The sequence below is a fragment of the Microcebus murinus genome, chromosome 1 (assembly GCF_040939455.1).
Source record: "Microcebus murinus isolate Inina chromosome 1, M.murinus_Inina_mat1.0, whole genome shotgun sequence".
Lineage (NCBI taxonomy): Eukaryota > Metazoa > Chordata > Mammalia > Primates > Cheirogaleidae > Microcebus > Microcebus murinus.
The window spans coordinates 57,429,277-58,582,709 of NC_134104.1; the positions used below are offsets into that span (position 1 = coordinate 57,429,277).

Below are 1,153,433 nucleotides of genomic sequence, written 5' to 3' on the forward strand. Positions count from 1 at the left end.
TTTTAGTTTTTGATTTAAAGTGAGAGATGTGTGACTCTTCCTTTCACTTGAACATTTAGAGGCCATTGTAGCGTTATTAATTGGCCTAATTTCAATATTGTTGTGTATCAGGGAACAGGGAAGCCTAAGGAGAGGGAGAGAGATGGGAGAATGGCGGGTTGGTGGAGCACTCAGAACACACACAACATTTATTGATTAAGTTTGCTGTTTTACATGGGCACAGTTTGTGGTACCCCAAAACAATTACAATAATAAATCAAAGAACAGGGATCACAGGTAACTATAACAGGTAAAATAGTAATGAAAAAGATTGAAATATTGTGAAGATTACAAAAACACGATATACAGATAGGAAGCGAGCACATCCTGTTGGAAAAATGGCACCAATTGACTTGCTTGATGCAGAGTTGTCATAAACCTTCAATTTGCAAAAACCACAATATCTATAAAGTGCAATAAAGTAAAGAGAAATAAAATGAGATATGCCTGTATGTATATTCTTTAAAATCATGGCTTTGTAATGACATTTCACATTTAAATTTAACATTACAAAGTTTTTCTTAATTATTTGAATTTATGCTTCTAAATATCTATTTTCTCTGAAGTTGAAAGTCTTAGTTTCTAACATTAATGTAATTATTTTTTACAAAAATAATTATTATTTCAAAATAATAATATTGTTATTTCAAAATAACAATACAATTGGATGAATAGAATATATATAATTTTTGTCCTGAATTACATCCCACAAAGGAAATGCAATATGCTAAGTGTTAAACTCAATTGAAGAACTAAAACAAAACAAAGATGCCCACTGTCACCACTTCTATTTGACACAGCACTGGAAATCCTGACTGGAGCAATCAGGCAAGAGAAAGAATAAAGGACACACAAATCAGGAAAGAGGAGGTCAAATTATCCCTGTTTGTCAATGACACATTTTATACCTAGAAAATCCTAAAAACTCCACCGAAAGACTCCTCAAATTGATAGATTCAGTAAAAGTTCCAGATTGTGAAATTAATGTACACAAATCAGTAGCATTTCTATATACTAATAATAGTTAAGCTGAGCATCAAATCAAGAACTCAATACTATATACAATAGCTACGAATAAAATAAAATAAAATACTTAGAAATATACTTAACCAAGGAGATAAAAGATCTCTACAAGGAGAACTACAAAAAACTGATCAAATAAATCACAGATGACACAAACAAATGAAAAAACATTCTATGCTTATAGATTGATGCTCACCTGCTACCTAAAGACAACCAATTTTTTAAATTAGTTTCTGGTTAATTTTATAGTGATTCTTTTTTCAAATATAGGCAAATATGTACTCATAATCTTATTCCCCTGCACCCCTTCCCACAAAGGTAGCATACTTAGCGCTATGCTTTCTCACTTAACAGTATCTTTTAGGAATCACTCCATACAAATACATTGAAATCACCTTCATTCTTTTTATGGTTGCCTAGTTCTCCATGCTGTGGAGGTACCATGATTTATTCAACCATTTCACTATTGTTGGACAAATTTGAGTTTTTCTTTCTTCTTTTTTTTTAGTAGTACATATAATGCCTCAATGAATAACTTTGTGCACATGTTATTTCATATTTGAGCAGTTTTGTCCTTTGATTTCTAGAAGTGGAATTTCTAGTCTAAAGCTGTAAGCTTGATAGATATTGACAAATCCCTTTCCAAAGGAGTTGTATTATTTTGCGTTCCTAACAACAACGTATGATAGCATTTGTTTCCCCACAGCCCTACCAATAGATATATTGTCAAAATTTTTATATTTGCCAATTGGTGGGAGGGGAGCAATGATATTATAACATAGTTTTGACGTTCATCTCTCTCTTTATGACTGAGGTTGAGGAACTTCCCATATGTTTAATGAACGTTTGTGTTTTTTTTTCTATGAACTGTCAGTTCAGGTGTTTTGATATGTCAGTGTTGTTGGTATTTCTCTTCTTGATTTCTAAGAAATTTTTACATTAAGGTGATTATTATATTAATCCAAATATTCTTTCCTAATTTGTCATTTGACCTTTGTAATATTATATTAATGCAAAAGGCTCTTTAAAAATCTTAATATAATCAAATTTGTCACCAAATTTTATTTATTGATTTTGGATTTTGAGTCACAGTTAAAATGACTCTCCATTTGTGGGTTTTAAAAGAATTTATCCATGTTTTCTTTTAGTATTTACAAGATTTCATTGTACAATATATTTGGATAGCTGATTCATTAAAGTTTTCTTCATTGGGCTTTTACACATTTCTTATTAAATTTATTCCCTAGTATTTTCTCTTTTTTGCTGCTGCTGTAAATGGGTGTTCTCTTCCAAAATACTTTATAAGCAGTTAATGATTGCATATTGGAGGACTATTTGTTAATTTATACTAATTTTACATCCTGCTAATTTATAGAATTCTTTTATTATTTATGGTATTTTCCATTGATCTTTTTGGATTTTCTACATATGTAATCATCTATATCTAGAGATAGTTTTATCTCCTTGTTTTTAATTCTTACACTTCCAAATGTTTCTCTTAATTAAACTGGGTAATACTTCCAGTAGGTTGTTAACTAGTCATAGTAATAGTGAGTATCTTTGTCTCCTTCCTGACTTTAGTAGGAATATTGTAGTGTTTCTCCATCAAAACAGATGTTAGCTTTGGGGCTAATTTTGTGTGTGTGTTTGTGTGTGTGTAATTCTGTGAAGAAATAATTTATTGATTTTTTTCTTTTATTGAGTTTTTAAAAAGATCCATCATGGGTATTGATTTTGTCAGATTACTTATCTGAATCAAAGGAAATGACCATATATTTTTTAAAATATAGATCTAATATTTAATATTAATGAATTTCCCAGTATTGAATCATTCTTGTAATCTTGGAAGAAACCCTACCTGGTAATAATATATTTTGTTTAATATATTATTGGAGTCTGTATAAAAAATTTTATTTATAATTTTTTTTCTCAATATTTGGAAGCAAGATTGGGATTAGGTTTTCTTTCATTGGGTACAATCAATCATTTTTATATCAATTTTAAATTAACTTCATAAAACTAGGAAATTTTCCTTTATATTCTATGTCTACGTGTTTTAAGTAACATTGAAATTATCTTCTTTTTAAAGGTTTGTTATAGTCCCTTGAAATCATCTAGGCATGAAATTCTTTTCATTGGGGGGAAGGAGAGCTCTTTATACTTGAAGGGTTCTTTTAATGACTGGCTCACTTGTACTGCTATCTATCCCATTCTTCCACCTAGCCAGGGACATCTAGTTGTTCTGGAAGGCTGGGGGCTTTAGGTAGTAGGAAGTAGGAAGTAAGCTGAAAGGTAGAAGATACCTTTCCCAAGGCAGATGGGGCTAGGAGGTGGCTTGATAGTATAAAGGATTGATAGTGACATAGAGTCTTTGCTTGACCACACTTTACTCAGGCTCCTGCACCTTCTCCTAGACCCATCTGTGCAGTTCCTTGTAAGATCTAGTTTTAGCCAAGAATCCTGCGAAGTCAGTGTAGCAAGAACCCCCTACCTTCCATGTCTGATCACCCTAGACATCTTATGTAAAAAGAAAACAAAAATCTCAAGGCCACCGTCAACTCCTTATGCAAAAGGAAAAATAAAGGCCTCAGGCACCTGTGAAGAACTGGCCCCACAGATCACTTATTAAGGACATTTCTTGCTCACCTCCTATAAGAGAGGGCATGCAAATTGTAACTTAGGGTTCGCAGGCTATGTCTAGCTCCTAAAACTAAAGTCTGTTCGATTCCAAATGAATCATGAACTACAACTTTATCTTTGCAGGCAGCAGAACAGAGACAAGACAGGATCAGACCTACTTCCACCTCCCCAGGGACATCTGCGTAGTTGATTCTTCCTTCACTCCCTTTTTCTCTTCTAACATTCACCTTACCTTATGTAAAACATAGATTTTCGTGGGTCTCACAATCAGGTAGCCATTTTGTCTCACTATCTCACCCCCCTTCTTTGTGCCTTTAAATGCTAAAACCTCCAAATTTCCTTTTAGAATAATAGCCACAGTTTTGTCTGTGGTTTCATGTTTTTCCTGGGCGCGTTTTCAACTTTGGCTTAATAAACCTCCATGGATTGAGATTTTTTTGCCTGTCACTTGTTTGGGGTCAACACTGATCAAGTTCTCTATCCTCTACCATTTCTCAGGTAATGTCTGATCTGCCCTGGCCTGTCTTCAGCAAGACTCCTGCTAAGTCAGGTCAGCCAGAATCCACCTTCTCCTGATCTTTCCTCTTACTACTTACCCCCGTCCTGCCCCTTGGCTGTAAATTCCCACTTGCCTGTGCTGTAGTCAGAGTTGAGCCCAATCTCTCTCCCCACCACAAAATCCCATTCATTGCCTTGGTCCCTATACCTCTCACGACGTCCTGAATGAAACCTGCCTTGCTGTGTTTTAACAAGCAGCAGGGACTACTTTTCCCAATTACACAATAGCACAACCCCATCTAGGATGGAGGAAGAGGAGGGAGGCGATGCTGGTGGGTGGGAAGGCTGTCAAGTGGGGCTGCAGCTGAGGCTGGAGCCGAGAAGAGAGAACTGGCTGGTTCTTCCCAAAGATTTTTCTTCTGACTTTGCATTCCATCCTAACCTGGGGGGGTCTCTGTCCTATTTTTACAGCTGGGAAGGCAGAGGAAATCTGTCATCCACTGAACTTCTTGGCAGCCTTTAGGGGTAGCGGGGATCCTCAGCGTCTCCTCACCCGAGGGAGATTAGACAAACAAAAGTCAGCAATCCCACCCCCAACTTTCCTCATGTGTATTTGCATAAAGCCAGTTTCAGCCAACAAGCCCCATGGCTCTTGGACTTATTAATAAGCCTCAGATCATAGACATTCCTTCCATGATGAGTGTTTGAATTTTCTGAGGCAGCTTTCTCCACGGTGGCTTTGGAACCACCATCCCATTGCTCAGTTATCTCCACTGCAAGGTGGCTTTGCTATGGCTGTGAGGCAGATGGGACTGAGGGGACACAGGGCAGGCTCTTCCTGGCCCATCTGCTTCCTACCTCCCAGGTTCCCTTAACCCTCTGTAGGGGGCAGAGAGGGGCAGGGGCTTCTTGCCCCTCTGCCATAGTGCAGCTTGCCACCTGGAGGCACTGCTACACAGGGCAGAGACTGGGGTGCTTAGACGAGAAAGCCACCACCCCCTGCCGCTGCAGCATGTTGCAGGAGAGAGAAGACAGGTGTGCGAGTCCTGGAGCTCCCCCACCTGCTTCTGAGTGAGGGAAGACTTTGGAGAGGCTGAAGACCAGAGACACTATGGGGAGATCGTTCTGTGGCCCGAGAGGACACTTGGTTGTGTTTCCTGTGTACAAGTCATGGGCCTTGCACCAAGTGACCACTCTAAACCCCCTAAGGGCTCAGATCCTTGCAGGCCACAGGTTTTTAGGACTGTGTGGTGGGTAGAGCTGGCTCTGGGCTCACCGTGGGGCCCTCCCAAGGCAAGGAGAAGGCTGGGCTGTGAAAGGACGCAAGTGGCTTACGTTCTAGGCCAGCACTTCCTCCCGCCTTAAAGGCAAATGTGCAGTCCCTTCCCCAGCACCTACACCCACCCACCTGCGTCAGAGTTGACCAGACCTGTTTAGCCCACAACCACAAAAGTCAGGGGTTCATTTAAGAACTTTTATTTATTTACTGAGACAGGGTGTCACTCTGCTAGAGTGCAGCAGCATTATCATATCTCACTGCAACTTCAAACTCCTGGGCTCAAGAGATCCTCCTGCATCAGCCTCCCAAGTAGCTAAAACTATAGGTGTGCACCTCTGTGTCCAGCTAATTTTTCTATTTTTTTTGTAGAGACGGGGGTCTCACTCTTGCTCAGGCTGGTCTCAAACTCCTGACCTCAAGCAATCCTCTTGCCTCAGCCTCCCAAAGTGCTAGGATTACACGTGAGAGCCACTGTTCCTGCTACCAAGAACTTTTAAGTAGAAATGTGAGTCAGCATCTGACTGACGTTAGAGGTTCACACTATGTCGCAGGGGCTGTGGACTGGCCCCCAAAGCTCAGGGTGGCCCTGGGAGCTCTCACACCAGGCCTGCTGCTCACAGGTGTGTGGCTCAGCTCTGGCTGCGGCTGAGTGGGCAGCTGCACCAGCGATGTTTCCCTGGGAGTCTCTGTAAGAGGCTCACAGAGGGACTTGGGGAAGGGTCCCTGGGGAAACTCTTCTGTCCTTTGCCTTCCTCCAAGGCAGCCTCAGGGTCTGGCTGGCACAGTGACCACTTTCCTGCAGAAACACTGTATCCTCATATTCTCGTATCAGACACAGAGCACAGAATGAGGTGGTCAGGTTGAACCTCGGCCTTGGAGTCCAGAGACCAGGGTTTTACTCTTGGCAAAATGTTATATAGATGGAGAGGGATATTCTCCTCCAATTTTCCTTTCATTTCTTAATATTGTTATCGATACTGTAACTGATGCATTGATTCCTCTTATGTACCAGGCACTGTGCTAAGCACCTACCACATTAGTTTATTGAATTCTCACAGTCCTATGAGGGAGGTATGCTTATTCCTAAACACAGATAATTAGAGAGGCTGAGTGAGTTTCCCAAGGTCATTGAACCAGGATGACTTTGGACCCAGGTATTATTCCACAGTCTGTTAGTCAACCACCCTCAAGTGTCTCTGAAAAGCAACATTGATCAGCATGGACTTGAGCATGTTCTTCTTTTGGACTAGCTGCTTATAAACAAACAGGAAAATTATTCAACCATTTTTTTCAAACCAAATTTAAGTTTCTTTGGGTTTATCATCATATAAGGTATGTCCCACCTCTTGGGCTCCCACCCATCCCTATAGCAGAAACTCCAGTGTCCACCCCTTTCTGTGTTCTATTCCCATGAGCTGCTCTTGGCTCTCCCACCCCTGGCTGCTCTGTCTTAGCAATGAGTTTTTGAAATGCTCCTCCAGTTCAGCCTCAGCATCCTCCCTTGGACACAGGTTAGGTATTATCGCTCCTTCAGCTGAAAGCATTGCAGCTGTTGAAAGGTGGTGGAGGTGTCTCTTGATGTGAGCCTTGAAGGACAGGTTGAATTTGGGTAGGCAGAGAGAAATCAGTGAGGTATATGTTGTCTAAGGCTTTGAAGGTAGGGTATAAGAGGTATCTAGGTCATGATATAGATTTGGGAATGGGTAGAAGCCAGGGAGGGTAGGAAAATGGTCTGAGATAGAACATCCTGCAAGGGAGAAAGAGGACAGGAGCCTGGACGGTGTGACATGCTCAGGGTGCTTGGCTGGGATGGAGGGGGCAGGGCATTAAGCTTTGGAGGGAGATGCATATTTTTAGGATATGTACCATAGAACATGTCCAAGGGAGCTGTGGTGAGAGCCCAGGAGGCTGGTGCATGTGGACCCGCCACCTTCCCTCCCTGGTGGCTTCACCAGAAGCAAGCTTTGTAAACTCTTTGAGGGCAGGGGCTATGGTCATTCACCCTCCTTGTCTTCAGAGCTTGGTGTTTGGTCTGGTGCTTTGTAGGCACTCAGGGGCTTTCAGATGAATGAAGGGAGGGAGGATGGGTCAGTAGTAGGACCTGGTGATGAGCAAGGAGCTCCAGACAAGTGCCAACCAATCCCTTTCCAGGGGTTCACCTTCTCTGCATTCCCGACTCTCATGGGTCACTGTGCACAAAAAAGCTAGCTCACTCTTCTGGTCTCCTCTGCTTCTACTGGGCCATGAAAACTAAGCCAGAATTCAACAAAGTCTCAGTCCAGATAAACAAGATAAAACAAATAAAATTAGAGGAGAAGACCTCATTCAATGGAAAGTTGCTCTGTTTGTCCAAGACCTTTGTCCTATCCGTGTATCATCCTCAAAGTAAATGCTTCTCATTCACTCGCTCATTAGATTTCAAGTGAAGTAAGTTCCTGGTCTGTAAGTTCCCACGCTTGTAAGTTTCTCTTACTGTTGCACATTCTTCAGCAGGATGAAGTCAGAGGACCCCAGAACAGTTCTTCATCGGTAATAAGTTCTGCAGAGTCTTGGGTGTTACACAGATGCCCTTTTTGGATAAAGGCTAAAAGGCTGATTTTAAAAATGTACATTGAGACAAAACTTAAAAACAATAGACGGACTAATTGTAATCAAAAGACAAGTGTACTTCTAACCACATTTTTGTTTATTTTAAAATGTATTTCCTTCATGGTCTTTCTTGTGGTTCAGCCTATGTAGTTTGTGTACTTGTTGGAACCTTATGTGTTTTTGACATGGTTTTTGCTGAACTTGATTTTTCCGAGACCCTCTTTCCCCATGTGCTCAGCCTTTCCTTCCCATCTGCAGCCGACCAGTTTCGGTGGCAGAAGAGGCCACATCTGCTTCCTGTAGGCCCCTGGCAGAGAAGCATGCAGTGGTGTCTCCTGCTGCTCTGGGCCCAGGGGCTGAGGCAGGCTGCCCTCACCTCAGGTAAGGCCTGAAATCTGGCAGAGCAGGGACCGGGAGACAGCAAGGTTGAGCTTGGCGGGAAGACCAGGGTGCCTGTGTAGGGAAGGTTCCGAGTGCACGTCACATCTGTTTTAAGGAAGGAAGTGTAATTTTCAGAGTCTTGTGTACCCTCATGTGAGAAAGGCAATCTCTGAGAAGGAGCTAAAAGTTCTGTTTTGGGTGGCAGATGAAGGACTTTGTAGACCCTTGGGGTTGGGGGTGCCTTGCTGGCTGGCACAGTCAAAGAAAAAAGAAGGCATCAGGAAGGAGGAATTATCGGCTTGCTTTTAGAAACTCACTCCTGCTCCATCTTCTTTTCTTTTGTCCTGAGGAACCTTCCGGAAAAGCATTGTAAGTAGTTCTCTGTGGACCAAAAATACCTTCTTCACAGATGACAGAGATTCTACCATTACAGACTGAATATTTGTTAAATTTATTTCTTCTATATCAAAAATCTTACACAAATATTTCTGAGGGAGAAGGACATAGTGCTTCAAATCACAGTATATATTAGTTTTTATGTTGCTCTGTGAACCTTCTGAGGGTGAGGAGATGCCCAAGGCTGCTGAGGGCAGGTGAGTTTTGAAGGGGGTGGTTTTGTCTGGGAGAAGCTGTTTCTTGCTGAGCCTCCTTTCCTTTGGGTTTCTTGGCTTTCTTGAAGGCTTTTCCAGGTACCCCAAATGACAAGCAACCAAACAGCCAGGTTGTATTTCAAAGGATAATGCATGCAGCACGGAATTAGGCTGCTGGAAGGTACGAAGAAACAGAAGAGGTGATGTCAGCTGACAAGGGCTTGTATTCCAAGTGGGGAGACAAGATAAGCCCATGAGAATAATCAACCGGCTATCTGTGAAGCTCTAGGACACAGTGCAGGCGTAGAGTGGGAACGGAGAAGGGAGCCCGGGCAGGGCTGAGGGCCTAGAAGAGGTGACTGGCCTTCACGGGCAGGCGAGCAAGGAGCAGATGGGTGGCTGGAGCAGAGGTGCATGGACAACAGGTGGGACTGGGACGCTTGAATACAAACATGGGGAGGAGTTTCCCTTGAAATGGGGGAAACAGAAAGCAATTATAGTCTATGTGGGGGAGCGACAGAGTGGACTGGAGAAACTATCATTCCAACAACCAATTCTGGCCTCAATGCCACTTAGAATTTCTATAGGACAGTTGAAGGCTGGCTGTTGACCTGGGACTCATGTGTGCATTTTCTTCTTTCCTAGGAGCTATGACAGGCATGGTAGTAACAACAGGGAACATCTCTGTAGAGGAAGGTGGCTCTGTCATCTTACAATGCCACCTCTCCTCCACCAGGGCTGAAGTGACCCAGATCAACTGGGAGCAGCAGGACCAGCTTCTGGCCATTTGTCATGCTGACCTTGGGTGGCACATCCCCCCAGCCTTTAGAGACCGAGTGGCCCCAGGCCCCAGACTGGGCCTCACCCTCCGGTGGCTGACCACAAATGACACAGGAGAATATTTCTGCATCTACCATACCTACCCTGATGGGATTTACAAGGGAAGAATCTTTTTGGAGGTCCTCAGAAGCTCAGGTATTCCTGGACAAGCTGGCTGATGAAACACTTCCTCTAGCATAGACAATGCCATCCTGAAACACCATGTGGAACAGGGCTTCTCAGTTCTGGATGGCATTTGAATCACCTGGGAACTCTTAAATACTACTGATGCTGGGGCCCACACCCAGACCAATTAAATCAGAATCTCTAGGGGAAGAGCTAGGATGAGATGTTCTAAAAGCATCCCAGTTAATTATAGTGGGTGGCCAGGACTGAGAACCACTGTTCTTGCATAAGAAGCACATTTTATCTTGCTAGGAAGACCTGTCGCTTAGGTGCTGAGATTGTGTGCAAATTGTTCTCATTCATTGGTTTATCAATCATTCAAAGTAGAATTCACTGCTAAGTTTATAAAGATTAGAACTGGCTAAAAACAAAGCATAGCATGTGCCAAGTGTAAATGTACAGTACTTTACATCTGTGTGCTACTTCAAAGTTTTCAAAATGCCCTTATATTCATTATCCAGCTGGACATTTAAACCAATTCCCCAGAAGTTGGGAAAGGATTAGTGTCGTAGCTGAGGGACAGTATAGCCCTGTGGTTAAGAGCTCAGGCTGGCAGACAACCTGGGTCCAAAACCTGGCTCTGCTGCTCACTTCAGACAGGATTGCTCGGCTTCTCTGTGCCTCAGTTTTCCCATCTGTGAAAAGAGGATGGATGTAAGGCCTTATGAGGGGCTAACAGAGGATGGAATTACCAACTACAAGAAAGTGTCCTTAGAACAGTGCCTGGACCGTGGTAAGTGCTATGTCAGTGATGGAGGCCGAAGCTGGGGCTTGGAGTTGCTCAGCGTGGTAGAGTTGATTTTAACCCAGGTGTTCTGATTCCACTAAACTCTACCCTCAGAACTTCTATTACTGCCATAAATTGTGTTGGAGATGAAGTTTTAGGAGTTTACAAAATATGGGCAAACTGAGAAGACACAAAGTTACCTTAAAGTTTCCTTTCAAGTGTTACTTCTTGGCTGGTTCCCACATAGACCAAATGAAACACACAGTTAAGAGCACAGGTGCTGGAATCACACCGCCCAAGGTCTACTATTGCCATCAATCCCGGTAATCTGGGTAAATTATGTAACTTTTCCTCATTTTCTCATCTATAAAATGTGATGAATAATCTCACGAGTTGATATAAGTAAGGCCTTAGAACAGTGCTAGGCACATAAGCTTAATTTCACACATGCTAGTTATTATGCTATTTCTTGCCTCAGGTTAGAGGGCGCCTGGAACAATGAACAGGGCAGGGGACCTGGATTCCAGCAAGAGTAACTAAATGATTGTCTTGACCCTTTGGGCTCTTTCTCCGAGCGTCACATGCCCAAGGGCCCACCATCAGCCTGCGGGAAATGGAGTGAGTTCAGGTGGAAGCCCCTTGTGGGATAGAGGGCGCGGAACTGTCTGCGCATGTCCAGGCCAGGACATTCAGGGACTGATGATCCTGACAAGTGTGCTTCTCCCCGAGGCCACAGTGGTACAGCTATTCCCCAGCGAGAAAATGCATAAATGAAGGTGCAAATTTCTTCCCTGTGTCTCAGGGACCACCTGGGGAGAGAGATCAGAAGTTGTCCTCTTGGATGCCTGTTCAGCTTCCCCTCAAAGCCTGTGTGTCTCCAACCTTTTTGTCATTGCAGCTCCAGAGAGCATCACTGGTCACTTGCATCTCTCTTCTTGTTTCTCAGGTGGCCAGTTGCTTACCCAGGACACCAGCTCTCCTTTAATCACTTGCATTAACTCCAACCTTGACTTCTTTGTAGCTCTAACCTCAGACCTTAGTCCACGTTCCTGTCCTAACACTAACTATAATATTTAAGCTATTTCTAACCTTAACGCTAAAATTGAAATTAACCCTAAAGCTAACCTGGCTCATAGACACAGGTTTAAGTAGTCCTTATGCGGAGTCTGCCCCTTCCCGCCCTGCACGCAGTGATGTTGCTGCACTTCCCCAGGGCTGCTTCTGTTTCAAAGACCTCGAAGTCTTTGTTCTGTGAATGTAACCATGAATGGAGGAATTGGTGCTTTAATTTCAAACCAAAAATTCCTAATGAAGTTGATATTCCTAATATCCCCAATTTCCCTCCTGTCTTAATTGTGTCTCTGAATTATCCTTAAACCTAATCAAACTCATTATCATAATCTTCCCTAAACTTTGTCATGTTTTAAACCCCATCTATCTTCATTTATCCCCAACCTGTAAGAGCACCTCACCCTCACCCTGACCCCCCGCCCTGACCTGTGGCCCACTCTGACCACATGCCCTTCTCTGGTCCTATGGCCAGCCCTCTGCAGCTCCTTTGATCCCCTGCAGTGTGTTCTCCATGACCAACTTGCCTCCCGCCTGCCCTCTTTCCTCCTGAGCTAACATCATGGCTGTGGTCCTCCAGGGGCTGTCTTGGTCTATGGTGACCTCACAGCAGGAGGAACATGTTCTGGGGAATTTGGATTCTGCAGCCATTGCCCTTGTCTTAGGGAATTTGAGTCCTTAGCCACTTTCCCAGCAATCTTAGAGGGACTTCTGCTACACCTTCTCCTTTCAAGACTCTTCCCTAGACACCTGGGTCTTTCCCTGAGCTCCTGGGGAGGAGGTAGGAATGGGATTGGGATGAAGCAGCCTGAACCCTTCTTCCTACAGCTCAGGACACATTGGGCCAATTGTGTCATTTTTCTTATACTCTCCTTGGATTAAATATGACTCATCTCTTTAGAACTCCCCTCCTGCCTCTCTCTTACTCCCTACATTTACATTTTATGTCAGTGAAATTTACTTGTTTATGCTTTCATTCATGCCACAAATATTTATTGAGCTTGTACTATGCATCAGGTGCTGAGAAAACAGCAAAGGATAAGGCAGCAGAGCTTAGCTGGAAATAAGTGTTACAGGCTTAAGGTGAAAGGTTATTTGTAATTTTAATTATTAATTAAACATATTTTATTGGTATGATTATATATATGAAGTTTAGTAAAAGAAAATGTTCACTCTCTGGGTTTCTTCCTGGATGGTATTATTTGTTTCATTTCTGATTACCTGTTTCATTTGTTTTCATTTCTGAATTGATTTGTTTCAATTCTGATTACCAGAAATGATTTTGTGGTATAGAGGTAAGGAGTGTTAAAAATGATCCATTTTGGTGTCAAATACATGACATATGCCACTGCTTAAGAGCTCAGTTATAGATTTCATGATGGGCCAGGTGTGTGCTCTGCTGTCCGAAGAGTTGGGCTTACAGATTCCAGTCCTGTGGTTAGAAAAAGGACCTGGCCAAGTCCCACCTCTGTGCCATGGTGTTGAGGCTTCTTCCCTGGGGAAGGCAGCTCTGTGTCTGGCCTCTGCCACTCACCTCTGTTTTGTCCTCCCTCTAGTGGCTGAGCACAGCGCCGGGATCCAGATGCCATTGCTTGGAGCCGTTGCCACAGTGCTGGTGGCCACCTGCACAGCAGTCGTCGGGGTGGTCGTGTTGGCTAGAAAGGTAATGGCTCTGGCTGCACATCTCAGTCCCGGCTACCCCCGCCCCTGCCACCCTGGTCCTTTCAGGTTCTCTTTCTGTTGCGAGAGAGCCCCACATGTGATCTCCCCCATCGCTCCTCTGTGCGGGATAAGAAATGAACACTCCAAAAATTTAGAGGTAAAGGCTGCATGACACAGTCAACAGGTTATAAATCCTCTGTTACTTGAGCTTAAGAGGTTGTGTGGCTGAAAGAGTAATGGATGGGGAATTGAAAGATTGAGTTTCTAGTTTTGGCACTGAGTGTATGATTTTTAGGGAAGATACTTAATCTTTCCAGGTCTCCATTGTTTTCCATATATAAAATAAGGATTTGTCTTAATCCCTTTTCTGCTGCTGTAACAGAATACCACAGACTGGGAAATTTATAAAGAAAAGAAGTTTATTTGGCTCACAGTTCTGGAGGCTGGGAAGTCCAAGAGCATAGTGCACCTGGAAAAGGGCATCCCATGGTGGAAGGCATCACATCATGAGTGAGTGTGTGTATGAGACACAGAGACAAATGGGGCCAAGATTATCCCTTTTATTAGGAGCCCACTCCAGAGATAACTAACTCCCAAGATAACTGTATTAGTCCCATTATAGGGGCAGAGCCTTCATGGCCTAGTCATCTTTTTAAAGTCTCACCTCTTAGTACTATTATAATGGTAATTAAGTTTCCAACACATGGACTTTGCGGGACACATTCAAACCATTGCAGGATTATAATTCTACTTGCTGTATATCACACAGTTGAGATGAACAGGAAGCATATTTCATGTGAAAGCTTTATAAATAATGAAGAGATGTATTAATACCCTATTGTATCATAAACTGATAGCTATTGATTGAGATGAGTGAAAGAATGTCCACTCTTAGTTTTGTGTGCTTTCTTGGGTATTTTAAGTTATCCCAGGTTGGCTTAATTCAAGTCACCACACAAGCATTTTGGGTGACTCAACAATCTTGTGATTCACAACACTATCTTCCACCTTTACCCTGGATCCTCCTCCATAGACCCTGACCCACTTTCCCTCCAACTCTGATTCCATTCAATTAACAACTCAGTTCTGCAGCCCAATACAGTCATGTGTCCCTTAATGATGGAGGCATGTTCTGAGAAATGCATCATTAAGCACCACATAAGAGTCCACTGACACAAACCTAGATGGCATAGTCCACTACACACCCAGGCTATAGGCTACAAGCCTGTACAGCACGCTACTGTACTGAATCGTGTAGACAATTGTAACACAATGGGAAGAATTCATATATCTAAACATAGAAAAGGTACAGCAAAAACATAATATAAAAAATAAAAAATGGTATAACTGTATAGGACGGTTACCAGGAATGGAGCTTGCAGGATTGGAAGTTGTGCTGGGTGAGTCAGTGAGTGAGTGGTGAGTGAATGTGAAGGCCTAGGACATTACTGTACACTACTGTAGACTTTATAAACACTGAACACTGAGATTACACTAAATTTATAAAAACATATTTTCTTTCTTTAATAATAAATTAATCTTAGCTCACTGTAACTCTTTTACTTTATAAACTTCTACATTTTTAAACATTTTGACTCTTTTGAAATAACACTTAGCTTAAAACGCAAACATACTATACAGCTGTACAAAAATATTTTCCTTCTTTATATCTTTATTCTATAAACTTCTTTCTATTTAAAAAATATTTATTTTTTACTTTTTAAACTTTAAACTAAAAACTTTTAAACTTTTTACTTTTTAAACCTTTAAACTTTTAAACTTTAAACTAAAAACTAAGGCAAACACACACATGAGCCTAGACCCTTTACCCTGGACTCTCCTCCCTAGACCCTGGGAGGGGTCAGGATCATCAATATCACTGTCTTCCGCCTCTACATCTTGTCCCTCTTGCTCCCATCTTCAGGAGCAATAACATGCATGAAGCTCTCACCTCCTATGACAACAATGCCTTCTTCTGGAACACCCCCTGAAGGACTTGCCTGAGGCTGTTTGACAGCTAGCTGCTTCTTCTTTTTTTTTTTTTTACATATAGGTAGAAGGAGTATACCTAAAATGACAATAAAAGCATAGTATAGTAAATACATAAACCAGTAACATAGTCATTTGTTATTATTATCAAGTATTATGTTCTGTACATAATTGCATACATTTATAGGACTGGAAGTGCAGTAGATTTGCAGTATCACCACAACACACGGGAGTAATGCATTATGCTACAATGTTAGGATGGCTAGGGTGTCACCAGGGAATAGGAGTTTTTCAGTTCTTTTATAATCTTATGGAACCACTATCATTTATGTGGTCTGTTGTTTATCAAAACAATGTTATGCTGCACATTGCTGCATTACCCTCTCTGGACTATGGTGCTATTACTCATATATATAGATTTATAGCTACCATATTATTTTTCTCATAATCTCCCCCCTATTCTCTCTTGCTCTCTTTTGAATTAAGATTATATTTATTATTAAAAAGATCTGTTTGCTAGTTATGCATTCCTTTGTTATTCTTTTAGTAGTTACATTAAATATACCCCCGATTTATTGAAGTTTAATATAAATGAGTACTTTTATCATCTTTTAGATCAGGCATCCTCAAACTATGGCTCGTGGGCCACATGCGGCCCGCCAAGGACATTTATCTGGGCCCGCTGGGTGTTTTTGCCGCTGCTGCCTGTCCTGCTTAGCAGCGGACTTGTCCAGGGCCCGCAGTGCGCATGTGTGGAATGTGAGCCGCACTCTCCAACGGCCCTCTGAGGGGCTGAGGGACAGTGAAAAGGCTCCCTGTTTAAAAAGTTTGAGGACCCCAGTTTCAGATTATGTAAGAACCTTATAGCACATTAACTTTTTGTCTTTGCCCCCAACTTATTGCTAATATTATCATACATTTTAGTTCTCTCCAAATTTTAAATACCCCAAATTATTATTACAGTTTTCTAAGTCATTATTCATCCAGATTTACCCTTTCTGTAGCTCTTCACTCTTTCCTGCATGCATTGTCTTGCAACTGGGATCATTTTCCTTTCACCTGAAGAATACCCCGTAATATTTCCTTTTGTGCAGGTCTGCTCGTGATGAATTATTTTGGTTTTTGTTTGCTTAAAAATGTCTTTATTTTTCCTGAATTTAAAAATGGTATATTTGTTTTGCTGAGTGTAGAATTCTCTATTGGCAGCTATTGCCTTTTAGTACATGGAAGATATTCTGGCTTCCTACATTTCTGTTGAGAAAACAGGTTTTATGTTTGCTCCTTTGAAGATATTTTTCTTTCTTCTGGTTCTTTTAAAATTTTCTTGTCATTGGATTTTAGCAATTGTACAATGATATAATTAGGTCTAATTATCTTTTAATTTATTCTGTTTGGCATTTGAAATACTTTTTGAATCTGTGGCTTGATGTCTTTTGTCAGTTTTGGGTCATTCCTGGCCATTATCTCTTTATATATTGCTTCTCCATTCTTGTTTTCTTCGTCTTCTGGAGCTCTAATTACAGATATTTTAGACATTTTCACTTTTTCCTCACATGTCTCTTATTCTCTTTTTGTATTTTCCTTCCATCTGTCTTGTCATATTTTAGAGTGGATGGTTTCTTTTGACATATCTTCCAGGTTACCAAATATCTTCTTTGATGTATCTAATCTTTGTTTAAATAGTTTACAGTCTGCCAAAATTCTTGATATGGTCTTTTAATTCCTTGATACTATTAATCAACTATTATTAATTGGACCCTCTGGGTTCTTTTCCCATTGTCTATTTTTACTTGATTTTTGTTCGTATCTTCTTGACTATTTGGTACTTTTCATTGAGTGCTATGCATTTTACATGAAAAAAAAATGTGACAATGATTTGAAGTTCTTGATAATATCATCCTCCTCCAGAGAGGATTCCCTTCCACTTCTGGCAGGTGGCTAGTCTGGAAGCACTGGTAATTTCAGGTCACCTTGATTAAATCAGTGTTCGGAGGATTTAAAGCTGTACTTCAGTTTCTGTTACTCCCTTACTCCTAGGGTGTGGTCTTTTGGGATCCCAATTAAAAGCCTGGGGTGTTCTCCCCTCTTTAGTGGTTTCTGAACTCCAAATTTTGCCCCTCCAGCCAGAAGCTTATCTGCCTCTCAGCCAACTTTTAGTCAATTGCCTCCAGGAGAAAATGTCCCCAAATGCTCCTCTCATCTCTCTGGGTTTTACTCTTCTTGTGGATCTTGCTCCCAGTCTACAGATTCCTCACAGATTTGGAAGAACCCTAATTTCTTCAAACAGATGTTTCTAATATTTTGTTTGATGTTTCTAGCTGTTTTCAGGGAAGGATTGGTTCAAAGCAACATATTCAACCACAGTTCCACCAGGAACAGACTCCTTTGATGCTGTATTTCATATCTGCATTCAAAGCACAACGGGTTTATAGCTGGCCCACCTACTCTGAACCTTGGGCTCTTTGGGTTAGGACTCCTGCCTGAGTTCTAGCCCCTCGCTATCCAATGTCTGACCAGCCACTTGGCCTCCATCTGACTGGGTCACTTGCCAGGCCCAGAAATGGAGGGATTTGGGCAGTTTTGTATTCTTAGGCCCTGGTTCCATCTTGCTTGCTTTTTGTGAGTTTTAACCTTCTTTTTCTCTTTCTTCCTCTCCCAGAGAAGGACCAACCTTTGATTTTCTTTTCTTTTTAGTTTAACTTCTACTTGACTTTTTTACTCTCATTTCTCAAAACCATAGAGACCTGATTCCTTCTTCAGACCTCAGAGTTGGATCTTGCTAATTTGGTTCAGAAGAAACTAAAGAGAGTCTCCAAATTATAGGAAGAGATCTCATAATTGGTGATTCCCTATGAAAGATATACAAGGCATTATACCAACAGATGATAGCCTGGTCTTCCAGTTTGCCTGTAAAAATCTCTGTTGTCTTATGATCTAAACCCTCACTTCCTAGTTTTAAGAAAACCTACCTGGTTCATAGAGATGTGGCTACTTATTCTTTATTATTCAACAGACCTGGCTGAACAAGTTGCTGGGACCCAGCAGTGGCTGAGATGTGGCAGGTGCTATCAAGGAAGCCAATGATATATAGTTATTTTCATTTATGTCTTGCCTATCACAATAGACATAATTAGAAAATAAAACCTCTAGGGGAAGATGAGGACAAGAAAAGTGATTGGCTAGAGGGGAGAGGTGAAGAAAATGACGCTTGATCTCTGAGCTGGGAAGGGAGTGCTCTGGTGGTTGGTGAACAGATTCCTCTGCTGTTGCCAGTGTTCTGCTACTGTGGAATGGATCAAGAGTTCTTTAGAAGAACACATTTTCCTGCTCAGGATTCAAGTCTGGTTAATTTTCATGCCAGGCATCTGGACTAACTTTAGTCACCTGGGGAGTAGAGAAAGAGGAAGAGGTGAAAAGAGAGTCCAGAGGTGGTCAGGCCCTGCTGCTCCCCTTCCTGGCCATCTCTGATGTTTACACTGCTTCCTGTCTAGTTCAGGTCCTCTCTGTGTCTTTCCTGTACTTTGGCTGTAGCCTCCAGTCTCGTCTCTGTCCTTGCTCAAAGCATTTTATATTTGCATTAGTCAATGTCCCAGCAGAGAACACATGGTACTCCCAAATTGGGCTGTTTGAGGACAGTTTAATAAGGGGATTTACAAAGATCTAGGCAGGATGTAACGAAACCTCCAGGAGGAATGTAGCCCTGTGTTGAAATCACCTCTAGTTCTTTAGGGGAGAGGGTGATTACTGGAACCTGAAGGAGAGAGGTATGTGGAGGGAGCAACCTTAAGAAGTGCTGAAATCTTTGATTGAGGGTCACAACCAGTCCAAAGCCACCCTGCAGAGAGAATGCAGGGGGATACACACCCTCACCTTGCCCTCCTTCCTTCCATTCCCCTGCTGTTGCTCTGCATTGACTGAACCCGAACTGAAGCTGGAGGAAGAGGAATCTATGGATGTAGTACATGTAGTACAGTCTTCGTGGGGACAGAATAGGGTGGAGAAGGTTGGGGAGTGGGGCTGAGGGGTAAACAGATGGTATCCATATCAGCACTGTTCATAGGCCTGGAAACTGGGCAAAGAATCTTGACTTTCCATGGGGTTGGCTGGCCTCAGCCTTCTGTCAGATATTCTTGATCTATTTTGATGATATATATATAAGCAATATCCTTGTTGGTTGCAAATCTGTGTTTCCCCTGGGAATACTGTGCTCTGGCAGCCACCTTGGTGTCCCCATGGGTCAGGCTTCCTTGGCTCCTTGCAGTAATTACCTCCACTTTGTTTCTTAAGTGCTGCCATCTGCCCTGATCCTATTTTAGGATCCCCTCATCCCCACTGCTACAGGGATCCAGTTCTGTAAAAGCATCTCCTACTTCAGCCCCAGCCTGTAGAGGAGCAATAGCACTGGACCCCTCAGTGACACTGGCACTGTCCTCATCAGCATGTTCCTCCCATCTTAGGAAAAGGGGTGTTCTCTGGATCTTCCCTAGGAGATCGATCCAACATAATCAGCTGTTGGATTTTTGAAATTAATTAGTGCAGGAATTGGCAAAGTTTCTCTGTAAAGGGCCAGATAAGAAGTCTTTTAGGCTTTGTGGGCCATATGGTCTCTGTTGCGACAATTAAACTCTGCCATTGTAGTGTGAAAGTGCTATAGACAATATGTAAATGGATGAGTATGGCTCCATTCCAATAAACCTTTATTTATAAACATTGAAATTTTAATTTCATATAATTTTTATGAGCCATGAAATAATACTGTTTTTTTAAAGGTTTTTTCCCCAACCACTTGAAAATGTAAAACTACATTTAGTTCATGGGCTTTACAAAACCCATGGTCTCAGTGTGCCAATCCCTGATTTAGTAGGTTCATTCCAGCATTCTCACTTCTCTGAGCATTTTGTTTCCTTCTTCTGTAGTTTGCTGAAAGACTGTTGGCATCTCTATTGACATCACTACATTAGACTTCTCTCCAGGGGCCCTTGTGAGGATGTTCAAACTTGAGTCATGGGATGTCCCAATATTGACATGTTCTCCCTCCTCCAGTCTTAAATTCTACCCTCCCACCCTGATCCATCACCTTCAGAGTTCACTCCCAGGCATCCTCTCCCAGTTCTTGCTGGCACATGTTAGCCCTGTCCTTTAGCATTAATATATAACCTTTTTCTTACTTTAGCAGACCCAGCACTTCCTCAGTTTGTGGCTGAGATTTTACCCAATTTATTGGTCTGGTGACCGGTAGGGGAGGTGGAGGCGGGTTTTGGGCAAGGCTTATCTTCCATCAAGAGGAAGTGGGCCACTTCTGCAGCTGCAGATGGCACAAGAAGCAGGTGGCTCATGGTTCTCAAGCACATCTACCCAGAGATCCTCCTTCCAAACTGAGGACCGCCCCCTTTCCTATCAAGACACTCGTCTGCCCTTGGACAATAGGACCCCAGGCTCTCTGGCCTTGAAACTCCAGGAATTATACCACTGCTCAACCCCTTGGGTTCTCAGGCCTTTGATTTTGGCATAGGAGACTTGCTGAGGCTTAGAATCCAGCCTTCTTTGAAGTTCTGTCCCTCTTATACCTAGCTCCTGTACCTGGTCTTCACCTGCTGGAGATGAGCGTCTCTTAAATGCTGCCAGGGAGGAGCTGTAACTTTCACACCTTAAGTTGCTGATAATCTGAGCCTGTCATTTTCTCTCTTTAGTGCATCAGGGGAATTTAGTAAAAGCCAAGGCTGAGTCCTAATAGTTACTATTTACCTTATACGTCTCAAATGCCAGAGTCATTGCACCAGCTCATAATCCCCTTCCATCTGTGCCCCATTCCATATTACCACCAGCCATGGGGGTCCGTACCACCATCCAGCTGGTGAAGGATCCCACTCCCTAGTCGTATCCTTAAAGGCTGCCTTCTGGGACCAATCCCAGAGCAACTGTTTTAGAGCAGGTCCCCAGAAATAGAGCCTGACATACAAATTCTGGTAAGAGTGATTTATTGGGATGGACTCTCAGGTAAAGGATGCAGTACAGGGCTAAGAAAGCTCATTGTAGACATGATCTCAGCTGTAGACTTGGTTGAAGCAATATTGCACGGAGTTGGTTGCACCTGGAGGCATGGAGCTGGCTTTTTGAAATTCCACCTTGATCAGTCATTGACTATGGGCTGCTCACCAGGGAGGACCCCAGAGCTCCCCAGAGAAGGGACTGCTGTGAGCCTATAGCCCATACTCCCAGCATCTGGGAAATAGGAGTTCTGGTCAGGTGGATCTGAGCTGTATTAGTCAGGGCTCTCCAGATAGACAGAACCAATAGATTGATAGATGAGAGGGGATTTATTAGGGGAATTGGTTCATGTGACTGTAGAGGCTGACAAGCCTCACAACAGGCCATCTGCAAGCTGGAGACCCTGGGATGCCAATAGTGTGGCTCAGTTAAAGTCCAAAAGCCTGAGAACCAGGGAAGCTGATGGTGTAATTCTCAGTCCAAGGCCTAAGGCCTGAGAACCCAAGGGGTTGGGCAGTGGTGTAAGTCCTGGAGTCTCAAGGCCAGAGAGCCTGGGGTCCTAATGTCCAAGGGCAGGAGAAGAGTATGTCCCAGCTCCAGAACAAAGAGAGACCAATTCACCTTTCCTCTCTTTTTGCTCCATCTGGGCTGCCAGCCCAGATGGTACTTAGTCACATTGAGGGTGGATCTTCCATATTCAGTCCACTCACTCACATGACAATCTCTGGAAACACATCGCAGACACACCCAAAATTTATGTTCTACCAAATCTCTGGGTATCTCTTGGTATCCCTTAATCCAGTTAAGTTGGCTCCTAAAATTAACCATCACAGGCACCAACAGCATTCTCTACAGACCCTGAGAGCCAGTAGATTGCATTATTGAGGAGAATGATCTTTGGAATCAGACAGACCAAATTTGAGTCCTGGCTCTACCATTTGAGTAGCCATATCACTTAACTTTGCGGAGCCTCAGTTTCTTCATCTGTAAGATGGGGATAATTATGGTTGTGCCCTCATACGGTTGTGGGTAAACTTAAGTCCAATAATTCATGTAAGGCATTTGGCATTTTTTCTGGAGTGTATTAATAACGATTATTTATTAAGTTCTTATAATTATTATAAATTTTATTTACTATAGTATCCCATAATACCTGGTACTCAATAAATGGTTATATTGCATACATTTATTATGAACAATGAATAAATATTATTTGCTAAGCAGCTATGCAGAAAGTGCCCCTATGGTATGTTCTATGTGGGAAAGGAGTGACACATGTATCCAGCTCTTGGACAATGACTCTGCCAACCCCACTGTCCATTTTCCTTACGTTACTCTGAGAGGACAATGTTTGTCCTGGGAGGACCCAGCTACCATCTCTGTGGCTCCTTTTTGTCCTTTAGGACAACATCAGTACATTAATTCCAGACTTATTTTTATGCTAATTACAATTACAGAGTCCCCCACGCAGGATGGAATGAAAATAGAACAGCTGAGGGGCCCAACTCAGGAGTCTGTGAATTTCCCAGAGGACTTCTGGAGGTCAAAACAGTCTTTAGATCAAAAGGCACAGTGGCCAGTCTCACCAAGAATGGGAACAAGAACACATGAGCACAAGAGGTCACAAGCAGTTGAGAAAGGATTGAGTATTCGCATTTAAAAAATGGATTGGATTGCATCAAGGCATGTAGTAGTTCTTTTAAGCACAGCATCAGCATGAGCTCTGATGACCCCCTTTTTCTTTATACTTAGGTTAAGGTTCAGCCAGTTCTACTTAAAAAGGAATGAATGATACTGTACTTGGGGAAAGGCCGCTGGCTCATGCATGTGCTTCTGAGACTATGGTCTCTCCTTAGGCCCAGCTCCTGAGGTCTGCAGTGATGCTCCATCCCTAACTTTTGATATTTGTTCACAGTGCATATCCACAGGGCCCTGGTCACCCTCCTTCTCAGCTCCTTCCTCATGTTTGTGCACCGCTGGGCTTGACACTAGCTGGTGCTGGTGCTGGTGCTGGTGCTGGTGTTTCCTATCTTTGAAGCAGAGGGGAGTGGGCAGAATGAGATTTGGTGTGTATTTGTTGCTGTTATTTTCTAAGCCTATGGCTCTTTGTGATTCTGTCACTTGGACTTGTGCGTTAGAGGAGTCCCCAGTAAGGCTGAGAGGGTGTCGACTTTGCACTGGGATGCCAGTTAGCATTTCTTCTGCAATCCTACTTGTGCCTGCTGTCCTTTGATTTCTCTGTCTTAGCACCAGCCTCACCTATAATGCTGTGATATTGCTGTGATAGCTGACTTCCCACCCTTGATTTTACTCAACAGACTTCATTCTTCTGTCCTGTGGCCCCATAAGTGCAATTTTCTGGCCATGAGTCCCTACTTTGATTTGGAAAATCAGATTCTTTTAGGTATAGGACTGTAGAATAATATGTGTGTGTGTGTGTGTGCGCGTGCGCATTTCAGTCCTAAGATATACTCTGAGCATCAGTTATGGGCTCTGAGTCTACAGAGAGGAATATAGCACAGATGAATGTAACTCCCTATAAGAGGACAGGGAAGGCTTCTTGGATAGTATGCTGTGAAGCTGAGTCTGGAAGAATGAGTAGACTACTTTTCAAGGAACTGCAGGGAATGGATAATGGGTACAGCATATATAAAACTGGGGAGGGAGCCAAGAAACAGTGCATGGCATTCGAGAAGCTGTAGGATGACAGGCAGTTTGGCTGAGGAGAAAGAGCACAGCCTACTAGAGTCATACTAACCTGAGCCAGAATTGGATTTGCTCCTGGGTGAGTGACTACACCTGTCTGTGACTGTTAGCTCATTCAAAAGTAGAAACTTCAATAGAGTTGTGCTGAGATTTCATAAAGAAACCAGCCCAGACCCTGCTCACAGCAGATTCTTAATAAATGGTAGCTCTCTGGCATTCTAGGGTACTTCTGTACCCCAGAAGTTGGGGTACATTGGGTGAGAAGCATGGCAGGTGATGAAGCTGGAAAGGTGAATGGGACCAAGTCACAAAGGATATTTTTGGGGAGCATCACAGTCTCTGTCAGGAAATGGAGCGAAATTATGGATTTGCTTCCCAGAGGAATGTCCTATTGTACAAAAAAATTTTATACAATTTAAGGAGATTTGCAAATCCCCCGAAGTCCACCTGTGCATCCCATGTACTCTTGCTATACACAGTGGGGGCCACTGAAGGGTTTGAGGCAGAAGTATGGATTGATCCAATTTTAATTTATGAAAATTCATTCTTCTGGTGGCTGTGTGGAGTTGTACTAGCAGTTAGAGGGGGCTCAGAGGCAGCAAGGATGAAGTCGGGGTGAGAGAGAAGACATGGATGTAGGGTCAGAAAAGAGGAAGTAGATTTCAGAGCCCCTTGGGAGTAAAACTGGATGGGGTTTTATGGGTGAATAGAGTTTAACATTAGCTCCAGGTTCTGATCAGCTGGTGCCGTAAGGCACGATAGAAAATGTAGGGCAAGAGCAATTTTGGGGGAGGGAATATGGTGGTTTCACTTGAGACAAGTTGGGTCTGAGCTCGCTGTGAGTCAGCAGGCAGTGTCCAGTGGGCACTTGGGTCTGGAGCCGGGGTAGAAGCCTGGGATAGTTTGGGTAGAGATTTGGGAATATTCAGAGGATGGGTGGTCGTTGGAGGTGTACGGATGGAGATAAATGGGTGAAGTAACTTGGAGGGGGCGTTGAATGTGAGAAAGCAGAGAGCAGGACCCTGGGGAACCCCATGGTGTGGGGAGCTGATGTGAAAAGAGAAAAGGGGCAGGCCCGGCTGAAGATGCAGGTGGGGTTCAAAGGAGGAGGAGGAGGAAGGGGAAGAGGGGAAGGAACAGGAGGAGGAGAAGCAGGAGAAAGTGACGCCCCAGGAGTCAGGGAAGGAGAACATTTTGAAAAGGAAGAGATCAGCAGTGTCAAGTGCAGCAAAGGGCAAGAGACAACAGAGGATGAAAGGTCCTCACGAGGCTCCGTGCATCGGAGGAAATGGGGTGTGCAGCACGGCGTGTGCATAGCAAGCGTGGTTCAGTGGGTGGTTAGTGTTGAAATCCAGCTGTAAAAGGTCGAGAAACTACGGGCTAGGGAATGGGTGTTGGTGAGAACACAAATTTGTGTGTGAGTGTGGAAGAAAAGGAGAGAGAGACGTTATAACTCTCAGTCTGTGTCATATCGGGGAGCAAATTCTGACTCACGTCCTCACATACTCACTTTGCAGTTGGTTTGTTTTTAGAAATCTCTCAGAATCCGTTCTGTGGAAAGTGACCTCAGGAGGACACCAGCTGAACGGGAGCAACGGAGTCCCCGAGTCCCCGCGTCCCCTGGGAGCTGCGTCCAGGCAGAAGCCGGCCCTGCTGGCCCCTGCGGAGAGCAGAGGAGAGACGACTACGCTGAGCCGCACGACTACTTTAACGTCCTGAGTTACAGAAGCCTGGGGAGCTTCAGCTTCCTATCAGAGACTGGTTAGGGCCAGAGAGGCGTCTTCTGGGAGGCCTTTGCTGTTAGCGGCGGCCGTACAAGCTGCTGTATCCTCCATCAGTGTGTGTGTGTGTACTCAGGGGAGTAAATGAACGTCATTCTCTTCCCACCTTCATTTCCTCTCCCCTTTCTTTCGTCCCAGGATGGCAGACCTGGGGTAAGTAGTGTGTATCTTGATCGTGAATGTTAAAAAAAACTTGACCTGGTTTTGAATCTGGCAGTTTGAGCAGAACCCATGGCTCTGAGAAACACATTCCTCTTAATGGCACTGGGCAGGGTTTGGGGCTACCGGGTTTTGTGGCGGGTGACGAGGATGGGATGACTGCAGAGCCACCCTCGTCTCATTTTCACTGTCATTTTCATTAACATTCACTTATTCGAGGCATGTAGTGAACAAGGCATGTTATGAATAAGGCATGATATCAGGCTTTATGGGGAGATTCCAGGATGACTCAACCTCGGTCTCTGCTCTTAGGAACTTACAGTTAAGTGGGGAGATAACATTCACATTAAAAGGTAATATGCAGTTAAGGGTACACGATGCAGGCCTTCGGGAAGAGATGTCGGTTTGGGGCGAGGTGGCCAGGGTAGGCTGATCTGTGGGGAAGTGTTGGGGAGCACAGAGGGAACCCTGAGGCTGGCCTGGTGGGAGCGGGAGCTTTGTCTGGGGACCTTGTGGGAACTAAGGCCGGCGCAGCTGTACGTGCCACAGGGAAGGCCTTGGCACCAAGGGCGCCAGCGCGCTTCAGATTTTACTCTCCGGGCAGGCATTTCAGGCCTCCCTTTGCTGTGGTGAACTCAAGCGTGTGAGCGACCGCCCGACTCACAGGACCCAGGCCCGGCCAGCTGTGCGTGGGAGGCCCACAGGAAATGGCACAGTTGCGCCACAGTTACCCCGGCCCCAGTACGAAGAGGTCAGAGAGTGAATAAAAGTGTTCAAAGAAGCTAGTTTGAGGGTGTATATTTTCTAAACCCTCTATCAGCCCCTCCTTTTTTCCCCCCTAGGAAAAGTCCCTATTTTAAAAATCCAGATTTTACTTTTGGTGGGAAAGAGATTCTTTTTTCAAATGCTCAGCGATGCACTCACCCAGATAAGGCTAACTGAGGCTCAAATGCCAAGACGTGGCTGCCTCCATGGACACATGCCATTTCCTGTGGTCTTCCCCCGAGCGGGCGGCTGGACGAGCCTGGGGCCTGTGAGTCAGGCCGTGGCTAATGCATTCTGAGTCCACTGCAACAAAAGCAGACTTGAAATGCTGGCCTAGAGAGTAAAACCTGAGGTTCACGGGCTCCGGTGGTGGCAAGGACCTCCTTCCCTATGGGACGCTCAGCTCCCTAGCCTCAGTTCCCACAAGTCAAGGTGCCTGCTCCCACCAGACCCGCCTCATGGTTCCTTTTGTGCTCATTTCTGCTTAACTAACATTCAGGCTGAATCTTGAAGACTTTTATCCTTCCACCACCTCTCTTCGAGGGATGAGCAGGGAGGCCGGATTTACCGTGACTGATTGTCTATCATGGGCACAGGCACCGAGACAGGAAGTGAAGCAAGGCCGTGTCTTGCCGATGGTTAAAATGAAGTGTGGCCCTGCTCCCTAAGAATTAGGCCAAGAAGACACTTCAACTCCTACTCCTCCTTGGATTTCTATTTGTATTTCCCTCAATTTTTCTACCAACGGGTATGTAGTTAGGAGCAATGAACTGAATTCTGTCCAGAGCTCCAAGTCCTTTAGAAGAAGGATAAATGCATGTAAAAAATGTTGCTTGCTGTGGCAATTCACAGTGCTTTTCTTGCAAAACTAGTACCAGTTGGTTGGGAGTAAAACAGAATTCACAAATTGAAAATGAACCAAAGGGTAATGACAAAAAGGGAGTGGTATTTTGATTTGGGGGAGAGTTATATTGGGCCTAGGTTGGACTGAGAGTTGGGTGTTATTTAACATAATTATGGTAATTGGGAAACATTTATAAATACCATTGGGACGGTGATAAAATACAAAAGGGCCTATAGATGTTAGAAATGGGTCAGGTTACTAAAATGAGATTCAGTCTGACAGAAAATAAACTTTAAAGCAGAATTCACCCAACTAGGTTCTCCTCTGAGAACCAGAGAAGACAATCCACTAAAAGCCAGATTCTCAGAGGCATGCATAAGCCTGCATGGTAGCCACTTTTCACACGTAGCTATTGACCACTTGAGATGGGATTAGTCCACATCGAGATGTCCTGTGCTATAAGTATAAAGTACACATTAGATTTCTGAAACAAATGTGAATAATAAGAATGTAAACTATCTCATAAGTAATTTAAGAATATGGATCACATGTCAAAATAGTACTATTTTGGACATATTGGGTTAAATAAAATATATTAAAATTAATTTCAACTAGTTCTTTTTACTTCTTTAATGTGGCCACTATGGCTCTCAGTATATTTTTAGTGGACCGTGCAGCTCTGGTCTCCAAATCCAAGCTAACTTGGTTCCTAGGGAGGGTGTCTATCTATGAATGTCGGTCTCTGTCTCTGTTTGATTCAAAATTGTGTTTGAGGAAGATTTTCCCTCTTATTACGTCTTGTGAGAAATATATAGGAGAAGATCACAGGGAAGACTGAGGAAGGAGACCACTAAGTGCTGACAGGAAGAGATCCCAAGCTCTTCTGGAGCCTCTCTTAGATTCTCTGATTGGAGGAGAGGAGAATAAATGAATCAATGAATGAGCACTCAAGGAAGAGTGCATTTACTGATTCACCACCCACATTCTGAGCCTGGGCTTCTAAGTCTACTCTATAAGCCAGAGAATTATACTGAACAAATGTGAGAAACTTTGAGTCATGGAGCTTTGCGATGGATGGTCTTCATGAGTGGAGAGAACCTTAGTGTGCAATTTTATTTTCTGACCTGTCCTTTCTCACCCTGTGAGCCTCAGAAATGAATCACCACACACTCAGGGTCATGCAGATTCCATCAGTGCTGAGCTGGACAGGCTTGGGGGGGTGTCCGTGTGGTCCTCCAGTGGCAGCGTTCTGGTTGGCGCACCACACCCCACAGAGAGGGGTGAATGGGCAGTGTGGTGACTGTGGCGGCCAGCTTGAGAGTGGGAGTTTTGTTCAATATTTTGATTTTTTCCCTGCTTAACTAGCAATCCCTCACCTTCATTCCAAAACATACCTGTTAAGTGGCCTGTAGAGCCCTATGTGTGGCAAGAGCCTGAGCTTTCTGGAAGTCAGAACTATATACTTTATGTTTGAGAGAATTTATTTGCATATAGTAGTGTAGGACAATGCTGTCCAATAGAACTTTCTGCAATGATAGAAATGCTCTATGTCAATGTCATCCAATACAGTAGTCACTACCACATGCAGCTATTGGACACTTGAAACTTGGCTGATGTGACGAAGAAATTGGATTTTATTTTATTTTTTAAATTTCAGCATATTATGGGAGTACAAACGTTTAGGTTACATATATTGCCTTTGCCCTGCCCGAGTCAGAGCTTCAAGTGTGTCCATCTCCCAGACTGTGTGGGCCGCACCCATTAGGTGTGACTATACCCATTCCCTCCACCCCACCTGCCTGACACCCAGTGAATGTGAGTTACTATTATATGTGCACTTAAGTGTTGATCAGTTAATACCAATTTAATGGTGAGTACATGTGGTGATTGTTTTTCCATTCTTGTGATATCTCAGTAGAATGGGTTCCAGCTCTATCCAGGAAAATACAAGAGGTGCTATATCACCGTTGTTTCTTATAGCTGAATAGAACTCCATGGTATACATATACCACATTTTATTAATCCACTCATGTATTGATGGACACTTGGGTTGTTTCCACATCTTTGCAATTGTGAATTGTGTTGCTATAAACATGTGAGTGCAGGTGTCGTTTTTATAGAATGTCTTTTTTTCCTTTGGGTAGATGCCCAGTAGTGGGACTGCTGGATCAAATGCTAATTCTGCTTGTAGCTCTTTGAGGTACCTCCAGATTACTTTCCACAGGGGTTGTACTAATTTGCAGTCCCAGCATCAGTGTATGAATGTTTCTATCTCTCCTGCAGACTTCTCAACTGAGGAACTCAATTTTAAATTTTATTTAATTTTAATTAAGTTTAAATGTAAATAGAGACAAGTGACCAGTGGTTAGTATATTAGACATCACAATTCGAGTAATTGCCTCACATATGGAGAAAACATAGACAAGAGCTGTGTTTATAGGACAGCCTTTTTCTAACAAGTATCTGAGGTAGCTAAGTGGTTCCGTTCATGTAAATAAGGCCAGGGCTGTCAAGAAGTTCACAACTCAGGGGTGTTATGCAGGAATGGACTTTCAGGACTTACCCTGGACCACAGTCATTCTGACTCACGTAGGTTGTAAAGAGCACCAATTCCAGGACTAAAATGCGAATGGTTTTCACAGAGATCAGAATAGAAGTAACCATGGAGTGTAGTGGAGTGGGAATTGGGATACTTGGTCCAAGTACTGAGCTCTGCAATTAGCTTCATAACTTTGGATAAGTCACTTAATTTCTCAGAGCCTCATTACAAATACTTCCTTATTTGTAGAATGGCAATGTTAATATCTTTTTAAGGTTCTTAGGAGCATGAGGTAAGAATGTGGTCTACTGCTTTAAAAGTAGCAAAATGCTGAATTAGTATTCATACCAAGGCTCATGAGCATGTGCACCAGGCAATGCTTATGATGCCACAGAGGCCTCCTGGGGGCAAGAAAACTTGTTGGGAGCAACTGAGGTATCTGAAATTATCAGTGATCTTAAAATATGGGATTTAAGGAAAGCTGAGTTACAGATATAGTCTTGGGGTCCACAAGTTTTCTGGAAGCATTTAAAAATTTTGTGTTTTAAATGAGATGATCCTCTTTTAAAAAGTTTAAAACACCTTGGATATTGATGATCTTCTCATAGCAGGATGCTGACATTGTTTTTGATCTCCATGTTTGTGTTTGCAATTGATTTTAAGGAACAGAAGCTCAATTTATAAATAATTCATTTGCCTCACATGGGTGGAGCTGTGGAAGATTTTGTGGTAGTTGAAATACAAGAAAAGTGGTGGGAGAACTGTCTTCACTTTGCACACGGCAGTGCAGGGATGCTGAATTTGGAAGGATGTGTGCCAAAACGGTCCGTACACTTCACGTGGCGAGCCGTGGCTTGGATTTAGCAAAGCATCATCCCATACATTAACATTGTTATTGTAGACATTAATTTTATAGTTTTACTTGTATTTAATTTGTCACTTTATTTTAGTTTAATAATTCTGTAAGAGCAATGAGCATAAGTTGAAAGTGTATGTGGGAGCATATTTAAGAATGTTTATAATAAAATAATGATGCATATTATTAATTTATTACTAAATGTTATAATAAAAATAACCATAGACTCCCTCCTATAGGGGAGGTCTGTGAGGAGTATTTTTTTCCTTTATTTGGGTATATACATTACTCAAGTTTGAGAAATACTGATGTGGTACAAATATCATTGGATTTCAGAAAACCTGACTTCAAGCACTAGTTTATTGTTTTGTACTGGAAAACCACATATTTTTGGACTTCTGTCTCTCTATAAATTCGTGTGATAATAGTGACCTCACAGTGTTCACAGCATAATTGTGAAGATGGATAAAGTATATGAAGGAGAAACTTTTCAAACTGTGAAGTGCTATATGAGTAGTGTATGGGCCATTTGTAATTATTACAAGCCTGCACATAAACCACACCATAACATTTTCAACAGTTCTGAAGAAGCCTCAAGGGTATGTGGATGGTGCAGAGTGATCAAAGACTCTGGGTGAAGTTGGCTGGCATCATTAAGATGTTGGGTCACAGAAATCATATGCAGACAAATTATGCATCATGAAAATGTTTTCTTCCTCTTTGTTTTCTACTTCCTAGAATATCAGGTTAACTTAGAATTTCAGTGATTGCATGGCAACAAGTCAATATTTAAATTTGTAGGGTCCTCATGAAGTCTCAGGAGTTCACTGACATCAGTCAGGTCTCCTTATGGCCCTCCCCATCCCAAGCTCATGCCTGGTGGAAATGTCTGTCCATACTCATCTGCTCCAACTCCAAGCCTGATGTTCTTGTGGGTCCCCAAACTATATTGCTTATTCCTTGGACCATTTTGTGACTACCTTAGCCATTATCATCTCTCTGTTGGTTTATAAATACCCATGGCACTGACAGTCTGAATAGTACAATCTAGCCCTTGATTTTATATGAGACTCTACTTACTTTTCAATGTCAGATTTTAAGGCTTTCCGGGGCTGAAATAAGTTCTTTCATTTTATTCATGCACTGCACAGTGATGAGTGAAATATAGATGCTTAGTGAAGACTTTGTGAATTTAATTCAGTAGGGTTGACTTCAAAGGACAAACAAACTGTAAGTTTTTTTCCTCACATGAGTGCTTTCTGTAAGAATGAGGAGGTGAGAGAGCTCTTACAGGCAAGGTCACATATAAGAAGAGGTCTGTGGATCAAATTGGAGCCCTTAAGGGGTCTCCAAAGTCATCAAATGGGGACATATTTTGTGCTACGAACTTTCCTTTTTTGCATATAGATCTGAGAGACCCAAGAGATAAAAAGGAGACTCGGACATAGATTCATGGGTAATAGAGACATGGGGACACAAGGACAGGTGGGCATAGTGTCATATGAGGTTGGTATTTCCATAGGAGGCAGATAGATCCTAATCTACACTTGGGGAAGGAAAAAATATGAATCAATTTTTATAGCAGCAAATAAGCCATGTCATCATTTTTGAGGTTTGGACAGGTGTAAGATAATGTACACGTTTGTCTTGCATTTCCCCAAAGTGATCTCACCATCCTACTTCTTGTATCATGAAGACTGATACATTGAGAATTTTTCTGGTTTTCTAGGCATAGTCCTCAGTTTGGATAATCTCAGACTAGATCTAGACAACAATGTGTGAAATAATGTGGAGAGCTGCCTACAACAGAAACCACAGTATAAAGAAGACACAATAGGAAACCAAGAGAAGAGTTTTTTTTTTAATTATTCCTTCATATTCAAACTTCACAAACAGTGTGAACTTGTACAATACCTCGGAAAGTGAAACTTACAAAAAAAGTGCTGGTAACATTTAAAAAAAAACAACAAAAACCCCAAAAAACAAACATCATTCTTAGCAACATCAATTACTCTTCCACACAAAACAGAAACCTTGTAAAATTTATTTTCGTATTTTTAAGGCGTAATACTTCCGTATAAAGTATATGCAAGAGATAAAACTTCACAGTATTCCAAAATGTCACAATAATAATAATAATATAATAGTATAATGAAGCGCTACAGTTAATTTTTCTTTTTTTGAATGTTTTTTTCCTGTTTAAATAACAAATACAAGTCACAGGTAAATATACGTGAGAAAAATACGAGGCTAATATTAAATGGCAGGTAAGGATACTGTCACTGTAAGAAAAGACTGGCAGGATGTGTGTATTTAGTCTATATTTTAAAGCACTTGATAGAAAAGGCGTATGCAAGGTTTTTCAAAACAATTTTTCTGTTTGTTTGATAACTGACAACAATTTAAGAGTATAATGAGAAAAAAAAAAAAGGAACAAACTCCCTCTCAAAACTATTGACCTGCTCATCCCAAACCATGTATATGTTGATGGATGGATGTGTGTGTTCATGTACACATGGATTTGTACGCACACAAGTGATACAAGCAGTGTTCCATGCCCACCTGCAAAGATTGGAGGATATTGTCTCTGTAGTCATTCAGCCCAGTTTCCTCTTGGAAAATTAATCTTTCAATTTAAAGCTCTCTCTTTTCCTTGCCTCTCCCTTTTTCCAAACTCTTCCCCAATTCCCAGGTCTTTGGTCTGAAAAGACAGTCTGGTCAGAAAAATTGCCCTCCATTCAAAATTCACTGGGAAATGGAAATAAAACAGTGACACCTACATAGACATTGGAAATACCACTTGGACAAATGAGTATGTTTGTGTGTACATGTGCCTGTGTGTTTGCGTGTATGTGTATTTTAGGTCTAAATATACAGTGTGTGTACATGTGTTTTTGTGTGTGTATGTATACACAGTAGCAATTGCAAAAAAGGGACCATATTCCTTTCCATACTAAGATACAATGTGATAAGAAACATTTCTGTGCAGGGAAAGGGGCTTCTACGAATCTTATCACAACACCGTGGCAGGAAAATCAGGAATTGGTTCACCTTTCAGCAGTCACCACAGTAAACTTCATTGAGAACACACATGCCAGATGTCTGGTCTGCGCACATGTGTGTGTTAACAGCTAGCCATTCAGCCAACAGGTAACAGAAAGACAGCAGATAGAAAAACATGTCAATAAGGTGCTCAAAGAAAAAAGTGGCACCCACTTCTCAAATGGATGGCCACATTAAGGTGCTTCAAAAAAGTTTTTTTTTTTTTCAGTTTTTATTTCAAACATTAAGAGAGTACTGATTTACACATGGTAGTTCTGAGGCAGGCCAAGGGTTTTGAGATTTCTGACATCTTCCACTGAAAAGGGCTTTCACTGTAGTCATTTTGTTCAGTTTGTTGTGGGTCACTTGAGTTTAAAAATGTTTTTAATAGCCAAAAACTGAAATCAAATTAACATGACTAAAAGAAATAACTGATGAAATGGTATAGAACATTACTGCATTCCCATTGGATCAAGATGGTTTCGCCCATTTTTCCTCTTTCACTAACACCGTTCCTTTTTTCTTTGTTAAATCCATTCCTTATGAACATACAGAAATGACCAAAGTCACTGCAAGTGGCTGTTTTTATTTTTTGTGATCTGTTGCAAGAGTCCAACCTTGTTTCCTCTGCTGCTGTTTGTGTAGCATCTGGTTTTGTATCAGCATCTGGATTTGTAATGAGCATCTGGATTTGTAATGAGCATTTGATTCTGTTATGTGCATGTGTGTATATATGCACATATACACACCTATACATGTATAATATATACACTATATATATGTGGATATATATATAGGAAATGTGTATACATTTATACATCATATAGTGTATATTGTTTCAACTGGAGATAAACTGAACTGGGTTCAGACACTAGCACATGTTTATCTTTCCCCTGCTCCCTCTGTATATTTTAAACAGTCTGGAGCTTTTAGTTATTTTTTAAAGTGCATTTTCAATGCAGAATAACTGTAATCCACTGATTCCTTGGAAAACATTTTTGATGAGAAAAATCTGACGGTTCTCAGCCCCAAGCAAGAGAAACCCGGGGTTTGGTCGTGCCGGGGGCTGACGTGGCAGTGCCAGGCTTGTGCCTGAGTGATTAGTGAGCATTCTGGACTCCGGGCACCTTAGCAGCGGCAGCAGCACCTTTATGAGAAGGTGGAGATAGAAGAGGAAGAAGGAAGGAAAGTTCAGATGAGGAAGAATGAGTTTGTTGTGTGTTTACATATCAGAATTGCTAACTTTGACTGTCATGGGTTTGTGCAGTCCCTGCTTGGCTTCAGTTAAGAGATGCCACCCAGTCCCTCCCCCACCAACTGACACCAACCTCCCATGGCCCCTGCACGCTCAAACATGACCTATACGTCCCCATTCCGAGGCTGACTTGTGTGTCAGTTTCCTGTGGGTATGTGAGTGCCAGCATTGAGTAGGAATAAGGCACCAGAGAAATCAAAATGTTACAAAAAGATGCAAAACCCCATTTCAAAGAGCCTCTCCCATTGCTCCATTAAAATATTGCATGTGATACCATTCGTTTGTGTGTACTTAAAGTGTGTCAAATACAGTCTCTGAAAGGAACTTGAGGCCCTTCAGCACCAGAGATCTTTAGGAATGCACCCTTTGTCTAAACACACCCACACCCCGGACCCCCATGCCCCGCCCCACACCACAAGCAAAAGCACCAGATCAGGAGAACAAGGCTGTTGCCATTGCTCACCTCGTTTTTGATAAAATCAAAAAGTCTATTAAATAGAATGTTCAGAAGCTGCTCTGAAATCTAATGGATTCGGGCTGTCATGTATCTTGTTACTTGATGCTTTAAATGTCCAAAGAGTGTTGTGAGGGGTTGAAATGTTGTGTTTAATGTTTAGGGGGAATGTGCTAAACAAAAGTTATTTCTCAAATGATGCCCAAGTCTTCCACTAACAATTCAACCTCCTCCATCTTTTTTTTTTTTTAAACATTGTAAAAAGGAAGAGGTTCATCTAACTATAAAAGGAAAAAATGAAGGCACATGATTTTATTCCGTCCCACAATCCTTAGGAAAAACGATATTTTGTAAGTCTGCGTGTGTGTGTGTGTGCACGCGCTCACGCATGGGAGTCCAAGGAGCCGGTGGGGCAGTAGCCCAAAGGAAGTTGGGAAAGGAGAACAAGAGAGAATTTTGAGACAGAGAGAAGAAAGGAGAAAGGAGGAAATGGAAGCCTCTCTTCGGCTTTCTTTCATTGACAGTCTCAAGATTTGGCTGCTTTGGAGTCCAGAAAGGAATTCGTTTGTCTTGGTCTAGAAAGTGCCCCAGTTAAATATCTCCAGTTAATCATGTTACAGCTTTTGGTGTTTCCCTTTTCCCTTCCCTCCAGCCAAATGATTTTTTAAAAAAATATCACAGTTTTTAAAAATTATTTTTTCAATGTTGAAAAAATATGGAAAAGCTATTGAACAGCCTTAGGGCACTCTGCCTCTCCATCTTCACAGTGAGCAGAAGGATGGATACTCCGCAGAATGACAGACGAGGCGGGCAAGATTCCGTGTGCTCAGTGGGCCCTTGCCCTGCCTTCCCTAGGGTGGGGGAGTGCCTTCTCCCCACCCACGCCACTTCTTTCATTTGGATCCCTGCCTTCCGCCCCCACTCCCATCCATGGAATGCAGGCTGCTGAGAAAGGCAGAGCCATTTTAGAGAACGATGACAGTGACAGGAGGTCTCGGAAGCAGAAGGTGGAGGAGATGGGAGGCTCGCTCTCCTCGGGCAGTGTTAGCAGTGTGCTCTCTCGGCAGCCTCGTGTCTGGGATGGGAAGGCGTGGTTGCCGGCTGAGAGGCTGAAGTCCCACTCACATTTTACTTCATGAGACCTCAACTCTCAGGCTCACCACACTTATGCCTCTCTTTGTATCAGAGTTGGCCCCCAGTCTCTAAGAAGGCAATGATCCAAGATAGAGAGGCAGAGCCTGGCTGTGTCATACAAAAAAGGGCTACGGACAGCAGGATTTCAGAAACAAATTTAACTTTGGTTTTCCTACTTTTTTAAACCATAAAAATTAAAGCAGGGCTTCGGTGGCTTCGATCATCTGACAGCTGTTATATTTTTCTCATTTGGCAAGGCTAAGGCGGGTTGGGGGGGGAAGAGAAAAGGGGCTTCCCATAATCGGTTGAAGACACAGGGTGGTAAAATGCTTCCACACTTAAACTCACAGTCCAGTGTTTTTGACATTTCATAAATAGCTTTTTTTTTTCTCTAAAAAAAAGAATAAAACAAGAACAATCCCTTTACTTACTCATCTGAAACAAAATAAACAGCAGTGGGTACAAACTTCTTCTTGTAACAATTACAAAAAACAACAATATAATCCCAACTTTTAACACGCATCTTGAATCAGTTATTTTTTTTAACCTCAAAACTGCAGCATATCCTTAAGGGCAAACTTTTCGATTAGTTTTTTTCTTTTTTTTTTTTTAAATAATGTCTTCACCAAAAAAACAGTCTTGTACCAATAAAATGCATTCAAAAATAGAAAATATTACACAACAAAAATATGTATCCTTCCTTTCCAAAAAAGATTCTTCACAAAAAAATGTAGAAAAAATTCCAACAATTTTTTTCCTCTCCTAAACATTAACTTTCAGTCTAGGGCACAATTATTTATTGATTTAAATGTCTGTTTTTGCATAAAACATGGAAGATGCAAAACATTTACTGTATTAGGATTGTGAAGTTACATCCACTCCCACCCCTAATCTAAAACAAAACAAAACCAGAAAAACCCAGCAAACATTAAACAAATGGTATAGCCAGTTGGCTAGGAAAAATATCTCTGCTATTCTTTTACTGTGCATTTATATGAGTTAATTGGCCCTGTTGGAATTGGGGAATGCTGAAGAAGGAGATCAGGCTGGATTCAAGAGCTTCTTTAGCATGTGCCAATGCCAATGAGTCATTTCTAGTCCCCAAGTTGTGGGACTGTCCATTTCAAATCCTCACAAGAAGAGAAGCACGTGAGGTAGCACATGGGCAGTCAGAGGGTTGGTGTGCATCTGTGCGTGTGCTGGACTCACACATCTTTAAAAACCACTTTCTCAAGCACAGTACAAATGTATGTCTGTATCTTTTATTTTTAATCTTTTTCTCCAAATGGAGCTCAAGCATGGGATAAAAGGTAATGGAGAGCTCCAGCGGGATAAAGAAGGTTGGGGCTAGTTCCTCCAGAGTCTCTTCCACATTCACCCTGTTTGGGCATTAGTTGGAATAATGACAAGATCGCCAATCTCAAAGGAATGCCCTATTGTGTCCACCCACATTGAACCCAGAGGCCTTTTATATTTTCAGCATTGTAGCTTAAACTATATATTTTTCCTACTTGATGATAGTTATCTCTCATGTGGGATATAGTCTGTGTGTGTATTTGTTTTCTTCATAGCTTTTTCGCACTGTTGCTTATTTGCTTGCTGGTTTTTTCTTCACGGTTTTTGTTTTGTTTTGTTTCTGATTTTTTAAACAGTGAAATATGTCCAATTTTATTTCCAGTGCATTAAACAAATTTTAAATTAAAAGAAGAAATAAAATTCTTCCCCCATCCTTCTAAAGGAAATGACTGATAAAAGTACAATATAATAAAATCAGGCATTGCCAAAAATAGCATAATGTGCAACCTCAATTACATCAAAGAAAACAAACAGACAAACAAGAATTATAGAACATAAGCATGAAGGAGCCAAGATTATATAATCCCAACTATGGTATGATTGGCAAGCACTGGTTAAAAATAGGTAAGGCTACTCTTAGATTTCTAACTCAACATAGTGAACCACTGCTCTTCTGTCTTTTCCTTCAACTCTTAATCTTTTACTCACTAGTTCTTTATATCTTTAAAATGAACAAATTTGTTTTTATATTTTTGGTCTACAGTAGAATTACATATTAATAATATAATAAAAAGATATTTCATTAACAGGTTGGTACTGCATCCATGTGGGGACAATAGAAAAAAAGTACTCAAATAGACATAGCAAATGGACTCTATTCTTATAAAAATAACCACAAATATAATAGAAATTATAATCAGAGTAACAGATTAAAATGAAAACAGGTGTAGAAAGATATAGTTTGGATAGTATAAACTCCTGACAAGCTATGCCCTAGAATTGCAGCCTTCAAACCTTTCCCATGATTTCCACCTTTTCATAGCCTCACTTAAAATTCAAAATAAAATGGAAACAAAATGAAAATAAAGAAGACAGGTGGTTTAGCCAGCCAAAGCTTCCAAGTTATCTTAGTTGATCAGTCAAGACCAGTTGGACAGCATTTGAGAAACTGGCTGGACACAGTGGGGCTGTTAATGGTATTTGTTTTTAATTTTGGAAGAGTTCCCAGCCCCACTGATAAAGAGAGAAACCAAGGAACCAAATAATTTTTCTGGTAACATAAAATGTGTGAGATGAAATATTCTGATAGAGAGGACGTGGTGGTGAGGTGGGAAAGAAGAGAAAGGAGAAATAGGCAAACTCTGGGCACCACCTCCCTTTGCTTTCTTCAACACATTGGTTTTCTCCTCTTTTGGAGCATCCCTTAGGATTAGATACAGGCCCAGTGTCATCTGGGTAGATACATGTCAGCTCAGCTCTTGACATTCTTGATATGATATCCAAGCTTATTGGCCTCTCAAAGGGCTGGGTAGCTGGGGGAGGGGGCCCCCAGCCCCTGCTGCCCACTGCCCCCAGCCCTTGATGAAGTGTGCAAAGCTGTCATGGTAGGGGCTCTTTATGTTGACTATTCCTTACTGATGTCCACTCACACTGATGGTCCAACGTGGGGGAAAAAAATGAAGGAAAAGAATTAGTAAGAGTTGAGCTTGGTAACCAACAAGTGTGAAGTTTTAGTCCAGAAAAAACAACAACAACAACAAAAAAAACGAAGAAGAAGAAAAATAAATGGCATCAGTCAGAAAATACTGCTTTTGGTTTCTCTTAACTTCGAGCTGTCCTTGGTTTGTCCTTGGTTTTTCTCTCATTTAGTTGCTCCAGTTTAAAGGAGAGTTTAGAATCTAGTGCAAATATCATCAAATCACAGCATTCCAGGAGCAATATCCTATCCCTTCATCCTAAGTGGATACTATCCCTTCAGACCTCCTCAGAAGACTGGGGGCAATGGTCCAGAAAAGCATAACTGAATAAATTATTAATCTAGTACTCACTACAACAAGAAAGGCACTATCACAACAGATCAGCCTCCAAGCATTTTCCTTGCCATGGGCACGGGCATTTCAACCACTCCAACAATCACAACAAAATCCAGACTGTGGCTTTTTCAATACTTAAGTTCATTGGCCAGTTGTCTGACTCCCCCACTAGCCACTGCTCTTGGCTCTGGCCACGCAGAACCATGATCTGCACTTGTGTACATGCTGCCCTATGTTTCACCAGTGACCCTTGTTTGGTTCTAAATGATTTAGCTCACTCTCTTCCATGGAAGTTTCTTTCTCTCCATCAGTCTCCAGGTCGTGACTCTAATAAAGATAGTGTACAGTGTCAAGTACTATTACTTATTTTTTCCTAGTTTTTAAACCTCTGATCAAACCCTAAGTCATAAAGACAGTTCAGTACCTCCTCTATAACAAGGTCTCCTGTAAATACCACTGTGAACAGAAGGAAAACCAAAGTGTCATCCCTTGACTACCGAAGCATATCCCTAGAGCCTGTTGTAGTATTTTTGTCTGGAAGAGATTGGTTTCTGAAGATTAAAATCTTTGGTGACAGAACTGGAGTGGGCATGCAAGTTTCAAGGAAGAAGTTTCCCAAAGCCTCAATATCCTAGGACAGTTAATGTGACAGTAATATTTTAACGGTCAATTATTTCTTTCTACAGCTTTGGTTTGGTGCAATGTCCTCTCAGTGCTTACCCAATACTACACATTTCTAGGTACCTGTTAAGAGCTCTGAATTTAGAGTTTCTTATTAAAAACAAAGATAATGCTTTGAGCTTTATAAGGGATTGTATATGTTAGTTTTGAAAGCTCTTTTTTTTTTAAGAACTTGGAATAGTAGACTTGGACGGATACTAAGGAAGAGAGAGAAAGAGACAGGTATCAATTTTGTAATCTTAGGAAAGAGGCCTCAATTGAGAGTTTTCCAAATTGATGCCCCCACATGTGATAGTGTTCAGAGAAATATAACATTAGCTGTTTCTATGGGTTGTGATCTTTCTTAATGAACCAGAATCGTCAAAGCTGTCACTTTCAATTCTGGAAGAGTCCTTCTATATCTTAACTTTTGTGTTATTGTTACCCATACAATCTATTGCTTTTCCTGCGATGCAAGATTCTTTTATTAACAGTTACTGAAGAGCTGTCAAACTCTGATTATTTCTAAGATTAAAAAAGGCAATAAAAATAAACTTAACAAAGAAAAGTTAGGGAAAAAAACAACTTCAAAACTAAACTTTTAGGCACTATTAAGGTCTTCTGCTTAATAAGGATAGTGTACGATGGAGCAGCTAGTAGGTTCTGATCAATTCTCCAATCCTTGCTCCAGTTTCAAAGTTGGCCTAGCTTGTTTCAAAATAAACTTTTCACCTCACTGGTTTTCTGTGTTTATTGCACTGTTCCCTCACTGTCATCTTAAAGGACTTTACCACATGCATGGCCTTCCTCTTTGGTTAGCCTGATCTAGGTTTCACCCAGGGATGGAAAAGCATGCTCAAGCTGAAAGGATATCTCTAATATGGACAAGGTTATGGTTTTTGAAAGGAGCATATACCAATGCCCTCTGCCACACTGAAATGGCACCAGCAAGGGGGTCTGTGGTGTAGGCCAAGGAAAAGACTCCCACCTTCTATCAGTCAGCTTCCTCAATCTTGCAGCTTTTACTGAAAGACTAGTTGGAAACCACATTAGGTAAAACTTCTTCTTAAATGTCCTCAATTTACCATACTAACTCAGCTTCTTTACAATAAGAAAACAGGTCCTATCAGAATGGCAGTTGCTAGGCCTGATTAAGAGTTGGCGGATTTCACAGATTCTCACCGACCCTGCTAAGACCAAGCATGATGGAAACAACTCTCCATTTTTGTGATGCTCCTAGTTTCATAACTTGCCTCTTTCTTTCCCATACCTAATATACTCTCTCCCAGCACAAGTAAATACATTTCAGTAGTGCAATGCAGTGCAGTCATATTTAGTGCAAAAAAAAAAAAAAAAAAAAAAGCCCCATTATAGACCCAAAGCTCAACCCTAAACAGCTCTTTCTAAGGTTACCAGTGCTACAAAAGTGGGAAATTCAGTTTCCACCTCACACTTCTGTGAGTCATCTCTTTTGTTGCCCCTGTTTGTTTCAGCTCAAAGGAGAGAAACTAGTATGCACCTATGTATTATTCTGTAAAACATTAAGCCAATAGGCAGAAAACAAAGGGAAGTAGTCGAGTTAAAAATCAGGGGTATTATTTAGAAGAGGAAAATAGCTATTTAAAGAAAAGGTCAGTAGTGGTTTTTATTTAATGGTTTTCATCATATCAAATGGCTCCAATACTAAGGGGAATGGGTACAGAAAAAGATAAAGCTTTCCTGTTTCCCAAAACACAGTCCTAAATTTAACAGTGCTGGGCTCTTATTTTTGAATAGTGCAATCAGCTATTCCTCGAGGGCTACAAGGCAGCAGCCACCTTACATAACACAAATAGGTACACTAGGACCACTCACTTTTCTACATTGACCACTTTTCCCCTCACTTAATTTCTCTCCTATTCACTTTTTTTCTGACTACACATAAATACAAATATACATACACATACACAGAAATTCTCAAGGCCCCTCTCAGAATGATAGATTGAAAACTGGTACAAACAGCTCAATGACACACTCACACAAAAAGTACAATTATTATATATAAAACTGAATTATTATACCAATATTAAGAGTCTGTATTGTACCTCTTCTTGTGTTATTCTGTAAGAAAAAAAACATTCATAATAGGATTTCTTACGGAGCTTACTTCTTTCTTAAGATTAATCTAGAATTAGTTTGGGAGGTGGCAATATTGAGTGATTCTGGAGAAATAATTTGCATTCAACAATGCTCGAGAATCTGTCTCTTCAGTTTGGTTCTTCACTTTCCAAATGTAAATCTGCTTGTCTGCTCATACCTACACACACATATGTTGAAAGCCTTAAGAGAATCAATACGTAGTTTAGAATAGATTACAGGAACAAAGAAGGTTGGCAATAGTGGGATCAGCACACTCAAATTACTTTAAAACATAAAGTTATCATAGATTTTTCTCTATCATGTCAACTTCACATCTTATTTTGCCATGATGAGGATAACTAAGAGATCTCATTTTTATTCTACTCTGAAAACCATAATTCTTTCAACAATATTGCAAAAAATGATTTTAATTAGACACATGCAAATTACCTTTAATTTATATCTCAATAGGCCCCTCAGGAAAACTGAGGGTTAAGTCCGTGTAACTAAGGAAGAAGTTTAACTGCTGAAAATACCCTTGAGAATTTTCTTCTACAAATCTACAGCTGGTTCCAATTCAAGGTTTGTTCCAAAGAGAGCAAGAATGGAGTAACTAGCCTTGTTTTTCAAAGATTCCCCTAGTTGTGAACATACGCAAAGCACCTTAGACTACAATGAAATCTTATCTCAAATTTGAGCTATTATTTTTTTTTCAGTTATCCCCCTGCACACTCCTCATGTACCCCAGAGAGCAGATTAGGTACAGTAGCCATCAAAGGTTTCTACCATTTTCTCTATATGGGTTTGATAGCATTAAGAGAAGTCTTTAATCACAAAGAAGTATAGTTATCTTATTAATTCTGAGAATTATAATAATGAGAGATAGGCAAGAATGACAAGGGACGAGTGGTGCTAACTTTCTCTGGTAACCTTGACAATTGGCTTTAGGAATCCAGAACTATATCAAATTTAGTCTCATCTCATTGTCCTATTAGCTCTCTTTGCTTTTCCTCTGTTCACGTAATTGAAATTCCAATTATTTTAAAGATTGAGCCAAGATTGTCAATTACAGCACAAAAGACAGGTTATAAAAAGGTTGTCAGGGTATCTGTAAATTGAGTTGAGTCGAAAACAGTATGCTTTCAAATGAAATACAATTTCCTTTTTTTATTTTTTTAAGTTTCAAATTTGTTTTTTTGTTTTTCCCTTCTTTTGTGGTGGAGGGGATATGGATGGGTGAAGTGCTAGTAATGTGGTAGCAATCTCCCTCTGTTATTGTCACCTCTAGTGTGTGTGTGTGTGGGGGGGGTTTCTGGGGGTTGAGGAGAAGTGACGTGGAAGCAGATGTTTCTCTATTTGAGACTCATGAACACATACAGTCTGAAAATGAATAGAAAAGAATTACCTACAATTATAAAAGTCTCTAGATTGATTTTTGGCATTTTAGCAGCACCCTTCTTTTTTTATTCTGGGTATTCTGCACTAGATATTAATAAGAAACACCCAAAGAGGAATTTAACTAAAATAATTTGTACTCAGCCTTATTTCAAAAAGGATTTGAGGAGGCAATAAGGATTTGTAGTATAAAATGCATGACCTTCACCTGCAATCAATTTCCATTCTTTGGCCCCAGACCTGTTAGGTTAGGTAATAGGGTTTCTTTCTCAAGGAACAGTCTTTATTTTAACTATTCTATCCTCAAAGTGCAGAGAGAATTTCTCTCTTCAAAGTTCTCAAGTGCTATAAGAAGAGGAAGATAAGATTTTCATAGAGAAAAGATTCCTTAATGGTAGGATGGAAGGCTTTTCTTTCTGAGAGGGAAATGAATATAGTTAGGCCATAGACAAAATCAAATTAAAGTTTAAAAATCTTTTCCTATCTTGAGAAGAAACAGATAAAGGGAAACAAATAAATCAACATACAAACTTTACTAAAATACACATTCCTCCAGTTTCAGATTTCTAAAAAGTAGTAATTATGCTTAAATCAAGGTTTATAGATAGCAAACAACTGTTTTAATGTGTAAAAGTATTATCCCTTTCCTTTGCCATGTTTCACTTTCTTTGAAGGAATTGCATCTATGCACACTTGTCCTAAAGTCCAGTGCAGAAAATAAACTCGTTTGCTACCAGCTTCAATCTCAGAACATTTCCTAAACTATATTTGCAAATTCTATGACTACTTATCTGTAAAATGAGATGCAAACTTTCTGAAATGCGTTGTTCAGGGTGGGGAGATTGGAGAAAGCAAGCTTTTTATGGGGAAAAGAAGAATAAAAATCCCTTCCTATCCTCCCAAATCTATACTATAGTGTTTCTGACTATTATTTTGCTGCATTAGTTACCATTAGGGCTATTGGTGCTCCTGACAGCTGTCAGCTTGGAAAAACAGGAGGCTCATAAGCAATAAGAAATTCACACCCTGGAGTCTCTGGAATATAAAACAGGATTTACACATTAATCTGAGACTAACACAGAGGTCGTGGTGAGAAATCTTAGGTCTCAGGGTTGGAACTCTTCTTGGGGAAGTAGAAGGAACAGTGTCAAAAAAGGCATCTTGGATTAACTGAACCAAATGGGATCTAGCAGAACAAGAGCCACTCTTACTCCACATTACACTTTAATTATAGTATCTTAGGATTTAAAAGTGAGTCTTTTATTTTTTTTAGAAGCCAATGCCTGAGGAGAAGAATACTTTAGATAAACAGTATTTTATAAAAAGATACCTGGAATCAGAATGGACAAAGGAAGAGAAGGAGACAGGATTGATTGGGAGGACATTGCAACTGAAGATCATAGTCATAAACAATGTAAATACTGGCTTTTAGAAACCTTGGTTTCCTACTAGATGTACGTCTCAGGAAGGCTTCTGAAAATTCTATTTGTTTCATCGTTCTCTATGGTGTGAGTTGATATTACAAATTGGTTTGATTAAGATAAAAGCTGGCTCAAGCGTCAAGTCAAATAAGAATACATTTCTGATATTAAATGCTGATACTTGTCAAAGGGTAAAGCAAGAGCTGAAAGCATACCTCCTGTGCACCCAAAACCAGGTAATACTCTAAATGTCACAGAATTTGTCTTCCTAAGAGCCGAGAGGCAATGTGGCATCACGGCAAGAGCACTAGAAGTCAAGAAAGACTGTTACAAGGTTGTTGTGAAAATGACATTATAATTATCCTGAAAGGGATATACCCAGAATGGTATCAATATTTTGAATAATGCTCTGGTGACCAGATAGTTGTAATTCACTGCAATGAGATCTAGCATGATGACTAAATTATATGGTGAGCATTTAGGTTACCAGGGAGTGCACTGCATGACCCTTTAAGAATCCATTCAGCCTTATTACTATCTTATTTAAGCATGTTAAGTTTATGTTTAAGGAATCTCTGGTTGAAAAACAGATACTTTAAAAACTTTATAGATATTTTCAGCCATTAGTAATTTACTGCTCAAGGTTCTAAGCCAATCAATAATTGTTTTTTCAATAAAGAAATTCTTCCTAATTTCTCCTAAAATGTGTTTAAGTGTAAGTGACTTTACTTGTTTGACAAGAAAGCATTAAGATTTGAGCCATTATCAAAATTATTTTGAAATGTTACTCCTTTCTTTAGATTCCTGTAAATCTAGTATCTGATAAACATGTATTTTGGTTAAGTATTAGCAGGAGTTTTCGTCAACACTAATGATTTTTCTTTCACCCTCAGAAATGATCGACTCATATCAAGAATTTTAACACTGTGGTATTTAAAAAAATGCAGAAAATATTTTTCTCTTATCTTTGGCCAAATGCGAAGGTGAGAGGAATTAATGACCTCAGCTAGTACAGTTGACATTTAAAACTGTGACTCAGGTCCTCCCACTCTCAAAAGAATATTGATAACTTTTAAAATCTGAAGCCAAAATGAAGACATGCTTCACTCTGCCTACGAGTCTCAAGTTTATGAACTCACTCATTTCTGTGCTCTTTAACGAAAAAAAAAGTCTTAAAGGAGGAGCTTCAGAATGCAGTAGAGGGAAGGAAGAGAAATGAACAGTTGGGGGTCATAATTATTAGAGTTTTGAGAAGAATAGGTAATTTAAAGTAGTCTTGAAGAGAAACAAGAAGTAAAGGGAAAATAATGAAGTTGATACAATTTGGGTATTATGTGATTATTGGAGAAGGAACAGCTTCACTAACACTCAATTGCCAATTCTGTTTGTCTAGCAGAAATGCATTTAGTTGAAAAAGTTGGAGATCAGATTCGTAATTTTTCTATTAAGACTCAACATATTAGCCCCTTCAAAGTAGACTAATAGTAGGTAGCTCCTTAATGAATAGCAGGTGTCAGGACTGGAGGGTGCTGAGGGAGCCGGGATGACGGGCGAGGGGGAGGGAGGGGCACAGGGCTTGCTGGGGGGCACAGCAGCATGGGCTAGGGTTAGAAAATAACAAGTTATTAGGAAAGATGAAAGGAAGGAATTCCTAAATATTCACACTGAGAAGCCTTACTATTGGTCCAGTGTGGAAAGGTCTTTATGTTGAGTTTTGTGAAGAGCTGTTTTCATTTTGTCCTGAATGTAGAACTGAGGGAAGGAGACTAGTTTCAGGTACCCAGGATGGACAAGGAGTTTATCCAACCATGATGTTTTCCGGGCATTGGGTTGAACAGCTGAGGGATGCTAAAGAAGCTCTTGATCTGAAAGTTCTATCTGCAAATGTTTCTTGTAGGAAGACAAGATGCCTGATTTCTGAAGGTTCCTACTTAGCCTAAAGGGGAAAGGCAACAAATCCCTGCTTTCACAGGCAAATAGAGATATTGAGGGTCACGAACCCAAGAGCCACCATTTTATGGATTCTTGAGACTGTAAAAATGTCTCAAATAGATATTTCTGAGTACTATTGCTATTAGCCTCTGTCAATAAAAGATTCTTCGAACTCTGGTTTTAGTTTTTTTAAAAAAAAAACTCCTAGGAAAATGAACACTATATTGCCAAGTTGCCTTCAGGGAAATGTTGAAGACTAGTTAAAATAATTGTAAGCATATTGAAAACAGAAAGTAGTCAGTAAAGAACCAGTATTAAAACATATGTTTGAAAATACAGTTGAGACAAGTAGGCATTTCACTGTCTTATGCTTCTCAGAAGAGTGGCCCTTTGAAATGCAGCCCGTAATTGTTGGTCAGATCTTGTGGAGGTTAAGCAGCTCCTTGGTCATATTTTTAAAAGCAAATATAGACAGTGACAGTCTTAGAGGGGAAAATCACAGATACATTCATATGCACTTCTTTTGTTCTTCAGATATTGAGAGGGTCAGCTAAACAAGATCACTTCGAATATGAACCTCTTTGTACTAGCCACACCAAAAAAAAGTTTAAAAAAAAGTTTTCACTTTCCTACATTTGCTAAGTCTGAGCTTAAAAAATTCTAAAGTTGTCTAATGACAATACTGAAGCTGATAATATAAAAAGCAAACTAGAGCAGTAATAATATTATTAAATGCACCAGATTAACTGCAGCAGGTTGGTGATGGGTGATATATGCAAAGAAATAATATTTCAATCAACTCATGATCATAGGCAGATTCAAAAGTTAAAATGAATATAATGTAATATATATTTCAATATAGAGCTATTATATATAATGTGTATGTTCTAGGTTTCAGAAATACTGCAATGTAGTGTACTGTACTTAAGTAAGCATACCTAAATAGTAACTCATTCTTTCACAAAGTCACTAGTACTATTAATTAAAAAAAAAAACAAAAACAAACTAATTTTTTTTCCAGTAGAAAGAAATATCTATGGTTACAGTCAGAGACTTCTTTTGGATATAGAAAGACAATATACATTAAAAAAATAACAATAACAAAAAAAGTTGCAACTGTAAGTAGCCTTACTTAAGAGGGGAGAGGGAAAAGTCACCAAAATAGAAGAGGAAAGAAAATGTCCTCTGAATTCTGTAAAGCAGAAATAATCTACATGTCATAAAAAATAATGAACCATCTAGTAAAAGAAGGGCATGGGAGTGAGAAAACTGAATCCAACTTTTTCCAGGCCACCAAGACTTCAGAGTCAGGTACGAGAGCCAGGTTCACTCATTAAGTACGTTACACTAGAGTGGCATTCTGCTTGAATGTCTGAGATGGGCAAGAGCCATCAGTTCTTAGAGACCACCAAAAAAATACTCCCCCTATAGTCTATTGGTTTGCTAGACATAGTAAACAACCCACTCCTGGAAAGACTTCGGCAAAGGCCACATTGGTTTCAGGAGACACAGTTTGTGAATGATAGACCATATCCTGCAGATGCAGGCAGAATTAGGAAGCTTTCGTTTGGGAATCAAATTTACATGTGGGTTCGTGTGTGTGTGCACGCACGTGTGTATACACTGGGTTGCATAGAGGAAAGAATGGAGGCCTTTTAGCCATGGGATGGTTCAGGCTAAAGTCTGTATGGGCCTTGTCAGCCTGGCATCGGTGCCCGCTCCTCCTCCAGGAGACCTGGTGAGGTAGCCCAGACTGCTGCTCCCTCTTGTCTGCTTGCCAGTTGAGTACTTCTGTTCTACCTTCTTCTGGAGGAAAACAGCCTGTCCCTGTGGGTTTGCTGTGGATCCAACAAGCTGCCTTTGTTTCTCCCAACTCTGAAATGCTACAAAAAGCAACAGAGTGGGCAGGTGACTGCTTCCTGGGAAGGGAGCCACAAGCCTTGAGCACAATGGTGGGAAGAGGCAACTGTATCTGTGCACCAGGACCTCTGCCTGTGTGTGCTTCATTTGAGAGGCACACATACTCCCAGAGACAATAAATACACACATACACACACACACACACACACACACACACACACACAAATATATATCCAATAGAACTGCAGAGTTTGTTAAATGTACTCCACTCCACACAAGCATATTCAAGTTTCTCATGAAAGGGATACATAGAAATTACTGATGGTTGGGCTCCTTCAGAATGCCCTAAAGCCTCATCACAGATACTGATGCACCTGACTAAGACAATAGAGCAGAAGCAGATATGTCAGACTTTTGACTCCTAGCGAGAAATTCCCAAATCAGTCTTGTTGTCACCGGGTGATACGAATGTGGAACAGTTTTGTGCTGAGAGCACCTCACACTGTGTGTGCACATGCATAATGTGCAGTCATTTACAGAGATTTTGGACAGCAGCTGTGACATACTGGATGGGTTAAGACCCTTTCATTACTAGAATCTACATATAAATTGCAATGATTTTGCTGGGCAATAACAACTCTTGCAACAGTAGTAGAAACAGATGTCTCCTATGGGGTTAAAAAACTCTTTTCTCTGTCTTGGGTGTATCAAAATGTCATTTAGGCGCTCTGAACCAAGGAAACCTCTGAATTTGAAAGAGGGCTAGTAGGGACTTTTACACCCTCATTAGGTATCCCAGAAACCTCGATTCTCATGAGTGTTGCCAGATTTTGCCTACGATACACTATACAGGGAAAGAAAGTTGTTTTGTTGGGATTGTTGTCCCTGCTAAGAAAATGTTTACAATTGGCATCCCAGCTACCCTTGATTATGTTTTATAGGATTCACTATTTAGTAAGATGATGTCTATTTTCATTTAGCATTGACCTTCATCACTCAGATAGAATAGATAGGAATAGCAGCCACTTCTTGAGAATAGCCAGTTCCAGACAAGGTTGCTACCTCCCCAAGAAGTCACTGTTTCCATAGTCCTCAATCATGAATAGAGATTAGTTTTGCGATAACACTACTATTAAGAAGCAAGAAATGCCCATTTCTCAGAGCCTTCCAATTTCCCCATTTTGTTCTTTTCCCCAGGCTTTCTGATTTAAGGCAATAATTCTATCCTATAAGTAGCTTCTTGTGAAAATACCTTAACTGAGGTCACTTCAGATTTGACTGCAATATGAAAATTTTCAGTTTATAGAGCAACAGGCAGGGTCTAAAGAAACCACTGGAATGGCAGGTGTTTTAATCTTTCAGTCAGTGGTGTGGAAAGATGGTGTTTCTTGTTTCAAAACAGGGCAAATCTCCCCCTCATTCAGTAAGGAGGAAATATATATTCTGAAAAAGAACTCATGCTATGCAGCCCTCATTTCCTACCTCTTCCCCCTACAAAGAATGGAAACAAGCCCTACTATTTCACGACCATGCCCTGGGTTCTGCTAATGTACACTGCTGACTGCCACAGATTCAGTGTTCAAGAAGAAAAAAAAAATCTTCAGAGACTTAGAAGAATCCTGGGGTATTTTGGTCGAACTGATCATCTCGATATCCAGTGCTAGAGATGATACTTTGGATTAGTAATTTCCACATTCTGTGTTTACAGGAACATGAGTCACCACCACAGCCTTTCTTCTCGTGAAGGTTTAAGTGGTGTCAGAAATAGCAACTCTACACAGAAAACCCTTGGGAATATGAAAATACTCTCTCAAGAGCAAGAGCTCTTCTGTGCCCCCTTTCTGCCTCCATGAGCAGCCTGAGCACCAGAGCAGAGATTGCTTTTGAAAGTCTGCCCCATGTAATCTATTTCCTAGGTACCTCAGAGAACAGCCATTTTCTTCATGAAAACACAAAGAGGAGAAAGAGGCTGCTGCTGTTCCAGTTGGAAAGTTATGTCTAGCCTCAGAAAGCCCGGTGGCTGGGTCAGCTCAAGCACTCTCTCTTCATGCACTGCAGGCTTGAGAGGCATTGGGTTGCTTTGCTTTTGCTGTGGCATTAGGGAGCCTATTGAAATTCTAGTGCACCCTTCCTTTTATTTGTCACCAAGTCACATGGTTCTGTCTTTAGTGTCTTATTTTTCTTTTTTTTAATTTCTTTTTCTGGGGGACAAAATTGGGCATTTAAATAAAGTTCTTTTCTAGCGAGTAAAGAGGTTTCTCAGAGCCAGAAAGCACTCAAAAGAAAGTCTGTCAACCCTACTCATGGAAAAGCCCAGAGATTTCTCTAAATACCTCTTGCCAAACTTCCTAGTTTTGCCATTGGATATTTCTTGGTTTAGCATTGTTTGGTGCTTAATACATTTTGCAATTCTTTTGTTCTTTCCTTCAGAGCTTCCATTACTCCTGACTTCCACTCATTACTCAATTAAAGAATTCTTTTAGAAGATTTCTTTTGAGAGTCAGGTCATAACAGAAAGGGCACCCTCCTATTCTCCTAAATCCCAAGGGCGTCTCAGGTTAGGTCTGCTCTTACATTGCACCTTCCTTTTGTTCCCTTTTGCTGCAGCAGCACACTGGCTCTAGCAGAGGCAGACCTGATTTGATTATCTGACACCTTTTCTGCAGAATCATATATCTCCTGTCCCCAGCCCCAACTAATCAAATAAAATCTTCTAGAAGAACAGAGGAAGGCTCCAGAAGGGGCATATCTAGTGTGAATCCCAGCCAGATCTGTCTCACTGCGTCCTCTCCTAAAGGCAATAGGTGTTGGGAGCATTGTGGAGGAGTCCCCCCAAAAGGAAGCAACATGAGCCTTTATTGTGTTTTTCTGGGGATCTGAGGGGTTTTACTAGGGACATATCTAATTTTTCACTTCTGTATGAAGAAAAAACACTGAGTTTTGGGCATGGGCAGGGCACATACTGCTGGGATGCTTGTGTGATGGAAATACACACAGGTCAAGGCATCAAGGACTGAATGTGAAACAAACACAGTCAGAGGAAAACTTTTCTCTTTTCATTACCAGAATGCACACTGTTCATGAATTGGAAAGGGTTTTCTTGGAGAATATTGTATGATACAAAATAAAATCCTTATGACTTTTAAACAAAGCAAACCCAAGTCTTTTCAAGGCCAAGAGCTACTGCAACCTTTAAGATGGCCAGGAATGGACTGTGGCTGGAACATAGGAGGAAATTATCAGCTATGCTTAATCATGGCACAAATAGATTCAACGTGTTAGGACTCTGGGAAGTGAAAAGTCTATAAAACTGTTCTTAAGAGCTAAAGTTTACAATTCAATTAAAATATATAGTAAAAAAAATCTGATACAGAGACTCTCATTTCAGACTTTTTCTTTTGTTGCCTTGTTTGTTCCTCAACCTTTCTCCATGTGTAGATCTGTATCAGATCCATGTGTTCTAATTCCTTTCTTTTTTGGGATTATATTTTACACATTTGGGGGCTCTTATGTTGGCATTTAATAGGGAAAAATTGCCTACTTTGCTGAGATACTACTAACATTTCTAGTGCTAGGAAATTTTATTTTTTATAAACTATATCTAAATATATTGAGATACACATTCCCCTTTGACTTTTTTCCTTTCCTTTGTTTAGAAAATTCTGTTTTTATATCACAAATTGCTAAAAGAAAAAAAAAGGTTTTTTTCCATACCAGTTCTTGTTCCCTGTATTCACCCTAAAAGGTCTTAAATCTGCAATATTTGCTTTCATTTCATCTATCTCTTTCCTGGATACTAAAAGGAAAAAAATTTTTAGCACTGATATCATCCTAGCATGAGGTCTACATGTAAGAAGATTGTAAGATTTGAAATCAAAAAATGAAAAAGATCCCCATTCATTCTCTGATCTTGAAGCAAAATATGTTTTCCTATTTCCTAAGATGTTTGTGATTGTTCAATTTAAAAGTGAGGACTGGCAATCTAAAAGCATCTCTATCTTTTCCAAATAGGTACAGACTGGTTTCTTTTCTAAAATGTGGGTCAGTTTGGAAAGCAGCCCTTTGAGAGGCTAGGCAGATAGCAATGGCCCCATGGCAACTTCTTGTTCCTATTCCAATCTAGTTTCTTCATCTCTGCACAAAACAATTTGTCAAAATTTTAGGCTGTGAGATGTTTGGGAGGTATAGACAAACAGTAGGAATAAGTCTACTGCTATGCAAATCTGGACAGTCTGTTTTGTCATGGACGGTAATAATTATATCACCTCACCAAGAATTCTTTAGGAAACCACCCAATTTTTTTTAAAGATGACTTCCTTTACAGGGAAAGGATAATCAACAGGGTTTCAAATCACCTGTGGCTTTCTTCTCTACATATTCAGAAAATAAAAAAAGGTGGATTTTAACCCAATTGCTTAGCTTTTTACATGGCAAATCTGCATTAAGGCAAATGGGTCTCCCTCAGATTTGAGCAGCAGATAGCTAAATGTGGCCCATAATGGCACTCAAGATCAACTTTTCTGGAAGTATTACGAAAATTTTTCTTATTTTGCTAAGGTTTAAATAAAGACACTGTTTTAAATCTACTACTGTCAAATAGTTAGAAATATTTTAAAGTGGCTTTTGGCCTTGTTTCACATGTAACATGTTGAATGATTTCATGTCAACCTCCTCTAGATTAAAATTTTTTTTCTTAATGTCAATTTTTAAATTTTATTTTATGGGTGGAATGACTTGTTTTTCAAACTATCAAAACAATTCCATGACACGGTCAATTAACTAATGCTCCCTCTATTGGTGGTAAGTGGAAATATTAGAGTTACTGATATTTTAAAAAGCAAAATTAGCAATAGAAAAATGAATGTTTCTTATTTCTGAAGCTGTTTCTCACTAACTTTTACAACAGGTCAGTTTTGGACACACAGTTCTTGGTAGGACTCCTTTAGAAAGCATGATGGGTAGTACTCAATAGTCAATCAACCATCAGGTCTACATAAAAACGTCTAGCAAAATATCCACTGAATTAAGCACCATAGGACCAAATCAAACTCACAAACACTCCAGTTGCACTAACCCTATTAAATATCACAAAGAACTTATGAAAAAGATCCAAGTTAACCAAATGTCTAAAATATATGAATAAAACCAATTTAGTCATTACAGAATTGCTTGCCTTGGAAGATTTTCCCTCATTTGCTGCATAGTTTTTGTAAATAAATTGCTGACAGGAAAATTAGAAGGAAAATTAAATTAAAATGAAAAGTAATTTTGAAACTAAAATACGCTCTCTTTTCTTCTTTCTAAAATTGCAGTTTGGTGTTTCTGCTTTGTTTAAGGATTTACTTTTCCCTTCGAGTTAAAATATGCCCAGCAATTAAATCACTTTTGGATTTTTAGTTAGGTTTAAGAATTCCTACATTTTAGTTGGAATCCCTTCAGGACACTGTCTATAATGGAAAAATCTCTATTATAATACCTTGATCAGGACCGAGGAGAGAAATCCCAACTAGGAAGAGAGAGTGGCATCTGGTATGATGCAATAGATTGGTGGCCTTTTTGGTTGGTGGATGTTGGCATCTGGAAATGTTGTTAATTTCCCTAAAATCTTTCCACAATACAAAGGTTAATAAATCATCTAAAGAATTATCATCTTATTTAGCCCTCTTAACCCTGGGGAAAATAGAAGGTGACATTTCAAAGGAAAAAAGTAATTTTGGCATCAACGTATCTTGATCTGTAACAGGCTCCTCCTAATGATGCTCTTTGTAGTTGTGAAGGGTGAGGAGGGTACTGCAGAGTTTTGTGAACTCCTCCTCCTAGCTGACCACAAAAGAAAAGAACCCATTTGTCAAGACCTCTAGACTACTAGTGTTTTCATCATAAGGAAAAAAAAAAAAAAAAGGAAAGTCAATAGAAATTCTAGAATCATAAGATCTCAATGAAATTTTGGAGAAGAAAGCTGTTTCTGAAAGATAAAGTCCCTCCCATGAAAAAGAACAGAATTCTAGACGGATCAGTTGAAAAAAATATTCAGTGGAGCAACTTAAGCTTGCTAAAAGTCAAAGAACTACATATCAAAATACAAAGCAGCAATTCAAATTACAGCAGGGATGGGCTGGCCACAGAGGCCCTCATCAACCCAGGCAATACTTAAAATAATAAAAATTAAGAAAAATTAAAAAAAATATGAAGAAAATATCCTTCCTCTCTTTCAAATATAACTTTAGTTGCCTTTTATTCTTTCTATCTGGAAGCAGTATCGCTAACCTTAACAGTCTTGACTTACCAAAAAATATATATATGTGTGTGAAATAAAATAAAAGAGAAGGGATTGGTGGCAGTGTATGCATAACCAAAATGAAAAAAAAAAATTACTTTTAACAATTTCACTTTTTTTTTTGTTTTTTTTTTACACAAATACTGTTGTAAATATATTTAAAAAATCAGCATTCTATCTGGTAAACGTCACTTTTGCCCCTCTATAAAATTTTGAATTAGAAAAGCCTCAAGAACTTTTTATTGTTCCCCCCACCCTCCATTTCTCTTTCTTTTTCTCTTCCACAAGAATATATCCTGACACTTTGTTTTGCAAAGATTGTTGGAAATAATCCTTCTCTTGTACCTAGAAACATAGGTGCAAATTTCTGATATCTTTGTTTTTTTCTGCATTCCTGCCTTTCATGAAAGTCCCTCTTGATTGTGCTGAGGCTGTGGCTCAGCGAAGACACTGAATAAATACGATAGCGATAGCCACTGTTGCTTGTTGCTTGTCCAAGTCTTCCTGGCTTCTGCTGAAAGGGGGGAATAGGAGGAGGTGGGCCGGGGTGTGGGCCCGGGCAGAATCTGGGGGAGAAGCCTGCCATTTGCCTTTCTTTCCCACACCACCAAACCCACTGCCCCTTCCCGCCCCCACAGCCCTTTTGTGAAATCAGACAATGTGGTAGGTGGAAAACAGCAGGGCCTTTCCTCTGGGTTTTCAACCAGAAGTGATATTCCACAGTTTTAACTGGTTACTGTGAAGTCCGAGCGGCCAGAATTGTGAAAATGTCCACTGAAACACTGCAAGCGGTGTACTTAAAGACAGTAGGCCTTTTAGATTTTGTTATATATTTTTGTAGTGCTCTTCACAAGTGAAAAAAAATTTTTTTTTTTTTTACTTTTTTTAAAAGATTTTTTTGTAAATAAGGGTTGTATTTAGAGGCCAGTAGCTAGAGATCCAACCAGTGGAGCTCTTGAAGCACTACCAGGCCTTAAGGCCACCATCCGAGGGAGACTGGGAAAACTATTATTCACCCAAGCCTCCAGAAATGTAATGTACCAGCAGGCAAAAAACAGTTCTTCATGTAGTACAAAATGAAATGAAACAAAAACAAAAACAGAAAGTAAAAATGAAACCAAAACATTTCTTAAATTCTAGTGCCATAGCTTTTTTTGTTGTTTCTTTTTTTGTTGTTGTTTTGTTCGTAAGAAAGAGAGAAAGATACTACTTATCCGTCAGACACATGCATCCTCATGTGGTCGTTGAACTGCTCGATTTGGTCAAACTTTGCTGGACAGACGGAGCAGACGTAAGTGGTCCCCTCCGTGCAGGCCACCACGCCTTGGGGGCCGGCCCGGGCACCTGGGGGTGTGCCCGCAGGAGGGGTCCCGTTGCTGGCGCTGTGCAGGGCCACGTGTCGCTCCAGGAGGGTCTTGTGAGAGAACTTCTTTTTGCAGATGTAGCACTCGTAGGACTTCTCCCCCCGGTGGAGGCGCATGTGCACGTTGAGGGAGCTCTTCTGGGTGAAGCGCTTGTTGCAGATGCTACACTGGTACGCCCTCACGCCTGTGTGTGTCACCATGTGCTTGATAAGGTAATCCTTTAAGGAGAAGGAGCGCCAACAGATGCTGCATTGGTGGGGCTTCTCACCTGTTGATACGGGAAGAGACAGCAAGCAGGACAGAGCGAGACATAGCAAGGGAGGGAGAATGAGAGACAGAAAAACAAGACAACAAAAAGAAAAACAAAAAAATTAAAAAAAATAAAATCTGATTGCTTAATGGATCATCCTTGACTGGAAAAATTCCAGGCCTTCCTGGCCTCTCTCGTGCAGAGAAACCTTGCTTTATGGTGATGTAGAACACTTTAGAGTTTTCCACTTCCCATGTCAGAAAATGGCTCTCTTGGAAAGCTACCAGATAGTCTCCAACTAAAAGTCTTCAAAGGTCATTCTGTGGAGAAAAGGGAGGGCTGCCTTTTAAGGGAGTCATTCTCAGTGTCATCATTAGGGGATATAACTAGGGGATTTTGTGTTTCCCATTAACGTTATCAAACAATTATAAGAAACAGGAGAGGAGAAAGATCTTTGGAGACGTGGGGTTCTCTAAAATCATAGAGATCTAAGAATATTGGTCATAGAGCTTCGTTCTTTAGGGACATCCCCATTTCTTTCTAGTCAACTTGCCTATATACATTGATTGTTAAGTCTGGAAAATATTTGCCAAAATAGAAATAAGTTGTTAGAAAGAGCTACCCTTTTGATTTTATCTATTTTAGACAGAAATCTTCCTAAAATGTAACTTGAAAGTCAACTGGCTGTTCTGTATTGACTGCACTGAGCTACAGACTGGCCTCAGCAGGTGTGGCTGTTGAGCAGATGAGGGACAACACAGTGATCTCAGGGGTAAATGGTCCTTTTCAAATCTTGGCACCAACACACCACATGCCACTCTGACAAATCACCAAATGCCTCTGAGGTACACAGTCCTACTTACCTCTCGGTGCTGGTGTTGACATAAAATACATGTGAAATCATTTTGCAGACCACCAAGAATGGTGTGGGAACACATGCATGGCATTCTTATTACAAGGCTATACCCTCCGCCCCTCGCCCCCCATTAAATGGTTCCATATGCCTTTTGAACTCTTGGGTCACTTTTTAAAATAGTTTTTCTGTCTCCTTCTTTGCTTTCAGCCTGTTGGCAGAACCTTTCTTTCTCCTCCGTTTACCGCTATGCTTTGTTGTTGGCTTAGGAACCAAATGATTAAGTTTGTTAGAAACAAGAAGGTAAGTAAGAATACTCAGTCACTGAATGACCACAGGAGATATTCCTCTCTAAGTCAAGGCCATGAGCCTGTGACATGTCTGTGGATAATTCCTTAAAGACTTGTCGTTGTTTGTGCTGTTTGTCCTCAGCTCTGCTCTTGACAGGTGAGATGAACCCTGTTCAGGTGTCCGGCCCATCTCCATGGCCTCATTACTGATTCCCCATGTAGGCACCCACCTCAGAGAAGAAAGTCCTTCCCGGTGCTCTTCCACAACCTGGCCTCAAACCCAAAGCCTCTGAAACTTCCTAGGGTAATATTGCAACATTGGAACTATGCATCCAGGCAAGAAATTTACAAATTTGAGTTAATTTTCATTTAAAATATGTGCCTTGACTGTGTTTCCATTGTTTCCCATTATGAAACAGGAGAGGTTTGAGGTGTCGTGGTGATAGCAGCAATGAAAACAGTCGCCAAGTACTGAGGGCTTCCTATGTGTGCCAGGCTCTGTGGTAAGTGTGTTAGGTTCATGATCCATTTTATACAACTTTCTTACCTCAGAAAGTTTTTTGTTGTTGTGTTTTCAAACAAAAAAGAATATGTTTTGAAGCACACTGACGGGACAATATGATATATAGGATCCCAGGATTAGAAGAGAAGGATTTCACTTTTAGACTGAAATGGGAAAAGTTGGGAAAGCCTCATTGCTAGTAATCTCAGTTTGCTGAAGAGTTCATTCTATGCCTACTGTTTACATTGGTAGTTTTTTGAAATGAGAGATTCCCTAAGGGAGACAGTCATGCGTATTATTTTTAGTTGAAACATTTCTGTCAGCTGTAAACATGCTTGGAACTCAGTTGGTCTTTGCCATCCTTGTGCTTTCAGTACAATTTATAGAGGCTATGATAGGCTGGCCAACTATCTTTTAAAACATGTCCACCTGTCACCTTTAGTGGGAAGTGTGCCTTAAATTCCAGATGGTATTTTGGCTGCTAGGATGTTGAAACTTTGTATATGTTAAAACCCTCTTGCTGTTTCAAACTTTCACCTTCTAACTGTGTGTTTTTGCTCTGGGCAAGGTCACTGATAAGACTTTTTTTACTTTCATACCCTTCTGATCTGTCTACAAGATCAATCTGTTGATTGTTCACAGTTGTTACTTTTTCCTCCATGGGATTAATATATGTGTGTATGTTGTCTGTAGGGTGTAGTATTGGTTCTGTTATTAATTTCCCGTGTGACCTGGGCTTTTTAAAGTGTTTTCATCTCTCTGGGTTTGTTTTGCCTTCTGTAAATGAGGAGCTGGACCAAGCACTTGCCACTCGGCTCTTTGCAGATTTAGTGGTCCTCAGCTGATGGTAGCCCACCATCTCTGAGGACCCTAGTCCTGGCCTTGTCAGTGAATGACCTGAGGGCAACCTGCTTAGTCACTCAATGCATTAGCAGTCCCACATTTAAAATAGGACAAAGTATCCTGTTTCCCTGCCCTGCCATAGAAAAATGGTATGCTAGTTAATGAGGAAAAATGTTTGCAAAGCACTTGGGAGCTCCTTAAAGGAAGGTTCTCTCTATAATTATTAAGGTGCTGTGATGGTGGAGTGTAGGCATTTCAGAAACTGTCTTATTAAATGGGGTGGATTTTCAGATTAGTCAGGTGCCCACAACTTTCATTTCTATATGCATGAATTTGAAATAATATCATTCAGCAGGAATGCCAATATTTTTATTTCTCATTATTTTCTTGCATATTACTTATAGCAATACCCAAAGGCTTTCAGACATTATACATGAAATGGATGTGGTCTGTTGATTGTTGCTCTCCAAGTAAAGAAATGAAAAAATGAAGATAAATGGTGGTAGATGGCTTTCTGGGTTTTTGCCTATGGTCAGGAATGGCAAGTCTCATTTGTTAGAAAGGGACACAAAGTACAAAGTGGATACTTAAATTATAACATGAAGGGGAAGCTTATATAAGTCCCTTCACTTTAAAATGATCCATTTGGGAACTATACAGATGGGGGAGTCAGATATGAATTCCATTTCCTTGGCTGAGTGACTCGGGCATATTATTTAACCTCTCTAAGCCTCAGTTTCCTTATCTATAGCTTGAGAATAATATAGTAAGTACCTGTCTTGTGAAGGTGCTTAGAAAATTAAGGAGATAAAGCATTTAGTATAGAGCATGTGGTCATTTTAAGCAAAATTAAACTGTTCCATTCAGCACAAAGGAACTGAGGTTAAATGAAACCAACTGAGAAATGACTCACATGGAGTAGGGAAGCCAATCCAGAATTTAAAAAAAAAAAAACTGTTTCAGATAATCAATAAAGCAAGCGATTATATTGCAACTATGTAATTCAGAGTTAAGGGTATAGTCTATTCTCAATTACACATGCTAATGGAAGGAAGTAGTGCCATGAATAAGATGTCAGCACATAGCATAGACAGGATTTCCTAGCAAGCAGCAACTGAGCACTGGGGGCACAGAAACCAGACAGCTAGGGGAAGAAACCGAGGGGGAGGCAGTGACCTTTACTGCCTTGCCAAGGGTGAAGGGAGTGGTGGAATATATCTTTTCCTCCAGTTTTCAATGCCTTCTCTTCAACTGCTCCTCATGGACCAGCTCTGACATTTACTCTACCATGACTGACAAAGGAACAAAAAAAGAAAGAGGAAGAAAGACACTGCTTAGGTTAGTAGATTCAGAGGTGTTTTGCCCAAAGCCTACAAGGTTCAAGTAAAGCTGTCCTAATGGGCCAAGACACCCCAATTTTGAATAGTGACCTCTGTACCAGGTGCTCAGCAAGAACTCACTTCTTCTACTGATTCTTTCTCATTCTAACCAGGCTTCTCCTGGGCTGCAGAAAGGATAATGAATGCTATTATTAGGACGTTTTCCAGAATCACTGCTCCTTCTCGCCTCTCCCATTGTTTGTGCCTCTCTATTATTGGCCCTAGCACGATGCTCTTCTCTTTGGGCGGGTACAGTGAGGGGTCAAAAAACCAAGGCACAATGCTTGGTGGGACAGCAGGCAGCAAGGAAGGAAGAGGAGGAGAAGAGTATGGACAGGGGAAGGTGGCCACTGGTGCAGAGAGCAGAAACGGGGCTTGAAAGTGCAGGTCCTCTGAATGGGGATAAGCAAGATTGGACCAGAAAACAACACTGGAAGTGTGCTCGGATAGAATAAGATGGAGCTTTCACTGGCTGCTGAGTTCAGACTCTGCCCAGAGAAGTCTGGTTAAAGGAGGGCCCACACACCTGAGATACAGCTAGTGCGAATGCCTGCGAACCTTTCCATGCAGTTTCTGGGGTGTGCCATCTTGGACTGTGAACCTATAGAGAAGGGACTGCCTACTGGGGACACACTGCATTCACAAAACATGCACCCCATTTAGTAAGACAGTTTCTGACATGTCTACACTCCACCATCACAGCACGTTCATAATTACAGAGCGCACCTTCCTTTAAGGAGCTCCCAAGTGTTTCAGTGACACCTAAAATATTTTGGTGTTAAGCAGAATTTTGAAGAATTTCATACATATTACTTGACTTTTCTTACAACTTTATAAATGGGATAGATATTAACATCCCCAGAAGACGGTATCTCCAATTCGAGAATTGTACTAACATCCTGAAGATCGCCTAAGTCAGTAACAGCTGACAGTATGATACTGGCCCAACCAGATCATCCCCGCTCCTCTGTTAACAATTCCTTGCTTTCTGGATTATTCTGCAAAATGTATGCTGTTGCTATAACATATAGCATATATGTTATACAGCATATATGTTCCTAACATATATATATATATATATACTACATACAGTATATATGTTCCTAAATGGCTTTGATAATTTTACAGCATTTATAGTCAAGTGCTCTCACACAAATTAGGTTATTTAATTCATAGAGCAATCATATAAAGTACTACAGATCTGAAAAAAACAGAGGCTTAGGTTGGTTATATGACTTTCCTAAAGTTACTCAGTCAGAAAATGGTAACATCAAGGCTTTTTTTACTCCAAAACTTATACTTGTTCCTTTACTCCCACTGGCTTGATATAATTAATAGTCCTAGCTCCATATGAGGATTATCACATCATCATCTTGATATTGCTATTATTGCCCTATTGGCAACAGTGTTATATTACTATTATCACTATATCTATTTACATTGAATTCATGGCTGAAATAGCTGAGCTTCTCAAATTAATAAGCAAAATTATCATATGTACAGAGGATACAAATGGGCCAAAGTCACCAATGATAGACTGTTGATAATATGATTCAAAAAAGGCCAAAACACCTATCTTTTGTTGGTAGAAAAAAACATAAGTATGAAATATTTGTACACATACTTTGTTTATGTGTACAAACTATTCTCTAGCAAATTAAAAAGAAAAAAGAAAAGAAGAAAATCTAGAAGTTTTGCTGAGAAAAGAATTAAATTTTCCTGGAAAGAATGTTAGCTTTGAACATTCATTTACTTACTCAATAAACATTTGTTAAGCAACTACATATGCTAGCCTGTATTCATCTATAGATTTTTAAAGCAAAAAGTCCTAAGATTGGCTATTAAAAGAAAGTTCCACCTGGATAGGGTTGCCAAATAAAATACATGACATCCTGTTAAATTTGAATTTCAGATAAGCAATGAATAGTTTTTTAGTATAAGTATGTCACAAATATTGCATGGGACATAGCTACACTAAAAATATACTTGTTGTTTATCTGAAAATAAAATGTAACTGGTTGTCCTGTATTTTTGTTTGCTAAATCTGTTTACCCTACACCTGGAGGTAAAGAAATAGCCCTAGATGCCATCCTAGTCATTCTGAATATTATGTGTCCTATTTTGTTACTTAGAGCAAGGTAAGAACAAACAGAACATGATATCTAAAAGATGTTTCTAGAACCTTGGACAGAGTCCTTAACATATAAATATGCAATGTATTTTTTGCACTAGTTCTGTGGAGCTGTATCATAAAATAAATAAAACTACGGAAATAGACCACTCATCCTTTTGGAAGTGGTCAGACATCATTAGAGAAGGATTTGATTCATTCATTGACTGAGTATTTATTGAATGTTTATTATGTGTAAAGTACTATTGAACTATGAGATATATATGTGTGAAGTATATTTGTGTGTGTCTTTCTGCCCTCACAGAGTTTATGTTCCAGTGTTCCAGTATGTAAAGACAATACATACTGATGGTACCAGTCACCATTGCTAAGTGTCAGAAGGGGTTTACTTGCTACTGTACATGTGTGGTTTGGAAGACTCTCGTATGGGAGATATTAGCTTCTGTAATATAATGTATGCACTACAAAATCAAGCTTTATCTGTAACTCTGATTTTATTTTTCTAAACACACAGATTCTTCTTAGTGGTATTTTAAAGAATAATGTTATTTAACAAAAGCAACCTGATGCCATCTTCCTCCTTACTGCCTAGGCTCAGCTCTCTAGGAGAGGTGTTCTCAACTTTAGCATGAATCAGGGCTTGTTGGAATATAGATTGATGGGCTCCATCACCAGAGTTTCTGATTCAGGATTCCTGGGGGGGCCGGGAGGGGGGGGGCAGAATTTGCATGCTGCTGGCACACTCTGAGCTTTTCTTGAGTTTTCCCTATTTCTTGCCTTCCATACCCATGTTGACACCAAGGCTTATTTTTCTTATATTCTGTCTTTCCTTTTCGTTGCCATTTTTTAATTGGACTTCTGTATTTTCTCTTGGTGGAAGGAGGTATACGGGAACCCTGCTTTGTGGATGGTTTGTGTTATCTTTGTTTTTTCTCTAATTCTCTTGCTTTCAAACATATCCTTAACTCTTGGTTTCCTTTCTCACACTTTTATGAGGCTGCAGTAAGTGAATCTGAGAAACCCCTAGAGGTAAGGAAGTCCTACTGTGGTTTGCTGGGTAGTGGATAGAGAGTGCTAGGTGAGGGATTTTCTTTTATTCTCATTAAACTTAATAAGGAATAAAAAAAAGTTCTTGTTATGAAGGAAGATCAAGAGAAACCCAAGCAGTATCACATGGTTTCAGCATTTGAATTCCACGGAGGAAGGATACACATCGAAAGTGTATTATTTAGAGATGAGAGACAGAGCAAAGAAAATAACGATAATGATTTTTTAAAAAATTAAGTAATACTTCGCCTTTTATAAAAAGTTCTCACATGCATCATGCCTTTATGCTACTAAAAAGGCAGGAAAATTATTATTTGTATTTTAAACTCAGAAACTGAGGGTTATGAAATCAAGTGACTTGTTTAAGGCCACAGAGCCAGTTAGAGGAAACAAAACTGGATTGAAGTCATCAAATTCTACTATGATCATCTTGTACTTATGCCTCTACTCTAAATTTTACTGTTATAATCATTATAAAACATGCTTTACAAACAGGGCTTCCTTGGTTCTCTAAGGTAGAACTTAGCCCCAAATTCAGTATGATGGACTATAGATTTGTCTCATACACTTTGCTTCATGAATATGTGAGTCATTAACATAGAGCTATACAGAATTTTAATTGGAATCAGATCTCAGAGTTGAGTCTGCAGTGTTGAGAGTAAGTACTATCTACATTAAACCTTGGTGTTACTGAAGTGCAAAGCCACAAATACTGGTCTATTTGTTTGCATAGTGGCTGTGATGGAAAGAACCCAAGTTTCTTTCCTTTCAGTTCTGTCAAGCTATTCTTTATTTTTAGGACTCTTTTTGTTTAGACTATAGGTAAGTCCACCTGCACTCTTCCAAGTATCCCCAGTACTTTCTAGAATCTTTTTATACCAACATTTGGACTTTTTGCTCTGGATTTTTATCACTTCCACTGGGCTCCTGTTAAGTCGTGAGGCCCTACTTTTTTGATATTTTCTCAAGAAATTGGAAAGAACTTTGTTTGAGCCACAGCGAATCCAGGTCTTGAATTACTTCCACATGTTCAGGCTGTCTTGCCTTTTGAAAATCTAGACTAATAGTTCTCAAACTTTGTTAGGTTAGGGACTCCTTCAGTTAGACAAAAGTCTTGAAAGGCAGATGGCCTTACCAAACTGCCACTGCCAAATAATTCTGGAGTGAAAGGGAAGAGCACTGCTTTTTAAAAATGAAGTGCTTGATTTACATATATACATTGTTTTCAGATGTGGCTACATTATACACACCAGTACAAAAACCTTCATAATGTACTGAGGCACTTCATTATTTACTAGAGATCTGAAGATCCATTTGAGTATAACTCAGATTTATAAAATGATTTCACTTGTAGCTTTTGCATATGATCTCTAGGTATGCAAACCCATTGCTGAAATTTTCTCACGGGCAAACCTAGTTATTTGGGTTAACCACAGAATCCTTTGCTGAATCCATTGGAGAAATGTATTTATACATCAAAAAGACAATCTTCGGTAGTATGCCGGAAATTTTATGTTGCAAATTTAAAGCCCATTTCAATATGTGAGCTAATAGAATATATGAATTTTATATCTGCTAGGTCTATTAGAAGAGATGCATAGAAGGGAAGAGTAGATATGTTTGTGCGTTCAAGACCAGCAGAGTCAACTTTTACAAAGGAGACACATTCAGTCCTTTTTTCTCCCTAATCCTTAATTTGATGGCTTATAAATTGGCTATTCAGAGGAAGGACATAAATTATGCAAGAACACTCTGTAAACCATAAGTTGCTACATAAATAAAAACATTACTATTTGATTAATTCTCCTAATAATGGCAGCACTGATACCAGATGGAAAATTTCCCTTGATTGATCTCAGATTATTAGCACATTCACATTTACCCCAAGTAAACATAGTGACTTACCACTACCCAATTTTCTTCCTAAATTCAGTAGTGAGTCACTATGTTTATTTGGAGGTGTGAAAACTGCAGTCTTTAAGAACAACTGATTCCCATAAAGATGCATACATTAATTTACATAATGTCCTGACTTAAACTGCAAGAAGGCAAATTTCATCTTAAGTAATGTTCTATTTCAGTGTTCACTTCCATGTTGGATACCTCATCTCCATGTCTGTTGTTTTCCTTTCCTCCTAGTCTCCAATTTAAACTTATCTGTTTTATGTCCTATCTCTTAGATTCTTTCTAGCTGATCTGAGAAACAAGGTTTGTTTTGAGAAACTAATTTGTTTCCATGTATCAGAATTCAAGTATTTAACTCTTCCCTGGCAAATTATGTGTCATTTAACAGGGGTATTCTGGAACCAGAGGTTTACCAGAAGAGCAATTCTTACAAGAATTTCAAATACGATAATCATCATCATTGTGGTAGGTATTCTTAGATACAGGAGGATCTATGTGAAATCACAATCATATAGGTGGTCACTTATATGGAGGCACATCCATGGAGTACCCAATATGTCTGTCCCATTATGGAGCTAAGAAGGAGCACTGGCAGAGAGACCAGGAGATCTTAGCTCTGGAGTCACAGAATCCAGGTCTGAACCACCATCTTCCCCATCTTAAGGACTGAATCCCCTCAACAACATCCCTATAAAATGATCATCCATTCTCTCCTTGAATATCTTTAATTACAGGAACTCACTCCCTTTGAGTGAGTTCCCACCCAAGTCTATCCCACCTTAGAGCAGCTCTGTTGTCAAACTTGTTATTTTATTTAATGGGAAGAATCTCCCAATAGCTTCCAGTCATTGCTCTAGTTCTACCTTTTGGAGCCAAACAAAACAAACTGTCTCCGCCTCCCAACCATTTTAGTAATGCTAATAATAGTTACCATTTATAGCGCACTTATTACATGTTAAGACCTACTCTAAAAATTTCACATGTATTAATAAATTTAATTCTTAAAACAGCACTATAAGGAGAGTGTACTACTACCATTCTCATTTTATAGAGAAGGAAACTGAATTAAAGAAAAGTTAAGTGATTTTTCTAAGGTGACAAGGTTTGGTAGTGGCTGAGCTTGAATTCAAATGCAAGCAATCTGGCTCTAACACTGAAGCTCTTCAGTACTACATTAAGCTACCTCTGAAACTCAGATACTTGAATATGGCTTATACGATGCCCTGAGTCTTGTCTTCTACAGGCTGGACATCTCTAGAACACCCCTTCTCCATAAAGGGTTTCTGGGATTTTGTTTTTCAGTGGCAGGGTGCTTTGTTCCTAGGATGGGGACACAGCTGGGCCTTCTAGAAGAGGCTTGCAGTGGGATCTCTTTAAAATCTGAAAAAATGTTTCCAAACCTTCCCTTCTACCTGCTCTCCTACCTTCCCTTCCCACGGTCCCCTCAGCCCCCTGCTGCCCGGCCTCCAAGGGGGCCAGCACTCACCTGTGTGTACGAACATGTGCTTGACGTAGTTCTGTTTGGCGGTGAAAGTCTTGTTGCAGAGAGTGCACTCATAAGGCTTTTTTTCGCCTTGCCCACTGGCTGTGCTGTGGCCTGCGGATGAGGCCAGGGGCTGTGGCGCTGGCAGCTGTGCAGTAAAGGTCGACAGGCCGGGCTGGGACACTGTCACAAACTGGGTCTGCTGGCCTGCCAGGGGCTGTGGCAGGCTGAAGAGGAAAGGCTTGGGACCGCTGCCCGCGGGCTGGGTAGTGAAGAGGGCCGGCAGGTAGGTGTTGCCAGCTGTGCCAATGACCTGTGTGTTGCTGGTCAAGGTCAGAGGCATCCTCAGGTTGCTGGTGAGGGTTTCTGTCTGGCGTAGGTAGAGCTGGGTACTTGGCAATGGCTGCCCGATGGACGTGTTGACCGAAGGCTGCTGCAGGACGCTCTTGTCGGAGCTGTTGCTGACAGTGATGACCGTGCTGTCCATCTCCACCTCGTTGCTTCTCTCCGGAGAGGAGGCACCTGTTTCTAGCTGGTTCGGCTGGGGGGCACCCTCGGCAGGGGCTTCCGCAGCCTGCTCGGGTTGGGCGGGTTCGGCCTGGCCATCCCGTGCCGCCCCGGCCCCAAACTGCTGCTCCACGGAGTCGGGCTCGGTGCCTATGGAGGAGCTGACGCCCGAGTCGAAGCTTTCACCTTTGGGCTCACTCTCGGTGCCCTCAGCCTGGTCAGTGTCTTCTGTGCACTCCTCAGACTCGTTGCGCTCCAGGATCTGCACCCTTTGCTGCCCATAGTAGTCGTAATCGTCCTCCATCTCCTGCTTGATGTGGATGTTGCCCACTAGCGTCTGGATGCGCACAGGCCGGGGCTGCTTGCGGCAGTGCGTGGTCTCCGGGGTGGTGGACAGGTAGCGCTCCATCTGTTGCGAGCGCTCATGGATGCGTGTGATCCAACTGGGGTCTTCCATGTGGTGGTCTCGAGGCAGGCCAAGCGCAGTCTCGTGGTGGCTGACCACCGCACCGCTGTAAAAGGAGCGCTCGCCGCTGCCATTCTGCATGGAGCACGCGTAGAGTGCCGAGTAGATCCTGTCCACGCTGTGCTGCGGGTGGCTCTGCAGGTAGCCTGACTCCGTGTCGCTGCTCTGGCCTGATGTTCCTGACTCGGGAGTCCCCCGCGGCGTGTCCTGGCCTGAGTCCTGGATCCCCGGGAACACATCGCCCACGTTCTGCGACACGATGCGCGTGCACTCATCGATGACTGTTTTGATCTGCAGGATGCTGGCGGCCGTGAGGATCTGCAGAGCTTCTGACTGTGAGACGCGCAGCACGCCGCTGTACATGAAGTCAATGAGCTTTTGCACTGACTGCACTGACACCACCGACGGGATCTCGATGTCGCTGTAGCCAAGCAGCAGTTTGTCCTGGAAGAAGGGGCTGCCGGCTGCCAGCACGCAGCGGTGTGCGCGCAGCATGCTCCCGTGGATGCGCACCGTCACGTCACAGAAGTGGCCACGGTTGCGCTGCTCGTTGAGGGTTTCGAGCACGGAATTGCTGAAGTTGTGAAGGTTGATGCTGTGAATGCGCTCGGTCATCCCCTTGCAACTGATGTCACCTGCGGCATATCAGGGCAGACACAAAACAGGGCATGGGTCAGATCTAGCTGGCTGCGTTTCTAACACCTGGGTCTCAGGCGAGTAATGCTCACGGCTCCTAGAAGCACCTTCCTTGCAGACACAAGCGGAGAGATGGACAGGCTGCTGCATACAGGCCATAGGTATGATGGCCTCAGGGAATAAGGCCTTGAATTTTGCCCCATTTCCAGCCTTAGTGGCCCAGCAGTTTGGGATACTGAATCCATATTAGTCCCCCAGAGCTTCAGCTGAGGTTGACAGTTGAAGTTGAATGGCTTAATAAACCAGAAGGGTCGATTTGCCTGCTATTCCCACAGCTTCAACAAAGAATAACTGAAAGGCAAAGGGAAGACTTGTTCCCAGGGCACACTCTCTACCTCCGAGTTAGGCCTAAGTCCAGGTCCTCTGGGAAAGTTTACATTTCTCCCAATTTATTGAAGCTCCTCATTTTATTCATAGACAGTGACAAATAAGTTAACAAATAAGTCCCCTTCCTATTAATATATATGGCATATTACCAAAACCCATACCATGTATGCAAAAATTCTTGGAATATTCCACCTAGTAGACTAATGTCTACCAAAGAGCTGCCACCATGTTTTCCAGATGAGGGTGGGCGATATGCTAGCGAGAGGGGCACTCTCCAGCTGCTTTCTGTATCTACTCATTTTTCTTGTCCTCTCTGCCGACCTGTTTGAACTATTTTTATGGTGGTTGTATGTGACATGTGTGGTTTTCTGAATTTTCTGAGCCTTAATGAGGAAGGAATGCTAAAAAGGTCAGAAGTGGCAGTTCTGACCTGGGTGACTACAGCACACTAGGTGATCCTATCTATTGTTCAAACTGAGCACTTTTAGAATGAAAGGGAACACTGTCAATAATTAGGCCAGGATAGCAGGAGTAAACCAGAAGTGCGATATATGATCACCTTAGGTAATAGGGAGCTCTAGGCACTTGCAGGAAGAAGTATTACGCAGCTCCCAGGAGGAAGGCAATAGTCAGCTATGTGGAGGCTGTGAAGAGCCTGACCCACTGCTACCCCTATACCTCAGGCTATTCAGACAAAGGATAATGTTGATAACATTTGGATTCAGACTCAGAAAGACAACAGACGGCCATAGCACCAGGTTTTAAGGCTTAAGCTATATTCTAGCTCACCTCTCAGATGGCTCTAGAGAATCCCTCCCCAGATTATTCTTAATCAGATTCCCCATTCTTGTCTTCACAACTGACCAATCAGCTTGAGACAGGCCAAGTAAGTGGGCCTTCCAAACCAAGTGGCCCAAGTACTAATTGTTGGCCTGTGACCCAAATCCCTATGTCTTGTGAGAAGCAACCCCAGAAGGTAATGGCCTGCAGACAGGAGGAATGCCTACCTCCTCAGGTCCTTTCTACACTGCCTTAGGATAGAAGGCCTACTCAGGAAAGTCTGAGCACAACTAATTTTTCTACCTTGCTTCACTTGATCACCCTCAAGCTGTCTGAGCTTAACTTAATGAATGCCTTCAAGCTCTATATGCTCAGTGATACAATTTACACTAATTTATGTAAAAGAATTCTTTCTTGTTCCTGACCTCCATCAGGTCTGTTATGTGCCTAAAGTATTGCATTAGGCTACAGCTTCTATCCCTTTAATTTATGTAAAACAAGTTCTATTTGCCAGATTAAAGAATCATGGTGAATCCCCTATAACTGTGCTAACATAAAATATAGCCCCACAAGAAGACACCAATAACCCAGGAAGGGATTGTTCAGGAACTCAGTCAGCAGACTAAATTCCCAGTTCTGAATTCCAAGAACTGAATTCCAAGTTCTGGCTGAATTTCCTATTACCATGATAATAGTAACAGCAGCAATCATTTTTTTAAAGCTTACTGTTCTAACTATTTTATGTATATGATTTCATGAAATCCTCCAGCAGCTGTAGGAAGTGGGTAGTATTATTGTTCCTATTTTACAGACGAGAAAACAGGCGAGAGAAATTAAGAAACTTGCTTAAGACCACAGAGGCAATTGGTGATAGAGCTGGAATTTGAACCCAGGCAGTCTGGCTCTAGAGTTTATCCTCTTAACTACTTTACTATATCTCTTGCTTTGTCTCTCAATGAGGTCTTGCCCTTAGGTATTCATGGGTCTATTGTAAAACTGTGAGAAAAGATTTTCCCAGTATTTCTTCTAGCTACAGTTCTATACCTATCCATGACTTAGCATGGCTTTCCTGTTTCTAGGCCTTGAGGCTTCAAAATAGCCTCATTCATTTAACTTAAAGAACATATTTTTTAGATAAAACAATGCAAGAAATAAAACAACTTGTTCTGGCACTAAGATGTAAAGTTTTCTATATACAATTTTACTATTACCAAGGTCTCTTTCATTTAAGTAAAACTGGTTGTGTCTATGATAAAATAACCATCTCTGTGTAGGATGGATTTATTAAAATAATTTTTGTACATAGGTGAAAAATACTCTTTAAACATACCTTTGCTTTGCTCATAGCATCAGTCACAACAAAAACACTAGAGATGTCATATATGACAAAGTTGTCTTCTTTCAGATAATAATGGGAAGCAGCTCTATCATCAGTATCATAGTAATTAATATCCATGTAGTGCTTTACAGTATACAAAACTCTTTCATATGTAACATCTCATTTATTCCTTATAATAATCTATGTTTTCAGGATTTAGTATAAGAGAAAGTCAAGGCTCTCAAAGTGCCTAAATGCCTTGCCCAGAGTTGTACACAACTAGTAAGTGACAGGGCTGGGATTAGAACCTGTGCCTTCTGATGCTCTTTCCACTGCATAGCACTGGCTCACTCAGGAATGAAACTCAAATTGCCCAAGATCTACAGTCATCTTAATTCTCAGTGGAAAAAACTAAAGACACCGAAAGTGATGATGGAGGTTGCTTTAGAGATCAGAAATTGTCACACACAATCACACACACAAGAACACTTATGCAATTTCACAAGAAAATCCAAACTGCTTATTTGACCAAACTGGATTGCAAAATTTGTCTATCTAAAGTCATTTAGCTGGTTATCTGCTAAATAATCTGAGTTATGATTATTACAGTAATGCTGTCACCAACTTCATGAAAAACCACAGAGACAGACTTAAACCTGCACATACATATAACTTAACCTGAGAAGCCTGGTTGGATTTTTATAGACACAATTCTTAAACATACCCCTGAGTACACTGGCCCCACACTGCAGTGAGCAGTCATGAAAGGCTGAATGGATTTTTGCTGATATGAGTACAGATGCGAAGGGGGACCCTGCCTCTCCATTCAAGCGCGCCTCATTCCTCCAGCACACAATGCTGAGGCAATTCCTTTCCCAGGCTTTCTTTTATTTTTAACACTAATACAGTGGGAAAAAAGTTTCTGCCACAGCAAGGCGAAGTCCAGGCTTTTGTGAACATGTCCTTTTCATCCAATGGGCATTAATGTATAGATTCCAATGGAATAAATCTGAAATACTCTACTGTAGAAGATTTGTCCGCCATTGAAAACAAATCTTGATTAGATGGTTATTCAGGGACTGTATAGGAAGGATGGTGTGAAAATGCTAACTCCATTCTTTCTTAGATTGGCACTGAATAGGCATTTGGGCTATTCAAAAAAAAAAAAAAAAAAAAACCAAACTCCAACCCTCTTAACTCTACAAAACCATGCAACTTTACATAGATTTATGTGTATTTGGGGATGCCTCCCCACCTGAAAAAAAATCCACAATAGTACAAACATAGAACTAGTGGCAAAATGAAAAAGTGATAAAAAAAATTTAGTTTTCTATGTGTTTTAAAATAATAACTACCTCCTTTTCACCAGAGTAAAAATATAGAGTTAGCGTGTGATGGCATTAACTAGAAACATGCAAGGAATTGTGCAACTGAAGCGATCATGTATTCTCAGTGACTGTTCTGTGAGCGAGCACAACACAGATGGAGCTGAAGCGGGGTGAGCACTGAAGGAAAATCTGCCTGTGGTGAAATAGGGGATAGAGGGCTTGACTCTGTTTTTGTAGGAACCTGGCTCTGGCCTGTCCCTTAAACTGCGGGGGTCCAGGGATAGGACTTAGCATGAGAATAAAAAGCTGCCTGCACACAAGAGAAAATGAGCAAGAAAGGAAACAGCAGGCAATACGATCTCTTTTAATTAGATGTGAAATCCAGTCCTTTCTCAATCAGGAGAGCAAAAGGATATATAAAATGAGACTAGTGCAAGGGTAAGGTGCTAAGGGCCGGGGAGGCATGGGAATTTGAAGTCTCTATGATTTGGGAGAAAACACCAGCTCTCAAATTAAAACCAATCTGGTATACGAGGTTCAGAAAAGGGCATGAAACAGAGGTAGGGTAGCCAGGCCTCCATAACCCAGCCTCATATACCATATGCTTTTCCACATTGTATCTTGATACCTTTAGTGTGTGGAGATTGATCTTTCATGTATCAGGAGATTAATGATGATCTCACGCTATGACATATTGGTGGTGCTCGCCATGTTGGTCACACTAGGGAAGAGCCAGTTGTCACTGGAGAAAGGAGGAATGCATTTTGGTAATTCAGCCCCCTTAGTTTCCAAATGCCCTGGCAGGTGTAAGACCTCGGTTATATCTCCTTCACCTACTCGAATATGCCAAGGGGGCTTGCTGAGACCCTGTGCTATAGGAGGTATAGATGTTTTTTGCTCACAGGTTCCATCCAGAGCAAATGGCCCTGTGTCTCCCTACACTTTCACTGGCATCTTCACAATATTTAGAGGGTGACTGGGTACACTGGGGAAATCATATATGCAAGTGGAAGGCAGCAGGCAGAACAAGACCTCTTTTTCCTACCTTGGCTCCAGACATCTAGCATATCCCAGCTGTCATTACCTCTGTAGTGGGACCACAGGAGGGCCATCAGCCTATGGAAAGGGTCGCTGACAGTTTCACTTACCCATTCTTGGGTGAAAAGGGGGACGCTTTGGGCCATCTCCTAATGAAGGTTCTCCTCTATCTTCCAGATTGTCTAAGCCCAGTGTGGAAGAACCGTCAAGGATTTCAGCATGTTTTTTAGCCACTGGTAACAAAATTATTCTCATAAAACATAAATTAATTGCTGAACTTTCAGAAATGTGACTTTGAAACATATTTTCAGGAAGGAACTATCTATGAAAGCTGGTGACTGCCTGAATGCTTTTGTAGTTACTGATTATTATTTTAGCTGGATAAAGATATTAAAATTACTAACTGGTTTAAAGTACCTGCAACATCATTCTATTTATGATCTCAATACTGTAGTTGAGGTCCTTGATTTTATGTTTGGGCTTTAACAGATATCTACAGTTTTCCTGAATGGACATGTTTATATTTTCATATGGATAAAGTCAGTGGCTTTCATTAGAATCTCAAAGAGTTCTGTGTTTCCTTCAAATTAAGACTATGAATTCAGATTCAAGCATTCCTCTTTAAACTTCTCTTAACTACTTTCAATAATCAAAGCCTCTAAAGCTGACACAGCCTTCACGATTACTATCAGGTCTGTTGAGCATCAGGTCTGTTGAGCTGATGTTTTTCATTAAGTTAAGCTGATAGTATTTTGTATAATAAAGTAACCTATCTCAGCCAAACTTACAAAAGTTACTTTGCAGAAGAGAATGATTGAAAAAAAAGGATTGAAAGGGAAGAGAGAAATGTAGATAATAAACTCCCAACGCTAGCTGAAATCTAGAGGATTGTGACAGTTTACAACTGTTGAAGCTAATATTATTCAGAAAGATTTGGTTTGAATCAGGTTTGTATCAGAGTGGATCCCTTTGATAGTTAACAGAAATTCACAGAAGAATTAAGAAACCTCCTTTAACATTTTTAAATGATTAAATGTTAGATTTATAATTTGAATAAAAAGTAAATACAAACTCAATACATACTTTTAATGCAGCCAATAGAGTTCACTCAAAAGTTCTGTTGTATTTCTGATGGATAGGCTGCCTTTCTCTCTTTTCTCCTCCATCCCTCCCTTTCTTTTTGCTATTTTGCTGCTAAGTTTTACTAAGCTTCAGGTATGGGGAGCAAGGAAGCAAAATTTATGAACTAGGAAAACATCTCTCCCATGATTCTCAGGCCCATCCCCAAATCTTGACTCATCCTCCATCTCTGACTTCCTTTTCCTCTCTTTACGCCATTAAAAAGTAAGAGCTTTATATTTCATCTGAAGGCTGAGAATAGATTTACATTACTGGTGAGATTTTCAGGTCCAAAGGAAAAAGTAATTCTGGAAATCCTTTTCACTTGGCCTTGGAGGCTCTCACAGTTTCCCTTAACCCAGATCTTTCTTTGGCTTGCCTGATTTTAAGTTATGTCTGCTGTTATCCCTAAGAAAGGACAAAGGACATGCTTGACCATATGTCTAATGAAATTGCTCTTGGGGCCAGTTGAATTTTCACCAATTCATTAACGAAACATTTACTGTGAATATTCCAGTGCAAATGGACCCATAAGGATACAGATGATATGAAATCTAAAACAATGGAAGAAATTCATCCTTAAAGACCTTTGATATCTGAAACATACATTAATCAATCAACTTTTCTCAGACCTCAGTGCTCAGGAAAAGCTGCAACCTGCTTTTATGTTTTTGGACCCTGTAAATATCATAACTAATCATGTTTCTCTCTTGACTTTTTTTTACCAGGGAACTCAGAATTAAAACTTAGCCTATGCTTTAGCAACTAGGACTTCATGGTATGCTTTTCTATGTAAAATGTTCGCCAGCCTCATTCTATTATCAATTCCTTATTTTACTTCTACTCTTATATATATATTTCCTACATATTTACCAGTAACTGAATATTCTTTTAACCCAACTTAAATCCCTTCAGTTATGAGGTGCATCAATTTCATGAAACCAATTCTAACCAGTTAAAACTTCCATTTTGAGTATTATCAAGATACATACTTCATGAATTTCTATAGCTTGAGCATCTAAATGCACTGAAATAAAATATTGAAACTCTTAGAGTATACCTTGCGAAAGCTAAATTTTAACTGTGTGAACAAAGGCATTGGATAGATAATTCCAGACAACATCTGAAAGACACTTATGCCCTCATTCCAAAGTTGAAATGAAATGACTTCTTGAGGAGAGAAGACCTGCTGGGACTAAGGAGAAAAGTCAATGAAATCTGAGGGTGATGCCTTTAAATCCTCTTATATTGTAAACCTTTTGAGGCACCTTTTAGGAGTTTCATTTTTTTTTTCCCTCTAAAGCGCTTTCCTTACAAATTTAGCTGCTGCCCTATTGTAACCTTTTCCTTTGTTCACTAAATCTGGGGAACAAAAATACAGAGATGCTACATCCGTGGGTGGGATACAAAAATGAACAAAAGGATCTATTTAAATTCACAACGTTGTACAGTTTGAACTTGGCTTTAGATAGACCTTAAAGAAGGATCTATGTATTCAAGTGTATAGTTAAAAAGTAAGGTCCCTTATTTTGCTTGAGAAAAAATTATAAATTTAAAAAGTGGCTGTATATAAATCAGTATCTTCTTAGTTGATAATCTACTCTTCTTTTGGTCCCTACATCACCATATACTGATTTTATAGGAAAAACAAACTTTTAACTTCAATGAGCTCAAAGATCTTATATCTAACTTCCAGGAATGGCATTCCTTTGGAAAAATCTCATCAACGGGTGATGAATTATAGTTATGTGAGAAATTAAGTTTTTGACTTTGGGAAAACTTTTATCTGGACTTCAATGAGTGAGAAAACAGAACCTCATAGTGTCATTTTAAAAAAAACTTTCTGACTAAAAGTATCAGAGTTCCTAATTCGTATAACTTCCTTTAGTCCTCTGTTGCTGTGCTGTTCTGAAACTGCTTTTGAAGCAGGTCTTCAGATTCATGCTCAAATCTTCTCTTTGCTTGGGTCTTCCCGAAAAAAATGAGTTGCTTCCAATGTGACAACTGATTTTCAAGAGTAGCTCTGTTTGTTGGCAGGAGGGGCTACAGGATTTCGCTATGAAAAATGTAGATTTGAGCCATGATAGATTGTTTTACTAAGGAGTGAAGGTGAAGGCCTTGTATCCGAAAGCAACAAAGAAAAGCCAAGCAAAAAGGTAAATGTGTTTTGCTGGATTACTGGTTAAAATGGGAGCACAGAAGTGATTTGTGTGGGCCAGTTTAAGAGAGTAGCTGAAACTCATCTGCCCATCTAGGTTAATCCATGATGAACTAGCACAGGAAATCCTTAAAAAAAGAATAAGATGTAAATTCTTTTGGCTTATGCTGAGATGAAGAATATCCTAAATAAGTGTTGTCAGATAGAATTCAGAACCTTGGGAGGCATTGGTAAATAAGTGATGTAGAAGGCATACTTTATAATTATTCTAATGAAAAATAAGTTATTTTAATTTTATTTTTACTGAATTCTTTACATATTTTTATATAATATTTGTATCGTCTACATATTATTGAGAAAAGATACTGACCTATAAGAGTCTTCTATAGTTACAGCTAACATTCTAATGGTCTAATTTCACTTCAGCGTTTTGGTTGGATTTGATTTTCTCAGTTTTCTCCAAAATAAATCTGCACTAATCCAAGAGGTTGGTCCTTTTGCCTTCCTGTGCACAAGTACATTCATCCTTACGTCTCTTCGTCTGAACTTTCCCCCAGTTCTAAAATTATTGTGCTTTCTCCACTTACCAAATCTTATATAGTTTTATGAACCCAATTCAATGTATTCAAAGCTCTTCTTTCTCTGTGAAATCTTCTATGATTACTGGAATCCATCCTGCATTCTCTCTTTTCCTAGTTCCACTGGTTGGTGAGGTAATAAACTCAGACATTAATTTCTGGTTTGCTTTTACTGAATTACAAAACTTTCATAATAAGATAATCTCCCCCTTGTCCACCTGTAGGTAAGAAAGGCCAAGTCTTTGTATAAATTTACAGGTTCCTTTGCCCCAAGAAGTTGTGGTCTCAAAGCCAAGTAAGCCAAAAAGACAAAGCCCTAAAATAATTTTCTTTCTTAATCTAGGTCCTCTAGAAGGAATTGTTAATCTGGGCTCTGTCTGGTGTGGGGAGGAAAAGGCCGGTCCTTTGGAGTTATGTTAGGGTAGCATTACAGATAGAAAAATAATCAATTTGCCCTCAAATGGGGAAGGTGCCATGGTCTCTACTTACACACGACTCTAGTTGGGGTACTTGCTTGGCAAGCTTCTGAAGACTGGACATAAAGAGGCACTGTTTTGAGAGGAATAGTGATCATCTTGGAGCTGGGCTGATGGTCAGTAGCAAGGACCACTGTAAAGGGCATCTATAAATCCAACTGAGGCAGCAGTACCTGGCATCAGAAGGACAAGACTCAGTGGCATCTTTGTGGGGTGTCGAGCAATGCCAGTTATGAAGACCACCATGGATTAAGGATCTGACCCCTCCCTAGATTTCAAGAGTCTTGTAACATTCTAGGGAGGGAACAGGAGCCCTGAGACTTGGCTGTATTTTTGCCAATGTGGCGACAGGGGCTTTGGGTTTAATTTTCTTTAGAAGAGCAGTGGATTGTTTCTTGTACCTGAATGTTGAAGAGTAAATCTGAACTTCCAATACATATAACACATGACTTAGTTCTTAACAATATATGATTGTCTCTTTTCTTTTCATTTTTCATTTGTGCCTGTCTTATCTCTAAAAGAAGACTTCGGGCTGGCCGAAGGCTAGCGCCTTGCCTTGTTATAACTACAAGTACAAACATATATATCACTGGATTCCTCACAATGCCCAGCACATCTGTTTATATGAGTAGGTTCTAACTGAGTACTTGTTGGGTCAGCTCTGCATTGCACTTCACGAACTTGCTGGTATAAGGAAACCTCAGGGTGTACATTTCTCTGAGATGTGTCTACATGTTATAGTCCCAAGAGGTCTTTCCAGGCCCTGAAGTTCTGTGCGATGCTCTTCTTCTTGTCCTTTATTTCCCTGCCTAGCCACAGTTGTATTTTCAATATGAATTTAAGGTCTAAGGCAATTGTTTTTTTTGTGAGTTCACTGAGTTTCCCACAGACTCTGCTCATTCATTTATGATTTCTGACACATTCCATACTGTCCCCATCTCCCTGAGCCCATTTCCCCCAAAAGAGAGCTCACTGGATCCTCCTGTCAGCTGAGGATTCAGTGGAACACAAAGCGGAGCCACACTTTGTTACCAAAAATGAGAAGGGATGACCAGTCTGCGACACATTATAAAAACGATCAGGCCAAACTCCCATCGCTCTTGCCTAACTTAGGCAAGCTAAACTGCTTGCTAACAGATGTTACAGAAAAATCTATCAATCGGCATTGATAACGGGTATTTATATTTGCGTTAACAGAGAGATTGTTTAGAATATTTTCTCTTGGTGGCCACTGGGTGTCCTCATTTACAAAGTAAATATGCAATATTTAGGGAAGGTCACCAGAGAGACTAAAAACACTAGTTTTCTCTTTGGCCTTTCACATACTGGGTAGAAATTTATTGCTGAACTCACAATCAGGTTATATATTAGTACTGTTTAAAAACCTTCAGGTCAAACTGTTAAAGTTTTTAACCAAAAGTAACTTATTCAGGGTGCAGACATGAAATTAAAAGGCTGTTTCCTCAACAGAGGGGACTGTGATCCAGCTATTAGAATGAGCCCTTATTCATTTGAAAATTGGCATGGGATTTTGACTATCTGCCGAGAGAGCCAGCAGAGAGGAGCAGAGAAGGTCTTAATTTATTCTTGAAAGAAAAGAGAACACCAAATATCTCCATGGGATATTTGTTAGATTCTGTTTTTATCTCAACTTTTCTGAAAACTAATTAAAAATAATAATGAGAAAGATAAAATATGTCCTTTGCCTGGGAAACCTAAAATAATGTGAAAAATGGTACAATGAGCTGGGTTAGTATAATGATTATCAATCATTTCACATTTAAAGACAAAGAATTAAATTATTCCTTTGTGGATCAGTTATCCCACCTGTAAAATGAAGATGCGTATGCTTCACGGGGATGTTTTAGGGACAAATAAAGTAGAATAGGGAGGCCCACAGGGTTGCTAGGAAGACAAACTATACGCGAGATAGATTTAATGCATTACTAATATTCTAATTGTGGTTGAGTCACAGTTGTGTGTGACTTGTCCCTGCTGGTAGACAGGAGTCAAGGCCAGAGCTCACACAGCCAGCAAATATGCACTGATTTGTTGCTCCAAGGCACTGAGTGTGACACACTGCTCAGCAATCACTCTGTGCTCCCTAAAGTGATTTTTTTTTTTTTACATTTCTAGGATTGTCATCATCTCTAAATTTATACTTACATACATCTATGATGATATTCTTTCCTCTCACAGCACAACGGACTTCTGCTTCCCCACCTTGCAATTCAAACTCAAGATACAGAACTACTATTGAATATATAACAGCACTTGCCCTCAAATGTCATACTTAGCCAACTAGCTAATATTTTTTGAAAGTAAACTTTGCTGTAATAATTTTTTTTTTCACTAGCACACATCGCCAGCTTAATTATTATTCTCTGGCATGTCATTTCAGTATATAAATTATCAATATGATTCTGTGTCATAACCAACAATTTACACAGACAATATTGAGGAAACAAGGAAGCTCTGTGAGCTATTCACTGCCTTTCAAAGATATTCTACAGTCTTACTGGCTTTGCTGAACAGGCTTTTCTGTTTTTAAAGTACTACCCACCCATGCCCCTAGTACAGCCATCTCTAACTCTTAACAGTTAAATCTGCAACAACACACAATAGCCAGGTTAATTTCACCCTGAGATTGTACTAAACGATCACAATGGACTCAGAGTGTATGGAAACGTGTTTCATTTTTTCTAAAGATCATTAAATTCCTTGGATTTATAGTATTTTCCAACTCTTTAATTAATAGATTCATTTTTGAAGTACTATAACCCTGAAGATACATATCTGCAGATCCCTCCTGATTGGATTTTACCCTAGGCTTTTTCTCATTTTGGTTTCCGCATTTTGCTTCTTTAATTTCACGTTTAGAACTTCTTGAGGCTCAGTGGCTGAACACCACACAGCACAGGCCTTATCTGATGTGCCGGCGCCTGGTGTGGTCTAAGACACACTGGTGTTTTGTTCTTGAAGTACAGGACTGATGTTCTGAAACCTAGACTCCAACACAAAGGAGATCATTAGCTCATTTCAAGTGTCTCTTTTCTTCCCCTCCGCCCCCCTGGCCTCCTCCTACCCACCCCAATACTTCCTTAGTCCTATGCACTGGCAGCAGATGGCAACCATATTCCAAAGCTGAGTATATACAAAATCGTGCCACGGAGAACAGAGTGGCTTCAAAGTTAGCCTTTCTATTCAAGTGGGATGGCGGAGACTTCTGGAGGAGTGAACTCATCTCTCATTTATTTAATCCGCTATTCATTCAGCCAGGAATTTGTTTTCCTACACATCTTTCTACTGTCCAGCCAGTTCAAGGAGGGTGGGCATGAAGCAACTCTCTTGAGGGCCCTTCTAGCAGGAGGGCATTAGGATTTCTATGCCAAGCTCTTGTTTCCCTGGGCCAGCTCTGCCTGCTGCTGATCCAATCATCCCATTCCCATGAGAGGAGCTTGGGAGCATTGTGTGTGGGGGGTGGATTTCTCAAGAACTGTCTCCTTGCTAGACTGACAGTCACATGTTGTATTCCCTTGATAGAGATTAGACCCACGATGAGGATGAAATGTGGAGGAGGGGGTGGGGTTGCAGAAAACTGTGCAGGATGTTACAGTAATGGGAGGTGGGAGTGGGAAAACCTTTCCTTTTTGTTGTTTCAAGGTTTGCTAGAGCTTTCGCCTAATCATCTGTTTGAACATCTTGAAAAGAAGTATCTATTTCCATGATATCTATCAAAAACAGGCACCAGATTATATTACAAAGTTGACCTGCCATATTGCTATTAGAATCAAAATATGTAGCAGCCTACATCCAACAGCAAGCTTTTCTGTTTCCCCGGCCTAAAAACCAGAGGGTATCTGTGATACGCTTTGTTTTGTAGGTCTGTTTGAGTAATAATAAACAACAACAAAAAATCAGGTAAAAAATTAGTACCTGCACTATTAGAAATGGGCAAAATGCTCACAAATGCAATACACCCTTATTTTTGCTCAGTTCTTTCAAAACATTCATTCATTCATTCATTCAACAAACATTTGCTGAGCACCTACTGTGGCCAAGCCCTTTGCAAGTGCTAGGGATTTAGCAGTGGACAAGACATGCAGGACTTCTTCTACCTGAGCAAAATAAACACTTAATAATTAAACTGCTAGGATGTTATTTGAGGAACAGGAATAATTCATCTTACCTAGTATTTCTTCTGAATCTTCCTTGAACATATTTCTTGAAGGTCCAGACTCCTTTAACCAAGAAGTTCTGTTTTAAATCTCTCTTTCTACTGTTATATTCATTCCTTTCTTGGCTACAATGTTGAGAGTTCAGATTGTAACTGCTACCATATTTTTTTTTAGTTGGGGGGTGGGACTGTAACCCTGAGAATCGTTACTTTTCAAGCTACACATATATTTTCTCTGTAAATATTGTACCATCTAATTTGCGTCTTTGGATTCTGCTGATTAGCCATCAACATGTGATTTAAGGAATACTGCATATGAGATGCAGAAATCATGACTCAGTAAGTTATTATTTTAAAGCTCTGATTTGGGATTTATACAGACTTTTACACAATCTAGTGTGGCTTTTGATCTGATCTGCAACTATGACTAGGAGACGTGTAGATCAAGTTCCTACCCTTGTGTCTCTGGAATTCTATACGCAGCAGCAAAAGCAATTAGGAGTTAAGGGAAGCAAATGTCTGAAATTATCTCCATGCATTATCAAAAACTATTTGGGTACCATGGGACAGGGAAAGCTCACCAGGTACAACGAGCCAACAAGTCTTACTTAATTTCTTATGATTACAATTTTCCCTACTACTGCAAACTACTTCAGAATGGAAGAAAGTAAGTGAACAGGGTGATTAAGAGTAATCCTCCTGTGCAGTGAAACTCATTTATCCTTCTAAGTTTACTGCAATGTTGAATTATTTCAAACTACTCTCAAGCCATCAAGCCAACTGTCTTCCAAAAATATAAAAGATATTTCTTTACTTGTAAGTATTTCTCTTTGGAAAGGGCTCTCTGATACAGTAGCACAGCAGTCTGACCATTCTAAGCACCTGATGTTTTGCGCTCTTCAGGATTTGGGCTGGGAGGCGCTAGGGTGAAAGGATACCTAAGGGTGCACGTAGGGGCATGTGCAGATTCTACAATGTATTCTAAGGTAAGATAGCATGCAAATCCATTCCCTATAATTTAAAAATCTCTTATTAATTATAATGTACTTGAGGACAAGAAATAACTTAATAGGTTAATACTATAGCATAATACTATACTATTAATAATACTCTAAACCTTTGCCATATCAAACAGAAAACATTCTGATTGGTTTTTAAACTTCTCTGAGCCCTAGTTTTCTTATCTGTAAAATGGGGTGTGCTTTATAAAAATGACATAGATAATGTATTTGATGCAGATGCATGCCTACTAAATATTAGTCCTCTTCCATTTTTAGAAAAAAAAACACCCCAAGACAAATGGGGGAATAAAACAAGACAAAAAGTTAATGGTGACACTTAGTCTTCTCAGGCCTGAATTCAAGAGGGACAAAAAGAGAGGCACTGGCCTTTTCTTAAAGTGAAGAGGGTAACTGTTCTATATATACTCTCATCCTATTTATCTAGGGCTTTTGAGCCTCAGTCATTGTCAGAGGGAAGGATGGGGCACCTGTTACAACTGCCTTTTGTGTTGCATCAGTTCTAGTCCATATTTACTTAATAATTTAAAAACACTTAAACTGTAGCTAATGCTCAAATTCGCTGAGTGCTGGCTGTTTTTCCGGTACTGTTTTAGGTCTTTACATATAGTGTTCTATCTAATCCTTATAATAACCCTATGAGATAGATACTATTTTTATTCTCATTATGCATATGAGGCAATGGAAGCACAGGGAGGTTAATTAAAGGCATGCAAAATGCATTTATGGGCTGAAGTTCACATTAAAGAAAGCAAATAACTAGACCATGGGGGAGAGAAAACATTTTCTGAATAACACATGGTTCAAATTGTACTCCCTTATCACCATGTTGAAGAAATGGCTAAAGCAGTCTGTTATCATACCTGCCCCGGCCCTGAAGGCATAATGGAGGGACCTGAAAGGACGTCAGGAGTTATTCTGTATTGAGATGTTCACATGGACCTCTCCTGCTTGCTTTTCCACTCAGGTTTGAGGATATAGATTCTGATTAGGATATGTCCTGAGGAAGTAGCTCTTTCTCTTTTAGTTCTCTGTTCCCAATCTAATAACAGCTCTAAACCTGTGTCCCAAAGCGACATACATATAGGAATGAATATGTGTATACGTATCTTCTCAGGAGGTCCATAGACTCTAAGAGGGAGGCCCAGTCATGGTACCAGTGGAGTCTAAGTCCTCTAGGTCAAGAACTCCTGTTCTGGGATGGGGCTAGGAGTGAGTGGGGTACGGGGACCCTCTGCCTGTATTACTGTGCAGGGAAACCAGCCCTGCTTGGGAGTGTCTCCCAGCATGTTAACCCAGGATTGCTCAGGCCACTCCAGGAGTCCTGGGATCCAGTCATCCTTCTGGGACCTTTAGTTCAGGAATAAAATAGAATAAGCTAGATTTCTACAGGTTTCCTAAAAATTGAAAAAAGCCATCCAGGTCTACATGCAAAGGCCTATGGTATTTCCGTGAGGAAAGGGAAGGCATTTTCCCCTAGGGTTATCTTCTAAGGGTTTAAGTTCAGAATTTGCATATGTCTTTTCCATGAGACACAGAGTTATACTTTGTAGCTCAAATTTATATGTACCTTTCTTCTATTATCTCCTTATATTCACATACCTGGTTAGGATATGAGGCAAAGAGAAAAAAAATGATTTTATAGGAAAGTGATTATAGCAAAAAATTGAATGACAAAGTTCATCTAATTATTGCTTCTTAAAATTATTCCTGCAGTATACTGCTTGCAACACCAAGCTTTCTTAAAATTTCTGTACTCCTTGTTTTAATATCTTTGTATAAAACTGATAACATGAACCAAGCTAAAATTAGTGAGGGTAAATAAGTAGGAGGAAACTCTTTTTTAGAATTGAAGAGGAAAGGAAAAACTCCTCAAGGTCAATTTTGACATCAACCATGAATTCATTCTGCCTTGTGAAATCATAAAGACTCATTTTCAAAATTTCAAAATTCCTTCATGTGGCTGTTTATATAATTTCTAGTAGTGATAAAATAATTTCTTCATTTAGTTTTACAGGTAATTTAATAGCAGATTTAGTTGATTCTAGCTCACCATCCTGAAGTAGAAGTTCTATCAGATACTTTATGCCCAGGCACAGTGATTTTGGAATGCCTTCAACCACCACAGATAACAGCACAGTCTATGTAAACAAGTGAAAGGCCCCTCCCCAAATAATGAACCTAATGATGTGATATCTCATGACAATGAAGGAGGACATGAGAGCAACACATAGGTTTGTTATTAGTAACTACAAAGCTGCTAGAATGGGGCCTATCATGCAAAAAGTTCACAAAAGGTGGCTTTTTAAAAAGGATTATGCTTTGAGATACCTCGTTTTAAAAATTGTTAAATAATTTAAATGCTTAAAATATATGATATCTGTCCTCCACTTAATGTTCAGAGATTACTGAGGGTAAGGGACTGAGTATTTGTGAAATAAAAATTCTTGCAAAACACTTTTTACGAGCTAAAAAGAAGAGACAGCAATGTTGGGAAGGAGTAAAGAAAGAACTAATATAATAGAATTACTGATTCATTGGGCTAGTTCATTGAAGGTAATGCCTTCAAATTTCTTTTACATATATTTACCATTCCAACTGTCCTGTGAAATGGAAGATCTAATTCCCTCTTACCTTGCCTATTTAATTGCAGAGTCAATCTCTTAACACTGGTTCTTATTTCTCAATCTATAAATAAGCCTGGGATTCCTTCATCACAAAAATACTCATTACCCCACTTTTGAGTTACCCACTCATTACTTCTTTTTAAACCATGAAACTTCTTTAAAAAGTACTTTGTAATTGTTGCCTTCCCATCTTCCCATCTATTCTCTTTATGATTTTTTTTTTTTTTTGAGATAGAGTTTTGCTTTGTTGCCGAGGGTGGAATGCAGTGGGGTCATCACAGCTCACAGCAACCTCAAACTCCTGGCTCAAGGGATCCTCTTGCCTCAGCCTCCAGAGTCGCTGAGACTATAGGTGTAAGCCACTGCACCCAGTTAACTTTTTCTATTTTTAGTAGAGACAGGGTTTCGCTCTTGCTCAGTCAGGCTGGTCTCAAACTCCTGAGTTCGAGGGATCCTCTCACCTTGGCCTCCCAGAATGCTAGGATTACAGGCATGAGCCACTGTGCCTGGCCTGATTTGTGTGCGTGTGTGTGTGTGTGAGTGTGTGTGTGTGTGAGTGTGTGTGTGTGTGTGTGTGTGTGTGAGACACATCTGATTCTGCTTTCTTGACAGCCACCAGGAAGCTAACAATCCCCAAACCCAAGATAATCTTTTCCCAGTTCTTTTCCTCCTTGGTGTCTGTAGCACCCGATCCTGCGACCCTTCCCCTCTCTGATGGTCTGTCTGTGCTATGCTGTTTTTTCTCCCATCTCTCCAACCCTCTTCTCTTTTCCTCTTTACAAGGTTCTTTGTTCTCTTTCTTATTACTCAGTGTAAATGCTTTCCAAGGTTCTATTTTCCTTTTTTCTTCTTTGAAGTTTATTGCCACATTTATGGCTTAAAGCGTAGCCTCTTGGCCAAAGCGTTTGCTAGTCTTAATTTCAAATATTCCTGCTGTACTCCAGTACCCTCTTTGTAACTCAGTGTTGCTGTCTGCTCTGAGACCACCCCTGGTGTCTCACAGCCAGCACTATATGAAATGGAACTCTATTCTATGCCTCTAAACACTTCCTTTTCATCTTGTCTTTTTGATACTTTGGAGCTATCTTTGAGAATTGCCCTTCTTTTACCTACCACTCAGTTCCCAGAGCTATTACCCTCATCCACAAAATCTGCTGACCTGGCTGCTCCTCATTCCCCTATCACCAGCTCCTCCATAATGTGAACTATCGAAAATGTGCCCTGAGCTCTCTCCCTTCCATGTCTGTGCATTCTCCACACCCTTGCTGCTGAATTAGATCTTCCAAAAGCAAAGTCATGATCATGGCAGCCCCTACCTAAAACCCTTTCATCGCTCTGCACTGGTGTGCAAACCCTTCATTCCTTACCCTCATGCCTCGCCTCCAGTGAAATTCTATTCCTCTTTCAAAAGGGCTTCTCTGATAAACGGAACCTCCTCTGATAAACTTAACTAGATGTTACTGTTAACTGGACTAAAATGTATTTTATAAACTTTCTAAATTGTGTCTATGATAATGGTAACTTGAGGACATGCACTATGTTTTAAGATTCTTGGTGGTGGGGTCTGTTTGCCTACAACTTTGTGCCCTCATGGAACTCACTGTGGTGGCAGGCACATGAGATCTACTCTGTACAAACTTGCCAAGTGAGTGAATCAATGCTCTGGTGGGTATAGGAACAGGGATGTATCTTCAACCACCTGGCAGGGTAGCTGTTTGTGCATGATCTGACCTTTTCTGTAAAACTCTACTGTCTCTGAGCACAAGGCTCTAGTTTATAAAACTGCATCCTTCATGATACGTGGCTAGTGGTCCTCCACATTGAAAGCATCTAGTAAATTGGTGGATAAATAGTCCTAACTCCTTTCTGTTCAGAAAACACACAATTCTCTCAGAGGCAGAGTCAGTAACCGGCAGCATATATGGTTGGAGAAAGAGCAGGGTCTGTCTCTGGCTCTGTCACTGACTATGCTGGGAACCTTTTGTCATGACGCTTGCCTTCTTTGAGCTTCCATTTCCTCATTTGTACAATAATGAGTTTGGGCCAGGTAACCTTTAATCTCTTTCAGTGCGGATAAAAAGTTCAAACTGGTACACATTCTTCAGAGAGAACAAAGGATGTAGAGGCAGAAGAAAAACAAAAAAGAAAGTAAAAATCGATCATTCTGCTGATGAAGTAATAAGGGATTTGACTATGGTACCTACTGCGAGGTGACTGATAGAAGGACCTGACTTGAAATTTCCTTAAAGCAAGGATGTTCTTAAAGAATCCTCATGCATGTTTGCAAGCAATCCTAAATGAGTGAACTACAAGGGCATTAGTGCATGCGTGTGTTTTTTTAAGGCAGGATGTGAGAAACCTTGACAGATATGGGGAAGCACTCATTTTAAATAATGAAATTCACCATGAGCAGAGGAAGCACATATGAAACTGTCACTAGCAGCTGCAGATAAGAATGAAAGATGTACTCCAGCAAGAGATGAGATGGCAAGGTGAAGATGAGAGCCCTGAAAATCAGCAGTTGGTCCTAACAATTACGTGTGGACAATTATAAGTACATCCATGTAGTATTTGGGAAAGCAATAAGGCATGGTGTGACTTGAGGCAATGGGCAATGAGACCAGACTTGCCAAGTGACCTGGGATGATTTCATAAGAGACAGATTGCTAGAATCTGGGGAGACCACCAGTCAATGACTAAGTTCCAGCATGACATCTACAGGTGACTCTGTGGCTCTAGGATGAACCTCTAAGGGTTATTTTGAGATTTGCTGATCAATAAATCATCTCTGTTTCCCTCAGAATACTTTCCTAATTCTACTGACTACATGGAAGGAAGGGTACTTTTGCCTATCAGAAAATAAGTGGATGCCTTGCTTTATTAGCTATTTGGGAAGCAAATATCTCTAATAGAGACATATAATTCAGACCAACTAACTTATAATGACAGGTGATGTTACCCAAATACAAATTGTCCTGTGATTAAAATGGAGGCAAAAATGTAAGAAGGCCTCAGTATCATAACTGAACGGCTCTGTTTTGTGAAAACACCATGCTCTTCTTGTGCCTCTGTGGCTTTGCTTCTGTTCTTTCTTCCTGGAATGCCATTCCCTCCCTCCTTTTTCTACTTGACACACGCCACCCTTTCATGATCCATTTTCAGGTCATCTTTGCTGTGGTGCCCTTCCCACTGCCACGGGCTCCTTCCTCAGGGGCCCTGCAGCATTTTTTGCACAAACACTTAATTCTGCATCTGTATTTACCCCTTTACACATTTAGTAAAGTGGTTAGTATTTAGGAACACTGTGAGTTCCTAACGTGAGGGAATGGGATCTTGTTCATATCTTCCCCCTAATCCTAGCCGAGGATTTGGTGCAGAAGCAGGGCTTTGATAACATTTTATCAATGACTAAATTAATGACTAAATGAATGAAGTAAGAGTGGCTGCCAAAAATTACTGCATTCCATGACCAGGGAAGACAACCGACTAAACCAGCATTGTAGGGAAAGGTCATGTTTTATAAGAAGAGCACTAATTTTATAAACAGAGGTAGACTGAAGACACAAAAACTTCAAAAAAATGCTTTTAAAAGATAAACGTGCTCCCCAAATATACTAAATAGAAAATCTAGAAAATTAGAGCAAATAAAAAAATTTAACTGGTCTTCTAATGTATAAGCACTAAATCTCTAAATAAGAAGTATAAAAGGTAATAAAAATAATTCCAAAGAGATTATATATCAATTAACTCAGAGGCAGAAAGGTGACTTTTTAAAAATGGAAAGACTATCTTTAAAGACATGAAATCCACACTGAACAAGTTAGGAGGTTTACTTGGTTAATGAAATGACAGAAAAATATCTTTTGAATTAAAAGATAAATATATAACTCCTTATAGGATGTAGAATAAAGAGGAATGCAGACATTTAGAGGCAATGAGAGCACTTAGTTGCACCAAAGATGCTCTATTTACTGCTTAACTGATAGAGAATTTATTAGAAAATTAATAGCAAGCCATCAGATACTAACTGTCTGTGGTTGTTATTCCGTCCCATTTTGGCTATATTTCCTCTGCAAATTAGTGTGACCCCAAAATGTTTTCAGGATTGTCCAACTTGTCCTAAATTCCATAAATAAACTCTTTCAGAGGATGCTGTTTTTTGCCATGTCTCTATTACAGTTCTTCACAGATGGACCATTTTTGTCCTTCCAAAGTCTAAGAATAACTCTTTCAGTTATCAAGACATACCAAAATCCAGTTCAGCTGCTCCTGTGGGATTCCAGTTAGTTTAGACACATCTGCTGAGATACATGCATTTGAATCCAAATGAAGCTTTTGTTTGATTATACATTTTGAACATTTATGGAGGTTTTTTGGGGCCAAAATGTTTTTCATTTTTTGGCACACCAAACAGAGATCTTCAGTTATAAACACTGCCTTCTGAGCACCTCCAACAGAAATCCAATCTTTTCATGTGAACAGGTGCCTCAGGAAGTTTTTGGAAGGTTTTATACTGAATCAGCTTTCCGATTGGAAACTTTCTGAACACGCAGTCAAATTTGCCAGAGACCTTCAAACTTGCTTGAGCAGTTTTCACTCATACAGACATACATTCACACATAGAGACAGCCCAAGTAAAAGCAAATCAGAGCCTTGTAAAACTGAAGTATCTTTCTTAAAGGTTAAATACCATATGCAACCAAACTGAACAAAAAGGAATACATAACAGGAGAGAGAGAGAATTGAACAAATAGCGAGAGGTTCTTCATTGAACATGTCTCCTTAAAGCCTTACCTAAGCGTTTAAGCTATACATCCTTTCAGTAAAATCTGTATCTCATCCGGTTTCAAAAATACACTCAAGCACTTGCATTTTTAAATACTGTACCGTAGAGTATTGCTACTAATTCCTTTCACTCCCAAACCTGTTCAGTTATTTTGAAACACTTCCTTCTCTTACACAAAATGGGTCACCAGATTCGAATGCAAAGGAAGAAAAAACATTACTCCCTAAGTCGGGGTTCTTTGGCAAAGCCCACAACTTACCTCATTTCCTACAACTTTTACTTTCTAGTTTGAATATTGTATACACTAAAAAGTTGTTACAGAGTAAAATAACTTTTTAAGCCTTAAGCCTAAAAAGTTTTACAGAGTAGAATCACTCCCCCAGTGGGCATACCCAGAATTCATGAGGAAATCTGCTTTCAAGTTGTTCTGATGGCCCTGAACCAGATGCTCTAAGGTGGCCAGAAACCTTTGTCTACACCCACTTAGCAGATTTCTGGCTCTTTATCAGGGACTAAGAGGTTTATTTGCAGAAATGAATCATTTCCTTCAAAATATCCCTTCCCCTATTTACATGCTTGCATATTCCTTCCATTTTGTTTTCCCCCTACAGCTTTACTAAGGGAATTAATTATCTGGAAGAACAGGAACATACAGTAAGTACATCTGAGATACAGGATGAGACACAGTATGTCATCTATTAGGCCTGGCTAAGACCAGCAGCTGATGCTAAATGGGAAGGAACATGCACCAAATGTTTTTTAATCACAAAGTTAGTAATTAATTGCTCTTTAAAATACATTTTATGCTTCTTTCTGTCTGTGTACATGAAATGCACATTTATTACATGCCAAAAATTACAACATTATGGTTTAAATGTGACTGGCACGGAAGTCCGGAAATCAGAGTTAATGTTCCCACAGCAACTTTAATTCTGTCCGTGTGCACATGTAGAGCTATAATAGTCTTCCATTCCAGGATAATACATATAGATGGTTTTGGGAGGGAAGCTAAAGACCCATATCCTCAACTGTAGTTACAGGAAAGAAACAAAGGATAAAAGCCGTGCTCCTTTCCACATACGTGGGTAAAAACAATGTCCCCATGCCCGGTGTTGTGTAATCAGGGAATGAAAGAATCTGCTGTGATGCCGGCACTCAAGGGGACAGTTTCTGTTGCTGTGAGAACTGAACTTTGCATTTCCTGACTTTGGGGTAATTAAAATGTCAGCCTTAATGTGGCATTAATGGAGTTTGCCATAAAAATCCTCTTTGTTTTGTTCTTTAAAAAAATGCTTAAAAGTTCAAAATGAGCCAAGTGTACTAAAAATGTTAATCACAGGGACTTGGATGGGCGAAGCAAACGGTTGGGAGGGGGAAGGCCGAGGAAGGTGGATGACAAGAGGTAGAAGAGGAAGAGCCCGCCAGGCTCTTCGACAGCGTTCAGCCCCAGCAGAGTCATGCTACCTTCAGAGCTAAAGTTAAACCCACCCACACAACAGCTTGGTAATGTGTAAAGGTTAAATTAAAAATAAATAAAAACTGTTAATGCGTAAGTGCATCTTGGCAAGGACACAACAAATGAGACAGTCCGATGAGGCCAGTGCAAAACACGGGAAGGTAAGTAACCACGGATATCAGCTTCTAACAAAAGAAAAGACATCAGAACAGGTGGATCTACAACCAGAGGTAGGGAGGACCACCAAAGGGAGGAGAATCACTTCTCCCTTCAATGGGAGACTTATCTGGGGGAAAAGAAAATGGAAGAAATATGCAAGCAAAAGTTCTGGTAGCGTCTATCACATGTATATGACTGTGATGTGGTACAGCTTGATAGCTGTCAAGAAAGGTTTTTCATATGGAGAGCTTCGTCTGCTCTACTGACTTGGTTTAGTCCCGTTTCAGCATTTAAAGGGAGAGCTTGGCTCAGCTCGTACTCAGACTGTTCAGTGGGTAACTGCTCTGTCAAACACCTAGGGATTTTCTACCCTTTGCATCCCCAAACTCATCTTAATGCCTTCCATTATCATCATCTGAATTTGTTTACCACTAGATTTTTGGAAATGGTGAAGGGGTGACAGCTAGGAGGTAATGGGGAAATATTGCTAAAAGGAAGCTGCGCTAGTGGGTGCATCGAAAAGCAGCACACATTTCGGCAGCAGCATTAACCTCGTCATCTCACAAAGAGAAGCATCTCTCTACTATATTCCTTCTTGTTTTGAATACCACTGGGATATTTTGCCAAATTTGAAGTGGCTCGCCAGGTTCATAGCCAACAGAGAATTTAAGGGGTCAGACCTGTCATCTTTGCTCTAAAGCATAACCTGTGTCCTCCATATGCAAAGACACAGTGGCTCGCCCACCCTTACCAGTTCATAGGCAGAGCTGACTTTTCTTTTGTGAGGGTGTTTTAACAGTCATGTTTTATAACCCAGTCACCAATATGAGTAGTAGCACATTTTCAATGTGCCTGTTTGAAGCCAGGAATGCCATTTTTGGGGTTGGAGCAGAGAATTCCCATGAGAAATGCTCTCACAATAAGAACAAAATCCATAAACAACCCTCAGTACCAAATGAGTTTACCACGAGCAAGTCATTCATCTATTTGTGTATCAATTTTCTCAGTTTTCTCATCTGTAAATTGGGAATAATCATACTGACTGACAGGAAATAGGCATTAAGGCATGACTAAGAATAATTTTGCTAAACACACGACAAATAAAAAGGTGCTATAAAAATTCAGGCACTTGTGAAAGCTTGGAACACCACATACTGGTGGAATGTTTTTGAAGTTAAAGAGACTAACAAGTCAAGGGCACTATTTTTAAATGCCCCAAATCTGTTAGTTCTAAATAGGAACTGAATATTTTACCTTAAAGAAATTAGGCTTTTAAATTAATCTATGGTAAGAATGACATTTGAAAGTAAAAAAAAAAAAATCCTCTTGAATGCAAGAAGAGCATCCAAAAATTTTAACAGCTTAAAATAAAACCTTTTTCCTGTCTTCTCTCAAGCAATCTCCAAATGGACAGATTTCTGTGAATCTTTCCTAAAAACAATTTTCCTCTAAGTGTAGGCTCAAGTCAGGATAAACTACAATCCAAATATATTTGGGGAAAAGTATAATCAATTTAAACAACAGGTTAGAGCAGAGAAGACTTACACATCTTAATGGCAAAATCAAAATGACTTTCTAAACAGCTGGAGATTAGATTTCTCCTCCCAATTTGTTCTCCTTCCAACTGCATTCAGACACCCTACTGAGCTCAAATTCACTGGCTTCCTTGGGGTCACCAAGGAGCTATATGGCAACATCATACTATTCCTTAAACATATTTCATGTTAATGCCTGATAAAGTACAATAAATGAAGCCCACTGCTTTTTCTATTCTGTGAAATTTTCATTTTGCTGTAACAGATTTCTGGGCTAAGGCCATTCTGTGCAATCCACACCCATAAGGTGTGGCAGAAAGCCAGGCAATGAAGGTCTGCACGCAGAAGCTCCAGGCCCTTCACCACGGGAACGGGCTACCTTCCTGGTAAGTGTGCACATGTCTATGGGCACTGTGCCACACTATCTTACAATTCTTTCTGTAATTACTATTAGGATGGAGACTGCCAGGCAAGAAGGTCCAAGGATATGGCTATTACAATGGTCCACAGAACACAGTCCTTTCTTCTGACTTCTAGGTTTCCCTATGGAAGCTGTAACTTTGACTGTACAAACACATGGGCCATAGAGATTTGGATCACATTACTTCTCTTTTCATTTTCTAGTGACAGCTGGAGTGTGGTCTCAGCCCAACCATAAGTAGAACAAGCTCTCTACACCCCAATCCTGCCCCTGACTCTTTTCTCTTTATCTAGAGACTATTATGATGAAGCAAGTAGGGAATGGAATCTCCCAGACCCATTCACCTCCTGCCCTCTTTGCAGAATTTTACATTTGTTCTGTCAGAAAAATAACAATAGGATAGTTAGAATCTCATTTTCTAATTAATAATATTTATCTTTGTGGACAGAATTTTATCATTGAAATAAAACTTTCTTGGTTTTACATTACTCATTTTAAAGAAGAATATGCCAGTTCTTTGCTTGTTACCAGACATCCTTTATGGAGATCAGTTCAGAAGAGTTGTTGGGTATCTTAAGACTAAAAGGAATATTCTTTTGGATTCTACCCCAAAGTTATTTCATTCTTTTCCATTGTCAACACACATGTTTCTTTCTCTCAAGTAATGGGTTACATTTCAGAAAGAGAAAAAAAATCCCTAAACGTGATTTATCAACTTTCTTAAAATAGAATTTGAAGAAGTGACTCCCAGATTAGTGGGAAGATGGCAAAAATAAACAGCAAAGAAGTGATTTCAATAGTGACGATCTCATTAAGCTGCCCATTTCCAAATTTAGCCCTTAGGCAGTTTTTTTAATTAAAAAATATTTTTAACCTGGATTCTTATTGGCTATGTGAAGTCTGGGTGGCTTCTGAATTCTTGGAAGCCATTCTCTTTTCTTCTGTAAATTTATGCTATCCTTTAACCACTTCAAAATAAAATTATAAACTGGAAAGACAGAAATTCAGCCAAGCTACATGAGACTCCAATAACTAATGCAAATCTGACTTGTGTTATGTAATTTCAAAATGGATGTTTCCTAGTGTCTAACTGGCCTTCTGAGGTCCATATTTGGATGTTCAATTTAGTAATGGTGGAAATGCCATTACTAAAACCAAGAATAATTAGAAAGCAGCAACTCAACTTCTTTTTTCTGAGTTAATGCTATGAAAGAAGATGTGGTCCATATAATTAATCAGCTTTTTGAGGCCAAATGGCTGGTCACCTGGCTTTTTGAATACTGTAGCTTTGAAAATACACAGATGTTGGCCGAATCAAAATGGTGGCACGTTACTTTTGGTTACTTTAGCAGACCAAATGCAAGGGCTTGCTCTAAATGCAAAACAGCCAGAACCCGGGGGAGAAGCACCACTCCAAGCATTGCGGAGACACCATCACCTTAGTGGTGTACTCACAATCAGATGACCCGGTGTGAGCGTGAGAGTTTGTCAGTGAATGTGTTGAGTGGATGAGGGCTGGGTCTGGAGACAAAACAGCTTCAAAGTTCAGGCAGGGAAGGCCCGGCTTGGCGCTGGATCCACCCGGCTGAGTAATCTCATTCTCCTCAGATGCCTTCTGGTTTTCAGCTGTCTTGGGTTTCTTCCTGAAAATAAACAAAGGGCCCTTTGAAGGAACTGACTGCATATTTGGGAAAAGGCATTTTTAGAATCTGTTAAAGATAACTTGATTTTTTTTTTCCTGAGGGGGGATGGGAGGGAGTCCAGTATGTCCCTTGTTTTAAAACAAGCTGATTCTTGTTTTTTTCCCTCCAGTAATGGCCTAACTGGGAACACATGAAAGCATATGGGCCAAGCAAACAGCACCACATTTGGACTCTGTTGGCTGCATAAAAAGACCCTGTCCCAGAACTTTAGACAGCTTGAGCTACGTATGGCTGACATTATCCAAGAAAGCATCCTCCCCCAACCCCCCTTAGGAGTTTTAACATGGTCTGGAAAAATACTAGTGGAGGTTTACCGTTCTAGCATTTGTCAGGAAGCTTAGAGACAGGACCCGTGGAGTAATGGGAGGAGCACTGGACTGGGAGTCAGGAGACTTGAGCTACGGTACTAGCTGTGCCTCTAACTTGCTGTGTGGCCTTGGGCACCTCACTTCACCTCTCTGGGCTTCAGTTTCCTCATCTGTAAAATAAAGGGCTTGGATTAGAGGGCCCTAAAGGTTCCTTCCAGCTTTAAGTTTCTATTTATGGAACGCATTATGGAACATTCAACTTTCTTGCTGTTACTAGATTTTATTTTAAATCAATACATAAGTTTTAAATAATAATCTAAATGTGCAGGCCATACAGATGAGGAGGTAATGATGAAAGTTTTTCTTAGAGTAGCAAGTGAAAAGTGAGAAGCGCATAGGTTCTAGTAAGTAAAGAGGAAAGTTGTCACATAAAGACCCTCTACGCCAACTCGTTTCTCATCCTTTGCTTAAGATTTCCTTTGACTTTTGATTTAGGGCATGATCCTGGGCTTCAGGAGTGTGATTGTGTGTTTTGGATGTGAGGAAGAGGTGGATGAAGGGAATTTGAAAGTAATTGTTACTAATTGTTATTTGGAGTCAAGAACAGGAAGTAAAACAGCTCAGCTATCAGTCAGCTCAGGTCTCCTCTCCCCAGGACAATGCAACTGATATTAAATTTATAAACACTTATACTGTATGTACCCTAGACCTCAGCCAAACTGAATTATTAGTCTCTGTACATTTTTCCAATTTCTTGGGCTTTGGGCCTTTTCTATCATTATGTGGACAGTGATCAGAAAAAGTATTTTATTTTTTGGTAGAAGATTATGTGTGGTACAGAATTTGTTGTAAGTCGATTTGTTTCCATGTTTCCCTTGTTTTCATGAGCATGGCAATGGACTTGTTATACAGACTATTTTGTAGTGAAATTTGCTGCACTGGGTAGTTAATCTGCCCTTGCAGAATATGGTGTTATGATTAGTATGCTGCGTTTTTGGTCTAATAGGTTGTGAAATCAAATCTGTTTCTTCAGAGGGCAGGAGGCAGAAATGGCATGGTAAGATTAGAATAGAGGGGAAGCTTCCCGACATCTTTTCCAGTATGGAGGAAGCCGATATAAGAGAAACAACACATTGCAATGCCTTTTCAATTGTTTGTTGAACGGTGACTATGGCACCGATCCTCAAATCTTGAGCATATATACGGACCCTGTGGAGCTGGTGTTCTGGTTTTCAGTCTGAGGAAGTATCCAAGATCAAAATCTCCAAAACCCAACTCTCCTCTTTTCTGTGAAAACCAATGCCTCCTCTCAGGTCCCTATTTCTATCACTGTTGTCTGCCATCAGGTTGGAAATCTCAGTGTCGTTATAAACCTTCCTCTGACTTCAAGCCAATTCATCAACAAGTTCTGATAATTCTGCTTCCTTTACATTTTTTCACATCTGTGTTTCCTTTCTAATATCACTGCAATCACCTTACCACTTTTTGTCTAATCTAGATAGTGATCTGTTGTTTACTAATTGGCTCCATCCTCCTTGACTCCTCTAGTCCTGATTCTTTGTGTGCACTAAATTTGAGATGACTACATTAGCCTGACACTCAAGTCCGTTCCACACTTGCCCTAGCTTTACTCATGTGTCCTATATATTGGCCATATTAGACTCTCAAATTTCTTGAATTTTCCCAGGACATCCTGAGAATTGACATTCTTAGTTCTACATCTTTGCTCAAATTACTTCTCTTGCTTTGAACATCCCCTTTTTCATTTCTGCCTATTAAAATCACATTTATGATTCATACTTATTAAATGTTATTTCCATCTTGTAACTGTACTGATTTCTCTCTACCTGATAGGACTTCTTTCCCACCCCTGAATTCCTCCCTACTCCTTTCTCTGAAATCCCTAAGCCCTTTTTTACTAATCTTATTTTACTTACTAAGTTTTATTTCAACACCTATAGTCAGGACTCAAGCATTACAAAAGTGATCCACATAACCTAAGACATTTGTAGCCCCTTAATATTTTGAATGAAACAAAAAAAGAAACTACAAGCTCTCTGAGGGTAAGGAAATCTCTTGGTTATTTTTGTATTCCCTGTGTTCACCTATTCTTTCCTTCCATCATTCATTTATTCACATATTCATTTTACAAATACTTATTATGTGCCTGTGATGGGCTGGCATGGGGTAGAGGCTAAAACAGGCCTGGTCCCTGCCCTCCCAGAGCTTACTGTTTAGTCTATGCTATTGAACACAGCAACCTAAACAAAGCTGTCATTCAATAACCGTTCACTGGTAGAATGAAATGGAGCTGAAATGAGAGTGCGTTTTGAGAATAGTCATAGTCTGAATACCAATTAAGTTTCCTATTCTTTATGTACCAGTGAAATCTACCTTGAATGGCTGTTTTTCCTTTGGATCCATGAAGGGTATTTAATAAGAGTAGGGCCGTTTTGCTCAGCAAGGTTATGTTGGCCCTCATGATTCATTAAAAATGAATTAGGGACAACACACTGACGACATATATCACTTAGCAGAAAAAAAATGTTTATTTCTGATGGCTACAGACAAGGACTTGGCTAGTTACAGGTATGCTTCAGAAAATTAAGGAAGCTTTCTTTTAAACCTGAGTATATGGCCAAATCACCAACATTACTCTTATTTCTAGTTGTTAACAATCGTGTTGTTCTTCATATCAATGCCTTTGCTTCCTTCCCTAGGTTTGATCCTGCTTCCTACCTGACTTCCTACCACGCCCTCCTGTTTGTTGTCTCAAGGATCACTTTGGGAGAACATTCATAGCATAGAAGCACTAGAGCTACCTCTACACACAGGAAATATTAAAAACTCAAACTTTTGCCTCACTCTCTCATTTGCCCAATATCACTTTGCCTACCCTTATGGCACAGATAACGGAGAACCACTCAGTGTTCTTAGAGGCAATTCGTTTCCTATTTTACCTTTACTAATAGTTCTTTTGGACTTGGTTTTCTGGATCTGAGAAACACTAAAACACTAAAACAAAAACCAGTCTATGTCTAGACATGCACAGGTGCTGTTATTTGACCTCATTTTTGCAGCTCATAGTTTATTAAGGAGGAAAGAGTAAGCACTGTCATAATTAATTGAAAATACATTCTTTGGTTGTATAAAGAGAATTATATAAACAAGGCACATCTGAGGGCAAGTCTTTCCAAGCCTCTGTGGCTCTGCATTATTCCCTGGAGCCTTTAGAGGGCAGCAGCACACTGGCTGACTCCAGGCAGATTTTGAAGAGGGGAACTCGGACCAGAACCTTCCTCCTGGTCACCATGCCAAAGGTTGATTTGCCAAGCTCTGGCCTCTCAGGCTCTTTCTTTCTTTTTAGTTCTCTCTCTCTCTCTCTCTCTCTCTCTCTCTCTCTCTCTCTCTCTCTCTCTCTCTCTCTCTCTCTCTCTCTCCTCTCTTTCTCTCTCTCTGTTAAAATTATACACTCTGATGAAGTCGCCCCTCAACCGGAAAATGAAAGCTCCAATGAAAAAGTTAGACAAGCCAACAACAACAGAGAAAGAAACCAGGGAAAAGGGGAAAAGGGGCTGGTGAGGGGGAAGGACTTAAGAACAAGAAAAGGGCAGATGTTTCGTAAATATATGCAAAGCAAAACTGGGTGTACCCTGAACACTTCCACAGAGAAACAGACCAATCATTGTGTACTTCCTCCCGCCACACTGGTGGAGCTCTGCATTCAAAAAGAAAAAAAAAGTGTGGCTGCAGGCACCCACCTTTCAACGGTCAGTCCCGACATTCTGACTGAACATCTCCCAATTGTCCAAAGAGAACAAAAACATTTTCATCTCCCCACTGCAAACATTTCTGTTACGAGAAAAAGGCTGCTTCAAGAACTGGGAGGGCGTTTTAAGGTGACTGGCGGCCGAGTTAGCCAGCAGAACCTTCTGGTTTTTAACTCTCTTTGTGCTGGCCCTGGCAACAAGTTTTGGGCTGAAACATAGCAGTGAGTAAGACTGTGGAGGATGTTGGCTCCTTCTTAACTAGACCATATTGTATGTGGAAAGAAATATGCATTAAAACATATTGATGAGATGGTAGGTATTAAGCATGTTAAATGCATGGAAATTAACCAGATCGGCGGCATTTGATGTATATATTTCACACTCCTTTGCACATATTGCACACATACAGTGATGGCAATGCTTTCTGCAACATATGGAAAAATAAATATTTTATCTGTGTGAGCTCTTAGCAGTCTCCAGGGTCTGTTGAAAGAAGAGTGTTCTCTTCTAACTCCCTCTCCCAATTTTCTCCCTTCACTGGGCTCCCACCCTCCCCTGCACGTTAACATGCTTTCCACTTATCAGCCTGGTTGGACAGGAATCAGTTGAACCTCCTTTTGATAAATAATTACTCAGCCATTGGCTCATGATAATTTAGACTAGTCATGCTGCCTCCAATCTATTTGGAGTGGTAACCACTACCCTATTCCTCACCAGCCCTCCCACCCCACACACCTGCAAATAACACATGGAAAAGGCTTAGTAGAGTATCTGGGCAGGGGATAAAGGGAAGGTGGTAACAAACCACCCGGATAATGGGTGGCAGCAGTACTGAGCTCTACTACCTAGTAGCTGTATGCCCTACCTAGGTAGGCAGATTATTATGCATCTCTGGGCCTCATTTTCCTCATCTATAAAGTGGGAATAATGATACCTACTTCTTAAGGTTGTTGTGAGGAATAAATGAGATAAGCCATGTAAAGTGATTAGCATAGTGCTGGCACATAGTAAAGGGCTTAATAATGGTAGCTCCTTTCATTGAAAGCGTTAGTTCTGTGGCTCTCATCATATTAGCTATAAGAAGACATTTCCTTCATTTTAGTAATCTTTTTTAATGTCCAAATTTGGGGCAGGGATTATTATTGTAGCAAAGGCAGAAAGAGTGTTAGGATAAGCAATCTCTTCTTCAACACTTAGATCTCTCTGTATTGCTCTCCTGACACCTTCTTTCTGTTCACATTTGTCATTGCGGTGTCTATACCAAGAGCTCCTTGAAGATAAGGATCAAGCCAGCTGCACCTGGCCTATAGAAGCCCATCAAGCCTGAGCACTATGGTCTACACTGAAACCAACACATGGCACTCTTGCTTATTATTCTTTTTTTTTACATGATTTATCCTTTCACTACTAGATACAGTGCTAGCACATCAATTTAAGATGTTTTTATGATTAAAGCATTTTATCCTCTCAATTTTTTTTTATCTCAAAATATTATAGGGGTACAAATGTTTTTGGTTACTTTTGTTATGCTCAAGTCAGGGTTGTAAGTGTATCCATCTCCCAAATAGTGTTCATTGTACTTTTATGTAGGTTTTCACCTATCTCCTCCTCTCCCCTACCTCCTGCTTGATTTTGACTGAGTTTTACTTTTTTCCATGCTCATCGGTTAGTTCCAACTTAATAGTGAGTATATGTGGTGTTTGTTTTCCCATTCTTTAGATACTTCAATTAGGAAAATGGTCTCCAGTTCCATCCAAATTGTTGCAAAAGTCCTTAATTCATCCTCTTTATGGCTGAGTAGTACTCCATAGTATACATATACCACATTTTGTTAATCCAGTCATGAAGTGATGGACACTTGGGTTGATTTCATATCTTTGCAATTGTGAATTGTGCTGCAATAAACATTTGTGTGCAGGGGTCTTTTTGATAAAATGACTTCTTTTCCTTTGGGTAAATACCCAGTGGTGGGATTGCTGGATTAAATGGTAGGTCTACTTTTAGTTCTTTGAGGAATCTCTATACTATTTTCTATAGAAATTGTACTAATTTGCAGTCCCACCAGCAGTGTATAAGCATTCCTTTCTCTCTCCATCTGCACCAGTGTCCATTGTGTTTGGACTTTTTAATAAAAAACATTCTAACTGGAGCAAGGTGATATTTCATTGTGGTTTTAATTTGCATTTCCCTGATCATTAGTGATGTTGATCATTAATTCTTATGTTTATTGGCCATTAGTCTATCTTCTTTTAAAAAGCTTCTGTTCATGTCTTTTGCCTACTTTTTAACGGGGTTGTTTTTTTCTTGCTGATTTGCTTGAGTTCTTTGTAGACTCTGGTTATTAGCCCTTTATTGGATGTATAGCTTGTGAGTATTTTCTCCTATTTTGTAGGTTGTCTATTTGCTCTGTTGATTATTTTCTCAGCTGTTCAGAAGCATTTTAATTTAATCAAGTCCCATTTGTTTATTTTTGTTGTTGCTGTGATTGCCACTGGGGTCTTCTTCATAAATTTTTTGCTTAGGCTGATATCTAGAAGAGTTTATGCAAGATTTTCTTCTAGCATTCTTATGGTTTCATGCCTTGCATTTAAGTCTGTTATCCATCTTGAATTAATTTTTTGTGAGTGGTGAGACATATGGATCCTGTTTCATTCTTCTGCATTTGGCTATCCAATTCTCTTAGCACCTTTTATTGAATAGGGCTTTTTTCCCCAGTGTATGTTGTTATCTGGTTTGTCAAAGATCAGTGGGCTGTATGTGGATGGTTTTATATCTGGGTTCTCTGTTCTGTTCCAGAGGCCTATGTCTCTATTTTTAGGCCAATACCATGCTGTTTTGGTTATTATAGCCTTGTAGTACAGTTTGAAGTTTGGTAATGTGATGCCTCCAGATTTGTTCTTTTTGATTAAGATTGCTTTGGCTATTCAGGCTCTTCTTGGTTCCAAATGAAATGCAAAATTATTTTTTCTAGACCTGTGAAATATGACGTTGGTATTTTGATGGGGATTGCATTGAATCTGTAAATCACTTTGGATAGTATGGACATTTAAAAATTTTTGATTATACCAATCCATAAGCATGATATATTTTCCCATTTGTTTGTGTCATCTGCGATTTCTTTCCTCAGTGTTTCATAGTTCCCTTTGTAGAGATCTTTCACCTCCTTGGTTAAGTATATTCATAGGTATTTTATGTTCTTTGTGGCTATTGTTAATGGTATTGAGTCTTTGATTTGATTCTCAGATTGACTGTTATTGGTATAAAAGAATGATACTGATTTGTATACATTGATTTGGTAACCTGAGACTTTGCTAAATTTATTTATCAATTTCAGGAGTCTCTTGCTGGAGTCTCTGGGGTTTTCTAGATTTAAGATCATCTTCGGCCAAAAGCAATAGTTTGACTTCATCTTATCTGATTTGGATACCCTTTATTTCCTTCTCTTCCCTGATTGCTCTGGCAAGGACTTCCAGCACTATGTTGAATAGCCATAGTGACAGTGGACACCCTTGTCTTATTCCAGTTCTTAGTGGGAATGCTTTCAACTTTTCCTTATTCAGTATGATGTTGGCTGTGGGTTTGTTATATATGGCTTTTATAATTTTGAGATATGTTCCTTCTATGCCTAGTTTGTTGAGTGTTTTTATAAAAAGTGCTAAATTTTGTCAAATGCTTTTTCTACATCTATTGAGATGATCATATAACTTTTGTTTTTGCTTCTGTGTATGTAGTGGATCACATTTATTGATTTCTGTATGTTGAACCATCCTTGCATCCCTGGGATGAAGCCCACTTGGTCATGGCGGGTTATTTTTTATGTGCTGTTGAATTTGGTTTGCTAATATTTATGTGCTGTTGAATTGTGTTTATTGAGTATTTTTGCATCATTATTCATAAGAGATACTGGTTTGTAGTTTTCTTTTTTTGTTGTTTTTGTGTTCTTTCCTGGCTTTTGTATCAATTTTTTGTTTTTAACTTTCTCGGCAAGTCTGATTTACAATGTGTTTTCCAGTGTATTTCTCCTTCACTGTATCAGTCAAGATCCTTGCAAAAAAAATAGATGGCACATGCAAAGATTTTAACTGAAGAGAGTTTAATGAAAGGACTGTATGCTGAGGTGCAGATGAGGTTAAGTGACCCCGAAAGGATAGTAAAGCCCAGATACTAGCAGTAGTAGAAAGCTTTCAGTCTCAGCATTAAACCATTTAAATTGAAGGGTCAAGGATTTCTAAGTCTACTCAGAACTGGAGCTGGGAAGGAGGACTGATCTAATATATACCCTGACCCCTCTCTCCTTTCACTCTCCAATCTCTTGTTGACGTTTCCTTTTGGCCAAATTCAAAGGAAAGGTAGAAGACAAGAGAAGTCAATCTCCTGGGTCACATGTCAGGGCAAAGAATGGTTCTGGAGTTTTGTTGAGCGTATAGTGAGATGACAAGACTAATCAGCATATCTATTCTTTCCCTTTCCCTTTTACTTTCAATTATACATTCCGGAAGGAAGGACAGAGCAATATAAAATCAGTTCTCTCTTAGCTTCCAAATACCAATTTTGTGTATTTGCTGGTCATAGAGCAAGAAAACTGAATGTAAGTAAGCTCATGAGGGCAGGAATTTTTGTTTCACTTACTGCCATTTGCTCAGTGCCTAGGACAGTGCTTGGAACATAATAAATGCTTAGAAAATTTTAGTTGAGTAAATATATTCATCTCTATTGTGCCAGATACTACATATACATTATCTCATTTAATTATTACAATAATCTGTGTAAGTAGGCAAGGCTGCTAAGCATGGTTATACAGGTAACATGGGGTTGGGTAGGTGTAATAAATAATCTAACAGTCACCATCCCCATCCACCCCAAGCCTTAAGACCAGGCCCAGAGCATTGTCAACCTACTGGAAGGGATACACTTCTGCAAATAGGTCATATTTTTTAGACTTTATCCACCTTATTGATTTTTGTACCTAACAAATCTCTGTAAGTTTTGTTATTACTTCTCCTTTATATATGAGGAAGCTGAGTTTCCGAATAGCAGAGACTGCAAAGATTATAATCCAATCTCCCCATTCTCTAAGGTCCATGAGAAGTGAAAATAGGCACTGGTATTCTGCACAGATGAAGTACTTCCTATGGCAGAAACAGATGTTCACTTGTGGACTTCTCTGTAATTTTCAGGAAATATCAGGCCCTCATTCTGGGGTCTGGATCTGGGTTCTCTGCAGCACAGGAAGGTAGGAGTGGTAAAGACCCTTTTCCCTTTTAAAGGATTCAGAAACTTTGAAACCAGTGTGCATCCTAGTCAGGGGTATGCTACTTGCACCAGCATAGTTACCTTGGGATGAAGAAAACTCAGAAAACTATCCAGATGTGGGAATTTCTAAGGTACTCCTTACACTTGAACTTAAGGATGAATGAAGGTATTATACAAGTAAGTTCCTTATGTGTGGATGGACTAAAGAAACTCTATTTTTGATGCTCCGAAATGTCTTTAATCCACAATGCCTCAATCCTATTAGTACTGCAGAACACTCTGATGGTTCCCATGCCCATCCTGACCAGGTAGGCCTGTCTATCACCTATACCTCAGCTACCATCAATTATGATTCAGGTGACTGAAAGCATGACAGGTAAAAAGCAACAGAAAATAAAGCAAAACTCTGGCTTCATCCCTTTGAGTTCGATTTATGCCAGAATAGCTAAAGACATGACATAGAAAATATGAATGTGAAAATCCTACCTGAAGCCTAAGAGGGATGTTAGTCTCCCAGGTTTAGCGTTTTCCAGTAACATAGAAGTCTGTAAAACACCATCCCATTACCTGCCTCATAACATATAGGAAAACTGGTGAATACAACTTGAATGAATTTTCATTTTAAAATGTATAATTAAGTTACTTTGCATGCATAGCCTCTAAATCATTCAAATTTCTGGTCTAGTGGGGAAAAAGCATATATTCATCTGTTATTTTTAGCAATGATTAACGAATACTCAATATCAATGTTTCAACAGTGTTTTCCTGTAGGTATCTGCTATCCTAAGTTACTTCTGCACCTTTCCTTGCTAGGGCTGTACTTCTCTAACATAAATGTCCCACATGGAGGGAACTAAATCAACTACATAAACCCGTGCATTCAGAGAACAGAGTTGAGCTGGATACAGTGGCTTGGAGATGTGGTGGAAGGAGCCCAGAGACCCAGGGGAAGTGCCTTGGCTCCCTAGAATTGCAAGGAGGAAACAGCATGGGGCTGTAGCTCAGACAACAGGCGAACACAGGCAAGCAAAGCTGGCTTATAAATTTGATTAAGGTGGCATGAGATGACAAGCCACTGTGAGACTCAACAGAATGGCACAGGAGGGCGACGAGAAGCAAACAGAGCAGGAAGATCTGCACCATGTCAGGCAGAGGCACAGATGCCCAAGCAGAACAGCAGCAGTCCCTGCAAGGTGTGCTCAGATCCAGCTCGGCACGGCCACCTGTGAGGAGGGGATGATGCTGCCCAGGGCACACACTGCGGGCAGGAAGCTGAGAACCACTGTGGACACTCAAGACTGAGTCTGACTACCTTGCTGCTTCTAAGAGATGAAGCCATTTAGAATTTCATCTATTTTTACAATAGCCTGTGTGTGTGTGTGTGTGTGTGTGCGCGCGTGTGTGTATGTGTTTATTCAAACAAGTGAATTAAGAAGCCTTTCATTGGATGTGTAATGTACTCACAGTAGTTTCCAAATAAATGGTGTCACTCTTCAGGTAAATCACTCCGAGGTTTGGGCCTAGTGCAGATGTTCATTGGGGCAGGGAACAGAGAGCGGCTGCATCTAGATCAGACAAAAAACAAACAAAAATCAGGTTGTTAAATAAATAGGTGACAGTGATCATTTATTTTGATATAGAACTTTGGGGCTTAGTTGAGAGGGTGTTTCTGCATCTTTGCACCAGAGAATGGCAAGTCAGGGATGGGAGAACAGAGAGGGCGTTGTTCAGGCTCCATTTTCAGTGTTTTTACGCGAGTGCTGATGCGGCCTGAGACATCAATAGCACCTTATCAGCACAGATGGAGCTGACGTGGAAGCGAAGTTGAGGGCGAGGGCAGGGGAGATGGCGACAGTGTCCTTCAATCTTGCCACAGCCAATTCTTTTCCTGGTGTCCTTATTTTTTCATTCATTATACTCATTCATTCATCTTTGATAAAAATATATTTGTGATATAAACATGATGTTTTGAGATATGTATACATTGTCGAAGGGCTATATCAAGCTAATTAAAAATATGCATTATCTCACATATTTTTTTTTTTGGTGAGAACACATAAAATCTACTCTTAGCAATTTTCAAGCATACACTATATTGTTATTAACTATAGTCACCATGATGTACAATAGATCTCTAGACTTATTCCTCATAACTGAAATTTTCTATCTTTTGACCAACATCTCCCCAGCCTTTGGTAACTGCCATTCTACTCTCTGCTTCTCTGAGTTCAACTTCTTCAGATTCTACATATAAGTGAGACCACATGGTATTTGTCTTTCTGCACCTGACATTATGTCCTCCAGGTTCATCCATGTTGTTGCAAATAACAAGATTTCCTTTTTTTTTTTTTTAAAGCTGAATAATGTTCCATTAAGTACTTTTTACCACATTTCTGGTATTCTTGACTCCACTTCAGTCTCTTCCTCTATTGCTCAGTTCTCACCTATTCAACCAGGCCCACTGAGCTGGCCAGTTCTGAGCTTCTCTTGCCTTCTCTTTGCCCTTCACTGCAAAGTCTCCATTTCCTTCCATATCTTCTAATCCTGGGTAGTTCAGCCTCGGGGGCTACAGAATGGATATTGTCTGTCTCAGAGCCACAAACACAGTGGTCTTTTTCCAGACCCTGCCCCTTTGGCCAAATTGGGCTTCAATGACCACTTTATTCCTGTAACTCTCCTCCCTCTGCATCAGGACACTGAATTATCCTGATTTTCCTTTTACCTCTCAGTTCACTCTTCTGCCTGCTTCACTGGCTTGTTTTCTTTCTCCTCTTCTTTAAATGTAGATATTTCCTCTCCTCAGGCTTCGTCTACACCTACCCTCCATGACCTCAATAATCACTTCTCCATAGAGAGCATCCATATTGCTATCTCTAGTTATTGCTTTTCTGGAGAGCTCCAGACACACTTTCTCACTAACAGCTGGTTATTGGTTCATTCATTTACTTATTCATTCGTTATTTATATGGCATCTATTAGGAACCTGGATGAATAAGATAAAATCTCTAAATAAGAGAGAATCTCTAATTTTGGAGAAGCTCACATCTCCATCAAATACTGTATGGGCTCTTCTAATTCACAAAGTTTAAAATAGAACTCATTGCCTTTCCCTCAAAATCTGTTCCTTCTCCAGACTTCCCATTTCCTGCCATAGGATTATCTCCATCAAGTTACTTGAGCCCACATTGAGGAATCATCTTTAATTCTTCCTTTTTTTCTTTTCTTCCCACATCCAACCCCCTGCCAAATCCTGTGGTTTTTACACTGGCCAGGACTTCTTTACTTTTTCCAGTTCTCTTTACTTCTAGCCATCCTTCACACCAATGTTTCATTAATTTTTCTAAAGTACTATTCTAAACACATCACTCTTTTGCTCAAAATCCTCTTTGCTTATTGGATTAAAGTTAAACTTCTTGATTTGGCATTCAAGGCTGCTATAATGTGGCCCCAATCTGATTGCCCACTTTTATCTCTCCACTCCATTCTCCAATCCAGTAACGCCCTACTCTTTCCTACCCTGTTCATGGTATTTTCTCCCCTTTTCCAATATCTACATATAACTTCTTTAAGGGCCATCCAAATGCCACCTTGTTTATAAAGCATTTCCCAAAGGAAAGTACCCTTTTTGAATCAAACACTTTTACACACTACTTTCTTTGTACATTCTACCAACTCTAATAATTATTTGAGTAATTTGTCTTTAGCTTCATAAGCTCCTTGAAAGCAGAAACAATTTTACTCTTTGTACCTTCTAGCAGGCAATGCCTTGCACATAAGTTTGTGCTAAGCATGTATCTGCTGAACTGAATTTAAAAGGAATAAAGAATTTTGCTCAGAGTCATGGAAACTGAGACTGGAAAGACCTTAAAGTTCATCTATTCCAACCCCCTCATTTTTCAGATGAAGAGATTAAGGGAACAGACTTGCTCAAGGTCACATCTTTGGTAGTGGCTGGGCAAGGGTAACTGACATAAAAGGTCACAAATCTCTGTGTATCTATCAGTGCTTACTTGGCACCAACAGGCACAGCAGACCATCAACAGTGACCAGACCAGACAGTGAGGCTGGGGTAGCCTGCAAAAATATACTGTGTTCCAAAAAATAATGAACTTGTGTCACATATTTGCTTCAACAAACTGAACTAAAATGTATTTTTTATAGTTAAATAATGGCTAAAATATGAGGGTGGATTTAAAAAACAAGGAGGCAAACTTTGGTAACATTACCAGCAGAAATTATTATAATAATATGATAAATACCATTGAGGTGATAAACTCAGGCTGAAATCAGAATGAAGAAATTTCACACACTTTGGCTTTAGCTAGAGATCTTGGTGAGAACATGCTGCAGTAATTCTAGGTTAAATTCATAGAAACATAGACTATTGGCAATCTGCTATTGTGCCTGATTAACACTTCTTTTCCTATCTACCACTGTCCAATATTCATCCTCTAGGTTTGTTTACATTCGTCCTTATTTTCCTTTCCTTATGTTACTAATTTACTTGTAGAAATGCATAGATGACTGCCCGCAAGCCTGTTCCAATTTCCTTGCCTTGTTCTTCTCTTGTGGTAGAAGAAACATTAATTGTTTAATTTGCTCTCCATCCTTATCCTCAAACAGAATCGTTTTCTCTCACCCAAAGATGAAAAGCCTAACAAAACATGCTGTGGGGAAAATAGTGTTTACCTAGGTGAGGAAAACAGACTTTTCCAGGGAATCTCAGTAGTTTTTACTTGGCCAGAGAAGCTCAGCTCTAAATGTTAGCTACACTATTATTTCATCTTCCTCTGCCAAGTGAGTGCTTGACTCACTGTTACTCACTGGAGGAAAAACTTGGTAGAATTAATCAAACTTTTTTTGGTCAGTGTGGGGGAGCCATGCTATGCACAGAGCCATCCGTTTGCTAGTGACACCCCGGCAGCCACACAAACAGCAAACTGGGCTCAAGAGCTCTTCATTGTTTTTCCTCACCCATCATATGGCTGGACAGATTATCAACACTTCACTAGACAGAACCTCCTCCTCTTTTTTCCTGTGGCAACTACATTAAAATGATAAAGGAAATCACCGATCAATAGTATTAATACATTGCAGGGAAAAATTATCTGGCAACATACAAATCCTTCCTGTAATTAGATAAGTGTACATTTTAAATATACCTAATGTTTGGTTTATATTGTGCATTTTATAAGTTAGTAGAGTTATAATCTTCTTGTCCTTTCATGTCCTTTCATGAAACCCTTCTTTCTCAGCCCCACATCCTGCTGTTATGATCTTACTTTCATTCTTTGGCAAACTGTCACCCATCTCCATCTTCTTATTTCCCCTCTTGCCTTAGTGCACACCTGAGGGCCTATTAATCAGAACCACTGCGTGGTGTGTCATGTTTTATCGCTTGCAGTATGGATACACTCTAAAAAAGTCTCAGTGAAAGTGACTTCATGGGGTTTCATGTTTATTCTCTTTTAATGACTTCCATATCCAGTATACTCAGTTTTTAAGTCAAAAGATAATTTTGAGGGGCTGCTGGTGCCACCAATTCTCCCTGGAATGTGGAAATGCAACTGTTTTCTTTGCCTCTTACATTATCACTGTAATAAAGAAATCTGCTTTTGGAACCCCACTGGCAAGTTTCTTGATGGTGTCAGAGGCAGGACAGACAGTGGGGTCACTTCTCTTCAGCCTGTTTTGTTGTTGATATCTCTGCAGATCTGTCTTGGAAGCCCCTAGAGAGCAGAGCTGTTATGTAATACACTGCCACATATTACTGTAAGGAAATTTCTGCGAAGGCCTTCTTTCAGTATAACCTGTCCCATTCTTAGGAAAGCACACCAAGCCATTCTAAAATTATAGAGGGGGACTTCCTGATTAAAATTTACAAAAAGATAATAATAACAATAGCTACCATTTATTGGCTGTCTAAATTTTATCAGAGAGTGCACCAGGCATTTTTGGATATAAATACATTCTCATTTAATCCTCATAGCAATGCCATGCTGTAGGTTTTAGTATATTCATTTTACAGATGAGGAAAGTGAGACTCGGTAAGCTCATATAATCGGTCCATGATGAGAAAGCTAGCAGATAGTGAAGCCAGAATCCAAACTCAGATTTCTCTGACTTTAAATCTGTGCTCTTTTCACTATGCAATTGTCCCAACACGGCATGGACACATTTCTAGTTCCCTCTGTGATTTTTGCACAAGGCTGATGCTTACGTTATTTCCATGATGGTTCAGAGCCACTGGAAAGATCTGGGAGCACAGACCTCAGGTGAAGGAACTATTTCAGAAACTATCAATAAGTATAGTTCCTTGCTACCTCCTTTTTAATTGAAGATTAGAATGTTTTATATCAGTCTTCTCAGACTTAAATGAACAAATGAATCACCCAGCATTTCTGAGTCAGCATATCTGCTATTCTGAATTTCTAACAAGCTCCCAGCTGCTGCTGCTGCTGCTGGACTGGGTACCATAGGTCTTATGTCTGACACTCTCCTTCCTACTGAGGGTTGTTCCTGAAGGAGCTGCTCAAGCCGAATAACTTGGGTAACGGCTCACATGGCATGACTGGCTTCTGATTCTGGGCCAGTTTGTCGGGTCATCAGGCATTACACAGAATTCAAGGAGTTTCTGGCATAGAGCACATTGTAAAAAAATCATTTTTAGATCCCCCAGGGCTTCCCTCCCCTTTGGAAATTCAAAATGATTATGTCTCTAACATGTAAAGTTCCTATTTTTTACATTATTGTTAATTTTAACAATAATTATCTGGTAATAATTCAAATAACACCTTTCCTCTGAGAAATTCAATGAGCTTTACTAACCTTAATTGTCTAACAGCAATTCCCAGGTGTAGATAAAGCTGTCTCAAAGATCACAGTAAATTTAAAATTGTTCCACTTCCCTCGTTTCTTTGCCCCAAATGTAGTGGTGAGTTAGTGGTGAGGGGTTACTAATTGGCAAAGACCCACTATCTCATAATTTGAGGCATAGGAAATTTCATAAAGCAAGGGCAAATCTAAGAAATAATTAGCAGAGAGGTGATTATGGGGAATACAATGTTAGAGAAAAAAAGGAGGAAGAGTTAAAAAGAGTAAGACTAAGAAAAGAGAAAGTAAAATCACAGAACTAGCTGATGACCTTAGATGAGTCATTTAACTTCTAGGTAGCTCAGCTTTTCCATCTGTAAGAAGAGGAGGTTGGTTTTATTATTTTTAATGTCCTTTCAAACTCTAATAGTCCCCTGAGAAGAAAGATGTGGGAATTAAGTAGCTCATCAACCTGTTAAACTATTCAACCTGTTAAAGAAACCTATTCGACTTTCAACTTTTTAACTAATTACCTGAAACAAATTTCCAAGTCTATATCACTAATCCCCCCTCTCTGGAAACTGCTGAGAAAACTATTTAATGAATAAGGCACCAAAGCCAAGACATCATGGCCAGACAAACTGATAAGGAACCTCATCTTCAGCTTTTTGATGCCATAAGCGCTGTTTAATTTTTGAAATTTTAGTTCCTTAATTAACCACTAGTTAATGCCCATGTCCAGAAGAAATACCTCTGATGGCCTGAAGACCCCAGGGATGGCCCTGCCAACAGAAGGTGGAATCACAATCCCACTGTTTGTCACGTTAAATCTATGTTAATTTTCTCCATAGAGACCTCTTGATTTCTCTTTGACAATTCACAAACTTTGTTAATAAGAGTTGTACATCCTGTGAGCCTTAGCAATATCAGGTATAGTTGATTCTCACTTTTAATAAGAGAATTTTTGGCTCAGGGTTATATATATACATATACATATATGTAAATGTGATGATTTTCTGTTTTTAATAAACACCAAGTCTGGTCCTAGAAACTCCTTCTCTAAGTCATTTGACACTGAAATCTTGCTGTCCAGAACGCCTGCCACAGGTGATGGTTATGAGGTTATTTAAAACCCCATAATAAGGATTCTAACATGAGCATGATTTATGGTACAGAATGTTCATTTGGCAATATCAGAGTTTTCTATACCTTGCCCCTTGTACCGAGTGTATTTTCTGGACTAACCATTACAGTTTGTGGCTAAATGGGAAAACAGGTACTGAGAAACATCATGGTGGCATTACCCCAGAGAACACACTCTGTCACTGTCTCCACAGCGAACATCATTTCCCTTTTCCTCCTCCCATCACTTCAACAGCAATTTTTGCTACCATTAACTAAATGCCTACTGTGTGGCAGGCACTGTGCCTTTTCATATATAACTTCATTTCTTTGAAGGTGAGAATTATATTCCCATTTTATAGATGAAGAAGATGAAACTGATGCTTAGGAAAGGTACAGTTATTTGCCATAGGTCATGAAGCCAGAGGGTAGCAAAGCAGGGTTTAAGCTCAGGTTTTAGCCACAATGCTCCAGGGTGTAACCTATATCTAGCTCATAATCACGGAACCACTGATCTCCTGTCTTCCTTCCACTCCTCATTTGAGGTCCTCACCAGAGGTTTATACTAGATTCTCCATCATGACCGTCTAATGCCTTCTGGAAACTTTTTTGAAACTTCTCAAAACCTCCTACACTTGATTCATGTTTTCCTCCTCTACATTGATTAATACTTTAATACAAAAACCCATAACCACCTCTTTTCAACACACCTTACCACCCCCCTCTTCTCCAGCTACTTTTTAGCCCTCATATTCAATCCAAATTATTTTTTTTAAGGTCTCACATCTTACCTCAAATATTACAAACCCAGCTTATGAACTCACTTTCCCTGATGCCTAAGGAACCTACTGTTTTTACCTGGTCCATTAGTATGCCCTGGCTGGCTTCACCAGGTCCATTTTGACCTGACCCCATGATCAACCATTTTAACACCACCTCAATAACCCTTCAAACTTCCTATCTCCCCTGCTTTCCATGTGCAGGGCCCCTTTAACATTCCTCAACCGTGAATCCATATCCCCATCTGCCATTCACTCCTACTGTCAGCACAAAACCCTACATGTGCTCCTATCTGGACTCTCACTCCTGCCCATTGTTTCCAAGTACAACCTATGGTAGTTTTTCTTAGTTTGTTCTACTTTTATGAAGCCCCATTCTCCATTCTCTTTTTCAGTTGATGAGCTTGTCTCCTACTTTAATGAGAGGATCTACAACCTATATCATGCTGTGTGGTAAACCTGTTCACTCTCATCTTCTCCAATATCTCTGAATTTTCATCATTTTGCTTCCTCAGGGCACAGCTATATCTTTTCCCACATTTCCTTCTTATCTTGGAGGTTGTCCTCTTTAAATCTGATCTTATCCTTCCTTTTGGGATACATTCTCTGTAGCTGATGGCATATCCATTCCTAATAGTACTAGATTAATCATCACAACATTTTTTTTTTTTTTTGTCCTACCTTCAACCCCTGACCATCAAAATCCTTATGGGTGGTCTGAAAGTTTGTTTTATAGGATATTAGAACTTCAAGATTCATCTCAAAAAAAGTTCCTTGGTCAAATAAATTTAAGAAACACTGCATACTACACGTCTATTTTGCAAACTCATAAATGCACCTAGGATATAAAGGGCCTGAAGACCCCATTTTTGTCCAAGTTTATTGTATTAAAGACTCCTCTCACCTTCCTTTTTAATGGAACACTCATTAACTTTAGAATACACTCAGGGAAAAAATACACTAATGCATTTTTCCTTGGTTCCAAACTCTTTAGCCTGGTCTTGTAAATTCATTGAATCTATGTCAATAAGCCCTCTCAGATTTCCTTTCTATCAATACTCCACTTGGTCTAAACCAATTAACTTATAGGGTCATTCTAAAAAACTCTGAGGCCCAAACTGACTTCTGCCACTCATTTAGTACTTACAAAAATGGTTATAGTTTAATGCCTGTTTTCTATATCATTGGTGAGAATGTAAATCCTCTTGGGTAAGACTCTAGTTTTATGTATTGCAGAAACTCCAGCACCTAGAGTAGCTCTTTGTGCATAGTAGGATGTTATATTTGTTACTGGTTACCATAAACAGAAATGGATGACATTGAGGCATGATAGTTCAAAGCTTGATTTCTATAGTTAATGGGACAGTTTAGGATGTTAAAGGCCCAGGTAAAATGTGCCATCACCTCATTGGGTAGAAATATCACCCATCATCACTGTCATCACCCCCACAAATGATACCATGTGTGTCTAAGGTGTTGGATAAAGGCTGGATATAGAAGAAACAAAGGCAGCTGTGTTCTTAGGTGAAAGTAAGAATCTGCATCAGTTGACAGCAAATGGGGAGAGGGTAAAAATAATCTAGGAATATCAAATGACCCATGAAAGGAATCACTGAAATAAATGCCTCTGCACAAATGTAAAATTATCATTCATGATCATTGAATCATGGTAACTTGATGAAAAGGAAAAGGTTATTTTTCTACACAAGGAAGTCACGGAGTCTTGTGTGAGGTCCATTGCTTATTACTCTGCCTGGTATACAGGGTATGTAGCAATCACTCGCAGCATGTGCTGCTGCCTTCCACTCATATTCCAACCCCTCCCTCTTTGAGTCAGTCTGGAGACACATTACACTGGGGAAGCCAAGGTAGCTTGGCAACCACTAGCACAACACAAAACCCCCAAACAGTGAATTCCATCTTTTCCATAAAACTCTTTTACTGCCACAACACACAAGAGCATAGAGCAGGTTATCTCAGGCTGATGTCTAATAACTAGATATTAAGGGGCTTTGAGTTTTTCAGAGTGGATGTTATCTGAAGTTGGGACTTCATCTGTTCCCTAATAGTGAATTTGTAGTGAACCTAGGACTAGAAATTTGGTCTCCTAAAGCCTAGTCAGGGAGTTTATTATGTGACAGAAAGGAGTATAGCTTTCTTCTTTAAAACTACAGAACATATGACTTTCATATTTTAGCAGAAGAGAAAATACATTGCATTAAAGTATAGTTTGTGGAGTATTTTACTTTCTTTAGATAAAAAGAGGTATGCCAACAAAAGATGTAAGTAAAAACTACTTTTATAAATGAGAATGTTTACTTATGTTTACCTTAACATAGGCATAGATTAAAATAGGCATTATGTAACACAGGAAATAATAATGGTAAAAGTAGATAATAAAATCGATAATGGTAAAAGATTTCATAAATAGAAAATTCTATATCAGTCCTTAGTTAAAATTCAAAACAATGTATCAGAGTATTGATTATTAGTAATAACCAATAATAAGTATTTTTAATTCTGGAATTTTTATTGCAGGAGATTATTGGGTGGGTAAAGCTAAATGGCTTAGATATTTTTCTGTCATATCCATACTTTAAGAGCTGTCTTTCTGGACAATTTACACATTTACAGTGAAATCGAAGGGGGGGGTCTGCCTATCACGTATATAACAGGCCACTGGGGTAAGACTGCTGTTTTCTGAGAGCCGTGGGCAGTCTCTACAGTAAAGTATATGAGTTTCTTCTTTTCATAGTAAAAATAAATAGTTTATGTTCTGGATGAAGTCTGAGATCTCTGCATCTGTTTCCCGAATGTTAATAGAACTTAATCTAAAACCAAGGTTTTCGGCAGAAAATGCTTTTCTCCCCCAAAATGCCATGGTCGCCAACAAGCTTTGTAGCAAACCTGAGGCACAGCACTAGATGGACAATCAGAAGATCAGCCTGTCTTCCCGGATCTGATCATAACTAGCTACTAGCTATGGGACCATGGTCAAGTCACTAACTTTTCTAAGCCTTATTTTTCTTACTAATAAAATCACGGGCAGGGAATCAGTGAATGACATACTATCTTCAGACTACATAATCTCTCACCTATAAAATGGTCTTGACAATAATATGTGCTTTGGCTGTCTCATAAAGTTGTGGGGTTAAAATAAGCTGATACACGTGGAAGTACGTTAAATACTATGGAGTATTGAATCAACGTAGTCTGGAACAACCAGGAAAGGGTCTCCAGTGTGTGTGGGAACTGACAGCCAGTCTACTTCCATTCAGGTTTTGGGAGAAGCTATAATAGAGCACTGGCACCAGCTCAAAATCCCACTCCATCCTCGCCTCTCCCGGCACTCTGCAGAGCATCACTGGAGGAAAGTTACTTGAGTGGGTGAGCCAAACGTTCGCGTTCCAGCCTCTCCGAGTTGAAGCCACAGAGAATTCTGAGCCACAGCACAGGTGACAATCACTGTTCCTCTAGGTATGTCTGAAGCACTGGGGAACCTTAGGGAGGGGAGTCAGACGTCACTGTTCCCGAGGCCCAGTTTTCTCCTGTACACAGCGCCAGCCCCCATGATTTCACCTGGCAGCCCCAGGAGACAGAAAAGATCCCGAATTAGCAGGAGCCTCCTCTGTTGATAACCCAAGTGCTCTGATTGAAAGGCAGAGGGTATCAGGAGAATGGCTGTACGGAGTCGGCATTGATTTCTCCAGCCTTTGTCTGTGTCTGGTTTCTGTCTCGTTTGGAGGTGGTTACTGTACTACAAGCAGCATGAATCATGTCTCTGTTAAAAAACAGAGCTTCAATTGTCTTACATAACCCCTGGTAACTGAACATCTAATAATAGCAAGCCATTTCCAGGTAGAGAATCTGTCTACCTCCCAGACATACTCTCTCTCTCTCTCACTCTGCTCCCAATGCCTCACAGTAGAGTGAGAGAGACAGAGAGGAAACAGAGGGAGAAAAGGGACAGCACAATTGAATTTTTTGTAGTTTAAAATATATTGAATAATCATGTATCATGGAATCTGATGACCAATATGTTTAACTGAGCTAGTTTCATGAACTATAGGAAACAAGAATTCTTCTTTAAAGTATCTGAAATGCCAAATAGCCCCAAATGTATCAGATAGATACCTTCTTTAATACTATCCTGCTATAAAAAACCCCCAAACTCCAAAAACAGAGTGGGGTGGAAATTTCACTGAATTGGCTGCTAGCTTGCACTGGCTAGATTTAAATTTCAAAGGACTTTTTCTCTTCTTCTTTTTGTTTGACCAGAGAATGATGTTCCAAAGGACTGTGGCTACAGTCACTGCATAGAATTCAAGAGAGTGAAAAGCAACTGAAACATGGCTGCAGTGTCCCGCCCGGTGTCAGCCAGTGTTACCTGAGCCACTTTCCATGGGGGAAGTAACTGCATCTGAGAACTTCTATGTTTCCCATGAGCATACTCTCTGGATTGTACCATATGATGAGGTATTTTCATACATGATCCTCACTCAGCCACTCATTAAGGTGATCAGCAAAAGTCAAAATAATAGGAAAGGCTGAAAAAAATGACTTTTAAAAAATTATAAAGGTAAGTTTTTTCAAACCACTCATTTTGGTAGAGAAAAAAATATAGAGTCTGGATAGCAAGTTTACAAGTCTATAAGGAGGCAGGAGGATCACTTGAATCCAGACTCCATCTCTAAAAAATGGTTTTGAGGAAAAAGAAAATCAGTTTATAGTGGAACATATGTGGTTCCACTTCCTCACTGCCTCAGCTTGACCATCCTAAGAAAAATCACTTCAAGGCTATGTTTTTTGTGTGTGCATTCCCAGGAGCCAAGTAGCTCTAGACATCATGTAAATGGCACTTGGGGGGGGGGAGACTTTATAGAAAATTACAGATGGAGGTTACATCCTGCCACCCATTCAAGCTAGGACCACAGAAGGAAACCTTTCTCCTCTGTTTTAATTGTTCAGGACCCTGAAACAGTGGACTAGACTAGTTCAAACCAAAGAATGTCTTAGGATATACCCACTTGGAGGACCAGCACCTGGCGGGTGCTGGTTTTACATGCTCTTCAGCTGTTCAGGGATATAAAAAGGCATGATGAGATAGTTATGTGTGGTGTTGTGTGTTCCCTCAAAATAGGGTTCATGCAGCCTAATTTCTTTTCAAATGCTCTCCAAATCCATAAACAGAAGAGTATTGAACTGAAGAAGGAAACGGGAGAAAAAAACAAAAAAGGGAGGAAGGTGATGGTCTTTGCTACATGCCAAAAGGACATGGCTTTTAGAGGAAATGAGTTCTAGGTTTCTCTCACCAATCTCCAAGCAGAACAGTAGGGATCTTGACCACTAAGAGTCACCCTAAATCACAACAGAATCACAGTGGTGGAACATGGCTGTTGGGACTAGACTCTTATTGCTTATTTCACGTGCTCTGTCAATTAAATTGTTCGTAGAATTGATATGCTGATGGACTAAATGTTTTAATAAAATGGCCATGAGATACCATAATTTTCTTCACAAAAGGCTTTTCTCTCTAACTACCATACAATGCCGAATGGCTCCTACTTCTGGTAAAGCAGGAGGTTTGCCACTTCTCTTGGCCTCAGAAACCAGGCCTTCGCTATGCATCTGCGAGGTGAGTATACTTACCTGAAATTTTAGGGTACTATGTCAGCCAGTTCCTTCACAGTGGTGTGTTTGGCACCTAAGCAAGGACTTGGTGAGCCAGACACATTTAAAATGTAAAAGTGAATGATTATATTATTTTGCTTTGAAACAATAAGAGTATTTCTGGATTATCACTGACAAGTAGATCATCATAGCCATATGTGGCACAACAAACCACACGACATTGTACCAGAAGCTTGCAGTTAACATTTTCAAATGACACAGAGATTTTCTTTTTAAAACAGAGAAATGGTAGATGCTTTTTTTTCACCCCTTTCAATAACCATTTATTGAACATCTATAGTCAGTGATGGACTCTTTATTTGCAGAAGGGAGTTGGGCTATGCCAGACTCTCACCATGTTCTTTCTCCTCTAACACTGAACAAAATATCAGTAAAACTCCAGGTATACTCATTTTTGAGAGGCATTCAGTATGCAATAGCTGGCCATACTGGTATAGTCAGAACTGGTGATACTGATGACAGTGGGAATGACTCACTTACAAAGGCACAGCAGTTAAGAACTTCTCAGGGACAATTCAGAGGAGGTAAATGAGTAAATCTGGTCTCACCTATTTATATTTTTCAATAAATGTCTGGACCTTTAGAAACTTGAAAAATCTAATACAATCAAGCCATTTTTATAGGTATTAAAAGATTCATATAAAAAGGAGGTATATGTGTTGATCTAGTGGGCTTCTTTGTATATGGATACTACTTAGTATATGTCTGGGAACACATCTTTAACTTTTAGAATCGTTTATAGGAATGTGACAATTATTATAAAATAAACTCCACTCCAAAGAAATTAATTGAGAAGCCAGTTGATAATCAAGATATGCAAAGCACTGTTGGTGGAATAAGACAAAGTTCGTGTTTAGTATTCTCTAAAATGATTAGAGAGAAACTGAAGGGATTTCCAAGACACTGAAGAAATTACCAAGAAAGTGAAGAGTTCACAGAGTGGTTTGGCTAAAAAGCATCCGAAGACTGGGGTCAGAAGACTGGGGTCCCCAGCCATGTTTGTATCTGTTGCATGACCTTGGGCAAGTCATGAAACTTCTCCCGAGTTTCACTTTTCTCATGCGCAAAGTGGGAGTGTTGGATTAGACGTTTTTTAGGATTCTTTCTAGTTATTAACATTTGATGATTTAAAGTAAGAAAAGATGAAAGAGTAATTCCATCTTCCTCTTCTTTTGGTACATACTTGTTTCTCCTGATCTATGTCTATGTAGTTTGCAGTGGGTGTTAGTTTTCTGGGCTCACAAAGTCACATAGTAAATATTCAAGTTATTTTTTCTTATATACATGGAAAAATAATAGGGGATTAATTCTTCCTTTCTTTGTGTATCACTGTCTTTTCTCAAATCAGACTCATGCCTAAGATAACACCATGATCATTTTGGCACTGATAGAGATTTTTCCTCATGCTCCCCACAAGGCCCTCATCCATGCTCATGCAAGCTTGTCTGATTGGGTTATTTCTATATTTACGTCCCATCTATTTTTTCTCTTCCAACTTGTTTATGAAATCCCTGGTAAGCATAAAGCTGCAAAAACAAAAACAAACAAATAAAACAAAACAGCTCTGTTTGAATAATTTACTTCAGTTAGAGCAGTACAAGAAAACATCCTAACGCTGAGGAAAAAAACCCAGCTTTTAAAAATACCCCAGTTATCTTAGAAAAGACAAAATAAAATGTTATATCAATGATAGTTTCGTATGTTGTTATTGTTTTCATTTTCAAATGGAATGCTACATATTGGGTTTATAGTCTGGTGTACAGACGTGGCTATTTCTCCCCATAGCGCTCAGGACAAAGCATCCTCAAAGCCAAAAAGGCCCAGAGCGAGCCGAGCTACCTTTTCATAAACAAAGGAGCTACACAGAAAACCCAATACCTGGAGCTTATATCATATCCTGACTAGGCACTCTGGTTACCCATGACTCGTTCTTTTCCGTCTGTGTCCTGCTTCTTTGCTGGTTTAATTCCCTTCACCTAGAATGCCCTCTGTTTGTCTCCCTTTATTGCTTAGAATTCTCCCTGGACACAACTAGCTTCAGCCTCATTTCCAAGAAGCAACTTAGGTTGACCCAACTTGGGACCCAGTGATAATTTTATGGATAGCAAGTGATAATTAGTCCTTGTGATAACCAGAGTCAATGAGACCACATATCTAAGAAGTGCTGAGAGAATACTAGAAAAAAAAAAATTGTCGAGGGTTTGAAGGGTTCTCAAGAAGGAAAAAATGCAGGCTTTAACAACAGGCCCAATATAAAAGCTGTGGTACACAAGAGAAAAGTTGGAGCCTTGTACAGAAGGGATTGTTTTAGAGTGGTCTGACTTTTTTTTTTTTTTTTTTTCAGTAAAGGAACAGAGATCCTGTTTCTTAAAAGGAGGAGTTAAGATGTTGGATATAGCAACATACAGTATCACAAAGTTTGATTATATTAATTATGAAGCTAAAATGTCAAGATTTTAGTAGGGAGAACATGGGGCACAGTGAAAATAGGCAAATACAGAGGTATATGTATAGAATCTGAATTTCACCTCCTCCAAGTCACTCAATTGGAGTGTCCCTCTCAGTCTGATGGTTCTACCATTGGACAGTCCCACAAACTCAAATAATGCCTAGCCGGGCTTGAGTGAAGGGCTGTGATATATCCTGACAGCAAAAGATAGAAGGAAGCTCAGAATTGCTGGATGCTGTTATATATGTATACAATTTTATTTACGTGTATATTTATACATCAATATATACAAACATATATATTTGTATGATGTTTGGCAACCTCACTCATGGTATTCCTGTGAAGTAGGCATGTGGTAAACATAATTAGCCCATTAAACAGATGGTAGGGCTCTGGCATATCTCACCATATTCTAAAATGGTGGAGCTGTGAGCAGGGACTGAAGAGAGAGTGCAATTTGATATATGGCTAACTGCAAATCTCTGTGAATTGCTACTTTCCTAAAGACAATCTGGGTAGGCTGCATTTGGCTGAGAACTGGGGATAGTTTGGGAAGCTTTAAAAATATACAAGGGGACAACTTTTCACATTCATTCAGATATAGTATCTTCATTTTTACTTACTAGAGACTTTTTTTTTTAAAAAAAACAGCTTTTTATCTTAACTCATCTGTGTTCCAAGCAAACTTCCAAATTGCTGAGCAGATAAAAAAAAAAAAAAAAAACACAACAAAAAAACCCCTACATGCCAAGTAGAAACACTGGGTAAATGTTATTTTTTAAAATTGTCTTACCAAAGTGCACTCTTGGAAAGGATAAAGTTGAAAAGATGTTTGGTACCATAAACACATAGCCGTCATTGTAGCACAGTGACCAAATATGTCCAAAAGCACACGCGATGAACTTTTATCCAGTTGAATTATACGACCATGGCATTGCCACACCATGCTACAGCTCGCTTTAGCGAGCCTGTAATTAAATACTCTAGCCCATTTCTTTGTCAATTGAAACAGGATCTAGCAGAAGTGAAAGAGTTACTAAAATTAAGATTTGAATTTACAAATGTATTTGAACTGGCTTCAAGAAGACATGAAACATCAATACATCTGGAGAATAGAACTTGCAATTGACTGTTCTTTACCATCTGGTCTCAAGAACATTTTCTGCTTGGAAGTTGCATAAGCAATGAAAAAACACACAAACAACTTCCTGTACCATGTTTTTGGTCACTTATAATGACGCATTACAAAGTAAACCAGCTAAATATGAGCAACTGTGCCTTACTCCAGATGAAAACATACATTATATAACTAAGATCAATGAAAAAAATCTTTAAGAGACCTGGACCAAAAACAAATATTCAAGAAAAAAACATCCTTCCTTCTATGGTGTTTATACTGAGTAGTTGGGGTTAGATTGGTTTATGGTGTCACTACAAAACCTTCCTTCAATTATTTTCTAATTTAAAAAAGATTTAAAACAAAGCAACATTGAAGAATGAAATGGTCCATATATTTTTTAAATACATAGACTTGCCTCTTTAAGCAATAAAATATATTCTAAGCTTTTTAAAATAGAAAATATATATATATATATCCCTGTTTTCTTAAACACAGTATGCTAATACCATTTAAAATTTTTTTATGATACAGGGTCATCCCTCTGAATATTCATTGTTCCTGTTTTTCAGTAATACACTTTTATTATTTCTCTTGAGAATCAGTCTCGTTCCTTACCACTCAGCCTAAAGGCCACAGACTGAGCTGCAGCCCACTATCCATTGCCAGAGACGACTGGCATCACTGTCCAGTTTTTCAGAGCCATCCTGTCTCAACCCTCTATGCTAGATAGATGTATTTTCTCATCTGCTTTGGATTGGAAGCTCAGATAAAAGAGTGCTGTAGAGACAATATTAGTTGAAAGCAGAGTTTGGGTGGAGACTTGGAGGAAACTCATTTGGACATTTGAAGGTTCTTCATTTACTTCTTTGTTCAGGGTTGTAATTTAGAGGTCCAAACTGCCAGAAATCAGACTTTGAGGTATTATTGTGTAACACAGAGTGTGGCATTCATGTACTTTTATTGCAAGCTTCTTATTTTAAATGGAGTTGACCAAAAATCCATTCGTGATTACTTTACTTGGTAGGTCTCTGATCCATTCCATTTCACTCCCTTGATTTCCACAGGCAATGTAACTAACATAATGACATTGAGAAGTAAAGACATAGCATATTTTTTTTAGGATAAGGTGAGACACTGTAGGTAACTGACTTCATCATAGCTAAGGAAGCAAGAGTATGTAGGAAAGTTAGTAAATTTCTCTGGACTTCTAATAGGACTGTGTTCTTACTGGACACTGAGAAAAACAGAAACAATTTGTGAAGCTATTTATATTAAGTGGTCACAGATGTAACATCTGATCATCTTTTTTTTCTATTTCAAAAGGGGAGATCAGAATAATTTAAAATCTGTGATAGGATTGGGGTTGTATTGAAATTTACCTTTTTATTATCTCTGAAAATAGGACTAAGCAAACTCATAATGTTAAGATTGCTGGGGAAGGAAGATGGGAAACCATGTTTAACCTATAAGTGAGGGAAAAAAACTCTTTAAATACCTTAACATACGCACATCTGATAAGCTACTGATGATTTTTATTTATTTTGAAGTAAGTACTCAAGAAACTCTACTTGTTGACACTTTGAAATCTCAGTTCAAGCTACATAAAAATATTCCATGATTCATACTTTCAGCTAATTCAGATTCATAATTTTAGCTGACTCTAGTTGTCTCTTTCCCAGTTCTCTTTCAAACTGGTGAAGTTTTACAAAATAACATCTTTAGTTCCTAGAGTTATTATATTTTTACTTGTTTGATTTATTTATTAATTTTTATAATGTGCTTATATGATAAAAATACCATGTAAGTGCTAGGTTTACTTGTTACGAATTATTTTTGGATAAAGAGAGTTCGAAAGAAACTCAGTTTTATAGCAGCTGAGGTTACTGCCGACTGAAGCAGAAGTATAGGCATAAACTGGTCTTCTACTGGTTTTCCACAACTTTGCTATCAACAACATCTGAGGACATGGTTAATGAGTTCTGAAATTCATTCACAACATTGTTAATCTTTTAGGAATCTTAAAACCTTGCCTGACCTTCCCATAATCATGACAGAAAAACCTTGATGAAATTAGAACCAGTCCTCATGACCTCCCCTTCCTTTCTTCTAATTGTCCACTTTTTTTTTTCTTTTGTATTGGAATAATCGAAAGACTCCATGTTTTTAAATTCCACAGAAGACTAACGATTGAATAATTTTCTCACATCTCTGTTTGCACTTTCACTGTCTGGTTGCATTGATTTGTGTCTCACAAGTAGACATTTCCTTTGTTGGTCACAAATCAATGCTATAGAACAAACCTGCCAGCACATTCCAAACCCCCCCCACCGAACCCCCAACTTGTTTGCAGTTTAAAAACACAGCACAGTTTACATTTTTTTCCTTCAAAAATTAATTTCATTGGTTGATAATACACTAAAAGAAGAGAAAGTTCCAGAGCTAAATATCCCTGTGGAAAGGAGCTCCTCCCAAGCTCTGATTCTTTCACGCTGCCCAGAGCTGAGAACTGCCTAGTGGGAGAGCAGCGCTCATCGGCCATCCACTCCTGCTGTGCTCTGTTAACCCAATTAAGGTCCTCGCCTTCATACATCACACGGCTGCCCAAAGCGACACACTGTGATGTCACAGTCAGATACGATTTCATGGCAGGAAAAAACCAAAAAGGCAGAAAAGGTTGAATCTATGCTGCTTTTATTCAAATCTTCTAAGAGGGGGCAAAAGGGAAGACATATATGTATTTTTTTTTTTTTTCTGAAAGAAAAAGAGCACAAGCTTTCTTACTTGAATGTGAAAAGTCAGTTCGGAAGATACCCTGGTGCTTTTACCCCAAGTGGATAAGCATGAATAAAGCAGCACAAAGAAATGCTATCATCAATCAGAACGCTCTTGCCTACACTTAGCTACAGGTGGAAAGCAGGCAAGCACGATTTGATTTACCTATATTAAAAGAGCAATTTTCTATCTCCTTTTTTTCCTTTTAAAAATAGCCAATCGATTTTGGCCTAGCTATTGCTGACTGTACCAGGTCCATTTTAATACACCACTGATTAAACGGCACGTTCATAGCTGAAGGCACTACAGCAGGAACAAGTAGAAGCCGCTGAAGGAAGCGCGTGGGGACCACAAGCAAGAGCTCCAAAGAGCTACCGAGGCGACTACTCAGCATGTGGACTGTTGATAGCACATTTTAGGCGTGAACTAGTTAAAATATAATTTTGGGAGTCTGAAGCCTGGAATTCATTTAGCTTTTTAATTCTGACCTTAAGAATTAAAGAAAAAAAAAGTCAAAGTCCTTTGATTTTTTTTTTTAACACAAATGGGGGAAATATTGTGTCCTAAATTGCAATGACATCTGAAATGAAGATGCTTCTCAGAAAGATGCTTCTTATGAAAAGTTACATTTTCATAAGTTACAGAGTTAGAGCTATCTACCAAAAAGGAATCTAGTTGTTTAGAGATGTTGTTTGGTGAAATTGCATGTAAAAGAAACAGAAAGAATACAGGGCTTTTATATACAGGATGACTACATGTTGGGATTTATCAATCAGCTCTCAGAAAAATAAGAATATCTCTACTAGGTCTGGAAAATAACCATTTTGATTATCATGGCAAAGTACAACCTTTACTAAAGTCTGCACGGCTGGAAAAATAAACTAGGCAAGGACTTTTAGGGAGCTCAGAGAGATTCAACATCCCATAGATGTTTTCTTCAGAAAAAGCAAAAAGACAGGGTCCATCTGACAGGTGAGGCTACAGCTGAACAATGGATTACAGGTCATGAGAATTGGCTCTGAGAATTAGTGAACTTCATTTTTAAAAAAGTGATCCTACTTTTATTTTCCTTTTGCTTATTGCTTTTTCACTCCCCTCTCTGACTTTTCCTCTCTCCCATTATCATTTATTTAATTTGAATCCTAGCCTTAACAGGGAGAGAACCATATCCAGAGGTACTATTAAGATTAGAAATTTCAGAAAAAAGATTTAATGAGGGGTAGGAGTTTTGGGAGGAGGAATAGGAAATTAGAGAGAAATGAGGGAAAAACTAAGAAATTAAATATCAGAATCAGCACTGTGGCTGTAGAAGAAAAGCTTCTGAGAGAGACACAGATGGTCTGCATTCTCCAGAACAAAAACAAACAGGAAGTAACAGGGCCAGAGCCCCCTCTCCCCTTCATTCCTTTCTCCAGTGTAAATTGGAAAAAAAACTGAAATGTATTCGCATCAGAAAGTTTTCCTTCAAACACTAGTAAAGGACCAAGTAAAAGAAATAAGAAATAGCCAGTTCTAGCAGGTAAAATGCCAAAGGGTCCCCACATTGTGGGGCTGCAAGATAAATGAGGGATTACACACACACAGTTTAGAGAAAAGTCTGGCTCTATGGCTAACTGATGTTGAATGCAGCAGACAGGTGGCAGATTTGAGGTCTGGAGGAGAGAAAGGGCTTCATTTTGAACAGTTCACATTCTGGAGGAGGAGTGGGAGGTGCTGTGGGAAATGGCTACTCTTGGGGGTGCAGAGGGAGACTAGTAGCATAGTGGAGGAAAAAGAGGAAGTAAACCAGGGAGTCGTCAGAGGCACACTTAGTTAGGGTTTCAGGTTGGATGATCACAAGCTCTTAAGACAGGGCTTTGACTCTCATAAAAAATGTAGCTGGAATGGATGGCTGCTTACAGGGTTAAAAGCAAACTAAGGACTCTTCTGTTTCCAAATCCCAATGCTGAAGTGCTGCCTAGAGCAGTAAGCATGTATACACAAAGCATCAAAAATACACAGAATGGGGGTGCAGGGCCACAGAGGAGGTGCATGATGCAACAGTCACCTCCTTCCCCACACTCTGAAAGGCACAGGGCTCTGGCAGGGTAATCACCAGCAAAACCAGAGACTTACAAGCCATCCCACAGAGATAAACCATCCAGGTCCCCAAAGGCTCCAGGCAGCAGTGAGGACAGTTTTCATGTTCCAAAACTAATTGGACAGTAAGGAGTGTCTGTAAGAATAAAAGGGGGTGGGAGTGGAGGATGGAAATAAAAGGGGAAAAAAAGTGTCCTTGTTGAAAGTTTTAAATTACAGGCTCAGTAAAAAACTGGCATTCCACCACATCCGGTCTAGTTACCAAATGGAAAAATAGGGTCATTAACATGTTTATTTGAATTACATTAGTCCTTCTCTTTCATATTTAATTTATTCTGTTAGAAAAAAAACACAACGCTCTGCATGCTGGTGAAAAGCAAGGGTGTAATGGATCAGGGAACTGAAATACAATGATCTTTACCCATTATCCACCCTGCTAAGGCCTTTCAGAACTTACTAGGATCATTCAGGGATTCTTGCCCTCAGGAGGAAGGGAAAGGTACAGAAAGACATAAGGCACAGATGCCACTGAGTTTATTAAAATAATATTGAAGCACATTTGAATTAAGGAGTGGGTGGACTATTTTAACATGGAAAGGAAGTTCATAAAAAGAAGAAAAGTTTGGGATAAATGACCTCTTCTCAGACTGCATGTCCAGACACAAGGTTGGTGCTGGGCTTATTGAACATTCTTCACATAATATGGAAGTCGTAGAACACAGGGAAATCTCTGTACTATTAGTATTCTGGCTATTAGAAGGCAATGTCGGCAGGATAGTCTCATGAGCCTTGCTGTCATGCAGACGAGGTCAGAGCAACTTCAGTACAAGCCAGTATAATGCAGTACATTTAGGGAAAATGAAAGAAGGTATATTTTGAGGAAGATGTCCAGAAATGGCCTGGTTGTCCTTGTGGTGGTGACATGGAAAGGACGTAAGACTTTGTATCATAAGAACAGTCCCTGTTCTACAACTCACTAGCTGCACTTGCACAAGTAATTTAATCAGTTTTCCTCATCCATAAAATGGGTTCATGAACAGTTGCTATAGAGTTGTAAGGATCAAGTGAGATGATCTATATAAAGCTGTTCTGCGATGCACTGTACAAACGTAAGACATTTATTTTCTGAAGACGGTGGAGCCAAGTTAAGGCCAAATAGTGTGCCAAATATCCTCAGCAACAGGACTGGAAACAGAGCAGGAAATGCTCTGACAAACCTGAAGAGGACAAGGACCTCCCGACTCAGTGCTGACTGGTTGTATCACTCACTCACTACCTGAAGGGATTTCTCACTGGGATGTTGACCCCGGGTTCACTGATTGCCTCCACAGTAGGTTGCCACCCACTCACACTGAGTCATTTAAAGTTCAAATCTTACTTCCTGCTAGCAATGCTAATACAGAGGCAAGCAGTTTTGTCTTTTTAGGCACAGATTTCTGCTGCCATTGTCAGAACGACAGACCCAACCTCTCGCTGCAACACAAGCCAGCCAGCTCCACCTAGACTTGGTTCCGAGCACTTCAGTGCTCCAAGTTCTGGTTCCAGTGGAACAAATTGGCTGGGAAAACATTGCCTGTACTTCTTTCTTTAGGTTCTCTAAAACAAGTAAAAATTTTAGTCTCCAGCTTTTCCTTAAGACAAGTTTCTCACTTTGTTACAAACAGAGTCGCATTTTTTTGTTATGATTGTTCCTCTTTGGTCCAGTTTGTTGAACATTTTACCAGCTGTCTCTAAGATGAACCTTGGCTTAAATACAATTGCAGTCACATTAAGATCATTCTGTTTTGAGCCCAGAGTATACTTAGAATGTAGTTTTGACAGAGGAAGGGGAGAGTTAAATTACAACAACTCTAGTAAAAGATAATGGCAACCTATGTGTGGGACACAGTCTCTGGATTAAGTACTTCAATAAATAAATAAATATAAAAAGATGGGAGAAAGTTCAGAGTCAATTAAAATAATCATAAGATGAAAATTTCTATTTATAATGATAAAATTCAGGCAGGGATATGGTAAATGTCTATGAAGAAATGAAAGGCCTGGGAAAAGTGAATGTGGATTTCTTTATCAAAAGAAATTCTAGTATATGTGAATAGAAGTCATTTTATTAATTTTTAAAAGAAACAATTTAATATAGAGTAAAGAACTACTTTACACAGTAGACAGTAAACTTATAAAATTCATTAAAGGTCAATGACATAAATAGTATCACAAAGGTTTAACTAAATTCATGGATAATAAGTCCATAGTGGGTTATTCAGAGAAACTAGGCTATCTGGAGAAAAATAACTCTAATTCTTGAAGCTAGCAACAAGGACAATTGTGTCTTATGTAACAGTTTCCTGGTCCTGTGATCAGAAATTGAATACTGAGCTGAAAGGCCCATGAGCCTGACCCAGTGGGGCTTTCTTATAACCCAGTGCTCATAAGAAAGTGGGGGCTGACTGTACTGCTGCTATTAGGTCTCCTGGGGCAGAGGTCCACCTATTGCTGAACCTATGGTCACACATGTCATATTCCCTAAGTTATGTCATGCTACTCCTTCTTTGCAGCAACTGTTACTGTCTCCATGTTACAGATGGGAGAACTAAGGATAAGAATTCAGAGAAGAAAAGTAAATTAACAAAGGTCACACAGCTGGTAAGTGGCAGACTTGGGATTTAAATTCAGGATTATCTGCTTCCAAAGCTCTGCTACCACGTTGCTGCTGTCTTCTGTCCAGTAGCTTGATATATTAACAGTTTAAGATGACCAATTTAACCTGTTAAAACTATATGAAGTCTTGCTCTTCATTTTCCTTGGTATCTAAACTGTGTGCAGTGGCTTCTTGCTATCAAACCATGTGCACGCCTACAGCTTTACGTTAACGATGTCTCCAGCTCTCATTAAGAGGGAACATAAGAACATAATCTCAGATCATGAGAAGGTAAAAGGCTTATGTCTAGGAACACACATAGCTATGGATTGCTACAGAGTACTGCAGACTACAATGTATAGTAACAGCAACTCCTTCTTCTCTACCAGCCAATCTAAAGATTCATTTTTAGTGTTCCTAATCTAAACTCAGGTATTTCAAATGAAAACATATCATGGACTCTGTCCCCTTGCCTCAGTCATTCTTATGCTGAATGGGTTATCAAAATGGAAGATGAGAAATGTAAGAAATATCTGTGTGGGGGGAGAAGCGTGATGAGGAAAAGAAAAATCAGAGAAAAATCCAGTTTACTTTTCCAGACTCTGAGTGATTTAATACTAATTTAGCTTTGTTTCCGCATATTTTGAAGAAAGTTTAAATTCAGTTATAGGAGATTGTCTGATGCAGGAATGTTGCTAATCTGTTTTAGGTGCTTTCTATCCCTCAAAACAAAAGTATCAAGCCTTTTAAAATTATTTGTGGCCTTGAATATGTTACAAAATACCGGTATCTTAATTTCCGTCCTTGTAAAATAGAGACAGTTATTTCTAAATAGTCATAATTACTATATATAAGTGAATATGAACTATTTATGAGTATTATTAAAAGTCCAGGATAAAATAAAGTCATCTATAACCCTTTTTCCAGGGTTCTCTTCCCTTTCCTTTTGTACATTTCTCTTCCCTTTTCTTTTTTCCCAGGATTTTAGCCACAGATGTGTTAAATTTCTGTGATACTGACTGGCAACTCACAGCTTTCACAAATATTGCCTTGGAGATGGACCACCCAAATAGAGACCATCACTGGTCAATGAAAATCAATGTGGTTTGATATCATTAAGAAACGGTTGAGCCGGGCGCGGTGGCTCACGCCTGTAATCCTAGCTCTCTGGGAGGCTGAGGCGGGTGGATTGCTCGAGGTCGGGAGTTCGAAACCAGCCTGAGCAAGAGCGAGACCCCGTCTCTACTATAAATAGAAAGAAACTAATTGGCCAACTAATATATATAAAAAAAATTAGCCGGGCATGGTGGCGAATGCCTGTAGTCCCAGCTACTTGGGAGGCTGAGGCAGTAGGATCGCTTGAGCCCAGGAGTTTGAGGTTGCTGTGAGCTAGGCTGACGCCAAGGCACTCACTCTAGCCTAGGCAACAAAGCGAGACTCTGTCTCAAAAAAAAAAAAAAAAAAAAACAGAAACGGTTGAAATAATTCTCCAAGTAGGAATTCTTTTATTACATGAAAATATGCCTTACCTAAAGACTTACATTCCCTCAACACCAGTGTGACAATTTCACTGCAAACAAGGCCTGGAGAGTGTGGCATTACTGAGTCTGGCAAAGCTATGCCATTGCTTAACTGAACTAAAGAACCTATCGGTGCCACAAGGGGGAGGGGAAAGAAAGAATAAGAGAAAAATGTCAGGGATGATTGTCTAGATCAGGCATCCTCAAACTACGGCCCCTAGCACATTTATCCGGCCTTCCAGGTGTTTTTGCTGCCACTGCCTATCACGCTTAGCAGCCGACTCGTCCCTGGCCCACAGTGCGCACTCTCCAACGGTCTGAGGGACAGTGAACTGGCCCCCTGTTTGAGGACCCCTGGTCTAGATCCAGAGAGGAAACTCTCAATGAAGGGGCACATATTGGATAGAACACATCACAGAGTGATGAACAGCTGCTTTGAGCACTGGTTCTGGCTCATGATAGGGATTAAATGTTTAGAGTGGTGCAAAATGACTAAACTGTCTAGGCCTAAATACCTTCATCTGTAAAGTGAAAGACTCCTTTCAAATCTGAAGTTTTGATTTTGTGAGTCTTGTTTGGCTTGTTTACTTGGTTAAAACATGGGTTTAATGTGGTTAACACCATAGATTGGGTTCTCATACAAATCAGAAGGCTCAGTATACTGCTTTGCACATAATACTTGCTCAATAAATATTTGTTCAATGACTAAATGTCTTGGGATAGAGAAAAACTCTATTTCATAGTCGAAAATGCAAATTTAGGTAAAAATGGAGAGCTGCCAAGAGAAAACATAGGGCTTGGTACCAATGCCCTTGGACAAAATCATTTAAGACACAGGTTTTGCTCATGTTGATATGGACAGGTGTGCTACATGAATAATATTATCATCTGGTACTCCTCAAATCAGCTGAGAATGCTCTTCTCAGTACCTTCTTCCAAACAGAGATAATCAATCCTAAGAGAATTCCCTAGATTTTAAGATTACATAAATAGCTCATCAAATCCTTACAACATTCAGTTTGTGGTATGAAAATTACAGATATTTTTTCTCTCCATTTTTTCACATGGAAAAAGAGAAGTCTGTTTCCATTGCAATCACGCCAGTTCCTACAGGGGTGGGAAACGAGTTAACCACTATTACGGCTTGGGCCACTAGCTCTTTGTAAAATAGTTGAGCATAGATTTGCCCATGTGTGGGATACCCAGTGATTTAGGTGACAATTACATGCCAGAATTTTGTTTCACATAATGAGAATCATGTCAGAAAAGAGCATGTAAGGATATACTTGAGACACTTAATATCGATCACCTGATCAGTGTGGTCAGCCACACTAAAATTTGAATTTTTTAGCAATACTTTAAAAAACTAACTAAAGGGAAGGATTAGAACCCAGAAGATGAAGGATCAAACTTTAGAACAAGTAACCTCGGAACATAAATATTCCCTGGCATCTTCAATTTGCTTCCAACATAGAGGGTTTTGTTTTGTTTTTGGTTCTACGAGTGTATTGTGTCTCCCCTTTCTCCCCTTCTAGAATCTGGCCAAGTATAGATGTTGAGGGTGAAACCCAATTGCAGAGTGCTGACAGAGCTCCTCTTATGTCCTACAGAGTAGATCTACTGAGTTTCACATCTCCTGGTCGGCAGCGACAAGTAAACACTGGTTTTATTTAGTAGCTCAGTTGTAGTTCCCAGGGCAGCTGTCCTTACTACACATAATCTGTCCCTCTTTTCAGGAGGTTATAACTCAACCATCAAAATACCAAAATATGCTCTGGTTTGAAACTTGGTGTACAGAGTCCCACGCCCCAGAATAACTGTGGTTTACTTCCATATTTAAGAAAATATTGAGTTTTGTAGGTTATTTGTTTACTATTTTCAAGTATGTTTGAAGAGTTTTTAAACTCTATATGAGAACCTACTAAAAAAGACATACCATTTTAATACCTTTGGTAATTCATTCTGAATTTCAGCATATCACTGAAAGGACCAAATGGTAGGGGGAAAAAGAGTTTGTTTTATTTTCTTACCATATACAGATGTTTTGATCATTTAGGTTCTCATCAGTGTTCAAAATATTGGTGTGTTGTAACATAATAAAATAAAGGCATTAACTCCTTTGTTTTGCTCTTTTCAGTGATGTGCAGAATGGATTAATGAGTTCTTGTTTTTGGACCTCGTAAAACTCAAAAACTCATTTCAACTTAAATAAATTAAGTAAGTAATTAGTTCATAATATGGCCTAATCACCTCTGGTATTTTGAAACAAACAAAAACACAAAAATGGCTGTTGCACATTTGTACTTAATTGCTTCCATATAAAATACTCAGGTGGATTTTATTACAGGTAACATAAATTTCAAATCTAAGCTTTGTTTGGGATAGGAAGCCTGGGATATGGTATTGTGTAGACTCCCATGAAGATTCTGTACCCGTCCCTACTATTTTCCTCAAGAAAATGAACCACAGTCTGTGAAACCACAATCTTGCTCTCTTAATTGGCAAAGGAAAGTACTTTATTTCAAAAACTCTGGAGAATAGGTTACTTCCTACAGAGGCTCAAAGGCTGTTAATAAAATAAAAGTCAGTATCATTTCTAGAATTCTGCACTGTTCAATTTTTGCTCTTGGAGTCTGAACAGTCCTTGTTTGCATACACGTCTATCTGGGGGTTGCTTTTGGTGATCAGGACAGCCTTATGGAAGTCCTTCCAGATGAATATACCCAATAGAGCAAAAAATCTTGCTCTGTCTCTAATGTAAAGGAAAAAAGGACTTTTTAACAACTGTGCAATTGTGAGTTCTAGCCTTAAAGGAACTTTCTTGGCTTGGATTTCTTCCACCCTCCCCCTCAGATACTTAATAATCAAAGTATATGCCAAGAAACTAATGATGCAAACCAGAGTATTGCACATGAACTTGAATTGCATTCCCATTATGTAGTGCAAGTAGTGTGACCAAGATTGGACCCAAAAAGTCAATGACAGAAAATAGACAAGGCAACATGATCAAGGTGCACCTACCTTGGGGACACACTCAAAACCATTTCCTATCTTTCATAAATGGGGATAATAATTCCCAGTATAGGTTCTGAAGCTTCTAGGCTAATCTGACCATCATGTGCAGAAGGAAGAAGATCAACCTTCATTAGTAAACATCCAGGTCATTTATTTGGCATGAACCCACTGATGTGCTAGCTGTATACCTCACAATTCTTTAGGTGATATCTGATATTACCACGCATTTCTAATACACTTTGACTTTCAAAAGATTTCCCAAAGCTATGACAGCTTTATGGATACCACTCATTTTACAGATGAGACCAACTTTTATCCTGACATTTGACCTGGGAGAGCTTCTCCTTTACCTTTCTGAATCATGCAGATCCAGTCAAATGCACTGTTGCAACCCTTGGCAGTGTGGTTATATATTGTGATGCCTTAAACACAACAGGCGTTCTGTAAACATTTGCTTTCTAGAATAGAACTAGCCTTATTGTAAGGAAAAATGGAGTATGCAATAGACTTCTAAATGAACTTGAAGGAAGACTAATAGATCTTGAGTATATTTAAAAAAAAATCAAGCAGTGAAAACAGTTGGGTTCTGATACAGCTTCCCAAGGGAAGTAGTGTAAGTTTCATTACTCAGGGCATTTTAAACTAGAATAGACAAAACACTAGTGGGGTATGTTGAAATAAAATATGCGTAGTCCGTCTGTGAATTAGTGTTTACTTTCAATATAATTATAAGTGAAGCAACACTGTAATGGGAATTTTTCATACACACGAAAGCTATGGCTACTATGTTTCCACATCGACCATATGTTGCACATATTGGTTGGTGTGGATGTGTATCCCTACTGCCCTCTAGTGGATGAAATGTAAGACCTACCTGATTAAACATCTAACAAGCTACTACGGTTTGAGGGTATATCAATCTTTATAATCATTTAGGGTAGAAAGAAAATAGCTGTGTTGATGCATTTTCCATCAAATTATAAAATTGAAGGGCATTAAAAACAACAGAGTCAAACTCTGTAATTAAGACTGCCATTTAATGTTTGTTCGCACACGGTATTCATTTCTGTGTATCCCTGCCAAAGATCCATTGTGTAATGTTGTCCTCACATGACATTAAAAACACCAGTTCCCTGGAAAATGTAGAAAAGAAACTGTGCTGTCTTGAAATACATGGAGTTTACTTTTGGAAACAGAAAATTAATACAGATGCAGTAAGATAATTTGGAACACAAATAATGGCTATAAGAAAGTTAAAAATCAAGACTGCTCTGTAAATCGAGCAAGCATATTAGCAATCTATGGGTGGGCTGGCTGATACTCAGAAAAGGGCAGGCAAAATGGGTTTCAGAACAGGAAAGCTGATTTGAGAAAGGACTGACTAAATACATAGTAATGGGGTAGGAAAATAAGGCTAAACACACACTTGGTACTGTGGGTATATATTTAATGCTATCACATTTCCGCTGCTTTTCAGGTGTAGAATTCAGATGCTCTACTCCTGATGAAGAAAGATACGAATCTGTATAGTTCTCCAGCATTTTGTCATTAAGACACAGGATAAATCTGAAGGCAATTCTCTTTGTATAATTTTAATTATTTAAAAAGATTTAGACTTTAATCACTAAATTTTAGCCTCACACTTAGCATATAAAGTAATTCTCCTAAAATACCAAGAGGAAACAATTGCACAATCTGTGTTGCTGAAACAACTGATATATCAGTTCTATATTCTACCTGATATATCAGGTAAAATAAATGAAATCCAAATGAAAAGAAACATATCCTATGCTTGCTGAGTGCAACAGGCCAATGATTCTTACTAGGAACATGGGGGGAAAAAGCAACTAAATCTTTAAATATTATAAATTATTAAAAGTTGGGCTATGTGAGTAGATGTACACTTGAAGGGAGGGGGATCTGGGTGGGCATACCCCAGATTGCTCCCTTTGAGTTAGTGACAGATTTTACACTACATGATTTGATAAAGGAGTGATGGTTTAGCAATCAAAGGCAGATTCCAACAGACTTCTTATCAACTTAAAAAAAAAAAAACCAGACCTACCTAGATATAGATGTAAAACAACATGAAATCTCTCATTACCTGAGTGATCTAGAGGAAAATCTGACCCAATAAATATCCTGGGAGCTTTGTTTTTGTCTGAACCAGATTTACTGTACAGCAATTAGCATCTCTATGGATAGATGACTAGAAGCCCAAGAGAGTCGGGGGTAAGCAGTATGGGCCACAAAAAGGAAATATTGCCAATTTCCTACTTAGCACCACGGACAGAGCTGTCAGCAGACAGCAACATCCTTGGAGTTATCCTTGGTGTTAAAGAAACACAAAGAAATCAGTGTTGCATTTTAAAGATGCTTCCTGTCCCCATTATGACTGGCAGTTGGGTTAGAATTGTGTTCCTCTGCTTCCCCACAGGGCACCCATTGAAGCTGAACAGGGCTAGCTCTGAATAAAAAGGTGTCTTGCCCACCTGTGCATATGGAGCAAGGAAAGGTTGATACACAGGAGAATGATGTCTCCTTGACCATTCTTTGCCACTCCTCTGATTTGGGAAAAATCACAGCACTCTGAAAAATAATACCCAGCCTTTCCCATGACAAGACAAGTCCCTGTGCATTTCAGCCTCAGGGTCTCCAGTGGACAGAGATTGCTCTGGGGTACAACTAGAGAAAGAGAATAAGTAAAGACAACTTTAAAAGAAAATCAAGAACCTCTACTCCATCTCCTGTTACAACAGATCAAAAACCAGACCCTCTTCTTCCTCTTGGTTCTGGCCATTACAGAGTGAAATTCTCTATTATGTTCTATTACTAAACAACTAATTTTTCTAGAAAATTAGAGCTACCCCTCTTGCACTTGAGCAGTGAGTGGGTCTCCTTTTCTGCCCTACTAAGGTGTGAGGTAGAAAACCAGTTTCATGAAACAGTATCCTAGAACAAATCACCTGGCATTAAATCATACCATCACTTGCTAAAATCTTGCTGTCTAAACTTTTCTCCTTTGATTGTTTATAAGAAACTTATATTTCTAAAAGAACTTGATTGCCAGGGAACTTCTGGGTTTTGGTTTAAACAAAGCCTTAAAGGGCTTTTCCTATCTTTTGTTTCTTATGTCTTTATGTCCACAGGAGAGTTTAGATAGAGTATAAGATGAGTTTAAATCTAGACGTTTTGCCAGCTCACTACGCATGTTCACCAAATAGTAAAAGTCCTCACTTTAAACCCCAGCAAGACAAGATGAGCTCTGTCTGCCCAGCAGCCTTTCAGAGGCATTAAGGGTAAGAGAGAAGGTAAGTAATTCACTATGCGTCCCCATTTCTATAATGGGGAAGGACATCTTGATACATTTACAATACTCCTCTGGGGATATTTCATCAGTTATACCTAAACTCTAATGGACAATAATTGATTTGAACTTTCCACTTAGCACAGAGCTGTAAACAGCTTCACTGCAGACGGCAGCAATGAGCCGACGTTTTGTAAAGTGGAGAGAGATTCAGAAAACTTTTGTACTGGGTCATGCCGTAGCCTAACAGCTTTTGAATCCAGGGAAGAAACAGTTTGTCCTCCTGGTTTTAATAGCCAGGCTAATCGAGTTTCAAGCCTGCAGTAGGTATAGGTTATCTTTTGAAGGCATTCCATTTTAACCCCTCACTATTATGATGGGTTTATAACCCAGTCATAAAAATGTACTCTTGATTTAGACATACATCAGGACACCATTCAAAAACATAACTTTCTGAATGCTAATTTTCCAGAGAAGAGAAAAATATGACATTAAAGTTATTTTAAGACTATAGTTTTTATTTTTTTTAAAGCTCTCTGTGGTTGGTGAGCCTCTCAGAGAAAATATTCCTTCTCCCCCAGTGTCCCTCATCTGGTTGACATCACCCTGTCTCTCCCTCTCCCCCCACCTCACTTTGTTTCTGGCCATATTTTAGTGCAATCTCCCATGAAATGACATGAAGACTAATCTGCTGCAAGACATGGACCGAGCACAAGCGCAGCTCTGTCCCACAGCTTCCTTTTGCAGTTCCCTCTGCAGTCCTGCTGAACATACAAGTAGATGAAGTTTAGGGGAATCCTTACTCTGTTTAAATCAGATCTTCTGTCTCCTTCAGGCAAGACAGCAAGGTAGAATGAAGAGAAATGAAAGGCTAACTACATTTCATTTAGACCACTGTATCTTCTGCTCAGACTGTGGCTTTCCTAGCTTGTCCTATACTCCTGGGGAATTGTCACAATGGGATTCAAAGCTCACCTTGCAAGCACTCTTAGACAACTCACTCCCTTTTAGAGTTGTTGCTGCCACCTCTCTGTCTGGTGTCAAAGAGCCACAAAGTAGGACCTTAAGTAATAATCAGGAAGAGCTTTGCAAGAGCCATTTTAGTCTGCTGTGTGAGAAAAACACATCAAGAAGGTACATTTTGTGAAGATATTGCTACCTGATATTAGTCACTTAATGTGAACTTGACATGGAATATGAATTTTCTTGTAATTCAGCTAATGAGATGGTTAGAGTAAAAATATTTCATTGTTAGAAAATAGATTTACCTTTCACCCCTGATTATAAGTCCCTTTCTAGAAATTTACAGAATAAACAGGATACAATCAAACATTTTGTAAGATGTTATCCAGATTATGAAATGCATTCAAATAAAACTGAACATAACTTGTTCCACTTGGTCCTGAAAATAACACTGTGTAGATTCTAAACATCAAACCCAGTTCTGGTTTTGATTCTACCACTGATTATTTAGGTAACACTAAGCAAGATACTTAGCCTTACAGAGCCTCAGGTTTTCCATTTCTTATTTTGGAGAAAGATACCTGTATATTTTTATTCATTAATAAGATGAATGAAATTATATCATAAGCTACCGAAAAACATAATGTTATACATATTTTGGATCAGTCGCCTTCACCTTTATAGGAGCATGACCAATGACTGACAAAACAAGTGCATTTCACCCCATCCCGGGTAGACTGCCACAGGGAAATGGCGTCTTCTAGCATTTGGCTGTATGGGCCTAGCCCTGCCCATGTTCTTCTCCAGGCAAACCCTCTTCCCCTATGGTCAAAGGGCAACATTTTAATATTTAATGTTTAAATCAAATCTGGCATCCTCAAATTTGGCTTAGCCTTCAGTGGAGTCACTAAGGCCTTCTTCCAGTGTCAGGCTTCCAGGAAACACTCTTTAACCAAAGTTTTGTACAATGGCACCTAGTGACTTAAAATTATTTTCTTATTGATCAAGAATTTCATAATTATTAGTCTGTAGGGTATTTATGCTGCAAACCATCACACTGATGTATCATACTCAGCTTTCATAAACTACACTAAGCATAAAAAGTGTTTAAAAAATAAGATAATGTTAAAAATTAACAAAGAAGTTGATAACTTAAATTCACCCCATATTTTGGATCAACCTTGGGATTCAAAGTTCCAATGGAAATGAGAAAAGTTTACAGACAGTTCAGAGCAAAAGCCAGAGAACCTTCCTTCCTTCCTTGCCCAAATTATTAAGAGATAATTTGATAATGGTCATCAGTAAGATGTGTTAATAGATGTTCCTTATCTATAACTCAGATTAAACATTTTTATAAAGAGGCTTAAAAGCATGAGAGATTTAGTTTAGTTATAAAATTATGACATACTTTAGGAGATGTTAAATTCTCATGTGAAATACTGCGATGTCCCATTGTGAGTTTTATGAAATATATTTGGTCCTCATTTGTCTTTGATAAAGTGCTGCTAGAAGGCAGGACAGGAGAACCAAGTGAGTTTTAGACTTTGTTTTTTAGCCAAAGTTAAAAATGAATTGTAGAGCTTCTCTTTGTAGAAATACTCTTTCACAAAAAGCATATGTACGATACAATGACTGGTACATCCCACATACTAAGTTGACTACTGTTACAGGAAACCGATTTCATATGAACTGTCTGATCCCATTATTGACCTGTCTTTATCAACACTTGGCAGAGGTCAAGGAAGCAAATCTAACACCTATAGAACAAATAAGAGATTTCCTTGTTTACGTTTGAAAATGCCATTTACTCATTTTTTTTTCTTTATAGTAGTCAGCTGTATGCAGCCATATTATAATTGTCACATAACAACCTTAATTCAGGGACACATCTTTTAAAACAATGTATTATTCAGCAACCTTAGGTAAACATGCAATTTAGGAGTGGAAAAGATGCACACAGAGACAAGTAATCATAGATACAAAGCATGGTGAATTTCTGTGCCATGCACTTCACACCCGAACTCATCTCGCAGGGAAACTAGAGAAGGGGCAGAACCATTTCTATTATGATAATTCACAAAGGGAGGCCATATAGATATGCATGCAAAGTCTCTCCCCACCTCTCCATTTACATGCCAGGATTTCAACTCTGCGACACTGAGTCCCTTCATTTAGCCAATTAGTCCTTCCAGCTTCATGTAATGCACGCCAAGAAGAAGGAGAAATAGAAGTGCTGACGTTTACCGCTTTGAAAGTTGCTATTCTAATGCCAAAGCTGCCTCTTGAGCAATTTCCAGAATGTATTAACATGGGAGCAAAGCTCTATTCCTAAAGACAGGGATCACATTATGCAGGGGAGCCCCGTTCAACATGTCACAATTGCACAGAATCTCCTCCGTCCCCTGCAAGATCTTACAGTTGTAGTTAGCACCGGCTCAGGTTTATGGTCCTTACTTAGGCAAAATCTAGGAGGTCTTCCTGAAGAAAAGGGGCCAATTTAAAAATATTTAGCAAGCAAAGCATGGCACACTTTCTGGACCATAGCATTGGCCAAATCCTTGCATTGTTGTACTCAAGAAAGCCAGTTAAGATACAAAGCAAACCAGTCTCTCAGTTTAGGTTAGAGTGTAGGATTCTTTAGTTTCTGTCTTTTATTTTTTTTTAAATCAACTAAGTCTAGGTTCCATTTTAATTAATTTAATTCAATAGACACCCATGGAATTTTCCCTCAATATTAAAAACCATGTAGAAAACTGCAAAATTGTGTAGCTGTATGTTTCTGAGTGCCCACTCATACATATGATTCTGATATTTAGCAGGCAATAAGGAGTTGCTCTGAAATACTTAAAACCATTCATTCTTCAACTGACCATCATCCTGTCCACAGCTGAAACAGTGATAGAGATTTTAATATCACCCTTTCCCTTATTCTTAGCAATAGATTTATGCAAGCCAGTTTGTGTCAGCCTATTCCACTACAAATTCAGTCATTCTTTGCTTAAGTTGTGGCATTTGCAGGACATGATTGGACAAGGCCCCCTCTGGGGCAGGAGAGCAGAGCAGAAGCAGGACCTCTAAGAGTTAGTTCTACTTGCTTGGACAACTTCTCTCTTCTAGCCCCCACCCTCAACACACAAAATTTGGGCTTGGCTGAGATGATACTACAAGGTTCCTTCTTGCTTGTTTTTTCGTAGTTTGCTTGTCCCCTGCCCTCCATAAAAGCTCAAAATGGCTTCTTTCTCTGTCTTTAACTTCTGTAGTTTAAAATTTTGGCTCAAACTTCTCTCTTTAATTATTGCCTCAGTATTTCCTTTAGTATATCCTAACTATGCTGTTCCTCAAAGCATCATCTTAAGGCCATTATTTTTTTTTCTTCTTTTACTCATATATTTGAGGGGTTGCTGCACTCATTCATCTTTTCTCATAACCTATGTCTCTCTTACTGGGGGTTAACTAGCTTAATTAACACTTCCTCTCCAGAATATCTTTGATTTGATGTCCTGCTAGCCCCTCAAATCCCATATAATAAAAAACATTCTCTCTTTCCTTTTAAATAATTCTGCTATACAAATTCTGTATGACTACAGTTCACAGCCAATGCCCAAATCTTCTGCTAAACTTTCACATTTTAAAATATATTGCCTCTCATATGTAGCCAATTGCCAAATCTAGAAAATTTCTTATAATAATCTTAACTCAAACCTGTTTTACTGTTATCCTTGGCTGGCTTCTGATCACATTGCACCTAGAATATGAAAATTGCCTCCCTACTCCAAACACATTCTCAGTGGTTTGATTGCCACAGTTCCCTCTTTAATCCTCCAGTGGATTTCTATCCCACTTCAGATCAATTGTAAATTCTAGACTCTCATTGCTGAAAGCTCCCTGTAAGTTTGCTCGTCCAACCTGTCAGCAACTGGTGCCACTAAGGCCCACCTTAATCCACTAAGCAAGTTACTTTTGTCTTCTGGTTTCTCCAAACTCAGAGTCCTCCCTCTCCATCTCTGAACTTTTTCCATATAAGTTTGCATCTATGGAATAATTCCTTCACGCAATGCAGAACATCTTTCTTTCACTCAAATTATAACTTAAACCCCACTTAGGCAAGAGAGATTTCCAAGATGATTACCAGCCAACTGCTAACCCTCTAAAACAAGGTAAAAACAACTCCATCTGCCTTTACAAACATTTCAAAAGACTTTATTGTGTTTTAAACATTTATTGTAGTTGTTTATAAATTATATAGATGGTAGGAAAAAGATAGCAGATACTCAATGTAGTTTTATTATTGACTTGAAACTTTATCTTGATTTTAAATTAAAGAAACATCAAACACTATCCTGTTTTCTGACTTTAAGATGTATAGAGCCATTTAAGCCTCATGATTTTTGAGAACTGTCAACTACTATGCACATGGTAGGTATCAGGAAACACTTGTTGAATTGGACTGAGAAGGAACCATCTTAAACAGTTTACTCCTGGAGGAGAGAGCAATCAGAAGATGACTATTAACATAAATATTCGATAACAACATCTGAGTATAATAAGAAATAATATTGTAAAGAGAGTTTCTCAAATTTCTCTCACCTTCTTGGTTAATATTATATTGATAAAAAATATAGTTTTAAAAATAGCTTTGATTTTAAACCAATAAATTTACACACCAAGAATTAGACACTAGCAAAGCCTCCCAGTCTGATTTATTTCTCTGTAATATATCTGTCTTGAGAACATCAGCAGGAATACACCAAAGAAATATGTCCCTCACGGGATCAACTATATAAAAAGACAGAACACATCATCAGCACAAAAATCATTATCCATCTAATTTCTCCCATTCTAGATGGCTCCGGTGAGCCCCTCGATCATTACTGACTAGGGTTAAGATAGAGCTTAATGGATTAATTAAGCCAAAGCCGGACTGCATTGCAGACGAAGAGGAGAAGGTCCTGACACAGATGAGGCAACAACTCTATTCCTCTTTTATTCAAATGTGCAAGACTTGGCTACCCCCAAGTGCTATACATTTTTGCTGTAGAATAGTCTCCAAAAATAAGATTTGGTGTCTGTTGTCTGTGTTTTCCCGTTAGCACTCATCAACATCAAATACTTGGTTGTATGTCAAAATTTATCATGTAGGAAATTAAATGTTAAGACTTTCTTTTTCTTCAGGAAATGTAGAGAATAATTGGAAGGGGGTAAAGCAAGAGAGGCAGAGTGCTCATTCTGGTAACCGAGAAGTGCTAACCTGGGGAGAGGTTGCTGTTTGAATGCCAGTGTGACTCTGGGAGAGGCCAGGACACAGAACACCCACAGGGAGCTGAAAGGGAGAAGTAAGTGCCCATAGCCCTAAAGTCACCCGGGCACGCCCAAAGGCAGCTGCAGTAATAGAAACCTTGAGAATTGTCCATTTAAAGAGGATTTTGAAATTCAAGTGTAAAAGGAAGACATGATAATCCAAAGGGGACAATTTAGGGTCTTTTTCTTCTTATAAAAAGAAGAGAAAAAAGGGGAGAAAAAACCCCCAGACGTGCTGTATCATATTGTCAGTTTACTCTCTCTTTCATGAACCAAATCAGCATCCTAATGGCATGAAAACCTACTTTCGTGATGTGGACATCAGGCTCTATCAGACACAGCATTAAATATGCAGGTATTAAAAGAAAAAAAGCAAACCACCAGAAATACTGCACTCTGGAAATGGTAAGGCTAACTAAAGTTGACTGTGTCATTCATATCAAGCACACCCTGTGAGTCCAGAAAAGCATCTACGGAGCAAGACTGGGAGTGACAGGGCTCATTTCCACCAAAGAGGAAGTTCCCTGAAGGGGCCCAGAAGGGGGGAAGTGGGAAGAGTTCAGTCTCTTTTTTTTGAAAGGAGAGAAATAGGGCAGGCTACTCTGGGGGTCAGGCTGGCCCTACCACGTTGAGTCCCAGTGTCTAAATGATATGTAATTGAAATAGAAAGACATTTTATTTCAATGGCTGCCCTGAAAGAGTTTTAAAAGCAAACACAAGTCCTCAGCCCCATAGTGTATTTCATTTATGATTCTTGCATTAGGAAAAAAAAACTTGCACTAAGTTCAAACAACAGCGTACCTCTTAAAAAGACATGCCACTTCTCACTAGAGAAAACGAATAGAATTGTGGAGTTGATAGGATTTCCTGCCTTAGTGACCATTTAACCTAGTCATTTTGTAAATGAGGAAACTGAGGATTTGCCAAGCAATCACAGAGGTAATTATGGAGCTGGTGATTTTAACAGTAATGAATCCACAGATAGATTTGGGGCTATCAGGGATCCAGTGGAATTGGGTCCCTTAAGACCTTTTATTCAAACAATTATATATACATACATACAAACAAAAAAATACACAGAGAGGGAGAGATATGTAGATACAGATAAGTGCGTATAAAATATATTGCTGCACAGTAAAAATAGGACCCTGTGTCATAGCACTGTCACTATCATGGTCAAATAGCCGCTGACTAGATTCATTTGTTCATTTGACAAACATTTATTGAACTCCAACTATGTGCACGCATTAAAAAAGTAAAAAGTATATGACTAGACATAGTTTGTGCTGTTTCAAAGAGTTTACAATACAGTTGTCTTACATATGCATTACAACCCTCTAAATAATTGAGTAGCCAAACTCATGCCCATTGGATTAACACAAATCATAATCATTAATTTTGAATCATGAGAGAAGGCATAAACCCTGCTTTATATTTTAGTCAGACACTGGAAATAATCTGGGATATTCTGGTACCCCAAATCTAAAGATTGAGCCATTGATGTCAGTTGCCATATGCATTTAGGCATGTTTTTCCCTTCAAAATCTACCCCAAATTCACTGCCCTAATTCAGTAGCTCAGAAACAGAGCTCTCTTGGCCTTGCTTCTCTCCTTCTGCCCAGTCTCTGAGAGGGTATTAAGGTCAAGGATGGGGGGGAAATTGGGGATAGAGAACCTGGCTTAGTCATGCTCCAACACACTGTAGGCCGCCCCCCGTATCCACAAGTTCCCCATCTGTAGAGGGAAAATATTTGGGAAAATAACCCAATAAAAAAATAACACTACAACCATAAAAAATAATACAAAGAAAAAAGCAATACACCATAACAGTTATTTACATAGCATCTGCATTGTGTTAGGTATCATAAGAAATCTAGAGATGATTTAAAGTATATGGGAGGATGTACGTAGGCCACATGCAAATACTACACCATTTTATATAAGGGCCTTGAGCATCTGTGGATTTGGGTATCCTCAGGGGTGGGGAGGGGGTGGGGGGTGGCAGAGTGTGCTGGAATCCATCCCCTGCTGATCAGATACAGAAGGATGATTGTACTTAATCTCTAAGTCATTTCTCTTATAGTTATATTTTAGTATATGGCAAAGCACAATGATTTCCTTGAGATGGACAATAATTAAGTGGCTAAAATCTAATGAATATGATTAGTTCAAGTAACCTGGTTATGGATAAAAATCACTAATAGTAAGATTAAGACCACAGAAGTGATCAGATTACCCAAGTATTTCTCTTAAAAAAAGGGAAGACAGAAATAACACGTGAGTGCCTACCACATTTCAGGTACTATACTAAGTTCTTTACACATATTGTCATATTTAGTCCCCATGAAAACCTTCCAGAGCAGAGATTATCTATTTCTTCAGATAAAAAAAAACAAAAAAAAACAAAACGGAGGCATGGCAAGATTGCATTTTGACCAGACCCACAAAGCTAGAAAGTAATTTATGGCACTCATATTCAGATCAAAGTTTGTACTTCTACAAAACCTGTGTTCTTTGCCAAGCCTGTTAAGAGAGAAACCCAAAGATGAAACAACAATGAGAGCCATCAGTGATCTTTTCAATGACTATCTACTATATAGTGCTAAGTTATGTGCAGAAGTTAATTAAAATATAAACATACGTTTTCTGCCACCCTCACATTTAAATATACCAGCATGAACAAACTAACACTGGAACCACCAAGTAGAATATTAACATAAAAAATTCAAATGACTCATGTACAAAGGGTATTTTTTAATTTTAGAAGACAATTTAACTCACATTGCAAACTTATCGTGCCATTAATGCTTAAAAACATTTAAAAAAACCCCAAATCTTTCAACACCAGAAAAATATCATGCTCTACTCCCACAAAAATCTGGCACAGTTAATTCTCCATTAATTTTCAGTAGATAGGGATTTATCCTCAAAAATATTTAAAAGTGAGCACATAGTCTGCTTTATTTTCAATTCAGGGTTGACATTCTCACTGCTTCTTCTTACCTTGTCTTCTGTACAGTGTGGAAAGGAAAAACACTAGAGGTTTTTCCCCACACATGAAGTCCTAGATGTGGGGAAAGGTTGTTTAAATAAAAACACTAAGTTTCAGAAGGGAGATGAAATATGAAAAATTACCTGTTGAGTACACTATTCAAGTGATGGGCGCATTAAAAGCCCAGACCTTTCTACTATACAATGTATCCATATAACAAAACTGCATTTTTATACCCTAAATATATTGAAATAAAAAAAGAGCAGCAATGACCTACTAAGTTTCCTTCCTAGTGGTAGGCTGGGGCATTTGGAGATTCCCTTCCTCCTATACCTCTCCATCCATGCAAACACCCACCTTAGTTCCAGTTTTCTCACCTAGTTTCATGAGAAGTAGAGAGACAAAGGGAAGAAAAGGAAAAGGAGGAAAAAATATAGAAGAAGAAGAAAGGGGAAGGAAAGGAAGAGGGTCTTAGGAAGTAGTATAGTTGTTCAGAGTACTGTAGAAAGTGAAAAGATGAAAAGAGCTAGCTCTGAGAGCAAGGTACCTCCCAGCTCTGCATGCATGATTCTCTCCATCAGCTCCAGAGCTAAAGCCCCCAATAGTCAGGATGGCGCTAAAAGAAAGAAATTTCTGGACAGGACCTGGAGACTGACAACATAGAGCTTTCCAGCCCCTTCTATATTACATAGAGAAATAATTATTCAAGAAATACTGTAATTTTCCAGAACATATTCAAATGCAAAAGAAAGGTACATTCTAAGATTAAACATGATATGAGTTATATATTATTTATTATGTTAAAATGATTTATTATTTATAATTATTATTTGTGGCATTGTAGTTTTCCACTGACACTTGATAATCAAGAGTTGACAAAATATCATTTCAACTGCTTTGCTAAAGAAACAAAAACGAGGGATGAAAGTAGATAGGAATTGCATCCTCCAGCAATAAAGAGGACATATGAGTGATATCCCAATATGAATGACAAAAATATTGATAGTGAGGTCCTAAAACCTGAGTATTTATCTGATTTTTCCACAATCAGAACCAAAGATGAAATAACATTGATGGTTACTATAGTTTAGTCTGAGTAAAATTCGTGGCTGGGATTCCAAAGATTCACCCTGGTTGGAAACATCATTCACAGTAGCTTTCCAGGCAAGCAGTACAAAGGAGGGAAAGGGTAGAAGAGGAAATATTAGTGCCCCAAATCTCCAGTCATCTTTTACCACCTTGGCATGGGTTAGCTGAAGGCCATGGAGAATAAGCGATATGTAGTTGTCTTTTTCTTATACAGACAGTAGAGGCGGGGGTGGGGGGAACCACACACTTGTATTTTGCTAATGTAAAAGTCCCAGTGGAAACATTAGCACTCAAAGACATTAATGTGGATTTGGGACACTCCCTGAAGGATTTTGATTCCATTAGAAAAAAAAAAAAAAAGACGGTGACAGATATAATCCTGCTTTGATATGTTTAATGCCATTTAAAGAGAAACTGTACCCATTTACCTCAGGCCAGGACACCAAGAGTTCAAAAAGTGAAATATCATTTCTCAGTGCAAAGAAAAAGCTTAGAAAATATTATGTGAAAATTAATTTGGCATGCTTCTTTGAAATTTTAGATTTCTGGGATGAGCAAATGGGTACAGTTTTCTTTTAACTGTTTTTGAACACCATGTGTTGAGAAGAAAACAACAGAATGGCAATTGCTCATCCAAAATGCTAACTTGTGGCATGGCACAGTCAAGATGGCCTGCCACAGCCAAAAAGCAGGTGTGTGCTATGCCTCTCACTTCAGTAGCATGCACGCCACATGTCCCTGCATTCAGCAACCTCTTGCATTTGCTTTTGGAACCTTTCTGAGGGGGACAGTAAACATGACTCAACAGAATGTCTAACCGAGGAGGGACTGGCTCTCTCAGCTTGCTGTGAGACAGACTTTTTGGGGAAGAACCAAAGAAAGACTAGAATAATGTATTTATTTTGGAATTCTTTGCTATATCATTTCCTATGACCTAACAACAAGGTGACTGGTTTAAGATCATTTTGTGTGGATGAAATTTAGGATCCAATCAGGTTGGAGAGTAATGATGAAGCTTTTGTGTGACTGGAGAGGATCTATTAAGTCAGCTATGTTATTTGGATTGAGGACACAGTTAATGTAGCTAATATAGATCATGTGTACCTAACTTAAAAGCTTAGAGTAATAAACCCCTCACCCCTCAGGTCCACAGATAAGCTTGAGACATAGGATGTACAAAACTATTTGGTGTGCTGGGATGCCAAGCTTGCTCAATCTGACATTATATATGCGATATTATGTTTATTCTAAGAATTAAAAGATTTTTATACAGATACAGGTTCCATTCAACATGCAACAGTCCTAGGAGAAAGAAGAGGAGATAGAAAAAAAGTTTCCTTATTCCCTGTAAGAGGCTTGAAAAGGGGCCAAATTAAAAGTCATGACCACTTCTAAACTCAAGTCAGGAACCACATGGAATGAAAGCCCAGGATATCAGTATAGTAGGGACAGACAAGGTCTGAAGATAAAGAAGTAGATGAGAATTAAAATTATTATTTTAATGTAAGGAAATTGGGAAATCTCTGCTTTATTCTATGATTTCAAATAATAAACCAACAATTATTTATTTAAAACCTACCATGTACAAATGTCCAGAGTGGGGAAGAATGAAACCTATAAGTACTAAACTGAAATAAAAATCCTTAACATCTATAGGTATAATTGACTAATGTTCTCTGCTTCTGGGTAGTCATTTACGGAGTCCAGAAGAGATAATTTGTTGCCAAATACAAGCTATTGTTAATTTCATTCATTCAAATTATAACATTTATTACTGTACCTTTTATTTCTGATGACACATCCTGGGTGTTGAGGAGGATGCAACTGTGTATGAACATAGTCTCTGTATTTATGAAGTCTATTGTGCAGTGGCAGGAGGGATGAGATACGTGTAAACATACTCCAGTATAGGATACTATGCAATCAGTGCCACATGACACATACAAATAAGTGCTTTAACAGTTCAGAAGAAGCAAGTCCTCCTGGGTACAGAACCACCTGTCCACACATATACCAAAGTGGCTCAATGCACAAAAAGGAAGGGATCTAAACTAAGCTTCAAGTCAACTAGGCATCAGTGTGCACAGTGGGGCAGGGGGTTAGCTAGGCTCTGAGGGGAGAAACATGCACGCTGTATCCACACCACCTCTCACACTGAGTTGTCCCATAATTAATGTTTACCAAAAACATGCATTCATAAAAATGGAAGTCAATTAAATGATAGGCCAGATCAGTGGGTCTGCATCAGCCCTAGATATTTTAGATTGTTATAAGACCCTGTTAGAAGTTGGCATTATAATGACATTATTTTCTTCCCATATTAGTGTGAAAAGTTCAGTCTTTTACCCATTCCAGAGTGATGGGAGGTACAGTTTAGAGTTTCATCCTTCCAAATGAGGGAAACACTTTGCCTGTGTAAAGTATCCTTGATATAGGTAACAAAATGTCATTCAAAACAGCAACAGATGAATTTCCTGATAGCTCCTAACAAGCATGAGCTAGAATCCATGTTCCTTAGAAGTAAAGACAATGGAGTTGGGCAGGGGCAGATATTCTAGGATCCACACAAGAAGGGAGGTTCCCTTGGCAGTAGGAAATAGAATTTGGATGTCCTGGTTTCTAGGTATGGGTTTTTTCTATAGACTCACCTTTTTCAATTTTATTCCTTTTGGACACTCTAGCCCTTTACATCATCAACAGTAGTCTTCTGTAGTTTGCGTGTGTGTGTGTGTGTGTGTGTATCTTTCTATGAGAGAGGATGGCATTAATGATGTTCTTTTGTAAAGGATTCAAGGTTGTCTGGATCCTCAAAGAATGCAATTGAAAAAAAAAACCTGTTTCTGTGATTCAATGGTGCTTACATTTGGGCAGAGTTTGCTTTTTCCATCCTCAAATACAGTATTTGAGACAATCTGCCCACAATAAAAAGCTTTTAGAGCGTCAAAAGTGTAGGCGAACCAAATCAGAATTAATCTCTGTGAAAACGGAGACTCAGGCACATGGAAAAAGTTTAGGAAAAAAAAATCCAGGCTGGAGGCAATCCCTCCGAAAGGTGTCTGACATCTCTCCAAATTCATGTGAGGTGGAGTAAGGCAGGGAAGGAAGAGGGATGAAGAGTTCCAGGAGCTCATAGGATCCCTTGTCTCACCTAGGCCCATGTAACCTGGGACTATGTTATCAGGGGGTCCGGTCGTTTTGGTTATAATTCCCCTACAATGTCTCCTGTTATATGTATGAACCCAGGGGAGGCTAATAAAGGGAATCTCGGCTTCACCAGGGCTAAGATGAAGTGGCCAACAGCTAGCTATTCACTGAAAGAAGACTGACCAGATTAGTCTGCAGGGCATCCAGCAGTGTTTCCTTTTATTGTTATAGTAAAAGCTGTGCATTTTATTGGGAAAAAAATTAGCTGTTTTTTAAAAAGCCTTGTAAACCATGCAAGCAAAAAGGGAGGAAGATAATGATCATTTTTGAACACTTGGTACATGCTTGGCACTGTTTTTCTTTACACATGGATTTCTTTACATATGTTATCTCATTTGATCCTCATACCAACAAGAATGATTAATATTTTGCCCATTTTCTATGTGTAATCCTAAGGTCCAGAGAGGTCAGGTGAATGTCCTCTGGTCACACAGCTAGCAGGGGCTAGGCTGGAATGCAAACCCGGGCGGGAGGACACAAAGCCTGTGCTCTTCGCCATGCCTTGCCAGGCCAGACTTCGTGTGCTTTTCATGGCATGAAATCAGTGTTGGGGGAATTCTGCCCAGCGTCTCTGGTTAGCAGAGTGAATTGCTTTTATCATTTGCCAACATGTCATAGAAAAAAACAAAACAAAAAAAAAATTAAAACTCCTGGCTCTAGATTTCCTATCAACCTGAAGTTTGGCTTGGTTACATATTATTTGAATATCTGACAATCTTATAAAAAGTCTAACGAGAATAAAGAATTTTTCATTTATGCTAGCTCCTACGTTAGTTAAAAATCTCCTATTCCTACATAACAATGTGCCTGGGGAACTCTCTCACTGCCAGAAACTCATCTGAAAACGCTGAAAAGTCAGAATTTTGGGCCTAGATACTGACTAATGTTACCAGCTGTGAGTCGGCTTGAACATCAGTAATATGATATTTCCCACTACAATTTGATTTGGTTAAAATGTGTTTGAAGTTCACCCTTTTATTAACTAGAATTACCACCTCCTGTAACTGGAGGGCCCTTGAGAACAGGCTGCTAGTGCAATCCAACTTCCCACCCACCATCGGTGCATTTCCTGGCAACAAATACTATTAAATTGATAACTACAGAAATAGGTCAAAATGTCTTTTCAATAGTTGCTAATATTCCCCTAATGCTCCACAGCCTCCCTTTGATTCTCATGCTAACATTTTCTCTATGCCTGCAGGAACAACAGCTAGTATAGTGAAATGACTAGAAGAAGGGAAAGCTGGCTCGGGTGGATGGAGGTGCTCTTTGCAATTTCCCCAACTATACGTAGGATAGAAAAGCCAGAATTCCCTAAGGGCCCCAAACTCAGCTTTGCTGTTGAGTTGGGTGACATGAAAAAAAAACAAAAAAAAAAAACAACTATGTCCCATTTGAGTCTTAATACTCTCATCTGTAAAAAGAGAAGTCAATGTAACTGATTATTCAAATTTGCAAAATGCTCAGAGTTCACAGGAGGTAGGAGCCTTGACTTATCCCAAAGCATATGGGTTATAAACCTGTTTATACTACTCCTATAACCTTACCCATTAGGGCCTTGGCTATCCAAGATAGAAACTTAGTTTCATATTTAAAAAGGTAATATTATAAGAGGGCTGCTTTGTAATCATCCTGACTTTGATTATTTACTATGTAAACCTATATTCCCTCCTCCTCTCTTTCCCAGGAAGAAAGTTTACTTTTCTGAGTTCATATCACATGTGTGACCAAAGATAAAGAAAGAAGGTGGGGTGGTACAGCTGCGTTGGGAACATGGGTGGTTCTAGGCAGACTAGTTTGGTGCAGAAGAGATATCCACCTACGGTAGGCAAAAAGCATAAAACGCCCCCTTGTTAATGGGGTACATTTCAATTTCCAACACTTTTCCTGAAATGCAAACATCCCATAGAGGGGTTAAGCCATTCATGGCTTGATGTTCTAATCACTTCAACTCCAAGAGATTTACACCTCAGTGTAAATCAGTTTTGAATCAGAGCTGGGGGAAAGGAGAAGGATAATTTTGGAACAGGGGGAGTTGAAGGAGGGAATCAGATTAACACAGGACCCTAGGCTCTGCTGGCAGAGGAGAAGATGAAGGAGGTGGCCAGAACTGAAAAGAGCTCCCTGTCTCCTTTGCAGTTTTTGCCTGGGGCCTTTGACTGGAGCTGGTGAACCACTAAAAAATCCCTCGGGAGATGCCATGGTTTATCAATAATGCTTTTTGGCCCTTCTCCTGTGACATGGTTGCACTGTTGTTGGACAGGGGGGCTGCATTCATTTAGAAACTTGCAAACTTCAGCATACCTGGTTCAGGCGAGGGTAGGTTAATCTAGTCTCCTACAACTTAAATTCACAGGGACTATGCTGTATGGTATCTCTCCATGAGATTCCTCCTGGTTTCTGTCCTTTCCTAGAGGAGGGAGAAAAGATGTGGGAAAGTGAAGGTGAGGGAGGAAGAGGAGAGGGAGGTACAAGAAGCTAAACTTTCCTGAACTTCTGAGTCAGACTTTGTGCTAGGTGAGCATCTCTGTGGATCCTCTCAACAACCCTGGAGACATTCTTAGTGATAGGAAATATTTTACAGGCTCAGAGAAGCTAACTAGAGCTCAAGGTGGCTAGTCAGGCTCCTTCTCACACAGGACTTTTTCTGCAGCTCCTATATTTACTTATACATTAAATCATACACACACACACACACACACACACACACACACACACACACACACACACACATATATTGGCCTTTACTGGATCATTAAAATAGGCTTAAATGTGTGTGTATATGTGTGTGTATGTGGGGTGTGTGTGTGTGTATATATATATATATATATATTTTTTTTTTTTCCCTCTTCCTCTCAGTTATGGGTACCTGAAAACAGGTTTATGAGGCAGTCATGTAGAATTCATCTTTTAGGAATGTTGAAGACCACCTGAGTTACCAAGAGCATGCCAGACTGGGAGTCAGGAAGTGTGGATTCTTTTGGTTAGGCTTGGTCCTACAAACTATCACTGTGAACAAGTCTATGCGCCTCTGGGGGCTGTTCCAGGCCTTACAATTCTGTAATTCACTCTCATCAAGGTGATGGCAGGGATTAGTGTGTATGTACCAAACTCAGCAAGAAGTAATCTCATTAGTCGCCACATGTAGACTGAAGAGAGGAACTTTCTCCTCCTAATGCCAGTTGTGTTTTGAGCAAGAAGAAAAGACTGACATGCGCTGAAGGCAGAAGGGAAATGAGGGGAAGGGTGTGGAGCACAGAGCTAGCAGTGGCATTGATGGGAGTCGGCGAGAGGGAGAAGCGCAGGACCAGAGTGCAGAGATCAGCTTGTTTCCAGAGTACACTGATGTGTTTGCTCACATGACGATTGGGAAGTACCTAGGCTAAGATAACCTGAATGTTAGATGCTCATTTTAAAATCTCAATTTAATGACTGATGCCTATTTTAATGACCCAGTAAAGGCCAAAGACCCCACTATTATGACATAACTATTTCTCCTACGTGTTAACTTCTTGCAAAAAAAAAAAAAAAAAACTTGGCTGAGAAAACTACAGAGTTTTGGATTATAAAACAAGATCACCTTGATCATAACCATCTCAAGGTGTTTGGAGGAAGGAAGGAGAGATGAGCTCTTCTGAACTACATTATGTAGACAGAAATCTTCAAACAGTTTAACAGAAGAATAAACTTCTGAGGAACCATAAAGGAGATCATTTTCAGTAAAAGAAGACATGTGACTGATACCTCCAGTTGGCATGCCAGGGAAAGATAACTTCCAGGCAGGAATGGCTACATAATTTGTGGGGCTCAAGGCAAAGTGAAAACTGTGAGGATTCTTATTCAAAAAATTATTAAGAATTTCAAGATAGCAACAGTAGTACATTAAGCCAAGCATGGGGGGTTGCCCTTCCAAACACAGGACCCTGTGCACCAGCACAGGTGTACACCCATAAAGCTGGCCCTGGTTTTAGTTATTGTTTTTACCAAGACATTCCTGTTCCATAGTGACCAAGACCCAAATTAAAAAACACGCTTCACCACTCTCAAAATTCCCAGTTAACCCTGTCTACCTAGGGTAAGGAGGAAATGAATTCTGCAACAAGGATCGGAAAAATCTGGGCTCTGACAGTGTATCTGATAGGGCACAACTGCACTGGCTTCTGCTATGTTTGTCACAGCCATGAATCCCCGCTTCAGTCACAATCTAAGGATTCCCAGGATATCAAGGTCTGGGAATTGAAACATATTTTCTAAAAACACAAATTTCTCTAAAACAAAACAAGCAGAAGTTACTACAAAAGGAGCTGAGTTTCCTGTATATAAGTCTGCCTTAATTTCTTTCTGGCCTTACCTGGAGCAGGTCTTGGGCATGTGAACACAGGTTCAGAAGCACAGGTGAATTGCCACAATAACTCTTTCAGATTGAGAAAAAAAAATAGAGGAAACAGGAGAACCTGATCATAGCCCAGCAGAAACTCAGTCTTTTCACTAATAGTATGCTTGCTCCCTCACTCTCTCTTATTATGCTAAGTTGGAGCTATGACTTCACTCTCAGTGGAAGCTAAGTTTCTCTTTTCTGGATGCTTGGAATGGGCCCGGGGAAAAGCTATTAAAGGGTAACATCATGTCTAAAAAATCACATTTATTTATCTTCACCTGCTCTCTTTATGACATTATCATTCCACTGAGGTCTGGATGAAGAAAGGAGAGATTAAAAAGCCAGACCAACATCAAATGAATAATAGTAGTACAAAGTGAGATGAATGAATGTGGCCTCTTATGGGCTTTATATATATTGAGCCTACTTCTTGTTGGGACTGACCAGTAGCCTGGGTAGATTCCTAGGATATTTGTATAGGCTGAGCCTTATCCTGTCCTTTCGATATATCTTTGCCCCATTAAAAAAATAAGTATCTAGTATAGAGAACTAGTTCACTCTTACAGCCAGAATTACACTTTGATATAACCAATTGCTATATTCTCTATTTAGGACTTTTTAAATAAGATATCTATTGGCAAAGCTAATCTTTAACTTTGCTTAATAGGTTTGTACTGTTTTGAGTAAGGCCACTAGGGTCCATGGTAGATGGAAATGTGTTTGAATCTCTATTATCATGCTTAGATTTAAAAAGCCTTCCATTTCACAGAGGTGATATATGCTCAGTCACCATTTTCAAGAATTTTAGCAATTGGTAATTGGCAGAGAAGTTCTTAAAATTAACAAAAAAGTGACTGACCTTCACAATGGATGTACACATAAAACCCTGATTCATTTATTTTAAAATCATTCTCCCCTGCTGTAAATAGATAGCTATAATATATACATTAATATATGTGTGCACAATCAGCCTTAGCAATACTGCTGTGAAGCAGATGAGGATAGATGGTTTTCTATTTATTTGACAAATACACTATTACACAGACAGGTTAAATGATTTGTCTTGCAAGGAGGGGTGGAGCTGGGGAAAACAACAACAACAACAACGAACTGCCACATCTGCTCTTATATTATACCACTCTGGATGGAGTAGCCTTTACCGTTCTTGAGCTACCTGATCTAAATGTTGGGCAATGTAATTTTCCTGAAAAAAAATATTTTCTGATTTCTCTCGTTTCTCTTACTTTCTCTCACCTTCTCTCTCCCTCTCCTCAGAGATTATTATAAACTATTGATAAATGTGGCTGCTCTAAATTTATACTTGCTCTTCATGGGCTCTAATAGGTTTTAGCCACTAAAGAGAGCAAAGAGAGCACAGGAACAAAAGATCATTTCTGAAATGTATGATGATAAATTATGCTGGGACAGTTAGCTTGAGTTAATGTTAGCATGAAGGTGATGCCGGTACCAGTGATGCCTTGAACCATCCTCTCGTAAGAGCTAGTCCATTGGTTCTGGACTGATACGACCGGAAAGAAGGGCTTCTCTGAGGCAGAACCTACTCACTGATATCCCACTACTCTCCTGGGAACTCAGACAAAGGCCAGAGCTTTCTGTGCACCTTTCTGTTGAACTGCTTTAACTTGGAACTGTTCTCTATGTTCGGGCTGTCCCCTCTGAGTCCCTGACCTAAGATGATCTTTCTCTATTTTGGCACATATTTGCATATCACTTAGGGTGACACGGTTGATAAATAATGGGCCCCACTGTTATTTGGCCAGGGAAAGACTATTTTGGTATTATTTTAACTCCTTATTATCTCTTGTCTTGATTATTTGTGTGACTAAAAAGATTTCTTGCTTCTTGTCATGCTTCTGGTTAGTGTTTCCCAATGTTATCTGGTAAATGCTTAGGAAATACAATTTTATTTCAATAAATCCTAAACAAAACATAATTATGAAAGAAAACCAATAGAGAAGCGCATATAATGAATTTTGAAGCTAAATGTAATAAATAGCTCTGAATTTTCTGCCATTCTTGCTCACTTTTCTCACAATGTAACATTGCCAACAAATTAGTTATCCGTGCTAATTTTTTAAAAATTAGGGGGGCAAAATTATAAGTCTCTTTTCTGTTGATAGGAACTATAACCCCTGCAGCATGATAGCACTTGAGTAATGAAACTGGCTTTGGTGATTCCTCAGAAGGGAGACTGTACTATCAGTATCTTCAACAAAGCTGCTTCTGTTTAGGACCCAGACTCCGCTACGAATGTCCCTGTACCCGTCAGAACCGTGGCTGGCTGTCATCCGATCAGGTACCCTGTCTGCAGTTGCCACTCAGACATGTAAAGCGTGTGTTTGGGGACGACACACAGTGGAATGGGAAAGGATACAGAGCTCTGTTGTACCACTACATTTATTGTAAGGAACTAGTTACGCGGCAACTGCTTTGCTCTTTTATATTCTAGGCAACACACTGGTGAATATAATTCATAATGAACATATTCAACATTTTTTCCATCAGTTCAATACATTATTCATAAGTATTAGAGGTAGAAAGACCTAGTAGATTACTGAGTTCAAACCTCCTTTTTGCACCTCCCTTTCCCACAACCGTTGATGCCAGCTCAAAAACCCAAACCAAAACCAAAACAAAAACACACCACCAACAACAAAACAAAACAAACAAACAATAAACAACACACACAAGGAAATCAACAGACTCACAAGTTTTATAAGTAAAATGGAGAGCTCTAAAGCCTGTATTGGGAGGGTGAGAGAAAGCTGTTTTTATGCTGGTAGAGCTCAGAGCTCACCGAAGACGACGACGAGCACAGAGGGCTCTTTGCTACGAAGACAGGACAAGGGAGGGGAATGCCATTTCCCCCCTTGAGGTAACAATTTAAGGTAAAGCCCGAGAGGCAATACCAAGTTCTTGGCCAAGTGTTTACTATCTGTCTCTACAACCTGTTGTGCACTCAGCACTAAGGCACTCTTTTCTCCATTTAGATATTGAGATCCTAATGACAATGATAAAAAGAAAATGTATAAATGAATAGAAAGTTAAAACTACTAGAGAATGCTCCCTGGGATTATCTGTACTATCAAGATAGGAAAACTTTGCAGATGCTACTGTCTCTCTAGAGGAATAAATGCTTGCATTTTAATATTCTCAGCAGCTGGTTCCTGTTGAATGCCATCAGGATGATTCAGCCACCCACCAGGAACACCAGTAACAGCAAGTGCACACACAGAAATCTGCAAAACTTTTCTCTCTTGATGCCAACACCATTACTCTGGCACAGTCAAAACCCTTTATTGAATTACCAGTTCTACTAAATGTGACCTTGTTCCCCTCACAAATACCAGCTCACTCTCAAATTAATGGAACTTGTGGCCGATTCAAATGCAACATTCTTCCTCAGTGGAGCACACCCTACTGTCAGCCTCTCCTGTGCCATGTCCATGCACTCTACCTCTTTTTCATTTTCTTGCTATTTGCTGAAACCTTGAAGGGCCGGCATGATCCATACACACTCACAGTCGACCTTGCATGTTGTCCTGCTAACAGCTGAACCCATGCACTTAATGCTCTATTTTTGCCCTTACATGCCTCAAGTTATTTTATCATTTTCATTTTTCAGAAGTTTTCCATTTCCACAGAATGTGGTTGCATGTCTGGAAAAACAGAAATGTGCAGATGAACTACACTGACCATAGACCTCCTTAATATAGAGTTACCATGCCATACCAAGCTAGGTAGAAATTCTATACCTGCCCCCTTCTTCAAATTTAGACCAGATTAGACACTAAAGGGAAGAAAATGCCAAAGATGACAGCTAGCTATCAAAAATGTCTCACTGCCTCATTTTCACGTCTCTAAAGTAAAATCTAAGGACATTTAACACAGATTCAGGTGCTCTCAACAGCCATGAAAATATATGGTTGAAGAGGGAATCTATAAATGTAATGAATACACAATTGGCTTATAACAGATGCAACCGAAATTAAATTCGATATCTTGACCTGCTCTCCAAAGTGAAAGTTTCTAGTTCAGGCTGCAGACAGAGGTATAACAAGCTCATTAATCACATGAACCAGAAATATAAGCTGACACTTCTGGGTATGCTACAAAGAGCATCTTAAGCTTTTGGGGGTCTGAGGGGAAACTGAAAAATAATGTGGCACCACCAGTCCACAGTGAGCAACACTGATATATTTTATGGTACACAAGGGTCAAGCACTGGCCATGACCACCACTATTCTAAAGCTCCAGGACAGAATTTAAAGACCTTTATGAGGAAGTCATAGGTTTAATATGGACTTTGTAAAAAGATTCAACATATTTTTATTCAGTTCTTATTTTGTAAAAGTCATTGTGTTCATTGCATGAGGAAATATTAAACTCAATTAGGTCAATCTATGACCTCAAGAAGTATATTAATGCCAAAGAACTAGAGGAAGGGAAATATTAATAAATAATAGTAGTAGTAACAACAATAACAACAATGATACTGAGTGATGACCACATGCTAGTCATTGTGTTAAGCATCTTTTATACTACATTTCATGGAATTCTTACACTATCGCAGGAGGGCAGTCATCATTTTCCTCCTTACAGATGTGTAAAGTGAGGCCTAGTAAAATTAAGTATGTTGCCCCAAAGTACATATTCCTCCCCGCCTTGATTACAAATAGATACACGAATGGCTAATATATAAAACAGAATATGACAAGAGTTATTAAAAGATACAAAGTATTATACAAATAAAGGAGGCAGAGTTTGCTTCTGTTTGGGAATACTCAGGGAGAAGGAAAAGGGATGGGAAAATGTGGTGCATGCTTAGGAAACAAGGAGTAGTCCGGTTTGTAATGTGCATAAGCTTGTTGAATCAGCGCCCTCTGATTAGAACTCATGCTTTGATAATAAATGTACTGATCTCTACAGAAAAATTTCTAGAAGGACTTCTTTCCAAAAGCTCTTCTGAATACAATTTCTCAAAAGTTTTTTTTTAATTTTCTTTCTTTTTTTTTTTTCCTAGTGGGGGTAGAAGAAAGAAGATAAATGAGCTACAAGGCTGTCGGGGTCAGGGGAGTGCTGTTAAATTCAGAGACTCTCTAGAGAGTATACATGGATCTGGATGCATTTTCTTTCATTTCCCAGAATGACGTATCCTCACCATACCTATTTGCCCGTGTCCCACCTAACGTGAGGTTCCTGGTACAGAAATAGGAGCCCTAAGGGTCTAGTTCCTTTGGTCTCTTCTTCAATTACTTCTAGAATATCATCCACTTTTTATTCTTATAAATCTGTTTTAGTGGTCACCCTTATGGTGTAGGAGTATATACCAGAGTTAGAAAATTGGATTTCTGGTCCCAGTTTTACCTTTCTCGTCTTGAGAAAGTTTTGTCACTTCTCTGTTGTTTAAGTTTTATTATTGGCAAAACGAGTGGTTTCAGCCTAAATACCGTTTCTCAATCTGTGAGACACCTCTCCTCCTTTTGATGAAAACAAAATGTTGTTTTTCTGTAAGTTTTGTCACTCTTTCTTATTTAGAATTCCCGGTTTACAGAATTCAATGTCTAGCACCACTAGTCCAGATAAATTTGTGGAGCTTTACTTTCTCTATCTTAATAGGCTTTTCTTTTAAATTTTGTTTTCCAAATATAAGCCATTATAATATATAAAATATTTGAAGAAAAATATATGTGTAAATAAAATATATATTTAAATGTATTAATATTTATATAGTCAGATTCTACATGGTCCTGGACCAGATATTCCAATATTCCTTTCTGGTTGAAAAGGAACCCACTCATCCATATTGAGATATCTAAGGCTCCTTCCAGCTCTAAGATGCAATGACTGTGATTCTATGATGCTGACATTTGCTTTGTCGACCCTGAAAGCAGAGCTTTTCAACTTCAAACAATAGCATAACTAGTTGCTGTAACAGTTACACTTACATGCATCTTTAAGCCAATGTGCACAACAGCTCTTTACAACTACTATCACACTGGACAACCAAAGCTTATGCTATTGTTATGATTCCCTGCAACAGTGAATTCTACAACTGATTATATCCTATAGGAAAAAGTACTGTTTTTCTATCTACTTTTAGCATTGATTGACTCTTCTTTTCCACATCTGTTAATTTTGCACCCAGCTGCAAGCTTTAAACATCTCCAATAACTTTAATCATTAGCCCCCACTGTGTCATGGCTTCCGTGTCTTACCCTTCTGACCTAGCCCACCGAGTTCACTCTTACTGATGTAATCACACATGCTGCACTGTAGTTACACTCGTCACAGTGCTCATTAGAATTATCATCATTCCTACAGCACCTCAGTTCAATGAAATTAAATGTGCTTATACAATTTGTTGTCACTTTAATTTCTTCAGCTAGCATTCTTTCATCTAGATGGAAATTTTTATTTTATCTGATCAATAAATACCTACCCAATCAAATGACTCTGAAAAACTGGTAGAAAATCATTCATCAGGGCAAAATCTTAAGTCTAGAGCAATTTTTGTAAACTTGGACAGTGGCATTTCACTGACCTTGAATCCACAGGTTCAAAATTTCTTAGTGCCATCTTAGTCTTTTAAAGCAATCTATTAAAGCAATAAGTATAAAATATGTATGATTTATATTTATTTATATGTTGAATTTAATAAATTAGTCAATAGTCAATGTATTCTTAAAGAAATAGTAAATCTGTTCAACATTGAGCAATTCACTGACTTTCATATATAGGCTAAAATATTCTTCTGCTAAGTTAAACCTTTTTTTCTTTTTAAAACAAATAGACTACACAGGCTGTCAAGAGGGAATGTATTTCACTGTGACAATCTATATATTCCATAACTTTTGTTCTTTTTATGGTCATGGTATGTACAAATAAATAAATCCACAATAGTTTAAGTCCAGGAATTTTTGTTTGGCTAAACTCTAAAAACATAGCTTAAATAAGGGGTTGAAAGCTTGGCATCTCATCATTGCTGTTTATGTTATAAGGCTTACAATGCTACCTTATAAAAGATAAAGTTGTTTATTTTTATGTTCGATAAAAAGTATAGAGTTTCAGGACTGGGAATAGATTACAGATCGTTCTCTCCTGGTTATTTTTGGCTTTAAGTATATTGATCATTTTATCATTTTCTTGTTTTAAACTGCTTTAAACACAGCACAAATGTTATTCTCATCATGCCAGAAATGGGTTTGGAATTGATTTTGAGTTTCCATCAATTTTACTCTTTGCTCTCTGTGAGAAGTTTTTCACTTGCTTAAATTCAAAAGGATAGTTTTGTTCAAAAGATGTCAGAGTACAACATTTAGAGATCCTTAGCTGCCCAGGAAAGCTCAGATTTTCTACTTTACAAAAGGATAAAAATCATTGAATTTATTACCATGGACTTTATTGAAATTAGTGAAGAATCATTCATACGAATGCAGTTTCAAGGACTTCCTCCCTCTTTCTCTTCATGTAAGTGTTCGACAAAAGCATGCATCTTCTGAGAAGCCGGCCTGATTGGTCCAGGTTGGCACTGTTTCACTGTTTGGCCTACGGCGGCTGCTTAGGAATAATTTTGTCTCATCCTCTCTATTTTCCTGGACCGTATCGGACTCAGGCACGTGGTATGCAAAGGAAATCCAAGTCCTTTAAAAATGCTATTTCTTTTGGTACTAAAGCCAAGATCAGTTCTACTTTGGCCAAATGATCTTATCAAGATTTAACAAGAGATATTCAGTAATATCTCCAATCTGTGAGAAGACATTCCAGTAAGGAAGATACTTTAATATACACAGCATACATATATTTTCCCTCCTGGTACCAGGAAAGAACATGATGAAACTTATTCTACTGGTACTGAAAATAATATAACACTGGCAAGAATTTTGTGGCAATTATTCATTTCAAGTAATTTAAAAAGAAATAAACAAGTATTTCTTTCCACATTAAAATAGATACCGGAGATCTACTTTCAGTTATTGCTGAAAATATTTTGGCTTCCATTAAGGCACCTTACTAACATAGCGACTTTGCCCTCCACTGCGCTGTCACAATTCAGAATCTGTAACATTTTAGTCAGGTTCTCCAGACTAATTGGATGAAACAACTGCCTTACAGTATTAAGATTCCTTTGCAGAATCAAATGAAAGGAGATCTGCACAGTTCAGATAGCTTGGAAGACTTGCAATGAATACAGCCAAAACCCTGCATGTGCTATATATTTTTTCTACACTTACAGTAATAATTACTTCTATGATAACTGCTAGGATTTAACTTCACACTTAACAATATTAACAAACATAGGAAGACATTTAGATAGGTGAACTTCATCTCCCACCCCATCCTTGGAGCTACTCTGCATTGCTTCATGTGGCAGAGCAAATGCTGCATGTCTTTTGAAAAGTGTCAGGAAATCTCTTCTCCAGCTATGTAGGCCTCAATTTTACATGTGTAGTATGATACACCTTAATACAGAGAGCCCCACAAGAGTGGGACGTTAATTTAAATACAGACTTAGGGGGAAGAGCTCCATCTACTGAATCAGTTAGATCATAGTTTGTACCCTATAGTTATCTCATTCACTACTTTCAACCACTTAGAGGCTCTGGAGAGAATAGAAAAGTTACAGACCTGAGCAGCCACAAAAAAACAGCTTGGAGCCTGATGCCATTTTGGATATTTCCCAGATACCCTGAGACCCTGTCCTTTCCCCTTCCCAATTTTCAAAGCTTTTCATGTTTCAATATAAAATAAAAATGCATGCTTTGCTATATGAACCATCTCTTGGAAGAAGTAGAAAGTCATTGGTTACTGAAGAAAATGCCTCCGAGAGTTGAAGAGAAAGCTACAGAAAGAAAATCTCTACCTGGCAGGTTGAGCAGCCTAGATAAGGAGCAAAGAGCAGAGCAGAGTAGCCTACTTACTCCTCCTGGCTTGCATCATTGCTGGGGAAGCCTGCAGCCACCCAGGATCACTTCTTCGGGGCTCTCCCTGGCTGCACAGTGTTGTTGTGGCATTGGGAATTTGCTGTGGCTTCATAAGATTATGAGGATATGCTTCAGCAAGCCAAAAAAGTCCCAAACACAATTCAAGAGAAAAAAAAAGTACAAAAACAGCCGATCTGACTGGAGAAGCTCTTGGCATTTTCCTACATATGCCACAGTTTTCTTTGGTATTTCCTGGTTCTGTGATCAGAAAAATTATCATATCTTGTTTATTATTGTTGTTTTTTCAGGGTTGCTGGTGGTGACGGGTGGTATGGTAAAGGGCAAGCAAACGGACCAAGGAGTAGCAAGGTAAAGGTTACTTCTCCAAATGGTTTGAAAGATTTCCAAGAGATCACAGGTTAAAAAGTTTCTTCTTCAGTATATTGAAGACATATAGATGTCATAAATAGAAAAGATGGCCCTCCTCTTTCTATGGGAAAGGAAAACGCTTCTTAACACACTAACAGATACAGAACAAAGCAAATTGTTATCTGAGTAAACTTGCACATTAATATAGTTGCATAAAATTCAGGAGTGTGTAAGACTTATGAAAATATTTTGTAAATTAAGATAAATTATTAGATTATAAATAGATGTTAAGTAAATACATATATTAAATAATCCCGTGGAAGCAACAGTTAAGTGGATTTTTAAATTATAAAAAAATAATAAAATATGATAAATTAACAAAAGTTTTGCATTAACGCTAATCCTTTCTCTTTTATGTAAAAGTAGAATTAATATAAATGTAAAGTGGATTCGTGTCTTTCAGTGTCTGTGTATGTATATATACACCTGTACAAAGTATTACTCACTGACATTGAAAGGTAATATGTTCATAGAAATTAAAACTTTTTATTATTTTAAATTGGGTAATTAAAATATCAGCATTAACCTGGCAGGTTTCTTTCTTTCTTTCTTTCTTTTTACACATTTAATTTTCATGTTCTGTTTTAAAGCACGAAAAGAAAAACAAATTAGAAAAGCATTGCACGTCAATAAGTATTTTGTAAAAAAATTCATTTGCATTTATTAGAATATTCAGTTCTCAAAAAAACGGCTAATTGGATTTTCTTCAAGCCTTTTCAAGACAAGTTCAGTTCTGAGTCAAGGATAACTACGAGAAATTTCACCTCAAAAGGTAATTTGTTTGGATAGTTATAAAGGCCTGAAAAACGAGATTATCTCCACCCTAACTATAACAAAACAGCTAATGAATAAGTATATTCTGGCAAGAATCGGTCAGAATTGCAAAGCCTGAGAGGGTCATCGCAGACTTGAAAAAGGTAACCAAGTGAGGAAACATCAAATGGAGTTAATGGACATAAAACATTCTGAAAAATGGCAAGTGTTAACAATCACTGACAGGAAAGAATATTCTTCAACAGTGATGACAACAACAAAACAAAACAAAACAAAACAACCCTAAAACAACTGGAAATACATATCTCCAGAAGCAAAATATGACTATTTATTACTAAACAAGAGGAGAACCTGCTTCTTTGTCATTTCCTTTGGAAGCCTGGCTTAAAAAAAAAGGTTGCACAAAAGATACATGTGTTCCTTTTCTGGTATTATTACAGGCCCACCTAGATTTAGCTTTCGATTCCAGATGAGATCAGGCATGTTCAGACTAGCACATCTTTGCTCTGTAAGCACAGAGCTGCTATCATTTCACTGGCAAATTCTCGTATCCCCAAATTTATGCACAATAGATACCCTCAAAAAACTGCAAATTTTCTATTTCAGTCAAATACCTCATTGAGTTAAATTTTTTTCTTAATTTACTCTGCTAGTATTAAGCCAAAAAGTTAAGGCAGGCAACTCCTGTAAGAAAGGAAAGTTGAATAGTACTTACCCTAAGTATAATGTGCGAGCCTTAATAGGGCAATTTACTTTTGCTCTACGGTATTTAGATGGGTGTCCAGGTCTAAACTCAGCTCTCACCCTTTTCCCTTCTGGAAAACTGAGTAGACTCACTGAAGGTGCCTCTGAGAAAGATTATACAAATCAACAGCTTTACCTGTGGCCATTCAGAAGACTGCACTTTGGTGTGTGTTTAAAACTATGAATAAAGTCAGACACAGCGCATGCTCAGCAGGCAATTTAAAAATATTTATAACATTGTTGTTTCAAAAACAAATTTCCTCAAACAAAGCAAAACTCACATTTCTTATCCATGCCAAGTTTAACGTTCTGAGGCAAAGCTGTTTTGGAGTTTTCCGCTGAAGGAAAAAGGCTTCTAAATTTTTTTGTTGAACGAAAAATAGTTCTCTCTTCCCTTTTGGGTACCCTTAAATGGGTGGAATAAATTTTCCTCCAAGTTTTAACAAAATTCACCTCTGTCTATGGCAAGGCTTTGCAAAATTTAAGGTCTGTAAAAAATAATTTCAGAGAAAGTAACAAGAAACTAAAAACTATGGGTTTAAAGAATATAATGGTTATCTGAACCTTCACCAGGCAGTCTTGTGTGTTACTATACAAAATTATATCCTGATACAAACGGATATATTATGTTATGTATAGATGTGAATAACGTGTATACAACCATATGCATACCTAGAGAAGTTACATTTTTCTTTTGCTAACTAAAATCTGAACTCTTCAATACTGAGAAAGAATTACATCAAAAATTTAGGAGAAAACCAGTAATAATGTCAATATAATTTGTCTGTTTTTTATAGCAAGCATGGAAAGGAGGGCAATCACATATCAACTGGTTAAATTCTGAGATATACAAAATAAAAATTTGATTAAATAAGGTTTTTCAAGTACAAATTACAGCAGAAATGTCTGTGTCATTCCTGGCTGGGAATTTCTCTTTCTCCTTGAATATCCCTAAGTATTCCATTTTACCAGCTATGACCAAACCCTGAATGGCCCACAGATCTCACAGATTTTATTTAAATCTCTTCCTTTAATTCCTAAGTCTCTGAATGAATATCAGCTCCTGCTCTACTTTCCAAGGGTGCTCAGCTGGCCTCACAAAAGCTCCACAGTCACATCGTTCACCATCTCCGATGCTTTCAAGCTCAACAGAGGGTGCCAAAAAAAAAAAAAAAAAAAATTAACGATTAAAAAAAAGTTTATTAAAGTGAAACTAGGAGTGCAAATTTGAAGAAGTTGCTTCTACTTTTATTTCGCTCTCAACTCAGCACAGGTGTTTCCTAACTCACACTGCTGTGCATGCTGATGAGGGGGAGGGTTAGATTAAGGTGAGGGAGTGGGCCAGGGGCTGACCAGCAGCATTTAGGGTCTGCAGCCTCATGTGTTAATGAGCGTGCTGAAAAGTGGACCCCCCAAAAAGCCTACAATGAGGTTTCTTTTTGGCAAATGATTAAACCAGTATACTGAAATAATTAAAGCTTTGTCTTTAAATAAAGCATCAGATCAACAGAACAAAAACAAAGATAAAAATTGCACCCACATATGCATGCGCGCACACACACTCTCTGACACACACAGATACACAGAACTAGCGGGTGAGGGGAGAAGGAAATTAAATAAAAGAAAACAAACAGAGTCCTAACAGGCCATTCTCCGAAAAGGAATCTAAATAAAAAGTCATATGATATCTGATAGTGCAGGACACGTCGCCAAGAACCGGAGCGGATTGCCTACAGGAAGAAAGGGCCAGTGTATTCCAGCTCAAAGAGCTTTTCTTTCCTCCTCCTCTATTTTTTTTCCCTTTTCTCCTCCACTGTGAATGTGTTACTCTCAGGTCAGATCCACGAAGAATCCCAGAATGACAGCTATCACCTGTCACTGTACTCTTGGCGGCACAACTAGCTGATAGGAGCTGCCTGAGTTAGGGTCGAGAGGAACTGGTGCAGCTTTCAGTAACAGCCTCTTATCCTAGTCCCTCTGCCCCTTTCAGAGACCCCCTTGGTCACATCAAAAACAGACCAAAAACAAAAAGAAAAGAACAAAACGAAAACCAAAAATGCAGGCACAACAGCCCATAGCAACAAAAGAGTTCAAGGGGAAAAAAAATAAAAAACAAACCAAAAGAAAAAAAAAAAGCTCTTGCCTTCAATATAAAACTTTTTAAAGCCCGAGTTTCTTTTATTTTGACGACGTTCTTTTTAAAGGTCTTTTTCTCCTTAAGCACTATTAAAAGCATTAAACATTCTATAAAATATAGAAAAGTCTGAAGCCAATTCAAGAATTTTCCTAAAGAAAACATGCAACTGTAAGAAGTGAGTTACCCTGGAAAATTTTGGATTTGCCAAAAGTTCCCCTCATTCTAATATCTTTCAGCGAGTTCAAGTGCTAACACTGGCCACCTAGTACTTGTTTTTTCTCTGAGGGTCATTACTGAGGCAACACATACATAGTAAGGTTTTCCGAAAAGACTCCTTGTTATCAAGTTACTTCAAACATAAGGCACTCACACCTCCCAGCCAGGAGGGTTTACTGATGAGGCGTCACACTCTGCCCTAATATGTATTATACCCTTAGGAAGCAGTTACATAAATGCATTCTATAAATATGAAAAAAAGGTATATACTCATATTTTCTCCTACAGTTTCCCTCCCCAGGGATATGAATAGATTTTATTTTCAGTTAATGGGATAAAAAAGAAGAAAAGAGTTTCTGATTCTTGAAACAACTGTTGTAGTTGTTTCCACTTAGCAAAATAGTTATCTGTAGTTAGGTACTGTACATAATATATATTTAAAGATTTTTGTGAAGCTTTGAATTTTCTCCCTTGTTTAGTTTTGTGTCCACTATGTACCTTAAAAAGATATCCAAATGACAATCAAAATATAAATACATTAAAAGGAGAACTTTTATAAAGAAAACATTTTCTTGGGTTTATAATTCGAAGGAATTTGTATAAAGATATAAATGTACAGCATATATAAAAGATAAAACTGTTTACCACATTTTGCATGTACAGTTCACATCCTTATTTCTATTTTTCTTTTGTTGAAGCATTAATTGGAAAATGATAAGCATTCTAGAATGTTTGCTACAACACAAATTCATGGTAAAAATATACATGCATAGGCAAAAATTCAAATGAAGAACACAAAGCTATGTGGCAATCAGAACAGTTGAAAAATCTCCGTTTATACTATATTTTGCCTGAACTAGTATATCATAGATGGGACAAGTGATCTCTGGGGGTTTGTTATTTACGTAATTAGAAACAAAAATAAAATACAAATATCTGCTTCCTTACTACCTTTTCTTAATAACTGACAAGTGACACAAGTGTTACCTTTTAAACAGATGGATGCAAAAACTTGTGAGATCCAATGAACTGATGTACCCCTGGTATTTTGGAAACCCAAATCCCATAATTAACTTTTACCCAAGTGGCAAAAGTAGAAGATGTTCTCACCACTAAATTGATTATTTGGTGGACTCTTGTTCTTTCCTCCACAAGATTTTGGAGACCCAGAAAGGGTAAAGAGATGATAAGAGGAGATGCATCCTGAACAACTTTTATTGTGAGTAGAAAAAAATAGCATAGAGCGAACATAAGAACAGTTGGATTTAGAAAGATTAAAAGAGGAGAAAAGAGCAACATATCCAACTTAATTAGTCTTTTTCTTTTAAATTTTTTCATGTATATATATTGGGATGATGGGGAGAAAAGATAACTGGATTTCTTTTGAATGTCTTTGTGTCTTTATAGAGTGAATGTTCTGTTCCTGTCTCTTTCTTTTTAGGCGAAAAACTAATAAAAATAGAAAAACATATATCAGACATTAAGCTCACTCCCCCCCCCCCTTTTTCCCTTTGTAAAGAACTCTTTGTTCTCTAGTGAAAATGCTGAAAAATCCCCGGGCAGCTACTCCCTGAAACAAGTGCAAAACACTTAGAGGCTTTTGGGCTGGCTGGGAGCCAGAAACCCTCCCGCTGTCTGGTTAGAAGAGGAAAAAAAGAAGAGAGAGGGAGAGGGAGAGAGGGGAAGAGGGATGGGGGTGCAGAGAGAGAGAGAGAGAGGGAGAGAGAGAGAGAAGAGAGAGAGAGAAAGAGAGAGAGAGGGAGAGAGAGAGAAATTGGAGCTTCCTTTAATAGACATAGGAAGCAGCGTTTTTTTTCTTTTTTCTTTTTTTTCAAAACTGGCGGTCAAGCGTTAAGTAACTCCCGTCTAAATCCACCTGCTAGAAATGAACTTGGGTAACCCCCCAGGGGTGCACAAAGACAGGGAAGACAGTAACATACTCCATACTCTTTCCCACCCCCCGTTGTACTGCTTCCATTCTTTCTGCTCCCATACACAAATGCCCACAGCTTCTCACGCCGCCCCTCTTACCCCCCAACAACAAACACAGCAAAATACATGCTCCCTCAGTCTCCTAAAAAAAAAAAAAGGCTTTTCCATCTCGGTTGCGACACAGTGATAAGGGGTAGCGAACATCTCATACCTGGTGTGAATGCTAATCAGTCAGGAGTTCTCCTTTTCCCAAGACAGGGAACTGTTTCCTTCCAAATTTATTAGAACCTCCTCCACTGCCTCTTTGAAAAACCTTCTTTGTCACCCTCTCCCAAGTCCCGATACTTCTTTAAAAAAAAAATGGCTTCGGAGCTCCTTCTATTCTTGATATTGATTCTCTCTCTCTCCCCCCACCCCTCCTCCTCTCTCCTGTCTGTGTCTCTTCTGAGTGGTCTATTGATAAGTCCCTGGAGGCACTGGGTCAGCCTGCCCGTAGGAAACCAGACACAATGCACAAATCTCCGAGTGCCATTCTGCCATCAGCAAGCAGACCACGTTTAGGAGAGAGAGAGAGAGAGGAAAAAAAAAACAGTAGAGCAAGAGACAGAGAGAGAGAGAGAGAGAGAGAGAGAGACACCAACCGAGGGAGGGAGAGAGAGACTGAGAGAGAGGAAGAGAGAGGGGGAAGGGGGGGAGAGAGGGAGAGAGAGAGAGAAAGAGAGAGAGAGAGACACGGGGAGAGAGAGTGTGTGAGAAAAAGACTGATTGGAACAGGAGGGAGGGAGAAAGAGAAAGGGAGAGGGAGAGAGAGCGCGAGAGGGAGAGCGGCACTGCCAGTCAGGTTAATCATCCCTACTTTAATTAGCTGTTCGGCTTAGACATAAAACAATTGAATTTGAATGATCTGTCAGCAGGCTCGGCTGAACCAAAGGGGAAAAGCGAATATTACAAAAAGACTGTTGGTGTGTTCTGATAAGCAATACTGCTCGTACTGACAAATCCTCAAAGGGGGAACTATTAAAACTTACAACTAAACAAAAAGTGCAAATACAAATGGCACTAGATAGAGGTCTTTAAAAAAAGGAGTTTTCTCCCCTAGTTTTATGAACCGTAGATATTTATGTGCAGGTGCCAACATATTAGGGGTTTTCATGTAATGTGTGAAAGTTTATTGACGATGGTCTAGGAGTGTAGCAGACAGATGCTGCAGAGAACAAGACAGGTACAGTCAGATGCCGAATCTAGATCTTGGAGGGAGATGGATGCTGGAAGAAGAGGCACCGTGGCAAGAGATCAGCGCAGACAAAGTCAGTGGGCAGACAGGCAGACAGATTTTAGGCACGGCACGATCTTGTCTAAAAAGGCAAAAGTTCTGATGCAATAATAGGTGCAAAACAATCCATCCATCCTCCTCTCCCGGGGACACTCCAAGGTACAGTTAAAATGGATTAATCATTGTGACAAACAGAGCTGGCAAGGCAGACTATGGCAGACACTGAAAGCGATTTGCAGACTCAGAGAATACAGAGCTAGAAAAAGCCCCAGAGATCAATCTCTCTAACTCCCAGGTTAGCAAATGAGGAAACTGAGGCCCAGAGTCGACACTAGAACCCAGGATCCCAGAGGCCCACCAGGCCAGTGATCTTTCCATCATGCCAGCTAACCTCTAGTATTCTTTAAAGATCTGGCCCAACAGGTAGGGAAATCACCCTTGTCTCCAGAATAACAAGACTCTTCCATCTATGGAGTCAGCACACAAACCTCCAGTATTTCAAAATGTTTAAATAGCCAATATATCTCCATTTTGAAAGCTAAGGATAAAAGATTTAAGTCCTTAATTCATTTTCAGAGAAAAGCAGAAAAATATAACATTGTAAAGGCCCTGTCTCAGCAAGGTAGAGCTTGTGTCACATTTTCAAGCTAACGAAGGCTGGTGGATTGATGTACAAAGACCTCACCTAGAGTTTACAATTCACTCTATGAACATCATCTGATATATATATTACCATGTAAGAAGATGTGGTTTTCTTATAAAACTCATTTCTAAAATATAGGTACATTGTGGGTGAAAGAGATCGAAACTTTCAGCTTATAATGTAGTTTTAAATCACCGATGAGATTTTCTACCTGGAAGATTAGCTATAGACAACTTTTCCAATATATTTCAATTGAAAACGAACTACTAAAATAGAAAGGAGAAACTACATTATCTGCTCACGAATTTGATAGTATCTTTTGGGGACACATAAGATCATATTCAGCAAGGATTCCCTCTTGACCACAGATAATTGAGGGCACATTTTTGTAAGGGGGAAAGAGGTGCTTATGAAGAAAACAGTGCCATCAGATGTTACTGGAGAGATTAAGTCTCTTGTCCTAAAACAAAAATCATGGTGTATATGAAAGCAAAAAAGCCATCTCTCAGTCATGTTTCAGCAACAACGTTGCTACTTAGGGTGAAAGAATAAAACCGAAAGAAATGTCAGGCACCTGGGAACCCACTCAAAGTCAAGTAATTTGAGAGAAGTCACAGCCAGAGTAATTTAGTTTATTTACACACCAACCTCTTTAACAAGGGCTTCTGCACCATGCCTAAAACACATGGTCCACAGTTAATCAGTTTGGAGTCAATCAGTTATTTTGACATTGGCAGACCCTCTTATAAGTCCCAAAGTACCAGATAGGCAAGAGCCCAGAGGAGAGCAGTTAAGTTCTTAGTATATGTATGCTGGTGAATTGAGTAAAAAGGGTGTGAGTTTTGGAGCAAACACATCTTTAGAACATTGCATAAATTGCATCCACTCTCAGAGCCTCAGTTTTCCTATCTATAAAAGGTGATAGTTTTGGTCCTATAATGTTATAGATGACATGAGCTAACATATATAGAGTATGTGGTGAGTCATTACATGGTAGTTATTATGGAGCAAGGCATAACCTGAGGATGCAAACAAAAATGTATATTATTGAGGTGCTGAATGTGTTATATTCAAATCATACAGGTTCAAGACATGAAAGCATACAGCAAAGTGAGGATCTAATATACAGACCTCTATTAGTAGGGCTGGAGCTGGGCATGGTGGCTCACACTTATAGTCCTAGCACTGTGGGAAGCTGAGGAGTAAGGATTGCTTGAGACCAAGACCAGCCTGAGCAACACAGTGAGACCCTCTACAAAAATTTTAAAAATTAACCAGGGGTGGTGGTGGTGCTCACCTATAGTCCCAGCTACTTGGGAGGCTGAGGCAGGAGGATCTCTTGAGCCTAGGAGTTCAAGGTTGCAGTGAGTTATGATGATGCCGCTGCACTCTAGTGTAGGAGACAGTGCAAGACCCTACCTCAAAAAACAAAAACAAACAGCCCCCCAAAAGAAAACAACAAAAAAGAAAATATTGGCAATAGAGACTGTAAAGTTTAGAACCCTCAATTTCTACAATCTAAACTTCAAGGATGTTAAGTCATATGGGAATTGTATTATCTATTTATTCCCAGACTTTAGTGTATTTCCTGGCTTATAATAATAATGATGGCTAACATAATACTGAGTGCTTGATTGGTGCTAAACATTCTGCTACATGCTTTACATTTTCAAAAATCATACTTGAGTGTCACAACAACCCTATATGAATTAGCTACCACCAATATCCCCATTTCATAGAAAAGAAAACTAAGGTATAGAAAGGTTATGTAACTTGCTCAAGGTCCACATCTAGTAAATATGGAGCTGGGGATAAAATGCAGGCAATCTGATTCAAAGCCTGCATTTAATCCTCAGCCGTGGTGCTATACTAGCACCACGTAAATTTTTGTTGACTAAATGAACAAATGAATAAAACACCAGTATTTTGATTTCATTAGAGACAAATAAAAATCTATGCACAATCACTTGAGAGAACCTTGTGCTCAGATTATATAATCTGTATCTTTTCTGTAGCTCACTTCAGGTGCAGTCCTTCGTCAAGCCAGGGTGAGCCACGGCCCTGCCTGGTGTTGCAAATGGATGTGGTGAGGATTACTGACCATGACCACCCAAGGCATTTAAATATCTGACGGCATTTTCAGCACTTTGAGGGGAGTGTTAGCACATGGGTTATTAATTGGCATAATTCCAGTTCGGATAATTACATCGTGTCTCTTTAATTTTTTCCCCGACTATGCTATTCTTCACTTCCTGTCACAAATGTGCTCTTTAAAAAAGCATATGAACACATACAAACATATAGTTATATTTAAGGTCTGCATAATACTTTAGGGTGCTTTTTTCCCTATATGATCAGTGCGTATGTAGTAGCCATGTAGTAAATCAGTGAATGGGCCAAAGAATTAAAGTCACTGCAAAATAAAGACAACTAGTTGAAGCTAAGATTTTTGTTTGGCACTGAAATAAACAGATTTTTAAACCATTTCCTTGGTGACAGGATTCCAATCAGAGTTTTTTTAATGGGCAGATATTTCCAGAGCTGATGACCTGCTCATAATAAGCTGATTTCCTTATACTATGTAGTTACCAGGATTAAAACACCAATGAAAACTCTGATTTTATGCAGTAGAAAATGTGACTCGGTCCTGAATGGTATAACATACTGAACTCCTGGGTTTTAGAACAGTTATTAATCCAGCTATTAGACCCTGACTTACTTGGCAGGGTTTTTCATCTCCAAACATATTACTAGAATAATCTTCAAATTATAGAAGAAAAGGACAAAGAATCCCAATTTAATAAGCTTAGGAAAGTTTCACAGTCATAAACAGGCACAACCCCTCTCCTTTTCCCAAAGAATTCTTGACTTCTGAAATACAGGGTCTGCATGATACTAAAGAAACTCTCCCAGAGGCATACATTTTAATCATGTGCACAAATAGGTAGACGCATACATGGCAGAGCATGGTTTATTTGGCCCTTTTAGTGTATATTTGTATGAACAAGTCATCTAATATAGAAAATAAAGAAAATAAGAGTTGAAAGGGTTAACTTATTTACTATGTATGAGAGTTTTTAGACCTTTGCTTCCTCAGCTTTTAGTTCAAAATTCCATGCATACTCTGCACATAATAATAAATGCCATAATTCAATGTATACCATAATTTGATTTACTTTCAAGCACCTTTTCTGGTTTAGCTCTCAAAGCCTTCCTTCTTATAAACTTCCAAATTATTCTTTGTGGCCCTCTGTAAATCACCATTTAAAGTTGGTGTTTATAGGATGACCCTAATGCTATAGAGAGATATGTATCCAACTAGTTCTATTTCCTTTTGAGAATCAGTGGTCAAGTTCCACCTTTATCTGAGAACAAGACAAAGTAAATTTTTTTTAAAAAAGCACCCTTTCCTACCCTTTTGACTCCTAAAATAATGACAGTCGTCTCTCTGTGTCTCCCCTCTAGTTTGTTACTTATGCCTTGAGACCAAGCTTTTCAAGGACAAGGTCTTTCCACTCTGCCTGCCGTATTTAATGTATTGTTCAGATCACACCTGCCATGGTGGGAGATGATATCCCAGAAAAGCTAGAGACAGCAAATATTAATTCTCTTAGTTCACATGCAAATATAATTTTTTTCTTTCCATGCCTCAAGTTTCCAATATGTAAAAAATATATACTTATCCAAAAATTAGTAATTTGATGTTTAGATTAAAGCAGTATTTTGGGGTAGGATATTTAAGCATTAGCTAGCTAAAAGCACTCATTGGTTATTTTAATAGCTTCACCATTATTTTTATAACAAGAAGTTTTTGGATAATACATTCTAAATTCAAAATTTAAGTGAATTTTTAACTCAAAAGAAGACAAGATTTATCCTAAATATTAGAGATGCCAAGCACTTGGTTTTTAAACGCTGTTTATGAACAGCCTGACAGATTTTATAGAAGCAGAGGTATTTAGGAGATTCTCTGGTTCCCTCAGTTTACCAAGAAGAACTGAGTGGCAGAAATGCTTTGTCTGACGAGCTTAAGGTCAAACAACTTGGTAGAGGTAAAACTAGTACCAAAACACACTTTGTCTGCCCCTGGTCCCACATTCTTCCTCACTCATACTTTGCAAGATGATTTTTATACTCTTACCTTTCATAGCCGTGGTCAACACACCACAAAGAAACTATGGCAGGCTGAACAATGACCTTCCCAAAGATACCCATGTCCTAATCCCCAGAACCTGTGGATGTTACCTTATATGGCAAAGGAGTTTTACAAATATGATTAAATTAAGGCTATTAAAATGGGGAGATTATCCTGGATTTTCTAGGTAGACTCTAAATGTAATCACAAAGGTTCTTATAAGAGGCAGGCAGGGGGATCAGAGTCATTAATAGGAGATGTGATGACAGAAACAAGAGGTTGGAGTCATTTGAAGAAGGAGTCATGTGCCAAGGAGTATAGAGTACTCCAGAAGATTGAAAAGACAAGAAATGGATTCTCCCCCATAGCTTCCAAGAGCAACCAGCCCTACCAACACCTTTGCTTTAGTACAGTGAAACTGATTTGAGACTTCTGGCCTTCAGAGCTATAAGAGAGTAAGTTTGCACTGTTTTAAACCACTAAAGTTATGATAATTTGTTATAACCGCATAGGAAATTAACACAAGGACCATTAACTACCTTGATCTGGGCATTACCTTTCAACATAGCTGAAATATTTCTTAGCTCTTTTTGAAAAATTTTATTTTAACAGATATATTACCATGTTGGTTCAAACTGAGCTTGTGATATAAGAACTCTTACCAGTCTTCACGAAAATATTGACTAGCATAAGTCAAGGATGGATCTTTGCCTTTTGCCAATAAGAACTTCCCTCTATGTTGACATGAACCAATCTACCTAAAGACCTTTGATTAATTGATCAGTTGCCTGCAGATCTGTCTAACCACATTTTCTCATGTCCTGTCTCATAGCAGCTCTAGATTGGTGTTTGGTGATCATATCTCCAAATTAATCTATAATAGTAGTACTAGTTAGAATCAAACTGAAAGTTTTCAGCATCTAGTTCTTGAGTGCCAGAAGACCTGAACTCATTCAAACCCGTGAGGTGCTCTCTTGCTAGCCTCTCCAGCCAGCATTTGTCCTATACTTTACCAATGGAGGTCACAAATGGAGAAAAAAGGCAGCATCTGCAAAACAAATTTTCTTCTTATAAGACCCCTTTGCCTTAATGTGTTACTGCCATTCAGTTTCTGCATATATTCTACAGGACAGTGCTCCTAAAAGAGAGTCCTTGGACAAGTGGCATCAGCATTGCCTAGAAACTTGTTAGAAATGGACATTTTTGGACCTTACCGTAGACCTACTGAATCAGATGCTCAGAGATGAATGTGTGAGTGCTTCTATTTTAACAAGCTCTTTAGGTGACCCCAAAGCCAGATGAAAACAACTGTCATAGGGTAAATCCATGAGACTCAGCAAGGCTAATGAAAACACGTTAGACTATGAATGAGATCGGCTGCTGATCCGGGTGCAATTGTGGCTCTGTCAGTTGCCAGCTATATGGCTTTAGCCCATGTTCTTAGTCTGTTTGCCTCCTTATCTATAAGAAGGGAATAATAATGATAATAATTGCTCTGCAAAATGTTAATGTAGGATTTAATAAGATGATGAATATGAAAACATTTTATAACCTCAGGGTTACTATTAGGAAAGAAACATCAATTTGGATTGTGAGTATCCTGGGATATCCCCAAGGTGTTGGGGATATCACCTTGATATTTCATATCAACTGAGGCTCCAAGATAATAATAGTAACAAAGTTCAAGAAGCTACAGATGTCCAATTATCCAAGCCAAAATGAAGGTTGGAAGTCTGTAGATGTTTAAAGGATGTGATATTGATTGGAGGACACACTGATATTCTTATTCTTTGGAACCAAGTGCTGAATTTCTTGATTTGAAATTCTATTTTTCTATTCATCTGGCAGCAAAATTTAATGATAGCTTTGAATTCTGTATTGCCAATGAAAGTTTGTGGCTTACGTTATTCAGAACCACAATACTTAATCAATTTCTAGTGACACCCGGGTTAGTAAAGTGGCCCATGATCTCTTTCATTTCCATATCATATTTTTAAAAGAAAAAAGCTTCAGGAAGCCAGTTCAAAGACAACCAATTACGTTCACATAGTTTTCAATGAAAATGATGTAAATCCTGGTAGGTGGAAAGGATTGTTCATATCAGGATTGACCTTCTAGATACTGAAGTCCACACTCTCAGTGGGTTGAAAAGAACTCTGATATAACTGGATTATAACATAACCATGATTTTTATGGAAATCATCAGGATTTTATCTAATCTCTGAGTAATGAAAATTTACAGTATTTACCAACAGCTATGTGTAAGTGAGGAAGAAACACCTTATAGAAAATAGCTAACTATCTGTTTTCCTACTTGCATGAAATCATAACATGTATAAATTTTGCCCTGAGGGCTCTTTCATTTTCTTAAGATTAAAGTCTAACATCACATTTTTGCAACTCCTCAGTGCCTTGTAGGGCAGTTGTGGTGTGGCAAAGATTTGGGTTGCTGTTTCCTCGGAGCCAGTCACAATGTGTGCATCAGGAGAAGCAGCTGCACCTTTTGAGAGCTCTGTGTCCTTAAGCAAGTCATCTGTCCTTTTAAACGTCATAGATTTTTTCATTTGTAAAAGGTGAATACCATGTGCCTTACCAATCTTACAAGTTGTTCTGAAGATCAAAATGGATGATGTGTCCAAAATGCTTTGTAAACTAAGGGTCTCATTTGCTTGGTATTATTGATGTATCATTATTTACTCTTCAACAGGAAAAGAAAGGTATGTATATTGGGTATGGTAGCTTGCATTTTTTTTAGACATTTAAGTTGTGCATGCCTCCATGGTTTTCCCCTGAACTTACATTAATCTCTTTGTCAGGCTATAACTATAGTAGTAACTAAGGCCCTATATAATCTCCATTTTGATCATGATTAGGTATATATTAAATAAATATTGCTGCAGAATTTATTATGTTTCCATTTTGGGCACCTCAACTTTGAACATATTCCCTAAGTAAGAAAAAATTCCTGTATTACAAAATTAAAGAAAGTATAGCATCCAAAGCTGGTATTGAAGGGGTAAAAATATCCTTAATGGCTATTCTTTGATTGCTTAATACCCAAGATCTATTTAGAAAAGTCCACCAGTTCAACAAGCATTCCTGAAAGAAAATTTGTAGCAAAGCTACTGGGTGCTCAACATTTAAAAGAACAGAAACATGTATTCTGCCACAGTGCAAATTATTATTGCTTGAATTGCCCAAACTTTGTTTAAACAAAGCTATGAGTTGAATTCTGGTGAAAAGCTCCTGCATTGTTGCTATTTAGGTAGCTATAATGGTATGTGGTACTGAGTGAGTCCTCTAACTGGAAGAGACATTAACTGTGTGATATATTTTGATATAAATCACTAATGTAATTATGCAAAGAATATCTCTGATTATTTTGAACTATTATTTAAGTTTTTAATTGTGTATACAATTCCACATTTTCTGCTATGCATCTTTAACTACACTATATGCTCACTGAGGACAAGCCTTGACTTATACATCTCTGAATTTCCCATTGCCTCCAGTATAGTGGTTTACAAATAACATTTGCTTCCATCCTATCATCTGTTTAATTGCATCCATTTTTAAATGGCTTTTATTGGGGGACAATTAATGCACATAGAACGTCCATGGATAAATGCATCATTATTACTGAGGTGAAAGTTGTGATTCTTAATTTTTTTAAAAAATATGCATTGGGCCACTTATTTTTCCCATGTGACACTTCACCTGACTAATTATAGAAGTGAATAAAAAAACATGATTCTCTTTCAAAAGGCTCACTTTACATGTGACAATTTTAGGAATTCAGCTAATGTGTCAAGTAGAGTCATTCTGTACAATGACGGTGACGGTGAGTTTCTATGTACTACAGTTTTGACAGAAAATATTTTAAATTAAAGCAAGCTACTGATAACATTACATAAACATAAATATGCACTCTCCCACAAACAACATTTGCACATCCTTAAACTTAAATGAATGCAAAGAAAAGACATATTCTTTTGTTCTGGTGGACTATAAACGATGAAGACTAATAAATGAATAAATAAAACTGTAGGTAACCAAATCAATGTCTGCTCAATTCTGGTCAAGGAGGTGAAGTGAGGTTTCCCTTTGAGTCAGAGAATGTAGTGGATAAAAAGGACGTGAATAGCTGGGGGGATTTCCTGAGGCCATTGCAGACCAGCTCACACACTGTTAAGAGGCTCATTTTCATGAGACTTTTGGTTGCATTTGTAACACTTGCTCTGGGTCCCCTAGAGCATTAAGTGCCACATCACAGCACTACAAGAACAGGACTAAATGTGAGAAGGTACATTACAAGGTTCTTTTTCTTTCAGATCCCAATATTCAGGAGGATGTAGATATTTTCAAGACAGGTTTTTTTTCTCTTTGTCTTTCCTCCCCCCCCCCCTTCCCCCATGTACTACTTCAAAAATATGACTAAGTGAAACGGACTTTTTGTTTTCGGTAAAAACCTAAATTCTTGTACTTTAAAAAAACATGACCAACTATAAAACCTGTGGATTAGCACAATTAATTATTTCCATAGGTAGAAGATATTTTATTTAAAAAAAAACCTGGTCTGACTGGTAAGTTTGTTCTAGATTAAGGATTTAGCTACAGTTTGGGGAGTGTTTGTTCTCTATTAGGCTCGGTGCATATTAATTGGTACATATTTTAACATCTCACTACTGCGTTAAATTATTAATAATTTGAAATCATTAACTGGTGCTGCCACCATTTTTCTGAAACAGTTACACCTGTTTCCTCTAAGTTTGGCTCAGAACAAAAAGTCTGGAATCTAATTTGTCAAGGAAACAAATGGGAATTTCAGGAAAAGGATAGGAATCACCAAAAGAAGGAAGTGCAATGTTAGAATGATTATGGAGAATGGACACTCATTTAATCTTCAAAACAAATGTAAAACACAGGTGTTCCCCTGTTTTGCAGATGAAGAAGCTGAGGCTCTGAGAAGTTAAGTAACTTCCACAAGGTGCATAGTTAAGAGGTGGCAGAGTCGTGCTTCACCCCAGGTCTGTCTGACAAAGCCAGGTAGCTCTTCTCTTTTACATCCCTCATCCTCCATCTTCCATTCTTCCCAGATATTTAAGATCTCTGACTATCCACGAGTTTCTTGGGATCTGCCATTAGGTTCCAGGGGTAAAATAACAATTACAACAACTATTAAATATGAGTGTGTGTGTGTGTTATCTATTAAGCATACATATTTTAAATATGTGAGTGTGTGTATATATATATATATGTATTATATATTCCATGTATGTATGCCATAAATCAATCTTTAATATTAATAATAGCCAGCACCTTATTAGTACTTACAATGTGCCAGATATTATATTATTCTAAGTACTTTACATCTATTTACTTTGTCCTCATAACATCTCTCTAAAGTAGAACTTATTATTATTGCCCAGTTTTGCAGATGAAAAAAGTAAAGCATACAACTAGTAAGTGGCATAGCAGAAGCTCCTGTCCATTATCCTGTCTCTTTTATCGACCATTTCCTATTTGTTACCCCCCCTTGAGAACACACCTGGCCCCTGGCCTATTCTTTTTAAGACTCTGCTCCCTTAATGAGCAAAGGGGATAATGAGTGGATATTAGAAGGTAGTAGAAATCACATGTTGCCCAGCCAGTAGTGTACTTGTTAGGGAACAAAAACACCCAATTTGTGGAAAATCCCCTACATCTATAGAAGAGAAAAATCTCCAAAGCAAGATATTACGGCCTGGAAAATGGGGAGACACTTTGGGCAGGTGGACATTCTGGGCTTCTCAATTTATAACATATGCACAAGCATCGATACATAAACCCAATTTAATTCAATATATCTTTAATGGGCATCTTCTGTGATCAAAGGACTCTGCTAGGATCTCAGCACTAGAAAATAACTACAAGGATAAGTAAGAATCCATAGACCTAATATTTAGATATGGGAGAAAATAAATACCACATAACTAAAACATAATGTAAAATAAAAGTGAATATCATAAAGTTTTGCTAACCAAATTTTGTAGGGTTTAGTGACTTGAGGAATATCATTTGACAGCGGACACTGAAAAAAGTTACCTGAAGCAGGTAGTGTTTGAGATGGACTTTGGAATATGGGAAAAATTCCAGCAATTAGAAATGGGAGAGAAAGGAAAGGGGTACAGAATGAATTTAAGTGGGTGATAGGAAACCATACAGTGTGTTTGGGGTCAATTCGATTAGCATCTAGAATCTCTAGGAGTTTGAGATACTATGGGTAGAACACCTGGGTAGGTGGAAATGTGCAGTTAGGCACGGGAAACCCACATCTGTAGTACCAGAGTCTAAAGGCCAGGATTAGATACTTAGATCTTCAGGGAGGTGATCCACAGGTCTGGTTACAGCTATATGGGTTCCATGAAACTGCCCACAGATTTCTAGAATGCACTGAGGGGAGAAAGAAAGGCAAACTTACACTTTGTGGGCAGATGAAGGGAGAATGGATGATAGAGCAAGAAGGATTTTCAGATGAATGGGAGAGCCATGAAAACAGATGCTATGGAGCTCAAAGGTAAAGAATGCTTCAACAAGTGGAGAGAGATGGTCAAAACAGCCAAATCCTAAACAGTGAACCTAGCACTGGGAGGAAAAGGTATATTTAAGAGCTAGAGTCTTCATCACTGTACTCAACTTTATTCCGTTCTACTTTTCCCCTAAAATCATGTATGCAAACAGCCACACACATAAACAAACATTTTTTTTCTAGGAAAAAATTATGGCATTAATAATTCTGGAATGAACTATAGCTGGAAGTTTTAAGAAGTTAGTAGAATACAAACTTAATTGTTTGATTTTTATTTAAAAGACAATTATGCAAATTAATTATTCCTGGGTGGGAGTGTGAACTTATTTGTATTTTACTCAACCAGTATTTTTGAGCCTTTCCTATCAACTTGTTGAATAATGCGTAGATGGCTTTACCCGGGAGCTTTGCTTCCTATGGTTGCCATAAAGCTGATGCCTTTGTGATGATGAGTTTTAGTACTAGCCTCTAAGGGTTTTTGTGGTCATGTTATTAAGTGCATATTTATGTGCATGTTTTCTGTTCCAAGATGTTTTTAAAAGTTTTGAATAATTTTTGGTGTCAGAAAAAGGTGCTTTAGAAGAACAAATCAACTCAAAGCCAACAAAGGAACTGGTTCTCTTGCTTTACCATAGTGGTAGTCTAGCACGTGAGCAAGCAAGGATATCTTTTTCAAGTATTTGAAACAATTATGGAAGTCTTATTCTTGATTATATCCTCTAGAGAACAGAGGCAAGAAAGACAATAAGCTTTAGATAGAGAGTTAAAAAACAACTTCAGCATGTGTTCCAACTGTTGGGCCAAAATGGAGTAAGAAAGCCATGTAGAAGGGGATCCAGGAAAGCTACCCTTGGGACTGACTTACTAACTTATTTGTATGTATTTTTTTGTGCACGTATGTATTTTTTTCTGATACTTCCCTTACACATCACTTTAGCCTTTTTCCTATATGTATGAATACTTTTTCTCTTACAAAATAGGGATCTTGGTGTATATATTATTTAGTAACCTGCATTCATTTTTCCAAGACATATAGTTTTTATTCCTACATGGTATTCTACTCAATGGAAAATATCAACATATATTTAAGCACTCTCTTATTTTGGACATTTTGGATGCATGCAGATTTTTATCATTTTCAATAATGTTTTTTGAGTATCATTGCACATAGCCTTTGAAATGCTATTATTTATTGAAAATTAATTTGGGGAAACTTTATCAAGTGATATCACAGGAAAGAAAAGTAAAATGCCTCTAGGAGCCAGGATGGAAGAGTAAATGAAGGGAGTGGGTGTGGGTGTGGCATAAAGTACGCGGTGACAGGGACTTTGTCAAATTGTAGAGAACACAAGTCTTGTCTGAAGAGAGCAGCGCTACTCAGTTCCAGATATTCGTGCTGTGTGTAGATATAGATCTAATGTTGTCAGATCTCTAATTTTTCGACAGAAGCTGGAAAAATTTGAATTTTTTTGTGAAATCTCTTTATCTTGAAAGGCTGGTTCAAATTATTTTAAAATACTCTCCAGACCCAAAAATCATTTTTAAAAATTGTATCTGCTAGTTAGAAGCAGCTCATAGGCTACTGGTTTGTAAATTTCTAATTAAAGAAAGGGAAACATGCTGTTTGGGAAAATATTTCTAGGTGGTGACTTAAGAAAATAAAGTTTTGCTTCAAGTTTTCCAAGCAACAGGGTTGCGATTGTGGAGAAACTGAACCTCAATGCGAAAATCTTGCAAGACGGGTAAATACTACTCCCCACTTAACACCCATGAAGGATTAACTAGAAGAAGCTTCTGAAATGTTTTGAATTTCTCAAGGAAACATGCTTTAATTATATAAAAGTCTAACCCAGTGCACTGTATGATGACATCTAATGATAATTTCCCTTCATTTTCCATCTGAACAAACATTTCCCATTAATATCCACCTGCACTACTTCCTTTCATAAAGAGGAGGTGGTATTTGGCTATGTTCTGGTTCTGATTCATGAGAAATCAGCCCAAGCCCAACATTTCTGTTCTTAACAGATTTTGGTTTTTAAATCTGTAGAACACAATGTTTCCCTGGGCTGAGTTCTAGCATGCCAAGTTTTGGCTGGCCACAGACTTTGACATCTGAGTGAAAAATCTTTCAACAATGGCATTTAAACTGAAGAATCAACAGACCTTTAATTATAACACAGCTTATAATTCCCTCCCTCTCTTATCGTGATGTTCAAATTGCCTCAAATCACAAACTGCATGGACAGCATGTTATTTCATTTGCCATTGGAAATATCATAATTTGGAAACTTGGTGGCTTAAGATTATATATTAATTTTTAAAAAATCAGTATTACTTTATTCATCATAAATTAAAGAGGCATATGGAACGAAGGTCAAAATTACTGATTCATTAGAAATAAGAAACAAAAAACACTCAGCATATAATTTCTCAACTTATCTAAAATGCTCAAGATTTATTTAGATAAAAACAATATTTCTACTTAGAAATTAAGCATTAAATATATTGAAATACGGAGTTTCTTTTTAGTGAGGTTTCACTAAGTGCCTCCGTATTTCTCCATAAAACGTTAGGTGATCATTTCTTATGGCTTTTTTTTTTACAGCACAGCCTCAGATTACCCTATATTTCCCTTACATAATAACAAAAGATACTCCTGTGCTGTTAAAGTACATTAGGAATCCTTTGAAAGCTTCCTTTTAAGAAATCAATGTTGAAAAATTACTTAATTTATATCCAACTTGCCTACCTGAATGTTCTTATTGGACAAACTGGGGTTAAAAATATGAATGTGGAAAATATTTATTTTCATGTTCTATAGTAGTTTTCTGTTTGCTTTTACATATAGAGCTAGGTTATATGTGGAAGACAGGCATAATTTCAGTTCCTTGTTCATTCTGAAGAGAAACCTGGCTATAGGTTTCCAGGAAATATATTTATTTAGACCAAACAATATGTCAGACATTTATACATAATTTCTAATCTTCATAATATGTCTGGAAGGTGGGTATCATTAATCTGTTACTGATAAGGAAACTGAGACTTAGATAAATTAAATAATTTGACCAATGCACTTAAACCAGAGTCTTTTTGTCCATGGAATTTAAGTGGTAGAGTTTGCATGCAAACCCAGATATGATCCCAAAATCTCTGCTTTCTCCTTTAGGAGGGAAAAATACCTCCCTAAAATGTAAACAACTTTTCCTTGTATAATTTTCCTTGTATAATTTACCTTGCTTTCTTAGTACAATGGTTATCAGAGAGATCATATCCTTAATTCTATTTAGCACTACCTTGTGACTCTGAAATTCATTTTTATGTAGCATATAGAATTCACACTTAAGAGTAGGCACAGGAGCCATAACATAAGTCTCTGATTTCTTGGAGCAGGCCTGGTTTCAAATCCTACCTTTTATTATCCCCATACATATGCTTATATTTATAGAATTATGTACTAGAATTCAGAAACTATGCAGAAACTATGCAGTCTCTGACATTACCTATTTTGTGTATAAAATGTAGCTGAAAAGGTCACATTCAGAGCACAGCACTCAAGAATCAGGTTCTCTAAGGTAGAATCAGTACAGGGAATCCAAATGGACATTGATGAAGGGAGCAGAAATAATAGATACTATTAACAATAATAACTATATGTATTCAAGTCTTAATGAAATGTTCCTGATCCTATTTATATATCATTTTTAATCTTTACAATACTCATATTATACACATGAAAACATTCAGTCTTAGAGAAAATAAATACCTGGCCCAAGGTCACATGCCTAGTAGGTGACATCTGACTCCATCTGAACTTATGCTTCAACTACTTTACTAAACTATGTCCCAGAGTATGGGAACAAAATCTAAAGGGGTAAATTCAAAGAGCAGTATTAGGATTACAAATATAAGATGCAGCCAAGACTCAGGAATTGGAGTGGGAACAGATCAGGAACCAAGGTGGCGGGTCCAGCATGGCTGAAGCCAGCATGTGTCTGATACACAGGTGTCACGTTGCACTGAAACTATAGCTACAGCAAGGATGTAGAGCCTCCAAAGAGAGAGAGGGAGAGAAAATACGTAGGGCTGCTTGGCTGATTTCATGTTTATCTCTTTTACAAATGTAAATATAACTGTGTGTAGGGGGCTGGGGGCAAAGAGGATGCATCTGAGGGCCTTACTCCAAAATGTCTTTCTTCACATGTCATTAACTGAGGGGGGAATAAAAACCCAGTTGTCTAACAAGTTATTTTTTAAAATACAAATTTCTCTAAGAGGGTTAAACCTCATTCGCACGTTGGAGTAAATTACTTTAACGAGGTTACCAGACCACCTAACTGAGTGTAATTAAATCAAGAAGCCACAGTTTGAATGTGGAAAGGAAACCGCAGAGCTAAAGTGTGGGAGAGGGGCATGGGTGGTGGCACAAAGGCGGATGAGAGAAGGATTTTCCCAGGGGAATGGGAGGGCACAAAAGAGAATTCTTTGAAAAGACTGTCCAGGACTAAATAAATGTAAAGTACGAACATCATCATTATCATTAGTTCTACTCTTGCACGTACGCTTAGAATTCTGGTAGTAGCCAGTGTGCAATCAAAGTCACTACAATTGGTCACCAATTTCTGATTTAAAAGCTTAGCAGAATTCCCTACTTAGAGTAGCTTCTCTTGCTGAACAAATGGGATGTCAAAATTTGGAAGTTGGAAACTCTCAGATTTTTCCAAATTCCAACATGTTTCTATAGCCTAGGTTAATCCAGGCCAACCTGTCAAATACAGCAAACTGTGTCCTCATTGGAGGAAGGGGGAAGGAGAATATAGAAAGTGAAGACAGAACTGAGACCTCAGTCCTCTCCTTCTTCTGTCCCATGTACCCAACTGCAGCATGCCCTAGACCCTGTGGGGGCGGCGGGGGGCGCCTTCGATGCGTACGTCCTGTGAAAGCTGAGGCAATGCTCTAATAATGAGAGCTATGTGAAAGCTAAAGTATGAAGTGTATGATGGAAACCAAACCAAACAAAGAGGGCATGTTAAAGACGAGCCCATTAAAGAAGACTTCATTTGCTCCACTGGAATCTCAACAGGCTCTTTTATTCCACTCTAGACCTGTGCTGGGTCTGAAATGTTGATACGATATATACAATCTGACAGGTACAATCAGAAGCAGCACAAGCACCACAAGCCTTGAACAGCCAGAGCACTGAAACCAATTGCAGAGCACAGGCACACATGAATGTGGGTATGTGGGAGGCCCCAGGTGTGGCTGGAGAAGAGCACACTGCATGAGTGCGTTTCTCATCCACCCTGCTTTCTTCCCTGCCATTCCAAACCCTCCACATTTCTTTCCCATCTTGTAACATCACAGGCAATTTCTAAGTTATAGCGGTTTTCAAATACTTTAAATACATACAGTCCCTCCTAACCTAAAGGAGAGAGAGGAGTGTTTTGTTGATGAACTGAATTTGACAGTAAAATTTTGTTTTGAATATGTTTTCTCACTTGTAAGTTGTGAAAACAAAGGTACATTTTGTCTAAATATTGATTGAGTCTAGCATGTAAGAGCTGGAATGAACCTAAGAGGCTAGGCAGCCTCGTGTTTTCCAAATCAGGCTGTGTGTCAGAAGCACACAGGGAGATTTAAAAATACAGATTCTTCAGTCTTGACCCCTCCCTCCACCCCCACTGATCCTGATTCAATGTCAGTTTTGGCTGCTTCCAACCAGGTGTGGGTACCAGGGAACTTAATTAACCTCTTTGTTTATCTGGTGAGGAATCTGAACCCAGAGAGGTAAGAGGTACAGTGATTTCTCTAAGGCCACACAGAAATATATTATACGTGAAGATAAAGACTAAGGATAATGTGAAATTGACCCCATTAGCTATATTTCTAATTACTTCGTTATATGTGTTTGTATGTATTAATATAAAGCAATACTTCACTTATCTGCAAGCCACTTATGTGGCTTTCCAATATGGTTAAGAACAGAAAGAAAGTGAAAAAGACCTGCAAGCAGCCAAAACAAGTATCAAATAGACCACACATAAATCCCTCAAGTCTCTTTAATGAGCCCTGCCTTTTGCTTCTCTGTCCAGTGAGACAGAGATGACTCACAGATTTCATCTCCAAGGCTGAACTTTCTGCTGCACTGTAGTCTCAGGTCTCCGAAAGCCTAGTGGACCTCTCACGGAAATCCTGTCAGCATCTTCACTTACTGTGTTCAAAATTAAACTCGTGCTTCCTTCTCTCAAACCTGCTCCCACTCTGCTGCCCTCTGTTTCTGTTTATGACTCCATTCAGGTTCAAAATCATAGAGATGTCTTTGGTGCCTTCCTCTCCATGTTCCCCAAATATAATGGATTAATTCTCCTTCTACCATATCTCATAAATCAGTTCGCTGTCTCTGCTCACTCCCTCTGCCTCTGCCCTAGTTTGGGTCCTCGTTGTTTTATACTTGGGCTATTGTAATAGTCTCCCCTACCTGATCTTGTGTCCTCTGGTCTCCTCTTACTCCAATCCATTTTACTCACTGTTGCCAGATTAATCTTCCTAAGACACAGCTCTGATTATGTTACTCTCCCACTGAAAACTTTCAATAGCTCCCCAATGACTACTGAATAAAGTCCAAATTCCTTGCCCTGGTAATAAAGTCCTTTTACTTTCCAGTCCCAATCTACTTGTACTACTTTATTTCCCACTACTCAACTTCATAAACTTCATGTTCAAGTTAAACTCAACCACTTCTTTGTAGATTCTTTACCATTTGATTCTTCCATATTTTGCTCATGGTTTCAGAAATTTTCTTTCCTTTTATCTTTGTATGCTCAAATCCTTCTTGCTTTTCAAGGCCCAAATCCAGTATCACCTCTTCTGATGAAGCCCTCAGTTAGCCCTCCTCTGAACTCCAAGAATTCTTTATCTGCACTAATTTTATAGAGCGCATCACTTTTGACTATGGATTCTAGCAAAGTAGGCACATGTCTCAGCTCTGTTGCTAGATTAAAACTTCTTTGAGGGAGAGATTTGTATCTCATCTGTGTATCCTCTCTAGTGCTAAGTATAAAAGTATACTACTCACAAATATTTCTCAAGTGAATAGGTTCATACAGGAATTTATACACAATCTAAACATGGTTTTACATTTTCCTGTCTAAGGAAGATTAGAAGTAGTGCATCAGAGAAGGAATGAGGATCTTACAGGCTTGCATAACCAGGAGCAACTTGATAGCTAAAGAAGAGAAATAAAAACTATAAAAAGAAAACATGAGAACTGAAAACATTACAGCATTCTGGGGGTAAATAAGCACAGAAGCAAATAAAATCTTGTAGTATAAGGACCAAATGGTAATTCCACAGCTTGAAAACCATAAAATAATATTCAAATATACAGCATTATTTTTATACTTCCACTCCTTCATTAGTAAAAACATAACAAAATTGTAAGTTCAAGAAAAAAACCCTGAATCATTTATAAAAGTTTGAATTGTGGTAAGTATATTCTAAGAACATTGGATATACATATAAATTTAAGATGTTATACATCAAAACAATATTAACAAAATAAAAAATATTTTGATAATTAAGAAGAGAGAAAATTCTGCTATGTGGGATATTCTATTACATAAACCTTATTTCCATAATGAAGTTAGGAAAATAAGCCTCTTTTTATACCTGAATACACTGATATATTTTTCTGAGTATTAGGGAAATATTATTTTTTCTTTAATAAAATATGCTCATGATACACAGTTTAGAAAATATAGTAAAGTAGTAAGGAAAAAAATCTAAAAAATCCTAGATTTTCAAAATTCACAATCAAATATTTTTAGAAAATGGTTGTGGTTATACCATTTATGTGATTATATATGTTGCCATTTAATTTAATATGTAGTATAAATGTTCATACTATCATAGGTTCTTCATAAACGTTTTAATGGCTCAAAAATTCTATCTAATGGATATGTCATACTACACTTAACCTGCCTCCTAGAGTTGAATCTCTAGCTTATTTCAGGTTTTTATAATATAAAAATGTCTAACAAGATTTGCTGTGAGCTGATAACTGTTGAAGCAGAGTGAGGAAACTCATGAGGGTTCTTTCTATTTTGTATGTTTGGAATATCTACAACAAAAACTCAAAAAAAGTATATCTGTGTGTCTTAGTTTGTTTTGTGTTGCTATAATAGAATACCACACACTGGGTAATTTATAAAGAAAAGAAATTTATTTCTTACAGTTCTAGAGGGTGGGAGGTCCAATATCAAAGTACTCACATCTGGCAAGGGCCTTATTTCTGGGTCATCCAATGGCAGAAGGCAGAAGGGCAAAAGAATATGAGAACCAGAGAGCAAGAATAGGCCAAACTTGCTTTTATAATAAACCTACTTTCATGATAATTAACCCACACCTGCAATAATGACATTGATCCATTTGTGAGGGCATAGCCCTCACGACCTATAATCACCTATCACTGGGCCCTACTTCTCAACACTGTTGCACTGAGGAGTAAGTTTCAAACACATGAACTTATGGGGAGACATTCAAACTACAGCACTATGATAAACATCTTGTGTACAACGGTTTTTATTTACTTGCAATTATTTTCTTAGGTTAGAGTTTAGAACTAGACTGCCTGGTACAAAGTCTGACCCCATATTACATGATTATCTAACTGTGGACAAGCTGCTGATGCGTTCTCAACTTCAGTTCCCTCATTTGAAAAATAGGCATAATAATGATAACTTATAGGGCTGTTGTAAGGATTATAGAAAATGATGTGCATCAAGTCACTTTCTCAGTGCCTAAGACAATGTTAGTGGGCAATAAATGTTACCCTGAAAAACAATGTTATGGTTAAAGAAACATCACATAGAAACTGAAAAATATGCCAGAAGTAAGATACTTAAGTGTGCATCATCTTCATCTCCAGGCTAAGCACTTATTCTAAAGATACTGCCAATGCTAAAATAATTTAGATACATAATTGCTATTATGCAGCATTTTCTCTGTCTCCTATACCAGCCTAAATGTTTCACATGTATTATCTCATTTAATCATCACAAGAGTTCTCTAAGCAAGTTCTCTATTACTGTTCTTATTTTATGGCTAAAGAAATTGAGGCCTAAAGATGAACTAACTTGCCCCAAAGGACACAGGAACAGGCAGGGCATGTTTTCAAACACAAGTCTGAGCTATTGAAAATGACCTTTCTACCTTCACTCTTTTGCATAGACTTTTGTGTTTCTAATCTTTATCCGTCAGAGGCAGATTTGAAGTTTGGACAAAATTTTGGCCCAATTTTGGATGTTTAACTGGATCTCTGGCTGAAGTATATTTTTCCTTCCTTTCACTTTAATCAGCATTATTTATCTTAACATTTTCATTCTAGAAAATAATTTTAGAGAAGAAAAAGGGGTACTTTATAAAATAAGCCACCCTTTAGTAATGTGTATCACATCATCCAGTAAGATTAACATCTCAGTTTTAAACAATGATTTCCCATTGGTTTGACTATCTTATGCCCCATGTGAAACAATCTATTATCAAACATACACATACACAAACACATATACACACTCTTTAGAAAAACTTTAGAGTGGTCCATATTTACATATTTCACTTTAAATATATGATCTGTCAATGTGTATCCATGTGTGTGTGTGTGAGAGTAAGACACAAACCCTGAAAGTCTGAACGTGGAAGAATGCTGTGAAAGTCGGAAGAAGGCAGTTTTGTATAAACCATATGAAAAATTAAGTCACAGAAGATCACAATTAAAAAAAATAGTCAGATGGCTAATTAAGTCTTTTATTCTGGATTTGGGGGGGTACTTCTGTGCAACATACTTTAGACCAATGCAGTCAAGAAACACCAAAGGCGGTTCTGCAATTCTTCTGCCTCAGACGGTACATTTATGCATCTGTATTATAAAAAATGTGCCAGCTCTAGCAAGCTCACAGTACTGAGCAAAGTGCTATAGTTACAGCTGGGAATTTGTCTTTCAGGGCTGGCTCTATTTACTGTTTTTTTCCTGGTCTGTTCTTCCCTTGGGGGCCACGGTGGGGTGTTTTTTGAAGGTGGGGGGGATGAAGGAAGGAGTTTTTGTGAGTTCTATTTTGGATTTTGGTGAATAGGAAAGCAGGGAATTTGCTAGCCTGTTACTCAGTTATACTGAAACATGATGCAAACTGACTCAATTTGGAGCACAGAAGGTGCTGAAAAAATTTTCTAAGGAGGGCTTGAAATATCTAAGCCTGTCTTTAAGGAAGGACTTACAAAAAAATCACCATGTAAATAATAAAGGTATTATTGTTATCTCTTTTCCCGTCCGTGACCCCTATGTCACTGCCCAGCTATTACACTCTTAAAAGTAACAACTACGATATTTAAAAAATTACTTTGTGTATTTTGCCTCCAGTAAAGTATTAAAAGGAACAGACACACACACACACACACACACACACACACGTCTTCTTTACTAAGTTACTCCTACATATATACACTGTGAGGAGCATGGGCTGTAAATGTTTGAACAAGCTGTATTTCCATATTTGTATTGTCCAATCTCTTTTCTGATGTTCCTGAATATGTTCCTGAATATGAATATGCCTGAATATTCTTATGTTTCTTATGTTCAGTATAAACATGCAATTGCGTGGATGTGGCTACGTGTGTTTCTAATTCCATACTATCTTGAAAATAGTTTGGCTTTCTAGAAACACAGCCACATAATTTTGTTTTGATTTGAAAAACTGCTCAGCAAATGCATGCAGGTCATAATGGCAGGTAACAGACCATTTACTGAAGTGCTGAAACAAATAGAAAACGAAGTCCAGGACACCATCACAGAACAGCACTTCCCTTGTGAGATACTCTCAGCTAAGTAAGGATTGAGTAAGACAATAATAAAACAAATACCCATAGGCTTTTCAAACGGTAACAACCAGCTCGGGGTTAGCAGCGTTTCTAGACCTTGATGGTACAATGATGTTTTCAACCTTTGCTTTCAGACACTGGATCGGTGGTTAAGTAGCCTTTATCTTTCCCCCCTAATTTTTGTTGAAGATGCCCTTGAAATTATACTTGTTCCTAACAAAGCATATGTATATCATGGCATCACTCTTAAAACTAACAATTGGGTTTAGCTTTATTAAGAAAGAAAATTACAACAACCTTTCATGCTGAGTTTTCTCATGCTAGTTCTCAGCACAGAAGTGATTTTTTTTTTTAAGTTGCATCAAGCCTAGCAAGGTTTAAGTTTTCCCAGCAAGGAGAAAGTGTTTTTCAGCTGTTAAATATTTCAGATGCTGTTTTTGAATTTGGATAAAACTCAAAAACATGTTTGTTTTAAAATGTAAACCTTTTTATGTACAGAGGTTTGCATATAGAGAAATGCTATTACTATGTTTAAGATACTTGCTTTTGAAATAAGGAAGTCACAGGCATTTAAATATAACAAACTGCATGTTGCTTTATGAACATCTTATTAAGCACTAGCATAAATATGACGCTCTGGATGATCACTGATGCACACGTTTGCTGATAGGATCACTTATAACACTGCTAGTGGAAATATTTCCATATGACAGCAAAAGGTGGTCAAGTTTGAACTGAAGAACATCCTTGTAGTCAGCTAATGTGCTTTTTAAAGACCTTTCACTTCAGTTGCAAGACATTTCTTTGCCCTAAACCTGCTTCATCCCTCAGCTTGTTGACTGGGTCAAAGCTGATATAACATATATTTCAAACACAAAAATGATGAGGAAACACACGAAGGTATCAGCAGAGAAGTAGAGATGATGGTAAGTCATCAGAAGGACTGTCATTTTTTAAAACAGTTCAATGACTTGTATTCTTTCGGTAGTATAACCATTTTCCATTTTGTAAACAATGGAGAGAAGAACAATTAGTTTTATTTCTTAAATTATTAGGTTATAAAAGGCAAGATTAGAAGTATTATTTCTAGAATTTGATAAATGATGTTATTTGCAAATCAATAGTCTTATTTCTCTGTTTGAAAAATAGCAAAATACAGTATTCTGAGGAAAATCCTGACAGATCAAAGTATTCAATGATAATCTGAAATTTGTTTCATTTTCGAAGTTTGGTCAATTTGGATATAATGTACTTTATATGGCATAAGTGTATTTTTCTTGTGGGTAGCACATTCTATAAGATGGAGTGTCTTGAGATCTAAGTCTTTAGTTCAAGCCTGAAATCTAGAAATAGCCCCGTCAAATCTACAAAAGGACACATTTGAAGGAACTCATTTCCTGCAGGCAGCTGATGCTACTCATCAGAGCTGAAACTCAAGCCACACCCACCCAATCACTGTAGTGCTGTCCCACTTACTAATCCAAAGGATGATAAGCTCCAAAAGATCAGTCATGCTTTTATTAATTGATAAGGAATATATAGACTTCTCTTGAAAATCAGTGTATTGGGAGGGATATAGAAAGACAACAGAGGTGAGATCCCTCCTCTATCTGCTTGCTAAATCCCTATTCATCCCTGAAGACTCAGATCAAGTGTCACCTGTCTGTTAGGCCATCTCTGAGAAACCCTACCATGCAGGCAAGTATTGAACTTCTCCATGTGCATCTCCAGCCTGCAGTGCATCCTTTAATGTGATCTGTTTCACATGCATTACAGACATCTGTGTTATGTGTCCATCCTTTCCCAACATTCAATGGGCTCTTTTGGAGGAAGGATTGTATTTCTGCTGCCCCTATGCTGGAAGGACAATGGGAAGAGATGGTGTTATGGAAGCCCAGAGGCCATGGTCAACCAGGAAAGCTGGATTCATAGTAGGTTTGTTCAGAGGGAGTAGACCGCAAAGGAAATGCAGCTGATGAGGATGCAAAGAAAGGAGGGGGAAAACCCTGGCCTCTTCCTTCTATAGACCCTCTAATCTCTCACAAAGGCCTCACAAGCACCAAACCCAGCTTGCAGTCTAACTGACAGGGCTTTTGGAGTTGAAGGGCTTTTGGAGTTGGGGCAAGGAAGACACATCAGTGATCTACCTTGACAGGAAACTAAAGGCTACATAGGCTCTCAGACATCACAGTGAGTTTGAGCTTAGACAGAAGACAAAATTGAGAAGCCAGACACTGACCCCACCATAATGAGCTGACTACATGTAACTGCTCCCCACTCCTACTCTCACACTGCATTTGGATGACACTCCAAGGAAGGACAGGGGAGATCACCTAGCAGAATGCAGGCTAAATCTAAGTTTACTCAGAGATAAAGGGAAGACGGCCTGCCATTTTTAATGGGTCTGGTCACTGTCTTTGATTTAAAGCAAATTGTAGACATGCTGAATGGGGGAAGATATTATCTTAACATACACAACTTTTTTGTTTTTTCAAAGGGAGGGTGTTAAACATTTTTATTCATACTCACAGTAGGAAGTACGTTTTATATTGTGATCCAGTGATTGTTTACATACATATAATACATACATGTATGTATGTGTATGTGTATGGGTGTATGTGTATGTTTGTGGTTCCAGAGTCAGAAGGTAACTGATCTACCCAAATTGCAAATCTTAAGATTCTTCATAATTCTATGAGTAGTTTACTTGTTTGGAAAGTTACAGATCAAAGTCTACAAATCCAGAAGACTCCTAACTTTTAATCAAGAACTTTCCAAAATTAAGAAAAGTTCCTGATCTTCCAGTTCAGTCTTTGAAATGTCAACACAATTCATTCTTTACCTTATTCATTTATAATTTATTCATTCTCCAACACTTATTGGGAGCTTACTATATGCTTTATGTTATACCTGCAACAACACATAGCTAGGCCAATTACTTCCTAGTTGCTTTAGGATTTGTGGCAATGTTGGTCAGATGGTTCTTTAAACCACAGTGTTTCCTATCTAGCCCAAGAGCCTTGATAACATCTCTTTTAACCTCTTATTGTGGTTCTAGTATAAAACCATGCCTATTTTTATTGACTTTTCATATTTAACCTTAAGATGTTATGAGTACAGCCATGAGATTTTAATAAATTGGACTATTTGAAAATAATTTTCCCATAATGAGGTCTTCCTCACATCTTTCATGATACACAGAATAATTACACAATTTTTCTCTTACTCCAGATATGTGGAAAACTGGCTATTACCTACTTTACAGTGACTTTGAAAATAAATGAGCTAAAGGATGTGAAGTCCTAAGAAGCAGCATAAATAAAACAGCACACTAGCTCCATCAGAGATGGCCTGGCTGCTCCCCTCTTGGTGAGGACAGTATATGTACAACCAGAAGAAGACAGGTCATAAGTATCTATTACTAGATCTTCCCTAGGCGGGTGTGTCCTATTCCAGTAGAAAGTGTTATATAAGTATGTGGCTGGAACCCAATTCAATTATTTACATGGCTTTTCCAGATAATGGTTAACACTGCAGACCAGAGACATAGGAAATACAGAAGGCTGAATGGTATGTGAGTGGGTAAGAACATGAGCCTCTTTCTTTACCATGTAGGTCATGGGTCAAGGTCATAGACTTAATATTAATAGTAGGAGTTACTACTTTCTAAGAGTAGAATGTTTTGAGGCGTTTAGGAGAATTTTAAATGACTTAACCTTTTTAATTTGGGCATTGTGAGTTGGGCATTAAAAGATTACAATTGGGCATTGCTACATAAACATAATTGTAAGCCATCTTTTCAAAATACCTCTTTAGTAACTATTTGAATTGTTCTGGGTACATTTATCTGCATAAAGTTATTCCATCTTCCAAAGCTTCTTACTCTCTGCACAAATGACAAATTGGCACATACACATTGGCACAGGGAAAGAAGTAACTGCTAAGGTCACAGAAGTGGGGATGTTGCACTCTTTAAGCACTGGAGGCCAAAGGTACCAGAAACATGGGCAGACAGTTTAAAATTTTCCCTTCTTATGTTTGTGCATTGTTTCTATATGAAAAATTACATTTCTCTGAGAGTATATGTGTAAATATGCATCTGCTAGTGTTTTGGCAACTCTAAGTTACCTAAATTAGTTTTGATCAACACTGTCGGATTTTTAAACCCACCAACGTAATAAAAGCAAGTTTAAAAAAACACAAACAAACCCTACAGTACATTGTGTGCTCTTCTGTTCCAAGCCTCGGCTTCAAGACAAAAGGAGAGCGAGACTTTGTCATTCACTAGCTGTTAATAATCAAGAGAAGATCTGCCAGACAAGCTCTTCGAGGGCTCTGTCTGTCTGGACCAGGTATATACTGCAATACACAAAGGGCTTTGCAGGGGGAGAAAAATGAGTGTTCATGGACAATGATGCAGCTTTCTTAATTAAGATTTTCATTACTGATACATACATTAAGTTCTGCAACTGCAAGAGCCAAAGCACTGTCATGTGCAGGTAGATGTCCCTGATTCCATCTTCAGGCAGTAAAGCTAAAACATATTAAATGTGCACCCAGCAAATGTTGTGGGAGCCAGGAGAGCTCCAGAAATATTTCTGTTGGAATGCAGAGGCCCCATTATAGGCAGATTTGTAATGCACCTAATAGGCAGGAGAAAAGCTCATATCAGTAGACCGTGTGTGTGTGTGTGTATGTGTGTGTGTGTGTGTGTGTGTGTGTGTGTGAGTGCACACTTATGTGGGTGCACGTATGTTTGTGTATGGGATTGATTTGAGGTCCTGGACCACAGACAAAGGTAGTTGCAGCTGACGTAGTAATAATCCCCATATAATAATATGAATGGCTCAGGCCTTAAAAGAAACTTTGATCTTTTAAATTTGTCAATGCCTATTGCTGAGGAATGAAATAAAGGACTGATTTGGGGTAACTTTTGGAAGATCGTAAAGACCCTTGCATATAGCTGGCCCTGAATCTGCCCCTCCTGGGGTCACTCAGACTATTTTCCCTGGATCCACAGGCTGCTCTGCAAGTCAGTGTGGTCTGCCAAGGGGTGTACTGTTCCCATGAAATAATCCAACTGTGGTATGGAGAAATCTTTCTTCTTAGACCAAGTTATTTTTACAAAAATAATTTTACTAAGAGATGAGATGAAACTAAACCCCTACACAATCCTAGAAATATATGAATGTCTAGAGTGCATGTTTTTGATTCTATCTTAACTAAAGCCTAACTCATTTTAGGGTGGCTGGCACAGTTAAGGCACACACAGCTCTCAGTTGTTTTTCTGGCTTCTATTTGCATCCTTTCCTATTTCCAAGTCTGTATTCATTTTATGGGGTTACTCATAGAAAGCTCCTAACTCTTTTCTAAAGAACAGCTCAATCGTTATTTGGTCGTTATTTGAATAGAGGTGAGAGATGCTGAACTTAATGAAAGATTAATTTATTATAATAGTAAAAAATTACACATTCATTTATTACTGGGTACTCTGGTCTAATTGTGTTCCCCCAAATTCATATGTTGAAACTTAATTGCCAATGTGATAGTTTTAAAACATGGGTCTTTAAGTGATTAAGTCATGAGGGCAGAGCCCTCACGAATGGATTAGTGCCCTTAGAAAAAGAGCTGTAAGAGACCTGTCTCCCTCCCATTTGCCATTCTACCTCCTGCCATGTGAGGACACAGAATTCACCATCTCTTTTTGCCATGTAAGGACATACTTCTAAATCCTTCAGTCTGGCCCTTACAAGCTAGTCAAGCATACAGAAGAGAAACAATATAAGGTTTCTCTTTTATTCTTATAAAGTCATGAGATACATGTTTCTCTTACCCAAAATATATGGTTAATTTTAAATTAGAGGTGATAATTATTCTCCAAGTACCAAACAGACTAGGAATTTACAAAGAGAGACTATTGGTGAGACCAATTTTAGCCTATCAAAATGTGAGAGATAAGGTGGCCTGTTCTAGATAAATATTTGCAAATGAGTCTCTGGGATAAGGGTAAGGTAGGTGTTTCTTATCTGTATTCAATAGCTACACACACACAGACACACACACACACAAACACGCACACCCCCACACACAACTTCCTACACCCCTGCAAAACCCAGCTTTGAATAGGCTACCATGTTTGGAAAAGAAAGGGAAAGAGTAAGAAAGAACATGAAGAAGACATCATTATTGTGTCCCCATTTGGCCCCTGAGTATTATCTATGCTGCAGAAGCAGGGGTATAATATGTGATGTTTTCTAAGCGCATCATGAAGAAAGTGAGACTATTCAGCACTCTGAGCCCTAGGTACGCTGAGCCAGCCTCATGATCTCTGATGGCACTGCGGGTAGCACTAAAGCCTGGCTCAGGACCATATACTCACACCTCATGGGGCATCTGACTGTTCAGGTAGAGAACAGCCATTACTGGGCCTGGTTTCTACCATTCTCCTTCAGTTGGCCCGCAGGGACTTCCATAGAATCTTTAACATGTTTGTCTCTCTTCTGCTTCCTTTCTGGACACTGTCTAAGGATTTAAGGCACACATGACTTTCATATACATAATTTTCTGCCAAAGAGAGGGGAAAAATGCCTCGGAGCACATGCCATCCCTTATCATCTGCAAATGAACTCCTTGTGCTGCAGGAATACTCCAATTACCACTCAGAGCAGCTTTGTACAGTGACTCCTGCCCCTCTGAGAGATGTGGAGAACTCCTCCCAGCACCCAGACGACCCCTATCCCCAAACACAGGGAAGACGCCCTGTGACAGTTTTTACTATGGAGGCTGGGTGATGCTGTCAGTGTGGCATTTCTCTAGTGTCTTTCACTTTCCCTGAAGTTGCTGAAAAATATTCCATTTCATTAAGTATGTAGTAATACACATGGGAGTCAGAGAGAGGCGAAAGATGGAGGACATTGATGACATGGCCTCTAGCACTTTATTTATGAGAACATCCAGAAATCTCTATCTACATCTGGTAGAAGAATAGTGTCAATCCTGCCCTGGAGACATGGATCAGGCAATGTTGCCAGCGTGTATTTTTCCCTTCCCGATAATTTACGTATTCTGGGGTCTGACAGCAGAGCGCAAATGATCATTTTTACATTCTTGTGAGTGAAGAATTTGCCTGCCCCTCTGGGAGATGGTGATGCCAAATAAACACAAATGTATGTAACCAGGGGAGGTACTATCCCCCGCAACCCAGAAATGCCACAGGTCCTCTGACTGGTGTTTTGCTTCCCACAATACTCTCTGGGAGGATAGCAAGGGAGGATTTTACATTACAAAAATTAAAATAGCAAAAATAATCTAAATATTTATATCTAAGGCATAGTTAGGTAAATTTGGGGGATATTATGGTGTTGCCATCGGAGCGTAAGAAGCAGAGCTTGAGGTGACCTCGAAGGAGTTCAGGGAACACTGTCTTTGTAGTAAGGAATAAAACTAAGAAACGAAACACGTGTTGGACTGCTCATTTGTCCTTTCCAAATTCTTATTGTGTCATTTATCTTTTCATTGTTGATTTAAAGCTACTCTTAAAATATTAGAGATATGTCACAGATATTTTTCCCAGTTTAAAAATTATTTTCTACCATAGCAATTTTTACTTTCATGTAACAAAACGTAATATATTTTTCTTGAAATTTTAAGGCCTTGATTTTATGCCTGGAAAATGTATCCCATACCCCAATATGAAAATATTCATGGCGAAAATTACAGCTGACAATTACAGAAATAGTGAGGATGTGGAGAAATAGAAATGGGCAATCTCCTTCTTGTTGGTAGAGATATAAATTGATACAGTTTTACCGGAGGACAGTTTAGCAATGTATACATTTTACTTTGGCAGTTTTACTAATATAAATTTATCTTAAGGAAATAATCAGGTAAGTACATTTTAGAAATGGGTAATGCATTATATGTGTGCATATAAAGATAGTTACTGTAGCACTGTTAGTAAGGAAAAAAGTTCCAAATATCCCAAATGTCCATCAATATGTGATTGAGTCAATAAATTATCTATATACTGGAGTACAATGTAACTGTCAAAAACATAATGTAGATCTATATTTGTGAATATGCAAAAATGCCTATTACAATGTTAAGTGAAAAGAGCAAATTATAAAACAGCAAGTTACTTTTTATTTTATCTTGAAAAGAGAAAGACATAGAGCAAGAAATAAAAAGGAGATGGATAATAGATGTGTATGGAAAAATATTTTCCAAGTATTAATAGTAGTTATCTCCTGGCTGTAAGATTTTGAATTAATTTTACTTTGCTCTTTTTATATACCATCATTATAACAAATTCAAACAAAAATAAATGTGTACATTTTAGAATTAATAATTAGAACTTTTACTTTGGGAGAAAAAAAGAGCTTACATAAACCATGCAACAAGTGCTTATAAATTCCAGTAAGATTTTCATAGTCATTAGCAATTACTAGCTTTCTTAGTAGGGTGACATCATTGCCTGACCAATTTCTTGATGGGTGACATCACTGCCTGCTTCAAGTTTGACAATTTGAAGTGATGCACAGTAGTTATTATCTTAAAGCATTTTAAATTATAAAAGTTAAAATAGCAAAAATAACCTAAATATTTATATCTAAGGCATAGTTAGGTAATTCTGGGGATGTTATATAATAGAACATTATTCAGACATTATAGTGATATTTATAAAGAGTATGTAATTACATGAAGAAGTATTTATTATATAGAGAGAGTTAAAAAATAGGATACAATCTTATACATGCAAGGTATGCTCAGTTATGTTAAAATCCAGAGAAGAGACTAGAGGGTGATCTAAAATTTTTCAATAATAGTTGTTTCTATGTAGCGGAATTATGGATGTTTTCCCCTTACCCTATACTTTCTTAATATTTTATAAGTGCGAATTATAGAATCATGTTGAGAAGTAAATATTAAAAAAATACAGCTGCTTTGCTCAACAGCTGCCAAATTTTACCCCAGATGTATCTGCAATTTAGTTTTGAGTCAAATGGTCTTAATGTCATTTCCTAAAGGGAATCTAGCAGAATGGAATGTGCTCAAATAAAGGAAAGCCATCACTGCCCCCACCTCTTTCTAACCTACCATTTTATAAGGCTTAAAATAAATCTGAGTAAAAGAACCCACTTCTATTGAAAATTAGGAACTTCCACCTCCTTCAGATTCTCTTTGTATCTCTTCTTACATTGCCAGCAGCTGGAATTTAATTAGTGTATAGTACCCTGGTATATTTCCAGGTCTGAAAGCCATTTTTGGAGGCTGATGGCTAGATCACCATTAGGGATGGAGGATCATTTATTCATTTCAAATGGGAGTTCCCTTGAATAACAAATAAGGATGAGGCTGCTACATAAGTTCTTCTGAGGTTAATAGGCTTGCTTTCTCTTCTTTCCATCTCTACTTTCTTTCTTCCCTCTCTCTTACCTGTCCACACTTTCTTTCTCCCTGTCTTTTTAAAATAATAATCTTTCTATAGCATTAGATACCAGGTCTTAAAATTTAGAGACAATTCACACAGTACCAGTACCATATTTCAAGTAGATGATCTAATTGTTCCTAAATGATCATATTTTAGCAAAATGATAATAGGAGAAATCATACTTGTCACTCATATATGTATGATGCATATTAGAGGCTTGGCAATAAGGCAGAGAGGAGAAGTTTTTTTTGAGAAAGCAAAAAGAATGACTAGTTATTGTGAGGAGAGGGTTGAGGGAAGGAGCAGGCATAATAAAGAAAAGGAATGACATGGGTCTCCCTGTCTTTTGGCAAAGGTTATTTAATCATCTGCTCATGGCCTTCTGGACCAGATGGCAGCCTTGAAATTACTGTAGACTGTGAACTAACTATTTGATGGAAGAGATGGTACCTTGCTCTCCTTTGTATTTTCTGTACCAAATACAGTGCCTGGTACAATGTAGGTGTTCAACAGATGCTTGGAAAATGTAACAGGGCACTTTCACTGGCTTAAGCTAGAACCAAAAAAAAAAAAAAAAAAAAAAAAGCTTAAACTGGATCCTAATTCCCTTTCACAAATATTGTGTTTCCCTGAAAATAAGACAGGGTCTTATATTTATTTTTCCTCAAGAAGACACCCTAGGGTGTATTTTCAGGGGATGTGTTATTTTTTTTTTTAAGTACAGTAACAACAATCTACATTTATTCAAATATAGTTAAGTCGTCTTCGTCATCATCATAACTCTCCAAACCCCGAATTCCATCCTGAATTTCTTGCGACTCTATTTCCTTTAGAACCACTGGCCCGGATCTGAAGGGGGAGCCGACCTTTCTGGTCACCTCTGGGATAGTAGCTTTCACGATGGAGCAAATGAGAAGAGCTGCTCGTCTTCTTTACCGCTCTGCGACAAAATGCATGGGTTGTGCAGATACACTGTGTAGCCACGCCCATCACTAGGTCTTATTTTCAGGGTAGGGCTTATATTGTGCAAATGCTTAGAAATCCTGCTAGGGCTTTTTTAATGGGTAGGTCTTATTTTTGGGGAAACATGGTACTAGGTGAAACACTATCCAACTTTGAACTCAAATACAGATTTCTTTTCATTTTCTACCTTGGTCCCTGAACTGCTAGAGAAAATCACACTACAAGGCAGATAGCTATCAACATTAACCCACCAGTCTCATTTGGGCCTTCCACACTGCCAAGGAGACTCCTACTATGCTTCTCTGGTCAATTTTCTGTCCCATATGTTTCAGGAACTATTTCGAACCTCTACTTTCCTCAAACCTCCACCCTACTTATTCTTAGCAGGACCTTGTCTCTTAGGAACCATCATTTGAGAAACTTCTTAACTTGTCTGCACCAAACCTACACAGGCTTGCATCTGCCTCTGTCCTTTACTTCTACTTTCTTATAATGATAGAAGAGGTGCCACTCCTTCCATCCCTCCACTTATGCTCAGGGTTCCATCTCTCTAGTCTTATCAGCAATTTATCCTACCAATCGTCCTGTCTGCTTCTCTTTCCTGCACACTGAATCTCTCCTCGCTACTGTATTCTTCCTATAAGCATACACAGAACACCAATGTATTTTCACTTTTTTTCAAACCTTTTGACCTCACTGCCCTCCCACAAGACATTACACTAGCTCATTTTCCTTTTCTTCAAAACAAAACTTCTAAAAGTTGTCCACATTTTCTGTCTCTATTTTTCACCCCTCACTCTTTCCTCATCCTGTTACAAAGTTACTGTTTCCACCACCTCAACAAAACAGCTTTTGCTAAGGTCAACAATTGCCTCCAAGTTAATATATTCAATGTATATTTGTCAGTCCTTAACTTACTTGACCTCTAAGTAGCACTTCACACTCCTGACCACTATCTTTGAAGCATTTGTGCCTATGCTTTCTGGTTTTCCTGCTACCTTCTTACCTGCCCCTTGAGAGGGTATTTTATGGCCTCATTTTTCTCTACCAGCTGATTAAATATTAGGAGCTCTTCAAGTCTCAGTTTGAGCCTTCTTCTCAATCTAATCCTGTGCCTAGGCAATATCATCCAGCATAACAGCTTCACTTATCACTATATGCTGACTCCCCTGAACTGGTATCTCCAGGCTTCATTTTACTTCTGAATTCCAGCTGTCTGTCTGTCTATCTATCTATCTATCTATCTATCTATCTATCTATCTATCTATCTATCTATCTATCTATGCCTATTAAATATGCTCATTTACATCTATCAAAAGTACCTCACACTAAACATCTCGAAAACAGAACTTACAATCTTCCCTCTACCCCAATCCTCATTTGGTGGTTTATGTAGCTGTGAATGGCATCATCTTCCATATAGTTTTCTAAGTCAAAATCCAGGAGTCATAGTTGCCATTTCTCTCTCCGTAGTCTCCCACAATCAACCATGAGAAGGTCCTATATATTTTACTTCTAACTTATCTCTTAATTCCATTTATTTTTCCTTTATTCCCACTGTCACTACACTATCTGTTGTCTGGTCTACTATAATAGCTTTGTTACTGGTCTTCTCATAACCACCTTTTTTTAAAAATTTCAGCATATTATGGGGGTACAAATGTTAAGGTTACGTATATTGCCCCTGCCCCTCCCCTCCCCTCGAGTCAAAGCTTCAAGCGTGACCAACCCTCAGACGGTGCACATCTTACTCATTATGTCATAACCACTTTTGATCCTTCCAAATTATTTAGCACAATGAAGCTACCTTGATATATTTTTAAACTTTTAATTTCAAGATAATTATAGATTAACATGTAATGGTTGTAAGAAATAATACAGAAAGATGTTATTCCCTTTATTCAGTTTTGTCCAATTTTAACAACTTATATAACTATAGTACACAATCAAGAAATTGGTATAATCCACCTACTTTATTCATATTTTACCAGTTTTACATGCATTTGTGTGTGTGTATTTTTATGAAATTTTATTGCATGCATAGACTCGTGTGAACACTACAGAATAGTTCCATGGCAAAGATCTTTTGTGTTACTCCTAACATTGTCAGCCACAGGTATGTTTTCCATCTTTACAATATTTCATTTCAAGAGTGCCATATAAATAGAACCACGAACAGCATGTAATCTTGAGATGGGCTTTTTCACTCAGTGCAATACATACCCTTATGATTAATCCAAGTATTTGTGTATATTAATTGTTTATTCCTTTTTAGAGTTGAGAGGTATTCTATGGCATGGCCGTGCCAGTTTCCTTAACCATTCACTCACTGAAGGCAATTTGGGTTCTTTCCAGTTTGGAGCTATGATGAATAAAGCTGCTATGAACATTGGTGTACAGGTTTTTGTGTGGATATGTTTCCATCTCTCTGGGATAAATGCCCCAGAGTATAATCTTTTAAAAAGATGTTGATCATGCCACACTCTGCCTTAAGTTTGCTTTCCCATTGTCCTTAGGATGAAGATCAAAATCCTTAACATGGCCTGCCATCATCAGGCCCTCCATATATCTTCCACCACAAATTGGACTGCCTGTCTTCTCGTTCTCCATCAGCTGTATTCAGGGCCTCACCATGCTGTTCCCTCTGCTTGGAACCCTTTTCCACCATCCAACCTTCCTTCTTGTTTTTAATCTTCAGATGTTGGCCTAAGTGTCACCTCTTCAGGGAAGCTCCTTCTGAATTTCCGGACTCACTTTGATGTTTTCTCTTATTTTCCCTTAGAGTACCTGTTACTTTGACTTTGTAGTGGTGAGAACTGCCAGTTCTACCACGTTCTGATTCTGGTTATTTTGAGACTCCAAAAAAGAGTCCTCAGTTTAGATCTTGGATAACCAGTCTGAGACTACTGGTTTCAACCCCAGGTATGTCCCCTGAGGCAGATAAAAGCCTTGTCTAGCCTCTTGGGTCTGGTTCCATTTTCTTCTCATCAGTACTCCCTCTTCCCATTTTCCAGCCTGTGGATCTTAGTGTTGGTAAGAAGGCCTCTTTCCCACTCCTAGTTTCCAGATGTTTCCTAAGCATACCTTGCTTCTTGGCTCATTCCTTTTACTTCCCCATAGAGGTGAATCATCCTGTTGGTAAGACAGCTCCTGGCCCATATTTCTCAATTAAGTAGAACCAATCTGATTTATTGAAGTTTGTAAGTCTAGGAGTTTGGCCTCTTTGTCTTTCCTTTTCTACTTATATTAGTGTAGTTAGTGGCCCACAGAAGTGTTGCTCCTATGTGGATCCAAATTTCCCCTTGAGAGGGCTTATCCAAGGTTTGATTGAAGGAAAGGGGATCAGCGAGCCCATTTTTCCTATCACACTAAGCTATGCCCTTCAATCAACCTTTACAAAAAATTGTGGTTCTCCAGCTGTCAGTTCCTTATCAATGGGTCTAGAATTTGGGTGAGGAGGAGCCATGCCAAGTATGTACCCCTTGTAAGATTCTACTACTTCGATGTATGCTTTTGCTTGGAATATGATTCTCTTTCACTTCATATTTTTTACATTTTAGGCATTTTTCAGGACCCAGCTGAATCATGTTTTCTTTGAAACTTTCCAGCCTTCAAGGCTCTCTTTCATGAGTGAAATCCTATAGTACTTCCTGGACTGTATCATTCCAAAGGAACTTAGTAATTTATTGTCTTTTATGCATACAAAACACTCAACGGTATAACTTCTTTTCCTAATGGTACTGGTCCATGGCTTGTTAGGAATTGGGACTGCACAGCGGGAGGTGAGCAGTGGGCAAGTGAGGAAGCTTCATTTGTATTTACAGCCACTCCTCATCACTCACATCACTGCCTGAGCTCTGCCCCCTGTCACATGAGCGGCAACATTAGATTCCTGTAGGAGCACAAACCCTACTGTAAACTCCACATGCGAGAGATCTAGGTTGCTCACTCCTCATGAGAATCTAATGCCTGATGGTCTGAGGTAGAGCTGAGGCAGTGATGCTAGCACTGGGGAGCGGCTGCAAATACAGGTTATCATTAGCAGAGAGGCTTAACTGCACAGAGTCAATAATAAATCAATGCTTGCAGACTCATATCAAAACCCTATCAGTGAGGGGCAAGTGACAATGTAATAATAATAGAAATAAAGTGCACAACAAATGTAATGTGCTTGAATCATCCCAAACCACCTCCCCCCACTCTCTGCCACAGTCCATGGAAAAACTGTCTTCCCTGAAACCTGTGCCTGTTGCCAAAAAGGTTGGGGACTGCTGTCTTACAGAATGAATGTGGTTGAGGCTGGCTTACTGACCAGGCTTTAATTTGAAGTTTCAATTGATATGGCTTAATAGTTGGATGGTTCCTAAAGGGATTGTGGCAGTGGCCAAGGAAAGAAAAGGTTAGTATGGGCATATCCTTGAGGTATGTTATCAGTGCAAGTCTGGATGTACATATAGGTAGTAGAGCTTAATCTTATCTTATGCTGTGTTTTTACCTTAGTAATACACTCTCTCATTTTCCCTTATGAAAAATAGATGCAACTCATGGTCTGATAGGTAGAAAGGCTAAGAGAAATGTAAGCAGAGAGAAGTATTGTCCCTGGCTGTGGTAGATTGGTCTGCAGAGTGTTTTGATTCTCTAAATTAGCTGAGAGATTGAAAAAAATAGCCACTACTACCACAAGAAAAAAAATGAGGAGGAAGGGTCCTGAAAATGGTGTCTGAGCAATGAAAGACAGTGAATATATTTTAAAGATCATGGAATTTAATTTATTCAACCTAAATGCATAAAAGTACAGGTGGGGACATTATTTATGCAGGTATATGCAAATCACTTTATAAAATAGGCAAAGCCCTTCTGCTTTTTATAAGTTGCCAAGGTGGTTCCTGATATTTTAAAAGCTATGCACCTTTAATGTAATTTCCTAAGAGTTGGAATCCCTCTGTCGGAATCACAGTCATTGTCAGAGCAAGTTTATTTTTTTTTCCTTGTCCTCTGGGACAGTTACAAGGCTCTTATAACCGTCACAAAAAGAGTGGTTTCCACAGAGATGTGACTGGAAAAATCCCTTGGAAATTGCTGAGGAGCAAGTCACAGTGTTCAAAGCAGAGAACATAGGCTTTGAAAACATGAACCCATCTGACCTCATGAATTTAGTACAGTGAATTCCTGAGCTCTGAAACATGGGGCCCGGCTGTGCATGCCATATTGGTGCTATAAGACTGGCAGTAGGTTGGCTGTGGCATGGTCTATTTCAAACTCCTTCACAGTGCCCAGTGTTGCATGTTCCCAGATGACATTTGGTTGGCAGAAGCTGGGCCTCCAAAGCTGGCAGTCTGGAATGCAGCCCACTGTGTTTTGACAAACACATAATTGACCATCTGATCACCAGCCTACGTTCTGCACTCAGGTCACTGGGGGACCTGGGCTTTCAATAGGTCCCTACTCCTCATCTTGTTCATCTTCTCAAACCTTTCTCCAGAAAGCAATATAGAGAAGACTTAAATACACCCACGCATATCCTCCCATTTGCAAAAGAGAACATAGTACATGAGACATAAGCTGTTGAAAATTTCCTTTAAATTGTCCTGGCAGCCCAAAGTGAACAAGAGAAAAGCACACTTATGGTGAACTCTAATTCAGAGAGAAGGAATGAATACACTGAATTGTTTCAACACCCGGCTGTGCATAAGTTGCAATTCAGATCAATGGCTTGGAAATTTTGCTTAGAAAAAGGCAGCAATGGGAAAATGATAGGAAATTGGGGGACTGATTGACTTTAGGGGGACATTATTTAGAAACTGTTTCATTTTCAGGTGGAAGAAGAGAAAAGCAGGACACTGAGAATGTCTCCTAATCCCACATTCACTGTGGGCAGAAGGAGACACTTACCCTTGGACACCAGTAGGCAGCAGCTAGGAGTGGGGTCAGATTCAAATTGAGGTGTCTTTGGGGAAGCTCCCATAGGGATGTATTTTGTTCTGAAATTTGGCCCCATATAAGGTATCAGCCTTTCTCTTAGAAGGCAAAGATTATGCAGTGGTCCAAGATATGCTGAAATTATATACATGTTAATGTCTACATCAACACTACCAAATAGCCTCTCCTCTCCACTCCACCCCCACTGCACAGTTCAGGCCCTTGGTTTTCACCTTTGACCTAGTTTCCATATTCTCAGCCAGGCATCTCTACTATCATTAGTGTTTTTCTAAAACATAAATATGCTTACAATTCTTCATAGACTCCTTGAGCCTGCAGGATCAAGTCCAAACTCCTTTGCATGGCATGCAAGGCCCTCTGTGATCTGCCTCCTGTCTTATTTCTAGCCCAATCTCTCATACTCCTCTTTCATCCACCATGTTTCAGCCATACGGAACTACTCAGACCTCTGGAGCTGGCTGCTGCTGAATGCCTCCTGATGTTGTAAATGCTCTTGCTTTTTACCTGATTAGGATCCCCTTTTATTTCTGCTCCCCCAAATCCACCTGGTAAACTGCAATTCATTTGACTCTGAGACCCAGGTTGGGCACATGCCCACACGCAAGTGAGTACGTCTTTCTCATTCCTCTCACTACACCTGAATTCCAGTGCCTATCACATGCTATACCCTTTATTCACTTATGGAAATTACTGAGATTCTTAATGAAAGGAAGCATTTTTTATTTATCTTAGAGTTCCTGGAACCAAGCATGTGACTAGCTTTCCATAAATGTTTGTTGACTGAAAACTAAATAAAGAGCTGTGCATGATAATTAATCAAAACTAAGCCAAGCAGTAGTATTAGCTTTTATAGGCATGGTAGGAGCCCATTAGCAGTCTAATGAAGGCAGAAGATCCCAGCAGTAAGGCACTTTCAGATCATGAGGGCTGGTAACTGGCTGGGGGGACAGTAAGAGTAAGGGTTGGATGCTGCGATGGAGGAATGTCTTTTAAAAGAGAATGCCACCGAGGCTGTAAATTATCACCCTTTTCAACACTTAATTTCTAATACTAAAAGGTACTTTCCTGAGAATAAATCTGAGTCTGAATTGCAGAGGGGCCTAACTTATAAGAACTGGGTTTCCCAATAGGGCGAGTCTGTGCTACCTGCTTAAAGCATGACAGGTTATGGAGGGTCCCTCTTTGTTTCTGCTAAACAGTAATGGAATGGAAAACTCTTGGGGGAACATCTGGCAGCTATTCAGCTCCTGCTGAAATCCCAGTCAAATCCAGATTGGGACACTGGACTAAACGCAGCGCCAAGAAGAGAAGGTCGAACAGGCAGACGTCTGCGCCTGTTTAGAGGAGGCCATTGAAGAGGCACTTGGAGTAGAAGTGCTGGGGAGATACTGTTCTGATCTCTTCCCAAGCAACATTTTCCTTTTGATGGGCCTCTGGGGCACCACCCTGGGGCCATCAGCTCTGTCCATGGGGTACTTGAGGACAGCAGGACTGTCATAGGCCCTGTCACCCTGCCGACATAAGGCAGTCTCAGGATTTAGAACAATCCAAGCAAACATGCAGCCTGGCCCAGGGGTGGGACAAGGTCATGGGTATATGAATGGACTATCGGCTCACTACACGTCATTCCCCCAGCCTTATCTCTGGTTTAAAAAATAGGATCTAGAAGCTGTGCAACTGATGGTTGAAGTAGCATAGAATCAGTTTCTCATTCTCCTATGAGCCAGAGACAACCTTTCAATATTTTTTATCTCACAGGTCTGCCCCTTGATTTCTAATCAGTGACACAGGTCCTCTGTACTGCTTGTGTCTGAGGCTCGCCCTATAGCGCTGACGTCATAATAGCTGAGCTGTGCGGGCAGGAGTGCACTGTGCTGACTCATCCCGGTGATGTGAGGATTAATGCCTTGTCTAACACAGAGCTATTATGTGAACTGTTTTTACACAAAAGAACTGTAACAAAAATGATTTGCCAGTCAGAGGACTAGAAATATGCAGTGCTAGGTAACTGAGGGGAGGGATGTGGAGGCATAAAGTGGTAACCATAAGCATGCATGTTTGACATCCTCCAAAGCATTAACAGACCCACTCCATCAACACCGAGAAGAGAGAATAACAAGACCTGTCAGGGGCAGGTAGGACCCACCCTTGTTGTATAAGTGCATTACACACAGCTCCAGTCTTTGGGGAGTTTAATCAATCTCCTTTCTCTGTCAAATAAACTGTCACATTAGACTTTAGCCATAGCATACTTTGGAGGATTCTGCTCCCCTAAATATATTTGCCACTAGCTTCTAGGAATGTTACTGGAAGCCACACACAAGAAAAAGAGCCATGGGAACCTCTTTTCTGTGCAAATGATTATAGCACAGGAAATACCTCAGTGAAGCAAGATGTACTGTTGTGATTAAGGGACAGTGCTCACCAGACAGTGAGAAGCAGCCAGAGGATGCTGATACCTATTTATCACATTAGGAGACTGTCACTACCTATAGGATCTCTTGGGTGGTGTCTCTTATAGTGACTTTGATTATTTGGGTTTGTTGCCCCAGAACCTTTTACAAGTAACGTAAAGTAAAATTTAACCGAACTCATTCAGTGCAGCCTGTTTGGGCTTTAAATAATAAATGTTCTCTTTTTTTTTCACATAAAATCAACGTTTTTTTCCTCCTCCAAATGCCTTCTCATCTTTTCTAAAAAAGAATGGTGCCTTCTGACACATGTGAATCCTAAGTTTTTTTTTCCTCCTAGATTTTATAATTTTGCATAAAATTTTAGCCTATTTACTTTTCAGTATTGTACTTCTTCGTAAAAAGATATTAGAAATTTTGTCAATGAATGAAAGCTCTGATATATGAGTTAAAATGAAAAACTATTGGATCTAGGGATGGGTGTATAACTAAAAAACAAATAATTGCCCAATGATTGACAGTGGAGCAAAAGCCCAACTGTTGCTGGTATTTGGATGAGGAATGTAGGCTATAGTTTAGAAGAGCAGTGACTTTTACAAACAGCAGCTGTGGTCAAGTAAAGGCACTGCATTACAAGGACAGTGGCTGGGCCACTGGTCTTTTCAGTCCCCTCATGGATGGCAACTTACCACTACCACCAACAGCGTCAATTTCAAATATGAATACATACTAAAGAAATACTAGTAACCACAACAAAGTCAACTAGAAAATATGCCCAAAAAGACCACAATTTTCCACATCTGCCACTTTTTTTTAAAGGTTAAAAAAATCACTTTTACTTACATAAAAAGCAGGGGGCAGGCCAAGACTGATGGTCAAAGAGCTGAAAATCAAGGAAAAAAATGAGGAATTAAAAACAAATCCAATGATACAGTGGGAAGAAGGAAAGCAAATCTAGGTATAGGTGGGCCTGGCTGTTACTAAAGGAGCTCATTTTGTTACTGAAGCCCCAAAACAAAGGAGATCCAGCTTTAATAAAAAATTTCCAAAGTGTGACCCCCTGCTATGAAGACCAACGTAGTACTTTCCAGCACCAGGAATGCTGAGATCTTCGTCAATTTCATTTTGATGTCTACCATATAGAATTTTCTAGAGCTGTACTACTCTTCAATACACTAGTCACATTTGTCTGTTTAATTTTAAATTCTTTAAAGTTTAATCAAATGGTAAACATGTAGTTCCTCAGTCACACTAGCCACATTTCAAGTGCTCAGGACTCACAAGCGGCTACTAACTGCCTTATTGGACAGCACAGATACAGAACGTTTCTATCGCTGCAGAAAGTTCTTTTGGGTAGCACTGACTAGAACAGGTAAAAGCTTTACTATATGGCATATGACTAATTTTAGCTAATTTTGACAAAGGTGAGTCAAATCTTGATAAAATTTGGCTCTTTTAAGGGTAAATTTATTACATTTAATGCCCAGAATAGCCTCTGAACAAATTCAACACATCTCTGTGTCGCTAACCTTTAGTGTTGCTGAGAACTTGGCAAAGTCTGCCTTGCTGCCTTGGCTTCCCTTCTGATACTGCCTCCTCTACCCCTTGTCACCAGCCTAGAATGTTCCTTCTATGCTGGGAAATAATCAGATAATGTGATTTTAAACTAAAGCATCTATCCCACAAAACACATCTCTAATGATGAAAATTTCAGGTTTGGGGGGACTTGACATTAACAGTTTCTCCTTCTATGTTAAAAATCCAATAATTCTCCTTTTCAATCTTTAAATCACATGCCAAATAAGTTAATATAGGACTGGTCTGCCCACCATTGTTTTGATAGCTTCTCTTATAGGAGGATAAAACTGAAGTAACAGCAGATTCATAAAAAATTAATAAACCAAACAAGGACATTGAGAAAACAAAGCAGTTCCTCCACCACCACCTCTGCCTCACTAAAACATATCAAGGACTTAATATATGCTGATTGAATTCTTGTCTCTCTGACACCATGATTTTAACCACTTCACATAAGGCCTCCATAAACATGTAAAACAAACTTTATTAAAGGAGATCAAGTAGAAGGACCTGATTAATTTTACACTGAAAAAGGTTAAAGCAGAAAACTAGCAATTAAAAAGACCTCCCTTCTCAGAAAGTTTTCTGGACAAATGCACAATCGTAGAGATCACTCCAAAGAAACGATTTCCCCTTTGTGGCCAATGCGAAACTCTGCTTGTGCAGGTGCAGGTGTGAAGGATGGTGACAAGAAGAGTTAAGATGAAAATCTGCAGCCTCGCCCTTTTTGAGCTTAGTTTCTTTCCCGACTTTTGGAGAAAAGGAGGAAATAAGATTACTGACTTTCTATGAAATATGTTCAATTATCATTTTTCTGATGATTCTCAACATATTATACGTTTCAAAAATTATACTTAGTGTTTATGTTCTCACATCTAAGCATATAACTTTCTAGATTTCAAGAAGCATTTATTCATAAAATTAGTCAAAAGTAAATTTTTGATGTGATCAAAGAGATCAGTGTACCCAGAATGACTACTACCTACAATGGAATGAAAAGCCATCTTTCCTGGATGTCAAATGACACACAGGCTGGCTGTCAATGATAGGAATCCAAGATGGAGAGAAAAATCACAGTGTGTATGTTACAGTCTAAGACAAAGCCAAGTTAAATTGAAGAATTTATTGGGTATAATTGTTGTCCTTATATATGAATGTAAAACAATAATACTGATCCCAAATTTAATACTAAGGCTAAAATTTAATATCAGAATTCTTATACAATTCATAAATGTTCATGAATGTCAGAAGATCCCCTCCTTCTTGATTCAATTATATCTGCTATGCAATTCTGAGAATATGTGTTCATATACATAGATTTATATTTGTTTGATTCAAATTATTATTTTACATAAGAATTGTTATTTACATGTTCTATCCACCTAAATGACCTTTACATTATATGTCTATAAGTTTTTTTTATTTGAAATGCAAAGAATTATCTACAATAATCCCACAAAGATTAAAAATATTTGCTTTAAGCATGCTACGTTAAAAGCACAAATATCTAGCAAAGAATATAAAAATGTAAAGCTTAAATAATTCAGAATATTAAAGTGTGGTAGGGGGATGAGCAGAGAGAGGAGGAGGAGGGGGGTTACTTATGGTGAAGTCTAATCTTAGTTTTATGATTTCCAACTGAAAATTATTATATTGTGTCAATCTCCAAGGAACTAAAAGTATTATTAATTGTAATTTTAAAGATTAGTCAATTCTAATTTCAATTTACATAATTTTTTTTGAGACAGAGTCTCATTCTGTCTCTCCTGATAGAGTGCAGTGGCATCACTACAGCTCACCACAATCTCAAACTCCTGGGCTCAAATGATCTTCTTGCCTTGGCCTCCCCAGTAGCTGGGACTACAGCCACATACCACGGCATGCCACCACACCCTGCTAATTTTTTCTATTTTTGGTAGAGATGGGGTCTCGCTCTTGCTCAGGCTAGTTTCGAACTCCTGACCTCAGGTGATCCTCCCGCCTCTGCCTACCAGAGTACTAGAATTATAGGCCTGAGCCACCATGCGGGGCCAATTTACATAATGTTCTTGAGAAGTGGTTGTCAACATTTTAAGGTGATACAGATCCCTATAAGAACATGTCCTTTCAGAAAACCCCTCAAAAATATCAAGTTTCAGAGAATTCCCAGACTCTGTGAGGTCGGTAACATCTGAACTAGGCAGAGAGGGGAGAAAACCTTCTTTCAATCCTGCTGCTCATTGTTTCTAGAAAGTTTTAATAAAATACTAGAAATTGAAGCCAGGAATAAAGAAAACATATAAGAAATAGAGCTCCAAGTGGGTGAGGGTATGCAGTTAGAGACACTCAGGCTCCCTTGAAGCCCAGACTCCTGCCTTTCTAGTGCTTTATAATTTCTTTATAAAAATGTCCATAGAGCCTTAGTAACAATGGGGTAGAGAAGTGTTGAACAGAGAAATGACAATGATAACAAGAGTTACTATTACTGAGTACCTTCTGTAGTTTCAGGTATCTTGCTATGTAAATGCTTCTCAAATATGGATATGGGCATACCCAGGGATGTGGAACAGTATAACGAGGAGTACAAAAAGCCACAACATAAGTAATAAAGACATGGCTATCTTCCTGGAGAGTCAGTTTTCCTTGTGGGCAAGTAATTTAAACTTTTATTGTAGATGTATGAATTTATCCAATAACTACTTCTTGAATGTTATAGAAGAAACAAAACAAATACTGTTCTTGCCCTTGTGGAACTTCCAGTTAGTGAAAAACAAAAATATAAAGCAAAATTTGTATGTACTTTTAGGGTAAAACCTGAGACCTGGCTGAAAAGTCTTGTTTGTGGCAGACTGTTTTAGGAAAAGCTCTAGCAGGCACCCTTAGTACTGGATCATTCACTCTAACTTGAGGATCACCCAAGTGGCAGAGTTTGAAAAGCATTGTTAACCGTGTATCATTTAATCCTCACTACAAGAGAAAATACTGTTACTTTCAATTTACTGGAGAAAAAAGGGAGATTTGAGAAATTAGGAAACTTACCCCAAATCAAATAAGCTGTTGGCATCTGAATAAGTCAGTACCATTCCAAAGTCCACATATTTTTAACCACTAAATTACACTACCTCTAGGTGTTTGCCACTTAATGTTTCCCCTTGAAATCTGGGCTCATTCAGGATTATGCAGGCTAGTTTAAGCTTCTCTTTGGAAGGAGACAGGTTTGGCTTGATTTGTATTCTAAATATTTCACAGTGGTAAGGGAAAGCTATTATTATACCCATTTTATGGTGAGGAAGCCGAGCCACTTGCCAGCTGAGGTATCTGGCTGGATTATAAATGGAATCTGGGTCGTAAGACACTCATTCCTCTTGACTAACTCCAAGCCCAGGCAATATTAATGTCCACGGGCTTTTCTGAACATGGGATTCACAGTGGGTGATAAAGGGCGAGACAAACTTTGCTCAGAGAAAACAATAATAGTGCAATAAAAAATGGAAAAGAAGTAATCATAACTCATGAAAATTGGTTACTTTTAGCATTGTGAATAGAAAAGGGAGAGCTTATTCATCATAAATGAGTCAGAAAATTAGAATGTGTCACAGCATTGATGACAGAGCTGAGGAATTTGGATGAACTGAAGTTCAACACTTATCCTTCTAGTTGAAGAGGGTAAATGGTGTGACAACAGGACAGAAATGACCTCTTCGACATGCCTTTTAATCTTTCTAATCTTTTTTCTTCAACTGCTCTCTCTAGAAGTTAGGTGGGTTTATATCTTTGTTTTCTATGGGTAGAAATAATATTGCAGCATTGCTTTAATGTTCTAGAAGTATTGTGTTAATTAATTCTTATGTGGGAGTTATTCCAAATAGTAGGATGACAATTTTTACCTTATTGATTTTCCTAGTATCTTTCTGGCTTCCAGTATTTTGAAAAGTTCAAAGGATGAGGCACTACTGGATTTTTAGATTCATATGTCTCTCAGAATAAGTGCCAGCTTCACAGGTTCCTGTCAATTGATATTCCATCTTCACTCTGGATACATGATTTCCTTTATCTGGCAGATTCAAAAAATTCTATACTAGATTTAATGACATTTCATGCACCCTGAATTTAGGAGTTTTAAATTCTCTATTTTCTATCTGGCAAATGGTTTATAAGATAAAATCAGATGGAAGGGTTATTCGTATGAGCAATCTCCCAGTAGGTACCTTGCAGTCTCCTGCAGACAAGTTTCTTGAAGTATTTGTATTTCTTTTGGCTAGTCATAGAAGACAACAGATGCCATAAATGGTCATACATCTCTTGGGGTTGGCTTTTTAAGACCATATTATTTTGGATCCATCTCAAGAAGAATGATAAGGGCATGATAATGATGCTTTATTTTTCCCTAAGAAGCTATGATAACAACTCTAAAGGATGTCTACCTTCAAACATTCTGACAATAAAATAAGGTAATTTATCAATAAAGAGAGAAGATTTAAAAACTAAAGTTCAGCAATTAGGTCTGGGACTATTTCTAAGCCTGTGACATTGTCAAGATACAATTTAACACTCCACCCCATACAAGTCTTACTAATCCTTCCTGATTCTCATAAGTATAGGGTCTGAGAGACTAAAATGAAATGAAAGCAGTGGAGCTGGGAGGGTTGGCAGGGACTGAATTTGTTTAAGACATTCAGGATGCTTTCTTATAGCTCCTAATCTGGACACATTTGGCATGATGATATTCAGGGACCCTTTACAATCTGATTCCAAGCAACTTCTTCTTCCATATCTCAAAGTCCTAAAGTTGTAGCTTTATGGATTCCAAATGGATTGATATATCAGGTCCTCTGACTTATAGTAAACTCATATTCTTTAGTGGATGCTGAAAAGGTCGGGCACTATTATCATGTGGTCTGATTATTTAGAGGTACTTGGTCATGATGCTCACAGCCTACCATTAATGCCATTTGGCGCAAAAAGATTGTGCCCATTATAGGCAAATTCATCCTAACACTCCTCAGTGTATAAACACAGAAAGTAATATGTTAGTTGTACAGAGGACTTTGGAATAAATACGGGCACAGCAGGAGGGAGAAAGAAACATCCAGATCAGTGTGAACAGAAGGCTGTCATTATTCAAATGGTTAAAAACAATATAAAAGGAAAAAAAATCAAGACTCTAAATTTACATCAAAAGATGTAAATTAGGCAGGTACTTGTACCCCATGATCTGTCAGATACTAGACCATGAGGACAACATGGGTACGATCTGTGTTTTAGAGACTTGGAAAGAGCTTTCTGTAATATAGACTGAAAATGTTACTTTTGTCTTTGTCACCACCAACTATTTGCATTCAAGATCTTTCATAATCTGGCCCCAACCCACCTCTCTAGTTTTTAAATATTTTTTTCCCCACCACTGCTTCCTCATATACTGTGATAGTCTATTTGTTCCTTCCCAAACATGCCTGGGACATCTACGTCTCTCAGTCTGCTAACGGTTCACACTTGAATCTCCCAAGCCCAGCATAGTATGTTAAACACAGCATGACACTCCAATGTTTGTTGAATAAATGCTGTCCATCTATTTTAGGAGACGAAGATAATAGAAAAAAGTTGTTAAATCAGTAAATAAATAGCACCAGAGAGAGGTCAAGGAAAAGTTAATTTTAGTGCGTTTTAGGAGTGGGGGCAAGATGAGTTTTAAGATTAGGAAAACTGATGCTCTTTATTCCTGGGTCTAGCCAATGCTATGAGTCAGTTACTTTTTTGGGAACAAGTTTAAACCTCAAGGTTAAATGAACACAAATGCTCTGTCCATCAGCATATAATGAAAAAGCTGTGGCTATTTCCACATCAGCACAGTGAAATTAAAATATGCAGTGCCTTTCTCGGAGGCATCATATATGACAGAACTTTTTAAAATAGTCCCCTTTGTCACTTGGGTACAGAAAGAGCTATAAAAACAAAAGCAAATGTTTAAAAAAACTGGGACAATTTAGCTTAGGAAAGAAAGAGCTGAGGTGTGTCTTCATAGTTTTTTGACAATAAGAAGAGTTGTTACAAAGAAAATAATCCTCGGCATTTTGTCTTAGGGCAAAACCATCCAGTGAACAATTTAAGACTTAAAGATGAACATCCTAAATATATAAGAGGTAAATAATCAAATAGATTGCTAAAAGCAGTTATGAAATTTCTTTCTTCCTGGCTCTTTAAAAATAGGAAAAATCTTCATCTATTTTAGAAGGAATAAAATACAGCTCTGCTTCCAGTCAGGAGGTTGAATTCAATAACTTTTCTAGTCTTGTTTAACTTTATATATTCTACAAAATTTTATAAAATGCTGACCCTAAAATTGTCCAGAATCACAATACAGTTCAGTAAAATACATTATACAGTTTAAAGAGGATTAGATAATATAGATAGTCTATAAATTATTAAATTGAAAATAGTATATATGGCATTTACATGTTGATTCAATTTGCCAAGTGCATATAACACAAATAAATTTGAGTAAAAACGTACTTGAATCTACCATGGTTTTAACATAATGATTAGCTAGAGTAAAACATTCTAACAATTAATTCTTTCATGTCTAAAAATTTTGCTGAATATTTCATAAACCTGGTATTGAATATGCATATAAATTCAATTTCCAATTAAAGAAAAAGTTAGAAAAAAGTCCAGAAAATAAGATAAGAACTCACTATTATTACTTCCAGGACTATCTTCAAAGACATCAGGAGAACCAGTGAACAATTCCTTTAAATGACCAAAATGGGCTCCATATGATTAAGAATGTAGATCTAATAACAGACTCAGAGAGAAGCTCTAACAGGGGTGGCAAGTTAACTGGCTTTTTTGTCTATTTACCTTGCAGCTTTGGAGCTCAGCAGAAGTGTTCATTACATACAGCACACAGAGTTAGATTAACAGTTCCAATGACCTTGTCTGAACCAAATTCATTTAAAGCAGTTTGCCACATTTCTTAAATAGAAGATGAGCCCATTCTATCTATGGCCCAGATTTGGACTGGATCACTGAACTATTGCCCAACTCTTATAAGCAAAACACTAACATGTACCAATCAACAAGCAGCCCATAGCAAAGCCATCAGGAAGGTCAAAATACACACACATAAGAAATTGGCAGTACATTATAGAAGAAAGCTATTTCTAAAGATGGACTTTGGCTATTAAAGCCTTTGAGTGTTATTCAACCTTTGTTAAGGAAAAAAAATACAGAACAAACTTCAGTCCCAATGTAACTTGTAAAGAAGATCTGGTTACAAAAAGAGATTGAGAGAGAGAAATGTAGTTTTATTTTGCAACCTCTTATTTCCATAAGGACACGAATCAAAGAGACAAACTATGCCAAATTCTTCATAGCTGACTGGTTATAGGATATTGTTCTAGTCTTCACTAATGACTGCTTAAGGTTGGTTATTATTATGATCAGGAGTTGGGAGGATAGAGGTCTAAAACCTTTCAAAAGAAACATTTTGTTCAGTATCACTCCAGAAAATAAAGTCAGCATTGGGCTAACTTCGACAACCTAACTAGCATAATGGTCGGTGCATGTAACCATTGCTTACGCTGTTTCAAATGACAGGAATGAACTGAACAGCGAAGGTGTCAAGCTAACCAGCACCTTAAATTTTGAAAAGCTGTGGCACGATAAGCTGATGACATAGATTGTTAGAATTCATAAACTTGTTCCCAGCCTCCCTCCCTCGATGCCTTCTTATTTCCACATCCACATTCCTGTCATCGGGTAGAAGAAAAAGAAGCAAATGTGACTGGGGCTGCTTCTTCGGGGCCACTCTCAGTCAGTTCTCCATCCTCCCCAACCACAACTTGCTTTCAGTTTGCTAAAAATGTATTCATTTAATTGTTTTAAAACTTCCTCTTCAGGAAATTTGCATTTTCTTAACTGTCTCAACAAGATCCAAATTCAGGATTTTTTTCACAGGTAGTAAGGGAGGTATTTGGTGATATGTGTGTGTGTGTGTGAGTGTGTTGTTGGTGGTGGGTTCTGTCCTGGATTTTTCAAGTTTTCCAATTATACTGCTAAAAGGGTCTGCTTCCCCACCCACCTGAAGAAGCCAACTTTGCTTACAGTCGTACTTCAAATCAAGATATATACATATACATGCATACATCTTATACACATGTTCTTCCTCTCAAAAAACTGCAAATATTTTGTGCCTTTCTGTCCATACACTCTATGAAGTGTTGTTCTACTAACATCTGAGTATTTTAGGTAGAAGCATAAAAAACACAAGTGGTTTGCACTGAAATTTTATTAAAATATTTGTCATCAGTGTTTTCCTCATGGTTAATCTCCACTGGTTCCCGGCTCTTTGTTAGCATATGCTCGGGGAGACTTCCACAATATCCTTCTGCCCTAGAAATCATGGCCTGTGAGATTTCCTTGCTAATATCTGAATTCTCGTATTCACCTATTAATGATCTAGGAATGGAGAACGTTTCTTGTCTGCTCTTTAACCTCCCACTTCAAGGATTAGATTGTAAACAACCTAGTGGGAATCCTTCAGGCCAAACCATGGCTGAGCGGATCTCAGCAGGCGGGGAACCCACAGCAGTCTGTGAAACACCGTGAAACACAATTATGAAAATATAAAGGATTCACCCATACTTTCAGAAAGAAATGATGTTGTTTCCAAGATGGGAGCTAGAAAATAAGGCACATTAAAAGAAACTGAGCAAGACATGATTTTTCAAAGAGTCAGCAGAGGTACATTTTTAAAAGTGCCACATTTGCCAGGGCTTTCTCAAACCGTGGATTCAATTTTAGTATCTGACAGTGGCCTGCACCGGACACTTCAAGGGAAGTCCATTCGTCTCTGACCAATGAAGCCCAAAGTACTCACTTCACAAAAGGGTTCCTTTCTTGTTTCCAAAGGCAATCAATTTGTGCCCTAGAGTCTGAGGGTTCATAGCTTTCTTTTAATTCTGTAAGTCTGCACATGCATGGTTCCTCCTGCATGATTTGGTCCTGAGGAAGTGACCCACCCACAACTCCACAGAGCTAATTAACCCCATACTGAGCTTTTTTTCCCCTCATTTCACACATCCACTCAATGCTTTAAATGACCCAGCAGCAGCATGATCATGTGATTTTTTTTTCCTTGCAGTGAGGAAAGCATGGTGTTGGGAGGAGCAGGGCTATGTGTGCCCTAATTCATAACAGCAGTGTGACCCTAAAACATCATCAAACAGCATTTTATCTGAGGGTACAAAAATACTCAAAAATCCTTGAATGAAACCCTTTCATGTCATTCACTCAACTTCTTGAGGTGTCCATTTTAAATGACAAATAACACATAATATTAATAAATACTGAGGGATAGAAGTTTGATCTATATTCAGAACATTTTTTTAAAATCCCATCTTTCTGGTGTGTGTGTGTGGAACCTACTATTTCCCTCCCTATCCTGAACAGTTTCAAAAGAAGGGTCAAGGAGAATGACAGAACTCATCTTTTTTCCATTTCAAGGAATACATTTATGTATTTCCAGATTTATTTTTTGCCAAAGTGAATGCACTTCAAAACTTTAAGATGATCACTGTTTTGTACTTTTTCAAAAACGAAAAAAAAAAAGTGAACATGATGATGGTGATTCAATGGAATCGGCTTGTCAATATGATAAAACTGAAAAAGATTTTCCAGAATATGTCCACATGCTAAAATAAAACAAAACAACCTTTTAACATACTGTATATAATATAGAGTGGTTTCGTCATGACAAAAAAAGAGAGAAATATCATTAATTTAGACAGTAAGTATAAGGCTCGGCTAGAAATCTCCATGGATAAATCACAGAAACACACCCTGGCCAGACAAATGGAGCCAGACAAGTTCTAGGTCTTGTCAGAAGCTTTCAAAAGAGTCATCAGATTTTAAGTCTGTCATCTCTGTAAATGGCCAGAAAAATTCTATGCTACTTCCCTTGATTCTACTAGTATGTGGCTTCAGAATTTTAAAGATTTTGACATAAGTGGACAAGAAAATGACCTCTTCTGAATGTCTCATCTTAGACAAACTATCAGATCTCTCCCATTTTCAAAAGTATGTGTGGCAAGTTGCTTCACTTTGGTAGGACTCGGTTAGAGAGCATGCATGTCTTGTGTGAACTTTCAACCTCTCTTTTCTCTGCAAAATGATTTATGTGCACACTATTAAATGTCCAGGAATTCTAGAATTCTTAGTACAGTGGACAGTTAGTACAAGGGAAAAATCTATCTAATATTTAAAATTCTTAAAGTGGCTTAAATCCTATGCTTTGGAACTGAAGACCATATAGCAGTTCTAAAACACATTTACTATTTCTCCCTAGGCTTCTCTTAGGTATGGCTGCCAACTGGGAATAAACTGGTGGGTAAGACTAGGCCAATATGCAGAAAAGGAAGGTTCAGTGGAGCATAGTTTATTTTTATTTATACTGACCTGAAATATCATATTTGGCATATGGCCTAAATCAAGCTCTTACATCTGTGCCTTTAGACTTTGGCTGAAGTGCCTCATCTGGTCATTCTGAAACAACAGAGTTGTGACGATATCAAAGACTCCTGTCCATTACAATTTTTAAGACTCACTAATGCTTGAGATTCTAAAGCCCTTATCGTGGCCTATAAGGCCCAATATAGTATGCTCCTCACTAACACTTCCATGCAAAATTGGTCCAATGGACAATAAAATATGGTTGTTTATGGGGGTGGGCAGGAATAGGAATGTGAATGGGGATTAAAAGGAATAAATTAATTAAACTTTTTGACTTAATGCCCTTGTTAAATTTCAGCTCTCTCATAAAAGCCTAATAAAGTTTCTGAGCTTATCTTGTGCGTTGGTTTATGTAAGGGAGAACATGCAAAGTATTTCCCAGAAGGAGCCATGTATTTATTCATTATTTCAACAGATAATTTTTCAGAGCCTGTTACTGATTGCTCTGTCACCTGGATTCCACCCCTGCCCTCAGGAATCTTCCACTGTAATGTATGTTTTGGAGAGTTTTTGTCTCCAGTATCACTGATAGGTTATTAGCCCACTTTAGACAAGTTAGCATAAATATAACAACCTTTAATATTTAAAGGTTATTAAATATAATAACCTTTCTTCTTCTTCCTTATATGCTCTTTTTCAATTGCCCTGTGATATCCATTAACCCTTTGTGAATGACCTAACCCTTGGTGACTTATATTATCAACTCAGTTCATTTTTATATAGATAAGAAACCCCTTCTCCACTCCCACCTACATTTTCTTTCTCCAACAGCCAGAAAGATATTATAAAAGTTTGCTCAAACTATTTAAGTTTTTGAACTGAGTCCTTACAATCTAATCAAAGCACTATATTTTTCTTTCTTTTTTGGAACAACTAATGGGGCCTTAGCCCCTAAGAAGCATATCTCAACTTACAGGCAAATTACAAACCACTGGTCTTACAGACATAGTACTCCCTACTCTCTGTGACGGAACAATTTCAGCCTTCAACAGAGGGCCATAATCTTGCTCAAATAATCTCAATCTGAGAGAGGATTTAACAGAGTACATTTTCTAGTTCCTATGTTCCTTTATAAGGAAGTACTCTCTCCAGTATATATTATATTTTCCAAACTTAACTACCTTAGGTAATTGTTAGTGAACATGGTATAAAGAACACAAACTCATCTTCATTTGTTAAACTTGTTTTTCCTTCCTCATATGTTTATAAACAAAAATGGAAGAATTTAGTGTACATACAGAGAAGCAAATGTTCTCTCCCTGTTTCTTTTTGGACATTTTCATCTTATATAAACAGTGGAGATGAAATTATAAATACTATTATTATTCCACTTCCATGTTAACACTCGTATTATTTTGCATAAATAGAAGTGAATATGTACATGACACCAATCAATCCCTTTTTAAAAAATTCAGTGTTCATATTTCTAAACAGTGGAGGAAGAATTTAATGAATTCAACATGTAGTGTACCTGTTTATATTTTGAATGTTAATAAAGTAAAACCAAATGATTGCCTAAGTTCTTTCAGGCTTACATCAGCCCAGCCATTAACACTCCCCATGCTGGCATGGGGTGGGGGTGGGTAGAACTAATGGCAGTGAGTCCATGACCTCTGGGTCAGTAGGTTAGGGGCTTGGCAGGCTGGGGAGAATGTTTAGATGCTGGGGAAGGAGATTTCAACCTGCTGGGCAAGTAGGAGATATATGCTGGTAATGAAAGGAGTATTTTTGTAGAACAAATTGCTAGCAAGAGGTCATTTGGGGACATTAGGTAAGAGACATAGCAAAATCAAACCTACAAGCAGACTGAGGGGACTAGGGAAAAGGGAAATTACTGCTTTTTCCATCTGCTGATTGATTTCTATTCCTTCCTAGTGTACTTTCTCTTTCCATCTTCCATCATTTTATCCTTCTTTCTCTTCCATTCTTCAGGTTTTTTCTACCCCTTTATAATAAACAAGTGTTTAAGAACAATTTTAGGAGATGGTGAGGCACCCCTCCACAGCCCCTCCCAAAAAAGAATTTAGAGAAGACTTATGATAACAACTGCATATATATATAAAGAAACCTATATCTGATTGACCAAGAAGGAGAAACTGGGACTTTTGAGACTTAAAAAATTCATGGTATGTCTGGTCATATTAATCTCCAGACCAGCTGGTTTTTAGCATTGCTGGTGCTATAACAGGATCAGGGGGAGGAAAAAAAGGGAAAAAAGGGATTTTACAAGGACTTATATTTGCAAAGAAAAGAGGACTTCTTTAGAGTTGTTTACTGAAATTCCCTAAAAGGCATTTTTTGAACGTATACACAGATGACATCAAAAGAAGGAGGTTAAGAATTCTCACAGGTTTTAGGAACCACTAAATTCTGTGTATTATATTCATCACAGCCCACTCAAGCAAGTAAAGGATAACTAGAGCATGGTATCTCACAGTGAATAACACGGTTGGTTACTTTGCTAGGCTGACATATGGAGACAGGGCCCACAAGAGCAGAGCTTTCCTTATGAATACCACAGAGAGACAACTAGGTTCATCTGAATGCATAGGGCATATGGGATTAGGTATACATTATTTTCTGCAGAGTACCTAAAAGTGTTCTCTAACCATGTACCAACTTTTTAGCCTAGTCTTCTTGAGTGGGAAAAATCCAATACTAAACTTATGGGAATACTTTATTTGGTCATTGAGTAGGAGAAAGTTACTGAGACATATGACAACATTCAATGCCTAAAGATAGGAGGAAGCAAGGAGAAAGAGAAAACACAGAAAAGGAAAATGAGGGCCAAAAGAAGGGTGCCAGCTCTGAAGACTAACAATAAATTGAGATTCTTAAAATAAGAGAAGTAAAAGAGCATTCCTTGAGGGAAACATCAGTTCACTTTTGGAATCTGAGGCAAAAAGTGAAAACATTTGCCTCTTGTCAAGATTATTTCCATTGCCTCATGGGAGGTTCCCATTTCTTCTACTCTTACATGCACAGGTAACCTTCTTTTCCTATGGATTAGCATTCTGTGACAATGGTAATGATGGCTGCCTTGAATTAGTGGCAAGTTGAGGATGAAACCCTGACCACTAGGCTATGTTTCTGAAACCAGAACATGCCTTCTAATGTATTCAGTCTACTTTCTGTGTTTTCTCTGAGATCTGTGGCAAAAGGCATGTGTGATAGAGGCAGCTTCCTTACTGGGACATAGGTGGCTCCAGAAAATAAGGACTTCATAAAAGCTTCCACACAACAAATGAAACATTCAAAAAGATAAGAGATAACCCAAAGAATGGGAGAAAATATTTGCAAACTACCCCTCTGACAAGAGATTAATAGCTAGAATATATAAGAAGCTCCAACAACTCAATAGGAAAAAAACAAATAATCCAATTAAAAAATAGGCAAAGGATCTGAATAGACATTTTTCAAAAGAAGACATACAAATGGCCCACAGATATATGAAAAAATGTTTAACACCACTAGTTAAGTAGCTCCCAGGCTGCTGAGCAATGCTGGAGAAAAATCACAAAAGTGTACAGCCTGGTACTCCTTCAGAATTATGGTTTCCATCTTGAGCTGGGATTTCAGAGTTACTTTCCAATATTTTTATTTGCTCTTAGTCAGTTTCCTTGCTCATTCCCTGGTTTCATTTATCAGTCTAGTTAACTCCTTATAACCAACTCCCTACTCTTCACTCTCAGCCATTAACCTTGCCTCCTTTTACACAGAGAAAACAGAGGCCATCAAATGGCATTTCCCATCTCTGCACGTCTGTCACTGAACCCACCCTTAACATCTCAGAGACTCTTCTCTGTAGCACTGATGGTGTTCTCCAGATCTTCTTGTATCAATTACTCCTTCTTCTTTTGTATTTTCAATTTTCCTTCTGCCTGCCAATATGCTTTAGCTGTCCTCATCTACAGTAATAAACAACAATAACAACCATAACAAACCAACAAACAACAAATCATCTTCTACAGACCTGATCTTTTCCTCCTTTGTGCCACCTTCAACCTTCCAAAACTCCCATTTATTCTTCAACTCATTAAAGTCTGGTTTCTCTAGCTGTTCTTCTAATGAAACCATTTTTTGCCAAGGTTACCAAAAACTTCTGGAATTGCTAGTCCCCAAGGTCAATTCTTCAACCTCATTGTTGTATTTCCTTCTTCTTAAAGTCAGGCTCACTTAGATATAATTTACATACAATATAATTCACTCTCTTTATACTCTTTACCATTCAATAAGTTTTGACTTATAGGTTGGTTCCCTGATATTTGTAAAATAAAGCCCAAACTTCAAGCCCTTTGCTTCATATACAAATTGCTTTGGGGTCTCTCAGCAGTCCTTCCCATATAACCCATTAACTGGTCACATAAGGCTACTTAGCATTCAAGAAAATATACTATCTACATTCACGCTGCTTGGACTTTCTTCATGTTTCCCCTCTATAAACACACACATTTTGTGTAACATAGTAAATGGTATTTAATATTGCCACATCAATTTCCATATAGAATCATAAAACTGGATGTTATTTTGAGAAGCTGATGTTTTCCAAATAGAAGTCATCCATCAAAATGTTACTATCAGAAGATCTCTATTATTTTAGTATTATGGGTTTATTATGTTTCCCCAAATTCCCAGGTTGAAATTCTAGCCCCAGGTTCCTCAGAATGTGATGATGTTTGCAAAGAGGGTCATTGCAGGTGTGATTAAGATGAGGCCATACTGGAGTAGAGTAGGCCACAATCTCATATGTCCTAACGAAAATGGGAAGTTTGGACATAGGCACACAGGAAGAACACCATGTGAAGATCAAGGCTGAGACTGGAGTGATCCTTGTACAAGTCAAGGAACACCAAAGATTATCAGAAAACCACCAGAAGCTGGGTGAGAAGCATAGTACAGATTCTCTCCCACAGCCTGCAGAAGACACCAATACTGCCAACACCTTGATCTTGGATGTCTACCTTCTGGAACTGTGAGGCAAAAAACTTGCTGCTGTTTAAGCCACCCAGTTTGCAGTACTTTGTTACAGCAGCCCTAGCAAATTAATGCACTTAGTAAAAAACAAACAATCCTTGAATATATCGGAATACTAATTAGTTCTTTCACTCAGCAAATACTTATAAACTGCCTACTATGTGCTAGGCACTGTTCTAGGATGTTGGATGAAGGAATAAGAACTTCACATTATTACATTTTTGGTTCACTAATAACTAATTAATCTATCAATCAACATAGTCTTGATGGAATGCCTAACATATATTTGTTAACAAATATTTGGTGAATACCTACTATGTGTCAGACACCATTCTAGGCACAGAGGATAACACTATTGACAGATCAAGTTCTCCACCTTAAATTCTAGTAGAGGAAACTGACATTAAACCAGAAAACAAAACAAGACAAGTAAGTTACGTAATTTTACTCTGTGCTCCACACACTGACAATCATTTATCCTCTAAACTCTTTTAACTCTTGAACAGTGCTTGGTACTAGAAAGTAAACATGTTACTTCAGTCTACAAAATAATGATCAACACCATGAAGCCTCAGACCAGGGGTAGGCTAATCCGTAGGCTGTGGACAGGTTAAAAGTGTTTGGGCAGGACACCCCAAAAGCTAGGTTTCTCAGTCAGCCCATCAGTCATTCAACGTATATTTCTTAAGCACCTACTGTGTGCCAAATCCTATGCTGAAGATAGTAAAACTGTGAACAGAGCAGACATGGTACTAATCCCCACTGAGCTTACATTCTAAGGGGAAAACTGAACAACTGATCTCACAGTCTGTTCCTTAATTATCACGGTGATAAGGATGTATGAAGAGTGCTAGGAGACTACCTGGGCCATGGGACTTGCTCATGAGGGGTTTTTGAGGAGGCTTCCTTGAGTATATGATGCCTGAACACTGCTATGGGCCTGTAGTATCGGTATTTGTTTGAACAGGATCATGAAGTCTTACGTTTCTTCTTCCTCACCTCCTTTCAACCATGTGCACACATTTCAAATACTTAAAAGCATTCTTCAAATATACTAAAAACACCAAAACTAAACACAAGAGAAGGCCTCTCTGGAGGAAAGGGTCCAAAAATAGAAGGGGGGAAAAAAACCCTAATCTCACCATTTGTTTTGAAAACACCCAAAATGATTAAAACGTATTATAAACTAAAACATATGAACTAATCACTTGCCAAGTTTCATTTTTAAATCAAAACCATTTTTAAGGTTCATAAACTGAAACAAAGTCTTCAAATATGAACTTGTGTTTTTCTTTTCTTAGCCCTCCGTTGGCTTGAAGCGTTTGCTGTTAGGCTGTAGGGAAGGAAAGGGATCCCGCTGGTTAGAAAGTTTCTATGCATCTGCTAGAATTTAAGCTTCATGAGATCAGGGCTCTGTTCATAGTTGTATCCCTGATAAACAGAAGAGTGCCTGGAAGAGAGTAGGGATTCAATAAATACCTTCTGAATGACTAACTGAATGAATAATCTGGGCCTTTTCTTTTCTTACTCAAGCTATATCAAGCCTCAGTGGTTCTCAACCTGGGGCTATTTTTGCCCCCACCAGGGGATCTTTGTAATTTTGGTTGTCACAGCTGGAGAAGTTGCTTCTGGCATCTAGTGAGTAGAGGCCAGGGATGCTGCTAAACATTCCTACAATGCACAGCAGCATAGCCCTGCTCGACACGGATTTATCTGGCCCCAAATGCCAACAGGAATAAGGTTATAAAAGCCTGCTTTAGGCCCTTTGTTTCTACTGGGGTGTACCTGGGCGTGCAATCCTCTGTATATTTGGAAGGCAGTTCAGTCCTAAAGGAAGTGCACCAGAAAAGCCTCATTTCTTTATCTTTATTCCCTTCATCTCCTGCAGAATTGCCCCCACTGTAAGGCATGCTCAGAGAGAGCCAGTTTCACCTTTTGCCCTTCCTGGGTCAAAATGCAGTTGCTGGGGAAACCACCTGAAAAAGTCTGTCTCTACAATGCCAGTGAATAATTTTTACAGCATATTGGTAATTTCCCCGAGCTCACCTAAGAATACATCCTAATTCAGTAAGATTAGCTTGTTTAGGGACTAATTATGTATCTGCAAGAAAAAGGACACTCCTCCTCAAATTCAACCAATTTATCTACGTCTGGTCAGGAACAGCACACCAGTCTAGGTTTATTCATGATAAATATGATCAACTTCAAGAATTCCATCAAAACCCAATAATGTGCCTTTAGAGAGACTGGGTTTATAGTATTACCTCTGCCACCTTCCTTGCCCGGCATATTAAAATAGGAGTATCTGAATCTAGTTTCAATGGGGAAACTTCTGCGGTGCCAGAGGAGGGCATGTGCTGATTTCCCCACTATGATAGTTGCTCCAGTAATCTTGGTGTTGTGGCATGTATCCCAGTTACCATAGAGACTGCATACACTAACAGTGCAGCATTGTGATTGGTGGGGAAGACATATTTTGCAAAAGCTTTTCTGGAGAGATAAAGGTAAGACACAAGAAAAAAAGTGAGATTGCCAATAAAGAGGCACAGCAGAGAGAAGTCCCCGGTGATCACAGATTCTAGAAAATCAAGACAACAGACATTACAACGACTACTATAAAACCAACATAAACTTTCCACTCAATGGCTGCCTCTGTCAGGAAGATTTCAAGTATAAAGAGACAAAACAGACACAAGACATTCTAAAATAAAAAAGTAAATAAATAAACCTATTGAGGTATATGTGTGACAAAAGGGGTATGGCAAGAAAACATTTTTAAATAATTCAAGGCAAGAAAAAAGAGAATCTCAGAGAACAGTAAAACTGAAAGTTCCATTTCTGTAGGATGGCTGACTTACAGAAAGGCTGGCCCTTAGGGAATTATTTAAGTTCTGAATGCCTCTATTTCCTTTCTTGCAAGTGGAAAGAAAAAGAATAAAGATGACATTGCTCTCATTGTTTAACTGGGGTCTCCTTAAATATCCCAATCGTTTGACATTATAACAGATGAATATCATGCACTCTAGAAAAGAAAATCTGACAAACATACTTAGAGAATAGATACATTAGGGGGACACTGTTGATAATGCGAACAGACTCATTCTATAGTTTTTTAAAGTTATGAGAGCTTCTAGTTCACTGACTAGTGTGATCTAGTGTGATCTCATGTACATAATTTTACTCTGCATACAATTTTGAGGTATACAATTATTACAGAAATCAAGGCACATCTGCAATGTAAAGGGTCCAGGTGTTGAACTGTAGCTATTTTTAAATAGAAAGGAAGGCTGGGGATAGGATATGTGTGCTGGTGTGGAGGATGAGTGGGAGTAAATTTAAGAGAAAAAAGTCTAATACATATAAGATAAGTGATTATAAGTTCTTTGATGTCCAGGTATATATCTTACAATGTTTTATTATGCATACTTCAGACTAATATGTCCACTGCTCACTGAATATCTATATCTCCCTGTTTTAAAATACCTCTCAAATCTGTATCTTGAGCCTTTAGCTCTCTCTTGACCTCTAGCTCTCTATATTATTAATAAATGACCTACTGGACAATTACTGTTAGATATCTCAAAAGCATCCTATATTCAAAATGTGCCAAGCTGAACTCATCTTCTCCTTTCCACTTTCTCTTTCCTTCTATGTTCCCTACCGGAGCAAAGAGCATCACCCTTCACTCTTCTGCCCAAGTTCCATACTGGGGAGTCATCTGTTGCTTTTTCATCAACCCTCAAATAATCACCAGTGCATACACATTTGTAATTCTAATAACCAGAGCAGTTTTTTTGCACAGAAAGCAATATAGCAATATTTACAGTTAATTGGGTTTAAAACTAATATTAATTTATGAAACTTATAAATTTAAAAAGCCTAATTTTCTTTATACCTTTACCTTTTTTCAAATACACACATATTTCACTATTTCTTAATCTAGCAATTTATGTATAAAATAAGAAAAAATACCTTGAGGAAGGGTGAGGTTACTAGGTAGAAAATTTGAGACCTCAAATTATTTCAGCTGTCAGTCATGGGTTGGAAGAATGAGAGTTAGGGGTCTGATCTGGGAGCAGCTTCCAGATGATTTTACCAGGGTCATCAGTGGACACACTGAATATTTTTATAGACAATGTGACAATGAGGAATTTTAAGTCTGCAATTTACAAAAGAAATTTTACAACCCGTATCTTCTATGTTCCAGTTCCATTCTTATTGAATCCTTTAATAATTGTTTTCTACTTTATAGCATGATAAAAGTTGACAGTATTTTATGTCTCTACTAACCAGGTTTCTTGACTCTAGTGACCTTTCACCTCTTGATGCTTTTCACATTTCTACCTCTCTCATCCCCACTACGCCACATCAGCTCAGGACATCATTAGCTGTCACTTGTAATATGGCAAGAGTCCATTGTGCTACGTTCTCTTATGTTTCTGAGCCTTTGCACATGTCATTACCTGTGTCTAGAAAACCCATATTCCCTGATAAACATTTACCAAATGAAAAAAATTAATAAATGCTTTGGATGTTGCTGCTTTGGGTACTGAACAGAAATAGTGGCCTCTCTAATATTCTGGATAAGCCTGCATAAAGCACTCTTACTTTCAAAATTAATTTTGAAGAATCAGAAAATTTTGCCATGGAGAATCATGTGGCCTATGTTATAACATTATGTTTTGCATCTAATAAAAACACTTGAAAATTCAGGGGAAAAGCACTCATTCTTTTCTTCAATTCATCCAACAAATATTTACTGAACACCCTGTATGTGGCAGGCACTGGAGATTTCTCAGAGTACAAAGCAGACAGACAAACAATCAAAACCAAAAAACTCAATAACATAAACTCTATGTCAAGGGGAAATAAATATATAAATATAACATATTATGTCTGAAGCGATTGAGTAGTATGAAGCAAAGGCAGGAGCTATAATTTTAAATACAGTGGTTGTAAAGGCCTTAGAAGTGAAAATTGAGAAAAGACCTGAAGATGATGAGCAAACAAGACTTATCTGGGGAAAGCATTTAAGGCAGTGAGAAAAGCCACAGCAAAGGAAGTGAAATCATGCATGGTAGGTTTGAGGAAAGCAAGGAGTCAATGAGGCTTAAGAGGAGTGAGCCAGGAGTGGAGTGCTAAGTGAGGACAGAGAGGTACTAGGGGAAAGTGAATTCATAGGGTCTTGTAGACTATTGTAAAGGATCTGGCTTTTCTTCCAAGAGAGATGGGGAGCCCATTAGAGAGTTCTCAGAAGAGGAGTGACATCACTTGACTGAAGTTACATTGCATATACTGCAAAATATCACTCTGGCTACTGTTTGAGAATAGACTGTAAGTGGTGAGCACACAAGCTGGGAAGATAATTAGGAGAATATTGCAATAAATCCAGGTAAGAAATGATGCAGCTTGAATCAGGGTAGTAGTAGTGGTGAGGATGAGAAGTGGTAAGCATCTGGATGCATTTTGAAGGGAGAGTTGCAGGATTTGTTCATTAGTTGGATTTGTGAGAGAAATAAAGGGCTGGGAGAGAAATAAATTTTTGACTTGAGCAACCCTAAAGATGGAGATGTTATTTACCAAGATGGGGAAAACTACATTATTTGTTGGATAAAATAAGAAATTCCATTTCCAGTAGGTTTAGTTTGAGACGCTCATTAGACATACAGTGGAGATGTTGAGTAGGCAGTTGAATATGTGAGCCTAGAATTCTAGGTGAAGGCTGAGACTAGAGATACATGCTTGAACCATAAGCTTGGGTGCAAATATTAATGGAGGTAATGGAGATAAAGAGAAGAAGTTCAAGGAATTAGCTCTAGGACCCGCTAATGTTTACATGTTGGAAAGATGAGAACATACTAGCAAAGAAGACTAAGAAGGAATAGCCTGTGAAGTAGGAGAACACCAGGAAAGTGAGGTGGATTAAAAGCCAAGTAAAGAAAGTGTCTTAATGGAGAAAGAATAATGAGCCATGTAAAATGATGCTGAGAGATCAGGAAAGATGGAGACTGATTTGGTTAATGGATTAAGCAATGTGGATGTTATTGGTGATCTCAGCTAGAAGGATGAAGAGAGAATTAGAGAACAGGAATGAAAAGGGTCTATAGTGACTATAGAAATTTCTCGAGAAGTTCTGCTTTGATGGGAATCAAAGAAATGGGATAGTAACTGCCAGGGAATATGAGTCATAAGAGTATGTTTAGGATGAAAGAAAGGACAATGTGTTTGCATGCTAGTAGGGAAACATTTGGTAGAAAGAAGAAATTTGATAAAGAAGAAAGAAGTAAACTTTTTTAGGAGCATCATTTGTGAGTATGTCAGAAGATATGGGTTCGAATTATAATCAGGGGTGGCTGAGACATGGCACACACAGGTTACCCATAGTAGCAGGAGAGAAGGCGTAATAGGACAGAAGGCAAAGTATGTAGGCACAGATGCAAATGGGAAGCTAAGTTTGCTGAAGAGTGTTTGTGAAGCTCTTTTTTGATTGCTACTATTTTCTCAGTGAAGTAGGTAAAAAGGTTTTAAGTGAAGAGTAAAGATAAGGGAAGAGGTGTTGGAAGTCTGAGAGAGAGAAAGATAAGAATACTCTTGGAGAGATGGGAAAATGAATGGACAGGGAAACATAACACAATTGCTGGGAAGCACTAAGGGCCTCCTGAGTGATCCTGAATTTAAAGTGAGAGTCATCAGTGTGCTTGTGTGTTTTCCTCCAGCCACATTCAGTTGGCATGCAGGCATAGAATAGGGAAGAGTTGCATGTGGTCAGCATAGTTGAGATCGGTCAGAAAAGCACAGATGCGGAGGGTTAAGACTTAAGAATGTAGGCTCAGAAATGATTAAAATCATTGTCAATGGAATCCAACCTATATAATAAAGTGAGAATATGAGGGGCTATGGGTAAATTAAATTAATTAAAGGTCCTAGTGAGCTTAAGGAATTTTGTAATAGGAGTAACAATGGGATTGAACTGTGAAGACATTAGGCCATGGCTGGAAGGTAGAACACTTGAAATTGAGATTATGGAAAGTTGTAATTATCAGTATAATATTTAAAAGGTCAAAAGAGTAGCCATTGGAATGAGTAGCTATGGTAGAGTAGAAGATAGATTATGAGAGAAGTTCAAGGAATTGATAGGAGGCATTGGAAATATTATATATTTAGACTCTGAAATGACCAAGTATTGTGATGGGATAGAACTAAAAGGACCTTTAGTGAGCTAGTGGCTGAAATCTTCAAGAAATTGGGAGTGATGACCAGGGCATTAGAAGATGATACCACAAGGAGGGGTTATGAGAATACTGAGCTTTCCTAGCCCCCCTCAACTTTTCCTCCCTCTTACTTTCCATCTTTCCAGTTCATACAACTGGCATTAGCAACCTTTAACTTCCTAGAATAGATAGCTATGCACATCTGTGTCTTCCCTTTCTCCTCTCTATTCCAATTATCTCCAACTCTTAAGAATTTCCACTTTCGATTGTTTACTATCTGTTCTTCCTGTTTTGGGTCATTACTACTCCAGTCAGTCTCTTCTCTATCGCTCAGTTTAATGTATTCAAGGCGCTAATCACTATCTGAGATTATCTTGTTCATTTATTTATTTTTTGTTGGGGGGGGTTATTTTCCCTCATTAGAATATAAGTTCCATAAGGAGAAAAGCCTCGTCTGATTTTTGTATGAAACATACCCTTAATAAATATTTCTAGAATGAATGAATGAATGAATGATGCTGATGAATCCTTATTTTCTCAGGTTCACACAACAGCTTCACTTCACCATCTTGCCTGCTTCTCCCTACTTTCCCCCTCAAACCATTCATTTCACTCAGTAAAGTTGTTTCACTGCTCCTCCAAAACACCATATTAATTTCTATCCCAACAGATGTCATCATATTTCTCCCTTGTATATAATGTCTGTCTACTCCCCATACACAAGTTCTTTAAGTTCCAGCTTAGGCATTACTTTATGGATGGTGTTTCCATAATTACTGCGAGGCCTGCTGATTTCTTTCTTCTTCAAAACCCTGCTATCCCTGATAACATCAACCACCTTATAGTTTCTAAGTGTTTCAGGTGTGTTAACCTTACCTTTTCACATTGGATACAGGTTAACTTTGGCTCAGGGATGCTGACTTAACATTTATGGTACACTCAATAATAGCTAACAAAGTAAGGTAAATAATGGATGTTCAAAAAAAAATACTATGACCTCACTGGACAGCTTCCTTGACTTCTGTTTCTCTCAACAAATAATCTGACAAATTCAACTCCTTTCCTACCCTTTATTCTGCTGCTAGCTAAACATGACTACCCATCCTGTGCTATTGATACTGTCTTAAAAACTAGAACCAACCCCTCTGTTCACTACACAGAATTCAATACCCATGCGCTGCAATTTCTATCACTAAATCATGGTATTGCCATTATTGTTCCTAAAATTCTCTTGGCAATTTTAGTATACTCAGGACATAGCTACCAAGATCATCTTCCTCCTTATTTGTTTTGGTTTTTTCTTTCTTTCTTTTTTTTTTTTTTAAACTCCACATTTATTTTTCATCAAACTTTGTGAATTCTCTTGGGGTCTGTTTTTCCTTGGCTCCATCCTTAGCCTGCTTCTTCTCCACTTTCTTATGTTCAGTTAGTTGATTTGCTCTTTGTTTCATTTGAGGGAATCAGCTTTCACACCTTCTTTTAAACTACCCTGTATATTTAGAATAGTTTCTCAAATAATATAAAATTTATAATATTTATGAATAAATGACACAATGCCAAGATATCCTGTCTCTTCTTTCAAATAACATCTGAAGATGCACCTGCACTACTGAGTTCTATATTTAAGATATTGAATAAGTATCATTCACCCATCTGTTTTCATTCTGTCTTGCATTTTTTAGGACCTGCTTAAGAGTTGTATTGTGAGGTCTTTTGGACTGGTGACTGTTTGGCATAGTTCACAAACTGGCCTTTGCTCTGTATATTCATGTTCCTATGACAAATAATAAATAATAATAATAGCCCACTGTGCACTTTTACATTCCACTCATAAATCCCTAGAAAAAGAAAAACTAACAACCAGGGATTATAATAGAAACACTGAAACAAAACTAACCTCTTACCAGGTTTTGCTACATATCCTTTGCTACCATATCCTTCCATAGACCTATATTCTAACAAATAATTACCAACTTAAGTCGTTTGTAAATTGTTCCTTTGCCAACACCATGTATAATATCAAATGCCTGTGTGGTTTACAGGACAGGGAAAAACAACTAGAACATTACAGCTATGTGGGGGATCAGAGCAAAAGCAGCGAAATAAGAGGTTTACTCGGTTGGGTGCACAGTTTGTAAGAATTAGTCTCACGAGCAGAACTACTTGACAGAATACATGCTTGCTCTCCAGCGTCTCCGTCGCCCCCTCCCCTCTTCCCTCCACCACTCCAGATCTTTTTTTTTTTCAATAATGGAAGAAGACTTTCTTTTTTCAATTCCAGGTGGGAAGTGTATCATTTTGTGAGAAAAAATCTGTTTTTCTTGTGAGTGTAACAAATGGTGTGACTGAAGCTGCTTTATGAAAACGGCAGTGTGGCTAATGAAGGAGGAGGGGACTGTAGCTGAATGGGTGGAGCGCCTCCACATTTAGCCACAGACGAGCCACGTTCAAACTCCAGTTTTCAAAGACCAACAAGGAATGGGTGTCTTGTTACTGCAGTGGCCACTAGGTGGCAGGTCCAAAAACCTGATTGGAGCCTCACAGGAGGGCAAATCTTAGGAAGTAGAATGTTTCTGGCACTCAATCCAGCATTGGTTTATCAATACGCAGTTTGCTCAAACATCAGGTAGATAAGACAATATCCATGTTATTTCACAGGGCCATAGTGAGAAGGAAGTCCTTTGATAGCTGGGGTTGTAGAGCACTGTCATCACAAACTCACACATTCAGATACAGCTAGACTTTTAGACTTCTATCAACATTCTCAGAGCTGGTTTTCACAAATGTTCACTTGTATGTCATTATCTAATGGTCTTTGCAATACCTTGCCATAATCTCAGGAGTGTAAAAACTAGCAGCCTAATCTGCCTCTGTGGAACCAAATGAAGGAGACTGCCAAGTTGGCATGAGGGTATATATAGCTGTACTCTATTTAACAACATATAGTTACAAGTAATTCTAATTAGTATTATATATGTATATTTCCTATACTGAAGAATGACCATATATTCATGTTAATTGTTTGGGAAAAGAGAATGTTGACATATAAGAGGCCTATTATTATTTAATAGGATGAAATAATTAAGCCTTATGATTGAAAATGAAATGAGTAAATTTAGAACAAATTCTTTGTTGTACACAGTGAAATTTTCCTTTTCTTGCACTGTGATGGGAGACTTCTAGAAGTGGGTCTTATGAGACTATAAAAGAAGTCATTCTTGGACCAATTATTCTGAAGATAGATTGCCTCTTTCCCTTCATAATTTTTTTTTTTAGTTACTAGATTATCCTGATACAAGTGATTTAACTACATGGACACTGAGTACTTTTCTTTATCTTTTAATTAAAGAACTGACCTTATGATTTTTAAAAGTAGAGAATCACAAGCTCTGAGATAATTTATCATTCTCACTAAAGAAAACGTGTTCTAAAGTCAAATTTATTTTTGTACAAAAACTGTGACATGCATTTTGATATACATTTAACCATCCATGCCAATTAAAATATTTTAACAATGAAAGCAACACAAACTCAATTATAGCCATGCAACTCACTCATCACTCACCTTTTGTTCCCTTTTTCTTTTAAAATTTAGATAAAAGAATAACAGTAAACATGTTGATTTCATCCATCCTTGCTCTCTATATTTGGACTGTTAAATGTCTGCATGAGACTGAGGAAGAAGAGTACATATACACTGGTCTTCAGAATAAAAAACAAGATTTTTTTTCATAAGAAACATGCATGGGCTATATTGATTACTATAGAAGGAATATTAGATTGATACTAACTGATTTCCTCTAGTGTAAAGAGGTAGAATTCAAAATAAGGGCTGGGCACGGTGCCTCATGCCTGTAGTCCTAGCAATTTGCGAGGCTGATGTGGGAGGATCACTTGAGGCCAGGAGTTGGAGACCAGTCTGGGCAATAGTGAGACCCTGTCTCTACAAAAATAAAAGAATTAGCTGGGCATGACGGTGCATGCCTGTAGTTCTCAGCTTCTTGGGAGGCTGAGGCAGGAGGACTGCTTGAGCCCAGGAGTTTGAGGTTGCAGTGAGCTATGATCATGCTACTGCACTCTATCTAGCCCAGGCAACAGAGTGAGACCGTGTTTCAGTAAAATCAATCAATCAATCAATCAATCAATAAAATAAGATTATTGAAATAATGTATGATAAAATGTCATGGTTATTTCTATATAATTATGGTAAAAAAATGCTCGAACTTTTACTTTCCACATAGAAAGAGCACTGGAAGGGAAGATGAGAGGCCTGGGTTCTATTCTGCTTTGGACAGCGACTCACTGTGTGAGATCCAGAGGGCATGACCTCCCTGGGCTCCTCACTTCTGAAATGAGGGAGTTTTGAGAAGACTCTTTGATCCCTCTCTGTTTGAACATTCACCATCCATTTAAGTAATTTCTATGCATTACAGATTTTTTTCCCTCCGAAATAGGCTAATTTTCTCAGCTGATAAAACAATGTCATGAAGGAGCTTATACTGAAAGTTAACATGTCGCTATCAATAGTGTGTTCCCCACCCATGCAGGTGAAGCTGTAATTGGTTCTTCCTTCAATCTTGGTTTTCCCATTTCTTACTACTCTTCTACATACTCCCTCATTGTCTATAAATCTCAATCCTAGCTGAGAAGTCCTCTCTGGTCCCTAGGCAGTCACTTGCTAATTATTCAAAAACCTTTTTTACCTTTCCTCTTCAGCACACAGCTGAATTCCATTGCCCAGCCTTTCTGTTAGATAGCTAGGGCCTTGTGACCAAATTCTAGCCAGTGGGATGTTGGTAGAAGTGACATATGCTGCTCTGGGTCTGACCCATAACAAGTTCCTCTGCAATCGTTGTTCCTCTCTCTTTACCAGTCTTCTGGCTGGATGTCACACCCAGGATGACCTTGAAAGCTATGGACTGAAAACAGTCCATACATGAGCAAAGAGAAACTTCTATAATGTTAAACCTGTGAGATTTGGGGGCTTATATATTATTTAAACTAGTATTACCTTAACTAAGAACAGTCCTAAACCATGAGATTGTTTCTCCCTTCAAGATACCGTTTATGCCACTTTCACCTCGTTTTCTACCTTGTAATGATTTCTTTACTGATATATAAGATCTCTGAGGAGAGTACATGTGTTTCAGCCATTCCCCACAGAACTCTAGCTAGTTGAAGATATGCAGAATAGAACACAGCTAGTTTGTAAATTATAGAAGGTAGTAAAAGCCGTTTTGATTTTTTAAAAAAATCCATCTAGTTTTTTGTCTTATCCTATTTAGGTAGAAGGTAGAGATGATGAGTGTTTTTTGGTGTGGAAATGTATTGTGACAACCATAGCCTTTTAATATATTTGTGTACTGCATTCCTAATAACCATGCTCTCAAAATAAAGTGCAAATTAAATACAGCCATGTGGTGCATAATGACGTTTCAGCCAATGATGGACTGCATATACAACTGCGGTTCCATAAGGTTATAATAGAGCTGAAAAAATTCCTATTGCCTAGTGATGTCATAGCCTTCAGAACATTGCAGCACAATTACTTAATTTTTTAAATAAATTTAGTGTAGCCTAAGTGTACAGTGTGTACAAAGTCTACAGTAGTGTACGGTAATGTTCTAGACTTTCACATTCACTTAGTCACTGACTCACTGAGAGCAATTTCCAGTTTTACAAGCTCTCTTCATGGCAAGGGCCTGGTACAGGTGTATCACTTTGTATCTCTTATACTGTATTTTTACTTTACCTTTTCTATGTTTAGATACACAAATATTTACCATTGTGTTACAGCTGACTACAGTATTCAGTACAGTTGCACGCTGTAGAGGTTTGTAGCCTAGGAGCAATAGGCTGTACCGTATAGTCTAGGTGTGCAAGACTATATCATCTAGATTTGTGTATGTACACTCTATGGTGTTCACACAGGAAATCACTTAACATCACATTTCTCAGAACATACCTCTTCATTAAATGATGTATAACCATATTTTAAAAAATTAAAATAATACCAAAGGGAACGACAAATGAAGAGATAAGCTGATGAATATGAGAACTAGAAGATTTAAAAAAATGCTTGTAATGACATAGGGCTTCTAATACTACTACCACCTATGAAGTTATAGCTATAAACTACTACTGTGTGAAATAGAACACGGCACTCTTGGTACTTTACCTCAATGTCAGTATTGACCTCTTTATAGCCAAATTCCTTGACCATTTTCAGTTTTATTTTTAATTATCCTCATCACTGCCCCTCCCTCCCTTTCCTTAACTGGCCTAATTTCCTATTCTCTGTCTCTCCTGTCCTCTCTCATTTGTTCTTAGCTCCTCTTTCCTGGCCACTCTTGAAGTACTGGAATTTTCTAGTATTCTGCCCTAGGTTTTTTCCCTCACAATTTTTCCTTAAGTCATCTCACCCAGTCTTATGGCTTCATCTACCACTTCCTCACAAATAGCTCCTGACCGTTGAAATCCAGCCCAGACCTTTCTCTAGAGCTTCATATTTGTATTGCCTAGAGTCTCTTGGACAGTTTAAGAAAATCTAAATATTCTTGTGCCTTCAATCTAAGTCCCAAATTAAAAATATTGTCTACCCTTTCAAGGCAAACCTCTTCTTCCTCCTACTGTTTTCCCTCTCTTGGTAAATGACATCAACCTAGAAACATTAAACTTTCCTTTTCCTTTCCCTTATCTCAATTAGCTAATTAAACTATAAATCCTATAGTGTTTTTGAAGTCCTTTTGAGATTTTTTTAGCCTAAGTTTGAGGACTAGAGAAGTGAAGGTAGATTAAAAATAGGACTTCTTTTAACTCAATGTCAGAGACTTACTACTCTGAATTTCTTCATACAAACATATAAAAAAGGCAAGAACGACAGAATGAAAAAATATATTTTCATACCATTCTATCATACCAGGGTTCCTTTATAAGCCTGTAGAGAATCATGAGGCCTGTTCTGAGAGGGAACACTCTCACATTCTGTTTCTCTCAGTCAGGACTGCTTTGAAACAAAATGGAATCAATGGGAAGGAAGGATTTTTGGAGAGGTAAGAGAAGCTTTGCTTACTGTTGGTCCTTTGGTAACCTCTGCAAAAGAAAAGTTTTAAAAATGTCCCTAATGGCTAAGCCTACAGAAACTCCAGGCCTGTAATTTTCATTCATTCCTGGGTATAAGAGCGCACATTTATTTTAAAGGTTATATTTTTCATTGACATTCAAATGAGACTCCCCCCTCATCTAATCAGTTGCTTTGATTTCTTGGCCCGAAAATTCATTCTTCAATGTTTTCTACAATTCTTCAGCATTAGTAATAACTTTCTATAGCAACTATGGTCCTTTTTCTTTCCCTGGTGTGATATATTTATCATCTATTACACAAACCTCCTCTTTTGCTTCCTCCCTTTGCACCACCAGCTCTAACATCTTAAATTTTCATTTGACATACTGCTTACCTAAATTATTTCATGTGTGTTCCCATCCATGGAAATTCATTTTTGTGTGACATAAATCCCTACCCTATTCTATTTCACAGTAATAAAACTTTATACTGAATTGCCAAAGAGATAGGTAACCAACCACGCAGTTTAAATTAAGTGCAAGATACACATGTTTGAATATTCTGCTCTCTGTCTAAGATGTGTAGAGACAGGCCCTGTTTGTGTCTGAGCATTCTGTCATCTTATTCAAACTGTTGGAGTTAAATCACCTAAGAACAGTTTTCTCACTTTGATTCAAAAGTAACTTCTGCTATGCAAAAAAAGCACAATTATGAAATAATATGTGCATTAAAAATCTCATAAATAATGATTACAGTTGAGATCAGTCTGTGAAAGAAGCAGCGCCATGGTTTGAGCACATGCCAATGAGATTAAAACTCATCTGGGGTTGGCTTCCTCAGTGATTGTTGTCTCTCAGTACCTTCAATGGTTTCCAGTCCTTGTCCAAGTTAACCTTTGCTAGTTGTTGTAGCCATAGTAAATATCCTGTTTATTGGATTTTATTAGCATTTTAAATTTTGACATTTGGAAAAGCACAATCCTCCTTCTTTTTCATCCTGTCATTTTTAATGTATAAGTGTCCAGGCTCCTTCCAATTTTAAGTTTGTCTCTCCTAGCTCCAGAAGATTACAATTTTGGAAAGTCACAATTATTCTGCAGTTGGTGGCCAGAACATATCCATTCTGTACAACAAAGTTTTAGTCACTGGCATCATTCATACAATTTAAAGCACCAAAGTTTACTTCTTCCACAATCATTCGACATTTTTGATGAAATGAGATTTGTTCTGAATTACCCATTTAATTATGTTGATTCGCCACCGTTTTTGGTGAAACATTAGTAATAATCTTAGACATTTGTATAGCACTGTAAAATTCTCAAAGGGATTCCACATATATAACTCTTATTTGGTTCTCAGTATACTTTGCAGCATAAGCAATGAGGTATTATACCCATTTTAGAGATAAAGAAACAGGGGAACAGAGAGGACTACTTTGGATCTCACATAGTAAGCTGCAAGGCCAGACCAAACTCCTGTTCCAATGTTACTTCCACTACATCACATCATTACTCATGTTTACTTTCCATTGCGTTGTTATTGCTATTCAAATATCCAACCATTATCCCCTCCTCCACACCACTCTACCACTCTAATATTATTCATGTCACATCCTGTTTTATCTCTTTGCCAGACTATATCCACCCTTGCAGCTCCCCACAGCTCTCACCAGACTATGAGCTGCTCAAGGACAATGATTCATCTATCTTCGTATCTCCAGCCCCAAATAAGATCCTACTGTGTTTTTTCCAGAGTCACTCTTGTGCTATAAATGCACATCTTTTTAGTTGTAAACTGCTTTCAATCCATGATTTTAAAGAACATATTATAAATATTAGTATTACCTGGGAGGAAGGCATTTCATCCATAAGTAGGAGAATGGATAAATCAGGAGAGTGAGTGATTTATTTGAGAGTATCTGGTTTGTCAGTGACAGAGATATGAAACAACCCCAGAGCTCATGCTCAGGCTACATCTGCACCACCATAGTCCAATGTATTGGGATCAAACAGACTAACTAGCCCTTGTGGGAAGCTGTGTAAGCAGTATGAACAGGATTTCCTTTGCAGGCTACAGTTGTTTAAAAGAACTGTAGCAAACCGGACATTTTGTTCCATTCTAATTTATCTGCGTTCCTGTAGCCATGTCTCCACTTCTAAACACTAATCACTTCTCTAGGTGAGCTTAAGTACCTAATTATTAAGAGCCCTCCAAATTTCTAGTGTCATCTTCAATATAGTTAGTGCCCTTTCTGTCCCATTTGCCCCCTGTGCTTGGTATTGAATCAGTATAGCAAATATCCCTAATGAAGAATCATGATACGGGGTTAAATTTACAAATTAAGCAATTCCTTTAGTTTTTATGTCAATTCCTTTTATCTTTGTATCCCCACCCTCCATTTGCTTAAAATCCATCCCACTGAGAAGCTAAAAAAAAACGATGCTACTATGACAATTCAAAGAGAAATACTGAACCCTAGGACATTTTCCAGAGATTCTTGTTACCTATAAACTCATGCATATAGCAACAGATTACCTAGGCTTCCAGGGAACAGTAGGACAATACATTAGCAGATTTAATATTAATCTCTAGAATCCCAGATTTATTTCCTGTCCAGGTTGAATGCCCTTTTGATTATTTTAGCAAAAAATAATACAAAAAATCGATTACAGCCATTAATGGAGGCTTAAAATATTAACTTCCATAGCTTTAACCCAATATCTATAATTAAATGCAAAAAAGCTAAGTTAATGCAATGTTAAGGTTGAGCTTCTAATTGCACAAAAGTCATGAAATTTAAAATTAAGGTTTCTAGTGCCACTCTCTGTCGTATCTACAACATTCCTCAAATGGTTTTCTATAATATATGTTTAATTTAAATGTGTGCATTGTAGATTTCCTGCGAAAGAATATAAAGCACAATAGATTAAGATTCAACTTGTAGATGTCTGCTTAGAGTATTATATTAATATAATCAACATTATTAGAAAAGCACAGTTCTTTTTAAATTATGATGCCCTATTTGAGCAATTACCATATTCCTGTTTAGGAATTTGCTCATTTCTCCTACAAATCCTTTAACCTTCACTTCTGATTACAAACCAGTTATCCTCTGGAGAAGGAGAGAGCATTTATGTAACAAACAAAACAACCTGTGGACTATGATAGTACATATAGACCTGTTTCTTCAACATATGATAAAGAATATTAACCTGGGATTAATACTTAAAGGAGTAACTTAAAATACTGAGGTCTATGGATACATCTAGTAGAACAAGCAAGGGCTTTAGAGATGGGTGGATTGGGACTCACATCCTACTAATGGTACTGACTAGCCAAGGTGACTTTCAGCAAATTACTTAACCTCTCTGAATCTTTTTTTATCAGAGCAATAAACCCACTTTGCAGGGTTATGAAAATTAAATGAACTAATATATGTAACACACACTCTGCAAAGCTCTCATGGAGTTTCTATTAATAGTACTATTGCCATTAAAAATGAATAACCATAATTTAACTATCATTTGGCTGTCTATAGGTGTTCCTGAAACACAAAACATTGATAATTTAAAATTCATTTTACTGAAAGGTACATATGGACCTTTATTGAAAGAGTTATTTTTTTTCATCATAGTTTCCTTAAGTTAGGTATTTGTCTATAGCTTATTACTGAGTGTCCATATACATCCAATACATGATGCATTGAGCTGTATCAGCTAACTCTGAAGGCAGGTGAGTTAAATGAATTCTTGGATATTGGGCTGCCATGCCCAATATTTTCTTCAAATTTTATGAAACATTTGTGTCTAAATAGAAAATGTGCTTGAGAAATTCTAGTCCAACAGGCAATTTAGAGAGAAAGTTATAAATCATAAATATAAGGGCTTAGAGCTAAAGTGCCACCTCAACCATAACTATAATAAAAACTCCTAAGTGCATTCTGGCAGGAATAAATAAAAAATGGCAAAGCCTGTTGTGGACTGTGCAGAGCCCAGGAAGGTAACCAAGTGAGTAAACAGCTAAGGCAGGATTATCCTCATTTGGGAGGAATCCATTCCAGACAGGAATTAAAGGGGAGGGGGTGAGGAGAGAGAACGGAGGTGGGAGGAGGAAGGGTTTTTGCATCTGAAAGCAGCTAAGTTACCTCATGGAATGAAAAGGAAATTTGTTTTTCCCTGTCAACAGTAATCTCATTTGAAGTCTAGCAGACTGGTACACAAAAGATACATGTGTTCTACCTACTTGGTTTTTCTCCTCTGGCAGTGAGGTATGCAGGCAAAGTTCAGGTGGATCAGACCCACTCAGAAAAACATAGCCAATTTTCTACCTAAAGGTATAAATAGCAATTCTTTAATAGCTTTCTTCAACAGACGGATAACTTACTGCACAGTTCATGGCACATTCATAACCAGGATTTGTTCCTGGGAGGACCATACTGCAAGAAATGGGTTTAAGTGAAATTTGGAAAGATCTATACTGAAACCATGAATAACCATAGGTATCAATTACTGAAACCATATAATCTCACACACATATGATAGCCGGAAAAACATGTAGGCATCCCTCAGTATCCTAGAGGGATGAGTTCCAGGACCCCACTGTGGATACTAAGATCTGTGGATGTTCAGGTTTCTTATACAAAATGGCACAATATATGTAAATAGCCTGTTCGCATCCTCCCATACGCTTTAAATCATCTCTGGATTACTCATAATGCCTAATACAATGCAAATGCTATGTGAAGAGTTGTTATCTTGTATTTTTTATTTGTATTTTTATTGTTGTATCATTATTTTTTATTGCATTTTCCCTCCAATATTTTCAATCTGCAGTTGGTTGAATCCATGAATGAAGAACCCATGGATAATGAGGGTTGACCATATAACTAAAAATTTCTGAGTCCTATTATCTCTTCCTATGTTAATGATATAGAAGAGATTTCTCTAAACAGAGGGGAGCAGTTGAACCAATGCACTGAATTATCACATAGGTGTATCTGGACTTTACCCACTGATCCATGCCTAAGTCCCCATTTCTGACTTCCTGTGATATGGACCAAGTTGCCTAACTTCTTGGTACTGTAATTTCTTAATAACAGCTAATAAATTGACTATAATTTTAGCTCACATAAATCCTATTAGAAAATGGGCTGTTACCAGCATAAGCTAAGTATTCTAGTTTCTATACCCAAATATTTATTTCCCCCAAGCTTCTTAACAACACCAGCATATATTTATTATAATACAGTTTACACTTTTAAGACCAAGAATAACTTAAGACTTCAATGGTCATAAAAACAAACTGAAAGCATTGGCTATTTTTTGAGGAATGAGAGAATTCTCTTTTATAATAGCTAAACACAAGAACTTTTGAAATCTTTTTCTTTAAAGATTTTCACACAAAAATTACTTTTGAGAGTAAGCATGAAAAATATCAGGAAATAGGTAAATATTGTTAATTTAAAAGCCTTCATTCTCACTCCAAGAAGCATCACAAAACCAAGTGACAAATTACAGATAATTCATTCAGCAACTATTCATTGAGCACCTACTATATATCTGACACTGTGCTAGGTGGTGAACAACAGGGTCATGCTCTGTTTTAACAGTGAGAATAACACTTTTATCACCTACTACCATTAAGGAAAGACTAGCTATAGTTAGGCTAAATGGATTTGGTCACAGAGACAAATTTCAAACAGCGCTATCATTTAAGTTTCATTTTTGTTAAAGAATTTTAAAAACAAGAGTTTATTTAAATCATTTTTTGTTTATAAATCATTACTTTCTTGTTCAAATGCCAAGAATTACCAATTAGAGTCCTTTTTGAAATCATGAAGACCAATAAATAAGAAACAATGATTTGAAGAATATATCTATTTAATATAAAGGCACATGACACCTAAGGCAAATAAAATTACCTGTAGTTCTCTTAAAAATTAGGTTTTCAAATGTGTGGGGTATCTCCCAGCTATGTGAAAAACCCTAACTATGAGTCATTCACTCAGTTTGTATTTACTTAATGCCAAAACATGGAAGACAGTATCTTAAGGAAATAATTTTACTCCAACAATAAATTTAGAAGGATGACTACCTATTTCATGTGGTTATCATGAAGAAACCCTGACAGAAAACGAAAATGAAATGGCTCATGAAGTTGATGCATATATTAAATATAAGAATTCTACTCACACCTCTGCTTTCTCCTTGGGATGGCATTATCCATAAGCATCCCTGTGTATGAAGAAGGGAAAACCTGCTTTGGATATTTATGCTCCTGGCTAGGCTAGTCAGAAAGGAATATGAACTCTGATGTTTCTGGATGCTTCTACATGCCACAGAAGAATAACTTACGGACTTTTGTATACATTAATAACTAAAAGAGCTGCTAGTACCTTTAGAGTGTTCAAGATAAAAGCCATTTACTCTTTCTTCAGGGTGATCTGGAAATTGTCCTTCCAGACTTTGTCTCCCACATAAGCTCCATTTGTATACCACTTTATAATCTGCAAAACACTCTCATATGTATTGTGTCATTTAGTTAAAAGGCAACAGTAGGTGGGAATCGAGAGCACTTGTTTTGGTACCAGGGTATTTACCAAACATACTGACTAGTTGTATACCATTGTGTGAGCTACTCGGTCACTTTAAATGTTGGTATCTACCTTGCAATGGGGTAGAGAGATTAACAATAGTGCAGTTAAAGTGTTATTATCATTAACAACCCATTGTAGGGACACCAAGGGCTTCTCAATAGTCTGTTTCTCTTCATCGGGCTGGAGTTACTTAAGAGTACATAACACAAGCCTCTAGTTAAAATAATGGCCTCTTCAAATCTTAGATCTGAACCAGCTTCATAAAATGGTTCTTTAATTCATGGCCAAAAAAAGCCTTTCCATATACTCTCAGAGAGACAGTCCTTCTTTTGGAGAAAGATATAAAATTTAATTCTAGGTCTTCTTTAACCCTGAAACTATTTTCCCTGAAGCAACCCATGTGCTGCCATCAGATTTTATTAGGTGGGCTAAAATAGAGTCAGATTTCTTCACATGATAGCTGTCCCTACAGAACTTTGAGAAAGTCGGTTAAAATTTCCTAATGATGAATTTTTGAGATCCATAAGTACAAGAAAAATCTTGATGGTATCTCTCCCTTACTGATTCATTGATAATTCTCAAGCATGGCGCTGGCACAACTAGAGCAGATCAGTACATTTTGCACGGTGGAAAGTGGTGGGTGTATATGTTTTTGGAGACACTCACTCTGGCAGCTGATTGAGTCACTTGTGCTTTTTTGCCCACTTACATCTTCAGAAAGTATCTTGGGTGGGTATTCTCATCAGATGTGCTCATTTAAGGATAAACCCATTTGAATATAACAACATTTGGCAAACTTCCTCTACCAAATGGTGAACCTGGCACACTACCTCTGAAAACTATTGCTTGGTCAGGCAACACAGATCCTTTGACTTTTTTCACATGGTAGAACACATTCAAGACCTTCCAGTGAAACACCAGTATGAGTCCTGAGAGCTCTACCTGTTCCTCAAACATTCTCAAGCTCCTGGTCTGGATCAATGGGTTATGGTTGCACAGTGAGCCGATCCTTTCACAACATACAACTGTGTTTTTAAAATCATGACTGGAGAACCTAAAAGCACTGCTACTATCTAGTGATCATCTGGGTCATGAAGAAGTCAGCAAACTTCTTCAGTAATGAAGTAGTTCTACATGGAGAATTCTGTACCATACCTAGGGAGATGCTGTTCACTCCCTGAAAATATTTATAATTCTTTCTGGGAATGAGGGAAAAGCAAAACCTATACAGGCAAAACTGCTTGACACTTACAGATCAACACACAAGTGAATACATTCAGTGTATAAAGACTTTAGCATAATAAATATGGTAAAAAAAAGAATTTGCAAGAGTGTGATGGATATACATTTTAAAGTGAGAGAGAAGAGTATTATAGAGTGGAGAAATAGCATAAACAAAGGCATGGAAATGGGAAAGGGCTGGCCAAAGACTTGGCTTCCATAGAGAAAGCAGGGCAGTAAGGGGTGTAGGTAACGTGAGGGGCATGGAGCGGTGTGAAAAATCAGCTCATTTGGCTCAGTAAGACTGCCAGTGCTAAACCAGAGCCCTTGCTTACTCTACTCCAGGGGAAACAGAATGTGATGAAGACCTTGGAGTTGGGGAAGAAGAGGAGACCAACTAGGATAATTGGTAGTAGAATGGCTTTACAGCCAGATTAGGAATTTGGATTTTAATTTGTAGGTAGAAAAGCAGTATAAAATCCCAGACAAAGAAATGAGATATGGAAAATAATTGGTGGGAGCAGTTATTCTAGATGCTTAAAGAGACTGTTTTTTTGAAAATAGCCTGAAGGAAGAGTGGCTTATTTCCAGTGGTTTAGAAAGGAAATAAGAACCACAAGGCCTACTATGAGCCCCTAAAAATAAAGAGAAGAAAGAGGCCAAATGAAGAGATGTTGGGGAAGAATTGGAAGAATTTAGTGACTGACTGAATGGAAGTGAAGAGTAAGAGAAGAAAAGACTTTTAAAATGATCCTAATGCTGGGACCTGAGGAAAGAGTACCATGGACAGTAGCTGAAAAGAAAACTGAAGGCTAGTCACTGACAGGGCATGAAATTACGTGTGTGTGTGTGTGTGTGTGTGTAGTGTGTGTGTGTGTGTGTGTGTGTGAACTATAGACACACAGATTTGGGTGTAATGCCTCCTTTGCCCTAATGTCACATAACAGCTTACAATTTTCATTCAGTGACACAATTCTTTATTAAACAAGTATTTATGAAGTGTCTATTATATGTAAGGTTTACAATAAGACCATGTACAAGGTTGATAACAAAACAGAAAAAGTTCTATTACTGAATAGAAAATAGTTTAAACCTTATTGCAATATTAAAGGGTATATTTTCATTTTTTCATATTAACTTGATATTGTTTTTAATTTTTAGGCCACTGACACAGCAGGGCATTCACCAGTGATAGATGTGCCATATTGACACAGTTGAAAACCAAGTAACCTTTCTTAGTGTACTTAGATAAATTCTTTTTTCTCAAATAGCATTTATGCTTTTAGATGAAGCCAGTGAATAAGATGGCTTGGGGGTACAGTTGGTTTAAATTTCTGCTCTGATCAGTCCCTATCGAAGACCATCTGGTTCTCCGGAATGGATACATGTGCATGTGCATATTCTGAGCCTCGCTCAGATTTTGGCCTTACAGTCATGGTATCAGAACTGCAATCATTGATAGTGTGGATTCTTTCTTGCTTGTGGGTAGGAGGAGAAAGGAAAACACACATTTTGTGCAAAGCACTATGATGTACGAATCCAGTTGCTGTGGCCTCTGTTCATTCTCAATTCAGGGGCAATGGAAGCCTGCAGGGGGTCCACGTTCAGTACTGACTCACATCATCACATTTCTCTCATGCAACTTCTATCTAAGGAACTGAAGAGCCCTAAGAGATTAATTAGTCTCAGAATTAACCTCACCTACAAGTATACCAAAGGATACCAAGTTTTAAAAACACGGCTAGACTATTTCTTAAACATTAATATAAAGCAAAGGGAGCATAGACAATGGCTATAGGAATACTGTTTCTTCATAATTATTAAGAACCAAAAACCTACTTTGAAGAAAACTTGTCATGAATAAGAAAATAACTTCTTCACAGTGGTTAAAGAAAAAAGGTACCCAAAGAAATAAACAAACATATGAAAGCCTCTTAATATACTAAGGTATTGCTATATTTATTTCTGACCTCTGGCTACTAAGAAAATATGAAAGATGACAATTCTATAGCTATTCTATATAATGGCAGATGCTCCTCTTATTCAAGGAAACAAAACCCATTTATGACATTTCACTAAGTATCTTCCCAACCAAAAAGTATTTTATGTGCTCATATTTTAGTCTCATTCACCAGTTCTTATAACTTTAAATGAATCATTTTCTTAAGCAGGTCACCTTGTGTACCAGTTATGATTAAATACTTTAAGACGGATTCAGTGTTAATTTTGTAGTACATGACTTAGTAGAATGGGACAACTATGTGCAATAATTCCTCTGTTAGTCCTATATTTCTACTTCCTTTACTAAGATTTTATCAAATTAATGGCAAAACTCTATTAAATGTTCAATGTATATCTTCACTGCTAATATTTTTTCACCATAGTACTATTACTGGTACCACAATGGCTCCTCATATCTTGAATCTATGCCATGCAATCCATTCTCTACTATAGCATCATTTTCTTTTTGTAAACAGAAATTTGGCTTTCACATAGCAAGAAGTATACAAGAGCTAATGAAGCCCAGCTTAGGGTATAAACAATTTACTACCATCTTCCTTTGAGCCTTTCTCTTTTTTCATTTGTCTAATTATCACACCAAAAGTATTCTTTCCTGTAAAGCTATCGGCAGGGTTGATTCAACAATGGGTTACAAGATGACTCTTTTTGTTTGTTTGTTTTAACTGGTGCTGTTCTTAGACTTCTGGTGAACCTATAAGTTAAGAAGTATACCTTGTACCTGAGATTTGTCTTGCCTGAACAACTTCCTCCAACTACCTCATTTGTAATATTTTGTTTTTCTGTTTACTCAGTTTTCCTTACAGAAAATATTCTTTCTACATTGGGTTTAAATTTCCACTCAGATTAGTCCTGATCAAAGACCATGTGTGTCTCTGGAAGGGAGACATGTGCATGGGCATATTCTCTGCCTCACTCAGATTTTGGTCTTATGATCATGGTATCAAGAAGGGCAGTCAGTTATATTGTGGATTCTTTCTTGTTTGTGGGTGAGAGGAGGAGAAAGGAAAAGTTACACTTATTTGCACATTGTACCATGTAAGAATCCAGTTACAGTGGCCTCTGCTCCTTTTTAATTCAGGTGTGATGGAAACTTCTACATAATTATACTTCTATATAACTATAACTCCTTTAATTCTTTTTTTCTTCCCTTAACACTTTCAATCCTATTTTCTTATGCAATTAAACTATTTTTTCAGTGCATTTTGTTTCAGTGGTCAGTTGTATTTACATCACCTTTTCCATGGTTTAATGATTTGCATAGAGTGTACACACTAATCAAACTGATCCACGTTCGCTATGGACAGGTTGAAATTCAAATTGAAAGTTGATTTGTCTATAGCTTGGAGAAAGCATGATGTCAGACAAGACCGTCATTCTTCAACAATATTTCCTCCTCACTTATGGAAGAAGACGTAAAGATAGTAGTAAATGTGTTGTTTCAGCTTTCTGAGTAATGCTTTCTTGTTTGTTGTCATTAAAGACTTTCATTTGTACTTTAGGAAGAGAGTTATAATTTCTTATTTTCTGGTCCCATTCTTGATCTCTTTATTTTCAGTTTGTGGATTTGTTCTACTTCTATAAGCCCATAATTTTTGAGTTATCTTTTGAAAATACAGAACATAAGGTAAATTTTCTTTTTAAAGAGGATGCCTGAGCATCTGAAACAAAAGGGATTTGTAGAGTTGAGAGGATTAAAAATTACTTTGATTGTCTGTCTCATTTTGAATGCGATCATGTTGTTATTTATCAGTTTACTATTCTGTAAGTAGTATGGAAAATTCTGAAAAAAATTTCCTGTTCAGAATAAAAGAAATTCAATTTGAGTAACAATATTTACTGTGTATCTGCTGTGTCCTAAGACATAGTATCAAAGTTCTTTCACTTAAAAATTCACAGCTAGCAGAATTGGAAAAATTTATAGATGATGCAAATTAAGCACTAAACTTCATAAAAGAAGTACATAAAATTTTGTTGGAGGCGGGGCACTGGTCTATGGTCTATAGGAGAAATCAGTGACTTCCCTTGCATGGGAGAGGTGAAACGAAGAAAGTAAGATAAAGAAGGGCTTCATAAAGGAAACAGCATTTCAGGCCAGGCATGGCGGCTCACATCTGTAATCCTAGCACTCTGGGAGGCCGAGGCGGGAGGATCGCTCAGGTCAGGAGTTCAAAACCAGCCTGAGCAAGAGTGAGACCCCGTCTCTACTAAAAATAGAAATAAATTAATTGGCCAACTAAAAATATATAGAAAAAATTAGCCGGGCATGGTGGCGCATGCCTGTAGTCCCAGGTACTGGGGAGGCTGAGGCAGTAGGATTGCTTGAGCCCAGGAGTTTGAGGTTGCTGTGAGCTAGGCTAATGCCATGGCTCTCTAGCCAGGATAACAGAGTGAGACTCCTTCTCAAAAAAAAAAAAAAAAAAAAAAAAAAAAAAAAAAAAAAAAAAAAAAAAAAGGAAATAGCATTTGGAACGGGCCTTTCAGAACACATAACATTTGAGAGATTGAAATTGAAGATAGGGGTATATGTAAGCAACTAAATGAAGAAAAGATGGTAGATAAAAAGTGGGTGATTCAAGAAAAAAATTCTTTCATGTAGAAACCAAGGATAATATTTCAGTTTCTAGTCCTACAAATTATCTTAGGCAAAGTTGCCACTTATCATATGATACTCAATATAAAATACTCTCCTCGCTTATAAGGCACATTACCTTTGAAGCCACAAAGGATATGAGTAGATGTGAAGTTATAAGTAGATGTACCCTGATTGTGCCCCACATGTTTCTGTAATCTTCTAAATATGTTCCTCAAAGAAATAAAGTTCACAGAACTTTTATAAGGAAACTTTTCATTTTATAAATAAATGGAAACTCACCTTCAGCTAAAAACATAGAAATTCTAAATACCCAGGTTATCTATCCATGATCACACATAGCTTAATTACTTTTCTTTATTATTAATATTTTGTCTCCAGCTGAAGTTCTCTGGAAATGGTCATAAAAGGAGAAGACATCAAGGGTTAAGAAATCTAGTCCAAAAAGATCTTGAAATTAAGGACAGTGACTTTTTTTTAACTTTTTACTTGATTCCTTCTGGATTTTTACTTCCCTTAGTCATTCAGTAATCCATTCTACTTTAGAACCATTAAAATAACATCAAAGTTACAGAGATTCAGAAGTGTTCCTCTGGCCTGTGTCCAAATAGCCCCAAATTAATGGGGAAATGGTTAAAGTAAAAAAACTTTTTCTCCGACATGGATTTCTAAACAATATAATTATGGTTCATTCCATGGTTATGAGCTTTGGGAGCTCCCACAAAAAAGTCTTTGCTGCAGATGTGGCCAGTGGCTACTATACCAGGTAATTTGATACATGTTTGTTGTTTGGAAAAAAAATACACATAACTCTCTTGTGTTAGAAAATTAAGATGAGGCTAGACACAAAAGCCAGGTCTCATACATGGTCTCTTTCTATTTGCTCATTCAAGACAAGGTGGAAGCTTAGATATGGTGAGACATATGAAGACTGTGTCTACTACCTTGTGTTACAATTTTGCCCTCAGAATTATTGTTTTTGACCCCATTATTTTATATAAACACACACACAAAAGTAGGTCTAAGCTGGACTACTGATGCTGGGTAACTTTAAGAAGTATCTTCAATAAATGCCCTGAAGATACTTCTTAAAGTGACTCAGCATCAATTTATTGAAACCTTAAAATCTGTACCCCCATAATATGCTGAAATAAAAAAAAAATAAAATGTTACCTTAGTTTACATCAAAAAAAAAAAAAAGAAGTATCTTCAATATAGCTTCACAGATTTATACTCTTCTCTCCAAATCTATATTTATTTGCTAGGACAATTAAATGATGTTTTGCCAAGAGAGCAACTGTGAGCAATACCTTATGTTTAATTGGGCCTTTAGACTTGAGAAGCAATCCAATTCAAGACTTTACCATATGACTGCTGCAGCAATTGGACATTAGCCACATATTAAGGACTTTAAGGACTCTACCATTTTGATTTTATATAAATATATGATGTGGTACATAAGTTTTTTTTAAATTTCAGAATATTATGGTGGTACAAACACTTTGGTTACATACATTGCCTGTGCACCACCCACATCAGAGCTACAACAGAGGTTGTATTAATTCACAGTCCCCTCAGCAGTGTATGAATGTTCCTATTTCTCCACAACCACACCAACATTTGTTGTTTTGTAACTTTTTGATAAAAGCCAATTTCACTGGAGTTAAGTGAAATCTCATTATGGTTTTGATTTGCATTTCCCTGATGATTAGAGATGTTGAGCATTTTTTCTATGTTTGTTGTCCATTAGTCTGTCTTTTGACAAGTTTCTGGTACATAAGGTATTAATCAATAATTTATAACAGCTCAATATATATAAATTTCTGGGATTTAAATTAAGGTATTTTTAGGAAAAATATAATAAATACAAGTATAATTTAAATTCTACTTTTCCAAACACTTAGCCTCTGCTTAACCATCCTTCTTAAAGTCTTTATTTGGTCCTTAGAAAATCAGTGAAAAATCAGCATTTTGTGCTGGATCATATGTACATCTAACAGCCTATACTAGACCTTACTTTTCTTATTCTGTAGAGATGTACTATAGCTTTCCTAACTCAATCTTATTAATAGACCGATCCAGTTTGTATTAGTTAAAACGAACACCATACATTCACAGAATAACTTATTTGGCACATTCCTTCTATTTTAGTTTAAAAATGTGCTCTTCAGGACAGATATGACTCAAATATAATCAGATTTTATTTCTAGATAAGCACAGTCTACACTTCTATAGTTTTGTGACTCTATCAGCAACTAACTTTGTCCTATTGGAATTAATACAATGTTCAAATCCAGGATTGGGTACAAGAGAAGAGGAAGGAAGAATGAAACTTATTTACTCCCTTGCTAGGTTCTGCAAAATAACTTCCTTATTCTCACAATGTGACATTTATCTTCCTTATTCTAGCATATTTAAAGTTAGTAGCCCTAAAATTCTCCTGCATAGAGGTTTGTGTCTTTCCCCCTAAAAACAAACAGATGAACTTTTGATAAAGCGATGATGTCTCCTGTCAAATTATAGCATCATATAGATCAGTTACCAAGCAAAATATTGAAGAGGTGTTCATAACTTTATACTATCTTTCTATTCTTGTCAGCCTTAGATATTTGAACATGGGGGTCATAGCTTATGCCTTTATCCCTTTTGGTTAGAAAGCCTTTACAGATGAGGTCATCATTTTCATTATTCTGTTTCTTCTTCTCTCACTGGAGTGTTTTTCTAAAGGCAACCAAGGACCACTTCAGTGAAATATTGAAGGCAGGGGATGCCTGAAATGATTAAAAGAAACAAAGCTTTCCCACAGCACTTGTCCTTTTCGCTGTAAGGAGATGAGGTAATATATAATCTCCTTCCTATGTTAATATCACAAGGGCAATTTGTGGGAGGAAGAGATGGATTTCTGGGAGTGAAATCCTACTGCATAGCTAGGGCTATTTTCAGAAAGGCTTATCTTCAATATCCTCATTTCAGAATTGGTCTCTTTGCTCAGAGCAGTACCCTGGGCAACACTGAGAACTCCCATCTTCAAGGTAAGAATGAACGTTATTTTCTCATTGGTGGAATATCTGGCAAAGAAAAAGGAAAATGAAAAACAAAAACCAAAAAATTCTGCTAATCAAAGGTGAAATGTATAAATAAATGTCAAATTCGCCTGCTATTTCTCATGTGTTTTGTACACAAGACTTCTATTTGATCTCTTGCTCTGCAGTTTCCACCACTGAATGACCCACATGTGTAATCTGGACAGACAGCTAGTTTGCTTATATACAAATTAAATAGCCTCAAGTGTCAGTAGACCTCTGTATCTTTTTAATATCCCAATAACTGCTTCAAGGAGGAACAGCTACAAAGAAACTTACCATAGGACATGGAATTCACACTTGCCAAAGAAATCACTGCACGTGTAAATTAGAAACTAATCATCACTTCTTCTCTGGATACAGTGGCAGCCTTGCCTCAGAGTTTATGTTAAAATATACATTTTTATGAAATATTTCTCACTGTAGTCAGCATCAGTTTAGGAGTATCAAACACTGATTCCCAGTTCCAGCACACCAGAAAACCAGAGAGAGGAAAGAACAGAAAAGGGAACTTGACAAAGGCTTGGACATTTCTTACACTTTAGGAAGATAATTGTATTTGTAAATTCCTGGTTAAAAACCTGACAATTATCAGATTTGCCACTGCAAGGCTATTCCTGGGTTTCCTCATCATATATTTTTCCCTAAAGTCTCTCAAAGAACTAAAGGGCTTCCAGAGATGAAAATGAACTTGACAATCACGTTGCAACTCAAACTGATCTTGATTCTTTTCGTCACTTTTTAATTCATTGCAGATGGTGTAAATGGGATGTTTACTGGCTGGCAGGTAATGAATCTTGTTGTAGATAATAGTGACGGACAGAATCTCACACCTGTCGACATCCCAGCATTTCAGCAGCTATATATGGCTATCACCCATTGCTTTGCAGTACATATAATATTGTGACAGGATGCACAACATTCCCCCAATAGAAACAATGGTTGATATACCTGAATATCACTAGTTCACATATGAGTTGCCCTGATTCCATCCTCACTATCCACATGGGTAGACAGTCTAAAATGTGATCCAAAAGGAAAATGTAATCTGTTTAAACATCCAAGCACTCCTCTTCCCAGGTACCACCATTCATCATGACTGTCAGTGCTCCTGTGGAAGAGTAATGACCCTCAGGCATGGGACAGGGCTCCATAGGGGCCTTATGAATGCCACTGCCAAGCACAGAAATTGATCGGTTTTCAGTGGAGCTGATATGTGCATCATGAAAGACCTGCACTTACTCACTAAATTACAAGTGGCTGTTTACCCCATATACAATAAAGCCTAGGTTAGGGAGCCACAAACCCTGCTGACTTTAATTGTCCCAAACATGTGAGCTCTAGATTTGGACCTGCCAATGAGATGGATTTAAGCAGCTTGAAACTGGAAGTTGGATCAGAGTCATTCAAAAATACATTAGGAGATAACATAGGTATTGTTGTCTTCCACTCCTTTTTCTTTTTTATACTCAATCAATGGAAGGCAACAACATCACACCATCCAATATAAATAATTAAAAAAAACCAGAATAAGCATGTCAGTGAAAAGTTAACTATTTGTTTTCTTTCTGTGGGCTTCTCTTCAAGTATCTCCCAACAGGTCTACTTCCTCACTGACTGTTTGCTTTAAATCCTCCCTACCCTCCCAATCTCATCTGCATTTACTATAAATTTACTATAAATATGTTTGTATCTTGGTAAATGCTATACCACTATGAAAGATTCAACCAAAATATATCTCTTCCTCAGCTCTCAGACATACTTTTTATAAAGCTGGATAGTCTCATGATCTCTCTTTCAATCCTGTATCAATTAGTTCTCCCAGCAGTACTGCATCTTCAGGGATTTTAGATTCTAGAAGGGACATCATATTTTCCATATTGCTGTGACATTATTTTCTAATGCAACTTTTATTTTATTTTATTTTTTTTTTGAGACAGAGTCCCGCTTGTTGCCCAGGCTATAGTGAGTGCCATGGCGTCAGCCTAGCTCACAGCAACCTCAAACTCCTGGGCTCAAGTAATCCTTCTGCCTCAGCCTCCCAAGTAGCTGGGACTACATGCATGTGCCACCATGCCCGGCTAATTTATATATATATATATATATTAGTTGGCCAATTAATTTCTTTCTATTTATAGTAGAGACGGGGTCTCACTCGTGCTCAGGCTAGTTTCGAACTCCTGACCTCGAGCAATCCGCCCGCCTCGGCCTCCCAGAGTGCTAGGATTACAGGCGTGAGCCACCGCGCCCGGCCGCAACTTTTATTTTTATTTAGTCAAATCTTTTTTGTTAATAACTTTAGTAGCATTATACCCTCAATGACTAGAGTTTATTCTTTAGAAAGTTTAAGTTTTGGAAATTCTGTTACTTTATTTAATTATAATATTTTTATGCCTTTCTTTTCTAAGGGAGCAATAGCCAAAACTGAAGGGAAGGGACAATAAAAGATATCCTTCAGAATGTAGCATCCATACTAAGTCTCAAAACGCCAGTTGGTCTTCTTATAGAAACTGCCTTCCAATCTGTATGAGTTGAATGGCTCCACATAAATAAATGAAGAAAATCAAGTCTTATTCACAGTGATTCATTCCATTTCAAGAAAATTTACTATGTAATAAATAGCTCTTATGAAAGCATTACAGTTATTAGCACCCTTTCTACTAGGGAGTTCACTGTTCCCTTGTCAGTTCAGGGTTATGCCCAACTCAACTATACTTTTGGTGTTTATAATATTCTGAATATTAATATTGCTAATGATGAGACTCAGGTACTTTCCCAGGAAGAGAAACTTATAATTACATAAATCTTAATAATTAATGAAATATACCAATGAGATAATGAAATTAGAAGCTCTCAGTATACTGCTGGGGATGAAGAAATCTTTGTAAGAATTAGGAATGTTCTAGAAGACAATAAAAAAATCAGATAGTGAACTGAGCAAAATGACCTTTGATGTAAAGTGTCAGCTAGAAATGTCAATCCAATTCAGGACTGGATACAAAGGGACATTGTATCTCTGAGCAGAGAGGTATTAAGTTACCTGATTATCTTCTCTGGAAGAATGCATTATGGTTTAGACACTTTTATTACCTGAAAGATGTAGACAAATCAGGGAAGATTAACAACCAGTTTTATTAGGAGGTAGCAGATGAGCTGGTGTGAATTGTACTGGTTGTTAAGAGTTCTGTATTCTCTTCTCAGCTTTGATATGCTCTCATGTGGGAATAGTCATCCTTGAAATTTAGATAGGATGATTTATATTCTGTTCCCCAGAGAAAGGGCAGTTTGGGAATTAACAGGAGGGGAAGTGTTTAAAACAGCACAAGGACCGGGGGTAGCAGAAGAGTAGGAAATTCTATTATAGGATTTTTCAACTCTCATTTTTTAAAAAAACCCCAAAACCAACAACAATAACCAGTTGTTAAGCCTTCATTTAAATAAGCTTTTTATATTTAATATTTGGGATATATTTTTCATATATAGTGCCTAATTGTTTTTGGTCCACAAAATAAGGTTATTCCATGATAGTATATTATTATGGTCATGTTTCCCTGGAAATACAATTTGCAAGGTCATTCTAGGAACTCTGATTGTGAAATTCACCTTCACTTTAAGTCAGTTATCCTTAACTCTAATGCAGTTTCTCATCTCTTCATACTTACCCTAGAGCTAGAACGTATAGTCTCATAGGAATGCCCCTTGGGAAAAGGCTCCCACTTCTTGCCTCCTGAATGATTGTCTAGATATATTTTCATATATAATTGCATACTTTACCAATCTGTCTTAGTTATGAATATCATTGAGACATGATTAGCATACTTTTTTAGTTTATTAGTGAAAATAAGTTGTCCATAAGTTAACAATAAATCACTGTTTTTACACAGGCCTGTATTTATTCCTGGCTGTATTTATTATGATTTTCCATTTATTAAACTTATTTCAATTGGTTGATGAGGAATAATAGAACTAAACTTCTATTAAGCAATATTAGTGGCCCATTAAAACTCTAATATATTGCACTGACCAAGTAACCAACTAACATATCCCTCAGACTTAATCTTTTATTTCTATTGGGAAACATCTATAAACATAACAGAATAGTGATATTCTCTGTGAAGTGCTTTGAGGGGTGCATGATGGTGAAGGAACAGAACATTTAAACCTGTATTTAAGAGGGGAAGAAGAAGAATTTAGGTGACATGTGATCTTAGGCAGTTTTCAGGAAACAGAGGAGGCAGATTACTTGTGATGAACCTTAGTAAAATGGGCCCATAAATTCCCTTATCTATTGGGGTTCCTGTTTGCTAACTACTTTCTCAGTTACTTTAACAATCCTCTCCCCCCTCCCCCCACAACACCACTTCATCATTGTACTGTGCTCACATTTCCTTTTCCTCTTCCTTTCAGGAAGAACATTTTTTAGGCCCAAAGACAATCCTTTAATTGATCAAAGACATATGAGATACTACACTTCATTAATCAGTTTCTGTTTTCTTGGCTGCTCACCATAAGACATCTAAAATTCTCCACGAGGAAGTACATTAGACTGCCATGAGGCTACTTAATGTCTTCAACTTCGGATATCTTCTTAACTATCAGTTGGGATTATTTCCCTTTTGTTCCTCTACACATCATTCTCTGCAGAGTAACTATAATGATTTCTTAGTGAAATCAGGTCCTATTACATACATCTCCAAAGGCTGCCCATTGCAACTAGAATAAAATTCAAACTTCTCACCATGAAGCTTGCAATAGTCTGGCTTCTCACTCCTTTTCTGACCACATCTCCAATATACCTCTCCTCATTCACTGACCTTCTTTCATAATTCGCATGTCTAGATCATTTGAGTCTCAGGGCCTTTGCAGTTGCTATTGCTATTTTAATTTGACTGGTTTGATCTCCAGATTTTCACATGGCTGGTTTCTAACATCATTCAGGGTTCTGCCAAATGCCATTTCCTTACATGCCACATCTCTTAGATTACACTCCCATTTTCTTCATTTCACTCCTCAGTGTGTGGTAGTATGTTTACATTTCTATTAACTATCTGCCCTAATTAGAATGATCCATAAGAAAGAGATATTTTTAGGGATGTGGCGAGCATTTTGGAAGGGAAGGGCATAACTCTAACCCTTCTTAGGGAGAGGCAAAGATATACAATGTAACCAAAATGTCAAAAAAACCAAAACCCCAAACAGACAAAAAAGAAAAAAGAAACTTTTTATTGGGTGGTGTGCAGGTGGGAGGGGGGAGGAGGAAAGGGATGGAAAAAAAAAAAAAAGAAAGAGAAATTTATGAGTCCTGCTCACTACCATATTCTCAGTGCATAGAATAGTAGGGCCTCAATAAATATTTGCTGAATGAATGAATAAATGAATGACTAAACAATAAAAAAAAAAGAACAGTAAACAAGGGCAAAACCAGTACCCTTTATCCTAGTGGTTCTTTAAATGTACCTCAAAATGCTTTAAAAACAAATATATGCTTTCCTCATACATTAGCATAAAAGATACTAATCTTACTAATTAAAAGCTAGGACCACACTACATACTCATGACTGGTCCAAAATCACGTGGTAAATAAGTGCTGCACAATTCTGTTCTCAAATCCTGTCAGCCTAGTCAGTATTGCAGTGTTTTTCTTAAAACACAATTGTAATCCAGGGATAATTAATCTGGGGTTAACCAATAGGCTTGAGGGCGTCTATGAATCCTTCAAAATGGTACTGCATCCGGTAATTTGTGACTAGATTATTAAAATTTGGTATATGTTTACAATGGAATATTACTCAATTCTAAGAAATGACAGTGAGTGAGCACCACTTATATTATCCTGGATTGAGTTTAAGCCCATTATCCAAAGTGAGGTGACACAAGATTAGAAAAATGGGCTCCACATGTACTCACCATCACATTAGTACTGACCGATTATCAATATGGTGCTCAAAGCGTGGTGGTGTTCAAGGGAATTTCAGGGGATGGGGGAAAGACCCACATCTGAGGGATGTGGTGAACAGTGTGGAGGGGTAGGGCATACCTCTAACCTTTGTTAGGTAAAGGCAAAGTTATAAAATGTAACCAAAATGTTAAAAAAACAAAACAAAACATTTATCGAGTGTCAGGCAGGTGAGGGGGAAGGGGATGGGTATATATATACATTATAAGCGCAATGTGCATTGTTGGGGGGATGGACACGCTTGAAGCTCTGACTCGAGTGGGGAGAGAAGGCAATAGCAATGTATGTAACCTTAACATTTATACCCCCATATTATGCTGAAATAAAAATAAATAAATAAATAAAATGGTACTGCATCCTCTTTTGTGGAGAGTGTCCACAGCTTTCATCAGATTATCAATGGATGCCACAAACTAAGAGAGGCTAGAAATCTCTCTAAGCAATAGCATTCTAAAACCAGTTAGTCTTAATCCTCCTTGGATAGATTGAAAGGCTGCTGGCTTCAACATTTTCCACAGAGAAGGAATCCCTGTGGAAATGCTATGACTGCCTGTGTAGACATATTCTTCTGACCAGCACCAACATTGAGGCATGGTGGGTATCTTTCTAACCATGTTTTTTATTAAAGGAAAGCCCACTGTGATCTTAGTGGTGTTTGTAGTATTCTTAGCTTAATTTCAGGTATGTTATTATAGCCTTGAAGATTAGATAACAGGGAGAAAAATTATTAGGCACCAGACAGACAACATGAATAAATATATATAATTCTAAGTGAAGGTCAAGTTGTATATTTATAAGCTTTGAAATGGTGTTTTGTGGTCCATTTTACAAGTTTTTTAATGGAAAAAAACTAATACAATAGCCTTCTAATTGAGTGAATAAGATATACTGTATTCTTTTCTACACACTATCAAAGCAGAGTTAAAAGTAGACTTTACCATTGGAAATATATTGTTACAGTAAGTAAGAGGAGAAGTTTCCTAAGTTTTCTTAAACTTACTAACAATGAATAAGGCACATTTTCCTTTGTTAGGTTCCTATTGAGTCTGTTACTTTTCAGTATTGAATGATGTTGATGATGGTTGATGATAATGATGATAACAGTAACAGCAGCTAACATCACCTGCCAGGTCCCTTTCTAAGTGCTTTACATTTATTTCATTTAATTCTCCCAGCAACTATATCCATGCGGTTACTATTATTGTTATTTCTTCTTAGAGATAAGGAAAGGGAAGTACAGACATTAACTTGCTAATAAATGGTAAAACCAGCATTTACATCTAAACTGTCCAATGCCAGGTCCAAGCCTTTTACCATTACACTATCCCATCTTCCTCTGTGGTAGTACAAGCCTACTTTGGAGATATCGTGGGTTCAATACCAGCCCACCACAATAAAGTGACTATCACAATTAAGTGAGTGACATAATCTTTTGATTTCTCAATGGATATAAAAGTTATATTTACACTACTCTTGTCGTCTATCAAGTAGCTATCAATACCATTGTCTAAAAAATGTGCATATCTTAATTAAAAACACTTTGTTGCTAAAAAATGCTAACAATCATCTGAACCTTCAGTAAGTCATATTCTTTCTGATGGTGGAAGGCTTTGCCTCAAAGTAGATGGCTGCTGACTGATAGGGGATGGTTGCTGAAGCTTGGGGTGAATGTAGCAGTTTCTTAAAATAAGACAACAATGGACTATTCCTTTCACCAAATATTTCTCTGTAGCATGCCATGGTGTTTGATAGCATATTACCCAAAGTAGAACTTCTTTCAAAATTGGAATCAATCCTCTCAAATCCTGCCATCGCACTATCAACTAAGTCTATGTAATATTCTAAATCCTTTGTTGTCATCTGAACACTGTTCATAGCATTTTCACCAAGAGTAGATTTCATCTCAAGAAATCACTTTGGTTTAGTATGGTAGCTCACACTTGTAATACCAGCACTTTGGGAGGACAAGGCAAAAGGATTGCTGGAGGCCAGGAGTTTGAGACCAGCCTGGACAATAAATAGTGAGAGCTCATCTCTATAAAAAAAAAAAAAAAAAAATTAGCTACTTGGAAGGCTGAGTCAGGAGGATCACTTGAGTTCAAGAGTTGGAGGCTGCAGTGAGCTAGGGATGATGTCACTGTACTCTAGCCTGGGCAACAGAGACTCTGTCTCAAAAAAAAAAAAAAAAAAAAAAAAAAAAAAAAAAAAAAAAGAAAGAAAAGAAAAAGAAATAACTTTATTGCATCCATAGGATGCAATTCTTCATCCCTTCCAGTTTTAAGATTGCAGCAATTCAGTCACATCTTTGAGCTCCACTTCTAATTCCAGTTCTTTTGCTTTTCCACCATATCTTCAGTTACTTCCTTCACTGAAGTGTTGAACCCATCAAAGTCATCCATGAGGGTCAGAATCAACTTCTTCCAAATTCCTGTTCGTGTTGATATTTTGACCTCCTCTCATGAATCACAAATGTTCTTAATAGAATCTAGAATAGTGAATTCTTTCCAAAGGGTTTTTAATTTACTTTGCCCAAATCCATCAGAGAAATCACTTATCTGGAAGCTATAGCCTTACAAAATATATTTCTTAAATAATACAACCTGAAAGTCAAAATTACTCCTTGATCCATGGACTACAAAATGGATGTTGTGTTAGCAGGCATAAAAACAACATTAATTGCCTTGTACATCTCCATCATAGATCTTTGGTGAGTAGGTGAATTGTGAATAAGCAGTAATATTTTGAAAGGAATCTTTTCTCTGAGCAGTAGGTCTCAATGGTGAACTTACAATATTTAGTAAACCACGTTGTAAACAGACATGTTGTTGTCATCCAGGCTTTGTTATTCCATTTATAGAGCTTAGACAGAGTAGATATAGCATAATTCCTAAGAGTCCTAGGATTTTATAAATGATAAATGAACACTGGATTCAACTTAAAGTAACCAGCATCATTAGCCCCAAAGAAGACAGTCTATCCTTTGAAGCTTTGAGCTAGGTATTGACTTTTCCTCAACAGCTATGGAAGTCCTAGATGGCATCCTCTTCCAATAAAGGCTGCTTTGTCTACCTTGACAATCTGTTTCTTAGGGTATCCATCCTCATGAATTACCTATCTATTCAGATCTTCTAGATAGCATGCTACAGTTTCTACATCAGCACTTGCTGCTTCATCTTGCTCTTTTGTTATGGAGATGGTGTCTTTCTTTAAATCTCAAGAACTGACCTCTGCTAGCTTCAAACTTTTCTTCTGTACCTTCTTCACCTCTCTCATCCTTCGTAGAAATGAAGGGCGTTAGTGTCTTGCTCTAGATTAGGCTTTGGGTTGAGGGAATGTGGTGGCTAGTTGGATCTTCTATCTAGACCACTAAAATGTTTTCCATATCAGCATTAAGGCTGTTTCACTGTCTTAGCATTTATGTCTTCACTGGACTAGCACTATTAATTTCCTTCAAAAACTTGTCCTTTGCATTCACAACCTGACTAACTGGGTGCAAGAGGCCTAGCTTTCAGCTTGTCTTGGCTTTTGATGTGCATTCCTCACTAAGCTTAACCATTTCTAGCTTTCGATTTAAAGTGAAATATGTGACTCTTCCTTTCACCTAAACACTTAGAGGCCATTGTAAGATTATTAATTGGCTTAATTTCAATATTGTTGTGTCTCAGGAATAGGGATTCCAGAGGAGAGGGAGAGGGATGGGGGAATGGCCAGTTGATGGAACAGTCAGAATGCACACAACATTTATTGGTTAAGTTTGCATCTTATAATGGCATTGTTCATGGTACCTCAAAACAATCAAAATAGTTTCATCAAAGATCACTGATTACAGATCACTATAACAGATATAATAATAATGAAAAATTTTGAAACAATGCAAGAATTACCAAAATGTGAAATAGAGACAGGAAACAAACAAATCCTATTGGAAAAGTGGTGCCAGTGGACTTGTTTGATGCAGGGTTGGTGCAAATTTTCAATTCATAAAAAAATGAAATATATATAAAGCACAATAAATCAAAGTGCAATATAATAAGGTATGCCTGTATATACTCTTTTGAGTACAAAGATGCTAGGTAGTAAATTTAATAATTGTCTTTGTCTATTTGAGGTATGCTCCCTTTCCCTTGCAACTTCCCCATGTCTTTTATACATCACTTTTTGGAATAGCACCCAAGTCACAAACCTGCATCCTCAAATCTGCCAAAACTCCTTCGGCCAGTTGAGACTTAATCCCATTTTTAACTGACTATGTTGGAAATAAAGTATTTTATTAATCTAACACCTGCATAACTCTTAAAATGTATTTAGTCTTTGGTGAAATTTTAATCTTTGTCCTAGAATCCTCATGAAGTTATTAGAATGTTTAAATAAGATAAAACTGGATATATTGAACCATATGAAAATGCCATGTCTGCAAGTCAAAAATGATCAATTATTGGCAGTCGAATGGCTCAACTTATGGTCAATACTCAAATGCTAAGTGCTGTTGTTGTTATAGAAATTATCCTCACTCTGCAATCTTCCCTCCCTGTAAACATTTCTAATCGTGTGGAATATATTGCTGGTAAGTGGTGCTAAGGAGATAGGGTTGAACTTGCCCATAATTTTAATTTATAATGCATAGGCTTTTAAAATTCTTACAGCAGGTGCCTTCAAAGCATGCCACAAAGATAGCCTGGAAAATGGGCCTTAAAAGATGAAATTCATAGAGGTTTATTGTTTTTCTAATACTTAGATGCACCAGATGACTTTTAAATACATATAAAGTCCATGAAGCAGGTTCATGGGGACTATATCAGTTTCTTATTGCTGCTGTAACAAATTACCACAAACTAAACATCTTTAAAAACACAAACTAATTATAGTTCTGGAGGTAAGAAGTCCTAAAACCAAGGTGTTAGCAGGGCTATTCTTTCTGGAGCCTCTAGGGAGGAATCCTTTCCTTGATTTTTACAATTACTAAAGTTTGCCTGTGTTCCTTGGCTCATGGTCACTTCTTCTATCTTCAAATCTCTCTCTCTCTCTGACCTTTGCTTCCATTGTCATATCTCCTTCTCTGTGACCTTCCTGCCTCCCTTTTTTCCTTAAAAGACCTCTATTATTACATTAGGTTTGCTCAGATAATCCAATATTATCTTCCTATCTCAAAAATCCTTAACTTAATCACACCTGCAAAGTCTCTTTGCCATGTAAGGCAACACATTCACAGGTTCTGAGGATTAGGACCTGAACATCTTTGAAGGGCCATTATTCTATCACAGGGACCAAAATATTCTAGGTACCCAAGTCTCAAATGGCAAGTAAGATGGTATCTTATTTCTTTAAACCTTATACCATGGTAAGCTGCATAGACATTTTTACATAGGAGATAGTAACTTACAATTCTCAGCTTCTCTATTGGCACAAATGTCTGGAAATCACAGTCTTAGTTTTGGTTTGGAGAACCTCATTTTACCGCCTTTACCCAGTTTCAGTTAATCCTATTTATATTTTACCTTGTCCTTTTTGCAGAATTTAGACTGCTATCCTTAGTCAAATAATTATTAATATGGTAAGTGCTTCTAGCATCTCCTTCCACTAACTTTAGGAATAAAAGGCCCATGTTTTTAGCCAGGAACAAGCAAGGACAGAATGCCAGCACTTCTCATCACACCTTTCTTGTGCCCCTTCCTTCAGGCACTGTATACAACCTGTCTCAGTAAGTCAAGTAGCATTTGCAGGTGGCTACCACGAGAAACTCCCTCACTTGCTTGGGTAAACTTAACTCAAATGTCTTCCGTCTTCTCTTACCTAAAATATCTGCTTCCCTGACCTACATCTCCCTTGTCCATTGTTTCCAGTGAACACTAGCCCTTAAACATTTAAGCCTCATCAGCACATGCCCATCATAACAGCATAACATCCTTGTCCTGCTGGAAACTATTCAGCATCCAGAGGACCATCTTTATGCTGATAACACTAAAATATAAAATAATGCCAACAGCTGGTGCTACAAATGGCTTTTAAAAACGATGTTCATTCACTAAAATTCCTCTTGCTACTTTTGACATGAAACACGCAGTCTCTAATTATTCTGATCAAGACGGTGAAATACAAAAACAAACTTTAATTGTGTTTAACAGATATTTAATCAGGACTCACTGAACTACAGATTAAAGCTGAAATTCATAAACCATAATTACCCGATTGTCGCAATCTTTTGGTCCACATTCTCCTTCCGTCTGGGCGTCTGGCACCTTGCCCCGAATTTCTTTTACTGTCTTCTCAGCTTCGTTACTGTTCATGTTTTCCAGCAGAGATTTAGCACAGATTACAAAATATCTGTTCTTGGCAACTTTCTTCATTAGCTTTTTTTCCCCTTTGCAAAAAGTTTATTTTTTTTTCTACCAGAGTAGCTGGAATAGGCATACGTTTAGGGTGCTTTGATGACACAAACTAATTATATAGTTATCAGGAGATAATGTGGTAGTGATAACTAAAGTTACTACAGTTATCACGTAGGTATCATGCAATTTCTCCAGTATACCATGTGGTGTGTCCCAGTCACCATGTAATTACTTCATGTCACTACTCCATTGTTTTATGGAAAATGCTTATCTCACCCCAACAAAACCTTTTCTGTCACATTTGGAAAAAAAAAAAAGTGGAATTCTTGGTTCTCATTTCCAGCACTGTTCATTCCCAGTAAGATGTTGTCATGCAAATTTAAGGGAAACACCTGTCCTCTCCTGAAAATTTGCTTTTATATGAAACAAATGGAGCGATTCTGTTTTCTTTTGCTTCACTCTACCTAGGTGAGAGAAGTAATTACCAATAATACATACATTTTCCCTTTTTTTAAAAAAAGGAAACAACCCCCCCCCCAAAAAAAAACTCTCCCTATTTACTTAGGATTCATGTAGTCTAGCACTTCCCCCTACTCTTTCCTTTCAAATCTCAGTCACTCACATTTGTTTTTCCTAGAATTATGGTGTAAATCATTCTTAACAAGCTAGCTTGAAACTTCTCTCACTCAGTAGAAATACAAAATGCCACTGTAATTGAAACATGGAACTGCAAGCTTGAAACTCTTTCTATCCAGTTCTTTTGGGCCACTCTTCAGAAGGACACGCCGAGTTTCCCTCACAGTGCAGTAACCCCTGTGTCACACAGTTACGATAACATCACAGACCAAGGGAAGAGCATAAAGAGAAGGCACTGGTGAAAGAAGAGGTGGGTGGTTCCTTTATTCCCCTCAGTTGGGCAGACAATCCTATGAAGCAAGGACTGTAGTTGCTACTTATTTATCTCAAGTTGATGGCTTGAAGTCTGACCTCACCAAGACCTTTAAACATGACACACCACCTGAGAGTTCCAGCTTAAATCAGGATGTAGTGGCTTCCTTTGCAGCACAAGTTGAAAGCTATTTGCAATTCTGCTTTTATTAGTCACCTTCCAATCTGAGAGCTGCCCATTCAATTGTACACTTAACTCCAGTTGGGGTAAAAATCACCTCCAGATTTACAAGGGCTAGAAAAAATGCTATCCTATCCTAGAGCATTGTTCTTCAATCACACAGTTCCTCTAAATACAGCTGACAGCCTTTGAGATGCAAAATGCATCACTTTAATGTAGTAGAGGTCCCCTTCACTGCATTGCCAAATCTATTTAGCAGAATCTTCTTGGAATAATCTGTCCCTAGACCTGAGGATGCACAGTGATTTTAAGCATTTTAAGCTAACGATAATGGTTAGTGCTGAGAACAGATGTACCTGGCTGTGATGTGATCTATTCCAGTAGGCTTTTATGAGCTGTTCATTCCTATTGACTTAGCATTTTATGTCTGTGCTTTTGCCTAGTGTGATGGTTGCATAAGGGTGTCATGTGTGTATTTTCCTGATGTGTGATGGCTGCATAGGGGGCTGTGTGTATTTTCTCAGTGCAATGGCTACACAGGGTGTTGTGTGTGTGTTTGCCTGGAGTTATAGCTGCACATGTTATTGTGTGACTCTTTCCCCCATTTGGTGCTTGCTTGCAGGGTCCTATGTGTATCTTTTTCTTAGTGCAATGGTTGCACTCATTGCTGTGCTAATGATGGACATTCTAGCAATTATCTATCTACAGGGTCCTGGGGAAAAAATTGCAGCAAAATCAATAAACAGTGCTAGACAGGCCCTTGTAAACATGAAATGACACCCATGCATAAATGCCTTTCCTGCTATAGCATGTTAAAATCCAATTGGCGTTGGGATAAAATTTCTATGGTTTCTCCATCTCTTTAATATATTGCAATCATTTGGGGGAGTTTCAGATTACTGCTGGTTGGAGTGCTTTTACACATGAATCTATCTAATAACACTTTCCACTACATTGTTCTACACATCACCTCTTAAACTCTATCCTGACTTGCTCTGCTATAATAGTTGATATTCTGAAGTGAATATGCCTTTCATTTATTCCTGCAGTCTCACCAAGCCCTCCCCTTATGCCCCCTACATCACACATACAACACTCCCCCCTTGCCTCTCTCTAGTCTCTCTGTATCCCTCCTGTGTTCACCAAATGGAACTGACAAAGGGAAGAGCCAATGAGGTTAAAGTCTTTTAAAACCCCTGGAATACAGATGAGCTGGGAGGCATCTGGAAACAAAACCAGACACTTGAAATCAAAGAGACAAGTAAATTACTATCCTAATCTAGGAGAATAACTAAAGGTGTCAGTGGGGTTCCATTGATAGCACTTGGCTCTGGGCCAGAATGCCAAGGGTTCAAACTCCACACCAGCTTTGGGCTCAGGCCCAAGACTCGCTACTGCAGGCGCAGCAGCATGTGCAGCAGTGTTAAAGGTGTCAGCCTTCTGCAGAGAGGTTAAGTCCAAGTCCTTCTGCCTGTTTGTCATTATACCCCGGAGGAATGCAGAGATAACCCTAGCTTCCTCTCCAGTTCTTTTCTCAATAGGACAGGCTGTGGATGAACTAGTGCTCAGCAGCAGCACTTGCTAATATCACCATCACACAATTAATTAGTGCATTTCTGATGAGGCTGCTTGAAGAAGTAAAGTATATGCAAGAAAATCCAACTGTCCTTCTTCCCCCTCAAAAAAACCCTGATGTCTGTCCTAAAGATTCTTCCATCAATGCAAAGAGCTAAGTTTGGAAACCTAAAACCATGTGTCTAAAAGAAAGAAAATGTTTTCATTGGAACAGCTTACATGTCTGGTACACTTGCATAAAAACTATGGCATAGCATTTTAGAGCTAAAATTGCTATAAAATGCTTAATACAGTAAGAATAATTATGAGATTTTGCATGCACAGCTGGTATACAACTAAAGTCTCAGCCACAGATTCAATGGAGCATGGGAAAACCATTTATAAAAATTCCTGGTATGCCAGTTTAACTCACCATCAACAGCCTATCAACACTTCCTCTATTCTTCAGGTGGAAAGGGAAGATATTTACCTATCAAATACTTTATTTCTTCTCTCACAGATGTCATTAATATTTGATTTGAGGAATTTGAGTAATTACTTGACAGTAGCAATGTAAGTTGTAACAGGACATAAATGACCTGAATGAAAGCTTCTCCACTAAGCAACGGAGTTATAAAAATAGTAAATAATGAACCAAAAGACCAAATTATTAAATTTACATGCAGTGCCCTCCCTTTTCTTTTAACCTCTCCTTTCTTCTATTCTGTCACTTCTTCTTATCTCTCTTCTACTTCTCTAAGATTCAAATCCGTAGGTGACTTTCTGGGTACCCTGCCATAGTCCACCTGGCCTTGACTTCCCCTGGGTAACACCCCGAGGACAGAACTCGCCCTTCACTTTTTCCCCATTGAAATCATAAAGTTCTTTGTTCTCCATTCCCTTTATCTCTACCTAATAATCACTTGAAAAGGACATAAAGTAATTTGGATGAGTTGTTAATGGTCAATAATAATTTAATATTTATTTCTTAATGAAAAAACTGATTTTAAGAGTCAAATGAAGAATCTCTCAGGGTCTATGGAAAATGCCATAATAGGTGAGATGATTCTAATCAGAGGCATTGCTGGATGCTTTGTTGTACTGTTTTAGGTATAGGAAGAGGAGCCACTGTGGATAGATGGGAACGCCCAGGTGGACAGGCAGCTGGGACACGCAAAGACAACATGGTACAATATAAAATAAATTGGATCAGAATGAGAAAACTCAAGTTTTAGTCCCAAAAAACTATGCCACCAAGTGTTTTGCAAATCATTCAGTTTCTTCAACTGACAAATGAGGCCCTTAGATTAAAAAATCTCCATGTTTCCTTCCAGCTCTGACATTCCCTGGCTCTCTGATTGGTCAGTCAGCTCTCCTGGCTTAGCTACCTTCTCCAGCTAAGAATTAGTGACTCTCAATAGAGATGGCTGTGGTTCCACATGGAGCCAATCTAACTAAAGAGATGTTGACGCCCACAGGTAATTTTTGAGCTATCTGCCTACAACCTGCATATACTACTTTTGAGTTGGCTTCTTTATGCCATAGGAAATTTTTCTTAGCATTTTGCTTTTCCTCATTTACTTAATTCAAGAACCATTTAATGAGCACATTCTAAATATGAAACACAGAACTTGTCACTAACACTCTCTCTGGGTCCTAAGAAGCACAGATGATTATTCTTGTTCATTCTCTCTTTCTCCCCACCTTCACTTCTATGTATAAATATGTATTTATATGTATAAATACATATACTTCTAGAACTACAAAAGTAGTATAGAAAAAATAGGAGGAATTAGACTTATTTGAGCCCAGTGCAAAATCCCGTTTATCTTTAATAAAAGAATATGATAATAATTTGTATTGGCAAAGTCCGCTTATTCAATTATGCACTTCAATGGTATAAAGGGCATTTCTCAACATAAATTTTGAGGTCATTAATTTGCAATAAGGAAAACAATTTGGGAGGAGAGAAGATTACAAGGGCAAAACACTCCACTCTGTAGAATCCTGATAAAGTCCTAGGATAAAATCTGTGACTTGTGTAAATAGCCTCTGGGAAAGTAAGATCATAGAATATTTTTGTTTAGTTTTTTTTCCCTCTGAGGATTTTGGATTCTTATCCCTCCAAATTTTATTTCCTGACTTAATAATAATAACTACCACTTATTGAATATATATTAAATGCCAGGCTCTTCAAATACATTATTAGATATTATTAAAACAACTTTGAAATATAGATATTATTATCCACATAGATGTGAAAACTGAGAATCAAGGAGGAGGTAAAGTAACTTGCCTGAGATAATTCAGACAGTGTGCAGAGCTGGAATTCAGCTCTGTCTTTGTCTATGCTACATAGCTCCATACCTTTTCTTGGTTCTGCCAAATCTAACTATATTTAAAAAATAAATAATCTTGCTTGAATGCTTTGTTAGCAAGCAAGGAAAACACCCTATACTCTTTCTTCATATATATTCACTGCATTACATATATTATAATGAAAATAGGAGATGGTTAAGATTTTTCTAAGTAGATCTGGCTGCCTTTTCATATTTCTTTGGACTGAGATGAATACATTTCATCAAAGTAAAAGAATGAGCTATTTACCATCTCAGTATGTATTTGTTATTAATTGATCAGACATGGATAAGGTGTGTTATTACAACTATATTTGTGAGGTATGATTTACGTTGTTCTACTGCATATTACTCTGTGCTGTTTTTCATTTTCTTGTACTTAGGACTTTTTGTTTTGTTTTTATGAATTTAGTCACAGTTGGTTGTGTTTTGAACTTTGTAAAAATGTAATACTAAGGAAATTTAAAAAAGAAAGAAAATATTTTCAAAATGATGTCAAAATCAAATCTACCCCTCACTAATTTGATTTGTAGGAAATGGAGAACAAAGTATTATAAGCAGAATGCTTTTAAATACATCCTAATTACTTCAATGTGCAAATGCATTGACTAAATCGAAGCATGCATTTAACACTTTGCACTTCCATTGTGCTTATTCATCTAAGTTCTATAGATAGCAATTCCATAAAAAACAGGAGATAAACTTTACTATAGCCAGTCATACACAGTTATTGGGAGGAAACTGTTGTTCTAAAGCTTAAGCTTACCTCTCAGGTCAGCCCACTTTTAGACTAATGCAGATCATTAGTTCAAATAATACAAAATGACAGATAATTTATTATAGCTACTAAGGTTTTCTCAATTGACTGTGCCTTCCCTAGTCTTCTCTCCTGGCTTCATCAGGGTGGGGCAAGGGCATGGAGGCAACAGAGCTTCTGGTAGCAAAGCCACATAGCATGGAGCAGTGAGAATCCTGGGGAAGGATGCTAGAGGTGGTCTGTGACCAGAGCTAAGATGGAGTCACGATGCCAGCATTACTCAAAGCTTGGTCTGGGACCTGCTGCACCAGAGTCACTTGGTAAATATATAAAAAAGACATATTTCAGGGTTTTACTCCAGAGCAAACCAATTGAATTAGTATTTCTTGAGGAAATAATAATACTAATACTAAATACTAATACTAATACTAAATACTTGAGAAAATGGAGATCTCAAAGATCTCCATTTTAAACAAGCTTCTCAAGTAATTTCTATACTACTACAAAGCCTGAAAACACTGGCTTATGCACTTAAACTCTCTAATTCTATATCCAGTGACAGTCCTGCTAGTATACCTGTACGCTGTGTTCCAGTTGTCACGATGCATGTGCAAGTCCAGGGAGGCATTAACTCTAGCAATAGCAGCCCAGGTTTAGCTTGGCATGATGCTATTGAATATGAAGTCATCCAATTTCCACAGCAAAGGCTATGAACTAAGTATTATTTCTCTTCCCATCTTTCAGATGAGAAAAATTGAGATTCAGAGAGATTTAGTAACTTGCTCTGGGTGTCATAATTATAACTGAAAGAGCTCTTAAGAACTATACTACTGTATTTCAACTCATCCCTTGTGGTAAAATATGTTCTTGAAAGATGTTTACTCCCAAAGATGTCCATAATTTGGGGGTATTATCATTCTAAAGGAACTTGTATAGATACTGGCAAGATTTATTCTATAATAATATACAAGGTGTAAACATTTGTATCCAAAGAACATTCTCCTTAGATTATTTTATGGAGACTAAAATCATCGAATGAATACTAAGTTGTGAATCCTTCATTAGTTTGTTCAACAATCATGCACTTTGCCAGAACTTGAGGTAACAAAAATAAATAGGACAGAGTCTCTGTCTTCACTAGAACTACAGTTCTGAAAAGGAGATGAACTATAGTGGAGACCATAGGGAGAGTGAGAGTGGTTCATTCTCCTGGAAGAATGGAAAGAGAGTTAGGTCTGGAAACTTTTAGTTACTCCAACACTATGCCATTGGCTAAGGTAAGGAATTCAGATTTTAAAGATTATATTTTTACTTGTACAGTTTTGTTAGAAAAGGCACAGACTAAGTTACTTGTATATTTTGAACTGATTAAACTTTATCTGGTTCATTCTTTCTGGCGTCCAACTGGGTTTCTTTTTTGGCTAAATTTCTGGGTGCAGAGCCAAGTAAGTTGTTATGTTTATTCATTCTTACATAGAGCAGCTGAGATTCTATTCTTGAGATGGGTACCTAATAAATTTTATCAGTAGTACTTCATTTCACCCAATAAAAATGACTCTGCAATGACATATTGACTGTGTCCTTTATTTTCATTTGTTTCAATTACTCAAAATGCTATTATTAGATTGACAAATTTTTGTAAGAGAAATTTAGAAGTTAAAAATGTTTGAAAACATAAATTATCTAGATTCTTTCCCTTGTGATAAGAGATGATCTCATATACATGTATATGTGGTTTGACCATTTTAATGTCAGAACTGATTGAAGAAAATGAGATTCTAAAGAAAATGACATTCTAAAATGACAAAGTGTAGGGTAATCACCTAAGACAAAAGTACAAGGATCCAAAAAAGAAAAAGAGAAACTCTGAGAAACAATGAGCAATAATGAACAATATGATATGATTCAGATTAGGGAAACTAAAAATCTATATATCCCTATATCTCAGAAACTGGATAAATTCAAATTAGACATGTATTCTTTCCTTAAGTTGAATTATCAAATTTTGAGATTTCTTATTTAGATTATTTGCTATTAGCTTAAAATTCTTATTTTTCTAGTCATTAGAATGTTTTTAGAGCATTTAGAAAGTTGGAGAAAAAGAAGAAATAAAATATCACTTAATTCCAGCATACAGAGATAACTGTTCTTCACATTTTAATGTATTCTCTTGCATCATAACCAAAAACTTTCATTTTTAAGCTTGGGATCACATTAGGCATACAAGTTTATTTATTTCTTTTGGGCCAGATATCCTAAGTTATATTATCTCATAAACATTTCCTAATAAAAAGTTCTTTAAAATATCTTTGAGAACTATATATTATATAGATATGTAATAGTGATATATATATGGATATTCCATAATTGGCTTAATAATTTCTCTGATTTTGAAATTTAAGATTATTTGTCTCTTCTTTCTCTTTTATAAATGACATTGTGATGTACATTTTTATAGATAAATCTTTGCCTGAGATTCTATTTCCTATAGATAGATGACTTGAAGTGAAATTACTAGGACAAAAGATAACATTTCTAAAGAAAGGTTCTTGATAATATAATGCCATATTACTTTGCAGAAATTTATGTCAATGTAAATCTACTTACCATCACTTTATGAGTGCCTATTTTACTGCATACTTACCAACACTGAGAATTTTTATTTTTTATAAACCATGTCTTTGAGTGATATTGAGTTAAAATACTTTTTCATAAGTTTATTAGACATTCGTATTTCCTCTTTTATGATTTTTCTTTTTATATTCTTTTTAGCTGTTCTTTTTGAATCAATAAATATCTTAGTTATCTTTGTATCTGTTGCTTCTACTTCATATCTGCTTATATCATCATAATCTGAACTCTCCTTATCTCATTCTGAACCATGGCATCATATGATGCCATGGTTCCATATTCCAGATTTATTCCATTCTGATTCATTCTATACCCTAATGCCCAACAGTACTTTTGAAAATAATGCTTTCATCAGGTCCTGATCAAGAAACTATGATAGCTCCTGGTTATTTATTTATCATCTAAATTCAATTGCCTTGTTCAGGGTAAATTCATCCCATTCTTGGATATTTCCTATAAGTTCTGTTAATTAACTTAGGTTATTGTTATATGGAACCTATATTCAGTCACATTTTTATGTGTGGATATTTTTATATAATAGATAATGTAAAATGCTGGAACGCAAGAACTGAATGAGGCTTTCCAAAGAGAGCACGAATCCCAACTCTCCACATTTACAAATGAAGAAGTGACCCATAGAATTTAATGAATTAACTATGGTCATAGAGCCAGTTGAGTGACAGCACTGGGATTAGAAACCAAGTTTCCTGATTCTCGGTTCAGTACCTTTTAAATAAAGAATAATAAAAATCACTTTCACAATCTAAAAAATAGTAATAGCTAGGAAGACAGTTTAATTTCAATCTGTTGTTATGTATAAAAGATTGTTAAAATCATGCCACACAGAAGGCTTGAGTGTCCTTATAACACAAATAATATGTACGTCTTATAAATTTATCAAATGTGTCATTGAAATTTTCATACATTTGCACATTAGCAAATGATGCAGTTTATTTATCCTTTGTTTTTATTCTTGCTAATATATATTGTGTTAGTTAACCTTCTTTGCCACAACAGAAGCACAGTGTTTTTATTCTAGTGTGTTGCAGATCTTCACTAAGTTTCTTGGTAATATTAATGAAAAATCCAATTTTCCCAACAAATTCATATAAAGAATTTCTTTTCACAATATTTGGGTATTTTAATAACTACCCTTGAAAAAGAAAACAATAGAAACTACTTCAAAATGTCTCTCTTTGAACGGTATACATCATGAGCTATACTGGAAGAATATAGACTGTTAGTCATTTAATATGATACAAATATTGCTATTTATATTCAAGAATCTCACAATATTTGCCAAATGAAAACTTAACAGTAGTTACTGATGTGAGAATGGGACCTGTCAAATATGTTTGTTATTTGTGGGAGTGAGGCAGGGAAGAAGGGGCAAATGTGGAAATAGCCATCAATGGAGCTAACCTGGATAGAAGCTCATTGATTGCAAAGGGCTGGTTCATGAAGCATGTGTTTGCCTAACAAAAGAATTGACAGAAAGGGTATTTATTAAATCATATGGTGGTTCAAGAATTTATAAAATCTAATGTTTGAATGAGATAGTAGGTCATCCAGCAGCAAAGGGAGACTCTAAAGAGATCTCAGCTATGTTTTTTTCTCTCTGTGTACACAAAACAGGTCCAGTATTTTAACATTCAACAAATATTTATTAAACACCTACTTTGTGCTAGAAGCTCTCTACTATGCAAACTAAGCAACTCAGATTTTTGTTATTACTGTTATCCTCTCCAATACTGTGTCATAAAAACTAATAGTAATCTATATCTGACATACAATAAAATGTAAGAAATTGGGTAACAGGATAGATGAAGAAACAGCATCCTAAATGTCTCATTTTATACAGCATACTATTTAATTAATAATATTAAAGAAAATAGTTCTGAATGTTTTTAGGAAAAGTAACAGTAATCATTACTAAAAGAATAAACTATACTTTAAAACTTCCAAGTTGCTAGTTTGATAACAAACAAAATAGTCATAGATCAAAAGAGAAAGAGAAAGAATGAGAAGGTGAGGGATGGAAGACCAAAGACATATAAAGACATAGAAAATATTTAAAAAGATTTCTGAGGTAGGACCAGATATATTTTTTGCAAAAATTAATTTTAGTTAATTTAATTAACTTATTAAAAATAAATACGATAAGTTTTTCTTAAAAATTACAGAATCTAATCATAGTTTTGATAGTAGAGAAAACAGGATTCAAATGTTATATCTCTTTTTCCATTCTTGAGATTCTTTGACACTGTTCTGGTGATGGGCACACTGAAAGCCCTGACTTAAGCATTATATAAGGTATCCATGTAACCAAAACATTTGTATCCTCTTAATATTTTGAAATAAAAAAACAACCAACAAACAACTCACAAATGTTATGTCTACCATTATACTAGTTAAAACCTATTTCCTTGGGGAATTTATTTAGCCTATTTAACTTTCAACTATGTAAAATGAGCATAAGAATAACTGATTATAGAAAGGATTGAAAAAAATAACATATGTAAAGCTAGTGCCAAGCACAACTAAACATTTAATACCTGTAATTTATAATATTTGTTTTTAAATGATGTATCTAAGCAAAAGATAAAAATAAAAGGAGTGTTGTCCAAAATATGTTGTTAACTGAAGGAATTTGATAAAATGTAAAATGAGAAAACCATAGAGACAGAGTCAGACTTAAAAAGATGATCATTTATCCAAAGAAGCTAAGAGGGGCAAATGGTGCTGACGCCAAAGGCCTGCTGAAATCTGGATCCAGAAACACAAAGAGGTAGCTGGAAGTCTAGCTCTTGGGAGTAATGGAATCAAAACTGCTCCCTATGAAATGGTACACCAGAGTCTGGCTTACTACTTCAGCAGTGGCTGCAAACATTTGGTCAACTGCTGTCTGGGGCAATAGCTCATACCAGACCACAGGACTTGAGAGGTGGAGGAATAAAACATAGCCTTATAATAAAATATTCTTATAGGAATGAAGCTGAGAGGTACCGCTGTAGGAACTGGGATTGAGACTAGGAACGTGGAATCCAGAATCAACTGTAAGGCCATTATTCAGACACATGTGAACAAAGAAAAGAAAAAAAGAGAGAAAAGTAGGAGATGAGACAAAAATGCCTTATGACCAACATTAACTTCTAAAACAAAATTCTAAATCATAGCAAGAAATCTAATAGTAAGAAAAATGACCAAAAATTTGAATAATTAGAATATTTATTCCAGATAAATTCAGTCCTAAAACATTATCTGACAATGACTTCAACATGAATATATTTGAAATGCTCAGAGATAAAGTAATCAAACCTGTAAAAAATAAGAAATTATTAAACAAAAACATACAGCAATAAAATAAGAATAGGTGAATAAGATTAAAAAATCAATAAGAAATCTTAACTTAAAATATGTTCATTAATATAAAAGTATAATAAATGGGATAACTTAAGGCAACTTCAAGGGGAAAATTGGATGAATTGGAAGAAAATGTTAAAGAATTCACTCTGAAAAAAAAATCACAAGAAGTAAAATTTAAATAGCAGTTGAGATATGGTAACCTTACTAGGAAACACCAACATACATCTTGTAAGAACTCCAGAAGAAGAAAATGGAGGGAATGACAAAGAAATAATAAGAAAAAAGATAATACCTGAGAATTTTCTAGAATTGGAGTTCTGAGATTAATAAGTATCTGAGATCATGACTGATAATTCAAAATAAATCCACATAGACACATTTCAGAGAAACTACAAGAGATCAAGGACACGGAAAAACTTTAAAAATCTACCAGAAGAAAAAAACATTACTTATAAAGAGATGAAAATAGATTGATAGCAGATTTCTCTTAATTAAGAACAGTTGACAGAACAATAGTGTAAGATATGATTGAGTTATATCTTTAAAATGCTGTGAAAAAAGTACCCTGAAGAATTATTACTTGGGATATAAGGCAAAATAAAGCCATTTAAAAATATATAAAAAGATGTACTACCCAGGGTCCTCACTAAAGAATTACTAAAAATTGTAATTCAACAGTAAGAAAAATGAACCCACAAAGGAAGCCATAAGATTGAAGAAAAACAGTGAGTATAGTAATACCTCAAATATATGAGTTAATTAAATTAAGCTATGATTTTAGAAATCACTGATAACCACTTTTGTATATGGTTAACAACAAGTAAGTAAAACTAAAACTTCATTCAACAATTACAATGACAAGATGGTACTTAATAGGTAGATTAAAACATACTAGGTACCATTTTTACATTAAGGAGAATGCCAGAAATATTATAAAGTGGGTTTTGCTTTTTATATAAAAATATATAGTTAAGTACATACATAAAAATTTTAGAATGAGCACTAAAGAAACATAAGCCTTCTACAGATTTCAAGCCTAGAAGTAAAATCCATCTACTGGATAAATTCACAAAAGAATTTTCAAAAAATTTTTTCAATTAAAACCATATAAAACACATTATGTCATTATAATGCAATTAAATTCAGAATTAATAATAAAAATAGAGCAAATATATGTAGAAAGTAAAAACATACACTTCTAAACAACTCGTGGGTTAAAAATAAAACGAACATTATAAAAATTTAAAATTGAACAAAACTACATACCAAAACATGGTATGCAGCTAATGAGAAACATGGGGAAAAATGTAGAGTCTGAAATTCATTTTAAAAAAATAAAAATAATTTAAATGTGTAGTAATTCAAGAATATAGGAAAAGGAAAATGGCCTAAAACTTTAAGAAAGTAGAAGGGAAAAAATAATAGTAATGATGATAGAAGCAGAAAGCAATGACATAGAATATAAAAAAACAATAAGGTAATAAGCAAAACCAAAAGCTAGTTTTTGAAAAAAGTAAACAAAACAGAAAAACATGCAGCAACCAATAAAAGAGAAAAGACTCAAATAGATAATACTAGGTATAAAAGGGGGGGACATAATTAAAGATAAAAAATTAAAAATCATAAGACTATATAATTTTATGCAAATAAATTTGAAAGTATAGATGAACTATGAATCATGCATTTTTCTAAAATATATTTTTCTTAAAAATAAATAATTTCCCAAAATTGACTAGGGAAGAAATAGAAAACCTGAATAAACCAATAACCATGGAAGAAACTGAACTGATAATCAAAAGTCTGCCCTATACTACCTACCCACCACTGATAAAAAAATACCAAGTCCAGATGATTTTAGATACCAGTTTAACCAAATATTAAGAACAGAAAATTTCTATAATATAAAAATTGTTTCAGAAACAGAAAAAACATTTACTCCATTTATTTTATGAGTCTAGTATCATCATGACACCAAATCTCTACAATAACTGTTTTAAAAAATAAAAATTAAAGAGTAATCTCCTCTTGCAAAGATAATGCATAAAACACCAGCAAATTAAACTCAACAGTGGCTTAAAAAAATACACCAAAACCAAGCAGAATTTTTTCCAGGAATGTAAGATAGGTTTAATATCAGGAAATATATTAATATCATATAAGATATTACTGTATCAATGGGAAATTTTGTCATATTATAGATATAGAAAATGCATAGGTAAAATTTAACTAATATTCTTAGTTAAAAATGCTTAGCAAACTATAAATAGATGATAGGAATTTCCTTAATAATAATAAAATAATTTTGATTTATCAAAAGCCCACACAAATATCGTATTTCTGAAACATTTCTATTAAAGTAAGAAACAGAATAGATATTTTTAATATCACTATTTCAAACTATGTAGAGGTTTAGTAATGAAATATGACAGGAAAAAGAAATCAAACATTTAAGAATTGGAACTTAAGAGAAAAGCTGTCACTATTCACTGACAATATACATGTTGATGAAAAAAACTTATGAGAATTACCAGTTTAGCTATTAAAAAAAGAAAGTTCAGCAAAATTGCTGAATATACACCAGTAATAACCAATAAACAATGAAATGGAAAATAGGTCTGCACATATTAACACAAGAAATGTAACAAAACAGATTCTAAGAATCTAAGTTATATGAGAAGAAATTTAACAAAACAGGTTTAAAACCTTTATGGTGAAAATTATAAAACATTATTAAAGAAAATGAAGGAAGATCACACATAGAGGGATATAGTATGTAAACTGGCAGAAAGACACAACATTATAAACATGTCAATTCACTCCAGATTATCCTCTAAAGTTAACATAATTACAAATAAAATTCAGCAAGGCTTTTGCCAAACTTAACCAATAAGCCCTAAAATTTATGTTGAATAGCAAAAGGCCAAGAGGAGTTAAAAGAATTTTAAAGAGGAATAAGGTAGAGAAATTTATCTCACCAAATAATAAGAATATTATAAAGCTATGGTAATTAAGGCACTATGATGTTACCACAGGATAGAAAAATAGTCACTGATGAATTACAGATCCTAAAAACAGTGATGTAGATGAAATATAGCAGTATAAATTAGTCAGTAAAGGATGACTAATTTGTTAAATGGTGCTGGGATTATCCATATGGAAAAAGAATTTTAAAAAGTGCATGTAAGATACCATAAACCAAAATAAATTCCAGGAAAATTAGAGATCTAAATGTAAAAGGCAAAATTTAAAACTATTAGAAAAAAATATAAGGTTTCTTTTCAACCTTGGCATACAAAATGATTTCTTAAATTATATAAAAACACAAACTATGAAGGAATATATCAATAAACTTTACTGCATTAACACTAGAAGCTTTTAAAAAATAAATTCTACTAAAGATACAGTCAAAAGAAAAACTACAAATTGGGAAAAGATATTTGTAATCTCTATGTCCCGAAAAATGAAAATCCAGAATATTACAACAGCAACGACACCAAAAACAAACAAAAACTCTTCCAAAATAACAATAGCAAAACAAATAACTCAGCAGAAAGATGGGCAAAACATACAAATAGGCAATACACAAGAGAAAATCCCAACAGCTTATAAATTTTAAAAAATGTAAATGAGATATTATTTAAATCCCCATGAGACTGACAAAATTTTTTTAAAAGTCTGACCATTCCAAATGTAAAGCATGTGGAGAAACTCTCATAGATTGCTACTGAAAATATAAATCAGCACTCCCACTTTGCAGAGAAATTTTACAATATCTAGTAAGGTTCAAAATGCATGTTTTTATTTTTCGAACTCCTGACCTCGAGAGATCCGCCCGCCTCGGCCTCCCAGAGAGCTATTTATTTTTTATTTATTTTTTATTTTTTTTATTTCGGCATATTATGGGGGTACAGATTTTAAGGTTTCAATAAATGCCCTTCCCCCACCAAGTCTGAGTTTCCAGCATGACCATCCCCCAGATGGTGCACATCTCACTCATTATGTATGTATATACCCGCCCCCCTCCCCCCTCCCGCCTGCCCAATACCCTATTACTGTAGTACCTATGTGTCCACTTAGGTGCTGCTCAGTTAATACCAGTTTGCTGGTGAGTATATGTGGTGCTTGATGTTTTTTAAAGCTTAGAAATTCTACCTCTGCATACATATGTATAAAAATGTTAACTGTGGTACTATTTGTGATTGAAAATAATGTCTAACAATGATAGACTCAATCAATAAATTATGGTGATACATATAAAAGGCACATTTTATATAAACCATGTATTATATAAGATGATATAGGTCATCATATATAATAATAATATAGGTGATGATAGAGGTCATCATATAAAACATATGTGATGACAGGGGTCAGAAAAGTTTTGCTTGTTTTTAACATTTGCTTAAAACTTTGGAGAGTATCAACTGCAAGGGAACACGAAGGAGTCTTCCCAGGTATTGTAAACGTTCTGTGTCTTAGACTGGGTGTTGTCACATGGATGTATATTTAAGCTCGTCCAGCTATAGACTTAATTTGTCTAATTCACTGCGTGTAATGCATAATAAAATAAAAGATAAAAACAGGTTCAGAAACAAATATTACAAATTATTAAGTTTTGTTAAACCTGGGTTCTGAATTCTTATATTTCCTATTATTCTTTATACTTTTATATATTTGAAATATTTTACACTAAAATTTTTATGAGACAAACACTACTGTTTTTCCTAACTGGAATTAATCAAGGTAGAGGAAATTTCTAGTGTCATCTTCTCCTCATTGTCCCTGACAATAGATCCTAAGGTTCCAGGAATTAATAAGCACTTCACAGCCAAACATACTTAAAAAGTGATCATTTTGTTGAATCAAAGGCAAAACTTTTAATTAATTTCTTGACCATGTATAGAATCTCAGGATTTCTTTAAATAAATAAGTGAACAGAGGCATATATTGTTGATATAGAAAGATGCTACCAATGCATAAAGATCATCCACTTAGATTTTTCAACTGATGAGGTGGGGGATGCATTTCCAAGGACTTTTCTGATTTGAATCAACAAGTGATTTGGCATCAATATTGCTATTAACTTGTGGGTTTCACCTCTGGTTTCAGAAAAGAAAAAAAAGACAATACCTTTTCAATGCTGCATTTCAAGTCAACCATATGGAAAGCAAGGTTTTATTCCAGCCAATTCTCTTTCTCTCACAACGTGGAGGAAAAGTGCCAGCCACTGCTACTCTCACCACCAACCATGGTACAGATGTTTGGAAAATGCAAAAACAGAGAAACGAAACAAAAAGGAAACCCTCAAAAACAAGTTTTGCATAAATGAGAAATAGAGTATATAATTATCATAGCTGCAAGAAGGTAGATGCATATTTTATTTTTTTCTTGTGTTAAAATAAACAAAAACATTGATTTTTTTTTACTTAATCAGTGTTTTCTTGAAATTAACAATTACAAGGACCAAACTCAAACATGGCTAAAAGTGGGAATAAAAAACAGATTTCTTTTAATCCGATAAAATATTTTTTATCTCCAAGATTTTTAGAGTATGACCTACTTAAATGAATACTTGTTAAAGAAACAGACCGATTTAAAAAACATGTTTTCAGGTATCAAAATAGGAATGGAATAAGTGTTCCTTTGAAGTCTAGTAAAAGAAAGAAACTAATTGAAATAATAAAAGTTCCTTATACTATTCAGATAAAATATAGCTTTGAAAGAAATGTCTTCAACCTGTTCAAATGTTCATTCCTTAGTTGGCATGTGCAGTACGAAGACCTAGTTGCTGAAATAGCAAATGTCCTATTAGATTTAAGAACATCTACGTAAATTATTAAACTCAGCTTGTCTTTGTTTAAAAGAAAGCTTTAAAAAAATGTAATGCAATCTCTGAGTGAGTATTGCCTGAATTGAAAGTCAGACCTTTGTTTGGCCTAGCTCTGCCACAATCTACTTGTGCATCTTGGTTCATTTTATTAAACATCTTTGGGCCTCAACATCCACATCTCTGAAGTGTGAGTGTAATATAAAGTCATAGCCTGATCATCAAACTCCTTTCTAGCCCTAACATTCTATGAATCTAATGAAATTACTTCAGCATAAGAGGATTTTTTTCTCCCTTTCTTTCTTACTTTCTTAAAATAAACAAACAAATAAGTAAACAAATAAATATTAAAAACACATACACACATTAACCAGCTATCTCTCCGAATAGGAAAGGAGAACATTTTTTTTTTTTGCCATTATCTATTCCCTAATGTGTATTTAAAAAGAGAGTTCCCACAAAAAAAGATTTTTAGCTTTTCCTGAATCAAAAATAGCATATCATTTCTTTGCCATTTAAGTTCTATTAAGAAAGAAAACATAAAATAGTTATGGAAATCCTATTAGGAACTTTAAAAAGGAAGAAAAAGTCAGTGATACTCCATTTAAAATTCAAATTGTTCATTCACATACTTTCTTTTGCAGAAACCTTCAGTGCTGCCTCAAACTATCTTCACTTCCTTTCCAAGCACAATATCCTTAACTCTGTAAAAAATAGGACCCTCTTCTCATACCCTTCCCACCTGTCCTCTGAGGTAGTTGTTCCACAAAGCTGAGGTATAGATTACAGCATGAGATACTTGGGATGGGAATAAAACCTTTCATCTGGGAGACAATACTGTGTTAAATTTGTCAAGTCTAAAAGAAAGTTAAACCCTACCACTACTTTGGCAAGAAATTTGGTTCTCATGGCTGAACAATGATCATCATTTTTACACAAGACTATTTTAAAATGAAAGTACCTGGGGCACCAGCCAGAAAATAAGTCTGACAGTGCAAGTTTTTTATGTCAATATTTAAACCAGACAAGACACTATCCGTGTGCCCTTAACAGACCTGAAGGGTCTAGAAAGAATACAAGGCACCTAAGACCTTGGTGAATAAGAGAAGCTCAGTTTTATGGAAAGGTCAAAATCATGGGGCAAATCTTCCACTGTGTCAACTGCTGCTACACCTATGGCACCAACAAAGGCAGAATACTGGGGGTGCAACAGGCCAGGCTCCTATTACGTGCTCTGGCCAGGCTCTGTATGCTGACAAGGTAAGGCGGGGACTCACTGGACTTCACACTCTGGGGACACCCAGGCTGGGCACTGAGGGGCAGGGGATTCTTCAAACAGAAAGAGTCAGAAGTTGCACAGTGGACGAGCACTCCCTGCTGGCAGCTGAGGTTGGAGACGAGCTGATGATGTCTCACAGAGGGCTGCCTAAAGTTTCTGTGAGGAAACCAACGAAGACAAGGTGCTCTTCAGAGGACAAGAGCGTAGCTCTGATTAGGTTTAGATAGCTCCAGACATTGTGCTGAATGCGGAGGAGGTGGGGGGAGGGGGCTACCAATGGGGGGAGGGAGCTACCAATGAGAGGAACTCCAAGAACCAGCAAAAACTGTGTGAATAGCTGATGTACACAATATTCATTTAAGGCTCCCACTATGAACATTTTATAAAGCATACAAAGGCGTGTGTGCACATGTGTGTGCGGTAGAAGGGATGCAAGAAGAAATGAATTTCTGTGCAGTTCATTTTACCCCATGAGAGCATTCCTTGGAGCAGTCCAATGTGTTCATAACATTTATGTTTTACTGGGAATCCCATCTACAACTCTGATGGAACTGCCTGGTACGCCCACTGTACCACCACACCTAAGCCCTAGATAGGTGGTCTTTGAACAGGCCTGGGGCAACAATGCTAGTATTTCCCGAATGCTCTGCTCTGTTAGGGTTCTTCTATATATATAATAAAATAAAGGTCAAAATGGCAGCCTGCTAAAAGAAGCAGTATTTCAGTTGCTGGAATAACTTGCTTGTCATCAACTTGTTAATGCAATAGTCAAACGTTTCTTTGACATGTACAGTATCAGCTAATTTCAGCAGATAAAGGGTCTAGAACAGGAAGATGCTGCAGATGCTTTAGCTCAGAGGAAGGCTTAGCAGAGCCAAAACGTCAGCAGGGCCTGTTTGTTCCATACTTTCCATCGGGCTCTGTGAAAGAAATGTTAGATTACTGCAATGACAAGTTTGTGACAAGCAAGTCATTTGTGCAACTGGTGCGCTCCTGTTTTTATCTGTTTACCATTCAGACTTGTGAATGCCATTTCAAGCACTTACAGGATTTCTGGCTCCCATTAAGGGGAAATGGTTCCTCCATGTTTAGAATTTTCTGCCTCAAAGAGAATTACTAAGCAATTATTTATTCCTGTGGTCGCAGTGTCACACAAAAGCACTCTTGAGTTGTTTAGTTGGACTCTGAATCATGAAATGGAGTCCTGAGGACTGGATAGCTTGGAGCATCAAAAATTTCTCATCTAGTTTATTGGAATGACTACAAAGCAAGCCTGTGAGAGTCAATAAAATTGTGGCCAGCTTGAAATACCTTGCTCTTTTGCTCCAGGATCATATATCAAGGCCATATGCTTTCAGGCACATAAACTCACTTGTAACAAGTAGATCCTGAGAAGCTAAGGGCTGGCTATGTCACACACTGACATGTGATCTAGCAAGAGATAGTTTTGGTGACAAGGACTGTTTAAGCTGTGGAGAAAGGAATTTATACTGCCTTCTCTCTATATTCTGTGGGTAACTAGAGGGCCAATACAAATCTAGAAAACATTTTAACTGTGTGGCTCAAGTAATATCATAATACAAAATTAACACTTAGGATCATCCTCACTAGACTGCTTTTCCATAGTAAATGGACACCCTGGCAGATTTGGGAGCAAAAATTCAGGATCTTCTCATTAGATTATTCATCTGAGGTCACCAAGTGACTTTTGGCAAGTCATTTTTACCTACTAGGAGGAGGGTAGAAAATAGTAATACTTGTTTCTGGTTCACCGGCCATAAATGGTCTCCGGGTTAATGTTATAAAAGATGAAGAATGCCTTGAGAACTCAAAAACAAGAATGGTACCCTCTAAATGCTATGTATTCTTTTTATGAATTCTTGAAATTCTTTTTAAGAATTAAATTAAAAAGAATTTATGAAATTCTTTTTAAGTTTTTGTCCAATGTTGGTACTGAATTTATAAAGAAAACCTGGGTATAACATACTCTCAAGGACAGAGCAGAATGAGGTTTTTACACAGGGACACAGACATTTATAATATCTGGGAAAGCAGGTCAAAGCTGGAACAGAGGGTAGAATGGCAAGGACCAGATGGAACGTAATGACGCAAAATGAGGTAGAGCTTGGAAAGGGAGACTGGAGAAATGTTATGGAAAATGACAATAGTCCTCATAGAATAAAAATTTGTTAATAATATGTTGTCAGACACTACAAGTGTTACACAATTCACATGTATAATTTAATCTTTACAACATGTTTATAGTATATGCATTCTCAATTTTCTTTTCAGATGTGGGAACTAAAACTTAGGGATTTAAATACTTTACCATAAATATGTAAGTCACAGAGATTTGAAACTAGTTTTCTCTCACTCCAAAGTCTATGCACTCTTAACCAGGAAAGAACTAAAGTCATTTCCACTGCCTTCAGAAGACTTTTCTCTCTGGCTTACTGGAAAATATTTCAATCTGTAAATACAGAAACTCAAGAATTTGATATAAAAGAGCCAGTGAGAAGATTCTGGCTCTAGCTGTGTTGACATCCTTCTTAGGCCTCTGAGAAAACTGAGCTTCATCAAGATGTCACTTTTCCCCCCAGGGCTGACCTATGCCTACTTTAATGCACTGAGGAAGAGGTAAGTGATTCTACCTAGTCACGTATCTCTGTGCTGTGAATGGGGGTGTCTGGCGGTATCTCCTTGTGTCCATGCCAACTCCTTTCTCTCTGTTTGTGTGTACAGCTTTTAGTTCATCCTACTCTTTGCTCCCATATTACCTCCAGGGAGCCTTCTTTTGTCACTTGTCTGCTATTCTCTTTAGGTGGGGGGAAGGGGCGGACATCTTTCCTACCATGACAAGGATCACTGAAACAGTCTCAACTTCCAACTTTGCACAGAATGTATCCTTTGTTCAGTCTTCTGCTTTGTTTCTCTTTAATGATAGCTTTGCCACGGGTCCCATTCGTATGTAACTCAGAGCTATGCAAATCAAACTGGTAAGCAAGAATTTGCAGCTACTCCATCTTAAAATGAATGTGTCCAAGCAGTGGAAACCTGAGTGAGGCATGTCTCCTGAACATTACATGTCTAAGGGCTGTTTTCCCTGTATGGGTGGCAGAGAATAAGCTCAGTGAGATCTGCATTATATTCAAGTGTCTCTTTTTAGTGGGTGTTCAGAGTGGGTCACAAGAGGTTTTAATCTAGTGCACACTGTTTTTCTTTTAAATAGTATTTCTACAATTTTTACTCCCTGAAGTCTACCAAACACAGAATTCTTAAAAGCCACTAAAAAATCCCGAAGCCTGAAGAATCGTCAGATCACAGGGCAATGTGGTAAAGGACACTAAATAACCTGTGGTCTGAGTTTTGATCTGGCGCCTGAGTCTGCTCACAGTGACCGTCTGCCTCTGCTGACCACCACCAGGTGATAGGACTCTCAACCTCATAGGCAGCCCCCTCCACTTTAGTACATGTCTGTTTGTATAGAATGTTCTTACTTGGATTGAATTGTAACCTATCTTTCTAAAATTTCCCCTATTGCTTCTAATTCTTTCTTCCCCTACCTTTAGTACTAAGAGCTTCAGGGAATTATTAGTTTAATGGCTTATTTAATGACAGCTCTTGTGCATATCACATACCAACAACTGGGTTTAGATTGTCCTGCCTTGTCCCTCTCTCCTTACCCAACATAATTTAAATTCCCTCTCCACCCCTCTGACAAGCCTGGGAGAAAAGAAAGTCAGTCAAAACTGTTTCTCATTTCCATTTGGGTGTAGGTAATACATGTGGCAAAGCATTCTTAATCTCTTTGATTTTCTGTCCTATTCTGTGGAAAATCTTCCCTGACAACCTCGGGCAGATTTGATTGATATGGCTATTTATAGGGTGACCATATAATTTATTGTCCAAATAGGGACACTTTTGAAGGTGAAAGGGCCTTATGAATAATTACACCAAGACTACATGTTTGAACCAGAACTGTCCCAGGCAAACAGCATCTTGAACATACCTTTACTCCAATACCTATCTGTTCGTACAGTAATTATCTGTTTCCATATTTGTTTCTCCTACAAAGCTATGAACACTTTTTAGCAACAGTAATGTATGCCTGTATAGTTTCAGTTCCTAGAAAAGTACCTGGTAGGCAGGAAGAACTTGGTTGGTGTGTATGTGTGTGTTTGTATATATATGTATGTATGTATTTAAATTGAGGATGTCCCTTTTCCTCTAATTACTGTGGACCTCTCCCTTATTTCATAACAAATACCACCAACACATGTTGCCTTCACACTTTTGGAGATGAATCAAAAATTTGTCACTTAATGCCATAGGAAGGAAATGGTTTGGGTATAATGGTAATGGGTATGCTCTGAATACTGACAGCAACATAGAGTAAAATGTGATACATTTTCCACTAAGAGTCTATTGCACTTTTTTTTTTTTTTTAACAAAACACTGAACAATATGCTCTAATCCCTTTCTTCACAAGTCAAATTTTTCAGCAGCTGTACCCACAATTTCAAGGTTGTAGTAAATCAATTATAGGAAACACTGGTAACATAGGTTGACCTTTTATTCTTCACTACAACCTTGGTGGCACTTCTATTGCCTTCACTCTGGTCAAGCACATTTAGAAGTCCTGGTGACTTCTGGCAGTTTCTTTTCTTCTTTTTTTTTTTTTTTGGTTCAGAATAACAGTGGCTTTAAAAAATAAAGGGAAGGAAAAAACTCCTGAAAAATGTGAACCACGTAGAGAAATCATTTCTTCCCTTTTGACACATTTTGACAATTCCAGAAATATGTGAGTATATCCTGTTTAAATTAAAAAAGCATCCTAGAGGACAATCCCACAGGTTTCCTTTCAGTGTTTAGAGGCCTCATTATCAAGAATCTACCTCATCAAACCTAAAGATTCTCTCTTACAGCATATTATATTAGTACTGAGCCTCAGTGAAAAGAGAAAGTCTCATTTCTTATGTCCTATAACTTACCTAAAAGCTAGTATTAGCTCAGTACCTTAACCTTCTTTTATATAGGATTAAAAAACGTCAATAACTTTGACTTTTCCTCAAGAAACTTTTTTCTCAAAATGTTAAATTTAAATTTTGTTGGGAGGGGCTTCAGGACTTTTTCTCTCCAAGATGTTCATACCCAATTTTAGTTGAATTCAGAACAAGCATGATTAAGTTTCTAATCTGTGCTCATAGGAAATAAGAGAAATATCTATATTCTGCATGCTTCTTACATATTCCAGTATTATAGCTATTTTTAAATTTCAGTTTTACATTTTACACTCTTAATTAACTTTTTATGCTCTACTTCTAGATGCTACTTTGCCCACAGATCCATCAATGGCATTTACCAAACCTTAATGGATAATGAAAAATACAAGACTTGTAAGAAGATTCAGAAGAAACAAAGTTATATGTCTGCTCTTGCAGAGTCTTAAATTTGTGGACAATTCCACATAAAAGAAGCAAAGTGGATAAGCATGTTCATGTGTATGGTGTCAGTTTAGCAGCTATTAATAGATGAAAACTATTGCAGCTATATAACATTTTATATGTAAGTTATGAAGAAGTAGTTGATGAATTACTACTTTTGAGGTAGTTTATTTAACAACATTCTGTTTATTCCCTGTTTTACTGAGTTTTCATGTCAAATGATTGTCCTCCCTCTAACGTGGTTAGGTATAACTATCTCTCAAATTGTTATTTGGACACTGTTTGTAAAAGCACTGCATTTTGAAAGCATGCATTCCTTGTCTTCAACACCTAAAATAGTGATATACAATGATTTAGAAGTTCTGGTGTCCCATTGTTAAGGTGATTTTGCATCGCTCTTCCCTACCTATTCCTTAAAATATAATTTTAAATTAAATTTGATTTTGTTTTAAGATTTTGAAATGCCTCTACCAATACTTTGGAATATGTTGGGTTTGCCAATATTGCAAAGCATGTGTTTAGTCTAGCTCATCAAGGTAATGAAAGACAGAATCCAGACTGACCTCAGTGGCATACCAATTCTGTATTTCTCAATATTGACTCTAATCCCCTACTAATCATTTCCTGAGAATTCCAAAGTACTATATGCAAAATAAATAGGTTGGAAATTTTTTCTTTTTGGTCATTTGAGATAAAATTAAAAGCTCTGCTAGTTAAGTGGAGTTAGATCATAACTCTAGCTTTGCCTTAGTTCAGCGGAGCTCCCACCTTGCCATGAAATACAACAGCGTATTATCATGGCATCATGTCCTGGTATTGGCAAAGATTGGCAAATCAGTTTTACCAGGGCTCTCCTAGGATATTTCACTGGATGGAAGTTAGATTTCCATGTCTATAACTTCTAAGATAGAGCTATTAAAATAGTTGTATTCAGGGCAGTTTCTCAAATAGTGAGTTTCATTTTGGCAGAGAAGAAATGATGAAGATAAATGTGAAAATATTATCACCCACAAACTAGTAAGCTGAACCCCAGCATAATAGCTACCTTCCCAGGTGATCAGCCATAGAACACCATTTATGCAAGAATCTGAATTTCTATACTAACTTACTTTTAAATTTAATTGAATATAAACATAACAATGTTTTCAATAAACAGCTTATTTATTAAATTTATAGAGAATATTTCACTAAAGAGATTACTTAATCCAATATATTCCTTTGTCCTATATTTTCTCTATTTTTGTCAAGTATATTGTTTTTATAGGATTTTATTCTATAAAAATCTTTATAACTTTCTACTTGCCTTATCTATTCTTACATACGCACAATATATTCTACTCCCAGTATATAATTTGGACAGACTCACATACATAACTCAACATTCATTACTTCTGGGCACATAAATGGTCTCTGGGTCTCTGACTGCTAGTTAGGCAGCTTTCAGGCCACTCTTACATGAGCATAAACTAGCAAGTATATTTTTTATAATTATTGGGGGATCGAGGACTTTCATTATAGAGAAGTATATAGCTATTTCCAAAGCTCATTTCTGAAAAAAGAACAAAGGCAATGTCCTCCATTCTGGGATATGTTCATCAAAAATTCAACATCAACCTTTTTAAAAAAAAAAACTGGAACCGTTGAGGTGACTATTAGAAAGCATTCTTTTCATAGTGATAAGGACCTCTTACTTAGGTCCTTTTGAGTTGAAAGTTGGTAAGTGGACTTTTCGGTAAGGCAGCGTGGAATGACTATAAATCATTTATTCACAAACTAAAAACAAGAATTAGAATCTATTGGCCAAAAAATAGAGGGTCGGGGGAATATTTCTGAATTAATGTCTTCGTGTGAGTTAAAACACAGAACTGGTCACAGATAGACACTTTACCTCTAATGCGTTTTAGGGTGAGGGTGTGGATGTCTATTTTAGAGGTGCCTGGCACTAGGTATTACTCTGGCATCAACAAAGCTCATCTCCATAATAATAGATTTTACTTTGTGTTAAGGTAGACCTTTAAACAACCTCTTCAAGTGTTCTGTTGATTATTAGCCATAGAGTAAGGCAGCTATTTCTTTTCTAGCAGGAGTAGTCAAGGCTAAAGAATCAATATATACCCCTTCTTTGCTTAAGTAGGATCAGACGTATTCTTCCCTCAGCACTCTCATTTTATTAATACTCTGTGATCAGGAGACAAAATATACACTAGAGAAGAGGGAACTAAAGAAGTTGCTAGAATTTCTAAGGGAAAAGACTCCCAATCTTGCCTGCTTTAGGCAAGAGCACATTAATCAAAAGAGACGGTTAAATTGCAGCTCATAATTTCAAATGCAGTTCCAAAGAGTGTTTAAACTGATCCATAAGAAAACAAAATTCCCTCCTATTCTTTTTTTTTCTTTTTCTTTTTTAAAACTTAGAGACCATGGGACCTCCTATTCTTAACTGTATATTCTGCAGGCTAATTCTATGTTCTCATCTCATTCCTGTTTCTTCCTCTGTTGCAGAAAGGATCAGTAGCTAACATTAAACAGTATATAACAAAGAACAGATATAATACATACTTGTAAATTTCTGAATGCTGAGCAAGAAGAGGGTAGGTTCTTAGTCTACCAGATGAGCCTTATTGACAGTAATAGAGGCATGTTTCTAAGTCATCCATGGAAGGTGCTGAAAATGTTCTCTATTATATATTAGATGAAGTTTTGGTGGTATAAAAATAACTTGTGGTTAATGGTGCATATTGTGTGTTTTCTTTCTCTCCTTTCTGAGACCACAAAAACAGATCTAAGTATAGACAGAGGTAAGAGACCATGTGTATTTCTCCATTAGAAGCCATACATATTACTATATTCTACTGTATATGAAACAAAAAGAAAAATATCCAATACTTTGATATAAGGCATGTTACAAATCCATTTACACCTATACTTTCCTTTTTATTATTTTCAATCTTCATGCTTATTTTTTCTTTTTTAAACTTTAGGGCCTGCTCTTACATTTCCAGATGATTTCTGGTAGTTGGAGCCCTTGTGAAATTCCTTTGTACATCCATGCTGCCTAGTTCAACACAACATTTCCAAGGGAAACTTCTTCTACCAAAGACAATGATTGATTGGACTTAAAAAATGATGACTTCTATAAATATGACATAATATTTGGAGGCCACATTTATATCTGGTCAAATGAACCTTTAGCCCTGTAGAAGGCTCATAATTACGAGGCAATAAAGATGTAAATTTCCCTTTCTGACATAAAACTAAAGGCCCCAGAGGTCCTGAGTTTGTTTTCAGTTGTTAATAAAACTGCACTAATGCTGTTCATTAGATAATTCTTTTCTCCCAACAAGAATCACCTTAAAATCGTTTACGGTGTGTAGCATCTGAGTACCCACATGAAAAGCAAGTACCCAAAAGTTGGGGATGAAGACTGAGAAAGATCTGAACCCATTCAACTTAGGAGTTATTGCTGGTCCAATGAGTCCATGGATAAGGCTATTTAATGATCCCATCAAGGTGTATTAAGAGTTCCAGGATATTCTCAAGGATATCTGGGAACCTGGGGTATTTGATCTGAGAATGACCTAAATCTTTGTAGTCTTTCATACACAGATCTGTAAGATAAGACTGGTATCTGGTAAGCTCTCACCTTCCTCATTCCTTTTTTTAAAGTTGAGAATCCTGATGTATTCTCATGACACGATATGGTCAAGGTTACACTTGAGTTGAGAGCACACAGTAGTAGTTCAGTAACTCAGATGTTGCCCTAATATTGGCTTCCCATACAACCTTGAAAGGCCAATATGCTATCACGTTGGGCAGTTAATGGGAAAGCTGACATAATAATGCTTTAATTATTCAATTTATAAATGGAGCATTTCACTGATATTGTAGGGAAGACAACTGAGAAACTTCTGAAAATGTAAATAGTTTTTGTTTCAGAGAACAAACTTATCTCTCAAATCTACTAATATTTCTTCTATGTGTAGCCAAATATCTATCATATTAAGCTCACACACAAGCTATGGAGTGCCTAGAATGTCCCAATGGCCTTAGTAACATATATATTTCTATCAAAAAATAGCAACAACTATTTTTGTCCCCCAAATCATAATGTAAATAAATTAAAACTACCTAGAATATAATAAAAAAAAGTACTGTCCATATAACACCACATTATATATTACAAAATCCACCCAATCTAGACTGTACAATAATAATGCCATTTACCTCAGTTTTCATAATATTACCTTTTGAAGATTCCTATTTTTGTAACAAGTGGAAAGTGTGACATCATATAAATGGGACAAACAGAAAGGTGCAGAAGGCAAATGCAAGATGCCTATATAGTGTCTACCAATGTTGCCAGTTGTGAAAGGATTTGACATACTAATATCCATTCATTCAGGCTCATTACTGAGACACTAAGAGCATGATGGCTGGCAGGCTCTGCATTTAAGTGCAGTTATCGAGGCCCCCAAATATTGACAGAGTGCCAGATTCTAAGAAACTATTGATGTACACAGCCGGCCACAGCTCCAGACACCTCTCAGACAGAGTCTTTAAATGTCACAGATAAATGAATTTTCATGAAACTAGGAGAGAGAAAGGAAGAGCAAGAAGAGAGAAAGAACACAGAATGAGAGGCCGGAAAAGAAACAAGAAAGAAAATCACTTCCATAACACTGACATGAAAGCATGTGGCATTATTTCTAAAGCTCAATCATAACTCCTTACAAAGGATGTGAGATCAAGCCTTCTGAATGCATTGTGTTACCAAAGCACTCAAACACCTTTAATCATTTCATTGTGTGGTATTTTAAAAGTTAAGGGAGATACAGGTTATAGATACAGGTTACAGCTTCAACAATTTCTGAGCAAAATATGATTCAAATATAAATCTTGCCCAACTCAATCTTAAAACAAATTCAAAATGAAATAAAGTAAGGGAACCACCAGCAAAAATAAACATAGGAGTCTCCTAAGCAGTTCCCCATGCATATAAGAGCTTAAAAGTCAAAGGTGTCATGAAATCCATTTTTCACCAAGACACACATGTGTCCTCTGACACTTTTCTTTCCAGATTCCCACTGAAAGTAGTGACACCTAGTGGGTTTATCACAAGATATTAAGGGATGCCTTCCTCCTTCACCTTTCTTTTCCTGCCTCTCCACAGAAAAAACACCTGCCAGGGAAATATATGAGGTAAGTCAGTTACTTGACACATGATAACAATAATGAACCATGGCTATAACTAGAACAACCAAGTATTCCTTAGGAATCATGCTTAACTCAATATATTTTAAATGTAAATGAAGCTTTTTTACTTTGAAAGTTTTCCATCTGCTGAGGGCACCTTCTCTTGACCTTGATAAACTGTGTCATTAAAAGCAGCCACACTTTCAAGGTTAGAATATGGCTTGTTTGTGCATTTACTTTTCTGTATTACAGTTGTACAATATCCACATTTTATATAGAACAATCATGCCAATGCCCACAAACAAATTCTTCCTCCAACTCAACAGCACATGGGCAAATGTTTTTTTTGTTGTTGTTGTTGTTTTTTAACCTGCAGCAATATGGTTTCACAAAGCCCCAATTGCCTTTTTACTAGCATCACAAAAATCCTTGGTATAAATTACTTTTATGCATCTGGCTCTCTCTGTCTTGGGTACCTGGGACATTAGCAGGTATGTACTCGGAGAATAAAGTTCCATAGCTCAAATATTTAATAGAGGTTTTGTTTTTGTGTCAACATTTTAAATTTCCTAGTATTTTTCTTTTTTATGTTAAGAGATAAAATGAAAGGATTTAGATTTCCTGCCATGGGAAATATAATTATTTTCCCTGTTTTTAAAGGCTTTTATTTTGAGGACAAAATCAGTTTTAACTCAATTGGAAATTTCAGTAAAATCTCAGACACTGTAATCAGTGACTGCATTAAAACTCTCAAGAAGTATGCCAACTTCCAAGTGAGGTCACATTCAACCAGGATCATAAAGAGACATTATCCACTTTGCCAGTGGCCATACTGAAATTTTATGCTATAAAATTTTTATACTGTAAAATTAAGGTTCAAGGTAATCTCTAACGTTTTACATACATGGACATGCATACAGAGATTTTCTCCTGTGACCATATAATAAACAGAGAGGTTATGGTTTACTTTAGACTAAGGTCTAATAAATACTTGATAAAGGTTATTAAATTTTTTTTGATCATCTAAATAATAGTGTTTACCAAATATTCAGTGATTCGTTAACACAAACTGTGGTATTCCCCTTCGAAGAATACTGTAAAGTGACTAAAAAAGAATAAGGTAGATTTAAATGTGCTATATCACAAGATATGACATTATATAAGGTAAATCCTCTTGTATCAATAAAATGAGGAGATATATTATATTTTGGCATATACATAAATATTTTTTCTGGGAGGACATACAAGATGTTGTTGATGTGTTTTGATGTATTTGAGAGGAATAAGAAGAGGAATTTTACTTCTAATTATATATTTTCTATTCTTTTTGAATTTTTAACCAAATGTTTAAAAAGTCATGTCAATAGGATTTCTGAGTGGCAAGATTATGAGGAATTTTTTCTTTATTTTTCTCTATATTAGAAAATTTAATATATGATATTTTAAAAAACAAACATCTCCAAAGTAAATTATATAAAAGTAATTCATGATAATTATAAAAAAATTTGACTTTAAAAAGCATAAAGAACAACAGAAAACCTTGCAATTCTCTGATCCAACAGTAACCACTGGCAAATTTTGCTGGGTTGTGTGCAGCTTGTAAGTCTCTTCTTTCTACATTGAGAATAAGAAAGATCCTTCACATTCCCCATAGGTGGAGGGACCCAAAACAGCTCTATGTACTGTTTGTTCTGCTATATACCTTCCTAGATACCCTTCCTCACCACACTGTTTTGCACTGCCAGGAAATTGGTGGAGCAGCACAGGCTACATGTGACAATTCTCAAATTTACATAGATTCTTCTTTCATATGTTATTGTCCCTGAAAAAAACGATCTCTGTGCTATCTCATAATAGTATATGGCATCTCATGATGGAGGTCATGGAGTTGGAGGCAGAGATGGTCTCCTGCTCTCCCACAATTATAATATTTGTACCGAAATAGTTTCTGGAGAACTCAGAAATGTTCTTCCCTTCTGAACACATAAAGATGATAAAGATGATTACCTGCAAGGTACTCTGCCTTAGAACTTCTTTAAAGGCTAAGGAAGTTAACAGAAAACTACAGAAAGGTGACATACTTCGTGTTATCTTAGGCAACTGATCCAAGAATATTACAATACTTTTTAATACTTTCTTTGCTGAAGATCATTTTCCGAAGAAGGATATAAACCCCCTCTCTTCCATGCAAAACATCTCAGTGTTAGTGATATCTTTTAAGTACCTTATTCTCTATTCAGCAAATTTAAGAATTTTCCTACCTTTGTTGTTGCTGTTATTGAAAAAAATATAATAATGATAAATATCATGGTTCTAAATGATTGCTTTCTATGGATTGGGCACTTTATTTACATTGCTTTCAATTAATTTCCTAAATACTTCTATTATTATTGTTGTTATTATTATTCCCATTTTATAGGTAGGAAAACCAAGGTTTCAATATGTTAAAAAAACTTGCCCAATGTCACAAATCTATGAAGAGGCAGATGAAGACACAAATCTACACCAGGCTCATTCCAAACCTTCTCTAAGAACATTTTCCAGATCAGGTTTACATGACTCTCTATTGAGAGGTCCTATCCATGGCCAGAGTTTTCTTATCTTTCTGTTACCATCAGTGTGTGAAGGGGGCAGGGGGTAGCAAAGAGATAATGAGCATATAAGATTCTAAATAAAATGTTATAAAATTTCTATAGGACTCCATTTTCCTCACCTCTAAAATGGATAGCACCTACCTCAGAGTTTACTGTGAAGACCAAATGAGATAATATAAGTGAAAGCATTTAGTATACCTAAAATAAAACACCATTATTGCTATACAAGTTTCCCTCTTTTGCATAATGGATGTGTTCTGGAGAAAGTGATTATGAAAATGTATAGGCTTAACTTCTATTATCAAATCACAGAGCAATTACATTATAAAATCACGGAAAATGACTCCTAACAGATTGAGATGAAGACCTGATGAAAGGCGGGGATTCAGGTGGAAGCTGGGTCTATGGGGGCTTTACGGGGAGCAGCCTGTGGGTTGGTAGCGCTTTCTAGACCCTCTAGATCTCCCTCTCCTCAGCCTCTTGGGACTGGTAATTCCTGAATCTACTCCAGCAGTTTCCAGAGGTGATTTCCTTCTTTTCCTTTTGTCTGGTTGTAAGGTCTAATGGAATTTATGTGCAACAACAGTACTTCACCTGAAGGCCCTATCCCTCACCCGATATATAATAGCGAGAAAACTCCTTTCATGTGAGATTCTCAATTAAGTTAATTTATTAGTGCTCTATTTACTTTCTCCGTCTGATTACAAGTTTCAGTCATATGTATTAATAATGCTTGCATTAGCTTCACCATATTCATTACATCGAAAGGCTTCAGGCTTAGAATCCATGTCTTCTTTCCTGGAAACCCTACACTTACTAGTGAGGCCTATAAATAAAATGAAACTTTAAATAGTACTGACTTCACCTTCAACTCATAACTAAACCTGACTCTGAGCTTGAAGTGCTATTTTCTCCCACTAGTCTCATCAGATAGGAGTGTATCATGTTACTAACTGAGGCCAAGCTATATAATTCCACAATTCACTTCATTCTAACAACCTGCTACATCTTGCTGCTTGCCTTTTCTTGAGGTACTGGGACTTATTCTTAAATTAATGCCTTTTTTTTTCCTCTCAGGACATGCTTTTACTTGTGGAAAATATTCAAAAAGAATGGAATTTTAAAAATAAGCCATCTGCTGCCCAGACCTTGGGAAAAGCAACAATGTTTGAAAATACCAGATTCAACTAATCAGGGGCACAAAAGCCTTATTAAATATATTAGCTTTCTTGTCTTTAGAGCTCAGGTAGGAAACAGGATCCAACCTCAACATGCCAAGTAGTATCAAGTGAGAGGGGTGAGCATAGTCTACACTCTTAAGAGGTAGCTTGAAGATCTCATCCTAAAAGCAGTCTTCATAAATTTTAAAAGGAGACCTTCTTCCAGATTATCTCACACAGGCCAGCAGCCTGGGAAGCCACCAGACACACTCTCTAGTCCTAGAACAATTCAAATAAGGTGCATTCATAATGTATATAATATACTGGTGCAAGCAGACTATAGAAAACACTCAAAACTATCTTTATTTTACTATTTGCCCGTAGTCATATATCTGTCCTTTATTCCCATCTTATATCTTTCTTGTCTCTAAAGATAAGAAAGTTAATTTATTTATTCATCATACAATAAATATCAAGTATCTTAGGGAAGGACAGATAAATAGATGATAGATGATTAATAGATAGCTAAATTGATAGATAATAGATAATAGCTCCCTAAAATAGATATGAGTCATGGCCTTTAGAAATGGTCAAAAAAGATCCCAGATGGAGGATGCTTTACACTAGGTATTGAAGGATACTTTGGATTTCAAAGTATAGAGAGGAAGGAGAAATCATTTCAAGCAGAATAAACAGAATGAACAGAAAGGTCATCATGCATTAGGAAAAACAAATCATTTGGCTTGTGAAAGGGAGTAGTGAGAAATAAAATTGGGAAGGTAAATTGGGCTAGATCACAGGGGAACTTGAGTACCAACCAAAGAATATCACTCTGTCAATAATCTAGGCCTGAAGAAAATTCAGTCAACAACTCTCTAGCTTTCATAATTTAAGTAAAGAGTATTGTAATCCATCATAACCTCTGGTCTTTAGGCTCCACAGGGAAGATGTTACATCCGTGGTGGGGAAAAGGTCCTCATATCTAATGAGTCCTACTCCAGCTGAGATTATCATGCTTCATCTATTGAAGTTAGTCATCTCACATGATTTGAACAAGAATCTTACCAGCTCCTAATCACATCAGCATTGGTCCTTCATTCTCAGTTTTATACAGTTGCATAAAGGCTAATAGTGAGTCTAGCTGAGATGACAGAGGTGAGTATCCTAACCACATGTGAGATATCTGTAGAAAAGGTTAACATAAGCTGTCATTTGATTTTGAATATAGCCAGCATGTTCATAAATGTTGATTACCTATAAATGTCTGATTCAGGTTCTTCCTATGATACACAGTCATTTCAGCATATGTGGAACTCTGAGATCTCCTTACATATCTTTTAAGGCTCACTGTTAAATGTTTAGGATTCTTTGCTTCCAGTAATTATAGAAACACTCCTTTTCCCAACACTTCTATTCTGCTCCCTCTTTATTGCTTTCTATCACACTTACTGAATTCTGACATGCTTTCTTTACCTTTTATGAGCGTATTTGTTTATTTTCCTTCCCTCCCTCCAAACGGTAGCTTTTGAAAACAAGGAATATTTGTATGTGTCAGTTTTGCTCTCTGTTGTATCCAGCACCTAGAACAGATACTTGTTGAAAGACCGCTTTAAAAAAACGAAGGCAAAATACAGAGGAAGGTAAGCAAATATTAATTGGGGTATAGAAAAAAAAGCATTCTGCATAAAACTGCCTCCAAAAACTCCTATACTATATAATTTGAAAATATCATCAGCTAATTACTTCATAAACTAATTTTCTGTAAAACTCAAAGCACTTTTAAAAGTGTATCTATTTTTTTCTTATTATTACTGAAATAATGTTTGCATTTTTGCCATTTTATGCAGATGGAAATCATGACAGAGAGATGCAATGGAGTACAGCAGAAAATTTAGGGCTTCAGACTCCAAGGGCTATATTCTATGCACTATTTCATACAAGTTTGTACTTCACTATCAATGAGACTTGAGTTCTGAATTGCATACAGTACTAGAATTTGAACCAATAAATGACATCATTAGTTTATGCCTTTCTGCTAGTACGTGGCCCTCACACAGAAAAAGATAAATAAAGAAATAATAAGCAAAAACCCAAAAAGCGACATAGAAAGAGAAAAGGTGAACACCTTAAAGGGCTGACCGTGGTTGTTCTTAATTTTATTTTTTTAAGTCCAGATTGTTCTTTCTCAGTATAATTATATTGCATCCTACTGGAAGAAAGGAATGTGATTTAGTATACTATGCAAATGATAGTAGGTCAGCCACAGCCGATCAAGCTCTGAGAACAGTAAGGCTTCTTTTAACTCAGATCCATTTTTATCCTGAAAATATCTTCTGAATTAAAAATCGAATTAAATGGATCATATCTTTCGATATAAAAACAGAAACTATCAAAGTACTAAAAGAAAACACTGGCAAATTTTTTTATAATCTTGGCATGGGAAAGGACTTTTTACCTATGACTCAATATCTAGAAGCTACATAGAAAAGCTTGGTAAATTTGATTATATTAGAAACAAACTTCAGTATGGCAAAAACACCAAACCCATAAGTAAAGTAATAAAAAACAAAGTGGGAAAACGTTTGCAGTTCATATAGATAAAAGGATTATCACCATGATGTATGAATAGCAAGAAATCAATAAGAGAAAGACTAATAACCTAATAGAAAGAAAAGGCAAAAGGGATGAACAGATATCTTTTAGAAAAAAAATACTAATATCTATTAAACACATCAACAGATGCTTACATCATTTATAATAAGAAAACTGTAAATGAAAAGTAAATGGAGGTACCATCTTTCACTGATAGAACTGGCAAATATCCTAACGCCTAACAAAACACTATTTTGTTGAGGCTGGGGTAAAAAGGTACTTTCATATATTGATAATGGGGTTGCTAAGTGATCCAACCCCTGTTGAGATCATTTGGCAAAATTTCTCAAAATCTAAGATGCATGTAACCCTTTGACCAATAATTTTTACTTCTGAGAATTTAACCTCCAGATAAACCTGCATGTCTATGAAGTGATTTATATATAAGGTTGTTCACTAGAGTATTGTTTGAAATGACAAAAATTGTTTCTCAATAAGGACTGGTAGAATAAACTATGATACATTTACATAATGGACTGCTGTGCAACCAAAAGAAAAAGATTAAGATAGCTCTCTATATACTGATATGGAAAGACCTGCAAGACATATTGGAGAATAAAAGATTAAGACAGTGTATAAAGTGGTTTAACTTTTATGTGAGAAGGTGGAGGGATATATATTTGCTTTTTTGCATAAAAAGACCACTGGAAGATTACATATTAATAAAAAATTAATTAATTAAAGTAGCCACCTATGGGAGTGGAAGGGGAGAGATGTGGATGGGGAGAAAGAGATGGGGTTTTTCCATGAAGACTTATATAGTTTCAAATTTCGAACTCTGGAAATATACAGCCCACCTATTCAATTAAACAAATATATTTAAAAACTACTTTAAAAATAATCTCAGATAAAAATAAAAATAAAAGTAGCAAAGCAATGATAAAATGGTTCCTGAACCCCCTAATATTCTCCTAACTTTTAGCCACCAGTGCAGCCAACATCTGGGCAAACGTAGTAAAACAGTTATTTGGTGTCTTAAGACCATAAAATGCTTCAGGTTCTTCCCTGTCTAGCCTGTAGCATTCTTATGATGTTATTAAATGTTTACTTATTTCTAAACCCAATAAAGTGACCGGTAAAATGTAAAATTACATTAAAATGTTTCAAATATGAACAAATTGGGATGAATCCTCTTTAAAAGCATAGGGCAATTTCCTACATGTTCTACTTTCCATATGTTGAGTGGAGAAGGCCTGGATGCCCACTTATTGCTATATAAGAAGAAGAAAACACATTTCTTAAGGAGTTTGGATGTGTGAAATTATTAAAAATAAGTAAAAATATATTTGTGAATGAGCTAATATTTATCAATCTTCTAAAGCACTCAGGCAGGCGTCCTCAAACTACGGCCCGCGGGCCACATGTGGGTGTTTTTGCCCGTTTGTTTTTTTACTTCAAAATAAGATACGTGCAGTGTGCATAGGAATTTGTTCATAGGTTTTTTTAAACTATAGTCTGGCCCTCCAACGGTCTGAGGGACAGTGAACTGGCCCCCTGTTTAAAATGTTTGAGGACCCCTGCACTCAGGTGATATAGTCAGCATGCATAAAATTCTTAACATGAGGCAGAATATCTAGCATTAGGCTGATGATGTATATCAAGTGCTTGGAGTTTCCTAAAGGAGAAGCCTATATAGACAGTGTATTATAATTAATAATAAATGTAATAGCAGTAGCATAAGTTTTATAAAATAAGCAATACATTAATTCACTGGTCAGAAATTATTAGCATCAGTTAAGCTGTTTCCCCAAAGACTTCCATATATATATATGTACACATACATATATATGTACACACAAACATATATATATATATATATGTGTGTGTATATATATATATATTTATATCTCTTTTTTTCCCCGACAGTGTTGTCTGGAACAACCTAGAAGCCACAGAAAAGAGTAGGGGTGAGAGCCCCCAATTAAATTGCTCATTTCTTTTGTCCAGTGACTTTTTTGGTAAAAAGATAACCAGTGAATTATTCATTCTGTGTAATAATTTCTTCCTATGGGCTCTGTTATTTATTTTAGGCAATGATTTTTAAACGTGGAGGTAGGTACGTAGAGAGTACCCATTCATTCATTCATTCATTCATTCATTCATCTATATTAATTAAACACTCAATATGTTCTGTGTATTTTGCAGAGAAATACAGAGATAAAAAATATAGTTTCTGCTCCTGAGTTTTCAGTATTGTGGGGAGAAAAGAAAGTACATATCCTAGTAATTGTAACGCAGGGCAATAAGCTGCTATAATTGAGTTAAGCATAAATCGCTGTAGGAGAACAGAGCCGTGGAACTTTGACTTTTAATAAGGAGGTTCAATAGCAAGTTTTGAGGAGATGGTGCCTTAGCTGAAACTTAAGGGATAGAAGAAGTTGACCAGGCAAAGATTAGAGAGGGTGGAAAGGGATACCAGGTAGAGGTGACAGAAAAAATAAAAAAGTACAGAGAAGGCAGAGTATGGTTCATTCAGGGAACCACAGGTGGTTCTAGACAGAGCAGGGGGTGATGTTTGGGAATGTCAGGAAATAAGGTTTCAGGCCCACCAGGTAGTGATAGAGGTGCTACTTTAGATAAGGTGATCATGGAAGGCTGAGATCTATCTGAATGAAGTGAAAGAGCCAGTCATTCCGAGCTCGGCAAGAGTGTTCCCAGCAGAGAACTGCACTTATTGTACATATATGCCTATTTCAAGGAATGGTTAAAGAGCTAGGGGTGCTGATTCCTGGTTGTCAGAAATGAGCAGAACTATTCCAAATACTATTCCCCTAACTATTATCTAATCTCTTTTGTTGTCTCTGGAACCATAGCTCTTTCCCATCAATGAATTCATTCAGTCCCTGTAATCAACTCTGATTAGTGTTGTTTAACATCAATCTTTTCTACTTTTTTTCAAAGAAATATACCAATCAGTTGCTGCACACCCCTGCTTGTTAAAAGCAGCACCTCTCCTGCTGACTTACCGTTCTTTTAATCAAAAGGGCAGGAGGAAGCAGTTGGGATTCACTTTTCTTTTTTTTTCTTTCAAAGTACACAAATGTCAACTTCCTCAAGGATGTTTGGCATAGCTGAGTTCAGTCATGAAACGTACAAAGTCAGCTTGATCAAAAGGTTGCAGGCTGCCCACTGCTAAAATGGAGAAGAAAAGGAAACCATGGGCTTCCCTGAAGTGTGAATGAGTGCATAGGCCACTGCCACATGTGTATTTACATTGAAAGCATGCTGAGACAACGAGGGAGTTTAGGAAACATAACCCCACCACCACAACACTTCTCTGTCTTCACCTTTGAACCTTTGGAGCAGCACTTTTTCTCCTTCCTATTTTTTCTGCTGTACCCAACCAAGTATTAATAGTTACCATATAGCTTTATAGCAACCCAAGTCATGATCATTTTTGTGTATTTCAAAAATTATTTTTGCTACCAGTGCCCCAACATTGAACTGAAGGATATCATTTTTCTTGCCTCCATGGACTTGAAAGTGTTAGTACCTAGAATAGGCACACGATTGATTGTTCATTCATTCATTCATTCATTCATTCATTCTCTTACTCTTTTAAGAAATCCAGATCCATCATGGGGCTGTCAATATGACAAACCTTTGTCAATAATTCTCCTGGAAGATACTTCTAGCAGCCAAGAGCAGAAAATAAATTTTCCAAAAGAGTTGATTATCTTACATTAAACTGTGACTCAAGTTGGTTTTAGATGTAGGAAACAGTCTGTAAATAATACTTATGGACGTTCCTATACTTGAACATATATTCTCATCAAGCACTAAAATCATCATATATACTTACAGTTCCCCAAACAAGGTTGCAGAAGACATTTAATACTTGCAACAATGTAGAACTGGTATGATTACATCTTTTTGCAACCCCTTTATTGTTCAAATGTAAAACTGAAGTGTTGAGAAGGTATATATTCAGATAAGGTGACACAGCTCTGTGTTCCAGCCAGAACTAGAACTCAAGCTCTAAATTTTTAATCTAGAAACTTTTATTTCATGTGATGACCATTTATTAAGCACAGGTAAGGAGTGAGGGTGTGGGGAATATAACGTATTAAGGTCACTGATATGGAGGACCAAGGAGAGATATGAGATGCTTCAAAAAAATCACTGCTCTATAAAAGGCTGTTCTTTCATTCTTTGAAATGGCTCTGAATTCGTCGGAAGAGTACAGGGAGATATGTATCTATAGGATCACTTTTATATGTAATAATTTAATATATCATTTCCCTTCTTTTTGCATTCTAAAAAAATACCATTAGAACAGTATTTCCCAAACTTTCTTTATCATAACGGTTGACTAGTTTTCTTGTTTCAGATCCAAATGCCAAGGCCTCTCCATGGAAGTTTCTGATTCTCTAGGTCTGGGGTGGACTCAGGAATGTGCATTATTTCACAGGTGACCCTGGTGATTCTTAGACCAGGGATGTTTGGGAAACACTGTCCTAGAGAAACCTTTGGCACCGCAGCTAAAAAATTTCTTCATTCCTAATGAATCATCCCATTTCAGTGCTTTTGTTGTGCCTCTGAAGCAGGTACAGACTGGCATAGCAAACCATAAACTCATAACTTTAGATAGATACACTGAGTTTTAGGGTTTTCAACAACAGAAAAAAGTCAAATGAGGTTCTAAACTAGCTCATTTCCACAGAAGCATCAATCTGTAATTCCTAAGTATCTATCCTAATTTATTAAAAAATAAAAGCATATGCTCAGTCAACTTCCTTTAATTGTTACAGAGGATTTCTTTTCTTTTAATTTTTATTTCATTGCCTGCCAATCTGGTTGATCAAATTTAATTTCTACCATGTTGGAGATGATCTTCAGAAAAATCAGTCTGCTCATTTTGTATCCCAGAGATATTAACCATAATAATAATAATTTATAAAGAAAACCAAACATAAATAAACAGGAAAAGAAACCTCCACATTTGAGCTCTGTCTTTCACCTGCTTAGTGAAACATCTCTCCTTCTTGACAGGTAGAAATAAGCTCCTTAACATCATCTCATCTCTCTGATAATTCAGTCTACTTCCTTACAGATTCTATCTCAGACAAAACTCTTCTGCTCTTTGACTTACCAAGAAAACTAACCAAGAAGCAAAAATGTTCCTGTCACCTCTCTTGCAATTATTCCACAATCTTGAGGAAAATTGTATTTTAGGGAAGAGATTGGTCCATTCCCTCTTATAAGCATGAGAGGGAGGAGCAATGACTATAAAGAATGTCTGTTAATTGTGGTTGTACTGCAGTTATATTAAGAATCACACAATTAATTCTCACTATCAAATTAAACTGGTAAACAGGCCTAGATTAAAAACACAAGTTTGCTCTGCTTGCTTTGCTCTGTTATACACAAAGTAATGTAAAATTCAGTTTACTATCATTATTATGGCTTTACTTTGGGAAAAGAATCCTTTTTCTCATAAGGCACAATGCATACTGAGATTATGAAGATCGAGGTCAATGATGTAGATAGATGTAGGGGTATAACTGCTGTTAAAGTGAAGCACTTGGTTTAGTAAACTATTTCCCTTAGAAGCTTGAAGCACAATGATTTTTTCCTCCTTAGAGAGAATGAGTGTGGTAGAGCCTAAGATACAGTTAGTGGTATGGCCTGCAGCAGCAAATACACCTGACAGGGCAGAATCCACAAGGGTTAGACAGTATTAGAACAGCATTAGAAACAGTGTTTGAAGATAGCAGAGATATGTAGACTCTTGAAGCACAACTAAAGTATTATAGATGGTGGGTGAGCATGGTTTTGAGAGTCCATCTCTACTGGCCACAAGAACATTGGCAGTCAGTATTTGCAAGGTCTCTTTAATTCTGTCAGCAACCAGAACTTGCCTCCCAGATTAGGTATCAACAACAACCAACAAGCTGCCTCTACCCTCATTCAGGACTCAAATGATAAAGCCACAGCAGTTACCACAGCAGCAGCAGCAGCAGCAGCAGCAAGAGCATAGTTTTGACCTGCAGTTCTTGCCCATCAAAGAGCTGTGCCCTGTCTGCTCCCACTGACAGGCAGATAAATACAGAGATCTGTTGGCAAGTACATATTTATGTATATCTACAGCTTCCTCACACAGACCTACAGAGAATGCATAACAGCTTCTAGTGTTATAACACATGCACCCACTAATGGGGTGAGACCCATTATTCACAAATGGGTGAAAAAAAGCATCAATATGCAGGTCTTAACCCCAGTTTGTGGGCAGAAACTTGTCATTCCATTGTAGGCCGATGGATCTCCTAGTCACACAGTTCTTGTTTAATGTTCCAAACACCCTTCCTCTAAAGGGTACTACTCTGTGCTGTGCAGACAGACAGGCCTGGCAAGCAGAGCCATCAATTTCACATTCCCTATCTCAACTGCAGGGCAAAATTAGGCCTACCATATACCTGGGATTGACTGGCTGGAAAGGCAGGAGAGCTTGGCATTTAGGAGGTATTTTCCACCTTATAAACTTTGAGATCAGGATGGAAAACTCATAGAACAGTGTTCCTGTTCAAAATCCATGAAATCAGGAAAGGCTACAAATGTGTACTGCTAGTTTTACTGTTGGACACATATTTTGCTGAACCCAGAAGACAAAAAGAAAAGTAAGGCCTGGTCCTACCTAGAAGGAGCTCTGGGTAGGGAAGCAGTGAAAGGCACTCACTCAAATAACCATAATATAAAATGGGGCACATGCCTTAAGAAAGGAATAAAGAAATACATACACACAATTCTAGGTCAAAGGAAGTTGAATATAGAAGTAATATATTGGTCAAATTGTTACCCTTCAAAAAATATCAGAACTTTCTAAAGAATGGCCAACTGTATGCATGTTAGATAATGATGGGTGAACCAGGCACACAGCAATAGCAAGTTAATGAACACTGTTTTTCACAGCCAAGTCCCAGAACACTCTTGTGATCTCTGGGACTGCCTCATATGTAATAAGAGAGCTTGAGATGGTTTTGAAATCTACGCTACCATACACTCTCTCCTGAGATTTCTTTTCAGTGCTGATCTGATTGAAATGAAGAAGGAAGAGAGAAAACCTAGGAGATGAGTTCCATCACTATTTTAGGAGTCAGTCTTAACTATATTGTGAGTATAGTTACAGAACCTAGAATGAATGCCCCTCCTGAATCCCCCTGTGCAGATCAGCACTCTATGATAATGTGACAGCTCTCTCAGAGTCTCTCAGTCTCTCAGAGTCATATCAGGAACTCATAAATGGGAACCCAGAAGGGTCTGTGTGTTCCTGAGTTTATGCTCCAAATTGTCAGACTTCAGGATATTATGTTGTTCAGGAAGCCCTCACTGGTTGGAGACTTGAGTGGCCCCACCCCATGAGAAGTAATGGACTTTACTAAGGCAAATCAAAAGGCAAAAGGGATTAGACATGTAGGAGTTTACAGTTAGTTACCTAATCCTAGGTGCTACTAGGATTAGGGTTGGTGGGAAGAGACATGGAAAATGTTGTTAATGTTTCTGAAATGTTTCTTTTTTACCTCCACAGTCACGACTGTATTTGAGTCTTGATTGCTCTACCTCTGAATTCCTGTAACTGTCCCTCAGGCGGCATCTCTGACTAGTTTCAACCCTCTCAATCTACCCGGTACACCAGAGGTCCCCAAACTTTTTGGCACCAGAGACTGGTTTCAGGGAAGACAATTTTTCCAAGGATGGCAGGGCTGGGGGGCTGGGCAGGTGCCTCCGAGCTCTGAATACAGGCCATGGACTGGTACTGATGGGTAGTCAGGGGATTGAGGACCTCAGCATAGCCAGGTTAACGTCTAAAATACTGCTTGCATTATTTTTGCTTGGCCTGTAAAATGTTTCAATCATTCAGCAAACTCCTTATTGTGTTTTAACTGTGTGACAGCCATTGTTCTTAACACCCACAAAGAATAAATTCTGGACTCCATCTGCTTTTTGAAATCCATATCCTAACCTTTAAAAACATGGATGTCATTTTTAATTTTGCTACTTCCTATATACATCCATTTCTTTCCAACTGGCTGGCATTTTTCTCCATCCTCCCCACTTCCTCGTCTTCCCATATCACACCACTGGATGCCATCTTTGTTTCCCTCCAAAAAGAGCTGTTACTCCTTTATCATTCAATGTCCAGCTTTTAGATCTACAGCTAAAGTTTTCCCTCTATTATCTATCATTCTTTCACATACCACTCTAGGCCACCATGAAGCAGTTTCCGGTAGCATTTGTTGCCTTTCTTTATCACACATTTTGGTGCATAATAGATTTGTAGTGTCCATTTAGTTTTAGGATCTAATTACTAATATCTGCAATAAGACTATAAAAACTAAGCTCCTTGTGAGCAGGTTTAGTGTCTCTGATATCAGTAACATTGTTAACTATGGTGACAATTACTAATTTAGTTTAGCATCATAACTGTTTCTAAATTTAAATTGTACCTCTTTTTTAAAAAAAAAAACTTTTCTCACTTTTTTTGTAAGAATCAAAAAAAAAAAAAAAGAAAGAGAGAAAGTGGCAATAAAAGGATTAAAAGTATTAACGTGTAATGGTCAGTGGTCTTTACCAGCTTCAACAAAGTTGCACTTTACTGTTAGATCCTCTCTTTTTTATATGTGATACTATTATTAGACACACTACTACATTAATGCCAACATTTTCCAGTTAAAATGGACAGTGATTAAGTTTTGAATGTAGTTGGCGCTAGCCTAGGGATAGAGGAGGTATAGGGCAACTGAGACCAAGTTCAGGATATAAGATCTCTGAAATTCATCAAGGAGCTAAGAAGTCTTTACCACTGTGGGAGGCAAAACAATTGGTACAACATACAGTCTGCTAAGGTTAATGCTGTTTCTTGCAGATAGGGCTTGATATCCGTTTTCACTCATTAATTACATAAATGTATTTTTCTCAAAATATGATAAATAAGGAAAGGGGTATGTGAATAACATAATATGAAGATCAGAATCAAGATTAGAGCCAAGGGCATCAGATTAAAATGCAAATGGATAATGAATCACCTGTAAGATGAAAGTTCAAATTCCAATTTGAAATAAAGCATAGGCAGAGGCATGAGGAACAAAGCTCTAGGGTGGTGTTCAGAGTTCCATGAAAGAAAAGATGAAGCAAATAGGAAGGCAGGCTTGCTATATTGACTGGGTATTGGTGTTGAGGATTTCATTATCAGGTAAGAAAATAAAAATAATTAAGAGGGTTTGGACTAGAAGACTGGGAATGATAACTAGGAATAGTGAATAGGGTGGCCCAGGTGGACAACAAGGTTAGCATTTAGCCCATCAAGTAGTCAGTACTAGGACCTAAGTCAAGAGGTTGAAAATGGAAGGATATTCATCCATTCATTCTTTGAACATACATTTATGTATTGAGCTGAAACTATTGATATAATGGTGAACTGATCAATAGACCTGGACTAGACCACGCTTAATAGAATTTACAGTTTGGAGTGAAAACAGATGTGAAGGACTTAAGTAGTGAGATGAGAGCAACCAGGGTGAGTAGCTGAAAGGAGTGAGGCCCAAGAACAAAGTGATCTTGTATGAGCTACTTGAAACCAGGCTGAACTCTGTACCAAGCCTACTTCATCCATGGATTCGTTGTATCTTCCCTGCCTAGGTTAATATTAACATGTAGGTAAAGCTTAACCTCACAAATGAGGCATCCCTAGGTGGGTGGCATGTGTGTATATATGTTTTGTCTGTGCATGTAGGTTTTTTTCTAACAGACATTAACCATGATCCTATAACATAGAAATAAATGATGATGAGGAGGAGGATAATGGTAATTATGATGATAGCAGCTAGAGCATTTACTCTGCACAGTAATTTCATGATGAAATAAATTTATGATTCTCTTCCTCTTCTTCCTCCTCCTTCTCCAGCCTCCTCCTTAATTTGCAGATGAAGAAACTGAGGCACTGAGAATTAAATAGTTTTCCCAATATCATTCCCCTGTAGAACACAGCAGTCTTCACTCTTAATCATGCTTCTCTACTTCCTAGATTTAGGAGAGTTGCACTACTTCATCTTGGAGCTTATTTATGACTACCTAATATATATATATATTTTATATTCCCATACATGGAAATGATTTGAGGATATTCATATCAGAGCAGTAGCCATTATCAGAAACATCACAATGGCATATTATGTTGTTTAGGCATATAATGAAAGTATTAGTGTAACAGATTGGCTCTTAATAGACTTTAATTTTTAATTGTACTACTTAAGCAAAGAAGTATTGTGATAAAGCACTGGAACAATGGGCAGGCTAATACAAAAGGCAAAAAGTTTAGTTTCAGCCCACTAAGTGTGGTTCTCTAGCTCTTTACATCTCCTTTCACTACAGGGCAACATAAGGGTTAATAAGACAACTATAAAATAGAGTTACCTTATTAAGAGCTATAAATTCCATTATTACTGTGATTTTTGAACCATGATAATTCTGCTGGGATTTCTTATTAAAAAAGCATATAGACAGATGAATCCCAAGCACAGGAAGAACAGTGACCAAATCAAACTTCAGCAGCATAATGGCTGAAGAAAGTTAGACTACAGTGTCCAATTTTATACTGCCTACTTCTGACAAAGTTGATTGTTCATGTAGGGGCATGAACATGAAATCTTCATTATGAACCAAGGAGAAACATGATTAACTTTGAATCTCTCCTTATTGGTTTCATGGAGTCAATTCCAAACATCATTTAGTAAATACTATTTGACAATTTACAATTTTATATCAATTTATTTTCCTTAGAGTATAAGCGTTCAACACAAATATGGCTTCCTATTTTTAGTCTGAGTGTATATCAAGATAGAATGTCCTTGTTAGATATCTAGGGAATTGCCTTCATGAGACACTATACAGCCTGCACCTTACTGAATACCAAGACTACAGTACTATTATTTTCACAAATGTCGAGGCAGAGGGGAAAGTTGGGGCAAGAACTTATAGGTTGTAAACCCTGCCATACGGGAAAATGTAGAAGTCCCTCCTTCTCTAGCCTCAATATGCTGGAAAATCCTGACCTTAAACTGAGTAGAAAATGTCTTAAAGCAGAAAAACAGGAATACCTGTACTCTGAACTTGGTTGGGGAATTCTGGCCCCTATTATCATTTGACCTTCAATGAATAATATAACTACTTTTAGCCCTTAAGCCTGTACCAGCTGCAAAGGTGACAGATACCTGTCATATTTTAGGACAGCTTATCACCTCATCCCCTGGAGTGACTGAGTATTTATAGACACAAAGATAGAAACATAAAGCACATATGTATAGGCATGAGTCCCCTGGAGGTGGCGATTAGGACTAGGCAGTAATTTTAGCTTGAAGTTCCTATGACTTAAATAGCCACTTGAGCTCTGCACTTGCAGTTTACGATGTCAATAGAACCCCTAAATGAAATTACAGCCTTCTGATACGCAGCAGGATATCCTTTCTTTGCCATGCAATGTACACGGCCAGGAGAAATTGCTCTGTATATGGAGTTTCACTAAAGCAGAATTTATCATAAGTCTGCTTTGCTAAAATATCATTATGCTGTTATTCACTGGATAACACATCTAATGACTCGGGGTGCACTTGATAGCCATGTTTCAGTGAACACAGACGCACGCCCTGATGTGAACTGGGCACTCCAGTGCTTCAAAGCACTATCGATTTCAATTCTACCATAATTTACACCTGGCTTGTTTTGCCAATAGCTTGAACCCATGCTAACACTGGAACATACACACACAAGCATTAGAAAATTCAGAAATAAACTGTATAGCAAAAATGCATGCAACAAACTTTCCAGAATTCTTCCTTTGTAATAATCTTTCTTGATGTTAATTAAATATTCTGCATGACTTTCCCTGTTATGCTTGGGCATTTCCTCTGTCAGTATTATCCTATGGGTGGTGGTGATAGTAATAATAATTTCTTACATTTGTACAAGCTGTGGATACTTCTGGGTCAGGATCTGGGTGCCAGTTGTCTTGGTTCCCCCACCACCCAGCACAGTGACTGGCACATAATAATTGCTAATGATAAGCTCCTCTTTAAGCTCCTCTTCCCCTCTCCATTCTACAAATGTGCTGTACTCAAGGATCTACTCCCTTTTGCCTCCTTTCAGTATATTACTACGTTGCTTGAGACATGTCCACTCCATCACAATCCATGATGTTGATGATTCCTATGACAGCCAAACTTCTGTATCTCTGTCCCTGACCTATCTCCTGCATTCCTGACTAAATCCAACTGCCTACCAGGTATCAGTCTGGATGCTCCCCCAGCATCCCTAAATTAAACACATTCAAAAGCAAATGTATCCTCTTCCCCCAGCCTACAAAACCTGTTCCTCCTCCTCATCGCTTTTCTTGCTTAGTTGTATGAGGCAGAAACCTGGGAGCAATCCAAAATTCCTTCTCTTGACGCCCAACCCAAAGGTTATTAAATTGTGTCCATTTTGCCTCTTATCTCTTGAACATGTCTCCTCCTCTCTCTATTCCCACAGTTATTGTCCTATTTCAGGGCTTCATTGTTTCCTGTCTGAACAATTTCAGTTGCCTCCTAACTCATTTTCCTGCCTCTATTCTCCCATTCCTACAATCTACCCTCTACCCTGCTGCCAGGATGATTTTCTGTAACACAATTTGATCATTAACCTTCTCTACTTAAAACCTTCCAATGGCTCCCTGAATGCCACAAGATGCAGCTAAAACTTCTTTGCATGGCAATCAAGGTGCAACGTGATTGTTCCCTGCCTACATCTACAGCACCATTTCTCCCCATTCCCCTACTAAACATCAGTGATACTTTCCCCCCAACTCTGCCCTGCTATTTCCTATTTAAGTGCCTTTGCCCTGCTGTCTTCCTACTGAATGTTCTTCTTTCTTCTGACCATCTGGGAAAACCCTTCAAAGTCCAGCATGGATTTAGTAGCTCTTCTGTGAGGCTTTCTCTGACCCATTACTCCAAGGTACAGTCAGCTTAACACTATTTTGCGCCTGGAAAGTACTATGAGAACTATGAGTACTATGAGAGATTTCTGTTTGTTTTATTTACTGCAGGATCCCCAGCCCCTGGAATAGTGCTGGGTACATCCTATGAGCTGCTCAATAAATACTTGTTAACAAGTGAATAGATCTATAGCTTCTAGAATAATAGCTGACACAGAGTAGGGAGTCCAAAAATGCTTCTTGAATTAATACATAAATGGGTGAATGAATGAGTGAATGTTAAATCCATGTTTAATAAATATAATGAAGAAATAATGAAGAAATGGCCTTTGTAATCTGATCCTCATAGCAATACTGGTATGTAAGTAGAATGGGTACTATTACCCTCATTAGAAAAACGAAGTAGATGAGTCCCAGAAAGGGTAGGAGCCAAAAGTAAGGATGCTTGGATAGTTTAAGGTTTGCTACTCTTTTTCAATTCGCTGCTGAGCAGTTCAGAAAATACTCTGCACTCTGTTCATGATGTACCTCTAACATTTATTACACTATTTTGGTTCCCTTTGACTAGGAAGGCAATTAGCAGGAGGTGCAAGGTGCTAATACTTTTTTTTTTTATTACAATTTGTGTCTTTCCATATTTGGTGTTTTTCATAAAACATCCATTTCTTTCATTTTAAAAATTGGATTAGGCATTCATACAATTTTGCCCCCCAGAGTGGTTTGTACATGACTACCCAAGAGGACATCGTATTACAAATCCTGCCAGAATGAACTGGAAGGTGAGTGTGGCATTTATAGCTTGAAGATGAACAGGTTGTTTGGTGCCAAGTTTGTGTTAATGGAGATGTCCTCTATGTGTTAACACCCAAAGGAGAATAAATTCAACAACAAAACATTTCAGTTTTTGGCATGTCTATGGAGAGTTAACTTTCCATTGTTCAAGGGTTAATTATCCATTATGTAAATCACTTCTCTTTCTCCCTCTGGCTGCTTACATCTAGGAATTCAGTTTACTAGAGAGTAAGTAGGGAAAATAAGGAGAGATGAAAAGGAACATTCTATTTATATATATGTTTGAAGCTTTAGAAAAAAATCAGTTTAGGGGAAAGAATTAGATGTAGTTTAAGGGTTGCCAAATTGATTGACCATTGATAACAGACAAGATTAAAGTGCATTTTATACAATATTTTGGTTTTTAAAAATTATTGTTTATTAGGGTCAGTTTGAAGTATATGCAGTTATTCTCTGGATGTGATTTTTGTCAGCAGGGTACCATTTAGGGTGCTGGAATGGGACTTAGCAAATGGTACTTTAGAGGCTGGCTCAACTTGATCCCTTCTCCTTTGAAGAAGCCTTGTGTGCTGCAGCTTAATGAGTGAAGCAGCACCAAGTAACTCCACCAATTTTTCTACTCATCGATGAGAAACAATTGCACTAGGCTATTTTCAGCTATTATTTACCTCAAACAGGGCATTTAATTAGTGCTTGTTAAGACAGTGCAAATGATTTGGCTGCCTGTCCTCTTGCTCCTGCTCTTTATTGTGTTTCTGTCTACCCTCCCCTGTCTAGCTCACAGGGCATTCATAGCCAGTTCTTAAGCCTTTCCACACGTGACATCAGCCTGAGCTGCTTAGATGTTGAGTTTCAGGAAAGGAAGAACCACTGACTAACTGTAAGCAAGTATTGACAGGCTGGAGAGGTCACTGGTGGATATGATACATTATAGGCAAGTTGGTACTTTCTGACTACATGAGCTGACCAACCTGGGTATTTGGTCACTCTCATTAAGTCCTGGAAAATGAACAGAACTATTGCGAATTCAAGACCCTATGTCCCATCAGAAATTACTCAAGTATAGTGGGGACTAGAGAAGCTGCCTCAGCAAATGGCTGTAGATGCTGTCAGCTAGTTGGAAGATCCACTATAGGAGTTTAAGAGGCTCAGATGTAGAAGAATCTATTCATTTGTTTTCTGGACATATTCTTTCATTATGATAAGTATGATATATTTACTGTGAATGCACTGACATGTAGATAACCATTCATTCATTGGTTCATCACCTATTCATTGGTTCTCCACTCAGATTGAGGCAATCTGATGTTGGTTAGGAAAGAGATAAAGAAAGAAACATAAAATACAATACCTGCCCTCTAACCACTTCCAATTTCATTCAAACTTCAATTCAAAGCAATATGTAAGTGCCAAATGAAAGAGATAGATTTTAAAAATGCTACCAATGTCAGATCACTTTTAGTTTGTGTTATGGAAAGCTTCAGAGAAAAAGTGTGACTCGACAAGGATACGTGACTTGGTTAGGTATCTTGAAAAGGTATTTGGAAAATTATAGTTGCTGATGTATAAATACAGCCTCAAAATATTTAACATAACAGCTTAATACCTGAGACTAGAATAAACTGGATAATTTGTATATGTACTCGTTCTTACACAATCAAGTGAATTCATTAAATATAATCTCAATTTTAAGATAATATCAATTTAATTTCTTTCTTCTTAATTTTAAACTACTTTATACATCTAGCAATGAATATTCTGAAGTTGTGCATAATAGAATTTAGATTTGATAGGCCAGGCACGATGGCTCATGCCTGTTATCCAAGCACTCTGGGAGGCCGAAATGGGAGGATGGATAGCTTGAGGCCAGGAGTTCCAGACTAGCCTGAACAACATAGTGAAACCCTATCCCCACAAAAAATAGAAAAATTAGCTGAGTGTGGTGGCATGCACCTGCAGTCCCAGCTACTAGGGAAACTGAGGCAGGAGGACCCCTTGAGTCCAGGAGTTTGAGGTTGCTGTGAGCTTTACTGAGGCTACTGCACTCTAGCTCAGGCAAAAGAGTAAGATCCTGACTCAAAAAGAATTTAGATTGATAACCTAACATGTATATTTGACGAAGAATAATTACCAAACTTATCAGCTAACTGAATCTTTCCTTTTATAGATATTGTTCATAAGTATTTGTGTAAACTTTCTGTGTTGTCAGTGTGACAAAATGTCAATTATATTTCACTTATGGTCAATTTGTAAAACATTTAATTAAATTTGAAGGCAAATAAGCCTGGCTAGTATTTGGTCATATTTTTAGTAGTTGAACGTACGTATGTGATTTTGTGTGTGTGCGTGCGTATTTACAAGCTAACGTACATATCCAATAATATGATACAAGGAATTAACTTCTCCTTTTTAAGTTTTTATTAAATATGTATTTTTGTCTTTTTCCCCCTGTTATCTGGGACAGTTTAGTTGATGATGGTGGTCATAATTACAATTTGGAAATCAAAATTTTTTCAACATTTATTTTATCTTCTAATTATTATATTTCATTTAAACCAATGTGATTTACATGTAAAAGGAAGCAAAAAGAATCAGGTAATCTGTGATAATAAATTCTGCTAATGTAGATATTAGGATAGAGTAGCATGAACAACAAATATGTGTCTTTCTTAGGGAATCACATAAATACCAAAAAAGCATTTCTATACAAATAAGAAAGAACAATTTCTTATTGGGGCAATCACAATTCTGTTATTTAGCAATTTCACTTGTGTGTAATTGTGACTGCCTAATTAAATGAGTATAACATATAGTAAGTGCTTACATCTAAAATGCTCATGCAAGAAAATTATATACATTTTACAACATGCATCCTCATTAAATTAATGAAATTAAAATTTCCAGGTGAGCACTGAAAAATTGAGTTATTGACAATATATTGTAAAGGCTTATAATCTAGGTATTGAAAAAATTAGGTAATATTAATATAACTATTTAAGTACAAAGAAATACATCATTGTCTTGCCTTTGTATCAGAGGAATGCTAATCAAATTCTGACTTTTTATATGCTTCAATTTAGCCATGAAATTCTTCCACAGCCACATGGAACTCCAGATCTTAGCAACTATAAAGAAAATCTCTCTGGTAGATTATATTTTTAAAAATGTCATCTCTTGGGACATACTCTTAGATATTATTTGTGTTTACCTATTCTCTGTTTAAAGTGGCTTATAAAATTTTATATACAGTCATAGATTTCAATGATAAAATGTTTCCAGAGTGTTAGAGATCTACCTGGCCTTCAACATAGTCCTAATAGACATCCCTCTCAGAGACTGGGAACAATTCTCCTGGGAGTCCATACAGTTTGAGTGTTAACTGAGGAAGTCACAACCGCCTACATAAGTCTTGGTGGTAATGGCCTGAGAGCTAGTTATATTTTTTAAACTATATTTACAAAATTTTAACAACATTTCCCATTCAACTTCTTTTTTAGAAAATAAAAGAACTAATAGAAAACATCTAAGAAACATTATATATACATACCCACACACAAACAATATAGTAATAACTAACATGGGCTAACTAAAACAGGCAAATTTTACTAATTTATATATATATATATATATATATATATATATATATATATATATTTCTAATTCTATAACACTAAGCTTTTAGCATACTGGCCCTAATAAAACTATGAGACTGCTCCCTATCACAGTGACAGCTGAGGATTTGATGAGCCTCACAAACTACAGGAATTGTGACAGGAAACTGACTCTTTGCCCTAGAGGTCACTGACAAACCCTGATAAGGCCATAGCAGAGATCAGTCTCTGTAGGGAACTTGGGGTATAAGAGCATGTGTGAATTCTGTGGTTAAGAATCTGAATCACTCAGAGTACATACAAAATTCCAAAACTAAGTATCAATGTAATATGTTGAATCTCTATACCAGCTTGGACCAGAGTACACAGAACAGGCACATATAATACACATCAGGTTAAATGCAAAATCAACTATTGCTAAAGCATTTTCAACATTTAGGAGAAATCTACTGGCAATGTGTTAATAGCAAGGACAACTAAAACAATAAAATAGCATCTCTTTCCAAATATTTAAGAACATCAAGTAAGTGCCCCTTAGGCTGGGTTGTGGTTCTTAGAAGTTTTTGCCTATGAGAACCATATTGGGGACATCAAAGACTCCCCCTCTCTCCAAAAAGCAATTCACTTCAGATGCTGCCACACAGTCAAATGCTTTTATGGCCACCATGTTTTTTTGGTTTTTGCTTTTTTGTTTTTTTCCACTCTTCATATTTTGGAACATACCAGATTCTTGAAATAAGAAAGAAGATGAGAAAGGACAGTACGGTCAAGTATCTCCAGAAGAGAAACTAAGGAGGGACCGACGGTAAAGGACAAAATCACATTCCAACTGAAATTACACTTCCAGGGCATGTGTGAGCTATTAAGATGGACATATTATAGAAGGTACATTTTGGCTACACAATCTGGTCTGTGGACTCCTGGGCTAGTCTCACAACAGACAGGACGCAATCACCCCCACTCCATGCCTTTCACAACTTCCCAGAGCACTCATTCACAGTCTCTTATATCGAGGACAATACTATATTTGGGTTTAATACTGTGACGACAGTCATCTATTTGTCCTATGGCAGAATGATAAATTTCCCTGGAACAAAATAAGGATTCTCATTGCATTCTTTTGCTTAATACTACGAATGCAGAAGAATAAAGAGTAGGGTGTGACAAATAATATTTTCCAAAGGTTGGGTGGGAGGGTTTCCTAACATTTAAAAGCAATCAGTTCTTAGCAAAGCGATCTTTAGAAGAACAATATTAACAATATTCTTTTGCTCTACATCCACGATAGATACTCTTTCCTGCTGAGCTGGGTGTGTTAAGTACTGGGAACAGAACACAAATGCTCAGAACAGAGATGCATGAAAAGTTGGTAGAGGGAAACTCCAAATGAACAGTTAACCCACTTTCACTTCCTCCCTCCTACCACACTGAATACTACCTCCCTGCCCCCACCCACTCACCTATCTTCCTCCTCCCACAAGCATGTTTGCTTGGCAGGTCAAGGCTGACATCCATCCATCGGTGGCAGCACAAAACCTAAGCCCGCAGGCTCCTCCTGAGTATAGCCTCAAGGCTCTGCCATTGTCCATAGAGTGCTCTCCGTTGCACACGCTAAAAATCTTCATCATTCCATTTGATTGTTTGGTAGTTTTTTCTAATTACATTTTTTCTCTTTAAAAACACCCTTTATTTCCTGCCTGCCTCTGAGACACCAAGAATAGAATCCTTGACACATCAAATTCTGGAACCTCACCACTCACCAGGACTGTGGTTCCTGATCCAACGAGTGACGACTGAGAATCAGCACACAGTCTCTTGAGAGTGTCCAGGCCTGGCTGTTAAGCTCCCTGCTCTGATTAGTTTGTCGAGTTCACAGTGTTCCAGAGTGCTGAAGCACAGAAATTAGGGAGGGGAGGTGGAAGGAAAATCACTGGAGCCTCTTACGATCTAACTTCCACTAACTGAGAGGAAATGTCTTATAAATAAACAACAGCAAGAGAAACAAAAAAAAAAAACACCCATCCCGTCCTGCCAGAGGAATGTACATTATTGTCTCCCGACGGAAAACTTTACACCACACCAGAATGCAGCCATGTCTCCTGAAACTACCTTCCTCAAAACAGAAAGAAAAAGAGAATCAAAAAGAAAAGGAGAACAAAAAAATATATTTTTTATCCCCTTGAATTCTGTTGGGAAGTTCATGTGAGTTCCCAGTAGACAAACTAAACTAAGCAGTTTCAACAGTGTCACTGTTCCAGGATTTTGTGCGGAGGCTGCTTATTAGTAAAATTTCATTTCTGCCCAGATCATTGCTGTTCCATCCAGACATTTTCAGAAGGGAAGTTCAGGGAAGGGGGGTAGGGTGCGACTGTGGAGGAGAGGAAGAAGAGAGGACAAAGGAAAACTCCTGATGAACCCGAATGCCCTGGCCATGGCCATGATAAAGCGAGCCCCCACCCACCACCCGACTACTGCTTGTTGAAGACTTGGTGATGCGGTGTGTTTAATCTACTTACTCTTTCTGCTCGGGAGGCTGAGGTTCCTACATTTCCAGCTCATGCTGGACTGTACCGTAAGCAACAAGTGAAATGAGTTCAGTGATCTCATTCTAGTCCTTCGACTCCTGTCCACATCACTAAGCGACTGCACAGCTTGGCACAGGCCAGGATGAGTCAGCAGTCTCTGGTCATGAGAGGCCAGGCCTGGAATAGCAGGGGGGTTTAGGTCAGGAGCAAAATGAAGCAGAAAGGCAGTCTAGATGGCAGGGCTCGGTTTTGCAATATGCAGGGATACTGTAGGTCAAAATGAAAGAGCCTCATAGGCTCTGGGGTGAAGATCGTAGGATTGCAGAAAAAGAAGAGTCAAGGAAAAAACAGCTGTCTCCCAAACACAGCAAAGACAAAATAGAGTAGCACAGTCAGAAAAAAGAGGGCACTGGTAGAGCCCTGGAGGATACGAGATGCTCATTACAATTTCTGAAATACCTTTTCTTCCATGTGTTCTCCAAATGGTGGTTTCCTATATACTCTCCTGGTATTTTGGTATTGTTTTCCCCATTCAGTAAGTAGCAAAACAAGTAAAAAGCAAAGCACTGCAGTTAAATAGCAAGAGAAGCCTCATATTCCATAAAATACTACAATTGCAAGTAAGAGCCTGATATCTCAGATATTTTGTACATTTTTGTAAAAAATAGCCTTTATAGTCTGTATGAAATGGTTCAAGAGAAGCACTCCTTAAATCCAGCTTGGGTGAGGGCAGAGAATATTTAAGAACAAGTTAAAAGAAGAAACACAGGGGAACTATGACATTGTATCCATATTTCTACTCAATAAGGTCAGCATAGACCTCCACCAGGAAGTGATGCTTCCCACCAATAGGGTTTTCATGCATCTGTCCTTGTGCAGTAGTATTGTAATATAGCAAGAGGAGAGAGAAAATTAAACGGAGGGAAAAAGCAGGCTCAACAAAAACAACAACAAAAAATAACTTAGTGATAGACATTTTGTTTCTGAGAAGGCAAATCTCCCTCTATGTCAACTGATAAAGAAAAGTCTTGGTATCCAAAAAGACTTAGAGGAACCAGATCTCGACGAGGATACTGAGGAGACTGAGAATTAACAGCAAACAGTAGTGATAGCCCTGTAGTAAGGAAGACAGCATTCTCAGGGCAGATGGGGTGGAGCAGAATGGCATGGAAAACAGAGTAAGAGCAATAGATTTGGTGAACTCTAGTAAAAGGTTTCTTTAAAGTTCTTTGAAGAGGAATAATAAGGAACCACCACATATTGCTAATTGTTTTCTCTAGAGATGCACAAATGTGTATGTATAAGAACTCAAACAAATCAACAAGAAAAAGACGAGTAACTCTATTAAAAAGCGGGCAAAAAGACATTTTGCAAAAGAAGATATATAAATGACCAATAAACATATGAAAAAATGCTCAACATCACTAATCATCCAGGGAAATGCAAATTAAAACCACAAGAAGATACCACCTTACCTCTCTCAGAATGGCCTTTATTAAAAAGTTAAAAAAACAATAGATGTTGGTACATTTGCAGTGAAAAGGGAACACTTATACATTGTTGGTGGGATTGTAAATTAGCATAACTGCTATGGAAAGCAGTACAGAGATTCCTCAAAGAACTAAAAGTAGACCTACTATTTAATCTAGCAATCTCTTTACTGGGTATCTACACAAGGCAAAAAAATTATTACATCAATAAGACACCTGCACTCATATGTTTCTTGTAGTATAATTCACAATTGCAAAGATATGGAATCAACCTAAGTACCCCAAAACTGATGAGTAGATAAAGAAAATTTGGTATATATACACCTTGGAATACTACCCAGTCATAAAAAAAGAATGAAATAAAGTCTTTTGCAGCAATCTGGATGGAATGGAGGCCATTATCCTAAGTGAAGTATCTCAGGAATGAAACAACAAATATTGCATGTTTCCACTTATAAGTGGGAGCTAAACGATGGCTATATGTGGTCATACAGAGTGGTATAATAGACACTGGAGACTCAGATGGGGGGAGGGGGGGAGGTAGGTGAGGAATGAAAAATTACTTATCAGGTACAATGTATATTATTAGGGTAATGGGTACACTAAAGCCCTGACTTCACTACTATACAATTCATCCATGTAACAAAAAGCCACTTGTACCGCATTGAAATTTAAAAAAAAAGAAAAGGTAAAATAAATTTTATTTAGTTTTCATTCCAGACGGTATTAAATCATCTCAACACTTATTTATTAAATGTTTAACCTCGGGCACATGAACTTTCTAGCCTTAGTTTTCCTCTCTTTGAAATGGAAGTAATATTATCATCCTCATTGAATTACTGTAAGGACTGAATCAATGTTTATCAATCCTTATCACAGCAGCACCTATCATGAGATGAATACAATAAACTGCTATTATTGTTATTTATGACATTATCTTTATAAGTACCCAGTGAAGGAATCCCTTCCATTGTTCTTCCTTTGGGCTGAGTGGAATCAATATAAAGACTATAGTAAAATCAGTTGAGTAACAATTCTTACAATGTTACTTTTAAAAGCTTATTTCTGTCTGGGTATGTTAAACATTATACTTGAACACTGAGGATATTGGAAATCTATTATGTGAAAGCTTGATTTGGATATGTATGTTGTCAAAGCAACTTGAAGCCTAACAGTGTCTAGTAACTAGAGACCCCCCCCCCAAAAAAAGAGGAAATTTTAGAAGCTTCTCCAAAAGCAACAGGATATAAGTGCTATTGGCCTTAACCTCATGATGCTGGTTTTTTACCAAAGGGGAAAACTTAGTCCAGTTGATCATCCCAGTCTAATTGATTAATTGTGGGTCTGACCATCTGGCTGATGAATGCTGACACCCAGCAGTGATTACTGTGCAACACACATCCGGATATGCTCTCCCTAGTGCCTCCCACAATAATGGCAACTCTGAACCTAAGGTTAGTTTATTCAGGCCTCTTGGCTCAATCTCTTCATGGAACAGTGGTTGTGGCAGGGAATATTTTACTAGACCTGGTCAAGCATTATCTTCTCTTATTTCAGTTACACACTCCTTTCCAACTCCACTCCTACCCACTCTTAAGCCCTCTCTTGTATATAATCACTTTTAATGCAAAACATTCCATCTGTAGTTTTCATCATATTGTCTGATTCCCTCATTTCTGGTTGTTCTATTCTGAAAAATATTTGGCTAGTCTAAAAGACCTGTACTGCTATTTCTCAGGGCATCCTATTGGGACATATTTATTGTATCTTCTTTGCTACTAGTTTACTTCAAATTACTCTGTGCTTCCAAATAAAGAAAATTATTTCACCTAATTTATAAGCCTGATTAAAAGTTCTGTATATGGCCCAAGTTCCACAAGAGGTTAATGGAATACAAGGGTTAATAGAAGATAATGCTTACATCTTAAACCGACTTCTGATTCCCAGTTAGGAGCAGCCCATGGAGAGTTTTTACCCACTAGGATTCTGGAGCACATTTCGTGCTAGAGAAAGAAAGTCAGGCTCATGTAAATAACAAGAATCAGTAGCAATATCACCCACAAACCACCCACACTTGGAGATAACCTGTACATGGAGAATTTTCCAAGCAATTCAGACCTGGACATACATATATGAACCCTGGGGTATTACAACCAAATTACTTAATTTTACTTTGTGGAAAGGTATAGGGGACTAAACTCACAAAAAATGTCTTACACAAGCTTGACCAATGAGTCACAACAAAGAATCATCCATTTAGTCTTTCCTTTACCCAGAGTGATTTTTCTCTCTAAATCATCCTCCCCACAGATGCTGAACTCTTCTATATTCCAGGGTGAGTTAGTGTTAATTTTCAGTAGAGAATGGCAATAGCATGCTGAACTATAGAGTTCCGGACTGGGAGTTGGGAAATGTTTTTGGCCTGACTGTCAGTAAACAACTATGTGTGTCTTGGGCAAGTCAAGTCCCTTAACTCCCCATGTCTCAGTCTCTTCATTGAAAAATGATAGGGTAGGAGGCAGGAACTTCATAGTCTCTGCCAACACTAAGATTCTATAGCTCATTTCCTTTTTTTTTCCCCTCTCTGGCATTAACTGCTCAACAACTCTGCTTACAGTAATTTCTCTGCTCTCCTTTACTAATGGAAAAATATCTCCTTCATTTATTACTTGGTATTTTGTATTTGTAATCTTTCTTTTTTTATGTTAGTTTTGAGTCATAAACACTAAGATATCCAAATAGATGCTTTAAATTTGAAGGCATTTAAGGAGAATAACTTTCCCATGTAGAACATTTAAGTATAGCTGCGCATGGTGGAAGCCAGCCATCCAAAAGTGGAGCAAAGGGGCCAATTCACAAATGAGAGGAAGCCATTCATAATAAGAGTCTCCAGACTCTTCAATTTAGATAAAGCTAAAATGCTACCAACTTCCAGCTACTTCTCCAATCATTCCCAGACACCATCACAGACACTCAGGACTACAAATTGGAGGACCAGCACTGGCAGCGATGCGGTTCTTATTTCACCTCCACCATCATTGCCAAGTAGGATTTAGGATGGCATAGTAATAAGAGCCAAGAGGACAATCTGTCATTTATTTTCCTCCAAACTTTTTGAAATTTCCCATTTGGGCTCTGTTTCCCAGTTTTAATTTGGTAACTGCCATTTTTCAGCATTTCTTTTAACAGGTTACTAATAATTTCTGATACAGGATCTCATATTTCATTTTGTGCTGCTAGAACTGCTGTTAATATTTCATCTGCCTTCAATTCAGCTCTGAATAAAGGCTTCTGGTTTTTGATACACTGTTAACACTTTGGTTCTGGGGATTTGATACCAGTGTTCACTCAGTTTGTTCATATTTTGTTAAACAAAAGTAATAGGTTGGCAGTCTCGAAAATACCTCAGTGTGCGCTATGTATACTAGGGATACTACAGAGTTTCTTTCTCTGGATCTTTAATGAAAAACAATAAAAACAAGTATCCTGGATTTGTTCTCACAAGTAACTTGCCATTTGCTTCAGTGATAGTATTCTGAAAACAGAGTGTAGTGGTTAAGATTCAGGGCTCACAGGTCGATCTACCTTCAAATTTTGGCTCAGAAATTTGTGATATAGATTACCTGAGGCCAGTTCCTTAAACTTCCAGATCCTCTCTTTTTCCATTTATAAAATAAAGAGAAGAATAGTATCCATGTCTATTGCTATGAAGATTCAACAAATTAATGAACAGTGCTGAGGACTTTCTGAGTTTTCAATAAATGATGGCCATCAATATAACCCTAGCATTAATAATCTACAAATTCACAATATAGTGTTATTATTTTGTAACATCTTTTCAAGATTAACTATTTTTGAGTCCAAACTTTTGTTGTTTGCTTTATTATAGCTTACATTAAAATAACTCTCAGTGAAATCAAGTAAAATATTTTAAAATTGATCTTTAAATATATATATATATACAGCTAGAATAGTATATAGCATATTATTATGCCATTTTTCAATCTAGCAGCAAATTCTCAAAACTTTTTGTTCATCTAATAGCCAGTCCTAGCTAAGGCACATCATATCCATATGGATCTGTTATGTAAAAATATGATTTATCATATCTACTTTCTCCTACTCCCAGAGAATAGAGATCATTTTAATCATCTCTGGGTATGTGTCAGTCAGGGTCCATCAGGAGATAGAAACCATACAGCAACTTGAACAGAAAAGTTCAGTTTCAAGAATTATTAACAATAGGGGTATTATTACAATAGTAATGGGGTAGTAGCTAGTAAGAAGTAAAGAACACTCTAAATAATATAGGAATAACAAATAAAAGTAACTACCACTACTTGGAGGGTGGAGATAGCATGCCCAAGGAAGAGTCCCCACCACCTCTTAGACTGAGATGTAGACCTTGTAGGATACAAGGAAAAGTCTCTTCTATCCCTTGCCTGGGATCTGGACTGTGTTAGATAAAGCACAGCTATAACTCATTGAATGACAGAGAAGTTGCTGGGGAGCTGGGTCAGTAGAACTTGCTGGAAATCTACACTCTAAAGCAGGCGTCCTCAAACTACAGCCCTCGGGCCACATACAGCCCACCAAGGACATTTATCCGGCCCACCCAGTGTTTCTGCCACCACTGCCTATACTGCTTAGAAGCCAACTCATTCTGGGCCCACAGTGCACATGTGTGGAATGTGCCCCGCACTCTCCAACGGCCCTCCAATGGTCTGAGGGACAGTGAACTGGCCCCCTGTTTAAAAAGTTTGAGGACCCCTGCTCTAAGGTGTCAATGAAAGCTATTCAGAGGGTGGAGTCTCATCTGAAGCACTCTGCTATAAACTACCCAGTGTGTGTGTGTGCCTGTGTGTGTGCAAGTGTGCGTGTGTGGTGCATATCGGGGAAGCTGCTGGCACCGGGTAGCAGTGAGTGCTGTGGGAGCTGGATGCTGGAGAAGCTGCGCATGCTGCAGAGGCCAGGCTCTGGAGAAACCATACACTGCATGAGCCTGACAAAGGAGTTCATGGGAACCAGGAAGGAAAACCTCTTCTTTCTGCAGTCTCTCTGTACCCTCTACTCACATAGCACCCTCATAATAGCGGGCAAAGGAAAGATATTTAAGGAACCCAGATACATTTTTTTTTTTTTTTTATTTTGGCATATTATGGGGGTACAGATTTTAAGGTTTCAATAAATGCCCATTCCCCCCCCCCAAAAGTCTGAGTCTCCATCATGACCATCCCCCAGATGGTGCACATCTCACTCACTATGTATGTATATACCCGCCCCCCTCCCCCCTCCCACCTGCCCAATACCCTATTACTGTAGCACCTATGTGTCTACTTAGGTGCTACTCAGTTAATACCAGTTTGCTGGAGAATATATCTGGTGCTTGTTTTTCCATTCTTGGGATACTTCACTTAGTAGTATGGGTTCCAGCTCTAACCAGGAAAATATAAGGTGTGCTATATCACCATTGTTTCTTAGAGCTGAATAGTACTCCATGGTGTACATATACCACATTTTATTAATCCATTCTTTGATTGATGGGCACTTGGGCTGTTTCCACAGCCTTGCAATTATGAATTGTGCTGCTATAAACATTCGAGTGCAGGTGTCTTTTTTGTAGAGTGTCACTGGATCATTTGGGTAGATGCCCAGCAATGGGATTGCTGGATCAAATGGTAGATTCACTTGGATCGCTTTAAGGTATCTCCATATTGCTTTCCACAGAGGTTGAACTAGTTTGCAGTCCCACCAGCAGTGTAGGAGTGTTCCTCTCTCTCCGCAACCACGCCAGCATTTATTGTTTGGAGATTTTTTGATAAAGGCCATTCTCACTGGGGTTAAGTGATATCTCATTGTGGTTTTGATTTGCATTTCCCTGATGATTAGAGATGTTGAGCATTTCTTCATATGTTTGTTGGCCATTCTTCTGTCTTCTTTAGAAAAATTTCTGTTCAAGTCCTTTGCCCACTTTTTAATGGGGTTATTTGATTTTTTCTTCCTAATTTTCGTGAGTTCTAAGTATATTCTAGTTATCAGTCCCTTATCGGATGCATAGGATGCAAAAATTTTCTCCCATTCTGTAGGCTGTCTGTTTACTTTCATGACTATTTCTTTGGCTGTGCAGAAGCTTTGTAGTTTGATCATGTCCCATTTATTTATTTTTGTTGCTGCTGTGATTGCCTTTGGGGACTTCTTCATAAACTCTTTGCCCAGGCCGATGTCTAGGAGAGTGTTTCCAACTTTTTCCTCTAGAGTTCTAATAGTTTCATATCTTAGGTTTAAGTCTGTTATCCAGCGTGAGTTGGTTTTTGTGAGAGGTGAAAGGTGTGGGTCCTGTTTTAGCCTTCTACAGGTGGCTATCCAGTTTTCCCAGCACCATTTATTGAAGAGGGATTCTTTTCCCCAGCGTATGTTTTTGTCTGCTTTGTCAAAGATGAGATGGCTATATGAGGATGGTTTTATATCAGGATTCTCACATCTGTTCCACTGGTCAATATTCCTGTTTTTGTGCCAATACCATATTGTTTTAATTACTACAGCTTTGTAGTATAGTTTGATATCTGGCATATTAATGCCTCCCATTTTGTTTTTGTTGCCTAGAATTGCTCTTGATATTCGGGGTCTTCTTTGGTTCCATAAGAAGCGCAAAATTATTTTTTCTATATCTGTGAAGAATGCTGATGGGATTTTAATAGGTATTGCATTGAATCTGTAGATCAGTTTGGGTAGTATAGACATTTTGATGATATTGAGTCTGCCGATCCACGAGCATGGTATGGATTTCCATCTGTTTACATCCTCTGCTATTTCCTTCCTCAGTGTTTCATAGTTCTCCCTGTAGAGATCTTTTACCTCTTTGGTTAAATATATTCCTAGGTACTTTAATTTCTTTGTTGCTATTGTGAAGGGAATTGAGTCTTTGATTTGGTTCTCAATTAGATTGTTGTCGGCGTATATGAATGCCTCTGATTTCTGTGTATTAATTTTGTATCCTGAGACTTTACTAAATTCATTGATCAGTTCCAGGAGTTTCTTGGTTGAATCCTTGGGGTTTTCTAGATACAATATCATATCATCAGCAAACAGTGAAAGTTTGATCTCTTCTGCCCCTATTTGGATACCTTTGATTCCATTTTCTTGTCTGATTGCTGTAGCCAAGACTTCCAGCACTATGTTGAACAGAAGTGGAGATAGTGGGCAGCCTTGTCTGGTTCCAGTTCTAAGTGGGAATGATTTCAATCTTTCCCCATTCAGTATGATGTTGGCTATGGGTCTGTCATATATGGCTTGTATCATTTTTAGGTATGTCCCTTCTATGCCTATTTTCTTAAGTGTTCGTATCATGAAAGGGTGTTGAATTTTGTCAAAAGCTTTTTCTGCATCTATTGAAAGGATCATGTGGTCTTTGTTTTTGCTTCTGTTTATGTGGTGAATTGCATTTATAGATTTACGTATGTTGAACCATCCCTGCATCCCTGGGATGAAGCCCACTTGGTCGTGGTGGATTATTTTTTTGATAAGTGTCTGTATTCGGTTAGCTAAGATTTTGTTGAAAATTTTTGCATCTATATTCATTAGGGATATTGGTCTGTAGTTTTCTTTTTTTGTTGCATCCTTTCCTGGTTTTGGTATCAGAGTAATATTCGCTTCATAAAAGGTGTCGGGGAGGTTTCCGTTCTTCTCGATGTTGTGGAATAGTTTCTGCAAGATAGGTACTAGTTCTTCTTTGTAAGTATGGTAAAATTCAGGTGTGAAGCCATCTGGACCGGGACTTTTCTTTTTAGGGAGATTTTTAATTGCTGTTTCTATTTCAGCTGTTGAGATTGGTCTGTTCAGGGAATCTATTTCTTCCTGGTTGAGCCTAGGGAGGCTGTGTGTTTCTAGAAATTTGTCCATTTCCTCCACATTTTCCAGTTTGTGTGCATAAAGATTTTTGTAGTATTCATAAATTGTATCTTGTATCTCTTTGGGATCAGTTGTGATATCTCCTTTTTTATTCCTGATGGAGCTTATTAGAGATTTCTCTTTTCTGCTTTTCGTTAGCTTAGCCAACGGCGTGTCAATCTTGTTTATTTTTTCAAAGAACCAACTTTTTGTTTTATTAATCTCCTGAATAGCTTTCCTGTTTTCAATTTCATTTAGTTCTGATTTGATCTTGTTGATTTCACTTCTTCTGCTGGGTTTGGGGTTGGTCTGTTCTTCTTTTTCCAGCTCTTTGAGTCGTTTCATTAGATTGTCTATTTGTGATCTTCTTGCCTTTTGGTTATAGGCATTTATGGAGATAAACTTTCCTCTCAGAACTGCTTTAGCTGTGTCCCAGAGGAGTTGATAACTTGTCTCTCCATTGTCGTTTTCTTCATAGAAGTTTTTTAATTCCGTCTTGATTTCTTCATTTACGAAGTAATCATTTAGTAGGAGGTTGTTTAATTTCCACGTTTTTGTGTAGAAACGTGAGTTTCTGTTAGGGTTGATTTCTAGTTTTATTCCACTGTGATCTGAGAAGGTACATGGTATGATTTCTATTTTTTTAAATTTCTTGAGATTTTCTTTGTGTCCTAGGATATGGTCAATCTTAGAGAATGTCCCGTGAGCTGATGAGAAGAACGTATATTCAGTGGATTTTGGGTAGAATGTTCTGTAGATGTCTGTCAGACCCAATTGTTCTAGAGTTTTGTTTAAGTCCATTATTTCTTTATTAATTTTCTGTTTGGAGGATCTGTCTTGTGCCGTCAGTGGGGTGTTGAAATCCCCGGCGATTATGGAGTTGCTATTAATCCATTTGCTTAGCTCCAGTAAGGTTTGCTTTATGAATCTGGGTGCACCTAAGTTGGGTGCATATATATTTAAAATTGTTATCTCTTCTTGTTGGACTGTGCCCTTCACCATTATATAATGACCCTCTTTGTCTTTTACTACTTTTGTTGGCTTAAAAACTAAATCGTCTGAAATTAGAACTGCCACACCAGCCTTCTTTTGGCTTCTGTTTGCTTGGAATATTGATCTCCACCCTTTTATTTTTAGTCTATGTGCATCCTTGCAGGTTAAATGTGTTTCCTGAAGACAGCATATACTTGGCCTGTATTTTCTTATCCATTCAGCCAGCCTATGTCTCTTGAGTGGAGAGTTTAAGCCATTCACATTTATTGAGAGAACTGATAGGTAAGGTAGATTACTGATCATTCTGTTGGGTTGGATGTTGTTGCTATGATTTGTGTCTTGAGCCATTGTAATATCTGGCCTTTAATATCTTTGGGTTTTGGTTGTTTTTATATCCGTGGATTATTATTATGATGTTCCGTGCGTAACGCTGTTTTAAGTACTTCTTGTAGGGCTGGTCTTGTCTTGGTGAATTCTCTGAGCCTTTGCTTGTCTGCGAATGTTTTTATTTCTCCTTCATATATGAAGCTTAGTTTTGCAGGGAATAATATTCTAGGCTGGGCATTGTTTTGTTTCAAAAGAGTGAGAATGGGGCCCCAGTCTCTCCTTGCTTGTAAAGTCTCATTAGAGAAGTCTGATGTTATTCGAATTGGCTTTCCCTTGTATGTCACTTGCTTCTTTTGTCTTACAGCTCTTAGAAGGGCCTCTTTAGTTGATACTTTGGTCAGTCTGATGACTGCATGACGTGACGTCTTCCTGTTTGCATTGAATCTCCCAGGGGTCCTCTGGGCTTCTTGAACTTGTATATCGAGATTTTGAGCAAGGCCTGGGAAATTTTCCTCTATTATATCTTCAAAAAGCTTGTCCAGCCCTTGAGTGTTGTCTTCCTCCCCTTCGGCTAAACCTATGACCCTCACGTTAGGTTTTTTCACATAATCCCACAGCTCTTGTAGACTTTGGTCTTTTCTCTTGTTTCTCTGCTGTATTTCTGTGACTGATTTATTTAATTGGAAGGTGTTATCTTCAAGCTCTGAGATTCTTTCTTCTGCTTGATCTACCCTGTTCTTGAGACTTTCCACAGTATTTTGTAGTTCTCTGAGTTGATTCTTCATCTCCAGGACTTCGGTTAAAGTTTTCTTCACTGTGTCAATCTCTTTGTTGAACCTTTGTTCCATTTCTTGGAGGTTTTTTGTGTTTTCTTGGTGTTGGTTATTGAGTTGTTGTTGCAGCTGGGTGAGTGTTCTTATGATCCACATACGAAATTCCTTTTCTGTCATATTGGTTGCCTGATTTTGGTCGGTGTCCGTTTCTAGGGGGCTGGTGCTCCTCCTTGGGGGTGTGTTTTCCGTTTGGTTCTTCATATTTCCTGAGTTCTTTCGCTGATTTCTTCCCATGTCGATCAGTTGTTGTTTCTTTCCTTGGGTTATTGTTTGGGTATTCACACACCTTGTTTAGTTTCTGAGGCGTTAGGTGGTGCCTGTGGGTGAAATTGGACCACTCCCTGTATATTGAGTCAGTGGGTGCCGTGGAAAGGCTGTGCAAGATGCTGTCCCTGTCAGTAGGTGGCGTTTGCTTGGAGGAACAGGCTATGGTGTTGATTTTGAGTCCTGTTATCAGCTCTCGTTCTGGGCGGAGCTGGGTTGGGTAAGCCTGCCCTCAGGCCGTTAGCAGGGGTCAAAGTTCTGTTCTCTGCTGTCAGGGCGGGGCTGGAATGGTCCCGCTCAGCCAGAAAGTCTGGGTGTGGGGGTGGGGCTGTCTGAGACCCACAGTCTGCAGCAGGCCTCGCTTCTTTCCACCCTCCCCAACTCCGCAGCTACTCCTGAGCCTCTGCCAGCAGGCCAGACCACAAGCCACCAGGCCTCCCCGGACTGTGATGCCGGCGGGGAGGTTCCCTGCACAGGAACGCCACCTGGGTTGGGCGCACAGCCTCCTCCTGGGACGCCGTTCCGCCCGATCCGCCCCTGGAGGCACACAGACCTCAGTAGGCTGTTCACGTATAATCCTTCTGTGCCCGGGGCAATGCTAGCCCTGGGTGCAGGGGATCTGGTCTGCAGGTCCGACCTCTGGGTCCCAGAGTTCAAACTGTATTCCCACCAGGGAGAGCGTTTCCGGTCCTAATTCACCCACAGGGAGCCCAAGCTGGGTCTATGTCTCTCAGCCTCTGAGTCGGCACCGTTTTCCTGGGAACACGGTGCCAGCAGCACCTGGGAGGGCGGGCAGGGTCCCAAACGGGAAGGTCCCGTTCCCTGGAGGTGCCTCCGGCTGGTGGCTGTATTGTCTCTCTGGGCAGCCGCGGGTAGGGTCGGCGGAGGGGGGGAGGAGGCAATATGGCGCCTGCCGCGCGGCTCTCCGTGCACACGGAGGTGCCCGGAGGAAGTTGGGAACCTGGTGCCACGTCTGCTACAGGCTCACCGTTGGCAGGCGGCGGCAGTCTCTGGGCTGATGTCCGCAGGTCTCTCCACCCGCTGGGGAGCCCACCAGCAGTCCCGAATGCAGGGGAGGGGAAACAGCGGATCCACCTACCCTTGCCGCTGGTCTCCGGGCTGCTCCGGTGGTCTCAGCCTCCAGTTCTCCTCCGCAGCCTCCTCCCGTGGAGTCTCCCAGGGTCTCAGGTACCCCTCCTTCCGGCCCTTGTCCGCTGTATGCTCGTCTTCTTGCTTCTTTCCTCTAGTTTCTGCTAGAATCGGTCTTTTCTGCAGAGACCCTCTGTCTGGCGGTGTTATTCGTCCGCCATCTTGCTCCGCCCTCCCCAGATACATTTTTTGTAGAACAGGCAAGGAAATTTGGCTCTGGGAGGCAAAACATTGGTAACTGACACATCATTTGCTCAACACTTTATAAAATAACTCACTTCGAAGATTATAATCCAGTGTTCTTGACTTATGCTGTTGTTCACCTTTACTAGTAAATTAACTCTCTTTATATAGTATTATAAATACTGTCAGAATTAAGAAACATAAGAGGCTAGTAAATAAAAGCCTATAAAAGACTCTTTAAAAAGTTATAGCACTAGTATTTGTACAATAACCTTTTCCCCCAAGTACTGCTCACATGTTTTAATTAAATGTTTATAATTTACTTAAGAAAAAGATGTACAGAAATACTAAGCTACTGACCTAAATTTATGCATCAGTGATCCCAGTCCAGAATTTCAACTAAGTGGATAATCAGGAGAGTCATTAACAACAACTCAAAGCTTTGAGAGAGGTCAAAATTTCCTCAATTATCATTTTTCATATCTCTCTCCTTTTTCTTTTTAATTGACTCTGGAATCCATAACTGTTTGTGCCATGACTTTTTCTGGAGGAATGGAGGCAGCTGTTAACCATAGGTTGCTATTTTTCTGAAAAGTATATTATGTATTTAGTAGTGAATTTTTCTTATGACTCCTGTCCTATATTGTTCCATGCTCAATATGAAATAGAGAAGCATCAGTAAGTGACCAATTTGGCATATGGTGATGATTGTTAGAATTATTTTTACATGCACGCGGGGAGGTATACTCTGAAATGCCTCCCCTATTTTTGCCTAATTCCTTTAAGAAGGGGGAAGAAATTTTTATTCTATAATTAGAGGTAGGATTTAAAACCACAAAGCCCTGACATCAGACTAGCATTGTGGTCGTGAGAAGCTGAGAGCACAAAAACCAATCAGGTGAGGAGAGTTCTACGAGAGCAGACTATACTGAGTCTAAGACCACAGAACATCTGTCTCACCATTCATCCATTTTTACCTATGCCTGGTTATAGCAGTACTATCTGTTCTCACTATTATGAGGGAGATCTGCTCATTTCCTCACAGTTGTGTTTTCTGAAAACCATCTGTATTATCCAGCAAAACAAGCCTTGTTGGGTTATCTCACTATCATATTGTAGGCATCTCTGGCAGCTGCAGGTGGTTGTCCTGAGGATTTTCTTTCGTTTGTGTTATGTGTGAGTATTGAGGATAAACTTAGTGACCCTAGATTTATTCCTCCCCTCCAACACACACACTCCTCTCCCTTGCGATTCCTGAGTCCAAAAGAAGAAGATGACAAAGAAATGTTGTAAGTCCATGTGAATCAGACAGGCAAGTCCATTTTAGTTTAGTTTGCCCTTCTGTTCTGCTGGCTTTTCTGCTATGACCCACTATACTTACCCTGTCGGCTGCTCTTACTAGCAACATGCCTTTTTAATCAGCTTTCTGGGGTCTGCATTTGATTACAGCATTTGTGTTCTATTTTGATTCTTTTGTACTGTGCCCTGTGGTGTTAGCTTGAAAGGTGTTATTTATAAAATGAAATTCTATTGTATTGCCACTTGGTTTCAAAGAGGACATATAATATTAATGCAGAATGTATTTAATAATATCTTTAATCTATTAAATCAATTTCTTCATAATAATGCAGGATGGGAGGGAGGCATGTGGGTCGATAACCAGGTAATAAAATTTAAGAGTTACCTGAACTTTCCTTCACAAGCTCTCCTGAAAACTGGCACAAGACTCATTCTCTTAATGTCCGGGTTTCCAAATAGAGGAGACTACCTTTCCTCAGCCAGACTAGAGCAGTGCACACGTGTTTAAACATTCAACCGTGCAGTCCAAACATCTTCCTACGCTTCAGATACAAATTTTTGAAAAAGGAAACCATGAGATGAAACATGAATATGACTTTTTTACTATCTAGAAAGATTTAGATAAATAAACCCAATCACCTATTTCTAAGGACCTACTTTTAAGATTTGTAAAAAGAAGTACATTTGTTATCACCATGACTTTTCTCAAAAGCAGGCTCGGAAAATTCTAGTGACACCAAGAACCGATGCAGAGTTTCCAGTGTGCCAGGTTTAGAATGATGTTCTCAGGTAGCAAAAGGGAAGATTTCATTATGGTTTCTGGACCATAAGCATCAAAAGTTTCTAGATTAGGATGATGGAGAAGTTCCCAACCTTTCTTTAACTTCTAATATCAATGCAAACTAAAGATTTAAACATCATATCACTGCATCACAGCTTGCATAGCACGTCTGTTGCTGCACACATTACATTTTTACACTACAACATTTTTTTCCTGGTGATACATCTGAAATCATAAAGGGCTAACCTGTTGTTTGGGTAGGGCATAAGGAAGGATCAGGTGTGGAAGATGATTTAGGAGTCAGGCTCTGTACAACTTACTAAAAGGAAATGTAATACACAAAGGAAGTTGGATGTACAGCCTTAGATTTTCAACTATTCTCACTCATTGGTTCATTATATAACTCTAGGAAATTCAGGGTACAGCTTTCTAATCACTAAACTGGAAATGACTACATTTATCCTCTTCTATTTGTACTTGGCTACTTCATGGATGAATAAGATAATGGTTCTAGAACCTTCTAAATTCTTTACAATGAAGGTGAAATAAAAATGCATAATATTATTATATTAAAATGATAGGTTAGTCCCCATTTTTGGTTCTCCAAATTGAGAGATGAGAAACACTGACAAAGAATGAGTCTCTACTTTGAAAATTAATCATACAGCTTGACTTATAAATGACATGTCAAACATAAGGAGCTAGAATTTGTTGGGGAATACACATCTCCATCTTGAATGCATTAAATTACCAGCTATTTGCACGAAAAGATCACATTATTCATCTCTGTATCCTCTCAGATTCTACCTCATTGGTTTGCATTATGTAAGTATTCCATTCATTAGTATTTGTTGGAGTGAAAAATGAGATTATACAATTTTAGAGCTGAAAGTAATTAGAGACCCGGTTAAGTCTGGTTACCTCATTTTGCAGATGATAAAACTGAGTCCCAGATAAAATAAGCAACTTATCTAAGTTCAATATTAATAATATTACAAGTCTTTAGAAAGTCATTTTAAAGATCTGCCACTGAAAATACATAAATCAAAACAAAATACATGTTCTTTTTTTCATAATAAGAAGCACTATTGAGCTCAAATAACCCGATATACTCTAATCTAACCAAGAATGCTGAAGCCAAAAGTAACAAGTAAACTTCATTAAATGGCTATAGACCATAGGCATATTAGAAATGCCAAGTTACTGGAGTTGCACATCTTAATATTGTGCCTATTGGCCAGTGCACTGGCATATTTTTCCATATTTTTCAGGTAAAATCAAGATCTTAGAAACAAATAATAGGGGTGAAGTCAGAAAGATGGTGAAATAGGAAACTCTACCTCTCATTCCTCCATAGAAATACTAATAAGACAATATTAGAACCAAAATACCTTGAAAAGCAATTCAGAATATAGCTAAGAAGCAGAAGTACCTGAGAGGATCACAAATTGAGAGCAGGTGTATTTATATGAGTAAGAAGAGCAATTTCACTTTACTAATAGTTGTGACAGTATCTCTTCCAAACTGGCTTAGCTCAGCACTGAGAGGATTGCTTCAGCCCATGATTTCTCCTATGTGGCAGAAAGTGAGACTGGAGTATGCACCTGGCTGCCTAGCCTCCTGGCCTCTCAGGGAACCCTCTGAGGGGCTAGTTTCTAGCTCACCTCATATAGAGCACTGAACCACCTGCAGAATTTGGTCCCCTGGGACAGCTGGGAACAAAGAAATAGGGAGAGTGACTACTTAAAGCTGGTGCTGCCCTGTAAGATTTGGAATAGGGGCAGAACTGAGGTTTTTCTTCCATGAGGGAGAGAAGAAAGTGAAAGGGGTATTATTTCCAGCATTTCAGGGTGTCCTTTGTGAAGCTGGTTTCCATTTCACCTTGTACTGGACTCTGAACAAACAATACAACTCTGTCCTGTGAGATAGCTAGGAATAAATAAAAGGAGTAGGTATCCCTCTGTAGCTCGCACTGCTCTGTATGATTAGAAAACAGCAGAGAACTGAGGCTCTTCCTCCAGAAGCAAAGGAAGAAAGCAGAGAGGGCCTTGCCTCTAGCCTTAGAGTGTGCTTCCCAAGGTGTTGGTTTCTATATTGTCTCATATTGAGCACTGCTGACTAGTAAAGATCTCTCCTGGTCAAAACTAGTTCATAAAGACTGGAAGAAGTATCTGCTAGTTCAAATGCACAGATCAGAAAGGAAACACAAAGAATGAAGAAAATATGACACAAGCAAAAGAAGAAGAAAACAAATCTCCAGTAATCAATCTAAAGGAAATGGAGATATGTGAATTGATTGACAAAAAATTCAAAATAGTTATATTTTGAATTATATATATAGCCATATAAAATAGGGAAAGTATACATGAACAAAATGAGGAGTTAAATAAAGAAATAGAAACAATAAAAAGAACCAAACAGAGATACTGGAGCTGAAGAATACAAAAACTGAATAGAAAAAGTCGCTAGAAGGGTACAAAAGCAAACTTAATCAAGCAAAGAAAGAATCAGTGAACTTGAAGACAGAGTCACTTGAAATTATGCAGATAGAGTAGCAAAAAGAAAAAAGATCAGAAAAAAAGTGAAGAAAACCTCAGAGACTGATGGAACTCCACCATCAAGTGAACCAATAAACACATTATGGAGGTACCAGAAGAGGAGAGAGAGAAAGGTGTAGAAAGTCTATTTAAAGAAAAAATGGCAGAAAACTTCCAAAGTCAGGTATGGGGAAATCAACATGCAGATTCATGAAGTTCAAAGAACACCAAAGAGATTGAATATTAAGAGATCTACAGCAAGACACATTATAATCAAATTGTCAAAAGTCAAAGACAAAGAGAGATTTTTTGAAAGCAACAAGAGGAAAGCAACTCATCACATTCATGGTAATCCCTATAAGACTCTGAGTAGATTTCTCAGCAGAAACTTTGCAGGCTAAGAGAGAGTAGAGTGATATATTCAAATTGTTAAAGAGGAAAAAAAAACTACCAATCAAGAATACTATATTCTGCAAATCTGTCCTTTAGAAATGAAGGAGAGATAAAGACTTTCCCAGACGAACACAATTTGCAGTATTTGTCACCACTATACCTACCTTATATGAAAAGCTAAAGAGAATTATTTAAGCTTAAGTGAAACAATGTTAATAAGCAGCATGAAAGCATATGAGCATATGAAAATATAGTGCTCACTGGTAAAGATAGGTATATAGTCACATACTAAAGACCTCTAATGCTGTATTGGTAGGGCGTGAATCACTTTCAACTCCAGTATAAATATTAAAAGACAAAAAGCATTAAAAATAGCAATCACTAAAGTAATTTTAAAAGATACACAGTATAAAATAATGTAAATTTTCACATTAACAAGATGAAGTGTTGGGGGGCAGGGATAAGTAAAACAACAGAATTTTTATGTTATCCAATTTGTTATCAGCTTAAAATAGGCTGTTATAACTATAAGTTGTTTTATGTAAGCATCATGGTAAATACAAATAAAAAACCTGTAATAGATGCAGAAAATATAAAGAGAAACGAATCAAAGCATACCACTACACACACACACACAAAAACCCCACCAAAAAACAAAAAATATCAAATCACAAAGGAAGACAGCAAGAGAGGAACAAAGGAACTACAAAAAAACAGAAGAAAAAAAGAAAAGACAGCAATTAACAAAATGGCAATAAGTCCTCACCTATTAGTAATTATGTGTAAATGGATTAAATTCCCCAATCAAAAGACAGAGTGGCTGAATAGATTATAAAACAAGATCCAAGAATACACTGTCTAAAAGAGACTCATTTCGGGTTTAAGAATACAGATTGACTGAAAGTGAAGGGTCGAAAAAATATATTCTATGCAAAAGGTAGCAAGAGTGGCTATTCTTATATCAGACAAAATAGACAGTCAAAAACTGTAACAAGAGACAAGGAAGGTCATTATATAACGATAAAGAGATCAATTCCTTAAGAGGATATATTAATAACTAGAATCCTCTTGATTGGAATCCTTTTGACTGGAATAGAACAGAAACTGAATAAATGTAAATTACAATTATTGTAAAGTAGAAATCTCCAAGGAAATACTTTTCATTTTTCCAAAGTTCCTCCCATTTTGGAAATCCCAGGAGATAATAGAAAACAGAACGTGGAGAAAAGGGGAACAAGTGACTGCAACAGGCTTGACACTTTTAATGGCTGGATGACTTGTTGGAGACTCTGTGTGTATTACAAAAACTTTATTCCAGAAACATAATGAGGATTTCAGAGATTAAACTCAAATTATTAATTTGGTATTGTGGACTCCATTACTTGCCCCATCTTGTCTAGGCCTCCTAGGTTCCAGTACTTCCAAAAAATACTCTGTGGTGTAGCCAGACAATGTTAGAGTTATCCTGCTATTTCCAAGCAAGTCCCAATTTTAAATTTTCTGTTCTTTCACCTCTGTGATTTGCTAAATCATGTCCAGACTTCTGGATTGGAATTTTATTTTCATTCATTTACTATGATTCAATAAACATCTACTATTTATGAGACAGTAGGAAAAAAAACAGGAATAAGCCTTATTTCCTATCGTCAAAAGAACAACGGAATTCACAGCATAGTGGCCACTTACCATATATAACATGTGTTCCTGTTTTTAAGGTTTTATTCTTCCTGCAGAGAGAATGCTCTATCATTATTCTTTTGTTGATCTGAATGCTTCAGTTATAGTCCAGCTTATGTTCTATCTCCTCCATAAATTATTTTTTCTTTTTGTAGCCTACATTAATTTCCCTTCTTTTTCTATTTGACTATATTATAGCTGGAGTAGACACTCATGCCTACCCAATATCTCTCTCCCCACCAACCCCACTATTCTTCCTAGCTACAGACCCCTGTTTTGTTAGGAGTGGCAATATGCTCAGTCCTGGATGATGAATTTTGAAATTTCAAAGCCAACTGTGACAAATCTATTCCCTATTTTCCTTGCCCCACCTCCACCCCCCACCCCCCACCCCCGCCCAGAAACCAAGGGTAGCTTAGGGATGTAGTTCTAGGCAATAAGATCTATATGGAAATCTGATTGAGAGGCTAGTTTCTGAGAAAGTTTTTTCTTTTCTTATAAAAGGGAAGGTAAAAGGTAATCCTTCTGCTACACATTTCTTTCCTTTGTGAAACACAGACATGATGCTCGGAGTTGTGGTGGCTATTTTGTGTTCATGAAGTAATAAGCATGAAAAAAAGACAAAGAGAATCCCAGAGATGTTGGCACAGACTTTATCACACACCAGGAATTCCCTACCTCCCAACCTCTGGACTTCCTGTTATGTGAGAAAAACGAACTCTTATTTGTTTAAGCCACTCAAGTTAGGATTTCTGTTACCTGCTGCTGAGCACATTTCTAACCAAAATAATAATAATAATTATTATTATTGCACTTAATAAATATTCATTTGTTTCAAATCTTTATTATATATACTAGACTTTCAATATATATGATGAAATTTTCATTCAGAAAGGAAGGGGGGAAATTATATTAGGATCAGAAAAGAGGATTAAACCAGGTCAAGAAAGAAAAATTTTAGTGTACAATAAGTAGTTATATGACAATTATTTGTTGCAATCTAGTTCAGTTATTACATACAATGAAAGTGAACTTTTTTCCAAGATGAGTAGAATTTTAAGAAATGAGACAGTAGAATAAGCCTCAAAGAAAGAATGTTTTAAAGATGAGATGATATAAACAAGCTTTATATGAAATATAAAGAAGATGATGCAACACAGTTCTAGCTTTAAAACTGAGGAACTAGCCTATGTCAAATACTCCTAGCAATAAGACTTTTTCTCTGTCCCTTTAATTGTTTAACTGTGACTCACCCAAATGCTACAGACTCCTTAGCATGCTAATTAACTTTCAAAATCTTTCACCTGAAGTTTGAATCCACAAGTGAGGAAACTATTATAGCATTTGCTTTTGGAGAACAGACTACATAATTGAGACAAGTTATTTTCAAGCCTTTCAAATATTACAAGTAGTAGGGAACTGTTGAGGAGAGAAATAAGTAGTTTTGGGTCGTTTTAGGTTAGTGACCTTAAACATAAGGTGTGATTTAATCAGAAGCCAGAGTAATCATGGCAGGAGGTGGGGAAAAAGTCTCAGAGCCGCCTGGAGTTAGGGAGGACTTTAGTGGCAGCTTTCAGCTTGAGCTAAAACTGCAGGATTCTGTCAGAGGCTCCACAAACAAAGGGCTGCATTATGTAATGCATCTTGTATTTCTTTGTGAGCTATTCCACAACAAAGTTTCATTAGTTTTTTCCCCCTAGACATTTTACCATTTCTAAGCTGCAACTTGTTGTCCAGAAGGAAAACTTTCTACCTCAAATAAAAGTTTAAATTGCAAGAAAACTGACTTTTTTTTTCATTATCCACTCAAATTAATTTGAACTTTATACTGACTGGGAAAATATTTCTCAAGTTAGGTGGATGAAAAGTAATTTCATTTGAAGAATTTCCAAATAATTCAGCAATAGTAGGCAATAATTTAGCAATAGTCAGCAATAATAGTTAAATTCTCTCTCGATCTATGATTTGCTGATAGTGTTACTCTGTTAAATGTAACACTCTTGGGTCACTTTTCAATACAGCACTTTATCAGCAGAACTAGAAGACAGCATGTTACATAGATCGCACAAAGCAATACATTCTCATAAAAAGTATCTGTTTTCAAAAGAAAATGTATTTATTTTTTGCCTGTTATAAGCACATTCTAAGATTAATTACAGTCCCACACTATCAAATTTAGCTTTGATGTATAAAAATCTATTTTTAGCAGTTTAATTATTTTATCAAGTAGTAACTTAAGAGGTTTCCATTGCATAATATTATTTTGGTCAGTTGTAAAAATAATTTTAACTGCTCAACAGATTTTCCCTTTTAACATTTCAAATGTTGGTTTAAATGTTTATCACTAAGATCTCTATGAAGGTGACTAAGGTTTACCGGGGGATATTGCACAGAACATGTCTTTTGGTCTGAGAGTCTGGGTTGCACATAGTCAAAGTTTGGATGGTAGTCCCCAAAATGTCAAGTTATATAAAAGAATTGGGGGTTTGACTCTCAGCAGGTGGCAGTCTTCTTTCTGATTTCCTCTTACGTGACTGCCCCAGCATCTGGCTATCTTTTCGGCAGAGCATGAGACTAAAGCATTCAATAGTGTTTATAGTGCTTAAGAATTAACTTCAAAGAAACCAGAATCAAGGCAAGTTACAGGTAACATATATACATTTACATCATGCTGGGCTTTCTTCATCAAAATAACATCACTCAGACTCAGAAATTAGGTTTTATAAGTTGGTAACCATATCTCCCAGTTTTTCCAGGATAGTTTCAGTTCCAATGGCATAGTTACAGTTATGAATAGTGTTCACTTTCACTCTCAAAAGTATTTTAGTTTGTATGATAAATTATGGGGTTACCCTGCATAAAAGTTTTAAAAATCTTACTTATAACACCATTTACAGTGATAAACATTCTCTTTAGGGCAAATTAAAATAGACACTACTGGTCAACTTCTATAAAGGGAAAAAGACAATGTAAAACTTAATTACTTTAATCTCAGTGCTTTTATCAGAAAGATCATGGCATCTAAAAGTTTATTTTAAGGTAATAATAATTTAGGAGAAGCATATTTCTATGAATTATCCAGGATTTCTAATTTTCAAAAATTTTCAGCCCTATTTCATACAGGCAGGCATATCTGTCCTTAAAATTTGTGGTAATGAAATGAAACACAAGATCTGAAATGAAATTGTATCTTGGGTTTGAATCCTAATTCCACTATTTATTCAGTTGGCAAATTCAAATAATTTCTGTGAACATCATTATTATTAACCCATTCCAAAATACCTTGAAGAACATTTTAAAAACCAGAAGTGAAAGAGCTACATACACTGAAAAGCTGAAAGTTACTAATAGTTATTCTTACTTCTTTTTATAAATAAAGATAGCTTTTCCCTTTTTGACATCTAGGACATTTGTACAGACTGCAGAAAGATTTGGGCAAACATGTGAGAGTAGGGGTCTTTCACTATAACCTCCTTGGACACAGATCCATCACATTTTGGGGTGACACCTGTGCATGGACACTAATAGCCTGCAAAGATTTAGAGAGGAAGGATTACGGGTCATGTGCACTGAGGCCAGAAATTAAAAGACTGAAAGTACGAAGTACAAAATTCTTGTCAACAGTTTTGTTAGCAGTATCATGGTTTTCTAATATAGATAATCTTTCCTCAGAGAGAACAGGAAACTTGAGGGAAAAGGTCTGGAGTAGAAAGACTAGTTCATGGTGCAGAAAGATTTTCTATTTCCTAGCCACATTTTAGAAAGAGATTGTTGGATACCTACAGACGATTCCTTTCTTCTTGTTGATGTTTTCCTATTTCTTCTCTGAAAGCCTAAATTCTTTGGCTAAAAGAAAATCTTGGTGTTCAGACTTAATTCTCTTAGTCTACCTTATATCAAAAGTATATGAAATGTGTTTTTAGTTTTTCATCTATAGAAATGTAATAAAATGATTTCAAATTTTAAAAGTCTGACTTTTTCATTTTTAAATACTTTTTTTAGAACTTTTAGTAATTATAGGACATTTTCTTATGAATTATCCTTCATCCAAATAATTAACCAGGTAAAAAGAACTAAATTTATAATGTATGATATTTTTGACATATTAACTTGACTACTCTGAGAATTGGGCTCTAGTACCTATTTTGAGGCCTCAAGATTTTCAGGTACATATCAAGGTTCTAACTCTTTCTCAAACTGATGATTCTTTATTTTAAATACACTATACTTGCAAAGGTGGGAGGATAAAAAAAGAGGTGGCTGGCAAGAAACTATAGAGAGGAAAGGAATCCCAACAAGATGGTACTTAATATCTAAGAACTGAAAAAGAACACTAGAAATTTCCCCCATCCCTTGCAGAAAAAAAACTATCTTTCACACATTCCATCTATTAGAAGTTCATTTGTGTTTAACAAGCCCCTCTTTTAAAATGCAAATTTGCCTTGTGAACCTGTAAACCACATTCACACCTTATTGTTAATTACTTTGATGTTCTAGAATTTGATCTACACTTAACTGATATTGGCAATCTAGGAATGAACAAATAGCTCAGGGTAGAAAAGGGGAAATTTTGGTGGAGTGGGGCCAGAGGTGATAGTATAAGAATTTCATTTGTGGGGAATAGAGCATACTGATATTCTGAAATTTTGCTTAGGAAAGTGGCAGTTGCTAAGGTGGGTACAACAAAATGAGCACTTTTCCTGATTGCCAATGTCTAGCTGAGATCAGAACAAGTCTGGAAGCCTGCAAACCTCAAGTTTCAAATATTTACCCAAAACAAGTTAATCAAACTTATTCTTTTCTGGAAACCTTTCTAGCTAATTCCCTGTATTTTCAGAACTTGGTGACCTTGGATTTTAAAACATCAACCTCCCAGGTCTGAGGCTTAACTGATAAATGAATTCCAAGAAAAAAAAGTGAATATGGTCTTCAGCCTGCCTCACCAGCCATTTACTTCAGAGATTATGGAATATAATCCTAGAATATACTGTAAGCAGTTTTAGAAGAATACACAAAGATACAACATTTCTCCATGAGTTTTAGTAAGTGCCACTTGACCTGATATCGAAAGGTTGCAAACTTTGAATTAGACTTCAGTTGACTTAGGCTACACATTTTAGCTAGGCAGAAAGAAATTCAAGGAAAAATGTTTTATGACATCTTGTAACATTATTAATCACCTCTCCTTTTATATAAAAAATAAATATACTAAACTCTTCACTGTTAAGAAAAGGGGTCATCTTTCCTGCCAAAATGGCTAATTTTAGTTTTTATGTAGTTGGATACATTTGTAAACTATTACATGAAAACATATGGTTGGAACATGCTTATTCCTTTATGAGTGTTCCTCTGTCCAGGCTGCAGAATTTTCCTTAGTTGCTACATGTGCTACTTTTTTGTGCTGAAGGATTCTTGTTCTAAATAATTTTCTTCCTTTTCCATTGTTAATGAAATGAGTTCTAATATGGAAAAAAAAACACCCTCTGATGAAAATCCTTTTTATGTAGATGTAGACTGGGAACCCATGTAGGACACAGAGGGACAGCAAACATTATGTTGCACATTCTTCAATCAATCGATTGATCCCTTTGTAGTTTACTCACCTGAGTGTATTTTGACAAGTAGTGAAGCAACAGTGGGTAAGGGATTATTTGTGTGGCTAATTTTCAGTACTAGGCATGTTTTCCTTATTATTAAATACAAATCTACACATTTTTAGACCACTCATTATGTCAGCCAATCACTATTTTAAAGTATCTCACCCATAAGGAAGAGTGAAACTCTCTCCCAGAGCTATTGAAGTTTCAAAAAGCCTCTCCTTGGAGTTCTAGTATATGATTCTCAGTTGATCTTTGAGTGTGACAGTCAACTGTTAGGTTGACATGCAGTTCTTTCAAATAGAAGAGTATTTCAGAACAAATGAAAGTCCTTCCAACTCTTTAATTTGATTTCTTACTTTATATATTCCCCTTATTTATCCTTATATTACTCTTCCCTCTTTCTCTACATATTTTTATCACCATTCCTTTTCATTTCTGCTTCTTGACAGTGAGACCTTACTGATCTGGCACTTGATAGGTTCTCTACGAATATTTGTTGAGTGCACAAATGACCATCTGGACAAATACTATGAACAATAGAAAAACTTCTGTTTATACAAGTTAATAAATCTACAGCTTTGGGAAAAAAATTCATGATAGTAACAAAATGACTAATAATTCCAAAGATATTTAGGAAGGATAAAGCCTAGAAGATAGAATATGACAAGTTTTAGAATCAGGAAACAAAACCCCAAACAGCTCAACACAATTGAAAGCACATGCAGAAAGAAGCTAATATACTGTTTATAAAAAAATTTAAATGGAAAAACTGAAATTAGAATGCTAGTGGTATTATTATTTCAAGGGCAGAAAGTTATTTGTCTGTGCTCCAATTGTAGAAAGAAGAACAAATTTGCCAATGTTACCAAGAGCAGAATAAGAAAGAATGTTTGAAATTTAAGAGTTACAGTAGATAAAAAGTTAGATGTTAAAGGTAAGCTGGATTGGTTTGTGTGGTAACCAGCTACCAAGATGACCTTCAATGATCCCTGCCTCCAAGGATTCACATCCTTGTGTAGCCCTGCCTATATTTTATCAGGTTTGGTCTATGTAACCAATAGAATATGGTAAAAGTGATAGTGTGTTATTCTCTATGGTAGGTCATAGAAGGCATTATCACTTCTGCCTTAATCCTTGGATCACTCACGCAGGGGAAAGCCAGCCTCTCTGTTGTGAAGGCACTCAGGCAGCCCTATGGAAAGGTCTGTGTAGAAAAGAACTAAGACCAACAGTCGACAATTGCTTCCGTGCCATGTGAATGGAATACCTTGCAAGTAGAATCATCCAGGCTTAATCAAATCTTCGGATGAACTGTGACATCAGTCAACATCTTGACTGAATGAAAGATCCTAAACCACCCTGCTAAGCTGCACTTGAATTCCTGATCCTGCTAGATTCCTGAGAGATAATACATGCTCATTGTTTTAAATCACTAGGTTTTGAGGCAATTTTTTGTAGCAATAGATACGTAACACATTGAGTGTAGCTATTTTTTTTTATTGTTGTTGTTGGGACCTCTGGTACATAGAAATGGAATAAGCATTCCTTGGTACCTGTTGCAAACTCATTAATCAGTCTATCCTTGGCCCACTTTTATTCATATAGTTATTATTTTTTTTTTAGACGGGGTCTCGCTCTGTTACCAAGGCTGGAATGCAGTGGTATGATCATAGCTCACTGCAGCCTACTACTCCTGGGCTCAAGTGATCCACATTGCCTGCCTCAGCTGCTTAAGTAACTAGGATTATAGGTGTGCACCACCACACCTGGCTAACTTAAAAAAAGAATTTGTAGAGATGGAGTCTTGCCAGTCTACCCAGTCTGCTCTCTAAGATATACATCCTCCTAATTCTCATTTCTATCATTGTTTTCCTTTTCATGGTTTTTATCGCATCTACTAATATAAGTATTTTCATAGGTTTTCTTAAGCTTATGTGTGTATGTATAGACACACATATATGTATACATGTATATATGTATATATTGTGTACTATGCATGTATATATTTTGATTGCTTTTACAAAATATTACGCTGTATACAATGTTTGAAATTTAATTATTTTCACTTAATATTATATTGTTATGGTTCATCCATATTGTTGCCTATCACTGAAGTTCATTCACTTTGTGTCTAAAAATTATTGATGCTGCCAAGGTGGTCAGGAAGACAAAAAGATGGGACTAATCCCTTACATCACAGAATTATGTAGTTGTGGGTAGGCAGGATAAAGTGTACTTAGGATATATTTTAAAGGAATTAACTAGCTCTGGAAATGAAAGAATAAACTAATTTAAATTAGTTTAATTTTAATTTAAATTTCTAATTTAAATTAGAAAACTAATTTAAAAAGTTGAAAATTTTTCTTTCCCTAAAGATAATAGACTCAACTGCATATTGTAATAAATCATATACATTAATATAATACAGTTTATTACACACATAGATACACTATGGGCCCCACAGATGTTTGCTGAAGTAAATATTACAAAGTTCAAAGATCTCTAAAAATATAGTGTGAGCTGCCCATATAAAAATAAAATGTTAGTAGTCATTGGAAGGACCAATTATGGGAGACACCATTGATGAGTGAATATCGAAGATAATTTTTATGTAAATAATATTTATTTATAAAAATTTTCTTTATTACCAACTGTTCTCAAACATATATGCATTAACAAAGAATTCTTATATGCGATTGCTTAACATCCACCTCAAACCTTTATGAATATAAAGCATTAGTGATGAATCTGATTAATTAATGGTGAGGATCCCTCAACCTCACTTCTCACTTTCATTCCAATCCCTCAAAAACTGTATTCTTTTGTCTTGATATCATTATCCGGAAATTGGCTTTATTTGGTAATTCCAGAGATGTTTCAACTATAGCTCCAGCCAGCTGTTTCCTGATAGCTTTCTGGCTGGCATCAGTTGACAATAGATAGCATTGTTGAAAGTTACAGTTATTTTATTTTGATATTATTATTAGATTTTCTCCTCAGTGCCTCAAAGAGGGATGTTGAGTCATAGAAATTTATTTTAAGGTTGATTCCTTAAAATAAACACACTTCTAATACAAGTAGATTTTTGTCATGGAGAAGCCAAAGTAGTTTTATCCATTAAATGAGAATTTATTTACCATTTGGCCTCACCAAATAATTTCATTAGGCATAACACTTTTCTTTGACTTAACACAATTACAAAGAAGGTTAGGGAAAAACTATCTGTAAAGCAGGAAATATTTCATTCTTAGTTCTTCACTAAATAAATTTGAGGAACAGAGGAAAATGAAAGATTGATAACATAGAGACCTCAACTATGGCATAAAGTCCAAAGCATAAGAAAGTCAGAAAAGAAGAGATTTTAGCAGAATTTTTGAAAGTGATAGGAAGTACTGATAGGGTCACCTTTTTATCCTTTGTCATTTCCTGAGTCCCTTTATTTAAAAAAATTGGGCATATATATTTTAGAAATAGATTTTACTGAAATTTCTCAGTTTTCATAAAACCTCTACCCAAGAAAGAAAGATTATATGAAAAGCAATGAAGTGGGAGGAAGGTAGGAATCAATAGGTGAAAAAAGAGGCTATCACTGTAAACCCTTTCCTTGATGCCCACACTTAGTAGGATTATGGTGGATTGAAGAAGTTTGGAAAACTTTTATGTGGAGATAAAAAAGTAGAGACCCTAGTTTAAAGAGAATGCAAGACATATTTTTCTCCCTTGTAGTAGAGTTTTTATTTGGAGAAGGAAGAATCTCCATTCTTCTAATGAAAACTCCTCCTTTTTTGCAAAAACTCCAGTAGGAACATTTGCAGCAATGGGTGGGAGAGACCAGGATTAAGATTTGTTTGGGAGGTTGAATTTGTTTTGGAGGTTGATAGAATGTGGTGAAAGCAAGATACATTGTAAAATAAGCTAAAAAATAATCTCTTTCTTTCGGCCCATTGTATATTGGAGAGTTAGTTGACTTTTCTACTGTAAATGTAAAGAAAACAAAAGTTTCATTCATCCTCCTGTAATGATGCCAATCTAATTTGCTATTAAATTTCCATTCAAAAGCTCTATTTTGTTTAGTTAGAAGCGATTTGATCTCCTTAAACTTTCCCAGGCAGTTTGTATGGAAAGGCAGTTGCTAAGGGTATTCCTAAGGGAACTTGCAAAATGTTGGAAGATAAATAACCTCAGTACAATATGCAGATTAAGTAGAAGGGAAGGTTTAAGAGTTACCTTTAAAAAGAAAACATACAGATTTTCGGCTACAGTTACCAGTTAATCACTGATTTGAAGGAACTTAGTCAAAGTATTTTTATACTCCCAAGAAGGGAGGATTTTCACATTTTTTCTCTTGGGAATAAAGGTAAGCTTTATCGTGGAGAGGAAGCAGGAGAGCAGTGTTCACCATTTCCCCTTTACTTGCTTCCTTTTCTTCCTCTCTTTACCTGTAGAGTTCTTCCTCAAAGATAAAATAACTAAGAATAGAAAGCCGGAGGTGGGAGCTTGGAGGTCTCAAAAGTCCAAAGTGAGGTTAAATTTTTGGCAAAAGCTTTTGGGAATTTACTTAGGTTGGGTAAAAGAAGCAATGTGATATGCTTTTTAAAATAAGTGTGGGTTTAGGGTTAACCAGTCACTAGTTTAAAATCAAACTCCACTGCTTATTATCAGTGTGACCTTGAACAAGTTAGCTAACCCCTTTAAATCCCAGTTTAGTCATCTCTAAAGTAGTGATTGCCAGTGAAACCCGTGTTACATATACAATGTAGGTACTCAGCAAATACTCAGTACTTATCTAGTATCTCCATAACATGGATTTGACTAGTAATCATGACATTTTAAGTGTGGGAAAGAAAAGATATTTAATCCTAAGGGTACTCACTGTCTGTAACAATTCGATAATTGACCAAATGGTACATTGTTGACTTCTCTTTATCTGCTAATTGATAAAATGTTAGGAGTGGAAGAAGGGGGATTAATCTCTAATTTCGATAACTAAAGATCAAAAGCATAAGAAACAGAAAACAATTCTAAATTATTAAGGTTAACCTGTTAAAAAGTTTTCACAAGCATATACTGTGTGGTGTTCCTACATTATGAAACATGTTTTCTACTTAGACTTTGAGATAGTTGTGTATGAGAGGAGAAAAAACATGTACTTTTAAGTGTGAATTTTAACTAAATAAATTTACATTAAATACATCTTGTGCTGTGTTTTAACTAGTTGTTTTAACTGTGGTATTGAATTTGTTATGACATTCTTTCCATTATTGCCTTACCACCTGTTAATAAAAAAATTACTAATGAACCTATTAATTATTATAATTAATAGTTATTATTTATTACATAATAAGCAGTATACTAATGACACTATTAGCATTATAATCTCTTAATAGCTATACATGTCATATATAATAACAATAGATACCATCTATTGAGTGCTTATTATAAAACACATTTTGCTAAGCATTTTATATACATTTTTACAGTTAATAATTTCAAAGATTTAGTGAGCTAAGTGTCATTAGATAAGGGAGAAGACATGATAATATTTTCGTGTTAAAGAAAAATTCACCAGGTCCATAGTTTTCCAAAGCACTGATAGAACAGAATGGTAGTATCTTAAATTTAGAAAGTGTCCTTCATGAAAGTGTACTGTTAACTACTTTACTATATGTGCTATATGCAATAATGTTAGATTACACAAGACAAAAAGAGTAGTCCCTGAAAGATGGCATTTGATAAATTGTACATAATAATCCAGAAGAATAAGAGCTTAATAGAGGAATGAAATTAGATATGAAATACAGAGAGAATTAAGAAAAACAAAATACTTTAGCCTGACTGGAATTTATCCCAATGTATTTCAAAGTTCAAAATATAGTAGGGAAAGATCATTGACATTGTCAGGGGATTATCATTAAGTTTCAACCCAAAGGCAACAAACTCAAGCTATGCAGATATAGAAAGTACTGACTCTTAAAATAAAAGAAAGCAAATATGATTTATTCTAGCTCCTACTCTTTTGACTAATCAGCAGGCCCAGAAATTAAATATTAAAAGACTTAAAAATAATATAACTTTAAATAGTTGACCAATATGTTACTAACTAAAATGATCCTCATTATAATTAAAGTGTCTCACAGTTCAAAAATTTAACCTGTGCCTATCCATTTTCTATTTCCCCAAATAATACAATAATTTAATTACTCCATGGTTTAATCTGGCAGAGGAGCCAAAAAGATATACTGTTCTTTCATTGTTAACTGTACTTCAGGGAGAATAATACACTATAAACTACATGGAAAGCCTTATTTTTTGTATGTCCACCACAATGTTTTTACTACTAACTTTCTTGCTTCCTGAATACAAAACATAACCATTCAATCAGATGAGTCTCCACAAAGTTAGAAACTTCAAGTGAAACTCATAAAATAAAGAAGATAAGTAGACTCCAAAAATTCTAGTTCTTGAGAAGCTGATTACACACAAAAAGGCTATTAAAAGTGAAAGGGTCAGAAGAAAATCTTCCGGGCTCATTAATAAAAGAATGGGCAGTTCCATGGGATTCTTTTCTAAAGAAACAACTAATAATGTTGTAGATGTACAAAATCTAAAAGGGTGCATAATGGACTCAAATCTGTTTTGTGACTCATGTGTATACTTCATCAGGATGTACTTCCTCTTTTAGAGGGTCATATAGGTGAATAAGCTGCCAAAGTCTTCAGAGACAGAAATTCCACATGTGTCATAGGAATAAAACTTATTTGATGTCAAGTTCTCTCTCTGTCTCTCCCTCTCTCTTTATATATGTACAAAACTATAATAACCCTAATCCAAACCTTAATGAATTCAGTGGTGTTGGTAGTGGTTTGCCTCTAGAATGTTCCTTTTCACTAACTCAAATTACTTTAAATTTACACTAGGTAAATTATATATTTCCCAAATCTTATATAAAAGCATAGGCTAACTGAGATAACGTTAAAAGGCTGATTGAAGATTCCTTTTAAGAGCAGTAACAATAATAATAACAATAATAATATAATAACAAATAACTGAATACAAATTATGTATCAGACACTGAGTTGATATGAACTAATATTATTAATACAGCAATCAATACATTTCAGAAGCTACTTCAGACGAGGCACTATATAAAGTGTGTGACACACAGAAAAGACTGAAACAATTTTAACTATACAAAAAGCTAGAAAATAAAACAGATAATGGGGGGATTTTTTTGTAAAACTGAATAAATCCTTTTATATTTCTCTGTTTGAACCTTTCCAAATATCCTTACTGTCTACTTTTACAAAGAAAAAGCTATAATAATTTTGAAAAAATTATTCACAAAGAAAACTTCCACACTTTTACATAAAACACTCATTCTTAACTTCTTAAGATATATAATATCATTTATTATTTCTAAAAAATCATTGACTGGTAGTTATAAATACTTAAACAATAACTGAAAATAGTCTTTGTAGATCAACAGGCCAAGAAGAGTTCTTAGAACATGTATTATCCTCCACCCACAGTTTTCAATGCCATATATTTTTATCCATCAACACTTTCATTTGCTATTTTTCATATCCCTAGGTGAAGGAATATTAACATCTATTTAGAAAAAAACCCAAGAGTTATTTCCACATGTATATTCCCATGAAGACCAAGAAACAAGAGGAAAACATGAAAGAGAGTAGTATTTTGAGATCCTGTTATTCTTCTTTGTCTTTTTCTATTCACTATTAGTATCATTATAGTTATTATTTTACTATTATTTGGCCTACTGCCTATTTCCACTAGGCTCTTTATGTAGGCCTTAGACATAAATATCAATTGCTCAGTTGTTATTCTCATAGTCATTTTAATTTCAGCCATAAGTGCTTTTATTTCCCTGAATATCCTAAAGCTGTCTAAGTACAAATATTCTCCCCCATATTCCTCTATGTTAACACAATAAACTAGTTAAAGTTTCATTAAAATATATGGGAAAAATTGGTACATTATTAACATTTAAAAAATGAAAAACATACACGATAGGCATAGGATGTAAGAGGTAGTCAGGCCTTTAGAACTTCTGATGCATCATTTTAAAACATCATTTATCATTTTGATAAAGCTGAGGTCAAGTTTCTAAAAATGAAACTTGTTAAAAGCAAGAATAAATGAATGAGAGATGAGTCAGCTTGTTTGATGGAAAGAGTATAAAAAATACTTCAAAAGCATACCACATGACTTGGTAAATATTCAGTGTATCAAAATGTAGTTGCCATCTGGCGTTGATAGACTGGGCTAGAATACGTGTAAAAAAAAAAACAAGAAAGGAAATAACTCAGCCAGGTTAATGTGCTCTTGTCTTCATTTCATAATTCAGGTATTAAGTGCTTTAATAAATATTCACTATGGAAGAAAGGCTGCATAGCAGTCAGACTTGGGCAATATTTGTTGGGGGAAGGGAGATAAGAGTAAAATAAGACAAGACTGGATGGCACCTAAATAAGCTAAAAACAAAAAGTGTTTTAGGTAAAGCAGAATTTTCAATCATACGATATTATTGCCAGAACACCAGCATTACAGTTAAATGCAGGGAAGTGGGAAGCTTATACTTGGAAAGAAACTAAAATCTTGCTTATTTTCAGCTTTGAATATTTAATTATTCTTTTCTTTGGCTATGACAATTTAATAAAAGTATAGAGAAAACCAGGAAATAGAAAACATTGGTTGGATAGTAGAAAGAAGAAGGAAAAATTTAAAAGCCCTAACATTCTCTGAAGTTTCTATGCTAGAGTTTGCTATAAAGTTTATAATATTTAATCAAACAAAATAAATATGAAGGACTCCTTTTTTTCTTCCTCTTGCTCAAGAAATAAAGCATATTTAGAAAACAGTATTATTCACAAAAGAGAAAACTCAACATGAGCAATGAAAACTTGCCCAGAGTAGCAACACCTGCCTAAGGCCATATCTGGGCTTATTAATTAGATACCTGTTTCCTTACCCTGAACATTCCCTGGAATTCCAAATCTTGTCAATTTATGTTCTGCCACATCTCTTGGAATCAGAAAAATAGGCAGAAGAGAAAAGTTTTAACACAGCTTTGAAGGTTAATTAGCACAGGGCCAGGGAAACTGTTCAGGTGAGAGTTGATTAGGGTCAAACATGAATTTTTTAACAATTGAGGTGTAAGTTACATTCAACAAAATTCATGGTTTAAAGTGCACATGCAAAGAGTTTTGATAAATGTACACACTCATGTAAGCACCACCATAACAGAGACATAAAAAGTTCTTTTGTGCCCTTTTCCAGTCAATCTGACCTCTTATAAAAAAATCAATATTCTGATTATCACCTTGGAAATAGTTTTGCCTTCATATAAATGGAATCACCTATGTGTACTCTTTTGTGTCCTGGCTTCTTTTGCATACGATATTTCTGAAATGTATCTGTATAATTGTGTGTATCATATTCTGTTTTGTTTTGTTTGCTTATTAGTATTTCATTTTATGAATATAACATAATTTGTATATCCATTTTCCATATTTGGGTGTTTCCAGTTTTCGGCAATTATGAACAAAGTCAGTATAAACATTCCTGTATAAGTCTTTTGAGGGCATAGTTTTCACATATTTCTGGTAAATACGTAGGAATGTAATTACCAAGTCATAGGGTAGGTATATGTTTAACTTAATAGGATAGTGACCCAGCATTCCAAAGTATTGTACACATTCCCATTAGCAAATGTAAGAGAGTTCCAAGTATTCCACATCCTTGCTAACATTTGAATGTGTCAGTCATTTCTATTAAAATATTTTAGTCATTCTATCAACCATGAACTCTGATAATACTGTGGTTAATTTGAATTTCCCTGATGACTAACGATGCTGAAAACCTTGTATGTGTTTATTGGCCATTCTTAGATCTCCAATTGTGAAGTATCTAATCAAGTTCTTTTTTTTTGTATTTCAGGATATTATGGGGGTACAAATGTTAAGGTTACTTATATTGCCCTTGCCCCCCTCCCCCCTCGAGTCAGAGCTTTAAGTGTGACCATCCCCCAGACGGTGCGCCTCGCACTCATTATGTATGTACATACCCATCCCCTCCTCCCCCTCCCACTTGCCTGACACCAAATAAATGTTATTCGTATATGTCCACTGAGGTGTTGATCCGTTAATACCAATTTGCTGGTGAGTACGTGTGGTGCTTGTTTTTCCATTCTTGGGATATTTCACTTAGTAGAATGGGTTCCAGCTCTATCCAGGAAAATATAAGAGGTGCTCTATCACCATTGTTTTTTATAGCTGAATATAATCAAGGTTTTGACCATTTTTTAAGCAAGTTGTCTATTTGTTTTAGATTTGTAGGCATTTCTTACATATTCTGGACATGAATCTTTTGTTGATACATGGATTGAGAATATTTTTTCCCAGTCTGTGGCTTATCTTTTCATTTTTTAAGCAAAGTCTTTTAATGAGCAGAATTTTTTAATCCAGATGTAGTCAGATTTATCAATTTTACTTCTTTTATGTTTAGGATTTTCTGTGTACTCTCTAAATAATATATGCCTACCTCAGGGGCATGAAGTTTATTTCTCATGTGTCCTTCTAGAAACATTACAGTCTTAGTTATATGTAGGTGTTTCATAAATATCAAATTAATTTTAGTGTGCACTGTGAGACAGAAGTCAAGGTTCAATTATTTTCCACATTTATACAGTTGTTTCAGTACCATTTGTGGAAAAGATTTTCCTTTTTCCTAATTAAATTACCTTGGCACCTCTGTTGATATCAACTGACTATATATCTGGAGTCATTATCTGGACTCTATTTTGTTGCAATGATCTATTTGTCAGCTTATTTTCTGGGAGAGTGGAGGTGGGGGTTGGTATTGCTGGCTTTATTAATGTATATTTATAGAAAGTCTTGAAATTAGGTGGTGTGAGTCCTTCAACTTTGTTCTTTTCCTAAGTTCTTTGCAATTACATATAAATTTTAAAAGCAACTTGACAATTTCTCTTAAAATTAGGGGAAAAAAACCATTGAGATTTTGACTGGGATTATGTTGAATCCATAGATAATTTTGGGGAAAATGACACCTTAACAAATACTGAGTGTTCACCTATGAACAAAGGATATTTCCCTAAGCCCTTTTTAATTTTGAACATAGAGGCCTAACATTCTTTTGGTAAACTTATTTCTAAGTATTTTATATTTTCATGCTATTATAAATTGATTTTAAAAGAATATTTTCAAATTATTTGCCCCTACTACTACATAAAAATCCAATCAGGTTTGGTATATTTATCCTATGACTTTCCCAAATGCACTTATTAGGTCTAGTAGTTATTTTATATATCCCTTACCATTTTATAATGTAAATAATCACAGCATTTATAAGTAAAGACAGTTTTACTTCTTCCTTTCTTATCCTTATACCTTTAATTTATTTTCCTCGCTTTATTGCTCTGGCTAGGATCTTTAGAACAATGCTGAAAGAAATAGTAAGAATAGATATCTTTGCCTTGTGCTATATCTCAGGAGGAAAGCATTCAGACTTTTATCATTAAGTATGATATTAATTATAGGTTTTCATAGAAGTCCTTCATCAGATTGAGGAAGTTCCTATCTATTCAAATGTTTTGAGTTTTTATTATGAACGCCTGTCAAATTTTTTCAAATGCTTTTTCTACATCTATTGAGATATTTTTTCTCTTTTATTCTGGTAATATGGTGAATTTACATTGATTTATTTTCAAATGTTAAACTAAACTTGCATCTCTGAGAGAATTTCCACTTGATCGTGGGTTTTTTATGTGTTGCTGGACTTTATTTGCTAATATTTTGTTAAAGATTATTGTGCCTAGAACTATGATGAATACTGGCCTATCATTTTATTTTTTTGTAGTATTTGTAAGGTTTTACTATTAGGATTAGGCTGTTCTCATAAAATAAATCAGGAAGTGTTATTACCTCCAAGGCTTTCTGAAAGAATGTATATAGAATTATTGAATAATATTATTTCTTCCTTAAATGTTTTATAGAATTCTCTTGGGAAAATATCTGGACTTATGGTTATCTTTTTTAAGGCATGTTTTTGATAAGACATTTACTTTTTTACTATATACAGGGTTATTCAGATTTCCTGTGTTTACTCTGTTAGTTTTGGTAATATGTTTTTTTGTTTTGTTTTTTTTTTGGTAATGTTTTTAAAGAAATTTATCTATTTTATTAAAATAGTTGAAATTACTGACATGAAGTTTTCATAATATTCTCTTATTTTTTAATCTGTATGGTATACAGTGATATCCTCTTTCATTACTGATATTGATAATTTGTGTCTTTATTTCTTGATCATTTTGTCAGGGGTTTATCAATTTTATTAATCTTTTCAAATAAGTTTTCTTTTGTTAATCTTGTTTATAGTTGATTTTTTTTATTTGATAGTTTTCTGCCTTTGTTATTTATTTCCTTTCTTTTACTACTTTGGGGTTTAAAATGGTCATATTTTTCTACTTCCCTATAGTAGAAACCTATGTTATTGACTTTAAACCTTTCTTCTTTCTTCTAATCTGTGGGTAAAAGCTCTAAATTTCTGTTAAGCCCTGCTTTAATCTATTTTGTAAATTTAATATATTACATTTTCATTTAACCCATTCTATAAATTTCAACAGATTACAAACATTTTTCAATGTGCTTCATGACCTTCCAACCATGGGGTATTTACAAGTCTGTTACTCAATTTCCAAGTGTTCATTTCTAGATATTTTATTATTTTTCTAAAAAAATTCTAATTTAATTATATTATAATCAGGAGGTATATTTTGTAGTATCTAAATCTATTGAAAATGTCTGAAACCCATTTTATGTCCTAGGTTGTGGTCTACTTTCATAAACATTCCATGTAAGGTTGTAAAGAACGCATATTCTACAGGTGGTAGTGTTCTGTAAGTGTCAACTAGGTCAAGGTGGTTGTTGGTGTTTAATATATTTTACATTAGCAAGCAGTATAGACCTATGATAAAATGTTATAATTTATGCATTAGATAGGTAGTTTTTCTTTTTAAAAATTGAAAGAATAAAAATATATTCTTTTACATGTACATAGATATTTAAACATTTTAGTGCTCTTCATTCTGCAAAACCATGTTTCCATCTGGTGTCATTTCCCTTCCGCCTGAAGCACTGCCTTTCACATTTCTGGTAGGAATTGTGCTGATAACAGAAAATTCTTTATTTCTTCATTATTGGAAGATATCTTTGCTGTATTTAGAATTCTGGTTTAGCAGTTGTTTTTCTTTTTAATCATGTAAGAAATGGCACTACCTTTATCATGAGGAATCAGCTGATGTTTGTTTAATTGTTCCCCTATAGGCAATCTATTTCCCCCACCTCTTTGGCCGCTTTTGAGATTTTTCTCTGAATCTTTGGCTTATGGAAGTTTGCATACAATGCCTACAGTATGATTTCCCTTCTATACTTTTGTTTCTCACCAAATTTTGGATATTTTCAGCTATGATTTCTTCAAATATCATTTCTTTTTTCTTTTTCTTTTCTTTTCTTTTTTTTTTTTTTGAGACAAAGTCTCACTTTGTTGCCCAGGCTAGAGTGAGTGCTGTAGCCTCAGCCTAGCTCACAGCAACTCCTGGGCTCAAGAAATCCTACTGCCTCAGTCTCCTGAGTAACTGGGACTACAGGCATGTGCCACCATGCCCGGCTAATTTTTTCTATATATATTAGTTGGCCAATTAATTTCTTTCTATTTATAGTAGAGACGGGGTCTCGCTCTTGCTCAGGCTAGTTTCGAACTCCTGACCTGGAGCAATCCACCCGCCTTGGCCTCCCTGAGTGCTAGGATTACAGGCATGAACCACTGTGCCCGGCTCAAATATCATTTCTGTCCCATTTTCTCTTCTGCCAACTATAATCTGTTGTAAGCCTCTCTGAAAAATTATTCTTATTTCAGGTATTGTACTTTAATCTTTGGTTCCTTTTAGTAATTTCATTTTTTTCTTTGAAGACATTAAAAGTATACTAGACTACTTGGTATTGTTCTACAGATCATTCTGCACATTTTCCAACATTTTTTCTTTGTTCTTTATATTAGTAATTTATATTGATTTATATTCAAGTACTGTGTACTTGACACTTTCTTCTGCCATCACCAATCTGTTGTTAAGCCTTTTCAATGATTATTTTTTAATTTCAGATATTGTACCTTAACTTTCTTTTAAAGTAAGTTCCATTTTTCTCTTCTGTTCACTGATCATGACTATCGTTTCTTTAAGTCTTGAATATATTTATTACTTTTGCTTTAAAGTCCTTGGATCTGCTGGATCATTTAGAAATCTATTTCTATTGATTGGGTTTCTTTTTCTCATTAGAGATCACATTTTTCTGTATTCATCACCAGTAATTTTTCAATTATATTTGAACACTGTGTATGATATGTTGTACCAACTCTGGACTCTGTTACCTTTCTTTGCTAGAATAGATTTTTATTTTAGCAGATAATTAAATTACTAGTTGATCACTTTGATAATTTGGAGGACTGGTTTTATGCACTGATAGGAATTTTCAATGTTTCAGTTTTGCCCTCTTTCTAGAATTAATTTCTTAGTCCTGGGCCATCATCTATAGTCCCAAGCTGTTACTTGTCTGGGTTATAAGAAAAGCCTGAGGCATTTACCAAATCTTTCAAACTTAGTAAAACTCAAACTCCTAACTTTGTTTCCCCTTCATCTAATATATTTGCTTGGCTCTTTTAGCCTTCTACTTGTTCCTTTTCTTCAGGTCCTTATAGTCTTTCCCCAACATGCATGGTTCATAAGTCAGCCAAAACATTAGGTGAATTTATATGTAGATTTATGGGAGGCCTCCGTCTGTGGATCCATCCTTTCTAAAACTTCTTTCGTCAATTTGAGCCACTCTGCCAACACCAGCTCCATCCTCTGACACCACAAACCAGTAAGATTGTGACTTACTATTTGGATACTAATAGCTCTACACCACATAGACTGGGGAGTTCCTTGAGGGAGAAAATGTAATAAATGTGCTTTTTGCCCAGTACAGTTTACTCCAGATTCTGACTGCTTTTGGTCATTCTCCAGAGCCTTTAAGTAATTTTTTTTTTTTTAGTTTTTAATTATAGTTTAGTTTTTAAAAAAGTCTTAATCATGGTTTGCAACTGTTATCTGTGTAAATATACATCCTGGAATAGTACAAGTTACTCCTCCATTATCAAAATCAGAACTACCAAAATTATGACTTTATGTCAGATAGTACTTAGAATTTGATTTTGAAAATTACATTAGAATCAAATTCTTTATGGGTCTTCCTGCCCTAATAGACTACATTTTTAATGAGAAAATACTTTTCTAAAACTCTTTTAAAAATCACTGATAGTGCCTAAGAAAGTGCTATATGATTCTACTTGGTAAATATGGCCAATGAATATTTGTTTAATTAAATCGAACTGGATAATCTATATGAGCAAAATGAGTTAATTATAAATAAAGAAAACTACCTGAACAAATTTACTTAGGAGCTTGGTGGTATGTGATAATTTCTAATTATGACAAGAAGTTGAACATTTGATACAGTTGTACAGGGAAAATGGGTAATTCCATTGTCATCATTTTTTAAGCCATATTCCAAGACAAACATTTGCTAAGTATTTTATATATATGAACTTACAGAATGTTTTCTACAATTTTAGAAAGTAGATATTATCATACTCTCATTTTATAGATCACAAAACTACAAAGTAACCCAGGTAATCAGGTTCCAGAATTAAATTTCAACCATTCCCTCTAACTGCTTACTCAAAATTGAGATCAAACCCATCCACAATGCTCACCACTTGTTCTAATAATATGCATTACCTATTAATGGTTCTTTCCCACCTCCCACATTAGCAACTTGCTTCCTCTGTTGTGTAAAATTGCTCTCCATCTTTCCCATACAATTCTTGCTCATTTCTTGGGGCAGTAGCAGAATGGAAACCACTGATTGAAGCGGTAAGTAGCTGAGAAATACCTCTGGAATCAATGAACCTGAAACAGCCTGTCCAGTTCTGTCCATCCTTTTGTCCTTCAGAATGAAGTTTCAAATTCATCTCTTTCAGAGAGCCTCCAGTGTCTAATCTGGAATCACCTACCATGCCACCTAACCAATTACCCTGGCAAATCGATATAAGAGACCAGTGATTAATTATTTGCTTTTATGTCTCGACATTTTAGGTGCTATGAAGAAAACAAATGAAGAGTAAGGCAAGGTCCACAGCTACAAGTACATTACACTTTGACTTTGGTTAGGGAGAGTTTTACCCATCGTACAGATACCAATAGCACAATCTTCATTCAACTTATCTCACCAACCTCTACGTATGCATATATTCCAATATGTCGTTTGCTTTTCTTTCTTCTTTGTGATGATTTCACACAGGCTATTCATTTCAAGAACCTACCTAATTTCCTATCGGTATCCAACTCTTCAACCCTAAGAACTCCAGAGAGTGGAACGAAGCCCTGTTGCTCTGGGCAGTGTTCCTGACTATCAGGTCCTCCTGGTGGAACTCTGTCCTCACTGCCTTATCCAACTTTCCTCACTCGGCTTGTAATCAACTTAACTTTTAAAGTCTTTGTACACATTAGGTAATATTTGTTCTCTGAACTCCCAGGGGACTGTGGTAACTGCCCAGCTAGGAAGCCCTACCCTTCATTATTCAGCAACAGCTTGAAGAGTATTCTAATTCTAACTTTCCGCCCTCTGGCAGACCAGCTGCATCAAAGGCTGTGTTCCCTTGTTTGTTTGTTATTTTCCTGAAGCGGAATCATCATTTCAAACTAAGTCATCTATTAGAAAAGTAAAGACTTTAGGTCCAAATTTTTAAAACATATCTTTTCTGTGAACCACAGTGAGTCTAAACTGGGTTATGCCTTATGTGAGAGTCAGAACTCATGTGGTCCCTTTTTCTCTATCCTCTGGATCCCTGCATGCTGTTCAGGGGAAGTTGCTGGCTTCTGAACTAACGATTTGAAAATGAAGGCATTTTTTCTTTTAGGGAGAATAGTCCTTCAGTGATTTAAACAACAAGCCTTGTGATCAAAATAATTCATAAAGGAAAAGATTTATGAAGTGACTTCACAAGCACACAATGCATTTTTAAAACTTTGTTTTTTAAATAAATCTGTCAGTACACAAGCCAAGACAACACATCTGAATGCAATATCAGTGGACACACCCTGAATCTTCTCCTTTGCTTGTCCAAGACTGTGGTAGAAAAGGGAAATAATTCTCTTTGTCTTTTTATTTCATATTAGTCTTTTAAAATTTTTAAATGCTAGTTCCATGAAAAGACTTTTAAAAATTGTGCATACTATCATTTCCTGCATGAAAATCTGCCTTTAAGAAATGCATTTTCTATCGACCACTTGTGCTTGTTTAAGAAAATAAAAAAATAAATAAAGAAGTCCAACTTATAATGAATCCCTCTGGCATAAAGGAGCCTGTTGTAATCTCCCTTTATCAGGTTTGAGTGATAGTTCTGCTCAACGAATATTGACAGGGCCGTCCTGTTTCTCAGGCTTTCGTTTCCCTCAGTTGGAGAAGGATACGGTGCATTTTCACATTCTCAAAGTCTGCAGTTGTTTTTATATAAGAAGCAATTTGCTTGGGTCACGTCAGGTCGAATGGGATGCCTGCCCAGCTCTTGGTTTTAAAGGAAAAACATACAGAAAGACACAAAAACACAGCAGTTTCCTTCATTAAATTCCACTCTACCTGCCATGGGCTTCTAGCCACAATGGAATTTCCCACCCTGGCCTAGCCTAGCCTAACTTTTATTTTTAGGGATTTTTTTCCCCTTTAAATCTTATGAGCTTTCTTTCAAGTGAACTTTGAGGTAAGGATTATTAAATGTTAGAGTAATTGCCTAGTTTAAAAAGAATCAGACATAAAAAACAAATGACTAGTGACCTTCTCATAATATTACTAGATAACCACCCCCTGGATAACAGCTTTTCAAAAAACTGTTCGTAATCAGCACAAGATGGGTCACGCAATTCAAAATCAAAACCTGAATCATGAAATGAACACGGGACATCTTTTTAAAAGTACCTTCTTCTTACATAATTTTATTGAGTACAGAGAATTTTGTAAAAAATAAAATGAATGAAAAACAAGGAAATAGATGGGGGGGAGGGAGGGAGAGAAGAGAAAGAGATAAAGAGAGAGAGACAAGCTTTTGGACCTCTCTTTCTTAAAAGCCATTTATGCTTCTGCCCACTGCCTAGGGGCAACTGATTTAATCAGGATTGTTCAGATGGATTATCTAAACTATGAAAAGCAACATGGAGAACTTCCCAAGAAATCCAGACTGTGTCTGCAGCAAAATTCTTGGTTTGGGGCCTGGAGCTAAGTAGACTGTTCACATTGTACTCAGGGTCCTAAGAAAAATGGCTCAGTGTCTCTATAATTCTTTGTTCCTTTGATCTACCTCAACATTTGGTGTCTCTTGGCATTAGGAAAGCTCATGAAAATGACCATGCCTAGTTAACTGATTCATAGTCTGGGGACAAACAAAAAACAAAAAACAAAAAAAAAGAAGAGGAAAAGAAAAAAAAGAAAAAAGATAAGAAAGAAAAAAAGCTTTGGTAATGAGGGAGAAAAATGTACCTTCTTGCTATCTTTGCTCAGAATAAATAAAGATCAAAAGATGTGAATTGGGGGGATGTGAATCCCATTCTCCCCACATTTAGCAATAGCCTTGTCAAAGCCAAATCAAGGCCTTATGTCAACCAAGTCTCTTTAAAACATATTAAGTTGGCTCTCTCAGTCATTATTTTTAAGCTGGATTTTGCATAATCTTCCTTCAAATGAAAAAGTTTACTTTTCAGACATGTCCTTTGCTCTTAGCACTGTTATTCTCCTTCACCCATTTTGGCTTCTTATTCACAAACTCCTGATTCCTTGTTAAGGTTGATTGTTAATGCAGCCATTCCTTTAGCATCAGAGCACATTTATAAACCAAAGATTAGTTCACTCTGCCTGGCTTCCAAAACCGTTTGCTACTCATATGAATAAGTAAGAATTTGTGTATAATGTGAATTTGGAAAAAGAAACAGCAATTATATGAAACAAACTCTACAGAGGCCAAAATTATTGATTCAGGTTTCATGGAAGCAGCCCTTGTGTGGGTTATTCTACATTAATTGCATCTTAATATTAGGATTTTTGCTTCTTAAAATGGATGCCATTTTCCTCCAGTAAAATCAAGTGGCTTACTCTGATATTCAATAGTTAGTTTAGTGATTTTAGAGTTCCTTCTAACTCTAAAGTAAGTGTTCATGAGACTCATGAACTTATTTCTAGATAATTAATCTGAGCATTTTAGCAGTTCCCTGAGGCTGCATATGATCTCTCACAATCCCTTGCAAAACCTGAGTTGTTGAACTACTGTCTAGTTTGTGGTTGCCCGGGTAAGAAGTAAAGCAAAATCATTACTTATGGCAACTACCCTTCAAACATCGTAGTGAACTAAAGCACAGGAAAACCTACTATATTTGAGGCAGAACAATACGATTAATGCTGGCAACCCAAGGAACTAAGAGACTGTAAATATAACAAGCTCAAGAAGAACAGGATTAAACAATATTGGAGTTTAGGGACAAAAGTAATACCATATCAATCTGTCACTATGCAGCCAATCATTACAATAAAACTAAGCAAAGGACAGCCTCAGCACAAATGGAGGTATTCTTGTCTACAATTCTTCTTGAAGCACTACTTGAATTGGATCTGTAGGGATCATAGGTCTATTAATCATTCTTTTCCCCAATATACACTCACACATGCATATATATACATATATATACACACACACACACAGTAGTAGCCTGGGCCTAAGTCAACTGCATTAAATTTGCATATGTAGACCACTCAGCATCTGCTTTATGTATACAGTGTAAAGGGATGAAAGTGAGAAAACTGGGGTATCTGTGGTTTTTATGTAATAACACAAAGAAAAGAAAATAGGCTTGGAGTGAGTTAACGGTAAATGGACAGTGGTGTGTATAGGTAAGAAGTTAGGATTCTTTAGGAACTGGTAATAGGACTAAATGTGCTCAACACCTATACAAATAGCTTGCTCATCACAGAGTCCTGCACTATGCCCAACATACAGCAGAAGTGCAATTAATTTTTGCTGAATGAATGAATGAATAATCTGAAACAAGGAGTGTAAAATAAATTATCCAAGAATGTAAATGTAATTAAACTTTTCTGGACAGGGAAAGTTAAACTGATGTGGCACAATATTTGTCCAGTTGTACAGAATGGTGACAGTGCAAATATAGACTACCAAAATTTCAAATATAGTCATGTGCTGCATAATGATGGATTTTTTCATGAACAATGGACTATATAAACAACAGTGCTCTCATAAGATTATAATACTGTATTTTTACTTTTCTATGTTTAGATACGTTTAGATACATAAATACATACCATCCATTGTGTTACAATTGCCCTCAATATTCAGGGTAGTAACATGTTGTATAGGTTTATAGCCTAGGAGCAGCAGGCTATAGCATATAGCCTAGGTGTGTAGTAGGCTATACCATCTAGGTTTGTGTAAATACACTCTATATAATGTTTGTAAAATGACAAAATTGCCTAGGAATGCATTTTTCAGAAAGTGTCCCCATCATTAAGCAATGCATGACTGTATATGAAAAGTTTAGGTGTAAGTTCCCTAAAGGCCACTGGACTTTTTCAGGCAAAAAGGGCTTCAAAATTTTAGCCATCATTAAGGAAAGTAATGAAAATAAAATTTATACTTCCCTTATATTAAATCCTCTGCAATTATGTAAAATTATCTGTACTTAGAGTACCATGTTCTTATAACATAATATCCCAGGGTATCTTACACAGGATAGTCATTAAAAAATTCAAACTAGATTAAAATAATGTAAGTCAGTAGAGAACAAATTATTTTGTGATATCATAACAATTCACTGAACATGAGAAAATGCAAATGAACACACTTGATAATAAATGTTTAGTAGAGGTCCCATCTTTACTAAAAAATAGAAAAATTAGCCAGGCGTAGTGGTGTGTGCCTGTAGTCCCAGCTACTCGGAGGCTGAGGCAGGAAGATCATTTGAGCCCAGGAATTTGAGGTTGCAGTGAGCTATGATGACACCATGACACTCTACCCAGGGCAACAGAGCAAGACTCTGTCTCAAAAAAAAAAAAAAAAGTTACTTAACAGATGTCATAGTGACATTTTTTAGTAACTGGGTAAGCAATGGCAGCTTCCTAATAAGTCTACTTTTTCCCGGTTTTGAGCTTATAAACTAGCAATCATGTAGCTCTGGTTGTTTACATTCATTTATTCATTCAGCAAACTTTTTTGTACTGAAATGTACTGATTAAGGGGGTACAAGTGCTTCTGTTACATGGATACCTTGTATAATGCTTAAGTAAGGACTTTTGCTGTGAACATCACCTGAATAGTGTTCATTGTACCCAAAAGGTAAGTTTTTACACCACAACTACACTCCTGCTCTCCCTCCTTCTTGGTTTCTCATGTCCTTTATATTGCTTTGTGCCAATGAGTACCCATCTTTTAGTTCCCACTTATTAGTGAGAACATACGATGTATACGGTGTTTGGTTTTCCATTGCTGAGATACTTCACTTAGGATAATGGTCTCCAGTTCCATCCAAGTTGCTGCAATGACATTATTTCATTCTTTTTTATAGCTGAGTAGTGCTCCATGGTGTGTGTGTGTATATATATATATTTTTTTTCCTATCTTAATTTAATCATATATCCAAGGATCATTCAACAGCAGGTGATTTAATTTCCACATTCCATGACTTTGTGTAGATTTGAGTATTTCTCTTGGAATTGACTTCAAGTATTTCTAGTTTTATTCCACTGCGGTCTGAAAACATACATGGTATAATTTCAATTTTTTTTGAATTTGCTGAGACTTGTTTTGTGGCCTAAAATATTATCAATTTTGGAAAATGTCTCATTTGCTGCTGAGGAAAATGTATATTCAGTAGTTTGAGGGTAGAATGTTCTGTAAATATCTGTTAGGTCCATTTGTTCTAAAGTCATATTAAATCTGGTGTTTCTTTATTCATTTTATGCTTAGATGATCTGTCCAGTTCTGTCAGTGGAGTGTTGAAGTCCCCAACAATTAAGATGCTACTGTTTATTTCTTTGTTTAGATATAAAAGAATTTTTGTTTTATGAAACTGGAAGCTCCTGTGATATATATATATATATATATATATATATATATATATATATATATATTATATCTTTTTGTTGAATTTATCCCTTTACTGTTATATAAAGTTATATACTGTTATAATGGTTATCTATGTCTTTTTTTTTAACCATTGTTGATTTAAAGTCTATTTGATCTGATATGAATGGCTACACCTGCTCACTTTAGTTTCCATTTGTGTGGAATATTTTTTTTCTATCCCATTACCTTGAGTCTGTGTGAGTCCTTGTGGCTTAGATGTGTTTTCAAGACAGCAAATACTTTGGTTGTGTTAATATATCTATTCAGCCAGTTTGTCTTTTAAGTGGGGCATTCAGAAAATTCATGTCGAGTGTTAGTATTCATAGGTGGGATGTTGTTCTGTTCAACATGTTGGATAATATTTTATAGTTTTGTTTTTCCACTTGTGTTAAGAGCTGTGAGCTATAACTTTTGGGTGTTTTTATACTGGCTGGTATCTATTGTGCTGTTGTATATCTATAATGCACTTTTGAGCACTTCCAACAGGTCAGTGACAAATTGCCTTAGTGTTTGATTGTCTGAGAAAGACTATTTCTCCTTAATTTCTAAAACTTATTTTAGCAGGAGACAAAATTCTTGTCTAGCAGTTATTATATTTAGGGAGACTAAAGATAGGACCCCGTTCCTTTCTAGCTTGTAAGGTTTTTCTCAAGACTACTGTTAGTCTGATGGGTTTTCCTTTGTAAGTTACTCGATGTTTTCAACTCAAAACTCATAGAGGTTCCTCCTGCATGTTAACTTTGGCCAATTTGATGACTATATACCTTAGTGATGCCCTTTTTACAATGAATCTTCCAGGTGTTTGTGGAGCTTCTTACATCTAGATGTGTAAATCTCTAGCAAGACCAGAGACGTTTTCTCTAATCCTTCAAATAGGTTTTCCAGGCCTTTTGCTTTTTTTTTTTTAATTCACCCTCAGGGATGCCTATGATTTTTATATTTGGCTGTTTTATATAATCTCATATTTCTCATAGACTTTGTTCATTCCTCTTGATTCTTTGTTCTTTAGTTTTGACTGAGTGGGTTAATTCAAAAGAGTTTTCTTCAAGCTCTAAAATTCTTTCTTCTGCTTGGTCTAGTCTATTCTTAAAACTTTCTACTGTGTTTTATATTTACCTAAATAAATTTTTCATTTCCAGAAATTCCACTGTTTTTTTGGAAATATATCTACCTCTTTAGTAAATTTTTCATTCATTTCCTGAATTGTTTTTCTGGTTTCTTTGATTTGTTTTTCCACTTTCACTTGGTTCTCATTGAGCTTCCTTACAATCCATATTTGGAATTCTCTGTCATTTCAGTATTTTCAGTTTGGTTGGGATCCATCACTAGAGAGCTCATGTGCTCCTTTCACTCTGTTTTTTCATACTTCCTGAGTTCTTGAACTGACTGACTTCTCATCTGGAGCAGCTGTTGTTTCTTGGTTTTGGATTTTCTTTTGTTTAAATGAGACTTTTTCCCCCTGTCTCACTCATAAGGGCGTGTCTGTAGCACATTTTTTGTAAGGACCTTTGGGTTTGCTTTTAGGTACTTTGATGGGGATCTAGGTTCTGGATGGATACATTGGTTATAGATATCCTCAGTGTGGTGGTTTTCTCATTTGTTAGTTATTAATATTTGTAGGTTGTTGTGGTGTTGTACTATGTGTGTGGGCAGATTCCTAGTCTCTTGTCAACAAGGGAAGATGGAGGCTTGAAATTCTTTCTCTGCCCCCAGCCTGTGATCTTCTTGACAGTATGAATTATATTGGGATGCCCAGTTTAATCTCTGAGACAGGAGGTAGTGCTTTTGGGTAAGAGTCAACTACACCCTGTATACTTGAATCAATAAATGCTATAATGGGCTGCACAAGTTGTCCTCCCTGACAGTAGGTGGCAATAGCAGAAAAGAGCCAGGTGCAGTGGTGTTACAGTTAGCAGTGGTGTATTTTGGGACCTGTGTCCAGCTCTAGCCAATAAGGAGAAGGATTCTGAAATTCTAGGTGGTGGGCAGTACTATGGAGCTTCCAGAGAACTCCTTATTCTCCACCAGAGGTGAATGGAGGAGAGAGGCTGGGTAGGGCTGGGTTGGGCAAGCCTGCATTCAGGGTCTACAAAGGCAGGCATAAGAGCTGTCTCAGCAGGGGTTGAGGGTCCACTCCAGGCTGCTGTGGAAAACCACTAGGGATGAACCCCACTAAGCCAAAAAGTCTGCTTGTGGGGGAGGGGCTGTCTGGGATTCACAGTCTGCCTACTGGGAATAGGTTTTGGTTTTCTCCCTCCTCCCCTGCCCCACAGATCTCCTTCTGGTGTCTGGCCACAAGCACCAGCCCAAACTAGCCAAGCTCACCAGCAGTGGCTACACAGGCTGGGAGTCCCCTTGTTGTAGACTAAAAGGAAGTCTTTCCTTTTCAGGGAGGGATGTGCCAGGGGTGTACTCCAGAGTAGACCCACACTGTACTCGCTTTTCAGTTCTGCCCATGTGGGCTCTCTGGCTTCTGGATATTAGTTCACAAATCTCCCTCCTTGCCACTGAGCAACATGATTAAGTCATGGGGGTACAGGATCTGGCTTGCAGGCCTGTCCCCAGGCCCTGAAGTTAAATCCCTGACCATGACCAGGGAGAAGCATCCTGGTCTCATGTTGCCCATGGTGTGCTCAAGTAGGCTTAATGTGCCTATGCTTTCAGGTACACCATGCTCTGCTGGAACAGCTAGGCAGGCAGCACCAGGGAAAGCTGGTGGGCAGGGAGCTCATAGTCCGAGCACCCCTTGATCTGCTGCAGGTCTTTAAGAGGAAAGGCATGAGACTCACTCCCTGTGGAAACCTCTTTGTGGTGGGCACCAAGAGAGGGGAAGCAGCCACTCCTGCAAGCTCCAGCTCAATCATGTCTTCAGCTACTCATGCCAAATCATGTGGGAAACACCACTTGGCAGTAATGGACAGGGGAGAGGAAGGGGCGAAGAGACTGGATGGAGGACAGCTGGCACTCTGGTTCCCTTTGTCCCTCTCCCTGGAAGGCAACCCACCTGGAATGTCCAAGCTCTAGGATCATACAATTCCCCTGGGACTCACTAGTCCCCTGTGGCCACTGTAGTCTGTGCTATAGCTGGGAAATGTATGTGTGGGGACCAGTGACATGAAAACTGAGAAGCCGAAGCTCCCTGGGAAGGACAATGGCATACAATGGGTGGAGAAGCATATGGCACCCGCCTTGGCCTTGGCTCAGGTCTGTGGTTGTGGGAGCGACCCTGAGGGCGCAGGTTGCCCAGTCCTCTGTTTTCAGTAAGCTTTCAGTTCCAGGAGGCAGCACCTTTGGGGATCATGAGGTAGAGAAGGTCTCCAGCAGCGCAGGAGCCTGCAGTCTGCCCGGGGTATGAGAGGAAGAGAAACAAAACTCCCACCTACCCTTTCCATGGGGCCCCAAGTGTATTAGCGTGCTAAAATCTTTCTCCTTGTTCTGCTCTGCCACTTCTTCCTGTCATTCAACAAACTTTTATTGAGTGCTTCCTCGAGCTGTATCAGTCTGGTAAGATAGACTGGATCCTTTAGATACTGTCACTATCCTAAATGGCCCTCATGCTTCCTTTGTCCTTTATATTCTCTGATTTTCACTGGGGGTTATCTATCATAACTTAACATCTAAGTCTCCAATCCTATATCCTTCCCCATCCATTTGCCTTGATTTATTTCCCTTTACCTTGTATCCATTTTTGTGTGTTTGTGTGTGTGTGAAGAGCCAAGAGGCTATATAGTTCTTAGCAGTGGTCATGGTGCTATCTAGAGTAGAAGTCCAACAGTCCCAAACACATTGCCTTGTTGAAGAGAGATAATGTACTTTCCACAATCAAGAAATAATTTAATTTCTCTTGCCTCAGTAGGGATATTACAAGTTAACAGTGGTTCTTTTGTTATAAACCACAATATTTCTATCACATCATGAAAGAATTCTAAAATACCTGCTAGACTTTCTTCCTATAAGTTGCCTATTTCCTCTGAATACAGTGAATTCATCTGATGACAAAGAAGATTAGCTACTTCTTTTGTATGTAGACAGAAAGAACTGTGATCTTTCTTTGCTTATAAAAAACTTCTGGTAAGTAGTGATAGACATCGAGACACTTTTTTTATTTGGCAACCCTGGCCCAGTTATCAGGAACTCCAAGTTCATAATCTGAGATTCTGTAGTCTTGTGATTTTACACATGCTAGGGATTGGTAACATGTTGAAGACTTCTTAAATAGAAGAGAAGGCATTGTTCTTTTCATTTGCAAAGAAACAGCAGGTATATTAAAAGAGGTTTTAGAGTACCTGCCATACTTGATAAACTATTGGCTTTCTTTTAAAAACTGTCCATGAGGTTCTCTTTAGAAATATGATAGACTATGGAGAATGTGATGTATCATTTCTATGGGTGAAAATCCCATAGGATAATGCTTTGCAAAGAGACATACTACCAATACCTTTTCCTGTGAGATGCAAATACTACAAATACATATGGGCTGGGCAAGATAATTTTAAAAATAGGTATAAAGCAATAAAGGCTACTGTGATATTCTAGATTACATGAGAAATGTTTAAAACAGTAAAGTAGAAAGTTCTCTACTTTTTAAAAGCTGTATCAGAATTTCCCTCCTAAACTGTAATCATGCCTCTTAAAATGTATATCAAAAGAAACTTTGCTAGATTCATGATAAGCAGGGCACAAGTGTAGGCAATATGGTTTTTTAAAGAATGAGTCTGTACATATAGTTTTATTTCTTCTAGAAACACATTGTCATTAGACTTGAAGATAGCTAGTAGATTGAACCAAAATGTGATCTAATTATAGGCTATAATGATTTAAAACATTTGCAAGAAATGGATCCATACTATACTTCCCAAACTGCCCCACCCCTCTGCTCCTCCTCTGCTACAGATTTATGGCAGCCTAACTTCCAGCCAACAAGTTAGAGAATTAGGTGAAATATCATATTGGCTGTATTTTTAAAAATTAAGACTAATCCAAAAATGTGATACAAATATTTTAGTGGATATTATCAGGTTATGAACTAATAATCAAAGCATTTGCCTGATGGTAAATATTGACAGTTAGAAAACTATAAGTATCAAGATGCTCTTTCAAATATTGTTTTCCAGATCTAGGACTTTTTAGTGTGTATAGTACAAAATATGCTGAGGAATACATACTTTTTGAAAAAAATAATGATATCTGATTTATTTATTATTGAAGTTCTTATATTTTCTGGGAGAAAAGTATTAATGAGAGGTAGCATTATCTGACAGTTCATGGACAGTGGAAATCATTTGTTGCAGGCCAACCATGTTCATGAGCAAAATATTCTCTCAACCCTCAAATGGACATGGGGATTATGAAATACTTTGAGACTCTGTCAGTAGACTTGAGACATTCCATGAAAATTTTGTAAGTGCTATATATTTTTTAAATTGTGTATTATAATTATAACATAGCCAATTATTAAATATATAACCCTTTCTTCCAGATCATTCCTCTCTCTTAAGTCTAAAGGGTATATTATTTTCTTCCATTTATTCTTTTGGATAAATATCCTGTTTATAAGTGCTTGAAATCCAGTCTGTCAGTTTCCCTTTAAAATCTACCATATTTTAAAGGACTTTAAAAGATCCTAGACTATGGTGTACTACCTGATTTGGAACTTGCCTTCATATCTTATAGACTGTGACTTTTAGCAAGCTACTTGACTTTTCAGTTCCTCAGTTTCCTCATCTGCAATAAGTAATTAATAATAAGTACCTATCATCGGTGGTTACTATGAGAACTAATGAGTTTCATACAGTCAGAGTCTTTGGAAGTAGTTGAAAGCAGGTTAAACTTAATAGTTAAGCAGAGGTTTGGTCTCTTTGTTCAGCAAGTAATTTCCAGTTTTCATTTATGGGTTCTGACCCTATAAAATCAGCAGAGTAAAGCCCTGTTTTTGTAACTGCCATCTTCCTGACTCAGAGTCAAGATGGATTTACCTATTGGTTTTAGTTTTCACTGGGTCTCTTTTTAGCTAGGTGTTACTAAGGGTAAAATATCAACTATTAAACTATTTCAGGCAGGTAAATGTTGAAAGGAGAGTTTGGTTGTTAAGTCAATAGCAGTGTGCCAGCTTGGTCTGCATTTCAGAAAGATCACCATAGTAATAATGAGACCAATGAATAAATAAAAAGTATAAAATATACATCTATGCAGAATCTCAGAACCCCTTCTCTAACACAGAAGTCATTAAAGGAAACTGTGAGGCTTGCCTATATAATTCGACATTTAAAAGGGGACCCATCACGGTTCTGTGGGAGAAATTTTCAATTGAGAATTACTGACTTTCTTCAGATCAGATCAGATTTTTCTATACTCCACTAAAAATAACAACAAAAGCAAACAAGTGAACAATGGCAACAACAACAAACCTGAAGTTCTGGTTCATGCCACTAATGTATACTACTAATTCAGTGGTTCATAACTGGGGACAATTTTGCACACCCCCCCCCCCCAATCAGGGGAGAATTGGCAATGTCTAAAGATAATTTCAATGATTCCACCTAATGGGCTCTCTAGCAGATAGAAGCCAGGAATACTGCTAAACATTCTACAGGGCACAGAACCGCCATCTACCCCACCCCCCAATTCTAACAAAGAATTATCTGGTCTAAAAGATCAATAGTGCTACAGTTCAGAAACCCTGTACTAACCTGATGTCCTAGAATCACTGGCTTGAAACTACCAGCCACATCAACATTTAAGATACTCAGCCTGTGGACCCTAGAGGGACTCTACTTCAGATACATAATCTGACAAATTGGGATACAGTGATAAGGAAGGAACTGGAAAAACAAATATTAATAGTTTTTTGGAAGCTAATTATGTCCAATATGACAAACAGTTTTATATTACTGACCAACCAGACTAATAGTTTTCTTGAATTCCAAGGGGTATAAAAATATGAAGTCATGGACTATGCAACGATATCCTGTTATGGAGATATCTTGAAATGGTTTATAAAAAGCAGTGAACACATTAAAAAAATCTAGCCCAAATGAGTTATGAAAAGAAGTCATTTTTTCAGGACAGACTTTTTTTGTACATAGCATTTTCATATGTACCACAAACATTCATTTGTGGAGAACACAGCACCACACTTCTAACACCATTCTTCTCTGAAGATAAATCAGGCTAAAGCTAAGAGTTTCCGTACAAGAGTCATTTTCAGCTAAGGAATCACAACATAAGCTCTAAGGTAGGTGTGAAATTTATTTTTTAAATAAGCCACAATTATTTCTGCAAACAGTTAACCCAGCACCTCTCCACTGTTAAAAAATATTGATTATCTATGAAAGGAATAAAAAATATAAAGGAAATTTGAAAATCAAGAAGATCAAACTTGTGAAAATTATTATGAATGTGGCTAATTCAAATATGCACCATTTTTTTAAGGGTTTCTCTATCAAAAGCAACACACATTTTCTTGATGAAAGAGAATGCCTAAAATTGATGTTCAGGAAAGCATTTGGATACTATCAGTGTGTAATGTACAGGTTTACTAATCTCTGCAATTACCCTCTTGCTTCTGAATTTTACTTTGGTTAGTGGTACCAGGCATTACACTGTATTGAGGATCTGAGAAAAACTGGCTTTATTACTTTCCATTTAGAACCCCAAGAAGTTGCTTCCTAGGCAGACATTATGGATCCATGTCTTATTGAAGGGGAAATGAGGTGAAGTAACTGGCTTAGCCATACAGAGAATGGAAATAAGAATTTCTGAGATGCCAGTATCATTTACCCTCTTTTTCTCCCATTTAAGTTTCTAGATTTAGTTCCAAAACATTTGCTTTTTCTACCTTCAAGGAAAGTTCTAGGGTCAGAGGGATGGAGATAGAGAGGGTAGAGATAGTTTTCATAGCAATTCAATTAAAAACTGGTAAGTGCCTCTTACCAAGAGATCACTACTGAGAATTATTTCTAGAACAAGGCATTCTGAGACGCTTATAAAAGGGGAAAAATAAGAAGGAAGCACTGATGTTTTGGCACTGTGAAAGATTCAATAAAAAAAAAATCTGCTTACAATCTTGTTTTACAGAAAAAGATAAATTTGCTTAAAATAACTGAATAACAATAAGAAACGATATAATTAAGTGTAAAAATGGGTGGTCGAAGCAAAATGCTGCAGGGCAGCTATGTCTCTTATATCTTTTCTGACTCAGAAGAAAGAGCCAATGGGTCAAATGAAAGCTACTCCAGTTTCTGATATTAGTTCCATAAGACAGCTATAATCCCATTACAAAGAACTTCCACAAACTGTTGACATTTTTTGTTGCCCTGTAGTTTATTGCCTCAAGTATTGCTTGAAATACCAGGCTACATGCAGAGATGTCTGCTCTCATGGTATTTGTTGACCTGCATTATATGAGGGTTAGGCTGAATAAACTGAGAGGAACACTATGCAGAATCAGTTAGTCAGATTGTTTGTAAGTAGGTTCGCATTATTTTACAATGTTCTATTTTGAACCTAAAGACTAGACATTTAAAGTAGGGCATTATCCTCGAATAATCTTGTTATTATATGAAATGGTAATATTTATTGAGTGCCTTTGTAAAGCCCAAAATGGGGATCTGCAGAGCAGGATTTACAGTATATTTAATGGAGCTTAAAACTTTAGGACCTTCACTTGCACAGCCCCCTTCCAAGGCCCTGTACTTAACTTTGTAACTATAATTTTGTATTCTTTTTCTTTAAGAGGGTCCCCATATAGTTTTAAGCTTCTGGCAAAATTTTGACCCATCCTGGGTATCAAATAATCTTGACGGGATCAAATCTGCCAGTTCTAAAAGGCCAATTCTGAGAAGGACACAAAATATATTTTGACAAGAATAACATATCAATTATATTTTCCAAATGTATCCTTTGTGTTGTTGCTCCCTCCTCTGCCAATAAATAAATGCCAGTTTACCTTATCATTACAAGGTTATTAGACTCTTTTAAATAAAATCTGTCAGTTTAGTAACTGGAAATAACCACAATGTTTAAAAAATATGAGAAATTCAGAGGTAGAAGATAAGTTCTAAGAATGAAAAGATATGTTAGAAAGACACAAACTTTTTCACTAGGCATCAATAATTATTATCCATAGCTAAGGGATACACGCATTTGAGAAAAGGCATAGAAATTCTCTCAGTACAATTCACAGTACTACCTACTGAAAAGTGCGGTCAGTTTTTGCAGAGTGTGGGAATTTTTGCCACTAGTAACACCACGTGTCTGTTTTTCTGGTTTCTGAAAACCCCAAATAAATCCTACAAGAACCTCTAAACCCCACCATGGAATTCTCACACTTCTGAGTAAGAAGTTCAGAACAGAATAAAAACTCTGGATGTGCCATGTCTGTAGTCTTTCCTGTAATGCCTTGTCCCAGTTTTTGAAGAAAACTGAATAAAAATTAATTCAAGAAAAAAAATGAATGAAATTATTCCAAATGGAATACTAAATTGAAAAATAATAGTTAAATTGTTCATAACCATTTCTTGTTAGATTTTTTTCTCTGTCTTAGAAATGGAGCAAGAATGCTTCAAATAAAAAACGTAAAACCCATCCCATCCCATAAAGGGCCCACTCATGTAAACAGGAAGCTTATTAAAAGAGCATTTCTTGGTTTCCTGGCAAAATCCAGTTTAATTTTGGTGGCAGCACCTATTAAGGAGAGGAATCATTTTGTGGGCAGAATGAAAAATTAAACACTGCAATCCATTAGATACTTGTTGGATTTGAGTTAGTTGACTGACTTGTTGGCTACAGGGAACAAGCTAGCTTTGAAAATCAAGGAATAGGCGACCAAGGAATAGTCAAGCCCTGCCCTTCAGATGGTAGTTTTCTGTGTCCAGACATCACAAATCAAGTCAAGGTTTCAAAAGACCCAGCAGATGCCAGTCCATATTAGCGCAAAGTGTCTCATGCACATCTAACTATGCTCTCTTTTCCTTTACTTATAAATCCTGTTTTATTGGCTTCTCTGCTTTTCCTTTCCTGGTACCACTGTAGCATAATTAAAAGAGCGTGGGTTTTGGAACCTGAAAACATGTTTTCTAGTCTGGGCTTTGCTAAATACTATGACATGTTGCCTTCTTGAGCCATTATTTTCTGATATGTAGAATGGGACTAACAATTCTTCCTTAATCAGCCCAAGTTTCTCAGAGCATGGGTAAGCATCACCTGCCTCAAAAATCACCAGAGGTGGAAATACAGATTCCAAGGGCCCCTTCTTTACTTATTAAATTAGAATTTTCATGGGCGAGAATGTCTTGAAATCCAAATATTAAACTCACTCTCAAGTGATTTTTGAATACACAAAAGTTTTAGAACCACATCCTAACTTGCCTTGTGTCAGGATTAAATAAAATCTCCAAGTGAAACTAGTATCTGTAAATTGCATACCAAGGCACACTTAGTTGCTCTAATTAGTGTTATTTTCCATGTGGTTCAAAGCACCAAAGTAAAGAAACAGACCATTCTCCCAAAGATCTCTCTTCCAGCCATTCCTTGCTAGCTATGCCAACATTTCACTTTACCTTCAGGCAGGCAGGGTAGGTTCACTGGGGGCTGCAATAGAGCTGAGAGAGCTATGACATGGGCCGAACTTCTGTAGAATTTCATTTATGTGACTGTACCTGCCCCACAGGGTGATATAAGGATTAATTTCTATTTGGTAATTTACTGTGTGTAAAATGCCTTGAGCCCCTTGGAGGAAAGTGCTATATAAATGTAAAATAATTATTATAATAATAATAACCTCAACTATTTAACTGATCAGTGAATTAGCCAGAAGATTTAGGCTGCCGAGGGACAGGGCTGAAACCATTATAAGGAGAAACACTTTACATCATCATATCTCATAACTGTTATCACAAAAAGGGGAAACAAAGGGTGAAAATTAAGATAAATCCATGTTCTCAACTGATTTAAATGACAGATGATCACTAGTAATGTTTCATGAAAGCCAGGAAATGCAAAAATGACAGCTGCATTGTAATTCTAACTCAGCCACATGTCCTGAGGTTTTATACACTTTGGTCTTTTATTTGTAGGGAAAATATCTCATCAGTGCAACATCTAAAATTTAACATTATGAAAGCACTTGACTATGCTTTTGCATAGCTGAAACATGTTCATAATTTACCCCTATTTGTAGGTAATGCTTTTTCTATCTGAAAAGTATTCTTATTATTCTATGAAGTTTCAGGTAATGTTTGAATTAGTTGTTTATAATCAATTTGACTCCCCACATACACACCCTAAGAAAACTAGGCTGTATTTCTAGATCTGTACTTAGGAAATTAAAATGTAGAGGAGATAACTTTTCTTCCCAGGATGAAAATATTGTGGTATATAAACTCACATGAGCTCAACTATCCTCAGCTCTTACGTTATTTGTTTTATTTATTTATTAGATTCATCGAGATCCTTCTACCAAAAGCTCAAGGGGCTGAACCCAAAACTTTCAGATACCGAACATGATTCACTCCTTAAACCACAAAAAGCAAAAGAAAAGGCTATAGAAATCTTAATGGGCAAGCTCCAGATGCTCAAAAGCAATTGTTTAGTTACTCTACTCAGTTATGCATCATTCAAAACACTTTCTAACAATCAGACAAGAAAGGTTCTTTTGTGAAGAACAGGCTTAGGGGCCTTGGACAAGTTTTAATTCTAGTTGTTTCATAGCTCACATACAAAATAGTTTTGGTGCATATATAAAGAGGTGGTGTACTTACATGCAATAAAGTTTGCGGATAAGTATTTTGAAAGGGAAAGAACAAAGAACAAGAGGGGGAATGAGTATGTGGTACCTTGTTCCACTTTTAATTATTAACTTCTAGCCTCAAAGATTTACATTTTTAAAAATCCAATACTGAGTGAGTAAAACCAGGTGTAAACTAAGATGAATGAGTACCAGAAAATAAAATCAATCAGTATAATTCAAATTATCTTGTAAAATCTGAAATTAAGCTTTAACCTGCCTATAAGGGAGGGAGATGAATGATATGAATGAATGAAGCAAAACATCAAAGAGGAGGAGTTGTAACTGATTTTCTTTACATGAAGTAGTAAATATAAGAAATATCTTCTGATTCATAGAAAACTGACATGGGATACATGATACCCAACACCAAAATATTCCAAATGTGATGTGTGTTTAAACATATATCTGCACACACACATACACAAGTCAAAAATATGGGTATTCCAGTATAGCTTTCTGGCTTCAAAGGATCTCTCAAAGAACAGAAGAAAAGGGTATCTGATAAACTGTTTCTGCTGGGGTCACTAGTAAAGAGCAAATCCAGTCAACTGTTGCCATAATAATTTCTATTATAAGCATTTTAAAAATCCATCTTTCTTTGACAGATATTTTTTCTTCTGTATAGCTAATACCATACCCAATTCCCTGGTCTTCTGAAGCAACACTGGAATTTCTTGCCCTTGTATCACAAGCCCAGCTGTATTCACCAAAGTGGAAAAACTGACAGCATTGTCTGAAAGACACAGCTTGGTATAATTGCTCCTTGTATTTCCCCTGTCAATGAATATTATCGTATTCTACTTTTGGGGAGGGGGGGATTTCTACACACGTAGCCACTGAACACATTACTATTCCTTTAATGGAACGGACTAAATGTGACAGTGCAGGCTATGGCTTAGCATTGCCAACATTTCTGTTTTAAAGCCTCTGTGTGCATATTTTTAAAAATAATATTTCTTTACATGCCCAGAAGAATTAAAAGGACATTTTTTACTTGACATTACTGTTTCCTTAAGGAGGCTAAAAGAAATATCAATGGACAGGCACAAAGAAAAAGAAATCACATAAGGCTACCAAACATATACTCTCTTACTGAATTGACTTCACCTAAATATACAAGGGAATGCTGACGTTATAATGTATTTTCTTTTCCCATCATGTTAGGCTGAACGTAGAAAAATCATGGTTTAAGTGTTCTAATGGTCCACACCTTTGACATATTAGGTTCTCTTTAAATTTTAAATGCTAACTAATTAAGCAGGAAATAAATTCAAAGTATTTCAGTCATCAATAAACAATGGCAGGAGCAAAAGTAACAATAATATTAATATCAGCTAACATTTATTGAACTTTTAGATGCTAAAAGTTTGTAATCCCATGTATTAACTAATTAAATCATCACTACTCTACCAGGTAATACTGTTGTTACTCCCATTTTATTGATGAGGTAATGGAGGCACAGAGAGATAAGAAACTTGCCCAAGATAACACTATCAATAAGTAGAGGAGTCAGGACTCAAACCTAAGGAGCTAGACTCTGCTATAGGATGAACATTTTGGTCCCTGAAGTCTCAATCCTCCTTATTACCGCATCCTCTTCCCCAAATGATCAGTTCACAGTATTCACTTTCTCTTCTTGACACTTACATGTTCATTCGCATATAGCTTATTTTGAGTAATGGAATGAAAACTCAAGCCCTGGAATCTGATATAGTGTTTAATGCCAGATATCAGTAGAGCTTAATTCTTCTGTGCCTCACTTTCCTCTTATATAAAACAGGAAAATAATACCAATTTCATGTAGTTGTTGTGAGAGTTAAATAGGATAATGCATGTGAGAGCTCAAGGGAAGGTCAATGTTTAATAAATGTTAACTTTGTTAGTACTGATTTCTATCTCTTAAAACATAGGATCCCTTTCCCCAATTAGAATGTATTTCTTTTCAGAGAGATTAACACTATGAACCTTTGTTGTCTTGTGTAGAGCTTCCCAGATGTTTAATATGTTGTTGAATTCTTAGATGTCCTAGGTGCCACTTTAGTTAATACTTACATTTATATATAATACTATAAATAATATAATATTTATACCACTATCTGAAATTTAGTGAGCACTTACTATGTGCCAGGAACTCGGCCAAGGGCATTATGATATTATCTCATATAATCCCCCCTTTAAGCCTCTGAACTAGGGGACTTTCATAATTCCCAATTTACAAAAGAAGAAACTGAGGCTCATGGAGGCAACTCAGCTGATAAGTGTTCAAAATGTAACCACAGCCCTATATTATGTGCTAAAGAATGAATTCAAGGTAGGCATCCAATAAATACTTGGTCTTGATGATAAATCAATTGACTTCTTTATTATTTCTGTTATCAGAAAACTTGTGCTTACAACAAACAATTGTGGCCTAGTTGATATCATTTCTTCATTAGTTAACTTTTAAAAAGAGATTATTGTGGGTCAGATACATGCCAAATACTGAAAATTAAAAAAAAATAGGGATCTAAAACTTTCTCATTAAAAGCAAATAATGATTTAATGTTCTTTCACTTACTATCATTTTCTATGTCTATTCTTACAAAAATCAAACTTCTTCTTCTCCCTGCCTACTCTTTTTTATTCTTTCTTTGAAACTCAAATTTTACAGTATTAAACTTACACAGATTTTTGCCCATAAGAAGCTTATATGTCAAGGCAAGGAACCATTTTAATTATATTTACTCTTCAATTTGAGTATATTTCTTTTTCATACCTGACAAAGACTTTTGAAGTGACTAAAGAAAGGCAAAGCAACCTGATTTAAGAAAAAAAATCTTTCATGTACAATCTTTTGTCTGTAATATTCTCATAATAGCTTAGAAATTTTAAAAGAAGGTTTTAGTGGTTTTGTTCTTTTCGAATTGGCAAAATTTGATTTTTTTTCTTGGATTGGCTTTAAAAATCTACAAACAAGAAAATAAGAACATATTTCACTAAAAATACACTCTTCATTGGTGTCTTGGCATCATCCGTGAATATCAGCATCACTCTGAAAATTGTGTCCATTCCTTTTTAAAAAAGAATTTAAAAATACACACGTAGAACTAACACAAAATCAATCTTAGTATATTAAGGACAGAAAAAGTTGAAGGGCAACGGGAGACCATTGCTGTAAGCAATTCTCCAGTCAACTACAAGATCTTGTTAATATTTCCTTCACATTCACACTAAAGGTGTGGGTGCCATTTTGTCTGTGATTTTAAACAATATCTATTTTAGGGTTTGAAGTGAGTAATTCCAAAGTTAGTAGTTTTTAGGTATACTTTGCAAAATCATTACTTCTTATATATGATTTTAAGTTGTATCGAGTTGATAATTTCAAAAGGAGGGACTTTCAATAAAGAAAATTTGCCTCAAATTCTGTCATTGAATGGCTCAATTATGTGGAATTATTTAACATGTAATAACAAAGAAGAGTATTTTGTATTTATCTAAAAGGCACGAGCATAAGAATGACACTAGAAAGTTAGCATAATTTATTACTTCATTACATATTTATTTATTGTGCACCTACTATGTGCCAGACATTATAATAGACAATGAAAATACAAAGAATGATAAACTTGGTCTGAAAATAGTAAAGAGTAGGGATGATGGAGTTAGTGAGAGAGGACAGAGATGAGATAATAGAGTGATTATAATTATAACTGCCACGAGCTGAGGGCCTATCATGTATTTAGGCAATCAACGCACTAGGTGATTTACAGGAACTACTTCACATCAGTCCTGGAAGACAGGATCATAATCTTTGTTTCACAGATGAGAAAACCAAAGGGTTGAATGATAATAAAGGACTTTGCAATGGCATAGAACAAAGTTTAGATTTTATTTTGTAAATACTGAGGATGCATTTCAAGATGAGGAACGGTATGACCCAATTTTTGTTTTAGAAAGGTAACTCTGGTGTTGCATCAATTTTAGATACAGTAGCAGTTTCACCAGCTAAAAGGTCCACTCTACAAGGAGATGATTTTTGGGTAGAATTGTGCAATTCTCTAACTGATGCAGAGTTCATTAGTGATGAAGTCTGACATGAATTAAGTAATATCTGCTTCTAGAACACACAGCTTGGATCATGTTACTGTTCTCTATGTTTTTTTAAATGTACTCTTTAATGTTCCCATTAACTAACCAATAGAACTTCATACTGAGACATCCATGATTTGCTCTTGGAAACTATGCTGCCTCATCTCCCATTAATTTCTATTACGCCCTAGTGTTGAAACACACTAGACATTATCATAGCTTCATGCTTTAGTTTTCCTGATATTCCTTCAGCATGATTGCCTTATGCTATTGTTCCACTAAGTGAGAACCTCATTCACGCTTCAACACTGACTTGAATGGTCAATTCTTTCCCAAAGTTTTCCTCCTCACCTTAGAATCAGTTACTTTCTCTGATTTCACACAGTGCCTTGCCTATTCTTCTATAATAGCATCTATTTCATTCTGCTTATATTGAAGTTATTTGTTTCCATGTCTAGCTCCTTCTAGAATCCAGATGGTTAACAGCCTGAGGTACTGGCCTTAGCTCTTTTATCTAAGTTTTCCAAACAAAAACAAGAACAGTGCATTGATATATTTGGTCAAGTAATGATATCTAAATGCTACACTGTCATAACCAATGCTCAATAAGTATTAGATAAATAAGATACAGTCATTCAATCATTCTCTCCTTACTTTTTTAATATTCTCACAGAAGTAACTAAAGACTGCTTTTTAAAATGTGGGGTTTTTATTGCAAATTTTTTTTAAAAAATTCAGAATATTACAAAGGTACAAATGTTTTGGTTATATGAATTGCTTTTGTACACTTTGAGTCAAAGTTGTAAGAATGACCATCATCAGATAGTGTCCATTGTACCTGTTAGGTTTGAATTTACCCAGCCCCCTCCTCTCCCTTCCCACCTTCTTGATTTCCATTGAGTTTTACTACATGTGTGTTGATAGATTAGTTCTAATTTAATAGTGAGTATATGTGGTGTTTGTTTTTCCATTCTTGTGCTACTTCACTTAGAAGAATGGTTTTCAGTTCTATCCAGGTTGTTACAAAGGGTATCAGTTCACCTTTTTATGGCTGAGTAGTACTCCATGGTATATATATATATATATATATATATATATATATATATATATATACACACATACCACATTTTGTTAATTCATTCATGTATCGATGGGCATTTGAGTTGATTACACATCTTTCCAATCATGAATTGTGTTGTAATAAACATCTGAGTGCAAGTGCATTTTTAATAAAATTACTTTTTTCCCTTTAGGTAAATACCCAATAATGGGATTGCTGGATCAAACGGTAGCTCTACTTTTAGTCCTTTGAGGTTTCTCCATACTACTTTCCACAGAGGTTGTACTAGTTCATAGTCCCACCAACAGTGTATAAGTGTTCCTTTCTCTCCATCTGAGCATCTGTTTTGGGACTTTTTGATAAAAGCCATTCTCAATGGAGTTACATGATATCACCTTGTGGTTTTGATTTTCATTTCTCTGATGATCAGAGATGTTGAGCATTTTTTCTTATGCCTATTGGCCATTAGTCTATCTTCTTTTGAGAAGCTTTTGTTCATGTATTTTGTCTACTTTCCAGTTGGGTTGTTTGATTTTTTCCTGCTGATTTGCTTGAGTTATTTTTAGATTCTGGTTATTAGACCTTTATCGTATGTATAGCATGCAAATATTTTCTCCCATTTCCGTAGGTTGCCTATTTGCTCTTTTGATTGTTTCCTTGGCTGTGCAGAAGCTTTTTAATTTGATCAGGTCTCATTTACTTATTTTTGTTGTTGCTATGATAGCCTTTGAAGTCTTCTTCATAAATACTTTGCCTAGACCGGTATCCATGAGTGTTTTTCCAGTGTTTTCTCCTAGAATTCTTACGGTTTCATGCCTTAGGTTTAAGTCTGTTACCCATCATGATTAATTTTTGTGAGTGGTGACAAGTATGGATCCTGTTTTAGTCATCTACGTGTGGCTATCCAATTTTCCCAGCACCATTTATTGAATAGGGATTCTTTTCCCCAGTGTTATGTTTTTGTCTGCTTTGTAAGATAAAAATGTTTTCTGTTCATTTGACTAAAAACCTTTTACAAAGCAATGTGATAAGAAAGAGAAATCTATTACATGATAATGACTGTTTTGAATCAAAGAAATGTTGGGTACCTTTACAGAGTAAAGACCATGCCTGAGTCAGGAAAACTGATGATAAACTGTAAAAAGTTGAGATGATAAGTATTGAGTACTTAGCAACACTGCCTCCATATAGTCTTTAGGTATTTATTGACTGTCTGACAGTAATGTATGAGTGCCTACAGTAATGTCAAAAGTATATGAATTACCTGCCCAGAGATATTAGTTGTTAAAACAAATAAAACAATAATAGAAGTACAAAGGAGAAAAGATTAACATTTATAAAGCCTTTTATGGTCTAGGTAAGTTAGTAGACTTCTAACATATATTATCTCATTTAAATCCTCATAAAAACCCTAATATGGCTAGTGTTTACCCATTTTAAATAAAATCATAACTGAGTGAAAATTTTATAAATTATGTAGTCATAATAAATAAATTTGATAAATTATGTAGTCATAAAAGAGTGGCTACATTTTCAGAGACTATATTATTAGAGGACTGAGGAGCCAGGATTTAAAAACTTAAAATCCTTGGTATTACATTGCCTCTTCTTAGAAACTACTTTTATACCAAAGAAGCTAAAATCAAAGTGGATTTGTATTTTAATAGGAGGGTTAATAGAGTGGTGGGACTTTAGGCAGTGAAAGATAGAAAATAATAGCTAATGTTTATCAAGTCCTACTATTCTACACATTTTGCATGTATTTACTCATTTAATCCTTACAATAATCTTTTGGAGGTGAGTGCTATTATTATCATCATTACTACTTTACAGCAGAAAAACTGAGTCAAAGAGAAGATAAACTTTTTGAAAAGTCACCAAGTTCATTAGCAGCTGTGTAGTTGGACTTGACAGACTACAGCCCACAGAGTTTAACCATCATATTATATTGCTTCATTAGGTTGAAAGGTTATTAAATGAGATGACTTAGATAAAATTCTAAAAACATAGCATAGCATAGAGTAGGCCTTCATTGATGTTGGTTACTTCTCTCTCTTTCTTTAACCTCTAAAAGTCTATAATAAACATACCTTTATTTTTCAAATATATTCTGCTTTTTAAAGTCTTCATAACATCTGATTTAAATGTCATAAAAATAGGATAGTCAATGTGGGATATAATACGCCGGTACTAAAATGACATTGAAAATTATTTAAAGCATAGAATGTTACTCAAAACACAGATTTAAGTGACAAAAGTAGGATATAAAATAGTGTTCAGTGTTTTAACAACAAAAAAAAAGGTTATGTATGCACAGAAAATAAATTATTAGAAAGGTCTATCTCCTTTCCAAGTTTGAAGGTAAATTATCTCTAGAAGATTGTGGGTAACTTTAATTGTTCTCTTGTAGTTTATTATATACACAGTATTCTACAATGTCTATGTGTGCTTTCTATAATAAGAAAAAGTGAAAAAGAATTCTTGGGACAGGTAACATTCCTATTTTAGAGATGATAATATACTGATGGGGAAAAATCAGAATTGTGTGAGATTTCACCTCAATTAGCGATGGAGCTTCAGCAGAATTCAAGCTCTTAATTTTTAACCCAGTGTTTTTTTGTTTTTTTTTTTTTTGCCCCTATTTCCTATTTCATGGTTACCATGATTGATGAATTCAAAGGTAATCTATGAAGAAAACTTCTTGCAAGTGGTTAGAGAGACTGTGATTGCAAATGTGCTACCAGCCTCTACCAAAAAAATCCCTTATCCCACATCAGGCTTCTTCAGTTGTTTATTTAAGCCATTTGTTTCTGAGTCCAATACTACATGTGTTAGGCCAGATTATTTTCTCTAATTCTCCACTTCCTCACTATAATAGAACTTTACATTCATATACTCTGCCATATAATATTACTATAACTCTCAGACCATATGTTAATGTCTGTATGGGGGGGGTATATATTCCCATCTCTTGACTTTGAGTTTGGTTAAGTGACTTGCTTTAACCAATGAAATATTCTCAGCTATGACATGAACAGAGATTTGAGATACTTTTTTGGGGGGAAAGACTCTGTAATTGTGAATAGTTTATCTTCCCAAATTAAAGGTTGATAAACCTTTCTAAAAGTAGAGAAGTATTTTTTTGCACAGAGAAAAATAGCTAGCATGCAACACCATGTTCTGGGGTCAAAATAAAGTACTTGGAAAATTAAAGTGCCAGGCCGGGTGCTGTGGCTCACGCCTGTAATCCTAGCACTCTGGGAGGCTGAAGCGGGCGGATTGCTTGTCAGGAGTTCAAAACCAACCTGAGCAAGAGCAAGACCCTGTCTCTACTAAAAAGATAGAAATTAACTGGCCAACTAAAAATATATACAGAAAATTAGCTGGGCATGGTGGTGCATGCCTGTAGTCCCAGCTACTCGGGAGGCTGAGGCAGGAAGATCGATTGAGCCCAGGAGTTTGAGGTAGGCTGATGCCACAGCACTCTAGCCAGGGCAACAGAGTGACACTCTGACTCAAAAAAAAAAAAAAAAAAAAATTAAAGTGCCTTTTCCTGAGCATTTCTCATCCTTTACCTTCTTCAGTTCAGACTGGGGCATTGGTTAAAAATGAGAAGGCTTGTGATGTTCGGGTGATCATCATGATCACTGCATCCCCAAAATAACTTTTACATATCTATGTTTTAGACATTGAGATGCACAGAGTTTTGGACTTTCCATCTCATTGCCATTTGTATTCTGGAGCCTCATTAATCTCTCTCATGGAAGGTGGACTATGCCCCAGTGCTGATTATGGATACAGTGGGTCTTATATTTCTATCTAGGAAACTAGCACCAACAAGACTTCGCCATCTCTCATTGCAGGTTAGTCTCACACAATGACAAAAACAAATATCCTAAAATGAGAGTCAATTAAAAGTCTGTTGAATTCCGCCAGATACTTCAAATGGTGGCAGATACTGCCACCACTCCTACAGTATAACTCTGAAGTCCTCAATCTGTTTTCTCCACCTTGATGTACAGGAAAGATATTTAGATGATAACACATTCCCATGGATTTAACCAAGAGTTATTTGCAATATCTGGAGTACAAACTAATATATTTATTATTTTCTCTCATTTTAAAAAGCACGTTAGAAAACACAAGTTTCTAAGTGTAACTTTGTTATAGGAACAATTCTGTGTGTGTTTTAATTTAATTTTTAAAAGTGTAAATCATATACCTACACTTCAGAAATTTAGTAGTAACAAATTTGTTGTAAAACATTTCACTCTTGGCTGAAACACAACAGTATTTCTTATTACTGCCAAAAAAGTTATTGGTGTGAACAATGCATTTATTCACTCATTCAACAAACATTGAGCACCTACTATGTGCTAGGGCAGTGCTAGATTTAGGAGGACATAGGTGAATAAAACAATGTCTCTCAGTCCAAATGTTATAATCTATTGAAGTAAAGAATCGAGTTTATATCTAGCTTTGGAACTAAGCTATGAATGGGTAATAATTCAATGGGGATAATAAACAGTAGAGAAGAAGATGTTGTGAATTGATGGATGCAACAAAACCAACCTGAGTATCTGGCTCATTTTAGGTTCCCTCTAAGGAACATTCTGAGACAAGGACTTGGGAGGCAGTATTTTGGAGGGTTATCTAAAAGGCAGGAATGAGTGAGTGGGAAAACAGGGAGATAGAAAAGACAATATAATAAGGATGTGTCAATGAGGCCACCCATGTGGCAACTGAGGCTTAATTCCTACAGGATCTCTGAGATTTGTACAAAAAACCTCTAGAGGTAGCCATCAGAAAAAAATGGAGGCTGGAACATTTTTTTCCAGCTCTACTCCTCCTTTGTTGAGAGCTACCTCCAGGGCATTAAGCTCCACTCCTCTCTCCCTCCCTCGATTCAGTGTAGAGGTATTGAGTTCTCCCAGCATTGGAAAAGGTCCTGCGACAAGATGTGGAGAAATACGCTGGAGGTGGGAGTCTGGATTAGCAGAGAACAGCTTCAGGTGCAGCCGAAATCAGAGATGACAGGAGTACCAGGCATAGCTGCTATAGTAGCCTATCAAGACTTGGGGGCATAATACACCGTGCAGGCTGATCTAGCATCTTCCAAAGGATAGTCTGGGAAAGTTAGACTGCATCTTCTTTACTAGATATCTTCTACACAAGGTGTCGCTGACTCCTGCAAGACGTCAAACTTTGAGACAGTAAATCCTAACATTGTCTAGATAAGAAATAGAAAAACGGTGTTTTGTTAATAGGCTTCCTGATTCTCAGGCTATGATGTTAGGATCAGACTTTTAGCAGTTCTTATGAAAATGCTGACACTCATTCATCAATTATTATCCTCTAGATATGTATTGATTTTCCTGTGTTTCAGGGAAAATATGGTTAAACTACTATTTTACAGAGCTTTTCCAAAAATGGTGATGCATTTGTGCAGCATTTTGCCATGATTGGGCCTATTGAAATTTTTTTTTGGCATTCTGAATTCATGGCAATAAGACTTTTATTGTATTTGGCTTGTATTTATTTTTGTTTTTATTAAAGTAGAGAAGAAACTGGGAGAGGTTACGGGTTGCACCTAAATGCAAAGCTTGAAGGCTTTGAACCTAAATGAGTCAAATTTATAGAAAGTTATTTAAGACCTTTAAGCATCTATAAACATTTCATCATTGCTGACAATATCTATCTACTTTAGTTACCCCGGCCAAAGCAGCTCATATGTTGCTAAAGGATGAAGGTGAGTTTATTTTGCAACTCATCAAGCAGCAAAGGAGTTTTCTGGAGAATGTTGATTTGGGGACTCAGAGCATAAGGATAAACAATAAATACTTTTATCGTACAGGAGAAGGGTTGATAAAGCCCGCATTCCTCTATCATCATGTATTAGAGCTGTATTCCTAATATCCCAAAATGTGGTGATAGCAGTGGTGGGCAGCTGGCTTCCCTTTGACAATGAGTGGGCAAGCCTTAAAAAGAGAAAAACAGTTCTGAAAATATAAAGCATCTCAGGGACCATTTACAAGGCTGTATCAGTGAGTTCCATCCTGAGATACTGAATCCAGTTGTGCAGAAATCGAATGTCAATATTTACAAAGTTCTTCCCATCTTATATCCCACTTCCCTTTTCTTTTATGCTTTTTCTACCTCTTTTTCTTCCTCCCTGTTCCCCTGATCCTCTGCTTCACTCTTTCCCATTTGGTCTCATTTCCCAATTCTCCCCAGCCCCATTAGTTAGTCCAAAATCTGTTCATCCTGCAATAGGCTTCAGTGATGGAAAAGAAAGGGCCCCAAACAAAGCCACCATCCAGGACAAGGAACTCCAGAGGGTGGTGAATGGTGACTGGGGCAAAGCCTGTGGACTGAGAGTGTTCACTGCTCTGAAGGCTCCTCGCCCGAAAAGCGATTAGGCTTCGGCAGGCTTGATAGCTGTATCAAGCCTCATGATTTCAAAGCTTTCATGGGCTGACAAGGACTTGCTAATTTCAAACTTTCTAACCAATTACAATCACAAAGGACCCAGGACAATAAATCAGTGAGCAAAATGAAACTGCTGGAGTGAAGCAGCCCTCCGCAGGTTTTACTCTTGTAGCTCTGCCATGCAATGTGCAGCTGGGACTCTGCTTCAATAAGTAAATAAAAATACATTATAAAATACAAACATACACAATGGATCCCGCTTGCTGTCTTGTTCCCAGTAGAAGGGTATGTAGGAACCCTGTCTTGCATTCAGCCCATTAATTTCTGATGGTGTTAATTAAAAACTTTTGATGCTGGTTTGAATGGAAAATACCTCAAACAGTGTTTCCTTTATTGAAACACCAAGTTCCAAGTCTTGGATTATTAGGTTAGCTCTGTCAGTAGTGAGACCAACATAAATGCTTTTCATACCATCTGTTTTGACAAAAAAAAGAATAGTAATAATAATAATAAATAAGTGAAAAGGAGGAAGAGAAACTGTTTAGGTCGAAAACTGCCTTTTCTCAATCTGTTTTTTTAAGGAATAAATTGAAAATCCAGGTCCCTGAATGTAGAACATATGATTTTTTAAAAAATCTTTTTTTCAAATCTTTACAGAACATTCAAATCACCCAATGTTCCAGGACCTGAATTTTTTATATTTTGAAATGAAGAAAGCTGCTTAAAATAAGTGAATCAGCTGCGAAGTGATTTCTCTCTGTCTTTTCCTCTACTCTCTCTTTCAAAAGGCTGAAAAAAATGCTTAAAATGGTATAGGCAATTGATATGTGCGGCTTAAGAAGCTTAATATAATTACTGAGGACTCAGACTTTCTATTTAAAAATAAGATAGGATGGGGTAATAGAAACTCTGAGTGGTGACTATTCATCCCCCATGAGGTGTGGGAAATGTTTCCAAATGTTTAATCCACTGAGCAAGGTAAGGGGTGCAAAGCAGTTATTCACCGATGCTTCTGTCCTCCTGAAAACCTAGGGAAGCCTCCGAAATCCAGAGAGAAATGTAAGAGGATGGTGTGAGAGATGCTGTGCGGGAAATGAGCAAATGAAACATCCATCGCTGCAATCCAATGCTTTTATGAAATATTAAGCAAACCACCGAAATATTCTGATTGGTTTTTAAGACTTTATTCCAATTGTATTTTTCAATCATTCTTCCCTTTTGTATGGGGCCCTGAAGCCTTGAGCACCCATTCCAAGAGGCCCCATAAATGTCATTTCACAGATGCCCTTTTCTCTTTTGTGTTTTAATATATCTAACTTTCTCTGTTATTTTTCATTTCCCAACCTGTTTATTCACACTGTCTTCAACGTCATTTGCATCCTTGAAAGACAAGATTTTCCTTTTATTTCCCCTGAAGGTCTTCATCACTCTTATTCTTGTTTTGATCTACCTATCTCTAGTGAGAATGAAGTTCTCGGTAAAGGCTAAGCATTTTGGCAGGTCTCTCTTCCTTCCCTCCATAACTGCAGGCTGCACTGATCTCACCCTCTTGGATCAGTCTGCAGAACTGGCCTCTAAACCTAATGTGACATGATAGTGATCCTTCAACAACAGCAACAACAACAACAACTTCACCATAAAGCACGTAAGAAGTCTATGCAGAATGATAAAACTAAAACTCCATGAGGGAAATAGGCCTGAGCAAACCACAACATGAGTCTATTTGTTCACAAAATTTATGAATTTTCCCCAGAGTTAATTGATAGGTGATATTGCCTACAAAGAACTAGTAAATGTAAATAAACTAACAGATATGTAGCAAATGAATGCATTTAAAGATGATTTCCAGCTGAAATGATTTTCTTTCCTAGAGACCAAGTTTTTGTTAAACTTAATCCTTACTCTCTTCCCTTTCCAGCAGCAGAAACATCTGGTCGGTTTTAGATTCCCCTTGGATTTCCAACTTCAAAGGGAATTATAAAGAATAACAAATTCATGTACCGGCACTAAAAAAAATTAGAGCAGCAGGAGAGAATGGTAAAATTGTCCTCATTTGACTGCTAGTGACAGGCGCCACAGGCAGAAATATAAGAAAAGACAAAGGCAAGATCACCAGTTGACAACCAGAGTTCTTGCAAGGGTCTGAATCTTTTGGCTACATGCAAATATGCAAAGGGCCCTTAGCAAGCCATAAGGAGATTTCTCCTTGCTTTAAATAAATAAATAAGTAAAGAAATAAATAAAAGGAGCTGAAAGGTAAGAAAAAGAAATGGGTTCACACTTACCTGTCACATAGTTTGTTGAAATAATAATAAATAAATCAATAAAACTTTGTGAAAAGAATGACCTGGAGACAATCTTAAAGATTCACTTAGCCTCTGGGTTTTTATTCCATCTGGAGAAAACTGTGTAAATTCTTATTCTACACAGGGCTGGATAACCCCACCCCCACCAAAAGTAACACAGGCTCTTAAGAATCCACCAGGCCCATCATGTCCTAGAAAAGCCTGGATTTCCAAAGGTCTCAAAATCAGTTTCTGTTTCTTCCTTGCTTTGGATTTTTATTATCAACGGATGTAACCAGAAATAAAAGTCTTCCTGGAGTGGAAGAATGGGGTTCGAATAAACTATTGATATTTGTAATTGTGTCAAGTTGTGTTTGACATCACTTTATAGAACTGGATTTATTCTTCCCCTCTATCATTTTCTTAGCGAAACTGAAACACATTCCCTAGAGTGTAGGTCTTTATACAATCAGAAATGAAAAAATGAGAACAGAGAAAGTACAATTTTGCCATTGTAATTACCTCTTACATACAGACTTTCTTCTTTCCTGTTTTATGTGCAATGCGTACAACAATAAAAATAAACAAAGGCACGATTAACCAATCAACTTGTTTGTGGAACAAAGAGAGAAATGGTAAAAGGCTATGATGTCTTTCAATAATTAATTATAAGAGTCTTTAAACTTAGTATTCAGAGGTTACAAATCTCCACACCACAAATACATTAGGTTAATTCACAGAGTGGCCACCAAATACCCAGAAAGCAAATTAATTTGACCAAAAGGTATATATCAACAGCACATTAGGAATATTTTCATAGAGGAAGATAGAACATACAGAATCAGTTCTTTATGGATCCTAGCAAGGTTTAGGAGCAGACTCCATAAGACCGTCTCCATAGCGTATCCTTTCTATCACAGGCTCTAGGTAAGAAGGAAGTAATCTCTAGTTAAGGGGAAGAAAACGAAGATTTCTCCTCTGCATTTCCAACTTGAAAGGACTGAGCGGGCTACAGAATCACCACCTTGAATGTTTTTGCCTTGAGTGGGGTTTTCATCCTTCCCTCACCATTCCAGGTGAAGCAGAATCACCAAGGTTTTCCCAGTAAGGGAATGCCATAATCCCCATCCTTTTGGTCATTGTGCATGATTGTGTGTTACATGTCCAATAAATTTTATCCAGAAAGCATGCCACCCTCATGAAACAGGGATCTGATGATCTGAGCAAACCATTTTTTTTTTTAATTTTGTGACTATCAGCATCATTAAGTCTGAAATGAAAATCCTGGCTTGATGGGGATATTTAGAAAGAATTCCCTTCCCTATATAAACAGAATCATCCAACCACAATTCTGAACTTAACTAGGGGGAAGGAGGTAGAAGGTGTAGAATACTATTTTAAGAAATCTTTTATAGCTGGAGGATACATGATGTCACAGAGGTAACAACAATTGAATAAACAACTGGAGCCAAAGAGGCCAAGCATAAACTCCAAGCATAAGAAAAAGGGGTGTTCATACACATACCAAGAAGCAAACACTATTAATAATAATAAAAGTAAGTAGTATAACTATTATAATGATGTGGCATGCATAGTTCAATTGGGTGTAGCATATAATACACAAGCTAGAAAAAACTGTGGATAAACTTATGCTTCTCTTTAAAAGGTAGTTTATATTCTAAGTTTATATGGCATGAGGCACAGAATCCGATACCACATGTAATAAAAGATGTGAAGAAAGACTTATACTTTTATCTTAGCTGCTGTGTTGTGATATCAATGTTAAAATGACTATGAAAAGGTTAGTAGTTTTTAAATATGAGTATTATGGATTATGGTAAAACATCCTTGCAGATTTAAAATAGTAGAGTGGCTAGTTTCTACCTATCTTTCCCTGTGATACCTGCCTTAGTCAGCCATCAGATACATTTCTAACCTTTTGCAGACATTTTAATGATGGTGATGCCAGGCCAGGGTAAAGGAGAAATAGAAATGATCAGAAGGCTGAGGGGGAAAAAAAAATGGAAAAGAAAAAAAGAGTTTATATTGTTTACACCATCCAGTCTGGCAAATTTTACAGATGCTCTCTGTTTGCTTGGGATAGTTTATTGCTTATGTTATTACTTTCTTTTTTTTTTTTTTCCATGTGCTTTACTCTACCAGCTTTGGCTGAAAATATTTTGTATGTGTCCATACTGTAAACCCTCATATTTTTCTAGAGATTTAGTGTGGTGAAGAAACTTCTTTTTTTTCCTTCCCCAAGGGTTAGGCGCATCAATATTCTAGCTACTCACTTTCGAGGCCAATGGAAAATGTGCTCCTAAGATTAAATAGACCTGAGTAACACATAAATTCAGTTTATACTGATGCAGTGTGTTACATAGCTACTCACATCCTGAATTTCTGATGAGTGTAATACACCTGTTGGACAACACATTGCTACTGAACAGTCACTGACCTACAATTCAAAGACAGTGAGACAGCACAAAACCCTAAATATAGGTTCTCTACAGGGAGCCTAATTTACACAGAGCATCTACATCTGTGGAACACTTTGTGTAAAGGATCTAGTCTAGCCATGGGAAGCTGGCTCATAGACGGTGCTCGAAAATATTCTTAGAATAAACTAGAGCAATACATATAGGCACATAGAGAGCACCCTTTGTTCTATAATGTACAATCTCCTTCCCCCCAAACATATTGTTTATTAAATTATCAATTAGACTTTTACTATATACTTCCCCTATTTTCAGACTTCCTAAATGCCCTACATACTGATTAAAAATTTTCCATTTCTGCCAATAAACTTCAAAAACTATAAACTTTTAAATCCAGTGCTACATTTGGTTTCAGTAGATTTGCCATATTTATCTAGTATTGGTTGGCTGCAGCTAGACTGGAGTTGTAAGAAGTCAGAGGACTACGTTTTCCTTTCACCTCGGATAAAGAATTGTACACAACACATGCATATATCCAATAATGAGTATAATTAATGCTGCATAGAGCCTGCATGCAAATTATCATTCTAAATTTGTGTCAAGTGAAAAAAGTGCCAAAAGAAAAACAGCTCCCCAAGAAACCTAGCCAGATCTGTGAAATGTTTCTCCAGTCAACCAAATTGCCCTTTGGCTTACAGATGTGTCTAAGAATATTATGAAACTCATGGATGAGATTTTATGATCAATTTTAGAAAATATGATGTTGGGATACTAAGAAGAAAAATACTACTATATGCAATGATTAGAACTATTTACCTAAATGTTTTTAACCTTAACATGTAAAAATGTCCTGATGGGCCTGAAATATCGATGTACTAAATGCTATGATGTTTGAGGTTTGCTTCAAAATAACATGGCAGTATAGTGAGAAAATGATAGGCCATGAGTTAATCATTGTACAAGCTGGGTGATGAGTAAATGGGAGTTCATTATAGTAATCTATCTATATTCACATCTTTAAAATTTTTCATAATAAAATATTTAAAAATATATACTGATTTGAACTTTTATTCATTTATTATTTATTGACTGATTCATTTACTGTTTATGCAAAGTATTATGGAAACATAAAAAATTAAATACTAATAAAAATAATGCTCTTCTTGGAAATTTAGGTTAAATGAGCTGTTCCTCTTCAGGAATAGTACATATTTATTTTAAATGTTTATGAAGACTATGTAATTACACGTAAAATTCTTAGGTTAAATTTTGAGAGCAGGACACAAAATTATATAGAAAGTAGGATAACAGCATGTTTAAAAGGTATATCCTCAGGGGAAAATGAGAGTAAGGAAATATATCAAATGGTTATTAATGATTGGATTTAAATTATAGAAATAATTACTTTAATTTTTCTTCATTTTACTCCTATGTATTTTTCCAAATTATTTTTAATGAGCATGTATCATTTTTAAATGAAAATAAATATTTATTCATTAGTGGAAAAGATGTGCTCTCCTTTCCCAAGGAGCTTTTCATTTACTAAAACAGAGAAACTACAAACACAGCATTGCCCTGATAGTTTAAATCTTCATACCTAGAAGTGAAATACACCCACAGGAAAAGAAACGTCAATACGGATTTTATCTGATCATAGAAAATAAAGAGCTTTGTGTGTGTTGGATAGAAATAGGGGAGGAACTGGCTTCTTTGCAAGCCAGCAAGGGTGTGAAATTCGGGCCTTTTTGTGATGAGATCATTTTGTGATACATGCAAAGGGAGCAACAAATTCAAGTTACCAAATAAGCCTGTGCCTTGAGCTCCTGAGGCTTACACTAATATGAGTTTCTTTCTGGGCAGCATAACAAGTAAAGCATGGGAATAGGAATGGGGTGGGCATGGGGCGGTTATAATCCAAAAGGCTCGTGGCCTTCACTGGAGAGATGGATATGCTCAGAGACAGAGATAGATGTGCAGTAGAATTAGAAACAACAACATAGTGACAACTATGGATTATGTGCAATGGATATGGAAAATCCCTGTTAGAAAACTATCTTATTACCCCAAGAGATTATTTTCCTCCTTTTATGCACATTCATATAAAGTGAAGTCAAGAGTGTAACTTTTAAAGGTTTGGATGAATATGATGTTCATGACTAAATGGGCCTGGATTGAGCCAGGCAGAACACAGTCAGATGCCAGGCGAGTCACCCCTTCCCTTCTCCTCCCTCTCCAGTACATTTGCCAGTGCATTTCAATGCAAGCCGACCTCTAGCAAGGTCAGCTCTTTCAGACTCTGTCTGAGCTGATGATGCTCTACCCATACACCCTCAGTCCTGACTTGCACCCTTCTTCCAGCCACTGAAATATCATGAATTCTAGAAGGCCACAATACCAACTGTTTTTAAAACTTTACAGATTTTCTCTACAATACACAAAGATAAAACTTCAAACCTATGTTCACTTGTAGCCCTGGTCTTGGTCCTCTTACTTAACTGGTAAAGGAACGTGGTCTTATTTATATCTCTAGAGGGTATTTTCCCTTTCTGTTTGTGAGTGTATGCAAAGCAATCACATCTAATTTTAAGATTGATCCAAATAAAGCAAATGTATTTCACATTTACAGAATATCACAGAATACTAATGGATAATTCAAAGTGTCACAAACTGTGGCTGGAAGATTTTGTGTTTGTTTGCTTAATATAGAGACATTCTGTGTTCTGGGAAATACCAGTGCCCAACTCCACCCTATTACCCTTTATGTCCACTCAGGAGTCTCCTTTGGAAATATGTATATCTGGTGAGTCTTCCAAACAAGTCCTTTGAGTACTTCCACCTCTATGTAACAATGTCATTCTAAAGTGTTGAAATCTGTGGTAATAGGTTCTGAAGATCATGTTTCTTACCCTTCTAAATGATGGTTTTTCGAATGAACAAATAGGAAATGAAAGATCTACCCTTTACCAATATTAAATATGTTTTGTTAAAATTTAAACTCATCACAGCCTTTAGGTGTAATTTTTTTTGAGGTTTGTAGAAATATATTTGACTTCTTTGCATCTCAATATTTTGGACTGCCACTTAAAGATAAAGAAGGATACTCACCAGACAGCAATGTTGTGAGGAATATCCAGTTAGTGATCGTGAAACATTCTGAAATGAAAAGAGTACTGTTAGATGCCAGGTATTTATTTTAATAAATGTATGGCAATTATGGCGAATAACCCATTTGTTCCTTACTATGGGACACTAACTTAGTGATACTATATAAAAAGTAAAAGATGCTTGCCTTTGGGAATGAAAATACAATTTGTACACTGAGAAAACACCTTTTGTGACTGCCTGCATATTTAACTTTAAGGGCTCTAACCAGTTGCAACCAGTTATGAATGACTTGCTGCCCATTTCTGCAATTCACCAAAACTTGTATTGAGAAAGTTATGTTTTATGGTTAATTATCCGTGGTCTGTTTTAAAAAATAAATCAAACCATTGTAAACCACCAGGATTTGCAGCTCCATTTGAACTTTACTGTAATTTTGATTAAACATTTTATAAATAAAAACAAACCGGTTTCTCCCTGTTTTTGGTTGTTTGTTACTTGTGATATAGATATAAATATTGTGGCAATGGTAGGAGAACAAGCTATGGATTATTTACCCCTGGTTTCATGAGTTGTGAGTTACTGGCCTTATCCTCCTTTATGAGTATAAATAAATGTATAGTATTATATTCCAAGTCCTGTAAGACAAATGGAACCAGTGAACTGAAACCTTTTAAAACCAAAACCTTTTATGCTAAGTCATAGAACAACAAAAAAACCCTCAAATTAACATTTAAAAAGCTTCTACTAGGGAGCAACAAAGTCTCCCAAAATCATATAATCTGCATTTTAAAAACTGCTTGCCTAATAAGCAGCAGTCTATCAATAATTCCACAAGTTTTTATTTTCCATGCCTTTAAAATTTAGAAGTCACAGGTGTTTTCCCAGAGATCAGCACCCCCCAATACCACTACCACAATGAAAGCCTGAAAATGACCAGCATGATTAACTTAAGTAAAAACTGATTTAGAAAAATCAGAAATTCATGTAGCTAAAAGTAATAAAACACTATATAAAAGAAGAACTCTATAATTTTTTTCCATAGTTACCATCCTAGGACCTCTAATAAATAAAAGAAGTCCAAAAATAATTGTTCAGAGAGAATGAGAAAAGCCAAGATTCAAAGGATGCTGTGGCAGAGTGCAAGAAGAGTATATTTGAGAGCTAGAATCATTTAAGTACCTAACACATTTGCATATGAAACTTAATGAGGATCACAAAAGTAGCTTGCCAAAAATTGTTTTTTAAATGAGCCAATGCTCTGTGCAGCTCTGACCACTAAAAAGGACCTCTAGGAAAGATGTAAAATTGCCTTCTGAAATTTGCTCCTGTTATAAAGATAGAGGATAAAAAAGACTTTATCATAAAATGGAGTGATGTGTCCACTATTAGAGTCTGAAGAGCTTTGTATCTGATTTCTTCTTACTCCTTTATTACTTGCATGGGTTACTGCTTAACACCATGAAGGAATAACCACAGCAGGTCCCTCACCAGCTCATCAAAACATGAAAAATATTTATGAAACTACTACTATGTGCCAGACACAACGGGAATGATTCTGCTTCAAAAGGTAAGTCAGTGACTGAGGTTCTTTTTGCAACATTAAAAAATATCACCACTGCCAGAAGCAACGAGATGAGAAGCTAGATTGAAAGAGTTGTGGAGGAATTATGAAAAATTAGAAAATGTTAAAACTTCTCCCTAGCTTCTTGCATGGCCTGGGAATAGAAAGTTTAAGCCTCCCAGCACTTCCTAAACCTGGATTCTATATTACAAAAACATAAAAACAAAAATGAGAAGTAGCCTACGTGCTCCCAGGGCCTTAGTTATAAAAAAAGGAGGGCTGAGCAGACTAGGTTGGCACACATTGGACTTTGAAAGATCGAGCCTTAGTATGGTTCAAGAAGGGTGAAAACCTACTAAGATGAAAATGGAAGCTATTCTGGCAAAGGGAGGCAGTGAAAAAGTTCAAAGATGTTTTCCTCTACTTCTTTTATAACCAGATGGTTCCAACTATTTTTGACAACCAAGAAAATGCTAATCCTCCTACCTTTTATTGTCCTAAGTTTTCTTTTTAAATCCAGGCAACCTATTTGAAAATCAGGGTACTCAAAATGACTTACTGTATACAGAACTACACATTAAAAATAAAGGCTTGGGTGCAGATTATAATTATATTATAAATAATGCACTTCACATGATATAGAATTTTCTTTTTTTGATAATCAGGTACCTACATACAAAATTGTATATTGAAATCAAAATTCAGCTATAATACATATAGAGGAACACTTAGCAAAATATACATGTGAATATGATTTGCTGGTTAAAGACTAGAATATTCTGATGAATTTTCATTATTTTCTACAAACAGGACTATCCGAACTATAGATTCTGATAAGAAAAAAAATCTGAAAGAAAATATTTTTATAAAATACTTAAATATATATACTAGATAGTCATTATTTGTATTAAGACAACCAAAGACATCTGTCCCCATGTCATCATAAATACAGAGATATGATAATCCCAATTATTTTGATAACTCAGTTGTTACAACAGAGTCATACATTCAAACAAAAAAACCCGAAAAACCAGACAAAACTCTCCTGGCTTTGATTTTTATCTTTGTGCACCTTGTTTTTCCATACAAAGGAATTCTAAATTGCAATAGCTAAAATATAAGACAATGTTAAACAAATTATAAAATCACCTCAGTCTTCTAGAAAAAAGTTAAAGGAAAAATTCACATCATCCCTTCAGTACAATGAAACGAACCAATTTCTTATGGCTTTAAAATCCAGAAGTAAACTATGACCTAAAGAATCATGCTGATCCCAAATACAAGGAGACAAAGTGCTTCAATAGTCCCTACTCACACAGTAATGATCGTATCAATCCTCTCTCCCACCCACGTTCCATCTTTTCTAATTGCATTAAAAACAATCAGAAGTACTACCACAACATCACCTTTCACACACATGAACTTAATTTCTTGTATCCTAACAGTGCCTAGTGCTGTGCCCTCTCATTTTATAGCCATTTCATAGGTAGAAACTAAAAAGGAAGAACAAAACAAAGCTCAAAATCTCTCCAACTTCCCTTATCAGACAAATGCCTGGTTCCCAGAGGACTTCAGTTAGTTAAGTGAAACAAAATATAACAGGGAAGAAAAACTGATAAATGCATGCAAATCTCACTATGTTCCCTTTTAAACTGGGAAGAGAGTTACTCTAATGAAAAACCGGAGCATGTGGGTAAGGGGTGAAGGGTTACAAAGAGAGGGAGAGAAAAAACCCCATTTATTATACATTTGAGGCATTAAGAATGGCAGTACAATGAACCCGAAAACTCAAAGTTGTTCCAGGACATAGTTTAACAGACGGTTTCAAATGAGAATTCCAGGAGCCACAGGTTTTTAAGTAAAATGGTTGTTTAGTTGATGGATTCTATAGAGAGTTTGACTTAACTATCTCTGTTGTAAGCACCTAGATGTTTTTCCTTTCATTAATGCTTTGGGGTTTGGATGTACTTTGTCGAAAAAAAAAATTAAAACTTTATACAGCTCCCAAAGTAAAAAGCAAGAGGAGGATGGATTTATATAACTGGCTTTTTACATAAATATTACCTCAGGATACATTTCAAGTGAAAACACACACACACACACACACACACACACACACACACACACACACACACGTCTTTCTTATTCTCTTTCTATTTTAAAATTCATTTCATATTTCAAATGTTTTGGGGTTTTGTAAAATAAGTGAAAACTAAGTAAAAACACCTCAGAATAAGTGAAGTCTTCTATTACCTGAAAAATTCATTACATAACATAGGGTCACAAAGACCTATTTGAAGCCAGTTAAGGCACTGACAATTATGAGACATTTTGCTGCAGCCTAGGGCAACTAGAAATGGCCCTGGATGTTAACTAACTCCCTTCTACACAGTCTGAGAAAAGGGAAAAAAAACTGTAAGTTTCCCCATCTGTTATTTCCTTTTTTTTTTCTTGGCTGTGGAAAAGTAAAATTATGCAAGAGCTTTTGAATGTAAAGGCTGTGTGTGCTTTTTCCCTTTTTGTCTCTGTGTACCGGTTATGTGATGTTGCGTAACTGAGTACAGAGTAGGCGGTTAGCGTTTACTATTGATTTACACTATGCCATCTAATGAATTCAGAACACTAAAAAGAAAGGAGTGGGAAGGGGAGGGAGTAAAAAGAGAAAGAGAAGAACAGGGAGAGAAAAAAGGAGGAACGAAGGGGAGGGAGACAGAGCTTATTTAGAGAAACAATTCTAATGCCTGGAATAGGTTCATTTTTATTTCCTTTAGCTCTGACTTTTGGTTATTGTTCAGGTCTCAGAGAAATGGACTAGAGCTAGTGACCCCAATATTCCAATCCTATTTCTAATGAGGATTACTGTCAGGTGAATGTCTGTGAGTACTAATGTGTCAAATTACTTCAAAGCAATTCCACTGAACTCTCAGACTTCGCCATATGTACCTATTTATCATTTTCTCTATGCAATTGTGAATCTGTATCTGTGATAGTCAGTGTTATGGTCCAATTGGTTTACTGAATCATAAATACTATTTGAATACACAGGGATATCATCCAGGCAAAAAGAAATATATTCTATTTTACACATCTCCTTTAAAAATATATAAAGAACACATTTAGAAACCTTTAAACCGGTTACTGTTTTACTTTAGAAGAAGATGTGCCACAAATTATTTGGCTGAAAAAAAAAAAAAGAACAGCCCAATGTAGGATAATAAAAGAGAAATGAGGAAGGACCCTAAACTGATGAATGGTACGTATAAAGGAAATTTAAATGATGTCTTATGTCTATGGAAAGCCTTTAACTTTCGATTGGGATTATTATAGACATTCCCAGTTTTTCAAGGTTGCTCAGTGCTTCCTAATGAATTCCCAAACCTTAGGCCAGAAAGTAAGGGTGAAGCTGATTGTGCTGCTAGGTACAGGACTTTCCTGTACCTTGGTGCCCTCCTATGGCTGAGAACAACCACTGAGGTGAAATAAAGTTCTCTTTATTCGGCAACCAGCTAGAGAGCTGAGCAAGGAAGTTGTTTCCTTCCTGAATGTGTATTTGCAAATGATGACTGGGACAAATCACAGGAGGTTATTCAAAGGAAAGAACAAGAGTCTAGGCTTCATTTCTGATCATCTCATTGTCGTTCTCTTTTCACTCATTTTAGCTTAGAAAATATTAAACAGATACCTACCCCATCCACTTGTTAAAGATTTCTTAATGACCAATGGCAGTGTGCATACAGTTGTATAGCTAGCACTTAACATGGTGCTTAGCATATTCTCTATACTCAACACATATTTGTTAAAACTGTAAAATGATAGGGATAAACATTTCTGTTGGAAAATTGCACTAGAAAGGCCTGAGAAAAAAATATTCTAATGTTTTACAGGCAATCTTAGGTTGCACTACTTTTTATTTATTTATTTTTGTGTGTAAAACAGGGTCTTCTTCTGTCCTCCAGACTGGAGTGCTGTGGCATGATGACAGCTCATTGCAATCTTCAATTCCCAGGTTCAAGTGATCTTCCTGGCTCAGTCCCTAAACAGCTAGGGCTACAGATGTACACCACCACACCCAACTAATTTTTCAATGTTTTATAAAGAATGGGTTTTGCTCTGTTGCCCAGGCTGGTTTCAAACCCTTGAGCTCAAGTGATCCTCCCACCTTGGACTCCCAAAGTGCTGGGATTATAGGTGTAAGCCACTGTGTCTGGCCCTATAACCTCTATCATTTATGTGAAGATAAAATAATAATGTAAAGGAAATATCAGACCATTATTTAGAGGTCAGTTGACTTCAGTTCCATTTTATTAGGAAAGAGCTTAACAAGAATTATAATACTGATAACATCGGCAAAGTTTTCTGTTCATTTCCACCAGCCCTTTTGGACTATCTTCGTTTCTTTCTTGGGCACAGAAAAGTCCATTTTAATTTCCATGAACATATTATAAAGGAACAGACATAGGATATCAACATAATTCATCTTTTAAAAAACACTGAGAAGAATGTAGCTATTTAGTAATGGGAGAGAATATGGCTTTTTGTTAAAGGGCAAGGCAGGTTGAGTTTTGATTAGGTTATGCAAATCTAAATTAATATAAGGGCAACCAAGAATGTACTGATTTTCATTTTCTTGGTTAAACAGGAGTTTTTTTAATCCAAAATAAACTCTGAATTAGAAATTCAGAAATGCCATCTTTTAGTTAATTGGAAAATAAGACCTTTAGAAAAAAATTGAGTGCTGGGTGTGGTGGCTCATAGCAGTAATCCTAGCAGTTCTGGAGACCGAGGCAGGAGATCACTTGAGGCCAGGAGTTCAAACCAGTCTGAGCAACATAGTGAGACCATGTCTCTACAAAAAAGTAAAAAATTATCCAGGTATAATGGTACATGCTTCTAGTCCCAGCTACTGAGGAGGAGGCTGAGGCAACAAAATTGCTTGAGCCCAGGAATTTGAGGTTGCAGTGAACTATGATGATGCCACTGCATTCTGGCCTGGGTGACAGGGCAAGACCCTGGCTCCAAAATTAAATAAAAAAAGAAAACATAAATAAATAAATGAAACTACAATCTCTCAAAAATCCCAGTTGAAGATTCAACTAAAAGCATGTTCAGCAATGGTAGCCATATTGTATCTTTATAAAGATACTGTCTTGTTAATTCCCCAGGATGAAGCACACAGATTTTAGTTGTCCTCAAAAAGTTTTTTGTTTTTTTTAAATTTTAGTCATCCAATTAATGTAATCAAATTCAGTAATTTCCTCCAATGAGCATCCTGGTTATATGTCCACAAGATTATCTCATATGCCTTTCCATTTCATGGACTCAAAAGTAGATGAGAACTTCTCTGTCCCTGTCATTTTATGTATGAAGATTCTGAGGCTTATAATTAACTTTCTCAAAGGCATAGATTTTGAGACAGAGCTGTGACTAGTATCTAAAACTCATAGTTCATTTTTTCATAGCATGGACTAAATAAAAGTTGTATAAAGTGAATCTTATTTTAAATGCCATACTGAAAGATTTCTAAGGATTCTTATAAGACAAGAATCCTTATATTATGTAAAATGTTCACCTCAAAGCTACTTAATTTTTTAAAATCTTAAACATGAGTCTATTGTTCAAATTCTTGCTTCTCCTTTTCCTCTTAATTTTTAAATCTTTACATGAGTCTTCACCTCCTGTCCTCTTACTTCTGCTGTGTCTAGCCCATATATGCCCTTTCCTGACTCCAAATTCTTCCTTTCCTCTCACCTTTCATATGTTTGTCCATCTTTTTGTTTATTTCTCTTCCTCATAGAAATCATTTTTTTATTAACATTCTTTGATATCTTCAGAAATTATAAAGGAAGAAAAAAGCATAAATGTAATATATATAATACATAGTCCTTTGGTTTATACTAAAGTTAAAAAAATGCAATAAGATATTGACAAATTGAAGGCAAACTACAGCTGTAGGCTTTCCTCTAGAAAGTTACAGCTGTCTAGATCTCCGTATGATCAATACGGAAACTGGGGCCTAGTGTTGCAAAGTATCTCATCAAAGAGAGAGCAAAGGGCCTTGACCTCCAGATCAGTCATTTTTCCTCTACACCAGGTCATCTCTTTTCCCTTTTATTTCCATCCCCCAGATACAAATATTTGAGACAGCAGGGGGATAGCCAGACAAATCCCAGTGGCTTAGTGTGACTTAATACAATACTGGCCAAACTCTTTCAATTCCAAAAAAAACATCAGAAAGAGTTGCACACTCAAAGTGCAGTTACACAGAAAACGAAGTCTGAAGAGGTTAAAAGAAAAGAGTACCCAGACATTTGAAAGAGGTCTCTGGATTACAGGGACATTGTGTCCAGAATCATTGTAATTAAGATTGTGTCATTGTTTCCATTATAAACCTTACTGTTATGGGGTTTATAATTCAGCTAAAATGGTCAGCTCTAGGCTGAACTGCAGCTCCAAATATCTTAGAGTGGGAGGTCCCTTCCCCCCATTTCTTAAAAAAAGAAAACATACAGCAACTATTCAATACTTTAAATGATAGTTTTATCTTGACCCTTTCTATTTAAACAGTTGGTGCTAATCAGCAAGCTTAATCTACAGTGAGCCAACCTGAGCAACATCCACTGTGGAATCAAGGACATTACCCTGGTACATGAATGGGCAATAAAAGGATCTCCTATTATTTTAAGAGGCTTAATGTACATCAGTTCGTTCCATTTTATTTATGTGAACGGGATTTCAGCAACTCTTTTTTGAACAATCTCCCACTCTAGTTTGCTAACTCTGGTTTTGTAGAAAATATTACAATTACAAGAGACAGGAATTTCTGATGGTTTCCTTAGATTTCTTTCCTCCTAAGCCCATTCTCAGGGTGGGTATCAGATAATTAATAATTTTTAAAATCCCTTGATTCTGTTTCTCCAGCACTGTCTATAACGTTTAATGGTTATGGTACAACGCTATGCCACGGTGAGGATGGGGGAGGAAATCACAGATGTACTTTAAAATTAACAGGCCAGAGGAAACTAGTACTTTTATTGAGTACATATTATGTGCCACATATTTCATTATTTCATTTAATATAAACCTACTGTGAAGTAGCACTGGCCAATGTTTTATAGATTAGCAACATAGCTATAGAGCTGTTAGCTAACCTGCCTAAGGACACCAGAGACAATTAAAAAGTTGTGGAGTGAGATCTGAATCAAGATTTGTTTGACTTCCAGGCCCATATGCACTACAGTGCACTGCAATGCCAGGAGCAGAATATGAAGCCATCTATCCAAAAACAAAATTCTCCATGTCATGATGAGAGCCACTTCATCCTCCAAGTAAGAGGTGGGATGAGTAAATAACTCTTAAGAAGACATAGATTCTTGCTTTGCTCTTAGTTCTGATAAATCCCCATTTGTTCAAATGCAAATATCCAAATGATTATTTGCAAAATGTCTTGTCTTGGATAAGGAAATGCACAATCTTCTAAGAACTTTTAGATCAGAACAGATATTTGAATGTTTATAAAAATACTTTTAAATATTTATACTAGATAAAAGTTTTAAAAATGTAATGCATAAAAATCAGATGATTAATACATTAACATTTCAGTTTGCATGTGTGTGTGTGTATATATATATATATATATATATAGGTGTTTATATATATATATATGTATATAATTTTTTTGTCCTTTCCAAAATTTCTGGTAATTACCATGAAAGTATTTGACAAAAGCTAAACAGCAAATATGATAATCTAGGAGAAAAAGAAACAAAGAACAAGAAAAGAGGAGTGTTTATGTATATACAACTTCTCTTGGAATTTTGATCCTAAGATATTTCTTAAGCTAAATAGGTCATAGTGCTTTAGTCTAAATAGTGTGTTTATGTGTGTGTGCATGTAAAGATAAAGGAGTTTTACTATGTTAATATGGCAAATGATTATTTCTCCACTGTTGTCTTTACTGAATCATTTTATGTGGATATATTATTACTCTCTGATACTCTCTAACAAATACTTGTTCAAGATAACATTAGAGCTTGTCAGTTAAATAATAGCAGTTTTAAAAGACTACAGCCTGAAACACTGTAGAGGTTGCCAACTTTACACATGACTATGAAGTGTATAATGGAAAGTATACTCCACTTTATGCACACAATGGAGTCAGTGCTCTGGGATGAATCTTATATAACTATGTGTATATGTGTGTGTAATGTACTATGCTCCTCAAGACTACTGGACAGTTTTAAAAAGTATTTTTTAACATCCTAATTTGGAGAAGAACTTAACAGCAAAGTAAATGAAGCCAAACAGACTTGAGAGAATGAACAGTTCTTTCAGAAGCATGAATGTATTCCTCAACATTTAATGAATCCTTATTGCTCTGCCCTTCCCTCCTTTTCTTCCTCAAGTATAAACTGATTGGGAGCATGAAGGAGGAAACACTAACTCTGGATTTAGGAGAAGCACAATAGTGAGATCCAGCACATATTCCTGACCCTCTTCTCCCATCCCTATACGGAAAAGTAATGGTAGACTAAACAACAGTAAAAGCAACAACAAGTTTGACAGTTTTGTGGTATTGGGCAAAAGCAGGCTTTGTATCTGCATATTTCAAGGGATTTCTTCAAAGTTTAGCTTCTCTAGATGTTCTTACTACAAAGCTGAAGAAGAGATGAGGTATGTTAGGGAAATAGATGAGATTTAGGGGAGTAAGAGAGGAGGCACTCCTTTTTTTTTTTCAAATGGTATTTAAACACATGACCAAGACTCAAACCAGCTAAAAATAATGCACAATACCTTCCTCACAACAACAAAACAAAGCAAAAACTCACAGCCAATTATTTTTATGGGTGAAAGTAGACAGTGATATAAAAGTAACAGATGGAAGCCCAGTTTTGCTCACATAACACACTCCCTAATCATAATTGCAAGCATCCCTATGACAATAACTTAGCAATGGTGACTTTGGCCTCTTGCTTCAAAATATCTCCTTTAGGTGGGTTTCCTTGAACACTTCAGAGGGGCTGGCTTAAAATAATGTAGAATGAAACCAACCTATGTATTTATATCTAGAAACAGGAGAAAGTTGCAAATCACAGCCTGTGGACAAAAGGGAACCAGGTGTCACCTTTGCCAAATCTTCTCTCAAGACCAGAATAGATTTTCTTTTCCTAATTATTTTTGCTGTCTGGTGGTATTTTTAGGAAAGGTGACATATCTGTACTATTAAAAACACCACACTACATAGCATCTAAAAAACTTTCTTAAACCGAATAATTAAAAGTAATAAATCTTTCTGCTAATTTCTCCTCAAAGTTGAAAGAAAGGTTATTTTCTTACCTTACAGTGTGCCTTCTGATCTGACAGCGTCATTCAGTCAATAATTTCAATGTCAGTTACTGATTTTCAGCTCTTTTATTACAAAGACTTCAAGCAATAATGAAATGATGCTGATCTGCTTGCTTTCACTCTATATAATGTCTATATTTGTATGCTTATGCTTCTATTTGGATCTATATTTATCTGCTTTATCTGCCTACAGTGCATCTGTTTCTCATACACACAGACATATATTTATATATATACACATACTGTATATATATATATAGGTTATATATAAACACACATACCCTAAAAATGTATGAATGTATGCTAGTGTGCTTACTTCAACAACTATGCAGGTGCATAAATACTCAGACACATGACAAATATACAAAGAACATAAATGTACTGTAAACATAGTTGCATGGGGAAAAGAGTATCTTAACAACAGCCCTGTCTGCTGTACTTGGCTGTTGACCTTTGAGACTTAACACACTGTTGAATGGAATGTCATAGACTACTCTGAGAAGGAGAAAAATCTTCTGAAGCCAAACTATTAATATATAACTAAATAGAGATCATGCATTCTAACTCACTCATTTCAGACATGAGGAAACTAAGATACTAAGGTGAATAGCAAAGATTTTCTAGTTTTCTAAAAACAGAACTGGAACCCACGCCTCTGCCTTCTAGACAAATGCTCTTGAAATGATGAAAACAGTTTTTTCAAACTTAATATCATTAATTGCTACTCTTGCCTATTTTTCCATTTCCTTACTGCACGAAATGTAAGCAACCACAATTCATGGAGGGTATGGCACTGTTCTAATTATTCTATATGTATTATTTTATTTAATCTGCACAATATCTCTATAAAGTAGATATTATTATTCACCCGCATTTTACAGATTAAAAAACGTATGCTAAGAGGGTTAAATAACTCGCCCAAAGCTACATAGCTAGTAAGCAAAGGGGCTAAGCTCCTGTAATACTCAAGGCCATGGTTTCCCCACTAGACAATGATGCTTTCCTTAGTACACTTCTGAATGTCATGCCAAACCCTACCACAACCACAGGCTGACAGTGTTATAAATCTAATGACTGGTCTGTTTTAGAATATATAGCAAGTCTAAAGCAGAGGTTCTCTCAGACTGTGAAAAAAAAAAAAAAACAAAGTAGAGAAGGTATAAGCTACATATTCCTAGTACATAGCCTGTACCCTCTATAAGGAAACTGAAATATGCAAAATTCAGACCAAAATAAAAGAAAAAGAAAAATGAACCCAAGGGTAGTCTTATGTGCTTTAAAGTCTTAATAACTTCTAGTCTGTGAACATTTTATGTCTTTTTCATCTAAGGATTATATTAATAGCAATTAATTGATAATTGAATAATATAAAAAATATTCAATATTAATTGAATATTATCAATTAATTGATAATATTGAATAAGATGGGAAAGAAGGCAAAAAGAGAGAGTAGCAAAAGATAAAACCCACACCCACCTCTTCTTCCTCTCTTTGGACAACACTTTCAAAACAAACACCTATTAAAAAATACAAAGCCAGTATCAAAAATTGGTATTTTGCCCCCACTCAAGGGTGGAGGACAAATTCAGAAAAGAAACTAAGTCTACATATGGTAGGTAATTTTATATAAATCTCTTCAGATAGTAACCAGTTGTGAGCTGCATGAAACATAGAGGAGTTTTATACTTTGGTTGGCTAACACAGAACACAGCACTGGGAGATGCCATGTGGATTTGTGAAACTCCCTGGGGCATACTGCATCCATAAGCCAAAGAACAAAAATTACACTGATCCATACATGCAGCTCTTCATCTGTGACATATTGATAATTACTCTTCATTTGTGAATTATTAAATAAAATCCAAGTTATAAAACCAAGTTTCAGACAGTTGTCTGACAGTTTCAGACAGCGTTTACTTAACTCTTTCATAAGAGCATCTAGCCTCTGTCTATAGGAAATGGGAGGTATCATACTATAGGGCCTGGTATTGCAGAAAGATTATGGTCTTTAGAAAGACAGATGGACTTGAGTTTGAATTCCAGCTTGTCTACTTATTAACAATACAATTTTGGGCATAAACTTTGGCATAAATTTTGGCTTAAACTATTCTGAACCTCACTTTTATCAATTGTAGAGCAAAGAATAAAACAACTTCTTTTGCAGGAACATTGTGATGATTAGGAATATCCCCCTGATAAAGTGGGGGGGGGGTATTAAATATTATTATATGCTTAAGAAGGCTATTTGGCTGTGACTTTCTTTTGTGTAAGTGATACAGAACTCTTCTAGGAGTAACAGAAGATACAAGGTACTTTTTATGCTGGTTTAATAAAAGACAAAATTTTTGGTGATCAGATGTGTTCCAAGTAAAAGTAGAAATCAAAACATTTCATAGTGTAACATTTTCAATGGAAGATCTTAAAGCACTTAACCCTTGACTTCTGTGATTGCTTGTACTCTCATTTAATAGTTGTGCAAAATGATGTTCAGAGATAAATCCCCCAAATCAATAATAATAATAAAAAAAATCACTGGCAGGGGTGAGTAGAATTTCTGTTTTTAACATCTAATCCCATAGTGTCCAGCTGAGGAATAATTGTTGCAAGGTCACAGATGCAAAGGGCTATGTTTCCCCAAAGCTCTTTGAGATTATTCACTAAGGCCAAAAAACATTAGGTAATGCTGTGTACATCTGCTGAGATAACAAGGGTGAGTCAGAGGTTAAGTCAGGGTTTCAGGTTATAGGGGTGGGGTGAAGAGTGGCTTTCAGATCAAATGATAAGAGTAGTATAATTTAAGCAAAGAATAAGCTATACAGTATTTAAAATAAAAGGCAAGAAAAGGGGAGATAACCATAGCCAAGAGAAGGTGGGTGGGAACACAGACCCTGTGGGGCTCAAATGGGTAATTGTGCCTCAAAGAGGAAACCCTCCCACATTCATGCACACTGAGAAGTGAACAAAAAAGCCCAGGGTGAAGCATAAATCCTGCTATCCCAATAACACACACAGATGTTCCACCATTGTTTTCTTTTATGCACATTTTAATTAAGAGATCAGAATCAAGCATTAAAATGTTATTAAATGGCTTGTTTACATTTTCACTATATGTCATTTATAATGCATTTTCTAAATGTGAGTATATCTATTCAGAAGGACTATTTGGAATTTTTATGTCACTGCTAGAACTGTCCTGGTAACTCACACTCATTTTAGCTAACCAAATAAGTGTCAAAAAGCCCTTTCAGTCCAAGAAATGGGACTCTCACTTCTTTAATTCTCAGTCAAGCATCTTCATCTCCCATCATATCCCCTGGCAGAGTGACAAACTACACTATAGTACTACAGGACTTCAATACAACAGGAGGCCCCAGGTCCACAAGAACCTTTCTGATTTTTCACAAGAGTCACAATTTCAAATGTTCTCCCGCTGTCCTCACAAGAAAATATTCTTTATATTCATGTCATACTGTCTCCCTAGAGCAGTTTTGAAAACCTCAGGAACTCTACGCTACCATGTGGAGGCACATGACCACACACTTCCCTGGAGGGGACACCTTGGGTGATGTGGGAATGAGCACATATTTTTCTCTCCCCATCTCATGTCCTATTTCTAGTCTACAACTTAACCCTATTTACCTCTGCAGGAATCCTCTGAATTCTCTATATTATTCTAGAGTTGAAACAAGTATTCACACTTTCCCTTTTCCCAGATTCCACAGATATTAAGACTGATTCATACAACCCATCTGCATTTGTGGATCATAGGTGACCTGTAGGCTATCTGCACCATATAGTTCAAGTACTTTAACCATAGGCCATTGTCCTAGAAACCTACTATTGATATTATACCTTATGAATCATAGCACATGGGATTGTAAAGTCTCAGAAGGCAGGACTTATGTCCTTCCATGTTGAGTTCAGTGCCTAGCACACTGTGAGTGCTCAATTAGTCCAAGTAAGAGAGGTAAAGTTTTTTCCTTCTTTTTCTTTGTCTGTTTGTTATCCAGGATAAGCAGAATGCTTGTAGAGAACAGGCATAAGAAAGGAATACATTCTAATCTTACTGTCAATTTATATTCTGTAAACTGTCTCATTTGCAGTATAAATAATTACAAAAATGTTTTGGTTACTCTAAGTATACCCTTGAGGTAAGAGTTAAATTAAATCTACTACAATTGATAGACCAGATAGGACTCAGAGATGAGCAATAGGATGGCTTTGAATCAAGTCTCTTTTGGAAGAAAACATTAAGATGTCACCACAGAAAGAATAAAATTGGCACAATGTTCTGGAGAGCATTTTAGCGAGCATTTACACATCAAAAACTTAAAAAGATATGAATACTGTTGACCCAGAAATCTCACCTTTAAGAATTTATCTAAAGGAAATAATCAAAGATCTACACAATGATTTAGAAGCAAGAATGTTTATCATGGCATGATTTATATTTGAGGAAAATTGTAAAACTTATCTGACAATAATGGGTTGATTAAATAAATGATAGTACAAACATATACTATGCAGTTTTAAAAAACATATTTTGGATACTACTTAATGTCATGAAGTTTAGGGGGGTGCAAGTTGTTCAGTGAAAAGGCATATTAACCAATAATATGTATAAGAAAATCTACTGTTTAAGTAAATATTGCTAAGTTAAATATGGTTAAGTTAAATATTGTTTAAGAAATGAAAGATGTGTATACACATAACAGAAAAAGACTAGAAAACATTAAAAGTGGTTGTTTTGGGGCAAAGGAATTTTAAGCAATTTTTATTTGAACTTTTTCATAATGAAAACATATTCATTTAATAGTAAAACATTACTTAAAATATTAGTCTATAAACCTTTCCTCCCTCAAGGCCTAAAAAGTGACTTTCTATAGGTATTTTTGTCTCTAGAAATGCTACCTTTTCTGTTTTTAATGATAATATGTGTTGCCTTCTAAAATCTTAAGTGTTTGGAACTGTGTAGTTATAATAGATTCTCTACCCCTTAAACAAATAGCTCTGTGATTTTAATCTAAGGCTCCTCCTTAGAAAAAATACCAATGGACTGTGAGTTAATGATATGGAATGTTAAGAATTTGAACAGAGCTTCTGTATCTATTCCTCTATAAGTGCTAAATTTTGCTTTCAATTCAGGCTCCATAGTATCGATTAATATCATTAAGTTATATTATTTAGGCCCACACCATAATGCTTTTGCTTTTTTTGATTTTCAAACTGTTTATTTCACCAATGCAATATAAAGTTAATGATGAAATAGAGAGTAAATGATGCAGTTAGAATCAATCATGCTAACTGGAAAAACCATCACATGTTTGGTCATTTAAGGAGGATCTGAGTTCAATGCAGTCTGATTCCTTGTGCAGTATTTGATGTAATAATTATGGTACTTTTCATTCTCATAGTTTTTGGTAAGAGAAACCACCATTTCCAAGGCTCTTACTCATCCTTACACCCACACTCAACCATAAGGGATTGTGCAAGACACTATAAAGTAAAAAGAAAACAGAGGAGCTGTGATCAGGTACAGGTGATCCTGAGTTACAAAACAGAAAGAGGATATATAGTCTATTAGCCCTAAAAGAAAAATTAGAGATGTGGAGAAAAGTTGGGCTATCATACTTAAGAATGTACAGGACTAAAGATCTTCAAACTCCTGCTATGAGAAGAGACAATTCTACCTATAAATTCAGTATATGCTACCCACATAGGACTATTAATTCCAATAAATAATCATAGCTTTAGGAAGAAAGAATGTTCTGGAACAGGCTTCCTGTGGAAAATACAAACTCTAGGGCTCTTCCATGACTTAAATCAAGATTTTTAAAAGTGACATCCAGGTATTTGCATTTTAAGCTCTACAAGTGATCCTGAATTATACTAGAGGTGAGAACCAATGGACCTTCAGGGAAGTTCAAATCCTTTAGCTTTAGCAACCTTTAAAAAATTATCTCCCTTAACTTCATATAGATTCTTTTTGGTGTGATTTTTGGTTTTTAAAATTTAGGGTACTTAACTTTTTTTAGGAACGGGGGTTTCACTATGTTGCCTAGGCTGGCCTTGAACACCTGGGCTCAAGCCATCTTCCTGCCTTAGCCTCCCAAGTAGCTGGGATGACAGGCATGTGCCACCATGCCCGGCTCCCACAAACACATAAATTCTGCTCATGCTAGTCCATTTTCCTTGCCCTCCATCCTTGCTGGCCCATGAAGAGAAAGCTAGTTTGTGTCTTTGAATATTTGCTTATGACTTCTTCTTATCTAGAATGCCCTGACTGCTTCTTACAACTTTTTCAAGTTTTTCCCAACTCCAAAATTGGGTTCAAGTTTTACCTGCCTTCTACCTCACACTGATTACCTCCACAATAATAAACTTCAGATTCTGTATCTTCCCCTCTTCAGTCTTGTAACATTATGGAAACAATAATTAATGTTTGTCTTACATCTCAGTATAATTATAAATCGTATGTGTCCTCAGAAAGTGTTCATTTGGTTTTGTTGATACCTCTTTGCTCTGTACATCAGGGACTTTCAAAATATAGCAGATTGAATGAAAGCAGCACTTGTATATTCATGATCAAATAACAGGGTATGTACAATTACCTCCAAAAACTTCTCTGAGGCCATTCCTTGCATCATGTAGGCTTACATTCTAAAGAAAATACACATGCAGAAATTCAAACAAAGAATTTGAATCTCCAGCCCTAACCCCTCCTCTGAGCTCCTCTGTCATGCATCCAACTACCTATCATATCTCTTCACTTGGATAAGAATTTCAAAGTCAACATGCCCCACACTGACTCACAATGATCTCTTCCCTAAATCTGTTCATTTCTCCATATGCCCTACAGTTCCTAACTCCATGGAGTTAATGATAGTGACATGCATCCAGTGGCTGAGGTGAAACACCTGAAACTCATCACACCTAATGTCTCTCTTTCTCTTCCATACCACATCCAGTCACCCAGCAATGGCTGTCAGCACTACCTTCTAATTGTGCAGGATTGAACCACCTGTCATGCCCTCCTCACCATTGCCCATGACATAACTGGTCTTGTTGTGGCACCCTTGATCCTGTTAGACTATTCTCCACAGAGTAGCTCCAGATCTCTTTTAATCTCTAAATGAGATCATATATTCTTTTAAAGCCCTCTTATGGCTTCCTGTCAGTCTTCATCCTGGCCTGTGTGATCTGGTCCCTGCCTTATCTACATGATCATTCTGGCGTCACACCACTTGAGCCACATACTTCTTCTTGCTAGAATATTTCAAGTTGTTCCTCCTTCATAGCCTTTATAATATCCATTCCCTCTGCCTAACATGCTCTTTCTCCTAGTCATCACATACTTAGCTTGTTCTCATTATTTAAAATCTTTGTTCAAATATCTCCTGTTCAGTGAGACTTTTCCTACCTATCCTATTTCAAATAGCACTTTCTCCATTATGTACCCCTATTTTCTACTTCCTTACCCTGCATTATTTCCTCCTAGATATTATCATTATTTAAAATGATATATTTTTTGTTTACTTAATTATTGGCTGTCTCCCCTTCCTCTATAAAGTAAATTTCATAGGGAAGGAACCCTGTTTAATGTCTCACTATATTTCCAGTAATTAGAACAATGTATGAACCATTATAGGTGCTTGATAGCTATTAAATGACTGAATGAATACATGGATGAATAAAGTGTTCCAGGACTTATAAATCTCATCTCAGTCACATAAACTTTAAATAGAAAATCTTTATTCTGCAGGGTGCAGTGGCTGTTTTGGATTGTCCCAGAGGCTTCTATTCTTTCCATCTGACCGCACAGGCCAGTCTGGGCAACCACCTACATACTACAGCTCAGGTCTTATAATATAGTTCTTGGGAGGAGTAAAGTCAAGTTAGATAGTTTACTAAAAATAATGTCTCCGAGTTTATAAAGGAGAAGTTTTCCTAGCCCAGTTGGTCCTGTTGAGTTAGACTAGCATTGAATGCTGACATGGTAATCTTGTGCTTGAGGAACTTCCAATCTGGAGACGGAGTGAGGTATCCTATTATACTATTTATTTTGTGAAAGTACCAAGTATAGCTTATCTTTGTATCCACAGTGTTCAGAACATTGCTGAGCAGACAGTAGAGTTACAATGAATGTTTATTAAACAGATGAACAAACTAATCCATGAAACAAACAACAAAATTTTAAGTGCTATTCTTCTATATTTAAGCTTTGTGACAGTGTTAGCTAATTTCAGAGAAAAAAGCATTTGCCTCAATTAGATATAGGCCAATTATAATTAATTCTTGCAACTTTTCTTCATATATGAGACTGAAAAACTCATTGTGAAGAACCAAGTCTTATCCATCTTTTATTCCCAGTTCTTAGTACAGTGTCTAGAAGTAAAAGGAAGAAAAACTCCCCCCCTTTAGAGAAGGAGTAACTTCCTAATAGAAGTAACTTCCTAATAGAGAACTTAGAAGTCCTGGCAGCAGTCAGTGAATATTAAAGAATGCCAGTCTGACATGGTTATCAGATGTTAGGTGATGAAAATCATGCCAACTAACATATGGATTTCTACCCTGTTTCTGTGTAAGACTTGAGCTCTAAAATTATTTCCTGAACACAGGGGATTAAAGCTTATGGTGATTATTTACTATGATACTGCTACTTTCTAGAGTATTGCTGATCAAAGTGCTAGAAACTCAGTGCATGAAAATCTACACTTGTTTATTCAACCTCTCTCACAGCTATGTAAAATTCTTCAGCAAATGGATGTTATAAAAAAAGTTCAGTTTATTCACAAATATAAAGGGTTCAGTTTGTGCAATAAATAAAAGGATTCAGCAGTTTGTTCACTAAATATGAAAACCTTCTGAAATATAAGTAGCAATAGTAGAGATGATGAAATAAGTAATGCAACTATTAAATCAATATGCCTGTGAGTATCTTTCATGGTTATGGTAACTAACTGGCTTGGTTTGCCTAAGACTGAGGAGGTTCCTGGGACTTGGGCCTTTCAAATGTTAAAATAGGAAAAGTTCCAAGCTAGTCAGGACAAGTTGGTCACCCTAATCATGGTATAACTTGCTAATTTAATTATTAGATATTTGTATGTATCTATATATAGGATTCATAGGTATATGTAGAACATATCATAAACAACTAGGAATTACTAGGCTATAAATGTGACAGAATTAAGAAGAATTAGCTTATATTGTACCAGTATACCATATTAAATGCACATCCCTTCTTTCATTTTCCTTCCATCCACACTCCCCCATGTTGGACTTCTTATTTATGTTTTAAAATTATATACTTGTGTTGATTTTATTACATCAAAAACATTAAGTTGGGGGTATTAGGACAATTTCCTTTTCTCCAGCAGAAAGAGAAAAGTGAGAAACAGCAATGGAGACTGGTCTCAACTGATGCATGGGCTCATCTGTTTGGTGCAACTCCAAATGTGGTAATCTCCCACAGAATTAAATTTTCCTAACCCAGAAATTAAAATTTTCCTAACCAAGATTTTGTGTTTTAACACATACAGATTAAGCTCCCAAAACCAAGACAAGACATAGAAAACTATCCTGGCCTTAATTCTGCTGAGACATGTATTACAAGACAAACAGAGACAGCCCCTGTGGTCCCCTCATCCTAATAGCCCCTCACTAACATATCTGGCTTCAAGGGGGCTCCAAAATATCCTATTCTCAGTGTTTTGGGCACAGAATAGCCATCAGAATCTGGATTGCAGTATGAAAAATACTGTGTTTTCCAAAGCGTTTACAATGCTAGGCTTTGAATATTGAAGGGCAATATCTTTCTAAATAACTCTGGTCAGTCTTTACAACTAGACCTACTTTTGAGGCTCTATTTCTTTTATGTCTTTTAAACTTAATGATAAAAAAGAAATATTTAAATTTATAATACACATGAAACAGTGAAATTAGAAAAAAAATTCTATTTGATGTTTTTTTTTTAAGCTCCCATGACTAAAAAAGATCAACAGTTACCTACATTTGTAATATTTATGCCTCCCAGACTTGGTGTAATGAGTTTCATCTCTGATCGAAATTTTATAACTGACTTTCATTTACCTGTGAAATAGGTAATAGAAAGCCTTGGTAGGCTCTTGCCCTAAAGAATCAGATGCGAAAAGGTAGTTCTACTGCAAGGAATAGAGGAAAAAATTGTCACCCAAACATGCTACTATGCTACTACTGTATTCCTTTGCTTTTTGCAGGAATGGAAATCTATGGTCCTAGATATGAATACTGAAATAAGTGAAGTACAGAAGACTGACAGATCAATACCTGAATGTCATAGTTTTTAGCTCTCTCTTCCATAAAACCCTGGTGTGTCCTCTTTACTTTGGGCAAGTGCCCTGTTAAGAGAATTATTCCAGGAGATGAACATGTCTCAGGCAAACCCTTATTCTAACTGCTGTTTTTAAAAAGCCTAAGCCTACATACTGTTCAAGGCTTTGGTTACGTAGGTAAGCCAAAACAGAGAAGCCATGACTTCCTCTATTAAACTGGCTGGAACCCAGGTTACACTAATTCAGCCTAAATAGAAAACCTCTGCTTTTCAATCCCTTTGTTCTCTTGGATGTCACAGCTTCCTGTTCTATTCTCTTCCTTTTATAGTCTTCTCTCACCAAGCATTTCAGGAAAAAAAAAATAAAAAGCTAAATAAGGATCGCAGCCTGTTCCATTGTGTCCCCTTCTTCTTCATCATCTTCTTTTCCATTTGTGCAATGTTGTGGCACCTATTAACTACCAATGTTTTCAGAATGACATTATACAAGGTGCAGGCTGTACCACTGTGCCCTAAAAATATCAACAACTGCATTAGTCTCACAATAATTAATGGCAGGCATTATGCAAATGACAACTTTTTCGCTGCAAAATAATGACATTTCTTCATTTTGAGCAGAGTTATGCAAAACAATGAATTTAGGATGATAAATCACACAGGAGAATTAAGAAAGCCATAACGTTCCTGCCCAGGCAGGCAGAAAGATAGACAGACCAACAATTTAGAAGACATTGTTTGTTCTCACACCACTATAAAAAATCATAGCCAGTCGGCCATTAATGTGTGTAGGTTTTTTTCCTTTTCCCCTTTAGGCAACAATGCATAAGGGGATGCTAAATTCTAGCAATTGGATCATTACAAGTCACAAGCAAATTTTTCTTTATTAACCTTAATAAGTCATTCACTCAGAGACTATAGTCATCAGGCAAATAAAAAGTATCACATGCCATTCTGCTACACATTAACTAATTCCTTATGCAAACATCACAACATATAGCAATTACTGCCGCTCAAAAAAACAAAGTCATTTTCAATTTATTTTATTGCTTTTATACTTGGCCATTTCCTGTAGCACATTATCGTTTCTTTCCATAACAACCCGAGGTGGAATGGAGAAGAATTTCAGCAGCAATGAGCCCTTCCTCTAGCCACCTTTGTCATACCTTTTTCTCCTCCTGGGGCTGCTAATGAAGGTTAGTGGTAGGGTATGTGTGTGCCCCTTCACAGCCAATCTCCAACAAGCTCCAATAGGAATGGCACAGTCAGCCCCTATCCCTGTGGCAAAGAGAGTAGAGGGTAGGCAGAAAGACCCCAGGTCTCACTGTCTCCTGCATTTGCTACCATAACGCTGACAGCTTTCCTTGATTCAGTAAAAAAAGGTAAAAATGCAGGTTTCGATCTGCGACTAGCAGGTGAACATTAAAGTCAATATATGCAATGTTAATCTGAGAGATGCATGTTATGGTTAATGAGAATTATGAGGCTAGTTTGTCTTGCTTCACTCAGCACACAACCTGTCCCTTCCAGAATTCTAAGTGAAGAGCAACAATAAATACTGAACACCATCCCCTCACATAATATTAAATATGATCTTTGTTTTTCTTTTTTGTTTTATTCCATAGCCTCCTTTATCCAAGACTCCAAGAATGTGAAACAAACACCAAATAAACCTTACACATTGCCAGTAGATTTTTTTTAGCCCATTTTACAGACTGACAAATGGATTCTGAGTAACGAGGGGCTTTACACAAAGTTGGACAATGGCACAGATCAAATCTGACTATCTCTCCAGTGGTCTAACCTCTGAGGCCCATGGCCTTTTTCTCATAATCATGAGCATTCTTTCCTGCTGGTAAACAATTATGATGTAAACAGCCTGTACATGTCCCTTTTCACACAATAGGATGATCATCTCCTTCTGTTCTCCTAAATCCACAATTCATTCCCCCCTTTTTAAGGTAGAACATTTCCAAAACACACACGGGAAAAGCTCCCTTTTCTGTTTCTCCTCCTGAAGGTAATAACATTTTGCAGTTCTCCTTAAATAAAATCCAGCCCATGCTGGATCAATAAGAATGATGCCCATTTCCCTAATGGCAGCCGATTGCCATTTGCTATTCAAATCAGACTAGATAAATTACAGTACATGCCAGGGAACAGGCCAGTGAATTAAGACAGGCCTCCAGAGGACCAGCGATATTATTAATCTTTTAAGACACTATCATATTTCTTCTTGACAGTGTGCGTAGACTCACAGACACACTGCACCCAGATTGAAATATCAGCTGCTGAAAAAATCAATAGTGTTAGAAACACAATAATTTTTGGTCTGCAGGGCCTACACTAAGCAACACTTGTACCCTTCTGTGCCATCTCTTCACCCACTTTCCATTTCCCATTTCCTCCTCCCACCTTTTGCTCTACCCTTTCCATTCTCTGGTTTTAAATTCTGTAAGCCCAAATGACAAGATATTACAAAGGAGTTTCCACTGCTAACACTGGCCATTGTGGTTAGAGTGTTGATTTTCCATGGCTTGTTTGAAATGAAATTTCACTAGTCTGGTAAAATGTTTTGGTGTGGTATTGTTCTTACTATCCACTGAAGACAGACCCCTAACCTTTGTGTACTGCACTCTGTTTTATGAAGAAATATCGATATTTAGAGAGGTGGCCATACCTGGAAAGTTATGGGGAGAGTGGAATGGAGAGAAAGAAAAATAATAGAAACCTGGATGAGAAATAAAAAGGGGGGTTATCTAAGAGTAAGGGGAAGAAACAAAACAAAACAAAAGGCTGCAGGGAGGTGGATGGAGAGTAGTACATGGTGGGAAAAACCTTCTAATTATATTCTGAAAACTTGGGTTTGGGCTCTGCCTTTGTTGCCTGCACGCTGTGTGATTTTTACCAGTCACTTAAGCTTTCAGATCCTTGGTTTCCTTATCTGTTAAATAAAACAATATAACCACCTACCTCATAGCATTCTTGTGAGAGTTAACTAACAAGATGTGTATGTTTTCTAAATAATAAAGTGCTTTGTAAATGATGAATGATATAAATTTTATTTCTAATAGAGAGGATTTCTGAAATATGTCTGTTTTTTCCTTTCATAAAACTAGAATCTCATAAAGGAACTTTAGATGTTATCAATAAATAAGCAAACTGACAGCCACAGAAATATTATTTGGGGTCATTTTACTGGTAGCTGGCAGAACTTGAACTACACCAAGATCTGTTGAATCTGAGCCAATGTCTTTTACATTTTACCAGACAAATTTTGCCTTTTCCATATCTCTTTCTACTATAGATTTGAGGCTTTGATTCTTGTTCATCTTGCTTCTCAACTGGGGAAGCAGATAAAACAAACACTAAATACCAAACAAGGGGGAAAAAACACCATGCTTTTGTGTATCCTTACATGATACTCTCTGCATCACAAGTCTCTCCCCAGCTTTCCTCCCATTTTGATTCTTCCTTTAATAGCAAAATTTATTGAAATAATTTTCTATATTTGCTATTACCATATCTTCACTTTCTATTCTTTTCTCAACCTATTCTAAATAGGATTTTATCCATTCTGTGCCATCTCTACCATAGCTACTGTTGCCAAATCCAATGGCCACATTTTGATTCTCCTTTTACTCAACTTCTCAGCAGTAGTTTAACACAGTTAACCACTTCTTCCTTCTTGAAACACTGTGGCTATTTTCTGGGAAACTGCTCTATCTAGTTTTTTCTACTACCTAACTGGGCACTTAAAACCTATTTAAACCTCATCAAATTTGAAATCTGTTACTAGCAATTCATTCTTAAGTTATTTCTGAATCGGGATAAACATGGAAAGCTTGGCTAAACAATAAACTCTCAGAAGGTGTTTGTGAGATACACGAGTTTTGAATGCCTGGCTTTATGACTCTGAAATACAGAAAAGAGTAGAAAATATTGTTCTTGGTTTGCCTTGAAGCTGTTTTATTCCACATACCTCATGGCAAAATTTATCAACTACTTTTGAATATACATAACTGATCTAAAAATTTGTCACATGGATGGATTTATACATACGGGCAAAACACAGAGTTTTTTGCCACTCTGTCAAAACATGATGACACAGATGGCACACTGTGTCTTCAAAGACACAGAATTTCACAGAGAACTTCAAATTGAACTTGAAACTCATACATGTGCAGTACCTCATAGGTCTACTATAATAGATATACTTAATTGCTCCACACAGTTTCTTCTAACAGTTGTTCTTTGAGGTTCACATGGGAAGAAATAAAGATGAAAACCATTTCCAAGTGAACCAAAGTAATCTGAATAGGTTGTTCTCCTGACCTTTAGCAAAAGCAGGAATACTTTCAAAAACACAAGAAATACTCTAGCAGTATTCTGTCTTCTGATGTCAGATGGAGCTCATAAAGTTCATTTTCATCTCAGGAGAAGAAACAGTCCTTCCTAACTTAAATACATGAGTGGACAGCAGTACCTGAACATACTGATTTCCTGTCTCATGTCTGACTCTTAAGTTTCAACCACTTCATAACATATAAAAGGTCATTGACATGGTAAAATATCACAAGACAGCACAGGGATGATCAAAGCCAAAAACATCCAAATATACTATTGGAGAGAATCCCAAGGACTTCTTTGAATGTGATAATACTAAGAATGTGAATAAAGATAATTTTCTTAAGGCAAAAAAGGGACGTTTCTATCATTTGTCTGCCATTTGCCACTCAGGAGTAGACTCTGGCTCTCTTTTTGGCTTAAATTCTTCCATAGAATCAGCTTCTTGGGTCTTTAACCAAGGTTTTCTTTTACCTAGACTAGAACCAATATTCTATCTTGGTTCATGAGAACATATCAGCAAAATTCTCAGAGTTAATACTTTAATTATACACATATATATTTGTTATTTTGTGTGTGTGCGTGAGCTGTTCCACCAAGTTAAACTTTAACTGTATTAATCCAGGAAAAAAATCTCTGATTATCAACTAACAATTTTGTAAACAGTTATCTCACAGGTTAAATATTAACTTGAAAAATTTAACTCAAAACTCCAAACAAGCAGAAGGAGCCAAAAGGCCAGGAAGAATAGGTAAAGATTTGCTGCTTCGGGGTTATCATGTTCTTTTGGAAGAGAGGAACAGTAAGGACCAGGAGCATTTTGGTAGTAGCTGGGTGGTGTGTAGGAAGTCAAGTGTGTGTGTAAGGGGCAGATAAAAGCAAGAAAGGAGACTAGAAGACACTTGCTGCTTATCATCATCAATTCAAAACCTCATTGTAGAACAATGATGTTAGCCCCCAGGGAAAAGAAAATTCATGGGGATATGAACGCACTGGTAATGTCCACAGTAATTCGGGGATAACAGTGTGTGCTTCAAGAATATGGGCACCTTTATTTTTAAACCAACATAGCCAAGATATCCAGCATTCAGCTGGCTGGTTGACACTGCCTGCCTGCATGCGGAGCATTTTTAGGGCCACTCTCCCACCAGAAACAATGGAATGAAGGCTGGTCTGCCTGTCCTGTTTCCATTTAGCTATAACAAAACAAAGCTGCAATGGCTCCTTGCAGTGCTAGGTTATTAGGGACAGGGATTTCAAGTTCTAAGCCATCATCTAACTATCCATCAATTCACCCTCTGATTAATAGAACCATATCACGTAGGGGGAAAAATGGATCTAGTCAGTAGACCAAGTCAGAAAGGCTTTTCTGTACCTGAATTTCTTTACCATAAATATTGTCCACTGGCTAGGATTTTGACTCAAAAATGTCAAGAAAATCCACATGGCCAGAGAATTAACACAATCTTGATATTTGAAGTATAGGATAAAGTTGACTTATTTTTATGCTGTTTTAGGAATGATTAAGGAAATATTAAGATTCCTCCTGTCAAATATCAGCTCAGTCTCACTTTCTGGTTTCTAAAAAAGTAAATATATTTTTAGGAAGACTCCCATTTGCCTTGTAGATTTATAGAAAAAGTGAGGCCAAATAATTCGAGTTGCTCAAGAGAGAAGTAGGATTGGATGATAAAACAGATGTAGCATGAACAATTCTTACATAGATATGTATATCTTGTTTAGATTCAAGATATATGAAACAGCTCATCAGATCTTACTTTTGATATTTTTCTTATACATTTAATACATGAATACATGCTTATTGAAGGATATTTAGACAATATAGACTACTCCTTGTACTTGTAAAGCTGTTTACAGTTAATAAAATACTTTCACATAAAATATCATTTACTTTCCTGACAAGTCCAAAAAGTAAAAAGAGCAGGTCCTACAAGCTCTGTTCTATAGATAAGCAAGTATTACTCTACTATTGATGGAGTTGATGCAGAAGGAACTTGAACAGAGGAATAGGACCCATTTGCAGCCTCGTTATCCATATGCACATGCCAAGTGACAGAATGGCACGATGGTTGTGGAAATGAAAAGGCTTGATAAGAGTGATCAGTGGAAGGGATCAAGAAGGGAGAGGTCTCAAAATAATTCAAAAGGAACTTTAGATAAGCACTAGGCATAAATGGCAAAATTCAGAGTAATTTATGGGAAACAAAGAGTGTTTAGAGCAAAGAAGAAACTCCAAATTCAGACCACTTATTCATTTGTCATATATTAATTGTATGCCGCATATGTTTGGGTTTCTCTAATAGATGCTGTTGAATAGACAATGATGTGCAGAGACACTGACCTATGCCTAAGGTACTTAATATCTAGTTATTGAGATAATGTCCAGAAATAATTATAATACAAGGAAATTCAGATAGGGGTTTAGACAGAAAACCATTACTTATATCTAGGCTGACAATGCAAAACTTCATTACGATGGAGAAATGCAGTTGAACTTTGAAAAATATGTATGATTTGGGAAGTGATAAGAAGATTCAGGTTGTGTGAAGGACATGAGAAAAAGCATGGGAACAGAAAATTGAAAGATATATTTGGGACTAGCAAATAAGTTAGTTGGAATGTGTAATAGGAAATAATCTTGGAAAGATAGGCTGAGTCTGGAATCTGAAGGGAGTCCTAGAATAATGAGCCAAGCAATCCACTTTATTCTGGGGACAAAAGAGGTCTATTAGAGTCTTCTAAGTAGGGTGCTGGCATGATCAGAGTGATATTTTAGTATAAGTAACTGGGAATGGTGGTTGGAATCAACTGAAATGGGAAAAATCTAGAGGTAGCAAGAGAGGGATGAGAGAGAAAGAGAAAGAGAGAGAGAGAGAGAGAGAGAGAGAGAGAGGGAGAGAGAGAGAGAGAGAGAGGGAGAGAGAGAGAGAGAGAGAGAGACATGATCCATTGCAATAACCCAGGCACTATGTGATAAATATGTGACCTCAGTAGTGTCAGTAGAAATGTAAAGGAAATGACATATTCTAGATACATTGTGAGGGAAGCAATAATTAATATTTATTAAACCTCTACTATGTGCCAGCTACTGAACTATGTGCTTTATGTAGATTAACCCATTAATGTCCATGTAAACTCGATATAATAACTTTATTGTTTCCATCTTATAAATGAGGATTAAGCAACTCTCTCAAGGTTATACAGTTAGTAAGTGGTAAAGTCTGGATTCAAATCTAGGTAATCGGACTCCAGAGCCTGATCTCTAAACCCTTATGCTAACTGTTTTTCCTAGGCATGGGGATCTTGGTGGTGATTATACATGACAAGATTTGATACAATTTGATGACTGGCTATATATGAGTCACAATATCCTGAGGTTCTTGGGATTCTTGATTCTAAGATTTTTGAGTGTTGAGTAGGATGGTGATATTATGAATAAAAACAAGGAAATAAAAAAGGTCTTCTTGACTTCACATTGTACATTTGTTCTTAATGGTCTGATTGCTTTTTGGACTTCAAGTGTAAGTTTTCAATAAAACTCTCAAAAGCAATTGAAGTGCCAAACTAGAAAGTGCTTTGAAAATGGTTCTTGCTGATTTTTGTTTCTGGTTTCACTAATGTATATCTGGAGTACAATACAGTTTTTGTTATATATAGGATGCTCAACACTATGTTTAAGGAATCAATTGATGGGGTATTAATCATAAATAGGTAAAAAAAAGAAAGGTAGAGGGGAGCAGAGTCAAAAGAGTATGACCCAGAGTCAGACAAATCTTGGTTCAAATCCTGACTCAGTCACTTTCCAACTATATGACATAGGGGAAGTTATTTTAAACATTTTGTGTAAAATGGTATAATAATTCATAAGAAAGCCAGATACTTTTCTGTATTTAGTGCTTCTATGTAAAGGCAGTGTGTCTATGCAAACCTAGAAAGGAATGCTTCCAAAAGCTGTTATCTCTAACAGAAGAAAATCTACAAACCTCTTTTCTTTTAATTTACAAAACTGCATCAAGACCTAAGGAAAAAAATGTGCCAAATAATTTCCAGTTTCAAAAGAAAAAATAAATTATCTTCAGAGAAGTAAAAACTATAGAGCTTCAACTAAAGGGGAGATTTTAATTGCAGGGAAACATATCAGTTGAATGGTTTAGCTTGGACTTCTGGAATCAGTAGCAGCCAGTGGGATATATTTTAAAGAAAAAACCAAGTTTAATTAGCCTTAAGATTTTATACAGCTTGGCTCTTCCCTCCCACACCTAGTCTGATTCCATCGGGTCAACCTCCTTTTCAATCACACTCTCTCCCGTCCTTTTTTCAGTTGCTGTCATGACAAGCCAATGGAAGAATGACACAGAGATGAAAACAAGGTTTGAGTAATTACTGCACTGGCTGGTTGTTGTTTGAGCATCATTTTATTTCTTCCAATCACACAGGTCCTTGGACTTCACAGCTCCGTGGTTCAGATGGGGGTGATGCTGATTATATTATGACATTACAGCAAAGACAGGCAGATCAGACAAAGTGAATTTCACTCAGTAATTAAACTGCAGTTTCTTTCGTCTAATGTCCAGGGCAAGATTAATCGAAAGGTAGCTCTTTATCATTCCGATTAGTGCTGGGATTTGAAGAGTGAGCTCTGATTTGATAGCTAGCTGTAAGTCTGGCTGACTGGTGGCCCCACATCTGTCTAACTTGCAAAAATAATATCAGATCAAGATACATTTGCAAGGTTATGCCCTTCCCTTTTATTTTATTTTTTTTTCTGAAGGAAATGCAAATAGATTCAAATATGCTGCCATTCACATTACCCTGTTTTCTATTACAAAAATGTGTGAAAAAGAACGGGTCCTTCCAAACCCCACAGCATTATACAAATGGTTTTCCATAATTCCACTTAGCACCATGCTCTAATGGCTTCTTATTTTTTGCCTTTTCATTATCTGAGACTAAATATGAATATTTGGATGGCCCAAGCAACAGCTTTTCAAGCTCCTCAGAGGTTCTACTTTTATTTCAAAGGTCTCATTGTAAGACTTATGGAGGGATTTTGCTTCCTTCAATCACTCTTTTAATGCATATTATATCACCAGCTTCTTTATCAAATAATGAGTTGGATCACTGATTCTCAATCCTGGATGCCCCTAAAAGTATCTGTGAAGCTTGCTAAATAATCAGCCATCCAGCCCCCACTCCAGACCCAATGAATAAGAATATCTAGAATTTAGACACAAAAATTTGTATGTTCTTAAAGTCCGTAGGTGATTTGAGTGCACAGCTAGAGTTGATAACCACTGAGACAGCTACACAGCGTACCAGCTGTATTTGCAAAAGATTTATCAAAACAAGCCATTGTTGAGGGAAATGAGGTCTGATATTATTGTGAGAAATCTCTTAATAAAACGATTAAAAGGTTATTCAAGTAGCCTTTGTATAGAAAGTGTATATATACACTTACGTCTCTTAGGGCAGTAGAAGAGGAGGAAGACTGGTAAAAAAGATAGGTCTACATTGATAATGCTCCCATTGTTCTCTCTAATAACACTGCAGGTGATAGTTTACTGATTGAGCTCAACATGGTAACACTATAGCTACCAACTGTATAATTTAAGGTGACTGTTGACTAAATCATAGAATCTCAGAGTTTGGACACAAACTTGGAATTAGTTGTCATCTATTTTATCCCTTCTCTATTCAGCTATCATTTAGAAAGAGAAAAGCAGGATTGGGAAGACCTGATTTCAAATTCTCACTCAGCCCTGCTTCAGAGTTTAAGAATACACATTCTGAAGTCCAATAGAATTCAATTACTAGTTGGGTAGCCTTCAGATATTTATTTTTCTAAGACTTAATTCATACATCTGTAAAATGAGGCCAAGAATACATATCTCATAGAGCTATATGGGCTTTATGATTAACTTAGACAAAAATTCCTGACATACAAAAGTATCAGAATTTAATAAAAGTCTGTTGAAGGCAAATATATAATAATTGCTTAAGTTTGTTACTGAAACTCTTTGCCTAAAAACCATCAGTTTGGGGACTCACAGATCAGTGTTCCAGAAGATTTGATTTATCATGGAAAAAAAACACAAAGAATAAATCTGAATATGAATGGCTTTCAAATTTCATGAAGCCATAAAATAAAACACAATATATATATAGTTTATATAATAAATAAATTTTATAAAATAAAATTTAGTTTTTATTTTAAATGATTACCTGGGAGTGATGATTAAAAATATAAATTGCCGGCCACCAATCCCAGAGATTCTAATTCAGTATGTAGGGGTGGAATCCAGGAATATGCACTTTGGCAACCATCTGGGAGATTCTGACTCAGGGTCAAGGGTCCTCACTTTGATAAAGAAAGCTATAATGGAATAGAAATTAACCAAACAGTTATCCCCCAAATAATCATACAGTGTGGCCTGACCTGGAGAGACCATGTTTTCTATTTCTTAGGTCAGAATTCAGTTAGATAAATTTAAGTCATGTGCAAATATAACATGTTCACAGAGTATGATTATGCTCACAGAGTAAAAATATCTATTTTTTTTACTCAATTAAATATGGTTCCTGAACAATTATCATTTAGCCACCAATATTATCTTCAATTTTTTCATCACCACTGGCTACATGTAATAATATAGGCAAGGGTCTGACTTACTATCAACTCATCCTTTTTTCTTCTTACTAAATAATAAAGCAGTTTTATGAAAACTGGCAAATTATTTAAATAAACAAAAGAAGCTATTTCCTCCTTTAAATGCAATGAATAAAGTATTTTCAAAATGCATTAATCAAAATTGATAATAAAAATCAATATACCATTGAGAGTTAAATATTTTAAACACAATTGATAAATTAATTTGCTAAAATGAATACACTCAGCCTATAAATGGAGACCATTCTGGGTGTAAGGAGAAATTGAGACCTTTTCATTCCCAAGGTTGTCCAAAGGAAAGGAAGATGACAGAATTCTAGAAATGTGTTTAGAGTTTGTAATACAATATGCCAACAAATGTGCATTAGCTCTATACTCTAAAAGTTACTATGTAATACTTAATAAGAGAATTATGGTCTCTAATTGCAACTGAGCATATAATTGATCCGGGCAGAAAAAAAAAATTGATATGAGAAAAGTTTATTAGCATTACAGGACAATATAGCCTAATGGTCAAGTGTGAGGCCAAAGGACAATGTTCTTTTAAGTACATACTATGTGAGGTAGGGTTAGCTACTTAAGAGCTCAGAAACACAGGCATAGTAATTCTCTGAAGTGATTGTGGTGACTGACCATAGCAGGTACCGAATAAATGCAACTTATCATCTATTATAATAGGTGACAGTTTATTACAATAACACAAGATATATCACAGGTAAGACTATGTTACAGGGAAGACTTAAATTATTGGTACAGACATGGAGGCTACAGGAAACCAAAATTAAGAGAATGTTGGCATGACTGGTAAGGGTTTTGTGAAGAGGAGGTATCCGAGCTGGATAACGCAGGATAGAGACCATTTAGCTCAACAGAAGAACAAAGATCATTTCAGGCAGAGTAGGGGGCTATTGATATGGACTACAGGACAGAGTTTAAAAGTATTTAGGGACTGTTAGTTAAACAGTTTAGGATAAACCAGTAAAGGTAAATTTGAAATAAAGCAATAGAGAGTTCCAAAAATCACTTGTTTTTTTGGTAGAATTTTAAATGGTTAAAACATTTTCTCACTGGAATTCAACATTTCTTTAGAATAGTAGCTCTCAAATTTTAGTATGCATCAGAATCACCTGTAGGGCTTATCCAAACACAAATTGCTGTACTCCACCCCAAAGTTTCTCATTCAGTAGGGCAAAGTGAGTCCTGAGAATCTGCATTTCTAACATATTCCTAGAGGACTGATGTTACTGCTGGTCACTGAGAACTATTGTTTTAGAAGATGGTGAGATAGAGTTAGATGAAGATAGAGTTGCATGGGTAAGACAACTGGGTCGAGAAGATGGTAAGACAGTTAGACGGTTATTTCCTAAATAGCCTCTTTATTTCCTATAAAATTTCATTCCCACCAAGTTACAGAATAACCTACATGCAGATAACCTAGGGAACAAAATTCTTACTTTGATCTTCTAATCATTCCATTGGGTTCAGGTACTTAACTGTGGAATGAGGAGACCCATGATCAATAGGAGTCCAGGCCAACCAGCCTGGAACTAAAAGACAATTTAATCATTTTTAAAGATATTTAAGAATTGAAAACAACACAGCCAAGAGACTAAAGGAGGGTGGAGTTTTTATTCCAAAGAGCCGCTATCAATCTGCGCCAGACATTTTGTACTTGGGATACTTAACTGCCTGCCCCTTAATCCATAAACTATTCTCAACTTGCTTTGGTTTACCTTTTTCTTTTCTTCAACAGGCAGTCAGGAATGAGCAGGGCGAATAAGACCTTCCTATTTAGGTGTGGACCACTGTTTAAGCATCTCCATCTCCTGCTTCAAAATCTTTCTCTAAATTTAGGTTATGTAGTAACTATACTTAAGAAATATTTTAAAAGGTAAAAAGAGGAAATGAAATGGTCTGAGAGAGTATTTTCTCATGTATAACTCCAAGAGCAGGATCCCACACGTCAGTACTTTATTTTCAATGACAAACCAAAAACCAAAATGTGTGTTGAAGACTCGCATAGAAGTCTTTGTGATAAAAGGTCAAAAGTGGATTTAAAATGTTTGAAACTCCAAAAATCTCTCAATAACAGCAGCTTGTTAATTTCCTAGCCATTTATCTTTTCTTAAAATAAAAAGCTGCATAATTACAAAGTATAATTAATAACAATAACAACAATTACCACAACCACAACAGAAGTAATGATAGTAAGCACCATGGGCCCAGATCCCCATAGTTACAAAGGAGTAGAATTTGTCTTAGTACTTTTAAATATAGACAGCAGTCCAATAATACAGAAAAAAATTAAAAGGGAAAAAAATCTTCCTTATGCTCCCTGGAAAATATAACAGAAAAACAGACAATAAACTTTAATACCTATTGTTAAATATCTTCACTGCATAGATCAGATCACGCAATTTATATAGACAATAACATGAGGCCTCTAATGTCTCTTAGGAAACAGTTTCAATGTGAATTCCTAGGTGGCCCCAATTCCATGTCTAGTTAAGCCTTTCCGTCTACTCATGAAAAGAAAGAAATAGCATTTGTACAATGCTTTACAGTTTACAAAATATTCCCACAAACATATTATTTGATTGTCTCAGTAATCCTGTGTAGTAGGGAAAGCACTAATATTATACCCATTAGAAGGTGACAGAATTAAAGATCAGAGAAAAAGGAAATAAATTAATCTTTCCTAAATATCTACATTGGGTCACACTGTTCAAACCTGCAAAGAAGCCCAAATATAGATTTTTATATAACATGAATAGACTCAGATAATTTATTACTTGTCAATGTCAAAAATGGCAGAGCTAGGACTTGAATGCAGACAATCCAGCTCCAGATGCCATGCTCTTTCCATCAAACCACAGACTAACTTCCCAATTGTCAAGGTCTAGTTATAGTAACTGCCCTTCTCAAGAGGGGGCTTGTGCAATTGCCAAGAACAATAATTACTAATAGTGCTCAGGTTTTTTGTTTGTTTTTAGTTAGCCTGACAATAAAGGTGCATCTTCCTTGATAAGATGTACATCTTTATAACATGACTGAGGATAAGGGAGAGAATGTATTATTTCATTAGTTTAGAATACTGGCTTTTAGACTTAGTTTTAGCCAAAAGGCTGAGAAGCAACAGAATGCTGACTTTTAAAAGTCACTCCACCTACCCAGGGACACAAGAAACAATGCAGCCTCATTTTCAACAAAATACTCTTTGCAAGAAATATAAACTAAAAGACTTACCAAACTCAAAGGCTAGATTCTGTCATAGTCTCAACTTTAAGCTATTAGTTTGTAAATAAGTGGCAATACACATGCATATTAAAATGGTGAATAAAAGCAGAGGGTGTGTGAACAAAATAAATTTTCCATTAATTGTTGTGAACTCAAAAGTCTCAAAGCTATAGATTCAGACTTTGAAACCTCTTGAACAAACTGACATCTCTTTTCATTTTTACCTTTTACATGCATTTACTTTTTATATGCATTTATATGATTTACCTTTTACATGCATTTACAATGCATTTGCATGCATTTTACATGCATTTACTTGTACAATTGGTGGTGTAGTGGATTTTTTAAAATTTGTTTTTAAGATAATTATATTCTTCCTTCACTTTTATACATACAACTTCTGACTTACAGCATTTAAAGGTTTGGGAAAGCAATGTCTTTCCACAAGAGACAGAGGTTTCACCTAGAAGCCACGTTGGGAATTTGGACTGCAAAAGTTGAAGGAGGTCTAGTACATAAGTAAATATTTGTGAAATTAAATTGAATTTTTGAATATTAAAGGAAAAAGATTGCTTTATATTGAGAACAACTACCTTTCTACTAAGTACTTTCAGAGAATTGCAGAATTTTAGAGTTGATGCTATATGGTGAGTTTTATTTTTAAAATGAGAGAATATAAGTGTTAACAGAGTTCATTAAAATTATATATTGAAATCATCTAAGACTTGAATACCCTGTAAAACATCCATGTGAAGTGGTTGTCTCTGCTTAAACACCTTGATCTTAGGGGACTAAGATTTGTGGATATTAGGCACTGTTATGGACTGACTGTGTATGTCCCCCCAAATTCATATGGTGAAGCACTAAGCCACAATGTGATTATATCTGGAGATAGGACCTTTGAAGAGGCAATAATTAAGGCTAAATGAGGTCACAAGGGTGGGGTCCTAATCCAATAGGATTGTGGTCCTTATAAGAAGAGGAAGAGACATCAGAAGTGCTCTCCTTGTGCTCACAAAGAAAAGCCATGTGATGACACAGCAAGCAGAAGGCCATCTGCAAGCCAAGGAGAGGGGCCTCAGGAAAAACCAAATCTGCTGACACCTTAGTCTTGGACTTCTAGCCTCCAGAACTGTGAGAAATAAATTTCTATTGTTTAAACCACCCATCTTGTGATATTTTGTTATGGCAGCCCTATAGACTAATATAGGCACTAACATTCTCACAACAACCTGCAAGGTAGGTTTGTTTAAAACCATTCTACAGATACAGAGACAGATTATGGGATGTTCAAGAAATGTTCCAAGAGATAAAGAAACAACAAGTGGCATAACTAAGATTTAACCTAGGCTTATCCTCCAGATCAATATTATCTCTTCCTTTTTTTCTACTTTTGAACACATAAGTCTATTACAATATTAGTTTTTAAATTGACCTGAATATTTTATTCTTGTATTTTTCATCACTGGTGCATGTTCTATTTGTTAGAGCTACAAAAAATAAAATAAGTTATCATTTATATGACCGTCCTTCATATACTTGAAGATAGTGATCACTTTCTTCCTCCTGAATTTCCAAACAATCTGTTTTTATCCAAGTCATTGAAGAAAACTGGTGACCAAGTTAAGGCCAAGGATATCCCTGCAATGGGCCATATGAATCTCCTCTACTATGACATTGAGCCATTTGTTTGTACCCAATAGTGTGGTCATTAAACCAGTTACTATTCTACCTGTACTTAGATAAGTTACTAATGAATCTACACATCTAACCCAGGAGAGATCAGATCACATGTTGTAGACATCCTGTCACTGAAGTCATTCTGGTTTTTAGCAAGCACCACTTCTTTCAGGGGATCATAATCCATCGCTTTATGCTTTATTGCTTTAATAATCCATGTTAGGCTCTTGCTCAGCACTGACATCATGCTGTTTCATTCTCATAAACTGTACTTTTATACTTTTTGAAAATCAAAACATTTCATATATGTAGTTATCTAACATTTTTTTTCTCATCTCAAATAGCCAATGGTGATCTTATTGACAAGTTCTCTCACTAGTCTATGGTTCTATCCCTGTTTTCAGGCTCTTCTCTTTTTCCTTTTTCCCATTACCTTCCAAGGAAAGTCACTCATGTGTAGTCATGAACTGAAACCAGAGATGGTATGTTGGTCAGACATAGATCTACAAACCAGAGAAGTAGAGAGGACTTAAACAAGGTGTTGTCCTAAAGTCCCTGACCATGCTGACTGAGGAGAATGGGCAACGACTAAGCTAAGCGAGGCTTTGCTCTCATCTCTACAGGTGCTTTTGTCTGACTTTTGTATTTCACATGTAGCGTTGCACCTGAAGAGGATTACATCCTTTTCTTACTCACTCTAGATTATGTCCTTTGCTGAAGATTCAAGGCAGTTTTGTATTTTTCATCCTTTAACTGAGAAAGGTTGTGATATATAATGCCTTTATTTTCCCAGGAAGACTTTCTCTGAAGCAAGCACATACCACAACCTTTACCTAATCAAGAAAAGTTGTTTGGGTGGTGGGGGATGGGGAGGCAGGGTGGACTTTAAATGCACAAATCAGTCCTAATAAAAACACGGAGATTCAGGTGCCTGAGGTTAGAAATACTGAAGGGAATTCAATTATACTAATTAATATCTAAGAAGGGCTAGAGATCACATACTGAATGTGGGAAACTAGGCCAGTCAGACATGAGCATATGGGGAGGGCAAGATCAACAGATAAAAGTAACAAACAAATCATACATAAATGCTCCAACAGGAATGAAATAGAGAAGATAAAATAAATGTTCCAACAGACACTGAAGAGGAGGTAAAGTAAATGGTCTACCAGACATAAAAGTGAAATGTTCCAACACACACAAGACATTTTATTGGTTTTATGTAAACACATATATTATAAAAATGATTTTTCCAAATAAGTTAGTAGGAAATGTTATCCATTTATAAAAACAGACTTAGTTTGAGTTTTGCTTTCATTTTCTCACTGGCTCATCACATAAGAGTCTCAATAAGGCTTGACTTTCATAATAGGTAGGTTCCCTAACGGCTAAGCCTACCTGGATACTGAAAATATGACAGAAGCCTGAAAGCTGCAGAGTAGTCCTGGTTTTACACAAATTTTTCTAGTTTGGGCTCTGATGTGATTTGGTTGGTATCACAGCTTATACCCACATTCTCTCTTTGGAGCTGGTTTTTCATTTGTGGCCCATAAAAGTCAATTTTGATTTTTGGTCACTCTTTTGTAGACTTGAAAGCTAGAGAAGGTGCCAGAACTACCTAGCTTCTGTTATGTAAATCTTTCATCCCCAACTCCCAGGCCATGGACCTTATTATTCTGTGGCACAGCAGGAGGTGGGCAGCAGGTGAGCAAGGAAGTTTCATCTGTATTTACATCCACTCCCCATCACTTGCATCACCACATAAGCTCCTCCTCCAGTCAGATCAGCTGCAGCATTAGATTCTCACAGCAGTGCAAACGCTATTATAAACCGCACATGCAAAGGATCTAGGTTGTACACTCCTTATGAGAATCTACTGCCTGATGATCTGAGGTGGAGCTGAGGTGGCGATGCCAAAGCTGGGGAGCAACTGCCAATACAGATCATCATTAGCAGAGAGGTCTGACTGCACAATGAATACAATGCGCTTGAATCATCTCGAAGCCATCGTGCCCCATGCCCCAGTCTGTGAAAAAACTGTCTTCCAAGAAACCAGGCCCTGGTGCCAAAAAGGCTGGGGACTGCTGATGTAAATGGTTTTCTTCTACACTAGCATTTAACCACCCTTTTCCACCTTTACCTCTAAGCCCTCTCTCTCCCCTTCATCTGGGGAGCTTCAGAAACTGAAAGCCTAAGGAATTCACAGGATTGCTTTTAAAATATTGTGTATAGTTAGTGTACAACATGATGCATTGATATGCATTGGATTGCTTTTGCTATCGACATCATCATGTAGAGGCAGAAGTACAAGCATGGAGGGAACCAACCCTGGACAGGATGCCTTTCCATGGCATGGTGCACTTGTGCACACACCCACACTCACCCAGACTGGAACGATTTAGACACGCCAATGAACCTAATGTGCACGTCTTTGGGATATGGGAGAAAATCAAATACCCAGAGAAAATCCACACAGACTTGGGGAGAACATGCAACCCCACACAGACAGTGGCCCTGCTGGGAATTTAATTTTTTTTTCCTCATCAATGTTATAACATAAAGATGCTATTTGAGGACCTGCTGAATTTCTCATACTAAAATCCACCGAACGCTGAAGGCAATAGAATCATCCACTCCTGAGTTTCTACTCCTCTGTATATTTACCATTATATTCTTATTGGTTAACTTTATAATATTCAGTATTATAAATAATTCAATTTTATGAGTTTATTTTAATAAAATATCACTCATTTCATATGTAAAGTTTTCAGTAAGATTTAGTTTGAAAGAAGATTCTGTTTGTTTTAAAGAAATATGAATAATCTCTGGATCAAATAATGCGTATGACCCCTCTAACTCAAGGCAGTATGATACTCATACTTTTGGGTCCAGGTTTCTCAGTTTCTGTATTTATCAACTTGCTGGCTTAGACCACTGTATACAGCAGATGTGTAGATCCAAACTAGATTTCATATACAAGCTACTTTTCCACCAGGGTAAAGAGGGATGATATTTTCATACTGAGGAATAGCTTATTTATCATGAAACCATCACACATCAGAAAAGGTCACCTTGTGTTAAACTTTTCTAGTACATGAAATTTATGAGAGACCCTTAAAGTACCAGATTATAAGAATTTAAAATATTAGTTTAAAATTTAACCAGTGGTAACCAAGAAATAAGTAAATGGAAACATCTGTATCTAAGAAGCTCATATTGCTTATGTTAATTATGTAATTTATGGACACACTCATTTATTTTTCATTTACTCAAAATATATTATATCAAAAGACATCAGAGGATTTTTTCCTAACATTAATCAACCATTACCTATCATTAGGAAAAGAGTGAGCCAAAACCAACTTTCACCACTACAGAGAATAAAACAACCAAACTTGAGAAAAGATTCATTTTCCAAACCTGAACTCACTCTAGATGGTAATGTTCCAAGCATTTATAACACCTAAGTATAAGTCAAGATGAATGAATGAGGTCTTTCATGATCGTTACATAGCATAGTCAAACCAAAATTACGTATATATTTGTTTATTTTTCAAAGGCTGTCTATCATTGGAAAGCTATCATAGTGTAAAATCTAAGAATGCATCTGAGTCTCCATTCTGGCTCCATATTCCTTACTGTATGGCCTCAGTTTTCACTTCTGTGAAATGGAGGAAATAATAGTATATTTATTATCATGGATTTATAGTAAAACATAAATGAATAAATAAAATGATGAATGAATGTTGCTTAGTATGTCGCCTAGCACATAAAAAGCTGTCAATAAATGTGAACTGCAATTATTAAATTTTTTAAATATCAAAAGCCAACTGTTTTCTTTTGGTTATTTTTTTCTATGAATTGATTTTATTCATAATTTATTGACTATATATTCTTCCCTTCTGAAGTAATGCTCTATTGAGGGTTCTTTTTCTTTGATTCTAGAATCTTCTCTGGCTAATATCTTTTCACCTCTGCCTCACTCATCAGATGCGATTGCAGGGGTTCTTTTTGGTAGTTCTGCATTTGGTTTTCTGCCACTGCATGTGTTATTTTCTTGTTCCTACTCAGTGGTTTGAAAAGTAAAGCTCAAGGAAGAACTAAACATTATGAAAATTTATTGGGACTAATGGTCATCAAAATTGGACATAAAAGGATGTTATTAAAAATAAATAACAACAAAGGAGAGCAGCTGATGGCAGCAGCTGTGAAATGGCTGTACATGGCGTGAATCAGTGAACCCCAAAAAACAAACAAAAAAAAAGAATTGGAAGGCCATGAAACTTAGATGATTTGCAAATGAAGCCCAAGTTTAATGAACAGCCTCTGGAGACTACAAGAGCTGGGAAAGTCACTTCTAGACAAGTCATACTAAAAGGATTGATATTCTCTGATCAAATGGGAATTGCAAGTAATAAAATAATGAGAAATAAAATAAATGAACATTTTTACTGTATTTGATTTCTTTATTGCATAACCTGAATTGGGGGACAATATCTGTGTATACCACTATAGACAGAGTGTTTAAGAAATGCTTGGGGATGATTAAGAATAGCAAGATGATGATATATTTTTAAGAGCCAAAGTTAGAAATTCATGGCAAGATAAAGTAAAACAAGAACCCATGTTGGCAGACATAGGGCCAGGGCATTCTATATTATAATTTTTTTAAAATAGTACTCTAATAACTTAGTTGTTCGAAAAATATTCCATGTAGGTAACAATAACACAATAGTTGGTTTACTGTAAAGATAAAGGCAGATGTATAACTTTTTGCCTTTTTTTCTGGATATGGACCTACCTCACTTTCCATGAGCACTAAATTCACTTAAAAACGAAAACAAAAATACTGCCAAGGAAATTGACATGGTAATGTAACATCATGCTTGAGAGAATAAACTATCAAGACAGGATGAACAAAACTAACTGAAATGGAACAAGCAAACAACACAAGTCTAAAAAGCTTTCTATAGTGTTAAAATAAAAAATACTACTAAACAGAACCTAAATTGCTATTCATGGGACTAGCAAGTGAAGAATTTTTCTCATAATCTATGTGGATAACTTCTATGAAATTATGCAAAATGTGAGAATTTTTTTCAGAATTGCCTTTGTTTCCAAATGAAATTTTAAGACATTTCATGAAACAAATGAATCATTGTCAGATATAAAACATTTAAATTACCAAAACCAAAAGGCTAGCCTCTTTAGGAAAGGGAAACTCAAGTCAGTCACAAATGTTGGGTAATTCTATTTTAGGAAGACATAGCTGGAAATATTTTCAGTAAAGCCCTGATAGCTTTCCTTCTTGAGAAGAAATCACTCTACTGTGCTGCAAATCTTTATTTAGTTATAAAATGCTATTCAATATATATATTTATTTTAAATGTCTATGTAAAAAAATAACCCTACATTCATTCTCATTTTAAGATGAACCGTGTAAACTTCTAAAATCATCTTAAAATGATAATTAAAAAGAAAACATCACTCTTTCTGCTAATTGTTTTTGCTTTTTCCAATAGTGAGTATTTGAAAAATAACAACATGCAAGCATATGATTTTACAGTGACTATAGCTACCAGGTCAATATGATAGTTAAATGTGGGACTTTAAAATCGAGCTTTTCTTTTATGCTACTATTCTAAAAATAACTTCTTTATTTGCCACAATTAAAATATCTTTTCATCAAATTTGATACAAATGCACTAGATATATAGTAAACATTTATGGCTTAAAAAGACAACAATGCAATTGTACAATAAAGACTATATCAGTGTCCCAATTTTATTTTGATAAAATCTCTTTTTAGGTGATGTTATTTCATGTTAGGCTTTTTGTGCTGCTTAATATTATAATTAATAATTCATATTTTTGTCTTTCTCCTCTCATTCTGACAATTTTTATTTTTAATCGGTGGGCATGTGCCAAATTGGTTTGTTATTTATTTATAATGTAAAATGACAAGGGAATTGAGTATGTGGAATAAGACAGAGAGATTTTTCTTTCATATGATAAAAATTTCTTAGTAATAGGGATGTTTCTTGCTTACCTTTAGGATCTGAAGGATTTTAGAGAGGTAAGATCAGATGTCATACTCCTCATACGACAACATGTGGTAAATACATTAAATGGACTGTTCATTTTTTAAAATTCATTTCAGTTTTGTGATGACATCTGGGCACATGCACAAAAATAGGACAAAAAATGCCAAAATCTGTAGAAGATTCCCTATTCTTATGGATTCTAGCGTCAATTAAGTAAAATTCTTACCAAAGAGATCTATTTGTATTCTTATCTAAAAACACATAAATTTAGTAGGAATAAACAGAGAAAATTTCAAAGCTATGGGATTTCCATTCAAAAAATAAAATGTTCTGTCTGTAGGGTTTTACAGAACACTAAGTAATCCCTTCAGTTCTGCCCATTCCCAGAGACCACAAACCTGAATGCTAGAGGACTGAATAGCTATGGCAGAAAATTCATAGTGTGTTCTCATGGGCGTCAGCAACCAAATCACCAGGGAGCTGGTTATACAGAATAATCACAGGCCCACCCCAAAACTACCATGGAATCAGAATCTGTAGGGATATGGCCCTAGAATCGGCACTTTAAGCTAATTCCTGCGGTGCAATTCATTTTGAGAACTACAGTCTTATGGCAAAACCATTGTATCTCACCAGAGCTTCCCATTGTCAGATAGGGCATTTCAATTCAGCCTTTGTGTCAAACATTAGATAATTCAAGAGACATAATAAATTTGATGATTTTATATGCTTCCTCAAAAATTCCAGTGTCGCCTATTTTTTCTGTTAGTTTGAAAACCATAGCCCACCATTATTGGGCCCTGCTTAAGCCAGCCCTCCCCCTCTCTGGCTGTACCTTTGCTGTCGATCTGTGCAAATCTTTGAGGCTTTGACACCTGTCAGTTAATCTCCAATAAGAGAAATTTTTCCAACAATTTGGTCCCAATTCCCACTTAAAACTTGACCATTCTTAACAGACTATATTTGAATATGATACTGAATACTTCAAAATAATTTTATAACCTTAACTATTTTGATCTTTATTAAAATGTAGGAGGTTGTAAGTTGATATTGAGTCAAATGTGGGAACTGATGCACAGAGAAGTTTAATCCTTTAATTATGGTGAACTCGTCCAATGGCAGAGTCTGAACTAGAGCATAGGCATTCTGACATTATATCGCCCTACCTTTTAACTTGCTCCTTGAGCAAATCTTCCCCTGCCTTTATAGAAAATGCTCATTTTATGGGCTTTGTATCTATGAGATATTTTATCTATGCTTTATTTTTCAAAACTAGACTATGGAAAAATCCTAACTTTAAAAATGTGTTAGTGTTAAGATGTTGTAATCTGGGGTAGTTCTGTTTAAAATGGCAATAATAAGGATGCTAATGCCAGTGTTGTGAGGTTCTGTTTCTTACCTGGTAAGAGCTGTTTTTTTTTTTTAAATGCTTACTTACTGTTTTGAATTTTCACAATCCATTTTAAGGTTTGGTGCTGATATGGGCATGAGGAAGAAAATATAACTGCTGCCATGTCAAATGTCTATCAAAAAGTTACTAGTAGTCATGATTACTATTTGGTTAGCTGTATTTCACTATTTAAGTGTAACAGTAGGGAAGTGGTGTTTCTGGGATCTCATCCATAATAACTAATATATAATGAAAGAAAATAGAAACTATTATTATAGATATAATATCAATGACCTGGTAAATTTTTAATAGAGCTCTCTCTGACCAGATTATTTGAAAAAACGTTTCCTATGGATAGGGAGAACACACACACACACACACACACACACATACATGCACACACGCACGCATAAAATGTGCATATTTAAATTTTTAGTGAAGTACAATGATATACGGTAAGCACTTTCATTTAAATGACATCATAGGATCTTACAGAAATGAGAGTTGATTTATATTTCAGTATTTTTGGTCCCAAAAGGTTAGGGTAGGGGTGGTAGGAGGGAAAGTAGAGTAGATGAAGGATATACATGCATGTGTGTACATGTGCGTGACTTCAAGCACCCTGAATTTAATGAAGAAAGATGTCATTATTCTGTTTATATATTTTTGTATGAAACAAGTACTTTTTCCCCTCTCTATCACTAGAGCTTACATGGGCTCTATCATTCTCAAAGGCTCATCCTTTGAGAATACTTTTAAATCTTTTAAATACTGAAATGAATTTTCCCAAATTAATACTCTCATGATTTTGCTTTATTAACATCTGAAAAAATGTTTCCATTGATTTTTCTAGAAGAGGGAACTCAGTACTGTTTAGAGAGAAATCTTTTTCATGATATTCCTTATTATCAGAAAGAAAACCATAGAAATATTCCTTACTATTTCATATTTCCTTACTATCAAAAAGAAAGCCATAGAAATACAAAGGATTAGATATATACATAGATAAAAATAATATTGTAGAATCCCACTGGTATCTGAGAGGTGAGGACAGACTGAGATGGACTCCTTGGCTTCCTTCTGTCCAAAAATTTCCTGTTTCCCTATTTCCTATGGTTACCACCATGGAACATGTTAAAATCTCAGTAGGTACTCTGTTCAACTTTTCCTTTCAAAACACAGTGAAAAAGTTTAATGGAAAAAAATGTCCTTCCTATCTCCATGCCAGGCACAGTGTAAGATCCACAAACTTAAAAGCCAGGCAAATATTCTTTTATGTGCCCCAAAGCTCAGCAAGTGACCTAGTGCAACAAAAATTCCCAAATAGGCATGTGACCTGACTAGTGCGCACTGTGAGATGAGTCAAGGAAAATGGAACTATCTTTACTTTTATTGGGCAGACAAATAATTCCTTTCTGTCCACCCAAAAACATAATTTTCACTTGAAGAGAGATGCAAGAGGGTTTTTTCAAAAAGAACCTAAGCTTTAAAGTTGGTGATATAAAATGGTTTGAAAAGTATAACCTAGTAAACATAAGTAGAGATAAGCAAATGGGCTTATAAAACCATAATTGTCTTTTAAAAATTTAACTACTCATCTGTGTACTAAGGCTTCTTCAAAACTTACAGGAGGAAATCAGAGAAAAGAAAGGAAAATAACAAATTGCAATTATCTTCAAGAAGTAGGGTGTGAGCACTCTTCCTTCTCTAGGATGAACTCTGTCAATGATTGGAGTTTTAGAGTGGATTATGGCAGAAAAATAGCAATCAAGTCTAGGGACATGTTAGTTTTTAGACATGTTTACAAAGCTCTGCCTTTTATTTTTTAAACCTTTGTGTCAACCACCTATCATATCTCTATGATCCCATGTGAGAATTTCGGTAGATTTGTTGTAACTTGCAAGTTTTTATTCTTGGTGGGAAAAAAGAAGACAGAGTAGTAATTTTTTAAAATTATTATAACATTAGTAGGCTGAGCCTGTCAAAGATTGCACCTAACAAAATACACATATGTAGAAAGTAAGAAGGGCAAAAATGGAAGCAGGTAGGATACTGTGGACAAGGTGGCAAACAAGTATCTATAGAGAATCCCAAGATATTTGTCCTCCATTTCATAAATTAAAGTCCTCCCCTCACTTTACAGATAAGGTAACCAAGGTACATTATAATAATAACAGCAGCTAATATGTAATAGATCCATACCACACGCCAGATATGTCGAACATTTAAATGTATCATTTAATTCTTACAAATCTCTTTTAAGACAAGTGTTATTTGTATTTTACATATGAGAAAAACTAAAGTCGACAGAAATTAATTTGTCCAAGGTTACATAGTAACTAAATGGAAAAGCCAAGATATGAACTCATATCTCTGATTTCAAAACTCAGGCTCTTACGCTCTGGCCCAGGGGTTCTTAACTCTGGTTACACGTTCAAATCACCTGGAAAGCTTTTATGAACTGCTGATACTCAGAACCTCCCCCAGAATAATTAAATCAGAATTTCTTGTACATGGGCCCAGACATGAGTGTTTGTTTCAGAGCTTTCCTGGATGACTGTCACACACAGCTTGGGTAAAGAATAATTGCACCAAGCCTCCCATGAAGGTCAGCACAGACCTATGCCAAGAGATGAAGTAGCACTAGAACCTAAGAGTCCTCAGTTTCTTTGCCGTGGCTTTTCCCTTATCCCACCATGTTTACCTAGCCACATTCTTTTATTATGACTATTCTGAGATGTAAGATACATGTGGAAATGTTTCACAAAGCATTGTCACAGCAGAATATGGTCAAAAGTTCATCAAAGAGAAATCTGTTCATAACCATCTATAGATCATGATGATTGAACCCAAAGAAGACTTACATTTATTACTCTTATCCCCCAAAGTATAAGGCTGGCCTTAAAAACCATTTATAACAAAACTAATCACTAAAATTTTGAATGGTCTCCTCTTTTTTCAAAAATCCAATAAGAGTGGTTACTCAATCTAAGAGGAAAAGATCCACCTACCACTCTTTACAACGCCGTTTCACTCAGGATCTCAAGGCGACTGACAGCTATTCGGAACATAAAAGTAAAGTGAAAATTCTTCTAGTAGAGGTGATGAGAAAATAACTGTAGTAGGAAACAGCAAAATCTGTAGTCACAAGGCCTACATCTGTTTCTATACTCTGCCACTTTGCTGTCATTACTTGTGGCCACTCTGAGCCTTTATTTCCTTTTTAGTACTTAAGCTACATCTCCTTTAGGACAGTGACTCAAAAAGCGTGGTCATCATCAGCATCACCTAGGAATTTGTCAGAAATGAAATTGTCACTCCTTCCTCCAGACTCAGACTCAGAAACGTGGTGGGGGAGGGGGCAGCGATCAGTGTTTTTAGCAAGCCCTGCAAAGGATTCTGATCACCTCCAGGTGATTCTGAGGCAGCCACTTCCATAGGGTTGTTGTCTAAGGACAAAAGGAGACTGGGCATAAAATGGTTAGTTTTTATTACCATCTCCTTCAATCAGAAATCCCAAATTCTCCCACAGAAATATTTAGAGAAATAATGTTACTGCCTACATTAGTTAGATAATAACCTCATTTTCTGAATTTAACTTTGAATGTGTAGACGAGGCACAAGTCAACCAGAGGTTATGCAATTAGCTTGGAGTCAAAGAGAAAGCAAGGAGTAGAGCTGAGAAGAAAACCTCAGTATGAACTTGATTTTAATTCAAACTGTTAAGGTACCAACCACGCACTTTCATCTATAATCACAATGAACCTTTTAATAAACAAGTTTCTATCCTCTTAGCTTAAAAAATATAACAGTAGCTTTTAGGATTTTAAAATGGATTGACTTCTATAGGCCTGGGCTAAAGGCAGCTCAAGAGTCAGTAGGAATCACAGGCTTTTTACAGTGACAAGGTGCAATGGCCTACACCTCTCTACATGTGAAGTGCAGACAGTATTCCTCCTCCTTACCTCACACTTCTGATTATGGCAATGATGGAAACCATGACAAATAAAAGTGCTTACATAGTAGTTGGATTTTCACTTAAATATATAGACTTCTGTAATATTATCTGGATACTGTAAAACATAAACTGGATTTCTGAAGATGCTCTGTGATGTTTTCCACCCCACCCTCCTATCAGAAACACTCTTTTTAGTGTAATTTATCTAATATAGCTACTAAGATGCTTGATTCTTTTATATGCAATGGTGCTGAAAAACAAAGGGCAAGGGAATGGGTTGTTAATGAAATTCTCTGATTGTAAAAAGCACTTTGGAATGATCAGGTGGTAAATAATAATAAGAGGAAATAACATCAAGTGCTTAGGTGCTACAGCAATAGTTGCCAGATAAATGCAGAAGAGATCAGACATGACTAGAATCTGCATTTTATGCAGGTGCTATGTGTGTATATAGAATATACAGTAGCTAATTTTTTAATAATACTGGTAAAAAACTGATAAAAAATTGTTCAAAATCTATTCTTGCTGTCGTCTTCCTTTAAAAAGCATATAGAAAAAACCCCATCTTTCCTAGTGAAATGGTGAAAGTGTACCAAAAAAAAAGGCTAGAAAGAGAGTCTCTTGGCAAACATAAATAAATAAGCTCAAATAAAAGAGAGATGAACAAGAGGTGATAGTAGTACTATTAGAACAGTAATACAGACATGCACAAAAATTATCTTTGTAAAACTTCGGGGATAAATAACTCTACTCAGATGTGGCAGAGGAAATACAATGGAGATATCTGGTCATACACCAAAAATATAGACATATGCTCTTTCTGTTTGCTGGGCTGTTTTCTATAATGATGGTTGTTTTCTAATGGAACCAGGAAAAAGGGAGTTGGAAGTATGATTTTGCTGTTACCATTGCTGTTTAGTTAAGCTACAACAACAACTCCATACCAGACTCTTCCAACCGTTCCATGAACTCAGTGCTTACTATGAATTTGCCCTCAATTTCCTTGTTATTTTTCCCTTAATATTTGTTCATAATCTAATGTTTTTCATTAGGTATGCTAAATCCTAGTCCATGGTTACTCTACTTTTGAAAAGACAGAGGAGATGCTAAGAGCTATAGATATGCTCTTTCTCCCAGGGGAAGAGTGTGATTAGGGATCTGAGAAAGCAGAGGTCGGGATAAAAAGACCGCTCGCCAAACAACACAGAGAACTGTAAGATGGAATCAGCCAAAAGTTACAATTCTCTCTCCTCCTTTGTTCTGTCCCTCTGTCAAATAAAGGATTGTTTCTAGAATCTTTTCTGTCTCTGGTCTTTAAAAAGCAGGATTGGACTTGCACATCCAACTATATTTCACAATATCTCAAATTTCCAACTTGGAAGAAGACATAAACTTTCTCAGAGAAACTCAGAGAAAGCAACTTTGTGTATTCACAAAACTTTCACTTATTTCTAGAATAGGAAAACGGAGAGATAACTACCAACATAAGAAGGGACCAATAATAAAAATAATTATGATGATAACAATACTTTGGATTCTAGAGCACGATTTATCACAAAGATTCACCTGTATTAAGAGAGACTCCAGGACAAAGAGGTCATTAAGCTATATTTCCATCTTCAGGATTCTGCCAAAGTCAGACGCTCCGGAAAGCTGTAAATGCTCTCAGAGCAGACTTTAGTAATGAGATTGGAATGAACGCTGGGCCTATGGCATAAAAGCATCTCCCTGCCCCTTGTTCTAAAAGTTAACTATTAAACCATGTGTAGTTCATCCTGATTTGGTTTACTCAATTCTAGAAACAAGGACATGCTGATCAGATTGCCCTGGACAATTGAACACCCAGTGAAGCCTTTGTGAAGACAGTGTTCTTCCCACCAACCCTACCCAAAGGGCTTCTATTATCAGCCTATCAGTTCCGTGTTACTGGTGAAGGATGGAAAGTATCTTCTTTTGAAGAACAAGTTCTTTCCTCCCTGAGTTTTCAGGTTTTGGTATACTCAACGTTTTAAGTGTTTAATTTCCTCCCACCCCCCATTCCCTTTTTTCTACTCTAGTTTATTCTTTTAATTATTTACAGACTTGCTTGTCTGGACACTTCGTGCTAGTAGAGGTTGGCTGATTTTTTTCAACACCTTTCACTGGAATGCGATAACAGACGCATGAAGAGGGAATTGGTCTTAGCGGTATTTTTAGGTTTCATCTGTGACAGACAGAGATCTTTTCCCTTTATTGATTTTCCTCATGCACTGTCCACTCCACAGCTTGAAATGGCTACAACAGTGTTTGAAAAATTGCTTTTTAGTCACTGTTCAAAACAGCTTTTGTAAGCTTCATTTTACTTTGTTACAAGCAAGATTTTGTTTGGGTTTCTCTCTCTCTCTCTCTCTCTCTCTCTCTCTCTCTCTCTCTCTCTCTCTCTCTCTCTCTCTCTCTCTTTCTCTTGACAGGGCCTCACTCTGTCTCCAGGCTACCTAGAGTGCAAAGGCAGGCATCATCATAGCTCACTGCAAGCTCAAACTTCTGGGCTAAAGTGCTCCTCCTGCCTCAGCCTCCTGAGTAGCTGGGACTACAGGCATGTGCCGCCACTCCTGGTTAATTTTTCTATTTTTTGTAGAGACAGGGTCTCACTCTTGCTCAGTCTAGTCTTGAACTCCTGCTCTCAAGCAATCCTTCCACCTTGGCCTCCCAACATGCTAGGATTATAGGTGTGAGCCACTGGTTGGTTTCTCTTTCTTTGTGGAGTCATTGAGCAGAGAAACACAGTCCAAACCACTGCTTTTAAGGGAGCTATAATTTTGATTATAACCATATTGACCTATATTCAAAATGCATTAGGTTGAGCCATGTGCAGCTGAAAAGAAAAATAGATCAGTGTTCTTCAATATTTTCATAAATATGAACACAGATTCATGCAAATGTTAAAATTCACCAAACAAATGATTCCCACTGTTGGAAAGACATTTTCTCATGTCAACAAATCATGCAGGGGTAGGGAGAAGATGGGACATATATGTGTGAAATTTTCTTCCATATTTTTGACAATAACTATCTATGATTATATCTTAACTACCTATACGATGCTTATATTTTTAGAAAACATAGGTCAGAAAGTCAGTTTTCAATAAACATAAGAATCGTAAACTTTAACTTTTAAAATGTTAATGTTTTAGAGCTTTTAATTTTCACTTACATTTCTAGGATCCAATACTTTGAAGAGAAAAGTAAAAGTGGAAGATGTTTGGGATTAAAAGAAAGGGTGAAAATTGCCAAAGGCATTCTGATATGTAAAATATGGCAATATTTATTTGTTTAACAAAACAGGATCTGGGGTAGAGTTTTACAGGTGATTTTTGATAAATACACATAATAAAACTTTTTGCATCTTCAAAGAATGAAGGAGAAAAATATCTACATCACTTATTTAGAGTAATAAGTAATGGTGAGGACACATCAAAATTGGTGACTGCCAGAGTTCAAGAGAAGAAAACTGAACACTCAATGTGACCAGAGTATGAGTCAAAATGAGAGATACAGTCCAGCAAAAAGACTTGCGATGTGAAATCCAAAATCCTGGCATCTTATAATAAAGTTTTTATAGTTTTCTTTTCAAGGGAATATTTGAATAAAGATGGTTCTGGGGTTTTAGTTGTAGTTTCTTTCTTTACTTTTATTTAAGCTAACATTTCATTCTAAATTCCAGGGAAATTTCAGGCACTCCTTTTAGAGTTTCTGACCCAAATGAAGTAAATGTGTTGTGGCAAAGTTGCAAACTAAACTAGTTTACATGACCTCCAGTCTTTGTTCAAAGCAAAGTCTTGCAATCTGGGGTACAAACACACTGATGAACTTAATGGTCCAACTGCATAAGTGCTAAAAGGAAAACCAGGTCTGAGCATTATTCTGGAAATAAATTTTCTTAATTTGTAGATTAGTATTACCTCTGCTTCACTGTACATGGAAGCTACTGTAAAATAGAGAAATCATATATTCCTATTCTAAGTCACCCTGAAGAAAAGATAATGTGCTATTATGGGGGGGGGTGGTGGTAATATATTTTCCAAACTGTAAACTATAAAGTGCTATATAAAAGTAAAGTGGTATTAATGCCTCAAGATTATTACGATTGTTATTATTATTATATAGAATGATGCTGAATAGATTTGAAATATTTTAAGTATTCACTTTATGAAAGTACAACATTATTATAATAATAACAATTCCTCAGAAAACTTGGTGGGAAGAAGGTCCACAGGATATATTTGCTGAGATTAATCATCAGATTTTAGTTTTTGGAGAATGAGTAGGGCAAGTCACAGGAAGCTCTTGATGGGAAGCCAGAAACCCCTGGTATAGGAACCATCCATTTTGAGTTTCCATTTCTTCAAAATTAGTAATAATGTGCCCTCTGAAACCAACCAAAGGGAACAGCAAAAGAAGTTGCCTATACTTGTATGCTTTTTCCCTTCTAGAGATCTAGTGAAACCATAGCCTTGCATAGCCTTGGGTTCATATTTCTATAACATGATAACACAATAAAATCTCATCATCACTTTGTTTGCTTTCATGAAATTGGCTGTGGCCCCAATTAAATTATACTGCAAATTTCTTTTCCACTCCCAATAATGTAAATATATAACCAGGCAAAAGTATGTGGTAATGGGGAAGTATGATCTGTAGAGTCTTAGAACCTTGGGTTTATATCCTATTTCTTCCCTTTAACAAGTCATTTATCCTCTCTAGGTCAAGATTTCCTTATCTATTAAATGAAGATAATGGTACCTATCTCGCAAGATTGTTTTAAGAATTAAATGTAAAATGCTTGGCACAGAGAGGTCACTCAATAAGTGGCAGCAAAATCCAGATAAAATATTTTTAGCCAGGACTGTTGCTCTGTAAGGTAGGCCTGGTATCCATGCTACAAAATCCATTAAGCCTAAATAATTTGGTCATTTTAGCAATACTCTTTAGAGATTTTTTAATGACATTTCCCAAAGGTCAAGCTAGCTTATGGTTATGTGGAATTGCTGCATTTAAAAGGGAGCTTTAGTCAGTTCATAAAATAAGTCTTGTTCCCCAAATCCAGGATCATAAAGATCTTCTATCATAAAGGATAAGAGTGACATTAGAAAAAAAACAGGTTTTTAAAAACTATAGTAGAAAATAAATGCAAATTATTAGGAGCACAGCAAGTACCCCAAGTCAAGGCAACATGGAGAAGAAATATGCCCTAGTCTGCAGATGAAGAAGAATGGCACGACACTTGAAACACATGAAAGAAATACAAGAGTAAAGAACAATATAGAGTCCTATGAGACTATAGGTTAAAAAGTGTGCTAATTTCTGAATGCAAGGTAAGAGGTAAAGAAAGATTGAGGAATATATATCTGTGGGAAGAAAGGCAGTAAGAGCAGAATTCCTAGGAGTCAAGAAGCAATTGGGAATAAAATGCTTAAGTGGTATGTTCCAAGGTGGTGCTAGCTGCAGAAAATACAAATATTGATGGGTTAAATCAGGACTGAGGAAAATATAAAGCCAAATATGGGCAGCTCTGAGGGGAAAAAAATAGGCAGCTTGGTACTCAACTGTCATCACAATTCATTTGTGTTTCACATCCCACTGTTTGTGACATTAACAGAATTTCGAATTTAGCAATGAACTATTTTTGTCTTGTGAATTTCTGAAGCCATTTTCCATATGTAGCTACCACTGCAACTAGCAATAATAGCCTTTTGATCTTTAAAATGCTTCCAATTAATACTATTCAAATTAGGGGTCACCTAAGAGTTTTCCAAGTTAATTCTCTTTTTCTACTATTTGAAGTCAAGTGTAGTTCCTGATATTTATTTGCATTAAGCCCAAATTATTTGACCATTTCAGCAACAAATCTTTAGGTGACTTTTCCTTTCATTGTCATTTTTCAAAAGATTAATTTAGTTTTAGATTTTTGGGTTGCATTGTCATTTAACCAGAATAACTAAAGCAATCTTGTCACGAAGGCATTTAAATAAATTGAATTACACATGGTGCTCCTACTAAGTGTCAAACATTAAGCAAAGCAATTTCAAGTGTTATTATTTATAAATAAATATATAAATCACATATAATATATTAATGAGCTTATGGCCATTATACACAAGGCTTTTATGGCTTATTATTGTTGTGGTTATTTCTGTTGTTAACGGATATAATTTATCAAGTACTTAGTATGTTCCAAGACCTCTACTAGGGACTAAACACACACATCATGCAATAAGGATATTATTGCTTCATTTCTATTTGAGGACTTAGACACAAAGTAACTTGTCCATGATCTTATAGTTTATAAATTGTAGAGGTGATAACCAACAGAGTCACTCTGCAACTACAGAGTTCACCTTCTTTTCACTGTATACGGATGCTTCTCTACTTACGATGGTGTTATATCCTTATATGTTCATAGTAAATTTGAAAAGTCATAAGTTGAACCACTGTAAGTCAGGGACCATCTGTAGTTCTGCTTTTCATACTGAAGCAAGTCTACAGTTTTAAGAATTTAACATAATATGTTGTCAAGATTCCACACAACCACTTTTATTTTTGACTACATTGTTATTTCATTCATTCTTAAAATTGTTTGCACTTCCACCTAACACCCAGATTGATGTTCATGCTTTTTCTTACAAAATATAATTCAATTCAGTAAATATTCTTTAGGCATCTACTATGTGGCACCCACTAGAATAGTTATCTTTGTTCACTGTTATGCTAAATCACAGATCTGACAATTAGAATCTTCTACTTCCTGAAGATGCCCCTTTAGGTATTTCTAATCCTTCTCTATCACTGATGATATAAAGAAAAGTTGCACTATCTGAAACACATTAGGGCTTTAGATTTAAAAGTTTCTTTTAATAAAATAAACCTAGTTAAACACAAATTATTGAAACTAAATATGTAACATGAAGGGCATTTAGGCAGATTTAGACATAAAACCTAGAAACAGAAATTCAGCCTACATAATGTCATTTATCTACTGAGCTAAATCATATTATAATTTTCATCTATAAAACCCACACTCTTAATGTGTGTTGCAAAGATAATATCTCTGACCCACCCTCAGTAGGAAATATGTTTTGAGTTGTTTTGTCAGTAGTGATAATGGAGATGTACTGCAAACAATATATTTTCAGCAAGTATCCCTGTCATAAAAATAATTGTAATGGTGATAATAATAATAGTGATCACCATAATAATGATAAAGTTTATTGAATACTATATGCCAAGTACAGTGATTAGCACTTTACATTCATCATCTTATGCATTTCTCAGAATATGAATACTGTTAGTAATTCAGTTTAACAGAGAAGTACACTGAGACACAGAAGTCCAATAACTTGGCTAAGATCACACAGATAGAAAAAAGGTAAAGGCAGGATTTGAACTCAAGGAGTCCGACCCTCATATCTACTCTAGGTGGTGGTTATGACAGGTGCTACGATATTTGTTCATGGGAATACCGCATTTGTGCTGTTTTATCTACATTACTGGGGTTGTTTGGGGCCTATGTAGTCTGCAAGCCCAAATGTGAAGACAGTTAAAAATAAAGTCTGGGTTACTGCTATTCACACTGTCTGCCAATTAAAAGACTCCCTTCAGAGAAGCTGTGGCTGATTGGCATAACCCTAGAACATGATACATGCTCAAAAAAGTATCTGATGAATGTTAACAATAGTTTCTCTAAGTAGTGAGGTAACAGATGGTTTTCTTTCTTTCTTTCTTTTTTTAACCTTTTTCCTACTCTCTAAAATATTTTCACCATGGGCACCTATTACTTAAGTGATCAAGGAGAAATTCAGAACATTGCTTAAAAATTTTCACTTTGTCTTACTATTAGATTGTTAGTTAAAACATGACTCCCTCTGGGAAGCCATTCCTGTTGCTCTACTCTATGACCTTTACTAGGATAGTACTCCTTACTCTGTCCTCCACAGAACCTTATGAAGGCCATATACCACTGTAAATTACCAGCCTTCTCTACTTTATGTTAAGTCCCTTGAAAGTGATCCCATATCTTATATATTTCTTAGACCTCTAAGCATCCTGAGTGCCTCCCACTCAGTTCAGTAAACCCCCAAACATACATACACTAGAACAATCATAAAAGATGAAAAAGAATACTTTTATGGCTAACTATGTACACTTTTTGTCCTTGCAGATGCCTTGTTTCTCCTTTTATATGTGTGCAAGTCCCCACAGAAAGGAGTTTCCCACAAGGGGTGTCCTGAATTGACTGGTCTGTTTTCTGGAGGACTTTACAAAATGCATTAAGGAATGAATACACACACACACACACACACACACACACACACACACAGTGCAATAACATGAGGATAATTAGAAGTCATGAGGAACACAGGGAGCAAGGTCTCAAACATGAAACATTATTTTTATAATTATGTTAATTCATATTTTATATTTTTTTATATTTTGTAATTTTATTCCCTTCCTACCCCATTGTAGTATAAACATCATGAAAGTAGAAACTTTATTCTCTTCACCATTGTATCCCTAGTTAGTGTCATGCCTAGCAGAGGGCATAGCACTAAATTCTCAATAAGTACATGTTGAAAAGAAGGAAAAGAAAGAAAAAAGAACATATAGACGTTCCCACTATATTTCTTATATTGTTATAGAAATAGCAAAGAGGGAGAGTATCCATAAAACTTTTCTAGGAAAACATAAACCATCAATGAAATTGCAAGCTCTTATCCTGTTCGTCAGACTACCTGCCTAATTAATTCCTTAATGTGCAATGCATCCTTTCTAGCCTGTCAGTACCTAATTTCTCTATAACTTGTGGAGCAGAGTTCCAGGTGAAAGCAGCTTGGCTCCGTCATGCTGTTCCTCATCTGCCACCTAGGGAGGGTGCTCCCATTTAAGCTCCAGTATCTTTCACAGGACAGCTGAGCCACCAGAGAGGCAGGGAAAAGAGATGCAAATTCTCAGACTTTATGGTGCACTCACTCACTCACAGATTTCTCTCCTCCTCTCAGAAAGGATCCTGGTGAAAAATCACCAACTGATGATGAAAGAAATGGAATCAAGAGAAGCCCATGATACTTTCCATCCCAGCTTTGGGAGATAGAGTCTCTCACTGAGGGGAAGAGGAAGACCCTACAGGGGTTTCCTATTATATGTTCTGCTTCTTCCAAATTATGGTAGGATCCTACTATATAAAATTGTTATCAACAAATATATACTTACAGTGATATAATACATAAGATTTACTCAAAAAGGAGATTATGTGGTAATTCATAGTTATTATATATGGATAATATCCTAGTAATAACATAATTATTCTAGTTATCAGGTTTTATTTCAACAAGGGACTGACTATCCTTTATTTGTCTTCATATCTTTAGTACCCAAACCCCACATATGACTTAGCATATAGTAGTTCTTAATCAATGACAGTTTAAAATATTAAAGAATATTTTCTAAAATGGTGAGATATGGCTTAAAGGGTTCAAACAAATTCAGAGTATTTTTTTTCTAAGCTAGATCTTTCCAGACTTATTAGGAGACAATCAGCACATATTATTGAATATTAATTAATGTTTTAGTTAGCATTAATACAGTATAATAAACCCTCACCAACTGTGGTAATGAAATCCTAATTTATGTTATATACTACAAATTTTAAAGTCACAATTTTAAAGCAGTGAATTTTAAACTTTATTGTGCACAACTAACTTGGGTAGTTTCCTAAACTGCAGATCCCTACTCTCTGTTCTCAGAGCTTCTGATTCAGAAATTTTGGAATGGAGTTTAGGAAATCTCCATTTTAACAAGCACCCCGGGTAATCCTGATACAGGTAATCCCTAGGGAATCCTGATATAGGTGGTCCTTGGACTACTTATTATGGATTAGGCTACCAAAAAATATAAAGACAAACCTTTATGCTTCACCTTTTCTATATGAAGAGAAGAGTGACATATTAAATGTGACTTAACCATCAAAATTACCAGTGAAAAGACTAGGTAGTTTACTAAGGCTTTTGAAAATGCATCAAGGTGGTACACAAAGGCAAGAAATATTCAATTTCAAGTCATAAAGGATTATTTTTAAAACTTCAAAAAGAGTGACAATTTGCTTAAAGTAAAAGTGGAAGAAGAATGGCAGCAGTACAGCAAAGTTTTATAAAGAATTTAGGGAAACAATGTTGATTCAAAAGTTTTATTTGACAGTGAACATTAATGGTTATGATAAAAGTGGATGTCTTCTAATTCTTAGATTTGCCATAAATATATGTATTTATTTATAAGAAATAATTTTTAGAATTCTCCTAACTCCCTATTTCCCATAAGATTGTGGCTTGTCAATATAATTGCACTAATCATGTCTTTTTTTTTTTTTCCAGAAACTTATGCCCTAGGATTATAAAGGGATTACTCTCATCTATTTCCACATCCATGTCCCAGGGAAGGTATTGCCTCTGCTTCTGCCCTGACCTTTAGGTCTCTGCAGCCTATAATTATTTTCAATAGGAGTTGTCTTAGCACTAACTTCTCTAAAACACAGAGTCTGTCATGTTTCATAAGCTTTAGTGACAAATAATAGAAATTATTTTACTATTCTAATAGATGTTATAAGTTGCATAACATGCTGTTTGTTCTCTTCAACTTGGCTGCAAGAAAGTTTAAAGGCAAATGTATAGTATTTCACTGAACATAGTTTGTGTGCTGACCTCACTCCTAAATTATTTTTATATCCTTAGTTTTATTATTTTATTTTATCCATCTCACTTCTAATTAACGTATTTTGCTGTATTTTCTCCTTATTTTTCTATGTCAAAATTCCCTTATTGGAGCAAGGTGTCACAAATAAACAAAGCAAAAATGTGTATGTGTGTGTATGTGTATTTGGTATAGATAACACATACCCAGAATCAAACGTTAAAACTAACCTCCTAAAATAACAGAGATATTTCATATTCTTTGGGCTGATAGATCTACTTGATTATTTGTATTGCTGCAATTTAGTGAAGTATAAAATTAAACTTACATTATGAGAAGATACATATGATATTGGACACTGGTATTTTCAGCACCAGATCATTAATTCAGTCTGCCTGACATCCTTCAGTTCTAAAAGCCAAATGTAGCTGTTTTAAAATCTTTGTGTTCAATCTTTAGACTATAAACCCCCCCAAATCCTTGGTTTAATCAGCCTACTAAAGAGTGCAATTCTGAAAATATTTTTTCTTTTAAAAATTGTATATCTATACATGACACACACACAATTTTTACTTGGAATCTTCAAACCAAACACTTCAGTCCTTTGCTTCCATTATTATTTTCTTTTAATTGAATACTTCACGTTAAGCAATGAAGAGTGATAAAAGTCATTTAAACAGTGAAAACTTAAGTTCTGGCAGGGTTCAGTTTTACACTTTCTGTATTTTCCTCTGATAATGATCCAGCCAGTCTCAGTCTGATTCTAGTAAAACTCAGGTAAGGCAGAAGAACTCTAATTGAGCATTGGACATCTTAACAGTCATACTTATCTTCATTTGTCATTATATAACCACTCTGGGTGAAATATTATGTTTGGGAACTAAATACGAATTTTGTTCTTTCCTTAATTTCCGAATCTCATAGCCTTCCAGATACCAAAGGAATACAGTACTACGTGGGAATAAAGCCAATTTTCACTTTTAAAAAAATTTTTCTTGTCCCCCCTCCCCCCAGCATGGGCAACCAATAGTTGATTCATACTTTTATTACCTCACAGTTGGATAATAGAAGTGTTCTCTAGTCTGGCTTCCGCATGTCTCTTGCAACTCATTTGTAGATAGTCCAGAAACTAGCAGCTGGACTTCATTTTTGTTCCAACAGTCACCATTTTATAATGTTTCTCTAAGTCACTGCTTCATTAATGACAAGTCAAAAACTCCACAAGGTATTTAGATTTAGTGGTTTAAATCAGACAGAAAGGATTACCATTAACTTGCCATAGGTTCTTGTCACTCAACTATACTTTGCCATTCATTCCCCCATCCATCAAAAATGTGAAATGATTCTATTTTCCCACAGAAGACAAAAATACTTAGCAAACTCAGTGGTTGCAAAACATTTTTTGAAAATCAGCGTGCTGTATTTTTAAAATCTTGCATAGAACTCTGGTTCAATTTTTGAGCCTTTCCAACTTCTCATAATTCTGTGGTATTCATAATAAAGAAGGCAGATGGTTTAGTCTCTGAACATATGCTTTAAATGCCCCCTTTGCTATTTCAAAATAATGGACCAAATTTTGCCCTCAATTAGTCACAAGAACCTTTAAGGAGGTTGCCTCTTGAAATTTGAGGATAGAATGTGATCCAGTGGGAATTAAACCTTTAAAAAATACATTTTCTAAACTTTCTTATGAGCTCTATTCTACATACTAAGACAAATTATTTTTTAATAAACTAGGATATGGTAAGGAAAATTCCTAACCTGTACAATATTTCATGGTTCAAGGAATAGATTAGAAGACAAAAGTATAAGTTTTACATATTTGTATTTTAAAATTCTTATTCTCTAAAGCCTATGAGCCATCCGATTTAATTTCTGTGTGATTACCAGATTTTCCATTTTTATTATTATTCCTATTATTACTATCATATAGATGTTTTATTGCTAAAGCATTCTGCATTTATTAATTAGTTAATTTAGTCTAAATTATGATTATGCCTTTGTTTTAAATCCATGTTTTTCACAGTTACTACAACACTAAAATGCTATTGCACCAGCCACTTGTTATTTCAAAAACAGTTTGCTGTTGATGAAAGCACATTTCTCTGGTTTTCACATAATATGCAATTTATCCTCGGTAGATATATGTATTTTGATAATGCTGTTCACATAACCTAGCTGTACATATAAAAGTATCTCTGTTTCTTAATGTCTATATTTTATACATAGAATCTGCCTTCATTTTCACACTTACCATATTTCTATGTATTTACAGTTAGTTCTGAAAAAGCCTCTAAGTTAGTCTCTCCTATCTACACTGTCCACAAAACTCAGTACTCTGATCAATATACAGATAAAAAGACCACACAACTGACAATAAGGACACTTTGGTTATTATAGAAGTCTGAAGTTTAAGTATTCCACAACGATAATGACCGTTTAGGAATTCTCAACAAGAACTAGCTTGGTTCTAATGTAAAACAGGTTTTACTTTTGAAAATAAATGCAACAGTTGTACCCAAATGTATCTGGGGCACAGTTAAGACGCGTCATAATAAACAATGTTGAAAAAAAACCTAAAGATCTTTAAATCAAGTGATAATTTTATACATACATCCACAAATATCTGAGCACAATTTATAATTATTCTTGGGACAAACCATCAACATATTCTTTTGCTGATAAAGACAAACAACTTTGAGAAAACCCTCTCTCGTTCTCACGTCTCTAACTTTCACAATAAATGCAGCATTGAAACTGAATTCGCAACTTAGAAATATGCTGAGCAGTATTCCAATAAACAAGTTGATTTTTAAAAACTCACCAGACTAACAGTATGCTTTTTACTATCTTTCTCTTGCTTTCCCTTGTTCTTTCACTTTCCATGCACACACAATCACACTTACCTGCACAAGTCTGAAACATCAGTCTATGTAATTTTTTTCAAATGTACTCTGTACCGATGCATTTTTCTGTGTTTCTTTCTAACCCTCGGGAATGTTAAGAATTTAGGAAGAGAGCCACAGCTTAAGAGAGCAATTATTTGCCAGTAAATACTCAATTTGCTTGTCCTGTGATTTTTCTTCTAACTTGCATATTCAATAATCCGTCCCTGACTGCGTCACGAGCACAAAAAGTCTTTTCTCCAAAGGAGAACACTTTCGCCAATCAACCTTCAGCCATGCCAGGGCACAGCTCGTCAGGGTGATTTGTTAGCTTTAATTAATAATTCCTCACGCTGGCCATTTTCACAAATAACGCAGTGAGACTGGGACGCTAGATGGCTATGATTCAGGCCGATAAAACTACAGTGGAAAGGGGGTGGGGAGGGGTGTGGGGGGATTCAGACGCCGTTTATAAACACCTCTAATCATACTCTTTCAGTTTACAATATAGAGGACATCTCAGCTGAATTACCACGTTATGTCCACCAATTTGTATTCAGATGGAAGCCATATGCTCCTCCACTTTATCTGCTCGGGCCTCCCTGGTGCCAACGCAGTTATTGGGCAAACAACATTTACAAAAGAGGTCTCTAGCCTCTGGATTGCAAAAGTTTACTGCAGGGTGAAGTTAAGAAATCAGACATATACAGCACTTCTAGTGAGCTTGTGTAACAGTCTGGAAACACAGAAGTTTGAGTTATAAGTGTCAGGTTTTCTCTTATCCTCCTGTGTAATACTGAGCATTTCATTTAGCCTTTTTTAAAAAAAATCATACCTCATCCTCAAAACAGTCTGCAACAATGGCTGATTTGTTCATGCATTCCACAAACATTTATTGACTCCCAACTATATGCCACACACTGTATTAATGCTGAGAATCTCTTTGAAAGTAAGAATTTTCCATTTAACCAACACAATCTATGTATTTTTTAAACATACACATAATATGCTTGAACAAAGCCACCATGCAGGTAGTGTACAAACAAAAGTAAGGATTCATAGTACTTTGTATGTGGTTTAACCAAATAATTAGTAATTGACAGCACACTTGAGTTCACTGTGCAAACGTGATGCTCAGAACAAAGAACACAAACAAAACATAATTTTTTTTAACATTAGAAAATTTCTCTCAAAGTGATTAAAGCACTCAGAAACACAATAATATGTGCATAAGCAATTTTAAAAGGTTCACAAGCACTTGAGAAACATGTAAAGACATAAAAATTTATTCATGGCCCTCATCTAATATATATGTTTGTGTGTATGTGACTGGAAGCTTATTAATTTATTAGATACGTATTTATTTAGCATCGACTGTATCTCAGGAACTGAATAATATTGGGGGTAAATAAAGTACAACCTCTGTCTTTAAGAAGCTCACAATTTAGTCACCAGACTCTAAAAGAGAAAACACATATTTAAACAGAAAACTATAATACAACATAGCAAGAACCATAACACAAATAAGCACAAAAGTACGCCATGGGGCTCCTAGAAGTGCTGTGTGAACTGTTTCTAAAGATAAAGTAGTATTAAATAGTACCAGCGGTAGGAAGAACATCCTAGGGAGAGGCAAACCTTTGAACCCTTTCTAAACCTAGAATCAGATCACTGATTCTAGGAATTATTGGATTTAATGGATGATAACTTCAGATAGTAAATATTACATAATTTAAAAATAAATTTATTAAGAAAAAAATGCCCCCTAAAGTTATAATGTCTTGACATCATCAGAAAAGTATGCAGCATCTTCAGCACTGGCACAAATAGTGACATATATTATCTTTCTCACTTTCAGTGTGTTTCAGATATCACAGGCAAATAGGAAGCATGCATGACACCAGATGCCTTTTTGTGTTGTCTAGCCCATTCATCTTCTTTTACTATGTGCATACTTCTATAGCTTCTGTTTTCACTGTACTTTAAGATAAATCATATCTGCCAGACTATTAAAGAGAGGGAAAAATCTATATCCATTTAGTGGTCACACATATACGTCTAGCCAGAGAACACACGCTATACGCTACTAAAGGTGCAAGTACTAAACGAGGAAAAGAAATGATACTCCTGGTCAGGCACCATGGCTCACATGCCTGTAATCCTACCATTTAGAGAGGCTTAGGCAGGAGGACTAGTTGAGGTCAGTAGTTCGAAACCAGCCTGGGCAACATAGTGAGATCTCATCGCTACAAAAAAATAATTAGCCAGGTGTGATGGTATGCTCCTATAACCCCAGCTACTCGGGAGGCTGAGGCAGGAGGATTGCTTGAGCCCAGAAGTTTGAGGTTATAGGGAGCTATGTTCATGCCACAGCACTCCAGCTTGGGCAACAGACAACAGAATGAAACTGTCTCTAAGGAAAAAAGAAAAGAAAAGAAATGAAATGATACTCCTAAACACCCCAAAAAGTTCTTTCAGAACCAGCATATGTTCCTGGAAACTACACAGAGTTCTTAGTGATATTGAACATTTTGCTTTATTTTATATTCAACAGTGTGAGTCAGTAGGCAGAATACTCCATTTATCATAGATCAGTAATACCTAGGTATCTGAAGAATGTATATGGTTTATTAATCTATTTGTAACACTCATATAAAATAATAGTTAACAGTTTTTGAGTGCTTACTATAATATACGCTAGGGGCTGATCTAAGGACTTGACACATATTAAGTCATTTAATTCTCACAATGACATTATGAGGTAGATACTATTACCATCTCCATTTAATAGATTATGAAACTTATAAGCAGAGAAGCTAGATATATACTAAGTGGATGCATTCTAAATAATGATACCAGTGCAACCAATACCCACCAAAAATCAGATTCATTATTTTATAGTTATACAGCCACAAATAATGTTTATGTTATTATTTTTAATCTAGGAAAATTCAGGTGATTTTGAGATTAATTTGAGAATTAAGCTAAATTACTATATCTAATGACAAGTATGTCTCACAAAATAAGACTACTAAGTAGAGTTGTGTGGTGTCAACAAGCTAGTCGGCTGCACTGAGAGACAAACTGAAACTAGCTTGAGCTGGGCATGTTTTTAGGTGATAAAAACTGGCACTATAAAACCACATACCATACCAACCCTCTTCCCCCTTATTAAACCTACATAGACTCTTATAAGGTAGTTTAGAATCTTCTACATCTTTAGAAGTAGAATGAGATAGTGATTTTAAAAAAAATGGCAGGAGGACTTTGTATCAGAAGCCTTAGGTCTGAAATCTTAGCTTGGTCACTTACTAGCTGTATGCTATGGGTCAAATTATTAATAATTAGCTTCTCTGAGGTTGAATTTTCTTATTTTTAGAATGGTTTGCTGTGAAAATTAAATAAGATAATATACTTAAGGTGTACAGCTTAGAAACTAGGCCAGAATAGATATATAATATATGGTACTTGAAATATTCAAAATTAAAGCTTATCATATACACCTAAGATTTACTATTTCTGGAACCAATGACACATATATTATCTAAGCCCCTCTTAGGAAATAAATGTAAATAAGTCTAAGCTAAAGCAAATTAGACTTAGTGACCTGGTAGGTTTTCCTTTGAGGGTGTTAATCATACAGCTGAAATGATTGTGTTTAAGAAAACAGAGCTGACAAGACAAAATAGAGATAGATGACACAGGAATTTACCAGTTAGTAATAGGACAAATTCTTATTTTCCCAAGTGATTAATATAATATTGCATTTTATTTAATGGAGATAGAAAAGCTTATTTGGGCCTCAACTGGGGAAGCCACTACTCAGTACAATAATTTGCTCTCCTCAGATAACCCCATGCTGCTAACTTCACTGCTAACTACCAGTGTTTTTCCCATTCCAGGCATTCTGATGCCCTCTCCACATTGTTTCTTCTTTCGTGATATTGACTGCATCCAGCCATTTCCAGTTCTTGTTCTAAACTATGAAGCAAATATTCATGGAACACAACATTTATGGTGACAAAGCTGGTTCCAGATGACATGGGGATATTTCTTCCTGGAGGGGTAGAAGGGCTTCAAGAAGGCTCTTTTCATTTGCTTGCATATGTAAGTAAAGCTTTTCCCTTTGGGATTTCTTTTAGGATAAGAGGTTTCCTGGACCCTCTATTATTGATCCTTACTCTGTGGCCCCTGGCTGAGATCTGGTTTGTGTGGGAAACCCAGCAGATGAATTAATGACCTTATGGATTGTCTGAGCCACACAAACCTTAGCAGAATCCCCTGAGCAGCCAGAGTTTTCTAGAATTTGCTTGTTTTTCAATTGGAAATTCTAACTGGTAGAAATTAAAAGTATAAAGACTACTTCGCATACTCTTTCTCCAGGATACCTGGATTGATTACAACAAAATAGTAAAATTCTGGCCTGGTTGGGTCTGCCGTTCCTTACCAACTAACTGTCTAAGCCTCTACCTTTATATAGAGAAAACTTGTCTTCTGGTGGAAAATGATGAGAAGCAGAAGTTATCACAGAGACGTTTCAAAGTAGATGCTATTTTTATAACCCTTTCCAAAATAAATTTCATATACCTTATAATTTCTAAACTTATGTATTTTCACATGCATGCATAAATACCTAACACCTAAAAATGTTTTACTAAGTGATACCTAGATAATGAAAGAAGAAAAAGGTGATTTAATCCCAGTTTCAAATTTAGATTTCTGTCTAAACAAGAATTTTAGAAATCAAATATTCTAAAATTGTTAAGTTGTGATCAATATATTTGGTTAAGCACTAAAAACCTAAAATTGTTTCTCAGAGTTCTCTGTTGCTTGGGGCATTACTTTCTCAGTGAAAATCTTCAACCTTCACATTTTCTAAAGGAGAAAAATGTTCCTTGTCAGAAAACTAGTCATGGCTAGTTCACAGAGTGAAGAAATCCAAGCTTATATCAGCTGCCCTGTGACCTTGATATGTGATTTACTAAAAGTCATTTAATATCTTTCTACGTCTCAGTTTTCTGTCTTTTTATCTATGATACCTAAATGATATAATTAAGATAATGCGGATCAAGTATTTTGATCATCTCATAGAACATACGCTAAAGCTCTAAATCCCAGAGTATCAAAATGAAAATTTAAGTTGTCAGAATGACACTAACACTCTGTACAACCTTAAATAACATATTTAACACCTCAATATCTCTATTTCTTGAGCTACAAAATGGGTATGGTCATCTTTACACTTAATTTATTGGAATGAACAGAGAATATTGGAAAATCTACTGAAAAATTTCAACAAAATTTCATGAATGATTAATATTAGTCTGACTGAATCTTTTTCTACAGTGTGTACACAGATCAAAACATCATACCGTAACCCATTAATATATACAATTATTGTCAATTAAAAACAAATAAAAGATTTTACAATATAATCAAGCCACTGAAGTTGATTTTCAACTATAGTAGAGGAATTTATTTTAAAATATCAAAGCATAAGATGAAGTAAGTGTTTTTAAGTACATTCAGATACTTATGAAGGAAGACTATTAGAAGACAGGGAGTAGTACTGCCTTTTACTTGTGTGCCTGGCTGCATTTTATAATAGATCCAAGACCCTAGTAATGAGAAAATAGAATCAGGAGAAGTGATTTTTAGCAGACTGTTGAATGATATACAAAATAAAATGTATTCATTAATGAGTTGGCAGAAATGTTACACATGTGCTCTTAGAACCAGAGCAGTTTAAGCAGCTTTTCATATTTGGCATAGCCATGTTCCTGAAGTGTCCCCTCACAGCCCCCTCCCACCTCTCATTTTTTGTTTTATACTGCCAGGTGAGAATAATAACCAAAGGGAGGGACAAAACAAACAGAGGCACTCACCCACCCACCGTGGCAGGATTCACTTCAAGGATCAAAGAGCCGATTAGGCTATGGCTGCCAAAATCAGAACCATGGTGGGTGGCTCATCAGCATGGTGCCCTGAGAACCACATGGGCTAGCTCCCTGGTAGGTCAGTACCTGGGGGGCAGACTCCTCATCCTGCTCAGGAGGACTACCTGCTCAGAACTGACTGTCCACAGTTGCTTATCCACTCATAGCATTTGATTTCAACTCAATTCTGCTCTAGTATTATGTTTATTGGATGATGTAAGTCTGATAGAAACTGTACAAATCACACAAAAGCTCAATTACTATTTACTCCAACTTTACACTTTACAGTATCCTAAGGAAAACACTGATTTTCCAACATTAATGAGTAAAATCTTGGGCCACTAGTAGACAAGATTTAATTTCTAATATTTTTATCAGATATATTTCTTTAGTTTTCTGTCATGAGAAAATAATACATTAACACCTCAAATATCCAGTACTCTAATATTCTCTTATAACCTTATCTCAATTTAACATGGTCAAGAACACAGAAGAGAGAAAATAGAGGCCTTGGGAAACAATCAGAAATTTCATGAAGTACACATTATTACTCAAATGCATCTTTATTTATTAGGGGGACTTGAACTTGAAATCAATTTATTCTCCCTTAATTACCATTAACATAAGTAATTTGTACCCTCCATTCATATTAGATGGGAAGGCAGAACAGTTTGAGAAGAAAGCACAATATATCTGTAAGAAATGGCCACTCTGAATCTCAGAATGAAGAGGAGATGAAGGAGGTAAGAGAACAATATAGCATCCAAGGCTGAGAACTATGCACAGCCTGCAAACATGTCTGAATCCTGCAGAAAGCAATGTGGTAGAGCTCTGCACAAAAGACAGTGTTCAGAATTGTTATGGGTTGAATGTGTCCCCCATTGAATACATTTGTTGAAGCCCTACCCCCCAGTACCTAAAAATATGGCCTTATTTGGAAAGATGGTCCTTACAGATCTAATTAGTTAAGATGAGGGTAGGGTGGGCTCCCAATCCAATACGACACGTGTCCTTATAAGGAGGGGAGATTTGCAAAGACACACACACACACACACACACACACACACACACACAGAGAGAACCCCACCTAAGGACAAAGGCAGAAATTGGGGAGAGGCTTCCATAAGCCAAGGAACTCCAAAGATTGCCAGCAAACCCCCAGAAGCTAAATGAAAGGCACAGAACAGATTATCTCTCACAGCCTGCAGCAGGATCCAACTCTTCTAACACCTTGATCTCACACATCTAGCCTCCAGAACAGTGAGAAAATACATTTCTGTTGTTGAAAGTATGCAGTTTGTGGTACTTTGTTATGGCAGCCCTGGAAACTCATACAATAATGATCATCAGGGCATTTTGACATAAAGACTAAATCAAGTTTGGAGAACTTTCAGAAGGTTGAAAAATATAAGATTTGTTTTAGAAAAGGTGTAATCAATATGTTTTAATATAAATAAAACAATGTTTGGGTGGCATCCAGATGACTCATTTATGTGGAACATATAGTTTTCAATTTTTGCTAATTCAATGAGATGTTGCCACATTTCCTAAAAAAAACAAAGCGAAATACATTCTACAGACCACATCAAAGGCATACCCAAGAAGCATTCTGACTATAAAGGAAGATAAAGATGAACTTATTTTTATTTGTTTGTTCAAAATACATAAGCTAATATGCGTGGAATGATTATCAAGAGAAGTTATCGGTAGAGAAGAGGTTGCCTACTTAGAAGAGAACTACTAAGAAATGGGATTTGAATCTAGATCAAAATTAAAAGGCATTTCTCCAGATGAGAAGTTAAAGACAATTCTAAGTATGAGGAATAGTGGGGAAAAGGAAGAGGACTAAGGCATAGCCAGAGTAAGAGAAGGTGGGGTGGAAACAACAAGAGAGGGAATATGAGAAGGCTAGCTGGTATTGAGAGTGAGATCAATCTGACATGGGTACAAAAATGACAAAAAGTCCTGCAGACACATAAGAAAGACAAGACACAGTAGCATTCCTATATCTGAGCAAGAAGAAAGTTAAAAATGTCTAGTGCAAGAATTAAGCTCTCTTTAGAATTGGTGCTCTTAATGCTTTTGTGTGAAAAAGAAAGACTGTACCTTGATATTTCTTTAAAAGGATTCAATAGTAGAATGGAAACTTTTGTGTGTGTGTATAAGCTAAGCAGTTATGGCAGGTAGGTCAAGGAAGAAATACTTCATGGAACAGGAAGTCATAACTTTATACAATATGTTCCCTGGAGAAGTTAAAAAAAAAAGGCAAAATAGCTCTATAAAGTTTGTTGTGTTAAATAGCTTTACAACTCTACCCCTGCTAATTGTTCTTAACATTTTATTCAGGCAGTTATCAACTTAATCTGGGGAAAAAAATCAACTTGACTTTTTGATGGCCAAGTCAGTCCAACTGGAAAATTCAAATACTACAAGAAAATTCTGCTTAGCAACATTTTCAGCTGCCAATAGAGAGATCTACAATAACAGAGTCACCTTTTATTCCTTTCCCAAACTTATTCTCTCTAAAGAAAATTAACAATGGTACAAAGATACTCCTGAGAGAAATGAAAAAATGAAAAGAACTATTCTCTTTTTATGGTAATAGAATGTTCCTGCTCAAGATGGTCAAAGCTATGATCTGAGTTATTTTTCTTTTCTTCCTAGAAGTTGGAGATGGCCTTGTTTATGTATCTAAAATAACCAAATTATATCACTAAATAGAAGAATTACAGCTTAATTTCACCTATTTTCTACATGAAATAATTTGTTGTTTAATTATTTGTTTTATTTTATTAGTTGAAAAATTTCTGGTTTAAATGATGATGCTCAAGTAGGGAGCCCCAAATTGCTGAAAAGAAAGGTAAGGAATGCTTTTTATGTGGATATTACTTTTTCTTTCCACTGATTTCTATGCGATGTCTGCCACAGAAATGACTTTTGCAAAGCACTAGTGCTTCTGGAGAACAGAGTAGGATATCCTCAAAACTGAGTTGGTGGTAAAATGAATAAGGCTAGCATCAATGGGAAGCATAATGAGAAGCAGATGAGGAAAGGAATATGACACAGCACTAAAGAAATTTGCCCTTACATAAAAGAATCCTTGCTTAAATTTTCTCTTCTGAAGAGATATATTGAATGAAATAGAAAATGAAAAGAAGGAAAGATGAGGGGAGGAAGGACAGGGGGAGGGAAGGAAAGAAGGAAGGGAAAGGAAGGGACAGAAGGAAGGAAAAAGGAGAAAAAAGGAGCAAAAAAGCAAGAAAGCAGGAAAGAAGAAAATCCAGGGAAAGAAAGCCATTGTAGAGGTATATTCTCTACTTTCCCACTGCTGGCCCTCTAATTTTCCTGCTGCCTATCCCGGCCCAAATGTTTGGGACACAAATTGGGTAGCTGGAAAAGGGGGAGGAAAGAAAAATTTCTCCCTTCAACAGATGGTCACTACAGTACCAGTATCTCTAACTCTGCAGGTCCAAGTGTTTTTAATTTCACATTCCCCTTTGAGAATAAACAAATGTTACAAACCTCCTCTCCAACGATAGATAGAAAGAAAGAAAGAGTATTATTTGTAAATACAGATAAAGTATACATATACATAAAGTATATTTGATATATTTTCAAAGAGCTCATATAAAGTCTAAAACTCAATACTGCACCCTCCAATCATCATTAGCTTAATGTAAAATACCATTGGCTCTCAACCTTTGTGGAAAGCAATATGGTGGTATCTTAAAGTGATACAAGTAGATCTACCATTTGATCCAGCAATTCCACTACTGGGCATCTACCCAAAAGATCAAATGACACTCTACAAATGGGACACCTGCACTCGAATGTGTATAGCAGCACAGTTCACAATCACAAAGGTGTGGAAACAATCCAGGTGCCCATCAATACATGAGTGGATTAATAAAATGTGGTATATGTATACCATGGAGTACTATTCAGCTTTAAGAAACAATGGTGATATAGCACCTCTTATATGTTCCTGGATAGAGCTGGAACCCATTCTACTAAGTGATGTATCTCAAGAACAGAAAAACAAGCACCACACGTACTCACCAGCAAATTGGTATTAACAGATCAACACCTTAGTGGACATATAGGAATAACATTTATTAGGTGTTGGGCAGGTGGGAGGGGGGAGGAGGAAATGGGTATATACAAACACAATAGTGAGATGTGCAACATTTTGGGGATGGTCATGCTTGAAGTTCTGACTCGATGGGGGAGGGGGACATGGGCAATATATGTAACCTTAACACTTGTACCCTCATAATATGCTAAAATAAAAAATAAATCAATAAATCCCCAAGAATTGCTTTAGAAAAAAAATACCATTGGCTCTAGAATCTGGAACAAGACATAATAAATGGGTAGGGACAGGGATTTGGAGAAATGGAAATGAGATGTAAAACAAACCAACCAACATACAAACATAAAAAAAGGTGTTTCCTTTCTCCAATTCAGCCCTTAAGCTTCTGATTCTTTTCATTGTTTCTGGAATTTAGAACAAGGAAAACTATGACTTAACTAATGAACTACTTAATTAACAAAAATAGAGAAAATTATACAGCAAGATTTGCAATATTATAGTTATTCTGCTTATTTTTAATCATTAGTTCTACATTCCTCCCTGTTAATTGCCTTTGATAGTATGCTGATATCTAATACTGACCTGATTTTGAACATTAGTTCTCTGTATACAATAACATTGAAAACCAACACTACTTAATATTGTGAATAGCAACTCATAAAACATATAAAAAATGACAGGTAGACTGAAATAGACACAAAAAAGCAAATAAACAATAATAAACTTATAAGTTAAACTTTTTAAGTAGACTATATATATGTGAGGGTACAGAGTATACCTTTACTGTAATAATGGAAATTATTTATATTTGTTTAAAACAAAATAATGTTTTTCTAGTATTTCATAATCTTTAAATGCCTTAAAATATCTTTAGCTCATCTGATTTGGACATCAACTCTGGAAAGTAAATAGGAGCAATATCATTATCCTTTTTTTATAATGAGGAAAAAGAGGCTACAAGTGATTAAGTGACATTCTTAATATTACACATATAACATGTGACACAGCAAAGACTAGAACTCATGAATTCTAATAATCAGTAATTTTTCTGCTATCCTATACTGCACTCAAAAAATGTTCATTACACATAAGTAGTTTAGGCACCTATGTTGTATTACTTTGGAAATGAGGACAATGCTATATACTCTCAAATGAGTTTATACCCATAACATTTGTTCTTCCACAGTAAGATTTCATGCATGGTGAATAGTGTATCAAAGTTTATTAGCTATTTAAGAGGTGCAAATAGATATATTTACTGTATACTGAATATGTTACAGATACTCTCTCTATATGGGTGCATGTATTTGTATGTTTCCATGTGTGGGGACTAGTGTGTGTTTACTCATCCTGTTAGAAAAACCCATACTGTTGAGTTAAGCTTATACTTTATTATTAATCTTGCATTTAGTAGTAGCATATGTTGACAAATCATTTATAAATCAAATCAACATAAATACATGAAAAGCACAGTAGAACATATTTTGAGAAAAAATATAAACACACATATCTACCTTTCTGTTGGTTGATAAATGATTACTATAATAAAATTATAAGTATTAAATTATTATAGAAACAGACACTAACTTTTAAAACATATATGAGTATATTTTCAGGTTTTTGTTGTAATTAGAGTAAAAACATGTAGTTAGTGTTAAAGTTTCATAATCTTATTGTCCTTATATTTCTTGTTTTCACTTGGGAAATTGATCTTTTTACTGGAAATATTCCTTCCAATATTTATCTCTGAGATATGGAGACTTATTTTAAAATATATAAGATGGTAGATTGCTGGGATGAGCTCATTTCTTCCTTTGAGTAAAGGGTATACACATGTACTCACCAGCAAATTGGTTTCACTGATCAACACCTAAGTGCACATATAGGAATAGCATTTATCGGGTGTTGGGCAGGTGAGAGGGGGGAGAGGGGATGGATATATACATACATAATGAGTGCGGTGCGCACCATCTGGGGGATGGACATGCTTGAAGCGCTGACTGGGGGGCTGGGGCAAGGCAACATATGTAACTTAAAATTTGTATCCCCATAATATACTGAAATAAAAAAACAAAACAAAATAAAAGATAATATGAAAAAGCAAAGAAAAAAAAAGGGTACAATAGAAATTAAAATCTAGTGGGTTTGCTTGTGTTGTATTTCTCTCTTAATATCCAAAGCAACCCTTCTATCTCAAACATCAGAACGAACCTTGAGCAAAATTGTGAACTGTAGATGACTTTTTCCTCAGTTTTTTCCCTTTTATCCCTGTTTCCTTTTTACCTTCTTGGCTCTTCCTTCGCCCTTACCAACAGATTTATTTCTGATCTCTTTTCCCTGGGGTGTTAGAACTTCCCTCTCCAATTTCAGCTATAAACTGAGGTCCTTATTCAACTTGGATTTCTAACTACCGCATCCCTAGCCCATTCTGTCAATTCTTGAATTGAAACGTTGCCATCTATATGACCAATTTGGCAATGCCTTGTATCATGCCCTCACTTACCAGATCATACTCTCTTAGACGCCAGTGAACTATCTGAGATTGTTCTGTTTCCTGGAGAGTTATGACTGCATTTATCTCAGCCCTCCATGTGAATCACTTCCACTAATATTTTAATAATCCCATTTCTGGTTCACTTGATCTTGACTTACTTCCCTTTTCCAGCTGGGCTGCCTCTATGGTTCTAACAAGCTTTGTAAAGAATAAAATGGTATTGATAAATAAAATCTCTATGGCCAGAAAACCTCTAGTCTAGCTCAGGCCCTAATGGTCAACTTGGTTTTTCTTGTACTCTAGTTGCTTTATTTATCAAATAGGAAATAAATACTCTTCACCAAGTACCATAATATATATATATATATATATATATATATATGAAATACATATATACAAATAGGAAATATCTATACAAATAGGAAATAAATACTCTTTGATATCATGATATCATGGTATTTGGTGAAGAGTATTTATTTCCTATTTGTATAGATATTTCCTATTTGTATATATGTATTTCCTATATATATATACATGTAAATCTACTAATAGTGTTTAGGAGTAAACCTACTAATATTTGTATGAATATTCATACTGAGTCTTCTTTTCTACTTCTAGACTAAAAAAATTTTTTTTAAAAAAAGAATAGAGTATCCTAGAAATGTATAATGGAGGTGATTCATTCTTCTAGAATTTACCTGAGGTAGGCAAAACAATTGCACCCCAAAAATGTGCACTCCCCAATATCTAGAACCTCTGTTACATGGTGAAATGTTACATTACATGGAAAAGAGACTATACAGATGTAATTAAGGTTATGGATATTAAAATAAATAGAGTAGGTGGGCCCGATCTAGCTAGTCATCTTAAAAGCAAAGGTGTTTTTTTTTTTTTGTTTGTTTGTTTGTTTTGCTGGAATTTGGACAAGAGATATGGTAGAAGGAGAAGTCAGAGAGAGACCAAGTGTGACAATGATTCAAGGTACTGTTGCTGCCTCTGAGATGGAGGGGAACCCATGCAAGGAGCTAAATAAGGATGGCCCCCAGCTGACAGCAAGGAAGTGGAGATCTTAGCCTCACAGCCACAGGGTACTGGATGAGCTTGGAGGTAAATTCTTCTCATAGCTTTCAGTTAAGAGTCCAGCCATTTGGCACCTTGATTTTCATATTGTGAAGCCTGAAACAGAGAAATCGGCAGAGCCAACCCAAACTTCTGATATGTAGCACTGTGAAATAATAAATCTGAGTTGCCATAAGCTGCTAAGTTTGCGGTAATTTGTTACAACAGCAATAGAAAACTAATATATTATCCAATATACAATACCAGTTCAGACTCCAATAGATATGCTAGTTTAAAATCATGTAGCAAAAAGGAACCACTATTATGAAAACAGAACGTTCTTAATACTATAAAAGTATAAATACTTTTTTTTCTGACTTTCCTTTTTTATAGTCATACCCTTGGACTGAAGGACAAAGAGCATAAGGAGTATTTATCTACTTATGTGCAGAATGTCCTCACCAAGGAACTTCCCAAGTGTGCCTTTCCTTACAGGCAAGAATACTAAACTAAAAAATAGTGCTACATTACTTACACCAACAGAATCCACTATCTGCAAAAAGGAAAAGAAAAATCTGAAAATAGCTCGCAGTATTATAAAGGCATGATGACAATGGACACTTAAAGAAACAATGAAAAGACAAAGAAAATCCAAATAAACATATCCAAAATCCACAGATCATATGTCTACTAGGGTATGCTTTTCCTATTACACAAGTTGTCTTACAAAGTTAAAGGAAATTATCTTCAAAACCATAATTATTTATTTTTATATGGCATCACCAGAATTATTTTCCAAATATACCTTCCAAAATGAATTTTCTTCTCATTCACATTTTTTACACGGCCATATTCTGGCCTTAACAGAACAAAAGAATATTGAAAGGAAGGCAGTATTTTCCAAAGATTTTTGGCCTGGAAGGTTTATATAATTTGACCTTTGAAGATTTACTCAGGTTCACAACCTAAAACTTCTTGAGGAATAACTAACAACATGCTGAAAGCGGATACTTTTGTAATCAACTAGAAATGATTTTCACAGTAAAGGATATATTCTCAGCAGGTTGTACATATTCTACTTTATAATTATAACACAGTATGAAATAATAAAAAAGAAAATAAGGTAAAAACAAATAGAGTGATTAAAAATTCTTATAGAAATAGGATAAATGCAGTTAATTCTTTTTTTTTTTTTTTTTCTGTAGAGATAGAAAATACACCCAGGTAAAAATTACCAACATCACATTTTGCAGCTTTCCTTTTGTCTTCCAGGAGGCCACTGGCAAATAAGGACAGCTCTAATGGCCCAGTTAAGGGCACTGCAGGACGGAAAGTGCCATGTGAGAAAAAACACTCACCTTCCTTTCTTTTGATTATCACATTCTGCTTCCTACAAGCCTCTGTAAACTTATTAAAAACTTTGGCCATTTTGTAAGGAGATATCATAATTTTGAGGGGCTTTGAGGCTCATACATAGCAAATTAATCCCCATTTTAAGTCTGTCCCCATTTAGTATTTCAAGGGGGTGGATAATAAATCCCGCCAACTCTCTTTTTAAGGGCTATTCAGATACTAAATAAACCAGGAACATTTTAAAATGCAATCTCACAAAAAATCTGCTTTGCTTAACCTTATCTCCTTCTTTAAAATATAAGAAAGGCATGATGTTCTTTTTTTGTTAATTAATTCATTTTAGACAATTCCTTAAATTTTCATTTTAATAAATTTTTGTGTGGGTGCATTAATTACTTTCAAAGATGCTTTACAACTGTTACCTATTAAAAGCCTTTGTTAGTGAATAAAAAAAAAAAAAAACTTCCAGCATGCTCCCTCCCTTCTCCATTCTGAGCAGGTCCTTGCTATCAACTGCTGGAGTATGCTTGCTTTGCACCTAGAGCTATAATTATTTTGCTTTAATTTTACAAAATCTTTTGTTCCATTCCCACGAGCCCACCTGATCCTTATATTACACTCACTCTATTAAAACACTCATGCAGAACAAAGCATGGCTGTACTGATTCATAAGTAACTTTTTGAGCATTTTTCCTCCGTAAAATGCCACTGGCTAGGGTTCAGGACACAGTCCTGGGCTTTTTCCTCCTCTGCCAATTTTCATGGGATAGAGCAAAAAATACATTGTGTCAGAGTGTGATATTCTTCGCTAACATCTTTGCTTTGCTCCATTTGTTTTGTTTTGTATGTGTTTTTAAAGATATTTTGTGTTATACTTAATTTCACTCTGGGGCAATACAAGTGATAGAATGTTGAGGATGGTGGGTATATTAAAAGATTGTAATCGTGGTGAGATTTCTTTTATTCATATGGTTAAAATTTTTTAAAATCATTTTTGTTGCCCTCTTTAATTTTTGTCTCTCTTCTTTCTCCACCCCTTTTCCTTGAGATCTTGCAACACATGTGGGCTTTTGGCAGAAAAAAATTCAGTGACTCATCAAGAGAATTGTTTGTTTGCTCTGAGGAGCACCCTGAGGACCCTCTGGGCTGCACACGGAGCCCTTTGATCCTAGGAAATTTATTTCTTCCAGATGTTTTCCCCACAGCCACCTTTCTGCAATGTCCCTCTTCATTATGTAGCATAAGAATAAATACTCAAGACCCAGTGCTAAGGCATACAGTTTTCCTGAATGGAATAAGACAGTGAGTTGACATCGGATTGAGTGGTTGTTGGGTTCTTCTTGCCTTAGGTATAACGATAGAGGAAGGTTAACACTGAGGTAGACAGAATTGGGTCTCTTTAAGTAAGAGTTTTTAAGACTAAGATGGAAATTATGTGTATCAGGCCAAAAAAGATACCAAAAAATCTACAAATCTGGAGACCACTGAGCATGGACCTATTTTTATCCAACCCTGTAAAGTCTTAGTGCCTGGATCTGTCATGATATTTGCCTACTTGTTGTAGCTAAAGTACAAAGTATGGTCAGCAAAGTGAAGCCTTTGGGAGCTCTTGTTTTTTCTTGGTCTGGCTGACAGTACTAGTGGGAATGAGAAGGGAGGACAAGGCAGGAGATGGAGAGTAGATGCACAGGTAAAGACAGGGCTGTGAACTGAATAATATCCTCCCAAAAGATATCTACATCCTAATTCCTAAAATCTGTGAATGTTATTTTACATGGGGGAAAAAAAAAGACTTTGAAGATGTAATTAAATTAAGGATTTTGACATGGAGAGATTATCCTGGATTATCTAAATGACCCTTAAATACAGTTCCATATAGCCTTATAAGGAGGAGATTTCACATAGACAGAAGAGGCCAAGTGAATGTGACTACCATAACTGAAATTGTACTGACGCAGCCACAACCAAGAAATGTTGGCAGCCACCAAGAGCTGGAAAAGGTAAGGAAAATGATACTCCCTAGAATATCCAGAAGGAATACAACAATTTCAGCCCAGTGATACTGATTTTGGACTTTTGGCTTTCAGAACTGTGATAGAATAAATTTCTGATGTTTTAAGTGACCAAGTTTGTGGTGATTTGTTATAGCAGCCACAAAAAACCAATACAGATGGTAACTGTTTTAAGAACCTGTTGTTCAGAACATTTTTTTTTTTTTAAATCGACAAAGTCTCAAACTGAAAGCAGAGTGGAAAATAGGGTGCCAAGACTTTGTGGAGATGCTGTAGTTCTTACGGGCACTTGTAATCTACAGCAAGTCGAGAACCAAAATGAACAGGGCAAAGAGAGTACCCAGTGACATTTAATGGAAGATCATACAGACTATGAATGTATACTTGATAATTTTCTAATGCTAGTTTGTATATTTTATGGAGTAGGACAAATTTATCATCCCTTCAAACTAAATGTTTATATTAACATATAATGTACTATTAGCCATTTTCCCCCTAATTCAATTGTCAGTATGATTTAGTGACAACTGATTTGGCATGTATAAACTATATTTGACACATATACACTATACTGTATAAGTGAAGATCCTCTATCTGCACTTGAGGTAACTTTGCTTTAGCTGTTCAAAGGATAATATATTGATTTTTTAAGGTTTAATCCAAAGTTAATTTGGAAACTAAACCCAGGAATTCTTAAATAGAGATATTAAAACCAACATAAATAAATGAGACTTAATTAAATTAAAAAGCTTCTGTGTAGATAAGGAAATAATCAACAGAGTGAATAGACAACCTACAGAATGGGAGAAAATATTCGCAAACTACACATCCAGAGTCTATAAAGAACACAAATAAATTAGCAAGAAAAAAAACATTAAAAAGTGGACAAAAGGCATGAACAGAAGCTTTTCAAAAGAAGATAGATGAACAGCCAATAAGCATATGAAAAAATGCTCAACATTTTTTCAAATAATTTTTTCTAATGATCATCAGGGAAATGCATATTAAAACCACAATGAGATATCAGCTTAGTCCAGTTAGAATGGCTTTCATTAAAAAGTCCATAAACAATCGATGCTGGTGAGCATGCAGAGAGAAAGGAACACTTATATACTGTTGCTGGGACTACAAATTAGTACAACAGCTATGGAAAACAGTGTGGAGATTCCTTAAAGAACTAAAAGTAGACCTACTATTTGATCCAACAATCCCACTGCCAGGTATCTACCCAAAGGAAAAGAAGTCATTTTATCAAAAAGATACTTGCACTCAAATGTTCATTGCAGCGCAATTCATAATTGCAAAGATGTGTAATCAATTCGTGAGTGGATTAACAAAATGTGGTATATGTATACCACAGGGTACCACTCAACCTTTAAAAAAAGGATGAATTAATGTCTTTTGCAACAATTTGGATACTTCCTAAGTGAAGTATCTAAAGAATGTAAAAACAAGCACCACATGTACTCTCTATTAAATTGAAACCAACCGATGAACATATATGTGATCAGAGAGAAGTAAAACTCAGTGGAAATCAAGCAGGAGGGAGGGGGAAGGAGGGAATGGGTGAAAACATACCTAAAGGTACAATGAGCTATCTATCAATGATCACCCACTATATGGGGGATTGGCAGGGCATACTTATAGCCATGACTTAAGCATTACAACAGCAATCCATATAATGAAAAAAAAAAATTGTACTCCCTTAGTATTTTGAAAGAAAAAAAAGCAGGGAAAAAAAACCCCCATAACTTAAACCTAGAAAAGCCCAATACCAAAATTACTTTTATGTGACCAAACCAGTTTATCACTTTCTCTAGTTAATCATTAAAAGTCTTTGACAGCAGCATCATTATGAAAGGACTAGAAAAACACCTGAATTCCATGACTCTTTTCAGCTAATGGGCTTTTCAACAACATTTATCTTCATAATCACCATGAGGCCAATAGATCTAGACCACTGATACAGATGAAGAAATAAAGTTTTGGAGAGCTTAAAGAGATTCTAGATTAATCTGCAGATGAGAATAACAGAGCAAATGAAGTATAAATGCTGTTTGTATTCTCTAGTACCTTTGAAACTCAAGAGAGTATAGAGTCCCCCTTTTGGAGAAAATGGACCAATAACAGAACATCTAAAAGATGGTCATGGTCATTTACTTTTTGCTACTTCCATATCACTAACACAGAGTATTCATTTGACAGTAAGTTTAAAACAGAAAGAATAGAATATCCTATTTTTTCATAAAATAAATAAATGATTAACTGATGATTAATGCAACTACTGCACTGAAGGAAAGATATCTCAAGGCATTCAAAGTACCAGGAGGCTAAAGAAACTCTGACAGTTATCCCTATACGCCTTCATGTGGGGAAGCATGAATAATGAGAATCTCAGTGTGTTGCCATTTTAATTTCCTACCACTATCAGGCTGACCTGAGGCAGTTCAAGTTTTAGGACTTCAGAGGTACATTGAGTTCTACTATTTGGGGTGAAGAACAGTCCATGTAAATTCCATCTTCATCCTGCCATTATCTCATTATTTTGTTTGCTTTAACACTATGTACACCTATCTCATCTTTAGAAGGACAGAATGCATATCTTTGTGACAAATATCTATGCAGGTTTTCATAGTACTATGTAATTACAGTTACTCTTTACTTGTTTATGAACCCTTCCAACAACCCAAGAGACAATTGTTAACAATTTATAAGCATCTCACCTACTTCTGATTCCTAAAAGGTAGGGAGCATGTTTTTTCTTTAACTGTCTTCCTTTAGCTGTACCATACCTAATAAGTTAGCTGACATAGAACTCAAGGCAGGAGATAATGTGTGGCCCAGATCAATGGGGATTGATTCATTTGTGTTGGCAACTTTTGTAATAAAGTATTAAGTGATATAGAGATAAATATAAAGGAATTTAAAAAATCCAAATACAAAAGTATTTTGACCCCTTTAGCATACATTATGATCCTGAAAGCTAATACTCTGGATTGTGCCATAACAAATAGAGGAGGATGAATTTAGTATGATATAGTTTGCTGTGATGGAGAAATGGTTGAGATGACTGAGGTTTTTAAAATCAAGAGTCAAGGACATTTGGGAAGACATAAGATGTATAAATGAACAAGACAACTTGTCTCTAGCTTCTTAGTCATCGTGTTTCTGAGACATGAATTATTCAAGTCCCAGGTTATCAGTTACTTAGTATAATTTTCCAATAGACACCCCTTGATTATACACTTAGGTCTTCAAAGTGGGTAGATTTATATAGTTCCCTCTACACAGGCAAATTATATACACAAAAGTATGATTTTTTTTCTCTTTGAAGCAGTTAAGTGAATTCAAAAAAAATCCATAATAACAAAACCAGACTTTAAATCGTGGATAAAAATGTTCTACATCAATGACGATCATGATGTGTCTTGGTTACGGATTACTGTATAATTTTTGTTTTAATATAATGGTATCTACATCAAACATATAGATAAAGTCTTCCCATAGGGACCTTGAAGATCATCTAATCCAATCCCTCATTTTACAGATGAAGAAACAATATGTGATTGTTTTAATAATGCCTACTTAAGGTTTTCATTGAGACAAAATGGCTATTACATGAAGAGGAAAGGAGGAATGCAATTAACAATACAAGGTTGGTGAAGAGGGAGAAAAAGGAAAACAGAAAGGCTTTTTCATTGGAATAGAGCACTGAGCAGAGACTCATTCTCTAATATGTATCCAGGTCATTATTTGAGACTAGCTTAAATATTACAAAAGTTGGTAGCATCCATTTTTTAAAGAATTGCTTAGACTCTTAGACTATCACCATATAAACACTTCAGACTGGTTAACTCTAGGGAACCACATGACTTATCGTAAATAAACATATTCTGTATTTCTAACATGGTAATTGTCCACTCATTTATAAACACATGAGACTGTACCTCTCACTTTCCCAGCATATGCAGATTGAAGGGGAACACAGCCATTGTTAATCTATTTTAAAATAAAGATGATTCCATACAAACACAGAGGAAACATGAACACTTTGTAGAGTCACATAAGGATAAATTTTAATTTGGAGACTTGTTTCTAAGGAGTATATAAACTAATTAAAAGTACAGGCTCTGAACTTGGACTCGTGGGACTGAATCTTGACTTTGCCACATACCTGACCCCGGACAAATGTTTTCTTCTCTGTGTTTCAGTTTCCTCACCAGTAAAATTAGGATAAGAATAGCGACTATTTCAAAGAGTCGTTAACGAGGATGGCATGATACACCTTTGCATATAAATCTCTTATAACAAGAACCAGCACATAGTAACTACTCAGTAAAATGTTAGCTGTTGCTATTAATATGTACAAGCGTGTTAAACATTTGGGGAGTGGAAGTTTTCTCATTAAGGTACTTCATCTTTCAATTGGCTACCTAACCTAATCTATGCCAATATTCCAGCTCAGCATGATTAATGAAATAGTATGAAGAAAACTCTCAGTTTGGTTTGTTTAGATGTCTTTGAGACAGGTATTACCATCCTTTTAAAAGGAATAGGCTGAAAGGCTGCACCCAATTCTGGCTTAAAGCAACTGAGAATTGATTCTTAAAAGGCAAAGGAGAAAATGGGGAAGCAGGAGAGACTTAGTAGGATGCAAGTTTCTTCTGATGTGGGAAACATGAGAGAACACTTATAGGGCAAAGTGGAGGTGCTGACTCCAGCAAGCACATGCTGCACCTATAGATCCCCACAGTATCTTATGTATATTTCAGAGCATTTAACTTGCTGCCATGTAATTATTCATTTACATTTTCCCCATTATACACTGATCTATCTGAGAACAAAAAAATTCCCATTCATTTCTTCTCAATAGGTCCTCAATAAAATATTCATTGAATTAATGACTTAACTAGTTAATTAATAACAGCTACTATCATTGGGAAAGCTTGTTAGAAGTCCCCAAAGACCAGAGATATTTAAGACTCATAGGCACTTCTATCCAATGGAGGGGAGTATTGAGGTAGAAGTGACTGGCCATTATGGTACTGGTAATAGATCTCTGATCGCTGTGCTGGGAATAAATGCTCTAGGTGAGCATAAATTATTTTTTAAGTTTAACCATGTGTAAGTTTATTTCCTTAACTATGACTTTCTTTTTTCAATGCATAAGTATTTGAAAATCTACAATGTAGCACTTCACAAGGCAGAAGAACCAAGTGTGATGTGGGATCCAAATATAATTTGATATACCATTACAAAAGTCTAAAAATAAATTCCAATAGAGTCCTAGATAAAGAGAATACGCAATTAATTATAGCTGGTGGAATCAAGGTAATTTTAGTAGAGGGGATAATATTTGAACAAGGTCTTGATGAAAATGTTTAATCTAAATCTGTGAAAATAGAGCATTATATCCTTAATTTGGAAACTCGCTGATGTGCAGAGATAAGTGGAAATATCTGTGAATGGGTGACATAAACATCAAAAGTATTCCAAATATATTTGAAAAGTTGGCTATTAGTTGATGTAGATGTATGTATATGTAATTGCAATCAGTACAGTAAATAAAATAATAATTATGTCCCTTAAAAATCATTTGTTCATGAACATTCATCCATTCTTTCAACCTAATGTAAGGATCTACTGAGTATTAGATTCTGAACTACAGAGAACACTGAATATCATGGTGATCAAGACAGAATAAGCTCTCTGCCCAAGAAGTGGATTCAGATAATTAAATTAATAATTACAATGTGCTACATACTATGCTAAAGTACCGGATGTTATAGAAATACATAATTATAAGCTATTTATACTTAAACTCATTACAAAAATATGGCAGAACTGTATTTGGACAAATATAAAGTGCTAGTGGTTTTTATTGACCTTGAATTTCTTCTGATTTGGCCTGGTTTATCTACAGAGTAGATTGCCACATATGGATTTTACTTATATTGTTTGCTTTCAAAATATTGCTTTTTGAACTATCTATTTAATTATGGGTGCATCAAGCAGTAATGAATTTACATTCTTAATTTAAGATTAAACGTGGCACCATTTTTTCCTACCCCAGTGTTTCTTTTTATGTTAAGATACATCTTCTATTATAAATTTTAGCAACCTCCAGGAAGATAATGGTGATGATGAATGAAACAGAAAAAAAAATATATTATCTTTTGTGAGATTAGATCTACAGGGCCAAGAAGAATAAAATCTTGCTTGGACCAGTAAATTGAGCAAACACCACATAGGAGCCACAGAGGAAGCAATTATAGGCCATACCAATTCTTATCACTTTAATAAGTCACAGTTAGAATTGGTCCTTTTGTTGCGATTTTTCTTTAAATTCAATGTATAACCTATAGTCTATAACAAATTTTTTTCTAGAAACTGTCAACCACACAGAGGGTCTTTTTTAGAAACCAAAATTCTAGATTTTTTTAAAGCAGAAAACATGCTATCCTCTTTCATTTCACGGAGGAGTAAAACTGTCTCGTTTTTTCCTTATGTTAAAAAATATAGTTAACTATAGCTGCCACAGGCAAGAGAACTAACAAGGTAAAATACTAAATGATCCAATATATAGGGCATTTATCTCACTGGATTTCATCTAGCTCAGCATCATGGCTTTGTAGTCTAAGCAGTAGATGAAGAGAATCAATAAACTGGGCAAATAATGTTTTATGTCAATAACACAGAAAAGAATGAATAGAAATATAATACTTCACCATTGCACAAAGTAAATTAAATATAATTTTTAAAAAATCAGTAGCTGACTCGTCGCCAAATTATTAATAGAAATGTAATCAGTTCAAATAGTTTTAAATACAGTGAAAGTGCCCAATAGGATGAGAGAACAAAAGGATTTCACTTTAATCTACTAGATTCGAGGCAGGTGTACTGTGTGGCTGTCATTTAAGTACTCTGTTTAAGTTTTCACATCAATATTACAAACTATGTATGTATTTTAGAAATTCATAATTTCTTTGTATCAACTTGTAGAGCTATTTTAAGGAAGGATGAACAAACTATACTATAAAAATGAGAAAGTGAATAAATGTCAATTTTTCCTTAGGTCTGAGATGACATAATCTTACCCCTATGACAGGAAAATAAGAGACAGTAACAGATATGAACATTAATCCCTTCTCTTTAGGATACCCTATAAATTCAACATATCATCATTAATTATAATAATAGCTAATAGTTACTGGAGTACTAACCATGTGTAAGGAACTGTTGGAATTATTTCATACACATATTATCCCACTTAATGCTCACAACAATACTATATTATAAATAAGGAAACTGAGGCAAAGATAAGTTGAAAGTCACTTGCTCTACGTCAACAGGCCAGTAATAGGTGGATTCAAACCAGACACTCCAGAACACATACAATATTAGAAATAGTCTGATTCAAAAAGATAAATATACCTTGGGAACATTATTCAGCTTCTCTGGACTTTAGATCTTTCTCTAGAATAGGGGTTGGCAAACTTTTTCTATAAAGGGCCAAATTATAAATATTTTAGGCTTTGTGGGTCAAGAGGTAAACTTAGAGATGTTATGCTATGTAGATATTACATAACAATAGAGAAAACAAATTATCTGAATTTTTATTAACAAAATTTGAAATGTAATAAGTATACTTTTTTTTTAGAAATACAGGTCTACTAATGAGTAGCATAACATTCATTTTTAGAGCATAACATTTTGCTTACATGGAGTCCAAAGACAGTGTTTCTATCATGAAATAGATTGCAAATGTTCACCTGTAAAAACCATTTTTAGCTCACAGGCCGTACAAAAACAAACAGTAGATTTGGCCCGAAAGCCATAGTTTATCAACACCTGATCTACAAAATAAAATCACTGTACTGGGTGATTTCTGAGAACTCTTTCAACTTCAAGATTTTATGATACTGTCTTACTTTGCAAGCATAATAATTCTGATTTTTTAATACCTTCAGTATATTTGGATAAAAGGTAAAATCTGTAAACCTTATACTCTATCTCCATATATTCTAATAATTAAATGAATGAATGAATGTAACTGCGACATCAAATATTTATATCTGCCTTGCAGATTATTGTTTTCTTAATTTTCTTAGGACAATTTAGCTTTTATTGCATTTCCACAGGCTCCCTGAATGTCATCACAGAGGAACAAGCTTTCTGTGGAAAAGGCATTTGAGTGGTATGTCAGAGGCAGGAGGAAAATCAGCATGGCCATATAGTAAAACAAGGCAAGAGTAAACACAACATACAGATAGTTTCCCTACTGAAGGGAATATTTATTTAATTAAATTCCATTTTCTATATCAATATTTGGTATCTTAAATTAAGTCTTAATTAATACTGTACATAAATTGGTGCTGGGTTTGCAAACTGTGCTTTTGTATTGCTTTATCATTGTTGTTGTTATTGTTATTGTTAATATTATTACTATTATTGAATCTCCTATGGCTAAATATGGGAATTTCTCAGGTAACTTTTAGATTCACTGACAGTTTTCAGAGGAGGTGGTGAAAACAAATGGCTTCAAGCATATATAGAATTTTTTCAACACATACAAAAAGTAGTAGAGTTTTCTTTCCCTTACTTAGAGCAAAACTGTCAAGAATTTATCTTTATATATTCATATATATTAAATTGTTTTTTAAAAAGAACCAATGAGTCAATCTATGATATTTGATGTTGAATGTCACAGGCTTTATTAATTATATAACATATAATTGAACACTTCTGTAATAGTAAAAATAACAGAAAATATACTAATAATTCTGGATGACTTTGTAGAAACTTATAGATAAAATATGGTATGTAGCTCCTGACAGAGTTAAAAATCTATAAAATAGTGCTATTATGAAGATTCATTGATTGTACTAAAAAAGGTTGACCCTAGCAAACTATTAAATAGGAATAATTTGTCTTCAAAAAGCTTCACTTTCTCTAAATTTTATTTCATTTTTTCCCACAATACTACATTTTATTTTCCAAGTTAAGAGAAAATCAACAAATCAATTCATGCAAATATATAAATGGTTCCTAATGGTTCTTCCAAGGCAACATTTATCGTTTTAACACGGGCTTTTATAACTTTAAAAAAATTTTTGATTGAAAAATACTAAAAAGGTGCTCAACATGACTAATCACGAGGAAAATGCAAATGAAAACCACAGTGAGATATCACCTTATATGTTAGGATGGCTCTTATCAAAAAGACAAGTGATACAAGACTTGGTGAGGGTGTGAAGAAAACGAAATCCTTGTATACTTTTGGTGGGGATGTAAATTAGTATAACTATTATGGGAAAAAGTATGAAAGTTTCTCAAAAAATTAAAACTAGAACTACCGTATGATACAGTGATCCCACTACTGAGTATATATCCAAAGGAAATAAAATTAGTATGTTAAAGAGACATCTGCACTCCCATATTCATTGTAGCATTATTCACAACAGGAAAGATGTGGAAACAACCCAAGTGTCCATGGACAGACGAATAAAGGAAAATTGGAGATACACACACACACACACACACACACACACTCACACACAGTAAGTCAGTCTTCACTTAACATCATTAACAGGTTATAGGTTCTTGGACACTGTGACTTTTAAGCAAAACAATGTTTTACAAAAATGTTTTACACAAGGTCATTTCATTGTAACATTGATTAGAAAAAAATTAGTTTCATTATGCATTGTGTATGTATAGTATATATAAAGTGAAATATTATTTGGCCATAAAAAAGGAAATCCTGCCACTCACAATAACATAGGTAAACCTGGAGGACATTATGTCAGATGCAGAAAGACAAATACTGTGATTTTACTTGTAAGTGGAGTCTAAAAAAGTCAAGCTCATAGAAGCAGAGAGTAGAGCTGTGGGTAGGGGTATGGGGAAATGTTGGTCAAAAGGTACAAACTTTCAATCATAAGATGAACAAATTCCAGGAATCAAATATACAGCATGGTGGCTATAGTTAATAATACCTAATTGCAAACTTTAAATTTGCTAAGGGAGTAAGATCTTAAGTGTTTTCAGCACACATACAAAAATGGTAACTATAAGAGGTGATGGATGTGTTAATTACCTTGACTGTGTTAATTATTTCACAATGTGTATGTGTAATCAAATCATCACATTGTACATCTTAAATATATACAAGATTTATTTGTACTCTATACCTTAATAAAGCCAGAAAAAAGAAAAATAAAACCCTGCAAACTGCTCCCTTTAAACACAAGGTAAAAATAACAATATAAATCACAAACAATCTTGCCACTTAAGAAATAAATTTTAACAAGAAGCGAAGAACCTGCCTCTGTCTCTGCAATCTTCTGTCACTCCTTAAGATAGCCACTCTTCCCTGTTCTTTCAGACCATTGTATTTCACTCTGTGTCAAACCTATATTAACCTAAAACTTCCTATTTTAACTTAAAATATATTATGAGGATCTTTTCAGGGTAGTATATATGGATCTATGTTATTCTTTGTTATAGCCATATATAATCTAACATAACAATATATTAAACCATTTATCTTCTGTGGTAAATCTAGTATGCTTCAAAATTTTTGTTGTTATGTGTAAAGCTACAATGAAAAGTGTTGTCATACATATGAAATTATTTCTTATGGAAAAATGATTTCTAGAAGTGATTGCTGGATCTTGAAGCACATATTCTTTTTTTTTTCTTTTTTGGAAGGCAAATTCTTAAACATTTAAAACACTAAGTAATTTGGTTAATGAAATAATTACCATTATTGAGCACCTAGTATTCTAGGCAATGTAGTATGCCCTTTAAATACACTATTTCAATATATAGTTTATTATATATATTAATATATAATACTGATATATAATCTGATTCTGAAGGACCTTCAGTTGTCACACTGAAGAGCTGGACTGCATTCCTTGAGCAATTTGGAGTCATTCATTTAAAATGTCTGAGTATGGGAATGGCCCATCTTCCTTACCAAAATAAATCATGGCTAGGAAGGGAGATCAGAAGGAGACCTACCTTGCTGCAGGGGGCATATTAAATGGTATGTAGTGGGTTTGGGACTAGACAATGGAGGGCATTCCCTGCACAGGGATAAGATCGAAACTGCTTAACATGGAGCCCATTTCTTCTGTACCCAAAACTAAAGGGGCACCCTTAGCAAAAGATAAGCATCTCTCTCCAAGCATTATTTGTCAGACAGACAATGGTAACCTACTCAGCACAAGAGCATATTAAGGGTATGTTCCCCACACTGACTATTGTTTCCAAAAGCCTTATGATAGTCACTGCTATTGAATTTAAGTAGGTAGGCATGGGAAAAGGACAAGACCAGTTAAAAAATAAGTACAGAGCTATCAAGCTTTAAAGATAATCTAGTTGAGAATTTTTGATGTGGTTACTCACACATGGAAATGACCTGAAAAAAATGAAGCAGAAGCCAACTAAATTTTTGAAGAGACTGTATGGCCAAAGACATTTAAAAAAAAAAAAAAAAAGGCGAGAGAGCAAATAACAAGCAGGCCTCTTCCAGCAGGATGGTGCTATTCACAGAGATAAGTTGGGGATCAAGATCTCTTACTAAGTCTCAGATGCCCAGTGGACATCCAAAAAAGATAGCAAGTAAATTGTTGCATTTATAAATTTGGACTTGATGTGACAGGTTAAAGTAGGATTTGCAATAAAAATCTGAGAGTCACCAGTTATATAAATGACATTTAAAGCCATTGGGTTGGAGGAGCTCACCTAGGCAGTGTCCTGGAGCAGAAGAGGAGCTAACAAAAGAGACTGGCGGGTCAGTCAGGTAGTAGGAAATCCAGTGTGAGGTTACAGAAGCCAAGGGTGACATTTTTACAAAAAAGACAGAATATGTCACATTTTGAAATGTTTCTGAGAGGTTAAGATGAAAATAGGCCTCTATATCAGGGTACAGATAAAGTCTTATGACAAGAATGATGATAAATTTGTTAATTATGTTATGTTAAATATTTGCTAAAAATAATATGTTGCCTTTATTGTGATCATTGGGAGTTCAAAGATACATTGTAAGTTTTTAAGTTTTAAGGTGGAAGGAATCATAGAGATCATCTAGACCAACATTCTAATTTTATGGACACATAAAAAAAATGTGAAGAGGTAATTTACTTGAGTTCCAAAGCCACAGAATGACAGAAATGGGGATGTGATACAGGTCTTCTAACTCCCAGGGCAGGGTTCTTTCCTCTAAAAGAAAACATGTGTTCATTGTCTTACATTTGTTTTCGTTTTCCAAAATGTCATTTTAAATTATAGACCAAGACCCATTCAACATCTAATATGCTAATCTCAAAGAATTTTACTTCAACTATCACATTCTAATTATTTTTTGCTCCCACATTAGAAGTGCAAGGAGAATTATAATTTAATATCTTGAAGATTGTCCTTTCCTGTTGTAGTATGTATTATTCACCTAATTGGTTGAGGTATGGCAAGTGTTCAACAAACATATATTGCATGAGTATATTAATTTTCTTGCACAGGCCTGACATTTGGCATTTATGCAGGCACACACTAAGTTACATTAGAATTTAGATAATAAAGAGGTGATTCTTTTAGATCTTTAAGAAAAAAATTTAGAAAACCTGAAAAATTAAATTAATGTACTATAATAGGGAAAAACAGCAATTCTGAGAAGAGTGTCAGAAAAGTAATAGCATCAGAAATGTAATACTAGATTCCATTTTCTTCCTCTTGAAGAAAGTACATAGGAATAGAATGTACTAAAAATGTGAGTCAGGAAAGATTATGACACCAGAATCACATTCTCATTTATAGCCTCAAAAATGTAGCTAAAAGGAAAAAGTGTTTTTACTACTCACCTATTATAATCTCTAAAATAAAATTGACAGTATCAAGTGTTGAAAAGGATATAGAGCAACTAGAACTCTTATATACCGCTGGCAGGAATGGAAATTTGTACAGCCACTCCACAAAACAGTTTGGTAGTATAAAGTTTAACACATTACCTCTGAAGAAACAATCTGACCCCTGAGTATTTACTCTAGAGAAATAAAAACTTATGCTCACACAAAAAACCTATACACAAATGTTCATAGCAGTTCTATTCATATTTTTCTCAAACTGGAAAATATGCAAATGTCTTTCAATGGATGAATGGATAGTCTGTCGTATATCCATACTAAGGAATACTACTTAGCCATAAAAAGAAACAAATCATTGAAACATGCAACCATATGGACAAATCTTAAATGCATCATGCTGAGTGAAAGAAGCCAGGCTTTAAAAGTTACATATTATAAAACTCCATTTATAGGACAATTCTCAGGACTATAAAACTATAGTTACACAGAAGAGATCTATGGTTGCCAAGGGTTAGTGGTGGGAGGAGGGATAAAGAAATGTCATGTAGGAGTTCTCTGGGGCGATGGAACTGTTTTGTATCATGATAGTGGTGGTAGTGGTTGTTATATTAATCTATACATGTGTTAAAATTCATAGAACTGTATACCAAGTAATTTGTAAAAGTCAACAAAAATATTCAACATTTTCAGAGAAAAAAAGAGAGCAACTGATCACATACTGAATTATTGGAAAATATAGCCTCAAAAAAGCCCTAGTTTCTCCTACCAAGAAGATAATTTGGTAAGAGATAATATTGTTGATGAAAAAGAAAGCTGCAGTTCTGTCTCTGCCATCAGTTGACCAGAATGAGAATTCTAACATAGCTAGAAATTTAACAATAATTCCATTACCACTTGTGAATCAAGGAAAATATCAGTGTTTAAATTTTGTAAATATATAGCAAGGTAAAGACTGTTACTTAAGCTACTAAATTATATTTCATAAAGCTCTAATGGTGCTGTGAACAGACTATGCAGCTCAGTTTTGCCCCTAAACTCTGTAACTATAATATGTTTTCACTGATAATTCTTTTTTCTTTTCCTTTATTTATTTATTTTTTTTTTTGAGACAGAGTCTCACTTTGTTGCCCAGGCTAGAGTGAGTGCCGTGGCATCAGCCTAGCTTACAGCAACCTCAAACTCCTGGGCTCAATCAATCCTTCTGCCTCAGCCTCCCAAGTAGCTGGGACTACAAGCATGAGCCACCATGCCCAGCTAATTTTTTCTATATATTTTTAGTTGGCCAATTAATTTTCTTTCTATTTTTAGTAGAGACAGGGTCTTGCACTTGCTCAGGCTGGTTTTGAACTCCTGATCTTGAGTGATCGACCCACCTCGGCCTCCCAGAGTGCTAGGATTATAGGCGTGTGCCACCACGCCCAGCCTTCACTGATATTTCTTAAAAGCTTTCAAAGGTGCATTCCTTTTTTATTGTGGTAAAATATACATAATGAAATTTACCATTTTAACAATTTTTAGGTGCACAGTTCAGTGGCAATACCACCATCCATCTCCAGAACTTTTTAATCTTCCCAAGCTAAAACTCTATCACCATTAAATAATAACTATTCATTCCTCTCTGCCCCCAGCCCTTGGTAACTCTATTCTACCTTCTGTTTCTATGAATTTGACTATTCTAGTTTCCTTCTGTAAATGGAACATGTAGTATATGTCCTTTTGTGACTGGCATATTTCAATTAGTATATGTCTTTAAGTTTTATTCATGTGGTAGCACGTGTCAGAATTTCATTCCTTTTTATGGTTGTATAATATTCCATCATATGTATGTACCATATTTTGTTAATCTATTTTTCCACTGATGGACATTTAGGATGTTTCCAACTTTTGGCTAACAACTGTATATTCCTTTTGACATTGTTGTCAGCCACCATTTTTCCCACTAAGCAGACTCAACGAATTTTTTAATACCTATTAGCAATGTAGGATATTTCATTTATAATAGGCAGGGATAAAGAGAACTTTTTGGTTTGGTCATAGGTTCTAATTAGTTATTATTACACATATGAGCTAGTTAACTATGGTATTAGCAATTCTGTGTTTATCAAGTTACATGTTTAAATTTGGTTGTTAGTTAAATGTGTGTGTGTGTATGTCTGTTTGTCATATGCATGTCTGGGTGATGATACACAGAGCTATATCATACATAATGTTAAAGCTTTATTATTGTCTGATTAGGAAGGTAGTAATTATCCAGAATAAGTGTTTTCAGCATGAAACAGCATGTTAAATCTGATTTCACTGAACTGAAAATTTTGAGATGAAATAAGAGTTTGGTCCCTAAAAGGGTTGAGTATGCAGCTAGACTCTACCTCTGACCAATCTAAGCAGACTATCTAAGTGGTGCCAATGCATTGGTATTTTTTTTTTTAAACCTGATGGGTCATTTTTAAATATGTAGCCAGGATTAGGAAACTCTGAGCTACAAAGACACTGAGTTAAGGGGAGCCAAGAGTGAACAAATGAAGGTAACTGTAAAAGGCAACTCAGGCCTAGAACATGCATGCATGATGAACAGAAGAGAGATTTAGAAATGGCAGAAAAACCACTCAAGCTAGGAAAGATTAAGTGTTATTTCAGAGTTAGGTGTAGGTGTCAATTATAAGGATAATTAACATCTAGATTCTAAAGAGCTGCTGTGAGATCTAAACTAGAACAGAAGCAATGAAAACAGTCTGAGGAAGTAGAAGGTGAGAATAATATAAATAGGTAAATACTTAAATAAGCAGATTATAGGGTTCTGGAAATATGAAGTCTCTTGATTGTGTAGTTTTTGTTCCATTCAAATACTTGTACTAACTGAGGTTGATATTAATACATAAAAAGTAAAGTGATTTATCATCTAAGCAAACATTTATTTTATATAGAAAAGCATGGCTTGAGTATATACGTTGGACCACCCTGCTTCTCTTCGCTACTCACACCTGAAGTGATCAGAGCTCTGTTTACACTATCCTAATCCATCACCAGTAATAGTGAACAATCTATGCTATAACTCCCTTCCCCAATCACTCCACAAGAGCTAAAGGGCTACTTGAACATTAAACATGTCCAAAACATTGAGCCATAGTCCATAAAGAAAAAAATTCTCAGTAAGAACATCATATCACTCAAACTTGAGGAGAAATATCTTCCTTACTGGAGATGTGATCATTAAAACAATTCACTTATCAAAAACAAAAGACAAAAGGATATCTCGAGAGATCATTTTCTTTTCTCTTCCCCCCATCTCCTCTCCTCCCTTTCTTCTCTCTCTTTCTTTCTTAAGGGTACTTTAGAAAATAAAATTTAAAAAAAAGAATGGAAGAATAATTAATAGTCACCAGCCAGATATAAATAACATTAATGTTTCATTTAAGTTTTGTATCTCCCTTCTTTCACTTAACATTATATAAGCATTTTCTTATCTCATTAAAATCTCTTCATGAGCATGATTTTTTCCCTAACCACACCCCTATTGTTTGACATCTTTCTAGCTAGGGTTCCAGTTCTCACCAGACTATTGGGGCACAGTTAGGAGTCACATAACATGAACATGGACTCACACTCTTTCCTGTATACATATCCTATGCTAAAAACATAGGGCAGAGAAATAGATGTCTTTGGTTAAGCTCACCATAATCAGCTGCTGATTGACTTCTTCAGTCCCCTGGAGTTAAAAGCAACAAACATAACTATGAGCAAATTCTAAAGAGAATTTCCCACAACTGTAAATGGTTCACTCTCAGCCAGTGCTCTGTAAATGGAAGAAGGTGACAGCTGGCTGGCTGGAAGTGCCAAGTGGACCCAGCCCACCCAGGGTAGGACACATAAGGGACTAGAGAGGACTTGTGAAATGGAAGAAACAGGCTACGGTGTCAAAATACTGTCTTATTTTCTTCTTCACACTTCCTAACCTCTAATCAACCACCTTCTCTTACCCTCTCCCCTTCTTTATTTGGGGGAAGGAATGTTCTCCTTTGCTCTCTCTCTGTTCCCCCTTCTTCCATATCTCCTTATCTCCCCCACTATCTCTTCTATTTCTTAGCTTCACTCATAACTGACTATAACATGGCAAAGATATATACCTGTTTATCATTAATTGCAGTTATACTACAGCTTTCCTGTGTTTTAATTTAGCTCACTGTACCTCTGTTCTCTACCCATAAAAGTTTGAGTCATTGTCAGGACTATTCTGTGATGAATTTAGAATGAAATGACTCTGGGAAATACAGTATCTCAAACCATATGGTCTTTTCTTGCCTGATTCCAATTTGGATGGTCTGTCCATGTCTTAGGCTCAAGTCTATGCAAGTAGAGAACTTTTGATGTTTGTTTTTAACCTAAGGCTCCCGGGTTTGCCCCTTCAGTTATCTAAACTGCTATGGATCTTCTGTTGGGATATAGTCCTGAAGCCTAATTTTGCAGAGGTGTTTTGTTTTTTATTTTTTGCTTGTTCTCCATGAGTGAGATAAATAGAAGAATCCAGAAAGTCTAGTGAGATTTACAACCGAAAGAGAAGAATAAGACTGATTCAGTAAGGAGATTGGATGTGAGCAGAAAAATCAACTGACTTGGGCTGCAGAGAGTTAGAGTATGAACTCTTGAAGAGGAGGGTGAGAAAAAGGCAGGAGAAACACTGAGGATAGCTGTAATGGGGAGATAATTTGTGGATGAGAGAGATGGCAAAAAAGGAGAATTTTTAAGAAGTTTTCTTATGCATTGTGTAGGTTATGTATCCAGAGAAATGTCAAATTATCAAATTAACTTTTAATTGCTCAACTATTATTTTTTGCATATGATTTCAGATATGACCCTGAATCATGAAAGAATTCAGCTTTATATTCACAAACACACACACATACACACACACACACACACACACACACACACACATTATCTTTGTTAACAAAAACTAGTACCAGCCTGGAACCCAAAAAATATTTGTTGAATAAATTAATCAATCTATTTAGAGTAGGTACTTTATTTTGTGTTAGAAAAGTTGAGGCAATACAAATTAAACTAAAATTTCTGTGTGCTGATTATTTTTCTCAGCCTGCTTTCCCAGGAAACAAAAAGGTAGTAATTTTTTAAATAATTTTATTTATTCATTTTCAAACTTCTTTAATAATAGATGCTCATTGCAACTAGTAAAACAATAAAAAATGTTTAAAGAAAAAATTAATCATCTCCTCTGAATCCTTTTTCATTCCCAAGCCTTTCAAATGGCCAAAGTGAAGAATATAGTATGAATTTTTCTGTAGTTTTCTTCATGTTCATAAAAACACATACAACATATTTATTCATAAATACTTATGCCGAAAATTTGCTATTTTCACTTGATAAATTATAGTCATTTTTCCAGGTCAATAGCTATAGATATAATTTATTATTTTTCTAATGGCTGTATAATTTTCAAAAATATGGGTGTATCATCTGTCTACATCACATGACATGCATGTAGCCATATTAATGAAATTAGTATATATTCTTTTTTTTTTTTTTTTTTACAAATTTTAGTAAATATACTCCAAAATTTTTACACAGAATGCTCAACAAACACTGAAGACATGTCTGGTCCCAGTTTCAGTGACTGAGGGAGAAAATCAGTAAAGTACCCCTGGTTCTTTCCCTTAAGAAAGTCATTGACTAATGGGAGGTAAAAGAGTTAATTTTTTTTTTAATTTGAGAGAAATTTCTCAGAGAATTTATAGCAACTTGCTTTTAAAACAAACCTTTAAAAGAAGTGATATATCACTGGTAATTCATTCTTAGTTGTTTCCAATGTATGAACTTAGAAGTACTTAGAAGCAACACAGTACTTCCCTATACAGCCAATCAAAAACAAACTAATTTCTAACCACTAAGAGCTCAGATAAAGGGTCTTACTCTTGAGACCTCAAACTGATTTATACTTCTACAAATACTTCCACTGTAATGCATGATATTTATGAACTTTCCTTGTTCCATGGAACTCTAAATACTTCATATATATCTTTTGACTTCTTTGCATAATATGTCTGCAAGATAGGGGAAAGTGTCCCCTATAGATAAGGAAAATGATCTTAAGACAAAACTGTTTGACAATGCCTAAGTCAAGTCTCCAGACAGTCATCTCCACACTCCTTCCTTTCAATGACACTTGCTGCCTCCCTAGTGGTAACTGCAATGATAATGTAGATGGTATTATGTCATCAATCAGAGAGTCTCGTATAGCTTGATAGAGTCAGTCCTTATTTTAAAAACAAGAGCTTTGCATGCAAAGCTGTTTTTCTATCTCCTAAAAGGGCTTGTGAATATAACTTCACTGATAAGTTTTCCAGGCTAGAAGAGTCTAAATTACTGAGCAGCCAGAGTCTAGTGAGGCCCCCCGACACTTTTCAATGCTACAAGAAGAAAACGCAGATGCAGGGTTAAATGCGTAAACAGATTCATGGCTATCCCCACCAGCCCTAACTTAGAGAAGAGAATGCAACACTGCTGCAACAATGGCAATAATAACAATGCTACATATGTATTGACTTTTGATTATTCAATAAAGTCTTAACAATATTCAAGTAATTTAAGCAAAGAACGGTTCAGTAAAATCGTAGCAAAGGTTCGGAAAAATTTTTATGGTCAAGTTAGTACATTGGCAAGCAAGTAAAAGACCTTGTCAAAAATCTAAATCTTTTAATAATATTCAGAAACTCTGTTGCATAAACCAATTTATTTTCCTACATCTTTGAAGACATTTTATCATAAGAGGTTTATAACTCTGAATTTTATACTAATCAGAAGAGTAATCTTCATTCTGTATTCAATGCCTTATGACCCCCTGAAAGAATTTCAGCTCAGCATGGCCTCCTCCCTTTTCCAGTTGACACAGAGAATGGTGCTTTCAAATTGCCTTTTGGGATACATGAAGGGGTGCTTTAAGAGCCAACCTGAAGTATAACCTTCTTTATTGTTCCTGAGAAACGTGTGCCTAATTCCCTAGAAATTTACTGTTTCAAAGAGTCACAAGGCTCCTGATTGCTTCTCATCAGTCTTGAAGAGATTAGATAAGCTTCTTCCCTTTTACAAAAGCTTTTTCTTCATTCAAAATTCCTTTGAGAACAAAACATTGAACCAGAATTGGATTTTTAACAAAATATTATAAGATTGTTGAAAACATTTTTTTTTCTCCTGAGGAGACCCAGAAATTCAAAAGACATATTAATGCACTTTCTGATTTAGGGCCACTAGCAACATATTGCAAAGAGCAAGGTTGAGGCAAAGAACAAAGTCCCTTCTGCTAAGCAGGAAGGGTGTTTTTTAACCGGCTTACTTTAGAAGACTAGAATGGACTGCTAAGGGCTTTCACACAGATAAACTTGGAAGTCAAAACTCCATAAGTACAGTGGGGAGAAAGGGGCAGAAACAACTTCTCCAGAACCCTAACAGGTAGCATTGCTTTTAATTACTATTATAAAAAATTGTCATGCATTACTGATGTCCCACATCCCATTCCCAGACTCTATTCTGCAGTGACAACTGGTTTCAGAATAGTGGTTCAAGAGTGTCAATGATAGAAAGTGGTCTCCTCATAAATGGGGGTGGTTTACATGCAGTGCTGCTAAAGTTGACACGTGGAAGGAAATTCAGGATCATGTGTGCAGTGAGACCCATCATCAGTAAGTGTTTCAAGCCTCTCTCACTCGCTCTCTCACTCACTGTCTCTCTCTCTCTCTGTCCTGTATTCACTGAGGAGTTCACTTTCAATGTGCTCCTCAGTGGTTATTAAAAAACAATGCTAGCAATTTATAAGTATATTTTAATTTTCAAAGTTTTGTATTTCCATAGTAGCAGTAAGGCTGGGGCACTTTTATAGAACTTTACCTGTGATTACATTATAAGGCTTCAATTAAATTAGTCTTGAGAAGGAAAATGTAAACCAAAGCCCAATTATTAAACATTTGAATTATTCCTTCTTATTTGTGTAATAAATACAATTATTTTATTTCTCATTCACTTTTCAGAGGTGTTTTTAAGTATGATCTAGGTTAGTGGTACCATTATGTGTGATATGATGGGGGTGCTGGGCACAGACACAGAGTGAGTCAAGATGATGCAGAGATGAAAGACGAGTGCTAAAGATTTCAGCAATCTTTCCAGATCCTCATTTCTCAAAGAAGGAAACATATAGAGGACGTGATATTTATTTCTATACAAGATGATATAATTTAAATTTGAAGGCAACCTCTCAACACATTCTCTTACTTCTTGGGACGTCTACGAGAGCATGTATTATAATTCTACTTTGCCAGAGAAGGAGCTGAGGTGTGTGGACCATAGAAAATTAACCAGGAGAAGAAAAGACTGGGAGGTGGGTGGAATAATGGAAAGAATACTTGGGGTCAGATAGATCAGTCTGAATGCTGGCTTAGGCTTTTTTTTTTTTCTCTAAGATGTATGGACAATTTAATCTCACTGAGACTGTTTCCAAAACTGTAAACTGAGGATTATAACATCAATCGTGAGGCAATGCTATGAAAATTAAAGGTAAAGAGCTTTATACAGAGAGGGAAGCTGCCAAATGTAACTTCCTTTCTTATTAACACTTTCCTAACTTTTTTCAGTTTTTCAGACATTTGGGTCAAGAGAACTAATGACCTCTGTGACCACACAAGCTAAGGCAAAACAAGATGCAACAGATTAAAAACACCAAGCAGAAGATAGCAGAGTTTGAATCACTTAGATCTGGTAGTAATATTAATACAAACTCACTTACTGGGTTTGCAATCTTGGATGCTACTTAATTTTTCCAGGGCTCAGCTTTTTCATTATAAAATGGAAATGATTCCTACTTTGTTTAGCGGTTGCTTAGTGTTGTAGCAAGGATTAGAGACAACTTTTATAAAGCAACTAGTACATTAAGTAAATAGACTGTGTGTAATATATATTGTTCATATTTTTTATTAATTAAAGCTTATATGTAGATGCATTTCCTGTACTTAATATTCCTTTGTTCACCCAAGATCTTGAAAGGGTTATGGTATGGGCTTTGATCACATATTAGCTGGTTTGGGTATGATAATTTAGCTTCTGAGAACTGTGATTAAAGTCCCAGCCATGCCATTAACTATTTAGCTCTAAGACTTGGATAGGAATTCTAGGCCAGAGTTTTGTTCATCTCCAAAATGAGGAGACTAGAATAAATAATTCCTAAGGTTCTCTGTCGCTGTAATATTTTCTGGTTCCAGTGTCTTTTTACTGAATTATAACAGATAAATCCTCATATCTTTAGGGCTTAAGTTACTTCTTTATGGTTTAATTTCCACATTCCCTCTACTCTATTTCTTCTTTAATTGCAAAAGGGGATAATTTCCATCACTTTGCAAACAAACCAATATCTTTATTCTGGCTTAGTGGCATTCCAGGTTATTAATGCGTCAAACTTTAAAAGAGTGTGGATTGTTCTTCAATCCAGAAATCCAGTATTATTGTAGGTAGTAATAATGAGGATAATGATGATTTATTTTCAAGCCTTTCTATGCCTCCAGGTCTGTGGTCATTGCACATGATGCAATACAACAAAATTAAAAATGAGATTAAGGTTTAACAGTTAAAAAATACATTCTAGGAACAAAACACGTTTTTGGTATGCATTACTACATTACATAACAAGCACTTGAAAATAAATAAAAAGAAAAGATCCATTAACCAACAACAGTATTTTAATAATTATTAACTAGAAATGAAATAAAATGAAAATTATCTTAGAAGGTTGTCAGATATCTACTCAGTTTATGCAGATGGAAAATATGTTCTGAACTATTAATATTAGACATCAATTTTAGAAGTCCAAGCTCTCCTCAAAATCAGCAATAAACCTTCAGGGAGAATTCAAAATAAATGTATGGATTCTATGAGCATGTGCGCATTATTTACGTTCGACTTATTTTGATCTTGTCCTATTCTTGAGCTATCCTTAAATTAATATTTCGATGTGTATCTGCTATGTACTTTCTCAGCATATTCAGAATAAAATTCAAACTCCTTATCCTGGCAGTTCAGGGATCTCACCTCCAGTCATTCTCCCTATTTGCTTGCCTTGCTTTAGCCACTCTAGAATCCTTTTAGTTCTTTAAATATACAAAGTTTGTATTCAGTGATTTACATTTACATACAGGGCTTTGTGCATGCTGTTTCCATCTGGAGCTTTCTCCCCTCCCATGCTCCCATCACCCCAAATTCTTTATCTGGCTGAGTCTTTCTCTGAGAATTCTGTCCTGAACACTGGGTGGACAGTATATAGCTTCCTTCCACCCATTGTTATCTTGCATACATAGTTCTTTGGATGGACAATAGTTTGTAATTTTATAATTATTTGTGTACTTATTAAATGTTTGATTTCCTTAAGAGACTATAAGTTCCATGAGGGCCTAATAATATAGATCATTTCTATATTCCCAGTATAAAGCATAGTTAAATAATAAATTAATGATTCTATTGTGGTAGGTTCTGTAGGGCTTAGAAATGCTAATTAAATATGAATGCTACCCCTAAAAATTTATTTTTAGTAAGGGGATAAGGCATGCACATAAAGTGTTATAAAATATAGAAAGTAATTCATGTCTCAATAAAGTGTAGATGAGTGCTATCTTAGTTTCTTAGGGCTGCAGTGACAGATTACTGCAAAATTGTTGGCTTATAACACCAGAAATTTATTCTCTCACAGTTTTGGGGGCTAGAAGTCCAAAATCACATTGTCACTAGGGCTGCTACATGTGTGAAGTGAATTTTGTGGCTAGGAGAGAGTAGATTATTTCTTTTTTATGGAAGGAGGATTCAAAAAATTAGTAGCATTTGAAGTGGACTAGGTAGGATGGGTTGGATTTGAACATAAAGAAACAGAATGATGGACATTCTAGATATTGGAAACAGCATGAACAAATGTGGGATAGGGAATTTGGCCTGTATTGTATGGTATATAAAACTAGGTAGGTGACAATTAAGTAAAAAAATGAGCTTAGAGTTAGATTTTAGAATTCCATGAATGTAGGTTAGGAATAGTTTCATAGTCAATTATGAGTTCTGTCCAGTATCTAGCCATGTAATATGAAAAACAGACATTTATTAAAGAAGATAAAAGATACAAGTAACACTGTACATGGGACAATGACGTCTCAGTCTCCTTCAAAGTAGGCACCTTAGGACATCACACATTTCTCCCAGTGTCTCTTAACCTAACCTGTACACGTTCACCCTTCTCAAGTGTTCAGCTTGTTGCAGGCCTTCTGGATCACTTTCACCAGATTCTTGGCCATCTTTGAAGCATTCATGCCACACTTTTATTTGCACTGCACTCATTGCCTCATCCTCCAAAGCCTTCTGAATCCTCTGAATAGTTTCCGTGAAGGAATGTTCAAGCTTAATGCAAAATTTGATGCAGATTCATTACTCTATTTGCTCAGTCATTTTGAATACCATAGCCACACAGTATGCATGCTGTGTGGCTCAACAGCATCTAGCATCCCACTGATTAGTATGGTGAAGTCATCACTGTTCACGCATGCTCATTGCAATCCACTCTCCTTGGCTGCCAGGTTACATCAATGTCATGCAAACTGCTCTCATTATATTAACAATGGTTGAATACTTTCTGGACAGACTTCGTACAATTATTGATAGTGTTGTCTGAACAAAGGTGACATAATCCTAGTGCTCTTGCTTCAGGAAAGTTAATGGGGCAGCAGTGTTTAGTATGAGCTGATCTCCCAGTCCCATTTCTCCCAATCAGAAGATTTTTGCAGGCAAAAGAAGACGAAAGCCTGACTAGAACAGAAGTATCAAAGAATGAGAATTAACAAGACTTGACCACTTATTAGACATTTAGGAGGCAGATATTTTGAGTGAAGTTATCCTAGAGAATTGGAGTGAGGAAAATTAGGATAGTTGAAAGGAGGATGACTTTTAACTAGGAGAATAAATTCAGTCTTCATATACTAACACCGAGAAACTAATGTGATTTCTAGTTGAAGATTTAAATGAAGATGTTGGAAATGTAGGATAAAAGTTTTGATTAGATAACAGGACTACAGATATAAATTTGTGAGTTATCTATGGTGAAATAATTGAAGTCATGTAATTCTGGGAAGCAGTACCAAGTCATGGGAAGAGTACCAAATGTGGAGTTTGACAGACATGTTCATAACCTATGCCTACCATTTACCTATTGTATAAGCTAGGAGAATAGTGCTTAATGCTTCCACTTTCTCATATATACAAGAAGAAAAATAATATTATCCTCTAATTAGGAGCAAATGAATTGAATATTTAAAAGACCTATCATCTTTAAGCTCCTTTCATATTTTGGGGGCATAATTCTCAGTGAGAAATATATTTATTTTGCAATCCAGTATCTGAAAAATATGTGATGAGCTGTTTTATTTTCCTTTGATTCTATTTCATGTGATCCTCTAAACTGACTTCATGACCTACAAATGGGTTGCAACTCACACTTTTGAAAACTGATCCTCCCACACATTCTAGTTCTCTTCCATTTCCTTCTCTAGTCACTGGCCCCAACAAGCATCCTATGCTCAAATCACACCATTACTATTCAATGTTCTCTAAACTTCTATTTATTGTTCCATCCGTGTGGGCTTCTCACTAGTATCATATTACTCCTTGATGGATCAGAAGAAATGGTAACCATTTACTTCATCTGCTGTACCCATGTAACATTCCATCTATAGGAAAGATGTATGTTTTTATGAACCCTTAATAACAGGAAATAGGTGTTATTTATTTGTATATCCTATTAAAACATTTTTGTTCTTAGGAGGCAGAGAATAAATATTAATTTATTACTATAGAGAAAAGAGAGAAAAAGTTGAAGGAGAGAACCTTGTTGAGCACCTACATCTATGACCCTACTCTGGTACGCCTCAATTCTTCCTTTTTCTCTGTATGCCTAAGCTTCCATGTAATTTTTTAAGGACAGGACACAGTCTGTTTGTATTTAGAGCATAAAGACTTAGGTCACTAACTTTTTGTACATAGTGAAATGAGCTTCTTCATCATGGGAAGAGAAAAGGTCTGGATGGGATAAAAAAAAATTTGAAGAAGAAACTAAGATGTGTCCAGGACTTAGTTCTGGATAAAATATAGAGAGGTTCTTACACAAGCCTCTTTGGATTGGTAAGTGATAGACTCCAATGCAGGCAATGTGAAATAAATTAACAGAGCAAGTAATTCATTTTAAATTATTGAAGTTTATTTCATTTTTGTCAGACTCTGGAAAACTTTTCTCTGATGGAAATATCCCTGGCAACAGTGACACGATACCTGATACATGCTCTTGGGAAGTCTGAATTCCATGTCATAATGGCTCTGTTCAGATTATTGATTTCATCATGCCTATAAAGCCAATCAAACTACTGAAGTTTCTAATGGTCTTATGGCCACTTTGTAAATCATCATAAAAAAATATTAAGTCGGGGAGAGGAGACAAGATGGCTGACCAGAGACACCAGCTGCCCATTTGCCTAAGAAAGAAGGAAAAGTTTTAGATAAAAAAGAAAAACAACAACAAAGAAACAAATACAGATATGGTGCAATTCCAAGGGAAAAGTGCCAGAACCAACCAGAGATTCCTTGGGAAGAAGATGCAGAGCAGAACAAGAAGGAGCAAGATATTGGCAGAGATCAACCCCCAAGACACTTGAAATCCACCAAAAATGGTAGGTAGGATTTTTTTTTTCTCCCTCCCTCACATCTCTAGTAGTCAACAGGCTCCTGAGCTGCTGGAGAGCCTTTCTATCCTCACAAGCCCCAAAGCTGCTGCCACTAGTGAACTGGAAACTTCTTGAGGACAAACCACCAGGCTGCCAGTCCCCAAGGTTGCTTCCCATTAGCACAGAACCAAGCCGAGATGGCAGCCACCATATTTCTACTTTACTCATATTTGTCCTCCAAAGGAGACTTCGGCCACTCAGTTTTCATCTGACTTATTCCCACACAAACATTTCCCAACTAAAGCCAAGACTGCAGGAGCAATAGGGGTTGGTGGGTCCCCTGGGATCTGCATGAGCCCAGAACCCAGACATTCCAGGTGGGCTGCCTTCTGGAGAGAGGGCAGAGATGACCAGAGTGCTGGCTTTCCTCCATTCATACTCTTTTCCTCTCCATACTCTCCCCTGCCTGTGGCTGCCAAGAAAGACAACTGAGAAAGGGTTCTCAAGAGCAGCTGCTTCTCCTCTGTTAGTACAAATACCACACCGAGCCTTCCACAGAGAGAGGGGCTCAAACTTTTCCTCTTAAAGGCCTTCAGAAGGTTAAGGGGTGCTCAGATGGTGAGCTTCCTGCTCACTGGCCTTCCCTGGTGCTGCTTGCCCAGCTGCTCCATCAGAGCAGGGCATACCCCCAACCAGAGGGACTTCAAACCTTCTTATGCACCCCATAGGCAACTCAGGACCAGTGCACTTCTCCCTGGCTCAATCAGGAAATGATCTTTGGGCATGTGGGGAGGCAAGGGAGCTGGCGTGGGAAGAAATGAAAAGAGAGTGCAGCATGGGTTCCAGCCACAGCACATTTGTGGAGCACCACTCCCCAGGCAGGAAGGCCATGCTCCCAGCCCAGATTGGGATGCTGGACAGGGAAGCTACCAGCCCACAGCATTATCATGGGGAAGATCAGCTACTTTGAGCTCCTGCCTGCCAGCAGATGCCATAAGGAGATCGCAAAGCAGAGGAAGGGTGAGAAGAATGAACCCCCTTCCAAACAGCCAGACTGTGAGTCTCAGATGCCCACTCCCCAAAAGCCAATTTTCTGGCTGGGTGGGGCCACTTAGGCCCCTCCCTGGTGACTTTCCCTATATACCTGGGAGTAGACCTTTGACCCATGCCAAAATAGCTACCTTACCAGCTCTTGTGAAGACTGAAGGCAGGCTCACCTGACCCAGCCCCATCCATTCTCACTCCCCCACCCACCTCTGTTATGGTGAACAATAAGGACTCCAGGACAATAAGGAAGTTACAGGCCCTTGCCCACAACCTGGGGTATTTGAGTGCTTCTCCTGAGGGGATAGAGCTAATTAGAGGTCCCAAAGATAATACTGCTTGTTCCTTCCAGCAAGCACCACCTACTGATAGGGTGGCCAATTTGCACAGCCTTTTATAACATTTACTGACTCAATCATATAGGGTGTGGTTGATTCTTACGCACAAGCATCACCTACACTCTCTCAGAGATTAAGCTGGGCATGCCAATACAATTCACACTGTTAAGAAGACCACAGGTTTGGGGAAAGAGAGAGGACTTCAAAGACCTCTATCCTGCCTCTTCAACAAGAGATAGGGAACCTACTCAAATACACATCTCACCACTACTACAGCCTACAAATAACAAGAAAGTGAGAAAAAAAAAAACAAAAAACACCACACTAAGGATATTTATAATCAAAACATCCATCTAGAACCTAGGCCACTATCAAAGCACCCACAAGTAAAGCCAAAAGTTCTTACCCCAAAAATACTACAGACACACCTTTATGAGTGTGGGGGGGAAGCCCCATCTAAACAAAAGAACATCCAAAAACAGGAAGTTACAGCTGCTCCAAATGAGAAGAAATCAGCCAAAAACCTCCAGAATTACGAAAAATCAGAGCGAAAGGATATCCCCAACTGAAATAAAAATATGGAAGTGACAAAGAATTCCAAATGTGGATTATAAGGAAGCTCAATGAGATCCAAGAGAAAATGGAAAACCACTTCAAAGAAACCACAAAAACAAAAATTCACTAAAGAGACAGAAATATTAAAAAAAACAGGCCATATATCGAAAACCCACAGCCAGTATCATACTGAATGTGGAATAGGTGAAAGCATTCCCACTAAGAACTGGAATAAGATAACAGTACCCACTGTCATCATTTGTATTCAACATTGTGCTGGAAGTCCTAGCCAGCACAATCAGGCAAGAGAAGGAAATAAAGAGTATCCAAATGGGAGCAGAAGAGTTTACACTATTGCTCTTTGCTGATGATATGATCTTATATATAGAAAACCTCAAGGATTCCACCAAAGGATGCTGGGAATTGATAAATAAATTCAGCAAAGTTTCAGTTACAAAATCAATGTACAAAAATCAGTAGCATTCATATACATCAACAATAGTCAAACTGCTAACCAAATTAAAGACTCAATACCTTTCACAATAGCAACAACAAAAAAATAAAATATCTAGTAATATATTTAACTGAGGAAGTGAAAGACCTCCACAGAGAGAACTATGAAACACTGAGGAAGGAAATAGAAGAAGACATAAACAGATGGAAAATCATACCATGCTCATGGATTGGCAGAATCAACATTGTAAAAATGTCTATACTACCCAAAGCGATCTATTGATTCAATGCAATCCCTATTAAAATACCAACATCATTTTTTTGCAGATCTAGAAAAAATAACTCTACACTTCATATGGAACCAGAAAAGACCCCATATAACTAAAGCAACCTTAAGTAAACAAACAAACCACAACAACAAAAGAAAACAAATTGGGAGGCATCAGTTTATCAGACTTCAAGCTATACTACAAGGCTATAATAGTAACCAAAACAGAACAGCATTGGCACAAGAACAGAGACCTAGACCAATGGATCAGAACAGAAAACCCATACATAAAACCATCCACATACAGCCAACTGATCTTTGACAAGACAACCTAAAATATACACTTGGGAAAAGAAGACCTATTAAATAAATAATGCTAGGAAAATTGGATAGCCACATGCAGAAGAATGAAACAAGATCCATATCTCTCACCACTCACAAAAATTAATTCAAGATGTATAAACAAATGTATGGCATGAAACCATAAGAACTCTAGAAGAAAATGTAGGAAAAACCCTTCTAGATACCAGCTTATGCAAAGAATTTCTAACTAAGTCCCCAATGGCAATTACAGCAACAACAAAAATAAATAAATGACACTTGATTAAATTTAAAAAACTTCTGCACAGCTAAGGAAATAACCAACAGAGAAAATAGACAACCTACAGAATAGGAGAATATATTTGCAAACTATACATCCAATAAAGGGCTAGGAACCAGAATCTACAAAAAGCAAATTAGCAAAGCTTAACATCACTAATCATTATGGAAATGCAAATTAAAACCACAATGAGATTTAACTTCACCACAGTTAGAATGGATTTTATTAAAAAGTCCAAAAACAATAGATGCTGGTGAGGATGCAGAGAGAAGGGAACACTTATACACTGTTGGTGGGACCTTAGTTCAACCTCTATAGAATGGAGATTTCTCAAACAACTAAAAGTAGACTAACCATTTGATCCAACAATGCCTCTACCACCGTGATCCCCAAAGCCCTGGCTGTGGACTGCTACTGGTCCATGACCTGTTAGGAACGGGGCCACACAGCACGAGGTGAGTAGCGGGAATGTCATTAGATTCTCATAGGAGTGTGAACCCTACTGTAAAGTGTGCATGCAAGGAATCTAGGCTACATGCTTCTTATGAGAATCTAATGCCTGATGATCTGAGGTGAAGCTGAGGTGGTGATGCTAGTGCTGAAGAGTGGATGTGAATGCAGATTATCATTAGCAGAGAGGTTTTACTGAACAATAAATGTAAAATGTGCTTGAATCATTCTGAAACTATTCCTCTCATTCCTCCTCCCCCCCCACAACTCCCAAGCCCTGTCCATGGAAAGACTGTCTTCCATGAAACTGGTCCCTAGTTTAGAAAGATTGGAGATCGCTATACTACTTGGTATTTACCCAAAGTAAAATCAATAATTTTATCAAAAAGACACCTACACTTGAATGTTTATTATAGCACAATGCACATTTGCAAAGATGTAGAATCAACACAATTGTCCATCAATTCATGAGTGGATTAACAAAATGTGGTATTTGTACACCATGGAATAATACTGACCCATAAAAAATGATGAATTAATGCCCTTTGCAAAAATTTGGATGGAACTAGAGATGATTATCCTAAGTGAAATATCTAAAGATTGGGATAGCACACACCCACTGTACTTGCTATTAAATTGAAACTAACCGATCAGTGCACATGTGCACAGAGGGAAGTAAAACTAAGTGGATATCAAGCAGGGGGTGAGGATAAGGAGATGGTGAAAATCTACCTAACGGGCCCAATAAACACTATCTAGTTGATGGGTACACTTATAACCCTGACTCAATCATTACAAAAGTCATCCATGTAACCAAAAACATTTGTACCCCCATAATATTTTGAAATTTAAAAATAGAATGTTAAGCAAGCCAAATAAATTTTCCTTATATGAGTCACTGCACAACCAAAGTCATGATAACAATATGTACAGAAAAATTAGGGAAAAAAACTTTTTTGATAACAATCAATGTTTTCAGAACATTCCTTTACATATTTTGGACTACGATGGAGGGGACTACAGTTTGATAGGTCTCAAAAATGAAATTAAGGCAATTTGTTTCTCAGGAAACACTGCTCAGGTTCTCAGTACACAGGAACTTTTGAAACCTCAGATTCTAAATTTGGATCTATTCTCAGGTCTAGATGTCTAAGGATGATTCACATTGGTGACCAATACAGTTTGTGTAACCTGCATGCACTACCCTAGGCCTCAATTTATTTATTTGAAAATGAGGTGACTGGACTTTTATTTCTTTTTTTTTTTTTTCCTTTTTTTATTTTGGCATATTATGGGGGTACAGATTTTAAGGTTTCAATAAATTGGACTTTTATTTCTTATGTCCTTTTCAGCTATCATGTTTGATGATGCTCTGCCCTTAAATCCTTTTCACCTCAAATTTTTAATTTAGTAAATGAAAATATTTTTGTAAAGTTCTTTGATGTCCTTAAATGTTATGCCACATGATAATAGTACAATTCACAATGCTTAAATTTTATCATTTTATGTTTTGCCTCAGAGGCCAAGTTTTATGAGAGCCATAATTTGCATCACCAGAAGCTGATTTAATAAAAGCAAAGGGATCGCTTTTGGAAATAAAGTGTAAAAAGTGATGATGGGGAGGAGAGACAGAGAACTTTATGCAAAAAAAAACCCAAAAAAAACAGGAAGCTAAATTTAGAAGGTGTCAAATGGTTCTGAGTTCTAAAGAATACTGTGTGTGGTCTTTTAGTATTGACAAACTGGTCCTGACTTTTACATACCAAAAGGATACTCTGCTGATGGTGACTTCCTAAATCTCTGGCCTCTTGGTCCAATACCTATTGGACCACTTTTCCCATTTTCTTGAAGCACAACCCACTGTATGGCAATAAGACAAACTGAGGTGGCACAGCTTCATCTACCCTGGAGTCAGGCAGATTCAGCAGATTCACCTTTGGAGCCAGCTCCAGCGTATGGGATGTAAGACACACAACTTAAATGGAAAACTAATGAAGACCATTTCACAGACAAAAATAATGTGGTATGAATGGGCACCTCTCATTTTGGTTAGGAGAAAGAAGTGTTCAGTCAATGAGGTAAAGACTGGGAAACCAATGCCTAGCATGATGTGAAGAACAGAAGGCTTGTCTTTGGCAAATTTCTCCATAATTGTCTTCCCGAAAGTCAGAAACTTTATTCAGCCCCTGTTTACAATGAAAATTATCTGACAGAATGAATACTGAATTTATGACTTTTTAAAATGTTGTAATTCTACTAATAACAACTGCTAGTCTGTGATTACCTATTATTTTGCCAAGGGCTGAGGATTCAAGAACAAATAAGAAAAAGCCCCTGCTCTTAGAGACCTTATTGTCTATGGGTTTATACTGCTGTAGTTAAGACAAAAACAACAACCACCATCATTTATTCACTCATATCACCCAGGCGCTGTCCTCAGTTGGCAACACACATAAGCTGCCAAAGTTCCCTCCGTTTCACCAGATACCCTGACAGTTAGGTGACCGTACTGACCATGCATCACCTCTCAAAAAAAATGCAGTTAGCAGGAATTCAGACAATAGACAGAGACATTTAAACAACTCCAGGATTGTCTACTGCCAACACACAAGAACTATAGTCAATAATGAAAGAGTGCAGTGAACTGAAGTGAAAATGGAAGAAATTGTCTGAATCACCTTTAGTGTACTCTGTTTTGCAGGGACACTCTGAAAACCATGATGCAGTATACCCCGCATCTGGTATTTTAACAATAGAAAGTTAAGTGTTTTAAGACTCTGTAGTGAAAGACCTTGCAATACATTAAACTACAAAACTTAGGAACACATCATAAGCTTCTGGATTTCATTATCAAAATGTACATTTTGATATAAAATTAAAAATATATAATATTGACTTTCCTTGTAGTATTTCACAACCTTTGAATACAGCATAAAAATGCTTTTCTTTTTTCCTCCACCAACTATAAGCTTCTGTTTTCTTACCCTGGGCGTCTGAATCTTTTATATGCTTTGGTTCTATTCACTGCCTGTTATTCAAACGTTGAAATCCCAAATGTTAATTGTTCTTCCAAGTACATTGACAAAACAGCAGCTAAATAAGGGTAGACCAGACTGTGGTAGACTCTGACATGCATTTATGGAACAATGGGGCTCTGAGAGACAGCCTTGTAGCTCACGGGAAGACATAAGATGTGCTATTTTGACTGCTTCGTAGCAGAATGGGGAACACACGCACACAAGGGAATTATGCATTTTATTTAGTTTTGCCCAAAGTCCTCAAGGCAACAGAATCTTGTGATGTCATCATAAACTTTCTTTCTTTCCATTTCCATTGACACAAAGGCTAAAAATTTCTAATGACATCACAAAGGAAAATCAAATCTACTTTAATTCCATAAGAAATATTCTTTTACCTTCAGTGAGACTAGTGGAAAAACACAAGCATCTTTCTAGACAGGGTATATGTCATTGTGCTGGTACACAGTGGGTGACACCCTCCCTGATGAAATTCAAACCAGCCAAAAAAAAAAAAAAAAAAAGAAAAGGATTCACAATTTAGATTGGATAGAAAAGACATACTGAATGTTGAGATCAACAACTTATTTTAAAAGAAGAAAATAATTTAAACATATATTTCTTCAGGGACATTCAAATTTTTACTCATGTCTGGTTACTATGTAACCATTGTTTCTGTCCCTTTTTGGGTTGGTCACAGAAACACAGAGGAAGATACAGGAAGCTTTGACTTACAGGAATACAGTGTAGCTCAATCTTTTGTTTTTAAGGTGCAGTGATTTCAGTCTCTAAATGTAACTTCAGGCAGTCTGAAAAGAAACAGGTTAAAATCTCTTTCAGTTATAATTGGTATTTCAGATTTAATTAAAAATTAAACTTTCATAATGTTTCACCATCCAAAGCAATGCATTATCAGTCAAGCGTGGCTTTTTCTTCTTCTTCTTCTTTTTTTTTTCTGTTAAGAGGAAAAAAAAAAAAACCTCTTCCCAGAGTAGTTTTTTAATGAAAAGAAAAGGATCTAAGAAGGAAAAAAAAGCAATCCTGAAAAACAAAATATGCCTTCATGTTAAGGACTTCATAATGATATGACTAGAAGCTCAGTGTTTCAGAATTTTAGCTATATTCTATCTGATTTTTCAGAAACTCCTAAACAATGTAACAGCCTAAAGATTACATAAAATGTTAAATTCAGAGAATATAGAAGAAAGTCTATGGCTCTGAATACATGTTAAAAGAAAATTATGACTTCAAATAAAATTTTTTAAAATGCTAGATCTATGACTCCAATGACTGAATTGGTGGTGAGGTAGATGGTGAAGTAGAAGTAAATGAACATATTTAGCAACAAAAAAATGGCCATTGAAATATCCTGTATTATGAGTTTTGCATGCCCCATTTCGCATCAGATTGTACATCTTGTCACACGCAGCCACTTCTGCTTGAAGCAACACAGGAAGAACATGAGGATTTCAACCAGACCTCCCGGTTTAAATAACTCTAATCACATTTCTTATTTTTTAATATTTCAAATTAAGAGTCCAGGCATTAATATCTCCAAGTATGTCATAAACATTGGGCTTAAAACATTATACTACTTTTTTCAATTCTTTCTGTCTTCAAACAACACCATCTAAAAATAATAGTTTTTGGAAAAAAAAAACAGATAAAGTCATCCCTGTTTTCAGCTTCAAATAACTGACACAATAGGATTTAGGAAAATTTAGTGTTTTAAATGTTAACTGAGATAATACAATTATCTTTCTTTTACTTTATAGCATGGAAGTTTTAAAAATACATTTGTAGCACTAAATGTGGTATGTTTATGTCCAGCTTCCCATTAGTGCAAAGTAATATTTTAAAACTTCCATATATGAGAACATAACCATAAATCATCCCTGAAATTGCATCTATTATTAGAAAATGCATTTGGTTCTCACTTGTGAATCCTGTTTTCTTTTTCCCTTGAAATATATGGAGGAATATTTTGGGTAATGTGTGTATTTGATGTACAGAGATTTCAAATGCAAACGTGCTCAGATTCACACTAAATCCACCCATGAATGGGATTACATTTTTTAAAAAAATCATTGACATTGACTAACTAAACTTTTTCCTTGCCTCTCACATGCCTGAATTAGACTTAAAATGCACCAGCGTAAAGACAGAAATTATGAAGGTGTCACCAGGGACAACTGAATGAGAGGAGGGGAGTGCATATAATTCCTTATAAGGCAACAAAACATTCAAAAAAGTAACTGACAAAAATAACTTGTGGCATTTATTGAAACCTTAAAATCTGTACCCCCATAATATGCCAAAATAAAAAAAAATTAAAAAAAAAAAAAAATAACTTGTGTTCAGAAATTAATGGGTTATAATATATAAATAAATTGGATAACAATAACCTCTAATAAATGACTCAGAAATATAAAACTGCCCACCTTTAGATAAATCTGAGTTATCAACTGATATTATTCTACTCAACAGTCAAATACGGTTAGTGAAACTGATTCACTGTCTAGTTCAGACAAGAAAAGGTGACAGAAACTAGGCTGAATATTTACATATAAACCTTTTAAATGACAACTAGTAGTTCAGTTCAATCAGTCAGATTTCCTTTTCCTCAATTCACCAGATGTTGAGTGAATTGAACTATCAGTTCAAAACAATAAAGCCAATTCTATGAATAGATAGTACTAAGTTACATTTTCCCCCTTCCCTCATGTCATTCCTCTTTGTCCTCTCTGGCCTTTCTCTTCTAATTTTGCCTGTTTCTTCCCTACTTTCACTTTTTTTCCTTACTTCTTTCTCTCTCATTTTTTTTCCCTTGGTGAGGGTAATGAAGCTCAAAAATAACATCTTGTATCCTGTTGAGGGAAACTTGGTCACAACTATCCTTCCAGATGACAAACTCATTCTTAAATGTCTGTTTCCCAATCCAAAGAAAACAGAGCAATTGAGAAAATAGAGACACAACATCACTTACCACTACCAACACCACCACTTTTAATTCCCAGGCTGTATTCATCACAAGGAGTACTGAAATTTATTTACATTATACCTAACCTCAAATAGGACCACAAATAAGACTAATAACAGGACCATTTTGTGGCACTCAGGCAAACGGCTGGGCAAAACAGATGGATCTTACTTTGAGCCAGGACTCAAAAAATACAGTCGCCAACTCACTGTTGGCGACTACATATCTTGGCCCAAAGATGGACCTGGAAGTGGGACCAGTTGTCTTTGATATGAATACTGCTCATCTTCATATCTGCCTCATGAACAAATCATTCACTCTGTCACTACGTGGTAGGGTTAAGTACTGGGTAGGAATTGCTTGGAAAATTGGTCATCAAGGAAGCGAAATATTTGAGGGAATGTTGGGTGAGATGAAGAAGCAGAAAGTTAGGACCAGGGCCTTATTTTTGGCACTGCTGTATACTTTTCAACTTCCTGCTTTATTTTTTTTATTTCAAGTTCACTACTGTACACTGAACTCAACTTCGAAATAGTAGAGGTACAGAGTATATGTCATCCTTAGAATAACTTGCCCCTGATATTTCAGGCTTTAAAATTTAAGACACACAGATCAATCTTGGTCATTATTAATACTGACAACCAGTGTCAGACTTCTTTAGTCAGAACAAAACTACGTAGACTTTATAGATTACAGTCAATATCCAATGATGCACTGAAAAACAGCTCAGTAATCAATGCAAATTACAAAGCCCAGAAGACTGTTTTTCTCAGCAGAGACCCTTTAGCAAAAGAGTAGTCCATTCCACACTAGATAAAGATTCTGAATGGCTTTCCAGAGAAGTAGCAAATGTATTATATTACAGTAACTTATCCTGTAAGTCACAAGGCTACAAACAAAGCACCCGGTCAATTAAAAAAAAAAAAAAAACTGAAGCAGGGTGAGGAAGATTATAGATTTTAACATTGACTAGGAACAAAGGGCTGCTTCTGACCACACTCTACTTTTTAAAATCCTTACGTGGAAGGAGTTTTAGATATCACCAGGTCATAGAACTTCAAGGAAAGAATGACAAAGTGCTCCAGTTTAGGAGGTCTATTATAATTCATGCACTTCTCTTATTGCTCTCTCCCAACTATTCAGCACAGATTGTATCTTGCTCAGATCATTTTTTGAGAGTTCACTCACCTCTCTATGATTTATTTATTCAGACACTCTTCATATTTGATTTTAAAAAGAGACAGCCCTGTTGTGGTCAGCATAGAAAGATAATTATAATACTTTAATTATGTCTTTTAGTTTTTTTCTTTTCACTCACTTTTTCTTCCACCAGAAAATTTCAAAGACAATCCCAAATATAATACTATTTTATTCATGAATACTTTATTATGTATTAATAAAAGATAATGACACACATATCATCCCACATAAAAAATAATAGTAATTCTTTAATGTTATCAACTATCCTGTCCATGTCAAATGATTGACTTTTAAATGTTTTTCTTTTTATACAGCTGGTTGGTTTGAATTAGGATCTAAATGGATCTAAAAAGTACATTTCAATAATAATTCTCCTTTAATCTATAAATTCTCCATTCCATTTTTAATTTTAACTTTTTATTTTGGAACAATTTTAGATTTTTAGAAAAGTTGCAAAGATAATACAGAGTTCCCATATTTCCTTCACTAGCTTCTCCTAATATTAACATCTTACATAACCATGGTAAATTTGTCAAAACTAAGAAATTAACATTGCTACAATATTATTAACTAAAATGCAGACTTTATTCAGATGTCACCAGTTTTTCCATTAAAATCTTTTTTCTGTTCCAAGAATCCAGTCCAGGATACCATGTTGCATTTAGTTGCCATGTCTCCTTTGTCTCATCTGACCTGTGACTGTTTCTCAGTCTTTCCTTGTTTCTCATGACCTTGACAGTTTTGAATAGTAGTGGTCAGATATTTTGTGAAATATTATCACAATTTGGATTTCTCTGATATTTTCTCATAATTAGGCTGGAATTATGAGTTTTATAAATAATACAAAAGGGGTGCCTTTCTTATAATATTGGGGATACATGATATCAACATGACATCACGGGGGATGTTAACCTTGGTCACTTGGTTAAGGTAGTGTTTACAGGTTTCTCTACACTTCTTTTAATTTTAATAAGCATAATTTCATTTTTGACAGCTTGAGGTATAATTTATGTAACATATATTTCACTCTTATTAAGTATACAACTCAATGATTTTAAGTAAATTTAGTGTGGTATAACCACCACTACCACAGTCCATTTTTAGAACATTTTCATTACTTCAAAAAGATCCTTCCTGCCCTTAGGCAGCCAGTCCCCACATTTATCCCTAGTCCCAGATAACAACTAGTAAGTTTTCTGTCTCCAAAAATTTGCCTTTTTCTGGACATTTCTTATAAATACAATCACACAATATGTGGTCTCTTTCATGTGGCTTTTTTGACTTACCCTAATTCATTTTTTTGGGATTCATCTATTTTGTGGCATCAAGCAATAATCTATTTCCTTTTACTGATGAATAGCACTTCACTTTATGAATATAGCCCAACATTTGGTTTATCCACTCATCAGTTGATAGACATTTGAATTGTTTCCAGTTTTTGACTATTATATGTAATAAACAATGCTGCCTGACATATAAAGTCTCTGTCAGGCCATATGTTTTCATTTCTCTTAGGCAGATACCTAGAAGTGGAATTGCTGGGTCATAAGGATTAGTTCATTTTAACTTTTGAGAAATCTCCAAACCATTTTTCATAGCAATTGTACTATTTTACATTCCCATCAGCAATGTGGGAAGGTTCTAATTTCTCCATGTCTTCACCAACAGTTGTTATTGTCTACCTTTTTTATTATAACCACTTTAGTGGCTTTAAAGTAGTATTTTGTGGTTTTCATTTACTTTTCCCTAGGATTAATAATGTTGAGCATTTTTTTATGTGCTTATCAGCCAAGCCTATATCATCTCTGGTGAATCACTTTGGTGACTAGTCAAACATTTTGCCCAATTTTTAATTGGGTTGTTTGTCTTTTTATTATTGAAGAGATATTTATATATTATGGATAGAAATTCTATATCAGACTAAAAAGATCATAATCTTACAGATATTTTCTCCAGTCTGAGGCTTGTCATTTAATTTTTTATAGATTTTTTTGAAGTATAAACATTTTAAATTTTGTTGAAATCCAAATTATCAGGCTTTTTAAAATCAAGCTTTTTGTATGATATCTAAGAACTCTGTCTAACCCAAGGTTATGAAGATTTTCTCTTGTTTTCTTCTAGAAGTTTTATAATTTCAGCTGTTACATTTAGGTTCATGACTCATTTTGAGTTAATTTTTATGTATGGTATGAGGTAAGGTTTTCAATTTTTTCATAATCCTAGAATAAACGATGTTCATTAATATTTCAGATAATCCTAGAACCTATTAACTAGGACCATTTATTGAAAAGACTATCCCCTCCCCTGTTAAATTTCCTGTCACCTTTGTCAAAATTAATTGAGCAAAAATAAAAAGGTTAATTTTCTAAACTCTCAATTCCATTCCATTGATCTGCATGCCAGAACTACTCTCTCTTTCGTAGTGTAGTTTTCAAAACAAGGAGCTATACATTTTCAATTTTATTCTCCTTTTTCAAAATTATTTTTACTATTCTGAGTCTTCTGCATCCTCATGTAAATTTTAGGATTAGTTTACCAATTTCTTCAAAAATGCCTTTTTTGGTTATTGTGACTAGAAATGTTTTCTTAATTTCATTGTTTGTTGCTAATATATAGAAATATAATTGATTTTTATGCAATGTTGTAGCTAATTGACTTGCTAAATTCCTTCATTAGTTCACGTGTGTGTGTGTGCATGTGCATTACTTAGGATTTTCTACATATAGGATTATTATGTCTGCAAATAAAGTATTAGTTTTTGCTTTCCAATTTAGATGCCATTGGTTTCTATCTGCTCTGTCTTCCCTTCCATTTTTTTCTCCTTTCTTCTTTCTTTTCTGCTTCATTTTTCTTTCTTTCTTTCTTTTCTTTATCATCCTGAGTTGAATCTCCAGTAATGTTGAATAAAAGAGGTAAGATCTGACAACCGTGCTGTTTTTCTAATCACAGGAGTCTATCACCCAGTTTTTTTTTTTATCATAAATATGATGTCATACTTTTTTCAGATATGCTCTTTATCAGGTTATAGAAGTTCCCTTCTATCTCTAATTTGTAAAATGTTTCTATCACAAATGGATATTAGATCTTCTCAAATGTTTTTTGTGCATCTATTGAGATAGTCATATGTTTTTTTCTTTTCTTCTATTAATATGGTATATTATATTAATTGATTATTGGATATTAAGTCAACCTTGCATTCCTGGGATAAATCCTACTTGGTCCTTGGTCAGGATGTATAATACTTTTACATACTGCAGTATCTGGTTTGTGAATATTTTTTGAAGATATTGATATCTATATTCATGAGGGATACTAGTCTGAAGTTTTCTTTTATCATTATGTCTTTGTTTGGCTTTGGTCTTTGGGTAATAGTGTCCTCATAGAATGAAATGAAAAATGTTTTTTTTCCCTCTATTTTCTGGAAAGGTTTGTGAAGGATTGGCATTATTTATTCTTTAAATATTGGATAGAATTTACCAGCAAAGTCATCTGCATCTAGGGTTTTATTTTTATTATAATCTCTTTACTATTATAGGTTTATTCAGATTTTCTATTTCTTCTTAAGTCAGTTTTAGTAATACATGCATTTTTAGGACAGTCCAATTAATCTAAGTTGTCTAATGGATTGGGATATATTTGTTTGTAGTATTACCTCAAAATCCTTTTAATTTATCCTGGGCTGGTAATGATGCCCTCTTTTTCATTCCTGATTTTGGTAATCTATCATCTTCTCTCCTTTTTCCTTGGTTAGTCTAGCAAGAGATCTGTCCATTTTTTTCATCTTTTAACAAAACTAACTTTTGGTTTTATTAGTTTTCACTACTATTTTCTTTCTATTTCATTGATTTCTGCTATCATCTTTATTATTTTCTTCCATTTAAATTCAGTTTAATTATATATATTAATACTATGCCTATATTTACGTACATAATTACATTATCAGATCATTTTATGTCTTTAGGTGGATTTTAGTTACTGTTTGTTGTCATTTCCTTTTTACTTAAAGGCTATCCTTTAGTATTTCTTGTAAGACAGGTCTACTAGCAATGAATGGTCTCAGTCTTTTGTTTATCTGTGATATCTTTATTTTGTCTTCATACATGAAGAACACTTTTGCTGGATATAAGATTCTTAATTGACATTTTTTTCTTCTTTTCTCTTCAGCACTTTGAATATATTATCCCTCTGCCTTCTGGTTTTGTTTCTGATGAGAAATAAGCTGTTGTCCTCCTGTATCTAATAGTCTTTTTTCTCTTGTGTCTGTCAAGGCATTTTCTTTTTCTCTGACTTTTGAAAGTTTGACTAGAATGTGTCTATGCATAGATCTTTTATGTGTTTTCCCTACTTGGAGTTTTTGAGATTCTGGAATGTATAGATTAATGTTATTCACCACATTTGGGAAGTTTCTGGCAATTAATTCTTCACACATTTTTATTCCCTTTCTTTCTCTCTTTTACCATTACACATATGTTAGTATGCTTGATGGTGTCTCACAGGTCTCTGAAGATCTGTTCACTTTTTTCATTTCATTTTTTCTCTTCAAATTAGATAATTTTTATTGATTGAGCTTCAAACTTACCGTTTCTTTATTCTGCCATCTCAAATCTGTTATTAAGATCCTCTAGTAAATTTTTCAATTCAGTTATTATATTTTCAATTCCAGAATTTTTGTTTCTTTTTAAATAATTTTTCTTTATATCAATGTTCTCTATTTGAATTATAATTAGAGTAATATTTTAAATTATTTAACATGATTTCCTTAATTATTTGAAAATATTTATAATAGTTGATTTCAACTCTTTGTTTGCTAAATTCAACATCTGCTCTCCTCTCTTCAACCAGAGATAGTCTCTCTTAACTGCTTTTTAAATTAGGTATGCATCACATTACTGTTTCTTTACATGTCTCATAATTTTTCCTTGAAAATTGACATTTTGTATAATATAGCAACTTTGGTTTCTGATTTTTCCTCCTGGGAGTTGTTGCTGTTACTGTTCTTTGTCTACTCGTTTAGGACTTCCCTGATCTAACTCTATGGAGTTTTGTCTTGCTCAAGCTGTGTAACTGCTGATGTCTCTACCCCGTTTTTATCATTCCTATTTTTGTTTTTGAGCTAAGACTTGCTCCTGTGTCAGCACAGTTTACAAGTCAGCCAATGACTGGTCACAGGTTATATCCAAACACCTTAGGCCAATAAACTAACACCCGTAGCTGATATATATGTGTGTGGGTTGGAGAATTCATTCAGAGTTCAGGAAATTTAGAAGTGTCTTTTGACTTTACTTTCCATTGGTTCTCTCTTATTCTCTCTTTGTATGCCTAAGGCCTTATATTCAGCCAAGGATAAGTGGATATCTTGGACCCTCTCTGGTCTTACCTAGAGCATGTGTGCAGCCTTCCAGATCACTAAGCTTATCAAGGCTCAATGTGGCAGCCTCCTTTTCTAATTCTCCCTGCCGAATTTCTAGCTGATCTGCCAGTCCTGCCCCACCCTGAAAGTAATTTCAGGCTAGATATGTTTGTCCTTCCTGTCTGTTTTCCACTGAGATTGCTACTGTTTTTATTTTATTTTATTTTGGTTTGGTTTTATTTTGCTTTGTTTTTGGTAGAAAACAGCACATCAAATATTTTATTGTATTCACACATTCTATAGTTCAGGAATTCAAAAAGAGAATAGTAGGGAAGGCTTTTCTTTTCTCTACAAAATCCAGAGTCTCAGCTGAGTTGACTCAAATGGCTGAAAATGATTTAAACAACTGGGAGACTGCAACATGTAGGGCTTTATAATCCAAAGCGAGTTTATTCACTTCCCTGATTGCTACTGTTTTGACAATACCTAAGGGTATAGGGTCCTTCTAGTTCTACTCCATCAAATCACCCCTTTCAGCAGTAAAATTATGGGTTTTCATAGCCTGCCCTGCCCTGGTAGAACGACTGTGCCAGTGGAGCTGCGGAGGGGTTAGGGATGTGAGCAACCCTGGCTAAAACATCATAGGCTCCCAATTATGTTAGTTGTTCCACCATAATTTTTAATATGGCCCTTTTTACTCCCAAAAGTATCCAGTTTGGGTGATATAACTTGTGATCTCCTTCTCTATAGTGAGCATAAACAACTTATGGCATTTCTTCATCAAATGATCATTGCCTAATTCTTTCCCTTGTAATGCAGGAATCAGGGGCCTAGCTATAGGTGTGAGTGAGGTGGGGTGGAGAGTCCAACTGCATTGAATGAAAGTTTCTATCATAGTTACCTGTGTATGAGAAATACTTAACTGCCTTTCCCTCTACATCTCTAGAAAGTTTAAAAGTTCTAGGGGATTAAGAATGCCTATCAGTCTCGAAAGTCCTTAGTTAAGTTGTGCCATGAAGATTGAGAAGTGGATGGAATATAGGAATGAGGGTGCCAAACTTCTCCCATAGGAGATAAAGAGTTTACCTTACTTTACAGAGGTGAGAGGAACCATTTAAGAGAAGGGTTAGAATTACATTGGTTAAGAATAGGTTGCTAAGAAATTTGGAGCTAGACTGAGCTGGAATATACCTATTGCAAGCAATTGTGAACAACATATCATCTAAACTTAATTTCATACAAAATAATAGCTCAGAGATCTCTCTAAATAGGTCCATATACTTACTTGGCTCAGGTTAGTTTTTACCATCTTATTTTCTCAGATCTTTCTGTGCCCACCCAGTGAATGCTTCCTCAGGAACATATGAATGGAGTAAGCTCTTCTGGGAGCTTCAATAACTCTTGTACATCAGCAAGTTCCCATATAGAAATAAGGAATAATATTCACTGTAAAAATGATTTCTCTTTTACAAGATGATTTATAATAAAATTCCCTAGCAAACAGACTCTCCTAGAGCATTTAAATTATTAATATGAATAGATTTACAAAAATCACTCCTATCACATAAAAAGAGATAAATATGTAGTATCTGCTTTTAGGAATTTTAAAAACTTTTATTTTCCTTCAGAGTCTATAAAAATGGGAAAAATCAGCAAATTTTGTGAAATAGAAAAGCAGAATGTATGAAGTATTAACTATAGATATCTTACTGATATTTTTGTATCAACATTAATACTTTACATTTACAGTGTTGAAGAAATCAAAATATTCACCAAATTTCATGCCATAACAATTCACCTTTACCCTAGGAACCTATAACTAGTACTATAAGGATTACCGTTTCTATCTGAAAAACAAGGAATCTAAGCTATAAAAAAAAAAAAACCCTGAAACTTCACATAAATTTCTTAAGACACTGCTAAATCTAATGATGTGATGAAACTCTATCACCTTGCAGTATCAGGTTATCAATTAGGCAACATCCAGACTACAATGAAAAAGAAACTTTAAGCCTCCAACTCCCATTTTTCTTTGCACTAGACTGGATTCAAAATAAATATTTTAAACAGATTTTTGGTCCTATGGAATGATATTTCTCAAGCTAATCTCCCAAGTAATTGTTTTTGTTAGGCTTTTAAATTTCTATAAGAAGATTTTAACTCTATCCCAACTTAGTCAAGTTGGGATATTTCTGCTATTAATTAACAAACAATAGTTATATTCCAAATGTTTCCCAGTAATAGAACCTAGAATTCACTAACATCCAATGACAATCAAAGGCATCCTTCAGAGAAACAATATATATGGAAAGTTTCCTGAAAGATGTACCACCCTTTCATTTGGGGTTAGCATCTAGATATATTCTAAAATCCACCTTTGAATTATAACAGAGTGAATTTTTTGTCTATCTGGTCCAAATCTTATAAGGATGAGAATACTAAATTTCACATTAACATGATATTTCTACATTGAGGCCTACAAAGAAGTTTTCCTATAAAATATTCTTTGCTGCTCATGAAATTAAATATTTACTGTGGTATTCATGATATATTATAGTGATCCTTTTACATACTTAAGAGCATCTGAAAAAGATATTTTTTCCTAGTCTAAGCATCAGCAATTCACTTCTTTAAAATATATGATCAGAGTCCAATTTGTAAATGTACATAAGATCCTATATACAATGTTTCTCTTTATAGGTCCAATTCTTGCCTCCTTCTCATGTTTTTCCATTGCTTACTATTTTGTTTTTCATTTGCTTCATTTATATTATATATTTCACTTATATTTTATTTACTTTAATTTATATTAAATAAATATATTTATAACATATATCTATACATTAATATAATTTAAACCATTTTAATTTCTTTTTGGAACAAAGAGACGTCTATCTGTCTCTCTTGTATCTTTGGCTTTTTATCTACCCTTCTATATATCAATTCATCTAAATTTATTATATGATACCCCCAAATTTTAGATGCAATTTGAAAATGTCGAACTACATCTTCTAGGAATAAAACTTAATAAATTCATCTATGTCTTTGTGGGACTTTAGTTTTCTTCTGCCTTCAGTGAGTGAGGCCAAGTAACAGATTTGTATCATCAGAGCTCAAGATTAACTTAAAGTTTAACTAAGCAACTTTTCGCTAAGTCACTTAAAGATGATTCTTGGCTCTCTGTGCAGGAATAAAACAATTTGTAACTTATGGAACAACATCAGCTATTTTCAAATCATTAATAAAGTATACAACATAGGGAAGCCAAGACGGACTGTACAGGTTGTGCTCTGCACAGGGCACCCAGGCCAGGAGTGTGTGTTACTGAATAATCGATGGTCCCTAGCCAAATCTGCATCTGCTGGAGCAAGGGGTTTCTTTTAATAATTTACATAAGGTATCCAAAGAGAGCAGTTTTTTCCTAAATTGTATTAAACCTCTATATGTGCTAAGGGAGGCCTTCAATAACATGTTTCTAACTTCTTACTTCTAATAAAATATAATTCATTGCATTAGTATTAGCTGACTTTCTAGCTGTTTCATGTCACTAAATACTCAAGTAAACCTCCTGGTAATGACCTTACCTCATAAGCTTGGGTCTCCATGACTTGGACTAAAGAATGCTTTAAAAACAGAATATTAATAAGTTCTGCGACAATGAGTCATTTGTATAATAGACTACTTTTCCCTTAATTTTAGCTCCTGGCTTCCACTATCCCTGGCAGATCTTATATAGTTAACTCTCAATGAATTATCTGCAGGCGGGCTATGCATAACACATTTTCATATTAACTTTTCTTGACTATAAGATTAATACATGGCCACTGCAAAAAAAATAATGGAAAATACAGAAAAGTATAAGAAAAAAATTACAAGGATCAATAGTCTGACCATACAGAGACAATTAACCACTACTGGCACTTCAAGGTTTCATTCCATTGTGACAAATTTTAATCCCAGTTTGGCTTACCCATTTTCCCCTGAGTTTCCTCATATTTCCACTATTTGGTACCGTGATCAAGATTTCAAGAGTAATTATTTTCTATAAAATTACTTCAATAAATAATCAAGTAATATTATATTTCATAGGCCTGCTATTGATTATTATTCATTATACTTCTTATTCATTATTATGGCTTATTATCTTTATTTCATGAATTTGGTTTTATCCAATCATGCCCTAAGAAGATTTTCTATTATATATATAGTAAAATCTACTACTATGTAAATATTAGAGCATTTCTTTGAAATAATATGGAGGTTAGAAATAGCTTCGAATAGAGAACAAAATAAAATGCCAAATTTGATCCCTAAAAGCCAAAATTGTATAAAGGTAAAATATTTTAAATAACACCCCTGTTTATTTTTATTATCTTCACTACAACTAAAATATTAGTATGGAAAACTGAGAGCCAGTGATGCCCATAAAGGTAAAGTGCCATAAAAGCCCCAACGCATTATCTCTCAAGAGTCTAGTCCTACTCTGTCTGAGGAGTTATCCTCTTTCTGTGAACTCTGTCATGTAGAATTACATCATCTCCCACGGCTCAGATTATCTCCAATTCATAAAATGCTTTAACAAAAACTGTTATGAAGTGGGTTCTGTTATATATTCATATAACTTCCTCCTCACTTTGGTTTAGTACGGAAATACGCAATACATCAATATGTGTTTCATTAAGACAGTTGTTTCAATACAGTAACAAGCAGGGCAAATAGAGGAAGTGTGCTGGGTGTAATTTATTTACATTTTAATAAGACCTCAGACAAATGACACCACACAGGAAGCTCATAGTGAGGTTAGAGAGAAATGGTGGCTGAAAAATGCCTTGAAGTTTGGAAGCTGTAAGCATTACTTAATCAATAGTATTGCTTCTGAATTAAAGTAGAGTAACAGTTCCACAGGGATAGGTATTGCGGTCTGTGACAAAGATTATTAAATGCAGACATTAAAAATTTAGGGGGGATATAAATTTTCAAAAAATGATAAATGTTTAGGTTATAACTTATAATCTATAAAAATGGTAAAGTTTAATGTGGTTGGCCTCTATGAAGTAAAAACCTTATGAAAGCCCTAAGTGGGGGAATCTTCTTCCTTAGTATACCAAAGCTTACTGCTAAAATTCCTTTTTAGTAGACTCTCACTTCCTATTAGCAGTGGAGTTTCTCCTACTTTGCATGTTAATTTTTTGTGAATGAGTCTAAAATTAAGGACAAGGTCTTTAATGAAATAGGAGATTCAGAAAGCAATGATTTTCAGTCTACAATTATAGTAGCCTGCACTAGTCCTACTTCCAAACTCTGAGCAGGGTCACCTTTGTTTGAGATAAATTATCACTGGCAATATCTTACAGATTATTGTGCATGACATTTGTCTATCCAATGTGGTTCCAAATAGAATTTTAAAAACTTGCAAAAGTAAATATAATTTTTAAGAAGCAAATGAGGAAATAACTGTGAAAGCACAATAGTGATAGAAAAAGCATGAAGAGGCAAGGGTGAGGGAAACATATAAAAGGTATTTTGTAAATACTAAAACATTTGATAAAATAACAAAAATATGACTCTCTGTGTATGTGTGTATATATATAACCCTCTATAAAGAATAAATATTTCATGAGATGTTGTTTTATATTTTTTTCTTCTTTGTATCTATCTATGAACTAGAAAGTAAGTTCCTTGCAAGTACGTGACTTATGTTCTGTGCTATAATTCATAACTAGCATGATGCTGAGTAGAAAATTGATTCTCAATAAATGTTTGCTTGATTTGTGTGAAATACAAAAAATCTGGTCTCTAAGAGTGTATAGTTTTAAAATATCAGATGTTCATTCATGTATACTGGGTAAAAGAACAAAATAAAAGGATTCCAAAAAAATAAGATACATTATAAGACTATATGGGGAAGTAGGATAGATTATTCTACACTACACTGAGGAAATAAAATTAATACCAAAAAACCTTTCAATTGAAAAATAAATCTATGTAAATACATGCTGAAATCCTGCAGATTATTCAGAAGAGTCCCAGAGACATGAAAACCCACTGACAGCATCATGAAAATGATTTGTCCCAATAGCACATATCATTTCTGTCATACTATACAAGAAGTGATAAGAAATGATTAGAAATTCTAATTTCCTAATTATATAGAATGTAAACAATCTATATTACAAAGGTCTATGAATTTTCTGAGGCATTATCAAGTTTTATAGAAATTCTTGATTAGAATCTGAACATGATTCCTTTGGATGTAAAAACTCATAATTTCTCTTGTAAATCATCATTTTACATTCAGACAATTTTTTAAAATTCACATTATGACACGGTATACAATTAGGTTATAAACACTCTTCAAAATTTTCTTAATAAAATCCTAAATATAAAGTTTTTATACTTTATACAAGAACAATACAAGAACAATTTTATAATAGAATCAATTGCTCTAGGCCAGATGCGGTGGCTCACACCTGTAATCCTAGCACTCTGGGAAGCCCAGACAGACGGATTGCTCGAGGTCAGGAGTTTGAAACCAGCCTGAGTGAGACCCCCTCTCTACCAAAAATAGAACAAAATTAATTGATTGACCAACTAATATATATAATTAGCCGGACATGGTGGCGCATGCCTGTAGTCCCAGCTACTTGGGAGGCTAAGGCAAGAGGATCACTTGAGCCCAGGTGTTCAAGGCCAACCTAGGCACTCACTCTAGCCTGGGCAACAAAGTGAGACTCTGTCTCAAAAAAAAAAAATAAAAATAAAAAATAAATTGCTCTAAGTCCTTTCCTGAATTGTCACATTTCAAATTATCCTATACCATTTTTGAGGAAAAGGCTATGCATCTGAATTCCAGTGCCACTGAACAATTTCTGGCCCATCGTAAGTATTGAATAAATGTGTGATAAATTGATTTGAATAGAAAAATACATCTCAATATAAATCTATGTCCATCAAGTAGAGTTTGATATTATTTACCAGAAAAGGCCTTAATAAAATTCAATATCCATGCTTAATAATCAAATAAAGGATTATAAAATAGTATTTTAATCCACTTTACTAATATAAAAAAGAATCTGTCTTAAATTAACAACTAATAGCTGACTGAACTACGAAAAAAACTATAGGCATTACCATATAATCATGAACATTAAGTATTGACTCTGTCACAATGAATCCTTAACTGTTTTGGAAATTCTAGACAATGAAATAGGAAATTAAACAGAAATAAGAAGGAAAAAAAGACAGTTATCATTTTTAGCAAATAATTTAATGACCTTGAAAACTGAAGAGAACACATAATAAATTATTAAAACTATTAAGAGAGTTAAATAAAATAGCTAGATAATAAAGACAGATGGTTTCCAACTTACAGTTATTTGACTTGGGGTTTTTTTCACTTTAAGATAGGTTTGTAAGGATAGGATATGACTCCACATAAGTCAAGAAACACATGTATTATAAAGAAAAAGACATGAGATTTCTACCAAAATATTAGAAATGGAATGTAAGCAATTAAGGACAATAATAAGAACATAGCATGCCTACATCTAAATATAATAAGGAATTTGGGGACCTATATGAATAAAAAGATACAATTTACATATAAAACACTATATAAATGGACAACATACTATGATTCTGAATGTGAAGTCTGTATATTGCAAAGACAATAATACTAATTTATAGGTTTAATAAAATTCCAATAAAAATTTCAATGAAACATTTTTTATGAACTCAACAAAGTAAATGAATCTTAAATAATCAGTAGGGGACAAAAGCCAAAGAATTTTTTTAAAAAAAGAAAGCTAAGGAAAGGTTTGACCAAAAAGATATATAAACTTATTTTGAAGCTCTACTGAAAGCAATTTAGAATCAGTGAAAGAACTGACAAGAAAGATGGTCCAGAAATAGATTCTAATGTTGATAAAAATTAGTGTGTAATAAAGATGATATAAAAATCAGTGGGAAAATGATGCTGAGACAATTGATTAACCATTGGGAACAATAATAAGTAAGATGCTTATCATATACCTTAGGCTAAAATAAATTCTAGAAGGAACACAGAGTTAAAAATAGAACTGTGATCATAATTTTAAAAAAGGTGAGTATTCTTCAGATTTCAAGCTGTTAAAGAAGATAAAAGCAATGGACACAGTCATAAAGAAAAGAATACACTGAAATTGGCCATACAATTATTTAAAATTTTCTCACATCAAAAATAGCAAAAATAATTAAAAGACAAATGAAAATTGGGGGAAAACATTTCTCCAAAATATTTGACAAAATAGTAACTTAACATTTTAAAAATCTTACAAATCAGTAAAACAACATGAGTAAAAGGTGATTCATAAAAAGAATTTATAAATAAAATAATTTATAAAAAGCAAACAATTTATAAAAAGAAGAAAACAATGACAATTAAGCACATGAAAAACATTCCAGTTCCTATTAATCAAATCAATGCAATGAAAACAAAATAAACCAGTTTTTCTCTCGAATTTACCAAATATTTATAAAATGATACTATTCAAAGCAGATGAGAATGTAGTTAGAAAAGATCATTTACATGTAATTTGAGAGGTGTATCAAAAGAACCAAGAGAAGTTCACCTCCTCTAGCCTAGACATCAACCTTCTAAAGATGTATGTTAAAAACACAATCCAAGATGCAGATAAAAACTTATATACAAGAATGATCCTCAGAGTGGGAGAAATAATGGTGGAAAACAACCTAAATGTAAATATGGAGGAGCTAATTAAAATTTGGGTGTACATAAATAAGGTACAATATTATATAGCTATTCAAAATGAATATTTTATGACTCTGCAAATTAATAATAAAATTAATACTAAGTGAAGAAAGCAGTATATAGAATACATGATCCAAATCTTTATTTATAAGTAGATATACAAACATAACATAAACACATGTACACTTCAGAAATGCCCGTAAACTTGGAAGGACATAGGTGAAATCTTAGAATTGTTCATCCATGATTAGTGGTGATGAGTGCTTCAAATTTATTTGCCATATTTTTTATTTCCATAATTCTTTTCATAAGCATACTTTACCTTTTAATCTTAAAAAAAAACTTATTTTAAACTAAAATGAATTTATATGTGTTCAGAATCTACTCAAGGGAAAAAAATCAGATATCAATAAAATAACTCTTCCTTTATATGTGGAATTACTGTGCTCTTTCATCTGTGAATCTCCATACTTTTGTGTACAAAAATATCTATTAAGACATTGAGATATTTGACTTTCTTATTTCTATTTCTGAAATAACACAATGCTTTTCTCAAAGTATTACTAGCAAAAATGTACATAAATAAATAAATAAATAAATAAGTCACTCTTAAGTACTACATATTGATCATAACATTCACCTAGTGTTCTGATGGCCCTTCCCCTTGTCCACTTATAGGTAAAATATACCTACATTGCTAATAACTGTTTTGGTACCAACTTCACGAATATTTGTTCCATCTGAGAATGTTTATTTGGCCCATTTAGACAACACCAAGGAAATCATCCCCAAACAACTATAACCAATATGATGAACAGTACATTTGTTTTTCACACTTCTTTTGCCTGGAACGACAACCATGCCTAGTGTTCTGAGAGTAACAATGGATGAGACTTAGATTTTTCAACAGTGCATAAAAAATATCTGCCAAAGTCAAGACATCCAATAACCTTCTAAGTTAAGTTTGCTGGCTCCATATTGTGTTTGAAGGCACACCCCCTCCAAACGTCTGCACTCACCATCTGCTACTCAACTGCAGAATAATGCACTCAAGTCTGGTGTTGCTTGGCATGGGCAAAGACAGTCAATGTCCAACTCCATTCAGACATGTGCACCATATCAGGAACCTTATGACACAGTCCTCAACATCAATGCAGCACTTTCAAGCCCCAATGCACATCAATCAAGTATGTGTGACAGTCAAGCTGATAGACGAATTCTAAGCCAACCCTAAATACCTACTGTGCATGGATCTCTCCAGTTTGCCTGCAGCTCACCTTCTATTAAGATGATAGCTTTGGCCTAGTCTTCCATGCCAAAATAAGTCCATGGAGTCACTCTGGCAAGAAGAAGGGTCTATATCAATGTCAACAAACAAGTTCCTTGCTGCCGACCCTACCATCTGTCCTCCTGCTTCCCACCTACATTACTTTATGTGGACCTTGATGAATGGGATTCTAATAGTCCAAGATTCTAATTCAGCCAGCCTTTGCAGATGGGGGTCAACATGACTGCCCTCTGGCCAAATACTGAGGGTGACATAGCTGATGGGTTACCTGGAGAGTATCTTTTTTACAAATTTGATGTCAGAAATAAAGCAAATGAATGAGTTCCTACCTGTTTTTGAGGTTTATGAAAAAGAGTAGTGTGTTTAATGCTTAAGGTGAAGATTATTTTTCCTTTAAACTCTTTGAAAATCTTGTAATGCTAAAATATAGATAAATTCCATTTCAACACTGTGTGTAAGAGAAATAAAATGTATGACTAAAAATAAAACAGTTGTTATTTAAAAGTATTTACAAGGTAGGTTTGAGAGAAAGACTAAAAAAAAACCACAGAAATATGTAGAAATAAGACTTTATAGTGTAACACTAATATAAGAAATAGAATATTTCATTATACATTAGATGGAACAATATTGCACATGCTAAATGGAGAATAATAGCTTTCATACCTAGTCTTTAGAAGTTGTATAGCACTCAGACTGACTTCAAGGTAGAGCAATAGAATTTAATATAATCTTAAATATGGAATATGACTAGTTTCTGGAGAAATCAAATTTTTTATCTTAAAATGTTATTATATGAAACATTATAAATCAGTATTATCATAAAAGTAGTAAATTAAATTATTTTGTTTTCCTAAAAATGTTGATAAGCCATTTCAGTTAGATCATTAAAAATGCACTTATTATTGAGTCTAATGGCATATTAAACAAACATAAATTTCAGGAAATGTTACTGATTCCAAATCTCCTCAATTTGGTATGATGATATAATGATATGCCCTTAGTTTTCCTCAAGGAAAGTTAACTCTGTATCTAGAATGATCTCTAGATACACCAAAAATAAAACCAAACCAAAACAAACACTACTCAAAATTTAAAATATAACATCATCAGAAACTATAGGCAATTTAAGTAATAATTAGAAGTTGAATCTTCACCACACAAGTGAGAAAATGAATGTGAAAATGTTATACACTATAAAACACCACATACAGAATTATTCAAAGCATCTATCACAGTGCTTTGTACACAGTAAGCACTTACTAAATGCTTATAGAATTGACTAGCATTGAATTGAAAAGAGAGGTATAATAAGACTTCTGGAAGTAGAATTCAGATCCTTTCAAGATCATGGGAAAAAAGTTTCAATAAAATGATGTTACTGGGTATATCAGTAGTTCTTGATATTATGATTCAAGATGAGCTCCTATTGTGTCTAAAGAAAAATATTGTAGGATTTACCTCTGAGAAATCACAGTGGAATAAAAAGCATAATTATTTTTAATTTCTAAATATATCCAAATTTTCTAGCATTCTTTGGTCAAAAAAGATAATGCTATAGAAATCGTACATAAAACCTGAACTTACAATGTCCTAGCCTAATCATCTGGCTAATCTCTTTGAGCTTTCCTGAAATATGTTCACATCCCATTTTCTATGGGAATTCTCCCACTGATTAACACAGAGAATGAGAATTTGGCCTGTGCTCTATAGGCACCATTGAAATGTGGCCACCTGAGGCATGTAGGGAGGGCATCCAGCTGGCACACCACATGTTGCCCTGGAGTAGTGTACAATGACAGGGATATTTTGGCTAAAAATACCTGGACAATCTCTACAAAGGTCCTGATTATGAAAAGGACTTCAGCTTCATCCACTCATGATTGTAATATGAGCCAGGGAAACTTCTAGGTTGATATATTTTCCCCAAAAAGGACATATAAGAAAAATTAAAGGACTCTATAAAAGGGAAAAGCTGGGTATTGATACTAGATTTTGAGTGCTATCCATTTCACTGGGAGAAACTTTTCCAAGAACTCCGCATACTTTAAAACTGATGCTAAAGCATATTACAAACTTGACCAATGAAACATAATGAAATCTCTAGCACAAAGGATACAGAAACACAGCATGAAAATTTATGTCCATAATCCAGTTGTACTATATATTATAAAAATCAATTAAGTTCACATACTATTCATTTAAGAAGTATCTGTTGATTTTATTATTTTATGCAACTTGTGAGAAAGAAAATCTATGCTTTTGAACTCTAATGCCAATAAAACAATTGTGTCGATTTTGAGTCTACTTTTTCAAAACACCATACGTGATTAGAACACATAATGCACAAGTATTTTTGCCAATTTTTGTTTTTAAACCAAAGCTGTTTTTGAATTACATAAGCACAAAATCAGAATTTCAAAACCAGCAAACATATTTAGGGGTGAATTTTAAAACAAGCCCACTTGATTCTTTGTTAGACCAACTTTGAGCGCCAGGAACATTTTTGTGAAATTCCACTAGGGTAAATAGGGTAGCTAGGAAACGCTCCTCAAAGTGAAAAAGAGGCATATGCATTATTTTCAATAAGTTTTGTTTAGCGTTTTCACCCTCCTACTGAGTGGTTCTGGTGATATTTACAATGCAATATGAGCATAAATCTTAAGGGATTTATGATGTCACCAAATGCTGAGAAACCATTACAGCTGGGTTTTACATTTGTGTTTATATGTTATTTTGCATATAGACTCCAAAAACCAATGAAGAGAAACTTTGATACCAAAACACATCCTGGAACTGAAAGACAGATTCCATCTATCAATATAACCAGTTGATAGTATTTCTAAGAAAGAGTTTGACAGTGAGCGAAACAAACAAACAAACATAGTGGTTTAAATATGACATTTCACCCACTCAAGTTGTCATTCAAGAGGCTTTTTAAAATATCATTAATTCGATGACACACAAATAGGAATTCTGCCTTTTCAATAAATTTTGGTGATAGGTTATCTATCTGCACAAAGGAAACTAATACCTATATGGGAAAACTTTTACTCTGTTATCATGCATGTCTATTTGAATTTGTTTAAAATATTATAATTGTGGGCTTAATTTACATCTTTTTTTCATAAAACCTCAAGCAAATCACAATGATCACAGTGTCCTTAAGACTAATGAGTCTCAATTTATATGAGAGAAATTAGAAGCTTAGAGAGCTAAAGAGTACTGGCTGAATATTATACTGCAAGTCTAGCAATATACTCAGTGCAGTCACTTGAAATCCTAATAAAACCATAAAATTCAGCACTTTATATTTTTCATTAACTTATCTTTTTACTTAATTCAAAATATTTTGCAGAAAAGTTTTATTGCTAGCTTAAGTAACCAAATAATTTTTATTAATAGAATGAAATTTGTAATTTATGACCAATAAGATTTGGCTTAAACCTCTTCTTTTTCTTCAGGAATTTAGGTACTTCACAGATCTTAACACCCTGATGGGTATTTAAGTCCTAAAAGGTCAGGAAACACCAGATTCAAGTTAGCCCCTCTCCATCTTTATTGACAGAAATCCGGAGTGCCAAAAGCTAGCACTGCTGGTTGCTTGATCATCATATCTAAATATTGATTCTTCCAAAACTTGTAATTTGAGACTTTCTTGATTTCAGAATTACAGGTAGAAAGTCACTTCTCTTTGATATAAACGGCATGCAATAAAGAAGGAGGCAGTCCTACACAATAAATATGTAGGGAATGGTTTTCCACCTCTGCATGCTGCAGAAAATCCCACTGAGTTAAGTAGGGTTCTACCAAGGCCACTTAAACATATTAGCCTATTATGCTCCACATTTCCTTATTGTTCTCAAAAAGCTAATGAAATGTTCCACTGTAATGTTTATGCTGGAGTACTTTTAAAGGCGTTTTAGAAGTGATGTTTCTCTCATAACTCCAGAAGGGGGTTCTACTTCTAAAAACATTTAGTAGACCATGCAGAGACCATGCACTCTCATTACTCAGACTGTTTAGACTCATAGCTGGAGAAGAAAATCCTTAAAAATAATCACTTAAGAGTTTCAATGTGAGCTTTAAGATCATTGCAAAGCGACAGGAATTAAAAGGCTGGCAGGCATATATACTAGTACTGTACTACTGAATAGATAGGTTTAAAATACTGTGTACTGTCTATTAATAGATAACATTGATTTATATTCGTCAATCTATTGGTTCAGGATATCAATGCAATATTAAATAATCAATTGTTTCCCCAGAGTCAATTATTTTTAGAAAAATAAGCAAATGTGACCTATCACTGAAAGTCAGTATGTAGAATGAAACAGTTTTCTTTCTTGTTGGGGTGTGAATTCTTCATCAGTAAGATGAATGAATCAGACTTGATATCTGTGATGTCTTCTAGCTTTAATATATGTTGGTTGTGTGATTTTTAAATCCCAACACTATATGTTGAGGAATAGCAAAGTAGGCAAATAACTGGGAAGAAAACTATCCCTAAATTATTAACTTTCCAGCAAAATCAAAATTATGTAATTGTGCCTTAAATGCCATAAACAACCACCTCACCAAAATTTGGAACACCAACAATAAAATGAATGAATGAAAGGTTGAATATTAAAGTCATTGTGGTAAGACTGAGGTTACAGCCAAGACTGAAAATATAGTAATGAATTGAGAAGTGATAGAATCATACACTTTTACTGAATTATCAGGGTGTCCAAAAGTCTTCAAACAAAGGAAAAATTTCATAAAATTTTGTAATGAATATTCTGTAAATAAAGGTACATTCAGCTACAATCTCCCATTTTGTGTATGGCAACTTCTGGGACACCCTACAGTACAGTATGTTATATGTCTTGCCAAATGATTATTTCTTATACAATCATTCTTAATCGAAAACAACAAGTTGCAGAGATCTTGGAGTTTTTTGTTTTATTTTCAAAAAATCAAACTGTAACCTTAGTTACTAGAGTTCATAGGTGTGAGTGTATTGGATAATCACAAGAATGCCTTCTTCTTTTTTGAAATTAGACAATAGTCAATACAGATACTGCACTTAAATGCCAACAATGTTCCTCAGGCTTTATTTACATTCACTCATCCTTCCATGGTAAATGCTATCAAAAAATTTGAAGTAAAGAATCACAGAGGTGGCTATCAGTAATTCTATAGTATCAGTCTGACTTATGGGTCTCTCCACTTTTTTTCAGTGTACAAAGTTAACACAGTCTGGCACAGTATTTCAACAATAAACACTACTCATATAAAAGGATTCCATTATGTTGCATTCCTAACAGTAACCTCAAGAATAACTTATTCCTCCATGCACAAAACTAGAGGTAGATAAAAGCTGAAATTGAAAGTCATATACTTTCTTTACCTATAAGTATGTAGATATGTCTATAAGTTATTACAGCTACAAAAACCAATAACCAATGAGAATGAAACTGTGAAACCACGTTGCAATTTTTTAAATAAGTGGGTTCTTCTAGCATACCGAACACTAGAATGGGCACAAGCATTCAATGTTGTAACCCTGATATTACCATTATCAATTTGTGTCATCTTGAGTAAGTTATTTGACATTTAGGTGCATTGGAATGTTTTTCCCCTAAAGTGGAAGGATTTAGATCTCTAAATTTCTTTGCAACCAATAGCATTTTATAGCAATCTACCCATAAAGTCCAGTAATGATTTACATTGTTTCATTTATTATGTAACAGTTACTAATCTAAATAAATGGTATTATACTCATAGCTGTAACTAACTTACAGCTAAGACCAGGCCTGCTTTGTAGTCATCTCCCTAAAAACTCAGAAGTGCATAAATACTAGGATTTCTTCCCCCCTCCTTTAATTTTTGGCCATTATTTGAAATCACAGCCTGCTATTAATACCTTTGATTTCTAATATTGTTATGTACTAAAAAAGTTTCTGGATGTAGTGTACTTTAGCCAAGAGTAAGAGGCATGAAAAAAGAAAAGGCAGGAGTAGAAGTACTACAATTCAGTTACACATTTCTCATACTTCCCACTATTTCTTTAGTTCTATTAATTGCAGGAACGATTTTAACATATGACAATCAAAAGTAGAGGTCATATGTGGTAGGCTAGTATTGTAAGAAAAAACAAAAATTATGAGAACGATGGAATATTAAGTACTAGCGTTTAATATTTCTACTACTAGAAATACTTGACAAGCATACCACCTTCTCTGTGATCTGGAAATCATTCGATGATAACGCCAGATGCTAGAAATATTGCTTCTATATTTGGGGCAATTGAAGGTCATTTAAGAGGGAGAGCAGAGGTCAAGAGCAAGCCCCTTAGGCCTACTCCAAAAATTTCACTAGAGGGTGCTCTTGGGCTTTTATGAGTTCTCAGTTCTCTAGTAAGAAAACCAAGTATTGCTTAGAAAATACATCCTGCCTAACATAACTTGGACTCCATCATGGAACCCACATCCAACACTTCAATACAGATTTAAAGACATCTGAAGCAGGCCTTAGTCATGGTTCTTATTTCCCTTTGTAATTTCCTTGTTTCTACTGGCAGTACTCTTGTAGGTTTCACAAATGTAAGACCAATTAGAGATCTTAAGAGGTCTCTAAGACTACATCTAAATTAGACAATCAGAACTTCCTGATATGTCAAAGAGGGACTAAATGGGGTTAACTGAAGAAACTATTTTGGCAAATACATTTTTATAAAAATATTTTCATATTGTAACTGGTTTGTAATTTATATATCTATTGAAAGGATTTTCATTATTTCATAGTATCTGTAGAGTTAATCTTATTGTCAAATAGAATCAATCTCAATTATTTATATTTTATTATTCATATTTCTCATGACATTAAATATTGAGCACTGAATAAGTACTCAATAGACATTTCTTGACCTCTTATTGCATATAGAATTTTTTGTACCATGTTCTTAATAGTATGGCATATAATTAAATTTTAATCTTCAATTCATGTTAGACTTTTTGTTCTAATAAATATCATTTAACTTTTCTTAAATTTATATTTAATGAATTATTCTGGTTATTTCTAATGATAGCTACTTTATAAAAACTTCCTATTTTTGCTATATTTTTAAGAGAGAATGGAACATGAAAACTATTTTATTGTTATGTGATTAACTTTTGAAGGTTTATTTTTTATTTACTAGGAAGATTAAATAGGTTTTTCCCTACACATTAAAAAATTGACAATGGCATACATATATCAATGCTTAGCGATTTTCTTCTTAATAATAGAAATGAATGACTAAGTAAAATTCTTCTTCACCTTCAGAATGTAAAGGACTAAGGCCACTAGCCATTATGCATGGTGCTATGATGGTCTTATCACATGTACTCACAAACTTGCTGGCTTTAGCATCTTTAGTGTTGACAGTGAATTCTGAAGATGATCATGGAATGCAAAGTCTTTGTGTTTCCAGTTTGGTTAAACTTATAGTTTCATTATTCCCTAATTGAATTAAGTTTGACAGTTTCTATTAAAAATCAGCTTGAAGCTTTTGACAAAGATGAAATTCAGGGCCTGAGGAGAAAGCTTTTCACAGTATATGAATCTGTATCAAAATATGTTTTAAATTCTCATTTGATAAAAAGATAAGCCTGGTCATTTATGAATTCTGGCTCCCTTCAACATCCTACATGGTTTGCAACCATCATGAAAAGTTGGGAAGATTCAAAGTGGTCTCAGAGCTCTTCTAAAGCAGACACCTGACTATATGGCACTTCTCAAAGAGGGCCCCTTAAGTATCACACTTGATGCATGTTATTCTCCAATTCAACTTGCAGACGACAGAGTCACCAGCATATATTCAAAGTATACTTCATCCGAGTTGGTTGTAAATAAGCTTAAATCACTCTTGAAGAATTGGCCACATTCCCATGGATAATGTGAAAATGAGAATAGTGAATGAAAAGTTGTAATTTTTTAGTCTTAGATGTCATTAATTTGTGGGAGAGGTCATTTTCTCTCAATTACGTTCAAGTTTCTCAAAAGACAGGTCAACGTTTGCTGCCTGATGGGAGAAAAAAACCTATTTGGTTTGAGTTCCCACGTTCATATTCATCTTTACATCATAGCTAACTAAATTTCTTTATTTTATAAATCTTCACATCTACAGAAGAGGGTACAAGCTGAGGCAGACTGACAAGTACTGTTGATTGGGAATAAGAAACTATAAGTGTTTTCTATGATTTCTTGTTCTAATCTTTCCGGTGAGGAGAAAAACAAAATAGTTTCACCTGGTTTTATGAATCAAATAATTAAAAATTATTAGCTAGAAGTCACATGCTAGATGCAAGTATAATCTGATTATTTTATAATTAGAACAATAAGACACAGAAAGACTGTGTCTCATCCTATCCAGTGCCATTCAATTAGTAAATGGTATTTCTTATTCAGAGTTCCTAATCCAGTGTTCTTTCTGTTGCACAACTTTCCAATGTTGTTCGGTTTTTCATGTAGGATCTATGTATCAGGTTATAATTTCATGTTGACTTCCCTTGAAATTTTGGAGGAGGAAAATGAGATAGAAGGAAAATTATTCTTCAATATCTAACTCTTTAATTTAGGCAACAATCCTGTGTGCAACGATCCTTCTTCTAGTCTAAGTCAACTGATTATTTGAGTTTTCATGCTCATTAAAAATGTACGCATCACAAAGTGCAATTAATGTTCTCACTGACTTCAGGGACCTTGTATGTATCATCAGTTACCCAGCCTACTGCCATCCTGAATCCAAGAGGCACCCTGTATTTCTCTGATAGTCATCCCAGCATGAAAATATTGCCTACCTTGTAGGAATAAGAGTGCAGGTGTACTCTTTGCTTTAAGAAGACACAATAAGCCAAATTCTGAACTTACCAAACAGATAAATTAGGGGGTGATTATTCACATTATAAAAGGATTCACCGCAGGATGCTTTTAAATCATAAGCTGCTCTACTGCATTTTAAATAAGTTGATTTACAAAGCTTCCTTTACAAGCACTTTTCACAATCCAGAAATCTTGGTCTCTTATCCAAAGGCAATGAGAAATTGGTGGGCATAAAGTCCTACCACTTATTATTACCTGCTAGGCTGAACTTCCTTTTCCATGTGAGAGCATAATTAGCACTGTAGTTCATTTTTGAAAAATTGATGAGTCTCTCACTCCTGAAAAATTTAATATACTCTGAGCATTAACTGTGTGCCTGGCACAGTGCTAAGCATTTTACATAATGATCTCATTTACTTCTCCTCATCACAACTGTAGGAAATTAGTACAATTATCCCAATTATAGATGAGGATACTGGGACTCAGAGAAGTTGGGGTTAAATAACTTGACTAAATTCATGCAGCTAATAAATGATGGTGCCAGGATTCAAAGCCAGATCCATTGGGAGCTCATGCCCTTACATCCCTTACAATATGGTTTCAGATGAAATTTAATGATCCCCCTTACCTCTGACCTAACTGAGTGTAGTTGTGCTCCAAATATACGACCCCATTGCAGCAACCCTGTCTATAGCAATAGGAACCAGTCATGCAGCCTGAATACAAAAAGACGGGGAACTCACTAACAAGGCTACTCCTTCTGATTACTGCATTGCTATAGTAAGCCAGGACCTATCTCCTTGTAATTCCCACCCATTGGACCTAACTTTGCTTTATAGACATTGAGAACAATTGGAATTATATTTCCCCATAGCTGTCATATTTCTCTCATGGTTTCTTTTTTTCTAATCTATAGTTCTTTCAGCCTTTTATATAATGAGCTGTCTGCTATTCACATGTATTCTTTCCTGCAACTGTTTCTTTTGGAGCACAAATAATTTATCTATGCCATTTCTAAGCACTTATGTATAAGAATTAAAAGTTATTGACGAAGTATATAGCACAATGTATAAGGGCACTGGCTCTGGAGCCCAGACTGCCTGGGTTCAAATCTAGGTTTTACAAGTTAATGGTTCTATTCCCTTGGTGGATTTGCTTAACTTCTCTGTGCTTTGGTTTCCCCCTTCAACTATAAAATGAAGATAACAATCATACCTAGTTCATAAAGTTCTTATTTGAAAATTTGAAAGACAGGCTGTAAGTAAAGCAATTAGGGTCCTGCCTAGCAGGTTGTAAGTGCTATATGATGTTTGTCATTATTGGTGTTATAGGAGTTCATGAACATTTAACTGCCTAGAAAAAAATATGACCTATATCACTGTATGAGAGTGATTTCATTATCCAGATATACAAAAGAGAAGCTCTGCTAGAAAAGACACCTACTGGAGACCAGAGACTCACTTCTAATCCCAGGTCTTCCATGCACACCAACTGAAAGATCTTGGGCTGGTCATTTTATGTACGTCATATATTAAACAGAGGAATGGGACTACACATCTATCTCTTAAATGAAATGATTTTATTCTAGGATTCTATGATCCTATTCCCCTATGCCCTGCTGAAATTTTATTCCTAATTATGTTTGAAGACTACTATTAAAATCCTAACTTTTTATCTGAACATTTATATTTAATCTGTTGAAATTTTAAGCAGCTTATTTGCATCATTTTCATGAAAGAGAATAAGCCTCTGAGAGTCTATAGGCAGGTCTCCTGGAAAACAAAAGGTGTTAAAATTGCATAGAGAGGAATTTAATGTTACTTTTGAAGTGATGATCTAAAGTCCTACTCTGTCAGGTCAGTAGAATCCTGTCCTCTGTCTGCCACACCTGGCCAGTCCATGTCATCTTGTGCAATCTCAGTGAAGCCCTTTGGATAAACTCAAATTCCAGGTTTGAAGGAAATGCCAGGTTGATACAACAATCACTAAGTATTTTGTTCAACAAAAGTACATTCAACCTAGACTATTGCTTCTCTACCAAAATCACTTCATTCTTTGGTATATATAACATTCAGCTGATTTTATGGCTTACTTACTGTGCCCATGTTCCTCATGTACCTTACTACCCAACTCCAGATCTAAGTGAAGTCACAATGACTGGTGATACAGTTTGGCTATTTGTACCCTCCAATCTCATGTTGAAACCGATCTCCAATGTTGGAGGTGGGGCCAAGTGGGAGGTATTTGTGTCATGGGGGAGGATCCCTCATGAATGGCTTGGTGCTCTCCCAGTGGTAATGACTGAGTTCTTACTCTATGACAGCTGGTTGTTTAAAAGAATGTGGGAACCTTATCCTCTCTCTCTTGCTCTCTCTCTCCCCCATTGTGATGCCTGCTCCCCCTTTGCCTTCTGGCTTGATTAGAAGCTCCCTGAAGCCATTACTTGAAGCTGATGCTGGCACCATGCTTTCTGCATAGCCTGCAGAACTATGGGCCAAATAAACCTCTTTTCTTTATAAATTACCCAATCTCAGGTACTCCTTCATAGCAACATAAAATGGACTAAGACAACTAGTATCAATATCAAAGCAACTATCTTCAAAGAGTGTGGCAAATCCATTCTAACAAAGTAAATTCCACAAGGAGGTAATGGGACAGCCACCCCAAATTCACTGAAAAAATCTTTCACATTTGTAACTAAGCATAATGCATCATTCTATAAATAAAAATGATGTCATTGTATTCCTGAAAGCTATGTAACATCTTCTTTTCTATTTCCAAAATTTTCTATGCTCAAAGTCAGTATCTAAGTTTAATTGTTTTCATTGCATGGACAGCTATGATACTTCAAATCTTAGATAATAAATTTATGAATTAAATGAAACTTCCCTATCCCACTTAGATCTAAACATTCCTATTCCAACATAAAAACTGATGAATACTTTAGGTCAATATTCTGCATTTGATGATTGACTTATAGAAATGGTACAAGCATGTGGAAAGATGACTAGACTTATTTCAGAATATCTACAATTTCTTAACAGTAACACGCCTTTAAATAATTTTGCTTAAATGATGTTTACCTCTCATTCTATCTGTTAGCACTTGCATCCTGAAGAGATGCTTGATGCAGAAGCTAATATTTCAGTAAAAAGAATATGAGCTTTATATTCCAGGCAGAAATCTTAGAAGAATCAAAAAATTAAAATATAAATTTTGAGATTTCTGGCTTAATTTCTTATGTTTTCAGGAGGATTCTAAAGTAATACATCTCTTCTATACATGAGAAAATAGTTTGGCCCACATATACTGGTTTACTAAAAAGTAATTATGATAGAACTCAGGTTGTCTGATACTAAGATTGCTACATTAGCTTTGTTTTGGTTAATATTTGTGATCATAACTCTTGTTATGTTACAGCAAAATATTTAGAAAAAGGGTCATTTTTACACATATTACATATGATACATGTACAAAGTCATCCCCTTAAAATGCATCAATGCAATTGCAATACTTTAAATACTTTAAAATGCAAATATCTCTGAGAAACAGGATTTATATAATATTTATTAATGGGATTAACTCAACACTTTCATAGCATTGTAAGCTTCCCCCAAGAACTTTCCTATTATTTCACTGAATGGCAAGAGAATCCTATAGATAGGTATCACTAACCTCATTTTACAGATTAATAAAAAATAAGGCACCAAAAGGTTAAAATGAGTTCCACAAGGTCAACACAGATTATAGCAAGTGAAATTTAGCTAGACTTTAAACTTAGACCTCCAACATTAATATCTCAATGCTCTATTATTCCCAAAGTAACCTTGCTAATGTTTATATTAGACTGTACTAACATACTAAGGGTAAAGGAAACCCATTATCTCTCTATATGCTATTGCCTCTAGAAAATACACAAGCTACTGAAAACACCAACCCCATCAAACAGTTTGGTAACTCCTGTTGATCATTTTAAATTTCAGCTACACTGTATTTTATATCTTGAAAAGTTAAAGAATAACAGTGCCAAACTTGGGTCTTTCCAAATTTGTAACCCTTCAAAATTTAAAATGAATTTCTAATTTGTGACTTACACTGCTCAAGAAGGAAACTTATAACAAAACCGCAGACAAGCCCTTCCAATGGTGCCTATGGCGTCATGGATATACAAATCTGCCCTGTTTTACAGTACACAAAGAAGACTGGAATTCAGCTGTTATCAGAGATAATAACAAACTTCTGCGGGTGAGCCAGTCTCTTAGCCTTAGATTTACATTCCCACTGTCAGCAAGAGTTTTTAAGTTAAACATCTTTTAAAAGTAAAAATTCAATAAATAACATTTATTTTGCCAACAGAATATATTTTCATTGCTTTGGTGCTAAACTATCTGATTCTTTTAGACTTTGCTCCTTTTTTTCTTTCTTCTATCCATCTCTTAGCTCCTTTTCTCTGATCCTGTCCTCCTCCACACTCGTTTCCGCCCTGAAGCCTCAGGGAAGAGGCTGCACACTACCTAAATGTCTGGACCCTCACACTACTGCGATTAAACCCAGACCCACCCATGGCATGGGTCCCGTTCTTTGTCTCAAGCCAGTGTCTGATTGAGCCAGATATGGAGTTATTCTCACATTGAACAGCAAGCCTGGATTTTTTCACTCTTGATATTAAAAATGTGTGATATCTGTATTAAAATGTCTATCTAATAAACTCTCCCAAAGAAAACAGTCTCATTATTTTTTCACCTTATTATCTCATTCCACCCTTAAAGCTACAGTGAAAGGAAAAGGTTGTGGTCATCTAAAATATTCTTTTCCACTCCCAGTTAAGGTCTGATTTGACCAATGGTAAGCAATACTTTCTAGTTTGCATTTAAAGGCACCAGTTACTATTTACCTACAGATTTTATTTAGACTAATAGGTGGTTCTTGGAGGGATACCCAAAGCTTGCCACTTCATTGGCTTTATGTTATAGGTGTCAGGAGAGTTTCTGTAAAGCTAAGTTTTTCCCAGTATAATTTTATCCCCACAAGGAGTAAATAGATCGGGGGGGGGGGGGGCTATTTTTTCCTCAAAATAATGCTTATAGTATTGACCAGGGCATTTAAATTGTATCTTTACAATTCTCAACTTGGTCTCCTAGGAACAGCTTTTATAGATTTAGATTTTTTTTGTCATAAACTATTCTATTTATTTCCCAGCAGCTGGTGTCAAAAAAGTTGTTGTTGTGTTTTTTTAAATATTTCTTTTAAATAAATAAAATCTGTTTTCGTATTGTGTAAAATTAGTTTTGCCTGCTGTGAGTTTGTGGCATTATGATCATTTCTTCCCATGAATTATTTAAAGTGAGGATATCAAAATCTGACGGAACAACACAATGAACTATATAATATAATTTAATTTCATAATATACCAGTTCATATTAGTATCTCACAATGCACAGCAGTTGTAATACATTGGCTCAGAATTAGCAGATCAAGCCTAAGCCCCCAGGTTTCATATTTTGGTATCTGAGAGCTGATTCTAAATTTTCCAGTATGCTACAGAATCACTCATATTTGTAGAACATAAATACCTAAAGACATTTTTGTTAACTTATCATGCCAGGCACTGATGTTCAACGATTATGGATGACACATAGCTTTTTCTCTTTTAAAATTCTTTAAGATATTGAGTTTAACAGCTGCTCACCCTCTAATTACAAAAAAACTATTATTAATAGCATTTCTTCTGGAGTTTTCTGATCATTTTGTCTTATAAATCAAATGCACCTATGTAACTGTATATATTCCCACTACTTATTCTTATTCTAGAGTTTGCAAAAGAAGGGAAACAATGATTCACTCAAATGTTTCATTGCACTTATAGGACTTATAGCAAAACTCTTAAGAACTTTTAAGGTGAGGTGGCATAAAGGAATGAATGAGCTACTAATGAATAAGGAAAGGCATGATTAGAAGCTATAACAAAGTCTGAATCAAGGAAATACCAAAGGTTATCTTGTATTTGATATTTATGTTTTAATAAATTATAATCAAAATACTACACTGATTTTTTTCTTCAGTGGATGTTCTGGCATTCTATAAAAGAAATTATGTCTGATTAACTCACAATATTAAAAAGAGGGAGTCAATGCATCTTATTTAAGCATTCAAATATTCTCTGACAAAATTTTACCACAAAGATTAAAAAATAAATCTGACAAGGAAATAAGATATTATAGGTTGTTAGAGATGGTTTTCCAAAGCAAAAAACTTGCCTAAAACACAGAATAAGGGTCAAGGAACACGTTTCATGTTATGACTACATACTATAGACAAACTTATGCCTAAAACAAAACTCTGGATCCCATGGCATCCATGTTGCCACTTCCTCTTCCAATTTAACTGTTCCTCTCCCATTTCAGTGAAAGGTGCCACCATCCACACAGTTGATCAAGCCAAACGCCAAGGACTCCTTTTGTGTCACCCACCACAACTGACCCATCAATAAGTCCTGTACCCAACCCCAGTAGGACATCTCAAATCCAACCATTTCCCACTATCTCTGCTATCACCAACACAAATTACAATCATCTCTTATCTGGTTTCTTAATTGATTTCTCTGCTTTCACTGTTGCCCTTACAATAAACTATTTAAATAGAAATTAGAATGTTCTTGAAATGCAGGCAGATTATATCATTCTCTTGTGAAAATCCTAGAATGTATATATGTTGCAATAAAAATGAAATTTAAATTCAAAACTATGACAAGTCCCTCCATTATGTGTTCATGTCCATTTCTCCAATCTCATTTCCTACCACTCCTCCTTTTTTTTTTTTTGGTGCTTCTTTGCCTATTCTGTCCCTTGAACAAGCCAAGCCTATCTCTACTAGCCCTGGTCTAGCTACATCCTTTGCCCAGACTGTCCTGTTCCTAGATTTTCACATGGATGATTTCTTCTCATTACTCTGAGCTCAAATATTACCTTCACAGAGAGGTCTTTTTTTGCCTGATCCTGATATTCAAAGCACCCTCAATTCATTCTATGCTGCTTTATTTTCCTCTTAGAAATAATTACGAGTATCTTCCTCATTTACATTGTATGTGTGCACACATGTACATGTATATGTGTGTGTGTGTGTGTATATATATATATATATATAGTCTCTATTAGAGTATAAATTTCATGAAGTTTTGGATGTATTGCTATCTTATTTATCTGTTATTGTATAACAACTTACCCCCAAATTTTTAGTAGCTTATAGAAAAACACTATCTCATAGTTTCTGTGGGTCAGGAATCTGGGCATCTCTAGTCAAAGTCTCTTATAAGGTTGTGATCACACTGTCAGTGAGACTTGTGGTCTCATCTAAAGTCTCAACTAGAGTGGGAGATCCACTTCCAAATTCATCACTTGGTTGTTGGCAGCCTCAGTCTCTTGCCATGTAGATGTCTCCACAGGGCTGCTTCATGACATGGCATTTGGCTTTTCTCAAGGAGAGCAGTACAGGAAAGAGTGCAAGAGGGACCAAAGATGAAAGACACAGTCTTTTTTTTTTTTAACTTAATCTTGAGAGTGACATCCCATCACTTTTTCCTTTATTAGAAATGAGTCACTAAGACCAGCCAATGCTGAAGGAGAAGAAATGACATAAGGAGGTGGGGATACAGAATGCAGAGATCTTTGAGGGCCATCTCTGAAGCTGCCTACCACAATTGCTCACTAAGGCATTCTCAGTGCAAAGAATAATTACTGGCATTTAGTAGACAATAAAAAAATGAATCTCTCATGGATTAGTACCGTAGCCTGCCCTAATCAATATTTTGCTAATGATCAAGAAAAGAATGTAGTGAATAAAATTTCACTCAAGTAGTGACATTCAAACAAAAAGAGAGGACATGTAGGAAGATTTCATTAGGTTGTAGAGTAAGCAGAAAGTAGAGGTACAGCCTCAGTTTCTTCATCTGGAAAATACAGGCAGTAGTCATATGATGTTGGAGATTTAATGAAGCAACTCATATAAAATGTTTAATATAGGGCCTCACAAATCAAAGACTTGTATATGTATTATTTATTCTTAATAAGTACAAATGTAAGGAAAACACTTATTTGGAGAGAACAGCACAAATCAAATTTTTAAGATAATGTTATTGGATATATCAAATATAACTCAAAAATAATCTATCAACCAGTTTGAATTGTCTTCTAATGATATTAGCTAATATGAACCTACAGTCAAAAAGACTAATAAAATGTTGGGATTCATCAAGTGTACTGAAAATAAGCTAGAAAGCTTTCCTTATTTTTTATGTAAAATTTTGACATCTTTGAATGGACATAATGATGTGTTTTCATTCTCCACAATCATGAACACCTAAATGGAGAGGAATGAATATAACCTTGAAATTGGAAGATTCACAGTGTGAGTTGGGGTTAAAGTTTTTCCAAAGTTAAAGACAGACAGGGTACTGAACCTGAACTATTACATAAAGAGGTTATGAAATTGAGGCAGAGGGCAATCACAGAATTATTCATGAAATCCTTGAATAGTAATACTAGGGACCAAACTTCAAGTTTGGAAAAGTATAAATAGGGTCAGAGAATAATGTACTATTCCATACTATTCCATACTTTTTTTTATAAAGCCTGCCTTGAAAGGTAGCAAAGGTTAAGTAAAACATTGGAGAAATTTATAGAAGATAAACCAAAGTAGACTATACTGGATATATGGATTTGAGGTTAGCAAAAGGGAGGAAAACAAGGATGTCTTTAAACCTATTTATTGATATTTCCATTTACAACGAAATAGGCAGATGAATCTCAGATTTGATGAAGCCACACCAAAAGCATGAGTAGCATCCCTATAAGATGTTACCATTCCTGTTCAATTAATGACAGAGTATCACTCACTCTTTTACTGATGGTCCTGATGGAGAATCAGCATGACCCGGCCATTTGCATCTATCTATACATACTAGCAAAATTTCAGCTTTCTGTACTTTGACTATTAAGTATTCCAAAAATATTGTCCTCAATTGAGGAATTTCTCAAAATAATTCCTACGCTATCCAGCGCGGTGAATTAAATGGTGACTCTCCAAAAGAAATGTCCACACCCTAACCCCCAAATCCTGTAATTGTGACCCTAGTTGGAAAAAGGGTCTGTGCAGATGTAATTAGGTTAAGAAACTAATAAATGTGGCCCCTAAAGCCAATGACTTGTCCTTGTAAGAGACAGAAGAGGAGAAGTCATAGACATAGGGAATAAGGCCATGTGAAGACAGAGACATAGATTGGAGTTATACAGCCACAAGCCAAGGAACTTCTGAAGCCACCAGAATGTGAAAAAGCAAGGAAGGATTCTCCCCTAGAGTTTTCTGAGGGTGTGTGGCCCTGCCAATACCTTGTCTCAGACTTCTGTCTTCTAGTATTGTGAGGGAATAAATTTCTATTGTCTTAAGCCATCAAGTTTGTGACAATTTATTAAGGCAACTGGAAGAAACTCATATACCCAGAATAAGTAATTATGTTTCTTAGAGATGTAATGGAATGTAGCAGAAAGAACATTTGAGTGAGAAAGGTTTAAGTTTAGAACTGAGGTTTCTCTATACTAGTTGTGTGTCTCTGAACAAGTTATTTTATATCTCTGATCTTCAGGTTCCTCTTAGTAAAATGATAGTAAGTGCCCTTTGCAGGATCACTGTGTGACATGGCTGTGTGTAAAGTACATCAATTATTGTAGGAATTCCAACACTGTTATTCTGCTCAATAGTTAATACTTGATTAACCTGTTAATGATAAATTTAAAAATGTGCCATGCAACTATAAAAGTTAAAAACTGTTATTTTCATTGAGAATCAACAAATATTTTAGCAAGGTATTAATTAGAGCATAAGGGATTGAGTAATGTGGAAACCAGTTGTGCAATACCAAATGTTTTAACAAATCTTTTTTTCCAAATTGACTATTCATGCCATTTTAAATAATTTCCTTGGCTGTCAGTAAAACCATACTCAGTCTCTAGAGAGAGCTATCACTAGTGAAACTCTAGAAAGAGCTGTTCAAAATATATGCAAAAAAGTAAAATGAATTTTCAAGAATTTTTCTTTCTTACTTTCCTAGGGACAAACCTAAACTATTAAAAATTTGTTTGAAAAAGCAAAAAATGTAATAAATTAGCTATAATATTATTTATGCTTTTTACTATCTTGTTCTTAATATTTTCCATAGTTTCTTACAGACAGATATGGAAAATAAGGCCAGAATATTAGTAAAAGAGGTTTGCATTTAGCTTGGGCTTCAGATATCCAGGTAAAGACTGTGATACCAGAATTCTCCTAAATGTTAGTCTTAGAAAATTGACAACACTGTAGTAATCTCTAGGACAAAATAGTCAAATTCATACCCACTATGGATATCTTCAGTTATTCCTGGCATTAAAACAGAAAAACAGGCAAAAAAATAAAAATAGTTCTAACAATAATTTTTCTAAAGGAATGGTATAGGAATCATGCAGCTCATATGTTCCATATTTTAGAATAACTCCTTAATAACTAGAAAATTGAGACTCTCTTTAAAAAGGTTAAAACATTTGGTATTGCACAACCAGTTTCCACATTACTCAATTCCTTACCCTCTAATTAATACCTTGCTAAAATATTTGTTGACTTTCAAGGAAAATAACAATTTTTAACTTTTATAGTCACATGGTACATTTTTGAACTTGTCATTAACAGGTTAATCAAGTATTAGATATTGAGAGCTATTCAAAATATATACAATAAAAGTAAAATACATTTTCAAGAATTGTTCTTTTTTACTTTTCTAGGGGCAAACTGAAAGTATTACAAAAATTAAAATATAAAGTAAAAATATAATAAATTAGCTATAATATTATTTGTGGCTATTATAATTTATTTCTTTATTCATTCACTCAACAAATATTTATTAAATGCCTAGTCAATGTCATGCATTTGTTAAGCTCTATAGATACGGGCTTGAAAAAAATATTCTATTACCTACCTTAAAGGGGATTTAGGCAAAACAATAAAGCACATATTATAGGAGTACAATGTAAGGCCATTCTAATTAGGAAATCAGAGAAAGCATCCCAGAGAAAATGAGCTTTAAATTGAGATTTGATAAGTTGGTTTTATTTCAGCAAAGGTGAGCAGATGGAGGAAGAATGGAAAAACAGAGAGGGTTCCAAAGGTAAGAACATATGCAAATGCCAAAAATGAGAATGACTGTGGCGTGTGGAAGGCATGAAAAAAGTTTAATATGGCTGGAACATGGAATGCTAATGGGAAAGGGAGATGAGTTAGGCTAGAAGAAAAGATAAGTGTTGGGTTGTAAGATTAATATTAAGGAGATTGGGAGAATGTTGCGATAATTTAGGTGAGATAAAATGGCACCCTGGACTAGAATGGTAGCTTTGGTGTGGAAAGGAAATTAAAGACATACTTACGAAGAAGATCAAAAGAACTAATTGATTTATTGGGATATGGAACAGAAGAGTATATGGTGCAGGTAACGCCAGGTTTCTAATGTGGGCAATTGTGTAGAAATACTGGAGATAAGAGGCTGTTTGGAGTAAAGAGTTTAGTTTGGAAGATGTTTAGTTTGGGGTACCTATGGGTAATCCAAGAAAAGAGGTCTAGAAGGCAGTACTCAGAGATAAGTCTGAAGTGGAGAAAGATGCAATGGTCATCTATATGAAGATGCTAATTGAAGCAATGGGAGAAAATAAGATTGCCCAGAAGGACTTTCCAAAGTGAGGAGAGAGCTTAAGAGAGAGTTCTGAGAACATCAACTTTTAATACAACAAAGGATAAGTAAGACTGCCTTTATGGGACTTTGCAGCCTTCTTCATAAAAAACCCTTACTTTTCTATAGCAATATAGAACTCACACTTACATCCATTCTCTCTTTTGACTCTCAAACAAAATTATGAGATAAGCACTGTGGGCAATATAACTTCTCACAGATAAGAAAAGTCTAGGTTCTAACAGGATAGGCTTGAAGTTATAGATCTCTTTATTTCCTGATTAGTTTTCTTCCATGCCATCACTCTACTCCCAAAGATCGGCTCCTTACAGCTTCTTCATTGTTGTTAGCCTGGGCAACTGCAGAGGCTTTAAAGGGGTGAAGCTTTTTTGTGCATATTATATCAAAAATCTCTACATCTAGAGCTGCTAGAAGTACAGAAAGACTAATATGAGGCAAAACTATAAAATGAAAGAACTATTTTTTAAAGCTTTGCACCTTCTTTATCTATACCTTCTACCCTCCTCTAAAAACTTTTGTTCATTCACTCAGCAATTAGTTTTTAAGATAGATACGTTGTGGATACAGGAATTAATAAGCCACACTCAGTTTCTACCTTCATGGAGCATACACAATAGTAGGATGAAAGATATAATGACTAACTTACTAACAGTTAAGCAAGAGAGGAGTCAGGAGCTAGAGGAGCACACAACAAAGCAGACTTAACCTACCCTGAAGAGGTTAAGGAACATGTCTTGGAAAAAATAACATTTAAACTGAGACCTAAAGGATGGTTGAAATCAACTGTCTTGGTCACTATTTGTTTAAAGAGAAAAAGTGATCCAACTTCATGACATCCTTTTGTACTTTTTAAAAAAGAAATCCCAGTATTTGAGTCACTTGATCCAAAAAGACTGAATCTCTGGAAATAGTGAAATTCCTGCACTATTACTATCAAAGTATAAAAGATAAGAGCACATTACTCTCACACACCTCAGCTCATACCATGCAGGCAGGCACTTTAATCTATCTCATCCTGAGTCCAGTTGAAGGCAAAGAAATAATTTTAATTACATTGTCTTACTTAATGCCCATGCCTCCAAGTTGCATTACCTCGATTTTACAGAAGACAGAATCATCTAAAAATTGGGCAGTATGCCCAAAGTTCCAAGGCAATAAATAGAGAGCCAGTAAATACTTCAACCCAGGCGATAAATTCCAAAAGATCTATTTCTCTATCACATACTATGGCTTTTGACAAATAATTGCTACGTGATAATGGGAAACTGAATGAAGAGCTCTTTCAGTAAACAATAGGGATATTTATAAAGTATTTCTAAACAAATTAAACTGACTACCTATTTAACTTTGCTATTTACCCATTCCCCATACAATCCCCATAATTCCATCTCTTTGGCCATTAAAAAAAAAAACAAAAACAAAAAATGGCGAACAGCGAACAGCTTTGTTGAGGTATAATTGACAAACAAGAAATCACACAAACTTAAAGTATACAATTTGATATGTTTTGACACATTAACCCATAAAACCACTACCACAGTCAATATATTAAAATTATGCATCACCCCAAAAGTTTCTTTATGCAACCATTGATCAATTTTCTGTCACTATACATTACTTTACATTTCCTAAAATTTTATGTAAGTAGAATCTTATAGTATGTACTTGTTTTGTCCCTCTTCTTTCACTTAGTATATTAATTATGAGATCCATCAGTGTTGTAGCATGTATCAATAATTTACTCCTTTTTATTGTTTTGTAGTATTCAACTATATAGATATACCATAATTTATCTATCCATTCACTTCTAGATGGACAGTTAAGATGTTTGCAATTTTTAGTTAATACAAATAAAGCTGCTATGAACATCTGCATACAAGTCTTTGTAAAGACATATGCTTTTATTTCTGTTGTATAAATACATAGGAGTAAAATAGCTGGATCACATGGTAGATACATGTTTAACTTTTTAAAAACTGTCAGACTGTTTCCAATGTGGCTGTACCATTTTACTTCTCTGCCAGCAATGTATAAGGATTTCAGTTTCTCCACATCCTCAACGATATTTGGTATGGTCAGTCTTTTTAATGTCAACCATTCTAATAACTATAGAGTAGTATTTCATGGTTTTACTTTGCAATTCTCTAGTGACTGATGACATTGAGCATCTTTTAATGTACTCATATATCATCCTTATAGCATTTTTGGTGACATGCCTAATAAAATATTTGCCCATTTTAAAAAAATATTATCATTGAGTTTCAAAAGTTCTTTATATTTTACAGATACAAGTTCTTTATCAGATACATTCTTTCCAAATACTTTTTTAGAGTTAGTGACTTATCTTTTCATTCTCTTAATAATGTTTTCAAAGATAAGAAATTTTTAATTTTGATGAAATCGAATTCATCAATTTATTCTTTTATGGCTCATTCATGAATGAATTATGCACTAATCATCTCCTAACATACCATATGATTTATTTATCTCTTTCACTGATGGATCCCAAGAGTCTAAAATAGTACTGAATATACAGTAGGTATCAATAAATATCTGACGATAAATAAAAATTTCAAGTAATGAAATCAAAATTATAAAAACAATTCATTGGCAACAAAGAAAATAAATTAGACATAAGTGCAAAGGCATATTCAATTTTCATTATGTGATCTAGTATGAAGTTTGAGGGCCCAAATTTATTAAATCCTATTGGTTAAAGAATCTGATGTTCTTTCCCTAGAGACAATTCTTTCTCCCTAAAATATGAATTTGAAATTCTATGTAACTTAAATGTAAAGAGGTAAGTCTCCTATCCACCTCTGTCTCCCATCTGTTCCAGACTCAAGTCCTACATGAACCCCTGTAAATAAGTGAAGCCTGCTGAATTCTTAAAAAACTCTAATTGTGTCAATTATAAATAAGCCTCAGGATGGATTTCAACCAGCAGCTTCCCCAAAACCATTATCTGCAACTATAATCCATTATTTTTCTTTCATAATTAATTTTTCTAAGTAGGTCAGTACTATTCGTTTTAAGTGCTGTTCCAGCAATCCCAGTTCCCAACAATCAAAGTCAGCTGGAGCTATATACATATTTTCTTTTAAATACAACAAAAATAGTCTTATATTATGCAAAACACTGAATTAGTGAAAGTTTTTTCTAATAATGAATACGGTAGTGTACTTTATTGGTCCTCAATTGCACATGTCTAGACCATATAACAGTCTAATGGAAACTTACAAGCACCTTGAGGACTTACAGGTATGTGGGTACTTAAGTAGGCACTAAAAGCAAAAACAAAAAAGAGGTTACTTATTTTCATAGATTATAACATCTAAATGATTGGGAACAACTACCATTATCAGAGGTACAGACAGGTGAATCGATAAATAAACATGTAATAGACACGTATGTTATAGACATATACATCATAGAGAATATAATAATGTATACATACCTACATATACCTACATAGTGTATGTGCGTGAGTGTATGTGGTTGTGTTTGTGTGCATGTGTATGAAAACAAAATGCAATTCACTAGAACACGGAAGAAAAAATTGTCAAGTAGCTGAGAGAATTTACTACACCAATAAGCTTTACTCCTAGGAGGGCTTGCTCCTCAGCCTCTCACTCAAAGCTTATTTATTCTTCATTTAGATACGAGTCTAAAAACTTGGGATATCTCCTTTTTCATCTACAACATATTAAATGTTGAAAACTCAAGAGCATAGGTGGTTGATGCCACTTGCAAGCAGCCTAGCCTAGAGAGAAATGAGAGTTCCCCTTAACCCTTCTAGGGAGTGTCCTGGTGGAGGCAATGAGAACAGCTAGCTAGCAGGGGGTCTCACAGAAATGGGCAAAATCCTTTGCATGAAGGGTAATCAATCTGGGGCTGGTTCCTTTGGATGAAGCCTTTGAGAATTCAGTGACAAGGGGATGTGGATACAATAGGACACTAGTATAGAATATGAATTTGTTATTTTGTTATGCAATGCTAGCTACTTTTTAAATAATTGTTTCACTGTGAATTTTACTACCAGGTTTTTCTGAACCATTCTGAGTGAATTCAATACTGCCTGAATTTCTAAACCATTTCTGACACTATAAATTAACCAAATCTTTCTTAAAAGATGAGAACATGGGGCCTTACATTTTTCATAAAAAGAAAATGACTTCCAAGTTTTACTTCCCTCTATGTACATGTGTGCTTGTCAGTTAGTTCCAATTTAATAGTGAGTACACGTGGTGTTTGTTTTTAGGGGGAAGAGGAGATAGGCGAGAACCTACCTAAAGGGTACAATGGACACTTATCTGGGGGATGGGCACATTTTTAACCCTGATTCAAGCATTACAAAAGCGATACATGTAACAAAAACATGTATACTCCCATGATACTTTGAAAAAAAAAATGATACCACTATAAGTGTATCTATTACACACTGTTGAGACATAAATTCAGGGAAAATTAGGCTAAATATGGGATTACTATCCTAACTTTCTGAAACACCCCCTGGGCTGTTCTTAATTCAAAAATTCATTCTTGATCTAAAAATATCTTAGTCTAGGAAAGTGAATAATTTACTCAACAGTTAAAGCACATTTAGTGATCTGAGAAGGGAGAAGTTTCATTTCACTCAAGCAAATGGTTTCGGTATCCTAACCAATGAATAACTTCATCATGTGGGAACCATCATTATAAAGGAATGTGACTGAATTTTTTAAACAAATATGTTATAACACAGGCCTCTAATGAGGGCTAGTTCTCATATTGGTCACCTTGGAAGAAACTTATTCCAGGGATACCGTCACTACTTGAAAGGTCAGGTATTGCCTTTAGAACTAGTTCATGAGAAAAAAAAAAAATCACTCTTTTTTGCTTCGCAGTTACCCTTCCCCTAATACCACATGCTCCTGATTACCCATACATGGAATATGCCTCATTTACACCAATCGACCAACAGCCTCTTCCTGGAGATTGGTATCATGGCTTATTTATACTGGGTTTTGCTGGGAGTTGAGGGTTAGAGAGGGTTTATAGGGATTGAGAGTCTATTTTTGATCATTACATCTGTGAAACATGACATTCCTTTGGCCAAAAAAAGCAATATAAAACTGAGATTATCAAGGGCCCTCTTCCTGGGACCAGTGAAATGGGAAAAAATCTCCATGACCAAAGAGAAAAACTTTTAGGAACATATTTTTTTCTTCTGAGGTTTGAATGTGTCTGTGTTTCTGGCTTGGCTCTTAATTAAATTGCTCTTTCAAAATCTACTGCAGTCATTTTGTACCCGGAATTTGAGAGAAAACTCCAAACTCATCCCAACCCTTGTACAATAGCATAGTAAAGCACAGGAGTCAAGTTTAAGTACCTAGTTCAGGGTTCTATGTACCCTGTGGGCCTTCAGTGAATACTTATTGACTGAATGTCTGAATCACTGTGCATGTGAATAAACTATATACATCTTGCCAGTAAAACTAACAAACCCAAATACTTTCTCACTTCCTGGAAGTAAAGCATCTAATTGACAGAACAACTCTTACCCTTCCTCATCCCCGCTCCCTCCAAACCAACTCAAAGAGAGAGAAAGAATACGAAGAAGAGAAAATGAACATAAGGAAAACAATTAGCCGATGCACTCCGTAAAGCCTGTAATATTATCTAGAATGACAGCATCGCCATTGTTCGTGCTGCCAGAGCCCTGCATGTCTGCTAGCTCACTCGAGGTCCTGGGAGAATAATAAACTAAGCAGATTAGATGTAGACTGATGCCTCCATACCACCACCGACTCACACAACACACACACTGTTCTGAGTGTCTGAACACATGCGGGCAGGTAAACCCAGAAAATGGGCACTCCATGTTGGCAGGAGGGGAAGAGGCTGCCAACAAACAGGGCCTGTTTATTATTTAACAGTTGGTACTGCTAGAGGCCTGGCACTGCTATAGAGCACTCTCTGTTTCAGTGAAAGTCAGCCTGATTATGAGAGCGTGTGAGCCAAATCGTGTTTACCATAGTCTGTGAGAACCTCAGTGCCCCCAACAGACATGGAAATTCTTACAATAGCTCTCATCCAAACAGAAAACATAATTCCTGAGATGGAAGTAAAGGGCTCCATGCACTTAAATCTTGCCTGATCATCTGGCTTAGCGTCTCTACGTGTACTTGCTTTTCTCCTGCTCTGGACTAGTCATTCCTTTCTAATGATATAGCTTCTAATCCTCCGTCTTTGGTTACTTTACTTTGGGACCTGAATCAACCAAATATTAATAATATATGAATCACCCATCTACTAACATGGCTTATGCTGTCCTGAACAGTTTGCCTTTCCAACAAAATAATTTGTTGCCCAGGACGGCTACCTCCTACTTCTCCTTCGCCAGGGCTGCCTCTGCAGTAAGTCTCTTCTCTGCCAATGTGGGCCACAGGTGGATGCCTTCCTACAAATCCAATCAGCAGGATAATGTGCTACTATCACAAGAGTGGACCTTAATGACAAAGAGCCCTGCTTAGATGGTCACCCCATTAACTTTGATTTGATTATTCTGCCCCAGCAGAACACTTGGCTTCACAACCACAGATGGCAAAAGCCCAACATAAAACCTGTGAGAAAGTAGTCATGTCAGGTTCATACATTTTCAATATTAAATTTGAGTTTTAAAAATATACCTATGATAATTATTGAGATAGTCCCTGGGTCCCTGGGAAAGCACTGTGTTTAAAAAAAAATAAACTAGGATCCGAGCATATGAGACAATTGCGATAACTAGGCAACATGGATAATCCAATCATTTTCTTTGAAATTCAATGTAAATTAACATTTCTTTTAAGTGTAAGAAGCTGGCTTTTATCTTCTGTATGCAACTAAGACAGTCTTTGACACTTTATGTGACTCTATGATATGTAACTGTTTATAAATTAAAGATAAAATTGGCTCTACATAAGATAGTTCCATATTTTGAAACTTAATTGTACCTTGGATATACTTTCTCTATGACCATGAGCAAATCATTAAAAAGTTTTTTACCAACGAGGAGAAAGGCATAGCAAACTACATGTCTTACCTGAAACTGTATACATTAATTTTTGTGTTTTGTTTCCTAATTGAGAGCTTATAGTTATATGCTGAAATATTAAAATACTGTTCATTTTTATTAATTTCTCAACTTCAAATGCCACTGATAGAAAATAATATATGCTTTGTGTTGTTAAGGGAAAACATAATTTTATATTTCCCATGTTATTATGGTTTTGAAAGAAAGTAGATGTCCCTACATGTTATACACATACATAATAAACAGAACTTTGTAAAAACAGAAAAAATATTTTTGAAATTCCCTAGGTAGCATGAAGTTAATCCCTACTTTAATTTAACCACTTCCTGTACTGATCAGAGATGTTTAACAAATAGCACAAATTAAGGCAGTTAATTCTAAAATCAGGAGACCTTTCTCAAAACATCCTGCATATAACAACTCTCATACCTACTAGTTTATGGCAGAGCAATGAACTCAATCATAGGCTGATAAGGGGAAAGTTGGTATTTCAGCCATAAGCAAAAAATCATGGTGAGTAGATTAAAGATAGGTGAGGTGTGTTCCTCTCTGTGCTAAGATACTTCAACATCATTAGTAGGAGACATTAGTAACGGCTCACACTTATTAAGAGGTTACTCTGTGCTAGGTACTCTTCTCAGAGGTTTATATGCATATACTCATTTAATCTTCACAACACAACCCTATAAAGTGAGTACCATCATTTTCTTCATTTTACAGATACGGAAACTGAAGTACAGAGAGGTTTAGAAACTTGCCCAAGGTCCTGCATTAAGTAAAAGAGCTAAAATTTGAAGTAAAGTGGTCTGCCTCCAGTGTCTAACTGTAACCGCTTTGTTCAGCTTTCACAATGACGATCATTCTTTCTGAGGCTTGTGTTCAATTTAAAGGTGCATGTTTCCCGATGCTATAAAATCTTAGAGCTAAAGTAATTTAAAATGATCTAGTCCGTGGCGGCCAAAAACTGAAGATGGGAAGATGGGGAGGAGGTTTGGGAAGATTCTGTAGCCTTGAAATTCTGTAGGTACACACACTTTCCTGGGCAAAGAAAATGAACCACACATCTAGTCCAAATAGCTCAGTCGAGAGATTAAAATATAAAGTCACAGAACAATGGCTGTAAATGTTGCATAATAAAAGCAAGTAGTAGAAGAACCAAGCCTGGAAACCGAGGGCTCTTTTCATTATCCCCTCGGCCATAACTCTCTCCAGTGGCCTGCTTCAGAGGCAGAACAAACCTGAGTGAGGGATACAGAGCTTTTCTGTACCTCTGAGTGGCTCCACATAGCTCAGTAAAGCAAATCAATGAGACAAGATGTCCACTGATGAAAAAAATACAGAAACTCTAATGTAGTGTTTTCTTGACTATTCAATGCTAATGAAAAAAAGTTGGGAACACATTTAAGAGATAAGAAGAAAAAAATTGTTTCTCTACAAAGTTGACTGATTGTTTAGCAAACATAGGCACATGCATATATTTATTTATAAACACAAAATATTAATTTATTTTAGTGGTGGACCTGAAAGTTTCTAAATATCTTTCTTTTCCTCTTTTGGTAATTTATATTTACCCAGAATTTATCCATTATGTTTAAATTTTTCAAATTTATATTATGAAGTATTCATTATAATTATTTTAATTTCCTCCATTTGTCTGGTTATTTCCTGATTATATTTCTAACTTTGTCCATTTGTGGGTTTTCTCATTTAGTCATTATTGGTTTGCTTAATTTTGTTATTGTTCTCTTTGAAAAAACCAACTCTTTGATTTATTAGTCTCTCTTTTTTATTTTATAATTCATTAATTTGACTTTATCAATTCTGTTAATTTTTTATCAATTATACTTTGCAGATTTGTTTCTTGTTCTTTTAACCAACTTCATGGGATGAGTGGTAATATATTTATAATATTTTTAGTAATAGTAGTGTTTAATGATATGTATTTTCCTCAGAACACTGCTATATCTAGGTCTATATGTGCTAATTTTCTGTAAATTCTGTAATGTCTCTTAAGTAAAAAATTAATTTAAAAAGTTGTCGGTCTTCTTTTCTTTGCAGGAGCTCATATTTATCAAGTGGATAATGTTTTTGTCTGAGATATGAGCTGCCAATCATAATAATAACTTTATCACATAATTTTAAAACTATTTTAAAATTTTTGTTTTGTTTGATTTTTCTCATTCATGATTTTGATAATATTATTAGAAGTTATTCTCCTTCTTCTTCCAATTTTTTGCTTCTAATGTGGCTTTCAGTCCTATAATAGTTTTATCTTCCTCTTCCATTTCTCCCTGTTCTCTCATAGCCAATTTTATTTCTCCTTTTTTGTTTTATTCTCTATTTTATACTGTACATCTAATCTTTAACTTCTTATTTTAAAGAAATCACAATTTCTTTCATTTCTTTGCTACTGTAGAAAATATGCATTATTTTCTGGCATAATTCTTCTTGTATCTCTCTTGATCTGTTTTTCCTTATGTTATTTTTGTTTTATAATTAGCTAAGTATGGGTCCAGTGCAAGTTCCTTTCTGATTATTTCTCATTTTTCAATGAGTTAATTCTATCAGCTATTTGCTGAAAGATGTATGATACCAGAGTGAATTGAGAAACTTAGAGAGAGTTTTATTTTGGTACTGTTTTAGCTGGTATGTTTCATCTTTTCTCATCAACTTGACGGTGCACATTGCTCAAGAGCTATGCCTCTGCTCAGTGTTCTCAGTGTCCTATCTTTCCCACTTAGATTAGCAAAAGTTCAAAAGGACTTGCATAAAGTCCTTTATGTTACACATTTTTTAAAGTCATGATGTAGTGTTTCTTTATCTCTCTTCTCCGAATGTGTTCAACCATAACAAAAGCTTATATGGTTTATCATCTCTACCTTGCCATTCTCCAATCCTGATTTTGGAACATGAGGCAGGCTGGTGTCATTCCTCATTCACTGCCAGTTCCTCTGCTATCCTCTATTTTAGGATAAGTCTCAGCAACCCTTCCACAGACCACCTATAGCCTCAGACTTTTTCTTTCAGGTAATTTATTGTAGCATATGTCCCTAAGGGTCATTTTGTCTACGAAAAGTTCTGTCTACCGCATTTCTCCACATCTTCCCTTGACTTGATCTAAATTTCATAGCATTCCACGATTTGTGATTTGGGATTGTGCCTGCATTCCTTAGGTGTATCATTTTTGTTTGTTTAATTTTTTGTTGTACAGAAAAATATGGGAGAGTATATTTACTTTTTCATTTATGTCCACTTAATTGGCAAAAATAGAAATTCATGCAAAACTGGCAAACCTTTAGTCAGACTAAGAAAAAAGAGAGAAGACCCAAATAAGCAAAATCAGAGATCAAAAAGCAGACATTAAAACTGCCATTGCAGAAATTCAAAGGATCACTAGAGACTACTATGAGCAACTATATGCCAATAAATTGGAAAACCTAGAAGAAATGGATAAATTCCTACACACATGCAATCTCCCAAGATTGAACCAAGAAGAAATAGAAAACCTAAATGAATCAATAACAAGACAGAAGCAGTAATAAAAAGCCTCCCATCAAAGAAAAGCCCAGAATCTGATGGCTTCACTGATGAAGTATACAAAGTATTCAAAGAAGAACTAATACCAATCTTAATTAAACATTTCCAAAAAGTTGAGGAGGAGTGCATACTCCCAAACTCACAAGGCCTTTATTGCCCTAATTCCAAAACCAGACAAAGACACAACAAAAAAAGAAAAGTATAGGCCAATATCTCTGATGAACATAGATGCAAGAATCCTCAACAAAATACTAGCAAACCAAAAAGAAAAGAAAAGAAATACTACCAAACCAAATTCAATAACATATTAAAAAGACTATTCATCATAATCAGGTGGGATTCATTTCAGGGATGCAAGAATGGTTCAACATATGCAAATCAATCAATGTGATGTATCATATCAACAGAATGAAAAATAAAAACCATATGATCATTACAATCAAAGCTGAGAAAGCATTTGATAATATTCAACATCCCTTCATGATAAAAATTCTCAAAGAACTAGGTACAAAAAGAACATACCTCAACACAATAGAAGCCATATGTGACAGACCCACAGTCATTAGCATACTGAATGAAAGCCTTTCCTCTAAAATCTGGAACAAGACAAGGATGCCCATTTTCATCACTGTTATTCAACATAGTACTGGAAGGTCTAGCTAGGGCAATCAGACAAGAGAAAGAAATAAAGGCATCCAAATTGGAAAGAAAGAAGTCAAATTATCCTTGTTTGCAGATGATATGATCTTAAGGCTAGAGCAGGCATCTTCAAACTATGGCCCACGGGCCACATGCCGCCCGCCTAGGACATTTATCCGACCTGCTGGGTGTTTTAGCGCTGCTGCCTGTCCTGCTTAGCAGCCGATTTGTCCTGGGCCCACAGTGCGCACTCTCCAATGGTCTGAGGGACAGTGAACTGGCCCCCTGTTTAAAAAGTTTGAGGACCCCTGGGCTAGAGAAACCTAAAAGTTCCACAAGAAGACTACTAGAACTGATAAACAAATTCAGTATAGTTGCAGGATACAAAATCAACATACAAAAATAAATGGCATTTCTATATGCCAACAATAAACAATCTGAAGAAGAAACCAAGAAAGTAATCTCATTTATAATAACTATGAATAAAATACCTAGGCATAAACTTAACCAAAGCAGTGAAAGATCTCTACAGTAAAAACTATAAAACATTGATGAAAGAAATTGAAGAGAACACAAAACATGGAAAGATATTGCATGCTAATGGATTAGAAGAATCAATATTTTTTATATCAGCATATTATGGGGATACAAATGTTTAGGTTACGTGTGTTGCCTTTCCACCCTTCCCCCGGGGAGTCAGAGCTTCAAGCGTGTCCATCCCCCAGATGGTGAGCATCGCACTCATTATGTATGTATATACCCATCCCCTTCTCCCCCGTCCCATCTGCCCGATGCCCGATAAATGTATTCCTATATGTCCACTTAGGTGTTGATCAGTATTTTTAAAATGTCCATTCAACCCAAAGAAATCTACAGATTCAATGAAATCCCCATTAAAATATCAATGACATTCTTCATTGAAATAGAAAAACTAATTCTAAAACTTATACAGAACCACAAAAGATCCAGGATAGCCAATGCCATCCTGAGCAAAATGAACAAAACTGGAGGAATCATTTTACCTAATTTCAAGTTATACTACAGAGCTATAGTAACCAAAAGAGCATAGTACTGGCATGAAAACAGACACACAGACCAATGGAACAGAATAAAGAACCCAGAAATAAATCCACACATTGCTAGTGAACTTATCTTTGACAAAGTTTCCAAGAACATACAGTGGGGAAAGGACAGTCACTTCAATAAATGGTGCTGGGAAAATCTGGATGTCCATATGTAGAAGAAAGAAACTAGACCCTTATCTCTCACCATATACAAAAATCAAATAAAAATGGATTAAAGACTTACATCTAAGACCTGAATCTATGAAGCTACCAAAAGAAAACACTGGGGAAATGCTTCAGGACATTGATCTGGGCAAGGACTTCTTGAGTAATACACCCAAAGCATAGGCAAACAAAGCAAATTGGACAACTGAGATCACATCAAGCTGAAAAGCTTCTGCACAGCAAAGGAAACATTCAACAAAGTGAAGACACAACCCACAGAATGGGAGAAATATTTGCAAACTACCCATCTGACAAGGGATTAATAACTAGAATATATAAGGAATTCCAACAACTCAATAGGAAAAAATAAAATAATACAATTAAAAATGGGCAAAGGATCTGAATAGAAATTTCTTCAAAAGACATACAAATGGCCAATGGGTCTATGAAAAAACTCTCAACATTATTAGTCATCAGAGAAATGCAAATCTATACTACAATGAAATATCATCCCACTTAGTTAAAATGGCTTTTATCAAAAAGGCAATAACAAATCCTGGTGAGGATATAGAAAAAGAGGAACCCTTGTCCACTGGGAATGTAAATTAGTGCAACCAGTACAGAGAACAGTATGGAGGTTCCTCAAGAAACTAAAAATAGAACTACCATATGACATGGCTAGGTACATATCCAAAAAAAGGGAATTCAATATATCGAAAAGATATCTGCACTTCCATGTTTACTGCAGCACTATTCACAATAGCCCAGATTTGGAGTCGACTTAAGTGTCCATCAAGAAAGGAAGGGATGAAGAAATTGTGGTAAATACACGTGATGGAATATTATATAGCCCTAAGAAAGAATGAAATTCTGCCATTTGCAACAACATGGATGGAACTGGAGAATGTTATGTTAAGTGAAATAAGCCAAACATAGAAAGACAAATCTCAAATGTTATCACTAATATGTGGGAGCTAAATATTAACTGATCTCATGGAGATAGAGGATAGAATATTGTTACCAGAGGCTAGAAAAGGTAGCAGGGAGGGGGTGGGGTAAGTGGGGATGGTTAATGGGTGCAAAAATGTAGTCAGATAGTTAGATAGAATGAATAATATTTGATAGCACAACAAAGTGACTATAATCAACAGTAAGTTAGTGTATACTTTAAAATAACTAAAGGAGTGGAATTGGAATGTGTTCCTAACACAAAGTAATGATAAATGGCCGAGGTGATGGATAACCCAATTACCCTGATTTGATTACTACATATTGTATGCCTGTATCAAAACATCACATGTATCCTATAAATATATAGAAATATTATATGCCCATAATAATTAAAAATAAATTTTAAAAAAAGGAAAAAAATAAAACTTCACTTATTAGCCCTTCTCCAATTCTTTTCTCAATTAAGTGCTTGGCTGTGCCTATCCTTAAACCTGGACAAATCCAGGTGTCAAGTATTGCATTTACATTAATTGACCATTATATATGTCCCCTCATAAGTGTATTAGACCAAACCTTAGACTTCCAGATGAAGCTACAAAAAGAGCCATGACTATAGAATTGTCAAGAAATATGTTATATGTGGGAAAGAAGTTAGAGGACCCCAATCAGTAGTTGTAAAATTATCTCATATGAATAAGAAATAAAATTATGTTTGAGTTACTGTAATCTCTAGAATTAGCTATTGCATTATTGGGCATGGTGGCATGTGCCTATAGTCCCAGCTACTCAGGAGGCTGAGGCACAAAGATTGCTTAAGCCCAGGAATTCTAGGTTGTGATGAGTTATGATCACACGACTGCACTCCAGCCTGGGTGACACAGTGAGACTGTGTGTGTAAATAAACAAATAAAATAAGTAAATAAATAAATAAAATAGAATTAGCTACTGCAATGCTTTATTATTTTTTTTTCAGTACTAGGAGTGGAATAGGAGAATGAGGCATTTTACTTTGCAAGTAAATTTTCTAGTTAACTATCTGCACAATTTTATTTCAAATATTAAGGTAGAAATCTTTATAGTGCCTTCTTATTTTCTAAAACAAAGAAATGACTTGATATTGTGAAAGTACACTGGAATGAGATGTTCTGGATTATTATATTCTTTCTGCTATTTACTATTAATAAAATTTCACAAATCATTTAGCCTACCCATGCCTCAGTTCATCCACCTGCAAAATGGGAATAGCAATACCTCCTTTCTTGCCATATAGCATATAGGTTTTCTGTGAGTAGCAAATGATAAGAATACATGTCAAAATACTTTATAAACTAAAAAACAACCAGAAAGTTATGAGTATTAATAATAACACAGGATCCAAATAAAATAAGGTATTGTGATATTGTCAAAGATAATAGAGGTTCACAGGGCAGTTGCAGAATATAGAATGATTTCATGATTCTTCTGTGCATTTTTTCTAATTGTTTAGCCAAGCTCTGAAATGCTATTACAGTTCTCATTGCCTTGAGTGAATCTGCTTCTAGAAAAAACATTCTCTCTCTCTCTCCCTCTCTCTTCTCCAGTATATTTGCATAGGTCTTTGTTTGTTTGTTGTGTTTTCTATGGATTTAAATCTACTATGAAAGACTGCATAGAGCAATGAAAAGAGAAAGCAGTTTTGGAGTCAGACAGACCTGGTTTGAATCCTGCCTCTCTGTCCTTGTGCTCATCATTTCAACATCCCTGAATCTGTTTCTTCATCTCTAAACTAAATTTTATGAATGCTGTTATAAGAAAGAAAATTAGATAATATTACATAAGGTCTTGTACATAGTATGGGCTCAATAAATGGATTTGAAAATTAGAGATACCCCGCAGGGCTGTCTAATATATGAAGTTCTTGGATTTCATCAAATCACATTTGCCTTTTTAAAGGCATAATTTGCTTATTTCTATGTTCTTAATAGAAGTTTTATGACATTGATAACTGATATATTGCTGTACCTTGATTGGTGGTTATTCTATTCAATGAATCATTTCACTTTTTTCTAAATGCCACCATAGGATCCAGTTTTTCTTAAAATCTACTTTTTGTTAATTCTTTGACTAATCTTATAGTTTCTCTATTTCAATTAAACTTTTTGTCTTAACTTCTTTTCTTTTCCCTTGTAAGATAATATATCCTAATCTTAAATTTTTAGGATAGAGACCATATCTTCTCTGGTTATAATGTACCAAATATTCTGTAAAAACCAAACTACTATTAAGTAATGATTGTGAATGTTATGATTCCATAGAACTTATCTACTTTGCCTGAGTTTATTCTTAGAATATCATAGATTATTATTATATAGCATTTATATTAATAAAACCCATTATCATTTGCAAATGTTACATAATCATTTGATGGAGGTCTTCAAAATACCAGTATAGATTGATCTGGTTATTTCTATCGGGGAGAAGAGAAAACAAAGATGGAATGGTGAAAACTTGTCAGATATCATATCCCGTTCACCAAGAAAGACAGGATTAGCAGAGTCTCTTATTTTCTGCTCTGCTGATATCTGGTTGAGCTACAGTTTTCCTAGCATCAGAGGAAGAAACATATATTCATTTTCAAGTATCATCATCTGAAAAAGGCCTATTCGGTATTACAGAGATGGTTCTCTTTATTTTCAAAATAAATAAAAAGCAAATCCAGTCATGCCTGGGACTTGGGAGACATGGGAAGGAAAACTGAAGGCTAGGGCCTGAGAGCAGGAAGGAGGTAAAGGAGATAAAACTGATAGTGGCTGAGTCTTCATCCATTATTACATGAGAGAAGTATTTAGAAAGGAAGGCCACTGTCTTCCCTCATCTGAACCTTCCTCCAGAACCCTGTAGGGGAGGAAGATACACTGCTGAGTCTTCATTTGGGGAGCAGCAGGAGAAGGCAGTATCTCCTTTGCCAAATGAACCCCTTCCTGACAGCTGAGGGAATACGTGGTTGTGCCACTAGGCCCCTTAGAAAATTATCCCTAAAATGACTAATATTTAGTCAGTCAAAACAACAACAACAGCAACAGAAAAAGAAAAGGCTTCGAAGGGAAAACAATGTGGAGAGAGTAATTACAAAACTTGATAGGACCTTCCTAGAATTTTTTTTAGGGAGGCATTAGGTTATATAGAGTAAAAAATGCCTGGTGTTGGGATTTAGGAGTCTTGATTTTAATTTCAGCAGTTTCACTATCTAGCTGTGTGGTATTAGATAAGTAGCTTAACCTCTCTGGACCTCTGACCCTTCATATTTAAAATGAGGGGGTTGATTACTAAGTGATGTCTAAGAGCCCTTCTAGAGATAAAAATTTTCCAATCTATGATAATAATAATTAACATTTGATGGCCCTTTACCACCTAAATGATTTCTACATACATTATCTAATTTGATCCTCATCCCAGTTCTGGGGTAGTATTATTATGATTATGCCCATTTTTAGACAAGAGATTCAGAAACCACAAAATGGCAGACTTGGCATTGAACAGATGTTCCCAAGAGGAAAATACCACTTCAGTAAAAGAAGCAGCTGATGCTAACAAGGATAAGTAACAGCAGATAATTTAGGCTGTGAGCTCTTGTTTAGGGGTACAACAGAATTTCTGGATGCTACATTGGGGTAATGATAATCCACCATGTGAAATGTTATCTGATGATGTATTTATCAAAAAAAAAACTAATAAAAAGAAAATTAAAAAAGATACAATAATTGTTACTGCACTACACCCTAATGAATTATTGTGTTCAAGGTTCCTACAAAAAAAAAGTAATATTATACTCGGCTTATGTTTTAATTGATTTATTAATATTTTATCACAGGAATGTAATTTAAGCTCCTCATGATTTAGATCTCATAAACCTTTAGCATTTTGCAAATTCAAATTCCAATTTAAAGCCAGGGCGAGCAATTAACTTTTCTATCATCTTGTCAGGGGAGAAGGTTCGTGTTTAATTTGAGACAAAGTGACAGAAATATATATACACTGTATGTATTACTCCAATTTAATTTATGAGTCAGCACCATCCACCTTCAAAATGTAGATTTAATAGGAGGGGAGGAAGAAAAGGCCATGCTGTCATGGTGGGGCTGTGATATCTGCCCTGAATTACACACACACACACACACACACACACACACACACACACACACACATATATCTATATAAAATCTCTGGTTTGTTGAGATACCGGGCTAGACTGATTCGAGACCTATTTCCAGTTATTTTGTTTTAAATCCCATCTACGAATTCTTTTCTCATGCAGCACACAATCTCATGGATATCACAGCAAGCTTTTACCCCAACATTTTTACCTCTACTCCTACCCTATCCTCCCCTGCCCTCCTTTCTTGGTTTTATGCACAGCTGCTCCTACAGGTATATCCTAAATCTGGACAAGTGAGATACATAGTGGCAAACACTGTCTTGTGGCCGTTTCTTCCTGACCTTTCTCATTTTTCCAAAGCAATCTTTTAAGTGCTCTCTACCTAAAACAAACAACAATCCTCCTCACAACTTTATGCTTTAATTTGCAGGATATATATATGGCAAATTAAAACAGGGGTACCTTCCAGTGATCCTTTACAAATTATTTAAGGATAGGATAAGAACAAATGAGCCAAAACCACAGAAGGTAGTCAGGTCAACTGTAGGGAAGTATTTCCCCTTGGTGGTTATTAAACACTGAAACAGGGCTGCAGAGAGAGGTTAAGGAATTCTTCCTAGCTCCGTTATCCTATAATTCACCAAAGGCGCACAATGCTCTATGCTGATGAGATGAGTTACATGACATCTCTTCCCCGGTTCAATCAAAGAGAAGCAATTTACATCTCAAACCAGTTCTCTCATCAGTGGGACATAAAAACTGCAGAACAGAGACACAGCAAATGTGCTTATTTATACAGCACCAACTCAGTTGCCACTGTTCTTTATTATTTTCCTTCCCTCCCCACTTCCCTGAATGGTAGCCATTTTGAATAGAATGCTTTAAATTCTAAAGTGAGAAAAAGACAGGACTAAGAACAATTTAGGAACAAAATTAACTAAAGATCTTTCATGATTCTGACAATCACTGGCCCTTGTGGTGCTTGGCCAATCCCTTTGTTCCATTTAAAAATAAAATCGGATTCCCTTTGCAGGCCACAAGAAAAGAATCAGAGGATGGTTAATGGAAAACTCTGGAAGGTAGCCTGCCAAATGTGTGTTCACTTCACAAGGCATACAATGCTGTGCTACATAAGTGAATATAGCGTATTTGTCAAAGAAAGGCTATGTTGAATTAGTGTGAGGTCTTCATTCATAAAACAAGCTTATTTTACTAATAGTCTCTATTAATCTCAGCTTAATTATGTCAAGCATTTTGCACTTGCATATGACAGTGAAAATGGCCAAAAATGCATTTACTGCACCTGCTTAAATGCAGTCATATTCCTAAAAACTACTGCAGGGAAGGGGAACAAGCTCCAACAGACATGGCTTTTAGACAGAATATGGGATTATGGCAGAGGGGTTTAAATACAGGAGGTAAAAATGGTAATCATATTCATCAAGTACACAAAGAAGTAAAAACAAGAAGCTCTAGATAATTCTTTTTAGTGGACTCACTAAAATAACAATAACAGCTTGATGAAGAGAACATGATTGTCGAAAGCTTGTCCATTTTACATTTTCTCTTTACATAGTGCAATAAAAAGGGAGCACCTGCAGTTTCTACTTGTGTGTTTATTTTTTTGTGTGTGATGTTGAAAGAAATCATGGGACATCATATTTTCTTTAGGAGCTACTAGTCTAATTTCAAGTGGATAGTCCCTACCGCAAAGTTACATTTGAGCCCTCTAGGAATACGTGTGTAGTGCAGAGACATTTTTTTAGCATATAAAGTGCAGTCTTTGCTTCATACCTTTTTCTTTATTCAGATACATCAGCATCTTATCACTTTGGACATTCAGGTAAAACAGACTTCTTTGTCATGAACCTTTTTAGAAAAATTACACCAAAATATCTTGTACTTTGCATTACTTGGTGGCATCTACTTTACTGACAGACACCAGCCCACTGTAGTAGCATCACTATTGTGATGTCCTACTCCTCATCTAAAAAAAATACTAACTGCACATTGCAGGCATTCAAAGTGAGTAAGAAAATCATAAACCTAATTACATTGGAAGGCCGGTATGATCTCACATGAAATTTGAGCTATCGTTATTAAAAATAGAAATTGCATTTACTCAATGCTTCTTATAAACCAGTGAATTTTAAACTTTCAAGGTTCTATAATGTGGTAAAACAGTATTTTTTAAAAAATAATAAAAAAAACTCTTTAAGTATTTCATAGAAGAATTTCACATGCCATCAGGAGCATTCTCCCCTCTTCCTTTCTGCCTTCCTTCCTTCTTTCTTCTTCTTTCTCTCCCTGTCTTCATATTTTCTCTTCCCATCTCTCTTCCTTTCATTCTCTCTCCCTTTTCTCTCTCCCTTTCCCTCTCCTTCCCTCCCCTATCTTCTCCCCTTCTTTCCTTCCACACTCTTTCCCTCCTCCTTTCCCCTTCCTTCCCTTCCTTCCTTTAATTTGGAGAAGGAGGTAACAAAATTTGTGTAAGGAAACAATTAATAATATTTTTGTTTCAGAGTAAACATTTTACTACTCGACATACTGATTTGGAGGAAAATCTGAATAACTTTTTATGGCATTGTTTTCTTAGAGTCTATAAGATATCCTTCACAGATAAAGCTATTTCTAAACATTCCTATATAATGGCTTCTGATATTCCACACTACTGTTTGTAACATGTCCTAAGCAAAGGTAGTCTTTCATAAAATACTGCAATAGCTAGTGAAGAACTATTTTTTCAATTACTTTTGTAAAGGCACAGATTAAATGACATATGCTAAATAAAGAAAAGGTCCAAACTATACTTTACAACTGCAATGTCACTAATAAACATCATTCCCCCAGTGTTCTACATATCTAGATTCAAATCTCAGGCTCAAAACAATTTTTTTTATAAACAAAACCAAGTAAGGGAATAATTCCATCTTTCATGTTCAAGAAAAGGTATTGGAGAGAAATAGTGTTTCTACAGGTATTTGTCACTATGAACATTCAATATATAAAATTCTAAAATTACAGCAGAATTAGGATCTGATTACGTGTTTTACAAAATGACTTGTCATAGGCCTCCAATGAGGAAATAGCAATCAAAAGCATGTCAAAAATTGTGGTTTAATTTTTTTATCTTCATAAAACTCTTTGAGAACAGTTTGCCATAATATCAGAAGTGTCAGCATTATGAGAACAGAGATTTCCATAGGCAGAATAGCATTAAATATTATAACAAATAGCCCTCATACTCAATGCATCTGACAAGGTCAGCTAAACCAAAGTGTAGGAGGAGCTACAAGGTGACTGTGAGAGCAGGTGGTTTCTAAGTGGGGGAAGGCTGGCAGTAAAGCACCTGCAATGGTGGTTTCTAAGTGGGGGAAGGCTGGCAGTAAAGCACCTGCAATGCTGTGTTTTCATTTTTCTTTTTGCCCTCATGGTCATCCTGCATCTCTCCCTGGTGTGCTTTAATTGCTTTGTGGCATTCTCTTTCAAAAGCATCTTCAGAAAGTAAATTTCAGGTCTTATCAGAATGGACCTAGTCCTGTGCCACTTGACTGAAGGCATTTACTCCTTTTATGGTTTTACTAAAATGAAAAGCATCATAAATTTAGCATGTTTTTCTCTTTCTTTATTCTGTTCTCTACTCAAATGCCTCCACCTCAGATTTACCCTGAACATCACATCTAAAATAGCTTGCCACCTCCAGCCTACCCTACCCTAATTTGTTTTCTTCATAGTATTTGTTCTTTCCTAAAATCAGATATTTATTGTTTATTGTCTGTCTTCCTACTAAAATATAAGTTCTGCAAGCCAAAGACTTTGAAGTATTCCTCATGGTATCACTAAAGCCCAGAAATGTGCCTAATATGTGGTAGGTGGTTGCTATATATTTGTCAGATAAGTAAAACTTATGGCTCCTTTACTCTCCTTTAAATTTTATAGTTTAAACTCACTTTATCTTTTGCTAATAACAGAAGGGAGCACCTACAATGATCCTTGATTCCCTAGACAATGTATGAGTTCTACAGGGAAGAATCACTATTCCAAGAATGTGTTCAGACCTGATTTGAAATCACAGCCTGTTGCTGTGGGGCATTTTTCATCTGCCATATTAACAAAACCACTGAATGGGTGGAGTTAACCAAATAGCCAACAAGACATCCATACACACCCCACAAAAACAAACAACCCCTAGCCCTCCCACACTCTCTATATTCCTGTAATTGGAGCACATTGCCACTTTGCTCCAAGCCAAACAACAGCTAAGGAAGAGAGGCAAAAATCAGAAGAACTTTGGAAGCCATTTCACTGGAGCTGCCACCTGTCACTTACGTAAGAAGATGCAATCATCCATCTGTCCAGACTGGTGAATCATAAGGTCTTAAATGCCATTTATTTTCCCTAAAATAGTGATTCTGTAGCAATTTTTTTATGTCACCTAATAATGAAATAACATGATCTTTATTTACTTTTCCTTTAGATACACATAAAACATTTTTTTAAAATGTAGCATACAACTTTTAAAATACAAACACCAATTCACTGAGGGTTTTTTTTTTGGTAAATAAAAATGTCTATCATAAATTTAGTAGCAATAATAGTTCTGTACATTTCTCTTATCAATTTTAACCTCATATTTCTAAGTACTGTGCAAACATTAATTTGCTAAGTTCTTCTGTGTTCTCTGTGTGAATTAGATTATCATATCTTCATTATTTTTAGGTGAGAATCACATGGCCATGACTTTCCAAGGCAACACAGCAAAGAAATTTTTTTAAAAAGAGTAAGATACTTCTATTTCAAAAGTGGATGCCCAGGGAAGATTAGTGAAATAAGAAAATAATATACCTAAAATAGCATCTATTTTGTCTTACCTAGTACTTCCATTCAAAATTTGTTTGGGGAAGTTAATTAAGCTGATAGCTCAGTTCAGAAGCTAAGAGCTCTGAATAAAAATCCCTAAAAATAGTAGGGCCATTCTTTAAAAATGGCATTTAGCAATTATTGAGTATATACCATGTGCCAGGCACAGTTCTAAGAGTTCTATTTCTAAGAGGTAGAGTGTACAAATCCATGTGAACAAGGGCTTTGTGCCTTACCCATTACTGTATGCCTAGGGCCTAGAACTGGGCCTTAGCAAGTGCTGAATCAGTATTTGTTGTATTAAATGTACGCATGAGTGAAGCTTTCTTGTTCCACATAACTAAATTGTCTGATTTTTGAAACACAACTTGTTGGTAAATTGGGGATAGTCTAGTAAATATTTGCTTTTGGAAGCAGAAGAAAAAAAAAGAGATTTGATTTGAACCAGTTTAACCAACTAAATCTAGGACAATAGTGACCCTCTTTACAATAGAGTTCATTTATTTAACAGATATTTATTAAACACATATGATGTGCCAGTTATTGAAAGAGGTTCTAGAATAAAAACAAGGTCATTGTTCCAGAGCTTAAATTATTTTTATGTGTATGAGAGGAGGGTGCCTTTGTATAAATGCAATTATGAGGCAACATTTTTCTATAAAGCAGTAATTTTTGTTTGTTTTTACTATTTTCCCCTCCTAATTTACTAATGCTTCAACAACTCAGTTTCCTTCTGAGTATCCAGGAGGAAAATAGCAAAAAGTAGGTATACCAATTAATTGCAATACATAATCCATAAAGTGGAGTGGCTATCTGACAATTACCTAGACAATCTGACTAATGTCTGAGAAATTAATTTAGGCATCAGAGTTAGTCCTAAAAGGTCCAAGTTATATACATATCAGTTGTCCATATTGTCAATTCTCTACTTCTTTTATATAAATACTCAAACTTCATTTGGGCTGCCTCAAATTTGAATCTAGTTACAAGTCTTAATGGACAAGTTCTAGAATGATGTTATTAATATTTCAATGAAAAAGAAATAGAAGAACAAAGTTTTAAAAGATAAATTAGGCATTTGCAAAAGTTTTTAACTCTCTATCACATATGAGCTAATTAGAATAGTCACTGCTACAAGGGCGGATGACCTCATTTGTGGCTACCCTGTGGGACTATAACATGGGCTTCCTCTGTGCACTACACAAATTCTCTCAAAACATAACTCATTTAAGCATAGCTTGTTGAAGAGTTTGCATATCTGAATTTATTCTATTCTGATAATCCACTTGAGATGTTTAGTTATTTGAAAACCATCTCAGTTCTTTTGGCTTCACTTTTAGGACAAAAGTTGTACCTTTTATAAATATTTCTGCTTGTAAACATTCTTCAGAAATGCTATAGAAACTTTGCTCTATAAGAAGATAAGGATGCCAAGAGACCCTAAGTTTGATGTTTAACCATTGCTTAGCAGCCTGCTTACGTTTTATTACTCTTCTAAAATCAAAGTTAAGATATATATTTTAGCAGAGAGTTCAACAATGCTGGGAAAATATTCTAAATGCTTGTTGGCAAATGAAGAAAAGAAAAAATATGATATAGATATATTTGCTTTTCTAGTACATTGAAATCAAGAACTACATACAGGTGACAGATCTGCTTCCACCTGCTGCCTATGTGAGTTTATAAAACTAAAATCTGATACCTAAGATCACTATTATATTCAAAATTACTTAGCATTCTTTTTCTGTTTATACATGTTCATGACATGATACAATAGCCCCAGGCTTTCCACTACCAATCTCCATGTACATGTCCACTGACATTGTCTCTTATCAAATTCAATCCAATAAAATTAAATGAACTTAAATAAAACAGTCTGCTTGAACCTCAGTATTTCTTATTTCTTATTGTATTGTACTTCTTATCATTTCTTATTTATTTAGCCAAGGTAAAAAAAGGTTTCCAGACTGAATTACATTTTCCCTCCTGGTATCCTATTTCTTAAGTAAGTTTTCTTTTTAACAATGGTTTTCATGTCAATTGCCAAAACAAGAAGTAATTCTATGAAAATAAAAATGATATAATAGTAACTGCTATCTTATAGCATACAGGACATTTCCATCAATATTTAGCATAAAATTTTCATCTTATTTCAATAGTTTTCATATAATAATATCCACAACTATTGCCTACTTTGAGAAAATTTCAAACTGCAGGAAGCAGATGGGCCATAGGTAATTCATGGAGGAAGTTGGTAAAGAAGACAGATTTCTAGCTATGGATTTAGGAGATAAATTTTCAAAGAAATTAAGGAGTATTCAAAAGTGTTAAGTATGATATATATGCAAGTGGCTTACAATTTCTCCAATAACTTTGTGCTAAGAGGGTAACTAACTTTCTTCCCTTCATTACCACACTCCCTTCAATTTACATATGGATTTTATGCTTCCCCTTTAAGGCTGTCCTTAACATTAATTTTAACTTTATTTCATGTGTATAGAAGTTTTTTTGGAGGCAAGCATAATACATACACTATAATTTTCTCTGGAGTTCTTTTTCCATAAGCAACAGCCAGATGACAACCAACCTCTCATTAATCTCTTAAAAAAATAAGTTTCTTATGCCCTTCATACAGGACTGCTGTTTATTATAAATCGTGCTAAAAGACCCCCCACACACAGCAAACTGAAGCATGTGGCATTTAATCCATCACACAGAAGGATCAAGGATTGAGTCAACACTTCTAGGGCCTCTACCCCCTAACTATGCATTTCCATGGTGCCCATTTCCATGGTGTCTAGACCTTCAAACAAACACATTTGTCTAAAAACAAATACATATGTAGAAAAACAGTTCTCTAGGGCTCTTGCCTTTTCAGCTGTTTTTGGTTGACAGATGAGAAGTCAGATACAACATTCTGAAATTCTGAATCTTCTTGTCTTACATACAAGAGAAATAAATATTTGGTCCTAGGTGGTAGATTCTAGCTAGATTCTAGCTTCTATTAAATGTGCGAAACAGTCACAAAAAGAGGTTTTAGGGTTTTCATCCTATAATGGATTCCTCTCTGGCTTCCTTCCACCTTCTATCCATTGGTTTCAACTTCATTTTGAAGACACATAAAATTACTGTGAATGAAAACCATCATTTTAATTCTCTCCAAAATGAGTTTTAAGGGAAACTTTTTTGCAAAACAAGGCTATCTGTAACATTAAAAAAATGTTTACATATTTCAATACTTTCCTAGACTTCATAAATTTTACTTATTTATGCTAGTAACAACCAGTATAATCCAAGGGCAAATGAAAAAACCTCTCCTCTAAGCCTTCTTGTGTCTGAAATTCTATCATGGACGAAGGCAGTATCCCTAGAAATCACTTGATTCTGTTACTCTAGGAAAGGTATTATTTCATTTCTATTTTAGAGATGAAGAACCTAAGGTACAGAGAAGTTAAGTAACTTTCCTAAAGCCTCTTGGTAAATGAGAGAGCCAAGATTTGAATCCATGAAGTCTAACACCAGAATCACAACCACTGCATTATACTGTTTCTTTGTAGAGAGTAATAGAGAGGAATGGTTTAAAAGAATGATTTTGGAGGCAGACAACATAAATTCAAATTTCCTAATTTCACCATTTACTAGCTATGTGACCTTGTGCAAGAATCTTAACCACTATGAATTTTTAATTCCTTGTGCATTAAAATAATAGGTAGCCTTCACTGAGTACTAAATTGTGTTCTAGTCATCAATGGTAAGTGTTTTTCATACATTATTTCATTTAATTCTCACAATAACTTAATGATTTAGATCATCCTTAATTTAGAGGTGAGAAAACTGAGGTTGAGTAACGCGCCTATTGTTGCACAGTAAGTGGTGAAGACAGAATCCATATAAGGGCAATCTCATTCCAACAACTATACCCTTAATAATTGAATTTGGTGATAATAACCAATAGGATCTTTCTCAAGGGGTTTGGGATTGTGCTTTGGTCAGGATTAAATTAGGTAATGCATATGTGATTGCTAACTTTATGTATTACCTTGACTGGGCCAAGGGTTCCCCAGACATTTGGTCAAATATTATTCTGGTTGTGTCAGTGAGAGTGTTTCCAGGTATGATTATCATTTGAATCTGTAACTGAGTAAAGCAGATTGACTTCTCTAATGTGAGTTGACCTCATCCAACCTGTTGAAGGCCTGAATAAAACAGGCTGATTCTCCCACAAGCAAGATGGAATTTTTCCTACAAGGACTGCCTTTGAGCTGGGACATTGTTATTTTCCTGCTTTCAAACTCAAACTGACAAACTGAAATATCAGCCATTCCTAGGTCTCATGCCCACCAGTCTTCAAAATAGAACTATACCATCAGCTCTCCTGGGTTTCAGGCCTTTAGAATAAGATTAAACTATACCAGCTCTTTTGGGCCTTTAGCTTGCTGACTGTAGATCTTGGAACTCGTGAGCCAACACGAGTCAATTCCTTATAAAATATAGTATCTCTTTATACACACACACACACACACACACACACACACACACACACACACACACACACACTATTGGCTCTGTTTCTCTGGAAAACCGGGACAAAGCAGCATATAAAACGCCTAGTGCCTGACATACAGAAATAGTCAATGAATGTTTCTTAAATTTCTTTCCCAAGAAAAGCTAACAGAAAACGAATTACAGGATGGCAAAGCCTCCTTCAGTACGAGCAAGGACAGGTCCAGAAGAGAAGGGTAATATTCTTTGGGCACTGGGCTCTGAGGAGAGGAGCAGAGAGGAGGGGGAAAATTTTAAAACACAATTTGCACCTAGGTCAGATGATCAGCATGATTGTGTGAAATAAGAGATGGTAGAGAAACTACATTGATCTGGACACCAAGAATAAAAGCTACTTTCATCTTCTCTTACCCTGACCTGTAAGGGAATGTTTGTTCTTTATCATGATAGCAAGGTCACTGGGAATACAGATGTGACCTTCTCCTTTGAAAGATGAGAGGTACAGGGAAAGTGAAGGTATTAACAGAAAAGGCCAGATTTATTTATTGCCTTACTGTGCTCTATTCCAACCAATCCAACTCCTACATATGCACTTTGTCCTCACCTATAAACCATGGGGGGAATAAAAAGACTTTTCTACCTAATAGGCTAGGTCCCTGAGGTTTTCAGCTAACAACATACTAGAGATGGCAAATTGAAGTTTTCTAATATATGTCAGCTACATTATTATCATTGAAATACTGATTTAATTACCCCAGCTCATCACCCACAGGCACCCTCTCTACCAAATCTCCTTGCGAATATCTTTGTTTAGTTAGGGTTAGGGCCAATATCATGAATTCAAGAAGTTCACATAGAAAATAAAGGGGCTTTACTCTTGGTCTCAGCGAACATGTGTTCTTCCCATCATCTAAGCTAAAAACCAAGGAAGCTGCAACAGCTGGGAAAGGAAGGAAAAGCAAATTTGATTTTTAAAGGAAATAGAAAATAAAAGCAATTCGTTCAATTCCAATGTGTGGCATCTATGCTGATTTTTCTCAAGGAAAAGTGCTTATCATTGCCAAAATCCCCAAAGTAACCACAGCTGACATACTCCTCAGCATCAGAGCACTTGGCAACTGACAACAAAACCTACTGCTTTCCCAAGCAGATGAAAAGCCAGGCACTCCCCAAACAAAACCAACACAGCTTTTCTGTACTCTTATTCTGCCTTCTTGTCTCCTGAGCACAGCATTTTGTCCTGTACACGTGGAGGCTCATGGAGCAAACCAATTTTATCCAAAGCATCACAACTAATACAATAAATATTTACATTATTCTTCCAGCTATATTGACTGAAGAACCTGCCCTCACTACATACCCAAATGTCTGCTGCTGATATATACATGATAATTGTATGAAGTTCTAAGGAGTACTGTCAATAAACAGAAAAATATGTGTGCTAAAGAATGCCAAAACATGCAAAGGACTGCAAATATAAACCTTCTAACATACACAGGATTTTGTTTATATCAGTTGCACATGGTCAATGGAAGAGTATATTCAAAACACTTATTAATAAACAAATTGTCAGCTTGCATTTGCTTGTACCAATAGAATTCTTAAACGTATTTTCCAGTAATGTGTGTGTATTTGACTATTTTTCACTGTTAGGGCAACTCAAGATGAAAATATTGGGCAGGTAGAGGAGGGAACAGAGGAAAGGAGAGAAGCTGCCAATAACCAATGTAATTTCCCTAACAGTCACTATATGCAGGCAAAAAAGTACCATATGACAAGAATGTTTGTTCCCATTAAATATCTATATTATATAATGGCCTTATGAATCTTCCTTCAGTGTGAAGCTGAGCTACTGCTGAGGAGCTATTGGCACCTCACTTTTTCTAGAGAGATCCATGTTTTGTTTTCTTTTAATGGTTACTTTCATTTTTTTTTTTTTTTTTTTAGTGGACAGGAGGAAAGAAGTAGGGCTAGAGTTGCCATTGAGGAAGAAGCAGTAGTCATTCCTATTAGCCAGGAGAGGGGAGTCTTTGGTCATTTTTGCACTTATACAGTGTATATCTATGTTTTAGAAAACTCAAATGATCTCAGCTTAGGAGGTTACTGAAGACATATCTTTGTCAAAAAAAATGATAGATTTATATTTCCCCAATTTCTGCACATTGTAATGTAGCATAAATACATGAGTAATGGAAACAAAATAATTTCCTCAAAAGCTCCTTAGAAGATAGTCAAAATCTTGCTTTAAGTCTATTCAACCTTAACCAAGTTCTGCTATGTATCTCCTCAACATTTGTGGTAATTTTTCATTCATAATATTAAAATAGTCCTTTATGCAGCTTCCCTTCCATCTTATTTTTCCTTGACTACTAAATCAAGTCCAAACTTATTGCTTCTAAGTTTTTCACATCAAGAGTTTGTAACAGTGATAAATTTTGCTATTCAGAGATATTTTATTGATTTAAAATGTTCAATTGCTACCCCCATAATATGCCGAAATAAAAAGAAAAAAAAAAAAGGCAAGACAGGTCCACTATAGAATATATAAAATATATAGAATATATAAAAACTCAATGAAAGACATGTTGCAGTAATTCAAAAGCATTACTTTTGAAAAGTTTCTGTTTATGTCCTTTGCTCACTTTTTGACAGGGTTGTTTTACTTTTTTCTTGCTAATTTTCCTCAGTTTTGTATAGATTCTAGTTATCAGCCCTTTATTAGAAAAAAAAAATAAAATGTTCAATTGCTATGGGGGTTTACTCTAGTAATGCTAGATTAAGTCCTGTTAAATATAGTAGGAAAAATGCTTTGGACTTAAGGTGCTTCCTCTTAAGTGGAATAGAGAAGCCTAATTTCAAGGGCTACAATTTTAATAACAAATGCCTCTATTTATACTTTCATTAAAAAAACAAGCCTATTTCCTTATCCAAGTTCCTTGCAAATCTTTCTACTTTTCTCACCATAAACTATATTGTGAAATTTTATCAGTGTTATTAGCAATATTTATTCCTAATAGCCACAGCTTTTCTAATCTTTGTGTAGCCATATGCTTAATGTTATATAACCCACTTGGGATTCTTTTCTTCAAAACAATAATATAAATGCAAATTTATGAAGTAATTATTCTTTTTACAATGCCAAAAATAAAAACAAAAGAAAGTTTTCAAAATAGATATTTGATAATGTCTAAAATCTATACATTAAAAGTATATAATTCATAGCAGGAAATCTTCATATAGCCCTTGAAATCCCAGAGCTGGGGTGGCACCGAGTTCCCAGACTTCAATAGAAGCACATGCACATATGTCAGTGGCAGCTGATCAATCTTTCAGGAGACAGTTTCATGACTCAAAAAACTACCCTAGATGAACTTTAATTCTTGAGTAACAACACTGGATAACAGTGTTTTATTGGCTAATGTTTTATTTGTTAACATATCTTATGAGAATCTTGATTAATTGGCTATCTAATCCTCCAAAGATTATTACAGAAAATAATAATCCTTGAAACGTGGAAGTGTTTTCTCTCACCTAAGCACAAATTTGTCGTAGTTAATGTGAGATTGCTTTACCATCTTTAGAGGACTGTCCTCTAGTGTGAATCACACAAGGGTTGGCCATTCTCCCTCCAATCCCATATTTTTATGGAGTTAAATATAACATCAAGAACAAGTGATGAAAGGAGCATAAATCACAGAATTCTATTGACTCTTCATAAAGCACTGAAAATTCTGAGCCTCACTTCTTCACTGTGTTGTACTGACGATGCTGGTGGGGATGGGGAAACAAAGTGGTGGCCCACGTAATGCCTAGTTCTGATCCAAAGAAAGAGCAGCCACACAACAACACATACAGAAAAATTTCCCATTTTCATTCAGTTTCTCAAGAAAACACTAAAAAGAGTAAGAGAGAAAAATCCCTTTTCTCAGTCTTAGCCACTTTATATTCTCTCCACACAGACAGCCACTGTGCTCCAAAACTCTCTCTTTCCCTTTACTTTTACCTGGAAAACCTCTCTTCATCCATCTATCACTCACAGGTATTTTTCTTTCCTCCTTGCTCATTTTTCCTTCTATCTCTATTCTTTTCCTCTTACCCAAGCAAAATTTTGACACTCTATGATGAATCTCCTCCCCATATAGCCCTGATTCTGTTACCAAAGTCCTGACACCTAGCTGGTATGAACCAAATTCTTAGAAAAAATGGAAGGAAAGAGAACTGAGAAGAAGAATCTTCTTCTGTGATAAAAGAAAGGGAATGGCTACAAACACTCACACAAAATTATTTTTGTCCCAACTACATGCATACAGACCCCAAAGCTTTGTAAACCATTGGCAAGTGTTCTCTTATTATCTCTCCTGCCCCATCTCCCCTCTCAGTTCATTTTTGGGATAATTACCAATCATAGGAGTTAATTTTCAACACACAGGTAGACAAATCTGGGCATTTCATGGTCTCTTTTTCTCTACAGGTCCATGATATATGTTCATCCCGCAAATGCAGAGGTCTGCTAAATAAATCATTCAGTATTTCCGTCTTCTTAGATAGTTTAAGCCTTAACATTACTTTTTACTTTTTTTAAAAGGTCAACTCAAATATCATTTTGCTCCAAGAAGCCTTTCTAATACCTTTTCCATGAACCTTTCCCAACATCTCCACTTTTACAATGCTTTACCCACTAATGGCAACATATCCTGCTGCTTTAAAATTCCTGTTCCTTGGTGGAGTGTGGGATTCTTATTGGTAGAGCCCATGCTAGCTGGCTACTAGGAACGCAGGATTAAAGACTCTACTTTTGCACTCAAGAAGTTTCCAGTATAGTTAGGAAGTTAAAAATATAAACAGCTACAGTAGAGCTCTGATGGAGAGAACATATTTCTATTTAATTGACTTGGATTATAGTTGTATGCATTTTTTGTTGATATAATCAAGACTCTGCCACATATGGTGAATATAAGTAACCAAAAGTTGACTCAGAATTAGTAGGGAAGTGGTTAAGGTATTTAAGAAAAGAACAGGAAGAAATAAAACTTTAAAAGTATAATGGGAAAGAAAATACTGACTTAGTTGAAGTATTCGCTTAATGCAGAAAAAAACAGTTTGGAGAATGGAAGTTGAATTAATTCAAGACAAGGCTACAGTTGCCAGAAATGAAGCAAAGCTAGGTACCAGTGTGCCACTGGGCATTGATTTCAGTGACATCCATGGTTTATTTCAACAAATACTCATAACCACCATATGAGCTAGAAACTATGAGGAAACAGAGGGTCAAATCAGTTATGACTTGCTCAGCTAATAACTGTGAGGGCCAAAATTCAAACTGAATAATATTTCAAAGTGCACCTTTTCTACATTCAATTTTGGCCTTAATCCAAGGAGATAGTGTCCACAGAATTAGCTAGAAATTACTCCCCCAAAATCAAAGTCTAAAAGAACTTTGTATGATCTTAAAGCTCTTTACATGGTAATACAAAACTACTTCACTTTTTAGTCTAAACAACTAATAGACTAGAGCACAGTGAAGATGAGATGAAGGTGCCTTGGAAACTATCTTGTTCAACCTCTTATTTTGCGAATAATTGAAGATACTGAAGGCCAGCAGTTGAATCAAGCACATTACTAAGAAAAAATGTTCTGAGAAGAAATGAAATACAAAAGTTTTTTTTTTTTTTTTTCCTAAGGCTGAATATCATGAGAAAAATACCATCTCATTCTGGGTGGGTGAACTCTTGATGCCAAGTATCTTGTCTCTTTTTTGTTCAATTGTATCTCCAGTATCTAGGAGAGTTCATGGTACTGTTAATAGCACTTAGTATACACTTTAAAAATTCAGGTGTTCAAATAACATTGGTTTGATGAAAGAATAAGTTTGTAAATGGGAATGTGTGTGAAGTGAATGCAAGTGTGTAATTAATCAGAATACTGGTCATATGAGTTAGCTGTTACTAAATTCATTTTTATTTGCCCTTTGGATCACATCATTTTCTCCTTGAAACTTTCCAGTGACAAGCAAGGTCCTTGGCTTCAAATGTTCTCATCAGGAATCAAGAGTTTAGTATAGTATCCATGAATATAATTTACAAGATGCCCTTTGGGTAGACTCATTAAGGAAAGTTTTTAAACTTAACAAGAAATAACTCAAAAAATTTTGACAAATAAAGATAAACATTTCATCCTTATCTTAGTTTTAGGGGTAGGAAACACAGAAGCAATGTTACATTTCTAAAACCACGTTCCCATGAAGCTGAGCAGAAGGACTGCCTATAAAAGAATTTTCTAGCCAAATTCCCAAAGGGCCCCCAACAGGCATTCTCAATTTGTGGGCGCTGTCCTTCAACGATCTATTTCTTTCCAGACTCTCCTTGGAAACCAAAGATTTATGTTATTCTCTTCATATTTTAAAATGAAATTGGTCCTGGTTAAAGTTAAAATAAAAACTGAGGCCGGGCGCTGTGGCTCACGCCTGTAATCCTAGCTCTTGGGAGGCCGAGGCGGGCGGATTGCTCAAGGTCAGGAGTTCAAAACCAGCCTGAGCAAGAGCGAGACCCCGTCTCTACTATAAATAGAAAGAAATTAATTGGCCAACTGATATATATATAAAAAAAAATTAGCCGGGCATGGTGGCGCATGCCTGTAGTCCCAGCTACCCGGGAGGCTGAGGCAGAAGGATCACTTGAGCCCAGGAGTTTGAGGTTGCTGTGAGCTAGGCTGACGCCACGGCACTCACTCTAGCCTGGGCAACAAAGCGAGACTCTGTCTCAAAAAAAAAAATAAATAAAAATAAAAACTGAAAGTCTGCCTTTATCCAAGAACCAGTAGTGCCTGGACAAATGACTTATGAAGATGCCCTATGCTGGAGATGCCACCAATGACTTTGACTCTGTGGCATTCTTACCATAATTTGGACATTCCAGAAATCAAACTCACTTCAGGTATTCATGAAGATGAGTTGCATTTAGACATGGGCTTAAAAAGAAAAGGTAATTAAATACTCTGTCAGGTTATAAAGGGGGAAGCAGACCCTCCTTCTTATAAATGACTTATAAACCTTCTGCTCCAATTCCAGAGTAAAGGAAAAGTCACATGTACTGAAAACATTTTTTTAAAATTAATATTCAACTTAGTGCTTTCTGCTCTCTGAATACATTCAAACAAGTAGGTATCACAACATTTCATTGGTAGCTTATCAAACCACAGAATAGAACAGGAGGATCAAATAAAAAGGGCTTTCCTAGGGGAGCTCCCTGGTCATTGTTCTATAAAAACATATGAACATATTGCTATAAACTCATCTTCACAGGAAGTCACCCAGCTTAATAAGCACAGACCTGCAAGTTAATATTAAAATTCACTTTGATTTCAGCAGCAGCAAAGCTGATCCAACTAGGAGCTATTACATAAAACCTTTATTGTCACATTCGTCATCACCACTCTCAATGAAGCACCAAGAAGCCAGCCCTCAGTTCACCTCAGGAAATATGCTACACAGACGGCCATCCCAATAACAATGCAGTAGTGAGATGGCCCTGTTTATTTTATCAGAATGGCACTCCCTTAATTTTTCAATTCATTTTATTGATGTCCTCTTTCATGCATAGGTCTATTAGAGTCTACTTCCTTTACTGTCCTCTCAGGAATTGGTGCTTGCCAACTACAATAAGTTGTTTTGACAACGTGTCTAGCTATACAATACTGTGTTTCTTTCCCTCTGCAGTCTTTTTGGCTTCAAATGAGTGCCTTCAAAATATAGCAGAGACTATCCAACCAAACTATGCAACAGGGGAAAAAGCTTTCTACGCCTAAGCACCGTCCTGCCAAACCTACAATCTTTCATGTACTCATACTTCTTTCTCTTCTTCTTTATTTTTATGGATAAATACCCCCTTGCTATCTTGTCTACTCCTATCTTAATAAGGAATGACTGCCGTGACTACCCCCATCTAGCTATGCCATTCACCGCCAGCACCTCTGCTCTCCTCGTGTGCTTCAAGAAGAACTGATTAGCACTTTGCATAATTAACCTGATTAGCACTGTGCATAATCAAACTGATTAGCACTTTGCATAATTAAAAAGAAATAATAATAATAACAATAATAAGCACTAAGTAATATCAAAAGCTGTTAGTCCCACAGCCCTTTGGTTACCTCCAAGATTAGTTCAGTGCGGCATATTTTGCACCTTCACATGGAAACCTTTTCTTTGACTCAAAAGTCAGAAAAATAAATTAAAATGCTTATAATTCATAGACCCAGTATGGTTTTCGTATCCATACCAGTTACCAAAATAATCAGTTTCTTGCCCAGACATGTCTCCCTCAATTTTGGTCTTACATATTTTACCCATGCTAAAATGGATAGAATGGTGAAATAAAACCAAATCTATGGAAAATATTTGAAATAAAACAAGAAACCAAGATGTACGCTGCTTCTATAACTCTTTCATATGTTGCTTCTGGGTGTTAATGAAGTATGTGGGAAGAAGTGGACAACCTCTCAAGAAAACCTGGCTCTGATATTTACCAGCTGATTTAACTTCTCAGAACCTCAGTTGTCTCATCTGTAAAATGAAAATAATAATGATGGCTCTGCTATCTCAATGGTTGTTATTAAAATAAAATGATTTAGGAAGGTGCTTTGTAAACTGTAAGACACTTGAAATACATGAGTTATTCCCTTCCAGGTCCCTAAAACCTCTTATATTCCAAATTTTATTTCATACCATGGATAATATTATATATTATGAATAATAACAAAATTTTACACTTATAATGCCTGAAAACTTAAAAAGTTATAAATTCCTTTTACATACTTTACCTTATTTCCTATTTAATGGCTGAATGTGATTTAAATTTTGACTTGGAGTTATAATTTTACTTCAGTAATTATTGTATCCATCACAGCCCTCATTTGTGTTTACAAAGGTTGAAATCAAGCTGTTGCTGGAATTTCACAAGGGAGTAGAAGAAAATATAGTACATTACTATTAATTTGGGACTACAACATAGAAAATTCTGCAACTCTTGCTTTTCTCCACCCCACCATAACCAAACACCTATTCCTTACTATCTTCAAGGCTTAGTTCAATTCCACTTTCCTTCAAGAAACCCATCTTTGATACCCTTCAGTCAGAATTTCTCTCTTTCTCTGTCATGCTCCCATAATATTTTATCCATAGCTGCATTATGTACAGTGTGCTATGTATTAAATATTTGTATATCTGATTCCACAGGCAGTGGAGAGCTGGGTGGTGGGGCAGGCTAGGCACAGCTCAGGCCGTGATGCACCGCCCATTTTTAACAGGCCACAGACCAGTACTGGGCCTGGTCTGGGGGTTGGGACCATAGCTTTAGTAAACTAGAAGATCCTAGAGAGAAAATATTGTGCCTATTCATCTTTGCCCCACAAACAGCTGCCACAATGAGTGATACATATGGTGAGCACTCAACACATTTCTTACTGTTTGACTTGAGGAAATGAGACAGCAAAATGTTTTGTTTTGGTTTTTTCACTACCCATTTACCATATAAGTCCTATAAACAAACCTGAGGAATTGCTTCACTAACTATATGCTGGAGAGTACAAAGGTGTTTGACATACCCATAACAACCACTTTACCAACCATTAAAATCACTCACTCACATAGTCATTCAAAAATAAATATGAGTGCCTAATAAATGCTAGGCATCGTGCTAAATGTGGAATTCAGCATTGATCAAGTTCAAAAGAACCTGTTGGTTCCTCTCAAAGAATTTAGAGAATCTATGTATCTCTTAAGGAGCTTACATTCGCCTTCAAGAGGCTGGGGTGGAGAAGTATGGAAAGGAAACCTTAAAATAGCCAAGAAGACAAATTGCAAGATACCAACCATGGAGCCATTAGGCCTCTATGAACCTAAGGGAAAGGAACCGAAATGAGTAGTCAGTGTTCCTGGGCCACTCATCCATTTTACAATTCATTTAATTCAAGAAGGAAAATGCTGCTGTGGAGATTATTCAAGTCCAAATGTTCCTGGTGAAGGTGCTTCCAGTAATTCTGGGAAAGAAGCCAATCCCCTAGTTTTATATGTAAATATTTTTAAAACACACACATATATATAAGCACAAAGGAAAGGTCAGGAAGACGTAAGTCTTTTAAAAATCTATTTTAATAATTTTTTCTATAACTGTCCACAAAAGTTTGGGCTTTTTTGTAGCCTTACATTTTCTTTTACATAATACACCTGCTTTTTTCCCCTAAACTAAATATTTCTTCCATCTAATGACTCTCTTTATTAGACAGCATCTAATTTGCATACATTTACATACAATTTAACTGCTAGCTTGTGAGAACAAAGAAATGGCTCTGTATTGTACTGAAGGACAATACGCAGTAAAGGAAGGTATAAAAACCAACCAGTTCAGTGACTGTGTAAGCTCTTTGTTTCAGATATACTAGGCGCTTTCTCTCTCTCTCTCTCTTTTTTTAAACATAACACTTAATAGGGGCAAAAATTATTTCATCAAACAACGAAAGAAAGATACAGCCCTGCTTTCTTTAACTGTCCATTTTTCCCTCCAGCTTACTTACTAAAATTCAGGGGGCACAAGTTCTCTGAATCTACTATAATTTCCTTTATTAGATTTGACAGATTTAATCCCTTCACCTATTTTTGTTTCGTGTCTTATTCCTACAAAACCTGGGATTCCACTGTGATAAAGCTCTGTTCCAGTGCTAATTTGTGCTGCCACCCGCCTTGTTCCCAAACAGACGGGATAGAATATGGCATACTGTTCTCCGGGGAACAATGCATACCTTACCCTTACCAGGTTAATAGATTTTACTGAGACATCAGGTCTTTATCCTATGAACCAGCTCTTCAAAAAGAAATGATTTTCAGTGTCCACTGGGGAGTCCATGAAAAAGAAAAGTTGAATACAGGGAGGGAATATATGGTAAAAGAGTACTTGAGTCAACTATTTCTCCAGGACTCTTGGGGAATTAAAAAAAAAAAAAAAAGAACTGAAAACCAGGAACCCTTGATTCTCCTTTGAAAGTGAATCCACCTACTCTGTGACATAGGGTGAGTCACTATGGCTCTTCTCTCCAGAGCTCTCATCCTTGATAAATGGAGAAGAAGATTACAGAAAGCAATCTTGAAGAGTTTGTTCAGTGTTTTGTAAATATTAACTATTGAAAACACACAAAATAAGTAATAAAGCTGTGGTCACAACCAACTGAAAATAAACACTGGGGAATTCAAGTTTCTGAAAATGCCACATGTAAAATATCACACAAAATAAATATGGTATACAGCAATTTTTCAAAATTATAACAAGCTATACAAACGCAAGGCAAGACATGAGGGCAAACTGAAAATTATAAAGCCAAGTATGAATTGGCACCAGAGGCTCCACAGAAATATCATCCGTATCTGGGTGCTGAAGTGGTCATGAAGCTGTATTTCCTTGGAAATATATTTAATACCATTAATTTGTCCTGTTTTCTGCATCTGGTAATGCATATTTACAATTTTAATGACCCAAAGAGGTGTGAACTTGTCAGTGATAAGTGAAGAAATTCTACCACTCTGTGGGGCCATGGAAGGCCCACATAATTTGGAACCTTCAGCAGCCAAACAGATTGCACAATCTCCACTAGCGATCTTGAAGCATGTCTGATTTTTCCACCTGGTGAGAAGAAGCCTGAGTTATCGAAACTGTATTAGCATTGAAGTACTGGCATAGAACAACTCTGCCAACTTCTTAACCCATAAGCAGCTATGAATAATGATCAAAAATAGCACTTCAAAGAAATAATTGGACACTGTCCTTTTAAAACCCCCTATTTAGTCACTAGATTCTAGTCACTAGAATGAGGAGTCAGGAAGTTGTTGATTCTCTGAAAACCATGGGGTAGTTCTAAACACATCCTTAAATGCCAGAGAACCTAACCCTGACCCCCAAATCCCTTGCTCCATGAGAAAATGAGACCATCACCTTATGAGTGGTATAGTGTCTGTCCTTTCAGAGACTGCCAGTAAGTTTTACATAAAATTTCTGTTTCTAAGGCTCATTAGATCTCTCTCGTTAATACAAATTTGAGGCAGTACTTGTTTTCATGTCACAGAATATTATCTGTTGCTACCCAGCATCAGACCTATTTTTCACACTAACTAAACAAGAATTTAACATGTTAAATTTAACATTTTAAATATTAAACAAGAATTTAACATATTAAATTCTGCCTTGTTTGTTTCTAAAGCACCTCTTAATACTAACTCAGCCAACATCACCTGTGTTGGAGGTGGTTAAGATCCACCTCCCCAATGCATGTTACCACGGTGACAAACTAGTGACCTAATTTACACACACCTGCTGGGTTAATTGGGCCAAACAGAAAGATGATATATATGCTCAAAATCCAAAACTGATTTTTTTCCTCAAAATTAAATATTTGATTTTTTTAAATTAGCAGTTTCTAAAGCTAAGTAACATACTCCAGGTGTGCATTTGCCAGTTAATATACCCTGAATGTTTCATGACACTTGAGGAGCAAAATATACTGAGTGATGAATACAAATCTTTTATGTATTTTCTGTGTGCAATGATTGGTATGAGTAAGTGGTCTCAATCACTGAATACGCCGTGTGTTTGAAGGGCCAGGACACTACCTTAAAGTAAACAGAGGCATTTGAACTGTGCCAAGTTAGCACACAGAGTCTGAGCTGCCTTTGAAAATGCAAGTTCCCTTTGGAGAAAGCAGTTCTCCATAGCCTGCGGCAGTCTGCAACATCTCTTAGACAAAAACATCACTTACCTCTGCTTGACCTCTTCCCACCTCTTTGTACTCATTCTTGCCAGACCACTGAGAGCTTTTCTTTGAACCATATAAAGTTTTACGCCAAGAACTGATGAGGATATGAACGAACAGATACTTTGAGACACAGCTAAAGGCCTCAAAAGCCTCAAAAATGCATATACTTTTAACTCAATTATTCTACTTATAGTAATTTATCCTGAGGACATAATCAGGGATGTTCATAAAAAATGTTTTCACAATGATATTAATCATAGGTTATTTTTAATAGAGAAAATTGGAAGCAACGTACATGTCCCAAAATAAGAGACTGGCTAGGTAAATTATAATACATCAATCATATAGAATACTACATAATCAATAAAAAAAGTCAGAAAAATTACTATTAACAGAAACAAATGTTCATATAATACTAGTTGAAAAATCAGGACCCACAAGCATGCAAGGAGTATAATCCTACATTTTTGCATGCACATAGATATATACACATCAAAATACTACTAATAACTTTTTCTCTAAGTGGTAATAGTAGTGTCATGGGTGATTTTATTATCATCTTTCTGGTTTGTGTGTGTGTGTGTGTGTTTCTCAAATAGTTTTACATTGACAGTGTATTACTTTTAAAATAAAAAGATAAATATTATATTAAAAATAAAATGAAGAGTAGAAAAAAAGTTAAATGATATTTCCTGATCCCTCTCCTCCACTTAGAGTTCACATTTCACCTATACTTACTTCTCTCTGTCAACTGTAGTCATAAATATAACAGATATTAAACTGGACAATGTTCTTTTATTGTTAAATATTCTGCTTTTCTAACTGAATAGACATTTTACTTATTTACAAACCTAACAGAGATGTCAGACATCAGAACCCTTAAGAGTCTCCAAGTAGTTTTTTAAACTTCCAAAAAACATATGAAATTATTGCCTTTTAATAATGACTATTTGAAGTGAACTTTTCAAGATACAAATAAATTTATTTATCACCAGGCTATTGTGTCCCACTTAAATTATAACTTTCACATTTTGATTTCATTTGTACAGTTATAGGGTCTTACTGATAGGTAAATGCTTCTGTTAAGTAACTAAAATTAACAATACCATATAAACTAGATTTGCTGTTAAAAGTATCTCACTGGGGGTTTGATTTATTCTATGATGCTTTCACCGATTTAATCATTGCTTAAATCATCAAAATATAATTTACTCTTTTAAGTAAGAAAGTTTCTTAGGACTTTCCTATGTCACAAACAATAGACATCAGTGATTGATAAATAAAGAAAAAATACATCAACTTTGACATTTCAATTCTCAATCTAATACATTTTTTTTTGACCTTAGTGCTGATCTCTGCCTTCCTAAGAAATTCATGGGACTTCAAAATATCAAAAGTTCATGGGAATTCAAAGAATCAAAATATTGATTCTTTTATTTCAAGTGATAAATATAAATATTTATTTTCATTCTCAAAATGTGTTAATAACTTTAAACATATATATTATATAAAAATAAATTTTGGTTGAATCAAAGATGTAAATATTAAAAGACTAAATCATAAATGGACTAGAAGAAAATATAGGTAGTTTTTTTATAAAAGAGTTTTGCTAAGCCATAAAGAATATGATTGATAAATGTAAGTACATAAAAAGACTATAGCAAATGTCAAAAAGCAAATTAAAACTGAGAAATATTTTTAACATATATTACAGAAAAATTTTTACTTTTCATAATATACAAAGAGGGTATAGAAATAAATAAAATATTTTTTAAAACTCCATTTAAAAAAGTATATAACAGCCAATTCACAGAAAAATAAATGTAAATGGCCAGTGAAATTTTGAAACATTATTAACATAACTCACAAGTAAAGAAATGCAAATCAAAACAATGAGAAAAATCATTGTTACTTTCCCGATTAGAATAAATTGCTAAAACCCAGTATTGATGGACTCAGGGAAACCAGGATTTTTCATGCACAGTTGTTAGAAGTATATGATACAGCAATATTTTTGAAGGCAAATTTTTAATAACTATCAATTTTCAATTATACAAACATCTAGGAAATTATACTATGTGACTATTACAATAAATAAAAAGATTTATTTAGAAAGCTCTTTTTGTAATTTTGAAAAGCCAAGTAATTAGAAATAACCAAATGTCCATAAATCACACAGTGGTCAGATGTATTTTGTTAAATCCATAAAATGGTAATATGACGCAGCTGTTATAAAAGAGGAAAAGTATGACATGCCATAGTATAAATACTATAAAACCTATAAAACATATAAAATCTCTAAAGTTTAGTACTAAGAAAATAAAAATGCAAAAGTACTTGAACAGTATGATATCTGATAAATAGTATTGTAAATTGATTAAACATACTTTTCATTTTATATCCTTGTGTATTATTCAAAAAATATTTTTTAATTATTTATTTCAGCATATTACAGGGGTACAAATATTTAGGGTACATTGTCTTTGCCCCACCCTAGTCAGTGCTTCAAAGTGTGTCAATCTCCAGATGGTGTGCACCACATCCATTAGGTATGAATATACCCACTCCCTCTTCCCCACTCCCACCTGCCCGACACTTGATGAACGTTAAAACTATATGTGCACATAAGTATTGATCGATTAACATAATTTGATGGTAAATATATATGGTGCTTATTTTTACTTCACTTAATAGAATGGGCTCCAGCTCTATCCAGGAAAATACAAAAGGTGCTAGATCATCATCGTTTTTTGTGGCTGAATAGTACTCCATGGTATACACATACCACATTTTATTAATCCACTCATGTATTGATGGGCACTTGAGTCATTTCTCCATCTTTGCAATTATGAATTGTGCTGCCATAAACCTTCTAGTACAGATGTCTTTTTTTCCTTTGGGTAATCCCAGTAATGGGATTGCTGGATCAAATGGTAGTTCAACTTTTAGCTCTTTGAGGTGTCTCCATATTACTTTCCACAGAGGTTGTACTAGTTTGTACTAATTGTACTAGTTGTACTAGTTTGCAGTCCCACCATCAGTGTATGAGTGTTCCTATTTCTCCGCATCCACACCAACATTTATTGTTTTGGGACTTGTTAATAAAGGCCATTCTCACTGGAGTTAAGTGATACCTCATTGTGGTTTTGATTTTCATTTACCTGATGATTAGAGATGTTGATTGTTTTTTCATGTTTGTTGGCCATTAGTGTATCTTCTTTTGAAAAGCTTCTGTTCATGTCCTTTGCACACTTTTTAATGGGGTTGTCTGATTTTTTCTTGCTGATTTTCCTGAGTTCTATATAGATTCTAGTTATCAGGCCTTTATCAGATGTGTGTGAATGCATTTTAAAAATAAAAATAGCAAAAAAATTGTTCATTGAAATAGCAAATGGTGAAAGGTATATTATATGGAAGTAAAGAATCCTGCATTGTTTCGATTCCTCATTCTATATTTGTCTACATCTATAGCAAATCATTCAACTTCACTGGCTTTCCTTTTCTTTATCTGTAAAATAACCAAATTAGCTAAAGAAAAGATAATCTGTAAATTACCTTATAGTTCTAACAGTACATACTTTTATGTATTAATAATTAAATATAGAATAGTGGAAATATGTTTAAGACAAATCAATTTTGAGTATCTATACCCCACTACAGTAAACAATTCTCTATTTCGTATTTGCATGCAGCCTGTAGCCATGTATTAATAATAAAAGAAAACAATGTATATGCTGAACATTTTGACATACTGAATAAATATTATCTTAAGGACTATTCTCCTGCTCAAGTAGTGCTTTGGGGTCTCAATAGTTTAGCTCTGTCAAAATGCTGAAACAAGACTGCCAAACACGGATCTAAAATATATTTCTTATGTATTTATATATATAAATATATACTGTATATACTGTATAAATATATATACTGTATGTACAGTATACTTATATACTGCCAATCTAAAGCCAAGGCCTGAGCTAATTTCTTGAATCTGTCCTTGATATATGCTCTCATATATACAACATGAGTGGAACAAATGTCAAAATTCATTTATAATTGAGGTATATATTGCCACTCTTTAAAAGTTTGTGATATTCTACATCCAGACAGTATGTGCTCATAAACTATAAGAAGTATTCCCTATCTAGTTTTTAATTTGTGGTATGATAATGGTTTTCTTTCATTGTGACTTTAATAATCCTGTTACTTGGATATAATTTTTTAAAGCAAAATCTTTCACTTATTATTTAGATAACAAATTATATGTTCACCTAAGTTACACAGTGGAAATTGTGCACTGTGGTATTCCTGGGATACCAAGTAGTCCTTTTCTCCATTTCTGGTTTCCATCAGTGTGATAATAACAGAGCCATGGGAATTTCCTTGGTAAGATTTAATGGTATAACTGATAAGTATGGTCTGTTATTAATCACACCATAGTTTGGTTTGTAAATAGGATGTGTGTAAAGCCTACTGAATATAGCATTGAGAGATTTTTAGTTTCTCTAGTAAAATATTTAAGTCCTCTATCTAAAAACTTAACCATTTCTGAAGCTGTTCTTCTACTCTGCTTTTCAAATGCTCATCATAGACTATTTCCATGTGCATTTTTTTCATGTAGCATCAGCCTAGGTCATGGTAGGTAATACTGTTACCTGGTATAGTAACAAGCGATGGGAAAATAATATGGTAAGCGTACAATTAATAAGACACATTAAACTCAGGGAAATTAAATAAAATCTCATCAATTTTAGTGATTTTCCACCCTACATTCCTGTCAAGATATGGATAAACAATTTTATTTTAAATGAAGCTTTTGGAGAAATTTCTGTTTTAGGAGGAAAGTAGAGATGAAAAGAACAGATTTCTTGTGCTCAATTCAAATGGAAAGATAACTGTATATTCCCAAAAAGTTCTATATTAAATCATCGGCTACTTTGAGACTAATATTAAAAAAATAAATCTAAGAATATTCAGTATGGCCTTGCATTTTTACTTTCAGCCTGATGTACAGAAAAAGAGGAAAAGAGCTGATACTACTCCTTAAAGGTATGATTTACTAAAGGGAAAAACTAAGGCTGCTCTAACAATCCGTGATACCAGAGTGGGCAATGGAATTGCTAGAAAGAGCTAAGAGTAAGAATGTATCCAGGCCCTCTTTTTGTGACCAAATGTATTTCTACTTTCACATATAACAAAATTTTAGAAGATATAATTTAAAATTTAGGAGATATGATAAAATTTGAGGAAGAGATGGTTAAGCATATTTAATCCAATCCCAAATTCTTATTATTGCTGTGTTCAGAAGATAAAGGGGAGGACCAACAGGTTGCCCTCAGAGCAGAGCTCCTAATTGTAGTTGTCATCAGTCGATAGGACGTGCCTACCTTGCTACCACTCCTCTAATACACGCATTCCTTGGATACACACCCTGAGCAACCTGTAAAAATCTAGAGGTCACATTTCTTGTATTCCAGATCTCCCCTTGGCTGGCTCCTTCATATTATTCAAGTCGTAGAGTCCAAGCATTATTATTTCACAAAGACACCCACAATCCTGTCCCCTACTCCCAAACATTCTTTCTCCTCCTTTTTTTCTGTTGTACTTCATGAATAGCACCTACCACTTGCTGCATATATCTCATGTATTTATTAATTTTTTAGTGTCTCTCTCTCTCTCTCTCTCTCACACACACACACACACACACAAACACACACACACTACCACATTCACCAGCATGTCAGCTCTGTAGGGTACAGAATCTTGATCTCTGTTTCTAGTGCCTGAGACCAGGTCTGAACTCTGATAGTTTACTCAGGGTAGAAGACTGATCCACACCAGAAATAAATCTGCATTCTAGCAAAGGAATTCTTTCTTCTCCTTGGTTCTTATAGCAACAGGAACAAAATAAACTAGAATGGGTTAATTCAATTAATGTCTTTTGAGTGCAATTCATAGTTTTGTATTATCAAAATCATATTTTTTACATTTAACTATATTACTATTTCAGAAAATTATTTAATTTTCATGTCTATTTCATCCTTTCTTTGTTAGCAGGGAAGTCTAATGATTATCTCTAAATTTTTCTGTCCTATGAGCACACAATTATGTTTTATCTAGAGCAGAAGTGTACCAAAAGAGATGTAACTTAAAGGGATTTTTCAGTAGACAGAACCTGTGCTAATTCATATAATCACTCTACTAATTATCTATTTTTATTTTTAAAAATATTTTATTTTTAATTATCTATGTTTAAAACTCAAATTGTTGCTTTATTCAGTATTCTTAAAGAAACCACACCTGTAATATCTCACAATCATGAGGTAGAAAGGGTCAACAAATCCTTCCAATTATAAACCAATTCTTTTAGGAATGATTTCACTTTACTCTCTGCTCCCTCTGCCCACCTTCACCCTAATAATAGTCCACTCCTTATTTAAAGGGAAAAAAATCCACAAACATTTCCCACAACATGGTAATCAACTTGGTGGAAGTATAAAGGATACAGGTGTTTGAGTTGAGCAGAGCTGAGTTTAAATCCTTTTTGGCTACAAAAAGTTAAAAATTAATCTCTGAGCTGAGCCTTGCTCAGCCAGATTCATGGTTTTCTAATAAAGATCAGGCTGATGCTAAACAAAGAGATTAGATTACCTCATGGTCTCAACATGCAATCATCTAGCACAATACTTTTGTCCCTTTATTATACTAAATTTCAGGTGCATACTTGGCTTACAGTATCTGGAGATCAAGAAAAACATTTTTCCACATTGGATGCAGTGGCTCACACCTGTAATCCCAGGACTTTGGGAGGCCAAGGCAGGAGGATCACGTAAAACCTAGGAGTCTGAGACCAACCTGGGCAACATAGTGAGGACTTGTCTCCACAAAAAATTTGAAAAAAATTAACTGAGCATTGTGATATGCATTTGTACTCCCAGCTACTCGGGAGGCTGAGGCAGGACAATCGCTTGAGCCCAGAAGTTTGAGGTTGCTATGAGCTATGACTGTGCCACTGAACTTCAGTTTGGATGTCATCAGAGCAAGACCCTGCCTCTAAAAAAATTTTTAAAAAATGGAAACATTTTCTGTAACTCATGATTTAGGTTACAAGTAAAGTATATGAAAGTAGCACGGACTATACAAGTATATTTGCATCTTAACACACATGGATTCACAGAAAAGCTGGATGATACTAATGTCAGTTTTAAGTTTTACTACTACTATATATATGGAGTGACTATAACCCTTTTGGTTACTTATTCTTTGCCTCAAGTTTGTAATCTATAATGAAAAGAAGTTTCAGTAGGTTAAAAGGGTATGAGAGAGAATGAGTAATACAATTAATTTTCTTTAAAAAATCAAGGTACTGAGGCAGAAAGTGTTCTATAAATGGAGAACAGGATAAACTTTGTCAACTATTGACGGGAAAAAAGGATAAATGTGTTAGCCTGTTTCTTAGTCTGTTTTCTGTTGCTTAGAATAGGATACCTGAAAGTGGATAATTTATAAGAAATGAAATTTATTTCTTATAGTTCTGCAGGCTGGGAAGATGAAGGTGGAGAAGGCACAAGTCATGTGAGCCTTCTTGCTGATGGGGACTCTCCACAGAGTCCTGAGGTGGTGCAAGCATCACCTGGTGAGGGTGCTCAGCATGCTAGCTCTAAGTATCTCTTCCTCTTCCTCTCTTTAGGACACCAGTCCCATTCCCATGACAACCCATTAATCCATCAATCCATAAATGGGTTAATTCATTCATGGGCCCTCATGACCCAATTACCTCTTAAAGTCCCTACCTATGAATATTGCCACAGAAGGGCTTAAATTTCAACATGAATTTTGGAGCATACAAATATTCAAATCATGGCAGTATGTAAATAAGCCTTCCATAGATATTTACTGCAGAAAAATAATGTTACTCTCTATAGCAGGTTGAATGTTGACTAGTACCTCCAAATTTTCATGTTCATCTGGGACCTCAGAATGTAACATTACTAGAAAATAGGCTCCTTACAGATTCAGTTAATTGAAAATCATGAGAATAAATCATTCTGGATTTAAGGTGGGTCCTAAATCCAATGATTCGTATCCTTATGAGAGGAGGAGAGATCACAGAGAGACAGACACAAAGGGGAAGGTCCTATAAAGATGGAGGCAGAGTTTGCAGTGATGGTGCCAGAAGCCAAGGAACACGTGGGGCCATCAGAAGCTGAAAGAGGCAAGGAAAGAGTCTCACCCACAGCCCTCAGAGGAAGTGTGGCCATACTGTACCTTGATTTCTGGTTCCTGGACTAAAGAACAAATTTCTGTTGTTTTAAGTCACCCAGTTTACAGCAGTCCTAGGTAACTAGTACACTTTCCCTATACTCTCCAGGTCTAAAAAAGAGGAAGAGAGTTTAACAGTTTTGGAATTTTAAATGGTGACTGCAAAGCCCACAATTAATAGCAGCACAGAAGGACAAAGAGATCAGGGTGAGAAAATTCCCGTAGGAGTTGTAGTGATGGTTGCTAGAAGTAGTAAGTCAACCTCAAAAGGAATGTACCATCCTCTACTTGGAGTTGTTCTCTCTTAAATCCAATAGAGATGCCCTGCAAAAGTGATATAACCTCTTTTAATCTGATCCTTTCAAGAAAGCCAGAAACTGGTCTTAAACTGGTATTAGTAATTCTTTTAAAGAAAATTAATAGATTGATATTTTTAAAAATATTAAGTGGTATCTTGATATAAATAATTAATAGTTTATGATGGTTTAGTATCAATAGCAAAGGCATTCTTGAAATTACTTAATTGGACATAATTCAATTAGTCATCAAATGAAAAATGAGTTATGTTGCTGAAGAACCTAAATTTATTAACCTATATTTATTTATTTATAACCTATTTATAACCTATATTTATAATATATATTAACCTATATTTATTTCAGAAAGTAAATATACCTATTTTTGATCAATGGAAATTTAAATATGATGCCAAATAATAAACTTACAAGGGGTAAATCAATTTTCTTTTGACCTAGAGTATATACTACTATGATACTGGAAAAGACTCTAATAAGTATACGTTGCTTTCCTTGAGGTATCAGACCAGCATGATTAATGAGTATGTTTGAATTGTCTCCAGATATACAAAATTAACCATTTCTTAAGTAATACTAAATTCAGCTATCTGACATGCTATGTAAATTTAAGCCATTATAACAGCAATTTTTTAAGTTAATGCTATAGTTTTGATTTGGTTTGTTTGGCCCTGCCAAGTCTCATGGTGAAATTTGATCCCAAGTGCTGGAGATTGAGCCTAATGGAAGGTGTTTGGGTCATGGAGGCTCATCCCTCATGAATGGCTTGGTGCTATCCTGATGATAATGAGTGAGTTCTTACTCTATTAGTTCCTGTGAATCTTCCCCCAAGAACTGCTTGTTCAGGGAGCCTAGCTCCTTCCCCCTCTCTTGTTTCTGCTCTTTCCATGTGATCTTTGCCTACTGGCTCCCCTTCACCTTCCGCCATGAGCGGAAGCAGCACGAGGACTTTACCAGAAGCCCAGTAGATGGATGCCAGCACCATGCTTCTTTTATAATCTGCTGAACTCTGAGCCAAATAAACCTCTTTTCTTTATAAATTATACAGCCACAGGTATTCCTTTATAGCATCACAAACAGACTAAGATAGTTAATTTTCAATATGCCTATTCATTTTCTATATATACATCATGTGGCTACACTTAATTAAATATCAAATTTCAGTTGATTCTTAGTTCATTTAAATATGTTTTATCTTTAAAGTCATAACTTATAATTCTGTTTTGATGTACTTAACAAAAAATGAGAATTGTAAATACTGTGAAGAGTTCAAATACTTTAAATAAAATATACTGTGAGGGAAGAAATATCCACACATTTTGACTCTAATTATGCAAAAAAAGATATGTATTTTTTAAATTAGAAATTATAGTCATAGTTTCCCTTAACCTCAAAATTGTAAGGCTGCTTCATGTAGATATTAATTACTAAACATTACATATTCCAAAGAGGAAAGAATAAAGACATTAACTTTTTAGGAGACTACAAATATCAATTGTTTTTTTTTTTTCTTTTTGTGTTTTTTAAACTAAGAGGTGAGCAGTAATTACTATTAGTAAATAAAATTGCTTCTGTAGTTAATAAATTTTAATCAATCTTCTCTGATCGAGTCACCAAATATTATAAAGGTGGGAACAAATGGTTCTTACAACTCAGAGATGAATGTATTTATAATTTTATATTCGAATTTTTTTCTTAGACATTGGTATCCTAACACTATAAGTTCAGTAAAATGGCGATATAGATAATTAGGGCATTCATATTTAATTAGGTAGAAAGTGAATTCAGTTTTTTCAATGGCTAGAATAATTTGCATTAAATGAATCAGTGGATAAACAATAAATAAATCACAAAAGGCAATGTTTTGGATTGGTATAAAACAATTACTTTAAATATTAATATACAAGTTATTGATATTAAGCAGTAATATTACAAATGAGAGATAATTATTACTGAGGAGCAAATCACTTACCAGTAAATATTAATATTTCTTGAATTCTTGCTTCTTTGTTGATAAGTATAATGCTCTATTCAAAGCAAAGAGTAAATCTACACTAGCTAGAGCAAATAATAAATGTGGTAAAGAAAGAAGGGTCTATATGGTAGGCCATATTTTATTACATGGTTTCAGAACCGAATTATGATGATGACAAAGGATAAAAGAAAGAAGAGGGCTGTTTTTAATTTCAAAGTGCTTTGGTATGTTGTCATCTCTAATTTACAGATGAAGAAACTGAGCATAATATCACATAAAGGACTGCCTTATATCTCACAGCCCATAAGTGATGGCAGAGACACTTAAATCCAGCTCCTCTGTTTCTAAACCCCATAACCTTTTCTACTCCAATATTTTGCTTCTTTATTCCCTGAAACCAGGGATATATAGTAAAATTCTTAAATGCTATAGTTAAAATAGAAATTCCCCTAGGCCACTCTTGAGAGTGCCACAGTATTTATAAAAATAAAAATCAGATTTTAAAAAATTGTTGTTATAAACATTTACAAAGAAAAAAAAATCCTCTTTGAGTCCCCCCTCAATTCTTCACACAGAATCCTGGCAGTGAGAAGGTACTCCCCAAACTGAGGTAAACTGTATATATGAAGGAAAAGAATAAGAGCCTATGGAAACATATGGGAGACCTAATTCAGACAGAAGTAAGCGAAGGTCTCTCCAAGGAGGCATTTTATAATAAATCATACTTCACAGAGTTTACATACTAGAAGAGGAGAAAAACATTAAACTAATAATTATATAACCACTTATTTATTTACAGCTGAGGTATATTGATTATGCCATCTAATCCCAATCTTAATTCATTTGTTCACATTACTCCTCAGTTTGCCAATAATCTACTTTCGCCTTTCTAGTTCAGGGTTTTTTTTTCAAGGTCCAGCTCAAGTCTAGCCTCTTCCTGTCAGCTCACAGAGATCTCTGCCTCCACTAAACATATGTAGCACTTAATAATTTTTTCAGAAGTGGCAAATGGGTTTCATTTTACATGCAACTTCCATCAGTTGGAAATGGTTGTCTAAAGTACTGTCTTCAGGAGGATTCTGAGGTCAAGTTCTGGTTCAGTGGCAGAGAGAGCCGTAATGGACTGGTGATGTCTTTCATGAGCAGTGAAGGGGAGAAGAGGAACACTGGGTCTAGAATATTCATTTGGCAGTTAGAGTGCCTGATTTTTCTTTATTTTTATAGAATTCACTTGACACCAAATCTGGGTCTAAAGCATGCGTTTGACACTGGGAGTGGCTTATTTTATTTTATTTGTAAATCTCTGTCCCATCTCCTTAAGTATATAATAAGAGTCCTATAGTCAAGGACCACAGATACTTCTCTATGTCCACAGCACATAGTCATGCCTTGAAAAATACGCATCTGCTGATGATAATGAAATAACCTTTTTAAGAATTTACTCCTACTCCTATTATTCATAAACTCCACTTATCTCATAGCTTCTCTCAAAATACTCTCAATATTAAACACATTTAAGAGGAACTTTGTAACATAAACTATAAAATTTAAGCAAACATGTTGTTTTTATCATCACCAGGCTCAAATAAAACATTAGGATATTGATAACATTTAAGGATTAAATATATGCCTGCCAAATAATAAAATGAAAAAGAGAGAAGATAAGGCATAACAACTATTTCTGAGTGGACTTAATCTTTAAAAACATTCTAAATCTCTATCTTTTAAAATATATTTTATATATTTACTATGGCCTAGAATTTTGATCCCTTTTTAGTAGACTGCATCTCCTTGCACATAGTAAGTGTTGAAGAAATCCACGTCTATTAGTTTAGAGCTTGCATTGGAGAAATAGCTCCATTTTACATTCCCCCTGCTAAGGAAGTGTATTTATCATATTCCACAACAGCTCACAGTTTGTTATACATTAACTGCTCATTCTCTGTGCCAATAAGACTGTGCTGGAACAGTAAATGAATTTGGTGTGTTCATTTAAATGATTCTGAAAACCACAGGCTACCCAGTTGTCTAATGATAAGAGAGCCCCAAAGCCACCTGATCACCATTATATTCTCTCTCTCTCTCTCTTTTTTTTTTTTTTTTATATATTTTGGACTAACATGGCCAGTACTGTCAGCATCTGAATACTGAGAAGAATGAGAAGTAAAAGTATACCTCAGACCTAATCATGAAAAGGGTTTTATTAATTCCGGCACCAGTGACGATGTGACTAGGTTGGAAGGGGAACGGGATATAAGATCTGGAGTGCTTTATCTGCTCCAAGACCAATGCTGGTTTTGGCACTTCTCTCACTCTAGTGAGTTGCAAAAAAACAAGCAGGTGCTAGCAATCTGAGAGACCACATGCCAGCTACAGCTGCTTCAAACTGATTCAATTACATCTGCCTGAATAGTCCCAGGACATCAAACCAGTTGAAGAGATCCATAGGTTGCAAGGAGACGTAGTCTATCCTGATGTACAACTGTCTCCAAAATAACTACCTGCAAATTTCCAGGTTTGGATATAAACGATCATTCCATCGCCAGGCATAGGAGAAAAACAGGGGGGAAACGTGATTTTTATTCACTTGAAAATTAAAAATTGGTTGGAGAGAGCATAAAAGGCCCCTTTGAATTTTCATGTTTTAAATCTGACAGTAGCTGAGGCCTTAAGGATACCTTGAAACAGCCTGATTTTGTGAGAACATTTCCCAAATCATTGGGTACAGCACATTTACAGAACATGCTCTTGGGATCCGGACTTCGCTCCAAACCTTGTTTGTACAAAAAGGGGCCAAGCAGCTGGGAAATTCTGGAGTGGAGTGTGTCCTCATTAGTTCCCATCTGCCACCAGAACTCAGCTCATGGCAAGTTTGGCTAAGTCCTGGTGTACTCAGGTCCAAATGTGGGTCAGTTTTAATTACACTATACAGAATTCAGTGTGCAGTTTTTAAATCCTTATTATACAGCACAGAGGAATGGGCAGCTCTCCAGCTAATCAATTTTTTAAAAGTACATATATAAAAATTTTAAACCAGGCTAGACAGACAGTGGGTGGAAAAAAATCTTATAAATGAGTACAAGGGTTACTTAAGAGAATTATTAGTGAAATTGGGTCATGAGCAAGTTCTGCTTTAAAACTTCAAAGTGAGAAACAAACTGTTTTCATTGGTAAGATAGGAAACTTATAGAAGGTACATAATTCTACTCGCTCTTTAGAGTGAATGGATAATAATAAGGCTGGGCAGTCTATAGTACACACCCATAAGAGCACTGGTTTTCACATAAGCAGAAATATTCACTAGTTTGTCATTGTTTACACACATCCCTTTTCAATGTTTATCACTCATGGCAGGGACTGAATAAAAGAAAAAATCGCAAGCTACCCAGTAAAAGTGAAATAACAAAGATGAGGGAGAGGAGAGAGAAGGAGGAAGGGAGAGCAGAAAGCACACATGCTCAGTGGCAGACTTTGAGCATGACTGTCTCTCAATGTCATCCACACAAATGGGGTCCAGAATCAACCCATGTAGTCTATGTGCAGAATCCATGCTGTTCAAAAGCTTTTTCAGGTGCAGGAGAGCTAAAGCACTAAGCCTTCAAAGAAACTGTCAGCAAAAGATTAAGGACTGAAGACGTAGGCGATGATTGGGCATTTACACAATCACATAATGCATTGTTCTTGATAAATAAAACGTCTTTTGGCACAAGTTCCAATGACAAAAATACTCTGAAATGCTCAAAGTGTTTTGGGCTTTTGACTAAGTTGTTGTGAAGCTTATCCATTTAAAAAGCAACATGAGATGCTGGAATCAAATACTAGTATTTGATTTACTAGCTGTGTGACTTTGGACAAATTACTTATCTTCTCTGAGATTTTGCTCTCTCACCTGTAAAATGGGGAAAATATCTACCTAATAGGGTTGTTGTAATGATTATCAAAAATATAAATATAATAGATGAAATAGAAAATCACTCAATAAATGTTAACTATCATTAACTTAACTATTATGAGTTGAATTGTGCCCCCCCACCAAAAAAAAAAAACACACAACAAAAAATAAAAAACACATGTTGGAGTCCGTGCCCCCAGTATCTCAAAATGTGATCTTATTTGAAGACCAGATCTTTTCAAAGGCAATCAAGTCAAAACTGAGCTTTTTAGGGTGAGCCCTAATTCAATATGACTAGTATCCTTTTAAAAGCAGGGAAATTTAGACACAGACACTCATAAAGAAGAGACAATGTGAAGAGACCTAGGAAGGAGACAGCCATCTATGAATCAAGGAGAAAGGCCTGGAACAGACCCTTCTGCACAGCCCTCAGACAAACCAACCCTGCTGATATAACCCTTGATTTCAGACTTCCAAACTGTTAAGAAAACAAATTTCTGTTTAAGCCTCCAGGTTTATGGTAGAAAACTAAGGCCCAATTAAATGAAAACTTCATTAATCATCAATGTTTACCTTGATTAATCATGGTCAGAACTATACATTTGACATTAGGCAAGTCAACTCTATTACCTTTGGTGAGTAATGAACAATTCCACATATAATCTAGTACTTTTTCTCTTATTTTTAAAGAATCCTTTTCTGATTGCTATTCAGAAAGATACTGCTACAATATAAATAGCCTGGCAGAGAAAAATGGTTTATTATAATTAAGATCATCTAGTTTTTATTAAAGATGATTAAGGGAAAATCATACATATAAATTCACAAATCCACTTTTCTACTGTTGAGTTTACATAGAAGGGAATCGGGATATTTTACTACACTAATTTCCTTCTCAAGAAAGAAAGGAAACCTTACACAGCCATCTACACATTGACAGCTATGCTCACTAAACCTGAGGCTGCTTAGAATGTGACAACCTTGCCAACAGAACTACCTTTAGTTCACTAGAAAGCATGTGAAGGTACCTTGGCAATTATGGGTTCTTCATTGTTTGCACAGATTGCTTGTGTTTGACTTTTAAGGAGGGATGAGAACTATCTGGGGCTGTATCAACAAGAGCTTCCACTGCACGACATATTTCTATAATCAATAAACATTGAAGTAAATGTGATCATCCTCATCTTAAGTTTTTCTTCCAGCCCCAGCCTTCTACAGAAATGTAGCATGCACAGTTAGAAACTGTGAGTCTAACCAAGCTGAAATGAGATAATCAAGATACTCAACAGCTATCACCACAGCCATACCTTTGCCAAAATTGACTTTCTTAATGAAAGAAATTCACACTTCTTTCAAATTCCTATACTGTCCATCATAGCAATATTTATATTTTAAGAAAAGAAGAGAGAAAAAAATTAATATGTAGGGAATACTGGTAGATATTATGTATCAAATAAAGTATTCTGTATAGCTTATTCACTTTAATCCTCATATCCACCAATAAATAAGTAGACATAACTACCATCACATTACACAGGCTTAACTAAGCTTAGGCAACCTTGATCCAGTCACATAGCTACTGGATTGCAGAGCTAGGCTTTCAGTGCCGGTCACTTGGAATCCAAAGCTCCTAAATTCAACTTCAAGCAACAGATTTAGAATCCAGATATCTGAAGAACATCATTGGCTTCCAAGATGCTGGTTTATTTAAGGTTTTCACAGACTCCTTTAAAGCATTTGAACTCACATAAACATACATGTCTTCTTGCTAAATCTGATTTAGCTTATTCTCCTTATGAAGAAAGCAATGCCATTCACAAATACAAACTGAAAGACTTTAATCAATTTAAAATAAATTAATCTTATAATAATACATGAAAAATAGCATTACTTCATGATTTAACAATTCCACTTTTGAGTATATATATATATATATATATATATATATATATATATATATATATAAAGTGAAAGCAGGTCCTCAAGAGATATGTGTATACCCATGTTCATAGAGGAATTATTTATAATAACTATAACATGGAAGCAACCTAAGTGTCCCTATTGATGGATTAATGGATAAGAAAAACATGGTATTAATATATACATATAATGGATTATTGTTCAGCCTTAAAAAGGAAAGAAATTCTGACATGTGCTACAACATGGATAAACCCTGAACACATTATGCTAACTGAAATAAGCCATATGCAAAAAGACAAATACTGGGTGATTCCAACTAGATGACTACTTACAGTAGTCAAGATGATAGATACAGAAAATAGAATGGTGGTTGCCAAGGGCTGAGAGGAAAGAAGAAAGGGGTGTTACATATGAATGGGTATAGCATTTTAGATTTATAGGATTAAAGAATTATGGAGATGGATGGTGGTGATGGTAGTACAAGCGTTATGAATGCACTTAATACCATTGAACTGTATACCTAAAATGGTAAATTTTATATTATGTACATTTTACCACAATAAAATTTAGAAAAAAATAAAAGGTTATATGAAGGTCTTTTAGATTCAGTTTGCTGATTTATGATATTTATGATCTCATCTAAAGGAAGGACAGGTAATTTTACTTAGAACCTTTGAGTTCAATCATTATGGCAATGCTCAGACCAGGATCTCTCCCCCCAGGCAATTGTATGGTCATTCTTCAGTATCTAAGTTGTAGTAGTGATGATGGAAGTAGTAGTCGTAGTGGTAGTGGTGCCAACAGAAATAGCAATAGTATAGCTAAGATTTATTTAATACTTGCTATGTGCCAACCACTGGACTAAGAATCTTATATATCTTACATGTAGTGTGTTATCTAACTCTGAACACAACAAAATATGAGGTAGATACTATTACTTTTCCAATTTTATAAACGATGAAACAAAGCAACAGGGAGATCAGGTAACTTGACTTTGAGTCTATAGTAGTATTAGTATTAGCATTGGTAATGGTGAAGCCAGAAAGAACTCTGTTGGTATACCTTGTCTCCCACTAGCCTCTATGCTCACTGAGAACATGGATTTTGTTTTATTCATCTATCCTAGCACTATGTCTAGGAAATAGTAGATATTCATTTACCATGTGGAATAAAAGAAAGAAAGGAAATGAGAAAGGGGAAAAGGGAAGAAAGGTAAGAAAGAAAATTAGGTATGCTATGTTCTCAATAAATGTGGATTTTTCTTCTTTTATTTTTTTAACCCTGAAAATCACAGGGGAACCTACAATAATACCCAGGAATCTTAGGGCTTGGCAATATCTCCCTCATTGAGATTCCAGACTATAATTCCTGAGATTCCAAACTATAATCCTATGGCTTAGCAATTTCTCCCTCCTTAAGATTCCAGACAGGCCAATGAAGCAGCTGCTGATATCTGTAGGTTTTATTGATTAATATTCTAGCAAACACATTCTTGGCTCATCTCTTAATTTCTAATGTTGAGACTAGCAGAAGGATATTGTTTAATCTACCACACTAAGGTTCAGAGGGGGAAAAATGATGTCCTTGATATTGGCCTCATACCTACTGGTATAAACTAAGGTGGAAGAAAAGCTAAGGTACTTTCAAACCTAAAAGTACCCTCGAATGTCACACACCAGAGCTACTAAAATTTGAGAAGCCTAAACAAGATGTTTTGATGCAATAGATATTGGCTCATTATGTGACCTGTGTCATTCTTATGTGACTGCCTCATGCCACACAAAATGGAACTTTAGAAAGGTCTATCTGAAGCAGGTAATGCTCAATTCTGACTCTACTTTTGCGTGGCTTTACTTCTATTTATTTGCAGTTGGAATTTAGTGTGTAATAGAAACCATAATTCTAAATATGTATATAGTAAATATAAGGTCCATTACTTTTACTTGGCAAAATACTTAACATATTTTTAATGTTCTTATCTTACCTAACCCAAAGAAAGCCAACACATTTTATTTTTGTGTTTTTAGTGAAATTGAGAAAGGGAGGGAGAGAGAAAGCACACAAGTGAGTGCTCAGGAAAGCTAAGGCATTATCATATAACACGGAAGTATTTTTATTTATATGCTGTGAAGTATTTCCAAAGTGACAAGTAGTATGCCCATGGATGATTCAGCCTTATGCGTATGATGGGAATAATACTACTTTTCTCATAGTCAGCAAAAATGAATATAAAGCATATTGCAAATAGTGTTATTTCAATTCTTGATTATAATGAGAGAAGATCAATTCTTATATATTAATTTCTCATTTTAAGAATGAGATGTATAAGTATTCTCATCTCTATATAATTGACAGTATGAGAACTAAAGTCCATCAAGACTCATCTAAAATGTATAACAAATAATAAGTTTCTAGGACACAATCTCTCTATTTCTAATACAACTCCAGAAATGTTTTATTCATAAATGCACTCATTCAACATTTATTGACCAACTACTATGTACAGGGCATTGTATTAAAGGGCTGTCCCAATCTTCTATTTACCTTTGTACCCATGTTTCCAACGCCCAAAGAGATTAGTTAAATTCATATTATAGCAACTTTAAAATATAGATTTCAAATAAGCCAATAAATGGAAAAGATACACCACCTCTTAAGATTTGGGTTACAAAATATTGATGGAAATAACTGAAAATTTTTTAGTATGTTAAAAAGAATAATTCAAGTCATTTGAGTAAGTTTTTGATATCAGGAATTTGAAACTACTGAGTAAGTTAATGAAATACTTTTATATTGAGTTGCAGCTTTTGTATTGCATTTCTAGAACTTTACCTAACTAGTATAAAATAGTTTATAATAGCTTGTCTATATTGAAATATAGATACACTTATCAGAAAATATATAAAGTTATTAACTAAAATAAACTTAATTTCACTACCAGTAACAATTTTTAAAAAATAGCAGGTATCTAGTATTTAATTAAAGGATAATATTCCATCCTTAAAATCTGCACCTGGACTTTAGCCCCTTTTCTAGGATTATTATTTAATATTCACTCTTTTTCTCTCTTTCTCAATTCCACCCCAACTGCAACAGAGACACATGCACAAATCAAGAAATCATCTTACAATATACTCTTAAATTTTCTGAATATGCCCCATGTGTCCACTAATAGCCAAATGCTTTCAAATCTGTTCAGCTAAATGGATCAATAACTACATCCAGCCTCACAGTGGGGCTGCCAACATGGTAAAATTGAGCCAAACACAAAATGTCTCTACCAGGACAAAAATTACCATCATCCCAGTTATCTAGAGAGATCTACTCTCCTAGGTCTCCTTTACAGAAGCTAGCATAGACGTTATCAAGGGCAGTCGATAGTTATGAAAGCAAAATTGAAAACACAAAACAAAGAGGATTTGGAGAAAATATTTGGGAACTAAAACCAGTGAGTTTTATAGTAAACCAATGTAATAGTTCAAGGTCTACATCAAATAAGAATCTTTCAAACTCTGAGTACACAAAATACGTCACAGCATAAGCAAACTACTAACAAGCTTCTCTGTGCGCTCACTCATATGACACAGCTGCAAGCAACAATTGAGCAGGTGCAACCAAGCTTTTGAGAATCCCTGCCTGTTGCCCAGGAACCACGACACTGCATGGTTGAGATTTCAAACAGGTGCAAACATTTTTTTTTTTTCCCATTTGTCTTGTGCTTGAGACGGTGCAGCAGACAGTACATCTGCAACTACTCTGTACCTAAAGCAACCACCACAGAAAATAAACTAAAAAATAGCAAAAAAAAAAAAAGTTTAAAAAAAATAATGTCAACAACATACTGGTGTTGCAATAGTTTCATCTCATATCACCAATAGCTTTAATTGTACAGTTCCAAAAAATATTCTCTAATCTCTTCGCCAGATGAATGCTTTGTAATTAATAATACTCTGCCTCATCAAATCTTAGAAATGTTTATGTGATTCTTATAATGAAATGCAATATAGTATAAAATATACTTTCTTTTGAAGTTGTCAACATTTATAAGCAATCAAAACAGCATTTTCACATTATAAAATCTATAAGCAATTTAATACACAAAAATGTAGTAACTTGTCAGTTAATACATAGAATTACATAGCTATAGGTAATTCTTATACATACCTGTGCAGCTACAGAGCACAAACAGACTTGCAATTTATCAGGTACTCTGAAATGCAAAACAAATACATAAGTAAAACTTAATTTACTGAGTTGGAATCAGTATTTATGTTGAGATAATTTCTGCAGAGAAGTAGGAAAGATTGTAGTACATAAAGAGGTGAATTATTTTTTATCAATATTTTCCCCAAGTGATATTTCAGATTACCCAAAATTTATATTATATGTCTGAATATACACATACCTAGAGTCCCTTAGCAGTGTGATCAAAAACAAGTACCAGTAGGGACCAAGACTCACCATGGCCTCTGAAACGCAAATGCTTTCACTGGAGAATGAGGCAAACACTTAAAAATGATTTTTTTTTTGGTATTCTTCCAAGACTGTTGCCTTTCCTCATACAAATATGACTGCTGCTCTCCAAAATGAAACTACTCAGATTCATCCACACTCAGTTTGGACAGAATATTGGTGAAGAAGAAAGGTGCTTTTGTAGACAGTTCATGAAAAAATGCATAAATAAATAAAAGTAAACTTTGAATTGTCATTACCTTTAAGTTACAACAGCATATAGAAATGAGATTGATCACTATAAGAGGGAATGCTAATACCACATTAGATATAATGGGTAATGGCTGAACTCAACACATTTTGACAAAACTGTGAGTGAAATATGTATCAATACAGAAGATTATGTTAAGTCCAGCTTTAACAAGAGTATCCAGTTTACAATTAGACCTGAAAATATTTGAATGTAGGTGGAAACTATGTTGCAACATTCAGCTTCCAAACTACTGACCCTTAAGAATATTTCATAATTCTTTCTGAAAGCAAACTGAAGTATTTAATTTATATACTTCTTCTGAGCATAGTTGATTAAAACAACATATTAAAGTCAGTAAGTCTACTTATTACCTGCTTAAACGTGTGTAGAGGTAATAATTTTGATGATGCCTCAGTGAAATAGCATCTCCATATACCTTTCTTTGATAGGAGTATGAATTGCTAAACGGTGTCTGAAAAGCTATTGAGCAGTATGTATCAACTCAAAGTTCATTTTTTACTCAGTAATTTGGGTTATAGGAATAAGTCTTACATAACTGAAAACCAGCAGAAATTTATGGAAAAAAGATCATTTTTATGACAATGAAAAACTATAAGCAACCTAAATATCTAATAATAGAAAAACAATCAAATAAAGCATACCACATCCATATAAATAAATATTTTACAATTCACAAAGTACTTTAACAGATTTTTTAAGTTTTATTAAAAATGCAAATTTATAGTATTGCAATACTATAATGCTATATAAACATGGTTACCAATTGCATGAATAGTATATAATTATACAGATGAGAAACAAACCAAGAACATACAGAAATATTAAGAGTGACTATATACTAATAATAAGATTAGGGATTATTTTAGTTTTTTTGACTTTAACATATAGTTAATTCTCTACAATAAACTTTCCTTTTATAATAGGAAAAAATAATATTTGGCAAGGTAAAGGTAAAATAAAAAGGTATGAAGTGCCATCCAGAAATCATATATCTAACCTTCCTAAGAGAAATCAATTAATTCAATCACACATAAAATTCACTAAATGTACCTATAGTGAGAAACTCATCCCCACTGCTTCCTTACAGGGGTATAACCAGGGTCTTTTTTATCCCACTGTTTTAGAATTCAATAACACATTTTTAATCATCTTAGTAAAGCTTCTTTAATTATGCAGAGTGAAATGATGAAAGAACAAATTTAGGACTGCAACTCTGTTCAACCTAGTACAGACTAACTTATTCACTAAGTCAAAAACAATCAATGAACATCTACTATTTGCAAGGTGCTGTATTTGGCATTGTGATGTGCTAAAAGATAAATTAGGACTCATATTACCTTCATTGAGCTAACAATATAAAAGCACTAAAAAATGTACACACAGCTCACATAAAGGTGTATATACAATATATTTCAAGACATTTGTGACAGATCTGGTATACTTTAAAACAAGAAAACTTATTAGATTTACTATTTGATATTAATTGAGCAAAACTTTATATTTAGGTAACAATAAAAGTCCTATATTAGTGTGTCACTATAAAATGTACTAGTAAATTACTTCAAGTATTCAAGTTTTTTTCCTTATGTGATCTACTTTTTGTTAATGGAGAGTTATATAATAGGAGACCAAGTGTGAAGCCATATTCATCCAATTTAGAATGTTAGATGCATAAGATTTTCTTAGATTATCTAAGGCCACATAAAACACATGCATAATTATTAACAGGCTATAGTTATTTATTGGCAACCAAAGTAAATAAGTTAGTTACTTGTTAATCCTGACTAAAGACACTGTTATTACAACACCACCAGAGAAAGAAATGAAAATAGGGCAAATGACTTTTGTCATGCAGATAAAATGATGCAGCATAGAGATTCTCTCAATAGAAGTTCAGTTTCTTTGTGGCCTGTGACCATAATCAGCATTTGCCCTTTGGAAGCCAGTGCCACATGGTGATTCCAAGGTTGAGCTCAATAAGGTCAGCCTGCAAAGTGGTGACAAGCACTAAGAGAAGCTATTTGTGTGATCAATGATCCGTAGACCGAGGCTCACAGAGTTCTGAGAAGCAGCAGAATTATGAGGTAGGACGGTGGTTAGGAGCTTAGCTTTTGCTATCAGGAAAACCCTGAATCTAATTCCAGTTCCCCCTCTTTAACTGTGTGATCTTGTACAAGTTATAGTTTCTCTGTCTGTAAAATGGTGATCATGTTACCTATTCTATAAGGTTGTTTATGCAGATTATATGCTATAGGCATATAAAGGAACTAGCACTGTGCCTGTCATAAAGTACGCATTTGCTAAAAGGGAACTATTAAATATAGTTGTATGAAAAAGGGAGAGGATGTCTGCCCCTTTAAGCTAAGGGGCTAAGCTAAGCATGGATTAAGGAGATAAAGAAGACTTGCTCAAGATAACACCCTATAGTCCAGCTGCTCATCTAAGAGCCAGTCATGTGCTGGATGTTCACAAAACACTTTGGAATCAAGAAATACCATAACAATAGTAATAGCCACAATGACTCCTCTAAGCAGCATTTTTAACCATCATTTCTATTACTAAAGAGGAAGACAGTAGGGCCTAAATAATATGTGCAGAAATACTGTCCAACTTCTCTAAGTGAAAAATGAAGGATAATTTTCCATATTTAACTGAAACAATCAGGAAAAGGAAAATAAGGACAAAATGAACGTAATTACTCAATTGGAATAAGTCCAAGGTGTCTTGTGATGTCCTCAACAATCACATGTAGGCAGTATCACCTTTTTATGTATTCTAAATAGACCCTGCATATGAGCCAAGTTCACATATAAGGTTTGCATATATAAGCAAAAAACGTTGCCATCAGTTTTTTTCTCGTGGCTTGGAAGACAGAAATAGATACATACTGATGTTGATCTAGTCCTTATTTGTGTTTTGATTTGAAAGAGAGCACAGATCCTGAATTGTTAAGTTGTTAATTGTTAAGGAATCTTCAGATTCCCACACAGATACTGTAATCCCTAGAGTTATTTAGTTATTTGGTCCATATGGGGTGAAGTTACTATCAACACTATTCCAGACGCAGATATACTAGAGAGTGTTTTTTATGGGAAGGGTGTTGTTCATTTGCTTTTTGTTTTAAAGTTCTTTTTAATTCTAGGCCGGCACAGCTGTGTTCTCCAATGGGATAGGGCCAACTCTATGTTACAGAATACAGAAAAGTTCATCTTCCCTCAATACTAGTTGGGCCCTCCTGGAGATGCCTACTGAGCCACTAATAAATCTATGTGCTGATGCTTGTAGAGCAGGCGTCCTCAAACTACAGCCGGTGGGCCACAAGGGGCCCGCCGCCGAGGACATTTATCCGGCCTGCTAGGTTTTTTGCCTCCACTGCCTGTCCTGCTTAGCAGCCGACTCCTCACGGGCCCACAGTGCACATGTGTGGAATGTGCGCCCCACTCTACAATGGCCCTCCAACGGTCTGAGGGACAGTGAACTGGCCCTCTGTTTAAAAGGTTTGAGGATCCCTGATGTAGAGTATTAAAAAAAGCCTCACCTGGCTCTATAAAAGACCTCTGAACCTAAATTTAGACTAAAAATCATTTCCTCCATGACTGAGTAAACATTTTCAATTTGATCTATTTTGAGAAAAGGTACTATATATCCCAAAATAATTATATTTTATTTTATATATGTTTAGTTTTTCTAGACCCACTACAGAGCTGGGTACTCCACCATCATAAAGTACAGACTTTAATCCTTAATAAAGCTAATTTTATTTTTGAAAATCAATGTGCCCTAACTTGTGTGGTTTACCTAAACAGAAGTCATATGAAGAGTAAGAAGAATTACCATTTTGAAAGTAGACTTGGAAAACCTGTTAATTACGTTTGTTATCGTAAACTACAGTGCTAGATTTAGCCCTTCATGTTTAAAAAGCTAACTGTCTATCAGAAAAAGGAAGTATGAGAAGCAAGGGTTATCAATTTATCAATACTGTAAACTGAAAACAGAAAAAGGCCATAAGAAAGGCAGAGGAAATCATAAGATAAACACCGTTAACCCAAGGGCACAGTTGGTCTGTACTCTAGACCTTAGGTCAGACTAGCTATACTAAAGATACAAAATATACAAAAAAGTAAGCTTATTTTTTAAAGAACTGCTAAATTTGAATTTATTAGCATTAATAGCTACCACTTAAAATGAACCACTTTAATATCAGATTTTATGTATAAATGAATTTGAACTCTAGTAGAAACCTAATCTATAATACACTAAATGATAATATTAATAATACTCTTTTTCCTATAATCCGTACTTCACAGTATATTAAGGAAAGAATAGTTGTTGGGATTTTTATGTATGATTTTATTTAAACCTAACTTCTCAAATTAAAGTTTAAGAGCTAGTCAAGAGAATGAACAAAACTAAAATTTAGATAAATATTAAAATTATATTTTCAAAATACTCTCAACTTGAAGTTATAACTATTGAAATGAATTATTTATTCTAGGGAAATGTGAAAACTCCACTGCCCTGGCTATATACACCATGGTTTCTTAGTTTAGATGTTATCACCTCCAGAATCTGATGTCCTGTGCCTAATCTCGTCATAATAATCATCACACTGCATTGTAACTGTCTTTCACATAAGATTATAAACTTGAGGAGAAGTTTACATTACATATCTAGTCCTTAGCACAATACCTAATAGGTATACCTTAAATATTGGTTAGAGGAATGTTGAATGAATTGTGTTACTTTCTACTCTTGATAATTTAAAAAACTCACATTTGCATTTAAATATTAAGGAATAACATTCCTAAACAAATTCTTTCCAATCTTTCAAGGACTACCCTTCCAATCTATTTTTTTTATACTTTCCCCCACCTTCTTTTCCTCTTAATCATTACAAAATTAATGATGTGAATCTGAGTCTCAAATATTTATACCAGGTTAGAAAGCCTGGTTAGTTTGGCCCCACAATGAGCAAGAGTGTGTCATCCAAATCCCACTTGTTCACAAATACCTAGTAAGGTAGAAGCTGTGACATAATTCCTGGAAAGTTCTGCACTTTCTAAATAATTATATGGTTCTTCTACTCTTTCCAAGAGACTTCCTTTGACCATTATTGTTCTTGAGACAGATCCTTCCACTTTTTAATTTTTTGTGACATTTATGAAAGTTTAAGTTACTGTTGTGATTAGTGGTTTATGTGTTTATTATCTCTTCTGCTCCCAACTAGATTGTATACTCCATAGAGACCATGTTATTTTGTTTAGTGCTCCATATACAGGGTCTAGTTTAGGGCCTGACACACAATAAACATTCAGTAAGTATTTGTCAGTTGTATAAATGTGAGCAGGATTTTTGGAGTAGCAGCTTTCAATTAAAAGAGACTATAAAATTAGGTAGGTAACAGCTGACTCTACTGTTGTTTTCTCTTTATTTCAATTCTGTCTACCACATGGAAGCCTTGAAGATGTAGGTATTCTTTTTGTGTAAATTCCATTCAAGCAAAGGCAAGTTGAGAAAACTTTAAAAGCAATTCTAGGAAGCTTGAAGGTAGAATACCTGGAAAAAGCAATGATATCATAACAACAGCAACTACTTCTAATTGGAAGTTTTGAGTTTGAATTCCAGCTTACTAGGAATGTGTCCTACATAAACTTATATACCCACCTAATATTCACATTCGTCATTTTTAGGACAAGGGGATTGTATCTAACAAACAGGGTTTTTATAGTGATTGAATGAGATTATATGTATGAAAGAAGCTGCTCGGATAATTCACGGCATTCAGGACAAGGGGCTCACTATAAATTCGTCCCTAACATTGGCCAGCTATTGTCTTCAGCAGGGTCAAGATATAAACTGACCAAAGCCCAGGATCAGGCATTTTAGGCAGGGAAAAATGGAAGAAACAAGGGCTCAAAGACAGAAAAAAGTGAGTAGGTATTAAGGATAAGAAGTAAAAAATATGCTAGACAGAGCAGTGAGACTATCACAGCAGCTCAAAATAGAAAAAGATTTAAACGTGATGGAAAAATTGCCAAGAAATCTATTAGCTTTTCCTTTAGGTGACACATTCTTCCCCTCATATAAATAAAATAATTGCTACTATTATAGTTAAGAGAAAAATAAACTGAAATGTACATTAAACACATATTAGAGATTTAACATTCTTCATATGATTTCACATGCTAGAAACTCAGCATTTGTAAATACAGCCGTGGACTTTATTATTTATATAATAAGGTAACAGTATAACCTCCTCTGTGTCCTACTTGTAGAGGTATAAAAGGAAAATGTGCATATGTTCTTTCAATATAATTACAAGGAAACAAAATGTAGATTTAGGCCAATTGTTTGCATTCTGAGCTCATCAGATAGTTACTACCAACACTGAAAAGAAAAACTTGGTACCAAAAAACTTTATTGGAAATTTTATTAACTTACTTGCTTTCAGTCTTCTCACTAATTTAGCCAAACTTATGTCACCTCCCTCATTAATATTGTTTTCTAAATCATTACCTTTTATGTGTGTGCACGTGTGTGTGTGTGTGTGTGTGTGTGTGTGTGTGTGTGTGTATACCTTGGTCAGTTCTCGGATAAAACAAGGGGATAAGAAGTCTTAGATGCAACACATACCAAAAGTAATCACCTTACCCTCCACACTTCTTCTCAAGCAATGTCTACCTAGTACTAATAAGCTCATCAAGAGTTAATTTGGATCCATAGCCTCTGTCCACCAGAGGAGATTAACTGTTTTTTTAAACAGTCTATATTCCCTTCAAGACCATGTCCTTCATTAGGGCTGCAATCCTGTCTATTTTTTTTTCTATTGTATCATCATCACCTAGTTCAGGATAAGGCATACAATACATATCCACTGAATATTTCATTCATTTATTAAAAATGTTTTTTTGAATACTTAGTATGTGCCAGGCATTGTTCTAGATGATGACGATATAGGAGTTAACAAAATAGATAGAAATTTCTGATCTCATGCAGATGATATATTTTGTGGGTGATTGAAAATAAATATATAGGCCGGGCACAGTGGCTCACGCCTGTGATCCTAGCACTCTGGGAGGCCAAGGTGGGCGGATTGCTCAACGTCAGGAGTTTGAAACTAGCCTGAGCAAGAGCGAGACCCCGCCTCTACTATAAATAGAAAGAAATTAATTGGCCAACTAATATATATAGAAAAAATTAGCCGGGCATGGTGGCACATGCCTGTAGTCTCAGCTACTCGGGAGGCTGAGGCAGCAGGATTGCTTGAGCCCAGGAGTTTGAGGTTGCTGTGAGCTAGGCTGACACCACGGCACTCACTCTAGCCTGGGCAACAAAGCGAGACTCTGTCTCAAAAATAAAAAAGAAAGAAAAGAGAAGAAATATATAGAATTATAGACAATGTTCTGTGCTAAAGAATTACAATAAAGCAGGGAAGGGGAAAATAAATGCTAGGACTGGGGAGTTGGACTTGAAATTTTATATAGTGTAACCAGCACACCAGCAACGAAATTACTGAAAGATCACATTAAAATAAAGACCTAAAAGAAATTAGGGAGTGAGTTAGCCAGAAAAGCCTTGGAGAAAAGGCATTAAGCCCAAAGAACAGGAAGTACAAAGTTCTCCAAGCAGGAGTATGCTCTTCTCTTTCCTGTAAAATGTCAGGCTATATTCACATGGAAATGTTACTATGAAAATATAAAGGAAAAGTCCTATATTAAAATAAGAAAATGCAGAAATACACATAGACACGAAACTTCTAAAATGCTTTATCTTACAAGAAAGAAATTAAAATTCTAAGAAGATAGAGTCAGGACATTATTATAATGCTACCACAACACCTCATGGGAATTATCCAACTCAACAATAACCAAGGAACCTTAGGGGCACAAAGCAGGCTTGCAATACTGCAACCAAAGAGAATGGCAACCTAGTGTACACCTGCAGTATCTAGAAGAAACAAACCCACTTCAGCAAGACACCTTAAACAACCCAGGACATGTTGGAGTCTCACAGAAAAAGTGAATTCCAATGTAGAAGAGCTCATATATCAAAAATATCAATCACATCAGGAAATATTCTTCCATAAATGACTGAGAAGATACAAAAGTGTTTTAAATCAAACGTGAGCATTAAGTTAAAAACAGCCGACAGCTTTAAGAACTAAAGGAACAGAATATTAATCTCAGATATTAGTTGAATAAAATGTTTAAAATATGAGAAATTGTAAAAAGAAAGAGGAAAAAATAAAAATATAAAGAGATTTATAGAAACACAATTATAATCAAAATTATTATCTGAAATGAGACTTTGCATTAAATGTAGCTAAAGAATGAATTGCTGAACTGAAAGATAATTCCAAGGAATTTACCCAGCATAAAAAGAGAAAGATTGGAAACATAAAGAAGAGATTAAAGAAGAAACATAAAGAAGAGTGGTGGCTCACGCCTGTAATCCTAGCACTTTGGGAGGCGGAGGCGGGCGGATTGCTCAAGGTCAGGAGTTCGAAACCAGCCTGAGCGAGACCCTGTCTCTACCAAAAATAGAAATAAATTAATTGACCAACTAAAAATATATATACAAAAAATTAGCCGGGAATGGTGGCACATGCCTGTAGTCCCAGCTACTCGGGAGGCTGAGGCAGTAGGATCGCTGAGCCCCGGAGATTGAGGTTGCTGTGAGCCAGGCTGATGCCACGGCACTCACTCTAGCCTGGGCAACAAAGTGAGACTCTGTCTCAAAAAAAAAAAAAAAAAAAAAAAAAAAAAAAAAAAAAAAAAAGAAGAAGAGATTAAGAGATATATAGGACATAGTAAAAAGCCCTAAAACATGTCTAATAATTATTTGAGAATGAAAAATGTGGAGAGAAAGGCAGTACCTGAAGCGATGATAGACCTTCTCCAGAGTTGATGAAAGACATAAAACCTTAGATGCATAAAGCACAAGTCCCAAGAAAGATAAATCCAAACCTAAACACATTATAAGTGAAACCTGGAATACTGTAACTTTTGGGGTCCAAGCAGGGAAACATAAACCACGAAAAGTGTTTGAACAATGTAAAGTACACAGTAGAAGAGATTGATAAGTGAACCTAGAGATCAGCAACAGCAAGAGACAGAGGGGCAAAGTGGGGTGTTCTAGAGGGCAAGTTCAGCAGTAGCTGGTGCTACTGAAGGCATATAGTTGTTGTTGGACATGCCACACAAGGCCAACAAAAGAGAAATACTATTATTTCTCTTTTCCTCCCATCTTCAAATCAATCACCAATAATTTCCATTGGCTGAACCTAGCAAGAAGAAAACTAACGTTGGAGTTTAGGAAATTCAGCTTGCCATGGTCAGCCCTCCTGAAAGACAACTAAGCAGAATAAAAAAGAGAAATAAATGCAAGAGCCAAACAATCCAGAACCTGTATAAATACCAAAGACAAAAAGGAAAGACAGATGACCTACAGAGGAAACTCAACTGAAGAAATAGTTGACTTATCAACAGCAACAGAATCTATAAAAAAATGGAATAATATTTTCAAAGTGCTGAAAAAAATAAGTATTTTAAAATCATATATTCAGCTAAAGTACCATTAAAAAGTGAGAATAAAGTATATTTTCAGCTAAAGAGTTTACTCATCATTGCTCTTCACAAGTGGATTAATAAAATATAATATATGTATACCATGAAGTACTACTCAGCCATAAAAAAATGGTGAACTAATACCTCTTGTATTAACCTGGATGGAACTGGAGCCCATTTTTATAAGTGAAGTATCACAAGAAAAACAAACACCACGTGGACTCGCCATCAAATTGGTACTAATCGATCAAAACTTATGTGCACATAAGGAAATAACATTCATCGGGTGTCAGGCAGGTGGGTGGGGGGAGGAAGGGATGGGTAGATTCACACCCAGTGGGTTCAGTACATGCTCTCTGGGGAATGGGCATGCTTGCAGCTTTGACTCGGGCAAAGGCAATTTATGTAACCAAAGCATGTGTACCACCATAATATTCTGAAGTACAAAAATAAAAAAGAATTAAAAAATTATAAATTTTTAATAAGTAAATTGAACACAGAAAAAAAAAAGGATTGGATAAAACACAAAGGGGAAACAAAGAGATTGACAGGGGTGTCCTGGTAAATACTTAAAACAGGCTCCTAAATTTTAAAAAAATAATTAAAAAAACAAATTTGTAGTGTTTATTGCTTTTGATGGTACGAATATTCCTACCATCACCATCAAGCTACAAATATGTGTCACCAAAGGCAGAGTTGAAAAGGGATGCACATAATAAGCTCCTGAAGTAAACAAGAGTGGGCTCCACCACACCACTGACGATGGTGAGTTACCTAGGGAATCTTAAGTTTTTAACATAAAATATTAAATAATATCAGTTATTAAACCAGCATATAAAATAAGTTAATCTAACATATTAAATAATACTAGCATGCAAAATAGGGAAAGAGGCTAATAGAAGATATTCTAAAGTTTTTATACTGTTTAAACAGAGGATAGAGATACTAACATGGTCAAGTGGGATCATGAAATAAAAGAGGATTATTAAATATTTAAAGGTAATTGCTTTTAGATAGAAAACTAAACTAAAATGTGTAATTTTCAACCTAAAAGAGGGATGAAAAGATCTTAAGAAAAATCAAAGACTACAACAGTGGATAGCAAGGAATTTAAAAAACTAAAAAAAAAAAAAACAAAAACATAGTAAGTAGAAGGCACAAAATAAGTTTATATTAATTAAGCATATAAGTAATCACAATAAATATAAACCAATTAAATTTCAGATTAAAAGTGAACAACAGTTTGAATTTTAAAAACTTCAGTGGCATGCTGTTTGCAATAGACATAGCTAAAATAAGAGACGAATGTTGGAAAGTACAAGAACAGTAACACTCAGGTAGCTGCATTAATGTCCAACAAACTACATTCTAAGTAAAAGCATTACTAAACAATAAAATAGTCATTAAATAATGAAAGTGAAGCAACTCATCAACAAGATAATAAACTGTCTCTGCAAGTATATAACGGCACAGACATAATAATACATAAAATATAAAGAGCAAAATCCCCAATAACAATGGATACTTTTATCATATTTCTATCATTAATTGCTAGAGCAAGCAGGCAATTAAAAGAGAAATTAACAACTTAATAATCTAATTAACAAATAATGAAGCTCTAATAAAGCTTTGCACCTAATAATTATAAAATACACACGCCTTCCAGGCACACATGAAAAACTTACAAAAATTGACCCTTTATTAAGCCACAAAATCAGTGTCAACACATAAGCTATGGTTTGGATATGATTTGTCCCTGCCAAAACTCATGCTGAAATGCTATCTCCAATGTAGTAGAGTTGGGAGGTGGGGCCTAGTGGGAAGTGTTTAGGTCAAGGGGATGTATCCCTCATGAACAGATTAATGTCATCCCACAGGAGTAAATTTTTGAACTCCCTGGAATGAATGAGTTCCCTCAAGAGCAAGTTGTTAAAAAGTGTCAGGCTTCTTTTGTTTCTCACTCCTGCTTCTTCTCTCACCATCTGATCTCCTTGCACAAGCACCATCACCTTCTGTTTTCCACCATGGGCAAAAGCAACATGAAACCTTCACCAGATGTAGCTGTCCAATATTAAAATGTCCAAATAGAATAGAAGAGAAAGGACTCAAGTAAGCTCAATTAGAAATGAAAATGGGAATGTTACAACTGATACTGCAGAAATATGAAATATCATCTGTGAATACTATGACAATCTCTATGCACATAAACTCAAAAACATAGAGAAAAGGGATGACTTTCTGGAGACACACAATCTTCCAACACTCTCAGGGAGCAACAGAATTCCTGAACAGACCAATAACAAGCAACAAAACTGAAGCAGAAATTAAAAAAAAACCTTCCAACAACAACAACAAAGCCCTGGACCAGAACTCAAATTAAAAAACTTACAAGTTAAAAAGGACACATTATAACTGATAACACAGAAACACAAAGGATTATAAGAGAATACATTGAACAACTGTATGCCAATAGATTAGATAACTTAGAAGAAATGGATAAATCCCTAGAAACATACAACCTACCAAGACTGAATCATGGAGAAATAGAAAATCTGAAGAGACCAATAATAAGCAAAGAGATTGAATCAGTAATAAAACAGAAGTCTTTCATCCAAGAAAAGGCCAGGACCAGACAGCTGCAGTGATGAATTATACCAAAAATTCTACTTACAGAAGAATTCATTCCAATCCTTCTCAAACACTTCTAAAAAATTTAAGAGAAGAACTCACTTTCAAACTTACTTCAAGCCCAGCTAAATTACTCTGATACCAAAGCCAGATGACAATGCTACAAGAAAAATAGATTATAGGCCAATATCCCTAATGAACTTAGATATAAAAATCCACAACAAAGTACTACCAAACGAAAGTACTACCAAATTCAGTAGTACACTAAAAGGATTATACATCATGATCAGGTGGTATTTATTCCTGGGATGCAAGGATAGTTCAACATATGCAAATCAATAAATGTTATATACCACATTGACCAAATGAAGGATAAAAATCATATGAGCATCTCAATACATGCAGAAAAAGTTATGACAAGTCAACATTCTTTTATGATAAAAAACATTTTTATCAACAAATTAAGTAAATAAGGAATGTATCTCAACATAATAAAGATCATATAGAACCATATATGATAAGCCCAGAGCTTAAACCATACTTTATTATTATTATTATTATTTTCATTTTAGCATATTATGGGGGTACAAGTTTAAGGTTATGTATATTGCCCATGCCACCCCCTTGAGTCAGAGCTTCAAGACTGTCCATCCCCCAAACGTTGCACATCGTCCTCATTGTGTTTGTATATACCCATCCCCTCCTCCCCCCTCCCACCTGCCCGACACCCAATAAATGTTATTCCTATATGTCCACTTAGGTGTTGATCTCTTAATACCAATTTGCTGGTGAGTACATGTGGTGCTTGTTTTTCCATCCTTGAGATACTTCACTTAGTAGAATGAGTTCCAGCTCTATCAAGGAAAATACAAGAGGTGCTATATGACCATTGTTTTTTAAAGCTGAGTAGTACTCAATGGTATACATACACCACATTTTTTAATCCACTCATGAATTGATGGGCACTTGGGTTGTTTCCACAACTTTTCAATTGTGAATTGTGCTGCTATAAATATTCGAATGCAGGTGTCTTTTTCAAAAAGTGACTTTTGATCTTTTGGGTAGATGCCCAGTAGTGGGATTGCTGGATCAAATGGTAGATCCACTTGTATCACTTTGAGGTATCTCCATATTGCTTTCCACAGAGGTTGAACCAGTTTGCAGTCCCACTAGCAGTGTAGGAATGTTCCTATCTTTCCGCATCCACGCCAGCAATTATTGTTTGGGGACTTTTTGAGAAAGGCCATTCTCACTGGAGTTAAGCGATACCTCATTGCAGCTTTGAATTGCATTTTCCTGATGATTAGAGATGTTGAACATTTTTTCATATGTTTGTTGGCCATTATTCTGTCTTCTTTTGAGATGTTTCTGTTCATGTCCTTTGCCCATTTTTGATGGGGTTGTTTGATTTTTTTTCTTGTTGATTTTCCTGAGTTCTAAATAGATTCTAGTTATCAGCCCTTTATCAGATGTGTAGCTTCCAAAAATTTTTTCCCATTCTGTGGGTTGTCTGTTTGCTCTCTTGACAGTTTCTTTGGCTGTGTAGAAGCCTTTTAATTTGATCAGGTCCCGTGTGTTCATTTTTGTCTTTGGGGACTTCTTCGTAAATTATTTGCCTAGGCCAATGTCTAGAAGAGTATTTCCAACATTTTCCCTAGAGTTCTAAGAGTTTCACACCTAAGGTTCAAATCTGTTACCCAGCATGAGTTGATTTTTGTGAGAGGTGAAAGATGTGGGTCTTGTTTCAGTCTTCTACATGTGGCTATCCAGTTTTCCCAGCACCATTTATTGAATAAGGATTCTTTTCCCCAGTGTATGTTTTTGTCTGCTTTGTTGAAGATTAGTAGGCTATATGAGGATGGTTTTATATCGGGGTTCTCTGTTCTGTTCCACTGGTCAATGTCCCTGTTCTTGTGCTAGTCAAAAGCTGTTTTAATTACTATAGCCTTGCAGTATAGTTTGAAGTCTGGTAAATTGATACCTCCTATTTTGTTTTTATTGCCTAGGATTGATTTTGCTATATGGGTTCTTCACTCGTTCCATACGAAGCATAAAATTATTTTTTCTATATCTGTGAAAAATGATGATGATATTTTGATAGGGATTACACTGACTCTGTAGGTCACTTTGGTTAGTATAGACATTTTAACAATATTGATTCTGCCGACCCATGAGCATGGTATATTCTTCCATCTGTTTACGTCCTCTGCTATTTCCTTCTTCAATGTTTCATAGTTCTCCCTGTAGAGGTCTTTTACCTCCTTAGTTAAATATATTCCAAGGTACTTTATTTTCTTTGTTGCTATTTTGAAGGGAATTGAGTCTTTGATTTGGTTCTCACTTTTACTATTGTTAGCATATATGAATGCCTCTGTTTTCTGTGTATTGATTTTGTATTCTGAGACTTTACCAAATTCATTTATCAATTCAAGGAGTCTCTTGGTTGAATCCTTGAGGTTTTCTAGGTATAATATGTTATCAGCAAAGAGTAAGAGTTTGATTTCTTCTGGTCCCATTTGGATGCCCTTAATTCCACTCTCTTGTCTGATTGCTGTAGCATGGACTTCCAGCACTATGTTGAATAGAAGTGGAGATAGCGGGCAACCTTGTCTTGTTCCAGTTCTAAGTAGGAATGCTTTCAGTTTTTCCTCATTCAGTATGATATTGGCTGTGGGTTTGTCATATATGGCTTATATAATTTTTAGGTAAGCCCCATCTATGCCTATTTTGTAGAGCATTCTTATCATAAAAGGGTGTTGAATTTTGTCAAACACTTTTTCTGGGTCTATTGAGAGGATCATATGGTCTTTGTTTTCGCTTTTGTTGTTTATATGGTGAATTACATTTATAGATTTGCATATGTTGAACCATCCCTGCATCCCTGGGATGAAGCCCACTTGGTTGTGATGGATTATTTTCTTGACAAGCACCTGGATTCAATTGGATAGGATTTTGTTGAGAATTTTTGCATCTATAATCATAAGGGATATTGGTCTATAGTTTTCTTTTTTTGTTGCATCCTTTCCTGGCTTTGGTATCCAGGTTATGTTCACTTCATAAAATGTGTTGGGGAGTATTCCATCCTTCTCAATGCTGTGGAATAATTTCTGCAGGATAGGCACCAGTTCTTCCTTGTAGGTGTGGTAAAATTTGGGTGTAAAACCATCTGGTTCAAGACTTTTCTATTTAGGAAGGTGTATTTTTTTTTTTTTTTTTGCTGTTTCAATTTCAGTACTTGATATTGGTCTGTTCAGGAATTCTATTTCTTCCTGGTTGAGCCTAGCGAGGCTGTGTGTTTATAAGAAATTGTCCATTTCTTCCACATTTTCCAGTTTGTGTGCATAGAGGTTTTTGTAGTATTCATGAATTATATCTTGTATCTCTGTGGCATCTGTTGTAATTTCTCCCTTATTCTTCCTGATGGAGCTTATTACAGATTTTTCTTTTCTGCTTTTCGTTAGTCTAGCCAAAGGTGTATCAATTTTGTTTATTTTTTCAAAGAATCAAATTTTTTGTAAAACCATACTTAACAGTGAAAATTTGAAAGCCTTTTCTATAAGATCAGGAACAAGACAAGGGTATCCACTTTCACTATTTCTATTCAGCATAGTACTAGAAGTCTTACCTAGATCAATTAGGCATGAGAAAGAAATTACAAAGGATGATAAATTGTCTCTACTTGCACATGGCATGATCTTCTATATAAAAACTCTAAATATTCTACCAAATGACTATTAGAGCTTATAAAAGAATCCGATCATTTCAGGATACTGAATCAATATACAAAAATCAATTGTGGTTCTATATTATACATTAACAAAAAACTCTCTACAAAAGAAATTAGAAAACTATCCCACTTATAATAGCATCAAAAGAATCTGTTTGTAACTTCTTCAGTTTCTTTCATCAATGTCTTATAGTTTTTAATGCATAGAACCTTCACCAAATTGGTTAAATTTATTTGTAAGTATTTGTTACAAACAAATGAGAAGATAGTGAATGTTCATGGATTGGAAGAATTAATATTGTTAAAATGTCCACACTAATCAAAGCATTTTCAGATTCAGTGTAATCCTTATGAAAATTCCAATGACATTTTTTATAGAAATAGAAAAATCAATCCTAAAATTTGTTCAGGACCACAAAACACCCCAAATAGCCCTAACAGTCTTGAAAAAGAACAAAGGTAGAAACATCACAGTCCCTGATTTCAATGTGTTACCAAGGTACAGTGTTCAATATAATTTGGTACTAGCATAAGAACAGACACATAGACCTATGGATCAGAATTGATAGCCTAGAAACAAATGCATATATGGTTAACTAATCTTTGACAGGGCTGCCAAAAATACACAATAGTGAAAGGAAAGTCTCTTCAATAAATGGTCTTTGGAAATTGGATATTCAAATGCAAAGAAAAAAAAAAAGAAACTGGATTCTTGTCTTAGACACCATATGCTAAAATTAATCCAAAATAGATTAAAGACTTAAATGTAAGATCTGAAGCCATAAAACTCCTAGAAGAAAGTACAGGGGAAAACTCCCTGTCATTAGTCTTGGCAATGATATTTTGGATATGACACCAAAACATAGGCAACAAAAGCAAAAATAAACAAATGGAACTACATTCAACTAAAAACCTTCTGTACAGCAAAGGAAACAATAAACAAAATGAAAAGGCAACCTATGAAATGGGAGAAATTATTTGCAAGTTATACATCTTATAAGGGGTTGATATCCAAAATGTATAAGGAACTCATGCAGCTCCGTGGGGAAAAAAAGAAACAAAAGCTCAATTAATAAATGGGCAAAGGGCTGAACAGACATTTTCCAAAGAAGACATACAAATGGCCAAGAAGTATATGAAAAGATGTTTGACATTACTAATCATCATGGAAATGCAAATCAAAACCACAATGAGATATCACCTCAAACCTGTTAGAATAGCTATTTTCAAAAAGAAAAGAGTTTAGTGTTTGCAAGGATGTGGAAAAACAGAATGCTTGTACACTTTTGGGAATGTAAATTAGTATAGCCATTATGGAAAAGAGTATGGAGTTTCCTCAAAAAATTAAAAATGGAACTATTATATGACTTAGCAATCCCACTTCCAGTTTTATAGCCAAAGAAAATAGGATCGGCATCTTTAAGAAACATCTGTACCCCCATGCTTATTGCAGCATTATTCACAATAGCCAAGAGATGGAAACTACTTAATTGTCCAGATGATTGATCAGATGATTTCTATTGATCTGTCTTCAACATCACTGACTTTCCCTTCTATTACCTCTATTATGTTGTTAATTGTACTAGGTAATTAATGTAAATTCCCATTTGATGCATTTTATAATTTTTTTGTTTCTCTGCTGAGATTTCATATCTTTTTATTCATTCAACCATATTTTCTTTTATCTCTGTAACCATAGTTTTAATACTGGTTTTAATTTACTTGCCTAATAATTCTATCATGTGGATAACTTCAGGATTGTTATCTGTCAATTTTCTTTACCCTTGAGACCGAGGAATGTTTTATTGGGTTTTATTGTATTTGAAGTAATTTGGGGTTTTATCTTAAAAATTGTCAATGTTTATTTTAAATATTCTGGTTTCTGTTATATTGATCTAAAGAGTTCTGACAATGTTGCTTTAGCAGGGTAACAACTTGGCTAGTGTCACACTGCAAACGAACTATGTGCTGTTCAGTTTGGATTGTTTTCAGTCTTCCCTGTGCATGTGTGGTTCAGGGGCCAAAACAGAGTTTATACACTGAACCTGAGGAACACATTTCTTTCTCCTTCCTCATTCTCTGGCATTCCTGCTCTTTTCCAGTCAGAAAGCAGCAAGCTTTCTTTTGGAGTTTAGTTGCCCCATGTTGCCACTATCACTGCAGATACCTTCAGGAAAAGCCACAAAAATGTGAAACTCACTTTATCCCATGCCAACTGCTTAATTTAAATTATTAACCTCCTCTAATATTTTCCTACTCTTGTTCATTCTACAGAACTCTAACATACTTGTGTTTTGTTTTGATTTGATTTTTTGTTTTTGTCCAGAGTTTGTAATTGTTATTTGCACATGGGTTGTTTGCTTAGAAGTTTACTTCTCTTTATCAGAAGCAAACCTCTTGTATTATTATTAATTCTGGGAACAGAAGGTTCTAATGAAATAGCAAACAGAAGGCTCTAAAAAACTATCAAAACATACAAATAAAAATTGGAGTAAAAGAGCTAGAAACATGTTACCCAATTCGGGGAGAGGCCTGAGCAGTAACACTTGAAGGAACAATGAAGTGGCCCTGTAAATACATTTACAGAAATGTGTGCCAACAAATGGGCAAGAATTCAAGTAAAATTTATATATACTAAATTCTCAGAAGTTTTGTTAGTAGAAAAAAAATGTTAGTCAAATGTTTCAAGACCAATACTCTTCATCAGACTCAGCAACTAAAAAGGAAAAAAAAAGTAGAAAAATATATGTCCAAAGATGTTTGCCAAGATTTACGGTAACCCGCAACATGTCTGAAAGCTTGAAAAACTATCTCAAGAACTGGCAATAATTAAGTTTCCAACTAAATTATATTTTCTAAATTAAAAATAAGCATATTTTCAAATGTAAAATTTTTTAAAAGCTAAAGCAGCACAATTCACAATTGCAAAGATATGGAAACAACCCAAGTGCCCATCAATACATAAGTGGATTAATAAAATGTGGTATATGTCTACCATGGAGTACTATTCAGCTATAAGTAACAGTGGTGATATAGCACCTCTTATATTTTCCTGGATAGAGCTGGAACCCATTCTACTAAGTGAAGTATCCCAAGAATGGAAAAATAAGCACCACATGTACTCACCACTAAATTGGTTTCACTGATCAACACCTAACTGCACATACAGGAATAACATTCATAGAGTGTCAAGCAGATGGGAACAGGGAGGAGGAGGATGGGTATATACACATAACTAGTGCAATGCACATCGTCTGTGGGATAGACACGCTTGAAGCTCTGACTGGGAGCGGATGGAGGGCAATATACATAACCTAAACATTTGTACCCCATAATATGCTGAAATAAAAAAAAGCATATTCACTTTATAAATAAAACTAGACTCCATGCATCTCTATTACTGTAAATGTGTTTTCAGATGTGACACATTATAGGACATGGTAACCTCAATTAACAAGAAAAAAATCTTGTTTAAATTTCAGTAAAAATATAATCTCTGAAAAAGAGCTATCATTTGAAATAATTTCATGAGACTTTTTGCTCCTTTGGTATGCCTTTGGATCTAATGCTATTAGGTTATAGTGAAAAACACCCCCAATTAGCTATCACAGATATGGTTCCACCATTAAGCAACTGTGGAGACCTTAGACAAGTTCCTTCACCTATCCAGGCTTCACTTTACTCATACGAAATGTGAAGCAGAACAGGTGGTTTCTACTTTCCAACTGTAGCACTCTATAACTATATAAATAGTGTTATATCTGGATTCTTAAATGTTTGAGGCCTTACTATTTATATAAAATAGGTCTGATAAGTTCCTCAGATCTGAGGCCCAAAGACAAGATTTTGGGAGAGACATATTATCTGTTTTGCCTTTTGTGCAAGTGCAAAAAGAAAAGAAAAAGAGAAAAAATAGGCTCTCCCCCCCGCCCCCACAGTCTCAAGCAAATCATCAACTGACAAACAATCTGATGTTGTCTTACCTACAGAGATAAGAAGCTTGTTGGCATGTCGGCATCAGAACTTCAGGTGAGTGGCATAATTTTGTGAAAGGTGTCTTAAAAATAATTTTAAATTTGAGGATTAAGCAGAGATGTGTTGTGAATTTCAAGGAAAAGATGCTACAATATTATTTAAGATTCTGAGAACTTTGAATCTATCTTCTCATAAAAACTTCTCCTTAGAAACAAAAAACAGGATAAGTAATACAATGTTCTTTCCACAAACTGGAATTACATTCATTCAAATAAACTTAATAAACATTTATGAAACACCTTGTTAGTACAAAGTGTTGGTACAAGGTGTTGTGCTGTCCACTGCAAAACACATACATATAAGAAATTTGTATCTGCCTTTAGGGAGTCTATAATCTACTCAAAGTAATACATACCAAAAAGCACATATAGGCAAATAATAACAATACACAGCAGGAAAAGGTGAATGTTATAGAAGAGAAACAAAGCCCTGTGACACTAGCTTTGCTCCCTGCAGGAACTAAGCTACTTTGGATCACATTGCAGAAGTTGGCCAACCATATAGTATGCAGATAATCAAAGCTAGCAGGGAAGCAGGAGATGGTAGGATGGTCAGAGGATCCTGAAGCAACAGGGGCAGAGAGGTGGATCTAGAAAAGGTCAGTTGAAGATCCAACATGTGCCCACCTAGAAGACTGGGTCCAATTCCTGGGCAGAAGACTAGGACCCAGGGATAATTCTATGCAACTGGAGAAGCTGATAAAAGAGAGAAATGAAGTGAGTATTCTGTTATGGGAAGAAGTATATTCCAAGATAATGACATATCAAGACCAAAACCACTGAAGAAGGAATTTTGAAATTTTTCTAGTTTTCCATTTTATGAACATGTCAATATAAACAGAAATTTTCTGAAAAAATACAAATTTCTATCAGTTTACAGATTCTGGCAGGCTAAACTAAATCTAAGGATGAGGACAAAATTACACTCGAGTTCCTATTTATAACATCTATCACATAAAAGGCTACTTATATAGCTCATATGTGTGACTGAGTTGTATCCTTTCTAAATCATTTTCATTTAAGTGTGAAATGTTTGGAATTGTGTATCACTGGTTTTCATTTTGTTTTCAAAAGGCAATAAGAATGAATTAATCCATAACCACACTAATGATAAGAATAAGAACTTTAACTCCTTCCTATGAAATGAAAAAAACAAATATTTCAGCCAAGAGCTTCCAAGTTTAATTTACAATTCATAAAAATCTATAAACATAAATTATGTAATGATATTTTCCCTTATTCTTACTTGAATATAACTGTAAACATTTGAATATCAGTTTTAACAAAATGAATAAGAGTGCAACAGAGTTCAGATGAAGCTTATTTCTTGCCAAAATCCACATGAATGCCAAATACCTTCCAAGTAGATTTTTTGGGTACTTGGCACAAATGAATCCTGCCCTCCATTTAAACAAACAAACAAAAAACCCCAACAAACCCACATTTCCTCAGATTGGTCACTTACTACTATGTGACTACTAAATCACTGCTCAGTAGTGAACAAGAATAAGAAAGACAGAGTGAACTCTTTAGGCCACTAGGGTAGAAAACATGTGCTGTGCTTCTTCAGAAACAAGCTACCACAGTAGAAAAAGAAGGTATATTATACTTTGCCCATGAATTTCAGTTTACAGGATGGGAAAAGGAAGAATGAGAGAAAGGGAAATAATATTCAGTTATATCCTATTTTGTGGCACTTACTTAATGTTTTATCATTTAATCTCACTAAAATCCAATGGTGTGTTAATACCACATAAAACAAGAAAGGCGTGAAGTTCAAAAAGGCCAAGCTACTTTTGTGATATCACATAGCACCTAAACTGGTGGCATCAGGGCTTGATTCCAATCTGACTCTGAAGCTTCTCTTTGTTCCCATGCATCTTACTTTTGTTGAAGTCCTAGATTTAGAAAGGCATGCTTCCTCAAGATTACAGCTCTGGTGGGCAGGTGATTCTCCTCAAGCTGTTTCTGGGCAATCTCATTCTGCCAGGGGTTTGTACTGATTGTGGTAATGACTGCCTCCTCTCTAGAACTAGTTTCATGGATTACCTGTAACACAACAAGCTGAAGGAACGTTCGCCTATTATACGATCCACAGAATTGATTTCAAAACTGGTGAGCCTCACTACCAACGAGATAGCAGCAGCCAGTCCGCAGGCTTATCAACAAAATCTTGTCTTTGCTTCAGTGGTTTCTGCTCCTGGGAATCCAAGGTACACTCTGCCATTGCTAGACCTATGATCACCGTCTCCTTTCCTCAGGCTTCTCAGCCTACCAAAGTTGTCACTTCTAGTTCTTTGACATCACAGATACTGTCAGTCCCTAGGCCTCTACTTTGCTGCTCTTTCACTCCTTTTACATTGTCTTTCACCCAGCCCAGACCCTACAATTCATTACTTTATTATTTTGGCAATACCCTCTATTCACGTCTTGGTTTTCTTCTGTCTCATTTACCAAGCTCTCTTAGTTTAGATCCTAAGACAAGAGTTTTAAGTCTTTTTGTTAGGGGGTGGTAGTAGTTTATTTGAGAAAATACCCCAGGAAATACTGGTAAGGGAAAAAGATGTAAGGCAGAAAAGGAAATAAGACAGAATGTCTGCAAAGAGAATCATTAATACTTCCTCAGAGCCTTGTTCCGCTCTTCCCATCAAATGGCAGAGTTTGTTTCCCTCACTCTTGAATCTGGGCTGGCCTTCAACCTTTTTTGAACAATAGATTTTAGCAGAAGTGACACTATGCTAGTTCTAAGCCCAAACCTCGAAGGTGCTGGCAGCCTCCTCTTTTGCTTTCTTGGGATGCAGATACCATGGAAAGGAGCCCTGGCCATTTTAGTAAATGACAAGCAGCCATGTGGAGAGAGAAGCCTAGACAGACTCCAACCATTCCACCCATTGATCTGTAAGTAAACCCATCATAAACATTCCGGTCCCAGATAGGCTGCCAGTCAGGTGTAGCTATTACCAAGCAGAGAAGAACTGCTCAGCTAAGCCCAGCCATACCACAAAATGATAAGAAGCAACACATCCTTGTTGTTTTAAGCCTCTAAGTTTTAGAGTAGTTTCTAATATGGCCATAAATAAAACAGGGACAAAGCCAGGAAAGGTGCATTTATTAAGCAAGTTACTGCTACAGTAAATTGGAACTCAGTCCTACTGGGATGCTCTAGAAAACAGTATAGCACATGCCTCATAGTTATCCCAAGGGTTAGGGTGCTAGTGTACTTATCCCCTAACTTGCTACCAGTTATTTGCTTAAGTCTTCTTCCAGGGACAATAACTCTCTGACATTTCAAGCCTGCCCAACACGTAACCAAACTTTCTCATAAGCAATTTAAAAAGCCTTGAGGCAGAGAATCACAAGTATCATCAATAAGCAGTCTTCCCTGACAAGAGTGGGGGGAAAACCAGAAGAGTGACAACATAAAACCCAATCTTGGTGCAGTCCAGCTATCTGCCTTCTCTACTCCTAGTCTGTAGAAGCTAAAATGGGTCAAACAAGCTCACAAATTATAACCACTACCCATCCACAGCCTCGAAACTTAGCTGGGCCTTAAATATTGGTTGATAATCCTTTCATGTTTCCCTAATTCAACCTCTCTTTACTTTTGTATTTGATATCTATTTCAAATCTTCCCTCTTTTTTATTTCTTCTATTCTGCTCATGTCTCCCTGCTCGATATTACCAAAGAAATCTGCTATCTATCCCAATGAGAAAATAAAGGCCATCGGATCAGATCAACGTTTTGCTACCATACCTCAAATGACTGCATTCACACTCCTTTCTTTTCCTACTAACACCACAGAAAAGCATCAAGGTAAATTAAGCATTAATCTGGCACCTCTTACCACTGGAACATCCCACCTTAGAGGATTTGGCTGCCTATGTAATTGCCCCTCTCTGTCTCTCTTAGGTCCCTAATACATGAATCTCATCAATTTATTAAGCTGTTGAAACCTACAACTATGGGCGTTTGCACACAATGTTCCTATTACTTAAAATGTACCCATTTTTCCCTCTCCCCTCCCCCATCCCAGACTCTTCTTCAGCAAACTCTTCTTCATCCTTTACATCCTTCAGATCTCAGTTTAGCTGTTCCCTCTTCAGGAACACCTCTCTCCAACGTGGCTGCCCGCCACTCCTTGTATCTATGCTTTACCAGCACTTTGGTCTTTACTGAAATTGCTCATTCCTTTTTCTGATATCCTTTTCCTCCCGCTGAATGTAAGCTCCTCAAAATCAAGTATTTGTCTTACAAATTTTTGAACCACAGTATCTATTCCTGGAACACCGCTGCATTTAATAAATATCACCAAATATTTGAATAAATAAATGAAAGGAGAATTCTTCATTCCTTACCATTCCAGGGTAAATTTAGTGAAAGTTGCATGTAAAACTTAAGTGTACTGTGGCCCTTCCTCTTTCCATTCTTTTTTTTTCTATTTAGTCTTCTAAGAAGTATCATATAGGAAGACAAATTGAGTCTCATTTTAATTAGCATAAAGTATAGTATAAAATAACATAGCAAAATGCATTTGCTTATAAGCTCAGTAATCCATTGTTAACTTGGAACTTTTTGCTTAGTTATAATTATACAATGGCAAAACAGACTTCCACACTGGCTTTTAACATGACATTATTATTTCTCATCACCAAAATTTAGAATTTCTTAAGTTTTAAAAGGATTTTCCTAGGTAAAATACATACAGTGTTTGTATATTCACAGTGAGCTAATTTCAGAAAATATTTCTAGAAATGTAAAATAACCTCCTTTTATATAAGTTTTTATAGGTATGGTTTTTACTTTCATCAAACAATGAACCATAAAATTTAAGAGAAATTAAAAAAAATATATAGTCACTTCTAAGCCTACCTAATCCTAGTAGAGGTAGTTCTTAATGGGCCAGAATAAGGTTTTGAAACAAAGAATATATACTTGTTTACCTTCCCTCTACCATGTTCTTAGCACCTGGGGAATGTAGAACATTTTAAGTCTTTAAGATAAAATTAATCCTACTGTTTTAGAATGAATAAAATCTGCTCCAAGTGATTCCCACCTTCCCCCTTCCCTACCATGCTACCTTTTGCAAGAGGTAGCAGAGTTGTGAAAGCTAGTCTTAAGGGAAACAAGGACACTGAAATTCCACTTCTGTTATATTTTATTTCCTGCCACCTTGAATCCAAAATATATGTTACATAGTGAAGTCTTCATGTTCTTGACTTAAAATACCCTTTCAAATAAGATTTTTTTTAAAAAAAAATTCATTTAAAGCAAAAATGCAGAAAAGAAGGGTAAAATCAAATTAGCAACCATCTGAAAATCACTGCATTTTGTAAAGTTTGGTAAAATATGTGAAGAAGCATGATTCCCGGTCTGTTTTCTCAGCCTGTGGATACTTGGGACATAATTCAGTTTGCCATCCCCTGTTCCCAGATCAGCTCAGTCTTTGTTCAGCTCCATCTTCAGTCTGGCATATAATTACTTCTTCAGCTCCTGTGCTATTTGGTTTTAAGCACCTCTTACCCCCAAGGCCTCATGGCTCTAAGGGCTTGTTGAATTTAAACAAGCACATTTAAATCTTTGTCTTTAAATGAGTAAAATAAAAGTCTTAACACCTAAGACAGAGTACTCTTCTACCCACCTACACTCTAAATGTGCATGTTATAATTGTCTACCAGATCATAATGAGCATCTATCCATCCTCAAAATCAGAAAAGGGAGGACTCATTGTAGAGGTAAATTTACAATAAATGGTTTTATTCTTGATTAGCTATGTGTGTTTGGGGACACAGAGATTGGCACGTGCATAATTTAACTATCTAATAAGAATCGGATGATCAGGGACACCTTGGAAATAAAAGTGGAAAAAAGATAGTGGAGGAAAAACAAAAGAAAAAAGCAATACTATTAATGGGAATTAACATGAGACAACTAATAGAAGAAATTTTAAGCCTTACCTTTCACCCAACAAACTCTGCACACTCACACACATGCTCATATATACACAATATAATTATAGAAATGTTAACACTATCTGCCTTTCCTGGGATACAGACAGGAGACACAGATTCTACTATTGTTGCTGTTGGAAAATCATAAATAGTATCTATGATCTTGATTCAGCCAGAGTAAATGAGTAATCATTAATATTTCTTCCATATTAATGTATCCCAAATACTTGTAGATGAGTATCGATTGAGGCCCTCATTCAAATAAACTGTCAGAAATGCCACAGAAAAAGAAGTATTATAATTACAATTATTAATTATAAGTAAAGTTTCTTAGTGAAAAAAGAATAATAGATCTTAATTGGAAAATAATGCATATTCAATCTCACTAGTGATGAAGGAAATAGAAATTTAAAAGTGGGATACCATTCCTTCACCTGTCAAATTAATGAAAGTCAAAAAAAAGAAAAAAAAAAGTCCAGTATTAAAAATGGACACTGAAGTGGGCGTTTAAGTTAGTACTAGTGAACACTAAGTATCAAGAGCCTGAATAGAGATTTTGTACTGTGTCAGTTTGGGTTCTCTGGTGCCAAGATGAATGGGGTGTGAGATATTTATTAGGGGCAGAATCCACAAATGATAAAGGGGATAGGGGTGTAGGCAAGGAGAGTATCCAGACTATGATGCAATTCTTACATCTATGAAAGGAGAGAGGCAAGCAAGCATTTGGTAAGAAGAGCCTCACATGCAGAGAAGTTCTGAGAAAGACTTAGCCAGGTTGGTAGGGAGTCGTTGAGCTAAAGTTGCCTGCTAGAAGAATCCTGTGTTGGGCAGGAATGGCCCAGTCTAGTACTCCTGGCATGCTCCATCATTGGCTAGGAGTAGTCCCAAAGAAGGACGGCTTCAGTGTGAATGCTGCAGGAGATGCAAAGGTGTGGCAGTTGAAGGCTGTCAATTATCTGTGCGCTCTCCAAAGGAGGTCTGAGAAAGATGCGATGCCTGCATGACCACTGCATACCACTTTACTCTAAATTCAGAAATCTATTCCAAGGAAGTAATATAAATACCAAAATAATAATAAAAGTTTTGTGCACAAAGAGGCTCATCATAGTTATTTTTAAAAAATAACTGAAAGCTAGAAACAACTTAAATGTCCAAACATAATGACTGGTAAAGTAACTATGGTATATCTATTCAACAGAATATGTTGCAGCTATAAAAATAGAAAAATCGCTTATAATATATTTTAAGTAACACTAAAAATAAAGATACAATATAGGGTAGTTATTAAGATTAAAAGCTTTGAAAAGATACATATTTTTAAAACTGGAAGACAGTAAACCAATATAGTAATAGGAAGATTTTCTTTTTTTTTTGAGATTTTTTGAATTTTACAAATTTTCATTTATAAAATTTATGATCTTTACCTGTGAGAGTAAAATATTCACAAAGAAAGGGTAAAAAGTAAGATATTTAAAATGATTTAGACTAGAAAGTAAGTAAGGAAAACTTGAGGATATGGAAGAGAAAACAAAAGAAGACAAGAAAAATCTGAAGAATATTGTCTTTAAGGATTCTGGAAAACAGCTTCATGGATCCAACATATCATTAAATAAAGCCAAAGCTTAGAATGGAAAAAGGAATGTTTTTATTTTAATCATGGTATTGAGTCTTTTAACGGAAATTGATGTTTCATATGCTCTTCTATGACTATCCAATACAGGTGTTCTACCATCACTGTAAGGGATGTCTTCTGCATGTGTATGTGGGTGTTTTCATTAGTGCATTCATTATTCAACGTACAATTGAACAGTTTTTTGAGAGTCACCATATGCCAGACATTGTGTCAGCAAATCAAAAAGTCACAATGTAATGTCATAAAGTGTTAAAGTTTTAGCCCTCTATTCTAAAATTGTTTATAGGAAGTGTATATTTCAAGCCCATACGTACCATGTCCTAAAAATACCTGTCCAGTGAATACAGTATATGTCATTGCCTTTTCAGACTCTCTTCAATATGCATGAGTGACAGAGTCTGATTGCAATTTGATTAATTCATATAAACTAAGAAAGGAGAACATTATCCATTCATTCGTGACTTTCTTTGGGCTATAGAAAGTATCCTGATTCTTACTATATTCTGCCAAACCCTCTCAGGGTAGACCTCTATTTACTCAAAAGCACTGGTTTCATAGATTGCTGTCATGCTCTCTAATTAGACAAACATGTTTTTGAGTCTATTTGAATGACATTCTGATGTAATACAAACCTATCTTCTTAATCTTTTTATTCAGCTTATGCATACTCCCTTTTTCTTTTAAAATACACCAATAAATGATCTGTGATCTGTAAGTAATTAATTTAATGATTACATGAATCAAATAATGCATGTCCCCTTAAAGGAGTTAATATCTTCTACGTTTATGTTACAAAATTGGCCTTGAGCAAATATCATCCATTCTCTGAATTTCATAATGGTTCAAGGATAAACTGTTTTCTCTTTGTAATTCAGTAAGTTCGTTCCAAAGGAACCTATTGCTTCTCCACTCAACAATGAGTAAAATGCATTCAGAGACCTTAAGGGACCTATTCTTAATAAGACAGAATCCTGTCCCAGTTTGTTAAATTCACTGAATTTATAACTCATTGTTACAGATGAAGGAATTAATCTAAGCTTGTGACAGAATTGATCTCCTAAAATCCACAGAGTGAATTTGGTGTCATTTATAAAAACAAATAAAATAATAAAAATAAAAAGGATGCTAATAAGTTACAGACAGAAGGGCATACTTCATATTTATCATTAGGTAAACTAGAGCAAAAGTTTCAAAACTGTTTTATGCAGCTGTACGGTGTATAGTCATCTACTATCATCGACACCAATAATGATGATGGTAACAATAATAATCTCCCACATTTGCATAAAAGTTTTTACTTTGGGAAATGACTTTCACATATGTCTCTTCATTTGATTCTTGTGATGACTCTTTTAGAAACTGAGGTAGATGTTTTACAATGCCTCATTTTAGGAAAGAGAAAATTAGAGTACAAAGAAAATAGTAACTGGTCTGAGAGTAACATGCAATTGGAGCTGGATTATTGGTCCTCTGACTCCTACTTCAGGTTTTTTTAATGCTTTCAAATCAAAAGAATCCATGATTTGCAATGTTTTCCTAAATTCTGTGCAACCCACTTAGAACTATAAGTTTCTATCATAATAGTTTAAGATATAAACAATTGGTACACAGGCATGTGATAAACAATTTAAAATTCAGAAAAAAGATATGTCTCTGATTGGTAGGGAAAAAAGGAATGTAAATTGAAAGATATCTAAGAACTTGATAGATTCTGGAATAATACATTGATACTTTTCCTTATTTTTCATTCTATGTTCCAGAAATTATTTAACTTTTGAGAGTATCATTACTATAAAATGTAATGAATTATTAGTAACAATAAACAAATCTCTTATGTTGTCTAAATAGGTATGTTTATCCAGGTCCACACTGTTCAACTCCCATTAAAACTATTTCATTTTATCCAAGTTTCCAGTACTGGATCTCCTAGGACAAACACTGATATTTATCTGCTGATGCTGGTTTACTAACTGAACATTGCATTATACATGGTTCATCACATTATCCAGGGAGGTGAGCATATTTCAGAAAAAAAAATCAAAATAATTTGAAAACTATTTATAGCTCATGGATATAACTACTATTTATACCTAGCTATCCACATCTATCACCAAAAAATACATATGAATCAGCGTTTTTAAATAACATGGACATCCCCTTATAAACTCCTTTACCCATTATTATAGGAATCTGGCACTAGTTTATGACACAGTAAAACACTTATCATCATTTAGTACACAAACTGGAGAAGGATGTTATAGCCTACTAAACTATCATTATGTGAATTCTCAATGCATGTAATTACCTAAATTAGAAGAATTCCTTTGCACCAGGGACAACAAACTTTCTTTTAGAAAATAATGTTATTTTTGGTTATTTTTCAATTTCATAACAGTACTGTTTTTGCTTAGGGAGATTAATGTAACCATTCAAATGGAGATTTATCAATTTGTACAAGCCAAATAATAAACTTCAGTAATAAACTCTTTTTGTACTTTTAAATACTGAAAGAATAGTACATATATATCCAAATATATGTAAGAAATTCATACAGAGGGAAGTATAAAATACACGTGGAAGAAGCAGTATATCTTCAGAAATTACTTGGTAAAAAAAACATGATAATTAATTAGCACCCTCTCTCAAATATCATGTCAATTAAATTAGCATCATAAGAAGACCTTCGGTTCTATGACAGAAGACCTTCAGTGCTTTGATACATCATATCAAAACACCCTTCCTATTGAGAAAAACCCGACAAGCTGAATAAAATAAAATAATTTAAAAACCTGTTTAAAAGTACCAAGGACAAAACTCAATCTCCTGCAAAGAAGGTAAAAACATTGAATTAAGATCTATGTTGTTGACTACTTTTCCACATAAGGCATTTGTTAATGTAGATCATTAACAAAATAAAGATGACAGAGAAAAGAGTCAATACACTTTAAGATAGATCAATTGAAATTATCCAATGTAAACAACAAAGAAAAAGAAACTAAATGTGGCACAGGAACCTGTGGGACAGTAACAAAAAGTCTAACATTTATGTCATTAGATAATCAGAAGTAGAGAATAATGTATGCTATATTTTGAATGTGTATATCATGGTTTGTGTCCTCCAAAGCTCATGTTGAAATTTAACTGCAATTATAACAGTGTTGAGTGGAAGGAACTTTAAGAGGTGATTAAGATGGATTAATTCTGTCTTTAAGGAGTGGTTTAGTTATCATGGGAGTGAGCTGTTCATAAAAGGAATGAGATTGATCCTATTTCCTCTCTCTCATGTGCTGTCTTGCCATATCATGCCTTCCATCATGAAATAATGCTGGCCAGATGCCAGTGACATGCTCTTACTTCCTAGACTCTAGAACCATGAGGCAAATAAATTCCTATTCTTTATAAATTACCCAGTCTGTGGTAATCCATTATAGCGGCAGAAAATAGACTAAGACAGATTATAAATGCTGGGAAAATACTTGAAGAAATAATGGCTAGAAACTTCCCAAATTCTATGAAATACATAAACCCACAGATTCAAGCAGTACAGCAAATCCCAAACAGGGTAAAAACAAAAAAAAAAATCCATGTCTAGGTACATTAAAATTAAATTGCTGGAAATTGAATACAAGGAAAAATACCTTGAAGGCAGCTAGAAGAAATAACACATTATCTATAGGAAAACACAATTCCAGTGACCATAGATTTCTCTGGAATCTGGAAACCATGGAAGCCAGAAGAAAATGGCATACCTTTACCATTTTTTGAAGTGCTGAGAGAAAATAATTGTCAATGTTGAATTCTATATCCAATAAAACATATTTTTAAAGAATGAAGTGAAATAAAGACATCGTCAGATGAAGAACTAAGAAAATTTGTTGCTACAGGACCTACTCTAAATGATTTACTAAAGTTCATTCTCCAGACAGAAGGAAAACTATGCCACAAAGAAACTTTAAATATTAAAAATGAAAAAAGCAACAGAAATAATAAACATATGACTAAATGTAAGAAATTATTCTTCTCTTAAGTTCTTTAAAATATGTTTGACAAGTGAAAGCAAAATTATAACATTATCTGATGAAGTTTCTAATGTATGTAGATATGTAAGGCAACTATAATGCAAAGTTTAGAGAGTAAAATGACTCATATGGAATTGTATAGACTCAAGATTTCTATATTCTATATAAAGTTATGAAATATTGATTCTAAGAAGATTGTAAAAAGTTAAATATATATAATAAACTTTAGAGCAACCCCTAAAAAACTTAGAAAGAGATATAGTCAGCTGCACAACAGATAAATTTAAATTGAATTGTTCAAATAACTCAAAGCAGGAAATGGAAAATGAACAAATGGAAAACTAAAGAAACAAAACAAAAAATAGAATGGTAGACATTAATCCAAAGATAAAAATAATTATATGAAATGTAAATGTTCTAAACACACCAATTAAAGACAGAGATTGTCAGAATGAATTAAAAAATGCTTGACCTAACTTAACTATATGCTATTTACAAGAAACTGACTTCAAATATAATGAGATATGTAAATTAAAAGAAAAACAGATGGGGAAAAATAAAGCTGGAGTGGCTGTTTTAATATTGGACAAAATAGATTTCAAAACAAAGTAAACTACTAGGGATAGAAAAGGACGTTATATAATGATAAGGGGTTAATTAACCAGTAAGACATAACAATTCTAAATGTGTATGCCTCTAACAACAGAGCTTTAAAATACATAAAGCAAAAACTAACAGAACATAAAAGATAAATAGACAAATCTACAAGTATAGTTGGAGATATTAACATTCCTCTCTCACTAATAGACTAGTAGATAGAAATTCAGTAAGGATATAGAACTAAAAATTAGATTAATATAAAAAGTACATGATCACTAAAGAAAATTAACAGCATTTATCTTAATAGATCATGTTCTTTCCCAAAATTTTAGATCGATATGAGTATGGTTAGTGATTTTTCAATATAGGCAACTACACACAGATTTGGTAAAAGTAACAGGTTAACTGCTTAGAGATAAGACCTACATCAGAAGAAACAGAAAGCTGAGAAAGGAGGAGGTCATACCTTTCTAAGATGTAAATGGAAAATGAAGCTTTTAAAAAATAAAGTTCTGCTGATCTCACTGTGAAAGTAAAATAGTTTATCACATTTTTAAGAAACAGGTTTGCTACTTTGTTTAAACACTTGCATAATACAAATAGTTTTGATTGCAATGAAGCTGAATATTTGCTTTAAATATTTGTTTTATAACCCTACTTACCAATACTTTAGAATCTTATATTAAAATGTAGATGTTTTTTGCTTAGGAAAATAATCTAAATCAGAAAGTAGCAATTTTAATAATGTGAAAGTATTTAATAAACATAAAACCAGTATTTTCTTGCAAAATCAATAAGGTAGTAGGTAGGTCATGATAAAAATATTTTTACTACTCATTAATCCTTAAAAGAAGTCAAGTAGTTAATATGAAATAAGTTTAATGTTTCCTTTTTGTTTCTATTTTTATATACTTGTACACTCCACACACACTCATATTTACAGACAGTCATATATGCTAGAAAGGAAGTAAACATGATACTGTGATCTGGATTAATACCTTAGATAGCATTATCTGACAAGCTGCTTTGGGGAAGTATCATTTAAAAAGGGCCCAACTGGGAAGACTGAGTTTTAAAAAGTGTCAGTGCCAGCATGCTTCAATGTAGACACTGAGAATAAGATGAAAGTATGGCTTCCCACCTGCTTACATCCTCTGCTATTTCCTTCTTCAGTGTTTTGTAGTCTTCCAGTAGAGGTATTTTACCTACTTAGTTAAATATATTCCTAAGTATTCTATTTTCTTTGTTGTGAAGGGCATTGAGTCTTTGATTTGGTTCTCAGTTTGACTGTTGTTAGCATATAGAAATGCTACTAATTTCTGTACATTGATTTTGTAACCTGAGACTTTGCTAAATCTGTTTATCAATTCCAGTAGTCTCATGGCAGAATCTTTGGGGTTTTTAGATATAAGATCATATCGTCAGCAAAGAGCAATAGTTTGACCTCTTCTGCCCCCATTTAGATGCCTTTGAAATAAAAAAAAAAATTAAAAATAAATATAAATAAAAATAGCAAAAAAAAGAGAAAAAAAAAGAATAAGGGAAAATAGAATTTTTACAAGTCCCTTCCAAAGTAAAAGATGATTTGGAGCACCTCAAGTGCACTCAACAGCAAATACTATTAGAGGCCAAATACCCCATGGTGGAATTACCAGAGGAACATAAAACCTCACTAGGTCCTGGCTAATGCAACATCTTGGAAGGTAGGTAGATCCCATACTGCCCTCATTAATACCAGGGAACAAAGTAAACAAAGGTGTCTTCACTTGTAGCTGCCACTGCTACTGTCAAAGCCCCTCTACCAACAGAAGGGATAATAGTTATTTCAAATGAAACCACTTGTGTGCCAAGTAGAAGTCTGAAGTTCTGCTTCACCCCATACAACTATCTTATTCTATCCTGAGGTGAACAGCATTACTGCCACTATGGTTACCTAAAAATTGGAGATCAAGGTTTGACCCTCTCACCAGACCAGGGTAACCAGCACAATTAGCCCTTCCATGACTATGAATGAATACTGACAATTCCAGCTCCAAAGACTCCTGGACAAGAACCACAATGGCAGTAGACAGGAATAGGATATTGTGTCTTCTGTTGTCTACCCATACACTCTAGTTAAAAGTCAGACCTATCTGTCCATGTACCAAGTGGTTGAGGACCAATATAAAGAAGATAGAGGTGCCTGAGTTCTTCTGTTCAGAGATATCACCCAAAATCATCTTTCCTTTTCTCTTCACATTGTTTTTGCATCATTCCTAACCCTTGAATTGAATTTGCATGTTAGTTGCACCATTGTGCAAGTCTGTTCTTGGCTTTACTAACCTAATGACAACCACTCATTAAGGACTTTTTGACAAAAAAAAGAAAAAAAATCACCGTTTCTGTTTGCACAGTCCAACTCAAATGGGACAAGTTATCATCTCAGCTCTTGCACTCAACCCTGAAATCATCAACAGAAATATATTCCAGGCAAGGCGCTTTTCACTGTATGGGAAGGTTAGGTTACTGGTAAGTCACCCTCCTCAAAAAGAAATGATGGCTCCAAAAGAGAAAAGGTAAAGACCACTGTTACTCTATCACTTTTCTGACTTCGATTTTCTATGAAAGCTGTTTTTGGCTAAACTTGAATAAAAATCTGGGATGTATTTTATTTTGTTTTGTTTCTAAATAAACAGGCTTAATTCCATAAATAGGACAATATCAGAGGAAAATTACTGGGAGAGGGTTCTAGCAAAAGTAGATCAGGAAAACACAAATTTTGTGACATACTAGGGCTAATTATTGTTTGAATCCATTTTAAAGTTTGATACTAAATAATGTTGGTTTTACTTTACAGATAGATTTAAAACACCCATATGTAATGCTAAAGATTTAATAATAAATATGTTCTACTACTGGAAATAAGACTAAGGTTTCTGAACAACCAGAAAAGCACATGTTGTATTGAAAACTTTACATAAATGCTAATCAAACTCAGCTCATGGGTGGAGGAGCTGATTGTAATGATCTTGTCCCTGAATATAAACTTTTAATTCACTTCTCAGGGTATTCTTCCATTCAACACAACAAAAGCAGGGAACAAAGTTAAACCTTGGCCTTTTCAGTCAAACAGGCAGACAAATACTCAAAAGAGTAACACATAGATAAGGAAGATGATAGAAGAAAATTTCCCATGCTCAGTTCACCTCTTTGTGATTAAATCCTGTTCTGCAGGTCTTCTGATGACTTCAATTTTAAGAGAGCAATAGGAAATAGACAAATAATGGTCTTCCCCTATGAAGACCTACTGAAATCACTAGGGAAGCTTTTTTCAAATTAACATTTCCCTCCCTCAGCTGAGAACCAGAACTAGATTTAATTGGTATAATCACCTCAGGCTGAAGCAGGTGAATGACCTGAAGAAAATGAAGGTATAATGGTAGGCTTGCTATCAACAACTATGCCCATTAAAAACATTCTGACAAGCTAAGAATCTTGGTTAGCATTATACAACTATGATAAATTGGGCAATGCACCCACACATGCGGGCTAGATGACTCTGCATTTGCCTCAATCAACAACATGCAAGGGAGAGGCCCAATGTGTCAAGTCACCATCCCACAGCTTAGGGACAACTGACTTTGACAGAAGAGCAGAGCATTTCACTCTCATCTAGGTGAACCCCGTTCATTTTGACATATCACCACATGGTTCCTAATATGCACCACAGAGGCAGCTTTGAGCCTTTGGATCTAAATGCTGTGAGGGAGCTGGGCTAGAGTTTTCTGTTTCTCTTTCCTTGTTATCATGGCAACAGAGGGCAAAGGTGGCAGTCAGGCTTTATGCCTGGACTACTGGCATATGTGTCCATGCCTCTTCCAAAAGGAAATTTGGATCATAGTCACACATGGAAATTTTGGGCTCTGCTTAGGTTAAAAGGACACCAAGTCATATAGAAAATCTTTTCGGTTATTCTCTCTTTTAACCTGTTATTACCAGGAAATTTAAAGACTTCTAAAACAGAGTTTTTTAAACCACAGGTCACACAATTAGTGCTCTTGAAATTAAAATAGCGGGTTGTAGACTTTAAAAGGACAGAATAGGATAAGAGAGGATAGGATAGTATAGGATTGGATGGGATGGAATAGGATGAGGTAGGATGAGATAATAGAGGATAGAATGGAAAGTGCTATGTATAGGAAGAGTAAATATTGTCATATGCAATTTTGTTTTAATCCTATATGTTTGCATGTGAGTATCATGTCATGATTCAAATGCATTTCTCAGTGTAAATTATTAGGAAAATGTTTGAAAACCTCTGCCATAAAGGATTCATGTCTGATTGTCCTAATAGTATTTCTCTCCAGGAATATCATTGGCTTTGGGGCTGATCAAATCTTCTTTCTACGTAATTAGACATTCATGCAGGACTTAAAGTCATCTCTATTCCCTATCTACTAAATTCCACTTCCTGGTCACTGTGACAATGATACATTTTAAATGCTACAAAGGAGGTGGTATCACCATCAATAGAAAAATATGAATCAACAGACAAAAGATTGCTAGTTCACTTCATACATGATGAGAAGCAAGTATTTCTAAGTGTCCTTCTATATCTAGAGTTTGTCCTCCAAGCTGAAAGGGAGGTCATCTTTGTAGGCTTTTATATGAGACGTACACAGATGTAACTATTCTGCAAATTAAGTCTTCCTTTCCTAGCATCCATCAATATAATACTAAATTCATTAGCAAAATGAAATAAAAAGAACATCAACATAAATTGCTATTAATGGAGTTCCATGAATGTCATTCCCCACACAGTGTACTAAAATCAGACTTATCTCTGTTTGAGGGTCTCCACACAAATATATGTGTTCTTTAATACACAGCATTTTAGGAGTGAGATTTTTCATAAAGTTGCAAAGATATTTAATTTTTGAAGCTCCATTTTCAAGAAAAAATTTCGAGAATTTTCACTATCAATTATGTTCAGTATCTCCTCTTTTGTGTATCCACTATTCCACAGACAAGATCCAATAAGTAGAAAACATGATTTCTGGTCTAAAGAATTTATTTTGTAATACTTTTTAGAGTCTAGAAATTCCTTACTTCCTGTGACTTACTTTATTTGACAGTAATAAACAGTTCAAAATGTTTCATCTAGCATCCTCATCCCACATAACATTTTTAAAATGAAGACAAAATCAGCTGGGGGTTCTTATTGAAGCACAGTATTTACACTTGTACTTGAATGGGGGAATGTTTTTTTTTTTCTTCAGAGAAGAATAAAGTCTTTCCCTTATATATTTTTAAAATATGGTTATCTTTCCCAAATTTTGAAACAATAGATGTCTTGAAGATATCAAGAGAAACAGCCTGAATTCATAAGTTACCCAGAACCTCAGTAGGAACTGATCTCTTACTGCCCCTCTTAAGCACAATGACAATTAGAGATAGAAAAATCTTAAAGGAGTGTTGTTAAAACAAAATCACACAGGTGGCTTAACGCTCACCTTCAAACATTTTATTGAATACAATGTCAAGCAAAAAATGGACATAAAGGAAGAGAGAAGTGGGAATGGACAATATCATACCGTACATTTAAACGATAAAATGAGCAAACGAGGGAAAAGATCATTTTTTTTTAAATGAAAAGACTGCTTAAATGAGAAAAAGAAGGACATATAGTGGAAGGTCTAGTGGGAAAATCCAGGTAGATTGTGTGTTGAAAGTATTTAGTAAAAATTATCCAAAGGGAGAGAGAAAAGCCATCAGGTACTGGGTAACAGAAAGAAAGGGAAAGAAAGAAAGGAAAAAAGAAAGAAAGAAAGAGAGAGAGAGAGAGAGAGAGAGAGAGAGAGAGAGAGAGAGAGAAAGAAAGAAAGAAAGAAAGAAAGAAAGAAAGAAAGAAAGAAAGAAAGAAAGAAAGAAAGAAAGAAAGAAAGAAGAAGAAGGAGGGAAGGAAGGAAGGAAGGAAGGAAGGAAGGAAGGAAGGAAGGAAGGAAGGAAGGAAGGAAGGAAGGAAGGAAGGAAGGAAGGAAGGAAGGAAGGAAGGAAGGAAGGAAGGAAGAAAGGAAGGGAGAAAGAAAGAAAGAGAGAAAGAAAGAAAGAAAGAAAGAAAGAAAGAAAGAAAGAAAGAAAGAAAGAAAGAAAGAAAGAAAGCAATGCTATTGATTTATGTGCATTGAGAACTCAACAAATCAGCAAGAAAAAACAAACAACTCTCCATTAAAAAGTGGGCAAAAGACATGAAAAGAAGTTTTTCAAAAGAGGACAGACAAATGGACAACAAACATATGAAGAAATGCTCAACATCACTAATCATCAGGCAAATGCAATTAAAACCACAATGAGATACCACTTACCCCTGTCAATATGGCCATTACTAAAAAGATCAAAACACTAGATGCTTGCATGGATACAGAGAGAAAGTAACGCTTATACACTGTTAGTGGGATAGCAAATTAATACAACCTCTATGGAAAACATTATGGATATTCCTCAAAGAAATGTAGACTTACCATTCAACCCAGCAATTAATCCCACTACTGAGAACACACCCATAGTAAAAAAGTTATTTTATCAAAAAGACACCTGCATTCAAATGCTTCTTGCAGCAAAATTCACAACTGCAAAGATGTGGAATCAACTTAAGTGCCCATCAATTTATGAGTGGATAAAGAAATGAGATATATAATATATATATACTTTATTTATATATATGTTATACGCACACACATCATAGAGTACTACTCAGCCATACAAAGGAATAAAATAATGTCTTTTGCAGCAACTTGGATGGAACTGGAGAATCATTATCCCAATCAAAGTATTTCAGGAATGGAAAAACAAACACCACACGTACTCTCTAATAATTGGGGGCTAATTGATGGGCACACACAGGCACAAAGAGATGTAAAAGTCATTGGAAATCAAGAAGGGGGTGGTAAAAATGTACCTGTTAGGTACAATGCATACTTATGCAGTGATGGGCACACTAAAAGCCTTGACTTAAGCATCGTAAGAGGTATCCATGTAACAAAAACATTTGTACTTCTTTAATATTTGGAAATAAAAAATATATATTATTGGCAAAGAAAAATACTCAGTATCTGTAATATCCAAAGCTAAAGGGTATACACAGTTCTAAATGATGTATTCCCTGCTCCAATAGTTCATAATCTAGTAGGGGAGTCAAGACACGTGAAACACATTTTGATTTGAACAACCCCCTGGTTCTATTTGGACATAAGTGCCTTATGTAGCAAACAAGACATATGAAGTTTCCCTGTCTTAAATGAATGGTTTGGTGATACTCTTAAAATGAGAAAACTCAGAAAATCTAAGGAATCTCCTGAGTCCAGACCAGGATGGTCTCTCCAATTTTAAATAGCTTTTACGTGCTCACCTACTTAGAGGAAAGAGAATGACCACAGGTAAAATCACTTTGCCTATCTTTCTAACATCCAATTGAAAATGTACAATAGAATTCATTAGAAATTAAAAACAAACAGGCAAGCAAATAAATAATTTTTAGAAGGATCTAATTAAATTATTTCAAAGTACAAAACAGTTTTGTCTTACCTATTGCTCTGCAGGATAGATGGGTGATTAAGAAGAGTTTAATGTGTTTTCCTGGCTCATTCAGAAAAAAATAGCTGTGGCTTGAGTTTACATGTGTTTAAACCCAACCCTGGCAGTCTCTTTTTTTCCTGAGGGTGTATATGTTGTTTGGGGGTTTTGTTTGTTTGGCTTTTAGTTGAATCCCCCAAACTCAGTGTCTGTTAACATAAAACTTATGAAAATATAGTGGGGATACAGGAAAATTCTGTAATTATTAAAAGGCTCTATTGGCACTTCAAAAGAAGGCAGTTACAACCAATTGGTCAAACCGTTTTTTAGTATCATTGCCTCTTAGACAAAAATCAAGCCTAATAATTGTCAGCCTGGGGGAGGTTAATTTGAAATTAACCACAGGTGGTAATTGTGCAGTCCACTATCTCCACTCTAAGGATCACTGTTCTCCCTACTCAGGCAACTGATGTGTTACAGCTGTAATGACTCACCTACTTTCATTCTTTGGACTTAAAATTCTATCCTAAGCTTCAGACAAAACAAATACATGCTAACTAGTCAATCTTTGAAAATACAGGCCCAGTAGTTTTAAGAGGAGATTCAATATTACCCACAGTCACACCTTTTTCATCATGATTCCCAGTCAGACACGTCATAAGCCTGGGAAGATGGCCTCAAAAGGCCTTAATTAGAAGTATCCTCCTTTAACACCAAAAATAAAAGTCATCTGGTTTGCAGTAGGGTTATAGACCTTGCAAGACTTCTGCATTTTGGTTTAATCAGGCATTTTCCAGAAATCTAAAATTGATTATTCATCTTTGAAAAAAGAAGGGAACCATACAGCTAGCTAGCTCTAAACCAAGGTAAAAACAATTTTCCTAAGAAATGCCTTATGAACATTATGAGGTCATTGTTTCTCATGATGAAACAAGGAGATTGGGATAAATATGGGTGAGAGGTCTTGGATCACTTTAATTGTTCTAATTGATGAATCTTCTTCAAGGAAAAAAGTGGGCTCCATTTCTGTTTTTAAGAATCCAGAGTATCTTAATAGTGCAACTAATGACAACCTTCCTCTTGTTCTTGCTAAAGAGGAAACCCTATAATAAGAGCTTCCCCAAATGTCAAATAATACTTGTCTCATAACAGGGCTTCTTTGTTCATTCACCATGTCTCTTTTGATATGCACAGATAATAAAAGTTCATGTAAAACTAAAGGTAATATAGAGCAGAAGCCAACACTAATTCTGTATAAATATGTCTGATTAATAAGAATGCCATTGTTATGGTTATTTCATAATGTCACGATTGTTAAAAGAACAGAGGATAGAAGTACTCTTACTCTCACTGTTTTTGTTCATCCTCTGTCATCCAACCAGTTTGTGAATTTTTGTTCAATGGGGGAAATGACGGATAGATTTTTGTCCATTAATTATTTCTGTTGCATCAGTTCATCTCATAGGCTGTAGAACTAACTTTAAATTCAAGGGGAAAAATTAGGGATTTAATTTTAAAATTAAACTTGACATCCACTAAAAAAAAAAGAATACATGCCTTCTTACTTTCTAGGCTTCTTTTTCCACATGCACAACTGCTATATTACTCTTGTGCTCATGTGCACATCAAAGATAAAATTTATCATGATAGCACTAAGATCCGGGTAAGAGTCTAGTATGTTATACCTAAACCGTGGTTTAATACGTAAGCAAGATTATATGTGGGATTCAGTTCCAAATATTAAAACCCCATCCTGGTGAAATAATAAGAAAAGCCAGATGTGAGTATATGTAACTTGTTGGTAAGGAAATAAAAAACAAATAATAGATAACAGCCTACATTCACCCCAGACAGCCTGATAACTTTTGAAGAAAATTCTAAGGCTAGTAGATAAGCCTTGTATTGTCATTATTTTGCTTTTCTCTTTAAATTATTATCTCCCATATCCTGGCATCCCCCCTTGGGGCAGCAGTATAATATAAAAACTTAACAGTCGATCTTAAATTTAGCTGACACTTTTATATCCTTCACAACATACTCTTTAGATTGCACCCAAGAAAGAGATTATTAAATAGTAGCAGGAGACCAGTTACCACACCATTTTGGCTGAACAAAATAGAGCACTGTGCCTTCTTGCTGACAAACCAAACAGCATTTATAAAATCATTATAATCAGTTTCATAATAAAGGGCTATTAATGACTAAGGGGAAAAAGGAAAGAAACTCTATTTCTCTCAAGTCCCCTGCTCCTCTCTCAAACTCCATATTAGTTTAAGAAAGTATAGGAAGCTATGCGTGAAAAAGAGTGTACTCAGCTGAGCTAGGGTCTCCTGTGACGCTGGTTCTGTCAGTCAGAAGGAAAGGATACATTTCTGTGATTATTTAAGCCTTTTTTTTTTTTTTTTTAATTAGCCAGAGTTCCATTTTGCTGGGGCTGGCATCACTCACAGCTCACTTTTGTTTAAAATGTAGACTTTTCTTTCCTTTTTATAAGATGAATTTACATATTTTCAGTCTCTCAATCCCTCCTATGTTTTATTTATGACTATAGCCCTTCTTAATGGTAACTCTAATGTGAAAGAGGTAGTAATTAATGTCCCAATCTGCTAGGTTAATCCCTTTCCACACTCTCTACAGAGAAGTTTAAGGTAAGTAACAGTTTACAGTCAATATTAGGTTTAATTATGCTTAATGAGAGTTAGTGTCTCTGTTTACTAACTGCATTTAGGTGTGTGGATCCTAGATGAGTTTTCCCTTGGCCTCATTCTGATTTGTTAATGGTGCCACTGTGTACTGTATACTCAGTGTATAAATCTATAAAGTTGCTTCTGGAGAACAAAGCAAGTGAGGCACCTGTTTCAGTTGAGACACCATTAAACAAGTGAGTGTGGTTTTAACACAACTACATCTTTCTTTGGGAAGGGAGCTATTATTTTATAATGCTTTCCAAACACACACAATAATTAAGAGGCTAATTATTGCCTAAATTCCAGATCCTTGGTAAGTTTACACATATAAAAACCTGTACAATTATCAATGGTGGGTATTATAAAATTACAAAATATTAAACACTTGCAAGACTTCCCATGTTAATCTTCAATGTTATCATATCAAGTACTAAGATCTAAAACTACTTCAACAAGTTACTGATTTAGTCCTTTTGCTTTTGTTTTGGCCTAGAAAATATGTTTTTTTCTTAAAATTTTATTCAACTTTATTGCAGAGTATAGGAAAAACCTGTTGTTTCCTTACTGCAATTATAAAAATAAGCATTAAAACAAATATCCAAACCTAAAGGAAGTCAGGTAGTGAGTCAAGGGAAATTTATTAAACATATTTTTAAAGAACCACTTGTTGCTATGCTTTTGTTGTGGGTAAGTTCCTGTGAAAAATTGATAATGTAGTTTCTCTAAATCCATTCATAGACTAATCAATTCAGTAAACATTTATTGAGTACCTAGTCTGAGCTACGCACAAAAGTGAAGAAGACATATTCCCCTCAAAAAGCTATCCATTTAGAAAGGGGACAAGCATGAGTAAAAACTATGAGACAATGTAAGTCTTATACTCATGTAAGTAAATGTTACGGAGGCACTGAGAAAAGACCAGGTGATTCTGTATTAGAGAATGAACAAGTGAAACAGTATTTTTTTCTGGGCCACATGAAAACTATGTAGGCTGAATGAATAGTAAGAACAAAGGCACATAGCATGGCAGCACATAGTGTGCTCAAAAGACAGCAAACAGTGAAGTGTGGGTGGAAAGAATTGTGTGCATAGGGAAAGGAGATGAGGGATGATGGGAAGAGAGAGAGAGTTTAGAAGTAAGGGCTCAAAAAGTAGATTGGGACCAAATTAACAATTTTCAGTGTCACCCTCTATTAGCTTTGAAGTAATATGAGGAATAGGAAAAGGTAAAGAGATATCCTTCCCAAACAAGGATAAGGTCTGTATAAATCCTTCAAATTCAACTGAATTTTTCTAAGCCTATTTATCTCTGAAAACTGTTTTCAAATTCCAAAGCTTCTATAATGTATTTAGAAGCCTTTACATTTAGATCAAAAATTAGTTCGTGCCATGGGGAAAAAAATTCCTAAAATGTGTCTATCTAAAAGACTGATGATAACATATTAATGAGCTAGTAGGAAGAGAAGCTATTAGATTCACATATGGGAATTCTGGGAAGTCTGGAAATAATTAAATGTATTTGTCAAATTAAAATTTGCTTACAATTAATTTAAAAAATTTTCTGCCTTTTGGAAATTCTAATTTACTATATCCTCACATTACTTTTGCTTTTTAAATTTTAATTGACAACTAAAAATTGTTTATATTTTTGACATACGACATGATTGTTTTAACATATGCATTACCTCACGTACTACTTTTTTTGTGGTGAGAAGACTTAAAATCCACTCTTGTAGCGATTTTCAAGTATACAATATATTGTTATTAGCTATACTCACCATGATGTACAATTAATCTCTGAACTCTTGTCTAACTGAAATTTTGCATGCTTTGACCAACATATTTCCAGTCTCCCCATCTCAGCCTCTGGTAACCAGCAATTTACTCTCTGTTTCTATTTTAGAAACAGAATCGAAAAAAGTCAAACAGTACTGTTATATATATAACACACATAAATGAGATCATGCTCTATTTGTTTTTCTGTGCCTGCCTTATTTCACTTAGCATGATGTCCTCTCAGTTTATCCATGTTGTCACAATGATAGGGTTCCTTCTTTTTCAAGGCTGAATAGTATTTCATTGTGTTTACATACATTTTCTTTATCCATTTGTCCCTTAAGGGACACTTGATAATAAGCATCTAAAAAGTGTGAGGCAATATCCCATTGTGATTTTTTTTTTTTTTTTTTTTTTTTGAGACAGAGTCTCACTTTGTTGTCCAGGCTAGAGTGAGTGCCATGGCGTCAGCCTAGCTCACAGCAACCTCAAACTCCTGGGCTCGAGTGATCCTTCTGCCTCAGCCTCCCGAGTAGCTGGGACTACAGGCATGTGCCACCATGCCCGGCTCATTTTTTATATATATATATCAGTTGGCCAATTAATTTCTTTCTGTTTTTATAGTAGAGACGGGGTCTCGCTCTTGCTCAGGCTGGTTTTGAACTCCTGACCTTGAGCAATCCGCCCGCCTCGGCCTCCCAAGAGCTAGGATTACAGGCGTGAGCCACAGCGCCCGGCCTCCCATTGTGATTTTAATTTACATTTCCCTGATGATGAGTGATGCTGAGCATTTTTTCATATATTTATAGGCCATTTGTATGCCTTTTTTGAGAAATGTCTATCCAAGTCCTTTGGTCATTTTTTAATTGTGTTTTTTTTAAACTATTGACCTGTTTGAGTTCCTTGTATATTTTGGATATTAACGCCTTATCAGGTGTATGTTTTGAAAATATATTTTTTCATTATGTAAATTGCCTCTTTACTCTGTTAGTTGTTTTGTTACTGTGGCTCTCAGAAAAAAAAATAGAGGCAAATATTTTCTTGAAACCCACAAACTAATGAGTTTAAAAGAAAAAGAATGTAATCCAAACTATCAAATTAGAAAAAGACTTTCTACTGCTTAGATACTCTTTTTATACTTTTTTAGAAATGACTAAACACATGGCCTATGATATTTTCCTTTTTATGGAACATCAATTACCCCCTTGTAACAGTACCACTGATTTCCTTTTAAGGAATAAATAGTACTGGTGAGATGATAACTCCAGGTACAAAGGTAATCATGGGGAAATTAGGTAGATAAAATCAGTGAATGGAGAAAACACAAGAAGAATATGAGGTGAATGAAAAAAATGTAGTAAATGTATCAGAAAGATGAAAATCATTAAAAAGAAATGCTTTAATTTTTTTTAACTGATGAACATTGCTCAATTTGAATAATCATCAGTTATTGATCACTTTCTATGTGGTAGGCATTTAATTCAAGAATATAATAGTATTTCCAATTTCACCTATACCCCCAAGAGATAGATATTATTTTTCCCATTTTCTTTTACAGGTGGGTACACTTAGACTCAGGGAAATAAAGTAACTTGCCCCAACTCACAGTAAGTGGTTGGCCCAAGACTGAAACTCAGATATAACTCCAAATATGATGTTATTTTGAGTGTAGGAAGTACAAAGTACACAGGTTGAAGAAACAAAGGTTCATAAATCACTAAGGCGCTCCAAAATCATGTCTGTTAATAACAGAAACCACTTGAAACTCTAACCAAAGTAGAGAATTAACCAAAGTAGTAACATAATTCTGAGACTAAAGTGAAATCATTTCTATGAAGTTAAATGTTTTTCTAAAAAATATCAAAGATGTACACTCAAACATACTAGGAACATATTTTTTGTAGGGAAAAATATTAGGAGCAATATGATCCATTCTATAAGAGAAGAATCACTTTCCCTATGAGTTGTTTGCTTTCAATGCTGTTGCCTAAATTATTAACTTCTTTGTTATGAAATACATCATGTTAGTTTTGGCCTAAAGAATAATTTGAAGAAAAAAAAACAAGTTAAGCATTTCTGCAATACTTAAAATACAAAGGAGTGCTTATGTACCTTTAAGATATTTATACAGATGTTTTTAAGTATTCATCTCTCCATAATATTTTTGTGAAATAGTATTTAATTTTATGAATTTAGCAACAAAGAATACAGTATAGCACAAAATGAGAAAAACTGCTTTAGAAGTAAAGAAATTATCTAAATATTATTATATTTTTATTAAATACCTATACAAAGCTATATGTATATCTTCTTTTTATCCAATAAAAAACATACCAAATTCCTCCATTTCAAATACTGATGATATCAGTATTCATACATCTGGATGTCCTTCTACACTTACCTAAACTGATCTCTCTGGTAAGTATTTTCCATCTCAATTCCTTCAGTACATATTTGCGAAAACCACTTGAACAGTTTACATTCTCCTACACCATACTACTTCAAATGGTCTTCAAGGCTTTCAAATTACTGTCAGACACTGGGCATTTGTAGGCACCTATTTTTAAATCCTTGCTCAAGGCAAAGAAAAAGAAAAGGCCTAAATTTAAATGGTAATAAATTATCTCTCAACGTGATAAAACATACTTAAAAAGTTGATCTCATCCTGATACCAGTTATATAAAATAAGTATGATCTAAGTGTTAACTCACAGGTTATATAAACATCTCTCTATATGTATAACAGACTTAAAGTACCACTATAAATATGCATAAATACATTTGTATATAACATGCATATGTATGCCTGTTATTTATATTTGAATGTACATATTACATATAGATATGTTCTTACATTTCAACATTTGTTCCTGGATGTTAAAGGGAAAATACTTTAACTGTTTTCATAACACAAATTCTAACTGAAATAAAATGTCCTTTAAAAACTGTAATTAATGTCTGCTGTGTCAAACTGTGAACCAAAGGGTCAAACCTTATAATTTTCAGTCTGAGAGGTCATAGCTCAAATTATAACTTTAAAAAAACTGATTATTTGCAAGTAATTGAACAAATCCATCTAATATACACCGAATGCATATAAAATATTTTTGAGAGTAAAACGAATGTATGTCCAAGTGGACAGCTGATGGAGGAAATGGCCTTTTTACTAAACAAGGCTGAAGTCCAGCATAATGACTTGGAATGCCTTTGAATGAGCATGCAGGCTGGAAGGCCAAACAACACACATATCCAAAAGGGAGCATAATGAACAATCTGATCAGAAGACAAAAATATTTTACACACACATGTATTATACAATGATAGGAACAATATATATATATATATATATACATATACATATATAGATACACATTTCCATCACCTGCTTTTTCTTCACCATTACTGCAACCCAATTCACAAATAAACTCTGGGCTATTAATAAATAATCTTTAAAAGAAATGATTTTTCTATAATTTTAAAAATACTAGAAATTAGTGAGATTTAAAAATACCTATGCAAGTTATCCATAGCATATAAAGTAACCCAGGTTTATAAAACTGTTTTCTTTATAACTTACCTTGGATACAAATATTACCTCATCTATCTTCATCCCAAAGCCACCTGTCCCTTAAAACATATATAATGTTTATTTATAAATTTATTATATGGCATTAGATTATAGGCTCCACAAAGGTAAGGACTAAGACTCTTTTATTCAACAGTTTTATCTAATACCTACAAAGTTCCTGGCACAGAGCTGACATTCCATAAATATTTGCTGGAGAATAGAAAGAAGGGATGAGGGAAGACAGAAAGGAGGCCTAAAGTTAGCCAATCTCCTCTAGCATTATTTGTGTAATTAGGGAGAGAAAAATAATAAAAAGAAAAATGTATACTCCATTTAATCAGTTTACCTATCCAACAATTCATTGATTCATTACATTTATCCTTGAAACCAAAAAAGATTTAAAACTGCCTCCAGAAGTACATAGTTACGTGATAAAATAAATTACAATAGATGAAAAATGAAAAAGAAAGTTGAGTGAGAGACAGGATATTTATATATATATATAAACACACACATACACACATACAAAGACAGCTAAATCACAGGAAAGAGAACGAAATTGACTTTTAATTTCTCCAAATTAGTCATATTATAACTACTCTTATAATTCTCTTATTATCATAAAACAGTAAGCAAATATTTACTAATTCCTTGTCTAGCTATGTATTGTGGCAAATGCTATACAACCTGGTTCCTTATATCATGAGCTATCAAGCCTATTGGAGAAGGCAAATATTCAATTGTAATGAAGTGTAATAAGCATGCTGTAATAGTGAAAATATAGATTTATATGAGACAAAAGCAAGATTCTTCTCTGAGCCAGCAAAAATTCTTAGATAGATCATTTGATACACCAACGTCACACACCAAGAGACTTTTCTGAGATATGTTAACACTCCTGGTTCTTGATGCACAGGGAAATACATGCCTTCAAATGCTACTAGTACAAATGAGATCTGTACATGTAAACCACAATAGCATAAAAAAACAAATTTGAAAAACATTCATTTTCTTATAAATGAAAGCTTAACTCCGATTCCACTTAGCCTGGTAAATGTTTCTGTCATTCCGCTGGACAAGCCCACACATACTGGGCTCTTGATAGGTCCTAGGCTCGACCATCTGGCCCTTTATTTACTTAATTCTTTTTTAATACTGACAAGTGTATTAGTAACACTTCCTTGGTCACTGGTAAATATAGAGCCACCACACAACTAAGATTTTCCCCAATTCTGAAATTCACTAATTAGTTGCGGGTAGGGGTTAGGGAGTATTACAAAGATATGTTGAGCAGTACTATAATAAGTAATCCAATTCCCAGAAAGAAAGTATGTTAATTTACTTCCCAGTTCATTAGAGGAATAAAAAACATCTTGTCATCACTTTAGGATACAAAAAGAGACCTGGATATTTGGGGGAATGATAGACAAGGAGAAAGAATAAATGCATAATTTAGGCAAGAAACACAAATCACCTATATGTATCTTGGACAATGTTAATGCTTTTTCTTGATATCTTTTGATTACTTTATTTATCAGTGTGTTTCATGAGCATATTTTATTCAATTAATTAACACAGGTTTCCAAAGGAAATAAATAAGATAAATGATTCCTATTTTCAAAAACTGATCATTCTACTGGTACTTAAGTTATGTATTAGGCAACTTTGGAAGCTGCATTAATCTTTTCAAGCCAGTAAGGTCTCGATCAATTACTTGAGCTTGCAGAATAAAATACAGGCTTAAAAGAGATGATGAAGTTTCCAAAGATGCTACCAAGACATTTAGAGAGAAGATATGGTCTAATTAAAAACTGAGAATTTATATATTTAACCCCCTATAAAACATATTTATTTTTAGGCTTTTTCTTCTATTGGGTAAGAGATAGTCTAACACTGTTTAATTTTCTCTAAGATTCAAATTCTTCAAAGAACATCAGCTTATTGTTATGTGTATTAATTCAAGCATCAAGTTTAAATAATCATAATTCAACTCCCTGAAACTAAAGATTCTGTGTAAGGTTGAACCAGCCATCCTCATTTCTAGGATCAAACAATGTTAACACCACGCAAACAAAAGCCACTTAGAGATTATTTTGGATTATAATCTTTCTCCTTTATTCATTTACCTTCTGGGGCAAGGACAACATTCCCTTAAAGCACTTATCCCAAATAACTGCCATCTCCACTAAAAACGTATAAAATTGTAGATTGTGAAGTAGGTACATTACATAACGAGTGAGATGTGCACTGTCATCGTTACATAATGAGTGAGATGTGCACTGTCTGGGGGATGGTCACGCTTGAAGCTCTGACTCGAGGGGCAGGGGGACAAGGGCAATATACATAACTTTAACATTTGTAACCCCATAATATGCTGAAATAAAAAAATAAATAATTCCTTAAATCTTGTAACTAGTGAAAAACAGTTAATTAGCTCTTATTACTGAAGTAAACTGATGAAAGGGTGAAGAGTAGAATAAATAAGGGGGGAAAGTACATTGTTTAATATGTAATTTAGAAACTGTCAAGGAAGTGGGACTTGTCTTACCTAAGTGGTAGATGAGAAGAATTGATGTTTTTGCATACAAATAAATGCAGGTACAGAAATGTAATAGGAGCTTTGTGTTACAATGGAAATTAAACTCCTCTGGGCAGTGATCGGCTAAGATGGAACAGAGACAGTTACAATGCAATGATTAACTAGCTGACAAAGCTATTATTCATGGCAGGTATGTAAGCAGTCAGGGCAGAGTTGTTGGTGGCCTCTCCTCATCAAGCAGCTCTGCCAGTTACAGACTGGATGCCTGGAACCAGGCAAGACACAAAAACAATAAAAGCTAGAGCCAGCTAAGAGAAGATTCAACACCATCCATCTCCGACTTTAAATATTACTGGAAATCTACACTGAAGAATGTTTTCCCTTGGGATTGGCATATATTGTGCTTACAGGATGCCAATCAACACTTACCTGTATTTATCTTACTATGCAGAATAATATTTCTGAAATACCTATCTAGAAGTGCCCAGATATAACAGAAAAAAGTGATTCTAACATTAGTTGGCAAAAATTTCTGTTGATAGGTATGACCATCATGTTGTTACATGAACAGATGGTCAAAGTGAGTCCATTTCACTGACAGTATATTATGTGGGTCTTTTTCATTCTGAACAACCAAACAAAACAAACACAAAAGAGGTCATTGTGCCCTCCCTCATTTGGTTGGCAGCTTTATCTGTAAAATATGAAAATAAAAAACCAACATGGACTACAATCCTGGATAGTATCATTTTTGTATAACATTTAATCAAATATTTAACTATTCATATTGAAAAATCCTGATAGTTGTGAAGATGGAAAAATACATAGGGTATTTTTATCTTTCAACTCCATAATCTCTAGTAAAAGGAGAAAAATAGTCATGTTTCTCATTCTTCAGTGTTTTGAGCTAGCCAAAAAATTAATAGTTTATAAGGAAAAAAACAATTTACAACTCTTTGTTTCAAGTCTTTTAATGAAACCTCAGGAAAAATATATACCTTTTAAAAGGCAAACTCCCACATAAAAATCTCTCTCTCTTTGAAGGCTATGGTCTCTCTGTGTATATATGTTATTTTTACTAAATAATTTCAAATATAAAAGATGAAATGTTCATAAAGAAATGAATTACTAGTCTAGCAGATATCCAATCAACAATTACTAAATTTTACACCATGAGATTTCTTGAAATAGACACACAAACACATACATACGCACATATATACACATTGCTAACTGAATTCTTAGTATGGCAACTTCATTTATAACCACCCCAAAATATACTTTACCTCGATTTTGTGCAATAAATATAAGTAATATTATGGGGGAAAGGAGAGATAAAAATTAGGAATATATTTCTAACTATAATAGCTAGTAATAAAAAAACAAAAAATTGCTGAAAATTGCATTGCTAAAATATATCTGTCTACACATGTGGCTGTGAAAACTTAGGTGCAAAGAGAATTCTGTTTACCTGCCTTCAGAGAGAGCTGATGAAATATGAGGTTTAAGAGTACATCTTTAGTACTTCTGTACCTTAAAATATTGCCGAGTATTAATTTTTCATCAAGTTGTCATTTTCTCTGACATTTGGTTTTATTAATCAAGACATTTATCATTAATTTGTAGAAAATATCGTAATTAAGCCAAATAAAATAAAATCCTTAAAAGGTTAAAATTAGAAAGCAGGTGAATTAGAACTTTGACATTACCCTGTTGACATACAGGAGCTTTTTGGAAGTATGAGAGTCAAGTTTTTTCAGTGAGTTTGGTGCCTCAATCTTGGGGCTGGCTGTTTTTTTTTTTTTTAATGTTATAAAGATTTGATTTAAAGCTCTCTGACAGTTTTGACATTCAGGTGAAAGTACTGCTGCCGCATTTGGAACAATTTGCATATCCCACTGCTAAACGGAATGTTTGAGGTGTGCACTGGTGTAAAGAAATTAAAAACAAGCTATCACAAGTGCTTAAGTGTATGTATTCACAAAACTGATGGTTGGATGGTACCACCCCATCCCCCTCCAATGTAATCTGTGATTTACTCTTCTATAATAAATTACCCTACCATGTTATTCTTGCTGGAAGATCTAACCATGCATGTAAGAAGCAAAGTAATTACAGCCCCCTCTTGTCTAAGAAACCTCCTTCAATCCCTATGAGCTCTTTATACACAAAGCAGCAACACAAGTCTATTGTAAACTTGCCTGAAATTCTGGACCTCAGACCATCAGTAGCCATTAAATCTCATCTGAACAGTTTTGTTGTCCCCAACAAATGCATTTTTATTTCTCATAGTTAGTTGTAAAGCTCTTCCTGAGGAGGAATAGGTACTGACTTTTTGGCTTTGAGCCAACATGTCTATTTAAGGAAAGGACAAGATTTAAAATCAGAAGAGTTTCCAACTAATAAAAAAAGGGGAGTGGGGGATATAATACATTCACATATAGAAGGAAGGAGGGTTGTAACAACACCCAAATTTGGCTAAAATATTCTGAAATGACATAAAGTTTCTTCTTTTTTGACTTATAATTTCAGATTATTTTTAGGTATACATGGAACAGGATATTAAATGTGTTGAAGGGAAACAAAGGAAAGACCTGGGATAGTATATCCAAGGCCTTAAATATCACAAAACAATTCAAGAAAATAAAACTCATTTAAGAAAATATCATTGGGCATTACCTTCAGCCTTCAGAGTCTCAAAGGGCAATTCTTAACACTTCTTTTTATGTCTGTAAAAAACAATAATTAAAATTAGAAATCTGCCAAGAAAACAAATTGTATTTCCATTTTATCTTTATGACTAGCCATGAGAAGTAGGTATTGAATTTGTATATGCCAACCAATATGTATAATTTTAAAAAGAAAAATAATGGCTAACACCTTCAGCTGCATATATGCGGTACAAGTATTCAGTAAAATGTGGCCCAAATTTACACTCTAAACCACTGTGTGTACATTTTTGACAAGGATAGGTACTTGGTACCAAGGTATTTATCATAGTCTTATTAAAAGTTTTCTTAATTCATACTTATCAGGTATTTACATTTTTATTTTCACTAAAAAAACCTGAATCCTAAATAGGCTTTAATCCATTTATTTGCTCATACTTATTCAACAGAGACTTTGTAAAGATCGATGATGTATAATGCACAGGTAAGCACTGGTGAGTTAAGAAGTATACAAAGATAAAACACAGGCCATACCATCAAAATAGTGGGTAAGGTTGGAGATATTTGTATAAGCATAGATAAAGCCAAAGAAAATGTGTAGAAAGAAATAAGGAAGCAAAGAATAAGATGTTCAGTATACCTTGAGCTGGTCTATAGCACCTAACAAATTGACATTATTAGAACACGGCTTTATATTTCCTGTCTCAGCAGCAAGGCTAATTGTAGGCTCCCGTCCTTATTTGAAGACAGAGATGCCAATAAAAAAAAAAAAAAAAATGGATGAGTCACTTTTAAGTTCCTTTTCACCCAAATGCATTTGATAGTATAGAATCAAAGCTGGAGGCCGGGCTCGGTGGCTCACGCCTGTAATCCTAGCTCTCTGGGAGGCCGAGGAGGGCGGATTGCTCAAGGTCAGGAGTTCAAAACCAGCCTGAGCAAGAGCGAGACCCCGTCTCTACTATAAACAGAAAGAAATTAATTGGCCAACTAATATATATAGAAAAAATTAGCCGGGCATGGTGGTGCATGCCTGTAGTCCCAGCTACTCGGGAGGCTGAGGCAGGAGGATCGCTTGAGCCCAGGAGTTTGAGGTTGCTGTGAGCTAGGCTGACGCCACGGCACTCACTCTAGCCTGGGTAACAAAGTGAGATTCTGTCTCAAAAAAAAAAAAAGCTGGGACTGGGAGTTGTAGAGCAGGCAGGATGCTGAAGTACCTTTAAAGCCAATTTGCTGAGTTTGACTATAGAAAAATTTAACTAGAATCAACTTTCCTATCAAATTGAGTTTGATATTATATGTCCTTGCAAAGTGATCTCTCTAAATTTGCCATGAAATCTCAATGATGACCTTGATGTCATATTTACTAATAATCTCCACAGAGATTCAACCAGTTTCAAAGCAGTTTTACTAATGGAACTGCAATACATAAACATACGCTGAGCCTATAATACAGTATATCTACAGTAAAAGACCTATTAAAGTTTTAAATACCTGAGGATTTTAATTGTCTGAACCATTAATATGCATACACAATGTTTTTGCAAAGGGAAACAAAGAAGCAAATAACAAACCACATCAGTAAACCAAAACAAACCTGAATTTAGGCTGTGCTAATGGACAAACGGGTTTCAGAACACAACAGTCCCGTTATATTCAGGGTACATAAGCAACAGCACACTCACTCTGCAGCCATAAACATTAGCAATGGCACTAAAAATTAGAATCTGTTAGAGTGAGATCAGAACTATGAATGATATAGAAACTGAAGATGTTTAGGAATGAAAAAGAATGTTAAGATTGTAGAGATAAGGTAAGGAAGGACATCTTTGAGAAAATTAATTTGGTCATTACACGATATATTACAAGAGTACTTTTATTTATTTATTATCTGTCTCTCCCACTAGAATGGAAGTGCCATAAGTGCAGGTACTTCATCTTTTTCACTGTATCCCCATTTCTATCGATAGTGACTGCCATATACTAGGAGATCAATGAATATTTATTGAATGAAAGAACGAACAACCTGATCAAACTTATGAAACATGCACTAAATCTACATATATAAAGAAATTTAGCCTTAAAGAAGTTACATCTTATATATTATAATAAATTAAACTGTGCTCCTCTGCAACTCCAGACTCTTATAACTCATTCTTTCTTCTTCCATTCAATATTCATTCTAGCAGGGAAAACAAACAATAAGCAAATAACTCTTTAGACTTGTAACGTCATATGATTAGCAGTATGAGGCCAGACAAACAAGATAATGGATGAATTACATGACCTGATATTTTAGGTAGGTTTAGATAGGAAAACTTCTCAAAGGAGGTGGCAATTAAAAGAATCCAAAATGAAGTGAGGGAGAGAGGCAAAAAACTATCTGAAGGACTATTTGAGCTATTGTAGGATTAAATGAGATAACACATATTATCTTGCTTAGTATAATAGCTAGCATACAGCAAGCGGTGTACTCAATAACTATTACTTTACTACATTGCTATCATTTTTATAAATTGTGGATTTACCCACTACATTATAAGTTTGTCAAAGGCATTCATTTTTATTTTCCCTAAAGCTTCTTAAATAGTGCCTACCAAGAGCTCAATAAACATTTATAGGACAAAAATATAAAGAAATAATTATCAGTTAATTGATTAGAAAAAGTAAACAGACTACAGGAATATGAAAAAGTTACCACACTACATGTGCCTGAGTCAACTCACTCTGTTACATCAATGTTGCACTATAATTAATCTCTCCTAGATTTAAAAATAAAAAAGGGAAAAACATGTAAATGACTAGGGTCAGTAAGTCATGGATAAGAAAAGAATAAAGAAGTTATTGACATTTGGCCACTATCTTGATCACTTACATATTGTGTCTGACTCCATCTGATAAAGATATTTTTATAGTGCAAGGACTCTACCACACAGGTATCTGATTCATTTATGTATTCCTAAGATAAGGACAGTCTTCGTATATAACAAACATTCAAAAAGTTTCATTGAACTGAATTAAACTAAAATTATCTTTAATAGTTTTGATGCTTTAAAGCTAGCTCAAAATAACAAAAACTAGGAGGTTGAAAAACTAAAAAAATAAATTTCAACAGAAAAAATAGTAAGTTTTAGGTCTCAGTACTGTAGCAAAAGAGAAGAGAACAAGGTAGATTCTTACCAAAGATTGAAATATAAGAGAAAGTTTGATACTGGCATTGGAAGAGACAGATCAGTAGAATAGACCAGAACTCCAGTATGGGGCAAAAATTAAAGGTAGCATTTCCATGAAGAGTGATAAGATAACTCACTGATTGCATGGGGACAAATAAATTTTGTTCTCTCCCTCTTACAAGCACCAAAATATATTAATAGATCAGGTTGATTATATCTAAATATAATAAATAAAACAATCAAAGAGCTCTTAGACAATATATGTATATTTTTCTGAACACCAAGGTGGGAAGGCCTTTTTAGGTATATACAAAGTGGTATATAACATAAGCATAAAGATTTATGATTTTTACTACTTAAAATTTAAAAAATTTTAAGGCAAAAAATATGTTTTAAAAAATTAGGAGGCCAACAACAAAGATAAATATTTTTAATGTGTATGATATTCACAGGGTTATAGTCTTTATAAATAAATAAATAAATAAAATAACCTTTTTTATATAAGCAAAATACATGAACAATTGATTCACAATAGAATTGTGAATTCTTTCCTAAAATATAAAATACATTTATAAATATATTTTAATATTTATAAAATATATTTTAAATATACATGAAATAAGCTAAATAATATTGTTATAAATAACCTCAAATAATAACCTAAAATATATATGAAATAATAATAATTTGCAATAGCAATGAAAGAGTGCAAATAATTAAAAACCTAAGTATTCCATAGTAGTGAAATGGTTTACATATATGATATAGTATTAACCATTCATTAAATATGGCAAGTGAAAACATATTATAATACATCATCAAGCTTAAAAAACAGGTTGTAAAGTGGTAATAATAATAATAAAATACTAGTTTTTAATAATAAATAGTGCATAATGTTTCATCATATGTATATTAACATAGATCTGTAAATACTCTGGTATGCGTGTATATTAGAAAAAGCAAGTATGTGACTTTTAAGGACCTAGACTAGATTATTCCTTAAATTTATTTTAGGTATTAAGACTATGGCTAAGTTTTTCCTCTTAGCATTTCTTTCCAAAGTTTCTATAATAAACAAATTACTTTTTATTAACATAAAAAGGACTAAAACACAGCACCTAGTCTATGTTTTAAAAACACTGTCATATTAGGCTTTCTTAATGCTAAGAAAGCCATTTGAAAATGCCTGTCCCTATTTTTGGTGAAGATGTCCTTCAATAATTACATAGATTTAAGAAAGGAAGGAAGGAAGAAATGAAAAAAGGACAGATGGAGTGAGGAAGAAAGGAAAGAAAACAAAAAAGAAAGAAAAATTTTAAAAAAGGATTTATAAAAATATAACAGTAGCAACCACCTATAATGGTTACTTGTTAGGTTCCCAGGAGCCAAATTTTAACTGATAACATCTTTAATTAAATTTTCAAAGAAAGAGCAGCCTGGAATGTGGAAAACTTAAGATGTTTGAGGTTACATTTGTATAATAAGCACACTATTATAAGAGAAAAGAGATAAAATGTGTATCAATTTCAACCACAGGACCACTATGTAGAGACAAACAAAACATGCCATGAGAACAGCTGAAGACAATCCAAATCAGTTTTGGAAGTAGGAGTAGTACAAATTTCAAATAAGTAAAAGTTAAAAGTAAGCAAATTTTAATCAGCTACAAAATTATGCCATCAGTTCCCACATAAAAAATGTTTTTCAATCCATAGTGTTTAGCATGCCATTCAAAAGTCACCTGCAACATATGAACCATGACTCCTCTTCTAATTATTTAAACTGGCATTATTTTATTGGGAACCTTCCCAATTTAGGACAAGATGAATAGAAACTGCTAAAGGCCATTCTCCATCAATAATTTTAGAAAATAAGTCTTTGTCGTTAAATAAACATTTGAATACAAGGTTTAGTTGTAACTTATAAAGTCTGTCAAATTAAAACCAATTTATGATCCTCAAAGATCATCAGAAAGAACCTGTACATTTACATGACAAGAGGACAAGATATATTCCCTCTAAAAAATGGAAAAGGCTAATTTAGCTTTAATCCAACTATAATTGTGCTTCTTAAGGTGGAGGTATTCATGGGGGCTCTGGGTATTACTAGAGTTTTTAAAACACCAGAGAAATCTGATAAGTTCTGTGGTATACTTCATGAATCCTTCATAAAAGTATCCTGGCTAACCCCCATACTAAAGCCATCTAAAATCAAATCAAATTTCATTGAGCCAGAGCTCTAGAGCAACAAAAGATCATTCACTTCACTCAATTTTACTTGCTGTTAGGTATTTCAGTTTCCCTTCCAAATAGAGGGGGAAAGTTCAGAAAGATTATGTACTAAATACTGCTTCTAACCCTAAAATCCAATCACATTTTTCTTACTTATCTTTTAAAAGTAACCCAAGCCCTTCTCTTTATCATGTGCAACTTCACTCTATTTATTTTTATTTCCCAATAGCAGAATGCCTTAAATAAATTCTTAAAAATCAACACACCAACAAATAAATAAATTAAAACTCAATGACTATAAAAAGTACACAGTCTAACCTGCTTAATTATTAACAGGTAAACAGAATGCATTTCTGAATTATTTACTTAATCGCCTCCAACTAAAAACTTTAAGGTTTTTCAGCTTTGAATGTATACCCTTTCTAAGGAACCATAAATTATTATTTTAAAATGTTTTATCAAATCATATTATTAAAAGCAATTTTAAAACACCAAAGAGAATGTGAACTTAAACATTTGCACAAGTGCATAAGAAATAGAACACATTTTTAAAATTTTAGGTCACTAAAATTCTTTTCTTTCTAGCTTTCTCTTGTCCTCTTTCAGATGCTTTATCTCACAATACATTTGGACAGAATGAGTAGAAATATTCAAGACTACACTGTATTAAAGAGATTGATATAATGATTTTGAAGCAAGAATTTATAGACAACTCTTATTCCTAAGCATACCATAATAAATATATAATTATAAAACTATGTAAAATGTTAACAATTCTAAAATTAAGGAAGGAATAAAAAAGAAAAAAATGAATAGTATACAAAATCACCATTTTTCTCCCTATGAGCTGTTTAACATAAGTAAACAAGAATGCCCTCCGGGAAGATAATAAAAACCAAGGATCTTTTTCTCTACAAAAGTGTGCATGCTCACAAAGTTTAGTATAAAATTTTCAGGGGTCCAGAGACTCACAAAAAAACCCCTTACCTTCTAATTTTATAGAATTCTAAATACTCAGACATAGAAGGATTGTACCCTCTATATAGTGACCCAGGACATAATGAGGATATTTTGAAGTTGCTTTTTGCATACTCTCCTAAATTATGAGGTAATTTCTTATGATTGGTCTCTTTTCTTCTAAAAGAGGAGTGTAAAAATAATTCTAGTTAATTTAGTCTTGGCTAAAGGGTAAATATTAGGTTATTAATTATGAAATGTCTGATTTCCTTAACACATTGAGTGCCACACTGGAAAAATATTTTTTTTTTCTTTGGGGCACAGTGTTTTATTACAAAAATAGAATGAAAACTTCGAAAACAAAATTATCCTTTCTAATTTAATGAAAACATTTTTTTATTTTTTATTGTTTTCTGTGCATGAGTTATATGCAACTTGAAAAACAGTTCCCATGGCTCCCACAGTGAAGAGACATGTGAGTTACATATGCTTCACAAGGCCTTGGGCTCTCAACTAGCATGAGTTAAATACAACTCACATGGCAGTTAATATATTAAGTACTAAGTTTGACAGTTGATATCTGTGACATTTTACTTTGACACTTCTTGTTTTATTTTTATTGTGAAGGTACAATCTTTTAAACACATGGCTCAGCTTATGATTATCTTTCAAATTGTTCCTTTTTCAGAACAATTTTTGCAAAACCATGGGTATGTCAAAAATCTGTGTTATTTTCTAATATGAATTCCATCATGGAACCAATGCTGTGCAGACAGCTTTAAATATCAATGAAGTGTTTGGGAAGGATGTGGCTAATGAACATATAGTATGTTGATGGTTTGAGAAGTTCCATTCTGGTGATTTTAATCTTCAAAATGAGCCGTGTAGGTGACCTGAGACCAAAGTGGATAATCATGAACTGAAAACTGTAGTGGAAGCAAATCTATTTCAACCTACGTGTGAATAGGCATCAAGGTTTGAAACAAATTTGCAAGGTAAAGAAGCTGGATAGATGGGTACCACATGAATTAAATGAGCATCAGAAGAGAAATCATCTCAAAGCTTGCCTTTCTTTGCTGTCACGACATAAAGGTGAGCAATTTATACACCACATTGTTATGTGTGATGAAAAATGCATTCTTTCTGACAGTCACAAGCATTCAGTACAATGGCTGGATAAAGATGAAGTGCCGAAACACAGCCCAAAACTGAGTATTCATCAAAAAAAGCTGATGGTATCCGAGTTTGGTGGTCCAGCTCTGGTACTTCACAAAATTTGGTGAATCAATTACAATGGATGTCTAGTGCAACCAGCTGGACGAAATGATGCTTGCAATTAAGCAGGCAAGATTGGTCACTAAAGACAAGCCAATCTTCTTGCAAGACAACGTTCAACAACATGTCACACAAACAACTGTAGTTCAAACTACAGAGGCTGGACTTGGGAACTCTCTGTCATGCACAGTATTCACCAGACCTTGCACCAACTGATTACCAGTCTTCCAGGCTTTGGACTACTTCCTGCATGGAAAAATATTAAATTCTCAACAAGCTGTGGAAAACACCTTTTGCAACTGCAGTGCCACTTGCTCTCCAGACTTCTTGGCTACTGGCATAAACAGGCTACCATTAAGATGGCAAAACTGTGTTAATCGTTTAGGTACATACTTAGATTACTTGTACTACTTCTTATTTGAGATATAACAAACTAAACTTTTGATTTGAAATTGGACATTTCATATTTAATAACCTAATATGTCTCCCTTTAGGACAATTGTACTACCAGTTCTTTGAGCTTTAAAACAAAACAGTGCTGCTTTCAAATCATTCCACATTTTAGAAGTGACTATAATTTTCTTCTTATATTTTTATAGCTTTCAGATGAGGCAACATCAGAGAGAAACCTACTTAATTTTCACCTTTACTTGTAAAGATTAACAGAAAATAGCAAACATAAGCATTCCCTATATTCAGGTTCTAAGTACTTTTATGTATATTTACTTATTTAAACCTCACAAAATCTCTTGGAGGTAGGTAATATCATTATTATCATTTTGTTGATGTATAAACTGAGGCACAAAGGGATTAATCTGCCAAAGGAAGCCCCTCTATTGAGTGGCAGAACCAGAATTTCTACCCAATCTGGCTGCAGAGTCTACCCTCTGATAAGCCATGTTAAATTTCCAGCTTCCATTTTTCATGGCTCATGGGTTTTCCTTGGGTGATTTTAGATTTAACGTAAGTCCACCTCTTTACTACCATGCAAGAAACTTTCATATTGTTTTGTCCAAACAGACTCATTTGGGGAATTGTTCATAAGTTGCTGGCAAAACTGGCACTGCCTTTGTGCAGTTGGCAGTTATATACCATCATAAATTTCCTGGATTCAAAGTCCCAGATGGAAAAATAAGACACCAGTGTTAGTAAATGTGGAACTATACAATAAAAGCTGAACCCTCATTTCCTTTTTGGAAATAGTTCTGATGGGATAGAAAATTGAATGATCATATATTATAAGGGCTAACCAAGACAACAGTATAAATGGGCAATATTATCACAATAACAGTTCCCAAAGGTGGGATAATCGTCTCCTATTCCTAATTTGTCTGAAGAGAGGTACAAACCAGACTGTATAATTTTTTACTTTCTAGTCTTAAATTGTTTCTCTGAAATAAAATATTAAAGTAAAATGCATATTTAGTGAGGGCAGGAAGTTGCTTCAGTGGCCAAAACTGTAGCAATGTGAACATTTTTTTGGAATATCCTTCTGACAGATTGTTACCAGAGACAGCAGCTAATTTGTAGTGCAGGATTTGCTTCTAGTGTACCAACCTTTATATATTGAGTAGTTCCATGAAGAGCAAAGGCTAATGAAAAATAATAAATAATATAAATGAATCTCACAGAAAAGGTTTGTATAGTTTGTACAGAAAATATTTCAGTTATAAATTCATTCCATTTCATTTTATTGAATTACTCCCTATACATAAATGTAAACTAACAGGTACCAGTGAGACACAAATATAAAAAGGCAAAATAAAGCAGAATGTTCAAAGTCCTGAAATATTGTTAAAGATCAGATTAAAGGAAATAAGGCACAGCACAAGACATACAGGAATACAGATACAAGACAACATAAGGAAAAACCCTGGTAACTAAGGCATCCTTTTAACTTTACACTCAGGGAATTTTATGGAGAAATTCATTCCAATGTATCCAAGCTAGGCTGAGAATTAGGACCTGGTTAAAACAGAAAGTATGCCTGCAATACAATATCTTCCTCAGCTTCTATCTCTATATCATCCTATATGCCATAACAAAATAAGTATTTTGAAATCATCTAGTTATTACCTTATTCCTTATAATAATTCCTAGTCACATATAATATCAAGTCCTATGTGCTTGCTTTTCAAATTTCTCCATAATCTAGTTCTGTTATATATCTTCACTTCCAAGTAATGCAGAAATTGTACCCCTAATCCAATCAGATTTTAAACAAATATACATTGATTCAGCAAATGATTATTGAACCTACAATGTGTCATGCAGTGTTCATGTAGCTGAAATATTTTCACACATTTATCAGGCTTTCTTTATGCCCTCAACATGTTCTCTCTATGATGTCTTTTCTGTACAGTCCAGCATGAGGTACTCATCTACTCTGTCAATTCCTATGAAATTTAGAGTGAACAAGAACTAATTTTAACTTGGGCAATGCCAGCTGGAGAAATTAAAGTATCATATAATATATATCATAGTACTTAAGAACTGGATTTAGGAACTGGGCAACATTGGTTCTCAAAGCTGTTCTGGTTACCACATTTCAGGGACACAGTCAATGTTGAAAATGCTGATGAAAACTAATAGTAAAACTCTCAAGTCTGGACCTGAGCAAGGTACCTGATTAGCACCTAATCCAAGCAAGTTGAAAAAGGAAAGATGTTTGTATTAGGATAATTTTTGGTTTCAGACAAATATGAAAGGCTTTGTCCTTTCAATTTGGTATAGACTATCAGATATATAAAATAGATTAGCAGTTAAGTTATAGACTAGGAATTTTTACGTTTAAGCCAAAATATGGCCAACAGAATTGAAATTTTAAACAATTTGTTGAATTAAATTAATTTTCAACTATATGTTTTAGAAGCTTAGTAATTTTCTATATTTATGTTACAGGCTTCCTATTATTTTCTAATTTCAAAAATGTATGTCTCTTCTTCTAAACTCATGGTTTTCAGATTTTTCACAATTTCTTCAATTACCATTTCAGTCTTTGTCCTACTGACTCTTATATCCAAAACCAGCTGTGCTCTCTGAATTTATCTTTTTTTTTCTTATTCCAAAAGGTATATTGATGTGGTGCATACTGCTTCCACTTCCTGATATTTTGATTTGAACATGGCACCCTCCCACATCACAATCGAGTTCATCTACCTACAACCTATTTTTCTGTGAGGCTGGCATTGATCGAAACAGTGGTGTTTAAGATGTCTTTTTTTCAGTCATGGGCTTGAGTCTAGCCCATTCCCAGTCCTAATCTTTTTCTTATTAAAAATCAGTTATTTTATTTTTCCAATTTATATTCTTTTCTCAAATCTTCCCCCAGGCCTTCTTTACACAGGACACACTTTCTTTAAATGTCCCTGCTCACTAACTGTTTTCTGTATAAAAGTCTCTGTTCCATCAGGGTGCAAAACAGCTGTGCAGACCCAGGCAGTGACATTCCATATAAGATTCTCTTTAGTCTTGAAGAATCAAGTACTAATCCCCAACTTCTCCAGAAATCTCGCTATCTCAATGCTTTCTCCCTTCTCACTCTTTTCTTATTCCTGTCTAGACACCTATGCATGGCCTTCTTTTTTACTGACCAACAGTTGATTCAGATACAGTCATTTCAATCACTCTCATTTTAGCTCAGATACCTACATTTCTGTTTAGCAAATAGTGATCAGTTGAATATCTAAGAAAATATACAAGGGGCTAACCTTGTCCCCTGTTCCCTCTAACACTCTCACACAGACACAAAACACAGAGGATCCTAAATGAACATACACACAGACACACACACACACACACTCACTCACACACACCTCTACACATTAACTGTTTTACTAGAATCCAGCTACAAGTGACGTTTCTTTCCCTTCCTGTATCAGGCCACACTTGTTTGGGGCTTTCGCACTTACTCTTGTAGAGGGCTCTTCTCCCAGGTCATTTCATGATGGCAGCCCCTTCTCATCACTTGGTTCTCAACTTGACTGGTTAGCTTGTTACTCTTTATTCCACTATTCACCCTAATCTGACCCAAGTCATTCTTTATTCCACTGTCCAGATTTATTTTCTTCACAAGTTATCACTATCTGCTATTATTTTATTTATTTATAAACTCATTCACTGTCTATCTCCCTACATTAGGGATGTTATCTGTCTTGTTCACTGCCAAACCACTTGCCCCTAGCCATCATGCCTGTTGCATAGTAAGCACTCAAATATCTTAATAATGAATAACTAAATATACAAAAGTCATTAGGAACTTAACCTTCAAACCATAAATATTCTTAAGCACCTACGATGTGTAATGTAATTTTTTTTCAGTTGAATCCTAAGCTGAGGAACGCTTTGCTCCAAACATAAGTTTGAGAAAAGTCTAAGATCAAATTAGATGACTCTTACTTTAAAAGAATCCTAGACAAAACAGATTGGTGCAGAATTAGACCTAAAATGTCTTAATACATAAGAGAAACAACATTGGCTCAGCCATTGTTCCCTTCACATTTCCCCATTAAACCTTTAATATGTCATCATCTCCTTTTATGATGTCAAGACCAGTTGAATGGAAATAATCTTGAAAGCAGTGACAATGATACATATCTCATTTTGGACTATTACTGCCAAAATAGATGGTCAGTCTTTATGAGACATGGAAGATTCAGGATGAGACTAAACCTTGTTTAGTTACATATACACATTCACTCCCTCCTTCATGCAATGTACAAATATTTTCCCTATGCCTAGACTTAACAATAATTTAATGTTTCTACAGGTAAAAATTCATTCATTTAAACCAGGGCCCCTTTTATAAAAGGCCAAATAATAAACATTTTAGTCATCATAGGTCATATAGTTTCTGCCTCAACTACTCAATTCTGTCACTATAGTCTGAAAGCAGCTATAGGCAATAAATACATAAACCAGCATGCTGTATTTCAATAAAACTTTGTTTACAAAAAAGAGGCGGGACAGATTTGCGGATCTCTGATCTAAACCCATCAGTGAAGCCTCCACTATTTTTCTCTACAGGGGACTTAGCAATACAATTTGATTGAAGGGGTGCCAGAAGGACTTGTATTAGAACCTGCCTTTGTGTGATATATATGCTATTTTATATAGCATACTCATTCATACTCGTGAATTATATGAGTATGTGGGGGTTGGAGGAGATTATGGGGAACCTGAACCCCTTTGGTCACCCTTGTCACTGCCACTTAATCACACAATCAATTTGCGGATGTTCTTGGCATTACATTTCGGCTTTATGCAGATTCATCATCTTTCCATAAATATTTCATCCCTCATATTATTTGTATCATAATTTTAAAATTATTTTTGAAAAGCTACAACAAACACTTGGTTGAAGTTCAAAAAATACATTCCCTTTTCCCATTCTAATTCTGCAATCCTATTTTAAACAACTATCAATTTTGTCAGACATGATTTGTTTGTAATAAACTCATCTTGTTCATTGCTAATGATTCCTTTGTCTTCAAGATGTTTACTGATTTCTCTTACAGAGTTTTATTGAGAATATTGTCAGATACTCTATAAGGCCATTTCATGTTACATCTATTATAAGAATTGTTTCTCCCTCAAAATCTTTTAGGTACTCTATATTTCCTAGTTGGAATATACATTTATATATTCAAATTATACTGAATAACCATTTACCTATTTTCAGTCTTTAGCTATTTTCAAAAGGTATTTTTAAACTCATGGCATGCTTCACAAAATTGTACTCCAACACCAAAACAGCTACACAATTAAGCTAAAACTTGGTAAAGATTCTAAATGATAGAACATTGATTCACATTGTCATGGGATATATTATTTATTAATTAGTAACACTATCATTTTCTATTCTCCATCTTACAGTCACTGCAATAAATTTCACTGCCAATCAGCTTTCATTAAGATATCAGCCCTTCTATTCGTGATAACCAATAAATTGTACTCTACATTTCTGACATCCAATTCTGCTTTATCTGCTCTGGCTACATAAACCTCTAGAGTACATAGTGTCAAAACATTTTCTTAGCTTCAACTCGTGTTTTGCAAAACTGCTAAAACTATAACATCTAAATGCAAAGTTTGCCAGTAAGTTACATCAGCATGTCATACAACTATGATTTTTAACATAAAATGAAAAAATACAGGAAGTAAGATTTTAGATAATATTGTAAAGTCTGCTTCAATTGGATTCAGTATTCAATGAACAAAACCACTTGGAAAGTAAACCTTGAAATCGTTGAAATATCTGTTCTAAATAATGGGAACATTTAGGTAATTGTCTGTACAAAACAAGGATCAGGCTTTCTGAGGTCATGAAATGCTTGACCTTCCCAGGTATGATGAATGTAGACAGCTTACTACCAACTTACACAATAGAGGTAAGATTGTTGAATATCTGAAAAATAACATTTTCAAAAGCTCTATAAAGTAACTGATTCATTAAAGAAATAATTGGAAAGATTCTTTTTCTTTCCTGATATGAAGGAGAATCACAAAACATTGCACTATTTGCAAAAGAGGATGAAGTATTCACATCTCACTTGTGAGATTTGAATAGCTTTATTACTTATGCTCTTGCTATGAATTCAGTGTGTTGAAGAAAAGCATTTCCAAAAAACACACAGGTTTCCTAATCCTGGGTTCCTGATAACATCACATGATAAAACAGGGGCTTTCATACACAATCAAGCTGACAGTCACTTACTTTTTACTCAGAGGGACCAATTTTTCCCTGCAGACATGAGTATAGCACAAATCATAAAGTGCCAAAAATTGAGTAAGTGCAAACCGCTCAATTTCACTCAGGTATCAGCAAAAAGCACCAGTTTAGCTACATGTAAAAAGAAGTCAGGTACAACAAACTGACTAGGAAGGCAGATTAGAATTGGAATAATTTATCTGCCTATGCTATAGTTCATTTATCTCACTGAAAAGAATTAAATCGACCTTGCCAAAGATTTTTCTTGTCTAGGGATAAGCTCTTTTGTCAATGGAATTTCACCCACTCCCCGTCTTCTTTTTATATCTCTCTCTTTTAAACTATCGTTCTTTTTCATAATCTCCCTCTCCACCCAAATTTATCAGCTTCTCTTTTTCCCCTTCCCACACACACACATAAATATGCACTGCATGTTAACTGCTAACTTAAAGTATATTTTCTTTTTAAAATCTCATATGATTATTGATGTGATAGTACAGAAGTATGTCAACCACTAAAGAATAAGGGCAACAGGATGCAAATCAATTGCTAAATACATTAGTCATATACATACTGTATATCTAGTATGATATTTAGATAAAGTATTTGTAGAAAGTCTATCTAAGAAGGTGAAATTTGAGCAGAACTCTGAACAAAGTAAAGGTGTGAGTCACAAAGCAGAAGATACAACAGGAAAGAAATAAATTAGTAAAGATACAGAAATTTTAAACTATTTAATTAATACTTTTGAACTGATATATAGAAACTTTTCTCCTCCAAGATATGCATTCTGTTCAATTAATGTGTAATATTTGTGAGATTTGGCAAATACTGATCTAAAAGAGATCTCAATGAATACCAAAGAATTGGTGCTACGAAATAGGATATCTGACTACAATGCAATAAAATCAGAAATTAAGACAAAAAGATAGATTAAAAAATCTCTATATGTTTGGAAACTAACAAAACACATCCATAAATAATCCATGAGTCAAAGAAGAAATTGTAATGGCTATAATAAATATTTAAACAGAACAACAATAAAGGCACTACATATTAAAATCTGTTGGATGCAGCTAAAGTGGTACTTAGTAGAAAATTTATGTCTTTTAAATTCATACGTTAGATTTTTTAAATATGTAAAATTAATTAGTTAAACATCAACTTAGAAAGTTAAAAAATAATAGCAGAATAAAGCCAAATAAAGGATAAGGGAAGAAACAATAAGGATTAGAACAAAAATTAATGACATGAAACAAACACACAATAGAAAGAAATCAAGGAAGCCAAATTTGTTCTTTAAGATATGAATAATATATTAGGTTAAACCATATGAAATTGCCAGTATTCAACCTATTGTAAAACTTATAATGATCACAAAATTATTAATCATTAAATATTAAGCAAGAAAAGAGAGGCACTAATTAAAAACTTTAGGAATGAAGAGAATGTTATCTCTAAAAATATAGGAAAGGTTTAAAATATTGTAAAAGAATATACTAAACAATTAAATGGCAATAAATTTAACAACTTATATGAAATAGGCAATTTCCTAGAAAAGTGTAACATAGCAAAACTGATATAATAAGAAACAGAAAACCTGAATAACTTTACAGTCAATAATTGATAGTAAAAATAATCTCCCTATAAAAGTTAAATCTTACATAGTTTAACAAGTGAATTCTGCCAAGACTTTAAGGAATGGATAATAATCCCAGCCTTATATAAACTACTACAAAAAGAAAATTAAGTATCCTGAACTAAGTTTTTGAGGCTGGCAAAACCTTGATACTAAAACTAGAGAGCATGAGATGAGAAAGAAAAAACAAATGCCAATCTCACTTAAAAACACAGATGAAAAATTCTAAATAAAATCAGAGTAAAGTAAATAATGAAATGTGTTTGTGCCTATGTATATATAAACATAAAAATACATAATAACTATAGAGAATTTATTCCAGAAATGTAAGAATTATCCAATATCAGTATGTTATGTGATACACTATATTCAGAGATTAAATTAGATAAACCCTCATTCTCCCAACATAAGCAAAAAATAAAAAAACCCGCTATCAACACAGACAAAAGACATGCAATAGACTAAGAGAAGATACCTGCAACATACATAACCAAGCATTTATCTGAAGCATTTATATTCAGAATATATAACAAGCTATAATAAATAATGATAAAAAAGATAACCATTATAATTTTAAAAACTGCTGATGGAATAAAAACAAAATATATAGAGAAAATAAAACTTGATTGGCCTATAAGAATATGAAGAGTTGTTCACTACTACGTAAAACAAAGAAATAAAGCAGCAAAAAGATACACTATTACTTCAGAGGATTCAGGTTAGAAGAACAATTTTCCATTACTTTGTAATATTAAAAATGTATATTTTCTAAGCCCTGCAATTCAAATACAAAAGCTCTCCTACGTGTATACAAAACAATATTTACAAAGATGTTTACTGTAATACTAACTATAATAGAAAAAAATCAAAAAGAAAGGAAGAACAAAGGGAAGGAAGGAGAGTAGAAAGGAAACATTTAAATGTCCATCAATAGAAAATGAAAAATTGTGGCTCAGGCACACAATGAAATAGCATATAGAATCATACTTAGCAGCTAAAATGCCCAGATCTATATGTACCAACATCAATAATTTTGAATGAATGTAACATCATGAATGTAACAAAATATGTTGCAGAATGATCCAAAATTTCTCAGTTCACAGAGCCCTCAGTACCCTCTTAGGGTTTTGGTTTTTATTCCAGAGCCCTTAGTGTCTTAGTAATGTTTTCACAATAAACTTAGCCAAAAACAAAAAACCCTAACAAATTAATTAGTTAAGTAATTAGGTATAAAAAACTCAGCTCAGTGAGTATTTTTGTCCAAGTAAACTGGCCATGTAAAAGTAATTAACATAAATTGAAAGACAAAATATTATAATCTATACTGATTTTCACCCAGTACCTACTTTCTATGACAGCACCTACCACCAATTCATCTTCACAAAGACATGGCACCATCAAGAGGAATGTACTGAAATCAGATGTCAAAACTGTGACTACTTTGAGCTAGTAGCTGACCTGGTGTCTGACAGATGTTGAACAGTGCTATGTTTCTCCTGAAATATTTGTTTATTTTATATCTTGTGGCACACCTGTGAGTTCACAGTGGCAGTACAGAATAACCTTGATACATAGATTGGAAACCATGGCATTAGGCTGAGATACAATTTATATAAATTTCTAAGTACACAAAACTGCACCAAATGTTCATGGATACGTGTGTAATATACATGCATGAAATTATGTGAAAATATAAAAATAGTAAAAATATAGACTGAAAGCATATGAATTAACTTCAGAAGAGTGGTTACCCTTTGGAAAAAAAGAAATGTAAACAGGAGGAGATTTCAACTATTTCTATAATGATTAATTTCTATTAAAAATTCTCAAACAAACATGGCAAATGCTAACATTTTAAAAATATGCATGATGTGTATTTGGTATTTTTTACATTAATTCTCTGCCTTATAATATTTTTTAAATAGTTCATAAAAGAAAATAAGAAATGACAAGCATTGTGAGTTTTCAAAAGCTTTATATAGGCTGCTACTTTTAGCATGCCATTCTAAATCCCAGGACATCTGGTTACTGTTAGACCTGCTTTTCCACAGTTTCCATTTAGAATCATTAAACTCTCCACTGGGAGTAGTCTAACATTTGAAGAAAAAAAAATTCATGCAAAGACCTCTATTTCCTAAGCTCCACCCTAAGTCATGAAAGTTGCTTTTTTTTCAGTGACTTTGAAAAATTTCTCAGAAGAAATTATATACAAGAATTTTCTATCCTCTTCTTTCAAAATATACTTATTTTCTCATTTTACTTATTGAGAACAATGCCACAGTATGATAAAACAAAACGTATTTATTTAATGCTTTCACAAACTCCACAAATGTATGGTCAATTGCAAGAAATATACTATTCCCAGCCTTAGTCTTAATCTACTTATTTTATAGGATACTAGCAAAGTCAGAGTGCAAGTAATTGATGTTTGATAGTTATGTCAGGGCTACGTTAAGTTTTTGTTAGTCATACGTCCTAATTTCCTACATCATTCTTCTATGTACCTTCTCCCACCTCCAACATTATTATTATTACTCATTCAAAGCAGGAAACTACAGATGCTGTAGATGTGTTGAGAATGTTGAGGTTGTCAGAAGCTCTATGTGTTAATCAAGGTCTTATTGTCAATATATCAGCCACGATAATAAATTAAAGAAGATAGCAGTTATCCCACTTTCTCTGCACTGGTCAGATAACAGCCTGTATCTTACTCTCTAAATTCTCATTTTGATAATGACATTGTGATATCAAAAAGTCTATGGAAAAATGCAGAATGGTAAGAAACTTGAAATAGTGTGACCAGCTGAGGCAACTAGGGAGAGTTAACTTGGAAAAGAGAAGACCAAAAGAGAAACCTTCAGTATCACCATATTATGGTAGAGTATTATGTAAACAGAAGATCATGTAGTTATAAAATCACTAGAAGAAAATAGTGTAGATCTCTACAATTAACCATTTGGACCACACTGTATAATCTTTAGGGTGATGAAAATGCTCTGGAATTAAATAGTGGTGTTTGTACAACTTCATGAATATACTGAAAACAATCAAATTATATACTTGAAATAGGTAAAATTGTATGTTATATCATTATCTTAATTATATCTCAATTTTTAAAAACCATCCATTAGGTTTAGTAACATGAATATATAATCCAGAGAATAAATGAGAAGTCAGAAGAAAACAATAAAAATAGGGTAGTTTTTCAAGATACATGAAGTGTTGAAGAAGAGTTTTCTTTTTCTTTTTCCTTTTCTTTTTTTAAATAGTGAGAGGCTTGAACAAACAATGGATGCTGATAAGGAGTTTATGAAGACAAAACATGAAGACATAGAAAAGACAGAATTAATCAGTAAAATAAGGTTCTTGAAAAAGTAGAATTAGTTGGTTTCCAAAGCAATAGGTAAACAAGTACTTGTCAGTCCTTTTTTTCTCCCCACACCCATAGTGGGCTTTCTTTTTACAAAAATTCATGATGCCACAAACCTAGTCCAGCACAATTGATTCGGGATATTTACAGGTTTCACCGTGGTAAGTTAAGCATGTATTTATCTGAAGGCTTCTGTCTCTTCTCTTTTTTTACTAGAAGATACGGTAGTCTTTTGGAGAGAAGAATGAGGAAAGGTAGAAAGGGTAACTTGTTCAAGGTCAGCTAGGTAGGAAGTGAAAAATTTTATTTAAATTTTTTCTTGTATTTTTATGACATGTATTTAAGGAGTTCAACTTGATGTTTTGATATATAAACAGTGAAATGAATGCTATGGTCAAGCAAATTACTATCTTTTTATTTTGAATTAATTATAGACACACAAGAAGTTGTAAATCAGCATAGATAAGTCACATGTACCCATTACTTAGCTTCCCACATTGGTAACATCTTATAAAAGTATGTACAATGTCAAAACCAGGAAATTGGCATAGGTACAACAAAATTAACTAAACTATAGACATTGAGGCCGGGCGCGGTGGCTCACGCCTGTAATCCTAGCTCTCTGGGAGGCCGAGGCGGGTGGATTGCTCGAGGTCAGGAGTTCGAAACCAGCCTGAGCAAGAGCGAGACCCTGTCTCTACTATAAATAGAAAGAAATTAATTGGCCAACTAATATATATAGAAAAAATGAGCCGGGCATGGTGGCGCATGCCTGTAGTCCCAGCTACTTGGAGGCTGAGGCAGAAGGATTGCTTGAGCCCAGGAGTTTGAGGTTGCTGTGAGCTAGGCTAACGCCACAGCACTCACTCTAGCCTAGGCAACAAAGCGAGACTCTGTCTCAAAAAAAATAAATAAATAAATAAATAAAAAATAAAATAAATAAAAAAAATAAAAACTATAGACATTGATTGTACTTCATCAATTTTAGCATGCACCTATTTTTTATATGTCCTTGTATTACACGTATTCATATAAGCACCACCAAAATCACAATACACAACTGTTCTGTCACTATGAAGTAACTTATGCTACTTCTTTACAGTCATGTGCCTCCCCTTCTGTAACTCCTGAAAATGACCAGACTTAATCGTAATAATAGCATAGAGCTTCTGAAGAGGAGTACATGATAAGGTCACATGATCTGATTCATGTTTTGGATAATTGCCCTTCCTCCCTTTAGTTCAAATAAGAATAGAGGGGTACAAGACTGGAGAAAGAAGGGGTATCAGGATATTATTTCAATAATCAAGGTGACGCATGATGGCTTAGACTGGAGTAGTGATTCTAGAGTTGGAGAAGAGTGAATGGATCCAAAAATGTAGTTTCAAAAAGACCTGGTAATTGAATGCAGGAGTTAGGGACAGGAAGGGATCAACAAACAATGAGATTATCAGATTCAGCTATCTGGGTCGGTGGTGATATCATTTACAGAGATGGGGAACTTGAGGGAAGTGGTTTGGATGTGCAAAGTTTGGTTTTGTGTATGTTATTTTGAGTTACTCATGGGTCATTCCAATAGAGATGTCTAATGTTAAGTTTATGTATATTTCCTTTGTCCCCCCTCCCCCCTCAAGTCAGAGCTTCAAGCGTGTCCATCCCCCAGTTGGTTCTTCACACTCATTACATACATACCCATTCCCTCCCCCTCCACCTGCTCGACACCTGATAGATGCTGGAAAAAATAAATTTAAAAAAATGTGGGAATGTCTAGAAGGTAATCTGATATTGGAGTCTGAGGTTCAGAAAGAGGATCTTGCTTAATATAAAAATATGACAATTATCAATCTACGGATAGCAACTGAAACCATAGAAATGGATAGAATCAATCAGGAGAATATGGTATATCATAGAAGTCAATAGAAAAAGAGCAGAAAGGAAAGGGAAGGAAAGAAAAGAAAAGAGAGCAGGGAGGGAGAGATGAAGGGAGAGAAAAACAGAGAGGGAGAGGGTGAAGGGTCAGGGAGGGGAACAAAGGGAGGGAGGGAGAGAAGGGAGGGAGGGATGGGAGGGAGGGAGGGAGGGAGGAAGGAAGGAAGGAAGGAAGGAAGGAAGGAAGGAAGGAAGGAAGGAAGGAAGGAAGGAAGGAAGGAAGGAAGGAAGGAAGGAAGGAAGGAAGGAAGGAAGGAGGGAAGGAAGGAGTACAAACTGAGTGCACATGCATTAACTTCAAATGTTTTTAACCATTACACATCACTGGTGCTACAGAAAACTTAATGGAAACTTATCAGTTCTTCCTTTTTTAACACACTGACTGCCACACTAGAAAATTTTTTTTTCCTTGGACATGGTGTTTTATTATGAAAATAGAATAAAAACTTTGAAAAAAACCTATCCTTTCTAATTTAATAAAAAATTTGTTATTTGCTATTGTTTTCTCTGTATGAATTATATGCAACTTGAAAAATAGTTCATACAGCCCCCAAGGTGAAGAGAGGCATGAGTTACATATTCTTCACAAGGCTTGGGCTCAAAACTAGCATGAGTTAAATACAACTCACATGGCAGCTAATGTGTTAAACCTACGGTATATAATTATGTCCTTACTGTTTTTCCCACAAAACATCTATATTCTTAGAACAAATTTGCTTAACTATTTATATTCTCTCCCAATTATTTTTCCAAAATGGAACATCTCTATTTACTTTCTTGGCCCAAGAACTGTAGTAACTATGTTGATAGCTTGAAAACAGTGTTGTATCTTTGTTAGGTCAGGAAAAATATAGTTGAATGAAGTGTTCTCTTTCCTACATAGAAAGAAGGTTCCAAGCTGCATGTAAGTTTTCTTTCTTCTACAACCTGTCCAAGCATTCCTGCTATTGTTTCTTAACTGCCTCTACAATATGGTAATATATAGCCAAACATTTGGAGATATTTTCGTCAAAAGATATGCTACCAGCAACAATAAAAACAAACAAAAAATCCTCAATTATAACTGAAACTATTGTGTAATTAAAATAGAACTGAAAAAGTCAGCCAAAACCTTGAATTCACTTGCCTTTAATTTATGTTGCAATCTTATATTTATTTAAGGCATAACCCTGAGTTCATTTAATGACCTAGACTACTGTGTGTTGGACTTTCATTAAAAAAAAAAAAACTAAAATGGCATCTCATAGAGTACTAGTAACAATATAAGATCCATCTGGCAATGCCATCTATTATTTAATCTTGAATATACATTTCCGCTAAAATGCTTATAGGAGGCAAATTCTTCTGGTTTTACTTCTACGGCACAATATATTTCCAATGATTCTAGGGTAAACAGAGCTAAATGTGGGTGATTTTAAATGATAATTATAATAAATTGTCTATATTTTAAATATCTACTAATTAATTTTTTAATTTTTTGAAATTTAGCATACCATTAGTTTTATAAAATTAGGTATTTTGTACCACCCCCATAGTCCAAAAGGCTTATAACAGAAACTTTAAAGGGAAGATTATAATTTTAAAATAAAAAATTTGAAGTAAAATTTTACTGTTAGTTTTCTGGTCTGTTTTCTTTTTTCAGTAAAGTAGTGTTTTGGCTCTAGTTCACTATAACTTATCATTATCCTTTCAAATTGAACAAACCCTGAAAAAACTCAACAGATTTTTTCTTTTCTCTATAGATTAGTTAAATTCAAAAGAAAAATTGGCCTATCAGTACCTCTCAGTACTGAGGCTGTAGAGAAGACCAAAGAGAACTTTCACACTTTGAAAATAACTACTTTACCTTCTGTGTGACTCATAGCCAACCAACTCAGTGTTACTCAGGGTCATGCTGCCAAAAGGAATTTACCAGGTTCCAAATACTATATCCATGGAAGAATTGTTCTCAAAGAAAAACTAGTTAAAATTTTGTAAAGTAAAATACAGCCCCAACTATTAGGTCAACAGAAAAATTTGAGGATATAAAACAAGCCCTATGACTTCAGTCTCAAAAGCAATGGCTCATAAAATCACTATCAACTTCATGCAGTAACAAAGCTCTTCTATCAATACTAGCAGTGACATACTTATGCTTACATATAGGTGAACTAGTACAACCTTTCATCTGATATATGCCAAATTCTTGATCATTACCAGGAATAAACTTATAGCTAAAGTGGCATCTCCTACACCTGATGTCATTTTCCACAAATCAAAAATCAAAGGGAGCCTATGTTTCAAAATATTACCAATATCATAGGTTTCTGGAAAATTTTTATACTCTTTAGTGTTTTCTAGGTTTATTAAAATGAGCACTTACAAAAAGAAAAATGTATATAAGATAAATTCTTGCTCTCTAATCTTAAAAAAAATCAGACTACTCTTTTATTTACAATAGAATACATGAACCAAACTTATAATGTGGTTGCAAACACATCATACCTCATTTGATATATATTTTAGAATAAACTTTAAATAAAAAATATGAGCTATTGACCAATAGCAGTATTATAAATTTATTACTAGAGCTGCTTGTTTTCTAATCACATATAAAAAATAACAATTGGGAACCATATGGAAGCAAAGAGCAATTTAATATATTTATAGTAATTTAGGATTTTTTAAAGAGAAAGTAAGATTCAGGCATTAAAAATATACAAAATTTGATTACTTTTCTATATACTACCAATTAACTATTGAAATTTAAAATTAAAAGCACACTACCATTTACATTAGTACCAAAAAATTAACTAAACTCTTAGGTATAAATTTAACAAAATATATGTAAGATCTATACGAAGAAAGCTACAAAACTCTGATAAAACGTATTTAAAAATAACTAAATAGAGAGATATTCTACATTCATAGGCAGATTAAATATTGTCAAGATTGATAGTTATTTCCAACTTAATCTATAGATTCAACATAATCCCATTCAAAATCTCATCAAGTTATTTTGTAGGTATTGACAAACTGATTCTAAAGTTTATATGGAGAAGCAAAAGACCCAGAATATCCAACATAATATTTAAGAAAAACAAGTACTGATACTACCCAACTTCAAGACTTACTATATAGCTACATTAGTCAAGACAGTGTGGTATTGGCAAATACACAAACAGATCAATGGAACAAAATAGAAAGCCCAGAAACAGACTCACATAAGTATAGTCAACTGATCTTTGACATAGGATCAAAAGCAATACAATGGAGTAATAGTCTTTACAACAAATAGTCTAATAACTGGACATCCACATGCAAAAAATGAATCTAGATACCTTTCACAAAAATTAACTCAAATTGAGTCACAGACCTAAATGTAAAACACAAAACTATAAAACTTATAGATTATAGCATAGGAGAAAGTCTAAGTGACCTTGTGTTTGGCAGTGGGTTTTTAGATACAACACCAAAAGCCTGATCCATGAAAGAAATAATTGACAAGTTAGATTTTATTAAAATTAAAAATCTTCATTCTGTGAAAGACAAGCCACCGATTAGTTAGTAAAAAACATTTGCTAAACACATTTCTGATGATGTACTGTTATCCAAAATATACAAAGCATTCTTAAAACTCAACATTAAGAAAGACAACTCAATTAAAATATGGTCAAGACCTCTGAACAGACAGTTCACCAAAGAAGATATGCAGTTGGCAAATAAATATATGAAGATATCAACATCATACACCATTAGAGAACTGCAAATTAAAACAATGAGATACCACTAACACCTATTGGAATTACTAAAACCCAAAATGCTGGCAACAGCAAATGCTGACAAGGATGTGGAACAATAGGAACTCTCATTCATTGGTGATGGAAATGCAAAAGGGTATTTAACAATTTCTTACAAAACTAAACATATACCTACCATATGATCCAGCAATGACATTACTTGTTATTTAGCTGACAATTATGTCCCACAAAAACATGCACATTAATGTTTTTAGCATCCTCATTTATAACTGTCAAAAATTGGAAATCAACCAAGATGTCCTTCAATAGGTAAACAGGTAAACAAATTGGTACATCCATATAATGGGAAATTATTCAGCACTAAAGAGAAATGAACTATTAATCATGAAACTATATGGGGGAACCTTAAATGCATACTGCTAAATGAAAGAAACTAGTCTGAAAAGGCTACATACTGTCTGATTCTAAGTATATGACATTCTGGAAAAGGCAAAACTATAGATACAGTAAAAAGGCTGTCAGGTTTTTTGGTGGGGGGTGGTGGATGGGGAGGGATAAATGGGTAGAGCACAAAGGATTTTTAGGGAAATGAGAATATTATGTATGATACCATAATGGACACATGATGTTATACCCATAGAATGTAGAATACAGAGTGAATCCTTATGTACTCTAGTTAATAATAAGATATTAATATTGATTCATCAGTTGTAACAAAAGTACACAACCAATGCCTTACCTTAGTTATTAATAGAGAAAACTGGGGGAGGGGGAATAGGTGGGCATATGGGAACTCTATGCTCAGTTTTTCTGTAAACCTAAAACTGTTTTAATCAATAAAGTCTATTATTTATTTTTAAAATAAAACCCATGTATTTATAAAATTAAAAACAGGAAACACAAAACTACTAGGTTTAACAAATATCATATTTTCAAACTTCAAGTGAAACACATTTTTTATACTTTTCAATATTACCTTTCTAATGAAGTCAGATAAATACATAGCTGAACTTTACTTATTATGAACAATTAGGTGGTTTAAATGTCTCCTTTCAATAGTAGAAACAAATCTTTAGGAAATCAAAATGAATTTTTAAAAATCTCTGAAAAACATTAACTTACATTTACTGATAGTATTTCCTCTATTATATTGACATAGCCAAAGGATTAGGTTATTTGTAAAATTTTAAGGCCTGTGTTTCTCTCTTGGATTATAGTTATTTTTTAATTAATGTTGCTGACAGAATGAAGGCAAGGAGCTCCAATACTTTTCAAGCCACCTATTCTAGCACTTGGAATCTCTGCAGAATTTAGGTCTATATTGTCATGAGAATTTAGGGGTTGAATAGATATGTTCATGGGTTCAGTCTCTAGTTGGGCTGCAAATAAATTAACTCAGTGCTGCTGCCCAAAACTAAACCCCAAGTTAGGTCACATGCCATAAAGGCATGCACATTTTGTCCTGAAAAGAGTACAGAGGGCTATGCATTATATTGGTATTTATTATAATGGCTAAAAAATCCCTTATCTAAATAATCACTGTATATGGAAGACTGAACACTCCATTATATGGAATCATTATATGATCAAGAGTCTTATACTTGCCTTTTAAAATATTAATTTAATTTTTTTTATTAGAAGATAGCTATTTGGAAACTTAGCAAGATTTGCCACCCAGTCTTAGAAAGAAGTTTTTCTGCAGTATAATAAGCCCTAAAGTTTGTGCTTCTTTTCTATTTTCATATATATATATATATATATATATATATATATATTTCTGAACATATATATATATGAAAAGACAAAAGAAAAAAAAACATTTATATTTCCACAGACCCATTTAATTTAAAAAAAAAAAAAAAAAAACATTTATCACAGTCTCCTTCCTTGGGTGCCATTCCTTTCATTGTTCACAGATGAATATTCAATATATTCTTCCCACATAGAATAGTCAGTTTTTCTTTTGCTATATTTTAAAGGGTACAATATTTCTTGAACTGAAGGACACATGCTTATAATAAATTTTGAAGTGGGATTTTTATTTACTTATCATTTTCATGGACAGTTTCTCTAAATTTTTGGCAAGAGATATTTGGCTATAATTGGTCACATTTATCTGTCTTCATTTCAAGGATCTCCATGGTACTGAAATTTCTGTTTAAAGAATTTAAAAAATGTTCAATTACATACAGTTCATGCAACTTATTATTTATCCACCTTCTACATGTCAGCAATTTCTTTACAAATGTTAAACAAGGTTGCTAAAATCTGTGTGTGTGTGTGTGTGTGTGTGTGTGTATGTTTGTCATAGCCCGTTTGCAAGACAGAGGATGAACACAGAACACAAAACGAAAATGCAGAACACAAAGAAAAACGCAGACACACATACAAACAGTTGATTTGAGTAATAATACACCGGGTCTGTTTTATTTTTATACTTTAAAAATTTAAAGTTAGTTACTTGTACATAACCACCCAGGCATTGCAGCAATGGCCATAAATTCCGGAATACCTATAGGGAAGCAGATGTCCCCTGACTCAGAATTTCTAGGTGGTTGCTCTAGGTGACAGGCATAGATCACAGACTGAGATTAGCAAAGATGGGCAAGGCGAGCCACAGGGGGCATTTCTCATCACCAGCTTCTCTTAGGGGGACCCCCTAAGATCTTCAGCTGAACCTAGGCAGCTGTGCCTGGCTTAGGTCGCCCCTCCCTTGAGGGGTCTTACCCATCATTGACTAACCAGCTATCTTATGGGGTGTTTATGGTGTGGCCTCCAGACCCCCAATGCCATGGGGTGGGGAAGCTCTTGCTTACTTGCAACTCAGGTCCTTTGTTATGCCTCTAGGCAACAGCTTTGTTTATCACAGGGAGCCTGTCCGGAACACATTACTTTCAAACGCTCTGGGCAGAACATGTACATTGCTTACTAACTTTAATTCTTAAACTAGGAAAATATATGTCAGTCCCCTACATATGTTTATGAAGAAGCAGAGACAGAGGGAAAGGGGGAAGTCATTGTATTTGAGTCATTTCAAGGGAGAGAGATTTTATCCTGAAGAATTAGTTTTTCCAGGATGAGCTCACCAGCCGAGAAAACTTGCCCACAGCCGGCACTCATAGTCTGCCCAATAGCTTGTGCTGTGCATTGACAATGAATCCGTTTTGCTCTTGTGTGATGAGGAAAGCTTTAAAGCACTGAAAGCTTGTTTTACTTTACAGGCAGCTTTACTTGTACTGTAAATCAGAATAGGTAACATATACATACATGTTTTCATTATGTTATTTTTAAATGTTCACAATTTTATTTTGATAAATGAAAAATTAGAAAAGTCATATCACGGCTATCGGCTAATGTCGCTGTGCGCGTTCATCTGTGGCTGTCAACTACAGTCGATGCTGGTCCCGAAGTGGTTAATTCTCCAGTTTTAAGTTAGTACATTTTAAAAGGTTTAATACAATGTGGTAGAAATGAATTTAAATAGAAATTTCAACCTCTTGAATTTATGTTATAATCAATTTGGCATTGTATTAATATCTGTATAAATTTGGGGTAAATACAAATATTTCATGAATCAAAAATCTAAATGTTTTCCTTTCAGAAATTGCATACATGTTTGAAAGCCAAATAGTGGATATTTAGTTGCTATCACTATTTTAAACCTGGAGTGGACATTATTTTTAAATAAGTTATTTGTAAAGAATTGAGATTTATTGCAATCTATCTTATTCCGACTACTTTTGTCTTATGTCATATAATACTCTGAACATCTCTTTGCATGCAATTAACCTCAGTTTATGGAAGATGAAATTAAGGCCCAGAGACAATAGTTAATTTAGGACCTAACTGATAAATCTCTCTACTTCTCTCCAATTCCACTCCTCCCTTCTTAGAAGAGGTCACTATGATCCCCATCCCGGCCCATCACACTGCTAACTGGACTACTCATTAACCATCTTGTCGTTTCCAATCCAGTCTGCATCAGAAGCTAGTTTATTCTTGGATTACATCATACTTCAGTGGCTTCCCATTTCACTTAGAGTAAAATTGTATAAAGGTCTGAATCTCTAATTTTTATTAACCTCATCTCAATACATTTTCCTCTTAGCTCATAGCATTCTAGCCAAATTGATGTCTTTTCTGTTCCTAGACATTGTCAAATACTTTTCTACTTTAGAGACTTCCTACATGCTATCCTCACCCTGGCTTTCTGCATCATTAGATTCTTCTTATCTGAAGTCTCAACTAAAATACCACCTCTTAAAACTGTTACCCTCTTGCTCAAACTTTTGTTACTAATTGTCAGAGGACAATAAATTCTTAATTGGCAATCAAGTATTCTGCTTGTTTGTTTACCATCCATTTTCCCACTCCTTCCCCACAGTAGACAGAAATCTCTACAAGGACAGAAGTATTCTATTTAATTCATTGCTCTTATATAGTGTCCAACACTGTAGTCATTGAGCAAATATTTTCTGGATGAATGAATGAAGACTTTGCTTTCTTTACCATGTTTGCATATTAATTAGATATAGTCATAAAATTTATTCATTTGGCAATGTATATGTTGCTTCTTTACCATTTGGGGTATTTTTGTTGTCCTTTAGTAAGGTTTGAAATGTGTGAAATGATGGCACTTCTTTTATTTCCCTGAAACATTATTCCTCCTTGGCCAACTCAAAATATATTGTGGCATTATTTTTAGGAAAGTAGCTCAAAGAATCATAAAATAGTAGCATAACGGAGTGAAGGGCACCTTAGACTCCCACTATTCTTATCACCCGCCTGGGACCTGAGCTTCCTCTATAGCACCTCGACCAAGCGACCACTGAGACATCACCAGGCTCAAGGACCTAAGTACCACCGTTCATGGCAAAACATCTAATGTGTAATGTGTCTTGACACCCTGATATTTATGTTTAGAGTTTTCAGTATTAATGTGTTCCAAGTTTCTGCTATCTACTGAATTTTCACTATTTATTCGCTTTGATTCATATGAAATCTTTTCAGTTTAACCTGATTTTGTTGTTTGTTTTTATTTAGAAACTAGCAATACTATAAAATTGCTTTTGGGTTGTTTTTAGACTGTTAGTAAACTTAATGATAGGAGCAAGAGCATTTGGAATCTTTCTGAAAAAAATTTTTGTCTAGATTTGTTTCCAGTTTTCATTGTGTCAATTGTGTTCTTTCAGTCAGTCACTAAATATACAATACAGTCAGTAAAATGTTTTAAGTAAAATTCTGAAATCCCTTAATTTTATTCTTGATTCTTCTAAAAACCATTACAAGTATTACTGATAAAATAAAGTCTATTTTATATTTAACTGACTAATTACATTGGGCAGCATGGACATTTTAACAATGTTGATTCTACCCATCCATGAGCATGAGACATTTTTCCATTTGTTTGTGTCATCCGCAATTTCTTTCATCAGTGTTTTGTAGTTCTCCCTGTATAGATCTTTCACCTCCTTGGTTAAGTATTATATATATACCAAATTATTTTATTTTACTTTTAGGTTTGTGAATGGTATTGAGTATTTGATTTGACACTCAGCTTCACTGATACTGGTATATAGAAATGCTACTCATTTCTGTACATTGATTTTGTAATCTGAGACTTTACTGAATTTATGTTCCGTTCTAGGAGTCACTTGGTGGAGTCTTTGGGATTTTCTAGATACAAGATCACATCTTCTCTTTCATGCTTTTCTCCCACTAAGAAAAAAAAATGGTGAGCACTAACCATTTCCCTGGTGAGGAAGTGTATAAGGCTTTCTAGTATATATATTTTTAATATTGCTATTCCCATGCCTAGGTTATCACACTCCTCAGAAAGTTCTTTTTAGGATTTTGTCCAATTAGTTTCTTTAAAAACCATTTCTGGTAGCGGTAGGATTGGTAGGATCCATTGGTAGGATTCTCCCCACTGATGCACTGGGGATTAAGTTTCCAACACATGAACTTTGATAGATACATTCAAACCACAGAAAACACATAGTCCTCTGAGGAAGAAGAAACTGAAATAAAGAGTTACATAAATTTGCACACGTGTAGTCTCTAACTGCCAGCTCTAGAGTAATATTGTAATAGCAAAATCCAATTATTTTATCCGACTTATTTTCACTGCCAGAAAGGGGATGAGAAAGCATGGTGGGAAGAATAGGTGAATAGGAGAAAATAAACACCTGGTTTGATTAGCTCTGTTAAAGCAAATTTTCAGTCCTGAACAAAAGTTCAGAGTTAGGTAAGTCAAGCTGGACGCAAATGTGCTGAAAGAGTGGCAAGGAACTTTTACACAATTTTTAAGCATATACATTAAGGGCTATATAGTGACTTGTTATAATTAAGAGTTTTATTAGTTAAATCTCTTTCTCTAGCTGCCACTTTTCTAAACTTATAGAAGGAAGTTATGTCCCTCCCTTTTACCAATTATTGCTAGGAAGTTTTTTGGAGGGTAGGTGAGAAAAATTCTATCAGAAGCCATATTTTATTTCATTTAAAAAATAAAATCCATAAAAATATGTGTATTCTCATTTTTTAAGTTTTATTATGGAAAATATCAAGTTTACACAAGAGAGAATGATATAATAAATCACTATGTGTCCATCACTTCAATAATTATCAATCAATGTCCAGTAGACCATACCCATCTCCCAGTTATTTTAAAGCAAACACAAAATGCCATAAAGTTGAATTTATAAAAATGTCAGTATTTGAGATATATTTTTAGAAGTGGTTTTTGATCTTAAAAGTAGGTTTCTATAGAACTTCTCTTTGTTGACTTTCTTTAAATTAGATTACCACTCCAATTCATTTGTAGCTTGTTTTATGACTTTATCTAATCAGAAAACCCAGAAAGGTAGAGCAACAGAGAATTTGCAATGTTTCAAACTGCTTGCCTCATTTATGCCCTGATAGGCTGTATTTTTGTTATTTAAGTATGTGTGCAAATTAATTCAACTCAATAATTATTTAATGAGGTTTTTCTGTGAATCATACAGGTTTTAGGCTCCTAGAGTGCTAAGAGTTGTAACAATGAACAAAAAATGCTCTCATCTCTTTTTTGGTTTTGTCTCGTTGTTTATTGTTTTTCATTTGAGTATTTTTCTCATTAAAACATTGGCTTAAACGTCATGTCAAAGAGCAAAACAAAACAAGACAAAACAAGTTCTTTATTGTTTAGCTCACTTATAAACTTAACAAAGTTACTGTCACCCTACAAGAGCCTGAGAAAAAGGTGAAAATCTTATTGGCTTTTTAATGACATCACATCTTGTTGTTCTGTTAGGAGGAAACAAACCTTAGAAGGAGTGGGGAGACGTTTAGTTATAGCAATGCTGTGTGACAGGTCTCAGATGCCCTATACGATATTGCAGGTAGAAATCATCACTTAATATTTTAATGTAAATTTTATTGGAATGTGACTAATTTTATAAGAGAGTTATACAAAAATAATAATAATAATAATAATACTGGGATCTTCCAGATCTGCTAATTAAGATAGGCAGTACAATTTAAAAATAAGGTATGATTTGTGCATAAATAAAGAAATATACTTTTTATTACCATATGACAAATAAAGTTATTTTGAACTGAATTGTCAACAAATATTTTCAAGAAAAGTTTATGGTATAAATTAATAATTTAAGATGGCAATTTTCATTGTAGTAGTAAAGAAAAAGAATAATATGCTGTCACAGGGGGGCGTTAATTGAATGACCTATCGAGGAAGTATGGAAGTATGTTATCCATAATACTTTCCCATAATTTCTCTCATATTAAAGATTTAAAAACTTAAATTGTGTACTATTGCATTTGTTTCATAATCAATTTATAATTTCTTCATCAAATATGTGTTGACTAAAAGCCACATTTCAGACATTGTTCTGGAACTTAGAAGTAGAGTGGTGATGAAATGAAGGACTGTTCACGGATTTTACAGTCTAACTGAGATAGAAATATACATATACATACACATACACAGGTTCATTGATACATACAAACACTCATACACGTGCACATACTAAATAATCACACAAATACATGAATATTTACTTTCAGGTAATAATACTAAATTGTGGTTAATTTTGTGTTGGCAAGAAATACTCAATTTGTTGAAATTTATATTTCAATGACTTTTTCCAAATTTAATCCTGTTTATGCCTAAGGTTTTTTTTTTTTCTCTCTCCTCTCTCTTAAGGTTTCAATTACAAATTGAATTATTGCTGACTTGTATCCACGAAAACTATTGGGACTTCTTATTTTGTAAAAAGTTTATATGTGCTAATATTTTCCATTACTAAAGTAGATTGAAAGATGCCTCAGTTGCCTGGAATTTATGCCATGCAGGGAAAACAGTGATTAGTGAATTAAAAGAGGTAGATCATTAGGTTAATCATGTTCTGCCAGAGTATCACCACCATCCTTTAAATAAGAAAAAAGGTATAATTATTGATAGAAAATTTTTAACAAGTTAAAATGAACCAAGGACTATAAAGGAAAATAAATTCAGCAGGATTATTTATGCCCTCAACGTTTTAAAAAAACAAACAAACCAAAAAAGGTATATATGTGGCATCTTATTTTTACAAGATAATTCTTTCCGTCCTTTGTTCTTTGATCTCCACATGAGCAGAGACACATAAAGTGGCAATGGGGCCAAGGGTGCTAGATGTCTTGGCACTCATAACTATGGCAATTAGCACCATTTAGATTGATATATTTCCAAGATGAAAGCATGATTTGGACCAGACAAACAAAAACTGATGATGGCATTTGTGAAAAGTGGAATGACATTGACCAACAAGAAACAAAAAAGGAACAGACCTCACCTTAAAAGACTTGGAATATTTGAAAAATTGATTACATGATAAGACAGTTTCAACATAACTACAATTTTTGAAGACTTATTAATGCTTCGGTAGCATTAAAGTAAAATGAAAAGACACCAGGGCAGTCTGCTTTAATAGCTTGCTGGCTTGAACCCTGATACATAATGTTCTTGTAATAGTTTATGGGTGACTGCAGTAAATTGGTAGCGAATGTTTTCCATTTTTTTGGCTCTTCATATCAGATCTGCTCATAGAGAACATTTTGTTCTGAGAATATTATGAAGGCAATTGATCTAGTTTAGAAGTTGCTTGACAATTTTAATACAGTGTTATTCTCCCCTCCAAATTGTGTGATTTTTGTCCTTCATAGCTGAGGTCAAAATTATAATTAGTTCAGAAATCAGCAATTTACTCAGTTATACTTCACCTACCGTGACTAAATATTTTGTAAGTGCACCACAAGAAAAAACAATCTAATTTTTTTCCTATGCTTTTATTATCCCTATCTATTTAGATAGCATTTTAAATCTGTCCTTCTTGGCAGAGAAAACAATTTTAGATGAATTAATGTTGAACCTAGTTTGTTAACAAATAATATATGATCATACTCAGGGGTTATATTTGACGTAAATAGAAAATTATGATGCAACAAATAAAATTACAGTATTTTAAAATAAAATGAGATTGTTAATTCTAATACCTGGGAATTAGTGAATTAAAATTACATAATATGGAATTCCCTGAGACATTTAGTGCATTCCCTGCGTTTTAGTTCTTCAAGCAGCAAATATCCTGTACATACAATAAAAACAAGAAGTTACAGACTTAAGAGAAATTGAACCAGTCTCAATGTTAACATAAGACCCATGAAAAATTATAGGATATCTGAATACCTTATTCATTCTTTTAGTCTTTGATGTACCTGGGAACATTTTTTATATGAAAGTTATATTACAAAATTAATGGACTAAAGGCAGAAAGGGAATTTGGAGGATTGTGAAATGAGGTCTGGATATATACTACATGCACGTGGAAGATGTTTGAGAAATATTTATGGCAACAAAGTGCAGTCTTTTCCTACTAAGATACAGGTATCCAAAAATGACAGTAAGAGTCAATGTGGTTATTAAAACTGCAAAGAAACTTTTGGTGAGACTGAGAGCTCTGAAGAGGTGGCATCCTGAAGCAGTAAAAGGAAAATCTGAGCAAATTAGAAAAAAAAATAAGCAGAGAGGAGTTAGAAGTAATTAGAGAAGAAATAAAATGCCTCAACAAATATAGGAATAACAAAAATTCAGGAGATGACAATGCAGAACAGCCCAGCTGACAGAAAAGGATGTTCAAATTGTGTGTGTAAGAAGCAAACAACATGATTCAAAATGAAGTATTTACTCTTTCCTATAAGACTTGAAAGGCAAGACATTCCTGGGCAGTACAACTCTGCAGTAGGAATAGTTGCATTTTCTCAAATGTATATTGAAGCAAAAAGCTGAAACCCAAATATCTTGAGCCAACTGAAATTACCTAGGTTATTATGTAATATACTTCCTTTAGTGCTTTATTGCTTATACAAAAAAGACAAATTATAATTTAAAATTCATATGTGCCTGTGCATGGTTATGTTACACATCTATGAATTACCAAAATTAATACCAATAACAGCCAATCAACATAGTCGATTTAGCCTTAGTATTTTAAAAACACTTCAAAATGTTTTGCTAAAACCCAGGAAAGTAGTTTCAGTGACAAAGGTTTCAGATATCTGCATATGATAATGAATTCAGAGAACTATAATGGGAAACACTATAGTCAGGTCTAGACAGACTTAGATAAATTAATGACCCAACTAGTTATGGCAGCCACAGTTTTTAACTTTGAGTAAAAGAATCTTAAAAGCAATTCAGTAAAGAAATATTTTCTTTCTTTTATTTTCTTTTTAAAAACATTTAATTGTCTTTTGGAGGGATGATAAAAGATAAAATCTAGAGACTTCATTGTACTATACTCATTATATTCTCTCTCCTGCCTTGTATGTAAATCCAGTTTGCTTCCTCATGTTTATTCACCTCTTTCTTTAAATAAACATACCTGGTATATATAATATGTATACTCTACACACACACATACTTGCTCTCTTCCATTTATGGTCATTTTGTAAGTCTTTTAAACATTTATTGAAATTTGGGGGGGGGGGTGGATTCATTTTAGGTCGAATAATTTTAATACAAATGAAAGGTTTCCCTTCTATTAACCAAAACCTTCTTTTAAAACCAGAATGAGGCAGAACATTATTGCTACAGTATAAGTTTGTATGGTTGGATGCTACATTGGTTAGAACTCTTAGCTAATTTAAGTCTTTACATGCTGCTAGATGGAGTGAAGTACTGCATGCAGTAATGGACTGCAGGTCTTTCATTATTTCTTTAATTTTTACTTTATATTAATGGACACTTTTCATCTTGTGACAAAAATCAACATTACATTTTATGTGCCACTTGAGTCTTTCCTCATATTTTTGGAATGACATTTTTAATTCGAAGTATTTTTTAAGGAAAATCCTTAACTGTACTTTTTCTGTGTAATCGCTTGCATGAGTAGGAAGAAGTTGGTGTTTGAATTTTGGATATGATCCTCCTGATTTTTCAATGAAACATACAAAAATCAGCAGCCAAAACAAAAGCAACCTTACTTACTAAAAAAGTATTGTTTCATAGCAAGCTTATCATAGTAAAGATAGGCATAGTATGTATATTTCACAATATTTTATATATTTAGCATAAATGTGTACACATACACAAAACTAAGAAATATTGTAAAAACTACACATATGTAACATTAAAAATATTATTAAATGTTTCTGTGTAATGAAGCTGTTCTTTTCAATGTCCTACATTGTGAAAATTTTATTAAAAATTTTTGTATAATGAATGCAAACATGAGTCATTGTCCAAACATGAATCCTTTCTAAAATGAACATATTTGCATGTGTTATGCTATACAAACTGATAGCTGTAAAAAGGATAACTCCATTATCCTTTTTGTTCTGCCACCAGGAAATTCTACTTTAACAATTCAAACAATCTACTCTGATCCACACTAAAAAAAAAAAAAGAAAGAAAGAAACCTCTGTTACTTAAGATATTGTATTCTAACACTGGAAATGTTTGCATATTTATTAAACTAAATATTATGTTAAAATATTTTATACATTTCTGCAGAGAATGCTCTTCTTATTAAAAAAACAAGTGGAGACATTTTTAATGGGCTGGACATTCAGATAAAATAACAATTCAATTTATACACTAGTATAATAATTTTAGGAATCATTGCATTTTGAACAATTTTTCTGAAAAATAGCAGTATTATGGTTTTTGAGATACTTTGTTCAAAATTTTGAATAAAAAGTTAAGAGACATTTATTCCAAAGATTTGAATCTGCCCACATAATAATTCAAGTGACCTCCATTTTTAAAAGCCTAATTTATGAAAATTTAGAATTTGCAAAAAGAGATAAATTAAGTAATAATGGTTTACTACATGGAAAAATTATGGTTTGTAAAATATTTTAAGAGTACAGTTTCTCTTTAAAATTGGATTTATACTTACTTAATATATAAAAAGAATCAACTTTGTTCTAAAGCATATTTTTAGGCAAATAAAACTCTCTATTATGTAATGAAACTTTTATGCATCCAAATGGGTATTACTCCTTGGCGAGTAATCACCATGAGAGATATTTCTGCATTTAAACAGTAGCCATTGATCTAAATATTATACTGTCTTGAAATTGCCTTTATAGCTAACAACATATCCTTTTGAATATTTTCATTGACAATTTCTCTTTAATTTTATTAGATTTTTAAAAATAGTCAAGAGTAATTTAGAGCCAAGTTTATTCCCATAGTAAAACCTAGCTGATGCAGTTACCGAAATCTCTTATCTTCATTTCCTCACTTCCAACTCTACTATCTTCTCCAACTTTCTGTCCTTTGCCTTCTATAGTCCATTCAAACTACTCTTTTTTAAGGCTATTGCCTGTTTTGGGTGATCAAGATAGGCAATTTTTTTTAATATTATGACAACAATAAAGCCATTCATCTTGGGTGGCTGTGTGCAGTTTCTAAAGGCAGTTTCAAAAGAGATCAGTAACTTATTATTCTTTGAGAATGGTAGAATCATTGGAATAAAGGTATTACCTCCACTCTGACAAAAGGTATTTGGATCTTTAATGTTTGGATATCTTATACGTATTAATATCTTCTATTCAGTGCAGTAAATATTTATTGAGCACTGATATCATGCAAAACACTGTGCTAGGTGCTAGACAAAATGCAAAGATGAAGAAATAATGAACCCAAACTGAGTCATGGACAAAAAGTGAGGTAAGGGGATAACTTTCAATGACTCTACTGCAAGACAGATTTTAGTGTTCTCTTGGAGTTATAAAGCACTACATAAATACAAAAGAGGGAGGGATTCATTCTAACTGGGGCATGAGAGTTAGATTGAGTCTAGAAGGATATAGACTGAAACTTTAAGAGGTAGATATGGAAGAAAGAAAGTTCTAGGAAGGAAGAGAAGGTGTTTAACATAGAGGAGGATTTATGTCTTTTAAAAAATGGACATATACTTTCTATTCATAACTTGCACAGTAAAACCTGTGCTATTTTCAATTGTACCAGCATTATAGGATATCCCTAGACTAAATTCAGTTGCATCACTCTTTGCTTATTTTACATTCTTTCTGTGCATGTGCCCTGTGTGTCCTTTCTCAGTGCTCATGTCTGTGTCTTTCTCCTGTTCTGTATCACCTTCCTTTCTTCTCCATGTTTCTCACCTTTCTGTATCTCTACCATCCACTTCTCATAGTCTTATTTCCATGCTGATTATCTGTCATAAGGAATTTAAATATACTGTACTTCTCTTAGACAACCCCAAAATGATGCTAAAATAAAGCAAATGTTATTTTATATTTGAATATTAACCAGTTTCCAAGCATAACTAGTTCAATCATACAAGTTCAATTAGTATTTTAATGATGATTCCATTTATATCTCTTTATTTCTTTTCTGAGTCAAACATTAAATCACTAGTACTTTGGAGATGAATATATTTTACTATATAATTTTTTAAAGAAAAGCCTTTACATTTGATATTTATGTCCTACTTCATAACTATGCTACCTAGTCTAGTTTATAGCACAAGGAAAGTTTCTGTAGCTCACTACATCTTGTAAGACTAAATCAGAGGGCCACGGTTAGCCAGAAGGCAAAGTTGGTCAAGGCAAATAGAAATGATAAGACTTGTCTTTAGATTCTCCCTTTTTCTTCCTTATAATAAACCTAAACTCCTAGATTACGTTTTTCCTTTATTTATTCAATAAATATTTGTTAAACCTTAACTATTTGCTATGGATAAAGAGATGAATTAGGCCTCCATTGATATGAAAAACTTACAACCTAGGTGGAGAGGCAGGAAGGTAACTGCAATATAACTTGATAAGGCCCATAATGGGAGTAAGAACAGATTGCCTATCCTTGTTATGCATCTGCTATTCAGAGTTCTCCACTTTATTCTTGAGATTTCCACCTCTCTATCCTCCTCATTAAAACTTCTCTGTCACTGACTCCTATTTTCTCTTAAGGCACACCTCTTGGATAGGTGTCTTGGGCAAACCACCCCACAAATTAATCCACACTAGGTATTAAAAAAGAAAAGCACGTCCACCACATCTCTCTTACATTTTAACAAGTCACTCCATTTGAAAAAAACTGGTTGAGAGTGGTGGGAGTTTCAAGAACTATATAGTAAGCTATTAGGAAAGAAATTTTAGGAAGACTTTCATCATATACCTCAACACAACAGAGACGATTAACTATTCCACATGAAATTTTTCTTTATGTGCCTTACATTATTGTTATTATTTAACAATACAGCATGCATGCTACATACTTATTCACTAAGGAAATACAATTAAATTTAATTACTACTTTTAGTAGTTGTAATTGTAGTTACTGTTAGTAACTACTGCTATTAAAATAGAGATTATGTTGATTTAAAACTATAAAAGTTTGACTTATTTTTTGATATGATTATGAAAATTTACTTCAGATGCATAAAATAGCATGGGATTCGTTTTTCTATTTGAAAAAGCAGATTCCATAGTACTAGAAATAAAATATAATCAGAAATATTCACATATATCAAGAAAAATGATTCACAGGATGATAAAATAAAAGTTGTACCTATTGAAGAAAACATATTATTTGATATAATATTTTTAGGAAAAAAATGACTACTTATGTGCCTGAGTATTCTCCCCTCTAAAATGAAAGGTTCAAATCAAAATAAACTCTACTTTCTTGCTTCCAGGTTTAATACACGTATGAATAGTTTGCATAAATATTTCTCAATTTTCCTACTGCATGAAATTTTACAGGTTCTGCAATATCATAATTAGAGGGGCTGCACAAATAAAAGGAACTCTTTTTATGTTTCTGTCCACATTGGGATGATCACTATTTTTAAATGTAGTTTTCAGAAAATTTTAAACTGCTTGTGTGTCTCACATTGTATTTCTATTGGACAGTATTAATATAGAACACCTTGCTTCTAAATAAGTATATAAAACCCCTAAATAAAATATTACCAAGCTAAATATAACAGTATATTAAAAATAATTTGTAATGACCAAGAAAGTTTAAGGTTTGCCAGTAGGATATCTATTAATATAATTTATCACATGATAAATTTATATAAGAGATATAAATGTGATAAAGGAGAAAAATGATCATTTTTTAAAACAATCATGCTAAAAGTGCATCTGATAAAAATCAATCGATTCTTAATTTAAAATCTCTTTATAAACTATGATTAGAATGCACCTTTTCAACATAATGAAGAATATCCACCTCCAAAATCACTGACATTGCACTTAATGGTGAAAACACTAGAGGTGTTACCACTGAAATCAAGAGAAAAGCAGACACTTGCTAGCACCTATTATTATAATTTGGAAGCTCTAGCAATACCACATAACAAAAAACAAGAACTAATAATATGAGAGAGGAGTGTAAGTATGTAGGCTTATCATTATTCAAGGGAATATAATTCACATAACAAATCTAAGATAATAAACTAAGAAACTATTTGAACTAATAAAAGAAGTTTCCTGTTTACTGTACATACGTATATGTATGTATACACATACATAAAAAAAATCAAAAAGTTTTCCATATACCAAGAATAGCCATTTAAAAATATAATAGGAAAGCACAGTCTATTCCTACCAGTGCTAACAAAGAAATCTTACATAAAAATAAATAGTACAAGAAAAATGTTGGATCTATATGTAAAAAACTCAAAATTTTCTCGAGGAATGTTAAAAATATCTTGAGTACATTAAGACATCTTCCAGATGCTAAACCTGTATGCCAATTCTCCCCAAAACAATTCATAAATTTAATGTGACCCCTATCAACAGTCCAGTGAAACTGAAGAAGGGGAGGGAGTGGGAGGACTTTATTAAATTATTCCAAAGTTCTTATGAAAGATTAAATTAATAAGAATAGCCAATAACCTTTTAAAATGAAAAATAATAAAAGAAAACTGTGATTAACAGGTTTAAACTATATGGTAAAAGCCACAATAAAATAGCATAGTCCAATTAAAGAATGTCCAATTAAAGAATGCAGAAACTGATAGAAGGGAAGAGAAAAAATAGGCTGGATCAAATAGAAAGGCTAGAAACAAGTGCATTTGTAAATTAAGTATTTAGCATATGATAAATAATGCATTTCAAATCAGTGGGAAAAACATAGATTTTTCAATTGATGGTGCTGGGACAACTGGTTAAATATTTAGAACAGAGTAAATTTAGAGCCTATCTCACACTGTATATCAAAATAAAATTCCAGATGGTTTGAAGAGTTATATGTAAACAATAAAACCATAAAAGAACTAGAAGCAAATATAGGAGAATTTTTAATCTTATCTTGAGTTGCAGAAGGTCTTTCTAAGCATAAAAGGCAGAAGCCATAAAGGAAAAAGTAATAGGTTTTTAAAAAACAGTATATTTGAATACATGAAAAATGAAAGGTCTACACAGCAAAAACAAACAAAACTAAAAGGCAAACAATAAATTTTGAAAAAACTACTTGTAACATATGACAGATTGTCATACAGCAGTTGAAAGCAATATCCTATGAAAAATAATTAAGGATCTGGTAAAAATAATCAGCCTTTATTGTTAAATGAAGAAAGCATTATCAAATAGTATATGCATTGTATCCCAACTTTGTAAAATCTATATGTTTGGGTATATTGGTTTCCACACACATCATGTTGTTTACAATCCTCATGCTTTTATTCATGTATTTCCCTTTGATTGAAGAGATCTTCCCTCCCTAGTTGTCTATTCATCTCCTAGTCATCTTTCAAGAATCATGTCAGCCATCAAGAAGTTTTCCTTGAATTATAGTCTGCAATATGTGCCCTTCCTTTGTTTGCCCATAGTATACTGTTGCATACCATCAATTCAGTACTATATAATATTATCTATTTATATGTATTACTCCACCCCTATGATTAAAGTTACTAAGAAAAAAGGGCAATATTTTACTTTTCTCTGCATGCCCAGTTCCTAGGACTATATCTGTCAAGTAGTACACACTCAAAAAATATTAGTGTGAATTATTGCTGAAATCTCTTCTGATCAAGATCATTCCAAAATGAAGCCAATGTCATTAGAGAGCCAAACAGTATAAGAAGAATCAAATAGTATGAGAAGACTGGAAGAAAAGAAAAGAAAAGAAAAGAAAAAGACATAGCAACTTAATGAGAGTTCATTCTGCCCTCCTTTCCAAGACATACCAGAAGCTTCCTTCACGGTACAGCTCAATGAGTCACCCAATCCCAGGAAGCTATTGATCTTTCCCAAAATCTAAAGAGATATACCACTAATAGACTGCGTCCCATAACTAATCACTTAAAATTTATTGTTATTTATTAATAATTATCTTTCACTTATGATTATTTTCTCTTATTAGATGTTGAGTTCTGTTATGCAAAGAGGCCATGCTTTATCTAGGTAGGTATCCTACAAAGTGTTTGGCTATATAGGTTAGTACTTTAGTAAATATGCAATATATATGAATTTTATTTATAGCTTTAAATAATTTTGTTTTTATATACATACTTCTTTTCATAATTCATTAGGGTAAGAAGGATCTACTACAATTTTCTCCTTTCCCCATCTACCATCCAAAATGCTGGATTTATAGAAAGTACAGAAATAGTTGCACTTCCTGAGTAAACCTGATATTATCTAATCAGAAGAATGTCTTCAGCTGTGCTTTCCCAGTTGTGCTAGTCCACAAAGCTTTCTACATTTTCATAAATCAGTGGACGTAATGATGCCCCACTTTTCTAGTAAGAGTATAAAGAATATTTAAGTGAGCTCATCCCGCTACAAAATAAAGAATACTTTTCATTAGTCAGTATCCGATAGTAGGTCTTCTTGAGCTAAATCATGAGAGGAGGTACTAGTAAGGATTTTGTTGTTGTTATTAGTCAAAGCATTTTTTTACATATGGCTTAGTATGTACAATGTCCAAAAACACAGAATCCTATTTACCGCTAATGTAAATTTGCTACCATATTGCTTCATAAATTTGAAAGTTTTCCAAGAAGCTATTTTACCTTCTATAGACAGAAAATAAAATCATAAGATTTAAATTATTTAATGCCAACAGGGAAAGTCATCTTTTTCTCCTTCTTATGTCTTTGTTTCAAAAAACTATTATCAGACAGTCCATGCAAACAACTAAAAACAAAAAATTATATGGTGTAGTTAATTGAAAAAATGCTTTTGCTGCACAAAGAAATTGACACTAAGTGCTGTATTAGCAGGAAATCAGTGATTTTCAATTGACATTGCACAGGAAATCGCTTAGTGTCAATTGATATTAAATGAGTAAAATTGTACTGAATTAGTACAAAATGATTTGGTGGAAAAAATGTGCTTCCATTAGGTGACTTGATATTAAGTGGGCTCAAATGTAATAAGTTTTAGAGGTCACTAGTCAACAAAAAATCAGGGCATGCTATCCAACCCTGAGTACATCAGACTGTTTGATCTTAATACCCTTATCAAAAGATAAGTTAGTGTCATATTATCATGACAAAATTGTCTTCCTTTGAGCTTTCAAGGGAAGTAGGAAAATTTAAATTGTTTAAATGAGCTAAATTAACCAGTGGTAAGAACCATGACTCCTTGGGTCTATTTGGTGGTCCTAATCCTTTAAAAATGTATATTTTATAGAATTTCTGGCATGAAATAAAAAACAAAATAATAGCATCTGTTTTTTGTAATATGGTCCAGATTGAGTTCTCTCTAAAAAAATGGTTTTGACAGTACACACAATAAATTATATTGGTTGAATGAATGATATAATTAGATATTGTGAAGAAGTCACTTTATTGGTCTTTAAGAAATCTGTTTTTAAACCTGGGAAATGGGGAAGCAGATGTAGATGCAGGAGACGTAGAGAGGAGAAAGAGGCGGGAAGAGATACGTTATATAGTCACCACAAAGAGAACAAATAACATAAAATATTATAGATATTTGCTGGGAATAGAAATGGGGATTTGTGAAGTATAACTCATTGTAAAACTCATTTGTTATGTAGTAATACAAAACATAATAATGTTAAAACAGATATATCTATGGAACAATCTACCCAACAACAGAATACACACTCTTCTCAAGTGAATATGGGACATCTTCCAGCATGGGCCATATATAAGGCCACTAATTAAGTCTCCATTGATATAAAAAGACAGATATTATACAAAGTATCTTCTCTGACCAAATGGGATAAAGTTACAAATCAGTAACAAAAGGAAGACAGGAAAATTCACAGATTTGTGAAAATCAAACAACAGACTGTTAAACACCAAAGGATGAAAAAATAAATTACAAGGGAAATTACAAAATACCTAGAGGTGAATGAAAAAGAAGTTTTGTTCTAACCAAAACTTATGGGACAAAGAAAAAAGAGTGCTAAGGGAAAAATTTATAGCCGTAAATACTATGTTAAAAAAAAAAAAAAAACAAAAAAAACTTCACATCAGTGACCTAACTTTACAATCTAAGGAATTAGAAAAAGAACAAACAACCCACATCTAGAAGAAAGGAAATAATAAACATTAGAATAGAGATAAATGAAATAGAGAATAGAAAAATAATGGAGAAAACCAACAAAATTAAAAGTTGATTCTTTGAAAAGATCAATAGAATTGACAAACATTTAGATAGACATACCAAGGAAAAAAGAGAGAAGACTCAAATTATAAAAACCAGAAATGAGAGTGCTGACATTACTACTGATTTCACAGAAACAAAAAGGATTATAAGAGAGTAATATGAGCAATCATACATGCCAACAAATTGGATAACCTAGATGAAACAGACAAATTCCAAGAAACACAAGACCTATCAAGACTAAGCCACAAACAAATACAAAATCTGATAGACCTATTATTAGTAAAGAGATTAAATCAGTATTCAAAAAATTTCCAACAAAGAAAAGCCCTGGATCTGATGGCTTCACTAGTGAATTATATCACATATTTAAAGAAGAACTAACACTAAGCCTTGTCAAACTTTCAAAAAATTGAAGAGGGTCAATATTCCTATTTTGGTACCGATACCAGATTGATTTAATTACTACAGCTTTGTAGTATAGTTTGATATCTGGCATATTAATACCTCCCATTTTGTTTTTATTGCCTAGAATTGCTTTTGATATGTGTGGTCATCTCTGGCTCCAAACGAAGCATAAAATTATTTTTCCCATATCTGTAAAGAATGATGTTGGCATTTTAATAGGTATTGTATTGAATCTGTAGATCAGTTTGGGTAGTATAGACATTTTAACAATGTTGAGTCTGCCAACCCACGAGTATGGTATGGATTTCTATCTGTTTACATTCTCTGCTATTTCCTTCCTCAGTGTTTCATAATTCTCCCTGTAGAAGTCTTTTACCTCCTTGCTTAAGTATATTCCTAGGTATTTTATTTTCTTTGTTGCTATTGTGAAAGGTATTGAGTCTTTGATTTGGTTCTCACTTTTACTATTGTTAGCGTATATGAATGCCTCTGTTTTCTGTGTATTGATTTTGTATCCTGAGACTTTGCTGAATTTATTTATCAATTCCAGGAGTTTCTTGATTGAATCCTTGGTATTTTCTAAATATAATATCATATCATCAGCAAAAAGTGAAAGCTTGATCTCTTCTGCCCCAATTTGGATACCTTTAATTCCACTTTCACGTCTGATTGCTATAGCCAGGACTTCCAGCACTATGTTGAACAGAAGTGAAGATAGTGGGCAGCCTTGCCTCGTTCCAGTTCTAAGTGGGAATGCTTTCAATTTTTCCCCATTCAGTATGATGTTGGCTAAATAAAACCATCCTCATATAGCCATCTAATCTTTGACAAAGCAGACAAAAACATACTCTGGGGAAAAGAATCCCTTTTCAATAAATGGTGCTGGGAAAACTGGATAGCCACTTGTAGAAGGCTAAAGCAGCATCCACACCTATCACCTCTCACAAAAATCAACTCACACTGGATAACAGACTTAAACCTAAGGTATGAAACTATGAGAATTCTAGAGGAAAATGTTGGAAACACTCTCCTAGACATCGGCCTAGGCAAAGGATTTATGAAGAAGACCCCAAAGGAAATCACGGCAGCAATAAAAATAAATAAATTGGACATGATGACACTAAAAATCTTCTGCACAGCCAAAGAAACAGTCATGGAAGTAAACAGACAACCTATAGAATGGGAGAAAATTTTCGCATCCTACACATCTGATAAAGGGTTGATAACTAGAATCTACTTAGAACTCACGAAAACCAGCAAGAAAAAATCAAACAACCCTATCAAAAAGTGGGCAAAGGACATGAACAGAAACTTTTCTAAAGAAGACAGAATAATGGCTAACAAATGTATGAAAAAATGCTCAACATTGCTAATCATCAGGGAAATGCAAATCAAAACTACAAGGAGATATAACTTATTTCCAGTAAGAATGGCCTTTATCAAAATATCCCCAAACAATAGATGTTGGCGTGGATGTGGAGAGATAGGAACACTCCTACACTGCTGGTGGGACTGCAAACTAGTTCAACTTCTATGGAAAGCAATATAGAGATACCTTAAAGCGATACAAGTGGATCTACCATTTGATCCAGCAATCCCATTACTGGGCATCTACCCAAAAGATCAAATAACACTCTACTAAAAAGACACCTTCACTCAAATGTTTATAGCAGCACAATTAATAATTGCAAAGCTGTGGAAACAACCAAAGTCCCATCAATTCATGAGTGGATTAATTAAATGTGGTATATGTATACCATGGAATACTATTCAGCTCTAAGAAACAACAGTGATATAGCACATCTTGTATTTTCCTGGATAGAGCTGGAACCCATTCTACTAAGTGAAGTATCTCAAGAATGGAAAAACAAGCACCACATATACTCACCAGCAAACTGGTATTAACTGAGCAGCACCTAAGTGGACACATAGGAACTACATTAATTGGGTATTGGGTGGGTGAGAAGGGCGAGGGGGGGCAGGTATATACATACATAATGAGTGAGACGTGCACTGTCTGGGGGATGGTCACGCTTGAAGCTCTGACTTGTGGGAGGAGGGGAGCAATGGCATTATTTAAAACCTTAAAATTTGTACCCCCAAAATATGCTGAAATTAAAACAAAAATTGAAGAGGGCTGGACACAGTGGTCCTCGCCTGTAATTCTAGCACTCTGAGAGGCCGAGGTGGGTGGATCGCTCAAGGTCAGGAGTTCAAAACCAACCTAAGCAAGAGCAAGACCCTATCTCTACTAAAAATAGAAAGAAATTAATTGGCCAACTAAAAATATATACAAAAATTTAGCCAGGCATGGTGGTACATGCCTGTAGTACCAGCTAGTCAAGAGGCTAAGGCAGAAGGATTGCTTAAGCCCAGGAGTTTGAGGTTGCTGTGAGCTAGGCTAACGCCACGCACTCTAGCTGGCGCAACAGAGTGAGATTCTGTCTCAAAAAAAAAAAAAAAAAAAAAAAGAAATTGAAGAGAAGGAAACATTCCCTGATTCATTCTATGAGGTCTGTATTATCCTGATACCAAAACCAGACAAAAAGACAAGGAAAAAAAAAACAACCTATTAGACCAATCTCCCTTATGAGCATTAATAAGGATTGAAAATCTTTAACAAAATATTAACAAACTGAATTCACTGCATATTAAAAATATTATACTACATGACCAAGTAGGATTTGTTGTTGGAATGCAAGGATGGTTTATAATATAAAAGGAGTCAATATAATAAACAACATTAACAGAATAAATGGGAAAACACATCATCCCCTCAATTGATGCAGAAAAAGCATTTGACAAAATTCAACACCCTTTCATAATAAAAATTCTCAAAATTCTAGAATTCTAGTAATAGAAAAAGCTATCTCAATGTAATAGAAGCTACATACAAAAAAAAAAAAAAAACCCTCACAGCTAACATCGCATCACATTCAATGGTGAAAGACTGAAAGCTCTTCCTCTGACATCTGAGACAAAGCAGAGATGCCTCACTATGCAACATAGTACTGGAAGTCCTAGTCAAAGCAATTAGGAAAAAGAAATAAAAGGCATCCAAATCAGAAAGGGAAAAAGTAAACTTATCTCTACTCACAAATTATATAATCTCATATGTAGAAAATATATTCTACAATTTCTACACCAAAAGAACTGTTAGAACTAATAAACAAATTCAGCAAAGCAGTGGTGTACAAAGTCAACACACAAATATCAATTGTATTTCTATACAATAATCTGAAAATAAAATTAAGGAAACAATTCCATTTATAATAACATTAAAAAGAATAATATTTTTTAGGAATTAACCTAATCAAGAAAGTGAAAGTTGTGTACAAAAAAATGCAAGCCATTTCTGAAGGAAATAAATGAATGAAAAGCCATTCATATTCATGGATTGGGAGACTTAATAATGTCTACATGTCAACACTACCCAAAGTGATCTACAGATTTAATGCAATCCCTATCAAAACCCAGTGATGTTTTTGTGTAAATAGAAAAACTTTCCTAAAAGGTACCTATGGACTCTCAGGAGACCCCAACTAGCCAAGACAATACTAAAAATGAATAACAAAGCCAGAGGACTCATACTTCCTTGTTTCAAAACTTACTACAAATCCACAGTAATTAAAATAGTATGGCTTTAGCCTAAACACACACACACAGACCAGTGACATAAAGCCCAGAAATAAAGCCTTACCTATGTGGTCAAATGATTTTTGAAAAGAGTGCTAAAATTATTCAATAGGGAAAAGATAGTTTTTTCAACAAATGGCACTGGGAAAACTGGGTATCTACATGCAAAAGAATAAACTTAAACCTTACCTACCATCACATATAAAAGTTAACTCAAAACAAATCCATGATCTAAATATAAGATCTAAAACTACAAAACTGCTAGACTAAAACATAAGGCAAAAGCTTCTCAACATTGGATTTGGCAATTATTTCTTCAATATAACACCAAAGCACAGGCAACACAAGAAAAAAATAGACAAATTGGACTTCATAAAAATGAAAAATAAAATGTGCCTCAAAAGAAACCATCAACAGAGTAAAAAGGTAAGGTAGACCACCAAATGGGAGAAAATATTTGCAAATTATATATCTGATAAGGGATTAATATCTGGAATATATAGAAAACTCCTAAAAACTAAACAGCAAAAAAAAAAAAACCCTGATTCAAAAATGTGCAAAAGACTTGAATGTTCATTTCCCCAAGGAAGATATACAAATGTCCAAAAACACATGAAAAAATGTTCAACATCACTAATCATTTGGGAAATGCAAATCAAAACCAAAATGAGATGCAATCTCACACCCATTAAGATTGCTACTATCAACAACAACAACAACAAAAATAATAAGTTCAAGCAAGGATGTGGAAAAATTGGAACCATTTTAGATCTTTGGTAGGAATGTAAAATGGTGCAGGTGCTGTGACAAACAGAATGGCAGTTCCTCAAAAAATTAAAAATAGAATATCATATGATCTAGCAACTCCACCCCTGGGTATACACTCAAAAGCAGATTACACTCAACAGCAGATTCTCAAAGACATAGTTGTATACCCTTATTCACAGCAGCATTATTCATAATACCTAAAAGGTGGAAACAATTCAAGTTTCTTTTTATGGATGAATGGATAAGCAAATTATGTGTGTATATATACATTAATACAATGGAATACTATTCAGCCTTAAAAAGGAAGAAAATTCTGATATGTACTACAACATGAGTAAAATTTGAGGACATTATGCTAAATGAAATAAGCCAATCACAAAAAGACAAATACAATATATTTCCATTTATATGAAATACCTAGGGTAATGAAAATCATAGAGACAGAAAGTATAATGGTAGCTGCCAGGAGCTGGTGTAAGGAGGAAGAGGAGTCATTTTTAATGAGTACAGAGTTTCAGTTTTCCAATGATGAGAATAATTCTGCAGATAAGATGGTGGAAATGTTTTCACAATATAAATATATTTAATGCAAATAAATTATACATTTAAATTGATGAAGATAGTAAATTTTATGCTATATGTATTTTACTTTAACAAAAAAAGGGGGGAAAGTAGCAGGAAAGCTTTGTGACTTTTTATGTGCCCTTCCTGCACCAAAAAAAAAAAAAAGAAAGAAAGAAAGAAAATTATGGAGAACTGACCATGGTAACCATTGGGCTTGAGGAGACAGCATTGACTTTTCTCCTTCTAATTTGGATCTGAGACTAAAAAAGAAATCTCTGCAGGAACCCTAACCCATATATATGTTATCATGAATTTCCACAAAGTAAACTAAGAATATTCCCTAGCATTAGTAGAAAGCATTCCAAAATAAAATTAGCTTACAATGAAACTAGAGCTACATTCAGGACAATCATTAAGAGACAGGGGACTGGTTTGCTGATTAAAATTGATAACACAGAGAAATTTGATAATAATAATATATTCCACTACTGGGCATCTACCCAAAAGATCAAAAGTCACTTTATGAAAAAGACACCTGCACTCAAATGTTTATAGCAGCACAATTCATAATTGCAAAGCTGTGGAAACAACCCAAGTGCCCATTAATTCATGAGTGGATTAATAAAATGTGGTGTATGTATACCATGAAATACTACTCAGCTTTAAGAAACAATGGTGATATAGCACCTCTTGTATATTCCTGGATAGAGCTGGAACCCATTCTACTAAGTGAAGTATCTCAAGAATGGAAAAACAAGCACCACATGTACTCACCAGCAAATTGGTATTAAAGGATCAACACCTAAGTGGATATATAGGAATAACATTTGTCAGGTGCCGGGAAAGTGGGAGGGGAGGGGGGGATGGATATATAGAAACATAATGAGTGAGATGTGCAACGTTTGGGGGAGGGTCACGCTTGAAGCTCTGACTCGAGGAGGGAGGGGAGACATGGACAATATAGGTAACCTTAACATTTGTACCCCCATAATATGCTGAAATTAAAAATAAATAAATACATATATAATTTTGGGAAAAAAGAATGCATCCAACCATATAGAAATCACAAAGTTTTAAAAAAACCTATGTTTTTGATAAACTCATAACATTGTTTTGTTACATTCAAAGGAAATGCTAAGATTGTTGAAATTTAAATTATATTAGAGGTCTAAAGATTATGCTACTATCAACTTAAAACATCAATAATATAAAACATCAGTAATATAAAAGTTTGCTTAAAGCATCAGTAATATAAAAGTGGCCAAATCTAAAGATTTAACATTTGAATGTAATACTTTCGCCAGCTATTAGCCATTGTATAATGTTTATATCTATAAAACTTCTAACAAAATTTTTACCCATTGTTTAATTTTTTTTTGTACTCTCTCCCTTTACTAGAGATTACTGGCATCTCTGACATCATTACTAGGTAATATGTCAATGACCCATTACTGTATCCTTGGATAGGAAGAGATAGCATCTCCAGTAAGGCCAATGAGTCAACCCTGTGTATGGGCACTAAAGAAATCAGATTAAATCTTAAACTGTGATAACAGAATCAGAGTATCTAGAATTAGGAAGATGACATTCCCACTCTCATCATCAATGGTGGGATCACATGATCAATATTGTGATACGGAATGACCGGAAACTCTACAATAGACTAAGAAGGGGATAGATAGAAAGGATAAAAGACTAGCATTATAAAAGAAATTGTTAAAAAAAAATCCAAGGTATTACATGTTCACTAATTATGGGATTAGGAGAATAACTGGGATAGAAAAATTTCAAATGTTTGAAAACTTCAAATCAGATTTACTCTGTATATTCCCAAGGAACATACTAAAATAATGAGTCAAGAATACTAGATATAGTTTTCTACTCAAAGTAAACTAGTACTTTTTAATATCAGATTTGCTTACCAATCATCTGCTGCTTGAAGTATTAGTGAGTATAAAGAGACTGGAGATGTTTGTGCAAAAAGTGGGGAACTGGCCTAAATTATCCTTAAAACCAGTTTTACTGCATGATTCTATGATGCTTCTTAAGGCTCAGAACTGAAACATTTAATATTGCTGAGTTGTGGATGATTTCCTGATGTCACCTGGAAGCTGCAGTTACCAACTTGCTATTGTCTGACTTTTATTAGCAAAATATTAAAAAGTTATTCCTTTTCCCAATTCAATAAGCAGTTTATGCAATGTCCATTGCTTTTCAAATGATATTTTTTGAATGCCATTCACCAGGGCCTAGGGTGGGAGGGGATGAGAAAATGGTGGGGAAATGGAGAGGTCAAAGGGTATGGAGTTTTATTTAAACAGGAGAAATAAGTTTTGAAGATCTATTTTACAGCGTGGTGACTATAGTTAATAACAATGTATTGTATGCTTGAAATTGTATACAATTTTAAATGTTCTCACCATATACACAAAAATGATAAGTGAGGTGATGATTAAGTTAATTAGCTTGATTTAATTATTTCACAATATATACTTATATTAAAATATCACCTTGCTTATCACAAATATATATAATTTGTCAATTTAAAAATAATAAAAACCATAAAAGTAAATTGTTTTTTACTTCAATTGGTACGGCCTGACAAGGTGCTAAATCACTCACTGACTCAATCCTTCAGTCATTCATTCAACATTTATTCAGAGCCAAGGACTGCAAGGTAGCAGACAAAAAGAGAGACCAAGACAAAGCCTATACTTATAATCCGTTAGGGTAACTAGACACACAAAAACAATCATTTTCAAAGTATTGGGTCTTATTCTATAAGCCTGGGCTCTGGGAGCACACCAGAATGGCCTTTAGCTTTCCTAGGAGAATCAGGGAAGATATTGGGGAGGAGGTGATAATTGAGGTGGACTTTAAAAGATTAATAGGATTTCACTAGATAATAAGGGGGGGAGAATAATATTTCAAGCAGAAGCAATATCATGTATTCAGAGGCATGGAAGTACATGGTATGTACTTCAGAAAATGTGGCAAGAAATTTGGTAAGGCCAGAGTGTAAGGTTTAAGGCAAGAAAAGAATGAAAATAAGACTGACAAAGTAGATTGTGACTAAAGACCTAGGATCAATATAAGCCATGCCAGTATTTGGGCTTAAACTTGAGCAAAAAGGGAAGATATTTTCCAATAGAGAGGTGGCATGGTCATATTTACATTTTAGAAAAATTATGAGCAACAAGTGTGAGAAACTCATTTCTGTAAACACTACTTTTTACTTTGAAAGACTTTAGGGGAATCTTGAGTCCTCAGCTACTGGCACCAGCAAGGGTAAATTAATAGGCACCAGATGGCAGCACAGAGTGTCCAATGCTTTGTATCAGTTCCTATTTCTGAGCCTGCATTTTTGCTTAAATAATTTCTTTATTCAAAAATCTCACTAAATGACTGAGCACTCTTTGGACTGGTTAATATGTAGTAGGTTACTATAAAAAGAATGTGCATTTTTTTAAGTGGTAAAGCCCATGGTGGTGCATGATGGGGAAAAAGCAGTTAAGAAGCATAAAAATATCTAGATAAAACTAAAAGTACAACCTTGAGTTCAATCAACTTTTAACTTTCTCTTGCAGAACTTTCCATTTATTTAAAAATAATAATAATACATATATGTATATAACACCTAAAATTTATAAAATCATTTCATACTTATTTATAATCTCCCCTTTCTGCCTTGATTCCAACAACCATATGAACAAACATTACTATTCCCATTTTACTGGGAATGAAGCTGAGGTTCATATAAATTAATATATAAATTAAATTAATTAAATAAATAAATATTAAATTTTATTTTAAATAATTTATTTTAATTATTTTATTATAATCATAATTATTATAAATTATTTTATTTTAAATAATTAAAATTAATTAATTAATTTATTAAATTATGTGCCCAGTTTATATCATACAGTTAATAAATGATAGTGCCAAAACTAAGTTTTTGGATTATAAATCTAATCTCTGGTTCACTTTGTCATGTTTCACAACTGAAAAACAGTTGAGAACTAGGACAAGGTTAAGACAAGGAAATGATAGAACCAGATGATTCTAATGCCATTCTTTGAAAAATGGAGAGGAACAGAATGCAAATACTATAAAACGGATTACATATTCATTAACTGCATGATTTTCTGAGAATTATTTTGGAAGAATTTGCATGCCAAAGAAAACTATGACCAATATTTACATCTACCTAGGAATTGACATTGGAGAAGCCCTATACATTTTAAATGTCTGGGTTGATAACATGTTGACAAGATGATTAGCAAGAAACACAAAATAGTTTGTAACTTAAAGCCTAAAAGATTCCAAATTACTATAAATGCCTTATGGAGAAACCAGTTTCGGTTGCCTCATGTCATCAGACCCTTAAAATTAGTCACAGAAGTTTAAATACTCAACAGTGAAGTTGTTTACTTAACAGTGTGGAAGGCCTCCCTCCCTCTATTTCCTAAGGGGAAGCAGCTATAATGACCCTGCCTGAATTATGAGAACAGAGTTTTTCTTTTTTCAGAGTTTATTCTAGCAAACAAGAGAGGTAACTAACTTTTTTCTCTGCCTTCCTCCTTTCCCCCTCCACTCCCAGCCAACAAGCCAATCCTTTGAGTTGTCTTTGTTTTTAGTTGATATTCTCTGCAAATACAGACTAAAGTAGACTGAGACCATCCCATTCAATCATTACAAAGCTGGAAATAAGGCAAAGTTTCAAGTAGAGCAGTGCAGGAATTTGAGATGTATATAGAAATTTAAAAAAGAGAAGCTGATACCAGTAGTCTCTTTTAAAGCTCAATTTAGTATACCAAATACTCAAAACCCTATCATAATATATTCTATGCCATCAGTGACGGAAAAAATCATTTTTAAAACATTATGTCCCTTTTTTATAAGAGGTAAAACATGTTATACTCCAAATGTAAAAACTTTCCAATATATCAATTCATCTGAAAATTAATAGCTGAAATATGCTTAAATGCAAACAAAATTTCCATTTAGATCTTGAAAAAGAATGGACCTGATTTTAAAATATCTTTATTTTATTTGTGCAACAATGAGTCTAGAAACAAAATATCCAGTATATTTTCCTAGAGTTAAAAAAAGAAATACTTTTATTGAGTACACTCCAAAAGAATTAAATACTTTCTCTCTCCACTCTCAACTGAATCTTTTTTATTTGACCTTGAATAAGCTAGTTACTAGTTTCCAAGCTGGCTAAATTCAGCACATATGCCCATACCTGTACAAAAGGCATTTCAGATTTTCCCCTTTGGATTAAAAACTAAAATTTTATTTCACAATGAAAGCTTAATTTGTTAGGTAAGATCCACTTAAACCACGAAAGAGGAATCTATACTTATGAAAAATGTCCATGAGATTTTTACCAAGAGCCTACATCTTTTCCATGCTTTATAATCATACTCCATTTTTGCAACCAATCAAACAAAAACTATGCGAAGGAGAAAGGGAACTAGTATTTTTTAATCACAAGGGTTGCGATCCAAAGAGTTTCTGGATTGCATCGAATCTGTAAATCACTTTGGATAGTAACACCAACATCATATTTCACAGATCTAGAAAAATAATTCAATGTTTCATTTGGAACCAGAAAAGAGCCCAAATAATCAAAGCAATCTTAAGCAAAAATAACAAATTTGGAGGCATTGCTTTACCAGACTTCAAACTATACTACAAAGCTATAGTAACCAAGCATGGTACTGGCACAAAAAAAGAGACATAGACCAATGGAAGAGAACATAGAACCCAGATATAAACCATCCACATACAGCCAACCGATCTTTCACAAAGCAGACAATATATACAGGGGAAAAGAAGCTCTATTCAATAAATGGTGCTGAGAGAATTGGATAGGCACAAGCAGAAGAAATGAAACAATCCATATCTCTCAGCACTCATAAAAATTACTTCGAGATGGATAAATGACTTAAATGTAAGGCATGAAACCATAAAAATGCTAGAAACAAATGTTGGAAAAACTTTTCTAGACATTGGCTCGGCAAAGAATTTATGAAGACAACCCCAATGGCAATCATAGCAACAACAAAAATAAAGAAATGGGACTTGATTAAATTAAAAAACTTCTGCACAGCTAAGAAAATAATCAACATAGCAAATAACCAACCTATAGATGGGAGAAAATATTTGCAAGCTAAATATCCAATAAAGGGCTAATAACCAGAATCTACAAAGAACTCAAGAAAATTAGCAATAAAAAAACAAACAATTCCATTAAAATGTGGGCAAAAGACATGAACAGAAGCTTTTCAAAAGAAGACAGACAAATGGCCCATAAACATATGAAAAAATGCTCAACATATCTAATCATCAGGGAAATGCAAATTAAAACCACAATGAGATATCGCCTTATCCCAGTTACAATGGCTTTTATTTCAAAGCCCAAAAATAATAGATGCTGGCATGGATGCAAAGAGAAAGGAAGACTGATACACTGTTGGTGGGACTACAATTTAGTATTAATACAACCTCTATGGAAAACAGTATGGAGATTCTTCAAAAAACTAAAAGTTGATCTACCATTTGATCCAGGATTCCCACTACTGGGTATTGACCTAAAGGAAAAGAAGTCATTTTATCGAAAAGATACCTGCACTCAAACGTTTATTGTAGCACAAATCACAATCACAAAGATGTGGAATCAACCCAAGTGCCCATAAATACATGAGTAGCTTAACAAAATATGGCATATGTATACTATTGAATACTACTCAGCCATGAAGAAGGACGACTTACGGCCTTTTGCAACAATTTGGATGCGACTGGAGACCAATATGCTAAATGAAGTTATCTCAGGAATGGAAAAACAAATACCACATGTCCGATTTCAAATCAAAAGTTTAGTTTATTATATCTCAAACAAGAAGCAATACAATTAATCAAAGTATTCTATTAAACTATCGACACAGTTTTGCCATCTTAATCGTAGCTTGTTTATGCCAGCACCAAGGAAGTCTGGAGAGTGAGTGCAATGAAATCACAAAAGGTGTTTCCACAGCTTGCTGAGAATTACATATTTTTCCTTGAAAAAAGTGGTCCGAAGCCTAGAAGAAGTGGGACTAGGTCCCAAGCCTCGTCAGTTGGTGGAAGGTCTGGTGAATACGATGGATGACAGAGAGTTTCCAAGTCCAGCTTCCGTAATCTGAGCAGCCTTGTTTGTGCGACATATGATCCAGCATTGTCTTGCAAAAGGATTGGCCTGTATCTATTGACCAATCTCGGCAGCTCAATCACAAGCATCCTCGTCATTTCACTGGTTGCAGTAGACATCCACTGTAATTGATTGACCAGGTTTCATGAAGCTGTAGTGGATAATACCAGTGCTGGACCACCAAACACACAAACCATTAGTTTTTGTTGATGAATATTTGCTTTTGGACTATGTTTTGGTACTTCATCTTTATCCAACCATTGTCAAAAAGAATCCATTTTTCATCACATGTAACAATATAGTGTAGAAACGGTTCACTTTTACATCGTGACAGCAAAGAAATGCAAGCTTCGAGACGATTTCTCTTCTGATGCTCATTTAATTCATGTGGTACCCATCTATCCAGCCTCTTTACCTGCTGATTTGTTTCAAATGGTCCAATATTGTTGGAATAATAACGTCAAACCTGGCTGCTAATTCATGCATAGGTTGAGCTGGATTCATTTCCACTACAGCTTTCAGCTTATCACCATCCACCTTGGTCTCAGGTCACCCAAATGGCTTATTTTCAAGATTAAAATCACCAGAATAGAACTTCTGAAGCCACTGATGCACTATGCATTCATTAGCCACATCCTTCCAAAACACTTTGCTGATATTTTGTCTGTGCAGCATTAGTTCCATGACAGAACTCATATTCAAAAATAACACTAATTTTTGACTTAGCCATGTTTTCACAAAAATTGCTCGAAAAAAATTTACGAGATAATCACATGCCAAAAAATCATGTGTTTGAAAGAATGAGTATGTACCTTCACAATAAAAATAAAACAAGACGCGTCACAGTGAAATGTCAGAGATACGAACCGTCAAATTTTGTATTTAAGGAAATCGGCCATTTCATACTCAGTCACCTAATATTTAACTCTTCCTTTCAAAAATGAGGAAAAAAATCTTCAGAATAGAGATTTTCTCTACCCTGCCTATTCTTTCTCTAAATTCTAATTCTGATCTAAATCTTTTCCTTTATTCTCTTTTTAATCATATTTTAAGATTCTAAGATTGTTCTCAAACTGTTCACATCTGCTACATCACCTGATAAGGGTTCAACACACATGTGGACCCCCAATTTTAGCTGGAAGAATGCTATTTCTCGCAATCTTCCATCAAGTATTTCTATTGGGTTCAACAATAAGTTGTGTGAACCATAGATCAGATGAAATTTTTATCCAGAAAAAAAAATTTAACTCTTAGTTTTTTTGCTGAGTCGGAAAATCATGATTTACAATTTTAGATCTTTAGGATTAGTAACAAAGGCAGATAGTTCAAGATGATTTGCAATAAACATTGACCCAGAGATTACGAAAAGGCTTCTCATTGAAGACTACCTTCAATATGTGTCAGACACTAAGTCAACAGTTATACTCAAACTAAAAAAGATTTCAACTTGGAAGATGGTGAGAAATGGATTCTTATTCTATCTTTTGGCAACATTCAGTTCTACAAAGTCAGAAGAAAAAGCCTTTCTTTATGTTCTACATCTGAAAATTGTTTTTAAATGGGCTTAATAATGTAGCATTAATTCCGTGCCTCCAAAATGAGTAAACACATCAAATGTTTGGTAAGAGTCAAATTTTCAGTGATCATTGTGTCATTTTTAATAGAGTTTGTATTCTAAGAAATCCCGTTATCTTATCGTCAAATAAAAATCATGTTGTCCTTAAATGAATAGGTTAATACTACTCTAGAATTTATATAACTTAATGAGGCTACTTAAAATTGTAGGATAGTTTTTATAGTCATAAGTATTATGAAGAAATATTATTTCTCCTATATTTCACTCATACTTATGAATGTAGTTGTAACTTATCTTACAAGAAACCCATTTTTATTCATATAACAAAGCCCCCTACCTTTGCTATGGGCAAAGCTAGTTCTCCCTACTGTCACAATGACAATTTTCCAGTCAACATTGCAGCTTAGGAAATAATTATTTAAATCAAACAAACACAAATATCTATTGTAGAGTATGGGATTGTAGTTATAAGCAAAACAAAAGTCATCAAGCAGTTCTTCAGATATTCACAGCACAAATGCCATGAGCTGATTTAGAAGTTCCAACTTAAAAAATTACCTGCCAGCACATACATTAGTGTCTGTTTTTCCACAGTGTAGTAATACGTTGATATAACGTAAAAACCAACATTGTGATCCAATAAAGGAGTTTTATCAGTAGTTTCCTCTGCTTTCTCTCAGAGTGTATCTGTCATTAACTTTGAGGTCAATTTACTGGTTTTGGGCATTCTTGTGCATTCCTTATATATGAGTAACTCAGAACAAAGTCTTTGTAGGTCTGATAGTTCTGATCTTTTCACCTTTTGCAACAAAAATCATCTATTTTCTATTAGAAAGCATTAAAAATGACCCCCAAAAAGGTTAAATAAGTTCCTGTGATTACTTGACAAAGTTTGAGAAAAGACAACACAGTAGGAACTAGAACAAAAAGGACGGCTGGTATTCATCGAGGGGCTTTCTATGTGTACTTTCTAAACTGCTTATATGAAGTCTTCACACCTGCATGTTCACTTCTCCCAGCACATATTAAATGCACATTTTCTTGCTCTAGAATACTGTTCACTGGTTATATTTGTAACACTATTGTCAATTATTTAGTTAAAATTTTCACTAATACTTTTATATTTCAAAGAAGCTATTTTTAACTACTGATAGATTTTTGTGAACTGGAAATATAACAGAAAAGTAACAATGAATAAGACAAAATTTGATAATTGTAAATAATCTGCAAGTTATGTAAAAGTGTATTAGCCAAGATGCATCCATTTACTATATCCTGTTGACTGACTATTGGTTGAGACAAACACAAATGAGTTTCATAATCTAATTGGTAGTGAACAGCATTCTCTATAGTAAAGAATACCTTATATATAGTGTAACTGACTGTTTATTTACAAGCTTGTTCTCTGCACAGTAACCTGGAATTGTGACAATTCTTTGATCCCAGAATGTGTTCATGATTTTGTAGTAAACAAAGCTAATAATTATTAAAAAGTGATAACATTTTCTATATTAAATACCAATTCTCTTCTTACTTGAAGTACATCTTCACACACAAAAAAATCTATTATTTCTATTACAATGCAAATAGCTTTACATTTTTGAGTTGCATTGGCTGAGACAGAAAAGTTTCCACACAAGTCTGTGCAGCCTCCCATTTGAGACCATCTCAAGGTCTGCCTATTTAATTCTGTTTAAATCCTAATTGGTCTAAGATAGGACCTTGGGTTCATATGATTTATATTGATAAATCTTAAATGATAATCATAATAATATCCCAACAGAAATGTCTGTCATTTCAGGTAAGATAAATAATCTTGACTGAATTAAAACAAATGTTGAGGTGATTATTACTGTGTACATTTCAAAGCAACCATAAGCTTCATAAAATGAATGAGATTCACAGTTACTATTCTCACAAAGTTTATGTATTAAGGACTATTGTGAAAGGTCATCTGTTAGTCTTTTCTTGCACAAATAGAAGGTGAAGTCAATGATCTGTCCTTTGTTTATAAAGATATGACTATTTTTGAATTTTTATCTGCATTTAAATTGAGCATTTATTTAACACTTGTCTTAAAAATAGCAATTTTTGATCTACAATAGAGTATTTATTAAAGACTTTATATAAAAAAGGATTTATAAAAATCCATGCATGTTCAAGCTTATCTCTATAACTTCATCTTTCACAAGTATACACACTTTTACCTGCAAACTTACTCGAGCCTTACTGAACTATCTGCAAATCTGTGAACCTATCACACCGCCAGGGCTGCAGTCTCACCCAAAGTTTGGACTGGGGCTGAAGGGTCCACTTCCCAGGTAGTGGCTCATATGTTTGGCAAATTGGAAGTGTGTCCTATAATATGAGAGCATCTTTCTGAGAAATAATATTGAATAAATAGTTTGCCTTATATAAGTTGAGCATCCTTAATCCAAAAATCCCAAATGCTCCAAAATCCAAAAATTTTCAAACACTGACTTGATGCCACAAGTGGAAAATTCCATACCCAACCTTAAGTGACAGGTGTACAAAACTATTAAAAATATTGTATAAAATTGCCTTCAGGCTATGTGTATGAGTTATATATGAAACATGAGTGAATTCTGTGTTTGGACTTGGATTCTACCCCCAAGATATCTCATTATGTATATGTAAATATTCCAAAATTTAAAAAAAAAATTGAAATCCAAAGCACTTCTGGTCCCAACCATTACAGAGAAGGGATATTCTCTCTATATTCTGAAATAGACTATATTTAGTCAATATCTGCTATTTATCTAGATGGTAAAAATAGAAAAGTGGTCACCAAATACTCCCTGTCTTCAAGAAATGTATCACACAGGGGTGGGGAACCTGTGGCCTTGGGGCCACATGTGGTCTTCTGGATCCTTGAGTGCGAGCTTTTGACTGAATCCAAATTTTACAGAACAAAGCCTTTTAATAAGACAAGTTACTACAGAGAGATAAAAAGTCATATATGAGGGGTCCTTAACCCAAATCAGGGAATGCTTCCTATAGGACATGACGATGAAAATGGCACTGAAAAGGTGAGTAAGAATTAACCAGAAAAAAGAAACAGCTTGCTCAAGAGGCTGAAGTTAAAAAAAAAAAAATATTAAGAGTTATGACTATATAAAAAGGAAAAATATCTTTAGAGTAAATGATTCCATATAAAGGTTATAAGTCAAACACCAAAAGGGTGAAAATATATTTTATATATGACAAAAAGTGATTATTTTTTAAAATATAGACTCTTACAAAATAATTAATTTTATATATATAATATGTATGTATGGAGGGTATAACACTGAGTTTTTGCAGCAAAACAAAAAAAAATGCTAGTGAATAGAAATTTCATAAAAGTTCAAATGATTAGTAAACGTACAAAGAGATGCTCAAAAAATAAAATAAAATACAAAAGCAAAATGTCAGGCGTATCATCTTTTTACCTAGCTTAGATTGAAAGTATATAGTATTGATGAGAGGGTAAAGAAAGTAACACAACTGTGTGAGAGGATAAACTAACCAAGAGTTCTTTAATTTTTAATTATGGGTACATAATATTTGTATATATTTATGAGGTACATCTGATGTTTTGATACAGGCATACAATATGAATTAATAAAATTAGAGTAACTGGGGTATCCATTCATATTCATTCATGTATTTACCATTTCTGGTATTCCTCTTTACTTTGTGCTATTACAAATTTCCACCTCATTTGGTATCATTTTCCTTCTTCACAAAGAACTTCTGTTAGTTAACATTTCTTGTAGTGCATGTCTATGGGTGATTTCTCTCTCTGTTCTTCTGCCTGAAAAAGTCTTTATTTTATAGAATTCTAGGTTGACTTTTTGCTTTCAACATTATAGATATCATTCTAATGTCTTCCAGTTTGCATTGCTACTGTCAAGAGGTCTTTGTTAACTATCTCTTCTTCCATACTTAATGAATCAGTTTTCCTCTCTCCTTTTGAGATTTTCTCTTTATCAATAGTTTTCAACAATTTCAGTATAATGTGTCTTGATCCTTGGATCTTAGAAATATAGTTTCAGTCAAATTTGAAACATTTTCAATCATTAATTATTCTTTTCCTGCCTCCCTTTTCAGGACAAAAATACATCTTAAACCACCTAATAGTGTCCCACAGATCTTTGAGGCTCTATTTGTTTGTGTGTTTGTTTTCATCTTTTTTTTTCTCTCTCTGCATGCTTCATATCGGATAGTTTATATAGCTTTGTCTTCCTTTCACTGATCTCTTTTCTGCACTATCTAATTTTCTGTTAAGCCAACGTGATAAATTTTTCATTTAAATATATTTTTCAGCTCTCAAATCTCCATGTGGTTCTCTTTTATTCACTCATTTCTCTCCTCGTCATAGTCATGTTTCCTTTAAATCTGTGACTTTGTCATCATATTTATAACATTATAAAATCTTATTCATCTGTGTCACTTCTGGGTCTGTTTTTATTGATGATTTTTCTCCTCCTTGCATGTCACATTTTCTCATGTAATATAAAATTTAGTTTGAATGCTAGTCAACATTAACTTTCAGTTGTTGAGTGCTGAATTTTGTTGAATTCCTTTAAAAAGTGATAGACATTTTTCTGGTGGGTTGATTAATAGCTTGTTCTCTTAGAGCAGGCCTAGAGTAGCCTTACTTAAGGACTTATTAAGCCCTACTGAAAAGAAATGATCTTTTTGGGGGGTCTCATTTTCCCGGCTATACACAAGGTCTCTTCACTTTGGCTGAACAAAACTCGAACGTCTCCAAGCCCTATAAAACTCTGGAAGTGGTTTGCCTTTCAGCTCTCTGACTGTTTATTGCCCAGCCTTCTGGAGGCTTATATAAGGTACACACAGTTTTGTGTTCAGCAATGGACTCAAGGCAACCCTTCTGCAGATTTTTGATGCTACTTATCTGTATAGCTCCCTCCCTTCCAGTATTCTACCTGCGAATTCCACTGACTTCATCTCTTGAGTTTTAATTTCTATCTTCTCAACTCAGCATGATCACTGGGCTCTGTTTAGGTTTCCCTTTTCTACAACATGATCAGGAAAATATATCCAAACATATATTTTTCATGCAAAAGAAGATGACATTAGTTTTAAAAATATAAGCCTCTTTCTATTGTGTCATACATATTTCAGGATTTTCAAGAACCATGTCTTTCTTATGGTACTTGGCTATGTTGTTAATATTTTGAAACTAAATACAGGACTTATATTTATTCCTATTGTTTTCCCTTTCAATAATCTGGAAATTGTGTAGCAATTCCTCACCTTCTCACTCAAATCGATGATATATAAAATAACATTGAAGACAATGAAATCAAACAAGGTCACTTAGTATCTTCTTCTGGGCAGACTTATGCTCTAGCCATACTGAACTAAGTATTGTTACCCAAACAACCTCCTCTTAACATCCATTTTCCTGATTCTATATTTAGGAGTACTGGCTCTGGTGTAAACTGCCTGACTTCAAATCCTGATTCAACTATTTTATGAAACAGGTTATACTTAAAACATCTGTGCCTTCATACTTTCATTTCTAAGTAGGAATAATAATACAGAGTCTACCTCAAAAGGTTTCTCATGAAGAACAAAAGAAACAGAGTATATGGGTCAATAAATGCGAGCTAAAGTAATCCCTTGCAAACCTTTTCCCTATTTTTTATATGTAAATCCTAATGATAATTCAAGTTCTAGTTAAAATGCCATCCCTAAAGGAAGGCTTTCCTCTTGATCGAAGCTGAAAGTATGCTCTCCTAAGATACTTACCACAAAGTATTTATGTTATTATAATTTTTTTCTTAGCTTTTACACTAAACAATGAAGTCCTTGATGACAGCTTCCATGTTTTACTCACTTTTTTTCCCTAAATACTCACAGTGGATAGTAAATTCCTTTCTATTTAGTTAATTATTTACCCAAGAAAACAAAATCAAGCATGACTATCTGGGTGAAGTTTTTCAAATAGCTTATGAATCTACCTGAAATCTACTGCCATCCATTTTGTCAAATCTCTTGCTTAAACCAATATATATGTTTGCAACACTTTCTTTTCTAATAATTTAGTTAACTTTATCAGAAAAGGAGAAATGAGATCAGTATGACATGACTTGCTCTTCGTGAAATAATGACGTGACTCTTAGTAATCACCTTGGTCTCTACATGCTCACGAATATAAATAATCTATTCAATATTCCATTTCAGACTTTTTCAGAAGATAAAGTTAACAATGGAGGCTATAGAATTTATTTTTTTTATCTTTAACATTCTCTATATTTACATGTATCCACTGTTTTATATCTTCCAACTCTCCCAATATGATCATTTCTGAAAGTTATGATGTTCAGTAGAAAAGGTATAGGCTTTGGAGTAAAGTCCTCAGGTTTGGATTCCTATTGTTCTGATAGACATCTGTGTGGCTTTAAAAAAAAATTAATTTCAGTAAAGACATCTATAAGTGGAGATAAAAGTATCTTCTTAAAATATGGTGATTATTAAATGAGAATAAGTAAACAAGTATGACCTAATGTCTATTGCTTGAAACTCTTTGCTTTTCATAAGTATCTTTCCTCACCTGTAAAATGGGAATAATCACCCTCTGTATGCTGTGAAAAACATGCATTATATAAATGTGCAGGGTTTTAAAAAAATATTGTTATCACTCTTGAATAAAATTTCCTAAACTCTGTGAACTTTGATTTTAAATTGGCAAAAATGGTCTCTTATTAACCAGTTTATTGATTTTCATTCCTTTCTTCCAATTTCAAGATTTTTCCTCTTGGCAAAGAAAAATAAAAGCAACATCAATATTCATCATCTCTGCCTTCTCTGTATTACCCCCTAACATTACATTATATTCTTCCCAGTAATGACCCCATCTATTCAGCAGGAGGTGACTTTTCAAATTCCTTCTAAAGTTTATGATTAGAATATTATTGTACATACAAAAAAAAGAGCTAAAAAATTAGAACAGGTTTTCACATATATCTAAAAATATTTAATATGGGTATCCTTAAAAACAATAAAGTATTATGAACAGCAAAAGTCAATAATTTATTTATGATGGAAATAATTGAGTGTGGTTATTTATACCTAAGTATACCTTGAATTTTTTCTTCTGGCTACAAGTATTTATCCTTTCTACCAACCACTACACAAAAACTAAATAATATGCACCATATGCTAAAAAAAAATATAAAAATATATATTCCCTTCTGCATTAATTGACCAGAAAGTACTTTCTGATGCACAGCTTAGACTGACCATAACACAGAATCTGTCATTAAGTGTTCAGTTCACACACATACACCCAAAACTGATCCAACAACTTCTATTATGCCAGTTACCAGCACTGCCAGCCCCTTTGCCCTTCAACTGCCTGGAGAACGTCCATCAGAAACAGGGAAGCAGAGCAAACTGCCACAATGCACCATTGATGTTTGAGCAAGGCTGCCCAAGCAGCTGCAACAACAGGGCAACTCTTCAAAGTGTTGGCATTGAAACTTACAATTCCTCCTCCCATACACTATCAATGAAAACCTTTATAAGCTACAATCAATTACAAAATAAATCTTTGAGACAAATCATGTTCTTTCTTCATTTCTCCTCTCCTCCTTCTCCTCTCAACACCAAATGTCCTTGGCTTAAGAAAAAAATTCAAGGAGAAATTTCCCCCTTTTTTATCTTGGTCTCAGCCTCTGCCTCTCCTCTCTTATGTTCTAAAAATTCTCTCAAGGAGATTTAAGGATGTCTGCTAAACACTTTTGTTTACAAGACATGTTCTGAGGCTTTTTCTGTTTGTTGTTGGGTTTTTATTGTTGGAGTTTTTTATTTAAAAACTTCAAAAGGCACTTGATATTCTGAGCACACTCATACTAGATTTTTTGGCAAAGCATGTTTTTGATTATTGAAAGATAATCTAAATTCTGAACTTCAGGCACCAAATCACATAACCTCCTTATATTTTAAACCACAACAAAAGTGCCTTATATTAACTATAGATGAATAGGTAATGAGTCAGCAAACAGTAAAAAAAAACATTCCATGAGAATGCATGCTCTACATGTGAAGTCTTTGAGAGGAAAAAATATTAAGTATTGAAATAGCACTTGGAATAAGAGGAAGCTATTCTTTAACAAAGGAACTATATTTAATTTGTCTTATATGACTATACTTACCATTCAAATGAAAGTTTATCTGTCTTTTTCTATTCCTCCTTAGCCATCAATGGTTAATGCCTTTTTAAAATTTGGAAGGCATACTTTAGGTATGAGAATTGTAGCAAGAACTTTTAGATTCCTCATCATTGTTTTTACCATTCAAATAACACATGGAAACCCTTTAAAATAATATCTATTCTCAAGAGACAGAATGTCCATATTCCAGCAATGCCAGGACATAAATCTAATTCTTGCAGATAATTAAAATATGTACACTTCTTTAAGTGTTACTTTTCTACCTGAAAAATCAAAGTCCAAAATACTTGGTATCTTAGTCAGTTCAGGCCACAATAACAAATTACCATAGATTGGATGGCTTAAACAATAGAAATTTATTTCTCACAGTTCCGAATTCTGGAAAGTTTAAGATCAGAATGTAAGCATCATCAGTTTCTGGTAAAACCCCTAGTCCTGGTTTGCACATGGTCCTTTTCTTGCTGTGTCCTCACATGAAGAGCAGAGAGAAAGAGAGGAAACAAGCTGTCTTCTATAAGAGCACTAATCTCAGTATGAGGGTCCCACCCTCATGACCTAATTATTAATAATATCTCCCAAAGATCCCAGGTCCAAATGCCATTATATTAGGGTTTGTGGTTTCAATATATAAATTTTGGGAAACACAGACATTCAGTCCATGCTACCAGGATTTCTAGTCTGTTAGAGTTGTTAAAGTTTATCATTTATTCTTTTAGAGATAGGGTCTCACTCTGTTACCCATGCAGGAGTGCAATGGCATAATAATAGCTCACTGCAACTTCAAACTCCTAAGCTCAAACAATCCTCCTATCTCAGCCTCCTGAGTAGGACTGAGTAGCTAGGACTATAGGCCTGAGTCACCACATCCAGCTAACTTGTTTTTACTTTTTGTAGAAACAGGGTCTCACTATATTGCCCAGGCTAGTCTCAAACTCCTGGCCTCAGTGATCTTCCTGTCTTGGCCTCCCAAAGTGTTGTGATTACATGTATGAGCCACTACATCTAGCCTCTCACTGTTTTTGAAGTAATATGACTATATAGTTTACTTGTTAAATAGTATCACAAGATTTATACAAAAAAGAGTGTCCCATATCCTGCCTTTGAGACCCCCTGCCATTCATTCACAAAACTTATTCTAGTGTTTGTTTTTAAATAATATGCTTATATTATTCATTTTAATTTGTAAATTTTAGACAAAAATCTATTAAGTTAATCTCATCATGGAAGGTGAAGCTTAGTTCTCTTATGTCACCTCATTTCTCTTTCTTTCATCCTCCCAATATTCAGTAAAGTTGTATATTTTGAATATATTTCCTACTTGAGTAACAATTTTTCCTTCCTAGGGTTAATGCTGCCTATTTGTTCCTCATTCCAAAGATCTATAACAGAAATGTAAAACCTCTCTGAATATAATATTTCACAGTCTTAAACATGAAGAATCCTATTCCAATTCTTCCCTCTGAAGACATCCTCTTCTGGAGTTTTCTACCATGCAGCTTAACTAAAGACTGGTTATTTTTCAGATGGATGCGCAACTATTGTCCAAGAACTCCCTTCACCTTTCTCTTCTCATTCTCGCCACCTGTTTCCTGAATCATCTGCCTTGCCCATTTCTCCTCAGTTTTTCCTCATTTAAATGTAGCATATCCTCTAAATCAGTGGTCTCCAACCTTTTTAGCACCAGGGACTAGTTTCATGGAAGACAATTTTTCCAGACTAGGGGTGGGGGGGGTGTTTCAGGATGATTCGAGCACATTACATTTAATGTGCAGTCAAACCTCTCTGCTAACGATAATCTGTATTTGCAGCTGCTCCCCAGCACCAGCATCACTGCTGCAGTCTCCACTTCAGATTTTCAGGCATTAAATTCTCGTAAGGAGCGTACAACCTAGACTCCTCTCATGTGCAGTTTACAGTAGGGTTTGTGCTCCTATGAGAATCTAATGCAGCTGCTGATATGACAGGACATGGACCTTATGTGGTGAGGCGAGTGATAGAGAGTGGCTGTAAAGACAGATGAAGCTTCACTCACTTGTCCACTGCTCACCTCTTGCTGTGCAGCCCAGTTCCTAACAGGCCACAGACCAGTACCAGTCCACAGCCTGAGGCTTGGAGACCGCAGCTCTAAGTGAGCTGCGGAAGCTCACTCAGCGGAAGCTGAGAAAGCAAGCACGGGAGGTGTATTTGGAGGACCATGCATCTAAAATGTTGTTTTTCTTTTCCTACCCTCACACCTAACTAATAGTTTGGCTGGGTATAGAATTACAAGTTAAAAGTCATTTCCTCTCAGAATTCTAAAGCTGAATCTTTCAGCTTTGAATGTTGGCATTAAGAAACCAGATTACATTCTGAAATTTCTCTCTAGAAGTTTCTATTATCATCCATTTATTGCTGACATTCTGAAATTTTCCAGTTATGTACTTTTGTGTGGATTTGCTTCACATTTTTTATGGGCACCTAGAAGACCCTTTCAAACTGGAAATTCATGTTCTTTTGTACTGAAAAAAATTTACCATATAATTTCATAATAACTTCCTATCATTTTCTTTGCTCTCCCCTCTTTTCTGAAACTCCTATCAAACAATTGATTTCCAACTGTTTGGATTGTTGGATTGTTTATATGATTTTAGCTTTTCTCTTCAATGTCTATTTATTTGACTTTTTGCTCTATTTCCAGGAAAATTTCAACCCTTCTATAAAAGCTATTATAAGAGTGCTTATTCTCTGCTTATTCATTTTTTATATCATCCTGTCATGTTTCATAGAAGCACTATCTTCTACTACCTCTCAGAGTATATTAATTATAACTTATTCTTACTTAAGCTATTGTCTTCTATGGGGTATACTGCCTCTAATTCTTAAACAGGTTCTGGAGCATCAACTGATTTGCTTCTCATTGGCATAACACTCTACAATCACTTGTATTCAGGTTTCTCATTTCTGCTAATTTCTCCTTTTCATCTTTTTTCAAAAATTGTATCTCTTTCACGTTTCCTCTTCCTCGTGCTTGTGGATTCATATACTTTTTAGACCTTTACTCACATTTTTAGTCCCTTACTAGGAAGAAACAAGGTAAAACATGTGTTCAATCACCAAGTTTAACCTGCAAGTCTGTTAAAGTTTCCGAAGATGTTAATCCTACAGGTACAGTCTTACTATTCATAGGGTCATAAACCACAGGGCATTCACTACTTAAAAGCTTCTCAGAGGTCATATGATTCAACTCTCCTTTCAGAAATGAGAAAATGGAAACCCAAAAAAGTTAAGTGGTTTGTGCAAGGTTATTTAACTAGCAATCCATGCATCTAGTATTTGATTTTGCCTTCATTACCATACTACCTCTTCACATAAATAGCCTCTTAAAGTAGTTACTCGCCCAAGGACTCCCAGACCTACCCTAAGGTTAAACTATTTCAATAAGCCAGTCCAGCTTTTGGACACCAAAATGAAAGGAAGCTGCCATTAAAGAAAATCTAGGAAACAATGACCCCAAGAATAAATAGTTGACTCTGCACCTCATATTTCCTGCAGAAATTCCCTCCCATGAGTACTTCCAATACTCTCATGAAACCACTCTCCTTAGCCTGCTTCAACATGCCACCTACCCTAATTTTCACTCTTTCAGGGCACAGGACCATACCATTTTTTCTCAAAACAAAGTAAATCTATGTTTGAAATTCAAATGAATTATTTATATCCTTCCCAACTTTCTAACCCCGACCCCCCCCCCCCCGCCCCAGCTTCTGGCTGGCTGCCAACCGCATGTCCTAAAATAATCTTTTTTTTTTTTTCCCCAATGAATGGCACCACCCAGGTACTTAAGCAAAAATCTTGAGTCATCTGAAACATCTCCTTTTCTTTAACAGCACCCAACTTCCACCCCTCCACTTAGGCAGCCCCCAAATCTTATCAATTCTACCTCCTAAAAGTCTCTTGAATCCAGCCCTCTTATGCTCCTCCTAGTTTCACAGTCACTGTTCCAGATCAGGTGCTCACTGTATTTTCACCCTGCTTACCATGAATTGTCTTCTAACAGCCTCACACACCATAGTCTCCTTTCTTTATACTCCTTCTTCCACACTCAATTGCTGAGGTGCTTTTTCTCAACAGAACTAAGGAGTAATTTCCTCACTTAAAATGCTTTAGTGGATCCCACCTCACTTCTACCTTCTTAGTGTGGCAAATATAAGGCACTTCATGACACGCACCTGCTTACCCGCTCCATCTTCACCTCTGTGGCTCCTCATTTTGCATTTTATGAAAGCAGAAATCAGGTAGAAAGCAAAAGTCTCACGGTAGGCTTCTATTCACACTGAATTTTCAACACGAAATGCTAACTGCCCTTTCCCTTCTCTTCTCCCAAATAAAGAAGGAATCAAAGAGAGTGAACAGATTAAAAACCATTATTAACCCCATAAAAATATTATTTCTCATATTTTATACTTCTATGTTTATAATATTTTACCTTTATCTTTTAGGGATATTATCTGTTTAAAGGTATTGGCAGTATATTAAATTCAATATTCAGAACACTGAAGATCCTGGTGGGACTGCAAACTTATGGAAGGCAGTATGGAGATACCTCAAAGAACTAAAAGTAGAACTACTAGTTGATCTAGCAATCCCACTACTGGGTATTTATCCAGAGGACAAAAAGACATTCTATAAAAAAGACATCTGCACTCAAATGTTTATAGCAGCACAATTAACAGTTGCAAAGATGTGGAAACAACCCAAGTGCCCATCAACACATGAGTGGATTAATAAAATGTGGTATATGTATACCATGGAGTAATACTCAGCCATTTAAAAAAGTGGTGAACTAATACATCTTATATTAACCTGGATGGAACTGCAGCCCATTCTTCTAAGTATGACAAGAATGGAAAAACAAATGCCACATGTACTCACCATTAAATTGGTATTAATCGATCAACACTTACGTGCACATATCGAAGTAACTTTCATCGGGAATGGGGCAGGTGGCAGAGGGGGTGAGGAGATGAGTAAATTTGCACCTAATGGGTGCAGTGCACACTGTATGGGTAATGGGCACACTTGTAGCTTTGACTCAGGTGGTGCAAAGGCAATTTATGTCACCAAAGTGTTTATACCCTCATAATATTCTGAAATTTATAAAAAAAATGGTAAATCCCCCTCAAAATATCTGATCAGAGAAATTATAATTAGACTTTAAGGATATGAAATAAATAAGGTATCAACACACTATTACAGTATGGGCCAAATTTAAGAATGTTTTATATGGTACTATTACACTAAACACGTTATTAAACAGGGAATATATCTTAATCATCTTTCTATTCCATCCTACACCAAATACAATCCCCAACATAATAGGTGCCCAGTGAATGAACAAATGAGTAAATAAAATGATAAATAATATCACATCCTCAAATCCAGACAACAATAGCTTATCTGGTATTTGATAAGTCCAATAATCCAATGGTATTTATTATTATAGCTGATCAACTGAAACAAAATAAATTAGTATTTATTTAAATATATATACACATCACATACATAGAGAGATAGACACACGTTTTCAGCAGATTTTAAATGGAACATCAATCTGATCTTTATTTGGGCATATGTTAAATCACTCAATGAATAACACAGCAAAAATTTAAAACATACAATTTGAAAAACTATTTGAAAAACAGGTAAAATAAAGATGTTTCTATAGTATTCTTATCTTCAGATTGTCCTCCACAGCACATCTCTCAAATACAGAGAAATATAAACTTTCTTAGCTAGAAATTTTATCAAGTTACTGCCTTTCAAATCATTTTTTAATGATATTCAACCTGAACAAAATAGAACAGTATGTGTGTACATGGACATGCATTTGAATTATACACTTCTTCTACTGTATCAATTTCATGTTTCATGATATACTGGCCACTAATATGTATTAAAGTCACTAAAGACAAGTTGCTGGCCTGCTGCAAGTTTATTGTTGCAGCAAAACACTGCTGGTGAAGGATAAACTGAGTACCTGAAGTTTAGTAATGCATTCAGGGCCAATTACAGAAATACCTTAATCTACAACCTAAAATTTAAAATATCAAGGCACTGGGCCAATCCAGGAAAATGAGTCAAGAACAAAGCATTTCAAACATATCCACAATGAGATGGTTCTTTTTTTTATGCCTAGAAAAGTAATTCACAAGGGATTCTGAATATCATGTTGACTAACAAGAATTTCATACAAAGAAGAAAATCTTCTTAAATATTACCTCATTAAAAATATCACATTTAACAAAAGTGAATTATGTGTAGATTTCCACTGGATAGAAGCCTGGATACCTAACCCATTACATAAATAGTACACAACAGTATACTACTGTATAGTATACAAAGACTGCTATTTTCTGTTATACTGCCTAGAATTTATAAATTCTATTGTTGCCCCTATGTAAAATAACTCTATGGAAATGGTATATCTAAAGAAACAAAATGGGTGAAATTTAAATCAACAAACTAAGGAATAAAATTTTAGGTTAAAAAGAGTAATATATGTTAACAAATGATGACATACCAAAGAGCAAAGAAAATATATGAAGAACATATATGTGAGGGCAAAAGTCTGAGGATAGTTGAAACTGATATGACATATAAGGACTGAAATAAAAGCATAGAAAGACAGATTCAAGGAGAAATTTGAAGAATATTTAGATAGAAATAAGCAGAGTATAAGCAAGTAACCCCAATGTATGATGAGGCACAAGTAGAAAGACAATATTTCTTTTATCCAAAAACTTTACAATAGGTAAGGATGGACTATAATCTGAAGAACAAATAGAAGCTAAACTCCATAATAGGCCTAGAAAGTGACCAATGGTAATACTTATAATATTTAAGAAGACAAGTAGGTACTAAATAATTTTAGATTATACCATTTAAATTTTGCTACCTACTTGCTTTATTTTTAAGAACTATGTTAATGTCATATTAATCACTAATAGAAAATAGTATTGCTTGTTTGAAAAAGAATGGTTAACAGTGCATTCATATTTATGCCACCAGCATTGAATCTGTCATAATAACATTCAAACCAAGGAAACCATCAGCAGCATTGGTGCTGTCTCTAACTCTGAAGCTTGAGCTTCTTTCCTATGAGTAGCACATTCTTTGGGAGAAAAACAGGATGTAAAATTATATAAAAATGTGTGTGCCAGCATGCAGAAAGAAAGCAGGTAAAAGCTTAATTCTCCTCTTTAAAAAAACCGATTCTAAATGTGGATTCATTAATGAAAACCTATAACCTAGCAGTCAGCAGAAGCATTTAGGAATTGAAAGTATACAGTACAATGCCTCCTGTTAGAATTGGTATTCTATGACCACACAAATATTCTAGTTAACTACCAGGCTTTTGTCAATTTTTTTTCCTTTTCCTTTGTTCTCTATTTTCAGTTGGGAGAGAACCGTGTGAAGCTTAGGGTACACTTAAGAGGAAACACATTAGCTAGATCTAGGCCGAGGTGCCATGTAAGCATTCCACACACCTCCACCAGTACACCTTAAACTCTCCATATCCCAATCCTTTTAATAGGCTTCAGTTGAGACTACACATAGCCCTTTCACTTATGTCTCACATTTAATTTCGGGTCTCAACATTTCCTGACACGGGTAGTTATAGTAAAACTTCCTCTTCTCATAAATCCTGGAAAAAAAAAAGACAAGAGTGTGGGTAGGATATGGACAGAATTTTTCTGCTAACCCAAACAGCGCTGAAATATTCCAATAGCTGGCAGTGATGATCGAGAATATTAAATTTGTAATATAGGTGTACATCAGCCCTGGAGCAGATGATCTCAGATGGTTGATGATGATAGCTAACTTTTTTTAGTATGCACTTATACCAGGCATTGTTCTAAGTGTAATAAATTTCATTTAATAATCATATACTAAAAAAAATCCTTGATAGGTAAAATTATTTTCATCCTCATTTTACACAAAATGATACTGAGACACAAAAAGAAAATGATTAAATCAATTTTGACATATTTAACTTATTTAAAGTTAAACTATTTACCAACATTTTGATGCAGGACTAAGAGCTACCATTGATTCTTAGGCCACTAAGTAGAGTTTCACATTATTCTTGTTTCTTAAACTATACTATAATGTATCATCTATGGTTTCCTGTTTGGTTTATTTAAAGTCAATGAGAGCTTAAAGGAACTTGGAAAGCAAGCTTAATAAAGGAAAATTTCTGACTTTTTACATTTATCTTCTACTTCCACCCCAGGCGATCTTTAACAGTTGTCCTGCCCACGCCTACTCAAACTGCAGTTTGTTTTAGCAGTTCACCTTTAAGTTTTTCCAAAGCATTCAACTTAAATTTCATAAAGTCAACAACCCTTTATATTTTTGTACTCATATTTCGTAAGTTTGCATAATTAAATTACAATTGCACATTCAACTGGCATAAACAAACTTGAAAACAAATACAAATTACTCTAGGTAAGCATGGCAGCAAGTAAACAGATAAACAGAAACGCACTATTTTTTCAGAGTATTCTACTAGCCTGAAGCAGGGATTGGCTAAGAAGCCTTCTACTTTATTCCATCTTTCCCTAATTGCAAAGAAAACTATTTAATAGGTATGTTAGGTTTCTGGCAAAATGGATTTACAACTAAAAACTACTAACAAATTTGGTAGAGAAGTTTACAATGACACCAAATTTCTATATTAGAAAATTAACATATTCCTTCTTATTGTTCTTTAATTAGAAATTCTAGGAGACTCTTCCACTGATAAAAACTAAGATGGAAAAATTCCACCCCAAACTCAATTAAGTACAAGGAGACCCCTACCCAATCATAAATATATGCACACAAACTTAAAATTAATAAATGAAGAAAATTAGGTTTTAAGAAAGAAATTTTCTCCCTATTAGAGAAAAACAATCACCTTTTGTGGGAAAATCTCTGACTCTAAAATTCAAAATCAACCTTATTTGACATGAGGTAAGTCACTTCACCTGAGTTACAGTATCCTTCTCTGAAAAAAAGAGTCAATAACACCAGTTCTCTTCATTTCACAGAAATATGGTCATAATTATATAAAATAAAATATATGAAAACACTGCACACTATCAATCATCATATACATATAAATTATTATTACTGAAAATCTTAGTTTATATTTGGACACAGGACTTCAGAGTGAGGGGAGGTCATTTCACAAATGACAAGGCTGAGGGCCAAAAGCCTAAAGTACTTTTTTACTTACAGTGGCATGGATGAGAAAGCAGAGAATATAGAGAATTCTTGATTAACCAAGAAAAGAATATCATAGGCATGGGAGCAAGATCAATGGCAAATTCAAGGAAGCAAAAGTGCCTAAAATGAACTAATGCTGTAATGTAGACTGTTAGCAGAGATAAAATTCTAGAAGCTGAACAGTTTTATATAGTTAAGTCCTGGGCAAAAGCTTTGGTGAATATATTAGGGAAGAGATAGAAAGATTAGCCAAAAAAAAAAAAAAAAAATTCAACTAGACCAAACACAAACTATTATTCCATCTTATACAATAAACTTTTGATGCCTTTACACACTAAATAAAATAGGGAATTTAAGATAATTCTCATGTTTATGCTATTCCTTTCTATTGGTCAGAATAATTAACCATAGGTTAGGAAGTTAAGAAAACAATAGGATGGACTTCAGTGAAGTTCAAGTGCTTTAATTGGATTCCTTTGGGTACAGTTTGTTTCCCTTTTTCTCCGGCCATTAATCCAGTGGAGAAAAGTGATCTAACACAGCACCATGGCATGAAGGGAGGGACCCTGAGAGCCTGTCTCTCTATGATGACTGTTCTTGTGCATCCAGGCCGCCTATTGAAACTAACAATGCCTGCTGCTGCTGCCGAAGAGGATCATCCAAACTCTGAAAATGAAACACATCACACAAAGGGATGAAAGAATTCTTATTCCACAGGGTTTAGCTTGCAGCTGGTCATGCATGCCAGAGGGATGTGCCATGAGGATGACAAAGAAGCCTCCTAAGAGAATGGAAGGGGCAGCCAGACGGACATTTTGAAATACTTAGGAAACTATTCTTTTGAAACTAAGGCAATAAACTAGACTTCTTTATAGCAGAACTTGAGAGAGTCAGGTTTTCTTTTTTTTTAAATCCCTGCAATTCACCCAGGTGTGAATATTCTTGTAATTAAAGGAAACCTCAAGAATTTCTAGTTGGTTATACATGTTTGGGGTTTTCCCGTTTACAGTAAGAAATCATACTATTAATAGATAATTGATTTTTTTTCCCTCTGGGTTGGAGCTCAGTATTACTCCAGAGTTTAAAACTGTATGCAGGAATAGGTGCAGGGCTTTTGTGCAGCTGATGTAGGTATACTGAATAATAAATATGTTTGTTATACAAAAAAATAGCACACTGGTTAAGACCATAGCCTTTGAGGTCAGATCAGTGGTGAAATTGATGGGACACTCATTATATAAATAGTATCAGGTCCCATGGACTAGAACAGTTGTGTCAGGGAAGAGTTTGCCAACAAAAGATGTTCCAAATAGAATTAATAGTTATAAGAACCTGCCCTGCAGCTTCTAGTGCTCCTGGCTCCTCAATTGGTCACAGCAAGGCACAATCCAGTTCTCCAGATGCCCTGGACATCAACGTCTAAAACAGTGCCAAAAGCATCACCTAGAGTTTTAGAAAGACAATGCCACAGTGGGGCTCCAGCCTTTCCTTCTCTGCTAAGATCACTCACTGATAGCAGTCAAAAATTGAACACTGGTCCTCCCTCCCTAGCCCTATCCCACTTCTGTTCCAAAAAGCTCATCTTCCTCTGTTTACAGGAGAAATATGAGAGACTCCTCTATTGCCCATAATGGTGTACACATTAGACTTAGATACATATACACACACATACCCCAATTATATCAGATTCAGACAAACTCCACATAACTCTACATGTGTGGCCTTCAGAAGGTTATTTAATCTAAATTAGCCTTAGATTCCTCACTGGTAAAATGAAAATAATATCTGCCTTATGAAATTGTTGTGAAGAATAATGAGATAATATTTACCTTATAGTTTAAAAGCACAAGAGTGATTCAATAAATGATAGCCATTGTGTTATTTTCTATAACAGGAGTAAGAAATAGTTCAACCAAGAAACTGAAATAATACTTGGAAGTTGGTATAAAAATATCCCCCTATCCTATCAGGATGCTATTATTGATTTAAACATTGTGTCATTTATTTCAGATTAGATCACACTTTAAGAAAAGCACTGCTTCCTTAGAAGATAATGCCAAAGTGAAAAGAACTCATTGGGAGAAATATTTCTTTTCCATATATTCAACCCATTAGTTCTAATAAACTCCTTCAAACCACTGTAAATAAGTTTTAGTGCAAGTGTTTTAACTTTTCAAATAGCTATTATGATATTTTATAGGTAAATGGTTGGCATTGGAGAGTTTTCATTATTGTTCTGATGTTTCTTATTCCCCACTTCTACTACCCCTTCTACTCTTTCAGTAGCTCTTCCAACCTCTCTTAAAAAGAGAAAATAATTTGAATGAAAACTGATACTATAAAAGCAAAGTTAAAATGTATTTGAGAAAATTTAATTCTCAGTTTAGGCAATGCTACAGGTGCTATACCATTCAACTGCAAAAAATTAATTTTTAGCCCTGAGTCCATCAACCAACACATTCTAAAGACAAAAGGAAGCAATTTTTCAGAAAAACCTAAAACTAATGTAAATAAAAATATATATAAACAAAGAAAAGGAATTAGCATGAGGAAAATGTGTAAAAAGAGACAAAATTTGTAGTATAACTAAAAATTATCCCTATATAATAAAATTAAACCTACAAATCATTTTCCCTGAGAATTATAAAATATTTTAAATTCAAATTTTATTCTAGAAAATAAACTGAAACAGAATTTAGATACTTCCCCACCATTAATTACTTATTTGAATTATAAAGTTTTGGTCTCAAAATTTTATGCAAAATCCTTCAGTTAGGTGCTAAAGGAGACAAACTATTTTATTCTAAGGGAATCGGTCAATCATTAGTGAAAATATGAGTTATTTTCCTCATCTTTCCTTTTAGCAATGTCCACTCAGTCAATCGCCAAAGCCTGTCAATTCTTCCTATTTCCACGTTTATAACCTAGAACCCTAAATAATCTAATTATTTTCAACCTCTTTCTTCCATATTTATCCTTCAAAAGTCACCTGGTATTTAAAAGAAAAAAAAAAAAAAAAAGCTCAAGGAATTGAGCTTTGGCTCCTCAAAAGGGAGGGAAACAACTCAAAAATCTTGAGTTGTTTACAGAATAAAATCCAACTCCAGCATAGCATTCAAAGCCTTTCACTGTTTAGTACTAAACTATAATTCACAGTAATTGAATTAAATGTAAAACTACCTGATATATTCCAGACTACACACTTGGTAGTGGGTTGGTAGTGGGGATAAAGATAAGTCATATGTAATCCCTGTTCTTGGAGAATCCAGTGAAGGGAGAAGTAGATAAGTAAACTAAAAATCATAATGTGGTGTAGTGAGTGCGAAAAAGGTAACTAACTACAGGGTACTAATAGAATTAGTCTCAAACTCATGGAGGAAAAAAGTAAAATAGTAATATCAATATATTACTATTTTAGTAATAGTAATATTGCTATTACTTCTGCTTTGGAAGCCTTCTGCTTCCAAAAATGATGGAGTTACAGAAACAGGATTTATCTCCTGCTTTAAACAACTAAAAAACTGGACAAAATATATAAAATATTGGTTCACAGACATTGAACAACAGGCAGCACAAAACAGCAATTTCTAAGAAAAGGAAAACAACTAGGCCATTCCCACTATTGTTTTTAACTTACTGCCTGGAGAGAGTTACCAGACCACGACTCAGGGATGGGGAACCCAAACACAGCCTGCTTTCTCCAGGGCCACACTGCTAACAAGGAGTGGAGATGAGCTTCAAATAGAAATTTCTCTGACTGCAAACTTCTCAGAAGCTTTAATTTTTACTCACCTCCACCTTTCTATTTTTTCTCTTGCCCTGTAGAAATCATACTACGAAGTTAAGTTTAAACATTATTTGATAAATCTCAACTGATCCCAACTGTCCTTACTTGCAGTAAAAATAGTATCATCTTCTATAATACTGTACTACTTTGCTATTACAGTATTCTTTCCTGCTTTATTTAATAATAATGTTAATGTTAACTAACGTTTATTGAAGCCTTATGTTATTTTATTTTATTTTGGTAGGAACACAAGATCTACCCTCTTAGAAAATGTTTAAATGTACAATATCTTTAAGTATACAGTGTTGTTGACTATAGATACAATATTGTACAATGGATCTCTAGAACTTATTCATCTTGGTTAACTGAAACTTTGTGCCTATTGATTAGTAACTCCCCACTGCCCTCTCCCCCCATCTCCTGACAACCACCATTCTACTCTTCAATTGTATGAATTTGACTAGATATTTCATATAAGTAGTATCATGAAGTATCTTTCATTGACTTATTTCACTTAGCATAATGTCCTCAAGTTTCATCCATGTTGTCCCCCATGTTGTCCCATATTGCAGAATTTCCTTCTTTTTAAAAGCTGAATAACATCCCACTGTTTCTATATACCACATTTTCTTTAGCTGTTCATCTGTAGAAGGATATTTGGGTTGTTTCCATATCTTGGCTATTGTTAATAGTCCTGCAATAAATATGGGAGTGCTAATATCTCTTCACAGTTCTGATTTCAATTAGTTTGGATGAACAACAAACTATGAATAAAAGAAAAGTACCTCAACATAATAAAGACCGTATGTGAAAAGACTACATACATACCAGTTTTCGATGGTGAACAACTGAAAGCTATTCCTCTAACAATGATCAGGAATAAGGTAAGAATGTTCACTCTCACCACTTCTATTCAACAGAGAACTGGAAGTCCTAGCCACAGCAATAAGGCAAGAAAAAGAAACAAAGGCACTCAAATTGGAAAGGAAAAAGTAAAACTGTTCCAGTTTGCACATGGCATGATCTTATACATAGCAAACTCCATTAAAAAAACTGTTAGAATAAATAAACAAATTCAGTAAGCTGCAGGACACAAAATCAATATACAAGAATCAGTTGCATTTCTATACATTAAGAAGGAACCATCTGAAAAGGAAACTAAGAAAAAACCATCGCATCTAAAATAGCACCAAGAAAAATTAAACACATAGGAATAAACTTAACTATGGAGTTGAAAAATTGAATACAGAAAACTGGAAAACATAGATGAAAGAAATTAAAGATGGCATAACATAATGGAAAGATATCCTGTTCATAGATTAGAGCCTTAATATTGTTAAAATGTTATCACCCAAAGTGATCTACAGAGTCAATTGTACATTTCTACAGTTCATATGGAATCACAAAACTCCATTAATAGCCAGATCCATCTTGAGAAAGAAGAACAAAGACAGGGGTATCACAGTTGATGATTTTAAAATATATTATAAAACAACAGTAAACAAAACAGTATGGTACGGTCATAAAGATAGACATGAAGACCAATGGAAAAATATATAGAGCCCAGAAATAAATCTACACATGTACAGTCAACTGATCTTTGACAGGTGTGTCAAGAATACACAATGAGAAAAGGACAGTCTCTGCAACAAATGGTGCTGGAAAAAAAATAGATATTTACATGCAAAAGAATCAAACTGGACTTTTATCTTACACCATACACAAAAATAAACTCAAAACAGATTAAGACATAAGACCTAAAACTATAAAACTTCCAGAAGAAAACATAGTGGAAAAGCTTCATAACATTGATCATGTAATGATTTCATGGTTATAACACCAAAAGTATAGGCAACAAAAACAAAAATAAACAGGTAGGACTATACATCAAACTAAAACTTTTCTGCACAGCAAAGGAACAATCAACAGATTGAAAAGAAATGACAGAAAATATTTGGAAACCATGTATCTGATAAAAGGTTAATAACTAAAATATTCAAAGAACTCATAAAACTCAAAAGCAAAATAAAATAAAAACTAATAACCCAATTTTTAAAAATGGGCTAAGGACTTTGCTATGGTCTCAATGTTATCCCCACCCATTCATATGTTGAAACTTAATTGCCAATATGATAGTATTATGAGGTAGAGCCTTCAAGAGGTTATTAAATCATGAGGACAGAGCCCTCATTATTAGTGACCTTATAAAAAGGGGTATGAGAGAGCTCTTTGCCCTTCTGCCATGTGAGGGCACAGAAGGTGCCATCTATGAGAAACAGGCCTCTCAATAGACACAGAATTTGCTGGTGCCTTGATCTTAGACTGCCCAGCCTCCAAACTGTGAGTAAAAAAACTCACAGTTTTACTCCAAACTGTGAGTAAATTTCTGGTGTTTATAAATTACCCAGTGTAAGGTATTTAATTATGGCAGCCTGAACAGATCTTAGCATTAGAGAGACTTGAATAGAGATTCCTCCAAAGAAAACAAACAAATAGCCAATAGGAATACAAAAAAACTTCAATGTCACTAATCATCATCAGGGTAAAGCAAATCAAAGCCACAATGAGGTATCACCTCACACCTGTCCTGATGGGTATTAATAAAACACAAGACAAGTGTTGGCAAGGATGTGGAGAAATTGGAACCCTTGCGCACTGTTGGTAGGAATGCAAAACAGTGTGGCCACTATGGAAGATAGTAAGAAGGTTCCTCAAAATATTAAAAATAGAACTATTATATAATTCAACATTCCCATTTCTAGGTATTTATCCAAAAGAATTGAAGTTAGTATCTTGGAGAAAGTGTACTACATTATTTCTAACACATAAATGCTGCACATGTACCAAATTATTTGATCCTCAGGACAAACCTATACAATAGGTGCTATTTTTAGCCTCATTTTGTAGATAAGGACACTGAAATACAGGGTAAATAACTTGTCTAAAGTAAACAACTAGAAAGTTTCAGAGCATGGATTCAAACCAGAAGACCTGGCTGTAAAATCCATACACATAACCTAGCTGTTTCCCTGTCTGAATCATCTACTAGACTTCTTATATAGAAACAATTCATCTAACTAATCTTGGCATTTGCATATCTCACACTACTGAGAACAATGGTTTATGCCTAATAGACGGCTATTTTGTTTTTGACACGAATGAATAAGAGAGCAATATGAAGCTGCAAAGGAGTAATTATATAGAGTGCTAAGCAAAAATCCTGGTAAACCCTAAACTATATGCAAAGTGTACCTACAATTCTTTTAGAGAGATAATTTTTCATAAGCAACTAAATCTTTCTCTACACTCCACTTCACCCTCAGCTAATTTAAATATTGGAAAATAACAGATGTATTATTTTATGTCTATTTTAATGATGATTATGAGACATATTTCATACATTTATTCTAAGCATAGAATAATAACTACTAATAAGAACATATATAAATGTAGAAAATATGTAGGGGATGTGAATGAAGAACTGGCAATGCTAAAAGCAAAATAGGAATGAAAACAACTAATATTTATCAAGCACCTATCATTAGCTAGGCACCATATTAAGTGTTTTAAGTGCATTATGTCACTTAACCCTCCCAACAATCTTGAGGTAAAAGTAAGATGAGCCCTGAAAATCTGGTATTCTCATATTTTTAAATAATAGATTGTGTCAAATGAATTATGAGTATATTTGCAAAGTTAATATCCATTTCATTAAGTTAGAGTAGAAGCTTAAATGTCATTGACTACTACATTAAACTCATTTTTATTAATTATTTTTTACTAACTTTATCAAAAAAGTCGTATATATATAAATGGCTGGCAAGCATTCTTATTCTGTTTACATGGATACCCATCATGAGTTCATATATGTTTAATATTTACTCCACATAAATCCATTCACAAGTTAGTATACTATTTACCAAGAAAATATACTAAAGTTTCTAGATTCTTAAAGTAGGACACAATGATTGCAGCACTTTAAGTGAAATGCTCACATCTACTTATGCAGTTAACAAGTGCTAGAATCAGTGCACTCTATGAATTGCCTTGAATAATCACTCTAGATGGTCAAGAAATTCCCTCCCCTTACTAAGGACTCCCCCAGAGCTAAGGAGTCTTACATGCAATAATCATAATTAAAATATAAGTAATGAAAATATACATAAACAGCTACAAAATAACACAATCTCAGAACTAATCTTAAATCCCTAGTGTCTTAAATCACAAATGTTTACCATAAAATTTAAGTTTTATTCATTTACTTAATTCATTCTACTCTTTGTACAAACTCTGATATTATAAACCTTCAATAAGTCAATATTATGATATTTCAGTAATAATTATAATATATCATGTCATATCACATTATATTTATAATTAGCATTAATGGATACTAGTAACTGAGTGCCTACTATGTCCTGGGCAAATATTAGGTGCTTTACTATATGATCTTATTTACTCTCCATCATTCTAGGAATTTGGCTTTCTTGTCTACAGTTTACAGATTAGGAAAATAGCTCAGTGTTATGAACTAAATGTTTGTGTCTCTCCAAAATTCACATGTTGAAAGCCTACTCTCAATATGTTGGTATTAGGAGATGGGGCGTGTGAGAGGTAATTAAAGTTAGATGAAGTCATGAGGGTGAAGCCCTCATGAATGGGATTAGCGCCTTTATAAAAGAGATGCCAGACAACCAGCTTGCTCTCTTTCTATAAAGTGAGGACACAGCAAGAGGTTAGCAGTTATACAACCCAGAAGGCCCTCACCAGAACCTGACCATGTTGGTGCCCTGATCTTGGACTTCCAATTTCCAGAACTATAAGAAAAAAATTTCTGTTGTCTTTAAGCCATCCTCCAATTTATGATACTTTGTTATAGCAGCCCAAACTGACTAAGACACTTAGAATAAGTTCTCCATGATCTCACAGACACCAACCATTGTAGAAGAGGAAATTGAATCCACCTTGGGCTACCACTATCAGTAAGAGAATTTTGCAAAGTAGGAGATTGTTAAGTTAACATACAAAAATCAACAGCCTTCCCTATATAGAAACAAAAAGCCAGTTAGAAAATATGGATGAGAAGACCCTGGTTGGTAGAGTAAGAATGTAAAAAAGTAAGCAAGCAAGTAAATAAATAAATGAATAGAATACCAAGGAGTAGACTTAATAACAAATGTTTGAATCTATATAAGGAAAACTATTTAACACTTCTGAAAGACACAAAAGTTATTGAGCAAATAAAAAGAAAAAACAGATTTTGGGATAAGAAGACTCACCCTCATAAAGATATTAATTATTCTGCCATTAATTCATGAATTTCTTATAATTCCAATAAAAAGGGTTATTTTGTTTGTTTTTTCCTCAAGGTCTGCTAGCTGATTTTCATTTTGAAGAACAAGTAAGCAAGAAAAGTCAGAAAATGCTGGGAAAGAGTAATGGTGGGCTGGAGAGGGAGGCTAACACTTCAGATATTAAAACATATTATAAAGCCTTTATAATTAAAATAATGTGATGAAGGTATATGCATAGACAGATCAGCAGCACAGAACAGAAAATATAGAAATATATCTGATTGTATGGAAAAATTTACTGTAGGATATCGTGCAAGTACTAGAAGAAACACTGATAAATTACCTTACCAACTGAGAGTGGGAATACTGTTCCTAATTATGCTTCAATGTGATAATACCTAAGAAAGTCAACTAAACAATATTAAAGGCAAATGCCTCTTTTAGTCAGGTAATCATCATTTTCAGGACTCTATGGAAAGCAAAACCTAACATACGTTTGGGAATCATAGAAATCTCAGAATTGTTCAGTAGCACAAACTAACACCTTCTCTTTCTTCGCCATCATTTTTAAACTCGAGCAGAAAGATCATAGTAATATAACCAAAACCTAGGTAGGACAGCCTAAACCACGTCTGTAGGATTTAGTTAGAAATAAACTACATTACCCCTAATCCAATTCACATCTAAAACTCTTCCCTGCATTTCAGTGAAATGATGCTTACTTTTTAAAAGAGATCACAATCTTTGAATATCTCAATCCACAATTTATATTTAAAAATGCCTAAGTGATTTCTATCTGGTATAGGGCAAGGGCCCTTAATAGATATTTAGATTTATCCTATAATTTTAAAAAATAATAATGCAAATGTATGCCAAATGTCCATAAACAAAATTTTCAAAAAATTTGTTGTGGAGAAGGACCCCTGGTGTCTAGCTGGATTTAAGCCAGTCTATAATGTGGCTGTTGACTGCATAGCATTTGAATCCATTATGAGACAGCATCTTTGCCTATCTTGAAATATTTTACTGCACCATAAAATATACCAAGCCTCTAAAATTTGTAAAGATTATGCTTAGGAGTAAAAATATTGCTTGCATCGCATTTTTCCAAATAAACATTTGAGAAGCATGACACAGATTCTTTGGACACTGAATACACCATCACTGACTGGCAGGAATATATCTCAGACACAACAGTTATGGTGTCTGATTGGTTCCTCTGGAACATACAGATAACATCTACATTTATAAAATTAAGTACTGTCTCCACAAGTGTCTTCTGAAAAAGCTTTTTAAAAAACAACGTTAAAATGGTACATTGGCAAAAGACATCACAGGCTTGCTGTACACTAACATTGCCTTGCAAATGAAAACCTGCACTATTCCTTATGATCAGGGTTTCACCCATTTATTTGGTTAATCATTCAAATGGCTAAACAGACCTCTAATTTGAAAATAAAAACCAATTGATGCAATCACAAACAAGTTCTAAAATTGCGGTTTATAAAAATTGAAATCTTGTTCTAAGCCAAAACACACACACAGTTACCTTTTCCTAATCAGAGCATTCATTTCTCCTCATTATGATCTCACAAGCACATTAAAATCTTATTAACATTAATTACTTCTGAGCGCCTATGCATGAGCAGTGACAGTCGTGAGTATGCGCGTGTCTGGATCATATCTACATTTATATACCTTGCTACACTTTGCTTATAAAACATGTGAAAATATTTCTGCTAACACCAATTAGCTAATTTCACACACACACAGATAGTAAACTGCTGTCTCACTGAACAGCCTATCAGAAGCCAGTAAACATATGGACAAATGGACGGGAAAGAAAGCAGAAACACCTCTTGAATGTGAGAACTAAAATGCCTTGTACTTGAGCCTTAATTATTATTGTGAAATAAGCTGGAAGGACAAAATAACAAAAAACAGAAATAATTTTAAATGATAAGACCAACCATTCTATTTTCTACAGGGATGAAAATATCATCACTGAAAGTTCAGTAATAAAATGATAAGAGACAAAGAAAAACTGGCAAGCAAAAAGCATCAGACACAGAAGAGATATACAGAGATGAAAGTGTCCTTCATTCCATATATGCACATTCACACGCATGTACAAACACACATATATACATCCCCTCCACTTAAAATACTCATAATTTGAACAAAACATTATCAACTTTACTCTAACTATAAGGAAAGAGTAAAGCACACCACACCTCAAAATCAAACAAGTCTATCTTCCCAAGCAAATAAATATTCCCGTTAACCCAAATGATCTGTGGACTCTATTTATACCAAGAACATTATATACAGGAGCCTTTGATACATACAAGAGAAACTCAATGTAAATGCAGAAAACTAGGCCATTATGGCCACAAACTACATATAATCCTTATGTCTTGGCTTCATAGTCTCCTTCTCTCAGCATCTATTTTATCATTTACACATATACTTCATCAAATGATGTCCTTCTTTGCCCCATCATCTGTCCTTTACTAGGAATATTCATAAATAATAACCATTTATCATTACACCTACAGTCTCTTTTTTGATCCATGTGCCTATCTTCTCCTCACAGCATTCAGTTTACAAAAATCCAAAGTCCCACGAGATACTATGATATCTATATCCACATATTCTATCCTGACACTTTCTGCCATCTTTAATTTCTTTGTTTCCACTGAACACTATCCCAAACCCTGTATCATTTTCACAAAGAAGATATTTCAAAATTCCTTATGGAACACCAGGCACCAACCAAAAAAGAGTTAGTGTTCCACAATGAAATTTTCAGTGAGAAAAGCACAACCTATATTTGTAGAAAAAGGAGCATACTAAATCTTAATCCTAAAAAGTATTTTAACACTTGATTATATTCATTAAATTATTTTGGAACATTTGACTATGAATAAAATATAGAAAGAACATGATACATTCAACTACCCAGCACAATTAATGCTCAACTTAATGTAAGCAGTTTTCTACCTATTGTAGATTAGCTTCATTGGCCTATAGCATAGGGGTCAATGACCCAGAGCACTACAGGTGTGCATCCTATAAATGGGCTATGTAACAAAAGTCTAAGTGTTCTCACTGTAGACTATACTATACACTGGAGAAGAAATGGTAGGGTGCAGAAGGTTTTTGAATCTTTATGAAGTAGTATTTAAAGTACATGACGTTAGTATCAATATAAAGTTTAAATGGTAGGCAAGAATATACTGAATTTGAATTTAATATTATTCAACATATTCATAACTGGACAAAATTTCATAGCGTTCCCCAAGACATGCTAATATAAGCACTGTTAGCTAATGAAGTGTTAAAATTCTTTTAAACAATAAATCGAAGGATAGCAAAATAATGCTGAGTGAAATAAAATGGTATTTAAAGATGAGCAAGAGTTATCTCAAGAAATTGGCAATTTACCATAATAATTTAAAATCGCCATCCTTATGATGTTTATATAGACTTTGTACAGGTGAGTAACAATTGTCATTTTACTATTTACTACCTGTAAATATTCTGACTTAAATCAGATTTACCATACAAAATCAAGAGTGCTCTTTAAAAAAAATGCCTACAGAACTAAGAAAGTAAAAATTTTAAAACTTTATAAAATTAGTGGTTGCCTGTCATGCACAAATCAATATGTGCCTCAAATATATATTCATTTTTAATTAGTAAACACTTAAATGTTTGTTTATAGGTCATTAATAGCTTAAAAGAATCTGGGAACCAAAAATTAAAGTATTAGCAACGACTGCCAAATGAAGGTCATTTAGAGTTTTTTTAATCTCTAAATTTATAGATCAGTAGAAAAAATATGAGATTTATTTTTTAAAAATCAATTTACATGGACATTTTCAAAAATACATTGAATTAAGATAGATCACTAGTGATCAGAGAATGTGGATGCAAAAGGAGGAAGCAGTAAAGAAATAATCTTAAGTAAACATCAGAAGTACTACCATGTTAATCAGTTAGCTATGTTGCAGATACCTTCCGCTGACATATGACCAAGATAGAACTAGCAAAAAGTGCACAAATAGGTTGAGACTTAGAACCACCTTCCCTCTCATAAATGCCACATCACAAACTGCAAAGATTAGGTGGCCAAATTTCAACATCAAAGATTCTCTTGGCATTTGAGCAAGATTTAAGAATCATGGTCTTTATTTTTCACTAAAAACTAATAAGCTGAAGCTTATTTAACTCTTTCCTGGTTTTTTTGAGTTTCTCAAAGATTACTGAAATTGGAGACTACATATGAAAACGATAGTTCATCATTTCCAAAAACGATATTCATCCAGATTGCCCTCCAACCCGTGAAATCTGAGATGCCTAAGGATTCTTCTTTGTGAAAGCCTTACAAATATATCCAAAGATGGTGAGTCCCATATGGCTCTGATAAATGAAACCCGTTATTGTGAATTTCAAGCTCTTCTTTAAAACAAAACACTATTGGGTGAATTTGGTGCTCATGAAATAAAGCACTAATTGCGTGGCCTAACAACACTGAATCCTCTGCCTAGCAGACATTTTATGTTGTGCCAAATTGGTTTTGGGATGTGAACAAATATCCTGGAGCCAGCTCTCTCACATGCATGCACTACTCCCTGGAAGTAAGTTGGACACTCTTGGAAACTGCATTAACTCTTTCAGGCCACCAGGGAACCTAACTCTTACTAAAAAGAAAGGTCTCTTTTAGGATAAAAACAAATCATTCTATCTAAAGTTAAACCCAAGGAAAGGGTAAAATAGCAAAAACTGATTTGGGGCTAGTTCAGCAGGAAAATGTCCTTAGATATAAGATAATCCCTATACAGCAATGGATGCTTTTTCAAATGTATCCAGAAAATCTTATTTCTCTTTTGCTATGTGTGCATAATTTCCAAGACATTAATAAGAGTTGTGTGCATTCAGGAGAGGAGAATTCATTTTAAGCTGAATATGCCACATTTGCCTCAGGCCGAGTGATAAGAAACTTTTGTTCTTTGGTAACCACTCTCACCTTATTATAACAGGAAACTTCTTGAGTTTTTGTTTTGCCACATGAAATATAATTTTCGCACTATATTTTTTATATGGTCTTTCCATCCTGGTTCATAAAGATGCCTACAAACCTGAAGCTAAATATTTAAATGGCAATTAATCTAATCCCATGTCCCTTTCACTCAAATTTAAGAGTTAATAAAAAACAATGTTAAGGTACCTAAATGTAAGAAAAATTTGTAACAATCAATTCTTATTTCTTTCCTTTTGTTCAGCCTTAATTTCTTCAGAAGTAATTTCTTAGGAGTAAGTTATTTACTTTTGTAGGGAATTTTAATTAAGTATTTTGTTTGCAGTATGCTGAAAGCACAGCATTTCCCCTTTAGCTCACTGATAAATAGTCTGAATTATATTTGTCTCCAAGATTATCCAAACTAACTATAATTTTACACTTTTCGGTCATTGTCATTTTGTGGCTATCACTGTTTGCTTTCATCTTAAAAGCTTAAGAAAGATATAGATAAAATCAAAATTACTTTTTTGCATAGAAAATAAATGCCTGTGAAAAGGATATTTCTTAACTCCTTCTAGTTTAAGGCTTCAACAACATATACCTTAGAAAAGAACCATATTAATTTCTTGATAATTGGTGTGAATTTAAGAGTGTCATCAGAAACCTATGTTCCAGTTTTAACCATCTTATATTCTAACAATTAGCTTGCATGTGCTGTTGCTATTGACTCTATTACTGAGATATAAAAAACAAAAACAAACTTGCCAGTAGATCCTAAAAGGAAACCAGCTGCTATCTGCAAGTAGATAGGACACATTTGAAGAATCAAAATTGTATGTAGCTGCTTCTAGCCTTAATTAATTCAAACTGTAATTCTTAGAGTGGAATCCAAGGCTGTGGCTATGTCAAGATGAAGGACATCTATCTGATTTTCACTGGGGTTTTAGATCACTGAATAGCTGATATATTTCCTAATCAAAATTTAGAAGATCTGTCAATCTACTGAGCTGTTTGTTTGTACCATGTCTGATGTGATGGCATCACTTTTAAGTTCTGCTACATATTCATTTAGTTAGCTGCTGGTAATCAAATAAAATTCTTATTCTAGTTGAACTTGTTTGGTATCTAGAACCTTATTAATGGCACTAAGAAATAAATAGAAAAATTTTTCACTTTTTTTAAACCAAATATTTGTCGTGTTAGTGAGAAACTGACTCAATACATACTCACAACTTTAACAGGGTAAGAGTAGGACCAAGAAGCAATTTTCTCACAGGGTTCAAGCAGTGGGAAATATCTGGAGTAATTATAAACCTTTTATAGAAGACAAAAGTTCTGATTCGTGTTTCTAGCATGGTCCTTTCCATCATAAATCTATATAATGACATCAATTTAGGAGAAAAAGTACCGAAATTCAGTTAATGTTCATTTAAAATCCCTCTGATCAACTGTAATTAGGACTTTAAAAAATGACCTATCTTTTAATAGGCTTCCATCACATTTTTTTTATGTTTAGGGTTCTGCTATGAGCTCTAAACTTTTTATTCAATGTCATTTTCTTTTTCTGGTTCTATGTCCATTGCTTACATAATCTAAATAAAATGAAGTCAGAAGGCTTAACATAATGCACACTGCCCTTATAGCTCAGCTAGTTCTAAATGGTCTTAATAGTCAAAATATATTTGCTAACTAAACTCTAAACCTGAGATTATCAGCAACATGATTTTTTAGATGTTAAAAAACAATAGCAAAAAAGAGGAGGAAAGAAAATGGGCGTAGGGAATATTAGAGGAGCATCTTGATCAACAGAGGAATTGGACTGTTCAATTTTCTTATTGGAGCAATGAATAACCTAGTTTCCAGTACGAACCCCAATACTGAAAACTGCTGTGTAATTTTAGGAAAGTTACTTAACCTCTATTGGCTTCTATTCCTTAATCTGTAAAACAGGGGTAATATAGTTTTAGACACCAACTGCTTTTTGCATCCTTATGCTGGCTAGGATCTTTTAAAAGATTATTTCCTGAGCCAAAACCTCTCCCACATGCCATCAGTTATTTTCCCTTCTTTTTCCTGTCTCCTTTGCCTTTGCAAGGAAATAAAATTAGCAGTCAAAGTTAAACATGCCCAGTGGGCAAGACAGGCTTTGGTTTAAGGACAGGGATCGAGTAAGTTGTGTAAAAGTGCTTATTTGGCCCCAAAAGGTTCATTGTTGGGATACTACCTCCCACAACTAGCTCCACTGGAATTTTTTTCTCAGGAAAATAGAGAACTGTTTTAAGATAGACATGCCCTTTAAAGCTGCTCTCAAATCAAAATAAATTTAGGATATTCAAAAACACCCTACAGAATTTTCCCTGTGGAGCCTAAGTAAATCACTGACCAAATTTTCCAATTCATGCTCTGTTGCTAAATGTGACTTTCTACAAAATCATGCTTTAATTTCTATATCTGAAAAAGAAGTATAGGTAAACTTCACTTTATGTTTTCATCCTTCTCTCTTCCCTGATAGCAGTCTAAAAGAATGTCATTTGCAAAAAGACCATCCTTAGAAAAGACAGTTTCAACAAACCTGAAAGTCTGCTAAAGACAAAACCCTATCTCCTAGTGATTTTGTGGGTCTTTTAGATAATGCACTGTTTAATATATAAATAGAAATTAAGGATATCCCAAAAATGTATGCATATCTAAATTTATAAAACCATGATTATTTTCATATGTAAAAGTTCCTTTAAATTGCAACTACCCTTATTGCATCTTATTGCATATTAATAATATTGCATATTGTTAAATCTGAAAAATGTACACACATTATATTTTTAGCAATTTATATACAGGGCAAGTGATAAATTGTGTATATTTGTGCATTATACTATATACATAGGCTGTCATTTTATACTATAAGGCATTTTTTTCTTCCAAACAAAAACATCAAGAATGCTCAGGAATCAGTTTTTAGATTTTATGAAGCACTGATGCATTGATTCTATTAACACTTCCACTGGAATTCAAATACAAACCAATTATTTTGAGATCAATAACAATGGCCATGCCATGAAATTATTGTGTTTCATGGCATGTTATAATAGGTAAGATTGAAATTTTCATTCAAATAATCTGTCCCATCAAAGAATTTCAACGTCAAATAAAAATATAAACAAAAGATTATTCACTTCAACTGATTTCCTTGGAGGATTATTCATTATTAACTCTAAACTTCACAAGATTTAAGAAATTACTGGACTGATTAAGTGTGGCAAAATGGTTTGTTCCCTACAAAGGAAACAAACTTAAATCTTACAAAGTTTAATTAGCATTTAGTGGTTTGTGCTGAACAAATGGAAGAACAGCCTGATTCTAAAGCATAACTGGAAAGCAGAGTGAGAAATGATATGTATTGGCCAGGTACAGTGACTCATGTCTATAATTCTAGCACTCTGGGAGGCCAGGGCGGGAGGATCGCTTGAGCTCAGGAGTTCAAGACCAGCCTGAGCAAGAGAGAGACCTCGTCTCTAGTAAAAAAATAAAAAAAATTAGCTGGGCATTGTGGCACACGCCTGTAGCCCCAGACTGCGGCAGGAGGATCACTTGAGCCCAGGAATTTCAGGTTGCAGTGAGCTATGATGATGCCATTGTACTCTAGCCCAGGCAACAGAGGGGGACTCTGGGAAAAAAACAAAACGAAACAAAAAAAGAGATATGTACTGGTGGTTAACTCTGCTGTCAAAGTTAGAGCAAACCAGAGTTCAGTTCCAGTTCTGCCTCTTGTTAAATCTGCAATCACTTAACCATTCTGAAACTGGCTTTCCTTATCTGTAAATGGGGTAAACAAATACTTCCTAGCAAAGGCATGAGGGCTAAAAGAGATCACATAGACAAAGTTCCTTAACAATTTAATAATTATTAATATTATTACAATTTACTCCCCTTTTAATCACAGAAGACTTGAATTCTACCTCTATCAAAAAATCATTTTTCAATGGAAAAAAAAAAAATTTCAATTTACATGATATAAACACTATTATAGCATGTCAGTAATACAATTTGTAGCCCCCCAATGTTAGACATTATCATTTAACATAGAGGGAACATGGTAAAGATTTATTGACTTAGGAAAAAAATAATATGATGTAGTAGGAAGACTGAATCCTGGCTTTGACACTTAAAAGCTGTATGAACTTGGCAATTTAATCTATGAGCTTCAGTTTTTTCATCTGAAACTTAGGCAGAAAAAGTAGTTGCATGTAAAGATTAAACAATTTGTGTGAAAGGTACTCAGTAATATCTGTCTTCCTTAATTTGGGGGTTATAGGGCAAGAGTGGTAATTGTTTTTCAAGCCTAAACTGTTCTTACGTAGTATCAACTTTGGCCTTCTATGTAAAGTAAGATTATGTTTAGTTAATGAATAATGTGACAGATGAGGATAAATTCAGCTGTAACAGTAAATATATTTTAACAATATGCCCTAGAAACAAGAGCAGAGACTGTCAAACTTGCAATATTGTTAGAATCTATGAGGTAGTTTTTTTTAAAATATAGGTGTCCAAATACCAGTCTAGAGATTCTAATTTAAAATATCTGGAGGTAGAACCTACAATCTATGCATTAAAAAAGCCCCCAGCTGATTATGGCATATGATAGCCATCTAAAGCAGAGTTTTCTAGAGTGTGTGATCCAGCTAACTACAATTCAAGATGCCCGAGTTTCACTCGATGCCTATTATAATGGGGCTTAGAAATTTTAATTTTAAAAACACCCTAGGTAATTCTTATGTACACTAAAGTTTGAAAACCACTGGACTACAGTATAATACTATATTATTGAGAAGAAAATTTTTTCATATTTTATTTTAATTTTTTGCCTTCTATTTTTTAAGTATTACTGTCAAAAATTATGAATGATGGGTATAAAATTTTATCTAAAGAAAGCATGAGTTTTAGGTGAATGAGTATTATCATTATTATTACAGGTTTTAAAAACAAAACAGGAAATTGGGCTAACATTTCAACTCATCTCTAGAGAGTCTATCACCACAGAAAAGTATTTCGACTAAGAAATGGCATGAGTTTCAGTGTTTTTAAATGTGTGTGCTTTGCTTTGACTTAGGGTTTTAAATCCACTCCTTCTTTCATTAGAGCAGTAATGACAATAAATACAATATCATTAATATTTCTATACTGCTTTGTTATTTATAAAGAAATTTCATATATATATACTTGTCACAATAACCTTGTGAGATAGATTGGAAGAGTAACATTTATTATCAACTTCCTGTAAATAAGAAAACCAAACTTAAAAAGTTTAAGCAACTTGCCCAGTTAAAAGTTTGCTGGTGTTTATATTGATATGTGGACTGAAACCTTCAAATGTAAATTCCATGCAAAAATGTGTGAAATTTAAAACATAGCACTCATTTTTAAATGCTATGAATAAAACTCAAAATAGCATGATAGAGTATCTAAACTGCAAGTAGTCTATAGTCCTATGCCAATGCATGGGTTGATAGCACATGAGCTACCAAGTAAAACTTTCAAAGGCCAGCAATGTAATTTTAAGCTATGATGGTACTTTTAAAACTGTGAAACCAAATATACAACTAGAGTAATATTATGACATGTTCAATTCCTACAAAAACTCTGAGTCAAAAATCATCTTCAAATCAACTAGTCCAGTGGACTCATTTCATGCATAGGAAAAAGACTTACAAAGCTTAAGTATCTTATCCCAGATAATGTGGCAAATTTGTTATAAAACTAGAATTAGAAATTAAGTATCTTCACTCCAAAATCACCTACAATTACACACTGGTGAGTAGGCAATGCATTATTTTCATGTTTAAAAAGAAAAAACACAGTGATTTTAATGTGAGAGGAAATAAATTTATAAAGGAATGTTTGGAAAAGAGGTGGTAACTAACAGAAGATGTTTTTCCAAAGAGAAAAGGCTCTAAAATTACTTAAAACTCAGAAAAATACATATATAAAACAAATGAGATTATAAACCAGCCAGATGCATCATTCATTCAGACCTCAAGCACTTGAGTGTCTCTATGCTGAATGCCACAGAAAGTTCTAGAAGCAGAGGATGAATAAGACAAAGACACTATCCTCGAGAAGCTCAATGTTTTGTGGGAAGATGCTTATAAACAATGGCAATACAATGTGAGAAGCAGTATCACCAAGGTATACATATGAAAGTTGCTGTGAGAAGCTGGAAGGAGGACCTCCCTGTCTGAAATGATTGAGATGATATTTCACAAGTGGTAAGAATTAAGAAAATATCTCTTACAACTGCTGCTTTTTCCATCCCCAATTCTAAATTAAATGCATCCTTGTTTCTGCCTAGGATTTTAAAAGAATTGTTAACATACACTGTTATGAGAGAAGGGGTAAAGTGCAGACATCCTAACTTTTCCTTGGGCAAATAAGAATTGCCTGACACTAAAATATATTATAGAATTTTTGTATAGCCACTGCAAAATTAGAGGTTGAATTTTTGCAAATGTCCTGTTCTTTCCTTTTCTCTGGTCCATGCATCAGTTACTCTCATAGCAATAGGGACACAAGGTGGCACTGTCGTGCTGACATTCATTTCAGGGCCCTTTCTAAATGGACAAATTCAAAAGAGGCAAAAGACCCTGTGTGACAACTAAAACCAGAGTTGTAATGCTGGCCTTCTCCTAGGTCTACAAACATTACTAGTGTCCTAAGGAGGAATATTTAGCATTTCATGAATATCACATCATGCCTGTATAAAAGAGAACATACTCTCTAATGACTTCTCCAAAATGTCATGTGTGTGTTCGTAGAAATGTCCAAAGGCGTACAGTGCAGCTTTGCCATTAGAAAGTCAGAAGTGAGCTGTTTACTATGGGCAAGGCCGAGGACATGGACCGCCTCTCCATCTAGTGGTCAGTGGAGAGGAGTGGAGTCATAGTAACCATGTTGCCCTTCACTCAGTTAAAAGCAGCCCTTTATCAAACCACTCACAGGCAATTAAGTCAAGTTTGTCTGACAAATGACAATTTTTGATTTATTGCATTCATCGAATCATTAAATAGGCTCAATACTATACTATTACATCTACTTAAGCCGAGAACAATCACCACAAAATTAAGGTGCTTGCATTCTTTCGGGCCTTCCTTTATTCTTCCTTCATTATCAACCTTCTCTTCATATATTTGTGACTTAGCAAGAAATATATTTGTGACTTAGGTAGAAAATGCAAGCAGGATTATCTACATATATGGCTATTTAAAATCACACATTCTTTAATATAAAAGAAACGCTTAAAAAGAGTTTTCATCCTTAATTTACAGGCAAGTAAACTGAGGAATCTGAGGAACAGAGAGATTATGATTTACTCAAAGTTACACAGTCAGCACTAGAAACCAGACCTCCAGATTTAACCACTTTAAATCCTTTTGGCATTAATTAATACCTCCTGATTCCCAAGGAAGTGCTTTTTGTACCACACCACAGGGTTCCTTTCAATATATCAGGAAAATAGTTTCTAAAACTTTTATTCATATATGTTCATGCTAAGTTGATATGATTGAAACTATTGAGTATAGGTTCTAGCATATCTTCATATTTATAAGTTTGTTCTGAACGTGTTATAAGGACACGAGTTTTTAAAAACTAACGAATTACATTCATTCAATATTTAGAAGGCAAAGGAGCAAGTGAACAGTGAATAACAGGGTAGAATGTGTTGGTCAAAACTGCCATAGAAAAATAGTTTCAGAAAACTATTATGTAAAATGAAACCTGAATCTGTTGACACTGCTGAAAAATTTACACTTGGTTTTTGTTTTATATAAAAATTATTTAACTTTCTTTTCTTTTTAAAGAGAAAAAACAAAGACAAAAACTTAATCAGTTGATCATCACTTTGCCCATTTTAATTCAGCTCAGGATGCTGTTTTAGGACAGGCTTTATGAATGCTTTGTTGGGAAAGCTTCTTATCAAAACAAATGAAATCTGTCCACCAACTATGAAAATCTGCTCATGACTCCAAACTCAAGGATGAAAGGGCAAAAGGTATGAAGGAAACCTGGAAGTGGATATTCTAGAAATGTGAGATGTTTTGACTTTTTCTTCTATGATCTTTTTTCTGGTGGTACCATTTGGAATCTGTCTTGGGATGGAAATTCTAAATGAGAATTTAGAAACATCTGCTTTACACATATGGAAAGGCTAATGCTGTACGGATAGGCCAAATGGCTTGTGTCTGGGTTTGGGCAGAAAGTATTTTTCTTTCATTATACTTCTAAATTTAGAAATTTTAAAAGCAAATACCCCTTCATCCATAGCTTTACTTATATTATCTCTACTTATCTCCACTTATTCTTAATCATCTCTATTCTTCTTTCTAGAAATGAGAGAAGCACCTCTATAAATGAGGTAAAAGGATAAAGATCATTGTTGACTTGAGAAACTAGAAAAAGTAAGAACTACTACAGTTCTTTTTACCCTAATTAAAGCTAGGTAATAGGTACAAATAACCAAGAAGATGGAAACATTAGTAAATTTGTATAAGACCAGAGTATATTTATTGGGCCAAGAAGAATTTTAATGTATTCAGTATTTTAAAAGGAAAAAAAAAAGTATAGAATCACCTTACAACTACATGTATTTGCCTAGTTTCTATTTAAACGAGAGGAACATTTTCTCACTGTTTAAATGTTTGGTGTCTAAATAAAGTGTTTCTATTTGTTTAATAGCCATAGAGTTTTCACACACACATATACATCGATCAGAAAAATTATTAATACTTAACGTAGAACATTTATAGTTTTATGCTAGCAATAGTTTTTACTGTTTTAAGTTGGTACCTGAACAAACTGACAACATTCCTGTAATTTTCTCTCGGTTACTGGAAAGAAGTTCATGCTATAAAAGGAATTTGCAACAACAAATTGCAATGTAATTACAACAGTAATTCACAGAACATTTTTGAAACATACAAATGGCAAATATCCAAGCTAATTTGGTAAAAAAAACCAAAAAAACTAAAGCCTTCTGAAAATTAGAGAAAATTTAAATTTAAATTTTATGGTTTTAAAAAAGTTTAAATTAAGTTATTCCTAAGAACAAAATAATATTACTATGATAAGATTCATAATTATTGCCGTTTCCACATTTTTAGTTTCAACTGATTGGACATCCTTTTAATTTCCAAACCCCCCACACTCCATTATATAATTTTATATTTTGAATGTAAATCCTTACATTAGTAATTTAATATACAAATTTTTAAATGCATTGATATTTTAAATGTATAATGCATAATATGAATGTTAAATTCATCATATCTCAAGACATAGAGGTATTCAGTGCCAAAATTACTTCTGATATCAAGAAGGTAAACATATTATGCTTGCTATAATTACCACATTTTTCTATCACAGTTTCAAAGGTAAGACTAAACATTTAGAATTGATAATATATTCCTTTTCCATCTGGGAACTAGACAAATCAATAAACTCATAGTCCTTGCTCCTTGTCTCAGTATTCTCACTTAAAAGTCAGTAGCTAACTTTTGCTAAGCTGAAATGGTTATATAAGGGTTGCATTGGTTAACTGAACTACAAAACACCGAGGCTGGATTTCAGTAGAGTGTCAAAAGATTCCATAAAGGCAAGCTCCATGTCCTCAAGCTGATTACTTTCAAATGAACTATAGAATTACCAGAAGGCTTGATCCTGGAGTATAAGAGAGATTATGAAGCCAAAGTCAAGCATAATTTTTACTGTAGAAATAGCACACCACTTATTCATTATTACAGTTGAACAGCTAGAGTGGGAGAAATGCTCTTTTTCCTTATAAACCCTTAAATGCTATTTCTAACATCTGCTGTAGTGGTTATAACATACATGATAATAATAATAGGTGGTATTATTTCTTCCCAGAGACTGATAAGCTTGCCTATGCTGAAATTAGAAGGGAGCTAAAGGATATTTTGATATATTAAACATAACTGACATCAATATTATTTGATGATTAATGTATAATATCTATATAACAGGAAAACATATGAATCCAGGCATTCTCTAGAGTATCTAGGATAGGGATATTGTGACTGAGGTTTTGGTAAGGAATGGAAAAGATCTTACTAGTTATTTGACATTGGCAATAGTTTCTGGGAATTCTGGAAAATGCTAGAAATTATTTAAGCCATGGAAATATGCGAAACATAGGTTTTTAAGGAAATCACAAGTCAAGTTTTATAAAATACCTATGTTCTTATATGTGACTTGAAGGATTGGAGCAAAGTATAACATGGTCAGTTCTCTAGTAACACTGAAAATAATTCCTAGTAATTATATAAGATAACTAAAATGACTTATATGATATGAAAAAATCATTTAAAAAGGCTTGGTTTCTAGTTTAATAACTCTTACAGGTACACAATTGTCCAACTGCTAGTATATACTTTCCTTGATGTAGGGTAAACTGTTCCTATGAAAGTAATACTTTATTTCTGTAATTTGCTTGCAATAGTTATATAGCCATAGAATTGAAATATTTAGATTTTCCTTTCAGTGGCTTTTTGACTTTTTATATTAACTTAGATTCTCACTAGTTAAGGAAGTTAGGATGGGAACACTATATAATTTCTTTTGTAGAATTCCAGTGAGATATTTTCAACTAAAAATGTAGTTTGCTAAAATATATTCCTAAAGTGGCCTCCAAGATAAATCAGCTCTAATGTCCATTATCAACATTTAGACTTAGAGGCCACTGTTGGGGCTGAAGAAGGCTGGAACTAGCAGCATTCAAAGAATATCAACAACAATCCTTCTTTTGCCAGAAAAGATCACTAGTTAGCAATATCAGCCAGATGCTGCCTTCATATACCTTGCCAGAGGCTGGGGTAACACATTTGTTCAGGGCCTGAATTTGGCTTCCTATGTGGCAGCATGATCGGCTACTACTCAGGGTTGGGCAAAAAGTCCATGAACACATCCACTGATAATTTCTATATTTACAGAAAGCCAGAACATGTGTAGATAATCACACAATTAGATATTTATGTAGTGCCAGATTTTATGAATACGAGAATTTGTTAATTAGCACAAGGACTAATCATTAAAATTCAAAAATAGATAAATAAACAGGAATGCCATTTATTTGTTAACATTTCAGGGGGGAAGTATGCAGCTGCTATCCTTTTGATGAATATAGGCTTCTGGAGAAAAATGTGCAGAAGAAAAAGTATCTGCAATTTTTAAAACCCTAATGCATAAAATCCAAAAAATAATTATATAGTTTTTATACTAAAAGTAATCATGGTAATTCTCCTCTTAAGTTAAAAAAAAAATTAAAAGTTTAAACTGACATATGCTTAGCATTTGAATTATACTTTCTGGCATTCTCTCTCTTTTTTTTTTTTTTTTGGAATCCATTGTTTTGGTCCTTTTCAAAGAGCCAAAGCTGATTTTCATCAGATAGGAGTTAAAAAGCACATGCACGTCACTCAGTACCAAATTGTTTTAGCTACAGGGCATGGCAAAGCATGAAATAACTGCTTTAGAGCACTTCCTTATGTGGGTGTGTTAGATAACTGTCTGCTCCAACATTAAAATGAAACACACTATGACCTGACCAAGACTTTGGGGATAAACAGGCAGATTTCATACGCTGATAGGAAGAGACCACCATAACCAGTAAGGCTGGTTAATGAATTTTTCTGGCACTCTCAAGCCCTCCTGTGACGCAAGCCTTTCAGCTTTCCAAATCCCTATACAGCAGAGTACACTGGTTTTAAGTTTACTTATGCACATTTTACAATGTCCTGCTGTATTTAGATTGTGGCAGTCCCTCCCAGTAAAGGCCAAGATTATTTTTCATACTAAAAATATTTTAGATCTACTGAAGGCAAAGGATTATAATGCAAACAAAAACATACACACATTCTAAAAATTAAACCAACCGTAAAAATGACTAAATTTTTACTTGCTTTTATTTCTTTCTAGAAGGTCAAAAGAAATGTTCATTTTGCTTTGAATGTTCTCCATTTTTTGTTTGCTTGCGGTTAACATAAATATACCTAGTAGGAAATTTTTTAAAAATATCATATCTGCAAAGAATCTATGACTTATTTCTCTCATACATGTAATGTATGAGACTATGCACATAAATGCACATGTATACACATAGATATCTCCACGCATACATATGTACAGAAAAAGAGAATGGTTGATCAAGAAATATATAAAGATGTCTTTGATTTAAAAACAAATAGAATTTTAGATAGTCCTTATAATGCTAATACAGAAAATGTCAGATGCATGATACATGCAACACTTTTGACATACAGCATTAGTTTTGAAACATATTTTTGGGTCAGAGTCTGAAATGGAAGAAATCATTTTCAAAACACCACTTAGTATGTACTACATTAACATGCACTTTCAAAAGACTCTCCCAAAGTTCTCATGAGGCCGTTGGGGGAAAAAAAATCTCTGACAGGACTTGAGTGTACTTAGTATTTGTACTACTCTTGGTCAAAGCTGGCCTTTCCAGTGTGAAAAACAGTTTAGGCATAATAAGCAAATCAAAATTCTCAGAATAAATTTTTTTATAAAGAGGTAAAAAAGACTTTTAGCAGCAAAAGTTCATCACCTCCCTGGAATAAGGAATTTTAATAAACATTTTAGTAGGTTTGAACCTTGAGAATGTGTTTGGGAATCTGTCCTAGTGTCCCAGGTGGGTTAAGAATATTGCTTCATGGACTTCTTTGTGTTGTCAGAGAAGCCCAGTGAATTAAGGCAGAAAAGAAAGTCTACCACTTCTATTAAATAAATAATTTATCACAAAAAAGGTGATTGTTATCATCAAAGATATCTACAGATCAGCATCCATTTTCTATCATTGCTCTGCATATGCTGAAAACACTGTGTGTCTTACTATCTGACTTAATTTTTATTAAATGAATAGCAGTTTTACTTTTGGACAAATCTGAGTAAAACCCTATTAAGAAGTCCATTTCGCATGGACCTTATTTAACTATTCCTTTGAATTTCGAAGAACACTATTCTGGGAAAACTCTCCAACAATATCAGCTACTTTGAAACGTAACTTTTCCCACCATAAAAAAGAAAAAAAGGAATAAAGGAAAAGAAAGCACCTCAAAACTATATTTGAAATAACAAATACATCATTTATAGTCCTCGAAATGTTAAATGAATACTTACAGTTGTGCAAGATGGCCTGATACACTTCCACTTTGTAAAAAGATGGCCAACCCCCCCACTTCACCCTCCCCAAGCATAAATCAACAGTAATATACTAAAAGGAAACTGTCCTAGATAAAAACTGCTTGTTAAGAAAGTTTGCATTCTTACTAATCACAGTGATATCCCTATAAATGCAACAGTCCATCTATAAAATAAAAGTTAGAAAACAGAGTACCTTATTTCTTTCAAAACACATCCCCAAGATGCAATATTTCTATGTAATAATAAACATAATTACATAATTCTTGCCCACCCTCAGCAACTACCCCTCACCTTATGTCCAATGCCATTAAACAAATATGCTGGCAAAAAGTATTCAACCTGCTTCAAGGATTTAAACTGTAAATATGGACTTTAAACTTCAATGTAAAACAAAGAAAAAGAGTCTCACTTTAGTAATACACTGGCACTGCAGCTAAAACTCATTGGCAAATAACTAACAAAACACAGTTAGCAATAAATAAGGACAACATGATATATAGACAGACAGATGGAACTGCATAAACAGATAAGAAAAGCAAAGAGACAAACATACGGAAGGGTCTGTTTTAAAAGAGTGAAGGATTCTGATTTGGTACTTTAGTGAGAAAAATAGGTTTGTTTGTAATTATTTTTAAAGTAATAAAACTGAATCACAAGGGCACACCCTTAAGTAGGAAGAAAATTATTAGTGGGTAGGCCTCCTATGATGTTCCAAATTTTAAGCTAGCACTAGCACTGTCAAACTTAAATCTGGAAATTAAAATTCAAGGAAGAAAGGATAAAAGCATTGGGGGCTAAAGGACATGACAGAAGGGGGATTGAGGAAGCAGGATTTTTTTTTTTTTATGAAAGTTGTCTGCCCTACCTTCTTCCCCAGCGCTGAGTTTCTCTTCTCATAATCGGTGTCTCCCTGGAAGTACAGTGTGAGTGGTAATGACTGCCTGCCTCCCTAATGAGTCCATTTTCCTGCTCTTGATGTTGTGTATATACACACACTGCAACCTACCTTACAAACCACAGAGACGGGAAGAGAGAGAGAGAGCAAGAGAGAGGAGGGAGGGGGGGCAGAGAGAGAGAGACAGAGACAGAGCAAGCGAGTGAGAGAGAGAGAGAGAAGAGGAGAGAGAGAAAGAAAAACAGAAAGAAACAGAGAGAGAAAGGCACAGACAAAGCCCTCCTACCAGAAAGCAGACAGCCCTCCTTCCCCTATCCAGCAAAATGCAACTCGTCTAATGCAGCAACAGGTTCAGTATTGCCAGACTAACAGAGTGAAAAAGGTATATTCTCTATATCATTACTGCGTGCAAATAAATAGTTTTAAGAGCAGCTGGCTCCACCTTCTTTATTTATGCTCCATTATGAGGAATGTATTGTTTCAGTTCTGGCACACAGTACATGTAATTATCATAAATACATTTTTTGCATATTAGCAGGAAATAGTGAAATGCATAGCTTATTTGTGGAATCTTTTAAATTTATTTTTTTAATGTGAGAAGAATGTCAACAAAGCTGCTCTGACAAAAGCCTAGTAATGATTTTAAAGTCAGAGCAGTCTTAAAGGAGGCTCTGTGAGAAACAGACTCCATACAATAGGAAAACTGATCTCAGACAAAACTGATGACTGCAAAGAAGAAATTGTTGCTCAGTAAATAAATCAAGACCATATAGAAAATTGCAGACAAAAATAGAATTAAGTTTAATTAAGTAACTAATAGGCTAGTACTCTAGAAGGCAGATTGGCTTCTTATTTGATGCATCTAGCTGTACAAAAATCACAATGTAATGCACTCTGTGTGAACAGGTGCAATGCATATAGTACATAGTGTTACAATAGATATAAATCCCATAAGGAGCTACCATCACAAGCAGGACAAGATTTCATGGTATATGGGTCTGAAACTATAGCAGATGCCCCTTGATGTTTTATTAGGAAGAAAAAAACAATCAATGCTTCTAATAAACCCTCCTTAAAGGAAAAAAATTATTTTTCTTTGTCTCATATTTCTAACCAATTTTTTTCACATGCTAGCTCCAAAATAATGCCATTAGTACCCTCCTCACCCCAGCACATGCTTCCCACCTACTTTCCCCTCTCCCAGGTGCCTTTTCTCCCCTAAGTGATATATTTGCAGCTATAGAATTACAAACACCATAAAACAGAACTAGTTTCAAGCTCTTCTTTTCTCCCAATTTTTAAAACTAGACTCTGCTTGATTAGTCATACCTCCTTCTAGCATACCGTATCTATCTAGATATCCACCTTCCTTAATATATTTCTATACTGTTTGTCTATGTGTCATTTAGATGGGACTTAGGAACATTAAAAAACAGGTAAATTTTCTAAAGAAAAATTACACAAAAATGAAAAATATGAGTACATCTGATTTATTCAAACCCTGCATTTGGACACCAATAATCCTAAGTATATTAACTGTAAAATCATCATTCTTATATGGTTTTGTGTATCACCATGCTTCAAAAATTAGAATGTGTCCCTTAGCATAAACAAAACGACCTTGCTATATAAGCCTCAATTCCTTTGTTTAAAAAATCAGTTTCCAATTAAAAAGTAAATAACAACTACTTAAATACATAACTTATAGATCAACTATATCTTCTATACCTAATTCACAAAAATTTTTTAGAAAGTCAAATCTTGGGTAATGTTCAGAACACAGATTAATATTGTTATAGCTATTTTAAGCGTAGATAACCTATAGCACAGATATTAGAAGGCACTATCTAACTATATATTATACAAACTGTCCTGGGAAAATGCTAGTAGTCCAAACCCTCTGGTCTCATTGTAAACCATCAATTTTACTTCTCTAGTGCTGCAAGTATTTTAACCTCTCAAGGACGGTTGCTTAAGAAGAGACCAACACACATTAAAACTTATGTAACAGACCCTTACTTCTGGTCACATGTCTGTAAAACCTTTCTAAAATACATTCAGTGTGCCCAAGGTACCAGCATGCATCTCGTCCCTTACTGCTAAGTCTCGCAGCTGTTTTTCTACTATTGCCCTATTGTTTCTCTGAAGCTTTATTCAAATGTAGTAAGAAAATTTCAATTAAAAAAGCACACAAGCCCCACAGTTTGACAGAATGATTCAAATTAGATATTTGTATGCTCTGACTTTTTAAAATAAGGTTCTAGGTATTTTATTTTGATTCATTTTGTTTTAATCCAAGTAGAAAAAGACAACTTTTGGTTTCTACCAGCAGGAATCAAAAGGAATGTAAAGAACCAAGAAGGCTCTTCACCTTTTCTAAAGAATAACTAGCTGGCAGAATTTAAAACAGAAAAACAAGTATTTTGGTCTGGTGAAAAATGTACATCTCAACATTTTCCCCACATGTACGTTGTACTGGATCCCAAGTGCAATAAGTGGCACATTGTTAGTACTTTCTGGAGCTCAAGATACAATACACTTTCCCTAGCTGGCCCTGGAGACAAAAAAGACTTGAATTAACTATAGTACTTACTACTTGAAGCAATAATCCTAATTGACTGTCATATTGTGGGGGTTATAAAGTACTAAATTGTTTCCTATGTTGATATCTAATGGGAGTTAAAAATTGGTTCTGTCTCAACTTGATCTATAGAGTCAATGTAATCCCAATCAAATTCCCAGCAAGTTATTTTGTGGATATCAACAACCTGATTTTAAAATTTATATGGAGAGGTAAAAGACCCAGAATAACCAACAAAACATTGAAAGAGAAGAACAAAGTTGCAGAAGTAAAACTACCAGACTTCAAGTCGTACTACAAAGCTACATTAATCAAGACAGTATAGTATTGGCAAAAGAATAGACAAATAGATCAATAGAACAGAACAGAGAGCCCAGAAACAGACCCATATAAATATAGTCAACTGATCTTTGACAAAAAAGGAAAGGTAATACAATGGAGCAAAGACAGTCTTTTCAACAAATGGTGGTGGAACAAGTGGACATTCACATGCAAAAAAATAAATCTAGGCACAGACCTTATACCTTTTACAAAAATGAACTCAAATGGATTACAGACCTAAATGTAAAATGCAAAACTCTAAGACACCTAGAAGATAATAGGAGAAAATCTGGATGATCTTAGGTTTCTTTAAGATACACCACCAAAGGTACAATCCATGAAAGAAATAACTGATTAGCTGGATTTCATTAAAATTAAAAATTTCTAGGCTGGGCACAGTGGTTCATGCTTGTAATCCTAGCACTCTGGGAGGCCAAGGTGGGGAGTGATGGTGGGTGGAATGGGGGAATGGGAGAATCCCTTGAGTTCAGGAGTTTGAGACCAGCCTGAGCAAGAGCGGACACCCTATCTCTACTAAAAATAGTGCTCCTGTAGTCCCAGCCACTAGGGAGGCTGAGGCAAGAGGATCGCTTGTGCCCAGGAGTTTGAGGTTGCTGTGAACAAGGCTGATGCCACGGTACTCTAGCCTGGATGACAGAGGGAGACATTGTCTCAAAAAAGAAAAAAAATTCTACTCTGCAAAAAATACTGTGAAGAGAATGAAGAGACAAGCCATAGACTGGGAAAAAAAAAAATTCAAGACATATCATGCAACGAATTCTTACAACTGAATAATTAAAAAGAAAACCTTATTAAAATATAGGCCAAAGAACTTAACAGTCACCTCGCCAAAAAAGATATACAGATGGCAAATAAGTACATGAAAAGATGCTCCACATCATATGTCATCAGGCGAATGCACATTGAAACAACGAGATACCAACACACACCTATTAGAATGGCCCAAATCCAGAACAATGACAACACCAAATGCTGGTGAGGATGTGGAGCAACAGAAACTGTCATCATTGCTGGTAGGAAGGCAAAATGGTACAGCCACTTTGAAACACAGTTTGGCAGTATCTTACAAAGCTATTTCTTACTGTACAATTCAGCAATCACATTCTTTGGTATTTACACAACGGAGTTAGAAACTTATATCCACCAAAAAAAAAACAAAAACAAAAACCTGCACACGTTTATAGCCACTTTATTTATAATTGCCAAAACATGAAGCAATCAAGATGCCCTTTAGTAGATGAATGGATAACTGTGGTACCCCCAACCAATGGAATATTATTCAGTGATAAAAAGAAATGAGCTATCAAGCCATGAAAAGGCATGGAAGAAACTTAAATGCATATTTTTAAGTGAAAGAAGCCAATCTGAAAAAGCTACCCATTTTATGAATCAAACTATATGAAAAGGCAAAACTATGGAGACAGTAAAAAAAAAAAAATCACTGGTTGCCAGGGGTTGGGGGAAGGAAGGAACACGGGCTTTTTAGGGCAGTGAAACTACTTTGTATATAATGAGGAATACATGTCATCATATATTTGTCAAAATCCATAGAGTATCCAACACGAAGAATGAACCTTAATGTAAACTATGGACTTTCAGTAATAATGACGTATGTATCAAGGTAAGTTCATCATATGTAAAAAAAAATGTACCACTCTGTTGGGGGGCTGTTGATAATGGAGGAGGCTATACAAGTGTGAAGGCAGACAGTATATGAGAAATTGCTGTACCTTCCACTCAATTTTGCTGTGAACCTAAAACTTCTCTAAAAAATAAAGTCCATTAAAAATAAATTAAAAGAAATTTGATTCTGGTCACAGCACTGCCATGAATAGTCTGCATACCTTGGGCAACTCAAGTAACCATTCTCAGCTTCAGTTTCTTCATATTTTTTTTTAAAGTAAATTTAAAAGGAAAGAATTAAAATGGATAGCATAATAATTATTATAGTCAATGTTTAAGTGTTTACTAAGTGCCAGAACTGTCCCAAATACGATTCATTTCTTAACTCTTTAAATCCTAATAGTTACCCTACGAGGTAGGGATTATTTTTAATCTCATTTTCATATGAAGAAACAGAGAAATTAAGTGACTTGCCTGAGATCACATAACGGTAATGGGATTTGAACCCAGCCTGCCTAAGAGTATATGCGTTTAATCCCTATACCATACTGTCTCCAAATATTTAATGGAAAAGCCTTATCTGGCTATAAGATTCTGTGATTGTGAGTCATATCTAACACACACGGATGATTTCTCACCACACCTTACTAACACAGCATAGTGTAAATTTGCTGTTTAATACCCACAGCTCTCAATACATTTGGTTTAATGGTAGAGTAACTACATATAAAATACATACTCTATCATGTATTCTTACAAGGTTGCTTAGTTCAATTATCAAATATCTAATAGTAAGACAAATAATTCTTTAAAGAACTAAATAATAAGTAAAACAATAAACATTTCCTATTTTCTATAGCCTGAGAAAGGAATAAAAAAAGCAAGAATTATATTAATAGATGATTTGTAAAAAACACTGAATACTATCATATGATTATATACAATTGATTTTAACTCAGAATTATTTAGAGATATATTCTTCAGACTTTGATACTAGTGACTTCTGGAAGAAAGAACTTATCCTTGTTCTGCTGATCTTTGTGCATTAAGTAAATTCGGTGGCCACTATGTGCCATACACTATTCTTGAGAGTAAAATGTGAGGATAAAAAGTATGATGCACTTTCTGCTTCTGAAGACTTTGCAAACTGGTAGGGGACAGGCGATGTAAACAATATAATTAGTGCAAGGAAATAATCTTGCCATAACATAATGTGAAATTTCATGTAATGCAGTACCTTAAACTTTGTGCTCCCTTCCCTCTTAAAAAGATCAAAATGGAATCCAACTAAACAAATATAAATACCTAAATTTAAAATGTAGTTAATGAAAGAGGTGTGTGTGTGTGTGTGTGTGTGTGTGTGTGTGTGTGTGCATGTGTGTGCACATGTGTGGGGCAGGAGGAAGTACTGAGGGTAGAGTTGGAAAGAGATAGTTTATTCCCTCACAGTGAGGTTTATAGATCCATTGAGTACATTTTGTCAATTTTCCCCAAGGTGCCTAGTAAAGTGTCCTCTACAAGTACATGCAGTTAAATGACTGTGGAAACCAGTGATAGATATTGCCCTGGAGCATAAAATTTCATTATTTTTGGAGTTGCAAGATACCTTGTTCAGAATTGTTATACTGACAAATGAATACTCCAAAAGTACACGAAGAGTGAAACTTTTTTTTTTTAATTTTGAAAAGGAAAGAAAGTGTGCTATTTTCAAAAGCATTTACCACTATCCCAAGTATGCTTTTGCTAAGTCCTTTCTCAGGCATCATTAATGTTTTTATAATACGTGAAACTGAAAAGGAAAAAAATGTTGGGATATCTTAAGATTGTTCACAGAAACATCCCTAAAACATACCCTTATTGCAAAGGAGAAGATTAAGGAGAAAAATAAATGCCATCTTGCAATAATGTACGAACAACAGTTTCAGCAACATTTGGGATTAGTGAGTCAAAATGAATAAATGATATCCTAATTGATGATTTTGTCATTGATGCCACCACCATAAAGTCAATTCTAAGGCCTAATTAAATAATCCTTAATCTTAGTTATGTTTTAAAATAGCATCCCATCAGTCAAAAGGACAATTGATAGAGACTATAGATAAATCAGTTTATCAATAGTAGGCTAGTAGTAGTATGATCCTTATATAGGAAGAGATGGATATCTAATTTGGATTCTAATCAACAAATAATTTAAGTTTAAAAGAAAGCATTATATGTACACTCCATCACTGGGAACATGTCTATTATGGCCCTTTGCAGTGTTGGAGGATTTTATATGCCTTCCTTTTCCAATAGACTGAGAGACTTTCCTCCCTCCCCTGCAACACAAGCATAGAGCAGAGGCTTTGCTTATTAAGTTTTGTCATTCTAGCATACACCTGGAACATAGATGAAGCTCAATAAAATTTTCTTGAATGAATGAATGATTAAACAAAGCAACAGTACATAAGGTTTATAAACCTGGTTAATTAAAAACTTTAACATATTTGAGCTCTAGGAATGATATAAAAACCTATAAATAGCATTTCTTTAGAAAGTTTTAAGTCACATATAAAATATGTCCTTATTTTAAGATTTTGTGACAAGCAAAAATCCTTATAGACAGAAAAATACTCTTCAGCTTTGCTATAGGTTTAAAAAACTTAACAGTAAAATGTTGGATAAAAAAGGTTTTGCCCTATAGCTAGCAGAATTTCAATAAACATCATTTTTGAGAAAATTAAGCTTGCCTTTACATGTCATTTGTCTATTTTATCTTTCACATCTACAACCTAAATGCTCAAATATAAGCGTGAACTTGGTCTCAAAGTTCTTATAGTAATGGAATTGTCTCCTTTGAGGAAAACACCTTGGTAAGTTGGTGGAGGTCAGAGAGTGAAGCTTAAATAATTATACTTGTGGGGTTAAACTGTGCTACATAAGAATAGAATAACAATTTGAAGGTATAGAAGCACAGATAAGAGAGGGAAGAGGAACAAAAGAGAATGGCAGGAAAGAAGGTGAGCACTGACAAATTCCCAATGTTAAGGCGGCCAAAAGATTTTTTTTAAAGAGTGATGCCTAATATCAAAGTCTAAGAAGTTTGCATTTTTGTGGTACAAATAGTCTCCTACTTTCAAACCTTCAGGAATAGTTGATTTATTCTACAGTCTCATTTAGTAGTATAATAAGGAATAAAAGAATGAAAAAATGAAGGTATTATACACTTTTGCAAACACATCAGTTCCTAATAAGACAGAAACTACACCAGGAGTTCCAGGCAGTGACCAGTGGCAGTGTGAATAGTAGCCAGTGAACAGTAAAATGTTAAAAAATATCTTTAACATAGAATGACTCAGATATGGATATGAGTCAACCACTCTTTTCCATAAGTATACAGGAGAAATATAACCATGAGGAGAAGAGGCATGGAGATCAATGTCTGTATGACAAGATTATTAAGCTATTATTATTGCTGTTACAACCTCTATAAACTGATCTTAAATAATATGATTATCTTCAGAAATTTAGGGGAAGAGAGTACTTCATGACGCAATCAATATATGCTGAGTCAATGGATTAAAAAACATAAAAATGTCTTTTGTAATAATATTTCCCTGGCTCTAAAAAGAAATGTGTTAGACATTTATACTACATGAACTCTTCCTGCTTCCTGCTCAATCCTCTCTACTAAACAATCTAGGACAATGCTAGCAACTATTTTTAAAGTTTCCATACTACATAATTTGTGTGTATAGTTTATATTTGATATACCAGAAACAGAAAGAGAAACCACAGAGTACATTCTACAGAAAAAATAAAAGTCACATGGAAAATACAAAAGAGTCATCTTAATTGCTATAGATGTTGTTTGTCCAACATATTGGTAATATCCTCATAGTCCTGCTTGGTGAATCTACACTCAAAGAACTTTTCACATCCCTCCCATATACAAACATTGCTATTTTTAGTAAGGATGCTTTCTTAATTAAAAGTTATCTCTACTATATGTGTCAGGAACTGTCCTTAGTGCTACACACACTATCGCACTTAATCTTCCCAACAGCATTATAAGAACGGTAGTATTAACATTTTCAGCTTATACATAAAGAAACTGAGGCCCAAAGTCACATACCTAATAAGTAGTAACAGTCAGATTTAACCTCAATCCAAATGGAATTTGAATTTGTGAGGAATAGCAGAAAGGGTTTTATAAAATTACTCCAAAAATTGTCTAGAATACACTTGTGAGATTAGGAAGAAATTTTAGGAAAAGAAGACTAGTGATGGGAGACAAATTTGAAAGCATATATGTTTCCCAGATAATTTTAATATTGTATATATGTTTGAGGAAAAGTATATTAAGTCTCAAAGTAAAATTTAAAGAAAAGAAAACGAAGAAAAGCAGCATATAAAAAATTTTTTCAATAGTGAAGAAAGAAACGTATCATGAACCAGTTTGATTAAAGAGCTGAAAACATTAATAACAATCTGTCTGGTAATTTTGAAGCCAGTTATTAATAACAGAGTCAGCATGATAGCAGCCTGCTAAGTCCTCTGAGGCAATAGGCCATCGAGATGATTCAAAATGGGTAGAAACAGTATCTTTTATTTCTGTTTAAGAAAACTAATTTAACCCCAATAAATTTTAGGTTTATAATCACATCTTTTAAAAAATGTATAAGGTCATATCAAAAGTTTTTATAAAATAATCTACATAAGCCTCAATCTTTATTTATATTAACAAATACAAAAAACTACATTAATTAGCATATATACATTTAGAATGGATAATATATCAGATATGCTTTACATGATTCTTATAAAAAATTTGAGAGGAATTATTCAATTTTAATAATTATATTGAATATTTCAAAATTATAATTTACTTAATTTTGACTAGCTTATCAATTTATACCTCAATTAAGAGTATTCTATACAAAACAAATTCTACTTTATGCTGAATCTCATAAATTTGAACTTATCACCAAATTAAATATTGATAAGATGTCCTACTCTATTTCAAACTGATGACATTTTACCTCTTAAAACGTAACAATTGGACCTGCTACAATACAAACAATACTCCCAACATCATTTAAACCTATGTGAAATAGGAACATAAAACAAGTGTCTCACCAGTTGAGAAAACAGTTTTATTAGCAATCAATGAGAAGAACACTGTCCATAATGAAATCTGTATTAATTATGAGACCTATGAAAGAAATAAATCATAATTTGGAGCTCATTTTAAAAATTTAATGGTCTGAGACTCCAATACAAACCTATGATGGCATATCTAAAGGTCAGAAATTGAAATAAACTACAAATCATTCTAAGCTAATATTTTAATAAATTCATGTAGCTTTTGCCTAAAGTAATTAATATTAATAATATCTCTCCTCCAATAAATGTTTGTGCTCAATAATTAGTTTGTGCTTTAGCACTTTAATCAGATATTTAAAAATATATGTTTACAATAAAATAATAGATATAACACAACATCTGACATAAAATAAATAATGAGATAATATAATTAAATTCAGAAGTTTTCTAGGTGCTACATTTAAAATATACAGTGAAAACATAACTATTATTTTAAGTTACTTTAATAAGTATATAGAAACACATAATAAATTAGAGCAGTTCAATTAGTGGTGAATGACAGTCAAAATACTTATAGCTTATAAAGCATGGACACAGACCAATAAGAAATGTTACCAACACTAATTAAAACAGATGCTGGCTGCAAATAAACAATATGTTACTGGTGTGTATTCCCTGAACATCAACCGTAGGTTTGGGTAACAAACCAGAAGGCATCTCCTAAAACAAATTAATAAAAATTAACATAATACATAGTTTTACCACTGAGTTCTTTTCTCTACACTAGAGCAATTGAAGCTCCAATTTTTAAAAATTGTACCTTCTAAAAAAAAAATTGTACCTTCCATTGTAAAAGTATTTTGAACTCTACACAGATCCTTATCTGTTTATTCTCAACTCTATTCCTATCTAAAATTTTAAATTATTGCTAAAATTTTAAGCTTCTTCCATATTTAGGTATGTAGTTTCTACTACTTTTTTCATGTTTAGATTTACCTTTAATCTTTTAATTTTTTATTGATGCATATTATTTTTTATATTTATGGGGTATATGTGATATTTTGTTACATATATAGAATGTGTGATGATCAAGTCTCTTTGGAGTATCCATCACCTCCAGTATTTCTCATTTCTATGTGTTGGGAATATTTCAAGTCCTCTTTCCTAGCTATTCTGAATACACAACACATTGTTGTTAACTGTAGTCACACTACTTTGCTATAAAATATTAGAATTTATTCCTTCTATCTAACTATATGTTTGTACCCACTAACCAACCTCTCCTCATCCACCTTCCAACCCACACACCCTTCCTAGCCTATGGTATTCCATTCTGTGCTTCCATGAGATCAACTTTTTCAGCTTCCGCATGAGAACATGTGATATGTGTCTTTCTGTGCCTAGTTTATTTCACTTAACATAATGACCTTCAGCTCTGTGTTGCTGCAAATGACATGATTTCATTCTTTTTTATGGCAGAACAGTATTCCATTTAATATATATGTGTGTGTGTATATATATATATATATATGTGTGTGTGTATATCACATTTTATCAATTCATCTGTGGTTGAACACTTAGGTGGATTCCATATCTTTGCTATTGTGAATAGTGCTGAAATAAACATGACAATGCAGGTATACCTTTGATACACTGATTTCCTTTGCTTTGGATAAATACCCAGTAGTGGAATTGTTGGATCAGATGATAGTTCAATCTTTTAGATTTCTGAGAAATCCCTGTACAATTTTCCAATGTAGCTGTCCACCAACAGTGTACATAAGTTTCCTTTTCTCTGCATCTTCATCAGCATCTGTTAGTTTTTTTGTGTTTTTAATAATAGCTATTCTATCTGGAGTAAGATGATATCTCATTGTGGTTATGATTTGCATTTCCCTGATAATTAGTGATATTGAGCATTTTTTCATGTACTATTAGCCATTTGCATGTCCCCTTTTGAGAAATGTCTATTCGTGTCCTTTGCCCACTTTTTAATGGGATTGTTTTACTGTTGAGTTCCTTGTATATTCTTAATAATTAGACCCTTGTTGAAAGACCAGTTTGCAGATATTCCCTGCTACATTTTAAAGCTTTAATTTTTTTAAAAAATTACCACATCAATGACATCCTACAGCACTTGTATGTACTTTTGACTTCAATTTAGTCACTAAAATAGTTTGCCTATAAATGATGAGTGAATTTCCTTTCCACGCTATCTTCTGTGGAAGAGAACTTTGGTGGAACTTGAAGACTGCATTTTCCAGACTGTTTTGCCAGAATGGGAAGCATTGGAATTAGACCAAAGAAAGATTTTTTTCCCCCTCCTGCTTTTGGCATTAACAATCTCAGCAATGGTGCTCCAGCAGCTTCTGCAGCACAGAGCTCTTGAGATCTGGCTCTCTGGACTGCTGATTGCAGCAATAGTATTGCAAGTGTAGAAGAGCAGCAGCCACAGATGACTGGAAACTCTAGCAGCATTAGCAAATACAACGGCATCAGTGGAACTACAGACTCCTTGGTTCTTGCAGTGTCAGAAGGACTGTAGGTGACTGGCTTCCTGCAAAGCAGTGACAGTGGTGATTTCAGCAGCAGTAGCAGCAGCAACAGCAGCAGCAGCAGCAGCAGCAGCCCCCTCAGCAGCATTCCAACTGCCTCAGCAGCACAGTGCTTGTAGGCTCTGGATAACAAAACTTTCCCTTGCTTTCTGCAAGCACTCACTGCTAAATAACACCGCCACCTTCTTTTTGTTCCACCAGACTTTCCACACTTTAGTTACCAATTCCCTGGATTAGAGTCCCTCTGTTTTGAGTCATTTCTGTTTGTCTGACTAAGGATTGATTAATGTAAGTCCACACTCCAATATATACACAATTATTTATAATATACATATACTATATTATATATGTTATAGAATATGCAGTGGTAGGCATTTTAAAGGATGAATTAAACAAGAAATAAACATTTTGAATGTTTTGTTCTACTTATTAAACATTTAAAAACATGTTTGCTCTCACTAGAAAAAAAAAACAGAGAAATCTGATTAAATATATGTTAATCTTTGTATCTTTTTTGGTTTTATATTCCCTAAAACAGTCATTTGAAAATATGGTACTATGTTCAGGTTACTGTGATACTTAGCTGTAATGGCTGTCATGGTGGGTAAGAGAGAAAGCCTCACCAAATAGTAGATCCAAATGGAAGAAGAATATCATTGGCTGTACTTACTAAATCACAATACTTAATTTTCAATCCCGACCACTCATTATGTAAGAGATTTTGTTGAAATTTGGCTAATAAATTTTCATCTTCCCAGATGTCAATAAGTCATTCTTAAAAAGTAAGGTGTATGTAGCATTTTATTTTTTTAACAAAAAAATTTACAACCTATTTAAAGATTGCATTTGGAAGATTTTAAAACAATTTATAAAATTGTGTTGCAAGTTTTTTTTTAAAAAAATGCAGATACAGTTTTTGTACAGTTTTTAATGTATACAGAAACTAGTTTTACAATTACATTGGTTTTGGCAATGAAATGACATTATAATGAAAATAATTACAAACATTCAATATGAAATGTTCTCTCCATACCAGGGGTCTTTCAAAAAGCAGTTGCCTTCTCACTCATTATTAGTACCATTACTTTAAAGGCAGATAAAATATATTTTTCTAAAAATATATGTTAGAGAGCACAGTAGTGACAGTCACCTGTCATAACAGCAAAAGCGAGCAAAATTAGAACCCATGTTATTCTGTAAAATAAAAATGCATAACTGCTATAAATTTGATATTGCTTCTCAATATTCTACCACTGGATAACCAGAGAACCTCAACTGGTACAAATGGTATTCATTGCTTTACTAATCTTATTACAAAATATTATAAAGATTCCACTAAAATTTTAAAATTCTTCCATATTTGGTAATGTATTTTCTACATTTCAAAGCTTTAATTAAAAAAAAAATTAACCACATTAATGACATCTTACAGCACTTGTGTATACTTTTGACTTCAACTTATTTGCTAAAATATCTTAACTATAAGTAATGAGTAAATAAATTTCATGTGTAGTAATAGTTCTGGAACCTGACCCAGCAACCTATTTTCTAGTCACACCAACCACTCCAACATTCTAAAACTATGTTCATATGGTTAACATAGATTTTCCAGAATGCATTTTCTTACTAGGTGAGTATTCTGCTGCTTAACAGGTATCTTCTCCAGTAATTCTTTTAGTGATTTGTACAAATATAGTTCTTCAATTACTAAAATCAAACTTAGCAAATACCACTGGCTAAGATGTTAGCAATATTAGTACTTTCATTTACCTATATAGTAAACTTTCCATACTGCATAATTTGTTCAAATACTTTTTTCAAATCTTTAGCAGTATTTTCTATACATGTTCTATGACAAATGTGATATGGTTTATTGCCATATTATTTATCATACATTATTTCAGCTATTTTTGCTCTTGAGAGAACAGTGTTTTTTGCTGGTATGTTTATCTTTTAGTAAGTTTTTAAAAATCCCCAAAAGTCTTCTAAACAGTCACTTAGTGACTTTATAAAGTCTAGACTGAGTATCATGTGACATTAGAAATTGCTTGTTTTGTGTTCTAGATAGTTAGATTTTATTTATTTAAGATAGGGTCTTGCTACCTTGCCCAGGTGAGACTCAAACTCCTGGATTCAAGTGATCCTCCCATCTTAGTCTCCCAAGTAGCTAGGAATACAGGTGCATAACAACACGCCCAGTTCATTTTTTAATTTTCTGTAGAGACAGGGTCTCGCTACGTTGCCCAGGCTGGATTCAAACTCCTGGCCTCAAACAAGCCTTCTGCCTCGGCCTCCCAAAGCACTACGATTACAGGTGTGAGCCACCTCACCCAGACTGGATAGCTAGATTTGAATGCCTTATCAATGAGATAGTCTTCTATCATCATTAGAAAATACCTCAAGGCACACCATACACTAGGCTAAGATTACTTTGTAATGACAGTGAATACAAATTCACATTTCAAACAGACTTCTTGATAATTATTTTAGTTGACCTATTGTCAAATATGACTAAATCATCCTTTTTACTTTATAAAGTAGCTGACAAAGTGTCCGCAATATGTCTTAGAGATGTTCTTTTTTAAATGGGTTGGATTATTAGTATTATTATCTTTATGTTTGCTTTCTCAGTCAGTTGTCTGTTTTGTAAGAGTTAGTTTAGTTAAAACTAGATAATGTAATCTGCGACTCCTCATAACAAGGCACAGATAAAATTGAGTACTTCCAACTCTTAAAGCAAATGATTTCCCACCTTCATTTCAGGATGCTCTGTATAAGGCATATAAATAATATTTTGCCATTGCCAGCATTCATCTGCATATTAAATATTAGTAAACTTTAACTTAGGGTTTTTAAATAAAAAATACACAAAAAATTTTTGGTATCTTTTCAAACACTAATACGTCATCATGCATATACTTCGTAGAGTGCATGAACTCTACTTTTGAGGCCACTATTCCACAATATGGGCCTTAGACTCAGGTGTGAAAAATATTTATAGACTGTGTATACTTAAGCAACTTACTTATTCATGAGTCTTATATAGTTCATCTATAAAATGAGAATAAGAATAGCTAAATCACAGAATTTTTTTATTAGATTGATAATAAGAGACATTTGTTGTGAACATACAAAGCACAAGGTACTAGTGAAAGCACAGTGAATTTATTAATTCTTGAGTACAGTATCTATACATAATGAGCACTTGATAAATATTAGCTTTCTTCCCCCAGAAAACAGAAAGAGATTAATTGTACAAAATAATTTAAAATTTTTAGATTTTAAATTAGAATATAAAGTGACTTTTGTCAAGTTCAGTGGTCTTTTTTTTTGTTGTAATATTGATAAAACTAAATATTTCTCAACCTTGGAGGTTTCTTCTGAGCATTTAGAATCATATATCAGTTTCTAGAATAAATACTGAAAGCAGAGATTATTAGAAGCTGTCTATGCAGCAAATACAAGGATATTCAAAATGTCTTGATTCAGAAGAAAATGGGAAGAATGTCATGCTGAACTGTCCCAATTTCTGTCATAAAACACAAGGCAAAAATTGGCAGGTAGAGATGAGAGATGCATTTCTAATAGGGGCAAGGGAGTTTAAAACTGAAATAACAACTTGTGAGGCTCAAGTGAACTGTTAAAGCATGAATCTAAATATCAACAAACATGTTCTTTTTCTCTTATTTGGGCCCTCCCTACTGACTTTCAATTGCAAGCCCAATGGACAGAAACTGTCTAATTCTCTCTTTTGTCTTCCTTAGCAAAATGTCAACACATGGCTGTCTCTTGTTCCCCATTCTCACTTAAATTTTAAAAACTTTCCTCAATCAAAAATATTTCTTCCAACGTTTCTTGTAATTCAAGCCAAATTATGTCTCTGTACAGTCCCACATTTCTGAGGAAATCTCCAGTTCTCTATAGATTTTATTTTAGTCAAAAGGTATCACAGCCCTACAGTGCCTTTATTTGTCCTGCTTTTCCACAAAGTCTAAGCTTCTGCTTTTCTAATGAACATTTGTCTATAAAGACTTTTTACATATTGAATCTATTCTTCATCTTTCTGACCACATATTCTTAAAATGGCTACACATTATGATTAATATGTTTCTATCCATTACAAATTACCCATTTTAAGCACTTCAGTGTCCACTGATCCTCATCCCCTACTGACAATCACCTTTCCATAAGTCTACAGATCACTTACCAACTACTATTTACCCCTCCAAGTTCTGCCTTCTCTACACACTAACTTCCAGTGTCAAACACCCACTCTTGAGGCAAACATATACTAATCAAAAAATCACAACCTAGTAATTTATCTCAAAACTCCAATCGCTGTGAAAAACATGCATGATTTTCCATAAAGTTCTAGCTATTGCTCCTTTCCAAATGATCTCTCATAGGCTAGTTCTGGGTGCCATGCTATGGTACACCTTTCCCTGGCATCCACTCCAGATCAGTAAAAGTACTGTCTTCTACTTTCTCCGATTTGCATTCCCCTAAGATATCTGGTCAGTACAGAGAAGAACCATTAGGAATCTTGTTATACATCAGCTCTTTGCTATCACTTCTTAATATTTTTGTGGGTACCTATTTCTGTCTCATCCCAGACAAACTTCTTTCTCTCTAACATTTACTCTGACATAATTTAACAATATCTAGAATGCTATAAAAAAAAACTTGAAGATATTTTACAAATATGTACTGATAACTAGGTTGTATAAATAAAGAATGAAGCATGTAGCTTCTAAATTTCAATTTAGTTTGTTGGGGGGAATAAAGACAAACATTTAAGAAAAAGACAAAATTCAAAAGATGAATTGTAGGTGTGGAAGGCTTGCCCTATCACACATAAGAACTTATTATGAAGCTCTACTAATTAACAAAATGTTTCACTGATAGAGGGATAGTCAAATCAACCAATAGCACAGAAAAGAGCCTACAGACAGACCCTCAAATACATAGACTCTGACTATACAAGAGATGGCATGGAAATCACTGAGAAAAGACAAGAACATACAATAAAATATCTGAAAAATTGTATTTCCCTTTAGAAAACAATTTAAAGTTTTATCTCTACATAATATCAAAAAATCAACTTCAGAGAATGAGTTGTTAAAAGAAGATGGAAAAAGCACTAACCATAAAAGAAAATAAGTATTAGCACATAAAAATTAAGATGTTTCTGTTTATCAGAGTATCTTAAAGGGAGTGAAAAGACAAGCTACAAATGAGGAGAACAGATAGAATTAGTATCTAGAATATATAAAGAACTCATGAGAAACAATAGAAAATAACCATAAAAAGTTAAAAGAAAAAAGACATAACCCCTTCACAGAAGAAAAAAGAAAACACATACACATGTTCACAAACTCATTGGTAAGCAAGAAAATTCAAATCAAGACCACAATGAGATTTTTTAATCTAATCAGTTGGCAAAATTAAGAAATCTGATAATACCTTGTGTTAAAGAGAACATGGATCAGCAGGGATATTTTATACATTGTTGGTGGGAGTATAAATGAGTAATACCATTTTAGAAAAATAACTGGATAATCTCTTGTAAAGTTGAGCATTTGTATACCAATCTTAACATATACCCAAGAGAATATTTTGCAAACACCACCAAGAGACATGCGCTAGAATGTTTATATCAGCACTATTTATAGCTGCAAAAATAGGAAAGCAATTCAAATGTCCATTAGCAGGATAAAGGCTAACTTATAGTGTGGTATAGTTGCAAATATTACATATAAGTGAAAATGAACTCTATAAATTAAACAGTTACACGCATGTAAGTTAGACTTACATGGGTAAGTCTTAGTAACTTAATGTTGAGAGCAAAAAAAAGCTAATGTATTATTTAGTCACATTTGTAAGTGGCAAAGCTACATATATTATTTCATTTATTGAAAAAACAATGGAACAATAAACATAAATTTTAGGATAGTGATTATCTCTGGTTGGGAGAACATTTGGTATGAGTAAGAAAAGAGCATATAAATAGAAGCAAATTATTCTTAATGTTCTAATTCTTTAGTTGGGTCTTAGGTTTATAGGTATTTATTTTGATATAAAATAACAAATGAATAAATTAAAGAGGATAATGCATAGAACAATGACTATAAACCATATTATGATTAACCAATCCTGTACATCTAAAGTCCAATTTTTTTTAAATGACAAATGTTTTAGCAGTACTTCTTAAACTTTAATGTACATATGAATGACATGGAGAATGACTATAATGATTCATTAGGTCTCGGATGATGTCTGTGATTCCGCATGAATGCTGCTGGCCCACAGAATCTGTATTACCTAGTCATTTCCAAATATGAAGTGCTAGGAAGCTAAGAAGATTGAGACTATAGAAGGCAACAATAAATGTAAGCCTTTTTAATGTAAGGTTTAAACAAGCATTTTTATTTGGTCAACTCAAAACTTAATTAAAAAAAAGAATGAACTGAACAGAACAAAAACAAAACACGATCATGGTTTAAGACTGAGCATTAGTGATTCAAGAAATTCAGAGACTTGACGGATAAACTAAATAGACTGAACTGACCATTGAATGGGATAATAGATGCCATACTTTGGAAAGTCTATTATAGTTCTAAGAAATAATGATTTTATTTGTCTATTGCAAAAAGAAGCAGGTCTAGATAAAAGATACCGGAATCAGGGTTTACTTTGAAGTAAAAGACACTTCTTTCCTGAGTTAGAAGAAACTTAAAGAATATTAAGACTTAAAGGAAGACTACTTTGGTTTCTTGAGGATTAGAATAAACAGATCACTTTAATTTTCTATTTCCTTGGTGTTCTCTACAAAATAGCACTAACAATTAGGAGAAAGATCATTGGCAGTCAGAAATTTTCTTGAAAGGGAGCAGAAAAGGAATAGAATTAGGACATGACTAGAAATTACATATGCATCCAAGAAAGAACACAGCATATACTAAAAAGTCCATTACTCTAGAAACATCACTATTGTTAAGCAAGAGTGAAGAAATATATTTAAAAATATATCTATCACAATTGCTGTTAATTTCATATTTGATAAACATACAAGTAGAAAGTGAAAATGTGTTGATTTATTAGAATGATTGTATTAAATGAAATATGTGACACTGAAAAAGAATTAATTCAGGTAGTTTTTATTACTAGCCTTGCCTAAGGTATATTTAAAGAAATGAAAGATTTCTGTCCCTTCTAAGATCTATGTTTTCAGCTTTCTTATAACATCATGCCCATTACTGGAAGAACAGTAGACAAACTGAAGGAGATTAAACTAGCGGAAGAGCAACGATATTGATGGAAAAAGTGAAAGTCAAATTACTGAGGACAGAACATTTTAAAATAGGGACATACTATTGGAAAAAAAAGAGTCAGGTATAATATAATTCATTTAGACTTAAAGAGACACATTTATCCATTCCATTTTCTCTAAACCAGAATCTAGGTATCTTTAATAGTAAGGTATAATATTATATTAAGATTATACCTATGTTTCTATAATAAATGAATGTCTAAGTGTTTTTAATCTTTTCTAGTCATGCTCTTAACCAACTAACTAATGTAGATATTTCCTAATTTACTCTCACAGTCCAAAAATTAGCCAATGGCAAATTAGCTGTCTGGTAAATAAAAGATAATAAAGATTTTACTGTTTAAAGTGGTTATGCTGCAATCATTATCAACTACAGTTCTAAGTTACAAGGAGAGAATTTCCAATGAAATACAACAGATTACAAAGCTGTGCTTAGCTAAGGCCATTTAGTCAAAACACAATACAGTGTTATTATTATGTTAAGATGTGATAAAGGCCAAGACTTCCCACAAAATACTTGTATCCCTAGACCAGAACAAGAGTTTGTCAGGACATAAACCTGAATAAAAGTTTCCCTCACTGATCAGGAAAAGAAACAAAAATAATTTGGAGACCCGTATTAGACTTTGATCAATTAAATGTATACACACCTTCCATGGATTCTCCTGTTGTTTGAGGTTTTGATAGCTTCATCAGCAAATATGTTCTATTACTTATATGTCAAAAGACTTATTATCAAATATGCAATTTGAAATATATATAAAATGTCCATTAAGTATAAAAAATGATTGCCTTCAGATTTTCATTATCATCATTTTTTGCATTTTTGCATTTTGTTTTTTAAAGGACTTCTACATTTATTAATTTACTTGTCACAAAGATTGTGTAAAATAAGTGAATATCACTATTTTAAAGATTTAGATTCTGAGACACAGAGCGATTTATCTACAGTCATATCTACAGTCATAATTTCAGTCATACTGAAATTAAAGTTATCAATTTTCCTCTGACAACTGTTTTTAGCTATTTTCCATAAAATATTTTCTTTTTCATTGCTGTCTAGGTGACTTCCTCTTTATCCAAGAGTTATCTGAATATTTTAATTCATATGTACTTTCTTTTTAACCTTTTAGAAAAACTTAGAATTATAATTATGCTAGTTTATAGTTAGAAAATGTGCTTGTAAAATTTCTGCTTTCTAAAATTGATAGTTATTATTTGAATTTCCTTAAATGTTCCTAATTTTTTTTAAATTCAAGTTTCATTTACTTTTGCCAGTGGTACTAATTTCCTGGGGTATGTACTCTGATTTTCCTACTTGATTTTCCTCTCTCACTTGCTGCTAGGTTTCCTTAAATGGATTGTTATTTTTTGTTAACTCTCTGGAGGTCAGTCTAATTTCTGGAATATCCTAAATGGCAGAAGCATCACAGTTGGTAAAAACGCAAAAGTAGGCAGCCTGTTAGTTCCCTGCCAATGCACATGGAGGAAGATCTCTGTTGTCCTACCTCTATTTCTTTTTAGCCTCAAGGGACAGAGAAGATTCTGCCAGTACATTCAGCTACTTTGGCTTTTAAAAAATATATAATCATTATAAATTATAAGTTTTTTTGTATTTCCTTATATTATGTGTGAACAAATGTTAAGGTTATGTATATTGCCCTTGCCCTCCCCCAAGACAGAGCTTCAAGAGTGACCATCCCCCAGACGGTGCATGTCGCACTCATTATGTATGTACATACCCATCCTCTTTTCCCCTTCCCATCTGCCCAACACCTGATAAATGTTTTTCCTATATGCCCACTTAGGTGTTGGTCAATTAATACCAATTTGCTGGTGAGTACATATGGTGCTATATGAAACAATGGTGATATAGCACCTCTTGTATTTTCCTGGATTGAGCTGGAACCCATTCTACTAAGTGAAGTATCCCAAGAATGGAAAAACAAACACCACATGTACTTTGGCTTTTTAACTAGTTGGAGAGACTTGATACTTAAAATAGGTAAATATTGATCTTCCCTATAGAGGTTCACAAACCTCTGAAGCTCAAGTTCTTTTTCCCAGTGTCTACTGCTTTCTAATCTTCACTCCTGGACTCCAGCACTTTTTTTTAGTTGCATGCTCAACTGAAGGTACAAAAGTTTCAAATAGTGTTTCTATCCCCAAGGTGTCATGGCAGTTGTTCACAGGTCTCAGCAGCCATTTGATTGAAAAAGGCAGACAGCTTGGAATTGCAAGTGAAGGGGAAGATAGTCATATACAAGTACCTTGTTTTCAAAATCATTAATTTAAAAAAAATCTGGGGGTAGGGGGTGGTACGTGGGTCTGAGGTGTGTCTGGACTTCATTACAATTATTCCTAAGAATCAACAGTTCCCTCACAAAATATATTCCTGAATATATAATATGACAACATATTCTCTGTATGCCTTTGGATTCCAATCCCAAAATATACTATAGCTATTTATCACTTTAAGCAAGCCATAACACAATCTCAGTTTTAATTATTCCAGGACATAATTATCTTTTGCTTTGAAAACAACTTCAAATCAATTTGCTGTAGTTTCAGTTACTAGAAAGACAAATTATGACTTTGACCAATCAGGTAAATTTCCCAGTGTCTACTAGCAAGCCTTATAAATATGAAAAAGCCTATCAGCTGTTATACAGGATTTGCACATATCCTACATGTGGTTTACATGACATTCCCTCCATATGTCCACATGTTCACAGACCAATTATTTTGCTTTCTAGAAAAGCTAAGGATATATCACTAATATTAAAATGTTTAATCAGACTAGACTTCCAAATAACTCCGATAATAAGGTAAATAAGCTAAAACTATTTTTTAATTGTGTGAAATTGTATGAGCATTTTTTTAAGGATTAGAAAGTTCATATAAAATGTTCAAAATCTCAATTGTTATCTCTGAAGAGCAAAAAATACTGTGGTTTGTTTGTCCTACTATCCAGATAAGAATCACATAGGATATGAAATTTGGGTGTCATCCTTGAATCAGTAGGTAATGTAATTCTGTGTACTCTATTCAACACAATATCCTGAATTGATTTTAGTAGATTTGCTTTACCACTGATAGGTGATATCTGATATATTCCTTTTCTGAATCACATTAAATATAATTTTTTATTGGAACTTCTTCCATGACAGGATTTCATTAAGTACTTAAAAGGATAAAAAATTATAAGCATGTGTAAAAATGTTTGGGACTTGGAAAAGTACAGAGAAAGCATATAATAGGTTACAACAATTTTAACAACACTAAATTTGAACCAGAGGTAGTAGAAAACAAGTGAATGGATAGCCTGGTAAGCAAAAATTAATCTTCCTAGGATAAATACAAAACCTGATCCACAAACATTTATTAAATCCCTCCTGTGTGCCAGATACTGTGCTAAGTACTAAGGTTGTAAAGATGAATAAAGCATGGGACCTGTTCTTAAGGAACTGCAGTTAAGTGTAGTATAATTCTAGATGTTACCTTTCCTGAATGATGAATGTCAAAGAATTTGAGTCATGAGTTAAACTGTGTATCAAACACCAAACTGAATCAAATTCACTTTACACCAGATACACCCATCTTTGCATAATAAAACTCATCATTAAACATATAATAAATAGAAACAAGTTATGTATAACCCAAATGCACAAACCACCACCATTTATTTCTGGCTCTTATACACTTTGGTAATTCACTTAATAATAAATGCTGAGACTGTAATGTAGAATATCTGAATCAGAAGGACCTGGAATCCTGTTCATTTTTTCCCATGCTGCTTTTCAACTCAAATCACCCCTTCAACATAGTATTGCCTTGTTCTCAATCCTTTTCCAGAACAAGAAAGGTTACTAAAACATGAGTTTTCAAAGGTACTTCCCTGAGTGTCAAATACATAAGGGACAGTGAGATACAAACAGCACAGCTATTAAGAAGACAAGGTGCCACAGGATATCAAAAGAAGTAGAGAGTACCACTGACAATGAACCTAAAGGGGAAAGGTGCCATGCACTAACTGAATGTTGATAGTTTTTCTAATTTCACAATATTTTTTCAGTGATGTATCCATTTGAAGCATACAAAATGATTACTACACTATTATTTCCCAATGCACTAAAATAAATGTCTGAAGAAAAGATCACAGATACCATCATAAGGAAAAGACACTTAAGAGATGGTATATACAGCACTTTCATTTTTCTCTGACTCCAGATGATACAACTCATATATGTAATATAGCTCAACAGTGAATATTATCTCTTGAAAACTTTTGAAGGTTTTAGTACCTTGTAGACAAAGGGTATATTAGTATGTATGTATACATGGCATACATATCTGTTTGTACTTGGTTCAAAGTCATTTAAATTATTTAAAATAAAAATTCACTTTAAAAGTTACTATAATTCCTTTTTATTCACTCATTCTAGGTATCCTAAATATTACCTTAAGTCATGGGTGAACACTACCTTTACCTGAGCTGATCATTTGAGAGTACCACTCTGAAAGAAATGCACCTACAGTATCAAATAAAATTGAACCTTTTTTTCAAATCAAAGAAAATTTGAAGTTACCTAAGAAGTCTAGACTATATCCAACTTTATACCAGTTAGAGCCTGGTTTCAAACTCCATGAATATGGGGAAGAAGGGATCAAAGGCTAAATTATATAATGAACATAATGTAATTAAAGTTTAAATTATTTCATCCCTCATATTCATCAAATCTTCAGGAAAGCTAATAGGTGTTTTCTTGTTTTTGAAAAGTGAACAGCAAATAGCAATTTATATTATAAATGCTTCTAGAAACAGTAATTTCAGAATTGGGTGGCACACAGTAAGCACTCAGTAAATGGTTTACTACATAAGTTATTGCGCTAAATTGCATTGTAATGCACCTAAACTTACTGTCTAATTCAGTATTGATGATAATGTTTTTGTGCCAAAAGCATAGCAGTCTTTGTATCCCAAAATTTAGGTGGTCAATATTTAAGCCAGCTATTAGTTTCTGAAATGAACAAAAAGCCATAAACAATAAACATAATGGCCTTCGAAAGTTAGTAGGATCTACCAGTTTACATATATTGCTTCTGTTCTGCCTCTGCCTTATTCCTATATGATCTCTAGTTCTTGATTACTCAGTCTGGTTTGATTAGCTTTCCTTTTTTATCTCTAGCTTCCAAGTACTGCCAGTATCTAATGCTTCCTTTGACCTGCTACTACTCATGATTTCCACAGCCTGTTTTAACACGGTATCCAGCTCCATTTTCTCCATGGAACTAAATCAGGCAGCAGTCCGTTTCATGTTAGAAAAATTTCCCTCCAGTATTTGTAATTCTAGACCAAAGAGTTAAATGTTTAAAACTCTACCATAGCAACCATTCCTCTCTCAACTTTTTACCTTGTGCCCTTCTCTAGAACCTTCTCCAAAGCTATTAGCTTTTCTTGAAATAAAGTTACCAGTACTAATCTGGGCAAATACTAAGTGAAAAAGTTCCCAATAGAGGTCTGAATGGAATAGTGATTAAAAGCTTACATTCTCTAGAGTTAGACTTGTGTTTGAATTCTTATCTGTTATATGCTAGCTGTGTGACTGTGTACAAGATCCTTACCCTTTCTGAGCCTTATCTTTAAAATTGGGATAATAAAGGTAACTGTCTCATAGGATTGTGGAATTAACTGTAAAAGACACAAATATTACCAATGTCTGGTACGGAGTAAGCTCTCAATAAATGTTGGCTACTATTGTTGTTATTAATATTATAGTTCAGTATAAGGATAGAAATAATTTAATTTTCTTTTCTCTGTGTTTCCCATTAATAATTCTGCTAGTCTTTTGGGCACCAATGTCTTTACTAAAGATTACAATAATTCCTCAATATGTGTGTTGAGTTTCAGTTAACACTCTGAAATCAGCTTTCCTTAAGCACATTTAGAATATTTTTTACTTTATTTTCATGCCTTGAAGCACTCATACCATCTTTGGTGCCCAATGATTGATCTAAAATTTTTCTTGCAATTTCTCCCAGTTAGCTAGACATTTGATAAGATAGAATAGCTTAGCGTTACTTAATATATTAGAGAGTTTACTGTACAATTTCTCTATGAGATGATCTATAAAATGTTACATGATCAGTTCTAGGAACATTCAGAGCTGTGGGTGTGTATAGGGAAAAAGGAGGATTCAGGGCTATCTAGCTTCCTACAGATTACTGTTTCCTTTTGTGAATAGGTACTGTTTGATAGCCTTGAGCCTCTAACTACTACTCATTACTAGCAAAAGGAATGTGAGTCAATTACAAAGAAACTAAATGAAACTTTAAATGAAAACTGTGCAGTTAGTTACCATTAAAGATCTATCAGTAGGTACACACAAATTTCTTTCTACATATGACATGGCAGTATTTGCAAAGTCTTTCCTAACACAGATTCACAGATTCTTTCCACTATCCTACATCAAAATAAACAGTCAGATTTCGTTGCCTACCATATCATCATTCCTATGTAAATCTATCCTTGGACATGCATAATGTAGAAATAAAAAACAGATGCAGTAGTTAAAAATTACCAATTTTATAAGATCTATAGGGAGATGGATCCTGATTACCCAAAGTATTTCTATTTTTTTCCTTAGAGAAGAAAAATACAAAAACCAAATTTACCTTTAGTCTTTGAAAAAATGTATCTATTTATCTATATATTTTATAGAATTAGAAAATGAGTGTGAGTTAATATAGTCTTTTACTACCTTCTTTCCTCAGTTAAATAACTTTATGCTGGATGAAATGCAAAGTATCCAATTTACAAATTCTATTGCCAATATAGCTTTCTGAGTTAAGTTGGCAAAAACTTATGCAAACTAGTAAATTTATTATATTTAACAAAACTATGGAAGATTATAAGTACTTAATATTATCCATCTACACTTATAGTAGTGTGCTGTGTTTGAAAGTAAGTATCATTTAAATGAAACTTTTATCAAGGATTAGAAGTAAAAAGCAAAGTCAAATATTTTACATATACTCTTTCTTGGTGCCCTCAACACTACTTCCACTAACACCATCTAAACCTAAAATAATACCTCAAGTGTCAAAGGAAACACACTCACATTATCAGGACTGAAAATTATCCTGAAGACAAAAAAGCTAAGGTAAAGATCCACACAGATTATGTGACATGCTCAAGATCATATAACTAGTCAGTGGTAGCAATAGACCTAGAACCACGTCTACTAACTCTGTATCCAAGATGTCTGACAATGTGCAAAAAGAGTTATATTTAATATATGTGAGATTGAAAAGGTAGATGTTATTCCCTCAAGTTAAAAACCTTCGGATTTAATGACTCCTACTTACTTGATTTTATATTCCTAGGACAGTAAGTTTGAAATACCATAAAATTATAAAAGCTGATTAGAAGTAATGAAAACTACAAAGAAAATTTATGCTTTCTCTTAAATCAAAACCATAGAAAAGGCCATTTTCTTATGTCTAATGGGAGCCAGAGATTTACTGAGAGTATGCGAGAGTGTGAGCGTGTGTCTGTGTGTGTGATGATAGTTTTTGTTTTATAAATTGTTAGAGGTTCTTCTTCTAATTTCCTTTTGCAATTGTAATGTGTTCCAAAAACAAAGATATACATAATATGAATTTCTGATAATTTATAAAACACTTAAGTATAAATAAGTAAATTTCTAGAAACTTAATAATGACAAAAAGACAATGGGTACCAAGACTCTCAAAATTAAAAATCCAAATCTTTTTAATATTGTGTTCAATTAGAAATAAAGAACACCTTTAAAAAAAGTCAAAAGTAATTGAAGAGAGATTAAACCAATAAACCCAACTCTCTAAACTGTGTATATTTTTTTCCTAAAGTGCATATTCATGAGCTGACAGTAAAGACAGGCTGGCTGCTTTGTTTGACTATAGTTCTGTTTACCTCATACTGTCAAGAATGGATTTTGACACTCACAGTATTAATATTGCTATTTTTATTGATATAATTAGCACTGCTAAAAATAATTCCTCGGCCTGCCATATCTAAGAATACCATTACAATCAGTAATATTAGGGCTTCTTTTTATTATATGACACCTTGGAAATAGATTGTGGGCCCAAAGAACCAAAGTGACCTTATGATGTGGAAATTACTGAAAAAAAAAAACATTGCCCTGTCAATAGAGACTACTGTTTTGTGTATGACTTCACTAAACAAACTAGTTTATATTTGTTTGAAACTAAAGTTTCTCACCAATCTGCTGTTTCAATTTCACATCACACCATATTGTACCTAAAACAGGCAATCTGGATTCCTGTTGCTACTTTTTTTTTCCCCAAACAGCTCAGGAATGGGTTTGAAATATAAGACTTGAATATATAAAGCAAAAGAATTAAGACACCCAAAATTCAGAATAGGTGGGTGAAAATAAGTATGCTTGAAACCATTTGTGTAACTGCTAGTGGGTGGCCTACTTGTGAGTTTCTGATCATTACATTACATGAAAGCAAAATCAAAACATATTTTATCTTGCTTCTAGATCACATCAGCTGTGACAATAACCTTATCTGGACCTTGAATAGTTTGTTCATAAAACAAAGTGGGGTACTGACCCAGTGCATTTTCAACACAGAGTATGATGGCCAAAAGAAAATGACAATACAATTCAAAACAAGTTTGGAAATTGTAGACTAGTATATTAAAACCTCTCTTTGTCTCTATCACTTGACAGATGGTTAGCCCTCACACAGCCTAGTATCTTTGGCAAAGAAATGACTGTGTCTAGCCAATAACACCCCAAATTTTGACTTAAAATGCACTGTACACATGCTTAGACTTACCTTACAAATATGAATATTAATAAACTTAGTCATGCTTATTTTATTACTACAAAAATGTGACATATGTCAAGATTTTATCTTCTGCCCTATGAATACCTCTTTTTGAAACTCAACTATCTTGTGTGGATTTAGGGTTCTATGAACTCCACACTTCAGATTTCATTCATTTTATGGGCTGCTTATTAATCATGCTTTTAAAAAAACTTCCAAAATAACATTTTAGCCCAAATGTTTTACAAAATTTACACAAATTTCATTAGCTTGCGTTTCTGTGTTATCCATAGGAAACTTCTGGTAACTAACAAAGTGGGTTAAACAAATCACCTGGGCCTTTGAATGCATTCCATGACAAGGACCACAGGGCAGGACTGGAATTATTTATCCAGTACTGAACTATACCTTTATTCAAACACTGTTCATATATAAGTGTATACTCGCACATACCACACACACTGATCAACCATCCTTACTAAAACACAGGAAAAGTTCTTAGTTTTTAACATTCTATTCGCCACTCTTCTACTTTGCTTTTTAAAAATTCAATTAAACAATATATTCCATTAGTTATAAAGTCTGTTTCCTCCTAGATGTTCCTATTTATAGCTTTCAGATGCTGGCAAGTCTGTATACAAATAGCCAGAGGCAATCACAAAGGCTGTAAGGTGCATTAACATGTACCCTTTCTGGAAGAGGCTGATTTGCTCCAAATCAGCACAAATAGAGATCCAAAGTAGTTATAGAGAAACAAGCCATCCACAGCATAGGATGGTAGAGATAAACGAGGGAGAACTGTATATAAAAAAAGTTACCCAAGTAAAGTCTGAACTTGTATTTCACTAACAAAGCAAAACTCTCCATGACAGAGGAAAATAATGAAAATCAGAACTTACTTAAGAACTATGAACTAGGTTTTGGATAGGTGAGACACCAACTACTTGAAGCTACAAATTCTGAACTAAATCAAATACTCATTTAACCAGGCACCACATTTCCTTCTGTTAGAAACCTAGGATTTTTACACCTACAGACTAAATGATGATTTAAAGTAATGCTGAAATTTTCTTTAATGTTCCTCTTGCATTGCAAATGGTCTATTAAAGCAGAGAAGTGCCAATCAAATGCTTGTGGAGTTTGAAAAAAAAGATTTAAATAACAAAGCATTTTGCCAGCCTCTCTTTTTCTATTTCTTTAATGTCACCTATAAATTAAGTACAACAAATTTTCAGCTTCCCTTGATAAAACTACAACTGAAGCTAGGTGTGACGATATACACCAGTAATCCCACCTATAGGAGGCCCAAGTGGGAGGGAGGATCATTCAGTGTAGTGAGACCCTGTCTCAAAAAACAAACAACCCCCCCCAAAAAAAATCCCACAACTGAAAAAGATTTAGATATTCCATTTTTCAAATATATTCTTAAAACGAATCCTGACCAAAAATTAACAGATACTCTAGCTTTTGTTTTACCACACTTTGCTAACAAGACCAGGGTAAATAGGAATTTTGCAGTGAATTTTAAGACGCAAGATTTTTTAAAAATATAAAGCAACATTTTATTTCAAACACATGCTTAAAACTATGAAAAAAAATAAAACCTCTGTCAGAAAGACCTACTGAAATATACGGAGAACGTTTCATGACAGCAAAAGCACAAATAAGAAATAAACTAAGCTCTTCGTTTCCTATCATCGGCAATTGGTAAACACCTTCCTCCTGCTCAACATTCTGTAAGCACTTTCAAACTGTAGTTTCTAAAACAAGAAAGCAGCTAGGTTTTAAAGTTTCATCCAAAATTATCCTTTCCTAGCAATCTGAAGTACACAAAGTGTATATGACATTACAATGTAAGCTCCACAAGGGCAGGCAATTTTCTCTCTTGTTCATTGTTACATCCCAAGTGTCTAGAACAGGGTCTAGAACAATTTGATGAATTTAACTATCCATTTCAGAAAAGTATGATTATTTCAGAAAACAAAGCAGAGCCCATCAAGCTCCGCTATGTATTTCAAATGTTTTAAGGAAGTCTCTCCACATTACTTATTCTGAAGATATTCAGAATAATTTGTAATTTATTTATAAATTACAGATCCTTTACAGGAATTTAGTTGTAGCTTTTATTACTTTTCTAAAATGACCTAATTATTCAGTCTAGCCTGTTTCCTAGAAAGTCCAATTTGTCTAGAAAGTCTTCTGAAGATTTTCACTAATGAGACTAAAATAATTCATTTAAAATGGTCTTTTCCTGAGACTTTCTTCCTATATCAAGTAACCAAATTCTTATTAATCTGACAGCAAGAGGACTTGGATATTTGTGGGTCTCAAAAACTTCCCGACTTAACTACATAGGAAACTGGCATCACATCAATTATTAGTTCTAAACATCCCCTTCCCCAATTAGAACTCTTACAAGAAATTTTCTCTTTCCTCTAGTATTCTCTTTAATCTCACATGTCTCTCAGTAACTTGTCAAAGTACCCATGACCTATATGTTTATCTTCTTGGTTTAATAGTAATCTTAAAACATTGGTCTAGATGGGTAAACAAAAACTTCTTCCTGGAAATGGATAAAATTTGATATTTTTTAGTCTTAGACTTCTTTCTTTAGCCTGTTAAAATTAGGACCTCACCAAGAAAAAGCACACTGCTTTGGAGGCTGGTAAACAGTAAACTTGTACCCTGACCTTTGGTGTGTTCCACTGGTCTATAATATCTGAAATCACAAAACCGAAAATAACCAATTGCCCAACTCACTGAGCAGCTAATACAATTCTAGAAAAACTCACTTTCCTTTTTTTTCTCACCTGTGTACCTCAATACCATATATTCTCAAGCCTAAGGCTCTCCAAAATTGAGCCCAATAGAAATCATAGCCCCAACCTTGGTAATTAAACCTTGAGCACTGAACAGTGAGTAAAATCATCAATTCCTCAAGGACAATTCCAAAAGCTTTCTTGGGGAAAAACAATAGGAAAAATGGCACAGGGGTATATCACCATGCACTATGTGTGCATCAACTTTGATACATTCTGATTAAGAATGACAAAGAGCAGACACAAACATCAATGTAAAAAATTTTTCTTTTCCTAGAAATTAAACACACCTAGTTTTAATTTAAAAAATGAATAAAGTAGCCAAATCTTGACTGGTCAAACTTATAGTTGTCTTTTGGTATCCACGGGAGATTGATTTCAGGACTCTCATAGGATACCAAAATCCATGGATGCTCAAGTGTCCCTTATAACCTACAAACATCTCCCATATACTTTAAATCATCTCCAAATTACTTATACAATGGTCCCCAATCTTTTTGGCACCAAGAACCTGTTTCATGGAAGACAATTTTTCCATGGTTTGGGGAATGGGGAACGTGGAGCTCTGCACCCCAGTCCCTGACAGGCCACAGCCCAGTCCTGATCAGGGCCCCCAGGGGGTGGGGACTTCAGACTTGTAACACGTAATAAAATGTAAATGCTAATAAATAGTTGTTATATTGTATTGTTTAGGGGATGAGACAAGAAAGAAGGTCCATACATATCCTATACATATACAACCATCTATTCCACCTCCAGCCCCGAATATTTTTGATCTGCAGTTGATTGAATCCAGGAAGGTGGAATCCAGGAACAGGGAGGGCAAACGATATGCAGATCAGGGGAGGTATTTGGGGGGGGGAGGGGAGTCTATCTATTTGCTATTCCTACAAGATAGCAAAGAGGTTTTTGGATTAGGAGCAAGAAAAAAAAATGAAAACAAACCATTTAAGAATTTGATGATGACTGATTATCATTTAAATTTAGTGTTTACAGCTATAGAATTTATTTACAAAATGCTGTGTCTTAAAACTTCCAGTATCAACAAGTTACAACTTGAAAACATTGGGTGAATGAGTGTCCTCCAATAATTTTATTAGCTGAAATTTACACGTACTCGACTACAGCAACATTTTGGTATTTTTAACGGTAAAAAGCGAGAAGACAATTTTCACATGCCTACAAAGGTAACACATTGAACTTAGCTTGGGGCCAATGCTACTTCTGAGCACAGTCCTACACCCACAAACTTCCAAACTGCTTCCTGTTTCATTGAGATTTTTATTGGAGAGCTGTCATCCTGGTACTGACCTCACTCAACCCGGTTTGTAGTAAGAGATCAGCGGATTACCGCGCTAGGTAGTGTAGCTGTACGCCATATTGTGTTTTTCGCTAATGTTTATAGTTTGTGTGTGTGCCTAGCATATGTTTGTGCAAGTGTGTTTATCAATAGAACTTTTAGAAAATCCCTGCCTCCTGCCTCTTCAGCATCCTTAAAAAGGATAACAGCTGGGGGAGGGGCGGGGGGAGGACCTGAAAGCCACACACGAGGGAATGCACTGAACACTGTACAAGACCGTGTTTCTTTTAAACTTGCAAAAACCTTCCAACCGTTTTACCTCAGGTATCAAACAGCGTTAGCATTTTTTACTGTTTCCAAAGTGACCCAAAGGAGAAGAGAAAGAAGGAAAGGTGCGTCTTCCTTTCCCAAGCCCTCTCTCCTCTCTAGTCGTAGAAGCGAAGCAGGCGGGGGCCGGTAGCTCCGGCGTCTGGAGAGGCGTCCAGCGGCTCTGGGGCCAGGACACCTCCCGTCCCCCAGTTCTCTGAAGACGCTCCAGAGACCGCGAGAGCCACGGCAAGCGGGGGAGGGCGAGGAGGGAGGGGGCAGAAGACAAGCGGGCGCCTCTAGCAGCTCCTGAGCCCCGGCTAGTCCCCCTCAGCTCCTCTTCTTGGAAGCAGCAGCTCCAGGCGCAGGGAGTAGAGAGAAGAAGGCAGAAGAGACGTTTCCAGCTGCGGGACGCCCCGCCCGCTCCCGGCACCCGGGGACCCTCCCGCGCTTCCCCCCTCCCCGCCGGGTCGGGCGAGGCAACCGCCGGCCGCAAGGAGGGGGGCCCGGGGGAGGGGGCGCGAGCGGGGCGGGGCGCAGGGGCGCGCGCTCGGCCGGCCGACGGCCCGCGGGCTCGCCGCTCTGCAACTCGCTCCCCCAACCCCACCCCGCTCCCCTCCCTCCCGTCCCGCCGCCCCCAACTCCCAGCGCCTCGCAGACGCCTCACCCCCTCCGCACGCACACACTCCTCCCTCCCGCCCGCCCCACAACAAATTAGAGTTTTTGGCGTTACCTCCTCGCGCTCTTTAATCTTCTTTCCTCAACTCCTAAACTTCCCCCCGCCCCTACTTCTTCGGCAGAAGGCCCACATTGGGCGCCTCACGCCGCGAACCTTCTATCTTTCCCCGCTATTGGGCTGCTCTCATGTCACTCTTGCCTTCAGTGAGCCAATAAGAATGGGACGCCCCTCGTGAGGTTGCCGCCCATAAACAAAATGCACTCTTCCTCCTGTTCTCCCCGCCCCTGTCCCACCCCTGTCTGACTCTTCCCTCATCTCTGTCACCTTCGATTGGGCCAGGAAAGGCCCAATCCGCTATCTGAAACATCCATTGGAACACGGACACTTCGCTCAGAGCAATGTTAACGGACGATTGGTTGATAGTTCTCCCAATCCCCCCTCCGCCGCACCTTTGCCCACTCTGAAGAGGTCAGTTGTATCTCGTTGTTCAGTGATCCGAGAAGTGGAAAACTATTGGTTCAGAGAGCCCGTCAGACCGGACTGTAGTGAGCCGCGATTGGTCAACACAGACACAAGCAAGTTAGGTTGCTTGCTCCTCCGCTCCTCCCCACATTTTCCTCCACGCCCCCGCCCCCCCCTCACTGCTTTTACTTTCTACGCATTTCTATTTCCTCCTTTATTTATTTATTTGTGATAAACTTAAATGACCCAGCGATGGAGGCGGGACTCTAGGAGATGCCCGACGATGACGAGCGGCGGCCGGGGGCCAATTGCCGAGAGGGCTGTGGGGTGAGGGGCAGCGGCGGTGGCCAGTGAGAGGCAGGTGTCTGGGGCGCGCTAGGCCTATGGAGCCGGGATGCCCCAGCGGAGGCGGCGGTTACCCGCTGTCTGGCGCGGCGGGCCGCGCGGGGGCAGCCTCGGGAGTGGAGGAGGGGGTGTCGCTGTCGCAGACAGCTGAGGCTGCGGGACGGAAGCAAGGTCCTGGACGATGGGAGGGAGAGCCGGAGAGAGCATTTGGCGCGGCGGCTGCGCGCAAGGCCGGCTACACTGGGTCGGGCTTGACGCCGCGGAAGGGGGCGCAGGTTGCCAGGCCGGGTCACCGCAGGCCGCCTAGGCAGTGCCAGGAGGGCTCAGGGAAGAATTCGTTCAGAAGATTTAGCAAAATACTATGTAAAACAGTTCGGAGTAAGCCGCCCTTAATATAAATGAGGATTTATTATCCTACCGGAAAAAGCAGATTACGTTTCTTATTACTAAACGCCTGAAGGGTACCAACGACCCAACCGGTGCCCACAAAATTCAATATCCTGCGAGTTAGAAAGAACAAATAAAGCAACACGGAAAATTAAATGCGGTTCAGATGCTTCAATAAAACCTTCGTCTTTATCCATTTGTCACTCAACATAGCACTCCCTAGAGCCAAAGTCTTACCAAATATTGGTCAATAAACTCAAGCATTTGAGAAAAAAATGAGTCTCAAGGCCAGCAGGAAGCCCAGGATAGATCCTGAAAAGAATTCCTTAAAAGGGCTAAAATGGGGGAGGGGGAAATCGCCTTTCACTATACAAAGAAGAAAAATAAGTTTTGCCGAAGTAAGAAGTTGTATTTTTGAGAGAACTGAAATAGCAATAATGTATCACAAAATAAGGGGCTTTATTAAAAAAGAAAAAGTGCATACAAAGGATAGTGTGTATTTACAATTTGAAAATGATATTGTTTATGGATGTATTTGATGTATAGTTTCCAATACACTTGAAATAAGTCCTCTAGATCTTGACTTAGGTTTCCTGGGGACATACACCTTGCTTTCACGTAAGATGCCTGGCTTTGATTAGAGATCTTCGTCAGAACCTAAGCAAAATAAATTGGCCCTGGTGAAAAAAGTGTTAGAGGCCTTATCCTCATTAATACCATTAGAGCTATTTTTTGAGGATTATAGGTATACGACGGCTCTCAGAATCCAGAAAATTATTTATTGCATCAGGTGTCAAATTTTGAAGTCCAGTAAAGTGCACAAATTGCTATTGACTCTGGAAGCCAAATCATTTTTAAAATTTATACCTAAATCTTAGCTTAAAAGTGATACAGTGACAGTAATAAGTATTCCGTACAGAACAATCAGCTTCCCATGAGAAAATTCGTTAAAATTTAAGAAAGGTGTTCAAATAGTTAATCCTGTCATTTCAAGGGGCAGTGGCTACTCCCTCTAAGTATTAATAAATCTTAAAACTCATACTTTTCAGCAAATTTTAAAGGTATTCAATAGATTGACCTGAGATTTGATAGTATTATGATTATAATGCATTAGGAAAGCATTGTAAAATATTTTAATTCCAATAATAGTGATAAGGTGAGGCCTTGGGTGTTACTGCCCCTATTTTAGGTATTGGTTATTTTATGTCCAATTCTCCAGATGTTAGAATCTGGAGTTAGAATACTTGTGTTTCTAAAGAATGCTTCAGTCTTCACGTTTACATGACAAACATACATTGACCGCATACACAGACAAAAACACCCCAAAATATGTAGCAAGAATTCCATAATTATGGCAAGGGGCATGAGAATTGTTTTCTTGGTTAGCAATTAACAGAACTAAGAAGAATAAAATAAGAATAGTGTAAGAAAGCAAAAGAGGAAAATGAGGAAGGCAAGATTGATAGAAAATGAACTGCTTAGAGAAGAATTTCATAAGGAACTGCTCTGTAAGTCCCCTAATCTATTGCCTTTACAGATTCTAAATAATTTGCAGTCCCTAGGGCTTCAAAAGAGGGCCAAACTCGTAGTAAATATAATCTTCCTATGTTACAGATGAGGACACAGACTTTAAATGTTTTATCCAATGTTAACAAGTAACAGAGCTTTTGTTTTCAAACTCAAGTCTGTCTGCCTGTTTCCACTATACCATTTACTCATTCATTCAACAAATATTAAGTATATATTCTCATAATAAATATATTTATTGGATGTTTAAGATTGCCACAAATGTAGAAACTAAAGATAAACAATATTTGACATTTTTCTCCAAAGAATTCAATGTATCTTAGAAGAGAGAAATAAAAAATAAATTACTGTGCTGTTTATACATGTAGCATATACAATATGGGCATACAGAAAAGAAAATGCCTAACTCCTAAGATGTTGGAAATATTTGTAATACACCAAACTTACTATACTGATTCAAAAGTTAACCATATCCAATCCTGCTTTCAAGGGGCTCAGATTCTAGTAAGGGCACCAATTAGACTATACATAAAACACTATATTACTAGTCAAATGGGAAGTCTCTTAACAATGGAATAAATTGTGCTATGGGATATTAGAAAAGAAATATTATTTACATCTTGAGGAGTGGGAGGAGGAAACCAGGGAAATTTTAATAATAGAAGTAACTTTTATGATGGCCTTTGGAGAATCTAGAATTTACCATCCTTCCTCACACACAACCACATATGAAACACACATCACTTGATATTTTTAGCCCTTTACTTAAAGACAGGTACTACTTTTCTATATATGAGCTCACTAATAACCTGAGGAGATAATAGCCAATAGAAGAATATTGCAAGTCTTCCTTTCATAGTGAAATAAAATAGAATTAGATGTCTTAATTTGTCAAAACACTATTTCAAAAATTAAGATTAGACAGTTCACATCCAAAGCAATTAAAGGAGCATATCTGTAAATCCATGTGTAACCCAGATGTGAGACAAGTTATTCTGTCCCTGGAAAATTAAAATTTGTATTAAACCTCCACAGCCACAATATGGTAGAAGTCTGAAGCCCTTCGTAATATTTCACTGGATTTTCAGGGACTGATGTTTTCCCGGTTTTCTGTACAACCAGACTCTAATTTCCATTTGTGTTTTCTGTTCTACACCAAGACATTGATTCAAATGGGAAATTCACATCAGGACCATAATTAGTTTCCACCAAAACCTTGCTCACACAAAGAATATAATGGACTTGACTAAAGAATGTGGTATTAAGGAAAGAAGAGTAGAAGAAAAGAAAGAAGACGAAATCTATTAATGGTGTGGTGTACTGATTAGGTGAACTGAGCACAGGAACAGAACAGAACCCAGAAACAGATTCATGCATAAATGTCAATTTGATTGTGTTACAGGTTGGCAACACAGATTACTAGGGGAAAAGAGACTATTCAATACATGTTATTGGGGAAATAGGGGTGGGGGGAGTAATTGGATCTCTAGTTTACACAGTACATACAAATCAATTTGAGGTACTTTAAGAGCTAGTTCAACCTGCAAACAGAAGGTAAGTATTATAACTGGTAGTTATATTTGAATTACATAACTGGATTTGGGGCGGAGCAATCCCCAAAAGGAGCACAGGATAAATAAAAACAATAAATGTCCGTCATAATGAAGGACGAGAGACTTTCTTGAGTCCCTAGCCCCAGTTGTGCCTAGGACCAACTGTAATCCCTATCATCCCTAGTAACACAAGCCAATGATTTTCTTTTAATTGATTAAGGTGATTTGAATTGGCTCAGTATGGCTTCCAATTTGACATTTGTAAGGCTTTGTTGATATCCATAGACAATTTTACATTTTTATGTACATAAATCCACAGTGTTTCATCATTATCATTATAAATGTTTTCTCCACAATCATAAAAAGGGATGTTTTTTCCATTACATTTTCGAACTATATTGCTCGTGAGAAAACTATTTGTTTTTACATATTAATTTAGTATCTAGACATCTTGATGAACTTTTTATTTTCATTTATCAGCTGATTCTCTCAGTTTTGTTATGTTGACATGCATGCCATCTCCTAATAGTGATAGTTTTTTCTCTTTTTAGTGTTTGTAACCTATTATTTCTTTCTCTTATTTTATTTCATCGACCAGAACTGCCATCAAAATGTTGAATAGTACATATGGAAGTGTGCATCTTTGCCTTATTTCTGCACTTTTGATATTATACCTTCAAGTATATTTCTTGCTAAAAGTTTCATTAAAGAATAGTCTGTATATTCATAGCTTGCAAAGCATTGTATTTTAAAAATCACCAATAAATATTGATATTTATTAAATACTTTTTCTAAATGTATAAAATAATCAAAATAGTTTTTCTTTTATTCTGTTAACATATTGAATTATAATGATACATTTGCTGATGTTAAACCATCCTTCCATTCCTAGATGAACCTTCTTAGTTTTATTGATATTTTAATGAATATGTGTTTAATTTACTAATATTTTTATTTTGGAATTTGATCACTGACTTCATAAGTGAGATTGATATTCATACGTGGGATAGACATTGTGCAATCTTCATCCAATTAGGGGATTTGCTTCATAGAATTAATTGGGAAAATTTTCTTTTACCATGCTCTGGAGACTTTTTTAATTCCATGATACAGCTCATCCATCTTGGCCTGTGGGTTTAACAAAAAGATAGATTTTGGTCTGTCTTCTCAATTCTATAGTTTTTGGTCAATGTACTTTGAGTCATTTTGATCATTTACATTTCTTAGAAAACTATTCATTCTGTCTAAATGGTTAAATTTATTTTTATAAATGTAAATAGTGTTATTTTTTAATCACATGTCTTTTTAAAGTGGTCATAATTAGTGTCCATCACAGCATCATATTTTCTTATGAACAGATTATTTTATTTATGTATTTATTAGCTCTATAATTGTATTTACAATGATTTTGTGTATTCATCATTTTTTTTTTAGCTACATACATCCAAATTCTCTTCCTACATTTGGGGAATTTTAGAATTTTATACCTCTTATCTATTGCTATGTAACAAATCATTCCAAAACTTTGTGGCTTAAACAACCACCATCTTATATGTTCCTAATTATAAGAGTTACCAATTTGGGCTGGATTCAGCTGAGCAGTCAGTCAGTCCTTCTGGTCTTGCCAGTTATGTATCTGGAGCTTCTGTAGAGATCACACAAACAGCAAAAGTTTCACTTGTTTCTTCTTTATGTTGTTTGAGTCAGTCACTCTGTCTGTGGCAAGCCTTACCCTCCATCCATGCACAGACTCAAAAGATACTGCCCCAGGAGAAAGTAGTTGAAAAATTCAGCTTGCTCAGGAAAAGCTCTTCTTTCTGTTGTTTCAGTTCATCAACACCTCTCTGACTCTACCCCTCCTGCTTCCCTCTTATGAGGAGCCTTGTGATTACATTACGCTCACCTGGATAAACCAGGATATTTTCACCATCTCAAGATCCTTAACTTAATCACATCTGCAAAGTCCCTTTTGCTATGTAACACATTCTTGAATTCCAGGGATTAGAATGTGGACACCTCTTGAGGGAGAGGGCAATTATTCAGCCTACTACAGAAGTCCTCTTACCACTCTTATTATTATTGTTTCATTCTCAAAAAGGCCAAGAAATGTAAGACTGTCACTTTTAAAACTGAACTTAATTTTATAGACATAACTCCCTAGATCTTCGCAGCAATCTTTAAGTAGATCTTTCTAATATTGTAATTCTATAATCCAAGGACTGAACCACTGGGCTTCTATAACTGAAGGATTTCTGGACTATTTCTCAAGTGTAGACCTTTGAGGGTTGGGGTGGGTGGGTTGTATTTGTACAAATAGAAACAGTATTTGTACATTGCTATATGTTTTTAGGAGAATAGACCACAATATTTCAAAATCATGCAACAGGTTTCAGTGTGGAAGTAGCTCTGTTTATAAAGGATTACTTACATATCTTTTGCACATGAATGGAAAATGCAATGGTGTTTGATCAAAAATTGCAGCCAGGAAGCTAGGGTTGGAGGAAAGGCAATGAACTCTCTACCAAGTTCTTTCTTTGTCTCCCTCCTTAAATCCTGTAAGCCTCTTCTCTGACAGACAGCTACTTTTTGTCTACTTGTAATTGGCAGAAAGGAGCAAAAGGACCTTTGGTGACTTGATTTCCTTGAAGAATATGACTTTACATTACATTATGACAGAGGCCACTAACTTCATGAACCATGTCAAAAGTGAAGCATGTGTCTACGTAAAGAAATACTAAAAATCATCACGTGGTAGGGGAAAACATAAAGGAAATTTAGAAGATTTATTCCCATTTTCAAATTGTGCACCCAAGACTATTTGTGCAGAAAATTAATTTGCTCTGTACTAAATCTCCAGAGAAGATTTTTAAAAACCTCTTTTAGTAATGCCAATGTTTCTTCAACATCTTAGTTAGAATTTCAGTGTTTCCAGGTTTATGAAATCCATCTAAATGAATGATATTCTAGATGCCAAGGATAGTTAAAGTTTCAAAAGAATGCCTTTCTGAGATTCAAATTTAGATGGCTATCCTCATAAAAATCTTTGAAAAATATGGAAGTCACAGGGAAAATGACAATAAGCTTTTAAGTTTGAGGGTTGGACATTACAAAAAATGTATGGTATAGCTATTTTCAATCCCTTTTACAGATATGTACTAAATTTGTTTAAGAATATATAAGTATATTATGTTTAACTTGGTTTTCTTGGCATATTTAGAGATTATAAACCCACCAAAATTGAAAACGTTTTTTCCAGTTTTTGAACAAGTCACCACAAAAAATATTTTTCTTGCCTTCTAATTGTATCATTTCCTCCAAAGCTTCATAGGCTATACACTTTGCAAATAATATTCAAAATTGCGAGACTACAGTACTGTCATTTTGAGTGAAAAATATTCATTGAATCCCTATACATCTGTTATTATGGCCAGTACCCATAAGCTCATTATGGGGCAGAAGGCTGGTTTTGGAGCCCAGAGCTTTAAAAATGTCCAAGGATTTTGTTTAAAGCATGTAAGAACTAAGCACATGCAATCTGTGGTTATATTCTCAGGAAATTGGGATGATTTAGATTTGGGGGAATGGCAAAGGAGTGATCCCTTACAAGTAAACAGATCCAGGAGGATTCACAGCCCCTGCCACCTCCTCTACTTGTTTTTAATTCTCTTCATTTTAATGCTCCCCATATCAGTAGTGTATGAGATCTAGAACATATGACTCAAGTAAATTTGAGTTCCTCCATAAAGGAACAAAAGGCCAAGGGAAAGGTAAGGAAAGACCCTAGACTTACTTTCTAATTCTCATTATCAACATCCTTATTTACTTTAATTTGTGTATAGTAGGTGGGGGTTTGCTTTCTTTGTTGTTTATACTACCAATCCTTCAAGTTCAAAAGCAATAGAAAATTTTTATTTGATGAGAATGTAGAGTACATATCTTGAAAATTATCACTTTGTTACATTGTTATTTGCATTTATATATGATTTGTATATGGTTTAAATATTTTTAAGAAAAGTCTTTTTCATATTGCACCTTATGGCAAATAGAAGTTTGAACTCTAACATTCCATTATTTATGTATTAAACAAATTTTTACTTAGAATGTCCTAATTTTGTTAAATATTTAGTATTTAAAGACAGATTAGTCAGGGTGCTTGCCCTTATGAATCACACAGTCTCCTGAATGAAACATAATAATTCTATTGTAATCTACCAAGGGCCATAGTGGAGGTATGTTCCAATACCTAACGTTTATTGAATGTTTACTCTGTGCTTAGGTTCTACATATACAATTAGTTCTTATAATTACTTTATGAGTTAGATACAATTATTATCTCCATTAAAACAAATGAGAAACTGAGGCTTAGAGAGGTTAAAAGCATAGTGAATTCCGGTAATACAAAAAAATTTACTGTGATAGACATCTAGGTTATGATAGAGGTATCCTTGATTGTGGGAGAGAATTGATTCATGATGTTTTTTTCTCATAGGCTAGTTGAAATATCATCTAATATGGCTACTCTCTGTTTCAATCTCTGTTTTAACCATTGCCCTTGTGGTCTGCTTGTCTGACTCCCCTGATACTTAAGAAGTTCTGTCTTTTTGTCAGGGCCTAGGAAGGGCAGTGGCAGAGGTGGAGGAGTGACAGAGTATAGTGTGAGATAAGAATAATTCTTAAAAAGAAGGAGCTAAAGCTCCTCTAACAAAAATAGATGCATGGAATAAGATAAAAGCCTAGAGTAGGATCCTCCCATAGAGAAAGTATCCAAAGAGAGGTTTCCAAAAGCAATAACTATAAAGAAAAAGAAAATGAAGTCACAGGGATGCCAAACCTCTTGTGCCATATTGAATATTTTAGCTATCAGCACTGGAGCCCAGCAATGCTCTTGGTCTTGATCCACATAATCCTTCTTTCTCTTGGTGGTGTTAAAGAAAGGAAGCCTGGAGTCTCCTTTGGAGCCTGGAGTATAGTACAACTGATAGTTACCCTATAGGAGCATACAGAATGGGCATTAACCAGGTATTAAGAGGGTGGTAGAATTTAAGCCATTTTTGAAACTTTCTGTATTCTTTGGTCATTACTATTCTTTAAAGTGGTAAATTGGTAACTTGATCTGAAAAATAACAAGTTTTTCTGACCAGGGGTTATAGTATAGTCAACTTAGCTGTGAAAGATCATGATGTTTATTTTATATCTTTGTTTTGTTTTCAAATCTAGTTCTCATGATTGTCCTTTCAATGAAAGAATAATCAAATCATTGTCTCGGAGCCACTAAAAATTGTACGAATCAGAAACACTACTGAATTAGTTAGCACTCCACATTTGCAAGTAGAAGAAACCCCACTCAGATTAATTTAAATAAGAAAGGATACTGCATTAATTTACAATGAAGAAGGGACCTCAAATGATGTCACCAGCAATCAATCTGTTCTGCTTTCTTTCCCGGTGCTGCTTTTCTCCACTTCGACTTTATTCTCAGGTGGGCTTTCTCCATGTAATGACAAAGATGTTAATGAAAACTTCAGGCATACATTACATGATCTTCAGCACAAACTGGTTTAAATAATAAATGTATTGGCTCACATAACAGATAAAAGTCCAGATGTAGTGAAGCTTTGGATGTGGTTTGATCAAACTCTCTGGGATTCTCTTAGCTCTTCTTTATGTGTCAGCCATAACTATAATGGTTCTAGTACTCAAAGATGCACACCACATCAATCAGAGCGGAAGAACAAATCCATCCCCTCAGTTATTAGACAGAAGTCCTGTATTTCATTTTGTGAGGACCAACTTAGGTCATTGTCCAATCCTGGGCCCAGTATCTAGAGCAAGGGGGATAGGGCTCTATTGATTGGCTTATACTAAGTGGGATAAGCACTTCTGGGGCTAGGGGTTGTATCAGCTCTTCCCAAGCCAAAAGGCTGCCAAATAATGTGTGACAATGGAGATGGATATTGAAAAAGGTAAAACTCACAATCCCGGAAAGATAGAATGCATATTTCTCTATTTTTCCACCAAAAGCCCTGAGGGGCTTTTCCATTAGGTGAGTTTCACAGGCTAGCTCAAGTCTCAGACTAATCTAGGCCCAGTTGAATTATACAGTAAGTGGGTCTCCATAGGCAGAGAGGAGTTTGGGGAGCAGGCCAAACAGTATCGGTGTACTATACTGTGCTTTTAGATCACATGCCCTATTTTATATCTTTGATGAAAATTAGTCTTGTCTACTGCCATGGACAACCAGACTAGAACAATTACATTGTAGAATTCTTGAACAGTAATAGCTGAATTTTTATTAGAGTATGAAAAGATTAGACAATATTTTCCAATGGGAAGGAAACTTTGAGATTTATAGAAATATCATTCCTTACATAGAAAGAAACAATATGTTTTTCTGGAAATGAAAGGTGCAACAGAATAAATGATGCTTTGGAAGAAACTGGTAGAAAAAGACAGGTTCTCCCAGTCCTTCCATAAAATGTTAGTTTTAGTATGGCTTTCAAAGGATAGAAATGCACTGGCAACTGGCACATGGACTTAAATCTAATGAGAAAGGACACACAGGATAGTCTCTAGGACTAAGAAGAATACTTATGCAAATTTTTTAATTAGAAAAAATAGCAAGTAATTTGATCCTGAATACATTTTAAAAGTGTATTGTGCCTTTCTTGTATCTTTTATGAATATTTTTAAAGTTAATTTGAAGCTTTAAAATTTGTTAAAGTTTCAGTTTAAGTATAGACTTCCAGGGAAGGATCAAAGTTATGAGATATAATTTAAGAATATTGCTAAATAAAATACTTCCAAGGTAACCTGCCTTTGATTTATCTTTTCTATTAAAGATTAATAGTTTGAAATGTCAAAATAACGTAGACTTGAGAAAAACTTAAGCCTTGTAGAGTTACTCTATATACTTACATATAATGAGCCTGTAGTGTGCTGTCAGCACAGTGTACAGATAAAGGCTGAGAGATTATACCCCACCTCCCCTGCTTGATTTCCCCAAAGTGATGGTGCCTAGTGGAGGAGAGATCACACAGCCGACAATACACTTAGCCAGTATTTTTCTGGCTCACCCTCATTTCTCACTGTGTCACTCTATAGTTCTTTTTCTTTTTTCACCTTCAGGTATTATTTTTATTTGTGCAGAGAACCGAGGGATGAAAAGTTTTGCCAGCAGACATTTGGTACTGTGAATACAGAGTAGTGGTTCAAGGAAGTTACTGGATGATTCTCTTTAGTGGAGGTAAATCAAATGCAGAGGAAAATAATAGATTAGATAAACTGTTCTTTCTACTGTCTGGGAATTCATCTTGTAGGACATCCCAGATCTGAAAAAGAAGAATTCGGCTATCATTTTTCAAAATAGCACACAACAAAAGCATTTTGATATAATTTTAAAATTGATTTTAGAAAGAATAGTGGGACTTGTGTCAATCCAATTTATTATGTTCTTCCTGAAGATCTCAATGTGTTGGAAGTCTGTGTTAGCTGCCTTAGGAAGATACATAACATCTCTTCCCTTAAGCAGCTAATAGTCTCAATATATAGGAAGACAGGCATGCAACATACAACAAAAGACAAAAAAGAGCATGTGATAAATGGCCATTTTAGTTAGTTATTTTCATTTCTAGTGATATGGACTCACTGGGGGGTTTTATTAGAATTCATGTAATGATAAGAGAGATGGGGTCTCTTGGAGCTCCAGGATAAAGATCCATGCCATGGCATCATAGGAAGATAGGAGCAGAGGCCTGTCCTAGATTCAAGGCAGTTGGAAGGGCTCCTGCACCAGTGATCCACCATTAATGATCTGTGGCTGCTGTCTGGGTCTTTTTCTTTCTGTCTTTTTCTCTGCCCTCCTCTCTTCTTCAGTTCAAGTTCAAATTTCTGAGAGTAAGTCTGTTTGACTTAGCTAATTATTCAAACCTCATTTAACCTGAGCTTTCTCACCCAGCCATTGGCCAATGGCAGATTAGCTGCCCTTGGGAAAGATGACCACTCCTTACTTGCACTCATCTGCGGCCAGGGTGCTTGTTAGAGTTGTGGGCAAAGGGATGTGATATGTGATGAAGGACATGCCTTCTTCCACAGGGCTGTGTTAATGTGTGGCAAGGGGCACTTTAACCAACATAAACACAACAGTAAGCATAGAGCTACTAAATCCTCTGTGAGATCAAAGAAGAAAGTACTTAATGTGGAATTGATAGCTTAGTGAGTCTTCATATCAAGGAGGGATTTGAACTGTGTTCTGAATGATCAGCCATGTGAGAGTAGGGAGGAGAGACCCTAATGTAAAAGTGTTGGCCTGAATAATAGCTAAAAAACAGCCTTTGTCTTTGCTCATTTTTTAAACATAACTTTAAAAAATTTGACTGTGAGCCCAAAAACACTTATAGCATTTATTATAATTTGTCTAATTAAAGACTAATTTTCTGCTTGTAGAGGTGAAGCCAGAAGCAATTTTTTCCCTGCCACTGAGTGGGTCTTTACATAAGGATATGGTCTCAGAGTGGAGATAAGCATAAGCTGACTATATTGCCATGTCCCATCCTCACATGAACTAGAGAGGAAGAAAGGGGAGGATTGCTAGCAAAGAGAAAGTGTTATGGAGCAGAGGGACCTTCACTCCAGGAAAGGTACAGATCAATTTCTTTTGCTTCTCCATCCACTGGTAGAAACCACATTTATCAACAGCTTTGCACTTGTCTTCCTGTTATGGTTAGTCTAAGCACCTAGATGGAAACTAAGTTCTACTGCTGGACAGAACTCTTGTGCTGGGCTACCTCATAAATTGATAGCCACAGTAGATGGCTGCTCATGGGTCAGTTGCTGCATGCTGACCCAGTCAGTGATGATGTGAAGGTATGTGATCCTGTGGCCACAGCAAGGTGACTTATGGTTAAGGAAAAGCTCTTGACAACTTGGTGAATTACGTTAATGGCCCCAGTTCTTTATCCCTCCTGTATCTGTGCCATTTGCCATAGGACTTCACATTCCTCCTGCTAAAGAGGCAGAATATATTTTCCCATTTTTCAGTTTGGTATTTGGCTTGACCATGTGACTTACATTAGTCAAAAGAATGACACAGAAGTGGCAGTATGCCAGTGGGGAGACTCAGTCAAGAGGACCTGCATGTTTCTTCCTCTCTGTGTGCACTTCTACCATTACCATGGGAAGAATAGGCCTAGACCAGCCTGCTGGGACCAGGAAAAGAATGAGACACATAGGTTATAGGTGTCCCAGCTGGCTCAGCCCCTTGGGACCATCTTAGATTAGCTAAGCACTAGTGAACCAACTGAGGCATGAGCTAAATAAATACCACTGAGATTTAGAGGTTCTTTGTCACATAGCAAGAGCTAACTGACATAGGCAGATTTCTTCAAAATAAGTGTGTAGATGTGTTAGCTTTAAGCAGAATGCAACTGTGGGTCTGACAGGCACAGACTTCATTTCAGCAAAGTGAAGTGGTTCCCTTAAAGCCCAAGACAGATTGTAAACAACTCAAAAGACTCATCAAACTAAAAACTCTGATGAGGAAGAAGTCATCTCCTTCTGTGAGTACACATAATCCTTATTGCTTTAGGCTCTGAGTGTGGCTGCTAAATCCAATGTATTGGTTAGAAAACCAGGTATTAAAACGACAAGGAAAGGAGATCCAGGCATCTGTTAGAAAGACAAATGTACTGGTAGCTGAGACTTTCTAGTACATTCCCGTAATGTCAAGCAGCACTCATGAAGAGGTATGGAAAATGCTAGACAGCACAGATATTTGACAGGATCAGGAAATGCACACAGAGTATAAGGTGTGACCCGGAATCCAAGATCAGGACTCCCTTTGTGGAAGGATCTTGGCCTTATGAAGGTAGCCAGAAATGTCAGTGTAGCTGCTACAGTATCCTGAAGAAGGTTCAGACTGCACGGATACTTTTTATATCCACCACTTCTCATGGCACAGGGAAAGTATGGGCACCATTAATATGTTTAGGGCATTTGTAAGCTTGACATTCACTGCTGTGATTTGCCCATCACAAGCTGTTGAATAATTTTGGCTTTATTCTATTTCAATAACCCTTTCTTTTGGTGTTCTATGGTTAACATGTTTTCAAGGGAAAGAGGGAAGTACATGTAAAAGCTTCTTGAGATATAGAATGAGATTTTCCCAGGCATGAGGTACAGCTCAAACTCTAAGTTAATGATACTTAGAGATATAAAAAACCCGATACAGCATTCTTCCTCTATCCTCCATGTGTTTACCCTGTGTTGAAGAAACAAAATTCTCATATAAAAACAATTATATAACTAGGGAAAATGTTAATTGACTGAGGAATTTTCTAGCAAAGTCTTATTCTATAAAATATTTTAGGATGATATTTAGTGTAATAGAAGTAAAGTTGTTGCAACAGAACTTAATTTTTTCTCTTTCTCCATTGGTAAATATATCAGAAACAGTAAACAATGGTGTAGTCTAGAACAAGCTGTACTATTGATATTTTAAAAGCCTTTTAATTTATGAGAAGGCTATGGCAATCTAGTCAAACAAATGAAGATTCATATAGAAATGAGCCAAACAATCAAACATCATTATTCTTAATCTATTATACTATTTTATGCCCAGAAAGGTAATGTTATTTGAAAATATTAAACTTGTGATAGTACAGAAAGGACTTCATCTTTCTGTATATGTTAGATCTGAAAGTTTTAGACTTTAAGAACCAATATTGGCACTTGTGAGTGAATAATTTTTCTTGGTTCTTTTTATGTTGTTAATATATGTAGTATAATATACCACTACAGAGTGTCTCCTCTTCAGACATATAAATAACAACAAATACTACTATAATAACCACCTTGAAATGAGTTTTTAATTGCTTTGACGACTTTAGTAGCAATTCCCAAAATATGCTAGCTCTGTTTACTTTCAATTTTATTCAGCATATGGGCATAGGAAAGCATTAGCATTTTCCAATTCCAAGGATGAATGTGTTTAATGTTAAAATAACTCAGAACAGTTTTATGTTTTTCATCATGAAGTTCAAGCAAGAAATATAAATACAGAAACTTGAATCTGCTTCTGTTATTCTCTCTATAAATTTGGTCAAGCTGGCAATGATATGACCATAGAGAGCTTGTGGATCAACTACTTAACTACGTGGGCTTCCTCTAACTATCAATTCAATTAAACATATGATGCAAAATTATTTCCATCAATAGACGAGCTATTTGAAAACATTCATACTGTGTAGATATGTTTTTATGTCAATTTCATCCATCGATTCTGAATATCCTTTACATGGAGGGTGGGGACTGTAGTGATTGGTGCCATACTTGGTGGTGGGGTAACAGAAAGTTACAGGAATTTTGGCGTGAATCTTAGTCCACACTGTCAGCTTGGGAGAAATATAACTTTCAACATTGATATTCAACTGAACTTAATTTTGACTTTGAGACCCCTTCTGCTGAGGGGTATAAACTCAATCATTTTGGTGTTACACCAGTGTTCTCTCAGTGTTAGTTCCAGGGTCCATGAGACTGGTAAAATGCCCAGCCATGAGTAGTGGGGTAGAGGAAGATTTGTCATGTGTCACCCCTGGCGTCTTCACACACAGCTCCTTTCTCGTCTGATCTTTAGTTATCTCTCAGGACAGAACACTTCCGATTTTTAATTTTTCCTGACAATAAGATTCTTTCAAGCTTACTCCATAAACTTACTCCAGTGCCCCTCTCAGATAGTGGGGTTCATTATGTTACTCCTGCATCATGCACCCTCAGGAAATTTGCCAGATCTAGTTTAACTCTTCACCATTTTATTTCTCCTCTTAGGCATGTTAGAATTATTGTATTCCTCCCATACCAAGCTGGGGCTGCCATAGAGAGAATTTTGAAAAAGCCTCAGGCCAGTCTGTCTAGATGTACCATGTGACCATTCAAACTCTAGGCTTCATTTGCATACCCATCCTCACCCAGGGCTAAGCAGGTCTCTTCAACAAGCATTAGTTAATACCTGATAGTATGGAATTATGCTTCAGGCTCTGAGATGAGCCCTAAGAACTGTGAAAAAGAGAAAGTTTCTTTTAGCATTCAGAGCTTGAATAAGGTCTTTGAGGAAAGGATTCCAAAGTGTTAAGTGAAAGTGACTCTGGCAGTAGGATAAACAGAAGCAAAGAAAAGGGGGCGGGGAGTGCTGATGCAAGGAAACATAGACATTGCTGCTGGTTCAAGGACAGTGAGGAGACTGACTTGATTATAGTGTTACATTTTTATTGGGTAATAGAAAGCACTGTAGAACACATAGGATGTGCCACTTTACAGTGAATGCTCTAAGGCCAGAGCTGTGTTTCTTTTGCAATAATGAGTTCTTTTTCAAACTTTTGACTGAGATCAATTTCAGGGCAGTAGAGAACAGAGGGGAGTCCTAAAATTTATGATTATGGACAGAAACTTTGATTTTAGTTTAGTCAATATTGCTTCTTTCCCACTTTTTCTCCATAATAAATTTTAATGAAGCCTGATAGATTTCTAGTTCTCTGTTAGACTTGTAACTCTTGTGAGATAACCCCACATGGGCCTCCGGGTTAAAAGCTCTGTAAGAAGAAAGGTACAACCTTGCTTATAGATAAACTCTAGCCTGAACCATCCAGTCCAGGATATGGAAGAATCAGTTTTTGAAAACTGTTTTCAAAGCATAGCAGAGCAAAAGCTTATAAAGTGTCTCTCTTCTCCACTCAGCCTTCAGGGAAAAATTTCCTGGGGCAAGGGCTGCTATAGACATGGAAGCACATTTATAGCTTCTTATAGAAGCAAAACCATCCAGTATCCTGTGCCGCTGTGCTTGGATAGGGCTTTTGCTCCACCTCTTCACAGAGATGTATACAAGTGTTTCTGTAGAGTGCTGTAACACTTCAGAGAATGCAGAATTTGGCCAATCCAGTGGCTTGTCTCTGATTAGCAGATATCCTTATCTTAAGTTAAAACATTCCAAACCTTTTAGACAAAGCTTCATTTCTTTAACCAGTTACAAATCAAGGAATCTTTAAACACATCTGTAACTTGTAACCTATATGTCATATGCTCTGGCCTGGTCACACACATCTGGCTAGGAATAAACGTCTTTATTTTACAGAGGTTTTTTTTTTTTTTTACGTGAACACTTCCTGTTTTATACCTAAATGAAGAAAACTGCCTGGAATGTCGAATGCTGAATAGGGTATAGTGAAGCTGGCCTTCTGATACAGTAAAGGTGAGATTATAACCAAAATAACTCCAATATCCATCAAAAGCCTTAAAATAGTAATTCCATTTCTGTGAATTACAGGCTAGAGTGGGGGTTTATGAGTAAAGTATGTTCCTGCAACCAGCAGCATCAGCACCACTTGGAAGCTTGTTAGAGTCTTGAGCCCCTTCAGAGCTCTGCTTCATCAGAAGCTTTGGAGGTCTGGCCTAGCAATCTGAGTTTTAACATGTTCTCCTGGTGATTGGGGTGTACACTCAGGTTTAAGAGTCACTATCCTAGAGAGGGGGTGGACAAACTGGCCCAAAGACCAAATTTGCCCACCTTTGTTGCAAATTTGCCCACCTTTGTTGCCCACCATTGTAAAATGGTAATGGAACACAGCCTTGCTCATTTGTTTACATATTGTCTATGACTGTTTTTGCACTGCAGCAGCAGAGGTGAGTAGTTTCTGTAGAGACCTTAAGGCCCACAAATCCTAAAATATTTACTATCTGACTTTTTACAGAAAAAGTTTGCCAACTCCTAGTCCAGAGGATGGAAACCTGTTTATTTTTAGCTCATACATTTTTTTTTCACCACTGGAAGTACAAAGTATATCTTAAGAATTGACCCCATGACGGGTATTCTGTGACAGTGTCTGTGAACTTGTAACTTTAATTGAATGTGCTGATGTGAATTTCATTAATGTGACGAGGTTTTTTTTGGGGGGGGGGGAATGTGGAATGACCATTTTTGCCTACTCTCATTAATTTCTGTTTTAGAAGTAAATGTTAAATCAAAGAAAAAAATAATTCTTAACAATGAAAAGAAATCAAAGGTTTATAGAGTGCTGTGTTTAAGAGACAAATAAATCTAAAGGGTTCCATCTGCTGGTAGAAACAAAAAATGACTACAAATTAAAGTACACATTATAAAAATTATCTGGCAAATCAGAAGTGATAGTCACAGAAGTTTAAACTAAAAAGTTGATCATATAGTTCCTTTCTTTAAAAAAATCAAAATGAAATATGGAAAATAAAATTATAGTTGCTTTTAAATAGATCATACAAAGCAAAGAGATAATAAAGATTTTTTACAGACTATAAGCTTTGTGAAGGTAGGATCCTTGTTTATCTTGTTCGTTAGGATATTCTCAACAAAGTGTTACGTAAATATGTGTAAATAATTTTGTCATATAATTTGGAGTTGTATGAAATATTAGATAGTTATACAAAATTTTGTATTTCTAATTTAAAGAATCATAAAGTTATGTTATGAATTTACAGAAAACACATTTAGTAATAATTTTATTTCTTTCATTTTTAAAATTTTAATTATTATTAATAATTATGGGTACATAATAATTGTATATAATTTTCCTTCTTAAATGGAAATTCTGCGCTAAAATATTTAACATCAGGATATAGTAATATATTTTATTTCTTAGAAATATAAATGTGTCAGTCAGGATAGGCTAATAAATGATCCCCAAATCTCAATCTCAGTGGCTTACAACAACAAAAATTGTTTTCTTGCTCACACCCATCGTGAGTTCCCAATAGCTCTGCTCCACATGTGTCTTCATTTTAGGACTCAGCCTGTTGAAAGACCCCTTATCTGGAACATAACTGGTCATCTTGATGCAGAGAAGAGAGACTTGTAAAACCATACACAGATGTTTTCCTTTGTAAAAACAGTTTTATTGAGGTGTAATTTCCATAAATTTAGCCATCCTTAATGTACAATTCAATTTTTAATACATTTACACAATTGTACAACTTATTACCACAATCTACTTTTAGAACATGTCCATCACCCTCAAAACATCTCTTCTTCTCGGCCGGGCATGGTGGCTCAAGCCTGTAATCCTAGCACTCTGGGAGGCCGAGGCGGGCGGATTGCTCGAGGTCAGGAGTTCGAAACCAGCCTGAGCAAGAGCGAGACCCCGTCTCTACTATAAATAGAAAGAAATTAATTGGCCAACTAATATATATATATAAAATTAGCCGGGCGTGGTGGCGCATGCCTGTAGTCCCAGCTACTCGGGAGGCTGAGGCAGAAGGACTGCTTGAGCCCAGGAGTTTGAAGTTGCTGTGAGCTAGGCTGACGCCACGGCACTCACTCTAGCCTGTGCAAGAAAGCGAGACTCTGTCTCAAAAAAACAAAACAAAACAAAAAAAAACATCTCTTCTTCCCATTTACAGTGAATCTCCATTCCTTCCCCAGCCCCAAATAATAATCTGCTTTCTGTCTAAAAATGTGCCTTTTATGCATATTTCATATGAATGAAAACATATACTATGTAATCTTTTATGTCTAACTTCTTTCACTTAGCATGTTTTTGAGGATCATTGGTGCTGTAGCCTGTGTCAGTAGTTTGTTTCCTTTTATTGCCAAATAATTTTCCATTGTATGGATATAACACATTTTTAATCGTTCATTAATTGATGGATGTTTGTATTGTTTCAAAATTTTGGCTATTACAAATAAAACTGATAGGTACATTAGTGTAAAAGACTTGTGTGGACATATGTTTTATTTTGTCTTGAGTAAATACCTAAGAGTGGAATTGCTGGGTTGTATGAAAAATTTTTGCTTAATTTTTTAAGAAACTGTCAAACCTTTACAAAGTGACAAATCATTTTCCATTCACACCAACATAAGAGGGTTACAGTTTCTCCATATCTTCACTAACACTTATTACTGTTTGTGTTTTTTATTGTAGCCATTCTTTTTTTTTTTTTTTTTTTTTTTTTTGAGACAGAGTCTCACTTTGTTGCCCGGGCTAGAGTGAGTGCCGTGGCGTCAGCCTAGCTCACAGCAACCTCAATCTCCTGGGCTCGAGTGATCCTTCTGCCTCAGCCTCCCGGGTAGCTGGGACTACAGGCATGTGCCACCATGCCCGGCTAATTTTTTTTTATATATATATCAGTTGGCCAATTAATTCCTTTCTATTTATAGTAGAGACGGGGTCTCGCTCAGGCTGGTTTTGAACTCCTGACCTTGAGCAATCCACCCGCCTCGGCCTCCCAAGAGCTAGGATTACAGGCGTGAGCCACAGCGCCCGGCCTATTATAGCCATTCTTATGGGTATGAAGTGGTTTGCCACTACAATTTTAATTTGCGTTTTCTAATTTAAATGACTAATGTGGTTTAGCATCTTTTCTTGTACTTATTAGCAATGTCTTTGGTGAAATGTCTATTCCAATCCTTTGTCCATTTTGTGTGTTGTCTTCTCCTTATTGAATTGTATGAGTTGTTTATATATTCTGGATAAAATACTTATCAAATCTATGATTGGCAGATATTTTATCCCAGTCTGTGTCTTTTCGTTTTTCTTAACAGTGTTTTCCTTTTTTTTTTTTTCCTTTGAGATGGAATCTCACTCTGTTACCCAGGCTAGAATGAAGTGGCCTCATCATAACTCACTGCAACTTCAAACTCCTGGGCTCAAGTGATCTTCCTGCTTCAGTCTCCTGAGTAGCTGGGACTACAGGTGCACACCACCATGCCCAGCTAATTTTTCTATTTTTTTGTAGAGACAGGGGTTTTGCTCTTGTTCAGGCTGGTCTAGAACTCCTGTTTCAAGTGATCCTCCACCACGTCGGGCTCCCAGAGTGCTAGGATGACAGGTGTGAGCCACTGTACCCAGTCAGTGTCTTGTGAGGCTCTTTTGATTTTTAAATTTTTATGAACTCCAACTTATCACTTTTTTCTTTTATAGATTGTGTCTTTGTGTCTGAAGAATTCTGACTAATCCAAGTAATTCCAAGGTTATGAAGATTTTCTATTGTTTTTTTCTCTAGAAGTTTTATAGTTTTAGTTCTTATATTTGCGTCTTACGTCTTACATTTAATTCTTATATTTGGATCCATTTTGAGTTAATTTTTGTATTTAGTAGAAGGAAGACTGTCTCATTCTTCACTTCTCCCCATTAAATTTCTGGCTAGTCTGTTGATATATTGCTTGTTCTAACCTTAATTATAACCCAAGACTAGCTATGATGTTGTCCCTCCCCAATTATTTGTCACCAAGATCACTATTGTTTTTGACAATGCCCTGGACATGCAGATTTCCTACTCTGCTCCAAATTAAGCCAGTCCGCTTTGCATAAAGATGATGGTTTTAGTGGTCTACTCTGTCCTAGAAGCAATGTGGGAGCAACTCAGGCTAAAATGTCATAAGGTACCGTTGTTGTTACCCAAGGCTCAGTAGTTTCCTTCCTTCCTTCCTTCCTTCCTTCCTTCCTTCCTTCCTTCCTTCCTTCCTTCCTTCCTTCCTTCCTTCCTTCCTTCCTTCCTTCCTTCCTTCCCTCTTTCTCTCTTCTTTCTTTTTTTAGACAGAGTCTCACTCTGTTGCCCTGGTTAGACTGCAAAGCATCAGCCTAGCTCACAGCAACCTCAAACTCCTGGGATCAAGCAATCCTTCTGCCTCAGCCTCCTGAGTAGCTGGGACTACAGGCATGCGCCACCATGCCCAGCTAATTTTTTCTACATATATTTTAGTTGGCCAATTAATTTCTTTCTATTTTTAGTAGAGATGGGGTCTCACTCTTGCTCAGGCTGGTTTTGAACTCCTGAGCTGAGTGATCCTCCCGCCTCAGCCTCCCAGAGTGCTAGGATTACAGACGTCAGCCACTGCGCCTGGCCAGTAGTTTTCTTTTTTTTTTTTTTTTTTTTTTTTTGAGACAGAGTCTCACTTTGTTGCCAGGCTAGAGTGAGTGCCGTGGCTCCAGCCTAGCTCACAGCAACCTCAAACTCCTGGGCTCAAGTGATCCTCCTGCCTCAGCCTCCCTAGTAGCTGGGACTACAGGCATGCACCACCATGCCCGGCTAATTTTTTCTATGTATATTAGTTGGCCAATTAATTTCTTTTTTTTTATTTATAGTAGAGACGAGGTCTTGCTCTTGCTCAGGCTGGTTTCGAACTCCTGACCTCGAGCAATCCGCCCGCCTCGGCCTCCCAGAGTGCTAGGATTACAGGCGTGAGCCACCACGCCTGGCCAGTTTTCTTGAATATAGGTTTCCTAGTTAACTGTATGCCTTTAGGTGATTTTGATACTTGGGAGTTCTTTTCAAGCATCCAATTTTACTTTTGCTTTTTGGGGAGGGGATTTTCCAAGCTTCTCACTCCAAAAGTGACTCTCTGAAGTGATTTTTATAATATAGGCTTTTAAATACCTTAAAACATTATAAGGTGTTTTATTTCTGTCCAGATTTCATGAGCCAAAGCAAATCACACAGTCATTCCTTTGTTCAATAGGATAGGGTTATACAATCCTCCCATAGGGAGGAACATCATAAGGATAATGTGGTAGGCAACCTATGACATGGTTCTCCATAGTCATACCCTTGTGTCATCCCTTCTCCTTGAGTGTAGCCTGGCCTTAATGACTGGCTTCTAATAAATAGAATTCAGCAAAAGTGTGGACTGTCACTTCCATACTTAAGTTATAAAGAACTATTACTTCAATCTTGCTAGCCCCCTCATTCACTCTCTTGCTGGTTTGGTTTGCTCACATTGATGAAGTACGCTGCTCTGTTGAAGAAACCCACATGGCTAGGAACTGCAGGTGAACTCCAGCTAATAGCCAGGAAGGAACTGAGTGAGGCTCTTATTGAGTGCAATAGCCCAAAAGAAATGAAATCCTGCAAACAATCACCGAGTGCGCTTGAAAGTAGATTCTTCCTTAATCGAATCTTGAAATGACTACAGCCTTGGCTGACACCTTGATTGTGGCCTTACGGGAGAACCTGAAGAGACCCACTTAAGTCGTGTCCACATTCCTGATCCACAGAAACTTGAGATAATAGATGCTTGTTGTTTTAAGCCACTAATTTCTTATGCAGAAGTATATAACTAATACAGAGAGTAACTGAAATATTTAGTGAAAAGTCAAATTATACATCATAATAAACACAATAGGCATGGAGCTGGACAGGGTGTTTCTTGCCATATATCAACACTTCCAAAGGAATAAAATTTTAATTAGGGTGACTTTCTGTGGGTCTCATAAACTGGCATTTGCCCTGAATTTCTATTATTATTTTATGAAGACATAAAATATTAGGGCCAAAAATTCAATATTTCCAGAAATCAATTATAGTAATCCTGGTAAGCCACAGCAAAGTAAGTATATTTTTGTAAAATGAAATTGAAAAAAGAGATTTCCTTAGGCATTATTTATGAGTAGTCTCATTTCTCATTGATATTTTGTAATTGGTAAATATTTTGATGACCATCTCCTCTTTATAATTTAGCATTACTTTAAATAATATATAAATACTAAAATCAATAACTTTCATTTACATAGAAAATATTCAGTTCAAAATATAAGGTAAATACTTCCAAAAAGCATACTGTTGGAAAAAGAGACCAAAAAAAGAAACTTGATAGTGGAGAAACCTGACAAATACCACTTCAAACCAGGTGATTCAGGTTAACATCAATAGTGATAAATCATATTGATAGTATGTAGCCTTGATGTGATATGATAAGAGTATCACTTTTTTTCTGTGGTCTTCTTTCCAAAATCAGATTACCCTAGTCTAATCATAAACACATTAGATAAATCGCAGTCAAGTTACATTCTACAAAATACCTGACCAATACAAAACTATGAAGGTCATCAAAACCAAGGAAAGTTTGAGAAACCACCACAACTAAAAGGAGCCTAACGAGACATGGCTACTGAATAAAATGAGGTATCCTGGATGTGATCCTGCAACAGAAAAGAGATAGTAGGTAAAAACTAAGAAAATCTGAATAAAATATGGACTTCAGCCAATGATAGTGTATTAGTATTGGTTCATTAATTGTGATAAATGTACCATAATGATGTAAGGTGTTAATAATAAAGGAAATGGAATATGGAATAAAGGGAAACTCTTAGTATCCTTATAATAATATTTATTAAATCAAAAATTGCTCTAAAATAGTTTCTCAAAAAATATAAGTGGATAAAGATCTCATTTATTTTTATTTAGAGATGTGGGTCTTGCTCTTTGGCTCAGGCTGAAGCACAGCGGCACAATTATAGCTCACTGCACTCTCAAATTCCTGGGCTCAAGCAATCCTCCTGCCACAGCCTCTGAGCAGCTGGAACTATGGCATGAGCCATTGTGCCTAGCTAGATCTCATTCTCAATAGTAATAAAAAGTATGAAACTTCTAGAAAGTAACAAAAATATGCAGGATGTAGATGAAATAAGCAATTTTTTAAAATATACAAAGGGATCTAGGAACACTTGAATAATGGAGGAACATGCCCTGTTCCTAGAGCAGAGGGCCAAATATTATAAAGCTGTCATTTCTTCCCACATTTATTTATGGTTTCAAAGTCATTCCAAATATACCAATAGTATTTCTCATTGAACTGGATAAAATACTTCATCTGTCAAATAGGCAAAGATACTCAATCTACATTTCATAAATAAAATAAGTTTGATTATATATCCAACCAGATATTAAAACACATTATAAAGTTATACTCATTAAGAGTGTAGCACTGATAAAATAATACATTCTCTCTTTTTTCTTTCTTTCAATACAATCTATTTATCACTTTGGTAGGCACTGAGAAGAAGGTGTTAAAGAAGTCAGACATTGTCCCTTATCTCATGGAGCTTAGAGTCCATTGGAGAAGGAAGATACTGTGTATAGCAATTATAATATACATGTACTGAGTGAATCAGGGAAGATTTACTGGGAGAAGTCACAATATGGTTCAGACCTCAGGGATGTTAGCTAGGTGTAGGAGGGAAAAGAGTTAAAAGAACAGGATAGGGAAAACTTCATGCTTCTGCTCTGGCATATAAGAAGCTGGAAGTTGCTACTCCATCTAAACAACAAGTAAAAAACTTAATAAACTTAAAACTCAACAGCCTGTCTAAGATCTATAAGAGAAGTGAAGCCACAGGGCAAATGACGGCCCCTAAACAAGGTATATACAAAGAATCATAACTTACCAGAGCAGAAACCCCTGAGCAGTAACCTCTACAAGAATCAGCACTGGGATAAGGAAAAATGAACTGTAAATGACAAATTGCTGAAGGCTCAGTGTGGACAAGTCTGGGAGATAAAAACCCCAGAGGGACTCAGTTATCAGGGCGCCCCCCTACTTTTGTGAGTTTTACCTCATGGAGCTCTGCCAGACTTTCAAAGTAATTATTACAGAAAAATCCCCCTGTGCTTTTGGAAGGAGAAAGGAAAAATCAACTATTTTGAAATAAGACAGAACATTCTTTTCTTAACAAGGCCTTCCCTTAGGAGAAATTATTTAACCAGAGTCTGTTCTGCTAGGATTTTATCAGAGTCTAATTGATCTGAGGGAAAGGAAATACCTAACTCCAGATTACTCTAGTCATCCCATCCCATCTAAGGTGTGAGGGGAAGGGAGAAAAGGAAAAGAGCATTCTCCATAACCAAGGCTACTCTGCAAAGAAAAAGACTTTATCAGAGGCCATAGCATAGCTGCCAGAGGGACATTTCCCCAAAATTCAACTCTCTTGGCCTTCCTGTCTTACTGTCATGTGTGGGAGGGTGAAGAAATATATTAATATTTGTGAAGGTCACAATCCATTGACATAGACCTACTAAAAGTCTGAAATATAATTATAAGATTATAGAATAATTCCCTTTCCTCACTTCTTACCACCATATCAACAGGGCTTCAGTAAAATAATAATGAATTATAGCTAAAAGAGCTGTAAGGCTCAGAATCTGTTTAAGAAGGAGTTCTTAAGTAAACCTAAAGACAACAGGGAGTGGAAATAAAGTCACTAGAAGAATTTGAAGCTCCTAGCACCTACAGATACAGCAGGTATTAAATGTAGCCTAACTGCTGCCATATTAACATAAAGCCTCAAACTAAAGGTTTTTTTTTTACCTTAGTTCCTATGCTACTACCCAATATGTCATGTCTTCCTTTCAACAAAAAAATGCACAGATTTCTAAAAGGCAAGGTAAAATACAATCTGAAAAGAGAAAGCAAGCATCAGAACCAGAATCAGATATAATGCAGATTTATAATTTAAAACAACTATAATTAATATGCTAAGGGATCTAATGAATAAAGTGGATAGTATATAATAACAGCTGGGCAATGTAGGCAAAGAGATGGAACTTCTGAGAAAGAATAAAAAAAAATGCTGGAGATCAAAAACAGTGTAACAGAAATGAAGAATGTCTTTGATAGGGTTATTGATAAACTTGACACAGCTAATGAAAGAATCTCTGAGCTTGGAGATATCTCAATAGAAACTGTCAAAACTGAAAAGCAAATAGAAAAAAAGAATGAAAAACAGAACAGAATATTTAAGAACTGTGGGACAACTTTGAAAGGTATAAATACTTGTAAGGCAAATACCAGAAGGAGAAGAAAGGGAGGAATAAACAAAAGAAATATTTGAAATGTTAATGACTAAGAATTTCCACCAAATTAATGACAGATATCAAATCACAGATTCAGGAAGCTCAGAGAACACTGAGCAGGGTAAAGGCCAAAAAAATCATACCTAGGCATATTATTTTCAGACTACAGAAACTAAAAGATAAATAAAAAAAACTCTCAAAAGGGAAAAAAGATACTATACCTATTAAGTAGTAAAAGCAAGAATTACATCTGACTTTTTCTAAAAAATACATAAACAAGAAGGGAGTGGAGTAAAACACTATTTAAAGTACTGGAAGATGATAACCTACCAACCTAGAATTCTGTACCATGCAAAATTATCCCTTGAAAGTGAAGGAGTATAAAGACTTTCTCAAAAATGAGAAAATTGAGGGAATTTGTTGCCAATAGACCTGTCTTGTAAGAAATGTTAAAAGAAGTTCTTTAGAGAGAAGAAAAATGATATAGGTCAGAAACCCCTATCTACATAAAGTATTTATCTTAAGGATAACAGTTTGTTCAAAATATCAATAGCAACAATGTGTTCAAGTATGTATTTATGTACACTTATATATGAGAGAAATTAATGACAGCAATATTACAAGGCATGGAAGGGAAGAATTAGAAGAGTTATTTTGCTATTATAAGGTACGCATAGTACCTATGAAGTGATATAGTGTGCTTTGAAAATGGACTTGAATTACTTGTAAATGTATATTGTAAACTCTAAAGCAACCTCCAAAAATTTTTATAAAGAAATGTAACTAATATGCTAAGAAAGGAGGAAAAATGGAATCATGTAAAACTATAGTCCCCAACCTTCAGGCTGCACACTGGTACCCATCCATGGCCTGTTAGGAATTGGGCTGCATAGCAGGAATTGAGTGGAGGGAAGTGAGTGAAGCTTCATCTGTATTTACAGCTGATCCCCATCACTCACATCACCACATAAGCTCCACTTCCTGTCAAATCAGCAGTAGGATTCGATTCTCAAAGGAACACAAACTCTACTGTAAACTGCACATGCAAGAGATCTAAGTAAACTGTAGTACATCCAAACAATGGAATATTATTCAATGCTAAAAAGAAATGAGATTTAAAGCCATAAAAAGACATGGAAAAACTTATATTCACATTACTAAGTGAAAAAAAAACCAATTTGAAAAGGCTACCTACTACATGATTCCAGTTATGTGGCATTCTAAAAAGGCAAAACTATGGAGACAGTAAAAAGATCAGTGGATGCCAAAAGTTAGGAGAGAAGGAGGGATGAACAAGAGGAGCAGAACTTTAGTGTTGTAAAACTATTTTATGTGATACTATAATAGTGGGTAATTTTCATTATACATTTGTTCAAAATCATAGAATATACAACAACAAAAGTGAACCCTAATGTAAACTATGGTTTTTGATTGATAATTGTTGGGCAGGAACCAAATGTGCACATGGCAGATACAGGCCAGGAGGGTGGTTCCTAAGGGAAGAGAAATGGGGGTGGAGAGGGTGCGACTGCAGGAAAATGCAGCTAACAATTGCAAAGAGCAGGAACTTGAGGTTTTGAGGCACACACACCTGTGGAGCTGCAAATTTGTTATAAGAACCCCTGTCAATCATGTATATCAATTCTCTGGTAACATCCCACACCTCCCATAAACCCTCCCTACCACCAGGCCAATAAAAGTAAACCACTTGAGAGTCCTCATGTCTTTCTCCACTCAGAGATACTGACTGGTTCCTCTGGAACATACTCTCATTTTGTACAGCTCCCTTCTTTTCTGCAATAAAAGCTGTGTGGAATTGCTTCCTGTCTGTGGTCACTCTGTCACACCAGTCCTGCCTGTGAATTTTCTAAGCAAGGAACCAAAGAACCAGGACAACAGTCTGCCAAGAGGCTGGACCTAACAATAATGATATGTCAGTGTAGGATCATCAATTGTAACAATTGTATCACTTCGGTGGGACATTTATAATGGGGAAGCTATTCATGTTAGGGGGCAGAGGATTTATGGAAATCTCTGTACCTTGCCCTTAATTTTGCTTTAAACCTAAAACTACTCTAAAATAAAGCAGTTGATTAAATAAAGTTGATTAAAATATTTTAAAAATAAAAAAGAGAACATGATGATTAAAGTAACATGTGAAGGCCAACTGTGGAAAGATGTCCAACATGACAAAAACGTGGAAACCAAAAGGAAGCAATTAATCTCCATTCAATTTCTGTGAAGGTTATGAAAACTCCTGGCCCTTGAAACAGGTTTCAAGTAGTCATTTTTATGTTTTCTTGCTTACATTAGAGTTATACTCTAAACTTCATTCTAACTCTTTTATTCTTTTATCCATTCATATGATAATTATCAAATTGCTGTTTGCCATAACTGTCACCATAAAGCTATGGAAGACTGAAAGTTGTTTTTAGAATTTACTGTTTAGTAGATGTGCTATGGGCATATATTAGGAATCAGAAAGCATTAACAATCACAAAAGAGGTTCAGAGAATATCCTTTGGACATTAGAGATTGCTTCCTGTTTGAGTATGAACTGAGAAAAAAGCTTCCTGGACAAGTCTGTATCATAAACAATGCAAAAAATTGGACAATTAAACATACCTGGTATTAATGTGAACACTTTGAGCAGAGACATAGAAGCCTGAAAGTGTAGAGAGCAACTTTAAAGGTAGAGAGCAATTTAGTTTGCTGATATATGTATATATATATATATATATGTAATAGCGAATATATATATATATAAAATATGAAGATGACTAGCAGAAAAAAGATTACAAAATGATAGATTAGCCTTTTTGATAGTGAAGATTACTCCATGAGAACATATCTCTGGCTGGATTATTCAATCTGTCTTTGGAGGAGCAAAAGAAACTTGAGAAGTACTTGAGGCTGAGTTATAACTCCTTCTGGCTGTAGTAATACTGAAGGAATTTCAATCCAAGGGAGCTTAGTTTACTACATGAACATGTAACATTGCTTTAGGATGATTATTCTGACAACAGCAAGTAAGGTGAGAATTGAAAAACAGAAGAAATGGCAGGGAAGTCTGTATTAAAATGATTATGATTGGTGGTTGAACTGGATTAATATTGGTTAGAATAAAGAGGAGTTGGGTGCTATATATATATATAAAGGAAGTAAAATCAATAGAATTTAGCAATTGGACCTGGAGACACAGGAGCTGGAGAGATTTTTAAAAGGTGATTAGAAGGATGATATTGTCATTCATGAAAACTAGAAAATTAGGCTTGTTGGTGGAAACTGGATGAGTAATCTTCTAGACATTTTGAGTTTAGGGCTGGAGCTGGCAGATAAGTAGGGCCAGAAATAATGATACTTTACTTTCTCAACCCACCATGACTTCTTATCAGGATCAGTCAAAGCCATGCAAGTAGTTGGAGTTAGGAAAGGAGTCAGCATGGAAGAACAAACTGGTGCCAGAAGCTATAAAACTGACTACATTTAAGGGCGAGGAGGGACAAAAGAAAGAGAAATGAAAGATGATCAGAAAACATGGGCAAGTCAAGTAAGGGAAAAATTGTTTTGAGTGTGAACTTGTGTATACAATATTTATGATTTGGGCCTAGTGTGGACCAAGGAATTAAGAAAGAAGACTGGAAAAATAAACAGAGCTTTATATATTTTAGGACTTAATATGATAGTGATGATGATGTAGGATGAAAATAAAGAGTGGGCACCAGGTGCCCTACAAATTGTTATTAAAGAAATTCATGAATAAATAAGCTTTTTTATTTTCCTACAATTTCTAATTTTTCTTCTTTATCATACAAGTTATTTTCTTAACATTAGTCAACAGTATGTATGATAAATCTTTTTTTAAAAAGAACAAAAGAACATGGTGTTTTAAAAGTGTATTTTATAATGTCAGGAGGCAAATGTGATATAAGGGACTAAGAGCAGACTTGTCTAGCTAATACATTTCATCTGTAAAATGGGGATAATGATACTTGTCATCACCTTGTCTCAGAGAATCATTATGTGATTTAATTGAAGGAATGATGCAGCATTGTATGATTGTAAAAGCTACAGTAATGTATAACATAATTGATATTTAAGGATTTTTTTTGTGCTTCTGATCTTATGCTGGTAAAATTGTTATTGCTTTAAATAAGCCATAAATATCTACTTTTTGCTCTATGTTCAGTAAACAAATGTTCTCATCTTTTTTGTACTTATAAATTAACTGTAATTTTGCCTTCTGTGAAATGTTTGCATTTATCTTATTTTTGCCCACTTCTGCTCTGGCAAGTATGTGCCAAATATAATGTTAGTATCAGCAAACAAACATTTTTGTTGGGTGTGTCTTCACTGTCTAAATGTGGTTTTTTTGTTTGTTTCAAGAGCTTTCATAAAACATGCATTTGTTTTGGGGTGATCCTAATAGCTTAAATATTCCTACCTGCATTTCCTTAGGTCACCTTCTATTCAGTGCTTCTTTCTTATGAGTTCTTCTGTTGGCCAGGATTTTTTTCTGAGGCTTCTGTAGTTGACTGCTAGGAATGCTTGTAAAAACATTTGTGGATAGCCCAAACATTTTTAATAACATTTGCTTGGAAAAATTTTACTGGCAGTCAGAACACATTATTTAAACATATTTCAAAATATTTATGCATCCCTGCAATACTTTGGCGGTGTCTGTATGGTAAGGCTGAATGGGTGGTTTTCTAGTTAAGTCTTTTTGTTTGTTTGTTTTTGGTCATTCATAGTGGTTGATTGATGAGTGTTTGATAGAATTTCTACACAGTTGATTTGACTAACTCAATAGTAAGGCAGCTATAACAACCAGAATTTTTTGAACTTTCTTCTGAGAGACACGAACTTAATAAATAAATTACATTATCTTTACGATAATCTCCTCAGCTGCTTGATTTTCAGTTGCGATTTCAGCTCTTTCCTTTCCTGCTCAATGGTAACTCAAAGACTGATAGATTTGTTTGTATCATTTTGGCATTAGGATTTAGTGATAGATGTAGCTTTAGTGAAACCTGTGGTTCTCTATACAGGACTTATACCATTTTTAAAAGTTATTTTCATATTCCTTGATGATGTTTAAATGAAAAAGAAAATGGATAAATTATTTGTGCATTTGTGTGGCCAAATCAAACTTTGCTTCATTTTTTTGTGTCTGTTTTATTAGTTGTTCATTTTTTGTATTTTTTCAAAATATTATAAAGAAATTTAATTCTATAATTATACCTCATTCTTGATTTTAGTTTATCTGATTTGCAGAGAAAAAGGAAGAAATATTACCTTAATTTTGGCTTCTAGGGGTGATAATTCCATATAATTTAAAAAATACTTAGTTAAGTTTTTTTAAAAACTATATTGTGAGGGTTTTAATTTATGAAAGGCTCCTTCTCTTTGAGTTTGCCTATCCTCATGTTGCTGTCTTTCTACACATACTTTCTTGCATCTCTCTTTTCAGTATTTTTTTGTGTAGATTTTTTTTTTCTCTATGTGTTTGTCTTGTACTTTTTCTAATATGAGGATCTCTCTATGTAACACTGTATATATACATGTGATTATGTATCATTTCCTGTGCTCATGTATTTATTTTTTATCTCTGTCTATGTCTTTATCAATGCATATTTATGTGTGACTTTGTGCCTGCATATCTCTCTTCCTCTTTGGATTTATACATGTTTTGTGTTCTCTATTTTTATGCCCATTTTGATGTATCCCTGTGCTTATCTGACTTGGTTTTCTCTCTCATTGTCTTTCCCTATCTCTGTTTCATTTTATGCATGTCTTTCTTAATTTTTATTTGACTTCAGTTCTCTATGTATTTCTTCCTTCTTTTATGGTTATAAAACACTAGAGTTTTGCTGTAGTGCTATATTTATTAATTAAAATTTAAAGTTTCCTGTTTATATATCAAAACACTATGTTGTACGCTATAACGATATGTAATTTCTATGTGTCAGTTTAGAAAAAGAACTAAATCAGTCAACTCTGAAAAAAACTTAAAGTTTACTGTTCTATTCATTTGGAAAAATGAGTTAAATATCATGAAAGGCAATTCATAGAAAAATTACAAGTGGGCTAATAAATATATAAAAATAGATATGTTCTCACTAGTAATTAAATACATGTGATAAAATAATTAAATTTATTGGCTATTAGATTAATAAAGATATACATTGTGGGAACACAGTGGGTTATATATTATAATGGTAACAAATAACATTTCAAGAGGAGCATATGTATTAAAATTTTAAATATATATTAGCTTTTACTCAGCAATTCTTCTTTAGGAATTTGTCCCCCAAAATGCCAGATAATTGTACAACTGTTTATTTCAGAATTGCCTTTATTAGTATAAAATTGAAAGCAAATGTCTATCAGTAGAGGATTAGCTAAATAAATTATGGTACATCAAATATAATAGAATATTATATATCTATTATTTTAGAAAAATTCTATGGTATATTGATAACTGGAAAATATTAGATTACAAACAAGTATGCAAAATTTATGTATTATATATGCTATTTATTCATTCAAACAATATGTATTTTGTGCTCCTACTATGTCCTAAGCACTGCGGCAGCAATATAGAGATATCAATATTGTTTTATATAGGGTGTAAGATAATGAGAGAACCTCTATCTTCTCTGTATTGTGGATTTAATAAGCAAATGTTGTGAAAAATTATAAAGTTGAATCATTTGGAAATAGTTTTCTGTACTTAAATTTTAAAGCAGATTAATATTTTTCTATTTTGAAATATTAGATTTAATTAATCATTTCTCATGGTTTTCTTTTCCTTTCTCCCTCCCCCACACTGTGGATCAGTGATGCTCTATAAAAATGACTCCTCATCCTGGCCAAGGCAATTTTCTTAGGTGTTATGGTAATGCTATGCCTTGGTACATATTGTCTTAATGAGTTGTCAAGAAACAATATTTGTTTAAAGCCTTTGGAAAAATAGAAAAAAAATTAAGCCATGTACTTGTCAAAATGTAATTCCCATGTGAAGCTCAGAGAGTCTGAGCAAATATAATGTGAAATAATAAAAGGGAACTCTTTGCTCAGTCATTGGAAATTGACGCTAATGTCAGTGGAAAGCTAAACTTGAAAATTTAATGTTTAGTATAACTTTAGTGTGCATGAGACTTACCTAAGGACCTATTTTTTTTTTCCTAAGGACCTATTTTTAAATGCAGATTCCTGGCCCCTACCCTCTGAGATTCTGATTTGGTAGGGCTAGAGTGGGCACAGAATCTGTATTTTAATAAGTTTCTATGGTGTTTCTATTATAAGAGCTTTAAGGGCCACATTTCAAAAAATGACATTAATGAGTAATTATAATAGCTAATCTGCTTTAAAATTATGACAGATTTTCTTTAAATCATATCTACTCGATACTTTTATAGGATTCTTTAGATAAATTTATTTAAGAAATCATGGAAGTTTTATAGGAGGATTATGAGTTCATGGGCGGGTCCTCATTCCTCTTCAAGGCCTATTGGCTTTCTGGACCACAATTCTGAGCCAAAATTTTAATGAGCAGCCAGTGTTTACTTCCATCAAATAAAAGTTGGTACGACTTTCCCTCAAAAAAATGGTATTAAGGTTTATAGATTTGCTTTCATTCTTATTATTTTATAATAAGTAGATAGTGTGAATTCCCAAGAACATTGTCATAAAAGTAGGACAAAAAGCACTACAAATGCATGATGCTGATCAATGAAAGCAGCTCTGTAGTGTAAATAAAAGACTATGTTAGAGCCCTTTGACAAAATCAGCATGTCAAATCTATGAGTCTTAAAAGACTAAGTGAATTATGATAAATCTATCAGTCACCAGAGAAGTTTGCCTCAAAAGTAACTCTGGACTTCCTTTAAGAAAAAGTCATCAGATGTGCAGCAAGAAGTGTATATGTTTCTGCAGTATATTATAATCTACCTGTGTACAACCAAGATATACAACAATATAATTTAACTATTTTGTGGTTATTTAATACAAAACTATTTATAAAGCTATTTTACATGAAGTTTATGGGTAGGAATTCAAACATCAATTATCAAACATGATGTAGTTGATTTAAGTTTTAGCGCTGGGAAAATCATTTTGTTTAGTGCTTCTCTAACTTTAATGTGCATATGAATCACTTGAGGATCTTGTTAAAATGAAAATTCTGGTTTTTCTGAGTGTACAGCCTGAGATTCTGCATTCTAAACAAGCTATTGATCCAAGAACCACACTTTGAATGGCGAGGATTTATTGCAACCCTCTGCTTAATAGATGAGGGACAGACAGTGTTTCACCTGGCTTTCAAGGTATCACCATGACTCTGGCAGACTTAAAGTAATTGGAAGTGAATATTATTAATGCCAGTTTTTCGAACTCTTATCACTAAAGTCTCTGGTGAAATCTTAGTTGCCACCCTTCTTCAGTTGAGGTTATCAACTTTTTCTTTCATTTTGTGAAAGAACTAAAAGACACTTATTCCTTTCAATAAGTGTCTTCTTTTGCTTGAGCTACCCAGAGACAGTTTCTGTTGTTTGCAATCAAAATAATGAAGCCTGTACAGGCTGTATGTTGGGACATATACTACAAGGAAATATACCATATTTGTATCACAAGGAAATAAATTTTTCCTTCCCCACAACATAACAATAAATGTATTTCCTTAAAAGATTACACAAGTCCACTGGTGATTTCCAAATGTCTCTCTCCAGCATGACCTCCTCCTTCATCTTCCAGGCCCCATCCAACTTCCTACTTGACATTTCCATGTGAATGTCTAATGGGCATCTCAAACTTAACATATATCTAAAGTCCAGAATTGAACCCCCCCAAACTTGATATTTCTATAGCAAATGGCATCTTTTTTCATGTAGTTGCTCAGGTAAAAACCTAGGAATCATTTACAATTTTATCTTTTCCTTTCTTATATTCAATCTATTAGTAAGTTTTATCAGCTCTGCCTTAAAAATCTAGCAAGAAATCAACCACTTTCCATCTCAACTGCCTCATCCTAATCACCCTCATCTCTAAATCACCATCATTTCTACCTTAGACAACCACAAAACTTTCTAATACAACTTGTTGTGTCCACTCTGTATTTTCCACATGGCAGCCTGAGAGATTCTTTTAACATGTAAACCAGATCATGTTGCTTTCATGTACGTAACTGGTGAGTAACTTTCCATCCCACCGAGAATAAAATTCCAACTCCTTACCATGATCTGCAGGGCTTATGTGCTCTAACCCTTAACTGAACCTCTTTCATTTCATCGTATCCCCCCCTGCTCCAGCTAGGCTGGCCTCCCTAACTCTTCAACTTGAATGAAAGTCCCAGGGGCAGGGATTTTTTTTTTTTTTGTCTGTTTTACTTACTGTTGTATTCCTCATGCCTTAAATAATGCCTGGCACAAAGCAGGAGTCAATCAATGGTTCTTAAATAAATGAATGAAGAAATACATAATCAGTGTATTCAACAGGACACAGTAAACATGACAGGACCTAGTCTCAGGAACTCTGTAGAGTGTGTGTGGGGGTGCTGTTGATTTCAGGAGGCAAGACCTCAGTTATTACTACCAGCTACCTATACTACTAACCATTTGTACCACTAATCATCATCCACACGCGAAATTGCTCCCAATTTTGAAGTTAAAGGCTCTTTCCCACAAACTTAGAGTAAGAACAGCCATAGGGTAGGTTGGGTGTCATCTCAGTGTCTCAATTTTTCCCAACCAGAAAAATATAGCCTGTAGGTGGCCTTCAGTGACCCTAGCTGTTAGTACTGGAGAGATGCTTAGACAAGGAGCCAGGCAGCTGGATGTGTTGCTGTCAAAGTAGAGAATAGAGAGTTTCTATGGACAGTGTATAGCTTCAGTAAAGAAATAAAGTAGATATCTTGCAATAGGTCAATTAACCAAATGCATTGCTCATCATTCATTGTTAAGCCTATTCTCAAGAGAGAGATAGAAACACAAAATACTCATGAAATCTTCAAATAAGGGAATTGTGGCTTAGAAATTTTTTAAAAGATGTAGATGTGTTCACAAGGATAAAGGAACAGACAATGAATACAGATTTTTTTTAAAAAATCACTTAACACACCTCTGCCCTAAAAAGAAAGCATCTAATTTCTATGGAATAATAACTATGATTATTGCTGTTCTAAGGCATGCAAGTGTCTCATAGTCCTTTGGCCCTCATTTCCTCATGGATATAAATTATTAGTACTTAGTTCTTGCTTTTTCTCAATCTTGTCCAGATGCAAACAGCAACCACCTTTCTCCCATAGGCTCAATTCTGCAACTCCCAGAACCAGTGGAAACCAAACTTGTCAGTATTTTAATTGTTCACAGGTGGGGTGAATAGGGTCTGGAAATAGTCTGTGGCCTCCAGTCTGAGTTTTAGTATCCTGAGCAAAGCCCTTTGCCACCTGCTTCTGCAGTAAGGGACAATCTGTCCAGTAATGTTCAACATATGTAACTAGTCCATGTGCCACTGTTTCTGTTTCCTTTCTTGTGTGCAATCCAGCTTCCTGCTGGGACTGTAGCCTTGGTTTAACCTTCTCACTATTTACCTGGTACTCTGTTCCTCTTTCTTTTTCTGTTACTCTACTTTTTCTGGGTACTGAGCCTTATTTTCAGGCCCCTGTCAAACTGGACTAACCTAACTGCTGTCAAAATATATTCCCAACAATGAGTCTAACTATTATCCAGGAGTCTCTTCCCATAGTGTCCTGTCTTCTCACATGGAATCCCCTGAATATCAGCATATGCTGGACTGGATTTAAATTTACAATCCTCTTTGAGGATCAGCCTTCTGGCCAAGTTAATTCCCTTAGCTCCAATTCTGCTAGTTATGGGTAACTCTTTCATTCTTTTTTTCTGCTATTGACAGCATGCCATGCCTGAGTGAAGAGTCCACATGAGTTGGGACACATTCCTGAAGGACTGAAAAAAAGTGAGATAATGAGCATAGTTGTGAATGGTGCTGTGCCATGATATTGAACCTGTTACACAATTCTATGTCCTGGGGAAGAAGGTAGAACATTGACATAAGTAAAAGTTACATATGGTTCTACTGATTATTCCTAAGTCCAAGATTTGACTTAGTTTACTACAATTAGGATAGCCACAATATAAATAGGATTTCTACTCTTAAACATGCAGAACAATAATGGTGATTTCTGAAAGGACTAGAAGTTTCCTCATTGGAATAAAACCATTCTTTTTTCTCTTGGAGTTAAAAACTCTTATATTTATAGAGGGATGGTTACTGCTAATATCCAATTTAAGATTAATCAAAATATTTGAATCTAGTAAATGCTTTACTAGATTCTTCTTAGGACTTTTCTTACTTGTAGAGGATCGAATGGGATCCTGTTCCCGTGGACCCAACCTCACTAATTTACTATCAATATTAACAAAAATAAAGTGATAGAGAGGGCAAGGATAAGCATTTTTCACAGAAACAGACTGTTAATTAAGTTCCTGCATAAACAATTTCAGAATGCTTATGAGACATGCATGGAATGAGATATCAGCAAAGGGTAAGCTTAATAACACAAATGAAAATAATTGGTTGATAAAACCATATAGTATTCCTCAGTAGAGTTGCTTGGTCAAAGGGCATGCACTTTTCCAATTTTGATCAAACTATTAAAATTTTCTCCATAGAGGAAAATGATCTTTTAATACCGGGTTTTAAGGAATCACTGTCATCAAGAAGCATCTATCACTGCTAGTAAAAGAATTAAGAGCAGTTTGGAAGGTTATTGTACTATTTGGAATGAGAGCAAGTGAGAGATGGAAAGGAATCAGATATCATGTATAAGGGAATTTTTTTTTTCGAAAATAGTGCCTAAGGATCTGATCAGGTGACAGTGACCAAAATTTTGCTAGGAGACAGAAAAGGTGGAAATATATAATCTGGTTACTAACAAGGAGAATCTCTATCCCTAGAATATAATGTTTATATAGTTATATAGCTCTGGATACATTTCGTGGGATTTAGGCCAAAAGGTACACTGTACTATAACTAGGTTTTTCTCCCTTCATTACCGGAAAGTGAAGTGAGCACAAAAGAAAAAACAATACTCTATCAAGCTACATGACCCTTGTTGGTCAAAAAATGTTTTAAGAAATTTGTTCATTCATGTATTTATTTATTCGCCAATAAGTAGAGTACTTACTGAATACTAGGAACTGTGTAAAGCACTGTATACAGAGGAAAACAAAACAGCCATGGTTCCCGACAGTTTATTGATTACAATCTAGTGGGGAATTTGACACACAATAAAATATTAATAATTAAGATAATTAAAACTGAATAGTGTGATGAAGTCAAGAGAGTGGAGTTTATTAGAAAAGCAATGTGATGCTTATAGCTTGATTTTGTGGGGAGAGGGAGTGAATTCAAACCCTTTTAAAAAAGGATATTTAAGCTAGGAAAAATATGGATGTTATGGCAAAGAGAGAGCAGGAGGGCTTCAGGCATGCATCAGCACAGATGAAAGCTCTGAGGTGAGGAAAGAGGCCAGTGTGTTCTAGGAACTAAAAGTTCAGTGTGGTTAACACAGAAAGTGAGGGCGATAATGGCTCTAAATATGATTGAAGAGTTAGGCAGAGACCTGGATTACGCTTATGAAATATGTTACTTTAGGTGGCAAAAAGGGACTTTGAAGATGTAATTAAGGTTGCTAATCAGGTGATCTTAAAATAGAAAGCTTATCCTGGATTACCCAGGGGTACATAATCCAATCATGTAAGCCCTGAAAAGCAGAGATCATTCTCTCTCTGGTGGTAGAAGAGGAAGTCAGACATTTAAGCCTAAGGAGGATTAGAAATGCCGTCCTCGATTTAAAGATTAAGGGCATCATGGGTCAAGGAAACAGGGAAAGAAGTCTCTACACCACAAGGAACTGATAATTCTATCAACAACTAGAGTGAGTTTGGAAGCAAATTTTCCCCAGAGCCTCAGATAAGAGCCCAGGTAACACCTTGATTTCTGCCTTGTGAGGCCCTTAGCAGAGGATCCAGCTGAGCCACTCTATTCCCAGACTTCTGACTTACTCACTGTGAGATAATAAAGGGGTGTTTTATGCTACTAAATTTGTGGTCATTTGTTATGGCAACAATAGAAACCTAACACAGAGAAAGAGAACTGCAAAAGCCTAGCATCACAAAAGCCAGGATAGAAAGGGAAGATGTACTTGTCTGTTAAGAAGACATTGACTTTTGAGAAAGTAGTTCTCTTTTGAGAAAGCACCTCTTAATGAATAAGGTGCACTTAGGACCAGGGCTACTTCATGTAACCACATGGCTTAATAGCTTGAATTTGAAGTACAATACCCAGTAGACTCAGCCTGACATTAATCATTTCTTATAGATAGCATTTTATCTTTTGGAATATATTTAAATAATTTCAGTTGAGTATTGGGTCTTTCCCCAATCAAAATTGCCTCTGCTGTAGCAATAGCAGTTCCAATAAGAGGAATTCTGAGTGGAATTTTGTTATGCAGCTATAGTCCAGGAGGGCAGAGCCCTGTGACAGAGAAGAGTGCACAAAGGCCTGCATGCAGCAGAAGGAAGGGACTCTATCCACCTTCTACCCAGTCAAGGCTAGTAGATATGTCTTGGGGACTCAGAGTAGTAGCAGGGAGAAGGGCAATACCTACAAGTGACTGGGAGAGGGGTTGGATTTCAGGAGAGTAGCTGGGGTGCCAGTGGAGGGATGATGTAGCTGCAGTGCTGGTAACACAGCATGATACTGGGAGAGGCTGTATTAATAGAGAAGGAAGCAGCCATGAAGGCGAGGCCAGGACGTGGAGGTGTTTGGCCCACGTCCACAAATGGTGAACTTAATGGTGTTAGTTGTTCAGGAACTACTTCTGGGACTCTCTGGGAGGGAACTGGAAAAGGGTCTTCCATGGATGATATGGATAAGGGCCTGATACAGAAAGCAGTTTTTGGCTGCCGTCATGACCTTAATTTTTTAAAAAAGTCTTTTCAGATCAGCAGACCCTGGGGCAGCATCTGGTAGGTATTAATACTTTTTCCTAAATCCCTGTCCCAACTGTTCATTGTTTGATGGTTAATTCAGGCTCTCACTATTTCTCCAAGTTTTGTAGTTTGTTTGTTTTTTCTTAAGTAGACGTTCACCTCCTTTGCATATTTAAGACAAATTTAGATTGCAGACAAGTTTAGATTTCAGAATATGTCTACATCTTTCCATACACATCTTTTTTTTTTGGATGTCAAGATATCTGTGTTGTTTCTAGCTTGTTTATCTTAAAAGTCTAGTTCATTTAATGATGCCTGTATCATGATTCAGGCATGGACATTACCTGTGTATGGGCATTACCTGGGTTTGGGCATCACCCAGTAGCTTCTTAGGAATACAGAATCTCAGGCTCTAGATATAATAAATAAGAATATGCATTTTAATGAAATCTCCAGGTGATTCATATTATAATATAGCTAGCGAAGCATGGGTCCAGGAGGTATTTTATCCAATAATTCTATCTGCATTCAGGTCATTCAGGAAACACAAGTGTCTCACACAGGTACTTCAATGGAGTTACAGCTTTAGGAGTCGATGAGCTTTGTCCACTAGCCTGAAAAACCTTGCCTTACGTGACAAAGTTAATTTCTTTAAAAAATCTTCATCATTTGTTAAAGCAATTTCTGTGCCTGTATCTAGGCACAGATTCATATGGTGGATTTGCCAAGGTAAGCTTAAAACAACCACCCTCAGAGTGTGAGTCAGCCTCACTCATCACAGTCCTGATCTTTCTTGGGGACAGTTCTGACATTTGCATTGGCCTCTCAGTCTTCCCAAGATGAAGATATCTACTTTTAATGTTATCTATTCTCCTCTGCAAGATACTTATCTCAGGTTGGCTTTTCTTTGTTGCTTCTATTGTCTTTGAAAGCTAAGTTTAATTTCCCATTTTCTTCTCTTTCTCATATTTCTTCTTTGCAATTATATTCATCCATCACCCTGTCCTTAACATAGTCTAATCTTAGTTTTACTCAGCTCTTGTCTCAAGAATATTGATGTGTGAAAAGCTACATATCAACAGTTTCATAGATCTTTGCTTTTTCTTTAGTTCTCTTTAATTGTCCCAGATTTTTGAATAGTCATAGCATAGTTATATATCTTCAAGTTCATTTTATGTCTTTTCATATGTGCATTACTATTAAATATTTACGTTTAGGCATCAGTGTATTTTCTGAAGACATGTCTGTCTATCTCTTGCAGGGTTACTCCATGCATTGAGAACTTGATTATTCTCTAAAAGCAGATTTATACTTGAGGTTTAATCACTGTTTTTCTAGCTGTTCTTTCTTCTGTTTAAAATATTCCATGGGTTTTTTTTGAATAGCATCCTCTTTAGTTGATTTTTTTCTTTAGCAATTGGTTTATATTGTTCTACCTTGCTTCTGCAAATTTAATAACTGGCATCCTCCCTTTTAAAATATCCTGTCCCTGCTGCACCTTTTAACACAGGCCAAACCATTTTTGTTTGCTCTTACTACTGTAATTTTCATCCAGTGTGTCGGAGGACGTTTCCTGTTAGTAGAATTAACCACTAGGTCACAAAGGACTTAAAAGTCTCCTCAGAGTTCTTTGCTTAAAACTTCATGATCCAACAACACAATATGGTAAAGCAAGGTAAAAGGAACGCAGGAGAAAAAAACAGGAAATTATACTATTACAGGAAATTGTTGTAATAAAGTGAAAAGCCAAGGCAGCAACTGGCCAACAACAAGTCATAAAATTCTAATCGTGCAGCAGAGATAAATTCAGCTGCTGCTCCCTGGCTGGAGAGTTTTGTATTGTCCTTTTACTCTTTATTTACATCTAAGTGCATACCTTTGTGACTTGAAGGCCATGTGGTCATTTTACAGTTGAGGTAACTAAGACACAGAGAGATTTAGTGACATACTTAGGTTTCACCTTAATAATTGCCAGAACCAAGTGTAGGATGTGGGCCTTCTGACTCAAAGAGCAGAAAAATTTTTCCTGATAATTGAAATTTGTACCCCCATAATATGATGAAATAAAAAAATAAATAAATAAAGGGAAAAAAAAGATGGAAAAAAAAGAAATTTATTAAGGGTCAAAAAAGTGCTAGACCCTGTCCTCTTCTAGTTTTAATGTGGTAAATCCTCCTCACAAGGCCTTACAAGGCCATTTTACAGATAAGAAATATGAGGCTGGGGGAAGCAAACGTGAAATTCTTCATTGTGAAGTCACTTTCCTTCACCCCAAAAAGATAGGCTTACACGCATACAATGACATTCCCAAGTGAGCATTAATGTATTAGGAGGGGCCTGCGAGGGGCAGGAAGATGAACATATTTCTTCTCACAGAGAATAGGTGCCCTGTAGTTGCTATAGCAACTGGAAACTGATGTACAGGCATTTGTGCTAGAGAATTTCCACATATTGGAGGTGTCTTCCTGTCTGACCAGTAGCTGAAAGAGTTTGATTAGCTTCATTAATTAAAGCAGAGGTATCTAAAATGGGGAGCATGCACCCTAGGAAATATGCAATTTCCTTTCCTGGGGTTTGAGAAAAATATTGCCCAACAATTTTTAATGACATGTAATATATACAAACAAGTGCACACATTATAAGTGTATAGCTTAATATGTTTTCACAAACTGACCATACCTATGCAGCCAATGTCATGATTAAGAAATAAAATATTAGGTGCATTCTAGAAGTCATTCATGTTCTTCCTGGTAATTAATATTCCTCCAAAGGCAATCAGTATCCTAACTCTGAACTCTGTATGGGCATAGTTTGTTTTTATTGTACTTTGCTTTATTGTGCTTCACAGATAATGTGTGTTTTTTTTCTTTTTTACAAATTGAAGGTTTGTGGCAACCCTGTCTCTAGCAAGTCTACTGGCTCCATTTCTCCAATAGACTTGCTTTATGTCACATTTTGGTAATTCTCACACCATTTCATACTTTTTAATTATTATTATTATATCTGTTATGGTGATCTGTGATCAGTGATCTTTGATTTATTCTTGTAATAGTTTTGAGGCACCATGAACCATGCCCATATAAGATGTTGAACTTAAAGGCTAAATGTTGTGTGTGTTCTGAATGCTCCATCAACTGGCCGTTCCCACATCTCTTCACTCTATTCCCTGAGGCAGAACAATATTAAAATTAGCCAACTAATAGCCCTCCAATAGCCTCTAAAGTGTTCAAGGGAAAGGAAGAGTTGCATGTCTCTTTAAATCAGAAGCTAGAAATGATTAAGTTTAGTGAGGAAGGCACTAAACTTAATCTGACATAGGCCTCTTGCACCAAACATTTAGTCAAGATGTACATGGAAAGAAAGAATTCTTGAAGGAAATGAAAAGTGTTACTCTAGCGATCACATGAATGATAAGAAAGTAAGGCAGCCTTGTTGCTAATATGGAGAAAGTTTTAGTGGTCTGGATAGAAGATCAAACCAGCTACAATATTCCCTTAAGCCAAAGCCTAATTTAGAGAAATGCCTTAATACTCTTCAATTATTTGAAGGCTGAGAGAGATGAGGAAGCAGCTGAAGAAAAGTTTGAAGCCAGCCATAGGTTGGCTCATGAAGCTTAAGGAAAGAAACCATCTCCATAACATAAAAGTGCAAGGTGAAGCAGCTAGACCTGATGGAGAAGCTGCAGCCAGTTATCCAGCAGATAACTGATGAAGGTGACCATACTAAACGGTGGATTTTCAATATAGACAAAATAGCTTTATATTGGAAGAAGATGTCACCTAGGACTTTCATAACTAGAGAGAAGTCAATGCCTGCCTTCAAAGCTTCAAAGGACAGGCTGATTCTCTGATTAGGGGCCAATGCAGGTAGTGACTTTAAGTTGAAGTCAATTCTCATTCCATTTTGAAAATCCTAGGGCCCTTAAGTCTAAATCTACTCTTCCTGAGCTCTACAAATGGAACAACAAAGCCTGACTGATAGCATATCTGAATACTTTAAACCTATCATGAAGACCTACTGCTCAGAAAAGAAAGATTCCTTTCAAAATATTACTTCTCATTGGCAATGCAGCTGATCTTCCAAGAGCTCTGATGGAACTATGCAAGGAGATTAATATTGTTTTCGTGCCTGCTAATACAACATTCATTTTGCAGCCCATGGATCAAATAGTAATTTTGACTTTTACGTCTTCTTATTTATGAAATAAATTTTGTAAGGGCATAGCTGCCATAGACAGTGATTCCTCTGATGGATCTAGGCAAAGTACATTGAAAACCTGGAAAGGATCCACTACTCTTGATGCCATTAAGAAAATTTGTGATTCATGAGAGGAGGTAAAAACATCAACATTAACGAGAGTTCAGAAGAAGTTGATTCTAACCCTCACGGATGAATATTACCTTATCTTAGTTGATAAAGCAATGGCAAGGTTTGAGAGCATTGACTTCAATTTTGAAAGAAGTTCTACTCTGAGTAAAACCATCACATGTGACAAAGAAATCCTTTGTGAAAGGAAGAGTTAACTGATGTGGGGAACTTCATTGTTGTCTTATTTTAAGAAATTGACACAGCCACTCAGACCTTCACAAGCACCAACATGATCGGTTAGCAGCCATCAACATTAAAGCGAAACTCTCCATCAGCAAAAAAATTACAACTCACTGAAGGCTCAGATGATCATTAGCATTTTTAAGCATAAAATATTTTTATTAAGGTACATTGTTTTTTTGATACATAATGCTATTTCACACCTAATAGATTATAGTATAGCATAAGAATAACTTTTATATGTACTCAGAAACCAAAACATTTGTTTGACTTGCTTTATTGAAATGTTTTTGTGTGTGTTTGGTGGTCTGGGACCAAGCCCAAAATATCTCTGAGGAATGCCTGTACATTAGGTTTGTCTGTTTTTGAGTTTCATATCAATGGAGTCATGCAGTATGTTCTCTTTCATGTCTAGTTTCTTTCACTCAATGTTATGTCTGTATGTAGTGTGACTCATTTTTTTCCTCTTGTTTAATTTTTATTTTTGTACATGTTTTAATTTACATAACAGTTTAGTAGTAGATGCATATAATTTATTTTAAAAAGCCATGGAATGTGCTTAAAAGTTTGGAGTTTCTGGATTAAAGTATGGCATCACTTATGTAGATGTCTGAACTTTAAATCCCAGATGGACTAATTAGCTTTTCTCAGAGAGAACAATTCATAATTATAGACTATGATGACCTCAGTTATACATTTGCAATTAATAAACGTTTTTTGAGAACTCATTCTGCACAGGTCTTTGTGGATACTTTGATAGTTACATAGCCAAGAAAAAAAAAGGGCATAGACCAATCTCTCAAGGAGTCTATCACTAGTGAGAGAATCAGAGCAGTAAACTCAAAAGATCATTCTAAGCAGAATTAAGAGTCTACAGAAGAGGCACAACTGAAATGAGGTAGAACCCTGAATAAAGGATGATGGATATGCCAGGAAGCTAGAAAAGTCTCATTGGGAGTTTTACTAGATCCACTCTGAATCTCCTTCTACCTTCCAGTTTCCAAGATTTAATCAGATTTGTCATTACAGAAATAAGATCTTCATTCCCACTGTCTGTCTGTTACATTGTTTCAGGTTTACGGGTGTACAGAATATATAGCTCTTAGTCAAAAGGGGGCAGCATTCACCCTTTTTCTGAAAATCAAAAAACCCTCTGGCCACATCCCTTTCTTTCTAGGAAAATAATACTTTTATCAGATAGCATTTTAGAACATACATGTATTTTAAACCCCTTGTTTTAATTTTTTGTTCATAGAGATAGCAATTGATTTGCACCTTCATGTCATTGAAACCAATATATTACACAGCTATATATAAAGCTGGGCTGTCTCAGTGCCCAGAGTTCCCCTTATTTCTGCCTTTGTCCCTTGCTTGGGCGTGGCAGTCTTGCTCAGACTCAGATTGCTAAAGGGCGGTGGCTGGAATGAACAAAAGGAATCAGACCTCTGCTTTTTATCCTGAGAAAAAGATTGCCAGGGAAAGCCTAGGGAGAAAGAGAAGTGCTGAGTGTCTCTGTTGTTGTTTTAATTACCTAATGCTTTTTTTTCTCTTCTGAATTTTATCCTTTCTAAACCCATATTTATAAGCATAAAGATTATATGAAAGGTAAATAAGTAAGTTATATGCACTATGAGGATATATAACTGTGCTCCATCTTGAGGGTGTTCTTCTCTTTATTAGCCAAGTAACCTTTAGAGTTTAAGTACTGCATAGTTGCCTGCAGTTCTTTTCTTGCTGATGCGGAGTAGACAGTGTGGTGGTGGAAACTGAGAGAAGTTTAATGCTGAAGCTGTCAGACTGCATGACTGTGTATCTCTATGACCTCTAACCGCCAGACCACCAGATAACCGAGTCTGTTTTGTGTGAAACACTGATTTTAATGGCTGACTTATATAGCCTCCATGTTTTACTTGATTGGTTTTGAGAAAATCAATGTTGATGGCCAAAATTCCAAACTAACTATGTTTTCTAGATTTCATCATACTTTAGACAGCCCTAAATAGCACTCTGAATGACTTTCTTTTTTTAAAATTTAAAGAGTAGACCTTAACTAAATGTCCCTGATTGATAAAGGAGAGTTGGCCCACACCATAATTAGGTTTTGTAAATGTCAAGTCAAAGGTCAGAACAAAGGTCATTTCATTTCCTTTTTTGTGTGTGGGGAGAAAACCAGGGGTTTTAGTCACTATGACTGACTTCAGAATGGTAGCTAAGGATGAGGTCATTGATTTCTTACTAAGCAAAAACTGCAAAAGAAATGAATTTGGGAGGATCACAGAAATAATTACATTAATATGAATATCAAATAACAACTCATAATTTCTGTAGCACTTATAGATACTGTGACCCTTGGTTTTAGACCTTGTGTAATGCTTTGTTCTGTCAGATAAATGATGCTTGGAGAGCAGCTCTTGAGAAGACCTCTGATAAGATCACGTCACTGTGCTCTGAGGCTACAACACAGCTGCCATGCCACACACAGGCTGAAAATATGCAGTGGGGCATAGCCAAAAAGTTCACAAAGGAAAAAAACCAAAACCTTTCACCTTTCACCCTTGTAGCATTAATTTGCCTGGATTAACAAACTCTGAGCAATATACAAGTCTAAAGTCCATATAAGAAATGAGACAGAAATATTGAAACTATTACTTTTTATATTTTTGTTCTTATTTATTTTTTAATTTCATATTAATTTTTAATATTATGGGGGTACAAATGTTACGGTTACGTATATTGCCCATGTCTCCCCTCCCCCCTCCCACCCATCCAACACCCAACAAATGTTATTCCTATATATCCACTTAAATGTTGATCCATTAATACCAATTTGCTGGTGAGTACATGTGGTGCTTGTTTTTCCATTCTTGAGATACTTCACTTAGTAGAATGGGTTCCAGCTCTATCCAGGAAAATACAAGAGGTGCTATATCACCATTGTTTCTTAAAGCTGAAAAGTACTCCATGGTATAGATATACCACATTTTATTAATCCACTCATGTATTGATGGGCACCTGGGTTGTTTCCACACCTTTGCGATTGTAAACTGTGCTGCTATAAACATTCAAGTGCAAGTGTTCCATTTGTAGAGTGTCATTTGATCTTTTGGGTAGATGCCCAGTAGTGGAATTGCTGGATCAAATGGTAGATCTACCTGTATCGCTTTAAGGTATCTCCATATTGCTTTCCACAGAGGTTGAACTAGTTTGCAGTCCCACCAGCAGTGTAGGAGTGTTCCTCTCTCTCTGCATCCATGCCAGCAATTGTTGCTTGGGGACTTTTTGATAAAGGCCATTCTCACTGGAGTTAAGTGATATCTCATTGCAGTTTTGATTTGCATTTCCCTGATGATTAGAGATGTTGAGCATTTTTTCATATGTTTGGTGGCTTTATTTTGTCTTCTTTTGAAAAAATTCTGTTCATGTCCTTTGCCCACTTTTTGATAGGGTTGTTTGATTTTTTCTTGCTGATTTACGTGAGTTCTAAATAGATTCTAGTTATCAGCCCTTTATTGGATGTATAGCTTGTGAAAATTTTCTCCCAATCTGTGGGTTGTCTGTTTGCTCTCTTGATAGTTTCTTTGCCTGTGCAGAAGCGTTTTAATTTGATCAGGTCCCATTTATTTATTTTTGTTGCTGCTGTGATTGCCTTTGGGGTCTTCTTCATAAATTCTTTGCCTAGGCCAATGTCTAGAAGAGTATTTCCAACATTTTCCTCTAGGATTCTAATAGTTTCACACCTAATGTTCAAGTCTGTTACCCAGCATTTTTGTGAGAGGTGAAAGGTGTGGGTCCTGTTGCAGTCTTCTGTATGTGGCTATCCAGTTTTCCCAGCACCATTTATTGAATAAGGATTCTTTTCCCCAGTGTATGTTTTTGTCTGGATTGTTGAAGATTAGTTGGCTCTATGAGGATGGTTTTATATCTGGGTTCTCTATTCTGTTCCACTGGTCAATGTCCCTGTTCTTTTGCCAGTGAAAAGCTGTTTTAATTACTATAGCCTTGTAGTATAGTTTGAAGTCTGGTAAATTGATACCTCCTATTTTGTTTTTATTGCCTAGGATGGATTTTGCTATACGGGGTCTTCTCTTGTTCCATAGGAAGCATAAAATTATTTTTTCTATGTCTGTGAAAAATGATGATGGTATTTTGATAGGGATTAAATTGACTCTGTAGGTCACTTTGGGTAGTATAGACATTTTAACAATGTTGATTCTGCTGACACATGAGCATAGTATATTCTTCCACCTGTTTACATTGTCTGCTATTTCTTTCTTCAGTGTTTCATAGTTCTCCCTATAGATGTCTTTTACCTCCTTAGTTAAATATATTCCTAGGTACTTTATTTTCTTTGTTGCTATTTTCAAGGGGTCCTCTTATTAAATACCTTTAAAGCACTGTGTACTTTATCATAATTTGATATAAAAATGAAGTTTGTCATGAATTAAACCAAAATTACACTTATAATAATTCAATATCTGTATTCCTGGTAGACTATAAATTTCTTACGAGCAAAGACCATATCTTTTTGGTCATTGTTGAAGCTCCTGGCACATAGTAAGCACTCAATAAATGTTATTGGCCAAGTCAACCATTTGGAATGAGTTCTGGTTTTCAGATTTTGTGTAAGATTCCTATTGTATAGATCTGTAATATGTGGAAAAATCAATAAAATGTATCATATGCAAAAACCTTTCCAATGTGTGTGTATAGAATTGGTGTTATGAGCACTGACTCTATACAAAAATTATCAGATTTAAATTTGGCTTTTATGCTAATTCTGAAAATTTACCCCTGTCAGCCTCAGTTTTGCCACTTAAAAAGTGGTAATATTGTGTCAGCTTTAAAAGTTTCCTCTGAAGATTAAATGAAATAATTTAGGATGGACATTAAGCATGATATTTGGAACATGGTATATTTTCCATAATTTTTAGGTTATTAATTTGAGTAGTTAAAAATGTAAGCACAGTCAAATGCCACAAATTTCTCAAGATGGCAGAAAATATATGTGACTAGAGACAAGAATTTAGTCTTAGTTTTTCCATTGAGTCATCATATTACCCTATGCAAATTAGAAATATCTCTGGGCATAACTTTCTTTATCCACAAAATGAGATAGTTAAACTGTCCTCTTAGGGTCCATGGTGAGAAAAAGAGTGCTGTGATTGTCCTAAATTTATATGAAATTGAGTTTTTATGTGGTCATTTTTCCTAGCTCTATCTTTTATTAGATTCATAGAGGGGATTGTGTTGCAGGTTAGGTTACTGAGAAGCAGACTCTGAGATGGAGATTAATGTGCAGGAAGTTTACTCTGCACAGAAGAGAATGCTCTTATGAATAGTACCTATTAAGGGAGGAAAATAAATAGGTTTGGGAAAAGGAAAAGTTGGGCTGTATACAATCAAAATAGAGTCCACAGCCAATCTTTCTCTGATGAATATTTTGCTAGACTTTTTAGGATAAACATAACCCATTATGACAGGTATAATGACTTCAGTGTGTTTATGATTTAGAATATAGTAGACACCTATGGTGCTATCTTCTTAGCATCCTTCCCCCCTGTGAACTGCTCTTTCTTTCATTCTACACACTCAATTTACATGGTAGATGCTGTGTTCTTACAGACTCTGCCATCTTGTCACAGTTATTTTTTCAAGTTTAAGTACAAATATAACCTGTATAAATTTGAATCAGTTTTTAAGTTTACCTGGGAAACATGTTGATCTCTGGTGAAAGAAGCCAAAATGTGAAACTTGGGATCTGGCATTGCTCATGATCTCTGTGGGTGAGGAAATCATAATGGACATCAAAACCTATCGATACATATTATATAATGAAAAGGAATTCAATGACTAAGAAGTAATAAGAATCCTAAATATGTACGTGCGTAACAATAGAGTTTTAAATCACATGAAGCACAAATTGGTAGAACTAGAAGCATATATATATAAATCCATAATTATAGCTGGAGAATTCAGCACTTTCAGTAATTGAAAGAACAAAGAGACATAAAATCAGTAAGGATATCGAAAACATGAACACTATCAACCAACTTAAATTGACATTTATAAAATGCTCTACCCAACAACAGAAGAGTATACATACTATTTAAATGCATATGGAACATTCATCAAGGTAGATCATCTTCTGGTCTGTAAAACAAATTTAAAGTGATTTAAAAGAACTGCAATCATACAGAGTACATTCTCTGACAATACAAAAATTAAGCTAGAAATTCATAATAGGAGGATATCTGGGAGTTACTGGGAAGCTATTGGAAAATCCACACACATTTTGCAAGATAAATAACACACTTCTAAATAATCCATGGATAAAAGGGAAGTCACAAAGGAAATTAGAAAATATTTTGAATTGAGTGAAAATAAGAACACAACACATCAAAACATGTGGGATGCATCTAAAACAGTGTATGTACAATTTATAGAATTAAATGCTTATATTAGAAAAGTAGAAAAGTTTCAAATCCATGATCTAGGACTTAAGAATATAGAAAAAGAGCAACAAATTAAATCTCAAAGTAAATGAAATGAAGGGAAAAATAAAGATGAGAGTAGGAATAAAAGAAACTAAAAAATGAGAAAAATAGAAAACATCAATGAAAACAAAAGTTGGTTCTTTGAAAAGACCAATGTAATTGGTAAACCACTACCCAGACTGAGCAAAGAGGAAAGAAAAGAAGGCACAAGATTACTAATATCAGAAATATAAAAAGAGACATCATTATTCATTCTTTAAACAATAAAAAGAGTTAGAAATTATTACAAACAGCTTCTTATATGCCCACATATTTGACAACTTAGATGACATGGATAAATTCCATGAAAGACAAAAAATATCAAAGCATATACAAGAATAAGTAGATAACCTGAACAATCTTGTATTTATTAAATAAATGGAATTTGTAGTTTAAAAACATTTTATTAAACATTTAGGACAGAAATAGCAAATCTATACAAAGTCCTCTAGAAAATAGAAGAAGGCATGCTTAACTCATTTTACCTTGATGCCAAAACCAGACAAAAATATTGCAAATAAAGAAAACTAAAAATTGATATCTCTTATAACATATACTAAAATCATCAATAAAATATTAGAAAATAGAATCTAATAATACGTAAAAAATACATTGTGACCAAGTGAGGTTTACCCTGGAAATGCAAAACTGGTTCAACATTTCAAACTCAAGCAATGTAATTCATCATATCAGCAGACTAATGGAGAAAAATCATATAATTTTCACGATGATACCGAAAGAAAGCATTTTAGAAAGTCAATATCCATTCATGATTTAAACAACAATAAGAACAACATCAGCAAAAATTCTCAGCAAACTATGAATAGAATGAAGCTTTGTCAATCTGATAAAGGTCATGTATGAAAAACATACAGTTAATATAATTCTTATTAATAAGTAACTGAATATTTTCCCCCTAAGATTGAGACAAAAGCAATCATGTCCACTCACATCACTCCCATTCAACACAAAAGGTCTTGATTAATGCAGTAAGGCAAGAACAAGAAATTCTGGATGCATGGAATAGCATGGATGAATCTCAAATGTGTTATGCTCAGTGAAAGAAATCAGACTCAAAAGGCTACATACTGTGTGACTGCATATGACATTCTGGAAAAGGCAAAACTATGGAGACAGAAAACAGATCAGTGGTTGGCAGGAGTTGTGGTTGCAGGAAGAGTTTGACTGCAAAAGGGCATGGGGAGGTTGGGAGGGTGATAGAATTATTTTATATCTTGTTTATGATGGTTATGACATGACTATATGTGTTTGGCACAACTAGTAGAACAGAACATGAGAAAGAATGTATTTTCCTATGTGTAAATTTTACCTCAATATGCCTCACAGAGAAAAGAAAATCCTACAAACAGAGAGAAACTGCGATGTGGGTTTGCCTTTGCAATGAAGTTCTGGTGGTGCTTTTGCCTGTGGTTGTAATTTTTTTTTCAGAGATCCAGACTTCTCTCTGATCTTTTTAGAGTTTGGTTGTTAGGAAATATAATTAATTTTATCTGTTGTTGATAAAATATGGAAGAGAACTACCTGGATATATTCTGTGAATTAGGTGGATGACTCAGGACATTTCCAATTTATTCTCCATATTTTTTTTGCAAGTTCAAATAATGTGTCTATCACCTGTGATGGACAGTCCTGAGTAATACATGGAAATAGACACTGGCACAAGTCACTCTTACAGGAAGATGTATGAGAAGTGCTATACATAACACAGGTAAAAAGCATATGGGAGCGAAGAGGAGGATGTGATTAAGTCTGACTGGAGTCTAGGCAGTAATTAAGTTGGCCTTGAAGACATTTTTGCAGTTGGTGTCAGGAGAAGCACTTCCCAGTTTGAGGGAACGGCAGGAGCACACGCAGAGGACATGAATAAATGGACAGATGGATGAAAGTGTGTGGTGTCTTCAGGGATAAGAGGTACAGTGAGCCTGACACATAGAGACCATTGAACCAAGCAAGTGGTGGAAGATGAACTTGATAAGGTAGACTTTTACCTGACAATAGAGAGAACTTTCCATGTTCAAGGTTTGAACTTTATTTCATAGAGAGTTCTAGAAAGTTCTAGAATGAGTAGAGCATCTGGCATGCTCAGATAAGAATTTTTGGAAGATAATTAAGATGCAATTTGAGGAATTATCAGAGAGGATTGAAAATAGGCTAGTTGGGAGGCTGTTGCTCTAGATTAGAAGGTCTACGGATGACTATGCCCTGATAGAAAGGTTGTGATGATGTGGATGTTTTTATGGTTATAGCAGTTACGACTCACTCACCACTCCCTATGAGCCAGGCAGTGTGTGAAAGTGCTTTAAATGCATTACCTCATTTAATCTTGACAATCATATAAAGTAGGTCCTATTATGCCAGTGTAGGCCAGTGATTTCCCACTTAGTCCATGTGGGTGGGGTGGACACTATTGCTTTTCCCACCCTCCCAGAGGTGGGGATATTAAGGATGGGCAAAGGTCCCAGGCCATCTAACAGGCATATTCCTTTTTCCCTTGCCTACAGCAAATTGTGAGGAATAGGTATGAAATTTGCAGTTATTTAGATTGAGTCCCATAACTTTGATGGGCATTATCAATAGGAACAGATTAATTTCATCTACTTTTGATAAAAGATGGAAGAGAGCTCCTTGAAATCCTTTGTTAATAGATATTAATCCTATAGCCCAATGTTCCCCAATGAGTTTTCACTATGTAAAAAAGTGTTCTGTTTTACACATTAACTGGAAAAACATTGCATACCATATCTTCCTCAGAACTTAGTAACAGGTCTAGAAATCCCAACAAGAAATTTACTTAACTTTGTTTAATCCCACTTTCTCATGAGTGTAATGAGTATGTAATTAAGGTGTCTTTTTAACACCTGTGTTGATTACTGTCTACCACATTTTTGGAAATACAGTTGTGGGCATTTATCTGCCTAACTGTAGTTAAACTATTCAAGATTTTTTTCTTATCATTTCTCTTTATTTCAAAATATTAAGGAGTACACATGTTTTAAGTTACATGGATCATTCTTGTGATGCTTGAGTCCTGGCTATATGTGTGCCCATCACCCAAATAGTGTTCATAGTACCCATTAGTTTGGTTTTAATCTCCCATTCAAGATTTTAATAGCAGGATAAAAGGCACTGCTCACCTTAACTCCTATATCTCTTCAGGTTGAATTTCTCAGCCTTTTCTCTCCTACACTTGCAAAGATACAGCTCATGGTCTGAAAACAAGTTATAAAATGTTAGGAGGCAGGGGCAAGTTTTGGTCAATTTGGACTTATGCATTCCCATGTAACACTATTTTGCTACCTCTAAGAGACTGTGAAATCCATCACTTGACAGCTGTGGAGAATATAGTTTCTCATTTGGCTTACTATTATGCCTGAGACTCTCCCCAAAAGAGACTCAAACAGATTACTTAAGAAAATGGGGAGTTATTAGATGATAATGTGAGTTAGAAGCAGAATTCACATTCTCATCAGCACAGTCACCCAAGGATGTCATTTTTTAATCTGGAATGTAAAACAGGCTTTAGAAATAATTGAGAAGATGACCAGCATGTCTGGTATAACTCTGGATGTGGTAAGTACAGCAGAAAAAAGGTCTCACTGTTGTTATCTTATTGCTGTCTTCATAGATCATTTGATTGCATTAATAGCTTCAAGTGATATCTCTGAGAAACTTCCTGTCAAATTATAATTTACCTCAAATTCTCTTCCTTATAATACTTGATGAAGTGATACATAAAATGCAAGGAAAGTGAAAGAAGGAAGAGCAACAGGATTTCTAAAAGAGAAAAAATGTTTTATGCGATATAAATACAAGCAGATTCATAGGAAAGGTCGTCAATGGTGTACCAGTTACTAACACAGCATCTGAAATAACAATAGTGATAATTAAAAACATTTCTTTTTGAGACATTTCAAATGCAAAGAAACTCCTTTCTCCTCAGGAAACTTCACAGTGTTTTGCTGATGACAAACTGGTATAATAAAATAAAAGACACATTGAAATGGAAGTTTTACAATTGTGATTCTTAAATAGTTAGCACTGCTGTGGAAAAAAAATACAATGCACTTACACAAGCTATCTATTTTAGCACAGTTTTGCAAACCACTGGGAAAGCTCAACTATCAATCCATGTTTAAATTAGCTCAAACATACTCTCCAAATGAATTACATTGAAAATGCTCTGGAAATCTGATTTTTAGGTTTTTTTAGTTGTATTTTTAGAAAACTCTACAACTGGCATTCCTCATTACCTTGTTTAGCAGCCTGTTGCCTACAGATGGGTTGGAAATTATAATAGAAACTGCTAGAAGATATACATGTCTCAGAGATGATGATGATTTTGAAGGTAAAACAATTTGGAGGACAGAAAATACAATGAGCACTATTTCAAGGGAAGATATAATTTCTGCTCTGAGAAAGCTCAAAAATTATGGGGTAGGTGGGAACAGACTTGTACACAACTGAATACAATCAAAGAAATCATGGAATTAGGATGGAAACTGTCCACAAAGCTTATGCCTCCTTTACTATTCACTGTTGTCATCAATAGAAAAATCACCATTCCAGGATGCTCTTGCACTGGAAGATAAAAGTTACAAATAATTTTATTGTCCATTCCAGTAACTTTCTGAAAGACCCATCAACTCTATAATATAAAGTATGAAAGACATTTTATACCCCAAGACCCTCACAACTTCTCACATCAAAATACCTGCCTTGCTGTGTTTACCAATCCCAAACTATCATGTGATGACACTTACTTGGTTCTAACCCAGCCCTTGCATTGAAAGATTTGCTTTTGTCCAGACTTTAAAATCTCAGTAAATATCTCAATTTTTCTCTTTTTCCTCTGAGATGCTTACTAAGACTTCCAAGAGACAGTGCTTTGTCTTAACACAGTGAACTTTGTCTTATCAACAGATTGTTTGGGTGATATTTTCGATATTTTGGGCAGTAGTGTTCTACGGGTGTAGGGGCCACAATGAGATCCAGTTGAAATGGGCACTCCTTAACATTCGGTTTTGACTTAGATATAGCTGTTCATAAGTGGCCAATGGAGCTTCCTCCTGAGGGCTCTCTGACCTTTTGCATTGGTTTGAACTTTAGTTTCTTTTATTGAGATCTCCAAATGCTGAGTTTATTTTTTCTTCTAGGAGTAAAAAAACGCTTTTCAGAAATCTCATTGATTATCTGATCATATTTGAAGAAAACCTGCTATTCTTGGTGGAAATCTGCCTTATTATCCACAACAGTACTATCTATGGTTTAAGTTTTGCTCTTTCTTCTCTCCTAAGATATTTAGAGATAATTATTATCATCCCCTTTACTGCAGAGGCTCAGACTGCTGGTGCTAATGTCCACAGAGGAAATATCCTGGCAAAGCAAAAGACTGCTGAAGCAAGGAGTAGATAAAAGAAAGTGTGGAATGAACAGCTTCGTTATTCACTCCTTGCTCCTGCCACCCTGAAGAGCCTGATTTCTTTCCATGCTCTCCTAAGTGTAGAAAGATAAAAACTTAAAACCCTTTCTTAAGGGAATGATTTCAGATGGTGAATAATGGTTGCTGGGTGTGGTACTGGGGAATGGCTATGTCTTAGTCTACTTGCCTGCCATAGCAAAATACCATAGACTGGGTGGCTTAAACAACAGTGGTTTATTTCACACAGTTCTGGTGCCTGGGAAGTCTAAGATCAGGATGCCACCAAGGTTGGTTTCTGGTGAAGGCCCTCTTCTTGGCTTGCAAGATAGTGTCTTTCTTGCTATTTAGATGATGGGATGGAAGAAGGAAAGAAATTCTCTGGTCTCTTGTTATAAGTGCACTAATCCCATCATGATGAACCTACCCTCATGGCTTTATCTACATGGGGTAAGGAAGATTGAAGCATAAAATGTAGGACTTGTGGAAGTTTCAGAGACTCAGAACTATTGGGAAATAAGTCATTTTAGATAACAGAAAGTTTGTCTGCTTAAAATTTTATTTAAGATTTTAGGCATTTATTAAGGAAATAATTCTAAAATGGATTGCATAATTTGCTTCTGCCTTAATTAAAGAAGGCCAAACATTATTTAACCTTTTCTTAATGGCTCAAGGTCATCATTATGCATGTCAGTGATTATTCTGTAAAGCAATGATGCCTGAAAGGGCCATCAGGGAATACCAGGCTGTTCACTTCTACATCACTCTTCCTAGATTGCTATTATTTTTGTGCTTGTATCTACCCTTAATTACTTTTCATATAGCAGGCATTACACACATATCTTTTCCTGCTATTATCAATGCACAGTATATATGATTTAAGTGGGCCCTTTCCCTAATAAAAATATGTTGCTTATAGTCTGCTGTAGTCTTGGAAACCATAAAGACAAGGTTGTTAGAATTGTACATGAATGGACAGTGATTAGGTTCTGATCAGGATGGTAGAATAAAAGAGGGCTTTAGCTCACAGAATCTGGTCACATTGACTTTGGCTGCTCTTTTTTCCCCTGCACATACCAACCTTGTTCATATTCCAGTTAGGTAAAAAATAGCTGTTACTGTCCTCCTGATAAGTGAGGTACTATTGAAACAGGGAAAGAAGAGACAAATCACACTGTGATTATCAGTTCATTAGCAACATCATGGCCATCCTAGAAAGATGAACATTTATCTGCCGCTCTGTGCAGTTTCATGCACCAACTTGGATAAGAGCCTAGCATCTCTTTGCATAGACTGTTAGCTCAAGTTTCCATTTTTGCCTGTGATTTATTTTTTATTTTTTTATGTTAAAGAAGATATCAATGATGGTAGCAAATTCATTAATATAGCATTTGAATAACACTGAACACAGTGTAGTAACATTAACACTTCAATAACAATGCCTCCTTTTTTGAATCACTTCACTTTCCAGAGTATTTTCCCATCATGCTAAACACCGTCTTCTGTGGCAGAACTGCCCACACCTGACGTTCACTCAGGACCATTTATTCCTATAGAGGCTATGCAGGTTCTGTCTTAAATTCAGTGTCTCTGATATCCTTCCTGCATGTCAATGAGGCAGCCATAGCAAGCAATTGTTGCAACTGTCCCACTCAGATGTACCAGATATGCTAATTAGAAAATTGCTAAGGAAAAGGGCACCCATTTTGAAAGCCTCCATAGAAAATAAATAACTAACAATATAAAACAAAACTTGCCATGCACGCTTTTTTAGAGAAGCCTCTGGGGAGTTCTCTACAACGAATCACTCTCACAGCAGCTTAGCTGCATTCTTAAGTAATATTTTAAATAATCTCAGCCTAAAGGTACCACAAAGGAAGAGACATTTGTTTTTGAGAAGGAAAGCCATTTTTACTTTGGTGTGCTTTTCAGTTCAACCTCTGAGCCTTCACTCCTGCATTGGAGAACATCTTTTTCTTATGTTCACTCTCTTTTGTGAAGAACATTTTATTTCTTTTTAAAATCAGTACAAGGGAGAGTGTAACAAGAGCTGTGGATCTGGCACTAAGATGACTTGCTGTGCTCAAAATCTTACTCATCAAATTAGCTCTACACAGTCAAACCATTTCTTGAGCTCCTACTATGGTCCAGGCACTGTCCTAAGTGCTGGGCCTTCAGCAGTGAACCAGAGAGTTAAAGCCTGGAGTCTGGAAAGATTAACGGATTCTCCTTCCCTGTGACGGGATCAGGACATGCTACTCTGAAATATGCACCTTGGCATTTGAGAAAACAGCACAAGTAGGAAAATCACCCTCACCTTCCCCTCTGTGCTTCTCCCCAGAGCAGGTTATAAAACCTAGGAAAGATTTTCTGACTTTCCTCTGAAGCCAGACAAATGACCTTCATGTGAGAGGTGCCCTCTGTATACGTGGAGGAAAGGAGCTGGAGATACAGAGATACAGCAGAGTCTGAGCAAATAGGTCTTGTCAAGTTTTCCTCAGTTTATTACCATTAGATCATACCCCCTTTGTTTAGTCACATTCCTCCAAAACTGTCCACTCTTCATCAAACCTAGCACAAAAAATACTATAAGTTTACCTGTGTCTTTGGGTCTTTATTTCCTTATGAAAGTTTCCATGTCATGTAAAACTTAAATAAACGTGTATGCTTTCCTTTTGCTAATATTATTTTTGTTAATGCTGTCTTTTGTTATAGGGGCCTCAACCCTGAACATAGGATAGGTGAAGACAAGACAGTTCTCATTCCCTAATCCTGCATTGTGTAGATTATAGATATTTTCAGACGTCTGGTAATAGTGACAGGCAAGAATCCTGGGAATCAGAATAGTTTCATGCTTTTTTGTTTCCAATTTCACATTGATGTAGGAGAGACAGCATGAGAGATGGAAAAGATTGAGATTTTACTGGGCATCATACTTTTATAGGCATCAGGGCTTATTTCTTCCTCCTTCTGGATTTGTACTAATGATGCTTTAAATATAATTTAAATATGGGCTTTGAGATAGTGCTTGGTAGGGGTAGAAAGATCATTAGAGTCAGCAGAGCACTGTGAAGCCTCAGATTTAGAAGATTGTGTGATTTGGGGCAAAGATTACAGGCTTTGGAGTCAGTCAAATTCGCTTTGTATAATATCTAGGCTCTCTGACTTCCTACCTGAGTGACCAAAGTTTTTAAATATGCTGAATCTTAGTTTCCTCATCTGCAAAATGGATGTTATAATACTTAATAGAATTATAAGTATTAGATGATATTTATACAGATGGATATAGTACTTATTAAGTGCTTAATAAATATTATTTATTTTCTTTTTTGTTACTAGCTGGGTGATGTTTATGTATGTGTATATGTATACACACTGTTAGTATTTTCTTTTTGTTTTAATTATGATAAATTTTTGTGCTAAAATTACTCTGCTGTGTCTGTTACCTCTATCTAAAATATATGAAAAAGTGGCCAAAATTTAGTCTTCTCAGTAGGGATATGAAAATACGTATTATGGTTTCTCATTGTTAAACTGTAGCCACATGATTTAGAATACAGAAATGACAAATGTAAGTAACAGCATGGATTGAACTAAAGTTTTTTAAATGGTTGTCAATAATGGATGGATATATTGTACTTAAGCTTAAGCCAAGAAGGTGCTCATTCAGTAATTTAAGGAATCAATACTGTAACAATGTTTATTAAGAATAAAAATATTTCTCTCAGACTCTTGCTTTAAAACACAACCCATGAAAAATCAAGTGATTACTTTATGAGAGATGGGAGTATTTATTAAATGCTATAGAGTTATATGCATAACTATTAAATGTTTTAAAGCAAACACAGGGTTTAAGAAGATAGGGTTTAAAAAGATAGCAGATTGGAATATTATTCAAGGAGCAATTCTGAAGCAAGGATTCAGGGAAGCATGAAGGGAAAGTGGTAGAAGGAAAGTGGATTATTTATTTGCCTCTCTCTTTTCCTGTCTGGTTATGCCTGATTAAGAGGAGTTGGGTGTGCCCAGAGTAATAAGTAAGGAGTGGAGATGTGTCAATTCAGGTTAGAGCAGTGGTTCTCAACTTTGGCTGCATCAGGTGACTGAGGAAGGGGAGGATGTTCTGGAGTTGTCTCACATCAGTTCATGAGAGCAGATTATTAAATTTTCAGAAATCTTGTGAATTAGTTGTTACATAGTCATTGTTAAAAATAAATTATATTAACATACAATTAAATAAATTATATTAAAACAAAAGCAATACATACTCAAAACTCATCATTTCTTAACTATTTTACAACATTTTACTTTATGCTGTTGCTATAAATAATATGTTACTGCCCATCTCTTTGCAACTCTGCATTAAGCAGAATAGAAATTGGCCATGGTAGGAATATTTACACCATAGAAACTAGAAAATGCTGCAACTTAGGGCTTTGTTTTCTTTTTTTCCGCTAGAGCTGATTGTTAACCATAAACAAACACATCACTGAATATGAGTAGGAGTTTTAAGTTGAATTAGGCTGAGTTTAGAAAAAATATTTTATTAGAAAAAAATTACAAATATATACAAAATAGAATTTTATTAAAAATACCCATAAACCTATTCCTCAACTTCAATAATTATTAACAATTTGTCAAACTTGCTTAATTTATTGCTCCCACTTTTTTTTTCTGAAGTGCTATAAATCAAACCTCAGATATATGGTTTTTATCTGAAAGCACTTCAGGACACATCTCTAATGCTTAGGCACTTTAAAAATATGTAATCACAATTTCATTATTATACCAAATAATATTTATAATATTTTCATGATATTCTTTAATAACAGTCCATATTAAAATTCTCTGGTTGTTTCAAGGGTGTCTTCTTAGAGTTGGTTTGTTTGAATCAGGAGTCAAACAAGTGAATTGGTCTTTTAAATAACTGAAAGAGACTGCAAAGTTATAAGATCTATCTGAGATGTCATTAAAGAGCAGGAAAGGAAGATTTGACAGAAGGTAGTTCAAAGTAAGGATTAGAGGAAAATAAAACTGTTTCATGTTTAGGCCCTACTGAGATCAGACTCTTCAATAAACTGGTTATACAAAGAGGAACACAATATGTTCTATGCCCTATAAAAGCTCACAGTCTAGGGCAATAGTGGTACTTAACTTTTTTGGGGTCATGGACCTCTTTGAGAACTGATGAAAATTTCCTGAATGTACACATCCACACTTGCCACAAAATTTTTCATGCAATTTATGTTTTGAAACACATAAAACTCATCCTAGAGCCAATGAAACCAGAGTTAAGACCTAGGATTTAAGGAGAAGGAAGAAGACTGTAAATGAATAATTATATTTAAAGTGATAATGTTAAAGCCAGACTTATACCAAGTGCTATTGTGCACAAAGCAAGAAAGTGGCTAATTTTGCTCAGTAACAGGGAAAGTGACATTGAAAGTACAGTTTGACATTTTGATTAAGAGTTTATCAATCAGAGATAGTGACTAGGGCTGGAATGCCAAAGTTGCCTGTGATAAGAAATGGTGCAAAAAGACAGCTTGGCTAGGAGGTCAAGACCCACACAGAGCTGTATGAGGAAATTTGGTTTTAATTTGTTCCAGTCATTGCAGAGTTTTAAACTGGAGCACATTTTCATATGAGAAAGTTAAATGGAGCAACAATGTAAGGAGGGAATTCTAGGTAGAGAGACTTGACACAAAGAGGCCCGGCAAACAACTATTACTGCATGTAAGTGATGACATGGCTAGGTGTGGTGGCTCCTGCCTGTAATCCTAGCACTTTGAGGGGTCAAGGTGGGAGGATTGCTTGAGAATGGGTTTGTGTGAAATCAACCTGGGCAACATCTCTACAAAAAAATAATATAAAAATAAGCTGGACATGGTTGTGTGTGCTTGTAGTCCTAGCTACTTGGGAAGATAAGGCAGGATGATCACTTGAGCTCAGGTATTTGAGGCTGCAGTGAGCTATGATCATGCCAATGCACACTAGCCTGGGTAACAGAGTGAGACACTGTCTCTAAATGATTAAATAGAGAAAAATCAATGAGGCAAGAAAATAGGGAGGGATTTGGGAAGATATTTAAGAGATAAAATGGGATAGTGGGAGATGAGTAGAAGATAGCAGACCAGAGACACCAGCTTCCAGAGCATCTCAGTGGAAGGAAAGGTTTTCAATGAAAGAGAAAAAAACAAAAAGATAAAGATAGATCAGGTGTAATTTTGAGGGAAGAGTTCCAGACCCTGTGGGAGGCTCCACAGGAGGAAGTTGTACAGCAGAATAAGGAGGAGCAAGATTTCAGCAGAGATCAACCCACAAGAGGCTTGGAATTCAGCAAAAGGGTAGGTAGAGCAATTTGTTTCTCCCCCCTCACATCTGTGACAATTGGTGGGCTTCTTAGCTGCTGGAGACACTTTCTCCCCCAATGATTCCAATAGCTGCTGCTGCCAGAGAACTGGGAGCTTATTGTGGACAACTTACCAGGCTCTCAGCCCCCCAGGGAATTTCCTGTCACCATAGACCCAAACTGAGCCCGTAGGTGCCATATCACTTCTCTACCCACCAAGTGCCTTTGTCCTCCCCAGGGAACTTCAGACTCTTAGTTTTTGGTTCTCTTGTTCCCATACAAACATTTCCCAACTCTGGCCCAGTCTATGGGAGCCACAGGGGTCCAGTGGGTCCTAGGGGATCTGCATGACCCCAGAGCCTGAACATGCAATCAGGCTGCCTTGCGGAGAAAGGGATGGAAAGGACCAGAGTGCTAGCTTTCCTTCATTCAGGCTCTTTTCCTCTCCCTTTCCTCCCCCACTCATGGCTTGTGAGAGAGACAATTAAGCCACCACACTGAGGCTTCTGTAGAGAGTGGGGCTCAAACAGTTTCCTCTTAAAGTTCTGCAGTGGACTAAGCAGTGCTGGGACTGTGAGCTCTCTGCTCACTGGCCCTCCCTGGTGCTACCTGCTTGGTGGCTCCATCAGAGCAGGGAACACCCTGAAGTTAAGGGACATAAAACCTGCTTGAGCACCCTATAGGCGACTTGGAACCATTGTACTTCTCCCTGTAATGGTTAGGGATTGAAGTTCAGGGATATGGGAGAAGGTCTGCAGGCCAGATTCTGTACCCTGAGGACCTAATTGTGTTGCTTGGAGTCATAGAGGAGAGATTTGTGAACTAATCTCAGGAGGTGAGGGAGCCCACATGGGAAGAAGTTAGAGGATAGTGCAGTGTGGGTCCCAGTTGTGGTGTACTCATGGAGTACCCCTTCACCCACAGAAAGGCCATTCTCTCAGCCCAGGCTGGGATCCTGGGTGGGAAAGTTTCCCAGCCTGTAGCACAACATGGAAGAAATTAGCTAGTTTGACCTCCTGCCTGCGAGTAGATATTGGAGGAGGACCGCAGAGCAGGGGAGTGGGAATAAGAGTGAAACCCATTCCTGACAGCCAGGTTGTGAACCTCAGGTGGCCGTGCCTCCACCAGAAGGCTTTCTGCTTGGGTGTTGCCACTTCAGACCCTCCCTGAAGGCTTTCTCCAGAAGCTGAAAGTGGACCTGTGGCCCCTGATAAAACAACTTCATTTCCAGGTTTTGTGGAGATTGAGGGTGTGCTCACCAAACCCAGCCCCACCCAGCCTCACTCCACTACCTGCCTCTGCAGAATAGGGAAACACTTGGAAGTTCCAGGGCTCCACCCACCACCTGGAGTATTTGAGTATTTCTCCTCAGGGACTAGAGCCAGTCACAAGCCCCCAAAACAACACTACTGGAAGGCACCACCTACTGACAGGGAGGTGAATTTGCACAGCATTTTACATCATCTATTGACTCGATCATACAGGGTGTGGTTGATTCTCACCCACAAGCAACATCTGTCTCAGAGATTAAACTGTGTCAATACAATTCATACTGTTAATTAGAACACATGGCTGGGGGAAGAAAAAGGATTTCAAAGACCTCTATGCTCCCCCATCAAAGAGAGACAGGGAATATACCCACTCATATAGCTCATCACAGCTATAGCCTGCAAACAACTAGCATCTGAGAAAACCACCACTGTAAGAATCTACAACCAAGGTATCCCTCCAGAAACCAGAGTACCATCAAAGCACCCACAAGCAAAGCCGAAGTTTCTTACCTAAAATATGCTACAAACACATCTATGCAAATGAGGTGGGGGGGGAATGCCCCATCTAAATAAAAGAAAATCCAAAAATAAGAAGGAACAGCTGCTCCAGATGAGGAGTCAGTGAATGAACTCCAGAAGTATGAAAATTCAAAGCAAGAGGACACCCCCAAAATGGAACACCAACTCTCTAGCAATGGATACCAACCAAAACAAATATATTGAAAAGACAGATAAAGAATTCTAAATATGGACTGTAAGAAAGCTCAACAAAATCCATGAGACATAGAAAACCAACTCAAAGAAACCAGAAAAATGATTCAGGAAATGAATGAAAAATTCACTAAGGAGATTGACAAATTAAAAAAAAAAATGAAACTCTAGAAATGAAAAATTCATTTAAGGAAATAAAAAACACAGTGGAAAGTTTTAAGAATAGACTAGACCAAGCAGAAGAAAGAATTTCAGAGCTTGAAAACAACTCTTTTGAATTTTTTTCAGTCAGTCAAGAATAAAGAACAGAGAATTAAGAGAAATGAATAAAGCCTATAAGAAATATGGCATTATGTAAAATGTCCAAATATAAGAATCATAGACATCCCTGAGGGTGAAGAGAAAGTGCACAATGGCTAGAAAACCTATTTGAGGGAATAATTGAAGAAAACTTCCCCAGTCTTGTTAGAAATTTATATATCCAGATACAAGAAGCTCAACGAACACCTGGGAGATTCATTACAAAGAGGCAATCTCCAAGACACATTGTCATCAGACTGGCCAAATTCAACATAAAGAGAAACTCCTGAGAGCTGTAAGATGAAAACATCAAGTAATGTACAAAGGAAAACCCATCAGGCTAACTGCGGACTTCTCAACTGAGACCTTTCAAGCCAGAAGGGATCAGGGTCCCATCTTTAGTCTTCTTAAACACAACTGCCAGCCTAGAATTTTGTATCCTGCAAAAGTAAGTTTCATACATGAAGGAGAAATAAAGACTTTTTTGGACAAGCAAACACTGAAGGAAGTTGTCAGGACCAGACCTTCCCTGCAGAAAATACTCAGATCTGCCTTATACATGGATCAGTACTAGCATCACCCATCAGTGTAAAACCACCCAAAAACTAAAGCTCAGAGCTCATATAAAACATTAGCACAAGAGGTCAAACCAAGCAATAAGGTGGGATGCTTGGGATGGGATGGGATGAACAGAACAGCATCCCACATATTAGTTCTTTCAATCAATAAAAATGGTTTGAATTCCACATTCAAAATACAGGCTGGTACAATAGATAAAAAAAATACATGCCAAATATCTTCTGTTTCCAGGAAACACATATAACCCATAAGGATTCATACAGACTCAAGGTAAAGTGATGGAAAAAAAACATTCCATGGAAATGGTAAGTGAAAGAAAACAGGTGTAACCATTCTCATATCAGACAAAATTGAATTTATTTATTTATTTTTTAGCCATGATAGCAATAATTTGAGATAAAATTGACTTTAAATCAATAATAGTAATGAAAGAAAGATGATCATTATACAATGGTAAGAGGAGCAATTCAAAAAGAAGACATAACAACTCTAAATATTTATGCACCTAACACATCTGGAGCACCCAGATTCATAATATAAGCCCTACTAGATATAAATGAAGAGATTAAACAGGAGCATGTTAATTGTTGAGGACTTCAACACCCTACTGACAGATCTGTACACATCATACAATCAGAAAATAAATAAACACTGGACTTAAACAGAACTCTAGAACAAATGGACCTAATAGACATTTACAAATCATTTTACCCCTAAAATTACTGAATATACATTGTTCTCATCAGCATATGAAGCATCCTCGAAGACTGATTGTATTTTAGGCCATGACACAGGGTTCAAAAAATGCAAAAAATAGAAATTATATCATGTGTCTTCTCAAATCACAGTGGAATAAAACTGGAAATAAACTTCAAGAGAAACAATACACTCAATTCTACACAAAATCATGGAAATTAAACAACCTGTTGCTGATCATTTATTGGGTCAAACAATGAAATTAAGATGGAAATCAAAAGATTTCTTGAACTGAATGACAAAGGGGACACAAGCTATCAAAATCTACAGGATTCAGCAAAAGCAGTGCTAAGGGGAAAAATTCATAGCTGCAATGCTTACATCAAAAAGACAGAAACATCACAAATTAACAATCTATTGACATATCTCAAGGAACTAGAAAAGGAAGAGCAAATCAATCCCAAGCCCAGTAGAAGAAAAGAAATAACTAAGGCCAGAGCAGAACAAAATGAAATCTAAAACAATAAAATAATACAGAAGATAAAAAAACAAAAATTCAATTCCTTGAAAAGATAAACAAAATTGATAGACCTCTTGCTAGATTAGCCAGGAACAGAACAGAAAGGACCTAAAGAAGCTTAATCAGAAATGAAAAAGGAGATATTACAACTGATGTCACAGAAATACACAATATCATCTGTGAATACTATGAAAATCTCTATGCACACAAACTTGAAAACACAGAGGAAATGGACAAAGTCCTAGACACATACAACTTCCCAAGACTCAATCAGGAATAAATAGAACTCCTGAACAGACCAATAATGAGCAAATGAGATTGAAGCAGCAATAAAAACCTTTGAACAAAAAAGGCCCCGGAACAGATAGATTCACAGCTGAATTTTATTAGATCTACAAAGAAGAGTACCCATACTGCATAAATTATTCCATAACATTGAGAATGAGGAAATCCTCCCCAACTCATTCTATGAAGCCCATGTCACCTTAGTACCAAAGCCAGGAAAGGACACAACAAAAAACAAAACTAGAGAGTAATGTCCTTTATGAATATAGATGCAAAAATCCTCAATAAAATACTAGCAACCTAAATTCAACAGTACATCAAAAAAAATAATCCACCATGACCAAGTGAGTTTCATCCCAGGGATGCAAGGAAGGTTTAACATACAGAAATCAATAAATGTGATTCACCACATAAACTGAAGCAAAAGCAAAGATCACATGATCATCTCAACAGATGCAGAAAAAGCATTTGACAAAATTCAGCACCCTTTCGTGATAAAGACACTCAACAAACTTGGCATAGAAGGACATCTCTCAAAATTATAAAAGTCATATATGATAAACCCATAGCCAACATTATACCGAATGGGAAAAAGTTGAAAGCATCCCCACTAAGAACTTGAACAAGACAAGAATGGCCACTGTCACCATTTCTATGCTACATAGTTATGGAAGTCTTAGCCAGAGCAATCAGGCAAGAGAATGAAATTAAACTTATCCAATTGGAAAAACAGGACATCAAACTCTCACTTTTTGCTGATGATGTGATCTTATATCTTGAAAACCCCAAAGATTCCATTAAGAGACTACTGGAATTGATAAATTCAGCAAAGTTTCAGGTTACAAAATCAATGTACACAAATCAGTAGCATTAATATATAGTAATAACAGTCAAACTGAGAAACAAATCAAAGACTTAATACCTTTCACAACAGCTACAAAGTAAATAAAATACCTAGGAATATGCTTAACCAAGGAGGTGAAAGATCTCTACAAAGAGAACTATGAAACACTGAAGAAACAAATTGCTGTTGATACAAACAAATGGAAAATCATATCATGTTCATAAATTGGTAGAATTTGAAATTGTTAAAATGTCCATATTTCCCAAAGTGATTTACAGATTCAATGCAATCTCCATCAAAATACCAAAGTCATATTTCACAGATCTAGACAAAATAATTCTATGCTTCATTTGGAACCAGAAAAGAGCCCAAAGAACCAAAGCAATTTTAAGCAAAAGGAACAAATCTGGAGGCATCACATTACTAGACTTCAAACTATACTACAAGGCTATGGTGACCAAAACAACATGATATCAGTATGAAAATAGGGACATACACCAATGGAATAGAAGAGAAAACCCACACATAGAATCATCCACATACAGCCAATTGATCTTTGACAAAACAGACAATATACATTAGGGAAAAGAATCCCTATTCAATAAATTATACTGGGACAACTGATATGCACATGCAGAAGAATGAAACAGGATTTATATGTTTCAGCATTCAAAAAAATTAATTCAAGATGGATAAAAGACTTAAATGAAATGCATGAAACCATAATAACTCTAGAAGAAAAGGTTGGAAAAACTCTTCTAGACATCAGCTTAGAAAAAGAATTTATGAAGAAGTCCCCAATGGCAACCACAGTAACAACAAAAATAAATAAATGGGACTTGATTCAATTAAAAAGCTTCTGCATAGCTAAGGCAATAATCAGCAGAACAAATAGATAACCTATAGAATGGGAGAAAATATTTGCATCTGATAAAGGGCTTATAATCAGACTCTACAAAGAACTCAAGAAAATCAGGAGAAATAAATCAAACAACCCCATAAAAAAGTGGCAGAAGACATGAACAGAACTTTTCAAAAAAAGATAGACAAATGGCAAATAAATATATGAAAAAATGCTCAATGTTACTAAGTATCAGGGAAATGCAAATTAAAACCACAATAGAATGACTTTTATTAAAAAGTCCAAAAACAATGGGTGCTGGTATGGATGCAGAGAGAAAGGAACACTTATACACTGTTGGTGGGAGTGCAAATAAGCATACCCTCTATGAAAAACAGTATGGAGATTCCTCAAAGAACTAAAAGTGGACCTACCATTCAATCCAGCAATCCCACTACTGGGTATTGACCAAAAGGAAAAGAAATTATTTCATCAAAAAGACATATGCACTTGAATGTTTACTGCAGCACAATTTACAACTGCAAAGATGTGGAATCAACCCAAATACCCATAAATTCATGAATGCATTAATAAAATGTGGTATATGTGTATCATAGTATACTACTCAGCCATATTAGGATGACTTAATGCCTTTTGCAACAATTTGGATAGAACTGGAGACCATTATCCTAAGTAAAATATCTCAGGAATGGAAAACCAAATGCCACATATACTTGGTATTAAATTGGAACTAACTGATGAGCACACATGTGTATAGAGGAAAGTATAACTCAATGGAAGTCAATCAGGGGGCAGTGGGGAAGAAAGAATGGGCGAAAACCTACTTAAAGGTACAATGAACACTATTTGGGTATGGGCACACTTATAACCCTGACTCAACCATTAACAAAGTAATCTTTGTAACAAAAATAATTTGAACCCCATAATACTTTGAAATTAAAAAAAAAAAAACTGGGATGGTATACATAGTTGGTAAAGAAAGAAGAGAAATCCAGGAGAGCAAAGTTTCCCATCTTTAAAGGTCTGGTCTAGAAATAATGCCATTTACTAAAATAAAGAATATGGGATGCACATTTGTAGTCAAGGAGGAAGAGGAAACAAAAAAAAGGCTATGATTTGGGGGGCATGTTGAGTTTGAATCATCTATGGAATATATAAGAAGGGACTGCCAGAAGGAGCTAGAAAGCAAAGAATCCCTCTAGGAGCTAAGTCTAGTGTGGAGTCATTTAGGGTTTGAAGTTGTTTATGATCAGAGATAGATCATGATTAATTTCAAAACTCAGTGAACCTTTAGAAGTTCCTCATGGCAAAAATTTTATCCTCCAAAACTTTACCCCAAAGCACCTGGATTAAAAAGACATCGTTAATCTCATTACATGCACACACACACACAGCTCCCAATTGCCTCAAGAGAAAGCTCAAACTTTCTTTATTCTCCCCTACTCATTATTATTATTATTAAATGTGGATATTAATTCTTTCAGGGAACCTTTTCTAACCAGGGCCAGGTTCCCGTGAAGTAGAAAGCATTGTAATCAACTTTTCACTTATCTACATTCCCCTCTACTAAGCAACTCATTGCCAGGAGCTGATATCACCTACTGATTAGAAGAAGGTGGTGCAGTGGAGTAGAATTAAAGGGCTACTACATGTCAGGCAGTTTCACAGGTGTTGAAGCTACAATGGTGGGGTAGCTGAAGTATGTATAGCTTCAAATTACTTTGTCACAATTATATATTGTGTCTTCTAGAGATTATGATGCTAAACATAGTTTCTTGGCCTAGGGTGATCATGCTCCTGACCATTTTTCTTGGATTCATTGTAGCATTCTCTGTGACTGTGAAAATGTCTCTGCTCACTCCCAACAAGACTACCCCTTTAACCTGTTCTCAATTTTGTTTCCTTATCCAAGAATGAGAAATGGAGCTCTAAATTAAGATTCTAAGGTAAAGGTAAGAAAGAAAGCATAGAATCTGGGTGAAATAAAAACAAACAATGTGCAATTTTTACCTTGGAGAAGCAGGATGTGAAATGAGCAAAAGAAAAGGCCATTTGAGTTGTATTAAATTCTGTGATGTGGTGTATAAACACATCATGAGAAAAATATTAATCTAATGCTAGGCATGCTATGAAAATCTGTCAGTCCAAAACTATGTTCTATCTTCAAGGGAGTAGAGCTTTGCATTTCTTGGAAGCATTGATCAGTATAAGTGCAGGTCGATCAAGCCTTTTGCGTTTGCTTTTAAATGTTAATCAATCACATTTTATTAAAAATTTAAGGCAAGAGTGAGAATTGAAAAGTGTATGAGTCTGTGCATAAGACAAAGAAGTCTAGATCCGTTCTGAAATGACTTGAGAATTTCCTAATGTGTGGAATGTCAGGGACCCATCTGGACAACAAATATTGTGGTGGTAATGATGAGCTGGAGTTGGTGATGGGACTAATGAACACTTATTGACAAATCTCAATTTTGCAAAATGAGAAATAAAGTGCCTTTCCATGATGTCTGGACATATAACAGTGCATCCAATCATTCCATTAGCCATTCCACAAATAGTCATAGTAATAATTATTATCATTTTCAGTGTTTTGAATAATGCCATTTAAAAAGATATACTTTTTTATTGTAGTAACAGATATGTAACATAAAATTTTCTCTTTTAATCATTTTTAAGTGTACAGATGTGGACATTTTACATTCACATTGTTCTGCTACTGCCACCATCAACCATCTCAAGAACCTTTACATCTTCCTAAACTGAAATCTGTACCACTACACAGTAACTTCCTCATTGCCCCCTCCCTCAAGCCCCTGGAAACCACCATTCTACTTTCTATCTCTGTGAATTTAACTACCCTTGGTATCTTATATAAGCAGAATCATATAGTATTTGTCCTTTTGTGACTGGCTTGTATCATTTAGCATAATGTCTTCAATTTTCATTTATCTTGGGGCACATCTCCCACTTGCCTCTAAGTGTCATAGAGGCAGGGTTCCTACCCAGAAACGTCTGTGGGATGAATAAATAAATAAGCTGTCAGAGAACCATAATACAACTGGGATCATTTATATGAAGCAGCCAAGATATGCACAATAACTAGGAAAGATTGCTATGGGAAGGTAGACATCAAATCTACATTTTGGGAGCTTCTGACAGCTATTGCAGGATGTCAGGGTACTACCATAGTTCTTTCATGGTAGCATTTTCCAAAAATCCCTTTTAGGTTTCTCTCCTAAAGTCCTCTCCTCTTCCTTTCCTCCAGATAATCAATATATGACTAAATGTCTATGTGGGTTGCATCTGCCTGAATTCATTGCGTTATTGTGGTTTTTGTTAATTGGGTATAATCTAGCAAACAAGACCTAAAATACTGCCATACTTTATCTAGGGTCTTCTTAAGAGACCATTATTATTAATAGAGCAATCATCTTTATTTTTTATTCAATGTTATTGTTTATATTATGCATATCTTTGACTTGAGGTAGAAGCATGAAAGAAGGGTCTCATTTTATTTTTCCTGTTTTTTTTAGCCAGAAGTAAGATTATTTCTAAAAAGTTAATAAAGAATATCCCAGAGGTATTGAGCTAATATGAGGTGAGGTCTTTGGTAAAATGTACTTTGGTGACAAACATTTTGATCTGAAATGTTGTGAAGGCACACACATTCTGATGTGAAGAGGAGAAGTAATTTCTTTTCAACTCAGAACAACAGTGTTCTAATCTGGCTGAAATTCTGGAAAGCACTGGAAATCCCCAAAGCAAAGTGCCAGATGTCATTTCTAGATCCTGGATACACAGGCTTGGTTGCTAAGGAGATGATGCCTCCTTCCCTTCGCCACACTCATCTGACGCCTGAGCGACAGGGAGTTGATGTAAGCAGAGCAGGGATCTAACAATGTCAACTGTGCTGACATCATCCTGGCTGTGCAGGGCTGATGGGAATTCAGAATATCAAACATCACATCAAGGGCAGCGACCAGGTGTGACTCATTTCCCTAGAGAAGCAGGAGAGGGGAGGGGAGAGGGTAGGATTATCTCACACTGACACACACACAGCCTCTCGACTGAGCTATTTGACTGGCTTATTTAAAAGCAGCAAAACATTGTTCTGTCTCTCTCTTCAATTTTCTACTGGAAACATTTTGTATTCTAGTCCTATGTGTCTCAGTATAGAATCGAGCATTTCAATACCATAATATATTAAAATACACCTTCTTTAGGATCATTACTTTGTGTATTATATAAGCCCAACTATGAGAACAATTCAAACAAAGAAATTTATCTTTCTCTACTTTCCCTTCAGGTATCATCTAGTGAACTGTTGAGATGCCACTGAATTGAAAAGAAGCTGAACAAAAGAGCATGATATAGGGCTGATGACGCTGTCTGGTATTGCTAAATGAATATGGCATTTCAGGATCCTAGCAGAATATAGTGTTAGTACAGTGCATGCTCAACAATTGCTTCTTAGATGAATAATGCAAAAAGCCTTAAGTGTGTAAGTATGGGTGTCAATATGTAGGCTCTCATCTACTTTATGGAATTGATTATTAATTGTCTTTAAAGGATAGTGATATTTTGATATTAATGAAGGTACTGGTTTCACAAATCTATTGTCTATGTGGAACATTTCATTAGAATGATTGGCAAAGACAATTAAGTGAGAAAGGAATATACATTAACGCAGACAAAAAGCCTTCTGCTTTCAAAGGCTTAGTACTTAATAGCAAATGCAAGAAGTACAGTAAGCTGGCTTATGGTTGTATCCTCTCCAAAATGATGCCCTCCAGTGTGTCTTGTCACCCTGAGGAGTACTAATTTTTCTATATCTCTGTCAGCCACAATACCAGGAACCAAAAAACAATGATTGTTGTTACCCTGTACTCAATGCTAAAAAAATAAAAGTGCCATTTATTCTTCCATTTATTGTGCATGTTTAGTAAAACGGCATATGTATGGCAGATTGGGAAACATGTTGGAATCAATGTGTATTGGTTGTGATTGGTATAGATCAAACAGCATAGAAATAGAAAGGTGTGTTTCAGATCAATCTGTGAGACATACAGATGGTGCTGGAGGCAATGGGAGGTGAGAGTGTAACAAGAGAGGGATGGCTTCTTCCGAATGATATGTGGAGTGACACAAAGAACTCCACGTTGTTGTTATGAGATCATAAGTTGATAAGAGAGATTAAAGGATATTAGCTTGTTCCTAGAAGGCTTCTAAAATTTCTAAAGCAGATGTTGAGATGTGTAGAACAAATTTGCATTTCATTTCCTTTGCTTTGAAAGTTACTTGGTAAGGAATTTCTCTGTCTCCAGTCACAATTCCTAATACAGAGAGACGGAGATTCACACAATGAGATTTGGTGATGTTTCATAATGATGATGCAGAATCCCTGCACCCTAGATGAGTCACCTCTCAAACTGGGTCTTAGGATTCTCTGTGACATCCCAGGGGAATATTTCCAGGTGCCTGAAGAGTTGCCATCACAATAGTTTTGGGATCATGACTGCTATAAATGTCCCCTTGTGTTTTCTTCTTTCACTTCCAGAAGGACCTCTCCAAAAGTTGTAATAAGTCCCTTTCAGGATGCTTTATATGACATGAGGTAATGCTATAGGACCCTTTAGGAACAAAGTAGAAAGGATAAAAAGAGATGTGAAATCATTTTTCTTGAGACGGAATATTACTGCAGTTAAGAGTACATCGTTAACACTGTTTACTAACCCACAGGGAGAAAATAGCATCCCTCATCATCAGTGGACAGAACTACAGAGCAACTCTGCAGCTCTCTCCCTTTGGGCATCAACCTTAATACTCAGCCTCAGATGTAAAGGAACAATTTAGAAGCTATATCAGAACAATTTTCATGACTGCCTAGCAGTTATGAAAATTATCTGAGATTCCTCCCCAGATTGCGTTTGGGGAATGTATGACCAGGGGTCATGCCTACATTTCTTTTGAAGGGAGACATAGTTGTTTCTCTCTTCAGATAATCACACCTAGGGAAGAAAACTCCGGGACAGTTCTGCTGCCATAGGATGGATAGTAAATTAGATCAGATGTAAAGGAAGAATGTGGGGTTCTTGAAAACTTCTTGATTCTGAAATGCAGAATAGAGATAAAAACAGTTACGAGCAGTGTTGCCTGTGTCTTTGTTGACCACAGAGGGTTGTAAATCTATTATTTGTCCCCTTCTAGGTCCCTCATGATAGAATTGTGTGATCAAGGATTATTATTACAGTTGGGTTTACTTATTTGTCATGGAAAGCTCTGCTACCTATGAGATTTGAGGAGTCCATATGAAGATACATGGGAGGTGAAATAACTATGATACAGACTAAAACCGCTGTCACAAATAAAGCCCCCGGTACAGTGGCTTAAACAAAGCAGAGTTTATTTCTCTCTCATGTAATTGTCCAGAGTGCTAAGGTGGCTAGCACTGGAAGGAGTGGTTCCTCACTACTTAATACTCACTATGCTCACTAGCTTCCCTGCAAAGACATGACTAGACTCGACCCGCATGTCTTAGAGGATTTATATTTGCTCATATATTGGGAGTATAGTATATACTTTTTGTACAACAGAGTCAGGTCAAAATGACATGCAAGTAAATATGCCTTTATGCTATTAAGACAGCGTTATGTTGGTATTTGGCCAGGAGACACAGAGTATTTGCACCCAGATCTTTACTGAACATTCTCACCTAGAAAGACTCCAAAAATATTTACAAAGAGGAGGCAAACCAAGGAAAATTAACATGTTATCACTGAGGCTTTGAACCCAAACTCCAATTCAGAACTCTGGTGGATTGGCTGGATTCTGTGGAGAAGTCCTTTATTTAAATAAAATATATTGAATGATCTAAAACTAAAGAGGCTAAAAGGTTCACTTGCTTCATTTTCACCTTCCAGCTAAACCTGGACTTCGATATTATATCTTTGACTTCACACATGATTGGTAATGAGAGGAAATGTGTTGTTGAGAGACTTTTGCTTCAAGGTCTAAGTAAAATGGATGAGGGCGTGGTGTGGATATTTGGGTTGTATCTTAAATCATCAAATATCTGAAACAATACATGTCCAAAAGGAAACCTGAAGGCCATTCCTAATTGCTTTTAAAGTGTTCACCTCTTGAAACTGAGGACCAGTGTGTCCTCTATTTGACCAGTTTGGATCAGCCTATGACCTGTTTGAGGGTGCAGAGGAAAGCAGGCAGTGGGGAGGGTAGGCAGAGAAGGACTATTTATGTATTTCTATCAACCAAGAAGCTTCTTATAAAGGCCAACAGTTACCTCATTCTCCCCAGATATTTTATGTTGTTTTTGGCATAATGAAAATTTAAGAAATAGGGCATGTTTGTTGGATATGCTCTGTTGAGAACTCTGCTATTAAAGCATTTATGTTTCTGGCTTTACCTGGGCTCATCATGACATAGATTCTGTGAATGAATATTCAAAAGGCTTGAATGGAAAATACTTGGGGCCCAATAACAGACACAATGTGCAGCTCCAATCTTAACTGCAATTGCAGTGGCATAATGTGAAATAGAACCCAGAGCTTTCACTGTTAGGGTTACTGAGCTAATTAGATCAAGCTTTTTTCCTTTCTTTGAGTAAATGCTGCCTGTGGTGAGTTCTGCACATAAGCCTTAAATAGTTTGTTATTATTATCTTTTTTTTATGGGATCCCTTGCTAATGTTATTTAGATATTACTTTCCTTATATATATTTCAATCTTTTTTTTCTTATTTTGCAACATTAATTTTGTTTTAAATCCTATACCTCCTGAAGTGCATCTCTTTCTTGCCCAGGGATATAGTTTTCCATTTGGCACTTCCATTTTGATTGAGGGATCGAACAATAAAGGCTCATCTTTGTACAAAGTATGATTTATTATTTATGTGAGTCATAGAAATGTGTAGCTTTTTGCTGTGTGTAGGAAATGGAGGAACTGGATATTCAACCCATCTGATTGAGAGTTATATTAAAGGTTGTAGTCAGTTAAATAAGCCCCTTTGGATTAATATGATAAGAGCCTTATGTTTTCCTTGAAATATTATTTCAATAAATATTTGGTGTTTATACTTTATTTCTTGTCCTGCTGTATTTTTTAACTGCTGCTCACCAAAGGATCACAATATGAATGTTGTTGTATAGTGTTAATTGTTTAATGTTTTGAAAAATAATATTCAATAAAACTATATTTTAAAAAATTGTATGCTTTCTAAAACTAAATATTGACATTTAAAGTCTTAGGTTATTGCATTGATCTTTCTCCAGTGGCTCTGAAAAATCCCTTTAGGCAATATTATTTAACATAATTGGTTTCTTAGCACACTGGAAGATAAGGAATAATGTAGTTTAGTGTTTCAATTTGGAACTAGAATGCTCATACAGACCAAAACCAGTCTATGATTTCCTCTAGTAGGGACTAGTAATTTTCCAGGTTGAGGTCTTTTTCTTCATTGTTTTCTTTACTTTCTATTTTTTTTTTTTTTTTTGGATCTTAATCCATCATTGGTTCTTACAAGACATTTTCAAAAAGAAAATAAAATTCTTCTCCCAAAACACATGGTAAAGGTGAAGGTTGATAATTCCTTTTCTCTTTTCTTTTTTTAAAAACATCATCAGGTTGCTTTTGACTTGTTTTTTATTTGGCTAGAAATATTTTAGAAGTTGAAAAGGATCAGTTTGAGCAGTATCCTAAACTGGTGACATTAATTCATTATGCTTAATGGTCACAGTGACTCAACTATTCTTAGTACCCTCTACTGAGTGAGTAATATCTAGATACCAAATATAACTCTTTTTTTTTCATTATCAACATTTATATTCTTTTAGAACTCCTGAGTCCCCAAATATACATTGAAATAGTAATAAATTACTGTAAACATTAAAACTATCTGTAACTTACTCATTTTGGTAAACAAAATAAGCCATCAAAGGTATCTTTAAAATGATTATGTGATAGGTGGTATTTTGTTTCGTTTTATTTTTTGCCTCTGAATCTAAATAGAGCCCCCACTTGGTCTGTCCCTGGATGGGAGACTTGGACAGCCTGACCTATTTGGCTGCTGAAGGAGCTTAAAACCATAAGTAGGAAAAGAACAAAATAATCCACACTAGAAGACACTCACAGAGAGGGATTTTTAGTTGAGCTCTATTATAGATGACTTCCACTGAGGTAGATGGAAGAGTTCAAAAATGCTTTAGAAAAGAAAGATAATAATACTCTCAAGAAATGTGACAAGACTATGAACAATGCTTTATGGGATAAAATTTTTTTAAATGTTGTTCAAAAAAGGGGGGTTAGTTAATAAAACTAAATTTATGGCTAAAAGATCCAGTGAAAGAACATCTATCGTAGAGTAAAAACAGAGAGAAATCATGACTGAAAAGCTCTGAGACATGGAGTAAACAACCAGAAGATCTAACATGTAACTAATGGGAGGGAGAAGCAACTTATAGAGGATAATTGAAAACTTAAAAGGTAATACATTGTTTTTATAAAATAAACTCTGTAAATTGAGAGGGCTTATTGAAGTCCAGGTAAATTTAATAAAAATAGACCTATATATAAACTTTGGTATATACTAGATAAACTTCAGTGAAATTATTGAATTAAAAAGATAAAGAAAAAATGATTCAAGTTTTCAGGTAGTATATTTAAAAAACAAAACCACCCCCACCCACATACAAACAAAACAAACACACAAGACCTTCCAGTTTATTTAAGAAGGAAAAGAGAGAACCAAATCAAAGACTCAATACCTTTCAAAATAGCAACAATGAAAATAAACTAAGGAGGTAAAAGACCTCTACAGGGAGAACTATGAAACACTGAAGAAAGAAATAGCAGACAATGTAAACAGGTGGAAGAATATACTATGCTCATGTGTCAGCAGAATCAACATTGTTAAAATGTCTATACTACCCAAAGTGACCTACAGAGTCAATTTAATCCCTATCAAAATACCATCATCATTTTTCACAGACATAGAAAAAATAATTTTATGCTTCCTATGGAACAAGAGAAGACCCCGTATAGCAAAATCCATCCTAGGCAATAAAAACAAAATAGGAGGTATCAATTTACCAGACTTCAAAGTATACTACAAGGCTATAGTAATTAAAACAGCTTTTCACTGGCAAAAGAACAGGGACATTGACCAGTGGAACAGAATAGAGAACCCAGATATAAAACCATCCTCATATAGCCAACTAATCTTCGACAAAGCAAACAAAAACATACACTGGGGAAAAGAATCCTTATTCAATAAATGGTGCTGGGAAAACTGGATAGCCACATGCAGAAGACTGAAATAGGACCCACACATTTCATCTCTCACAAAAATCAACTCACTCTGGGTAACAGACTTGAACATTAGATGTGAAACTATTAGAATCCTAGAGGAAAATGTTGGAAATACTCTTCTAGACATTGGCCTAGGCAAAGCATTTATGAAGAAGACCCCAAAGGCAATCACAGCAGCAACAAAAATAAATAAATGGGACCTGATCAAATTAAAAAGCTTCTGCACATCCTAAGAAACTATCAAGAGAACAAACAGACAACCCACAGAATGAGAGAAAATTTTCACAAGCTACACATCCAATAAAGGGCTGATAACTAGAATCTATTTAGAGCTCACAAAAATCAGCAAGAAAAAATCAAACAACCCTATCAAAAAGTGGGCAAAGGACATGAACAGAAATTTTTCAAAAGAAGACAAAATAAAGGCCAACAAACATGAAACAATGCTCAACATCTCTAATCATCAGGGAAATGCAAATCAAAATTGCAATGAGATATCACTTATCACTAGTAAGAATGGCCTTTATCAAAAAGTCCCCAAACAATAAATGTTGGCATGGATGCAGAGAGATAGGAACACTCCTACACTGCTGGTGGGACTGCAAACTGATTCAGCTTCTGTGGAAAGCAATATGGAGACACCTCAAAGCGATACAAGTAGATCTACCATTTGATCCAGCAATTCCACTACTGGGCATCTACCCAAAAGATCAAATGACACTCTAGAAATGGGACACCTGCACTTGAATGTTTATAGCAGCACAGTGTACAATCGCAAAGGTGTGGAAACAACCCAGGTGTCCATCAATACATGAGTGGATTAATAAAATGTGGTATATCTATACCATGGAGTACTTTTCAGCTTTAAGAAACAATGGTGATATAGCACCTCTTGTATTTTCCTGGATAGAGCTGGAACCCATTCTACTAAGTGAAGTATCTCAAGAATGGAAAAACGAGCACCACATGTACTCACCAGCAAATTGTTATTAATGGATCAATACTTAAGTGAACATATAGGAATAACATTTATCAGGTGTTGGGTGGGTGGGAGGGGGGAGAGGAGGCCTGGGCGATATACGTAACCTTAACATTTGTACTCCCATAATATGCTGAAATAAAAACAAATAAAAAAAAAGAAAAGAAAAAAAAAGAAAATAAGACTGGCATGAAACTTCTCATCTCCAACATTGGAAGCTAGGAAACAACAGAACAATATCTCCATCATGATGACAAAAAGGGACTGCGACCCAAATAAAAGGATAAAGTGTTTAAAGAAAATGTATTAAACTATTATGTTATCTTGGGCTTGCAGGAAGCTCCTTCAGAAATCAAACTGAGAAACCAAAAAGGAAAAAAACAGATATATTTGGCTATATAAAAATAAAAGTGTTCATAAACATTTGTATCCCCATAATATTCTAAAACAAAAAAATAAATAAAAAATAAATAAACAATAACAGCAAAAAAACACAGCTTTTTATATACATTGATAAGCTTGCAAGAAACCAAGGAATAATCCAAAGACAAAAAATAACAACTAAAAGAAGTAAACTAATATTCAAATTTGTTCTTAAAAGAATAAAGTGGATGGTATTAGACTATATAATCAAAATAATAAACCAAAGAATTGACTATAAACAATTATTTGCAACCCAAATAACAGACAAAAAACTAATATAATTTCCTTCTATATATAAATATGAAAAAAGATCCAAAAGAAATAAAAATGGACAAAGAATATTAATAAGTAATTATGGGAAGAGAAAAATGCACGTCATTTGTAAGTGTGCAAAAATGTTTTACGAAATTAATACGAAAATAAAATTAAAACAAGAAGAAGATATTTTCTACTAATCAGATTAGCAAAAAACAAAATAAGCATATCTAGTGCTGGCAGGGATATAGGGAAGGTGACATCCTCATAGATTGCTTTGACACTGGCAATGTGAAGTGCTATAACCTTGCTATGAAAAATAATGTACAAATTTCTATTAAAATTTAAAAACACATATCCATGACTCAATGATTGTTTTATGCAGATTTGTCCTGCAGAAAGAAGAATAGAATGTAGGCCATATTAATGTTTAACTGTGGTGCTTGCTATAGTCACAAAAGTTTCTACAGAAAAGTTGAGTGACCATAAAGAAAAGAATGGTAGAATAACTTAAGGTACAATTTTGGGTCATTATGCAGTTTTTAAAATCAGAAATGGGTTAATTCTTTTATCTATGGATCTGATGGAATGTCTATATTATTAAGGATCTATATTCAGTTAAAGGGTGGTAGATATGTAGTGTTTGAGATCCCATTTTTATAAAACACTGACAGCCACTATGAAACACTCTGTATATGTATAATGTTTATGTTTCCAAATATTTGTGTGGGTGTGGGGAAAGGTATGGAAAGAGACATAAACTATTTAGCTTAGGAGAGTAGGAATGGAGACTGTGGGAAGTATAAGCTCTTGATGGCCAGGTTTGACAGATTTTCATGTCTTTCTCAAGATTTTGAAAACCTTGAACATCAAGATTCTTTGGCTATTGAAAATAGGCTAATTGAAAATATCTCTCAAATTGTACTTTTCTTTTTATTTGCCACGTTCCTTCTAGACTTGAAAAAAAGAGTAAAATGGATTTTATTGTATTTAGAAAATCAACAATTGCAGTCAAGGTTCAAACATCACTATTTGCTGCACCCAACTTGAGTCAAAAGATGCTTCAAATCCCACTAGTCTGGAGATAAATACACTCAAGACTTCAAGAGTATCTCTTGAATTTGTACAGAATGAGACAGCTTCTCAGCTTTATTTCACAATTTTAACTACCAAAAGAATCAAGGTAAGAACATCTTATAGCCAAGGGAGGCTTGCTGGGGCCAATCTATGACTATCACTAATTTTAAATAAATTTTAATTAAACTTAATTTTAATACTTTCAGTGATTTCTGTAAGATTATGCATAACATCAATTAATAAAGGAAGCATGATGTCTCATATAGCATAGTGATTCAGTCTGTGGACTGTCAATCCAGGCTGCTAGGATGTAAAACCATCTCTGCCATCTACTACCTCTGAAACCTCAAGCAAGTTACTTAATGTGCCTTAGTGGCCTCTTCTGTAAGATGGGGATAATAGGAGAACCTGTATCCTAGGGTTGTTGGAAAAATCTTAGTACAGTTTCTTCACATAGAAATTCTTAACAAATGATAGCTACTAATATTTATTGTATTTTTAATCATTAAGATTAGAAACATACCTAGAAGTTATGGCTCACAGATTAGAAACATGCACAGAGACCTGGAAACTGAAAGCAATCTTTCATTAATGGCTTTTTAGCAACAGAAAAATCTTTCATATACAACTCAAATATTCAAATTTTTGAAGTTTTTTTTCTTTATTTTTTTTATTACTTTCCATCATGTTTATATTTTTGCTTCAAACCCGATGGAAATTTTTTGAATTTTCCTCTTCTCATATTTATAACAGAAGGGCTTTTGTATTAGTTATCTATTGCTGCGTAACAAATTACTCTAAAAATTGAATAATTGGGTGCTGAGTTTTAAAACAACAGTAGAAATACATTATCTCATGCAATTTCTCACTGGATGGTTCTGGCTCAGGGTCTCTCAAGAGATGGTAGTCAAGATGTCCTCTGGGGCTGCAGGCATCTGAAGACTTGACTGAGGCTGAAAGATTCATTTCCAAGATGGCTCCCTCATGTAGTAGACAAGTTGGAGCTGGCTACTGGCAGGAGGCCTCAGTTTCCCACCATATGAACCACTCCATAGGACTGAAGTGCCACACTATCTTTTATGACTTCATCTTAGAAGTCACATTCTACTATTTTTGCGATATCTTATTGGTTATTCCATGTGGAACTATACAAAAATATGAATATCAAGAGGCAAGAATCCTTCAGGGCCATTTGGATGCTGACTATTATAGTATTTTACCTATTTCATATATTCAGTTAGCATATCTGTCAGTGTCTCTTATAGCCAAGGCACTAGGCTAGATGCTATGATGAGGCATGAAAATGTGTGAGGCGTGAGTCCTGCTCTTAAAAGCTTAACATTCTACGGAAAAGATGAAATATACAATCACACAGCTGCAGTACAGAGCAACGTGGAATAAATATCATGGAAGTAGTGATGTCATTAAGCTCCTCAGGCGTTCAGTGGAAGAGGAGCAATTTCCTGTTGGGATTTCAAAAGAAATGGTATGATGGTATGTAATCTGGGTATTTGAGGATAAAACAGGATCACTATGGGCTAAGACAAGGGGAAGTAGGATTATGCCAAGTAAACAATGTGAACAAGATCATGGAGTTGAGAAAGCAAACTGAGTTCAGGGGCCAGCAATGAAGATATTTTAGGATAAAAGTATATATAGAAAGGTAAAAGGAGAGAAGAGTAGGTAGAGGCCAGTTTATGCAAGAACTTAGAAGCTATGTTAAAACTTTTGAACCTATTCAGTAAACAATGGGAACAGAAAATATTTGAGCTGATAATTAATGGGATAAAAAGGGTCTTTTGGGTTACTATCCAAGAGGGATAAGAGAAAGATCAGAGCTAGCAAAACTGGGTAGGAAAAACTTACAATAGTTCTAAGCAGAGCAGATAATACAATACATATAGTAATAGGATTTGAAAGTAAACACACAGGAAGAATTTGAAGAACTTAGCAATTCATTGAAAACTTCATTTGGGGAAGCTGTCCCAATAACAAGATTTGGTGTCTGTTTTGGAGGAGGAGTTGGCTTAAAGAGGAAGATGAGTTTGTATTAGGACACATCAGTTACAAAGGGCTTGAGGACTCTGTGTATGCTTCCTTTCCCTTTTCTCACACTGAGGCTTAGTCTCCCTGGGTAGTAGTTTACTGAGATGGAATGAATTAACCACAGAAGGTTGGGGAGTTGTGGAATCCTAGCACTGAGGTATAAAAAGAGGGCAGCATAGGGGGGGAGCAGAGCTAGAACCTCAGGAAATTGAGTTGAATTAGTTGGCCTGAGATTCTGTTGAGCTCAATTGGAAACCATGATGGTGGGCAAGGGATGGGATGGTGAGAAGATGATCAGCTAAGAAATAACACAGTGGTGGAGGACACAGGTTTTGAAATTAATGGATAAGATTTCAAATACAGGTATCTGTTTCTAGCTGACCTTGGTGAGATGCTTAATTTGGGGTCTTAAATAAGATTCATAATTGGGTCTTGGGATGTTTCAAAGAAATGTTTGGGATATCAAGCTCTTGGCATAGTGGCTGACACATAGTAAACAATCTGTAATAAACAGCAGATTTATTGAGAGGTGGGCTTTATGCTACTAAGAGATTGACATTCCCCAAGATCTTTTAGACCAGGTGAGTAAAATTGCTGATCTCATTTGGAATCTGATTAATCACTTACTGCAGATAGCTGTGGGGAGGTGAGTACCCACATGAGCTTATATTACCAGGAGATTTCAAGTAAAAAGTGTTGAAAAAATCATTAGTGAATATGCCAATTAATAAACATACCCTAGTGTGCATTCTCATTCCCATTGAATTTACATTCTTGATCAATGGTTTTAGACACAGTCTTCCCTTTCATTCCAAATCAACAAATGAACCTGCACATTTTCTACTTGTGAGCTCCTTCCCAATGGTAAGGCATATTAAGATAATTAGATGCTTATAAAATTATATGTAAGAATCATAAATATTACTTCATAATAATTATCTTTGCATTCAATTAACTAAGGTTAAAGAAGTAAAGTTAGCATCCTTTGGGATGATTCATCAAATAGGATGTTTGCTAACAATCTTTGAGTTGCAAGAGTCAATAAATTCAATTTGAAATGGGTTAAGAAAAAAGCAGGAATTTACTGGTTCAATTAACTGGGAATTCTAAGAGGAATAACTTCAGGAAAGCTGGATCTAAGGGCCCAAACCATGTCTTTAGGGTTTTCTCTTTTAGAACTTGGCTCTGTTTATCTCTTTAATTGTCTATTCTCAGGCAGGCTCTTTCTTTTAGTGGTAATATGATTGCCACCTGCTTCAAGCCCTTAATCTATACTTCCTAAACCTGTAGCAAGGTGTGGGCATCTCTCTTCTGGTGGCTCTGAAAACAGTCTCAGATAGGCCCTAATATCATCATGTGCTCTCCTCCAAATCATTCACTGAAGCCAGGGGAAGATGATATCCTGATCACCTTAGCCTGGGCACATGCCTTCCTCTGTTATGGAGATGGAATCAATCTGGCCTGAGTGTCATGGATTGAAAGTGAAAGGAGATGCTCCTAAGGAAAAGCAGGTCCTGTCAACAGGGTTAGGGGAATGGATAGTGTGAAGGCAAAAACTTTTCAAAAAAATTTCCTACAATTCAGGAGTTGTTAGTCAAGATTCAGGTATAACAAATGCCACCAAGTACAACAGACGAAAGAGCCTTAATCACGCTCCTCTCTGTAGGTTTTCTGCTTTTCAGCCTGCTAACCTTGTGATAGCACATCCCAGGCAGTCAATCAATACTTGTTGAATTGAGTTGAACCTGATCCAGACTCACACTTTCTCTCAGGGTTGAATGACTCAGGTTTTCTGCCACAGCTCATTCTGTTTAATTTTCAGAACTGTTTTTATAGATATATGCAATACAGAACAAGAAACCAGGGGTTCTGAAAAAAGTTATCTGCACATTTTTCACAGATTGATCCTCTTTTTTCCACTTCCTGCCTCTGAAGGCTCCCAAAGCTTCTTCAGAGAAAGAGAAATAGATGTCTTCAAATGACCAATGCTCTTTTAAGAGGAAGTTCTGGTGGATAGTTGGAAAAACTGTACCAGATGTAGAAAATTAATAGATGGATGGAAAAACTTAAGCTGCTTCTAGAAGAGACAAGAGAAAGCAATGACTCTTTCCAAGTGCTCTGGAGGGGCAGCTCAAAGCACTTGAATCTTTGATGAATGTGATTGAACTCTTTCTGCTACTCAAGGAAAGACAGAAGTGCCTACAAGGGCTCATCTTGTCCTGGCTCCCTGCCACCATCAGCCCTGTCTTCTGTATAATTATCAGGCCTTCAACTATTCACTGCTTTTATTATTTTAAAATACTCTTTCAGACAAAAAATCCCTGATAGATGAGATACATGTAGCAAATGAAGCCATGTATTACAGTAAGTGGGCACTGAAATGTGAGCTGGGGGTTTGGGGCAGGGTGCTGTATCAAGGACTGTCATTACTTTTCCAATGTTTGCTCTACTCTTTCATCTATCATGGCCTCCACTCCAAGAGCTCTTCTGGGCTATACTGTCCAGGTATCATGAAGAATGTGCGTGGACAAAGAGGCTGTGGTATTACAGGTCCAGATATCCTAGGATGAAATCCAATGGATAAAATCCTTCCTCTGGGCCAATATGCAAGACATTTACTAGTTAATTAAAATATCACGTCTCCCAATTTGATGATAAAAAACTGAGTACACAGGAAATGGTGAAAACACAGCTCAACCACACATTGAGACTGATAAACACCTTAATGCCTATGTCTGCAGACACTCTTTGTGTCTTATAACACCGAGGGAACTAGACTGAGAAAAGCCAACCAAGCAACAAACCAACAGCATGACAGCAGATCCACACAAGAGAAGACCTGAAGAAACATACCCATCAGTTACCACAATCTGTGCCTGCCATAATCCAATGTACTTTACCCATCGTGGGATGCTGCTTTTCACAGTGTTGTGGTTGATATCACAATTTCCCAGCAGTCCTATATGTATTCTGAGAGAGCATCCAGAAATCAATGGAACATCAGAATAGGAAGTATTTGTGTATGTAGACTAATGTTGCACATTCTATCTTGGATGATGCAGTCCTTACAGGAAGGTAGGAAGGATCTGGGTAGCAGATGCTGGGAATAGACTCATTTTTTTCTTGTGTTTTCTGGATGTAGAGAATCAGAGATCCAGATATGAATGTGAGAGGTGCTGCCATCTTAGTGGAGGGAAACTGTCCCAGGTAAACAGCTGCACAAACGTGAAAAGTTGGACTCTTTAGTTGGGACTTAAAGCTGTAAATCTGAGAAAGAAATTTGCTCATTTTTATATTTCTGTATTTTCTAAATTTTCTAAAATCAGGAAAATATTATATTAAAAAGTAACAACCCATTGATCCTATACTTCACAACTGATAAAGCATATTTTATATTCATCTCCTTTGATTCTTAAAATAATCCTGTAAATTAGGCATGACAAATGTTATTCCACAAGTGAAGATATTGAGTCCCAGGGAGGTTTAATGTCTCCCTTAGCTTGTGAGAAAGGAATAGAAATCAGAGTTCTTACTCAAGCACAGTTATCTTTCCATAAAGTTTCAAACAAACAAACCAGTAATAACAATGACAAGCAAAGGGTTAAACCCAGGTCCACCAGAAATATTTGGAGTCCAAAACTGAAAGAATGGTGGCAGATGTTACTTTGTCATTATATTCTGTATGTTAAGTAAGACAATTATATGGAAAGAATGCACTGCGAGTATAAAGCATGGACAAATGAGGAAGTTGTGAAAGTTAGTGTTATATAGCTTTTGTTGTTGCTGTCATAGGTAGTACCATGTACCTATTTCTAACTTTCCAAACTGCCTGTATAACACATACTTATTCTTGAATTTATGACACTTTTAAAATAATTGTTTACTGTCTCTCATTTCTCCTGTGGCTTTAAAGAATTATATTAAATTATCCTTACTTCCAAGGCACCTCTAAATCCATAATCAGAATCTCCCATTCTTCCCTGTTAGTTTTGCTGGAACACTTGTAATTAACTCCTAGCAATGTCTGCATAATTTAAATTGCAAACCCATGGGGCAAGTACCGGAACTAATTATCCATTCTGTAGCCTACCTTGAACAGACTTTCAGAATGCTGAGCCTGGCTTTGCCCCCTCTATCCTGCCTGCCTTAGGCTCTGGTTCTCTTGTCAGCATAGCACTCTGAACCTTACTGGGAAAGTAAAGCTTCGGCAAAACAGGTGAGCATGGAGCTTTATTTATGAAGGGCACATGAGTTCATCTTTCTGCTTCAATTCCTCAGTGTCTGATTTCTTTATTCCATACAACTCTGCAAACCTATGTCTGATCACATGCTTTCCTGAAACCAGAGCGGATGAAACTCATTAGGCCATGCCAGTGCTGTTACTGATCTTCACCCCAAACCTCACGAACAAAGCCAGGCATGATATCCTCAGCTTTTATTCTCCTTTTTTTTTATCCTAGGCCTGGAAAGTTGAAGATAGGATGCATCTAAAATTGAAGTTTCGGAGGAATACTTTTTCAAGGGATTTTTACTGGTCAGGAAATACCACATTTTATAGGGTAGCAGTGTGTTCCTCTGGCTGGTACAGACATCTGAAGTGATTTAAAACCAGCATGAAATATAACCAATCTTTTGGCATATAAATTTACAGCATAGAAGAGTTGACAATTATTAGTATTGCATATTCATTGTAAAGAACCAATTAAAACATAGATAATTCAGGATCTTTTGGACTATGCTAACCCATAGCATAAATGAACCAGAAAAATAATTATTTCTATGATTTAAATATGCAACTGCAGCTACAACTTCTGAAATGTTGGATGAAAAAAATAGGCCTAAGCTTTGGTCAGTACAGCATAAGCCTTTGCAGTTGGCACCCTATAGCCCAGCTTCTTTTTCTGGCACAGCACTAAAATGGCACATAAAACTTTCATCAGCACTAGTGTGTTCCTCATTTAGCATTTAGGAAACACAGTGAATAGCAATTATCAGCCAAATAGCTGGGAAGTGAAAATGACCTAGTAATCAGAGTAAATATACATTATGCTGTCATATTATAATGTGTAAATATTGGAGAGAAATAGCAGAACATGGACATGCGGAATCTTTCTTTTAAACGCTTGTATGAACACAAGTGCTATCTTGGCTCTTTGGCATGATTTTTGGATGACAGCTACTAAACATGCTGATTTGGTAAGTAGTAGGTCATTGCAGTCATTTGCTCACTTACAGGTGCCATGACCAACAAAGTCATTGCCCCGATTTTTATAAATCCTAAACTTGGCTGCCGGTGACCAGGAGACATATGGAAAGATGATAGCAGCTTGGTGGGAGTTTAGACATTATAAACCTTGCACAGCCAGTTGCTTTAGCTGCTTACTCCAATCCAACTGTATGTTAATTTTACGGAATCCTTCTTCCTTTGTTAAGCATAGAAAATATTAAAAGCTGCCAATGCCATTTTGCTTATATTCATCTTCCAAGCAAATCAGGTGGGGATAGTATCAATGTTGCAAAATGTTGCTAAATTGAGCACCTGTATTACATGCTGTGCTGCATAGAGACAGAAGAATCAGCAGAATCTTTATTTTAGAAGTTTACATGGATGCAGTATCCTGGGAAAATTAGGCTAACTGATGGGACAAGTATATATATTAGTGAGGTTCTAAACAGCAAGCACACATAACTTCTTCAGTTTTCCTAAAAGGGGTAAGAGGCTTGGAAGAGAATAGATCTAATAATGCCTCTATAAAGCAGAAGAGAAAGAGGAGTAATGATTTCAGTGTATAGTTGTTATTTTGGAGGCATCTGATACCCTTTTCCAGATTGCTTAAAGCTTCTTTATATTTAGGGGTATAGGAGGCAGCAGATTCTCTCCTTGCAATGGGTGCAGTATTGGTGAATTGGTAAATTCAGGTACCTTTCCTGTCTCTGTGGAAGCATGGGCTTCTCTGGAGCTTCTTTTTTTGCCAGATTCTCTTCCTTACTGCTCCAGAACAGCCAAGCAGTGACCATGTGCCCTAAATGTGGCTATTCACTCTCCTCGCAAAAAAAGTCCACTCATTCCAGCAGAAGACTATCCACTGAGATTCTGCTTAGACCTTCAGAGCTACCTGTTTCTTGACTATTTCTTCAGTCTTTTCTAGAGTCATGAACACAACTCAGTAACTTCCCAATAATACAATTCTTGGTCAAATTAGCCAGAATTCTTTCTGTTGCTAGCAACCAAAGATCCTTAATTAATACAGTTTTTTATTCTTACTGAAATACTGAGAATAATAATTTCTTACAAGAGCACAGAGTAAGAGGGATCATCATGGATCTTTGGTAGTAATAACAGGGTCAATCTGAAAGTAAAATTATAATATGTGGATTGTCTAAATCATAGGAACAATCTTAATACCTCAAAATGGTGGTTCCTACCCATGTTTCTAGATCTTTCTCTAATTCATTTTATACAGCTTAATTAAATAGGATGGAGTCGAACTATTAACCACTTTGGTACCGCACTCACTGGCCACGAAACCTTGCCCAAAGCTGGCACTCATAGTCCCCACGATAGTTTGTGCTGTGCATTGACGACAAATCCGTTTTGTTCTTGTGTGATGAGGAAAGCTTTAAAGCACTGAAAGCTTGTTTTACTTTACAGGCAGCTTTACTTGTAATGTAAATCAGAATAGGTAACATATACATACATGTTTTCATTAAGTTATTTTTAAATGTTCACAATTTTATTTTGATAAGTGAAAAATTAGAAAAGTCATATCCCGGCTGTTGGCTAAAGTCGCTGTGCGCGTTCACCTGTGGCTATCAACTATAGTTGGTACACACTGGTACCGACGTGGTTAATGTCTGTATATTTTGGCTCACCCAAGCCCCAAATACGTAAGATAAAATTACGAGTGAAATCTTGATTCAATGTATGCCCCATACACTATCTATAATCAGGAGACAAGTTTTCCAAAAAACAAAACAAAACAACAACAACAAAAAAACGCACTCACTGTGCCCAGAGGAAACGGTTTTCCTTTGTCAATATCCCAGCAGGAACCAGGGAGCATTTTGTAATTTTTTTTTTGTCTTTGGAACTCTAAAATCAAAACATTTGTTAACTAGGGTACACAAATTATTTTTCTTAGCTGCTACGAGGAAAGCAAACATAAGGTACCGTTACTGCCCACAGAGAGCACATAACCTCTTTGAAGAGGTTGCCAGACAAACATACTTGTATGTTCTATGAAGAAGAAGATAAATCTTCAAGCCAGGGTTGGGGCAGCAGGAAAGACTGTGGAGAAAAGCAGAACTCTGTTCTTTGAGAAGTACTGCTCACTTTCAGTAACCAGTTGATTTCACAGTTCCAGCTAGACCTGGATGATGTCACGGCTTCCCAAGGTCAGCGGTGCAGCCGATTTTACCCAGGATGGCTTCTGCCACGGAGGACTTGGGGTGGTGATAATGAAGTGATTTTAGCCTTAGGGGTGTGTATGTGTACGTGTGTGTTTGTATGTATTTGTGTGTGTGTGTGTGTGTGTATAAAGGAGTGACAAAGAAAGGAGAAACTTATCTGTTTGCTGTTTTCCATGAACTTCCTTGAAAGCAGCAATGAAAATGAGAGTGTATACAAAGCTATTTCTTTCCTAAAGTTGTAAATTGTTGTGAGGAAATTTGTAAAAAAATCAATGGTGATGCACAAATAGCAAAATAAAATGTTTGAAGTGGCGCTCAGGGCATGAGTGGCCTTCTCTATCCACTGGTTCTTTCATTGTGGCAAACACCTCTTAATCTTTTTAGAATCCTTCATTTGCTAGAAGGCACAATCTCTGGCACTTGCTGAGCCTATTTGCACGTGGCTTAATCAGGCTAGATTGATTATATTTACTTGCTCTTATTCTGTGGAATAAGAAAGCAGTAGAACTGGTATTTCAAAGTTCCCATTCTGATGTGAGAAAAAATTAGGGTTCATTATAACAACTAATCCTTTTACTACCTTCGTTATAATAACATACAGGAGACAGAAATTGTTCTCCATTTTTTCAAATGGGGAGAAACCAAGGAACTTCCAAACATAACTCTGAATGTCAGAGTTCGATTGAGAAATCTAATCTTCTGATTTCAAAACAGCTTGATTCACTAGGGCATGTTGCCTCCCTTTGAGCATAAAATAAAAATAGCCCAACTTAATCAAACTATGGTTGCCAAGTTCCAGTCTATAGGGAGCTTTTATTTTTATAGTCAAGAGTAACACACACTTTATACTGGGCAATTTTAATGGCAGTATTGGGATAACCTATACTATAGCTTCACAAATGGATTATAAAAGCCTGTGGGTATATTTACCTATTAAAAGTAGAATTAGAGAAGGACAGCAGTCCAAAGTAGAAAATAAATGTATGGTCATTTCACCCAGTTTTGAAAAATCTCTTGTTTTGTCTTGAAAGAGAAATAGCATTTGCAGTGCTTTCCCTTCCTTACTGGTCTTTTTATCATTATTAAATTATAACTACAAAGGCCTATGTCTTGTCTCTGCTTTTCAGAGATAAATATTTGTTGCATGAGTGAAGAGATGAATAGAATTAATGAATGATATTTAAGGCAAAAAAATTGTTTATATCTTTTATATATATCTAGTAGGAAGCAATAAGTATATAGCCAAATCGAATTCAACAATAATGTTTGGCATTTAATTATCAATTCTATGAATTAGGTATTATTATTGGTGCTATCTCACAAATAAAGAAATATGGTATAGTGTGATCAAGCAAGTAACTCACCCATTGACTCATAGCTGGTGAGGTGAGGAAGAGGGATTTGAATCTAAAGCAAGGGCTTCTATGATCAACTTAAAATTTGCTACACAAATAGCCATGGTCAATGCCAATCAGAGTATGAATGTCTCAGCTGAAACCCTTTACTCTGACTACTAAATAGGTGAATGCTTTATCTTCATTATCCACACCTTGTCACAAGGTCCCCAGGTTTCTTTTCCAGGAGGACCTTGGCTTGATTTCATTCAGAAATATTTATTGAAAAGTCAATAATTAAGCAGCCTGTAGACAAATTAGAGGATTTTAAATAAAACTTTGTAAAAGTGAGCATTCCAATGTTGCTTATAGTTTCTAGAGAAGTTTTAACTGATATTTTCTTGGGTAGTCCAAGGGGCTTGGGTTTTTGTAAAATACAACCTTTTGTTTTTTCTTTACAACTGTTCACCCTGGGCTATAGGAGAGCCCTCAGCTCTCAGTATAATACCACCCAACCTTGGAGGCTTTATTACCTCTTAATAGTAGGTTGGAGAGCCTTTCCTCAAGGATTCTGTTCACATTGGCTTAGTGAGTCACTTTAATTTTGCCTGCCTCTCCCAACCACCCACTTCTATTCAAAATAAATGCTGGGCAGGAAGAGTCAAACACCTTAGGATTCACAGTGAAAAGGGGTCTCCTCCACTTTCCTTCTGTCCTCACCGGTAAAGGTGTGTTTTCTGAAGTTTGCCTGCCCTGGAGCCTGCCTTCGTTTCTTCTAGGTGTGAGCTCTGAAGGAGGAAAAAGGGCATTTTAGAATACAGAACTGATGTTTTAACTAAGCAAGATACTTGGAAAAGAAAAGGAGATCAATGTGAAGTTTGATCTGATTTGGCTTTTGTTTTAGGAAAATTTATTTTGTTTGGTTTTAGCGCCTTCTTATTGTCAATACACATAAGAACTCATTCTGAAAGCTACCAGACAAACTTATTTGGCCCTCGCAACTCTGATCCAGGACAAAAATCCCAAGAAAAATGTCATTGTGTGATATGACATGGTATGAGGAGGGAAGTAGGATCAGGGTATGAAGAGGTGCCTTTAGACATCCAGGGAGGGAGGGTGACACAGATCAAAGATGAACCAATAGGTCTTAGAGGCTGAAGGTGCAGCATGTTGATTCTGTTCCAGGGTACAGTCCCTTGTGGAGGTCATACTCTGGATGAAATCTGCACACTCTTCATTCCTATCATCATACTATCTTGTCTTTAAAGAGAAGGGAAATAGGATGGGCCCTCAGCCCCACCATGACCACTTCCCACAGAGCAGCACACACTCCATTATTAGTGCAATTCCCGAAATAACGCGTGATCCTTTCTGCTGCCTCTGACTTGACAAGTGTGATCCACAAATCTCTAAAGAATTCTGTTCTGCTAAATATTCAAGAGGGTGTCTGACAGAATGAAGGAAGGGAAATTAAGCAGAGACAAAAAGAGCCAGGCAAGACATATGAAACATATAGTTACTGGAATTTACAAAATAGGAAATAACTATGCATACCAAAGATTTTACTGAATCTTATGGGGAAAAATAAATCTACCATATCAGTTGTTAAGAATCTACTCTTATGTCCATCAAACTGTAATATTTCAGGAAAAAAAGATAATCAGTTTATGACATATAATTCCTTTAATTTTATTTTATTTAAAACATTTTTGGATAAAGTATTCCTGTTTGTTAGTGAGAGGAAAACCCCACCCCTTTTTTCATGGTGTGATGATTCTAGTCCAAACGCAATGAGTTTCTGGAAATGGCAAGTGAGACACTTGTTGCCATGGTGATTGTTAATAGTTCTGACTCAGATATAGTGTTGCTATAGCAACTGCATTGAAGCCCTTGGGAGGTGGTGCAGTCTTTTTTTTCTTTTTTTTTAATCAGCAGAAAGAGGCTAGGAAGAACCATTTTAGTAGCTTATTGCTGCACTGCGGTGACGAAGCTTTCAAGGCTATTTCATCCAGATGAAAGATCATCCTGTTCCTGCACTGATGAAGCAGATATGTTACACTGCAGGATAAATATAGTTCCATACATCATAGTAGCAGGCACATTATCTGCCTGTTAATGAATTCTAATTTTCTGACTGTGATGATTTTTAATAACACAGTCTCAAGTGAATATTTTGAAGAATCCTTAAAGTCACTGGCAATACAAGAAAACCAAAGGTCAAGAACTGAACAGGTCCAAATCATTGAGATGTAGACAGTTTCAGCTTATATGCATCCCTGTAAGGATAGGGCACATGGCTAACAAAGCATTTGGAAGACCTGTTTTGAATGGTCTGGGTTTGGTCCTCTAGATTGTGTGCTTGTATAGCATCTTACATATACCTTATTCTTAAAGTAGTGATTGGTATGTAGAAAGTCCTCAATACATATTATGAATGAGTGAATGAATCAACTTATCAGGCAGTGTTTATTTTTCCTTAAGACCACTCATATAATTTTGCATCATTTCAAGGCCTTTGCTACATTCTGTTGTACTTAGAGATGAATGTGTTAAGCAGGTCTATGTTCTTGAAAAACTGATAAATTGGTACAATTTTCTCATGTCAGGACCTATTCTGACCCTCTGGAATAGATGTGACCTATCCAGGATCTGATCTTCCCAGACCCCTCAAGCTTTCATACGGGCGTGTAGAACAGCTGGAATGGAATGTAAATGCAGCCCCTCTGGGTAGCCTTTTCTCTAGTCAGTAGATTAGAGCAAGTCCCTACAACTGTCCTCTTTGCTGAAACAGTAGTTCAAAGTGATAGGATAGCACTACTGGGTGAACTCTAAGAACGGCTTTTCCCATATCTAGTTCACTCTCAACTGCCCCATATTTTTGTTTCCTCTCATAGATTCTTAGACTAAGATGATTTTCCCCCTCCACTATAAAGTTCCCTTGTTCTTTATGATAGGCTATGATAGGCTTTGTTCTTTGCACATTTCACAGTGCCTAGCATGATGGTTTCATATAGTGGGAATCCAGTAAGACCAAGCTAAATAAAATAAAAGCAATTTAAGTGCTTCCTTCTATTGCAACTTACCTTTTGATTGGATTTCTTTTTCTTGCCTCTGAAGGTATCATGAGAAAAACATAGGAGCTAATGGGGAGGGTTGGTATTAGTGGAAACATTGTCCTTTGGGTGGGAAGAAAGGAATTAGAGGTCTCTGAGTAACAGGAAGCTTTGAAATTCTCTGATCCCCCCCACCCTAGAGGCAGCTGCTTGTTCTGCCCATTTAAGGGATCAGACCAGGTTCCGTGTATATAGTAAATATTTGTGAAATGAGTGATTATCTTTTTCTGCAATCCATAAGCTTCATATTAGTACATGGATTGATGATTCCAGAAAGTAGTCTTAGTTTTCTCTCTTCTTAGTGTTCCCTGCACAGCTGGAAACTATAACAGAATGTGGGATATATGCTAATGAACAATCTACCCTCATTAGGCTAGTATTGAAGACAGTTGTTTCCTTAAATAATTTTCTTTTTGCAACCAGCTTACCATGATGGCTCTTTGTAATGTCTTCTGTCCCCATGTTATTAGGCTGTGCCTCAAATGTTTGAAAATGCCTGAAGCCTCTCACTTCTCGATATTTATCTCTTTCTAACCAGTTTCTAAGATTTCCAGGGACTTGGCACTAGGCTGCTCCTCCTTTTCTTGACTTTTTTCCTTTTCTTTAGTTGAAAACTTTTAAACACACATTGAAAGTTGACTTAAAATATATTTGTTTAAGGAGTTTCCTTTAAAATGGTCTTCTAAAACAACGTCTTGATAGTGGCTCCTCAGAAATTGCTGTCATGTCTTCCTACAAAAATATCTACGAAGGTGAGAAAAAGGTGAAAATTCCCAGTGACAAACTGATGATTGACAATCAACTTATTGCTAGAATCTGAGGTGCTTTCCATTAACTATAAGATCTTTGAAACTAGGTTGAAAAACATAATTAATGGCTTACCTTTATTACGATCAACTGCAAGTATTTAGGAAAACCTTCCTCTCCTCTATCCTCAACTCCCACAATCTGTCCCTTGGTTCACAAAAACGATCTCTGTTTCGAATAAAAACCCTGGTGGCTACCCCTTCACCATCTATCTGCCATCATGCTGTCTTTTCCCCTTTTCTTTTTCCTTGTTCTCAATCAAGACCACTCTCTTTTTTAAAAAATCTTTCTTACTGTGGTAAAAAACATATCCCATAAAATTTACCATCTCAACCCTTTTTACGTGTACATTTCAGTAGTGTTAAGTATTTTCACGTTGTTATGAAGGCCTCTCTTTTTAAAAATCCTGTAACAACAAAAAAGAGGAGAAGTAATAATGAGGTGGGCAGGGATGGAGCATGGCATTATGGTAAGTGTAGTCCCTCCAAATAAGATAAATTTGAGAAGAGAGACAGGGAGAGTGCTGGTTATAGTAGATATGAACTTCATCTGTTCAGAGTGTCAGAAAACCAAGAGAAGGCCATCTTAGCACAGTGAAGTTCATATAAATCCAAGTAAAACTCTTGTAGGCATCAAACCCAAATCATTTGTATATCTGATAAGAGGATTCAGCCAGTGTTTAACCATATCCATACAGGAGTGGGAGCCAACCTGGTAACTGTGAAGAAACATTCAGAACAAAGGAAATAAAATTATTTTGGAGACTCAAAAGACATACCTTTGAAACTGATTCAGAATAAAATATTAGAAATTTTAGAAAATTGATTTTTTTCTAAGAGAATACAAGAATTCCTCTAGGAAAGAGGCGCAGAAATCTGAAAACATTGTAGGATAGGATGCAGAGGCAGATGGATAACAATTAATACATGACTAATACTGTGCTCAGCCCTATGGACATGTCTAAATCACCTGAACCTAAGAAGCTGGGGAATATTAACACATAAAAATTGCAAAGATACCAATATAGTAAGCAATTACCTGTTAATTAAGGGCCTATGCAAATAATACTAATTGTTTGTGCTCTGGGCAGTCAGCAAGAGGCAAAGTCACTGTTGCCTGGAATTACCAGAGAGAGAGCTGGAAGATGTGGTTCAGTAGGAGAGAAGTGGGAATGGAATTGTAGAAAGGGACAGTGACATGAGCAAAAGATTTTATTTGTTTTGGGCAAATGGCATCCTCCTCAAACAGTCCTCTAATAATCTTATTCTCTTTTGTTCATTTGTGAACATTTGAAAAGCTGACAACACTTTCTGCCCACCTTTATCTTTCTTGGGTTTCTGATGCTTTTAGAGTAGATTGAGTTCACCTATCTCCTGCTCATGGACTCCCCTCAGGCAAGGTTGTAAAACATTTAATGTCTCAATTATACATTAATTTTTCTAACTGCAGTCTGAACAGGCATTTTTCAGGCAATCTCCATCTACAGTAAGTTTGTATGGTAGTCAGGGTTGATAATAATCATTCCATTCCACAGGCAAGAATGCTGAAAAGTTAAAGAACTTTCCTAGACTTTTCTTCTATAGAGAAAGAAAATGCAAGAGATAGAATTTAAACCCAGAGTTTTTGATTCCCAGTTTCATGCTCTTTTTGGCAACACAAGTGACTGAGCAGCAACAATAAGAGAAGCTAAAGGTGATGGGAATGGGCAGGTAAAGATGTTTTTTAATTATTTTTTTATTATAAGATGAGAGGAAAATTATGAATGTTTGTAGGCACCAAGAAGGAACTTCCTCCCAAGAGACAAATCTATCCCAATCAACTTATTTAGTTATGGATAAAGGATATTAGTCCTTTTTGAGGAAGAAAGTTGGATGCATATAAGCTACGGGCCAGGTAAGAAGGGAAAGTCAGTTTGGACAGGTGCTGGGACCATTTGCTGTATTCTGGAGAAGCAGAAATATGAAATACACAGTATGTGAAGAATGAATGAATATAGCTAAGTAGAATAAAAGCACAGAAACTAAAGAAAGAAGAAAAGCAAAAGGGAAAATGATCTAAGGAAGAGAGTACTGTCAGTAGGGTACATTCCAGAAAAGACAATGTTGTATATTGAGAACTGTGATGCAGGTTTGCTAACCATAGTTATGGCAACTGACAGTCAAGAAAATCACATTATATTCACTTTCAAGGTAGAATGTGGGCCCCTTATTGCTGCTTTCCATGATGTTACTGACCATGGCTTATGTAAGCGATAGTAGCCACAGCTTATTGATAGTAGAGAACTGCTATGAAAAGCAATGTATTGGAATGACTGGGGGTATTGTTAGTGATATGAAGTCCTCACCTAACAACATAGTAGCACAACCTGATGTGACAATTGCCAATTTTATTTTATACACTTATCTGAAAAAGTCCTTGTACCTTCTTGATACATACGCTTTTGATGGTTAAATACATTTTTCATTGCTTCAATCTGAAGTCTTTCTCTCCTGTTTTTAATGTTTTCTAACTTTAGTACTCAATGTATGTTTTTTGTATGCCATGTACTTTTATACATATTTGATTCTTTGTTTAATGTATAATTTTGTAATCCCATTGTCCCTTCTTGTTTGAAACGTGCGTGTGGAGGACTCATGTAGAGTATAAAGGAAAGTTGTCCCATAAGGAGGGCAAACATGGTGACTCTATAATCATTACCCATGTACATTTACAGAGCTGAACTTGGTTACATTTTCAAAGCGAACAGTTTAAAAATAACATGCAATTTAATTTTTTGTTGTTGTTGTTTTACCCAGAGCATTACCATTCAAGCTGCAGGAACTCACATTGTTGACAGCATTTTAGACTTGGAAGAGAACCAGGCTGCTGGATGAGCCTGACTTTTCGGGCTTATCTTGTATTCCACCTTGTGTAACCTCCTGCTGCCAGAAATATAATTCTGAACTCTAGAAGCACTTGGTAACCCTCTCATTATTTTAATGTGCTTTGGATATACATAATGAAATGTCTGATTTTCCTCCTTTCTTTTCCATTGAATTAACACTAATTGGCAGTCACTGTCTAGCTGTTGGTTCCATGTCTGCCCTGCAGCCCCTAATTCTCTCCAATTTCTAGACTTGTAGCAGAGAAAGTCACCTTACCTGACAAATAGATACAAGCTCATCTTCCTGAGGACAATTGCATCTGTCTTAAAATTGTGTCTCTTTCATAGGGCTCCCATAACAAAGTACCACAAACTAGGTGGTTTAAATAAAATAAATCTATTGTCTCAGAGTTCTGGATGCTAGAAGTTCAAGATCAAAGTGTCAGCTGGGTTGGTTCCTTCTAAGAGCTGTGAGGAAGAATTTGCTTCATGCCTCTCTTCTAGCTTCTGGTAGTTTGCTGGCACTCTGTGGTGTTCTTTGGCTTGTAGAAGCATAACCCTGATTTCTGCCTTCATCCACACATGGCATTCTCCTTGTGTACAAGTCTGTTTCCAAATTTCCCATTTATATAAGGGTATCAGGTATGTCAGATTAGAGTATACTCTAATGACCTTATTTTAACTTGATTGCCTCTAAAATATACTATCTCCAAATAAGATCACACTGTGAAATACTAGGGGTTAGAATCAAAGTTTGAATTTTGGGGGGTACACTCTTAAACTCATAACAGGAATATAGACTTTCTACATCCAAAAGCACAAGAAGACAAAATATGTTGAAAGGTTTACTGTAGAGTCAATTCTTCACTGGTTTGATGTCTTCATTTAGTCTGTATCTTTCTCTGCTTCTATTGTTTAATCCTTTCTTGTCTTGGACACTTTCATACAAGTATTTTTTTCAATCCTAATCATATCCTTCAAAGTCTTTGTTATATTTTTATGTTTTTTTTTCTTGCTTATTTCTACTTTCTTGTCATCACAGATACCTGCCTCTGATCCTTTTATTCAAAAGAAGGGTTACCATCTCTGTAAATCAGTTATTGTCAACTATGGAAGAAAAGCACCGTAGATAATCCCAGGATTGTGAAGTATGTTCAGATAATTTATTTCTTATAATAGGTAAAATATTCAATTTTGCCAATAATTTACATTTTATAAATATGTATTTCAAAAGAATCCCTTCATAATCACTCCATTCATTTGCATTCTGATGTGCTCTCTTGAAGAAGGAAGACAGTGTGTGGGAATTTGTGTATAATGAGCAGTCCACCATATCTTTGCCCATAGGACTGTGTCACACACGTGGCCCTCATCCATCATGTGTGTCAAGACAAGAAAAAGGATGAAAGCCACTCCTTTAGACTCAAAATGTTCTTGGGTACCAGGGGCTTTCCTGGGGGAGGTAAAGAATTATTTATTTTCAGTCTAGACATGCCCTATTCATGTTTACATGAAGTATTTCATACATACTCTCAAATAAAACAAAGCTAATTTTGTTATATGTCACAAAACTTAATTGACTGGCTTTACCTTCATACTTTGATATTCAATGAATCTTCATGTATTAATAAGCTTAAATTTTCTCATCAAATTTAAAATATTAATGATGAATTTCTCACACGAACATTGTCAACACTGGGCAGGGAGTTGTGAGGTTTGAGTTTTAGTCGTGTTATAGACACTAACAATTTAATGTCACATTGGCAACTAACTGAGGCTTCAATTTCTTTATCTGTGAATTATGGTGCTTATACTACAATAGTAGCTGCCAATTATTGTTTTATAAATTTTTAAAAACAATGTTTTTTAGAAAAGTAAAATCATGAATATTTCTCTAATATAAAATAAGCTAATTAATTAGCTTATATTATATATGATATATACGAATTAGTATATATCATATATGCTAATATATATATATTATATACTAATATATATATTATATATACTAATTAATTAATGAGGAAACCAGTATGATGCAATAGCTAGTTCCAAAGATGATTCAAACACCAACATATATAGATAATAAGAAATAAATGTACAAACATATGCAAAACTGGTCATTATCCATAGGGTGAAATTTCACCAGAAAAAAAATCATTTGCCATTCTATGGACAAGAATTATTTGCATTACTGTAAGTATTTTATGACTTACAGAGTTGTAAAATCCCTTAAAGACAATAAAAAGTGCAGCATTCTGTAGATGAAATAACATGGATAGAGATGCTTGACAGGATAGCCAGTAATCTACTTTTGTCTATTTCAAAATCCTTTCCAGTTTTTCTGACATAAATATTGAAGTCCTTTATTTCAAACAAAATATTCTAAGAAATCTCGATTTATAACATATGTGGAAAACAGAGTTGCTTTGATTGCAATGATTACAGGGGCTTCTGACCAAATTTTCTTCTTATTCTTTCTCTTGGATTGGTCACTTAACTCCAACCCAAAGTTTTGTAGATTTTTGTAAATCACAGGTTGGAAACTACTAGAAGATTATTATAACTACTGATCGGCCTAGTGATTGTATTCGGTCCCTCAACTTTCTTTCTTTTCTTTTCTTTTTAGGATTTTATTTTATTATTATTTTTTTAATTATTATTTCAAAATATTATTGGGGTACAAATGCTTTTGGTTACATGTATCAATTTTGTTATGCTTGAATCAGGGTTATAAGTGTTCCCATCACCTGGATAGTGTTTGTTATACATGTTAAGTAGGTTTTCACCCATCTCCTCCTCCTCTTTCCCCTCAATTGATTTCCGTTGAGTTTTACCTCCCCCTGTGCACGTGTGTGCTCATTGGTTAGTTCCAGTTTACTAGTGAGTACATGTTTGTTTTTCCATTCTTTAAATACTTGACTTAGGATAATGGTCTCCAGTTCTATCCAAATTGTTGCAAAAGACCTTAATAAATCCTTCTTCATGGAAGAGTAGTGTTCTATAGTATTCATATATCACATTTTGTTAATCCACTTGAATTGATGGGCACTTGGGTTGATTCCACATCTTTGCAATTGTGAATTGTGCTGCAATGAGTATTCGAGTGCAAGTGCTTTTTTGATAAAATGACTTTTTTTCCTTTGGGTCAATACCCAGTAGTGGTATTGCAGGATTGAATGGTCAACTTTAGTTCTTTGAGGAATCTCCATACTGTTTTCCATACAGGTTGTGCTAATTTGCAGGCCCACCAACATTGTATCAGTTCCTCAACTTTCTATTAGTAATTCCAGGCCCACACATTACACTCAGACCTCTATCCACTCCCCCACAAAACACACACACACACATATACACACACACACACACACAAACATACTCTGCTATATCCAGGAATAAACAAGAAAACAAGAGCCTTAGGATACTCTTCTTTTGGCCACATAGGTTTATACATAGATTCAGTATATTTCAATTAAATATTTTAAAAGGGCATGCATGCTTTATGGAAATAATATAAATATTAATACATATTTGAACTTAAAAAAGAATCCCTTCCCACCCAATTGTCACTTTGACAGTTTCTTTCTATGTCTCTCTTGCTCTCTTTTTTTTAATACCAGGTTTGCTCTGTTACCTGGGCTAGAGGGCTGTGACATCATTGTAGCTCATTGCAACCTCAAACTCCTAGGGTCAAGTGATCCTCTCGCCTCAGCTTTCTGAGCAACTGGGAGCACAGGCATTGGCCACCATACCTGGATAATTTTTAAATTTTTTGTAGAGATGGAGTCTTGCTATGTTGCTTAGGCCAGTCTCAAACTCCTAGCCTCAAGCAATCCTCCTACCTTGGCCTCCCAAAGTGCTGGGATTACAGGCATGAACTACCATGCCTGGCCCGTTTAGAGTATTCTTGAAATGATTTTATAAATGTATCAGTGAGGTTTTAGTGATACCATCTTTATCATTAATGTATTCAGTTTATTTTCTTGATTTTGAAAAACAAGGCCATATTTTTAAATGCCTCTGGGCACATGTACTAAAATATCTCTGTACATTTTGCAATCATATTTTTCTGTTCTTTATTTCTATTTCTAGTTATATGGATTGTGAAAGTCTTTTGTCATGTGAAGACTGTGAAAGATTTCCTTCATAAACAGAGTGCTGTTTCCTCACCACCCTGGAATCTTTCCCTCCCCCTCAGTCCTGTTTTATACATTACGGTACTCTAGCCTCAGCCCTCGTCCTGGGCAGAGAATGTGTGGGATCCTTGCCTTAGTGACCAGGCTAAGTTCATTTCTTAGAACCTATGCCCCTCACCAGTAATTTCCACTTGTGATCTAATGTGTTGTTGTCCCAGCTCTTTAGAGTGGGGTTCTGATCCTTACTGTATTTCCTGATTCTTGCTACTTGCTCTTGCAACTGTACCCTCCACTGCCTTGACCTATATCAACTGTCTGTTCAGCTGATCTCCTAAACTTGACCCTTTGCCTGCCTGAACCCAAGGTGCCATCCCCTTGTTTTGCCTTATCTAAGAATACCTCTACCTCTTTTATTGCAGTTTCATTTTGTCTAGTCTTTCCTATTCTACCCTATTCTTTCACTGCTCCAAACCTGACCTGACTTTCTTTCCACTGTATCATCACAGGAATTTAAGAGATCAAGATACTGACATAAACCTCAACATCAACGAAATCCCAAAGGTTGCTTTTCTTGTCCTGAAACTACCATACTCCTCCCTCTGTCCCAAAATCTTTCACAATTATGTAGGATATTTATAAAAGACCAATATTTTCTTAAGCAGCATTAAAAGAAATGTCTCTTTCTGTCTTACTAGTTCTGCTATTTGCAAAGTTTTCTGCTCTCCCTTTATTCCTAAACCCTTTCTCTTGACTAGGGCAAAAGCATAGACCAAAGAGACAACCTGATATAACAGATAACCTTTGCTGAGTAAAGACTACTAGCTATTGTGCTAAATGTTTTTAAAACCTTATTTATTCTACACAGTAACTCTCTGAAATAGATACTATTATTATCCCCATTTTATAAGTCAAGAAAGGTTAAGTAAGTTGCCAAAATCACCCAGGTAATAACTTTTGAAACCAGGACTCAAATTTGAGACTTTCTGAATCTAAATCTTACTATGCTCTAGTTCTTCCCAGGATAACACTAACATCATAATCTAGCATTAAATACGTGATGACTTTGACTTATTTGCATTTTAAAACATTTATATTCATTAATGGTAGGAATATTTATAGACAAATCACTAACCAGAAGGAAATGTAAGAAAAATAAAAACTTGAAAAAGTAGTGGTGAGGGCACAGGTCAGTAGATAAAGAGTCCCACGTTTTAGTCCAGCTCTTAGGCAAGAAGCTCTCAGGGCTTCTGTTATCTTGTTTGAAAAACAGTTTACTAAGTAGTGTCTTCCCAAAATATACCTGCTTCCTGAGGGATACAAAGAATCCAGACAATATAATCAGTTTCTGCAGTTCAATGAGAGCTCTTTCGCCACTGTGTATGAGTTAGAGACCTGTGTGGTGAGGTTAATTATTCAAATCAGTCCAGCTCACTTATTGGTCTTGTTCTCTCTTGGTCTGTGTCAGGGCAACTGCTGAGGGAGTCAACTGAGAACCAGGCAAGTGTGGGCAGCAGTGTTACTTCCTAGAATTAATATCACCAAAGCAGCAGGTCAGCTCCCAAACTGAAAAGGCAAATGCATTTCACCTTAGGGCCAGTCTCTTGGCATGGGAGAGCTGTTTCAACCCAAACACACTGGGTGGGACCCATGTGGAAAAAAGGGAAGGTTATCAGAAGTAGCCATAAAAGTTGCTATATTTTAAGTGAAAGCATAAAACTGCAAGATGGAAATCTGGAAAATTCCTTGGGACACAGTTTGAAAGAAGGAGCCCAGGCTGGGAATTGTTGAGCAACAAGAGTAGCAGACAGATCAAGGCATGCAGCAATCAAGAATGAGGATGTCTGTACATCCTCATGTAGTCTGTTTGGCTCTCCTTCTCTTGGTATGGTAGAGGAGAGATTTGTTCCTCTACCACACCAAGAAATTCTGATATGGCTGTCTCTCCTGCCACAGGGGTGGGCAAGAGACTCAAGATGGCCAATCAGAGTATCTCATTCCCCAGGGCACAGATACCTATTGACTGGAGATGAGAATATGAGACCTAAGTAGGGCCAATCAGTGCCATTTGGGGGGAATTGCTATTGTTGCACAAGGAGAGAGAGGATCTTGTTCTGAGTTTATGAGCCTTAAAGATCATTGCAGGATGGAACAGCCTGGTGGGCAACACAACTTGGAAAGAATAAACCAACATGGAGGAAAGAAAGGCAGGAGAAACAACATATAGCTAAGAATATTGTTTAAGCAGTCAGCCTCAGATGTGCCTGAAACCAGAAAATACCCACTTTTCAAATATATGAGCCAATGAATACCTCTCCCCCTTTTAGGATAGGTTTTTTGACGTCTAATTTACATGCAGTAAAGTTCACTTTGTTTAGGTGACTAGGTGACTCAAAATTCCATTGAATTTTGATCAGTGCATAAAACTTGTGTAAGTAGCACTACAATCAAGATATAGAATATTTCTACCACCCTAGAACATTCCCTCATGCCCCTCTGTTATCAATTCCCTTCTCCTACTTCACCCTTGGAAAACACTGATCTGTTTTTCTGCCCCTGTAGTTTTGCCTTTTTCTGAATGTCATATAAATGGAATCATAAAATATATAGTCTTTTGAGAATGCTTCTTTAACTTAGCTTAATGCATTTGAGATCCATCTATATTGTTACAAGTATCAGTATTTTGTTCCTTTTTATTGCTAAGTGGTATTTCTTTGTATGGATATATTACAGTTTATCTAGTTCATGGAAATTTAGATTGTTTCTAGATTTTGGTGATTATGAAGAAAGCCACAATAAATAATTGCATCCAGATTTTTATATGGACACACTTGCATTTCTCTAGAGTAAAACCTAAGCATAGGATTGCTAGGTTATACAGGAAATATATTTTTAATGTTATAAGAAACTTCCAAATTGTATTCCAAAGTGGCTGTATCATTTTGCATTTCTACAAATGATAAGAATTCCTGTTGCTCTGCTTCCTCACCAGTATTTGATATGTTCAGAGTTTTTTCTTAAACTGAATAATTCTAATAGATATACAGTGGTATCTTATTGTAGTTTAATGAAAAACGATGCTAAGCATCTTTTCATATGCTTATTTGACATCCACATTTCTTTACTGAAATCTGTGATCGAATATTTTATTCATTTTTTGTGGTGTTGTTTGCTCTACCATTGTGAGAATACTTTATATATTCTGGACACAAGTCTTTTATAAAATTTATGTTTTGCAAATGTTTGCTCCCAGTCTATGACTTTTCTTTTCATTTTTTTAGCAGTGTCTTTCAAAGAGCAGAAGTTTTTAATTTTGAAGAAGTCTGATTCATTTTATATCTTATGGTTTATGCTTTCTGTGTGCTATCTAAAAAAATCTTTGCTAAATTCAAGGGCATATTTTTCTCTTATTTTTTGTCTTAGACACTTTATAGTTTTAGGTTGTATATCTAGAATTATGGTCAATTGGGGGTTAATTCTTATATGTAGTGTGTGTGTGTGTGTGTGTGTGTGTGTGTATGTGTATGTGTGTGAGTTTCCCCCTTTTAAAGATGACTTAAACTGAATTTATGTCTCTGGCAACCAAAGAGTTGTGATTAATGTAGATGGGGTCCTTCACAAATGTTGCATGAGAAATATTTTAAGAAAGGACTTGTCCAGTGGAGATGTATTTCTACATAGTATGTCACTTCCTCCCCAAATTAAATTAATTTAAATTCAGTGAAAATCCCACTGAGATTTGTTTGTTTGAACTTGAAAAAGTGAATTTTAAACTAGAAGAATAAATGGGAAAATAACAATTAATATTTTAAAAATTAATAGGAATACAGAGACTTGGCTATAAGACATCAAAACATGAACTATGATAATCAAAATCAGTGTGGTGCTGATGTAGAGATCAATGAATGGACAGAGCAGTGGAATGGAATAGAGAGCCTAGATATAGGATAGCACATATATTTTATGTATGTGTAAAAATAAAAGGAATTATGCAACGAATGGTGCTGATAAATTAGTTTTAGGGGAAGACAGTCCAAAGTAGCAATCCTGAACTGGTGCCTTTTTAGTCCTCTCTCAAACTGGTTTTGCACTTTTGGGGTGACTTAACCAGATTCCACAACCACTTATATAGTCTGTATCTCACCTTATTGCATCCGGTCATGCAAAAATATAGATTATATTGGACTTCTTTGTTGAAAGCAGAAGTATTTCATTTTGATGCACACACTTATGAATTTTTTGTTGTTTTTTACTTCTCAGAATCATTTGTATTCAGGCAAGATTGGTAAAAATATTTTCCCCACCAAATTAAATACAGTTTCTAATATACTACAAAGGCAGCATTTTATAATCAACTCCAAGGGCGTGGGGTCTGCAAGCAAGGTAGAGGCCCTAGATTGGCTGCAGTGTTTCTTGTGAGGTGAAGCCACATTTTTCTGCTCTTCCTAGAAGATCCAGCCTGGGGGATTAATGTTTACCTTGATTTAATGTCTCATCAGAAGCATGACATCTGCAGCAGTCAGGCTGCAGCAGGATTAAATGGAGCATGGCTGCTTCTTCAAGAGAGACTTAAATTTCAAGCCTTTAGCCCTAGAGGGGAGGGGCTGGAGATGAAGAGAGAACAAAAACCTATTGAACTACCAACGACAGAGTGAGAATGAAAAATGTAGCCCCCTTTAACTGCAGGTACAATTGAAGGGCACAGATGAGGTTTGTATGGAAGAAATCTAGAGGGTAAGCCCTAGAAGGGGGTGCCTTAGGGCTTTCAGGGAATTTGCCCTAGGGGTTGAGGGTCTCAAGTGATCCTGGATCACTCCTACCCCACTCCATGCCACACAAGACCTTGAGACAAAGGGACAAGCTTTGTCATTAAGGGAGGAAAAAAAGGGAGATTATTTTCAGTGTTTGGAAATAGAATCCATAGCCCTGTCTGGAAAAATTTTGCCAGAGCAGCATATTCTTTCTTCCAGAAGCAAGAAAATGAATCTAAGAAGTGCTAAACTAGGACAGAGTTAGGGCCCACCTGCCCCGAATTCTGCCTCTGGCAGAGGACCATGGAAGGGATTTGGGAGCTCAGCATCATGGGTTTTCCTTTCCACTCAAAACTCCAAATTTTTTGGGTCCCCTCACCAAACCATTGAGGATCTGGGGCTAATGAAATTATTTGAATATTTCCTATAGCTTTATGTAGTTTAACCATTTCCTATCTCTATGGGATAATGAGTTCTTTAAATTTACCCAATGCTAAGTAAAGTAAACTTTATTTGTCCTAAAGTTAAGCACTTTCAAGTTTCAGGAGGTGGATCTAAATTTTTACATATCACAGTTTTGAGACTCTCATGTTCATTCTCTTCAAATTTCTTGTGACTTCTTGGGCTTCTATCCAGCCTTTCATGTGGTCATCACTCTCCTCTTTTTCCTCCATAGAGTTATTTTAATTTTTTTTTTTTTTTTTTACTTTCTGGCATACTCTCTTTCTCTCTGTCTCTCCCTTTCTTGCTTAGTTGTGCTAAGGAGAATTATACATGGTAGGAATTTGGATCACGCCCCTTCTTCAAGCAGTTGTGTTGTAGTCCCTTCTATTTCAGTCCTTGCTTAGCTTTATAAAAAGCAGTGAATCTTCAGAAAGAACATGGGTAGAGCTTAAGAGTCAGACAGACTTGGGTTTAAATCCTTCGCATGCTATTTACCATGTTATTTACTATGCCCTTGAGCAATTAAGCTTTAGTTGTTGTTGTTGTTTTTTCTTTAACCTCAGAGTAATACATCTATCTTGATGAGTCATTGTGAAGATCAGATGATTTGAAAAATCATATGTAGTTCAATATTGTTATAATAAAACAATGTAGTTCAATATTGTTATAATATGTAGTTCAATATTGTTATAATAAAACAAATTTTTAAAAACAATTTTAAAAAAATTTTAAAAACAAATCCATGAAAGTCTCAAGACAGGTTCTGATTTGTTACCATTTCTATCCTGCACTTTTGTAACAAAGTTAAAAAGGTTAGTGAAGCCAGGTAAGTGATGAGAAGAACTGGGTTTGCCTGGCCAACAAGAACATGGTGGAGTCATTGACCAATAGTAAGAGACATAGCTCATTACTTCCACAACATACCTAATAGTAGCAGTCTTGAGGAAACATAATGGTGGGAACTTTCATCAGAGTGAGCCTAGAAGCTGGCCTTGGTCAGCTTGCTTGCGTGGGCTAATGCTTGCCATCACAATCTACTACCCCAAGGACACTGTCCCTAGTATAGTCATTCCCATGAATTTATTTAAAAAGTCTTGGCCAACTCCATGGAGAGCTCTTGAGCAAGAATTGCCCATCAACATGTCACCTTTTGGATTAAAATTGCTAGGGACTTTTTATCCCCATCCCACTCAGTCACTAAATGTGGGCGACCCTGAAAAGGCATGATCTTGGGAGAGGCAATTCTTGGCACCTGAAATAAGCCCTGGAGGAGCTGACAATTGAGTCTCTCTGTTAACTGCATTCTTCACAATTGAGCAGCAAGTTATTCTTTGAAGACAGATCTGGGTAGCACATCTTCTTTACTACCACAATAAGGTATTGTCTACAAAATATCTTCTAGTGCAGGGGTGGGGAACCTTTTCACATTGGAAGCATTAATTTAACTGTAATCAAACAAGGCTGCATTCAAGAAACTTCAACTTGATATACTTAAAAATGTACATTATTTTGTAAAAAGCTAACTGCTATGTACTCAATAATTTCAAAAAATGAAAACTATTTGTTAATTCTAAAGTTAACTAACCTTTTAATGACTTTGTTGTGTCTGCTTTTTGTTGGGAAGTATTTGAATATTTCATTGCAGTATGGAGGTCTGCAGTTTTAATTGATCCTCTAGATGGGTATCAGTCATTTGTGACCTTAAGGGCATCTTGATTTGGGTTAGGGAGGAGAATGTAGATTCATAGCAATAAGTTGTTGAAAAGCTAGAGAGTATTTTTCAAGCATGTTGCCAAAGGCGTGGATATTCTACTGAATTTTTCCATATTTCACTTAGATCTTTCTTAGCATCAAAAATGGCTTTAAAATGTCATTTACTGAGAGCTCAGTCAATTCCATCTGTAGTTCTTTAGGTGCCTTGGTGATATCAACTAGGTGAGACTGAAATGCTAATTTGAGTGTGATGCCATGATTCTTAAAGTCAGTGAAACTTTGATTGTATTCTCCAATTAATAGGTCTATAACAGCTGCATATTCTTCAAATGATTCACACATATCATCCTGCTCATCAATGACTTTTGCTAACTGGGGAAAATTTTCATCCAAAATTTCCTTTTGAAGAAATATTTTGAAAAAAGATAGCTTTTTCCAAAATGCTTGGATTTTTTTTTTGTCACATATTATATATAGTCTTAGTTTTGCCTTGCAGAGAAATATTGAAGCCATTTTGATTTGATAAGACAGCATGCAGAGTGCTGCATTTCTAAAGAAATCTTCTTTCAATAATTCACATTGCTGATTCTGTTCTTCATAAAATTTATCTTTTCACACAGAGATAAAATTTTGGCTAACACCTGTCCTTGTGATAGCCAATGCACTTCAGAATGATACAGAAGAAACACACTGAATACCTCACCATTCAACTTTAGCATGTTATGAAACTTATGTCTGTGTTGCTTTTGCAGAATACAGTTAACAATACGTATAACTTGTTGCAAAGTGCCACTTAAAATAGTAACTTTAGCACAAAGATTTTGCTGATGCAAGATACAATGAAAAGAAATGACAGCATCTGGATTTATTAATACTTTTATAATCTATGCAATAAACCCTTCATATTTTCCTGTCATTGAAGGTGCACTGTCTGTCCATACATTCACTAAATTTATCAAATATAGTCTAACTTCATGACATTTATCTTGAAAGTTGTTGAAGATATCTATTCCCCATGTTCTGTTCTCAAGAGTGCCCAGAGCGAGTAACTCTTTGCAGCAGAGAAAATCTTCTGTCATGACCTGAATGAAGTATAAAACCTGCGCTGAGTCAGTAGTATTAGTTGATTTATCCGAAGCAATTGAATAATTTACAAAGGCTGTTCAGAAAGTATCAAGCTATGTAACTGTTCTTGTTGTATTGACAACGGCTGGATACTTTTTGGACAGCCCTCATATATTTTCCTTTTGAAGTATTGCATGAAGTTGTTCTTTAAGTTGAAGGCGAATTCAGGCTGCCAGTCAGTTATGGTTCTCCTTGAAAGAAGCAGTTGTCTGTACCTTGAAATGTTATTGGTGTCTAAGCATCCTACAACTTCGGCAATGCATTCTTTCACAATTTCTATATCACTGAATTGCTTCCCTTTTTCCTGAATGTAAAAACTACTTTATAAATCGCTTCAGTGGCATTATTTACAGGTCTTATTCCTGCTTTAAAGAACTATCTTTGCTTTTGCTTTTCATCTTTTAATTTCTGCAATACAACCTTTTGCACCTCTCCCTGTAATTTAAAATATTTGTGGTCCTTATGAGTGTTATAATGCTGATGAGCATTGAATTTCTTTGATGTTGATATTGCAGTATCACAAAGCAAGCAAATCATCTTATCTTTAGCAGAAACAAGATAAAATTGCAATTCCCAATCCTTTCTAAAAAATCTGCTTCCTTCCTTGCATGTTCTCTTGGTCTTCTTTGACATTATGGGCTGTTGAGCAGACAGAATTAAAAAATACTGTTGAGCTGTGCAACTATTCATGAATTCCACTTCAAACAAAAACATGTGCACTGTTGTCAAAAGCTGATAACAGACTGGCGTACTCAACCCCCATAAACTCTTACCAACCAGCCTCCTGCGGTAGTGGTGCCCATTGGGTGGGGGAGGTTACAACCAAATTATGAGTTTAGCAGCCATCAATTTAGCCCTATGGCTTACTAAGGTTCTAATTGTGCCGATCTATCTGGGAGGATTATTTGGTTGAAACTTATTTTATTCCTCAGTATTTTAAATACATTCATTTAAAAAATAAAATAAAACTATGAAGCCTGAACAAAAATGTATTAACAGAAATAAAAGAATTTGTTCTGTAAAATTTGGATTTAGTCAAAAGGCTGCACTTAAGGACCTTGTAGGCCACATATGGCCTTAACAATGCAGATTCCCTTTCTAGTACTTTCTGTGTCTTTATTCCTACTTCTTCAATAAAATCTCTGGTTAAGTTGCAACATGCATTACTTATTACTATGTAACAAAACACTCTCAACATTTCGTGGCTTAAAATGACAATAATTTAGTATTTCTCACAATTCTCTGTGTTGACTGCAATCAACTGAGTGATTCTTCTGTTGGTCTTGCCAGAGATCTGCCTGTGGCTGCAGTCATGTTCCCTCTCAGTAGTGGATAGCGGATCTAAGATGGCCTCACTTGCATGGCGTGGGCCTTGATGTTGGCTGTTGATTGGGTTTTTCTCTCTCCACGTGGTCTCTCATTCAGGCTACTTAGCTGCTTCTTTTTTAAATTAATTTTTCATTTTTAATTATTATGGATACACAGTTGCATATATGTATAGGGTACGTATGTGATGTTTTGATATAGGCATACAATGTGTCATAATCAAAGCAGAGTAATTGGGGTATCCATCACTTCTAGAATTTGTAATTTCTTTGTGTTAGGTACATTCCAGTTCCACTCTTTTAGTTATTTTAAAGTATACTCTAACTTATTGTTGACTATACTTTGTTGTGCTATCAAATATTGTTCTTTCTAACTAACCATCTATGTTTTTATAAGCCACTAAACATGCTCACTTTATCCTCCCTTCCCACTCCCCTTCCCAGCCAAGCAGCTTCTTTACGTGGCAGTGGTAGTGTTCTGAGAGATGAATATGGAGGTTGTGGCCAAGAATTGGCTATGTTCTGTCAGTCAAAGCAGCTTATTAGACTACTCGGATACAAGGAATGGGAGAATAGACTATAACTTGGTGGTAAGAGCTGTAAAATATTATGGTTCATTTTTTTCAATCTACCACTGTCTGTTCTCTGGCTTTCAAAATGCAAAATATGTTCACTCTTTCCCTACAAAGTTATTCCCATTACAGCACCATTATCAAATTTAAAGTCTCTAATCTCAATGTAACTTAACTAGAGGTTGATCATTTCTATTGCCATAGACACAGATGTGCCAAAGAAATCTTCTATCTAAGAATTGTCATTCTTTAAAGACAAAGTCTTTTGATGTCTTCAGTCACACAAGTTACTGACTAATTTCTATACAGCATTTGGCTGATTTTTCTGGGTGACTTTTATATTCTAAGATACCTATTAGAGAAAGATTTTTAGATCTGCTGTAAAGGCCGTAGGCATAACTCATATCTTACATTGTTAGACATCAGGGCCCTATCATTATAGAAAATCAGACCTGTTAATGTCAAATTAAATTATGAACTTGATTGGTCTGTGTGGCAAATATGTTTTTTAGATAATTCATTCCATGAATAAATCTTATTTGAGCCAAAACTTGGAAAAGGATTATTTGCCAGTTATACCTTAAAAACTGTAGCTATTCAAAAAATTGGGGAGCTGGGTTAATTTTTCATTTCCTAGAACACAACAAGCCATCCAAAACTTATTGTATTGGTCTACATCATTTGTGTGCAAGTATGCTCGTGGGGGAGGCATTCAAAATTTCTCCTGGTTCCATTGACCTTTTGCAAGTTGTAAACCCATGAAAAATATGATGACAGCCATGGGTCCTTTTACACTCAGGATTTTGAGATTCATAGATCTCTTGAAATCTTTCGTAATAATGCTATGGTTCTTAAAATTTAAGGTTTCTATGAACCAGCTGAGATGCTGGTCAACAAAGTCAGATTGTCAAGCTTTAGGCTTCTGCATTTATGGTTGGAGTAGGACTTGGTTGGGACAAGAAAAATGCATTTTTAAGGAAAACTATAAGTAATTCTGATGCAGGTTAGTGTTGGCTACATTGTGGGAAACCTGGGAGTTCATGAAAGCCCCAATTAAAATATTTGATCTTTCTGGATATATATTGTAGAGACTAAAAACAGAAAATGAATTTTTTCCCCTTTACTCTGGTTCTAGTACACTTTACAAGAATCCCAGAGATTCAGCTATTACATCTGACTCAGCTAATGATGACACTGGATAAGTTATCTTTATGTACATATATAAATATAATATGAACTTCTTGGTTACTTAGTTGCAGTTTTAAAATCTTCATCTTTTGATACCCCAAACTGCTATTGAAGATGCAATAACTATTTACATTCTCCAAATGATTTTCTAATAGCTGTTAATTTGTATGTACTTATTTTCAATAGTTGGAATCAGTGTTGTGGCCTCTTTTCTTGTAACATTTTTCTATCTATGAGGCTACACTTATACTTATTTTTATGTACCAATATCATCCACATACTTGTTATTTTATTTAGCCACAATATTTTACTGTGCTGATATGTCAGAATGTGTTTAGTTTTCACTGGTAGCCTTTGCGATATGGGTTCTATTTAACATCAGCTGTATGCAGTGGTAACTTTTTCTAAAAATTATTATTATAAGCAGGCATTTGCAAGTGAAAACAGCATGAAAACTGATCTTGAGAGATACCTGGGCCTTCAACTGATGCATAATTAGCTCACAGAAAATGGGTAATAAATGGAACCCAAAATGTTGTCAAAGAGCAAACACAATTTTAGACATTGCTAAGCATGAATCTATTAGATTTTGGATGGGAATATGGCAACTAGAAATAGATCAAAAAGAAGAGTTGGAAAGTAGTTCCTTCCAGAAAAAAATTATACCTATGGTATGCAAATTTGTGAACTTGAGCTTCTAAGCATGGCAGAGGTCAGTTGGATAATATAGAAAGAGAGCTAAATTGTAATGATAGTGGATGGTGTTTCACAGACTCCCTCAACAGACAAAATATGCTTACCTATGGCAGATTATAAAGATAGATATTAGTGTTGCAGGAGATGTCAGCTCTCTTAAAATCTGTTGGACGTCTAATTTGGCTGAAAGGAGGGAGATCTGATGAATTTTTGATAAACATTTTATTACAGAGAAAGTAAGAGATCAATGTAGGCAAATACTATCCAGGACCTGATTTTAACTAAGAAGAAAAAACTGATTATTAATGTAACAGTAAATGCCTAATACCAAAGAAAATGAACACTGGGCTTAGTTATTCATGCACTGTAGACTTTAACAGCCAATTGTTAAAAAGTTTCCTTGAAACTCTGAAAGGGAAATAGATGATGAAGGGTGGAAAGTTCTATAAATATAATTCTGACTGTACAAAAATTTTGAAAAGTTCAATGAGAAAGGCAAAAAGAAAGACATCTAAGGAAAATAATGCAGTTGCATTGGTATTCCATTCTAAATCCAAGTTCATAAAAGACTTATACAAAAGATATAAAGAGAGACATATAATGAAAGATGAATATAGAAGAATGACAGGAATATAAGAGAAGTGCCAAGAAGATTAAAGCACAAGTGACATGAGGTAAGCTTTAAAGAGAGGGAGAGAAAAGATGACAAAAATGATTATTTTAACTATGTGCAATGAGAAAAAGGTATAGGTTCTTGGCTTCTAAAAGTGGTTCATGAAAACACAAGACTTACATTTGCTATTCTAATTTTTAAAGAGAAACATGGTAATACCAGAAAGCATGAACTAAACAACTTACTTTTAATTCTTGTCAGCCTTTGGGATTGGATTTTTAAGTAGAAGTCTTGTGAACCTTTAGAAAAGATTGTGGTGATCAATAGAAATCAATACACATTCACCGAGAATGAGTGAAGCCATATTGATTTCATATCATTTAAAAATAGTGATTGGTAATTCAGAAAAGAGTAATTGATTTAGCACCTCTTGATTTCAGTGAAGAGTTTGATAATCATTTTTATGTTATTTAGAATAAAATGGTAAAACACTTTATGGATTAGTAAGTGAATTAATAATTGCTGTCTAACAGTTGTTCAATATTTAAGGAGGGAGGTCTTCATTTCACTAGAGAATGGCTCTGTCCTTGGAACTATCCAGTTAAAAATTTACACCAGTAACTTGAAGGAAGGAATATGTTGTGCAGTATGTAGCACACATTAATTATAGATAAAAGGAAATCTCACTTAGACAATATTGTATAAGATGTTGCTTGGCCACATTTGACTCCTGGACACCACATGTGAATCTGATCAGGTAGAGACACACTAAGTATGAAGAGGACAAGAAGGAATGGTTGACTATTCCTAATACTCAGTCCATGAAAAAAACTGTTAAGGATTTTTCCCACTGTGTTAGGCCCCTCAAAGATATCTACATTCTAGTCCTTGGAACCTGTGAATTTGTTACCTTACTTGGTCAAAGCAGTTTGCAGATATGATTTGTTAAGGATCTTGAGATGGAAAAATTATCCTGCATTATCTGCGTGCACCCAATGTAATCACAAGGGTTCATACAAGAGGGTCAGAATCAGAGAAAAAGATCTGAAAATTGCATGATGTGGGCAGCCCCTAGAAGCTGGAAAAGGTAAGGTAATGGAGTCCTTCTCACAGTTTCCAGAAGGAAAAAAGCCTTGGACTTACAGTCTCCAGAACTGTTGGATAATAAATTCATGCTGTTTTAAGCCACTAAGTTTGTGGCAATTTGTTAAAACATTAAATGGAAGCTAACATACTGACATACAGAAAACTAAAGGACACATGATAAGATCTGATACAAATTTCCAGTTTCTCCTCAGAGAGAAACAGGTGATAAGCATTAACTAGATGGGGCTAAAAGCACTGTCTTCATTGAGTTTGAACCCTCTTCTACATATTCTACATTGCCGTTGCTCCATTTTGTTCTACCATGGCATAACTATCTGATTCTTGCTTCAGTGCCCTTATTACTTGGCACTGTGCTAAATTTTAGTTGGTGGAAATACAGCCTTTCAGTGTTGGCTCTTCATCAGATTATTGTCACTGAAGGCTTTGTTTCCTCCAAATGCTGGAACTGTCTATAAGGCTTTGTAGCTCTCTCTCCAATACAAATGTTCTGCATTGTTGTTCTTTTTTGTTGTAAGTGCCCTCTGCTGTGGCACCATAGTGCTTGGTGCACAATGTCAATAAGAGGGAAATTTAAAATCCCCTTGGGGAAAGAATGCACTCAGTTGAAAAGGAAACCTAATCACAGTGATTTCAGGGATGTCTGGATGGGAAAAATTATATCAGTAAAACGTGAGGTGTCAGGTCTATTGATGATGGAGGAGAGGTGGTGGAGGATCACTAAGAACCAATTCTCTTCGTGATAAATCACCCAAGCAACTGAGGCCATTCTTAATACTCAAAATGAAGGGATAACAGTCATCCTTCCAGAGTGGGAAGGGGGGTCTTGTCATAGAACCCCCCTCCCCCTTACTCAATGCTTTATAGGGTCAGTAATTTATTCCAGGATTCATGGCCAAGTTTAACTACCTCAGTCTAGCCCTTCAAGTTTGAATCAAAGGATGACACCTTCACAAAAGCCAAAAGTCACAATAAAGGCATGTTTTATATTCAGTCAGCAAACCAGTAGGTAATCACGACCCATGTTCCCATAAAGAGAGAGATAACACCCTCTTTGTGAGCAAGGGAATAAAACCGTCAGATTTCTACCAACGTCACACTCTTGAGAATCTTCAATATGATAAAAACTGCTCATGAAAGGGCGATAGGACCACAACCATCATAAACAGATTAAATTAAAAAGATCAAATTTAAAAGATTTAATTTGGAAATCAACCCTAGAACATAAAATCCAGACATAATACAAGATAAGCTTTGGTCATATAGAAATTTAGTTACTGTACAGATAATTTTGCAACAATATCTGGCTTTTTGCAACATCAAAGATATGGCTAGTTTAAGGTGAAGAATTGTCAAATGATTTTTAAAAAGTATTCAAAAATAAAATGGGGGCTAATATAGAAAAATAATACTTTACCTAAATAAATATTCAGCCCAGTTAATGGTTAGCACCAAAGATACAAGGCCTATCAGCAGCTTTCTAAGCCAAGGGTGATTTGGCAATTGGAAATTAAAAATATCTGATCAGTAAACAGCACTGGAATCGACCAGTTTGAGTCCTAGTCCGTACCACTGCCAAAACTCACAGCTGAATCTCTTTAGTCTCCATCAGCATTCTTAGCTCTGCCCTAGTTAGGTTTCTATTATTAGTCAGGGGAATTATAAGAAACTATTGGCTAGTCACTTAGAAGCATGTATCAAGACAAATGTCAAGGACAGTTCTACAGTGAAAAGCCTTCCTGGTCTTTCCAGGCAAAGATAGGTTCAAGAGGGCCTTTCCAACCTAACCAACTGAGAATTTTTTGATTCGCAATTCAGTTCTCCAATTAGATAGAATAGATTAGATAGAAAAGATTTCTATCTAAAGAAGGTATTTCCGTAGCATGTCAGTGACCAGGCATCAAATACTAATAAGAAGGAATTTCAAAATTAGACTGCAAAGTACATTTGGCCCTCTGTATCCATGGGTTCTGTATCTGTGGATTCAACCAACCATGGATCAAAAATATTCAGAAAAAACAATTCCATGAAGTTCCAAAAAGCAACACTTGAATTTTCCCTGTACTGAGCACTATGTAGAATCCAAGTAAATGTCAAGTGGTGTGTAGACATGGTATTAGGTATTATAAGTAACCTAGAGATGATTTAAAATATGTGAGAGGATGTGTGTGGATTATTTGCAAATACCATACCATTGAGCATCTGTGGATTTTGGTATCTGCAATGGTCCAATTCCCCATGGATATCAAGGAATGCATTTTATTTTGGGAGAGGATGGGAAGGAGAACTCTTCTTTGTAGAGGATATTATTTGAATGCCTTGAAGTTGAATAGTCACATACCACAAAGTTCTTATCCAAGGCTGCTCAAATGCCCACACTAACTGTTGATCTTCACAATTATCTGTCAGAATATCTGTTTGACCTCTCTCCCATCAATCCTGTCAGTCATTTAAGAGCCAGCTTAGATGTTATCACCTCTGAGAAGACAAGACTTCCTGAATTGGGATGCTCCCCCTAAGTAGCTCCATAGGATTGAGCCATTTAAGGGAAGAGACTGTAATTTTTACAAATGCATCTATAGAAATTCTGACACATTACAGATGCACAATTGTTGAGTGAATGAATTGTTGAGTGAATGAAAAAGAGTGCATGTATGATTTCCTCATATACCAGAATAGAACAGAAATCTACGACAGCAAATTTCTTAGCAATAGCCTCTAAAGATAGGACTTTAGATCTTAATGGTCTCTACTAGAATGTAAGTGCCATTAAGGTAATGACTTAGTTGATTTTATTCGCTGTTGTGTCCCTAGCACAAAGAACAGTGTCTGTAAATGTTAAGTTAATGATTAATTAGAAATTAATGAATGGAGGCATTTGAAATAAACTCTTGTTTCAAAAACATCTATAAAGAGCATTTCAAAGATAATATAATTATAACTTGAATGAAATTTTACAGTTCACAAAATATATTTGTTTCCTTTAACTTTCTTATAACAACATTATTCTGGGTGTTTTATTATAACAAATTCCACTCTGCAGATGAGGAACTTGAACTGAGAGACTGGCACAGTCAGAATAGAAACTCTGATTCTATGATTACAAATTCTGAGATCTTTCCATTACACTGAACTTTTTCGATCCATGACATTAAACTTAATGGTCAGGTGAAAAAAGAGCCTCTTTGCAGAGATATCACAGCTTTGTTTCAAAAGCAGGGATAGCATGATAATTCAGACTAACTGGAAGCCACAGATATGAGTGAGATCTGTACAGATTCAAAAGCTCTTTCCCATGGGCCTGCACTGGATTCTTATGAAAAATACTGGGGGTAAGGCAGGTGAGCCTATATTTTGGTCACAAATATAAATATATATCTATATTTGTAAATATAAACATTTATATTTACCGACCTATTTACCCAGACCTGTTAGGTAGATAGGATCTCTAGCTCTTCTTGGACAAGGGTTCCCTATTTTGGTGCTGTTTTGAGCAATTGCTCTACCTGGGAAGAAGGATAAGGAGGGGGCACTTCATTTTGGTGTTGTCCCACCTTTAATCCTGTCCTGAGCAGCTGCTAAACCCAGAGAAGGAGGGAATGGTTTACCAATCTAGGAATTCCCCAGCCCAGGCAGAAAGTAACCTAGAGTAACCCAAGGGTAATTACTATTTCATTAGCTTGAATCTACATTGCAGTTCACCCCTCCCCCCTAGGTGGGCTTTCTTAGAGGGAGCTCATATATGTAGATAGAATTTTGAGGACACCTGTTGATCATTTGCTAACATCCTATACCTCCCAAGAGCCCTCCTCCAGATTGGGCTAATAAAAGGAAACAATCTTGGAAGTCAGGAGGAAGTGAGTCGGTCACTGAGTGAGTGAGTTGGTTTATCTCTCTCTCTCTCCACTCACTGAGACAGACTCGTTTTATTCTACAATAAACAGCTGCTCCTATGAAACTGCTCCATGCCTGAGGTTACCTGATCATATTGGCCTTGCTGGTGATTTTTCCAAGAAAAGAGTTAGAGGATGGGGATAATAGTCTGGACTTGGCACTTTGGTGTGTCTGGTCATTCTTTGGCCAAGAGCACACCAAGAACCAAGGTATTCCCTGACATGAATGTTTATCACAGCACACACACACACACACAATGGAAAACTACTTCGTAGTAATGAAATGGATAAAGCTACTGATATGCACAGCAATATGGATCAATCTCAAAAACATGCTGCATGAAAGAGGCTAAGCACAAAAAATACACTGTTATTTAATTTGTAAGATAACATAAAATAGGCAACTCTTATTTACATTGAGAGAAAGCAGACCAATGGTTGTCTGGTGCCACAGGTGTGGTGATTAATGCTAAGAAGCACAGGGACATTTTAGGGTGGTAGAAATATTCTATTTCTTGATTGTGATGGTGGTTATATAGGTGTATACATTTGGAAACATTCATGAAACTGTACACTTAAAATAGAAGTATTTTATTATATGTAAATTGTATCTCAATGAAATTGACTTTTAAAAAGGCAGCAAGTCTAGGGAAGAGTTGATAAATTCATCAAAAGGATTTGGAGGGATGATAAATCTTAGGACTCCAACTTGGAAAGAGAAAGTCTGAAATAACCTCAAAGGCTTTAAAATTTGACAAGGAGAAGTAGGTGGACATATGCTTTCTTTTCAAAATTTAATATTTTAAGAGAAAGTATATTTTATGGACTGAATTTTTGCTCCTCTCAAAATTCACATCTTGAATCAATCACTGATCCCCCAGTGTGGTTATATTTGGAGATGGGGCTGCCAGGGAAGTAATGTAAGTTAAAAGAGGTCATAAGGGTGAGGCCTGGATCCGATAGGATTAGTGTCTTCATAAGAAGAGACACCAGAGTGCTCTTACTCTCTCACGTTCTCTTTCTCTCTCATTCTCTCTCTCGGTGCATGCATCAAGGAAAGGCCACATAAGGACAGTGAGAAGCCAGCTAAAAGCCGAGAAAAGAACTGTCACTAGAAAATGAGTTTGCTGGCATCTTGATCATGGATTCCTAGCCTCCAGAACTGTGAGAAAAGACATTTCTGTTTTAAGCCATCCGTTCTGTGATATTCTGTTATGGTAACCCTATCAGACTAAGATAGTATCCTTTAAACTTACAATGGTAAGTTAAAAGAAAATAATAGTTTCTAATACCTCACAGAATAGGTAGTAATCTTATAAAACTTATTAGTCCAAGAAGAGGGAATATGGACTAGAAAGAAGTAGAAATAGGTTTAATCATAGACATGAAAAACAAAGTCATAAATTGTTAGTAGTTAGGATATCAGTTTATTTTAAGGTTTATAACTATATTTGTAGTGATCGATCAAGAATGAAAACCTTGTTCTTCCACTAAGGGCTTGAGTGTCAGATACTTTTCTTTTCTCTGTCTTGCAGAAAGATAGTCTTTCCATGAACATTCCATTGGCTTATCTCTGATTGCTTAACTACCCTTTCAATATCCTGTATTTGTTCATGTCAGTTGTCAATGGGTCCATGACTTCCATTATAACACATATCAAGTTGGATAAGGTAACTCAAAAGAATATTATCACAGTTTTCATAGCACCTAGCACAGAGCCTAATGAATCACAGGGACTCTATACCTTATACCTAAATGTCATGTCTAGGAATTATTCTTCAATCCTTGTGTTCTTAGCAGATTTGCTATCCATTCCATTTCACACATTCAGTAGGTTAACAATGGGCAAAGAGAAAGAGCTCCAGGAAAAGATTCAAGAAACTTGAGTTCCCATTCTGGTTCTGTAGGTGACTTTCTAATCTTATAAAATTCATTCAACCTTCCTGTGTTTAGCTTTTTCACCTATGAGCATAAAACCTGACTTCATAACTTCAGAGGATATTATGAGAGTGAAATGAGATAATGTATGTGGAAGTGACATCTAAGCTTGCAAGTTCGATATAAATGTAAGTTATCCTCATTGTGTTTACCTTGATAATATCAAAGTTTATAGATTGTAACTGCCTTTGGGCCTAAAATACAGAATTTACAATGTTTCCTATCATGGCTCTGTTATATTCCCATTGCCAACAAAGACTTTCAAAAAGAAAAGACAATTGAAATCCCTTTATATCTGTTCTTTTTGATGATTGGAGTATAAACCAATTGGTAAAAAAAAAAAAAAAACAAGAAAAATTAGTTTTATGACTATTTTTAATCTTCATTGCTCATAGAAAATTAATCAATACTTTATTCTCAATAATCCCAGCTATACATAGGACTTTATTTATATCTTGGAAGATTTTCATTTAATATAAGTCAATTGAAAAATGTTTAATGTAAGTTATTTCTTCATTTACCTAAAATTGGAAAACAAAATACATAAAATATAATAAAAATATATTATATAAAAATATAAACAGTGACACAAAAGCACTGAGTACATTTTACATCATTAAATTCCATACCCCAAATTCAGGCTTTGTAGTGTACATCCTTTTCCTGAAAGATACAACAAGCATGACATGATGTGAAAATCATATATTAAGTTTTATATTAAATGTAAAAACTTGTTTATTTGAACATAAATTTATGACAGAACAACATATGATCAGATTTGTTGGAATAGCATCTGTAGGAACCAAAAGAGAGTGATGAAAATATATGTCATTTGCCAATTTTTTATAACTTAACTTTTCAACATTTTTAAAGCTTATTTCAGATTATGCACAATTCTCTCTGCTCAGTGACATGTGCACTTTCTCCATGATATTTTCATAAAGTGAATTAGTCTCTGACAAATTCATTTCCTATCTTTCCATTAAAGTCTATTCTCTCCTCTCTGTTCTTACTGTATGGGCAAGGCATCATGGCATAATAAACTGGTCGTTTGTAGCCCACTATCAACAAATGCCAAATGCCATGACATTTCACTTAATTTTTAACATTTCATGATATTTTAAATGGTAGACTTTAAAGAAGTCTTTTTTAAAAAAAATAATGTTTGTTTTACCACTAGAGGAAATATTTCCTAGTGTCCTTAGAAAAGACCCCAGTGCTCAGAAATATGTAGACTATACAGTGTGGGCACAGATCAGAGAATAATCAAGTCTGATGATTGGGAGACTACAAAGGAATCGACTCTTGAGCTGCATATAAAGGAAGGAGTATGAATTTCCAGGAAGATTAAGAAGGGAGAGCCTTCCATTAAAAGAAAATAGATGAGGATATTGAAGTGGTGAGAAATAAAGTTGGAAAGATAAACAAGGCAAGATTATAGAGGGCCAACTAAAGGGCGTGGGCTTAACTTCATGGGCAAAGGGTAGATGCTGAAGCATTTTTTAAAAGTGATAGCTTTATTGAGAATTTGTCTTGTAGTGTACAATCCAATGGTTTTTGCTATATTCACAGAGTTGTGCAATGGTCACCACAATCTAATTTCAGAATATTTTATTATCCCCAAAAGATACTCTGTACCCATTAATAGTCACTCATCATTACCCCTCTCTCCAGCCCCTAGCAACCACTAATCTACCTTATAGCTATATGGATTTACATATCTGTGACATTTTATGTAAATGAAACTTTACAGTATGTGGTCTTTCGTGACTGGCTTTTTTCACTCAGCACAATGTTTTCAAGGCTCATCCATTTTGTAGCATATATCAGCACATCATTCCTTATGATGAATGACATTCCATTCCACGGATATATTACATTTCTTAATCCATTTCTCAGTTGCTGGGCATTTGGGTTGTTTTTACTCCTTGGCTATTATGAATATTGTTGGTAGGAACATTTGTGTACAAGTTTTGTATTAACAGATGTTTTTATTTCTTTGAAGTATATGGGTAGAAAGAGAATTGCTGAGTTATTTGGTAACTTTATGTCTAATTTTTTGAAGAACTGCCACAAAATATTCCAAAGTGGCTACACCACTTTACATTACCACCAACAATGTATGAGGGTTCCAATTTCTCCATATTCTTGGCAACACTATTTATTGTCTATCATTTTTATTTCAATCATCCTAGTATGTGGTGGTATTTTATTGTGGTTGTGATTTGCATTTCCCTAATGATTACTGATCTTGAGCTTTTTATTTGCTTATTGGTCACTTTTATATCCTTTATGTGTTTATTCAAATCCATTTATATTAGTCTGCTAGGGCTACACCACAGACTGGATGGCTTAAGTTACAGAAATTTATTTTCTCACAGTTCTGGAGGCTGAAAGTCCAAGATCAAGGTGTTGGCAGGTTTGGTTTCTCCTGAGGCCTCTGAGCCCTCTTTCCTTGGCTTGCAAATAACTGGCTTCTCACTGTGCTCCCACTTTGCATTTCCTTTGTGCATGCATTTCAAAACTCCTATTGTAAGGACACTAGCCCCATCCTCATGACCTCATTTAACCTGAATCATCTTCTCATACTCCCTATCTCCAAACACAATCACATAGGAAGTTAAGGCTTCAACATATAATTAAATTTGGGAGGTGCACAATTCAGTCCATAACAACATTTTCTATTGTGCTATATGTCTTCCAGTTATTGAGTTGTGAAGAATTATGTATTCTGGATACAAGTCCCTTATCAGATATATGAATTGGCAAATATTTTCTTCCATTTCATGGGTTGATTTTTTTACTTTCTTGATGATGTTTTTTGAAAGACAAAAGATTTTAATTTTGATGAAGTAAAATTTATCTGTTTTTGATTTCATCACTTGTGCTTTAGGTGTCATATCTAAGAAATCATTGCCTAATCAAAGTCACAAAGATTTTCTCCTATGTTTTCTTCTAAGAGTAGTTTTAGATTTTTCATTAGGTCTTTCATTCATTTTGAGTTAATTTTTTGTACATGAAATGAGGTAGGGGACCAATTTCATTCCTTTACATTTAGATATCCAGTTGTTCCAGTACCATGTGTTGAAGACTGTTCTTTCCCTATTGAATTATCTTGGCACCATTGTTAAATGTCAAAGGGCCATAAATTTAAGAGGTCATTTATGGAATCTGAATGCTATTCCATTGATCTATATATCTTATATTATGTCAGACCACCTTGTATTGATTTTTACAGCTTTGTAGTAAGTTTTGAAATTGGAAGGTATTAGTTCTCCAACTTTGTTCATTTAAAAAACATGGAGTTCTACTCAGTCGCACACACAAAAATGGTGATATGGCACCTCCTATATTATCCTGGATAGAGCTGGAACCCATTCTACTTATTGAAGTATCCCAAGAATGAAAAAAAGAGAACCACATGTACTCACCATCCAACTGGTATTAACTGATCAACACTTAAGTGCACATATAGTAATAACATTCATCAGGTGTCAGGCAGATGGGAGGAGGGAGGAAGGGATGGGTATATACACACCTAATGGGTGCGGTGCACACGGTCTAGGGGATGGACATGCTTGAGCCTCTGACTTGGGTGGGACAAAAACAATATACATAACCTAAACACTTGTACCCCTGTAATATGCTGAAATAAAAATCATTTTAAAAACATTGTTTTCCTTTCCATATGAATTTTAGGATCATCTTGTCAATTTTTGCATACAAGACAGCTGAATTTTTATAGATATTGTGTTTGATCTTTACATCAGTTTGTGATGTGTATTGCTATTTTAACAATACTAAATATTCTAATCCTTGGTATATCTATACATTTATTTAGTTTTTCTTTAATTTATTTCAATGTTTTATAGTTTTCAGTGTAGAAGTATGACTTCTTTTGTTAAGTTTATTCCTAAGTATTTTATTTTTTGATATGATCATGAAAAGTGTTTTTCTTCATTTTTTCGATTTATTACTAGTGTATAAATATACAATTGATTTTTATATATTGATCTTGTATCCTGTAACATTGCGAAAATCATTTGTTAGTTCTAATAGATTTTTGGTGGATTCCATAGGATTTTCTATACACAAGATCTTGTCATCTGAAAAAAATGGTTTTACTTCTTCTTTTCCAATATGTGTGCCTCTTATTTTCTATTCTTGCCTAGTTTCCCTGGATAAAACCATCAATGCAATGTTGATTAGAAGTAGTCAGAGTGTATAGCCTTGTCTTGTTCCTTATATTAGAGGTAGACACTCAGTTTTTCACCATCAAATATGATATTAGCTGGGTGTTTCATATATGTCACGTATCAGGTTGGGAACTTCTTTTCCTAGTTTAAGTTATTTTTATCACAAATTATTGTTGGATTTTGTCAAATGCTTTTTTGTGTCTGTTGATGTGATTGTATGGTTTTTGTCCATAATTCTATTAACATGCAGTATTTATTTACTTTCATATATAGAAACAACCTTGCATTTCTGGGATAAATACACATTTTTTTTTTGTGGTGTATAATCCTATTTATATGTTGTTGGACTCAGCTTGCTTGTGTCTTGTTAAGGTTGATGTTGGCAACTATATAAGGAATGTTGTTCTGTGTCTTTTATTTTTGTGATTTCTGTAACTGATTTTGGTATCAGGGTAATACTGGCCTCATAGAAAATGTTGAAGGATTTTAAGCAAGAAAATGGTGCTAAGGCTTAACTTGGTCAGGGGTAAAAGACTTTTTCAGGGAGATTACTCCAGAGTATGGTAAGTAGATTGGAAAATGCAGGGTGAGGCTCAGATTCTGGAAGACCAATGAAGAGATAATGAAATGACCCAAATTGCAAAAGATAAGGCTCTGAACTGAGATTGTGGGCATAAGGATTGAAAGAAAATGCTAAATACAAAACACACTAAAGAGGTATATGAGAAATCTTATTTGTATCTTTTTTATCCCATCTTTTCTTGGTGTTCAAAGGATAGGTATAGAGGCCCTTGGGGTTCTTTTATTTTTATTTCTGCTGACACTGCTGCTGTCCCCTTCTTCATGACCCACGCCTTGGGGAAATTACTCTATTTGCCTTTGTAAGGCTGAGACCAGATGAATTTTAGAAAAGAAACTTTGTTAAAGAACTCAGAGAAAAATAAAAGAGAAACAATAGAAGAAAGTGTACAAAGAAATATATATATACAAAAATGCCTCAAAACACTATCACTCAAACATAGCACAGATTTTTCACCCTTCAATAGCTAATTATTAGTAGGTGAGCAAACCCAATTCTAATTTCTACCCTATAAAAGGGCCAAACCCAGATAATCTTTTTTTTCCTTTCCTCCCATGTCCCATATGCCAGAGTCCATGTACAAACAGAAAAAAATTATCTGAAAAAATCAATGAGTATTACAGATGTTTGAGTCATCTTTGGTAAAACAATTGCACTTTCATAAGAGTCATAGAAAGAAATTGTCTAGGAAGATAGAGTCACTTTTACATCTCCCTCAAAAGGTAAGGTCACTTTGGCAGTTCTTTCTGTCTTCTGTGGAAGAGAATTCTTCACAGAAGACATTCTTTCTGTCTTCAGATATTCAGCATCTTGGCAGAGATATCAGTTGTCTCTTGTGTCTCCCAAAGGGCATGGAGGGTCATTACTCATTCATTCATTAACTTTTCTGACAGCACACTATGCATCTGTGTGTAACTTGTTGGGCCCCTGGTTCACAGCAATAAAAAGGCCCATTCATTATCCTCAAGACCCAGGAGTTGAAGGGAACAGGGCAAGCAACTGAAGAGTCACTGTAGTACAACATCAGAGGAATGATCGTAAAGCGAATAGAGTGCACAAGGGAATAACGTCTCAGTTGAACATGTGAGGAAGGGTGTCTTGGAAGTCTTCCTGGAAGGAGTGATTTGCATTTAAATAATGAGTAGTGGTTATCCAGAAGAAGAAAAAGGGGGCTATCAATACGAGGGAAAAGCATTACATCAATGAGTAAAAATCTACCCGAATTTTGCGTTTATTTGATTTCAGGATACCTTAAAATTCTCCTAGAAGTTTCCCAAAAGGTAAACCAATTGGTTATCTACTAGAACACTGGAATGAGGCTCACAGATTGCTTATTAGAATAAACTATTGCACAAGTTGCTTTATCTTTCCCAGCCTCAATTGTTTTACCTTTAAAACAAAGGATCTGGACTCCATGACCTTTTCTGTGCTTACATCGTATTCTCTTTCTGAGAGGAATATTATTTTTTTCTGGAAATGTGGAGATATTCAGAAGGGATATTTTGGATTGTAACTGGAATTCTGGGATGGTTGGGGAGTGTTTTGGTATGCAAGGACTGAATGGCTAGGAGCTGTAGATAGATTGAAAGGCAGTACTGTGGCTTCAGCACCACCTCATTTGGAGGTTGCTTAGAGGAGGGAAAGAGGGTAGAGATGGTTGTGATGAACTTGGGTTGTAGAAGATTCAGAACAAAATCTCAAAAGTTTAGTTATATTACAGAAGATGATTATTTCCCATTGGTTCTAGTCCTACTTGCTCTATGTATAGTTTTTCTGTGCCATTCAGTAATTTAGAAAATGTGGTTTTGAATAGCAACAGTGTGGTTTGTGTCTACTCAAAAGACTTATGGTCCACAAATTACATGTATTTATTCATTCATTCATTCATTCATTCATTCATTCATAAGGCAGCCTTTATCTTGTCACTCCTAAGATTTTGCCCAAAAGAAAATGCAGAAAGTGCTAACTGCAGAGATGTCATAATTGTGGAACATCCCTCTGGTGCTAGAAACACAAACTAGTGTTTTCTAAGTTGTGTGCAGGACATGTTTGGCTACACATGGACGATATATCTAAAGACTGCAGGCCATGATTTTACAAAGATTTCACACACAAATTTTAATTCGTAGTTTCTTTTAGGAAATCAGGTTTAACAGCACTGAATCCCTAATGTTAATGGCAACAAACAGTGGGACTTGAGTAGATTTCCCCTTTATATGAGGGATGTGCCTATATTTTAAATTCTTTGTGTTTCAGGTTTTCTACTTTTAAATTAGGGGAGAGATAATAAGGGAACCTGCCCCATAAGGTTATTTTGTGAGTTCAATAAATTAACATATGTAAAGTTCTTCAAATTGTGCCTGATACAAAATAGGCACTATCTCAATGTTTGCTATGATTATGGTTATTATTCCTTCCCAAGTGAGCTAGCCTCCACAACTCTCTATTGTCTTACATCCATCTTGAATTACTCATTTCCTGCCTAGCTTCTATAAACATTTGTGTTTTGATCCCTGCTGTGGGCTTTTAACATTTGTGGATTTGACATTTATGATTTTAACCGCTCTAAATCCACCCAAATATACATGACTCATTGAGATTGGTGATTTCATTGAAGCAAAAATTAGAATCACTCATCTTGAAAGCCTGGTTAGCAGAAGCAAACCACTTAGCCAGTGAGTGGGCCCAGCTCAGCGACCCATGTGATGCTGTTGTTCTACTGTTCTATGCAATAAGTATCCTGAAGGGCCACCTAGAAAGGGATGTCTATTGTGGTACTCATTTGGTCATCAACCTTGCCTTCTGTGCACCTCAGGATCTATACTGTGTCTTTTCACTGTGATGGCACACTGTTATCCCTGCTTTCACAGTGAACACTGTAATAAAACACTATCTTATGGCTCGAAGATTGGAACATTTGAAAAATATATACAATTCTGAATACCATTCTGAATAATTTAGATGAGAAGGAAAAGAGGAAAAGTCTCTAGTTAGAGACTAAAGTGGCTGCAGAGAGAGAACCTAAAAGCTCATTTTTTTAAAAAATGAGCCCATACTCTTCCTTTGAACAGTGGTGATGTAGCACCTCTTGTCTTATCCTGGATAGAGCTGGAGGTCATTCTACTAAGTGAAGTATCACAAGAATGGAAAAACAAGCACCACATGTACTCACCAGCAAATCGGTATTAATAGGTCAACACTTAAGTGAACATATAGTAGTAACATTCATTGGGTGTGGGGCATATGGGAGGGGGAAGGATGGGATGGGTATATTCACACCTAATGGGTGCAGTGCCTATCATCTGAGGGATGGACATGCTTGACGCTCTGACTAAGGTGGAGCAAAGGCAATATATGTAACATAAACATTTGTACCCCTTTAATATGCTGAAATAAAAAAAAACTTTTAAAAATGCCATCCCATACTCAAGATGGCAATAAGAGCTTAAAAAATGAATATAAGAATGTCAGGTGTCACCTGGAAAAACAGTGAGAAAAGCAAAAGTCCAGTAGGAGCTCACTTTTGGAAAAAAATCTAAGAATAATAACAAAGAGATCAAGTTGAAAGAAGAAGAATGTGAAGTACAGGTGAGGTTTGCTGCTGCAGAAAGATAAATGTGATATTAAGAGATAGTGGAGTGATAAACAGAAGCAGAACTTCCTGACTCAGATCTTACAATCTTCTTTTCTGGTAACTAGAGCTATGTAGCAATGGGATGGGTTGCCTGGCAAAACTGAGGTTTTGAACATTATGAGAATTCCAGCAATGGCTGTAAATTCACTGATCAGGGAAGCTGAGCCTCTTGGCCTTGCTCCTGGAGCTTCCTTTGCTCAGGTAGATGAGGAGCATAAATTCTACACAAAGGCCCTGAATCCTTCTCTTGCACCCAGTTAGCACCCTAGGATGGACCATACCCTCTTTGTTCCTATTGCTTTCTAACTTGTTTCTGCTTCTCTTCCTAGCTCCTTTGGATTGAGGTTTTGTTTCATTGGCTCTTAGTTTGGGTTTCACCATGGGAGGTGACTTACAATAATCTCTTGGGCCTATTTTATACAATCAGAATTCAGCCCAATCTCCTGGAACTCTCTTGTGTCTTTGAACTTCTCATCTGTAAGAAAAATTAGTATACATGTTATCATAAATCTAATAACCAAATAAAGAAATGTTACCTTTTTTCTTCATTTTTGTAGGACTATTTCTCTTTTCTATTTGATAAGAGTCCACTGTAAGTAGGACAATGGGCTAAATTACCTTTTAGATAGGTTCACATATTGATATATTGTATAATTTTATAGTGTTTGGAGAAAGCAGACTCTCATGCTTTCTTAGTAAGTGCTAGGGAGAGAAGGTGATTACAGAAATTGCAAAAAGAAAGGGGGGAAATTATTTTTATCTTCTTCCTCTCTCCTTACACTAGAGTTAAGTTTACTACTGCTAGCAAGGAGGCATGCTGCTCTGCCTCCACCTCCCCTGTGGCAAGTCTTCACTGACCAGAAAGGACTCTTAGGTCAGACCATAGCAGTATATTGTGGCTACCGGCAGGAGTTCTGATGCTGCTGCTGCTGTTACATTTCTCTTTGTCTTTATATACTGAGCGGGAAATGTAAAGTGGAAATGGCTCCTTAGCTAAATATAGCCACAGATACCCCTGCCCAGTTCTTGGCTATTTTAGTAGGGATTATTGCTTGATCACAAGAGTATAATTAATGTGCCTTCCCATTTAGCAGAACTTCCCATTTAGCAGAAATTACCTTTAAAGAATTGGTTAAACATTTCTCAACTTATCAGAAAATCATGAAATTATTTAAAAATATTGGAATGATCATAATAGGTTACTTGTGTGTGTGCTTTGGAGATGTAGACAAATACTGCTGAAAACTCACAATAGGATAAGAAAGGTAGCAGGGAGAAAGAAAGAAAAGAAAGGAAAATTTGTTCTTGTCCTGAAAAAATGGAAAGTATTTCTAGGGCATGGTGTTCCATAGAACATGCTGAATGGACAGCCCTGTGAAACACAGATGCAAACAGTAGAGTTTTAGTCTGCTTATTTCTCTTTCTCCTTCTGTATCTTGTAACTTAGGATCTTTGCTTCAGTTTTTCTCTCTTCCATTCCTTTCCATATTGGTTCCTCTGCCTCTGTCTTCTCTGTGTATATACCCATCCTCTTTTTGCGTATGCCATCCTTAGGCATTGACTCACAGTGTTGACATCCTTTCCCTCATACTTCTGCTCACACACTTCCTGCACTTGATAGCTTCCATGTGCATTTGTTGGTCCTCTTTTGCCAATAGTGACTCAGGGTGGCTCCCTCTGCAATTCTGTGTTGGTGTTTGCTTGGATATGTCATCTGAGGCTGACATGCAAATAGAGCATCATTCAAAGTTGTCTCCACAGAGCAGAAGGCATGGACAATGGTCTGAGGAAAGATAGGCAATGCCATCTGACTCCAAACTCAGTGACAGTGACTCTTGACCCTTAGTGCTCTTACTAAGTTCTTGGCCTATGTAATATTTTTTACTAAGTTCTTAGTTCTTCTCACACATTAAGTGTCTCAGTTCAGGAATAGTTTTTTTTTTTTCTGTTTGGTTTTGTTTGTATAAATATCTAACTTTTTAAACTTCTATTTGTATAAATTTCTAATTTGTTCTGGCATTTATCTTACAACCTAAAACATTCCCCAGGGACAGGTAGTTCCCTTTGTCTCTGTTCTACCATAGCAATTCATTCATATTTTCACTGCTTCACTTCTAATGTTTTATTATAATTATATGTCTACATACATCACTTTCTCTTGAAGATAATTTTTTATTTATTTTCTTTTGGCCATTGCCAAGACAGACTTTATGATAATAAAAGAACTGACTTCTCTAAATGTGTGATAGATTATGGTCATGCCTATCCTTCAAAAGCTCCTAAATTAGTGGAAATAGAAAATTCTGAGTTCCTACAGTGCAGGGTTAGATTTAAAAAACCACATAATCTGAAATAGAGGGATAACATAAGCAAGAATTTCAGTGCCCATAATCCTGGCATGAGTCTGCATGATGCTGCTTGCTAAGGAGCATAAGTATTGCCCTACATGGAAACAGGCTATTTCTGGTCACGTATGTGGTCATTCTTAAAGGAAAGTAGGTAAAATCTTGGGAGATCCATGTTTTGGATATTCTGGTCTATTTGGTTCCTTTCCCTATGCTGACTGCTAGCCAATACCACCACCCTAGTAAGGAGGAGTCCTTGAGGAGCCTTGTCCCCTGAGAAACAAAAGAGTTCCTCTGGGAGTTTTGTTTATTCTGATGTAACCCTTTGTCTCTGCAGTTTTCTTATCATTTTGATTTTTGAGAATGCTTGAACACAGAACTGGTTGTTGTCCCTGAGTTTCTTTTCCTCAGTTTCTCAAATTTAGTCTTTATCTTTTTAGATCTTGTCTAAGATGGAATTTAATAAATAAATTTGCCATAAAACCCTATCGTTTGGTATTTTAATTCCCATTATATTCACAAGTTCTGCCCACACTCAAGGGGAAAGGTTTATTATATAAAAAGTACACACCAGAGGATGGAAATCCTTTCTCATCAGTATTTAAGTTTTTTTCCTCCAATACTAAAATTGATAATGATATTTTGTATGGCACCCTCAACCAATTTGAACTTATTGATCCATACTCAAGGTTGTAGTAATATACAAAATATGATTTCTTTACATAAGGAGTTAATTGTAACTATGTTAGGAAAAGAGAACATTAGGTGAGGGAGGGGGAATTAAGGTAATCTTCATGTATGATGTATATGCAAATACTGTAAAACCTAATGTGTGGTAAAAATGGACAGAAGCAGACATTGACTTGTGTAGCATTCTTATTCTTCACTGGTTACTTACTGTAGGTACTCAGGGCATATAGCACAAAATAGGAAGACTGGCAGATAATATAGCAGAATTCATGTGTTTGAGGGAGTCATGACTAGAAAGTTGAGGTGGAAAGAACAAATGTGGAGGAAGGGATCAGCAGGCCCTATGGGGAGCTGCTGTCCAAGGTTCTGAACCACAATGGGTTGATTAGTCTAAACTCAGGAATGCTGAGCCAGGTTTGGGCAGAGGTGTTGATGAAAGAGATGACAGAAGGGAAAGAAGATAGGGAACAGAGACTCAGAGATTATTCTGGTGGTATATCCAGCCACTAAGAGCTATGAAAATTTTCCAGTAATTGCAGAGATGGGAGGGGGAATAACCCACAAGCAATCCCAGACAAAATATTAGATAACTCTTGGTTTTCCATTACTGCATAACAAATTCCAACAAACTTAATGGCTTAAAAACAGCACAAATTTATTATCTCACCATTTTCATAAGTCAAGAATCTGTGCATGAGTTATCTGGGTCTTTTGTCATGGTCTCATGAGGCAAAATTCAATGTATTCACTGGGCTGCTTCCTTTTTGGAGCATGGAATCTTCTTTCCAGCTCAGGTCATTGTTGGCAGAATTCTGTCCCTTGTGGATGCAGGACTGAGGTCCCCACACTGTTGCTGGCTCTTAGCCAGGGGCCACTCTAAGATCTTATTGACTGCCCACAGTTCCTTGTCACATGGCCCCCACCATTTGCCCTTCAAATCTCTATAACTTTAAGAAGGATCCAGTCCCCTTTAGGAGCTCACCTTATGGAGTCATGCCCACCCAGACAATCTCCTTTTTGATTAATTTAAAGTCAACTGGTCAGTAACCTAATTATAGGGGTGATATCCCAATTATATTCACATTTCTGCCTCCACTGGGGGGGAAGGAATTACCTAGGTCATATATAGTAGGGGGTGGAATCCTGTGAGCCATTTTAGAATTCTGCCTACTATAATGAGTAAAAGAAAAATAAACTTGTGTAGCAATTTACATATTAAGATTATTTTGATTGCAAGTAGCTAGGTCACTGTTAAATAGCAAATTAAAAAGTAATTTATTGGACATACACTAAACTATTTTACAGATTCTAAGGAAGAATTGAATAACCAGCCTTTGGGAAGAGTAAATTCTAAGAAAGCCCTAGAGGCCTCAGTTAATGAAACATTTCTCCACAACACCAATAGTTGGGTCAAAGCAATTTGTGTCTCTTAGTTCAAAAATATAAATCTCTGGGAGAGAATTTTGGGGTAGGTGTCCACACTGGAGTCAATAACATATAACTGAGGGTAGGATCTCATGGTATAGACATAGTTTATGGACCCATTTCTATGTATCATGTCTACTTACCAGAAAATTATAATCACTTTGAAATGTCTAGCTACTCTAAGGTTGTCTGTGCCACAAGTGAGGCAAAATGATGCAATGTTGACATATATCAACAATTGTATGTAGACAGCATGAAAAATGTCAGCCAGGTGGAAATGATAAAAGTGATTAAAGTGTTACTGTTTGTTATATTATAATACTAAAAGTTTATATATTTTGTATTTTAAATTTTTCTATTTGTAGTAATCTTTTGCAATTTAAATACTACAATTTAAATAGCATTTAGGCTGGACATGGTGGCTTATGCCTGTAATCCTAGCACTCTGGGAAGCCAAGGAGGGAGAATGGTTTGAGCTCAGGAGTTCAAGACCAGTCTGAGCAACAGCGAGACCCCATCTCTACCAAAAATAGAAAAAATTAGCAGGGCATAATGGCGCATGCCTGTAGTCCCAGCTACTTGGGAGGCTGAGGCAGGAGGATCGCTTGAGCCCAGGAGTTTGAGGTTGCAGTGAGCTAGGCTGATGCTACGGCACTCTAGCTGGGGCAACAGAGTGACATTCTGTCTCTAAATAAATAAATAGCATTTAACCATAGAATATATAGTTTTATTTACTTTTGATAGTTTTAACATGTTTCCAATGATTAGAATACTCACTATTCCCACCTTAGAAATTTGGAAGAGGATGGAAAACACTCGCTGTTTCCCAGGTACTCTTCCACTATGCCATACTTGTGAGATAAACAGAAAAGCTTAGACCAGAAGGAAATGATTTGAAAAAGATTTTGGCATTGTGTGCTAACTATGCCGTCATTGGAATACCCCTCTGCTACCACACTTTAGCTCTTTGACATAGAGAAATTTGACATTACAGCTTCTTGTGTTTATAAGAAATACTGAAAAATTATATTTGTTGTACTTTTGCTGAGACATGAATTGGAGTCACATGTACTGAGAGATTGAGGTGGAGTGGTGAGATATGTCATTAGTGAGTGAGTGAGCAAAGCTGACCACTCACATTCTGAAAGCATTGTTTAAACATTTACTTTGTCCCCACTTCTGTTGTATATTTTATAAGGTGGGAGGAATTATTAATAATTGCATTAGTTGTATTCGCCTTGATTCATTAAAGTCCCAGAATATCTTTTTTAATAACAAAATGAATGTATGTACAGTTTAACATTTATATAATACTTGGATTATAAAACACTTTTCTGTGCATTATCTTTCTTGACTTTGAAGCAGCAGATAAATCCCGTTCAGAGAAAAGAACTCAGAGGGGGTTAAGATAGAATGTCTCAGATTCTGGAGAAGAATCCTGATCTTTTGACTTCTTCCCTTGTATCTTTTCCTCAAGATAAAGATGACTTTGTTTCTGTCTGAAGTTGAATGCCAGAGAAAATAACAAATGCCCAGCAATAATAAATCTTTGAGCTCTTAGTAAATATTTATTGTGATGTTTAAGCCATTTTTTCCCAATTGGGAGTCCAAAGATGTCTCAGTTAAATGTGGAATCATTTTAGTAATGTTCTTTCTGTATGAGATTTGTTCTTAAAGCTCTTTGAAGCACAAATAAAATACACTCATCCATTATAATTATTTTTTAATTTCTTTCCAATGTGGGCATCAGGGAGAAAAGATACTGAACAGTAGAAAAGAAGTGATGCAGAGCTACTGACAACTTGGTCCTTGGGGAATGTCTAGAAGTCAAATAACACAAGACACCAGCCTTAATTAACAGAGAAGCAAATTGCATACAATTGTACATACAGTTTTATTAGGTCTTCTATTTATTTGTGAAATTAAACGAAAAATACTGGACATGAATATGTGGGTGGGGGTGGGGGGACTAGTGTGGGTGACAAAGAGGGCTGGAAAGATCCATGACAGTAATGATTCCTACATTGCTTTTTTTTTTTTTTTTTTGCCCTAAACAGCCTTTTTAAGGGTGGTTATTCTGTTGACTCACAACTATGTCCTTCTAGTTGGTTGATGTGGCAGGTATCTTTTTTGTAAGTGAGAAACAAATGAAATATTAATGCAGTATCTCCATTTGGTACAGTTTAAAGATACAGTAATGACTACTTAAGTATAATGTTGCCCTGGGGCTCTGTATGCTCCTGAAAGTCTATTTTGTTAAAGATGTGTATAAGCCTTGAGGCAATATTATACCATCAGAGAAAAGATTTTTGCCCAGGCAATAAACATATTGCTTTAGTGTCCTTCCACATTGTCAAATCCTTTTTATTAATGTCCTTTCCCCACCTCCTGTCTTTACCACCTGTGATGTGGGTTTTGAAGAAAAGGATTCTCACTGTGAGGTGATCTGTGATTTAGTGAAACTGTATCTTTGGTGCTTTTCTTGCCCTCTTTTTAAAAAATGTTTACTCTTCTAGTTTTTGGGTCTCCTCCTCCAAAACTGGTAATTTAAAAAACAAAACAAAACAAAACAAAAACAAACAAAAAAAGAGAACAGCCATTTTGCTAGGTCTGTTAAAGAGAAAGGTTATTTTGTAAACTAAATCACAATGAAATGGTAATGATTTCAGATTAATTTGCATTTAAAAGTGAAAGTTTAAGCAACCAACTTTTTGTGAGCTCTTGTTTATCCCTGAGAAAGTGGGCTCAGAGAAAGTTCCTCAGAGGAGGTCAGAAACTTACCCAGGTAGTAAAGGTGAGAGTTTTCTCTCTCCAAAATCTGACCTAATTTCATTGCCTAAAAATGCTTATCACAGAGGAAAGAATTTTTTATAGAGGGAATTGTTAATAATGGTTATTTTGGAACTGTAATTGATGGATGGGAGTTGAGAGGTCTTGCGAAGAACTCTCGGATTTCAGTGTATTTATTTATGCTTAAGGAAAACTGTCCTGCTCATCAGAACAACCTTTGTTACAAAAGCAAATCCTGCTTCCCCCTCTTCACTGGGGTGGGCTCATTGAGAAAAAGCAAAGTAACAGTGAGCAGGAGACAATCTAGGGAGAGTGGTCTTGCTCAGCATGGGGAAGTATTAAAAAAATCTATGATTTATCTTTCTGAGGGAAGCAAAATCACTTTTTACCTGTCCATGAATGTAATTAGGGGACAGTTGGCATGAATAGTGAGTTGAAGCTGTGTGCACAATGCTTAAAAATATGGAATTTAGTATCAGCCTGACCCAGGTTCAAGCCCAGACTTTGCTACTTATTAACAATGGGACTTCAGGCACATTACTTAATTTATCTTCACCTATAAGATGGAATTATACTGGAGCCTAATACCTCATGGCCTTGTTGAATGGATTAAATGAGATAATGAATGCAATGTGCCTGACATAGAGGAAGTGTTCAATAAATGATAGCAAATTAAAAATGCTAATTTAAACAACTCCTTGCATGCTCCATATATTTGTCCTTTCAGCCATAGCACTAGCGAGGGCTTGCTTCTAAATGACTTGTCTTGATGAGACATAAAAAAAAAAAAAAGGTGTGTGTGACTAGAGAGAGTATGTGTACCTGACTAAGTAACACGCAAAAGCTAACATAACCAGTAGCCTCAGAAGAGCCCTGGGTATCCTTCTTTTGAACAAGATGTATGCAATGAGTCCTGATTAGCTCTGCTCTGGGAAGGAGAATGTGCTGTGTTTCCTACAGTCCTGGCTGTGTGCTTTGTGTTCAGGGTTAGTTCAGCTCCCATTTTGCCTGTCTCTGCAGGGCTGTCATTGTGTGATTCATAACTCAATATTAACCACAGACAAGGGAGGAGTGGATAGAGGAATTTTCTTTCAAGTGACATAAAGTAACTGGGATCGGGGTTTTTCTATAGAAGCATTAATTACCCTTGTCAGTCTAACCAAGAACAAATTTTACTTCAACCAAGGATCATGGCATTTCATTGGCATCCAGTGAATGTGCAATGAAGGCTTTGCCATTTATCCACAGATATAATAAATTTAGAGTCTTTTTCTGTGATTTATGTTTTTCTTCTTTCTGTTTAAACTAGTATGTCATCTATTAATAATAAATATACAATTCCGGAAGGTGGGACAAGAAGAAGGTTATTGGTGACAAGACTAGATTGCCGGTGTGTAAGTTTAAGTTTTTCAGACTTTTCAATTCATTGCCCTGCTTACCCTTTTTTCTTCATTCTACTTTTCTCTTTATTTTTTTTTTTTATTTTTTTATTTTTTTTTGAGACAGAGTCTCGCTTTGTTGCACAGGCTAGAGTGAGTGCCGTGGCGTCAGCCTAGCTCACAGCAACCTCAAACTCCTGGACTCAAGCAATCCTTCTGCCTCAGCCTCCCAAGTAGCTGGAACTACAGGCATGCGCCACCACGCCCGGCTAATTATATATATATATGTATTAGTTGGCCAATTAATTTCTTTCTATTTATAGTAGAGACGGGGTCTTGCTCTTGCTCAGGCTGGTTTCGAACTCCTGACCTCGAGCAATCCGCCCGCCTCGGCCTCCCAGAGTGCTAGGATTACAGGCTTGAGCCACCGCGCCCGGCCAACTTTTCTCTTTATTGATGGTGGAAACTAATAAAATATAAGAATTGGGAAGAGACTAAGAGGTAATATAATCTTTTTTTTTTTCCTGCCTACAAATTTATTTATTTATTTTTCTTTTTTCTTTTGTTTTAGCATATTATGGGGGTACAAGTGTTAAGGTTATATATATTGCCCATGCCATCCCCTCCCCCCTCGAGTAAAATTGTGAAAGACTAAAACTTGGTGGGTGCTCAAACTAGCTCTTATCCTTGAAAATAATTCCTGTCCATAGAAATGTATCTGGTGGGATGAACTTGATTATCATCTTGTGACTATAAATTAGTTTTACTAGTTTGCATTGGTAAATTCAGCATTCTTTATTTGATTACAATCGTGTGACACATTGGGTTCTCTTTTGAATCAGTTATATCGTACTGGTTCCCTTATTAAAATCTAGGACATGGTTTCATTTTTTATATGTATGAGTAATATGATTCTACCATTTAAAAATGATGCTTTAACATCATAGATGATGAAATAGAAAAAGAGAAAATGAATTACACAAACTTTGTGTCACTGTTGAACTCAAATCCATGTCTCCTGTGCCTGTCTCCATAAGGTAATTTATACCGTGTATTCTTCTCTAGATTATTTGTCTTTATTCTATGTTCCTAAATTTGTGTTGATACTTCAAAATCAGATATCTCCAAGTACAATTAATTGATAACTTCAGTATCAACTTGGTGTGTGTCTTTTTCTCCTGTCCAATCAGATATGTAGGAATTACTTAGCAAAGACAGGAGGTAACTATGGTATATGCTCAAAGGAGCTTATGAGGTCCTCTCTGTCTCCTCCCCACTACTTCTCCCATCTACTCAAAATGCATCTCTTCATTTGACTGCCACTGACACTTTAGAGCATACCAACACAGCATCACTTTTTTTTTATTTCAGGGCATTATGAGGGTACAAACATTTTGGTTATATTTTTGTATCATTGCCTCTCCCTAGCGGAGCTTAGAGGCATGCCCTTTCCCCCTACAATGTTCACCATGTCCTACAGTTGTGCCAACCCTCATCCCTGGAGAATAGTGCTACCATGTGAGCACCATAGTGTTAATCAGTCAGTACCAATTTGATGGTGAGTACAAGTGGAGCCTATTCTTCCGATCTTGTGTTACCTCACTTCAGATAATGGACTCAAGCTCAATCCAGGAAAATATAAGAGATGCTATTTCACTGTTGTTTCTTATAATTGAGTAAAATACCATTGTCTACATATGCAAAATTTTAATAATCCACTCATGAATTGACGGGCACTTAGGTTGTTTCCACATCCTTACAATGGTGAATTGTGCTGCTATAAACATTTGGGTACAGATGTCTTTATTATAGAATGTCTTTTGCTCTTTTGGGTAGATGCATAATAGTGGTATTACTGGGTCGAATGGCATTTCTATTTTTAGCTTTTCAACTGGCCCTAAATACAATGCAGATACTCTTGGGAATAAATATAGCCATCAGTAGAGATTAGCTTATTAAACTATTTCTGGTTTGAACTCCAGATAAAGAAAGATTGATAAAGAGAGGACTGGCTTAAAAGATGTGGACATTTGATGTTTTGGGAAGAAAGCTTGTTCTTTCACCTTCATCATCACATGATATCTGTTTTGTTGTTTTAGTGCTTAAGAGAACTTGTTTCTACTCTCATGTCTCCTTAGTCATTGTACCCCTACTTTATGTATATTTCTCCTTTCACACAGTCTAAACTTAATGGTGAGAGCTTTCTTAAGACTGAAGGTGATGGCTGTTGGAACCTATCAGATTTGTCTCTGGGAATATTAATTAAGTGAGCAAGTCATATTTTTCTATCACATTTGCTAACTAAACTTCATCATTTAGTTAGCAGAGTCATATTTTTCTGTCAAAAATATAATTATAATTTTTAGAACTTTCTCTCTTTTAATCCTTTTGTCATTAAGAACCTGCCTTATATGCATCTGTTTAACATTCATGTCCAATCTTCACCTGTAAGCTTTCCTGATAGCTCTAGTAATAATACATCATCATTTCCCTAGATCGCAGGTTTCTGTCTGGTCATTGAAATATCTATCTACCAGGTTATTAAAACTCGTCTATAATCACCTTAGTCATAAGTAGGCAAACACTTACAAAACCTCACATATTATAGTATTACATAACACATTTTGGAGGTACTTAATTTATAGAGATTCTGCTCTATATGTATTCTTATACTCTAGTGAATACCTACTTTTCTGTATCCCAGGAGCATTCTTAAATTTCATAATTAAATTTTTTTCATCCCTTCCTTTTTCTGACTTTCTTCTTTTATCTTCTCTTCCATTTTTTTCCTTCCCTCCTTCCTTGAGTAAGTACCAACTTATTTCTTAATGTGTGTCTAGCACTTTGCTAGGCACCATGGAATGACCTGTGTCATCAAATTAAGAAAATTTCAAGTCAAAGTTTTAGAGGTTACATATGTTTAGCATGTACAAAAAGTCGCCTCCCTCCCAGTTTTGCCTGGAGATCAGTTTTGTTCATTTCTTTTTTTTTTTGTAGAAAAGCACAGAGATCATTGTTTTAAATTCCAAACATTTAGAAAATTTAGATAGGAAGGCCATCTTTAGGTGGAATCATGAAAAAAAATGCAATCTTTCAGCAGTGCTAATGATCAATAGTTTAAAAAAATGATTATGATGATAGTAACGATTATATACATTTTGAGTATTTTTTTTTTTTGGAGATAGAGTCATGCTCTGTTGCCGGGGCTATAATGCCCTGGTGTCAGCCCAGCTCACAGCAACCTCAAACTCCTGAGCTCAGGCTATTCTCTTGTTTCAGCCTCTCAAGTAGCTGGGACTACATGCATGCGCCACCATGCCCAGCTAATTTTTTGTATATATATTTTTAGTTGGTCAATTAATTTCTTTCTATTTTTAGTAGAGATGGGGTCTCGCTCTTGGTCAGGCTGGTCTCGAACTCCTGACCTCAAGTCAGGAGTTCGAATTCTCCTTCCTCAGCCTCCCAGAGTGCTAGGATTACAGGCATGAGCCACTGAGCCTGCCCATTTTGAACATTTTCTATGTAGCAGTTCCTGGATGAAACACTTTATGTATAGTTGGCATGATCGAGCTTGGTCTGAGAATTAGAACCAAGGCAAAAAACAATAATATGCAATGATAGAAGCAGGAAATTCAATTGAAAGAGGCACTTCTGGCTGGCTATCTTCTAGAATTGAGAAAGAACCTTTGAGATTGATACTTAGATAAGATATTCTCCAGGCCAGGAGGCCAAGACTCCAACTGCTCAACTATCAGCTATATTGAACTCTTCTTTACCTTTTCCTTTCTCATTCTAGAGAACTCCATAGCAATACAAATTAACCTTTCAGAAACTTTTCCTGAATTTGATGTTTGAGTGAAGTGCCTCTTTATTAAACTATGTTTCATATGATAAGATGTAAGAATGGATATTGCTGGATATGGAGAAATTGAAACCCTTATACATTGTTGGTGGGAATGTAAAATGGTGCATTTGGAAAAAGGTGTTTTTTGTTTGTTTTTTGGAGTTTGAGTGTCACTCTGCTACCCCAGCTAGAGTTCAGTGGTGTCATCATGGCTCACTGCAACCTTAAACTCCTGAGCTCCAGTGATCTTCTGCCTCAGCCTCCTGAGCATCAAGGATTACAGACGAGTGCCACCATGCCTGGCTAATTTTTCTATTTTTGTAGACCCAGGTTTTGCTCTTGCTCAAGCTGGTCTTGAGCTCAAGACATCCTCCTGCTTCAGCCTCCCAGAGTCCTAGGATTATGGGCCTGAGCCACTGTGCCTGGCCTGGAAAATAGTTTTGACAGTTTCTCTAAACATTAAATGTAGAGTTACCATATGATCCAACAATTCCATTCCCTGGTAATACCCAAGGAAAATGAAAACATATTCATACAAAATGTGCACACAAATGCTCATAGCAACATTATTCATAATTGTCAAAATGTGGAAAAAACCCCAAATGACCATCAACTGATGAATGGATAAATAAAATGGGAGTATGTTCATACCATACACTATTATTTAGCAATAAAAGAGGAATGAACTTCAGATACATCCTACAACATGGAAGAACCTTAAAAACATCATGCTGAATGAAAGAAGTCAGTCACAAAATACTGCCTCTTGTAGGATTCCATTTCTTTGAAATTTCCACAGTAGGCAAATGCATTGATAAGTGGATGCCTAGGGCAGAGGGTAGCGTGTGTATGTGCGGAGTACAAATGGAGTGACTGCTAATGGGTAAGAAGTTTCTTTTTGGGGTGATACAAATGGTCTGGAATTAGACTGTGATGATGACTGCCCAATTCTTAATATATTAGAACCACAGAATTATACACATTGAATTGTTGAGTTTTGTTATAAGTGAATTATATCTCAACAATCTATACAAGAAAAAAAACTTTCAGGGAAAATAAGCTTAAAAGTAAAAATTTAAAAAAAATCCTATTGTTGTAAAAAAAAATAAGCTACCCTCATAGATTTTTGTATATTAATTTCAGAAAGATAGTCAAACAAATAAAGAAAATATTTTTACAAATCCCATTCTAATATATGGATTCCCTTGTGTACCAGAACCGAGAGTACTACTTATATGTAAGGAGACTGAATAAGTATTATTAGTTTGGCTGAAAATTTGAATTTGAGGCCCTGAGGAATTTTGAGTGGTTATTTTAAAAAGATTCAGTAAAGACCGTGGAAGCAATGTCAGGAGTATGCTTCTCCTACCCTCAGTTGCTGGCTGTGACTCTGGGTTTCTGTTTTTTAGGCAGTGGAAAATGACAATGATGATGTCACTCATTTGTGTATGTGTGTGTGTGTGAGTGAGTAACATAAAGAGTGAGAGATATTAATATTAAATGACATAAGGCATGTCATACTTCTAGCAGGGCCTCTGGAACATAGCAGGCATGTTATTATTTTATTACTAGTGTTAGCACTACCTTTATCTTAAGGATAGCACAGCCTCATTGCCAGAAGTAACTTTTAGCACTGTTGTTTAGAGCAGGGAGTAAGTTAATGTAACTATAAGAGATTCTTGGACTTGAGCTCTGTGATGCCTAATAAGATTTTCTTCTTTGCCTTGGCAAATTATTACTTTAGGGAAATATTTTTTTCCCTAAATTTTCAAAGTATAAATTGTTTTTATAGTACTTTGCTATGAAAAGACTTTTATTAGGTACCCTTTTTTAAAAAAAATTGAGGGCTTCTGAAGCAAAGTACAAAATTAATTGGCAGTGATGAGGATTAAAAAGCAATTGAATTTAGCTATTTTTTAAGAGAGAAAGAATTATCCATTTAATAGCAAGGAACAAAGCTCTTATTAAATGATACAATCAACAGTAAAAATATGCTTGTGTAAATGGAGGAAATTTAGAGAATTAGTGAAGGAGTCAGTTGTAAGAGAGAGAATGAGAGGTTAAAAAGAATGGGGAGGCCAGGTGCGTGGCTCACACCTGTAACCCTAACACTTTGGGAGGCCAAGGAGGAAGGAGGATTACTTGAGCCTAGGAGTTCAAGACAACATTGCTGTGTTTGGGCAACTCTATAAAAAATAAAAGAATTAGCTGAGGTGGTGGCGTAGTTCTATAGTCCCTGCTATTCAGAAGGTAGAGGAGGGAGGATCACTTAAGCCCAAGAGTTTAAGGTTGCAGATGAGCTATGATTGCACCACTGCATTCCAGCCTGGCCAACAAAGTCAGACCCTGTCTCAAAAACAAAAAACAAAACAAAAAACTGAAAGCATGGGGAAAAAAGCAGAGAATAATATTAATGCTTCTCAAAATTCTGAGTGTGAAGAATCAAACACATTTGATAAGATGACTAATTTAAATCTTAAAAAGTACACATCATTAAAACATATGTTTTGAAAACGTTATTGTTTTTCGAAATGGAACATATACCTCTATTCAGGAATTTAGTAGCTGTTGCAACCCACATGTTTTAGATGCAAGTACAGACAATGGTGGAATTATCATGTGTTTTCTACATCTGAAGACTAAATAATTTTCTATTTTAAATTATAATATGCACATGTTTTGTATTATGTCTCTGAAATATTAATATAAAAAGTCAGAGTGAAACATGGTAGGACTTTTCTCTTTTTTCCTTTTGTTCTGAAAAGCTGCTATCAGAAAAAGGGTGACATTCAATGGTGTCAGAAAATGTTTTAAAAATTTTGTAAATTTAATACTAAATTCTGGCTATAGAATGCAAGTTTTCCATAATAAAGTTAGACTCTCATCCATTCCTTGTTTATTTCTTTATCATTAAACAAAGAAACATACTAGAAATATGGATGAAACATCACAAATCAGGAAACAATGTTGTGCTCCCACCTGTGCAATACACTGGAAAGTGTTTAATGTCCATTCACTTTCTGAACCACATAGAACTGTGCTGTCTAGTATGGTAACAACTAGCCAAATGTGGCTATTTAACTTTAAATTAATTGCAATAAATAAATTAAATAAAAATAAACGTTTAGTTCCTCAGTCAGATTAACCATATATGGCTAGTGGCTCCTGTATTGGACAGTGTGGATGAAGAACATATATATCATCTCAGAAAGTTCTATTGGACACTGCTGATACACAAACCCACCAGAAAGATACTTGTTTTTGTGATGGACTTACTAGACATCTAAATTGGTCAGTTGAGGTTATTTGTAACGCATGTTTTGACACCAACCTCGGCTATTAATTTCACATTGAATTCTTTAGTCAGTGGCCAAAAGATTTCCCTAAGCTTATCTAGAGGCATTACAAACGTGTGTTAATACACTTGGGAACTGGATAAGACAGTGTAAAATATCCATTTATTCATTCAACAAATACTCATTGAGCATCTACTGTTTTCATCAATATGTTCACTTATCGTAGGTTCTCATGGTACAAAGAAGACAATATCTTTGACTTTAAGAAACCATGTCAGAGCAGCCAGAATTAAATAAGGCTATTACAGAGGTAATAATAGAAACAGGTTCTGCAGGAACTCTGTGAAAGGAATGGAAATTGGTTAGAAAAGAGGCATAACTGGGAATCCTACTTTATTTTTTAAAAAATTGTTCTTTGTTTGTGACACTTAAGAACGTGGGTTTCTTGGTGATGAGGAAAAAATTTGCATGGAATCCTTCTCCTTTATCTCCCACAGAATTAGCAAAATCCTAAATTCATAATAGGTGGTCAGTATATCAACTGAATAATTTAGCAGCTATCAATCACTCCTTTTTAAGTTATAGATTTTTAGAGGATTTTCTTAAAGTAGCTACCTCTTTTAAAAAGAGAATAAAACAAAAACAAAACAAAGGAGTAAGATGTCAGGATGACCCCTGAAAGTGTAGGTCATTGTGTGAGCAGAAATTAAGGCAAAGATAATTTTCATAAGTTTTAATGTATTTTAAACTTACATTTATTTTTGTGTCTTAAAAGAGTCTAATAGATTCAAGGGTTCATTATTTTTCCTGCTAATTTTATGATGAACTCTCGACTATTGACAGAGAATATAATAAGAAATTTGATCTCAACCTGCTGGATTGGGAGTAGTCTGGATTGGTAATAAGAGATGCTGCCGACGAAAAGGAAAAAGGTGGGAACCAGGAAGGTGCATTGTAGATTAAGGCAGTTGAGGTGGACAGTGTGGTGAGCATCAGCTCTCTTGAACTTATTTATGGATTGGGCAGTTCCAAACCACCGTTTTATTCTTATAGTTGTCACCAGATGGATTGTCCAGTTCCTCCTACTTTGTATTAAACAACATGTCTAATGAATATTCAACACTTAGCACATGCAAACTGCACTTGTTGGGTGTCTCTAACAGCCACTAATGAGGACACTAGCTTTTAATTAACTATATAAAGCTTTGGGTTTGGACTAGAGCATTCATTCAGCACAGGCATCACTTTGTAGATCATTATAGGACATTAGTTGGTTGCTAGACAACCACATGTCTTAGCAGATTTTAGGTTAAGCTGCAGTGATAAGTGAGGATCAAACATTTCAACTCCTAAATTTGGTTTTATTATCTCTTCCACCTGAACTATTCTAATAACTACACAGGTCTCACCAGGCAGAGACTGGGAGGAAGCAGCTACTAAGTTCAAACAATGGAGTGCATTTTGAAAAAATAGAGTATTTGTCTTAAATGCAGAGGAAGAAAAGTTAGTAGCGATTGAAGCTGGCGACAGTCTCAGCCAAACTCATATGAGGACTTCCATGTGAGACAGAAAAGTCTGCTCAGAGGATACTAGGTGGTATTTTATAGCTTCATTTTAGTTTCTTTTTAAAATTTACTTGAATTTTATGATTATTTTATTATTGTTTTAACAAAACTTGTTTATGAGAAATATGATTTAAAATTTTACAGAAATTTTCTGTACTTATTTTTTTATTTTATTGTATATAAATATATATACCTAGATATTTATGCCTACAATATTACAATAGAACTAATATAAAAATAGGATATAATTTAAATATAACTTTGCTAAAGAATATTACTTTACCTAGGACCTATTTAGTTAGATATTTTTACAAGTAAACCTTAATAAGCAGATCTCTCAGATTGGGTAAAATGGCCACAAGACAGAGATGACAAAGTTGGAAAGGAACAAATTTTTAGGTTTGCAAATTTTATGAGGCTTCTCCATCATAGTTGGAGTGCCCATCATAGTTGACCTCTGGGATTGGTCTACAGCCTATATTATATTTATTCCAAGAAACAGATATGGGCCTTGTCTATTCCCTTTGCTATGATTTGAATCACATTCCCCCAAATTCCTATGTTTAAGTTCTAACCCCCAGTACCTCAGAATGTGAACACATGTAGAAATAGAGTCACTGCAGATGAAATTAGCTAATACGTGTTCATATTATAGTAGAATGGACCCCAATACAATATGACTGGTGTCCTTATAAATAGGGGAGATTTGGACACAGACATGCACACAAGGAGAATCTATATGAAGATGAAGGCAAAGATTAGGGTGATGTTTCTACAAGCCAAGGAACATGAAAGTTTGGCAGCAAACCACCAGGAACTCAGCAATAGGCATGGAACAGATTGTCTCTCATAGCTCTTAGAAGTAAGGAACCCTGGTGACACCTTTGAGCTCAGTCTGCTAGTCTCCAGAACTGTTGGAAAATAGATTTTTGTTGTTTAAGCCACCCAGTTTGTGGAACTTTTTTGTTGCAGCCCTAGAAAACTAATATACCTGCAGTACTAAAGTGAACTAAAGTGAACAAATGCACATTCATTTTCTGGGGCAGTCAGTTCTCTCAAATGACCTGCATAGAGGTAAAGCCTCAGGCTACTATCCATACAACACTTTCAAAACGTAGAGAAGATAGGATCAATAGGCTTAGATGCTGCTACAAATTCATTTGTGTCATGCGTCAATAACATAGCCCTTGTGGTTGATCCATATCAAATTCATTCCAGCAAGTGATTTTCGATGGTATCAAAAGAAACCACCCCCTCTATTCATTTTTCAGAAGCATGTGTCAGCACTCTCTAAAATCCACTCTGATCTCTTTCTAATATCTTTCCCTGCTTTGAGGTAAGGACCTGATAAAAGCCCAATTAAAGAGGTTTGCCATTGACCAGGGAACTTTTCTGAATAAAACTAAAAGCAGCTGGTACCTTTCAGTCCATTAGAGTAAGCCACACCTACCAGAGACTCAATAGCAATTAAAAGTTACAAGACACTGAATGTCCCCAGTGGGTCCTGGGTAGGTGAGAGATAAATACACATTGAACTGGAAAAGTGCAGTGTATTGTGGTGCTCTGCACATTTGAATCAAGGCCCTAGTTGAGCTCTGTAGTTATTTACTGCCAGGGTATTTCTATCTGCAATTGGTCCCCTTTGAAGCAGTTCCCTAGAACTGTTCATCACACTTATTAAGTGCTCATGTGTTGATAGACTCAATGGATAGATAAATAATAGAACTAAGTCTCTAGAATTGGGTTCTGTATTCATTTTCATCACTTTTAAGTTCAGCCTTTGTTCCTTTTTAAGAGCCCTTGATTAGATGTTGGTGCTAGTCTCTTACCCACTCACAAAATATAGTTCCTAGATATTCCACTAAACAGACTCTCCCTCCTTGGTACAGGCTTGACTTAATACTATATCTCTTATTTGGCATTAAATGTACCTTACTTTTCAAAATGTGTTAAAATCCAGCCAGCTTGATAGTCCATTTGACAGATATTACTGACCTGTGTGTTTACTCTGTTGTTATAAAGATAAGTTTTACAAATTCATCAAAATTTGGTGGATACATAAACTACAGCACAGATTGAAGACTGCTGATTTACTGTTGGCTGGATTTCAGATTCATTTAATCTCCCCTGAAGGAGCCTTAGAACCTCTTCAATATATGTTATCAATTAACCACTCTAATCACTGCTGTGTGTGAATCCAGATATCAGAATAAGCACAAACACACAGCATCATTCTGTACAGCTAAAGCAACAGTGATGGAGATGAGTTCATGATTCACAACTGTGATCCCCAGAAAAAAAAAGGCAGCGGTGAATTTGGCAGACACATAAGGCCAGCAATTTTTGTCTGGTTATTCTTCTACTAAGAAAGCTATGATTAGTAAAAATGCATCTGTCCATTTCCTCTCTTGATCTAGACAGTTGGAATCCTAATAACTCCTTTCTTTGACGTGGTGAGTGATGGTGCCCTGACATTTGAAGGAGAAGGAGTGACACAGATTTATGGGAAGAGAAAGGCCAGGTTGTTTTAGCCTTTGACCACAATAAAGATGACCCATCGTCAATACGTATGTTTAGCCTTGTTTATCCAGTGGTCAGCAGGGATTTCTACCCATCCAGTTTATAAGTTCTTTAGTATTTTTAAAAACAGATTGGATCTGTAAAGATCTAACCTGAAGCTGGAGGATGGAGGGGGCAGGCAATGGCCTGGATTAAAGCATGCACAAGGAGATGACTGGCCTCATGGCCTTTGCCTCACCAACATGATACTGTCATCTGAGAGAAGCATGCAAAGTGGGAAAACCATGGGTCTCAGAGTCAGACACACCTGGATAGGAATCCCATGTCTGCCACTCACAAGCTATGTCTCAGAAAACTTATTCAAACCCTCTCAGTAATTCAATTTCCTTTGATTTAAACTGAGGAGAGTAATAATACCTTCCTCTCACCTTGCTTGAGTGCATATTGTGAGACAGCATATGTTAAATAAGAAAATGTATTGAAAAGTACCTGCCACAGTGTCTGGCACTAAGCATGTATTTAGTTACTAATCTCTTTTGCTGCTTTCTTTAAAACCAAATCCGGATGCCGGAAATGTTACCTGTGACTCATACAGCTCTGCCTGCAAAATACTGTCTTCCTTTAAGTCAGGAACACTCGAACAAATAAAAATCCAATTTGGACAAATCTATACATTCTTTTAAAATCAATAAAAATAACTTTTACCTTTATGGGAACTTTAACTGCTCAATGACAAAGACCTTTTTTTTTTTTTTTTTTGCCACTATGTGATTGGTGCAGTGTCATGTGGAAGAGAGGTAAATATTTTGCTAAAATATGAATGTAGATGCTTTGAGTACATGAATTATGCATATCTAGTTACTACCTGTCTGCTAGGGGAAAAATATCCTGTTTAAGATCAGGATTTGGGAAATAATCAGAAGATATAGGCATTTATAATGAATGAATCTCTTCATAACTCTATGTATATCATGTATGTTCCCTTTTACTTGATCTTATGCACTTTTTTTTGGTAAAATAGAGATCACTTTATTGGTAGTAAGGCATTGTCACAGCATTTATGGAGAGAAGGGACTTGTTTATTCTCTTGTCAGAATTTAGACAGAAGGTTCTCAAGGACCTTGTACTTTTTGTAATCTTTCCTCTCACCTAGAATAACGCTGGCCACACAGGAAGTGAATCCTCATTGATTAGAACTGAGTGAGTCAGAATACACAAATGTGACCAAGAATAAAAGAACAGGATGACTCAGAGAGGAGTGAGAGGAACCAGCCTTTGAATGGAGGAGTAGGAGGAAGAGAGAAGGGACTTCAATGTGTGGAGATGGCAACGGCTCTGGGGGTGGGAGCTGCTTGGAGATGCAGGTCTGCTAGAATCCAAAAAGCAGTGTCTGAAACATTAGCCAAAAAAGATCCCATTTCATATTACTGTGTGAAAATAGAGAGGGATCTATTTGTATTTAGTTACTCACATTGGCCTCCTCACCTTCTGGTCTTTGTTCAAATGTCAACTTATTAATAGGATTTTCTTTCACAAACCTACTTGAGCTCCATCATCACCACCCCCTAAACTACCCTCATTATTTTAGCTTTTAAAATTATTATTTTAATATTTTCTTCATAGCACTTATCATCATCCAAATACTAATGTTACACATACCCCGTTTATAATACTAGCTCTATATTGCAGGATTTTTTTTTCACTGTTAAATCTCTAGCATACAAACTAGTATCTGGCACAAAGCAGATGCTCAACATGGGTGGAGTAAGTGAATGTATTAGTAAGTGAATGAATGGATAAATTGAATGTCTCCTGCTTCTCTAGTACCGTGCTAAGTGGGTGCTAGGGAAATAGAGACAATAAAGCAGGATCTCTGTCCTCGAAGTGATTGTAAAGGCAGACAAGTAAACAATTGTCCCCAAACGTTAGGGTCAGTGGCTGCTCATGGTAGAGGTAAGTGTGGGTCTCTGTGGGAACACAGAGAAAAGACCTCTAACCTGGGCTGCACTAGGACATGAGAGGCTCAGATAAGTCTTCCTTGAATGAGTGAAGTCTAAGCTGGGACATGAGTAGAAATCAGTTAGATATTAAGGGAAAACAAGGCCCCAGTCCAGCAACAGAAGACTTGGCTATGCATAGCATCACTTTGAAACATTAAATACAGTGATCAATTAACCAAAAGTATAACCTAACTGGTTTATATGTAGCTCTGATCAGGGGCCTTAGCAAGTAACACGAGACTGTCTTCAGAGCTGTGATTGAGTGATAGATTCCAAAGCCGATCATTTAAGATAAAGCCCTAGATTAGGCATTCAAAAATAAAGGTAGATGCCCCATGGAAATGAGAAGTCAAAGAAGATAATATGAAATTTATTTGCCTTCCTAAGGAATATGTATAATTCAATGAAGAGTTTATTTAATTATTTTATAAAAAAACAAATTCATATAATTTTTGAAGTCAAGACTGTAAAGATATCAGCTATGTATGAAGATAATAATATCATCTACTTTGAGCCCATGGTGTGCTGGAATTGACTGTTTGGCTCATGAGAACCAATTCTTTAACAATGGGCTCACGGGATTTGTGAATGTTTAACATCCATTATTAAAAAATTAAATTACGTATCCTTTTACTATAGACTGAACGTTTTTGCCCCCCTCCCAAATCTTTGGTTGAAACCTGATCCTCAATGTGAGAGTATTTGTACATAGGGACTTTGGGAGGCGATCAGGCCATGGGGGTAGAGTGCTCATGAATGGGATTAGCAACCTTATACAAGAGACCCCAGAAAGTTACCTTGTCCCTTTTGCCACGTGAGGACACAGCTAAAGGCACCATCTATGCACAAGGAAGAAGGCAATCACCAGACACAGAATCTACCAACACCTTGATCTTGGACTTTCCAGCATCCAGAACTGTGAGAAATAGATTTCTGTTGTTCATAAGCCACTTTGGTCTTTTGTTATAGCAGTCTAATTAAACCAAGACAACTTTCAATGACATAAATTATATTAAAACAAAGGTGATAAATACTTGAAACTTACCAGTTTTTACTGGTTTTACTATTAATGATTTTACTATTTGCTCTGCTTTTGAGGTAATTTATATCCATTGTTATCTGCACGGTGGAGTTACCATGTGTGCTACTGTGCATCTCTTCCCAAACGCTGTGTTCAGTAATATGTTAATAGCTAGAAATGAGCCATGGTGAGATCATTGACAGCATGGAAATTGGAAAATGCTGAGAAACAGGTGTCTCCTGCTCAAAGAGTCAGTCATTAAATATTTTCCAGCACATCAGTGCTTTGTGTCCAAAGACCTAATAGTGTCAAGGGTCCACCAGACTCAGCCCACAGAGCAGACTTGTGTCATAAATGTGGTCGCTCAATACTTCTTAAATACTTATCTTATATTTCAGTAATTTCCTATATTAGAGTCCTATAAGCCATTTCCAGCCTCCCTTGCCACTAGGCACAGGCATATGATTTGAGAAGGAGGTGCCACTGGGGATCCTGTTTCTGGCAGGGATGGTGGGGGTGTGTAGAGAGTAGGGTAGTGGTGGCACTGCTTCCTCAGTGGCCCTCCGGGTCTCCTGTGCTGTGAGAACTTTGCCATCTGAGTGTGCCCTGCCATGGGTAGATTACACCTTCAAGGAACTGACAGAGTGATCTGGCTCTTGTTCAGGGCTAATCATCCTTAGAGCTGAGCTTCAGTCTGGTTTGCCAGCTGTGAGCTTTTGGAAATCCTGTGATCTTCCTCTTTAATCAATTTATCTTCAGCTTGAAATACCTAGATGGTTTCTGAGGTTTGAAACGAAAAAGCTGGATTAATGCAGCAGCTTATTTCTCTTTTAGCATGTATGAATAAAACTATAATTGTTTAAAATTTGAGATTGTAGGAAAATACAATTATATTGCATAGAATAAAAGCTTTACTACCAATTTATTTATGTTTTATTTTAAAAAGTTAGAAAATATACAAGTGTGTATTACCATGATTCATCGCTGATAACATTTAATATTTCTTCCTTTCTCTTTTTCTATTCAGTACATATCTTAATAAGAACAAGCTTATACTATTTATATTGTATTGCACTACACTACATTGGTGGTATTAGTTATATATATTTGACTAGAATTACCTGTGTTTGCCTTTCTGAATCAAAATTAATTCATGTCTCAATTTACATGTAGCTTATATGAGAACTTTCTTTTGAATCCGTTTCTTCCGAAGCTTTGTAAAGACAAATGTTTTATTTTTGGAGAGATAGTCTGATGTCTTGGAACAGGCATGGCCTTTGTAATTTATTTATTTATTGTCATTTATTTGATAATGGTTATCAAATGTCTACCATGTGCTGGAGATAAGGTAATGAGTACATAGACAAAATCACTGCCCTCAGGGAGTGTGTATTTTGAGAAGGGAGATGGACAATACAGCTAGTAAGTAAATTATAGAGTATGGTGACTATGATATGGTTCCCTGGAGAAAAATAAAGCTGGGCAAAGAAGATGGGGAGTGCCGGGGGTTGGGAAGGTGCTTACAGTTCTAAATAAAGTGGTTAGGTAGGAATCACTAATGGTATGACATTTGAGCTGGGACTTAAAGGTGAGGAACTCTCTGGGGAAGAGGCTTCCAGGTAGGGAGAGGAGCTAGTGGAAAGGCCTATTCGAGGGATGCTGAAGAAGCCAGCGTGGCTGAAATGGAATAAGCAAGGGGGAGAGTAGTAGCAGATGAAGGTTAAAAAGGTAAGGAGAAAGTTTGGATCATTTATTATTGTTGGAGCATTATGATTGCTGCAAGAAGTTTGGGTTTTACAGTGAGTCAAATGGGAGCCATTGGATTATTTTGAGCACAGGGGAAATATAATTTGATTTATGTTTTAAAGGTACCACTCTGACTTCTAGAGAGCTTAAAATGTCAGTTTATATAGACAGATTTACCAACAAACACCTACAACTGAGACATTTCTGTTGAAACTATTTTTATACAATCAAGTTTTAAAAAGATGATAATTAACAAAATTAAAGACAAAGTCTTTTTACAAAAAGATATCACTGTGATTTCTGCTATTCAGAGTGTTGTCTGTGAACCAGGCACATCAGCATCTCCTGGAGCATGTTAGAAATGAAGACTGTTAGGGCCCACCTCAGATCTACTAAATCAGAATATGTCTTTAATAAGATCCCTAGGTGATTGTGTGCACAATATAGCTTGAGCACAGTAATATATACTTAGGAAGAGCGTAAGAGAAAAAAATCCAGAGATAGTTAAGAGGCTTTTGTTCTACTACTGGTAAGAGTTGATAATAGCATGGACCAGGGTAGTATCAGTGGAGGTGATGGGAAGAATAACTGGGTATGAGATATAAGAGAAAGGACAAACCAAGAATGATTCCATGGTTTTTGGCCTGAACAAATAGAAGGATGAAGAGTTATCATTAACTCAGTTGGGGGAAAAAAAACAGATGGACTATATATGATCAAATTAGGTTTGATATTTGTGATGGTTAATCTTACATATCAACTTGGAAGGCGTTTTTCATGAGATTAACATTTAAATCAGTCAATGTTGGGTAAAGTAGATTGGCCTCCATAATGTGGGTGGGCCTTGTCCAATCAGTTGAAGGCCTGAATGGAACAACAAGACTCTTCTCCCCAGGCAAGAGGGAACTCTCTAGCAGACTGCCTTCAGACTGGAATTGCACAACAGCTCTCCTGGCTCTTCAAGTTGCCAGCCTTTGAATTGGAACTATTATATATCACTGGTTCTCCTCTCTTGAACCTGCTGGCGCACACTGCAGAGTTGGACCTGCCAGTCTCCATAATAACATGAGTCAATTTCGTATACTAAATCTCTTTAAATGTATATACATATAAATTTGTGTGGGTGTGTATATATGTGTGCATATGTATATGTGTGTATATGTATGTGTATATATGTATATGTGTACATACATATGTATATATGTATGTGTGTGTTTGTGTGTGTGTGTATATATATATATGCACACACACACACATATATACATAAAGAGATTTATTCCTATTGGTTCTGTTTTTCTGGAGAACTGAGAATAATACAACATGTTAAATGTTACATAAGTCTAGAGTTCAGAGAGAGAACTAGTCTGGAGATACGATATTGAGAATCACCAGCATAAAATCTAAATTTAAAGTCATCAGATCAAATAAGATCTCTGAATAAATGAGGTAAACGAAAAACGGAAGCCAAAAAGATTTAACCTCTGAGGCCCTCCAATGTTATGAGTTCAGAGAGAAAAGAACCAGCAAAGGCTAAAAAGGGGGGGGGGGCAAGGAAGAGGAAGAAAAACCAGGTGAATTATGAAAATCAGGGCATAGCCTGGAAGCCAGATGAAGGATTGTTTAAACAAAGGTTGTGATTAATGTGTCTAATGCTATCAGTAAGTCAGGTAAGATGAGGATTGAGAATTAAATGTAACAAGATAAGTCTCAGATGACCTTGATAAGGGCAATGCCTAAAGAGAGGTGGAGGTTTGAAAACCTGACTGGAATGAGTTCAGGGGAGAATGGGAGGAGGATGAGTAGACAGTTATATTTGCGTATGTGTGTTGAATCTTATGTTTTTATTTTTTAAAGACTAATAGATTATTTTCATAGCAGTTTCAGGCTTACCAGGAAAATTGAGCAGAAAGTAGAGTTTCCGTACACTTCTTACCTCCTATACTAATAGTTTCCTCTATTCCTAACATCCTGAATTAATGCAGTACATTTGTTACAAGTAATGAATGAATATTGATACATTATTGTTAACTAAAGTCCACAGTTTACATTAGGGCCTATTCTTTGTGTTGTATAGTTCCATGGGTTTTGACAAATGTATAATGCCATATATCTGCCACTACAGTTAAATTTTGATTCACAGACCATCTGTTTATTAGCTGTGTGATCTTGAATAAATTACCTCAAACTGAGTCCCTATAAATTGTTACGGTTAAATAAGAAAGTATAGCTGAAAATGCCTAGCACATAGGCTGGTACCTATTAAATGTTAATTCTCTTGCATACTCAATTTTGAATAAAAACCAGGAGATTTAATCAAATATCTATAGTTTCCTTAAAATGAAATTTGCAATTTGATAATAATTTAAATGTTTCTTGCTTAATGTGACTTTAAAAAAAAAAAAAAAACTAGGACATATATCTTCCCCAAATAGCTGTTTTACTAACATAATGGTTAGTATTTGGTGCAGATGACTCGTCTGGTTCAGGGTAATAAAGAGGCCAAGGCATCAGTTGATCTCTATTATGGGTCAGTTGGTTCTACAATAAGAAAAACGGTTACATTGCCACAGATAGCACATCTCATGAACTCTGGCCATCCATCTCTCAGACTGAAAGAGGCTTCAGCCCGAGCATGCAGACTTCCCAATGCAATCTCATCACTTTTAGAAAAACAACAAATGCTATAGGGCTTTCAAGCAATGGGACACATTCTGAAATAAAAAGCCTTATATCTCTACATTCCCGCGGAGTTTTTGGTAGAAAGAGTTTAAACATTGCCTGGATGGTTAATTAGATAACCTTTAAAGACATGTTTCACTTGATTCTGGCACAAAATTTATTTAAAAGTTAGCAAAATAAATGTGGAATTCTGGGTTAGAGAACTGTATTCTTAAGGAAGAAAATAATTGCCTTTGAAAGGAAATCTGTTTGAAAACTTGAAGGTTTGATGGACTTGATAGAACAAAAGAACGATGAGTATTTATCATCTCACATTTCCACCAGGAACTTTTTATTTATATATTCTATTTCTGTGTGGAGATTCCCTATTTGTAAAGTCACTGTCATTATATTTTGAATATAGTTTATTTTAATTCTTTAAATATATGTAGAATACGTTTTTAAAATCTTTGTTAAATCTGACATCTAGTTTTACTTACAGCTGTTTTTTTATTGACTAAAAGACGGGGTCAAATGTTGTTACTTTGAAAGTATCATATACGGGCATACCTCAGAGATATTGAAGGTTTGGTTCCAGACCACTGCAAAAAGCAAATATTGTAATAAAGCAAGTCACGCAATTTATTGGTTTTCCAGTGCACATAGAAGCTATGTTTACATAACTTAAGCCTATTAAGTATAAATAGAATTATTTCTAAAAAATAATGTACATACCTTAAATAAAAATACTTTATTGCCAAAAAAATTGCTAGTTATCATCTGAACCTTTAGTGAGTAATAATCTTTTTGCTGGAGGAGGGCCTCATCTCAATGTAGGTGGCTGCTACCTGATCAGGATGTTGTTTGCTGGAAGCTGAGGTGGATGTGACAATTTCATAAACTAATACAACAGTGAAGCTTGCCATATCAGTTCCTTTCACAAAAAGCTGCTCTATAACATGCAATGCTGTTTGGCAGTATTTTACCCACACTAAAACTCCTTTCAAAATTTTATTCAATCTTTTATTCTGTTCTTCATACTGGATAATTTCCATTGATTTCTTCTCAGGTTCACTGATCCTTTTGACATCTCAAAATTGACATTGAGCCCATCCAGTCAGACTTTCATTTCTTTTTGTAATTTTCAATTTTAGAATTTCCCTTTGGGTTGTTTTATGACAAGAGTTTTATTAAGAAATACTGCCACTGCTTCATCAACAAAGAAATGTAGTATTCTAAATCCTTGGCTATCATTTCAAAAATGTGCACATCTTCACCAGGATTTCATCTCAGGAAAACTACTGTCATTGTGTCATTACTCATCCATGAGAAGCAACTATTCATCTGTTCAACTTTTACTATGAGATTTTAGTAATTCAGTCATATCTTCAGACTCCATATGTCTAATTCTAGGTTTATTATAATTGCCACTACATTTGCAATTATTTCCTCTATTTTAGTCTTCAACCCTACAAAGTAACCTGGGATCAACTTCCACGGAACTTCTTTTAATTTAATTAAAAGAAGAATTAAAAGAATCTAATTTTAATTTGATATTTAGATTTCCTTTCATGAATTACAAATGTTCTTAATGGTGTCTAGAATGGTGAATCCTTTAGAAGGTTTTCAATTTAATTTTCCTGGATCTATCAGAGGAATCACTATCTAAGGGCAGCTATAGCTTTAAAAATGCATTTCTTAAATAATAAGTCTTGAAAATCAAACTTACACTTTGATCCATGGGCTGCTGAATGAATGTTGTGTTAGCAGGCACAAAAATATTAATCTCTTATTCATCTTCATCAGAACTCTTAGGTGACCAGTGGCATTGCCAATAAACAGTAATATTTTGAGAGAAATCTCTTTTTTCTGAGCAGTAGGTCTCAACAGGAGACTTAAAATATTCAGTAAACCATACTGTAAACAGATTTACTGTTGTTGTTCTGGCTTTGTTGTTTCATTTATGGAACACAGGCAGAGTAGATTTAACATATAATTCTTAAGGGATCTAAAATTTTCAAAATAGTAAATGAGCATTGGCTTCAATTTAAAGTCACCAACTGCGTATCCCCTAATAAGAGAGTCAATCTGTCCTTTAAAGCTTTGAAGCTAGGCATTAATTTCTCCTCTCTAGCTATGAATGTCATAGATGTCACCTTCTTCCAATCTAAGGCTGTTTTTTTTTACATTGAAAATATTAAATATGTTGCTTAGTATAGCCACCTTCATCAGTTATCTTAGGTGGATCTTCAGGATAGCTTGCTGTAGCTTCCCTGTTAGCACTTTTTGCTTTACCTTGCACTTTTATGTTATAGAGATGGCTTCTTTCCTTAAACCTCATGAGTTAACCTCTATAGTTTTGAACTTTTCTTCTGCAGCTTCTTCAGCCTTCTCAGCCTTCACAGAATTGAGGAGAGTTAGGGTCTTGCTCTGAATTAGGCTTTGGCTTAAGGGAATATTATAGCTGGTTTGATCTTCTATCTAGACCACTAAAACTTTCTCCATATCAGCAACAAGGCCGCTTTACATTTTTTTCATTCATATGGTCACTGGAGTAGCACTTTTAATTTCCTTCAAGAATTTTTCCTTTGCATTTGCAAAAAATGCAACCTGGCTAACAATTTGGTGCAAGAGGCCCAGCTTTTGACCTGTCTTGGCTTTCAACATGCCCTCCTAACTATGCTTAATCACTTCTAGCTTTTGATTTAAAGTGAGAGATGTGCAACTCTTCCATTGACTTGAACACATTGTAGGGTTATTGTTGACCTGATATCATTATTGTTGTGTCTCAGAGAATAGGGAGGCCTGAAGAGAAGCAGGGAGATGGGGGAACAGCCAGTTGGTGGAGCAATCAGAATGCATTTATCAATTAAGTTCATCATACATAGGTGTGGTTTGTGGTGCCTCCAAACAATTACAATAGTAACATCAAAAATCACCAATCACAGATCACTATAACATATAAAATAATAATGAAAAAGTTTGAAATATTGAGAGATTTACCAAAATATGGCACGGAGATATGAAGTGAATACATGTTGAAAAAACAGTTCTGATAAATTTGCTTAATACACAGTTACCATAAACCTTTAACATGTAAAAATCACAATATCTGCATAGCACAATAAAACAAAGTCAAAAAAATAAAGTGTGTCTGTAAGTTTTTGTTGTCATTAAAATATGAACTATTTACATAATGCCTTATAGCAACTCTGGCTTCTGACTTTTTTCCTGAGAATTGTAAAAATAAGTGGCTCACTGGAACTTAAACTATATCTCCCATGGTGTTTGGTTGTTGTTGTCTCTGTTATTTTTTTGTTTGTTTTTGTTGTTTTAAGCCTGACTATTTAGCGGTTGCTCCATTGTCTGCATAACTGTGTGTCCAGCTAAAGTTTGGGACATTAGTCTTAAACACCTTAAACTTCTTTGGGTCTATGTGTACTTTGGGGAACACATGCAAATTTCAGCTAGCTCTCAATGTATCTTGGCTTTCACTTTCAGCTTGACTCTCTTTGCATACATATAGTTTTCTAATCAATCAGGGATATGTGGAGAGGTCATCTAGCTCTTCTATGACTCTCTCATGTCCATTATCTCTTGATTTTGTGTCTGGCAGGGCATTGCTTGAGTGAAATGGGATTGAGGTCTCAGGTTTGCAGAGCTATAGATTTTGTTTCCTTTAAAGTTTGCTATTTATTGTCAGTGCTATCATGGGCTTTTGCTCACTGATCCAAATGAAGTGCAATTCCTCTGGCATGAAAGTTTATTGTTTCTCTGAATAACTCCATAGGGGTAACAGTGATGTTCTTGCTGTAAGAGCTAGAAGGTAGAGTGTGAGGAGGAGGGTAGAAGTGGTGGTGAAATGAGAGTGACCTTAGAGGCAGCCATAGCTGCCTGCTGTTTTTGCCTGAATAAATAATTAAAAATACTTCATAATAAGTGATTTTCAATTATATTTTTGCCTGTCACCAATTTCCATTGCCACCAAAATAATTGTTTCAGACAATTTTGTTGAATTTTATACTTTATTTTCGCAAGAATATTTATTGATAGACCTCTTCGCTTTACCACAACCAAAAATTAGCCTTTCTCCTATTTTTTGCTTCACTCTTCTAGAATGTGATTTCTATTCTTAAGGTTACTTTCTGTTTCAAAATGATTGCTATTGCTCAGAGATCACATTAAAGTTCCAGGTATCAGAAAAAAACAGAAAAAAAAAGTATAAAATGTATGCCTCCATCTGTTGATTCATGTTCCTTTAAGCAGCTTTTCTAGTTGTCTAGTTTCTTACAACTAGAAAGCAGCTTCTAGCTGTAAGCAACATTTTTGCTTACATGTCATTGGCCAGAATGTAATCGCACAGCCATGACAAGGTGTGTGGTATATTGAGAAATGTTATCTTTTGGTTCCTATATAAATATAATCAGGTTTCTTTTACCAAGGAAAAAGAGGAGAATAACTATTGAGTGGAAACTGGCATCTCCACCACACAATCTTTCAATTGTAGCTGAAGTCCCATGGTTCTTTTTCAGAAACACTCAATACCCTATAAATTCTCTCACCTGATGGAACACTTACTTTATCCTGTAGAATTCTTTTGGTATTTATTACATTTTCCTTTACTTGCCTTCTTTTTTTTTTTTAATCCAACTATATGATAAGCTCTCTGAGTGAGGGAGTTGTCTTTATACCTCTTTAGGTCTACGTGCAGTGTTTAACACAACACCTTGTACATTGTTGATACTTAATAAACTTTTGCCAATTATTTTATTTCATTAAAAAGAATGAATGATGGCAGAATGGCAGAGCTAGGAGGGAATCAAGGTAAATTTCAACTCTCTCTGCTCTGCCCTACCTTGTCCTCTCCCCAAGGTTTTTCAAGAATTGATTGACCTGGTTTCTATTTCTCAAAATCAACTGGCAGTCCACATTTTTTATCTACGGCACTGATAACTTTTTCTGGGGCTACTTTTCTTCATGTGAAACTTTTTTTCAAACTTCATTTTGTGTGGTTCATGACTGATAGACAACTTCTCAGGACTGTCAATGGTTCTGTGTGAAACAGGAGTTGGTAGCCATCCAGCGTGCCTAGGAAGAAGTCTATACTATAAATGATGACTTTCCAAATTGGCAAGAATCCTCTGGATTCAGCAGAAAGGATGCTACCTGGACAGACAGCAGAAATTGAAATTTCAAATTGCCTTTTCTGGCTTTAGGAACTCCCTAAAACTCATTGCCAGTCAGGATGAGCTCTTATATCCCACTAACTCTGGGCACTTGCTTTCCTGGGCTCTCCAGTCTAGGAAGAGTCAGCCTAGGTCCTTCTCCCCAGGTTACATTTTGAAAAAGAAGAAGAAATTAAAGACATGTGTCTTTGCTCCTCAATTTCCTGCAAGTGTACTGCTACAGCCTAATAGAAGAAGAAAAATATGGCTGAGATTATTTTTAATAACTGCATACAGTATATTAATTTTTGACCCTAACATATTTTTTTGAGATTTCAGCTGTCTCTTAGAAGTTCTGGAAAGGCTATAACTTAGTTTCCCTAGAGATTTGTACCATGACTTTATTTCACTGTGACCACCACAGATCTATGCATTTATCTGGAAAACTGCTTTTTTTCAGCCTTTCCTTCCAAGTAATATAAACTAGGTTAAGGGATCGAAGGTAAAGGCTCCCTCAAAGATAAGAAGACTTACCATATAAATTCAACAAACTGATTTATGCACACACACACACACACACACAGTACATCACTATTTAATCTATAAAATATATAAGGCTACTGTGAAAATTAAAGGAAAGCAGTGGCTGTTGTGGTATTACCAGAGAAAATAGTAAATCCTAAATTGAGACGTCTTGTAAACATGGCTGACTAAACTAAGATTAGAATATTTGAAATGTAAGGAGATAATTTTTACTAATCTGGACCCTAGAAGGAGAGCATACAAAATAATTTTTAAATAAATACTTTCTTAACATTATTAGGCTTGGTTTCCTCACCTGTCAAATGAGAGGATTGAATCAGGATATCTCAGGAGCTTATTTCGGCCCCAGGGTTTTATGGTTCCACAAAACTGGCTGTCTAAAGTCAGCATGGTAGACTGACATCATGCCACATTTGATGAAATTTCTGACACGTTTAGTGTCAGAAATTTCTTATCTGAATTTTCTTATCTGAACTAACAAAATCACATTAAACACTGATTATATTATGCTTTCTCCCTCCCCCCTATTTCCTCATAAATATGAGTTGTTGTAAACAATTTTCCTAAGGTTTAGACTGTGATCTGATTGAATTCTTAGTGATTCATTTGCATGCTGTATCATTATCTCATTCTTTTCATTGCTTACTTAATCAGGTGCTTCTATGGAATGGCAGTCTCCAGAATGTATACAGCAAATTGTTAGTCAGGGCAGGAAGTGAAAAACAGGTGCACTGTGCTCAGCTCTGCCAACTTAATATAGCAGAAAACTATAGTGAGGTTTCTGGAGGGCACTTAGCCCTACCTATCATAACCTGGACAAAATTATTGCCTCTTCCTCATAACTTAATCACTTGCCTGCCTTCTCAATATATATGAAGCAATAACAGCATCAATATCATCTCCCCCTTAGGCTATTACAACATCCGTGCCTTGCATTTTCTGATTGCTTCAGACCCCCCCCCCCTTCTTCCTCTTTCACAGGAACATTGTCACTTTCTTTTTAATTAAAAAAAAATAGGACAGGCTTGGTGTCTCACACCTGTAATCCTAGCACTCTGGGAAGCCGAGGCGGGAAGATTGCTCGAGGTGAGGAGTTCAAAACCAGCCTGAGCAAGAGCAAGACCCCATCTCTATTATAAATAGAAAGAAATTAATTGGCCAACTAATATATATAGAAAAAATTAGCTGGGCATGGCATGCCTGTAGTCCCAGCTACTTGGGAGGCTGAGGCAGGAGGATCACTTGAGTCCAGGAGTTTCAGGTTGCTGTGAGCTAGGCTGACACCATGGCACTCACTCTGGCCTGAACAAGGTGAGACTCTATCTCAAAAAAAAAAAAAAAGAAAGAAAGAAAAGATAAGAATTCTTAAATGGCCTCAGTTTCCTGGTATTCACTTTCCTGGTCTACTTTTGCTCATGTCTTCTGCTGATCTCAAACTATCCCTGAAAGTGGCATATTTCTTTTTAAACAGTAAAGGTATATTCACAATCTCCTTTTATTGACATTCTTCCAACTATCCAACAATTCAATCAACAAATATTTATTGAGCACCTACCATGTGCTAAGTACCAGAGATGTTAAAACAAATAAGCCATGCTCCTCTAAAGAGCTTACCACCTACAGGGACTGGTAGGCATGCAAACTGACAAATACAAATAGCATGGTAAGGGCTATGTCGGAGGTAAATTTTGTTATTCAAACTTCTGCAGAGAAACAGAACCAATAGGATATATAGAGATATATAAGAGGAGACTTATTATGTGAATTGGCTCATGTGATTATGAAGTCAAGAAATCCCATGATATTCTATCTGCAAACTGCAGAACCAGGAAAGTCAGTGGTGTAATTCGATGTGACTCTGAAGGCCTGAGAACTGAGGTGGCAGGGGGGAGGCTGGTGTAAATTCCAGAATCCAAATGTCCTAGAACCAGGAGCTCTAATACCCAGCATCAGGAGAAGATATATGACACAGTTCATGGGGTGAGAGATGATTTGCCCTTTCTCAGCCTTTTTGCTTTATTCGGGAGTGCCATCAATGGATTGGATGCTAATATTGGGGAGAGTGATCATCTTTACTCAGATTATCAATTTAAATGCTTATCTCTTCTGGAAAAACCCTCAAAGACACACTCCAAAATAATGTTTTAATAGCTATCTGCACATATTACACATAAGATCAACCATCACAGAAGTACAAGACATATGGGAACAAGTAGGTGAGAAGTGTCTAACTCAGAAAGAGCAATAGGACAGAGTCAAAGAAAGCTTCTCATAGGAGAAAACATCAGCAGTGTCTATTGAAGGGCAATGGTGAGTTGGGCATTGACATGGAGGTAATGGGCATTCTGGGCTAAGAGAAAAGTCAGAACCTATGCCAGGGCATGAACAGAACCAGGGAGCAGTGGAAGAATTGCAAATGGCTGAATATTGGTGGGAAATAGAGGCAGAGGAGGGGGAATGTCAAGAAATGACAATAACAAGATAAAGGGGCCATAACATGTGGACTCCAGGAAACTATACTACAGAGCTTAGATTTTATTCTAAAGACTCTAGACACTAGAGAAATATGAAAGAATTTCAAACAAGACAATCACATTTTACTAGGATACAATGAATGCAAGGTAAAGTTCAGAGCTAAAAGCAGAGCTAGACACATAGTAGGACCCTAGGAAGTATTTTTTGAATGAATGAATGGTGTCATGACAAGAATAAATGGATACAGGCATGTGTGAAGGCAGAGAGTCTCGATAACAGACTGTTGTTGTAATTAAAATAACAATGCTGAGGATGGAAAGGAGAGAATGTATTTGAAAGCAATTAAGGAAATATAAATGATCTTGATTTTTTAAAATATAAGTGGGAAAGGGAAATAAGGAACGCAAGTGACTACCAAGTTTATGAATTAATAAGGTTGTGACATTTACTTAAATAGAAAACACAAAAGATGAAGCAAATAATGGAGGAGGGGATGGAGATAAAAGTTTAAATTGGACAGGCTGGGTTTGAGATGTATCCAGACATCCAAGTAGAAATAGCCAGTTGGATGTTCAAATTGGGAATTCAGGATATAAGTATAGGTTAAAGATATAGATTTGAGAATCATCAGGAAAGGTAATAAAGCCATTAGTGCAGATGAGATCACTCTTGGAGCCTGAGTAGACTAAAAAGGGGGCCTGAGGGAGCGTGACTTTTCCTAGATGGCTACCTCCAGTACCACTCACAGAAATACTAACCAGCAAATATTCACAGACAAGAATGCCTTTGTGAAAATTACAGAATCCAGGGATAAGGCCAAAGAGTACTCTTGGACCACTAATATCTAGAAAAGCTGCATTACAAGGGTAAGAGAAGTGGTTTCACTTTGACCACATTGCTCCTCCCACAGGCTGGCACAGTGGCACACCAAGAGGGTTCCCCTAGGCCTACTGTTTCTCTAGTAGAGAAAGAGGGCCCAAGACAGACATCCAGCTTCCGTAGCATTCCAGGTCACTTTCAGAAGACCAATTTCTTCCTCACTTCATGGAAAACACTGGGAGAATTGGAAAGGCTAGACCACCGAAGGTCCACTAAAAACAAAAATGCAGGGTGGGGCTTGCAGCGACCAGCATGCATATTTTGGCAGTAGCATCACATCCCTGCCAGTGGCATCATCTAACCAGAGACACCAGCCAGCAGTTCCATCCACCCATGGAGACATACTGGTGGCTCTGTCTGTCCACAGAGAATGGTCAGTAGTTTTGTCTAGCTGGGGTTTTCAGCCAGCAATTTGGCTGGCCACAGAGCAGTTGTTTCTACCTGGGCAAGGAGCCCAGCCAGTGGCCCCACCCAACTGTGGGGCTTACAGTCCCACCTGACCAAGGTGACCTTTCCTGGTAGTAGAACTCAGCTTACAGCCCTTACCCAGCCACAGAGCCCAGCCTATTTCCATCTTCTTCCTAGTCAAGGAGCCTAGAAAGCAGCCCCATCCAACTGTGGGGCATAGCCCATGGATCCACCTGAGTAGGAAGCCCAGATATTGATCTTACCCTGCCATAGCCCTACCCAATTGTGAAACACACCCCATGGCCCTATCAAGGCTGGGACCCCATACAGTGACCTGCCCAATTGTGGAGCATTGGAGCCAGGAGCCCCTCCCCCCCAACAAGAAAGCCCAGCCAGTGACTCTGTTCAGCCTTGGAGCCCAGCCTATAACCATGCCCAAGTAGGAAGCCAAGTCAGCAACTCTGACCAACTGCATAGTCTGTGGTCCTACCAAAATAAGGAGCCTGACCAGCCACCTTGCCCAGCCATACAACTCAGCCTATGGCCCCACACAATTATGGAACACAGATGGTGATTCTGCCTAGTTATGGGGCACAGCCTGACACCTTGTCCAATCAGAAAACCCAGCCTATGGCTCCATCTGAATACAGAGTCCAGCTAATCACACCACACAGCTAGGGAACTCATCCTGTGGCCCCACTAAACCAGGGGTTCAGCCTCCGTGATCTCCCTGCTCATCAGTCCTCTCTGGTGCTTCATGCCCAGTAGCTCCATCAGAGCAAGGCACACCCTGAAGTGGAGAGACATCAAACCTGCTTGAGTACCCCATAGGCAAATTGGGACCAACACACTTCTCCCTGTATGGTCAGGGATTGATCTTTATGGACTGAGGGGCAGGCCTGCAGACCAGATCCTCTATCCCCAGGACTCAGTTATGTTGTTCAGCAGCATGGAGGGGAGATTTGTGTACTAATTTTGGGAGATAAGGGAGCCCACATATGAATAAGTAACAGGAGAGTGCACTGTGGCTCTCAGCTGTGGTGTACCTGTGGAGCACCCTTCCTACCACAGAAAGGCCATGATCTCAGCCAAGGCTGGGATCCTGGGCAGGGATGTTTCCTAACCCATGATGTAATCATTGAGGAGCTTAGCAGTTTGAGCTCCCACCTACCAATAGATGTTAAAAGGAGATCAGAGCAGGGGCAGTGGGGAGAAGGTGAAACTGCTCCTGATAGCCAGATTGTGAATCTCAGATGGTTCTGCTTCTATAGGCAGGCTTTCTGGTTAGGTGGACCACTTCGGCCAGTCACAGGTGGCTTTGCCTAGAAGCAGGGAGTGGACCTTTGACCCCTGACAAGACAGCTACTTTATCAGCTTTTGTGGACACTGAGGGCAGGCTCGCCCAACACAGTCCTGCCCAGCCTCACTTGCCCACTGGCCTCTTCTGTGGTGGAGAACAGGGGCTCACTTGTAACCTCTAGGGTCCCACCAACCACATGGGGCATTCAAGAGCTTCTCCTAAGAGACTAGAGCTGGTGAAAGGTTCCAAAAACAATGCTTCAACTTGTGCCTTCTTACAAATGCAACCTACTAACAGGGAGGTCATTCTATATGGGCCTTTCAGCATCTATTGACTTGATCACATAGGGTGTGATTGATTCTCACTCACAAGCATCACCTACTATCTCAGAGATTAAACTAGGCATGGCAATATAATTCACACTGTTAAGAAAACCACAGGGCTGAGGAAAGAGAAAGGTTTCCATAGACCTCAATGATCCCTCATCAGAGAGAGACAGGGAATCTCCCAAATCATACAGCTCACCATGGCTACAGCATACAAATAACTAGCAACTGAGAAAACCACCACACTAAGGATATCTATAACCAAGGCATCTATCCAGAAACTAGAGCATCATCAAAGCACCCATAAGCAAAGCGAAAATTTGTTACCCAACATATGCTACAAACACACCTGTACAAGTGATATGGGAGGAAAAGAGCCCCATCTAAACAAAAGAAAATCCCAAAATAAGCAACAGCTGCTCCAGATAAGAAGGAATTAGCAGTGAGAACACTCCAGAAATATGTAAAATCAGAGTGTAAAATCACAAAAGGGAACACCAGCTCATTAGCTATGGAAACAATCAAAATGGAAATATTGAAATGATAGATAAAGAACTTTATGAATTGTAAGGAGGTTCAAAAAAATCCAAGAGAAAATGGAAAACCAATTCAAAGAGAAATAATTCAGGAAATGAATGAAAAATTTACTAAAGAGATCAACATACTAAAAAGAAACATTGAAACTTCTGGAGATGAAAAATTCATTCAAGAAAATACAAAATGCATTGGAAAATTTTAAGAATATACTAGACTGGGCAGAAGAAAGACCCTCAGAGCTTGAAGACAGTACCTATGAGTTAAACAAGTCAGTCAAAGAGAAAGAACTGAGAAATAAGAGGACCAAACAAAACTTACAAGAAATATGGGATTATGTTAAAAGGACTAACATTATAAGGATCATAGGCATTTCTGAGGTCAAAGAAGACAATACAAAAGGGTTGGAAAACCTATTTGAGAGAATAATTGAGGAAAATTTCCCTTTCCTTACTAGAAATATAGATATCTAGGCATAAGAAGCTCAAAGGACCTCTGGGAGATTCAGTATGAAGAGGCAATCACCATGACACATAATCATCAGACTGGCCAAAGTAAACAGGAAAGAGGCAATCATATGAGCCATAAGGGAAAAGCAACAGGTAACTTACACAGGAAAACCCATCAGACTAGCTGCAGACTTCTTAACTGAGACCTTACAAACCAGAAGGGACTGGTGCCCCATTCTCAGTCTCCTCAAACAGAAGAATGGCCAGCCTATTATTTTGTATCCGCAAAACTCATTTTTATAATAATGGACAACCTAAGAGTGAATGGACAACCTAAGAATGGGAGAAAATATTTGTGTGCTATATATCTGATAAAGGGCTGATAACCAGAATCTACAAAGAACTCAAGCAAATCAGCGAGAAAACATCAAACAATCCCATTAAAAAGTGGGCAAAGGACATGAAAGAAGACAGACTAATGGCCAACAAACATATGAGGAAAATGTTCAATGTCTCTTATCATCAGAGAAATGCAAATAAAAACCAAAATGAGATTTTACCTAACTCCAGGGAGAATAGTTTTTATTAAAAAATCCCAAAGCAACAGATGCTGGTTGGATGCAGAAAGAAAGGAACACTTATACACTGCTGGTGGGATGGCAAACTAATACAACCTCTATTAAAAGTGTTTGAGATATGGAGATACCGCAAAGAACTAAAAGTAGAACCATTTGATCCAGAAATCCCACAACTAGGCACTGCCCAAAGGAAAAATACAATTTCTAAAAAAGACACTTGCACTTGAATGTTTATAGCAGCACACTTCACAATTCACAATTGCAAAGATGTGAAAACAACCCAAGTGCCCATCGATCCATGAGTGGATTAATTTAATAAAATGTGATATATATATACACACACACACACACACACACACACATACACACACACACACCGTGGAGAACTAGTCAGACATAAAAAATGGTGAACTAATACCTTTTGTAAAAACCTGCATGAAATGGGAGACCATCCTTTCAAGTGAAGTATTGCAAGAATGGAAAAACAAAAACCACATATGCTTACTACTAAATTGGAACTAGTAGATGAACACTTATATGTACATATGGTAGTAAAATTCAGTGGAAATTAAGCAGATGGGGGGAGGAGGAGATAGGTAAATTCACAGCTAACGAGTGCAATGCATGCTATCAGATGATGGACACACTTATAACTTTGGACTCAAACTGTACAAAAGCAATTCATGTAACCAAAACATTTGTACCCCTGTAATATTCTGAAATAAAAGTAATTTTAAAAATAAAGTTAGCAAAAGGAAGGAAATAATAATTATTAGAGGGTAAGGAAATGAAATAGAATAATAATGAAAAAGATAAACCAAACTAGGCATTGTTTTTTTTGTAGAAAGTAAACAAGATTGATAAACCTTCAGCTAGGGTAACTGAGAAAAAAAAGAGAAGACTCAAATAAAATTATAAATAGATGTGGAGACATTATAACCAATACCACAAAAATAAAAGATTATAAGATGACCATGAACAATTATCTTCCAACAAATTGTGTGACCTATAAGAAATGGATAAATTCTTAGACAAGATTGGGTGCATTCGGGGTGGCATGGCCATAGACAAGAAATGGACAAATTCTTAGAAACATACGGAACATACTTCATGATTCTTGAGTCATGAAGAAGTAGAAAGTCTGAACAGACAAATAATGAGTAATGAGATTGAATCAGTTATCAAAATCTCCCAACAACTAAAAAATGACAGGACCAGAAGCCTTCACTGCTGAATTCTGCTAAACATTTAAATAAGAATTAATACCAATGATTCTCAAACTCTTCCAAAAATTTGAAAATGAAGAAACACTTCCATATTCATTTCATGAGGTCAGCATTATCCTTATATCAAAGCCAAATAAGGACACTACCAAAAAAAATTATACACCAAAATCCTTGATGAACATTGATGTAAAAAATGCTCAATAAAATATGAGGAAACTGAATCCAACTGCACATTGAAAGGATTGTACACTATGATCAAGTAAGATTTATCCCTGGGAAGCAAGGATGTTTCAACATATGCAAATAAATAAACATGATATACCACATAAACTGAATAAATAACAAAATCCATATGATTATCTCAATAGATGCAGAAAAAGTATTTGACAAAATTCAACATAGTTTCATAATAAAAACTCTTAAAAAATTGACTAAAGTAGGACTGTACCTCAAAATAATGTTATAAAATAAAAGCCAAATATGACAAACCCACACCTAACATCATACTCTATTGTGGAAAGATAAAGGCTTTTCTTCTAACATTAGGAATAAGGCAAGGGTGCTAATCTCCCCATTTCTATTCAACATAGAACTAGAAATCATAGCCAGAGCAATTAAGCAAGAAAAAGAAATAAATGGTATCCAAATTTAAAAAATAAAATTGTCTCTGTTTGCAGATGACATGATTTTATATGTAGAAAATTCTGATGACACTATGATAAGAACTAACACAGATACTCCACAACTTATGTTGGCATTATGTTCCAATACACCCATCATAAGATAAAAATATTGTAAGTTGATAATACATTTAATACACTTAACTTACTGAACATCATAGTTTAGCCTAGCTTAAATTAAATGTTCTCAGAACAATTACATTAACCTATAGTTGGACAAAATCATCTAACATAGAGCCTACTTTATAATAAAGTGTTGAGTACCTCATATAATTTATTAAATAGCATATACTAGAAGGAGAAAATAGAATGGCTGTATGAGTATTCTAAGTACAGTTTCTACTGAATGTGTATTGCTTTTGTATCATTGTCAGGTTAAAAATTATAAGTCAAACCACCCTAAGTCAGGAACTGTCTATACAAAAATTCAGTAAGGTTTTTGAATACGAAATCAACATACAAAACTCAGGTGTATTTCTATACACTAACAGCCAACTATCTGAAAATAAATAAAGAAAAATTCCATTTATAATAGCATCAGAGGCAATAAAATACTTTGTAATAAATTTAACCAAGGAGATGAAACATCTGTACACTGAAAAGTATAAGACATTGATCAATGAAAGAAATTGACGAAGACACAGTAAGTGGAAAATATCTTATGTCCATGAATTGGAGGAATTAATATTGTCAAATGTCCATACTTTTGATGTAAGCTATAGATTCAATGTAATCTCTACCAAAATTTCAGTGGCATTTTTTAAATAAATAGAAAAAATCCTAAAATTTTTATGGAACTACAAAAGATCCCAAATAGTCAAAGCAATCTTGAGAAACAAGAACAAAGCTGGAGGCATCACATCTCCTAATTTCAGAGTGTATTATAAAGCTGTAGTAATCAAAACAGTATTGTATTGGCATAAAAACAGACACATAGACCATTGGAGCAGAATTAAGAGATCAGAAACATACTTATGATTATATGGTCAACCAAAATTTGAGAAGGACATGAGGAATACACAGTGGGAAAGGATGGTCTCTTCAATAATAGGTGTTGAGAAAACTGGACATTCACATATAAAAGAATAAAATTGGACCCCTGTCATATACTATTCACAAAAGTTATCTCAGAATGGAGTAAAGTGTTAAGTATAAGACCTGAAACCATAAGGCTCTTAGAAGAAAACTTAAGGGAAAAGATCTTTGGCATTGGACTTGGCAATGTTCTTGGTAGTGTTATTTTTGGATAAAACACCACAAGTACAGGAAGCAAAAGCAAAAATAAACAAGTGGAACTACATCAAAATTAAAACCTTTGCACAGCAGAGGAAACAAAATATAAAAAGACAGCATATGAATTTGGAGAAAATATTTGTAAATAATACGTCTGATAATGAGCTAATATCCAAAATACATAAGGAATTCATACAACTGAATAGCAAAAACCTCCTCTAAATAATTTGATTACAGATTGGGCAAAGGACCTAAATAAGCATTTTTCCAAAGAAGATGTACAAATGGCCAACAGGTATATGAAAAGATACTCAACATTACTAAAATCAGAAAAATTCAAATCAAAGTCACTATAAGAGATCACCTCAGACTTGTTATAATGGCTATTATTGAAAAGTCAAGCAGTAAGCATTATTGTCACAAAAAGGGAATACTTGTACACTTTTGGTGTGAATGTAAATTGACACTGCCATTATTTAAAACAATATGGAGATTCCTTAAACATAGAACCACCAGATGATCCAACAATCACTGGATGTATATCTAAAGGAAAAAAAATCCATATGTTGTAGAGATATCTGCACTTCCATGATCACTTTATTATTCAGAATAGCCAAAAAAAAAAAAAAAAGAAAAAATAAATAGAAACAATCTAAGTGTTCTTTAATGGATGAATAGATAATAAAATGTTATATATATAAAATATTATATATGATATATATAACCTATCTTATATAAGATTTTATATAACATGTTTATAAGATATGTTGTATATAATATTTTCATCTATAAATGTGATCTATAATATATATAGTATTATATATAACATAGCATTATATATACAATGATACACACACACACTACAATGTTATTCAGCAATGAAACAGAAGGAAAACTTGCCATTTGTGATAATATGAATTATCATAAATGAATATGAACCTGGAGCACATTATGCCAAGTGAAATAAGTCCGACAAAGCAAGACAAATATTGTATGATCTCACTTATATGTGAAATCTGAAAACATCAAACTCATAGAAAGAGAGAGTATTATGGTGGGTGCCAGAGGCTAGGGGGTAGAAAAAATGAAGCGACACTGGTCAAAAGCTGCACATATCCAATTGTAAGAGACTGAATTCTGGGGATCTAATGTACAGCATGGTGAATATAATTAATATAGTATTGTATACTTGCTGAGAGTAGATCTTAAAAGTTCTCACAACAAAACATAAAATTGGCAACAATGTGAGGTGATGGATGTGTTAACTAAGTTGAGTATGGTAATTATTTCTCAATATGTACATATATCCAGTTATCACATTGTATATCTTAAATGGGTACAATTTCATTTGTCAATTATACCTCAATAAAATTGGAAACAAACAAACAAACACCTAAAAATAAGAGAGCTTAGGATAATGCCAGGCCCAAGATGGAAACTTGAAGAATGTCAACCACTCTGATGAAATTTCCTACTTTCCCATTGGTTGTGAATTGTTCTCCTGTTCATCGAATTATCTAAATCATGCTGGTAAAAATTTGGGTTTTTAAATGCAAATTTTTGATAAGCCTGCCTATCCTCAGAACACAAAAGAAAAAAGGTGAATGACTATGATGATAATTTCTATTTGTAAGTAGGAAGATAATGAATGTCATAAAAGACACAAGTAGGAAAATTAATTCAAAGGAGATTTATTAAAGGATTTTTTAGGTATGAAACTCAGGAGTATGTGTAATTCAAGGCTTAGTTGTCAGTGAAGATTGGAATTATACCTGGAGCATAACAAGATAAGGGATCCCTGAGAACCCTGGCTATGAATTCGCTAACCAGCCTGAGAAGGAAAAGATTAGATTTACAAAATTCACTGTTCCAAATTATGCCTTTTTAAAGATGGATGCAATGGCTTAGCCTAATACCATGGTTAACTTACCTAGGAAGGCATATTTCTATATAACATGGCTAAATAAGAAAGACACATGCTAACATACTTCCTTGGAGGCTATGAAAAATGAAATAGAATTGTGATTCAAAAGTTATATTACTTCCTTTGATATTTGTGGCATAATTTAGCAGAAGGCATAGTTTTATTTGCAAATGACCTGGATGACTTTATTAAGGTAAAAAAGTCTAGGGTTTCACTAAACTTTGAGTAAATATCTTTTTTTCAAATTTATATCATTTTGGTTCATACTAAAACTTAATCACACTCATTCTTTACTTAATAGGAACAGAAAAGAACAATTACCCACTATCAGTCTTACCTTACTCAATAATACCTCCAAGACTAGTTAAATCTGTTCACATGATTTTACCCCATGCCCCACAATTCTTCTTTAATACATGTAATCTCAGCTCCTTTGGAATATCATACTGACATTCATTCTGCTATTCTAGAATTATTTTTGTTTCTGCCCACTTGAATTTCTCTAAGGACCCATCACAATTGTGGCACCAAAATTCAGTTTTTCCACAACAGACTGACAAATATTAAAAATAGAAAGCAAATTCAAATGCAATCCAATATAATTCTACATACAAGATATGTTTCGATCTTCTAAAACCTAGTTCTATTTTTTCATTTCAGAATATTAAGGGGGTACAAATACTTGGGTTGCATAAATTGCCTTTGAACTATCTGAGTCATGCTACAAGTATGCTTATCCCCCAGACAGTACATACTGCACCCATTAGGTCTTACTTTACCCAACCCTCGTCCCCACTCCCACCTGCTCAGCACTTAATGAATATTACTTCCATATGTGCATGTAAGTTTTGATCAATTAGTGCAAATTTAATGGTGAGTACATGTGGTGTTGGTTTTTCCAGTCTTGTGATATTTTACTTAGAAGAAAGTGCCTCCAGCTCCATCTAAGATAATAAAGAAGTAGTTCACCATTTTTTCTGGCTGAGTAGTACTCCATGGTATACATATACCACATTTTATTAATCCACTCATGGATTGATGGACACTTGGGTTGTTTCCACATCTTTGCAATTGTGAATTGTGCTGCTATAAACATTTGAGTGCAGATTTTTTTTTTTTTTTTTATGAAATGTCTTTTTTTCCTTTGGATAAATAACCAGTAGTGGGATTGCTGGATTAAATGGTAGTTCTACTTGTAGCTCTTTGAGGTATCTCTATACTACTTTCCATCGAGGTTGCATAGTTTGCAGTCTCACCAGCAGTGTATAAGTGTTCTTATCTCTCTGCATCCACCCAAACATTTATTGTTTGGGGATTTTTTGATAAAAGCCATTCTTACTAGAGTTAAGTGATATCTCATTATAGTTTTGATTTGCCTTATTCTGATGATTAGAAATGTTGAGCATTTTTTTCATATGTTTGCTGGTCATTAGTCTGTCTTCTTTTGAAAAGTTTCTATTCATGTCCTTTGCTCACTTTTTAATGGGGTTGTTTGATGTTTTCTTGCTGACTTTCCTGAGTTCTATATAGATTCTAGTTATCAGCCCTTTATCAGATGTATAGCATGTGAATACTTTCTCCCCTTCTATAGGTTTTCTATTTGCTGTAATGACAGTTTCTTTGCCGGTAGAGAAGCTTTTTGATTTGATTAGGTCCTATTTATTTATTTTTGTTGTTGCTGATATTACTTTGGGATGTTCTTCATAAATTCTTTGCCTAGGAAGATGTCTATAAGGGTTTTTCTAACATTTTCTTCTAGAATTCTTATTTTTTCATGCCTTAGGTTTAGTCTGTTATCCATCGTGAGTTGATTTTTGTGAGTGGTGAGATGTATGGATCCTGTTTCAGTCTTCTATATGTGGCTATCCAATTTTATAGCACCATTGATTGAATAGTGATCCTTTTCCTCAGTGTATGTTTTTGTCTGCTTCATCAAAGATCAGATGGTAATATGAGTATGGTTTTATATTTCAGTTCTCAGTTCAGTTCCTTTGGTCTATGTCTCTGTTCTTGTGCTGGTACCATGTTGTTTTGATTACTATAGCCTTGTAGTATAGCTTAAAGTATGATAAATTGATGCCTCCCAACTTGTTATTTTTGCTTAAAGTTGCCCTGGTTATATGGGGTCTTCTGTGGTTCCATACTAAGCATAGAATTACTTTTCCTAGATCTGCAAAACCTGATATTGATGGGACTTACCTCAAAATGATAACAACCACATATAACAAACCCACAGCCAATAACATACTGAATGGGGAAAAATTGAAAGCATTCTGGCTTAGAAGTTAGAACTGGAAGTTTTCCCTCTATCACCACTTCCATTCAACATCATGCTGGAAGTCCTAGCCAGAGCAATCAGACAAAAGAAAAAAATCAAAGGCATTCAAATGGGCAGAAGAGGTCAAACTATCATTTTTTGTTGCCAATATGATCTTATACTTAGAAAACCCCAAAGATTCTGCCAACAGACTATTGGAATGGATAAATAAATCCAGCAAAGTCTCAGGTTATAAAATCCATGTACACAAATCAGTAGCATTCATATATGCTGACAATGGTGAAGCTGAGAACCATATCAAAGACTCAATACCCTTCACAATAGGAACAATGAAAATAAAATATCTGGGAATATATTTATCTAAGAAGGTGAAAGACCTCTATAAGAAGAACTATGAAACACTGAGTAGGGAAATAGCAGAAGACATAAACAGATGGAAAACCATATCATACTCATGAATCAGCGAAGCAGTATTTTTAAAATGTCTATACTACCTAGTATGTTTTCATTCATAGCCTTTACTTGCTGAATTGTATTTCTCTTGTACTGTTTATAGAATTCTAATATAGTCAATCAGGCTTTGGAAATAAAGCTATTTTTTCTATGGTACCAAAACCAACCTCTTTGATATCAGTTTAGTGTTAAGAATAAGAAAAACAGCGATGTAAATTAGGAGGTAGAGATATTGAGATTTAAAGAATAGAATTAGGGCTGGGTATAGTGGCTTAGACCTGTAATCCCAGCACTTTAGAAGGTTGAGGCAGGAGAATCACTTGAAGCTAAGAGTTGGAGACCAGAATGGGCAACATAGTGAGACTCCCATCTGTAGAATGGTAGCAGACACCTGTAGTCCTAGTTACTCTGGAGGCTGAAGCAAGACAATTACTTGAGCCCAGGAGTTCATGGTTACAGTGAGCTCTGATTGTGCCACTGCACTCCAGCTTAGGCAACAGAGCAAGACCTTGTGTCTTTCTCTCTCTCTTTTGAGAGAAGGTCTCACTGTGCTGCCCTGGCTAGAGTGCAGTGGCATCATAATAGCTCACTGCAACCTCAAACTGCTGGATGGCTCAAGTGATCCTCCTGTCTCAGTGTTCTGAGTAGTTGGGACTATTGGCATGTGGCACTATACCCAGCTAAGTTCTTTCTATTATTTTCATAGAGATGGGGTCTCACTATTGCCCAAGCTAATATTAAATTCCTGGGTTCAAGTGATGCTTCTGCCTTGGCCTCCCAAAGTGCTAGGATTATAGGCATGAGCCACTGCACCCAGCTGCTTGTCTTCAAAAGAAAGAAAGAAAGAATGGAATGGAATCAGATTTTAATGGTTTTTTTTTTAGATAAAAATCTCTCAGTGGGAAAATTTTTAAAAAATAAGTATAAAGGGGAGGGTGGGAAAAATGTCAAGAGATTGAGAAGTTGTAAAATTGGAATGAAGTAGTGGGGTTCTAGCTACTTGTTGAGAAATGTTGAGAGAGCTATTTTAATCCCCTTTGTTCCATTATCACTTGTCCCCAGATCTTTCTCAGGGACCCATTTCAAAGCTTCTATTCCCTTTTCTTTCCTCCCCTTCTTTCCCTGTTCCTCTTTCCCTCTCTTTCTCCCCTCCACCTTTCTTCTTCCTTTTCCTTTTTTTTTTTTTTTCTCTTTTCCCTCATCACTGAGTTTTGCAATAGGGGATTCAAAAAAATTTGCCAATCTACATACAAGTGCAAGTAATGAATAAAGGCAAGGATAAATATTAGATAGAATAACTGGGAAACATGCCAAATAAATTCCACTATTCAATGCAGTTTGATTCACTTCAATAATAATTTATAAAGTACTTCTGACATGCAAGATATCATAGTCAGCACTGGGGACACGAAGATTGAATTTAACATACTGTATGGAAAGAGTTTATATTTCATTGTATTTAATTCAGAAATTCATTGATTATTTTATTTTTGCTGGAGAAAATTGTCATCTTTGTAACTTTTTATCTAATGTTTACTAAAAAGTTTATGTGGCAGTATTTGAGGACTAAATAACTAAGAACTGGCAATATGATTGTTTGCTGTTCCATTGCCTAGGACAATAAGTATTTATTAGAGGAGCTCTTCATGTACCCAGTACAACCTTGACATTTAAGACTTCAGCATTATACCATTATTTAATTTTATCCATCTGAAATCAGGAACAGAATAAGACAAGACTAAGTCAAGCCAAGGCTTCCCTTCTTGTCTTTATTGTGACTGTGTCAAAAATATTTCATAATGAAGCACCTAAATTTGAAGCTCCAGGTTAATTTTGCTGTGTTTGGGTAGCTCTCCACTGTACCACAGGGATAAAATGATTGATGTGGTAGTGCTAGTCAGGGTTTTCTATTCCAAAAGTTGTTTTTCCCTAGCCTTCCTTCTCCCCTTTCTTTCCCTTTTTCCACTTCTTTCTTAAGGACCTATTGATTCTATGCTATAAACTAGGCACTATATTCAAGCAACGTTCCCATACTCTGCTTTTTCTATCAATGCTCAGACATTTTAAGGGTCACCCATGGAATGCAAATGCACCAAATATATGAATTATGTATGTTACAGTCTCCATTAGTTTCCATATACAATTTTTAAATTTCATTTATTTTTCTTATTTTTTTTTCTTTTGGCATACTATGAGGGTACAGATTTTAAGGTTTCAATAAATGCCCTTTTCCCCCCTCTCCACACAAGTCTGAGTTTCCAGCATGACCATCCCCCAGATGGTGCATATCTCACTCATTATGTATGTATATACCCGCCCCCCTCCCCCCTGCCCCTGCCGAATACCCTATTACTGTAGTAACCATGTGTCCACTAAGGTGCTGCTCAGTTAATACCAGTTTGCTGGTGAGTATATGTGGTGCTTATTTTTCCATTCTTGGGATACTTCACTTAGTAGTATGGGTTCCAGCTCTATCCAGGAAAATACAAGGGGTACTATATCACCATTGTTTCTTAAAGCTGAAAAGTACTCCATGGTACATATATACCACATTTTATGAATCCATTCTTGGATTGATGGGCACTTGGGCTGTTTCCACAGCCTTGCAATTATGAATTGTGCTGCTATAAACATTCGAGTGCAGGTGTCTTTTTTGTGGAGTGTCATTGGATCTTTTGGGTAGATGCCCAGCAATGGGATTGCTGGATCAAATGGTAGATTCACTTGTGTGGCTTTAAGGTATCTTCATATTGCTTTCCACAGAGGTTGAAGTAGTTTGCAGTCCCACCAGCAGTGTAGGAGTGTTCCTCTCTCTCCGCAACCATGCCAGCATTTATTGTTTGGAGACTTTTTGATAAAGGCTATTCTCACTGGAGTTAAGTGATATCTCATTGTGGTTTTGATTTGCATTTCCCTGATGATTAGAGATGTTGAGCACTTTTTCATATGTTTGTTGGCCATTCTTCTGTCTTTTTTAGAAAAGTTTCTGTTCAAGTCCTTTGCCCACTTTTTAATAGGGTTATTTTATTTTTTCTTGCTGATTTTCGTGAGTTCTAAGTATATTCTAGTTATCAGCCCCTTATCAGATGCATAGGATGCAAAAATGTTCTCCCATTTTGTAGGTTGTCTGTTTACTTTCATGACTATTTCTTTGGCTAGGCAGAAGCGTTTTAGTTTCATCATGTCCCATTTATTTATTTTTGTTGCTGCTGTGACTGCCTTTGGGGACTTCTTCATAAACTCTTTGCCTAGGCCAATGTCTAGGAGAGTGTTTCCAACATTTTCCTCTAGAATTCTAATAGTTTCGTACCTTAGGTTTAAGTCTGTTATCCAGCGTGAGTTGATTTTTGTGAGACATGAAAGGTGTGGGTCCTGCTTTAGTCTTCTACAAGTGGCTATCAAGTTTCCCCAGCATCATTCATTGAAAAGGGATTCATTTCCCCAGTGTATGTTTTTGTCTGCTTTGTCAAAGATTAGATGGCTATATGAGGATGGTTTTATATCAGGATTCTCAGATCTGTTCCACTGATCAATATTCCTATTTTTGTGCCAATACCATATTGATTTAATTACTACAGCTTTGTAGTATAGTGTGATATCTGGCATATATACCTCCCATTTTGTTTTTGTTGCCTAGAATTGCTCTTGATATTCGGGGTCTTCTTTGGTTCCATACAAAGTGTAAAATTATTTTTTCTATATCTGTGAAGAATGCTGATGGGATTTTAATAGGTAATGCATTGAATCTGTAGATCAGTTTGGGTAGTATACACATTTTAATGATGTTGAATCTGCCGATCCACTAGCATGGTATGGATTTCCATCTGTTTACATCCTCTGCTATTTCCTTTCTTAGTGTTCCATAGTTCTCCCTGTAGAGGTCTTTTACCTCCTTGGTCAAGTATATTCCTAGGTACTTTAATTTCTTTGTTGCTATTGTGAAAGGAGTTGAGTCTTTGATTTGGTTCTCAATTAGATTGTTGTTGGCATATACGAATGCCTCTGATTTCTGTGTATTAACTTTGTATCCTGAGGCTTTATTAAATTCATTGATCAGTTCCAGGAGTTTCTTGGTTGAATCTTTGGGGTTTTATAAATATAATATCATATCATCAGCAAACAGTGAAAGTTTGATCTCTTCTGCCCCTATTTGGATACCTTTAATTCCACTTTCCTGTCTGATTGCTGTAGCCAGGACTTCCAGCACTATGCTGAATAGAAGTGGAGATAGTGTGCAGCCTTGTCTGGTTCCAGGTCTAAGTGGGAATGCTTTCAGTTTTTCCCCATTCAGTATGATGTTGGCTATGGGTCTGTCATATATGGCTTGTATCATTTTTAGGTATGTTCTTTCTACGTCTATTTTATTAAGTGTTCGTATCATGAAAGAATGTTGAATTTTGTCAAAAGCTTTTTCTGCATCTATTGAAAGAATCATGTGGTCTTTGTTTTTGCTTCTGTTTATGTGGTGAATTGCATTTATAGATCTACGTATGTTGAACCATCCCTGCATCCCTGGGATGAAGCCCACTTGGTCGTGATGGATTATTTTTTTGATAAGCGTCTGGATTCGGTTAGCTAAGATTTTGTTGAAAATTTTTGCATGTATATTCATTAGGGATATTGGTCTGTAGTTTTCTTTTTTTGTTGCATCATTTCCTGGTTTTAGTATCAGAGTAATATTCATTTCATAAAAGGTGTCAGGGAGGTTCTGATCTTCTCGATGTTGTGGAAAAGTTTCTGCAAGATAGGTACTAGTTCTTTGTAAGTGTGGTAAAATTCGGGTGTGAAACCATCTGGACCAGGACTTTTCTTTTTAGGGAGAATTTAATTGCTGTTATCTTTCAGCTCTTGAGATTGGCCTGTTCAGGGAATCCATTTCTTCTTCTTTGAGCCTAGGGAGGCTGTGTGTTTCTAGAAATTTGTCCATATCCTCCACATTTTCCAGTTTGTGTACATAAAGATTTTTGTAGTATTCATAAATTGTATCTTGTATCTCTTTGGGATCAGTTGTGATATCTCCTTTTTTGTTCCTGATGGAGCTTATTAGAGATTTCTCTTTTCAGCTTTTGGTTAGCTTAGCCTTTGGTGTGTCAATTTTGTTTATTTTTTTAAAGAACCAACTTTTTGTTTTGTTTATCTCCTGAATAGCTTCCCTGTTTTCAATTTCGTTTAGTTCTGATTTGATCTTGTTGATTTCACTTCTTCTGCTGGGTTTGGGGCTGGTCTGTTCTTCTTTTTCCAGCTCTTTGAGTCATTTCATTAGATTGTATATTTGTGATCTTTTTGACTTTTGGTTATAGGCATTTATGGAGATAAACTTTCCTCTCAGAACTGCTTTAGCTGCGTCCCAGAGGAGTTGATAACTTGTCTCTCCATTGTCATTTTGTTCATAGAATTTTTTAATTTTCATCTTGATTCTTCATTTATGAAGTAATCATTTAGTAGGAGGTTGTTTAATTTCCACGTTTTTGTATATAAATGTGAGTTTCTGTTACGGTTGATTTCTACTTTTATTCCACTGTGATCTGAGAAGGTACATGGTATGATTTCTATTTTTTTAAATTTCTTGAGGTTTACTTTGTGTCCTAGGATATGTGTCAATCTTAGAGAATGTCCCGTGAGCCGATGAGAAGAACATGTGTTCAGTGGATTTTGGGTAGAATGTCCTGTAAATGTCAGTCAGACCCAATTGTTCTAGAGTTTTGTTTAAGTCCATTATTTCTTTATTAATTTTCTGTTTGGAGGATCAGTCTCGTGCTGTCAGTGGGGTGTTGAAATCTCCAGTGATTATGCAGTTGCTATTAATCAATTTGCTTTGATCCAGTAAGGTTTGCTTTATGAATCTGGGTGCACCTAAGTTGGGTGCATATATATTTAAAATTGTTATCTCTTCTTGTTGAAGTGTGCCCTTCACCATTATATAATGATCCTCTTTGTCTTTCACTACTTTTGTTGGTTTAAAAACTAAATCGTCTGAAATTAGAACTGCCACGCCAACCTTCTTTTGGATTCCACTTGATTGGAATACTGATCTCCACCCTTTTACTTTTAATCTATATGGATCCTTGCAGGTTAGATGTGCTTCCTGAAAACAGCATATACTTGGCCTGTATTTTCTTATCCATTCAGCCAGCCTATGTCTCTTGAGTGGAGAGTTTTAGCCATTCACATTTATTGAGAGTACTGATAGGTAAGGTAGATTACTGTTCATTCTGTTGGGTTGGATCTTGTTGCTTTAATTTCTCTCTTGGGCCATTGTAATATCTGGCCTTTAATCTTTGGGTTTTGGTTGTTTGTATATTTATGAGTTTTTATTATGGTGTTCTGTGTGTAACACTGTTTTGAGTACTTCTTGTAGGGCTGGTCTTGTCTTGGTGAATTCTCTGAGAAATTTGCTTATCTGAGAATGTCTTATTTCTCCTTCATATATGAAGCTTAGTTTTGCAGCAATAAGATTCCAGGCTGGGCATTGTTTTGTTTCAGAAGAGTTAGAATGGGGTCCCAGTCTCTCCTTGCTTGTAAAGTCTCATTAGAGAAGTCTGGTGTTATTCGAACTGGCTTTCCCTTGTATGTCACTTGCTTCTTTCATCTTACAGCTCTTAGAAGGGCCTCTTTAGTTGATATTTTGGTCAGTCTGATGACTGCATGTCGTGACGTCTTCCTGTTTACATTGAATCTCCCAGGGGTCCTCTGAGCTTCTTGAACTTGTATATCGAGATTTTGCACAAGGCCTGGGAAATTTTCCTCTATTATATCTTTAAACAGCTTGTCCAACCCTTGAGTGTTGTCTTCTTCCCTTTCTGGTAACCCTATGACCCTCACATTAGGTTTCTTCACATAATCCTACATCTCTTGTAGACTTTGCTCTTTTCTCTTGTTTCTCTGCTCTATCTCTGTGACTGATTTATTTAATTGGAGGATGTTATCTTCAATCTCTGAGATTCTTTCTTCTGTTTGATCTACTCTGTTCTTGAGACTTTCCACTGTATTTTGTAGTTCCCTGAATTGATTCTTCATTTCCAGGATTTGGTTAAACTTTTCTTCATTGTGTCGATTTCTTTAGTGAACTTTTGTTCCAGATCCTGGAGGCTTTTTGTGGTTTCTTTGTGTTGGTTATTGAGTTGTTCTTGCAGTTTGTTGAATTTTCTGATGATCCACATTCGAAATTCCTCTTCTGTCATTTTGGTTGCCTGATTTTGGTTGGTGTCCGTTTTCTAGGGGGCTGGTGCTCCTCTTGGGGGTGTGTTTTCCATTTGGTTCTTCATATTTCCAGAGTTCCTTCACTGATTTCTTCCCATGTCAATCAGTTGTTGTTTCTTTACTTTATTTTTTCGTTTGGGTATTCCTACACCTTGTTTAGTTTCTGAGCCGATAGGTGGTGTCTGTGGGTGAGATTCAACCACTCCCTGTATAATGGGTCAGTAGGTGCTGTGAAAAGGGTGTGCAGTATGCTCTCCCTGTCAGTAGGTGGTGCTTGCTTGGAGGAACAGGCTACGCTGTTGTTTTTGTGTCCTTTATCAGCTCTTGTTCCTGTAGAGATGCACTCTAGTGCCTCAGGTGGTAGGTGGGGCCCTGGGACTTCCAGGTGTGTCCTTTTCACCCCCTCAGTGAGGGCTGATCTGGGAGTGAGTCTGGGCAGAGCTGGGTTGGGTAAGCCTGCCCTCAGGCACCACCAATGTTGTTAGCAGGTGTCAAAGTTCTAATATATGCTTCCAGGAAAAGCTGTCAGGGAGGGGCTGGAATGGCCCCGCTCAGTCAGAGAGTCTGCATGTGGGGGCGGGGCTGTCTAAGACCCTTGGTCTGAAGCGGGCCTCGCTTCTTTCCACCCTCCCCAACTCCGTAGCTACTCCTGGGCCTCTGCCAGCAGGCCAGACCACACGCCACCAGGCCTCCCCGAATTGTGATGCCAGCTTCCCTGAGCAGGAACACCACCTGGGCTGGGCGTAGGCCTTCTTTTGGGATGAGGGTTGCCCTCTAGGACGCTGATCTTCCCCTGAAGGTACACACACCTCAGTAGGCTGTTCACATATATCTCTTCTGTGCCCCGGGCAATGTGAGACCTTGGTGCATGGGATCTGGTCTGCAGGTCTGACCTCTGGGTCCCAGAGTTCAAACTATATCCCCACCAGGGAGAGGAGTGCCAGGCCCAATTCACCCACAGGGAGCCCATGCTGGGTCTATGTCTCTCAGCCTCAGGGTCTGCCCCATTCTCCTGGCATCACCATGCCAGCAGCACCTGGGAGGGCGGCAGGTAGAGAGCTCACATTCTGAGTTCCCCTTAGTCAGCTGTAGGTCCCCAAAATGGAAGGTCCCATTCCCTGTAGGTGCCACCGGCTGGTGGCTGTATTGTCTCTCTGGGCAGCTGCGGGTAGGGTCGGCGGTGGGGAGAATGAGGCAATATGGCGCCTGGCGTGCAGCTCGGGCCTGGGCACACAGAGGTGCCCCGAGGAAGTTGGAAGCCTGGTGCCATGTCCGCTACTGGCTTACTGCTCACTGGTGGTGGCCGTCACTGGGTTTGTGTCCGCAGGTCTCTCCACCCGCTGGGGAGCCCACCAGCAGTCTGAGATGCAGGGGAGGGGAAACAGTGGAGCCACTTACCCTTCCCGCTGCTCTCTGGGCTGCTCCGGCAGTCTCCGGTTCCAGTTCACCTCTGCAACCTCCTCCTGTGGAGTCTCCTGTGGTCTCAGGTACTCCTCCTTCTGACCCTGGTCCGATGTAGGCTCGTCTTCTTGCTTCTTTCTTCTAATTTCTGCTAGAATCTGTCTTTTCTGCAGAGACACTCTGTCTGGTGGTGTTTCTCATCTGCCATCTCCTAAATTTCATTTTTAATCAAAATTAATAAGAACTTTGTTTAAGGAGTCAAAGACTATGACATAAAAAAATTATCAATACTCTGCCTCTTATTTTTTGTTCTGCAGAGGCAAATTCTTTCCAATGCTTTAAGTGTTTCTTTTATAATATACCTCTCTCTGTTTTCATTTCTATTTATTTTTGAGACAATGTCTCATTCTGTAACTCATTGCAACCTCAAACTCCTAGACTTAAGCTATTCTATTGCCTTGGCCTCCTGGGTAGCTGGGATTATAGGCACCCACCCACCAAGCCAGGTAAATTTGTCTGTTTTATTTTTTGTAGAGATGGGATCTCACCATTGCTCAAGCTGATCTCGAACTCCTAACCTCAATCAGTCCTCCTGCCTGACCTCCTAAAATACTAGGATTACAGGCATGAGCCATTGTGCCCAGCTGGCATTATCTATTTTTTATTTCATGGATCATTTTTATAATGCTTGAGTCCTGGCGATAGGTGTGCTCATCACCCAGATAGTGTTCATAGTACCCATTAGGTTTGTTTATCCCACTCCCCTTCTCCATTCTTTCCCAGTTGCTGTCCACTGAGTTTTACTTCCATCTGTGCACGTGTGTGCTCATTGGTTAGTTCCAATTCAATAGTGAGTACACGTGGTGTTTGTTTTTCCATTCTTGTGATACTTCACTTAGGAGAATGGTCTCCAGTTCTATTCAGATTTCTGTAAAAGATATTAATTCATCTTTTTTATGGCTGAGTAGTACTCCATGGTGTACATATTATCTATTGAGCCAACACTTTGGAAGGTGAGTCTATAGCTCTCTTTTTTCTCTAATCCCTACCACCTCTGTTGTCTGTAATGGGTCAAGGTGTAGTCCTTGCCAGTGTAGCCTGAGGAAAAGTCTGCTGAGAGATGTGTTAGACATCATAGGTGCTGCCCCTTATTTTCCCAGCCCATCTCTTTGCTTTAGTCATTGCTGCAACAAGCCAACACATATCGAAGTATAGCCCACCGCACTCTGTCTCCATGAATTTATTGCTTTCTGGTTTGGATCACCTCTACCCCTCCCTGGGGGAAACCTTTGGAAATGTGCTTAGCCATAGTCATTCATCCATAGAACTGGAAGTACAAGAGTTATCTTTCCTGGGACAACTCTTGCCTAATGGAGGACAGGAGCTATTAGACAAATGTTCCCTTCTTCTGTGTCTTGGTCTAACAACCATGAAGACCAGTCTGCATGGTATTTTAAAGGCTGTAGTGGGACCAAGGCACAATTCCCTCTGGTGGTAGCCATCTTAATAATGCATTACTTTCTCTTCTCTCCTGTTTCACTCATTCCACCCATCTCCCTCTCATAGCCTCCAAAATATCTAACTCCATGCAGGTTCATACTCTAGGCTCTTTTGATGAGAAACCCAGGCTACTATTAATACAAAGGCTTTTTGGTAAAGATGATCCTACCTGATTAAAATTGGAGAGATGTATGAGGAAAAGATCTGTCCTTTCTCATCATTTTTGGATATTGTCTTGAGGATATGATGCTTGGAGCTATGAAGAGAGGCCAGAGAATCACAAAGGAATAAATCCACAAAGAATCACAAAGAAGGAGCCCTGAAATTGTTAAGCTGCCTAATTAACCAATTCTGGAACTACCTTCTTTCAGATTTCTTGGTATATGAAATAACAATGCTTTAAAAATGTTATCTAGGAATTTCTTAATTGTAGCTGAAAGCATAGGAAGGGTAGAGGAATTTGTAGGACAGAGGAAGTGCAGAGGAATTTTTCCAATTGTTGGGAATTTACTTGGGTGGGGCAATGAGCTAACTGCAAACTTTTGCTTCTGGTCATTGCTTGCTTGGTACACTACTGTATGGGGAATTATGGGATGAGGTCATTGAAGCATGGGCAACTGGCCCATCAGGCAATAGAGGGCAACCAACCCACCAATTATTTCAAAAGGCAATAGTGGGCAACCAATCATTTTAAAGGTCAACGCATGATCCATGCATGATCAGCTTGTGCGCAGCTTGTGCACCATGGGGATAAAAGGCATGCCGTTGTTCTGGTCGGGGTCCTTGCCTGTGAGAGTAGCCGCTGTGTTGGTGCTCTGGGGCTTGGACCCTGGCTAGCCAGAAAATAAACCTCCTTCTGTGTCATTGCATCCTCGATGTCTCTGCTTTTCTGTCCGGTGGGGCTGTGGAAGGTCGGTTCCTAACACATTGAGACACACATTATGATGTGCCTTGGCTTTATGCCTGTCTCAGAGGGGATGGAAAAACAACTAACTTTCTCTTATGTACTATCCTTTGCATATACTATTCCTTCTACTTGGAATGGCCTCCTGTTTCTTTCCTTTACTTCCTGTTTGCTCCTCTTCTTGGCTGTCTGATTCTCATTTTTCCTTCAAGATTCAAGCTCTACATTTAGTTTGTATTAAATGCCCCCTCTCCTTTTTTACCTAAAGCCCTTGCATACCTTCATCAGAATACCTAACACAGTACCATATAGTTTGCTATATGTCTTTCTGTCTCCTCTATGGATTATAATATTCATAAAGACAGAAACTGTGTTCAGGGCTTAGTACAATGCCCAACATTTAATTGTATATTTACTGAATGATTAGATGTGGTTGGGAGTGGGAGGATCTTGGCAGTATGGTAATAAGGACAAACCAAGGTTGGGTACAGAGTCAAGATCATTTGGCTTATCACTCCTATTTCATAAAAAAACAAAACAGGTTGCATATCAATAGTAAAGAATTTCTGCTGTATAAAAATTACTAAGGGACTCTCTAAAACAAAAGGATGAGGTTAGGTGATCTTTATGATTCCTTACAAACAATAAAAATATATTACTTATTTCTTCTTAAAAATGTTGATACCAGATACTGACAGAGAAAGTACTAGAGTCAAGGTTTCTTGACAGTCTGTTTAAAAAGTCTCCTTTTTAAAGTCACATAATTCAATGGATATATGAACAGATATCATTATTGAAGTTGGACAAAACTCTTTTCTTTAGTCCAGGACTGCTGTGAGCAGAATTTCTGGGTAAATACCAGATTATTAAAAACAAAATAGTGTGTTGGTTATTAAGCTATTATTTTTCCAATCTACTCCTCTGGACTGTGCTCCTAGATGCTGTGTTTGAGACCCTGTAAACCACATTGCTGCTTTGCCTGTCTGCTCCATGAGGTTCTGCTAATAAAGAACACTAGAGAGAGACTAGAAGGCAGAAGGAAAGAAAGGATCATGCTCTTCATGTTGGTTTTCTGTTCATATCACTATCACTTCAACAGTTATCCTTTACCCCAGTAGCACTGGCTGGTTCCAGCAGCAGTTTTTTCCATTCCCAGTTTTTTCTCCATGACCCAATACTCAACACCTCTTTGTCACAGATACCTGTGCCAGTCAGCTGAGTCCCAGGTCCACTTGGACCCCCCTTTGAATTCCTGAGCCATCAGCACCAGCTGGCCAGCATTTCATCCTTGGAATTCTGGGTCCCAACTCTGTGGGGCCATTCTCTAAGGTATTTGTTTTAACAACCACAATAATTTCTCTTTGTCATCCTAGCCCTAGGGGTAGTAGTTGAATTCTACAATTACTATTAATACATCTGTATTATGTTAGTGTTCGTTTTTTGCTTTTTCTAGTCTCATAATATCTGTTAAACTAAATCCCTATAATAAATTCTCTCTTTTAAAATAGCTGGCATGGTTTTTATTATCTTAACTAGAACATTGGTGTGAGACATATATGAATCTATTATCAAACATATATACATATATAGTTATTTAAATTTAGTTCTATACATAAATAGAAAGTAAATATCTTAATCACATCTGTAAGTAATTTTTTCTTTATGTTAAATCATTGTGAGCTCTCATGAGCTGCTTGAAAATGGGAATTGCTATGGTTTATATGTGGTTTGTCCACACCAAAATTAATGTCGAAATTTGATTCTCAATGTGGCAGTGTTGGGAGGTGGGGCCTACAGCGAGGTGTTTGGATCATGGGAGTGAATCCATCATATAAAGTATTATAAAGTACTTTGCAAGTACTTTCCATAATACTTTCCAAGACGTGACACAATTCTTACTTTCTCATGGGAATGGATTAGTTTTCACAACAGGTTGATAAAAAGAGTTTGCTTCCTTGGTTTTTCTCTCTTGCTTTCTTTCTCTCCATGTGATCTCTTTGTACACACCTGCTCTTCTTCCATTCTGAAATGAGTGAAAGCAGCATGAAGCCCTCACCAGATACAGCTACCCAATCTTGAGCTTTTCAGCTACGGAAGCATGGGCCAAATAAACCATGTTTCTTTATCAATTACTCAGCCTCAGGCATTCTGTTATAGCAACATAAAATGGACCAAGACATGGGTAATGTTATTAATTTACATATTCCTTGACAGAATGCAGTGCTTGAGTCATAGTAGGTTGTTCAATGAACGAATTAGAATCCCTGAATAAAGCACTGACAATATAAGAAAAGGACTAACACACGAAACCATGATTACTTAAGCATGAATTTAGTATTATCTGTTGCAAAGCAGATGGTATCTCTGAGGGAAAGAAAATATGGTATTGTCTGCAAAATCATCATTTGAGTTTTATAATCAATTTGGAAAATAATTTATTTATAACTCAAAGAAGTTAAACTTAGAAAACAATTTGTGGCCATTGGGGGCCAAAATGTACAAAGATCATTAAAATCATGACCATTCATTATGTACCTACTGTGTGCCTTGCATGGTGCTAAGCATTTTATATATATTATCTCGAATTCTCCCAACAGCTTATTGGTTAGTAATATGTCAACTTAAAATAAGGCTGTTGAGGCAGAAATAATTTGATAAAGGTTTATTATAAGCCAAATTTAAAGATCGACCCAGGAAGACATACCAACAAAGTTGGGGATGTTCTAAAAATCTGTTATAAGTAGTAATGCTTTTATTAAAAAGTTTAGGAGAATGGAAGGGGACTCCTTATATTGGAATTGTCCTTTTTCATGGGAGGGTTTAATACAGAGGTTGCAATGATTGATTACAGATGACAACATATAGGTTAAAATGTTTTACATGCAAGACAATTGGTAAAACTTTGTGATTCAGAAACAAATCAGCAAAACTTTATGATTTAGAAACAAATCAGTGTCCTTTTCAATGTCAGTACATCAACAGTTTGAGGAACTCACGATAAGATTTGAGGAACTCACAATAAGATTCTTTACTCAGGGACAGGATATAAGCCATGAATTGTAAGATTCTCCCCAGGCACTTAATTTGGAAGCCTGTCAAATGTGAACTGTAGGTTTATAGGTTAACAATATATATTACTCATTTTACAAGTTAAGAAACAGTCTATGGTACTCTAAGTAAATTGCCCAGGATTGTATAATTTGTTATTACCTAAGCTGTGATTTAAATCCAGGTTTTCTACTCTAAAGACCATTTTATTTTGCCATGTCATCCAAGATTTGGGCTTGCTAATTGTGATAGAGAAAGATAAGCTTGTATTTCCTATTTTCATATCTCGTGCAATGGGCTCTAATAAACACTGAAACTTATTATTGGCCAGTATGAGACATAATAACTTGAAAACAACTTAAAGCTTGAAGTCTTTTAATGGAGGAATACATGCCAGTAGAATAAAATAGTGTTTTCTTTATACTTTCTTAACTATTGTTAAGTATAGTTTAATCTACTCCTGACCTAGTGCATAGGTTTGATCAGATTGTTCCTCCAGATCTGAATTTAATTTGCTCTTGAAATTTGATTGAGATTAGTTTTGATTAGCTGAGTGTCAAAGGTACTTGGGGCTTCTTTTAGAGGCCAGTGGTTTTACCTTGGGCTTCTTTTAGAGGCCTGTGGTTTTACCTTCCTCATTTCTGTCTCTAAGATACACATGCTCTTTGCTGAACTTTTTGTTTGCATTAAAGAATCACTTCCATTAGCCATTGGTTTTATTGTTCAATCACTGATATTAGTGCCTTTCTTTTTCTTTTCCAGTTCCCTCTCTCCTTCTGGCTAAAGACCAAATCACTTTGTGAAATGGAGCAGGAACAACTACTGATCTTGTTGGGGCTAAATCCTTAATCCAGTCAATGCTAAGGGGATTTCCCAATGCACATTTTTCTGCTAAATTTATTCCTTGTCCCTTCTCAGCCTTTAGAAGAGCAGAACAGCAACTTTCTTCTTCTTTAGCTGGAACATGTATAAATTGATTCCTATGTAATAATAGAAAGGCCATTAACCTACTAGATTGCTGCTACCAGCAGTGAGTTTCACATTTACACTGCAGTAGGGCCCTTTATGTCTTACACAGAATATTTTGAACAAGAAAATTAAATAGAATTTTGGAAATAGGATTTTCACAGACAGAAGAAAAGTAAATTTTGACAGTATGGAAGCTAGAGAAATGCATGTTGAGCACAATGGCCCAAGAGATGGCTTGAATGAGTTGACATTAGAAGTGATTCTAAAAAGCAAAAGAAAACTGCAACTTCCCTCACTCCCCACCATGAATTCCCATGAAGCTAAGGAAGAAACAGTATTGGAAGGGGAGATGAGGCTGGAATTCAAGGTAAGTTTTATTTACATCCCAATTTTTCTTTAGACTAGCTCTGTCAGTAAACTATCTTTCCTAGAATAGTGCTAAGCATGAAGATTTTCTGGTCATGAAAACACAGAAGCAAAGCTACATGGCATCCACATATGCAGTCTCTTTCTTATAGTTTGGGAAGTAAAAGGGGTGCTGGTAGTTTGCAGAGAAATTATATAGTGAGAAAAAAGACTAAAAATTGGAATTGTTACAAATATATTAATAAAAAGAACCCTATTGAGGAAGGTCTCCTGATCCAGTAGCTGGTTATTATGATTTAGTGCACATTCTCTTACTACTTAATTGCTGCAGCTATTTTTCAAATCAGTCTCCTGGAGATATGGGAGCATAACACAACTTTTATGGTTTAGCTCAAAGCTAAACTCTGTTTGCCTTAGAGACATATTTATCAGTGCCTACCCATAAACTGAAGAATACATGTAGGAAATTATATTGATGGTAGATAGGGAACCAGGCATCAAAATAACATTTATTGAACATATATTCTGTATCAGACATTGTACCAGGTTTTTAAAAAAAATTTAGTTTAGAGACAATTACAGATTCACTTGCAGTTGTAAGAAAAATATAGAGAGATCCCATGTACCTTTTACTTAGTTTCTTTTTTTTAATTCAATGGTAATATCTTGTAAAACTACTGTGTAATATGGAAAGCTTGTTTATAAATCCAATGATATCCAATTTGAAATAGTAAAATTTAGGGAGAGAACTTGAAATAATGCTTAATTTTACCTGAAAAGAAAAAACAAAGGTAAAATTGAATTACAATTTTAGATTCACATTTTAGCTACTCAACCAAAAGCAAGAGCTATCTGTGGAAAATAATGTATAAAAAATAACTTTGGTAATAGGGTGGCGGTTGCTCATCCCTGTAATCCCAGTACTTTGAGAGGCCAAGGCAAGAGGATTGCTTGAGGCAAAACTTCAAGACCAGCCTGGACAACATAGTGAGCTCCTTTCTCTACCAAAAAAGTAATAGTGGTAATAAACATAAGTCAGTAGCCAAGAAGATCCTGTAGAAAGAAGATAATTTTAAAAGAGTTCCAAAATTAAAGGGTATAGTTTCTATTAGCTATTAAAAAATTATGAATCTGTAATAATAAATAAAATAGTTTGGTGTCAGTGAAGAATACCAAAATAACTCAGTAGAACAAAATATAAAGTCCAGAAATATAGTCAAATAGATATATGTAGTTTTAGTTATTATAAAAGGAAAATTTAGAATTAATGGGGAAGAGATCAATAGTCAAAAACGAGGACAATTTGTTAGGGAAAATATCTCAAATTCTACCTCACCATTTATATCAAAATAAATTCTAAATGAATCTCAAATTTTAAAGGAAAAAAATTAAAGATATAGTTTAAGATGAGAGCTTTGAAATATTTGAGCCAATAAGAACTTTATAATCATGACATAAAACTCAGAAGCTATATTGGAAAAGATGGATAATTTTTACTACATACAAATCAAAACTATCAAATGGGAAAATGCCATTAAAATTTTTTAAATTTAAACCAGAGATACATATTTGCAAAATTTATGGAAAAGAGTTCATTTCCCTTACAAACACTTCAATAAATCAGTAAGAAAACAATCAACAACTTAGTAGGAAAAGGGCAAAGAACACTAACAGAAAGTTCATAAATACAAATTGTGAGTAAAGATCTAAAATAATTCTGAACCTATTTATAATTAGGAAATTGAAAACTAAAATTTTAGTGAAATGACATTTTATTCCATCAGATTAGCACAGTTTAAAAATTAGATAATGAACAATATTAGAGGATGAGAAAAACAGGCACTTACTCCTGAATGAAGACATATGTTTAAAGACGCTAATTGCTGCATTGTTTTTAATAGCAGAACAAAGCAAAGCAAAAACAGATGTAACCTAAATGTGCCTTATAGAGAAGTCTTATTTGGGTAGAAATGGATAGGCCTTTTTACCATAGTCTAGTTCAGTCATTAGTTGGGGTCACTCTTATCTAAAAAACTGAGGCAAACCTTAAAAGCTGGAAGTTGTCAACTTATTACATCCCTTGCTAGTGGACAAGGAGCTCTTTCTTGAAGGGGAATCTGAGTGGTTCAAAAGAGTAAGCTAATATGACTCCATCTGCATATAAACACCATTAATATATGCATATATATATATATATATCATAGAAAACAATAAGAAGAAAACACAAGAAAATGGTTAGTATAATTGCCTTGAATAGTAGAGTTTGGGGATAGATATTACTTTTGTATGCTGCTTAACTTTAAAAGTGTTTTAACAAGTGTACATATTGCTTTTATCAATAGCTGATGAATTCAGAAATAGTTTCCATGCATTAATGAGATCCTCCATAGTCAGAGGTCATGTCTAGCATGCTCAGAATTATTTAACCCTTCACCTGTTCAGAGACCTTCCCTGATTCTCCTGCCTAAGGTACTTTCCTCCACCCTATCTTAATCATTTTCTATCCAATTACCCTGTTTTATTTTATTCATAATAGTTGTCACTATCTGGGATTCTTCATTTGTTTGCATGTTCATTTCCTGCCTTCCTCCACTATGAAATCAACTCCAAGAGGGCAGATTGAGTACCTGCCTTGTTTATTGCTATATCCTCAGCTGCCAGTGGAGTGCCTGATACATAGTAAGTGCTCAATAGATATTTGTGGAATGATTGAATAAATTGCAAACGATATTAAAAAGAACTAGGGCTACTAATTCTTGATCCATTTCACTTGGAATACAAATTCTATTTCTCCAACTTGGACACTTGAGTTCATTTTCTATCTTTCCTTTGATACAACTTATAATTAGTACCTATTTTGTATAAGAGTTGTGAGCTATGAGAGATACCAAAATAAATAATGTTTATAATGTTCTCATGAGCTTACAATGGGGTGTAACAGAAACATGCATTAGTCCACTGATAGCAGAGGGGTCCTTAAACCAGGAGCGGTCAGGCAGAGGTGAGGATAAGAGTAGTAGTTTTTTTTTTTTTCCTCATTAGCTGATGGGGTGCAGAGGAGTTTCTGCTCCTCCATACTGGAAGACAGGAGTCCTGGAAACCACCACCACATCATAGTTCCTGGAATTTACTCCCATGCAGTGAGGATTCGTATATGTTATCCCTCCTCTGCTGGGGTTTCTCTCCCAGATGGTTTCTATGGTTCCTCTGAATCTCTGATGCATAGGAGGGACTTCTGCCATGTATGCCAGCTGGCTCGTGGGCCCTGTTTTCTCACCTCATTTCTGCCAACCCTGTTTCAGAGAGCTGGGCCTGGTTCCCACTTTATCCAGCCTTATCTCAGAGAGAATTCTCTGAACACAATCATCCTTAGGATGGTAAAAGAAATACAATCAGAATACAGCACCTTTCCAATAATCATTGTATCCTCTGGCTAGAAATTTCCATGAGTAGAGACTCATTTCTTTGAGTTACCGCATTACCCACTTTTGGAATTCAAATGCTTCTGGGAATAAAAAGGAGCACATTATAATGTTAAAACAATAAAGAAGAGAGGCAAGATGGCTGACTAGGGACATCAGTTGCCAGATCATCTCAGAAAGAAGGAAAGTTTTAGATGGAAAAAAAATAGCACAGGTGTAATTCTGAGGGAAAAGTGACAGAACATACTTGAGATTCCATGGGAAAAAATTGTGGAGCAGAACAAGAAGGAACAAGATTTATGCAGAGATCAACCCCTGAGGAATTTGGAGCCCTTTGGAAAGGGTGGGTGGAAGTGTTTGCTTCTCCTTCCCTCACAACTCTGGCATGCTGCAGGCTCCCTAATAGTTGGAGAATTTCTCTACCCTCATGATCCCAAAAGCTGCTGCTGCCAGAGAACTGGGAGCTTGTTAATAATAATCCCCTGGGCTGCCAGGCCCCTCGTGGTTGTCCCCTTCACCAAAGACCCAAACCAAATTGGCAGGCACCATACTGCTTTTGCACCCTTTCTGAGTCTTTTTCCTCCCCAGGCATCTTTAGTTCCTCAGTTTTCTTGTCACTGGTCCCATACAAACATTTCACAACTCCTGCGCAGACTGTAGTGGCCATAGGTGGCTGGTGTTTCCCAGGGGAACTGTGTGATTCCAGAGTTTGGACATTCAGAGTGGGCTGCCTTTAGGGGAGAGAATAGTGCAGCACGCCAGGAGGACCCCTTACAACAAAGGGGCCCAGAATGTCAGCTCTTCTCCTTTCAGAGTATTCTCCTTTTCCTACCCTCCCCCACCCACAGCTGCAGGTTCAGACATGGCAGTTCCCACTAGTTGGCATGGGAGCCCCAGAGAACAATTGAGCTCTCAGGAGTAGCTGCTTCCCCTCTGTTGGTGCATCCACCACACTGAGGTTTCCACAGAGAGTGGGGCTCATGCCTTTCTCTTAATGACCTGAAGAAGACCAAGGGGTGCTTGGACTGTGAGCTCACTGCCTCCTTGCCCTCCCTGGTGCTACCAGCTGACTGCTCCAGCAGACCAGGACATACCTTTGAAGCAGAGGGACATTAAGTCTGCTTGAGCACTCCACAGGCAACAAGGGACCAGCATGCTTCTCCCTGGCACAGTCAGGGATTGAACTTGGGGGACCATAAAACAGGCCCACAGGCTGGATCCTGTACCCCTAGAACTCAATTGTGTTGCTCAGGGTATGGAGAAGAGACTTGTAAACTAATCTTGGGGGTTGAGGGAATCCACATGAGCAGAACTAAAAAAAGAGTGCACTGTGGGTCCAAGCCACAGTGCATTTGTGGAGCACTACTTCCCCTACGGGAAAGCTGGGCTTTCAGTCTAGGGTAGGATCCTGGGCAGGGAAGCTCCCAGTCTGCAGCATCATTGCTGGTGAGCTCAGCAAGGTTGGGCTACTGCTTGTGGCCAGACACCTGAAGGAGATCAGCTAGGCAAGCAAGGGAGGAGGGAGAAGAGTGAAACCCACTTCCATCTGCCAGAGTGTGAATCCCAGATGGCCCCTCTCCCACAGCAGACTTTCTGGCTTGGCAGGGCTGCTTCAGCCCATCCCTGGTGCCTTTCCCCAGTGGCCTGGGAATGGTCCCTCAACCCTTGCTGAGACAGCTTTTGTGCCTGCCTTTGTGGAGCCTGAACACAGGCTCACCTGACTCAACTCCACCCAGCCTTGATCCTCCACACCCCTCTTTTGTGGTGGATAACAAGGAGTCCCCTAGGAGCTCCAGGCCCCCAATGACCACCTGGGGCATCCGAGTGCTTCTCCTGATCACTAGAGTTGGTCACACATTCCCCTAAACTACTGCACCTGGCTCTTTCCTATAAGCACCGTCCATTGGCAGGGAGGATAACTTCTATAGCCCATTATAGCATTTACTGACTCAATCATATAGGGTGTGGCTGGCTCCTGTCAAGCACCACCTACTGTCTCAGAGATTAAACTGAGCATCCCAATATAATTCATACTGTTAAGAAAACCACAGGGCTGGGGAAAGGGAAAGGATTACAAAGACTTCCATCTCCCTTTGCCAACAAGAGACAGGAAATCTGCCCACACACATAGTACACCACCACCTACAGCCTACAAATAACTAGCAATTGAGAAAACTACCACACTAAGGACATCTGTAACCAAGTTATCCTTTCAGAATCTAGGCCCCCATCAAAGTACACACAAGCAAAGCTAAATGTCCTTACCTAACATATGCTACAGGCACACCCTTAAGAGTGAGGGAGAAAAAAAATCCCATCTAAACAAAAGAAAATCCAAAACCAAGAAGTGACAGTTGCTCCAGATGAGAAGGAATCTGTGCAAGAACTCTGGAAGTATAAAAAAATCAGTGTAAGCACCACCCCCAAAGGAGCACACCAACTCTCTATCAATGGATCCCAACCAAAATGAAAATACTGAAATGACATACAAAGAATTCCAAATGTGGATTATAAGGAAGCTCAATGAGATCCAAGAGAAAAATGGAAAACCAACTCAAAGAAACCAGAAAAATAATTCAGGAAATGAATGAAAAATTTACTAAAGAGATAGATATATTGAAAAAAATCAAATAGAACTTCTGGAAATGAAAATTTTATTTAGGGAAATAAAATACACAGTGGAAAGTTTTAAGAATGGACTAGACCAAGCAGAAGAAAGAATTTCAGAGTGTGAAGGCGACTCTTTCAAATTAATTCAGTTAGTCAAAAATAAAGAACAAAGAATCAAGAGGAACAAAGTAACATCATAATGATTACCAGAGCAGTATCTCACAAATCAGTACTAACATTGAATGTGAATGATCTTAATACCCCCCTTAAAAGATGTAGATTGGCTGCATGGATTAAAAAACACAACCTAAATATAAACTTGCTCTAAGAAAACCATTTAACTCACAAAGATTTTCATAGATTGAAGGTAAAGAGGTGCAAAAAATATTTCATGCAAATGGAAACCAAAATCAAGCAGGAGTAGCTATTATACAAGATAAAACAGACTTTAAATCAGCAATGATAAAAAAGACAAAGATGGTCATTATATTATGATAAAGGGATCAATTCAATAAGAAGATATAACATATATGTGCATCTAACACAGGAGCTTCCAAATTCATAAAGCAAATTCTACTCAATATAAGGATAGAAATAAATGCAACATTGTAATAGCCAAGGACTTCAATACTTCACTGACAGATCACTGAGGCAGAAGATCACTGAATTTAAATGGGACTCTAGAATAAATGAACCTAACAGACATTTGCAGAACATTCTATCCCCAAACTGCAGAATATCATTATTCTCATCTGCACATAGGACATTTTCTAATATAGACCATATGTTAGGCCACAAAACAAGTCTCAGCAAATTTAGAAAAATTGAAATCATACCATGTATCCTCTCACACCACAGTGGATAAAACTAGAAACCAATTCCAAGAGGAACTCTCAAAACTAAACAAATGCATGGAAATTAAACAACCTGCTGCAAAATGATCCTTGAGTTATTGATGAAATCAAGATGGAAATAAAATTTTTCAAATTGAATGAGGAAGGCCAGACAAGCTTCTAAAATCTATTAAATACTGGTAAAGTAGTGCTAAGAAGAAAGTTCATAGCCTTAAATATTTATATCAAAAATACAAATCACAAATTAACAACCTAACGTCATACCTCAAACAACTAGACAAAGGAGAACAAACCACATCCAAAACTAGCAGAAGGAAAGAAATAACAAAGCTCAGAACAGACCTAAACAAAATGGGGAAACCAAACAATAATACAAAGGTTCAAGAAAAAAGTTGGTTCTTTGAAAAGATAAACAAAATCAATAGACCACTAGCTGGATTAACCAGAAATAGAAGAGAAAGATCTATACAATAACTGTCAAGCAGAGAGTCAAATTGAGGACTCAATACCATTCACAATGGCTACAAAGAAAATAAAATAACTAGGAATATACTTAACCAAGAAGGTGAAAGATCTCTAGAAGGAAAACTACAAAATAGTGATGTAAGAAATCATAGATGACACAAACAAATGAAAAGACATCCCATGCTCATAGATTGGAAGAATCAACATTGTTAAAAGGTCCATACTACCCAAAGTGATTTACAGATTCAGTTCGATTTCCATCATAATACCAATGTCATTTTTCACAGATCTAGAAAAAATAACTCTCAACTTCATATGGACCCCCTAAAGAGCCTGAATAATGAAGGCTATCTTAAGCAAAAAGAACATATCTGAAGGAATCACATTACCTGACTTCAAATTATACCACAGGTTTATAGTAAATAAAACAGTATGGTACATGTATAAAGGTAGAGACATAAACCAATGGAACAGAATAAAGAACCCAGAAATAAAAACATATAGCTATGACCAACTGATTTTTCACAAAGGGAAAAACATACACTGAGGAAAGGACTCCCTATTTAATAAATGGTGCTGAGAAAATTGGATAGTCTCATGCAAAAGAATGAAAAAGGAACCCTATTTCTCTCCATATACAAAAATTAACTCAAGATAGATTAAATACCTAAATGTAAGACCTGAAACCATAAAAATTTTGGAAGAAACAATAGGAAAAACTCTTCTAGAAATTGGTCTAGGTAAAGAATTTTTTTTCTTTTTTCTTTCTTATACAGCTACAGATCTGGACTAGGCAAAGAATTTATGACTGAGACTCCAAAGACAAGTACAGCAGTAACAAAAATAAATAAATGGGACTTAATTAAATTATTATGTTTCTGCACAGCAAAAGAAATTATCAACAGAGTAAATAGACAACCTTCAGAATGGGAAAAAATATTCACAAACTATACATTTAACAAAGAACTGATATACAGAATCTACAAAGAACTCAAACAAATCAGTAAGAAAAAACAACCCCATACAAAGTGGACAAAAGACATGAACAGAGTTTTTTTCAAAATAAGATAGACAAATGGCTAGCAAACATATGAAAGCATGTTCAACATCACTAATTATAAGGGTAATGCAAATTAAAAGAGATGCCACCTTAAAAGAGATGCCACCTTGCCTCTATCAGAATGGCCATTATTAAAAAATGAAAAAAACAATAGATGTTGATATGGATGCAGAAAGAATGAAATGCTTTTATACTGTTGCTTAGAGTGTAAGTTAGAACCAACCTATGTGGAAAACAGTATGGAGATTCCTCAAAGACCTAAAAGTAGCCCTACTATTCAATCCAGCAATCCCACTACTATTTACCCAAAGGAAAATAAGTTATTATATCAAAAAGACAACAGTACTTGAATGTTTATCACAGCACAATTCACAATTGCGAAGATGTGGAATTGGCCCAAGTGCCAATCAATTCATGAGTGGATAAAGAAAATGTAGCATATATATAGATATACACATATCTCTATATACCAAGGAGTACCACATGGCTATAAAAAGGAATGAAACCCTGTCATTTGCAGTAATTTGGATGGAACTGGAGAACATTATCCTAAGTGAAGTATCTCAGAAATAGAAAAACAAATACTGTATGTTCTCACTAATAAGTGGGAACTGAACAATGGATACACATGGTCAAAAGTGGTATAAAGGACACTGGAAACTAAGAAGGTGGAAAGGTGTGAGGGGTAAACACTTATCTATTAGGTACAATGCATACTATACTGTTGACAGGCACACTAGAAGTCCTGACTTCAGCATTATACAATTGATAGATATAAGAAGAACACTTGTACTCCTTGGTATTTTGAAATAAAAATTATTTAAAAAAAGAAGGAGAAAACAAAAATATTTAAAACTTCCGTGTGAAAATATGAACCAAGCATTTGCCCTAGGTTACAGGCTATCAGGAAATGAAAGGGACCGTGTGTGTGTGTGTATGTGCGCGCGCGTGTGTACGTCTCTCTCTCTCTCTCTCTCTCTATATATATATATATATATATATATATATATATATATATATATATATATATATATACATACTTTTATTTCTTTTGTTTTTGAACAATGAGGACACAGATCCCTCAGAAAGTGAAGTGGCTTGGCTCAGGTAATAAGCAAGCTTCCTAAATCCCTCCTGTCTATAATTTGAGGAATAGATCAAGTTGAACATTAAGTGAAAATTCTTAGGCAGGCAGTCAACAAGCCAAGACACTGAGCACCTAGGTTAGTACTTACAAACAATCATGTTTCTTTTCTTTTAAATCTTTTTGTAGAGATGGGATCTTTCTATGTTGCCCAGGCTGGTCTTGAACCTCTGGCCTCAAGAAACTCTCCCATCTCTCCCTACCAAAGAGCTGGGATTACAGGCATGAGCCACCATTCCCAACTGAGAATCATATTTCTCAAGTCCACTTTCTGTTGTGTAGGAGTTAAGTAAGGGCTTGAATTCTGGTTAAAGCAACACAGATTTGGTTCTTGCTTTGCTATACGAATTGGGCAAGTAACAACATCTTTAAGTTATACTTTATTCACTTATAAGAGACAGATGGTAAAAGTACCTGCTTCATGGAGTTGTTGTAAAGATTAAATAAGCTAAAGTAGGCAAAGCACAAAGGAAAGTCCTTGGCTTGCAGTAAGTGCTTGATAAACATTGCCTATTAAAAGTAAGGAGGTTACTAAGGGCAAGCTTTACCTACTTCATAGTGCTGTGAAGGGCTCTCCTGATGTCTGGGATGTTGCTCCAGGTGGCTCTCCTTTCATCCCCACTCTGTTTCTCTGCATCTCAATGTTCACAGCTTCAAAATGAAGTAGATGATTTATTTTGTCTACCTGCCTACCAAGAATATGTCATATGTTTTTATAAAATAGTTAATTTTATATGGGGGAATGTGTCCTTGGGCATCTTTAAATCATGGTATCTTTGGAGAATGAAAGGGTTAGGGAATATAAGAAAAGCAATGAAAATGTTAGGATTTTGTGATCCTCAATGTTACCACCCACCTGCCTGTTTCCCTCTAAGATTGCATGAGTCCCCATTGGCTTAAATGTAGCAAACATTGGAACCTGAACCACTGTCTTCCTTGGAAACTCTACCCTGATATTTGGAGTGCAAGGAAGTAATTGTGTGGTTCTAATATGAATCTAGCTATTTTATTCATCTCGAAGATCTGAAACAGGTACAGAATTTATCCCCCTGGCTTACCCCAGCAGAGGAAATGGGCTCAGAGCTTATGCCAAAAGAAACCAACTTCTCCTTAAAAAACAATGGATACTCTCAAAGGAAAAGAAGCCTCAGATGCTCAGGTTAAAAGAATAACTCACTCTTGTTGCTTTCCCAGTCCCTTATTTCACTCATAGCAAGCAAAGTTCCTCTGAAGGTCCATAGAATCATCAGGGAGCTTGGGAGTTTTAAAATAGGGATTACTCGCTGGGCTGGGTGTCTCACACCTGTAATCCTAGCACTCTGGGAGGCCGAGGCAGGCAGATTGCTCAAGGTCAGGAGTTCAAAACCAGCCTGAGCAAGAGTGAGACCCTGTCTCTACTAAAAATGGAAAGAAATTAATTGGACAACTAAAAATATATAGAAAAAATTAGCCAGGCATGGTGGTGCATGCCTGTAGTCCCAGCTACTTGTGAGGCTGAGGCAGAAGGATTGTTTGAGCCCAGGAGTTTGAGGTTGCTGTGAGTGAGGCTAAAGCCATGGCACTCTAGCTGGGGCAACAGAGTGAGACTATCTCAAATAAATAAATAAATAAAATAGTGATTGCCTTGCTCTACTCCACAGAGCATTGGATTTAGTAGGTTGGGAATGGGACCTTGAAAAGAGAATTTTTGATGAGCATCTTTACCTAAGTCAAACTCAAGAGGTCACTTGAAACACCCTTAGAAATAAATGCAAACCAAAACTGCAATGAGATATTACCTATTTCCAGTAAGAATGGCTTTTATCAAAAAGCCCCCAAACAATAAATGTTGGTATGGATGTGGATGGATAGGAACACTCCTACACTGCTGGTGGGACTGCAAACTAGTTCAACTTCTGTGGAAAGCAATATGGAGATACCTTAAAGCTATACAAGTAGATCTACCATTTGATCCAGCAATTCCACTACTGAGCATCCACCCAAAAGATCAAAAGTCACTTTATGAAAAAGACACCTGCACCCAAATGTTTATAGCAGCACAATTTACAATTGCAAAGTTGTGGAAAAAACCCAAGTGCCCATCAATTCATGAGTGGATTAATAAAATGTCGTACATGTATACCATGGAGTACTATTCAGCTTTGAGAAACAATGGTGAACTAGCACCTCTTGTATTTTCCTGGATAGAGCTGTAACCCATTCAACTAAGTGAAGTATCTCAAGAATGGAAAAACAAGCACCACATGTACTCACCAGCAAATTAGTATTAATGGATCAACACCTAAGTGGACATATAGGAATAACATTTATTGGGTGTCGGGCAGGTGGGAGTGGGGAGGAGGGGATGGGTATATACAAACATAATGAGTGAGATGTGCAAGGTTTGGGGGATGGTCGTGCTTGAAACTCTGACTCAAGGGAGGAGGGAAGGCATGGGCAATATACATAACCTTAACATTTGTATCCCCATAATATGTTGAAATAAAAGAAAAAGAAATATATTAAGTGTGATACTGTCAAATCCCTCTGTCAGTTACATAGCTAACATAACCCACCTCTTTTTCATATTCTTTACTTCTTTTTTTACATGAACCACTCATTTCACCTAGAGTTGAGATATGATTTCATTGCCTGAGAAGTTAAACCAGAACTGGAGGATTTAGAAAGCAGCTTCCATTATCAAAATATCATATTGAGTAAAAAAAAGTAAGGTGCAAATAGTATGCTACCATTTTTGTAAGAAAGAAGAAGACATAAAAATCCACACACAAACATCTGCAAGAGGAAACACAATAGAGATAACACAGAAACTAAAGAAATTGCTTTGTTATTTAGGATGGGTGGATATAAAGTGGAAGCAATAATAAAGGGAATGATACTTTTCTAAGTTTACCTTTCACTATAGTTTGGACTTTTAAAATATGTTAATATTTTACATATTCAAAAAGAGTATTAATTCAGCAAGTATAAATTCCTGAAATTGAAAACAAATAGAAACTTATGAATCAAGCTTCATAACAAATTGATAACATCAACACAAACAAGTAAAACCAGAACTAATTCAAGTAAATTTCGAACACTGTACTATGACTGCATTCCATGTTCAATGATATATTTTCTGAAGACAAAAAGAAACTTATTGGTAGTAAAATTTTTTTTAACTATTTTGCCTGCAGTTTAGAAGTGAAGAAATAAGCAAGTTTGTGGGTGTTTTGAGGGAATGGAGTTCTTATTGCAGGAGAGTGGGGACTTACATATGGAAAAGGGGAAGGTGAAGAACTCTGTTGTGTTGGATTAGAATTGAAGTTACCAGTATGAACTCATAACTTTACCAAAACATATATTTATTTTCTGGGTACAATGAAAAAGTTTACAAGCAATTACACCTCCGTAGCAATTAATATACCTATCATCCTGATCTTGGTTCCTAACTCATTTTCCAAAGGAACAAGGGCTCCCTGGAAAACTGTTTGACTTCAAGTCTGAGACAATGAAGTGCAAGGTAAGCCTGGGCATTAAGTTATACCAAAAAGTAAAGAAGAGCTCAGAAACTGGAGTAAAATGTCTAAAAACACAGAGGCAAGCATGAAGGGAGTTCAATGGGCCACATTTGGAACAACTGGAATATCAAAATAAATAATGGCAGGAATGAATCCAATGGTTTGTATTAATAGATTTACTTTTAAAACTCTGTAAGGCAGAGTAATGGTACCAAAACAATGGGGGTGAATGTAGAGAAGATAGGAAAGTTCATAACAAAAGAATAGCAAATCCTAAATGTAGAAAGAATATAAAATGATGATTTTTCTAAGGCTATCAATCAAAATTGTAATAATTGATTCAAGTAGAAATCATCAAAGCATGCTAAAACTATTGTGTAAAATAGTGATCCGTCATAATCGCTCAATTTCAGAACTATTTATTAACTATAGAGAGAATATGGTGCATTTACAATGGAGAAATCTGGCAGCATCACTTTAACTAAATGATCAAACTTACAATCACCATGTTTGACAAACTGACAACATATGCCTCCTGATGTGATGAACTAGAAATGACTTAACATCCTGCCAGCAATGTTTAACCTTGTTCTAGTCATGAGGAAGCAATTAGATAAATCCAAATTGAGAAACAGTCTGTAAAACAAATGACTTTTCAAAAATATCAATGTCTTAAAAGTTAAAAAAAAAAAAAACAGAGTCTAGGCACAGTTCTAGATTAAATGTTACTAAGAAGACACGACAACTAAATGTAATGTATAATTCTTATTGATCTTCGGTTCTAAAAATTATAATAGACATTATTGGGGCAACTTGGAAAATTTGAATGTGGATTGTATATTATTTCATAGTAGATATTGAGGTTAAATTTTTCTTAAAATGATCAATTCTATTGTAGAAACGTAAGAGAATGGACTTATTCTTGGGATAAGGTCATTTACTACAGTATTATACTACAGAAGGAAGTGAAACATTTTGATGCCTGCCCCGTAATAGTTCACCAAAAAGAGAAAGAAGATGAGATAGAAATAGAAAGCAAATGTGACAAAATATTAACAACTGGTCAATCTCAGTAAATAGTATTAGGTGCTCATGTTATTGCTATAGAAACTTTTCTATACATTTGAAATTTTTCAAAATAAAGAATTGGGTGAGGAAGGAAAAGAGCAAGACAATAAAGAAGGCAATATTGGTTGCAGCCAGTATTAGCTGGCAGAATGGTGTGATGGAAACTTTCACTTATCATTTGTTGGATGGGCATGAGCTTTCTGATAGTCACATCAATTAATTAGCCTTTGCAGTTGGGCTTTATCCTATCCCCCACCCCTCACCAGGATGTGCTTAGTTAGGTCCAGTAGCGGAAGAGAGGAGGAGGATATGGAGAGTGTTCTCTGTTTTACCATCTCAGAGGGATATTCCCTCTTCAAGCACCTTTCCAGAGGGCTAATGGCCAACAGAGCCTTATTACCATCCTGGGATAAGTTCAATTTTTTTTTATGATAGTAATTTGTTACACCAGTTTGCCACTTGCCTGCTGCTTCCTTGTTAATCCAATAATCTATATGAGAAAAGCAATTTGACGTACCTCCTTCCCATCTGCTGCCCATCATCCAATCTATATCTTAACTATCAGTGATTTATTAATGGTGTCTGCATTAAGCACATCTCTGCTCCGTTGGTGCTCTCCTTCTTGGCCTCCTGCTTAGACACACTTGCTGAATGTGTTAGAAGGCAAACTCAGTGCGGAGATTAAAAGCAACTATGGAATAGTAACTAAGCCACAATTCCTGGCTCAGTTTGTTCCTTTCAAACAATTAAAATTTATGCACATCCACACACTAAGCAGATTTATTTCAGAGCCAGTCATAAGAAATGTAAGAAACTAGGATATTTTTCATCATGCTTTTTACTCAGTGCCCAACCTTGATTTCCTTAGCTGGCTGAAGCTAGTCATTGGCCCCTGTGCCCCAACTGAATTATGCACTCCTCACCCTAACCTCCTGGGTGCCCATTCACATGAATTGAGGGCCTGTATGAGCCCTGGAGTCTGATCTTTTTCCTGCAGAGACCAAAGGAGCAGGTAGCTATGGGTTGGATGAGCTGAAGCAGCTCTGAAGAAGGGACTTTGTTCTTGAAGGTGTGAACCTGGTCTCTGCACATCAGGGCATTACCTGTGATTGCTGAGCTTAAATTTGGTCAAGTCACTCTGGCCTACTCAGAAGAACAAAGCCTCTAGGATGACGCTCCCTGAGGAGGGACATAATGGAATTGGGTGGGGACAAAATGATGGTGCACAGCAGTGTCTGCTGTCTGCTGTGGGCTGAGCACGCCATTCACTCAGATTCCGTACTGTTCTTTGCCTATAGAAGCTTGACACACATGGCCCAACCTAAAACCTATGGCAAGAGAAGAAACATGGACATAGGATGGAAATCTCAGGAGTCTGTTGCTACCTCTATCTATTATAGATTCCACATAGTTAGAGTCTCTATTGCATAATTGGAGTCCATACTGCATGGTGGTTAGCCCATTGGCTAAGTTTGAACTCTGGCTGTGCAATTTGCTCTCTCTCTGCTCTATAGCAAGTTCATGAACCTGTCCAAGTTTCAGTTATTTCTGTAAAATGGTACTATTATTGCTACCTCATAGGGTCATGATCAGCAGTTATAATGATAAAACTGTAAATTGTTTTTATTTTTCATTTCTCATCAAATCTGATCTGATTTTTATTTCTGTATTGACTCTCCTTAAAAAAAAGTATGTGTGTGTGCGTGTGTGCATGCGTGCATACCCTCACGCCCTGGGAGTCCTGTTTCCATTTGCCTTGCTTTCCCTGGTTCAATTTGCGTTAAGTTGGCTTTTACCTGTCTTGTTGGGCTGGTTTCAAGTTTCCATCCCCTAATGTTCCAGATATCTTCATTCCGAACAGTGGCTCTGAACTCTCTCCTGGGTGAATGGGATATAGTTGATGGTAGGAGGGAGCTACCAATAAATCGAGGGGCACTTTCCTGAGCTGATGGGTTTTAAGGAAAGGAAAGTGAAGAAAATACAGTGATGCTGACTCTGTTGTTTACATTTCTTTCCTTCTAAAATCAAGGATGGCATCTTAACTAGTCATCCTTTTAAACTCACCTAGAAATGTGCCTTGTAAGACAACAGTTCTAAATCTGGTATATTGTATACTCTTTAGAATCGTCTGCAATTCATGATTTTGCACAGCAGTTGTTGATATAAATATTTTATCCTTACGACTAAATGCCAATTGCCCAAGGTTAGGAATTGTCTGATTACATTTCTATCCCCCACATAGTACTCAGCACAGTGCACTGGACTCAGTAAGTGCTTGATAGCACTTGAAGAAAGTGACTATGGTTTTAACTTTGTGAGCAGAATATATTTTGCTATGATTTCTTTTCTTTGCATCATTTTCTCTTAAAACTCTCTACTATGAAACCTTTTCTTCTATCCAAGAGTCACATTTCTTTCTAAAGAAATCACCCCTTCCATCTTTTCTTAATTAACAGCCTTTTCCAGTACTTTTTTTCCCTTCTCTGTGACAGTTCCCACTATTGTCTGTTTGCAGCTGTTACATGGTTGAGAAACTGAGTCGACATGCTAATGAGTGCCTGGTGTGTGGGAGGAGCACCTCTAAATTCTCCTGGACTGGCCAGGCAGCCTGTTCCTACATACTATTTCTAAAATAAGCTTCAGTTGGCAGCCAGGGGTTGGGTTATTTTCAGTTTCTTTCTGTGGAGGAAGTTCTTGCTTGGACTAGCTATCTGTGCTTCTATTTAGGAACAAATAAACAGACTGCTACTCCCAAACTCCTCATGTCTACATCAAACTTTAAATTGCCTGATCCACTGTGCTCACAAACTTGTTCAAATGACTGGAAACCAGCTGTGGTGTACGTGTTTATTTCAATTAATCGCTTAATTTAGCAAATTATCTGTGTGTGTGTGTGTGTGTGTGTGTGTGTGTGTGTGTGTGTGTGTGTATGTATGTTTTGCTTGTTTGTTTGGTTTTTGGTCCACATCCAGTCTCTTCCTACATTAGCTGTTATCTCATGACTGAAATTGAAAATCTGCAGCAGAGAATTTTGAACACTTTACCATTGTTTATTTTTCTTTCCAGGAGCTTTGAAAAAAATTATATCTATAGACTGTTTTCCAAGAGAGGTTACAGAGGTGTCCAAATTTCCTAGTGTCTGGGATGACACTCTGTAGTACTGATCTGAGATTCTCATTCTGAGTCATGCATTTCGGCCAGTAGGTTGGAATCAAACTAGTTAATCCCCCTTTGGTATGTTTTGCAGCTGTTAGAATTTCATGACCTTTATACAAAGACACAGAATCTCACTGATCAGAGAACAAGCTGGAGGGAACAGGCTGGAGGCCTGGAGAGATGGCAGGCTTTGAACAAGACATAGGGTGGTTGCCAACCATCTTGTTAATGTGGGCATGGTCTCAATGATAAAGATAATTTTAGTTTTCCAGTCTATCCTAAGAGTATTCTTTTTTTCATGGAACTTCTAAGGTGACTTTTTTTTGGAGAATAAAAGAATTGCCTGAAGTAGCCATGCCTAAAGAAGTAAGTGGCCTACATTAGACTTAAGACAGCAGTTTAAGTTCTTTCTATTTTGGGGACTTTTTGGAACATAAACAGTGTCCATTAAAAACAAGTAGACTCTATGGAAGATGGAACTGTGAGGTTTCTTTGACACATTCTCTACCCTGCTGCTCACTTGGCATAGAAGAGAACTGTGGAAAAACACAAACACCTCATTTTTGTCACTCTTTGTCCCCGAGGAGGTAGGAATAAGAGACAGATAATGTTAGATTGTACATTATTGTGCAGAGAATTTGGCTTACTTATCTCTATATCCTGCTTCTTTGCTGGCCTGTTCGTCTCATGTCTGCCCCTCCAGGGCATATACCAATGAATCTTTGTTTAATGGTAACATTTGGCATTTTCCCAAAGTAAACCCATTCATTTTCATACGTGTCTGTGTGTGTGTGTGTGTGTACCACAATAGTAATGAAATTCAATTTGAAATTAGCATCAATTTTATTTACACGTGCTGAGAGCTGTGGATTTCTTTGAGCCTCAAAATACAGCACCACAATTCATTTCCTGATTTCCATCCTATGGCTCAGTTATACCACTTATGCCACTCTAAATAAATATTCAGGTTAAATTGCTAGTGGGCAGTTATCACTTTACTCATCATTCATCTCAGCTCAAGGAGTTCTTTATTGAAAGAGTCAACATGAAAAGGAACTCTCACAGCTGGAGAAGTTAAAAATATGTGATGAGATAATCAGACTAATTGGCCAGGTCTGGTAATCAGTAGGTAACCCAGTAATTTTGACATAGAAAACAAACAAGAGATTGAATAGAGTAGGCCGACTTTTCCAACTAAGAAGAAAACATTCCTTTACAATGGGGAGACTGTTCTGACTAAAGATACTAGGATATTTTAATTTCTTTGTATTACATATTGATTTTACTCACACACTGTGAAACTAAGTGCAGATGGTTGGCTAAATAAGAATTGCAGTGTGTATATAATGCAGGTTAATGTGGGGAAAATATGGAGGGAGAAAACTTGAAAATATGTATCAGACCAACCTAGAGTGAATGTTTGTGTTTCATCCAATAAGAGTGTAAATGTGTTGGCAAGGCTATCACAAACAATATGATGAAGGAAGAAATATCTATAAACCCCTCCCCCTCTTGATACCATGCCTCTCTAGCTGTAGCCCAGCCTTTTTCTGATCCATTATCAAAACAAGAAGTCATAGCAGTGATTCAACATGTGTGATCTCCCATCCAGTAGTATCAGTGTCCCCTGGGACCTTTTTAGCAATGCAAACTCCCAGGCCCTACCCTGGAAAAATTTACTGACTGACGCTCTGGGGGTTGGATCCACAAATCTGGTTTAGAATGTTCACCAGGTGATCTTGATGCAAACTAATGTTTGAGAACCACTGATCCACAACCTTGTAATTCAGAGTATGATTTGCAAACCAACATCAGGGGAATCATTAAGAATTCTAAGAAATGAAGAATCTTGACACCTGCCTTACACTCTATATTTTTAACCAGATGCCCAGGTGATTCACATGCCCATTAAAGTTTGCAAGCACCTGTCAGGCATTATCCTACTTCCTCAAGTCTGATTATACCCCATCTAGCTTCTGCTCCCTCCACTCCTGTGTAAGTGTTCTTAGTACTGCTACCAGTGACTTCTAATTGTGACTCTCTATGGCCCTTTTCTCTCAGTCCTTATATTCACCTCTCTGCTGCATTTTACAGAATTTCTTGTTCCCTTCCTTGGACATGCACATCATCTTTTCCTGAAAACTTTGATTATGGCTTCTTTGGCTCCTTCATAGTTTCTTTTCCTTCATTGAGGCTTTTAAATGTTGATAACCTCCTCCCACCCTGCTTGTCAACCAGGGTTCCATCCTTAGCTCACAGTTTCATTCTGTACTCTCTTCTTTGGTCATCTTAGCCTATGTATTGACAATATCTAAGTCTAGGTTATACTCCAGTGTCTAATTGCTTGTGGAACATTTCTACTTGCATGTGTTGCAGGCACTGCAAACTCAACATTCAAAAAATTAAACTCATCAGTGTTCCCCCTAAACTTCCTCTAACTTTTTCATCTCCCAATTCATCTGCCATTGTTGTGAATAATCTAATTAAGTGAAAAAATCTTATCTTGCCATTCCTTTACTTATAACTCTACTGATGCTCTCCCTTTCCCAAGAGAATAGCTTTCCAACTTATTTCCTATTAAGTCCCTGTGCTCATCATACTGCCCAGGCATATGAGAACTCTCAGAACATCCTCTGATTTTTCATGGGTCCATGCTGTTACCTTCATTCTGGAATGCTCTGTCTCATTTATGCCTGAAAGGCACATTCCTAGTTATCCTTCAAGATGCAGTTTATGGCTCTAATCCCTTAATCCAGTGCTGACTAATCATTTTAATTGTGCGCCTCATGAGCCAACAATTATGAGTATGCAACTCAAATTTAAGTATACTAATTTATTTATTAAAATTATGTACTTATATTATTGTATACACATGACATATATATACTACAAAACCTTAACAAAAACTGAAATAAAAAATAATTATAAGTTTTCAAATTTTATTTTCACTTCCAGGGATTGGCTTGTGTCTTCTAAGGTAAGAGCACTGATCTGCAATGTCTTCTAGGACGATTTCCACTGAAGTAGAACTGATCGTGCTCTCTTCTTTGCCTCTATAGTAATATATTATTTGTTGATCTGTTTCTCCTCCTAGTTCATAAGACCCTTTAGGCATGGACTATATCTAATTCATTTTTGTATTATCACTACCTATTGTTTGGATTCTATTCATTTATTAAGTCAATCATACATAATTACTTATTGAATGCTATGTATTAGGCACTGTTCTAGGTGCTGGGATTTAGCAGTAAATTTAATTAAAGTTCCTGACTTCACTTATCTTATATTTTAGTGAGTGGGGGGGGCATATAATGAGCAAATAAATAAATGTAAATAAAATGCTAGGTGTGATAAGTTCAATGAATAAAAATGTTAATGGAGACATCATTTGAAATAGACCTAAGCTGAGGTGCCAAAAGGTTGTCTTGTTCCTAACATAACCACTTGAGACATCAAGCAGTCGTGGGGTTCTATTCACATGTTTTTTTAATCCACCTTCCTATCTCAGCAGGAAGTGTGAATCCTTATCAATATGATAAACCACTTACAGAGGCAAGTTTATAAAACACCAGCTCCCCCCACCCATTCTGCTTTACCTCTTCCATTAGAATACTGGTGCTGTTTTGATCTATAATTGCCTACATTAATCACTATTTACTTGGTGCTTGTTTGCTAAGATGTCCCTCTAGCCTACCTCCCAACCCTGATCCTCTAATTCTTATTCTGAACCTAGTCCTGAGTACAAATCCTCCTTCCTAATATCTACCTCCCTCTTCAATTAAACTGTGGCCATCTAAAACACTCTCTTATGTTCTATCTACCACTCAACAAGTTCCTTCCCTAGTATCCTTTGTGGATAAATGTTCCCTTTGTCTTCCAACCTTCCCTCAAAGATTTGGCCATTCTTTTGTCATTTTCTTCATTTCTCTTCCAACCTTCCCCAATAGAACCAGGTCAGTGTTTAAAACAAACTTCTCTGTCTTTCATGACCAGGAGAAGAGGCCAGTACATCCTGGCATCTTTGTAGCAACTTTCAGTTCACTTTCCCATGGTGACATCTTTGTTAAGTTTATCCCATTTGATTATGCTATCTTCTTTCTTTTTTATAGAAATCTACTCATCCCCAGGAAAACCTTCCACAAATAATCACAATTATTATTTGTTTAGTTACTCACATTTTGTGGCTAACACATTACTCCTGATTTAGTCCTTTGCAAGACTTTATGTGATTAGGACTTTATAATAAATACCCTGATGCCATACTTCTTTAATTTCATCAAGTCTTGTTATTTCATTCAAACTTACCATACACTCATGATCTTGAGCTTCAGATTCCCAACTCTGATCCTTACTTTCCTTTTATTTCATCTCTATGACATGTTCTTTGTCCCTATTACCTCTGGACCCTTAACTCCTCCTCTTTCTTACAAACTCTCCACTGGCTTCATGTGACTCCCTTTCCAGCCTAGAGTTCATGGTGTGTTGTTTCAGTTATGCAACTGCTATCACTACAGAGTCTCTTGCCTCCTGGGCTTTGCACGATTTCTAATTATTTTTCTTCTAGTTTTCCAATCAATCATTTTCAGCAAACGACTTCACCTTTCATATGTATGTTGCTGTCCCCCTTTTCCTTTGTTCCCATTTCTGAATAGGAGGTGACGTTCTTTTTCTCCCACAGAAGCCGTTGAACCTAGTCTTGGGCCTCCTGCTTCAGAGTAGTGTTGAGATACCATGCAGAAAGCATGGCCTTTCCCTCTAGCCTCATGAAGGTTAGAATTCCAGGCCTGTCTCAGACATAGATAGATATCCTGGAGCAACTTGTTTCACATCCCTGCACCTTAAATTATCATCTTTAATGGAAAATAATAGCACCTTTCTCACAGTGTTGGTATAAGAACTAAATAATAAAACATAAATGTATCTTGCACAGTGTTGGGACAAAGTAGGAACTGAAAAAATATTAGTTTTTACCTTTCCCCTGGTGCTGTGTTAAGAATTCTTACCATGTTATCACTTTTCATGCAAGTGCTCTAGTTTTTTGCTTTGTGTACACATGTGCTTATACCTGTTGTACTCTAAACAAATTTTTCTTCATCACTAAGTAGTGAGTCCCACAGTCTTTTCTCATTTCTAGGCCTCAGTGATTTCAAGACTGCATCTGATACTGTTGACAAGCCTTTTTTTTTTTTTTTTAAAGCGTCACCTACCTTGATTTCCATAAGTTAGTTGCTATCCTACCTCTAACTTCTCCTTCTTTCTTTCCTTCTCTGGTTCTTTTACCTGCTGCCTCTATGAAAACATCCCCATAAAATTACATCCCTGCTTTCTACACTTTCCTTTCTATAATTTTTTTCATGTTCTGATTCCCTCCTGAGGCCACAGTTCTCACCTATGAAATGATTTTTTCTAACCAGCTCTCCCCCTATTGTTCAATGCCAGGTTTCTACTTACTCATCTCTCCCTGGATGTTCTGGAGATACCTTAATATTTATAAAACTGAACTCTTCATTTCCTCCTCTTATTTACTTCCCCCAATAGGTGCTGTTATTTTCTTAAATTAATATTTGCATTTTTCTCTATCTTGCCCCCCACCTAATCAGCTACCCAGGCCCATTAACGCCTTATCACAAGTTTGTATTTTTCTTCTAAAGTTATTGCTATGAATGCCATAACTCTACTTCAGACGTTCATTGCCTCTCCTTATACCTTAGAAATACATTCCTAGCTGGGCTCCCATCTCATGTATATTTCTTCCCAATCAATAGTAGATGCACTTAAAGACATTTCCCAATTCAAAACCCTTTGGTGGCTCCCATTGCAGGTTCTTTATCATGTCCTGGCCTATTTATTGCTATCTTACTTATTGTCATAGCTTTCCTTCTAATGATCTGCATTTAAACTCATCTGGAGTATTTGCCTTTCTCCAAACATGCCTTACTTCTTTCTGCCTTCATCAATATATTCATAGTGTTCCTTTGGTCTGAAATGGCTTCTGGTTCTCTGTTTCCAGTTTGAAATCCTATTCTACTTTCAAGGCTCATCTCAAATCTCACCTGCTCCCTGAAATCGTTTTATGTTCCTCAAGACACTTCTCTCACCTTTAAGAAATTTCTCTTTTCTTTGAGAGAGAAATCTAATTCTTCCTTACAGTGTAGTTATCTGTGTGCTTACTATACTACATTGTATGTTGTCTAAGTGCAAAGATCTCATTGGTTCTTAACACACTATTTTGCAAGTACTATCTACACTCCAAATATTTGTTGATTCGGCTTCAATCTGTAGTACAAGCTGGTTTAGTAAATGAAAATCAAAGTCTGATTTAGAAAAAAATACAGAGCAAATTATTGCTTGTTTAGGCTTTTTTCTATATGAACAACATAGAAATCCACAAAAATAGTTTCCAAAAACAAAAAAGGTAAGTGGCTGACAAAGAATGGACAACTAGGTGATATGTAGTAGAGCAAAAGGAAAAGGAAGACTATTTAGAACTTGGTTTTCTAAAGAATTGTCATGGAAGCAAAAAAAAAAAAAAAGAAGTCACTTGATTTGGTAAACTAGCTTCATTTCATAGAGGATTTAGTTTAGCATGTGAGAGACAACAAATATTTGTTTGGTCTTTTATAGTCATATCCAAGGTGGGTGTCAGTTATAAAAAATGGTAACCTTTAAAGTCTATGTTAGTAATATGTAGACACAAAGACTAAACTGTTTCATTATTGTTTGGCCCTCAGTTTGGTAGTGTGTGTTACAATTCATCCGTTTTTTTAAAATTTTGCCTTCTCAGAAGTCTTCTTTGACCCCTCTACCTACATAGCATGTACCTGTCATATCACTCACTAACAGTCCTTTTACCTTTCTTGTTTTTCTTCATAGCATTTATAACCCTCTCTGTCTTTTTCCCTGTAATGTAACCACGATGGGGGCAGGGACTTTGTCATTGTGTTCTGTGCAGTATCCCCTCTCTAGTCTAGATCAGCCTGCTGCCTGGTAAGATTTCAAAACATAAATATTTGTTAAATGAATTAAAATACCAAGAATATTTGCTTCTTTTGTGACATACTTCTTACAAAACCCAGTTGTTTGGTAGCCTGTTATTTTATTTGCTACCCTTCCTGTTTTGCTCCTCTGAGTAATATAATTGTAAAGCTCTCTAATTCTTTCTAGAAATCTTCTCTTGTAAATTGACCAAACTACTCTTTTCCTTTCTCTTTCCATGATTTATGCTACTTATTTTATGAAAGATGTTGGCTTAAATGTTCCCAGTCAGTGAAAATGGGTTTCTAATTCCGGCTCTGGCTCCTTTTAATTCATGGTCATTCTAGTTCCTAGCTGGTCCCCGTTGACCTACTCGGAATCATTACTGGGAACCAGAAGATGGTATGTAATTGAATCGGTATCGCTGCTGTCACCATCAATTTGTTCAGGAAAAAAGGCTGAGGAAACACAAAGGCAGAAACTATAATTGAATTTGGTTAGTCCAAAGGTAAAACACAGTTGCAATTTTCGGAGAGCATGGCAGGTCAGATGGTGAATGGGGTAGGGGCTGAGCGAGATGGATTATCCCTGGGGGATATGAAAAGTAAACACATGGACTTTGGCCAAAATGGATGTTTAGAAGTCACTAAACCCACAACTTTCTCAAGGTCAATTCTTTTTCTAGGCATTCAATTACAGTGAACACTGGATTAAGAGAGGGATGGCAGATCAGGAGAAGTGGGTTCTAGTTCCAATTTCTTTAGTAGGGTAAAGCAATAAACAAATTATTTAATCCCCCTGGGCCACAGTCATCTCACTTATAACACTGAGGCAATAATGCAATTCCTGCCTCTCAGGGCTGCTAAGAGGACCAACTGATATGTCTTTGATTGCTTTTGTATAGTGCTTCATGCTGTATAAATAACATTTGGAAGCAAAGTCTTATTGTGTGATCCATTCCTTATTTCTACAATGACTAATCATTTCAGTTAGCTTTATCCATTACAGAAAGCATACCACAGAGAATTGACTCGCACAAATTATATTTATTTAACTTTCAACCTCCCATTAATATGCATTATCATGGCTGGGAACTTAACAGCCTGCAAGCCAGGAAATATGGAAGTGATAGCTGCATATCATCTTTATATTTCAGCATTTCTCTCGCTACAGTGAGGAATGATGTTTACTTCGATGATAGTTTATCAATGTTATTCACTTGGTCTGTTACTCGAACTAGCATTTGTGACCCTTTTTTTAAAGTTTTTGGTTCTTTAATAAAAACTAACATTTTTCTAAAGGGTAAATTTAAATAATAAGATTATGAATAATTTTGAAAAATGTACTGTTAAATAATGGACGCACTCTCCATACAAAGATGATTTGATGAATTTACCAAGGTACTGCAGTAGAAATCCTGCTTGGATTATCTTTTTTAATTTTATTTCAGAATATTGCAGGGGTACAAACAGTTTGGTTACATACACTGCCTTTGGAGTGCCTGAATCCACACATAACAGATGCAGTGCATGCTGTGTATAACTTTTTTTAAAACTTAAATTACTACTTCTGAGAGGATCATGTGACTGGAAAACTTATCCGTCATAGATCAGTTCTTCTCTATCCTTTCTTCTACCTGGAATTTTTCTCTGCCACTGTTTTTGCTTATTCAAAACTTGCTGCATTTTATGATATTCTAGAGCTCACTTAATGTTTTACTCTAATTCTTGCCTCAATTAGTCATTTAACATAAAGACTGTGAACTACTTAAATTTTGTTCCTCTATTTCATGCATCTTCAAAAATGTTGCAAAGGCAAAAGGTACTGATTGGCTAACATTTATTTTCTTTTGTGCCTCCTATCTTTTATTCTCAGAAATATTGGCAGCTTCATATAAAGTTAAAAGTTGGAAATCCTCATGAAAGTCTAGAAATCTATCATTTATTAAGGACAGGGTCACCATACATCTCAATGTGCCCAGAGGGCTCTGGTTTATACCAGGCATCCGGGAATAATTTTCAATAGCACTCTTTTGTCACCTGCAAAGATGTCTTATTTTGGAAAATAAATAACATGACCACCCTTTCAAGAATGACATTTCCAATGCACCTTCCAACTCTTAGAACCATGAGCTATTGGAGCAAGAAGTGTTAGAGTCATCTGCCAGTCTCTAACCACATGGACACTGAGAAAAAGCTTCAATATCTGGTCAACTAGATAATTTTTAGTTTTGCCAAAAACTGGCTATGTAACATTCAACAAACCAAATTATCCCTCTGTCTTTGAGTTTTGATTCTAGGTACCATTGGCCCAGAACCTAGATGGTTTCTGTCTTTTTAAGCATTATTGATATTTTCTGATTATAAAATTACATATAATCTTTAAAAATTGAAACACTGAACTATGTAATATATATAAAGGAAAAGTACCCCGATAACTCTGCTTTCTAGAAATAAGCAATATTAAACATATTTAGCAAATATTTAGAGTTTTCTTTACCTTTCTTTGTTGTTCTGAGGATTTAAGGAAAGTTGTTTTATAGAAGAGTATTAGAGATTTTCTTTTTTCTTTCTTTCTTTTTTTTTTTTTATGGGATGAGGTTTTGCTTTGTTGCCCAGGCTGGACTCAAACTCCTCACGTGATACTCCTGCCTCTACCTCCCAAACAATGGGACTACAGACAAGCACCACTGTGCCCTGTAAGTTTTAGAGATCTTTCTAAAGGTAATAGGAGTCATATCAGGTGTTCCAGAAGCTGGTGGCTCTTTAAATTGATTTTTGTAGAAATCCTTTCCATCTAATGTAGTGGCACATGAAGTAGAAATAAAGTGGGGCAGCTTTGTTTCTTCCCTTTGTATCTCTCTATCTTTTCATCAGGACCTGTCATTTGATTGTGCAAAAGCCCACTGATGAAGGCTAGTGTGTTCCATTTTGACTGATTCAACATGGTGTGCATTACCTTTGGTTGTATTCTGACTCCTGGACTGGAACACTAATGGTCCTCTTTGGCTCCTACGGCTGTATTTAATTGCAGTGATCTGCCTGAATTGATCAATGGTGACAGAAGGCAGCTGTCCTGAGACTCCTCATTTCCCAGGATGAACTGTCATGGTGGATAGATTCTCCACTGTGCATAGAATATGCTTTGGATATCAGAAACACGTGTGTAAAATGGAATTCTGAAATTTCTGTTATAATGCAATCAGTACCCTAGAACAAATTAGCAAATCTGGGTCCTAAGCTTGCCTATTTAGCTTTTCTCAATAATTGTGACAGTAAGGGGAAAAAAATAAAATGATAAAATGGACCTAACAATACTGCCATACTTGTCTTAGTCACTGCAAGAAGTCAAGAGGTCCATGAAAGCATTTTTAAGAATGTAAAGGGTTATTGAAATGTTAGGCATAAATTTATTGTACTTGCTCTGTCGTATTTAGGTAGATATTATGGATATTTCTGGTATTATATCCTATGTAAGTAAAGTAAGTTTATTGTAGTGTATGCCACTTGGCTCATGGGGTAGATAAAGTTAAGGTGTAATTTATAGCTTTAGAATATCCCAGGCAGGAGGATTTTAACACTGTTCTCTCCAGTTTGGGAAACAGAAATACATTTGATCTGGTGTGGAAAATATTTTATCTCTTGGGTTTAATAATCAGATAATCAAGTTACACCACTTAATTCTGTATCAAATGACAATTTGAATACAAATCATCCCTAAATTTTTCTCACATTAAATTAATCCAAAAGCAGACTTCTTTTTTTTTATTTCGACATATTATGGGGGTACAGATTTTAAGGTTTCAATAAATGCCCTTTCCCCCCCTCGTCCCACAAGTCTGAGTCTCCAGCATGACCATCCCCCAGATGGTGCACATCTCACTCATTATATATGTATATACCCGCCCCCCTCCCCCCTCCCACCTGCCCAATACCCTATTACTGTAGTACCTATGTGACCACTTAGGTGCTGTTCAGTTAATACCAATTTGCTGGTGAGTATATGTGGTGCTTGTTTTTCCATTCTTGGGAAACTTCACTTAATAGTATGGGTTCCAGCTCTAACCAGGAAAATATAAGATGTGCTATGTCACCATTGTTTCTTAGAGCTGAATAGTACTCCATGGTATACATATACCACATTTTATTAATCCATTCTTGGATTGATGGGCACGTGGGTGGTTTCCACAGCCTTGCTATTATGAATTGTGCTCAAAAGCAGACTTCTTGATACTTCTCTGCTATTTCTCTTTCATCTTCCAGTTTCTTAATTCCTCATTTTTCTAATCCTGAGGGCTCACACTCCCTTGAGATGCCTGACCTTTGCTGTATTTCAAGCCCAGTGTTGTTTTGAGCTTTACCTTCAGTTACTTGCTGCTAATTCTATGCCAGCACTATCTTTTGAGCTCCTCAGAGGTATGTTATTAATGCTAAAAATAAAAAATATTTTCATGCAAAGCACATTTCTGGAACCTGGTAACATCACAAAAACAAAGATACTAACAAGGCTGCTGATATTTTTAGGATTATCCAGCTCCTCCTGGCTTGGATTAAATAACCTGTTTAATAAGCAGCAGCAGTAGCAACAAGAGAAGGTGGAGGTGTTTGGAAAAAATCACAGCGCATAGGATTACTCCAGCTAGTCTTCACCCAGCTCCTTCTGCTAATCAAATCGGTGATGCAATCTTCCCCATGTCCCAGGAGGCCACCCTCTCTCCATAGTGACAGAGAATACATTTGATGCTTCTTACCCTGCCCTAGATCCATGACCTCCCATCCCTTTGAACAGTCACTGCCTGCTAAGGAACCCAGTGACCCCATGGCATTTACTTCAGCCCAGTAGCACATTCCATCTTTTTTTCCCCTCTTGCTGAATTGAATTGCAAATCCAGGCACGTCTCAGTGAAAGCATTATACTGAATTTCTGATCTGCATCTTTACTACCCCCCTCCTGGGGGACAGCACAAACCCTGAGGAAATGTAGTCAGCCTCAGTTAAGCTGGGCCTCTGATCAGATTAGCTCTCTGTTTAATAAGACTTGAGGTAGGCATCCCAGCTGCGCTCCGTCCCATGTCACACACACAGAAGCAGCAAGGGCTGAAGGCCCTTGTCTGTAGAGTGGGGCCTACGCATGGGACTTTGGGCCCTGTTTCTCCACTTTTATTATGAGGTTCATTCAGATCAAAGGGAATATTTGTAGGTGTCAATGGAAGAGGTTTAAAACATAAGAAGAAAGAGGTGAGAATCCTTACCTAGGGAAGGTGACAAAATGAGAGTTGATAAATATTTGAATCCTACTCTCTCCTCTTAATCATTGAGCCCAAACAAAATATTGAGTCTTTTGATAGCACAAAGTTACACTCCTTCTATATCTTCAGTCCTCTGGCTTCTTTTCCTAATATGTAAAATGTCTTGAGATAACACAGGTAATTCTTTTTCTTTATCGAGGTAAATTATGCTTATATAATTTACCATTTTAACCCCTTCTAAGTGTACAATTCAATGATAATAAATACATTTATACTCTTGTTTTTCCCCTTCATCCCCATCCTCCTCCCCTTTCTGGCCTCTGGTAACTACCAATCTGCTCTCTATTTTCATTAGATCTATTTTTTAGCTCCTTCATGTGAATGTTAACATGAGATACTTGTTTTTCTGCACTTGGCTTACTTATAATATAATGTCCTCCAGTTCCATCCACATTGCAGCAAATCACAAAATTTCATTTTTTTATGGCTGAATAATATTCTATTGTGTATAGATACCAATTTTCTTTATCTAAGCATCCATTGATGTGTACTTAGGTTGATTCTATACTTTGGCTATTGTGAATAGTGCTGCGATAAACATGGAAGTGCAGGTATCTCTTTTATATATTGATTTCCTTTTTTTTGGATATATGCCTATTACTAGTATTGCTGGATCATATGGTAGTTCTACTTTTAGTTTTTTGAGGAACTTCTATACTGTTCTCAATAGTGACTGTACTAATTTATATTCCCACCAACAGTGTATGAAGGGTACCCCTTTTTCTACATCCTTACCAGCATCTGTTATTGGCTGTCTTTTTGGTACAAGCCATTTTAACTGGGGTGAGATGATATCGCATTGTGGTTATGGTTTGCATTTCCCTGATGATTAATGAAGCTTTACCTTCAGTTACTTGCTGCTAATTCTATGCCAGCACTATCTTTTGATCTCCTCAGAGGTGTGTTATTAATGCTAACAATAAAAAGTATTTTCATGCAAAGCACATTTCTGGAACCTGGTAACATCACAAAAACAAAGATACTAACAAGGCTGCTGAAATTTTTAGGATTATCCAGCTCCTCCTGGCTTGGATTAAATAACTTGTTTAATAAGCAGCAGCAGTAGCAACAACAAGAGAAGGTGGAGGCATTTTTCTGTACTTGTTGGCCATTTTAATATCTTCTTTGGGAAATATCTGTAGAGATCTTTTGCCCATTTTAATTGGATTATTTATTTTTTGCTCTTAAGTTGTTTGAACTCCTTATATATTCTGGTTATTAACCCCTGAGCAGATGGATAGTTTGCAAATTTTTCTCCTATTCTGTGGTTGTTACTTCCCTTGTTTCACTTGCTGTGTAGAAAACTTTTAGTTTGATGTAATTCTAATTATTTGTTTTTCTTTGGTTGCTTGTGCTTTTAAGGTCTTATATAAAATATCTTTGTCCAGATCAATGTCCTAGAGTGTTTTCCCAATGTTTTCTTCTAGTAGTTTCATAGTTTCAGGTCTTAGATTTAAGTATTTAATCCATTTTGATTTGGATTTTGAGTATGGTGAAAGATAGGGGTCTAGTTTCATTCTTCTGCATATATTAATAGTTATCCAGTTTCCCAGCACCATTTAATGAAAAGACAGTTTTTTTCCCACTGTACGTTCTTGGCATCTTTGTTAAAGATGAGTTGGTTGTAAATGCATGGATTTATACCTGGCTTCTCTATTCTGTTCCATTCGTCTATGTCTGTTTTTATGCCACTTTCATTACTAAAGCTTTGTAGTAAATTTTGAGATCAAGGTAGTGTGATGCCTCCAGCTTTGTTCTTTTTGCTCTGGATTATTTTGACTATTCATGGTCTTTGGGATTCCATATAAATTTTAGAATTTTTTTTCTATTTCTGTGTAGAATGTCATTGATATTTTGATAGGGATTGCATTGACTCTGTAAATTTCTTTGGGTAGTATTATTATTTTAATAATATTAATTCTCCCAATCCAAGAGCATGGAATATATTTCAATTTGTGTGTGTGTTCTCTTCCATTTATTTCATCAAAATTTTATAGTTTTCCTTGTATAGATCTCCTGCTTCTTTGGTTACATTGATTACTAGGTATTTTATATTTTTATAGCTATTTTAAGTGGCATTTTTTTCTTAATTTCTTTTTCAGATTGTTTGCTGTTAGTGAATATAAATGTTACTGATTTTGTATATTGATGTTGTATCCTACAACTTTACTGAATCTGTTCTAACAGTTCTTGGGGGAGGTTTTTCTAGCCCTAAAATCATATTGTCTGTAAAAAAAAGGTACCTTTCCAACTTTGATGTCCTTTATTCTTTCTCTTGCCTAATTACTCTGTCCAGGTCTTCTGGTATTATGTTGAATAATAGTGGTGAAAATGGACATCCTTTCCTTATTCCAGTCCTTAGCAGAAAGGGCTTCAATTTTTTCCTGTTCAGTATGATGTTAGCCATGGGTTTGTCATAAATGGCCTTTATCATTTTGAGTTATGTTCCTTCTATGCCCATTTTGGAGAGGGTTTTTATCATAAGGGGATGTTAAATTTTATTAATGCTTTTTTAGCATCTATTGAAATAATTACTTAATAATAGCTTTGTTCTTGATTCTGTTAATGTGATATATCACATTTATTGATTTACATATGTTGGTTCATCCTTGCAGCCCTGGGATGAATCCCACCTGATCATGGTGAATGGTTTTTTCAATGTGATGTTAAATTTGATTTGCTAGTGTTGCTAGTGTTTTGTTGAAGATTTTTGCTTCTATGTCCATCAGTAATATAGGCTTGCAGTTTTCTTTTTTTGTTGTGTGTCCTTGTCTGGTTTTGGTATCAGTAATGCTGGCCTCACAGAATGAATTTGAAAGTATTCCCTCCTCTTCAATTTTTTTGGTAAGATTGGTATTAGTTCTTTAAATGTTTGATAGAATTTAGCAGTGAATCCTTCAGGTTCTGGGCTTTTCCTTGGTGGGAGAATTTTTGCTTATGGCTTTGATCTTGTTACTTATTATTGGTTTGTTGGGGTTCCCTATTTCTTCATCGTTCAATCTTGGTAGGTTGTATGTGCCAGGAGCTTATCTATTTCTTCTAGGTTTTCCAATTTGTTGGCATATAGTTGTTCATAATAGTCTATAATGATTCTTTGTATTTCTGAGATCTCTCTTGTTATATCTCCTTTTTAATTTATGATTTTATTTATTGGGGTTTTCTCTCTTTTTTCTTTGTCTAGCTAACAGTTTGTTGATTTTGTTTCTCTCTTCAAAAAATCATCTTTTTGATTCATTGATCTTCTATATTGTTTTTTCTAGTCTCAATTTCATTTATTCTCTGATATTTATATTTATTTATTTATACTAATTTTGAGTTCAGTTTCCTCTTGCTTTTCTAGTTTCTTAAGGTATATTGTTAGGTTATTTGAAGTCGTTCTACTTTTTTGACATAGGTGTTTATTACTGTAAACGTCTCTCTTAGTACTGCTTTTGTCATATCCCATAGATTTTGACATGTTGTGCTTCCATTTTCATTTATTTTAAGAATCTTTAAAATTTTCTTCTTAATTTCTTCATTGATCCATTGGTTGTTCAGGAACATGTTGTTTCATTTCTAAGTGTTCGTGTATTTTCTGAGGTTCCTCTTATTATTGATTTCTAGTTTTATTCCATTGTCTAAAAAGACACTAGATTTTTATTTTTAAAAATTTGTTTAGACTTGTTTTGTGGTTTAAGATATGATCTATTCTGACCAATGTTGCATGTGCTGATGCAAAGAATGTATATTCTGTAGAAGTTGGGTGAAATGTTCTGTAAATGTCAGTTAGGACTGTTAGATATAGTGTGTAGTTTAAGTGTGCTGCTTCTTTGATAATTTTCTGTCTAGATGATCCATTAGAGTGGTGTGTTAATGGCCCCTACTATTATTGTATTTCAGTACATCTGTCTCTTTAGATATATTAATGTTTGCTTTATATACCTGGGAGCTCAGGCGTTGGGTGCACAGATATAATTGTTATAACCTCTTGCTAAATTTACCTTTTTATCATATAAAGTGACATTCTTTGTCTTTTTTTACAGTCTTTTATTTGTATCATTTTTAATATGATACAAATATAGCTACTCCTGCTTTTTTGTGTTTTCCAGTTGCATGGAATATCTTTTTCCATCCCTTCACTTTCTGTCTATGTGTGTGTGTCTTTATAGGTGAAGTGGGTTTCTTGAAGGTGGCATACAGTTAGGTCTTGTTTCTTTATCCATTCAGCCACCCACCCTAAGCATTTTAATTGAAGAATTGAGTCCATTTATATTCAGTGTTATTTTTGATAACTAAGGACTTACTACTGCCACTTTGTTTCATGTTTTCTGGTTGTTTAAGACTTCTCTCTTCCTTTATTTTCCTCCTTTGTGGTTAAGTGATTACCTCTGGCAGTACATTTTAATTTTTTGCTTTTTTATTCTTAATGAATCTGTTATAGGTTTATGCACTGTGGCTACACATGAGGCTAACAAAAAAACCTTATAGATATGCCAAGTTATTTTAAAAGAGATGGACAACTTATCTCAGTTGTCAAAAGAGTAGAAAGAACAGAAGCCAACAAAAGCAAAAGACACACAAAAACTCCACACTTTAACTCCATCCCCCTTACATTTTGACTTTTGGTTGTTTCAATTTACCTATTTTTAAATTACCTATTTCTTAACAGTTGCTGTAACTGTTATTCTTTTTATAGATTTATCTTTGGGGCTTCATACCTTTGGGGCTTCATATCTTTGGGGCTTCATAGAGTTATGAGCAGATTTCACACCACAAATACAGTTATAGAGGATTCTGGATTTGTCTGTGTACCTCATTTTACTATTGGTTTTTATACCTTTACAAATTATCTTTTGCATGTTAGTGGGTTTTTTTTTTCTCTTTCAGATTAAAAATTTCCTTTAGCATTTCTTGCAAAAATTTTCTCAGCTTTTATTTGTCTGGAAAATTATTTATCTCACCTTATATTTGAATGATAATTTTTCTGGATACAATATTCTTGGATGATAATTTTTTTTCTTCTTTAAACACCTTAGAAATGTCACTCCACTCCCTCCTGGCCTGTATGGTGTCTGTTGAGAAGTCTGTTTCCATACAAATTTGAGCTCCTTTATATGTTATTTGTTTCTTTTCTCTTACTGCTTTTAGGATCTTTTGTTTGTCCTGGCCCTTTGAGAATTTGATTATTATATGCTTTGGGGTAGTCTTGTTTGGGTTGAATGTGTTTGGTGTTCTAATGCCTTACTATACCTGGATATTTATATCTTTCTCAAGTTTTGGAAAGTTTTCTGTTATTATTTCTTTGAATAAGCTTTCCTCCATTTGTGTCCTCAGAGATATTTCTCCCTTCAGGCAGTCATGATGCTTCCTGTGGGTTAAGGCAAGGACAAGTTTCCTGCCAGGAAACCCAATAAAATGGAGAAGATGGTTGACTACCTCAATTTCACTTTACCATGGCTTGGGGGGAGAATTTTCCACATGCTTAGTGCTGAGCATAATGGATAGAGGATCGTCCTGGATATGAAAGTCCAATTTTCCTACCTTCTACTTGGAGATTTTCCTCTTCTCTTTGGCTCTAGAAACTGCCTCTACTTCAGACATGAGCTCTGGGTTGTTGCTGGTGAAAATCTTGTCTCTGTATATTTGTTTTTTGTTTTCTGTGGTGGGGAGTGAAGCCAGCTTGCCTCTATGCCACCATGTAGAACTAGAAGTGATATCTTAAAGCCTTTCTCTGCTCTTGACTCCCATGTCTTCAGGCCCTATAAGGCTTCTATGGACAAGATATTTGAGAAAAAAATAAGGAGGACACTGCATTCACTCAACTATTCATTTGGTCATTCACTCAAATGGTCATTCACTCAAATATTCATTCATTTGATAAACATTCAATCAGTGCTAATCAGATGCAGGCATTCAAGTGAGTAAGTACTGTTGCCTGACTGCAAGGAACTCCAGGTTCAGAGGGGGAGATAAAGGATAATCATAATCCATTGTGGTCACTACAAAATTGAGATTCACACAAGGAATCTTGGGATCCAGAGCAGAGACCATAAGATCCATTATAGGAGAAAGAATTGTCTTGCCTTATTTACAAGCTAAGAAGAACAACGAATGTGTCTATTATTCCTCATCTCCACTTTGCAGCCTTCATTGTTAATTTTCCTGGCCAGCTCTGAGTTTTAACTCAGTGTGTGAATTATGATCATTTTTCCTGGCATGAAGATGATAATTCACAGAAATTATTTGAAGCACTTTAAAGTTGGTGCTTAACTATAGCAGACTCTATGGGATCTCAGAACAGAGCTTGTTGAGTCTTTCTTAAGATATTTTCTAACCCAAAAGTGTCAGCAAAAATAGAGGTTGATCCAGCCAAACTGATGTATCTGCTTAGTTAAGAAAGCATAGGAAACTGGTAATATTTAAATATACTAAATTTATCTGTTTTTGAAAACAAGTCAAAAGCTACATTGGAAGGGTTTATCAAATAGTGTGTTCTTCAGTTTTGTAGATTGATAAAGAGTGCTACGCTCTTCCTCAGGTGCAGGCATAGGTTTTTTTCTTTTTTCTAAGATAATATCATTTTGTAATAGAAAAAAAGTACTGGATCATTAAGCAGGAGATCTGGAATTTGGTCTCAGCTCTGCAATTAACTAGCAAGGTGATCTTGGGTAAATTACTTAAATTCTTTTCTATTAAATGACATAGTTGGATGAAATGTTTCTCAAGTTTCCTTCCAGCTCTAATAGTCTCTGTTCTTCTATGAGTCACCTCAAAGGTGTTCCATGAATACATTTGGTTGACAAGAGAGGCTTAATGGATAAGAAATTAGTGTGAGGATGTCTCACAGGTTGATTTCTCTGGGAAGCAAACTCTGAGATGGAGATTAGTGAGCAGGTGGTGTATTAGGGGGTGCTTTGGGGATGGATCCCTAGGGAAGGGAAGAGAATGAAGTGGGATTGAGCAGAGGGACAAGTAAAGCTGTGACACAGTCTCAATGAAAAACGTAGATAGGATGACCCTTTAGAGATGCTTTGAGTTGGGAAAGTGCTCTGAGCCTCAGTACCTTTCTTTTGAGCAGTCATTGGATGTAGCCTGGAATGAAGTGGCTTTCTTTAGCTGAAGCACTCCCCAAAGGGAGCTGACAGTTGAGAGCTTTCTGCCAGTAGCACTCCCATAGCTGGAAGAATAAGTTCTTCATTCCTGAGGGGATTTGGGTACCTATCACAGGATGTTGTGCGTTCTCACACTCTTTTGAACATCAGTGGAATATATGCAAAAACACTTCACACAGTGCCTGTGCTCAATACATTTTCATTTGTCCTTCCATCTATCCATCCTCTTATTACCATTTTTCCTTTTCAGAGGTCATAGCACTCAGTTAGTGGTGATTATTCTTATTAGCAAAAAGGGGTTCCTGTTTCAGGCAGGAGATTGAATCCATTAATTCCCTTCCAATCTAAAGCTACTCTTGTTCTACAATTCTATACTAATTAACAATAATAAATGTCAATTAAATACTGCTCTGTGGTTTACATAGTGTTTTTAAATATGTTATTTTATTTGATTCCCACACCGAGCTTTTATGGTATGCTAAGCTCATATTAATAGTCTCGCTGTAGAGATGAGGAGCCTCAAGGGTCAGTTTAGTAACTTGTTTAAAGTCATGGAGTCAGGATGAGATGAAAGGTAGACTTTGAATTCAAGTCTGTTGTTTTCTGGTCCGGGGTTATTTTCATTATGCCAAAGCCAACATGAGCTCACAGGCTATCTGCAAACAGCTGTTAAGACCCAGGCTCAGGCAGCCTGTCTTCCTGGAGTATTTTCTCAGCAGAAGCTGAGCCACTAGGCAGCATGGACTTCTAGGGGCAGGAAGCCTATGGCCCCCTGTCCTAGTATTTCAGTCCCCTACATTTCAGCTTTCTGTAGATCACTGAGCCTGTATATAATCCTGTGTGTATACTGTCAGTGGGCCCAGTGAACTTGGTATGTGCTTACACATACAGTGACAGAGGTTGTTCCCTGTGACGTAGTGTAGATTCATGGTGAAGGGGAAAGGCTCTGGCAGACAAATGTGATGTGTCACCATACCATAGGCAAGTGCTCCTCACACCCTAACTTGCATAACTTACATTTAAATCACCTGCAATCTTGTTAAATGCAAACTCTGGCTCAGTAATTTTAGGGTGGGCCTAAAATTCTTTATTTTAAGCAAATACACAGGTGATGCTGCTGCTGCTGGCTCAGAGACCAGTTTCCCACCCTCCCAGCAACAGAAACTCACAATTTTCCACAAAGGGAACTTGAGATTGGTCCTTGCTTTAAAGGCCAATGGTCTGAAAGAAACAGGTCATAATTGTACTGTAGTTATAGTTTCTCATCTCTTCCACCTCTTTCTATCTTCCAAATTTTCTAAGAAAAGAAGAAAGGAGGGAGGCAAAGAAGAAAGGAAGGGAGTAAAAGAACAGGAAGGAAAGAAAAAAGGAAAACAAGATAGATAATATAGTATGTAGTGAAAACCAACCCAACTATAGATTTATGTGATGTTAGCAGCATGTGCCAGACAGACACTGATTTGGAACTTCTTATTTAGCAGGGCCAACCTTACCCATTTTGTGAAAGAGAAGAGGAAACCACATATATTAAATAGGCAGATATCAGAGGGAAAGATGATACAGACTGTCACCCAGAGTAAAGGAAGCCCTTGGGGTTAGAAGCCCAGAGGAAAGCCCTATGATCCTGTTAAACCGGCTCCATTTAATGGGCTGTGGCTGGATATTTACGCAACAGAGTGCCCCTGCCCCAGTCCCTGGGGTATTTGTTGATTTACTCCTTGGTGGTGTCTTTACTGTAGAATATGGTTTCATTTTCTGGTTTCTCAGGGTAGTGGAGGGGGTGGGTGGAAACAGATGCTTGTGAAGTGATTTCCCTGCTAAATCATTCAAATTGCTTTTTCCTAAGGGGGATAAAATATTTTCTGAGTTTTTACTGTGTAGTTTCTTCAAGTAATAGGAGGAGGGGACAGGGAATGGAGGCTGGAAACAGCTTTAGTCAGGAAGGTGCTTGGAGTAATACCACACAGGGTGGGGGGAGGGGTACTTTTTCCTACAAGGCAAGCTCTCTATAATGAATGAGAAGATATATGAAAATCAAAATCGGGTGCTCACTCACAAGGGAAACTGTCAATGCAGTGGTTGAATATGTGTGTGAATAGAATATTTAAAACAGGCTTGGTCAAAGCCCTGGGAGGTATTCTGTGCACAGCAGTTCAACTGCCAGACAAGTGCTGCTTCCTGTCTCTACCCTGGTTTCAGGGTAGTGGTGTTGGGTGTGGTGGTTGGGGTTGGTGCTGACAGTCATTGTCTGTCTGTGTGATCAAGGGTGTGTGTGTGTGTGTGTGTGTGTGTGTGTGTGTGTGTGTGTGTGTGTGGTGGGGGAAGGGCAATGGCCTAGGCTTTCCAGGACCATGTGTCTCTGGAGACTTAAGGGAGAGCCGAGTTCAGGCCCTGGCGCCAGCCTTCCAGAGGGAAATCAGAAAGAGGTAATTAGGCATCTCCTCCCTCAGGCAAATGGAGAAGGAGTTTGCTGTCCTTTAATGCCAACCTGCAGAGAAGGAAACCAGGAGGAAGCAGCAGGATTCCCCTGCCATCCCAGCTCAGGGGTCCTGAAGTCCATGGAGAGAGGGTGCTGCTTTATCTGTCACAGGTGCCACAGAGCCTCGACTTGAGCATCCTGGTGTCTTTTTCATGAAACTTTTTTTATCCACCTGTTTGAATGATTTATCAGAAATGAATCACATTTGATCCTTAAACACTGAAAACTGTGGCTTTCTGACAAAATTGCACAATGTGAAACAGGGAGATATACAGAACTGAAGAGAGATGTGTAATTTTTACTTAAAGGAAATCTCCATGGAACTGGAAATTACTTAAAATAGCCTGTTTTGCAAGAACAGCCATGGTTTTCTAACTGATTCACATTTGTTATTCTGCTGAGTTCTACAACAGGCCTTGAGGTAGGCATTGTGATGGCCATTTCACAGATGACAAGACTGAGACTCTGAGACACTGCGACTTGTCCAAGGTCACACTATGAGGAAGTGGCAGATTTGGGACTCAGTGAAAAGTATTCTGCTGACTTCCACTGTGCTATGACAGCTGTTCAAAAATGAGCCATTCCATATTGTCTTCCAGATGGCAACCCTACCTATCTCAGGGATCTATTTTACTATTGCCCTGTAGAAAATAGACCCCTGTCCACTTTGCAATTCTTAGCAATACTTTTGGTTATCATCTCATTTGATTTATTAAAGACCAAAATTCCCCATACTTGATTGTAAGGGAGTGAAGAAAAAACAAAGTTGTCATGCATATCCTTCTACCCCCTGTGATTTTAGGGGAAGCACAGGCAGGGTGTCTGCTTTTCACCAGTGTTGCAGAGATGATCCTAGATACCAGTGTTCACCACATACTGATAGAAAGCAAGTGGGAGGCAGTAGAGAGGAGTAGATATTGGCATGGGCTTTGTGGTGAGACCTCAATATGTATGCCAGCTTTACCACTGTTTATTTAACCTTTCTAGGCCTCAATTTACCCATCTGTAAAACAGAGATGGTAATGCCTCTCTCAGAAAGTTACTTCCCTGGGGGCTAAAGTAAATGATGTGAATGAGATGGTCATTAGGGTACATAGTCCCAGAATATTAGTGATTGTTACTTTTAGGTACATAGATACTAGAAGAAAGATTTGCCTTTGAAAGACTTGCAAGAATTTAAAGTGATCTAAATGCAGTTCAACTGAAAGGACTTTACTTTCAGCTCTCTAATGGATCTAGGAAAGTATAAGCCTCCTTAAAAGCCAAAGCTACATTTCACGTATCTTTGTATTCCTCACAGTTGCCAGGCACAAGTCCTCACGTTGAAAAGGTACACAATGCATTCCAGTTGACTAGGGTGGGATGGGGAAAGGGTGTGTGTGTGTGTGTGTGTGTGTGTGTGTGTGTGCGTGTGCGTGTGTGTGTGTGTGTGTGTGTGTGTGTGTGTGAAGGATGAGAAGATGAGGGTGGTGTGGGGTGGGGATGTGTCCCTTCTTTGGCCACAACGATTCAAGGTCTTTGGGGTCCTTCTTTGTGGCTTTGCCTTTGGGCCACAATCATTTCTTTCGCCTTTACTCTTACAAGAGTGCACTGTCAACAGACTACATTGTCAGCCCTCATGTTTGTTATCTTGTGTACAATAAATTCTGCTTTACCAGGATGTGAGAATCTACATTCACAATAAAAGAGATAAGCAGTTATTTTATCCATTACTGGATCTATGACCTCAGAAAAATTGCTTCAGTTTCCTCATCCTATAAAATGACAAACATAATATATTCTTTGTATGATTGTGGCAGGGAATAGAAATAATCCATGTAAAGTGCTTCTTGGAGACTGGTGTGTATTAGATGCATAATAAGTGGGAGATATTTATTATTTTAGTATTCAGAGGATATTCTTCCATAAGCCACTCACTAAAATATGAATATATGTACTGGGAGGAGTAATGCCATTCATTTATCAGTTTAATTAGCTTTTAACTTGGGACATAGATAGTACTAAGGAATAGGAAAAAGAAAGATGTTGGGGGAAGTGGCCTAGGAAAATGGATAGGTATGGCAGGAAGGTTGACTCCAGGTGGATACCTGTGGTTGGGTAGCTAGATGACAGTAGAAGAAGAACCCTGGGAGCCTGGAGAAGAAGGTGGTGCCATTGGACTGCACTGGAAGCATGTATCTATTGCTAAGATTAGGCTAGTTGTACCCATGATCATTGTGCCAGGGACTACGGTAGTTTAGGTGACAATGCTATGGGAAAAACCTGTGGTCATCACTGCTGCAGCTCATGAAGGCTTCTGTTCCCTGCTGTCTCCAGCTGCAGCAGAAGGGAGCCAGGCCAGAGACAGATTGAACATTTTGTAAAATGTTGTTATAAAGACAAATGCAAATCAGGCCACACGTGCATTCATTTAGCTGGTCAGTTGGCCACTTGTTTGTTTATGAGAGATTGTCTTTTGAAGAATTGATGTACAGACAGAATCCCAAAGTCTTCTTTCCTATTTCATCCAGATCAAGTCTGCTGTTACGTGTTTTATTTATAGAAAAGTCAAGTTTCTTCCTCCCCTGAATCATACCTATAACCTAGGGCACTAACATTATATAAGAAGGCTTTTGTGTGTTAATTTGAGGCCAAAGAAAGTGAATTCTTTTTACTATAATGAGGTGGAGAAAAGAAATTTTGCCACAAAAGTTGATCTTCCACTGATACATGATTGGTTTTTATGTGCTATATCTTGAGTCCAGGCTGTTAGAAGCCTATGTCATTTACCTACCTACCTACCTACCTAAGCCCTGAAATTTCCATCTAGGGGTCATCAAAAATTCTCTGAAATTGACCTCTAGTAATGAACTAGATGACGTGATGATTATATGAAGCATTCATCATGGATGGTGGGAGTGGCCACACTTGCCCATCTCCATAAGTCAAAGCAAAAATGTCTGAATGGCTTGGAGTTTGCTGGGCCTCGTGAACAATTCATGGGTGAATTATTGGGCCATCACTCCAGTTTCTTCTTGAGTTGGCCTCACAAACAGATGTATTTGTCTCCTGTGCATTTTTTAACTAAGTGATAAGTTTAAAGAGGATTTTATTTTATTGTTACTTCTCAAAATAATTTTTATTTCAAAAATTAGGAGGCACAAGTGTTCTTGTTATATGGATGAATTGTATAATGCTGAAGTCAGGTCTTTTAGTGTGCCCATCACCAGAATAATGTACATTATATCTGATGTGGAGGTTTTTTATCTCTCACCCACATACCACCCTCCCCACCTTCTTAGTTTCCAATGTCCTCTATACCATTTTATGATAGTGTGTACCCATCATTTAGCTCCCATTTATTAGTGAGAACATGTGGTCATTTTTTTTTTCCATTCCTGAGATAATTCACTTAGGATAATGGCATCCAGTTCCATCCAGATTTCTGCAAATGACATTTTTTCATTCATTTTTATAGCTAAGTAGTACTCCATGGTGTGTGTGGGTGTTACATTTTCTTTATTCATCGGCTGATGGACACTTATGTTGATTCCATATCTTTGCAATTGTGAATGTGCTACAATAAATATTTGGGTACAGGTGTAATTTTGACATAATGACTTCTTTTCCTTTTGGTAGATACCCAGTAGTAGGATTGCTTAATCTAATTGTAGATCTGCTTTTAGTTCCTTGAGGAATCTCCTTACTGTTTTCCACAGAGGTAGCAATTTACAGTCCTACTAACAGTGTATAAGTGTTCCTTTTTCACTGCATCCATGCCAATCTCTATTGTTTTTTGACTTTTTAATAATGGCCATTTTTTTTATTTTGGCATATTATGGGGGTACAGATTTTAAGGTTTCAATAAATGCCCTTTCCCCCCTACCCCACAAGTCTGAGTTTCCAGCATGACCATCCCCCAGATGGTGCATATCTCACTCATTATATATGTATATACCCGCCCCACTCGCCCCTCCCACCTGCCCAATACCCTATTACTGTAGTACCTATGTGTCCACTTAGGTGCTACTCAGTTAATACCAGTTTGCTGGTGAGTATATGTGGTGCTTGTTTTTCCATTCTTGGGATACTTCATTTAGTGGTATGGGTTCCAGCTCTAACCAGGAAAATATAAGATGTGCTATATCACCATTGTTTCTTAGAGGTGAATAGTACTTCATAGTATACATATACCACATTTTATTAATCCATTCTTGGATTGATGGGCACTTGGGCTGTTTCCACAGCCTTGCAATTATGAATTGTGCTGCTATAAACATTCGAGTGCAGGTGTCTTTTTTGTAGAGTGTCATTGGATCTTTTGGGTAGATGCCCAGCAATGGGATTGCTGGATCAAATGGTAGATTCACTTGTGTGGCTTTAAGGTATCTCCATATTGCTTTCCACAGAGGTTGAAGTAGTTTGCAGTCCCACCAGCAGTGTAGGAGTGTTCCTCTCTCTCTGCATCCACGCCAGCATTTGTTATTTGGAGACTTTTTGATAAAGGTCATTCTCACTGGAGTTAAGTGATATCTCATTGTGGTTTTGATTTGCATTTCCCTGATGATTAGAGATGTTGAGCTTTTTTTCATGTGTGTTGGCCATTCTTCTGTATTCTTTAGAAAAGTTTCTGTTCAAGTCTTTTGCCCACTTTTTAATAGGGTCATTTGATTTTTTCTTGCTGATTTTCTTGAGTTCTAAGTATATTCTAGTTATCAGCCCCTTATCGGATGCGTAGGATGCAAAAATTTTCTCCCATTTTGTAGGTTGTCTGTTTACTTTCATGACTGTTTCTTTGGCTATGCAGAAGCTTTGTAGTTTGATCATGTCCCATTTATTTATTTTTGTTGCTGCTGTGATTGCCTTTGGGGACTTCTTCATAAACTCTTTGCCTAGGCCGATGTCTAGGAGAGTATTTCCAACCTTTTCCTCTAAAATTCTAATAGTTTCATACCTTAGGTTTAAGTCTATTATCCAGTGTGAGTTGGTTTTTGTGAGAGGTGAAAGGTGTGGGTCCTGCTTTAGCCTTCTACAAGTGACTATCCAGTTTTCCCAGCACCATTTATTGAAAAGGGATTCTTTTCCCCAGCGTATGTTTTTGTCTGCTTTGTCAAAGATTAGATGGCTATATGAGGATGGTTTTATATCAGGATTCTCAGATCTGTTCCACTGGTCAATATTCCTATTTTTGTGCCAATACCAGATTATTTTAATTACTACAGCTTTGTAGTATAGTTTGATATCTGGCATATTAATACCTCCCATTTTGTTTTTGTTCCTTTTTCTATTCCTGAGATACTTCACTTAGGATGATGGTTTCCAATTCCTCCCAAGTTGTTGCAAAATGCATTATTTCTTTCTTTTTATGGCTTAGTAGTATTCTATGGTGTATACTTACACCACATTTTCTTAATCCTCACAAGAATTGATGGTCACTTAGGTTTATTTCACATCTTTCCAATTGTGAATTTTGCTGCAATAAACATTCAAGTATAGGTGTCTTTTTGATAAAATGACCTCTTTTTCTTCAGGTAGATACCAGTAGTGGGATTGCTGGGTCGAATGCTAAGTATACATTTGTTTCTTTGAGGAATTTCCAGACTGTTTTCCATAGAGGTTGTCCTAATTTGCAGTCCTACCAACAGTGTTTAAGCATTCCTTTCTCTCTGCATCTACTCCAGCATCTATTGTTTTTTGATGTTTTAATAACAGCCATCCTGACAGGAATAAGGTGATATCTCATTGTGGTTTTTACTTGCATTTTCCTGATAATTAGTGATATTGAGCATTTTTTCATATGTTTGTTGGCCATTTGTCTATCTTTTTTTTGAAAAAACTATGTTCTTGCCTTTTGCCCACTTTTTAATGTGGTTATTTAGATTTTTTTTCTTGCTGATTTGTTTGAGTTCTTTGTAGATTCTGGATGTTAACTCTTTGTCAAATGTGCAGTTTCTAGATATTTTCTCCCATTCTTTAGGCTGGCTACATACTCTCTTGATAATTTCCTTTGCTGTGCAGAAACTTTTTAATTTAACTAAGTCCCATTTATTTCTTTTTGTTGTTGTTGTATTTGCTTTGCAGTTTTTGTCATAAATTCTTTGCCTAGGATGATGTGCAGAAGAGTTTTTCCTAGGTTTCATACATAATTTTTATGGTTTCAGGTCTTATATTTAGGTTTTTAATTCATCTTGAGTTAATTTTTGTATAAGGAGAGAGATAGGGATCCAGTTTTCCCAGCACCATTTTCTGAATATTGCTTTCCCCCATGTATGTTTTGTTTTGTTTTGTTTTGTTTTTTAATGCTTTGTCCAAAATCAGTTGGTTGTAGCCACATGGTTTTATTCTTAGGTGCTCTATTCTGATCCACTGGTCTCTGTCTCTACCTTCATGCCAGTACCATACTTTTTTGGTTACTATAACTTTGTGGTATAATTTGAGGTCAGATAATGTGATGCCTCCAGATTTGTTCTTTTCGCTTAGGATTGCTTTGGCCATTTGGGCTCGTAAAAAGCATCTTAAAGAACACCTGTCAATGCTGCATCAAGGGTCTTTGATGCCTTCTAGAAAGAAAAAAAAGCCCAAACAAACAAATAAGCAAAAACCTCAATTTCAGAAAAACCTCAAGCAAAGGAGCAGCCAAGGGAATGCAGCAGCCATCTGGGATGCCTGGCCAAAGTAAGAGATATGCCCAGTCGTAGTATAGTGAGTGTGAAATCTTTTTTCTTACTTGGCCTGCAATGTTGATTTAATTATATTTGTTTTAAAAAGGGAAAAAAAGCTTAAGAAGCAACATTCTTCACTTGTAATTGAGGGAAACAGGCTATTTTAAGGACATATCTAATCAAGGCAATTCAGGGAAGTAACCTGATCCACTGGAGGGAAGCACAACCACCAGGGGTATAATTTGAAGCATTATGATTCTACTAATAATTTTATTATTACTTTTAAGCAGTTCTAGGTATTGTTATATTTAATTCATGAACAACAGTATTGAGTTCCTATTATTTAGATTTAAAAATCAAATATATTAAGTATTGATCTAAGTTTGCAAAACTGATCAATGAAGGAGCTTGTATTTGAACCCAAAGTCTATTCTCATTTCACAAAATCCCCCTGCTTTCTTTCTTGCTTATTCTTTATTCTACTCACATGAATAAATGTTGTTTTGCTATTAACCATGTATTCCAATTATTCATTCAACATTCATTTAACCAACATTTGTTGAAACTCTCCTTTTTGCCAAGAATTGTAGGGGATACAACAATTCATAAGGCAAAGTCCTTGAGGAGCTTATAGTACAGTTGCAATACAATTGCAATAATTGCAGTACAAAGCAGAATGTGAAATGTGCCAAAAGAGAAGTATGCATCTTTGCTTCCCCATTTCTCATTCCCACAGATAATCAATAATTAATCCTACTTTATATTTTGCTCATACCTATCTTCCAAGGAAACCAAATGCTTTGCATATATTATCTTGTCAACACTCCCAATAGTAGAACAGCCTCATAGTTGAGTTCCAAAAACCTATCAGCTTGTAAAACTGTGTGCAGCCAATCTCACACTTTCTCATGTCATAGCAGTGACACAATATGTTGACATAATTAGCATCAGTGATCTGAAGTACACAGCACCAGCACTAGGGGGGAGGGGGCTGGTCATATACATCAGTTTTATTTAGATCTTCATGGTGAAACAGCCCAATTTAAAAAAAAATATATATATATATATATATGATGGACTGATAAAGGTAGTTAGTGGGGCAGCAGTTGGCAGGGGGTGCAAATGAAGCAATTTTATTCCATTTGGTCATCTGCAGAAGGCAAATCCCAAAAGGAAGTTAGAGGGTTCTTGGTGATGGAATACTGAGTTATAAAGACTATGCTCCAGGCATGATGCTGAGTGGCTTCCTTCACAATCTCACTTAAGCCCCCTCCCAGCTTAGAAGGGTTCCATTTCCTTACAGGAGAAGAAATTGGGACTCAGACTCTTTAAGTAACATGGGTTAGGCCAGGTAGTTAGTCTGAAGTGATCTGGAATTTAGCCACAAATCTGTTCCTTTAAGCTCAGGTCTTTAAGAGCTATTCCATTCCCCTTCTGAAGATAGGAGGAATAAAAGGAAGCTGTATGTAGACAGAGGCTGGATGTTTGGGGAGATTGTGGGCAAGAACCAGGCAGGAAGACAGGAATTGAGAAGCTCCCAAGTTCAAGATAAAGCCATGGATTGTGTCACAGTCAGGACTCGCTATCTGAAACCACAGGGGAATCTTTTGGGTCAGGGAAACCAAATTCTGGGATTTGTGGGAGTAGAGCTGGTCCAACAGCCTTGACCTAGGGAAATGAAGGCCTTAGGTCTATCTCTGGTCTCTAGTTCTTCTTTTTATTTTTTCACTTTTTTTCCCCCACTATTTGAGACCACCTCTCCCCATAGGGCCGAACTCATAGATACAAGTTGCCTTAGAATTTTATCTTTAAAGCATCATTGCTTATAAAGAAAAAAAGATGTTCACCATAAATTTCAGTTAGGAAAATCTCAGGAAAAGTTTCTGATTGGTTCTGACCAAGATTATTTATCCTCCCTGTAGCTACAGGAACACTCTAATTGGAACCTCACCCTAATGAACCAAACAGTGAAATTTGGGGGTGAACTGTTTCCTCCTCTAGAAAAAAAGTTGGGAAAGAGGGGTGTTAGACTGACAATAACAATGAATGTCTACTACAAACAGAAACCAGATTGGATCAGAATAACAGACATGAGAAACTAACCATGCAGAAAAAATATACCTTAAAATGAGAAGGTTTTTTCCCTTGCCTTAGAAGGCTTTCTGCTGGGCCAGAAGCTAGTCCAAGGCAACTCAAGATCTACAACATCGTGGAAGCACAGAATTCTTCCATCTTATGTGCTCCTTACTGCTTTCTACGACCCACCCACATTGTCCTTCCTTTGACTACTACTTGCATGTACTGAGCTCATTGTTTCTTAGCTTACCCTAGCTGTTGTTCTGTTTGCACTGGTTTCTCCTCGGTTACTCAGATCTCAAGTCAAATGTCACCTCCTTATAAAGGACTACACTGAACATCTGTGAGTTTTATTTTGTCATAGTATTTATCACTACTGAAATGTTCATTTTCCTCTTTTCTCCTCTCCTGTTATCTTCTTTTCTGTTTCACTTCCTTAAAACAGAAGTTTTGTGGAAACAGAGATCTTTTCTGTTTTCTTGCCTGTTGCAATGTGAGCACATACAATAATGTCTGACATGCCATGCAGGACCTTAATACATATTTGTAAAATAAATTATTATATGAATGAACCCTAAATTTAAGAGGGACTACAGCATTTAACTTGGAGATTTGTACATAAGAAGTGCATCAAACCTTGTTTCCAATTTTTTAAAAATCAGGAGAATCCAGGAAATTTACACTATTGGCATATGCTGGGAATGCTGCTGAGCTTGAATGGACCCCACAGCAAGGTTGAAAGGCAAAGACCTCCTTTCCACTTCCACATTCTCATTAGGTTGTATGAGATGTGTGAGCGATATTTTGGAAAGGCCTGGCTTCTTGCACGGCTATCATTTATTGAGCATATGTCATATGCCAGACATCACCCTAGGTGCTTTACATGGATTAGCTCCAACTCTGAGACTTGACACTGTAATAACTTATGCAAGGCTCAGAGCTTGTAAAAGGCAGAAATGGGATCAGAACTGTCACCACTATATCATAGTGTTTTCTCCCAAGTGCTCCAGCAGATTCGGGGGAGATTTAGGGGTGTGTTCTTCACTACAGTTTGGACAAGATCTAATAATTGGTACTTGGCCACAGACTCATTTAATTTTTATCTACACCTGGAATATAGGTGAAATTCTATTCAAGGTTGTCCCAGATGTTTTTGTCTCCTAGGATAGTGGCTTAAAAGTATGATTCCAGACCATGACATCAGTATCTTCTGAGGACATGTTAGACATGCAAATTCTTATGCTCCATTCCTGACCTTCTACATCTGTAACTCTGGGGATAGGCCCAGCAATCTGTGTTTTAACAAGCCCTCCAGGAGATTCTGATGCACTTGAGTGTTTGAGAACAGCTGCTTTAGAACATCTTCCAGGTAGCCAAGCAGTTTAAGCTGAAGTGTACCTAGATGCCAATAGGGAATTCTAGAGCCCAGTGCTAATTACCCCAAACCTGGCAGCTTAACACAACACAGTCATGATCTATAGTTCTACAGGTCAAGAGTCCAAGGGCAGGGCTGGCTACATTTCTTTCTGGAGATTCTAGGGGAGAAGCCATTTCCTTGACTTTCCACTTTCTGGAGGACATTTTCCTCCATTTCTGTGACCATGCTGACCATTCTTCTGCTGTTGCATCTCCCTTTGATCATAGCTCGCAAAAGTTCTCCAATTTTAAGGACCCATATGATTAGATGGGGCCTATCTGGATAATCCAGGATAATCTTTCCATCTTAAGATTTTTAGCTTAATGGAATTTTCAAAGTCTCCTTTGCTATTTTAAAGTAACATATTTACAGGTTCCAAGCCTTAGAATGTGGACATCTTTGGAGAGCTATTACTATGCCTACCACAGTTACCATAGCTGGAATCCTGGGATGTGGGGCTTTCAGTACCAAAACTAGGAAAGTTTGGGGCAAAACTGAGATGAATTGGTCCCTTGAATTGGGTTTGGAGGGTGCAGAGAAGAGTGATATTGCTGTGGTAGAGGCCACATCATGCATGGTTAAAAAGACACTGGAACCAAGCTTCACAGCTGGGTAAAAGTCAAAAGGAGCTAGATCTGCCTTCCCGAGTGGCCCATTCCATAATTTTGTGTAACCTGATTCAAACTTTCTCTTTTTCATGCTGTGACATAGTCTTCCATTTGTATCCATTTTTTTTTCTTGTAGCGAGTATAACCATACTAATTTATTATTAGTCACTAACTGTGGGTAATTCACTGTTGCTTATAAAATGCCACATTAACTACTGCTACCATTGAGTTACCAAGTTCTGGTGGTAGCAAAAGCAAATCATGACTTTAATTGTCTGAATCTGGCTCCTTGTGTGTGATCAGCATGTGATTAGGGTCTTGCTGAGTCCTAAAGAGAATCAGTGAGGCACATTCACAGAAAGGCAGGCTATAGTCGTAGCTCTTGCAGGGAAGTAATGTTCCATGAGTATTTTATTGTATATAATATATAAAAGATTTATTTGTCCTGTGTAAATACTTGAGTGTCTCTAGTTCTATCATCCTTTCAGATGAGATATCCCAAAGCAAAATGCCTTCTGTTTTTTTTTAAATGGAAATGGAAATATACATATAAATTATAGTTATACAGCTGAACCTTTGTGAATGTGATATAAACATGGATATATGAAACCAATGAAACATTTTTTTATGTTGAGAAGGAGTCCAGGAATTAAGGTTGAGTGAGGACTTTGCCCACATGAGGTTGGAAGTGCTAGTCTAATTTCCTTTATGACACAACTGCTTCCCTTAGAGAGAAAACAGTCCTGGGAATAAAGACAGACTGAGAGGATTCAAATAACAAATTTATCTCTTATTAACTGTGTGACCTAGAGATATTTCTTATTTTTCTAAGCCTTATTTTTCCCTTCAGAGTTGGCACAAGTGAATGGCAGTTGTTAAAATTATTGACTTGCTTTTTTTTAAATTTCAGCATATTATGGGGGTATAGACATTAAGGTTACATATATTGCCTTTGCCCCACCCGAGTCAGAGCTTTAAGCATGTTCATCCCCCAGATGGTCTACACCACACCAATTAGGTGTGAATATACCCATCCCCTCCTCCTCCGACCTGCCCAACACCCAATGAATGTTACTACTATATGTGCACATAAGTGTTTATCAGTTAATACCAGTTTGATGGTGAGTACATGTCATGCTTGTTTTTCCATTCTTGTGATACTTCACTTAGAAGAATGATTTCCATTTCCATCAGGTTAATACAAGAGGTATTAGTTCACCATTTTCTATGGCTGAGTAGTACTCCATGATATACATATACTACATTTTATTAATCCACTCTTGTATTGATGGGCACTTGCGTTGTTTCCACATCTTTGCAATTGTGAATTGTGCTGCTATAAACATTCTAGTGCAGATATCTTTTTTATAAAATGTCTTTTTTTCCTTTGGGTATATGCCCAGTAATAGGATTGCTGGATCAAATGGTAGTTCTACTTTTAATTCTTTGAGGTATCTCCATATTATTTTCCACAGAAGTTGTACTAATTTGCAGTCCCACCAGCAATGTATGAGTGTTCCTATCTCTCCACATCCATACCAACATTTATTGTTTTGGGACTTTTTGATAAAAGCCATTCTCACTGGAGTAAAGTGATATCTCATTATGGTTTTGATTGCATTTTCCTGATGATTCATTTTTTCAAAGATATATCCAATAATAATTGAGGGCTTTTCATGGTGATTTAGCATAGTAGTAGCTGTTTTCACTCCTTGAAAGGCCATTCATTCAACAAGTTTTGTATTCTGTGTCAGGCTGGAACTGAGATTATAACAATTAAAAATGAAGAATCCCCGTTCTCCATTCTCTTCCTGGAGAGATGACACTTGCTTAAACTGGAGGGTTCAATTAGTGACATTTGGAGAAACAAAGTACATGCCACACTTTGGGAGCTGCATGAGTTGAGCTGAAGCACAGAGGTGACTGGTCTGTGTTGGGAATCACATGTAGCTTGATATTGCTGCTATCTTTTAAATTAGATATAGCACCTAAGTGATGGCATGTAAGTACAAATTGCTGTGGTTGTTAAAAGGCTAATGTACCTGATATTGAGTCATTATGATAGTGTGGATTCTGTTGGCCAAGTACATTACTGTTATCTATTGTTATTGGAAATCTGATGGTATATCAAAGAAAATAGAATTGCTGCCTATTGAAAGGATGTCAAAATCTAATGATTGTACTATTGCCATTTTATAATTTTCCCTAAATTTTTCTACAAACATTTGGGCTATAGAGTAGTTTTCACTTAATGATAACATCTATGACACTGTAGGACAGTTCAGTAAAACTTTTTGATGTGAAAGATTCATTATGTCTGAATGTGGAGGAGAAAGGCAGAGTAGCCAAGGAAACTGTCTGTCATAGCATATAATTCCATTGTGATCAACTCACAGGTTACTTCCTCCAGTGGCAGCAGGAAATACTGGTAACCTTGGCAACAACAGTGGCCCTTCCCATCCTCTTTTAATTGAAATTGCTGTTGCTAGGATACAGCCTAAAGCAAAAAAAGAAGAAAAAGAGGAGGAGCAAGAGGATGAGAGAAAGAGAATAAGAAGGGGAGAGAGGATGAAAGATATGGAGAGAAAATAAGAAGGGAGAGAATGAGAAAGGAAGATAAAATGAAAAGTATTGGATGATATTTGAAGGGCAGACTTATGGATACAAAAGAGGCTATTGAATTAAAGTGAAAATTAGAGAAGCATGGAACAGGGGTAAAAGTGGAATATTTTCTCCTGCCTTACTAAAAAATCAATAATTCACACTTCATTTTGACTTTGAGTTTTCCTAAGCAAGCTACTTATCTTTAATGTGAGTGTTTTCATATTCCCTTAGAAGGAAAAGGTTTATTAGCTTTGTTTTCCTTACTTTTAACTGACCCCAACCCCCATCAGAATTCTTTCTTCTGCTGTCTCACTTTCCTACTGTAGCCTGAAAAGGAAATCTCTGCAGAGAGAAGCACTACATTAAAATGCAGGGAATGCGTCTCTGTCAGGAGGGCATGGGCTATGTTTCTCCCGTGTCTAGGGGAAGCCGTGACCCCGTCATCCATGCTTCTGCCCTCACAATCTCCTTTTCCTCCATGCATATGCTTGGATATTGGGTGAAGACAAACAGTTTCAGCAGCTGACATCCTCTGAGTTCAGGAGAAAGGTTATGATTGCTCTGGGTAGCTCTTTGCAGCAGGATAGTCACATCATGGAAAATTTACAAATGAGGAGAACTGGCAGCTCTGCTGAACAGCTCCTCTCTTTTGTATTGTGGAAAGGGGTCAAGCTGAGCTCATCCCCTATTTCCAGAAAACAGGTATGTTACCCAGGAGAGAGCCATAAAGTAATTATGTGGCTTCGAAATCTTGAGTGTTTTGCTACAATTTAAGGGACTTTATGTGCTTTGTTCACTATGGTTTTTCCAGTACCTAGAAGAGCACCAGGAACATAGTAAGTACCCAATGAGTGCTGATGAATGAATGAAAAAAAAAATCACTCCAACTTTCTAAACATTAGTCACCTAACTGTTCCCAATCTTAGTTTAGGGGGTACCTACCTCTGACATCTAGGTGTGCAGCACCCAGTTTATCAGAGCACCTCCTCTCTGACCATCGTGATTGAATCAAGAATGGGCCTATGGCTAAGCCAAAGCTGATGAGATAGAGGGAGAATTTTTCACAGGATTGTGAGCAAGAAACTCTCACTTTCTTTCCATTGGTTGTGAATGAGAGGGGATATAGTGTTTAGTTCTGGTATAGTCATTTGTGAGTATGGTGGCCTGATAGAAGATCTAATCCTAAGGAAGCAGCAGTATCAAGAAGTGAGAACTCTGACTTTCTGTTTAGAGGACAGTTTACAGGGCTCCTTAAAGCTGCAAACCCTTGAGATGTCACAGAGATCATCATTACCTGTATTCCACACTGTACAAGACCCATATGTGCACAGAGATTTTGTGATGTCTTTTTACCAAGACAATGTCTCACGTTTCTACCTGGGCATTACTTGTGTCTTTCTGCTTTATCAAATTTCTGGGAAAAAAATAATAGCTATGTTTGCTTCTTTTGGTAACTTCCTTCTATATGGACTTGGTCTCTAGTGCTTGGGATTTGGCTGAGGAATAGTTAGAGTCTTCCTTCTTCTACATCATTACTCCCCACTCTGTGTTTGCTCTTGAAGTTTTTGGATTTTTCTCACAAACTTTCTTCTTAAAGATCTCTTCTATCAGTGCAAATCAACAAAACAGATACCTAGAAACTTCACACCTACCAACTTATTATAGTAATTCAGATACATTTGTGTTTCAGGTAGGGCTTAAGCAGGACTCACTACTATGGGTAAAAGAAACTCCAGAAGGCTCATTCATTCCCAATATTCTATGGCTTTAACTCTAATACATGCTATAATCATCCTAAAATGCATAACTTAATATTTTTGAGTTTATTATCTGCCAGGTACTTAATACTGTTTACTACCTTCACAGACCTTAAAATCTAGAGATAGATTTAGAGAGGGGACCTTAGAATTGAGTGATGAACCAATGCTCTCCCATTTCCAAGTCTAGAGAGTTGGCCATGAACTTGAGAGATAAAAATACCTGAATGGTAGTGAACTGGGCCATGTCACACAATGATTAGCCAAGACACAGAGGTCCTCAAACTTTTTAAACAGGGGGCCAGTTCACTGTCCCTCAGACCATTGGAGGGCTGTTGGAGAGTGCGGTGCACATGCCACACACGCGCACTGTGGGCTTGGGACGGGTTGGCTGCTAAGCAGGACAGGCAGCGGCGGCAAAAACACCTGGCAGGCCAGATAAATGTCCTCGGCAGGCCACATGTGGCCCACGGGTAGTAGGTTGAGGACCCCTGGCCAAGAGAGTAGATAGATCATAAACAAATGAACAAGGTTTCAGGTCATCATATGTGCTGCACAGAAAATAAAACAGATATGACAGAAGATATCTGGCATGCCTAAGGTCCACCTTAGCTAGGGTGGCCAAGTGGTTTGGTTCAGTTGTCACTTTCTCCAAAAGATCTAAATGATGATGAGGAGTAGACCATGTGAAGAGACTAGGGGACAGAGGTTGTTCTAGATAGAAGAAACATAAGTTGAAAAACTTAAGAGATGAATGAGCTTGGAGTTTTGGAAAAAAAAATGTTTTTAAAAGACCAATATGGCTAAAGCAAGGGAAGGAGAGGGATATAGGAAGAACAAAATCACACAGGGCCCTCAAGACCATGAGGAAGCGCTTGGAAGCATGTGCAAAACAATGGAGGTAACTGATTTAAAAATAATCACTCTGATATTGTGTAGAGAGGGGATTATGGAGAGTGATAATAAAAGCAAAGTGACCTAGTAAGAGTCTATTGCAGCAATACAGTTGAGAGGTGCAGATAGCTTAGGTTAGAACTGGGCAGTGGACTTGGAGAGCTCAGATAATAAGCAATGATAAAAATGGGAAGAATCTAGGATCACAACTAGGTTTGGGACTTGAAGACTGTGAATGGGGATATCACTCTGAAGGAAGACTTGGAAATATGATATTTTGGGGGTATCAAGAGTTTCATTTTGATATACTATGTTTAAATAGGAAGTTGAATACACTAGGTTGTCCTATATGAAGGATCAGAGCTGGAGATGTAAGTTTCAGGCTACAATGCTGTGTAATTATTGGACTGGATGAGATCTTCTGGGGAGAATGTAGATAGAGCAGTGCAGATGATCAAAGAATTCCCTCATTTAAAGGAGGCCAAATAAAAGAGGAGATGCCAACAAATAAGAATCTGATATTTTTTAAAAAGTCAAAGTTGAGAGAAAGCAAGAGAATGTGGTATCAAACAATCAGAAAAGGGAACAGTAAACCATATTGAATGTTGCTGGGAGGTCAACAGAGAAGTGCACAGAGGTGCAACCCTTGGATTTTATAACAGTGGTGACCTCAGCACGAGGGATTCCATAAAAGCAATGGGCTGGAAAGTAGGCTAGACCGAGTTTAAGACTAAATAGCTAACAATAAAGAGAGACAGTGAGCAAAAGCAATTCTTTCAAGATTTTTTGCTATAGAAGAGAGAGAGAAAAAAATGGTATATTAGCCAGAAGGGCATCTGGATTCAAGAGAAGGTTTTACCTGCCTCCAAGGGCAGGAGATACTGGAGCATTGTTTAATGTGAAATGGAATGATTTAGCATAAGCCTCACAATGCCTGTCCAAAATTTGAAGGTCTTAAATGCACAAAGATAGATAGGGAGTCTGAGAACCACTGTAGGGCTCTAAAATCCTATTCTCAACACTACACCCTCATAGATATTTATATTTCGCTTTGTTATTGACTACCTCTTACAACTCTGGGTTATGAGGAAGTCAACTTTGAATCAACCTTTCCTTATCAAGCTGCTAATGCAACATTACTTTTAGTTACCAAATCAAGGAAGAAAGAGTTTTCCTGAGTGCTTGCAAACCAAAAACCAGAAATTAAATTCATCCTATTATTATTATTTTAACAGAAAAATAAATTAAACAGAAAAACAACAGTGATGACGAAAACAGTCCATGCCAAAGTAATCCTCTCCATTTTATCCTTCTATTTCCCATTATTTTGGGATAAAAATAGTTTACCGTTTTTGTTCAGGGATGTGGCAATTCCAGGTATTTTGGGAAAATGAGGAAAGTGGTCTGATGCTAAGATATGATAGTATACCTATAGTAGGGTATAGACTAAGCTTTACTATTACGTGAAGGTAAAAAAATTAAAACCTCTTATTTAAAAAGTTACCAGCAGTTTCCACCTTCTAGGATAGAAATGGGAATTAACTTTGCCGTAGACTATCCTTTGTTTTGGAAAGAGACATGCCTTTTGGTTTATGCAAATATGAATATTTTGTGTAGCCAGGAAAGACCTGAATGCAAATTCTTCAGACTGAGATAGTAAAAGTTCTGTAGAGTAGTGTAAATTGTGGGCATCCTTTATCAGAACTCACTGCTGCAGATCATTTCCCTTAGAGAAATGGTTTTCATTGTTTTCTAAATCTAAGTTTGGACTTCCCTATGCCTCTACATTATTACATGTTCCTATGGAATTGCACATGTTGATCCTTTAGCAGTTGCTCAGATAAACAGTAGTACTAGAGTGATGTGTGGCCTGAGTACCCATCACTGCCCCTACTCCCCGAAGAAACAATGTGAAAAAAAGTGAATTGTGCTTGGCACATAAAACCTGGACTATATTATTAGGGCCTCAACTATGATTTTATCTAATAATAAATGACCTAGACAAGAAATACATTGTTGGATTATTGAGATTTTTTTCTTGTAGGGAATATGGAGTTGGACTCTATCCCTAGAGTTAGAAGAAGGGTTTTCCCTGAAAGAAATGGATATACATTTTTCAGTCATCCTGGGGAAAAGCTAATCTAGAGATAGATTTAGCTAGGAGTCCTTAGAATTGGATGATGAACCAATGTTCTCCTATTTCTGAGTCTAGAGAGTTGGCCATGAACTTGAGAGATGAAAATACCTGGATGGTCTCTTTATTATCCTCAGGACTTCAGCCAAGTCTTGTTAAAAATTACAGCCTGGTCTCATCTATACCATGAGGAAAGGATAATAAGAGTCAGGTGGAGGGAAGTCATTATTCATCTATCTATTTAAAAATATACAGGCCAGGTGCAGTGGCTCACTCCAGTAATCCTGGCTCTTTGGGAGGCCAAGGCAGAAGGATTGCTTGAGAACACTAGTTGGTCACCAGCCTGAGCAACATAGTAATACCTCATTTGGACAAAAAATTTAAAAATTGCCAAATGTGGTAGTGCATACCTATAGTCCCAGCTACTCTGGAGGCGGAGGTGAGGGGATTGCTTGAGTATGGGTGACGGAGTAAGCCCCCATCTCTAAAAAAAAAGAAAAAAAGAAAAAGTACCCTGAGTGCTACTATGGAGTAGGAGCATGCTTACTATCTTCCAGGCATGCTCCTATGCACTGGACATGAAAAAAAATGACAAAGCCACTTACTGTCACCTTATATTAATATGTTATTTATTTGTTTGATTATTAAATCATTTTATTGAATGTCTTTCCTTTGTTAGATTGCATGCTCCATGAGAAAAAAATATATAAAAGAGGGTAAGGAGCTAGGGAAGTGTGTCTAGTCTTTGAAAGGCGATTTTTAGGTAGGGACGTGAAGGAAGTGCAGGAGCAAGCCATGTAGGTATATGGTGGAGAGCATCCCAGGAAGAGAGCAGCAATGGCTAAGACCCTAACTTAGAGGCACTGTTGTTGTGTGTCTGCCTGTTTTTGCTGCTATAACAAAGTAGCACAGACTGGGTAATTTACAGATCAGAGTAATTTATTTCTCATGGTTCTGTAGCCTGGGAAGTCCAAGCCAAGGCACTGGCAGGTTCAGCGTCTGGTGAGGGCCAGGTCTCTGTTTCCAAGATGGTGCCTTATTGCTGCATCCACCAGAGAGGAACACTGTGTCCTCACATGACAGAGGGACAGAAGGGCAAAGGGGTCTAACTAGTTCTCTCCGGCCTTTCTATAAGAGTGCTTAATCCCATTCATGAAGGCTCTGTCCCATCTTGACTTAATCAACTCCTAAAAGGCCCCCTCTGTTAATATTATCACATTGAAGTTTAAGTTCCAGCATACAAATTTTGGGTAAACATATACATTCAAATGACAGCACTGTGTTTGAGGAACAATAACAAGTCCAAAAGAACAAGAGCACAGACAGTGAAGGGGAGGCTAGCAGGAGAAAAGATCAGGGAGGTAAGGGGCCTTTCAGGTCATAACAAGAATTTGGAGTATCTTAATGGAGATTGCATTGAGTCTGTAAATCACTTTGGGTAGTATAGACATTTTAACAATGGTCAAACTGTACAAAAGCAAATTATATAACCGAAATGTGTGTACCCTTGTAAAATAATTTTAAAATAAAAACAAATGTATGGGACAATGTATAAAAAAGGAATTTGGGGTATTTCTCTGAACTAGATGGGAAGCTCTCAGACTTCTTTTAGCAAGAGTGACATATCTAATTTACATTTTTAAAGGGCAAGTCTTGCTAAGGGGTGGAAAATGGACTGTCTAGAATAAGGACAAAGTTGGAAGGACAGTTGGGGGGTAGTTTTTGCAATGATCCAGGTGAGAGCTGGCTTTTGGTCAACTTCTTCCTTTCTCAGCCCACACTCAATATGTCTCTCCCAGGCCTCAAACTTGGTTTGCTCCTTTATGTCAGCACACTTCCTGTCTGTCTCCATTTTTATTGGATCATAATCTCTTAAGACCTAGTATATGCTCAGTCCATTTTTGTTAAAATAAATACATCTGACTGTGGGAACATCCCATGGTGTAATCACTAAATATTTATTAAAGCATTGAGATAGATAATCTTCATTTAGGGTAAATTCAGAACCTAAAGCAGCCAGGTCCTATGAAGGACAGAAATCTGTAGACAGAGCCAATCAGAGAAAGAAAGGCTTGATGGTAATAAGTGTACATCTTCCAGGAAGCAAGTTGGCTCATACCATAGTCCCTTCTGCTTAAAACCCTCTCACCACAAGATGAAATAGATATCCATTGGTTTGGGTGGGGTGGGTTGGGGGTGTGAGTCATCTCTTGAAGTTTCCATATTACTTGGATTTGTGCAATAGACATGAGGAGCAGAAATAGAAATAGCAAATACAATAGGAAGAATTACTTCACTTGCACAATTGAGGTAGATAGTATGTACATCAAAGACTCAATTTTAAGAAATTGTAACCAGATAGATCGTAAGTGCTCTGTTGAAAGTGTACCAGCTCTACTATTAGTGGCAGAATAATAACTACCATTTATTGAGTGCTTACAGCCTGGTCCAAATACTTAAATTTTATTAATAATTATTATTCTTATGTCATTCCTCCAAAATGTTACCATCTTAAGAAACTGAGGCTCAGAAACATTACGCAGCTTTCCCCAAACTACACGATTATTATGCTGTGAAGGCAAGATTCAATATTGTGTCCATCTGGCTCCTTAGTCCATCTGCCCTATGGCATATTGCCTCAATCTTCAACAACAGGGTCAGAGAAAGGATCTGAAATAAAGAAAGATCATAAGATTAAAAGATATCCCATGCAAGGATCTTGAGTGAACACTGCGCTAGCCACCTCTCTTTAAGAATTCAAGAATTCTTCATAAGTGGGATGTAGGTAGAGAGCACATGAACCATATTGTAGTTGCACTTCATATAGTATCTGTAACTGACATTTATAAAGTCAACATCCAGCAAACTGTATCACAATGTAGAGCATTTTAAATATTTCATGGTGTGCAGCATTTTTTTATGACTCCTTTACTGTCCTCTGCAGATTTCTAGGTTAGAAGAAACCCCCAAGGGAAAAGAAGACCTGTGTATACTGATAGTACTGTTATTATCCCAGTTTCTTATATGGATCCACCAAGTAAACATCTATTTATTTGTCCCCTTAGATGCCCCTAAGTGCTAGATTAAAGCTGGAATGAGCACTGACCATGTAGAATGGTGTTTCCCAATGTGTGATCTTTGGACCACTCACATCAGCATCAAATAAGATGTCAGCTGAAAATGCACAGTCCTGGATCCCACTTCGGGCCTGTTGAATAGAATCTTTGTAGATGGGCCCACAAATATGAACTTTCAATAAACTCTCCAGAGGATTCTTGGTGGTGGTATGCTCCTACCTGCTTTACACCTGGCTCTTGGGTGAGGAAAGAAAGCCCTGACTTTTAGCATTTGCCCTTTTCTCCTTCTCTACTTCAAATAGAGAATTTAAGAGAATAAAAACCTACGGAAATAAAGGGGTGTTTGATGACTATTTTCTTTTTCTTTCATATTAAGGACTGTTTTCAATACTCTATAGTTCAAGCTTGCAGCTGACATTTGTATTTAGCAAGCTCTGCATTCACCTTGCCTCCTTCCTCCCTTCTCAGCAAACAGATAAATCTTTCCATTTGATAGTTGCTAACTAGTCACACCCCTCCTCCTTCCCTTCTTCTCCCTTTCTCCCTCCAGACAATTCTTTTTGGTGTATCTATTCCTGCCCCCCACAGCACTAGGTGGATGTCCATTCTTTCCCATCTATGTTATATTTGTAGCTTCATTTTGAACATTACTAACAAAGGTGAGGTTTTCAGGACTACTTCTCCACCTTCCCTTTTTAAACGACATTCGTATTTAAAAAGGGCTGCAAAAAGGAAGGAAACTGAAGGAACTGATCAGGCCTGGCAGAGGGAGGCTGCTGCCTTAGACCGATTAGCTCTCATCTCTTCACTCAGGAGAGAAGTAACAAAGTTTTCACCCCCACCACAGAGTCAGACATATGGCCTCCTTCACCCCGAGGCTGACCTCAGAGCCAGGTGTGACCCTATCATCCACCTCATCATGCTGTCACCTGATAATGCATCCCTGTCATATTCTTCTCAATAAACCTCATAATGTCTGCTCTTCCCAACACCTGGGGCCTGACCCCCGAGAAGTGATCTCAGAAAGATGACCCCCAGGTTCCTTTAATCTGTGGCAGGATTATCATTATACATCAATGTCCTTTTCTTTTCTTGGTAGGTAATGAGTTTGGTGGCTACAGAGCCCAGTGGCATGAAGAGTTTAAGAATCAGAATTTTATGTCCCTCCTGCTGTGGGACCTCAGCCAAGAAGTTAAGAGTTCAGCCTTCAATTTTCCAGCCATAAAAGACAAAAGGTAATGTAATAAAAGCTCCCTCCCAACACACACACACACACACACACACACACACACACACACTTATCTCATGTTTCATGGGTATATTTAAAGCGTAACTAGGGATATTATTATAGTTTTGTCAGTTCTGGATTAATCTTTTGGTTGACTTGAGAACAATGCTGGAATCGTTTATGCCATGTAAAGGTTTAAGATGTTCAGAGAGCTTGAAACTAACACCTGGTCTTTCCATCACCAGCTGGAGGTGGTGCCCTACTGCAGCCACCCACACAGCCAAGAATCCATGCTGTTTCTAAAGAAGCAGATTATAAAATCTTCCTTAGTAAAAACCATTCTGACAGTAAGGAAATTTTTTATCCCAACCAAATCCTTGAAGCAATACCTTTACATCCATGTTTTCTCGGTCTGTTCTCATAATAAATGAAGGAAAATTGTTCAAGATTTCTGTATAAATGTCTATCCCATAGGCTAGAGATCATTATTATGTTATCCCTTGGTCTTTTCCCATTCCCTGAGCATGGCCTGAGTGCCAAGTGAATATTCAGGTGAATAAAGCAAAAACTCTACCCAGAAGAATAACAATACAAGCACCAAAATAGGTAAACTACAAAGTGAAACAGTATAAGAAAGGGGAAGCTGGATACTAAGAGGGAAAAATGATTCATTCCATCTGGGGGGGGTTGCAGGCAAAGGAGTAGCATGAAAAATACTTTTTGTTTTTTACACTTCTTACCAGATACCTTAATCATCAAAGGATTTCTTCATTAAAATATTTTCAAATTGTCTCTACATTTTTTTGTTGTTGTTGAGAGACTCTGCTTTGAATATGGTAGCAAAGAAGGAGCTTAATCAAGAGCTTCCAAGTCTCAGCATGTTTTTTATTGTGCCCCTTGGCCAAAAGAATACTAAATAGCTCTGTTTATTAAATAATTAGACCCAAACAACTTAAAAAGTATTTATGTCCTAACAACTTAGTGTCTGTTTAAAAAGTAATATACACTTTATGTACACATATGGAAGTGATACTGAATGAAGATCAAGCAAGTTAGAGGGGAAGGAGGATGGATAAAATCACACCTAATGGGTACAATGCACACTATCTGGATGATGGGCACACTTATAACTTTGATCAAACTGTACAATAGAAATTCATGTACCCAAAACATTTGTACGCCTGTAACATTCTGAAATAAAAAAGTAACATACACAAATTGAACGGAAAAAGATGTTTTTAAAAAATTCATTCTTAAGTAACCACAGTTATTAATAATTACCAATGGGATATGTGATCCTATAGGGTACCACACAGCTTTGCAATTCTGGGATTCAGATTGGACATTACCACCTTAATGTCCCATTCCACATTGATTTTCACCTGGTACTTGCTTTTCATCACCTAGCTTTGCAAAGCTATGATGTCCCTGAAAAGATTAAATATCCCTCTGTGCTGATGTGCGTTTGTGAGTGTGCCCTAGAGAACCTCACCACATATTCAGGGAACTATGGGCCTAACCAATGTCAAACAAAATGGCAAATAAAGAATACTCATGTTGATAATGGGGGAGACTATAGGTGTGAGGGGGCAAAGATACATAGAATATCTCTGTATCCTATATATGGGAGTGGGACTGCAAACTAGTTCAACCTCTGTGGAAAGCAATATGGAGATACCTTAAAGCGATACAAGTGAATCTACCATTTGATCCAGCAATCCCATTGCTGGGCATCTACCCAAATGATCCAGTGACACTCTACAAAAAAGACACCTGCACTCGAATGTTTATAGCAGCACAATTCATAATTGCAAGGCTGTGGAAACAGCCCAAGTGCCCATCAATCCAAGAATGGATTAATAAAATGTGGTATATGTATACCATGGAGTACTATTCAGCTCTAAGGAACAATGGTGATATAGCACATCTTATATTTTCCTGGTTAGAGCTGGAACCCATACTACTAAGTGAAGTATCCCAAGAATGGAAAAACAAGCACCACATATATTCTCCAGCAAACTGGTATTAACTGAGTAGCACCTAAGTGGACACATAGGTACTACAGTAATAGGGTATTGGGCAGGTGGGACAGGGGAGGGGGGCGGGTATATACATACATAATGAGTGAGATGTGCACCATCTAGGGGATGGTCATGATGGAGACTCAGACTTTTGGGGGAAAGGGGGAAATGGGCATTTATTGAAACCTTAAAATCTGTACCCCCATAATATGCCGAAATTAAAAAAAAATAAAAAAAATAAAACATCTCAGAAAAAAAAAGTCTTTTTTTTTTAAAAAAAAGAATATTCACTCACATAGTGATCATCTTGCATAATGATCAGCTTGACTAATTTTCATACTGCACAGGTTTAACTTTGTATAGTTATTCTTCTACACCACTCCATCAATTTTTCTCAGGTAAAACCAGCCTGCATACACACTCATTTTGCTATTTAGAGTGCAGGTGACTCCACCACAGTGTGAGATAATCCAATGGTAAAAACAGAATACAACTACATAATTACAGGTTTAAACCTCAACTTTTCATCCAGGGTGTCATGCTTTAATCCGAAGCCATCTCTCTTCTCTCTCTCTCTTTCACACTCTCTCTCTCCCCCTCATCATCTTCCTCCCCTCTCCCCTTTCCTCTGTCTTTCTTTACTTTTACTTGTTTCATTTATTCACTCACTTATTCCACCAATTACATCAAGCCCCTTTTATCTGTCAGGCACTGTGCAAAGTGCTGGGATCCTATGTTGAGCAAGTCAGACTTGGTCTCTGTTACAGGACTAAAAGTCCACTGAGTGATATGTTAATATTTATTAATTCATTAAAACAGTGCATGTTCTTGTAGCACCCACTATGCTGCAGGCTCTGTGGCAGACACAGGGGGCACAGTGCTGAATCACTGATACATTGTCCCAGGTAGGTTCTAGGCATAGGCTCTTGATTTCTTACTGAAACTCTCCTTTTTTTATCTTCCAAATCTCTTTGCTGTTTCTTGGATATGCTGGGGACCCTATTTTTCAGATTTCATCTCCATAGGAACCCAACTGTCAATAGAATTACTTTTCTCCCAATTTCATATCATTGCTCTGTTCAAATAGAAGATAATATATATTGCTTTCCAGCTCTGCACCTATCAATTTACTTTTCCTATAAGTTTCTATTGTTTGCCAGACAATTACTGGCTCAGCTGTGGTAACTACACTTATATTAATACATAGCAGCAATGTGCTTAAGAGGAACATTATCCATTAAAGAAAAAAGCCTTCATAATCATAACATCCAGGATTGGGAGCTCTTTTCATAATAATAAAAATATATACTATTTTATAAATATGATCTATATTGTAATCACATGATATTCTTGCAATGTAATCATAGATTTGTTGATTTACTCTTTCATTGATTGTATTTTTATTGGAATATGCTTCAGATACACAAGTAAGCAAGATAATTCCTGCCTATTGGAGGCTCATATTCAAGTCAGGGAGATAGTGAAGGAAGCACATACAGTATAAGTGGCCAACTGGAAACATTTTTAGAAACTACAATTACTGACTAAATATTAAGCATACAATGGCATACCATTACATTATAGGCAATTTTTTAATGACATAGAAAGATATTAATCATATACAAGGTGACAAAAGTATTAATCAATATATACAGTACAATGATAATCAGAAAACCACTGGAAATTCATATACTACAATATCAATAGTAATTATTCTTAAGTGGAATAATTATAAATTACATTCATTTTCCTCATTTCAAAAATTTTTATCTTCTAAATCAGCACTGTCTAATAAAAATATAATACAAGCCACATAAATAAATTAAAATTTTCTAGTAGCTAGAAAGTACCTAGCTTTTTAAAGGTAAAAAGAAGAAATTAGTATTTATATTTTATTTAATCTAATATATCCAAAATATTCTTTCAGCATATAATCAATATAAACTTTACTAATGAGATGTTTATATTTTTTCATACTAAGTCTTTGAAATCAGATGTGTATTTTTTTACTTAAATTTCATAATTCATCAAATTATTTAAATACACAGTAGTACTTCTACCACATCTCCTTGTCAACATGCTAAATCTACCTCCAAATCACTCATTATCATCAAAGCTATAAAAATTGTGTGAAAATCTATCAGCTGTGTATTTTTCACTTAGCACATCTCAATTCAGAGTAGCTGCATTTTAAGGACTCAGTAGCCACATATAGCTAATGGCTATTATTGGGACAGAGCAATTCTAGATTTTCTACAATTAACTTGTATTGCTGTTGTTATAAGGAAAAACACAGATTTTTTTTTTTTAAAAACTGCAGTTAGAGAGGGAAAGAATAAACAAAACAAGCACACTGTGTAATGAGAGGAAGGAAATGCAAGTCTCTCTGTTTAGACGTTAAGCACAGCAAAGATTGAAAAGATTAGTAAGATTTTGCTAACAGACAGGAGGGTAAAAAGAGTGTTGCAAGTATAGGGAATATAGACTGGAAGAATACAACTTCTTTGGGGCTACATTGGTGGGACCAAATTTGAGGACCTGTAACTAGTTTGGGGACTTGCAAAGTTTCCATGTGCCTGGGATGTTTGGTGGGTGCGAAGTGATGGCAAGAACAGAGAGAGCTTGGTAGGCATGTGTGTGACAGATCGTCAAGGAGCTTGCAAGCCACAAAGAAATTGGACTCCATGGAAAGCCACAGAAGGGTTTTGAGCATGGGCATGACATGATTATATATACATATATATGACATACACATTTTTCAAAACATAAGATTGACAGTACTGGACAAGATAAAGGTGAAGGCAAAGAAACTATTATAGTTAATAACCAATGTTAAAGGTGACAGAAGGTAAGATATTTGTAGGATATTTTGGAGGTGGAATAACATGTGTTGGTGGTTGACTAGGAAGATTGTTGGTGAGGGGAAAAAAGTATAAGGATCATTCTTATATCTTAGGGAACAGCACTAAAATGAGTTTAAACCTGGCTTGCATGATTTAGAGGGTAGTGGTGTCATTCTCTAAGCACAAGAATATCAGGGAAGTAATACATTTCTAGAAAAAAGGTAATTAATTCAAATTTATGATTAGTGATGTTCAGGTGTCTTAAACATCTAGGTGGACATATTTAGTAAAAAGAGAAAGAAAGGTCAGAAGCCAGGGAAAAAGTCTGATCTCTAATTTTTCTTCATCCTTTTTTCCAGGTCTCTATTCTACTTTTGTTCCCTGAAATGTCATCGATTGTGCACCATCTTTTCTCTTTTACCTCTACAAATTCTCCATAAGTCTTTCATTCACCCTTCAATTCCCATTCATATACTAATGATAAGAAATAAAATTTATTGGATGCTTATAGTGTGACATGCTTTATTTAAGTGCTCTATGTGAATCATCCCATTCATTCCTCATAACAACCCTGTGAAGTGTTTGCAGATGAGGAAACTGAGGTTCAGAGAACTCAAAATAGTTTTGTTAAGATCTTGCCTCTAATAAGGGTGGAGCTACAATTCAAACTCAGGTGACCTGGCTTCTCCCAATGACTTTCAACTCCATGTCTCAGACATAAGATAATTCTGTATCAAGATCTTTCTCTGAAACTCCAAATTTGTCTGTCAAAGTGCCTATGATATACCTCTTTCCCTCTCACACTCCACACTTGAGCTCTACTGAACTACTGCAGTTCAGCAAAAACACATACAGTAATAGATCTCATGGTATCCCATATATCTATTTTTTGAGACAAGGCATGCATTTCTATGGCTGCCAGGATTTCTGGCTGCTGCCCACTTACAGCTGAGAACTTCTGAAGGCATTGCCCTTCACCAAAGGGGGAGGTGCCATGCATGAAGCTATACCCTAACATGAGAAGCAGCCTGAATCCCACGACTGATCAAGGCATGGGTACAAGGCCCAGTCCTTTCTCCTCAAAGTGGTACAACTCTGAGGCCACTCCAGCTCCAGAGATTCTCCCATAGGATTTGTGGAGTCCTCTATTGCTGCAGTCCCCAACACCCAAGCGGCAGACCAGTACTTGTCCGTGCCTGTTAGGAGCTGGGCTACACAGTGGGAGGTGAATGGAGGGTGAGCAAGCAAAGCTTCACCTGTATTTACAACTGCTCCCCATCACTTGCATCACTGCATAAGCTCTGCCTCCTGTCAGATCAGCAGCGGCCTTAGATGCTCATAGGAGCGCAAACCCTATTGTAAACTGCACATGCAAGGGATCTAGGTTGCATGCTCCTTATGAGAATCTAATGCCTGATGATCTGAGGTGGAGCTGAGGTGGTGATGCTAGTGCTGGAGAGTGGCTACAAATACAGAAGTTTGCATAATAAATGTAATGTGTTTGAGTCATCTGGAAACCATCCCCCCTACCATCCTGGGCCATGGAAAAATTGTCTTCCATGAAACCGGTCCCTGGTACCAAAAATGTTAGAGACCACTGCTCCTTGGGAATTGCATTGCTGTTTAACTTTTTCTTCCACCTAATCCTGCTCCCTTCTCTCTCTGACAAGTGTTTTCATTCCCAAGAATTCTCTCCATAAATCTGCATCAAATCTCTACCTCACAGTTTGTTTTCTGAGAAGTCTGACCTAAAATAGTTCGTACCAGAATGATCTAGGAAGCAGCTCTAAAATGGATTTTGGAGCTATATTAACCTTTGGCTGGTTGGCTGGCTGGCAGGGAGGACCCCATTACTGGTGGTAAGTGAAATTTTGATAGCCCATGGAATGCTGTAGCAATGCAAAAGTTAAATCCTTCATCAGTAGTAAACTTGGATGGAATACTGAAAGGGAATGTACTGATGGATGCACTGTCTCAGGTGTTTGAAAGGTTCTAGGAGTAATTATAAAGACCATGGATTTACATGGCTTTGGCTGGATACTATCAAGGTTTCAGAGAAAGGCAATGAAGGGATGAGATTAATTAATCTCAAATTTAGGGCAATGTGTGAAAGCCAGAGGGCCTGTGGGTAGAAAAGCTGAGAATCAAACCCAGAATGTGATTTTAAATGTACCAAAGCTCCAGAGAAGAATCATTTGTCAACCCTGGAAAATCTGCTTCACCAAGGTCAGGGTCTTTTTTTTTTTTACTTTTAAAAAATTTTTTATTTCAGCATATTATGGAGGTAAAAAATTTAAGGTTTCAAAGATATGCTTGTTCCCCCTCCCACCACAAGTCTGAGCTTCAAGTGTGACCATCCCCCAGATGGTGCACATCTCACCAATTATGTATGTATATATCCACCTCCTCATCCCCCCTCCTACCTGCCCAATGCCCCATTAGTGTAAATCCTGTGTCCACCTAGGTGCTGATCAGTTAATACCAATTTGCTGGTGAATATATGTGGTGCTTGTTTTTCCATTCTTGGGATACTTCACTTAGTAGTATGGCTTCCAGCTCTATCCAGGAAAATACAAGATGTGCTATGTCGCCATTGTTTCTTAGAGCTGAATAGTACTCCATGGTACTATTTTATTAATCCACTCATGAATTGATGGGCACTTGGGTTGTTTCCACAACTTTGCAATTGTGAATTGTGCTGCTATAAACATTTGAGTGCAGGTGTCTTCTTCATAAAGTGACTTTTGATCTTTTGGGTAGATGCCCAGTAGTGGAATTACTGGATGAAATGGTAGATCTACTTGTATCACTTTGAGGTATCTCCATATTGCTTTCCATAGAGGTTGAACTAGTTTGCAGTCCCACCATCAGTGTATGAGTGTTCCTAACATCTGTTGTTTGGGGACTTTTTGATAAGGCCATTCTTACTGAAAATAAGTGATATCTCATTGTGGTTTTGATTTGCATTTCCCTGATGATTAGAGATGTTGAACATTTTTTCATATGTTTGTTGGCCATTATTCTGTCTTCTTTAGAAAAGTTTCTGTTCATGTCTTTTGTCCACTTTTTGATAGGGTTGTTTGATTTTTTCTTGTTGATTTTCCTGAGTTCTAAATGAATTCTAGTTATCAGCCCCTTATCAGATGTGTAGGATGTATAAATTTTCTCCCATTCTGTAGGGTGTCTGTTTGCTTTCATGACTGTTTCTTTGACTGTGCAGAAGCTTTGTAGTTTGATCATGTCCCATTGATTTATTTTTGTTGCTGCTGTGATTGCCTTTGGGGTCTTCTTCATAAATTATTTGCCTATGCCAATGTCTAGGAGAGTGTTTCCAACATTCTCCTCTAGAATTCTAATAGTTTCATATCTTAGGTTTAAGTCTGTTATCCAGTGTGAGTTGATTTTTGTGAGAGGTGAAAGGTGTGGATCCTGCTGACTCAATACCCTTCACAATAGCAACAAAGAAAATAAAATATCTAGGAATATACTTAACTAAGGAAGTAAAAACCTCTACAGGGAGAACTATGCACTGAGGAGGCAAATAACAGAGGATGTAAACAGATGGAAATCCATACCATGCTCATGGTCGGAAAACTCAACATTGTCAAAATGTCTATACTACACAAACTAATCTACAGATTCAATGCAATACCTATTAAAATCCCAACAGCATTCTTCACAGATATAGAAAAAATAATTTTACGCTTCGTTTGGAACCAGAGAAGACTCCACATATCAAAAGCAATTCTAGGCAATAAAAACAAAATGGGAGATATTAATATGCCAGATATCAAACTATATTACAAAGCTGTAGTAATTAAATCAATTTGATATTGGCACAAAAATAGGAATATTGACCAGTGGAACATATCTGAGAACCCTGATATAAAACCATCCTCATATAGCCATCTAATCTTTGATAAAGCAGACAAAAACATACGCTGGGGAAAAGAATCTCTCTTCAATAAATGGTGCTGGGAAAACTGGATAGCCACTTGTAGAAGGTCAGGGACTTAATTGGAAAGGAGTGAGGCTCTAGGACTTGACATGGGGTCATCTGCATTGTTGCACTTAAAATCTTGAATCCTTAGTTTCCTCTGAATTCACAGAAGTGCCCTATTCCTTCCTATTAGAAGCTATCACTTCACTTCCCTTTTGCTTGCAATATTATAAGATAACATACAATACACTTCCCTTTTCCTTTCCCCCTACCTATCTCCGCTTTCCCTTCTGGCCACTAGACCAATAACCAGAGTCAGGTTACAACATAACTGGTTCAGAGAGTATTTGATTTGTCTGCTAGGGAAGGAAAGGAAGTGTAGCCCAGAGCTACAGGACCTGGCCAACATATATCAGTAGGAACTGAGGGAGAATATTTAAGAGTTGATCCTGAGGTCTTGGGTCAAGGAGGTGTGGGGTCACAACACAAATTTGGATAAGGGAGAAATTATTTATTCAGGAAAACTCTCCATTGATGCAGGATTTTAATACACTGTCAAGGACCCAGTGGCCAATGCTGCTAGCCTGGCTCTTAGAAGCTTGGACAAGTTCATGGCTCACATGAACTAAAACTACTAGAACGTCCATGGCACATGGTGAAAGAAGGAATTAAAAGTTTCAGAGAAGTGTGCTTTCAGAGAAGAGTGGATATACTATGTAAAGCAGAAAACCCATCTGCTAACCATATTTCACTTAAGGGTCCACAGGACACTCCATTTATCAGAATGATAAAGAATGTTTTGAAAAGAGGGGAGCCACAGCAATGAGAAGCTCAGTGGTGACTGTCCTCTGTAGGTCAGGGCTGACAGTGGAAGGTGGGAATAGAACAGGTAACCTCAATAGCAATGAAGAGGATACCAAAATAATAGAGGCCAGGTGGTGGTGTTTAACTATTAGATGCTAGGTGGTCATAATTATGATACATGGCCAGTCTGAGTAACAGCCAGAGAGACCTGACCTACCCTGGTCCATAAAAATGATTGATGGAACATAATGTGCCTATGGGAAGCCAACAAGAACATGCCTGATGAATGCAAGCAAGTGAATCAAAGATGGATAATCAGGAGGTTGAGGGCATTTACCTAAATAACAAGGCAAAATCCCTTGTCCAATTTCTGGAACCTGATTCAGTTTTCAGTCTCAGATTACAACTTAATGGATAGGTCAGGCCTCCAGGAAAAAGAGACTTAAGAAACTTTCAAGTTCACATTAAGAATACATGATAATGATTCCCTCAGTTCACCTCTAGGTACTCGTGACTACTTGGATAATCATGCCCTGATACAGTGGAAATATCTAGTTATTTGGGTAGTGTTGTACACAGGATCTAAGTTGACATTGGTATCCAGAGACTTGAAGCTTCACTGTGGCCTCAGTTAGAATGGGAACATATGGGTACCAGTTAATAAATGGAAGCTTATTCCAGTTCCATTTCACAGTGAGTTTACTAGGTCCATGGATTCACTGGGTGATCATTTCCCTGGTTCTCAAATGTAAAATTGGAATATGCACACTTGGTAGTTGACAGAACTGCTGTCTCTGTTCTTTGGCCTTTAAAATGGCACATCTCTTCCCAGCTGGTCAAAACTACTATCATATTTGGGAGCAACCTAATGAATTCATTGGTAGTATCATATCCTTGATTCAAATCACCAGTCTGCAAGAAAGACATTCTATAAAAAAGACACCTGCACTTGGATGCTTATAGCAACACAATTCACAATTGCAAAGATGTGGAAACAACCCGAGTGCTTATCAATACACGAGTGGATTAATAAAATGTGAGATAGATAGATAGATAGATAGATAGATAGATAGATAGATAGATCGATCATGGATTACTATTCAGCCACATAAAAATGGTGAATGAATACCTCTTGTATTAACCTCTATGGAACTTGAGATCATTCCTCTAAGTGAAATACCACAAGAATGGAAAAAAAAAAAAAAAAACAACACCCCATGTACTCACCATTAAATTAGAGCTAATTGATCAACACTTATATGCACATATGGAAATAACATTCATCAGAAATCAAACATATGGTAGGGGGGATGAGGGAATGGGTAAATTCACACCTAATTGGTACAATGCATGCTATCTGGAAGATGGCCACCCTTGTGGCTATAACTGAAATAGTACAAGGACAATTTATGTAACCAAAACATTCGTATTCCTGCAATATTCTGGAAAAAAAAATCACCAATCTGGATTCTATAAATATGAATGGACCTTTGCAGATGACAGTGGGCTACTATAAACTCAATCAAGTAATAGCACTAATTACATCTGCTGTGCAAAATCTTTACTAGAGCAGATTAACACAACCTCATATCAATTATACGTGTTCATTGATTTGAAAAATGTGCTCTTTCCCATCTTTTTCAGGAAGAATAATCAGAAGCAATGTGTGTTCATGTGGAATGGACAGCAGTATATTATGGTATTATCCTGTGCTATGTCAACTAAGTCTCATGCCGTCTGTCATAATGTAGTCCAAAGAACTCTTTTTTTCTGCAGAACATTTTATCAGTCTGCTGTATCAATGACATCATATTAATTGGATTGGATGAGAAAGAAATGGCAAATACATTGACGGTTTTGGTAAGATACATGCATTCCAAAGAAAATGATATAAATCTCACGAAAGTTCAGGGATCTGACATATCTTTTTTTAGGAATATAGTCATTTGGGACATGCCAGAGCATCCTTTCCATAAAAAAAGAAGAAACTAATGCACCTCCTATTTTCCACCCCTAAGAAAGAAACACAACTCTTAAGGCCTCTTTGGGTTCTGGGGACAGCATATTTTATACTTGGAAATACTGCTCCAACTCATTAACCAAGTAACACAGGAGACTACCAACATTGAGGCTCAGAGAAGGAAAGCGCTCTGCAGCATATCTTGCCATGATACTGGGGCTTGGTACAGGAAAGATATGGGACATCAATTTACAGAATGAAACCAGAACTGCCCATCCTAACCCGTCTTTCAAAACCACCAAGTCATAAGGTCGAGCTGAACCAGTAACAATCCATTGTAAGATGGAAGTGATATATCTGGGATGGGGAATGAGCAGAGTCAGAAGGCACATGCAAGTTGCAGGGGACACTGACCTCCCTGCCATGTGCCACTGTGAAACTGACACCTCTCCCTCAGCTCACACCTGTGGCCACGCAGGATCCCTTTGACCATCTGACAAAGGAGGAAAAGGACAATCCTTTTTCACGGATGGTTTGTCTCTGTATTTGGGTCCAAACTGAGAAAGCACTGCTACTACCCCATAGTCCCATTCAGGGATGACCTGTGAGACAGGGTCATCAGGGTCATCATCTCAATGAGGCGACATCATCTCAATGGTTAGAGTGTCAAATGGTCACAACTATTTCTCCATTCTTTGGAAAGAAAAAAGAATTCCTGGAGGTAAGAATGAATAGAAACTTATAGGAAATGACCTACTGTTTGGCTGATTGGATGGGAGCTTGGGAGAAGAAAGATGGAAAAATCATAGAAACAGAGATCTGGGGAAGAAGTGTGTGTCTCACCTATAGCAGTAGAGATGAAGTGTGAATAATTTGTATCTCACAATAAAGTTCACTAGAGAGCATCCACCAAGAAAGAGGCATTAAACAGCAAGGTAGACAAAATGAATCAGCCAGTTGATGTCATCCAGTTTCTGTTTTTGGCCACCCCAGTGCTGGCATAATGAATACATGAATAGACTCATCATGGCAGAGGTATTGACTCTATGCTTTTTTCTCACTAACCAGGGTTGATCTAGCTACTGTTCTTCAACTCCATATAGCTTTTGATTCTCCAGCTTGCCAATAGCAGAGATCATTACTGAGTCTCTGATACAGCATCATCCCTCAAGGACATCAACAGCCACTTGGTGGCAAGTCAATTACACCAAAACCTTTCTATTTTGAAAATGGTAGTGATTTTTTGATGGAGAAAGACACATATTTGAGTATCAAGTTTCCTTTTTCTTGCTGCAGGGTCTCAACCAGCACCATCAGGAGATTTACAGAAACATTACAGAACATCTACCCACACCATATATCATATAATATAGCCTCAGACCAAACAACATATTATAGCAGGGCACATATAACCATGTATCCACTGGGTCTACATTCTGTACTATTTGGAAGTTGTAGGTCTGAGAGACAATGGAATTGACTTTTGAAAGAGCAGCTTAGGTGCTGGCTTGCAGGTGATGTCCTGCACAGATGGGGCATCATTTTTCAGGATACAGTATCTACCCTAAATCAAAGATCATTTTACGGCTTTGTTCACCAATGGGTCCAGGATGGCTCCACTTATCATTACTCTCAGTTACTCAGTTGAGGAATGTATTCTTCTCAACCATGCATGTTTTGGTTCTGAGGGTTCTATACTAGGTTCTGGATTCTAAAGGGGTGCAATTTTATCAGGGGACCCAGTAAGAGGCCCATTAAACTTTAAACTATGAATCCTACATGGTAACTTCTCCAGATAATCTGAATGAGCCATTTTCTTTGTAATCAAAATATGGAAGCAAAACACAAGGGAAATCAAGTAAGAGAGAGGAGGAAGGGAGGATGGGTAAATTCACACCTAATGGATTCAATGCACACTAACTGAGTGAAGGGCACGCTTATAACTTTGACTCAAACTGTACAAAAACAAATTATGTAGCCAAAATGTGTGTACCCCTGTAATATACTGAAATAATAATAATAATAATAAACCTAGAAAAAAAACCTAATTGAAATAGAAGCCAGGTATGAATCCAAGCTTTCTTGCTCCCAACCCAGTGCTCTCTCCACTGCATCCACTGGCCTTTGCTACTGCTTGGGCCTTCCTTCTCTACCTCCCGACCATGTTTCTCTATATAACCTATATTGGGGGAGGACAGAGATAAGTGGTAACCAAGATATAATTCATATAATCTATCTAATGATGTTATCTGTTATTAAGATGACTCTTTCAAACACAACCAGACTCACTGCCTAATTCACTGCTAGTTTTAAAAAATTTATTCTTATTCCATGATGACTGTTATTGAATAAACATGTTACCAATCATCTTATTTGTATGGATGGGTATGGCTGAGTTCTCTTTCTAGTTATGTATTTTATATCTGTCTAAGCAGGTAGGAGTAGGCCGCAAGAGTTAGTGATAGCTCTAACAGGTAACTGATAGTTTATTTCTCTTTGGGAGCTCACATTAGAATAATTTAACTCAGCACTGTGTCAGGCAGGGTTCAACCTGAGAAGCAGAACCAGTTGAACATTACATTAAGAGATTTATTGCAAAAAAAAAAATGGCTTACTTGATTCTGGGGGCTGGCTAGGCAAGTCTGAAATCCATAAAGAAGGACATTAGGAAGGACAGACTGAGAACACTCAGGCATGGGATGAAGTTGCTTTTCATATGCAGAGCATCTTCATCAGGAAAGCCTCAGCTCCGCTCGTGAGACTTTTCAACTGATTGAGTCAGGCCTACGCAGATTATATAGCATAATCTTCCTTATTTAAAGCCAATTTATTATAGGCTTTAATCAAATCTGCACTATGCCTTCACAGCAACACCTAAATTAGAGTTTAATAGAATGACTAGAGAGTGTAGCCTAGACAAGTGGACACATCAAAAGATAATTAAAAACACCATAGAAGGGGCTACTATGTAGATCTAAAACATTATAATTGTTAGAAAAAGCTGTAGTAATTATTTTACTTTTCTAAGTTTCAGATTTCTCTGGAAAAAAAAACCAAATTGGATTTGACTAATTGTTTTTTATTTCATCAATATTTATTCATTCATCCATGTGCCAGTAATGCACTGTACTAGCCACTCTCATTCATTTAATCAGCAAATCCTGTCAGAGCTGACTTCAAATTATATCGAGAATCCTACTACTCCTTACGTTTTTTTGCTGTTACCATCCTGCCCCAAGTCACTATCTTTTCTTGCCTTGTTTATCATAATAGACTCCTTAATTGGTCTCCCTGCTTCTTACTTAGTTCCCAATACAATTTAATGTCCATATCTCAGCTAGTGTAATTCTTTTAAAACTCAAGACAGATCATATTATTCCTCTTTTCAGTACCTGCAAAGGATTCCTTTGTCACTCTAAGGACAAGTCCTTTCCATGGACTGTTCACCCATATGTGATCTGAGCCCATTACCTCACTCTCGTCACCAAACTCTCTCACTTTCCTTCCTCTATTTCAGTTTTGTGCCATCATCCAAACATATCCCTACTCCAGGGCCTTTGCACAATGCCTTGACATTGTTTCTGTCCAGTATGAGAAATCTGCTTTGTTTCCTCACTTCCTTCAGGTCTCAGCTCAACTGCCATCTTTTCATGGAGGTCTTTCTGATCACCCCTTAATAAAACGCCTTCCTTGCTAATTATTATCATAATGCTCTATCTCCTCCCCCTGTCCTAGTCTCCTTTGCATATAACACTTCTTTACATATTAAGTGTCTATTTATTATTTGTGTTTCCCTACTAGATGACAGAGACTTGGTCTGCTATGTTTACCGCGGTGCCTAGAACAGTACCTGGAATGTGGCTGGCATTCAAAAAAATATTTGTTGAATGAATGAAAGGGAAAAAATGTCTACTTATTGTGAGAGTTAGAAAAAAAATAATCCTCTTATCTGAGCACGTTACAGAGCTTTTGTGTAAGAAAACCAATGCTTCTCTATATCAAATTTGGCAGGGAATTCTCTCTTCATTTTTTCTTTTTTGAATGTTATTGTGCTGTCATTTCTCCCATGACCATTCACTGAATGGGTGTTTCTATGGTTACAGAGTTACTTTTAGTCAGAATCCTGTTGAGGAGAAACCTGAATTTGGTATTCCAGTAAGTCAAGAGTCCCTTGACATACTATTAAGATACAGATGGACTTTCAAAATCAGCTTCTTGCCTCATTTAGCAAAGTCATTGGAGAGGTGGATTATAAGATGTATTTTGGGTTCAACTCCAGAGTTGTGAAAAATGGCTATGTAGGAAATAGACAAAATGAGTTACTAATATGTTTGCTCAGTAGCAATAGTCCCAGTGAAACCAATGCAATTTTACCTTGCTTCCCACATGGGTCCCCTCGCATTCTAGTGGCCATCATGCCCTCATCTTAACATCCAATCAAGCTGTGAATTCCTAAGGCTTCTTATTCTTTCTGTTCTACTCTGGGGATAGGAATAAAATTATAAATGAGTACACCTCTTCAGCCTAATTTGTGAGTTCACCCCAGAAAACAAATGAAGTATGCCTAATGTTGACATTCAATGAGTATATGGGGATCTGGCTGTGTGAGTCCAGTAGGGAGGAGGCTGTATTTGTACTAGCTATGCATACAGAACTACTGGGAAGAGAGAACAATTGTTTGCATTTTTGTCCACCTTTCCTTTCTTTGCATTTTTGTCTCCCTTTCCTTAGTCTACTCTGGCCTCTCTTCTCAACCATCTCCAATCTGGCTCCTATTGCTCATAATCTGCCCTGGGTGAACCATAGACAGTTCTGTTCTTACTGAATTATGATAATATGGAAACATTTCTGTAGCTATACAAATATTTCACATAATCTTTAAAATAAAGCACATTGCAGAATGCAAAGTAATTTGCATATGTCTGACCCAAATGAAACAAATCTTTTATGTCCAATTCCAGCTTTATATAGGAAACCTGAAGTCAGTATATAGTAAACCCAATATAATCGCTGAAACATAATTTAGATTTTTTCTGAAATCTCTCCAAAGTATGATAGAAAAATTACATTTTAAGGCATGGAGAAACATATTCTTACGTTGTGCCATGCCAAGGCTCTGTTTGCTGGCTTTCTGTCTTGGCTATTGTACTCTGTTTATTCAAGCCTATAACCTTACCAAAATGTTTTTTGATTGTTTAATACTTGCCATGTCTCCCAGAATACATATTATCCCAAATTAACTAAGCTGTCATTCATTTTTTCATTCAACAAGAATTTACTAAGCAAATACTATATACAATGTACTCTGATAGGAATAAGCACTGATCCCTGATTTTAAGAAAATCAACATATAATGTGTGCTCTCTGAAGCAATGTAGGGAGATAAGATATAATCAGCATATCTTCAGACAAGATATGATAAATTCTGTGAATCAAATCAATGCGGAAAGTCATAAAAGAGTTTCTAATTTTCCTGGATAACTCAATTCATCACTTCCTTGATGAATAGCCTCATTCATTCTTTATCATTAAAGTTTTTCATCCACTACCCCTTCCAAATTGAAAATAATCCAAGGCACCATTTCAACTTAAGTTTTAAGATCCATATTTTTGCAGATGTATTTTATGACTAAATTGCTCAGTCCGTCTGACATAGGTCATTAGCTTCTTGACTAAGATCTGTGCCTCTTCCCAAGTCTATCCCTGCACTAAGTACCTGCTATTTCACAAATAATAAATAGAAAATGGTGATAACTGCCTGAGTCTTTGTGATCCACTCACTAGCTTCTAAAACACATCTTTCATTTCTTCTGCTAGGGAATATGGCAAATACCTCTTAGAGTAATTGGAAAAGTTAGTTTGGCAGTTCTAACCAACACTCTAAAATAAAGGCTGAATGAGAGTACATAGAGTCAATGATCAGGTGAAGGGATTTCCTGGGACAATAGAGATTGAGTATAAGGATTTATGGCACCTTGTCTGGGCCAAGGAAGGGTACAGCTGTTTGAATTCTTATTTAATCAAATATAGATGAAAGGGAAATTTTGCTTAATAAAGTGGACTGAGTCATACATACTTGGCTCTGGGGCATATCTCTTCCAGAATGTGACTTGGGAGCTACATTTGCAATTTCTCTCAGCCAAAATGACTTCAGGCTTCCAAGCCCTCCACAGGATCTCATCTAATACATTTCCCTGAGGTTGAAATGAGAATGCTTTAAAGCACTACAGGATTCATGGCAAAGCATCACATGTGGCTTGGGAGCTCTGATGGGAGAAACTGTACCAAGGTTTCATGGGGTGGGCAGAACAAAGCTAAACATATACCCTGTGATCAGTTTCCTCTGACTTCACTTTGGCCTCAATGTCATAGTTGTTTTGTTTTGGAGTCTTCATTCTTGCTTAGGCTACTTCCATGTAAGGCTAGCAATGGCTATTAAAGTGCTATGTAGCCAGAAAGCCAAATGTTTGAACTCATAGATGCAAATGTCAAATTACTAGAACAAAACTTAGACAAATACCTAGTTACTTCTATATTACTGTTCAGCATCAAATAACCAAGTATTTAACTTTCTTTCTGAATTTATCAGTTTTATTCAGTAGTGTCATTCCAATTAAATACTGTTTAGGACTCATCCCTCATCTTTTTTTTTTTTTTTTTTTTCTTTTGTTAGATATTTGACTATACTCAGAATCTAAACTTTGTAAAGTTAAGCAGGCTTACATCTATACATTAAACCCTCATCCTTTGACCAAATAGAGATTCTCAATTAAGAATTCTTGTTTTCTAAATTGGATCATCAGATAACATTCAGATTTAATGATATTCCATGTTGATTTTGAAGGTTATATAGCCATGAACCTATTATATATACTTCTAATTTATGTATAGTAATTCATGCCAAGTAAATATAATTTAGATGTACAGACCTTCAGTAATAATGACGTAGAACTTTGTGCATATGGGTATGACAAGAAGGCATCTAGACTACTGCCAATTCCAAGTTTGAAGCACAATATTTGAAACTGGCACAGGACAGCACACTGCAGACCTACATATCCCTGAGAGTTCATTTTCCATCTGGTGATTACATCTAGCGATGTCACTAGCTGTATGGACCCCTATGCATCACAGGTTATGCTAGAAAGAGCAAATGTCTGGAAGATCAGTTCTCCTTAAAGTGAGGTGTGCTCCATGCTTGTGATTGTTTGTGCTTTAAGATGGTGTTTTTTTGTCACTCAGCTAGATTACTATGGGATGGCATATTTCAGGTCACAAGGTTGTTTTGGGGATGCTTTCATGTTCTCCACATGAGGTTTACAGACGATCCAAGATTCTCATTGGAATAGTACATCTGTTTTGAGGTGAAAAGAGAAACATAACGGCCTCTCAGGTTGAGAGAAGCCACCAGGTAACACTGAGAAAAATTCAGTTAATAGCTGTCATTTCAGTAGAAACTACTCATCAGATAGATGAAGTGGCTAAGGGTTTTAAGATGATAGTTAAATTTGGAAAATCAGTCCCAAACAGCAGTTTTCTCTGTTCAGTTACATAGCAGTACAGTCTGCATTATTGACATTTGATTGAATTTATTTTGTGTGAATTTGACCCAGCCTATTATAATTGTAGTAAAATTGGTCTCTAACAGCAGTTAAAACATTTCTTACAGGGGAAGTTTAGGCAAACATTAAAAAAGATGCTTCATTGAAACCATCTCTACTGTTTATATTTATTAATGTTTGTCAACTAAAAAAAATTGAACTAATTTTCACATGCCCTGCTATTCTTTATTACTTGCTAAATTTTACCCTCTTTGTTCTTGGGCCTAGCCAAAAGCCAAAAGAGAACAAAATGTAATATGGGCTAAAATTTCATAATGTATTAAAATATAGTTTATTACTTCCAAAGACCTGTAATTTTTTTTAGTATTCTTAATAATACTTGCAGCTGACTCTATCAAATAGTGCCACAGCTGCCAACATTCCCTTTCCAACTCTGCCATCCTAGGCCCTTAGAGCCTTTTGAAGATTTTAAGGAAAACTGAGATGTAATAAAGTCTTCTTATAAATTCCCAGAAAGTTCACAGGGTTTATTCATTTATTGAACAAATATTTATTGAGTACCAGACACTGGGCATACAGCACTGAACAAAGCATAAAACTCCCTACCCTCCTGGACCATTCATTCTTGTGGGAATTCGGATGAAACCAGACTCCACGGACCTCCCAGGACTGACAGCACCTGCGGGAGCCTGAACAAGGTTCCCCACCAAGTTCAATAAACTGAAAAAGAGCGGATCCAATTACAGTTCAGATCAGGTTTCTTGGATTGTGGGGACTCTGGAATGGACTAGAGATGGAGAATTGTGTCCTACAATGGGACAACAAGGGCGGAGGACAGAATATAGTCTCCTACTCTCACTGTCACTTGGGTTGTTGGGCCCATAGGGATGTGTGCAATTGTTCATCCAAAATAAAATAGAAAATAAACAAAATAAAATGCAACAAAAAAGAAAACAACAAGATCAAAAAAAAACTTTGTTAAATATCCTACTTCTCATCATATTTTTAGGTGCAAAACAAGAATACTGCATAGATTTTGTCCTTCCCTTCTAGGATCTTGCGAACTATTAGTCTGGCTGACTCCACAGCACCTCTCTACTCAGGTTGTAAGACTTGGAAAACTATAAAGAGACTTGGTATGAAACACCGTGACTTACACAGTTTCCATGTGCAACCTCTTACAATTTATTTAATTGATGCACAATAATTGTACATATTAATATTTACAGAGTACATAGCGATATTTTGATACATATAATGTATAGTTATCAGATAAAGGTAATTAGCATATCCATCATCTCAAACATTTATCATTGTGTTAGGATCATTCAATATCCTCATTCTGGCTATTTGAAACTATTTAGTATATTATTAATATTGTTAACTATAGTTATCTTATTGTGGTATAGAACACTAGAATTCATTTCTTCTATCTAGGGATAATTTTGTATCTTTTAACAAATTTCTCTATATCACAGGTCAACTTTGTCCCTGCACAGATCAACTGACCTAAAGCTGACTTTTGGCTGTAGGCTTCCAATACATGGCACCCTGGCCAGATGTTTCTATAGTAACATTAAGTAAGGCTTCTGTCTAGACTTCCTTCTACAATTGTCTCTGGATTTAATTCCTAGAACATATTCATCACTTATGCTGATACAAAGAGTTTCTTTTCTCTATTTTATGTTTAATTTTAATTCTGCAAAGCAGTCTGTCAAAGGATTTGAATTTTAAAATGTTGTTTTTGAATTACTTTTTATAAACTTCTAGCAACTATATAAAATGTTAAAACAAAACTTCTTTTTTTGGTTTTTAATTTCCTAAATTTATTAAAATACTGATCTTTACCTATTAAAATATGAGAAACAGGCATATTAAGAGTGGTTTAGAAATAGCTTGAGACAAAATTGTGAGCAAATGTTTCTACATGGATGACAATAGCAAGACAGTGGCAGTTGATTAAAAGGTGAAAACAGCTAACTGATTTGTACAAACTTCTATGAAGATTTAGGAATGGAGGCGGACACTACACACGCAGCCCAGGGAAGGTTTGGGAAATGTGTGAAAGCCACATAAATACATGGTATCTGGGAAGAACAGTTTTGACACACCGGAAATGTAGGAACATTGAAAAGACTTTTGTAAAGGTTGGGAATATGTAAGTTTTAAATTTATGGCCCTTTAGTTACAACTCGAAATTTGCATGATATTAAATTTATGAAATTTAAATCCTGGATCAACTGTTCTTTACCACTTCTAAGTCTAAACCCTGCCTGCTCTTAAGGTCCAGAGCTGGCCACATATATTTGTCAATAATTGCTGCTATTGACAAATGATTGACACTTTCTGTTAGATGGTGGCTTTGCAAAGAACCTTTCCTTATCACTCTGTCTATATGTGGCATGGAGCCACCTCAAGTCCCTTTTCTACCCAGCCTTTCATCTATTAATATCTCCTCATTGAAGGCCTAGAGGACACCTGTTACTGCATTGGTGCAAGAAATTTGTCTGTAATGACCTTCTATAGAGCCAGGAAGCTGTGTGTCTGTGACCAACCCAATTATATCACAGGCTAGACAGGGCACTTTATGTTAGCTCTGGTGAATGGACCAAGAAACAAAATGATAAATCTTTATGATAAATCCTGATTGTTAGACAGGAGGGAAAAAGGCCCCCTAACCCTACCCCAATTTTCTTTTTCATTAGCCTCTTGATACTATCTCCTGAATAACATTGAAAGTAAGCAGCCTATAAATATTGCACAAGTTTCCAATACTAAAAGCTGATAAAGTTTATTGTACTTATAAAATAAATAGAAGGAAATGCTTTCAGTTTCCTATTTACAAGGCTCTTGAGAGATCCCAGGTATAATTTATTGCTTCAATTTTAAAAATGTATTCTCCCTTCACGCATGCTCTTTCTTTTCTTGCTCTCTCTTTTTTCCCTCTGGTATTTTATGTCTCAAGCACAACATGTATGTGATAACACACTCAGACAATGTCAAGCCTTCTGTTACATACTCTTATTTTTGTTTCATCTCTTTAATTACCTCTAAAGATAATCCTTTCATAAGTTTTCATTTTTTCTCTATTTCTTTTCCTATTCTCCTAATACTCCTTTAGATAACATAAGAATCATTCTTTTATTATGTCTAAGCTTCCTTCTTTCTTCTGTTCGTGTTCTAGAATCATCACCTATGTAGCCATGCCCTCATAAATCTCTAAGATTAATGTATGGCTGGTACTCTGCAACTAAATATGTAAAATGTCCATTTTCAACAATGCTGACCCAGACTTTTTCATTGCTTTGTATGAAGAAAATTCTTCTGAGTATCTGATGAATAGAATCTGAATGTCAAATACTCTCCCAGAAGCACGCAGGTTGAGGGGGTGTGTAGGTAATCCTCTGGTCCCATAGGGGTTCCTCTTGTTGATTAGTCTGTATTGTTCAGAAGTTCTGGAAACCTGGTTTTTCACTGGACGTAAAAGCTGCCAAAGACTGTGAGGATTATCTGATGTGATAGCTCCTCTCATTTGCACTGCTCATGGTTCCATTATTTCTGAGGTGCTGCATTTTGAAAACAAGTTTGGACTTGAATTATCACCCTATATTTTTGGAATCAATGTGCTTTTAAACTTCCCTTAATTAATTGCACTTCAGTCCACACAATATCCTGCAATGCAGAGGCAGCAGCAGCATCTTAGTTTCATGATGAGTTGGGAGAGAATGGTGTTATGTTCTTTTACTTATCAGAAAAACAACAGAAAAGGAGGCCATTCAAGAATGCTGACTAAAGACTAGAAATTCAGAGCTTTGCCAAGTGAGGCTTATAAAATGTAAAAGTGCCTTAACTCATCCCATTCACAGGAAGATTATTTATATTCACATATAGAAGGGCATAGTGCAAAATAATAAATACTATTTAGAGCATTAATGAAGTGCCTTAGTAATCATTTTGAAATAATAATACTTACATTATGTGCTGGAAGTTGGGATGTATTACATGCATATTTTCTCATTTAAATTTCATGAGAAAACTGAAGAAAAACAATTGTTAATGATTTAAAGAAGACAAAAATGGGTTCAGATAGGTGAAGTAACTCACTCAAGGTCACATAGGTAGTAGATGGTGGGGCCAAGTTTAAAACTCAGCTCTTCTTGACTTCAAATCTGTGTTTTACTTTTATATAATTTTGAAAGTTTTGTTTTGAGTCACTGTAGAGTCAGCTCTGTGGTAACTTTTTAAGAATAGTATATAAACATTTCAAAATTGTTTGCTTTATTTTTTATTTTTGTTGCAGTAAGAGAAATCTAGATATCACCGTGTTATGATTGATCTTTCATTAAAAAAGCATTATACTCTTGCAACAGGGTAGAAATGACACAAATAATATAAACATTAATAAGCAAACACACTACATACTGACTTTATATTAGCCTGCAATAGTTATTTTTTATTTCCAAAATGTAAGAATCAATTTTGCCCTATAACTTTGGATATGGAAGAAATCTCTGTAACCTACTCCAAAATATTTCATTTATCTTGTCTAATCCAGGATGTAACTCTTGGCTCAATAATGTTCTTAAGTATTTCCCAAATTTGAGTAAAAAAAATATTTAAATAGCACCGATAAGCAGTACAAATACAGTAATTCTCGATAAATGAACAAATTTCTAAATTAGGCATTCAAAGATTTGTGCAGTTGGGTTCAAATCCATTTCTGTTTTCTCTAGCTAGCACATAGCACTATTCTTCAGCCAAACTAGTCTCTACACCCTTTCTGTGTTTTCTTCCATTTTGAATGTCTTGTCTTCTAATTTTCTTCCATCTTTTTGTATTGTTTTCAACTCTCCATATATAGCACTGTCTTGTTCTATTATTGTCCAATAACTTTCTTCCAGTGGTGATAGCATCATTAGGCAAAAACTAGGTTTGCTCCTTTTTTCCTCCAAAAATGTTGTAATCAATTTTTAAAAAATCATCCAGGTTGGTACAGACTTAGTCCTCAAATCAGATTTTTTAAGTAGACTTTAGTTTGAAGAACTGTTTTATATATACTGACAAATTAATAAGATAGTTCAGAGAGCTCCCATATATCCTGCACTCTGTTTCCCCTATTAATACTTTAAATTGTTGGTGTGGTGCATTTGCCACAATTTATGAGCCAGTATTAATACATTATTATCAACCAAAGTCCATAGTTTATTCATATTTCCTTAGTTTTTACCAAATGTCATTTTATGTTCCAGGATCCCATCCTCAATACCACATCATAGTTTTCATGTCTCCTTAGGCACCTCTCAGCTGCAACAGTATCTCAGATTTTCCTCATTTGTTATGACATTGACAGTTTTGAGAATTGGTCAATTGTTTTATAGGGTTCCCCTGTACTAGAATTTGTCTGGTGTTTTACTGATGGTTAGACTGCGGCTATAGGTCTTTGGGAGGAAAACCTCAGAGATAAAGTGCCATTTTTGTCATATCAAGGTACATAGTATCAATGTGATTTATCACTGTTGATATCAACCTTGCTCACCTAGCAGAGGTACTATGTTTTAGGTTTGTCTACTGTAAAATCACTCTCTGTTCCTCGCCATATGGCATTGTTTGGAAGGAAGTCACTATGTGCCATCCACACTTAGGGAGTCAGGGGATTTATGATCTCCCTCCAGGAGGCAGAGTAAAATATAAATTATTTGAAATTCCTCTGCAGGGGATATTTACTTCTTTGCCTCCATTTTTAATTTCTTCAATTATATACTTATATCACTATGGACTTAAGGATATTAATTTTATACTTTGTATTATAGTCCAATATTAATTTATTTTATTCCTCAAGTTATTTCAGCTTTAGCTGTCGGGAGTTCTTCCAGTTGGCTTTTCTGCCTCTGTGACAAACCACCATCAATGCAGGAGATTTTTGTTTATTTTGTTTTATTTTTTGAGCACTTCCTCACTTCCTGGCACTACAAGATGCTCTAGCTCATCTTTTATATTCCCTTCCTCAGTACTAAAATCAGCCTTTTCTCCAAGGAGTTCTGGTTCCTCTTATTAGAAAATGGTATTAGATTCCAAGATTTGGGTGCTAGGCGTACTCATTGTTTCTGGGATGTAGTTGCTCCTAGACCCTGTCGGCTGACATAGTGGAAAAAAAATATGTCTATCTTAACCCATGTATATTCATATATCTATAAATATTTCTCTGATTAACCATCTGTATCTCTGTTAAGCTAAACATGAGTTTATACTTATGTCTCCAAATTTGACCCATTACTAAATGAATCATTCCAGCCTCCTGCTCTTTTTTATCTGTCAATTCCCACTTCAATAGTAAGATAGTAAGAAACCTGGTTCCCACCAACCACCATCCACTTGTATATACAATGTTTTCAGAATTGTTAACCATACTGCCATGGGCATGACTTTATTAACAAGAATACAGTGTTTGTTTTTGTGCAGTTCCTTTTCCCTTTAGTCTTACAGACTTCACTCACTTTCAAAGTTGCTTTTCCCCCATGACCTTCAGTAAGGTTCTTTCAAACATTTGCAATACAGTTATGTCTTCTTGTCACAGTCTATATTCCTTTATGCAATCTTCTGACCTTGTAAATAGCATTTAATTTGTATAATATTCACTTTTTGTGCTGTAAAGTTACATAGGTTTTGAAAAAATATATCTGGCATCACATAGAATAGTTTCTCTGCTGTAAAAGTCGCCTTGCTTTCCCTGTTCAATTCTTTCCTCCTTCAACCCAAACTCTGGACAAACAATAATCTTTTTACTATCTCTAGAGTCTTGCCTTTTCTAGAATATTATGTAATTGGACTCTTAAACATGTAAACTCTTCAAACTGGCTGACTTCACTTAGCCATATGTACCTAAGGTTTCTTCATGTCTTTTCATGTCTTGATAGCTCACTGTTTTTTATTGCTGAATAATATTCCATTGTACAGATACACCATAGTTTGCTCATTTATCCATTCATCAATTTAAGGATATCTTGGTTACTTCTGGTTTGGGGCACTTATGATTGTATCTGCTATGAACATTTATGTGCAGTTTTTGTGTGAACTTAAGTTTTCAAACTAGTTGGGTAAATATCTAGGAATACAATTTCTGGGTCTTATGATAAGATTACATTTAGCTTTGTAAGAAACTACCAAACTGTCTTTTGAAGTGGCTGTGTCCTTTTGCATTCCCACCAACAGTGATAAAATGTTCCTGGTGCTGTGGATCCTCACTAGCATTTGTTGTTGTCAGTGTTTGTATTTTAGCCATTCTAAAAAGTGTGTGGTAGTGTCTCAGTGTTGTTTTAATTTGCAATTCTTTTTTTTTTATTTCGGAATATTATGGGGGTACAGATTTTAAGGTTTCAATAAATGCCCATTTCCCACCCCCAAGTCTGAGTCTCCACCATGACCATCCCCCAGATGGTGCACATCTCACTCATTATATATGTATATACCCACCCCCCTCCACCCTCCCACCTGCCCAATACCCTATTACTGTAGTACCTATGTGACCACTTAGGTGCTGCTCAGTTAATACCAATTTGCTGGTGAGTATATGTGGTGCTTGTTTTTCTATTCTTGGGATACTTCACTTAATAGTATGGGTTCCAGCTCTAACCAGGAAAATATAAGATGTGCTATATCACCATTGTTTCTTAGAGCTGAATAGTATTCCATGGTGTACATATACCACATTTTATTAATCCATTCTTGGATTGATGGGCACTTGGGCTGTTTCCACAGCCTTGCAATTATGAATTGTGCTACTATAAACATTCGAGTGCAGATGTCTTTTTTGTAGAGTGTCATTGGATCTTTTGGGTAGATGCCCAGCAATGGGATTGCTGGATCAAATGGTAGATTCACTTGTATCACTATAAGGTATCTCCATATTGCTTTCCACAGAGGTTGAACTAGTTTGCAGTCCCACCAGCAGTATAGGAGTGTTCCTCTCTCTCCGCAACCACGCCAGCATTTATTGTTTGGAGACTTTTTGATAAAGGCCATTCTCACTGGAGTTAAGTGATATCTCATTGTGGTTTTGATTTGCATTTCCCTGGTGATTAGAGATGTTGAGCATTTTTTCATATGTTTGTTGGCCATTCTTCTGTCTTCTTTAGAAAAGTTTCTGTTCAAGTCCTTTGCCCACTTTTTAATGGGGTTATTTGATTTTTTCTTCCTGATTTTTGTAAGTTCTAAGTATATTCTAGTTATCAGTCCCTTATCGGATGCATAGGATGCAAAAATTTTCTCCCATCCTGTAGGTTGTCTGTTTACTTTCATGACTATTTCTTTGGCTGTGCAGAAGCTTTATAGTTTGGTCATGTCCCATTTATTTATTTTTGATGCTGCTGTGATTGCCTTTGGGGACTTCTTCATAAACTCTTTGCCTAGGCCGATGTCTAGGAGAGTGTTTCCAACCTTTTCCTCTAGAATTCTAATACTTTCATACCTTAGGTTTAAGTCTGTTATCCAGCGTGAGTTGATTTTTGTGAGAGGTGAAAGGTGTGGGTCCTGTTTTAGCCTTCTACAGGTGGCTATCCAGCTTTCCCAGCACCAATTATTGAAACGGGATTCTTTTCCCCAGCATATGTTTTTGTCTGCTTTGTCAAAGATTAGATAGCTACATGAGGATGGTTTTATGTCAGTATTCTCACATCTGTTCCACTGGTCAATATTCCTATTTTTGTGCCAATACCATATTGATTTAATTACTACAGCTTTGTAGTATAGTTTGATATCTGGCATATTAATGCCTCCCATTTTGTTTTTGTTGCCTAGAATTGCTCTTGATATTCGGGGTATTCTTTGGTTCCATACGAAGCGTAAAATTATTTTTTCTATATCTGTGAAGAATGCTGATGGGATTTTAATAGGTATTGCATTGAATCTGTAGATCAGTTTGGGTAGTATACACATTTTAATGATATTGAGTCTGCCGATCCACGAGCATGGTATGGATTTCCATCTGTTTACATCCTCTGCTATTTCCTTCCTCAGTGTTTCATAGTTCTCCCTGTAGAGGTATTTTACGTCCTTGGTTAAGTATATTCCTAGGTACTTTAATTTCTTTGTTGCTATTGTGAAGGGAATTGAGTCTTTGATTTGGTTCTCAATGAGATTGTTGTTGGCGTATATGAATGCCTCTGATTTCTGTGTATTGATTTTGTATCCTGAGACTTTACTGAATTCATTGATCAGTTCCAGGAGTTTCTTGGTTGAATCTTTGGGGTTTTCTAGATATAATATCATATCATCAGCAAACAGTGAAAGTTTGATCTCTTCTGCCCCTATTTGGATACCTTTAATTCCATTTTCCTGTCTGATTGCTGTAGCTAGGACTTCCAGCACTATGTTGAACAAAAGTGGAGATAGTGGGCAGCCTTGTCTAGTTCCAGTTCTAAGTGGGAATGCTTTCAGTTTTTCCCCATTCAGTATGATGATGGCTATGGGTCTGTCATATATGGCTTGTATCATTTTTAGGTATGTCCCTTCTATGCCTATTAAGTGCTCGTATCATGAAAGGGTGTTGAATTTTGTCAAAAGCTTTTTCTGCATCTACTGAAAGAATCATGTGGTCTTTGTTTTTGCTTCTGTTTATGTGGTGAATTGCATTTATAGATTTATGTATGTTGAACCATCTCTGCATCCTGGGATGAAGCCCATTGGTCGGGATGGATTATTTTTTTGATAAGCGTCTGGATTCGGTTAGCTAAGATTTTGTTGAAAATTTTTGCATCTATATTCATTAGGGATATTGGTCTGTAGTTTTCTTTTTTTGTTGCATCCTTTCCTGGTTTTGGTATCAGAGTAATATTCGCTTCATAAAAGGTGTCGGGGAGGTTTCCGTTCTTCTCGATGTGGAATAGTTTCTGCAAGATAGGTACTAGTTCTTCTTTGTAAGTATGGGAAAATTAAGGTGTGAAGCCATCTGGACCGGGACTTTTCTGTTTAGGGAGATTTTTAATTGCTGTTTCTATTTCAGCTGTTGAGATTGGTCTGTTCAGGGAATCTATTTCTTCCTGGTTGAGCCTAGGGAGGCTGTGTTTTTCTAGAAACTTGTCCATTTCCTCCACATTTTCCAGTTTGTGTGCATAAAGATTTTTGTAGTATTCATAAATTATATATTGTATCTCTTTGGGATCAGTTGTGATATCCCCTTTTTTATTCCTGATAAGCTTATTAGAGATTTCTCTTTTCTGCTTTTCGTTAGCTTAGCCAATGGTGTGTCAATTTTGTTTATTTTTTCAAAGAACCTACTTTTTGTTTTATTAATCTCCTGAATAGCTTCCCTGTTTTCAATTTTGTTTAGTTCTGATTTGATCTTGTTGATTTCACTTCTTCTGCTGGGTTTGGGGTTGGTCTGTTCTTCTTTTTCCAGCTCTTTGAGTCACTTCATTAGAATGTCTATTTGTGATCTTTTTGTCTTTTGGTTATAGGCATTTATGGAGATAAACTTTCCTCTCAGAACTGCTTTAGCTGTGTCCCAGAGGAGTTGATAACTTGTTTCTCCATTGTCATTTTCTTCATAGAATTTTTTTATTTCCATCTTGATTTCTTCATTTATGAAGTAATCATTTAGTAGGAGGTTGTTTAATTTCCACGTTTTTGTGTAGAAATGTGAGTTTCTGTTAGGGTTGATTTCTAGTTTTATTCCACTGTGATCTGAGAAGGTACATGGTATGATTTCTATTTTTTTAAATTTCTTGAGATTTTCTTTGTGTCCTAGGATATGGTCAATCTTAGAGAATGTCCCGTGAGCTGATGAGAAGAACGTATATTCAGTGGATTTGGGGTAGAATGTCCTATAGATGTCAGTAAGACCCAATTGTTCCAGGGTTTTGTTTAAGTCCATTATTTCTTTATTAATTTTCTGTTTGGAGGATCTGTCTTGTGCCGTCAGTGAGGTGTTGAAATATCCGGTGATTATTGAGTTGCTATTAATCCATTTGCTTAGATCCAGTAAGGTTTGCTTTATGAAACTGGGTGCACCTAAGTTGGGTGCATATATATTTAAAATTGTTATCTCTTCTTGTTGAAGTGTGCCCTTCACCATTATATAATGACCCTCTTTGTCTTTCACTACTTTTGTTGGTTTAAAAACTAAATCATCTGAAATTAGAACTGCCACCCAGCCTTCTTTGGCTTCCACTTGCCTGGAATACTGATCTCCACCCTTTTACTTTTAGTCTATATGCATCCTTGCAGGTTAGATGTGTTTCCTGAAGACAGCATACACTTGGCCTGTATTTTCTTATCCATTCAGCCAGCCTATGTCTCTTGAGTGGAGAGTTTAAGCCATTCACATTTATTGAGAGAACTGATAGGTAAGGTAGATTACTGTTCATTCTGTTGGGTTGAATGTTATTGCTTTGATTTCTCTCTTGAGCCATTGTATTATCTGGCCTTTAATCTTTGAGTTTTGGTTGTTTTTATATTCGTGAGTTTTTATTATGGTGCTCCGTGCGTAACACTGTTTTGAGTAGTTCTTGTAGGGCTGGTCTTGTCTTGGTGAATTTTCTGAGACTTTGCTTGTCTGAGAATGTTTTTATTTCTCCTTCATATATGAAGCTTAGTTTTGCAGGGAGTAAGATTCTAGGCTGGGCTTTCTTTTGTTTCAGAAGAGTGAGAATGGGGCCCCCGTCTCTCCTTGCTTGTAAAGTCTCATTAGAGAAGTCTGGTGTTATTTGTATTGGCTTTTCCTTGTAGGTTACCTGCTTCTTTCTTTTTACAGCTCTTAGAATGGCCTCTTTAGTTGATATTTTGGTCAGTCTGATGACTGCATGATGTGACGTCTTCCTGTTTGCATTGAATCTCCCAGGGGTCCTCTGGGCTTCTTGAACTTGTATATCGAGATTTTGCGCAAGGCCTGGGAAATTTTCTTCTATTATATCTTCAAAAAGCTTGTCTAGCCCTTGAGTGTTGTCTTCTTCCCCTTCCTCTAACCCTATGACCCTCACGTTAGGTTTTTTCACATAATCCCACAGCTCTTGTAGGCTGTGCTTTTTTCTCTTGTTTCTCTGCTCTCTCTCTGTGACTGATTTATTTAATTGGAAGGTGTTATCTTCAATCTCTGAGATTCTTTTTTCTGTTTTATCTACCCTGTTCTTGAGACTTTCCACAGTATTTTGTAATTCCCTTAGTTGATTCTTCATCTCCAGGACTTCAGTTAAAGTTTTCTTCACTGTGTCGATCTCTTTAGTGAATCTTTGCTCCAAATCCTGGAGGCTTTTTGTGGTTTCTTTGTGTTTGTTACTGAGTTTTTGTTGCAGGTCAGTGAGTGTTCTTATGATCCACATACGAAATTCCTCTTCTGTCATATTGGTTGCCTGATTTGGGTTGGTGTCCGTTTCTAGAGGGCTAGTGCTCCTCTTTGGGGGTGTGTTTTCTGTTTGGTTCTTCATATTTCCTGAGTTCTTTCGCTGATTTCTTCCCATGTCGATCCATTGTTGTTTCTTTCCTTTAGGTTTTTGTTTGGGTATTTACACACCTTGTTTAGTTTCTGAGCCGTTAGGTGGTGTCTGTGGGTGAGATTCGACCACTGCCTATATATTGAGTCAGTGGGTGCTGTGAAAGGGCTGTGCAGGATGCCGTCCCTGTCAGTAGGTGGTGCTTGCTTGGAGCAACAGGCTATGCTGTTGATTTTGTGTCCTGTTATCAGCTCTTGTTCTGGGCAGAGCTGGGTTGGGTAAGCCTGCCCTCAGGAACCACCAATGTCGTTAGCAGGTGTCAAAGTTCTGTTCTCTGCTTCCAGGAAAAGCTGTCAGGGCAGGGCTGGAATGGTCCTGCTCAGCCAGAAAGTCTGGGTGTGGGGGTGGGGCTGTCTGAGACCTGCAGTCTGGAGCGGGCCTCGCTTCTTTCCACCCTCCCCAACTCCGCAGCTACTCCTGGGTTTCTGCCAGCAGGCCAGACCACACGCCACCAGGCCTCCTCGGACTGTGATGCCGGCGGGGAGGTTCCCTGCACAGGAACGCCACCTGGGCTGGGTGTATGGCCTCCTTTTGGGAGGAGGGTTGCCCTCTAGAACGCTGATCTGCCCCTGAAGGCACACACACCTCAGTAGGCTGTTCACGGTATAACCCTTCTGTGCCCCAGGCAACGCTAGACCTCAGTGCACGGGATCTGGTCTGCAGGTCCGACCTCTGGGTCCCAGAGTTCAAACTGTATCCCCACCAGGGAGAAGAGTTCTGGTCCCAATTCACCCACAGGGAGCTCAAGATGGGTCAATGTCTCTCAGCCTCTGAGTCGGCACTGTTCTCCTGGGAACACCATGCCAGCAGCACCTGGGAGGTCTGGCGGGTAGGGAGCTCACAGTCTGAGTTCCCCTGAGTCAGCTGTAGGGTCCCAAAAGGGAAAGTCCTGTTCCCTGGAGGTGCCTCCGGCTGGTGACTGTATTGTCTCTCTGGGCAGCTGCGGGTAGGGTCGGTGGAGTGGAGGAGGAAGCAATATGGCACCTGCCACGGGGCTGGGGTCTGTGCACACGGAGGTGCCGGGAGGGAGTTGGGAGCCTTGTGCTGAGTCCATTACAGGCTCACCGCTAGCTGGCGGCGGCCGTCTCTGGGCTGGTGTCCGCAGGTCTCTCCACCCGCTGGGGAGCCCACCAGCAGTCTGAGATGCAGGGGAGGGGAAAGGTGACTGATCCACCTACCCTTGCTGCTGGTCTCTAGGCTGCTCCAGCGGTCTCAGCTTCCAGTTCTCCTCTGCAGCCTCCTCCCGTGGAGTCTCCTGGGGTCTCAGGTACCCCTCCTTCCGGCCCTCATCTGCTGTATGCTCGTCTTCTTGCTTCTTTTTTCTAATTTCTGCTAGAATCTGTCTTTTCTGCAGAGACACTCTGTCTGGCGGTGTTTCTTGTCTGCCATCTTGATCCTCCTTCTTTTCTATTCTTCTTAATTTGCAATTCTTGATGATATATGATGTCGAGCATCTTTCGACAAGCTTATTGTGATCTAAATCTGTTCTTTGGTGAAGTTTCTATTCCAATCTTTTGCCCATTTTAACTGGGTCGCTTGTTTTCTTATTGTTAAGTTTTAATATTTCATTTTTATTTTGCATACAAGATCTTTACCAGATGTATGTTTGATAAACATTTTCTCCCTGTATGTGGCTTGTCTTTTTATCCTCTTCACAGTATCTTTCACAGAAGTTTGTAATTTTAATAAAGTCCAACTTATTATTATTTTTCTTTAATGGATTGTGCTTTTGATATTGTATCTAAAAATTCATTGCCAAGTTCAAGGTCACCTATATTTTCTTTTATATTTTCTTCTAGAAGTTTTATAGTTCTACATCTTACATTTAAGTGTATGATCCATTTTGAGTTAATTTTGCAAAAAGTGTAACCTCTGTCTTGTAGATTTTTTTTTTTTTTGCCAATGGACATCCAATTTTTCAGCACCATATATTGAATAGACTATATATTCTCTATTGAAATGCCTTTCTGCCTTTGTCCAGGATCAGTTGACTATATTTGTAAGGATTTATGTCTGTACTCTCTATTCTGTTCCATTGATCTATGTCTTCATTCTTTCAACAGTACCATTTTGTCTTGATCACTATAGCTTTATATTGAATCTTGAAGCTGGGTACTGCTAGTCCTTTCACTTTGTTCTTCTATATTTTGTTAGGCACTATTGGTCTTTTGCCATTCTGTATAAATTTTATAATCAGTGTGTTGATATCTACAAAATGGCTTGCTGAGATTTTGATTGGGTTTGCATTAGATATGTATGTGAATTGGGGAGAATTGATATCTTAACAATATTGAGTCTTTCAATACATAAACATAGGATACCCCTCTATACCTTTAGATCTTTGATTTCTTTCATCAGAATTCTGTAGTTTTATAGATACTGTACATATTTCCATAGATTTATACTGAAGAATTTCAATCTTTTGTCACTATTTTAAATGGTATTGTGTTCTTAATTTCAAATTACAATTATTCATTGGTGGTACATAGGAAAGCAATAGACTTTTGTATATTAAATTTGTATTCTAGGACCTTTTTATTAGTTCCAGGTTTTAATTTTTCTTAATTCTTTGGGAATTTCTACATAGACAATCATGTCATCTGGAAACAATGACATTTTTATCTTTTTCTTCCCAATTTGTCTTATTGGAATGGCTAGAACTTCTAGTATGATGTTGAGTGGGAGTAGTGAAAAGAAATATCCTAGACTTTTCTCAATTAGAGGGAAAGACTCCAGTTTCTTATTATTAAGTATGATGTTACCTGTAGGATTTTGGTAGATTTTTTTTTATCAAGTTGAAGAAGTTCCTCTCTATTCCAAGTTTTTTGACAATTTACACAGTGAATAGATGTTGGATTCTGTCAAATGCTTTCTCTGTGAGTTGATGTGATCATATGGTTTTTCTTCTTTAGTGTATTAATATGGTGGATTATAAATATTTTCAGTGTCATTTTATTAATTTATGATTTTCAAATGCTAAAACAGCATTGCATGCCCAAAGTAAACTCCTTTTGATAGTAGTATGAAATTCTTTTTATGGATTGTGGAAAATGGTTTGCTAATATTTTGTTGAGAAACTTTTGTATCTGTATTGGTCTCTAGTTTTCCATTTTTGTTATGCCTTTATCTGGGTTGAATGTTAAGGTAATGCTGGTCTCATAGAATAAAATAGAAAGTCTTCCCTCTGCTTCCAATTTCTGAAATAGATGGTAGAAAATTAATATTATTTCTTCCTTAAAAACTTGGTAGAATCCACCAATGAAGCTACTTCTTATTTCGTTCTCCGCCCCTTTACTTTTAGCCTATTTGTGTCTTTATATTTGAAGTGAGTTTCTTGGAGACAGCATATGAAGTTGGGGCTTATTGTTTATCCAATCTCTGTCTTTAATTGATGTATTTAGACCATTAGCATTTAAAATAATTATTGATATATTAATATCTGCCCTGTTACAACCATTTTCTAGTCTTTGCACTTTTTCCTTGTTTCTTTTGTTTTCTTCCCGTTTTTATGCCTTCTCTGATTTTAACTGAATAGTTTCTATGATTCTATTGCCTCTTTTCTCTTAGCATATTAATTATAGTTTTTTAAAAAGTTTAGTAGTTACCCTAGTGTTTGCAATATACATTTACTACTACTCTAAATACACCGTAAAATAACATTGTACTGCTTTACAGATTAGGCATGTACCTTTTAACAAAATAGTCCCAATTTCTCCCTATAATCCCTTATGAAATTACTGTAATTCTTTTCACTTACCCGTGTATTATAATCACATAATACACCATTATTATTACTTTTAGGAGTTATCAATTGATGAAGAATAAGAAAAATAAAAGCTTTTATTCTGCCTTTATTTCTTCTCTGAGGCTTTTCCTTTTTTTATGTAGATCCAATTTTCTGATCTATATCATTTTCTTTCTCCCTGAAGAACTGTTAACATTTTATGCTGGGCAGGTATGCTGTCAATGAATTTCTTCAGTTTTTATTTGCCTGAGAAAGTCTTATTTATCCTTCACTTTTAGGAGATAATTTCAATGGATGTAGAATTCTAAGTTGGTTGTTTATTTCTTTTAACACATTAAATTCAGTCCACTCTCTTCTGGCCTGCACAGTTTTTAATGAGAAGTATGATGTAATTTTTATCTTTTTATTTCTATTAAGTAAGGTGTTACCCCTGCTTTCTTGGTTTTTTCAAGAAATTATATTTTTCTTTAATTTTCTGTAGTCTGAATATATATATATGTCTAGACATAGATGTGTTTAGTATATGTTCTGGATGGTACTCCTTTAACATTCTGGATTTGTGGTTTGGTGTCTGTCAACAATTTTCTAGTGGTCTAAGCTATTATTACTTTAAATATTTCTTCTGCTCCATTATCTCTTTCTTTTCCTCTATTATTCCAATTATATATTTTTATTGCCTTTTGAAATTATCATTGTTCTTGGATATTTGTTCTGTCTTGTAAAATTCTTTTTTCTCTTTGTGTTTTAGTTGGGGAAATTTTTATTGACATATCTTCAAGTTCATTGACTTGTTCCTCAGCTGTTCCAGGCTACTAACAATCCCACCAAAAACATTCTTCATTTCTGTTACAGCACTGTGGGTTTTTAAAAGTTATTATTTCTAGTGTTTCTTTTTTCGTCTTTTTTATATTTTCACCTCTCTGTTAGAAGACTACCAATCTGTTCTTGCATATTGTCTACTTTTTCCATTAGAGCCCTTAACATATTAATCATACTTCTGTTAAGTTCTTTGTCTACTAATTTCAAAATCTGCATGATATCTGAGTCTGACTCTGACACTTGCTTTCTCTGTTCAGACTATGTTTTTTCTTGTCTTTTTTATGCTGCATATTTTTTGTTGAAAGGCAGATGTAATATATTGGTTAACAAGATGGGAACTGAGGTACATAGGCCATTAGTGTTAGGTTTTATGTTGATACATCCAAAAGTTAGGCTTATTTAATATCTGCTATAGCTGTAGGTGTTAGGAGCTTCAAATTATTCTAGTGTCTTTATTTTTTTAATCTCTGTTGTTTCTAGGTTTATCTAAGAACTCCTTCTTAAATAGAGTCTGAGTTTTGCAGCTCTTTCAGCTATAATCTTTGTTATTATATTGGAGCCTTGTTAAAATAGTAGTCAAAAGTGGAGACGGGGAATTATTCTATAATTTGGTGATTAAATTTCAGTCTTTTAATGGGCTGGTGTCAATGGGTTATGACCTTCACATAGATTTCTTCACTCCCTCCTCTCATAAGACAATACTACAGGAAGCATAGGGGAGTTGAATTTTGGGGAAATGTTCCTCTCCCACCTAAGTTAGAGCCTCTAATAAAATATTTTTTCAAAACATTTTATGGAGAATGTTCTTTTCCCTTCCCCTTGACAGAGAAATGGTGATTTTTTTCCCCTTCATCATGAGAATTTGATAGGATTCTTGAAGGTGCAAACCCATTAAAGTGTGGGGGTTTCTCAGTTTCATGATAGTCTACACTCAGCCTCCAGCAATTTATTGTAATTCCCATTTAAGTGTCCTACCTGTTACTGGCTCCAGTGGCTCCTACTCCTCGTAGAATAATCTTGGCTGTGATTCCTCCATGTTTGCCTGTTTCCCTATATTTCAGGGTGACAGTGTACTCAGTAACTTCAATTCTTTGATGGGTTTGCTCAAGAAAAGTCATTAATTTTCAGTTAATTCAGCTTTTTTCATGTTGCAAGAACAGAAGTAACAATTTCCAAGGTATTTACATGGCAGAGCTCCACTCTATTTTGTATCCCTCCAAGCCTCCAGCACAGTGTCTTGTGTTAGCAAATGTTTGTTGAATGTTCGAGTTAGTGGATAAAATAAAACAAGTTTAGGTACAGCTGAACAAATTTTCCCAATTTCTTAAGAATTGCTTAGTAGAAATAAATTTAGAAAAGACTGAAAAAATAATGTAGGTGAACCTTGGTTGTCTATTATTTTCAAAACTTATTTTGTATGATTTGGGTTAGAAAACAATTATACACAGTAAAAACTGGATAATTTTTTTTAGAAAACAATTTTTTAACTTGTTAATCAAATATGCAATTATATTTTTGTTCTCAAAACTTTAAGGAATGCATAAATATGTAGATTAAAATGAGAAAATTATTCCTCAACCACAGCTTGCCTTGTCACTCACCTATTCAGAATGCTGTTTTTATTATTTAAAAATATGTTTTCAAGATATTTCCATGTCATTACATAGAAGTCTTCTTCAATCCCTCTTTCATTGGACAAATATTTATTGTGTACTTATGATATGACAAGATTCTAGGTGCTAGCAATGTAGCAGTGGGCAAGAAAAAGTTCCTTTCTATATCTTATTGATCACTGGAAGACAGAGATAATAAGCCTACATAAATGAATATATAATGTAATATCAGAAAGTGATAGGTTTAATGAAAATTAAAGCAAGAATGGTCAGGAAAGGCTTTATTCTTCTTTACATTTTAATTATTTCCTTGTTATTCCTTTTTCATTACTCAGGTAATATACATCAGTATACTTCTATGGTTTAATTATTATCAGCCATAGCTTATAGAATTGAAATATAATTCCTAAATTTTTATTAAAATATCTATTTCTAGCTTATCTTAAATCTATTATTTTTCATTTATTGATTGTTTCATTCATTTCACAAGTATTTGTCAAAAGCTCACTATTTTCCAGACACTGCTCTATATGTTGAACTAAAGATGGAGATACACACTTGAGGATGTTATGTAGTTGCTATGATTTGGATATTTGACCCCAGTATTGGAGGTGGGGCAGAGTGAGAGGATCAACTTTCAAGATGAGGTTTGGAGGAGTCAAATATCCAAACAGCTTGACGCCATCCTTGCAGTAATGAGTGAGTTCTCACTCTATCAGTGCCCTCAAGAGTTGGTTGTTAAAAAGAGTCTGGCACCTCCCTTTCCTTCCTGTCTTGCTTCATCACTCACTATATGATCTCTGCACATGCCGCTCCCCTTTGCCTTTCTTTTTTTTTTCATGACAAAGTTTATTTTGTTGAAATATAAAAGAAAGGCAAATTTTTACCTTATTAAAACATAATGAAGAGGAGCATATTTTTAGAAAATGATAAATAATTTGCTTCATAGAGGGATCTTGGGGAAAAAGAAATGTACCACATTTAAAAATTATATACTATTCTATAATTGGATAAATCAAATATGTGTATTATTTGTAATTACATTGACAATGTATGTAATTACACAATTAAAACAAACTACAGAGTAACTGGAGAAAACAATTAAAACAAACTACAGAGTAACTGGAGAAAAGAAAAAAAAATCTTGATTCACGTTCCCCTTTGCCGTTCACCATGAGTGGAAGCAGTCTGACGCCCTGACCAGAAGCCAAGCAGATCCTAGAATTATACTTCTTTTTCAGCCTGCAGAACCATGAGCCAAATAAAACTCTTTCTTTACAAATTACTGAGCCTTGGATCTTCCTTTATAATAACATCAAATGACAGTAGTAGACTAAGACAGTAGTTGTGAAAATTCAGGTTATCTTGATGTCTATATAGCACTGACAATTCCCTGTTTTGAGATATTCATATATTAGCTTAATTCATTCTCTTATTATAGTCTACCGCTGTGGTAACTTTACATGGGTTTCAACTTCCCCTCTCAGATCACCTTCCTTCTACAAAGCAGAAGCAGAAAGGAGAAGTTACAGTGTCTATAATGAGTATAAGACCTAACCTGGGACCAAATTGTCTCCAATTGAAAGAAAGGTATTAAATACTTACTCTAACAAAGAACAAAACTAATCCATGTCCCAGCCACCTTTTTGTGGTTGAAAGATGTTATAATTTATTTTATATGGAAAATACTTTTCTTTCTTGTCTCTTTTACAAATTACTTCCTTAAGAACATTCTTGAGAAACTGGCTTATAAGAGTCTATTTCAAACACAAAACAAATTTAAACAAGTTTTCTGAAAAGAAACTTAGTTTCATAATAACGACATGTAGCATTAAGTAGGGGGGAAAATCAAACCCCCAAACTAAAATATTGAAAATAGTAAACAACTTGAAATAAAATAACACAACTCTGGGGAAAAATATAGAATAATCAATATATTTTCTATCATTTTCAAAACCCAATTTTGTATGTTTTGAATTAGGTAAAAATATACAAATTAAAAACTGAACAACTTTTAAAGATGCCAATTCTCCCCACATTGATATGTAAGTTTAATACAATTTCTATTATAATTCAAATAAGTCTTATTTTGTAGATATAGAAAAGGTTATTCTAAAGTTTACATGGAAAGACAAAAGAAGTAGAATAGGTAAAAAAAATGTGAGAAGAATCAGTTTATCTGATCTCAAGACTTATTATATAGCTACAGGAATCAAACAATATGGTATTGATGGAGGGGTAGACACGTGGGTCACTGGAATAGAATAGAAAAACCAGAAATACACCCACAAAAATAAATCACCTAACTTTTGACAGAGGTGCAAAAGCAATTCAAGGTAGGAATGATAACCTTCTCAACAAATGTTCTGGAGCAACTGGATGTGCATAGGCAAAACAAACACACAAAAACACAACAACAACAACACAACATAACCTAACCTAAGTCTCACATTTTATAAAAAATTTAACTCAAAATGGATCAGAGATTTAAATGTTAAGTGAAAAACTAGACACCAAAGCACCATAAAAGGAAAACAGTAATTGTACTATATCTAAATTATAAACTTTTACTCTACAAAAGACCCTATTAAGTGGATGGAAAAAAATACAACAGGCCAGGCACAGTGGCTGAGACATATAATCCTAGCACTCTGGGAGGCTGAGGCGTGAGGGTCACTTGAAGCTAGGAGTTCAAGACCAGCTTGGGCAATAGTGAGACCTCATCTCTACAGAAAATACAAAAATTAGCTGGGCATAGCGGTGTGCACATGTACTCTCAGCTGCTCAGGAGGCTGAATCAGGAGTATTGCTTGAGCCCAAAAGTTTGACGTTGGAGTGAGCTATGATGATGCCACTGTACTCTAGCCCAAGCAATAGAGCAAGACCATGTCTTAAAAAAAAAACAAAAAAACAAAGACCCACAAGAGATGGGGAGAAAATATTTGCTAATCATATATTTGGTATGTCGTATCTAGAATATATAAGGAACTCTCAAAATTCAACAATATTAAATCTCCAAATTCAAAGTACATAGTTGAATTAGAAAATGGGCAAAAGACATGAAAACACATATTACTAAAGAAGATTTTCAAATGGCAAATATGAACTTCAAAAGATGTTCAACATCATTAGCCATTATGGAAATGCAGATTAAAACCACAATGAGGTATCAGTACATAACTATCAGAGTAGCTAAAGTAAAATATGATGGCAAGACCAAATGCCAGCAAGGTTGTGGAAAACCTGGATCACTCATACATTGCTGGTGGGAATGTAAAATGGTTCAACCATTCAGTTTTGAAGTTTATTAAACTAAATATGCAACCACCATATGAGCAGCAATTGCACACCTGGATATTTATCCCAGAGAAATGAAAACATGTTCACTTAAAACCTGTATATTAATGTTTATTGTAATTTTGTCCATAATAGCCAAAAGTGGAAACAATCCAGATGGTGGATGGTTAAACAAGCTACTAAATCCATACCATGGAATACTACTCAGCAATAAAAAAGAATGGAAATGTCTGTATCTTAACTATATCAATTTCAATATGCTGGTTGTGATATATTACTATAGTTTTGCAAAATGTTAACATTGGGGGAAACTAAAAGAGCATAGAGAACCTCTCCATATTATTTTTTACAACTGCCTTTGAATCTATAACTATCTCAAAATAAATAATTCTTTTAAAAAATTATGAAACTGTTATACAAAGGATACTATGTAGTCAACTCTCTCTTTCTCTCTCTCTCACTAAACCCCTGAAATGTTAAGTAGATGTAACTTAATTTTACCATGTTTTTACTTGATATCATATGTTCTAGTCTTAGATTCCCAATTATAATATATGCTCCTAGAGAGGCCACATCAAATTGTGAGTAGCACAGTACTAAGTACTTGGTAGTCACTCCATAAATAAAGTATGAAATCATCCAGATATTTGCTCCAACAATCCTTCTTGGTTTACTGGCATAGACAACCTACAACTACAAACCTATCTATACTCAATTCCTTTAGCCTCTTTGCAGCTCTGCAGCCTTTGATGTTATTGGCCTCTTTCTCCTCCTTAAATTTCTTTTTTTCCTTGACTTCTCTGACACAATATTCTTTTGATTCTCCTAGCTCTTTCATCTATCTTATGACTCATTCTCTGATACTTATCTTTCCAAACTCCAGATATAAATGTTACTTAAATTATTTTATTTAACTTCTTTTTCTTCTAATTTCATTAATAATCTCAACTATGACTCTGACTTTTTTTTATTAATATATTTTTGCAGATGGCTTCCCAATTATCAGTTCCAGGCCACACTTAAGCTCTTACGCTTTTATTTCTAGCTGCCCGATGAACACTGTCATCTTAACTTCCCTGTGGCACTTCTAACTCAACATTCCCCAAACAAAATATATCATCTGTTTCCATCCTGTGACCCATATCTCTTTTTTTTATGCTCCTTATTTCTTATAAAGGACTTCACCAGCATCAATAACATACACACCATATATTCAGTTTTGACAGTGGCCAAGAAAACTTTCAAATTTTGCCCCAGGAAACTGGCAATATCTTTTCTGTGCTGAAATGACCTCCCCTCCTGTGGCTTCCTCTGTAGTTTCTGTGCAGACTATAAACACAGATTTTAGAGATATATAACTTTCACTTCAAAACAAAGCCTGTATTTCTTCCTACTTGTCTTGGATACCCCTAATGCCCCACCTTACATCATGTGGCCCCATCTATTTACTCCAGCTATTGCTACAGCAAACAGCTGCAAAAAGGTATAATCTGACAGCACCTTAAGTCAGCTGCACCACTTATCTCTCTTCCCTCCTGATCTGGATTTCCTAGATCTTATGGGCCTTCCTATGGAACCTGCTCAGCCATTTTGACACAAGTATATAGGAACGCCCTTGACCGATAGGGAATGGGAGATTGGGAGCTTATGGATAAATGTCTCTCTCTTGCTCATCAGTCAGACATTTCTAGGGCATGTTCTCTATGGATCCTCAGAAAGGCCCCAAGAGGATGGGATCAAGCCCCAGATACCAACAGCAATAACACAACCTTGAATTGGCATTTCCTCCTTTCTGGTTTCACTATTTTTATATCACAGATATATTCTTTAACACATTAACTGCCACAATAGTTGTATTTAACCTCCTCTAGTTTTGATCCTGGGGCCACGTGAAGCATAAAGAAAATATTACTTGTCAATGTTCTCATTGTTACAGTTAATATTAACAATTTAATTCTAAAACATTGATGAAATGAATAGAAGTCAATAAATTTCATTTTTCTATTTATGTTTACCTTTAAATTACACTAGAAGTTTTTATTCTATTTTCATAATAAAACACTGTGGCCCCAAGAAAAAGTTTCTGATTTTTTTGTGTGTATGTGTGGCAGTCAATGTGTTAATATCTCTTCCAAAAATAAACTACTTGAATTCTAGTTGTTGTCTCAGGTGTTGCTTTATGAGGGAGCCAAGACTAAGAATTGCTGTTTGGAATGCCAAGGTAAACCACTTACATTTTATTTATAGATAATGAAGAGTCACTGAAAGTTTACCAGCTGTTATTTAGGAGGACAAATACATTTCCATGGTGTAGGATAAACTGAGTTATAGAAACTAGGAGGTTTTTGTGTTAGTTTAGAGACGGGTCAAGAGAAATTGAACTATTGGATAAAAGGTTGGGATGATAATAGAAAATTGTGCAGGATTTGGAAGATGATCTGTTATTGCTGGGGATGGGTTGGAAGATTGAAAGGTAGGTGAAAAGATATCTTTACAGGTTTAAGCCTGGATGTTATGAGTTGAATTGGGTCCCTGTCCTCCACCCAAATTCATGTGTTGAAGTCCTAACCTCCAGTACCTCAGAATATAATTTTATTTGGAAATAGAGTAATTGAAACTATAATTAGTTAAGTTTAAAATGATGTCATATAGCAGTAGAGTAGCCCCTAATCCAATATGACTGATGTCCTTACAAAAAGGAGAAATTTGGACATAGATGACACACAGAGAGAACACCATGTGAAGATGAAGCCAGAGGCTGGGATAATGTATTTCAAGCCAAAGAATGCTAAAGATCATCCATGAAAAGCTAGCAGAGAAACATGAAACAGATTCCTCTCTCGGGGCCCTCAGAAGGAACCAAACCTACTGACACCTTGACCTTGAACTCTATCCTTTAGAACTATGAAACACGAAATTTCTGTCGTTTAAGTCACCCAGCTTGTGAAATTTTGTTACAGCAGCCCCAGGAAACTAATACACCTAGTAACTACATGTCATTAATACACATAAGGAAGCCAAAGGTAGGAACCCAATTGTTGTGAACAGGAAAATGGAGACAGAGGACAGTGCTTCGGTTTTTGGCATAACTGATTTATTAAAAGGAAGACATCAGAGACATGAGTGCAAATTGAAATTTTTGTGTGATAGGGCAAGAAACATTGTCCCCATTAATTTAGTTGGAAAAGAAAGCATTATGTGAAAAGGGCAGAACTTATCCTCTGCATGTAACTAATGAATCTGCACTTGAAAAAGCATGCTCACTCCCTTAAGCCTCAGATGGATAGAGAGGAGCCAATTAGGTAAATTGGGTGAAATTCAGATAAGGAATTTATGAGAATGAAGGATTGAATTTGAGTAAAGATGAAAGGAAAGAAATGCACTTAGTTAGACTAAGTGATGATTAAGTGGAAATTGATGATAAGGGACACATTTTAAATGTGAAGTTTCAAAGAAGAAAACAAGTAATGCAAATAAAAAAGATGCATGTGATGTATCAGTTTTATTGTAAAAGAAGAAAAACATTTTTATAATATGGAAGTGGGAGAGAACTTTATTGACATGGCAACAAAAGAAGGCATAAGAGTAAAATAAACAAATTAGATAACAGAGATATTTTAGAGTACCAAATAAAAAAAAATCACATTAAAAAACCAAAGGAGAAATGAATATAGAAAAATATTGTATCATCTATGACTGATAAAGGGTTATATTCAAAATTTATAAAGTGCTTTTATTTAAAAAGTGATTAATATCATTTTAAATAGGAAAATTACATGAAATATAACATTAAGATAGACATATAAAATACCAACAAATAGTTGAAATGATGGTCAAGGTCACTCACTAATTGTCAAAACACAGAAATTATATTTTTCTTATCAGGTTGGAAAGGTTTTTAAAGACCTAAAATAATTAATGTTGGTGAAGGTACAAGGAAACTAGCACTCTTGTATACTACTTAGGGGATTACAATATGTCTAGCCTCTTTTGAGTCAATTTGAAAAGGATTTTTAAAGATGTAAAAGTATACAATTTAGCCAATCAACTTATAGGATTTTACCCTACAGTAAACTCTCACAAATTCATAAAGAAATATGCACCATAATATTTTTACTGCACAATTGTTTAGGTGGTAAAAAATTTGAAACAACCTAAATGCCACTATTAATAGAGAAATAGTTATGTGAATGATGATGGTCATAGCATGGAATACTGTGTGGTCATTACAGTGCTGTGTAATTATCATGACCTAGGAAAATACTTGTGACATATTTTTTTAAGTGCAAAAATATCAATGACAAAATGGCATTAGTAGTATGACCCTTCTTTGGTAAGCAAATAGATATTCTGGGGATGAGGGGAAACTTGCCCTTTCTTCCCAAAATTTGCTGAAAGATCAACTCAAAATTAAGGCAGATTAATAAAAGAAAGAGGTTTATTTACCATGTGTACAGGGAGAATCACAGAGTGATTACTTAATATCCCAATGGGATCCAGATTATTTTTATACCTGTCTTTTAGAGGGGAAGGGAAGATGTGCAATTCTGTTTAGGCGCAACAAATAATTACTAGGGAGGATGAATAGATACTTGAGAGAATAAATGGATAGGGGAAACAGACTGACTTGTAAATTAGCCTGAGATACAGGTATTATGTTTAAAGTGATTTGGGCCAACCATCAAGAATGGTTGCATTCTTGATTTTTTTCCCCTGTAATATAGTGAGATTACAGGGAAGGGAAGGGAAGTCCTTTGCTCTTTTTAATGGGTCAATCTAGTTTATGCAGACAAAGGAAAAGCCCCTTCCAAGAGAAGATACTTTAATTCAGAATACCAATGAGTCATAATTTGGGGTGGAGTTTTCTGAGCACCTATAAGATATATATATATATATATATATATATATATACACATATATATGTGTATATATATATATATATACACACACACACACAAACACACACACACACACAACACACACATTATTAAAAAGCCTTAATAATGCTTATGTCTGGTAGATGAGATTTTCGATGACTTTTATTTTCACTTTGCCCATATCTGTACCTTTTGAAATGTTTCCAATGTCAATATATTTTTTATAAGACTTTTTCACAAAAGAATAAAAGAAATCCTAGTTTAAAACGCACACACACACATAAAAAAAAAAAAAAAAAAAAAAAAAAAAAAGAGGAGGCAGATGCTCCAGTAGTGAATTGTTGAAGGACTGGGGAAGAAACTATTGAGAAAATGCTTAGAGGTTTGGGATGCATGAAGCAAGTGTGAAACTCACACTCATCAGTAATTTTTTAAGAAAAGATAAGTAAACTCATGATGAAATTTTAACTTGATAAATTAGGTCTAATATATCTTTGGATTTTATGGATTTAACATTCAGAGTTTCCACTGAAATTATGTGATACAAAGTAATTTATCATTTTTCCATTTGAGTTAGATACTGAAAAGGTGATACATGGGAAGCAAATCACTTAGCTATTAGCAAGGTTTGCAAAAGGCTTTCATTTCATTTCAATAAGGCTTTGATTTTATTCTAATTTCATATACCATAGCCCTTGTGAAATAATAAAATCTCATTTTGTGAAAAAGAAAGCCAATAAAGGAGAAGAAAGGTATTATCAGGTGAGGCTATTCCCTCAATAATATAATGTTATGTTAGCCTATAAGCTTTAGATCTTGGGAAAGGGGTAGTATTATTTGTGGTTTAGCTATTGTTTGTGTTAGCCCAGCATTTTCCCTCCCTTCTCCTGACTTCTGGAGAAAAGCCCTTTTCTTCCTGGCTACAGGTATGAGCACATGGCCAAGATTTGGACAGTCATAGCACTTCATTTTCCTGACTACAGTAATTAGTTAAGACTTGGGACAATCAGAATTTATCTTAGATTGAATGTTTCAGAAGTGGTTCTTGAGATGGGGTGTGGTGTGAAAGTGATTTATTAAGAACTATTCCCAAGAAAATTCTAGATGAAGGTTGGTGAGGAGGGAAGTGGTACGGGAAGGAGAGAATGCCACGCAAAGGTGTAGTGTCAAGAAGGGTCCTGTAAGGCTGGTTGCGGGCCCCCTCCCTTCCCTAGATCAAAAAAAGAAAAGGTTAATGAGACCAGACCCTCCCGCCAAGGACCTGACTAGGACCACTGCCCCGCTGAAAACTACCACACCCGGATAAGAAAGTTTTGGCTCCTGGATTCCTCAAATTCCGCCAGCTGCTCCTATTTCTCAATGACCACCAAAAGTTGCCCCAGTTCTTCCTACCAAAAGTCCCTGGCCCGGCCCAAACGGTATAAAAGGCCGCACCCCTTTCCAACGGAGGCGACTTCTGGGGCCCCCCTCTCTTGGGGCCCCAGAACCTCATAGGGAGCACTGAATAAAAACCATGTGATTTGGCCCCACTCTTTTTCTCTGTCTTTTCTTTTCGCCGCTGTGGAAAAACCTTACAGGTCATGTGAAGGGTACTGGATTGGGGTCCCCTGAACCGCCCCCAGGTTCAGTGATACTCAGAGAACTTGCAGTTCTCAGCATACAGTTGTACTTGCGACTATGATTTATTACACTGAAAGGATACAAGGTGAAATAAGCAGAGAGAAAGGGTGCATAGAGTGAAGTTCAAAGAAAAGAAGGCATAAGCTTTTAAAGGTCCTCTCCCAGTGGAGTTACTTAATTCCTCCAGTAAGCAAATTGTGATAAATTATGAAATATTGCCCCAAGGGGAAAGCTCATTGTAGGTTCACTGGTCAGAGTTTTCACTGAGGGCCGGTCACTCTGCAGGGACCGTCTGCCTAACATGTACAAAAATTTCAAACTCCCAAAAGGAAAGCAGGTGTTCAACATAAATCACACTGTTTGCACAAACAGTTTAGCACAGTGATTTTTATCAGAGAATGGTGGAAATCCTTCCAAAATCCAAGTTCCCAGATGCCAGCCAAGGGCCAACTTTGCAAGAAGGCCTTTCTAAGGCTAGCAGTTTCTGTCTAGCCATGTTAAATGTTTTCTGCACAGGTACTTTTGGTTCCATACCATAGGAGAACTCTGAAAACTGTGTAGGATATTCCTCACTTTTGGGTGAGGGAATGAAAAATGGTATATTTCCACATCTGTCAGTCACTGTGTAAAAGCTATCTGCCAGGGACTTCCAGCAATCTGTGTGTACTAATGGGAGCTGGTTCCAGCTGCCTGAGGGCAAGTCCTCCAACAAAGAGACGCAGGTGCTGCTTGTTGGGAGTGACAGCTCACTGGGAGACATGTGCATGAAAAATGGACCTAACCTTGAGGGGATATGGGTGAAGTGCCTACAACATTTGCCACAACCATCCTGCCTGGGATTTTAATATACTAAACCAGGGATACAGGAACCATCCTCTTGGCTTCAGTTGGCATAATGTGAGCCTAAAGCCATGGATAGCTATATTCTCCAACCATGTAGAGAAGACCTTTTTGCAGTAGCTGAAAATGAAATCTTCACTCAAAGAAAAGCTGATAGAAGACAGGGATAGAAAATCCTGACACAGTTTCAGGTCCCACTTGAAATTTTCCCTAACCTCAGCTCTACCACTACTTCTTTTATTTTGGCCAAAATATTAATTCGTCTCCTTTTTTGTTTCTGCTGATTTAATTTAGCCTTTTATGACTTGTAACATTCAAGAGGGCCCTAACCTATGTACCATGTAAATTACCTACTGAACCTAGTCGATCAGAGGTCCCCAATTCAAAAATATTTGGTGGTAAATTTTCTTTTCTTTTGGAGGCGGAAAGTGGGATTAATGAATTTGGGCCACCTAAGGTATTTCCCCAAATAGATTTTGAGAGACTATGGACAAATCTGCCATTCCTTCCACCCTACCCCACCCCCCCCATCCACCCTTCCCAGTCTGTTTTTATACAACTCACAAGCTAAGAATGAATGGTTGTTACATTTTTACGTGGTTGGGGAAAAAAATAAAAGGGAGAATAATTTGTGACACATAAAATCATATGAAATTCAAATTTCAGTATTCATAAATAAAGTTTTTAATTTCATGAATAAAATATGTGCAGAAATTTGTTTTCTCTCTTGTTATATAAGCACTACATAATATGCTTGATTTTGCCTCTTGGCCGACAAAGCCTGATATATTTATAATTTGGACCTTTTCAAAATGTGCTTGCTAATCCCCATCCTAGAACAATGAGAATGGAAAATTTACTAACCCTTTTTGAGGAAAGGCACTGTGTCTCATTATTTTTTTTTAATAATCATGTATAATGGCACTTAGAAAAATTATCTGTAAATAGAAAAATGCAGGAGATTGAACTGACAAAGATAGGATGACATATAGAATGAGAGGTGGCTTAATGATAGTGACTACTCATCACTAAATGGGTTACTACAATGACTCTGTTTAAAAACAATTAATTTGCTTGCCCTCCAAAACATTGTGATGTTATAAATCTCCTTGTGATAAAGTTTTAAAAAGTTATTTGAGTATTGAGGACTCACATGAGATATCCAAATCTAAGATTCTGACAGCTTAATAGTCAGGGAGTCTAGTGTGTTAATTAGCTCATATTATAACAGCATTTCTGAGAATACTGAGCTTCTTGGCCATCATACCCCAATATACATAGTTTTTACCGTGATAATCAGGTAACTTTTTGTCTAGCTATTGCAAGGAGTAGGAGTCGTAAGCAAAGGAAGAATAGGAGGATGAAAAAGAAAGTGTAATCTTGGACCTTGAAAATCTTTGGACAAGGGTGACCCTGTGTATGGCACTCCATTGGGTAGGCTTTTACTTTTGTCAGCCTGAGAGCTGTACTTAGGAGTGAGATAGAGAAAGTATAGTTACCTTTTATATGTGGGAGAAGGACCCAGACAGATATGTAGAGGGTACAAAGGAAATTTGTTTTACTTCATAATTTTATTGGGGGATCAGACTTCTTTATATATCTATGAAATCCATCCTGCTTACATATAATTGGAAAAGCAATGGTAATATATTATTATCTTAATTTTGATGTTGAAGATAATTTGATGGACAAAGAGTTTTATGGAATCATTTAGGTTTTATCATTCACATTTCTGTGGTTGCATCAACGTCCTCTCTTAAGAAACTAATTGAGACTAATAATCTTTTATAAAGATTAAGTATTACTGCTGGAATATTTTCAAGGAGAACTTCTTATCAATACACAATGGAAGACAGAGGCCAAATTAATGAATGAAGATATCAAACATAAACCCAATGACTCCTTCTACTCTCTCAGTCGCCTCCTCGGAGAAACTCTTTGTGATCCACAATGAGGAAGAATTCTGGACCAGGTTTCTCAAGGGGCTCTCCTTGGCTTAGCAGAAACGTATTAATTAAAAGTCTTAATTTGGGGAATTCATTAAGTTTTAGATTCAAATTTCAAATCTGGGATTCTGTGTAATTTATTCAACACATATGTATGAAGAGCCAACTATTTTCTAATCACTGTGCCCACCTTAGATACACCGGCAAGCAGAAGAGAGAGAGAGCTTGCCCTTGTGATACCATCCCATGATCCTATGACCCTTCAGGCTCAAGCAAATCATTAATGTTCAGCATTAGCATGTTTTTTATATTCAGTGCATGGTTATGGTTATGTTCATTCCCACATAGGATTGAACTGTTAAATAAACAAATTATAAAACTGGGTTCAGCAGGATGAAGACATGTATTTAAAAGGTAATAGCTGACTTTATTGAGTACTTATTAAGGAGTAGGCCCTGTGCTAAGTGATTCACATGCATTATTTCTTGTATTACTCCTCACAACTCTTATGTGGTAGATAATATATTATTCCCATTTTACAAATGAGGAAATAGGGGCCTAGAGAGGTTAACTGACTTGCTCAACATGACACCACAGGTAAGTAAAAGAACAGGGGTTTCAACACAACTCTGATTGACTTGCAAGGCTGAGTTCTTAACCACTGGTATACAATGACCATCTCTATAAAATTACTGATTATAGCCAGGTAATACTTGGTTATCACACAACTGTCTGTCTTATGAGAAGTTGGAATCAGCCAATAGATACACAGACTAGGGAAAGTAGTGTTATCTAGACGGAAAGAGCAAAAGCTGGAGAGGTAGAACTTATACAGGGGTTGGTGAAGTAGCATATTCACATTGAAAAGACTTTGTCGATCAGTGGTGATGGCCCGTATTGAAGAGTCATGGAAACTAATATTTAGATAGATTAACACCACATGTGGAAAGATTTAAAAGTCACACACAAAAGTTTGAATTTAATGCAGCAGGCATTAAAGTATCATAAAAGTTCTTAAACTAAGGCAGTAGTTTGCAGAATGTACTGGAGATTGGTAGATTGGCTTAGGCAGATGGTGGTTGGTGGGGATACAGAGTGCTTATATTAGGGTTCTTAGAAAAACAGAACCAATGGGACATAGAAAGATATATAGAAAGAGATTTATTATGAGGGATTGGTTCATGTGATCGTGGAGGCTGAGAAGTTCCATGATCTGCTGTCTATAGGCAGGAAGATCAGGAAAGCTGATGGTATAATTCTGGTGTAAGCCTAGAGGACTGAAAACCAGGGGTGCCAATAGTGAAAGTCCCAGCCCAAGTCCTAAGGCCCAAGAACTAGGTGCACTGACATGCAAGGGCAGGAGAAGATGGACATCCCAGCTCTAGAAGAGAGCAAACTCCCCCTTCCTTTGCCTTTTTGTTCTATTCAGTCCCTCAATAGATTGGATAATGCCCACCTACATGGGTAAGGGTGATCTTCTTTACTCAGCCTACCAATTCAAATGATAATGTATTCAGAAACATCTTCACAGACACACCAACAAATAATATTTTACCAGCTATATGGGTATCCCTAAGACCAGTCAAGAAAAAACATAAAATTAATCATCAGAGTGCACTAAGTAGGAAGAGAGGATGGTAAATAATTAGGCAAACTTTGAGCACACTGACATCAAGGTGAATTTAAGATGTTAGTCCCTGGTTATTGAAGTAAATAAACTCTGTAGACAGTTCAAATTAAGATATTGTGGTTTGAATGAGCAGTATGGAGGTTGGTGATGGGGGTATAGATAGATGCTCCTTGAAGATGAGAAGATGGAATAAATGTAGATGAAGAGCAGAAAGCCAAGATCATAGCTTTGGTGGAAACTCACAGTGTGATGGTAGGAAGGAAGAAGAGCTAACAAAAAAGACAAACAATCATTCATCAAGCTTGGAGAACAAAAGGGTGCAGTGCCATGGAAACCAAGAGAAGACTAAGAAAGAAGGAGCAGGTGCTGAACAGTGTCAAAAAACATAAAGAGGCCGGGAGGATGAAAACTGAGGTGAGATTGGATCTGGCAAATAGGAGATCATTGGTGACACGTGAGAAAGAATTCAATGACATGGAAGGGTAGGAATACTGCAGGGAGTACTTAGGCAGGAATGTGAAGGCAATTAATTTGGGTCCCTAGCTTAAGAGCTTTGGCACTAAAAAGAGAAATTAAAGTGTTCTAGTACAATACAATTTATTTCATAATAAAAGACAATAGAAAGGTAAGCTTCATCTAAAAGAGTTTCACTTTCCAGCAATATTTGCTTGGAACTTCTATAATCTTTTGTGGGAGAAAAATCAGTGGTAGAAATGTGTCTTTTTACTTCTGAAGACTGAACTATATAATTCTCTATTTCTAAGTTGCCTTTCCATCAGCATTAATTTTACATTTTCCTTAACTTGTCATCTTTCTGTGCTGACAGTAGGGAGAAAAAAAACATGCTAATCGACTGAGATAAAAGTGGAATTTCTAAGACTGTCGATCTACATGATTTCTCTGGCGGTTTTTCATTGGTAACAGAGTGTCTAATGTTCGGGGACAAGAGGAATCAGACCGCAGGGTGCCTGCCAGCTCTCCAGAGGACAGAAACCCACTTTTGCATGCATATAAATGAGTCCTGAAATAGACTGTAAGATAAGAAGTGGTGTAATGTGGTAGAGCTCCATACTAGGGGGAAGGGCCTGGACTCTCTGGATGGAGGGTGGGTTTGGACACTGTGTGGCTGGAGTAAATAATGACATTAGAAAAGAACCATTTAGAAGCATGATATATTTCCCTGGTGTGCTGTGCCAAGGTGGCAGCTTGTTTAATTGTGTAAAATATAAGACCTAACAGCTCCTTTTCTCTCACTTTCCAAAAATGCTTATGTTTGCAAAGGGAAAGTTTGAAATCAGTTTCCATTCATTTCAAAGGATAAAAAATGGCCAATGTAGAGATGTATTGATCTTTTGAAAGGTCAGAAGCAGATTCATAGGTCAAGGTGCCACTTTTAAATAGCTAAAATGCTATGTTAAGGGAGGAACCACAGGAAGAAATGCTGAAAAAGAAAAAAGAAAAAGCAATGCCCTGTACATATAATCAACTACACATTGTTGTCTTTGTTTCTAAAGAACAACCTAGCATTTGATATATACAGTCGTGCACTATATCATGATGTCTCAGTCAATGATGGACCACATATAAAACTATGGTCCCATAAGCTTATACCATATATATATATATTTTTAATTAATTTATTTTTTCAGCATATTATGGGGGCACAAATGTTAAGGTTATGTATATTTTCCTTGTTCCCCCTCCCTCCTAGAGTCAGAGCTTCAAGCCTGTCCATCCCCCAGTTGGTGCACATCACACTAGTTATGTATGTATATATCCATCCCCTCCCCCCCACCTGCCCGACACCTGATAAATGTTATTCCTATATGTCCACTTAGGTGTTGATCAGTTAATACCAATTTGATGGTGAGTACATGTGGTGCTTATTTTTCCATTCTTGGGATATTTCACTTAATAGAAAGAGTTCCAGCTCTATCCAGGAATATACAAGAGGTGCTATGTCACCGTTGTTTCTTATAGCTGAATAGTACTCCATGCTATACATATACCACATTTTATTAATCCACTCATGTATTGATGGGCACCTCGGTTGTTTCCACATCTTTGCAATTGTGAATTGTGCTGCTATAAACATTCGAGTGCTTGTTTATCTTTGTTATGTTTAGATACACAAATACTTACCATTGTGTTAAAATTCCTATAGTATTCAGTACAGTAACATGTTGTCCAATTGGTAACCTAGGATAGGCTAGGTCAGATAGCCTAAGTGTGTAGTAGACTATACCATCTAGGTTTGTGCAAGTACACTCTATGATGTTCACACAATGACAAAATCTCCTAATGACGCATTTCTCAGAGTATATTCCCATTGCTAAGTGATGCATGACTGTATATATGTGTATGTTTGTGTATGCCTATACATATGTATGTATACTCACATATAAAACATTATCATCATTTACTTTTAAATAAGTACAGAATTCAGCCAATAAATTCTGTGATTTCAAGAAATGATTGCAAATATATTGCAGTTTCATTGTGTAGCATTGAAGTTAGGAAGAGAGAAAGCCATACAGAGAAGGGCAAGAGAGATGAAAAAAGGTGTGGAGAAAAGCGAGAGAGTGAAGGGGATATAAAAAAGAAAGTAGTAATGGAAAGGGGAACATTAAGAAAAATGTGGAAGAAGGAGACAGAGAGGAAGTGGGCGTGGAGGGGAATGCCAAGACAGAAGTTGAATACATATTCATTGACTACTATGTTCCAAGAACAGTACAAAGAGCTCAAAGAGAAGAAAGATAAGCAAAGCAATGGAAGACAAGGCATGACAAATCAAGTTTCATACATTCTAAGATGAGCCTGGTGGTTGGAGATCCACTAGCCTTTTATAAACTATCCTTTGGTTGGTTAAGGGCACCAACATAAACTTGCTTCCATGTTATTACTGTTTAAAATTAAGACTAATTAGCAGTTTATCACAGTCCTTTCAGAGTTTGGAATACATGTTCTTGTTTTATTTTCGAAGTTCAAAGTAAATTTTTACAAAAAAGTGTTAGTTTCCTTTGGGATCTTTGAGGTGTCTTCTTAAGTGTGAAGGAACGGCTGCATTTTGGAGGCAGACTTTGGAATCTCAGTGATATGTATAAGTTAATTGCAGCTATTAGTTCATTGAGCTTTCCCCTCTCCTTGTGTATTCAAGTTTCCCCACTCTTTTTGCGCTTTAAATATGTCTCAGGGGCGATAATATCTAACTAGATTCATCTACTCATACACCCATCCATCCATCCTTCTTACAGCAAAACCTACTATAGTCCATAGCTCTTTAGTTGCTTTTCTTGAGCAGTACCTCTGGATGCTAGGTGAAGCATATTGATCTTTGCCCTACCTCATTTAAACCACCTTATCTGAAAGTTGGCCAAAAACCCATCAGCATGTTGCATATCACACCTCAACTCTACTGTTACTGAAAGTGGATCTGTATAATAGTCTACACATTAACTCTGTGGTCTCTAACCCCCAGGCCATGGAGCCCCTACCCCCACCCCCTCCTCTGTCCCATCCACAGAAGAATTGTCTTCCATGAAACCAATCCTTGGTGGTGCCAAAAAAGGTTGGGGACCACTGCACCTGGTTCTTTCTAAAATAATTATATTCAGGCTGATCACAAACTTCTGAAGTTAAATATATATATATATATATATATATATATATATATATATATATACACATACATACATATATATATTCTCCCCATTTTAAAGGCTACTATATTACAAATTACATGAACATAAAGATTTTGTTCTCTATTGGATGACTTCCACAAAATATAACATATATGTGTCCCCTTTTTGTCTGCATAGTGCTGATTTAACACTATATATCTCTGAAATAATTTCCCAAAAATGTGATACATATGGAACAGTATATTGCACATGTTTACAAGCACATATATGCTTTATGGCTGAAATCTCTCTTGGCCACCGAGAGCACAACAGTCTTGTACTGTACATGCTTGGCTAATGAAATTAGCACATTGTATTGCAGATATTTGCAATCAATGAAGACTTATCTATATTATTCGCAGGTGAATTTTAAAAAAATATATGGATGTTTTCTCAGCTTTGGCCTCCTCCTCTGTCATTATTTTGTCTTCTGAGGAATAGTTTTGGACTCTCGTATCTGACACAAACTCTGCACTCAATGATCTTCCTTTGCAACAGCTTTAGTGCTATTATTATACTGAATTCTAATATACAGAGGCTATTGTAGTCACTTTCAAGGAAATGAATAAGAGTAAAGAACAATAAACATTTGGGGATTGTTAGGAAAACAGACATTATGAAGGGCATAATAAATGTCTGTAATATTTTAGGATTGATTAGCAATTACATGTAAGGTATCTGGAAGAAACTACATGAAGGTATAAAGTGACATTAGGAGCAATTTCCAATAAAAAATGAAGAGACCATATCTCCATAGAGGCTAAATTATAATGATGTGTTCTTATTCTGCTTTAGTTAGTGCTGGCTCACTTACCATTTCCATCTCTAGAAATGCATCTCCCATTCTACATAGATTATGCCTCTAGAGTAGAGATTGACAAACTATGGCCTGGCAGGCAAACCAGCCCACCATCTGTTTTGTAAATAAAGCTTTGTTGGGACACAGACACACCATTTCTTTATGCCTTTTCTATGGCTGCTTTCCTCCTACAGCAGTAGAGTTGAGTAGTTGTGGCAAAGACTACATGGCCCACGAAGCCTAAAATATTTACTATCCGACTCTTTATTGCAAGAGTTTTCCAATCTTTGCTTCAAAAAGTACAACTACTTGTTAAAGAAATGTTTAGTCATAGAAAATGAAGAAGAATATTTTAACTCAGGTTGTGAGTACCAGTGGAAATTCATTAATTTTCGCTGCACCTTACTTAAAACATATCAGCATTAGGAGGGATCTTAGAAATCATTACATCCAACTCCCTATTAACTGGATTGCCGCTAGGAAAAATTGTCTCTTCTTCATAAGAAGGTCAAGCTGGTGAGTGAAGTGAAAAGAGTTAACACTCAGCTGAAGGAAACTGGAAAGGCAGCTTACTTATAAGCATATGTAATTGAGACATAAAAAAAAAAAAACAAAAAAAACCCAGAGCTGTGTCTGCTGGGGTTTGATATGTTACTCATAAAGCATTCTATAGCCCTAATTTATTCATTTCAGTAGGGCCAGTGCTTGGCAATATGTTCCCAAATTGGAGTTTCTTTGGATAATTGAAAACAATAGCTTAGTTTCTCTCCATTTTGTAATCCACACATTTATATTAATTCCTGCTTTTCCTTCCCCTAGACACTTTGAATCCACAAGATTCTACTGTATTTTTATTTGTTTGTTTTAATAAAAAAACATATAAACTTCTCTCTGTGTTGTATATATCTGGAAATAATTTTATAATTTCAGTGTGAGAGAACTTGAAGGATTCACTGGTAAAAAGATAAGAAGGATTATGACATAATTCATTCTCAATTGCTGAGAATGACAATAAGTAGAGATGAGTATAAAAATCCTGGAGTCATAAAATATGTCTAGTTTGGGGAAAATATTGAAATTTAGAGAAATATGTAAGGCAAGACTCCTTCTGTGGATTCTTTTCACTGTCACTTATTGGTCATTAAAATTGTTTAGGAACATAAGATATATGTCTAAACACACACATACACATATGTACACATCTCTTTTTTAGCTCCTAAAATATTTTTTGGCATAATAACTTTAAGAGAAACAGTTATTTTTAATAATAATTACAAATTCACTAATTGAGTTTATCTTTGTGAGTTTTCAATTTTTATTACAAACTAAATTATGAAGTAAAAATCTCTAAGCTAATGAGCATCTCTTAGTAGACTGGTAAGTCATTCATAGAAAATGAAATAGAAAAAAAAATGAAAACAAAATTCATAAATTAATTTATTAAAGTCCATGAGGTATAGAGAAGTCAGTCTCTTTTTGGGGTCAGACACTGTTAGTGCTTCTGACCATTCTTTATTGTATTACCTTATTGATTTCTAAAAAGTCAACTTTCCTCAATCATTCACTGTATTTTTCTCAATTTCAGGTATTATCACAAAACAGACCAATTTCTTCTGTGGGCTAACTAATAGGGAAAACTCTAAGGTAAATGAGGAGCAGAAAAGACAAGATTATTTCGTGAGGAGACATGTGCTAAACCCCATATCACTCTCTTGGACCAGTACCTTTAAGGTGCCCTGTGTTTGCATCACAAGTCCTGAACATGCCATTTATTTTGAAATCTAGGTCAATGTAGTCTTAGTGCTGTCATTATTCATATAAAAGCAGTTTTCAAATAACCAAGCTGCCATGAGGCCAGAGTGTATCTATTGTGATGATCTAGAAGATTAAACAAGGACCAACGGTGGTGTTTGTCACTGAGTAAATGAAGAATTTTCTAGGAATTGGAGCTCAGACTGCCATGTAAGTTAATGAACTCTTTAGTCTAGCAAATGTTCAAGCTTGATTGTTTTGGGCTAGAGATGTAGACAGTTATGATCCTTGCCTACACTGAGCAACATACTACACCAATGACCTATATTGTCTTTCAGCTACCCTTAATATTACCTAGGTTCATATTATTGATTTCAATTCTTAGGACAAATAAAGCCATATAGATACATACATACATACATAGATTTTTTTCTCATGTATAGAATAATAAGAAGTAAACATCTTATGAAATACAAATAATTTGGTTGTCAGCAGAGATACAGATTCTCCAAGTGAGTTGTTTTTATCTGGATTAGTCAATAAAAATGTCTGGGAATAATGCACTGCATGATTTAGGTGTTATGAAAAATTCTGTTATAATATCGAGGGAGTTCTGCAGGTAAATCCAGATAACATAATCACCATCAAATAATCATTAATCATTTAATAAATAATTATTGGTGTCTTATATGCCAGGTGTTATACTAAATTCTAGGAATCTGATGGTTAATGGGAAAGACAGGTCTTATGGAGCATTTAGTCTAGTAGGACATCACATATGACAAAGAAATCATTAATAACAGTCAAGTAAACAATAATAATAATTGGGATAAACATTAAAAAGGAGAGCAACATTATGCTACTATTAAAAATAAATGAGTGCTGGGCTGCCACTACAGAGAAAGCAGTTTGAAAGACCTTTTCGAAGATGTGAGATCTCAAAGATCTAGCGATAAGAAAGATGTGGAGGGATGAGCAGACCAAGATGAAGAGCAGCATGTGCAAAGATCCAAGGTGGGAGATGTTGAGACATGAAAGAAGGCCAGCACAGGTGGCGTCTGGTGAGCAAGGTGAGCAAGGGCGAGACACAAAAGGTAAGGTTGGAAGCATGGGCCAGATGATATAGAGCCTGAGAAAGGATTTGGAGTACAAGATCATAGAAAAAGATTTCAAGTAGAGGATCTACATGCTCTGATTTACACTTTAAGAAGAAAACTCCTGCGACTGCTAAAGAGGAACGTCAGGAAACAGGAACAGTGGAAGCAGGGGGTGGGTAAGAAGCTCATGCTGTAATCTAAGTGTGCAATGATTAAGTCCTGGATTGAGGTGGAAAAGAAGAGAGAGAGAGAAATAGAAGGATCTAATGCTTGGTTTAGAGGTGGACATATGTGAAAAGAAAAGAGTGCCCAATATTTTTAAATACCTTAACAGGCTTCTAAAGAATTAGGGTTGTTTTTTTATGGGATGGGGTTGTTTCTTATTCAGTCTTTTTTGCTGCTAATCTTTGCTTTTTTGTTTGTTGATATTTTTATTTGTTTTTTTGGTAAATAGCCTTGCATTTTATTACATAGAGAGAATCGCCTTTATTAATTTATTTTCTTATCTTATTGGAGATATTATCACAATATCTATAAGTATGTAAGTATATTGATTTGGGGGTTTTGTTATGTTTACATCTTCTTCTTTTTTTTTTCTTTTTGAAACAGAATCTTGCTCTGTCACCCTGAGTAGTGCACTGGCCTCATTGTAACCTCAAACTCCTGGGCTCATGTGATCCTCTTTCTTCAGCCTCCCAAGTAGCTAGAACTACAGGCCAACACCACGACACCCAGCTAGTTTTTCTATTTTTAGTAGACATGGGGTCTTGCTTTGGCTCAGGCTAGTCTCAAACTCCTGAGCTCAGGCAATTCTCTCCCTTTGGCCTCCCAGAGTGCTAGGATTACAGGACTGAGCCACCACACCTATCCTACTTTAGATCTTCTTAAACTGGTTTTGCATGATAACATTAAAAAGGGGGTCGTACATTATCTCTGAGTAATATGAAGGTTTTGTTCATGGTGGTCTGTTTTCATCTGACTGGTCTCTTCAAGAGACTACACTGTTTTATATCTCTTCTCTATCTTTCATAGTATTTCATGTTTTATAATTGTAATATATTCTTTCTTGTTTCACATTAATTTGTATAAACTGGGTAGGCAGACACCACAAAGTTTATAATAACATTCCCCCACTCTTTTATCTATTTACTTGTAGGTATTATAAGATATGGTGATTTATGACTGTGCCTATATCTATCTAAGTGATTCTATCACTTTCTCTTGTTCAGGTTTTAGTAAAGTTTTTCTCAAAGAATCTGGCATAATACCTGTCTAGGATTTGTTTAAACCATATACTTGTTTTTATGAAGTTTCAGTTTTGCAAGAGAAAAAAGCTCTGGAGATATATGGTGCACTTCATACTGAATTGCATTTTTAAGTATGGTTAAGATGTTCAATTTTATGTCACATGTATTTCACTACAATTGGAAAAAAGAGAATGTAGTATTGATACATGCTACAACATGGACGAACTTTAAAAACATTTTTTAAGTGAAAGAAGCCAGTCACAGAAAATCACATATTGTTCAGAATAGGTCCAGAATAGGTAACTCTAGAAATGGAAAGTACATTAGTGGTTACCTGGGGCTGGAGGTAGGAATGTGGAACTGGTGGGTTATTGGTAATGGTCACTGGGCATTTTAGGCCTGATGAAAATGTTCTAAAATTGGATTATGGTGATAATTGTGCAACTCTGTAAATATAATAATAACCATTGAGTTTTATACTTTAAATGGGTGAATTACGTGACATATAAATTGCATCTCAGTAAGCCTCCTGAAAAAAAGATTGGAAAGATGACTTATACTGTTTCATCATGGTACTTAATCTTACTAATACCAATTTATTCAACATAAATTTTATGGTCTCTTGCACACAGCACTTAGAATATAGAGCACTTTCATATAATTTATTTTATTTTCACATTTTAGGTAAAGGGGGTGGAAACTATTATCATTAGCCCCATGATGAAACTGGGAAAAAAAGTATGATCAAGCCAAGATCTTGCAGTAAATGACAAAGCCTAGATTGAAATCCGGTTCTGACTCCAAAGCCATTGGATTTGCTACCACATCCTGCTTCTTCTCAATGAAGGACAGTTTAAGTTCTGTGAAGCACTCGTTATCTAAAATAATTTATCTGGTAAAACTGAAAGTATTGGGGATTAATAAGCTTTGGCTAATATTATAAAATGAATTGCTCTTTTGCTTTTATTCTCAGAATAACTTATGAAGTGTGAATGTTCTACACCCTAGAAGCTTGGTGATTTCCTGGATGGCTAATCTAGGATGAGCTTTACCAGAGGGAAGACCAGGGGCAGATGATTAGTGGCCTAATAGCTGATGATAAAGAGATGGCACAGGCAGGACAGAAACTGTTGGCAAGAACCAGCAGTGAGGATTGGGACTCAGCATGCATCAGAGTTCAAAGTTAGGATTCCAGGCTTAAAATGTCCTCTGGGGGCCAACAGGGAAAATTGCTTTTCCAGAAGATTTAAGATGGGAACTTGACAGGCAGGGAGGTGAAAGGAATCAAGAAAGGGACTGAGTTCCTAGGACATACATTCAAAGGAGTGCCTGAGTCACAAGAGAACAAGTAAACCTTTTATTAAAATTGGGGCTGAGATTCAGAGACGGAGCTACAGCAGGACATATTTGATGTTTAAAATCACACATGGGATATTCATAGAAATATCAACTTACAGGTAAAAGTTCAGTGGTCTGCACTTCAAAGAAGGATGCATTAATGCAGATCATTATGCGAGCACACATTAAACTATAGTATGAACTTGATGAATTATGGTTTTACCTCAATTTGTGATGATTTTTACCAATAATAATTTCCACAGGTTAAGAAAAGACAGTAGCAAAGCTAAATATTGTTTGTTATCCTTTATTTAGACTTCCTGAAATTATTGCTTTAATAAAGAGTTATCCTTTTTTGTTCACCAGTTCTTTTGAGGTTTCCATGGTCATGGGTGTAAGATAAGAAGGAACTGCAACTCAACTTCTTTTTAACTTATTTTCTCTACTCTGAAGCTTATATGAAAAAAAAAAAAAAAAAACCCTACAGTTGATAGACAAGCTGTTTCTAATCTCCATACAGGAAGAAAAGATTTCATTTTTACTGCCCACTTCTTTTCCAGTCCTTTGAGGCTTGGTAAAAAGAGCAGAAATCTTCCCAACCAGCTGGATTTCAAAACTTAATAAAAAAGAGGCAATAAACAGAGAGCTCCTGAATCCTTTTATTCTTTTGTGAAAACGGTAGTGCCTCATGGGAGGCAGTAATGCATCTCGTCATTAATTGGAATGGGCAGAGTAATGCTTGTCATATTGAACATGGGGATTATAATGATCTAATAACATAAATAGACCCAGACTCGAGTCCAGTAAAATAACCCAAAGGGAGGAAAACTCCAGGAAAAAAGGAAAAAGAAATCAGGAATCAGGGACCTCAGTCATACCTAAAGTGGCAAATTCTAGGAAATATGTTAACTCACAATCAAGCAAGTCCATAAGCATTTAAAGTATGTTCATGCACATAGTTTTTAATCATAAAAGGTGAATACATATTGTCCATGCACATTTATAAACTTACACAAAATTTCACTATTAAACTATTCTATAAATATTTATTAACATTAGATAACTTACAACTTAATTATTTGATAATCTACCTTTCTCCTCTTCTCCCTTCTATTTTCTGTAATAAGACTCACCCTCCGGTCAGGCTTCTGACTCCTTTGTAAGCATCAGTACTCCTGCTTTGTTGGAGAATTATCCAAAATTATCCAAGATAGTCCACAGTATTTCCCCACGTTCACAGGGCACTTCTAAATTCTATGTGCTAAATAAACACAACGATATGCATTTATAAGTCATATCTTTGGTATTAATGTATGAAGACCTATCTAAAAGTTCCTGTAAAAGTCTAGATTAATCTGGTCCAGGTTAAGGTACAACTGTCTGCTTGAGAAAATAATAGTCCAGTTGTCAATAATTACCTACTTCTCCTGTGACTCCTTTGCCTGAAGAGTATTGAGCTGGCAGTATCATTTATCATTTATCCATTACTATGTGACAGTATTGCAACAAACTTAGAAGCTGAAACAACATACATGTATTACCTCACAAATTCTTCAGGTCAGGAATCCAGACGTGGCTTAGCTGGCTTCTCTGCAAGGCAGCAATCAAAGTACCAGCTGGGCTGTGGTCTCCTCTGAGACTCAGGTCAGGAAGGATTCCCTTGCTTTCTCATGTGGTTGTACACAGCATTCGGTGGCCGTGGGCTGCTGAACTGAGGGTCTCCGTTCCTTGCTGGCTGGATGTTGGAGGCCAGCCTCATTTTGCTCCATGGTTCTCTCCAAACACAGCTCACACTGTGGCAGCCTGCTTTTCTTCAAAGCCAATACACTAAAGTGACTCCTCCAGCAAGACAGGCATAGCAATTTACATAATCACGTACCTCTCACTTACTTTGCTGTATCCTATTGATTAGAAAAAAGTCACAAGTCCCTGCCACATTCAAGGAATAGGGGATTACTTACTTACACAAAGGTGTGAATGCCATGAGGTGGGGATCATAGTTCACTTTTTATCCTGGAGATGCATATAATGTCACCTGGTTTCTCCTCATTTGTTTTCTTCTCCAGGATGAAGCTTGAATGCAGTGTAGGCTATCTTCTCATTATTCCAAAACTTAGAAGTAGAACACTTATCAACGAATCATTTAATGACAATGGTGTATGGTAGCTTGATCTTAGCTTCAATGCATTGTATTCATTATGCTTATTATGTATTTTCCTGTCTCTGCAATTGAATTATAAGTACTTTTTTCTTTTTTCTACATCCTTCATGTTACCAATAGCTTCTTTTCTTCCAATTTATATTTATGAGACTACCACTTTGCTTGTGTGTTTTATTGTAATTTCTCTTTATTTGGAAACTGACTCGGCCTTCAGCTTCCTCTTCTCCCATCAGGCACCTTTCCCAGCTCTCCCTCTCACGGTTAGACCCATCTGAGAAACTACCTCACAATCCTTCTTGTTAACTGACAGTTCCATCATTTTGCTATTTTGCCCTGACTTCTCTCTCCAAGGTTGTTTGGGTTGTTCCCCTAGAAAAGAAGGATTGTGATTATTCTGTGTAGCTCCAGAAAACAGAATGAAGATTAATATTAGGAAGTGAGGGGAAGAAAAATTGTAACTCAGTGTCTGGAGGACTTTTCTAATAACTACAGTTATGTGACAGTCCCTAGAAGTGCCCAGGCAGGAGGTGGCCATTTGTCAGCACTCCTGGAGAAAGAATGCCGGTGTTGCCGCGTCATGAGTTAGAGGATTGATTCCTCCTGGATCTCTCCCACTCCTAAGAGTCCATCATTCAGAGAGCAGATTTTTTTCAATTTTTTTTCATCTTCTTCTCCAAAATTTAAGTAAAAATAATTAAATTAAATTAAATAGAATAAAATGAAACCTCCCCAGCATAGCCACCAAATTAACATCTTCATGATGAGTTTGTTTCTCCCCTCTCACCTCCACCCACTTGGACTTTGCACGTTGTAATGGTGGACTTTGTTTCCACCTTTCCAATGTATGCATCTCTCTCCGTTATTACTGGTACTGCTGGTTCTCAGGGATACAATTAGACTTTGCTGCATTCCCAAATCTTATTTTTATTTTCTACACTTTTGTTATTTTTAGCATGAACTGACATGAAAAATTAAGGACCACATTGGTGTTAAAAGAGACTGAAGACAATTCTTGCCTTGTTATAATTCCTCAAATTTCTATTCCCATCTCCCATTGCATCAAGTTGGAACACAAATTCTCACAGATTTCTACAACCCAGTTGAAACACAATATTGTGTTATGCTTTTGTATCTGGGAAAATACTCCTAGGTGGTTAGGTTAAAGGCTTTTCCTTGACTTATATACTACTTGCATCCCTTTTTTGCTGTGTTCAGCTTCCAGAGGTCGGCCTTTCCCTCCCTCTGAAAATGCTCCACTGTGCTCAACGTCTTAACATAAACTCTGCTGTTCTAGCCAGCCTTTAAACTCTGTGTGATTAAATTCTTAACCTGATATCTAATGTTACATAACAAAAAATTCTACAGAAAATTCTACATAACAGTAAAAATTCTACCCCCGTAGTAGGAAATGCACTAGTAAGACTGAAGATGGTTTAAGATTGGCTACCTCGAGAGAGGCATCATTACTGTTTTGATCTTAAATAAATGTGAAGGTTTCCAAGGTGGAAATTATGTGCTTTTGCAAAGATTTAATGCATGGTGTGAGAGAGCATATATGACCTAGGATAATCCCAATGAGCTGTGAGAATGTGCTTGCCTACATGGTGTCAGAATGACCTCAGTTGTTAATTGGCCACACAGGACCTGCCCTGGATGTTAAATGTTAGAATCATAAAGGCTTTCATGGCTAATGTCACATCTAGATTGTTATTGCTAGTACATAGCTTATGGAATCATTCAAGCTCTTTATCAGCCTTGTAATTTCAGGATAAAGGATAACATGCATGCAAAATATTAATGCAGTAACTAGTACCCTGTAGGCACTAAAAACAAGTGAAGCCCTTCTGCCTCTCACCCCCAACCCACCCACTGTCTTTCTGTTTTTTCTTAAGCTCTTCAGCAATAAATAATATACATGAGATAAATAGAAATGACCTTCCTGCCTTTTCCATCCTTTTTAAGATGGAAATCTGGAATTGAGCCTTTTTTTCCTGATATGTTTATCCCACATTATCTGTTTGAATGCAGAGGCTCTAAGGGGGGCTCACAAGACAAAAATACTATATCAGCTTTTTACATGGTCTTCTAAAATCATTAAACCTGGAACAAATCTGTGTGGTCTATCAAATTTGCATTTGCCTCACTCTCAGTGTTCATGGTTGCTTTCTTTCCCTAGGATCAAATTTACTTTCCTCTACTCCCTTAATGTTTCTGTTAAATGAAAAAGCAATAAACATGCACAACACTACTCTTTATCCCCACTACCACATACACACACAGGCATACATTTGCACATCTATCTGTAAATTTACAAAGGTTATTTCATACTTGATTTCTTTTATACCCCTGGTAAATCAGCATGTTAATTTATTTTCAAGGCTACTTATATGATTGAGTGGATGAAAGCTTGAGAAAAAGTTTTGAGTTATGTATATGTGTTGGTGGGGAGCAGTGGGTGGGATGGGAGCAGGAATGATGCTACAATCAGCCTTGAAGGAAGCTAATGTCATCATACATACTAGGCCCCCCCACCCCAAGCTCCAATAACCCATTAAATTTCTAGCCTCATGATGGCTGCAAATCTTGGTGAAGCTTTTTTTTTTCTTCCCCTATCAGAAAGACGATTTGAAAGTGAACTCCTGAGCTGAGAGGATAAATGGCTGCTAAATAATCTCAAGGAATGAAGGAATACAACATGTGCCCACTGTTCAATTATTTTGAATAAGTTGTTTTCTCACTTTGATTCAGTAGAGTAATTGTTTATCATCTTAGAAAGAAAAAAGATATAAGAAGCCTTTGGGGAGCTTATTTTAGCAAAACATAGTGGATAGTGATGTCTTAGAATATAACAATGTGCCAAAAAAATAATTGACAGCATTTGCTGAGGGGGTCAGCTGAGGTAAGAAGAAAGTGGGTGTCTAATGTCTGGCAGGTGCATGTGCAAATTGGCACCTCCCCTCCTTTCTCCCTGTGCTCTTAAGCTTCATGGAGAAAGACTGTACATTGGAAAGACAGACAATAGGCTGTTGAGGAGCTGGGAGAGGGAGAGACTTAAAGCTCAGTCTTCTACTCTAGTCCTGGTATCTAGGGGTCATTTGGAGCCTTAAGCATTGGGAACCTAGAGTATATAAGCCAATCAATTCACAGGGGAGCTTCTTTAGGGTTTTTCATTAATTTTCAAGAGAGAAATTTTTTGTGCTTCTCTTCTGTCTCATTTTTTCTGATCCCTATCCATTTTTTCAAAGGCATCACCTAGTTTTCATCTCATACAGGGACCCCATTGGATGCCCCATGCAGGGACCCTGCCATCCCCCACCACCGCTCAAAGTACCAAATGATCCTTCCCTTTCAAAGTTAATTACAGCTAACACCCAGATTCAGAATGCAGTTGAGTTCATTTCTATAGGTATTCAAGTATACTAATTCACATTAACTTATAAAGATTGGGATTTGACAATTCCTGGGATTATTTGCACTCTTCAATCTAAGTGAAACACTAGTTGGTGGTCTGGGTCTACGATAGATGCTGGGAGGGAAGGTTTTCCCAAGGTTAAGACCTCTCCCCACCTTCACTCCTCTTCCTTTAATAAACCAGCTTTAGAATGGTTCAGCTTTGCTTCATCTCTCACTGTTTTGAGCCCCTGTAAATATTTCTGCATTCCATGGGACTTAGACACAAGTTTGGGAGTAGAGACATTATCGAATATGCAAATCACATATCCCAAATGGAAACTTTCTTCCTTTTTTATCTATACCTGACAATTAATTTATTTATACATTACAGATCTCAACTTTTAGAAATGGCAGGAACTCTGCAATATCTATTTGGTAAATACTCTTGTTTATGCTGATAATAAAAATGTGGGGAAAAACCTTAAAAAGTTTTAAATAACAGTTAAGCAAAAGTAACCAGGACCCATTGACTTCTCTCTGTACCTTCTTTTACAAATGTCTCATTGTATTTTCACTCCTCAAATGCATTTTTAATTATTAAAACTGTAATCTTACAGTAAATGATACTAAATACACTGTAACATGTTATATACATTAATATATTGTATACTACACCTATTATTTATGTTATTAGGTGACCTGGATTTTATATAGTCCTCAGAATAATGCTTTTCCTGTCATGACTTTGCATATCTTTGAGCTTTGTGTAACATGTCATAGATTAAGAAAGCTCTAATTTCATATTAGTCTTTTTAAAAAATTCACACTTGTGCATCTCTGCAGCACATGTCTACAGAGTTCATTTAAAGGCCAAGCCAGGCTCAGGCACATTGGTTTGGTACATGCTCTACTCCTGGTTTAGAAGCCACGTGTGCACAGTGAGAGTGGAAAATGTTATATATTATTTAAAGATTTACAAATCATTATACAAAAAATCTTTACATCTAGTAACATATTAAAATGAATCTCTTTAAACTCATTGTTTACACTGAGGCCCCAAACTGTCAGGGACAAAATGAAGTTGTAGAATTCCAAATTCATAGTCTAAAGTAAGGTGATGAACCATCTTTGCAGAGTTTGCAAAAAGGGCTTAAAAATACTGATATTATGACCCTTAGCTGACCACATACTTTTAGCTTATAAAGGGGGACATAGAGGCCAAGAAAAGGGAAGTTGGGAATTTGAGAAAGTTTTTCCCTAGAGAGATGTTCAAATCATGTGAATTTACCACCTTCATCCTACCCAAGGTGGAGGATGGAGCTTCCATCCCCACTTTATGGGTGTTAAGAACTTCAATGGGACCAGAGAGCTTGATTAATTTTTCTATAGTTTGAGGAGCAGTGAACTTGTGTTTGACACAGTGAGAGGCTGCTTGCTCTCATAAAAAGTGAATAGAGCTAGCTATATGTCTAGAGTTCGGTGGGCCAAAGATGGGCAACTATTTCCCATGGAACTGGTGTGAACTCTCTAGAGAAACGTGCACAGATTGTCTTAGATGCTGCTCAAAAGAGTTGTTTGTAAAAGCTAGGAAAGATCAGCCAACAGGCCTATGGCCACTGGAGAAAAAAGGAACCAGCTTGTGGAGATGCATTTGTACTACCAAAGGAACTTCAGGTGGGAGATCCCCAACAATTAAGAGGAGGAGGAGTCTGAGCATCCATAACACACCTGATAATAGGAGTTAGCACCATAATTCTGTAGCCAGATGGAACCAAGAGCATATTACAAGTGCAACAATAAAAATACTTTTTCTACACAACCACACCCCTACATGCATGTGTATGCACACACACACATGCACACACACAAACTTCTATCCTCAGAGCTAGGAGCCACAGCTAATGACTTTTTTTTTTTTTTTTTTTGAGACAGAGTCTCACTTTGTTGCCCAGGCTAGAGTGAGTGCCATGGCATCAGCCTAGCTCACAGCAACCTCAATCTCCTGGGCTCAAGCAATCTTTCTGCCTCAGCCTCTTGAGTAGCTGGGACTACAGGCATGTGCCACCATGCTTGACTAATTTGTTCTATATATATTAGTTGGTCAATTAATTTCTTTCTATTTATAGTAGAGATGGGGTCTCACTCTTGCTCAGGCTGGTTTTGAACTCCTGACCTCAAGCAATCCACCTGCCTTGGTCTCCCAGAGTGCTAGGATTACAGGCGTGAGCCACCATGCCCAGCCAGACTTTTTAACTCATAAGATAATATGTGACATAAGGTATAATATATAAATGAATTTTAAAAAGCATATGTGTCTCAGAAAACCTGTAATTTAACATAGGCAAATTATGTAAATTGGTTAGAAAACATATAAAACAACTGTTGTCCTTTCACATCCATCATAAATATCTAGAATTTTTTTGGAGACAGAAAACTTTATACAATACCTTAAATATTTAATAATGGTAATATAATATGATATAATAATATAACATGGTTTTTCTTCTGCCAAAAATCAAAATTTACAATGACCATTCATTTTCTTGATCATTACAAAAAGTAACATGCAATACATTTTTAATAGAATTTTTATTTGCTGAGAAATCTGTGGTCTCTATATGGGAGTGCAGCAAAATCATTTACATTGGGATCTGTTTTTATACCTCAGCAGAAACCAAAGGAGAGAATGATGTAAAAGCCCTTTGGAAAAGGTCAGACACAGCATGTCGTGTGCTGTTCTTGCTCTAGCTTTCCTCGTTGTGCCTACCTTTTAGTTACCCAAGAGCACTGTCTCCTCCCCAGCAGTTAATGACTTTTTCCCATGAAATGTAGTGATTTTCACTGCCTCTGAGAGAGTAATTTTTTGATTCAACCATTACTGATTTGTACCATCCAATTCAAATATGTTTGATTGGGCTCTGCTCACAAATGGTCAGTTGCAGATACACCCCCTCAATATGTACCACATATTTTAGCAAATGATTTTTTAAGTTGTTACAATAGTAAAGTTATTAAGAGAGAATAACCATTCAAATCATTTTAGATATTTAGATGATTTTAGTGTTTATACTCTTAGATAAAAGTAGCCTTGTGAATCAGATTTTTCCTACCACTCAAAATAAAATATGGAAATCAAATCAATTGTTAAACCAAAATTTTATAGTTATTAATTTTAATTTATTCTCTTCATAAAAAGTCTTGTTCTCATTAATAAAATTCATGTTATTGTTGCAAATTTGATATTATGAAATACTTTCACATTAATCAATTTTATTTGAAGATATTTATATAAATTTTATTTTTAAAGACTCTCCAAAACTGTTTGAAAATTTCTAGTCTACATTAAAAGTTGAGTAAACTCCTTGTTTATCATTTGTATTATAACACTCTGGGCCTGGGATCAAACAAATTATCTATTTTTTAGTAGAAATAGCTATTTCTGGCATTGCTAATTTACAACTCATTAATTTGAACACACAGATTTAGGGTTTATTAGCAATGTCTGCAAAAATATGCAGATTTTGCTAAACATTTTCATAAAGTAAACAATGTTACATAAGACCACTGCTATTTATAGTCTGTTGACATACAAATAGAAAATGTTCATTAGAAATGAGTCTCACCTGTTCGCTAAAACAATTACACAAATTTGATATTCAGACATAAAAACAAATGAGCAAATCAAATTAAGGAATCACCAGAGTGATAAAATCAGAATTTTGGGGTTGTTAGATAACTTACAGGTCAGCCAATCTAAGCACTCAACTGGTAATTGATACCCACTACTGTGTGGTTCAGTGCTTTTTGTGAAATAAGTGGCCTTTGCTCTCAATGAGCTTAGATGGGGAAAGCAAGGTATAAACATGTGAGATTTAACTAAACAGATTTAAATAACAGTTGAAAAGACTACTAAAAATGATGGCCCAAGAGACTATATTATTAACTGCCAAAATGATTAAACAATCTATTCTTTTCAGAGGAAGTCATCCACTCTATCCCATAGATTGCTATATGGAAAAGAGTTCTATATACATTCTTATTATTTTTAATTAATAATCAATTTCTTGAGACAAGGTCTCACTCTGTCTCCCAACTGGAGTGGCATCATCATAGATCACTGTAACCTCAAACTCCTGGGCTCAAACAATCCTCCTGCCTCAGCCTTTCAAGTAGCTGGGACTACAGGTGTGTACCACCATACTAGGCTAATTTTTCTACGCATATACCTCCTTTAAAACTTGCAGCACATCCTTTTTAATAATTCAACTCAGATCTCTCTTAATGACATGTCTATGTAGGGTATTCCTTGAGATACAATACATATTTCAGTATATTATATTACATTAGAATTTATGTGTTGTTCAGAATAACATCAGACTCTCAGATATAAGGTCTTTTTTGGTTCATCTGGTAAGAAAAGCCAGGAAAATGTAACTCATATAGGAGAAGAAATAGGCAATGAGGGAGAGAGGAGAGAGAGATTTCAACTGAAGCTTTCTAATATTTGTGGATTACAGGTTAAATCTAAGTTTTTTTAGGTTCCATTTTGCAGTAAATTATTGGCAATGACTGTAATTGACTGTAAAATGGTTATGCAGGGAGATGGGGGAGGATGTTGGTTCGTCTAGGCAAGGTTTTGAGCTCAAAATCTTTCAAACTCTTTGCTCTCTTTTTCTAACTAATGAATTAGGATGAAACGGTGTCTCCTTCCCTCTTTCTCTTCCTTGTTTTCCATCGTTCACTCTGCCAAATAGAATTTTCTATGGATTCTTGGGGTAAGTTTTTATTGCCACTACTTTTTCTGTACTCTGTTAATTTCTCCTTCAAAAAATTTGACCTGAGACTCCAGGTCTTTCCCTCTTTTATATGTTTTCAAACATCTCAATCTTGTGTTGTTTCCTGTAGTATTCTATTCTAATGGGCATGACCATTGTACTTTACTGCAAAGGAATCTGGGAGTTGAAATTATAATTGGATCAAATAAGTTACAGTTAGGCATTATTCAGTTACTAAGTTTATCTTCTGAGTTTTACAGGCTACACTTCCAGTCACATCCATATCCTCCTCTCTATTTTGTTCATTAAATAAGTCTTTTTGTGAATCCACTTTTACTCCACACTCCCAACATTTCAGCTGTCTGTATTAAGATAATTAAGGAATTATCCTTCAAAACACATATACTACTATGCAGTCTCAGATATGTAAATAATAGTTGACATTGCCTAGTCTATCTTTTTAAATATGAAATGATCACAAAGACAGTGCCGGTAATGAGATTAGGCAAAAGTCACCTGCTTAGCTCTAAATTCAGTGTTCATACTTACTCGTTTTGTCATCAGTATACAAACATTGTCCTTTCCCAATATTACATTGTACAAATTCCAATAATTGCTATAGAAAAACTTCACTGTAGCCTGAAATACGATTTTTAGAAGTCTAGTATTGACTCAGATAGTCTGGTGTTTTGTTTTTATATATCAAGTAATAGAAAATCAAAACCAGATGTGAATAGCTATTCTTTAGTCATAAAGAACAAGTTTACTCATCCCCAGAGTAGGTTTCCCTGAGATTAGACCTCCAGATTTCTGAATCACTAATGGCTAGAAGTAGGGATTTAAGAAGGTTTTCTAAAATTGCCATATACTTTCCTCCCCTGGTTCTGAGATAGAGGCAGGAACTTGGTGGACACTAATAGATTCTTGCTGGTGGAGTACTCATCATCGGTCCAGGCATACTTTCCTTCATTCCTTTTTCATAGCCCATGTCATGGTTGATTAGGAAAACAAACCCTCCTTTCCTTTTCTTCCTTTCTTATAGCTTCCATTTCCCACCAGCTCTTGCACCTGCCCTGCCATTTCTTAAGTGCCAGTGTGATCAACGTGGGCCAGAGGCAGCAGATGGGAAGGTCAGCTTTCCCTGCCTGCACTCTTGCATTAGCCAGTAGGATTTCTTGTTCCTTTCCATAACACTCCACTCAATTGATCACTAAACAGCCAGATACAATGTGAAAGGCATTTGGTACTTGTTCAATACAACAATCTGTATCAGAAATCACCCAAAATTCAGCAGAAAACATTGTGAATTTATTTAAAAGTAGCCCCAGTCATGAAAGTACTTTTAAGCCCCACTTATATAGTACAATGCATCTGTAGCTCACCTCCTAAGTTTTGCTCCAGACTTGGCTATTGGAACATAATTAGAGCTAATAATAAAATTTTACAGTAGATCTATTCTAACCCTCATGTTAAAATTGGCTTCATTATGCTATAGGGTGTATTAAATTCTTACCAAATTAATAAAGGAATCTATCTTTCCTATTGTGTGTGAGGGCTCTGAATTGTGGTAGTCATGCACCCCCTCAAATAGCTCCTGATTTTCAGGGACTTATTTTCAAGTCAGAAAATCAGTGGGGTCTTTAGATTGTTCTTTTCCTTCCTGTAGTAGCTTTCCTTTTGGTCTTTTGCTGCTTGTTACAACCTCCAGTACGTAGCCTGAGAAAAGATGTAAAAATCAATTCTGTCTGTTTGGTGGTAGTGGATAACAACATAAGCTATTGTGATGATAGGGAGGATGTGGAAGCTCCTGGCTATAATAAGGCTTAAGGATTATCTGCACATCAGTTACAGAGGCTCATCTTATAGCTGTGGGAAGCTGGGAATTGTATCTGTAAAAAAAAATGTTCACTTTTATAGCCACCTATGTTTATCATCTTGACTGAATTTAAAATCACAAAAGCAGTAGTATTAATAATCCAAGCATCATATATACGATGTAAAATAAGAACAAACTCTCTCTTCCCCTCTCCCATAGTCCCACTCCCAATGTAGACATTTTTATTTTTAGGTCTTGATTGGTGAGTTCCATTACTCCAAATAATATATCCCTACCATTTGATTTACCAACTTTAAACAGTTATCTTTTGCCTATCAACTATAAAAGATGAAAAATTTAGCACATTTATATTATCCTGTTCCCACCTATCTTCATGCTCATTTTATTTTATTTTTTTAGCTCTTCTGTTGGTTACATTTATAACTTTCAGCAGTGGATTTAAACCTACATCTATCTATCTATCTATCTATCTATCTATCTATCTATCTATCTATCATCTATCTGTCTCTGCTATAGATGCTATTTTCCGACTTTTCACCATGTAACCTACAAAATAAATATCCATTGTATATCTATGATTTGTTTATGGGGTTGATTATAAAAATCAGAATTCCACAAATTGTATAAATATTATTCAGTTAAGACAAAGCAGTGTGAATGGGCCAGTGGAGAAGGTAATGTTTCCTTTGGGTCAAAAGCCAGAGCCTTTTCAAGAATATTTCTTGGGAAAAATCTTACTCTCCATCAATTGCTCAAAGTCATACCTCATTTTAGTTTGCTTCATATATATAAAATGACTTTCATACTTTCATATATAGTTCTTTTTAAATTTTTAATTGTTTTTATTTTTCTATTGTTGTTAAAAGAATCATATAACTTTAATTTCTCACCAAATTTTCTATTTATACTCTTTGTTGCAGAGAATCATTTTTTAAAAATGATTCTTTTAACTTTTTCAGAGTTTTCTAATTACCTATTCTGATTTAATTCAACTGCTTTCCAGCCTTACTTCTCAGTAACCATGCCAAGATATTTCCCTCCTTCTACCCCCTGGTTTAATTCCATAGTTCTAGAATCCCATGCACTGTTCCTTTTTGGTTTCTCCTTCAGTTTGCTCTAGTACTTCCACAGGCAACATTTTTCAGAAATGTTGTTCAAAGATCACGGGTATTTACATACCTAAAAATATTGTGGCTTTGCCCTAATACTTCGCTGATATTTTGTCTGGGTATAGTATTATTTGTTTATATTGCATTTGTGTGTGTGTGTGTGTGTGAGAGAGAGAGAGAGAGAGAGAGAGAGAGAGAGAGAGAGAGAGAGAGAGAGAGAGAGAATGCATGTGCACGTGCACATGTGCGTACAAGTTTGAAGACATTTGCTGCATTGCCTTTTGGTATTCGGTGATATTGACTAGAAGTTGAATGGCAATCTATTTATTATCCCTTTGTTAGTAACATCCTCCCCTCTTTTTTTGGAAGTCTTTAGGATTTGTTTTCTCTATCTTTGAAGTTTAGATTTTTATTCTTCCTGCTAGGACAGCCATAAATCCGAAGACTTGGATCCTACTTCAGCTCTAGACAATGTGTTCCATTACATTCTTATATACATTTTAATATGTTTGTACTCCAAACTTATTCTTCCCTCCCATTTTCTTTGTTCTTTCTTTCTAAAACATGCATCAAATATGTGTTGAGTATCCTGCAGTGATTTCTCATCTTTTAATTTCCCTATTATCTATCCTTTTCTATGTTGCTTTACATTCTGGGAAATGTTCTCAACTCTTTATTATAGCCCTTTTATTGATTTTTTAAGAAAATTTTCAATCACATTCTAAATTTCCCAAAACTCCTTATTGTTATTCAGATTTCTTTATTTTGATATAGTAGCCTATTTTATTTTATACAACTAATAATTTCTTTTTAAATTTTATTTCAGCATATTATGGGGATACAAATATTTAGGTTACATATATTGCCTTTGCTCCACTCAAGTCAGAGCTTCAAGCATGGCCATCCCCCAGACGGTGTGCACCACACCCATTATGTGTATATATACCCATCCCCTCCTCCCCTTCCCATCTGCCTGACACCCGATAAATGTTATTACTATATGTGCACTTAAGTGTTTATCAGCTAATAGCAATTTGATGGTATCATGTGGTGCTTATTTTTCCATTCTTGTGATACTTCACTTAGTAGAATGGGTTAAACTAATAATTTCTTGAATCTTTCTGTGTATACTAAATAAAATATTTTCAAGTTCTTAATTATTTCTATTTATTTTGAGATGAATGATTTTATTTTAATTTTTAATGCTACTAATTTCCTCCAAATCTGAATTTCATCAAGTCTAGGGTGTCCATTCTTTTTTTCCAGATGTGAATGCTTTTGAAAGAAGGATGCATTTTAAAATGAATAATATGTCACAATTGGCAGTGCTTTCTTTTTTTACTTATATATAAAATAATCTGTTCTACAATTGATACCATCCTCATTACAATTAAACAAATTATTTGGTAATCTGTAGTTGGTTAGTAATACTGATAAATATTATACCAGCTGGCCTGGGTTTCTTATACAGATCTTTATGCTTGTTTCCTCATGTGAGGATTTGAGGCCTAGGTAGTTGTATGAACTTTTTGGTTAACAGAGTTCATTTTTAGGCTGCACAAGTTGGGCAAGCATACAGGTGTGTGTGTCCCTGTCCCCACCTCCCCAACACTTACCTTACTCTAGTACCAAATTGAAAAGAGCTTTACTCTAGGGCGTGGAACTCACACATAAAAGCCTTGCTTTTTCCAGATAGATCATTAACTTTTTGTAATGTAGTGTTGAACCTGGGGATAAATGCTTCTGCTACACTCAGGGACAGGGGTTGGAAGTTGGGCATTAATATTCATCACTATTCTCTAGAGAGATTATCATTTTGATTTTTGCATTACTTCCCATACTTAATTTATATGCTGTTTTATTTTCCTTAGAGGTTCTGAATTCTATGAGATCCTACCTGGGTGGCAACATTTTCTTGTTAGTGTTTCGATTCTGGTTTCCTCCACTTGAATTATCCGTCAATATGATCATATTGACCTGTGCTACTTCTTCACTTAGGTATAGATCAGTGGTTCTCAGCCTTGTCTGCACATTGCAATCACCTGGGGAGCTTTATAAACCACTAATCCCTGGATCCCACTCCCAGAGTTTCTTATTTCTGAGAATGGCCTCTCCAAAAAAATATCTAAGGTTCAGTCAAGATTGAAAGCTATTGGCTGAAATCTAAAATGTCAATGGGGAAGCAGATAAGGTATTGATTACAATTTGTATAGCCAAATTACCTAGTTTAAATCCCAGCTCTACCACTTAATATCTGTGTGATCACAGGTAACTACCTTTCTCTGTGTATCTGATTTAAATTGGGGGTATAAGCCCAATTTACCTGTAAGCTGGGGAATCTGTAGATTGGGCTATAATAAAAATAGTTCATATGGTTGTTATATGGATTCAATAAATTAATATTAAACAATACTTAAATCACAATGTATATAAGTATGAAATAATACAACAGCTACTGAACATTATTCTTATCTCTTAAATTCTTAGCTTCTCACTCTCTAGTACTCCTAACACTGCCTTTTCTGAGTCCATCATTATATTCATAGTTTTGTTTATATCCTAGACTTAGTATCTATCAGTTAGTTCCTTTTTTGGCAGCATCCTCAATTTCCTAACCTTGTTGTCATTCTGATAAAGCAAATCATCCATTGACTCATCTTTTAATTCTGTGTATCCAGTCTTCACTTATTGAATGCTGTTGAGAAAAATAGTGCCATTACAAATTTATGATCTGGTACCCTACTTAGGTTCTCAGCACCACTCTGTGATTTTTTTCATATGTCTCTGGTGGACTTGTCTATTCTTCACAGTGATTCTTTCAAACCTCTTCTCTCTCTACCAACTATTTATTGAGTCTCCTTTCCATCTCAGTAAATAACTTTGCCTGCTATTTCATTAAAAAGTTAGAGGCTCTCAACTGCAGACTTCTTCACCTTTCTACAGATGGATCAATTTGTGTATTCAGCCTTACTTCTTTTTCTTCAAGTCTCAAAGAAAAGGCATACCTCCTGCTCAAAGAGAATTCATATATCTGTGTTCTTGATCATTCTTTCCTCTCCTCTCCTCCTCTCCCCTCCCCTCCCCTCTCCTCTCCTCTCCTCTCCTCTCCTCTCCTCTCCTCTCCTCTCCTCTCCTCTGTTACCCTCTCTCCCTGTTTCCCCCACTGCCCTGCACTTTAACCTTTTCATCTCTTTTGCCTGGATTCTTCCCCTTAACTTATAAACATGCTCAAGCTTCCATTGAAGAAATCCTTCTCTCTAAAAACCAACACCTCTGTATCCTCCATTTCACAGCCAAGCTGTTCAAAAAAATACTGTACACTTACCTCCTTTCCTGCCTCAGTTCCTCTCACTCTTCATTCCACTGAAATTAAATGTCTGTTCATCACACATCAATAAAGCTCTCTGATGACATAACTGTTAAATCTGATCAATGTCTTGTTGGGCTTTTCTATGTCAGCAGATACAATGTACACATCCCTCTTAAAAGAAACTTCTCTTTTGGCGTATGAAACATTGTTCCCTCTGGTTCTCTTTCTCTAATATTCCTTTCAGTCTTCTTTGTGGGCTTCTTTTCTTTTGTCTGCTCATTTAGTATTGATGTGTCTCAAATTATGGCCTTGGCTTTCTAATCTTGGATGTGTCCTCCACTACTTATGTTCTGAAACTTCCATGTCCAATCTGTGACTCTGCATCCTATAACTCAACTCTGATCTCTACTTCTTCAGATCTAACTGCCTAATAGAATTGGAAGTACTAAGGAATCTCTAAAACTGGACTCATTTTCTTTTTCCCAGTCTTGTTCAAGTACTACTTCAAGGGCTACCGATTTTAGTAGCTGGTGAATGGCTACTTTAATGAGTGATTTCCATGATAGAAGTCTAAAAAGTCACTCTTGACATCTTCACTTTTCACTCCACAATCTAGCTAAGTCTCTACTTTGATAGCTTCTCTCATCTGACCTCATATCCTATTATCACCCTCCATTATTATCATATTATCTTGGAATTTGATCTGTCATTGGCTAAGTTTACTATAATCATCTCCTACCTGGTTTTCCTACCTTTCATCTGGTTTCTTCAATCCATTCTTCATAAGAGACTTCTTTCCAAAACTCTTGTAAGAGGAAATGGATGTTCACTTGTTTTAAAGTGATTAAACTTATTTTCTCCCTCTTTTTTTTCTTTACACTGTTAAGTAACTTGACCCCTTCTGTGGGAGAGACGGGATGGGAGACCAAGCAATTTTGTCTTTTGAATTACAGTCCATTCTACACTGAAAAATAGAAAGCCAACTTTTCTCATGCTAATGGTTTTAAGTGCTTAAATACAGTTTTAATTTACCAAGGTTACTAATGTGACAGAATAGAAATCATTTTCAGGAGAATAGAAATCTGTGTGTGTGTGTGTGTGTGTGTGTGTGTGTGTGTGTGTGTGTGTGTTCTTTCTTTCTAGTAAGTAGAATAGTGGTTCTCAAGGTGTGCCCCAGACCAGCATGATTTTCATTTGGTAATTTGTCAGGAACATGAATTCTTGGGTCCTATCCCATATCTACTAAATCAGAGATTCTGATGGCAGGACTCTATCAGTCTGCTTTTTAAGAAACCCTCCTGGCAATTCTGATGAAAGCTAAAGTTTGAGAACCACTGGCTTAGAATAATGTCTGCCATACTGTGGATAAAAATTTAAATTTAAAACATTATTTGTTTTGAAAAAGCATAAATATTGGCATAAAAGGATAGAGGAATGTTAAGGTTGCTGAGTTTCTATGAAAGGCCCTGTGGGAATGCCTAGGAACCTTGTTGAATTGAAATTCTTTCCAGATAGCCACTGTCTTCCGGTGGGAGGATCTTTCAGGTTTCCTACACCTAGCATCTGAGCTCCTTGATTGGTCTTTAAAGAGCAAACCTGTCTCTTCATCTGCATCAAGCACTTTTCTTTGCAGAGTCTTCCAGCACAGCTATAACCCCAAGAGCAAACCCCGGATACTAATCAGAGAGTTTGCAGGATTTGGCTTGGGAGTAGCTGTGAGGAGTCTGAGCTGAACCTACAGGAGATGGATACTGTTGTTACATGTATGTGTCTTTCATAACAATGTTAACATGCAAGTTTGGCTATAGTTTAGGTTATATCACACCATACTAGCACACATAGACTAAAACCAAGTGTTTTTATTTTTGCATATCAGTCTTAATGCTATATGAGACTTATGGGCAACAGAGTGGTTTAGGAGGACAGAAAGAAATTCTCCTTAGGTGCATGGGATGGCAGGATAATCTGTGATCTGTGATTAAGATTGGAAGATAGCAGACATCATAAGATCTGACTTAGAATCATGGAAAAAATCTATTTCTTGTAGCGAATATAGCAGCAGAGTAGTGATTTTGCTACAATTTTATAAGGTATCCCAGTCTGTTTACCCTAAGTGATTTCCCTAAGAGGGTCATGAAACTTGATCCACAAACTCATACCTCTTCATCTATCTTAAAAAAGGATGACCTCATTCCTAACGGGAGAGCCCTAGACCTTGGATGACATAATAAATATAGTTAGGGAGAAGAACTCTATTTGCAATTAGCAATAACCTCCTACCACCACTCTTACAGAAACTTTTCTTCCTATTTCTAAGGGATATAATTATTGAAAGTTGAGGTTTTGGGGGAAAGTGTTTTCTGGTGCTAGTGAGGAAGCATGTAAACCTTAACTAGGGAATACTATTATGATGCTTCAAGAATACCAGACATATGTGCTAAAGAAATGCTGAAGGCAAATGAGATGTCTCAGAGCCCCTTCCGCCCATGGGTTGAGGTCCTCAGTATCCTCCATACTGACTAACACTATAGTCTTTGTTCTCAAGGCCTAATCATTGTTGAGCAAGAAGAAAACTGGAGAGCTGGGCAAGTCATACTCTGGAATGTCTGGGGTTAGTGAGAGGGGATCTGCACATGCCCTGTGTGGGGAAACTGGCCCAGAAACATTTTTAAATGTAAGAATTGTTAATTACTCTACCTAGGATCAACATGGGCTTAGGGTCTCAGAAAATTTCCAATTCTAAAGTCACCCTGCTAAAAATAATCTCCCCAAATCTGATAAGCATTGGTCAGGATAGGGGGAAAATAAAGTGTGGCAATTAACTGCAAAAGCTTCTACCCACCTATCCACATAAATTGGTGTGGAAAAAGACCACACAGAAGCTAAAAACCTCAAACACAGATATCTGGGCTTTCTGGGAGCCAGCTGCTATTTTTCGTGGCTACAGGCTGCTAGACAGCTGCTGAGGCTAGTGGATCTCAATATCCCACCAAGAGAGAACTAACTCACCAAGTTCTCACTGGCATGGTCTACTGTGATACGGAAGGTCCCTCAGGTCCAATATCACTGGGGAAATTGAGGGTATAGAGGCAGATCATGGATAACTTTAGAAGAAATTCAAACTAGGCTGTCTTTTGAAATTTATTTATTAATATTTCCAGAACTACTGGGGCCTCTGAGTGGAGGTGGCAGGGAAGGGAGAAGGGAGTGGGCTTCCTTAGTAGACCACAAAAGGCCATTATAATCAAATTGTTATAATCAAACCATATGGATCCAGAAGGCTAACTTACCTGGGACAGAATTAGGTGACTGATGGGCCCAGAATTTCTTGAAATGAGAATGGTTGGTAGTCAGTGCCTAAAGTTAATGAGTTTTAACCAGAACTCAAAAGCAAGCAAGCAAGTCCCTATGTGATTGGAGCCAAGTGCAATCTGTTTAAAATGCTAGGCCTACTCTATTGGAAGCATGCAAACTGGAGGCCTTCCATGTTTTTCCTTTTCACATTCTTTGTGAAGAGGATGCTTATAGAGAAACCAAGGCACACGCTATGATCCTATCTCTTTTCTAGGGGTCGGACCTCCCAGCTGCAAATTAAGTTCTAAGAGTTTCGATTTCAGAGACTTCCCAATATCTAAGGAGTAGAAAGAAATGAAGAATGAAAACTTTAAGCCAAATATAATGTTTTCGCTCACCATGATTAAAATGTGGAATGTGTTTGGGGTGAGAACACAAATAGAACTGAATAACCCTGACTATTTGAAAAAAGGTTCAGAAACATCTCATTGTATGAAGTTAAGGACCCAAGAGTGAATAAATAAAAGAGTTGCCAAATAATGACATAACATCTGAATCTAAGTAATCCTTTTTTTCCCCCTACCTTGGTGGTGAATAAGAAAGTAGTTCTGAGAAACTGATCCTACGGCTCTTTACTCACAAAGTCTTCCGCTCTGAAGGACAAAATTCATGTACAATAAATAAGGCCTTCTGAATTCTAAACTCTGACAATCTCTGCAGCCTTAGCTCTCATCACATATGTAGCTGCCTAAACAGTGCCCAGACCACCATGAGCACTCAGTACAAACGTATTTAAGATAAACTCTTCTGTCTGGATAATACCTCATCTTTGAAGAACCATCCAAGGTTTCAAAGACTCTTCTCATTATCCTCCTCCACCAGACATAGCAATTACTACTATATACTTCTATAATAGCACCCATGAGACTGGGTTCCTTGTGTAAGAACCATATCATTCCAGTCTATATCCCCAGAACCTAGCATGGTCCCAGGTATTGATGGAATACACAATAAATATTGAATGAATGAATAAACAAACAAGTAGCTGAAATACAAGCATGTATAATGCCTTAACTGAGAGCATATTTGTAGAACCAAGACTGAAAATTAAATATAGGAAATTTAGCCCCTGCTTTTCCCAAAACCCCACCACAAATTCTATGTTACATGAATCCTTTTTTTCTTTGTTTTGCATTGACTATCTATAGCTATATATAAAGTGAGCGCCTGGTGAGTGGGTGGATGGTGGTGTTCACTCTTATTTGGTGGAATGTGAATATGTCAGAAACACAGAAAATAGAAAGAAAGAGATTTATTCAAAGCTGTCAGTTCTCATGTCTGTTTTTTAAGTCCAAGATGGTGCCTAGAT

At 36.2% G+C, this 1,153,433-nt stretch overlaps 2 protein-coding genes across 26 annotated transcripts; one reads left to right on the forward strand and one right to left on the reverse strand.

Moving 5' to 3' along the window:
• The first annotated feature begins 8,188 nt into the window (after positions 1 to 8,188).
• On the forward strand, positions 8,189 to 28,349 carry TIGIT (T cell immunoreceptor with Ig and ITIM domains). Its single transcript, XM_012787564.2, is given in 5 exon segments — positions 8,189 to 8,231; positions 8,234 to 8,449; positions 9,685 to 10,014; positions 13,396 to 13,502; positions 25,717 to 28,349. Coding segments are annotated over 5 exon segments (930 nt in total). The 3' UTR covers positions 25,951 to 28,349.
• Positions 28,350 to 53,196: 24,847 nt separating this feature from the next.
• On the reverse strand, positions 53,197 to 813,380 carry ZBTB20 (zinc finger and BTB domain containing 20). 25 transcript variants are annotated; one of them, XM_020287357.2, is made up of 13 exons: positions 779,758 to 780,965; positions 674,843 to 674,892; positions 621,326 to 621,371; positions 521,653 to 521,726; positions 408,480 to 408,527; positions 290,666 to 290,765; positions 215,539 to 215,578; positions 155,210 to 155,315; positions 107,522 to 107,622; positions 97,041 to 97,204; positions 96,479 to 96,666; positions 68,056 to 69,660; positions 53,197 to 57,637 (listed from the first exon to the last, which is right to left on the reverse strand). In XM_020287357.2, the coding sequence occupies exons 10-13, from the start codon at positions 97,049 to 97,051 to the stop codon at positions 57,216 to 57,218; spliced, it is 2,226 nt and encodes a 741-aa protein (XP_020142946.2). In that variant the 5' UTR covers positions 97,052 to 97,204; positions 107,522 to 107,622; positions 155,210 to 155,315; positions 215,539 to 215,578; positions 290,666 to 290,765; positions 408,480 to 408,527; positions 521,653 to 521,726; positions 621,326 to 621,371; positions 674,843 to 674,892; positions 779,758 to 780,965; the 3' UTR covers positions 53,197 to 57,215. The 25 variants fall into 25 exon arrangements, 24 of the variants coding, with proteins under 24 accessions (XP_020142946.2, XP_075857708.1, XP_075857711.1 ...); XM_076001593.1 differs by lacking the exons at positions 155,210 to 155,315; positions 290,666 to 290,765 and adding an exon at positions 106,544 to 106,602; XM_076001596.1 differs by lacking the exons at positions 155,210 to 155,315; positions 290,666 to 290,765 and adding an exon at positions 106,544 to 106,624.
• Positions 813,381 to 1,153,433: the final 340,053 nt, after the last annotated feature.

Bases quoted from the DNA above. Each gene is read 5' to 3' on its own strand.
- ZBTB20 (XM_076001586.1), bottom strand. The intron at 69,661-96,478 runs GTGAGTACACCA...GATATGCCGCAG, and splicing joins TCACACCGGGTCATCTGATT to GTGACATCAGTTGCAAGGGG. The intron at 57,638-68,055 runs GTGAGTGCTGGC...CCGTATCAACAG, and splicing joins GCACATGTTCGTACACACAG to GTGAGAAGCCCCACCAATGC.